The 1074606-nt window shown below is 39.4% G+C and overlaps 4 protein-coding genes, 5 long non-coding RNA genes and 1 pseudogene across 59 annotated transcripts; 6 read left to right on the top strand and 4 right to left on the bottom strand.

The window, feature by feature from the left end:
- Positions 1 to 51561: 51561 nt before the first annotated feature.
- LOC138743264 (follistatin-related protein 5-like) lies at positions 51562 to 846817 on the bottom strand. 45 transcript variants are annotated; one of them, XM_069898284.1, is made up of 36 exons: positions 830021 to 830133; positions 820399 to 820559; positions 810949 to 811093; positions 786699 to 786763; positions 756442 to 756552; positions 753190 to 753590; positions 635922 to 636009; positions 634032 to 634112; positions 599940 to 600097; positions 596056 to 596261; positions 592565 to 592669; positions 592375 to 592454; positions 592171 to 592266; positions 587990 to 588077; positions 583447 to 583587; positions 565061 to 565229; positions 547572 to 547632; positions 537721 to 538123; positions 527359 to 527502; positions 526933 to 527039; positions 523964 to 524078; positions 506465 to 506595; positions 454192 to 454216; positions 366694 to 366942; positions 222196 to 222386; positions 204514 to 204634; positions 107727 to 107893; positions 106198 to 106318; positions 101597 to 101758; positions 92040 to 92174; positions 85640 to 85666; positions 82604 to 82722; positions 80018 to 80167; positions 75302 to 75409; positions 59112 to 59236; positions 51562 to 55450 (listed from the first exon to the last, which is right to left on the bottom strand). In XM_069898284.1, the coding sequence occupies exons 22-36, from the start codon at positions 506588 to 506590 to the stop codon at positions 54748 to 54750; spliced, it is 2529 nt and encodes an 842-aa protein (XP_069754385.1). In that variant the 5' UTR covers positions 506591 to 506595; positions 523964 to 524078; positions 526933 to 527039; positions 527359 to 527502; positions 537721 to 538123; positions 547572 to 547632; positions 565061 to 565229; positions 583447 to 583587; positions 587990 to 588077; positions 592171 to 592266; positions 592375 to 592454; positions 592565 to 592669; positions 596056 to 596261; positions 599940 to 600097; positions 634032 to 634112; positions 635922 to 636009; positions 753190 to 753590; positions 756442 to 756552; positions 786699 to 786763; positions 810949 to 811093; positions 820399 to 820559; positions 830021 to 830133; the 3' UTR covers positions 51562 to 54747. The 45 variants fall into 45 exon arrangements, 44 of the variants coding, with proteins under 44 accessions (XP_069754385.1, XP_069754423.1, XP_069754384.1 ...); XM_069898322.1 differs by lacking the exons at positions 810949 to 811093; positions 820399 to 820559; positions 830021 to 830133 and adding exons at positions 429914 to 429979; positions 846551 to 846801; XM_069898283.1 differs by lacking the exons at positions 810949 to 811093; positions 820399 to 820559; positions 830021 to 830133 and adding exons at positions 522570 to 522714; positions 846551 to 846801.
- On the bottom strand, positions 530044 to 530674 carry LOC138742844 (large ribosomal subunit protein uL24-like; annotated as a pseudogene).
- LOC138743268 (uncharacterized) lies at positions 533034 to 541803 on the top strand. 2 transcript variants are annotated; one of them, XR_011344768.1, is made up of 4 exons: positions 533034 to 533259; positions 533384 to 533460; positions 537445 to 537570; positions 541732 to 541798. It is a non-coding gene; the product is annotated as an uncharacterized lncRNA (long non-coding RNA). The 2 variants fall into 2 exon arrangements; XR_011344769.1 differs by lacking the exon at positions 537445 to 537570 and having other exon boundaries at positions 541732 to 541803.
- On the top strand, positions 588304 to 629032 carry LOC138743267 (uncharacterized). Of its 3 annotated transcripts, none has more exons than XR_011344767.1 (6): positions 588304 to 589057; positions 589567 to 589674; positions 623291 to 623456; positions 623565 to 623654; positions 625610 to 625681; positions 628933 to 629032. It is a non-coding gene; the product is annotated as an uncharacterized lncRNA (long non-coding RNA). The 3 variants fall into 3 exon arrangements; XR_011344766.1 differs by lacking the exon at positions 589567 to 589674 and adding an exon at positions 595290 to 595388 and having other exon boundaries at positions 588317 to 589057; XR_011344765.1 differs by lacking the exon at positions 589567 to 589674 and having other exon boundaries at positions 588334 to 589057.
- Positions 846818 to 854045: 7228 nt separating the features above from the next.
- On the top strand, positions 854046 to 856721 carry LOC138743269 (uncharacterized). Its single transcript, XR_011344770.1, has 2 exons — positions 854046 to 854363; positions 856537 to 856721. It is a non-coding gene; the product is annotated as an uncharacterized lncRNA (long non-coding RNA).
- A 29653-nt stretch (positions 856722 to 886374) lies between these two features.
- LOC138743270 (keratinocyte-associated transmembrane protein 2-like) lies at positions 886375 to 903729 on the bottom strand. The gene is made up of 3 exons (XM_069898325.1): positions 903534 to 903729; positions 890892 to 891556; positions 886375 to 889679 (listed from the first exon to the last, which is right to left on the bottom strand). Exons 1-3 carry the CDS (start codon positions 903634 to 903636, stop codon positions 889545 to 889547), a joined length of 903 nt encoding a protein of 300 aa, XP_069754426.1. The 5' UTR covers positions 903637 to 903729; the 3' UTR covers positions 886375 to 889544.
- Positions 903730 to 905864: 2135 nt separating this feature from the next.
- On the bottom strand, positions 905865 to 927609 carry LOC138743271 (non-selective voltage-gated ion channel VDAC1). Its single transcript, XM_069898326.1, has 9 exons — positions 927505 to 927609; positions 921835 to 921906; positions 921354 to 921403; positions 917766 to 917918; positions 917629 to 917681; positions 916707 to 916934; positions 910607 to 910757; positions 910362 to 910419; positions 905865 to 909555 (listed from the first exon to the last, which is right to left on the bottom strand). The coding sequence occupies exons 2-9, from the start codon at positions 921899 to 921901 to the stop codon at positions 909464 to 909466; spliced, it is 852 nt and encodes a 283-aa protein (XP_069754427.1). The 5' UTR covers positions 921902 to 921906; positions 927505 to 927609; the 3' UTR covers positions 905865 to 909463.
- Positions 927558 to 936339, top strand: LOC138743272 (uncharacterized). Of its 2 annotated transcripts, XR_011344772.1 has the most exons (4): positions 927604 to 927744; positions 928712 to 930190; positions 932031 to 932151; positions 935907 to 936339. It is a non-coding gene; the product is annotated as an uncharacterized lncRNA (long non-coding RNA). The 2 variants fall into 2 exon arrangements; XR_011344771.1 differs by lacking the exons at positions 932031 to 932151; positions 935907 to 936339 and having other exon boundaries at positions 927558 to 927744; positions 928712 to 931081.
- Positions 936340 to 942552: 6213 nt separating this feature from the next.
- Positions 942553 to 971944, top strand: cyp2u1 (cytochrome P450, family 2, subfamily U, polypeptide 1). 3 transcript variants are annotated; one of them, XM_069898330.1, is made up of 5 exons: positions 942553 to 942937; positions 953346 to 953981; positions 955757 to 955918; positions 958321 to 958488; positions 971851 to 971944. In XM_069898330.1, exons 1-5 carry the CDS (start codon positions 942577 to 942579, stop codon positions 971874 to 971876), a joined length of 1353 nt encoding a protein of 450 aa, XP_069754431.1. In that variant the 5' UTR covers positions 942553 to 942576; the 3' UTR covers positions 971877 to 971944. The 3 variants fall into 3 exon arrangements, with proteins under 3 accessions (XP_069754431.1, XP_069754429.1, XP_069754430.1); XM_069898328.1 differs by lacking the exon at positions 971851 to 971944 and adding an exon at positions 962242 to 962942; XM_069898329.1 differs by lacking the exon at positions 971851 to 971944 and adding an exon at positions 962242 to 962942 and having other exon boundaries at positions 958378 to 958488.
- A 50158-nt stretch (positions 971945 to 1022102) lies between these two features.
- Positions 1022103 to 1051080, top strand: LOC138742845 (uncharacterized). Its single transcript, XR_011344447.1, has 3 exons — positions 1022103 to 1022209; positions 1036582 to 1036807; positions 1050845 to 1051080. It is a non-coding gene; the product is annotated as an uncharacterized lncRNA (long non-coding RNA).
- The last annotated feature ends 23526 nt before the right edge of the window (positions 1051081 to 1074606 follow it).

Genomic DNA, 1074606 nt, shown 5'->3' on the forward strand with positions numbered 1-1074606 from the left:
TTGTGATTGATATGCAGGCCTTGCAGGATTAAGACAAATGCTCTGTCGTGCACTACCTTCACTGTTCAAAACATTTCATGGAGTTTGTCAGTTCTGCATGAATGCTTAACTACTTCTGCTGAATTGTGTCTGTCAGCATGGCTAAATTAGGAAAATATGCAAAATTTTGTGGAAGAATTCTAAAATGTTACAGAAAATCTTGAAATTTAAATAAAGTCACAGTGGTTTGTTCTTTATTGCTGTAGTAGAAAAAAACCAAAGGGAACTTCTGCTCAGAGGCTCAGGCAGGAATCATAAAATATTGCAGTGTGGGCACAGTGAATCCAGGAAAATGCTCATTTCTTGCATGTTCAACACTAACATATCTATTTATATTTAGATATATCCCTTTCATTTCAAAATAATTCAGTTAATTATTTTGTCAAAGACTAATTTTGCACTAAAACATTTATACATTTTGGAAAGTCGGTCAGGAAATCCAAACTAAGGGAAGCTTCCACCAAGAAAGAAATGCTACACTTACAATTCTCAATAGGAGCTTATTTATTTAGTGCAGCTCATGATGTGTTGCTATATTGCAATCAAATGAATGCATCAACTATCTTACACATGTTCTTCATGGCAGCCACATAGCAATGGATCTTGTGGAGGAAACAAACGATTTAGGGACGAGGGAGACAGCTCCTATCTAAAAGGACATACATGATCTGGCAAATGAGACACAAGACAGGTCAGGTCAGAGATCTACCAGAACAACCATAAGAAGATTATGGCAAGAGATGGCTACATTCACTCCCAATAGGAATTATAACTCCTTGTACAAGGAAGAAATAGAGAAAGAAATAGGGTGCTGTCATAACAAAAGTAGCAGGTGAGTAATGTACATGTGTCATCTGGGTAACACCACCTGATTATTGGTCTATGTTAGTGGTAATGACAGGAGTGTGGAGAGGATCACTAATCTTGCACTGGGGACTGGCTTCAAAGGAGTAATATTTGATTAAGTAGTTATTTTTTAGTACCCATTCAGCTAATCTCTGCACCCTCCAACCAGCTGGGAGATGAAGCTCATACAACTAATGCAATTTAATCCAGGATGGATCACTGACATGATCTACAGAGCAAAATTGAAGTTTGCATTAATAATCCCTGGTAAATTGGATGTGATATTCTAGATGTCAATTTCTAGATATGTTTCAAGCATTTTACTTATCCATTGTATGACTGATATCTCCTTTACATTCCCAATGAGTCGGCATTTGAATTACTGCCATTTCTGCAGAAGTCCTTATTAAGGACTTTGGGTTAATAACAATAAAAACAGAATTCCTTTTTCCCTGGAGAAATTTCTTTAATTCAAGTTGAAAAATTGCAATAACATTGATGAAACAGCTGACTCTATGGTACCCTTCCCTAATGTTGTGAGTACTACAAAATAAAACATAACTATACACATAACTATCCTGGGGATTAATTCAGGCACAATTTCTGGCCATTCTTTCCTGACTGCACTAACCAAAATGCTTACTTTTAAGGGTAAATCTTCAATTACATTTTTTTTTAAATTACAGCTTCTGCTTTGATCTAACATTAATTTTCAGAGTGTCCTCCAACCCCCAAAGCTAACCTGGCCTAGGAAATAAGGCTTTGGTTCTTTTGCCTTCACCTGTCTCATGGCCATGACAGTTGGTTGGTACCTTTCAAAAAAAAATTACAAAAATCACAATTCTGCATTACTTGCTTGGTGGTTAAACATATTGTCAATAGTTACAGTGAGGTTATTTCACTTCCAACAGATTAATTTAATTTAATTTAGAGTTACAACACGGTAACAGATTCTTCTGGCCCATGAGACTGGATCGCCCAAATACATCAATTAACCTACAAATTCTGTACATTTTTGGAACCTGGGAAGAAACCGGAGCACTTGGAGAAAACCTATGCAGGTTCTGAGGAGAAAGTACAAACCCATTACTGACAGCGACGGATTCGAACCCAGGTCTCTAGCGCTGTTATAGTGTTCTACTAACTGTGATCCTTGCTGCCCTATTCTAGTGAGAAAATAGATTCAACTTCATTGCATACATGTCGTGGGATTATAGGTGAGAAGGCTTAACAAGATTTTAAAAACATCATAATGATCTTTCTTAATTTGAAATTAATCTAAAATGTTGACACGAATAGGCAAATGTAAACAGACCAGCTGTTCAGGATTCTATGTAAAGGTTTTTAACTGACTCAATAATTTTTGGCGATAGGATTTTTCAAGGATTTGAGGAAATAACTGAGCCTATTTTACAAAACAATTGTAAATAAAACAGCTCTATCGATAGTCAGAAAAAAACAAAAGGACAGATACACGGCTCTTTTTCTCTTGTGTGCAATTGCATTGTTCTCATTTAGCCTGGGTGGAGAAGAAGGTGCATGGCATACTGTCCTTCATTGATCAGGGCATTGAGTACATGAGTTGGAATATCATGTTACAGCTATCCAAGATGTTGGTGAAATTTGCTTTTGGAGAATTCATGTAGGTTAGGAAGGATGCCATGAAGCTGGAAAGCAAAGATTCACAAGGATGTTGTGAGAATTGGGGTGGGGGGGGTGGGTGGGGTGTGAGTTAGAAGGAGAAAAATGATAAGCTTGGGCTTGTTTTCCTCTGATGTGTAGGAGGCTGAAGGATTGATCTTATTGGATAGTCACATTGGGTAGGGGAGTCATAGGTTTAAGAAAGATTTAAAGGGGACTGAAAGGGAAAATTTTAACACTGTATAGTGGAACATGGAACAAGCTGCCAGAGGAATTAATAGGATCCTGCATTAACTCAACAAAACATTTGGACAAGTGCATAGCTAGGAATTATTTAGAAGCCAAACATAGACAAATTGGATGAGCATATGTCGGCACCTTGGTCAATGTGGATGAGTTGGACCAAAGGGCCTGTTTCTATGCTGTAAAAATCTTTAAGTTTGGTGATATTCAATTAACTTGTTAGAATCATTATCCAGGAACCCCTATCCTCTTGCATAAGCGATAAAACCAAAGAAATTAACTGATTTGACATTGCAACAGCTCTTGATAGTTCCTTCAAAATGTGTATGCTGAACTGATTTTTCAATACAACCCTTGCCAAGAGATCTGGAGATATTTTCAGTTCTCACAGAGACATCCACATTCTCACCAATAACAAAAAAACAGCATTCAAAATTCAAATCCTTCCAGTACACAAAAAAATCATAGAATTGTCATATACAGAATCTTAATTCTCTCAAATTATGAGGGGGGAAAAAAACTTTAACCAACTTTTCAAACTGTAGAACACAAATAGTCTTCACTTGACTGCTAATGTGGCTATAATTGGTCATTATTACATTAGGTATTGCTACAAGTTCACTACAATTGCTTTTGCCCTTCTAATTGTCTGAAAGCTGCCAATTAAGTTTGTTTATTCATTCAATTGATTTCCCAATTTAGCAAAGTGTTAAGGTCACATCAAAAATGCTGGATTGTGAAGAGCTTTATTCTGTTAGCTTAGTTTATTATCAACGTGAACTCTGTTTAATAGATCTAATTAAGTTTTGGAATAGGCTATTGCAGCCATCAGCATGAGGGGAGGGTTTATTCCCCCTTTTCCATAGTTTACTATGTTTTCCATATCTTTTAGAAGTGACCCAAATGTTACAAGACTGATTCAACAGGTGCTGCAGAGCAAGAAATAAAAATAATAATATCCCCCAAAATATTGGAGAGGCTCAAAGATTTCAGGTGAGTCAATCTGTAGCCATGTTGAAGATACACTGAATGGGGCCTTTAAAAAAAAACACACACACACACACACACACAATGGAATCTCTTTTACTCAAGCTAAAATTTGTGGGGAGTGTTACATTTGTTTTTGCTTTTAGATTTATTTTCCAGCTATCAGAACAAAATGTGAGAATCTTAAAAACGAGGAATTTTGACACTTTCCAGCGAAACAGGTGGAATGGATGTTGAGATTGATTTTACTCTTCCATTCCTTTTCCATTGAAAGTTTAACTTTTCCCTTGAGTTAGCACATGGAACACCCTCACTAATCTTTTCCAGAATCTTTTGAATAGTTACTATTGGCCCTGTAAAATGGTGTTACTAAAAGTAAATCTGATTTTACTGCATTTTTTAAATCAATGGTTGGCTCTGCGATTTGTATGTGCAAAATATATCAGTCACTGATTTCACCCATGGGTATTTCCTTGTTCATCACTGTGATATTACAGATCTATCACCAATGTACATAGTGTATATAGTTTCTGTATCTAGACTGTGCTTACAGCGATTGGCTGAGAGCTAAGCCACACCTATTGTCTGGGCCTTAAAGGGTTGTGTCCCTAGCCAGGTCGGATCATTCCGGACTGGTCGGCCACCTGTGAAGAGCTCCGGTCTTTTGCTAATAAAAGCCTTGGTTTGGATCAACAAGTCTTTGGTTCTTTCGACGAGCTCGACAATCACCATTTACTGTTTCCTAATGGTCTGTTGTATATATTATATACTAATATATGGTATTCACCCATTTCTTGAAAAGTCAGAGATTGCATCAAAAATTTCCATTGAAAGAAAAAAAAACCTGCAGATGGATACATAAGGTACTTGATGTCACAGTATTTTAAAAAAAAGTTTTTCACACTGTGAACCATATCAATCAAAATACATGCAAACATTTCCCTCTTAAATATAGACAGTGGCATTTTCTCCCCTTTACCCCCTACCTTCCCTCCCCCTTCCCACCCCCCTCCAAACCCATTAAACATTCAACATATACAATAAAATAAAACCATTAAACAATGTCATCACACAATGAAAATAAACAAGAAAATTGTGTCATCTACTTTTAAACACTGGATCGTCATTTTGTCTTCTTATCATTTTAGGGGGTGGAGGTCCGAGGCAAGCCCTCTCTGTTATGTTCCATGTATGGTTCCCAAATTTGTTCAACTAATGTGACTTTATTTTTTAAATTATATGTTATTTTTTCCAATGGAATACATTTATTCATTTCCATGTACCATTGCTGTACTCTCAGGCTCCCTTCTGATTTCCAAGTTGACATTGTACATTTTTTTGCTACAGCTAAGGCTACCATCATAAATCTTTTTTGCGCTTCATCCAGTTTGAGGCCTAATTCTTTACTTATATTACTTAGAAGAAAGATCTCCGGATTTTTTGGTATCTGGGATATTTATAAGATCAGTAGTATGACTGTGAAGTGCTCTTAAGTGTTACACCTCTACTGATTAAACAAAATCCCTTCCAATTGTCCACTCACTGGTTCATTGCTTATCCTCTATGTTGACACTTTTTAAAAATAACTTGAAAAGTATCAATTTGAGTCAGAAGATCTCAATTTTCAAGGGAAAGGTCTTCAGAGACATTTAAATGAATATCTATGCTCCCATCTAATCAGTAACTAAATTGGTTGACAGAAACTGTTTCCAATAGTGACCAGCCACTGGGGATGATAGCTAGTGGTGGAGTGAATCAGTTTAAAGTGGAAGTCATCCTTGATAGGACCAGGATTGTAGGTGAGGAGAGACATTGAAAAATTTGAAGGCATGAGATTCATGCAATTCTTTCCCTTTCAATAGAGGATTTAAAAAAAATCTCTTGACTCCATCAATGGTTTCATAAAGCATTAAAAAAAACCCATTGCAGATTCTTATTTTGATTAATATATGGAGTATTTGGTTTTAAATATTTTTGATTTTTACAGACTCAAAAAATCATAAACAAATCAAATTGATATAGACTCTCTCTGTTAATCCTATCCCTTGTCTTCCTACCTCTCTCCCTTATACAATTGATGCAGCAATCAATAAACTTATATTAATACAGAATCAATTAACTACCCTTCTCCCCCCAAAAAAATGACACACACACGATGCCTGCAACATTTTTGCAAATGAGGGAATTAATCAAACTGGGTTTCAATATAACTCAAATAAGGTTTCCATATTTTAACGTATGTGTCAAAATTCTTGTATTGTAAGTGATCTTCTCTAGGAGAATTGAACTCTGCATTTCCATATTCCACCATGAGATAATTAACTGGGAGTCGGATTTCCATGAAGCAGTTTTACACTTCCTGTCTACAACTAAGACGACTTTCACAAAATAAATTTGGTGCTTTGATAATTTAAAATCTGTTGCCAATGTCTCCAAAAAGATACACTTCTGGATCTTGTGGAAAATCCACATTTGTAATTTTCTTAAGACTGCACCACAAATTCACCCAAAAATCCTTACCTTTGTACATAGCCAGGTGGAGTGGACAAGAGTTCCAACCTCTATGCCACATCTAAAAACACTTGTGGAAAAATCAGATTTTGATTTATGCAATTTTTGTGGTGAGGTATAACTGATGTAAGAAATTGTATTGCAGCAATTTATATCTAGTATTAATAATTCCTGTCCTACTGTTCACCACTCTGTTAATTTTTGTATCTAAGTCTGACTCCCATCTCCTCCTAGATCTATGATTTTGTACTCTCACTTTGCAATATGTAATAGATTCTAGATATAAATTTATATACATTTCCCTGTCAAATTAGAATCTCCACATTGTTAAATTGAGGTAAAATCATATCTGGTCCTGATTTTCCCCGTAAGGGAGATTTTAATTGCAGATAGCAGAGAATGTTCTAGTAGACAAATTGTATTTATTTCTTGATGCACCCTCACAACAATAGACTGAGGTTGCGAAACTGATAGGCTTTTATTGACTATAGATTGGAGCAGCAACCAACCTCATTGACTGATCATGGCAGGAAGACTGAGGAGCATGCAAAGGGGTAATGAGTAGGATTAATCTCAGGAGGCAAGTCCAGCCAGCAGTAACCAATCACAGTATAACAATAGTTTACCACATTTCTTAATTGTTCAAATCTCATAAACTGCCTTTGTATATAACAATCCTCGATGTACCTGATTCCTTTCTGACACCAGATGTCCAGGATCTCATTACCCATAGTCAAAGGTATTAAATTATTTTGGGTCAAAGGTGTTTTTGGACATATCCCAATTTTTAATCCAATACATTGATTTATTTTTTTTCAAATTTGCAGTATGATTTAGAATAAGGTTATTTGATTTAGAATAAGGTTATTTGATTTTTTAAAAAATAATTTAGTATTCCATTTATAAATAAATTATCCTGCTATCTTTTCATCTATTAATATATATGGAGCATTTCTTGGGATCATTTTAATTAAGTGCATAAACCAGCATAACCCTTGCCATAACCTCAAATTTCCCTTGGAAATAATACAAATTCAAATGCACCTAAATACATTTTTTCCAAGCGTTGTGCAGAAAAGCATAGATAGAACATTCCAGCACAGTACGGGCCCTTTGGCCCACAATGTTGTTCTCTCCTGTGGAAACCTACTCAATACTCTAACCTTTCCCCATCTCACACCTATAACCCTCTAATTTTTTTCTTGCATCCATGTGCCTGTCTTAAGAGTCTTTTAAATGTCCCTTTTGTACCAGCCCCACCACCACCCCAGTAAAATCTTATCTCTGTCACTCTGCCAAACTTTCCTCCACACCTCTTGTTAAGATGTCCTCTGTTATTCGCTCTTGTTGCCCTGGGAAAAAGATGCTGTTTGTCCACCCTATCAATGCCCTTCATAATGTTGAATACCTCTATTAATTCACCTCTCATCCTTCATCATTCCAAAGGGAAAACCCCTTCAGTTTTGTTAACCTTGCTTCATATCACCTTTGCTGACTAGACCTGTGTATATGGAATCCATGATGTTCAAGAATCAATTTATTTTCATAATAATAAAACAGTGTCATATTACAAGAAATTTCTTTTTGCCTTCTGCAAGAAAGACAGATTTGCCACTGGAAGGAATTGCCAAAGTGCCTCTTACAGGCTTGCAGTCAGACAAGCAAAAGAGGACCCCCCCCCCCACAAACTAGGTCACTGAGTGTCTGTAGAGTCATCTCCAGCATATCTGCAGCCACACAGAGTCCAGTCCAAACCATTTGCAATCCAAACCTCCGACACGGTCAGGAACCCTTCAGCGCCCTTGGTACCTCCTCGCTTCCAGGTTCGGATACCTGGTACCAGACCAACCAGTTTGACCCAGTCTTCAGCAATCTGCAGCCCAGCGTGAGTCTCCAGCAGCCCACAGCTTCCATGGATTCCTCGACTTGCCAGCAGCCTACTGCGTGCACTGGTCCCTCAGCCGCAGAGCACCCTCATTGGTCCTCTGCGATGGTCACCGTCCCCACGGGTTGTCTCTTCAGCTTCTCCTCCTCAGACAGGGCGTGATCTTCCCATCCTCTGGTTCCTTGCTCCTGTCCTCCACTACCCTGGAGTCTGCAGCCCCTCGTGGTTGCTGCCGATTAACAGGCACGGCCATCTTGGGCACAGATCAGCGGTTGCGGGATTTCAACTAAAACCACCGTCAGCTCCCTCAACAAGCCATTCAAAGCCCACACGGAACCGACGGCAGTTGACTAGGTGGCTGGACCCCATGGGAGTGCTGCATCTCTGCTCCCTCAGTCCACGGAAGCACTGCCGCTACAGTGGCTTCGACAATGCTTCCGTCTTTCATTCAATTGTCTTGTTAACTCTCTTGTCAATGAAAAAACAGTTAATGTAAATGCTGGTTTATGCACTTAATTAAAAAAAATGTTTACTGACCATATGTGAAATCCTGGAAAATGGTTCTCAAGACACTAAGAATAACTTGGTTTCATTATTTTCTTTGCCTAAAATTTCACCTTCTTGTGTATTCCAGCAGAGCTATTAAGTAATGATCAACACTTGCTTGTTAATTTTGCCTTGTATTGTGAGTTAGTGAGCCAAATTGTAACATTACGGGTCTAAATAAAATGGTTAATATATAGATTAGGTTATGACTGAGCTAGAAGCCACAAGTAGCATTGTTGACCTTCATACCATTAGGGAAACCAAATATTCCATGGCCTGGAATTCTTGCACGTCAGTTTCACATTATAGTCATGGCATCATTAGAGAGTATTTCTAGCACAATTCCATAGAAAAAGGAACAAATAATGACTTTATTCTATAATTTTCTTTTTAGTTTGTACAATGGCAGGGTGATTTTTAAAAAAAAAATCATCCTCAGACACATGAACTCTAAAGTGTGGAAGCCCAAGGATAGCTAAATATTAATGTAAATGTACATCTTTAAGGTGATCACTGAACTGAATGATTAATACTTGTATGGATCCTGTAGTGAAATATCTTGATACTCCATCAAGTCTGTCACATCATGCTGGATTTTTGAAAGATCCAGTTATGCACCTTTATTTTCCCTAAAGAAAGAAAATGCACATCAAATGTTTGTTTTTGTTGTTGAAGGGGAAAAAAATTCAAAGAAATATAGAGCATTGGGTGATTGATCTGCCCTCTGTGATTACAGCTATTTTCCTTTTCCTTTTCAATGCTTTTATTCTATTCAGTTATCCAATTAAATTTCAAGTGGCAGCATTTCTGTCATGACAGAAATGTTTACATCTTTGCAAACTTCTTAATTTCATCCATGTTGGTATTTTCTTGCTCTGATCAACTCTGCCATGGAATCCAACAAAACTAAAGTTCTATAATCTTTTTAAAAGCAATGTTATTTATAACTTAGCTTTCAATGTCTCATCTCTCTGGATAAAAGGAATTGTGGTAAAATCTTACAGTTAAAAACTGCACATGCTGGTCATGCCTAACTTTCAACAAGACACTGAAAGTTCAATTTCATTTTCAATTTATTGTCATGTGAGAGAGATTGTATTGAAAGTCCAGTGAGCCAACCCATATATAGTACAACTGTAAAGATAGCATAGAAAGACAAATTAATTAGAACATAGCTAATGCAACATTATTTGAGAAAAAGAAACAGTATTGAAGTTTAGGTTGTGTGCTTGTTCTCAACCCAAAAGATCTTTCTCAACCCAAGCCAATTGTTTAAAACTTCAATAACTCAAATCACAAGTACCACCATTTAATTTTGAGATTTTTTTTGCCTTCTAAGCAATTCAAAGTGTATTGCAATTAGCTTTTATTTGCCACTTTTAGTCCAATCTACTTGAGATGCCTTTGTAACTTTGTCTGCTGTGTGAAAGTATGTCTATTTTAATACCATTTGAAAAAGTTTCTCCCATTTGGCTTGGAACCAAGTCGTTGATTGCACAATAAATAAAAGCTGACCCCTGAAGAGTAGTTCATGGGATAGTGTTATCTACCTAAAAATGTCCAAAGAAGCTATGCTCAATTCTTCCAACCTTTATTCATCTAAGCATTTTAAAATCTATTTCTATACTTTTGACTATTTTTCTCAGTTGCTGTCAAACCAAGTGATTGGGATTTCCCATCACAACACTGGCAGAATCATCTTAACAGCAACAAAGCAATTTCATGTCTAGAAATTTCAGTTTGGCACAACATAAATGAAAACCTCAAAAGCATTTCACCATGGAAGTGCCAGGCTGAAAAGATTATATTTCAATAATCCCTTCAAGAGCATTAAAGCAGTTGCAGTCACTGCCAAGTTGCATCCATGAAAGTACACCTTCCTTTTGATGTAAAAGTATCACTAAGATTTACTTTTATCAGTGTAATTACTTAGACAACAATGGGACCACCTGTCTTCACAGGCTTTTTATGAAGTGGCTGATAAGAATAATTGAAAGTAATTACTTCAGTTAATGCCAGGTGATCTTATTAAAGGACATTCTCATTGATGTTCAAGTGCTTTCACCAATCAAATGGATGCAAAGATCATGGAAAGTAATTTATTTTATCTCTGTTGTTTTGATTACTTGCCTCACTCCAGAATACCACTTGATTGAGTTCCATCTGGTTAATATTAAGAAAGCAAAAGAATAATGTTCATCTAGTCTTAGTCACTAAATGTTGCCTCCCTGATTAAGATATTATGAATACATAGATCCACTTTGAGGACTGTATCATTTTTACAGGAGTCTGTTCACTCAGAGTGAAATGGAAGCATAGGAAATGGATCATGGAAGATTGGATCTCAGGTATTTAAATATTGGTATAGTACTATTGGTTCATGGGTGTTATTTTGTGATTGATAATGTCAAGACTTCTTTTGATTTGCTCTAAGTTGGTCAAACTGCTGATTAACTGGCAAATGTTGTTGGAACCAAGGGGTTAAGTAATCATTGAAAATATGCCTATGTACTATTCATTATGTATTCATTAATCCATTACTACGTAACAATTTACTATTTACTTCGATTATACTGTTTAAGGGAAATATTAATGCAATTAAGTAACAGCCACAGTATGTAGAAAAGTTGGCTGATTAAGGTCGGGTCAGATACAGCAATGAGCTCTCTGAACCCTTCTCCATTAACAATGGCATGAAGCAAGGCTGTGTTCTGGCACGAACCCTCTTTTCAATCTTCTTCAGCATGATGCTGAACCAAGCCATGAAAGACCCCAACAATGAAGACGCTGTTTACATCCGGTACCGCACGGATGGCAGTCTCTTCAATCTGAGGCGCCTGCAAGCTCACACCAAGACACAAGAGAAACTTGTCTGTGAACTACTCTTTGCAGACGATGCCGCTTTAGTTGCCCATTCAGAGCCAGCTCTTCAGCGCTTGACGTCCTGCTTTGCGGAAACTGCCAAAATGTTTGGCCTGGAAGTCAGCCTGAAGAAAACTGAGGTCCTCCATCAGCCAGCTCCCCACCATGATTACCAGCCCCCCCACATCTCCATCGGGCACACAAAACTCAAAACGGTCAACCAGTTTACCTATCTCGGCTGCACCATTTCATCAGATGCAAGGATCGACAATGAGATAGACAAGAGACTCGCCAAGGCAAATAGCGCCTTTGGAAGACTACACAAAAGAGTCTGGAAAAACAACCAACTGAAAAACCTCACAAAGATAAGCGTATACAGAGCCGTTGTCATACCCACACTCCTGTTCGGCTCCGAATCATGGGTCCTCTACCGGCACCACCTACGGCTCCTAGAACGCTTCCACCAGTGTTGTCTCCGCTCCATCCTCAACATCCATTGGAGCGCTTACATCCCTAACGTCGAAGTACTCGAGATGGCAGAGGTCGACAGCATCGAGTCCACGCTGCTGAAGATCCAGCTGCGCTGGATGGGTCACGTCTCCAGAATGGAGGACCATCGCCTTCCCAAGATCGTGTTATATGGCGAGCTCTCCACTGGCCACCGTGACAGAGGTGCACGAAAGAAAAGGTACAAGAAATCTCTTGGTGCCTGCCACATTGACCACCGCCAGTGGGCTGATATCGCCTCAAACCGTGCATCTTGGCGCCTCACAGTTTGGCGGGCAGCAACCTCCTTTGAAGAAGACCGCAGAGCCTACCTCACTGACAAAAGGCAGAGGAGGAAAAACCCAACACCCAACCCCAACCCACCAATTTTCCCCTGCAACCGCTGCAATCGTGTCTGCCTGTCCCGCATCGGACTTGTCAGCCACAAACGAGCCTGCAGCTGACGTGGACTTTTTACCCCCTCCATAAATCTTCGTCCGCGAAGCCAAGCCAAAGAAGAAGAAAGAGTATGTGTAGAATTTACTGCCTCCAAATACAAAGAGAGAAAATACTTTCTTCCCCAAGGTTACACTAAAACAACAGAATGTTATGGCCTTGGAGATTAAGATGGGGGGAGGGGCTACACCATAGATATTTGCAGAGCAGAAAATTACTTGAGATAAATCTGATGCAAGGAGTCTATCAAAGAAAGCCAACTCTTGTTCAGTGTAATAATGTTGATCTATATAAACAGAAGAGACTGGACAGTAGGGATCAGTCTTGGGGAATAGCTCACTGAGCAGGTGACCTATGAACTAACGACTGGACCAGAGCTCTGTTAAGCTTTATTCTTATGCTATGTAATAAACTGATTGTGAAACCAAATACCTTCTCCTATCACTTCATTCAATGAGCACACTGGACTCAGACAACACATAGACCAAACTGAGAGGAGGGTAAAGCCAGAGTCTGACAATGTCCACCTACATAATTTTCTCATTGTATGTGAACAATTAATGTAATTTTTTTTTACTCCAAAAACTACAGACTGTACAAGTGGTAATAGCCATCACTTAGTTTCCTTGGGGATTGAAAGGAGTTGCTGACTGAATGCATTTATTCTCAGCCCACTGTGGGAATGTCTGTCACAGATGATGTTCATTGCAGTGCAACATTGGTCTATTTATCTCTTTGATATGGAGGCAGGGAGCTCAGAAGATCCTATGACTTGGTTATTTGGGACGGTTTCGTATTTATCTTTGTACTTTGAAAGGAAGCATCTGAATAACTGGAGACTGACTTTCATAGGCAATTGTACAATGTGGCTAATTCCCTTTTTGCTATTCTGATTACTTGTTTCAGTTTCTCTGCGGTGGAATAAAGTCATTACATGGTTTCAGCTAATTTAATTAAGTGAACATTGAAATCAACATTTGTAACTGTTTACAAAGGAAGAATTAACACATGCAAACATTAGTAGCAGCCTTTTGGAATATTCCAGCTCGGTTTGAAATGATTAATATTCTGTCGTGTTGATGGCAGCCTGGGAGTTGAATATCTCTCTTCATCTGCTAGATTTGTAAATATCTGAGATGGACTTTTTTAATGGTATTAACACAGACTTCTCTGGTTTTTGCTAACTTACTCTCCTTTCTCCCTCTCTGATCTTCCTTGGATCTTCTTTCCCTCAGCTCCACTTCTCATTTCACCTAGCCACCCCTCCTCCCCTTGCTTGTTGCTGAGCCCTCCCTCCCTTCTCCACCTCCTGACTTTAGGACCATGCACCTCCCCGACTTCTCTTGCCCTTACCTTTTTGTTTGGACATCTGCTAACTTTTTTCCCAGCTTTGATGAAGGGCTTGAGCCTGAAACATCTGATATGTATCCTTATCTTTGCTACATAAAGTACACTGTTTGATATGCTGAGTTTCTCCAGCATTGTTTTTACTTCAACCACAGCATCTGCAGACTTTTACATTTTACCTTTATAATGAACTCCTATTCTTGAAGACCTTGCTTTAGGCTGTTGTATAATGTTAAACGGTGTGGTTGTGTGAGGAGTGATAAACATGTTCATGCTGGCTGAGAATGAATATTGGGAGAAATGGAGTCTTCAAGGGAGGGGTGGTGGGAAAGTTTCCTTCCATTTGAGCATGTGACATGACACTTGGACAGTGGCATCTTGAGGTTTTTCCATCCTTGTGGTACTTCCCTCCCACCCACACCTAATAATCTGCCATCACTGGGTCTGTCCTTTCAGAGAGCTGGAGTGCTGAAGATTTCCAGGAGTAATAAAGGACTAGAAAAAAAAGTATTTGAGCATGACTCTTCAGTTTTCTCATGATTTTCCACATGAGTTCATGCCTAGAAGTTTGTGAGGAAGACTTTGCAGAGTGGTACATTTGTTGAATGTGTCCTGGTGTCTTGATCAATGCTGCCTTGGTTTACTCCAAGTATTTTTTTTTCCCCTCCAGTTGACAAGTTTAATTGATACAGCAATGGACCAGATTATGGTGTAGTCTGCAAATCAGAGAGTGTGGGCTGGGTGTCCTGCCATGTGGTATGGGAAAGGACAGAACAATGGAAATTGGATGGAGGTGCATGTGAGTCTGCTTGTCCCAGACTTGTCAGTGGTTGACTTCAGTTTTATTCCACCACAGCTAGTGTATTCAGCCTAGTGCTACTTCAAGGGATTGGTGATCTTCATTAAAAATGTAAGTTGATTTTTTTATTTTAAAAACATGTAGAGATTTTAAAAAAATTAATTTTATACCTTTTTTCTGTTGTTAAATTTCTCTTAGCAGATATATTGGAAACCAAGAAAGCTATAAAGAGACCATTTGTACAGTCTAGGGAGGTGACTCTTCCTTTCAGAACCACCTCTGGGACAAATGAGGCAGCAACACTGACAGGTTCTAAGCTGTCAGTTGCTGCAGACATGGGTCTTGCTTGGTGTGTGATGCATGATCAATTGCACAAAGACTGAAGTTATGGAAACTGAAGCCTTTTATTTACGACAGATGTGTGTTGGTCACTCACACTTGACCTGGACTCAAACTGGGGTCAGGCTTGTGACATGACAGCCTTTATGGGTAAGGAAGGGGAGGAGTCACAAGCCGCCCAGAGAAAGCAGGGTCAACCAGGAAAGGTCATGTAATTTACATATAACAAATGTACAATAGTGGTTTCACCACAGTGTGGTTGGGAGAATTGGGTAAGACAAGCACACTCAATTTTTGTTTATTTGTTTGCTACAGGAGTATTATTCTTTGTTTCTCCTCTAATCATTCAAGCAATTAGGTTAAATTCCCTTCCCAAGATGAGGACAAAAGGTCCTTTCAACTAATGTATTCAGGCCTTGCATAGATTCCTCATTTAACCCTCCTCTTTGGCTTGTCTGTTTCATGGAAAGCATGTTGAGCTTATTCAGAATTTCCCTATGACTACAATTTTCTGTTCCTGGCAACATCTTCAAAAATCTGTTCTGCATTCTCTTGGTGTGATCACATCTTTCCTGTGTTGGTGACTCAACATGGTCTAACTAGTTTTATACAGTTCCTGCAGAGCCTATCTGCAAGATTCTATCAAAGGTCATTGCCAATCGTAACAAATGTATTCTGGGACAGGTGGCCAACCATGACCAAACCTGCAGTGTACCCAGCAGGGAAATCTCTTGACAGCTTGCGCTATTGAGGCATGCCTTATGTGCATGCAGGGTGTGGGGTGGGGGGGAAATATTTGCTTGATTGGTTTTGAACAGAAGACTAAAGACTGGACATTGCACATGATGGAAGTGGTCTCTATAATTGACTTGGGAGGGGGGTGGGATGGTAGCACGGTCTACATTAATGAGCAGGAAGGATAGTTTCACGATAGTCTGGAGTCCTGCAAAGTTGCCCACTCTTCCCTGGCTTGTTTGTTGCATCAATCCCCTTACTCAATCCATTGGGAGGGATCTGAGCATAATAGGTGAGGATGCCAGGCAGTGAGAGCACTTGGATTAAAGCCTCAATTTATTGGATGATTTTATAGTTCTCTGTTTGGGTCCACATTCCCAGGTTGATGAGCAGCTGCAGCTAGTTTGAGGCTGCCTTGGGGGTGAATAAGTGAGGAAAAGTCAACAATAGGAAGAGTAAGGCTAGGGGCTGTTTGGCAACCAGTTTAATGAACCCTTCATTCCCTTCACCTGCCAGTCTGATTACCTGAAAGTATTTGAGATCTGGAGCAAAAAATATCCCCTGGACAAACTCAGCATTAGTGGAAGGAAAGGAATGGCTTGTATTTTGTGTCCAAACCTTTCAAGATCGTGTCGAGGGGAAATATCTTGGTGTTCTCAAGGCAAATATCAATTGCTGCTGGAAGATCATCAACTTGGTGAGGGATGCTTTCATCTGCCTGGCACGTTCTGGGATGCAGTAATATGTGCTAATATTTGCGCATATCAGTTTGTTGCAGCTGATGCAAAAGCTTTGTGGGGAATGACTGCAATTAGTGTTTCTATTGCCTCTGGGCACTGAGGAGCTGGATGCTGTGTGACAGTCCCAAGGACATTTGAGGGAATGTTGTTCATGGAGACTGCTTAAAGGGCATTGTACTTTGTAAATAGAGTGTATTAATTTGATGGGGCCTCTGCAATTTCCTCCCTTGCTGGTTTTGACACCCTGGGATATATTACATAAGTAAAATCACAATGATGGAGAAACTCGGTAGGTCAAACAGCATACTTTATCTAGCAAAGATGAAGATACATAACCAATGTTTCAGGCTTGAGCCCTTCATCGAGGATTGATAAAATATAGTCATTGTGTTTTTACTTCAATCGTGGTGCCTGCAGATTTTCATGTTTTACTCGTATATTTCGTGAAAATCTGGTAACTTTTTTTTCCAAAGATAATTGACTGCTCCACTGTTTATCCTATCTAATCCACATGCTCACCTTAACAGGCATCATCCCCTCATTGGGGAAAAAAAGCTATTTATTAGGAACCCAGCCCACATCCTCTGCCACCATGCACAGATTACCTTTTTGGTTTCTCATGGGACCTATTCTTCACTTTGTACTCTTGCTGCTTGTATACATAAATTCCAAATCTATTTTAAGATTTTTTTTTCTTTTTACTTGATATTCCATGAATTTTATTTCTGCACCTTCCATATTTTTCCAGACTTTCTGCTGTATCAAGGTTTGCGGACATAAATTTCCTTTTTTACATTGTTTCTCTCTCCTTTGCCTCTTTGAGTGTTTTTTTTTGTGGTGGGGGGGCAGGGGGTTGATAGATCATTTCTTTAGCTTTGTTTTAAATCCCTTTGTATCACCTCCTTAAACCCTTTTTCTGTTCTCCAAGACAGATTTACTTATTAATAGTCTTATTCCCAGTGCACTTTTGCAAAGTTTTTTGAGTCTAGTGAAATTGGCCTTGCCTGGATTTATAACCTCTTGCATTTTATGTCCTTTTCCATAATTGTGCTAAATCTGACAGAATTGTGATTAAATACTGCAAGAAAGTACTTCCATTGAAATTGGTCCTCTTTGATATGCAATGCAGAAATTCTGTGTCCTGTATAATAATACTGGCTGGATCCCATTGAAGATTAGTACCATTGGAATTTCCCACTATAACTGGCCAGGTACTTTTGCATACATCAGAAATTTGTTTACAAAATCTTCCTTGGATGACGTTGAAGTGTGTAGAACACATTCAATAGTTTTGCTCTTGAGTTCAGCCCTTGTAGTCCCATTTGATGATTCTTTTAATCATTTTCATCTTTTATAATGGCTTCTTTCACCAATATTGTCACCACAACTTTTTAACCACCTCAATCTTCTCTAAAAAGACATGTCACAAAAAAACTTTTTTACTCCAACTCTTGGACAAATACATGGATAGGCTTAAAGGAACAGTGGCCAAATAGCTGGGACAAGTGTAGATGAGACATTTTGGATGGGCTAGGGAAGTTAGGCCAAAAGGCCTGTTTCTCTGCTGTAACTGACTCTTCAAGCTGCATTTCTATTGTATTTATGATTCTTTAGCAGTATTCATTCTGATTTGAGCTTCCACCTAGAGTCTGGTAAATAGACACACTGTATCTTTAAAATCCACTGATTAATATCTGGAAACTTCATAGTGTGGCTTATTGAGAACTGTAATATTTAAATCCAAGCAGAATCAACCTTTTGTGTTTCATTACCAGGTGCCATGTGGAGAATTGCATAGCAGAATGATTTAATAATCATTTTTATTTTCCTCTAATATGATAGAAAAATTGAAGTACTGTATTTAAAGCCTGGATGTCACACCGTGAAACAATGATAAACCATGTCCAATGCTTCAAAGCTCCAAACCTGTGGAATTTTATTGGTAATATAAAGTGGCATTCATAGCATGTGAATAAGATAGAGTGGTCTAAAGATTATGTTCATGCATAATAGGGCATAGCTTGCAGTCCTAGGGCTGATATACTGGGACAGATGTTCTTTGGATGTTTTATCAAGTGCTATTCTTTCTGCTGTTCTTGCACTATATTGTGAACTCAGCCTCCTGTAATACCTGACTTTCTTGATGTAAAGCACATAACTCACTGAGAATGCTGCACAGTTGGGGCAGATTATCTGGCACCAAAAGTAATTTAAAGACTGTTATATCTGAAAATGTTTGGGAGTTAGCAAAACATCTCTGTTCTGTAACAATGAAAATCTTGATACACATAATCAGCGCGGGCAATTTCTTTGGGGGTGGAGGGAGATTGTGGTCTGGTGGAATCCTGGAGAGAGTCGATGGCAAAGAGAGAAAATAAGAAACTGTACTATTCAGCCTCCTGACCATGCTCAATTAGGATCATGATTGATCTTTTATCGCTGGACAACTTTGGATAATAATGCAATAATCCAGATGAGGATAGATCTTGTATTGTTAGGTGAATGTTACTGCAGCAAAATGTGCCAATGAAGCTTTTAGAAAATGATCTCAGCAGTAATTCGTATTGGTGAGAAATTTTCCTGGGGGATTTGAGAGTTAATAAATAGAATTTATTTGGCAATTATATAGTGAAAGTATGGTCGAGCTATGAACAGATATAACACCTTGAATTAGACAGACAGCTGATACCTTGTTAACTTTTTATTCTTTTGGCTTTTATTGAGTGCTCTGCTAAGATGTGCATGGATCCACTGCAGGGATCCTACTCCCACAGTCTGTGGTTGTAGATTTTGAATAAATATTCAAAATTTTGATTTAAATATTTTGATTTAAATTGTACAGCAGAATCCCTATTATCTGGGACCTACGGGGAATCGCGAATGAAGTATATGCAAACTTTCTAGTTGACTGAGATGCACTACTACAGTACCTAACTAACATACCTTCATTAAGAAGATGGTACAAAATGTAAAGTATTTTGGGGTAAAAAAATCAGTATTGTAGTATTTAATTATGAAAATATCACTTTAATCAAGTAATTCCCATAACTTTTAAAAGTTTAAATTTGAACCCCGATTGCTGGCACTGTAACAACATTGCGCTAGGAACTATGCTAAACATGCTGCCAATGTAATTAATCCACCCTCTACCAAGTTTATAGAAAAAGCCTTACAAAAATGTACCTAATATGACTAAAGATAATGATTCTTACTTGGTAGAAATAGGGAGACATTTCAGCAGGCATCGGCCGGCTCTTCATCCTGGGTGCTGCCATTTTATTTAAAACAGCTGCTGTGAGCGGGGCGCTCTGCTGGCTGAATATTTGTTCCCATCTTCACCAAGGTTTGTGTGTTGCTTTGGAGAATATTTACTTTTACAATTTTAAGCTGTTATTTAAAATATTATTTATTTTAAGTTTAATGTATTTTTATTTTGCTGGTTATTTGGGTTTCCGGTCGATTGAATTATGGATAATGGAGATTCTACTGCTATTAGAATAGTCATTTAATGACACACCCCTGCAATAGGATACTTTACTTCCTAACAGTCTGAAATCACTAAAGATGGGTAATGACATCTCTTCCACAATTATACTTGACACCAGTGCCCCTCAGATATTCTCAATCCCAAGCTATATACCTCTATACCCACAATCGTGCAGTCAAATACCATTCCAAATCCATCTTTAAATTTACTGATGATGCCTGAGTAGTAGGTCAAGTTACAGTGAGACGGAATACAGAAATTGAAAGTCTAGTGGCATGGTGCCAAGATGAGGTCCCTCTCAACATCAGTCAGATGAAAAAGGTGATCATTGACTTCAGGAGAGGGGGCAGGAGCAATATTGTTGCCTACATCAATACCACTGAAGTCAAAAGGGTAAATAGTTTCAAGGAGCTAAATATATCCTGTGACCTGACCTGGGACAAACAAGATGTGGTTATCAAGAAAAGATACAAATACTACTACTTGGAAAACTAAGGAAGTTCAGCAAGTCCCTCCTATACCTCAACAACTTCGACAAGTGTATCACAGCATGGTATGGGAATTACTCTGCTCAGGATTGGAAGAAACTACAGTTGGTAGTGAATGCAGCTCAGTACACAATGCAAACTTCCCTCTCCTATTCTCCATTGACATCTCCTCAGAAAGGCAGTCAATCAACCGAATCATCCATCCAAAAAATAAATGGTTCTACTGCTGTAATGTCAATGCTGGTGTGGACCTGAGAGAGTGGGGAGAGGAGATAGCACTGGTCTGCAGGGTCCTATGCCCGGTCCTCATGCTGATGGCACCGTGCAGGCTTTAAACTACCTGTTAAAGGAGTCGATGGGCTTTTTTTTTAAAAAAAAAAGCCTGCAACCACAGAACCAAGATTGTTCCTCTGTTGGGCACTGAACCATATTGGGGGGCAGACTCTAGGGAACAGTGGTTTGAACATCGCCCATTGAGAAGAAACAGCATGGGGGATGACCCTATAGGATGGTGACTATGGCAGTGGACCAGCAAGGGGCTCAGTGGCTTGTTTATCCTTGCTCCTTATTGGATCAGATTATCCAAACCCTGTGCAAATTTATTGCTGTCACTACTTGATCATTTATTTCTGATTGTAAAGTGGGCAGTTTGGCATAATTTGCAACCACAGCATGCTTTCTTTATGAATATTTAATTCATATTTTTTTCAAACTCAGTGTCAACTGTCCACAATAAAAACACACTACATTCTCCAATTATATACAAGCTTCACTGTTGAGTCCAATTTCCCCCATCCCCCATTTCACAACTAATATATCCAAAGACAAAATTAGATAATCACCCTTTTAAAAAAAGGCAGCAATAAATTAGTCCTCGTCCCTTTTTCCTGTAACATTTATGAGTATCCATTTATCTTCCTGACAAGTTAAGGACATAAGGACCAAAAAGTAAAACAAAACAAATATACTTTAAAAAAAAAATCTTACAAAAGAGTAAAAGCAAATTTAAATTTAAAAAAAACAACCCGTAATTACAGGATTGGTCAAGACCCCAGGTCTTTGAATTTTCATGTCTCAACCTGATTAAGATGGATCACCCCCCCACCCCCCAAGGAGAGTGCAGACTGGAGTGGACAGAGCGAAGCACAAGGAACCACGATCCAGCTGCGCTGGGTGGGTCACGTCTCCAGAATGGAGGACCATCGCCTTCCCAAGATCGTGTTATATGGCGAGCTCTCCACTGGCCACCGTGACAGAGGTGCACCAAAGAAGAGGTACAAGGACTGCCTAAAGAATTCTCTTGGTGCCTGCCACATTGACCACCGCCAGTGGGCTGATATCACCTCAAACCGTGCATCTTGGCGCCTCACAGTTCGGCGGGCAGCAACCTCCTTTGAAAAAGACCGCAGAGCCCACCTCACTGACAAAAGACAAAGGAGGAAAACCCAACCCCAACCAACCAATTTTCCCCTGCAACCGCTGCAACTGTGTCTGCCTGTCCCGCATCGGACTTGTCAGCCACAATCGAGCCTGCAGCTGACGTGGACATTTACCCCCTCCATAAATCTTCGTCCGCGAAGCCAAGCCAAAGAAGTTATAACACGAGTACTGTGGCCAAATTTTAAAGAAGGTGTAGTTTTGATGTGACTGAATGCTTGCTGGACCCTCATGAGACTGATAGGAAAGCTGTTTTCATTGGTGAATGACCTGGTCCTTTGGAGATCCAAGTGTTGCTGCGGATTTTCAGTGCTCTTCAACAGCTGAATGAGGAGCTAAATATATCAGCTTGGGCAGAGAACACTGGGAGGAATGAAGATTCTGGATTGGTCTGGGATAGAGTGGGATTTGGTGCTATGGTGGGAAACCGTTTCTTTTGCTGAAAACAACAGAAAATAAGTACAGAATATACAAAGCATGTTAGCAGTTGTTCAAAATGTTAACCCACAACAACCATCTGCTGTTTCAACACATTGAAGTTTGTCGGACTACTATCCCAAAGTTAAAAAGAAAATAACTCTTGTTTCCCTTCTTGTTCTGATATTCAAAATGAAAAATCAAATAGAATTGAGAATAGATCAATGAAAACTGGTTTGGCTTTGCTACAAATTGTTCATGAATGCAAGATGCATTTACTCACCATTCTAGTTGAGGAACCGCTCATGTATGCAGTGAAACTCCATTTTGGAATGTCACGAGTATTATTAAACTGCTAACTAAGAATAAACCATGCATGGTAAATGATTTTCAGATCAAGTAGAGTCCTGTATTCGGAGATATTGATAAAATGCCAGTTGTGAAATGCTGATTTTTTTTCCATATTTAATTCAGAATGGTGTTGCAAGCAACTCCTTCCTTTCAACATGACAATGGATTAATTAGAGTTGTACTTGATTGGCTTTGCCAAATTACCTCTGGGTTGGCAAAACTTGTCAGTAAAGTCATGGTGACCAAAGCGAAGTAGAAGATTTGATGGTGGGAATGTCAATGAATAGTGAAACTCCAGCTACTTTCTTGCTTGAAGTGCGGAATTGAAGTTCCTCCCCGCTTTCAAGTCTGTGTGCTGAAGTGCTAATCAGGAATATTTTTTAATAAATTGCAAGATTGATAAAATTTATTCTGCAGTGGTAGAATCACCCTTTGGCCCACCCAAGTTCACCGTGACCATTTCAACAAATCCTACATTAATCCCACTTTTATCCCAACTCTTCTTGAATTCTACCACTCATTTACAAATTGGGGACAATTTGCAGTGGCTATCGTATTTGATGGTTTATTAAACCCCACCCCGACTTTTACTGTATTTATGGGTAAGCTTTTAATGTTATTGAAATACATAACTACAGTATAGCAGAAAAAACTTGGACAAAACATGCAACTAGAACAACAGGAAAAATCTTTAATAAAAATCCTGCTGTAATTTACAAGAGAAAACAAAAGCCGCTCAGCTATAGCAGAAAACATTTTATAAAAACAAACTGCCGTTGTCGGACCCTGGGCTGGTCCCACTGTCCTGTTCTCTCCTGGTTGGTGGGGGAAGGGGGAAGGAAAGAACAGGGCGGTGGGATCAGTGTGGGAACTGGTGACGGGCTGTTGGGGAGGAGCGGGGTGGTGGGATTAGTGTGGGGACTGACGGTGGGGTGCCAGGTGAGTCTCTTGACAGCCCCCACACTGATCTCACACCACAGAGGGGGCAACTTCTGTGATGCAGTGTTCTATTGTTCTGTTATTCAAATATGATGGGTTACTTCAGATGTGAAATAATGGTTTCCTAGATTTTTACATTTACAAAGGGAGCACATTTAAAGTTATAACTCTTTTAAGCATTCAAGCAGCTTTAAAATTTTAAGGATGTGATGTTGAGGCTATACAAGGCACTGGTGAGACCTCACGAAGTATTGTGAGCAGTTTTGGATTCCTCATTTAAGAAAGGATGTGCTGACATTGGAGAGGGTTCAAAGGAGGTTCATTAGGATGATTCCAGGAATGAAAGGTTTATTATACGAGGAGTATTTTATATCTTAGCTTGTATTCATTGGAATTTAGGAGAATGAGGGGGGATCTCATTGAAACATTTTGAAAGTTGAAAGGCATTGACAGAGTAGGTGTAGAAATGTTGTTTCCCAAGGTTGGAAAGTCAAGGACAAGAGGGCACAATTTGAGAATTAAAGGGTGTCCACTTAGGACAGAGATGTGTAGGAATTTCTTCAGCCAGAGGATAGTAAATCTATGGAATTTGTTGCCACAAGCTGTTGTGGAGGCTATGTCACTGGGTGTATTTAGGAAGAGTTTGCTGTTTAGCCGGAGGATCGAACATTATTGAGTGAAACTGGGCAGTGCCTGAGTGGGAAAATGGACCAGCTCATTGAATGGCAGGGCAGACTTGATGGGCTGAATAGCATATTTAATCTCCTTTGTTTTATTGTTTTATGCAAATATGAGTTCATAATCAATATTTTAAAAGTATCTGTGACCTGAGGAACATTCATTTCTCAGTGTTGTCAAGGATTGCTTTGTACATGCTTGCTTTCAATGGCTAAACATGTCAAGTTTAATGGCACAAGTTCAACAGATGGATGAGGACAGTTTTAATAGTAACTACAGTATTAATATGCATGACATTGTGTTGATTTAAGTGTGACTTTGAGCTTGCAGTGCAGGTGGGATTACAAAGGAATGTAATGTCAGAGGATGAATCCATCTATGTGAATTGATATGCCTGAGTAATTTTGAGAAGCCTGACTGAGGAGCTCATATGGATACATAGGCATGTGGGTATTCCCCTTTCCTGTCCTGTTTGGGTCAGAGTTGTTGCTTGTTTGTTCACTTAGCTCCATTCTTTGATTTAAAGTCAATGTAAAACATGAACAAATCTCCTCAGGTTCGAGTCATCAGCTCCAATGTTGTAGCCAACAGCAGATAACTTTTTTTGAGTAGTCTTGCTGATTATCCCACCGTGTTCTTTTGTAAGGTTCAGCAAGAAAGAAAGATACCTTGGCATGATGGTGAAGGATACACTGAGCCACAAGATTATGGACTGGAGTGAAACAGATTCTATTGCTCTGGATGAATGAATGTCAAGGAGGCTCTTGTGCCCCTACAACTTGGCACCCCATCACAAGCATACACTGCTGCTGCTCTGAAGGCTTCAAGTGTTGTTCAATAAGGAGAAACACTGATTTATCAGATGAGATTAGGTGGTTAATGGTGATCACCAGAATATTTTCTTGCCCATCTTTCATCCAATGTGAGACTTCATGGGATCCAGAGTCAATGTTAAAAAATCCCTGTGCAGCTTACACCTCAGTCCATCTCAGTGTTGCCATTCCTGATGGGTTTCTCCTGCCAGTGGAAAAGGTACATCCAAAAATTGTGATAAGGTCTAGAATGATGGTAAAGTTTTGACTACATCAGGCTGTTGCTGTTCTAATCTGTCAGTTGGCTCTCTCCCAATTCTTTCACCTAAGTTTCTTGATTCAAAGAATCTGTTGTTTAGGCTGTGTATTTGGATGGTCCAGTGTTTAGTTAACTCCTATAAACACAATGCTGGAGAAACTCAGCAGCTCAAACAGTGAACTTTGTATAGCAAAGGTAAAGATGTATAACCAAAACTTCGGGCTTGAGCCCTTCATCAAGGTCTGAGCAAAATGTAGGCTTGAGCCCCTGCCTAGATTGTGCTCACACCTTGACAAGGGTTCTGATTATTGGGGGATCAGAGGTGGAGAAGGTGACTGTGATAGTACAGAGTCTATCACCAATGTGTATATGTACAGATGGTAGTGCAGGATGACTGTGATTGGCTGAGATTGTAGCCACACCTACTGGCAGGTCTTAAAGGATTGCTCCTAGCCAGACCAGGTCATTCTGGACTGGTCGACCTACATATGATATGCTCCAGTCTTTTAGTTAATAAAAGCCTTGGTTTGGATCAACGTCTTTGGTTCTTTCGACGCGCTCTACAGTGAGCAATTTAAGTTCTTGGGTGTCAGTATTTAGGAGGTTATATCCTGGACCCAACTAATGGTATTGTGAAGAGCATGTATCAGCACCTCTACACCTTCAGGAGTTTGTGGAGGTTTGATATGATATCAGAAACCTTGGCAAATTTCTACCGATGTGTGATGGAAAGTATGCAGCCTGTCAGCATCGTGGTCTGGTATGGGTACACCAATATCCCTGAGCATAAAGCCCTGCAAAAAGGTTGTGGACAGAGCCAAGGACATCACAGGCAAAATCCTCCCCACCATCGAGAACATCTACAAGGAATGCTGCCGTCGGAGAGCAGCAGCAATCCTCGAGGATCCAAACCTCCCAGAACATGCTCTGTTCTCACTGCTGCCATCAGGGAAGAGGTCTAGGTGCCATAAGACTTGCACCTCCATTTCAGGAACAGCTGCTACCCCTTCATTAGACTCCTCATCAACCAATTCAATCAGGGACTCAATTAAGGACTTACTTTTGCACTTTATTAATTTTTTTTCTCTCTGCACAGGTAGTCCTCAACTTATGACTTGTGTTCACCTGCACAAATGAATGAAATTTAAAAAAAAAATACTGTACATATGCTGAGATTCTTCACAAATTCATTTGTTGAAATTTCTTCTGAAAAATTGCTTTAATATCTCAAGACACATGAATCTGACTTACAACATGAGTTATGACCAATCCTTTGGTCCCAAATACATTTGTAAGTTGAGGACAACCTGTATTGCACTGTCAGTTTGTTAACATTTTGCACGACCAGTAAGTGATAATTCTGCCTCGCCTGCAGGAAAAAGAATCTCAGGGTTTTACGTGACTCTGACAACAAATCTGAAATGTTGGTTAAGTATCTTTAAATTTGCTATATAAAGAACATAATTTGACCAGTGAGTTTCTCCAGCATAGTCTTTTTACTTCAATCACAGTGTCTGCCGGCTTGTGTATTTTGCTCTATATTTCAGTCCTTTGATGTCCCTTTCCTTCTACAGATACTGCTCCACTTGCTTAGTTCCTCCAGCAGTTTGTTTTCTGCTCCATATTAAGGTATCTGCTGTCTCTTCGGTCTCTTTCTTTATGTTCCTGGCAGTGCGATCCAATTGAGAGAAGCATTGGAGACTGAAAAAGCTGTAATCTGGAGCACATGACAAACTGCTAGAGGAACTCAACAGGTCAGACAGCTTCTGTCAGGACTGATGCAGGCTCACAACCGAAAATTTCAATCATCTGTCTGGCTCCACTGATGCAATTTGACCCATGGAGTTCCTCCAAACATTTGTTTTTGAAACAATTGAATGGTTTATACAAACATTTTAGCTTGGTGTCAATCACGTTGTAGACTAGACTTGGAAAGAACAACAGATTTTCATCTCTAATGTCGGTCCAAATCTTTTTGACTCCATGGGCATCTCTATTGATGCTAACTTTTTATTCCAGGTACAATCATTTTAGAGCCAGTGAGCTTTACTGCATTACCCTTATCCTGATTCCATCAAAAAACTTCAGCTATGCCTTCTGTTTTTAACTGGTAACTCTCTTCCTTCCCACAGTAATTGTTAACAGTATTTGATTCATTGCAGTGGTGCCCTAGGGCTGCCACTGATATCAGCCGCCCCTGTTTTTTTTTTTAAAAGCCCACACCAACCACACCACTGCTGCCTGAAACAGATTCCATTTTAAGTGCCCCCTCATCACCACAACACAGGCTGAAGAACGAGGTTGCAAGCCACCAATCTGTCTTTACCCCTTCCCTCCTATTAATCGCTGGGAGCCCACCTTTCGGAGATGGAAGTCCGTCAGAAGTTTGTTGGGGGGTGGGGGGGGGCAGGAGACTGACCTTTACAACACTCTGCATGCCTGGAACAAATTCCCTTTGGTGGACCTATTTATTCTCTCTCCCTTCCTTCCCTTCCACCCCCCCAAACCAATCAACAACCCACCACCTTGACCCCCCCCCCCCCCTTCCTTGTCCACTGACTTGTACAGACAGCAGCCACCCCCATCACGCCCCAAAAACATTTCCAAAGCTGGCTGGCTTTCATCTCTTGGCAGCTCTGCAGATACAGCCACTTTGCTCTTTGGCTCTAAGTCAACCACATGACCTGTTTCATTGGAATGACTCCTAAGACAGGCATTTCAACCAACATAGGACAGAGCTGGCTATACAAACCTACTTTTGAAGCTCTGAAGTAACATCAGTGCCCTGAGAATCAATTGGTTTAAAAACTGTTCTGAAGTGCAGAATTTCTGATAGGATGTAGGTTTATAAAGGGCTGTTGTTACGGTCCTCACTTTTGCTGTGTGTAGCAAATGCCTCCTTATTGCCCACATCTCGAGGAGACCTATACGTTTCCATAGACAACATCCAGCAAAAAATTGCTGTGGAAAAGAGACTTCTGCAAAATTTGAAGACTTGTTGAAAATGAGATATATAGAATGGATAACCTGAAGTGGTAAATTTGTAATGCCCTCTGAATTAAACTTTGCTGTTTCTTTTTAAAACCCCAATGTTAGTGGTAAAGTTCTGACAGTCTGATTGAGGAATGGCAAACATTGTCACAAAATGTGAGCAAACTGGGTTTTATTAATATTACCTCCCCCACACCCCCCCCCCCCACCCCCAGCTCTACAACTTTCACTTTCTCATTTTTATTTTAACTTAACAGCTTGGAGGGTTTTGCGATGGTTCTTTTCGGAAATCAGATGAGAGAGCTTAGATAAAATTAATGCCGGTCGAACTTTCTTTGGAAAAGAAATGGAACTCCGTTGGAGTCTAAAACCCCTTCAAAGATTTTTTTGTGCAGAGTCTGAAACATGTTGTTGTGTCTGAGTGTTCTGTGATTTCTGCTGGCCAGCTATTATTTAAACATCACACTTTTACATGGAGTGCATTAATATCATGAGAACATAGTTGCCCAATTTCTTTAAAGAAATAACACATGCTGAAAAGGAAACTTTTCTCAAAAGCCATGAGTGGAGGGTCATTGTGTAAACAGATTGGTGTTGTAGACGGCTCCCTGGTCATAAACTACGGTCGGAGCCAAGACTGCAGAGTAAAAGGTTCCTCTGTGAAAGGACCGTAAGCTGACTGTGATCTTGGATAGTGATGGGATCTGGGCCCATTCCAACACACGGGTCTACAGTTAACATAATGTATCCACAATTAAACAGTAAACACACCAATTTTTTGCCACCATTAATTGCTCGTAATTATCCTAATGTATGATGGAGTGGAACAAACATGAGAATATAAAGTTTCTGTGGCCATTCCAGGGGTCATAATTCAACAACAACATCAGGAATATGTGGGCAGTGGAATGGCAAACTTTGATCAAATATAAACTGCATAAAAATAAATGAGCATGACAGCCCTGCTGGCCGCCCAGCCTCCAGCTTCCTCTGGGTGGCTATTGAGCCTGACTGAGCTCAAGGTGCTGCAACTGGATGACTGCACCAGCGAGCCTTAGCTCACCAAGCTGTGCACAGCATGGTTGATCTGTGAGTTGTGTTGCTCCAGGTTGTAGCCTCTGGCCATGAGGATCTTCTTCATGGCAGCCACTGACACCCCGCGCTGTTCCTTACCTTGGTCATGCCCACTACCTTCATGATCTGCTTCTTGTGCCACCCAGTCTCCACTTCTTCACTGCTGCATCCAGTGCCTCTGACTTCACTACTGGTACCTCTGGCTGCAGAGAGCTCTGAGCCTGTCTCTGCCATTCAGTGCCCACACACCGATGTTGCTATCACTCACCGCAGCTCTGCTCAATACAGGATGAATGGGCAAAATGATTGCTTCATCTTCCTTACCCATAATCCCCCACACAGCTCGAACTGTTTTTCCAGTGCCAGGGAAACAGAGCGGTTCCAGCTGTGTGGGGGATTATGGGTAAGGAAGATGAAGATGGCCATTTTGCCCATTCAATCCACATTGAGCAAGGTGCCAGAGCAGCCCCAAAGTGGTCCGATGAGATGCGTGCCTGGACCGGTGCTCAAGTGAGCCCTGGTTGTACAGCACTGCACCCCTGGGATGGATATTCATTATTGGGTGAGGACAGTGGGACCCGCTGATATTTGCGCCCCTGTTCTCTGTCCCACCTGCCATACCCTAGATATGCCTATGATACATTGGCTTTGTAGCCAAAAGCAGGTAGATAGCCAGTGAAATGAATTATAGCCTTTAAACATTTAGACAAGATAGATATTCTAATGTTTATTGAGAGAGCCAAATTGCTTACGCTATGTACAATGGATATGAAACATTATATCACGTGTTTAGCTCCTCTGGTAAATAATTCTGTTGCCTTCAACTGCAGAGTCCATCTGATTCTTCATTCATGATTTTTAGATGGTGGAGTTGAAATTGATTCATGATTTGCCATGAAGCCTCCTCAAACTAATTGGTTGTGAAATTCGACAATGATGTGGGAAAGCAGTGACAGAATTAGGAAGACTCTGGCAGATGATCTAAGTTTTTAGTTGCTTCAAAATTTTTGGGCATTTCATGAAGCAAAAAAAAATCTATGGCTTCATAGATTGTGTTAGTTGAATCTGCTACAACATTCAATGTCTTGATTGGAAAATAAAGTATATTTAGAAAAGTTGAAGACATTTTAGGCTATATTATTTGTCATTATGTGATTTTAAAAACTCATGGATTTTTTCATCCAGGCTGCATTCTTCTAATCTCTTGTTATTGATCAAAGGAGCTCATTTAAGTTGCACTGTGAGCACCTATTGAAATAGCTCAATAAGACGATAGGATACTATGCAGACCAGGCAAATTGACATAAGTAAAATAATTTCTTATTTGAGATATGGGTTGCAGATCAGTAGTTTTGAAGTATTCTGAACTATAATATCCTATTTCATTCTTCCCAGTCAAATAGAGCAAGCTTGTGGCATTTTAATTGACAGTACAATTTTTAATACAATCCTCGAATATACAGGTGAAGTGGGATTTTTTGTTATGAAGACATTAGTACCATTGCAACTTTGGTAACTGTGGGTTTTGGGAAGTTCTCTTATGTTTGGATATAAATGCCAGAAGCATATAAGATAATGAAAGGACAGCTTCTTTTACACAATCCCCTCACAGTATAAAATTAACATTCAAAGGCTAGAAAACAAGAGGCCCATTCGATGCGCCTTCAGAATCCTGTAGGAAAGGCCATCTCAAAGAAAGAATTCTGTCTGATTCTTGACATGATCAGCTTGGAAAACAACCAAATGATCTTGAAGGTGATATTGCTTAATTCATTATGAAATATAATTACTTGTACAGATGGAAATTTGGAATTAAAACAGAAATATTCATTGGGTCAGCATTTTTTGGCGTTTCCTTTTTCATATTTTACTCATAATTTGTTTTGAATGTAAATATCATCTGGTTTATTAGGTGAAACATTTATCTCCCAATGTTTGACTGAAATAACATTTTACAAAATTTATTAGCATCATGGAATGTACATATTACATTTTAAGCATTGTGTATGCTATGCAATTGATAAGTTGTTGAACCAAAAACTGCCATTAAATGCAAAGACCTTCAGTATCTCCATGCTTTAATGAACCATAACACTGAACTGCCTATTGGCACTACATGAGTGAATTTTAGATGTTGGCGGCAGAGGAGGAACAGAACAATGAGTGTGACATACATAAAAAAAAATAGGTTTTCAATTGTAAAAATGATTGCTCAATGATGTCAGCAGGTGGCGGATGTAGTTGGCATATCAATGATATATACAAGCAGACTCAGCCATTGCCTCTGTTCCTACAAAGAGTGGAAATGTTTATAGGGACAACTGAGATAATTACAATCACAGTATCTGCAGACTTGATGAGGATACTGATTAGTATCAGTACTGATTAGTGAACAGAGAAATGTTGAAGTTGAACAGCATCACTAACCACAGACAAGATCTCTCTCACTGTAAAAAAAAAAATAAATTATCAAGGATGATTTTAATCCAGCATTGTAAGAGATGGTTGAGAATTGAAGTTTGGAGTCTATTCTTAGCCCATAATTGTGATGGGCATGTTGAGATGATAAACATACTATTGTGGCAGCGCACACCCTCCTGGCGAACTGGCTCCACTTGTATCGCCACGTTGCAGGGCGGCCATGGGGAAATGGCGTTATCGGAGGTTTCTCTCTGACTCCAGCATCCCCTCCAGCGCGTATCCTGGGCAGCAATTATGACGTCACAATGCACTAGGTGACCGAGCTTATGCTGCCCTTAAAGGGACATGGTGAATTTGAATAAAAATAGTCGTCAACAACCCTCAACATGGTGGCTGTGTTTCTTCCACTGCTCACACCATCACACTATCCCTTTATCCAGTGAAGGACATTTAAAGGTGGCTTGATTCTGGTTGCTCTGGTTTTACCCAAACAAACTATTTGAGAGGTATCAGTAAGTGTCAGGTTTACAGACACCAGCAGAACAGATTTACATGTTGCAGATCCAGTGAAGTGGTTATGGAAAATGAAGAGCTGGGCTTTGGGGCAACAGAGAAAGTATAGCCTGGGTAAGAGTGGATAGGTTTAAAAAAAAAAATGTGCTGGAACAAATGGTTGCAAATGCAGGAAGAGAAACAGCTAAAGTTTTAGGACGAAGATCCTTCATCTGAAATGGGAAGGAGAGAAAAGAAGCTGGTTAAGCTTTAGGGAGGGTGGGGGTGATGTCTCCAATCGAGTGCAATTGGGTGTCCCTGGGGATGAGCTGTGAATAAGATTATCTGGTCAATGAATGGATGGAGTTAAAAAACATAAAATGCTGGAGAAGCTCAGCAGGTCGAACAAGGTCCTTTATGTAGCAAAGGTAAAGATACAGAACTCAAGGTATGAGCGAATGTTGGCAGGCAACCAAACAAAAAGATGGGGGGGGGGTGGTTGTGGCAAAGGAAGGAGATGATGGGTGGAGAAGAGAAGGAGGGGACAGCAGCGATCGGGGGAGGAGGGATGGGTAGAGGGAAAGGGAGGGGAGAACTGGAAAGATGGAATGGGGAGGTGAAAGAAAAGGCGAGCAAGTTTAGCAGAAAGCAGAGTCAATGTTAATGCCATCTGGCTGGAAAGTGCCCAGACAGAAAATGAGGTGTTTTTCCTCCAATCTGCAGATGGTCAGGGTGGGATAGCCGACAAGGCCATGGACAAACATGAGTCTGGGAGCGTGACTCAGAATTGAAATTGTTGGCTAATGGGAGGTCTCTGTTGTAGCGGATGGGAACATGGATAGTAGGACATAGATGAAGGAATGTAGAGGTTTAAAAATACAGAGCAGGAGGACAAATAAAACCTGAGCCAATATTGTGTCTTTTGACTATGTTTTTACTCTAATTGCTTCCATTCACTCGTTAAATAGATGATTTTACACATCTCTAGGGTTAACTGGTTTAATCCTATCAAATACATCTTCTTCCCCACTCTGTCTGCAAATTAAACAGCTTTTTTTGTCTCTTTTCCAGATCTGAAAAAGGTCTTTGACCTGAACATTAATTCTGTTTCTCTTCCCATAGATGATGTATTTACAACATTTTCTCTTTTTATTTTAGATTTCCAACATCTGTAGTATTTTACATTTTTTTTTAAACTCCGTGTGGAAAGAGCACCCTGAATTTCTGGCACAGGTGTGATGGTGATGACCATGGAATTTGTCATTAATTGAGCTAGTTCTCAAAGGAGAGCTAAGAAACTGGAAGTAATGACTTTTGGGGGCAGCAGTTTAGCATAAAGATTAGATGGTGAAAAGATCAAGCAATAGAGTTAAGCAGTTGTGGCAAGACTGCATGGCAGAGAATGAGAACATGATAACCTCGAGTAGTATGATGAGATCTGAGAATCGTTAGGAAAAATATGCTAGTGGGACACGTAAAAATGAAAAGAATTCTTTGAAGGTGGTGCGTTTGGAAGGCTGGCTGTTTAGATATCTTGAAAGTTTGGGCATGTAACTATTTCACTGCAAGTCAAAAAGAAATGCAGATATGGCATTATGATGGCAGCAAAGTATTGGGGCAGAGCTTTGAAAGAGTACTGCAAAGATAATTAATGTCCTCTTTGAGTGCAGCTGTGATACTCTCACTAATTAGTAGAGCAACCTCTCTACTTTTCTTACCTCCCTCTCTATCCTGTCTAAAACATCGAAATCCTGTCAGTCCCTTGGAGGATCTTCAAAAGCAGCCAAAGCAGGAAAGTGCTTATTAGAGATTTCAGTTCATGGTTTCCAGTAATGTGCTAAATAAAATGTACAAGTGAAATTTAAATGGCACGGAGGTAAAAGATCAACCATGTCCTCAGTAAATCGCTGCTTTTATTTTTTGATATATAAACTACCACAACAGCTACATAAATACAGAACTGTTACCTTCATGAAGATTAATATTAATAGATGATTGTTTTACTTTTTCTGACATTGCATGAATATAGTTGTCTTTATATTTAATAATACACGGATTGCAGAACAGAATGTGAGCTGAGATGTGGAAGAGGATCATTTGGAATTAACAGTGCTCGGAGTGGATATTTCGTAGATGTCAAGATCACCTCACAGTGATGTGTTTAATGAACAGAAAAATCAGCCTATTAAGTGAATTTGTATGTACAGTACTTGAATGTACATTGTAAATATTTAACTAGCATAATTTTTACGTATGGAAGAAGTAGTGAATGAGGAAGCAATGTAGCATCTATAAAATGAAAACGTGCTTTCTCAAAACCTGAGCATAGCATGATGGGGCATTTTTGAAACCTGACTTGTCACTGCTGTCAAATTGAAGGCTGCTGGTTCTATTAGTAAGAGACAATAACCAAAAGCCTATGTGTGCTGCAGGTCATGTAGCAAAAGTAGTACACTCGATCACTCTCCAATAAGTTTCACTAAAATTCACTTCTTAAATATAGCCATCGCAAAATAATGTAAAAGGATTAATATGTTTGAACTACCTATTTTATGTGCACGTAAATATTTTCTTTAACTTTATTGTTTCATTTAATTCTTCTCTCCTGAGCTCAGGGTAAACTATATGGCAAATCTTCACCAAGGGCAGCTTGAAATTGAACAGAACATAGAGTTTCTATCTTTTTTTCCCCCTCCCTTTAATGGGAATCAACTCGTGTCCTTGTTGTCTTGCCAGAATCATGGCAATTTTATTATAGTCTGCTTTTTGGAAAATGGATGGGATGGGGTGAATCATTGGATTTAAATAAACCCTGCTCAGTTTTCTATGGGGCCATTGGAGAGTAGTATGTGTAATGAATAACAAGAGCTCCAACTCCTCCTGTAGCTTTCACACCTGGAATGAAACAGTAGCAGAATTTTAATTTGGGTAACATCTCAAGGTGGTGCTCATAAACATTCTTAATCAAAATATCCTGAAGAAGTTGATCAAAAGCTGTGTCAATGAATTAAAGAATATTTTAAAGTAGGAAAGGGGTGGAAGGATTTGGGGAATCTGAACATATTCTACCAGTGAACAAACAATTAAATTTATGGATGATTTGATGCCAGAACTGACAAAGAGCAAAAGTAAACACATTGCTGGAGAAACTCAGCAGGTTTGAGCCCTTCATCAAGGTATGGACAAAATGTGGTAATTCCCTGAACAAAATGGTGGTGGTGGGGGGTGGGAGGGCAGAGGGAGGAGCATGTTGCCAAAGGCAGTAAGTAATAGGTGGATAAGGGCGGGGGGGGAAGGACACCCAGCAAGCAGCAGAAGAAGGATGGCTAGTAAATGGAGAAGGAAGGGGGTGGAGAGCTGGAAGAAACCAGTCAAAGGGGGAAGGGAGGGAGAATGGGGAGTGGGCTAGCAGTCCACGGGGAAGTCAAATATTAATGCCATCTGGTTGGCGGGTGCCCTCATAGAAAATCCAGTGTTGTTCCTCCAATTTAAGGGTGGCCATGGACAGACATGTGAGTATGCAAGTGGAGTGAGGAATTAGTGGTGCATTGATGCAGACAGAGTAAAAATGCTCAGTGATGTGATCTCCCAGTCTGCACCCAGTTTCTCGGATATAGAGAAGGCTACAAGGGAGCGCCGGATGTAGTAGATAACTTCTGCGGATACACAAGTGAAATGTTTCTTCACTTGGAATGACTCTTTGGGGCCCTGAAAAGTGTTGAGGGAGGAGGTGTGGGTGCAAATGTAACACTTTTTGCGGTCATAGGGGAAGGTGCCGGGGAGTGATTGGTGAGGAGGGATGAGGGAGTCATGGAGTTAAGTGGTCCCTATGGAAGGCAGAGAGGAGAGGATCACTCTAGTAGTGGGGTCCTGTTGTAGTTGGCAGAAATTGTGGAGGATATTGTTTTGGATAGGATAATGTGTTTTTACTTCAACCGTGGTGTCTGCATACTTTCATGTTTTCCTACTGACAGAGAACAGATACCTTGGAGGATTTCAAGGGCTGCAGAAGATTATAGAAATAATAAGGGGAGTAACCATGAAGGAGCTATTTAACCAGCAGATAATCAAGCTGAATAATCTCAGGGATGATGGGTGAAAGAGATTTCATGGAGTTTAGACAATAAATATGGATAAGTTTGGTTATCTGAGGGTTCATTGGGATAGCCAAGTCATAAGTAATAAAGGCCTGGATGATAGCTTCAATGACTGCATGTTTCCATGCACTGAAGCTAATCTTTAGATTGGTTCTGTTTCAGATCATTACCAGGAGAAGAATGAATGTCTTATTGAATGGATTTTGAGATTGTAGTCCCATGCTTGCCAATGTTATTCCTTTTTAATTTTGTCATTGAGATTTAGAAAATGCCACCATGTAACTCTTCTGAATTGTGGCTCTATGCAGCAATGTTGCCCTTGAAAGGTGATTCTCTATAGTCCCATAAAACTAGTGCAGAATACATTGGATAAAATCTGTTTCTTTCCTTTATCAGGAATTTACAGCTCTGCTGCATTTGATCAATATATTAATTCAGACACCATAGATTGTCTAATCCCCTTGTAAAGTCACGAGCACTGTGTGCTGTTGATCCATCAGAGGTGATTGGGTTCGATCACTCTCTAGTACCTGAAAAGATCTTCTAGTATCCAGAAATATTCTATTTGTAAAAGATTTTGTAATTTTGGTTGCTTATTGATTGCTTGTCACTGTTGACTCTAACATGCAATCTATTCACTACAATGCATCCGTATTTGACGATTTAACAATAATCTTAACTCTTGAAAATCTTATCACCATTGTAAATGCATTAGTCTCTGTGACATAAATTTTGCACAAAAGTTTCTTGTTCAGACCAAACCAAGGATATGTTGCATGGTTATCTATATACTAAGTAAGATGATTCAATTGTTTCCTTGATGTGATGTACGTTGTGGTTCTATCTTTCAATGAAAATATTATGGACTGAGGATGGAATAAATAAAGTATAAATAAATTCACATTCTCATGGAGACAATAAAATGTTTGAGGATAGGATAAGTGTAAAAGTGGATGGTTGATGATTGGATTGGTGTGAACTTGGGCCGGAGGTCCCCTTGCTATGCTGTATATCTCTATGACACTGGTAACTGAGACCTGCCTCTTAGCTGCTGCTTCAAAGATGAGAATGCTCGGAGACTTTTTCTAAATTCCTGGAATGTTTCTCTCCCCCATGCCAGTGTTTGAACCTGGTGTGTGGCCATGGATAGCGTCTGTAATTAAGCAGAGGATGAAGTTCAAATCCTTATTCCATCTAATATATCAAGTGTTTCATGCACATTTAAATCACTTCACTATTCTGAAAGAGTGCAATAGGTCATGCATCTACATTACTGCCTCTGCTGTCGCTCTGTATCTGAAGTCATTAAAGCAGCAAAAGTAAAAATTGTTAGAAATTTGACCATTATTTGAACGTGTTGTACAAACGATGCATTCATTAGCCAAGCTATGTAATGATGAACTCGGCAAGTTGCACATGAATCTTTCATTAAAGCACTTTGCAAGTTGATAGACTGTGTAAGAAATACACATTGACCTGAACATGAAGTTAAATTCATAAAATTACTGGTACAAATAAACATTTGCTTCTCAACCCTCTCTGAATGCTTGTACATGTTTTTTTAAAAATATTTTTTTTTAAAGACATGCTTTTAATTAACTTATTAAGATGTTGTTTTAGCCTCTAAAATATTCCCGTGATTATTTTGGTCATTAGATTTAAAAAAAAAAGCTATTTTAATTTGAGGAAGGCCATTAGACATAGAACCCCCAAACTTGGGCTAGGGTACACACGTGCTTCTCACCTGCAGCATCTTCCTGTATTTTGTTAGACCTTATGGGAAAGGCTTCTTTGCTGCAGTGGTTCCTCAAGGTGGACAGGTCATCAACAACAATCGGGTGTCTGGCAGCTGATTGTGCCAACTTTAGGCTACTCACATCTCTAATAACCCTCTATTGCCAAATGTTTTTGATCTTTATCTCAAGTGCTCTTGAAACTCCATTTCTTTGAAGCCTATTGAAATATATCAGTCTGATATTGTCTTTTATTTACTTATTATTAATATGGCAAAAAAGTCAATAATTGCAGGTATTTTAAATATTCTCAATCTAATAAAATTCAATTATGGAAGACAGGAGTGATGGATTTTGGAGAGAGGAAAATATGGGAGAAAAGCAGATGTCAGAGGAACTAAACAATTATTTTGTCTGTTTTCCCAATTCAGAAGACTTTCAAAACATGCCAGGTATATTAAAGAATGAAGGCCCAGTGAGAATGTGGAACAGGTGGAATTAATATTATTCAAAAACAGCACTAGAGAAGTTGATAAATCCCCAAGAGCTGATGATCTACTTCCCAGAATTTTGAAACAGTCGGCCTTGGAGATGGTCAATGCTCCAGTGTCATCTTCCAAAGTTCTATGTTTTCTGAAATTAAATTTATGGATTGAACGATTGCAAATGCAACTCTTTTTTACTAAAGCAGTGAGAGAAAAAATGGGAAACTGTCAGGTACTAATTTGTTACACTAATGTCAATGGCAAGGAAAATGATGCAATCTCTGATGAAAGATTGAAAGTCTAATTGCAATTATATTATGATTTTGTGGGACATCGTGTGTTGTAGAATTTTGGTCTTCATATCAAAGAATGGATTTACTTCCTTAGAGGAAGCTTCATTAAGAATTGAATATGAAGAGAGTGAATAGGACAATATTCTTGAGACATCTCATGGAATGTTGCATAATTATTGACTGCTCAAATTTAAGTCTGTTTTCATGTATATCAAGATGTAGTGATAGAGGCAGTTTTGAGAGCAGACCAATTGACATCTTGCAAATTCTACTTTTGTACTGTCTTTCTTGTTTTAAATATAGAGTTTAGGAAACATAATTTTACTATTTTGAAGTTCATTCAGAAGTCTGAAAATGGCAGAAAAGACACTGTCCTTGAATCTGGTGATACAGAACAGTACAGACCCTTTGGTCCTCGATGTTGTGCTCACCCATATGTTCCATTTAAAACAATATTACACCCTCCCTACCCTGTAACTCTCTATTTTTCTTTCATCTGTGTGCTGTCTAAGAGTCTCTTAAATGCCCCCAATGTTTCAACCTCCACCACCACCTATGGCAAGGCATTCCAGGGACCCACAGCTTCCTGTTTTTTTTTTAAACAAACATACCCTTCCTGTCTCCCCTAAACTACTACTCCCCCCCCCCCCCCATCCCCTCCACCACTTTCACTTTGCACATATATCCTCTGATGTTTGATCTTCCTTTCCTGGGAAGAAGGTGCTGACTGTCCACCCTATCCATGCTTCTCTAAACCTTGTAGACCTCTATTAAGCCTCCTCTTATCCTTTTATGCTCCAAAGAGAAAAAAAAATGTCCCAACTCTGCCTCATAAGATTTATTTTCCAATCCAGGCAACATCCTGGTAAATCTTCTTGGCACCATCTCCATAGCTTCCACATCCTTCCTATAATGAGGTGACCAGAACTGAACACATTAATCCAAAGTGGTCTGACCAGAGATTTGTAGAGTTGCAACATGATATCATCCCATACTTGTGAATCTTCTTCCTGCCAGGAGAGTGATGAAGAGACAGTGCCTTCGATGTTTTTCCAAGGCAGCAGGTGTTGTAGGTGGAGATGGAATTAAGATGGAGGTAGGGCTTTCGGTTTCATATGGAGTCTTAGGTGGAGCATTCCCCATAATACACAGTGATGCATCCTGATCAGTTGCTTTCGATGGTGCACCTATAGCAGTTGTTAAACAATGCTAGTGATATGTCATATTTTACTTCTAAGGAAGTAAAAGCACTTGTAAACTTTCTAGGCTATTGCATTGATGTAGGTGGACCAGGACATGTCACTGGAAATGATTACCCTAGGTATTAAAAGCTGTCTACTATCTCCACCTCAGCATAATTGATGCCAACCAGAGAGTGAGCTCCACGTCCCTTCCAGAGGTCTATAAACCAGCTCTTCTTCCTGACATTGAGGGAGAGATCATGTCCTGGCACCAGCTACAAATCTTTCTCTCTTCTGCATTCTGCTCCATTGTTATCTAGATGTAGGGAGTGGGACTGAGTGGCATAGCTTCTAAATAAATGACAGGCTATTTAGGACTGAGATGAGGAAATAATTCTTCACACAGATGTGGTGAGCCCTGAACTTCTCAACTTAGGAGAAATGTTCATTGCATTCATTCAAAACCGATCAATAGATTTCTGCTTAGCTGAATCAAAGATATGGCCATACTGCAGGAAAATAACACTGATGTACCAATTTATCTTGATAAATTGTAGAGCAGGCTGCCTGATCCTGCTCCTATTGCACTTTAATTTTGGATTTCCAACATTTGCAGTTTTTTTTTTTGCTGCTCAGTCAGTGGCTGTATAACCTGTTTCTGGATAGCTGTTCTTTGAAAGGATTTCAAGGAGATATGCTTGGCATGCCAAGCATTTTTTATTCTTCTGTGAGTAAGTGCACAGGTTCTATTCAGTACACCCATCTGTCATGTAAGATACAGGAATGCATATCAATGATTGCCATGAGACTTAGGAATTAATTGAACCAGTCATGACTTAGCATGGCCAATTTGCGCGAAACTGTTCTCTGCATGGATTGATTGAATCATTTGACTTGAGGAATGGTTGATTTAGTTTATAGCATCTATCTTTATTGTTTTTGTGTTGTCATGTTTGACTCACACTTCAACAAACAATTAATAAATAAATGTTATTACTAAAACTAGAGAAAATGTCCATCAGAATCCGTAATGAACAGAGGGTCCAGCATTAATGAACCATGCTGACAGGTCTTTTCTGGTGTCACTTCACAAAGTAGGCAAATCTGGTTGCAGTATAGCATTACACAGGTTGTTTCAATGCTCCCCAAGTTTTTAATTGGGAGTTTTGGCTGTTGATTGTGAAACAAAGGATGAACATTTTCTACTCAATTTTAAAATGTTCACTTCATTTCAAATGAAAGTGAATAATTTTCCAAGGAAGGCAAATATCAAAAATACCATTCAGATTTTACTTGTAGCCTTTGTCTTTATCCCACTTCCTATAAAAGAGAATTTATAACTGACATGGTAAACACCAATAAGAAAATGACCAGCCATTTGAGTTGACTGTTGATTTACAGCACACATGTCAAACTCTGGCCTGCGGGCCAAATTTGGCCTGTGATATAATTATATTTGGCCCGCAAGATCATTTCAAAATTGTATTAGAGGTGGCCCGCCCTGCAGCGAGAGCCGATGCTGTTTTTTGGTAATGTCACCCCCACCATCCTCCCCCTTCATTGCACATCCTTCCCCATTGTAACACGAGAAATTGTAACACGAGAAGTCTGTCGATGTCATCAGCCGGCAAGCTGGTTGGAAGGCTCCCCGCACAACCAGTCACTTCTCCCACCTGTCGAGCGGTGCGGCGGATTGGCGAGCGCCTGTGATTTCCTGTCGGCGTGACGGACATGGCAGGCTGCGCACAGCCCCCGGGCAGCACGAGCCCCGCGCGACTGGCACTGGATGGCCCTTCCACAGCGCGAGCGCACTTCTCCCAGTCGCCACGGCCTTCAGCGCTTGCACCTGCACGGACCCCAGGGACGGCTGGTTCGGCCCTGCACGTGAAGAGAGAGATGGTGGCTGTCCGCAAAGGCTGATCGGCAGTGCGCTGGGCCTGAGTGGGTGGGTAAGCAGAGGTGGGCAGAGGGTGTAGGTGAGGAGTAATGGGCAGGGAAAGTTATGGTAGTGCGAGGGGCAGTTAGAGGGAGGGATGAGTAGAAGGAGGGGTGGATAGGGAAGAGGTAAAAGGGGAGGGGCAGGGCGAGTAGGGCTGAGGGTGAGAGACGGATAGATGGAGGAACAGGTTGAGGGGAGAGGCAGTAGAGGGGCGTGTATAGGATGAGGTGGGTAGAGGCAGAGCGAGTGGAGTGAGGGGTGAGTAGAGGTTGGGTAAAGGACTGGTCAGGTAGAGGGATGGTGGGTCGAGGGTGAATAGAGGCCTAGAGCCTGAGGAGTGAGCAGGAAATGCTGAGTCCTGATGCAGGCCAAAATGGACACAGCTTGTGAATGCTGACTATATCTCCACAGGGACCAAATAGGTTTCCCTCAGGTCAAGCAAAGGGTGAACTTGAGCTACCTACTCCTGACCTGTAACATTATCCTCCTAAAGTTATATCCTAAAGTTTAACATTACATATGTTGAAAGAAGGGAAAACATGCAGATGTTGTTGAAAATTTTCAATAAATATTTAGTTTGGCCTTCGACTTAGTTCAAGTTTTTAATTTTGGCCCACCGTGAATTTGAGTTTGACATCCCTGATTTACAGGAATGTAATCCATGATGCACCTCAATTCTATTTTCTTCCCATTTTGCATTATTAAGTTTAACTATTTCACATTATTGAAATTTTAAAGGTGGGTTTATTAATTACATCACATTTTATTTGAATTTATGAAAATGTAGTTTACTGGTAATCAGTACAAAATATGAATACATTTTTGTTAGCGAGGCATGGTATTCAGCTTGGGAGCAATAGCGTATCTAGGTAAAGTGGTGCCCTAGGGCTGCCACCGACATCAGCACAGCCCCCACCCTCCCAGTTTTTTTTTTAAAAAGCACAAAAAACTGCACAAAAATGCCCTCTGAATTAGTCATTGCTATTTTCTTTTTTAAACCCTAGTGTTAGTGGTAAAGTTGTGACAGTCTGAAGAATGATGACTTTGTCTTAGAATGTGAGCGAACAAGATTCTATCAATATTTCCCCCGCCCCCCAGCCCTTCAACTTTCACACTGCTTTATTTGAATTGTTCAGCTTGGAGGGTTTCCATCCGCAACTTTTGCAATGGTTCTTTTCAGAAATCAGATGATAGAGCACTGATAAAATTAATGAGGGGTAAACTTTCTTTGGAAAAGAAAATGTTGTACTCCATTGGAAGGTTAAAGCTGGCAACAGGGTCGATGCTAAGGGGGGCACTTCCCACCCCCCCACAAAAAAAAACCCAAGGTATTATTAAACCCCCCCCACCCTCCCAGACCTGGTGTATTTGTAGGTTGTTATCTTGGTTATTCTGGGGACAGTGCTGATATCCCCAATTATCTCTGGCTGGCGATTATGTTTTGGTGCTTCTACAGCACCCATCTCAGTGCATTTCTGCATCTATGGTCACTTTGAGGTGGTTGTAGCAAATGTTGCACTTGATCCAAATTGCTGGTCCCTCAGCCTTGAGCTGTTCGCTCCAGCTCGCCACCTCTCTGGCTCAGATCCTGCACTAGTCTCATATGCAGGTGGGCATTCTCAGTGTTGTACCCAACAGCATCTGTGGATACTTCCCTGGAATTCCCCCTGCTGGGATCTGCCTCCTCATCTACCTCTGGGTGCTTGCCAATGCTCCCTAATAATTTGCTGATCAGGTAACTTCAGAACAAAGCCTGGATCTTCGCTGCAGTCTGTGCATGGCTAGCAATTTCTCACTGATCTTGGTGACCTCTCCAAGCTGCTTGGATGATGTTGGCAGCTCTGGTTCTTTCCTGATGTTGCCATCTGGTAGGCAGTGTCAAGCCCAGCTTTCAATGTGCTTTGAATGTCTGTTCCTGGAGCCTGGCGGCCCATGCACCAGGACTCTATTGGCTGCAGAGTGGCGAAAGGACAGGTTCCTCCTTCGGGCATGGTTGGGGGGAGACCTGGTCGATGTTACCCATCTTCTTCCATTGCCTTGGTTCTGTGACAGCCTCGGGACTGGGTGGAGAGGTGGACAGCTTGACTGGCATAGAGGTATTGTAAAACCCCATCTTGTTCACTGATGCTGGAGGTGGCAGGGAACCAGCCCTGTGCCCATCTCTGCCATCTGGTGCCCATGTGCCAGCATCACGACTGCTTGCTGCAGCTCCACTCAATGCAGAATGAATGGGAAAAATGGTTGTCTTTATCTTCCTTACCCATAATCCCCCTCGTAGCTGGAACTTCAAGTCCATTTGAAGTTCAGTCTTAGAAATCTTGTGTTGAAACTCAGAGCCATTAAACTGAAATTCAGAAGTAATTATGAAAAAGATGAGTAACTGGTTCATCAGACTTTTCAAAACTCTCAAATTCTTGTTGGGTTGCTTTCAGAGAAATGTTCCTTCATACAAATGATTTTTCACAACTCCTCTCTTCCTTGTGTAGAGTTTACAAAACTTGTGACTTCCACGATGCTTCCACGAACCCAGACAAAAGTTAAATGAAATGACTATTAGAATGGTGATGATTCAAATACAGGACTGATCATGTTTCATTTATCCAGACATGGGTCAATCAAAAATGACCATTACAATGGCCTTAGTAATTTACTGCTCTCCTTTCACAAGGAGATACAGCAGAAGTGACCATCTCCCCTGAAGTCACTTCAGTTCTGTCTCTCCAGTTGACATTCTAATAAACTAAAATGCTGTTTTTTCAAGTGTCTTAATTACATGACTTGCCTGATAAATACTGGTTTTGTTTGTTTTTCCAAATATCTGATTCATATTGCAGATAGTCTTCTCTTTGAATAGATGTCTTCTTTGTGCAAACAATCCATTGTTGTAGTTTTTCAATTGAAAACAAGAACTCTTTTATGGCATTGAATGTTGTTATCTGCGAGTAAAGTAACTTTACTTAAAAACACTCAGTTCAATATTTCCTTTTTTTTTTAATTTTTTATTTTTCACACCATAAATCACATTAGCCATGATATACACTTTTTCTTTTTCACACATTTACAGTGACTTTTTCTCCCCCCCCCCCTCTCATCCATTTTAGGTATACAAATCTAGGTTGCATTAATTCAGTCAGACAATGTTGTCATTCAACAAAAATACACCAGAAATTCTACAGAGTCCATTCTTTTCTTTCCTTCTCCTTCCATCAACTTAGGTAATGTTTGTCCCCGGTAGGTTTTCGCTATTGTATTTAATGTAAGGCTCCCATACTTGTTCGAATGTTTCAATATTATTTCTTAAACTATAAGTTATTTTTTCTAATGGAATACATTTATTCATTTCTATATACCACTGTTGTATTTTCAAATTATCTTCCAATTTCCAGGTTGAGATAATACATTTTTTTGCTACGGCTAGGGCTATCTTAACAAATCTTTTTTGTGCATCCTCCAAATCAATTCCAAATTCTTTGCTTTTTATGTTACTTAGGAGAAAGATCTCTGGATTCTTTGGTATATTGTTTTCTGTTATTTTATTTAATATCTGATTGAGATCATCCCAAAATTTTTCTACTCTCTCACATGTCCAGATTGCATGAATTGTTATTCCCCTTTCTTTTTTACATCGAAAACATCTATCAGATACTGTTGGGTCCCATTTATTTAACTTTTGCGGTGTAATGTATAGTCTGTGTAACCAATTATATTGTATCATATGTAGCCTCGTATTTATTGTATTTCTCATCATTCCAGAACATAATTTCTCCCATGTTTCCTTTTTTATCTTTATATTTAAATCTTGTTCCCATTTTTGTTTAGTTTTACCATTTGTTTCCTCATTCTCCTTTTCTTGCAGTTTAATATACATATTTGTTATAAATCTTTTGATTAACATTGTATCTGTAATCACATATTCAAGGTTACTTCCCTCTGGTAAACTCAAATTGCTTCCTAATTTATCCTTCAAGTAGGATCTCAGTTGGTAATATGCCAGTGCTGTATCTCCAGTTATATTGTACTTATCTCTCATTTGTTCAAAGGATAAGAATCTACTTCCTGAAAAACAATTTTCTATTCTTTTAATCCCTTTTTTCCCCATTCTCTAAAGGAAAGGTTGTCTATTGTAAAAGGGAGTAGCTTATTTTGCGTCAATATTAGTTTTGGTAATTGATAATTTGTTTTATTTCTTTCTACATGGATCTTCTTCCAAATATTGAGGAGATGATGTAATACTGGAGAAGTTCTATGTTGTACCAATTTTTTGTCCCATTTATATAATATGTGTTCAGGTATCTTTTCCCCTATTTTATCTAATTCTAATCTCGTCCAGTCTGGTTTTTCCCTTGTTTGATAAAAATCTGATAGGTATCTTAATTGTGCGGCTCTATAATAATTTTTAAAGTTTGGCAATTGTAAGCCTCCTTGTTTATACCATTCTGTTAATTTATCTAGTGCTATCCTCGGTTTCCCCCCCTCCATAAAAATTTCCTTATTATTTTCTTTAACTCTTTGATGAATTTTTCTGTCAGTTGTACTGGCAATGCCTGAAATAAGTATAATATCCTTGGAAAAATGTTCATTTTAATACAGTTTATCCTTCCTATCAGTGTTAGTGGTAGATCTTTCCAATGCTCTAAATCGTCCTGTAATTTTTTCATTAGTGGATTATAATTGAGTTTATATAATTGGCCTAGATTTTTGTTTATTTGTACACCTAGGTATCTTATTGCCTGCATTTGCCATCTGAATGGAGATTCCTTCTTAAATTTTGAGAAATCCGCATTATTCATAGGCATTGCTTCACTTTTATTTACGTTTATCTTGTAACCCGACACTTCTCCATATTCCTTCAATTTCTTATATAATTCTTTTATTGATAGTTCTGGTTCTGTTAAGTACACTATAACATCATCCGCAAATAGACTGATTTTATATTCCCTGTCTTTTATTTTTATTCCTTTTATATTATTATCTATTCTTATCAATTCTGCTAGTGGTTCTATAGCTAGCGCAAACAATAAAGGTGATAGTGGGCATCCCTGCTGCGTTGACCTGCTTAAGTTAAATTGCTTTGATACATGTCCATTTACTGTTACTTTCGCTAACGGTCCCTTATATAATGCTTTAATCCAATTAATATACTTCTCCGGTAAACTGAATTTTTGCAATACTTTGAACAAATAATTCCATTCTACTCTGTCGAAGGCCTTCTCTGCGTCTAAAGCAACTGCTACTGCAGGTGCTTTATTTCCTTCTACTGCATGAATTAAGTTAATAAATTTACAAATATTGTCTGTTGTGCGTCTTTTTTTGAGAAATACAGTTTGGTCTAAATTTACCATTTTCGGTACCTGTTCTGCTAATCTGTTTGCTAATAGTTTAGCTATTATCTTATAGTCTGTGTTTAGCAAAGATATTGGTCTATATGACGCTGGTAAGAGTGGATCTTTCCCTTGTTTTAGTATTACTGTAATTATTGCTGTTTTACATGAATCTGGTAAGCTTTGTGTTTCATCAATCTGGTTGATTACATCTAGGAGGAGCGGTATTAATAAGTCTTTAAATGTTTTGTAGAATTCTATTGGAAATCCATCCTCTCCTGGTGTCTTATTATTTGGTAATTTTTTTATTATCTCTTGTATTTCTACTATTCCAAATGGTTCTGTTAATTTATTTTGTTCCTCTATTTGTAGTTTTGGTAGTTCAATTTTAGTCAAAAATTCCTCTATTTTCCCTTCTTTCCCTTCGTTTTCAGTTCGGTATAATTGTTCATAGAATTCCCTAAAGTTTTCCTTAATTTCTTTTGGATTATATGTAATTTGTTTGTCTTTTTTCCTTGATGTCAATACCATTTTCTTAGCTTGTTCTGTCTTAAGCTGCCATGCTAGGATTTTGTGCGTTTTTTTCCCCTAGTTCATAATATTTCTGTTTTGTCTTCATTATATTCTTCTCTACCTTATATGTTTGTAGTGTTTCATATTTTATTTTTTTATCCGCCAATTCTCTTCTTTTAGTTGTATCTTCCTTTATTGCTAATTTTTTTTCTATGTTTACTATTTCCCTTTCCAACTGCTCTGTTTCCTGATTATAGTCCTTCTTCATCTTGGTTACATAGCTTATTATTTGCCCTCTAATGAATGCTTTCATTGCGTCCCATAGTATAAACTTATCTTCCACTGATTCCGTATTTACTTAAAAATACATTTTTAATTGTTTTTCAATAAATTCTTTAAAATCCTGTCTTTTAAGTAGCATGGGGTTTAATCTCCATCTATACATTCTTGGAGGGATGTCCTCTAGCTTTACTGTCAATATTAAGGGTGAATGGTCCGATAGTATTCTCGCTTTATATTCTGTTTTTCTTACTCTATCCTGCATACTAGCTGATAACAAAAATAGGTCTATTCTTGAGTATGTTTTATGTCTAGCCGAGTAGTATGAGTATTCCTTTTCTTTTGGGTTTTGTTTCCTCCATATATCCAAAAGTTTCATTTCTTGCATTGATTTAATTATAAATTTGGTTACTTTGTTCTTCCTGTTAATTTTTTTCCCCCATTTTATCCATATTTGGATCCAAATTCAGGTTGAAATCCCCTCCTATTAGTATGTTCCCTTGCATATTAGCTACCTTCAAAAAGATATCTTGCATAAACTTTTGATCTTCTTCGTTAGGTGAATATACATTAAGTAGATTCCAAAACTCCGAATATATCTGACATTTTATCATTACATATCTCCCTGCTGGATCTATTATTTCCTCTTCTATTTTAAATGGCACATTTTTGCTAATTAATATAGCCACTCCTCTTGCTTTTGAATTATACGATGCTGCTGTTACATGTCCTACCCAATCTCTCTTTAATTTCTTGTGCTCCAATTCAGTTAAGTGTGTTTCTTGGACAAATGCTATATCAATTTTTTTTTTTTTCAGTAAATTTAGTAGTTTCTTCCTTTTAATTTGGTTATGTATTCCATTAATATTTAAAGTCATATAGTTCAGCGTAGCCATTTTATACTTTGTTTATCTTCTCCTTCCGTTTTTCCATCATTACCTTTCCTCCTTTTCCATTTCTGTTTTCTTATTTTCAACTCTTTATAAGACAACATTCCTACAACATCCAACATTTTCCTTATTCTTCTATTTATATCTTCTTTATCCCCAATCTCCCCTTCCCCTCCTGAGTTGTCCTTTATCCCTTGTCGGACAACCACATCTCCCCTCTCCATTTGGGTTTGCGAATGCACTCGCAAGCGTCAACTGATTTTGCAGTGACCGCTATTTCTCCCCACCCAGCCCTCCCCAGAAAAGATTTCACTTTTCGTATGTAACAAAGGTCACTCTTTTAATTCCCTCCTTATTCTCTCTATTCCATTTCCTTCTCTTATTCATTCTTGTCTATACTATCTATATTTTCCTCTAAGTACAGATACCTTCACATATGCACATTTTATCTATTCACTCTTATACCTCTTTACCCACATACATATCAATCGTGATCATTTTTACTCTCATTACCCGTCTTCATCCCTCAGTCTATTTTTGTAATTGTTCTGCAAATTTTCGTGCTTCTTCTGGGTCCGAGAATAGTCTGTTTTGTTGTCCTGGAATAAATATTTTCAATACCGCTGGATGCTTTAGTATAAATTTATACCCTTTCTTCCATAAAATTGCCTTTGCTGTATTGAACTCTTTTCTCTTCTTTAGGAGTTCAAAATTTATATCTGGATAAATGAAGATTTTTTGCCCTTTATACTCCAGTGGTTTGTTGCCCACTTTTACTTTTTCCATTGTCTTCTCCAGTACCTTTTCTCTTGTAGTATATCTTAGGAATTTTACTACAATAGATCTTGGTTTTTGTTGTGGTTGTGGTTTAGAGGCCAATACTCTATGTGCCCTTTCTATTTCCATTTCTTGCTGTAGTTCTGGACATCCTAGGGTCTTAGGGATCCAATCTTTTATAAACTCCCTCATTTCTTGCCTTCTTCATCTTCCTTAAGGCCCACTATCTTTATGTTATTTCTTCTGTTATAATTTTCCATTATATCGATTTTTTGAGCTAACAGTTCTTGTGTCTCTATCGCTTTTTTATTAGATTCCTCTAATTTCTTTTTCAAGTCTTCTACCTCCATTTCTGCTGCTACTGCCCGCTCTTCCATCTTGTCCATTTTCTTTCCCATTTCTGTTAAGGTCATATCTATTTTATTCATTTTCTCTTCTGTGTTGTTTATTCTTTTTCTTAAATCATTAAATTCCTGTGTTTGCCATTCTTTAAATGACTCCATGTATCCTTTAATAAGAGAAAGTACCTCCTTTATCTTGCCCTTCTCTTCTTCTTCTATTTCATTGTACTCTTCCTCTTCCTCCTCTTCTTCCTCTGGGTTGGCCATCTGTTGTTTCTTTGTTGCTCTTTTCTTCTCTTCTTTCTTGTTTCCATTGTCTTCTGTGTTCTCTTCTTGCTGCAGGTGTTCTGCAGCTGTCGTTGCTGGCTGTGGAGATCGACTCCCCGTCGGTGTGTTTTTTTTTCATGCGCGGTTGCGCACTTTTTCTCGGCTCAGCGAGCCATTTTAGTAGTCCATTATCTACCGACCTGAGGGAGCGGGTTTCTCTCTCCACTGCGGGCCTCTTCGAACAGGTAAGGCCTTCACCTTCTTCCTCCGTTGTCTTCTCTTCCTCTCTTCTTACCGTTGCTTTCGATTTTTCTTTTTTTGTCGCCATCTTCTTTCCACCTTTATACTCACTTTTTTTTCACTTTTATTTCTGTGCCTTTGTGTTTTCCTTTGTTTTTCCCGACTTTTCTGGAGAGGGCTGGAGTTCACTGTCCGGCCACTACTCCATCACGTGACTCCTCATCAGTTCAATATTTCCTCATGCGCCTTTTGATCGTTAGTAAACGATCACTGTGTCCTTGGCAATGTTTATTTCTGATTTTGTAATAACTCAAATCCCCAAATTCCAGCTCTATGACTAACTGGACAATCTAGTTCTTTCTCTCTGGTTTTCTACTTTAAAAGCTCCCACTGTTGTAGATATTTAGCTCATTATGCTTGTTCATTGCACTTAATCAATATATAAAATTGACTCCAGGAAGCTGGCACCCACCTTTAGTGTGTTTCAGTTTAGTTTGCACTTTAATCTGTAGCACTATATGATACCATTCAATATACTCCATTAGCACTGATGTCCTGGAAAAGATGTAGCAATAATAGTTTTAATTGGGGAGTGTGGTATCCTTTAGATTGCAATTTTTTAAATGTCTGTGCCAAGATGTATCATTCATGGGGGAAAATAATCACACTGTAATGCTGGAGGAACCCAACTGGTCTTTTCAGCATACATAGGAGACAAAGATGTATTGCTGATGTTTATTGAAATATAATTAAGTACCTACATTACAGGCTGTGTGTAATTTATCTATATCTGACCAAAAATGTAAAAGAAAATCCTATTTATCAAAGAAAGAGAAGCAAAATATAGGCAACACTTTGCAATGTTTCAAATTATGAAATTTATTATAACAGTTGGAAAATCTCACAGCATGGGTTTTCTGCATAAATTTTGCCTCCAGGTTGTACATTTATTTCACAAGAGGTATTGCAACAGTTTACTCTGTGAATGGTATAACAAGTAAAAAGGGAAAATTCACTGTTCCTTGATGCAGCAACACATCAAAGTTGTAAAACAATTTTAAGACTGGAAAGACAAGAAGATGCTTAAGGTTAGAAGAACCAACCAGAAGATTTGATAGGGAAGTAGTGCCATGGAACTACTGAAGGAGAGGTGAGCAGTCACCTTGCTTTGGCTGAAATATTTATTATTCACTGTACTCTCTACACTGCCTTGCCTTTAGCATCAAATGATTGTTCATGACAGGGAATGATGTATGTAACCATGCACCTCGTGTAGCACTGAAACGCAGCTGAATTCCTTAAAATTGGCCATAAGTATGGTTTAAAAAAAAAAGATCTTTTTTACCAGAATCATGAACCTTTTTGCCTAATCTGAGAAGGGTTTCAGCCCTGAAAGGCAAAAGAATAAATATAGATAAGCTTTTTCCATTGAGGGTGGGTAAGATTCAAACAAAAGGACAAGGGTGAAGGGAAAAAGTTTAGGTCGAACATGAAGGGGAACTTCTCCACTCAGAGTGGTGGGAATATGGAATGAACTTCTAGCTGAAGTGTAGATGTGGGCCCAATTTTAACATTTAAGGAAAATTTGGACAGGTATACGGATGGGAGAGGTTTGGAGTGCAGGTCAGTGGGACTAGGCAATAAAAAGTAGTTTGGCACAGACTAGAGGGGCAGAAGTAACCTATTTCTGTGCTGAATTTGTTCTATGGTTCTGGATAAAAAGCAAAATACATAAAAAAAGGCTGCAGGATAGAAACAAATTGAGTGAAAGAGACCTGGGATTCTCAACTGTGAATGAAATGCCTGGAGGGAAGTTCTGTCTGTGAGGGTGATGGTAGGTTGGTGTTGTTGGGTGGAAAGTTGGAAGGTGGTGCAGGATAGCTTCTTGGTTGACCAGAGTAAATGTTTGGTATGTGAGTGGGAAGGGAAGGTTGAGAATCACTGCTCTAGACCCAAATGTTACTGAAATATTTTGCTTGAGAAAAATTGCCATTGGCCCATTTCCTTTGGAGTTATGAAACCATGCACATAACGAGTCAATTAGACATGATAAAAAGAGCAGTTTTCAAACTTCTTTCCACACACATACCACCTTAAGCAACCCCTTACTAATCACAGAGCACCGATGGCATAGGGATTACTTAGTGGTATGTGAGTGGGAAGAAAAATGTTGAGAACCACTGGTCTAAGGTGAGTTTGTTCTTGTATTCAGGCACGAGAATCTCCACTCATTTTGAATGGTACATAAATTTCCAGACAGGCTGAGCAGTTGTTGCAAATGGATCGAGAGTGTGTTTCGATCAGCAAAGTAGGAGTTAAAAATCGCTGTTTTGCTGATCGTTACTGAACTTTATTCATGTAAAGAATCGAGTGGGAAGAGAATAATACTGGGGACAAAGACTTGGACAGCTCTTTATTATAAAGTGTCTCTGATGGAATCACTCTTTCTCCTTTCTGCTGGAACAATGTTCGGTTGGTGTCGTGTTGGGACCTCTAAGTAGCCACCTTCACCCCCTACTCCCTTTAATCACCTGGATGACATCTCATCCTACAGGAAGTGCAAAATGTGAGATGTGGCTGTAGGGGAACCTGGAACAATCCTGTGGTTAGGTGACTTTGACTACCCATGATGAGAACATGTAATGTCTCTTTAGACTCTGTGGAAATATTTTCCTCGCGTATGTGTTTGGCCATACCCTAAGGAAACATCTTTGATAGCCAACATTCTCCTCCCGAGGCATTCATTGAATGAGTATATTGAGCAGGAGATGGCACTCCCAGTTTATTGTAACTCACTTGGACTTATTTCTTACGCTGCCTAGCAAAGTCTCTTAATGTATGTGTCCCATTGAGTAGACATAAATACACAGATGGTATGGCAAACTCTTTATTGTATGAAGGTCATAAGTAGCATCCAAATCTCTGATGTATGGAGGGGAGAAAACATCATACATAAACAGTGACATAATTCAATGTGTAATTAATATTGGGAAAATGCCAGATACCCTAACGTGAATTGCATAGACCTGTTTCAGTTTCCCAAAGTGCCCAATTTCACTTGGAAAAAACCACAAAAGGAATGATCACTTCACTGTGCGATGAGATCATGTAAAATGGGAGCTAATGGGACTAATCTGTATTGGGGAAAGAAACACAAGAGGTCACTTGGGATTTGATTTATAGTTGTTCAGTTTTTCTTGGTCAGGCCAGGGCAATAGCGAAGGAACTTTTCAGTATTGTTGGTCCTGAAATTGCCACGAGTCGGTACTTGTTAGGGGGCTGCTTTGAAACAGTGTACGTTAGCTACAACATGCAGCAAATTGCAATCGTGTTTTGGCCTATCGCAACCTTCCTCTTAATGTTGTCTTTTAAAAAGTGGAAATTCTTCTCCACTCAGCATCATTTACCATCAGTTAACTAATGCATGAATGGCACAGTGAATGTATCTTCCTCATTGGACTCCTCTTCTGTGCACTGCGGGAAGGGCTTGGCCATACATCTTGGCATAGCAGAAGCAATCTGTGAATTTTTAGAATTTGCTTCCTGTACATCAATAAATTTAAAACTAGAGGGGAAGAGCAAAATACTTGAACAACAATTAGCTGAATAGTTTTAATCCACGTGTATCTTTAATGTTTTTGCTTTGTGACCCTTTGAAGACTGTAGTTTATCATCGCACCCACATAAAAAAGATGGAAACATGAGAATGATTGCAAAGTAAAAATTATCGTAGCCACAGATGGAAAAGGAGAGGAAAAGAAACATTGTGTAGCTCTTGTGTTTTAGAATACATTTATGGTAGTCCACAGTGAAAAGTTATAGAAAATATATTTATCTTTTTCTGCAGAAATGGAATAGACAATGAGTGATTTTTTTTAAAAATGAAAATGTTGACAAAGGTTTATTATTCAACTAAGAGATGCAATCAAATGTTCACAATGATCAAAACACCAAGTTCAGCAAAGTTGTGTACAGTAAGATTGTTTTCAGTGTAAAAAAAAATGCAGATGTGAACTGTACAGTTCTCTTAAAAGCAGTGTAAAAGATCATTGGATGAAGTTAGCTGCTCCACTCTGTGACTTTTCATGCTTCCCCAACCCACACGATTGTGTTGCCTCGTGTTATCTTGGATATCTCACAGTTCAAATCGTTTTGTCTTGCTCCTATGATGAACAGGGAATCTTGAGATGGAGTAGCCAAGTGCTGTCCAAATAGACCACTGTTAACTATTGCCCGGTTGTTGCCATTCCACAACCAGTCCTTTTGTTTAATGGGAACTTTCAAGCCCTTAATGAATTTAACACTCCCCGATGAGAGCTCCAGGAAAAACACATCTGTTTGAACACGGGAGCTGGCGTAGATGTAATACTCGTTGGCTTCTGTGAAAGATGGCTGAAAGGTGACATCGACAATGTGTAGATTTGTAGCAATTTCAAATGCAGACATGATCTCACCCCGAAATGTAATAGACTGGACTGTAATTAACCCCTTGTAATCATCTGTGCTGACTAGGTAATGCCCATCAGGGGAGATGTATGGAGTACCTGACACCTTGTCATTGTATCCAATTACAGTATCAGTGACACTGTTAATGATGATCTGTGACTGGGGCAAGCTTGAGCCATTTGTCTGACAATGGATAATGTGATAGCCACCCAGATGAGTGTAGGCCATTGCCTCTGGGATGCAACTGTAGTTCTTGAGGCTAATTGTTTTGATATAGGATACGGTCTCCAGATCAATCTTGTGAAGTGCTGCTTCTGAGCTGTGAAGAATAAATCCATATCTAAACAAAGGAAAAAATAAATGATCAATCCTTCATAACAAGACCACCTTACATTTTGAAAAGTCTGCCGATCACTTTAAGCTAGTTGATGTGGCCTGCAGAATAATAGTGCAAAACCTGCTTCAATAATTAAAAAAAAATTACAATGCCGTAGAAGTTGATTCAAGCCATTGAAACCTGCGCCATCCAATTAATAGACAACCCCATACAGTTTGGAGGGTGGGAGGAAAATTGAACAGCTGGGGAAAACCAAAGCAGGTCACGGGGAGAATGTACAAACTCCTTGCAGTGCTGTATTTGAACTTGGGCGACTGGCACTTTAATAGTTTCATTGTAAGTGCTTCATTAAGGAGTTGACGGACACTCCCTTCACGAGAAACGAAGATTATTTACTAAAGAAAACAGCAATCTTCTAAGGACTATTATCATCCATGTATTCATGTGGTATGATTCTGTGCGTAAGGAAGGAGAGTTTTCAATGAAAGAGAAAGCTTGGAAGCTGAACACTGGGTAATTCTGTGGTATATTTGTAAATACAGTGCAGCCTGGTTAGCGCCACACTGTTACAGTGCCAGCGATCGGGACAGGATTCTAATCACCTGCTCTCTGTAACTTTATGGGTTTTCCCCGAGGGCCTCAATTTCCTCCCACTGTTCAAAAAGTGTGTGTGGGGGGGGGGGGGGGAAGGCGTAGTTTAGAGGTCAATTGGGTGTAATTGGATGGCACAGGCTCGTAGGCCAAAATGGCCTTGTTACTGTGCTGTATGTCTAACTTGAACTTAAGCCGCGTGCATGTAATGATATATACATCTGTTACGCTGCCATAAAGTGTATCTACATATTCTGAACCCTCCGGTGGCTCCTTGGAATAGAACTTTCCAGTTAAACAAAACTGACATGTTGTCCATCTTTCTGTACTCTGTCATGCTGCAATGTCTATAACAGTCAAGAAAACTTGGCAACCTTCTGCCTGTAGACAACCCCCATGGAATCACTTGCTCTGACTGCATCCTTTGTCACTAAAGATGCATGCACTACATCATGTGAGATAGGCAGTAAGGTGGAGATCACCATGTGGAACTCTTGATCAGTGAGCTTCAAGCCTCTGCACAAGTAGTTCACCTTTTTGCAATCATTTTGATAGCTGCAGGATAAATCAGCTGGCATAAAATGATCTGCTTCAGTGGTTAATTTTGGAACAGGATAGTTGTATTGGTAGGTCAGGCAAAGGGCAAGTTGGAAGGAAGCTCTAGGTGGCTGTATATAATTAGATCATTAACATTCCAATTCAATTGCCTACAATGAGAACAGGTCAGAAAGATCAGTGCAACTTTTTTTTCACGATGGATGCCATCGGCTATGGGTTATATTTTGCCATGTGCAGCTTTTGCCTCCATGTTAACCTCCCTAGTACATGCTGTGACAGTATCTGTGTTTACACATTAAAGATTATCTTGCAGGTTTTGCATCTTGGTCAAGTCTTGGCTATCTGAAAGGAATAAGGTCCAGGGTTTTGGTGAGGGAGAGCAAGAGGTGCTTACTTGCATCAATTAAATTGGTACATTTACTGAGAATTAATCTGCCAAGCTGTTTGTGTAACTCAAATCAAGTTCCAACAGTCACTGATCAGGTTATTTCATACTGATACAAAATGCCCCTTTTATTGCTTTACTCATTATTTTCATTTGTATTTATTCCAGTAAGTGAACAAGTAGCTCAACTGAGGTGGTAGTCTTCTGTTTACTTCCCTTAAATATGAGATGATCACAAGGGTAAGGTCACTTAATATTGTCTGGTGTTACATCCAGATGTGCAATGGTGGATATCTGATGCCACTGCACCAATTGCTTCCATAGCCTTTGCAGAGTTCCAGACTTTGACCAGAGGACTACTTGTAACATTTCCCTTTCCTTCTACCTCCTCATGTAATAATATCACAATATATGATTTTGTGTAATAATATTGGTTAAGATGGTATTTTCATCTATCTCAGGAATTTGCAGAGGCTTGTTATGACATCAGAAACCCTAGTGAATTTCCACAAACATGTGGTGGAAAGAATGCATTGTGGTCTGATAAAGAGAAACTAATAGCGCTAAAAAAGAAAACCCTGTTAAAGGTAGTGGATGCAGGCCAGGATATCATGGGTAAAATCCTCCCCACCATCTAAGAACATCTACAGGGAGATGTAGCAAGAGCAGCAGCAATCATCAAATATCCACACCACCCAGCATGCACTCTGTTCTCACTGCTACCATCAAGAGATATGTGACGTGAGTCTTGCACCCCCTCCACCATCAGACTCCTCAACAACAAACTCAATCAGGGACTCATTTAAAGGGCTCTTACTTTTCACTTTATTTTTTTTCTCTATTATACAGTCAGTTTGTTTACATTTCTTTATTTGTTTACATGTATGTGAGTCTTTTTTTTTGTACTGTCAATAAGTGGTAATCCTGCCTCACCTGCAGGATAAAGAATCCCAGGGTTGTATGTGATGTCATGTATGTACTGACAATAAATCTGGAATATGAAATAATGATGTGAAAACTCAAATAGTGAGATATATAATGCAAAAATAGGACTGGTTATTAAAGAAAATGAGAGAGAGTTCAATGAACAGCATCAATTTCACATGATTTTGCATCATAAGAATGATTTTGCATCATAAGATAATGTTAATCAAACATTGGAAATTCAAGGTCTTTTTGAGGTGTCAGCAAATTTGTCTGCAAAGGTACCATTTTGATGACCCTGGGCCATGACACTGATAGTTTTCTTTAGGCACTTTTACACAGTGATTGAGTAGCTGAAAATTATATGAAATTTGGCAGTGTAAAAATTTCATGGAATTTATTTGCTAAATTCCATCCTGTAATCCAAGGCCACTGCACATTTTGATGGAGTGGCTGTAGGCTCAAGGTAAGAAACTACGCTAATGAATACAATGTTTCCCCTCCGACAAACTGTGCAACACAGGAAGGCGGGGTAAAAGGGCTTCCTGTGTAAACATCCATACTGGAGGTAAGAATGCAAATTTTTCCTTAATTTCTGTGTATTAAAAAAAACCATCATTGAAACCCAAATGGACAGACTTGGGGGAAAACATTAATGAAATGAACTCCTATGATACTGGCATGTGAAAGTGAGATGTTTGGCTGAGGTTAAACTAAAGAATTGTATTGCTCGAGGCACAATTGCATGCAAGTGAACCAAAGGTTTCCACCTCCTAAGGAGTTGGATGCTCAGAACTGTTGAGGTAAACACTTACAAATTGGAATAGTGATGAAAATGGTCTTTTGTGTCAGTCGAAAACAAGCAGGGTGGTTGATTTTCAATTGAGATACAGAAAAAGCAGCAGTAACGTAGCACCTGAAAGCAACATCAGAATTTTCTACCTTTAAAGAAAATTTTCATGGAAATGTTGCTCATCTTAACAGGTTTTGTGCTATGGGGACCTAGGTCTCTTGGTTCTATTTCTGCATGAGCTTGCTCCATCTTTTTCTCATAGTCCACTCCCTTTTGAGTAAAACTCTTGAGACTTTGAGGTTTCCCTAGTCCCAATTGGTTTACCATGGATGTGGAATGGCTCAACACTTCTGATGTGGAAAAGAACAAAGACTAAAATCTTGTGTTTGAAAAGAAAAGTAAAACCTCTGTACCTGATGTGATTGATGATGAGATTGGTTGGAGGAATAAAAAAGTCATCAACTCGATCAAAGTCTTTGAAAAATAGTTGTGTGTGGAAAGTTTGATGGTCTGTAATTGCACTAACTTTGCTGAGAACCTGGGAAAGTGAAAGAACGTTAAGAAGTTAGGAAGAAGAGAGGGTGAAAAAAAACATGTAGGATATGGGGGAGATGAGGAAAGATGCATGCAAGCAAGCAAGCAAGCAAGCAAGCAAGCAAGCAAGCAAGCAAGCAAGCAAGCAAGCAAGCAAGCAAGCAAGCAAGCAAGCAAGCAAGCAAGCAAGCAAGCAAGCAAGCAAGCAAGCAAGCAAGCAAGCAAGCAAGCAAGCAAGCAAGCAAGCAAGCAAGCAAGCAAGCAAGCAAGCAAGCAAGCAAGCAAGCAAGCAAGCAAGCAAGCAAGCAAGCAAGCAAGCAAGCAAGCAAGCAAGCAAGCAAGCAAGCAAGCAAGCAAGCAAGCAAGCAAGCAAGCAAGCAAGCAAGCAAGCAAGCAAGCAAGCAAGCAAGCAAGCAAGCAAGCAAGCAAGCAAGCAAGCAAGCAAGCAAGCAAGCAAGCAAGCAAGCAAGCAAGCAAGCAAGCAAGCAAGCAAGCAAGCAAGCAAGCAAGCAAGCAAGCAAGCAAGCAAGCAAGCAAGCAAGCAAGCAAGCAAGCAAGCAAGCAAGCAAGCAAGCAAGCAAGCAAGCAAGCAAGCAAGCAAGCAAGCAAGCAAGCAAGCAAGCAAGCAAGCAAGCAAGCAAGCAAGCAAGCAAGCAAGCAAGCAAGCAAGCAAGCAAGCAAGCAAGCAAGCAAGCAAGCAAGCAAGCAAGCAAGCAAGCAAGCAAGCAAGCAAGCAAGCAAGCAAGCAAGCAAGCAAGCAAGCAAGCAAGCAAGCAAGCAAGCAAGCAAGCAAGCAAGCAAGCAAGCAAGCAAGCAAGCAAGCAAGCAAGCAAGCAAGCAAGCAAGCAAGCAAGCAAGCAAGCAAGCAAGCAAGCAAGCAAGCAAGCAAGCAAGCAAGCAAGCAAGCAAGCAAGCAAGCAAGCAAGCAAGCAAGCAAGCAAGCAAGCAAGCAAGCAAGCAAGCAAGCAAGCAAGCAAGCAAGCAAGCAAGCAAGCAAGCAAGCAAGCAAGCAAGCAAGCAAGCAAGCAAGCAAGCAAGCAAGCAAGCAAGCAAGCAAGCAAGCAAGCAAGCAAGCAAGCAAGCAAGCAAGCAAGCAAGCAAGCAAGCAAGCAAGCAAGCAAGCAAGCAAGCAAGCAAGCAAGCAAGCAAGCAAGCAAGCAAGCAAGCAAGCAAGCAAGCAAGCAAGCAAGCAAGCAAGCAAGCAAGCAAGCAAGCAAGCAAGCAAGCAAGCAAGCAAGCAAGCAAGCAAGCAAGCAAGCAAGCAAGCAAGCAAGCAAGCAAGCAAGCAAGCAAGCAAGCAAGCAAGCAAGCAAGCAAGCAAGCAAGCAAGCAAGCAAGCAAGCAAGCAAGCAAGCAAGCAAGCAAGCAAGCAAGCAAGCAAGCAAGCAAGCAAGCAAGCAAGCAAGCAAGCAAGCAAGCAAGCAAGCAAGCAAGCAAGCAAGCAAGCAAGCAAGCAAGCAAGCAAGCAAGCAAGCAAGCAAGCAAGCAAGCAAGCAAGCAAGCAAGCAAGCAAGCAAGCAAGCAAGCAAGCAAGCAAGCAAGCAAGCAAGCAAGCAAGCAAGCAAGCAAGCAAGCAAGCAAGCAAGCAAGCAAGCAAGCAAGCAAGCAAGCAAGCAAGCAAGCAAGCAAGCAAGCAAGCAAGCAAGCAAGCAAGCAAGCAAGCAAGCAAGCAAGCAAGCAAGCAAGCAAGCAAGCAAGCAAGCAAGCAAGCAAGCAAGCAAGCAAGCAAGCAAGCAAGCAAGCAAGCAAGCAAGCAAGCAAGCAAGCAAGCAAGCAAGCAAGCAAGCAAGCAAGCAAGCAAGCAAGCAAGCAAGCAAGCAAGCAAGCAAGCAAGCAAGCAAGCAAGCAAGCAAGCAAGCAAGCAAGCAAGCAAGCAAGCAAGCAAGCAAGCAAGCAAGCAAGCAAGCAAGCAAGCAAGCAAGCAAGCAAGCAAGCAAGCAAGCAAGCAAGCAAGCAAGCAAGCAAGCAAGCAAGCAAGCAAGCAAGCAAGCAAGCAAGCAAGCAAGCAAGCAAGCAAGCAAGCAAGCAAGCAAGCAAGCAAGCAAGCAAGCAAGCAAGCAAGCAAGCAAGCAAGCAAGCAAGCAAGCAAGCAAGCAAGCAAGCAAGCAAGCAAGCAAGCAAGCAAGCAAGCAAGCAAGCAAGCAAGCAAGCAAGCAAGCAAGCAAGCAAGCAAGCAAGCAAGCAAGCAAGCAAGCAAGCAAGCAAGCAAGCAAGCAAGCAAGCAAGCAAGCAAGCAAGCAAGCAAGCAAGCAAGCAAGCAAGCAAGCAAGCAAGCAAGCAAGCAAGCAAGCAAGCAAGCAAGCAAGCAAGCAAGCAAGCAAGCAAGCAAGCAAGCAAGCAAGCAAGCAAGCAAGCAAGCAAGCAAGCAAGCAAGCAAGCAAGCAAGCAAGCAAGCAAGCAAGCAAGCAAGCAAGCAAGCAAGCAAGCAAGCAAGCAAGCAAGCAAGCAAGCAAGCAAGCAAGCAAGCAAGCAAGCAAGCAAGCAAGCAAGCAAGCAAGCAAGCAAGCAAGCAAGCAAGCAAGCAAGCAAGCAAGCAAGCAAGCAAGCAAGCAAGCAAGCAAGCAAGCAAGCAAGCAAGCAAGCAAGCAAGCAAGCAAGCAAGCAAGCAAGCAAGCAAGCAAGCAAGCAAGCAAGCAAGCAAGCAAGCAAGCAAGCAAGCAAGCAAGCAAGCAAGCAAGCAAGCAAGCAAGCAAGCAAGCAAGCAAGCAAGCAAGCAAGCAAGCAAGCAAGCAAGCAAGCAAGCAAGCAAGCAAGCAAGCAAGCAAGCAAGCAAGCAAGCAAGCAAGCAAGCAAGCAAGCAAGCAAGCAAGCAAGCAAGCAAGCAAGCAAGCAAGCAAGCAAGCAAGCAAGCAAGCAAGCAAGCAAGCAAGCAAGCAAGCAAGCAAGCAAGCAAGCAAGCAAGCAAGCAAGCAAGCAAGCAAGCAAGCAAGCAAGCAAGCAAGCAAGCAAGCAAGCAAGCAAGCAAGCAAGCAAGCAAGCAAGCAAGCAAGCAAGCAAGCAAGCAAGCAAGCAAGCAAGCAAGCAAGCAAGCAAGCAAGCAAGCAAGCAAGCAAGCAAGCAAGCAAGCAAGCAAGCAAGCAAGCAAGCAAGCAAGCAAGCAAGCAAGCAAGCAAGCAAGCAAGCAAGCAAGCAAGCAAGCAAGCAAGCAAGCAAGCAAGCAAGCAAGCAAGCAAGCAAGCAAGCAAGCAAGCAAGCAAGCAAGCAAGCAAGCAAGCAAGCAAGCAAGCAAGCAAGCAAGCAAGCAAGCAAGCAAGCAAGCAAGCAAGCAAGCAAGCAAGCAAGCAAGCAAGCAAGCAAGCAAGCAAGCAAGCAAGCAAGCAAGCAAGCAAGCAAGCAAGCAAGCAAGCAAGCAAGCAAGCAAGCAAGCAAGCAAGCAAGCAAGCAAGCAAGCAAGCAAGCAAGCAAGCAAGCAAGCAAGCAAGCAAGCAAGCAAGCAAGCAAGCAAGCAAGCAAGCAAGCAAGCAAGCAAGCAAGCAAGCAAGCAAGCAAGCAAGCAAGCAAGCAAGCAAGCAAGCAAGCAAGCAAGCAAGCAAGCAAGCAAGCAAGCAAGCAAGCAAGCAAGCAAGCAAGCAAGCAAGCAAGCAAGCAAGCAAGCAAGCAAGCAAGCAAGCAAGCAAGCAAGCAAGCAAGCAAGCAAGCAAGCAAGCAAGCAAGCAAGCAAGCAAGCAAGCAAGCAAGCAAGCAAGCAAGCAAGCAAGCAAGCAAGCAAGCAAGCAAGCAAGCAAGCAAGCAAGCAAGCAAGCAAGCAAGCAAGCAAGCAAGCAAGCAAGCAAGCAAGCAAGCAAGCAAGCAAGCAAGCAAGCAAGCAAGCAAGCAAGCAAGCAAGCAAGCAAGCAAGCAAGCAAGCAAGCAAGCAAGCAAGCAAGCAAGCAAGCAAGCAAGCAAGCAAGCAAGCAAGCAAGCAAGCAAGCAAGCAAGCAAGCAAGCAAGCAAGCAAGCAAGCAAGCAAGCAAGCAAGCAAGCAAGCAAGCAAGCAAGCAAGCAAGCAAGCAAGCAAGCAAGCAAGCAAGCAAGCAAGCAAGCAAGCAAGCAAGCAAGCAAGCAAGCAAGCAAGCAAGCAAGCAAGCAAGCAAGCAAGCAAGCAAGCAAGCAAGCAAGCAAGCAAGCAAGCAAGCAAGCAAGCAAGCAAGCAAGCAAGCAAGCAAGCAAGCAAGCAAGCAAGCAAGCAAGCAAGCAAGCAAGCAAGCAAGCAAGCAAGCAAGCAAGCAAGCAAGCAAGCAAGCAAGCAAGCAAGCAAGCAAGCAAGCAAGCAAGCAAGCAAGCAAGCAAGCAAGCAAGCAAGCAAGCAAGCAAGCAAGCAAGCAAGCAAGCAAGCAAGCAAGCAAGCAAGCAAGCAAGCAAGCAAGCAAGCAAGCAAGCAAGCAAGCAAGCAAGCAAGCAAGCAAGCAAGCAAGCAAGCAAGCAAGCAAGCAAGCAAGCAAGCAAGCAAGCAAGCAAGCAAGCAAGCAAGCAAGCAAGCAAGCAAGCAAGCAAGCAAGCAAGCAAGCAAGCAAGCAAGCAAGCAAGCAAGCAAGCAAGCAAGCAAGCAAGCAAGCAAGCAAGCAAGCAAGCAAGCAAGCAAGCAAGCAAGCAAGCAAGCAAGCAAGCAAGCAAGCAAGCAAGCAAGCAAGCAAGCAAGCAAGCAAGCAAGCAAGCAAGCAAGCAAGCAAGCAAGCAAGCAAGCAAGCAAGCAAGCAAGCAAGCAAGCAAGCAAGCAAGCAAGCAAGCAAGCAAGCAAGCAAGCAAGCAAGCAAGCAAGCAAGCAAGCAAGCAAGCAAGCAAGCAAGCAAGCAAGCAAGCAAGCAAGCAAGCAAGCAAGCAAGCAAGCAAGCAAGCAAGCAAGCAAGCAAGCAAGCAAGCAAGCAAGCAAGCAAGCAAGCAAGCAAGCAAGCAAGCAAGCAAGCAAGCAAGCAAGCAAGCAAGCAAGCAAGCAAGCAAGCAAGCAAGCAAGCAAGCAAGCAAGCAAGCAAGCAAGCAAGCAAGCAAGCAAGCAAGCAAGCAAGCAAGCAACCTAACTAACTAACTAACTAACTAACTAACTAACTAACTAACTAACTAACTAACTAACTAACTAACTAACTAACTAACTAACTAACTAACTAACTAACTAACTAACTAACTAACTAACTAACTAACTAACTAACTAACTAACTAACTAACTAACTAACTAACTAACTAGGAAGGAAGCTAGCTAGCTAGCTAACTACCTAACTAACTAACTAACTAACTAACTAACTAACTAACTAACTAACTAACTAACAAGGAAGGAAGCTAGCTAGCTAGCTAGCTAGCTAACAAGGAAGGAAGGAAGGAAGGAAGCTAGCTAGCTAGCTAGCTAGCTAACAAGGAAGGAAGGAAGGAAGGAAGCTAGCTAGCTAGCTAGCTAGCTAACAAGGAAGGAAGGAAGCTAGCTAGCTAGCTAGCTAGCTAACAAGGAAGGAAGGAAGGAAGGAAGCTAGCTAGCTAGCTAGCTAGCTAACAAGGAAGGAAGGAAGGAAGGAAGCTAGCTAGCTAGCTAGCTAACAAGGAAGGAAGGAAGGAAGGAAGCTAGCTAGCTAGCTAGCTAGCTAACAAGGAAGGAAGGAAGGAAGGAAGCTAGCTAGCTAGCTAGCTAACAAGGAAGGAAGGAAGGAAGGAAGCTAGCTAGCTAGCTAGCTAGCTAACAAGGAAGGAAGGAAGGAAGGAAGCTAGCTAGCTAGCTAGCTAGCTAACAAGGAAGGAAGGAAGGAAGGAAGCTAGCTAGCTAGCTAGCTAGCTAACAAGGAAGGAAGGAAGGAAGGAAGCTAGCTAGCTAGCTAGCTAGCTAACAAGGAAGGAAGGAAGGAAGGAAGCTAGCTAGCTAGCTAGCTAGCTAACAAGGAAGGAAGGAAGGAAGGAAGCTAGCTAGCTAGCTAGCTAGCTAACAAGGAAGGAAGGAAGGAAGGAAGCTAGCTAGCTAGCTAGCTAGCTAACAAGGAAGGAAGGAAGGAAGGAAGCTAGCTAGCTAGCTAGCTAGCTAACAAGGAAGGAAGGAAGGAAGGAAGCTAGCTAGCTAGCTAGCTAGCTAACAAGGAAGGAAGGAAGGAAGGAAGCTAGCTAGCTAGCTAGCTAGCTAACAAGGAAGGAAGGAAGGAAGGAAGCTAGCTAGCTAGCTAGCTAGCTAACAAGGAAGGAAGGAAGGAAGGAAGCTAGCTAGCTAGCTAGCTAGCTAACAAGGAAGGAAGGAAGGAAGGAAGCTAGCTAGCTAGCTAGCTAGCTAACAAGGAAGGAAGGAAGGAAGGAAGCTAGCTAGCTAGCTAGCTAGCTAACAAGGAAGGAAGGAAGGAAGGAAGCTAGCTAGCTAGCTAGCTAGCTAACAAGGAAGGAAGGAAGGAAGGAAGCTAGCTAGCTAGCTAGCTAGCTAACAAGGAAGGAAGGAAGGAAGGAAGCTAGCTAGCTAGCTAGCTAGCTAACAAGGAAGGAAGGAAGGAAGGAAGCTAGCTAGCTAGCTAGCTAGCTAACAAGGAAGGAAGGAAGGAAGGAAGCTAGCTAGCTAGCTAGCTAGCTAACAAGGAAGGAAGGAAGGAAGGAAGCTAGCTAGCTAGCTAGCTAGCTAACAAGGAAGGAAGGAAGGAAGGAAGCTAGCTAGCTAGCTAGCTAGCTAACAAGGAAGGAAGGAAGGAAGGAAGCTAGCTAGCTAGCTAGCTAGCTAACAAGGAAGGAAGGAAGGAAGGAAGCTAGCTAGCTAGCTAGCTAGCTAACAAGGAAGGAAGGAAGGAAGGAAGCTAGCTAGCTAGCTAGCTAGCTAACAAGGAAGGAAGGAAGGAAGGAAGCTAGCTAGCTAGCTAGCTAGCTAACAAGGAAGGAAGGAAGGAAGGAAGCTAGCTAGCTAGCTAGCTAGCTAACAAGGAAGGAAGGAAGGAAGGAAGCTAGCTAGCTAGCTAGCTAGCTAACAAGGAAGGAAGGAAGGAAGGAAGCTAGCTAGCTAGCTAGCTAGCTAACAAGGAAGGAAGGAAGGAAGGAAGCTAGCTAGCTAGCTAGCTAGCTAGCTAACAAGGAAGGAAGGAAGGAAGGAAGCTAGCTAGCTAGCTAGCTAGCTAGCTAACAAGGAAGGAAGGAAGGAAGGAAGCTAGCTAGCTAGCTAGCTAGCTAACAAGGAAGGAAGGAAGGAAGGAAGCTAGCTAGCTAGCTAGCTAGCTAGCTAACAAGGAAGGAAGGAAGGAAGGAAGCTAGCTAGCTAGCTAGCTAGCTAGCTAACAAGGAAGGAAGGAAGGAAGGAAGCTAGCTAGCTAGCTAGCTAGCTAGCTAACAAGGAAGGAAGGAAGGAAGGAAGCTAGCTAGCTAGCTAGCTAGCTAGCTAACAAGGAAGGAAGGAAGGAAGGAAGCTAGCTAGCTAGCTAGCTAGCTAGCTAACAAGGAAGGAAGGAAGGAAGGAAGCTAGCTAGCTAGCTAGCTAGCTAGCTAACAAGGAAGGAAGGAAGGAAGGAAGCTAGCTAGCTAGCTAGCTAGCTAGCTAACAAGGAAGGAAGGAAGGAAGGAAGCTAGCTAGCTAGCTAGCTAGCTAGCTAACAAGGAAGGAAGGAAGGAAGGAAGCTAGCTAGCTAGCTAGCTAGCTAGCTAACAAGGAAGGAAGGAAGGAAGGAAGCTAGCTAGCTAGCTAGCTAGCTAGCTAACAAGGAAGGAAGGAAGGAAGGAAGCTAGCTAGCTAGCTAGCTAGCTAGCTAACAAGGAAGGAAGGAAGGAAGGAAGCTAGCTAGCTAGCTAGCTAGCTAGCTAACAAGGAAGGAAGGAAGGAAGGAAGCTAGCTAGCTAGCTAGCTAGCTAGCTAACAAGGAAGGAAGGAAGGAAGGAAGCTAGCTAGCTAGCTAGCTAGCTAGCTAACAAGGAAGGAAGGAAGGAAGGAAGCTAGCTAGCTAGCTAGCTAGCTAGCTAACAAGGAAGGAAGGAAGGAAGGAAGCTAGCTAGCTAGCTAGCTAGCTAGCTAACAAGGAAGGAAGGAAGGAAGGAAGCTAGCTAGCTAGCTAGCTAGCTAGCTAACAAGGAAGGAAGGAAGGAAGGAAGCTAGCTAGCTAGCTAGCTAGCTAGCTAACAAGGAAGGAAGGAAGGAAGGAAGCTAGCTAGCTAGCTAGCTAGCTAGCTAACAAGGAAGGAAGGAAGGAAGGAAGCTAGCTAGCTAGCTAGCTAGCTAGCTAACAAGGAAGGAAGGAAGGAAGGAAGCTAGCTAGCTAGCTAGCTAGCTAGCTAACAAGGAAGGAAGGAAGGAAGGAAGCTAGCTAGCTAGCTAGCTAGCTAGCTAACAAGGAAGGAAGGAAGGAAGGAAGCTAGCTAGCTAGCTAGCTAGCTAGCTAACAAGGAAGGAAGGAAGGAAGGAAGCTAGCTAGCTAGCTAGCTAGCTAGCTAACAAGGAAGGAAGGAAGGAAGGAAGCTAGCTAGCTAGCTAGCTAGCTAGCTAACAAGGAAGGAAGGAAGGAAGGAAGCTAGCTAGCTAGCTAGCTAGCTAGCTAACAAGGAAGGAAGGAAGGAAGGAAGCTAGCTAGCTAGCTAGCTAGCTAGCTAACAAGGAAGGAAGGAAGGAAGGAAGCTAGCTAGCTAGCTAGCTAGCTAGCTAACAAGGAAGGAAGGAAGGAAGGAAGCTAGCTAGCTAGCTAGCTAGCTAGCTAACAAGGAAGGAAGGAAGGAAGGAAGCTAGCTAGCTAGCTAGCTAGCTAGCTAACAAGGAAGGAAGGAAGGAAGGAAGCTAGCTAGCTAGCTAGCTAGCTAGCTAACAAGGAAGGAAGGAAGGAAGGAAGCTAGCTAGCTAGCTAGCTAGCTAGCTAACAAGGAAGGAAGGAAGGAAGGAAGCTAGCTAGCTAGCTAGCTAGCTAGCTAACAAGGAAGGAAGGAAGGAAGGAAGCTAGCTAGCTAGCTAGCTAGCTAGCTAACAAGGAAGGAAGGAAGGAAGCTAGCTAGCTAGCTAGCTAGCTAGCTAACAAGGAAGGAAGGAAGGAAGCTAGCTAGCTAGCTAGCTAGCTAGCTAACAAGGAAGGAAGGAAGGAAGCTAGCTAGCTAGCTAGCTAGCTAACAAGGAAGGAAGGAAGGAAGCTAGCTAGCTAGCTAGCTAGCTAACAAGGAAGGAAGGAAGGAAGCTAGCTAGCTAGCTAGCTAACAAGGAAGGAAGGAAGGAAGCTAGCTAGCTAGCTAGCTAGCTAACAAGGAAGGAAGGAAGGAAGCTAGCTAGCTAGCTAGCTAGCTAACAAGGAAGGAAGGAAGGAAGCTAGCTAGCTAGCTAGCTAGCTAACAAGGAAGGAAGGAAGGAAGCTAGCTAGCTAGCTAGCTAGCTAACAAGGAAGGAAGGAAGGAAGCTAGCTAGCTAGCTAGCTAGCTAACAAGGAAGGAAGGAAGGAAGCTAGCTAGCTAGCTAGCTAGCTAACAAGGAAGGAAGGAAGGAAGCTAGCTAGCTAGCTAGCTAGCTAACAAGGAAGGAAGGAAGGAAGCTAGCTAGCTAGCTAGCTAGCTAACAAGGAAGGAAGGAAGGAAGCTAGCTAGCTAGCTAGCTAGCTAACAAGGAAGGAAGGAAGGAAGCTAGCTAGCTAGCTAGCTAGCTAACAAGGAAGGAAGGAAGGAAGCTAGCTAGCTAGCTAGCTAGCTAGCTAACAAACTAACTAACTAACTAACTAACTAACTAACTAACAAGGAAGGAAGGAAGGAAGCTAGCTAGCTAGCTAGCTAGCTAGCTAACAAACTAACTAACTAACTAACTAACTAACTAACTAACAAGGAAGGAAGGAAGCTAGCTAGCTAACTAACTAACTAACTAACTAACAAGGAAGGAAGGAAGCTAGCTAGCTAACTAACTAACTAACTAACTAACAAGGAAGGAAGGAAGCTAGCTAGCTAACTAACTAACTAACTAACTAACTAACTAACTAACTAACTAACTAACTAACTAACAAGGAAGGAAGGAAGCAAGCTAACTAACTAACTAACTAACTAACTAACTAACTAACAAGGAAGCAAGCAAGCAAGCAAGCAAGCAAGCAAGCAAGCAAGCAAGCAAGCAAGCAAGCTAGCTAGCTAGCTAGCTAACTAACAAGGAAGGAAGGAAGGAAGCTAGCTAGCTAGCTAGCTAACTAACAAGGAAGGAAGGAAGGAAGCTAGCTAGCTAGCTAGCTAACTAACAAGGAAGGAAGGAAGGAAGCTAGCTAGCTAGCTAGCTAACTAACAAGGAAGGAAGGAAGGAAGCTAGCTAGCTAGCTAGCTAACTAACAAGGAAGGAAGGAAGGAAGCTAGCTAGCTAGCTAGCTAACTAACAAGGAAGGAAGGAAGGAAGCTAGCTAGCTAGCTAGCTAACTAACAAGGAAGGAAGGAAGGAAGCTAGCTAGCTAGCTAGCTAACTAACAAGGAAGGAAGGAAGGAAGCTAGCTAGCTAGCTAGCTAACTAACAAGGAAGGAAGGAAGGAAGCTAGCTAGCTAGCTAGCTAACTAACAAGGAAGGAAGGAAGGAAGCTAGCTAGCTAGCTAGCTAACTAACAAGGAAGGAAGGAAGGAAGCTAGCTAGCTAGCTAGCTAACTAACAAACTAACTAACTAACTAACTAACTAACTAACTAACAAGGAAGGAAGGAAGCTAGCTAGCTAACTAACTAACTAACTAACTAACAAGGAAGGAAGGAAGCTAGCTAGCTAACTAACTAACTAACTAACTAACTAACTAACTAACTAACTAACTAACTAACTAACTAACAAGGAAGGAAGGAAGCAAGCTAACTAACTAACTAACTAACTAACTAACTAACTAACTAACAAGGAAGCAAGCAAGCAAGCAAGCAAGCAAGCAAGCAAGCAAGCAAGCAAGCAAGCAAGCTAGCTAGCTAGCTAGCTAGCTAGCTAGCTAACTAACAAGGAAGGAAGGAAGGAAGCTAGCTAGCTAGCTAGCTAACTAACAAGGAAGGAAGGAAGGAAGCTAGCTAGCTAGCTAGCTAACTAACAAGGAAGGAAGGAAGGAAGCTAGCTAGCTAGCTAGCTAACTAACAAGGAAGGAAGGAAGGAAGCTAGCTAGCTAGCTAGCTAACTAACAAGGAAGGAAGGAAGGAAGCTAGCTAGCTAGCTAGCTAACTAACAAGGAAGGAAGGAAGGAAGCTAGCTAGCTAGCTAGCTAACTAACAAGGAAGGAAGGAAGGAAGCTAGCTAGCTAGCTAGCTAACTAACAAGGAAGGAAGGAAGGAAGCTAGCTAGCTAGCTAGCTAACTAACAAGGAAGGAAGGAAGGAAGCTAGCTAGCTAGCTAGCTAACTAACAAGGAAGGAAGGAAGGAAGCTAGCTAGCTAGCTAGCTAACTAACAAGGAAGGAAGGAAGGAAGCTAGCTAGCTAGCTAGCTAACTAACAAGGAAGGAAGGAAGGAAGCTAGCTAGCTAGCTAGCTAACTAACAAGGAAGGAAGGAAGGAAGCTAGCTAGCTAGCTAGCTAACTAACAAGGAAGGAAGGAAGGAAGCTAGCTAGCTAGCTAGCTAACTAACAAGGAAGGAAGGAAGGAAGCTAGCTAGCTAGCTAGCTAACTAACAAGGAAGGAAGGAAGGAAGCTAGCTAGCTAGCTAGCTAACTAACAAGGAAGGAAGGAAGGAAGCTAGCTAGCTAGCTAGCTAACTAACAAGGAAGGAAGGAAGGAAGCTAGCTAGCTAGCTAGCTAACTAACAAGGAAGGAAGGAAGGAAGCTAGCTAGCTAGCTAGCTAACTAACAAGGAAGGAAGGAAGGAAGCTAGCTAGCTAGCTAGCTAACTAACAAGGAAGGAAGGAAGGAAGCTAGCTAGCTAGCTAGCTAACTAACAAGGAAGGAAGGAAGGAAGCTAGCTAGCTAGCTAGCTAACTAACAAGGAAGGAAGGAAGGAAGCTAGCTAGCTAGCTAGCTAACTAACAAGGAAGGAAGGAAGGAAGCTAGCTAGCTAGCTAGCTAACTAACAAGGAAGGAAGGAAGGAAGCTAGCTAGCTAGCTAGCTAACTAACAAGGAAGGAAGGAAGGAAGCTAGCTAGCTAGCTAGCTAGCTAACTAACAAGGAAGGAAGGAAGGAAGCTAGCTAGCTAGCTAGCTAACTAACAAGGAAGGAAGGAAGGAAGCTAGCTAGCTAGCTAGCTAACTAACAAGGAAGGAAGGAAGGAAGCTAGCTAGCTAGCTAGCTAACTAACAAGGAAGGAAGGAAGGAAGCTAGCTAGCTAGCTAGCTAACTAACAAGGAAGGAAGGAAGGAAGCTAGCTAGCTAGCTAGCTAACTAACAAGGAAGGAAGGAAGGAAGCTAGCTAGCTAGCTAGCTAACTAACAAGGAAGGAAGGAAGGAAGCTAGCTAGCTAGCTAGCTAACTAACAAGGAAGGAAGGAAGGAAGGAAGCTAGCTAGCTAGCTAGCTAACTAACAAGGAAGGAAGGAAGGAAGCTAGCTAGCTAGCTAGCTAACTAACAAGGAAGGAAGGAAGGAAGCTAGCTAGCTAGCTAGCTAACTAACAAGGAAGGAAGGAAGGAAGCTAGCTAGCTAGCTAGCTAACTAACAAACTAACTAACTAACTAACTAACTAACTAACTAACAAGGAAGGAAGGAAGCTAGCTAGCTAACTAACTAACTAACTAACTAACTAACTAACTAACTAACTAACTAACTAACTAACTAACTAACAAGGAAGGAAGGAAGCAAGCTAACTAACTAACTAACTAACTAACTAACTAACTAACTAACTAACAAGGAAGGAAGGAAGCAAGCTAGCTAGCTAGCTAACTAACTAACTAACTAACTAAGAAGGAAGGAAGCTAGCTAGCTAGCTAACTAACTAACTAACTAACTAACTAAGAAGGAAGGAAGCTAGCTAGCTAGCTAACTAACTAACTAACTAACTAACTAAGAAGGAAGGAAGCTAGCTAGCTAGCTAACTAACTAACTAACTAACTAACTAAGAAGGAAGGAAGCTAGCTAGCTAGCTAACTAACTAACTAACTAACTAACTAAGAAGGAAGGAAGCTAGCTAGCTAGCTAACTAACTAACTAACTAACTAACTAAGAAGGAAGGAAGCTAGCTAGCTAGCTAACTAACTAACTAACTAACTAACTAAGAAGGAAGGAAGCTAGCTAGCTAGCTAACTAACTAACTAACTAACTAACTAAGAAGGAAGGAAGCTAGCTAGCTAGCTAACTAACTAACTAACTAACTAAGAAGGAAGGAAGCTAGCTAGCTAGCTAACTAACTAACTAACTAACTAAGAAGGAAGGAAGCTAGCTAGCTAACTAACTAACTAACTAACTAACTAACTAAGAAGGAAGGAAGCTAGCTAGCTAACTAACTAACTAACTAACTAACTAACTAAGAAGGAAGGAAGCTAGCTAGCTAACTAACTAACTAACTAACTAACTAAGAAGGAAGGAAGCTAGCTAGCTAACTAACTAACTAACTAACTAACTAAGAAGGAAGGAAGCTAGCTAGCTAACTAACTAACTAACTAACTAACTAACTAACTAAGAAGGAAGGAAGCTAGCTAGCTAACTAACTAACTAACTAACTAACTAACTAACTAAGAAGGAAGGAAGCTAGCTAGCTAACTAACTAACTAACTAACTAACTAACTAACTAAGAAGGAAGGAAGCTAGCTAGCTAACTAACTAACTAACTAACTAACTAACTAACTAACTAACTAACTAACTAACTAAGAAGGAAGGAAGCTAGCTAGCTAGCTAACTAACTAACTAACTAACTAACTAACTAACTAACTAACTAACTAACTAACTAACTAACAAGGAAGGAAGCTAGCTAGCTAACTAACTAACTAACTAACAAGGAAGGAAGCTAGCTAGCTAACTAACTAACTAACTAACAAACAAGGAAGGAAGCTAGCTAGCTAACTAACTAACTAACTAACTAACAAACAAGGAAGGAAGGAAGCTAGCTAGCTAACTAACTAACTAACTAACTAACAAACAAGGAAGGAAGGAAGCTAGCTAGCTAACTAACTAACTAACTAACTAACAAACAAGGAAGGAAGCTAGCTAGCTAGCTAACTAACTAACTAACTAACAAGGAAGGAAGGAAGGAAGGAAGCTAGCTAACTAACTAACTAACAAGGAAGGAAGGAAGGAAGGAAGCTAGCTAACTAACTAACTAACAAGGAAGGAAGGAAGGAAGGAAGCTAGCTAACTAACTAACTAACAAGGAAGGAAGGAAGGAAGGAAGCTAGCTAACTAACTAACTAACAAGGAAGGAAGGAAGGAAGGAAGCTAGCTAACTAACTAACTAACAAGGAAGGAAGGAAGGAAGGAAGCTAGCTAACTAACTAACTAACAAGGAAGGAAGGAAGGAAGGAAGCTAGCTAACTAACTAACTAACAAGGAAGGAAGGAAGGAAGGAAGGAAGCTAGCTAACTAACTAACTAACAAGGAAGGAAGGAAGGAAGGAAGCTAGCTAACTAACTAACTAACTAACTAAGAAGGAAGGAAGCTAGCTAGCTAACTAACTAACTAACTAAGAAGGAAGGAAGCTAGCTAGCTAACTAACTAACTAACTAAGAAGGAAGGAAGCTAGCTAGCTAACTAACTAACTAACTAAGAAGGAAGGAAGCTAGCTAGCTAACTAACTAACTAACTAACTAAGAAGGAAGGAAGCTAGCTAGCTAACTAACTAACTAACTAACTAAGAAGGAAGGAAGCTAGCTAACTAGCTAACTAGCTAACTAGCTAACTAACTAACTAACTAACTAACTAACTAACTAACTAACTAACTAACTAACTAACAAGGAAGGAAGCTAGCTAGCTAACTAACTAACTAACAAGGAAGGAAGCTAGCGAGCTAACTAACTAACTAACTAACTAACTAACTAACAAACAAGGAAGGAAGCTAGCTAGCTAACTAACTAACTAACTAACTAACTAACTAACTAACAAGGAAGGAAGGAAGCTAGCTAGCTAACTAACTAACTAACTAACTAACAAACAAGGAAGGAAGGAAGCTAGCTAGCTAACTAACTAACTAACAAACAGGGAAGGAAGGAAGCTAGCTAGCTAACTAACTAACAAGGAAGGAAGGAAGGAAGGAAGCTAGCTAACTAACTAACTAACAAGGAAGGAAGGAAGGAAGGAAGCTAGCTAACTAACTAACTAACAAGGAAGGAAGGAAGGAAGGAAGCTAGCTAACTAACTAACTAACAAGGAAGGAAGGAAGGAAGGAAGCTAGCTAACTAACTAACTAACAAGGAAGGAAGGAAGGAAGGAAGCTAGCTAACTAACTAACTAACAAGGAAGGAAGGAAGGAAGGAAGCTAGCTAACTAACTAACTAACAAGGAAGGAAGGAAGGAAGGAAGCTAGCTAACTAACTAACTAACAAGGAAGGAAGGAAGGAAGCTAGCTAGCTAACTAACTAACTAACAAGGAAGGAAGGAAGGAAGCTAGCTAGCTAACTAACTAACTAACTAGGAAGGAAGGAAGGAAGCTAGCTAGCTAACTAACTAACTAACTAGGAAGGAAGGAAGGAAGCTAGCTAGCTAACTAACTAACTAACTAGGAAGGAAGGAAGGAAGCTAGCTAGCTAACTAACTAACTAACTAGGAAGGAAGGAAGGAAGCTAGCTAGCTAACTAACTAACTAACTAGGAAGGAAGGAAGGAAGCTAGCTAGCTAACTAACTAACTAACTAGGAAGGAAGGAAGGAAGCTAGCTAACTAACTAACTAACTAACTAGGAAGGAAGGAAGGAAGCTAGCTAACTAACTAACTAACTAACTAGGAAGGAAGGAAGCTAGCTAACTAACTAACTAACTAACTAACTAACTAACTAACTAACTAACTAACTAACTAACAAGGAAGGAAGGAAGGAAGCTAACTAACTAACTAACTAACTAACTAACAAGGAAGGAAGGAAGGAAGCAAGCTAACTAACTAACTAACTAACTAACTAACTAACTAACTAACTAACTAACAAGGAAGGAAGGAAGCAAGCTAGCTAACTAACTAACTAACTAACTAACTAACTAACAAGGAAGGAAGGAAGCAAGCTAGCTAACTAACTAACTAACTAACTAACTAACTAACTAACAAGGAAGGAAGGAAGCAAGCTAACTAACTAACTAACTAACTAACTAACTAACAAGGAAGGAAGGAAGCAAGGAAGGAAACAAACAAACATTTACGTACCTGCAGAGTAGGTTTGCTTTTGTTTACATCTCCCCAACTGAGAACCCACACCTGGTCATGTGACTTGTCATATTGTAACTTCACTGGAACAGGATCTGTTGACACTGACTGTGAAGAAATTGAAGTGTTTAAGACCACCATGTTAAGATGGACAACTTCTCTAATGCTTTCATGTAAATTTCACAGTCCAAAATGCAACAAGACAAGCTGAAGTTCTACTCCATATCATAGTTGGACCAAACTTTTCTAAATCAGGTATTACATTTTCTGCTTTGAAGTTATTTATTGAAATGGAATATGATTGATAGGCAACAGAAGTATACTGGTTAAATTAGGTATTCTCAAAAATGATATGGAAACGTGTTTAAAAGCTACCAAGGTAGCTGGAGATTTAAATTCAATAAATTAAATGTATATTTTTTACAGCGATGGATAATCTCAGCAGGAGTATTGTTCTTTTAAGGCAACTCATTTTAAGAAAGATGATTGACTGTTGTCTCAATTGTAGGAGCTGTTGTCTGGATCCAGGAGCTGCTGCCAAAGAAGTGAGCTGCCCACCAGCCTCACCTTACAAAGCCGTCCTGTCCAGAGAAGAAACAAGCCTTCCGTCGCGCATGCAGCCATCTTCAGCGCAAATCCAGGAGATCCAAAATGAATGGTGCACTAGACTCTCCCAGCGAACCCAGCTCAGCGCGGACATTGGCGACTTCAGGGGTTTCTACGAGGCTCTAAAGGCTGTGTATGGCCCCTCACCCCAAGTCCAAAGCCCGCTGCGCTGTGCAGCTCAGACGGCAAAGTCCTCCTCAGCGAGAAGATCTCCATCCTCAACCGATGGTCAGAACACTTCCAATCTCTTTTCAGTGCCAACCGCTCAGTCCAAGAATCTGCCCTGCTCCAGCTCCCTCAACAGACCCTAAGGCTAGAACTGGATGAGGTCCTCACCCAGGATGAGACATACAAGGCAAAGGAACAACTGAAAAGTGGCAAAGCCGCAGGTATGGATGCAATCCCCCCAGAGGTCTGGAAGGCTGGCGGCAAAACTCTGCTTGTCAAACTGCATGAGCTTTTCAAGCTTTGTTGGGGCCAAGGAAAACTGCCTCAGGACCTTCGTAATGCCACCATCATCACCCTGTACAAAAACAAAGGCGAGATATCAGACTGCTCAAACTACAGGGGAATCACGCTGCTCTCCATTGCAGGCAAAATCTTCGCTAGGATTCTCCTAAATAGAATAATACCTAGTGTCACCGAAAATATTCTCCCAGAATCACAGTGCCGCCTTTGTGCAAACAGAGGAACTACTGACATGGTCTTTGCCCTCAGACAGCTCCAAGAAAAGTGCAGAGAACAAAACAAAGGACTCTACATCACCTTTGTTGGCCTCACCAGAGCCTTTCACACCATGAGCAGGAAAGGGCTTTGGCAAATACTAGAGCGCATCGCATGCCCCCCAAAGTTCTTCAACATGATTATCCAACTGCACGAAAACCAACAAGGTCAGGTCAGATACAGCAATGAGCTCTCTGAACCCTTCTCCATTAACAATGGCGTGAAGCAAGGCTGTGTTCTCGCACCAACCCTCTTTTCAATCTTCTTCAGCATGATGCTGAACCAAGCCATGAAAGACCTCAACAATGAAGACGCTGTTTACATCCGGTACCGCACGGATGGCAGTCTCTTCAATCTGAGGCACCTGCAAGCTCACACCAAGACACAAGAGAAACTTGTCCGTGAACTACTCTTTGCAGACGATGCCGCTTTACTTGCCCATTCAGAGCCAGCTCTTCAGCGCTTGACGTCCTGCTTTGCAGAAACTGCCAAAATGTTTGGCCTGGAAGTCAGCCTGAAGAAAACTGAGGTCCTCCATCAGCCAGCACTCCCACATCTCCATCGGGCACACAAAACTCAAAACGGTCAACCAGTTTACCTATCTCGGCTGCACCATTTCATCAGATGCAAGGATCGACAACGAGATAGACAACAGACTCGCCAAGGCAAATGGCGCCTTTGGAAGACTACACAAAAGAGTCTGGAAAAACAACCAACTGAAAACCTCACAAAGATAAGCGTCTACAGAGCCGTTGTCATATCCACACTCCTGTTCGGCTCCTAATCATGGGTCCTCTACTGGCATCACCTACGGCTCCTAGAACGCTTCCACCAGCGTTGTCTCCGCTCCACCCTCAACATTCATTGGAGCGCTTTCATCCCTAACGTCGAAGTACTCGAGATAGCAGAGGTCGACAGCATCGAGTCCACGCTGCTGAAGATCCAGCTGCGCTGGGTGGGTCACGTCTCCAGAATGGAGGACCATCGCCTTCCCAAGATCATGTTATATGGCGAGCTCTCCACTGGCCACCGTGACAGAGGTACACCAAAGAATAGGTACAAGGACTGCCTAAAGAAATCTCTTGGTGCCTGCCACATTGACCACCGCCAGTGGGCTGATATTGCCTCAAACCGTGCATCTTCGCGCCTCACAGTTTGGCGGGCAGCAACCTCCTTTGAAGAAGACCGCAGAGCCCACCTCACTGACGAAAGGCAAAGGAAGAAAAACCCAACACCCAACCCCAACCAACCAATTTTCCCCTGCAGCCGCTGCAACCGTGTCTGCCTGTCCCGCATCGGACTTGTTAGCCACCAACGAGCCTGCAGCTGACGTGGACATTTTACCCACTCCATAAATCTTCGTCCGCGAAGCCAAGCCAAACAAGAAGCTTATTTGCAGAATCATCCATAATTGGTCAGGATAAGCTACTGGAATGAACAGTCCTGTTTGTTGGAGTTTCTGAGTTGAGGATAGTTTGTCCAAGACTTCACATGATCTCTGAATAGAACACAGACATTACATTGGTGATGAGGATGAATGGCTGTGATGGTTCAGACCATAGGATGAGTGACTGTGTGACAAAAGATACTAGAGAATTGTGAGTCAAACTCAGCTTGCAGAAAATAGTTTTACTCAGGCTGGATATATTGTAAAATTAGGAAGAAGTGACAAGGCACGTGAGGTACTTAGAACATACTTTCTTTTCCCCCCCATAGTAATATTACTGAGGTAGCAAGCAAATGCATGTGTAGCTGAACAACACAAAGCCACTTGCCAGTGTCAGAAAAATGTTCTTATAGTGGAAATGGAATTTGAGATCTACACTGGTCAATGTAAAGTTATCAAAATGTTGTGGAACTTTAACCCCACATACAAAGCAATTTCTGAAATTAATAAATTGAGTATTATGTCATTGACCTCAAAAAATATCATTTTTATTGTTATGTTGTGGCACTGTAAATTATGCAATTTTTCTAGACTCTGTATTGAAGGATCAGATTAACTATAGGCTTACAGAAGAATTGAATATAATTTTTTGTCAATACAAAGGAACTGTATAGGATATACAAGATTGTTCTTGCAGGGCAGAAGTATGAACATGCATACTGAGCATAAACTGACAGTTGCACTAATGATGACCTCTTCTTTGCCCATAATTCTCAAAAGGTGGGAGTGTATCTTCATCCATTGCCAAAGGGCAGCAGGAGGAGAAGAGACAATGACGCAAGGGTGAAAAGCAATTTAAATGGAGTTGCAGCCTACAGCACCCAGGTCCTGAGAAAATGTTTGCTTGAGAAGAAACCAATAAATCACAGGGCCTTCGAACCTGTGGAAAATAAGATGAGCCTCATGAGAAGATGATGGGATGAAATTGGTGTTTAGAGAGGAACGTAGCTTTGCAGCATAACTGACATCTGCCTGTAAAGAGTAAGAAAGAAGTGTAGCGTTTTAACAACGTGAGTGATAAGCCAGCTCATTGGGCTTCTCCTTAGACCAGATTGTAATTGGTGCATAGGATCCTCGTGCTGTCAAAAGTCTGCAGACGTCGTGATTGAAGTGATATATGTCTAAGTTTTTTTTAAATTGAATTTAAATTTAAATAAATACATTTAAATGTATTTAAATGTAAGCCATGATCTTTTTAAGTAGTACTGGTGGTGATGAAGTTATTGTGGTAGATTGGAGGAGGGTTCAGACCTTCAGCTGCCAAAGATGTGTTCAGCAGTGCACATATAGTCGAGGATTTGGCTAAAGAAGTGTTTTAAATTTTAAATTTACATTTTGACATGCACAGTAACCGGCCCTTTTCGCTCATAAGCTGGTGCTGCCCAATTACACCCTATAGATCTACAACCCCAATACACTTTTGAACAGTGGGAGGAAACTGGAGCACTTAGAGAATACCATCACGGACATGGGAAAATGTAAAAACTCCTTCCAGACAGCACCAGATTTGGAGTCGCTGGCGCTGTTCTAACCTCTATGCTAACTGTGTTGCCCCTCATTTTTGCTGTTCCTTTCTGCATGGATCCTCACTCACTCCATCTTCTCTACCTCACTTTACCCTCTTCCTCAGAGACTTAAAAGGCATCAAATCATCTATCTGACCGGTAAACCTCCAAATAGCAAATTTGAAAGACTCAGAAACATTAATGTCAAGATTAGTTTCATCTCTTGTTTTGTTTTTCTCAGACAAATGTGATATTTCTACTTCCTGTAGCATCTTTCCTTGTGATTGTAATATTTTTAATTGGCAATGTGGTAGGTCCTCTACATTCCGGCAATGAGAGGAACCTGCACAAATTTAATTGTTGTTAGATGATACAGCCATTGGAAGGTTTCATTATAATAAAAGCAATAATTGTCTAATATATTAATTAGGTTACCTGCAAGACTTTCTGAGATGGAATGTCAATGACCAGTATTCGGCTCTGTGTAGGTTGGGAAACATAAATGTACTTGTCTCTGATGTTGACAGCAGAGGCCCAAACACAACGTGAAAGAGTTTTCCCTTCTTCAGGGGGACATATCTCTTCCTGAAAAGAAGGATAATGAATTAGGTTTAGTCACTTGGTTATAAAGTACATTTGTACTGCAAAGTTTAATATTCAATATGGGCCTGCACTGTTTAAATTCTGAATAGAACTGCACTGATTTATTCTTTTGCAAGGGAAGCAACAGTTTCTGGATGTGAATGGTGGCAGAGATAAGAAATTAATTGTATATAAAAGGACCCTTCTATTGAAACCAAAGAGGAAACTGTACAATAGTTGAATGCTTCCCCATCATGGTCTATGAAATAATAGACTTTTTGAAGCTTACAGCTCCTGGTTGGAGCAAATTTTGAAGTGGAATCTCTTTTTTTTAAAAATTTTTTTATTTAAACTATTAAACCATAATACACATGATCAGAAAACAAATAATACATATAGTCAATGAAAAATACATGGTGTATATATAAACACACTACCCCCTTCTACACACCCTCCTCCCCCCACCCTATCCCCCATTCGTAACCCTTCTAACCAACTAACCTAATCCCCAAAGAAAGAAAAAGAAAGGACATATAAACCATAATAACATAATTAGAGTAACGCCACCACAGTATGGCCGGAGAATTCAAAATTTTAAACACACAATATCCAAATAGGGGCTCCAAATTTTCCAATTAAAAAAAACATAATTTTCATGTAGATTGTTATTTTTTCCAACAGAATTCAAGGTCTCACTTTTATATGTACACACATTCAAATCAATCTAATTTTTCCAAGTAATATTTTCTGGCTAATAATCTCACAAATGTAATCTGTGATCTAGTTAGTCTTGATTGGATCCAATGAAAGCTCAACTTTAAAAAGAACTTCTAAAAATTCTTTAAGTTGCTTCCAAAAAGACTTTAACCATTTCACTTGACCAAGTAGAATGTAAAAAAAAGAACCTACTTCCTTCTGACATCTAAAACAAATCTGAAGAAATTAAATTATATCTCTTTAATTTTTCTGGAGTTAAATATTATTGATGTATAAAATTATAATGATTAACAATTTTAATCATACTATCTTTACATAAATTTTTTAAATCATCCTGATTAATTACTATCACTAAATCTTTTTCCCATTTTAACTTAGATTTATGTAAATCATTTTATTTTGTAACAATAAATACATTTCAGATATAAATCCTTTCTTCCATCCATCTGTCAGTAAAATTTCAAATTGAGATTGTCTTGGTAACCATAAAGTGTGTCCAAAATTATCCAATAATAAAGCTCTAACTTGATGATAACAAAAAAGAGTATTTGATAATATTTCATATTTTCTTTCAAAAGAAATAAAATAACCTACTTCATAACAATATTCTACAAATTCAAATTGTTTTTGATCCCATAATTTCAAAAACTGATTATTAAATGTAAAATGAAAAAGTTTATTCTGATATAAAGGTGTCTTACTTGAAAATTTCCCTTGTATATTGCTTCATTTATCATATGCCATAATTCTTAATTCCAATAAATGTATCAAAATAGCGAATTATAATTGCACAATAACTTTGGATCAATTTATTTATAAATTGAATTCTTCTCACCAATTGGAGATATTTCAATATTTGCCCATACCAAAGATTTTTCCAAATCAAAAATTCTATTAATATATTTTTATTGTGCTGCTTTATAATAATTTTGAAAATTTAGAAGCTGTGAACCTCCTAATTGATATTTCCAAGTTAGGTTTTGTAAAGATACCCTTACCATTTTACCTTTCCATAAAAAACTTCCTTACAATAGAATTCAAATCTTTTAAAAAAAGCTGTTGAGGAAACTTGCAGGGAATAGATGAAACTATTCTTATTTATTTGTTTATATGAATACATTTTCTGCATATGTATTGGCTGTAAGTTGTGTGCCTGAGTGTTCTGCACTGAGGACCAGAAAACGCTATTTTGATGGGTTGTCCTTGTGCAATCAGATGACAATATACTTCAATGCTCTAACTTTACTTTTGTCATCTATATCCCATACAAGTCTAATGCAGCTAACCACTATGCTGTGTATGCAGTTAACAGGTACAATATTTCAGTGTGAGAAGGATTCCTGACTGATTGATTTTCAGATATTTTGTACATTAGGAAAATGGTAACCAGATCACGACGGCTCCATTTGTCTGATAATTTTGAACAGACGATGGGAATGGGGGCAAAACCCAATCAATACATGATGAGTTATGATTTAAATAAACCAGGCAAAATGCAGTGCTACTTGGAAAGGCTTTTCTTTGTCTGTATTTCTGTGTGCATAACAATAAATGGAATCTTGGATGGATTAGAAATCTAGTTAAAGATCACTTAGTACTTTACCAATCTTGGAAGATTTTTTTTTGTAAAGGAGCTGGAAATTTAAGAAAGGAAAAAACACAAATAACAGGTCTTTAATATCGATATTTAAGAAAAGTAACGTAGAAATAAGTTAAGCTTACATAGCTTTCAATGATCCTGTCAGTAGCTTTGATCCGTCTTTGAATCTCACATCCTGTCGGCTGAATTACTGTGATTCCATCATCCGAGAAAACGTAGAACATATTTCCAACACTTAGCCCTTGAAGACAAAATGCCAATGTCTTTCCTCAGCACTGGTTCAAAAAATTAGAATGTTTCTGTATTATTTATTTTTAAAGCTCTGAAACAATTTTGAAAATAACAGGGGAAATAAAAGGAAAGCGATGTTGAAGGCACTGATAAGGCAGCCTCCAAGGAAATTGCGCAGATGCGTTTGTCAATTTAACAACTTTTTATGACAATTCTTGGCATCAAGAAAGGCATTAAAACAATTGTATGGTGAATTTATGGGGAAAAAAAATGCAATAAGGTCATTGTCCATCAGTGCATTCTCAAGGTTTAAGATGAACCTGTCCTCAGTACCTCAGTGACAGGCTTGAGGAATATTTAAGTTAAATCATATACTTTTTAAAACATTTGGGTTTTTCAGTCTTATGCATGTTTTATTTTCATAGTCGCTGCAAAGAAAATATTTACGGGCTACTATTTTGAATAATATATCCAGGGCTCAGTGGTACAATGAGATGCTGGATTCTAATTTGGTGCAGAGATCAGTCCTAACTATTCTTGCTCCTCTGTGATGAGTGGAAATTCTACATACAGCAAACTAGGCTCTCTCTATAACTACTGTCACAGGTAGCTCTGTACTGGGAGTCTTAAACTGTAAAAGATAGCCTTTCATTTGACAGACTGTTTACAATTAGAAAAAAGGTCTTTAATTTTCAGCTTAATTTTTTCCTGAAATTTTGGTCAGAAAAAATGGATGATGTGAGTTGGAAGCAAAATTCTTCAATCTTGTGCCAAATATGTAATACCCCTCCTCTCAAGTGAGGTGGTGCCCAGATTCCTAGATGTATGTCACCTGACCAAGATGAAGTTTTCTCTGTGTCAATTAGAACAAGTGACTGACTGCATGTTCAATGGCCACCTTGCATTATTCTGATATTTAATATTTTCCAGGTTGATCATCATTTTGGGATTTATAATTTCTCTGGGACAGAAACAAAAAGTAATTATTTATGATAATCTTTCTCAAAAAATTAATTATTTTGTTAGCATAATATTTATGAACTCTTATTAACATAAATACCAATACAAAACTTATCTATTAATATGGAACATTATATGCTAGATATACTATAATATCCAATATTTAACTTGTTCATTTATGTAAGATTTTAAAATTATAACTGCAACAGAGACTGATAATGGATGGTGCCATTTATTAATGTATAGGATGTATTTGGTTGCAATAATATATATTCAAACTGAATCTATGTATTTTCAATGTAAACTATACACTGACGAGTGCTAAATTATGATAGAACATTTATGTAGCTCATTTGTCAACATTGAAAATAAATCTGGTTATTAGTAATTCCTGAAGATTACATGAAGCAAGAAAACCATCATTCACACTGATTATGTAAAAGGCTAGTCTGTGCAATGATTTGATCCAATGGGACAGACACACTTGTTTTTAATTAGCAATGTCTACCTAGAATTGGTTAACTGATTTGTGGAATTAAACTTCAAGCAGGATTCATTTATGTAGACTTTTAGCCAGGATCATTGAGCCAGTCAATAGAAGATTTAACACACTAATAAAAACAGCTCCTTCAACAGTTTAGTGCAATGGTTCCCAACCTTTTACATTCTACTCACATACCCCTTTAAGTATTCCCTATGCCATAAGTGTTCTGTGATTAATTAAGGGATTGCTTAAGGTGGTATCTGGGTGGAAAGAAAAAGTTTGAAAACCACTGTTTTAATCATTCCAAATTGACTTACGTGCACAGTTTCATAACTCCAAAGGAAATGGGCCAATGACAATTTTTCTCAAGCAAAATATTTCAGTAATAATTGGATTTAGAGCAGTGATTCTCAACCTTCCCTTCCTACTCACATACCCCCACCTTAAGCAATTCCTTGCTAATCAAAGACCACCGATGGCATAGAGATTACTTAAAGTGGGATGTGAGTGGAAAGTAAAAGGTTGCGAACCACTGGTTTAGTGAAAAATGGTTGCTCCCAGATTCAGTCAGCAAATAGTTGATTGATTTATCCATTATATACCAGCTGGAGTCTAATAACTGACCCTTCTCTTAAGCTGCTAAGTAAAAATGGCTAGAGTTTCATATCCTGTTTATTTAGTTTGTGTAGATATTACCAGTAATATAGGATCAACACTGAACTTTAAGAAGCTTGTTCTAATACTTGCATACACCTTCAAATATGAGATGGGATCAATAAATTCAATTAGAAATCTTGATTTTATTTATTTGATTAGTTTTGGTCTTTGAAGTCCCATTTGCTGATATCACCACTGGTGGGAGATTACATTTTGATTGTGAATAATCTTATCTATTTATTCTAATTTTGTGTGTGGGAGACAAAAGCCACTCAGCATTGATTTCAGATGTATCTGGATTGAAAACCTGGAACATGCACATTTAAAGGACAGAAGGAATTCAATTATCTGCAATTGGTTTTCATTCAAGAATTTGGCAAATAGTTTTTTTTTAAGTGCTTGCCCTATCCAGTGACATTAATAGGGTTGAAACTGGGTTTTATATCAGTTGCACATTGGTCCATGAAAATCACGCCCTACCTCCCCAAACTAATGTTCATAGACCATTACCAGTTACAATGAACAGCCCAGTGGGTTGTGGATTGAGAGTGATTCAACCATTTTAGGACATTGTCAATTTTATAGAAATATCCTCAGGCAGATATTTAATTTGTATAGCCCCAAGAATAATCTGGATTTTTTTTTGGATCTAGAAAAGAGCAAATAATATTTGGGAAGATGCAAAATATTGCCTGTCTCAGAGGTAGCGAGAATACTAGACACAGAGGCACAGTACGGAGAAGGACCTGTTATTATAAGTAATAAATTGTGCTACAAACAGTGGACAAGCACATGATCACTACAACACAACAATGCACTGAAGTACCTTCCTCTCGCCACAGTATGTTTGCAACTGAAGCATCAGAGATTGGAGAAAGCCAGAAAATGATAGAAACAAAAAGTCAAAAATTTAATTCATTCACACATGCAAAATGCTGTTCACATTTACAAATATAAAATAGAAACATTAAAAATAAGAGACATATCAACCTTAAATGCATTTCAGATGGTTTTACAACCTTAAATTAAGAATTCGGAAGGTGGGAAGGGACAGCACTTGGCTAACACTCCCATATTGACTCACTCAAGGAGAAGCTGGCTTTGACTGTGTACTGCAGCATCACTCAAAGAAGGGCAGAAACCATTCCATTTGTGTCCTCCTTTGCAGTGATGCTCCAGTCTATACACACTTTAAAGTATCAATGAACAAGAGTGGTAAGGCATGTGGCCAAGTGTGTTGAGAAAGGGACAAATGGGTATTTAGCTTTTTAACAATCATGAAGGACATTGTGTTTTTGAATTTCTTTTCATTATTGTAGCTGTAATTTAAAAACTTGATTGGAGGTATTCAAACTGTGTACTGAAAGGTGGATATCAGCTTTCAAGATTACAGCAATTCAAGAACTTTGAAAAAGAAGGGAAGTTCACCAGTTTTCAAGGATAGAAAGAGCTATGTGTTTTCGGACGATAAATGTTATATTTGATGGAGAGGGTGTCATAACTGAGATCCAGCTATTAACAACACCGGTTTAGAATTTAAATGCTAAGTAGGTGTGGAAAGTACGAAGAGGAAGGGTGTAATTTGGTGATAACCTGTGTATCCCTATGAATCTCTTTGAACTTGCATTTTCAACATTTTAACATAGCCTCAGGAAAAACAGAAAAATATTGCGATTGCAAATATTGCAATGATCCCTCCACTAAAATCCTAAGCCATGTAGATGTCTTCAGGCAGTGAAGTCAAGTGGTTCTGGATCACAGCTGCCCAATGCAAATGGATTTATTAACCTCAATAAGAAAATTTGATTTTAAAGTGCATAATGTTGAATGATTTAGCCACCACTGACACTTCCAAATAACAGACCATAATAAAAAATTGCTATTCTGAGATTGCTTAACTATTCCATTCCATGTCAATTAAAGCAATATATTTAACTTTGTTAAACAATTGTTTCATGAGAATGGTGCATTTTGAGATGTATTTTAATTATCAATATTGAATGACTGGATACTTCTAGTTGTACTATTTTGCCACAGATGTTTTGAGTAATGAATTTCCTGGCACCAAATAAACTCTCATTTTACAATAGAAATGTGAATGGAATTGTTCTGGGAAATCCAAGGTCCTGTTTGAGAAATAGAGGCAGCAAGCAAAGCAGCAGAAACAATCAAATGGTTTAATTTCTCTGAAGCAATAGGTTTAACATGTCTGCCAAATGTATTATTTTAAAAATTCGTTATTTTGCCTCATTATTATCTCCTGCATTTACTGCCAATAAAATCATCATAAATATTACTTCAGGATCACAAATTAACAATGTTGGAGACCAGAAGCCATTTTGGAGCATTGTAAATATCTTTTAAAAATTAGAAGAGGCAAAAAGGTAACTTAAAGGTTGGAATCTAATTTCAGGGTTCCAAAAGCTTCTAAATTATTCAAAGCCTCAGTGCTACTAAAGCCTATTAAATCATACTTAGTTGTTCATAGTATAAATGGGAGGTTGTCATAATGCTTCAGTTAATTGACTTTTGTAGGCCATTTTACTTTGATTTTTTATTAGGAATGAAATGTTCAACCAGTTATTGATGAATGTGTTATCTTCGAGGTTAGGTCTGGTCTCAGACTGCTGGAGCCACTGTCAATTTGTATCGGGGCAATATCATGAAAAGGAAGAACAAATGGGACAAAGGGCAGTATTCCATTTGGCTGGATGCCTTGTAAGGACGTGTGCTGAGTGCACAACTGTTTTGTGTTGATAAATGATTGAACGGAGAATCACTTAACCAAATTCATCAATGTCAAGAAAAGTAAAGAGGTGAAAGAACTGATAGGCAGAGGAGGTTGCATGCCATGACTGGATTTAAACAAGTCAAAAAGAATTTTAAACTGGTTATGTCGAGGTCAGAAAGGACACAATTATTTCTGAACGTGATCTGGTATAATACAGGTTGCAGAATTTTGTAAGTGGAAACATTATAGTACCAAGAGGTATTAAATAATTGATTGGGAAAAATAGGGTGAATGAATTTTAGTGGAGGCATATCATCCCACTTTGAACACAGTAAAAGTAAAAAGAAACACAAAGTTCCATGTATGGAATACATTCAAATGCATTGAAATGTTACTGAATATTGTCAAACATCCTAATGGAATTTTGTCTTCCACAACTGCAAGGTAGACACCTTTAGAAAACAGATTAATTTGGAACTGGATTAAGGTAAGCTGTTTGGTTATAATATGTCAGAAGACAACTTGTTTTTGAAGGAGACATAGCACAGATTTTCTGAAAGGAACCTATACTTGGTTTATATTTGAAGGGAATATTACATTCTTTGGGTCATGAAGAAAAGCTAAAATGTTGACTTCTTCTCTGATCATGGATTCTGCCTGAGCTGCTGAGTATTTCTTGCTTTTATTATATCATTTGTGATTAACTGTAGTTTAGAAAGTTAACTGGTGATTTGAGGTTTTCAAGATATTAAAGGAAACTGTCAGGGTGCATAAGTGAGAAAAATAATGCTTGTGGCCAAAAAATCTAAGCATAGGGAGGATGGCAAATAATTAGACTCAAACCTTTGAAGATTGATGCCAAGAAATACCTCTGTATGAACTTCCATTTAGAGAAAATGATGATCAATTGTACAATTTAAATCGGGGACAATGATGGGTATGTAAAATTGTCACACATTGGTCTTGTTCCCATTGATAACTAGAACAGTTTTGAAGGATGAATGATTCATTCCACTTCCTCTTTATAATCTCCAATCAGAGTAAATACTATTGATTAAGTATTACAATGCTAGGGGAGCTGTCTGAGGGCAAAGACCATGTCAGTGGTTCCTCTGTTTGCGCGAAAGCCGCACTGTGATTCTGGGAGAATATTCTCAGCGACACTAGGTATTATTCTATTTAGTAGAATCCTAGCGAAGATTTTGCCTGCAATGGAGAGCAACGTGATTCCCCTGTAGTTTGAGCAGTCTGATTTCTCGCCTTTGTTTTTGTACAGGGTGATGATGGTGGCATCACGAAGATCCTGAGGCAGTTTACCTTGGTCCCAACAAAGCTTGAAAAACTCATGCAGTTTGGCATGCAGAGTTTTGCCGCCAGCCTTCCAGACTTCTGGGGGGATTCCATCCATACCTGCTGCTTTGCCACTTTTCAGTTGTTCGATTGCCTTATATGTCTCATCCAGGGTGGGAACCTCATCCAGCTCTAGCCTTAGGGGCTGTTGAGGGAGCTGGAGCAGGGCGGAATCTTGGACTGAGCGGTTGGTACTGAAAAGAGATTGGAAGTGTTCTGACCATCGGTTGAGGATGGAGATCTTGTCGCTGAGGAGGACTTTGCCGTCTGAGCTGCGCAGCGGGCTTTGGACTTGGGGTGAGGGGCCGTACACAGCCTTTAGAGCCTCGTAGAAACCCCTGAAGTCGCCAATGTCCGCGCTGAGATGCATGGTCTTTGCCCTCAGACAGCTCCAAGAAAAGTGCAGAGAACAAAACAAAGGACTCTACATCACCTTTGTTGACCTCACCAAAGCCTTCGACACCGTGAGCAGGAAAGGGCTTTGGCAAATACTAGAGCGCATCGGATGTCCCCCAAAGTTCCTCAACATGATTATCCAACTGCACGAAAACCAACAAGGTCGGGTCAGATACAGCAATGAGCTCTCTGAACCCTTCTCCATTAACAATGGCGTGAAGCAAGGCTGTGTTCTCGCACCAACCCTCTTTTCAATCTTCTTCAGCATGATGCTGAACCAAGCCATGAAAGACCCCAACAATGAAGACGCTGTTTACATCCGGTACCGCACGGATGGCAGTCTCTTCAATCTGAGGCGCCTGCAAGCTCACACCAAGACACAAGAGAAACTTGTCCGTGAACTACTCTTTGCAGATGATGCCGCTTTAGTTGCCCATTCAGAGCCAGCTCTTCAGCGCTTGACGTCCTGCTTTGCGGAAACTGCCAAAATGTTTGGCCTGGAAGTCAGCCTGAAGAAAACTGAGGTCCTCCATCAGCCAGCTCCCCACCATGACTACCAGCCCCCCCACATCTCCATCGGGCACACAAAACTCAAAACGGTCAACCAGTTTACCTATCTCGGCTGCACCATTTCATCAGATGCAAGGATCGACAATGAGATAGACAACAGACTCGCCAAGGCAAATAGCGCCTTTGGAAGACTACACAAAAGAGTCTGGAAAAACAACCAACTGAAAAACCTCACAAAGATAAGCGTATACAGAGCCGTTGTCATACCCACACTCCTGTTCGGCTCCGAATCATGGGTCCTCTACCGGCACCACCTACGGCTCCTAGAACGCTTCCACCAGCGTTGTCTCCGCTCCATCCTCAACATCCATTGGAGCGCTCACACCCCTAACGTCGAGGTACTCGAGATGGCAGAGGTCGACAGCATCGAGTCCACGCTGCTGAAGATCCAGCTGCGCTGGATGGGTCACGTCTCCAGAATGGAGGACCATCGCCTTCCCAAGATCGTATTATATGGCGAGCTCTCCACTGGCCACCGTGACAGAGGTGCACCAAAGAAAAGGTACAAGGACTGCCTAAAGAAATCTCTTGGTGCCTGCCACATTGACCACCGCCAGTGGGCTGATAACGCCTCAAACCGTGCATCTTGGCGCCTCACAGTTTGGCGGGCAGCAGCCTCCTTTGAAGAAGACCGCAGAGCCCACCTCACTGACAAAAGGCAAAGGAGGAAAAACCCAACACCCAACCCCAACCAACCAATTTTCCCTTGCAACCGCTGCAATCGTGTCTGCCTGTCCCGCATCGGACTGGTCAGCCACAAACGAGCCTGCAGCTGACGTGGACTTTTTACCCCCTCCATAAATCTTCGTCCGCGAAGCCAAGCCAAAGAAGACAATGCTAGGGACTTGAGTTCGAATTCAACACTGTCAGGAGTTTGTACTTCTCCCCACATCTGCATGGGTTTCCTATGGGTGCTCCAGTTTCTTCCCACCATTCAAAAACAACACGGGGGTTGTAGGTTATTTGAGGTACTTGGGTGGCATGGGTTTGTTGGCCAGAAGGGCCTGTTTCCATGCTCTATGTATGACTAAAATTTTAAATGGAAAAACCTTCATGTTTAACAAGTTGTAATAACACAAAACAATCAATTGAATCATGGCATAAAATTACAAATGGCACTTAAGAGGAGGGGATTATTGGGTACAACATGTTTTGTGCAGTCACTGGCTTTCATGCCTGGTTGGCAATTTTGGATGGTTTAAAAAAAAACTCATTTGGTCTGAGACCAAATGGTGAATTAGGGGAGGTGCAACTCTCTTGCACCTCCTGAGCCAACAAAAATTGCTCTAAATGTCATAACATATTATGAAGTTGCCACCAGCAGTCCCTTTTTAGAATTACAATTAAGCTGCCGACCACCGTGTACATGTGGCATGGTACGCTGGCACAGGGAGCAGCAATTTGATCTATAAAATGGAGCTGGAGCCTTGCTACCACAGAAAGCAAAACTGTGATCCCTGTCCAAAACAAAGAGGCATATTGCTCCTACTTTCAAAGTCTGGCTAAAAGGTATATATGGTAACAAAGGTTCATCCTACTGGTTTTTAGCAGATAGGAAGGTCAATATTCAAAATTCTTCTATTGTCATGTAATAAAACAGAAAATGTGATATTACATGAAATTTCCTTTAGTCTTCCGTAAGACAAATTGACTATCAGCAAACATTGCCCTTACAGCCAGAGAAAGAGTGACCCCCAGGGTCACTGAATGTCCATGGCTTCTCCTCTAGTGCTCCCGTGGACCCCGCAGCTGCGGTGAGAGCTGGACCACGAGAGAGTACCAGGAATCATAGAAGTAAAGGGCTTGGTTGCCAGGTTTTGGCAAGCTCGTACCCACACAAATCTGTAAACGCATTCCACCATCCTCATAATAAACATTTTAAATTCTCAATGATTAAGTCAGACAGGTATTTATTTTTTAGGAATTAGTTATGCAAATTGGTAATTAGAGGAACTTCCTTAAATTAATTTCAAGTAGAAGCAAAAAATCTATCAAATTCCAAATGGACTTTGTCTGGTCATTCAGGGATTGCAATATTCCACCTCATTGTGACACTCATTTCTTTCATCTAACTTCTGACATGATTAAAAACATATGTTATTTTGATCATTTTCTTACACCAAATAAGCTTTGGAGAAAGTTCAATCATAACAAGTGGTTTAATGCATTTTAGACATACGAGTCTTTCGAGCTGAGTCCTCAACAAAAAGTGAAGAGATATCTTCGTCAACTCCTGCATCATTCTTCGCAATGCAAGTATATGCCCCTGTGTCTTCATAACGGACACTGTTAATGTGAATTTCAGCTCCATTTGCTAGAGTAGTAAAACAGAATATAACAAACAAAAATGCACAAAAAAATTATTCTGCATTAATGATAATTTAGACGTCATACACTATTTATATAGCTTGTTTTATGTAATAGAATATCACAAGATGTTTCACAGGAATAATTAACATACTAAATTTGAGTCTAAACCACAAAGAGCTGTTCAGACAGGAAGGATCAGGGTAAATGTATTAAATATTTCTTTTAAATATGGATATATGTACAGTGTTGAAATGTTGCAAGAGGATTGATATTATGATAACTGAGAGTTTATTTGCAGTTAACCATCTCAAAATTATTCTTAATAGTCTACACTCAGTGGTGGAGTACCTGGGAGAGACCTGCAGGAAGCAGAGTTGGACATTGTTCTATGTTGACTGCAGCAGACCTTGAAGCAATGTCACTTTCCAAAAAAAATGATGCCTGGCAGCAGAGGTGGCTGATTGGTGGGTGGTATTTTCTACATTAACTCTTTCAGGAACTTTATAATTTAGTAGCTAGTATTTAAAATAGAAGTTTGCCTGGTTTGGAAACTGTCTTGTGAGGCAAGGTTAGCAGAGCTAGGGCTTTTCTCATTGGTGTGAAGAAGGATGAGAGGTGACTTAATGTAGGTCTACAAGATTAGGAGAGGCATAGTAAACAGTCAGCACCTTTTTCCCAGGACGGGAGTAGCAAAACCAGTCAAAATGAAGGGAGGTAAGTTTAGGAGAGACATCAGAAGTATGGAGAATTGTAGGTTCCTGGAGTGGAGGCTGGGACAATAGGAGGATTTAATGACTCTTAGATGGGAACCTGGATGAAGGAAAAATAGAGGGTTGAGTTAGGGAGGGTTTAGTCTTGTTTTTGGTAGGTATGTATGGGTCAAAAATATTGTGGGGTGAAAATTGAAGAAAGGTACTTAAGTGGTGAATTCAAGGATCCAGCAGGAGTATTCAGGCCTATGCAAATTCTCCTCCTGCAATATGTGGGAAAGTGGGAAGAATTCCAGTGTCCCTGCTGACCATGTATGCTGGGAAACCATCAATCTGCAATTCCTGACTGAGCACTGAAGCTGTCTGGCATCTATGGTGCAGAACATTTTGTGGATAGCTTAGTTAGTGACCTGGTCACACTTCAAGTAATGGAAACACAGACGTAAAAGCCACATAGAAGAGTAGTGGGCACAAGAGAGTGGGACAGCAGTCCCCTGTTGCAATCTTGGATATAGTTGAATAGACCTTCAGGGGAAAGGAGCAGTAGTCGTGTTTGTAGCAGTCAAGCTTTCTAACCAGTATGGCATGAAAGCCACAGTGATAAAGGACTCGATTGTAAGTGGCATATATGGGTTTCTGTGGTCGTGAACAAGACACTTGAATGGTTTGTTCGCTCAGTTGTGCCAAGGTCAGGAATATCTTAAAGTGGCTGCAGGAGGAAGATGAACAACTGAGGATTATGGTACATGTTAGTATCATTGATAGAGGTAGAAAAGGGGATGGATGTACTGAACTTCAACTGAGGAATTAAAGAGTAGCACCTGTAAAGTTGTAATCTCTGGTTTGTTTCTAATGCTAACTATTGAGGTAGGAAAATGGGTCAGGTGAATGTGTGGCTGAAGGTATGATGTGGAAGGAAGGGCTTTACATTCTTCAGACATTGACAACATTTCCCAGGTAAATTGGACCTGTACAAGCAAGGCATGTTGCATCTGAACTGGGAGGCTGCTGGGCAGGTTTTGAACAAATTTAGAAGGGGGCTGGATTAAGAGTAGAAGGTACACAAGTTAAGGTTATGGTTTAATCAATGACAGAAGAAAAAGTAGATCATTCCCGTGTGCATAAGGCACATGGATGATTGGAAGGCTACATTGCATGTATTTTAAAAGAATAAGCCATCTGTCAGTGAAAACTGGAGAAAGTTATGTATCCACAAATTAGAGAGCTGTAGGAGGAAAAGTGTATAGTAGTAGTAGAGGACTTCAACTGTCCCAACGTGAAAGGATTAGATAGGATGGAATTTTTTTAAAAGTACATCCAAAAGAGCCTTTTGTACCAGTAGCTAGAGTTTTCATTCACTGTCTAGGATAAAGTGTCAATGAGAAACACTTTGGGGTTTGGGATTGTAACGATTAGTTTCAAAGAAGTTGGGGAACGAGATGAGAATAGTTTGGAAGTTACGTATTTGAATTGAGGAAAGGCCCATTTTAATATTATTGGAAATGATTGGCAAAATGGGAGCAGCTACCTGCAGATAAATCTACATTCAGTGAGAGTCCTTTAAAAGTGTAATACTGAAAGCTCAGGGCACCTGTAGGATTGAAGGGGAAAGGACAACAAGTTCAGGGAAGCCTGGATGTTACAGGTTTATTGGTAAAGAAGGAAGCACATGGGTAACGAGGATGAACTTCCGAGGGTAAAGAGAGCACAAATTACCATTAGATATGATTATAGAAAATTGTAAAGCATCTTTTAAATGCATTAAGAGCAAGGAAGGGGTGATGCCTAAAGATGCAACCTGTGTACAAAGCCAGGTTAAATTAAAAGGTCTTAAATTAATGATTTTCATCTATATCCACTTGGGAGGAAGATGTTATAATTGAAGATTTTAATTGGGAGGGTTTATTTCTAAAGCATAAAAAGACCAAAAAGGAAGGGATGCTGGTTGTCTTAGCAGGTATAAGGATGATTGAATCCCCAGAACCTGATTAGGTGTTTTCTAGGCTGCTTTTGGGAGTCAAGATTCCTGGGGTTCTTCAATGGTCACAGATAGAGATGGCAGATGATTGGAATAGAGCAACTGTGGTAAGTTTTGTCAAAGAAAGCAGATAAGCTACCTCAGTAACATCAGTGAAAGGTAAATGGTTGGAAAACATTCTGAAAGATTAATGGTCACTTGGAAGGAAAGGATTGAACAGGGATAATTGTTATGAATTGGAAAATATCCTATGAAACAAAGTTAGCATAGCTTTTCTCTTTGGAGTGAAGAAGGATGAGGTGACATAATAGAGGTCTGCAAGGTTATGAGAGGGATAGACAAGGTATACAGTCAGCACCTTTTTCCAAGGGCTGGAATAGGAAACACCAGAGAACATCTGTACAAAGTGAAGGGAGGAAAATTTAGGGGAGACATCAGGGGTAAGATTTTTAAACAAGAGTTGTGGGTAGCTGGAACAATAGAGTATTTAAGAGACTCTTAGACAAGCACATGGATGAAAAAAAAATTAAGGGTTGTATGGTAGGGAGGGTTTTTTTTCAAGGTATATATGTGGGTTCTCTAATGTTCTAAGTTTAACCATTGATCAAAATTAAAGAAAGTAGTTAAGTGCTGAGTTCAAGGATGTGGCAGGAAAATTTAGTCCTCTGGAATGCTCTGCCTGCAATAGGAAAGATGGAAGACTTCCAGTGTTCCTGCTGACCATGTGCAGGGAAATTGTTCATTTGCAACTCCTGACTGAGCACTGAAAATGTGGGGCATCCAGCTAATCTGTGGATAGCATAGTTAGTGAGTTGATCACACTGCAAGTAATGGCTACACAGACGGAGAAGCCACATGGAAGAGTAGTGGGCACAAGAGATTTGTACAGCAGTCTCTTGCTGCAGTCTCCCAAATTGATATGCTATTCTGGATAAACTCGAATGTCTCTTCGGGGGGGGGGGGGAAGATAAGAGCAGTAGTCACATTTGTGACAGCCAGGTTTTCCTTCTTTAACTTAATTGATATACAGTACTGATTAGGACAAGGTAGTTAATCTGGTTTACATAGACTTCATTTGACAATGTCCCAAATGAAATGCTGGACCAAAATTTTTGATCTCGTGTGGTTCAAGGTAAATTGACAACTTGGATCTAAAATTGGTTTGGTAGTAGGAGGATATAGAGGGTGATGGCTTTTGTAAGTGGAACTTGTGGTCAGTGGTGTACCACAGGGACCGGTGCTGAGACTCTTACTGTTATGTACACTAATGGCTTGTATATGAATGTAGGAGATATAGTTGGTAAATTTTCACACGACACTAAAGTTGTTGGTAGTGAAGAAGGTTGTCTTCAGCTAGAAAATCGCTCACTTGACAGAGCAAAGTCAAAGAGAAATTAATTTTGATAAGTGAGAGCATGCACATTTGGGAGGTCTAATAAAGTTTGCACATATTCCATCAATGGCAGGAGCCAAGGGCTCATTGAGGAACAAAGGGAACTTGTGCAAAACTCAAATGATTCTTGAAGGTAGCAGCACTGCTTGATAGGGTGGTGATGAAGGTAGATGAGATGCCTGCCTTTTTTAAGTTGGGACACAGAAATATGTAGAGTATGGAGGTCTTGCTACAACCTTCTAAAACATTGGTTTAGTCACAAATGGAATATTGTGTGCAGTTCTGGTCACTACAATAGATGAAAGGTGTGAGTGCAGAGGAGATTCACCAGGACTGAGCATTTCTTTTGTGAGGAGACTGGATTTGTCCTCCTTGAAATGTAGGGTGGGGAGACACTTAAACACAATTATGTGAGGCAAAACTGGACAGAATAGATAATGAACTGTTCCTCTAAGGAGAAGAAGACAGAATAACGAATGAGAGGATTTCAGGAAGATTTTAACCTCAGAGATGTGTTCTGGAATGCACTGCCTGGGAGGATGAGGGGGTGGGGGGGTGTGGAGAAAGGTGCTCTCATGACACTTTAAAAGTATCTGGATGAGCACTTAAAATGCCTGGGCATAATTGGCTACAGCTGAAGAGCTGGTGAATGGGATTAGTATCAGTACATTCTTGATCATTGGAATGGACATGGTTCTCTGTTATTTATGAAACATCTGATGAGAATGTAGAGCATTGGAGCACACAAACAGATCCTTTGGCCCACCATGATGCCAAATTAAATTAATCTCATTCACCTGCACATGAGCTATATTCCTTCACTCCCTCTCTGTTCATGTGCCTCTCTGAATTCCTTTTAAATATTGCAATCAAATCTGTTTCCATCACCTTCTCTGGCATTGCATTTCAACCATCTGTCACCCTCTTTTTAAACTTTTTTCCCAAACTTTCCCCATCTTAATATGATTCCCTCATGTATTTGACATTTCCCCAATTTCTCCTCTTAGTTAATATTCTCTAAACCAGGCAACATCTTGGTCATCCCTATTCTGTACCCAATGTTCCAAATGTGGCCCAAGCAAAGTTTGATAATGTTTCAATATGACTTCTCTACTTCTATAATCAATGCCCCAAATAAAACGAGCTGTATCCTTTCTTTATCACATAATCCACTTGTGATGTCATTGTCATGGAGCGGCACACTAAGATCCCACCAGTTAATGCATATTTCCTTCCTGCATTTGACCTCCCAAAGTATAGCACCTTGCGCTTGTCTGGGTTTCTTTGCTCATGTTTTCAACTAATCTATCTATAATCCTCCTGAATCCTTTGACAACCTTCCCTCTATCCTCAACCCTGCAAATGTTTGTGACATCTGGTAAATTACCAATCAGACCACCTATATTTTCATCCTAATCATTTGTATATTTCACAAACAACTGAGATGCAAGCTCTGGTCCCTGAGGGAAATCATTGGTCTCAGATGTCCATTCTGAGAAACACCCTTCCACTATTACCCTATATCATTTATAGTCCAGCAAATTTTAAATCCACTCTGCCTAGTTACCATGCATCCCACATGCCTTAATATTCTGGGTCCGCCTAGCAGAGGGACCTTGTTGAATGCTTTACTGAAATCCATGTGGACAACATCCACAATCCTATCCTCATCAATCAACTTCCTCACCTTCTCAAAAACTTCAATAGGATTTGTAAGACCTGATACCTCCTGCACAAAATCATACTATATTTTTTAATATGTCTTTACTTTGCCAAATTTAAGTAAAATAATTTGCAGGATTATTCCTATGCCCTTTAAACAAAGGAACATCGTTGGTTATTCTCCATTTCTCTGGGACCTTGCTTATGGCTCAACAGGATATAAAGATATCTGTCAAGGCATCAGCAATCTGTTCCCTCAATAGCTGAGATAGATTTCCTCAAGCTCTGGCAACATATCCACCATAATGTTTTATTAGGATACCCAAAATCTCTTCCTTGCCACAGAATGCAATCCAGTGATCATTGGTAGATTAGAGGTGGAGAGGGTGAGCATATTTAAATTCTTGGAAGTCACTATCTCGTTCCTGGACACAACACACTAATGGCATTGTGTAGAAATCATGTTGGCACCTCTACTTCCTCAGGAATTTGCATAAGTTTGGTTTGACACCAGAAACCCTGTCAAATTTCTACAGATGTATGGTGGAAAGTATGCTGACCGGCTGCATCATTATCTGGTATGTAACAGTAATACCCCTCAGCATAAAGCCCTCCAAAAGGTAGAGGACACAGCCCAGGATATCACAAGCAAAAACCCTCCCCACTATCGAGAACAGGAAAGCTGCCATCGGAGAGCAGCAGCAACTATCAAGGATCCACACCTCCCAGCACATGCTCTGTTCTCACTGCTGCCATCAGGAAAGAGGTATAGGTGCAACAAACTCGCACCACCAGGTTCAGGAACACCCGTTACCCCTCCACCATCAGACACCTTAACAACACACTCAATCAGGGACTCATTTAAGGACTCTGACTTGTGCAGTTTATTAATTATTTTTATTCTTTGTTTTTTTATTATCTCAGTTTGTTTACAATTGTTATCTGTTTACAGTCTTTTTGCACTACCAATAAGTGGTCATTCTGACTTGCTTGCAGGAAAAAGAATCTGAGTTGTATGTGGTGTCATGCACGTACTCTGACAATAAATCTGAAATATAAACTCACCACTCCCTGGTCTCACTTTCATCTAAGTTCTTCTTCTTGGTGAATACCAATGCAAAGTACTCATTTAGTTCCTCTCAATACCTCTGGCTCCGGGCACAAATTCTCTCCTTTGTCCTTGAGTGGCCATATGCTTTCTCTGAACTCATTCCTTCCAGTCATCTCCCTTCCAACCCTGCCCTGCTTGGTTCTACCACCTAGCCAAGGTCCACAAGCCCAGTTGTCCAAGTAGACACATTTTTCACACATGCTCCTGCCCCACTGAATTGGTATCTGCTTACCTCCTCTCCATTTTGACCCCCTTGGTCCAATCCCTTCCCACCTACATCCACAATTCTTCATATGCTCTCTATCACTTCAACAACTTCCAATTCCCTGAATGCAATGGCAGCATCTTCATGGACATTGGATCACAATACACCTCCATCACTCATACTAAAGGCCTCAAAGCCCTTCTTCTTTTACAGCAGACCCAATCAGTCTCCCTCCACCACCACCCTCCTCCTATTGCCAGAACTTGTCCTCGCCCTCAATAACTTTTCCTTTAACATCCCAATTCCTCCAAGTCAAAGAGATAGCTACAGGTACCTGCATGGACCCCAACTGTGCCTGTTCTTTCTTGGATGTGTGGAGCAATCCGTTCTACGCCTATAGAGGCAAGGCTCCTCAACTCTTCCTCTGCTTTACTGATGGCTGCATTGATGCTGCCTCATGATGATGAGCTCGTTGACTTTATCCACTTTGCTGACAACTTTATCCCAACCTCAAATTCACTTGCTTCAACACTGTCCCTTTTCTCTGTCTCCATCTTGGGGGATAAACTCTCATTAAATTCTTTTCCCAACCTGTTCCCTGTAAGGATTACATTCCTTTCTCTCAATTCCTCTCTCTTCCAGGACAAGGTCTTCTGTGCCAGATCAGCAGAGATGTCCTCCTTCTTCAAACACCATGACTTCCCCTCTACTACCATCAACCTGGCCCTCATCCACATATCCTCATACTTGCATATCTGTCCTGGCCCCCTCTGCCCCCACACACAAGGATAGGATTTCCCTTGCTCTCACCTACCACCCCACCAGCCTTCACATCCAGCATATCATTCTCTGCCATTTTCACTACCTATTCCATAATTGCATCATCAGACACATCTTCCTCTCTCCACCTTCTACAGGGTCCGCTCCCTCTGTGACTCCTTTGTCCACTTCTTCCATGCCACTAATTGGCCTCTTTGCACTTGCCCTTGAGTGCAGGAAATTATACAAGTGTGCCCACACCACCTCCCTCACCACCATTTGGGGCCTCAAACAATCCTTCCAAGTGAAGCAACATTTGTGAATCTGCAGGAGTTAACTACCACATCTGCTCTTCCATTGTGGACCTTGTCAGAGAGACTGGACATAGATGGGGAGATCAACTTCACTGAGCATCTTCGCTCTGTCCACCACAGTAGCAGGGATCTCCCAGTGGCAACCCATTTCAATTCCCTGTTCCATTCCCATGTTCATGGTCTCATACATGACAGACTGAGATCAGACACAAATTAGAGGAACAACACCTCATATTCTATCTGGGCACCTTCCAAACAGATGGCATTAACATTAGCTCCTGCCTCTCATTCCTTTCCTCCAGCTCTGTATTCACTAAGCCATACCACTCCCCCGATCCTCTCCTGGCTCATATCTATGCTTAATTATTGCTGTTTGCCTGTGCTCCTCCTCCTTCATTCAGCTGGCTGCCTTCTTGCTCATTCCTTGATGAATGGCTCAGAGCAAAATGTTGGTTCTGTACCTTTACTTCCTATCGACCCTGAGAAACCCAGTGAGTTCTTCCAGCATTTTTATGTTTTTATTACAATTACAGCATCTGCAGACTGATGCATTTCACTACACTTTCTTTAGCTAGTTTTTAATGCAACAGAATTTTCCTTCATGGTCTCATATAGCCCTCCTGCATCCCTGTTGAAGTTAAGTCCTGCTTCCTTTATTTTTATTAAGGGCCCAGTCTGATTTCAGATGTCTAAACCTCACATATCTTTTTCTTTTTGACTAATTTACATTTCTTGCCATCTATGGTTCTTGAACCTTGCAACTTTCTCTTTTCTCATATAACAACATGCTGGCCCTGAATTCTGAACAGGCGGCCTTTAAGTAGTTCTCATATATCGGGTGTGGACTGTTGCCACAACAGCCATTCCCAATCTACTCTCCCAGCTCCTGCCTAATACTGGTGCAATTAACCTTTCCCCAGTTTAGCACTTGCTCCCGAAACACATTTTTCTGAAGCAGATTTACTTTTATGTCAGACAAATTATGTCAGAGTAAAATTCATATAGAAGCCAACTTCAAGGCTTTAGTTAATAAGTCTATAACAAAAGTTTTTGGTCCAAACGATCTGAATATTCATTCATGGCTCAATAATCAAGCTGCTGTTGTTGGGAGTTTCTAGTGCCAAAATATAGATTAGCTGTTTCATATGCCTATATAAAAAAATTGTTGAGCTTCATGAGAAATTATGTTTCTGAAAGGCTTTACTAAGATTTAATGTAGCAAAGTACTATATAAAAGCAAACATTACTGTATTTGGGGAAAAAAACCCAAAATGCAGGTGGAATTGTATACTACCTAGCAGCATAAGTTGCTTGGGCAACGTTGAAGTAATGTCTAAGCCATTCTTCAGCCAGCTAATTTTGGGGTTGGGGATTCCATCAGCGTGGCATCGCAAACTTGTCGCCACACCAGGCTCTTGTGCCTGGCTCTCTGGGTAAACTCTGATCACTGGAGGGACTATAAACACAAGGGGGGGAAAAAAGAAAGTTCTTCAATGAGTATCAATTAGAAAATTTATCCATAAAAGCAAGCAAGTTAAAATTAATGCATGAAATGCAGCCAGGGAATGCGACTGAACTGAGTGTGTTATTAAAATTAACAAAATTAATTCTTCTTTAATCTACTTGCAGAGTTCATTGTTTAATTTTTCATATACACATGTATGAGTCGGCTAAAATGGGTTATGTTTAAATTCTTTGATTTGTATGATATTCCCCATTGGCTGATAAAGCTAATTGCTAGAATTTCCTTTTAATTTTGAATCTGCTGAAAATAATCAGAAGAGATCAAATAACATTACCTTGTTTTTAACCAATGCTTATCCAGCAAAATAAAATGCTATTGGGATTTGATAAATGCCATTTTTAATCCCTTTTCTGAATTTTCTCTGAAAGCTTTAGTGGAAGGAAATGTTGAGTGGAATTTTAAGTACATGATTGATCCAAATTTGTCAGTATTGCTACCATAGAAGTATTCTGTAACTATCAACTACGGGCTTATTTGAGAGATAACTGGGTCCAACAATGTCATTGCCAAAATGTGCTGATGTAGAAATATTGATATATAATGGATATATTAAGAAATTTATTTTGGCTATGTATACTTTATTGCAGAAGGGAATTATTTAACAGGGGATACATAAGTCTATACCATGTTGGGAGATGCAATTAAATGTTAATATTGATGAAAAAAATTGGTCAGGATAGTACGACAAATATTATAAATGTTAGATATTGGTTAGTTCAATATATTTTTTTACATATCAATTATATCTTACTAGGCAAAAGTTTTTAAAAAAAAATTCAAATCAGATTTATCTGGTCAGTGTTTTAGATGTGGTCAGGAGCTAGGTACTTTTTTAACATTCCACTTGGTCTTGCTTCAAAGTGAGACCTTTTTGGTCAAATTTGGTGTTTTATTTAGAAAAGGTTATGGGAATTAAATTTCCACAAACTCCATGTTATTTTTATGAGGTAATTGAGGGGATAAGACTGACAGTGAAACTATCGACATATCAAAAACAATTTTAAAGATTGCCTTAGCAGTAGCAAGAAAATATATAGCATTGACATGGTATATATAGCATTGACATATTCACTTGGGTATGGAAAAATGGAATGCAGAAATGTATAGCAGTGTCCTTTTGGAGAAAATTACTTACAATTTGAGAAGTAAGTATCATGTATTTTTGAAAATATGGCGCCCATACTTAAGAATTTATAGACCTTTTCCTTAAACCTCGAACTTCATTAACCTCCTTGAAAGTATTAAAAGTTATAAATGATTAATTCCATGTGGTAAATGGGAACTTACAGCAACCAGGTTTCTATTCAAGTTTCTTGCCTTCTTTTCTAATGTTTTTCTTCTTTCTCTTGGGGTTTGTTTAGTGGGGGAGGGGGTTTATATAATCAAGTAATAGATTTGATATTAATATTTGATCATTATATTTTGAACCTTGATATTATTACATGTAGAGAAAACATTTTAAAAAAAAAAAGGTATGCTGCTATGGAATAAGTTCAAATGTTATACTTGTCAAATTGGAGTATTTTATTTGATAAAATGTCTCAAAATGGGGTCAATCTCTTTGTAGGAGATAACAAAATTATCACATAATACTGAGCTTAAAAATAGACTACATTGTTGGCCCAGTGCATGTAGGTGTGTTTTGATATTTCTCAAAGCAATGGTGTGTGGACACGAGCATCAGTAAAAGGTCATTCATTAATTTGATTTAAGTAAAATTATTTAAGTTTATTATGCCTAGTTTTTAAATGTGATTTTAAATAAATATCTTTCATAATTGAAATTAAATGTATTTTTATTTTTAATAGTTTTAAATACTTCAGAATATTAGAGTTTTTACAAGTGCAATCTTTGACAGCTGGTAAACCTGAGCAGGTCTAAACCAGGACTAACAGCAGAACTTAAATATTTTATTCAAGAGCTTTAAAGCAGCTTACTTACACAAAATTAAACCTGGAGACTCACTCTAGAACAGTGGTTTTCATATTGCCCCCTAAATCCACATTCCACAAAGCAATCCCTATGCAATAGATGCTCAAGGGATTGCTTAAAGTGGTATGCGAGTGGAAAGAAAAAGTTTGAAAACCACTGTTTTAAGTGTACCTAATTGAGTCTTTTTTTGTGCACAGTTTCATTAACTCCATAGGAAATGGGCCAATGACAAATTTTCTCAACCATAATATTTCAGCAACAATTGGGTCCAGAGCAGTGATTCTCAACCTTCCCCTCCCACTCACCACCTGAAGCAATCCCTTACCAAACATAGAGCAATGTGAGTTTGGGTGGGGGCAATTTGAAAACCATTGCTCTAGAATAAGAACAGCCTGAAAGGGAAGATAGGATACGATTCAGGTACAAGATTTAATGATTATAAAAGGACAGCTGGGGTGGGTGAATACAAGTCAAATTAGTATCAATAAATTGCAACTGAGATAGAAAAGATGCAGAGAAGAAAGGATGTTTTGTGTTTAATCAACGTTTTAAAATCTCTGATCATAATGTATTGATTGAAGGAGGTAAGTATCTTGATCAACAAGCTCATTTGGTAGTTCATTAAATATGATCATGAGGTTAAAGTGAATTAAAAAGCATCACAATATTGGTAAATTTTAAAGGGCAATTAATGCAGAAATGCAACAAATTTATTTTTTTTTAATTTGTAGAGCTATAAATGATAACACACTTATGAAAATCTTAGGGCAGAAGTCTTATAAATTGAGGGAGAAAGATTAACAGCAGAGAACAACAGGGCAGTTAACATAATGCAGAGAAAATGTTAGGCACCTATTATTAATTATGTTACATCAAAGCACTTTTTAAAAAAAAACATGGTGTAGTGATAGGGAAATCATGTTTAACGAATAACTTGGAGTTCCCTGAAGAAATAACGTGCTGGGATAAAGGGTAATAGTGAAAGTACTATATTTAGATTTATAGAAGGCTTTTGAAAAGGTGCTACATCAAAGGTTTTTGTGGAAAATAAAAGACGAGGGAACACATTGGTGGGGAGAAAATAAGATGCATAACAGAATGTAGACAATTGCAGCGATGATTGTTCATTTTCTGGTTGGCGTGATGCAACAGCTAATCAAACTGAAATATTATTACATGTCAGAATTTATGTACGTGACTTGGTTGAAGGCATTGAAAATGACACAAGTATATGAAGGAAAGAAAGTTGTGAAGAGGACACAAAGGAATATAGATAGGTTACACGAGTGTGCAAAAATCTAACAAATAAGAGTATAAGGTGTAATTGCTGGTTTTGGCAGGAAAAAAAAGTATATTATCAAAATGGTGAGAGACTATCAGGCTCTCAAATGCAGATTTAAAAAAAAACCTGTATGCAGATACTGAAAATAATTTGCTAATTGCAAGTCAAATTGAACATAAAAGTTGAAATGTTGAGCTTCAATTCTACATACATTGAGCAGAATTATTTTAATTTAAGGAAGGATGATTATTAGACTACACGTGGAATGGTGGGTCACCTTACGAGATAATGTTGGATAGCTAAGGTGTGTATCTGTTGGTGTTTAGAAGAATAATGGGTAATTTGAACAATATATGCAAGATGCTGAGGGGTTTGTGAGAGGAATTAGAATTGAGTGTTGCTTTTTTTTTAAAAAAAAGAGGTTGCCAGTTTAAGACAAAGATGAGCTGAATATTTATTCTCAGATTGTTTTTGGAACTGTGTTCCTTAAAGGGCAGCAGATTTTTTGAATATTAAAAACTGTAGATAATGGCTTCTTGATAAACAAGAAGTTAAAATGTTAACCTTGAAGTTGCAGTCACATCGGTTGTGATCTTATTAAATAGGAGATTAAGCCTGACGGAATAAATTGCCTGCTCCTAAGTTAATTTTTTAACTGATTAAATTTAGACATATAGCATGGTAAAAGGCCCTTCCGGCCATGATTCCATGCTGCCCAAATACCCCAATTAGCCTACAACCCTTGTACGTTTTGAAGGGTGAGAGGAAACCCACATAGACATGGGGTGAATGTACAAACTCCTTACAAATAGCGTTGGATTTGAGCCCAGGCCACCAAAGCTATAGTAATGCTGCCCAAATCTCAATGTTGCTAGTCAAAATAAACTCGTTTATTCTCAAGAAATGTCTTTTTTGTTTGACTTCAATTTTAATAATAGAATGTGCTATTAACATGTCATTATTCCACCAGCAAAATTTGGCCCATTTTTATAATTTCCAATGTATTATATTTGTTCAATGAAAGTGATAAGCATATAATTGTAATGTCAATAATCCACTGATCAGTAAATTGTGATGTGTGTATGGAAATAATCAGATGACATGTTATGTAGCATTTGGAGACTAACTGTGACTGTCAGGTATGATATTTACTAACCATTCACCTGCAGGATGTGGATCTGGAGGAGGTCATCAAAGCCATGAGCATGGCAGGTGTAATTCCCCATGTGGATTGTTGTAACTTTTGTAATATAAAGGGATCCATCATCACCAAAATCCTGTAAAAGGAATGAAGACAGTCTTTGATTAAGGAAGTGGCACTACGTACAAAAGCAGTATATACTTTTCAAAGATTTACTGGATTCTCTTAACAGTTGAAATTATCAGGATAATTTTGTAGTGAGAAAAGTCAGCAAATAAAAACCCAGCTGGAATGAGTTTATGAAGTGTAAAAAGGCTGAAGAGAATGGAAAAGTGCAATAGTTTAATCATAATGAGTTGTTCTGAAAGTCCACGTGACAGCCCACCAGCAGTTTGCAGTGGATTGTTTGAAGTTGATGGATATGAGTTGTATGTGCTTTTTGGCCATGATTTTCATGTTTTATGCATTAATTAAAATTCTGAATGCATTTGAGCATAATCTCGCATCCAAAAATTATTTGCTTTGATATCCACTTATATCACTTATTTATTCCTTTTATCCAGGTGATAATAATAATTATGATGTCAAGTTTGTTTAATCTTTAGTGTTTTGAGGTAGTTGTGAAAAAAAACTTCACTGATCCAGATTGAGGTAAATATGTTCTGCAAGTTTGTAATGGCTACAAAAATAGCATTCTGGCATTGGTCCACGTTACCTGCTTCGGGGAAGGAAGAATAAAACAACAACAACTTAATTACATGCCCCTGATCCCATTACTGTATAAGGACCTTGATATATCCATGTAGAAACAGAAATAAATAAATGAGATCATGTCCTAAAATCCTTGTATAGCTTCAGGCTGAATAGATTAATATTCCTGAAAGTGCTGCAGTTATTTAAAAATAATTGGTTGGCTTGATACAATGCGACTGAAGAAAGTGCATTCAAGACAAAAATGTCCTAATAACTGTGAAGAGTGAACCCATTAGAGAATCTTGGGCAGCATTTCAGCAGGGGCAACGCAGTTGGCATAGAGGTTAGTGTAAAGCCTTTACAGCGCCAGCGATCAGGAATGGGGTTCGAATCCTGTGCCGTCTGTAAGAAGCTTGGACGTTCTCCTTGTGTCTGCGTGGGTTTCCTTGCGGGGGGAGGGGGGTTCAGTTTCCTCTGACCATTTGAAATGTACTGGGGTGTAGGTTAATTGAGTGTAAATTGGGCAGCACGGGCTCATGGGCCGAAATGGTATGTTACCGTGCTGTTGTCTAAATTTTTTAAAAATTGAGACATAAAATGGCCAGCAGCGAATGTGGCTGTCTGTAATTTTCTCCATTTGATTAAAGTGAAATACAAATTCTACTGGATTGGGCTTGGCTGCATATCGGATATGTTTTTATTTATTAATTTTTTCTTTATTGGAAATTAATATCTGAGGAATAGTGAATATGTGGTTCACCCTGTATTTAAACTCTTGGCAAAGTTTTAAAAATATGCCTTTATGTTAAATAATGCAAATAGCTTGGTTGATTTTAAATGATGTCACTTACATTGATATCTTCTAGATCCAAGAAATTTAACGTGATTCCATTGTGCTTCCAGATGATGGGTGGTCTCAGGATGCCATGAACAGCACACGACAAGACAGCACTCAATCCAACAGTTACTGTCGTTATACTGACCTTCTTATCTTCTGGAAGACTTAGCTGAATAACCTCTGGAAAGAATAATGTTGAAATCTCAACCAATCAAACACTTCAAAGAGCCTCAAAAAGATATAATGAGCAAATTTGACATGTTAAACCATTTTAAACAAGTGAAACTTCAGTGCTTAAATTTCCTTTAAGGAGGACTTCAAGACCAAATATCTCCGCCTTTCACTTTGTGAGACATTTGAGGGCAGCTTCAAGTTAAATGAATGCTCTAATTCTTCTCTGGTGGCAGCATGACCCTTTGCCTTCCATTGCTTAAGCAGCATAATTCTCACAGATAATCGATGCTATAATTAAGAAAAGCCAAGGTTGCCAAAGGAATGGAACTGAGGTCTACTTGAGATGATTAAAGGCACATCAAAGGTTGGCGCTGGGAACTATTTGGATCATCAATTGCAGTAAATACAGTCAAGTTTGAAAAACAGAAATGCACTGGGATTCCATGGACAAGCTTGATTGCCCACAAAATCAGAGATTTAGTGAAAAAAAAACTTTTAACTCAAGAATTTAAATGGTAGGAACAGAGCAGAGGATAGTTTGGTGGATATGAAGGATCAAAGAGTTCTATCAATTTTTTTTCTGGAACTAGCTTTCTCAAATGTACATTTGACCTGACTTTCCCAGATGTAGCATTTTAGCTCTATTTCTAATGCTTTTGTACTTTCTCCATGCTTAATTCCTGCTGCAATCAAAAATAACACAAATTGACTTTATTGAATTAGTACAAGAGCACAATCCTGACACACAACTGTTCAAAATAGTGAAAAAACATATAGTATGAAGTTTGGGATCAAGTCTATTCCTTAAAAGGCCTCCACAAAGAGTGGAAAGAGTGCACTAGATTGTAATTTACCCACCTGACTTACCTGCAGTCAAATCTATTGGCCCAACATTGGCTTCATCAGCTACCTCAGAAACCACAAAACCTAACTTGAAAAGAGGTTCGTTATATTTTTATCATTGCTGGATCCAAATCCAGAAACATCCTTCTCAAATTCACTATGCGAATATCTTCTCAGGAAGACCTGCAGCAGTTCAAGAAGATAGGTCACTTTCATCTTCTCAAAGATTTGATGGAAGGGCATGAGGACTGATCCTATAGTGCAGCCTAGATCCAGACAACAAATTGAACAAAACAGATACCTCTCTTCTCTTTAATGTTTAGAGCAACTTTCTCTATGACCATTCCTGGTCATCAACAAAGCTGCCTTGACTTGGAAATATTGTGTGTCTATAATGACACTGGATAAGAAAGGTTTTTCTTCCTAAACATCTTTGAGTGAGTGAATCAATTTTGGGTTGCTGATCATGAAAATAACATACTTTTTTTTTTAGCTATAATCTATTTTGTGATTTACTGTTATATTTTAACTCTTCTTCAACCAGACAAAACCATGAAGTGCAACATGTCGTGGAAAATTCATGTTCTGCATTTGCACTTGGACAACTTCTCTGCTGATCTCTGTGCAGTCAGTGACGAACGAGGTGAAAGACTTCACCAGGATATTGCAACCATGGAAAAATGGTAATAGGGTAACTGGAATCCATTCAATGCTGACTGATTATTTTTGGACACTGACTCGCGAGGCGTCAGGTGCTCAGTACAAATGAAAATCAGCGGCAAAACATTTTTAGGTCAGTTGAACTAACGCAACATGGCAGCATCATTATGTGGTTAAACATGCTAAATTCAATAAAAGTTAATTTAATGTTTCTCCAACTTCTCACATAATACAGCAAATTCGAAATTATCTTTGTGTTCAGCTTGAAGTTGTCTATCATAATCCCCAATTTTTCTTCTTGGGAAGAAAACCTTTTTTAAAAAAGAACCAAAAAAAATGTTGTCCAGTGTGTATAGTGACAAGGCAACATTGCTTAGAAGACCTTTCAAGGGCAGCAAGGTTCAATACTCAGATTCAAAGCATTAAATACCATTGTTATCAAGATTAATGGTAAATTATGTACAAATTGGAACTTCTCAATTTTTTCCTAAAGTAAAAAAAAGTGTTGATAATATACAAGGATAGCAATTACAATGGAGTAGGAGTAATTATAACACACTGAAATATACTTGGAAGGTATTGTATTTAGTATACTGTGAATCAGCTGGTACATGTCAAGCAATCAACCAGCATTCATTGGCTGAGAACTGAATTAAGCAAAATAGCTCCTCTGTGCCATATATTTCTTTATTATTATTCTTGCCACAATATTTTATTGGCACTGTTACCAATTATAGACTTGAAGGTTAAGATTTATCAGATATTTCCAAACTGCCTCAAGCACCTTCTTAAGTCATGTTTTTCAAACTCCCACCAAGCTGGAAGTGATTTTAACCCCTCACACATACCATAAATCCACGCACAGCTCTCATAATCTGGAGTACATAAAACAAGGATCACAGGAGAAAGAAGATGAAAGGAAGAAATGGATCAAAAAGTGGTTTAGGGTAAGGAATAAAGAAAATATTATGAAAATAAAGCCATGTGCTAGGGCTGGCAAGTAGAAACCTGAAAATGGCAAGTTTGGGCTGGCACAGTTGGTGCAGCCACCTTTATAGCACCAGCAAATGGAACCAGGGTTCAAATCCCACACTGTCTACAAGAAGTTTGTACATTCTCCCTGAGTCTGCATGGGCTTTCCCTGGAGGCGACAGTTTTCTCCCACCGTTTGAAATGTACCGGGGATGTAAATTGAATGGCATGGACTTGTGGGCTGAAATGACCTGTTACCTTGTATAACAGTGGTTTTCAAACTTTTTCTTTTCACTCACATGCCACCTTAAGTAATCCCTATGCCATAAATGCTCTTTGATTAGTAAAGAAAAAGTTTGAGAACCACTGTTTTAATTGTACCTTAAATGACTCATAATGTGCACGATTTCCTAACTCCAAAGCAAATGGGACAAGGACAATTTTTCACATCAAAAAAAACAGCAACAACTTGGTCGAGTGCAGTTGGTTCTCAACCTTCTCTATTGCTCTAGACCCAATTATTACTGAAATATTTTGTCATTGGCACATAACAAGTCAATTGGGTATGATTAAAAGGTGAGAAAGATTCAGGCAAGGAGATTCCCTAGTTGCAGTAATATCTACAGGAAAAACGACTAACTACATTCTAAGGCGTCTGAGGAAATTTGGCATCTTGACGGATACTTTATAAAACTTCTACAGGTACACTGGCATCATAGGCTTTTTTTTGGAAATTTAAATGCTGAGGAACACGGAGATAGAAAACATAACCAAGTCCATCATAGCCTCTGATCTCCCATCCAATAAAGACTTGATTGAGGCCTCAAGAATACAGGCAGCATGATAAAGGGCCCCCATCATCCTAATCACAACCTCATCTCACTTCAGGCAGAAGTTATAGAAGCCTTGAGTCCAGCACCTTTTGGTTCAAAACCAGTTTATTCCTAATTATTCCTAACAGCTCTAATCATAGACATGGTCTAACAACACAAAAGAACTGTATGTACAATTCCAAGACACTTTTTTTTTTGCAGTGAGATTATTGTAAATATTTATCATCTATCTTATTGCCACTTAAATTTACCAGTATAATTTTTTCACAAGAACAGCAAAACACCTGCTATCTGGAATTCAAGCAACAGCAAATATAATCATGGAAAACAAATAGGAAAGTTTAAAATTGGCACACCTCACCATTAATTTGGCAATCACACAATGCATAATCTCAAGGAACTGGAAAATTCACTTATCCAGCATCTACCAATCCCATAGGTGCCAGATACCAGGGGGTTTACTCTACCTGTTTGGCTGCAAGAAGTAAAAATTTTGGAGCTTTACTACAATGTATATGACAATAAATTGATGTCCTGTACAAGAGTTTGTGCACCTCCATTCCAGAAATTGATCAGAAGTTTTGCATTTCATCATGGCCTTGGAGAACTTTGGACGTTCAGGAAATATGCCTGACCTCCTGAGGTTCTTGATTTACAATATTTACAATGTTACTAAAATGTGAAGACTATATCTTGTATTTTTATCCTAAATAGTTTTCAGTCAAATTGACTTGTAAGAGTTGTCTGTTTACACGTTATCAGGATAGCTGAGCTTGACAATCGAAAGCATGCACTGGAAACCATTATGGTTTTATTTTCCTCATTTAATCTGTAATTCTATTTAAGTAGTTTCACACTTGAAATATCATTGAAAGACCTGTTTATATAATTATGCTTAATTACCTTGAATATAATTCAAAATTATGACTTTGCAACGTTAAACACTGAATAAAATTGCTGGTGCAGACACCTGACAAGACAAGGGAGGATAGCCAAAGGACTGTTTACTCACAATAGAAATGAGGGAAAGGCTAAACTTGGTGAAAGGGCAAAAGGAAGGTTGCAATTTGATGGTAAGTTCATCTGAAAGGTACAACTTTATATTTTCGGAAAACTGTAATTGATTGTGCAGAAAAAGGCACAGGAGGCCTTTTGAGTAGAGAGGAACATGGTGCGTACTTTGAGGGATTAATAGTAGTAGAGACCAAGGACGATCATGATAGCATTTAAATGCTCTTTAACATACTGAAGTCACTCAATAACAGACTTTCATTGCTTCCTTCCTTAGCCCCTACAATGAGTTCTCACCTTTGATTTCAACCCAAACCAACACATTCTGTTCTCATTCATCTTAAATCATTGCATTCGTCCTTTTCCTTTATCTGTCACTTCACACAAACCTGTCTACCTAGATTCACACTTTCTCAGCTTTGCCATCTCATGAGGTCTTGTTACTTCCAACGTATCACTGCAGATATGACAATCTGTATGTTGTATCCTTCTCTACTCTGATCTGCTTTGCTTTTTCTTCTATATCTATCGTTTGGGAAAAAAAAATGTCTCAAGTCATTTACATTCCATTTTCCAATGCATTAACTGTTGGTCCTCAATTCACCACTTCAAGTCTGTTTAATTGTACTTTCAACAATGCCTCTCATTATCCCCCTGAAAACTACATTGACTTGTAAGGGATTCTACCCTCCTTCCTCAATTCAATGCATTTAAGATTTATGGTGAAAGACTAGTTTCCTATTGGGCACATTTGGTGCTGGTTTTGGTATCTTCACTACTTGAGGAATATACTAGAACTCAAAGATTCTCAACATTTATGAAAGGTTTCTCTCCCCCATATTTTCTAACAAGTTCATGAACTTATTGTCACTAAGAATCAAATAGTCTAATAAGATGTCTTTGTCACTTCTCTCTTTTGCCTGGTATAGGATCAAATATCCTTTCTTGCATTTTTTCCGGGTTCTCTCCTTCCCTTCTTCTCTGGGTTTATTCTGCTCCTCCCTTAATCCTGTTCCCAATATACTAATGTACTGGTCCTGCCCGATTGTCTCCTTTCTGGCCAACCTGGAGAACAATGCCTCATAAGCCAGAATGGTCTTCATTGACTTCAGCTCAGTGTTTCGTATGATCATTCCCCAGATGCTGGTGGAGAATCTATCCTCGCTGTAACTGGATCCTGGATTTCCTAGCGGAAAGATCAGTCTGTCCCTGTTGGTAGGAGAATGTCAAGCACTGTCATGCTGAACAATGGTGCACCTTAGGGCTATGTGCTCAGTCTGCTCCTGCTATTGACTCATGACTGCATCACCAGATCCAGCTGCAACAGTATCATCAAGCTTGCAGATGACACAACAGTAGATGGCCTCATCAGCAAAAATTCTGAATCACACTACAGAGGTGGAAAATCTTGCAAAATGGTTCAAGAATACCAACCTTAGTCTCAATGTGGATTAGATGAAGGAGATGATTGTGGACTTCATGAGGACCAGGAATGACCACCCTCCACTACACATCAACACAATGTAGTAGATAGAGTGGAGAGTACCAAGTTCCTTGGCGTTCACTTAACTAGTGACCTATTGTGGTCACTCAATATCTCCTCATTTGTCAGGAAATTGCAACAGTGACTTCACTTCCTGAGAAGACTGAAGCGGGCAAGATTTCAGGCTACCATCATGTTAACCTTTGATTGAAGCTCTATCAAGAGTGTCCTGGCCGGCTGCATCTCTGTAGTATCTGTACCACACTGTGAAATGGATCACAGGTGAATCTACAAAACTATAACTGGTGTCTCCCTTCTCTTTCCCCCCCCCCCCCTTCGATGTGATCTACTGGCATAGTTGTCTAAAGAGAACACGCAAAATCATTGAGGAACCCTTCTACCCTGCACACAGCATCTTTTAGCTGCTTCGATAAGGGAAGAGATACAGGAGTATCAACACCACCAGGCTGAGGAACAGCTTCTTACGTGGGCAGAGAGAATGCTGAACAACCAAAGCAACTGCTCACACTGACCATCCATCCGAGACTCGCATATACACGAAACTATTTATTTATTTATTTGTATAGATTAAATACTTGTCTTGCTTTTGTATTGTCTGTATATGTGTTATGTCTAGTTGTGTGCCTCCATATTTTGCACTCAGGACTAGGTGTACTTCTACAATCAGATGACAATAAACTTGTCCAATAAGCACTGGACCCTGGCCATATTCTTAACAATTTCCTCCCCTTTTGTACTGTCCTCCTTTTCAAATCTGCCCCCACTTCTATTTATTTATTTATTGTCTTCCTCCCCCAACAAACCCTTGACCATTCACTAGAAAATCATGGTACCACCTCAAATCCCTCTTCCTCTCCAAAGTCAGAAAATCCCATTATACCCTTCTTTCCCATCATCTACTTTGAGGTTTTTTTTTGTCCTGAAATTTGACAGAATAAACCATCAGTTTAAAATATCAATTCAAATAAAGTTTTTCCACTTCATTGTTTAATCCATTGACAAGTTGGATGTCCTCTCACCAACTCTGCACTTCATCCATTAAAATATATCAATCAGGCACATTTAAAAATGTACAGACTTTGCCCCCAGCCTCCTGTTAAGTGTTCTAGGATCAGGGCATCAGCAATATGCTGGGGGAGGACTACTTACACGCACGGCCTAGCTTTGCCTCACTGCCTAAGACTACTGGATCACTCATGACCATCTCTGATAGAGTGAAAATACAAAGGATTGTAAAAAATTGTGTAATAGGGCAAGTGCAACAGGTCAAGAAGTACAGCGGAGTGTGGATTGTGAGACTAATTGACCATGATCAAGCTTATTGTCCTCTCATGAGTAAGAAGGGTGATCCTTTCCATCTTCTCTGCTTGTAAAATAATGTAGCCGAGGAAACGTTTGTGCGACCCATTTATTAGGATCCCCTTAAAATTAAAATATAGTATGAGAGAAGTAACATTAAATACCCAACAGAAGTGTAAAAAGAAGCAGAGTTAATAGCCCTTTTCTATTTAATTGGCCGTGCAGTGTCCCGTGATAGGAAGCCGTCTGTGCTGTTTCCACTGGGTCACCTTTAACCGGGACACTGACTTCATTTCCATTGAACACAACTCATCCCCAGGGATCGGTGAGTCTACGTTCAAATGGAATGGAAGTTGTCATTTTTCCGCTGGTTTCATCTGCACGGTGGTGTCAGCTGATGCCGGGGATGTGAGTAGGCCGTCAATCTCTGGTGTCATTTGATGCTGGCATGCTGATTGTTTTTCTTTTCCACTGGACCCTTAACCAGTTAATTCCCTGTTAATTCCTGGGACAAGGTGCCTGTTGAAAAGGGGCTAATGTTTTAGGACAAAGACCTTTTGTCAGAAATGGGAAAGAAACAAAAGATAGATTTAAGTAGTAGAAAATGTGCAGGAGGAATGGATAGAACAATGGGAATTAACTGATGAGGTGAGAATACAAACAAAGGATTGTTTAAGAGTTAAAAATCAGGACGTGTCTGGCTGATGGAGTGGGAAAATCAGCCAATGTCACAGAAATTGCCAATTCTGCCTTTGTTCTTTTGGTTCATTTTCTCACTTTCTAACTGCACCCATTGACTGGGTAGCCCATTGTAACCCTGGCTCACCCTATCATTGATGTTCCCTTTGTCCTAGCCATGAGTCCCCCACCTACTCTGTGACTTAAACCTTGATCTCTGATAGAAATGATCAGCCACGACCTTACTGAATGGCTGATAGGACACAAGCAGCTCAATGCCCTACCACTGCTTCCATTTCTCATGTTCTTAGATCAACATTAAGATCCCACAACAACATTTACCATAGAATGGAAGGAAAGTGTTCACCCAATTGACTCGAGTCTGACTTTTATATAACAGTAATCCAGCTGGTCATGTTACACCAAGGTTCTCCAAGCTCTGGCAGCATATTGTAGATGCTAACCATTCGCCGTGTAAAAACATTTATAACCCATCTTGGTTATAGTTACTTTACTTAGAATGTTTTCTGCATCTCAATCCTCAATGTTCTGCCATTTCATTTCAAACAGTGACTCCTTGTTAGAAGAGGAAACACTTTCACTGCATTTAGCCTGTCAAGCCCTTCAGGTATGTTGTCAGTTTCATGAAGTCACCGCTCACTGTTCTACACTCCTAGTCTATTCAGTATCTTGTATATGGCAAACTCAACATGCCTGGAACCAGTCCAGTGAATCTTTTCTGCACCTCTTTATGACGTTCATTGAATATACCTCAAATATGACTATGCACAATACCCTTGATGAAGTCTTATTCAAGCTCTATGCAACTGCAATTCAATTCCATACTCTATAATCAAAAGCAATCATTACACCATATAACCATATATATATAACCATTTACGGAGCGGAAACAGGCCATGTTGACCTTTCGAGTCCGCACCGGTTCACTAGAACAACTCCACTAACTCAAACCACCCGCTCACCGCCAATAACCCTCCAACCCCCTCACCTCCATATACACATCCAACCTTCTCTTAAATGACAGAAGGAACCCTAACGCAACTATCTCATTCAAAAGTTCATTCCATTCTGCCACCACTCGCTGAGTGAAAAAGCTACATCTAATATTTCTCCTAAAGTGTTGCCCCCTTACCCTTAACTCATGGCCTCTTGTTCCAATCTCCCCTGCCCTCAGGCGAAAGAGTCTGTTACTTCAGTAAATGTACCAATTGTTCTCCGACACACAAACTGTACTTGTACCTCTTGCGTACATGCACACCTAGATCCCTTTGAACATCAACAGCATCCAATCACTCTGTATTTTACAAAAACTCTGCTTTTCTGTTACATTCACCAAAATGCACGACATCACATTTTTCCCATTTTATTCTATGTTCTTGCCTGCTCATTCAGCTTGTCCATAACCCTCAAAGCCTCTTTGCATCAGTGCTCATAATCCTGCCTCCTTTAATATCGTCAGCAAGCTTGGAAAGATAGCATTTGAACTCAGTCATATTATTGATACAAATATGAACAGCTGGAGTGCAAACATCAATCCACATAGTATTATGCCAGACAGTCTGTCAACCTAAGAATCATCAGACACACAGGGGGACAGTGGATGCTGGAATCTGAAACTAAACACAGTCTCCTGGAGAAATTCAGAGGGTTGAGTGACATCGGTGGGAGAAAAAGGATGATTGACCAAGAGTGAAACGCACAAGTCTTGCTGATGCTGTGATTGTAATAAAAATGCTGGAGGAACTCAGCAGGTCTCGTGGCATCTATAGGAGGTGAAGATATATGACCAACATTTTGGGGCTGAGCCCTTCTTCAAGATAAGAGTAAAAAGCAGACAGGTGCCAGAATTAAAAAGCTGGTGAGGGAACAATGGGCAGGGGAATGAGTACAGACCAACAGACAAAAGGTGTTAATTGGATTATGGATGGGACACAGGAGAGAGGAAAGGTAAGAATTGACTGAGCTTGGGGGGGGGGGGTGTTTGGGGTTCTGTGGAAGCAGAGCTAAGGGAAAAGAGAGAGAGACCTAAAGGAAAGGAGACATAGGGAAAGCTGGAGCAGGGGCTAACAGCAACCGGAGAAGCCTATGTTAATGCCATCCAGTTGGAGGGTGTCCAGATGGAATATGAGGTGCATGTGGTCTCAGTCTAGCAATGCATGAGACCATGGATAGACAGGGAATGGGTGGAATTGAAATGGATAGCTACTGGGAGATCCATGCAATTGCGATGGACAGAGCTGATGTGCTCAGCGAAGTGATCTCCCAGTCTGTGTACAGTCTCTCCGATGTAGAGGAGACCCCAACCAGAGCACCGGATGCAGTAGATGACCCCTGCAGATTCACAAGTAAAGTTTTGCTTCACTTGGAAGGACTGTTTTGGGTCCTGAGTAGTGGTAAATAAAGTGTGGTGCAAGTGGAGCATGCTCACAGGGGTCGGTGCCAAGGTGGCAAGTGGTGGGAAGGGAGAAGTAGATGAGGGAGTCATGGAGGGAGTGGTCCCTGTGGGAGGCAGAGAGGGGAGGAGCAGGAAAGATGTCTGGTGGTGTGATCATGCAGTAGGAGGCAGCAATGTCCATGATGCGTGTGGGGGCAGAGGGAGCCAGTGCGCATGGAGGATATGCTGGTGAGGGTTGGATTGATGGTGGAAGCCACGCTTTTTAAAAAAAGGAGGACATCTCTGATGATCTGGCATGGAAGACCTCATCCTGGGAGCAGATTCGACGGAGATGGAGTAATTGAGAGAAAGGAATGGAATGTTTACAGTTGTCATGTACAAAGAGGTATAGGCAAGGTAGCTTTGGGAGTTGGTGGGTTTGTCAAAGATGTGTGTTGAGAGTTTGTCTTCCAAGATGTTGACAGAGAGATTGAGAAAGGGGTTAGTGTTGCCATTGATGAAGAGCTCCAGCCTGAAACTTCAACCATTATTTTTCTCCTACTGATGCTGCTCAACCCAGTGAATTCCTCCAGAAGTTTGTGTTTATTTGAAAGAACCATATATTCATAAGCAGAAGCAATGGCACATCTTAGAGTGGCGCCCTAGGGCATGCACTGACATTGTGCCCCTCATTAAAAAAAATGCACAAAAAACCGCTGCACACCAACCTGACATATGATATGAGCAGCCAATCAGGTACTGTCACAAGGTGGCCTGTGGGAGCTGGGAATATCAACACATGGCCAGGGTGGGCGGTGACAGCCCCATCAGCCACCACCACCACCTCACCAGGCCACTCCAGCCTCCAGCACCTCACCGGGACACTTCGGCATTTGGGGACGTTCATTGGTGCCAGCGGGATCAATGGAGAAAATGGCCATTTTGCTACCCATAATCCTTCATGCAGCTGAAACCGCTCTGCATTTCCCTGGTTGGCACTGGCGGAGTGGTTCCAGCTGCTTGGGGGATTATGGGTAGGGATGACAACCATTTTGCCCATTGATCCTGAATGAAGCCACTGCCAGGTATCACTTGTGTGCTGGAATGGCCCCGAAGTGGCCCGATGAGATACCACCCCAGAGTGGAGATCCAGGGCACTCAAGTAAATGGGATGGAACCTGTTTTGGGCTAAGGACTCAGATATTGGGTGGGCGAGCTCGGATATTGGGCAGGCAAGGCAAGAACAGTGGTGCCCCCCTGCAAGTGGCACCCAGGGTATGTGCCCTAGTTGCCATACCCTAGATACACCTATGTGCAGAAGGCAGTGGATAAGGAGAATGCAAGCAATGACTTTCCCTGAGGCAACCTACAGAGATATCTTGTTAATTTCCTCCAATGGATACCTCTCCTTTTTTGAAAATCTCTCTGATTAAGTATTGTTGAGATCACTTGGAAAACACGCCCTTTTCTAGTCATAGAAGATGGTGCTGTGTATTTGGTAACACAAGTTCCCCACCACCATATTTTAGAATTTCAGCAGTAAGACTACCTTCCCCTGAGGCCTTGTTGTTTTTCTGTTGGTATGCGCCCATATTTGTCAGGTTAACAGTGAGTTTCCTGTAATAGTTGCACTTTTGATTCTTTCAGAAATCTGAAGACTTTGCTTTATCATTTTCATAGCAGGTTAAGGAATGTAACTGCTATCCATGCATTCACAATCACTCAGTCCTGCAATTTGTTCCTCTAAAGCAAACTGCAAAAACCCTTGCAGGCCCCATTTTTCAAATGTTCCTCAAAATGCATTTGAAGGAATGAGAGTAACAAATTAATTGGTTTGTTAAATAGGAATTATATAGCCATAGAATCATTTAAAAAGGCAAATTTGTATTAAAATCATGTCAGGTTACATCAATGAGTAACTAGTTATCTATCAAGAATCATTCAAATTCCTCCTTCATTCAGTTTTCATCATATGAGCCAAAGAGGAATTTGAATGATTCTTGATGAATCACAGGTGATTGAAGGGAGCTTAACTTTGGGCATAGCTTGATGCTGAAAACTCACAACTGGTGATTTATATTATTGCTGACATAGGTACCAGGTGGTAGAACAAATTTTCTAAATCACGGTTTTTGCCATTGTAGTAATTCTATTCAATTTGATGATATGGCATTGACAGTGTAATTTGGTTAAACTTAGTCCAAATTTCCCATAATTGATGCAGTAGCGATACAATTATTTGGATGAAAATAATTAGGATTAAGTAAGAATATAGTAGACCTCTTGTGTCATTCATCAGGCAAATCTTGATCAAACAACTATGAATTCTGGAAGTCCAAAATAAAACCAGAACATTCTGAAAATGCTTAGCAGGTCAGGCAGAAACAGATAACTTTTCAGATAAGGACCTCCGTGGTGTGACACTAATTTATTTTTTTCTTCTGAATCAGTTATATCTGTAAATTGAAAATCAAATCTATATGGTGTGCAAAGTACTAATATTTTTATGAAGGTGTAGAATATGTGTAAAAATGTGGTCTTATACAAAGAGCACTCAATACATTCAAAACCTCAAAGAGGGAATGATTCTAAATGTATGTTTGGTGAATATGTCTGCATACATTAAGAGATAACAAATGCCCTGACATGAAACACTCTCCATTGTTATTTCTGCTGGTGTCAGAATCTAATATAAAATTGGTTAAATGCATCTGCTGTAAAGGGACAGTATTTTGCCCTGTGGTGTGCTTTGAACAGTACCCTTATTACAACAGCTATGCTTCTGACCTTTCTGATTGAAGTTAACTAGTTTAATAATGCATGGCAATATCAAATGCTGGATAAATTTGTGCTGTGGGCCTATAGTTAAATCTTTACAAAGCTCAGCTCATGCAGCTCAGGCAGAAAGCCAAGATCTGCATCCCATCAATTTGCGTGAATAGGATCACAGGATTTAGAGGTGAAAGGACAATTTGCTGCCTTATTAAATCATCTAGCCCTGGAATGCTTCATTTGTTAGACCAGTGGTGAATATGAGAAAGGTTACTTCAAGGCTGCCCTGCATACTGTCACTCACCACAATCATTTCAAAGCTAAACATTGCTACTCATTAAATTGAAGGATTGACTTAATATTGTTTAATTGGATGGAAGTTGGAAGCATTTATTCAGATCTATTGCTCACCTTTGGATTACAACAGCCAGATGAAGATGGTATGCTTTTCCATTGACGTGAACATGTAGTAACCTGTATAAAATGAATGTAATCAGCCTGAGGCTAAGCTGGGCTCATTTATTATCATTTCAAATGTTCTTTATTCAAATAACTTTTATCTCCATGATACTAATAAGAAATGATGCTTATTATTAAAATGAAAAAAAAAGGGATACTTAAATAGCAGGATTGGTATTCAGATCAGTATCTCCAGAGATTTCCACCCAATGCAATGATAAAGGTAGAAATTGGGAATGTTTAATGAAGCTGAATTATATAACATCCTGACCAAATTAAGAGAATAATAATTGTTAATGTGACAAGGCATTTCAATATATGAAACACAAATGAAAATAAATCAAACTAAGCAAAGCTGGTCATTCTAAATTCATAAAGTGTTCTAGTCTGAAATTCAGTAACACAGAATAATTAAATGTACCCTTTTGATCATTTAAAACAGAAAACTAGATATTGGTTTTGTTCAGTTTTACAGATCTGGTTTTATGAAGTCCTGTAGATTTGTTTTTGGCTGATCATATAGCCACAACTTTAAGAACCGAGAAACAATAACTTATTCCAAGGTCAATGCAGCCACAGGTGATAAAGCAAAAATCAAAACTCGTCAGATAGGAACTCGTATGGGGAAACAGCATCCTACTGATCCACAGTCAACTAGCCATTTTCACAGGATCAACTGATATTAATCTTTTCAATGGCAATAAGGTTGGATTAAGTTATCCTTTACAAAGATACTCAAGTCTAATTTTAAATATACATTATCCTTTCAAAATGTAAATAATGAAGGTTTCAATGTCAATGGGGGAAATGTTTAACTTTTCCCCATTGATAGGCAGCCTACAGCTCAAAGATGAATGAAGTACAGACTAGAGTTTAGAATGCTTTTCAGCAAAGTGGAAGTCTGCTGTGCACAAGTTTTTTGCTGTGATAAATTAATGGGCAGAAAATCATGCAGTGTGTGGACCAGACATGTACACTGTGGGGAGTGCAAAGACAGAAATAACACATGATGGGATTCAGCGAAGTACAAATGGGACACAGAAATGTTTACACTGCAATACAAACAGAACAACAGATCCAAAGATGACCTAATATGAATTTAATTCCCATTTGCTCATGAGATATAGTCATCACCAGTAATGCCAGCAATTTTCTCCATCTCACTTGTCCCGTGAACTGAATGCTCTGTTAGAAGCGGTTGAGAGTTATCTAAATTGGTGGTTCTGCCATCAAATAGAGACTAGAGTAAATAAGGATATCAGTTTTTATTCTCTGGAGGGCATCTGTAAACTAGATAATAAAGAGATTTCAAAGAATACTAACTTTTATGTTATGTTACAGATTTATTTAATTGCTTCAGTTTTGGCTCAAAATATTCCTACTAAGAAGGCAGTGAATAAGGTGAATGCAAGCAATGAACACAAGTTCCTCCAGCAGATTGTGCTCAACTTCCTCCACACTTGTTTTGCAACTTGAACAGATCAATAACACATGCCTCTGGCTATGAGTCAAAGAACATGACAAATATGCTTCAGTGCATGAACCTGTCAGCTCCATGCTGATGTCTGTATTTTAGTTCCTCTCACGGTAAAGATGTTGCAAATTCATTCAAAACTAAAAGGGGTAGCACAGTTTGCATAGCAGAGAGCGCTATATTATTACAAGACCAGTTAACAGAGTTCGAACATGGCTCTGTCTGTAAGGAGTTTGTATGTACTCCTTGTGTCTTCATGGGTTTCCTCTGGGTGTTCCAGTTTCCTCTCATCCTCCAAAAAAATGTTTTGTAGGTAAATTGGTGTAGTTTGGCAGCACAGATTCATGAGCCCAGAGGGCCTGTTACCTTGCTATTTTCTCCAAAAATTGAAAAAAAAACAAAAAAAAAATAACATTAAGAGACATTGGACAGAAATGTGCCTCAATTTCCATGCACCAAATGCTTGTTTTATATCGCTTTTGAAATTCGGTTCCAGTGAATTCATCTAACATGTTATGTCCTTGCAACAAAACACCAATTATTGCACAATTCTTCTGTGGACATAAAGCCTTGTAATTTATAGTCTGGAGATTCTGCTTTTAAAAGAGAGCAAGCTTCAAGAATATTCTGAATACTTTTGTACCCATCAATTGTTTATTCTCTGTCCATCTATTTTGGATGAGCAAATTTTGGATGAAATTTAGAGGAAAGCTTAAGGGATGACTTATAAAAGTAATATTGCTCGCCAGCATCATTAAGAAAAGATATACATTGAAAACTAGGGGAGGGTACCTTTAGGCTGCATCTCATAGGTCAAAGGTAGCTTTTCTTTACTGTATCCAGATAAACAATCCCATTCCGAGCCGCACAAAGCATAGCAAAACAAGGAAGCTAATCATTAACTTCAAGAGGCGGGTTGAAAACATGCCCCCCCCTCCATGGCAAGGTGATTGATGGTATATGTGAGCTGCTTTATAGCTTGTCTGCATCTATCCTGACTAAGCATAAACAGGCCTAAGATAATATTTGCATAGCACTTCCACTGAGTACATGTCCAGGTAAGTTTAGACTGACCAAAAACAACTTGCTTTGTGGGCAATATACTAGTAGACTTGAAATATGACAGAGAATCACAAAAATAGGGTTGTAGCTAAAAAAAAATGGTATTACTGGATGTAGTGCGTTGAATGACTCAAAGACTTGTTGACTCAAACCAAGGCTTTTATTACAGCAAGGTTGACCAGTCTAGACTGACCTGGGTCTGCTGTGGAGCAGCCCTTTATGACCTGCCAGTAGGTGTGGCTACGGCTCTCAGCCAATCTCTGCTACAAAATGTAAATGTATACATTGGTGATAGTATCCTGCACTACCACACCGGAAAAATAATAGATTGGGTAAAGCATTGGTTGATAGGCAGGAAGCAAAGGCAGGCGGTGACCAGTGGGGTGCCACAGGGATCTGTACTGGGACCCCAGCTGTTCACAATTTACATTAATGATCTGGATGAGGGGATTGGATGTAATATCTCCAAATTTGCAGATGACACTAAGCTAGGAGGGGTTGTGTGCATGGAAGAGGGGGTCAGGAAGCTCCAGTGTGATTTGGATAAATTGAGGGACTGGGCAGATACATGGCAAATGCACTACAATGTGGATAAATGTGAGGTTATCCACTTTGGTAATACAAACCAGAGGGCAGATTACTATTTGAATGGCAATAGATTAAGTGATGGGGAAGTGCAGAGGGGTACTTGTACACCAGTCTCTGAAGGCGAGCATGCAGGTACAGCAGGCGGTTAAAAAGGCAAATGGTATGTTGGCCTTCATATCAAGAGGGTTTGAGTATAGGAACAAGGATACCTTACTGCAGCTGTACAGGGCCTTGGTGAGACCCCACCTGGAGTATTGTGTGCAGTTTTGGTCACCTGATCTAAGGAAGGAGGTTCTTGCAATGGAGGGAGTGCAGAGGCGATTCACCAGGCTGATACCTGGAATGGCAGGAATGACTTAGGAGGAAAGATTGCGCAAATTGGGATTGTACTCCCTGGAGTTTAGAAGATTGAGAGGGGATCTCATAGAGACATATAAAATTCTGGCAGGACTGGACAGAATGGATGCAGATGGGATGTTTCCAATGATGGGAAAATCCAGAACCCAGGGCCATGGTTTGAGGATAATAGGCAAACCACTTAGGACCAAGATGAGGAGGAATTTCTTTGCACAGAGGGTGGTGAATCTGTGGAATTCATTGCCACAGAGGGCAGTAGAGGCAGGTTCATTAAATATATCTTCAGTATAAGGGTATTAAAGGTTACGGAGAGAAGGCCGGGACGGGGTACTGAACTTTAAGATCAGCCATGATCTCATTGAATGGCAGAGCAGGCTCGAAGGGTCAAATGACCTACTCCTGCTCCTATCTTCTATGTTTCTATGAATAAATGGATTCTATTCTGGTTGGTTGTCTGTTGCTAGTGGTGTTCCACAAGGGTCATTGGGTCTGCTTTTTTTTTTACAATGTATATTGATGATTTAGATTATAGATTAAATGGTTTTGAGGCAAAGTTTGCAGTTGACACCAAGATAAGTGGTAGAGTACAAAGTGTAGAAGAAATTGAAAGCTTGCACAGAGACTTGGACAACTTAGGAGAATGGGCGAAGAAATGGCAGATGAGATATAATGTTGAGAAATGTACGGATGTGCATTTTGGTAGAGGAAGTAAACGGTCAGATTATTATTTGGATGGGGAGAAAATCCAAACCTCAGAAGTACAAAAGGACTTGGGGGTCCTCGTGCAGGATTACCTGAAAGTTGGATCGGTGGTAAAGAAGGCAAATGCTATGTTGGCATTCTTTTCAAAGGGATTGTGTATAAGAATAAAGAGGTGGCGGGGAGACTGGCATCGTGAGTCAGCTGGGTGAGAGAACAGCAGCGTGAGTTGGGCGGGCGAGAGACATAAAATACACCCAGAAGTGTTCAGGAAGCAAAATCTTCATTGTCCAGTGTTATCAGGTTCTTGAACAATGTGCAAAAGTGGACCTTACACAGTTTTAATTGGATCTTTTTCAGTAACACTCTGTTGCACTATATTTTAAAATTTTGTTTTATTTTACACAATCATTTGCACTTTGGTATGAGTTGACTTATTTGGAAAGCATGCAACACTCTACCTCAGTGCATGTGATATTAACAAACCAAAATGTCAATATTACACTTCCTTTTGGACAATTTGGAGACCTTCTTCAGTAAAGAGAGTAATCTTTGGCAGTCACCAAACTGAGGCTTCAGTTAAAATGAAATTGACAACAATGGGTCGAATTTCTGTGAGCTGTTATGGTCAGATTACTTGTAATGGAAAAAAAGAGACAATTAACTGCTGAGTCTTTCAGTGGCCAGCTTGAGGAAAGTGACAAGGGAGTGTTGGAATAACTGACTCCAACCCTTCTAGATATATGCACACATGCAGTTTGTTTAATAATTGCTTGAATTATAGGTCTTAATTATCAAGTTGGGTGTGCAGGAATTTTCCAAATTTTTTTTGTTTATACGGAATAGCCAGTCATTGAAATTCCAGGAATAGTCTTTCACTGATTTCCAGTTTAACACAATGTATTTATTTTATCTCTCTGCACCAGGTCCTGATACTTGGTTATAGTTATTGTTTGTCATTGCTGTTCCAAATACCTGCAATAGATAATGAAGAAAAATAGTTTATGGTGTCTGAAGATTCTCATAATATATTGAAGTAGTGAAAATGTAAAGAGATGTTGATTGACTAGTGGTTCTTGTAAAGCAGGATTGGTTTATTTTCTCTACCATGTTCACTGCACCCAGCTTTCCACTTTCAAGGGATTGTTGGCTATTTATTTTTGCACATCTCACACAGCAACCATTTCTGAATTCAAAGTTAACCTGAGCAGTTATTGCTTGCCATGCTGCTTTAACATGGAAATCATTTGGTTGCCCAGATTTGCAGGCTGCTAGAGGCAATGTTTAATATTGAGATGAGGACTTTGCATAATTGAGGCCAGTACATGGATCATCCAGCAACAGGCCTGTGGTGAAGAAAAGCGCATTAATTTGCCATGCTCAGAAATAAAATCGCAAAGTGAGTGTAATGTAAGTTAACATACATCATGAGTAGGGGATTATTTTCTTGATAAAATAACTTTAACCATTTCATAGCCCAATGAAATCCTTGCAACATTTGATACACAAACTATGTGGTCCTTGGAAAAAAAAGTCAATTTCTGTTTAAATGAATTATGCATTATATTGATTCGCCCTACAACATCATAAAAAAATAATGTGAGAAATTTAACTCTATAAAGTCTATACCATGACAGCTACAAACTATTTTTGCCGTGCTTTCAATCCCCTCTATTTAATTTTATGAAAGAGGATTCTTCATTATGAAGAAAAACAGAACACAATTATCAAACTCTAGGGAATATATGATCATCTCAACTGCCGAGAATAGTTAACTTTTCATTGTCAAAACTATCTGAGGAAGAAACAAAGAAAAGAGAATTGTGACCTTACCCATCCCCACCTGACTTTGTAGGTTCTCCTTCAATGCCTAGCTTAAGTTGGTAATATGTTGCTTTCACTTCACACATGATGGGTCAAAACACTGGAATTACTTACCCAACAGCACTTCACTACAAGGACATCAATGTTTCAATGAATAAGCTCACCATTCCAGAGGGCATTTATGGATGACTAAAATAAATTAGGATTCCCAATAATACCTATATCCCTAGAATTAAAAAAATCTGCAATTTCCCTGTAATTAAACCAGAAATATTTTAGAAGCTGTAAATTACTTTTAGTCATTTTTCTGCCATATTAAGTGCCACATAAATGCAAATTCTTTCACTAGTTATCATCAAAAGAACATTTCCAAGATAAAATTATTTACAAATTTAACAGAGAAGTGTTTAAATGTTTTATGGTAGTTCAAGGGAAAGTCAAAGGAAAAGCATGAAATCCAAATGGTCGTTTAATTTGCCCATCATGCTTTCAGAATCAGAATTGATTGTCATGAACAAGTCATGAAAATCAGTGCTTTGCAGCAGCGTTATAGAGAAAACATACAAGTTATAACCATCTTATGACATCACTATTAAAAAAAATAAAATAATAATAACAATAGAAGTGCATGAAAAGTCAGGCAGTGTCTTCGGTTCACTGATTATTCAGGAATCTGATGGCAGCGGGGAAGAAGCTGTCCTTGTGTCACTGAGTGCTCATCTTTAGGCTCCTGTACCTTTTTCCTGATGGTAGTAGAGTGAAGAGGGCCTGGCCTGGGTAGTGGGGGTCTTTGAGGATAGAAGTTGCTTTTTTAAGACACTGCCTCATGTGGATGGAGTAAAGTCTGGTGCCTGTGATATCACAGGCCAAGTTAACAACCCTCTGGAGTTTATTCTTGTCCTGAGAGTTGGCACCACAATACCAGGCAGTGATGCAACCAGCCCGAATGCTCTCCACGGTACACCTGTAGAAGTTTATGAGAGTCTTCAGTGACATACTGAACCTCCTCAGACACTTCACAAAGTATAGCCACTGGTGAGCCTTCTTTGTTATTGCATCAATGTGGAGACTCCAGGACAGATCCTTGGAGATGGTGACGCCCAGGATTTTGAAGTTCTTGGCCCTCTCCACTACTGATCCCTCTATGAGGACTGGGTCGTGTTCCCCTGACTTTCTCCTGAAGTTCACAGTCATCTTCTTAGTTTTGCTGACGTTAAGCACAAGGTTGTCACTACACTATTCAACGAGCTGATCTATTTCTCTCCTGTACACTTCCTCATTGCTGTTTGTGATTCTGGTGACAACTATGGTGTCATCAGCAAACTTGTAGATGGCCTTGGAATTGAGCCTGGACACATAGTCATGGGTATACAATGAGCAGGCCAGTGGGCTAAGCACGCATTCTTGGAGTGCACCTGTGTTGATAATCAGTGAGGAGGAGATGTTGTTTCCAATTGGTACCGACTATGGTTTTCCAATGAGAAAGTCAAGAATCCAGTTGCAGAGTGGGGTACAGAGGACTAGAGTTTGTAGCTTCTTGACCAGCGCTGAGAGAATAATGATATTGAAGGCTGAGCTGTAATCCATGAAGAGCAGCTGTGTGTATGAGTTGCTGTTTTTAAGGTGATCCAGAGCTGAATAGAGAGCTAGTGATATTGCATCTGCTAGTGAAGCCATGACCAGCCTCTCGAAGCATTTTATCACAGAAGAAGTTACTGCTACTGGGCGGTAGTTGTTGAGGAAACCCATGCTACTTTACTTGGATACTTGGATGATTGATGCCCTTTTGAAGTTGGTGGGAATCTTTGCCACAGCGATAGGTTGAAAATGTCCATGAACAGTCCCACTAGTTGATTGGCGCAGGTTGGCTTTGACTCTTCGCGGACTTTTAAAATTAATCTCATCATGGATTCTATCTCACATTTTGTATTCAATAAAATTTTGGCAAATGCAATTTCAGATCTGACACAAAATTCAAAAATATCATTCCATCGCATTTACATTACCTTCCAAGTTATTTTCCTACAATTTTTTTTTGAATGGTGTGGAAAATACATCAGTGTTTCTCACTGTCTCCAAAAAAATGACATGTTGGGAAAAGACTTTAGAGTTTAGCCTTGGCCACAGTTCTGTTGATGAGAACTTGCAAATTCCTCAATTAAATACTAGAAAGAAAATAATAACTTTTCCACAAAGATACATGCAGAATTCCTTGGAAAGATTATTTGGAGTTCAAGCTGACGGAACAGTCTCGTGTTCCAGGTACATTGCATTGCTCAGGTCTCTCTACTGAACTTAGCAATGGCAGATATCCAATCTTATTTTTGTGTTAAAACTGGCCAGTTCTGATGCAAGGTCTGATGTCATAGTATTTTCAGCATTTATTTTTTGTTTCTGATTCCAAAATTTACCATGTTCTGAATTTCACATTTCCAAGATTATTCTTCATCACAGCCCTAATTTATCCCCAGGTGGTTAAAATTAGATGAACAAAAACTCCTTCTCAAATGGCAACAACGAAACTTGTGTCACTGGGATAATCCTAGACTACACCTCATCACAGGCATTCTCTTTGGTCTCTCCATCCTTCCCTATCTTTGCAACTTTTATCATTTTACCATTTTAGATGAATGACAATCTCCAGAAATGTTAACCCTGTTTCTTTTTCTACAGATTTTGTCGGACTTTGAGCATTTTTTTGTTGTTAATTTCAGATTTGCATCATTTGCATTTTTTTGGTTTGCCAAAAATAGTCTGGAAGAGCAAATCCAAACTTTCAAAACAGTTCTGAGCAGCATAAAAGGATGTTTGAGTTGTGTTGCTTGCATTTTCAGATTTTAAATTGATTGCCTTTTCTACAGGCCTATTAAACATTAACAACAATCAGTGTGTAGCTCAGATGATCCAAGTTCAAAATGTATATAGATGCCACCAAAAGGCTGATGTGCAAACAGATACTCGCATGAGGATACTCACATCATGCACACTGCAAATATTCATGAGGATTTTATTGTGAGGGAGGGAAATAAAAAATTCTGCATTTTTACATTGTGCAATGACAGAAGTATAAAAAAAATGTGAGAAGAAAATCTAGAGAATATCACACAATTTATTTTCTTGTGACATGTGAGTAGCAATCAAGAGGTGCAAAGGCAGACCCTTGGACATCAGAGGTTGATGTTGAACTAACTATTGAAACTTGTACTCAAAGTCTTGGCTTCTGAAAGCTTTGAACAGCCTGGTTAAGGAGATGAGAGTATTTTGTTTTTTTAAATCCTGCAACCATGGAGGTCTATGCCCAAATGGTAGCACCACGGGGAATTTCAGTCTCCGGGGCAGCAGTGGACTGGTGCAGTGCACCAGAAATGGGCAGAACACACTCCCATTGAGGAGAAGCATAGGAGAAGGTGACCACGACAGTGGACCAGCGAGGTGCTCAGCAGCTAAAAAGACTCACAAAGGCTGCGGAGTCTTAGCAACTGGCAATTGAGGGACTTACACAGGCTGCTGGCATTTTGTGGTCAAAGGACCCGGCCAGGCTGCAAGAGGTTGGTGTATCAGAACCGGGATGTGAGAGGGTGCTGAAGGCAAGAAGGGCTCCTGCCAGCCTCGCGCATTGAAGGATTCTTGATCATATCGAAGGTTTTGATCTGGAGCATGGGTTGCCGATGGTTTGAAGCAGAGGATGTGTGGCTGCAGAGACTGCAGGAGTGCTGAAGGTGAAGGTGAATCCATGGACATTCAGTGCTTCTGAATGGACTCCCTTTTCCTATTTATTGTTAAGGGCATCGGGCAATGCTCATTGTGGCTCTTTCTTTGCCTCATGGCATAAAAAGACCAATATTGATTTCCTGAATTATCATATCAAGCACAACCAATAATGATGGGAAACATTTAGTTGATTAGTAAAAAGCATTACTTAGAAAAATGTGCAATGAAATAATATAGGACTTGGACTTATCTGCTGTTGAAACTAATATTCAAGCCCTTGTTAGGTTGACAGTTCAATAATTTTCCTCAATGACTTCCCATTTTCTACCCTCACTCACTCATATCAATCTGAATATTCCACATTGTGAGAAGATAAATCCCCTTTCAGCACACATATTTTACAGACAACAATATAGAAAGGAAAGCATTTTTACTTAGACTTTATCAGCAATCTTTGATAGAACAATCTGCCCCTTGGATTACTGAAGTGGTTTAATAAGTTGTATCTAGCTTTGTGTGAGTTGAAAAAGGGGCTTATTTCTGATTTATTGATTGCATTTCCACATGTGGCTACTCTATGAAATGGAGCCATTTCAGAAATCACATTTCTAATGAGAAGACTACCAGAATAAAACTTCTGCTTTCCAAAACTTCAGTTTTAGTTGTGACCATTGCAAATGGTCCATTTATACTGTACATAAATTATCTGAAAATATGAAAGGCAAATGTACTTTTGGAAAGTCATTAGATATATTTACATATCATTATTATAAGAGAAGGATTACATAAAATTCAAAGACATTCCAAATGATGTATATCTGGAGGTTAATGATTATCTTTGACCCTCAGTATGAAAGGAAATGGGTTGACAGTATTATGTCTGACACTCAAGATTTCATCACATTCTTATCCCATTCACTATAATAATTTTAACAAGACCTTTGAAGATATATAAAAAATAATCTTCAACCTTGAAGTTGTTTGTGTTTTCTCTTCATTACACTTATCACAAAGTTATAATAATTTAAGTATTTAAATATTTAGAAAGTCTTTGCTTCTCACTTTGATTCGAGCTCAGATGACCAATTTGCATCTGCATCCTCTGCTTTGGTACTAACTAGGAGAAATACATTCAATAAATAATACCTTATCTTGTAATAGAAATTATAGATGCAGTGCAGCATGGTTTGGTCATTTGAATCCCCTTGAATGTAGAAGTTAGCGCAGTAGTTATTGCAACGCTGTTAAAAGTTTGTACATTCTCCCTGTTTTTTCATGGGTTTCCTTTGGGTGCCTTAGTTTCCTCCCACCCTTCAAAAACAAAGCAGGAGTGTAGGTCATTTGGGTGTAATCAGGTGGCATAGGCTTGTGGGCCAAAAGCATCTGTTACTGTGATGTATGTCTAATTTTAAATCTAATTTGATGTAGCAAAAGTAGCAAGTCCCATCACAGGCTCTGTCCTCCCATCCACTAAATACATTTATATACGGCACTACCTCAAGAAGGCAGCCAACTTCATAAAGGATGCCCATCCATCCTGGTCACAAACGTTTCTCACTGCTGCCTTCAGGCTGAAGGAACAAAGGCCTGAAGACCAGCACCTCTAGGTTCAAAAATAGTTATCAGGATGTTCAACCTCAACTTGGTATGCAAATTATAGAATGATCTGACACCACAGTAGGACTGTCTGCACTAATACAACTTTTGTTCGAATGCCTGCCAACATTTTTGATGAAGGGCTCAAGCCCGAACCGTCAGTTCTGTATTTTTATCTTTGCTACATAAAGGACACCGTTTGACCTGCTGAGTTTCTCTAGCATTTTGTGTTTTTACATTGTCCTAAATCAATGTAGCTGCATCTGCACTAGTGCCTCATTTAATCTCACAAAGCCAGCAATTACTCAGGCTATTAGATAGAAAATGGATTTAAACCTACTCCACTGACCCACTTTTATCCCATTAATAATTTCAAAAGATTCAGTCATGCATTCGAAGTTCATTGCAGTTAGTACATCAGCAAGTTCCTGGGTGTCTATAAACAATTTCAATTAACAATCAAATAAAACGTGCTAAATGCGCTTTAGTGGCTGCTATATAATTGATTATTTTCATATTGTGTCTTAGATCTTAATTTATCATATTAAAATATATTTTACCTCACAAACTATTTCATGTCAATACCATACTGTGGGAACTATGACTTCCTGTATTACTGAGATGAACATTGTGGTAGTACAGGTTGTGGGAGATTGAGATTCCTCAAATCCATATACAATTTTTGAATAAATGGCAAAGAAATAATCAAATGAAGGTTAAAGGAAAAAAAAGTGAAAAGTCACCCAAATTTTGTATTATAAGTAAAATATGAAAGTCATCAGGCACCATGGTTTAAGTAAAAACACAAAGCTGGAGAAACTCAGTAGGTCACAGTGTACGTTATATAGTAAAGATACATAACCAACGGTTCAGGCTTGAGCCCTTCAAGTTATAGGAAAATATTGGCAGGGGCCCGAGCAAAATGGTCAGGGGGGGTGGAAGGGTAAGTAAGAGAGGAGGTAATAGGTGGATAAGGGAGGGAGGGCACACCATCAAGCAGGGGAAGGAGGGATGGCTCTGTGAATAGAAAGGGAAGGGGGTGTTCATCTGGTTGCTGTCTAGTTTCTGCTAGCCTACTCTCCATTCTCTCTCCCTCCCTTCCCTTTGTCTTCTTTCCTCCAGCTCTCCAAAATGGACCAAAATTCTTGCTGCAGTTGGACAACTGTACATTAAATAAAGATAGATAATAAATACAAAAGATGGGTATATGCCTTTTGAAACAAAGATAGGAGAAACTTAACATAAAATGAACAGCTCAATTAATTGTGGATTCCAAAGGACAGTAAGGTCTCAACTTTGATTTGATTTAGTCACAAGATATTGGGTTTAAATCATCTGCAACATTACTTTGTTGTTTCTAACCCTCAAATCTTAAACAATAGCTTAAAGGCAAGAAATGCTTGAGGATTATTTTAATGCTTCAATTATTACAAGATGAAAATTATATTCCAGAGATAAAGAGTGTAACATGAAAATTAAATGGAGAACTTGCTGTACTTGCTGATGTGAGCTGAATTTAAAATAAAATTAAGGACAAACAGATCACTGCTCATGCTGAAATTAATTATTATGCCCAGGCCTTCTGATTTTTTAAATATCAAAAACAGAAGATTACAGAGAAATTATTCTAGTGGATTTACTGCTAAATGACTGCTTTGAGACTACAGAAAGAAGGTGGCCTTCTTCAACAGTCATGTTAACATTGAGAAGAACACTAGCTCAGTAACCGAGAACAAATGCTTCCCAATCAGGGCTAACCAGAGGTCCAGACCCTTCTCAGATATCTTGATGCTGCCTTTAGGACAGGAGACAAGATGGCATTAAGATCAGCCAGGGCTGAACACTCCCGTGCAATCTGGAAGGCAAAGCATGGGTATGTATAGAAGATCCATATTCAGCTGTGCAATACTAGAGACATAAGGCTCATGTGGCAAAGCATTAAAACATCCAGAAGATAACCTTGTGATTCAAAGACAATAAAGCCTCCCTTTTGGACAGCCTGAACATCTTCTATGCATGATTGGTCGAGAAGGCTGACCTCTGAAGAAAGCTTTTTGTCCTCCTGAGGAACACCACTACCCCCACTCCCATATAGCTGTGGCTGGGGAGAGAAGAAACCTAGTCTAGGTGAACTCATACAATGCAGTGAGAGCAGACAACATACCAGGTTCAGGTACTGAAGGACTACGCAGATTATCTGATAGAAATCCTTATGGATATTCTCAACAAGTCACTGCAACAGTCTATCATTTCCGTGGGTTTCAAGGCAGCCACCATCATCGCAATATCAAGCTTATTACTATCCAATTGTTCAAGTACAACCCAATGAAACAGTGCCAGTAACAGCCCTCAATGACTACCGCTGCGTAGCACTGACCTCCACCATTATGAAATGATTTGAGCATCTGGTGATGGAACACATCAAATCACATCTCCGAGAGACCCTAGTCCCATTTCAATTCACCTCCAGATGGAACCATTGCACTACACCCTTTTCTCACAACTGTCCTGTCCCTCCTGGAGAATGACGTCAAGCTGCTGTTCATAGACGTCAGCTTGGCATTTAATGCAGTCATTCCCCAGAGGTTGGTGGAGAAGATGCCCTCGCTGGGACTCCACACCCTTTTCTGTAACTGAATTCTGGGCTTCCTAACAGAAAGACCACAGTCTGTCCGAGTCAGCAGTAGAATGCCACGCATCATCACGGTGAGCACTGGTGCATCACAGGGCTGTGTGCTCAGCCCACTCATGTTCACACTGCTGACCGACAACTGCAAAGCTAGATAAAGCTCCAACAGAGTCATCAAGTTTGCAACAATAGTTGGCCTCATCAGCAGAAACAATGAGTCCTACTACAGAGAAGATGTGGAAAATCTCATAAAATGATGTGAGAATAAAAACTTGAGACTCAATGTGGGCAAGGAGATGATTGTGGACTTGAGGAGAACCAGGGTTGACCACCCTCCCACTGCACATTAATAGCTCAGAAGTGGAGAGAGTATAGAGCACCAAGTTCCTTCGAGTTCACTTAACTAGTGACCCATCCTGGATAGGTTGAGTATCTTCACTTGTCAGAAAGGGTCAACAGCACTGGACTTCTGGAGAAGGCTGAAATGGGCAAGGCTACCAACCAACATCCTATGAACTTTATACAGGAGCTCTATTGAGAGCATCCTGTCGGGCTGCATCACGAGTCTGGTATGGTTGCTGCATAGCATTGGATTGGATTTTACAGGGCCATAACAGTGGCAGAGAGGACTACTGGAATCTTTCTCCTCTCCGTTGATGTGATCTACCAGGAACATTGTCTGAAGAAGGCTTGCAAAATTGTTGAGGACCCTATCATCCTGCATGCAGCATTTTCCAGCTACTGCTGCCGGGAAAGAGATAAGAGTATCAGCACCAGAATTACATGTATCATTTGTCTGTATGTATGTTTGCATGATTTTGCACCAAGAAACAGGGAACACTGTGTTATTGGGTTGTACTTGAACCTGATTTGGAATTCATCAAAATCTCTGTGGTTCGTAAAATCTGCCTTCAAAGCTGAACAATGTACAGATTAATATTGGGGCCATTAATTTGAAGGTACTATTTCTGGAAAATTTCATGAAATAGAACTTCAGGCAACAATATCTGGAACCCTTCAAATATGTTGAATAGAAGCAAATTTAGAATTATTCTAGCTGACCTAAATGATATAATTCTGTAAAGCTGCCCAAACTGAATTAGCATAGTTTGGGAGAAGTCTATCATTTCAACAGTCTGAGCAAAGAATGTAACACCTTGTGTATACACATTACCATGCCAATCCACTGTGTCATTCTGTCTTCTAATTTAATAAGCTAACATGTACAATATGATCACACAGCCATAAAGTTACAATTTGCTCTATAAGTATGATGTAACAATGAGTTAAGCGTTTCACTTTCTAAACTAAAAGGGCTGAAATGAAGAGTTTCTTTTGAATTGAACAAGCCCATGAAAAGTTGGGATATACAGTACACTACGGTCATTCATTTGAATTCCATTTGTACACGGCACACCAGTACTTAACATTAACTTGCAATGACCAAGATTAATTCAGCCTGTGTCGTCATGTTGTCGATTCATACTGATAATTCTTTTTCCCAATTTATTCTCACTTCTTCACCTGTACAATGATTCAAAATCTATCCAGCTACCTTTCCAATGCACCAATCCCACCCTTATTGCTGCAAAACTCAACTAATTCAATCTGACTAACTGGATACCCTGATGGTTCAATACCTGGGACACTTGGCCTGTTACCCATGCTCCCTTTAAATTCACCATGATCACATTTACCACACCTCCCTTAACTGAGTTCACTGGAACATTTATTGTGTGACTAAGATCTAAAATGTTAATTAAAATTATGTTGGAGTATTAATAGAAAATGCATTCAATAGCATGAAAAGTGCTCTAGCTCAGCACCATCAAAGCCAGAGGGTGCTCAATTATCAACATTTTATTGTACTGAATAATTTGCAAATTATCTAAAATTATCCCTTAAATTTAAGAAAGTTAAATCTAAATTAATCTCACATTTCCTTCAGTTCCACAAGGTTTTCCACACAAGATGCATTTATTTTATTGGAATAATAAATTTTGCTTCATAATTTAGATACAAAAAGTCTTCCTATAGAAAGTAATCCATTCCCCCTAAACTGCATCGCACCTGAGTGAGTGATACCGTTTGAAACCAAAGCAAAGTGATAAGAACCCTTCTCGCTGTACTAAATATTTTGTGACAAATCAACTTAAACCTTAATGTTTACTGAGAAAGAGTGACACAGCATTTGACAGATTCACCCTGCAGAATGGAGCAAAATATAAAGCAGATGAGAAGGAAATGTAATGTACAAAATTGATGCATCAATGGCAACTAGGGTTTATGTGGAATACCGTCTTTCCTGACAGATTGCGTCCCTGAAAGATCAAACATAAAACAAAAAGGCTATATTTTCAGATGTGCACATATTGCTTAGAATGAATCAAAGCCAGGTGATTTGACAGGCTAATATAATAGATATAGGAAAAAATGCACAAGATCTGTTGGCCCATTTGGACTTCTTAAAATCCAAAAGATGAACATTACATGGTATGAATGGGCTGCTTTCTACATTCCTCAGTAAGGAGATTGCAGGAAGAACAGGTTTTACTAGTTGCTTACTAGTGACAAGTTTTCAAATCAATTTAGATTTTGTAATTTGATTTAGATTTAGATTCTCTTTCCACATTCATGGTTGTAATTTCCTTTGACAAATGCAACAACTTGGAAAATGCAGTACCATTAGCAGGGAGTGTTCGGATCATTGGATTGAACAGCCATTATTGCTGGGGCAAAGGGCATATGATCATTAGCTGGAGATACTTAAAGGCTTTACATGATATTAACAGAACTGAGACCATGAGGAATTTAAAGACTAGAACCAGCACTGACCAAGTGGTAACATAGATCCAGGATAAATTTGTAAGGAGTGGGTATAATGTAATCTGGTTAAGGGGCAGTTTACAAATATCAAAAATCATGAGCGGGGGTTTTCCAAAAGTTGTTGGACCAGTGGTTCCTAACCTTTTTCTTTCAACTCACATACCACTTTAAGTATTCCCTAAGCCATAGATGCTCTGTGATCAGTAAGAGATTGCTTAAGGTGGTATGTGGGTGGAAAGAAGAAGTTTGAAAACCACTGTTTTAATCATACCTAATTGACTCATTATGTGCATGGTTTCATAACCCCAAAGGAAATGGGCCAATGACAATTTTTTTCAAGCAAAATATTTCAGTAACAATTGGGTCTAGAGCAGTGGTTCTCAACCTTCCCTTCCCACTCACATACCACCTTAAGCAATCCCTTACTAATCACAGAGCACCAATGGCATAGGGAATACTTAAAGGGGTATGTGAGTGGAAAGAAAAAGGTTGAGAACCACTGGGAGAGACCATAGGGATGAATGAAAGATACCCTTGATTAATTTGAAAATTATCTTCAGTGGTGTCAATAAAAGGGAAAGTTGGGTTGGGTGCAAAGTAACAGGCCATCATTAATTATCACTGAAAATTATTTCCATCTTATTATTCTCCAGTACACACACAATTTTTATGCACTTATGTGAAAGGATTGTGTAAAGTACTTGAAGGAATCAATCTATGTCAGTTTTCACTGGAGGCTCCAGTTTCCTCCCACCGTTCAAAACGTTCCGGGTATGTAGATCTTCTACATCTTAACAGGGGATACAAACTATTGTTCCTGTAATGAAACAGATATTAAATGGCTAATATAGTGACCAATACTAGAATTTTCTTGAAGCATGTCCCTTCATCATATGAAGTGTTATAGTGATTTGAGAAAATGCTATGATTAGCAAAGCAGTTACATTTGGGGTATTTCTATTTAATTTTTTTTTTAATTTCAAAAAACAGCAGAGCAAATAGCCACATGGCTCATGAGTCTGAGCTGCCCAATTTACACCCAGCTAACCTACATACCCGGAACGTTTTGAACGGTGGGAGGAAGCTGGAGCCTCCAGTGAAAACTTACATAGATTGATTCCTTCAAGTACTTTATATAATGCTTTCACATAAGTGCATAAAAATTGTGTGTGTACTGGAGAATAATAAGATGGAAATAATTTTCAGTAATAATTAATGATGGCCTGTTACTTTGCACCCAACCCAACTTTCCCCTTTATTGACACCAGTGAAGGTAATTTACAAATTAATCAAGGGTATCTTTCATTCATCACTACCCCATTTTTTCTTTCAAGAAAATCTGTTCATCTCAATTTATTCACCAAAGTGCACCAGAATATTGGAAAAGAAATTGGCATGCATGTCCTTGTGTATGATAATCTAAGAACAAACTAGTTATCTCAGGGTGTAAGAAACTAAACTAGCAGGGATGATGCTTTCAAGGAGACCGAACTGAAGAGGAGGAAATATTGACTAAAAAAGACTCTTGCCTCAAAAATAGATAGTTCAAAGATGTTATAAAGATCTTAGATTAACCATTGAATCCAATACTTTGCACCAACCATGTGTTGATGCTGGTGCAAATGAGGAGAGTTGAAATACAGAAATGACCACATTCACACCACAACTCCCAACTCATTTCATCGTGTCCCCATGCAACTAAGAAGCTTCATTAATCATGAGGTCCACTTGAATCAAAAGATGAATGAGCGCTCTGTATCTCAAGCAAGGTCTCAAATTCATTATCAGCAATCACTCAGAACACAGCTCCAGGTGAACAGCAGGACTTCAATTCACAAGAAAATGTAATGAGTGTTGATTCTGCCAGTGAAAGATTCTGCCTTTGATGTTATTGTCCAACTGTTCATGGCATCCTTGTCTAGGTTACTAATATTTCTAGGGTAAATGATATTTGTAAATTTAATGAACAATATCCAAACCAGTACAGCATGAATAAAGTAGAAATCAAAAAATCCAGATGCCAGAAATCCGGACCGCCTGAGAATCCAGACTTTTCAAAGACTCTCAAACTTTTTGAATTTTGCCATATTTTGAGTGCCTGCGAGTACAAGCATCACAGACGTACAGCGGCAACAAGCGACCACGCAGTTGCCATTTTGAAATGAGCAATCAAACAGTGTCAATGCTATAATTTTGTGTCCTACTCTTTCCATTTGCCATATATACCATATATATTTACAAACCCATAAAAATGGACACTAAAGTAGATAAACTATCTGGTGTGAAGAGAACTTGAGGGACAAACTTGAAATAATTAAGAAACTAGAATGTGGTGTGAGCAGTATAGTTCTAATTATTTGAAGCATTACATGCACTTTTTTTGTAGTCAAAAAAATTGTTTACATTTTTTCCATTGAATTTATTTTTCTTTAAAACTGTTCACTTTGATAAATGAATCATGCTGTATTTGCGAATGAATAAATAATCAAAATTTACCTGTTCATCTTCTCTTTATTCCTCCTTGAAGGTACTGCCGAGAATCCGAAAATCCAGACTGATCCAATCCCCAAGCAGTCTGGATTTTAGGACTTCTACGGTAGTTCAGTATACAAAAGAGCTGGAGAATCTCAGCTCGTCACACAGCATCCATAGGAAGTAAAAAGCAATGGAAGGAGGTACAGGAGGCTAAAGACGAACACTCAGCGGCACAGGAACAGCTCCTTCCCCGCTGCCATCAGATTCCTGAATGATCAATGAACCAAAGACCCTGCCTTACTTTTTGTGCACTATTATTTATTTTTAAAAATATATTATTGTTGTAAGATGATTCATAAATGAATGTTTGCACTAAGATGCTGCTGCAAAACCCTGAATTTTGTGACTCGTTCATTTAAATAAATTCTGATTCTGACTTCTCAGGCCTGAGTCCTTCACGAGCAGTGTCAAAATCAGGTAGGCACCGAATAAAAAGATAGGCAGAGAGGGGAGGAAGAGGAGCACAGGCTAACAGATAAGAGGTGAAAACAGGTGGGAGGGCAGGAGAAAGAAGCTGAGAAGTGATGGGGGCGAGGACAGATAGCTCTCTGATTGGAGAAGGAAGGGAAGGGGATGCGGAACTGCATTAAGGGAGAGAGAGAGAGATGAGGGAAAGAGAACAACATGGGGATGGAGTTAACAGAAAGTGAAGGGAGGACTAATGCTATTGGTTGAAAACTGCCCAGACCGAATATAATGGTCATTCCTCAAATTTGTGGCCTCAATTTGGAAGTACATGAAGCCATGGTGTGTGGAATTAAAATGATTGGTTGCTGGGAGGTATTAGCTCTCCCTTCCTGTATCCATCTGTCTCCCTTCCTCCAGCTCCTCACTGCAGATTTTCTTGTTTACCCAATATGAAGTTATGCATTCATTTTATACAAAGAAAGCTGGGTGATATCCTAATCAAATTGCACCCTGTGAGTTTGCGCTTTTTGTCCTCCATCAATATGACATAAATTCTGTTCTGTAAATCAGAATTGGAGCTGTTTTGCCTCAATAAAATTTTTCAAAAACAAATGATAGCAGATTGTGCCTCAATAATGCCTTTGCATGTAAAGAAATGAAGTTATAGCAGGGAAAAGTACTACTTTATGTTCCAGTTCAATTTCTCAGCTGGTATGTGAGAGAATGCTATAAGGTCAAAGTTCACCTGAGTTTGTTTTCGAAGGCTCAGGATAAAATAAATAGAAATGAAATTTTCATCAAGATTAACTTGAAGCTCTTTAAGTGCCAATTTTATAGACTCAGATATAAAACTCTGCAAATGGACATCTGAATACCTGATATGCACAGAAAGCAAACTTATAGAATTATGCAATGTTTCTCCACACTAAGTGGTCAATTCCTTATATTGCTTTAAATAGTTGCTTAGTAGCAACTGCAATGTGTTGCAATGCTTTGCAATGGAAGAATTTTGATTTTTATAGAATACGAATGAATAATCACACCATTAAAAGTTGCATTTGAAACAAATCAGCAATTAATTGTGTACATCAATTATATGCTACATGTTTATATGATTGAAATCATCTATAACAATGAATTACTGAGATAACTCTGCAGTAAATATTTAAACTCATAAGTAGATGCTTTCTCACATATGAATTTCCATTTCCAACAAATATATGTAGACTGGCAGCTCTTTGGAGTACAAAACCAAATTTGCATTCGATTAGTCATAAATGTATTTGCAGAGCACAGTCTTAAAGCATGCCAGCAGATTTTAAAAGCCCATTGCTTAGCCAGAGGTACTGAGATGATGGCAATATAAATATTGCATTCATCAGTACAGGCTTGTGTACTGGGAAAAAATAACTGCAGTGTTGCAGTCAGGGGCTCAGATGGTAAGAGCATATGAGTTATATTGTACAAATATAAGAATACTATCTGTGGGTAAAGTCACTGATTCACACCTTCGGGAAGAATTGGTGGAGAATGAATGCTGCAGGAAGGTCTTCAACAAGAGTAAATGATTCCTGGACACTTGGTCCCAGAGAGGGGTCAAGTGTATTGAGGATTGTTACGAGCAGAGACAATTTATGACATTTGAGCAAATTAGGAATAAATATGGAGTTTTAAATACATCTTTTCTTCTGCTATCTTCAGTTAAGATCTTATTTAAGGGACAATTTATGTCCAGCACTAACCTTAGCAAAATAGAGACTTGGTTCAAAAGGGGATCACAAAAATATTATTTCAAAAATGTATTCCTTACTTGTGGGAACCCCTAAACAAGGGCTTGATAAATCAAGACAAAGGTGGGAATCAAATTTGGGTATAGAAATTGATTCATTTTACTGGTCCAACATTCAGGATCACATGATCAACACGATTAATGTAAGATATTGGCTGGTGCAATGCAATACAACTTTTTGCATCAGCTATATATTACTCCACAAAAATTACAGAAATTGAAATTGGAAATATCAGACTAATGTTTTAGATGTAGTCAAGAAATAGGTATTTTCTTGCATTCAACCAGGTCATGCCCTAAAATGAGGCCTTTCTGGGAAGATTTGGGTAATCTCCTGGGGAAAAAAAACCCACAATACTCTCAGTCATCTGAATTATTCTTATTGGGGATTTTCAGGACATAAGACATAAAATGAGGCTGTTGAAATATCAATTAAAATTCATTAAGCTCACTTTAGCCGTGGCCAGGAAATGCATAGCAGTTACTTGGAAATCTTATTCTCAACTAGGTTTAGCCCATTGGAAGATAGAAATGCATAATGGTGTTCCCTTGGAGAAGATCACCTGTAGCCTCAGAAACAGGTAAGATGAATTTTTAAGAATATGGAATTCATACCCAAGGTACATTGGGGTAAATCTTTAACAATTCCCCCCCTCCTTGTCTCTTCCCCCTGGTGCTTGTAGTGCCAAGGACCCTAGATAAGTCCTTTGATGGGAGTGGGGTTCTTGTTCTCTCTATTATTTTTCTCTCTTTGGTTCAACATGGACATTGAATTTGCATTTTTGTAGTATTATTGTAATTTTTAATTCTTTATAATAATTGAATCACATGTTGACTCTTCTCTTCTCACTTCCTTTAATATCAACATTCAGATCAATTTTGTTAATATTATTGATAATCATATTTTTCTTTTTGATTATTCTTCATTTTGACTGCACGTTGATTGAAAATTCTCAAAATAAAATATATATATTAAAAAAAAGAGCAAATGACTTGAAGACTTGCAGTTCTGGAATACGGAACATAGGATGACTGAATTTATCCTATGAAATCCATACCTTGAAGGCCCCAATGGCACAAGAAAGCTTGAAATGTCATTGTAATCTGCTGAGGGACTAGAGTTGTCCTGGGTCTGGTCCACTGCCACACTCATGTTAGCAAACCCTGCCCACTCATACCCACTTTTCAATTTCAGCGAAACAAAGATACTGCTTCAAATGAAAAACAAAAATTTGCTGCTACTCGAAGTCTGAAACAAGAACAGAAACTGCTGAAAACACCCATTAGATCAGGCAGCATCTGTGGAAAGGGGTTTAAAAAAAAGCCAAGGCTTCATTTGAAGACCTTTCACCAGAGAAAATAAGTTGCATAGGGAATTTAGGAGGGGCAAGGTGGAGAAGATTAGATTTCAGATTTATTCCATGGAGTAAGATTGTCCCCTTTAGCCTTTGCATCTGAACAAGGATGGAATCCATGCTGTAATGAGCAAATGTCAAATTTTCAGTGACTGGGATCTTCTTCAGGTATGTATTTATCTACTGTGCACTTCTTTTCTTATCATGTAATTGTTGAGTATATTGCATCTACCTGCTGCTGAAAGAAAACTTCACAACATAATACAATGAACTAAACTAACAGAGTTGGCTTCATCCATGTCAAAAACCACACGCCGACTTGCAATAAACAATTCACAAAAGTCCTGACAAAATTGCATCATTATTCTTAATTCAGGAATGGGAAAGCAGTGGCTTTTGCCAAAGACAATGTTGAGGAGATTATGTTGTTAGTCTTTGTGGGCCCGTGTCAGACATATTACACAGTCTTGGCTCGGTGATAATTCTTTCACCTCACAATGATTTGGTCCTATGTTTTGAGCTACATACAATTAAGGCTGGATCATATTTGTTTAAAACGATGAAGGCACACTCTAGTAACATGTTGTAATGCACCAGGAGAGAACAAAACAGAATTTTATACTGGAAAATTTACTAAAGATTGGAACAACTTTCTTGTAGAGTTATGGTTGTGCTACAAGTGGTTTTGTGACATTTACTCTTGAGAGAGTGAGTGAGTAAAAGTGTTTGTGTGTGTACATGCGTCCACGTGCATTCCTCTCCATTGGCAAAAACAGTGACCTCCCAGTGGCAAACCATTTCAGTTCCGAGTCACACTCCCGTGCTCACATGTCTGTCCATGGCCTTGTGTACTATCCCACCTAGACCACTTGCAAATTGGAGAACAACACCTTATTTTCCAAATGGGCACTCTCCAGCCAGATGGCATTAATATTGACTTTGCTGTTTTCCACTAAACCTGATCACCCTTTCTTTACCCTCCCCCTTTCCTGTTTTTCAAGTTCTTCCACCCACCCAGCCATCTTTCCTCCCCCTGATTGCTGCTGTTCCCTTCCTCCTTTCTCCACCTATCCTCTCCTGCCTTTGCTCCCCCCTCCTCCCCCGCCTACCTCATTCTTTTGTTTGGATGCCTGTTGGCATTTTCTCATACCTTGATGAAGTGCTCAAGTCCAAAATGTTGGTTCTGTATTTCTACCTTTGCTACATAAAGGTCACTGTTTGACCTGCTGAGCTTCTCCAGCATTTTGTGTTTCAAATTCCTGGGTGTCAACATCCTCGAAGATCTGTCCAGGAGCCTCCACATCGAGGCAATCACAAAGAAGGCTCGCCATCAGCTATAGTTTCTGAGGTGACCAAGGAGATTCGGTACGTCACCGAAGACTCTATAGGTATACCATAGAGCATTCTGACTGGTTGCATCACGGCCTGGTATGGAGCCTTCACCTCTCAGGACAAGAATAAACTCCAGAGTGTTGTTAACTCAGCCTGTGACATCACAGGCTCCAGACTTCACTCCATCGAGGACATTTACATGAGGCGCTTTCTTAAAAAAGCAGCCTCTACCCTCAAAGACACCACCACCCAGGCCATGCCCTCTCGACTCTGCTACCATCGGAACAGGAGCCTAAAGATGAGCACTCAGCGACACAAGGACAGTTTCTTCCGCACTTCCCCAGATTCCTGAATAATCAATGAACCAATGACATTGCCTTACTTTTTGTGCTCTATAACTTTTTTTTATAGTAATATCGTAAGATGGTTATAATATGAATATTTACACTAAGATGCTGCTGCCAACATCGAATTTCATGACTTGTTCATGACAATAAATCCTGATTCAGATTCTTCCCTTTCTTGCGCAGCTACATTGGTGCTTCTACTTAGAAGATAGTCATACTTTATCAGCACGTGAATCTCACTGCAGCTTAATAGTCAAATATAAAACCTTAACGATAATGCGTTTTCCAATTATGTGCAAGTTATTAATTTCACACACTGTTACCACTTGTGTAGGCTTATTCAAAGCAGATCAGTAAAAAGATAATAAAAAGATGACATAAATATATTTTACTGTTTTCACAACAATAAAAGGTAATTAGCATTTTAGGAATATAATAACTTGCACAATCTGAGGAGCATGTCACATGTAAACTTTTTCAGTTTACCACTGAAATATAACAATCATGGTTTAACATAGGTACGAGTTGCACAGTGTGAAGTGACTTAAGATACTTGAAGCAGTTGTTCAAAATTAGGAATTAGATTATTTAGAATTGCTTGAAAATCTCTTGCATTAGGAGGAACAAGATACTGATTAATCACTGGATTCCTTAAATTCACTTAAATGGTAATTAAGATCTATCTTAAGTGAAGTTCCTTAATCATACAGCTTGCGATCTGAACTATGATCTATATAAAATGACATAAGACTACCTTAAATTCATTACATCCAGAACTTTTTCAAGAAAATATATTATAATCCCTCACAATTAACTTGATGCTGAATGGATGAGTGATTAGATAAGTCACATAGAAGGGATGCCATTTAATATTTAGAAATATTAATACACCTATGTCTATGCAAGATGGTACCCTTAGATGTAGATTCATCTTCCAAATGAAGAAACAGTACCAAGAGCAACTATTTCAAAACTCTATGGTATTGCTGGGAAAGTGAACATATAAACAGGCAATATCAATAGGACTGATTTAATTGGGGTACTGATTTGCATTCTGTCTAACAGAACTAACTAGTAAGCTAGCATTGAACAACATGTCCACTTGCAAATATCCACACTGATGTGAAAACAATCTAATATTAATTCAAAAATTAGAATGTACATAAAAAGAGGGATTTACTTTTGAAAAATCTTATTTTGAAAATCAAAATCCAAAACAGAAAAATGTACTTTTCATTGCAAAATTCAAGGGGGATTATTTCTTGGGGTAGAATAGATGATGGTTTTACCTGACTCCTTCCTCTATCCATTGCCATCTCCAGTGGCTTTCTCCAAAAACATTCCTATATTATGCTGTGAATTTTATCCAGCATACCTTTGTTATTCCCAATTACGTGTAACTAGAATAATAGTCATGACTCACTTTTAAAACTAGGCAGTTCTTATTTATAATGTGTGACATAGTGTAACGTGTTGTGTATTGGTCTATGTGTTGTGTGGTTTTATGTTAAAAAGTGACAGTTTGCCTTAGAAAGCCAAGGTGAAGGTGGTCTGCTGAGAGAGTGGGAGATGGACTGAGCATGTGCAGAAAAAGTTTTTTTTTATGTAGAAGATTGTTGTCTCAGGTCAGTTTTGCTTATCCATTGCCAACTAGTTTCAGTGGAATATAGAAATAGGCCCTTCAGCCCATAATATGATGCCAAATTAAATGAAATGTTCTTCTCTAAATTATTCTCTGGTTGTTTATAAGAAAGAAAAAAGAGAAACTAATAAAAACATTGCAAATTTAAAAGCAATCCAGGATTCCACATCACCTCCAGGAATCAACATCACCTTAACATACTGCAATCCGAGGTGGAATAACACACTTATCTTTGGCTTTGAAGAAAATTGTCTGCAAAGATGACATGATCTTTTATGTATCGATATTCCATTTTCCAATAATGGTGCCATTCATTACTGCCTCCCCCCACCCCGTAACAGTGATGGTGTCAAGCTGCTAGAGCAGCCAATTACGTGAGGTTTCACATTCAATTCCAGAAACCTTATCGGTTTCACTCTGTAACTGTTAGAGCCATCACCATAGTGACCAAATTGGGGCCAATATTTAATGGAAAAGAGGAAATAATTACATTCCTTATTTAGAAATAACAAAGAACAAAATAGATCTGTATCAAATCCACATTGTGCGATACTCAGACATCCCCAAATTGTGTTTAGTTGAGTAAATTATTCACTTCAGTGAATAATTTGATGATTTAGCAATTTTACACAAGGTCATGCCTGTGACCATTTTTATGGTTAGGCCATTAATCTTATGCAGACAAAACATGAATTAATTAGGAATTTAGTGTCAATTCTGTTTCTTAATCTGTTAGGAGACCTTCATGGGAGATAAATTTTACTGTTCCTCGTAAGTCTAGGATTTTGCTTATTGATAAGTTCATTCCATATTCCGGGCACATCCAAAATGTTTGAAACTCTAACTTATCCAAAAACCTGAAACATGAGCAAGCACATACTTAGACTTTACAAAATTATGAGTTTAATAATAATTATGCCACTGATAAGGCTGTTTGCTGACTTGGTGCACGTTGGTTCTTTGTGGCCTCAGATCTGATGCCTCTAAAATACATTCTTGATCTCAGTTTGGTGTCATACAAATTATATGGGTGAAACTGTGTAACAACCTCTGTGCAATCATTCGATTTACAAAAGTGCTGGAGAAACTCAGCAGGTTACGCAACATCTATAGAAAGCAAAGTTTTGGGCCTGAGCCCTTGTCAAGGTATGAGAAAAAGGCAGGTGGGAGCCTAAATTAATATGTGAGGAGAGGAGCGGAAGAAAGAAAGGACAGTAGAGGAGCACAGGCCAATGGCCAGGAGGACATAGGTGGATATGGGTGGGAAGGCAGAAGAAAAAAAAGCTGAGAAGTGATAGGGAGAGGATGTAGCTCAACAGAAAGGGAAGAGGTGGGGAACTGGAAGAAGCCTCTGTGTATTCATTCATGGATTTGCTTTGCTCTTGGTTATTGATTACTGCAAAGTACTTCCCAATAAACCGGATATTTCACTTTATAGGGTCTTCTCCTTTATATCAATATTTGATTACATATAAGATCACAGATGATTTTGTATAATCAATTGAAAATGTATAGGATAAAAATCCCTGAGAAAAATGAATATAAGAACCATAACAAAGTTCATTGGAATGGCACAGGATATGAAATAAGATTGAAATTTCTACAATTGAGAAACAATCCTAGGGTTATCATAAGTACTGAGCTCATGTATAAAGATGTACGAGTCATAAGATTTTATCTTTTCTACTACAAACTGCAAATATGTGGTGATAGCTAGATTACAGTCCATCAAATTTAAATGCTGACATGTAAAATCAATCCTATTATTAACTATGTTTAATGTTCTTGTATGCAGTCAAAAATATTGTTTTCAGGGTGTTGAGACTAATACAGAACAATTTTCTTCATTAGGATTTTGATTTTTTTTGTTACCCTTTAATCATTTTTTGTGATTGCATAAATAGCTAAGAAATAACTCAACACCAATGGGAGAAATAGAATTTCTCTAGTTGGTATCACATGAAAAGACTTTCCTCATTAAAAATTGTCAGTTATAGTTCACTTAGTAAGCTTCTTTTTGAATAATGGTGTTTTTGAATTTGAATTCTAATCCACAAATTTAAGCATTGTGGTTCTCTACTGCACAAGACTGAAGGATGTGAGGGTACGACATTGTTGGAAGTTATGTCTTTCAGAAGAGACATTAAACCTTGACTCTCCTGAACACATATAAGTTCCATCAAACTATCTGAAAAAGTGCAAGAGAAGTGTTCCTGGGATCCTGGTGGATTTTTATCTATCAATTCACATCATCAAAATAGATTATCTGCTAATTATCACATTACTGCTTGAGGACGCTTGCTATACACAAACTAGCTGCTCTATATTGTAACAGTAACCATAGTTCAGATTATTTTGAAGTACCACTGGAGGTTGTAAGGCTGTGAAACACTGTGGAAATGCAAGATCTTGTGATATTGCAAGATTCAAGCCAAATATTTCATTGTTTGGGAAAATTAAAGATGTAGCATGCAACTGACGTAAAGTTGCATTTAGATCGAATTGATTTTTATTGTGTCTAACACCTGAAAGGAAGGTAAAATATTAAAATGGTTATTAACAGTGTCCAAAGTTATTTGTATTTGAATTTGAAAGGTGATTAGCAAAATAATATACAGTACCCTCCATAACGTTTGGGTCAAAGACAAAAAAGTGCTGTAATTTTTACACGATCAAACCAAATTTTTACAAATAACCTTGAATAAAATTGGAATGTGCTCTGTAATCACATGTGAATTGCTTGATTCCAAATTTAAAACTGTGGAGGACAGGGGCATATAAAGGAAAAAAAATGTCTTTACTCCAAACATTAGGTAGGGCACTGTATATATTTAGTATCTGTAAAAATAATAATCCATTCTCTAGCATCCGATGGTTCTGATTTATGTTGAATATGGTGAACAGCAGTTGTTTGAGAATGAACAAGCTGCCTTTTATCACCTGTATATTTTTGAAAGAGGTATTTGGGATTGCCATGTCCTATTTGAAAACAATTAAGCTGCAGACATGCTGAAGCCAAATAAATGCTGCATGAGTCATCTACTGCCAATCACCAACATCCTCCAAGGCATTGGAACCAACTTTGCATAATTCCAAGAAGGTTTGTGGGATTTCAGCCAGTGTAATGGCACACAATGGTCACCTTGTTGTAAACAGATCACGTAGCAATTTTAGTTCATAATGACATCTTGCCTTATTGTAACTGACAGACTGGATAGAACTGATAGTCATGGTGTAGGTTTGGAGTTAGAAGTGCCATTGATTATTCTCACTGCAGCAATGATTAGTCTGACCCCAGAGGATAGTTTACAATGAAGTGAAATAGACGATCATTCCCAATTCTCCATTTAGAGGATCTGAAAGTCAGCGATGTCAACAACTGTCCGATTCCTAAACCAAAATGTCATCACACAGCAAAAGATATTAACTGCATGTCATATTTGCCAATTTATCAATCACACTGTGATGCCCAATACCATACCCTCACTTCTACATTCTACAGATGGATTTGTGGGGATAAACGGGAAGGGATGTTCTGCTCAGTTTTCAGTTCAGGAGAACTCCATAAAAATACAAATTCAAATTTACACTAAATAGGTGAGTTTATGGGCTCAAACATGGATGATGTTGCTTGAGAGTAAAATGCTCTAGAGTTGGAATTGTGCTACTTCTTCAGTCATAGGGCACAGTTTTCAGGTCCTGATGTATATAACAGGTGGCTACAAACATAGTATTACATAGATCATGGTAAACTACTCATTAAACTGACAAGTTCCATTTTTTAACTCTCTAGGTGTGATCTGACAGACAATGACAGATCCTCATCTACAAAACATCGAGTCCACTTCCAGAAGTATTGCCATGAACCTGATTCAACTCACTGTGTGGAATTTCAGTGTGAGGTGAATATTTTAATATTCTTCAAAATTAATTGCAGGAATATTTGCAAATCATTGAAAGGACAATTCTTAATTTAAAGCATGAAAACTTAAATCTTATTTGACATTTAAAGATTTTTTTAAAATGAAATGACTCGGCAGGTCAGATAACATCTGTTAACATTTCATCATCATTTGAAATTATATGTATTTCAATTGAATAATCAAATTATGTTTATTTGTGGAAGTTGAAGACAATAACCATTGATGATATATGGCTTTTCTGAAGACTTCAAAAGTGGGTCATAAGTGACCTTGTGAATTATAATAAATGGTAAGAATATTAATGAAATCCTTCAAAATAATAGAAAAAATGATTGAAGGTCAACATATTATGTATAGTGCCCTTTATTTCAACTTATGAAATGTCACTTAGTCCTGGATATTCAATCTAAAAGCTGTTTACTTCTGCATGGAGAGAAATATTATCATAGCCATTTCCAGGTTAACCTGCATCACTCCAAAATGTACAGAAACTTCACAGTGTGAGTGTGCTTGCCCCACAAATGCATACCATAATGTTTAGGCCTTGATCACTGTTCTGTTCCTTTCAAAGGGAGATAACACTTTAGAGGCCTTATCTCTGTGACCATTCTCTGCCAACTCTGATCTCTGATGAGGCCTCCAATTCTACACACCCTGACATTATTCTATTTCTTTAAATATGGGTTCCCAGAAATGTAGCTGTAAATACCATTGAACATTTTATCATTGTTAACTTCATTCTCTCTCTCTCAGATGGTTGCTGTTTTTAATTTGATACAAGAACCCTCAGCCTGTCTGTGACAGAAGTAAGGAAGTGGTGTTAAAATTCTGTGGTCAAGTAAAATACACAAATATGCTGGGGTATTCAGCAGGTCACACAGTATCTATTGGAAGTAAAGAGTAACCTGTGTTCTGGGTCTGGGCATTTTGTCAGGAAAGGAAGAGGCATCATTTTTAAGTATTTATTTGGCTATCAAAACAAGCCCATACTTTTAGCTGGCTATTCAGCCTTGACAATCTCACTACTGAAGGGCTGATTTAAGAATGGTCTTGTTCATTCACCAGGTTTAAACCTCTTGCCCCTTTTGATCTCCAGCCCAAAACAATAATTTATTCCAAATTAATTGCTTCCTGCTAAACCTTAGGGATGGGAAAGAGGTCAATCAAAAAGCAGGTCGCATAGCAGAGCAAATTAAGGAAACAATATTTTATACAGGTTTTGAATTGATTTAACGCAAGACTAGACTTCTTTAATTTATCAGCATAATGAATTTTTGCTGTAATCCAATTAAAGAAAGTTCCTCAAAATTTACCATCAGATACCATTTGTATGGAGAATGTATGTATACATTCATGTCAGCAAATTTCCACATAGATATACCCTTTCATAAAGTCTTGTTTGATCTTTTGCTCATTCTATCCAGGGCTTATCTAATTCTAATGTCTTTTCTGTATGTCTGGGTTATAGATCATGAACCATATATCATGCACTTGTCATGGTTAAGCTTTTGGTCATAAGGTTATGATTGATTCTTTCCCTAGCTCCATTTGTCCTTAGCTCAATGTCTGATCAATTACTTCTCCCTCTTGGGGCAGAATTATTCAATTGTCTAAACAGATGTTATGTTTAAAACTAACTCAAACAGGATGTAAATATTTGTCAAGTTTGTTCCTGTAGTTATTGATTAGTATGATTCAGGCTCAAGAGGTTTAATATATATTGACTCAATAGTGCTCTCAAACCCAAAGACAAGTGATCAAACTATAAACAAGTAGTTCCTGCATACCTTGTCAGGCCATTCTCCTCAATGGATAAAGCTGCTTGTAGAATGGTTTTTTTTATATCAAAGATTAATGGAGTCAGTCCGATGTCTAAGATTGGCACCATAGACCTTGAAGGTGGTGGGCTTTGGAAGCATTGGACCAGTGCAAGGCACCTGAATGATAGATTACTCCCCCACCACCCTCCCCCCCCCCCCCCCCCCACCTCTCCCATGAAGGAGAAACCTCCACAGCAGCAGATCAGCATGGAGCTTGGCAACCAAATGCCTCACACCAGGCCATGGGCTTTGTTTCTGGCTTCTTGGTACCATTTATTAGAACTAGGATTTATGAGAGTACTGATGGCAAGCTGTGCTTTCTCATTGTTTTGAGGGTCCATAACCAAGAAGGGTGATTTGGGTGACTCATGCTCATGTTCATTGCTGAACCAGACAGGAGGCCATGCAGCTATGGAGGTTATGGGGGCAAAGGACACAGTGGTATTGGAGAAGGAGGCAGGATTCATGGACACTCAATGTCTATGAAGGGACACCTTTTGTTTTCTCTTTCTCATCTTGATAGTGGCACTGACCAGTGGCACCATCTTTGCGTGATTTTGCAGGGCAAAGGAAAACTGATCTGGTGTATTTTGTGTATTTACACCATATTTTCCACCTATATTCTTTGGCTATATCCTTTGGTCACTAATTATATTGGTAATATGATTCTACAGCATTGAATCCACATGACAAAGCAGTAATTTATCTACTTGATGCCATCCCTACAGAGGAGGAGACCAATTTTAAACTTCCAATTGTCTGACCAGTATGACCTCAAAGGGGAATAAGCCATTATACATAATGACCATATCTCTACGGCTGTTTATTGCACTCAAAGTACACTTTGTCTGGCGGTTGCCATAACAGCCTGTAAGCTAAGGAGAATTTGTCCAGGTGATGAGAGGGTTAACATCTGAGGAGCATTGGATGGCTCTGGGCTTCTACTCACTGAAGTTTAGAAGGATGGGGGGGGGGGAAATCTCATCAAAATATATTGAATATTAAAAGGGCTAGATAGATGGGGCATAGAGAAGATGTTTTCAGTAGTGGGAGAATCTAAGAGCAAGGACGTCCCTTCAGAACAGAAAAATGAGGTGGGTGGTGAATCAGATGGCTTTGGAAGCCATAATTTGGTATATTTAAAGTGGAAGTTCATAGGTTTCTTGATTAGTAAGAAAGTCAAAGGTTACTGGGAGAAAACAGGAGAATGGGTGAAAGAAAAAAATACATCAGCCATAACTTGATTGGCAGTGCTGACTCAATGGGCCTAATGGCCTAATTCAGCCCCAGAAGTTTTTCAATACCATTGGCTTCTGAGTGATATTTATGCCTTAGGAATCATCATTATCTAGCTGCAGACCATTTCCTGATTTAATGGCTTCATAATTCTCACCGCCTGCAATTCCCTCACTTCTGCTGACAAATTATTTTTGTTTGCTCCTAGGTAATAAATTTTGGACGACAATTTTGATTACTGGGTGATAAATTCCTTGCTGAGTTTATTAACCTACCAATTCTTATTGGTTATACAAGCTTCCAACTCTAGCCTTAAAAGTCTACTCTGGATTCCATATTGTGAGAGATGAGAAAAACTGACATTGTAATATGAACATGAAGAAATGAAGAAAATAAAATTGATACATAAGTAAATGAATGAAGCCAGTGCAAACAACATGAGACATGGATATTAGAAGGCAGGAAGCTGACACTGTCTGAGTAAGATAAGAATCTCCTACACCAGCAAGTTCACTGAATGAAGGAGAGAAGGACAGACAATTGAGAATAGAAGTAGAGTTAGTCTGAACGAGATAAGGGTCGCCAAGCCTCAGATAGAATTAGCAAGGCTTGCATAAATAATTAGAAGACCTTAGATAGTATTAGGAAGTTATACATATATAATTAGTAAGCCATACAACGGATTTTTCAAGTATGTATATTTAACTAGTAAACCCTAGACAAGATTAACGAACCCTGCAGATGAAGGGACTGTAGCCCTGAGAGTCGGGAAGGTGTGAATGGGGACAAGGGCTAGGATGTGAATAAGGACAATGGGAATAGTGGCATAAGAAGACACCGACAGGATACCCCCTGGTCCTCCAAGTATACTGAAACTGCACGTAGGCAGGAAAGATTGCCTCTGCCAAACCCATCCAGGGGGCAGAAGAATGTAAGGGGGAGGGTATTCTGATACTGAAATTTACTGTATAAAAGTTGGGTGAGGCCCAGTGTATGTGTGTATTCCCATGGTAAGGGGAAGCACCCAACTTTGCATTGTTATTTAATAAATGTTCTTTGTTCTCAATTTTTGTCTCGAGCAATTTCTTTAAAGGTACTTCTATTTCTAACAAATGGGGGCTCGTCCGGGATCACACTCCCTCCACTGATAGAGTACCCCGACGACGAGAGTAGGTGCACCCCAGCTGATTCAGCTGGACTCACGGACGACGGGTGACTGGTCAGTGGATGAAGCGAGTGATATCCGAGAAGAGGCATTGAGAACAAACGACGGAAGAAACGTTAAGGAAGCGCGCTAGAACCTTGCTACTGGAACCTGGTAAGAGGAATTTTACTTGCCTTTCAGTATGGGAAATACAGGTAGCAAGGAAGAGAGTCCTGGTTCAGGATGTGAGGATCAGATAACTACACACAGCCCGCTTGGGTTGATGTTATCTGAGTGGGGCACGGGAAGGACCCGTGGAAAGGACAAACTGACCATGGTCAGGTATTGTTGTAGGGACTGGGTTAAATACCCGATAAAAGGGAGCTCCGTGTACTGGCCAAAACTCGGATCCGAGGATGACTGGATGTGTCAAGCATTGAACATCTGGCTCTATCAAAACCAGAGAGATAACCTAGAGAGCAGAGAATATGCAGCCTGCTGGCTTAGGGGATCGTTTGATCAATTGGTTTTGAAAGAAAAAGAGTACAGGGATAAGAGAGAGGAGGAACCTTTTGTCCCTGAACCACAAGGGTGGGATGTGTTACATTCCCTCCCTCCACCTTATGTTCCTCCTATGCCGGCTCCTATCTTTCCTCCCCCTCCTATAACCTACCCTTCTGCACCTTCCCCACCTCCCCCACCACTAGAGAAGAGAGAAGAGAGCAGGAGTGGTATGATGACTCGCTCACAAAGCACTCGATTACCACCCCCGTTGACAGGAGAGAGAGGAGACTTTAATTCAGAACATTGTGAGACTCTTCAGGAAGAAAGGGCAGAGCCCCCCAATCCATCTCCCAGGGAGCAGGAACCCAGACCAAATCAGCCAGAAACCAACTGGATGCGACCCCTGCGGGAGGTTCCCGTAGGAGAGGGTCTCGGTTTCGTTAATGTGCCCCTGACCAGTACTGAAGTGCGTAACTTTAAGAAAGAACTTACCTCCCTGATAGAAGATCCCCAGGGATGTGCTGAACAGTTAGACCAATTTCTGGGACCAAATCTATATACTTGGGAGGAGTTAACATCTATCTTTAGGACCCTGTTTACTTTGGATGAGCGTGGGATGATCCGCCAGGCAGGGATTAAAGTCTGGGATAGGGATCACCAAGGGGGACTAGATGTGGTACCAGGAGAAACTAAATTCCCCTTGGCAAGACCTAATTGGGATAAAAATACCAATGATGGTCGGGTACTGATGGAAGAATACAGGGTTAATTTGATAAGAGGAATCAAGGAATCTGTCCCAAAGGGGCAGAATTTCAAGAAAGCCTTTGAGGTTCCCCAAGGTCCCGACGAGACCCCTTCCGCATTTCTGAACAGATTACGTACTGCAATACAGCAATATGGGGGTCTCGACATAGAATCCCCGGCAGGGCAACAATTGGTACTAACTGGTTTTGTTACCAACTCAGCCCCAGACATTAGAAGAAAGTTACAAAAGACAGAAAATTGGCATGAGCAGGGAATAACCCAGCTTCTACAGATCGCACAAAAAGCATTCGTCCAGAGGTCTGAAGATAAGCAAATAGGGAAGGCAAAGACATTAATCCAAGCAGTCAGAGAGGTAGTAGATGAGCGACCTAAAAAGGATAGGGACTGTGTGCCAGCTCCTGTATGCCGTGAGGGAAGCCACGGGTGGGGAAGTGCGGACCCCAGTGGATGGAGGAGTAGAGGAGGATTCCGGGGACGACGACCCTTCCCAGGGCACCTTAGAAACCCAGGTAGAGATTGGGAAACGGGAACATTTGTATGTTTCCATTGTAAAAAGGAAGGACACTTTAAAAAGGATTGCCCACTGCAAGCCAGGGACACACGATCCTATGCCCTGATGGAAGCAGACTATGAATAGGGGGGTCACGGTTCTCAGTCAATACACACTGTGGGGCTGCACGGAGAACCATTAGTTAATTTATGCATAGGACCCCACAGTGACAACATGATATTTTTAGTTGATTCTGGAGCAGCCCGATCTAGTATCTTACACCAACCAAAGGGGGTTACGATAGAAGGGACAATGATAGTTTCAGGGGTGGGAGGAAGAGAATTCACAGTCCCTGTATTAAGAGAGGTCAGAATCCAAATGGGAAATAAGGTAATAGTAGAGGATCTTCTACTACTTCCCCAGGCTGGGGTATGCTTATTAGGACGAGACTTACAGGACCAATTGGCTATCGGTACCAGACCACTAGAATCAGGCATCGGGGTTCAATTTTATATTTTAAGCGAGGAAGATCGAGAACTTATCAATCCAAGAGTATGGGCAGAAAAAGGCAATAGAGGAGTTTTAGACATTCCTCCCCTCCAAGTTACTTTAAAAGACTCGCGACAAACTATTAGAAGAAAACAGTACCCAATTCCTATGGCTGGCCGCAAAGGTCTGCAGCCCGTAATTGACCAGCTGCTTAAGGATGGTATACTCAAACCTTGTATGTCACCCTTTAATACCCCAATTTTACCTGTCCAGAAACCTGACGGTACCTATCGATTAGTACAGGACTTAAGGGAGTTGAACAAAATCATTCTCACCCGCCACCCTGTTGTACCTAATCCCTATACGATCATGAGTAAAATCGATCCCCAGAGTAAATGGTTTAGTGTAATTGACCTCAAAGATGCTTTCTGGACCTGTCCCTTAGCAACAGAAAGCAGAGACATGTTTGCCTTTGAATGGGAAAACCCTTTTACTGGACGTAAAAATCAATACCGATGGACTGTCCTTCCTCAGGGCTTTACAGAATCTCCAAATTTATTCGGTCAAGTCCTGGAACAGATATTAGATGAGGCTCCACGGAGAGACAATTGTCAGCTAATACAATACGTAGACGACTTGTTAATTACAGGAAGAACATACGATTTGGCTAAAGAATTTACTGTTGCCCTTTTAAATTTTTTAGAAAAGAAAGGTCTTAGAGTGAGCGAATCCAAATTACAATTTGTTCAATCAGAAGTTAAATACTTAGGTCATCTAGTTAGTCAGGGAACTAGGAAAATAAGTCCAGAGAGGATACGTGGTATTCTGCAAATTCCCCCTCCCAAAAATGCCAAGGAACTTAGGAAATTCCTTGGCTTAGTGGGATTCTGTAGAATCTGGATGGAAAATTATTCTAGCCTTGTCAAATTTCTTTACGATAAACTCACGACTATAGAGACCGTACCTCTAGTCTGGACAGACGATGAGATCAAAGATTTTGACTTCGTTAAACATTGCTTTACGCGTGCCCCAGTCTTGGCACTACCCGACTTAAATAAGACTTTTGATTTATATACTAATGCCAAGGGAGGTGTAGCCACCGGAGTACTAACCCAGGACAGGGCAGGCTATAGACAACCAGTTGCTTTTCTATCAAAGATTTTAGACCCCGTTTGTCGTGGCTGGCCAGAATGTGTACAAGCCATCGCAGCCACTGCTGTTTTAGTTGAGGAAGGACGGAAGATTACTTTCGGCGCCCCTATGATGGTTCACACCCCTCACACAGTCCGCACTATTCTGTTACAACGTGCTGGGAGATGGCTCACAGACCCTAGAATTTTAAAATATGAAACGATCCTAATGGATAGGGATGATTTGACCCTCCTCACGACTAAAACCCTTAACCCAGCAGCCTTCCTCGTTACACCTAATTTGGACAATTCCACAAATGAATTGGAACATGAGTGCTTAGAAGTCATAGACCTACAAACTAAGATTAGGGAAGATCTAACTGATGTCCCTTTAAAAGAAGGTGAAAGGTGGTTTATTGATGGCTCTTCACGCTGCATTGCAGGAACTCGCTATAGTGGGTACAGTGTAGTGGATGGGAAGCAAGGACTAGTGATTGAAGCTGGTCGCCTCCCTGGTCATTGGTCAGCGCAATCCTGTGAATTATACGCCCTATGTAGAGCACTCCACGGCTTAGAGAACAAAATAGGCACTATCTACACTGACTCTAAATACGCTTTTGGTGTAGTCCACACCTTTGGGAAGATCTGGAGAGAACGGGGAATGATAACTGGTAAAGGACAAAAGTTAGCCCATGAACACTTAATTGTCCAATCCCTCGATGCTCTGACGCTCCCGACTGAAATAGCAGTAGTACATATCCGAGGACATCAAAGTGGTGACAGTCCTGAAGCTAATGGCAACAGACAGGCTGATGCAGCTGCCAAACAGGCTGCACTTACGAAAATTATTCACATCCACCTATTGCTGCCCATACCACTAGAGATTAAAAAAACCCCCATCTTTTCACGGGAAGAGGAGATCTCATTGAAAGATCAGGGATTTCGCCAAACTGCCGACGAGTTGTGGTGGACAGTAGACGGACGTCAAGTCCTTAACAAAGCATTAACCCGCCAAGTGATAGATCAGCTACACCAACAGACACATTGGGGAACTCAGGCGCTTGTGGATGCCTTTCAACGATCTTTTTACTGCTCCGGTATTTACACAATTGCTAAACTTTCCACTCGCAGCTGCCCAATTTGTCAGAGAATTAATAAGAAATCTATGCGCCCTGCACTGCCTGGCGGTCGTGACATCGCAGTTCGCCCGTTTCAGCGCATACAAGTTGATTTTACAGAACTACCTAAAATTGGTATTTACAAATTTCTTCTAGTCATAGTAGATCATTTTACACGATGGGTTGAAGCTTTCCCCACCCCCAATGATCGAGCTCTCACTGTAATCAGAATACTTATTGAATCTGTGATTCCAAGATATGGTCTGATTCAAACCATTGATTCAGACAGAGGAACACATTTTACCTCCCAGGTTCTCCAGGGTGTCTGCAAGAGACTGGGAATAGACTGGCAACTTCATACCCCATGGCACCCCCAAAGTTCAGGTCGAGTTGAAAGAATGAATCAAACCTTGAAAAATCAACTCACTCGGCTTCATGAGGAGACTGGCCTCACTTGGATTAAATCTTTACCATTAGCCCTGCTTAGAATTCGCACAGCCCCTCGTAAAGACCTTGCAGTCTCACCATATGAAATGATGTTTGGACTTCCATTTATGGGATTCCACACTGATACCCCTATCCCTGAGGCTAATGATCAATACATTTCCAAATTTCTACAGGGTCTTTCTACTTCTCTACACGACCTGAAACAGAAGGGATTATTAGCCCAAACGCCACCCCTAGAATTTCCTATCCATTCTATTAAACCTGGTGATTGGGTTTATGTCAAAGCATGGCAAGATAACCAACTGAAACCTGCCTGGGATGGTCCCTACTGTGTACTTTTGATTTCAGACGCTGCCGTGCGAACAAGAGAAAAAGGCTGGACCCACATCCAACGGATTAAACCAGCTACCGAACCACAGAACCACGACAGTCAAACTCAACCCTCCACCTGGCGTGCAGTGCCTCATCCTTCTGACCTGAAACTTACACTACGCCGTGAAAAAGTGCCGTAATGTTGTTTTTATTCTTTATTGTATTGTTTAATTGTTGCTTCTCCATTTCTGGGACATCACTTAATTACTCACAATGTATTAAGTCCTCCTGGAATAGGGGCAGCAGAGGTCACAATTTTTTTCCGTTAGAGTTTAGACAAGGTGTAGATTTAGTTTTTAGCCATAGTAAGATATGTTTTAATAAGGGATTCCAATACGGACCAGGGGATCAGAACAACTCTACAGACCATCACTTAACTTCCCACATAGATTTTAAAGGTTTCAGTTCTAAATCTGTAGCACGAAGAGAGCGATATGACACACTCACACTGAATGCTAGTAACCAATGCACTGGCCACAGAGAGAAAGAAAAGACGTTTGCTAATGTTAACAGACAGGCTTCGACTTCTCATACTGTCACACACATCTCTGCCCGTAATACACAATCCTTCCCAGACTGGTCTTTTCTCAAACATCCTTTGGGTTCCGCCGGCTTTCACAATCCTTTCTACTGCATCGTTAAGGGAAGTTCCACTTTTAAACGGCAACAGCAGCTACAGATCGCTAACGCTCCTTGCCATCTGAAACATCTAATCAGACTCCATGCAGCCTTGGGCATTATCATCCAGCACAACACAATGGCCCTGAGGTTACGGGCTGAAGATAAACAACGTTTAACAGACACACTTCAACAAAACCGCCTGCCTCTCGATTACAGCTTCGCTGCTGAACGCAGCACTTGTGAAGGACTCTTTAAAGACACTACTCACAACAAGCAGGCGGTTATGAGCACTTCTTCAGGACGTCGAAAAACTTCCCATGCCCAGGGACAGACTTTGCAACCTCGGTCCTCTGCGGGATGGACTGGACTTTTCACGGGTTACTGGAGTCTGATCATCGCAACCCTTTTAACAGCTGGACTTATTGCTCTCACCATCTTACTGCTTCCCTACATACAGACTGTTACACATCGTTTAACTCATCTACCCTTTCGCCAGAACGCTTTCACCCAAAGGATGTACGATTCCCAACATCTTTCTGAGGACATGGAAACTGCTATCCGTTTATTGACCAGCTGGGAAAACCAACATGTTCCACTCTACTGCATCAGTGATACTGATCTAAAAGAAAACGGAGGATTGTGAGAGACCAGTAACACTGAGATCAGTAACACTGATCATTGCGTGAGATCAGTATTACTGATCTAAAAGAAAAGTGAGGATTGTGAGAGATGAGAAAAACTGACATTGTAATATGAACATGAAGAAATGAAGAAAATAAAATTGATACATAAGTAAATGAATGAAGCCAGTGCAAACAACATGAGACATGGATATTAGAAGGCAGGAAGCTGACACTGTCTGAGTAAGATAAGAATCTCCTACACCAGCAAGTTCACTGAATGAAGGAGAGAAGGACAGACAATTGAGAATAGAAGTAGAGTTAGTCTGAACGAGATAAGGGTCGCCAAGCCTCAGATAGAATTAGCAAGGCTTGCATAAATAATTAGAAGACCTTAATAGTATTAGGAAGTTATACATATATAATTAGTAAGCCATACAACGGATTTTTCAAGTATGTATATTTAACTAGTAAACCCTAGACAAGATTAACGAACCCTGCAGATGAAGGGACTGTAGCCCTGAGAGTCGGGAAGGTGTGAATGGGGACAAGGGCTAGGATGTGAATAAGGACAATGGGAATAGTGGCATAAGAAGACACCGACAGGATACCCCCTGGTCCTCCAAGTATACTGAAACTGCACGTAGGCAGGAAAGATTGCCTCTGCCAAACCCATCCAGGGGGCAGAAGAATGTAAGGGGGAGGGTATTCTGATGCTAAAATTTACTGTATAAAAGTTGGGTGAGCCCCAGTGTATGTGTGTATTCCCAGGGTAAGGGGAAGCACCCAACTTTGCATTGTTGCTGTAATAAATGTTCTTTGTTCTCAATTTTTGTCTCGAGCAATTTCTTTAAAGGTACTTCTATTTCTAACAAAATCAAGAAAAGTATACATTTAAAAAAAATTATTAAATCAAAAATCCAATCATTCCAAGAACCTGCCAATAACTTTTATGCTATTTTTAAAATAAATCCAAACCTGTTCTTAGCCAGTGTCATATAGTGTATGCTTTTCCCTGGATGACCAGGTATGGTCCGACCTAGGAGGGGAGGCAGGCCCCTCCAGCCCGGGTAAGAAACCTGCATAGGAGAAGGCCACTCCGATATAAAACCTACGACCCAAGGATCTCGCTGCCACGTCCCAGCTTGCTTGGCCACGGCACACGAACCATGGGTGTAAAGGGTGGGGCCAGTACTGCGCACACTGCACTCCACCTAAAAGCTCCTTTGCGCAGGCCCGAGGACAGGTCCACGTCCTCCCCCTCCACTTTTCCGATAGTAATCATGAGAGCTCCAGGTGATTTTCTTCCTCCCCAGGTCATTAACATTTAGGATGAATGAATTTCTGCTGACACTGGCTAGCTCTCCATAATTCTGGAAGCTATCACATGTTGGGTGTGAAAAAGTGTGAGTATTTCTTTGCACTCACTACCTCAATCGAGAGTGATTCATCCATTTTATTCCTTTCTACCTCAGTCACTCTAGGTTTAAATTGGTAAATGTTCAATGTTGAAAATTTTTAACAGATTTTAAATCACAGCTGAATATTGAAAGACATATTTTAATTAGAACTTCCCTTGCATTTGGACATTTTCTCATCCTCTACAAAGAACCGTTACTGCGAGTAATCTACTATTTTCTTTCAAGTGAAACAAAATGTTGTGCACAAACAATGGAAAAAATTAATTCCCTGGGTGAACAATAAGCTCTATTTATTATTTCTGTACCTCATTCAATGTTGGTCATGTTTTGTAGATTAAGCTGCCAGTTTTACAGGGTAAACAATAAAAAAAACACAGCTAGCAATTTACAGAAGAAATCAGTAACAATGAGTTGTTATATAGTGCAGATAACCTAACAATTCAGAAACAGATAATGAAGGCCTAAAATGTACAAGAAATGTGCCCTTTGAGCCCTGCATATTTCTTTCCAATCAAAGATATGCATGTACCTCTTGAGAAGAAAATAGGCGTACCTAGTTGTAACATTATCACTTGATTTACATTCTTAACTTATGATCGGATCTCCCTCAACTGCACCAAATGCGGTCAGATCAAATTGAGAACTAACTAGTATATCAAAAGTGTTAAATAATTTTATTCATAGACGATTGGAGAAGCCAAATTTAGGATGGAAACATGTTGCCAAGATGACAGCAAAGAAAGGCCACCTTTGTTGTTGAACAAGAACTCTTAATGCAGGGGCATTCTAATGACATCATGCTATTTTTAATAATCCAGTGATTCGCATTAAGAGCTGTGCTTTTTTCTAGTTTTATGAAATATAAGAGCATAAAACATACAAGGAGTAGTTGATGATACAGCTCACCGAGCTTATTTCTTCATCAAGGTTTGGTTTATGTGCCACATTAAATCCCCTTTGTTCTCCATCCCTACAACCTTTGTTTACAGTAGGTAACCAAAAATCTTTATGTGAACAAATTTGCACATAGGCACCCACAAACTAAGATTTCATAGGTTTTCAACCTTCCAACTAAAGATACTTAATGCAGTACAGAAGAAGGCCCTTCTGCCCAAGTGTCTGTGCTGAAAAAAGTGCCCAAATTAAACTAAAATTCTGCTGCATATGATCCGTATCCCTATATTCCTTGAATCTTCATGCATTTATCTAGAAGACTCTTAAATGTGACAGTAATATCTCTTCCACCACTACTCTTGGAAGCCCATTCCAGATACCTACCACTCTGAGTATCAAAAAAAAAATCCAACACATCTCCTATAAACTTCCCCAATCCACCCCCACCCCACCTTAACTACGTGTCCTCGAGAGTATGATATTTTTACTCTGGGTAAAGATTCTGACTGTCTACTCTATCAAAGACTCTCATAATATTTTGAACTTCTATACAGTCTCTAGCACACCAGAGAAATCAACCCAAGTTCATCCAATATCTCCCAATAATTCACACCTTCTAATACAGGCATCCTGGTAAATCTCTCCTGTATCATTTTCAAAACCTCCACCTCCTTCTTGTAAAGGGGCAACTAGAATTGCACCAAGTAACCCAATTGTGAACTAACCAAAGGTTTGGATAGTTGCAACGTGACTTCCTGATTCTTATGCTCAATATCCCACCCAATGAAGCAAGCATACCACCCTATTGACTTGAGATGCCATTTTCAAGAAACTTTGAATCTGAATCCCCGATCCCATTGCTCATAAATGTTTTTTTTTTTAAGAGTCCTGCCATTAACTGTATACTTTCCCCTTACACTTGACTGCCAAAATTGCACACCTCACACTTGTCCAGATTAAATTCGATCTGCCATTTTTCTGATCGTCTATAACTGATCTATACTTAATTGAGATGCCCTCTACACTGTCTATAACTCCCTCAATCTTTGTGTCATCTGAAGATTTACTAACTTAGCCATTTACCTTTTCATCTGTCATATATATTTTCTATTTATCATAAATAACAGGGGTCCCAACACCAATCCCTGCAGAAAACCACAAGAATCTAGCCTGAAGAACAGCCTTCCATCAGCCAATCTTGAATCCAAATGATCAATTCATCAAAGATCCGATGCATCTATACCTTCTCACTCAGCCTATTTTGCTGAGGGATCTTGCCACGTTTCTCACTAAAGTTCATACAGACAACATCCACTGCCCGATCCTCATTAGCAACCTTTGATCACTCTTCAAAAAAATCTCCATCCATTTTCAAGATATGTAAATCTTATCATTTAGTATCCTCTCCAAGAACACGATCTTCAAATGTGCTGTGGGCGATGAGTAAGCATACGGGAGGAAGGGCTGAATGATGCACTAAGAACTTGCACTCAATGTCACCAAAACTAAGGAACTGATTGTAGACTTTAGGATGGGAAAGCCAGAGGTGCAGGATCTGATGATCTTTAGAGGATCGTTGGTGGTGAAGGTGAGCAAATTTAAATGCCTGGGAGTCACTTCCATAGAGGAAGTGAACACCAAACATAATTTCCTCCTATGTCCTTGAGTTATCCTACCCTTGCCTCATTCATCTCAGGCACTTTATACAATCATACTCCAGAGACTGGTGGAGAACCTGTCCTCGCTGGGACTTAACACCCCTCTAAGGATTAAAATGACTTGCAAACATATTTTTGCAAGAAACCAGCTGGTGAATATTGTTTCTGAATTCCATAGGTATGTCTCTTAGTAAACCTAATTCCAAGGTTAGCTAGCTTGCATGCTTAAAATAAACAATCTAGTTTCAAGCTTTGCTTTATAATGTTTAGAATCAGGGGACATGAAGATGATCCAGATCATTCCTTTGTCTGTTCTTTTGAATGTATTCATGTTTTATCATCCATTTTCTTAGCTCTTTCAAGTATACTTTGATTTTTTTAATCAAAGTTCATAATGCAAAAAGTTCTAATAAACAGTGAAAAACTCATTGCTACTTTAGAACAGACTTTTCATCTAATGAGTCATAACAATGATATCTCCATGTTGTCTGAGCAATGATAAATGAAGGTAGCCACAATATTTAGTCAAAGGAATTTGACTTATTGACTCATTAGTCAATGAAATATACTATTGTCTCGTTAGTTAATAGAAGACTACTTTGTCAAAATAATTTGGCCCATTGACTCATCAGAGAATAGAAGACAGATTTGAAGACATAGAAAGTAATAAAATGAAGGAAAGACTGGAAAGTGGAGTCAGGGTCAGATATTAAGGCAACATCTGACATACAAGACCTAATAGGACCTAAGGATAGTGCATCAAATATTTCAAGCAGGAGGAGTTCGAGTACAGGCTTCAGAGTTTCAAGTACTGAATCTATATGTCTAAAGATTCAAGCAGACGCAGCTGCTCTTAAAGTGGAAAAAGCAATGCTTCAGTTTAAATTGGACTTAAAAGATAAGGAGGAGCGGATCAGAATGACACAGTTGCAGCGACGACAGGAAGAGGAGCTACAGGAGGTACAGTGATGAAGAGAAGATGAACTGCAGGAGGAGCAGCTAGGAAGTGCAGATAAAAAGGTGAAAGAAGCAACTGGAACTGGATGAAAAAAAATTCATGCTAATGAGGCCAGTTCCCAGACATTGCAAGGCTCCGTGGTATGTGATGCTCAAAGTAAATTATTAAAAGCATCAAATTTTGAGGAAAAAAAATATTGAATACCAAGGCTAAACCAGTGATAGAACCACAAGACATACTTGGTCGTGGACTAGGCAGATTAAGACTCGGTGCTGAGGCAGTGTTACAATCACAATACGTGCATGGTCCTCAAATAGACAGGTCTAGGCATACAGCTGAGCCAGTGATCGAACCACAGGATGTCCTTGGTCATGAACCAGGCAAGTTAAGAGACGGGGCTGAGCCAGTGCTGCAGATATGAGATGTGCGAGATCCCAAATTATTCAAGTTGATACAAGGAGCCAGATCTCCAACCCCAATGATGGCTGCATTGGACAGAGATGGGACCCAAATGCATCTATGGAGGGTCATAACAGGCACTCCCAGCGAGTATTAGAAATCTAGGTGAACAAAGTAATGTGCACCCAGGCACAAGACAAGATGAGATAACTGCATCTTTAATGCAGTTACAGTCTCTCTCTGCTATGCCCAAGAGAGAGATTCCATTTTTTGATGGTGACCCCGTGAGTTCCAATCATTTATAAAAAGCTTTGAACATAGTAATGAAATTAGGTGACAAAACCAGCAGGATTGTTTATATTATTTGCAGCAGTTCACGAGAAGACGATCACAAGAGCTTGTAAAGAGTTGCCAATATATGAAGCCTAATGTAGGATTCAAACAAGTCAAATGGTTACCAGCGAAGCATTTTGGCAACAAGTATAAAATTTCTACAGCTTATTTACAGAGGGCTATTTCATGGTCATTAATAAGACCAGAGGACACAAAAGATTTACAAGATTACTCTCGCTTTCTAAGAGGATGTGGCAACTTCATGATAGAGATTGGCCATCTTTGAGAGCTTGAGATACCTAATAATATGGTAATCATTGTAAATAAATTAACCAATTGGATGATAGAATTATGGAGAAGCAAAGTTGTTGAATTCCAAAAAAGGAACTATGTGACAGGAACTTTTAAGGATTTGGTGGAGTTCATTGAAAGGCAAGTGGATGTTGTCACAGATCCAGTGTATGCAATTAAAGTTACTCAAACAGTGAAGTTGAGAAGTCCAAATTGTATCCTCAACCAGAATTGAAGGAAAGTACATTTGCCACCTCTCTGACCATGGTGGATAAAGAAATTAAGGAAAATGAAAGTTCGCCTATTGAAAAGAAATGTTTGTTCATGATTTGGAAAAGTGCAGAGATGAAAAAGTGAGAAAATCACTTTTTTGAAAGAAAATGGAGTATGTATTTCCCATCTGTGTAAAGGGCACATCAGCAAAAACTGCAAAAAGCGGCTAAGCTGCAACATATGTGTTCAAAAACATCCTCAAATATTACATATCTTTAAGGAAAAGAAGAATATGGAAAAGAAACAAATAACAAGGAAAAAGGCAGGTGAAAACAGTGATGAAGCCTTGGTATTGACAAGTGGTCTTTCTGGGGCCAGTGGATATAACTGCAAACTCTCAATAATACTTGTACAAGTTAAGACCATGAACGGGAATACAATATAGTATGTACACATGCATTTCTTGACCCAGGTAGCACTGTGTCATGTTGCACAGTGAAACTTATGAAAAAGTTTAATTTGAAAAGAAAAAAACAATAAAGGATTCTATTGAAAACCAAGGGACAAGAAAGGTCACTGAAACTAACCTGGTTTCAGGATACAGAGCAACAAGTTTTGTGATCTTCCAGGCACATACACACAGGTATCTATGCCTGTACACAAAGGAAACATCCTTGATCAATATGATGCAGATCAGTGGTCATATCTGAAGAAGGTGTATGTACTGGTAGATACGTCGACTATCTCTACTGGAAGATAGAGATTCTAATTGGTGTAGATGTACCAAAGGCTCTAGAACCAATAAAAGTGTGAAAGATGGACCTTATGCTATCAAAACTATGCCTGGATGGATAATCAATAGACCTTTAGAAATAAAGAAGCAGTCAACAACAAGTGTCAATGAACTGTGAAACTCATTGAAACACCCATTCAAGACAGACTTTCCTGAGTGCTTCAATAATGATAAAATCCCTCAAAAGAATACAACAGTTCTTAGAAAATCTTGTTTACGAAAATAAATCAAGAGCATCTAAACAAGAAGAAACTGTTTTCATCAAAAATGGATGAAAATGAAGTACAGTATTAGAAGATGCTACAAATACTGTTGGTGATCACTCTTACAAAGCTAAATCCAGGGCAGGAATGAAACAAATATCTGGGAACAAATCTGAAAGTGGCTTTTATAGCCCAGATGTACCAGCAAACAAAATCAATGAAGAAATCTTTCAGTATGTTTTAAAATGGACGAACACAGAAAATTTGTGCTGATGGTATAAAGGAGCATTTCATTGACAATATGGCATACAATGTTGAAAAGGACTTGGAAATATTGGATATTCCAGAAATCAGTGAGCAAAAGGGTTTTAACTTTGTACTTGGAAACAAAACTGGTTTTCAGAAAATTGGGAATGAATGTGATGACTCATCAGTTTCAAAAGAGACCAAGAGAGAAGATCAGAGAGCAGTTGACAAGAATGGAGAATTAGTTGTCAATAGAACTGGTAAAACAAAGCAGAAGAAAAATTAACTGTTAAAGAAATGAATGCAGTTATTGAAGAAATGGATGTAGCCTTATCAAGATACATAGAGTTGAAAGAAGAGATACATTTTTTTGAAAGAGAACAAGTAATTGTTTAAGACACCTGAGTACGTAAAACTATCAAGACTGTTGCTTGAAGACCCAGTTAATAATGATGCAGAAAGAAATATTACATTTCAGTAATGTAAAAAAAAAGACAAGGTGAAAAATTCAAACATATTGGGTATACTACAGAAGGGCTGAAAGCAGAGGTACCAATCCATCAAATGGCCTTTTTACTCCGTCAAATTCCTAACTTCTCAGAAGATAATGGGAAAATTTCTTTCCTTTTGAAATAATTAAATGCAGAGAGATGATATAATTAAATTTTTCAAAATAAATTACCAGAAAATGAAACTGAATTGGAGGCTGCAAAATTGGATCTGGAATTACAGGAAAAGACAATAGAAGCCAGAGTGGCTGTTGATAAATTTGAGGAACCAATGTGGTTTAAGTCCTACCTTTTCTATGACCAACTGCAGAAGAAAAAGTAAAAGAGAAAAGGCCCATCTTGTGCCCTCAAGAAAGTGAATACACTGGAAATTAAGAATCATGTTGAAGCACTGAAAAGGGCTGGGGAAAACTTGTAAGTAGATGAAGACTAAAAATAGTTTTATGAACAGACCAATGACCAAAAGTTGCCTATTACAAGAAGCAGAAATCTTTAATGATTGACTTTCACTTTCTTTTGAATATTTACCCAATGTATTACTATGTTTGATTTTTTTTCTTTGAAATTGTAATTTTTTTAGATACAATAATTAGGAGCCAGTATTATAAAGGTTAAAATTACTTAAAATGACTTGCAAACATATTTTTGCAAGAAACCAGCTGGCGAATATTGTTTATGAATTCCATGAGTATGTCTCCTAGTAACAGTTAATTCCAAGGTTAGCTAGCGTGTTTAATATAAACAATTTCATTTCAAACTTTGCTTTATACTGTTGATAACCAAGGGACATGAAAACAGTCCAGATAATTCCTTTGACTGTCCTAATTATGTTATCATGTATTATTTATGTATTTATTCATTAATTATGTATTAATGTTTTATTGTCTGTGGGTCCTCTACCGGCATCACCCACGACTCCTAGAACGCTTCCACCAGTGTTGTCTCCGCTCCATCCTCAACATTCATTGGAGCGACCTCATCTCCATCATCGAAGTACTCGAGATGGCAGAGGGCAACAGCATCGAATCCACGCTGCTGAAGATCAAACTGCGCTGGGTAGGTCACGTCTCCAGAATGGAGGACCATCGCCTTCCCAAGATCGTGTTATATGGCCACCGAGACAGAAGTGCACCAAAGAAGAGGTACAAGGACTGCCTAAAGAAATCTCTTGGTGCCTGTCACATTGACCACCGCCAGTGGGCTGATATCGCCTCAAACCGTGAATCTTGGCACCTCACAGATCGGTGGGCAGCAACCTCCTTTGAAGAAGACCACAGAGCCCACCTCACTGACAAAAGACAAAGGAGGAAAAACCCAACACCCAACCCCAACCAACCAATTTTCCCTTGCAACCGTTGCAACCGTGTCTGCCTGTCCTGCATCGGACTTGTCAGCCACAAACGAGCCTGCAGCTGACGTGGACATTACTCCTCCATAAATCTTCATCCGCAAAGCCAAGCCAAAGAAGAAAAGAAGTATACTTCCATCTAAAGAATGCCACCCTGCTCTTCGTTCTTCATTCTTCATGAGAAGGAACAATTCTCAGCATTTACTTAATCAAGCAGTCATCAAATTGTATACTTTTTGAAGAGATCAGCTTTCATGTCTCCAAACCAGAGAACAAAGATCCATTCTGTTTTATTTCCTCACACTACTCCCCTCTCATCTGATGCACCCTTTCTCTAACAAATAAATGCTTCTTTGGCCTGGAAGTGATTCATCTCACTTCAGTCCTACAAATTCCTTTTTGGTCTATTCCAAAACTCATGCAATAAATATAAAAACTCATGCAATAAATATAAATATGTGATGTCAAAGTATGGTTTGGCATTAATGGATCTTGCAGCGGTACTGATACCATGGCAGCAGCTACAGAAGAATAATGAGCTATGATGCTGGGTTAAGAAGATATAAAAGCTTAAAATCTCTGTGAGGGAAATCTTAGCAGTGAGACCACCCACCCCCTGATGTATATCATCAAGAATCCAGTGTCAATGTCAGTAAAGGAGCATGCTTTTTATGGCTGAAATGATTTAGATACATTAATCTGAGAATAATGGAGCTATAGAGTGGTTGAATTAAAATAACAAAACTGGACAACAAATGTTTTCAAATAGTTTGCATCTTGAATAAAAATGGGGATTATGATGGACAACTTCAAGCTGAACTCAAAGACAATTTCAGATTGCTGCATCATGTCGGAAGTTGGCAGAACATTAAATGAACTTTTATTGAATTTAGCATGTTTAATTGTATAATAATGTGGACACATTGTAAATGACCTAAAAATGATTTGCTGCTGTTTTTCATTTGTACTCAGCATCTAATTCCTCTCGTGTCAGTGTTCAAGAATATTCGGCCATCATGATGGATATGAATTTCCCTGATACCGCTTTTCCAGGGATGCAATGTCCTGGTGATTCATTTATCACTGACTGCACTAAGATCAGCAGGGGTAGAAGTCCAAGTGCGATGCAGAAAATTGAATTTTCAATTATATTTTGCTCTTCAGGGTTTTGTTTGCTTGAAGTTGACTTAAAATATGACAGGGAATCATAAAAAAAATTATATCTGAAAAATTGTATGCAATAGGAATTTCTTTCAGTTGGTTATTATGATTAGCAGCCCAAAACCAATAAAATACACCCAAAAGTTTTCAGGAATAAAAATCTTTGTTTTTCACTGAAATGGAGGAACATCATTCAGTACATTTGGGCATTGTTAACATGAAGCTTCTAGCTTTACCTTTTGGCCTAGTACAGACAAGAAAGAAAACAGCCACAACATTGCAGTGCAGAAATTGTTGATCACTCAAAATATAAAATATGCTCCAAATATAAAAGAGACTCACAAGGAAATTATAGTCATGAAGTGAGGAAGATGGAAGTCACATTCATTTTTGCAATCCTCATGGTCTGAGGAGGAGCTGATGGATATTGGTCTGCAATTTTGGTGAAATGAAATGGGGTCAAATATTAACATCACCTTACCATCCAGCCTGGAATGGAGAAGCTAAAGAATGAATACATTTGGTTAAGAAACGCTAGAGACACAGGTCATGAAAAGCACGTGAGATTTTGTTCAGTTCATCTGGAAGAGTAGATTGGAGAAAGGCAAATGAAACAAAGCAAAGATCACAGCCCATTATATGAATGAAAGAATTTACGATTACATCATAAAGTTCTGCTGACACAAGTAGAAGTCAGAAAAGATAACATGGAATGTAGAGAAAGACTAATTAAAAAAATATATATTATGAAGTTGATATTTTTATTTATCATTCCTAAAATTGACCTTTCTAAGATGATGGTATAACTTCCTTCTGATTGTAAATGTCCCCAAGTGTGATATTAAGTTGATAAGTCCAGGATTTTAATAACAATGAAGGATTAGTGATTTTATTCAAAAGTCAGAATTATAGGTGTCTTAGCAGGAAATTGGAAGGTGTTGACCCATATGCTTGCTATCATTTTTATGTTAGCTACTAGAGACTGGATGGTTGGGGATGGAGCTACTAACCAAGCTATAAGAATAAAATGTCATCCAACACAAGACAATATAGTATCTTTTTTTTTAAATCTATGATGACAGGAGTTGAATTACAATGTCTGAATTCTTGTCCAAACTGTTCACTATTTGTTGGGCACTAAGACACAAACCACAACAAACATGAAGAATAAATGATGATATTAGGTATTACTTCATCCTATACTGGCAGGTTTGATCAATTTGGCACAAATTCAGTCAGCTTGAATGATTTAACTGCACGTTTTGAAGAATCAATGACATAACAGGAGGCAAGATGGAAATGAAGACATGCAAGCCAGTCACCTGTTTGAATGCAAAATTCTGAAAGAATTCTTATTCCCTATTTTTTTTAAAGGAGGTTAACAAATCTAAACAAATGTGGTAATATTGTGAAGCAAATGGGTGTTGCTGATTGACGATATGTGGAATTAGTTGGTCTCCTGCTGAGGGTCCATGATTAAAACATGCATTAGACAGGAATCACAAAGTTAATAAGAGGGCTTAGTTCAAAGAATAAATATCAATGAAGCTATGGAAGCTGGCCATCTTGATCATTTTATGAAGACAGGGAAGGCGGCAAAGATTTAGGTTAGAAATGGTTGGGGGTTTAGTTAGATAAAAAGCGATGAGGTAATAAAAAAAGCACAAGATCGTTGTTTTGATAATCTCCTAGAGCAGGAGTTAACCATTGATACAAGTTACCAGGCAACGAATGCCTGAAATTTGCTAATAAATTCAAATAAAATAGCATTAATGGCAATAAAGCACAACACATTAAAAACTGAACATGCAAAGATAATTTGTTAACTTTATGACTTTTGGTTTCTAAAAAAGGCAGTTTGAAAGAAAATGATCGAGCATACTGGAAAGCAGATAAGACATTAGCAATCTTATATTTGATCGATTTAAATCCACTATGTTTTGCCCAAAACAGGAAAGATGTTGTTTTCAACTCTTCAAATCAGGTGACACATTTTACAGTTTGCTGCCTGCTGTAAGTCTGTTCAAGCTGGCTGGCTGAGGACTCAAAATATGACACCTGCTGACCACAAGTTCAGGGCATTCATCTAATAACAGAATACAATTGGCATCTGATTGTGGAAAAATTTTGCAGTTCATCTCTCGAAATGACTGTGAGGGAACATTCCATTCCCTATCTCCTTTCTCTCACAATGCCACTTGTATCCAATATTCCAATCAACTTGCACCCTCTGGCTAACTGTTCATCATATCTGACTCATATTGAAAACCCAATAGTGCATTCAAAAGACAGTACAGATGATGTGGTTTATGTGCATACTGCTGTATTATAATATGTTTGTGTTACTAGGTTCAGAGACATTGGACTGGATGATTGTTTCAATTTGCTTCAATCTAGCATGAATTAACAGTTCATTTTCATGACTTAGTAGAAAGAAGCCAACCGATCTGGTTTGCTAAATAAAAAGAAAGATAGATTTGCACTCATAACATCAAAAAGGCTCAAAGAATTTTATTTTCAATTAAGTATTTTTGAAATGTAACCACAGATGACTCAACATCCAATAAATATGTATGCTTAGAAAAGCTCCCACAAAGAGTGATGGGATTTCAACCTGAATTTGGATTCAAATATGGATAAAACTGGGAAAAAAATTAACAGAAAGAGTGATGTGATCGTGAACAGGATTTTTGTTGTGGCTAAAAACATCACATATAACTGAAAAATAAAATCTACATAATGCTGGAATTGCAAAATAAAGCAGAAAAGGTGAGTGGAAGGTTCTGAATCAGATCAAAGGTCTTGATATTCTAACCCAAGGCCACTTTAAGTTCAAAATTTGTTAGTTCCAACTTGAAGTATTTCTTTACAATATATTGACTGCCGCAAGGACAAAAAAAAACCTCTTATCGTGCAGCTGTTTTCACAAGATTCATTCAATTCTTTGAGGCTATTCGGTATCAGGCAAAAACGTAAATCTACCAAAGGACTTCATGACAAAAATTAATTTTGACTGTGGGATATTAACCTTGAGCTGAAAGTTACCACTGAAGCAGCAGCAGAGACAATCAGTTTTATTGTACTTTCCACATCAACCATGAAACAGGCCCCTTTGCGGTTTGCAAAGGTCAGAGACACTGTTTGGTGTGCGCTCATGCTTTTCAGTTGGCACTGATGAAGAAAGCAATAAACACACAAAACAAGAAGATCTGACAATAGGTATCAGCATCAATGACAAACATTGACTCTAAAGGATTCAAATAAATAGTTCAGAGTTGAGTGAACTGTTGCAAGGAGCATATGATGCTGTGCACATAAAATAATAAAACAACATGATGTTGTAGTCGATAAAAAGCTTCAAATGATTAAATACAAACTTCAAGACATACCAAAATAAAGTTGCAATATCACCTTCCAATCCAGTCACCTCGTTCTGACCTCTTCACTGCTAGTCACTCCTTCTTTCATCTATTCTCTATTTTTTAGGGGAAGGGGTCAGGTGGCTAACTCCTTGTGAAACCATTATTGTGGACCATGAGGCAGTGCCACTGTTCACTGCCTTGACCAGATGCAGACTCCAGGATGCATAAGGACAGATCAATATTTCTGTGGAATTAAGTTAAATGTGAGAAATGTTCTTAATTACAGAGGTCATTGACCTTTGGATCAGTTTTCCACCTAGCAGTAACTGAAATTAAATTGGATATTAGGCATAGACCTTACAATCATTGTGACCTTATGGCATTTGGAATTCCACTTATTTTTGCCAAGCATTTATTTTTCATTAACTTGTATGACTGCAAATAATTGAATTTTATGACAATCACAGAAGCAATGGGTCTCTTATTTTTTTAAACTGTCTCTGTGGACCCTCAGTGAAGCTGATTTGGGCCTGGTCACTACTTGAAGAGGAAATTACCTGGGAACACTGAGCCCAGTGGGTTTATTGTCGAATACAACAAATTATCCACTCAGCAGATTGAATTTAATACCATGTCAGTCACAATGCATTACATATGCTCAATGTGATATCTTGCAATCAGACAAACTCCTTGGGATGGCTGGATCTTTCCTGTGTGTTATTATTGCCTCCATTATTTACACCTCATCTACACTTGTTTAATTTGGTTGCTTCTCTTTAAATGGATACATCAGCTGTAATCTGAGTACTACTCTCTGTCACTTTGCTTCCTGCAGCAAATTCCGCTGATATTATGAGCTCAGTTCATGATTTTTCAATTTTAAAAGTGAATAAATAGAAGCTTGATTTAAAGCTACTGCTTCTTGAACTTTTCTGAATTTGTATAAAGTCAACAAAGTTGAAAACACAGGTCTTAATTATAATAGTCAATAGATGCTTGAAATTCAAAACAGCAGATGTTAGAAACCTGAAACAAAAATTGAGTGCTGGAAACACTCATCAGATCAATCTGCATCAATGTTCAAGAGAAACTGTTTTTCTTCTACCGATTCTGCCTGATCTGCTGAGTGTTTCCAGCATTTTCTATGAAAGCCACTGGATTTTCCACCTTTTAAAGTTCACATTTTATAACATAAAATGCCAAATACGTGCATTTGGTTTAACAGTAAAATAAGATTTCTGTATTTTAGACTATTTATATCAATTTTTTTGTAATGCACCCTAAAGGATAGGAAGAAAGAAAGAGGTATGAAAGTTCTTTTAATGAAAGATGAAATCAGGGCAAAATCCTCCTTGTTGACCATCAACACAAGGGCATCTCAAAGTTGCATGCTTAGTCCCCTGCTCTATTCCCTAACACACTACAACGCAGCCACTTTCGGCTCCAACACATTCTATAAATTTACTGAAGCTACCACTGGTATTGACTGAATAACAGGAGATAAACTATGGTCTTTAGGAAGGGGAGGTCGTGGAACCATACACTTGGTTCATTGAACAAGCAGCGTGGATAGAGTTAATACCTTCAAATTCTCAGAAGTCCATATTTTGGAATACCTCTCCTGGAGTTAGCACGCTAAGGCAACTGTGAAGAACATAACCGGGGTCTATTTTTCTATAAAGTCTGAGGAGATTTGACATATCATCGAATATTCTATCAAACCTTTACAGGTGTACTGTGGAAAGAATAATTGTTAAGATAAGAGCAGCACAGTTAGCGCAGCGGTTGGCGCAACACTGTTACAGCACCAGCGAATGGGATTGAGGTTCGAATCCTGCACTGTCTGTAAGGTGCTTGTGTATTCTCCCCATGTTTGCTTGTGTTTTTCCCGGAGGCTCCGGTTTCCTCTGTTCAAAGAATACAGGGGGTTGTAGGTCAGTTGGGTGTAATTGGGTGGCATGGGCTCGTGGGACAAAATTATAAATTTAAATTTATAATGCAGAAACTACTACTAAGGAAATAGAGGCAGAATATTTTTTAAAAAATTATAAGACATTATCATGTTAATAGAATTTTATGAAAGTACATCACATTTTAAAAAAAAAGTATTTCTTTGAGAATGAAACTAGCAAGTGGATGAGAGGAAATCCATAGATTTGTGTTTTTGGATTTCCAAAAAGCACTCAATAAGCAACACATGAAAGATTTCTGAATGAGTGTAAATGAGGCTGGGTGTTATACATTAGTGTGGATAGAGAATTGAACAATTGACAGATAGCTGGCAAATTATTCATTTTCAGGTTATCAACATAAACTAATTGAGGGCCACGGGGATCAGTGCTGGGCCCTCAACTTCCTTAAATCTAGATTAATAACTTAGATAAAGCAACCTAGTACCTGGTATACATCAGATAACAAGCCTAGAGGACTCCAAAACCCAGCAGCAATAGAAATTCACCAAGACAAGTTACTTGAACAAAAGTTGCTTTTCATTTTCTTTAAACATAATAACAGGATCAAACTTTAAACTATTACTATTAACTTAACCCCCCCCCCCCCCACCTTCTAATTCTAAGTGTCTGTGTATGTAATGTGTATATGTTCAGGAAAGTTCTTGGTTTTACAGTCCAACCATTCACTTACCACTTCTCCAAGTTCACCAGTATCAGGCAATTCTTATACTGTGCATAGAATTTAACATTTATGAATTTTCACTGGGCTCTGGCACTTAAAGGTAAATCATTACCACTCAGGAAGGTCCTTGTTGCTCATTGGATACAAATAAACTGATTTCCTCCATTCAGTCACTTCAGTGTTTTGCCAAAGAAACTTGCCCCATCACCTCAGAGTTCCTCTTGTTTCCCTTATTTCAGGTGAAACACTCTAGCCAGCCGTTTCCTTTTGTAAGGACTACAGGGTTTTGAACAGGCTGAACTCAGAACTCAAAACCCATCTTAAAAATAGGGTCTTTCAACAAGCCTGCCAGCTTTGCCATTTTGCAGCCTCAACTGCGACTGTAGAACTGACCCCTCCCCTCTCTCTCTCTCTCTCTCTCTCTCTCTCTCTGAGAGAAGAATCCTGTTTGATTTTTCCTCTTTCTGCTTGTAAAAGCAAAAACCTCTCCCAAGGCTCCAAACCCAATCTTTGAAAGATCTTATCAGTACTCCTGAGCCTGGACTTTATTGCCTATACACAATAGATCAGCATTCTTCATTGCTTCTGCAAAGCCAACAAGAGCCTCAATGTCTAGCTTCAGCAAAGCTCTTGGATTTTAAATGAGATGGCTTTTGTGAAGTGTTACACTGTTTTTGAAGTGACCTACGCTAAATCCCCACAATCTATCTCTTTTAAAGACATATTTATCCATAACCATTCTAATATTCCCCATAACACAATCTGCAATTAAATATATAGACAAAAATCTGAAGGACAAGCTAGAATGCAGGTACAACAAGTAGTAAGGCAAATGGAATTACGGCCTTCATTACAAAGGGAATTGAGTACAAGAATAGAAAATTCATATTCATGTGTATCTGTGAATTAAAAACTGGAGTATGTGGTGGTTTTGGTTTTGAGGAAGCAATGCAGTCAATTCAGAGATTATTTGTCAGGTTTATTCCTTGGGTATAGAGGTTGTCATGCGAGGAACAATTGGACAAGTTTTGCTGTACTGTGGCCTGGTTTCAGAAATAATAAGGTCACCCATTTAAAGCAGATCATAGTATTTTTTCTCCCAGGGCTTTTCAAATCTCTAGTCTCCAGATCTAGAGAGACATATCTGAATATATTTAAGGATAAAACAGAGAGACTTTTGGATCTAAAATTACGGGAATCGGGCAGAAAAGTATTGTTGATGCAATGTTCAGATCATCTATGATTTTATTGAACAGCTTAGGTTGTGCCACAGGCTGAGTGGACTACGCTTTTTGTTTCTATTTGGAACATGGTGCAATTCCTCTAACTTTCCATTGGAATGTGTCAAATAAGAAAGTCTGCAGACCCTGTGATTGTAAATACACAAAATTGCTAGAGAATCTCAGCAGGTCGTGCAGCATTCATACGAATTCTAATTGTTAGGTGCAATGATTGGCATCCCCTAATTCCAATCATTAGGTGTAAGTTCCAGAGTTTTATTACCGTAAGATATAAAGCTTTTATGAGGCTTAGATATTCAATTTTGTAACCTGCACCCTCACAATTTCGCTTGGAGGATCCTTTAAAACTGTCTTTAAAGAGCCGTCTTGAATAATAAAATGATACAGCAAGCTCGATGTGCAGAATGGTATGCCACTGTTTCAAAGTAATAATAGAAGTTGTTGGAGTAAATTGGAGCATTTGATACCCAATTCTCACTTATTGCCTCCAACCATAGAGATTTTCACATTTCTAATAATATTAAATTTAGAAAGCAATTTCCTTCCCATTACACTTATTCCAGTCATTTTAGGCTGACTGTCAGAGCTAAGAGCTTTCATTTTCATCATTTTGTATTTAGCTTGTAATTTTTTTTTAAAAAGCTATATTTATCTGCTGAAACTGTCGAGCATATTTGTTGTGTCATTTCTGATGTTCCTGTGACTTGAAGTAGAGTCACATAACTTAAAAGCTTCAACCATACTTAAAATGGTACTACCCTGGAGATCCATTCTGGCTACAATGTGGACTGTGAGAAAGTGATTCTCACATCCACATAAAGTGCAATAGTATAAGCAGTATTGTTTGGGTACATTCCATGAAGTTTATGGATTAAATACATCAATTTTGGAGAAGTTAGGGAATCCCAAAGATACTTAGTTGCACCTAATAGATTTGAAGAAATTCATTAAAAAGTATCTCACAGCTCAATCTGTTGCTACTCTGGAGAGCTCTAAAGGAAGAAAAGGAGTCCTTCTTCCACCATTTGCTTTATGGTAATGGACTTAGGTCTTCAAAGCTTGACATACAAACTTTGAATATTTTCTGGTCATAATAGGCTGCATTTGATATCAAGTAACCACAACAATTGTAAAATTGTGAGGAATGATTCCACCACACTTTGTTCCTTTGCAACAGAGAATGAATGTGAGGATTTATCTCTTCTTTATTACAACAGCTGATGAAGTTAACTAACATTGCTTGGATTCTTTGCTTTCTCAAATAATGTGGAACACTAGAGAATTTAAGGATTATGTCTGAACTGCCAGAGAACCTAACATTGAGCTCTGTTATTTGATATTGGTTAAAAACTATTTGCAGATTGATTGATTAGCAAAATATAATTCACTGGTTGGGAGTTCTATCAATTTGTACTGGCATCAACTACACACTGCACACTGAACAAATAGCAAGATGATTAAATTCAAGGCACATTGATATCCAATATTGTCTTTGATCTGCTGGTGTGCATCCAACTGCAAATAGGTTTTACAATTTTAATGTTGAAGTGATAAAACAGGTACTAGAATGAAACTTTAGGTATTCTAATTTGGTTAACATTGTGATACAATGGTAAATTATATTATAGAACAAGCTTATAATTACTGCAATGCCAACAGTGTATTTACTATCCAAGTTATAGATATCTAGAATTCAAGACTCATTTATTATCATGTAATAAATATTTCAATATTATACAGAACTTGCTTTTGTCTACTATACGGCATACAGATTCACCGCCGACAGAAATTGACTGAAACACCTCTTACAGTCAGAGAAAGAGAAGCAAAAGAGTTTCCTCAGAATCCCTGAGTGTTTGTGGATTCACTTCCAGTGTTGCCACAGTGCCCACAGCCACACAGACTCTAGTCCAAACCATTAGCAGCCAAGGCTCCAGATCCAAACTTCTGACATGATCAGGAAACCTTCAGCGCCCTTGGACCCCTCTTGCATTGTGGTTCCAACACCTATTATGTCTTCAGACAGTCTTGATCCAGTATCTAGCTGTCTACTACCTGGTGTGAATCCCTCATCTGCAGATGCCATTAGCCTGAGCAGATTCCTCACCTTGGATCACCATCAACAAACCATGCCTATGCTCTTCAGCCACAAGACCCCTCACTGGTCCACCACCATGGTCACCATCCTAAGGGTCATCTCCACTGTTTCTTCTCAAAAGGTGGGGGTGGGGGGAAAGGATGCTTACCTTGTTTTCCTGGTTCTCTGCACCAGTCCTCTGCTCTCCCAGAGTTTGCAACCCCTTGTGGCCATTGCCAAGATTGTCACCTTGGGCATAGACCCCGCGGTCATGGGATTGGTAATAAAACCGCCGACGGCTCCAAGAAAAGGCTGTTTAAAGCCTCTACGGAGCTGAAGGCAGTTAGACTGGGTGGTTGATCCTGTGGGAACATTGTATCTCTGCTCCCTGCTCTTGGGGGGGGGTGGTCTGCACCAATGGCAGCACTGCCGTTACAGCAGTGCCGCCATTTTTTCCCATCAAAGTGATCATGAAAGTAATAGCTCACTGAATGAATCAAATAAATTGGGGAAAGTAGAAGGTATTTTCAGGCTAGGCCTTCATGAACAACTGTACATTTTTGTAGATGGTATTTTGTAGAACCAATGGTGGAGAGAGCAAATGTTCAGACAAAGATTTAAGAGGCAATCAAGCAAAGAAACCTTTATCCCAGATAGTGACAGTCTTTTTGACTGTTGTCAGAGATGTATTCATCCAAGGAGAGAATTCTATGACGCTCCTGCCTTATTTCCCACAGATAATAAAAAAATAGATTTAGGCAAGTCAGGAGATGATAATTACCACAGGATATCATGTGTCTGACTTGCTCTTTTACCTAATGCACCGTGAGGCTGATTCCATTAAGTTTCTGATTAATAGTAAAATCAGAAAGTTTATGGTGGGGGTAATAAATTTGGTGAATATCAAATGTAAGGTTGTTAAGACACTCTATTGCTGAAGATGGTCATTGCTTGAACTGGTCCAGCATGCATGTTACTTGGTCCTCATTAACTGTTGTCTGAATATGGTGGGAGTAAGTCCCGATGCTTTCAGCCATGCACCGCTTCAAAGTCTGAGGAGATATGTTGACACTATTGCCTGGCATTTATAAAATACGTTAATGTTATCCAATCAGTCACTATTTTAAATAACAGACTACGATGTAAATATTTTAAGATCCCCCCACTAAAATTAATAAAAGCAAATTCTGGAACATTTAATGTTTTCCATGAAAGACAAATGAATATCCAAAAGACTGAGAAGTAGAATTCAATTTGAGCTTCACTAGGATGATTCCAGGAATGAAAGAGTTATTATATGAAGAGTGTTGGACAGCTCTTGGCCTGTATTCACTGGAATTTAGGAGAATGAGGTGGAATCTCATTGAAACATTTCAAATGTTGAAAGGCATGGACGAAGCAAATGTTGAAAGGCATGGACAAAGCAGATGTTGTGGTGGGTGAGTCTAGGACAAGGGGGCACAATTTCAGGATTAAAGGGTGTAATCTTAGAATAGAGATGCATATAAATTTCTTGAGCCAGAGGGTGGTAAATGTATGGATATTCTTGCCATATGTGGTTGTGGAGGCCAAGTCATTGGGTGTATTTAATGCAGAAATTGATAGCCAGAGCATCAAAGGCTATGGGGAGAAGACCAGGCAGTGGGGCTGAGTATGAAAATTGATCAGTTCACGATTAAATAGTGGAGCAAACTCGATGGGCTGAATAGCATATTTCAGCTCCTATGTCTTATCACCTTGTGGTCCAAATGGGATTTTTTTGAATGATTAGTATAAAGGTACATTCATCTCTTTTGTTTACATTGTCCAGAAACTGGATGTGACATCAATTTAAAGAGGTTTTTTTCTGAAAATGATACTCATAAAAAATATTTCAGGACATTTTATAATGTTGCACAATTTTTTTTAAATTGTGTGAATGCTTAACATGTTATTTTAAGACAACTTAGTTTTTTTAAATTTGAATTTGATCAATACATTTAATAGATAAGCTGTGATCATTTGTGTTCTTTGACAGCTAGAGATAATATTTGAATTTGCATTATTACTGAAGGACTCAATAAATATCATCCCAAGGATATGAGTCTGCCATGAAATACCAATCAATATATATTTATGATGTATTAAAAATTGTGTGCTCTCAAGATTTTGAGAGACCTCTGAATATAAAGTCACGCAAGCAATTAAATATAATAGGTTCGCACCTAAAGTTACATTGGGGTAAATGGGGAAAAATAAAGCATTTGTCGCAGTTGAAATGAGCTTCCTGTTTAATTCAGTCCACTTTGTTCTACTGGCACAAATCAATTTCACCCTCTTGTCTTTGAGACTTATCTTCATAATTCGACAGCAGTCTCATGATCACATATTACATAAATATTGCGAGATGCTGCTTTGTGCAAATCATTATCTTATACTGACTATCATATTCTTATTCTAAAATAATGAAGAACATGAAGATCCCACAGATCATAAATACAGAACTTATAAAACCTTTGGTTATGAGCTTGACTCTTGGTCAAACATTAAACACTCAATTCTGGAGATACTTAGCAGGTCAATTAGTGTCCTTTATATAACAAAGGTAAAAATACATAACTGACGTTTCGCATTTGAGCCCTTCATTAAGGTACCTTTGTGAATGGTATAAGTTCACTTTTATCCCAATTTACCTTATAACCCAAAACTTGTCCATACTCTTCTAACCAAAAATGTAATTGCCTTAAAGGGGATCAGGTTCAGTCGAATAAATCAATGCAGCATCTGCAAATAGACTAATGAACCTACCTGCTAGATCGAGCACTTTTTATTTCTGACAGAAGACAAAAAATTCTCTTTTCTGACTGACCACTTGGAAAGAAGTATGATTCTTGCAGTTATGCCTTTATAAAGACCCCATCAGCATCTTTCAGGATGGCCCATTGGTTTGAACTCCCTCATGAAGCTTCTCTAAGTATTGTTCTTAAAACCTCATGAAACTCATTTCCTCAACTGTTTTAAGCTCTTCTCCCACCTTCCCATCACCATCTGTTATGACCTCCAACATGTCCACAGTGGCACAGAAGGACAGCAATCTGTGATGCCATCACATGGATTTAATGACCTGGGTTAAATCCTGATCTAATTTGCTATCCGTGCAGACTTTGCATATTTGCCCTGTCACCACATGGGATTTTTACCCCCTCCATAAATCTTCGTCCGCGAAGCCAAGCCAAAGAAAAGAAAACATGGGATTCCAATGTCCCAAAGGTGTACTGGCTAGTAAGATCGTGAGTTAATTGTCTACTATAAATTAAGGCTGCAGTCGGAGAGTGGCAGCAGAAATGGAGGAAGTTGATATACTTGAAGGAGAATAGCTGAAAGTGAATAGGCCTGATGGGAATAATCTGGCTGGAAGATGATAAAACTTGATGGGCTGGATTGTTTCTTCTATGTTGTAAGAAAATACGAGATGTTCTAAACTTCACATCAAATTTGTTATTTTTAGATGTTATTTTTACGTGTTTTTATATATGCCCAATTATTATTGAAGCAGAAAGCAATTTGCAACAAATATAATGATAGTAAACTTTGTTACTTTGCTGTTATCATTTTCCGGGCTATTGTACAAACTCCATATATTTTTGCTTTTAACTAAATATTATCCAAATATTTTTTACATCTATCTTTGTGCAGCTAACATTAACCACTTCAATTTGCATGTTTTTGGGCCCTGGTAATCTACTTTGATCTTAAATCCTAAATGTTGTGAACAGTCAGTATTCAGGCAAAATCTGTGCAAAGGGGACCTCTTGATCTCATGAAAGGCACTGTATAAATGCAATTCATTTGCTATTTCCTCCCCCCCCCCACCAAGGTGTATAATGGATACTTAATATAGTAGTGAAATGCATTTTTTCCCCACATTGCAACTATATTCAATGACCATACTGACAAGTGAACTCATTGGGCAAGCAAGCCTTGAAATATGTTTTGACCAATGACATTTTGAAAGATACGTTTTAATGCTTATTTCGGCTACTTTGCCCAAGAGGACTGCAAATTACCACAAGGTCTAAGCAAGTTGGAGTTTCTTCAAGCTTTCAACAGTTAAACTAGCAGCATAAAAAGAAAAGACTACCATGTACATCGGCAAATAAAACAATCTCAGAATTTCAACTTAAAATATAAAATTTGAGCTATACTCACTGTATAAGAATACTCCACCACTGAGAGCTTGCTGTCTAGGTCTGCATCATGGCTCTCTAGAATCAACCAGTGTGCAGTTCCTCCTCTCAGTGCCCATTTATTCCTGTGTGTAGGGTAACTGGTCAACTACTGCGAGATTTATTGTGATTGACCTGACAAGGCCGTGTAAACAGAATGCAGCCTGGGACCCTGGCTGATTGTTTATTGTCCATCAGCTGTTGCAAATGGCGACTGGTATATATGCTGTTAGCTTTGTTTGTTATGCTGTTATTTTAAGGTATGTTAATCTGGTTTATAATACATTATTATTGTTTTAATATAACATTACTATTAATTCAGCTTCCCAAACACAAGTTTTAGTAGAAAAATATTTAATGGTAGGACCAGAGTAGTTATATAAGTGTTTTATGCTGCTCTTCATTGCCACAGGGACACTCTAAACCAGGGCGAGCAATCTTTTTTTTAAACTCACATTCCATCTTAAGTATTCCCTGTGCCATCAGTTCTCTGTGATTAGTAAGGGATTGCTTAAGGTGGTATGTGCATGGAAAGAAAAAGTTTGAAAACCACTGGTTTAATCAATACTAATTGACACGTTATGTGCAGTTTCATAACTCAAAGGAAATGGGTCAATGACAATTTTTCTCAAGCAAAATATTTCAGTATCAATTGGGTCTAGAGCAGTGGTTCTCAACCTTCCCTTCCCACTCACATACCACCTTAAGCAATCCCTCACTAATCGCAGAACACATGGCATAGGGATTAATTAAGGTGGAATGTGAGTTTTAAATAAAAGATTGCTCACCCTTGCTCTAAACCATAGGATATTAAGGTTCAGATTTTATACTTGGCTTATAAGATGACCCCTGATTTTGGGGTGACATTTTAAAGGTTCAAATACCATCTTATACACCAACATATATGGTTTTGAGAAAATAGGAAGCATGGCTGGATTCACTATAAAAGTGAATATTCTTTTGAAAGAACTAATCTCTTTGCCATCAATGTTTTGAGGAACCACCATGTAAGCTCGAGGACCAATGTCATATCTTCTGATCAGGCACATTAAAATCCTCAGGACTCAACAATTGGACCTTGTTTCAGGCCAGCTCAGCTCCTCTTCCTCACCCTAGACCTCACCTCTGATGCTTCCTTCTCTTGTCAAGAACTCAAACATTTGCCTTGCAGCCAATTTTCACTATGGTCTAATGTTCAGAAGGTCGATTTCTGACTCAACCTTACCCATTCTGAACTTTCAATCCATTACAAGTGCACAGATTTCCACAGCTACTGCACCTTGACTTCACCTGCTCCAGCTGCTTAATGCTGAGACTCTATTCCATTTCCCAGTTTCTTTAGTAGTAAAACGCAGAAGTCCACAGACACTGTCGTTCAGATAAAAACTGGAGAAACTCAGTGGGTCAAACTGTGTACTTTATGTAGCAAATATAAAGATACATAATTAACATTTTGGGCTTAAGCCCTTCATCAAGAAATGAGGAAAATGTAGGAAGTTTCTTCATTTCTGTCAAATCCATTTTGAAGATGAGACTTTCCATCCAAATATCCTTAAGTCATCTTACTTTTCACTTAACGATGCTCTCCCCTCTACCCAACCTAACAGGGCTCTCAACTACACCTGATCTAGTTCCTGCCCCTTCACTCATTGCCTCTCCTTCACTCAGAGCAAAGGTTTTGTTTTGATCTTGTCCACTTTTGGTCTCCTTACTTGGGAAAGGATATACTGCCTTTGGAAGCCATGCAAGAAAGCTCACTTCGTTGATTTCAGAGATGAGGGTCAGCCTCTGAGGGAAGATTGAGTTGACTGGGTCTACACTCACTCAGTTTCAGAAGAATGAAAGGGGACATTATAGAGCAATGTAAACTTATGGAAGAGATATAACAAAGCAGGAAAGTTGTTTCCACTGATAAGTGAAACTAGAAATAGTAGACAAAGCCTCAAGATACAGGGGATGGTGATGAGGAGGAACTACTTTTCTCAGAGATTAGTGAAACTGGAATTCTCTGCCCAAAGAAGCAGCAGACATTGACGTTTTAAATATATTTTTAAGGCACAGTCAGATAGCATAGTGGGAGAATTACGAAAAATGGGGAAATGTCAGGTAGGTGGAGCTGACTCCACGGTTAGATCAGCCTTGATCTTATTGAATAATGGAGCAGACTCAATGGGCCACATGTCTACTGCTCTTATTTCCTATGTCAGAACATAGGATTCCCTTTCACCCCATGTTCCACTTCACAAGCCTACTGATTCAATTGATCATCATTTTGTAATTTCCACCTTCAATGTGATTCCTGCATCTACAATATCTTCTCATACCCTCCTTACTCAGCATTTGATAGGAAACAGTGCCTCTGAGACATCCTGGTTCATGTTTCGGCAACATCTGTCCTTTTTCCACTTCCTTTCCAGGAAAAGTAGTAATTTAGATGTACTTCTTCCAACATTAGTGTATTATATTTAGTGTCATGATGTGGTCTAATCTACATAAGGAAATTAAATATGGATTGGGTGACCTCTTTGCCAAGCACTTTCATTCATTCCACATAGATAATTCTGATCATGTAATTTCTGTCATTTTAATTCTCTATCATACTCTGACCTCACTATCTTTGGCTTTAAGACTAATCCATCCTCTGGCAAGAAGGTTCATTTCCAATTGTGCCTTTTATTGCTTCTCCGACTCCAACCTCTCATGTTTCGCAGACATTGCTGTTCTTCCCATTCTTCTCCATTCTCCGCAAGTCACATTAATTTCTCACTTTTCCTCTTTTTGACACAAGGCCATCAACCTAACACTATTTCTCTTTCTCTCCTGTCATGTTAAATATTTCTAGGTATTTCTATTCTTATTCACTCTGGATTTAAAATAATATATTAGGCTTTCCATTAAATGGAAAAAATAAAATAATCAATTGTAAGCCTGTATGAATATTATCAGATATATTTTAACTAAATGGAGCATTACCTTTTTAATAGGCTCTTTTTACAAGTACCAGCCTTTTAATTTCCAATCATTTAAATAATATAATCATATAATTAAGTAAATCACCATCTGATTCAATTAGCATTTTTTTCTTGTTCCTTTAAGATTAAATGCAGTTTAACAAAGGCATCAAATAAAAGACTTCTGAGCTATTGTGAATTAACACGTTGTACAATGTAATTTATCATTCCTGATTGTGTTGATACTAGAATCATTCATGTGTGCAGAAAATAATGAACTTGACACAAGATTAAATTTTAACCCTTCAGTTTTCCACGCAAGTAAACCATTTGTAATATAAGCACTGGATTCTGCAACTTTATTTTAATAAAAACTACTCGGATTTTAAAAATGATAACTTTCAGTACTAAACCCACAGAACCTCTGACCACATTCCCTAGTTGTAATATGTAGTGAATGACCCAAATCAAACGCCATAAAGTAAGTACATAAGAATATTAAGAATTCCACGATAGATTAAAATTGTGGCTAGTACTTTTTTCTAATATTAACCCCATTTGTGACAGATGCAAATCTCAAATTGCTACATTGACACATACGTTTTGGTTTTGTTAATCCTTAGAAAACAAGTGGAAAGAAATTTTTAATATCTTTTCAACTATTCTCAAAGTGGAGCTATGACCCAATCCAATAACTGCTCTTTTCGGGGTTACTGACCCAGACATAGGGAGTTTTTCTGTACCTCTTCAATGGGTTGTGGCCTTTTCTACATTGTTGGTTAGAAGAGCCACCTTATTCAAATGGAAAGAGTCTAGACCTCCAACAGTGTTTCAATGGTTCTCTCATATTATGTCTTGTTTAAGTTTAGAAAAAAATTAGATATCATCTAATTTCATCTGTGAAATTTGAAGATACATGGTGACCTTTTATGTCCTGTTTTCATATGATGTAAATGTTTCTAATGTGATTAGATGTATTTACTCTTACAGAGGAGATATAGTCTTAGTTTTGTTTTTTGATTTACGGTAGGAAACAAAAAAAGCTACAAATTATATGTAACCCTCAGGATAAGCTGCTCAGCTGTTTTTGTTAGCTTTTTTTTAAAATTAGAGTAGGCAAGGTGGGGTTTTATATACAATATTTTTGATTTTTCTTTTCATTTTCACCCATTGCAGTGGAGGGAGATCGTTTATAACGTGTGAATATACACACATATATGTGAAACTACATTTTCAGTTGCATTCCCTTTTCCTTGCATTGTATTTCCTATTAAAAAAATAAAAAAAGATTGAAAAAAAAGATTAAGATGGTGCATTGATGTGGTTGTAGAATAATATAGCCCAATTACAATGGAAAGCAAAGGCATGGACTTAATTTTCAACAGAACCATAGATTATTACAGCACAGAAAGAGGCCCCTTTGGGGCTTCTAGTCTGTCCTTAACTAGTTTTCTGCCTCGTCCCATTGATCTGCATCTAGTCCATAGCCCTCCATACCTCTCCCATCTATATACCGGTCCAAATTCTTCTTATATGTTAAAACTGAGCCCACATTTACCACTTCAGCTGGCAAATTGTTTCACTTTCCCACCACCCACTGTGTGAAGAAGTTCCCCCTCATGTTCATCCTTAACCCATGTCCTCTGGTTTGTATTTCACCTACCCTCAGTGGAAAAAGCCTACCAATATTTATTCTGTCTATCCTCTTCATAATTTTAAATACCTCTAACAAATCTCCCCTCATTCTTCGACCCTCCAGGGAATGAAGTTGTAACCTGTTTAATCTTTCCGTGTAACTCAGTTCCTGACGTTCAAGCAACATCCTAGTAAATCTTCTCTGAACTCCTTCTACCTTATTGCTATCTTTCCTGTAATTAAGTGACCAAAACTGCACACAATACTCCAAATTCGGCCTCAACAATGTCTTATACAACTTTACCATTACATCCCAACTCCTATACTCCTATACTCAACATTTTGATTTATAAAGACTAATATGCCAAAAGCTCTTTTTACAACCCTGTCTTACGGTGATGCCACTTTCAGGGAATTATGTATCTCTATTCCCAGACCCTTCTGGTCTACTGCACTCCTCAGTACCCTATCATTTACTGTGTATGTCCTTTCTTAGTTTGTCCTTCCAAAATGCAACACCTCACTCTTGTCTGCATTAAATTCCATCTGCCGTTTTTTCACCCCATTTTTCCAGCTGGTCCAGATACTTCTGTAAGTTTTGAAAACCTTCTTCACTGTCCACAACACGTCCAATCTTAGTGTCATCTGCAAACATGCTGATCCAATTTACCATATTATCATCCAGATCATTGACAAACTAAAATGGTCCCAGACCGATCCCTGAGGCACATCATTAGTCACAGGCTAGTGTGATTAGTGATGTGCCTTAGGGATCTTGTTATCTTAGATGTGACATCTTAACTCCTTGGGAATTATTACATTTATTCAATGATTCCTCTATAGTTATCATGAACATATTATCTGTAGACAAAACAGTAAGTATAATGTATAGATTTAAGGAGCCTTTACTAAAGGCTTGTCTTTATCCTTGTTTACAAATGAAAATAGTATTACATGGAAGTTGGATGACTGATAGAAATAGAAATAGTACAATATTTTACTGGCCTTTTCAACCTTCTTATACCATAAAACTGTTAGCCAAATACTTGTAAAATTTAAATAGTGGCTCTAAATATGATTCTATATTAGGCAGCATGTTCAGAAATAACATGGAAAAAGCACACTTAAAAATACATTCCAATTGAATTTATGTAAGTGCATTCATTATTGGAGAAACAGATTAACACAAAAGTAAACTGGATACTTGAAAGACGGGAAAGAATATAAAATTCACAAAAGGATCTTATTGGCTTTATTTCCTTTCAGATAAAACCGAGTGGAGGGATAAGTAAATTGGATGAGATGTTTCATACCTTTGGCATCTTATATTTGATCCAATGTACAAAGAAGGAAACACTCTACTTACAAACAACTTAATAGATGGATTCTTTTCCAGAATGATTTGTCACCATAACTGTGTTGAAGTTAGGTACTTCCATACAAATGTGGAGAATTATAAATTTAGACCACACATGTCAAACTCTGGCCCGTGGGCCAAATTTGGCCCGCGATATAATTATATAGCAAGATCATTTCAAAAATGTATTAGAGGTGGCCCGCCCTGCAGCGAGAGCCGATGCTGTTTTTTTGGTAATGTCACCCCCACCATCCTCCCCCTTCATTGCACATCCTTCCCCACCCCCTAACTATCCCCTCCCCCCTAAAACCACCCCCCTTAAAAGATGGCCAGAATAGTCTCAAAAAGGAATCCAGAATGGTAAAGGTCCACAAACCTTCTGCTGGGAATCCTAACAACACCCGGGCATCAGATCCATGGGATGCGGAGGGAGCAAGAGTGTTGCAGGTTGACCGTGCAAACTTTGAGAATGGGGAAAACAAAATTGTAACACGAGAAGTCTGTCGATGTCATCAGCCGGCAAGCTAGTTGGAAGGCTCCCCGCACAACCAGTCACTTCTCCCACCTGTCAAGCGGTGCGGCGGATTGGCGAGCGCCTGTGATTTCCTGTCGGCGCGACAGACATGGCAGGCTGCGCACGGCCCCCGCTGTTCCACAAAGGCTGATCGGCAGCGTGCTGGCCCTGAGTGGGTGGGTAAGCAGGGGTGGGCAGAGGGTGTAGGTGAGGAGTAATGGGCAGGGGAAGTTATGGTGGTGCGAGGGGCAGTTAGAGGGAGGGATGAGTAGAAGGAGGGGTGGATAGGGAAGAGGTAAAAGGGGAGGGGCAGGGCGAGTAGGGGAGGGGTGATTAGAGGGTGAGAGACGGGTAGAGGGAGGAACAGGTTGAGGGGAGAAGCAGTAGAGGGGCGTAATTGTGTTGAAGTTAGGGACATTCATGCAAATATGGAGAACCTTAACTGATCATCAGGGATGATCTGATTATGCTCCAGTTTGCCACCTTTTTAAAATCTGATCATATTAAATTAAGGTTTTATTGATTATGTAAAAACTAGATTCCTGGGTGTACCATTAAAATTCTAAAGCAAGTTGACTGATGGCATCAGGTTGGTTGTTAATTGATGGAAGGTTCAGGCTGACACATCACAATGAACATAATATTAAAAAAAATGTTGAGTTACACATTTAGTCTGGAAGAAATTGCATTCACAGGAGAAGAAAATGACTGGTCTAGGGTGCTGTATTGAGGGGACAGTTATGTATTCTCTGCATCACCAGAAAGGGCAGTGGCAACAGGTTTGCAAGAAGATAAACACCTAATAATGTTTATATTGAATGAATAGCAGGGTAGAAAGAGTCTGATGTGTTAGGCTGATTGGAAGCTGGACTTGAGCTAAAATTATCACTTATTTTCTCAGATTTAATTGGCCATCTCTTGCCAGACAAATTATTTGCCTCTGCAGGAAGCTGAGAAAACTCTTTGTGATTATAGACACCAACAGATAGTGTTTTAATCTTCATTTCATGCTCACTAGGACATGTAGAAACATTGAAAGATCCTGCTTTGTTAAAGTCAGGTGACCTTCAGAAAAATGTAAAACTATACACACACACACGTATATAAATATGGTATATCTCTATCTATCTAAATATGGAAATATAGATATCTATCCATCTATATTATTATTCCCAACCAGTCACTACAAATCATAATGGGACTCTCAAGATTGCTGATTTGTGCCCTTTTTCATTTCTGATTAATTGGGTTGTTCCTCTGAACAGTGCTTGTATACTGACCATCTCTCATTCAGATAGCCCATCTTTGAAGTGAAATAAAATAATTAAAGGTTATGTTTTACTGAGGATATAAATGACCAGGATGTCCATGGCAACAAAATCATCAAAAATACATTTATATGAGCTCATTTTTCACCAAAATAAAATATATTATGCTCACAATGTTTTTCCATGTCACTAATCAACTACTCCTGAATCACGAATGTACAATAAATTCCCCAACCAACCAATTTTCCCTTGCAACCGCTGCAACCGTGTCTGCCTGTCCTGCATCGGACTTGTCAGCCACAAACGAGCCTGCAGCTGACGTGGACATTACCCCTCCATAAATCTTCATCCGCGAAGCCAAGCCAAAGATATGTGTACTGGATGGTTCTATAGTTCTATATGCTCAATCTTGGAAACAAATGTGTAACTCTACCTTTCAATGTCCTCTCCAAATTAAGTTCACAAATTGGAGACAAATAGGCTAATTTTAAGTTGTTTGGCCTCAAGGTCACATTGATCTCATTCAAGAAAGGCCTAGGTATACCAAAATAAAGAGAAAGAGAAACATTCACTTTTACTTATTTTAATTCTGATTTGATTTGCACAGTGGTGCATTATTCAATTTAATCAATTAAACTTATTTTGCACACATAATTCATATAAATACTTTATAATTTGTTCCTCTTCCCCACCCCCATCCCCACCCTACCCCAATTATGATGCAGAACCAGAAAAATTCCAAGCTATGTTTTGAATCGAGGCCAAGGTGGTAATTGGAGAAATTTTAAACTACCAAGTGGAGGGAAAATTGGCAGAATTTCCACTCCTAATTTCAACAAACTGGAAAAATGATTGAAAGTAATCTATTCATTTTTAAAATGAGTTATGCTGAAGTGTTTTGCTTTAATAAGTAGCTGACATTCAGGGAATTTCACCATGTGGGGAAATCTGCAAAATATGCAATCAGGCAGAGGGTGGGGTGTGGAGAAAATCAGGATGTTTGTAAGGTGCTAAATGTGGCAAAGCATGGAAAATCCAAAGTCAACATATCAGCTTCTATATTGAACCCAAACATGTCAGGGTGCATAAGGGGCATCACTTAGGGGTAAGTTGTGGCAATTTCAGTGCAGTAACTGCTTTTTCAGTAATGTTTAAATCTTCTACTCAGTGCACAGAGATCTCCTGATCATCCAGGAACATAGAGTTAAACTGAACACTTTATCACTGGACAAAGACTGTCAATAAATAATCCATCTTGCAGCTGTTTTTTTTGAGTGAAGCACATACAAATGCAAGGTTAGCTTTAAAAACTGAATGCACCATATTGTATGTCTTTGACACATTGTTGTTTCAGAAATCAACCTCAAGTTGAGTGTTTCTGGCTTCAGTAAAGATGTTCTATTGATAGTATAGCTCTCTATTCACTTCAAGAAGCTACACAACGGAGTCAATGTTGAATGACTTTGTGGGGAGCTATTTTTACAGAAGTCAAGTTGGGAAATAGTTCATCAGTATTTGTGCTTTTCATTACCTGAGCTAAATTTGGGAAATTTGCAGTTCAGTTTAACAACTTTTAGAGAGAGGGCCCTTTTGAGTTTCTAGTGCTACACTGCCAATGGTATTTCTCGTGCTGACAATTTGTGGTAACCAGAAAAGGATCAAAATGAAATGGAAACCAAAAGCAGGGGCAAAAGTTTGGCCCTTTGAGTCTGATCAATAATCCAATGCAATTAGAGATTTCAGATTTATTGTTATACATGACATCACATACAATCTTGAGATTCTTTTTTCCTGCAGGTGAGGCAGAATTATCCCCTATTGGTAGTGCAAAAAAAAATGATTATCCCACCCTTAATTAACAAATTTGTCCTCATTGCAGGCTTAAATCTCTTGCCCTGTGATCTGAGATTGTGAACCATTGTTCTAGAAACCCATCCACAGGGAAAATGCAATCTTTCTGGGTATTCCAGAGTTTTGTAAACTTTAATTCAGTTTCCTCTCATTTTTATAAATTTTAACAAAACTAGAAGATTCTTCAAGAGTGTATAATGAGGACAGGGCTCCTGGTGACACTTATCGCGTTCTTTACTGTGCTCCAGAATTATCGCTTACGTTAATTATTCTCAAGTGCAGCATCTACATCTAGATGGAGTTGTGGAAATAAAGAACCCTCCTATATAGACACTCCATTGCTGTTTTTATCCTTGTTAGCTGCTTTTGCAGACTCATGACTAACAAAAAAAAAATCAAAATCAAACTAATTATTAATACCTGACCTCTATACTGACCCACTGATATCGATGTATGTAACAAATGGAGTCACAGCTAAATTGCTCTTGACAAATTTTATGGACTAAAACCTTCTTGCAAAAAGCAGAAAACTGCTATCCATGCCAGAAAAAACTGCCCTACATAGGTAGACAATAGCCTGATGTAGTTGTACTCACAGAATCAACCCGCTGTACTTCATCAGAGTCCTTCATTATATCCACTTTCCACTGTCATGTTGGAAATACTACTGAAACTACAATGGTGGGAAGGATTAGCACCTGGAGCCCTTCACATTGACCCCATCTCTCTTTGAAGCCTCATGCTTTCAGGGCAAACATGGTCAAGGAGACCTTCTTCTGATTATCATTTATTTTCCTCAGACAACTGATGAATCAGTGCTTCTCAATGGACAACATCTCGTAGGAAGTGCACAGAACATACCCCAGGTTGGGGGCTGCAACGTTCACTCTGGGAGTGGTTTGGTGAGACCATCAGCAGGAGGACCATAAACCACCAGAACAGTAATCAGATGCCCTGCCTAACTCTTACCCTACCATTACGAGCAGGGCCATCAATCTCAATTGCCTGAAGAAGGCATGCAAAATCATTGATGATCCTTTACACCCTACAAATAGCATCTTACAGCTGCTCCTGTTGGGAAAGAGATACAGGAGTATCAAAGCCAGCACCATCAGGCTGAGAAACAGTTTCTTCCATGTGCAGTGAGAATGCTGAATGACCAAGGAAATTGCTCACATTATCCATCCAAGACTTTTATTTTCATTAATATTTATCTATTTATTTGTATATATGAATACTTGTTCTTCATATGTATTGTTTGTCTCTAGGTGTGTTAGGTCTGGTTGTGCGTCTGTGTGTTTTGCACCAAGGACTGGAGAACGTTGTTTCGTCAGGTTGTACTTATGCAATCGGATGATAATAACCTTGACTTAAATGTCTGCATGGGTATGCTGAGTGCAGCACCTTGCCTACCAAAAAGTGAGATGTCAACTTGGTAAAGGTGCAACAAATACATGTTGAACACAAAATACAATGCAATAGGCAGAGTTCTAAGGTATCATGACCAATGGATTACACTGGAGCTCTGCAGTCCACCCATATTTCATCTTGAAAGGTGGATTATAATTAAATACCAATCTGGAAGAGGAGCCTCACATAACATTGCAATCCTCACATGCATGTGTGTGCTAATAACAAAGCACAAGTATTGGTTAGTCATAAAGGTCAAGCAAGGGCTTCATTTCAACATGCCCTTGGTATCCTCACCACCTCAGAAGCCACTTCAAGTCAATCCATGAAATGTAAAAAAATTGAAAAGGACAATGTTAATATCAAAGGCTCTAGGACCAACCAACATCCTCAAATTAGTGCTAAACTGTTCTAGTACAGATACTAAATTGGAATTTATTCTGTCAATGAAAGGCACGACAAATCTATTCTGGTTAATTAACACGTGAAAAATTATTCTCAATAATCAGCTAGGTGAAAGAAGATATCATTTATTGGCTGTGGTGCCAAGGAGTACTGACTCTCCAATAATTAACTTGTCAATGGCCAGTTTGTCCTGTGCATGACCACCAAGTTCCAAATCTCACCATAACCCTGATGCAAACATAGATCAAAGAGCTTAATTCCAGAAGATGATGCAAAAATTAATATGCTCGTCATGAAGGCAACAGCCTTGGTAACTCATTGCACATCAAGAGGAATTTGATGTGACAATGTGGAAAATTGCCCAGGGATATTCTGTTATGAAAGAGATGGGTAGACTCTCACAATAAGCTGGTGAGAGAAATTAATTGCCAGAGAAGAGTTAGAAGAGTAGGTTGGGGGTGTAACATGTAAAGATGGAAATGAATATTCCTTTGTCCTCAACTTTCCTGATCTGAAAAAGTCACAAAACCATGAGTGGCCCTGACTCCAGGAGCAGGGGACCATACTCCTGATGCCATTCTCTAGCTGTACCTCGTTTGAGCTGACTGCAAAATTTTTCCTTCTAACATTATGGAGAATGGTATTCCTACAGCCCTCTGCAAGACAGACGAGCAAGGAAACATTTTCAAGCAAACTAATGTGTTGATCCTGAAATAAAAACAGAAAATGACAAACTCATTGACCTACAATGGTAACTCTGTTTTTCTCTCTCCAACAAATTTGCCAGACTTGGAGATTATTTCCAGCATTTTTTTGTCAGATATAGTTGGAGGCATTGCAGACCATTTCTGACTAAATAACTTTCAGCATTTTGGGTTGAAAACTAAGAATGGAGAGGGAATGCAAGCTGTATAAAGAAGAAAGTGGGTGGGGGGGGGCAATGTTGAGATGGGCCAGAAGGGGTCAGGTGGGCTGAGGAGGGCTGAGGGATGAGGCAGAAGGAGGCAGTCAGGGGGAGATAGAAGAGTCAGATGGATGATAAGTGGGAACAAATAAAGGCAAACAAAAAGCGAGATGGGATCAGGTGAGTGGAGGAGAAGATGAGATGATGGAGCTGGAGACAGCGGATGAAGTGTGATAATTGGGAACTGATAAGAAAGTGATAGTTTGTTCCTTGCTGGGGCCTCATTTCTCTGAGAGTAGACAAAAGTTAAGGAATGTCATGTATGTTACATTCATTCTAAATGTAGTATTACATGACAATAATAGAACCTTTACCAGAGATAAAGAGCAGATGGAACCAGATGGGCAAGGAAATCTGGTGGGTGAAGAGTATAGATTGTAGGTGGATGTATCTAAATGGGACGGAGGGTCATATGCTAAAGGGAATAAATTAAAGGGTTGGAGTTAGAAGATTGGAAAGGGGAGGGGAGAGAGAGAGAGAGAGAGAGAGAGAGAGAGAGAGAGAGCACGCAGAAAGGTGACCTGAAATTGGGAAATATTATCTTCATACTGTTGGGTAGTACACTAAAGAGGTGCTCTGCAAACCGGTCTTGTAGTCTATTGCTGATCTCATTGATGTTGAGAAGACCACATCAGGACCATTGAATCCGGTACTGTGTAGTAGCTGTTAAAGTAGCTCTAAGAAAGCTGCTATGGGAAACCTACTGCCTTATAGAGTCCATTCCCAACCCCAATCCTCCACAATGGAAATTGAAACATAGAATGGCCAGTTGGACCAAAGGATTGGCAATGACCACAGAATTCTACCAAGCATGGAAAGAAGGAAAAGGAGCAGACAGAATAAAAATAACAATCATTTTTTTCTGACCTTCAAGATAGGAAATAAATCAATAAGATATGACTAACATCAGATTTGACCTCCCCTTACAGAGAGCTTAAAATACTTCACAAATAAAAAGCTGTAATAATATTTTGGTGCAAGTACATCCAGCATTGACCTCAGCCTAGCTCGAATCTCACTTTCAGAACTCCAGGTGATTCCTGGGATGGGGAGATTATTTTACAACAGGAGATGAAGCAGAAAAATCCTTTATTTTCTTTAGATTAGAGAAGAAACATGATTTCTTTAAAATAGATAAATTGATGGGATTTAACAAGTACATGCAGGCTTGATGCTTCACTTGGTTGGGGTTGCTAAAGTTTGAGCATAGTCTCCAAATAAAGGAGGTCAGCTATTCAAGGCAGAGATCTTGAAAAAAAAATTATTGACAATGGAAACAAAACTGAAATTTTCTTCCCAAGTCTGGCATATGAGTCATTGTGTATATAAAGAAAGAAATCGATTGAGTCTTGGATATTAATGGAATCCTGTAGAGAGATAAGTAAAAATGTAATTTAGCTCCAATCTATAATTTTGTGCTTGGATCTCATAGTGATTAAAAATTGATTTGAAATCTGGATTCACACCAATGACAGTCCCAATAGTTTGAGCTTGGTCCTGTCTCAAGTCAGAGGGAAGGATAGAACAAATCCATTGTTACTTTTACCAAAGCTATCATGTGTTAAATGTCTATGATACAGAAAAATCTTTCAAATCTTCACCTGTTGTACCACAAATTATTATGGAATTCAATATTTCAATATTAAAAACAAAATATCATGCCACAAGGACAAGACATTCTATTAACATCTTATTTTATCAAGAACTAATCTGTGTGAAAGCTCCATTCAGTCTCTCTTAATAAGTGTTATATGTCAAGTAACTTGGAATTTGAAACATTTTTCAATTTATTTTTGTACACTTTTCACAGGTGACATTTTAATTTTAAGCTAAATTGTCCAACTAACAAATAACTGAACAAACATTTAAATTCATTTACCAAGAGAATAATTAAAGATTGATCCATAAAAGTGCCAAAAAATAAATCACTTCTCTTTTTTACCTTCTGGTCCTTTTGCACAATCTAGAGTGAGAGGACAGGTGAGGAAATGCAATCAATCTAATTGTCACTGTTGGTGCTCCAAATATAGTCACTCCTACCTGTTAGATGCATGTTCCCTTTTCTGGCTGGAATGATGGGTGCATACACAACTTCAGCAAACTGGGAATTCGGATCCAAACTCCATATACCACTATTCTCAGTCACAATGATGAACCATAGAGTCATACAGTAATAAAACAATGAAACAGGCCTTTTGGCCTATATCTCTCCACCCTTTTCCCATCTAGGTACCTGTCCAAATGCCTTTAAATGTCATAATTGTTCCTGCATCTACCACTTCCTCTGGTAGTTCATCCATATATGTACGAAAAGGAGGAGCTGGTAAAAAAGCTGTGACGATTCATCTTCCCTATTCCCCCTCATGATTTTATATACCTTTATAAAGTCACCTCCCCCCACCTCCCAGAGAAAAGAAACTCCAGCCAATCTAGCCTCTATAATTGGAGAGCTCCAGGCCCTGAAACGCTTGTATGAATCTATTTTGAACACTTTTAATGGCATTCTTCCTATGGTAACTTAATATTGTTAGTGTATCTTTTGAATCTCTTTGGTGGCAGAAAGTAAAAATTTTATTGCATACTTACATTACATTTTTATATTTGTCAAATTCTTATATCTCATCAACCATACCACTGACATTTTCATCCAGATTGTTTATCTAAATGACAGATAAACAATAGTGGACACAACGCTGATCCCTGTGGCACACCACTTGTCATAGGTCTCCAGTATTCAGGCCTGCTTTTTTCATACCTTGAAGAAAAGCTCAGGCCAGAAATGTCGGTAATATATCTTCACCTCCTAAGAACACTGCAAGACCTGCCTCCAGCATGCCTGCATTTTTACTCTGTCTGAAAAATCTCACTTCCTATTACTTACCATCACACTAATTCTGTATTCAATCAGCTAGTTAGCCCTGGATCACATGGGATCTAACTACCATACAGAACCTTGTCATTGCTTTCTAAAGTCCATGTAAACTGCAGTGTTTTCATCAATTTTATTGGTCACCTCTTCAAGAAGTAGCAGGTACACCTGAAGTCAAATCTGATTCTGATTTGGTGACAGTATCTGGAAATCATATTTCAGATTTTATGCTATAAAATAATTCATGTTCTTTATTGCACTATCTTCCTCTTGAATTCACAAAGAAATGTAAATGATTGGTTTGCTAAAGGTAAAATTAAGAGGATAGATTAAGAGATTGCAGATGCTGGAACCTGGAGCAAAACAAACTGCTGGAAGAATTCAGTGGTGGGCGATAAATTCAGGTTGAGATTAATACAAGGCCTCAATCCTATGTGTCAACAATTATTATCTACCAGTAAAGATATATATTTTTACTAAAATTAAATCATAAAGCATTCTATCATTGAATTAATAAAACTCAGGGTTAGCTGAAAACCATAATAGACAATAATTGAAATTTGTGCTTGTGATTTATGATGCCATATGAAGTCTCTGATAAATTCTTGTTGTTTTGTCATTTTTTGAATTGCAGGTAGTTACTATTCTTCCAATTCAACACCAGCATCTCAACTTCACATAGTTGTTAAAATGATCTGGAGAAGAAAGATAAGGCAGAAGAAGAAGCAGAGAGAGAGAGAGAGAGAGAGAGAGAGAGAGAGAGAGAATGCAAGGAAAATAGAGTTGATAGAATGAAAAAAAAAGACAGATAAAGACATAAACAGACAGAATAGCAATGGTTGTTCCAGATGAGTTTGTTCATTAGCTATTGGATTCAAACAGTCCTCATATTGGATATCAGCAAGGCAACTTATCTTTCCAATTTCCTGCCTCCATAACACTGAGTATCTGTTTAAAAGAACCAGCAGAATTTGGGGATTGATCATTTAAATTCATTTTAAAGGATAAGTTTGCTAAGAAATGGAAAGATGAGTGTAGCAAATAATAGGAGCTAAGTACAAAGAGGGTACAAGTAGGATCTAATATTAAAGTGAAGGAAAGAGTCTATGGAAAATCTCTGTTCAATTCCTGGAGCACTCTTCCTAGTTCTAAAATCTATTGACAAGCTTTAAAGGCATCAAATACTTGTAAACATGTTGGTGTTATCAGGATAATGAACATTCATACTCTTAAGGTTTATACACGAATATCGTGCCCATCTAAAACCAACAAAAGGACTTCATAAATGTAGAGTTCAAGAGTCTGATATCGACAGGCAGAAATTTAGATGTAATTGGTCAAACATAATGCAAGAACAGATGTGTAATTAATGTTGACAACAAGTGAACTGTGTCTCAACTATCTTATGCATCAGGTGGTTAATAAAAGCATGGAGCCTAAAGGGGGATGCATCACTTGCCATCATCTCACAGAACATTTTAAATCTTGACTCCCCACTGTCAGGAAAAAATTGCTAAAAAGATTAATATTATATTGTATAACATAATCGTATCACACTTTGCGTGTTTAAAATCAATCAGCTAATACTTCATTAAAATTAAAGATAGTGTAATTGAATTTGTTGTAACATATGGGACAATATTACCTCATAAGTATGTATGTACAATGTTATTTGTCAGTTCTTGTGAACCACACTTGGGGTTACTCCAACCACCCTGCTAACCACCCTGCTAGATTACTTTTTGACATACCTTTCCTTTCTATGTAGTAAATGTGAATTTTCAACAATATGTTCAATGAAAGAAGCTGCATTTTCTCAAAGCTAACTGCAGTTTTCAATGGCTGGCCATAAAATTCTCGCGCATAAGATGGTTGCTGTGCTTTGAACTTTGACCATAACTAAACTCAAAAAGTTGGCTGGAATAAACTTTTCAATTTGCTGACTTGCCCAGTGGAAAATCACTCAGGGAAGAGGAGGTAAATGTCCAGAGTGTCATCTTTTAGTTGGATATATGAAATATATTCAAACCTCCTCTGCAGCTGTAGTGGCTTTGCAATTTTTGTGATCGGGGGCATTCAAGTGAATCTCTAAAGGCAGAGTGTTTCCATACTTCCACACTCCCAGGCCATCAGGTGGAAATGACTAACTTTCTCACTGGTGCAGCAAGTATTTTTTTTAAATAGCTGTCTAATTTAGGAACTGCCAGTAAGACTCATGTCTACTCTCCAGGGAAAAACATGGATTTAAGAGCCAGAAATAATGTATACAGGAATAGTATATTGTCTCCATGAGGTCATATACACAAACTCATCTTATAATTTACTGTATTTCCTTTTGAGATTTCAAAATCCCCACTCACAGCATATTATCATCTATCTATATATACTGTATATTTATATATAAGTGTATATGTGTGAGTATGAGATATATATAAACAAATACACACACACACACACACACACACACACACACACACACACACACACACACACACACACACACACACACACACACACACACACACATATAGGGCAACTCAGGGCAAAGATACTTTCCCCTTTATTGGTCCCTGTGCTCCACATTTTTAAATTTGTAATCAAACTATTTCCATGTAATTAAAATGCACATTCAAGATTTTATTCAAGGCTATTTATACAGTATACAAGTTGGTCTGACCATATCGAAATTACTGTATTTCTTATACATAGTTCCCCCTTTAATGGTGTCCTGACATGGGGAACAATGTATAAAAAGTGCAATCATTTTGAATGGTCAGCCCAACTTGTATACTGCATAAAAAGCCTTGAACAAAATCAGGAATGTGCATTTTAATTACATGTGAATTGTTTGATTATAAATTGAAAACTGTGGAGGGCCGGGGCAAATAAGGAAACCAGTGTCCTTGTCCCAAACATTATAACAATTCAACTTATGATTACATTACAAAAAACAAATCAAAACATTGACAAGTGACCATTAAATTGTCTTAAATTCATCAAATTGAAGCCAACCAAATAAATATTAGTCCAACAAGATGTACTGCCAACTTGAAATCTTGACTGTTAAATGGAGGATTTAAAGGGCTTGTGCAGTACCAGCTGAAAAATATCTGCTTTGTGTTTAAATACATTGAACAGAGAATCACAAATATAGATTTTTTTTATTCATGGACTTACGGAATGCTGTGTAGAGTTCTTCTAGTGACAACATCCTGTCATTATTGTAGTCATCATACTGAAGAAGATCAAATAAGTTGCAGTCAAAAGGGTCATTATCAAGGCCATCTTGTGTTGTTGCCTGGAAAAATTAATCATGACTTAAGTAAGCTTAAAAACATATCTATCTTTTGCCAGATTAAAGAATATATGGTTTGCTGAGAAATCAGTAATATTTTATTTGATTAAGACCATAAACTTCTCATCCTACTTTTTAAAACACCATTTTTAGTTTCTCAGAATAAGAACTTATTGTCATGAATAAATTACGAGATTTGCTGTTTTGCAACAGCATTGTAGTGCAAACATTTATATAAACTATCTTACGAAATAAATAAAAATATTGCAAGAAAAAGAAGTCAAAGTAAAGCAGTGTCTATAGTTCATGATTCATTCAGGAGTCAGATTGCAGAGGAGAAGAAGCTGTCCTTGTGCTGCTGAGTGATTGTCATCAGGTTCCTATACCCTTTTCTTGGGTGGTGGGGGTCCTTGAGGATAGAGGCTGCTTTCTTAAGACACTGCCTCTTGAATGGAGTGAAGACTGGTGCCCATGATGTCACAGGCCAAGTTAACAACCTTAGAGAGTTTTTTTCTTGTCCTGAGTTTTGGCAACTCCATGCCAGTGATGCAGCTAGCCAGAATGTTTTCAAGGTCTTCACTCAAGCTTAATAGAAATAAATATATTGGTTTAAAGTCACTTGCTGTTGCTATCCTGGAGTTATCTGTTCACAGGATTCTGAGGTTGTTTGTTGGTCTGGACTCCAACCTCTCCCTGCCTGCTTTTTGCTTATACCTTGAAAAATGGCTCAGGGCTGAAATGTTGGTAATATGTCTTTACCTCCTACGGCTGCTGCGAGACCGGCTGAGTTCCTCCAGCATTTACTGTGTGTGTTTTACTGGCTCCAAAGAGCAAATATCTTTAGCTTTGAAGCAAAATATTTTGCTTCCTCCTCAGCTCATAAGATGTTGCAATGAATCCTGGTATAAAAAGCAAGCAATGCTCATGGTGAAGGACATCATATATCGTGCATTGGAGAACCTTCGACACAAAGCTTTATATAAATTTCAAAGCATTTTATAATTAGAAGCACATCATATATCGTGCATTGGAGAACCTTCGACACAAAGCTTTAGATAAATTTCAAAGCATTTTATAATTAGAAGCATGTTTTTAATTACATGATAATAAATGAATCTTGAATAATATGGATTTCAATGAGCTGATTTTTTAAAGTAATTTTGGGATAAAAGAATAATTGGCATGAATAGCTCCAGATTGCAGTATCTACTATCACCTCACTCTTTTCCTCCCACAAACCATATTTCTCACTTTTACGAAAATATTTTTGCACATTTCCTCACACATTCATATATACAGAGTTGAGAAAAAAATAAAGTTGTCTAGGACAATACAGCACAAACTAATTTTATTCTTTGCACACTGACATTTGTCTTTGATCTCTCTGTGCTTGATAATCACATCTTGATGTCAATGAGTAAACAACTTGGATGTTCCTAAGTCATATGGGACAGGAGACAGCTCCTTAATTCACCACATTAATTTGGTGTCTCTGAGAGGTATATCTCATAATCCCCTTCACTAGCTTTCACCACATTGCTTTTGATTTTTTTCATGGATATATCCAATTTAATTTTTGCAAATTGCTGTTAAATCTGCCTTCACCATCCTTTCAAGGTGGGATTCCCAGATCACAACAACTCTAGCTGGCATAATTCACTAAGGGCAAATATGGAAGAACCTGAGCAGCCTTATATGAATGAATCACAAGTAATAATTTTTTAAAAGTCTATGTTAATAAATAATGTAATTTAATGGGCAGCATTTTGAGTTTTTAATTATTGAATTAAAAAGCACAGTGTAGAAAGGCCTGTGATGTGTGATATTTTCAAAGAATTAATTGAGGATGATAAGAAAGGCCAAAGATTATAGCATTTAAAAATTGTAAATTACAGGTGCGTATTGACATGTACCCACTGAGGTCAGTGAAGCAATAACTTTATCACTGAGTTGCCTAATCATTTTTTTTTCAATGTTAAGACAACATTAACTATTGTTGACTTGGCTGAACATGTCAGCAGGGAGCTGATATCACGAATGGCAAGGTCCACTCAAACTAATCAGCACCTTTAGAAGGTAGCTGGCCAGGATGCTGGTCACCAGTTCAAAAAACAGGCTTAAGAGGGGATACATAAATGATGGCACTTCATGGGAAAGATCTGTCTGCAATATTTTTGAATACTGCCTGAGAATCTTGAAGGAAGTGGTGCAAAGTAGGAAAATTGATCTCTGTAGAGGCAGCTGTCCAGGACTCTGGATATATGTTCAGAAAAGAGAGGGAGCAGACAGTCATTGGTGCAATACTTGAAGGTCCAGGATATAGTTCAACAAGGTGTTTAACAGTCTCGTGGTCGATTAGTAAATGCACCATAAATTTCAATATCTCATCATATGTACTGCTGGTTTCACTTCACTCATCTTATGATCAACTACCTTTTAAACAGGAGTCATAAGTGATGATTACATAAAACTACACACACAAGAAAGGTATAAATATTGGTGTACTGTATATCATTATGTCTTTGGAGCAGATAGACAACCACTGGGATAGACATTTCTGTGGTTATGGTCTGAAGCAGGTATGAATTTTTTAAAAATAGCGGCGCTGCTGGAGCTGCTGCAGTGACAGTACCTGCTTCTGGTGTGGACCCATGGCGGGGGCTGGGGGGGGGGGGGGGGAGAAGCAGAGACATAACACTCCATCGCAGGGTTCTACCACCCAGTCAAACCATCAATGGCTCTGTACAGGGTTTAAATAACCTGTTAAAGGAGCCAACAGTGGTTTACTTTAAAATTCTGCAACCGTGGGGCCTGGGCCCAAGATGACAGTGCCTGTTTTTGGCAGCAGCCTCGAGGGGTTGCACACTTTGGGGAAGCAAAGGACCACAGCATGGTGACCATGGAGGCTAATTAGTGTGGGACTCTGAGACTGAAGGGCACACAGGGGGTGGACAGTTGATGACTTGAGGTGAGGAACCGCCACAGGCTGAGAGCTTACCAGTGATAAGATTGATAGCACAACTCCTTGAGATGATGACTTGCTAGAGGCATCAACAACTATGTTACCCAATATCAAAATGCTTTCAAGCAACAAACAAAATCAATTTTCTCGCTGTTTGAGCTGCTGTTTGTTTTGGGGTTAGTTGTTTTGTTTTCATTGTGCCTAATTTTTCTCATTTTTGACTCTGGTTTTTTTTTTAAATTGTGCCTTTTTAATGACTAACCCGTGATTTTTGCTGCATTTCCACATTTGAAGATGCCTTCCCTAACATGAAATGCATCATTGGAGTTTGGATGATCTCGTTGTTTGAACATTTTCTGTGGATTGTTTTTTGATAAATTATCGTCCATTACGTTCATACATTGTATATTACCTATTTCAAGCAGAGACAATTGAAAACTTAAATTACATAATGTCTGTGTTTCAGTATTTATTTCATTTATGGTAGTATCAGCACGGCCTGCTGTTAAACCACTGACACATCATCTGCCCCATGCATGGTAGAAGGTTGCCCTGTAGTGGCCGATGAAATCGGCAACCACACGGACTTGGGGGTGATATTGACTGTCATCCTAGGTGACCTCTGCACTGAGGGAAGATGGGGAACTCTAGCAGGAACACTGGCCAATCTGAGGCTGGTGCTCCAATGACACGAGGCCCTGATATCAGCGCCAGGGGCCCATATAAGTGCAACGACCAGAGCAAGAAATTAGTGTTGTTTTCCAAGACTTTAGTGTGCGTGTCATTCTTCTCCATGCTCACGTAGTGCATACGCTACAGCCTGCCCATTGTCTAGTGTTTTCTTGAGCAACTGTTTAACTATGTGAACTCCTTTCCCTGCTTTACTGTTTGACTGTGGATACAGAGGTCTTGGTCATACTCTTCTACAAAGTTCTGGAATTCTCTACAATTGTTGCATGGTCCATTGTCACTATAGACAATTTAAGGAATTCCATGTCTTGAAAAGATCGATTTCATATATTTGTTCACACAAGCAGCCGACTGCTGTGAACTGAGATTCACTGGTGATGGGTTGTGCTGATGGCTGGCTCCTCCCCCCGGGTCTGCCCCATCTACCCATATATAACCCAGGTTTCCTGCCTAAACCCTGAGCCCTGTTGAAGACCATTGTAAGACCCTACCCTTTGTTATAAGCTAATAAAAGCACGTGTTCTCTCTCCAGTTGTGAGAGCTTTTATTCGTGCCAAACAGACATAGTAGAAAGCAGCACCATCTCTGGATTGTTCGATAGATAATCAATAACCAGCAGGTAATTCTTTCCAGGCATGTGGAACAGATCAGTCCCAACCTTCTGCCATGGTTCTGCTGGTACATCAAATATGATCATGGGTTCCTTTTCCTGCTTTGCATAATGTTTCAAACAGGTTTCACAGTTTGAAACCATCCTGTCAATGTCATCATGTTATCCCTGGCCAATAAACAGCAGTTCTGGCCCTCCTCTTGCATTTTTCCATTCCAAGGTGTCCCTAGAGCATTCTTTTCAACATATCTTGTTGAAATGATTGAGGAATGACAATTCTGATTTGTCTGAGTAGAAGGCATTGACAACACTCAGCTCAATTCTGATGTTGTAGTATGCGTGACAGTCACCTTTAGGCCATCCTTCATTCAGGTTCATGATGACCTTCTGTAAAACTGTGTATTTTTCTGTTTCAGCTGTGATCTGCTTGAATTTCATGTCTGATATGGGAAGAGATTCAGTGATTAGGTTCACATAGGAGATACACATCTGTCTCTGTGAAACTTTCATTGTGTGCTTCACTCTGTGTTGTCCTGGATAACATATCAGCCAACACAAGAAATTTCCCTGGTGAGTACACCAATTCAAAGTCATTAGGTTACAGCTTCAGTCTTTGAATTCTCGGTGACATTTCACTGAGATTTTTCTTAATTATTGCTATTAATGACTTGTGGTCTGTCTCTGCTACGAATGTTAGTAGACCATATACTTAACTATGGAATTTCTTGAATCCATAGACCAGACTAGACACTCTTTCTTGATCTCTGCATATCGACATTCAGACGTTGTCATCATTTTTTTATGTGTATGCTACTGATCTCTAATCTTCTCCCACAGCCTGAAGTAGTAAGGCATCATTTTTCATCCTTTTGGATGCATCAAAAAATGTCAAAAGTACAAGTTCTGTAGTTAGAATGTTCTTCAGTCATCCCCATTATTCCTCATGGTTGGCCGTCCACTTGAATTTACATATGTCCTGTAAACGACTTCCTCAGGTACATTGTTTTGGAAGACAGGTTTGGCATGAATTTACCAAAGAAATTGGTCATTTCCAGCACTCTCAATACCCCTTTTTTTTGTCAGTGGTTCTAAAATTGCTGCTCCATTGTCCTGTGGAACACTCCCGGACCTGAGGATATTCCAAAAGGCATCCTCAGACAGGAGTATCGGCCAAACAGGGCATGAAATGTACAGTAGTTTGTGTTATCTCATGCAGTTTTATTTGCTAGAAGGCCTGGGATGCATCCAATTTTGTGAAAAACTTTACAATGGCCATCTCACTTGTAATTTCATCCCTGTTTGGAATCTGATAATGTTCCCTCTTTACATTGCCACTCAAGTCTTTTGATTTCATGCACACGCGCAAGTCGCAGTTCTTCTTTTTGACACACATCATTGAATTCCTCCACTCTGTGGGCTCTTTCACTTTCTTTCTATTATTTTTAAGTGAAAGAGATGTCAAATATAAAGAAAACAACAAAGTTAACTAATTTGTAAAAAATATCCATAAGACAACAGAACATATTACAATTTTATCCTGAATATTATATTTTCATTTTCTTTCCCATCGTTTGAGCCTGTTACCAAGCCAAAGTTCTATAATTAAAGTATACCTTGCATCTGGAGTAATATAATAAAGTGTTTGAAGACAGGTTTCATAATAAAACTAGAGGTCCTGAAAGTAGTTCAGGAAAGATTCCCATAAGTTTTGAAACCTTATGTCTAAGTTATTAACAAAATAGTGAATCTTTTCTAGATTTAAACAGGATATAATATCCCTCAGCCACCAAGCATGGGTGGGCAGGGCAGCATCCCTCTATCTTAGTAATATCACACACCTGGCCAAAAGAAAGGCAAAAGGTGAACCCGAGTTTTAAATGGAGTTAAACAAATGTCATCCTCTCTAGTGGTACCAAAGAGAACAGCCAAAGGGTTTGGTTCAAGATTTAAATAAAAGATTGAGGATAGGGTTTGGAAAACATCCCTCCAGTATCTTTCAAGGCTATGGCACATCCTAAACATATGAAAGAGGCCTCAACTCTCTTACATTTAACACAACCCAAATTTACATCTGGATAAATACGAGATAATTTAGCTTTGGACGTATGAACCCTATCCCCAACTTTAAATTGCAACAAATAATATCAAGATTGGAGTTAACCAATTTAAAGATTAAATCCCAAACCTCATCCAAAAATGAAAGGCTTAAATCCTGTTCCCATGCAGATTTAATTTTATCAAGAGGGACAGATCTTAAACCTGCCATCTTACCATAAATTACTGATTTTAAGCCATTAAGTGTGGTTGTAAATTAAAAAAAAATCAACAATGTTTGTATCACTAGGACAGTTAGGTATCTGAGAGTGGAGAAAATGTCTGATTTGCAAATATTTGAAAAAAATGGGCATTTTGTAGGTTAAAAGTTTCAAAATGTTGTTCAAATGATGCAAAGCAGTTATCAACAAAAAGATCCTTAAAACACTTAATACCCAGTCTATACCATCCTTGAAATGCAGAATTGTGTAAGGAAGGTTGGAAGAAATGATTGGATAGAATAGGACTTAAAAGAGAGAAACCATAAAATCCAAAACATTTTCTGAATCCTGTCTATCAACTGGATTATCAATAGATTTATCTAAAGAAAAAGAAGTGAGGATCCAAGAAAAGTTGGAATGGAGAGATTTTTAGCTGAGTGCAATTCCATTGCTACCCACGATGGACAGTCAAGTCATTTATGAAAATGTATCCAAAACGTAAGGTTGGGTATATTAGTCACCCTGCAATAAATTCAGAAATTGGGCAGCGCCATACCTCAATTTCTCTTAGATTTCTGAAGGTGAAATTTATTTAATTGAGGTCGCTTAGGACAATTTAATAGAGTCTAATGGGTCAAAGAAAATTATGAATAAAAGTTGGTATAGTCTGAAAAAGATATAAGAATTCAGGCAAAATATTCATTTTAATAGTTAATTCAGTCCACCAAAGATTAGACAAAGGTGACTACAGCGTTAACAGGGTAAGGAAATTTTCTTTGAAAAGACACATCTTCTTGGAACTGTAATACCTAAATAAGTAAATTGATTTTTCACAACCTTAAAAGGAAAGTTAGTATACACTGATGCAAGTATATTCACTTGAAAAGGTCATTTTTATGCAAATTTAGTTTGTACCCTGAAAACTGACTAAATTGAGTAAGTAATAACAACACAGGAGGTAGGGTTTGATATGAAAAGCAAAAGATCATCTGCATAAAGGGAAACTTTATGCACTCCCTTCTTCCAAATCTCTAAGATGTCCGAGCAGCTTCGAAATGCAAATAATAATGGCTCTATGCCCAAATCAAAAAGTAAGGGACTTGATGGGTTCCCCATTGGAGATTAAAAGGTTGTGATTACTGAAAGTTAGTGAGAATTGATGCAGTAGGACACAGTGTTAAGAGACCAAAGGATCCCAAAAACTAGCAACAATAGATATGCACCACAACACAGGGTTACTTAAATAAAAGTAGTTTTTAATTATTATAATTGAACAAGAAAACAGAATTAAACTTTAATTTACTACTTAACCTACCTAACCTACTTAATAATCCCCCCTCTACTACTAAGCGTAGGTGTGTGTAATGTATATTTAAGATTAAAAGAAAATTCTTTGGAACACAGTCCAATCTCACTGCTTGCAGGCAATTCTTGTACTGTGCACAGAAGTTAGCATTAACAAAGTTCACCAGTCTTTGGTGGTTAACAAGCAAATGGTTACCACTCAGGAGGTTCTTGCTGGTTTTCAAGAGAGATTCCTTTTGTTCCAGGATATCTGCACCTGATTCTTTTCCAATCAGTCTTGCTGACAAAACTTGCCCCCTTGAAGGTTCTCCAGATGGTCCACTTAATTTTGGGTCACATCAGACAGCTAGTCTTCTCCTTTGACCAGACAGCCTTTCAAAAGTTTGCCAGCTTTGTCCTTCTGGAACTGATTTGTGTCTCTCCTCTCTATTTCACTCTCTCCCTCTCTGAGAGCCAAATTGTTCTGAGTCTGCCTGCAAAGATCACATGCTCTCCTGGGCCAGCTGTACTCTGCACCTTGGTTGCTCTTTCTGCAAAAAGCACTCTGCAAAAGTCCTGCAAAAATTTTGTGTTTTGAAATGTGTGTATGTGCAAGCTGCTCTAGCAATTCCTTCCAAGCCACCTCAAGATACTCTATCACAACAAGTACAGTAATAAAACCTAGACCAAAATTATTTTTTTCTAAAATTGCAAATAAACACCTCCGCTCCACATGGTCAAATACTTTCTCTGCATCTTAAGAAAGGACACATTCAGGAACCACACTTGAGGGTGAGTATAAAATTATGTATATTGAAAAAAGAGTAATGATTTTTAATAAAGCTGGTTTGGTCCTCAGATATAATTGATTATAAAATATTCTCCAATCTATGGGCCAAAACTTTAACCAAAATTTTAACATCAATATTTAATAAAGAAATTGGCCTGTAGGAGGAGCACACTATAGGATCCTTACCTTTCTTTGTAATAAGAGTAATATCATCTTCATTGAATGAAGCTGAAAGTTTATCTTCATTAAATGAATCAGACAACACAGAACTTAAATAAGGTGAGAGCAAAAAAGAAAATAATTTTAAAAATTCCACAGGAAACCTGCCAGGACTCTGTAATTTTCCAGATTGCAAAGAAATGATAGCTGCAGTTATCTTTAATTGTGATATAGGTTCATCAAAACTCATTTTGTTATCTGGAGAAAGCATGGGAATGTTTAAACAATTTTTAAAATTCTACATCGGACTATGATCATTTTGAAATTCAGAAGTGTAAAGTCAGGCATAAAAATTCCTGAATGTGTCATTAATCTTCAAGTGACCTGAAGTACCATCCTCCATTTTATATTTTGTGATTTGATGTCTTGCTTCAAATCCTCTCATCTGATTAGCTAACAACTTAGCCGATATCTCACCGTGGAGAAAGTTGGCATTCAATTGTATAGGTTGAAAATGTTATAAACTCACATTTTATTTAGTAACCACACTTTAGGGGTTAACATAGGCAGAAAACCTTTTCACAGCAAAACCATCCATAGCTTATGGTCAGACAGAAGGCACCATCAAATAGGAACCATAAACAAAGTTAATGGTTTGGAAGAACAAAAAGAAAACAATGGTTATTATTTCAGTAAGAAAGACCAGATGGGAGATTGACAAGTTATATGATTATGAGTCATGTTTTTGAGAAATTGAAACAGAAAAGATTTCAGTATTGATCAAACAAATCATGTGATTGAGACACTTGAAGAAGCAAGATTGATTAATAAGTAACCAGAGATATGCAAGAGACAGAAATGAAGGACTTAGTGTGAAATGGACACTTCTACTGTTTTCTCCTGTTCAGGGGGAACAGTGATCTACTATGGATTGACCCATATCCGGGTAAAGGAAGCAGAAGAATCGCTTCATTTGGATTGTGATGATTCTAGTGGAAATTTTGTTTAAACCTTGCTTGTGTTTTTTTTAAAGCATCGTGAAAGTCACAGGATTTGTTTCCACTATGCGTTTCTCTGGAAGGAACTTGACATGGATTCATGAGTTAAAGACAATCTGATGACTCAATGTTTCACCTACTTCATAATTACTTCTGAACATAGGTTTAAAAGTCTGAGTTTCAACACAGAATTTTTAAGATTGAACTTTGGGAATCGACTTTCCAGAATTATGTCTAAGCTGTTTGGGTAATCCACACACACACATACATACAGGTAAATTTGCACATAATGGGGGTTAAGTTTAGACTTAAGTTGTTATATTATTAATAGTTACTAATAAATATATTGTTTTAAAATAACTGTCTTGGTGACTTTATATTTGTTGCTGGTCTATGTCATAACAAAAGGAGGTCAAATTTAGTTTGAAGTTCTACTCGCTTTTTATATAGTTCTGGATTTCTAACTTGAGCGTATTGATGATCTATTTCTTTAATTTGATTAACTAATTCCAAATGTTCTTTATTAGCCTTTTTTTTCCATATTCATGGTAAAGGAGAAAATTTTTCCCCTAGACAGGCTTTCAATGCATCCCAAACAGGCTGAAGGTTTCTGAAAATATATTGGTGTTATAGAAAAATGTTATCTGCTCCTGCATAAATTTCACAAAATCAATATCAGGCAGTGAAGTTGAATTGAAAAGCTAGTGTCTATTTATTTGAGGAAAGTCAGGATAGGACAATAGGGGCATGATCAGATATCCATATACTCTTGTAATCACAAGAGCAAGTCACTAGAATTAATTGATTATCAATAAGAAAACAATCAAACCTACAAAAAAGTATGACAAACATATGAAAAGAAAGAATATTCTCTACTATTTGAATAAAGAAAATTCTATAAGTTAGAAACTCCATAATCTGATAGGAAGGATTGAATAAATAAGGTGGACTTGCTCATTATTGTAGGCTTGGGAGAAGATCAATCCAACATAGGATCAAAGCAACAAGTAAAATCCCCACCAAACAAGAAAATACAAGTCCAGATCAGGTAAGGAAGATAAAAATATTCCAAAAAAACCCACATCATCCACAAAGACAAGCAATTTATTACACAATTTCTCTGAAACAATAATGTAATGACCATTAGTGTCTGATACTACATTGTGAGGAACAAAAGGAATATTTTGGTTAATAAGAATCGAGCCCCCTCCCCCCAGCCTTTGTCTAAAAATTGAAGTGAAAATGCTGCTCCCTCCACCATGCCATGAGGCTTGAACTATCAGAGCTACGAATATATGTTTCTTGTAAAAAAGCAATTGCTAATTTAAGTTGTTTAAGATGAGAAAGGACTTTCCTTCTTTTAACAGGATGGTTCAAACCTTTGACATTTTAACTAACAAAATTTAAAAAGCTATCCATTACCCATGGTTAGAGTAGTAAGTTGAAAAACATAGTCAAAACTCCAGTTTTTGTCCTTGAAACAAAAACATACAACAGATATTAAAATTTAAAAAATGTACAAGATCAAAGCTTGTGTAGTCTCCTAACACAATAACAAGATTGAAAAGATCCACTCCCTCCTCCCACCACCCTTCCTCCCACCAAACAACAAGACAGCTACCAAAAATCTCAGCAGCAATCTCATCAAAATAAATATTTCTCACCCAAAAGAAAATCTTCCCATCCCACGTATAACATCTTGTCTCTATTATATTATTTAAAACTAAACTCTACACTTCCAAAACAACATGTAACTTGGATAGGAATACAACCTTATTTAAAAAAAGTACAACTGATTCTAAAATTTCTTATACAAATCTAAAAAGTGTATTATGAAATATAAATATAAATTGTGACTAAAAATACTAAGTATAAACTTTTCTGATGTTCTACCCACAAAGACTGAATAAATCCCAAAATTTAAAGCAAAAGAAAATACTCACAAAATAACAGCCTAAAAGGTTATATTGCCCCATAAAGTGTTACTAAAACAGACAGGACCTGATGGTCCTCGCCACCTAAATACTGTATTGCAAAAGCTATAAAGCTTCAAAATAATAATAGTCAAATAGCCTCAGTCACCAAGCAGATATTCACGATGGGCATGATGTGGAAGGGAGACCATCTATATAACTCTGTGCCTCAACGATTGAACTCAGCCACTTCTTTTGTCTGCTAGAAAATGTGATATGGAGTCGTGCAGGATATAGGTGAGAGGGCTTAAATCCACAGTTGTATAATTCCAACATTACCTCCCTGTACTCAGCTCGCTGTTTCATAACTTCGGGAGTATAATCTTCTACCACTTGGATCTGCTGACCATGATATTCCAGTTTTCCTCTCTGCTGGGCCTCTTGGATCACAGTGTCCTTTATCGGATAATGTTGAAACAAAAGATAACTGAGCGCTGACTCTGTCCCGGAGCTGGTTTAGGTACTAAAGATCAGTGAGCTCTATCGATCTCTGGTCAGGATGGGAGTGTCTCCTTCCCGAAAACATCACATAACAAATTAGAGAAGAATTTTTAAGGTTTCCCTCCTTCAACAGATTCTGTCAAGCCCAAGATATGCAGGTTTTGCTGTCAGCTCTGGCTCTCCAAATCAAAAACTTTAGCCATCAACTTCAAGTTACATTCACCTAGGCTGGAGCAGACATCTTCTAATTCAGTAACATGCTGGCTTAGGTCGTCCAAAGTGTGCTACAGAGATCACAAACACTGGCCATGGTCCTTCACTAATGACCGGATTTGATTGATGTTAACATATAACAAGCTAAAAGAAGCTCTGAAGTCAGCAGCCAGTGAAGTCAGAAATAGCCTAAGCTAGCAGTTGCTTCTTTTTCCCTTGATTTTTCACTTCTTGTAGTAATTTTGAGGAAAATAAGAGTAAAAGATGGGAAAGACACAAAATATATAACACTTTGGATATAAAATAAGAAGGTACGCAGTTAAAAAAAAATAGAGAGTAGACAGGAGCACCTGATAGTCGCACCTACACCATATCGCAACTAGCTGGAAGTCCTCCTCAATTTTCTTTATGACCTTTAGTGACGTCAGTCGGTCGGGTTCCTGCTTGAGCTTTTCTTTTAGAGGCACCGGAAGCCACCTCTGTCAACTGTATCTTGTAGGTGAATTGTAGAACTTCAAACCTCTAGAAGATGTCAGGAAATTGATCCAGTATTTCTTCTACCCTGTTCTGTGCATTGGCACTGTTAATGCAGTACATGGTCTTGACGAGGCTTAAGTTTTCACATGCTTAGTCACCGTCTGGGACTACTGCAAACCTGAGGTGGTGCTCTTCATCTTTAACTATCACTTTGAGTTTACATGTACCTTTTTTGTCAATGCTCTGTTCAATGTTGGCTTTAAACTGCACAGGATTTGGATGAATGGATGGCTTTATCTTCATTGCCCTAATGTCACACTCACTGATCAAATTGACCTTTGCCCCTGTGTCCAACTTGAAAGGAATATTTTCTCCATTTGTATGCAATGACACAATCTACTTGACCTGCTCAACTCTGTTTATGCTTGGCCGTTCTTTCTACACTACCATGCCAATGAAAAGTGTATTACTGAGGCCAGTTTCTTCTATAGAGTGTGCACACTCTCACTTCTGTTTTGTTTCCCTTTGGAGAAACATTTCTTTGCATAATGATTCTGCCCTTTCCACTTGTTACAGACTTTTCCGTAGGCTGGGCATTGTTTTGGTACATGCTGAGTGCTACATCTTTTGTAATTGAATGTCTCGCCAACATTTTGTTGGCTTCTATATCTGATTTTTTGTTTCTGCGTGTACTGACACTGTGGCTATGACCGCGCCTTCATTTTTCACTGGCTTTTGCACTATCTCTGAACTTTTTCTCATGCTTCAAAGCTAATTCATTGGAACGACACATCTTCACAGCTCCAGTTAAGGTAAATGCTGTCTCTCGAAGCAACCTCTCTCTCGCTTTCTTATCAATAATTCTGGACACAATTTAATCACAGATCATTGAATCTTGCAACAGTCAAAAATTGCACATTCTTGCATTTAATTTGAAGTTGGTTTCAAAAATATCAAAGCTCTCTCCCTGCAGCTGTGTGCGTGAACAAAAGACCTACCTCTCGAACTTTCATTTTCATTTGGTGAACAGTTTACATCAAATATCTCGATAACCCTGTCGAACTTGCCCTGGTCTTTTTTCAGAGCAAAAACAAATGTGTTGGAAATCTCTAGTGCTTGAAGTCCCTTCACAATAAGTAGCATTGTCATCTTCTGTGCATCAGATTTGCTATCGAGTACAGCATGAATTTCGTTTAAACAAGCTCCACCCGTGGTCCAATTTACGCCGCCAGAATATTTACAATCTCTACATCTCTGCTAATAACAACTGATTCACACTGTGCACACTCCTGGTGTTTCTTCCAGTCCTGCTTCCATACACACTCTGGTACTATGCACATTCCTGATACCGTGTTGTTTCTTTTATTGTAATAAAGAATCTTCAATTCTTTTAAAACCACCATAATTTATTAGTTATAGAACTATCTCATGGCCATGTGGAGGCTTCCATCTTGAATACAACTGAGCTGCAACAAACTAGTCTTCAGCTCCCTCTAGTGGTCAGGAGGATCTATCACTACAAACTCAAAGTCAGTGATGATGAAGGCACACTGCTTTTCGATTTCACACATACAACCGTTGCTCAGACAGTGACAGGGCATTATTTTGAAGGAAGCACACAAGCATGCTCTGTCTAAAGTGAGACTCTAGCCATGAGATAACTGAAGCCAAGCCAGTGAGTAATGATAATGCATGCGCAAACTCACTGTGGTGTGAAATTGTACACAAATTTCACAGCAGACAACTTTGGTGAAAAAGCATGCATGATTGAAATTCTTGGTACAATAGGAAGTGGGCTAGAAAATTAATATTTAATCCTACCCAATGGAGAATTCCACTGTACTGCACATTGTTAGGGCCCGGTTAATAGCAGTGCATTGGACAGCAGGAAAATACTGGAAATACTTCTGAAACTGACCTCTCCTTCAACATTTAGTCCAGGAGGATTTTGTAATGTCCTCAGCTGAGGGCTCAGAAACATTTCATATCTGGCCCTTCATCTTTATCCCAGAAAGAGCATTGCTCCAATCATTTGAATAAGATCCTGGAACTCCACTAAATTGGTAAATAGCATTAAAGAAGGTTTCGATTACTTTTTTTTTCTCTCTAAACTACATTTATCTAAAAAGCTTTTAGGTAAATTTAAATTAAATTAACCCTTCTACTGCAACCTTTGTGTTCAGAATAGGTTCAATGGGGTCAAAGAGAATCAAGATTGGAGATGTGTAATCAACAAACAGTGGTCTTTATTTACGCACAGAGCAACTTAAAAATAGGCACATGTTCACGAACTAACAATATACAAATAACTACACATAGGGTGCAATCATTCTCATCTTCTAACTGGGAATGGAAAGGGTTAAATACACAATGCCCCTCCCCCACACACAACACTAATGAACAGGAAATTAATTGCAACAAATATCTCAGATGAACCTGGTTTACAGCATAGACCACAGCTCGTGATCTGGGACGGGCCCATTGCAGATGGCCATCAAGTGTCCGCCCATGTACTTCAGCAATGATCACAAGACAGAAGCAAAATTGAGAGAGCAAAACTCCATGTGCTAGGTTGTTTCAATGCAGGGCCCATCCACATGAACTGCGAGGACCAATTGCATGTCAGCCTCGCCGGTGGGCATATTTAACCATTGATTGACAACTGGGGGACCAATCATGCATTAGCTACAAGGGCCAATCACATATCATTCTCATCGGTGGGAAAAGCTAACCCTTAATTGGCAGGTGAGATGACTTCTGATAGGTTCCAGCAGGAGAAGCCACATGACCCTCCGCAATCCACACTATAGCAACTTTTAAAAAAAATTCTCAACTATTTTCAAATATTTTGGATCACCAGAGATATATTTGGAAGTTGATCAAAGATTCTTGCAAATTTCTACAGGTATACTGTGGAGAGCATTCTGACTGGTTTAATCGATCTCAAGACATAGGAAGGGAAAAAAGGTCTCTTTCCTCAAGGACCCCCACCATCCAGTTCATGCCCTCTTCACACTGCTACCATCAGTATGATACAGGAGCCTGAGGACAAACACCTAGAGGCACAAGAAAGCTTCTTCCCATCTGCCATCAGATTTCTGAAGAAATAATGAACCACAGACATTACCTCACTTTCTCTTACTTTTGCACTAATTAATTTATTTTTAAATGTAATTTTACAGCAATATTTCCACTGTCGCAAAATGACAAATTTCACAACATGTTCATAATAAATTTTGATTCTCTGATACCAGTGAGCATCAGGGCAATCCAGGGGCCAGGTCTTTCTATCTGCCACCAGTGACCTGCTCACCATTCTACTTTGTGGAAAGGCAGTGATGCAAGAGGACGTGAGAACAATCAGTAAAAGTGCTCCAGGGCTAGTTCAGTGGGAAGAGGTAGACATTCTGTCTTATATCATCTGTCAAGCACCATGAGAAATTCTACCATTACAGGGCTTTACATCAAGCTTGAAATCCTTTTATTCCAGCAGGGAAGCAGTGACCAATTCCAGTCATCCACCTTTTGGTCCTCCCTCAATTAAGTGTGTGCCGGTTAGTGCAATTTACCATTGTGATACAAATAGCAGTTGTCCAAATCCTGATACTACAGACTGCTATCATGGAGGTCATATCAAGCCCACAGCTATCAACAATTTTTACTCTACTGCAACCATTTAAACAAAGACAAATATTTATATCAGCAACACCATGGGAGGGGTTCAGAGTAAGATGCAATTAAAATTAATAATGAAGTGAGAATACTGCAAATTATTTGAAGATGCCATTCAAACTGTTGCTAACTTTAAACAAAATACATCTTTATTTATATTTTATTAAACAACATTTTTCATAATGGCATGGGTGGCACAGTTAGATTGGATGTTAGTGCAATGCTGTTACAGTGCCAGCTATCGGGATGGGGGTCCGATTCCCACGCTGTCTGTAAGGAGTTTGGACATTCTCCCTGTGGGTTTCTTCCAGGTGCTCCAGTTTCTTTCCACTGTTCAAAATGTACTGGGGTTGTAGGTCAATTGGGTGGAAAGGGCTTGTTACCGTGCTGTATGGATGTCTACATGATTAAATAAATTTAACATCGCAATCATCCTCAGGATTGGTCTGATAATCCATTGTTTACAATGAACCCCATCCCAGGATTGGGGTTCAAATCCTGCATGCTAAAGTCCAAAACAGCAATATTTTTGCAGGCACCAAACAGATTCACTAATATCGATGAGGGATGACTCTTGATTCTCATTGAAACAGACTTTGGTGTTCATATGCTTGTAGAACCACTGAATGGCTTTCTACTAGAGCTGCTGCCTCTCAGCCCTAGTGACCCAGCATAATTATTTTCTTCTGGTGTTGAGGGTTCTGTCTAGGTCCACTAGTTTCCACCCACATCTCAAAGATGTGCAGGTTGGAAGATTAATTGGCAACTGTATTTATCCTGATGTGTGGTAGAATATGGGATTGTTGATGGAAATGTTGTGGGAATAAAATGATTTTGTGTTGGATTTATATAAATAGGATGCTTCGGTGCTTCAATCACTCATATTGCAAGGCACATATATATTAAAAAATCCAATGCCAAATTGTCAAATTTTCAATAAGGTGGCAAAGATACATTGTCAAATTCCAACTCACTATTATGAGGAAGAAAAGATGAGGAAAATAGGACCTTGGATAATAGATTCACATCTTGATATTTACCTGTGCCAATTCACTGCTGTCCACAAAGTCATCACTATTGATGTCAAAGTCCTTGAACATGCTTTCCACCAAATGCCTTTTGAAAGTTGCTGCACCCATTGTTACATTTTCTTCCAAGAAATACCTCTGACTCTGTAGATCCAATAATATGCTCTTCAGTCTGTTATATTCTGCCACTCTACAATGTTCACCTAGACAAAAAAAATAAGATAATCAAAATTGTTTATTTTTGTTTAGGATTGAGTCACGATTAAAATTAGAACTTCAATTTTGATCTGGAATCGTAAATCCAGTTTTCTCAAGATAAATTGAAATAATATTTCTGTTATATTACATTATTTTAATAAGACAAAAAAGGGTGAGGTGTGATGTTTGGTATTCTGGAGTCAGAGAGATTTACAGTAGGGAATTAGGTCCATTCTGACCAAGTTGTCTGCCCAAGCTAGTTCCACGTCCCCATGTTCAGCCCTTATCCCTCTAAAACATTTATATATTGATGTAAAATAAAGAGATTGGGAGCATTTAATAGAGTTCTTAAAGGAAGCAAGATTGAAGGGCGTATGGATGCCAGTGGATTTGTAATGGATATTGGTTAATAACTTACTCCACGAAATAGATATTAAGAAAGGAAAGAGAAGAATCATTTAAGAGCCAGGTGACAATGAGAGAAAGGTAGTAATTGGTAGCAAAAGTATTGAGGTTATCAAGTTCTCCACACATGTGGCAAGCAGGACCAATCAATATAATGGAAACTGTGCTGAAAGAGGAGACCAAGCCTTTTCCATGTATCCAATAGAAAGACAGGCATAGCTTGGGTCCATACCAATACCTTTGCCTTGGAGAAATAAAGTGAAATTGATGGAAAATTTATTTGATGAAGGAATGCCCAAGGAACTAAAGAATGCCCAAGTAGATGCTGCCTTACTGAATCTATTTAAGACACAGATAGATAGATGTTTGAAGAAATAGGGGACTAAAAGTTATGGGGTACAGGTGGGTAAGTGTAGTTGAGTCCACGACCACGTCAGTCATTATTTTATTGAATGATAGAGCAAGCTCAATGAGCCAGGTGGTTTACTCCTGTTCCCATTTCTTATGTTTTTTATGGTTTTATGAAGAACAAATGAACCAGTTCAGCCAGGTAATGAGTGGTGGAAAGGAAATAATTAAGTTCTGTGTAAGGAAGAAGTGAAGAGCCTTTAGTTGTCTTGCTGTGCGATGGAGGTGGACAAAATAAATGGGATCAGAAATTCATGTAGATAAGTGGGAAGAGATTGGATAAATCTGGAGGGACTGGATCAAAAAAGGATGAAATAAGTTATCTGGGGCATGAACAGGATGGAACATTGAGTACTAAGACAGAACAGAAAGGACTTGGTTTAATAATAGTAAATAAAAAGTACACAATAACATGAAGAATAATTCAAAACATTAATATACATATATTAGCATAATAGAATACAAATTTGTTATAGCATGAATATTCAATGCTAGCAGGCTATGTTGTTAAACACAAAGAAATGGATTTTCAATTTATGAGTTTAATCTCAGTTCATGGAGGGTTTTCTATTATTACACAGTGCAGGTTTTAGGATCACTGTAATTATTTATTTGCTGTCATAATACAACATTGCTGTATTTAGCAGTATCGTCCAAGAATATTTTTTTCGACAATCTCATGGCACTGGCACTGAGATGGTAACAAGTGACCATTGCTATAGGAAACCAAAGAACATGGCTTCTCCAACACTTCACATATAATACAGTCAATGCCACAACATTATAATTTTTGCAGTTTTCATTAGATAGAATAACTGTTCCTGAAATGCCAACATGGCCTTTGTTTGACTGCTCTACCAAAAGCCTTTGGAAAGCTAAATTACACCTGCACTGTAACTCGACTTACATGAAGTGGCTCAGAATTGACCAAAGTTCAGCACTTTTTGGGCAGGGGGGTTGGGGGTGGGGGTTGGGATTGGTAGGCAGTTCCAAATTTCAATTCTCCATTGCATAAAGCATATTTCTTGACAACACCATGAACATTCCTTATTCTAAGTTTAAGGTGCACACCCAGAGCATAGTTTATCTATGTCCCCTACCAAATCCTTCACTCCCCGTAAATATTCTACCCTCAAGCAGAACCTATGTACTCTGATTCATAATGTTACTCTTTCAGCTCAAATGTCATCCTGAAGGCAATACAAAATAGATTATATAGATTAAGATTCAATTTATAAAACAATGTCATATTACATGAAATTTATTTTTGCCTGCTGCAAGGCAGACAGATTCACCACCAACAGGAATTGCCTAAGCACCTCTTTCAGTCAGAGAGGGAGAGAAGCAAAAGAGAGTCCCCCCCCCCAGAGTCACCGAGCATCCGTAGATTCACCTCCAGCACTTCCACAGCCACACAAGTCCAGTCCACATCATTGACAACCCGAGCTCCAGGTCTTAACCTCCGACACAGTCAGGAACCCTTCAGTGCCCTTGGCACCTCCTTGCATCCCAGTTCCAACACCTAGTACCCCTCCAGCCAGTTTGGGCCAGTCTCCAGCAGTCCGCAGCCTGGCGCACATCTCCGGACAGCAGTGTCCAGCAGACCACAGCTTTCTCAAGTTCCTCGCCTCGAGTCACCAACAACCTGCGCCATGCAATGCTCTCTCAGCTGCAGAACACCTCACTGGTCCGCAGCTGTAGTCACCATCCCTGCAGGTTGTCTCCTCCACTTCTTCTCAGACGGTTTTATTGTTTTCCTGAAGTGGTCATTGTATCCTTTAATTAAGTACATAGCCAAATAGGTTTGGTCGAGGTTAGAAAAGCTAAATGTTTCATATGTTTAAAAAATGCAACCCACATTCACTTCTGAAAATTAGTTCCATTGAAGTATGGTGGAAATTGATACTACATTGATATGGATGACTGACAGAGAATTAGATACAATTATAATTACTTCTAGAGCAAATAGATTTAGACTGTACTGCAATGCATTATGAAAGTTGTGGATAACAGCAGGCTGTTCATCATAGATTTTGCATCCATGTGCATTGGAACTTAAGACTTTGAGTAAACAAGATGAACCTAAAATAGAGCAGAATAAGTTTTAATATGAAATTTAGCTCACTGATTCAATCTTGATATCTATTATCAGTAATAGGTTAATTCTGGGGAGACTTTGGGGAGAATTTTAGAAGCATAGAAGAAGGAGATAGATTAGCTGGTGGAGTGGTGTCACAACAACAACCTTGCACTCAACATTAACAAAACTAAGGCCCAGGCCATGTGGACTTCAGGAGGGGGAAATCAGGAGAATATGAAAGAGATCTCATCATGGGGTCAGCAGTGAAAACGGTTAGAATTTCAAAAACCTGGGTGTCAACATCTCAGAAGATCTGTCCTGTGTTAGGTCTGCTTTGTTCATGAATGAGTGAGACAAACACCAGGCTGAGTCGAAATCAGGGTTCTTTGTTCTTTATTACCGGATTGTAACACTTGCGACTAACCATGTTAGTCGGAGAATGCATTCTGCCGTTATCAGCAAAATGGTGATTTTTTATACCCTTGGATATGTGCTTAGAACATCATCATATCATTACTTGTCCAATGACTAAAACTGTTGCTATCCTTTCCCTGCTAGCTTCCTGCCTCTCAATCCATCAATGTCTCTCTTATCTTGTAAGTACAAGGATGCATTCACATCTTGTTACTGCCCCGTACATTCCCATCTCATGATGTTTTACCTAACACCTGGGGCCTCATGTCGATGCAATCACAAAGAAGAATTGTCAGCAGCTATACTTCCTGAGGAGTTTGAGGAGATTTGGTATGCCACCAAAGACTATAGAACATTTCTACAGGTGTACCGTGGAGAGCAATCTGACCAATTACATCACTGTCAGGTAAGAAGGTGCCAATGCCATGGAGGAAAAGATGACAGAGTTGTGAACTTGATCTATGCTATGATCTACAAGATGTGGTATTTAAAGAAAGCAGCCTCTATTCTCAAGGATCCTCACTACCCAGGCCATGTCCTCTTCTCACTGCTACCATCAGGAAGGGGGTACAGGAGCCTGAAGACGAACACCTAGAGCAATGGTTTTCAACCTTTATCTTTCCACTCACATGTCACTTTAAGTAATCCCTATGCCATTGGTGCTCTGTGATTAGCAAGGGATTGCTTAAGGTGGTATGTGAGTGGGAAGGGAGGGTTGAGAATCACTGCTCTAGACCCAATTGTTACTGAAATATTTTGCTTGAGAAAAATTGTCATTGGCCTATTTTGTTTGGAGTTATTAAACCATGCACATAACGAGTCAATTAGAGATGATTAAAACAGTGGTTTTCAGACTTTTTCTTTCCACCCACATACCACCTTAAGCAATCCCTTACTAATCACAGAGCACCCACAGCATAGGGAAATACTTAAAGTAGTATATGAGTGGAAAGAAAAAGGTTGAGAACCACTGATCTAGAGGCACAAAATCAGCTTCATCCCTCAGCCATCAGCTTTATGAATGGGCAATGAACCACAGACACCACCTCACTTTCTCTTCTAATGCACTAATTTATTTTTTATATATGTAATTTAATATTTGCACCTATAATGCTGCAGCAAAACAAAAAAACATGAACGTTAATGACAATAAATTCTGATTTTGATTCTGACGTATCCAATAACACCAGATTGTAATTTTCAAAAGATTATGTTGGTAATCAAATCAATTGGTACCAATACCACCCCCAAATCAAATCATTGTGTAATTCAAGTGCCTCTCTGAGATTGGATCATATAATCCATATTGACTCTCATATACAGTACTGAAGTTATGCCACACTCCGAGCTTCTTGCTTACAAATGAAATTTTGAATCAAGACGCTATTTGCTCTGTATCACATAATAAACGGAAGAGTTTGCTCCTCAAAGAATGCAACTTCTTATTTATCTGGACACCACTGGCAAGGTTTGCATTTAATTACCATTACCACACTGCTTTTTTTGTGGCAGCTTGTGATGCACAAATGATCTGATCTGCTTCATTATAACAGTGGACACATTATCACAGATACTTCAATGTCTATATAGCACTTTGGGATGCCCTGAGGTCATGAAAATGCTTTAGAAATCCAGGTTCAATTTTGAGTCTTTATTGACCCATTCTGTCCTTGATCCTAATGGTTTAGGAAATCTAGCCAGCCTTTCACAAAAATCATGACTTTTGTTGAAAAATATACAATATAAATTTTGCCTGTCTCTTTTTCTGTCATAACTTTTAGAAAAATTAATTACCATCAATGCAGGTGGTAATTACAGCTTTCAACATTTAACTCATTAGCTTTTTATTTTAAAAGCAAATTACGTGAGGGAACATACTAAGTATGTATCTATGGGTGTCTGGCAGCCAAAAGTTTTTTATATGCAAACATTATGGATAATAATCAAGTGAAATAATTGGAGACTTTTTGCATCAAAATTCAACCTTCGTTACAAGTATTCCCTTTCAATGAGGAACAATTTTCTATGTTGCTATTGAGTAATAACCCAGCAGAGAGAAGTGGATCACCCATACGCACCTTCCACCCATTGAATGACCAAAGAAGAACTCAGAACCCCAGCAGCAAAAATTGGGGCATCCAGTGAAAATGTTTGCAATCTTCACACTTCAGTGAGTTTTGGGATAACAGCTTGTGGCAGTTATGCCTACTTTACATTTTACTTGTGCACCTAATTATCAAAGCTGAATTCATTAACATTTTAAACACCACCAAAGTATCCTCATCCAAACTGATTCCTGATGAAAAGGTATCATTCCCATTGAAAAGAGTTATTTAAAAAACTAAGTTATCTTTAAATTCATTGGAAATGGGAGCCAGATTAGGCCATTTGGCCCCCCTGCAGTAATTTGCAAAGACACACACCAGCCAGCACACACTCTGTTCTTGCTGCTGCCATCAGAAAGGGGTTTGGGTGCCACAAGACTCGCACCACGAAGTTCAGGAACAGCTGCTATCCTTCACTATCAGACTCCTCAACGACTAACTCAATCACTTAAGGACTCTTACTTGAGCACTTTACTGATTTTCTTTTGTTCTCTCTGTATTGCAGTCAGTTTGTGTACATTCATTATCTGTTTACAGTTCTTTTATTTGTTTAAATATTTACGCTGTGACAGTTGATCTTTCACATGAATTCTGCTGAGCCTGCAGGAAAAAGGAATCATGTGATGTCAAGTATGTACCCTGATACAAAATCTGAATCTGTACCTCCATCAAGAGGTTCCGGGAAGCATCAGCTTACTGGCTGAGCTGTACAGAGAGCTCTGTGGAACTAGGTGGGTCCCGACCTGTTGGAATTATATAATGCTATGCACATGGCAGGCAGCATGTCAGATTCCATGAGGAAAGGCATCATCACCATCATCTTCAAACAGAAGTGGGAAAAGGAGGATATCAGGAATTGGTGACACATAGCATCATTAAACATTGAATATAAGATCTTGTCCAAAGCTATTGCCAAGAGTCTGTTCTGGGACAGATGATACCTACACGGTACCGGGCAGAAAAATCTCTGACAGCCTTGTGCTGCTAAGAGATACCATTGCTTACATTCAGAATAAGAGAGTGGACACCTGCCTGATCAGCTTAGACCAGGAGAAGGCTTTTGACTGGATAACGATGGATATATGATGGATGTGCTCTCCAAAATAAACTTTGGGGAGGAAATGTGAAATTGGATTAAATCATCTGTAGTGCAGTCCAAATCATTGAGTGGGTATTGCAAGCTTCTGTTATTCTTTATCTTTATTTTATGTGGTATATTTTAGTAAAGATACTTTGGGGTTTGGATCAGGGAAAGACGTTTACAGATAAGAAAATTCTGCAGACAGCCTGGCATTTAATTCAGTCATAAACCAGTGTTATTGTTCTCAATTGAAAGACTGAATTAAGGAATATTTGCATAAGGAAGACATCTGTTCAAATAGGAGGCCATCTGCCATATGACTTGGGCATTTGGAAAATTGAAATTGAACCAGTATTACTGAAGCCAATCATGTGATTGAGACACTTGAAGAAAGCACTTCAATTCATCAAAAAGTCACCTGGAGAGTCATAATTAAAGTGACTTCGGGGAAGATGGTCACTTCTGCTCTTTCTCCTTGTCAGAGGAAAACAGCAATTTACTGTGGTCATTGTAATGGTCACTTTTGACTGACCTATGTCTGGGTAAAGAAAGCAAGATTATTCTTGCATCTGGATTGTGACCATTTTCATTTAACCTTTGTCTGGGTTCACGGAAGCATCGTGGAAGTCATAAGCTCCATAACCTCTATGCAAAGGAGGGAATTGTGAAAATAATTTGTATAAAATAACATTTCTTCGAAAGCAGCTCAACAGGAATTCATGAGTTTTGAGAAGTCTGATAAAGTCGGTGTCTCACTTACTCCATAATTAATTCTGAACATCAGTTTAAAGATTCTGAGTTTCAATTCAAACTTCTAAGACTGAATTTTGAATGGACTTTTCAGAATTGTGCCTAAGCTCTAATGGTTTGGGTGATCCATACGCACATATGCACATACATTCGCACATAGATACGGTTAAGTTTAGCGTTAAGTAAGATGTTATTTTATTAATAGTTATTAATAAAAATTATTATTGCTCTGGTGAATTTCTATTACTGCTGGTCTATGATGTAACAGCGGGAAACAGATAGCTTCGCCATCATGTCTGGAGTCAGGCAGGGTTGCCCCGCTCTCTTGGGCTTTACTATATGCTGCATAAAACCCTTTGATGAATCTATAAGGAAAGTTGAGGGCATGAGAAGTGATGTTGTCAGGCAGTGGAGACACTCAGATCAAGGCCTTCCTATACCTGGACGACTTTGTCATCTTCTATTCAGCCACTCAATCAGAATGATCAACATCTGCAGCCAGTTTGAGACTGCATCAAGTGCCAGAGTAAACTGAAAGAAACCAAGTCAATGCTTTTCAGTAATGGGTCTGAATGTTCTGCCATCCCCTTCATATTCAGATCTCACTAACTGATGGCTTTTGGAATCTGCTTTGGAGGGGCTGAGCATGCATCAAAAATTGCTTAGAGCAGATCACAAAGATCCACTACATATTGGGTCTGTGGGTGCAATGTTGCCTTTCAATAACTGGGAAGAACCTGGTCATCAGGAGTGAGGTGCTCTCAGTACTGCTGTACATGGCGCAGGTGGGACCCATCCCCTGCACCTCCACTCTAGCAGTCACCAGAGCAGTCTTCCTGTTCATATGGGGATCCAAACTGAAAAGCATTCAAAAGATCACCATGTACAAGTTTCCAAGAAAGACCAAGGGCGTACCCAATATGGACCTCATCCTAATTACCATCTTTTATGTGTGTTTGCATTAGGCTGTGCATGGAACCAAAGTATGAGGTGTTACGAGCCCAAAGGACCCCAAAACCCAGCAGCAATAGACTTTCACCAAGACAAGTAGTTACTTAAACAAATGTTGATTTTAATTATCCTTAAACATGAAAATAGAATCAAACTTTAACTTATCTCTATTAACTTAACTAACCCAAATTAATCCCCTTCTAATTCTAAGTGCACCTGTATGATGTGTGTGTAAATTTAAGAAAAGTTTTTTTGGTTCACAGTTCAATCTCACTTCTCATTCTTCCAAGTTCACTGGTTGCAGGAAATTCTTATACTGTGCACAGAATTTAACATGTATAAAGTTCACCAGACTTTGATGCTTGAAAGGTAAATGTTTACCGCTCAGGAAGGTTCTTTGGAGGTTTGCAGAGAGAGATTTGTTATTCCAGGATTTCCACAACCGAGGTACCACCATTAGTCATCTCAATGTCTTGCTGATGAAACTTGCCCCAGCAGGATTCTCCAGATGATAACATCTTTCTTTCAGGCTAACACAGAGTTCCTTTCTGTTCAACTTATTCCAAGGGAAATATCAGACAGTTAGCAATTCCAGCCATCCACCGCTCTGGAGCTTTCTGTTTCAGTTCCAACAAACTTTTCCTGCTTGCTTCAGCTGTGACTGTTCAATCTCTCTCTTCATCTTCCAACTGCTAGAAAGCCCATGCGACTCTCTCACATGCCACAAAACCCCAACCTTCTCCAGCAAACAAGAGGAGTTAGTCTTTTGCTCCCATCTGTTGTTTTAGGTACACAAACTTCTCAGGAATGACCTTTCTGTGCACTTTGCAGAAAGGTCAGAAACCTTATAAAAATGTTCAACACAGATGACCTGTCTCCAGTCAATTCATTTTATGACATAATTTCAATTTGCAACTACTTGTGGAATGTGCATAGCATTCACCATAGTTTTTGTAATGTTACTGAATATGAATTCTTCAGTATTTCAAATAACATCTGTTTTAAAATGTGTGTATGTACATAACCTACTCTAATTTTACCAATTTTTCTCCCAAATATACATACATTACAGAGGGCACTTAGTGCCTCTGCACTAAGGTTCTACATACCCAGGTGTTGCAAAGGATGGGTTTAGCTTCATTGGTGCCCAATGTCCCAGTCAGATGGACTTTACCACATTGCCTATCCTTTGTAGAAAACTTTTTCCTGACAAATACCTTTGACCATAAGTTCATCAGGCAGTGGTCAGCACAGAACATCCTAAAGACACTGAGAGACAAAGACTCAATGGATGCTGTGGAGTGGTTCCCTGAGTATATTGTCCAGGTTGTCTGGCAGAATGCCTCATCGGCAATGCTCACTAGCAAGTGTTAGAACTTGGTCTTCCTGTCAGATCCTTCCTGTTCAATGCAAATATCACCCACAATGCACCATCTCCAAGACAACTACAGTGGAGTGGAGATGCCCACTTCTTTGCAGAATGTTTGGAGAAGATGCAAGGATCCTTGTCATGGTTCATCCCCAACAATATGGCAGAGGTCTTTCTGATTTATGGCTATTCCCAGGGACGCATGCAGAGGCACAAATCCAGAACTGCTGGAAGACCATCAACTTGGTGAAAGATGCCCTTTGGTTTGCCTGAAACTTGCTGGTCTTTCAGGACATGGAGATGTCAGTGAGGAAATGCTGCTTACTAGCACATTCCTAGCTACAGGAGTATATATTGAGAATCACACCAATACGAGGGTGCTGTGGGAAAGGACCACAGTTTGGAGCCCTTCAGTTACTGGGTATTATGGGGCAGAGAACAAACATCTGAAGGGGAATATTGACAAGGTGCCACAATGGTGGCAATGGTGTAATTAGGGAATTAATGTAATAATGCATGGATATGTATGGATATGACATGAAGGATGTGAAACAATCTTGAATGGTTTTCATTTTGAAAATAATTTATTGAGAATAAAGTCTATATTTGGAAAAAATACAATAAGATCATAGTTGACTTTTTAATCTCTGCTTCACTTTGCTGCAGTAATCAATATCAATTGATGCCATTAATATCTAAAAATTCAGCTATCTGAATCTCGAATATATTTGATAACTAAACCTCCACAACTGTTTTGAGTCTAGTATTCCAAAGATTCACCACACTCTGGGTGAAAAAATAATTCTTACCCCAGTCCTGAGTGGAACTCATTTAAGGACTCTTACTTGTGCAATTTATTGATTGATTTTCTTTGTCCTCTCTGTGAGATTGCTTACATTCATTAACTGTTTATAGTTTTATTTTGTTTGTTTACATGTTTACACAGTGTGCAGTTTATTTTTTGCATTACCAATTAGGGCAATTCTGCAGCGCCTGCTGGAAAAAGGAATCTCAGGGTTGTATGTGATATCATGTATGTACCCTGACAATAAATCTGAAATCTTACTTTATGACTGATTCTGGACACCTTAATCAGGGGAAAATCCATCACTACATTTCACCTATTGTATATTTCACTGAAATCACCGCTTTTAAGAACATAAGAAATCGGAGCAAGGGAAGGCTATCTTTCAAGCCTGCTCTGCCATTCAGTGAAATCATGGCTGATCTGATGATAGGCTCATCTCCTCCTACCTGTCTGTTTCCCATATCCCTTTAATTCCCTTAATATGTAAAAATCTATCCAATCTTGTCTTTAATATATTCACTGAGATAGCCTTCAGTGCTTCAATGGGCAGCAAATTCCATAGATTCACCATCCTCTAGGAAAAGCAGTTCCTCCTCATCTCGGCCCTAAATCTACCACCCTGTCCCCTAGTTCTCATCTCCTTCACCAATGGGAACAATTTTCCTTCTTCTATCTTATCTATAATTTTAAATATTTCTATATGATCCCCTCTCATCCTAAATTCCAGTGAGTACAGTTGAAGATGGCTCAATCTCTCTTTGTAATTTTGGGTATAAATAGGAGGACTGAAGATAGGCAACATCAGGGATGGGGAAAATGAGAACAGGGCAATGGTCTTGTAGTGTTTGGAGAGAGGAGTGGACCAGAATTAGACCAGGTGACTGGAGGCGGTGGGGGGGGGGGGGGGGTGGTGGTGGCTGAAAGGAATTAGATGCGTAATTGAGCCAGTACTCAGGGAGAGATGGATGAAAATAATTGGGAAAGAGATTGGACTGTGTCATGAGCTGAGATAGGGAATCTGGACATTTTAACCAGGACTGGAAAGTAAGTTTATAATTAAGAGTAAAGAAAGGGTAGTGAAGACCATTGCTTAATGCATGTCTTAAAGTACAAATGTACCATCTGCTGCGTAGTAGCCACATGAACATGAAATGCTGTTATGCCCTCCTAGTCTTTTCTCTCCAAAACTTGATGCTGTCTGACAAAAGACTGCAGAGAAAAGAAATGCCCTTTATATTTTTAATTAGTATAATATACAGCCTGTTGTGTACCATTTCCTGGCAACTTGAGCATATTGAAACTTTGCTGCAGAATAATCTTTGCTCAATATATTGTATAGATCCTTTGTGAATCCTTCAGGTTAATTATGCACAAAGCTCAAACATGGAGGGAAAGACAGATGAAAGCAGGGGTGCAGAGTTAATTTTTTTTAGTGTCAGATCTCACCAAAAACAGTGACGAGGTCTCATGAGACTTCGCCTTGATGGCTGCCATGTTGTATTTGGTGTATAAATCAGAGCGAACGGTAGGATAACGAAAAAGGATGACTGGCTGTGGAAGAAACAGGTTCCTTGTAAGTTCAGAATAGCACTCGGAGTTGGGGGGGGGTGTGATGGTGGGGGTACCCAGAGCTATGAGTTGCTGGAGTGACCCCGGGAGCAGCCCCATGATGTGCTGGAATGGCGCTCTGATGAGCTCTGGCAGTGCTGCTCACCTGGATGAACATAGTTTACTGATATAATTTTGTTTCTAATTCTGATCATTTCTAGGAAGATCACCAAATGCAGCATTAAAAATTACTGTAGTTAGAACCATTGCAGAGCCCATTGCTTATGCTGTGCCTGTTAACGTTGGTTGGGTGTTCATTTACAATTTCATTGAAGAATCCTTGTAAATTTGGTAGAGTCGATGCACTGAAGAACCATGATCTTGTGCAGAAAATAAACAAACCTTTCAAATGACATTTTCTGAATGTTCATTTTTTACAGCCAGATCCAATCATCCTGGAATTCAACTCTGAATATTTAGCAAAGCACAACCAATACACAGACAGCAAAGGTTACTTGACCCTAGTCAGGAAAATGCAATTTGTTTGGGGAACAAGTCCACAATAGGAGAAGCAGCCGTGTGAATCTGATATATGTTGTTGAAGTTAAGTAAGGGGAAAGCAACATACACCCGCTTGCCTAGCAATGTCCACATCCTGACAAATAAAGAAAAATATACAGGATAATTTAGACAATGTTTTCACCGAGTGATGAAAAACACAGTTGGAGAGTCTGACCTTTACATTACTGAAGAGACATCATTCCAGAAAATAATTATCAAGATGCCATAATGCAACTATATTGCTTGAATTGTGATGGAAAAGTATGCATTTTTACAGGAAGATGATTTAAAAAGATTTTTTAGCATTTAAAAATATTAAAAGATATGGGTATAATGCAAAGTTATATTTTTGTCTAATTGTACAGATCAACAACATTGCAAATTGGTAATGAGCTGTGGAAATTCAAATTGTCCTTTAAATGCAACATATAAAAAGGAGTTAGCAATATCTTAATGTAATGGATTGCAGCCCTTGTAGGGTAATTTGATAAAATCATTAAATAAACATGTTACAATTTGCATAAAAATATATTGAAATGACAACATTACTTTTTCATTTTTACTCCAGATTTCACACCAATTGTGCTGACACCATTGCTATGTTGCAGAATGTTTTCTGTTGACAGAAAGCAAACAATTAATTTCACCAAGACAAAGACTCCTGACACATTATTGTATTTGAATAGATTTCAGGAAGAGGGTCATTGCTTATGGTTATCTCGACCACCACAATATATTCTACTCTGTATTTTTTGCTCCTTAGGTGGATAAATTATTGATAATTTTAAAGGAATATAAAGTATGATTGTTTTTTGACATAGTATGTAAGGCTATCTTATTTTCAAGTCAAAATTCTATAATGAACCACATCTATCAAACCTGAATTCTACCACAAAGGTCAGTAATGATTTAAACTAAGTTGTTATGACAGATCATTAATCTGAACTCTTCAATTATCTTCTGAGAGGTCTGAAATTCATGTAGAGAAATCCATTTTCTTCTATAAATTGTAGCTGACAATTACCACAAGGTCCTTCCTATATAACTATTCATGCAATGATTGCGAGCAATGACCTTTGCAAGCTTTAGAAGTGCCGGTGAAAGAAATGGGATTTTATTTCAAAAGTCAGCTTTAATGCTCAGTGGAGAAATAAAATAGAGAAAATTTGAATGTCATTGCAATCTTGATAATTACTTTTTTTTTTATTCATAAACTGCAGAAGGCATTATACCATGCATGTACGGATGATAGACAAGGTGGAAATACTATATGACATGAAATCTTATTTCATGGGAGGACTGACTGACAAAAGGGATCAAAGCCAACTTCCATTCCAGGCCCATGCAATGGGAAGTTTCTTTGGTTGTAAGCATCTCATGTGATTGACATTTATTCTGTCCCAACATACAAGAGACATAAATCCAGTTACAACTGATGGTATCTTTGACAGTTAAGTTTGACTCGAGTGAAAAATGGAAATATTTCTCAAATAGTGGTCTAGTAAAAATGCTTCATTGTTATACACTATGGGGCTTCTGGCTTGCATTTGTATTTTCTGATGTTGAGTATTTAAAATTAGGGAGTATTCAATTTCCATTAGCAATGATTAACAAAAAGCAAATTTAGCCAGGTCAGAAATTTGTCTAAACAATGCCAAATAAAGATACTATGTGTTTGAAAATAGCAGTATTGCTGAGAGGTAGAATTGTGTGCACATTTCCACATGTCTTACTAACTAACATGCTCATTTTTGGGTGATAATTTCATGCCCAATGGCATTTCTTTTTTTTCTGATGCCAAATCTACCCAAATAATGTGAACAGTAGGGCAATACCTTCAAGCTCATTTTTCTTGTCACCACATGATGTTCCTCTGGGAGCTTTATTTTCCTCTACGTTACAAATATGTGCTGGGAGGTGTATTCGCTACCCTACATTACTTCTTGTTGTAGGCTAATGGCAAAAAGAGTCAAAGGGGTGTTGATAGAAAAAGGTACAAGACCATATGACGTTGAAGGCCATTCAGCCCATTGAGTCTTCACTGCCATTTGATCACAACTGATTTATTTTTCTCTCTCAACCCCATTTTCCAGCCTTCTCCCCACAAATGGTTTGTCTGTGCTATTGCTTGGTTGCTTTTATTCCATAGAATAGCTGTGAACATTTATTACTGATTTCTTATATTTATTGTCTCATAGAATTCAATTAACTGTATGTTGTAGTCGTTTTTTCTTACCAAATACCTGTTCAGCTGCAGTCGTAAGAATGTCAGTGCACCTTTACATTGTTCAATATATGAGACAATAAATTTATTTTGATGAAAGCACTGAGTCAGATAATGATAAAGAATTAATCCCAGAATGATTTCAGGAAGGGAGTGATGGGAATGAAAGATGTCTTGTGAATGGATGCGGGTGCCTGATAGGATGGCTGACTCAAGTTGGTTCCCTTTAAGGTATTATCTGCCTCTTATTTGGGTCCTCTGATCTTTACCACTTTCCAACGTTCATGACTCCTTTATGATCTTTCAGGCTCCTGCTAGTAAATGATCAGGCAACGCTACTAATCTGATGGACTGGCCTGACATTTCCTCCATCATCAAAGTCTTTCTTCTTTTCTCCCTGCCAACCAGCATTCATCTTCCGGCATGACAAATGATCACAGTTGTCAACCTACTTAATTCCCCAATTGTCAATCTTCCTCCCAAATACTAACTTTACACCTACAGCAGTGTCAACATGACCTCTGGACATTCCTTTCTAATCCCTCACCCATTCCGGTCTTGGTGCCTTGAACCCTGGAGCTGTTGCTGCCTCCTGATTCTACAACTGTGGAGTTCGTGAAGGGAATCTCTTAAATCTGTAAGGCCAGTTCAGCATCACATGGTGTCATGGCTTCATATAATGCTGAACTTCCCTGCCTTGTGCACTTGAACAATGTTTGTGGTTCCATGGGAAGCGACTGGTTAACATTCCTCTGCAAACACCAATCTATTCCTGAGTAAAAGAACTTGGAATGTTCGGTCCAGTGGACAGAGAAGTACAACTTACCATGATTAGTAACCTGCTGAGATCAACAGATCACTGAACACTGGCATGAGTATTTTTTAAAAATGTGAATTAAATACAACCTAAAAAGCCATGTCACCACAAAATACTTAACTGTGACAATAAAGGAAGTATTATTGAGCTGACTTACCCAGCCACCTAAACAAATTCTAGACTGGGAATTTTTGAAGCAGTCTGCTTCAGGTCATTAGCCCTATGAAATAACTCCTGAACATTGTCACAAGGAGAACATGACTTCTGACAAATTATTTCTAAACATTGTTCACAGTGACATAATCCGGATAGAACAGTCTCCATGCACCCTGCGCATACAGAAGAACTGTTATTAGTGAACCATCCACCGGTTACCCTTCTTCAAACCTATCATTTCATTTAATTTGTAAAGTTTTCAATGGTGACGTATGCTGCTCTTGATGTAAGTTATTTACTGAAACAACATTTAATCTGCCTTATGTCAAAATCTACAATTGTCCCTGAAATATAAAACATGCTTTCAACTGAGGAAAAGAGGAACATGTGTAGCTTTTGGAAAGATTCAAATTTAGTTTCCTATACTCAGGTTAGCTGGTTTGGTCTATGACTGGGAAATAGAAAACTTAAATGCATTTTTTAAAACTTTAGCTTTTCATTCTGTGAAAATAGTTTTAATTAGAGCCATCATGAGCAAACTCTTTACCAAAATGCCCAAGCATCAAGAATGGAGAATGTTGTAAATCTTCACTATAACAAATAGATTTTACCCCCTGCTGTTAAAACACTTTTTGTCAGGGGCCTAATTAAACTGAATGTACTTTGACCAATGTTTGTAAGCCAGAGTTCCTCAGCTATTGTTCCCATGGATTGGGGGATTGTCAATATCAAAATGATATCAAAATCAATCCATCATCCACCAACATTACACACAGGGATACATTCAACTCTACTCTTTGTAAACCCACAGTTTATATTAAGGAGGTATTTTGCTATATTCTGGGACTTTGAAGAATTCACTACAAAATACATCACAGATTAGGTTTAAAACAGAATAAAAGGCATAATTGACCAAAATAATTCTATCAAAGTGATTGGAATTTTTGTTTCAAAGAGACTATGATAATTTTTGAATAATTCCAAAATAACAGTAAATATTGCAACCACAATGGTGTGAAGATACGTGCCCAAAATGCCCGTTTTTTGTGAAAATATCTTTCTGCTTCTGAGGGTAAGTCATCTATCAAAATTTAATTGTAAAACATAGTTTTATAATTGAGACCAAAAGGCACCATCACATTGTGAAAATGTTTCAATATTTCTTTGTGGTGTTGCTTAATCCTTGGAAATAAGGCAAGATGTGTTTTGCTGTGCTGCTTGAAATTCTTCAAATATGATATAGAGCAGAAAAGACCTGAATATTCCACACATCCTGATCTATATATCTTGGGCTTATAACAAGCAATTCCTGCATTTTTACATTTTCCAGCTTATAATGCTAATTGCTGAAGGACAAACTATCCCACCAAGTTTCAAATGTAAAAAGAAAAAAAAAGTTGCCCAGCATTTGTAAATTCTCAAAATTAAAGGACAATGTTGAAATCAATTAATTCTGTCTGATATTTTGTCATTTAAATTGTGCATGAAAGTTCAAACATATCTTGCCTCAGTTCAAAACTTACATCTTGTAATAAATTATATCCCATAGGCACAACTATTGTATATTTTGTTTTTATTGTGTTTGCAGACCAAGATCTATCTGATGCTCAGTGAGACTTGCAAATGTCTCTTCGTGACTTCTCTGCTCATTTCACAGCTTTGTACTGGCTAAATATGACTCCTAACTGCATGTTATTTTAGCATGGAGATGCATAATAGGTCTATCAACTGAACATATAATAGAAATGATCAATAACATAAAGTGCTATTTTATCCCTTTTTAATGGACTAAACATCCCACTCTACTCTTACGGGAGTTAATTTTTTCATGATTGCAAGTTACCTTCTGGAATTACCATTAAATGTGGCCTACTTTGGTAAACACCATTTTAATGAAGCTCTGTCTGTATTTGGATAAGAGGGAATGGTAAAGTTTATGACAATTTATGTGGCCTTAAAAACTCAGGCAAACCTTGTGAAATGATTTTCAATATATTATTGCATCTGCTATTGCTACGAGTCAAGTATTCGCTAACTTCAACAATGAATGTTTTGCTGGTAGCTCCAACAAATTCTCAGGTGTTACACTGATGAATGGAATGTTCCCATTTGAACAAATATCTGAGGAGCAATTGTATGGTTAAATATGGCAGTGATAATGGTAGGCGGAGAAAATGACAAATATGCTTGCAAGCTTGAGAAATATTTAAGTTAGGTCTCACAACTATTTACGTCTATTCATGAAACACATGGAAATGTTCTTTTGAGGACCAACAATACTGCCAAGGTTTCTTTTAAGGTCAGAGAACAGAGCAATGTACCTATACATGAATGGATAAAGCTGATATAGCTGTTGACAACCAAGGCAAATGCATTTAAGATATTAATATGTCTATTAGCACAATGAATCACGGCAAGGTCCCTCATAAGCATTGCTAAAAACCTTCAGATGAGTTGTGATCAATAAGTTTGGCACATGCAATCATGCAATGAGGAACCTGAGAAAATGGCAACAAAGGAGAATGGTCTAAAGCAGGGGTGTCAAACTGAAATTCACAGAGGGCCAAAATTTAAAACTTGGACTAAGTCGTGGGCGAAACTAAATATTTATTGAAATTTTTCAACAACATCTGCATGTTTTCTCTTCTTTCAACATATGTAATGTTAAACTTTTTCTTATTAAAATAAATGTTTCATAATAGTTTTGGTTAAACTATTTCCAGAAGAAGCATTAACAAATGAGAAATAAAATATTCAATAAATAATATTTCTCTATAGTCTTTAAACTCCTTTTAAATGTATTTTTTTTCACAAGCCAACAAGTCAAAAAAAAACAACTTGTTTCAATGACAAACAGGTTTGTCTTTTAAAATGATGAACATATAGTCTGCCTCCCACCTGTCTTGAAAGGCCCTGTTTTCTGTCTTTCGTTTGGCCATTTTTCGTCAGGGGTTTATTACATGTGAGTTGGGCGACAGGTCGCAGATGCTAATGAAAGTAAAGAGAGGAGGTGGGGGCGATTAGCGGGCTGACGGGCCAGCGCCAAGGCATTTGCAAAGCATTCTGGGATTTGTAGCATTAGCTGTGCATGCGCTATACTGGCACGGCGGCCAGCGGGCCAGCTCTAATACATATTTGATATGATCTTGCGGGCCAAATATAATTATATCACGGGCCAAATTTGGCCCGCGGGCCTGAGTTTGACATGTGTGGTCTAAAGGGCTACTTCCCATTTATGTTTAGATTGTCTTCTTTCTTTGGCTTGGCTTCGCGGACAAAGATTTATGGAGGGGTATGTTCTCGTCTGCTGCAGTCTCGTTGGTGACTGACAAGCCTGATGCGGGACAGGCAGGTATGGTTGCAGCGGTTGCAAGGGAAAATTGGTTGGTTGGGGTTGGGTGTTGGGTTTTTCCTCCTTTGTCTTTTGTCAGTGAGGTGGGCTCTGTGGTCTTCTTCAAAGGAGGTTGCTGCCCGTCGAACTGAGGCACCAATATGCACGGTTGGAGGCGATATCAGCCCACTGGCGGTGGTGAATGTGGCAGGCACCAAGAGATTTCTTTAAGCAGTCCTTGTACCTCTTCTTTGGTACACCTCTGTCTCGGTGGCCAGTGGAGAGCTCGCCATAGAACACAATCTTGGGAAGGCAATGGTCCTCCATTCTGGAGACGTGACCCACCCAGCGCAGTTGGGTCTTCAGCAGCATGGATTCGATGCTTGTGGACTCTGCCAGCTCGAGTACTTCGATGTTGGTGATGAAATCATTCCAATGAATGTTGAGGATGGAGCAGAGACAGCGCTGATGGAAGCGTTCTCGGAGCCGTAGGTGATGCTGGTAGAGGACCCATGATTCGGAGCCGAACAGGAGCATGGGTATGACAATGGCTCTGTACACGCTGATCTTTGTGTGTTTCTTCAGGTGGTTGTTTTTCCAGGCTCTTTTGTGTAGTCTTCCAAAGGCATTATTTGCCTTGGTGAGTCTATTGTCTATCTCTTTGTCAATCCTTACATCAGATGAAATGGTGCAGCCGAGGTAGGTAAACTGGTTGAACTTTTTGAGTTCTGTGTGCCCGATGGAGATATGGGTGGGGGGGGCTGGTGGTCATGGTGGGGAGCTAGCTGATGGAGGACCTCAGTTTTCTTCAGGCTGACTTCCAGGCCAAACATTTTGGCAGTTTCCGCAAAACAGGACGTCATGCGCTGGAGAGCTGGCTCTGAATGGGCAACTAAAGCGGCAACTTCTGCAGAGTAGTTCACAGACAAGTTGCTCTTGTGTCTTGGTGTGAGCTTGCAGGCGCCTCAGATTGAAGAGACAGCCATCCATGCGGTATCGGATGTAAAACTTCATTGTTGAGGTCTTTCATGGCTTGTTTCAGCATCATGCTGAAGAAGATAGTAAAGAGGGTTGGTGCGAGGACGCAGCCTAGCTTCACGCCATTGTCAATGGAGCAGGGTTTGGAGAGCTCATTGCTGTATCTGATTCGACCTTGTTGGTTTTCGTGCAGTTGGATAACCATGTTGAGGAACTTGGGGGGGGCATCCGAGGCGTTCTAGTATTTGCCAGAGCCCTTTCAAAGGCTTTGGTGAGGTCAACAAAGGTGATGTAGAGTCCTTTGTTTTGTTCTCTGCAGTTTTCTTGGAGCTGTCTGAGGGCAAAGACCTCATTTAGAAACTGGATGTGCAGATAAGGTAGAATGGAGATGCGGTGAAAATCATTTAGTTGTTTTCCTCAGGGCATGTTTTTGAGATGAAGCAGGAAATAAGTCAATACAAGGGTGCTGGATGAAATATATTGGACACCTGAAGAAGTTAAAAGGGATTGCACAGTTTAGGCCAACTTTTGATTAAGAAAGGAATGATAAGCACCATATTGATACAGTGTCATACATCTGAGCCAGGATATATATTCATGGTAACTCAATTGCATTTGTTAAGGAAGAGATAAAGACTATAGCATTTGTTAAGGAAGAGCTAAAGACTGTAGATACATATTGAGGATTGCATTTGTTAAGGAAGAGCTAAAGACTATAGCATTTGTTAAGGAAGAGCTAAAGACTGTAGATACATATTGAGGATTGCATTTGTTAAGGAAGAGCTAAAGACTATAGCATTTGTTAAGGAAGAGCTAAAGACTGTAGATACATATTGAGGATTGCATTTGTTAAGGAAGAGCTAAAGACTATAGCATTTGTTAAGGAAGAGCTAAAGACTGTAGATACATATTGAGGAAGATCTGTCCAAATAATATGAGAAGTGGGCTGATAGGCTGATTCATGTGCTGTACTGTTCTATATTCTAAGCAAGTGAACTGTTAAATTGCTACTGCAGATAGATGTGTATCGTTATCTCTTATAGACATGGATCAGAAGCACACACCAGTGATCATGAGTGTTCACCGGATTGAGTCACATAGATTGAGGGACTGATAATCTTGAAAAATGATGAAATCCAGATGTCACTCATCCTTCAGGATACACTGACCCAATTGTTCCTCTGCTCAGGTGAGTTTGAGGTCTCATTTGAAAGGAACTGATGCCTTGCGTCGCAAACTGCAAGACAATCCTATTAATCACAAAAAATGTGAATTCCATGGCTACACTTGACAAACAAATTTCTTCAAAAGGTTTTCTTCCTGAAGGAAAATTGGGGATTATGATAGACAACTTCAAGCTGTACAGAAAGTTAATTTCAGATTTAGTGTCCATGTAGGAAGTTAAACGAACATTAAATTAAATTATGTTGAATTTAGCATTTTTAATTGCATAATGATGCTCTCAGGTTGACTGGACTTGTTGCACAATAAATGTGAGGAGCCCAGTTTTTGTCTTGGTCACCAATTTTACAACCGAAGTAGAGCTCATGGGTTTTCTTAATAAGTGCAGTCATGTTGCATCCTTGAGCCTTGAGAGTATACACGCCACAAATGTAACAGAATGTATTGGAGTTGTTGTAACATTGATGAGACAGTTCTGCTGTATTGAATCTTCTTGAAGATATTAAATGCTTTTGCTAAGTACATTCACTATGCTATTGCCTGAAGAACATGTGTTTCCACATATGTTCAATCTATATCAATGTAATGCACAACATTTGTAAATGTGAGTGGCTTTTATAGTCTGTCTGCATCTATCCTGACTAAGCAGGTCCAGTTTTAAGACAACATTTGCATAGCACCTGCACTGAGTATATGCCTAGGCATGCTTGGACTGTCAAAAACAGCTTGCTTTGTGGGCAATATAGTTGTAGGCTTAAAATGTAACAGGAAATAATGAAAGAAAGTCATATCTAAGAATAGCGGCACATGGTAGGAAAGTTTTTAGGTGATTTTCGTGATCAGCAGCCAAAATCCATAAAAAACACCCAAAAGTGTTCAGGAAGCAAAATCTTCAATGTCCAGTGTTTCCTGTGACTGCAACAGGCTGTATAGTTCAGAATGAGAATACATGGGTTTATGGGAATGATCAAAATAGGGATTATGATGGGTCAGACCCTGAAGGCATAGGTTAAAATTCCATCCAAGGTGGAATGTGAAACCTGGGTAAATGACAAGCTAGCCAGATAAATGTGAAACCTCCTTAGGAGGAGGAATGTTAGATATTGGGTCATTTCATCCAAAGCTTTTCTGCTTATAAGACTGAGTCATAAAAATATGAAAGGCTATGGTGAAAAATTAGAATGTGATTTCCCAGAAGTGGGTTGGTAATGCAAATAAGCAAGATCAACAAGGGATATGGCATGAAATCCAGGTATTGTAGTGTTGCCCAATTGGGTAAGTGCTAGCTAGTGTTAGTCATAGAATCATACAGAAATACAACACAGGACTAGATCCTTCAGTCCAATAACTTAGGGCTGACCATAAATAACCCATTTACACAAATTCTACATTAATCCAATTATCCCTATATTCCATATATCAGCTTCCCCCAGATTATTTTTAGATATACATACAGCACAGTAACAGAGCCTTCCAGTCCAATAGACAATGCCACCTAATTACCCCAAATTAACTTACAACCCCTGAACATTTTGAAACTCATGCAGACATGAGGAGAACATACAAATTTCTTATAGACAGCACCAAATTTGAACTCAGGCCACTGGCACTGTAGCAGTTTTGCACTAACTACTACATTAACCCTGCCACCCTTTTTATCATTCACTTACACATCTGGGGCAATAGGCAGTGGCCTGTTAACCTACTTGCTCTCACAATTTTGAGATGTGGGAGGAATCCAGAGCAACCAGATGGAATCAATGTGCTTGCACAAACTCCAAACAGACAAGGCTCAAGAATAAGATGGAATCCGGATCTCTGGCACAATTAGGCAGAGGTTCTACTAGCTGTGCCACAATGTCATTCGCACTACAGGGGAGCAAGAAAATCAAATATTTTATTGTAATGGTAGAGAATCACGAGAAGGATTCATAGAGTTATACAGCACGGAAACAGGCCTTTCAGCCCAACTTGCCCACATTGACCCAGATGCATTTGGCCCATATATCTCAAGATTTTCTGATCCATAATCATCCAACTTTTTTTTTAAATGCTTTACCTCTGACGTTGAGGGATCAAGGATCAGGAAAAGATTTTGCAAGTGAGAGTATCAGGGAAAGGATTGGGATTCGAGAAACAGGTGATAGCCATTTTAAACGAGTTCAGGGGATAACAACAAAGTGATGTACAAAGATAGAGTAAAGGACAAGGGTTACTTTAAGAAACTGGCTAATGGTTACTGCACCTTCCCACAATGCAGTGCAGCAGTAGAATATTGCAATGGTGGAAGACATTGAACCAGAATCTGTTTGGAAATGCTAGCTGATTTCCTTTATTTTATTCCACTAATCCCTGGCTTACAATTTTCAAAAGAACCAAGCTTAATATTCCCTATCTCCTCAGGCATTGGTTTCTAAGGCTCTTTTTTTTAAATCTCCTGATCTCCTGTATAACATTTATTTCAATGCCCCAAACAAGGTATTTTTGCATTCGAGTTTTAGGGATATTATTTGAAGGCATAATGTTTAATTTGCACATCTTCTGAACTACAATTCAGCAGAAACATTAAAGAAATCATGCCCTGCTGTTATTGGCATGTGAGGAGAGTGAGATAGACTGGCATAATGCAGCTGAGGTGCCATGAAGCCTTAAAGTGTAGACATTTAATTTGTATTACCATATTTTGTCCTATGTCAGACTTTCCTACTCTTTCTAATATTATGTTTCAAGCAAATCAATAATGTTCATTTATGAAGATTTAGGAACATCAATATGTTTATTTCCAATGGTACAACAGCCCTCCAAAGATTAGCTACCAGAAAATGTCTATCAGGTTCTCTATTGTTAGAAGTTATTGCCATATTGTGTGTGCCAGTATATCCAATCATCCAGTTATATTTTGATTACTTAAAGTATGCTGCCTCATTACATATAATCTTGCAACAGCAAGAAAAAAAGAATCTTGGTACATACGTATACTGTACAAAGCTTGCGACAATAAACTCATTATCACTAACTGCTCACAATATTTAATAATTTTGACCCCATAACTAAATCTGCAATTAAATGAACCAGAGAATATTACAGCACAGAAACAGGCCTCCTTGGCCTTTCTAGTCTGTGCCAAACCATTTTTTCTTTTGCCTAGCTTAAGAACTTCTTTGACCCCAGCATCTAGAAGTTAATTACACTCAATATGCTTTATTAGGCAAGGCATATCTTTAACATTCCTAACACATCAGATTCACCCTCAATCAGGATGGAATGTGGACAAGGATAAGCTCTCTCTATGCTGATCACCAACTTTGCTCCCATTGAATTTGGGTCTTGTTCTTTCTTCCTCCCACTATGGCCTCTAATAAATCCCCACACTACAAGCCCTTGCTTCTCCCCTTCCAACTACCGAGACCTTTTCTAATAATCAAGTTCAGCAAAAATTTAACATCCTTGGTCTCAATGGGCCTCAAACCAATTACAGCTCCCTGCATTTAAATATTGAAAACCAAAGTCTTAGAGACAACAAAGTCTTAGAGATTATAACAATCTTAAAATTAAATGCAAGAAAAAATAAATTAATAGCTGGAATAGGGAAACTACTAAAGGCACACTTAATAAATGCTGATGAATGTCTGCAGAATTGTTTAATATGTGGTTCATAGTTCATAGACTTTATATTCACAATAAACTATTTTTACAAAAAAGAAAACCATTCAAAACATTTTCATGCCATAATGCCAGTCGTTTCTAAACATCACCGTCAATGTACATTGTTACATTTGTTCTCTAAATACACCATTATCACCATTTCTCCCCCTCTGTTGTTTAAGGGACTTTTCCTCGGTCTCAGCCCCTCAATGCCCAGTAATGGGAGGACTTTAGACTGTGGCCCTTCCCCACGGTGCCTTTGTGCTGACTGCACCAAGCCTCAGTGCATCTCTCAGCACCTACTCCTGCAGCCTGGAATGTGCCAGTTGGCACCATTCCCGCACTGACATCTCTATGTGCTGAAAGACCAACAGGTTCTGGGAAGACCAGAGTGCATTTTTCCCTGATTTGATGCTGCAATGTTGAGCAAAACAATGAGAAGCAATATTCAAAGTTCAATCAGAGACTCGTTTAAGCAAGGGGGGCTCACCTAACTCCATGAGTTCCTCCAGCTTCCCATAGTAAAAGGTAATTGGTTTGAGGAGGTGATAACTCCAGAAAGTAAATTAAAAAAGCAAACGCAGAATTGCTAGTTATTTTTTCACTCGAGACAATAATTAATTGAAATATTCAAAATATTGTGTATTGACATGCACTTTTTTTTCTACTGTGCCATCGGCACATCCTGCTTTATCACACTAACCATTGTTGAAACCAATTGTGGCTCCACAACGAAGGTGAAGAGCTGATGTTTACTCAGCCACAACCGAGAAAGGTCAGCAACTGAAATCTAATAGATTGAATGACCCAATTATCCAGACCCTCCGGATATTGATCTTTTTGAAAGGGCAATGTGGCTGCAGAATGTATAATTGACAAGACACCTCTTTTGCTTTCATTATTCCAAAGATTTGACCTGTGAACAAGAAGCATAGTTTGACACTGTTGACACAAGCTAGCCTGATAGGAACATAAATACCTCTTTAAATACTGGTGGAAATGAAAAATAAACTGTTACTGAATCCCTTAATTTAAATGATTAAATGAAAGAGAAATTTTAGTTCATCTTAGTGAATAACTAATCTCACTACTTTCACCTCAACTTAACTGGGATGTGCAGGACTTGACATTTGCCAGACACTTGACAGATGCCCATCATCACAAGGGGCATGAAAGGGTCCATAAATTCAGATAAAACACTTTTTGGAGGATTTCTGAAGAGGCTATCACTCTTGCTTATCCCCCTTTTGCTGGATATAATAGTCCTATAAATACACACATAGTATGTTTTCGATTACCTGAAAAGCTTGGTACTGACGTGTATCAGTTAACTGCATTTTTTGGATAACTGAGAAAAGGGTTTAAGCAGCTCAGCAGAATACTTATATTGGTCTCACTGGTCCCCAATACCTCCCCACTGCCATCATCCAAGCTACCCGGGAGCCCGAGGTTCCTGCTTGGATCCCCGACACCTCCTCACTGCTGTTGCCAAACCTGCCCAGGAGCCCAGGTCGGCCTTCAGATCCCAGACAACTCCCCACCTCCGTTACCGAACCTGCCCGGGAACATGATGTTCCTGCTCCTGTCTGACACTGACACTAACACTCCCAATCGGTCCAATATTGCTGCCGGCACTGCTCTTCATCTGATGCCCCACAGCAAAATCAGTGTCCCATCATGATTAGATTTGTTCTGATGTCAATTCTGGGGACAGCAAAGAACCAAGTACAGTGAAGGGCAAAGAAGAAATGGAAAGAGAGAGGGGAGGGAATTAACCTGAAATGAGCTGCCTGACCTGCCAATTTTCTCCATTCACTCACTGATGTTACCAAACTGTCACTAACAGCAGGTCGTGCCCCACATGAGCATGTCAGTGAAAATCTTTTCGCAACTTATGATGTCTTGTTGTTGCCAAAAAAAAGATTCGGATAACTGAGAATTTCGGTTAAGTGGTTTCAGAGTGTGTGTTGCGTGTGTGGCTGTTGCGCGCGCGTGTGTGTGTTTGTGTGCGTGTGTCGAGCATCTATGGGGATTGGTAGGTGCCAAATAAGAGAATTTTCTGGTTTCTTGAGATTGTATGTTGCATATTTGGCGAGCTAACCTCTAAAAGGTGCCGATTTTAAACTTTTGGGTTTTTTTATCTATTTATTTTCTGTGATTTGTTAGCTGGTTGCTTGAGGCTGCCAGTTGCTTGAATTCCCAATAATCGGGATTTTACTGTATCTTAATCTTCCCCATTTTGCAATTACACAGATTGAAATGCCAGTGAAAGATTGTATTAAGAACTTTATAAGGATGACATAAAACATTATCCACTGGAGTTGACCAGAATTGTTTAATGCACAGTAAATTATGCAGTTTTATGATTTCTTATCTGTGATTCTGTAATTGTGACTTACAGATGTACAGCTCATTCAGATTTAGTTCTTGGTATAAAAAGCCAATTAATTTTACATCTCATACCTGCAATGAACAATACACATTGTTGAAGATCTTTGCTTATTTGTTAATTCACTTATCAGTAACACAAGGCAAAGGAACAAGGCAGCTTTAAATTTCTGGGAGCAAATACCTCTAATGACCTGTTCTGGACCTACATGACAGCCAAGAAGACACATCAATGCCTCTACTTCCTGAGGAAATTTGGTATGTCTCCAGCGTCTCTCAGCAACTTCTATCAAGTGCATCTTGTCAAGATACCATACAAAGACCACAAAAAATTGTAAAGAATTGTGAATGCAACTCAGAGCATCACACAACATTCCCTTCTCTCTATTGACTCCATTTATATCTCCCAATGCCTTAGAAAAGTAGCCAACTGGTGTGCTATCAATAACTCAAAAGACTAGAAGTTACCTGATTGATAGGTATTTAGTAATATAAACTGATGGCACATCTCATGTTGTTTACCCGAGCTTGTTCTGGGGGAGGGGGTATTGTGTTGCTGCTTTAATCAAAGGGGGAGTGGCCACAGGTACAATCAGCAAGGGGTGGGTCAAGCATCCACCACACCAAGATATCATAGGGCTCATTTCACCTAAGCCAGATGCTCTTCTCCTTCCTCATGTCATGAAGAAGATCCAAGAGTGTGAAGGATTGATTCAAGGATCATTTTTTTCCCATTACTATCAAATAACTGAATGAAACTCTCACAAGTAAAATAATGCTTCCCCTTACTCCATTTGAACTCATCTTTCACTGTAACTTTGTTCTGTGTACTGTGTTTTATTCTGCTGTATTTATGTATGGAAAGACTTGCTGGATAACATGCCAAGCAAACTTTTTCATTGTACCTGGATACACTTGACAATAAACATAAACTTAAAGCTTATAAATGTGTAAACAAAGAGCATCAACAACCATGACAGCCTCCTTAAATATGATATTCAATTAATAGCCTGAATTTGATTCTATGAAATATGGAATTAGATAAATGGTATAAACCACAAAAATGACTATAGGCTTTGTACTGAACGAAAGAGTGGCCATTTACAGTAGGTGAACAGTTTCATCACAATGTTCTCATCCGTTGCACCTATGAGGAGCTTAAATGTTCTATTGTACAGGAAGCTGCCTCATAATCTATTTATACAACTTGAAAACTGGTCACAGTCCATCAATGAATTTAATTTTCTGTGCACAGAATGATGACAAAGTTAGGATGGAACTTCCTGAAGACCATAAAAGAAAGCAATCTGAGGCAATTAATAAAATAACCTGAAAAATGAGATTTGCTCGATTGGTACAAGCAAATATTCACTCGATTCAACATCAGAACTTGGTCGCTGGAAGATTTATGTTCTGTAGAATGTGTTGAAATATCTTGCTAGAGTGCATCCCTGCATGGTTCAGGAACTACTTCATCCAAGATTGCAAGAAACTGCAGAATTTTGAACACACCACAGACCATCACACAAGCCTTCTTCCCCTCCATCTATACTTCCTATTGGCTTTGAAAAGCAGCAGCTGGAAAAAATATTCTGCATTTAAAGTCTGTTGATTAGCTCATCTGTAGGTCATTTCTCATATTTTGTGGCGAAACTCCGAGTTTTCAGGAGAATAAATTTTCAGGATTAATTGAACTTGGATAAACTTTTGTCACAACTTAAATTCAGAGCCTAGATCTATGCCAAATCTAGTTTGATTCTTATTGTGGTTGAGCAGGGTAAGAGTGAGTCATCTGTGCTTACAACGCACAGGTATACAATCCAGAGGCTTCATTTTGTGGATTTTGTCAACTTGTTGGCAAGCAGTGATTCAATCTTCAAAAACAAAGCCCTGCATGGAGGTGGTGTCACATGGATGGACCTGAACAAGCTCCACCACAAAATGGCTGGAAAAACATTTAGTGTTGGCAAACCATGCTCTCAGACCTTGCAAATTGTCAAAGCTCTTGTGGCGACGCACAAATCTGCCGCGATGAACCAGCCCCGCTTGTTACGCGCGGTCACAGGGCAGCTGCAGCAGAGATGGCGATGGCAAAGCTGCACGATGGCGTGTGTGCTTGTGTCAGCAAGAAGCAAGCGGCAGAGCGTACGCGCAGTCTGGCTACACAACTGAAAAGCAAGCACGTAAAGTTTAAATAAACATTCCTGCTGCGACCTTGGAGCTCGCAGTCTGTGTCTCCAGTCTGTTCACTTGCTCGCATCCAGCATTGTTACACTCTCAAGGTTCATTTTTATGTCCATGATAATCTGAAGCATTTAAAATTTTAAAATATTAGGTAGACTGAAAAGAAGTCACAACTGCCAAGTCAGTTAAAGGCACTTAAAACAGTTCAAAATAATTGAAAAAATCAAATAATGCAATCTGAATAAATTAAATGAGGAGGGAACTGCAGCAGGAGTTCTGCACCATCACAGGTCCAGCAAACCACAACTGCTTTACCAGCAACATAACCTCTCCATAGTGCGGCTAGAATTAGGAGGCATTCACATATTATTGTACAATATTGTGATCAATTCCCTACTCTTCTGTCTTGATGATGGGTTCTGGCTCAAAACATTGCCTGTTCTTTTTCTCCTACTGATGTTACTTGACCCATTGGGTTCCTCCAATAAATTATTTTTTGCTCCTGAATATAGAGTCTGCAGTCTCTTATACGTCTCCAGTAATTATGTAGCTCAGTCAGCGGGACCTGGCCAACATTTTGACATAAGCTGATAAGTAACAAGTAGCACTCAGATCATACACATTCCAGTCAATTATCTCCAAAAAGAATCTGAAATGCTTCACATTCTAGGGGTGTTCTATGACCATCAAGTGCTGACCTAGCTAGCATCACCAAAAGCCACAGACAAGATTTTTTTTTTAAAAAAGTACAAAGATGAGGCTGAGCAAGTAGAGCAGATTTCCTTCCCTAATGGACAAAAGTGTATTAGATGTTATTTCATGAAAATCAGGTGGCTTTGTTGTTGCTATTACTGGAAACTTCATTCAGATTATTTAACTAGTTGAATATGATTTCACCAATTGTCATTGCGGAATTTATACACATGTTCCTGGGAACTAACATATCCAGGTTCTGGATAAATCGTCCAGTAACTTAATCATTATGTGGCCTGGTCGCTCTGCTACAGAGCAGCAAACCTAGGATGAAACACAGAACTCTGCTAATATTTGTAGTGAACAAAGAGAAGATGGAGGGTCTCAATGGTTTGCTCCAGCTTCTCTTTGTTAACTCAAGCTCCCAGAAACTGCAGGTTTTATGTTTCTCTATCGAAATTTATACCCTGTCAACCATCTTTGGATATTTAGAATTCTGGATCTTAACATAAAAAGGCTATGGCATCCATTCAGTTTCAAGATTCAAGATTTTTTGTTGTCATTAAATAAAATAGAAAATATGATATTACACAAAATTTCCTTTAGTCTACCAGAAGGCACACAAAAGTTCACTATCAGCAAAAACTGCTAAACTCCCCTTCCAGCCAAAAATAGAGAAGCAAAAGAGAGCCACCCCAGAGTCACTGAACGTTCAAGGCCTTCACCTCCAGCAATCCGCAGCCTCCAGTCCAAACCATCAGCCACTCAAGCTCTAGATGCACAACTCTAACAGGATCAGGAAGTCTCCGGCATCCTCTTTCCCCTTGGTTCCGATACCTGGTACCCCTCCATCCAGTCGCGAGCCAGTCTCCAGTTTCCACAGCCTAGTGTGAGTCCTTTGACTGCAGTGGCTAGCTGCCTGAATCCTACATGGGCTCCTCGCTGCAATTCACCAACAACCCGCTGCCTGTGTGTTCTTCAGCCTCAGGGCCCCTCACTGGTCTGCTGCCAAGGTCACCATCCCATAGGGTCATCTCCTCTGCTTCTCCTTCTTAAAAGGTGCTGGGCTCCTCTTTTTCTGGTGCCCTACGCCAGTCCTCTGCTTCCCTGAGTTTGCATCCCCTTGTGTCTACTGCCCAATCATCTTGGTCCCACAGTCAAGAGATTTTAAAATAAACTGTTGTGTCCTTTAATGGACCATTTAAAGCCTTCACAGGGATGATGGCAGTCAGACTGGGTGGATGGATCCCATGGGGGAGCACTAAGACTTTGCTCCAATTCTCCGTGGTCCACACTAGCAGAAGCAGTGGTGTTACGTCAGCTCTGGCAGTGCTACCATTTTGTTTTCTTGGCCAGATAATACTTGTGGTGGTTACTGAACAGTTTCTTGTATTCCATTGGTGTCCTGGCATTTGTTCACACTCAATAATTTTGTTGGTTTGCTATCAAAATCTGATCTGCAAAATCATTGTCAATATTTAGCAGGCATATTGAGTTAGCCTCAGACACATTTTCCCCAGCAAACTGACAGAAACAGCTATGAGTAGCAACCTGCATGCTTGTTTTATTCTCAGCGAGCCTTGAACACTTGCAATAAAAGTCTCATCTGTAATTGAAGCATATCCACGTTAAATGCATCATCTGCTCAGGCCTGCTCTGATTCTTGTGTGCCATGTCTACCAATATTTGGAAGCATAGAATATTTGGACTATTTTGCAAATCCTTACTGTTTTCTGAACTTTAACCAAATTAGAAATGCAAAATAAAATGAAGTTTGTGTAGCATTGGATCTTGATTAGTTTTGAAAATTTCCAGCAAGAAGCAGACAGACAAGGGATTGAAAGATCTTGCTGAAATACAGCAATATTTAAATTTGTTTTTATCAGCGGAGGAGCTAGTGGAGTTGTTCAAGTGAACCGGTACGGACTTGAAGGGCCGACATGGCCTGTTTCCGTGCTGTAAACGGTTATATGGTTAAGGTTTTTTTTTGCATAGCTTGATAGGTAGAGCAAAACTCACGAGAAGCTTCATATAATGAATAAGAATTGTCTAGGTCAAGGGTGGACAAACCTTTTTGGTTGTGGCCCACATACATAAAAATAAAAGTCACAGGCCAAACAATATTAAGTCTGGCAGTTTTCATCCACCATTGGCTCCTTTAACAGGCAGTTTAAAGTCTGTTCTGAGTCGATGGGAGTCAGTTGGAAGCTGCAGGGGAGCACTGAGACTTCACTCCCCGCTCCCAATGAATCTGCACCAATAGCAGTGCTGCCTTTACATCAGCTCTGGCAGTGTTGCCATTTTTTATTCTCTAATGGGCCACTTAAAAATAATCATGGATCGCAATTGACCTGGGGCTGTAGTTTGGCCACTCCTTGACCAGGTCATCTTTTGGTAAATTGGCTACAAAATTAAGCCACAAAATAGTGAAAATTATGGTGTACCAGGATTCTAAGAGGATTTTTTTCTTAAATTGTTAGCTATTTCTGTTTGCTATACTGTGGAATTTTCAACATCTTAAATTATTTTCTCTGAAAATTTTTGCAGTAGATTGAGAGCCTACACTTAACTTCAATGGGCATTCTAGTTCAATTCACCTACTCAAGATTTCTTAATCACAAACCTCTGTATTTGTTAGCAGAGCAGCAGATTTCTCTCTGTTTGAAATGTGGCAGATGACAAAGTTAAAAAATGTGGACATGCATTGCTCCAAGAGATTGTTATGGTTTTTAAAATACTGACTGGATTCAGAAAAGAGCTTTACTAATTAATATTTTGGTTTGATGTCAAGCTTCCATTCAAACTTCGACAATATCAGCATTCAAAAGATGAACTAAGAATGATTAACTGTTATGCCACTCCTAGGTGTTTGCTATTCTAGATCTCAAGGGAAGATGCAAGGCAAATTAGCAGAAGTATATCTGAACACCAATGCAAGCTGCTTGATAATTTGATGCAGGTACCTCATCTCGCCATCAGGTTCTAGATTCGGCTGCTTGTGGGTGGACCTCACTCACCTCTGAAAAAACTACTCCTTCCTCCAGGACCATCTGAGGATCAAAGGTAATCTTCTTTGCATCATACTTATCATTTCTCAAACTCCCTCCATCTTCAATCTGAGCAGGGGCTCTATCCAGTTATTTGAAATGGTTCCAGTTAATCACTAATGCTCAGTTGAATAAGCCTACTAAATGTGTTACCTCGATCCAAACGATTATAACCAACCCAGAACCCCCTCCACCCACAACTGCTTACACTACAACTTCTCCCACTCCACTTCTTGCAATGTTGCCACCTCTCCTATTTATTTCTCCATCTCCACGGCATCTGCTCTCAAGATGAGGACTTTTCATTCTAGAACATTATAGGAGATAACCATTTTTTTTTAGGAAATATGGTCCCTTTCAGTGATTAATGAAACACTCTTTCAGATGCCCTGTGTTTCTCAGACTTCTGCTCTCACCAGCCTCTCCCTTCCCTTCCAAATGAATAGAGATGAAGCTCCCCTAGTCCTTGCCTTTCACTCAACTAGGGTCTGCAGTAACATCTTTCACTAGCTGCCCTGGGATACCACCATCAGCCACATCATCCCCTCTCCAACTCATTCTGATTTCCACTGGGACTTCTGCCTCCATGACTCCCTTGTCTGTTCATACCTCCTCATCCACCCCTATGTGGCTCCTGGCACTTCCCCTTTAACTGTAGTTTGGCAACATTTATTCCTATCTATTCCTTTACATCTATCCATCCTTACAGGTGTAAAACAGCGATACTCGAGCAGATAAATCGTACATTGTAAGTTGTGTTTCATGCAAAATAAAAATACAACAGGTTGTGGTACTTAAATGATTTAGGGATGTTTTTCCTGCAGAGGATAAAAAAAAATCACAGTTCTACAATGGGGATATACTAAATAAATTGCCTAGTTAAACAGAACTGACAAGCTGTCAAAATGCAGCACCTAGGAAATCATTTGATGATTCTCATACTGTTTAAATCAGATCGCCCTGTCGAAAGAAATCAACTTCACAAACTGCAAAATACTACTGCTGTTTAATGGTTCTACAGGTGATTAAAGTTACTAATTTTTATTTCAGCTGATTTTTTAAAAATACTGAACCAAAAACTTATTAGATCAGTGATTATGAACTGCCTGTATTTATTAGAAGTGGACAATGACATTTCACATGAAGGTAATCTTTGGCCTTTTGTTGGCTCGGTTGAGTTCAGTTCAAGTAAGTTGTACTGATCTCACCTTACCTATCCATCCACAAATATTCTATCGTCATCCATCATATTATCCAACTGCTTCTCATAAAGATCCAATCTAGAATAAGAAGCAATGATGATCATGAAATTCCACCATCATTGTTTAAAAATTGCATTTCTGACATAGTTTCTTATATGGAAATCTGCAACATGGACAGTTTTCTGAAAGTACAAATCCCCAGGCTCACCAGACTCTCATCATTGTTTGGATCACAATGAATGTGCCATCTTCAAGCTGCAGATGAAGTTTGGGCAGTATTTGTCCATATGGTATAGAATGCATCAGGAGTATATTAGGGAGCTGAGTACACAGCCTTATGGGGCTTTGGTGTTCAGGATTATTGTGAAAGAGATGTTGCCAACCTCACTGGTTGCATTACAGGTCAAGAAGTCGAGGACTCTGGTGGTGAGACCTAATTCCAGGAGTATGGAGACCAGTTTATTACCCAACCTGGTCAGTTTCAAGGAGACTAGAAAACAGAACCTGGAAAGTTGGAAGGGAGCAGGGGCTTTATGGCCATGGAGAGTTGGGAAAGTGGCAACCATCACCTGGTGAGCTAGAGCCCGACCCATTGGGATCTCTGATCAGCCAGAGAGTGGATTATCAAAGTTATTATCATTCTATAACTTCTGAGCAATCCAAATATCTTATTTGATTTCTTTTTTAAGAAAGGAAAATACAAAGAAATTCAGTAGGACAAAATGAAACTGCTGATCAAATTGGTGAAGAGGGCAATAGAATTGTTGGAATTAAATATCTAGAATTCACTACAGCCTAGCATCTAACTTCCAGCTTGTCTTAAAAGATTAATTTTAATTCCCCTACAGTGTTTGTCTGGATGAAGGTTAAGGCAAACCAACTACATAAGACCAGTGATTTAAATGGGCCACGTTGGCCTTTTACTTGCACCTGATTGGAAGACGTAATAAATAGAAGTGAGGTTTTAGATCACTATCAAGTATTTAAAATTATACTTTTCTGAATTAAGTTGGCTGAAAGGGAAACGGGCGAGAAGTGGCATGATAAGATCTGGGAAGGAAAGACTATTCTGATGAAAAGTCACTGATCTGCAGATCAAATTTGACCATCTGAGCATTTCTAACAGTTTTAAAAATTTATATTCCATAACTTCCTTCTTTGTCTTGGATGAAATTATCAGACCAATATAGAAATTTCTCATAAAATTCAAATAATTGCTGTGTGGCATCTTGGTCTTTCCAATATTGATAGCTATCAAACATCAATTCAATAGTACTCTGGAAACAGCAGAATGCCATGAAACTAGCTCAGCAGCTCATTTTCAGTGAACAACCATGGATTAGATGCAAGATTATGCTACTCTGATCTTTGAATCTGCCTTGACATTCTATAACATCATGACTAATCTGTCTGTAACCCTATCTCCACATTAACCTTATTAACCTTTCATCTCAATGCTTATCAAAGATCTATCCAAATCTGCCTTAAAGTATTCAAAGACTATTTCCATCTCCTTTTGAGGGAAAGAGGTCCAAAGACCCAAGATTCTTTGGGAGGATAAAATCACCCCACTTCTTCTTAAATGAGTGAGTCCACATTTTTAAACAGCGACCATGCTCTAGATTCTCCCTCAGGAGAAAACATTGTCTGCACATTTTTTTCAATCAAGTCAGCTGTTGCTTTTCTAAACTAGAAATTATACACGCTTAGCCCAGTTAACCATTTTATTTGGAAAGAAGAAGCAAAGTGTTTAATTAATATTTCAAACATTTTATAAAGATTGAAACAGAGATAAATGATTAAGATTTTAATATGAAACCTACAAAGATTTAAATATGAAAATCTCTAGCACTTAAAACATGTCAAGTAGCTTTGAATTTAAATGCATAAAATTAAATTTATTCCAAGCAGAAAGTTTGTTCAGATATAATTAAGATTTAGTACACCATTATAAGCTTTCATAGATTTCATGCAACAAAGCATAAAACTTTTATGAATTAAATCAGTTAGTGCAAGAAATGAATTCTCAGCAGGTTAGGAACATCTGTGGAGAAAGAAACAAGGCTATTATTTCAGTGTAATGAGACTTCATCAGAACTACAAAAGTGAGAAAGCAGGTGTGCTTTAATTGCAAAGAGGGGGATGGATGGAGAGAACTGTCTTTTATCTTCCGTTTACAAGGTGAAATCTCGCGTGGAGGTTCACCGTCTCGTCCCTCTTGACTGCCATCGTGGGTGCAGACTTCCTCCTCCTCGCACATGGACTTCTGGTGGACATTCGAGGTAGGCGTCTGGTGGACACCCATACCTTCCAGGCCATTTGCCTCCCGCTCGGAGCAACCGCAGAGGACCACGATCAGCACGCCCAGAGATGAGTTCTAGCGAATCCTGGATGAGTTCCCGACACTCCTCAAGCCACAGTTCTCCACTGCCTCGCTGCACCATGGGGTGTTCCACCACATCCCCACCCAGGGCCCACCTGACAAGCTCCAGGTGGTGAAGGAGGAGTTTTCGCACCTGTTGGAATTGGGGATCATTGGGTGGTCTGACAGTCTGTGGACCTTGCTGCTCCATCTGGACCCAAAAGCCTCCGGTGCCTGGCATCCCTGTGGAGACTATCGATGGCTCCACGAGGCAACAGTTCCTGACCGTTACCCCATGATCAGTCTTCTGTCCATCAGGTCCGTGGTCCAGATGGTGGCAGAATGGTTCATATGGCATGGGCTGTGGAAGCAAATCGTGGGCTGGGCCAGAACATGCACCCATTGCCAGATGTCCAAGGTGCACAGGCACACCAGGGTGCCCATACAGGAGTTCGAGTACGTCCGGGAATGGTTCAGCCACATTCATGTGGACGTTGTCGGGCCCTTACCCATTTCCCAGGGCAACCGTTACCTGTTTACGATGGTGGACCGCACCACTCGCTGGCCTGAGGCGATCCCGATGCCAGACGCCTTCACTGACTCCTGCTCCCGAGCACGGTTTCATGGTTGGGTTGCCCTGTTCGTCGTCCTGGGTCACCTCACCAGTGATTGGGGTACCCAGTTCACATCTGTATTCTGGGCACAGCTCACCAACAGGTTGGGGATCCAGCTGCCCCTGCACCATGGCCTACCACCCGCAGTCAAACGCCTGCACTACCACCTTAAGTCAGCACTCATGGCCCACCTCACTGATCCCGACCGGGCAGACAAACTCCCTTGGGTGCTCCTGGGGATCTGCTCCACTCCCAAGGAAGATCTGCAGGTGTCATCTGCTGAGCTGGTCTACGGCATGCCGCTGGCACTATCTGGTGACTTCGTCGATGCACCACACAATCCCCAGTGGTCACCGCACTAACTAATTCCTCACCTCAGGGCACACTTGGGCTCGTTCGAACCCCCACCGCCACCCAAGCATGGCACCCATCCGTCTCATGTTCCCAGCGAACTGCTTTCCGTGGAGTACGTTTATGTTTGGCAGGGCCTGACCATGGCACCTCTGCAGCGACTGTATGAGAGGCCGTATAGGGTTGTACAGCATTCCAGCTCCACGTTAGCGCTGGACATTGGTGGCAGGTGGGAGCTGTTTACAGTGAACAGGCTGAAGCCAGTGCACCTCATTCCCACTGAGCCCGTGGTCGTAGCCCAGCCAAAGAAGCAAGGCCACCCAGCGAAAAAGGACATTGGTGCTGGTTCTGGGGGGGGGGGGCTGTGTAGCGGCTCACCACTAGGCAGGTGAAAGGCCCCGCTTGTAAGCCACGCGGCAGGCCAGCCGGCCAAAATAGTGCCATCGAGGGTGTTCCTTTCCTCCCAGCATGGGGCTCAGAAGCCCGCGCTAGGGGACCACGTGACGTCTGGGTGATGTCTGCGCCCTCCAGCGTGATTCTCAGCCAGGTCCGGGTTGGGAGTATAAGTACAGCCCAGCAGCCTGCAATAAACCAGTCTGCTCACTGAGCTCAACCTGTCTGGTCGTGTGTGTTCTTTCAGGAACAGTGTAGCTGCCGCTACAGCACAGTATTTTGTGGTATCATCATGTGGTTTTATTTGACAGAAGCCCTGGGATGCATCCAATTTTGTGAAAAGCTTTGCACTGACCACCTCACTTGTAATTTCATCTGTGGTTGGAATCTGATAATGTTCCTTCTTTATATTGGCGTTCAACTTTTTTGGATCCATGCGCACACTCAGGTCACTGTTCTTCTTTTTGACACAGACCATTGAATTCACCCATTCTGTGGGCTCCTCCACTTTCTTTATGGCCCCTAGTGGTGTCATTCAGTCGAGTTCCTTCTTGAGCTTTTCTTTTAGCGGTGCTGGAACCCGCCTCGGGGCATGCACTACTGGCTGTGTGTCCTCTTTTAACTGCATCTTATAGGTGAATGGTAGAACATTAAGCTCCTTGAAGATGTTGGGAAATTTATTCAGTATTTCCTCTATGCCAGTGATTCTCAACCTTCTTCTTTCCACTCACATAACACATTAAGTATTCCCTATGCCATCAGTGCTCTGTGATTAGTAAGGAATTGCTTAAGGTGGTATGTGGGTGGAAAGAAAAAGTTTGAAAACCACTGTTTTAAATGAATCTAATTGACTCGTTATATGCACGAGTTTCATAACTCCAAAGGAAATGGGCCAATGACAATTTTTCTCAAGAAAAATATTCCAGTAACAATTGGATCTAGAGCAGTGATTCTCAACCTTCCCTTCCCATTTACATACCACTTTAAGCAATACCTTACTAATCACATAGGGATAAGGATATGTGGGTGGAAAGAAAAAGGTCAAGAACCATTGCTCTATGCTACTCTGTGCATGGTCAAGGTTAATGTGATATACTCATTTAACTAGGTTTAAGTTTCCACAAGCAGTGAATAATATCCATCTATGAGTACTGCGAACCTGAGGTGGTGCTCTTTATCTTTAACTTTCATCTTGAGTTTACATGTATCTTTTGTGTTGATGCTTTGTCCATTATAGCCTTTAAGCAATTCAGGATTTGCATGGATGTATGGCTTTATCTTCATTGCCCTGATGAAGCACTCACAGATCAAATTGATCTCTTACCTCTGTGTACAACATGAAAGCGATATTTGTTCCATTTGTATGCACTGACACAGTCCATTTATCCTGCTCGAAACTGTACACTTCCTGCACTATCATGTCCATGAAAAGGGTATAACTCAGAGCAGTTTCTTCAATAGTGTCTTCTAGAGTATGTACATTTTTACTACTGTTTAATTTCCCTTTTGAAAAACATATATGATTTTTAGACTGCAGGCATGTAATGGCACAATCAAGGACTTTTTGCCACTACATGGGCAGTTTGAAAAAGAACCTGCAGGAATTTTGAGTCAATTCTGCATCATGATTTATCCTGCAGGACCCCTACACCTTTTTGGAGGAAGCCTACAGTGTAAATTGTACCAGAAATATTCATTGGTGGTCATCCACTCTACTGCACATCCAACCACTGGGACTGTTGCAGTCAAATACCTGCAGTCTAAAAAGGCACCCAGTGTGAATGAATACATGGGTAGTAATTATGTTAATTTTTTTTTCCACGATTTTCCCAACATTGCAGTCTAAAAACCATAATTGTTTTGCATAGTGATTCTGCCTTTGCACTGGTTACAAACTTTCCCATCAGCTGGGCATTGCTTTGGCACATGTTTTGTGCCGCATGGTTTACAATTCAATGTCTCTCCATCTTTTTGTTGGTTCCTGTATCTCATTTTTTGTCTGTGGATGTGTCCAGAGACTGCAGCTACAATGATGTCTTCATTTTCACCAGCTTTTACACTATCACCAAACTCTTTCACATGCTGCAGAGCTAATTAATTGACATGGCATATCTTCACAGATCCCGTCAAGGTAAGCTCTGTTTCTCACAACAACCTCTCTCACTTTCTTATCAACAATCCCAAACACAATTTGATCACAGATCTTTGAAACTTGCAGCAATTCAAAATTGCATGTTCTTGCTTTTAGCTTTAAATCTGTTAAAAAAAAGTATCAAAGCTCTCTTCCTGCAGTTGCATGTATGAGCAAAACACTTACCTCTCAAAGGTTTCATTTTTGATGGATAAACAGTGTTCATCAAACATCTCAATAACCTTGTCAAATTTACTCTGGTCTTCTGCCTTGGCAAAAACAAATGTGTTGTAAACCTCTAGAGCTTGGGTTTCACCATTGTAAGTAGCAGTGTAATCTTCTGCATATCCAGTTGGCTATCGATTCTACTCACTTACAGGTGAAGCATAAATCTGTGCTTAAACAGCATCCACTTGTGATCGATATTTCTAGTCCAATTTACAGCATTGGGAACTTTTAAAACCACAACATTTTCTCTGCTGATAATGACTGTTACTCACTATGCACACTTAATTTTTTTATTTCTGTGCATAGCAGAACTTGGTTGTTTCTCCACTCCTGGTACCATGTGATGTTTCTTTTATTACAATAAAGAAATGGGTTCTTTTTAAAACAACTAGATGCATTAACTAAGCAAACAGCACTGAGAACAGAGCATACACATACAGAGTGGAATGGGAAGGCATCCATTTTGAATCTACCCAAGATGCAACAGCTTCACAAGATGCAACATTCCCCGGATGATACACACTCCATTTTTGACTCCTCCTGGTGGTAGCACTCCATCACTGCACTTACCATCCAAACCTCTTTTACACTTTTCCTGTTTCACCTATGCCACATAGTATTTTGGTATTTCCACCCTGGGAGAAGGACTATCTACCCCATTAATATCTCCTTTGTAAATTTCTATCATGTCGCCCCTCAACCTCCCAACACTGCAGAGAAAACAATCCAAATTTGACACAAATATATGCTAATCCAGGCAACATTATGGTGAACCTCTCGCTCCAAATTCTTTATATCCTTCCTGTAATAAGGTGACCATTACTTCAAATGTTGCCCATGTCAAATTTTATACTGCTGCAACCTGAATTGCTCAATGCCATGCGCACCATATCTACTTGGGTTGCGCCTTTCACCTACTGGGTTTCCTACCCCCTTCACCAACTAGTTCCTTCTGCTCATTATCCTTTCCCCATCCGGTTCCACTTATCACCTGACTAATCAGAGTCCAGCATCTGCAGCCTCTTCTGTCTCCATTTATCACTTTCCAGCCTCTGGCACTCTTTCAACCTTCCCATTCTAGAGTTTCCTTCCAGTCATTATTTTCTCTCTCTCCCTCTGTGCCCCAATCCCCCAACTTCATCCCACCTTACCCGGCTCATCACCTTGTACCTCACCTGGTTCCATCTATCACCCACCAGCCTCTGCCTCATCACATCCTTATGCTGGCTGTTTCTCCTCTACATCCTCAATCCTGATTCAGGGTCTTGATCTGAAATGATGATTATCCCTTTGCTGCCTGGCCTAACCGAGTTCCTCCACCAGTGGATTTTTATTTTACTTCAGATGAGCATCTGTTCTCTCCTGTGTCTCAGTTTCTAACATAGTGAGTTCCCGCCAAGTAATCAAATAGGTAGAGTAATATTCAGGACAATTGCTGGTTGGTTCCAAGTATGTTAGATGTGAGTGCTGCATAACATGAGGTGCAACAGCCAAAGAAATAATGCAATAAAGCAAAGGCAAATAATCCAAAATAAATACTGCACTAAATGTTTTACAGACATACTGCACGCTAAAGCTGAAAGACTCAATCATTTAAAATAACCCACATTCAGAAAACAGTGATAAGATGCAGATCAAGTTATGTATTTGTGGAATGTCTATTTACTCAGATTTATTGAACAGAAAGACAAGTTTTGCAACTAATTAATTATTTGTTTGCAGCAGATCTGTGGAGCACGAACATGAATGTTTTCACTTGAATTCTGAAGTCCTGGAATGATAGTGGTTAAAATGTAGCCAGGATCTCTGTTGAGGAGAGGAAATCTCTCCTGGGTAAGTGACTAATGAAGGGAAAAATGAACATTCAGTGAGACAAAATTAGCAAGGAATTAAAGAGGTAGGTTAAAGATCAATGTTTTAGCAATTACAAATTAAATCTAGACAATAAATCCAGCCAATTCAGATCCAATGATGGAAAACAGGCATAGAAATTCACTTAGGTCAGTTTTCAGGCATGGAATCAACATCTGACCTAGAGGGTGGCTCAATTTCCCAACCGGTGGAGGCTCTAAACGCAGATTGGACTCCTCATTACCATGTACTAGAATCTTTAACTGAGTTTAATTTTCAAATTATTTGATTGTAAATGTCAGACACATTCACAAACATTTAAGCTTTGCAGCTGGTTCAGCTGTGGTTGAAGCATTTCTGTGAGATTTATGAGCGCGAGGCCCTGCATCCCACTCATTAGGTGGGGCCTCATTTCAGGGGCCATTGCCTTAGGAAGGTGGGATGGGGGAGGCGGGGGCTTACAAGGTAACTGTGGACTTTGCAGACGAAGAAGAGATGAGTACTGGCAGCTCCTCCCTCGCAGGCAGCTCTGGGTCAGAGTTTCATAATGAGCAGTTGGTGTGATTGGCAGAGACTGGAAATGGCAGCACAGTGGTTAGACTACTAGGCTAGGAGTTTAAATCCCACTGTGACAGTTGGGAAACTTAAATTCAAGGAATTATAGTCTTAAATTATAGTCAAGTTAATGTAAAAAAAAATACTGGATTGTCACGAGAACTTTCTGATTCATTCATGTCTGTCAGGAAGGAACCCTTCATCCTCAACACTGTGGCCTAGATGTGACTTCACTCTCTATGAGGGGTGTTAATTGCTGCCTCAGGTTTCAGTGATTGGGGATAGAGCAAGAATGCCACCATTCCCAGTGAATAGAAGAGGGGGCAAGCTTAACTAAAGATTTTCATAAATCATACCCACAAAACAACTCTTCAGAGAGTTCAAAATGCTAACAAATTCGAAGTACATCTAAATTTCTCTTCCTCACCAGGACAAAGACCAGCAACATTCCCACCACAATGACTAAGATGTGGCAGTTTAGCACTGTTCAGAGACTAGATTTGGAATAATTTTCCACCAAAAGAGATGACACATCTATCTACTGAATCTGCAAGGGAGGGCACAAACAACTTTTATTCCTTGAAGGGCTCAGGCCCAAAACGTCAGTAATACATCTTTTACTTCTATGGACAGTGCGAGACTGGCTGAGTTCCTCCAGTATTTCTGTGTTTTTACTACAGTCACAGCATCTGCAGTCTTTCGTGTTTCACTTTGGTCTTTTTGGGATTGGGAAGAAGACAGGAATTTGTTTTGTACTCTTTCAGATGTCCTATAAATTTACAATGAGATAAATGAACAATCATGCCTTAATGATGGCAGGAAATGCTGGTATGTATCCTTACCCACAACACTTCATTAGTTTGGAAGGTGCAGCACCACTTACACCCTCGACTCCCAGCCATAGCAGGTCTGATGTCTGACCCACACGGTGGCTCAATTTTACAGTTGGTGGGAGCTTTAAAAATCTTTAAATTAGTTTAATTTTTAAATTATTTGATTGTAAATGTTAGAAACAATCACAAACATTTAAACTTCTTGACAGCTGGTTCAGCTGAAGTTGAAGCACCCATAAAAACATATCTAGTGAGATTTATAAGCTAAGGAGGTTGAGGAGGGCAAGGCTACCAGGCCCCAATTTAACCCTCTTTTACAGGAGCACAACTGAGAGTGTACTGTCTGGCCGCATCATATTTGTGTGCGATGGTAGCTGCAAAGCATCGGACTGGAAGTCAATATACAGTATCAATAAAACGGTCGAGAAGATCACTGGGGGTCTCCATTTCTTCTAATGATGACATTCACCAGCCGCTTTGCTTAAATAGGGCTTGAAAAATTATGGAGAATCCCTACCATCCATCACACAAGATCTTTGACCCAGTACCATCAGGAAGGAGGAGTAGGAGCATGAAAATCAGAACTACCAGGCTGGAAAAAAGGTTCTTCAAGCAGGCTGTGAGATTAATGAACAGTATTCTGTAACCTTGGTCTCTTATAAATGACACTATGTAAATTATTCAGAATATTTATTCATACTCTATTTCTTTCATATTACATTTATATGCATGTGATCATTATGTGCTGTGAGAAAATTATTTTGTTTTACATGTGTGTATTGCCTGTGTGTATGTGTGCATGTTTTTCATGTATGTTCATTTTTTTGCACGTGTACTTTACATGTTTGCATTTGTTTTTTTTGCATGTGTATTTTGCATGTGTGTGTGTGTGTGTGTGCGCGTGCATGCACGGTCCAGAGAAATGCTGTTTTGTCTAGTTGCAGATGTAGTCAGTTAATAATAAACAAACTTGAAGAGAAATTAAGTTTACATTTCAGGTTGAAGACTCATCATCAGACAGAAGTTTGACAGAAGTTATTTGACCTGAAAGGATAACCCTGTTTCTCTTCCCAATGACCTACTGAGTATTTCCAGCATTTATTGCAGATTTCCTGCATATGTACTTCTTTCATTTTCAAACAATAAAGCTTTGCCAGATGTGCTTTGGTCAAGTCACCTTTATTGTGCATACCATGCTTGCATGGTAAAGACAATCCTTTATCAATCTAAAGCCTAAAGATGATCAATTGCTGGATCCATAGGGTTTGGATTTCCATAGAAACAGCTCCCTACAAAGAGTAATTTCTAGTGTGCCATCTAATCTGCATTACATCACTTAGATCATCCAGCCATCGTTGGAGGAAAAATGGATATGAAAGCAATATCAGTAAATTCTGTGCACTGGTGAGTTGGAACATCCTTGCTTAATGCAGAACTTGTTTATAATTCTATGTTGTCTGTACTGAATAAACTGTTTGCTTAAGGCTGCTGAGAAATATAAAAGATTAACAATTTGCCCTCAAGGACCTTGTCTAATCCTGCAAGAACAATTAGATTACAATAGAAAATGAGCTGTGCATTTCTGCATATAATCAAATAAAGCCTCTTGAACATCTATCTCACCTTTCCAATGCTTAACAGGCTAACCGGAGAATGATTAAAAGGTTCTCTCTTGACAATACTATTACTTGAAATCAAACCTCGAGGCAAAAGAGCAGAAGATCTGAATGAGGTCCCAAAATACCTGGAATCACAATCTTGCAGTCTGAGAGGTTGTGCATACTCAAAAACCTGCCATCTCACAAAAATAACATTTTATCACAATTTCCAGAAAAAGGAATGAACTCTGGAATGCTAAAAATGTAAATATAATTTGAAAAGGTCCAAAACAAGAGCAGTTAATCCCTCTCCATGAGGGAAAATTACTGACTCTGCTCAAATCCATTGTTGACATTTTGTTAAACTATTAGTCAGATGATCTTTATCAGTACAAAGATCTAAACTTTGCTCTTTTCCCTCTCTCTTGGATGTGCTGTTATAATTCAGTATTTTACGCTTTTTACAGGTGCAAAACCTTTTCTTGTTGGAAATAAAAACAGGAGCTGGACCATTCAGTCCCTCGTAATAGTTTCACCATGAGAATTTGCCTGAATTTTTATTTCCACACAACTTTTCTGCATTAACCACATACCTCTCAATTTCTTTAGTAGGCCAAAATCAGTCTGTGCCTTTCTTGAATATTCTCAGTGAGTGAAGTCCTTGGACCTCTGAGGATACCACAGGGACTCTGTGGTTAGTAAGGAATTACTTAAGATGATGTGTGAGTGGTAAAAATGAGGTTGAGAATCACTGGCGTAGAAAATAGGAAATAGGAGTAGGCTATTTAGCCTTTCAAGTCTGCACCGAGACAGCCAACATACTGAAGGGCCCAGTGCACACACTTTCTTCTCCCTCCTGCCATTGGGGGAAATCACATATCAACAGGCTTAAGGACACTTTTCCTCAAGCAGCCAAAAGGCTCCTGAATGAACTCAACAGTGTCGACATGCTGCTATTACTTTGTATTAATTGATTTTTTTTTCATTGTAACTCTATATTTTGTTATTTTATGCTTGCTCTTTAACTTTATACAGTTGTGTGAATGCCAACCTTTTAGAGTGCTCTCAGAAGAATCCTTTTTACCAAATCATGTGACAAATAAACTGAACCTTAAAGCACAGAGAAAATTTGAAAGTCTGCAGATGTAGTGATTAAAGTAAAAAACACAATGCTGGAGAAAATCAGAAAGTCAAACAGCATATTTTATATAGCAAAGATAAAGGCACCTGCCTACATTTTGCTCATACCTTGATAAATGGATCAAACCCGAAACATTGGTTATATATCTTTAACTTTGCTATATAAAGTATACTGTTTAACTTGCTGAGTTTCTCCAGCATTATGTTTTTAATTAAAGCACAGAAAATGCCCTTTAGCCTGCCATGTCCACATCAACCATCAAATATCCAACTATTCTATACTCATTTTACCAGCACTTGGTCTATTGCCTTCTATGCCTTGGTAACTCAAGTGCCTCTCCATTATGAATGTACCTAGCTCCTCCTTCTCAGACAATGCTCCAGACGGCATCCACTCTCTGGGTGAATTTTATTTTCCTCCACATCTTCAAACTCATAATCTTATAACCTATAAATCCTGGATTAAGGGGTGGGTGGGTGGGTGGGTGGGTGGTTGGTCTGTGTGTGTGTGTGTGTGTGTGTGTGTGTGTGTGTATGCGCGTGTATTTATATAGATATATATATATATATATATATATATCTATCTACTTTAAGGGAAACCAACTCAACTTATCCAATTTCCAGTCACTTCATTCCACTTTGTCATTCATCGTACTCTTCAGAGGTCACAAATTGAGTACCATGCTCTACCTTTTCTTTGATCCCACTATCTCTAGGGATAGTATCTGTCCCCTTCTTGATATTTTAAGTGAAATAAAAATTGGGACAGATGCATAATATGGTGTAAAAAATGAGATTCCAAGAATAAGTTGAAAATAATAATGATTTTAGAATATTTCTAACAATATATAACAGGCACTGGAAAGGACAGATGATCATCTGTAAATTGGGAATTTCTCTTTTTATTAAGCACATTATTTAATTTTCAGATTGACAATTCCCATAAAAAGTTCCAACTGTTTGGCTGTGTGGCATACTCATTTAACAAGCTGGTTTGTTTTCTTACCCCTACACTTCAAAAAAGGTAATCATTAGTGAAAATTGTAATAAATTGAAGATTTTAGTCAATGTGTCCAAGATCGCAATTCTCACTAATTCCACAATGGCCTCAGCTCCTCATTTTGAGAGGAATAAGGGTTCATCACAGAGCAAAGTCATGTTATTTTGAAGAAACATCTTTCATTTCGATTAACTAATCTATTATCTCTGAGGAGAAGAACTGAAAAATGAAAAGTATGTCACTTTAACAAGACTGCTATCAGGCCATTTAACCAAACCAAAATAAGCAGTGTTATTTTCACAGTCAAAACCATTTGGGAAATGGAATTTGTTTTCCTATAATTGTGTTCCTGAGGCTATTTACATTTTAAAATATCTCTTTTATATATAGTTTCTATATAGATAGATAAATAAATAGATGAAAATTCTCTGATGTACTATCAAAATTCCATCTGTTCAAAATGTCTGACTTGCTCTAAAGATTTGTTTGAAGTGAATGATAGAATTAAGGAGAAATAAAAATGAGGAGGAAATATTTTTGGAAATTCTTAAGCTCAGTCTTTCTAAGATTTTGCACTGAAGTAGAAGGAGAGGACCATTCAGCTCCTTGCATTTTTTCCATAGTTCAATAAGATCATGGCTGATGTTTAACCTCAGCACCTTTTTTTGTTTGCATTAGTCTTGTACTTTGTGATTCCTTTACTATCCCAATGTACATCAATCCCTTTCATGAGTAATCTTTCACATCCTTGGGATATCGAATTCAAAGGTTTGTTGGCTTTATCTCAGTTTTGGTGGTAAACTCCTTCCTTTGCATCTATGATCCCTGGCTCTACATATCCCTCTCTGTAAACATTCTGTCTTTATCCTGTCAAAAATTCCCATAAGATTTTATATATTTTATTAGATCAACCCTTCTTCTTCTTCACATTAGTGAATACATGCCCAGTTTTGTAAATAAGGAAAAAAAATCATCCTCAGAACCTAAACTTGTAGATAATATACATTAAATCACATTCAAATGGAGCAAAGCAGGGAGCCTCAGAGAGACAAATTCCTGCACAATGTAGATAGGAGCGGAAGGCGAAGATGTAGCACATGCTGGGATCGTGCTGAAGTCGATGAAGTGACAGTAGATAAAATGTTGGATGCAAGGCACCACACTGTGAACACAGAGTATACTTCCCACTGTAAACAGTTAGAAACTCTTGTTGCACGTGATGGTGGCGGTTGATTGTACCTCTTGCTTAACCCTCCTGGATGAGAGAGAACTCAGATTAAAGAGATGTTGGCAAGTATCTGCAGCCTATTTTATAAATTTTATACCTGGAGTTACAATGCACCAGTGGTGGCAGAATGCATGCTTAGTTTGATGGATTTGGTATCAAGCAGACAGACTGCTTTGATATTTAAAAAATTGCCAATGGCAGAAATTGGAAGTTAAAACAGATAATGCAGGAAATACTCAACAGGTTTGGCAGCATCTGTGAAAAGAGAAGTCATTTCAAGTCCAGGACCTTTCATTCAAACTGAATAGACTGCTTTGAGCAGAAAGGTATTAACCAATAGTGCCGCATTGCTAAGGCAGCTCTGACCTCTTAGATATGTTCTTTGTCCATCATCAAACAAGCCAACATTACAAACAATGGCGAAAGCAAGAATTTACAAGCAGTTACATTGCAAAGGGGAACAATGGAATTAGCTAAGGCAAACAGAAAAATATCCTGAAAGGATCAGGAAAAATTAAATTTAGCAAGAACTTTGTATTTTTTTTTAAAAAGTCAATAGGTTTTAAATAATTATAGAAAAAGATGGGAGTCGTCCACATTGGAGCAAAGCTCATTTCAATGCCATTAGATAGGAACTTGCAATGGTTAATTGTAAGGAGCTATTTGAAGGGAAAGGGATATCTGGCAAGGGGGAGGCTTTTTAAAGGGAGACAGAAAGAGTACAGGGATAGCATTCATATTTACAATCTGAATGAGAATAGAGGTGGGAAGATTTGTAATTTTGTGGATGACTTGGAAGAGGTAGCATAACAGACAATGAGGAATGATGGTAATGATAATCAGCTTATTGTTATTTACCTGGGTCAAAATTCCTACATTCTGCATTTAAACAGGCACTTCACTGTGAAAAAAAACTTCACTAGTATAGATTAAATTGAAAAGGAGATTATACAAAGATAGATAATAAATATTCACAGATACCCCTTTGTGGTGTTGGAGTGGTTCATGATTAGTGTAACAAAGGAATGTTCAAGAGCCTGATTGCCGTTTGAAAGAAACTGTTCTTGAACATAGAAGCTTTGGTCTTTAGGCTTCTGTACCTTCTAGCATTGAGAAGATGTTCTGACAAGGGTGCTGTGAGTCCTTTATGATGTTGCCTGCCTTCTTAAGGCAGCCCCTCACATCGATGTCTTCTGTCGATGGGAGGGTGGAGTATGTAATTAACCTAGCTATGTTTGTTACATTCTGCAACCTTTGGTGTTACTGAGTCAGTGGGTCAAGGAATGGCAGGTGGAAATTATCTTGGACACATTTGAATTGCTGCATTTGGTAAATTAAACAAGACTTAGAGGATCCTGTGAAGTGTTGTGGACCAAAGGGACTGAAGGTATAGGTTTATAGTTCTCTGAAACTGGTGACCCTTGTAGACAGGTGGTGAAGATTATGTTTGGAATGCTTGTTTTATTCAGTCAGAACATTGAGCGCAGGAGTTGACACAGTTGCTCAAGACTTTGACAAGGCAATATTGGGAATACTGTGTGCAGTTCTTGTCACCTTGTTTAAGGGAAGGATGTCATTAAACTGGTATAGGTGCAATAAAGAAAGTGTACAAAGGAACCTGGATATGCTTGTACACCAGTCATTGAAAGCAAACACGCAAGGGGTGTAAGTGGTAAAAACAGATGAGCTATATGGAGGCAAGAAGGTTTGAGCACTGGAGAAAGGATGTATTGCTATAAGAATATAGACATTGGTGAGATAACACCTAAAGAACTGTGAGCAATTTTTATTCTCATTACCTAATAAAGGATAAATCTGACATACAGGGAGGGCAGAGAAGATACACCAGCCTGAATCATGGGATTAGGGTTTGTATTTGCTCAAGTTTTGTCCAAAATTCCTCCAGAACAAGTCAGACTGAATGTGGAAAGGATATTTGCCTTGGCTGGTTGGGAGAAGAATGGGATTTAGACTGAGGGTCACAGACAAGATGCATTTAGGACAGTGATGATGAGAATTTTTTCATTTTGAAGGTAGTAAACACAAGCATTTCTTTTAGGACAGAAAGTAATGGAGGCACAGTTTCTGAGTATATTTAAGAAGAAGATAAATAGATTTCCAGACACCAACACCATCAATACATGTTGGGAGAGGATGGGAATTTGACATTGAAGCAGAGAATCAGTCATGATCATATTGAATGGGCGGAGGGCACAAAATGCCAAATGGCCTACTCCTGGTATTATATTCCATATTTATAAATTGTTGCATGCTTTTGGTGTAAAGAGTGAGCAAATGTGAACACCCACTGCTCTTGTGAGCTCTGTCTGAGGTGGTGATGAAAATGTCAGAAATGTTTGACAACTTATTTTAGTATTGAGTTTCTCTGAAGGACTTCCTAAGGTTATGTCAAAAATCTCAGTTAAATCCTTTCAGCTCAAGAGACTTGATATATTTACTGATAGTGACTACAAACCCAGTTCTGAAAGTGACGGACAATTAATGAAGCATGTTGAGAAAGGCCTTGATCTCTTTAATTATCAGAGTACTGTACAGATCAAAAATCTTTTTGATGGAAATGTTTCATATGGAAGGTTACTTGACTGTCTAGCTTGTAAGATTCCACCTGAAAGAATTTATTTTTAGACTCTGGTTTATTAGATGTCAAGACCTCCCAGTGATTTTTGGACAATTCACAACTATGTGGGATAATCGGAAGGAGTAACTTGCGTTCAGCTTGTCTGTTCAATTTTCCTCCATTCTAAAAGTGCCCACATTTCTGTCATTCCTTACATTCTGAAATGGCCAAATTTTAGATTCAAAGATGTACTTATGAATGGATTAGTTGCTTAATATCATGAACAACCTGATTTTTCCCTGCTATTGATAATAATATTGGAAGGAGGGAGGAGAGAGGGAAGAGGGGGGGGGGGGGGAGAGACACGAGAGGGAGCATAGAGAGAATTACACATTATGATTTAGTACAAAACAAGTCAATACTTTCATTAGGTTTAACAGAAGAAAGATTGACATGAATTTTCAATTTCTGCACAGTCAGAAAGAGAGAGAAAGAGTTACATAGTACCTTCCATGATGTCTCAAAGCATTTTGCAACTCAATCAACTGAGGGAAGGCTATACTTGTGCATTGAAGATGATGATGAATCTCTGGCCCATGACCAGTGGTGAAAGTGGTTTTGGGATGCCATTGACAACTATAAGGCCATGCGTTAGAAGCCCACTGAGCCTGTAGTGGAAGGAGTACATCACCTCATAAACTTTACCCGCATCTGCTCCATTTGACTGTGGAAGATCTGCTGTTCGTACACTGGCCTTTTCCAAAATCTGGAATGGAAGATCCTGAGGTATTGTAGCAAGCTAACGGAGAGCTTTTTGAGTTGAGCCACCAATTAATGTGAAAACTCAGCAGCGAGGTTTCATATACAATGACCTCTCACAAAAAGCAATCTGATAATGGGCAGCTAACGTGTGTCAGCAGTGGCAATTACTGGTAATTATGAACCAATATGCTGGGAACATTGCTTGCTTCTTTAAATATCAGCAGGAGAAATTTTATGGCCATCCATGTAGCAAAGGTTGTCTCAGGTTAAGATTTATTTTTAAAAATGTCAGCACCATTGAATATGAAGCATTCTTTCCTATCCATGCGGTAGGGCCAGTCTAGAATTTTGCACTAATGCCCAACATGGAACTTGAACACAAGTTCATTTACTGATATGTGTGATATCCACTGAGCCACTGCCAGAAGCTCCTGTGCAGAGGGTCTTAATAATTCAAATACAGTGATGGTTCATCAAACAGTGACCATTCTCTGGAATAAACAAAGGAGATCAAAAATATTGCAGGTAAAGTGATGCTGGTAAAAAGAAAAACGAGGTGAGAATAGAATTTGGGATGAGGAAAAAATGGATTTTATGGTCTGGCCACAGATCGACCAGAAATAGTTCTCTTTGGATTTTGTGTACACCTTTGATCTAGGACCACATGGGTAACTTGCAAACACCAGTGGTCATTTTTGGGCAGTTCAAAAGAAAATGCCTCCAAACTGTAGGATAATAGATACAGTGGTAGAACATCATTCAAAACTGTTGTTGTAAAGGCACTGCAATGGAGATTTTGTAGAGAAGTATGGATCTTTTTGAATACGGAGACACTTTACAGACTAGGGATGCTGAGATGAATATAGCTGAAAGGACACGGTTTATTCTTTGGCACACCAAACATATAGTTCAATTTTTTTTAAATCAATTTTTTGGCCTCATGTTAGTAGGTCTCAAAAAGCATACAACACAAGTATTGACTTATTAATTTTATAGGGCTGACTTATGTCTGATGCACAGTGAACTGCCAACTGTTCAACTTCTTTCCAATTGTACAGGCACAGAATGTTCAGCTGTGCTGCTAGTATAGTGTGTTTGTCCATTAAATAGACTTGTCCGTGAACTACTCTTTGCAGACGATGCCGCTTTAGTTGCCCATTCAGAGCCAGCTCTTCAGCGCTTGACGTCCTGCTTTGCGGAAACTGCCAAAGTGTTTGGCCTGGAAGTCAGCCTGAAGAAAACTGAGGTCCTCCATCAGCCAGCTCCCCACCATGACTACCAGCCCCCCCACATCTCCATCGGGCACACAAAACTCAAAACGGTCAACCAGTTTACCTATCTCGGCTGCACCATTTCATCAGATGCAAGGATCGACAATGAGATAGACAACAGGCTCGCCAAGGCAAATAGCGCCTTTGGAAGACTACACAAAAGAGTCTGGAAAAACAACCAACTGAAAAACCTCACAAAGATAAGCGTATACAGAGCCGTTGTCATACCCACACTCCTGTTCGGCTCCGAATCATGGGTCCTCTACCGGCATCACCTACGGCTCCTAGAACGCTTCCACCAGCGTTGTCTCCGCTCCATCCTCAACATCCATTGGAGCGCTTTCATCCCTAACGTCGAAGTACTCGAGATGGCAGAGGTCGACAGCATCGAGTCCACGCTGCTGAAGATCCAGCTGCGCTGGGTGGGTCACGTCTCCAGAATGGAGGACCATCGCCTTCCCAAGATCGTGTTATATGGCGAGCTCTCCACTGGCCACCGTGACAGAGGTGCACCAAAGAAAAGGTACAAGGACTGCCTAAAGAAATCTCTTGGTGCCTGCCACATTGACCACCGCCAGTGGGCTGATATCGCCTCAAACCGTGCATCTTGGCGCCTCACAGTTTGGCGGGCAGCAACCTCCTTTGAAGAAGACCGCAGAACCCACCTCACTGACAAAAGACAAAGGAGGAAAAACCCAACACCCAACCAACCAATTTTCCCCTGCAGCCGCTGCAACCGTGTCTGCCTGTCCCGCATCGGACTTGTCAGCCACAAACGAGCCTGCAGCTGACGTGGACTTTTACCCCCTCCATAAATCTTCGTCCGCGAAGCCAAGCCAAAGAAGAACAAAGAAGAAGACTTGAAACCAACTGTAACCATACTGTCCACATAAGCTTAAAAACTCACACTCACAGAAGGTGCTATTCTGCACCTGTGTGGCACACTCGTATTCTGCTGGCTGACAGAAGGTGATACCTAACATGTTATCCTTGACTCATGTTATCCTTGAACCAACATCAAAGCATCTCAGGCTAAAAATTCAGTAACTAAAGTATCACTATTTATTTCTGAGTATCCATTTGCTGTTAATATTTGCAGTTCATATTTTCATCATGTTCTGAAAGATGCTCATTATACAATTTGATGGAATAAAATTGTGGTGGAACACTGTAATACATGCATTGTACAGGCCGGCCCACCCCTGACACTAACTCCTCCCCCTCAGGATTCCTAATAAAGTTGGTATCGTCCAATCCCCTCCCTCAGCACTGCCTTGGAAACAGGCCAACAGCATGTAAGATGTGACCGAAAGTTTATAGCCATTAAAGCCTGTTAATCTTGACTTCTGGTCTGTCGGATCTAGTTGATAGTGCTACACAAGTGGTAAATCTTAGCTTCTCTTTTTCACTTTGATTCCTTTGGTCATTGTAATTTACCTAGATGTGAGGCATCTAACTCCACAGGACCAAGGATTGTCTGCATCAATGGGCTGAAATGCCGAGCCTGTGAAAAACATTTCAAAACTTAGCAGCAATGTCATTGGATGTTCCTCCCCATAATACCTTCCCCCACCCCTCCCCACCACTGACTACCCTCCACAACCTTACACTACAGAAAATGTCCCACAGGGTCACAATGGGGAAAACAGACAGAAATTCTGGAATCTTTAAGAACAACAGAGTATGTGTTTCCATCTGAAAACCTAGGGGCCTGAGAGATGTTGATGTGTATATAGGGAAAAATGTTCAGAGTGCTGGAGGTAAATGAGAGCTATTCACAGTAACTGGGAACAGTTTTAAACTGGAGACTCAAAAGAATGGAGAGACTTCAAATCCAGAAACTATTGTTTGTACATTATTTAAGAGCTGATCCACAACCTGCAATTGGCTGTATAACTTGCCATGGACCAAAATTGACAATTAATTTACAGATAATTTAGATAATAGATAGACAGCTACATAATACAGTATCAATAACATACAGGTAGGCTACATTGTAAGCAATGTGGATGGGGGGTGGTGGTGGTGTGCATTAAAATGTGAAGAGAATGAACACTGAGTAAATGAAAGTGCAGAACTGTGGCAAATTGATTTCAATTCAGGAAGTGTGGGAAATTTATTTTGGACACTAAAAGGATGGAAAAGAGTTTTAAGATTAGAACATGACAATTAATTGAATTTTGATCTTGGCATGTTTGGCAGAATGTTCTAAGTGAACAGTGACCCAGTTTCAAATCGGTCACCATGTAAGGAGTTTGAGTGTTTTTTTTTCCTACCCTTGTTAAATCGAGCTCCTGTCAGGCAACAAAAAAGGTACAGTAGCAAACAACAGTCTTTATTGAGTTACGCCAGCGGGAATGAAGAATACATAGGAAGTAGGAACAGGAGTAGGCCAAAAATGGCCCAACGAGCCTGCTCCGCCATTCAATACAATTATGGCTGATCTAATTTATGAATACCAGTGGTGGGTAGACAGAGTCACCTCACTAATTCTGTTTGAACCTCAGTTAAAGAACACAGTCACGGGATTATAACATTTAAGGCATTTTCCTGCAAACAAATTGATAAAATTTCTTTGAAGGTATTGCTACATCTTATGTTTTACATTTTACATGGAAAGGATTTGTTGTTGGTCATTTAATGTGAAGTACCCATTTATAATTAAGAACATCATTCTGGTCTACATAAAATCAACGGAAGTCTGGAAGGGTTGCTCACAGTACACATTAGTAATCATTCTCTGCCTGCCTGATTTCTGGTTTCCTATTTACACATGTAAGTGTAAAAAGATCTCTTTTTACATCTGGTAGTTCTCGAGCGAATGCCCCTATCACGTCTGCTTAATGATAAATAGTTCATGGTTAGGGTATGCTACATCTTTAATGATATTCCTCACCCTGTCCAAACATTGTCCCCTATAGACAGTTTCAATGGTAAACAATCATATTCCAACAATCCGCTGGGCAGTTTTCACTACCCGCTGGAATGCCTTCCTATCTTGTGCATAGTAATTTCTGTACCATGCTGAAATACTGTATGTCAGCATACTCTCAATAGTACATCTATAGAAATCCAAAAGTATCTAGGCTGGAGGTGCAACTTCCTCATACATCTCAAGAAATAAAGACATTGTTGTGCCTTTTTGATCAACATTGCGGAATTCAAAGACCAAATGAGATCATCAAAGATGTGGACCTCCCAGGAACGTGAAGTTCTGTAACCGCTCCACCACCACTCCATCAGGACATGTGTGTGGCTTCCCGCCCATCTAAAATCCACAATGATCTCTTTTGTCTTCTGGGTATTGAGTAACAAGTAGTTCTAAGCATACCACAAAGCTAGGTGCTGTATCACACCCCTGTGATCAGGCCTACCACCATGGGGTCATCTGTGAACTTTATAATTAAATTTGAGTTGTACATAAGAACGCAGTCGAAGGTAAAGATGGAATACAAAAGGGGGCTCGGCATGTAATCCTAGGCCATTCTGGTATTCAAAGTGATACGGGAGGGAAAATATTGCCTGACCTAACAGAATGGGGCCTGTTCATAAGGAAATCCAGAATCCAATTACAAAAGGATGAGCTGATACCATACGAACTAAATTTTGTTATCAGCTTTGATAGTGTAACAGTGTTGAAAGATGAACTATAATCAATAAATACTAAAGTGATGCTGTCACAATATTTTAAAAGCAAATTACCCAGTAAAAGTTTAAATTTTATTTAGTATATTTTAAAATAAACCATAATTTGCTCCTTTAACAGGCCATTTTAAAGCCTGTACAAACCCATACAATAGTTAGACTTCACTGTCAAGGTTCACACTATATACTTGCCACGGAAGAGCACTGAGACTTCATTGTCAAGGTTCACACTGTATACTTGCCACGGGAGAGCGCTGAGACTTCACTGTCAAGGTTCACACTGTATACTTGCCACGGGAGAGCGCTGAGACTTCACTGTCAAGGTTCACACTGTATACTTGCCACGGGAGAGCGCTGAGACTTCACTGTCAAGGTTCACACTGTATACTTGCCACGGGAGAACGCTGAGACGTCACTATCAAGGTTCACACTGTGAACTTGTTATGGGAGAGTGCTGAGATTTAATTATCAAGGTTCACACTGTATACTTGCCATGGGAGAGTGCTGAGATTTCATTGTCAAGGTTCACATTGTACTTGCCGTGTAGGAGTGCTGAGACTTCATTGTCAAGGTTTACATATATACTTGCTGTGGGGGAGTGCTGAGATTTTGCTGTCAAGGTTCACCCACAGCGGTGTAAGGTACCCCCTGGCAAGTATACAATGCGATTCTTAGTTAATTTTGTCTCCGTCTCTTTAAGAGAAATATCATTTGCAGTGTTACCATAGTGACTATGATGTAACATGTGGTAATATCTGCCCAAGCTAAGTGCTTTCCTCTTTTTCTACAAGATGTGAAGGAAGTATCTCTAATTTTTTGTATCTCTAATTTTTTGTATCTCTAATTTTTTGTATCTCTATATATCTTTGTATGTTTATACAGTAAATGCCTTGTTATTCATCACTATGTAGGTCTTGTGGCGAAGCTATACAAGTTGTTTAACTGTTCTATCAATGAATTAAAACGACGTAAAGTAACAGCCACAGAGTTTGATTTATTGGATTTAAAAAATCTAAATTTCGGATATCATAGCTCACGCTTTGGAAGAAAATACTTTGAAATTAGGATATATGAGAATAAGGAAAGTGTCATCTATAGGGGAAGCGTTGAGAGTTTGCTGTCGAGGTTTGCATTGTATACTTGCCGTGGGGGAGCGTTGAGACTTCGCTGTCACGGTTGAATTTTATACTTGACATATGAGACAACCCCTAGTTTTGGGGTCACATTCTTAAGTTTCATCTCATCTTACACGCCAACGTATATGGTATTTAGCATACAAGATCATCAAGAATGGTTGAAGTCATCTATCTGATACTGTTGGGTCCCATTTATTAAACTTTTGGGGCGTGGTGTATAGCCTGTATAACCAATTATATTGTATCATGTGTAACCTCATGTTTATTGTATTTCTCATAGTTTCGGAGCATAGCTTTTCCCATGTTTCATTCTTTATCTTTATGTTTATATCTTGTTCCCACTTTTGTTTGCCCAACAGTATCAGACAGATGTTTTTGCTGTAAGAAGGAAATGGGAACAACAGCACATGCAATTTGGGCATGTGAGAAAGTGGAAAAGTTTTGGGAAGATCCAAATCAGGTATTAAATAAAATCACAAAAAGCAACATACCAAATAATCCAGAGATCTTTCTTCTAAGTAATATAAGAAGTAAAGAACTTGGCCTTGATTTGGATGGAGCACAAAAATGATTTATTATGATAGCCTTAGCTGTAGCAAAAAAATGCATTATGTCAACCTGGAAATCAGAAGATAGCCTGAGAATACAGCAATGGTACATAAAAATGAATAAATGTATTCCATTGGAAAAAAATAACATATAATTTAAGAAATAACATCACAGTATTCGAACAAATTTGGGAACCGTACATGGAACACAACAGAGAAGTCCTATCGTGGACCTCCACCACCTAAAATGACAGAATGAGAAGAAGACGAAATGAACTGACCCAGTGTGTAAACGTAGATGACACAATTTTCTTGTTTATTTTAATTGTGTGATGACATTGTTTAATGGGTTTAATGTATCATATATGTTGAACGTTGAGTGGGTGCGGAGGGGGGTGGGAAGGAGGGAGGGAAGGGAGGGGGGAAAAGGGGAGAAAATGACACTGTGTATATTCAAGAGGGAAAGGTTTATGTGTTATTTTGGTCAATATGGTTCATAGTGTGAAAAATAAAAAAATTTTTTAAAAAAGAATGGTTGAAGTCATTATTTTATATACTTGTAACATACTTAATTCTGTGACTATATAAACGATCATAAGGATGGCAGGTGATGGATAGCAGACCTCTAGGTGATTCTGTTCAAGGCAGATTTAATCTGTGAATAATAATTAGGAACTTTGAAAAGCAAAGTCATGTTAGAAAGAGACTGCTGCTTGAAAACCTATGTTCATTTTGTCATCTTCTTACTCTCCCTTGTGCTGCTTTTCTAAAGACTGTGGTGACAACATACCATCACTCAAGAACCATTGGGTCACATGCATTGATTGGACTGTACTCAGCTGAACATTAACGTTACCACCTTTTTTGGAAGGAGGGCAGCTCTCAGAAACGGAATGGAAGTTAATCTAAACATTGACATGCCAACTACTTTAAGGCAGTTATGATTGCAAACTAACAAAACTTTGTTTTGCATGTATATAGAACTGACAACTATCATAAACTACATCTTAAAATATTATTTTTTGAATAGTGCAGAGTACATAATCATCAAAAGGTTGGCACATTAATGTGCAAATTCTTCTTGTCACATTGAAAAAGGAAGATCATTTTCCAAGCTACTTTTATATAGGTGCATTTAATGATTGTAGAAACAGGCTTATTATTAAGATATAATACTGGGACTAGTAAAATGGATCCAAGGGGATTTGAAATTTCATTACATATGGCACCATTAAAGATTTTATTAATCTAGGTATTGACTTTGAATTGTACTAAGCATGGCAAAAAAAAACCTTTTCACACAGGTTTACAGAAGTAAAATTAGTAAATGTGCAAGTTTGTTACAAGTGGTACATCTGCCTTCTGGACATCAAATTTATAAGTGCTGAATCAATGCAATATTTATTATTGGGCCATGAGCCATTTACTAACAATTGCAAAACTATAACTGATTTACGAAGTGCTAATTGTTCTTCATGCCCATCATAGACTATTCCACAATAAACACCTAAAATGAAATCATGTGGCGGCACACCATTAGGCAGGTGAACCGGCCCTGCTTGACACACACACGGCGGGGCAGCCGGCCAAAATGGAGCAGTCAGGGCTTTCCTCCCGACCTTGGCACCGGGCTCAGAAACGCCCCGGTGACGTCAGGGCCCCCCAGCACGGTTCTCAGCCAGGTCTGGGCTGGGACTACAAGATCAGCCAGGTAGCCTGCAATAAATCAGTTTTGCTCACTGAACTCAACCCATCTGGTTGTGCGATCCTTCAGTTAGCTGTGTAGCCACCGCTACAATCAAGACATTAAGATGACATTTCCATAGTATTAGACAGGTCATATCAAAAATAGCTACTTGATATTACTATTTTTAAATAGATGAGAAGATTGGCCTTCTGACTTTTTATTACAGAATACTGCTTACACCCAAAAAATATAATGTGATGATGCATTCTAATATGATTGCATAAATGTTTTGAATGTAAATTAAAAAGTATTTGCAAATTTTAATTTGGACATGTAAACAATTAGAGGGAAAAAATGGGTTCAAAATCAAGGGTGTTTGGAATTATTCAGCTAACAAAAACTTGTGAAAGCAAAATATTCAAACTGCAAGAATTCAAATATTGTAGTCTGTATTGCTTTTAGTGCTACGAGGTACTGTGTAGGAATAGAAAAGGTCAGGTGAATGAGCTTTAGATTCCGGGATCATTGTGCCTGTTTCTGGGGAAGGTGGGACTTGGACAAAATTAATGGGTTGCTTCCAAATCAAAAGGGACCAACACTCTTGCAGGGTGGATTCCAAATGCTGTAGGACAAAGTTTAAACTGAGTTGGCAGGGTCAAGGAGGCTCTAAGTAGATATTCAGCTGGGGAGGTAAAGTCACCTGGAGGAGAAAAAGTTAGTAAGTCCAGTAGGAAGAGCAGAAGAGTAATTGTGTATGAAGGGAATTTAAAGCTAAATCTATTTAATGCACGGAGCTTAATTACTTAAGTAGATAAACTCAATTTTTTATTAACACATGGGGCTATGATATTGTTCCCATCACTGAGATAGAGTGACTGGTAACTCAGTTTCATGGGGTACAGAATATTCAGGCAGGACAGAGGGGAGCATAAAAGAGAATGTTGCATTTATTTTTAGTCAAGGAATAAGTTACTTCAGTATTGAGGGATAAACATAGAGTCACATAGCAAGGAACATACACTTTGGTCCAACTTGTCCATGCCAACCAAGTTGGCATTGATTTAGTTGTATTTGCCTGTATGTGGTCCATATTCTCCTAAACCTGCACCATCCAGGTGGCTCCCAAAATATCTTTTGGAAGTCAAAACTCTACCTGGTTCTAAAACTTTTTCTGGCTGTTCGTCCCAGAAATGGGGAGACACAACATCTCACTTGTCAGGAAGGTGTAACAGTAACTGCACTTCCTGAGGAGACTGAAGCAGGCAAGGCTACTCAACACCATCATGTCAACCTTCTACAGGAGCTCTATTGAGAGTGTCCTGGCTGGCTGGATCACAGCATGGTACAGTTGCTGCAGAGATCAGAGATCAATCTACAAGATCATAAGAAAGAATCACTGGAATTTCCCTCCCTACATCGACGTGATCATTGTCTGAAGAGGAGGCGCAAAATCAATGAGAACCCCTTCCATCCTGCATGTAGCATCTTTCAGCTGTTCCCAATGGGAACGTGGTACAGAAGAATCATGGCCAGAACCACCAGGTTGAGAAACAGCTTCTTCCCACAGGCAGTGAGAATGTTGAATGACCCAAGGAACTCTTCACTAACTATCTGAGACTCTCACATTTACTAAACCATATTTATTTTTATATATGTATATTTGTCCTGCATATGTATTGTTTATCTGTATGTGTGTCATATCTGTTTGTGTCTATGTGTTTTGCACCGAGGACCGGAGAACACTGTTTCATCGGGTTGTACTTGTGCAATCAGTTGACAATAAACCTGACTTGATCTGGTATGGACTACCCCCTACGCAAAAAAGATAGCTCTTAGGTCCCATCTTGAACGTACCTTCAATGGGGCCTTATTGGTGGAAATTGAAATAAATAGTGCTTCATTACTTTGCTGGGGATTGATTACAAACCTATTATCAGTCATCAAGAATATAAAGCAACAGATATGTGAGTGAAGGGTTGCCTTATACTTTCGGATGATAATGATATGTTAAAGAAATGCATTTAGATATGGCAAATTGAATTTTATCAAGGTAATTGTGAAGTGATGCACTTTGGTTTGAAGTGAGAACATGAATTGTAAGGTCCTATGGAGTACTGAGGAACAGAGGGACCTCTGGGTGCTCATCCAAATATCTTTGAAGGAGGCAGTACATAATGTGGCTAGGATACTCACATTCATTAGTCAGGGCAGAGAGGAATTGGTCAGTTCTCTACTGGAGTATTGTAATGTAGACTGGTCAACACACTGGGAAGGATGTGATAACATTGTAGAGGGTGCAGAGGAGATTTACCTTGATGTTGCCAAGGAAGGAGACTGGAGAAGTTAAATTTATTTTCCCTGGGATGGAGGAGGTTAAGAGAAGACACAATTCAGCTATTTAAATAGATGAGTCATATACATGTAGATTGCAGGAAACATATCCACTTCTCGTCTTACCAAGTATGTTTATTTGTCATCTGATTGTACCAGTACAAGTGGTTGAAACAGGGGGGTGAGTGGGTGGGGGAGAGGGGAGATGGGTTGTGGGCTTACGGTGTCATTGCAAAGTCATCAGCCCACTCCTAGCCAGCTGATGCGAGACAGCGGAGCGTAGCACTCCACCTAGAGGGATTGCAATCGGTGCCTTGGAGCCAGCCACGGCCCTTCCATGGAAGTAAATCTCCTGATGTAAGGGCAGAGAATCTCCACCTTTACAGTCAGGCTTTTTCACTGCATGAAGGGGCCTTCTGTTTGCCTTGAAGGAGATAAGGCCTCTGGCTGGATTGCTGAATCTAGAATGGAGTCCTGGAGAGTCCGAGAGCCACTTATCAAGTGATGAGTACTTGGGATGCACTGCTGGAGAGAGTGTGGGAGCAGTGTCACAAATGACATTCACATGGTGTCGAGATGGAACTGAATCACCAAGGCACTGAAGACTCTGGCCAAGTATTGGAAGGTGAGATTAGTACAGATGGGTGTCCATTGGTCAACATGAACTGATAGGCCAAATGGCCTCTTTTCATACTACATGATCTTTATGACTCTGATAGACATTTAAATAGAATAGACATAAATTAAAATTTGAAAAACATATTTGCTTAAAAGTTATGCCTATGTGAGTGGTGATTTGGAAATATTTTTACTCCTTGATACATTATAAAATATCTTCCATCTTTCTCTCCTCTTCAGTTTGTAATATTTGTAATATTTCTTGTCTCTCTTCTGAAAGCAGTAAATCACTCTGAGACGGTGCACAAAGGGTGCTGGAGAAACTCAGCAGGTCATACAACATCCATAGGATGAAAATGGAATTTGATGTTTTGGGCCCGAGTCCTTCAGGATGCTGGAGGGTGTTTACACAGGTAACAGCAAGATTCCAAAGACTCATTCAACTATATTCTTTCATGAGTTATACAAATGTTATATCTTACCATTGGTTGAGAGTTTTAAAAAGTAGTTAAGAGCAGGGATAGATCTTGAAAAGCAACCTTATCTAACCTTGCAATATTTGGACAGGGTTTACAGAAATATACAAATTCATTGATAAAACAACATTATTCTTCCCGTGTAAAATTACAATAATAGATGCAAATCCTTTAAAAAAAATACAAACTAGCACCTCTTAGAACAGCACAGCACAGGATCTCTCTAATTGCTCATTTCTGCTCAGACATTCAGATCATCTAAAGGCACATCAAAATACATTTAATATTTAAAAAATAATATCTTCACCAGGCTCTTGAAAAGATTTAGTAATCAGCTCTTCAATTGAGAAACAAGTGTGCAGCATTTTTCACTATAAATTAATCAATATGACGATTTGACAATGAATACTACATATTTGGGCGTATAAGTTGACCACCCACCCCCCCTTTTCCAGCCTCATTTTAATGGCGTGTAAGTTGACCCCAATTTTTAGGATGCCTGAGATGGCCCGTTATCTTCTTTGCTTGGCTTCGCGGACGAAGATTTATGGAGGGGGTAAAAAGTCCACGTCAGCTGCAGGCTCGTTTGTGGCTGACAAGTCCGATGCGGGACAGGCAGACACGATTGCAGTGGTTGCAAGGGAAAATTGGTTGGTTGGGGTTGGGTGTTGGGTTTTTCCTCCTTTGCCTTTTGTCAGTGAGGTAGGCTCTGCGGTCTTCTTCAAAGGAGGTTGCTGCCCGCCAAACTGTGAGGCGCCAAGATGCACGGTTTGAGGCGTTATCAGCCCACTGGCGGTGGTCAATGTGGCAGGCACCAAGAGATTTCTTTAGGCAGTCCTTGTACCTTTTCTTTGGTGCACCTCTGTCACGGTGGCCAGTGGAGAGCTCGCCATATAACACGATCTTGGGAAGGCGATGGTCCTCCATTCTGGAGACGTGACCCATCCAGCGTAGCTGGATCTTCAGCAGCGTGGACTCGATGCTGTAGACCTCTGCCATCTCGAGTACTTCGACGTTAGGGGTGTAAGCGCTCCAATGGATGTTGAGGATGGAGCGGAGACAACGCTGGTGGAAGCGTTCTAGGAGCCGTAGGTGGTGCCGGTAGAGGACCCATGATTCGGAGCCGAACAGGAGTGTGGGTATGACAACGGCTCTGTATACGCTTATCTTTGTGAGGTTTTTCAGTTGGTTGTTTTTCCAGACTCTTTTGTGTAGTCTTCCAAAGGCGCTATTTGCCTTGGCGAGTCTGTTGTCTATCTCATTGTCGATCCTTGCATCTGATGAAATGGTGCAGCCGAGATAGGTAAACTGGTTGACCGTTTTGAGTTTTGTGTGCCCGATGGAGATGTGGGGGGGCTGGTAGTCATGGTGGGGAGCTGGCTGATGGAGGACCTCAGTTTTCTTCAGGCTGACTTCCAGGCCAAACATTTTGGCAGTTTCCGCAAAGCAGGACGTCTAGCGCTGAAGAGCTGGCTCTGAATGGGCAACTAAAGCGGCATCGTCTGCAAAGAGTAGTTCACGGACAAGTTTCTCTTGTGTCTTGGTGTGAGCTTGCAGGCGCCTCAGATTGAAGAGACGTGCGGTACCGGATGTAAACAGCGTCTTCATTGTTGTGGTCTTTCATGGCTTGGTTCAGCATCATGCTGAAGAAGATTGAAAAGAGGGTTGGTGCCAGAACACAGCCTTGCTTCACGCCATTGTTAATGGAGAAGGGTTCAGAGAGCTCATTGCTGTATCTGACCCGACCTTGTTGGTTTTGAGATGGCCCGTTGACCAGCATACAAATCAACCCCCAAAGATCATGTTGATTGATTTGATGGGCATGGGCTGGAGGTGATTGCTATCATGGAGGGTCCATCAAAATAATACAACTAATGACGAAAATATAAAGCAGTGGTTCTCAACCTTTTTCTTTCCACTCACATACCACTTGAAGTCATCCCTACACTGTGATTATTAAGTGATATATGAGTGGGAAGGCAAGGTTGAGAATCACTGCTCTAGACCTAATTGTTACTGAAATATTTTGCTTGATAAAAATTGTCATTGGTCCATTTCCTTTGAAGTTATCAAACCATGCACTTAACATGTCAATTAGGTACGATTAAAACAGTGGTTTTCAAAAGATCTTGAAACGACCAAAAGATCTTGATCATAAAGTTATAAGTTTTCACCAGTTTATTATACGTAATCAGCAGAAACACCAGTTTGTTTGGCAAATATTGGAAACATGGACGAAACCCCCATGAATTTTGACATGATGGGCAATAGTACAGTGGAATGGAAAGGTGTTAAAACTGTGCAAACCAGAAGTACAGGCCATGAAAGGACCAGATTTATCGTGCCTAGCTGACAGGATGAAGTTAAGACCCATGGTAATCTTCAAATGCAAAATTAAACCTAAAATAAAATTCCCTGCAGGTAATTTTGTACATTTTCATGAAAAAGGATGGATGGATGAAAATGGTGTAAAACCATGGATAGACAATGTGTGGAACATTGCAAGGAATAGAATACACGGATGTTGAGTGCAGAATTTATTTACAAAATGCAGGACAATGCGTGGTTGATGTGCTGTGTAATTTTGTGCTCAAGGCATGAGACAAAGTTAGAGACTGATAAAATTGTTCAAAAAGTGTGGTATGTCTTGAGCAATTGATGGCATAGAAAACGATTTGTTATGCACACTGACCACGAAGCTGGAACCGCCTCATCAGATGAAGACTGGGACCTATATGATGACTGTTTAAAGAGTGAGAGTATGGAGGTGCTTGTTGCCATCTTTGTCTCAGAAGATGATAGCGAGAGTGATTTTGAAATGTTCTGAATGTATTGTTTTCAGACACTGATAGCAATTTTCAAGGGTGCTAACTGTGTTGTTTTCAATAAAAATCAATGAAAATCTGTCTCAGTCAGGGTTTTTTTTTCCAAGGGTCGACTTCTACACCGAATCGGCATGGATTGGGTTTTCAGCTGAACTTAAGGTCTGAAAAGTATATTCAGTGTATAAGTCGAAACTCTCTTTTTTGAGAGATCTTTCTTGTGGTTTCATGAATCGACTTGTACGCTAAAATATACGCAAATATTCATTTTGTGAAATGATGATAAAACTAGGATCAAATTTTTGTTACATCTCCGAGTGCTACTTCTGTATTTTTCATGCTGTATAAATGGTTTGCTGTTCAGTAAATCATGACCCTGGAACGAGAAAATCTTGACAATGCAATGGGGTTTTCATTGTTTCCAACTTATGAACACATTGGAATTTCTTTCAAGTGAAGGGTTGAAACTGTATGATGCGTATTTTTAATGACAGTACCCACAGGAGAAGCTGAGTACTATGCTCAAACTCAGTAACCTTGTTCTTAGAAAGTGGGGAGGGAAACAAGAGTCTAGGGAGGCCTCTTACAGCAGACTTTATGTACTAATTTGCCTTTGAAATAGCAATGTGAATGAAAGTAAAGCCAGCAACATTTACAAATTGGCCTGGGACAAATGATGTGGAGATTGGAGGTACAAAGCTATTAATGTAGAGAACAGGTTTTCAGGGTCATGCATCTATGTAATTGCTGTCAGGGGAGCTGTGTGCTCACAGTGCAGAGGCTGAATTGAAACATCCCTAGAACAGAAAGTATTGTGAATCATTATTTAGAGAAGTTGCTTAAGAAGCTGACAATTTGATGTTAGGTAACATGAAAAAGAAAGCAGAAGATGACTCACACATAACCCTGCTTGTTCCATTAAGGATGTAAAACTAATTGCACTAATGTTCGACATTCTAATGATGAGGAAGTAACTGAAGTTATTAGAGAATTAAACTCCAGTGTGTCTTTTGACTTGACCAAGTTATAATTCCTTAGTTTACTATTTATTTAGAGATATTTAAACCATGATAAATACTGGAGATTTATTTCAACTACATTTCAACCAAAAAGACAATCAAATTTTGTATAGTCAGGAGAAATTCTACTTTATCCACACAACTGCTGCTTTGTCAAAAATAAATTGGTTCCCCTGAAAGCTGCAGCATAAATAATGAAAGTTCAATTCTTGTAAAATGATTCAATTTCTATTTATTTGTAAGCATTTGTACCAGTAATAACTGCATGCATCACCACTTAGCATTTTGTGACCTAGAATCACACTATTACTGCAAGGAAACAGGCCCTTCGGCACAACTCATCCATGCTAACAAACCTCATCAAATTTGCTAGTGTTTGGTTCATATTGTTAGAAACCTTTACTATTGATGCAGATCTCTAAATGTCTTGAGAATGTTTCACTTGACAGTACTTCTCCCACTACCTGAGTTATGAGAGTCCATTGCCATTTATGCAAGTTCAATGTACAGATACACCAAAATCTTACCTGTTGCAGCAACACAGACATATAAAATACACAAACAGTATAAATTAAATCACCATGAAGCAGATCAAGAGATAATAAATGTAAAATGATAGATTAGTGAATATTCAAACCTATAGTTAGTGAAATAATGTAAACATTTTTGTTGACAGATTTTTTTGCTGATCTGAAATGGTTTATGGTTATTCAAGTTCAAGAGCCTGACAACCCTAGCGGCAGGGGGGGGGGGGGGCGGAAAGCTTCTTGAATCTAGAGAAGCAAGACTTCGGACTTCTGTACCCTCTACTCAAAGGTAACAGCGAGAAGAGATCATGATATCATGATCTGGGGATGACTATCCTTTATGATGGCTGCCCTCTTCAGGCAATGTCTCATATAGATGCCTTCAAGGAATGGGAGGTCAGAGCCCATGATGGACTTTGCTATGCTTGCAACTTTCTGCATTCCTTTGCACTTGAGTTTCCAAACCAGGCCATGAAGCCACATGTCAGTATATTTGTGGCATTGTTGTGCCTTCACAGATGCCTTGACATGTTAGCTACAGGAGAGGTCCTCCAAGATGTGGATGCCCAAGAACTTGAAGGTCCTAACCCTCTCCAGTACTATCTCACCTATGAAGACAAGTGCATGGTGACTCAGCATCTCAGCAAAAATCCACAATGAATTCCTTAGTCTTGCTGATGTTGAGAGGAAGATTGTTGCTCTGGCACCACACAACCAGATTCTTAATCTCCATCCTACATTCTAACTCAACATTACCCAATATTCAGCCAATAATGATAGTGTCATCAATTTATACACTGTGCTGGGGTTGAAGATGGCTATACAGTCATGTGCATAAAGGAAATAGAGCAAGGGACTAAGCATGTAGCCTGAGGTGCCCTGGTGCTGATGGTCAGCGAGATGTTGCCAATATGCAACAAATGGAAGAGTGAGAAGTGAGATTGGACTGTGAATCATAGAACTTTTCTGAACTTATACACACATTACATACATGTGCGCTTAGCATTAGAAGGGGGCTAAGTTCATAATAATAATAAGTTAAGTTTGATCCTGTTTTTATGGTTAAAGAAAATTAAAATTAACTTTTGTTTAAGTAATCATTTGTCTTGGTGAATTTCTATTGCTACTGGGTTTTGAGGTCCTCTGGGATCGTAACAATGTAAGAACCTGTAACAATCCTGATCATGAGTAACTTGATAGTGTGCAAGGATTTTAAAGAAAATCGCTGTGGGGTAGTGGAGCCATTGGTTGAATTTTTTCAAAAGTCACTGGGTTTCAGAAATGTACTGGCAGAATGGACAACCACAAATATGACAAAATCTAAACACAATCTGCTGGATGAACTCAGTGGATTGGGCAGTCTCTGCAGGAGAACAGTAATGGTGGACATTTTGGGCCAGAAACCTTCATCAAGACTGGGAATGTAGAGAGGAGGAGCTAGTGGGAAGGATAGGATAGGGGTCCATGTGGAATCTGAGTTCAAGTAAGGTGGGAGACAAAAAGCAGGAAAAGATAGACTGTTAGTTAACATCTGTTGTTGGCAAAATGCAGAGTTGAAAATTAAGCAAAATATATTCATTCAGAAAAGTGTCATATAATCAAACTAAGTTGACATGTTTTTATTAAAGTAAATAATGCTGGAGTTCTTGAAGGATAGAACAAACAAAGCCAATAGAGGAAAACCTGGTAGGTGTAATTGCATTTTGAGAAGGTATTTGCAAGGAATCGCATACAAGTCAGGTGCAAAAAGGAAGATTTCATGGCATTAAAGGAAGTGAATGGATTGGAAACCTTTTTTTTTCAGGCTGGAAGGGTGTCATAAATGGAACCCCAAAGGATCAGTTCATGGGCTTAATAATTGATTGCATTTATTACTGAGGAGTTATTAGAGTTTGTTGATTACATTCAATAGGTGAAAAGGCACATTGTAATGAGGCTATGGGTAAAGTGTAAAGTCATGCAATTTGGTAACAGGAATCAAAAGGTAGATTAATATCTAAATGGAGTAAGTTTTCAGATAAATTATGTATGGAAAGATCAGTCTTGGTGCAGGGTCTCAACCTGAAAATTCATCACATTCCTTATTTCACTGAATTTCATAACTTGTACATGACAATAAATTCTGATTCTGATGCCTCCACAGATATTGCATGACCTGCTGACTTCGTTCAGCAGTTTATTTTTTAATTCCAAATTCTAGCATCTGCTGTTTTGTTTCTACAGAAATATCTTGATTTTCTTATACACAATTCACAAAAAGGTAATTGTAGGTACAGCAAGTAGTTGGAAAGAAAATTGTTCTTGCTATCTATTGTGAACAGGATTGAAGTTTTATTATATTGAATGAATGAATGAATGAGAATTTATTGTCAATGCCGAAGCACAATGTACAGATGACATGATGAATGTTGGTAAGGCCATACATGGAGTTTTGTGCATAATTTTGGTCCTATTATTTGGTCCTATTATTAAATGATCTATGTACTAGCACTGGCAACAGTCCAACAGAGATTCACTTCCAATTCTGAGATTCAAAGACACATTACGAGCAGTTAAATAAGTTGGATCTGCATTTTGAAAAAAATTTAGACATACAGAAGAGTAACAGGCCATTTCGGCCCACAAGTCCATGCCACCCAATTCACACCCAATTAACACACACCCCCTGTACGTTTTAAATGGTGGGAGGAAACCGGAGCCCCTGGGCAAAATCCACACAAACACGGGGAGAATGTACAAACTCCTTAGAGACAGTACGGGATTCAAACCCCAGTCTCGATCGCAAGTGCTGTAAAGGGGTTATACTACCTGCTATGCCAACCGTACCGCCCTTTTGTTTAAAGCTTTTTAAAAAATAAGTGTGATTTAATGAAACGTACAAGAATTTAAGAGGACATTTTGAGATATTTCCATTAGTAAGAAAATCTCAAACAAGTAAATGGACAAAAGTAAGGGGGAAGTCACTGAAAATGGTTGTGTCTGTGAATTGCTTTTCAGAGATGTTGGTGAATCTCTATAAATCTCTTTGTCTGGAGAATTATGGAGGCTTGCTCACTGAAGGATTTTAAAGAAGGGCCTGTACTCCAAATGACCATATATGTCAGTGTAGAAGACAATTAGTGTATAAGACGACACCCAAGATTTCTACTAAAAATCTAGGTTATGAGCTATACTTGCTGCATAAGACTACCCCATTTGGCACTTACCACTGAGAGTTTTCTGCCCTAATAATCTTTTACTAACCGTCCCACTGACCAATGAATGATGCTGTCACAATATTTTAAAAGCAAATTACCCAGCAACGGTTTAAATGTTATTAGCATATTTTAAAATAAACCCCAATCAGTTCCTTTAACAGGCTGTTTAAAGCTTGTACAGAGATGATGGCAGTTGGATTGGGTGGAAGCACTGAGGATTCAACATTTATCAGCTGTTGCAAATGGTGACTGGCTTTGTTTGTTGCGCTATTATTTTAAGGTATTAGACAGATTTATAACACATTTTTATTGCTTTAATATGACATTACCATAAATTCAGCTTATCAAACACAAATTTCAATATAAAAATATTTAATGGTAGGGCTGTAGGCATCATATGAGCATTTTATGCTGTTCTCCATTGCCATGAGGGACACACTAAGGTTCAGATTTTATACTTGGCATATAAGAATATCCCTGGTTTTGGGATGACATTTTTAAGGTTCAAATACCGTCTTATACATCAACATATATGGTAATTTCAAGGACAAGAACATTTTCATTACTCTTTGTCTAGGTTGATGCCGGGTTGAATATAAGTAAAGATTTGCTGCTTCACAGCTGGAAACCCTGCAAAGTATTGAATTGTGGAAGTTATGTTCATTAAACCATACATAACAATTTGTCCTTTTAAGTATTTAGGAAATTAATAATATCCTATTCCTGCTACTTGGTACCCGCTGAAAGGTAGCCCAATACAACTGTATACAGGTATACCCCATTTTACGAACTCGCTTTTACAAAAAATCCTTTTACGAAACAATTCGAATGGGTTTTCACTTCACGAAAACAGCCTTCAATAATAATGAATGGGTCTTCGGTCTACTCCATTTCGGCTTACGAAAGGCTTCATAGAAGTGGATGCAAGAGTCATAGCTTTGTGAAGCAAGACTCATCCTCCAGCCAGATAGATCACTTAGATCCAGAACAAAACAAGTATATCAAACCATTGAGGTTTGCTTCACTTTATCAGCTGAAATTCCAAACATCATCTATTGAAAAGGGTCTGGAAGGATACATTTTACATTAATTGGATGAATACTAAGATAAATTATCACATTATATTTAATTAGGGAAAACTTTGTACCAGACCATTGAGCTGTGTTTTCTTGCAGATTCTATGCTGTTTGATTACCTTACCTAAAATTAACTCATGTTTTTGCATTGTACTTTATCTTGTCCTTGTGTAAGTATGCTCTCTATGACAGCATTATGCAAATTCACAGTTCTTTACTGCTGAGGATCAGAAATCTAACTCCTTTAAATATGTCACATAGTATTAATTATAGCTCTGAATAGTAATAACACATCAAGTCAAGTCACCTTTATTTATCGTTCATACCATGCTTATACAGTAAAGACGAGATAGCGTTTCTCCAGGACCACAGAGCATATTTACATAAATATAAGTTAGAATGGAACTTAAACACAATTGAAATATTAAAATGTCAAGATATATACAGTAAAAGTCCACAGTACACTATCCACATATATTTTAAGAATCCAGGAGACTTATGGTTTCGGGGAAAAAAAACTGTTGTCCATTCTGGGCGAAATGACCTGAGTGCTACAGTACCTCTTATCAGATGGCAGAAGGGAGATCAGTTTATGTGAGGGGTGTGTGGAGTCCTGCACAATGTTTATTCCCTTTGTCCTGCATCTAGTGTTGTAGACGTCCTTCACGGTAGGAAGAGAACCCCCAATGATCTTTTACACTGACTTCACTATCCTCTCCAGAGTCTCGCGGTTCGAGGAAGTACAGCTTCCAAACCAGGCGGTGATGCAGTTCACAGGATACTCTCAATACATCCTCTGTAGAATTGGGGATGCAGGGTGGGAGTTAAAGTTTTCTCAGCCTTCGCAAGAAGTAGAGGCGCTGCTGGGCTTTCTTGGCTATGGAGTTGGTGTTAAGGGACCAGGTGAGATTCTCCACCAAGTGCACTCCAAGGAACTTGATACTCTTGATGACCTCAATGGTGGAGCTGTCAATGGTCAGTGGAGAGTGATCCCCAGATCCTCCTGCAGTTGACAAACATTTCTTTTGGTTTATTAATGTTCAGATACAGGTTGTTGGCTCTGCACCAGTCCATTAGCGACTGCGCCTCATCTCTGTATGCTGATTCATCGTTCTTACTGATCAGGCCCACCACAGTCATGCTCCAGCAATCTTAATGATGTGGATCAAGTGGTCTTTAGCTGCACTGTCATGGGTCAGCAAAGTCACAGTAGTGGACTAAGCATGCAGCTCTGGTGGGCCCCCATTCTCAGAATGATGGTATTGGAGATGCCTGAGGTCTCCATGACAAGAAGTCAAGAATTCAATTGCAGAGGGAGGTGTTTAGTCACAGGCTCAACTTCCCCATTAGGTGCTGTGGTACGATTGTGTTGAATCTCGATCTGAAGTCAATAAATAGCATTCAAACATACAAGTCCTTGTTTTCCAGGTGGGTGAGGGATAGATGAGGGTGGTGGATGTGGCATCATCTGTATGCAAAGTGCAGGGGGTCAGTGATAGCGGCAGCAGGAGCTTGATGTGCCCCATGACGAGCCTCTCGAAGCACTTCATGACAATGGATGTGGAGTGCAACAGGGCGGTAGTCATTGAGGCAGGACACAGATGATTTCTTCAGCACGGGGACAATGGTGGTGGCTTTGAAGCATGCTGGGTCCATGGCGCTTCTCAGGGAGAAGTTAAAGATGTCAGTGAGAGCATCTGCTAGCTGAGCCACACGTCCGCTGAGCACTCTCTCGGGAATGTTATCCAGTCCAGCAGCTTTCCATGGGTTGACGTCACCTAGCTCTTTCTTCACATCAGCTACTGCAAGACACAGCACTTGGTCATTTGGAGGAGAGGCGGTCTTCTTCACTGCAATGTTGTTTTTCACCTCAAAGCGCGCGTAGAAGTTGGTCAGTGCATCTGGGAGGGAGGGATCCCTAGCACAGGCATTGCCTGCATTGTAAACATTTTAATCATTCCTGAATTTTCTTCCTATTTTGACAATTTCATCGCTGTCCAGTATTTTTTATTAGAAATGAGGTATGCTATTTTAACATTCTTTCTTTTTTTTTCTTTGGCTTGGCTTCGCGGACGAAGATTTATGGAGGGGGTAAAAAGTCCACGTCAGCTGCAGGCTCGTTTGTGGCTGACCAGTCCGATGCGGGACAGGCAGACACAATTGCAGCGGTTGCAAGGGAAAATTGGTTGGTTGGGGTTGGGTGTTGGGTTTTTCCTCCTTTGCCTTTTGTCAGTGAGGTGGGCTCTGCGGTCTTCTTCAAAGGAGGCTGCTGCCCGCCAAACTGTGAGGCGCCAAGATGCACGGTTTGAGGCGTTATCAGCCCACTGGCGGTGGTCAATGTGGCAGGCACCAAGAGATTTCTTTAGGCAGTCCTTGTACCTTTTCTTTGGTGCACCTCTGTCACGGTGGCCAGTGGAGAGCTCGCCATATAATACGATCTTGGGAAGGCGATGGTCCTCCATTCTGGAGACGTGACCCATCCAGCGCAGCTGGATCTTCAGCAGCGTGGACTCGATGCTGTCGACCTCTGCCATCTCGAGTACCTCGACGTTAGGGGTGTGAGCGCTCCAATGGATGTTGAGGATGGAGCGGAGACAACGCTGGTGGAAGCGTTCTAGGAGCCGTAGGTGGTGCCGGTAGAGGACCCATGATTCGGAGCCGAACAGGAGTGTGGGTATGACAACGGCTCTGTATACGCTTATCTTTGTGAGGTTTTTCAGTTGGTTGTTTTTCCAGACTCTTTTGTGTAGTCTTCCAAAGGCGCTATTTGCCTTGGCGAGTCTGTTGTCTATCTCATTGTCGATCCTTGCATCTGATGAAATGGTGCAGCCGAGATAGGTAAACTGGTTGACCGTTTTGAGTTTTGTGTGCCCGATGGAGATGTGGGGGGGCTGGTAGTCATGGTGGGGAGCTGGCTGATGGAGGACCTCAGTTTTCTTCAGGCTGACTTCCAGGCCAAACATTTTGGCAGTTTCCGCAAAGCAGGACGTCAAGCGCTGAAGAGCTGGCTCTGAATGGGCAACTAAAGCGGCATCATCTGCAAAGAGTAGTTCACGGACAAGTTTCTCTTGTGTCTTGGTGTGAGCTTGCAGGCGCCTCAGATTGAAGAGACGTGCGGTACCGGATGTAAACAGCGTCTTCATTGTTGGGGTCTTTCATGGCTTGGTTCAGCATCATGCTGAAGAAGATTGAAAAGAGGGTTGGTGCCAGAACACAGCCTTGCTTCACGCCATTGTTAATGGAGAAGGGTTCAGAGAGCTCATTGCTGTATCTGACCCGACCTTGTTGGTTTTCGTGCAGTTGGATAATCATGTTGAGGAACTTTGGGGGACATCCGATGCGCTCTAGTATTTGCCAAAGCCCTTTCCTGCTCACGGTATTTTAACGTTAATGTGGAATGATTTCACAAAACTATGGATTTCTTTTTGTCATACATGAATCCAAGAGGTAAAATAATTGTGGTAAAGATATAAGAAGGACAAGAGTAAGTGAGGAAAGAACAGTGTGAATGAAAGTATTAAGATACCATGGTTGAAAATGAGAGGACAAAGACAAGCCAGGAAATATCTTGAGAACAGGCTTAAGATTACAAAGGCAGCATTATGAGTGATTGCTTAGTATAACAAACAAATTTTGCCACAACCTCTGCCCTCTGATCCCACAGGCTATGGTCAGAAGCCAAACCAGATAGTCTGCAACTCTGGTACAGTATCTCATTTGACCCTGAGTTAAGTATCTAATGACATCCGTCCCCTCACTAAGACAAAATAAATATTCTCTCTTCGTGGAATTACTGATTCCTTTATCTTCCTCAACTCATCTCACGCTGAAACCTTTTTCTGTGCATTTGTTATTTTAAGACACCGATTTGCCATAAACTTAAGATCATCCAAGTTTCCGCTGCTAAATTTCTCACTTCCACCAAGTCCCATTGAACTGTAAAAACTAGAGGTAAATGACTGTTAATTAAGCAATAATTTGATTTTAAATGTTAATTCTTACTTTCAAATTCTTGCATTGTTCCTTTCTCTCTCTACACCAACAATCCTCCTTGTGTCTGCTTCCTCCCATCTGGATTTACTTCACTGTTCACCATCACGTTGTCAGCCAATTCGATCAGAAACTTTAATTCCATTCCTCATTCATGCCCCTCAAGTATAAAATCTGCTATTGTGTATAAATTTATTTGTTTAGTACCTTAAATGCAAGTTATTACTATAACCCCTTCAAGTCTTTTCAAATATTACAACCAATTTATTTTACACAATGTCATTTTCAAATATTACAACCAGTTTATTTTACACAATGTCATTTTGGTGACACAAAATATGGTATGAAATATCATCACACAAAACCATCTTAAACAAACCAACACATTAAAGTGATAAAATATCCCAAGCTATTTAGCAGGATCATTAGACCATAGAGCCATAGGTCATTACAATACAGAAACAAGCCCTTCAGCCCTTCTGCCTAATCCCACTGACCTATGCCCAGTCTATAGCCATCCATACCCCTCCTATCTATGTACTTGCCCAAATTCTTAATGTTAAAATTGTGCCCACATTTACCACTTCAATTGGCAGCTCAGACAGAAAAGTCGACACATAAGATAATAAGATGGATAACCAAAAGTTGTCAAAAAAAACTAGGTTTTCAAGAAAAATCTTTTAAAAAGAGAGCAAAGGAGGGAGATTCAGAGCTTTTTCTCAATCATTTTTCTTCCCCTCTCACATACCACCTTAAGTAATCCCTTACATAGGATACCATAGCTGCTCAGTGGTTAGCAAGGAATTACTTAAGGTGCTATGAGTGGGGGGAATAAAAAGGTTGAGAATCACCGCCCTAGACTGCTGAAGGAGCAGTAGGGGACCAAATTAGGGTAAATGGAAATCATCACCAAACCAGAACCAACAGAAATTACAATCATGAGATTCAGCAAGCTACACGGCAAAGGTGTTTGTGAAATTTATTTAAATTTAGAAAACAGAAAAAAGAAATGCACTAAAAAATTAAATTCATTCCTTTTTTTATATAATTAAATTACACAAATGATAGCTCAGTGGCATCAGCCAAATCTACGATACCATTAAATCTGCTAAAGATTAGATCCGCAAACCAAAAAGATTTTCTTTGGCCAAATGGAGAAGGTTTACTTTCTTTTATTTTGCATTCCTCATTAATTTTCCACATCCATCTTATTACATACCCGCAGAACAAAGCAGCTAAAACGTATGAGAAGGGAGTGGAAAGGTAACAAGTTCTGCACAGAAGATAAGGCTCAGAAATCTCACAGCATTCATCTCATAACTCGGTTACATTTTTTCCATTGAATGACAGTTTTGAGAAAACCTATGGATTTTACAAAGATTAACTCATGGATGTTGTAAAAAATATTTATTATTCTATGAATGAGGTAGTTGCATACCCTGTTAATTACAGTCAATATCAGAGTCACACACTTCTGGGAACTCCAGTTGATTTCGATAAAGATCAAAGGGGAGTTTGTGCACAGAGAGAAAAAAAATGACATTTTAATTTTCTTATCAATCTAATTCCTACAGAGACTTGCAAATTTGAATCTCTTCTTGCCCACAGGGCTGCTCGAAGGACAGGGCTTGCAGGGATTTTGGGAGTAATAAAAAAAATGCATAAAATGGGAAGCTGATGACTGTTCAAGGGAGAATCAGTGAAGGCGATTCTTTTGCATTAAAAATGCTTAAGGAACTCAGCTGGTTTATTCAGCATCTACGATCTTTTTGACAACATATATATTGCCGCCATTTCAGGCCTGAGCCCTTCTTCAAGGAAATATCAGGAAAGGCAGAAGCAGGATATGACAGAAAGTCTCAGAACTCAAACAATGGGGCAGGAATCCAGACTAACAGAAGGTGTTAATTGGATGTCATAAGAGGCAGATCTAATTTATCATGTCTGTGCGAAATGAAACAGGCAATGGAGAGATGACAGGGAAGTAAGGGGGTGGAGGAGGGAATTTTAATGAAAACCAGAGAAGTCGATATTAATGCCATCCGGTTGAAGGGTGCCCAGTCAGAAGATGAGGTGTTGTACCTCCAATTTATAGCACACCATGGTCAGACATATCAGCAAGGGAGTGGGATGGAGAATTGAAATGGGTGGCCACTGGGAGATACACGTTATTGTGATGGATAGTTTGGAGATACTCAACAAAGTAATCTGTCAGTCTGCGTCTAGGTCCTCTGATGTAGAGGAGACCACAGTGGGAGAACCAGATGCAGTAGATGACCCCTGCAGATTCACAAGTGGAATGTTGCTTCACTTGGAAAGACTGTTTGGGGCCCTGAATGGTGGTAAGGGAGGAGGTGTGGGTGCAAGTGGAGCATCTCCTGTGGTCACTGAGGTAGGTTCCAAGGGGATGATTGATGGGAAGGGAGGAATGAACAAGGGAGTCATGGAGGGAGTGGTGCCTACAGAAGATGGAGAGGGGAGGAGAGGGTAATGTGTGTCTAGTGATGGGATCACCTAATAAGTGGTAGAAATGACAGAGGAGGATGTGTTGATGTGGTGGCTGGTGGGTTGGTAGGTGAGGATAAAGGGGATAATATGTTTGTTGTGTCGGGGGGTGGGGTCCAGGCCCAATGTGCAGGTAATGGAGGATTTGAGGGTGAGTGTTGAGTTGATGGTAGAGGGACATCTCTGATGATCTGACATGGAAGTCCTCATCCTGGGTACAGTTGTGATGGAGAATGGAACAGAATCTTTACAGGAGACACAGTGGGAAGAGGTATAGTTGAGGGCTGTGGGTGTTGGTGGGTTTAATAGAAGATGTCTGTTGAGAGTTTGCCTCCTGAGATGGAGACAGAGAGATAGAGGAAAGGGAGAGTGTTGCTAGAGATGAACCAAGTGAGTTTGAGGTCAGATTGAAGTTGGCAGCCAAATGGATGAAGTCATTAAGTTCATGAGACAGCACCAATGTAGCGGAGGAAGAGTTGCGGGGCCTTGCCTGTGTAGGCTTGTAGTGTGGATTGTTCCACATGGCCAACAAAAAGACAGACATAGCTGGGGCCTATGTGGGTACCGATGGCTACCCCTTTAACCTAGAGAAAGTGCAAGGAGTCAAAAAATAAATTATTAAGGGTGAGGACAACTTCTGCCAGCTGGAGGAGGGTGGTGGTGGAGGGGGAAGTGGTTAGTTCTATTGTCCAGAAAGAAATGAAGGGCTTTGAGGCCTTCAGTAAGGGGAATGGATATCCATGGCAAATATGAGGCGATCGCGTTCAGGGAACTGGAAGTTGTTGAAATGAAGGAGGGTGTGCTCTTTTGCATACTAAATCTGTCATTAACAGTATTTCTGGACAGGATCCAAACTGATACAAGGTTAATTTCCAGTTCACATTGTGAAACCAGGCTCAAATATACTGAAAACCTCTGTTATACCTACATCTATGCATGACAGTGCATTATAAGAAGACACCTAGGGGAATGCCTCCAAAGGAGAAAATGTGCCAAGGTATGAAAAATTATTGATAAAAGCAATATCTCTTATGGAATAAGAAGGGACAATTGCCTTATTGCTTGCTCCCAGTACTTGCAAGCTGGGTTAGTTGCATAGTAACAGACATGCCGTGCTGGGGTTTCTATCTATTTGAATTGAGAGACAGATATTCAGGAAGACTCCACTTATGATTACTGAGGCCACAATTCTTCCAGGTTTTGTGCTGAAGTGGGTTCATCCTCAGCCCCTGAATGCAGCCCTGGAAATCTTAATTCCATTAATGAACTTTCACCAATAAGTAGAATTCTTGAACTAAAACTAACATGAATGTTACATTTACCACTATGAAAGATGCAGGTCATTTACAATACATTGCAAACTATGACACATTTGAAGCTACAGCAGAGTAGACTTTCTGGCTGTTTTGGCTCATTAGACTTGAACAATGTGTAAGAATAGTGCTATCACAGCAGGATTAGATGGACAATGTGAATCATTAGTTTGTCCAAAACTGACATTTGTGTTTTAAGCAGGTTGAAGATCTTAACTGAGAGTAACAGTGCTATATGACATGGAAATAGGACTCTTTGGCCCTATTCATCCAGACCAACCAGGTTGTTCGACGAAGCTAATCCCATTTGCTTGCATTTGGCCCTTATGCCTCCAAATCTTTTCTAACTATGCACTTGTCTTAATGTCATTTGACTGTTAACAATGTACCCACCTTTACCACTTCCTGTGGCAGCTCCTGCCATGCATGAAAACATTGCCCCCCAGGTCCCAATTAAGACTTTAACTCTATCCTCTCAAATGCTGGACTCCCTTATAACAATTACAGTATGGAAACAGGCCATATCAGCCCTTACACTGAGAAAAGCACTGCAATCAATTACCTGATCTATGCCCCTTACGATTTTAGACATATATGGTTCTGTTAATATGGCCTAGTTCAGGAAGGCACTTCTCACTGCCTTGTATTAAAAGTTTGTTCATCTCAAAAGCTACTGGGGTTGTGTAGATGACACTGAATTTTCATTTTAACTCTACATTAAAATTGTCAGCATAAAGTTGGCAGAAGGAGTTCCTGCAAAAGAAAGATATTTAGCACGTTTAGTTCAGGTTCAAGTCTAGTTATCATCTGGTTGCACAAGTACAACCCAACAAAACAGCATTCTCTGGTCCTCGGTGCAAAAAACATGCAAACACACACTAGACATACAAACAAGTGATACGCAAAAAAAACCTCAATATTTTTTAAAAATTTAATTTAGGCATACAGCACAGTAACAGGCGTCTGTGGAGATCAGTGGCATGGGGCAGTTGTCATTGAGGCCTGTAACTGTCACCTTCTTTGGTACCAGTGTCTGTCTTGAAACCCATTGGGACAATGTACATCAATGGAGGATGGATTGCACATACTTATACCTTATGCTGTGAGTAAAATGTTGTGAAACTGTTTTTCTTTGATAAAAGTGTAAAATTGAATAATGAAGCTGAGAAAAAATTAAAATTTAGCAAACTTTCTGACTTTACATAAAGTTTCCAATATATGAATTCTTAAATCATTAAATAAAAATACAACTCCACAAATGGTGAAAGACCGATTCAACAGGATTGGGACAAATTTGTGCCAATTTCTGAACACATTAATTAATCGTTTAATTTTATGGCAATCATTAAATTCCTCAAATGATGATAAAAGCCGCCAGCAAAATTTACCAGCAATTAAATTTTCAACTTCACTTCTTATTTGCTTGTAGCTGACTTTTATTCACCGCATTTCGATCAAAACTGTGGAGCCAGCAGTCCAACCACATTCCTAGTTTCAGTGATCATCTTGTATGTGCCATGACTGCTTGGCCCATCAAGGTCATTAAATTCCACGTTTCACCATTGTTCCAACCACTGCTGCTGAACTCAGCCACTTTTCTCCATATGCTGCACACAGCTGCATACACTCAAGAAGATTTCATCCATTGTTTGTTCAGCAGGCTGGGCAAGCTCAGGACAAACAATTCCCTGCACTGAATAGAAGACAGCACTCATTTCCTTACCAAGACTGCCCTAGCAGCTTCCTTTCAGAACACCTGACTAACTTGGAGGCTCACTGTGGCTTCTCCAGCCTATCTACGTTCTGGTAACCAACCCCCCCCCCCACAACTATCACATTCGTTCCAGAAGCACCCTCTTAACCTCCTTTCATCATATGTTCAGTGGCAATATTTCTTCGAAGAATGGTACTTGTATCGTGATATGGAGTAAAGCACCAAAGTCTGCAGTTGCAGTGATTGAAGTAAAAGTAGCACGCTGGAGAAATCCAGCAGCTCAAACAGTATACTTTATAGAGCAAAAATAAAGATACATAACCAACATTTCACACTTGTGCCCTTCATCACTGTATGGAAAAATGTCGCCAGGTACCAGAACAAAATATTTTGTCCTTCTATTTTGTTCTGGCACATGCCAGGTATGAAGATATGCCCTTTTAAGAGTTGCATGCAAGGATAGTACCTGCTGTATTACATTATGAAAATGTCAAGGGAATGTCACATGGAAATTGAATGCCAATATCAGTGAATCGTTGCATCAAGAAACTGTTCGAGATTCTTGGAATTACATCTTTTGCTCCTTATACTACTTTCACAAACAACACTATTTCCAGGCCAATCAATTTTAAATTAGAATCTGTTTAAGTTTGTTTGAGCTTTTACATTCATTTCTCATTCACAATTAAAACTTAATTTCCACTTGGTAACTATGCCCAAAATGTTCGTTAAAATTCTGAGGTATTCTTCCATTTTGCTTTCTCAGAGAATTCTTCAATGTTGCTCACTGTTTCTGAATGTCAGTGATTCCCGATAACAGAAGCCTGATAGCAACTCGTGACAAGAAGTCCATGCTGCATTGATCCCGAGCTCCGTGTGAGCAGCTTTCTCAGGGCTGAATGTTGTCACCTGCAAAATCCAAGTCTCTTAATTTATAAGAGACTGACCAGTGCAAACTATTGCAAGTTCTAAATGGAGTGGTTCATTGCTTTTACATTACTTTCAGTGATCGGAAGATTGAAGCGCATTATTAAGAATACTTATTTGAGGGGATAAGCCCTTTTTCAGGTTTATTAGTGAAATGACACCACATTTCCACTCATGAATTAATATTTTTAAAAGTGAGCCTCATGGAATTTCTACCCATATTAAGGTAGACTCTTGGAGCTGTCTGAGGGCAAAGACCATGTCAGTAGTTCCTCTGTTTGCGCGAAAGCCGCACTGTGATTCTGGGAGAATATTCTCGGCGACACTAGGTATTATTCTATTTAGTAGAATCCTAGCGAAGATTTTGCCTGCAATGGAGAGCAACGTGATTCCCCTGTAGTTTGAGCAGTCTGATTTCTCGCCTTTGTTTTTGTACAGGGTGATGATGGTGGCATCACGAAGATCCTGAGGCAGTTTACCTTGGTCCCAACAAAGCTTGAAAAACTCATGCAGTTTGGCATGCAGAGTTTTGCCGCCAGCCTTCCAGACTTCTGGGGGGATTCCATCCATACCTGCTGCTTTGCCACTTTTCAGTTGTTCGATTGCCTTATATGTCTCATCCAGGGTGGGAACCTCATCCAGCTCTAGCCTTAGGGGCTGTTGAGGGAGCTGGAGCAGGGCGGAATCTTGGACTGAGCGGTTGGCACTGAAAAGAGATTGGAAGTGTTCTGACCATCGGTTGAGGATGGAGATCTTGTCGCTGAGGAGGACTTTGCCGTCTGAGCTGCGCAGCGGGCTTTGGGCTTGGGGTGAGGGGCCGTACACAGCCTTTAGAGCCTCGTAGAAACCCCTGAAGTCGCCAATGTCCGCGCTGAGCTGGGTTCGTTTGGCGAGGCTAGTCCACCACTCATTTTGGATCTCCCGGAGTTTGCGCTGAAGATGGCTGCATGCGCGACGGAAGGCTTGTTTCTTCTCTGGACAGGACGGCTTTGTAAGGTGAGCCTGGTGGGCAGCTCGCTTCTTTGCCAGCAGCTCCTGGATTTCCTGGCTGTTTTCGTCAAACCAGTCCTTGTTTTTCCTGGAGCTCCAAGAAAAATGCAGAGAACAAAACAAAGGACTCTACATCACCTTTGTTGACCTCACCAAAGCCTTCGACACCGTGAGCAGGAAAGGGCTTTGGCAAATACTAGAGCGCATCGGATGTCCCCCAAAGTTCCTCAACATGATTATCCAACTGCACGAAAACCAACAAGGTCGGGTCAGATACAGCAATGAGCTCTCTGAACCCTTCTCCATTAACAATGGCGTGAAGCAAGGCTGTGTTCTGGCACCAACCCTCTTTTCAATCTTCTTCAGCATGATGCTGAACCAAGCCATGAAAGACCCCAACAATGAAGACGCTGTTTACATCCGGTACCGCACGGATGGCAGTCTCTTCAATCTGAGGTGCCTGCAAGCTCACACCAAGACACAAGAGAAACTTGTGCGTGAACTACTCTTTGCAGACGATGCCGCTTTAGTTGCCCATTCAGAGCCAGCTCTTCAGCGCTTGACGTCCTGCTTTGCGGAAACTGCCAAAATGTTTGGCCTGGAAGTCAGCCTGAAGAAAACTGAGGTCCTCCATCAGCCAGCTCCCCACCATGATTACCAGCCCCCCCACATCTCCATCGGGCACACAAAACTCAAAACGGTCAACCAGTTTACCTATCTCGGCTGCACCATTTCATCAGATGCAAGGATCGACAATGAGATAGACAACAGACTCGCCAAGGCAAATAGCGCCTTTGGAAGACTACACAAAAGAGTCTGGAATAACAACCAACTGAAAAACCTCACAAAGATAAGCGTATACAGAGCCGTTGTCATACCCACACTCCTGTTCGACTCCGAATCATGTGTCCTCTACCGGCACCACCTACGGATCCTAGAACGCTTCCACCAGCGTTGTCTCCGCTCCATCCTCAACATCCATTGGAGCGCTTACATCGCTAACGTCGAAGTACTCGAGATGGCAGAGGTCGACAGCATCGAGTCCACGCTGCTGAAGATCCAGCTGCGCTGGATGGGTCACGTCTCCAGAATGGAGGACCATCGCCTTCCCAAGATCGTGTTATATGGCGAGCTCTCCACTGGCCACCGTGACAGAGGTGCACCAAAGAAAAGGTACAAGGACTGCCTAAAGAAATCTATTGGTGCCTGCCACATTGACCACCGCCAGTGGGCTGATATCGCCTCAAACCGTGCATCTTGGCGCCTCACAGTTTGGCGGGCAGCAACCTCCTTTGAAGAAGACCGCAGAGCCTACCTCACTGACAAAAGGCAAAGGAGGAAAAACCCAACACCCAACCCCAACCCACCAATTTTCCCCTGCAACCGCTGCAATCGTGTCTGCCTGTCCCGCATCGGACTTGTCAGCCACAAACGAGCCTGCAGCTGACGTGGACTTTTTACCCCCTCCATAAATCTTCGTCCGCGAAGCCAAGCCAAAGAAGGTAGACTCTTATTAATATAATGATTTATTTGAAATTAATGATCCAAACCCCACTCAGTCTTTGTCTTTTGAAATTTATGAGGATAGATGGCTTCATTGGCTTTGCTTTTTATTGGAGGATTTCACAAATAAAGTTGCTTTCCATAGGAATGATTTATGTGACTGAAGAAAAAGGTTGTTTTTATTTCACCCTTTGAGTCTAAGGGGTCTTACTCCAGAGATTCAAGACAAGCAAAACTAACATTCCAATGCAAAACTGAAGGTGTATTGCAACAAAAAGTTTCCTTGGTTATTGGCACTAAATGTGAAACTTGTCCTCAACTTTGTAAATTCAGTTTCACTGAGCTCAGTGGAGCTATACTTCAGAAGCAGGACACAAAACTTAGACACGATTAGATCTTATCTTTAGCTCAAGCAACTAAGCATGACTTTCCATTACAATAATATTAAGAAACCAATGCTTCCAAGAAAAGGCTGGAAATTGGAACTAGGTGTGAGCATAGTTCAGCTTAATGTAGAGTCATAGAACAGACTCAATGGGCCTAGTGGTCTGCTTCTGCTTCTTTATCTTGTGATCTTGTGAATCCATCATACAGGTGGAATAGAACTTAAAGCCAATTCTTATTCCTCAACCAATATTGCTAAATCATTTATCACGTGGATGCTTCTAGGATTTTGCTGTGTGCAAATTGGATGCGTCTCTTCCCCACAATACAATGGGGGTACTTCAAAATATATGATTTTCTCTGAGAGGCTTTGGGACACTGTACAAAGTGCTGTTATAATCTCCTTATGTCACTGTTAACTGGGGTGGTCAATTTATGTTTAAAACTCACATTCCACTTTAAGTATTCCCTATGCTATAAGTGCTCTGTGATTAGTAAGGGATTACTAAAGGTGGTATGTGAGTGGAAAGGAAAAGGTTTGAAAACCACTGTTTTAATTGAACCTAATTGACTCATTATGTACATGGTTTCATAGCTCCAAAGGAAATCGGCTAATGACGATTTTGTCATGCAAAATATTTCAATAACAATTGGGGTTAGACCAGTGATTCTCAACCTTCCCTTCCCACTCATATACCACCTTAAGCAATTCCTTAACAAATTACAGAGCACATGGCTCAGGGAATATTTAAGTGGAATGTCAGTTTTTTTAAAAAAGGTTGCCCACCGTGTTTTAAAGAGACATTATGGGTCTGAAGCCTCCTCCCAGTCTGAATCATTTCTATGCTTCTGCATAAGGAAATACTTTCCAACTTCTTCCACATTCCAAATGTACTCTGTGGAATAGTTTCCTCTTTCAAAAAGAACAATATTTTGCTGCTTTTGTGTAGGAGGGAGATAGGGAACCACGTAATAAAGTAATAAAACTATCAGAGATTATGAAATATTTGCATTTTTTCCAATGTAAAAGCTTCTCCATGATAGTTTTAACGAAGTTTAATTGGTGTAGAATGCAACTGACATTTCACTACTAGCGAGATGGATGTATGGGAGGTCCAGAAACGTGTGCAGCTCTTTTGTAGAATTACTGATGGACTGATTGAAAATTACTATACAAATCAGTTACTTATTGATGGGTTTCAACCGAGGAAATATTATTTCATGCAGTTTGACTGATAACAAAGAGACACAAAAAATGATCCCAAGACAGCACTATGTCATCCAGGTGCCACTTGGAAAATGATGTTCTGGATGAGAGAGCTATTATGGAGTCTTGCATGACAGATCCTGTTGACAGATTATGGAACAGCTTACAGGCACTGAATAGACCAGAGCGGGGAAAAGTCTTTGGTGACTCAATGATCAATTCAATTCCGTGAAATTTGAACACCAGTCCAAGAAGAATTCTTTGACTCAGCATCCTGAACAGAAATTAAATTCTGCAGATTTCAAAATAGCAGTTCGCAAAATCAAAACATCTTACAAGAAGATCAAATAAAGATCTTCTCATAAAAAAAGTAGCTTTTTTTTTTGGTGGGAGGTATGATGGCCAATGTGCCAAAGCTCTCTTCATAATGCTATCGACCTGTAACAAACAGCACTTTCTTCTTTTACAATCTGTTGATTAAGTTATATCAAACATATATTCAAGAGGAGAATTATATTACATTAATGTATTTACAAGTGTATAAGAAAAAGAATCTATTAGTATTTAACAAATATATATAAACCATAATTTTCTTCTCCTCTTGTAAATCCAAAAGAAAAAAGAGAAAAAAAATTATATTTATTACAAAATCCCCTCTAACTAATCGAAAAATTTAAAAAAACGAAGAGACTGGACAATCCATTCTGAGAGTAGTGTAGGAAAACAAAGGGTTTCCTGGTTAAGACTAAATTTACCATAAGGTATGAGGAGAGAATCGAGTATAAAATTATGATTCTAAAACTATATGGAAATATTGAATAAACGACCACCAAACATCTTCAAATTTAAAAGACGTATCAAATGTCCGACTGCTAATTTTCTCCAAACTTAAACATAACCTAACAACAGAAAGCTATTGAAGTAATGTGGGTTTGGATCCTTCCATTTAAGTAATATGGCTTTTCGAGCCAATAATGTTGAAAAGGCAATTATTCTGTGCAGAAACAGGCAGCCCAGACTGTGCAGCCCAGTCTCCGCTGATGTGATTTCAAAATTAGCTGTTAATAGATATGGTTGTAATTCTAATCCTAGAACTTTTGTCAAGGTTTTAAAGACACCTTTCCAGAAATTATCTAGTTTTGAACATGACCAGAACATACGAATTAAAGTGGCTACCTCAACTTTGCACCTATCACAAGTAGGGTTTACATTGGGAAAAATACAGGCCAACTTATCTTTAGACATATGTGCCTGATGTCCCACCTTCAAATGATTCAAGGAATGATGGGCACAAATTGATGAAGTATTTTCTAGTCAAAAAATATGATCCCATTGATCATCCGGAAGCAATTCTTGGAATTCCAATTCCCAGGCATCTTTAATTTTATTGTTGGCTATCAATTGCAAGTAACCATTTATATATTGTAGCTATTAACCCTTTTTGAAGTGGATATACCTGAAAAAGAGTGTCTATCATATTAGATGGATAAGCAGAAGAATAGTGTGGAAGTAAAGTACACAGAAAGTCCCTAATTTGCAAATACCTAAAAAAATTGTGCCTTGCTCAAATCCTATTTGTCTGCTAACTGATGGAAAGATATTAAGCAGCTTCTCCAAATAGGTCTGAGAGGATTATTACTCTTTTAATTTTCCATATTAAAAATGCCTGATCAATCAATGATGCTTACAGAAAAAATTAAGATGTATTTTACTAGATAAAACAAAATTATTAAACCCAAAAAACTGGAACCAAATCCTTATTATATGCTTAAGAACTGGATTAAGATCTCATCTATTAACTTTGAATAATGCAAAGGTTAGAGGAGCTCCCAGCAATGAGGCCAACGAGTACCCCCCAACTGAATTACTCTCCAAATCAATCCATAAAGGACATTCATATATGTCTGAATAATACATCTAAAAGGTAAATATATTGGATATTAATAGCCCATTAATAAAATCTAAAATTAGGGAGAGCCATTTCTCCATCTTTCTTTTGTTTCTGCAAAAAAATGTTTGCTCATCTAGGATTTTTATTAACCCAATGTAATATCTTAGAGTTTACCTTGTCAAAAAATTTTTTTTAGGAATGAAGGAAGGTACTGCGTGAAAAGTACATAAAAACTATGGTAAAATTATCATTTTAATTGTGTTAATATGACCAACTAATGATAGCACCATTGGAGACCATCTGGAAAGCATTTGTTTTGTATATTCTATCGGGGGAGATAATTATATTTACACAGATCTTTAAAATGTCTTAATCAGTCCCTGGCTATCAAGTATTTATATATCCTGTATCTTAGAATACTTTCAATAATTTATCACCATTGATGTCAGGCTCACATGACTATAATTACCTGGATTATTCTTAGAGCCTTTATTAAACAGACACTTCCATAATTTGGGCATTTTTTTGTTAATAAGCTCTTTTAAAAATTAGCCGGTAGTCTGCACCTGTATTGTACTGCTCTATGTTCTAGTCTTTGGAGAAATTGGAATGGTATGCCAATTAATGCCTGTGGCTACCAAAACAGAATAATATACGTAATTTTTCAACATGATTGTGGACAGTAGTCATCAGAAATCTATTGTTCACTAACATTGTAAGATTTTTTGCAGGACTTGCATTTCATTTGAACAATTTTGCTGAGAATGAAATAGCTTAGCGGTAGCAGTTCCTGAATAATCACCTTTATATTGCACGTTCAATGTAATTAAATGTGAAGAGACTGCAGGTTGGTGGTTTTTCTGATGAGGCCAGTGTGCAGAGTCAAATCTAACATTGCCTGTCCTCTTCACCGATCATCTCATTAGATTTACAAGTTGCCTCTGGCTCTTCCATTTCTAACCATAGGCCTTCAACTAATCTCTGGCAAGAATCCTGTTATAAGTTTAACAACATTAGCTATCTGCTCTCTTTGTAGTTTAACTAAATAATGGAAAATTAGAAGACACATTGAAAATGAAGCAGTAATTTTAATCCTCATAAATAAATCTTCATTAAACATAATGTGCAAGATGTTAATCTGCATGGTGCTTAGTGAACAATTGTTTTACAGGTGAAAATCACATCAACCAGTTCTGAGCAGGCGATCATCCAGAACAATATGTGACATGAGCTTGGATTTAGTGGGGATGTATACATGCATATATTGAACAAAACAGGCAGCCGTACAAAGCAGAAAACACTGCCAAGGTATAATGCATGATTCAACTTAAGTGATGAAGAAAAGGGAATCATTAACCTATAGAGTTTAGGGTAAAGGGAGAAAGACTAATGAAAAGAAAGGTGATGGCGAGATGGCTTAGGTCAAAGTCATTGATCAATTACTGAGGACAGAAGAGGAAGGACTGATCAATCTCAGATAAATCCAAGCAAGCTGTTCGCTCAGGCCAGCTGAATACACATATGCTGTTTGTAGAGCCTGGTACAAGAACTCTGATTAAAGTTCCTTGGTGCAAGCAAACTTAGTTCTTTTGAATTATTGAAACCATGACCAGGGGTATGAAGAGCCTACATGAACTTAAAATATTTGCTAATCAGGATGAACATTTGGACTCCAGAAATTCATGTACTCTCGTGCTATTTCACAGGGGTCCAGTTTGTTTAAATGGTATTAAAAATGCTCCAGTGTCCAAAGTATGTTTTTGCTGAGACCATGGCATCATCAGTCATGATCTTATTGAATGATAGAGCAGGCACACTGAGCCAGATGGCTTACCCCTGCACCTATTTCTCCTGTTCGGCTCAAGATAGAAGAAGTTACAGAAGGTAATGAATACAGCTCAGAACATAGCACAAACCTCTCTCCCCTCCTCCATGGACTCCATCTACGTATCCTGCTGCTTAGGAAAGGCAGCAACCATATCGATGACCCATCACACCCTGAGCACCCTCTCTTCTCCCTCCTCCCATCGAGGAGAAGACAAAAGAATGTGACAGAAGATATCAACCGACTTAAAGAAAGTTCTAGGACTGAAATGAAAAAACTTTGCTATTACTGCACTTGCTTGATGCTAATTTATCTTCCTTTTCATTGCAATCTTATACCCTGTACTTTTGCTCTTTGCACAGTTGTATGAATGGCAGAAATAATTTGTTAGTATGCTTTCAGAATAACTTTTCATTTTACCTGATATTTTGCGACGAATTTAAACTTAAACTTTTTGATCGGAATTACTATTGACACTGTTGCCTTACAGGGATAAGAGCATCTTTTTAAACGTTAAGTGCTCAAATTGTTTGTTGTTAAAGGATCATGCTCATCTTCTTGCAGTCATGGGCAGAATGCCACAGAAACTTCAAGCAGAAAACACATAAAAGTGCCTGCACTGCTCTCACAGGGGAAGGCAGGATTACCCTCAGGATACTCTTAAAATGTCTCTGCTAATATATGCCACGCACAATGCTGCTGGATTGCAAAGCTCCAGAATAGATCTGCAGGCAATTTTAAGTTCAAAAATGGAATATTTGCATTCAAAACTTGAAGGAACAATTGGCTGCTTTATAAGGTTCTCCAAAGTAATAGAGGCCATGAGTAACATTATTGCCACAACTCTGATAACTTCATTCCATGAATGTCCATTGCAATGGGAGGTTGCCTCCTGAAAGTAATTTTCTTCAGTCATTTCTTTTGTTCCTTCTAAGGCCCCTGCTGACGTCTTTGTACAATGTCCTTGTGTTATGACCTTTACGGACTACTTCCTGTGGTCAGAGTTTTGATGAAAGATACTGTTGCTGTGGGATTTTTTTTAACCACCACTTCCTTCTGTTCAGGAATCAGAATAGTGCTACTTGAGGAAACATAATAGTTAAGCAGAAGCAGCAAGTCTTCTGGATATTTGAGATTATTCTGCTATTCATTAATATCACAGGTGATCTTCTACTTCATTTACATTTTCCTCCACAGTCTCCATGCTCCTCACTCCCTGAATAGCCAGAAATCAATTCACCTCTGCTTTGAATGAACTCCTATCTAAACATCTTTGTGAAGAAACTTATCTATCCTTGAGTCCTATATAGTTTATTACATGGCCTGTAAATCTCATCCAGCAAAAATAATCTTTTTGCATCCACTTTATCAAGCTCTTCAAGAATTTGTTTTAATGAGATCACCTCACATTTTTCTGAGAAATTCTAGATCAGCCATTCCTAACTCATACACCACCCACCTCCCTCACCCCTTAAAGGGGGAGGGGCCATCTTACATTTAATGATGGGCATGGACTGAAATTGCATAATGGTTTTATGTTTTTTTTTTATGTAGCCAGAGGGAGGGAAGTATGAAAGAAACCAACAAAACGACTTCTTTACAGGAAAGGGGGTCCATAAACTTTGAGCAGAGTCCTCAGGGGGCCAAAGCCAAAAGAAAAGGTTGAGAACGGCTGGTCTAGAGAATAGGTGGCTAGTTCGGTCATAACAGGACAACACTGTCGAATCTCCTCCAATTGAATACATATTATTTTTATTGAGGTTAGGAGACCAAAATGGTGTGTAATGCTCCAGGTTTGGTCTGATCAAGGGAGTCATCTGCCACTATTTTTGTTTGAGAGAGGTTTTTGAAACAGCTTAGAGGATGGAAACTGTTATAACAGAAAAATGGTGCCGGCGATTTTCTACACAAACTTTCTTTCCCTTGGATAAACCTCACAATATGTAGCGCATTGCAAATATGGAGTAATCTGTTTTTCTGCAGCTGTGTGATACCAAGCTCACATGAATTATTTATTGATTCCAACTCACTTCAGTTTATGTCAAAACGAGAGATCTGTGAAATGTTGAACGAAATGTTAAACTTAAGTCCCAATTCACCTGCTCAACGAGATAGTCAAAGATTTAGTGGTACAACTTGAAGAGTTTTGCAGAGAAACAATTGTCTGATGAAATGCCTGAGTTCATGTGGAAGTTGTTCTCATACCACTGAGGAAATGTGAATGGCATTGTCAAAAAACAAAATCACTGATCAATTATTTAAAGTAATTTTGCCATCTGTGATGTTGAGAATGTACTATCAGTCATCACCTCCTGGTTTCATTACACCATTATGAAAAATGAGCAAAGTAGATGTCTTTAGTTGGCACAGGTACTGTTTCAGAATCAATTCAGTCATTAGAAAACATTTAAAAACTATTCATAATTCCACTATTTTAGAAAAAGTAAAATACATAAAAATAAGAAACTAAAACACTTCAAATTATTTAAATCAACTCTTCATGCAAAAAAAATCTAATAATCACATATAATTTGGTTCCTTTTGTCTTATCTATTTTAAAATCAAAGTTAGTAGGCATTATGTGCTAAGTCTAAATGTGTTCTTGTTGCTTGAGTGATTCTCTACCTTAACTGACACGAAATCTTGGCAACAATTCATTTAACAGCTGGAAGAAATCCCCACTATGGCTACCAAGGTAGAACAGCAGGTCAGTTAGTTGAATTCATCTGGCTGTTCTTACAAATATTTTGACTTTCTCCGCAAATATTTCTAGATTCGGAGAAAATAAGCGGCACGGTTAACGTAGCGGTTAGCACAATGCTGTTACAGCGCCAGCGATCGGGGCTGTGTTCAAAACTGGCACTGTTTGTATGCTCTCCCCGTGTCTTTGTGGATTTCCCCCGAGTGCTTCAATTTTCCCCTACCCTTCAAAACGTATCGAAGGTGTAAAGTAATTGGGTGGCATGGGCTCATGGGCCAAAAAGGGCCTGCTACCATGCTGTATGTCTAAATTTAAAAACTGAATTTTTAAATTTAGAGGTCTACGGGGAAAAGTATAGCTTCTGCAGAAGAACTGATTTCAGGCATCTGAACATGGGAAAGTAATCACCCACCAATGCAAAGAATCTAGACCATAGGATAAGGTTCTGCAGGAAGGAGAGAAGGAGGGGGAATGGCTTTCAATTACATACCATGTCATACATGTTCAACAAGCATTTCAACTATCAAAACAATGGCTCCTGGAAAGCAAGGACCCTCTCCAGTAAATGTGTAATTCATACCCCAAACATTCATTTCAATGAATATGGGATCAAAGTACATATAGTTTGGGCTATCTTTCTTTGGCTTGGCTTCGCGGACGAAGATTTATGGAGGGGGTAAAAGTCCACGTCAGCTGCAGGCTCGTTTGTGGCTGACAAGTCCGATGCGGGACAGGCAGACACGGTTGCAGCGGCTGCAGGGGAAAATTGGTTGGTTGGGGTTGGGTGTTGGGTTTTTCCTCCTTTGCCTTTTGTCAGTGAGGTGGGCTATAAAGCTACAAGAAATATCATACAGCATACCACCTGTGTCTTACAACAATATTCCTGCTGCCTCAACCACTTGATATTCACTGATATCTACTGCAGGCCACACAAAAGGCCATCATTATAGCACAACCCTGCCATCTGTAGCGTGGTGAGTATTGTGGACAGGACTAGATGAAAGAGACCATAGACACCTGCTCTCTGTCCAGGACATCCATGAAAAATTCATCCAAATATGCTTCCAGCAATTCCAACCCCAAATTTCTTATTCACCACATCATAACTATTCCTTTGAATGCTTGCCATTACAAATTAAAAATTCCAATCCAAGCATAAAAATTGCACCATTCCATTTCTAATTAGACAATCTACCTTGCATACTCCCCTCTTTACTTTCTCCACTGCTCACCATGCAATGTTTTCCCAAAGGCTTGCTGCATTCCTGGTGGAAGGCTATTGTTTATTTGAAGGAGGTAGCTGATAGCCTGAGAGGTGAAACTCAGAGATGGATGTGGAATGACTAGCTAATAACAGTAAGGTTACTAGCTGAACAACAGAGTCATGCTCACTCTTCAGGGTAACTCAAGAACTCTAATAACCTGTTGGAGGACATCTGACAACCCATTGTGTAAACTTCAATTCCCTGCATGATGTAGAGGTTAAAAATAAAAGTCTGCAGATGCTGTGATTGTAGTAAAAACACACAGAAATGCTGGAGGAACTCAGCTGGTCTCACAGCATCCATAGAAGGTAAATATATATTACCAGTCTGAACCCTTTCTCATGTCTAAGCAAAAAGCAGGCAGGTATCAGAATTAAAGAATAGGAGGAGGAGGAGTCCAGGTCAACAGTCTAAAGGTGTTAATTGAATACAAGGTGAGAATTGATTTTGGCTCTGTGATAAGAGACAGAAGGAAAGGGGAGAGGGGGTTAAAGAGAAAGAACTAGAGGAAATGACATGGGTGAAGAAGATGGGGAGGGGTGGCTTAACAGAAACTGGAGAAGTTGATATCAATGCCATCTAAATGGAGGGTGCCCAGATAGAAGATGAGGTGTCCAAGCTTCCATCACAACACCCATTGTCAACCAGTTACTCTCAGTTTCATTGGCCATCAAATGTCATCATGGTTGAGCCAACAGGTGTGCAAATGGAATGATGTGCTGGATTCAAGCTCATGACATGGAACCATGGCTTACATACTCAATGAACTTTTGGGACAGACAAAGCATTTCTGGAGGAACTCAACAGGTCAGACAGTATTTAAGTTCATCCAGCAATCTTTTTCCTGCTCAAGTATCCAGCATCTGCAGCTTTCCTGTTTCTCTTGACTTTTATTGCATCCTCCCGAATGATCTCTTCATCTGAAATTTACTACAGCAAAAGTAAAGTGCAACCATATCCTCTGGTGGCCTGGGCATTGAATTATACCCTCTCCTGCCATTCTGGTGACATGTTAATTATATCTCAGTGGGTTCACATTCTACATCAGTGATACGTGCAGTACAAATTTTTCAGGAGATGGCTGATGGTGCAATTGAATGACTTTATGCTTTCATCATTCCTTTATTCTTGGTGTTTCTGGGTATCTGAACTGAGCATAAGGGAAAGGTAAAAGGGATAGTGGGTAAAAACTAAGTTACATGCTCAGGCCACGTTCACTGTCCCCCCCCCCCTCCCCCCCCACCGAGGTCTTCTGAACAGACCTCCTCCCGGACATTGTGATTTGAGCATTTCTCTCCTTCAATCCAACCTTTTTAAAGAAACCACAAATATAGCATCCAGAAAACCTGTGTTGTCTGTCTTCTGTTCTCATAATACTTGTAGAATTCCTGTCTACATCTATTCTAGCAATAATACATGCCTTGATTCAGTAGTTAAGGTTACCAGCACACACAGTGCTTTTGGTGCTCAGTGACAAGATAACACAATCAGTAAGCAACAGGATAACATTTTCCTGCATTGCACACAATGTCTGCTTGTTAATCACACAAAAGAATCATCTTGTCAATTGGAAATTATCAAACAGTGCCATAAATGGCTTTTTTCCCTGTTTTGAGTAACTAAGAACCATAGAAAATGACAGCATAGAAACAAGCACCTTCTAGTCCTTCTAGACTGTGCCAAACTATTTTTTTCTTGCCTAATCCCACTGACCTGCGCCAAATCCATAGCCCTCCATACACTTCCCATCCATGTACCTGTTCTTCTTAAATGTTAAAATTGAGCCCGCAGTCACTACCTCATCTGCCAGCTCGTTCCACACTCTCACCACTCTCTGTTTGAAGAGGTTCCTCCCTCACGTTCCCCCTAAACTTTTCTCCTTTCACACTTAACCCATGTCCTCTGGCTTGTATCTCACCTACCCTCAGTGTAAAAAGCTTATCTAAATTTACTCTGTCTAAACCCCCTCATAATTTTAAATACATCTATCAAATCTCCCCTCATTCTTCTACGCTCCAGCAAATAAAGTCCTAACCTGTTTAACCTTTCCCTGTAACTCAGTTCCTGAAGTTCAGGCAACATCCTAGTAAATCTTCTCTGTACTCTTTCTATCTTATTGATATATTTCCTGTAGTTAAATGACAAAAACTGAACACAATACTCCAAATTTGACCTCAATAAGGTCTTATACAGCTTCGACATAACATCCCAGCTCCTATACTCAATATTTTGATTTATGAAAGCCAATATGCCAAAAGCTCTCTTTCCAACCCTAGCCACCTGTGATGCCACTTTCATGGAATTATGTACCTGTATTCCCAGATCCCTCTATTTTACCACACACTTCAGTGCCCTACCATTTACCATGCATGTCCTTTATTGGTTTGTCCTTTCACAATTTATGCTTGACTGTCTTAAATTCCATCTATCATTTTTCAGCTGGTCCAGATCCCTCTGCAACCTTTGAAAACATTTTTTGCTGTCCACAACACCTCCAATCTTGGTGTCAACTGCAAACTTGCTATTCCAATTTATCACATTATTATCCAGATCAATGATATAGATGACAAACAACAAAGGTCCAAACACCAATCACTGAGGCACACCACTAGTCACAGGCCTCCAGTCTGAGAAACTATCATCTACCACTACTCTCTAGCTTCTCCCGTCCAGCCATTGTTGAATTCAGTTTACTACTTAACCATGAATGACTACTGTTTGAACCTTCCTGACAAACCTTCCAAATAAAATCTTGTCACCTTACTAAAATCCGTGTAAACATCATTCATAGCCATTCCTTCATCAATTTTCTTGGTAACTTCCTTGAAAAACATTACAAGATTGGTTAAACATGATCTACCATGCACAAAGCCATGCTGACTATCTAAAATCATAATCGTTTATCTGATCTCTCAGAACTCCTTCCAATAATTTACCTACTACTGACATCAAGCTCACCGGTCTATAATTTCCAGTGTTACTTTTGGAGCCTTTTTTAAAGAACGGAATAATGGAGCTATCCTCTATCCTCCAATACCATATCCGTGGCTAAGGGCATTTTAAATATTTTAGCCAGAGCTTCTGCAATTTTTACACTAGCCTCCCTCAAGGTCCAAGGGACTATCTTGCCAGGCCCTAGGGATTTATCCAACCTGATTTGCTTTAAGTGAGCAAGCACTTCCTCCTCTTAAATCTGTATTAGCTTCCATGACCTCACTGCTTGTTTTCCTTCCTATGACTCAGTGCCCATTACCTGATTGAATACTGAAGAAAAAAAAACATTTAAGATTATCTTCATCTCTTTTGGCTCTTTACAAAGCCGACCACTCTGATCTTCAAAGGGACCTGTAATGTTTTTCAAGGAAGTTACCAAGAAAGTTGATGAAGGACCAATTTGTCCCTTACTTCCTTTTTGCTCCAATATACCTGTAGAAACCCTTAAGATTTTCCTTCCCATTGTCTCTCCAAGCAACCTCATGTCTTCTTTTAACCTTCCTGATTTCTTTCTTGATGTTTTCCTTCCATTTTTTATATGCCTTAAATACCCCATTTTCTCCATGTTGCCTATACTTGTTATACACTTCTCTCTTCTTCCAAATCAGATCCCCACTATCCCTCGAAAACCAAGGTTTCCTATGCCCGCAAACCTTGTCTTTAATCCTGACAGGAACATACAAACTCTGTACTCACAATATTTCACCTTTGAAGGTTTGAAGGTCCTCCACTTACCTTACACATCCTTGCCGGAAAGCAACTTATCCCAATCCACGCACTCTAGATTTTTTCTCATTTCCTAAAAATTAGCATTTCTCCAATTTAGAATCTCAACCTGAGGCCCAAATCTATCCTTCTCCATTATTAACTTGAAACTAATGGCATTATGATCACTGAACACAAAATGTTCCCCTACACATATTTCTGTGACCTCTCCTCTCTCGTTCCCTAAAAGGAGATCCAGTATTTCATTCTCTCAAGTTGGTGCCTCTATATGTTGATTTAGAAAACATTCCTGAACACATTTGACAAACTCCAAGCAATCCAGGCCTTTTGCTGTTTGGGAGCCCCAGTCTGTATGTGGAAACTTAAAATCCCCTACTATCACAACCTTGTGTTTTCTGCAGCTGTCTGCTATCGCTCTACAGATTTGATCCTCCAATTCTCCCCCATGAGTGTGGTCATACCTTTCTCATTCCTCAGTTCCACCCACTCATTAGACGAGCCCTCTCATTTGTCCTGAGCACTGTTGTAATATTTTCCCTGACGAGCAATGAAACTCCTTCCCCTTTCCTCCACTGCCTCCCTTCAATTGTGTCTAAAGTAACAAAGTCCGGAACATTGAGTTGCCAATCCTGCAACTAAATTTCATTAATGGCCACAATGTCATCATTCCAAGTACCAATCCAAGTAAGCTCATCTGCCTTTCCTTCAATACTCCTTGCATTGAAAGAGATTCACTTTAGAAAATTTACACCACATACAACTCGTTGACTTCTATTACTGCATGCAATTCTCACATTATCATTCCTTCCTCCACTCCTCTATCTGCTCTGGCACTCGTTTCCACCCCCCTGCAAATCTACTTTAAACCCATCAGAGCAGCTCTGCAAACCTTCCCGCAAAGATATTAGATCCCCTCCAATTCAAATGCGAACTGTTCCATCGGAACAGGACTCACCTTCCCTGGAAGAGAGACCAATGATCCAGAAACATGAAGCCCTCCCTCCTGCAACTTGTCTTTAACCACGTGTTAAGCTGCATTATCCTCCTATTTCTAACCTCACTAGCACTTTTCATGGGTAGCAATCCTGACATCACAATCCTGGAGGTACTGTCCTTCAACCTAGCACCTAACTCCCTGAACTCTCTTTGCAGGACCTCCTCACCTTTCCTAACCACCTCATTGGTCCTTTTATGGACCACTACATCTGGTTGCTCACCATCCCTCCTGAGAATGCCGATATCTTGGACCCTGGCACCAGGGAGCCAACATACCATCTGGGATACTCAATCTCTACCACAGAATCTTTTATTTGTCCCTCTAACTATGCAATCCACTATCATTACAGCTTGCCTCTTCTCCTCCTTATCCACAGGACTAGACTCCATGCCAGATATCAGATTGCCGTTGCTTGTCCCTGGAAGATCGCTCCCTCCAACGGTATCCAAAATGGTATACTTATTATTGAGGGGAACGGCCACAGGGATGCCCTGCATTGCCTGACTGTTCCCTTTCTCTCCTGACTGTCACCCATATACCCTCCTCCTGCCTCCTTGGTGTGATAGTGTCTCTCTAACTTCAGTCTATCACTCCTTCTGCCCCCTGAATGATCCGGAATTCATCCAACTCCAGTTCTAATTACTTAACTCAGCTTGTCAGGAGCTGCAGCTGAATGCACTTCTCGCAGATGAAGTTGTCAGGGATAATTCTGGCTTCCCTGACAACCCACTTTCTGCAAGTGGAACATTCCTCTGCATGCCTGGAATCCCCCTACTTTGCCTGCCATTCCCACTGTTTATGACTAGAGGAACAAAATATATGATATATAAAACTTGCCCTTGCCTGTCCCTAACTACTAAATCCTTTTTTATTCTTTGAAAAGGGTGGCCCTTTCTTACTTCAACTCCTAATATCCCTCACCTCTTATCTGTTCTCACCAAAGCCTGTTGATCCAAAGGTTTACCCCTCTGACCCAGCCGCCTCTGACTTCCTAACTATTAGAACATCAAAGTTTCTCTTTAAAAAATAAACGGTTGCTTCCATTATAAATGTAATTCAATAAATATGAAGAACTTTGTGAAACCTAAAAAAACCTGTTGTCATCTAGTTTTACCCTCTTCAGATTAACACGTTTCTTTTGTCTCCTTCCTAGTTCTGACAAAAGGAAAGATTTCTGACCAGAAATATTAACTCTACTTCTCTTTGCACAGATGTGCTCGGACCTCTCCAGTATTTCAAGCATTTTCTGTTTTTATTTTAGATTTCCAGCAACTGCAGTTTTTTTGATTTTCAATATCAGCTTTGCCATTTGCCTGGCATGGTGAAAGTCATAAAAGTTTACACAAATCTGATGTTGCTAATTATACACAGTGTGCTTTCTACCAAAGACTCACTACACCCCAGTTTGGTTTTCACCAGAACCTTTCAGCTTCAAACCTCATTGGAGCCTTGCTCCAAACACAGAACAAAGAGATGGATTCCAGATTTCAGGTGACAATGACTCTCCTCAACATCACGGAGTCCTGATATAGCTAAAGTTAATCTGCATCCATAGGAGTTGTACTTTGTACTAAGGAAGATGGTTGTGTTGGTGGTCAATCAGGTTAGCTCCAGGATATCACTACAACAGCTCCTCAGGCCTAACTATCTTTAGCTGCTTGATCACTAACTTTCCTTCTGTCACAAAGCCAGAGGTGGAGATGATGACAAGGCTTGCACAATGTTAAATGCCATTTGTAACTCCTCAGCAAATGAAGCAGTCCATCTCTGCATGAAGCAAAATTAAGATAATGTTCAAATGGCTGGACTGGTAAGTAGCAAGTAACATTTGTGGACTTCTGCAATGAGCCAGACTCTTATCATCTTGAGAAACAGGATTATGGCCAACTACTTATTATTAAATGGCATTACCATCACAAAATCTCAATATTGTGGAAGTTACCATCGTCTAGAGACTCAATTGGACCAATCAAAAATGCTAGCACAAGGTAGATGTTGAGTACCCTCCAGCCAGCAACTCACTTCTGATACTTCAAAGTAATTCCAACAAGGTACAAGTCAAAAATATGATAGAACAGTTTCCACCTGCCAAACTCAAACAATTAAAACAATGGTGCTCCTCAAGCACTACCTTCAAACATTCACTCCTTCCATCTCAATTCAAGGACTTCAATGTGCACTCTCTATAAAAGTTATACAAGATGCCAACTCTTCCCAAGCTATAATCTCTTCTAACACGATGGCCAAGGATTTCAGGCCTATGGGACTACATGTTCCTCTTCTAGTTTTGCTTCAAGCGGCCTGACAATCATCTCAAGGACATTTGAGAATTTTAGATTCATGTCAGTCTGGTCAAATCGTGCAAAATCAATAAAAATAATTTGATTAAAAAATGCTATATTATATACAAAGTAAGAAAGGTGATACAATAACAATATAATTGCAGTAATACATTAATGGATATCAAATGTGGTTTTCCATAAAAGTTTGGAAATCAGATACTGGAATTAAAGTTTCAGCCTTCAGATATACTCGTGTTTCTCTTTCCACAGACGTTGTCTGACCTGTTAAGTATTTCTAATATTCTTTTTTTTAAGTCTTCAAGCATTAACCATATCCTCTGTGATTGGTTGAATCCTACATTTTTCCAAATTTAATCATGTGCCTTAGATGCTGGACAAACGATATCTGAAGTCTGAACTGAAAGACCAGGAAAGTGATTCTTCATCCATGATAAATAAACATAGAAAGAAAATAGGTACAAGAGTAGATCATTCAGCCAGCCCTTCAAATCTGCATCACCTTTTAATGCATCAGTAGCCTATTCCTTTTTCTCTCCATACCCCTTGATTCCTTTAGCCAATAGGGCCTCATCCAACTCCCCTTTGAGCACAATATATCTAATGTACTGCCCTCAACAATGTTTGGTTGGGAGTTCCACAAGTTCACAAGACTCTGAGTGAAAATGTCTCTCCTCATCTCAGTCCCAAATGGCTCACCCCTCATCCTCACACTGTGGACACCGTGTACTGGACTTGTCCAACATAGGGAGTATTCATTTTGCATCTATAAAGGTCAAAAAGCCTTTTTTTTTAAACTGGCTGCTGTACCTCCAAAACGATCATCAAAGACTTAATGCACTAATAACATCCAGGTCTTGCTCAGCCCCCCTTTTCATCATTTGCCCCCATTAAGATACTAATCTGCCTTCCTGTTCTTGCCAACCAAATGGATTACCTCACATTTATTTAAATTATACTGCATTTGCCATGCACATTTGCTCGCTCTTCCACTCCGTCCAAGTCACCCTGCAGCCTTTTGGAATCTTCCTGGCAGCTCATGCTGCACCCATCTTAGTGTCATTGCAAACTTAGATATTCAATTCCTTTGACTCAGACATCCATATAGTATATAATGGAAATAGTTAAGGTCACAGGATTGAGCTTGTATTATCCCACTCGGAACTACTGCATAATACCTGTCAATCTGGAAAGGTCCTGTTTTGAAAATAAACTCCAGAAGATTTGCCAAGCATGATTCCCTTTTGTAAATCCATGTTGACTTGGACTAATCCTGTCATTCTGCAATAATCTTCAATAATTGACTCCAGCAATTTCCCCACCACTGAAGTAAGGCTAACTGGACTACAATTCGCTGATTTCTCTCTTCCTTCTTTCTTAAAAAGCATCATCACATTAATTTCCCTCCAAAACAAAGAAACTAGAATTTAATTATTAATGAATCCACTGTCTCTGGAACCACCACTTTTAGCACTCAAGGATGCAGATTATTGGGCCCTGTGGATTTATCGATTTATAATGTCAACAATTTGCCTAGCACAATTTCACATCTCTGTCAATTTCTCCTCTATGCTAGTTCCTTGGATCCACAGTATTCCCAGAATGTTACTTGCATCTTCCACAGTGAAGACAGAACCAAAAAAAAAAACATCCTTATTTCTGCCATTAATTTCTGATGTCCTGGACAGCTTTACAGTAAAATGTTACCATACTACATGAGATTCAATATTTTCAATTTAGCAAAAAACAACCTGAAATTTATCAAGCCTTTGACAAAGTCTGCTGATAATCTTTGGATAAAACAAAATCCACTTTAAATTTGTTCCAAATAATCCCTGTAATTTACTGCCATGCAGCCAGTGCTAATTCATCAGAAAAAAATATTTTTCTACCATTCTAAACTGTAATTTATAAATATTTCTTAGAGCAGAAACTGCAAAAACTTTTAAAATTGATTGGAATATATAAATATCGATAATCCAAATTAGAACCCAATTTCTGCATCATGTGAAAATTAATATAATGGCTAGATCACAGTTCAGTGGGAAAGAAAGGGTTCATTTATTAGACAGTGACATTATTGGGATAATCTCCACTGAGATGAAACCTTGGTGCAAAGAGAAAGGATAAATATGAAGTTCATAAAATCTGTGAGAGTACACCACATTGGCGTGATCAATTATTATCTCAAATAAGTAAACCAACACCTGAACCAACCAGGTAGGAGTGTCTCTGCAATTTGTTCTGAAGATTGACACTTTAATGCCACGTTCTGCAGCACTATTTTTTTTAAGAGCCCAAGATGTGAATATGACAATGAAGCAGAGTCTACACACCAAGAATGGAGACCTGGCAAGCATCAACAAGGAAATAACATCCAGATAGAAATGATCGGTCAACATTTCAGGCCAGGATCTTTTATCGTGACAGATCAGGATGCTCCCTGACCCATTGAGTTCCTCCAGCTTCTCACCAAATGCTGGAATTTTGAGCAAACAATTTTAAACCAAGGGTAAATTGGATTTATTCTGCATTCTGTCTCAAGTACTAAAGGTAAAGGGAAAACCTAAAAGTGCAAAATAGATAAGGAGAAAACAAAGAAGAAAATGTTTGAGTAAGATAGAAGAATGAAAGATTTGCTTGTGTAATGAGGTTAACTAAGCATCTCTTACATAAAGAAATTAAATGGATCACAGTCGTAAATGTAACTTGTCCAATACGATACAGCAGCCTTCATGACAAAACAATTGTAAATAGACCCAAATATATCATCAAGGTCCGGAGAAAATAAATTTATACTAATACTACTAATATTACTAAACTAATATTATACTAATAAGAAGAGGATGTAGCCAGAGATAAGCAGACAGCAGAGATTTTGTAGGGAAGAAATTTATCCAATCCTGTGTGCATGCATGAATGGTGTCCATAGAGCAAAGCAACATCCCCAAAGCAGTGAATGAGCCAAGCTATACCAATACAATGAAACATGAATTTTACCCAGTAAATGTCATCCACAACTAGCCGGACACTTTCAACCTGCCCAGTTACTGACCCATTCATTTGCTTTTAATAATCATTAAAAGTGATATTGATGACAGCAACTGAGCAACTCCCATCACAAATAGACTGCTCATTACTGCTCACTTTGAGTTCTCCCATAATCATTTGCCATCAGATATGACAACCTTGTTAAAAGGATTGGAATAAAGATTTGAACTCCAGAAGAGTATCCTTAAAATCAAAATATTGAACTGAGTGTGGCATCAAGTTGCTCCAGTAAAAGTGAAATCGATGAGAATTTCGAGAAAAGTTGATTCCAGTGCGAACTCATGCAATGGAAAATCATTGTAGGTTTTGGAATGTCAGCCGTCTAAATCCTACAACATCACTGCAGAAGTTACTCAGAATAATATTTTATGTGCAACCATTTTCAGCTGCTTCAGCAATGATTTTTCTTTCCATTGTAAAAATACATTGTTCCGGTAAGTGGCCATTTCTGCTCCCTCATACTGCTTTTGAAATTCAACTTCCATGCTCTTCTGGTTCAAAGATTCCTGCCCTAAATCCAAACTGCTTCAATACACGTTTCACAGGAACTTACAGACATGCGAGCCCATACAATGCCAATCCCTGCTCTTTGTATTTGGGTTGCTTGTATTTAAGAGGTTGCTCGTTATAGAAATGATGACCGATTCATTTCATTTCAGATACACTCGATGCTCACTGGTCCTTTCAGTTCCATGACTGGCTTTGCTCTCGTTAGTGCAGATCAAAAACAACATTTGTGTTTTGCTGTAAAAATAAGCCACAATCCACATGAATCCATTTGCATTGTTGCTGCAGCACCTTGACGTGATGGAGAAGTTCAGACAGTATATGGCGTGACGTCACAATAACATGACATCTTTCAGCCACTATTGTAAAATAGTGCAGTAATGACAAATGCAAAAAAGGTGGATTGTTATAAAAATGCCAAAGCAGTAGCCCAGAAAGTCAATCATGAATTACGTGTGTTTTTTAGGCTTTAAGTGAAAAATCAATTGCAATTGAGATCACAACCTCATATGGAAGTCCTGAAATATAATGTTTCCTTTAATCATCCACATGAGCAGAGTGGGCCTGGGAAACATTAATTCATAGGGAGCCCCACTTGTCTGCTCTTATGTGAAACTGAAGGAATAAAATAATTAGCACCCAGAATGTCAGATCTTTGTACTATTTAATGAAAGCATCAATGCCAAGAAATGGGAACAACTAGCTCCATTTTTTATGCAGTTACTTTAATGGTAGTGAAGACAGAGTTGCTTACTTGTAGTAACTGTAGGTAGCCACTGTCTGCATTCACACATCCATTCAATAGGAAAGGATTTATGGTCCTCAATGTGAAGGTCATTGCAGATCATTGTTAGGTTTTCCAAATGGTGAGTGAAAGCTATAATGTTTCCCAGGCCCACTCTGCTCATGTGGATGATTAAAGTTATATTTCAGGACTTCCAGAAAATATACATGGTTTGTTTGTCATCTGGGAGGCCAAGATACCTGTTATTTTCTATGGCCAGCAGTGCCTGAAGGTATAGATCCATGGGATGAGAGGTATCCTCTATCACCCTGACATCTCTCATAGAAGCACCAGAATAAAGATGGAAGATATCATTAAAAAATCAGATCCTGGAGCTTGCCTCATTTGAGCGGACCCTGCAGTCAATGTCTAACAGAGACAGGGGCCTCAGTGGTAGACTGCTTGCTGCATGGCCTTCTAATCTAGGCCTGCAGTTGGTGCTGAATAAAGAGCCATCCACAGATTTAGTCAGAGGGACAAAAGTCAGAGGGTAAAGAACAACAGGATGAGGAAAGCTTCTGCAGGAAGTGCCAACAGAACACTGAAATATTTATCTTCCAGCAAAAGAGAGAAAGGACATTGAATGAATGGGCAAAGAAAAAGTCCCTGAAAGAAAAATGTTTCCTATAAGGAACAAACCAAATCAGTCTCTAATCAAGACAAAGTGGCCCTCTCCAAACTCAAATCCTTAAAATCAATATAGTTCACCAATCATCAATGGAGAGAATCTCCAATGACAACTTCTCTGGTTTCCGTTAGCCCCAATCTCTTCCTGGTCGCCTTTCCCCTAGCACGCATTTTCTCTCTCTCTCTCTCCTTTTTACCTCGGCATTTTTACAAAGAAACTTCTGAATTATTCCCCAAAAAAAGCATACTTACTTCCCTGGTGGTTGTTTGCACAGAGGCTCTGTTGGGGCACTTTTTCAAAGCCTTCCTGTGTTGTAGAGTTGTTTGGAGGGGGAATGTCGTATTCATTATGTCTGTTTCTTATGGAGTGGCTGTGGTCATTTTACACTGCAGCCGCTCCGTAAAAATGTGTAGGGATCCCAGTGGAAAAATTATGGGATGGAATTTACATTAAAAATTCTGTCTCAACATTTTTACACTACCACCGGAGCAGAAATTTTCCTGAAAGTCTCCCTTCACAGAGCCAAAAACTTCCTCCATTCCCTCATTAATTCTCACCTTTCCTCTCATGAGATCCAATTAACACCTTTTGTTTGTTGGTCTGGACTCCCTTACTCCCTTCCATTCTTCCTTTCTTTACAGCATTGGTTCTCAACGTTTTTCTTTCCACCCACATACCACTTAAAGTATTCTCTATGCCATTGGTGCTCCGTGATTAGTAAGGGATTGCTTAAGGTGGTACGTGGGTGGAAAGAAAAAGGTTGAAAACCACTGTTTTAATCGTACCTCATTGACTTGTTATATGCATGCTTTCATAACTCCAAAGGAAATGGCCCATTGACAATTTTTCTCAAGCAAAATATTTCAGTAACAATTGGGTCTAGTGCAGTGATTCTCAACCTTTCCTTCCCACTCATATACAACCTTAAGCAATCCCTTACTATTCACCAATGACATAGGGATTACTTAAGGTGAAATGGGAATGGAAAGTAGAAATTTGAAAACCACTGCTCTACACTACAGCATTTTAATTCAAACGCTTGCCTGATTTTTACACACATCTTGAAAGGCTCAAGTTCCAAATGTCAGTTATATATCTTTACCTCCCATGGGCACTACAAGACCTGATGAATTCCTTCAGTATCTCTGTGTTTTTAGAGCAATCTCTTTGTTCTTTCTTTACAGCACCACCTGCACTGATCGCAATGTAAAGCATATGCATCCCTGGTATATTTGGCATGTGCCCATTGTTTTCAATGTTGTTTAGTTCACCCCGTTATCTTGAGGTTATGAAATTTATTTCTGTATTAGATGATTGAGGAGATTTTTATTCGTGGAAGAGGTACCATTTTCTGCCAGGTGGTCTTAGAGGTTACCTCGTTCCCCCAATTGTCCTGCACCCAAATCCTTTCCTCCTTCCTGCCCCCACCCACAGCTTCCCCCTCAGTATCGCTCTCCTCGTGTTGCTAGTTTACCTATAATTCAGCATGATTTTGAAGACTAATGCCTTTCTCTGACAGATGCACAGAAAGTTATCAGAAGCTGTGATTATTTAAGCCAGATGCTATTTGAATCTCACATGCTCTGTTTTATCATAAGATGCAAGATGTGTTACACACCATGATTTTTTTTAATATGTTTGGCCAATATTACATTTATTGGCAAAGTATCCAACTGGGCTGTAACAAATTTAGCAAACAAAAAAAAAAGGCACATGTAGATTGGTTGGGGAACATGGGGGACATGAGTTCACTTCATACTTGGGTCAGAGAACAAATGGAAATCACGTGGCAGGTGAATGCTGAGCTCATGCCATCATGAACCTTAAAGAGTGTCAAAGAGTCATGTAATGCAGAAATTGGCCCTTGGCCCACTGTCCACCCTGATCATCAATCACACATTTATACTAATGTTACACTCAGTGGAATATAGCAGGCTGGTGAGGGGAAGTTTTTCACTTGGCGGGGGGGGGGGGGGGGGGTGTGCAATAATGAATGCACTCCAGAAAAAGTGGTGGAGACAGATATGATAGCTTTGTTTTAAAAAAAAATGCACATGCATTAGATATTTACCTAATGCAGGCAAGTGTGACTAGAACAAGAGGGCATGTCGTTCGGCGTGGATGAGCTGGGCCTACAGGCCTGTTTCCATGCTGTCAGAGTCTAAAACTCCACAAATTGAGGGCATATGTGGTGAGAAATTCCGTACTCTTTTGCTGCACAGTTACATTTTGACATGGCAGATTTCCATTGTGACAATGTCAGCTTATGATAGCCTCAACTGTGGTCTTGACATGTCCCCTTGATGCACCTTGTGATTACCATGGCTTATTATAGAGATTTCCTGGGAATTAACACTGAAGTTGCAGCGACATGCAGAAAATTGTTAATATGGAAGTGGGATGTGAGGACATAAAAAAAAATCTCATATTATCAATAATGAATCCCCCAAATGAGACAAGGTTAGCTCATTTTTGTGGCCTGACAAATTTCTAACCTAGTCTGTAGCAGGCTGTGAGATACCTGTGTAAACTGCAAAAACTTTGCTCCATCATTTTTAATTCAGTCTGATACTTGTACCTTGTCACAACATAGAAAAAACTCTTTGACATCCTTTATTCTCCATTGTGTACACAGCAGCTTGTTCAGGCCATCTGAAGGATTGCCATCTTATGAAAGCATTTGCAAGTAAAGGGGTTCTCAGGTGGCCAAGATAACTTGGGCTTTAAACACAAGATTTAAAGTACCATGCAGAATTTCAACAGAGAACCATGAAATTCAAAGTAAGTGCCAAGTCTTTCTTTTCAATTTCATTACATCAATAGAGACTCAGTCAAGAAAAGAAGTGGCCCAGAAGACAAACAGGACTTCCCTCTGAATGTTACATATATTGTCTTCTAATATTCAGTTTTTGCACACTAACACAAAAATAAATGGGGAGAAACTATTTCCACTGATAAATCAATGACAGAGAATATAGATTTAAGACAAAAGAACCAGATAGGAGATGAGGTCTTTTTATTCTTTCTTTCAATGAGTATTTACATGTTTATTTACTTCCATTTTTTCCCTCTGATTATACATCTGAATTGCCAAGAGAATGTTTTGCTTGCCTAATCGCTATTGTGCATGCATGGCATGTTTATGACTTGTTCCCATTTATGATGAGTTGCCTTAGTTGAGTGAATAAGATTCAGAGTCAGACAAAGAAGCCCTTTCAGACTTATTGTCAGAGTAGAGTACATATAATGACATCACATACAACCCTGAGATTCTTTTTCCTGTGGGTGAGGCAGAATTACCACTTATTGGTCGTGCAGAAAAAAAACTGTACCAAACTCACCCATGTAAACAAATAAAGAAATGTAAACAAACAAAAAAAATCAATAAAAGTAAGATTCCTTAAATGAGTCCCGGATTGCACTTGTTGTTGAGGAGTCTGGTGGTGATGGGGCAGCAGCTATTCCTGTACCTGGTGGTGCGAGTCTTGTAGCATCTTTTCCTTATGGTTGCAGTGAGAATGGAGTGTGTGCTGGGTGATGCTGATCCTTGATGATTGTTGCTGCTCTCTGAAGGCAGCGTACCCTGTAGATCACACATGTCAAACTCTGGCCCGCGGGCCAATATTTGGCCCGCAAGATCATTTCAAAAATGTATTAGAGGTGGCCCGCCCTGCAGCGAGAGCCGATGCTGTTTTTTGGTAATGTCACCCCCACCATCCTCCCCCTTCATTGCACATCCTTCCCCACCCCCTAACTATCCCCTCCCCCCTAAAACCACCCCCCTTAAAAGATGGCCAGAATATTCTCAAAAAGGAATCCAGAATGGTAAAGTTCCACAAACCTTCTGCTGGGAATCCTAACAACACCCGGGCATCAGATCCACGGGAAGCGGAGGGAGCAAGAGTGTTGCAGGTTGACCGTGCAAACTTTGAGAACGGGGAAAACAAAATTGTAAAACGAGAAGTCTGTCAATGTCATCAGCCGGCAAGCCAGTTGGAAGGCTCCCCACCCAACCAGTCACTTCTCCCACCTGTCGAGCGGTGCGGCGGATTGGCGAGCGCCTGTGACTTCCTGTCGGCGCGACGGACATGGCAGGCTGCGCACGGCCCCCGCTGTTCCACAAAGGCTGATCGGCAGTGCGCTGGGCCTGAGTGGGTGGGTAAGCAGGGGTGGGCAGAGGGTGTAGGTGAGGAGTAATGGACAGGGGAAGTTATGGTGGTGCGAGGGGCAGTTAGAGGGAGGGATGATTAGAAGGAGGGGTGGATAGGGAAGAGGTAAAAGGGGAGGGGCAGGGTGAGTAGGGGAGGGGTGATTAGAGGGTGAGAGACGGGTAGAGGTAGGAACAGGTTGAGGGAAGAGGCAGTAGAGGGGCGTGTATAGGATGGGGTGGGTAGAGACAGAGCGAGTGGAGTGAGGGGTGAGTAGAGGTTGGGTAAAGGACTGGTCAGGTAGAGGGATGGTGGGTCGAGGGTGAATAGAGGCCTAGAGCCTGAGGACTGAGCAGGAAATGCTGAGTCCTGATGCAGGCCAAAATGGACACACCCTGTGAATGCTGACTACATCTCCACAGGGACCAAATATGTTTCCCTCAGGTCAAGCAAAGGGTGAACTTGAGCTACCTACTCCTGACTTGTAACATTATCCTCCTAAAGTTATATCCTAAAGTTTAACATTACATATGTTGAAAGAAGAGAAAACATGCAGATGTTGTTGAAAATTTTCAATAAATATTTAGTTCGGCCCTCGACTTAGTCCAAGTTTTTAATGTTGGCCCTCCGTGAATTTGAGTTTGACACCCCTGCTGTAGATGTTCTTGATTGTTAAGAGGGTTTTGCCTGTGATGCCCTAGGCTGTCTCTGCTACTTTTTGTAGGGCAGCCCAATCCAGATCTGGTTTGGATTTGGCCAGCCCAATCCAGACCAACCATCAAGCACTAATTTTTACACTAATCATACCATAACCCATTCTATTCTCCTATAGTACCATAAACTTCACCCACTCACGTGCAGACCAGGAGAGATTAACAGTGGTCAATTAACTTACCAACCCACTGGTTAAGCAACTGGAGGAAACTGCAGTTATACCGGGAGAACATGCAAGCTCTGCAGCAGCACTGGAGCTCTGAATAGAACTGGAAATGTGAGGCAGTTGTTCTACTAGCTATGCCACTCATCATGTAGTAGCAGATCTATGATTCTCAATATCACTTGCACTACCTGTAATTAGAGCAATTAACATGTAGATACAGAGTGAAGAAGCCCTCACAAAAGCAAACTATTGAATTTAATTTGGAGATACAGCATGGTAACAGACACATCTGGCCCATCAGCCCGGGCCACTCAGGTAACCAATTAATCTACTAACCTCGTACATCTTTGGATTGTGGGAGGAAACCGGAGCACCAACAGGAAATCCATGCAGACAAGGTGAGAATGTAGGAACTCCTTACAGAAAGCACTGGATTTGAACAATGCTGGTACTGTAATAGCATTGTGCTAACCAGTACACTAACCACACTTTTATTATTAGATTCAAATTTGCAGATGGTACAATAGTACCATCAACATCAACAAAAATAATGAATTGCATTACAAAGAGGAGATTGAAAGGCTTGTAAAATGGTGTGAGAACAACCTGAGTCTCAACGTGGACAAGACAAAGGAGATATTTGTGTAGTTCAAGTGGTTGAAGGTCAACTATTTTCCACGACGCATCAATGGTTCTGATGTGTAAAGTGGAGAACACAAAGTTCCTTGACCTGTATAAAAAGGATAACCTATCCTACAACACCTCCTCAATCAGCAGGAGGGTGCAGCAGTGCCGATACTCTGAAGGAAGCTGAAGAGGCCAAGGTTACTGATGCCCAACTTGACAATCTTTTATAGGAACACAATTGAGAGTGAGATTGTCCTGTCTGGCTGCATTATTGTATGGCATGGTAGCTGCTAAGCATCAGTCGGCCCCCCACCATTAAGAAACACTTCAAGCATCTAGTGATGGAATGCATCATAGCACACCTCCCATAGGTGATGGACCTATTTCAATTTGCCTATAAAAGAAGCCATTCCACAGATGATCCTATAACCTTGTCCCTTCACTCCGACCTGACCCATCTGAAGAACAACGCCTCAAGCCAGGCTGTTGTTCATCGACTTCCGCTTGATGTTTAATATAATTCCACAGAGGCCGATGGAGAAGCTGTCCTCGCTGGGTCTCAACACACCTCTCTGTAACTGGATTCTGGACTTCCTAATGGAAAGATCACACTCTGTCTGGGTTGGCGGCAGAACGTCGATCACCATCATGCTGGACATTGGTGCGCCTCAGGGCTATGTGCTCAGCCCACAGCTGTTCACACTCTGACCTACAACTGAATCACCAGATCCAGTTCCAACAGTGTCATCAAGTTTGCAGATAACAAAACAGTTGTTGGCCTCATCAGCAACAACGATGAGTCACACTACAGAGAAGAGGTGGAAAATCTTGTGATATCGTGCATGAGTAACAACCCAAAGTCTCAACGTGGACAAAACGATGGAGATGATCATAGACTTCAAGAGGCCCATGAACAACCACCCTCTACTACACTACACATACAGAATAAATCTCTCATTTCTTCTGGCAATGAAGGAAGTATGCATTGCAAACCTATAATATAATTTGGTGCATGGCAGCCACGCTATGGTGAACACAAAATGTCAGGGTCATTTTCTCAATGTACTCAGTTTGACCTGCAAATAATCGCCAGCTCTTTGTAACCCAGAGAAAATCACTTACCTGTTCATTTGCCTACGAGTGGTCCATTTCCAGACCACAGCTTTATATAGCTTTTGGCAAAGACATTTGTAGACAGTGCAGTGAAGTATTTCCAGAGGATTGGCTAGAACTGTTATTTAAAGAAATTATATTATCACACATTTAACAAGGTACATCTTATATTCATTTGTACGTTTTACTCCATAATAATTGCCATTTTTTTTAAAATCAACCCATCATAGACCTAGTAAAAACACAAAAATGCTGGAAGAACTCAGTAGGTCTCACAACATGCATAGGAAGATATATTTCCAAAGTTTTAGGCCTGAGCCCTTCTTCAAGGCTTACCGAGTTCCTCTAGCATTTCTGTGTTTTTATTACAATCATAGTGTCTGTTGGCATTTGTTTTTCACTCCTTCATAAACCTTGTCAGTCTAGGAACCTCCCAATGATGTAAAACAATGGTGAATTGGGCAGACGCACAACAGGTGAATTTTAATGCAGGGAACTGTCAGGTGTTGAAATTTGGTCAGAAGATTGAAGAGAATTGAATGTCATTGACACCTGACCTATTGAGTGTTTCAAGCATTTTAACTTCTTTTATCAACCAAATAGTTTGATTTTAAATAAAATGGAAAAGGAGAGGCACCTGGGTGAGTTGAGCACAAATATTTGAAGGTTGCAGATAAATGTGTTTTAAAAGCACCTTTACATTCTACACGCTCCAAGACAATATTATCAAAGAAAATCTGACACTGAGACACAAGGAAATATTCAGGAAAATGGCTTGTCATGAGGTTAGTTTAAAGAGCATCTAAAAGATGATGATGTTCGGGGAGAAATTTCCAGAGATTTAAACCTAAGGTTTAAATAAAGTCAATAAAACTGGGTATTCCATAAAGACTTGAAGTAGAGAGTTGTAGGTTTAGTGTAGCATACAAGCCAAGGGGAAAAATAAAACCCGACAAGATTTGAAGCAAGATTGAAAATTTTAAATTTGTGTTGGGCTCAATGGTGCCCCAATACGTCAGCAAGTGCAGGGGTTGAAAAATAGTACATGCAATTGTTTATAAATAGAGACAGTAAAATTGCAAGACTGTAACACTTAACCTTTAGTAAATAGTTACAAGACTGATAGTTTAGAAAGGCCTCAGAGATACAATGAGAAAATTTATTAGAATCCAGTAAACCTTTCACGGGGAATATATTCAAGAAACGTTCATGAATCCCAAACACCACAAATACCATTTTTATATAAATTCATAAATCAAAAAGTACAGCATGTTAAACGCACCAAATAATGATGTAACTCAATAAATATATTAGTATGTTCTAATAATGTAACCATTATTGTTGTGTTGGTAGCTTCACCTGCAACCACCACCTCCAGGCAGCAAATCAAAAGGCAAGCATGCTTGTTTTGACAAGCTGAAACATACAAGTCGTTCATCGAACCATTATTGATGGAAATGCCTCATTGAAGAGCATAATTTAGCTGATTAGTCGAAGTTTGTGCACAGCTTTCATTTACAAAAGCAAATATGAATGCTGGGAAAGGCCACTGTTAGTTACTCGTTTTACATCGACCTGTCACATTTCTTGAAGTTGCCATAACCATAACTGAGAATTCCTGAAACTGTAAAAATTTATGGCTCGTTATCATTCCAACAAAATGAAACATGAATAACTGAGCCACTTACAGAAACAGAGGTAGTTCTGGTTAGATCACTGAAGATTAAAAGAGGATTAGCTGAAGCCATCCAAAGACACAAAGAAATTGTTTCCAGGCAGAACGACTAGTAACCAACAGACTTTATATAAGATGGTAGACAAAAGAATTGAAATTTGGAGATGGTGCTTGATCTGTTGAGTTCATTTAGTGGGTTATGGACTACCCTGTGGCCAACCATTTTAATTCCACATGCCATTGCCACAATGATATGTCTGTGTACTGCAAAGTTGAGGCCATCTGCAAATTGGAGAAACAACATTTTATATTTCACCTCCAACCAGGCAGCATCATTATTGATTTCTCCAATTTCTGCTATCCCCCTTCCTTATATCTCTCTTTCCCTATCCCACTGTCTCCCTTCCTTCAGCTCCTCATTCTCTTCCATTCCTTCTCCAATCAGAGCACTCTTTCTTAGCCCTCTGCCATTTCCCCATCTACCCTCCCACTTGAAATAAATTTCAATGAACTCAACTTGAATATACATACATATACTCAACTTGACAAGTACTCTACTTATCCTATGCTACATATTGTTCAAAGAATGAGTGAATCAGCTCTCAAAAGACAAGCCACACACGAAAGGATACATTACCACCAACATTCACTTTATACCTCAAATAAAAATAATATTATTGCCAACAAATCACACGTGATCACGAGAAAGATTGCAGGCTACAAATTCTACAATGATTAAAATGCAAGTGGAGCAGCATTGCATAGCCTCAATTGGTGCCAAATTTGAGAGGACTCCTGTCAGCAAAACATGACCAGATTAAATCCAAGGCACAGAAGAGACTTCTGCACAAAGTCTGGCAGACTGAAGTTCGTGGGAGATAGAGACAACTGGGAAAAGATAGGATCACCAGCCAGGAGTTGGAAGAACTCATAATATTTACAGTAGAGGTTATAGCATTTGCGGGTTAATCACAGATAGGATTGGAAGGAAATGAAAGAAGTGTGCTTGAATACCAAATGGATGGCAAGCCGGGGTTGGTGGGGGGGGGGGCGGTGGGGGCAGTGGTAGAAGCAAGAACAGTTGGAAATGCAATCAAGGTATCCAAGGCCATCAACAGCTAGAGAGATGTGGAGAGAGAGCAAATAATAAGGAAAAAAATTAGGATTTACCCAGGCAACATGGTAAACCCATATCCATGCACCTCCATAAACTAATGTTAGTGTCCATTCTCTAGTTAAGGTCTGCTTTGGTATGAATGGTCCTGCCTCAAAAGCAGTCTGTGTAAATGATGGTAATTGTGGGTACAGTATTTAATGCACACAGAACCTTGGAGGCAGACACCAGATCTCCAGGTGGATCAATGCGAGAAAGCATTGGAAAGTGATCAGATTTTAGATGAAATTCAATTATATATCACACAAAATAGTAATGTTTCATGAGGAAATTTTCATATCTTTTTTGTGAAATATGTCTGAAATGTTTATAAATCAAAACTAGAGAATAACTGGACAATGATATGCAGGTACATATTATGTATTCTGCTATAATATTTATATAGTTTTCCATTTATATACTACCTATTGGCTCTATTTTTTCCTTAGGCAGATGCCTCAAACCACAAAATTTATAGTGATTTGGAAGACTGTTTGCTGTGATCATAGATGTTTCTCTGCAATATAAAGTCCAAATTGACTTACATTTGGCATTTTTGATATTAATGTCCTTAAATTAATAAATGCACTGCTCATTAATTTAAATGGTTACTGGAATCTAGTTAGAAATATCTTGAAAGATTATATGTTTCTACAGTTACACATTTAGAGCTCAATATAGTCCAATACTCCATTATTTCAATCAATTTTCCTAAATTTTCCAGATAATAATGAAAGGTTTCCCCATTTCACTGAGTACACTTCATTGAAATCTTAAATTTTACAGAATGTATCCATTCCTGTACATATTTCACTATCTCATCTGACTTTTTTTTGTAACAGGATTTCTGAGAAATATATCACAAAGCTAAGCACCAAGGCACATTTTCTTTGAGTTGGTAGGCTATGACCAAATGAGAAAGCAGATGAATGATATAGAAAAGGAGATTTCAAGTTTGATCCGAGTCATTTGATTTTATCCAGCATTACTTCATTCTTACTGAACTGAGTGGAAATACATTGCTGATTGATGTCCAACAATTTGCTGTCAGCATATGTTTGACATGAATTACTTCAGAATCAAATAGAAATACCCAATTTTTTTCCCTGTATCTTGGAGTACAATTTTGGCAAATGTGAGATTATCCATTTTGGAAGGGAAAATGTAAAATCAGATTATTATTTAAATGGCAAGTGATTGCAGCATGCTGCTGTGCAGAAGGACTTGAGAGTGCTTGTGCATGAAGTGCAACAGGCGACCAAGAAGGCAAATGGAATGTTGGCCTTCATTGCGAGAGGGATTGAATTTAAGAGCAGGGAGGTTATGCTGCAACCGTACAAGGTACTGGTGAGTCTGCATCTGGCAGATTGCGTGCAGTTCTGGTCTCCTTGCTTGAGGAAGGACATACCGGCTCTTGAGGCAGTGCAGAGGAGGTTCACCAGGATGATTCCAGGAATGAAGAGGCTAACCTATGAGGAGAGTTGTCTGGGATAGTACTCGCTTTAATTTAGAAAGATAAGAGGGGATCTTATAGAAACATACAAAATTATGAAAAGCATAGGTAAGATAGAGGTAGATAAGTTGTTTCCATTGCTAAGGGAGACCAAAACTAGGGGATATTACCTCAAGATTTAGGGTAGTAGATTTAGGATGATGAGGAGGAATTGCTTTTCCCAGAGGTTGGCGAATATGTGGAATTTGCTGTCCATTGAAGCAGTAGAGGCTACCTCCATAAATATATTTCAGAAAAGGTTGGAAAGACTTTTACATAATAAGGGAATTAAGGGATATGGGGAAAAGGCAGGTAGGTGGATATTGGCCTGTCAGATCAGCATTGAATTGCAGAACAGCTTTGATGGGCCAGATGGCCCACTCTGCTCCTATTTCTTACGTACCATCCTTGTTTCTTTGCATCATGAACCACTGTCTCCTGTCACCATTCTTCACATTCATTCTCTTTCTCTCTGCTAACCAAGGAGAGTATAGGAGGGCAGAGAACATAAGTCACCATTCAGAATGGTGATGGATGAACAGGGCTTCATGTGATTTTTGGCTCAGACATTACTTTGTACTTGTTTTTCAGCTTGACTGGTACTCACACTTAGCAAAGTTAATACATTTAACACTGGTATACCTAGTTAAACAAGAAACCCTAAAGATGCTGGAGTCTAGTGCCGTACACAAAGGAGCTGGAAAAATCCAGCATGTCATGTAGTATCAATGAGAAGTAAAAGGCAATCAACATTTTGGAAATGAGCCCATATCAGATGCATGCCTGATGCCTGAATAATAAGGTGTGGGGGGAGGTGGAGAGGAGGGATGGAGAGACCACAGGTAGCTGTAGATGGGAGGGTCGAAGAGAAATAAACTGAAAAGTGAAAAGAGGAGGAGGAAAGAGGTATAGTAAGAATGGGAGAAGGAAGGGAAGGGGTGATAAGCTGTAGGAAAGGAGGCAGAAGGAAAGGGAAAGAGAGAGACTGGGGTGGGGGGGAAAGAGGTTAACAGATATTGGATGCCATCTGATTGGAGATTGCCAAGATGGTTACAAGATCAAATGTGACACTTCTATTCCGAATTAAATCAATGGGAATTTAATTGATTTTGCAATTTTGGAAAACTCTAATGTCCTCCAATCCATTGCTGTTTACGGATTTCCATCAGGAAATTAATGCTATATGTTTTAGCAAAAGAGGTCTAAACCATCTATTTTCCAAAATAATGTTAAACAGATTTGATGTTGTAAGGTGTCCTTGAATGAGCCAGATGAATACAAGTTAAAATCTGAAATAACCTTGATATTGAATTCTGCCTTGCTGGTGAACTGTTGCAACATAAAGACAGCATCAACAAATCTACCTGGTCACTCATGTCTCGAGATGCAAGCAAGGGGACAATAATCATTACTGCAAAGGAGTCATCAATCCCTTAACTCTTTGTACAGATCCTGCCTGACCTCCTGAGTGTTTACAGCATTTCTGTTTTTGTTTCAGCTTTTCAGCATCTGCACATCTTGTTGTTCAATGGAGTAACAATGAACAGGCAAGGAATTTTGCTGATGCAGTCCCAGCTTCATTTTCCTCCCTTTTAGAGAAAATAAAATGGATCAAATATTCCACTGATAAACCCACCAGCCTAATTTTGTCAATGCATCAAATATGCAATTAAAATCCAAGATTTTAAAACATTAATAATTTAGTTGTAGACTTTTAAATTCTCATGGGGCCATCCACCCAAGAGCTCGACTTGCTTTACGTGGATGATTTTGCTGACGCATTTCTATTGGCAGAAGAGTGCAAAGAAATTGTATGAATGTCTAAACAGCACCATCAGGTTCTCGATGCATACATTTTCATAATCTTCAAAAAGAGCTTATGCCACCAGCAATATTTTCCACTTAATAATCATCTAAGGCAAAACATTTTCCGAGGTCTTGGTTGTGTAATTTGCAGCCGTAATTCCAGCTGCTTCTACCTGGGCTGCGTGTGTGCTTACAGAGCACAAGTGATTGAAATAAATCTACTTCATTACATCCAATTTAGTGGAACTAGGCATTCTGTTTTTCTCTTTTGCAGGTCTTGAGCTTCTGGAAGTCTATGTTGTTCTTTTATTAATAGGTAGCTTTGGATACATAATGATTCAAAGTTATGTTGTTTTGAAATTACTTTGATTCTTAATACCATAACAGGTTGAATTTCATCTATTCACAAAGTCATTCACTTTAAATACATCTCACTATCCACTAATGGATTTTCATTTTAAGATTCTGAATGGTGGAATAAGTCATCTGCAACAATTACTGAAGGATAGATGAATGCTACATTCACATGGTAAACGGGCTTTTTAAAATTTTTTTTTGAAGTATACAATGTTTAAGGAGAATGGTCTTTAACTACAAATTTTGGAATTAGATGCTTGACAGTTTGTACCCTTGCAAAAAGGTGTAAATATTGCACATTGTTGTTGTTAACATTTGACATCTAAACAAATTCAAAATATACAATTCTTTTATTTCCTTGTGCAAATCTTTGCACTCAGGACACTAAAATACTGTAAATCCCCTAATATCCGGCATCTATGGGCATTGGAAAAGGCCAGATAGGTGAATTTTCTGGTTGCTTGAGACTTACTCTTACAATCCCTAACTCATACACCAGCATTGAGAATAAACAGTTAAAGGACAAAAGACAGTTCAATATGTAAAGTAATTTGAAAAACAAAATCAGCATTGTAGTGTTTAATCATGTAAAATTCACTTTAATCAGGTAATTCTAATAATTTACAAAATTTAAATTCCAACCCTGGTTGCTCGTTACTGTATCAATGTTGTGTTAATCACTACACTAACTAATTAACCCCCTCCCCAAAATTTACAGATAAAGCCTTACTAATATACTTAATATACTAATAATGATGAAGACTCTTACTAAGCAGTAATAAGGAGACATTTTAAGGGAGTCACTCCAACAGCAAACAGCATCAACCAGCTCTTCATCCTTGGTGAAGCCATTTTATTCAAACACAGCTTTATTCAAATAGTTGCAATGAGCAAAGTACGACCAAGTCTGAATATTGTTACTTCAGAGAACATTTAATTTTACAATTTCAAATTTTTATTTAATTTTTTATTTATTCCTATTTTCTTTCTTATTTATTTTCCTCAATTTTTTTAGATGGTTATTTTAATTTTGAATAACATTGTAATTTCTTTTGTGTGGACATTGCAATCAACGATGCAACATAGTGAGACTTCTATTAAGCTAAACAAAATGTTCACAGTTTTATCCTAATCTTAAAGAGGATGCTGGATAATTTCATCAGAAATTATATTACACCCGCTCATTGGTATCACAATGCTATATAAACACCAAATGAACTGGAAACCAATTCCCACACCTGAATTTCTGAGACACCTCTCATTATCGGAAACCATGAGGTTGTGGCACTTTCTTGCATACCTATAGTTAACAGTATACCAATTTCTATTTCCACTGACAACAAGCTTTATCATTCTATACACTTCTGTCCTATGGAATAGGATGCAATAGATTAGCAAACAAATAAGCCCTTATATATCTATGCGACAAATCCCTCACATAGCTTGCTGCTCTTATCAATTTTATACATCATTATTTCCTTTTACATTCAATGGACAAAAATTTTTACAAAGACAAATTTTAATCACCACATATGATCATTACTTATGGTTAGTAGAAATATCCTTTCATATCTACTTAAAAATCCTCAGAATTTACTTGAGAGAGCTCCAAGGGGTATACCCAGTAATAACCTGTACTTTACACATGCAACAAAATTGATCTTACCCAGTCAAATACCATCAACAAACTTGTTGACCATACCACGGTAGTGAGTTGTATAAATGGGTGATGAGTCAGCACACAGAAGGGAGTTTAAAAACTTGGCCAAATGATGCACCAACATCAACCTCTCACTCAAATTGACCAAAGTCAAGGAACTGATTGTTTACTTCAGGATGGGAAAACCAGAGGTGTACGATCCAGTGATCATTGGGGAAATTAGAGGTGGAGAGGGTGAGAAAATTTAAGTTCTTGAGAGTCATGATTGGTGTAGCAGTTACTGCAACGCCTTTACAGTGCCAGTCGTTGAGCCTAGACATGGGTTCGAATCCTGTGATGTCTGTAAGGAGTTTTTACATTCTCCTCATGTCTGTGTGGGTTTTCTCCAGAGGCTCTGGTTTCCTCCCATCATTCAAACTGTACTGGGGTGTAAGTTAATGAGGTGTAAATTGGGCAGCAGGGTCTCATGGGCCAAAATGGCCTTTTAACATGCTGTATGTCTACATATAGAAAAAAAATGAAATCTCAGAGGATCTTTCCTGGACACAACAAACTAATGGCAACATGAAATAACCACATCAACATCTCTACTTCCTCAGGAGTTTGTGTAAGATTGGTATGACATAGGAAATTCAGCCAAATTTCTACAGATGTGTGGTGGAAAGAGTGGTGCATCATGGTCTGGTATGGGGACACCAATACCCCTGACCATAAAGCCCTGCAGAATGACACAGCCCAGGACATCACAGGCAAAATTCTCCCCAACATCGAGAAAATCTACAGGAAATGCTGCTGTCAGAGAGCAGCAACAAACATCAAGGATCCACATCACCCAGCACACGCTCTGTTCTTGCTGCTACCATCAGGAAAGAGATAGAGTTGCAATAAGACTCACACCACCAGGTTCAGGATCAGCTGCTACCCCAACACCACTGGACTCCTCAACAACAACAAACTCAATTAGGGACTCATTTAAGGACACACTTGTGCATTTTATTGATTTTTTTTCTCTATGTATTGCACATTCAGTTTGATTACATTTTTTACTTTTCCAAAAAAAATGATCATTTGTATCAATACAAACAAAAAGAAAAATCAATCTGAACCCAAGCTACTTTTTCACCCCTTTGATAACAGGAGGACAAAAATCTCAATTGAACTGCTTTAAAATATATCTTAAAATTTGGTAATCTTCGTCCACTCTGATCAAATTTCCACATTGAATTTTCCAAACCAATTCTTGACATCTTGCCTTTCCAAATAAATTCTCGTATTATTTTATTCTAACTTTGAAAAAATTATTCTGGTACATGAATGGGCAATGATTAATATTCTGGGAAAAATATTCATTTAATACAATTCACTCATCCTGTTAGCATTATTGGTAAATCTTTCCATTTATTCCTAAATATTTAATTGCATTATTTCGCCATTTAAATTTTGTAAATCTTTTACATTGAGAGTTATCCAATATCCACCAGATGCATCACCTCACTTTTATCAACATTGACTTTATAACCCGATACTAGTCCATATTCTTTTAATCTCTCATTCAACTTATTTAACAATATTTCTGGTCTCATTATATATAATATTACATCATCTGCAAATAAACTAATTTTATGTTTCTTTACATGTGTATGTTGAGTATAGTTTTTTCATGTACTACCAATAAGTGGTAATTCTGCCTTGCCCACAGGAAAAAGAATGTGATGTTATCTATGTACTTTGACAATAAATCTGAAATCTAAATCTAAAATCGAAACATTATCTGATGTTTTCTCTTTGGGAACTTTTTTTTATCTTGAGAATGGGAATTTGAAACAAATTTGAATCCAGTGGAGACCTCTAAACTTGTAACTGATATCAGAAAGTAATCACCTGATCCCCTGAAACATTATACTTATATCAATAATCATATTTCAGCTGAGACAATAAAACATAGGCTCCATCTGTGTTTTTTTAAAAGATCTGTTTTATGGGTCTATTTCAAAGAATATTAAAATAATTATTTCCATTGTGCTGATTAATATTTTTACCTCAAGCAAATTAGTTTTTCAGATGGATATCATCCTTTTTTGGAGCACTTAATGTACTTTGTTTATAGGTCTAACTTCAATTTAGAGTTCAGAACCTCAGAATTATGGCTGCACAAAAGATGTAATTTCAGAGCAAAATGTTTATCTACTATACCAGCTCAACCCCCACCCTTCTCCTCATTGCTGTGCAATTTATTTTTCTCACCATATTTAGCTAACTCCTTCATGAAGGCTACAATAGGACACGTCTCTACCACAGCTGCACACAATGCATTCCAACACCAGAAACACACTGCAAAAAAGTTGTCATTTTTCTTTTTCCTTTCAGTTTGTTTTACTGTGACTGATCTTTGGTCTCACAATAAAAGTAAATACCACCCCCCCCCCCCCCCACCATTTATTTTCCAAACAAAATAATCCTACCACTCTAATCTATATTTAGAACTGCTTTGCATTCATTTAAATCAGTGGTTTTCAAACTTTTCTTTCCACTCACACATCACCTTAGGAAATCCTATGCCATAGGTGCTCTGTAATTAGTAAGGGATTGCTTAAGGTAGTATGTGAGTGGAAAGGAAAAGCTTTGAAAACCACTGATTTAATCATAGCTAAATGACTCGTTATGTGCACAGTTTCAGAACTCCAAAGGAAATGGGCCAATGGCAATTTTTCTCCAGCAAAATATCTCAGTAACAATTGGGTCTAGAGCAGTGATTCTCAACCTTCCCACTCATATACCTCCTTAAATCTTCTTCCGACTATCCATTCCGTAGGATGATGATGGTTCCTTTCAGTCAGTTTGTGGGGAGTGATAGGTGCATCCTAGAGCAGCTGTATGGGCTGATCCTTGACAGGGAATGCTTGCCACATACTTGGCAGGCGAGGCCTGGAAGGGAAGCAGGGACAGAAGCTCTGTTTTGGTGCTTCCTATACCTTTCACCTGTTGCCTCTAAGCTTTTTCTCAGCAGCGCCCACACCTTTTCTGATGGCACCCTCCACTGCAAGTGATCTTGAGCCAGATCTTCCCATATTGATGGGGCAATGTCAGCTTTTTTGAGGCTCCTGTGCAGAAGATCTTTGTAGCCTAGTTGGTGTCCTCCTCGTTTTCAGGTACCACTTTAAGTAATCTCTTACTTATCAGAGAACACTTATGGCATGGCATAGGGATTACTTAAGGTGGTATCTGAGTGGAAATTTGAAAGCCACTGAATTTAATCATGGCTCATCTTTTATCTCATTGTTATTTTATTTTACTGTCCCCATTTCTCTCAATAGAAATCTGCTGATCTCTATTTAAATTCAAGACAATCTGCTTGAGAATTCCAAAATTTCACTTCATCTCAGTCCTAAATGGTCTATCCCTTATTCTGATACAGCGTCTTCAGTTCCAGACCTCAGCTGTGAGAAATATCGTTCTTCCTTCTTGCCTATCGAGTCCTGTAAGAACTTTGTAAATTTCATTGAGATCTATCATGTTTCTAAGTTTCAGAGAATTCAGGCCTAGTCTACTCAATTTCTTCTCGTATGCCAAACCTTGGAAAGAGTTTAATGAATCTTTCCTGCACTCCCCTTCTGGCAAATAATGTTCCTTTTTAAGGTCAGGAGACCAAATTGATATGCAATATCTCAGGTGCTGCATTATGAAGTTCCTGAATAATTGCAGTGAAACATTTGCATTCAAATTCCATGGTAATAAATGCCACATATCGTTTCTCTTCTTAATTGCTTGCTGCAATTGCATGTTGGCATTCAGTGACAAGCACACTTACCTTGCTCCAAATGTCAATATTACCCAATCAACCTCCATTTAAAAAAATGTTTTATGGCCTCAAACACCACAATGGTGATAGGAATATTAATATGAATGAGGTTTTTTAAAGCTTGTCTCTTCTGAATCCAGAATTATTCAAATCAATTTACAAGAACCAAAATCAGGCTGTTATAATAAACACTTTCGTAATCAGAAGCACTGCTTCTTGCACCAACAATAATGAAATAAAGGAAAAGATAAAAATCTTGCAGATCAAATATCAGAAAGTTTAAAATTGGGGGAAAATATCAGGGAATTGATGCCATGTTTGGGTTAATCTCAACAGAAAGTACCAGGCCAATTTCTTGATGACCAGGACATTCACTGGAAATAAAAGCAAACACTACAGATCATGCAAAAAATATTTTATGCATGACATGCTTCTAAAAGAAAGGGTCAAATGGTAATGTCTTAGGTTTAATCAGATAATTAGTACATTCCTCCTAATAGGACCTTCCTCTGAAACATATTCTCCATTTCACCAAAGGTCATTATTAAACACATATTTAATTTTCTGTCGTGCATTTTGGGTCATCTCTATTCAAAAATGTGATACAAGTATGAGTCAGTCATTTTTTTTTTAATTTAAAAGCTATAGCCTTTCCTGTACTCGAATTCCTGTCAAACTGGAACAATTTTTGCCATTGAAATTAACCCAAATTATCTAGGTCTGCACATCTACATTATGAGGTACAAGAGACTGCAGATTCTGGAACGTTGGAGCAAAAAACAAAATGAACTCAGCAGGTCAGGAAGCAGGAAATGGAGCCAATGGTTCAGGTTCAAACATTATTTTACTATTGTTACCACATGCTGCTTGCAATTAAACTTTATGACCTCTGACATCATAATGAAAATATGCAGGCATGATTTTTTTTTAAAGTTTCTTCCTTCTGAGTATAAAGTTAGGTCTTTCCTTGAACCATTCAACCCACCTTCTAATACAGCCTGCACTTGCCTCAAATAGATTCTCCTAGCATCTCAAACTTACTATCAATAGAAACACCAAGAAAACTTGAAATTACTGTGAACAACATTCAAAAGTGATTGTTACATAATTATCTCTTCATTTTATGTATCCATTAAAAGAACAGAAAGTGAAACTCAATATGAATTGCTAAAATAATTTCTAAACTTATCCACATGGATGAAAACAAAAACTTTATGAAATACCATGTTTGTTTAAGTACATACAAGTACTTTTGTTCAGCATGTTAATCTTTAAATCCAAGTCACCATGTACTATATAATTAAGCTCATGGACTCTAACATCCCAGTGGAGATATGCACAAATGATATTTTTAAAGCTCATTTCTTCTAAATGTTAAATCATTCTACAAGTCAGATCAATTGTTAATAATCAACATTATGTTATTATAACAAACACATCGTGATCAGAAGTCATACTTTTTACATCAGTAATGAAAATGACAATATTGAACAAAAAGAATAGACAAAGATCCTAAGAGGCTCATATATCAAATATCAAAAAGGTTTCTAAAAAATATTTTCACTTCTATTCAGAGCACTGTCAAACACTGATTTGGTCGAGATTAAGTCAGTAATGCAGTCTATAGAATGAAATTCAGATCTTCCTGACTTGTTCATTTGATGCATCCATTTACCAACTAAACCTAACTGAAATTATTTTTACAATATTTAAAGTATGAATGCCTGAAAATTGAATACCTCAGCATCCATTTTCTCTGAGCAAATTGAACAATAAAGTGACTTAACTCCGTTGAATCATACTTCAGGTCATCTTTAGATGAAATAGCAGCCTCTGGAAAACTGGCCTCGCCATTTCTGTGTCCAATTCACCTGAGCCCATCCAATGTTTCCCACGTCAATTGTGTGCCACATGCCACATGATGTCATGGCTATGCCTGTGACATTCTGCAGCCTTCTGCACTTCTAGGCACTCGAATTATCGAACTTGGCTGTGATGAACCATTTTTGGATTTGCCCAGAGAATTTGAAGAATGCTGTATGGTGAATAGGTTGAAGTTATAGTCAATGTTGACAGCAGCCCACACAAGGTACAACCTTCTACAGCACAGAGCTGGATCTTTCATGATCTGCATTTGATTGAGACATTATGATAATGGAGGCATTACCTCAGCAGAGTCAGACATCGTTTAGACCAGCTGAGTTTCTTCAGCATTGTGCTTTTACTTCAATCTCAGCATCTGCAGACTTTCATGCTTTGTCATTCCACATGTGAACATTTCTATAATCTCCATACAGATAAGACAGAATTACTATTTCCCTTATTTCACACTGCAGCTTAATTTCCAACTTCCATTTGCAAACCTTAAATGTTCAAACAATGATACAACCCTCAAAGATGTACCATAGATATTTGATTCTTCAGCTCTTACAATGTAATCTGCCTTGTTCTCGGAACCAATGTACCATAACAAGGCAGGTACTTTTGATCACATTTTAATCTACAACTTACTCAGAAATTCAAAACATCCAACAGAACTAGAGCATCCAGGACAAACTAGATCAATTGATTGCCACTTCATCCAAAATTCTATACATTGAGGCTACAACAAAGAGAATTAATCAACTACAATCTACCAATGGTCCTTCAATGGCAGCTCTCCAATCTGTGACCGCCACTGTCTCGCAATGTCAGGATTGCTCTGCATAGGAGTTTTTGGCAAGCTTCCCCCACCCCCTAATCACCCAACAAAGCAATCACTATTTCTTCAGTTTTTAGAGTATCAAATTTAGAACTTCTCAACCAAACCGTGGAAGCATTTTTACCCTAGGTATTGAAATGGTTCAAGAAGGCAACTTGCTCTGGACTTGTAGTAATATGTACACAATGCTGAGGGAATTTCTCAGGGTGGATGTTGAATTGATGATTCCCCTAGTTGTGGCATTTAGATCCATGGTCTCTAAAGAAGATATTGGCTATTTAGGTCAGAGATTAGGAGAAAAAAAACCTGCAAATGCTGTAAATCTGTAAGAAATCAGAAAATAATGGAAATAGCAGATCAGATCTCATCTGTAGGAAGAGAAAACAGTTAATATTTCAGGCTGGGGGCCCGTTGTCAGAGATCAGAAGAAATTACTTCAGCCATAAAAATCGAGAACTCCAAAGTGCATTTTTTGGTATTCCCAACAAAGCAAGTTGTGGAAAGTCATCTATTGTGTATATTCAAACATAAATTGATAAGTTTCTGGATATTATATAAAAAGTGGCATGGAGGTAGAAGACCTAATTAAATGATGGAGCAGGCACAAGAAACAGAATACCCTCTTCCTTTTGCCATTTCCAATTTTTAAACAAACAAATTAACAAAAGAGAGTGAATCAGTCAAACAATTGTGTACAAATGAATAAAGCAGACTACAGATAACCTCCTTTGCCTTGGAAACCATAGGCACCGTGACCAGACAGCTGCTCACAGTTGCTCTGTACACCTGCAGTTTTATTCTCTAATTCCCCCAACCACCCCCCACCCCCCCCCCCCCCCACACACACACACACACACACACACACACACACTTTTTAAGTGCCTCTGTCTTGGTGCTTGTAACTGAATGAGTGATGGCACACATGATAAACTGCTTGCAAGCCAGCACGCAGGAGGCCTGTGTTTTTCATTGAAAGGTACATAACTGAGAGAAAAAGAGAGAGCAAGTGAGGTAGTTTGCTAAGCATGCTGTATTTTTATCATGGAATAGCTGCAGCACAGAAAGAGGTAATTTGGCCCATCGTATCTGCATTCTCTCTTCCATTCTCCAGAGCCCTGCAAATTTTTCTCATCATACACTTCTCGAATTCCCAGAACAAAATCTTCCTCCACCAGCCACATAGGAGATGAATTCCCAATTCCAACCATACAATGTACAAACAAGATTTTCCTCATGCCACAATTAATTATTTTTTTCCTGTGACCTCTAGTCCTTGACCACTCTATAGTTGCATCAGATCCCACCTTCAGCCTTTTCTTGTCTAAATAAAAATAGTTCAGGTCTCGCCAATCTATACTTGTAATTGTAGTCTCATCCCAGGATCCATTCCCGTAATCATCCCTGCCTACTGCCTCCATAGCATTTGGATAATAAGGCACCCTGAATTGAGTAGAAAACTGCAGTTGAAGCAGGGCAGTGGTTTATAAAACTCAGAATGTCTTTGTGCTTTTGCATTCAAAGCCCCTATTGATAAAGCCCAGCATTGTGCATGCCTTATTAACTGCTTTTCAACTCTGCTCTGCCACATTCATTGAATTTTGCCCATATATCCCCTGATCTATCTGCTCACACATTTCTTTTAGAACAGTAAGCTTTGTTCTATTTTGCCTCTTCTCAATATCTCACTCGGATTTCTATGTGCTTAGCTTCATTTGCCAAGCAGCTGCCAATTATATCAGCCTGTTTATATCCTGCTCTGATTTATCACCATACTTTTCACACTTCACAACAGCGCCAAGCATTATGTCATCCACAAATTTAGAAATGGTGGCTTACACCACCAAATCCAGGTCAATAAAAAAAAAATAACAGCATTACCAACAAAATACGATTATTCATGACCTGCAGTTCAAAAGCAAACATTCACCTTGACACTGTTGCCTGTCCATGCTAACATGTCTTTCAAATTCAAGCAAAGGTTTAATTTTACAGAACATTGACAAAATGCATTAGGCACAATGGATAGATTAGTGGAAGCTGAATGCCATGATGAATCTAAAGCTAAGGCCTGCTTTCTCATTCTCACATGTTGATCTTCCAGTAAGAGACAACCTAAACCAGGAAGACCTCAGAGACACATAAATTGGTGTAATGTTGGATGAGTTTCAATGCATCTAACTTAGGCAAGCTATGACAGATCTTCACTCACAGTTTCTTATAATTATTGCACCTCAGATATAGTTTGTAGTAGAAGACCAGATTCCTTCTAGTTAATTTCCTGTGCAAGAACAAATTATAAGGAACCTTGCTCACCAGAGCAGCCCTCAGAATCTCAGATCTGGGGTGAGGGGGGAAAGGTGGAAGAGGATATCAATGAATGTTTGCTTTGGAGGAGTACTGTTGAAAATGGATCAACAGACAAAATAAAGCAAAAACTATCAGAATGCATCCATGGTAGACCTTAAAACCACAAGATATAGTAGAAGTAGGCCATTCAGCCCTTTGTGTCTGCTTCACCATTCCATTATGAGCTGATCCATTTTTCCACTCAGCCCCACTCCCCATAACCCTTGATAACCTGACTGTTCAGATACCTATCAATCTCTGCCTTAAATGCACTCAATGTCTTGACAACCACAGCTATTCGGTCTAGGCCTTTCAACATTTGAAATGTTTCTATGAGGTCCCCCTCTCATTTCTCTGAACTCCAAGGGATTCAGTCTAAGAGCCGTCAAATGTTCCTCATGTGATAATCCTATCATTCCAGGAATCATTCTTGTGAACCTTCTCTGAACTCACTCAAATGCCAGCACAAAACTGAACCATGTAGTCCCAGTGAAGCCTCACCAGCGCCTTATAAAGCGTTAATGTCACATCACTGCTCTTTCATCCTTTTCCTCGAGATACGAATGCTAAAATTGCATTCACCTTTTACACCATCTACTCAACATGAAGGTTCAACTTTAGGATATCCTTCAATAGGATTCTCAAGTCCCTTTGCACCTCCAAACTCCACATTTTTCCCATCCCAATAATAGACGGCCCTTTTATTCCTTCTACCAAAGTGCATGACCATACACTTTCAACATTGTATTTAATTTGCCACCTCTTTGCCCATTCTCCTAATCTATCTGTCTCTCTGCAGCCTCTCCATTTCCCTGTCTCTATCTGCCCCCTCAACCTATCTTTGTATTATCTGCAAATTTAGCCACAAAGGCATTGGTTCTGTAATCCAAATCATTAACATACAACATGAAAATGTGGCCCCAATACCGACTCCTGTGGAATACCCCGGTAATAAATAAGCCAACAAGAATAGGATCCCCTTTATTCCCACTCTCTGTTTATGGCCGATCAGTCAATGCTCCATCACTGCTCATATCTTTACTGTAATTCCCTAGGCTTTCATCTTGTTAAACAGCCTCATGTGCAGCACCTTGTCAAAGGCCTTCTGAAAATCCAAATATACAACATCCTTTGTCTAAAATGTTTGTGATTCCTTAAAAAAAATTGCAGTTTGTTTGTCAGGCAAGATTTTTGCTTAGGGAAACCATGCTGACTTTAACCTATCTTGTCATCTTGTCATGCACCTCCACGTATTCTGTAACCTCATCCTTGACAATTGACTCCTACAACTTCCCAACCACCAATGTTAGGCTAACCAGTCTATAATGTTCTGCTGTTTCCCTCCCTTTTTGAATATCAGGGTGACCTTTGCAATATTCCAGTCCTCCAGAATCTATTTATTCTTGGAATATCATTACTAATGCCTCCACAATCTCTCCTTTCAGAACATGAGGGTGCATTCCATCTGGTCTGGGAGACTAATCTACCTCTAGACCATTTAGCTGCTCAAGCACCTTCTCTCTGGTGATCATGACTGAACTCACTTCCCTCACAGCCTTAAAAGTAAGGTATACTGTTCATGTCTTCCATAGTGAAGACTGATGCAAAATACTCATTCAGTTCCTCTGCCATCTCCTAGTCTCTAATTACAATTTCTCTAGTGTCATTTTCTGTCGGTCCAAGATCAACTCGTCTTTTTCCCACTCTTAATACTCTTTTAAAAAAAAGCTTTTGGTAACCTTTTTGATATTAATATGACTCTTTCCTTTCAAAGTTTACCTATTCCTTCCTAACAACTTTCTTAGCTGCCTCTCTTCCCACTAATTTTTGCTTCCATGCCCTTGATTTCTCTCATCAGCCCCAGTTGCATCATTTTTCCACGGAAACATTTATTTTTTAGAATATGCCTGTCCTTCAACTTCCTTAGTTCTTGCAGAATTCCAGCCATTGCTGCTCTACCATTTTCCTTGCTAGTGTGCCTTTTCAATCAACTTTCGCCAGTTTCTTTCTCATATCTCTGTAGTCCCCTTTATTCTACTGGTAAACTGACACATTTGATTTTAGTTTCTTCATTTCAAACTGCAGGGCGAATTCTATCAGATTACCTTTGGTTCGCTTATCAACTCTGTTTCATTAAACAATACCCAATACAGAACTGCCATTTCCCTGCTCAGATGAGCCACAAGTTGTTCTAGAATCCATCCTGAAGGCATTCTGTAAATTCTTCTGCTTGGGATCCAGCATCAAACTGGTTTTCCCAATCAACCTGCATATTGAAATCCCCAATGACTATTGTAACATTGCCCTTTTTGCATGCCTTCTCTATCTCCCTCTGCAGTTTGCACGCCACATCCTGGAGCATACCACTGCCCTAGCTGCCATCTCAACTACCTACTCTGGGTTACTGTGCAACGGCACCACTTCTGTTGGCGTGGACCACAGGAGAGTGGGGAGCAGAGACACAGCGCTCTCCCACCAGGTCCACCACCTTGTCTGACTGCTGATGCAGGCTTTAAATGGACAGTGACCACAATGGCAGACCAGCAAGAGGCTCTGCAGATGAAGTACACACACAGGCAGTGTGCTATTGGTGAATTGCTGGCAAGGAACCCACACAGGCTGTGGGATGCTAGTGACTCATGGTCAAAGAACTCACGCCAGGTTGCGGGCTGCATGAGAACCAGGTATTGGAATCGGGATTTGAAAGAAAGCTGAGGCCAAGGAGGGCTCCTGAAGGACCTTTGGCGCTGCAGGTTTCCTCATCGCGTTGGAGGTTTTATCTTGGCTTGAGTTGCAGATGGTTTGAATTGAACTGGAATCTTATGCAGCTGCAGGAGCAATGGAGGTGAATCCACGGTCCTGAGCTTCTCCAGCACGTCTCTGTATTGCACTTGAGCCCAGAATCTGCAGAGTTCTTGTTCAATCTTTCAATAATCACTTCCTTTGTGAAACCTGTTACACTGGAATTACTTAACCTTTTTGATGATTTGTAGGATCTAAAGGTGTTGCAGAGTATTATTGTTCTTATTGGGCCTTAGAGAATTCATGTAGGGCTCAAGCAGATCTTTCAAGGCTCTTGAAATGTTACTTTAGTATTCTGACCATCAATTGAATTAGAATTCAAATTATGTAAAGGGCCTTCTTATGTGCATACATACCCCCCCTTCCCCTCTCCTTTAAAGATAGGTTTAGTTAATTTTATAAATATTTGGTTTATCGTGATCAACAAAATGTAAACTCCAGCAGCTTCCTAATGTGTAAAAATCGACCAATTTCCTGTACATCAAATGATTGGAACCTTATTCAGTTATTAACATTGTAAGGATACACCTACATTGTTAATATTCCATAGCTCATGGTGCAAAAATATTTATACCCTTTGTTCTTTGAAATATGATATTGAAGAAAGTCCCTTTTTCTTCAACCTGCAGTGCATCAGTTATAACCCAGATCATTCCGAAGCATCTTGGAAGAACTTCAAGAAAAAATTCACTGAAAATATTGCATTTCTTGACAACATAGACTCCAAGTTTCTAGCAGCCATTTGGGACACTTGCATAACTTGAACAGAAATAATAGATCAAGGTATGAATTGCATTTATTGGGTAGGTTGTTATTATTATAATTCCTTACCAGCCTAGCATTAATCTTGAGCTCTTCTTCATAATTGGACGAAAACAAGTGTTTCAAATAAAGATTGTGGTTTATAGCATATCCATTATAAGCTAAAATGTAGCTTTAAGGTAATCCCATTTATGTCTAGAGTTAAACATTTTTTTAAAATGTTCAAGTGGTCTTTTCATAACATTTCAAGTGGAATGAGGATTTCTGTCTTCACCACATTTCTGATGGTAAGTTCCAAATCCACAATATTCTGAATGAAAAAAATATATCGTCAGCTCTAATCTTTTAATGATCATTAATCATTATTGCATAGTTATTGCCTTATTTTTCAGAAAAATTATTCTACCACGTACCAAAGCTAAGTTATTGCTTCAGGTCTCCTTGAAATAGACTTCAAAAAAAATCTCTGGATGGGTGAATTTACAGCATGTAATATTAAGAATGCACCACATATTATGTTGTATCTGAATATGCTAATGTCACAGCACAAGGTGAAACGTTGCAAAATTTCCTTTCAGAAATTGTCCTTGAACTCTCAATTGGTCCAAAATAACTGATAGGCATGATATTTCTCTGGTTAAACTGTGATGGCTACATCACAGTGTGGTACAGTTGCTACAGAGAAATGTAACAGAGGTCAATCCACAGGACTATAAGAGTGGCAGAGAGGATCATTGGAGCCTCCCTCCCCCATCAATGTGATCTACCGACATCATTGAGGACCCCTTCCAGCTCACACATGACATCTTTCAGCTGCTCCCATTGGGAAAGAGATACAGAAGTATCAGAACTGTATTTCTATTCATGAAGTCTTCTGCTGACAGTCGTCATTAACATATCCACACCTGCCTCCTGAAGAATGCTTCCAATCTGACAGGCTTTTGGGGATTTTTCTTGATTATGATGAAAATTCTTCTGTCATCAACAGTGGAAGTTTTCCTTGGAATACCAGTTCCTTTGTGATATATTGAGCTCATCAGAACACTCTTTCTTCTTCATGGCATTCTAACCTGCTTATTTTGGTAATCCTAATGTTTAGATGATGTCTTCAACAGTTTTATTCTCGTTTTTTAGCCTCATAATGGCTTCTTTGACTTTAATTGACACAGCTCTGGTTTTCATGTTGAGAAATGGCAACTACAGACTCCAAAGGGGATCAGAAGCTAAGAAGCAAGCCTAGTTCTCTTATACCTGCACCGATGAAGCAATTAAACATACCTGAGTAACCACAAACATGCGTGAAGCCAAATGTCCCAAACATTATGGTGCCCAGAAATGAGAATACGATGTATAAAAAGTGTTGTAATTTCTACATGGTCAAATCAAAAGTTATCCAAATAACCTTGAATAAAAGCTGGAATGTGCACTTCAATTACCTGTGAATTGTTTGATTACAAATTTAAAACTGTAGAGCACAGGGGAAAATAAAAGAAAAGAGTGTCTTTGTCCCAAACATTACGGAGAGCACTGTATCTAAGCACTTAACACCCACAAAGCTGTAGTACACAGCATCTTTCAGCTTCTCCCGTTGCGAAAGAGGTATCAGAGCTAGCACTGCCAGGCTGAGAAACAGTTTCTTCCCACGGGTAGTGAGAATACTGAACAACGAAAGAAACTGCTCACACTTACATCCAAGACCCTCATATTTACGAAACGATTTTTATTTATTTATTTGTATAGGAACGTAGGAAGTAGGAACAGGAGTAGGCCAAAAATGGCCCATCGAGCCTGCTCCGCCATTCAATAAGATCATGGTTGATCTAATTTATGACCTAACTCCACCTACCTGCCTTCTCCCCATATCCCCTAATTCCTCTATCATTTAAAAATTTATCTAACCAAATTTTAAATATGTTTAATGAAGCAGCCTCAACCACTTCCCTAGTTAGAGAATTCCAAACATTCACTACTCTCTGGGAAAAAATTATTTTTCCTCATCTCTGTCCTAAATCTACTCCCCCGAATCTTGAGACTGTGTCCTCTCATTTTAGTTTCCCCGGCCAGCTCAAAAAATCTTCCTACATCTATCCTATCCATACCCTTCATAATCCTATATGTTTCTATAAGATCTCCTCTCATTCTACTGAACTCGAGCAAATACAATCCTAGACGATTTAATCTTTCATCATAAGTCAACCCCTTCATCCCAGGGATCAACCTAGTAAACCTCCTCTGGACCGTCTTCAAAGCCAGTATATCCTTCCTCAAATATGGAGACCAGAACTGGACACAGTACTCCAGGTGCGGTCTCACCAGTACCTTATACAGATGTATATCTGCATTCTAGTCCGCATTATGTATTATCTTCCTGCATGTGTGTTATGTCTGGTTATAAGTCTGCGTGTTTTACACCGTGGACCGTAGAACACTGTTTTGTAAGGTAATGCTTGTGCAATGAGATGACAATATATTTGACTTGTCTTGAAACTGCTCAACACAATCTCAGCATCGGAGTGTAATTTACATCTTGATCAAGATATTTGAGGGCCTTTGAAAGAAACAGACTCCCTTGCAACATTTTCCCCACATAACTGAAAAATAGAAATAAAATACACCACAAATTCTTAAGTAGTTTACATTTTCTTAACGGTGTGTGAACATTTAGAATTTGGTCAAAACCAGGTTTCAAGTCAAATGTTTTTTCAGCCATTGAGCTCCTCTAGCTGTGACTACCTAAATGACATACAACAATGGAGCCTTTCAATATTTTGTTACAACCCATGAGACTTCTTCTGAGGTATTCTAATCTGATTCACCACTACCTTTTTCACCATTCCATTGCATGAAAATGATAAATCCTATCTCTTAATAGTTGAGGTATTTACATGAATCAGTTGGACATCTGCTTAACATTTTGTTTCCTAATTCAGTCAGCAAAAATAACTACAGTGCCAATAGAACTACAGTTTATTATTCAAATCCCTATTTACAAAATGCATATAATACTGAGGCAAGATTTTACATTCATGTAATGGTTATTAAAATACATTATGGTTTGAGTTAGAAAAATTCTCACCTCAAAAGAAAAATTCAAGACTACCGTTTTTATGGTTTAGGATTCTGTGCAAGTTAAATACATTTTCACACAGAACTCATCCAGAACTGTACTTGCACTTGAAAAGGCGTGGGAAAATGGAATATACTAACTTATTTTGGCATCAAAAGAGAAAGATGTTCATTGGCAACCATCATGCACGTACATGGAAGGATATTTCAACTTTATGAGTTGAGTAAATTAATCAGGGGTTATATTTACACTGTGCTGTGTGGTTTAATAGCCGGAACATAAAGCCGCAGTGCTCAACTGAAATTACTGCTGCAAGTCATTGAACAGCCTGAGGAGAACTGGTTTGAAGAATGATATCACAGATATAGAAGCAAGAATCCCATTAGCCTGTGACAACTGGGAGGCTGTTATGGTTGAGATGAACATCCAGAGAGGGCATCAAAATACACAGGAACTCCTACAAAAATATTGAAGGCTTCACATAACATATTCTATTGTTGCAATTGAATTGATGACTGCTGTAATAAATATAAAGATGCAAGTAATATTTTGTACCTTTCAGCATTGAACAAGTAGGGTCATCACTTTCCATTAGGGTCTGCTTTTCTATACATGGTCCCACTATTTGTTTGTTCAGTGTCGTAGTAAGTACATCTAACACATGTAATTGAAAAGTCCAACTTATTATTTCAATTTAGCACCCATTGATACCACGATTAAGGCCTAGACATTCAAATTCCTTTACTGTTATGCACAAATACAAAAAAAGATAATAATATACAAAATTCATCAACATTTGCCTGGCTTATAGACACACAAAGAGGCACTAAAGGCATTTCCCGCCACCCTCAACAATAAGAGAGAAACAACGGATAGTCCCTTCAGAGACCTGAGTGTCTGTGGATCAAAATCAATAGCATTGTCAGGGTGCAGTGCTATTTTTTTTAGGTGCCAGAGCTGACAAAATGCCTGCCATTTCCTATATCCTCACTCTATATATGTCGCACCCAATTTGTGTGCCTGGTCATTATATGAATGAGGCAATGAAGTTGCCCAGTACATGAAATTAGCAGGTATACAAATTGGGTGTAAATATATATATATATATGTGCATCAGCACTTGCGTTTGTAAAATTACATGGACCTCCTCTAGTTCAGTGGAATCCTGAGCTATTTGCAGATGGCACCAGGACGAGGGTTGCTTCTAATTCCTGGAAACATATTGTGCCTGACCCTTTGTTCACACACAAGTATTTTTTAAATAAATAAATATATATATATATATGTTTTTATATGTGTGTGTGTGTGTGTGTGTGTGTGTGTGTTTATATATATATATTTATATACACACACACACACACATATATATATATATAAATAAAACAAGATTATAGTCTATCACTACATTTAGTGCATAACTGGTACAATAAAACATATATCTTATTTAATTTAAATGACAAAATATTGCATGGTTGCACTCACTAATTCACATAAAATATAATTATCAACAAGTAAAGAAAAAGATGGCAATCATGTAATTTACCAATTTAAAACTAATTACCTATTTACCAAATGCCACCAATGAGAAGTTTCACAATAATTTCCACAAAGGGTCAGGCATAATATGTTTTCAGGGATTAGAAGCAATCCTTATCTTGGTGGCATCTGCATACAGCTCAGGATTCCACTGAACTAGAGGAGGTCCATGTAGGTTAACAAACACAAGAGCTGATACATGATTTATGAGAATTCTTGAGCATGTTGTTTCTACGATTATGTTCATGTGACTGAATCCCCTCTCACACTCAGCAGTACTAATAGGAATAACTTGTGAACAGCTCAGTAATGGGTGTAAATCTTGGGGATTGCGGCATCCATGATCCTCCACATAATCTCTGAAGGCATTTATGACAGAGGAAGAAGAAAGCTTAAATCTTTTACAGAGAGATGATATTGCAGCTTCTCCATAATTAGCTGGTATTTCAGCAGGTCAGAGCCTTTACAAAGACACACATTTCATTTAGCAGGGATTTGAGGTTCAGAAGTTTGAAAATCTTTCAAGGATGTTGTCATGAAAATTGTTTAAGACTAGTAAGAAATTGTAAATAATTAATGGACACAATCTTGTTATTGCTTGTTAAGGTCATTTCTCCAAACTGACTCTTGAGCTTCAAGAGTTTTTGTACCTGGTTGCTCTTTCAGTCCATGCAATGATTTTATGCGCCGTTGGATCACTTTGTTTATTAACAATCGTACTAGTGCATCTCTGTAAACACTGTCAGTAAATCAAGTTCATCCAACGTGTCCAATAGAAACTATTCAGGAGAGAATCTTTTCAAGAGACCTTCATAGGTTTTCCTGTCAACTTCCAGATCTTGTTTCACCCTTCACTGCTTTTTCAAAATGAAACCACAGTGCTTCATAATTTTGCCTCACTTCTGAAACTGTTTGAAACGAGCTAGCTATCCAGCTGATGATCAGAACACACCCTATTTTGCAAATTTGTTGAGAGACACCTTCAGACAGTTCCTTTTGATTTAGAGGTGATCTACTGTAAACAGAGTACAAATTGTCCATAAACGAGTGAAAATGATTAATTCCATGAACATCTCTCACTGAATCACTACTGCAAGTTCTAATCTGTGATTAAGACAGTTGCCAATTTATCACTTCAGGATAATGTTCCTTGAGAATTGTAGCAACACCAGATTTGACACCAAGCATTACACTCACCCCATCAATAGTAAATGCTACAAGGTTCTGTTTCAAGCAAGAGTCATCAAACCCATGGTTATTGAGACAGTTCAATCGATGCTTAGCAATAGTTGCAGCTTTCTGATCAGGCAGTTCAATTAGATCTAAAAACATAAAATGGGGAGCTCTGTCCTTATCAGTTCCACATATCAAATATACTATTAGAGTGGGCTTAATGCTCAGGCTTGTTGATTAATCAATGAGAACAGAAATTTTGCCATTTCTCTGCTTGATATGCTAGCAAAATTTTCTTTTTTATATTAAGGGCTAAGTGATTAATTATCTAAGCACCAGTGTGAGCTTTTGATAGTTTGTGATCAACTTTTTTTTCTGAGACACTTCAAACCTGTTCTTCGACCGCCTCCATAATAGGAGACTTGGTACATCTGCCATTCATTTGACAGCCTCAACCCCTTAGAAGTGAAAAGTGTCTAATTGCTTATGTTTGCACATAATTTACACCCAAGTTTATCATTCTTGAAGTATAACCAGAAGTATGTTTCCATCTTTTTCTTCCACAATTCTTCAGTCCAAACAGCTGAACAAGGATACAAGCCTGACTTCAAAGCACCATTACTTTCAGAACTGCATTTGGACCCCACTAGAAAATTTGAACTGGAGGCAAGTGAAGTACAGGGTTAAATGCAGAGTGGTGCCTTTGCAGAGGGACTTCACCAGTCCGAATCAAAATCAAGGGGAAAGCTAGTGAAACATGTAAAAACACAGAAATGGTGGAGGAACTCAGCCAGTCTCACAGTGTTAGGAAGAGGTAAAAAATATATCACTGATGTTTCAGTCCAGAGCCCTTACTTAAGGTATAAGCAAAGAACAGGAAGGTGTCAGAATAATGACTAAAGAATGGAGGAGTCCAGACCAACAAAGGGTGTTATTTGGATATAGTAAGAGAGGTGAGAATTTATTTTGACTCTGTGAAAGGAGACAGAGGGAAGAGCAGGAGACAGAACTAGAGGAAAGGAGACAGGGGTAAGAAGTGGGGGTGGGAGTGGGGAAGAGGTTTAACAGAAACCGTAGAAGTCAATGTTAATGCTTTCTGGTGGATGCCCAGATAGAAGATGAGGTGTTGTTCCTCCAATTTGCGGGTGGTCTCAATCTGGCAGTGCACAAGGCCATGGACAGGTCTGACAGCAAGGGAATGGGACGGAAATTGAAATGAATCAGAATTTACTGTCATGTTTTGAGGCAGCGTCACAGTGCAAACATTTTCATAAACCACGCTTCAAAAGAAAAAAGAGAAGTGTCTGTGGTTCATTGTTCTTTCAGATATGGGTGGCCGCTGGGAGATCAGTGATACTGCTGAGGTGCTCAGCGAAGAGATCTCCCAGTGAACCATGACCGAGGCTCAGCTAGGGACTGTAGGACACTTTCAGTCATCGCTGAACCTCATACCCACAACTCCAGGGGGCATCCATTGCAGAGACCATCCCCACGACGTCCCTCTCACCCATCTCAAGCAGCAGCAGAAAGCACCCACCTCTCCCCATCTTCAAGCCCAGGCACCGTGCTACGTGAATCTAAATTCGACCCCATACCTAAAAACAACTCACCTCAGCACTCCTACCGATATCACTGTTGCCCTACATCCTGCCTTCAGGCAGAGCTGATGAGCATCGAGGGTTGAGCAGATGGGGAATAATGTGGTTTCTATGGCTGACGGTGCTGCCCATTAAAAATGGCATGGGACCCCTGAGCACACGACAAACTCCATCTTAGGAATGTCACACCAAGTTGGTAAGGTCATGCCACTGACATAATGGAGATAGATGTTGGTGTGAAACAAAACAAGGAGATTTGAAGAATACTGTGATCATGACAAACTCAAAAAAAGCCAACACCCGCTTCCATAAAATCCCCTGTATTTAATATGCGGCCGCTGTTAAATTCCCCACTGTGCCAGAGCAGTGTTTTGGTGAGCTTCAGCACTACTGCACCCCTGAGAACTGGGCATGCTTTAATGCAGAATAACATTGAGTTGCTATGTTAAAGTGACGACAAATCACCATTAAGCGTATATGGCGCACAAAGTTGGCTGAATTTTTAATTGCACACATCTGGATAAAGAAAGGCGGACACGCAGGCTTTCATAGCTTTGTGGTACTCAACCACAGAGCATAGGTAAATCTATACTATATTGCCAAAGATGACCTTCTAACAAATCACTTAGACTAGACTCAAATGTACTTGTGGTAAAAATCCAAAGATTTACTAAAACGCATTTCACTGAATTGCAGCTGAGCACACTTCTCTGTTTGTTTCAGATGGGATTTGGTTTAATTTTTTCTTTGGCCAGAGAAGGCAACATTTTTATTTATTTTCTAGTTTTGTGACACTTCACTATAACAGTAGTTATTGCTTTTTCCTGATGGTCTTTTTATAAAAAAGGTATTTTCATTTCTTTTCAACAATGGATCATACTTATTCTTAACCTAAAATCAATATCATTTGTTGATTTCTCAAAAGTCATTGATGGGCTTGCTACAAGACCAGTTAGGAAATCACATCAGGTGGATCTTGGGTAGGAGGAACACCATGCTATTCCTACTGCAGACATAGTTAAGACATCATTCAGAATCTACCTACATGTATTACAATGGCTTGTACACTTGTCCCTTTGCACAGGTCAAGTACCCCATATCCAAAATGCTTGGGACCAGAAATTATTTGGTTTTTGGGGTTTTTTTTAGATTATGGAACTAAGCTGCACAGTAGCATCAGCAGTCAAACAGCCAACAAACAACAGAAGGCTTTTTGAGCACCGATATAATACCGCAAGTAGAAAAAACTTCACCTGAAATAAGGTTTAGCACTTAGCCAAAAAAAATCTTAATCTCTGCTTACAAAAGAAGGCCACATCCCTGACCACCTCCCCACCTCTGCCACCGGTCCCCAACACCTCCCCACTGCTACGAGCAGTGCCAACACCTCCCCGACTATGGTCCCCACTCCTGCCCGGGAGCCCAAGGTCCCTGCTTCTACCCGGGAGCCTGAGGTGACTTCATTGATGCAGACAGCACCGCACCCGATGATGAGAATGGAGTCGTCGTCACTGACTCCGACTGCAGCCAATGCTGTAGAATTGGACCCGGCTTCGTTTGGCATCTTCCTGACCAGAAGCAAAGATTTTTTTTTACTGTTATTGCAATCACCTGCTTTGTACCACAGAGTTCTGTTGTTATCAAACTGGCACCAATAGAGTGTCAGAGCCCAACTTGGGCAAGTAAAGGTGTTGAATTTTTTTCCACTTGGATTTTGGATTTTTTTCAGTTTTCTCATCTTCAGATAAGGGGTATTCAACCTGTACCAGGAATGAGTTGCACCTTTTTTGAGCATCTTAATAAACAACTGCAAGGTTGCTTCACGCTGGTGAAGTATGGAGCAAATATAAAGTCAACATTTTGTAATGTTACAAAAACAGTAAATAACTCAGTTGGACCTGATTTGTCAATGTAGGCTCCTTTGATTTTCATTACTTTCGGTATATTGATGCAGTGCTCACTACACAAACATACCAGCCCCTGTCAGACATCATCAGTTGCTATTTGGAGCAGGAATCCAGGATTACCACACAGAGGAATTCTCTTTGCATTGAAGGTGGACAGCAGCACCTCCATTCTGGGAGCTATTGAGCCAGCGTTGTATGGGATTTGCAGCCCTCTTATAGTCACACAAGTACTTCTCCTGCCTAGATATTTATCAATTTTGCTTTGCTTAGATTTTGCTTTGCAGCAACTTCATAAATCCCTGTTGCTACTGATTCTTTTTCTTTGACAGCGATAAATGTAGCTTGTTGACAATATTGAATTTTCAACTCATCCACAGCAGCCACCAAATCCTGAGGCTTAATTTTGGACTGAGCTTGTAACTATCGCATTTGCTTCGGACTGGGAAATATGCCGTGTAGCGGCTTGCAATAGTGGATCCCGATGATATCTGAATGCTACATAGTGGACTAATAGGAGCAACATCAACAGAACTTACACAAATCCATCACTGTTGATTCTGATGATCACCATTGATGAACAGAAGCAGGAACTTCATGAGAAGAGAGCACAGAACCAAATATTACCTAGGGTAGCCTGCTCCAAGTTTCCCACAACTGTTTAATTCGAATTTCTGCTGCCATTTAATACCTTCATTTGTTTTTTTTTAAATATACATATATACTCTTACAGATTTAATGATTTGAGTCAAAGGCTAAACTGGATTATCAGAGTAAAAAGACTAAAAGGTCACTCCAATGTGTTAAAACACTTCATCGGGATCTTAAGCCGTATGTGCACAATTTTTCTCATACGTGTTCTTTCATATTTCAATCAAAACAGTAAAATTATCCTGCAGGTGCAGTGTTAACTGCAATATTAACTAATTGATTATTTCAAGCATTATAATGTAATTGCTTAGCATTGTAATTGAATTGTTTTATAAGTAAATCAATTATATAATTAAGAAAATGTTGTTGCATATAGAACACAGAGCTACTTAAAATCATACGTGACTTGAGGTTCTAAATCAGATTCCAGAGTCAAATTCCAACTGAAGCTGGAAGCAAGAAAACATTGAAAAATAAAATCTAAACAGCTGCCAACTGCCTAAAATCTCAAAGATCCTGAATGAAGCCCCATACCTACTGCTTCACGGTTCCTTACCTTGAAAAAAACACTTGTTATTGTCTACTATGTGGATTTTCTTTCGCTGTTGACAGGCAGCTCGATGCAGCTCACAGTGATTCTCATAACGCTCCCCATCAGAGCCACAAACAGGTAAATAACTTGGCTTGCACTCTTGTACACATACACATTCAGGCAGGTTAGTCTCTTTGCTGATGACACACTGCTGCCCACGGGCACAATAGTTCTTTTGACAAGCTCCATACAGATCATCGTGGCCATAATGCACTGCAGAAAGATAAAACAAAATAAAGTTAAATCTTGTGTTGTAAATATTTCAATGCTGCCATCCAATACATGACCTTTGCCAGAGACTTGATATTTGATCACAGTAATTAAATTTATTCTTCTTGGAGTGGAGAAGGTCAAGAGGGGTCACAATTAAGATATATAAAATTATGAAGGATAGAGATAGAGTAGACAGCAGAAAACTTTTCCACAGTTAGATAAAACTCGAGGCCATTGATTTAAAGCAAGAGATTCAGAGACTGACCCCTTTCATCCAGAGAGGAGATGAACTACAGCAGCTGAGTGTTGAAAACATTTGGGAAGGACACAGAGATGCAAGGGAGGATAAATAGAATATAACAAAATTTGATCAATATTATTTGAAGAATATGAAATAAATGCTGGAATTTTTACAATTCAAATAAATCAAATAACATCCAAAAATGGGAAAGCAGAATTGGACATGAAGATTAAAAGACATTTCGTGTTCTGTGCTTTTATTCTTGTGAAGATTATCACCTCTGTTTTACACAGAGAAGTGTCCCAACACTTGGAATCACTACCTTTTCCAAGAAAGTTTCAGCGTGGGGGTGTGTTAATAAAAGGATGATCTAAACTTCTTAAATAATTTAGAAGAGGAAGACTGAAAGACTAACACTAAAAAAATCTAGCAAGGTGGTAAATAAGAAAATATACATTGTAGGGAAGGATTTATATCTCACTCAGCTGCCTTGTTCCTGCTCCTTTCAGTTTTGCCAACTGATGAGGAAAGTTCATTTTAAAATGTAAAGGGTTGAAATGAAATCAATTTAGATAATAATAATGGGGAAAAGAATCCAATAAATTAAATGTAAGCTTATAGACTGGTTATAATACATCTGCATAAAACATTAGTTTCAACACAGTAGGAGTATCTTCCATTTCCAGTATCTTATTTTTATTTTATTTATTTATTATGAAAATCATTAACCTAAAATGCTATTTTACTTTTCTCTCTTAAGATGCTCCCTGATCTGTCAAGCATTTAAAATATTCTTTAATTTTTATTGGATTTAGCTCTGATGGTTCATACTTATTACCCTGACAGTTTGCACTATCCAGCCTTTTCACAGCTCTCACCTTAGAGCAGAATCAAATCCATGATGATGTACCATCAATAATCACAAAATATTGGACTTGTGAAACTATCAGGCTTTTATTAACTAGAGACTGGAACAGCCATCAACCTCATTGACTGATCGAAGCAAAGAAAAAGGGGGAGCTTGCAAGGGGCAATAGGTAGGATGAGTCTCGGGTGGTGTATCCTGCCACCAGCAGCCAATCATAACAAATGCCACACATGACAAAATTAAATTTGCAGCATCTCTGAAAGGGGAACAGAGGGACAGATACCTTCCAAATGAAAATCCAGTAAAAAAAAATCAAGCCCACTAATCTTGAGATTTGTGGGAATAAATCAATACCCACATTATAATAATAAATTTCAAGATCAATGCTCCAGCATTAAGTCTAAATGGTACATGTTCTGAAAGAAATAAAGCTTGAAATATCCATCAAGGAGTTGTGGTAGCTACAATCCCAGAAGTCATATTTTTATTGTGTTCACATTCTCAAAGTTATGAACAATATCTGCATCTACCAAATTATCAACCAGAAATGGCAGCCAGATCTTGAGGTAAGGCAAGACACATCCTCAGGGTAAAAGAGGTTTTTTTTGTGGAGCACTGACTAGAATGCATGATCATTAAGTGATGGTGCATTCTTTAATGAACATTGAACTGATTGCTTAAACAGGCCCCACATCTTTTTTTTTTAAATTATTAAAACTGAATGAATTCCTAAATCCATAAGGATTGTGAAATACAATAATGGAAAGTTTAATCAACAAAGATTGTGTATTAATGGTTTTTATAAGTTTCTATTTTCTGAGAAAACTAGGGGTTCATTTAGAATATAGATTTAAAATGTATTTTAATTAAAGTAATTGAAGTAATACAAAATAAATTGAGATGCAAACTTGAATTAGATTTTTGCATTGTACCAGAAAATGGATATGTAATGCCTAAACAGATTTTTTTTTTACACTTTAATTTTTAAAATAATCAAAATATAGAATTGCAACCTTCACTTCCATGGTAAAGTGTATAGAATGACAGAAGTAAAAACTCAGTAGGTCAAACAGTGCATCTTATATTGCAAAGATAAAGATACATAACCAAGGTTTTGGGCTTGATCAAAATGATGGGTGCCTGCCTACAATTTGTTCATACACTGAGGAAGGACTCAAGCCTGAAATATTGGCTATGTTTCTTTATCTTTGCCTTACGTAATAAAGTACACTGTTTGATCTGCTGAGTCTCCCCAGTTTTGTGCTTTTACTTCAATCAGACTTTCATGTTTTACACAGAGTGACAGAAGTCAGGATGTACATTGACCAGCCTTCTGTTGGAAAGACAATGTGCAAATTTACATCAGAAATAAGCATTATTGATAGCTGCATAGGAAAGGATGCAAAAATGGAAAAGTGTATCACTTGATTTGGCAAGGAAATTGTTAATAATGAAGTATCCAGTCCTTTAATTTAATACTGGAATACATTTGCTCTTCTAATAATGGATATTCATTAAACAGTATGTCAATAAAAGGTTTGAATGGAGCATTAATATAAAGCTAAGCCTAAAATTGGAAACTGGTATCTTCTTTACAGATTATTCTACAAAAAGCCAGCATGGACTTGAAAGGAGAGGGGTAAGGAATAATTGGGGGACACTGGAATTTACATACAATAGCAAGGAGAGAGGTCAGAACAGATGATTCTCTTTTGTGAAGAGAATTGTACATGATGGAAATGATACACTTAGATGGCCAATGGCAGGAGGTGGAGTGTTCAACTTTCTTAGAGCAATAAAGTGACTGTTTGTTTTTATTACATTATGTCCGAGATATTAGTTATTTGACGACTGCAGCAAGAGTAAATAGATTTTGTACATGAAATCTTGGACAAACATCTTGAGAGGCAAACATTAACTGACTTTGAAAGAAGGGAGATCATAATGGAAATGACAATTTTTGAGGCCAAAGGGACAAAGTTTTTTTTAAGGTAGGGTGGTGTAATGACAATGGGAGAATTCATAGAGATGGGTTTGTGCCTGAGTGGAGCAAACCATTAAGTATATCTGTTTACATGAAAACTGGAGCAGTTAGGGAACTGCTAATAGGGAACAGGGAATAGCTGGTCTCATAGAAATTGTGAGAGAAAATAAGAGTAAATTTAGGGAAAGTTGCAAGACAGTATTGGAGGTACTATAGGGATCTGCAATTGGGAAAAGTTACAGAAATTACCATTTAGATAATCAAAGCGTTAGTAACAAAGTTGTCCTTTTATTATTGTTATAATCAAGTCTGAGCAGTCAATGGGAAAGAGAAGCTGGACTTGGCTTTGTATTTCTTCAAATAATGTTTTAGAAGATGGGCTCAGAGCTTGATATTATCCAATGGGAAATGAGATATTTGCTATATCATTCAATTCTGTGCCCATTAATTCTGCAGGGAAGATGTGGAGCACTGAAGGGTTGGGAGTGGTGAGAGTAAGGAAGCAATTTTTTTTTAATGGCTTCTATGGCACTGAGGTGGAGGTGAGAGTAAGCAGATCCTGAAACACTGACTGAATACATCTACCCATGAATGATGCCTGACCTGCTGAGATCCTCCAGTAGCTCATTGTTTGCTGAAAGATGCATATGCTGAAGAGATTGCAAGGTTAAGGGTTTGACCATTGGACCATTCTAAATCAGTGGAACACTTTCTCTCTGGAGTTGATGCAAATTAAATTGGGATTATGAGGCTTTACACCAGTCAATTGGCAGCTGGAGTAATTTGACAGCAGAGGACAATACTTTTTGTGATCGCAGATGCTTGAACATGATTGGCAAAATATGAAAATGGCGAAGTCAAGGGCTATCTGTACTTTGTATGAAGGGTGAAAGAAAGTGAAGGGTAGCCGAGAACTCAAAATAGGTTTGGAAAGTGCAAGTAAGGAGAATGTGAAGTCACTCAGAACAAAACAATTTTTTTTTAATGAGGGGTAATTGGGTAGGAGTAGAAGCCAGATATGTAATGGAACATAGGAAAATGTACTTTAACAATGAAACACACTCTGATTATGTGAAGCTTTGACTGACAAGTGGCGCAAGCTACAACCAAGTGCACAAGCTTTCTTCAGGTCACTACAAATGAAAATGTAGGCTGAAGTTTCAAATCTCAAATATTAGTTGTTTGCTGCAATGAGACCTGGCTAAGAGAGAACACACCAGATACTGCAATCCAACAAGAGCATTTGATCATTCACAGACTGGATTGGAACTCAAATTCTGGCAAAGAGTTGAGAGGGGGAGGTGTGGTGAGTGGGTTGGTGTATATTTTTTAATTAATCCTGGATGGTATATGGACATCAGGGTCATGTTGACCTCCTCCTCCACTGCCTTAGAGCAAATCTTGATTAAATATAGACTCTTCTCTCTACCCTGAGCATTCTCATCAGTGATTCTCACTAGAGTTTATATCCCTCCCGATGCTAATTACAAAGGGGTACTCATGGAGATTTATTATGTGATTAGTAACAAGAGGAGGCCCATGTCAATGGACTACAAATCAAAGTCAGTGACTTTAACCAGGCCTGCTCAACAAAATCCTGCTCAATTACTACCAGCACATAACCTGCTCTACCAGAGGTCCCAGCACACTTGATCATGGCTGCACCAAGATAAGGAAGGCCCACGGTTCTTTCCAGAGATTGGATTAAGGCTAGTCAGATCACCTGACCATGGTCCTTCTGCCTGCATACAGACAGCCTAAAAAGAGAGGCTCCAGCAATCAGAACAGCCAAAACGTGGACACAGGAGGTGGAAGAAGAGTTACAGGACTGCCTCCAGTTAGTGGATTGGGTGGCATTCAAGAACTCAGCTGAGATTCTGAATGATTAGATCATGGTCATTACAGACATCAAAACAGCTGTGGGAAAGTGTGTCCCCACCAAATCTTTCAGCGTTTCCTTTAACTAGAAGCTCTTGATGAACAATGAATTCCTGAACTCACTGAGAGCCAGATCAGAGGCATTCAAGTCCATAGATCCAGAACTCCACACAAGGAGCATGAACGACCTACAGAAAGACATCCCAAGGGTGAAGTGGAGATTATGGACAAGAATGGAAACAATGCTGGATTCCTGACAGCTATGACGTCTTAAATTACGTAATCTGCAACAAAAACAAATCCGGTACAGAACGAGACAGCAAATCTTCACACTCAGATGAGCTGAATGCCTTTTATAACCAATTTGGTCAGTACCATGTTCATAACAATCCTCAATATACTTGATCCCTTTATGGTGCCAAGTGTCTAGGATTTTATTTCTTGATGTTATTGATATAAGCTCATTTTGAAACAAGGGTGATTTTGATGTTAACCCCACTTTTAGACCTATACATTTATTAATTTGTTGCCACATCCAAATATGTGTTTTAGAATGGGGTTATCTGTCCTTCCATACAATAGTTTAATATTCCATTTGTAAATTAAATCTTCTGCTATCTTCTCACCTGCCAATCAGGAATATCCCCTCCCTCAAAAAAATGCTATAATTATAAATTTCAATTGGGTGGGTGGGTGGGTGGGTAGGTAGGTAGATAGATAGGTAGATTTTTAAAAATTGGTTAATCATAGTCCACCCATTGAATAATCCCAAGTAAGTTTTTCCATGGTGAATTTTGGCATCTTAGAATTCCATATAAATTTTCTGACATGCTTGTGGTATAAAAATGGACAAGGATTAAATGAAATATTGCAGACTCGACATCAGTTTCATCTTCATACAACTGATCCTGCCAATCAACGCAATGGCAGGCTCCTCCACAATCTTTGCAAGCAAGAGGAGGTAATTCAATTTATATAAATTCTATCCTTACCCCTAAATATTTAATACCCCCTTGTGACCCTTAAGTGAAGTAAAAATGCAGAAAATTCCACAATTTCATTTGGACACTGAAATAAACAATGAAGATCCCAGATATACATATTGGCTTCATGTTCCTCCACATGTAGCCCTTTGTGGTGCAATATTATTATTTTGGCATTTTTATCTGTGAATGATGTCACAGGGACTGGCTTCAGTAATGTATTGTGTTTTTCCGGGCCAGATGGGGCGATGGAGCTGAAGGAAGGGCCCCACGTGAAAAGTGGACTGCGGGCTTGTTTTCAGTAAAGGTTCTGAACACTAAGCTTAAAGTGGTCTTTATTTTATGTGAACTCAGCATAACACCCTCAACCCCAGAATCATGGTTGTGAAAATTAGTAACTACATCTTTTCCAGACAACATATACCATCAAAGTGATCATTCAGAAACATTCACAGATGGCAAAGGCCCTATTTAAAATGAGAGCAACCTCGAGAAAGAGGCAAAAATGGATGATCAGCTGCCAATCCACAGGGTCATCAAGGGGTTAATGATAATGAGAGTTTATTGTCATCAATACAAGTATGATGAACAGATCCACCAAAATTCTGCATGGCTATTTAAAATACACTAACCAACTATATGTACAATGTCAAATGCCACAAAAGAGAAAATAAGTGACGTTGTAGTAGCGTGAACAGTTCTTTTGTAGTCCTGGAATAATGTTATGGTTCATGTAAAAAAGGGAAGTTCAAAAGCCTGATAACTGCTGGGGTTAAAAAAATCAGTTCTTGGACCAAGAAATGCCAGACTTCTGGCAGAAAAGGCTGGAGGGAGGGAGGGAGAAAGCACACACGCAGGATGAAAGGAATCCTTTATGATGTTGGCTGCCTTCTTAAAGAGGTATGAGTGAAAGACTGAGAAAATGAATCTGCACCAGGTGGATTGGATGGCTAACAAGAGATTTGAATGGGACCACTGGATTAGCAGGTACTGTTCTGGAACAGTATTGACAGAGGTGGTTGAGGTTGGCAAAGAGCACCAATGAGTCAAGTTTGGAAACTGATGAGGTTGAAGATGGAAAGCTCAAAGTTGTTTGAAAGGTAAAATACTGGAAGACTGAATGATGGCTATGAAGAACCAGGCATTTTTTAGGATTATCTACAAAGTCAAAAGCAAAAGGTGACAAAGTTAAAGACCCAGAATCAGTATTTCAGCACAGGAACCCAGAACTCCTGCTAGAAAGGAGAATGTAATGAAAGATAAAGAATCACAGGATCTGTGGTGGGGAAAGACTGAAAATTGATTGGAAAGAGAAATCAAAGTTTGAAGTCTCTAACCCTTCCTCAGAGCTGGGGCTGGGGAAGTGGAATAAAACATGAAAGTCTTTTGACAATGCGAACGAAGTAAAAACATAATGCTGGAAAAACTCAACAGGTTAAATAAAGATACATAACCAACATTTCAGGCTTGAGTCCTTCATCAAGCTATGAACAAAATGTAAGCATGCGCCTGAACAAAATGGTGGGGGGGGGGGGGGGAGCAGAGGAAAGAGCACAGTCCCATGTAGGCAGGAAGTAAGTATAGATGGATACAGGAGGGAGAGAATCCCAGCAAACAGGGAGTGGGGGATGGCTCTGTTAATGAAGATGGAAGGGGGATGAGAAATGGAGGAAAGTGATGGAAAAGAGGGAGAACAGGGAGTAGGCTAGAAGAAACTGGAGAGATCATGTTAATGCCATCCAGTTGGAGAGTACTCAGAGTGAAAATTAGGTGTTGCTCCTGTTATGTACCAGACAGCAACAACAGAAATTAGCCCAGACAGTGCTATATTTAAAATAATATTTTTAAATTATTAATTAACTGTAATATAGCACTTTATCTAATCTAGCTAAACTTATCTACTTAACCCCCCAACTGTGCGAGAATATAATTGTGTATGTGAGTGGAATGCCTTTGCCACTACAGCTCAGACCTAATTCTGGAAAGGCAGTCTCAATAAATCCAATGTTGACATGCAGGTTTAAAATTGATGAGATGCTCAGGCTTTAGATGGATGCAAAGAAGCTCATGAAGTAGGTGGGAGCGACCATAGTGACAGTTTGTTTATTAACTCACAAAATCCTTGTTGAGGTGCTTCCAGCAATTCAGGCAAGTGGCAAGCAAAACTCTCCTCTTCTTTGGAGAGAGCTGCTCACAACTTCTAGAATCCTTTCTGTGGGTCAGCTGTTCACAGTGACCTTCACTTTTTTTTGGTTACAGAGTGATATTCTCATTTCCTTACAACATGGAGAAATTAGACAAATTGTCTATCACCACACAAGCCATATTCAGCACAGTAAAGGATGCTTCTCCAAATACTGCCTCTTTAAAATGGCCACTATTCATTCACCTGTAACATGGGGAAATCAGACAGATTGCCTCTCACCACACATGAGACCACTTCAGTACTGTATTACTTCCAAGAGCTCTACTCCACAGCCCTGCTTTTTTAAAATGGCTCCTGAGCAAGCTGTATTGTCTTAAATCTGTTGGTCACATGGTCTCTGTTATGTCTGAGTTACTTAGGAGGCTTCTTAAATAACTTAGAGATGCAACATTGAAATAATAATTTACTTACTGATGCTTTCCACCATCTCAGGAAATTGTTCACACACCTCATACATATACATACACCTCACAGTGGTGCCCTAGTTACTACAGTGAGAAGGGTGTATTCTTACATGGTTACAAAATCGTTCATATTATCCTGACTATATAACACTCTCAGCACCTGGGTTTTCTAGGGCTACTTCGTTTCTCTTCAGATGTATCCAATTTAGGAACATGCAGTCCTCAGCCTGTCTCTCAGCTAACAATCAAATGGCTGCAAGGTTTTGTTAAATTTCTTTTCTTAAAGTGACAGTCCCATACAAATGGAAAATGAACTGAAAATGGGAGCCCATAATAGTCCTCCAATTTAAGGTGGTCTTTGTTTGACAGTATATGAAGCCATGGACAGACATGTAAGCATGGGAGTGAGGCAGAATTGAAACAGTTGGGCGACTGGGAGATCCCTGTCATTGATACAAATAGAGTGAAGGTGCTCAGTGAAGCGATCTCCCAGTCTGCATCCAGTCTTTCCGATGTAGAGAAGGCCATAACGGGAGCACTGGATGCAGTAGATTATTCCCACACATTCACAAGTGTTGCTTCACTTGGCAGGACTGTTTGGGGCCCCAAATTGTGGTGAGGGAGAAGGTGTAGCTCAGGCCTAGAGTCCTGGTAATATCCTCATAAATCTTCTCTGTACAGTCTTCAGCATGACATCTTTCTTGTCATATGGTGGCCAATCCTGAATGCAATGCCCCAAATTTGGCTTCACCAACATCTTATACAACTACAACATGACCTCCCAACTTCTATTCGCAATATTTTGAATGATGAAGGCAAATGTGCCAAAAGTGTTTATGACCGCCCTATCTTCCTGTGATGCCACTATCAGGTAATAGATGCCTCTGCTCTGCAACACTTCCCAGATCCCTACCATTCACTGTGCAGGTCTATGTCCTTGTCTATTAATAAACATGATTTCTTTTAAAAAAAAATAAATTTAGACATACATCATGGTAACAGTCCATTCCGTTAAATTTACACCCATTAACCTATGTACTAACCTGGTACATTTTGAATGGTGGGAAGTAACTGGAGCCCACAGAGAAAACCCATGTCGCGCGGGATTTGAACCCCGGGACAGTCCCAATCGCTGGAGCTGTAAAGGCTTTATGCTAACAGCTACGCCAACCATGCTGCATTTTTAAAGCATTTCATTAGTTTGATGTTACAACTATCCTCTAGTCTCTTAAAGTGACTGCAGCAGCATCTTGTCTCATTTCTCAGACTGCATTCTGAATAAGAGAGAAAATCTGTACAAAAACTGTCAGAAAAGATTGAACATCCGAGATCACTGGGGTCTCCTGTTCCTCTATTGACAACATTTACCGGGAGCTTAAAAAGAGCTCAAAGCATTATAGAAGACCCTTTCCATCCAGCACACAGCATCTTTGATCCACTACCATGAAGGAAGAAGTACAGGAGCATCAAAAGCAGAACTGCCAGGATGGGAAATAGCTTCTTTCTGTAGTCTATGAGATTGAGGAACAGATCCTATAGCTGAATAAATCATCCAAAATAGTTATATTTATTTTAAATTCCATCTGCATGTATATATGTGATTATTATGCACTGTATTATGTGTATATGTTGTGCACTGTGGTCTGAAAAAACAGATTCATCAGGATATCTACAGTCAGATGATAATAAACTTGAACTTGAACAAGGAAAGATGTCATCAACCAATTACACAATAACACCGACTCTCTCCACAAATGTGGGCTGACCTGCTGAACCTTTTGAGCAATTTCTATTCCAGTCAAGTTTATTGTCATCTGATTGCACAAGTACCCTGTCTTCTTTGGCTTGGCTTCGCGGACGAAGATTTATGGAGGGGGTAAAAAGTCCACGTCAGCTGCAGGCTCGTTTGTGGCTGACAAGTCCGATGCGGGACAGGCAGACACGGTTGCAGCGGTTGCAACAAAATAGCATTCTCTGGTCCTCAGTGCAAAACACACAGACACACAAACAGACATAACACACATACAGACTAATAATATATATGCAGGACAAGTATTCACATATACAAATAAATAAATATTGTCTCAGATGGTTAGTGTGAGCAGTCCGTTTAGTCATTCAGCGTTCTCACTGCCCGTGGGAAGAAACTGTTCCTCAGCCTGCTGGTCCTGGCTTTGATACACCAGTATCTCTTTCCAGTGATCAATAAAGTCAGGTACCATGTCTTGACACTCTAGTATTCAGAGAGTAATCTGTCAAGCATACACAATGTGTGTATCTGCAACAGACAGTTGGTTGCAAGATCAATAAGGAAAGCATATTGTGGTTCAATCTGGGACGTGGAAATAAGTACCATTTTGCCAGAAGGAAAAGTGAATAGATTGCTAGATGAGCAATAATTAACAATGCAGGTAGGGAAGATAAAAATTAAATATCATTTCTAAAGGTTTCTTTTCAATGACAACTCTATGATAGAGTAGGTATTACACATCTTGAATTGATGTCACCATCTTTTACTGGAAAATAATGAACAGGATAAACCATAACAGATTATTGAAGTCAATCTGTTCAACTGATATATCATCAGTTTTACAAGTCAGCGAAGTATCAGAATGATATCATTAAAGAAATTGTTGCAGGAGGCCACTCGTCCATGTGGGGAGATTATAGTGAGGTGACAGCTTTGGGGAAATCCAGGCAGGAACTCAAGATTGGACGGAGCAGTTGAAGTACATTTTTCTTACTCTTCTTTTCTACAAAAAGTGACACATGCTAAACACAAATTCCACATCACTCATGTTTTTCCAATCATCATAAGTCCTGAGTAAAGATTATCTGATTAGATCCAGTTTAGTTCTGTTGATTAGGGCTCACATCACAATAAAGCCCTACATTAATTTTATTCACCAGTATGTGTCTGAAAAGCAAATTAATTACCATCCTTTGTCTTTGCTAATTCCCCAAGGATGTGCATTGCTTACAGCTGACAGCATGGGCATCTGATCAGCTCAGTTGTGAATTAGCATCATGGGTACAGGAGCATACTAGCTGCATAAGTGAACCAGTTATCTAGAGGCCTGAACTAATGTTCCAGTGTTGAGAATTCTAATTTCACCATGGCGGCCAAGGGAGTTTAAGTGGAGTTAATTAAATAAATCTGGAATTTTAAAAGCTGGTCTGGGTAATGGTGACTATAAAACCACTGGATGATAGTCAAAAATTCAACTGGTTCACTAATTACTTCAAGAAATTTGCTTCCCTTCCTCAGAATACTAAACACAAGAGTAAAACATCATGGAGAAACAGGCATTGCTGAGTTGGAGAAAGAGGCAAATAGTCCAATATATCTTTCAAACGCCACCTTAGAATTGCGATGAAATTTGAAGCTACTGTCCACAAACTAGACAGTGCATTTCAGTCTATGTAATGGAGACCACATGGAGAGTTTACAGCAAACACATAGAGGGGACAGATTATTCCAGCAACCATTCAAATCGTTCAAGTCATATCTGCCAGATATGACTATAGCCCATCATGTTTATAAATTTATTGTCATATATCTTAAAGTAAGGATGCACTGAATTGCTTGCTTGTTGCAACCTTGCAGGTACATAAAATACGTATAAATTAAATTACTACACAAGAGTAACATAACAAAAGACAAAGCAGTCTCTTCTCTACATCAAGACTGGGGAAGCATTGAGCCAAAAACATCAAGCATTCTTTTCCTTCCACTGATGCTGAATCTCTCCAGTAGATCGTGTTTAGCTCCAGATTCCAGCATCTGTATTTTCCTGTCTGTCATTTCCAGGAAACTCAGCACTTGTTTGGAAATTGGATCAGGAACTAACTCATGGGATTCCCTTCTGTGTGTTTGATGTTTGCTGATAACATCATCATGTGGATGGTGGTCAATTCCTCCATTACTGAATTAAACTGATGCATGCAAATGCAACACACATCCTTAACTAATTAGCAACCAAAAAAAAAGGAACAAACTTTTGCAGCTGATTGGAAAAAGGCATGAATTATAAGGTTCCCACTTGACATTAATATTTTAACATGAAAATTGTATGTGACTAATTTTTCAATGTCACTTCTTTTGCACAAGCATCACTGAAGCTATTCAGAAGACTGTGGCACTTACAGTATGTGCTATGACCCTCAGTGTTAACTGCTGGGATATCTGTTGGAATGACCAGCCTGCAAAATCATGGATTCAATCAAATTCACTGGATCACATACGGTTAGGCACGCACGCACGCACGCACGCACGCGCCTCTTCCACTTCCCTGAATTTTATTTCTGCTGCAACCTTTTCTGCAACTGCTCTCCCATGAAGAGAGATTCTTTGACATTTGACCACCTTCCCAGTATTCTGTAGCATGATTGATGTGGCTGGTGTAAACACTTTTACTATTTCTACTTTATCTTTTTACGTTTTCACACATTTATTCAAATCTGAGTGGGTGTTAGAGCTTTATGTAGCACTTTTGGTACACCAAGAGCAACCTTTTTCTTTCCACTCACACACCACTTTTAGTTATCCCGATGCCATAAATCCTCTTTTGATTAGAAAGGGATTGCTCAAGGTGGTATGCGAGTGGGAAGGGAAAGTTGAGAATCACTGCTCTTGAACCAATTGTTACTGAAATACTTTGAGAAAAATTGTCATTGGCCCATTTCCTTTGGAGTTTTGAAACTGCACATAACAAGTCAATAGGTATGATTAAAACAGTGGTTTTCAAACTTTTTATTTCCGTACACATATCACCTTAAGAAATCCCTTACTAATCACAGAGCTCCTATGGCAAAGGGATTACTTAAAGTCATATATGAGTGAAAAGAAAAAGGTTGAGAACCACTGACCTAGAGAGTGATATCCAATTTCGTGGTAATCACACCTCATGGGCAATGTGCCATTTAATTATTCTTTTTAAAAAATATATTTTTAAAGAGGGAGAGAATTGTGTCAAAGACCTCTTCACTAATGGTCCCTCATTTCCTCTAGGTAGCTGACATGTGTCAGCATTACACGAAGAATCAAGCACTCAGCTTGAGATTGTGTATTAAGTGGATCAAATGGATCAAGTGGATCAAACCTTTCCCAAAGGCCAAATGATGAACCTGGGGAAATGTTAAAGAAGTTATTCACATTGTAAAGGGTGGCCAACAGTTTTATTCTGGAGAAGCTGCTTCCTTGAGCAAGTCCAAGAATACCTTCTCATATTGAAGGCAGAGCTATTGAATGATGGACGTTTTATGGCCATTTCTTTTGGTATATACCCACAAATTGCAATATTTATTGAACCATCAGATTTGCTTCTGATCTCAGTCTGAAGAGCTATACCAATATTTCACCCAAAATGTATCAATTAAACATAACGTTTTTACTTTGGTTTCAAGCTGGTATTCTTCTTACTGTGATCAGTGTTTAAGTGAAAGGACACACAGCACGATGGTGCAATAAGGAGAAATTAACAACAGATCTTATTATTATTTGGAACTAATTGGAGGTTAACACAAAGATCTCTCCACCCAATCTTACAACAGAGGTAGTGGATGCATGGGACTGGGATTCAAGATTCCTTTATTGTCATGTGCACAAAATACTCAAACCTTGACCTCCAAAGGCACACAAAAAAGTGCCACTTTCAAGCTAAAGAAGGAAACCAGAAGTGAGTCCCTTCAGAGATAGGGTGTCCATTGATCCCACCACCTCCACTGATGCACAACCAACTGGTCCAGTGATGAATCAGAGCTTGAGACATCCAAGTCATCCTCTTTAGCTCCTCTTTCTAAATCCTCGATATGATCAGGAGGCTGTCAGTGCCTGAGGCCCTTCAGGAGCTCTGAAGGCCATTGGCACTTTCAAGAATGCATATTCCCTTACCTGGTTCCCAGTAGCTAGCACCCTGTGATGTGAGGCCTTCAGCAGCTAAGCTCCATGCTGATCTGCTGCTATAGTCTCCCACCCTGTACTATCCTCTTTCACAAGTTTCTAGATCTTGGCAGGAGGATGCTCTCCTACTCTGGTATCATGTACCAGTGCACTACTTTCCCAAAGCCCACAACCTTCGAGATCTGGGCTGCCAAGCATGGGTACCACCATATTGAGCACTGGGCACTATAGATCTTTGATGCAAAATAAATGCTGGTCATGTTCTTTGGCTTGGCTTCGTGGACAAAGATTTAAGGAGGGGGTAAATGTCCATGTCAGCTGCAGGCTCGTTTGTGGCTGACAAGTCCGATGCGGGACAGGCAGACACGGTTGCAGGGGAAAATTGGTTGGTTGGGGTTGGGTGTTGGGTTTTTCCTCCTTTGCCTTTTGTCAGTGAGGTGGGCTCTGCGGTCTTCTTCAAAGGAGGTTGCTGCCCGCCAAACTGTGAGGCGCCAAGATGCACGGTTTGAGGCATTTTCAGCCCACTGGCGGTGGTCAATGTGGCAGGCACCAAGAGATTTCTTTAGGCAGTCCTTGTACCTTTTCTTTGGTGCACCTCTGTCACGGTGGCCAGTGGAGAGCTCGCCATATAACACGATCTTGGGAAGGCGATGGTCCTCCATTCTGGAGACGTGACCCACCCAGCGCAGCTGGATCTTCAGCAGCGTGGACTCGATGCTGTCGACCTCTGCCATCTCGAGTACTTCGACGTTAGGGATGAAAGCACTCCATCCTCAACATTCATTGGTCATGTTCTACAGACCACTTAAACCTGCATGGCACCATCGGGCAGTAAAACCCCATGCAGAGGTGCCAAAATGCACGTTTTTGCTCCTCTCATGTTGGCACATGCAACAGCACAGCCACTGTAGAGATGCCAGCAGTGCCGCTATCTTGACTCGTCAGCACCTTCTACATCAATAGCCTCAATGACTACCACCCTGTGGCACTGACCTCCACCATTATGAAATGCTTCAAGTATCTGGTGATGGAAGGCATGAAAGTACACCTCTCAGGGATGACAGGCCCACTTCAATTCACTTATAGAAGAACCCATTCCATTGACAATGCTATCACCTTGTTCCTTCACTTTGTGTTATTCCACCAGGAAATTAACAAAATATGCTAGGCTGCTGTTCATCAAGTTAAGCTCGGCATTTAATACAATCATTGCCCAATGGCTGGTGGAGAAGATGTCTTTGCTGCCCTCTCTGAAACTGGATTTTGGACTTCCTAATGGAAAGACTAGTCTGTCTGGGTTGGTAGCAGAACATTTAGCACCATCACACTGAGAACTGGCACACTTCAGGGCTAAGTGCTCAGCTGATCCTGTTCATGCCACCGACTAATGACTGCATCACCAGATCCAGTTCCAACAGAGTTATCAAGTTTGCAGATGATGTAACAGTAGTTGGCCTCATCAGCAACAATGAGCTTGCACGACAGGGAAGAGGTGGAAAATTTTGTGATATGGGGGTGTGAAAACTACTACCCTCCACTACACATCAACAACTCTGTAGTGGAGGGAGTGGAGAGCACCAAGTTCCTCGGAGTTCACTTAACTAATGACCTATTGTGGGCACACATCTCCTCACTTGGTAGGAAGGCACAACAGCGACTGCACTTCCTGAGAAGACTGAAGCAGGCAAGGCTACTGACCAACATAATGTCAACCTTTTACAGGAGGTCTATCGAGAGAGTCCTGGCCAGCTGCATCACAGTGTGGTACAATTGCTGGAGGGAATGGATCGGAGGACAATCAACAGGACCATAAGAGTGGCAGAGAGGATCACTGGAGTCTCCATCCACACTCCCCCCCCCCATCAACTTGATATGCCAGGATCGTTGTCTTAAAAATAATTGAGGACCCCTTCCACCCTGAATACAGCATCTTTCAGCTGCTCCCGTCAGGAAATAGATACAGAAATACCAGAGCCAACACTGATAGCCTGAGAAATAGATTCTTCCCACGGGCGTTAAGAATGCTGAACGACCAAAGAAACTGTTGACTCGAATCATCCTAGGCTCTCATACTCATGAAACAAGATTTATTTATTTATATGGTTATTTTTAATGAATACTTGACCTGCATATGTGTTGTTTGTCTGTATGTGTATTTATGTCTGGTTGTGTGTTTGCACCGAGGACCAGAGAATGCTGTTTCGGTAGGTTGTACTTGAGTAATCAGGTGCCATTAAACTTGACTTGACTTTATTGAGAAGCAGCAGCTCAGTTTCTGTGATATGTCATGTGATACTACGATCTAGGCCAGTGGTTTTCAAACTGTCCCCCTAGACTCATATTCCACTTTAAGTAATCTCTATGCAACACAAACGAGCCTGCAGGTGACGTGGACTTTTACCCCCTCCATAAATCTTCGTCCGCGAAGCCAAGCCAAAGATGCAACAACTGCTCTGATTAGTAATGGATAGCTTAAGGTGGTATGTGAGTGGGAAGGGAAGGTTGAGAACCATTGCTTTGGACCCAATTGTTACTGAAATATTTTACTTGAGAAAAATTGTCATTGGAGTTATGAAACTGTGCACATAACAATTAGGTACAATTAAAACAGTGGATTTCAAACTTTTTCCTTCCTCTCACATACCACCTTAAGCAATCCCTTACTAATCACAGAGCACCTATGGCATAGGGAAATCACAAAATTCTGTAGATACCATGGTTGAAGTAAAACAGAAAATGCTGGAGAAGCTCATCAGGTCAAATAATGTCCCTTATGTAGCAAAGACACATCACCAACTTTACGGGCTTGAACCCTTCATCAAACTATGAGGGAATGTCAGTAAGCAACCAAACAAAAGAGTGTGGGGGGAGGGTGGGTGGCATGGCAGGAGATGATAGGTGGAGAAAAGAGGGAGGGAACAGCAGCAATGAGGGGGAAGAGGGGAACAGTAGGGCTGTGTGGGTGAACTGGGAAGGACAGGAAAAGGGGGGAGGGGGAAAGAAAAGGCAAGCAGGTTTAATGGAAGGGATTATGGCATAAGGATTCCTTAAGGTGGAATGTGACTTTAGGGGGGCACTTTGCAAACCACTGTTCTAGACTCAGAAACTTGCTTTAAGGGAGGTTCAAATTTTCATATCCCTTCTGTTTATCACACTGGAATTACAAACCTATCCTTGAACTGCTTTACAACCTTTATGTAAATTAATCTTTCAGAAAAGTTAATAATTCTGTATTAGCATGATGCACTTTCCTAGCACTCATAAGCAAGCAAGACACCAGACTGCATAATACTTACGAATCGCTCTGGGACTTTCACTAAATGCACTCAGAGTTCAAAGAATCACACAGCATTATTGGCATTTCAAGGAAACTGCTTAAGTAGGACTCAAAATCCTACCTTTATCTCTCAGACAAATAACAAATTGAGTCTCTTCTCTCATGGGAACTGTGTCTGCAATGATTTTTTTCAAATTATTGTCAAAATTCTGAATAAAATATTATTCTCCTTCTTGTCTCGATTAGCTGATTATTCAGGTGTTGTACAATTATTAAGGTTCAGCTGATCATTAACCATTTACCCGCACAGTTATCTTTCTATGAATGTGACAAAGATATTGCACCTGCAAAATTGATGGATGGTTGAATCAATACAATTTTCCTGCTTTTGGATTCTCAACAGCCTCAATGCCATATCTCTGCTTGCAGTTCCCCATCCTTTTTAACTTTCTCTTCCATTCTAACCCTGCTGTCTCCACCTTTTGCTTTTCACATTGAACAGTACTCCTAAAACAGCCTCCCATCTTCTAACTTCACTGCCTTCAAGAATCAGCACTGAATACAACAAATACCGGCCATTTTCTCCTTCTACCTCACATTTACGCCAGTCACCTTTCTCTCTCCTGATATGGTCATTTCAGAGTTTGGTCTCCTATCTACAAATCCATCTGCCCCAGACATACCTTTTCTTAGAACATAGAACATCACAGCACAGTGCATACCCTTCGGCCCTTGATGTTGTGCCAACCAAATGTATATATTCCTACCAAAAAAGTATTAAATCCTTTTTCTTTCATCTATGTGCCTGTCTGAGAGTCCCTTAAATACCCCTAATGTTTCAGCCTCCACCACCATCCTAGGCACCCACAAATCTGTGCAAAATAAAACTTACTCCTGATGCATCCCCGAAGCTTCCCTCCCTTCAGACCTTACCACATCCTTTAGTCAATACCACTTTCCCTTGGGTCAATCAATTTCTCTTGTTCCATCCCAGTACAATGCCTCCTTTTTGTTCTCTCTGCCCAATTCCCTTTTCTCTGCAACTCTAGATTTATTTATCTACCTCCAACTTTTCACAGTTCTACGGAACGATCATTGAGCTGATATGGTATGTCATTCTCTCACTTTACAGAGGCTGCTTGATCTACTGAGCATTTCCAGCAATTTGCTTTTACTTCATTACAGGCAGCATGAATGTTTCATCCATAATTCAATGGGATGAGGGGTTACAATGAGTGCATGACCGGACAATACCCAATACTCCAGATGGAAATGAATTGAGACACATATCTAAAAGCATGAACTTTAAATAAAACAGAGCAACACCAAATAGACACGAGTCCACTGAGTCCTGTACCATTAGCTCTATTGCTGCTCTGCAGCAGCTGGGCTTCAATCCATGCAGAAGTAAATGGTCCATAGTCACTTCAATGAACAGGAAGGCTGTCATCTGTGATTCACAAACAGCTAACTTGCCTTTGTAAATAATAGAAGATTGAATGTGCACATGCATGAGTGCACATTTTCCCCTTTTGTAAGCAAATCTTTAAAATATGTAATATTCATCTTTTTAATAACATTGCATAATGCCCAATTCCATTTTTGTATATATATTTTTTACTTCCAAAACAAAGAACTGAATTCCAATGGGATTGCACCACCCGGTCTACACCATTTTGATGGAAAAGTCATGTATACCCCAAGGAATTGGATGTGCCTTCGATGCTTAAGTCACTGTGGACAAGGAATAAAAGCCCAGAGTAAAAAAAAAACATCCTGTTTTTCACGTCTGAAAAATCTGTGGACACCATGATTGAAGTAAAAACACAAGGCTGGCGAAATTCAGCAGGTAAAACAGAGCAAAGATTTTAAAAAATCACCTTTTAACATTTTGGGTTGGAGTCCTTTATCAGGGTATCAGCAAAATGTCGGCAGATGTCCAAACAAATTTTAACATTTCAGGCTTGAGCAATCAAATTAGAACAACCAAATGGCATTTTAAAACTGATTGCTATGAAGACAGACATTGCCATTTTAGAAAACTTACAGAATCTTACAGATTCCAATGAGGTAAATGTAACCCCACTATTTAAGAAAGGAGGGAGAGTGAAAGCAGAACTTCAGACCAGTTACCCTGACATTGAAGAATGTGCTTGTAAAACATTGTTAGGACAGGGTAAAGTCATCAAGGATTTATGGAAAATAAACCTACAACCTATGCGATTTACATCCATCCTTACATACGACCAAAAAAATAAATAAGTGTATGGGCATCCACACAATAGTGCCTATCTCTCAGAAAGAAGATGGTGAGCAAAAGGAAAAACCCATCCCTTGCTGATAGATCTGGAAAGAAGCCGAGGAAGATGCTCGATATGGAATTGAAAATGAAAGTAATCACCATTATGAAGAAGGAAAAATGTTAATGCAATTGTCTACAGTTGCCCCATTTGACGGTATCCACAATTGAAAAGCACGATGGTAACCAAGAAATGGCAAGGGCCTATCCACGAAATGGAAAAGTTGTTGATGCTGTGACTTGAAGATCAAATTCAAAAACGCATGCCACTGAACTTACGGACAGTTCAGTCAAAGGCTGGAACCGCGCAAGAGAGGATTACATGTGGGATTTCACAGTAAGTAATGGCTGGTTCAATAGATTTAAAAGAAGGTACAGCTTACACAACGCTCAAGTCACAGGTGAAGCAGCAAGTACTGACGAAGGAACTGCCACAAAATTAATTGAGAGTTTGGATAGTTAATCCGTGATGGAGGATATCTACCTGAGCAAATTTTCAATGTCGACGAAACAGGACTTTTTTTGGAAGAGGATGCCAGAATGAACATACATTCATTAAAGAAGCTAGCACCATGCTGGGATTTAAGGATCATGTAACCTACTGGGAGGAAATGTAAACTATTTTATTCAAAATGTTTGGGATATTTGTTTAGAAAATATAGTTTTACATTGAAAATTTTATTAATCTTGGACAATGCCCCGAGATATCCCCGTCATCTGGCTGACCTTCATCCTTATGTTAACGTGATATTTCTGCCACCGAACATAACTTTTATCATTCAGCCAATGGATCAAGGAGCAATTGTAACTTTTAAAGCTCATTACCTTCAATCAACATTTGTGCAGGCCAAAGCTGCAATGGATAACGAGGAAGAATCATTGCACGATTTTTGGAAATGTTACAACATTCTTGAGTGCATTTAGAACATCGCAGAAGCATGGGAGGATGTGACTGGAAAATGCATGAATGGAATTTGGAAAAAATGTCTCAAATACCCACATGTTTGGATGAAGAGGATGAGCTTGCCAAGATTAGAGAGAAAATGGTGAGACTTGCAAAAAATCTTGAATTACAAGTCGAAGTGGAAGATGTGGAAGAGTTATTAGATCTTGAATTGAAGGTATTGACCAATGAGGACAATTAAATGAGAAGAAGGAAGAGTTGCAGAGGAGGAAAGAGGAAGGGACAGAAGAGGAGCCACAGAGGAGGTTCACTGTAAAGGGGTTGGCAAAAGTGTTTTCACAAGTGAATAAAACCCTTGCTGATTTGGAAAGCATGGGCCAGAATGTCGAAAGAAAGATTCATCAAGGTTGATCGTCAAGGTTTAAGTTGCTATCATCAAATCTATGAAGAAAAAAATGAAAAAAAATCCAAGCAAATTTAGGCATGTTCTTCAAACATCCACCCACAACCCTCTGCCCTTAACCCATGAAGATGAAGACTGTGATGACCCACAGCCGTGTACCAGTACAAGTGAACCTATGGGATCAAGTTCAGATGATGAAAATTTTGATTAAAGAGCTTGATTTAAGACTTCTACATTCCACGCTGACAAAATTCCAACATGCGTCCATTTCTGATCAATTGGTCAGAAGGGAACTCGGTCGTAAGTTGAGGAGTACCTAAAGTGAAAGAGTTTTAGTCAAAGAAGGATCAGGAATGATCTCACTGAAGACAAATCAGGCTCAATGGGCATATTAGACATCTGTCTTTTAATACAAGAGAGGATAATCTTGCAATGATAGCAGTACAATAAAGGTACCCGATTTACCTTCTGAAGAGAGATTAAGCATATTCCAGACTTTAAAAGAAATACATATTTTTACAGGATTTGAAAGAGTAAATTGGAAATATTTCCTGCTTGATGCACTCAGAATGAGAGGTCAGTTTCAAAATAAGAGGATGGCCATTCAGGTTGGAAGAAAGAAAAAATACATTCTTCACTGAGAGTGCAGCAAATTTTTGAAATCAACTACCTAGAATATGTGAAGAGGTCAGTCACTAAGAATTTTCAAGAAAGTGTTAGATCTTTGGATTTCAAGGGAATAAAAGACCATCTGTGAACTTATTGAGTGACAAAGGAAAAAGAAGGAATTGATTTGAACAAGAAAATCTGCAGACACTATGATTGTAGTTTACACAAAAATGCTGGAAACTCTCAGCAAGTCACTTAGCGATCTTGATGTTGCAAAGAAAAAGACATATAACCAACGTTTCGGGCCTGAGCCCTTCATCAAGGTATGAGCAAAAATCAGACAGGCGCCAGAATAAAATGGTGGGGGAAGGGGCAGAAGGAGGAGTACAGGATCACAGGCAAGAGGTCATAGGTCAATATGAATGGGTGGGCAAAAGAGAAAAGAAGAGCTCAGAAGAGTTATGAGGAAGGAAATGGTGGAGAACTAGAAGAAAGGAGACAGGAATGGTGAAGAGAAGGAAATAGGGGAGTGGCCCAATGCAAAACAGAGAACTTGGTGTTAATTCCATCAGTTGGAGAGTGCCCACACAGAATATTTTGTATTGCTCCTACAATTTACAAGTGGCCTTGGTTTGGATGTGTATTAAGTCATTGATATACATGTTGGTGCAGGAGTGGGGCATGGAATTGAAATGGTTGACAACTGGGAGATCTCTGCCATTGCTGCAGACAGAGCGAAGATGCTCAACAAAACAATCTCTCAGTCTGCGACCAGAATCAGAATTTATTGTCATTAACATAATATCACAACATCCGTTGTTTTGAAGCAGCAATGCAAGTGCAAATATTAGTATAAATTATATTTTAAAAATAAATAAATTAGTGCAAAAGATGAGAAAATGAGGTCATGTCTGTGGTTCATTTTCCATTCAGAAATCTGATGGCAGAGAGGAAGAAGTTTTTTGCGCCACTGGGTGTTTGTCTTCAGGCTCCTGTACCTTCTGACTGATGGTAGCAGTGTGAAGAGGGCATGGCCTAGGTGGTGGGGGTCCTTGAGGATAGAAGCTGCTTTCTTAAGACACTGCCACTGTAGTTGCCCTTGATGGAGTGAAGACTGATACCCATAATGGTGCTGGCCAAGTTCACAATTTTTTCATCCTGCGCATTGGTGTCTCCATACCAGACAATGATGCAACTAGTCAGAATGCGCTCCACAGTACACCTATAGAAATTTCCAAGTCTTTGGTTAGATACCAAATCTCAACCAAATTTGGGTGGGACAGTTAACATAGCGGTTGGCACAGTGCTGTTACAGCGCCAGTGATCAGGATGGGGGTTTGAATCCTGTGTTGTCTGAAATGACTTTGTAGGTTTTCTCTGGGTCTGAGTAGGTTTTCCCGGGGGGGGGGGGGGGGGGCGGGGGGTGGGCTCCAATTTCCTCCCATCGTTCAAAACATTCCAGGGTTGTAGGTTAATTGGATGGCATGGGCTTCCTGGCCAAAATAGCCTGTTACTGTGCTGTATGTCTAAATTTAAATCTCCTCAAGCTTCTCTGGAAGTACAGACATTGGCAAATCTTCTTCATGATTGCCCCAGGGCAGATCTTTAGAGATTTCAACAGCCAGGAATTTGAAGTTCTTAACCCTTTCCACTGCTGACTCCTCGATGAGGACTGATTTGTTTTCTCCTGCTACCCCCCTCCTGAAGACCACAATCAGTTCCTTAGTTTTGCTAATGTTGAGTGCAAGGTGGTTGTTGTGACACCACTCAACTAGCTGATTTCACTCTTGTACACTTCCTTATTGCTGTCTTCAATTCTGCTGACCATCGTTGTGTCGGAGGAAATTTTTGTAGATGTATTTTAATTGTGCCTTGCCACACATTCATGGGTGTACAGCAGTGGGCTGAGCACACATCCTTGATTCACACCAGAGTTGACCATCATTGAGAAGGAGATGTTGTTTCTGATCTCTCCATTGTTTCATTCTCTCATTTGCAGAAATGGCCACAATGGAAGCACTGGATGCAATTCATGACCCACGCAGATACAAAAGTGAAGCGTTGCTTCACTTCAAAGAACTGTTTGATGCCCAGAATCATAGTGAGGGAGGAAGTGTGAGTGCAAGTGCAGCACTTCTTGCTGTCACAGAGTAAATACCGACATGATAATTAGTGGGAAGGGATGAGTCATCAAAGGTGTCACTGAGGGAATGGTCCCTGCGGAAGGCAGAGAGGGAAAGAGAAGGAAATATGTACCTGATGGTGGGATCATGTTATAAATGACATAAATGCAGAGCATAAAATATTAGATGCAAAGGCTGGTGGAGTGATAGGTGAGGACCAGGTGAACCCTGTCTTGTTGTATCTAGGGATAGAAGGACCAGGGCAGATGTTCTGGAATTGAAAGAGATGAGGGCACGGTCTAACATGATAGTAGTAGAGAGGAAGCCATGTTTTTTGAAGGAGAACATCTTGGATGATCTGCAATGGAAGACTTCATTCTGGGAGTAGATGCAACTGAGCGAGACTGAGAGGAAAGAAAAGAGAAAATAATGGTAGGGATGTGAAGAGGAATTATTGATATCTAAATGCCTCCATCTCCTGAGAGAGTGAGACATTCAAAGTGCAAATACCACAGAGAGAACAGTTGTGTCCATGGAAACTACTTTTGCCAGGAAATTACTGACAACATGAAGTGACTCTTTGTGTTTGATTTCCATCCACCTGCCTATGACTGGGCGGCTCCTGTGGGAGTTGGTAGGTTTGTAGAAAATATCTGTAGAAAGCTTGTCTCGTGAGATTAAAATAGAGATTGAAAGAGAGCAGCATGTCACCGGAGATGGACCAAGTAAATTGAAGGATAGGTTGAAAGTTAGCAGCAAAATGGATGAAGCTGACAAGCTCACCAATGCAGTCATCAATACAGCTGAGTAAGATTTGAACAGTCTTACCTGTGTAACCCTATTGCATGGATTGATCCACATAGCCAACAAAAAGGCAGGCATAGCTGGGAAACATGGCTACCTCTTTGATTTGGAGAAAGTGGGATGAATCAAAGGAGAAGTTATTAAGACCGAGAACAAGTTCTGCTAGGTGGAAGAGGGTGGTGGTGAAGGGGAGCTTGTTGGGTCTTTTGTTGAAGAAGAAATGAAGGGCTCTGAGACCTTCTACATGAAGTTGTTGATATGATGGAGGACATGGGAGGCATCGCAGATGGAGTTGGGAAGGAACTGTAGACAAAAATTTGAGTTGAGGCTAGATGATACCAGTTTAGTAGGACAGAAGCACGCAAATACAATGGATCTACTGTGAAATCTGAGTTTGTGGTTCTTGGATAGGAGGTAGAATTGGGTTTTGTGGGGTTGGGAAACAATGAGGTTTCTTGCCTGTGACCTTGTGTCCTTCCTTCCCCTTATTCCTCCCCACCCCCACCCCCAACCCCAGCACCATCTAGTTGACGAACACATTTATTCACATGCCTGCCTGCTTTTTACTCCTACAATGAAGGGTTCACACCCAAAACATTGTTTATGCATCTTTGCTACATAAAGAACAATATGTGACTTGCTAAGTTCCTGCAGTATTTTTATGTAAACTACAATCACAAGGTTTCCAGATTTTCTTGTTTGACTCCATTTGCCTGTTCCACTGCAATGCATCCTCAAAGGATGCCTACCCCAAAGAAGATTTTCCTGTTCATGCTTCTATTCCATTTGCTTATTCTACTTTTCCTTTCCAATTTCACAGTGAATGTGTTAAATAACTCTACACAGAAATCTGTTTCCTACTGTTTTACTCCATGTATTAACATTGGTTGAAATGTAATGCTTCACCTAGATTACACTCCTTAAACATGTCAAGGGATCTGGATGATAATGTGGCAAAGTATAAATTTGCTTTATTTTTTAATGCATTATCTAACCCACTTAGCCATTGAAATGTATCAAGTATGGAGTCAGTATTTTAGAATTTTTTTTGAGCAAGGAATTATTTATTTTTGACTGGCCCAAGGAAAATTCTACAAGCACCCCAGGGACTGCAGCAAAAGACATCAAATGGAGAGCCAGCAGCACAACTTGAGGAGATGCGACTGGACAAACATTCTCCACTTAGAGGATTTACTTCCAGGTCTCAGGATTAATTTTTGCTGAACTTTCTCCCAGCAGCTAACTGGTAAATAGAGTCTTTAATGTCGCAGGTATTACATAGTCTGTGGAATACATGGAATTGAAAGATGACCTGACTTTTCAAATTCCTTGTTCAAATTAAAATTGCATATTTTCAGACTTTTTTTTATTTGCACCTACTCATTTAAGGATGTCTTAAACATTTATAACTGGCTTTTATCACAGTGAACAAGAAACTTTGTGTTATGCTGAATTATAAAGTCGAGAAAGCTCTCACATTCGTTTTCCTGATAATCTATGGCAAATTAAGTGGATTTGGGGAGTGTAAATGATTTTGCAAGAGCCCACAAGTACAAATAAAGATACTTGTTTTATCTCAGAACTTCTGCAGATTTGGGGCTGATGTGCCCAGACATCTGGATTTAGGCCAAAGAGTCTGGTTTTTGAAGACTCTGTCCTTCGTCTGGTACCACCTCAAGCCGGACGTCAATTTGTCCTCTATTTGCGGGTGTAGGCCATAGACACCAAAAAGGACGTTAAAGGGCAGAATCTGCAAAAAGGGAAGGGAGTCAAGGGACACAGTGCTTACCTGTCAATTTATGGCATCCCGGGGTCAGAAGGTCTGGCACGGCCATGTTTCTTCTTTCATGTATGTGCAATGTATTTGAGTGCTTGTGTTGTCCGATGTATATGCGGTAGGCCTGCATGCAGGCAGGGTGGGGTGGGGTGGGGTGAGGTGAGGATCCAGGTCGGAGTTTTAGTGCAGGGGCCAGGGCGCAGGTGCGTACTTGAGGTGCAAAGATCTTCAGCTGCGCGTGATCACTTCAGTTGACGACAACGGACGACGTTGAGTCGAGGGGAGAGTGTTTGTAGACTGCGACCTTTGAAGGAGAGTGAGTAACTCAATTTTGATTCATTTTTTTAAACATTTTCTAGTAACTGTTTCTCCTTAAGCAAGTTTTGAAATTTTTAAAGAGAAACACTTGTTAGAAAAACAAGACTTTTATCCGTATTTGCAGACCATGCAAATTTTATTAATAGGAGAGTTAAAAATGTAACCAAGACAAGTACATTTGATAGAACTATTTTTTGAAGCATATAATTCAGTTAATGGTAGCAAAATCATTTCAAGGGTATGTGCTGTGTATACAAAGCTCTGTCAAATCTTAAAACATACTTGATTTTATACATTAAAACAAAATGGGAAAAGGAAAGAGGGATGTTCTAAGGAAGAATGGAAAATAATATGGAGCAATGGAGGTATCAATGGAAGACTGTAATAAATCATTGAATAGGAAAAGGGGCTCTAACAGATAATCACTGATTTATGTTGAAACAGCTAGGTTTTTGCTGGATTCATATAGTCAAAAAACATTTCATGTTAGAATTTTTATTTAATAAAATAATTAAGGTGATCATCTGTTTGCATTTGTTTTTGCAATATAGTTTAAATTTTCTAATTTTTTTTTAAAACACTGCATGTCAGTCAGGGCTGGTGCCAAGTGGGGCGCATCCATGGGCTGCATGTCCTTTTTGGTAATTTGGAAAAGGCCACCCTAGTGTGTCCTTTGATGGGATGTGACCATCGTAGTAAACAGTTAAGTGCTGTAGTGCGCGTCGAAAGAACCAAAGACCTGTTGATCCAAACCAAGGCTTTTATTAATTAAAAGACTGGAGCATATCACAAGTAGATCGACCAGTCCAGAATGACGTGGTCTGGCGAGGAGCAATCCTTTAAGACCTGCCAGTAGGTGTGGCTACACTCTCAGCTAATCACAGTCATCCTACATTACAATCTGTACATTGACACATTGGTGGTAGAATCTGTACGATGACAAGTGCCAGCAAGTCTCTTATCACGGGAATCACCTTAGATTCAAAGCCTATTTTCTGGAGTTTACAGAAATGAGAGATCATCTAATTAAACACAGGACACTGAGAGGGCTTGACAGGGTAGATATAATAATGGCATTTCCCCAGAGAGGAGGACAAGAGCTAAGGAGTAAAGTCTGAGGTAAGAGTGAGAGAAAGAGGAGTTTCTTTTCTCAAAGTGGCTGTAAATCCAAGGAAATACAGTAGAATCAAACCTTCTGTTGGCAAATGGAGTTGCAGGGAAGGATTATATCATACATGATCCTACTTTCCAGCAGCCTGCAGCCTATATGGGTGCTTCAGCCACAAGTCACCCGCAGCCTGTCTCCTCATTTAATGATCACTGCACCTCAGTACGTGACCAGTGTTGCATGGTGCTGATGCCATTATAGAGCTTCAAGTAAATCACATGAGAAAAAGCAGCATTTTATGGAAATGAGATGAAAATGCTCGTAAAAGTCCACTCTCATTGAAACAAAGATTGATACAAAACAAAATGAAGCTATTTTAGTATCAGTCTAAGTCAATCATTTGAAGTATTCATCCAATTTATCCTACAATCTGTACTTTTCCATGACCTAAGCTTTTTTCAGCTGAAGTATTTATTCAATTTTCTGTGAATAATTATCGTTGTCTGCTTCCACCATCCATGTCTAAAATCTATTCCAGATCATAAAAACTTACTGTGTAACATGATGCTAGTTCTTGCTCTTTTGTCAATTACCTGAAATCCATTGTTACAAGCATTTGGAACTGAAAACTGTTTCTCTTTTACTTCCTTCATAATTTAAATGTCTCTATCAAATGGCTCTCGTCTTTCTCTGCTTTTCTTTGTAGAATACTTGTTTGCATATTGCCAAGTTCAAGGGGCCATGGGTTCCATCAGCTACTTTATTGCCAAAACTATTCTATGGTTCCATGTATCCTTGGTTTATCCTCATTTCTGGTAAATTCTTGTGCTCAGAACTGATGAAAATACCCTAGTTGGAGCCTTGCCTCTTTGTTATATACCTCCATCTTCACTACTGACTTAAAAACAATTTCTTGCACATTAGGGTTCAGGTTAGTCAATTTTTATCTACTTCACCTATCATTTCAAGGACTGAAATTTTGACAACAAATGTTATGTGACACGTTTCCTGAATGTAATTGCACTATCCTTATGAACCTACTCTCTCGTCATCAAGTAGCAAAAATGCATTTCCTCTGCATTTCTCAAGAAGATCATAATTTGAACCTCAATGTTTCCTATTACCGACCTTTTTCATCAACAGTAAGAGATTTCCACTTGGTCAACGTGTTGCTTGCTATCGATCATGAAAAGGATTTAATCGTGATTCATGACATGGCCCTCACTGGTTCATTCTGAGGAAGACTGCAGTGCTGCACATTTTCATTCCCAAAGGGATCAATCTGAGGGGAAAATGTCTACCTTTCATTTCTCTGGTTCCTGACCAAGCACAACAGCTGAGCACAAATACAATGAGATTTAGTTACCCTGATTGGTCTGGGGCAGCCTGCAGTGTGCACTAACCAGATGAAGGGATTCCACTGTCACATACTGGATGATGCACAACTTTGCAACCCAAAGTCACAGCCTATGTCTCAGTAGAGGAAAAAGCATTGTTAGTGAAAGTGTATAAAGTTCTTATTTTTCCTGGTAAACAGTACTCCACTGCTGACATCTTGTTGAATGTGGGAATTCTTGCCCTCTCTCCTACAGCCTCAGTCTCAACCTAAGGAGCCATTTGGCTCCTACAGCAAGTCTGTTTTTCAGTCTCTTTCAGACTGTTACTTCATAAAGCATTGAGGGCTGCTCTGAATTGAATGGAGTTGCACACATCCAATGTTAGTGCACCGTCCTAAAGTCCTTAAAGTCCTAAAGGATCATCCTAAAGTTAATTCTGTCAATTTCAGTCCATTTTATTTACTTTTGCAGACCTTCAGCATTTGTGCAACTAAACAGACTAAAAACAGGTAAAATCCAATTCCTACAGCAATGATAAGAGCTGTTGACCACTGGAAACTCAAACAGAAATGTTATAGCCAGCCCTGTGATCCCAAAGCCTCACTGCCTCCGGCACTCCAAAGGAAACAACCCATTTGCCCAACATCTTTTAGTTAATACTCTCTAATCCAGGCAACATCATGGTGAACCTTTAGTGCACCATCACCAAAGTCTCTACATCCTTCCTGTAATGCGGTGGCCAGAATTGTGCCCAGTATACCAAAGGTGGTCAAACCAACATTTTATACAACTGCATCTTGACTTCTCACCTTTATACTCCATGCTCCTCTAGATGAAGACAAGCCTGCTGCACAGCTTCTTTACCATCTAATATGTGCCTTTACCTTCAGCAAGCTATGGACTTGCACTGCAAGATGCCTCTGTACAAAGATTAAATTATTAACAATTGTGGCCTCAATTGCAGCTTTCATATCACTTTTAGGAATGTGATGGGATAATCAAATTATTTTTTATTCTTTTAAAAATAATGACTGAGGGAAACTACTGTCTGGAGCAGCAGGACAAATCATAAGGCTTTGAGATGTGTCATGGGAGTTTTTTTTTTAAATTGACCTAAGAGTGCAGATGGCATCCTAAAGACAGTGGCACCAAAGTGCCAGCCTGCATTATTCATGCTCAAGTCTTTGATACAGGATTTAACTCATGGCCTACTGGTTCAGACACAACACTGCTGTGAAATGAGTTGCAGCTGACACTTGTACAGCAGATTTCTGAAGAGATTATTTAGAATGAAGCTGCTAGGCAGTAGGACACACCAATTAGACTGTGGACTAGATGTTTGCCTTGCCTGAATATTCACATTGTCTGAGTGGTGTGCAGAAGGGAAATTCTAGCAAGGTTGACTTAACCAGATGGGTCTGAATTTGGTCTCACTCTTATTCACTAATGATTTCAATGCATCTAAAATGGTGTGACTGAGAAGCTTACTGGGTCATACATTAGAAATGTAGTAAGAAATTGTGCACAGCAATCTCACAAGAACAGCCAATTCCAGATTATTAATTATTTTAATTCACTAGCTACATTAGATTTCAATTCTGATCCCTGAACTGTTAATCCAGGACTAGTGAATTATCAGCCTAATCATTTAAACTCTTCTGCCACCATCATACTTTAATTTTTCCTTCGACTGAAATTAATGGGAAAAAAAATTCCAGTTGACCCTATGAGGAGAAAGAGATCCTGACTGACAGGATATCCTTCCTGTGCACATCACAATCAACATTCAATACCCAAATAGTAAAGGAAAATAATCTTTCCTCACAATTCATATTATATATTGATTTTCTGCCCACATGACTATAAATTCTTAGAAAGGTGTGTAGAAAGTCAGAAGTAAATGGAGGCTATTATCAATACCATTGTTTTAGATGAGTACAAATTCTGAGCTACCAATACAATAAAACATTAAAAAGATCACAAAATCGATCACAAGGACCCAAAGGCGGAAAAAAAAAACTTTCCATACAGCTCGTAGACAGGCAATGCTAATTGTAGGAGCAAATAGAAAATACCACATGGAGGTATGCTCAAAACAATGAGTGATTAATTAAAACTGATACATATCAGGTGACCAGTTAAAGTTGATCTCCTGAGAATGATTTTGGTACAGATTTTATACTCTCAATGGACACAATTACAAAACTTGATCAACTTAGTTTTACTTGTAATGATCACAGAATGGGAGCTATAAAGATCAGGTTTCTGGCAAGATAAAGGTTGATTAGAGAATAGGAATGCTTATTTGTTTATAAGTTTAGTTAACAATGGGTCAACATTTCTCTTAACAACAAAAGGTGGTTATGATTGTAATTTACTTAATTTCTTAATACAGCAAAATCTGCATGCTATAACATAATTGTGTTCTTGAAACTTGTCTGCTGTATTCCACAGCTCTACTATTGGGCCTGCCTTTGGTTCCCTGTTACCATATTAGCACAATCCACCTCCACCTTTACTAGTTAAAATCCTCATTATGTTTTCCCCTACAACAGAAATTTATAAAGATGCATGGATGGGTGCAACAATAATTTAGGAAATCTGGATGTTTGTAGAAATATAATAGCACTGAATATTTGCAACCAGGCTATTTAAAGGAGATGCAGTGGATGTTGTGTATTTCGATTTTCAGAAAGCCTTTGACAAGGTGCCACACATAAGGCTACTTAATAAGATGAGAGCCCATGCTACAACAGGAAACATTGGTAAAGCATTGGCTGATTGGCGATAACCAGACAGTTGGAATACATGGATCATATTCTGTCAATTGCTAGTTGTGTTCCACAGGGGTCGGTGTCGGGGCCACTTCTTTTTTATGTTTATTAATGATTTAGATTCTGCAACAAATAACTTGGCGGCCAAGTTTGCAGATGATACAAAGCTAGGGTAAGAGCAGATAGTGTTGAGGAAACAGCGAGGCTGCAGAAGGACTTAGATTAGGGGAATGGAAAGAGAAGGGGCAAATGAAATATTAATGTCAGAAAGTGCACGCTCATGAGCTTTAATATAAAAAAATGAGCAGGCTATTTTTTAAAATGGGGGAGAATTGAAAATACTCAGATGCAAAGGGATCTGGGAGTCCTCTGTAGGAAAGCCTGAAGGTAAATTTGCAGGTTGAGTTGGAGGTGAAGACAACAAATGAAATACTGACATTCATTTCAAGATGAATAGAATATAAGAGCAGGGATGTGATGCTGTAGCTTTATAAGGCACTTATGCCACCTCACTTGGAAATTTAGGAAATTTGTGGGGGGTGGGGGGGTAGAATCTCATTGAAACATTTTGAATGTTGAATGGTATGGACAGAGTCGATGCAGAAAGGTTGTTTTCCATGGTGGCAATGTCTCGGACAAGAAGGCACAAGTTCAGGATTGAAGGGCGTCCGCCTAGAACAGAGATATGGAGGCATTTCTCCAGCCAGAGGGTGGTAAATCTGTAGAATTTGTTGTCACAGGCCATTGGGAGGCCAGGTCATTGGGTGCATTTAAGGCAGAGATTGATAGATTCTCAATTAGCCAGGGCATCAAAGGTTATGGGGAGAAAGCCAGGCAGTGGGGCTGAGTGAGGAAATGGATCAGCTCGTGATTAAGAGGCAGGATAGACTCGATAGGCTAAATAGCCTATTTCTGCCGCTAAGTCTTATGGTCTTGTGCTTTTAACAGAGTATAGATTTCTTTCATCTCTTTTGCTTTTCTTTAAATTTTATTTGACTGTAACCAAGGAAGCTGAAAAATTTAACCAAGTTGGCTGAAAATGGAGAATCAAAACAGATTCCCTAATTTAGGGTTGTACGTTCAGTGTCAATGTCCTTTTATTAATTGAAGAAAATAAATAGGTGATGAATAGGACACTAATAAATATTATGGGACATGGCAGCAACCTAGCTATGATGCTGAAGGTCTATGAACTGGTGACTGATCACTTCTGGCCAATCTATTCCTGTGCAGCATACCTAAAGACAACAGAGATTTTCCCATTAACCTCCCACAACCATGTGATAACAAGTATCCACCTCAGCAATTTCTAAACCTGCCGTGGCTTGAAAGGAGTTCATGCACCATAATTGTGTGCAGTTTTGGTCATGGAAAGTTATGAATAAGACTGAAAGAGTGCAGAGAAGATTCACTAGGATGGTGTTGGGACTTCAGGAACCGAGTTGTATGGAAAGGTTAAACAACTTCCCTGGAGCATAGAAGAATTTCAGGAAATAGATGTATACAAAAATATGATAGAGTAAATGGAAGTTGTCTTTTTCCACTGCAGTTAGGTGAGATACAAACCAGAGAACATGGATTAAGGATGAAAGAGGAAAAGTTTAGGGAGAAGCTTCTTCACACAGTGTGGAATGAGCTGCCAGCTGAAGTGTTGAAGGCAGGCTCAATTTTCACATTTAAGACAAATTTGTACAGGAATAGAATGGGAGGGGTAGGGAAGGCTATGGACTGGGTGCAGGTCAGTGGGGCTCGGCCGAGTAATATTTTGGCAGCGACTAGAAAAGCCAAAGGACCTGTTTTCTGTGTTTTAATGTTCTATGGTTCTAAAGTTGATGTATATGGTTGCTCAGCTACAGTTTGGACAGCTGTGGTGCCCTGCACTCTCAAAGCAACTATCTGTTTCCACTTAACACACAAAGAATTTTGACTTCAGTTGTTGCAGATAAATAATAAACCCATTTCCCTGAATTTTGAAAAATGTCATCTGACAATGGAGAGCCCAGTTTCGCTGATTCTGTGGCAATGGAAGTGACTTTGGTCATGAACTGATGTTCAGAGCTATTTGTAAAAACGATGGAGTTTATCTTTAGACATATGAGCTCTATGAACAACTTTAAACTGTATCAGTGAATGTTTTGCACATAGAGAAGAGGAGTTTACCAGTCGCAGAATTTTATTCCAATTTTCATTGGAAATATGAAGGTTGAGTTCTCTTTCCCAATCATTTTTAAACTTTCCAAAAGTCCCAGAATTTATTTTTGTAATTATATTATATAATTTAGATATCACACCTTTTGGAGGGAATTTTGAATATAGTATATCCTCTAAAACAGTCGTAGTCTCCCGATTGGGAAAAGAGGGTAAAGTCGAAACTAAGAAACTCCTAATCTGCAAATATCGAAAGAAATAAGATCTAGGTAAATCATATTTCATGGATAATTGTTCAAATGACATGAAAGAGTTATCCAAGAATAAATCCGAAAAGCATGTTATACCTTTAACTTTCCAGAGTAAATAAGCTTGATCAATTAGAGAGGGATGAAAAAAGAAATTTAGTACAATAGGGGTTTGCAAGATAAAATGATCCTATATGTGATAAATGTCAATTGGAAATAGCTTCCCTTACACATATGTTTTGGTCCTGTCCCTCTTTACAGAATTATTGGAAGGAAATTTTTTCCATTATATCTACCGTTTTGAATATTGATTTACAACCACATCCCATTACTGCAATTTTTGGATTACCTATGATAGATTTGACTTATTTATCTCTTCCTGCAGATCGTATGATTGCTTTTCTTACACTAATGGCTAGAAGATCTATACTATTGAATTGGAAAGAGGTTAATCCTCCCACTGTTTTCCAATGGTTTACCCAAACTATACTATGTTTAAATTTAGAGAAAATTAGAAACTCTGTCTATGAATCCCCTTCTAAGTTTGAGTTAACCTGGCGACAATTTATTCAATATTTTCATTTGTGGTGAGTTGATCTGGCTCTGTTTTCTTTTTATGATTATGTATGATAATTGGGCTGTTAGATGAGATCGGAGTGATCGGCGTGATTTAGCTATATCGGTAGGTTTTTTTTTTAAAGTTTTTAATTCAGATTTGTTTTTCCTTCCTTTTTGGGTTTTTTTCTCTCTTTTTTTTATATATTTTTATTAATTATATCTTTTTTTTAGAGATAGTTCATACTCTAAACTGATGTAAAATTTTTTTTTATGATATATTTTTATTCTGCAATATTATTGTTTAATATCTCTGTATTAATTCGTTATTTACTATGTATTTTTCATATCTCTTTGAACTGTATGTGTTTATAAATTATAATAATAATAAAAAGATTGGAAAAGAAAAGAGCTATTTGTGACATGTTGGCTGCAATTTGTGAGCAGGATGTTGCAACTTTTGTGAAGATATCTATCATCTATTGCCCAGCTTCTGGATTGATATGTGCCACACTTCATAGCATCTGGGGTTGCAAACCACAAATTATATCATACAGATTCAATTCAGCAATTTCAGGTTAATTTTAACAGCGATTTTCACCAATAACAGATAATGCTTTAATTTTGAAAAAAAAATGCTCGCTTTCAGTTTGATTAACAAATCTTCATTTGAATTCATCAAAAAGAAAACGTCAAGCTGAGTCTCTGGGCTGTTTCTATCATCTTAAATCAAAAAAAAATAAACTGCTTTAGAAGGTGTTCAGCTCTATAACAAACTACTTCACCAATGAACTGATCTAATGTTGCAAATAATGTCAACATTTACAGCTAGGAGTTCAAGTGCAAGGTTGCTCATTTGCATTTACAGTGTAGCTGTTCAAAAAAAACCTCTGTGGAATTGAAAAACTTATCAGTCATTAACTCAGCACCACATCACAAGGTCTGATCTGAATAGGTAAATCATGCTTTTTCTCCAGAAATATGGTGATCTGAATTTTTATTGTCCCATTCTTTGGGATAATTTGACCTTGTACACAAGGTCAGCTTTACACAACTGTCAGGCCACCAAAATTTGTTTTGCTGAATCATATATACTGAAGATCGCCCCCTTTGAAATGGATTTAGTGTAGCGGCAGCTTCACTGCTCCAGACGGGTTAAGATCAGTGAGCAGACTAGTTTATTGCAGGCTGCTGGGCTGAACTTATACTCCCAGCCTGGACCTGGCTGAGAAACGCGCCGGAGGGTGCTTATGTCACCCAGGCGTCACGTGGTCCCCCACACTGGGAGGAAGGGAACACCCCTGACAGTGCCATTTTGGCTGGCTGCCCCGCCCCATGGCTTACAAGTGGGGCTGGTTCGTCTGCCTAGTGGTGAGCCACCACACAGCAACCCCCGCCCCCAGAACTGGCGCCAATCTCTTTTTTCGCTGGGCGGCCTCGCTTCTTGGGCTGGGCTATGACCACGGGCTCAGTGGTATCGAGGTGCGCTGGCTTCAGCCTGTCTATGGTAAACAGCTCCCGCCTGCCGCCAATGTCCAGAGTGAACGTGGAGCTGGAATGCTGTACAACCCTGTACGGCCCCTCATATGGTCACTGCAGAGGTGCCGCAGTCGGGCCCCGCCGAACGAAAATGTATTCCGTGGAAAGCAGTTCACCGGGAACGTGGCCACGATGGAATGATAAAACTGCCTCGATGGCCCAAATAATCTCATTCCGCTCCGATGTTTTATAGTCTAGCTATCCTTTTGCCTGTCATGCCATTATGAAGTAGATAAATGTTACTTGGAGATAGATGGAGAGGTGAAGAAATTATACAGTGATATCAAAGATTAATGATTTCAGATTGGTTGAAAACTGAGCCTTGACAGTAATTTTTTAAGCAAAATTCATAAATTTTTAGTTATGTCAGTGTTATTAACAGGTATCCTTCCATAATTTGCGTTATTGAATCCATCTACAAGAGATGGTGTCTTAGGAAAGCAGCCTCTATCTTCAAGGATACTCATCACCCAGGTCATGCCCTCTTTTCACTGTTACCATAAGGACCCTCAAGTACCAAACAGTACAAAAGTAACACCTTCCCTTCTGCCATCAGGTTTCTGAATGGACAATGAACCACAGACACTTTCTCTTCATTTGCGTTAGTTTATGTTTTAATGTAAATTATAGCAATATTTGCACCTGTGATGCTGTTACAAAACAACAAATTTCGTGACATATTTATGACAATTAATTTTGATTCTGACTTCTCTCCACCTCTCCCTCCTTCATTTGTTCAGGATCCTATCATCTCAGCCCCTTCCAGCTTCTGCCCATCTTTGTTTTATGTTTGCTATCTCTCTTTGCTATTTCAGTCTCAACAAAGGGTCCCAACATAAAGCACTGACTGTCCATTATTTCTCCAGGTCTGACCCTTTGTCTCCCTCTAACTCTCATTGCTTGCTGAAGATTCCAATACTGCATCAGAACACTGCTACAACTCCCAAATAACATACTCGCTCAATATAAAAGTGTCTGGCTTGGGACAGAATATCCAAAATATGTGAACACATGACAGCGTCTGTGTTACCAGCTACTATTTATTTATCCTGCTCAATCAAGACCCATAAAGCTGAACTAAGATTCCATTATGGTAGTAAATTATCATTTTTTTTAAATTTAGACATAGAGCACTGAAACAGGCCAATTTGCCCCGACAAGTTCATGCCACCCAATTTACATCCCTTTAACATACATCCCTGGTACATTTTTTGAAAGGTGGGAGGAAACCAGAGTCCCTGGAGAAAACCCACAAAGAAGCGGGGAGAACATACAAACTAATGCCACATGATTCTAACCCAGGTTCAGTCTGGCACTGTAATGGCTGCCCTAGTGTATCATACTGGTGTAAAATAATCTGGTGCTTATTTGACTAAAAAGACAATATAAATGCATTTTCATCTACTGTGTAGCATTTCTAGTGAAGGTCTTTAATAATGAAAACCTGAACTAGAATGCTTTCATGAGCTGTTTATGAATGTATTTGCAAAGAAGACAGTAATCCTATTAGGCTACTGCATTCATTTCCAAACTGAAAATAGTCTAAAACACATATCATTATCATTTAATTAATTATAATGAATACACTGACAAGGATGCAAAATGGACAATAGACATGAATTATATTATTTTCCTTTTGCTAATTTTAATTAGATCATTTAACTGTTGGAGCATTAATCAGGGTTTAAAAGCTACTCAGAACAGAAGGTGATACTTGTGGAGCTGCACTGTGGGAATCAATCAATAAGCTTTCCTTTAGATCTGTGACAACTGGAACGACTGGGTTTGCAATTTCACAATGGCTGCAGGGGGAGGGGAAAAGTCTGGGTAAGAGTTCTGTAGTGCTGGGGTGGGAGAGTGAAAGGGAGGACAAGAGCTTGGTTGTCGAAGACAGTTAACTTCATTTGTGCTGATAACATTCTCTCACTGTTTATTCCACCTCATGCAAAGAAATACATATTTGTTTAAAAATTCAATAGCTCTCAATTTCTGGAAGTTACACTAGTTGGGTAGGAATGACTGAAATGAAAATTATCCATTGAAGACATTTTTATGAGGTCTATTCTCTGTGGTGTTAAGATTTTGATGCAGAGGCCGGAGAATTCCTATGGGTCTTCATTGGCTCACAGCTTGAGTCTCCATCCACCACAGTCAAAGACTCTGACCTCCTCCAAAATTGCAAGGTTGTTATGAGTTCCTAGCTTCCACAAACTGTTTTAATGGAACCATCGCAATCTAGCCTTGTAAATAACAATAATCCCCAAGGTGTTCTGTCACATGTAATCAAGTTGTTCAGTATAATGCATATGTACTTCAAGAGGACTCATTCTGGGAACTCTTGTCACATCTAGCTGAAGGTGGGCTAGTAGGAACCATGAAAATACTACATGTCCATTAATCTCATCCTACGTTTCTTGATGTCAGGCTCTAGCACTGCAAATGGGCAGCAGCACCAGCGACCTGGTTTCAAATCTTGTTCTTCCCGTATCTGCGTGGGTTTCCTCCCGGTGCTCAGGTTTCCTCCCACCCTGAAAAAACGAACAGGGGTTGTCAGTGAATTGGGTGCAGTTGGGCAGCAAAGGCTCATGGGTCAGAAGGGCCTGTTACCATGTTGCATGGCTCATTTTCTTTAATTGATTCTGACCTAAACCATGCCACTGTTGCAAATTATTCCTGCAGGCTTTGACATAATGATTATGAAGGAGCTTCAACTGCACAGGGAGTAGGCCTGCAGACAAAAATCTGTTAATCTCTTTGAATGAGTGGAGAGCACAATTTTTATTTTATATTTATATATTTTTATTCAGACATGCAGGCCACTTTGGCTCAAGAGCTCGTGCCATCCAATTATCCTGTATGTTTTGAAAGGTAGGTGGAAATTGGAGCACCCGGGGAAAACTCATCCATACACAGAGGGAACATAAAAACTCCTTACCGACAGCACAGGATTCAAACCATGGTCCTAATCACTGGTGCTGTAGCAGATTTGTGCTAACCACTATGCTTACCGTGTCACCCAGCATTTGTGGTATTGCAATGAAGAACCAATAGGAGAGTGACCACAGAAATAACTCATCCTCACTGACCGAGGGTCAAACCATCCATGATTTCACTCATGTGGGCAAAGACCCATAAACGCCAACATCCTAAGCATTGCTGCAAGATACACAAATAGACTTAAACAGATTTGCACAGACACACTTACACGCACATACACAAAAAGGGCATTATTGCAGCCATTTTGCATAATGCATTGCTATTCATTCTTCTTTTTGGCTTGCAGGATGATGTGAAATATAAGACAGTTTCAGCAGATGGAAAAAGACTCTTCCAGTCCCAAAAGTTAATCATACCAGAGAAGTAGGTTTGGAAATCAAGGGGAGAGCAGCAGCATAGCTCACAACTCCAGGAATCAAGGATATCACAGGAGCATATTTAGATAACTACCCTTACTGTGTCTCACAACACTAAATACTTGGCCTGTGCACTTGTATACATCCTTGTGTCAGATTTGAACTGATTTTTAAAAAAATATTTATCATTTGTATCAATACAAATAAGAATAATTCAATAATACATAAATTATTGTAAGTCATACAAAATGATACAAACAAACTTTAATTTTTCTCCCCAACACTCCTCCCTCCCAAAAGAAAGGGAAAAAAAAACAACTTCTACCTATATAATATTAGCATATAATATTCATTTATTATTTTTGTAGCTTCCAATTGAGAGGGGTGGGTAAAGTGGAGAAGGTGGATGGAAAGTTATTCAGAAAATCCATATATAGTTTCCAAATTTTATAAAAGTTTTCAACTCAATTTCTTAAACTATATGTAATTTTTTCTAAAAATGTCCAATTTTGCATTTCAATATGCCATCTGTCTAATTGTACCACGCTCTGTTTTCCACGTTACTGCTGTACATTTCTTTGCAGTTGCTACTGCTATATTTAAATTTTTTTCTTGATTTGTCCAATTTCAGTTTTATATCTTTTTCATATATATTCCCAAGTAAAAATATTCTTGGATTTTTTGTATCTTTATCTTCATAATTTGTCTGAGTAATACACTCAAATTGTTCCAAAATCTTTCCACTTTTCACACCACCATACCGAATGTAAAAAAAAGTTCCTGTTTTTGTTTTGTTCCCAAAACCTTTTTTGATTCACTCAATTCTATTATTTCTTCCTTTGTCTAGAGAAATAAACACCCTTGTTTTAATAAAACTTTCCTTCAAAATCCTAAAGGGGAATTGGCATTGCCTAATTTTAGATTATATTATTCAGCTAATATAAAATATATTAATTTTTGGATTCATCATAAAGACTGGCAGGATGTTGCTAGTTGGATTAATTTGGAAAATGATTCTACCAAGAAATATTCCTTCATTCTTATAGTTGGAGCTTTGTTACCCTTTTCTGCTTCTAAATTAACTGATAATTTTGTTGTTAAACATACATTGAGGATTTGGTTTCAATTTAGAAAACATTTTGGATGCCATAGATTTTTTTATTAATCAGTCCTTTTTTAGTTTTTTTAAAATCTTTGGTACAAGATTTTGTTTTTTATAAAGGAAGAAATAATAGAATTGAGTGAATCAAAAAAGGTTTTGGGAACAAAGACAGGTACAGCTTGAAAAATATATAAGAACATGCAGGATATTCATCTTAATAACATTAATATGTCCAAATGTCCAATGAGGGGCATTGAAAGAGGAGACCATTGAACTAAGGATTTAACATGGTTCATTAAAGTAAGAAAGTTCTCCTTAAACAAATTGATGAAATTGTTATTAATAGTAACAATTTAAAAAGGAACAGCAGAATCTAGAGAGCTAGAAGCATTTAAGCCAAACAACTCACTTTCTTGGGGATTTAATTTATATCCAGAAAATTGACTAAATCAATGAAGGAGTGATAAAATAGCTGCAATCGAAAGATCAGGGTCAGATATATACAATAAAAAGTCTTCTGCATAAAGCGAGACCTTATGAACAGTCTCACCCATTGTAATATCAGAAATGTCATCAATGCCAAAAGGCCACTGCTAATGGTTCTAGTGCTAAATTAAACAAGAATGGGCTTAAAGGACAACCTTGTATAGTTCCATGGTGGAGCTTAAATGGTTTAGATGTCATTGAGTTGGTTAAAAATTGAAGCAATAGGAGACAAATATATCAATTTAATCCAAGTAATAAATTTGGGGCCAAAATTAAATAATACATTAAATAAATAGTTCCATTCTACTCTATCAAAAGCTTTCTCAGCATCCAAGGAAAAAATACACTCAAAATTTGAAATGGTGGGAGAGCAAAGGATATTTAATAAATACTGAATATTAAATTGTGAATAATGGTTTTGTATAAACCCAGTTTAATCTTCAGAGATAATATGAGGCATAATATATTCTGGTCTATCGGCTTAAGCCTGAGTCAATATCTTAGTATGAACATTAAAAAGACAAATTGGCCTGTTGGAATAAAAATCAGAAGGGTCTTTAATCTTTTTTTAGGAATAAGAGAGATTGAGGCTTCATAAAATGTATCCAGTATATTATAAATACCGAATCTAAATAAGGCATCAATAAATAAGAAAAAGTCATAAAATTCTGCTCGGAAACCACCAGGTCTGGAAACTTTACCGAGCTGGAAAGAGTTAATTGGCACAACAATCTCTTTAGAAGAAATGGGTCTCACCAGAGAGAAAAGAAGTCAAAAATTTTGGATCTTCAATATTGGGGCCATAAACATAAACATTAACAAAAACAAAATTTTAAAATGTCCATTAGTGTCAGCAATAGCATTGTTTAATTAAAATCAAAATTGAAACACTCTAGACTTAACCATAAATAATGAGTGAAAGTGCTGTTCCTTCTAAGAGTTACAAAAAATAAGAGGTATCAGATAAACATAGATGATTTTCTTATAAGAAAATTATCCTAGGTTTAAACTTTTTAATATGTGAAAACTCTTTACAAGATTTAACTGGATGATTCAAACCCAAGATATTCCAAGAGATTAATTAATAAGATGAAAGACACTCTCAATCTATCATGGCATGCCTACTCAAAAAGAATCAACATAACTTCATCTACCAAACCCAAATTAACCTTGTGAACCCCTCCAATTCCCAATTAACCCAAAGTGTCCTTGACAATGTGCTTACACACAAAATAACTACCCCTAAATTTCGCTGTTGGCAGCACTCCCAGAAAATTTTTAAAAATAAGACAGATTCCCATTATTGATAGGGATATTATGACTAGAAAAGAAACACGAAGAACTGAAATTAAGGACAATAAAGGAACAGATGTTATATTATATTTAGAAATAAATACAGAAACCCAACCTAAGATGATTCATTGATTCAAAAAATAGAGAATATTACTTTAATAATCCTACAAAGGAAATAAAGAATTAAACAAAGGAACAAAAACAAAACAGACTCTATTCCATTTATAGGAAGAGACACAACAAAGGAAAATGCTAAGCAGAGCCCACATTCAGCTGAAAAGAAGGTAATTAACACCAAGGCACAATTAAAAGACCAATAAATGTTAAAGAGAACTGAACTGAAATACATACAGCAGTGAATAGACTGCCCAGATTTTTAAAAAAAATCCACAACTTTCATTAGAAAAGAAGAAAACAAAATATTTAGAACCAAAATGTCAGTAAAGTTTCCTCCAAGAACTGACAAGCAGCCTTGGGAGAATTGAACCATTTCAAAGAAATGTCCAGCAGAGGGATTCACAATCAGGCTGGAAAATACAATGAAGGTTTAAAGCCAGCTTTGTAGAGCTGAAACATTGCATCTTTGCATGAAGATTGTTCTTTCATAACTTCAGTACGATAGTCAATCCACAATCACAATGGTCTGTCCACAAAAGTGTAGGATCCCTTTGCAATGGGATTCCCTCAGATGTTGATCTTTAATTTGAAAGCGATGTATACCGAGAATAGCAAAATGGGATTTTCCACCAGAAGCAGGCTTAGAAGTCAAAGATCGATGCACTCTGTCAATTCCAGGTACTGTAGGCAGAAAATCTTCATCCAACACCTCATGAAAGAATTCAACAAAAAATTTGGAAGCTGGTCTGTCTCAATTCCCCCTTTTAGACTGAAAATTCTCAAATTGTTTCTTCTGCTTGTCACCTCAAGATCAAACATTTTCTTCAGTAAAATGTCATTAGATCTACTTAGCAATGAATTAACTCGTTGTGCATCTGCACGCTTGGCTTCTTGAACCTCAGCTGCCCATTCCATTTCCTTGATTTCAGTATCATGAGTTTCAATAGTTGACCATAATTCTTCAAGAGTCTTGGCAAACGGAGTAAGAGAAGATTTAATCTCCTTCCCATTTAAAAAAAAAATTCTTTAACATCCTTTCTCAGGTCTTTAATAAGCTCCATCAGAGCATGGATCGAATCTTCAGAGGTAGAGGATTATTCAGCTTTAGATCCACGAGTGCTCATAATAAACATATGTGGGAAAAAAATTATGAAGAGGAGAAAACAGAAAACCAAAAACAGGAAAGTTTTTTTTTTAAAACAGGGCATTAGAGCTGGACATTTAAAAGGGGTCAGGAGGAATGAAAAAAGCTGGTCACTCCATGAAATGCCAGCAGGGAACTCCAGTACAGACTCTTTACAGACAATGCTGGACTCAATCACCGGTCCCGATTGCTGGTGTTGTAAAGGTCGAAGCTGCCTCAATCGGGTTCACGGTTCGAGTACCATGCTGTCTGTAAGGAGCTTGTATTAACAGTGGCAGATTCAACCTTTACAGTGATCGGGACTAGGGTTCGAGTCCCGTGCTGTCTGTAAGGGGTTTGTACTAATGGTGGCAGATTCAAGCTTTACAGCACTACAGATCAGGACTGGGGTTTAAGTACTGCATTGTCTGTAAGGAATTTGTACTAACATTCCGATCGCTGCCACTGTAAAAACATTGGACTAACTTTTATGCTAATTGTGCCGTGCCACGGTATTATTTCCTGTTTTAAACTTTGTTCTACCTTTGACATGTTTGCATAGTACATTCCCTTTGGAATCAATTTGTTCTCCGTCATTTTCAATGGTCCAGCATTGGCCAGGTCCCAACGTCACAGGATTAGAGGTTTAACCTATACTGCAATACTGCTAACACAACACACTTTTCCACTACCTATCAAATATGAATATTTATGATGTTATTTTCCTCTTCGTCATGTCTTACATGCTAATCTTAAATTGTTGTTGTAACGAGTTTTAATATAAAATGCATATGTGTGCAGGTGTGATTCTGATTTCTATACACAGCATTTTCACTGAATAATTTATGTGTATCACATCGGTTGTTGAATGTTCAACAACTCCATGAATCTTTTACTTTTTTAAAAATCGATTAAAGTGTAGCCTTGTGAGTCTTGTGTTCATAAGGGGAGATGTCAAGAAGTGATGAGTAACAGAGTGAACCAGTGAGTATCTCCTTGGATATCACTTCCTTTCACTGTCTAACCTGTAACAATGAGATCAATTTTCTCTTTTGTATCCAACACTGCCTTTTTATTCATTAGATCTTAGCTCCTAACAAAATCCAATGGTATTAATACTGCTCAAAAATTAGAGAACTGGAGGCAGTAATCAAGAATAATAGATTTAAAAACCATGCTTAGCTTCTGAATTCTCAATTTCTATAAATGTATCTGAATGTAACATGATAATGTCATCATTTTACATCTTAGCATTTTCCCCTTTTGTCCTAAAACAACTAAAAATATATTTATAACAATTATTAATGTTGTCACTGCATTCAAAATAGAATTTGTCATCTGAGAGACTTGGAATCATAGAAACCTCTCTGATGGCAGTAATGGCAAAGGAGCATTATGTCGGATTCTTGCATGTAAAACTGCTGTGAAAAGCAGTAAATATGCAAAAATATGGCCCTTTTCTTCCTCTTTCTGGGCCCTGGAGCACTAAATGCAAATACATTTTCCCAGTAATCAATCAGGCTGAGTTAGGCTATTGCAACACAACATCAAAACCAGAATATCCTTGGTCTTGGTCTTCATGACTCAATTCCATTCTGGGACATGACATGTACAATGTCTCCACTAACAATGAAAGATATTTTGAGTTGCTGATCAGAACAGTGCAAGATGAGTCAAGCCAAGAGTATAATAGGAAGCAAGTTTAAACACAGAAAGAAAACAAACATTGTAATATTTTTATTCTTTTATTTTCCATTTCTCTTGACCTTCTGTGCAATTATATTCCACCAAGTAGGCAAACAAACTGGAACAAATAGGCTAAATTATGCAAAACTTTGCTGCATATACATGCCCTCCATAATATTTGGGGCAGACATTTTTTTTTCCTTTATTTGCCCCTGTGCTCTGCAGTTTTAAATTTATAATCAAATAATTCACATTTAATTAAAGGGCACATTCCAGATTTTATTCAAGGTTATCTGTGAACATTTTGGTTCCACCATGTAAAAATTACAGCACTTTTTATACATAGTTCCCTCAGTACTGACCTCCATAATGTTTGGGACATTTGGCTTCAAAGTTGTTTGTGAGTATTCAGGCATGTTCAATTGCTTCAATAATGCAAGTGTAAGAGACCTAGACTTGCTTCTGAGATTTTGATCACCTTTGGAATATAGTTGCCATTTTTCAACATGTGGACCAAGGTTGTGTCAATGAAAGTCAAAGAAGCCATTATGAGGCTGAAAAACAAGAATAAAGTGTGAGACATCGTCCAAACTTTAGGATGATCAACAGTTTTGAACATCATTAAGAAGAGGGTACTGGTGAGCTCACTAATTGCAAACCATGGAAAAGGTGGTATGCTTTGGATCTTTGGCAGTTCTTTATGCCTCCACACTTTGTTCTTGCTAAGACTTTATCCAGAATTCAATGCTAGGCTCTTTTAAACACTTCTTGGAAAACTGCAACCTGACCATTATTTCTATTGCTAATTAATGCCTTGCATCTTTCAATGTAGCCTGTGTATTCTGCAGACAGTAGCCATTATCTTTCTTCTTGATAATGTTCCAAACTGTTGATTTTGATCATCCTAAGGTTTGGATGATGTCTCACACTTTTTAAAAAATTCTTGTTTTTCAGCCACTTTGACTTCATTAACTTTCATTGACACTACCTTGGTCCAGAAGTGGAAAAATGGCATCAACAGACTCCAAAGGTGATCAAAAGCTTAGAAGCAAGCTTAGCTCTGTCATACGTGCACCAATGAAGCAATTAAACAGACCTGAATAACCACAAACAACTTTAAAGCTAAACATGTCAAACATTATGGTGCCCTGAAATGAGGGGACTATGTATAAAATTGTAATTTCTACATGGTGAAACCAAAATGTAATCTTGAATAAAATCTGGAATGTTTATATTAATCACATGTAAATTATTTGATTACAAATTTAAAACTGTGGAGCACAGGGGCAAAATTTTTTTTAAAAACAGTCTTTGTCTGAAACATTACGTGAACAGGTATTGAAGATTATGACAGATCTGCAGAAGCATGCCTCCAGAGCCCCTTTTCAATGCAGGACTGTTTGATCTCCTCGGATCACAAGAACAATGAGCATGGGAGAATTCTTGTAAGTAGAAGTGACTTCAGTGAAACAAGTGCAGCTTGACAGGACCTTAGATTTTTTTTCTCTTTGTCCTTGTCCAAAGAAAAAATGGCGGCGCCATCAGAGCTGCTGTAACAGCAGCACTGTCGCTGGTGCGGCCTCACGGAAAGCAGAGATCCCCTGTGGGATCTAACCATCCAGTCCATCTGCCGTCAAATCCGTACAGGCTTTCAACAGCCATTAATGGAGTCAACTGTAGTTTTGTTTACAATTCTGACTTCAGGGTCTAGTCCAAGATGGCAGCACCTATGATCGGCAGCAGAGACAAGGGGTTGCAGATACCAGGAAAGTGGAGGACTGGTGCAGGGCACCATTAATGGTGAGACCACCACCACCTCCACCACACCCCCCCCCCCCACCCAGTCTGAGAAGGAGAAGCAGAGGAAATGAACCATGTCACAGAGACCATGGCTGCAGACCACTAAGGGATTCTGTGGCTGTTGGTGATTCAAAGCAAGGAGCACACCCAGGCTGTGGGCTACTGGAGACTGTATTCAAAGAACTCGCACCAGGTTGCGAATTGCTGGAAACTGGCTCGAAAGTGGCTGAAGGTGTGCCTATTATCGGAACCAGGATGCGAGAGGGTGCTGAAGAGTTCCTAATCACATCAAGAGTTCCGAGCTGGAGCTCAGTTGCCGATGGTTCGGACTGGACATTATGTGGCTGCGGGAGCAGTGGAGTAGAATCCATGGACACTTGGTGCTTCCAGGTGGAACTCTCTTTTGCTTCTCTTTCTCTGACTATAAGAAGCATCTCTGGCGATGTCTGCCGATAGCAAGTCTGTCTGCCTTACAAAAAAAGCAGTTTTGTGCAATATGATACAGTTTTTATTACATGGCAATAAATTGAATCTTTAATCTATTCTCTTGCCATCTGAGTTAAACAACTTCTTACATAAATCTCAAAAATAGCTACAGGTATAAAGGTAGCAACCATTTTGAGCTCCAAAGATTCATTTTGTTGGTTATCCCACTAATTTGGAGCACAATGACTAGATCATCTAACCACAGTTCATGCCTTACTAACTTATAATTGCAAAATTCTGCAATGCAACCAATCAATGAATTTATAGCACTGACTTCCATCATCATGGATGGAAGACCTTGTGGGAAGAAAATTAAAGTGACCCAATGAATGTTATTAACAATCTGGTTTATATTCAGGTAGATGATGTGCCTTTGGTTGTTAATTTAATTCCTGAATATTTCCAGTATCTTGATAAATAAAGAAAATACTCATTTACAATTTCGATGCATTAGGTTAATGAACACAATGGTGAACCAATAAACAAAAAAAGGAATTCGTATCAAAACAGAAAACTAAAACTCAGAAATCGTCCATTCTGTCATACTTACTGTCATATACATTGTATAATGTACATATCCACTGGAATTTCTACTATAGAATGACATCAAGGAAAATAAATTACTGCCAGATAACCATGAAAAATAATTACCAGCAATGACATTCCTTTCACTACCTCACCTCATCCCCACATTTTTTGTCAAGATTACATGCAACTCAAGTCCAATACAGGTCAAGTACCCCTCATCCGAAATGCATGGGACCAGAAGTGTTTCAGATTTTGCATTTTTTCAGATTTTGAAATCATGTGTTTAATCTCTCTTCTCTCTCTTTGGCTTGGCTTTGCGGACGAAGATTAAAAAAAAAACTTGATTTCTGCTTGCAAAAGAAAATAAATGCAGCACCAAAAAGTTTGTGGTCACCCCTACTTATACTGTCCTGTTGTATTCATTCACATACCCATGGTGATTTGGGAAAAACTGATAATGACTCAACCCATTTGTTTTTGCTTAATTGTCAAAATGTCAGCCGTGGTTTAGCAGTAGCAGTGATTGCTAGTCCCAATCAGGAGAATGAAGCAAAAAAAAATCTACATAGATATTCTAGAGCTGTGCTGTTGTAAATTCTGTCCAATGAATGAGTGAATCTGTCCTCCAGTTGAGAGATAAATACTGGCCAAAGCACATGGGGTAACTACTCTTCTTGTGATTGCCATGGAATTGTTAACATCTACCTGAAAAAGCAAAATAACACTGCAATCCCTCAGTGCTACACTCAAAAAAGGCTAGACTTTTGTGTTGATGTATGTGGAGTCAGACTCGAAACTGGAACATTTCTTATTTAGAGGCGAAATTCTGCTGGATGGCAAAAAAGTTCAGTGAGTAATGCACTAGGTCTGGTGGTAACGATGGTTGGTAACAAACTGGCACCCACTAGTGGCATCATGTTGGCGTTCAATATGTTTTGGACGATTGAACATTTCAGAATTTCGGATAAAGGGTACTTGAACTGTATTGAAAGTCAATCATTCAATGTCTGGCAATACCAGCCTCAAGGCTGTTCACATGCCAGACAAAACAAAGTGCAAATGATGGAAGATTTGATAAATGATGAGGTTATTGTACAATGTACATAAACACCCAACCTTTTGCTTGCTGCAACTGAACAGTTACTTGGTTTTAAAAAGGGAAAAACAAAAAAAAATTGAATGAAAAAGACAACAAATACAAAATAATACACAATGAAAATACATAAAAAAGGTGACTTAGCAATGGGGCAGACAATTCTTTTGTAATGTAGGGAGACTCCCTCATATGTGCAACAAGGAAGAGCCCGATAGCTGTTGGAAACAAGCTATTCTTGAACCCAGAGGAGCTGGTTTTCAAGCTTCTGTACCTTCTGCCCAAAGGTAGCAGTGAGAAGAGGTTGTGACCAGGGTGATGGGCATCATTTATGATGTCACTTGCTTTCTAGAGGTGATTATTGTTCAGGCATCCATCCAGCCAGATTCTTGCTCTCATTTCTGTATGTTGACTCTTCAGTTCCAGTAATTCAGCCAATAATGGTGGTGTCATCAGCAAATTTCTGGATGGAGTTGGATCTGAACTTGGCTATGCAGTTATAAGTATATCACAGACCAAGTAGGGGAATAAGCTAGCAGTGTGCAACAAATGAAAAATTAGACTTTTTGTTTTCTGATGAGCAATATAACAATATGAAGAAATTTTCTCAAAAGGCAATACATGTAACAACTTGAGACAAATTTCCCCATGCATTATTTAATTTGAAGATTCATATTTGATGAAGCGTAAGAAAATTTTTTGCAACATTCAAGGTAACAAGACACTAAATACAGCAAAAAACGCAGGTTTAAGTTCAAGTTTATTGCCATCAGACTGTACACATACAACCCAACGAATCAGCACATCTCTCACACACACACACACACACACACACCTTGCACACAAATGATATATATACATGGTGATACAAAATAAGTATTGTATTTTCAAGTTTCACCACCTGCGGGAATAAGCTGTTTCCTAGCCTGGCGGTCCTGGTTTTTATGCAACTTTCTTGATGGTAGTGTCTCAAATAAATTGCTGACTGGAAGGAAAGGGTCTTCAATCATTCTCTGAGCCCTCTTTAAGCACCGCTCCCTGTAGATATCATTGATAGTGGAAAGGGAGACCTCAGTAATCTTCTCAGGAGTTTTGATCACCCTCCATACTGACCTTTGCGGCTACCATGCCACACTATGATGCAGCCAGCCAGGACATCTATTGTGCTCATTTAGAATGTTGTTAGGATGATGGCAGGTAGCCTTGCCCTCCTCAGCTTCTTTAGGAAGTATAGATACTGACGTGCCTTCCTGACTAATGAAGTGTTGTGGGTCCAGGATCTGTTGTCCTTTCAATGCATACCAAGGAATTTTGTGTTCCCCACTCTCTCTAAGACGGATCCATTGATAAGATCTCCTATTGTTCCTACACCACTGTTCAAGCCTTTCAACCTCTGCATTTGTATTTGATGTAATAAACTCAAGTGTCAGTGAGAATATTTATTCCAATGTAATTTTTCATGTAAAATTTTATTTATTTATTCTTGCCATCCTATTTCTCTAATTTTGCTTATCAGAAATTGAGTAACATTATTATCACCAATACTGGGATCATGTAGGCAACCCTCTGCATTCTGTAAGGTAAAACATCATGAGATGGGAATGTGTAGGGAGTTACCCTGTACAGGGCAGTAACAAGAAGGGGAGGTGTCCTTGTACTCCTGTTAGGTAAAACATCATGAGATGGGAATGTACAGGGCTGTAACAAGATGTAAATGCATCCTTGTACTTACAAGATAAGAGAGACATTGATGGATTGAGAGGCAGGAAGCTAGCAGGGAAAGGATAGCAACAGTTTTAGTCATTGGACAAGTAATGATATGATGATGTTCTAAGCATGTATCCAAGGGTATAAAAAATCACCATTTTGCTGATAACGGCAGAATGCATTCTCCGACTAACTTTGTTAGTCGCAAGTGTTACAATCCGGTAATAAAGAAAAAAGAACCCTGATTTCGACTCAGCCTGGTGTTTGTCTCACTCATTCATGAACAAAGCAGACCTAACAATTCCAACCAATGATTTCAGCATCAGTAGGCCAAGTGAATTTCCATTCCCCACAGTCCTTGATAGATTTTTACATTTTTTTTATATTTAATTTTTTTAAAAAGATTTTAATTTAGACATACAGCATGGTAACAGGCCATTTCGGCCCACGAGTCCATGCCAGCCAATTTATACCCAATTAACCTACACTCCCTATACATTTTGAATGGTGGGAGGAAATCCAAGCTCCCCGGGGAGAATACAAACTCTTTACAAAAGCATAGGATTCGAACCCCAATCACTGTAAAGGTGTTGTGTTAACCGCTACGCCAATGGTTTGTAAAAGCAACAGAAAAAATATGGACACATTCACAACATGATTAATAAAACCTAGACTCAATAAAATAGCGATTAATTTATTATTTTGTAACATGGTATGTTCATCATGTGACACATACCATTACGGAGAATATCACACATCCTTAACTTGCGTGATATTTAGGTGAAGTTTTTGGACTCAAACAGAATTAAAGTTCTCTTGATTATGAATCAACAGTACAGTACAGCCTCTGTATTAATCTCTTCCTTCTGTGATTTATTCACTTTTCAAAGACTCTGGACAGGGATTGCTAATTTAGTACCAAAACTAAGAACAATGTGCAGTATGGTATTAATCCAACCAGATTGCAACATGTTCTGTCGTTCCTTGCCATTCACTGCAAGAGGATTTTTTACCAAGATGGACCGGATTGTGAACAATTTATACAAAACACAGAAGGTAAATGCTCATATTATTATATACCACTATCATGGTAATTGTTCACTTGTCATGACTAATCTTAAGGACAAAAGCAGGACTGAGGTGGCATTATCTCCATAATAGATCCCATCATTCATGAGCAGAAGGAGCTTTTAGCAGAAACTTCCCAGCAATTTGTGCAGCCCAGGTTGCATTCAATAACACAGCCTTGGCTGCAAGTAGTTTACAAGTTCAAACATAAATACAAGGCAAACTTTAAGAGAAGTTTTTTTTGAAAACCTAAAAACCCAGAACCCCATTTCTATCTTTAAAATTTTGAATGTAATTCACACAACATCCTTAGAACAGTTTTTTAATACAAAGAAATAAAAATGTATCCGGTACTTCAACAAAATATGGGTTTTAGACATTTATATTTAGTTGGTCGGCAAGGTATCTATTGTGGGGTTCACTGATGGGATGCTTGATTGAACTAGATGGTTGCAGTCCCATGGCAGAGACTTGCATGAAATCTAAGCTGATATTTCAGTTCTGTACCAAGAGCGTAATTAAGTCAAAGGAGATACATTCTGGAAGAGATATTAAATCAAACCACTGCTTCCTCCAATAAACATAAACTATTCAATGTCAATATTTTGCAAAAGAGCAGGGGAGATCTCCCCAATCAATTAACAGGATGAAAACAGATTGTCTCATCACATCGGACTGCTGTTTCATTTTGTCTGTGGAAAGTGATTGGCATTTTTTTTACATTAAAATAGTGGCCACAGTTTAAAAGTGCTTAAGATGTCATGAAGTCCTTGAAAGGTCTAGATAAATCCAAGTACTTGCTTTGTAATAATTCCTTACAATCAAGGCACATAATTCTCTGAGGCAAGTTTTAGGTTTTTGGTGAGGCCAAATATTAGTGAAAAAGTGAAATAATTTGAGTGCTTATGTGCAAAGATTACTAAAACCTCCAACACAGGTACACCAAAAATTAATGGAGCATTACTCTTCATCTGAAGGGGTCACAATACAAACACTGTATGTGTGTGTATAATACACACACACACACACACACACACACACACACACACACACACATATATATAGAAACATATATAAAAAATGATAATTAAAATATAAACAATTGAATGATACAATTATACAATGTGCAACACAATTAAAATGAAAGAAAAAAATTCAAATATGAACATAACTCACAAATTCAGACCACATTGATTAAAGTATTTCAAAGCATAACATCAAAAAACTCATCCCAAAAGAGATAGAGAGAGAAAAAAAACAGGAAATACAGTTGAAATTGTAATTTTTTTAATTAAAAAGTTTACAATTTTTCTTCCTTTTCTTCTCCTGTTGTAATTTTATCAATGTTTGCATGATTTGCAGTTGAACAAAACAGTTATCAATATTATCAAAAAAAAATCCTAAAGAAAAAAAAATCTTATAAATCAAAACCTCAACCACGGAGCAAGGTTAAAAAATGATAGATGAGAATCAAGTGACACCAACCTAGAACCAGACACCACAGCATCAAAGCATCTAAACAACCCTAATTATTTAAATTATGATAAAAATCCAAAAATTAGATATGCTATTAAAGATTCAAATATTAACTTCCAAAAGATGTAGGGCCTATTTAAGTTTTGTGTTTAATGATTCATTTAAAGAAGAGATTCTTTCATTATCTTTTAATGAAGCTTATATCCCTCTCTTATTTTGAAATAAGGGAAGGACCATATTAATGAATGAATGAATCATTAAACACAAAACTTGAATGAATTGAATTGAATATTTTATTTATACAGCACATTTTAAGCACAACAAAATGTTGCTCCAAAGTGCTTTACATCAATTAATCAAAATATACACAAAAGCACAAAATCAACCAACACAAAAGATTAGACACTGGACAAGAGAGTCATCTCGCAGTATAGTAAGGGGTTGGAGAACCACGTGGGTGGCAACAGACTGCCTAAACACCCAGGTACGGCCGATTCTACCCCGTCCCCTACAAACCCTAACTATCTGGGCAGACATTGCAGCTCCCTAGACAACCATGACAAAAACAAGGCCAAGACTTTTATGAGGTCAGGGGAATCAATACAAAGCTTTTCATCATTTCTTAAAGCTGCGGGCATTATATTGAGCAGCAGTTAAAAAAGAGATAACACTCTTAGAGACTGATGCATCATTAGGGTAAAAGACAAGACACAAATACAGTTTAGACCTTAGACTCAAAACATTACACAAAATTAATTAAATGGCAAGCTAAACTAAATTTATTTTACATAAAACATTCAATTGCAATTATATAAAAAACCCAAAAAAATCTGTGCCACCAATACTTCGACTAGAAACCAGCACTAGCCATTTTCCATGGTGATCCTCAGATGAGCTGGGCACAGCAGAGCCAGCTTAAGTTCTTTATTGTATAGTACAGTCATAACTTCTCCGTATTTTTGTTGCATCTCCATGACTTCAGGGCAGAAATCTTCAACAAATTTAATTGGTTGACCCAGATAATTCAGATTTCTGCTGCAATGGGCTTCACGAATAACATGCTCCTTTTCTTGGAAGAAATGAAAATGACGAATTACTGAACGTGAACGATGTTCCGAGGTATGCTTGGAAATCAATGACCGACTTGTGCGCTCTGTCAAGCATGGGCTCAGTTGCAAAAACCTCTTTTCCAAACACCCCCAGTTAACTGGCCTTTCTCAGAATCTTCCTTTAAGCCCAAGATCCAAATGTTTTGGCGTCTGCTCCCGCTCTCCAAAGTTGACCACCGTCAAGGTTAACTAGAAGTTGCTCAACACCATTTCTTCACAGCAAGTTTCTAACTTCTCTATTCAGTCATGAACAGATACCAAACCAAGCTCCCTAGCATCCAACTTTTTCAAGCTTGGAATCAATCTCTTGGCATTCTTTCATGGCTGCTGTTATTTCTTTTATCATCTCCCGTGATTGTTTTTTTATTGTCTGAGATGGCGTCTGAAGTCAAAGGGGCTGTTTCTTTTTTACCATTTTACGCTGCCTTAGCACCTCAAGTCGTTATCATTTTCCGAAACAGTGGCATTATATGCTGAAGGGACAAATTTCAAGCCACTTTGGTTAAAAAGTTAAAGTTGAATTATTGAGAAATGTTTAAAAGTTGGCAGGCACTCTCGACTTCCAGCCGGAAGTCCAAAGACAATATATTGATTCTTCACTTTCAAAGAACGCAATTTGATCTTCAATGTTGGTCTTTAACAGAATAGAAATCCAGCCAACGTTATTAATTCTCCATGTGCTAAAATTCATTTATCATCCAACTGTACCAATACAACCTGACGAAACAGCATTCTTTGATCTACAGTGCAAACACACAGACATCGCACATGCAGAGAAATGCAAATACATAGTATATATATTATTTTTAAATTAAATATTATTAATTGTCGAGTCTCAGAGAGTTGCTATAGCAGTTCATCAGTCATTCAGCCATTTCATTGCCATGTGAAGAAGCTGTTTGTCAGCTAGGGCAGTGGGATCCTTCCATTCTAGCATGTGGGAAATCTGGAACAGCACAATTGCCCCTGATAATTACACCTGAAAGAGTTGCATCTGACTGTATCTCCGAGTTACGAAACTGGAGCCAGTGCTAGATAAACTCCAGATCATCCAAGAGGCAGAGGCAGTGATAGAGAAGAGCTTCAGGGAGACAGTCACCACCAAAGGTCAGGCAGCAGGTAGCTGAGTGACCATTAGGAAAGAGAGGGGAATAGGCAGACAAAGCTGTTTCCCTCAACAAGTATACTGTTTTGGATACTTTGGGGAGGGGAGGTAGATCTACCATGGACAAGTTGTGGTGGTCACAGAGATTGGCCCCAAGGCTCAGAGGGAAGGGGAAAGAAGAGGAGAGCAATGGTGATTAGGGACTCATTTAGATAGGAGGTTCTGTGATCAAGATTGAGACTCCTGGATGATATGTTATCTCCCAGGTGCCTGTGTCAGGGACATCACTGATCGTGTTCACAGTATTCTGGAGGGAGAGGATGAGCAGCCAGATGTCCTGCTCCACGTGGGGACCAATGACATAGGTGTAGTGAAGGAGTCTTAAAGAGGGTATATAGGGAGTTAGGAAAGAAGATAAAAAAGGACATCCAGGATGGTAATCTTGGGATTACTGCCAGTGCCATATGTCAGAGAGGGTAGGAATAGCAAGTGGTGACAATGAATGTGTGGTTGAAGAGTTGGTGCAGGGGGGAGAGGTTCAGGTTTCTTCTGGGGAAGGTCTGACCTGTACAAAAAGGGCAGCTGCACCTGAATTAGAGAAGGGCTAACATCCTGCAAGAGCTGTTTGGGGGAGGGGGTGGTTAAACTAGTTTGGCAGGGACCGGGAGCGAGAATGAGAGTGTAATATAGCAATATTTGCACCTGTAATACTGCCGCAAAACAACAAATTTTATGACATGTTCATGACAATAAATTCTGATTCTGATCCTCTCTGCTGCTTTATTTTCCTGTGGGTTGACCTCCAATCTCATGCTCTACACCAACCAGCCAGGCTGTTCTCAATGGAGCTCCTGAAGAAAGTTGATAGAATGGTGGCTGTTAGCCTTGCCCGCCTCACCCTTCTGATGAAGTGCAATCACTGTTGCACCTTCCTGACAAGTGAAGAGAAGATGTGTGTCCAGGATAGGTCACATCTTAAGTGGATGCTGAGGAAATTGCTGCTCTCTACTCTCTCCACTACTGAGCTATTAATGTGTAATGGTCATCCTCAAGTCCATAACCATCACCTTTGTTTTGTCCATGTTGAGTCTCAGGTTGTTAATTCTTGCACCATTTCAAAAGATTTTCACCTCTTCTCTGTAGAATAACACAATTGTTGCTAATGAGGTCAACTATTGTCCTGTCATCTGTAAAGTTTATGACTATTAAAGCTGGATCTGGTGTTGCAGCTGTGGGTCAGCAGCATGAACAGGAGTGGGCTGAGCACACAGTCCTGAGGTATGCCAGTGCTCAGGGCAATTGTGCTCGACATTCTGCTGCCAACCCAGATGGTCTGTGGCCTTACCATTCAGAAGTCCAGAATCCAGTTACAGAGAGGGGTATTGAGTCCCAGCAAGGACAGCTTCTCCACCAACCTCTGAAGAATGAGTGTATTAAATGCCAAACTAAATTCAATGAACAGCAGTCTGGCATATGAGGCATCATTTGTCCAAGTGGGTCAGGACGGAGTGGAGGGACAAGGCTAGAGCATCGTCAGAGGAATTGTTCCATTTGTAGGCAAACTGAAATAGTTCAGTGTTTCTGTGAGGTGTGCTTTGATGTGTTCCATCACCAGACTATCGAAGAATTTCAGAGTGGTGGTGGTCAGTGCCGTTGGGCAGTGGTCATTGAGGCCTGTTACTGTTGCTTTCTTTGGTACTGGCAATGATGGCAGTTGCCTTGAAAGCTGCGGGGACGTGGACTGCTGCAAATGACATGGTGAAGATGTCCATCAGGATTTCCATTAGTTGGTCTGCACAATATTTCATGTGATACGTTGAGTGGTCCTGCTGCCTTGTGTGGGTTCATGGACACAAGTGCAAGGACAAGCTGGTTTATGATCTCTGGCATTTATGAGATTGGCATGGAAATGAGGATGAAATCTAAATTAGATCTCTAAAATGGTTAAAAGAGAATAATAGAATGGACACAGGCAAACAATTCCAAACAATGGAATGAAATCTTAGAGATGAAATCAGGATTGACCTTTTCCACAAAAAAATATAATGGAATCTGGAATTTTCATTATTAGCCCATCCCCAACTCCCATGAATATGGATCAATTAAAATTTACAGAGCAGATAGTGACATAAAAGTATCAATGCTTATAGGTCAAACATAAATGATGTGCAGATAAATTAAGATTCAACTGAACAGTGGGGAAGACTTGGGAGACTGACTGGTCTGTTTCTGTTCCCACATTGGAATGATCCAGATCATTTCACAACATAGAAAGCACCACTATAACTACAACATAAGCAAAGATTTTAAGTCTACGTAAAATCAAATAAATATCTAATTGATTTATATGATGAATTTATAGGAACCTGAAAATTTCAAGCCTAAGTGCAACAAGCTCTGCCTCGATTATTCTGCCTGAAATGCATTGGACAACTTTGGACTGATGAATGAATTGCCCAGAAAATTTTTCAATTGCCATCCAGACTGACATAACCCTTCCACCAAAACTGCAATCAGAACCCACAGTCATTTTAGCTTCCCTTTCAAAATGTCTTGAAGGCATCTGGTTTATCATCTTTTCAAATAGTACTTTTTCTGAACTTCTGTAACAAGGTACTGGAGTTTCAATCACAAAGAAAATTATATATCATTCCTGCCATTCGTAGTTCAGACCATCACTGAATTTCCTGAATCACATTGTCAAGAGACTTGGGTTAGGTTTTCATAACCCCAAACAATTTATTATGAAACTGCCAGTTCCTTCATTGGGATTGAGGAAAAGAATCAGTAATTTTCCCCCCAATTAATTTAATTTTAATCAAGCTAGGAAAATTGTAAATCACCGCTAATCTTGAAATCAAAAGTGAAACAGAGAAACATAAATTTTGCGATGAAATGAGTATATTTTTGTGAGGTTTAGACACTTTCCTTTTATTATCCTGCTCCGCACCCTCCGATGCTACTATGTTACATGGTTTCCTTCATTTAAAAGTGCTTTGAAGCTTTGACACAGACCCAAACCAAGCGATTATTCCCAATAGCACAAAATAGATGTTAACTGTTATTTGAAGAGCATGAAGTATGATTTATTTATTGATTGTGGATTTTTCCTTTGCGGTGATTGTGGCGGTTGAGCGAATTTATCAAGGTTATAAACAAAAATCAAAGATTTTTTAAAATCACATGATCACTTTCTGAGATGCATTGGGAGACAAATTCTTCCTGCCAATGGTAGAATGATGCCAGAAAAGTTCAGTATAATATTATTAGATAGGCCACAAACAAGAGCATTCAGTAATTAGTGAGAGAAGATAACTCTGAATTTAACAGCTGCAGCGTTTGAAGCTTGAATGCTCTTAAAGCATAAAGACACGGCATTAACAGGAATCAGTGGTAGGTTTCCCAAAATGTTGCAAATAATTTCTAAGTGAAATTAAGCACAAGAGAATCTGTGTCGTGGGAGGAAACTTGCCATTACAATAACTAGCAGAATGTAAAAGCCACAGCATCAGTTAGTGAAAAGTGAGAGAATGACAACTTTTACATTCCAAGATGAAAGACAAGATTTCATATGCAAATAGGTCAGAGTCATGTGTTGTGAGGCTGGAACTTGCCATTACATCTGATATTTTGGATATCTTTCTGGTTCATAACTAAGTGTTCCCAATATTACATGGAGGTCTTCAATTTAACAAATTTAGCAATCTGGAGTTCATATTTCTCTGTTCAAAGCTTACCATTTCTACCTTAATCAAAGAGCAGAATTGATGAGAATTGTCAATTAGATGACATACTTCAGTCAAACAAAAATGATAATGTCTGGAAAGAATATCTACAAAATTAGCTGAGTGAGAAATCCCAGAAAAACTTACTAATCAAGCTGTTGACACCCATTTACATCAACAGATGGCCTGTATGGCCAAATACCAATTATCAAAAGAAAAACATGCATACTCTAAAAATACCTTTACATGACCCAAACATGAAAATAAAACCTTGGGTGACAAAAAATAAATGTTCAGTTTGCTTTCTTAGTTCCTCAGAATCTGAAGAAAATGTAAAAGGTGTAAGAGCTGAAGTAGCCACTCGCTTCAGCACTGTGTATATTCAAGAGGGAAATGCTTATGTGTATTTTGGTCAATATGGTTCATAGTGTGAAAAATTTAAAAGGGCCCATTATCCCAGTATGTAGTGACAGGCCTAAATCACCATTTGCCAGTGACTCTGAAATCCACCAACAGGAAGTACTTTGAGAGGTTGTTCATGGCTCATATCAACTCCAGTGAACCAGCCACCATTAACCTATTCCAGTTCACATTCTGCCACAACAGCTCCATAGCAGATGCCATCTACCTTGCCTTTCCCTCAGCCCTGGAATACCTAAATCAGACTACTATTTATCGAGTACAGATCCATTTTCAACATAACAGCATCATGCAAATTAATCCTCAAGCTACATGGCCCTGTCCTCAACACCCCTCTCTGCAATTAGATCCACGACTTTCTATCTTGCAGGCTGCAACCAGAGAGGGTTGGTGACAGCACCTGCTCAATGATCATCCTTAACACTGGGATACTCTTCCACTACCCTCCCTGTACACCCACAACTGCATGGCCAAACACCACTCAATCCTCATTTATGAATTTGTGGATGAAACTACCATCATAGGCAGATCTCAAACAATGACAATGCAGGGTACAGAAGAGACAAGGAGGGATTTGTAGCTTAGTGTCAGGACAACCACCTCTTTCTCTATGTCAGCAAAACCGCAGAGTTGGTTACAGACTTCGGGCAAAGGGGCAGAGTTCACTACATGGTCTACAGCAATGGTGATGAGGGAGACAGTGTTAGGTTCCTTGCGATAACATCTTCCAGAGACTTGTCCTGGTCCACCCATAATGAAGTAATGGTCAAGAAATTTCACCAATGCTTGTCCTTCCTCAGAAGTCTAAAGAAATTAAACATGTCACCAGCATCGCCTAACAACTTCTCCAAGTGCACCACTGAAAGCATCCCATCAAGGTGCATTCACTAAAAGGTACAGGAGAGACTGCTAGAAACTGCAGAGGGCTGTGAGCATGACTCAGACCATTACATATTCCCCCCATCCCTCTATTAATGCCATCTATTACTCCAACCACCTTGGAAAAGCAGCCAACATATTAAAACACTCATGCCACCCTATTCACGCTCTCTTCACCCCCCTATTCATGCTCTCTTCACCCCCTTCCATCATCAGGAAGAGCACTTATGAGTTTGAAATCATATGCAACAGATTCAAGAACAGCTTCTTGAGAATTTGAGTTGTGTTCGACACTGATTAAGATTGATGAAATTGGAGTGGAGAGATCATTTTAAACCATCCAATTGAAGGGATGATTCTGAAGATAGATTTTTTTTAAATGCACTGGTCGTGTGCATATAGATTATTATTAAGGCCATTGAATTCCCAAAAGAAAGACAGAGAGTATTGAGATGAAACATAGAAATCTCTTTGAATTACAACTTTTAACAGATGCCAAAGCAGAAAGGCGAGAGGTTTGGTGAAGTTTGAAGGACAGTGGAATTTAAATCCAATGGAAAGAAGGCCATCACAATCCGAGAGAAGTGGGATGTAAATTCACCCATCACCTTACTCAGAATGCCACTGGAAATGTGAAATAAAGCAGAAAATACAGGAAAAACTCAGGAAGTCAGGTAGCATCGGCAAAGAAATAGACAAAATTCTGATAGGGATTCAACAGGCCAGATGCAAAGAGCATGGCCTAGTGTCAAAACCCTCCAGAATACAGAACGAGGCAATTATATCTGGGCTGAGGAAACAGTTCTTCATTCACAGAAGTGGTGAACCTATGGAATTCTCTATCAGGAAAGACCAAGTTGCTGAATGTACTTAAGAAAAAAATTCTAGCTACAGAAGGGACCTGAGGGTCAAGGGAGACACACTGAATTGAGATAGATGATCAACCATGATCATTTTAAAAGGTGCAGACTCAGAGAGCTGAATGGCCTGTTCCTGCTCTTATTTTTCTTTGCTTCCATTAAAATAAACTCTTCTGCACAATGATCTTGCTAAAATTTATGATAGGTCATCAACCCATTTCCCTCTTCACAGGTGTTGCCTGACCTTTTGACATTTTCCAATATTATCTGCTTTACACAAGCAACCCATTTCAAACTGATTGTCACAGATAAGCTACAAGTTGATGACAGGCATTCTGGTCTGTGTAAAACAAGAGGGCAAGTAGCTTTAAAAAAAACCTCCTTTTCTGCTGACTGCTATGGTCCAGCCAAAGACATAATGGGAGAGTGGTAAATAACTCTCCAAGTTTACAGCACCTGTTAACAAGAGCACACTGATAATACATTATGAAGATCATTGCAGTTAAATCACAATCTGAGAGCAGAAAAAACCTCTCCAATTCAAAGGGCATAAACATATAACTATCGGACACCTCAATTTCCCAAATATTTTGAGAGCATGGATGTTTGTACCCAAGTTTTTAAAATAAGATAATTTTCTGACTTTGCACTCCATGATGAATGTTTTCTCTTGAGAGCACATCTCGTCAATTTGCACAAGTTTCCAATACCAGCAGTTGGCAGACAAGGGTCTTGATGCAATTCATTAGGACATAGAATCAGCAGGTTAACATATTATACTGCAGACAGGAAATAATTGATGACAAAGCCAAATCAAAATCACAAACCATAAGAAATAAATCTAATCCCATTGATAAAATACTTACTTTACAATTGGTGTTTGAATGAAACTTCACACTTAGTGGTCTGTGTTATTTCTATTGCTGGAATAGCTGATGGAGTCGGGAAGAAAATTCAGTATTTTAGGGGGCAATATTATAATATAAACTATATTATTGCACATTTTTGTCCAAATGCTGCTGACTGTACAAAAGAGCTGGCTAATTTAAGGTTCAATAGATAGAAGGTGCTACATCCCTTAATGAAAAATTTTTAAAAAGACCTTTGGTATGACTGCATTAACAGAAGCTCCAGGTTCTTCAATTGGAACCTCATAATGGCTAGAGGACAATACTGTAAAACAGCTGTCTATTTTACAGCTGATTTTTATTTCCTGTATCTTTATTTACTCTTTAACAGAAACAAAAGTGTAGAGCAGGGGTGTCAAACTCAAATTCACGGAGGGCCAAAATTAAAAACTTGGACTAAGTCGAGGGCCGAACTAAATATTTATTGAAAATTTTCAACAACATCTGCATGTTTTCTCTTCTTTCAACATATGTAATGTTAAACTTTTTCTTATTAAAATAAATGTTTCATAATAGTTTGGGATAAACTCTTTCCAGAAGCATTAACAAATGAGAAATAAAATAATCAATAAATAATATTTCTCTATAGAGGATTTGTCAAATGTTGCTAGTGTGCGGTCGAATAGTAAAATCTGAGGGCTATTGAGAATGTGGGAGAATAACATGATTCCTGAAACAATCCAATGGGTGACTGATTGTGGGCATGAACTCTAGCAGGGTTATTTGCCATGCCCTTTTTCCATTGGTACAGATATCCTTTGATTTATACACTTTTCAAGTTTTATGCCTAATGAGCTTGTATCCAGGTGCAGGACCATTTTTAACCAGGAATATATTGATCACTGTGACATGAAACTATTGGAAGATCGTTTTATCCTGAGATTCAAGTTCATAATACTTACTCAGGCCTGTGTGCGGGAGGGCGGGGTTTGCAAGTGATCGGGTTGGACAACGACAGTGCGGGGGCATCGGCTCTCGCTGCAGGGCGGCATCTCGGCGGATCAGCGGCCCCGTCACTGTGAGTCGCGGATCGGCCTGCGGCAGGGAGGGGGACTGGGCAACGGTCCTGGTGAGGTCAGGCCCGCGGCCTCCGGTTCCGGGCGCTGGGAAGTGGCCTTGGCTTCCCCTGACACTGGCCAGGCCCCAAAACCAGAGTCCACGGTGAGACCCTGCAATGTAAACAGAGGAGGTGGGGGCAATTAGCAGGCTGACGCCAATGCATTCTGGGATTTGTTGTATTACTGTGCATGCGCTATACTGGCGCGGCGGCCAGCGGGCCACCTCTAGTACATTTTTGAAATTATCTTGCGGGCCAAATATAATTATATCGCGGGCCAGAGTTTGACATGTGTGGTGTAGAGTGTAAAACAAATATGGGTCATCAGTTTGCCATCTTTGTTTTATGGTTGTGTCCTTAGTCCATGCTGGACTAAATGTGGAATAAATGTCACCTGAGAAAAATATTTCAATAGCATTTTCTGTGGCCGGCTTGAAAAAAAATTAAAGTGCACTGCAAACAGTACATTTAAGTGTACTAGTTTTGAGAGAACTGTGTGCTGAGAATTACTTGTAAAGGCATTTCTTATAGCAGTAATTGCAAGTCTGAGGAAGGAGTTCATCAGAGCCCATGGCTTTGTAGAACTGACTTATTTACATGGCTGCCATTGCAGTTCTGATTTATAAAAGACATGAGTGAAAGCAATAATAAAAAGAATAAACCATGCATTATCTTTATGGGGAATGACTAGCATTACCATAGCAACATCATCTGAGAGACCAGGACCAGTTCAACACAACTTGGATATGTAGACTAAAAGGATGTGAACACAGACCATTAATTAGAGATGAAGAGACCGCCCGTGGAATTACCCCAGCATCTTCCAAATTTATTGTACTGCCTTGAACTCTCTTATGGTTCACTCAATCACTTTTGATTGAGGAAAATAAATTTCAGAGGCTGCTTTCTGGGCAAATAATATAACTTCAAAGAAAATAAATTGGATAATGTCAGGAATCTGGAAAGCACGTTTAGTTAATTTGAAATTATGGTATAACTCATTACAAACTTTGAGAAATTATTACAGAGAACTAAACAGCGATATTATGAGTTAGATGAGAGAGCTCATAAAGTTTTAGCATGGCAGTTAAAAACAAAGCAAGCTTCTAGAACAATAAATGCCATCAGACATGATTCAATGATTACATATAAACATCAGGAAATTAATGATGAGTTTCGTACATTTTATGAAAAATTGTATCCTTCTGAAGAATTGGAAGATGAAGCGAAAACTGACAATTTTTTTGTCCAATTTGGTCTTACCTTCTCTGAGGGATATGAACATTAAGGATTTAGATGCTTCATTTACTGTTAAAGAAGTGATGGAAGCACTCCGATCTATGCCTAGCAGGAAGTTTCCAGGGGATGATGGTTTTACTGCTGAATTTTATAAAGAATTTCAGCATTTATTAATCCCTTTATTGATGGATGAATTGAAACAGGCATTGGAGACTGGTTCTTTCCTTGATTCTTTTTCTAAATCAATTATTACAGTTATTCTTAAGATTATTCTTTTCTTTGGCTTGGCTTCGCGGACGAAGATTTATGGAGGGGGTAAAAGTCCACGTCAGCTGCAGGCTCGTTTGTGGCTGACAAGTCCGATGCGGGACAGGCAGACACGGTTGCAGTGGCTGCAGGGGAAAATTGGTTGGTTGGGGTTGGGTGTTGGGTTTTTTCTCCTTTGCCTTTTGTCAGTGAGGTGGGCTCTGCGGTCTTCTTCAAAGGAGGTTATTAGAGACCCACTAAAAGCAGGATCTTATAGACCTATTTCTTTATTGAATGTAGATTATAAAATTGTTGCCAAGGTTCTGGCTAATAGATTAGCTAAATATTTATCGATTTGATTCATGTCGATCAAGCAGGTTTTATTAAAAATCAATATTCATCATGATTTTTTAAATTAATATTTCTCGGGAACATTTTGACCAACCAATGGTAATTTCTCTTGTTGCAGAAAAGGCCTTTGATAGAGCAGAATGGAGTTTTTTGTTTAAAGTATTGGAGAAGTTTAATTTTCGGCCTCTTTTTATTGGTTGGATTAAAGCTTTATATAAAAATCCTTTGGCTAGAGTTGTGACAAATAGACAAGTATCTTCACCTTTTATGTTATCTAGATCAATTAGGCAGGGCTGTCCTTTGTCATCAGTTCTATTTGCATTGGTTATTGAACCTTTGGCTCAGACAATTAGACAAGATAGTAATATTAAGGGTATTAAGGTGAAAGCTGACGAGTATAAAATAAATTTGTTTTCAGATGATGTTTTGATATATTTAACGCAACCTTTGAATCTGCATGATTGACTGAAGCAGTACGGTGAAGTTTCGGGTTATAAAATTAACTTGGAAAAGAGTGAAATTATGCCTTTAGCTGAAATGGATTATTCACTTTGTAGGCATATTGTGAAATTTAAGTGGTCTAACCAGAATAAATATTTAGGTATTTTAATAGATGGTAATTATAATCATTTATATGAACTGAACTATTTACCTTTATTGTCTAAAATTAAATATGATTTAAATTGGTGGAATGATTTACCTATAACATTAATAGGCCATGTTAATTGTATTAAAATGGATATCTTTCCCCAAATTCAATATCTTTTTCAATCTATTCCTTGCAAGATTCCTCAAAAAATGTTTTAAAGATTTGAATGCTTTGGTGAGGAGGTTTTTGTGGACAGATAAAATGGTCAGGGTGTCACTACAGAAATTAACTTGGAAGGATGCACTAGGAGGGTTGAAACTTCCTAATTTTCAGAATTATTATGAATCAGCATAGTTGAAATTTATTACTAGGATGTTTGAAGTGGATCAACCTTTGATATGAGCTAATACTGAATTATTTCAGATTGGTGAGAAGATGGATCAATTTATTTATAGATGGAATCCTCAGTTATTAAATAATTATAATTTGCCTGTGTTAAACATTTAATGGAATTATGGAATAAAAAAATGAAATTATAGGAATTCAAGGTAAAATTTTAGCCAAAATAAGCTTTTTCCTTTTACACTTAATAATCAATTTTTAAAGTTGTGGGATAGAAAGGTATTAAATTAGTAGAAGATTGTTATGAGGCAGGATATTTTATTTCATTCCAAAGAATGAAAGGCATCAGAAGAGAGTGAAACATGAAAGACTGTAGTTGCTGTGATTGTAGTCAAAGCACAGTAATGTTGGAGCAACTCCGCCGGTCTCACAGTTTCCATTGGACTTAAAAATATATGACCAATATTTCAGGCCTGCACCCTTCCTCAAGGTATGAGCAAAACTCCGAGGAAGGGCTCAGGTCAGAAATGTCAGTAATATATCTTTACCTCGTATGGAGGTTACGATTGTGCCTGAGTTCCTCCAGCATCTCGGTGTTTTGTCTAAAGGCAGTAGATATTGGTGGGGTTTATCTGTTTTAGGCAGGGATTTACTCAGGCAGCTACAATATTAAAGAATGGTTGTCCTGATGGTGGCCTGTAACCTGCAGACCTTAGAGCAATTGACATAACATCTAGAGTAATGCTCCAAAGGACACTTCAAAGGGATTAGAATAATTCCATACATGATAATCATGGAAATAACATTGAAGGAGCATGTGTGATTTGTGATCATAAGCTACTTGAAAAACATTTCTGGAATAGTCTAATTCAACACAGAGATGAACAGAAGCAATGCAAGGATAGGAACTTCTTGGGCATAATTTTTCAGATGCATGTTCTTTCAATTGTTGAAGACCACACTTCTCAAAACACAAGAACATAAAAGAAGGAAATTCAACTGGTTATTTGTTACATTGTGCAGTTGCTGTATTGATATTCGTTCCCAAATTTTCCAATATATAACAGCTTTATATAATGTTATATTATATTGAATATTTGAGTCCTATATTTTCTTGTGCCCAAATATAATGTAAACTGTAGATTGAATATAAAGGTAACAGTAAAGATTCTATTACTGTCACATAATACTACATTTAGAATGTAATATACATGAAATTCTTTAACTTTGTCCACTTTAGGGAAGACAGAAAGTTACCACTTTGTCCAGTGTTCCTCACTGAAAAGAGGCCACAGCAAGGAATGAACTTTACAAGACCACTGAGCTATCGGAGCCACAGTGTGTGTGTGTGTGTGTGTGTGTGTGTGTGTGTGTGTGTGTGTGTGTGTGTGTGTGTGTGTGTGTGTGTGTGTGTGTGTGTGTGTGTGTGTGTGGTGTGTGTGTGTGTGTTTAGTAGCATATTAGAACTTTCTCCAAGAATAGTCTCACATCCCATCATTATTTTTAAAACTTCCTTTTCATGATGCTGCCTTTATGGAAGATAACAGTAAAACAAAAAGAACAATAAAAGTCTGGCACTGAGGTGATAATAATGATTTGCCGACTTTATCAGTTGGCATTTATAAAGCAGTGGCCAGTCCAGCATATTGGCTTGTTACTAATGATATGTCGAGAATTAGCACTTGAAACTGTCTAACATCAGAGAGCAAATAAAACAGCAAAGAAGGACTATGTTCTAATGCACCAAGTGATCAAATGAAACCGGAGAACAAGTGGCAGAACATCAAGAAAAAGGAAAATGTGCACTTTCAGAAAGAGTCAAAAATGAAGCAACATCATCATTTACACCTGCTGCCATGAGTGTTTCCTTGCATGAAGAAAGCTCCCAGTGGGTCAAACAGCATCAGTGTTCGAACACAAGAAATTGGAGTAGGAGTGCATCATCGGCCCATCGAGCCGGCTCCACCATTCAATACGATCTTGGGTGATCTAGCCATGGATTCAGTTTCAACAAGCTGCCTATTCCCAATAACCTTTAATTTCCTGACTATTCAAAAATCTATCTGTGCCTTAAATATATTTAATGAGGCAGCCTCTACTGCTTTCATGGGCAGACAAATCCACCTATTCACTATGCTGCAGGAAAAGCAGTTGGTTTTCATCTCCATTCTAAATCCATTCCCCAAATCTTGAGGTAATGTCCCTTCATTCCAGTCTCACCTCCCAGTGGAAGCAACTCTCCTGCCTCTAATATTATCTATCCCTCTCATAATTCTTCTGAATTCCAGCGAGTATAGTCCCAGGCGATTCCAGCTCTTCTCATCTCTGGAATCAACCTGGTGAACATCTTCTGCACCATCTTAAAGCCAGAATATCACTTCTCAAGTAAGGAGACCAGAACTGATGAAGGTTTCTGGCCCAAAACATGGGCAATTATATTTTTCACCCATTAATGCAGCTTGACCCTTTGAGTTCTTCCAGCAGATTGTGTTTTATTTGTTTCAGCACTGAAATGATACAAATGCATTTCTATTCCAACTAAACTGTTACATTGAAATTATTCAAATGTAAAATGACTCAAAACATTGCAAAATGGAGACACAAGAGACTGCAAATGCTGAAATATGAAGCAAAAATAAACTTACTGCTGTTGGAACTCAGCAAGTCAGCCAACCATCGATGGAGGCAGATGGACTGTTAACATTTTGGGTTGAGGCTCTGTATTAGGTTTCAGAGAATTTCACAAACCCCCAGATGAAATAATTCAGCATCCAATGTGACAATATCACAACTCATCTTATGCTGCTCATGCTTTTTCCTTTGCAAGGTTCAGAAAGGAATTTGGCTGAACGTGGTGTCCAAAAATGTGTTCAAATCAGCATCAAGTGCTAATTTCTGCAGAGAGCTACACACCACGGAAACAGGTTCTTCGCCTTTTCATCCACGCCGACCCAAATGTCTCTCTGAGCTAGTCACATTTACTCATGTTTGGCCCTTCCTCTCCATAATTTAATCTACTTCCATCGAGTCATCCCTCAGCTTCTTACAAGGAAACAAGTCCTTACCTAACCAGCCTCTCCTTATAGCTCAAGTCTTCCACTTCCAATAACATCCTTGTGAATCCTTTTGGCACCTTTTCCAAATGCAAACATCCTTCCTATAGCAAGACAACCAGAACTGCACACAATACTCCAAGCATGGCATTACCAATGTCTTCATCATCCCTGTACCATGCGTGTTACCAGTGTTTGTTAGGTAATGCATTAAAGCTATCTGGTAATATGGTAAATCTCATCTTAAGGGTTGCATGTTTTTGCTAATTATCAAACACTATTTCTGATCACCTGGTCATCTAATACCTTAAAAAAAGGATAATACCTGGCCCAATTTACATGTAATTGTAGGTAATTAAGAAGGCAAATTAGATGTTATCCTTCATTGGAAGAGAGATTGAATTTAAGAGCAGGGAGGATCTGCTGCAACTGTACAGGATACTGGTCTCCTTACTCGAGAATTGGCTTTGGGGTTGGTGCAGAGAAGGTCCATCAGGTTAAACATGAAATTATGAAAGGAATACTTGAGATAGAATCAGGAGGCTGTTTCCACTGGCAGGTGAGAGTAGATTTAGAAGACAGCTTCAAGATTTGGAGGATTCAGTTACGACAGAGATAAAGAGGAATTACTTTTCCCAAAGAGTTGTTAAGTAAATGTGGTAATTCTCTGCCCAGCAAGGAATTATTGGGCACAGACAGGAAGGTGGAACCAAGTTCACAGTCAGATCAGCCACGATCTTATTGAAATCCACGATAGGCTCAGCAGATCAGAAGGCCTCCTCCAGCTCCTATTACCTATGCTCTTATGTCAATGAAAAAAAAGGTCAAGATTTTCTGCCGTTATATAATGAAACTGACAGCAAGTCTGTGCACACACATTGTTTCATGTGATAATCCAGAAGGACTGTCAGAGATAACCAGCTCCTCCATCGTGTGTAATGTCAAAATCCTCTCAGATCAAAATCAACTGTAAAAAATAACATGTTGACAAGACCTTCTACTTTCAGGAAAAATCCTCCTGCTACATTTCTTTAAAAATGGGAACTTAAATGAATGAAGCATGACTGAGCTTTAAAGTAATGTACCAAATCATAAATATTACCATTGAAGCTCTCTGACCCTGAAAATTAATACTGTGTGAATTTTTACAGAATAGTAATTTCACAATGATATGGGTTTTAAAAGATATCTTTATTCTATATGCGAGTTAATGTTACAATCCCATATTTATGGTCCATGCTCAAATTGATCAAGTATTAAAAAGTTAATTGAAAATTAAAGAAACATCAGAGGTGTGACCAAAACCAAGGAGCTGATTGTTGACTTCGGGAAGGGAAAACCAAAGGTATAAAACCCAATGATCATTGGGGGAGTCGAAGGTGAGGGGGAGCAAATTTAAGTTCTTGGGAGTCACCATCTCAGAGAAACTTTCCTGAACCCAACACACTAATGGACATCGTGGATAAAGCACGTGAGCAACTCGACTGCCTCAGGAGTTTGCGGAGGTTTGTCATGACATCGGAAACCCTGGCAAATTTCTACATATGTGTGGTAGAAAAAATGCTGACTGGCTGCATCATGGTCTGGTGTGGGAACATCAGTAGCCCTGAGCTTAAAGCCCTGCAAAAGGTAATGGACAGAGCGCAGGACATAATAAGCAAATCCCTCCCCACTATCAAGAGCATGTACAAGGGATGCTGACATTAGAGAGCAGCAGCAATCATCAAGGATCTATATCACCCAGCATACACTGTGCTCTCACCGCTACCATCAAGAAATGAATAAATGTATTCCATTAGAAAAAATAACATATAATTTAAGAAATAACATCACAATATTCGAACAAATATGGGAGCCGTACATGAAATACAATAGAGAAATCCTACCATGGACTTCCACCACCTAAAATGACAGAAGGAGAAGACAACGAAAAAAACTGACTCAGTAAAATTTCTTGTTTATTTTTATTAAGTGACAACATTGTTTAATGAGTTTAATGTATCTTATAGATTGAACTTCAAATAAATGGGAAAGGGGGTGAGGGAGGGAGGGAAGGGAGGGGGAGAAAGGTGGAGAAAATGACACTGTATATATTCAAGAGAAAAAATGTCTGTATGTATCTTGGTCAATATGGTTTATAGTGTGAAAATAAAAAAAATTTAAAAAAAGAGGTATAGTTGCCACAAGACTCGCACCACCAGGCTCAGGAACAGCTGCCACTGCTCCACTACCAGACTCATTTAAGGAGTCTTACTTGCGCACTTTATTGATTCTTTTTCCTCTCTGTATTGCGGTTGTTGACATTCCTTTATTTGTCTACATATATACTTTGAGCACAGTTTTTTGTTTACACTACCAATAAGTAGTAATTCTGCCTCGCCCACAGGAAAACTAATCTCAGTGCTGTATGTGTTGTCATGTATGTACTCTGACAAATCTGAAGGTACAAGGATCGTGTGAGAACCAGCATAAAAATGCTCATCACATCAGAACAAATACACCAACAGGAACCACATGGTCTGGACTAGATTTCTCTGAGGAAGAATGTTCATCAAGTCAAGTTTCACCAAGATAGTCCCTACTGAGATCCGTGACCTTCTGCAATTTCAAATACAGAATCACACACCTGCTTCGACTTATTGTCCATGGAGGTCAATTCCATGTTCATTCTCAGCCGTGGGATCATTTGAGCCTGACGTCACTGATCACTGCCACATCTCAGTTTGCCACTCAAAGCTGCATTTTTTAAAACTTTTACTGTTACACAAAAGAGGCCACCCAAGCTCCATATTTAAGTGAGTTTCAACTCCTATTCCCTCAGCCCACAAAAGCAGGAACATGATCTTTCTACCACAACAGTCTTCTCCAAATAACAAGTACATATGTGGTATCACATCTCAGAGACATGAGCGGGCAGAAGGGCCTATGAGTAGTTCAGGAGGAATTACATGACAACTTTGCACAAATAATATTCCTCCTACAGGCAGAATCCTCTGCCAACTTGTCCAAGTCCTTCCCAGCCTTGGGGAGGAGCCTGCCCTTTCCCCATCTTCCCCTCCCATATCCATTTTGAGGTAGCAGCACACTCAATAAATGGAAATCTGCTGCTTTTATCTCACCCGTGTTTCTTTAAGGGCTGGCCCCTGACATCACATTGGCAGGGTTGAGTAATGCCAGTTGCAAGGTCTTGCCATAGATCAATGGAACTGTTAAAATTGATATTATCGTGTTACACAATGAAACCCAAGAACATTGTTCAGCTAACCTCACATTGTAAACAGTTACTTGTTGGAACTTTTCAAAATAATGTTGGTGTGATATACAAAACAGTTTGAGCACTAATAAAATGCAGAAAAGAAATGTCTAGGCTTATATCCTTTGACAACTCTATTTCACAGAATGAATTGATGGCTGGGGAGGAATTGAATATTTATGCAGAAGACAGTCAAGTTCAAGAGGGGTGGAAACTGAACATGACTGAAACACAGCAACTTCTTCCAAAAGAGTTCAGCAAATGTTTCTGAAAAATCCGATGACTGGATGGAAATCATGAGCAATGAATGACGATCTGATCACATGCTGATAAAGGAGTAAAACACACAACTGCAATCTTCGGAAAAGATTGACAGACATCATCAAATATTGCCACTGTGGGTGAGAATAATGCTTCCACTACATCCAGATTTCATAACCTTTTTACAAAAGCAAGTCGTTTTGAAATTGCAAGTGAACCGATATCTCCTCCTATATTCAAGCAGAAAACCAATGCAAATGGTGAACAGGACAAAGAAAATAAGAAAAAACGCTGTAAGTTTACAGACTGCTTTAAGAAAACAAAAGTGCTAGTTATATTGTTGGTCTATGAGGATATGCATCAATTGCACCTTTTCTTTCATTATTCCTTTAGCACAAAGTTATTCCCCAAATTTAGAGGATGGCCTATGATTCTGATCCAAAGACATTTTTAAGCAGCTTTGGAAGATGTTCTTGGTTTCTGAGTAGTAAATTATCCATCATATAGTTGGTGTCAGTTATCACAAAAATCGGAATGAGCAACTTGCGAAGAATCAGGAGAAGATCAAGTCTTCCAGTATTCTCGATGGACACACGTCGGTGAAGTGAGTCGAACAGAGTTTTACTTCCAAGGGCAGATCTAGAGAAGACCTCTGCTCACAATACTCCACTTCTTTACCTGTTTCACTGAATGCGTAATGACTTGCTGACAGAGACAGAATTTAATTTGTAGAACTGACAGTTCAAAGGGATAAAAAGAGTGTATTGGCAAAGCAAAGGGGTAATTACAGAGATTCGCACAATGTGCACATTTTACAACTCAAATATTTTGATCAGTGGAAAGTACATGTGAAATAAAAGACACAGATAGTATACTTTATATCTCAGAATGATATTTAAATAACTAGTTGACCAATGATGGTCTTGCAGAAAATATGAACTTTCAATTGTTCCTTACTTTTTGAGACCTCAGTCTATATCGTAGCTAGCCCCAAAAGTGATTCATCCACCCGAACCATGTGTATCTTGAAAATGACAGTCGAAAATGAAAATTCATCTCATTTAATGTGATGAATTTATGCAAATCACACCAAATTATTAAATCATGGACTCATGACACCAGATTCAACAAACTTGCCTTTTGTCTCGGTCACATTCTTACCTTCGTCGGGAGTGGTGCCGGTCAGCGCTGATGATTTGACGGGCAGGATTAATAGCATATATGCACAGGTGTGTTAAGTGTCAGTAGACAGGTGATGGATCTCAGATGCAGGAGGGGGAGAAGGAGTGTGTCAGGATCATCAGTGTGGCAGTGAGAAGGTCAGAGGAGTTGGGCTGGGTGGTTTTGGGGGATTTGAAGGTGGCAATGTTGTGTCTAGTGAATTAAAAGAAAGTTGACTTCATGGTGTGCTTATAGAAATGAGTGAGTGTATTCTTTACGTGTTTGGAAGCTGTGGTGATCCCTAGAGTTCACTGTACCTTCTAATTTAAAATGGATAAAAGAGCAGTTGGGGAGGTAAAACTGAAGATGACCCCCCCTCTTTTTATTGATAATGCACTAGCATGGTTCATGATACTTGAAGTGTGCTCCTCAGCCCTCAGTTTGATGAGTCAGAGGGCAAAATACGATTTACCTATGGAGCGTCTTCCAGAGCAGATTGCCTGTGAAGTGAAGGATGGTAATCTCCCATACAACATGCTTAAGGCAGATATTCTGTGGTATATTCAGCCATCTAGGGAGACTCGTATGGCCCAATTACTAGCTGGTGACAGCCTAGGTGATAGGCAACTGTCATTGATGTTGAGGAGGTGGCACAGGCTAGCTGGAACAGACTCTATCAAAGGTGATTTTTGGAAACAGAGGTCCCTTCGATGTTTACCTTGTCATGTTCAAGAGTATTTGGTGAGTGTGTTTCCAAAGTCTACCCTCGATCAGTTGGCAGATCATGCTGAGTTCTTTATGTACACCATCTCCACATTGAAGATAGAAGGATCGGTTTCTTTCCCTAGTCAACAGGAGCAACTGCTTACTGCACCTTGTGAAGGGCCAGCACCTTTTCAATCAAAGATAATAGATGGAGTAGAAAATAGCAGCACTGACTATGCACGCAACGGAATTCCTTCCATGAACTTGGTTGGAATTGTGGTCGAGGACATGGTAGAGGCAACAGATGACATATTTGTTGGAAGCATCAGAGATTTGATGCTGCTGCCTGGTCTTATCAACCACCTTGCAAACGCCAGCCAGAAACAACCAGACCTGGTAGTAGAGGTAACTTTTGGCCGCCATCTTTTCCTCAAAGCCAGTCTCTTGGGTGTTCAATTTCTTGTCGATTCCTGTGCAGAGATTTTAGTGGTCCCTTGAACCATAGAGGAATGCAGGCAAACCAATCTGTTCCTTCAGTAAAGCTCTTCATCCCATTTTCAGGCCATCATCTTTTACCTTGAAGGATAGCCATGAAGAATGAATAATAATACTCCTAGATTCTAGCCTCTAACTGTATCAACTATCTCTAAATACACTCACTTGCATCTAGCAAAACTGTTATAGCTGGCAACCACAATACCTTTAGTGGATCGAGTCATGATTTGTTCTGTGTTCTTCAATTCTCTTGCCATCTCACCACCCACATCTCTTTCAAGATGCACCAGTATTTACATCTTTCTCTAGTCATTTGTTCACTCACGTGGCTCGAGCCAAACTTTATTTTATGCTCAAAGACATGTTCCTGTCTAAAAGATGCCACATGAAAGCATGGGCTCGTTGTGTCACAGGTCCATAAAATTATCCTTTCAAAATGAAGCCAATACCAGCATGTGCACAAATAGATATGGGCAACTGGTGGTGTGTGATAGGCTAGGTGCATGACAAATTTATTGTAGTTTCATCTTTTATTTATAACTCCTTTTAAATCAAACCAAATGGAAGAGATTTTAAAAATTCACATGAAGTTGAAAACCTATTTTGCTGCAAATGTTGAAAAGCTGATTGTTGTTGTCTCTCAAGTTAGAAGTTCAAAACGTGGTTTTCAATTCCATACATATTTGTGATTGGCTTAGTTATAGACATGATTATATTTTCTTTTCAATCCAGCCTGCAGTTCTGAATTTCTATAGAGTCTTGGCAACATTTCACGTTGCATAAAGAGTGAAATAGAGGCACGACTGAAGGTGCCGATAAATCAGAGATGCTCAATTTTAACCAACTTACAGAGTGGTAAGCTTTGCACAGAATATTTGTTTATAAGGCAAAAGCTTGATTTTTATATGAGCAGTCTTTAAGATTGTCTGAGATCATATGTGAGCTTTTCTACCATTAAATGCGTTATTTGATGTTTTATATTTTATTGTTCTTTTTTAAATTTATACATTTGTTTAATAATTTAAAACATAATGATAACAGGTGATGAAAATTCCATTCATGGAGGATTGGGAAGATTTAGAGGCAACGGAGGAGAATTGCCAGTACTATGGAATTCATGGCCTATAACGGTTGCCTTATATTATCCATAATAGACAAAACAGTCACAAAGGGATAGAGACTCATCCAGGGCAAATATAAAATACAAGTTCGAAAGATCTAAACCAGTTGCTTTCAAACTGCCCCAAACTCATATTCCATCTTACATATTCCTTATGCCATAAGTGCTCTGAGATTGGTAAGGAATTACTTAAGGTGGTTTGTGAGTTTAGGGGAGCTGTTTGAAAGCCTCTGATCTAAACCATACAAATATTAGACATTTAAACAAGTGTAAAATGAGCTTCTGGAGGAATCCAATGAGTCAGGCAACATCTGTGGAGACAAAGGAATGGTCTTAATGCAGAGTCTCGACCTGAAACACAAACCATCCCTTTGCCTCCACAGATGCTCCTTAACCACTGAGTTCTTCCAGCAGCCCATTATTTTCCCCCGATTTCAACAACTCCAGCCACTTGTCTATCCCACGGAAGTAGGTCACCACCATTCATAAGACCATGTCTAACCTTTGATTTCTTGCCACCTTCCTGCCTTAATCCCATTTACCTTGATATCAAAAATCAATCAATTCCCATCTGGTAATACAATCAGAGGTTGAGATTACACAGGCCTCTTGAGTACACAACACAAAAGTTTCACAAAATTAAAAGTGAGAGATTTCTTCTAATCACAATCCTTTATGGTATTTGACAAAGTCCTTCATGGTAGGCTAACCCAGAAGATGAACACACATGGGACTCGCAATTATTTGGTAGAATAGATTCAATATTGGCCTGACCATAGAAGTCAGAGAGTGGTGTGCAGCTCTCACTGCTGTCCTGTTTTGTAGGGATCAGTGCTGAGACATCTGGTATTTGTGAGATATACAAATTATTTGGACAAATCATATAGGTGGTCTGATTAGCAAGTTCGTAGATAAGAAAACTGGTAGATTGTGGATAGTGAAGAGTTTGTCAAAAGATAGAGCAAGATCTAGATCAGTTGGAGATGGGGGCAGAGAAGTATATTAGATTGAATTTAATCCAGACAAGTGCAAGGTTTTGCATTTTGGAAAGGTCAAATGAACTGTAAGTGTACAGTAAATGGTAGGACACTTTGCAGATTGCTCTCCAGGATCTAAGTGACCCAATATCATTAGATAATAGGATACAGATGACGCTTATGTATGCACATTTGCAGAAACCAAGCTTCAGCCATTATCAACACTTTCATTGACCCATACAAGTAGATGTGCTTTCCTTCCATGCTGCATTTCAACAATAAAGGTTCATGGCAAGCCCTGGAAAATGTGAGCTACACCCTATATCTTGGGAGCAAGCTTTCTGTGATGAAATTTACAACAAACTTCATTTCCCCAGGCACATTTTTTGGTCAAGTGAGAAAAAGGCAATTTCGAAATGAGGATCACATAATTCACCAAGGCAACAGTGATGGCTGCTATCCTACATTTTTCTGAAATCTGGACTAGTTGCAGCAGGCATTTCAAGACTGAAATGCAAGGCCTTGATCAGGAACTACAGAAAGGCCATGTGTAAGCAGTGGAAGGAGCACATCATCTTACAATGCACCCCCTAGCCATCACCTGCTCCACTTATGGAAGAGTACATTTTTCCCCATATTGGCACCATTAACCACATCAGTACCTATGACACCAGAGTGGAAGTACTTTATCCTCAACTTTCTTTACTCTTGTGTTCAAACATTCTTACAATCAAGGCCAATTCATCATTTATTCTCCTAGTTGCTTACAGTACCTGGAAGTTAACCTGCAGTGATTTACTCAGGTACTTCTGAACATCAATAACTTTCAAACTTTCACCAATTAAAAATAAACTGTGCCTCTACTTTATCTACTAAAGTGGATGAACTTTCACATTTCCACATCATATTCCATCTGTCACATCCTCACCCATGGACTAAGCTTCAAAGGGATATTAGACATGCTCTCTCCATCCGCTTCATATTACAAACAGACATGCAGCTTGGTTTCATCATCTCAATCAGTAATATGAATTATAATCAGCTGGGGCCCCAGCATTTTATTTTGTGTCACTCCACTCATTATAGTCTCCCAATCCAAAAAAAATTCCTACTCTTTTCTTCCTCTCCAATAACTAATCCTTGTTCTACTCCAGAATGGTACTCCCAGTCCCTTGTGCTGCAATTTTATTTTCTGACCTTGTGTGGCATTTTATGAGGCAAATATACTAATTCCACTAACTCCCTTTATCTATTCTGTTATTTACAATCTCAATTTTAAAAAAAAACATTTGTTGAACATAATTTCTCCTTCATAAATCCATGACAACTCCATTTGCTCTGTTACCATTTCCTTCACAATATTCTCTTGACTATTGATGTTCCCTATTTTTCTCTCCCTCCTGTATTAAAGTGTGTAACTGCCTTCTAATCTATGGGAACTGTGCTAGAATGGAAGGAAGTTTAAACAAGGATTTTCAGATCATCCAGGGCCTCCATTACAATTCCTTTAGAGATGCAAGTCATCAGATCCTGGGGATTCAACAGTTTCCAATCTCATAAATGTTTCAGTTTTTTTTTAATACATGTTAATTTTTCAGTTTTTCCAATCACTCTGGATCAGTTGTTCTCCACTTTTTCATCCACCTTCTTCTATTAATTAATAAAGCATACATCTCTCTTGCTTTATTCTTCCCAGTACAATTTCTTCCATCTCAGTCAGCAAAGGATCCATTTTAACTTTTGTTCATCTTCTCCTTTCACACAACCGTAGAAACTTTTGTAAAACATGAAAGGCTGCAGATGCTGTGGTTGAAGTAAAAACACAATACTGGAGAAACCCAGCTGGTCAAATTATGTACTTTATATAGCAAAGATAACCAACGTTTCGGGCTTGTACCCTCCATCAAGGTGTAAAGAAATGTGACAAGGCATTCAAACTGTGGTGAAAGGCATAGACTGGCCAGTCTGAACCTATGTGACCTTCCCCAAACCCTCCTTTGGCTCCTCCCCAGATTTCCCAATAAAGGCTGGCTTGGCCAGATTTGCCCCCTCTTGCTCCTGTAGCTGGAACCTGGCCAAAGAGTATATCAGTAATGCTCAGGTTTTCAGTGAGCAGGAGAAGTTGTTTCCAATTTGTACTGACTTGTGGTTTTCCAATGAGATAGTCAAGGATCCAGTTCCAGAGGGAGATACTGGGGCCTAGAGTTTGTTGCTTCTTGCTTGTCCAGAACTGAGGGAATAATGGTGTTGAAGGCCAAGTTTTAGTCCAGGAAGAGCAGCCGTATGTCTGAATTGTTGTTTTCGAGATGCAAGGATATATAAAATGTAAACCTTGCATTAATTATTTAAAATTTAACTCTTGCTTGTTTACTGTCACATCTTTTAATGGAGTTTATAATCTACTAAAGCCAACTGCTACTTCATACCTTCATAGTTTCTTTTGCTTCAATTTAAGAACCCCAGATTCAAATTGAACTGAAGCACTTTCACTTTTAAATACATTCTAACTCATTCTGATCACTCTTTCATAAAGGCATACTTACCAATTATTAATCCTTTATTTCACTGCAGTACATAAATAATAACACATTGCCTCATTCTTTTTTTTTCCCCGTGTACTCCTTCAGCCAACTATTAATATAGTTTGCTCAATCTTTTTGTAGATTGAAATGCCTCATTATAGAATTTCCTGACTTAAGCTATTCTCTACATCACTGGTATTATTTGAAGGCCTGTAGTCAACTCCCACCACATTGTTCTGCCTCCTGCTATTTTCTAATTTATTCTACTTCTTGATTGTCTGAGCTATTATCATTCTGGAGTACTGTCTTTATCCTATTCATAGCAAGCAATGTTCCCATTCCATTCTGCCTATCTCCTCTTAAGGTTAAGTATTTTGTTCACAATGTTGGACATTCGCCACAACAGTTCTTGAATGGCTATTAGAACTAATTTAGAGTCAGAGTTATTTCATTATCATTGTCTCATTAACTCACATTATGAACCCAGCATGCATAAAGATCAAGTCTGGTCTCTTTATCATCTTCCCTTACACTGATTAAATTTGGAGATACATACCTATCTGCCTGTGGTTCCTAGTTCTGATGAAGGGTCCCTGACCTGTAGGTTAGCTTTTGCTTACCCACAGATGCTGCCTGTCTGCTTAGATGTTTCCAGAATTTTCTGAACATAAATACTATTTTCCCTGAATGCTGGCACTAAATGGACAAAATGAGACTTGCAAAGGATTGTTGGAAATTGGAGCACAAGAGGAGAAAACTACTGTGATCGTACAGATTCTATCACCAATGTGTATATGTACAGATTGTAGTGTAGGATGACTGTGATTGGCTGAGAGTGTAGCCACATCTACTGGTAGGTCCTAAAGGGTTGCTCCTAGCCAGACCAGGTCATTCTGCACTGGTCGAACTACATGTGATACACTCCAGTCTTCCAATTAATAAAAGCCTTGGTTTGGATCAACAAGCCTTTGATTCTTTCGACGCGTTCCACAATTACAAAATCATGTTTGACTATAGGGGTCTCCAAAGTGGTCGCTGGGACAGTACAAGGGGTCATAAATACCAGAGGCAAAAAAGGGGGGTCAATAAATAGCGGTGGAAGGTGTTGGGGCAGGGGAGGGGGTTTGTTTGAACTTTTGTGGTCGAAAGCAGGGGTGCGTCTACAGAAAATAGTACAGAAAAGAGCTGGCCTTGGTAGCTGCCATGCTGTATTTGCCAGGTCCTGTATTGCCACCACATCCCCCCGCCACCCCCGGCCAGGTCTAGCATTGTCCCACACCCCACTTCAGTCCGAGATCACCACCATCACTCCCTCATCCCGATCTAGTGCTGCCACAACAACACCCCCGGTAAGGGTCTATTGTCGTTGCCACCATCACCACCACCCCCCCTCCTCCCCTGGACTAGTGCTGTCCCCACCCCAAGGATTCTATGGAAGGGTTGATGCCCTGCTTTAGTATGAAACCACCCAGATGTTAGATATGTGTGCTTGCTGGGATTGACAATTGCAAAATGGATAAAATAATAAATGCATGCCTTAAGTTTTTCCTGTCTATTCACTATTTTGTACCATATACACTCGTGCAAAAGTCAATCTCATGTAAAAGTCAGCCCCGTATTTTTGGCCAACAAACTGGTTTTTGTCTATACCTCTCTTGTAAAAGTCAACCCTAGTCTCTCACCTCTGCCCCGACTGCCTCCCAGCTTCTTAGTCGCAAACTCAGGCCTCAACCCAGCCACCTACCCAACCGGCTGACACTTGGAACTCCCGATGCGATACCCTGGTCATGACCTTCTCTGTGGTAGGGTGTGTGTTTGATGCACAGACTATATTATTACTTTAATCCATTGTAATTTTTGTTCTTTATTTGTTGAAAGATCATTTGAACTGGCTACTGATATGATAGTTTGGATTCTAGTCTGAATTTCAGCCTGTCTAACGTAGTATCCATGTAATAGTTGACCCCACAAATTTAACATTAAAAAAATGATCCACAAATTTCAGCTTTTTTGTGCATTATACGATGCCGCTTTAGTTGCCCATTTAGAGCCAGCTCTTTAGCGCTTGACGTCCTGTTTTGCGGAAACTGCCAAAATGTTTGGCCTGGAAGTCAGCCTGAAGAAAACTGAGGTCCTCCATCAGCCAGCTCCCCACCATGCCTACCAGCCCCCCCACATCTCCATCGGGCACACAAAACTCAAAACGGTCAACCAGTTTACCTATCTCGGCTGCACCATTTCATCGGATGCAAGGATCGACAACGAGATAGACAACAGACTCGCCAAGGCAAATAGTGCCTTTGGAAGACTACACAAAAGAGTTTGGAAAAACAACCAACTGAAAAACCTCACAAAGATTAGCGTATACAGAGCCGTTGTCATACCCACACTCCTGTTCGTATCCGAATCACGGGTCCTTTACCAGCATCACCTACGGCTCCTAGAACGCTTCCACCAGTGTTGTCTCCGCTCCATCCTCAACATTCATTGGAGCAACTTCATCTCCAACATCGAAGTACTCGAGATGGCAGAGGCCGACAGCATCGAATCCACGCTGCTGACGATCAAACTGCGCTGGGTAGGTCACGTCTCCAGAATGGAGGACCATCGCCTTCCCAAGATCGTGTTCTATGGCAAGCTCTCCACTGGCCACCGAGACAGAGGTGCACCAAAGAAGAGGTACAAGGACTGCCTAAAGAAAGCTCTTGGTGCCTCCCACATTGACCACCGCCAGTGGGCTGATAACGCCTCAAACCGTGCATCTTGGCGCCTCACAGTTCGGCGGGCAGCAACCTCCTTTGAAGAAGACCGCAGAGCCCACCTCACTGTCAAAAGACAAAGGAGGAAAAACCCAACACCCAACCCCAACCCACCAATTTTCCCTTGCAACCGCTGCAACCGTGTCTGCCTGTCCCGCATCGGACTTGTCAGCCACAAACGAGCCTGCAGTTGACGTGGACTTTACCCCTCCATAAATCTTCGTCCGCGAAGCCAAGCCAAAGAAGAAAAGGAAGAAGAAGACAGTAAGATCCAAACCAAAGTCTGCATCTAAACACTAAAGTTTAAAATTTCATTTGTTTGAAGCTTATCTGATTCATGTTAACTAATCGCATTCGTAAGCACGCTCTAGCACTTGTTGATAAAAATAAGTTAATTCAATGAATAAAGGAATGATACAGAGCAGATATGCCCATGATCATGTTGCACTAATAGGTCTCATCTGAGATACCAGCAGGGGTCATGAACCAGAGACCATTTTGCTGGTGATTTCTATCTGGCAATTCTGATGAAAATGTACAAATATCATCTGTTATCTCTTTATTTCCACTAAAATAAGCCTGCCTGCATTATTATTGATCACAATTATGTTTGGAGTCAAGCAATGAAGGCAGGCATATTTGCAGTGATTAACCAAATCAGACTTAGAATGCATTTTATAATAGATATATTTTTCACCATTATAATGCACTTTCATTATATCCTGATGCTTGCACATGCAGAATGCAAACACATTAGGACACTGAGAACCCAGACAAGTATCACAAAAGTCTGATTAGATATATTAAATATAATCTGTCACAGTTGAATTCCCTTACCAACATATTAATATGGTTTGTAAATAAAAGCACAAATGTCATGCTTTATATTCTTATTAAAGTTTTCATGGATATTCATCCTGCAATTCTGCCAGTGTTAGTAGCCATCGGATTCAAATAGTCCACCTCTAGGATGGCCGCAGAAGAGATTGGCAGATGTTTGATGCCAGATTGGAGCTGCTTTAATGGCAATGCTGTCTCTGCTACAGACCCAGGAGAGCAGGGAACAGAGACTCAGTGCTGTTCCACCATCCCGCCCTAATGACTCTAGGGAAGCAGCAACCCTTGTGGTATAATTTATAAAATATGATCTATTTGACAAAGGTTAACTTCAGGGATGGCCAAACGATGGCCCCCGGACCAACTGTTGCCCATAGCCCATTTTTAAGTGGCCCAGGGTAAATTTTTAAAATGAAATAGATTATGGCCTTTTAGAACATAGTCTCTAACAATAAATTGCAATTCCTCATTTCAACACTAGATGTTGCTGCCATTTTGAATGACTACTAGACTAACCAATGCATTGTATTTCGTCGATGAAAACATTGACCTTAGTTTATAAAAAAAAAACATTTACCTTAATTAAAAAATGCTTACTTCAGTCGATTAAACACGTTGGAACTGAAAAGATGTAAAATAGCAAGGGAGTGTCGAAAATTTCAGAAATTTTGAAAAATGGTGGGAAAATGAATAGTTTTTCCACAGATGTCAAGGGGAAGTGATTTGCAAGGAATCTTGCTAGTGATTTACTAGCCTATCTATAGATTTACACATTGTATCATAATCAATAAGGTGGACATGAAGTTTTTACTTGAGAGTTGTGAAGGAATGTTGGAGACTGCATTGTCCCTTTCTTGCTCCTTTCTCTTGTTTTTATTTTGCACTGCTTTTTGAATGAGAATTTTATTGTATTGATAAAATTACATTTAAGAGCAGCAGATATAGAAATGTCTACTGTAATATGTCAGCACATCATTAAAATTCTGTAACGTCAACAGTTAAACTATTCTGGAGTGTCATATAGTTAGCTTGATAGAAAATGCATTTTCAATGACACAGGATTTTCTGAACTACAAGTATTTTTCTTGCAGTATAACTGGTTGAAAACTGCTGGGCTTAATATTATTTGGCCTGTGACTCCTTATATTTTTCTGTATGTAGCCCACAGCCAAAAAGGTTTGGCCACCTCTTGGTTTACTTTATCTTAAGATTTAAACAAGTTTAGATGTAATGTTCTTTGAAAATCTGGGGCTGTACAAATAACATGAAAAAGAAAGATAAACAACACAATATATATTGGAAGGTAAATATTCTGGACATTCATCTGTTAGCAACAGGAATATATACCAATCAACATATTTAATCAAGAGAAGATTAAATAGATTGGGAAGAGCAATAAATAGTTTGTATTATTCACAGCCTTTAAAAAGTGAAGCTTGTTGGGGTCAGAATCTTCCACCTTTTCAATATTATGCAAGTGTCAATAATTATTGATGCATAACATATTTTGTCATATTGAGAAATGGGGTAAATTTGAAGTTCTGAATACAAAATCCAATCTATTTCTATACCCCAACATTTGACTTGCTTCATTTTAAATATTTTTCATTGGTTTTATCAATGAATGTTACATAGGTAGATGACAATAAAGTATTAACAAATCTTATGCAATACAAATATTTAAAAAAACTATACTAATTATCTAAATATCAATCCCCTCCCTTCGGAGGCGACTGGCTTAACACAAACAGTCCACTACTAATAATAAGAAAAAAGAAAAAAGAAAAACTAGTTAAACTTACAAATTTTTAAAGTAATTAAGAAAGGAACCCCATAAAGAAACAAAGTTAAGATTCATTTGACTTGCTTAAATAATTGACAACTTTTGTTGAACTTTGAGAAAAACGATAACTCTTTCTGCCAAATGCCCTTCATTTAATGATATTTTGCTCACTGTTTACTGGTAATTTTATTTGTTGTTTCAGCCCTGAAATCAATGATCTTCTCTTCCTTTATCTGGCATTTGATATTCTGTTGTAGGTGGCTGTGAAGCTCTGAAAAATATATCTGGCCTCACTGAAGTACTTTTATGGTTTTATTTCAAGAGTAAGCGTATTTAAAATATCTTAAATAGATGTTAGAAAATGCATAGACTGGGAATCTCTTAGAGGCAACACCCAAAATGTTTATATGCCCCAAAAATGGCCCCAAATGTTTATATCTATCTCCAATTAAATTGATGGTGGATAGCCACAGGAATTATTAACTATGGTCAAAACATCCCTTGATGAAGCTGTGTAACTGGTTTGAAATATAATAAGTTAACTTTTTTTTCCTCCATAAATTATGTTCTATTTTTCTCAAGACACTAGCATTTTATATTAATGTTCAGCAACTTTGTTGTTTTGTTTGGAAATCTGAGAATGGGAGCAAAAATCAAGAATGGGGCTGACATATACACACAGCATAGCTATTCACATTGTTCGCTTGGGGTTGATTTATGGCCTTCAGACCCCATGAACAGACAATATAAGAGAGTGAAATGCTGCAACAGTTTCTAAGAAGCTGAATCTAACAAATATGCAGCCATGACTAAATTGCATAGTTTAGGCTGCAAATCACATCAGGAGTTGACATTGGTGAAATCATTACAAATGACATCACTAACAGAAAATCCGATATTTAGTGCATAAACAAGAATGACATTACTGGAATGCTTAATCCTTGACATAATGGTCACTGGATCCTAAAAGTATTGGTTGCCAAACTATGACCTCAGGTTGTCAACTGTGATGACTGATGGGATTAACATATGAAGGTCATGATTATAATCCATAATCTAAGATCAGCGGGGAAAGAGTCCAAGTGCGAATACAAAAAATGAATTTTCAATGACACGCTGCGCTTCATGGTTTTGTCTGGTTGAAGTAGAGTTAAAACATGACAATACATCACAAAAATAGGTTGTATCTTTAAAAAGTGGTATGCAATAAGAACATTTTAAAGTGATTTTCGAGATCAGCAGTCAAAAATCCATAATATACACCAAATATTGTTCAGGAAGAAAAATCTATGTTGTCCAAGTGATATTGAAATGGTCATTATGTTGAAAGTAGATCACCCTTCACATTATTAAAAGTGAATTTTCTCCTAACTTCAAAATTACATCTCACACAACAATATTATTTGCCCCACACTCCTGCCCTAGTTCTCTGGCTGAAGTTCGTATGCTGTATATTCACATTATAATCAAAACAATATTCACTCACCTCTTTTCTTCATTAAAGGATCGCTCTGCAGCAAGAAAAGAAAAAAACATGTTTAAGTGATTATACTAGCAATGATATAACTGCATCACATACTATATCCAATGTATTACAAAATAATTTAATCAAAAACTGTAACTTGGTCACCACTAGCATTAGAACTCAAGGGGGGAATTTTTTTTTCTCTGATTAAGTGTTGCAGTTTCTGGAAATCTGAATTAAAAACAGAAAATGCTTGAAATATACATGTTTATAGAACTGTAGAGATTAACTATTTAATATGTCATCTTTATCTTCCAATCCACAGGCAATGCCTGACCTGTTTAACATTTCTAGCATTTTGAATTTTCATTGTTATTGCACTTGCATCACTTACCATCCTCTAATTTTTCAAATACAGTAAAAGTATAATATCTTCAAATTTGTTTGAATTAACATTATAAGATTCAGTTACAAGATCTTCAACGCCAATCTGATTTGATCCAACTATAGTTAATTCATCTTCTTCAAAACTTGTTTTAGCCAAGGGTCAAGCCTCAGGTGTCATCAGTTTCAATCAATTGTTCTTTAAGATAAAGGTAGAACCTCAAAATACCATTTATACTTCTTTTTAAGCTTCGCTTAGCTTTGAAAAAATTGATGAGCAATCAAATTAGTAACAAAGTAAAATGGGATAACCAATCATTAGGTCATACAAAGACAGCTAATTGCATATTAATGTAGTTTCAGATAAAATGCTCATTTACATTTACAGTTCCTTACAGAAACTGTCTGACTTGCTGAGCATTTTAGACTTGTACAGCATAGAAACAGGTTTCTTTGCCCACCATGATCATGTCAACATTCAACAATCTATCTATATTAATACCATTCACCATCAATGCTTTGTAGTGATTCAAATGTTCATCAAGATACTTCATAAATGTTCTTAGAGTACCTGGCTCCACCATATTTCTCCTCACTAATGACACCACCATTATTTGTACCATCTGCATATTTTCAAACAATTTGGACCAAAATGCAACCACCTTTCAAGTGAAAATAAGTCTTCCTCATATCACCTTAAACCTACACCCTCTGGCATTAGACTCCTCTGCCTCTCAGAATTGTCTACACTTCTATCAGCATGACTCTCCCCCACCTACCACCCCCCCCACAACTGTGGGGAAAACAAACAAAACAAAAACATCTATCAAGTCTCTTCATAAATGCAACATTCCATTCCTGGAAATATTCTGGTGAATCTCTTCTTCATCTTCTGCAGTGAAATCAAATCCTTCCCTTAGTGTAGTGACCAGAATTGCACATGATATTCCAGCTGTGGTCCAACCAAATGTTTTACAGAATAACACTACACATTATATCCAATGTATTACAAGAATAATTTAGTCCAAACCTGAAGCTTGATTATCACTAACATCAGAACTCAAGGAGGGATTGTTATTCTTTGATTCAAAAGCTAAGTACCACCGCTGCTGTAAATCCAAATTAAAAACAGAAAATTCTTGAAACACTCAGGTCAGGCAACATCTATGCCAAGATTAACCATTTGATATGTTATCTTTGTCTTACTCTCCCCAGGCACAGCCTGACCTGTTTAATATTCCTAGCATTTTCAATTTTTATTGCTCTTTGCATCACTTCCCATCAAGATCTTTCTGCTCTTATATTCCATCACCCAACCAATCACAGCAAACATCAAGTATGCCATTTTATCATGATACCACCTTCAATTTTATTTGAATGCCCATCAAAGGTCCTTTATTCCTCAATACTCCCAGGATCCAACCTTTCATTGCATACGTATTTGCCAAACCTCCTCACCAAATACCACCATCCCACACTTACCAGGATTAAATTCCATTTGCCATTGCCTCATCCAATTATCTTTCCGTTCCATAGGATTACCCTCCTCATGACTGACACCACCAATTTTTTGTGCCATCTGCATTTTACTGAACATTTTTAGCTTTTCTGTTTAATCATGTTACCTTATTGATATTGTCATTATATATCAATATAATCTTAGAACCAAAGGAATATGAAGGACCTGTACTTGTATAGCATCACTACAACACCATCTTAAAGTACTATCTGTGATAGTATGGGATCCTATCACCTCTGTATATATTTGTATATAGTGCTCTTGATTGGCTGAGAGCCGTAGCCACATCTATTGGCCAGGTCATAAGGTGCTGCACCTAACCAGATCCAGGTCAATCTGGACTGGTCGACCTTGATGTACTACACTTCAGTCTTTTGGTAATAAAAGCCTTGGTTTGAATCTACAAGTCTTTGAGTCATTCGACGCGCTACACTATCAGTGTTTTTATAGTTCTAATTGTAAGGAATTGCAGTAGCCAAATTGTGCATGGTAAAACTTCAAACTGATTAATTGATTAAGTAATGGCATATACCTAATATTGGCAAAACATCAAGCACGTTTTGTTTTGTTTAATGGATGTGGCTAATTTCTCCTCTCTGATTAGATGCACACTTTTTCACCATATTTCTCTATAGTAATAAACTCAATGGCCAGCAATCACTGTTGAGCAATGTTACTATAATTGAAGGGCAGGTCAGCAATTTGCAGTGATTTCCAAGCATAACAATACTTCAATTATTACTTTTCACACTGATTCCATAAATGCTTTAATTCTAGGGGACATCCCAAGTACTAAGAACCCATGTACAGTCAAACCCCTGGTATCCGGCACCTATAGAGATTGGTAGATGACAGGTAAGTGAATTTGCTGGATGCTGGAGGTTGTGTGTGGCATGATTGGCTAATTCCATGCAGTAAGTTTGGAATTTCTTTTTTTTTTAAACTTTATTTAAAGATTTTATCACAGGAATAAAAAGAAAAATTACATTTAAAGAAAAGATATAAAATAAAATAATATAATTACAATACAACATTAATAACCTAACTTAATTCAACCACCCCCCTACATATACAAGAACTAAAAAAAATCTATATAAAAAAAACCCACCCTTCCCCTCCCCCAAAATAAAGAGTGAAGAATTAGTAAAATTAATAATATTATGTATTAAAAAAGCACTCACAAAGAAAAAGAAAAATATGACAAATAAAAATTATTAAAAAAAAGATTTATCAGATCTAAAATATCACATCTAGGAACATACATAAATCAAACTTAATTGCATATACTTAACAAATGGAGTCCACTTCAACTTATAAAAAGACATCTTATCTTGAATTGAAAAAGATATCCTTTCCATAATTAAACAAGACTTCATCTCTAAATACCACCTATCCAAAGTTAGTATATTTCTATCTTTCCAAGTAGACGCTATACATTTCTTGGCCACTGCTAAAGCTAAATAAATAAAAGAAATCTGATAATCATTTAATCCTAAATCAATTAATGATTGCATATTCCCTAATAAAAATATATCAGGATCTAAAACAACACAAATATTATATAATCTATTAAATATAGATTGAATACCTTTCCAAAACTGTTGCAAACGGTCACAGGACCAGACAGGATGTAAAAAAGTACTAGCTGTCTGGTCACAACAAAAACAACAGTCTGACTTACTAAGACCAATTTTTTTAAATTTTTCTGGTGTTAAATATAATTGATGTATAAAATTATAATTAATCATTGCTAATCTAGCATTAATCAATTTCCGAATACTGTTTTGACAAATTTCCATCCAAGCTTCTTCAGCTATTGTAGAACCTAAATCTTTTTCCCATTTCAACTTATCTTTATCCCAATCTTTCTTACTTTCATTTTCTTGTAAAATACAATACAAATCAGATATATAACCCTTTTCTGGTATTGAAAGTACATATTTCTCAAAACTAGTTTCGGGCAATAAAGTCATTTGGCGACCACATATTTGTTTTACAAATGATCTTAACCTGATAGTGCAGAATTTCCACTAACACCAAATTTCTTTTGTAATTCCTCAAAAGAACAAAAATGTCAAGTTTGGAATTTCTGTGTTTCACTTGGCACGTGTAAAAACATCCCAGACTTGCTAACAGGGAACTGCCGTCAGTTCCACTTGAAACCACTAGCACTTATCAAAACAAAGATAAATCTAATTTTCTTAATGCTGCTTGATGGATAAATTTTGGCCAGCACGTCAAATGAAATCATCTGCCTTTTCCCAAATAGAGACTGTACAGCATTTCAAATATCCTTTATGATGGTCTCAAAATTAATAATTTGATAACCATCTAATTATTTAATTATAAATTAATTATTTGAGAATGACCTTCCCTTAGCCTTTCATCTAGTTGACGACATTATCCTTATATTTTTCTCCATTAACTAATGAGACTGGAGCTCATTTGCCCTATTCCTTTTTTTCATCTGTCCTGTCATATCCAGAGAATCACGTATCATGCCTTCTCTTTTTGCTCCTGTACCTTTACCACTGGAGTCCTCATTTTCTTTCTACATTCTGTCCCTTGCAAATGTTTTCTAAAAATGCAGCACTGAGTTTCATATCAATTGGACATATCTAGTTCGCCTCATCAGCACATCTCCACTGCCTTACCTCGTATACGAGTTCTTGCCTGGCATCCAGTATTCAATGAGCGAAAGTTTCTTCCAGTTAAATAATAGGAAGACTAAACATTAAGCTTCTAGTTCCTTACACAAAATCCTCATTGACAGAGACTGATCCAGACAGCTCTCACTTTGACAGCTTATTTGACTCAGAGGTGGACAACTACATCAACAGCACCCTCTGATATCACCTTCATAACATTATCCATCTCCATCTCACCCTGCCTACTGTTGAAATACTCACCCATGCACTCTCTGTACTTGGGATTATTGAGGTCCTCGCCACACTAGCTGCCATCCTCCACCAACTTGAACGTCCAAATATCAGAAGCCTTATACCTAGTCCCGTTCACCTTTGTGCTCAATTCCCATTACAGCAACACTTCAAGTTTAAAATTCTTGTTGTACCTCTAAGTCAATTCTTACGATCAGCTGTCCAAATAATTAATTATGTAGTTTGGTTTGAAATCTTGTTAAATAAAGTACCGGCCATCCCTGGGTAATAAATGGGTTCCATTTTTACAGATGTCCATGAGTCAATTTTGTCAGTTAACCAGAAAAAAAAACACAAAAACAACACGATATGCTGACCAAACAAACCCCTCAGTATTGGGATGAATGGCATCAAATCCATACTAAAGACTAACAAAGTAAAATTGTTACAAGTGAAAGAGAAAAGTTGAGATGGGGCACCACAATTAATGTCGGGTACGGCATGTTAGTTCAGTGATTAATGCAATACTGTTATAGCACCAGCGATCGGAATCTCGAGCTTTCTGTAAGGAGTTTGTATGTTCTCCCCATTACTGCGTGGGTTTACTCTGGACACTCCAGTGTCCTCCAACCCTTCAGTTGGAGGTTAATTGGGTGTAATTGGGCAGCATGAGCTCGTGGGCTGGAGAGTCCTGTTATCGAGCTGTATGTCTAATTTTTTTTAAATGTAAAACATTTAACATTTAGATTTTAAAATTTGAAACTAGTTCTACCAATCAGAGGAAGTGTACATACACTTGTTTTTTCAATTTAATAATATAATGGGAGGCCATTTATAATGCAGAGATGGCTTATACCTCTACAGTGATTTGCCTCTTTCTACAATGTTAAAAGTACTGTATGAATTAAAGTAATTAAATTATGTCTGATCCGAAAGGACAGACAAGTTATCTAAAAACTGCCATCTATGATAATGTGGAGCTTCCTCAGTACTGAATGAGTGCTTTCTCAACCACTATGTCAATTCAGGGCAAAGGGGCGTGAATCCTTGATCCTTTGACTCCTGGTGACTGTGCCACCAAGTGGCATTTGTGCGATGAGTTCAGCAAAGCCAACACCTCCAATACATGTCTGACGTACTATCCAGACTCACAGATTATATCAGTTAGACCAGATTACTTTAGCTGAGATTTATGCCTCCAGCATCTATGAAACAATTTCTGAAAGCTTATTATTCAAGATGCCATGACCTTCTCAAGCAAGACACTGATTACATGCTGAATCACAGACCTACTCAAGCAAAGCACCTGAATTTGGAAATAAAACCAACTGTTTTCACACAGCAGTTAAGTGATACCAGCCGCGTTCCAGATGAGAAAATCCTCACATAATCTCAAGTTCCATCATGTTGAGCATTGATGCACCTCAGGGCTATGTTCTCAGGCTGCTCCTGTTCACGCTGATGACCCACATTTGGACTTCCAGGTTCAGTTCAAACAGAATCATCAAGTTTGCCGAAGAAGTTGGAAGGCTCATAAAATGGTGCAACAACCAGGTCTCAATGTGGACAAGACAAAGGAGATAATTGTGGACTTCAGGAGGATGAAGGTCAGTCCTTCTCGATTACACATCAATGGGACCTTCCTGGAGAGAACAAAGATTGTCTGAAGATGGTCATGCTGCCAGAACTGCTGTGGCTGGTGTGGTCCCGTGGAGGGTGAGGGAGTGGAGATGCCGCTCCTTTGGCTTTGAACAGCCCGTTGAGGGAGCCAACAGTGGTTTTAATTGAAATCCCACGACTGTGGGTCTGTGCCCAAGATGGCGGCGCCTATTTATCAGCATCAGCCACAAGGGGTTGTAGACTTCGAGGAAGTGGAGGATTGGAGCAGGGCACCAGAGGACGGGAAGATCACAACCCGTCTGAGGGGGAGAAGCGGAGGAGACGACCCACGGGGATGTCAACCACAGCAGTGAACCAGCCCATGCAACGGGCTGCTGGCGACTCGAGGTGAGGAACCCGTGAAAGCTGGAGATCCATGCTGGGCTGCGGACTGCGGGAGACTGGCTCAAACTGGCTGGAGAATCTGGTATCGGGATGCAAGGACATGCCAAGAGCACTGGAGGGTCCTGACCGTGTTGGATGTTCAGATCTGGAGCTCAGGTCACCAATGATTTGGACTGGACTCTGTGGCTGCAGAAGCACTGGGGGTGAAACTATAGACACTTGGGTACTCTGGGGGGACTCTCTTTGCTTCTCTCTGACTGCAAGCCTGTAAGAGGCACTTAGGCAGTTCCTTCCGGTGGCGAATCTGTCTGCCTTGCAGCAGGCAAAGAGAAATTTGATGTAATATGACGCTGTTTTATTACTATGACAATAAATTGAATCTTGAGGTTCCTTGGAATGCACAAAGGGCACCATATCCTGGAGCCACAATACCACCTTATTAGTCCAGAAAGCAAAGCAAGGCCTGCTGGCTCCACCTTGACAACATTTTACAGGAGCACATTTGAGTGTGCCCTATCTGGTTACATCATTGAGTTTTGGGAACTGCAAAGCATTGGACCAGGATTCAATACAGAGAATCATCAAAAGGGCAGAGAAGATCACTTGGGTCACCCTTTCCTCAAAGGGTGGCATTTCCTGGAGGCATTGCTTATATAGGGCGCTAAGAATTCTAGAAGAACTTTCCATCCAGTACACAGTGTCTTAACAACTATGATCAGATCATCAAAACCAGAAATGCCAGGCTAGGAAATAAATCATCCCAAAGTATTTAAATCTATTTATTTTAAATTATGTCTTTATGTATATATATAAATTATTATGAACTGTGTATTGTGTGGGTATGTATGTCCATCGTGGTCCAGGGAAATGCTGTTTTGTTGCATTATATATGTGCAGTCAGATGATAAAACACTTGAATTACATAATTCCTTATATAAAGTAATGAAATGAAGTGCCAAACAAAAACAGAATGGGAATTAGCTTAAATCTGGAATATTAACGGGAGAAGTGTATGAAGTTAAACACTTGCTAATGCTAGCTGCAAAGTGACCTCCCCATAGGCAACCATTTCAATTCCGAGTCAGTCTCAAGCTCATGTCTGTCAATGGCCTTTCACACTACCCCACCCTGACCACCCCGCACATTGGAGGAACAACACCTCATTTTTCGTCTGGGCACTCTCCAACTCCAGGGCATGAACATTGAGTTCACTGCATTCCACTAATCAGCTTGCCTTTTTTCCCCCCCTCCCCCCACCTTTAACTAATTATTCCAGTTCCTACTTCCTTTTTCTCTCCCCCCCATTTCCTGCGGTTCCCACCCTCCTCCATCTATCATATCCCACCCTCATCACCCCCCCCATTTCCTGCGGTTCTCACCACCCCCCCATTTCCTGCGGTTCCCGCCCCCCTCCATCTATCATCTCCCACCCTCATCAACCCCCCCCATTTTGTTCGGACATTTCTCATGTTCCCCCACACCTTGATGAAGGGCTCATCCCAAAACATTGGTGATGTATCTTTACCTTTGCTACATAAAGGCACTGTTTGACCTGCTGAGTTTCTCCAGCATTTGTGTGTTTTTTGATTTAACCATAGGGTCAACAGAATCCTGTGTTTTACCCCCGCATCCCTTGTCAGAGTTTGCAAATAAATATCAGTGCAGAATCTCAATATTATACTGAGTTGAACTCACCCCATCATGTAGCTGAAGAAAACTTTTCTAAACATATGCAAATTTTTGTTTCATTTGGACATCATGTTTGATATAGACACATGGACTGAAAGACCTGTTCCTATATGGTAGGACCCCTGGATGCCTTTGTAATAACAACCTTGAGTAGGTTTGGGTGCATTATCTATTTTAGACAAGCCTAGTAGTAATAGTTCTAGACCCTTGCATAATATTAAGAGTAGTTAACATTGGGACATCTCTGTTGTCATGGTCTCAGTTCCGATGTACATTTTTAATTTCTGCTGACATAACAGAGACATTGCAGTACATTACTGCTACCCTTATAGATGGCAGCTTTCCCCTTTCATTTTGGTGAATTGAAGTCAAAAGTTCAAGTATTTTAATATTTATATTTCTAACCGACCTCATGATACCATTTGCAGTAAGTCATAAACAGTTCTGCAGTGTGTCTGTTGCATTAGCAATGAGGAACATATTCAGTCAAAGAATCAGGACAAAATGCCCTTCAGCCCCTACACTTGCTTCCAACATTTAATCAGATAATGGTAATCTGTAGTTCAATTTCACATCCCTGCTTTTAATATTTCTGGAGTCACAATGCCAAAAAAAATCTATCAGTTTTAGATTTGAAACCTATAGTGGTCTAGGATTGACAGTCTTTTATTGCAAGCCTTGTGAAAATAAAAATTGTTCTGTGAAGTGTTCTGGGACAAACAACAGATGAGAGAGAGATTAGAGTGAAGCTAGGAGTGAACTGTTGGAATGGTCTCCAATGGTTCATTTATGAAATACTTGTACAGTCACAGTCCTGGGACGTTTGCCTCTGGAGTCCATGAGGAGTTTGCTGGCAGGGTGCAATCAGAAAAAAAACCCAGCATTGAGGAATTCCAAACTTCCTGACACCTCCTAGATGGAACTGCCAGCTTCCTCCAAGTGCTCCAGTTTCTTTCCATGATCAAAACTTTAGTAGCTTAACAAAGGAATCATTGGGCACAGGCTCATGGGCTGTAATAGCCTTTAACTGTGCTGTATCTCTAAATTAAATTAAGTGCATACATCATATTCCAGAGAAGAAAATAAATTACAAAATGATCACTCAATCTGCATTTGGTTTCTCCAATGTAAAGGCCTCATTGTAAAAACCACATGTGGTACACCTGATTTAACAAAGTAGTCGCTGCTTCACTTGGCATGGTGGGCACTGGATGATGGCAAGGAAAGAGGTGAATGAACAGATGTTTCATCTCCTTTGCTTGTATGGGAAGCTGCCTTTGGGCAGGGAGTGGAGAATGGGGACTGAAGAGCAGACAAGCAGGATACAAAATGGATGATCCCTGTGAAATAAACAAGGGGAGAGGGGAGCATATGAGTGGTGTGATCATGTTGGAGTGAGCAGAAAATGCAAAGCTTAATACAGTGGTTCGTTGGGTGGAAGGCAAGTACCAGGGAAACTAACCCCATTTTATTTATTTTTCTTTAAGTGCAATGTTGATACTCATCTCCTGATCTGCCTTAATTCATCTCCAAATGGCTGCATTTCCTATGCCTGCATCCTCGCAAAGTGGTAGATGAAAACTGTAACCCCTCAATTGTTTCCCCAGTTCTGAGGGACAATCATTGACTCAAAACACCAACTAGCTTCTGTTTCCACAGATGTTGCTCGACTGGCTGATTCTTCCAGCATTTCAGTTTGTATTTCAAATTCCAACACCCAAAGTTTTATTTTCTTCTTTCCCTAGGAAAGGAGAAAATCTGCTTTTGATGTGTCCGGAAAAGCCTGTTGTCTCCATCCTTCAATTAAGTTCATGGAAACCTTGAAAACAACTGGATAATTTTCAACAACATGAGCCCAGATAGGACCAAGCACATAATACTCATTCTCTTTGGATAACAATTGGGCTATTTTTCCAGACGGTTCTACACCCGAGCTCCTGACACCGAACCCTCCCCTGGGTGTTCCCTCTGCCTACCACACACACCCACCCACCCACCCACCACCAGAGTCAGGTGTGCAGTTGTAGAATGAGGATGTTTGTTATCTTGGTACCATGTCATTAGACTTCAGGCTCAAAGAATCATCCCAGACACTTCTGCAAAAAGATTGCTTTGCTCTGTATGATAGATCATTCAAATGTAAGATGATGCCAGTGCTTCCCATGACCAATGTAATAAACACACAAGTGTGTGGTCATTTTCTTTTGTGGGAACTTGTTCTCCACAGATTGTCTATCATGTTTCCTCTATCAGTTCAGCTCCCGCACACCACAGGAACATCAATGGTTGTTCACCAGCTCAAGGAGTTGGAAGAGGTGTAAAAGAAAAATCATACATTGTTTCTTTCAGGCGGGAGGGGGGAGGGAGTAAGGGGGAGGGAGAGGGAAGGAGGAGGGTGAGGGGAACAGCAGAATAATATGTATGTTAAAAATAAAAAATGTCGGGTCTGTTTCTTGGTCTAGTACCCCTAATGTTGTGTCTGTTTCTTGGTCTAGTACCTCTACTGGATAAAAAAATGTGTCTGTTTCTTGGTCTAGTACCCCTGCTAACTGTTGGAACCTGCTGCAATTGACACTTATGTGGAAATCACATTGTCAGAAGGATGATTTGCAAAGCAGAAGGTTCAAAGTGAATTTCAGGAATTGAACAATTTTCAATTGAGCAGAACTTTTCATAAGTACAGTGCGAAGAAATCAAAACCTATAAAAAAGGGTTTTTTTTTTAAAAGTTTGGGTTGGATTTCAACTCAGCCTTAAGTGACCTTGTTAGTCACCTGCCTGCTTTTTGCTCATACCTCGATGAAGGGCTCAGACTCAAAAATTGGTTATGTATCTTTATCTTTGCTACATAAATAAAGCTGTGTGACTTGCTGAGTTTCTCCAGCATTTTGTGAAAAAGGCAGTTTCCAGACATTGTTTTAAGAATAAGGAGCAGGAAAGAAGCTCTACTTTCACTGCGGGTTAAAGAACGGTCAACAGTTTAATCAATTGTGCTCCACAGTCACTCTTTCTTTATTACTTTCATTTTCACTTGGATAAAGAATTGCATACCAAATTAGTGAAAATATCCTAATTTACAATTTTGCTGACCTCATATATATATCATCAATTTCTGACAGGAAAAGCTCAATGATTTAAACACAACCTGATAGATTATTTCATGTGTAAAATCAACTGTTTACCAAGCTTTCTGGTAGATTGATTCGACAACACAGAGCATTTAAAATCCACAGCTCTATAGAATCACTAAATGTGAAAGGAATTCTTCCTTTTCCTTATGTTAAGTGAAACTTGATTGGATGTGTTTTTTGCCATTAGAATGTTATTCACACTTTAGATGTTAATGTCTGAATAGCTCGATAAATTATGCGCTGTGATAAACTCGCAGTATATGTAGAGATCGAATTAAGTATGAAAAATTGTGGAAAGGATCAGTTAGCAGTCAAAAGATAGAGAATTACTAAAAAAAGAGATGCACCGAGGATTGATCGAAAATGAGTTGAATTTCAAGTTCTACCAAATGACAAATCAGTAAGTTTTTAAATAAACACATGAAGATGAGGAATCCATCATACTACAAGAATTCACAGTTAGTGTAGCAGTTAGAGTACCACACTGTTAACAGCGCCAGCGATCGGGACCAGGGTTCAAATCCTGAGCTGTCTGTAAGGAGTTTATATTTTCTCCCCATGTCTGCATGGGTTTCCTCTGGTGCTCCGGTTTCCTCCCACCCCTCGAAACGTACCAGGGGTTGTAGGTCAATTGGATGTAATTAGTGGCACGGGCTCGTGGGCCAAAAGGGCTTGTTGCCGTGCTGCATGTCTAAATTGACAAAAACTATTTTAGCTCAAGCAAATCAAACTTTACAAATGGAGCTGGAAGGATAAAAAGAGATAAGAGAACCAGAATTTGGCAACTCTCAATGTTGCAGAGGAATAAAGCAATTTCTTAATTTTCTGGCAATTAATACCCTGTACTCTTTCATCCAGAAATTAAACAATGAGAGCACATGACTTTTCATAAAATGGGAGAAGTTGAGATTTTAGAGATTTATAACCTTCGTTAAATCGTCTGGTTGGAAGTGATTTTAGGGCAAACAAATGAAGATCAGATTTGATGCACAAGTAATGACAGGTAACCTGCTGCATTTTCAAGACAATATATTGCACAATGTATGGATTTTTTAAATTCCTGATGAGCCCACAGATAATCAACATTAGAAGAGAATAATTTATTTAACTGAATTAAGTAGAAATAATAACTTAATCATGACGCTGTGTTGACATTTTGTGACAAACAAAGCTTTGAAATTAATATTCAATCATTCCTATTTAATCTGCATGTGATCAGTTTGGGAATGACAGGCAAAATAACTCCTTTTCTGCATGTGTGCATGCTTCTGAAAGAACGCCATGAAAAGTGTTAAGCTGAATGTGTGAAAAGATGGTGAGGTCTGCATTAAATGTAATGAACTCAATTTTATCAACAACTCAGAAAAACAGGTGTCAGAATCTACAGGTAAAGAAGTGTGGTGAAGTGTAGTGAAGTAGTATGGTATTAAAGCTGATTTATTATTTTCTTATATGTTATGATTTTTTAAATAAAATCTATATCCTAAGATAATTATACTAGTCTATTACTGGTGTGGGCAGGTCTCCGTCAAGTTACTTCAGTAGAATCCAAAAATCCGGACTGACTGGGGATTGGGTTGGTCCAGATTTTCAGATTTGATGGATTCTCAGGCAGTACTTTTAAAATTCAAACTTAAGGAAGAATAACACTGCACTGATTGTGGATGGAACGCTTGCAGCTTCTACTACATCAGCTGCTCTGCCTGATAATTCTTTTGTTTTCTTTAAATATTTTTGGACATTACCTTGATTATGACTTTGTAATTTCTTTGTGATAAGATTATTCTGCACCAGGTGTGCATGCACGACATCTTGAAGACTGAAGCTATGGTTCTGTTCCACAAATTTAATAACAGTTTCTGTCGACTTCAGTAGTCTTTTTTATATCATAAACTGTGGACTTTCTGATATCATATGTTTCCAATAGCACAGAACTGCATCGCTCAAACCACATTCTAGTTTCTTTATTTCAAATTTGCCACTCAGTTTCAATGTGTTCTTCTTTCTCTTCACACTACAAAGTTTATCTACTTTAGAGTCCATTATTATGCTGTATATGGTTGTCACTGCGCATCTGTGGTGCTTACACATGCATGCAAGCACACACACAAAGGCCCACTAAATTTAAAAAGTTTGAGAGGTTTTTTTTTAACGTCCAGATTGTTGGGTATCTAGATTTTTGGAATTCTACAGTATTGTAACTGAAAGGAAAGAACCACAGGAAGACACTGCAAAAGACCCAGATACAAGGAAAACTAAAATATCAATTTAATCAAGCAAATGTCCATCACACATCCCATCCTGATTATTCAGCAATATTCTCTCTCTTTTTCTGGAATCAGTTATCTTACAACCCCAATGCAATGCTTATATGGGATGACATTATTCCAACAAGCAAAGCACAGGAAGATATTTAAAATGTCTACCGAAATGTTATTGAAGCTCAGCAGGACATACCCACTGAACCTCATCTACCCTCCCCCCCACCCCCCCCCCCCCCCACCGCCATCGACTATAGAAATGGCCCCAATCAGATCTGCAGCTCCATTCTTCTGCCACCATTCTCCTCCTTGACACTGGACCCTCTCGACTAGAGATTCAGTTTAAATTAAAATTTAAATGCTTAAATTTAATCATACAGCATGGTAACAGGCCCTTTCAGTCCCTGAACCTAATCACACCCAATTGACCTACAATCCCAGTAGTCTTAAAGGGTGTAAGGAAATTAGAGCCTCCAGAGAAAACTCATGCAAACACGGAGATAAAGTACAAATTCCTTACAGATGGCACATATGTATGAATATGTATACTTGTGTGTGTATACATACATACACATACACCCACATGCACACTATAGGAGTCAGGGCAATGATATTCATTGTTTGTTTCTGAATTCCCTAACGAGGTGAGACTGATAAGCTTTAGATCAAATTGTAAACTGCAGTTTTTTTCAGCAACTAATTTCAGTGATTTCAAGTTATACAGAAGCCCATGAGGCCTCTGGAACCTCATTCCATGATATTATGATAACACCCCTACACAATTTCACAGACTTCATTTCCTTTGGTGTCCAAAAATCTAGTGATCTTATTTGTGAATATTCACGAGTCTTTAGGATAGTTAAATTCCAAGGATTCACAACTGTCAGGGCAAAACAATTTTCATCCAAATTCTAAACAGCCTGAAATGCTGATCTCTTGTTTGGAACATACAGTTACTGAAAATTTTGCTTATCTAAGTATTTTATCAAGCTCAAAAAGACAGCTGTATATTTTTAAAAAAGACACCTCACCTTCTTCAAACCCTTGGAGCCCTATTCTATTCAATCTTTCCTCACTCAATTTCCATCTTAACCTAGAACATGCAAAACAAGTGAATCAGGAGTAGGAATAGACTATTGAGCCACCCCATTTTATAAGATGATAGTTGATCTGATTGTACCTTCAATTCTGCATTCCCATCTACCTACATTGAACCTTCACCTCTCTGCTTATGAAGAATATTGAATAATTTCAAAGACTTTGCTTCTGGTTCTTTGCGAAGGTGTGTTCCAAAGACTCATGACCATGCAGGGAAAAAAAAAGAAAAATCATCTCATCTCGCTCTTAAATGAGCCCCATTGTTTAATCATGACGCTTACTTTTAGATTCTCCCAAGGGAATAGTCATTCTACATTTGCCACGTCAAGACCCCTTAGCATCATGTATTCTTCAATAAATTTTTTAAAGACCTTCCATTTGTGGCACATTTTAATGGAAGTTATTCACTATTTTTATTAATTTTTTTTTAAACTTAGCATTGAACATTCCAATCCATGTTAATGTGATATGCAAGGAGTATTGTCGGAAAAGTACTGAATTAAGATCTAGTAGGGGTACTAGATCAACATGTGGAATTATGACATTGTGGCCATTCGTGAGACTTAGTTGTAGGAGGGGCAGGACTGGCAGCTCAGTATTCTGGGGTACTGTTGTTTTAGAGAGGGAGGGATAAAAGGATAAGGGGTGGCATTCATAATCAGGGAAAAGTCATGGCAGTGCTCAGACAGGAGAGCATGTCTACTGAAGACACATGGATGGAACTGAGGAATGAGCAAGGATTGACCACAATAATGGGATTACAGTATATGGGATACCCAATAGTCAGCAGGAACTGGAGGAGAAATTTTGTACAAAGATACAGGTGCAAGAAACACAAGGTTATGATAGTAGGTGATTTTAACTTTTCACATATTGACTGGGACTCCTAGACAGTAAAAATGGTGGGTGGGTTAGAGTTTGCCAAATGTGTTGTATTAACTTATTAATGTATTAATGTATTAATACATTTGCCAAATGTATTAACTTCCTTAATCAATATATAGAGATCCCATTGTGGGAGAATGCATTACCAGATCTCCTATTGGAATGAGACAGAGTAGATGACAGAAGTGGATGCAAGGGAACACTTTGAATCTGGTGATCATAATGCCATTAGTTTCAAGATAATTCTGGAAAGGGGTAGGTCTTGTCCTCGGGTTGAGATTTTAAATTGGAGAACGTCCATTTTGTATGGAATCAGAAAAGGATCATGTAAGTATTTTCTGGCAAAAGTGTGCTTTGTAAGTGGGAGGACTTCAAAGGTGAAATTTTGAGAGTACAGAATTTGAATGTTCCTGTCAGAATTAAAAGCAAGACTAGCAGGTATAGGGAACTTTGATTTTTTTTGAGTGATGTTGAGGCCCTGGTTAAGGAAAAGGAGGCGATAGCATATATAAGCAACAAGGAGCAAACAAGGTACTTGTGGGGTATAAGAAAGGCATGAAAACACTTTTATAACAAAATAATCTGATAATTAACAGCCAGTGACATTGTAGTCAGAGGCATGCAACAACTTCACTGTGCCCACTATCAAAGTACAATTTAAATCATACTTTATTCTACCCACATTTCTATAACTCATTTGGCATTGTAGCATTCAATGACACATGAGGGGTATTTTACAGAGGAAGTCCATTCAGTCACAGGGAGAGCATGCAAATCTACAAATGTAGCACCAAAGGAATGAATCCAAGCTGCTGGAGCTGTTTGGCAACAGATCGACAAACCAATTTAGAAGAAATGGACATTACCAGGGATGCAAACTATACGTAGTGAAGTTCATTTTTTAATTATTAAATGCATCTCAGTTGATGATATGCAATGTTTTCGACATGGAACAGCATTAATAACTTGGCATATTTATCCAGGAGAATCCACAAAACATCTACATATTAACTAATGATAGTATAACATAGAAACAATTCCAGTCAGTCTTAAACTTTTTAAATTTCTTGATTTAACAAATTTGGACTCATGATCAAGTCTTCAAGAGTTGCAAGTATCTGAAATAAATCCAGCCCTTCTAAGAGGTTGTTGATTATTTAAAAAGTGCACAAGCGTATACCCTCTCCAGGATGACATTATTAACCAGTGACATTATCAAGGTTTCTCTATTCAGGTAGCTTGACGATCTTTGACATCACCCTCTTCACATTACAGTTAATAACATTCCACTCGCAAGACAGCATGAAATACAGCGAGTTCATTTACCCTGCACAAGAATTGAATGCTATGATTAATAAAATTCACTGCAGAAAGGAGGAGAGGGGGTGACTATAAAAGTGGAATATAACTGGAATGTAAAATAGAATGCTGGAAGCAAATCAGTGGATCAAGCTGTATCTGTGAAGACAAGAAAATTGACATTTCTGAACAGGTTTCTGCATCAAAACCAAGAGGGAAGAGAAAAGGTTGCCCATGTATAGCAGGACAAGGGCTTGCAAGGCATTGACAGAGAGGCAGGAGGACTTGTTTACTGAGTCTATGTGGATGGAACTGAGGAATGAGCAAGGGATGACCATGATAATGGAATTACATTATATAGGCCACCCATGCTGGCAGAACCAGATAGGGAGGCAATATGATGGAATCAGGTGTGGGATTGGGATAGGGGAGAAAGCTGAACAGAAGAAGAAAACTAGATAAACAGACAGGTTTGTGGATGGAAGGAGAACACCGGGTTGTGGGTCAATTGAAATTGGAAAATTCAATGTTCGTACCATCGGATTGTAAGCAAGGCATCATTCTTCCAATTTGTGTTTGGTCTCTCCATAGCAATGGAGAAGGCCAAAGACAGACAGATTAGTGTTGGAGTAGGAAGATGAGTAAAAATGTCATGCAATCAGAAGCTTGAGATGGTCGTTGTTAAGTGCTCCACAAAATGTTCGCCTTGCCTACACTTGGTTTCTCCAATGTAAAGGTGGCCACATGGCAACTAGATTGAAAGAGGTATGTGTGAACATCTGGTTGGTAGGGCTGTTTAAGTCCATGAATGGTGGTGAGGGAATAGATGGCAGGGCACATGTGTCATACCTTCTGTAGTTGCAGTAAAAGTGCCAGAAAACTGAGGGGTGGAGTAAGTTGGAAGGTTTGTGCAGAACAGGGAATCACAAGGACTGTGGTCCCTGTAGTAAGGGGTAGAGAGGAGAAGATTTGACTGGTGCAGGGATCATGTGGGAGCAGGAGAAATGGCAGATGTTGAATGCAGAGGCTGGTGGGATGAAAGGCAAGGACCAAGAGAACTTTAATGTTCTGTCAGGGGAGATATTCTCCATCAATTATAGCAAAGGGGAAGCCAAGTTTCCTGGAGGAGAACATTTCAGAATCCAAAAAGACGACCTCATCTTGGAAACAGGTTTGGCAGAGACAGAGATTGAGAAAATGGAATTGTACCCTTCCATGAGACAGGATAAGAGGATATACATTCGATGTGGCTGTGGGAGTTAGTTGGTTTATAGTAGACATTAGTGACAAGTCTGTCTCCTGAGATGGAGAAAGAAAAATCCAGAAAAGAAAGGGAAGTATTAGAGATAGTCCTGGTGAATTTGAGGGCAGGGTGGAACCTAAAGGTATAGATAATGAAAATGAGGAGCTCAGCATGCATGCAGGAAGCAACATTGAGGCTACCATTAATGAATCAGAAAGAGAGTTAGTAGGGGGTGCAGAAATAGGCTTGTGACAAGGACTATTCCAATTAGCCAATGAAAGAATATACATAGCTAAGGCCCAGGCAAGTCCCCATGACTACCACTTGGATCTGCAAAAAAATGGGAGGTATCAAAAGAGAAGTTGCTGAGGGGAAGGACATGGTCCGCAAATCAGATTGGAGGGGGACTGATTGGGTCTTTGTTCCAGAAAGAATCAGAGGGCCCTAATACATTCCTGATGTTGGAAGGTCAGAGGGCCTTTTTCCCCCAAACATATTTCTCCATGACTCAATGGCTACATTGATTTAATGGTAATAAAATTGCTTTATTATATTTTAATGGTGTTAAACTAGTTTATATGGAGATATGTCAGATGCAATTGTATTTTTTTTTAAAAAAAGAGTAATGAATGCCTGTAATACATTGCCACAGTGTGGTGGCGGAAGCGACTGGTTTAAGCAGGACATTTTTTTAAATCCGAGATAGCAACATGGATGTACAAAATATGGAGGGTAGTAGATGTGAGGTAGTGAAGGATTAGATTGCTGTGGAATAGTTTTATAGAGGACTGCACAACATCATCGGCCAAAGGGTCAGTACTGTGCTGTTTTGATTTAAAAAGCCCCTATAAATATTGCAGTTTTCAAATGCAAAGTTCCCAGAACAGCATTGTTGGGTTTCCATTAAAAACACTGCATTGACAGTTTCAGCCCACATCATTTTATTGATCAATTGCAAGATCTCCCTATTGTTTGCACTCAGCCTCGAAACCTTAGAAGCCAACCCTTTGTGTGAACATGAACATAATTCAATTGCACGTTTCCAGTTCCTGGTGATTGAAGCTCCTAACGTAATGGATCTGCATGATGGAAGAGATTGAAGAGTACTCCCATCTGGAAAGGCTAGCAATGAACAGAAAGCATTGTGTTTGAGCTTGGAAACCAAGAAAACCATCCAGAACTACAGCCAGGGAAATGCTTATGTTCACTCTGCTCACTCCTGTGGGCCTATATGGATAAAATCCTATATCCTTGTGTTTAGAGTGGGGATGACCAACTCTGAGCTGCAAAATGCACTGTTGTGGCAGAGATCAGTAACCTACAGTGAACCTGTGGCAAGGAAGATGAGGGAAACAATGAACTTTAACTTCCACAAACAGTTAATGTGCATAAGTGAGCCTTCCTCAAGATTGCAGGGGATCACAGATGTAAGCAAGGATAATAGTGGGATGGCATAGTTTCAAGGAAATAGGATTGGTAGAATGGTATTTTTCAGGCCAATGGGACTGAATTATGCTGGAGATTAAATGTGGATTTTATAGTTTTGTGGATGCTTAACATTAGGGACAACAATTTAGTGCTAACAAAAAAAACTATCGGAAACAGAGGAGTTAAAATTTCTGGCAGTTGCTAAGGACACAATAATCCTCTATACTTTTTTTCAATTTTGTCTGAGTTTGTGAGGACATTTTTGGGCTACCTCTTCCTATGTCTGTCAGAAGCAGAATGTTCAAACCCATCTCTCAAGACAGGGTTATTAGGGAGAAGCGTTAGTGTTAAGTGTTCATTTAATTTCAGCTATGCTGAAATAGCTTCTAGTCAAAACCAGCTGGTGCAATGATCGGTTCATTGCTTCTCCAGAATCTATCAACAGGGCTACAGAGACTGCATCCTATTTGATGTATAGGAAACACTGCCAGGCAAGATTATCTACTTTTGCTACAAGGTTCACTTTTGAAGTATCTATACTGTGGATATATTAAAGTATTTAACTAATACACCAATTAGCAACAGAATAATTTGAAGCCATTTCTATATTTGCTGGATGCCACCATTAGGCATTACTACATACAAATACTTTCTAATTGAGTGTAACATTGCATCCATGACCATCAGTAGGCAATTCCTTCATTAGCTACAATACCTGCTCTCATCATTTCACTTGTCAAACTGTGCTCTGTCAGGGAGAGAAGCCCTTTATCAAATTATTGAATTGCAGTATTCAGCTCAACGGGGCTCCCAGGTCTGCTCACAATCAGGTATAAACATCTGTTTTAAGACAATGATTTAACTGTGTACAATTACATCTGTCTACAGATGGGTTTGTAGAGCTACATTTAAATAAAGATAATTACCCACAATTAATTTAAAATATATTTAAATCATCTTAATGTTTGCCATAATTTGGAAGAGAACAAGATTCATTGCTCTGCAGCAGAAGGAAAACAGAGCAACAGCTACACAATACAATTCATTTTATACCTTTTCCCAAGGCAGATGGACATTCAATTTAACCAATTTAAACAGCATTTAAATAATCTATCAAATTATGAAGGATACATTTCAGGTTAAGATAAAGATACACAAAATATATATTTTATAAAGTAGATTTCATGAGCAAGTATTATTATAGGAGATTTGATTATTTCTTAATGGCAACAATTGAGTACGAGCAAAAATTGATGGCAGGGGAAAGTTCATGTCAAGAATTCAATCCTTTCTAGACTTTCATCTGCTGGTCACAAGTGCTGAACTCCAGACACAATCACAGAAAATTAGAATGCTAGAGGTTCATTAGCAAGTTAGTGAGGTACTGGTGTACTCCCCACCACAGCAGAGAGAATGGAAAAATCCAATTGAAATGATAGTTGACTGAAAAGATCCTAGAGGCAATGATCATGGCCATGCAGAGTTAGAATGGCAACATGAGTGTTATCTAGATAAATGTAGTAAATTGCTTACCAGCAAACCAAGAAGTAACTCTGTTATGGCACTGAGCAAAAATAAAAAGGATGCATCATTTTGGTCTAAGAGCAGCAAGTGTGGTGGGCACAGCAAAAGAATGGTAGAAGTGTCTATACCTGACACTCTTCAGCTGCTACTTCTTCCAACATATTGCATCATCCCCTAATATTAATGTCTAATTGGTGGAGCACGTGAACATTCCAAATAGCCAAAGCTTGAGCAACCTGTCACTATTTTTGAGGCAATCCACTGTTGTGCTGCTATGGTCGGACACCCAGGTTTAATCGTGACTTTGTGGAGTTGGTACATTTTTATCTGTGAATGCGTGGATTTCCCTCAAGTTCTGCGGTTTCCTCCCACATCCAAAGGCATACAGGGTTGGTAATGTAACTGACCACTGTAAAATGAGTGGCTGAGTGGTAGAATCTGGAGGAAAGCTGATGAGAATCACTCATTAAAATTGTAAGATTAGCATAAATGTGTAATTTATAGTCAAAACCAACTAGGTGAAGTGGCACACAGCTGTTTTGGTAGAGTGGATGAGCATTTGAAAGTGAATCCAAAGATTTTGTGAATTATATTTAATCCTGGGTGAATCTTGAACACAAACCAGTCCTCAAAATGGTCAGCAGAGGAAAGGGTAAAGAACTCCAATTTCCTGGATGTCAACATCTCTGATGATCTATCAGAGCCTTCATGTCAATGCAATCATGAAGAAGGCTCACAGACATCTATATTTAATTAGAGGAGTTTAAAAGTATTTGATATGTCACCAAAGATTCTTGCAAATTTTGACAGGTGTACCAAAGGGAGCATTCTGACTTGTTGCATTACTATCTGGTTTGGAGGTGCTAATGCACGGGACAGCAAAAGGCTGCAGGGGTGTGAACTCGGCCAGCACCATCATGGGCATCAGTCTTCACTCCATTGAAGACAATCAACAAGAGGTGATGTCTCAAGAAAGCAGCTTCTATTATCAAGGATCCTCACCACTCAGGTCATGCCCTCTTCTCAATATTGCCATCAGGAAGGAGGTGCTGGAGCCTGATATTGAATGCCCAATGGCACAAAAACAGCTTCTTCCCCTCTGCCATCAGATTTCTGAATGAACAATGAACCACAGACATTGCCTCACTTTTAAAAAAATCTTCTCTTAACCATATAACCACTTACAGCACAGAACAGGCCAGTTCGGCCCTACTAGTCCATGCCGTAACAAATCCCCAACCTCCTAGTCTCACTGACCAGCACCCGGTCCATACCCCTCCAGTCCTCTCCTCTCCATGTAATGATCCAGTCTTTCCTTAAATGTAACCAATGATCCCGCCTCAACCACGTCTGCCGGAAGCTCATTCCACAACCCTACCACCCTTTGCGTAAAGAAATTTCCCCTCACGTTCCCCTTATAATTTTCCCCCTTCAATCTTAAACCATGCCCTCTAGTTTGAATCTCCCCCATTCTTGATTGAAAAAGCCTATCCACATTTACTCTGTCTGCCCCTTTTAAAATCTTAAACACCTCTATCAAGTCCCCCGTCAATCTTCTACGCTCCAGAGAAAAAAGCCCTAGTCTGCACAACCTTTCCATGTAACTCAAACCTTGAAATCCTGTCAACATTCTCGTGAACCTTCTCTGTGCTCTCTCTATTTTGTTTATATCTTTCCTATAATTTGGTGACCAAAATTGTACACAGTACTCCAAATATGGCCTCACCAATGCCTTGTACAATTTCATCATAACCTCCCTACTCTTGAATTCAATACTCCGATTTATGAAGGCCAACATTCCAAATGCCTTCTTCACCACACCATCTACCTGAGTATCAGCCTTGAGGGTACTATTTACCATCACTCCTAAATCCCTTTGTTGCTCTGCACATCTCAATAACCTACCATTTAATGCATATGACCTTGAACTCATCTTTTTTTTTAAACATTTACGGAAATGTAATTTATAGCAATTTTTGCCCTTGCAATGCACAATGACAACAAACTTCATGACACATGTTCAGGACAATAAATTCTGAACACAGAAAATGGCAGCGCATTAAAGGCCTTCAGCCCATGATGCTGTGCCGATTGAGAGAGGCATCAAATAGCCTAGTGAAAAATAAGTCAATATACATCAAGGGGAAAACAGCCAAAAGGTTGAAATCAAATGCTAGCATAAAGGAAGGTGGTTATGGTCATTGGTTATCTATTATTTTAGTCCCAAAACATCACTACAGTGGTTTCTCTTAAGCTGGATGATCTTTAGCTGATAGATCCAGGGATGGAAACATTTCCTGATGATTCCATGATGTACAATTCCATTCAAAACTTGTCAGTGAATAGACCAATGCATGCCTGAATGTACCAGTCTCTCAATGACATTCAGGTGTGGCCTGATAAATGGCAAATAGCATTCATCTTTGACTATTCAACATTCAACAACACAATCATTGCCAAGTCCCCACAATCAACTTCCTGGAAGGACATCATTAAACAAAAACTCACTACATGAGCGATATAATTACTGTGGGTGCAAGAGCAGATCAATAGTTGGGTCACCTGCAACATGACTCAACTTATCACAACCAACTCCATGATTTTTGACAATCTAAAAGGTGCAAGTCAGGACCATAATGAATTACTCTGCAGTTACCTGGATGTATGCAACTCTAACATCACCCAAGATGCTCAAAGCCATTGAGGACAAAGCAGGCTGCAGCACTGGTACCCCATCACCCACCCAAAAAAAAATTCATTCCCTGTATCTACTCAACTGAGTACTGAAAACCTGTGCTGATTCTGATATTTATTTTATTATAATAAAGAAACCTGGGTTCTTTTTAAACATCTATATTTATTAACTAAAGCAAAATTCACTCAGAGAAGATGTCTTGAATCTACCCAAAATGCTACAAACTCATCTCTGACTCTTCCAGGTGGTAGCACTAACATTACATCCCCTTTCCTTGAGATGTTTAATCTAAAATGACACACTAATAGAATATTCTTTTAACACAAATGCAAACATCAGCATCACAAACTTTTAAGGGTGTAGTACTTTTTCTTTTAGAGATTCAGTCTGTCAGCTCATGTGGATGTTCTTACACAGGTGCTTGTGTCAACTCTGCTGCTCCAACATTGGTGGTGTTTCCTCTGTTGCTGTGCAGGCTGAATTTATCTGTTCCTGCAGTATCTCGCATTTTCAGCAGGCTCTTTTGATTCCTCCTCAGTGTTTTACCCTCCTCTGTCCTGACAATGAGGATCGTTGATTTACATCCTCCAGAACAGTCACCCTTTTTGTCTCAAGTGTTGGAATCTCTGAGTCTCACTGTGACATGTTGAGCCAGTAGCCCTAACCTTCTTCCTGTCTTGTCATAGTTTGCTTTTTTTCTCCCTTTCAGACTGTTTTGTTGCCATTCAACATCTCTGTTGTCATTTGGATCTGCAGAGTAGGGAAGTGTGGCTCAGTGGGTGACATGACATGTTCAAGTGGTGAAGCTCTGTAACTTAATAGAGTGAGATACGGATATGAGCCATTGTTTAGTGCTTTCTTGAACAACTATTTAAACATGTGAACTCCTTTCTCTGCTGTGCTGTTTAACTGTGGATGCAGAGGACCTGAAGCCACAAGTCAGAAATCATTCTCTTCCGTAAAGTTCTGGGATTCTCTACAGCTATAGCATGGTCCATTGTCACTGTAGACTATTTGAGGAATTCCATGTCTTGCAAAGATTGATTTCATATATTTGATTACACAAGCAGCAGACATATTAGGAAGCAGCTCAATCACTGGATAATTTGATAATCAATAACCAGCAAGTAATTCTTTCCATCCATGTGGAACAGATCAGTCCCAACTTTCTGAATGGTTCTGCTGGTATGTCAGCCATGATGATGGGTTCCTTGTCCTGCTTTGTGTGATGTTTCAAACTGGTCTCTCAGCTTGAAACCATCCTGTCCACATTGGCATTTATCCCTGGCCAATAAACAGCAGTTATGGCCCTCCTCCTGCATTTTTCCATTTAAATGTACCCCTCCCTCATGCACCCTTTTCAGCATCTCTTGTTGCAGTGATTGAGGAATGACAATGCTGTTCTGTCAGTGTAGAACAATACCACTGACAACACTTAGCTCAGCTCTGATAATGTAGTATGCCTGACATTCACCTCTAGACCAACCTTCATTCAGATTCTTGATGACCTTCTGTAGAATTGTGTCCTTTTCTGTTTCAGCTGTGATCTGCTTGGATTTCATGTCAGATACGGGAAGAGATTCAGTGATCAGATTCACATGGAGATTAACACATCTCACTGAGATTTTTCTTGATTATTGCTATGTCTCCTAGTGCCATCATTCGGTCAAGTTCCTGCTTGAGCTTTTCTTTAAGTAGCACTGGAACACACCTTGGGGCTAACACTACTGGCTGTGCCACACTTCCCTACTCCTTTAACCGTATCATATAGATGAATGGCAGAACACCAAACCCCTTGTAGACGTCTGGAAATTGATCCAGTATTTCCTCTATGCTGTTCTATACATGGTCACTGTTAATGTGATACTCCCTCTTGACTAGGTTTATGTTTTCACATGCTTTGTCATCCAGCAGCGATTCATGTTTATCTGGGACTACTATGAACCTGAGGAGGTGTTCTTTGAGTTTAAATGTGCCTTTGTGTCGATGTTCTGTTCATTGTAGGCCTTAAGCTGTACAGGATTTGCATGGATGCATGGCTTTATCTTTAGTGCTCTAATGTCACGCCCACAAACCAAATTGACCTTTGCCCATGTCCAGCTTCAAAGGAATATTTGTTCCATTTATATACAATGACACAGTCCAATTACCCTGCTCAACTCCATTCACACTTGGCTGTTCAGTGTCTGTTGGTTTATTATCTTTCTGCACTACCATGCCAATGAAAAGTGCATCACTGAGGGCAATTTCTTGTAGAGTGTGTAAAGTTTCACTTCTGCTTAGTTTCCCTTTGGAAAAACAATGCTTTGCATAGTAATTCTGCCCTTTGCACTTGCTACTGACTTTTCCATAGGCTGGGCATTGTTTTGGTGCATGCTGAGTTCCAAGTCATTTACAAATGAACGTCTGCCATCATTTTGCTGTTTCCTATATCTCATATTTTATGTGTTTGTGTGTTTGTCCAGACACTAGTGAGAGTGCAAAAGACAGTGAAAGTGTCGGTATAATTGTACACACAAATTTTTTCACATTTCTTTCTTCTTTTCTTGGCTTCGTGGACAAAGATTTATGGAGGGGTATGTCCACGTCTGCTGCAGGCTTGTTGGTGACTGACAAGTCCGATGCGGGACAGGCAGGTACGGAAAATTGGTGGGTTGGGGTTGGGTGTTGGGTTTTTCCCTCCTTTGTCTTTTGTCAGTGAGGTGGGCTCTGCTGTCTTCTTCAAAGGAGGTTGCTGCCCGCCGAACTGTGATGCACAGTTGGAAGCAATATCAGCCCACTGACGATGGTCAATGTGGGAGGCACCAAGAGATTTCTTTAAGCAGTCCTTGTACCTCTTCTTTGGTGGCCAGTGGAGAGCTCGCCATAGAACACGATCTTGGGAAGGCGATGGTCCTCCATTCTGGAGACGTGACCCACCCAGTGCAGTTTTTTCACATACTGCAGAGCTAATTCACTGGCATGGCATATCTGCACAGCTCTAGCTAAACTCGGTCTCTCACAGCAATATCTCTCTCAATGTTTTAATCAATAATCCCAAAATCAATTTGATCACGGATCATTTAATCTTGTAATCTGAAATTGGATGTTCTTGCTTTTAGTTTTAAGTCTATAGCATTAAGAACGTGGCCAATTAAAAGCAAGGCTCCTTTGGTTCACAACTTATCACACTTTTATGTAATTTCCATTTGACAACCAACTACATGATTACAATTTTTGTGTACAGCTTATCAAATTTGACCTTAGTGTGCAGTCATTCAGCTCTGTCAGATAGAGAAAAAGTAATCAGCGTTATTCAATCTTCACTGATAATGACTGATTAAATAAAAACCAGTAATAGTTCTGATTAAATAACAATTTGCAATGTAGTGTTGCAAATTGAATATTATTTTACAGATGAATATAGCAGCAAAAAGGAAAAGAAATGGCAATATGCAAATTATGCAGTGATCATATTGTAAACTCAAACTAAATATCCAAATGTTTATAAGTTCAAAATAGTTTTAGCCACTAATTTTTGATTTGCAAAATTAACCATAAGTTTCCAGTAAGGATTACAAAATTATTCCAAAATTTTGCAGAATCATTTCACCACACTGAAGATGTCCCAGAATTCAATTTTAATCACATTAAGATGACTGGAAAATTGTTGGGAAGTGTAAGCAGTTCTGTGATGAAAGCATAGAAGAGGTTTGAGGGTATATGCACATATAGTCCCATGAAAATGCAGGTAGACAGGGTGACAGAGGTAAAGTTTGGCATGCTGGTATTCATCAGTCAGAGCACTGAATACAAGGAGCAAGGACATCATGTTACAACTGTACAAGGTATTGGTGAGAACATCCTTGGAGATTCGTGTGCTGTTTTGGACACTCAAGTACAGGAATTATGTTACTCTGGAAAGGATGTAGAAATTAGGAGTCACATGATGGAGTAGTGGCCGGTAGGAGAATACCAGTCCTCTCCAGAAAAGAATAAATAAAGTGAAGAAAACACAAAGTTTAAGAAGCACAAAACACAACAAATAAAAGATAAAGGTGTGGAGAAAAGAAAGAAAATGTCACCCAAGAAGAAAAAAGCAAAAACGGGGAAAAAAAGAAGGCACCAGAAGAGAAAGGAGAAGGCCTAACCTGCATGAAGAGGCAGGGAGCCGCTGTGGAAAGAGGACCCCGCTCCCCGAGGTTAGTGGCAATCCCGCAGAGTCGCGACCTCCTGACCGTGGGACTGCAAAAATGGCTCTCTGAGCCAAACAGAAATGCGCAACGTGCACAAGGAAAAGGAAAACACCGACGGGAGGGGGGCCCAGCTGTGGAGTGAACTTACGCAGCACAACGACCAGCTGAGAGATGCCCGACAGCAGAGCTCTCAGCTGGAAGAAGAGGAAAGCGACAGGAAAGGGAATGATAGGAAAGAAAAATAGCAACAGGAAGCCCAACAGATAACTAGCCCAGAAGAAGGGGACCAACAACAAGAAGCTATGCAAAAAAAACCCAACAAACTGAGGCAAGCAGCTTAACAAGAAAATCAGAAGACACAGATACAAGGAAGAGAAGTAGAAGACACAAAAACAGGTGCAGACACAGAAGAAGAAGAAGAAGAAGACCAAGCTCTGCACAGAGGAATAGAAGGTAAAATAGATAGACAGTATATAGATTTTTTAAAATTTCAAAAACAAATGAAAGCATTAAAAGAATGGTTGACATTAGAATTTAGTGAAATGAAAAGTACAGAAGAAAAATTGAGTAGAATAGAGCTGGTGATGACAGAAATAGGGAAAAGATTAGAAAGGATGCAGAAATGATCCATGATACTGGAACTAGCATTGAATTTATAAAGGGAAGCTTTATAGAGGTTAACAAAATCATGGGAATCATTGATAAGGGAAAAATGTCACAGTCGTTTTCAAAAGTTCAAAGGTAAAATCTGCCAGATGACATACATGGCATCACATAACTCTGAGATTCATTTTTTTCTGTGGACCAGGCAGAATTTCTTATCTATTTCTTGAGTACAGTTTGTACTAGTGATATGTATACAAACTAACTGACTACAGTACAGGAAAAACTAAATATTCAGTAATAAATAATGTGTAAAGTAAGTCCTAAATGAGTCACTAACTGAGTCTATAGTTAATGGTGGAAAGGTAACAACTATTCCTAAACCTGGAAGCATAATGATTCTTATGGCACCTATACCTTTCTCATAATGACAGCATTGAGAACAGAGCATTTCCTGGGTGATGTGGATCCTTGATGATTGCTGCTGGTCTCCAACAACAATGTTCTATGTAAATTTTCTCTATGATGAGGAGAGTTTTGCCTGTGATACACTGGGCTGCATCCACAACCTTCAGTTAGGCTTTCCGCTCAGAGACATTGGTGTCCCATTCCAGGCCATGATGCAGCCAGTCAGCGCCCTTTCCATTGCACTGCTTCCCCAGAGTATGGGGGGGGGGGGGGAAATTGAAAATTAAGGGGGCATAGATAAGAGGGGAAAAAAATTAAAAGGGATATGAGGGGTACCTTATGCACATAGAACAAACTGCCTGAGATCATTGTGGGAGCAATAACTTTTATGACATTCAAAAGATGTTTAGGCAGGTAACTTGATAAAAACATTTTTGGAGAATATGGACTGAACACAGGCAGAATTAAAATTTATTGTCATGATAATGTGTCACGAAATTTGTTGTTTTGTGGCTGCATTACAGGTACAAATGTTTCTGTTAATTATATTGTTAAAATAAATACATTACTGCAATAAGAAGAAAAGGTGAGGTTGTGCCTGTGGCAAATGAGACTAAATTGGTCAGTGTGGGCCAATGTCGGTGTCAGAGAAGTTTAAGATTAGTGTATTCATATGCTACAATTTCCTGAAAGATTCCAGCCAATATAAACCTGCTGAGATTCTCCATCATTTAAGCTCTAAAATCTGATCACTAATCCTGCGGAGAAATAAATTATACTTTTAAAATTGTTGCATTTATTACAATGGGTTTCTCTTTTTGGGAGTGCCCAAGTGATTTTACCTTTAGTAAAATAACAATACTTTCTCAATGGTCTAATTTGATCGTTTCACTTTTCACAGCTAAAAGTAAAGCAGGGGGTGTGACTGTGCCTGTGAGATGCAAAAAAATGCTCACTCCAAGGTGCCGCAGTGAGATGATAATAATAGACTGGCAAAGATGATGTGAACAGAGATCATTGAAGTGCACAGGTTTTGGGGAAGAACCTAACATCTTCAGGATAAAGTTAGCATAATCACTGAAAAGTCTGAATCAATTGAGTTAGACGCTCTGAGAGGACTTTGTTGCACTGAACAAACAGTTCAAAGATCATTGGAAGAGTGACACAGAATGTCAGGCCAATACAGCATATTCACATTGGAGCAACTCAGATTGAAAACCTTGTCGATGATTCGGAATGGGAAAAGTAGAAGAGATGACTTTATGCATTCAAAAAAGCCACTGGGAAAGACGAAAGGCTTATTTGTCTACAGATGGGGTCAAGATGCAAGATGGAAGTGGTAGCAAATTGTTGAATTATTCATTGTTATTTGTACTGAGATTACCATGATGAATTTTGTTTTATGTGCTATCCAGGCAGTTTGATATAGCTTTGTACCACGGGTAGGGCAAAGGTAAAGGTACTGAAATAAAAGTTCAGTTTAATCATAGAGTCTGGGCAAATTTACACATTTTAAGGTCAATGATGAAGTGGAGTTTGTAAGATCAAGAGATTATCTTTTACTATTGAGAGGTCAGTTAGGAGTCTGATAACAGCAAGAAAGAATCTGTCTTTTGATTTAGTGGTGCATTTAATTTGATAGTGCATTTCCAAGTCAGCACCAAGTGTTGATAGAGGGGAGATTGGTTTGTGTGATGACCTGAGCTGCAATCCCAATATCTTGTGGTTTCGGACTGAATGTTACCAATCTGATGTATTTTTATTTAAGAATTATCAAGTGCAATTTGCAGTGAAATGTTCAGTAAACAGATGGAAAGTCATCAACTGAATTTATAGCTGATGGAGTACACATGAGATTGATGTAGATAGTAAAATGAATGAATAATTTATATTCCAAATTTGTTGGTGTTTTTATAGTTTTTAAAAGAGATGAAATGTAGCTTGCATAAATGTACCAAATTATACAATAAACACACAAAAGTGCTGGAGAAACTCAGCAGATCCTGTAGCAAAGGAGGCAAAGATGTATAACCATAAAGGCCTAAGCTTTTCATTAAGGAATGTGCAAAAAAAAAATCAAGCAGGCACCTGAATTTAGAGTAAGGAGAGAAGAAGGGACGGGGAGGCCAAGAGCCATGAAGCTATAGGTGGATATGGATAGGAGGGAAAGAGAGAAAAGAGAATGGAGAAGTGGGTATCAGAACTGGAAGAAAGGTGCCAGACAAATGGGGAAAGAAAGAGAGAGATAAGGAGAGAAGAGCTAGAGCAAAGGACACTTAGGGATGGGGAAATCAGGCAAAAGAGACTGGGGAGGAGGCAGCTGTCCGAATCTGGAGAAGTTGATGTTAATGCCCTCTGTTTCGAAGGTGCCCAGACAGAATAAGAGATGATGTTCCTCCAATTTGTGGGTGGTCTCAATTGGGCAGTGCATGAGACTATGGACAGATATGGGAATGGGCCATGGAATTGAATGGATGGCCACTGGGAAATTCTCTCAATTTCCACAGACAAAATGTAAGTGCTCAACAAAACAGTTTCCCACAATGCATCCAGTATCTCCAATGTCAAGGAGGTCACAACAGGAGCACTGAATGCAGTAGGTGAGCCTTGTGGATTCTCCTGTGAAGTGTTGCTTCACTTGGAAGGACCTTTTGGGGCCTTGAATACGGGTGAGGGAAGAACTGCCATTACTTTAGAGTTTATTGCCTTCAATAACAAATGTCCTGCAGGCAGTTCTAGGTCTGTATTACATCTTTGCAAACAGCAACATGTTACACCATGTGTCTCACAAGACAGTCTCCATTTACAAGTTTGCCACTGCATGATCAGTTAAGAGAAGCAGCAAGTGGAAGTGACAGACATGCCCTCACCAAAATCCAAGCTGAGTTTGACAAAATGTCATTATATGAAAGCATCTTGAGAACTTCCATTAATTTTCTTTCAAGTGAATTCTCCTCAAGATTCCTTTATTGTCATGTACAATTAGTACAGAACATGTAATTTAGACATACAACACGGTAATAAGACTTTCCGGCCCACAACTCCTGTAAACTTTGAGGGGTGGAAGGAAGCTGGTGCACCCAGAGGAAACCTACACAGACAAAAGGAGAATGTACAAATGTACAAACTCCTTACAGGCCTAAGTGAATGCCAGTCACTGGTGCTGCAATAGCATTGTACTAACTACTACGCAAACAGTGCTGCCCACGAATATTAATATGAAGTGAAATTGCCTTCTGCCTGCTGCAAGGAGGACAAAGTGTTGCCGTAAGTGTCATCTGGTTCCCCTTACAGCATATTACAAGCTCACATTTCATTTATTAACCACATTTTGAGGGCTAAAACAGGTGCAAACTTTTATCAGCAAAACCTTTTACAGCTTGTGGTCAGACAGAAGGCATGGTCAAGTAGGAACATTACTCAAAGATGATCAATTAGGAGAAGAACAATGGTGTTAATACAAGAAAAACAGATGGGGACACAAAGAGAGAGGTGAGTGAGACATGTAATTGGAAGTTATGTGTTTGTGACACTTAAAAGAATTTACTATTGATCAGTTAGCCATCTGAAAACAGAAAAGTGGAGGACTTTGCACGAGATAGACAGTTTTGCTGGTTCTCCTTGTAAGGAGAAGTATTAACTCATCATGACCATCGTAAGGGTCATTTTGAATGACCCATGTCTGGGTAAAGGAAGCAGTACGATTCCTACATTTAGGTTGTGACCATTCTGATGGTTATTTCAGCTGACCTGTGCCTGGGTTTTGGAAGCATCGTGGAAGTCACACATTTCATTTCCCCTATGCAAGGAAGAGGGGAGTGTGGCAATCATTCGTATGGTTCTCTGGAAGCAACTCGACAAGAATTTGAGAGATTTGACTGTCCGATCACATGATATCACTTCCTTCATGATTACTTCTGTACATCAATTTAAAAGTCTGAGTTCCAACATAAGATTTCCAAGACTGAACTTTGAATCGATTTTCCAGAATTGTGCCTAAGCTGTAATGATTTGTGGTAACACACACACACACTCATGCATAATTGGAGTTAAGTTGTTATTATTGATGGTAGTTATTAATATGTTGTTTTAAAAAGAACTCTGTATTGGTGAATTTCTATTGCTGTTGGCCTGCAGCGTAACAAGTTCAAGAGAAGAGAGTCCCATCAGAGTCACTGTGTCCACTGGTTTGCTCCAGCACTACTACAGCCTCTGCAACCACACAGACTCCTGTTCGATCCATCAGCAACTCAAACACCAGATCCGAACTTCTGACATGATCACAAAACCTCAAGTGCCCAAAGACCTTTAGGAGTCTGTTACAAGCCCAAAGGACCCCAAAACCCAGCAGCAATAGACACTCGCCAAGACAAGTAGTTACTTAAACAAAAGTTATTTTTAATTATCTTTAAACATGAAAACAGAATCAAACTTTAACTTATCTCTATACTTAACTAACCCAAATTAACCCCCTTCTAATTCTAAGTGCATGTGTATGATGTGTGTGTAAATTTAAGAAAAGTTCTTTGGTTCACAGTTCAATCTCACTTCTTCTTCCAAGTTCTCTGGTTGCAGGCAATTCTTATATTATGCACAAAATTTAACATGTATAAAGTTCACCAGGCTTTGGTACTCGAAAGGTAAATGTTTTCCACTCAGGAAGGTTCTTGTAGTGTTTGCAGAGAGAGATTTGTTGTTCCAGGATTTCCACAACTGAGGTACCACCATTAGTCACCTCAATGTCTCGCTGATGAAACTTGCCCAATCAGGGTTCTCCAGATGATAACCTCTTTCTTTCAGGCTAACACAGAGTTCCTTTCTGTTCCACTTATTCCAAGAGAAACATCAGACAGATAGCACTTCCAGCCATCCACTGCTCTGGAGCTTTCTGTTTCAACAAACTTCCTGGCTTGCACTGTTCAGCTGCTTTCAGTGTCACACAAAGTAGCTGAGCTTTGTTTCCTCTCCCTTTCTTTCTCTCTCTCCCTCTCCAACTGCCAACTACCAGAAAGCCCATGTGACTCTCTCACTTGCAAAAACCCCCATCTTCTTCAGCAAACAACACGAGTTATCCTTCTGCTTCCATCTGTTGTCTTAGTTAAGCAAAACCCAGGAGTGACCCTTCTGTGAGCACACTCTAGGTACTTTTAAACAGCCAGTTTGTCTCCTCCAAACAATCGTCTATTCACTTCATGACATCATTTCAATTAACACCTACTTGTGAAATGTGCATCGTATTCTCCATAGTTTTTGCAATGTTCCTGAATATGAATTCTTCAGTCTTTCAAATAAGATCTGTTTTAAAATATGTGTATGTATGTAACCCACTAATATCTTACCAAATTCCTCCCAATATTTATCCATTACAAGTCCTTCTTGCTTTTAGCACCCTCTCTAATCCTGGTTCCAATACCTGGTTCCCACGTGCCAGTCCCCAGCAGCCTGCTTGAGTCCTTCAGCCACCGGTCTGTCGCTGTGTTCACTGTCCTGTAGGGTCATCTTGTCTGATTCTCCTACTCATTGCAGAGGTGGGTGAAGGGGGGGGCGGGGGGGGGGGGGTCATCCTATTTCTAGTCCCCTGTGCTGGTCCACTGCTCCCTGGAGCCTGAAACCTCTGTGGCTGCTCTAACACAGATGTTGCAATCTTGGGCCCATCCCCATGGATGCAGGATTTTAGTTTAATAACACCTTCAGCTCCTCGATCAGGCCTTTTAGCACCTGTGCACAGCCACTGGCATTAGGACAGGGCTGTTGAACCCTTCAGAACAGTGCTTTGACTCTAAAATAAAATTATTATTTTAGTTTGGGTTATTCATAGGTTATGGGTGAATTAATCATTACCAAGTGCAGTGTAATGCAAATAACTTGAAGCGTTCATTTATTAGCAGCTTTACCCAAACCAGCTGCATCAGGACATCAAGTTAGAGGCCATATTATCTGCTCTATTCCAACTGAAACTCAAAGCTTCAAATCACAGCTGCTTATTTCCCCTGGGTATGGGTAACTGATGGCTTCTCCATTCACAAGAATGTGATTGGGAGCTGAATGTCCAAGGGTACACAGTGTACAGAAAAGATAGGCAGGTAGGTAGAGGGGTGGTGTGGCAATGAGATTAAATTACTAGAAAGAAGGGACAGAGGGTCAGATGGGGTAGAATCCATATGGGTTGAGTTAAGAAATGACAAGGATAAAAGGACCATATTGACAGTTGTATCAAGGACCCCCCCCCACCCCGCCCCCCAACAACAGCAGCCGGGAAGTGGACTAGGAGCTACAGCTGGAAATATTAAAAGTATGTCAGAAGGAAAATATCAAAATAATTATGGGGGATTTTAACATGAAAGGGGATTTGGAAAGTCAGGAAGGTACTGGATCTCTGGAGAGATGGGGAGGTATCTAATTAGTCAAGGTATCAATGGGTATGGGAAAAAGGCAGGAAATTGGAACTAGAAGGGAGAACAGTTTAGCTCAGGGTGGATTTGCAGAGAAGAGTCAATGGGCCAAATGGCCCACTTTGTTCCTTTATCTTGTGAAATATTAATGTGGACCAATTATAATTTATTGGTATGAACAAGTCGCACAATTTGTTGTTTTGCAGAAGTATTACCATGCAAATGTTGCTGTAAATTACATTTTAAAATAAATAAATAGTCCAAATAAAAGGCAAAAGTGAGGTTCAATGACTATTCAGAAATCTAATGCAGATGGGAAGAAGCTGTCCTGGTGCTACTGGGAGATCATCTTCAGGTTCCTGTGCCTCCTTTCTGATGGTAGAAGTGTAAAGAAGGCATGGGCTAGGTGATGGGGGTCTCTGAAGATAGAGGTTGCTTTCTTAAAGACACCGCCTTTTGTAGATGTCCTTGATAGAATAAAGGCTGATGCTCTTGATGTCGCAGGCCAAGTTAACAACTCTCTGGAGTTTTTTTGTCCTGTGCATTGGCACTTCCATACCAGTGATGCAATCAATCAGAATGCACTGCATTGTACACCTGTATAAGTTTCCAAGAGACTTTGGTGATGTCCCAAATTTCCTCAGGCTCTGCACGAAGTATAGCCACTAGTGAGCATTCTTCATGATTGTATTGAGATGGAGGCCCCAGGACAGATCCTCAGAGATGTTGACACCCAGGAATTTGAGGTCCTTAATCCTCCCCACTGCTCACCCCTTGATGAGGACTGGTTCATTTTCTCCTGAAGTCCACAATCAACTCCTTGGTCATGATCACATTGAGTGCAAAATCATCCCACAAATGATCTTGAAAATTTTCATATTTTAAGTGTGACAAGTCAGCATGGAGTTGACTCAATACAGAGTTAACACAAAATATTTACATGTGAATGAATATTTGCATAAAATATATAAAGCCTCACAGAATTAAACTGGTGTGAAATCACTTGTGTTTTCTCAAACACAATCACCACATTTACCGAGGAAACCCAGTTTACAAGTGTAAACAGTGCAAAATTCTAGTCACGGAGCAGAACTACTTCCAAGTAAATTCCAACCCCTTACTGCTGTTTCAGTTGCTCAGATAATGGTTTAATTCATCTAATCAATTCTTGGATTGCAAAGCCATTAAAGAGCCATCTGAGTGGGCTTCCGTTTCAATCCCAAAAATTATTTTTGTTCCAGGTCATACAAGTTACATTAAATGGAGAATAATTTAAATGGTTTAACTCAATAGTTTTCACCTTTTTTTTCTTTCCACTCACATACCACTTTAAGTATTCCCTATGCCATCAATGCTCTGTGATCAGTAAGGGATTGCTTAAGGTGGTATGTGGGTGGGAAGGGAAGGTTGAGAACCACTGCTCTCGACCCAATTGTAATGGAAATATTTTGCTTGAGAAAAACTGTCATTGGCCCATTTCCTTTGGAGTTATGAAACAGTGCACATAACAAGTCAATTAGGTACAATTAAAACAGTGGTTTTCAAACTTTTTCTTTCCACCCATATACCACCTTAAGTAATCCCTTACTAATCACAGAGCAGCTATGGCATAGGGAAATACTTAAGGAAATACACGAGTGGAAATAAGTGTGTAACACCAAGTTTATACACAACTGATCATGAACAGTCAACTCTAATTTAATATTTACATTAATCATAATTGTTCTCGACAAATATCAAGCTTTCTTTTCTTCCATCTGGTTCCTGAAGGGATAAAGCACAAACTGCCAACATAATCAAATTACAATCTTATGCAATTTTCCCCAGCAGTTTATTAAATTAATTCTATGCATATACCAACTGTAATGTGTACATTCACATAAATTCCTCCCTACACTATTGTAACATTGTAATGTTCAATTTAACTATCTTTTTTTGACCTACATCTCAAATGGATGCCTTACTGTTAAAATGTCTTTTTTTTTTCTTTGGCTTGGCTTCGCGGACGAAGATTTATGGAGGGGGTAAAAAGTCCACGTCAGCTGCAGGCTCGTTTGTGGCTGACAAGTCCGATGCGGGACAGGCAGACACGATTGCAGGGGAAAATTGGTTGGTTGGGGTTGGGTGTTGGGTTTTTCCTCCTTTGCCTTTTGTCAGTGAGGTGGGCTCTGCGGTCTTCTTCAAAGGAGGTTGCTGCCCGCCAAACTGTGAGGCGCCAAGATGCACGGTTTGAGGCGTTATCAGCCCACTGGCGGTGGTCAATGTGGCAGGCACCAAGAGATTTCTTTAGGCAGTCCTTGTACCTTTTCTTTGGTGCACCTCTGTCACGGTGGCCAGTGGAGAGCTCGCCATATAACACGATCTTGGGAAGGCGATGGTCCTCCATTCTGGAGACGTGACCCATCCAGCTCAGCTGGATCTTCAGCAGCGTGGACTCGATGCTGTCGACCTCTGCCATCTCGAGTACTTCGACGTTAGGGGTGTAAGCGCTCCAATGGATGTTGAGGATGGAGCGGAGACAACGCTGGTGGAAGCGTTCTAGGAGCCGTAGGTGTTGCCGGTAGAGGACCCATGATTCGGAGCCGAACAGGAGTGTGGGTATGACAACGGCTCTGTATACGCTTATCTTTGTGAGGTTTTTCAGTTGGTTGTTTTTCCAGACTCTTTTGTGTAGTCTTCCAAAGGCGCTATTTGCCTTGGCGAGTCTGTTGTCTATCTCATTGTCGATCCTTGCATCTGATGAAATGGTGCAGCCGAGATAGGTAAACTGGTTGACCGTTTTGAGTTTTGTGTGCCCGATGGAGATGTGGGGGGGCTGGTAGTCATGGTGGGGAGCTGGCTGATGGAGGACCTCAGTTTTCTTCAGGCTGACTTCCAGGCCAAACATTTGCGATATTGTATTTTTCTGATAAATATATAATGAATTATAACAATACATTTTATTTAATGCCTTTCATCTCAGAGAAAAAATGTTCTCATAATTGCCAGCACAGATAATGAAGGTAAAATATGCATGTGCTAATGTTTTTTTTCCCTACTTCAAGTATTTGGAAGCAATTGTCACATTTCTTTTTATTGTGCCAGTTGCAATATCATCTGACATTGACTAATATTTGGTCTCACTGTGAGTTTCAACCCAGTGCTATAATTGCAACCGATAATATCCAATCTATATGTTATTGACTAACCTGTAACATAAAAATGAATAGATAAATATGATTTAATAGAAACACATTTCTCACTGTCAAGTAAATTGTTAATTATAATATCTTTATGAAAAATAACCCTCCCCTGGCCAAGGCCACAATGAAAAAGAAAATCATTGCTTTTTCAAAGGATATTAATAATTCGCTATCTTCAAGACTCCATAAGATTCTCTAAAAAAATTATTTACCATTCTTTTGTGTTTTATTTCCATTGTGGATTATTTTATTCCTTTCAATAGAGTGGTTAAAACTTGTGTTAAGTTTTTCACTATCCTGGGCCTCTCCAGCTCCTTCAACAAATTCAAGCAGGTTAGAAGTGGGGAAATGTGATAACAGAATTATTTTTAATTCCATTCAGTCCTGAACAAAACAGCAAAACGACTATATTTTGAGTTGAATTATTAAGATACAAGGGACATTTCATGCAACACACGTGCTTGTCAATGACAACGAGAGAGAGAGAGAGAGATTAACTATTTTGAGATTCAACAGCACTGTTTTTAATGAGGTCCAACACCAAGCAGAAACTTAACTGGAAGATCTATGTAACAACTATGGTGTCTAAAGAAAAAAAAAAATCAAAAGCTAGACCGGATATCCAGAAGACATTCTCAGCAGGTAAGTCACCATCCCCAAGAAACATCTCACCTCCTTTTTGTTTTGAGGCATCGCAAAATTCTCAATGGCTGATGTCTTTCTTGGATCAGGCTTCACTTCCTGTTCAGATAGGACATCTCCTATGAAGGTCAGTGTCTTTACCCCAAACTCACATATCTCTTTATTTAATTTCAAATTGACATTCTGGGTTATGTAAAGTACTTGCCTTAGTCATGCATCATGTTCATCCTTGATGGACTCCCATACAATGATGTCATCCATCATGGTCTCAACTCCAGGTATAATTTCAAAGATCACATGGATGGTTTTATGGTAGACAACTGGTGCAGACAAGATCCCATTTGGTAGCTGAAGATAGCAGTATCTTCCTTGTGGAGTATTGAAAATGCATAGACTCAAACTTGCCTCATCGAGCTTCATCTGCTAAACCCCAATGATGTGTCGAGGTTGCTATACCACTTGGCACCTGCAAACTGGGACAGGATTTCCTCCCATGTTGGCAATTTAAAATGTTCTCTCTTGATGGCTTTATTTAGATCTCTTGAGTCCAGCCATTTATGCAATGCTCCATTTTTCTTTTGCATGATGACCAGTGAGCTTACCCAATCTGTAGGCTCTTCAATTTTCTGGATGGCTTTCATCTGTTCCATGCGTGCTAGTTCTTGCTTGTCTGTAAATGGAAATGGAACTTTCCTGCATGGATGAACAGGAACCACTGTCCCATCTACATGGATCTTGTGTAGACCAGGTAAACATACAAGCCATTCAAAGACATCTTTGTACTCTTCCATGAGTGTGGTGTGCTCAGCTTTGCTCTGTGAAGCTGCTATTAAAACTCTTTCCACCAGGTTGAGCTCTTCACAGGAACTCAGACCAAATATTGGCCATACTCTCTACAATCACTAGCTGTGACTTTAGATGCCACCCTTTGTATTTGAAGGTCACCATAAAAAAACCCTTTTACTGGAAAGTTCTTTGTGGTGTAGCCTGTTATTTTTAATTTCACAGGGTAAATCTTGCTCTGAATGGTGAGGGCCTTGTAGTTGTCCAGAGATAACAGATTCACCTGGGCTCCAGTGTTGAACTTAAATGGAACTACTGTCTCATTCACAGTCACTGGAACGATCCCTTTCATTTAGCCAGCAGCGTGCAGTGAATCCTTAAAGAATTCCTCCATTTCTTCATCCACTGCATATGCCTCCCCGGCTTTGCAGCACTTTGCAAAATGATTCTTCTTCCCACAATTATTGCAGGACCTTCCATTGGCAGGACACATCTACCTCAGCACCTGCTTAATTTGCTGTTTTGAGTTTACCTCTTTGCTTTGGGAAACTCTAGGTGCTTTGCTCATCTGTTTCATCATATGCACTGTTGTCTGTATCCTGTGTAGCTCCTTAGATTATGCTCGAGTTGTCACTACTGCCCTACACATTCATAACCTTTAACAAAGTCAAATCTTTTTCACAGTCTTTTCTCCAATCTAGGATTCTGCAAACTAATCGGTCTTTAATGAATGAATTTTTTTTCAAATCTCCAAATTCATAGGAGTTGCTCTGAACATAAAGCTCGGCTAAGTATTGGTCAAAGCTCATACCTTGCTTCTGGTCACAGGAGAAAAACTTGAATCTCTCAAATGTGACATTGTACTTGGAACAAAATACTCCTAAAAAATGTCATCAGAATGTCAAAGGTGAAAGCTGTCTTATCAATTTGAAAACTGTGATAGATGTCCCAGGCAGCTTCACCCATCACGTGCAGAAACAGACACTTTCCATCAGTCTCTCCCTTCCACCAGCTTCTAAATAAATGTTGAATCGCCATTTAAAGTGTTTCCAATTATCAGCTAGATTGCTGGTAAATTGCAATGGTGTGGGAGGACTCAGCTTATACAGGTGTATGAACTATCACCTTCTCTGACTCACTCAGACACTTCTGACACCATATTAGGCTAGTTCTTTCAAGAAGAAAGATTTTACATGGGTTTAACACTTAACCAGCTTATTTTCCTTGAACTGCTTCAATCGACTTCCAGCCACAATGCCTGCTACCCATCATTTACCATTTCCGGGTTCCGCCCAAATCCATGCATTGCATGCTGGGAAAGGAGGTTCTTGTTTACACGCATAACAACACACACTGAACACTTCCACTGCAGCAACATGTCTGAATAGGGGCATGAAATTAGAACAAATGAATGGCTTCTTTGTCCAGCTGTTCTTATGATTGACACATTTGGGGTGGGGAGTGGGTGTGGAGAGGGGAGGGGGAACAACTTTCCAAGTTCAAAATGAGATGCCTCTATCAATCTATAACTGCCCCTCCCCCATCAGCAAAAAACACCAGCAGTCCAAAGATCTGTAATGACTTGAGGACAACCGAAGTGAGAAGCAGCTTCTTCAGACATCAAAGGTAGTATGCAACCTCTCTCACTGTTCAGTTTATCCTACATGTTCTCCATGTTCTGGCCCAACTTCTCAATCTTTTAGTAGATTGTCTATTGAAAGATGTGGTTTTTATCCCTTGGAAGTACATCAATATTTTGACACAAATTTTCCTGCATTAATTGATTTTCTTTCAAAGAGCACCTGAAGATAAAGCCTCCCTTTGATTTTACAGCTCAAGATGGATTTAAAAGTGATTTGCTGTTCTCTTATTAGACATGCCCCAGCAGCTTTCAGCATGATGACTGCTTAATGGCAACACACCTTCACTTACTATCAAGATAGTCTGGATTAAAATGCATGTGCATTTAAAAGATGCCCAAACTAAATGCAAATGCCGTATCTTAGCCCTTAATTTATTTGCAAGTTTTACATATCCAATGAACTACAGTAATTTCTGATCCCTCACTTTCTAAATGAAGCAGCCAATTTCAAGCTATAGGTGCTGTGACAGTCAGATTAATCGCTTGAACAACATGCCGCACAACTTAGAATTACAAGATCAAAACCCAGATGATTTAAAAGTCAGAGGCTGATTCCCATTAGAAATTGGACAACAGTTTACAAAGTGCAAATGCTCCCTTTGGAAATCACTACAGTTCATGGGTGGATGCAGGTGAGAGGGTGAAGAAGAAAGAGCTAAGAAGAGATGGGATAGGCAGAAGAGGGCCAAGAAAGATAGCTCTGATAGGAGAGCAATTAAAGAGCCATCTCTCTTAGCCCTCTGCCCTATCCTTATCTTGGCTTCTTCTTTCCCCTTCCACCTGTATCCACCTATTACCTTTCATATATTAAAAAGAGACTTTTGCCTGATTTTTAGCACTCCTGATGAAGGGCTCAGACACAAACAGAATTTTGCCTTTTGCTCTCTATGGAATGCTGCAGAACCTGCAGAGTCTCTCCAGCACGATTGTGTACTGAATATTACAAACTATTACATTTTATTTATATGCAATTTGTCGCAGGATAAAAAATGTTTGGAATTTTCTGATCGAGAAAATCTCATTCAGGAGGTAATGGTTCAAATTTGATAAAAATCCAAGAATCTTCCGCCAATTTGAACCGGACCTGCCAACCCGCATGGCCATACGATTAGCTTTGTCTTTGCTTGATGTTATTTTACTGAAGGATACCATTGGTTGCATATATAACTGAAGACAAGCTTTATGAATGCCTGCATAAATTGCACACACATTCAAGGAGTTGCATTTTAATACTTCCATATTATCTGACCTCTCAGTATTCCAGAATGCAAGTTAGACAAAAGACACAACCAGCAGGTTAGAGGGAAAGAAACAGAAGACAAAAATATTTATGTTTCACTGGGAATTTCCCCTGAATATCACAGACAAATACAATAGTACAACATGACAAATCACTTTGGTTTAATAATTCATAAACCATGTTTATGAATAAACCATGTAAACTGGTGAAGAGGGCAAAAAGAATCTTCCAATAATGTGAATTTGATTTCTGGACTTGTTTTTCAATAAAAGTTGCTCAATCCAAATATAACAGTAATAGCAAAATGATAAATATCTCCACTCTAGGGGCAGATAATTACTGACATGCCTGTTTTCAACTTGTGAGCCAACCATTAAGTTGCGCTCAAAAAATATAAATCATAACTCACTGCAAGCTATGAGATTGCCTTGATTGAACACAAATTCTGGCTGTAATTAATCTTCTCCTCACACCTTTAAATTATCAGCTTCAAAGATAGCTGATACAACAATGAAAGACAACAAATGAGTGAATTCATTTATACAATTCTTGCATTAATTTCAATTTTTAAAAGTGTAATCGGTTTTGCTACGTCTTTTGTCTCATTTTAAAAAGGCATTTGTTGATTTCATGTGATCAAGAGTAATACTTTTTTTTTTAATTTTAACTTTTAACTTTACTCTTGAAGGTGGTTGCAGACTCTGTCCAAGCTCAATGGTGAAGAAATGGTAACCAATTAAATATTAACATGATATTTTTTTTAATCTCTCTCTTAAATGTTGTGATTTGGGTTTCACACAGAGATTTCTGTTTATGTAGAGAACATGGACAAGGTCATGGCTGTTCCACTGAGGCCAATGTCCAAACTTCACATTTTAGGGATCAAGTGAAACATGTCCATTGGTTGTTATGAAGGAAAATGATCCAATACATCTTCAGAGGAAAATGCTTTTTTGCCTTCGTCACTGTAAATACATACACTGATATCATGATGTACTCTTTTAACTTCAAGGACACGATTCTTATTCTAGACATTTCTTCTTAAATTAGAGCAATTAATCATAATGTACTAAAGTTTTAGACATGAAACCTATTATTAATAATCATGAAGGAAACCAGATTGCTTTGATTTTATGTTTCCACTTTCATTGGAGAGGTCAATATTGTATCATCTGATTTTTTTTTTATTGACATTAGTTACAAATTCATAAATCTGTTTTAATGGAGTATGCCACACCAAAAAAAATCCTAAGTTTAGACATGCGTTGATCTGTTTAATAATAGTTGGGAATTTACACCACTAACATCCTCATCAAAATTAGGCTAGAAATTTGTGCAAGTAGTAAAATATTTACTATTGCAAGCAGGAAGTCAATCTTTTAAATTGGCAACTACAAAAGGCATTAAGGTTAATCTTGAGGTTCAACTGCCCTTTAGAAACAGTACTAAACTTTATTTAATATAACTGGAAATCTTCATTATATAACTGCAAGCAAATCTGTCATACCCATTAATCAACTGTAAGTACAGACCACTGAATCTCTGGCACGTACCTGTAGAAGGATAGTTGCATACGGAAGAATGAAGTCACATTTTTATAGCACAATTATTTGATGAAGACAGAACTATAGGAGAAAAGGACATTATGGTAATTTTCTTCAAGCGTGTCCTGAAGCTTTCTTTTAGGTATTAAATTCAGATTCTAATTTAATTAGGGAAATAATCTTGTAATCCAAATATGGAAGCAATTTGGTATTTTCCCCTTGCACTCCTATGCGAAGGCTGACAATTTGAACATTCTGACAAAGATTCTTGTACTAACTTCCAGCAACTTACTCAAGGGTCTTTTTATTTCATATTAGAAAATAAATATCAATAGCAAATCAGAATCATAAAATCAAACTTATCAAATCTCATTGAAACCAATAGCTACAATAGAAGGTATAGGTCAAACAATGAGGCTTATTTAAATTGAACCAATCCAGATACTTAAAAGTGTCCCAATGTGTGGCTTGAAGAAGCAGTCACTGTTGCCTTCACAGAATGCAGGAATTAAGTTTACATGTAATAAGCTTCCATAAAAAGGAATGCCGATGGATTCTCCTTTTGCATTGTGGTCAGAGGTAAATGTTGGCCATGACAAGCCTACTTCTCTTCAAAGTAAATGCACAAGATCATTTACTTCCTGCATGGACAGATAGAGCCTTGGTTCATCTTAGCACAACTCCCTCTTACAATTGGACAGCTCCTAGATCAAGTCGCTCAGCATACTCAATGGGAAATAAATACAAGATCTTCTTGGGCTATAATTCTTTGCATATTACCAAGCACTGCATGCTACTATCAATCTACTTAGACAGTTCTGACATTCATTTATTGCAGTGTTCACAGCATTTGATTTGATATCCCTTTAGTCAGGATTAAACAGACTGATGCAAAATAACATATGGTTTACAAATCACGGAAATTGATTTCTGAGATAAAGACAGACAATTTATTGTAATGGGGTGCATGTTTTATGAAGCTTGCATTTCGTCTGAGTGAGCCATACACAGTTGGTATTAAAATCAAACATTTTGACAAAGCTATTGTACATTATGCTATCAGATAAATCTGGGCAACAGGGCAAGAACGCTGCATCCTTCATTTAAAAAAATTCAAGGTGTAGAACTTCTAACATTTCTGTTTTATTTACCGTTACTCCGATGTAACAGCCTTACATAATATAGATGAAGTTTGGACAGTCATCCCTGCAAGTACAAACACAAATGACCTGAAGATATTAGTCCAACGTCTTGGAGGCACTAGTCTGTAGCAGAAATCCCAGAGATAGAATCATTACTTATTTTTAAACCAGTGAAATTTAGGTAAAAAGCCTTCAAGTACAAGCTACATCAAGTTTAAAAATAGTTTCTATAATCTTTAATGAATAAAAAAATCCAATGTGCACAGAACATGCCTTATACTCAAATCAAATTAAAAGCAATGACTGATTCCATTGATTCTATTGTTGCTTATTCAAAGAAAATATGCAGTGAATTTTTCCCCCCCAGACATGAAAAAAAGTGAACATATTAAAGAATTCTGTTTAACGTTTTAATAGTTTAACATGGTTGCCTTTCGCTGCCATGTTCAAGTCATTTTCAACACTGCAAACTCAGGCTACTCACTGATGAAGAACTAAATAATAATTAGAAATTTTATCATTGATATCATTTTTTGGTACAAATAAAACTGCATCAGGTTAGCACTCCTAAATAGATGTATATTTTAAATGCAAAGATAGCAAACTATTACTTAAGCAAATGGTGATGTTCACTATTCATTTTACAAACAAATGCTTTAATAGTAAACTGAAATTAAATGCAGTTACATTGCAACATAAATTCACATTCCAAAGGAAGAAAATATTACCGTGTCCATTGGTACCTGCATAACAGACAATATAACAGCCCAGGAATGAGTGGATAAAATGGCAAGGCACCTCTTTACATGCTACAGTAAAAATTATTTCAGAGTCTGGAGATAAAAAGATTTTAAACACACACACACACACACACACACACACACACACACACACACACACACACACACACACACACACACACACACACACACACACACACACACACACACACACACACACACACACACACACACACACACACACACGTCAATCAGTCGGCTTGAATGGATCAAGCCACACCCAGTCAGGTATCAATCACCCTCTGGGATACAAGCCTTCACAGGCCTCCAGAGACCTCACTCAGAGTTGCTGCAGCCACAGCCAGTCTGGCTCTGTGGAAGTCTTTGTGGATTAACGTCTGTTGGACTGTCTTTATCATTGTGTGTGTCTGATTCTGGCTAACAGTGCACCACAATGATGCTCCATTAAGAAAAGAAAATATTCTCCACTAAGGAATTAGGAGGCAGGAAGATTGGAAAGTTGGTGATATTTGCAAAGCTCCATAAGTTTAGGTTCATAGTCAAGGGCCCTTCCCATCCCAAGTGAATTATTAAAGATTTTTTAAATTTCAACTTACTCACACCCTGTGGCCAGAACTCTGGTTTTATGCAACTTCTGGCAATAAAATTTAAGTAGTCACATATTTGCCAGACCTTCTAATGATGTCATCAGGATGTGACATGTTTAAATTAAGTCCCATCTACTTGGCAGCAGACTGCCTTACTGGTCCAATTTCTGGATAATTACAATCAAATGTGACTGCATTAGCAACAATGTAATAATATATTATTTCCAATAATCTGAGATAGAAAATGAAGGCCAATTGAATAGGAGAATTAATCCATGGCAAGATATCATCCAGCTGCCACATGGATCTACTGATTTGCCTGTAATTCAATTATCTTTAATTAATTAGGTGGATAAAATTCACCTGTGTGCATTTGGCAAGAATCCAAAGTAACATTATTCTTGGATTCGAAAATCATAGCCATTCATGCTAGATTTGGCAAGGTGTATTTTTTTTGTCATTTAAAAATAACATTTTTCAGTTAAAGCTCATGTTTAGTGTAGGACGATCAATGACCACCCACAGATATGAAGCAAGACTCAAAGGCTTTATTAATCAGAAAATCTCGGCATGCCACTACATGCGGCTGGCTCACGTCCAACGCAGGTGTGGAGGGAGGAGACTAGGGCTCTCAGCCTTTATTAGGGATCTTACGGGGAGGAGCTACAGGGACAGAAGGCAGGCCAGCCTGCACAGTCCAGTGAGGTCATACTTGCAATACAGTGTTTTACCACATATAGCAAAGGAAATAATGTGTTCCCCAACTAGTGTTATGCTCCATGAAGGTTTTGCAGTCTGTCATTTTATTTTGCGCCACTGAAAATTGGTCAGACAAACTGTTTCTTTCTGTTACCTTCCATTATTTCTACAAGTCTCATTTCATAAAACCATGAGCATATTTCTATTTTTGGCATCAACTACAGCAGTGGTTCTCAACCTTTATCTTTCCACTCACATACTACTTTGAGAGAGCTGCTGTGTGAATAATTCTGACGCAAAGTCCACAGACTGTACAACAGGTGCTAATTAGCTTAAACTTGTACACACCAGTTTTAGTATCTTTACTGGCTCCATGTGTCTTACTGGTCCTGAAGGAGCCAGCTCAAGCCTTTATAAGGGCTGGTGACTGACAGTTGAGCCCAGCCTCCTAGGTTGCCTACCTGCAGGTACAGTGGTTGCCCCCTGCAGTAGGCTAGTAGGAGTGCGGCCACTGTACTGGATGTATCACCATACACCAAGTAATCCCTATGCCATGTGCTCTGTGATTAGTAAGGGATTACTTAAGGTAGTATGTGAGGTGGAAGGGAAGGTTGAGAACCTCTGCTCTAGACCCAATTGTTACTGAAATTTTGCTTGAGAAAAATTGTCATTGGCCCATTTCAATTGGAGTTATGAAACCGTGCACGTAGCAAGTCAATTAGGTACGATTAAAACAGTGATTTTCAACCTTTTTCTTTTCACTCACATACCACCTTAAGCAATCCCTTACTAATCACAGAGCACCCATGGCATAGGAAATACATTAAGTGTTTTGTGAGTGGAAAGAAAAAGGTTGAGAACTATTGAACTACAATCAGTTTTTCTTAATCAATCCTTGCAAATTTCTACAGATGCATAGCAGAAAGTGTGCTGACTGGCTACATCACTGTCGAGTAATGGGGTCACCGATACCTGAGCGTAAAGCCCTCCAAAAGGTTGTGGGCACACCCCAGGACATCACAGGCAAAATCCTCCCAACCATCAAGAACATCTACAGCAGTGGAGAGGTATGAAGTGGGTGCAGGTAAGTGCGACTAGACAAAAAAATTGGTTTGTCACGGATTAGAAGGTCCGAAGGGACCAGTTTCTGAGCTGTAGTATTCTATGTTTCTAAGTCCTGTGGAGAAGGAAAAGGGCCTCAGAATTTTTCACTGTGTGCTTTTTTTGTTATTTATATATTGATTCGTAGTGATAAATTTCATGAAAATCCTAATATTTTGAGAGGCTTCAACATGAACAGAGATCACAGATGATTTTACAAATGATTAAACCAAGTTTTTGTTTCAAATGGTTAATGTCCAGAAAGTTATTTGCATTTAAAATGTCTCAAGATAATACACCAATGGCCATTTTAGATTTGAGCCTGCTATTATAGGAGTTCAGAGGTTAAAAGTGTTGGGTGCTAATATTGACCCTTCATCTTTTTTTCCCTTTGTTTCATGAAAATAACAATCCTGTCATAGAACTAACTCCTTATCTTTTTTTAAAGCACCACATCTTCACTTTAACTGTAGTACCCATTGTTACATTTATTATAACCTCCTATTTCACTGGGGGGGGGCGGGGGGAGAGGGGTGTTGGTTCAGGCTGCAAACATTCACAGACTGAGTGGGACCATTAAGTATTGACTATAAACAAAAGTTGATTCTTTGGAAGAAAACAACAATGGTCATTTATCTCGGAAAACAGAAGGGACACTTACAGGGCGTCATGTGGTTGGGACAGGGAAAGAAATATGTTTGATTATTGACCATTTGGTCATCTAATAAACACAGGTGGAATTACTGTGTGATTCTGCAGTTCAATTAGATTTCTGCTAATTCCCTTGTCAGGGGAATTATTGACCCACCGTGACCATTGTAACAGTCATTTTGATTGACCCATATCTTGGAAAAGGAAGCAGGAGTAGTCCTGCATTGGATCGTGACCGTTGTAACGGTCATTTTGACTGCCCCATGCCTGGGTTTTGGAAACATCATAGAAATCGCACATTTTGTTCCCCCTGTGCAAGGGGAAGGGGAGTTGTGACAATCATTGTTTTAAAAAGACATTTCTCTAAAAATAACTTGACAAGGATTTGTGAGTTTTTGGCAGTCTGATCACTCAGTGTCTCAATTGCAATTACTTCTGAGCATCTGTTTAAAAGTCTGAGTTTCAACACAGGATTTCTAAGACTGAACTTTAGGAATGACTTTACAGAAATGTGCCCAAGCTGCAATGGTTTTCCACACACGCACTTGCATATGTTCATGCATAGTTGGGGTAGATTTAAGTAAGATGTTATATTAGGAGTAATTATTAATAAATATGTTGTTTTAAAAAGAGCAGAGTCTTGGTCAATTTGTATTGTTCCTGGTCTGGATGTGTCAAATTTTCATTCCAAGCCAACAAATTGGATTTAGCTTGAATCTCAAAATTGCTTTCTGCAGGGAAATCCAACGACACTTTGGGATAATCTGAAAGAACATTTTCAGATCACCATTTTGGAATTCTTTAGTTACAACAAACCACCCTGGTATTGCACTTTCAACATCCTTCTTTAAATTTACAGTTGCTCATCTGCCTTTTCTCAAATTACTGACTGGTTTCTTGGCAAACTTTGTAAAGGTAAAAACAGAATACAAATGTAAAATGTGGAATCAAAAATTACAATAGCTTTCACATAAATGGAAACTTTTATATCAGTTCTGAATAGCATACATTTTGTTGATTATGGAAGCTGAAGAAATTAAAGTTCCTTTAAATATGTGGAATCCAAACAGCTCAAACTTTTAATTAAAATGCCTGAACTAAATAAAACACTTTTTACACAAACTTTTTGGCCCTTCAGTAGCTCACATATCTTTCTTTTAATAATTTATCTGACTGCAACACTGAAAATAATACCAATCTGAGAAAGGTTTGGCAAATCAGACAAAGCAAGTTATTGAAATAGTGAATGAAATTATCAAATTAGATGCTGGCCTCTGTACCAAATACTAAGACACAACTTTACCCTTAAAAAAAGTCTTGAAAGTACATTAGCGATGCATGGCCTTTATGTAATCTGGATTTTATTTTAAATTTAGAAAGAATGAATACTCGATCAATGAACATTTGGGCAATTTATTCAAGAACACAATCTAATCCATTATCATGTTCTTGTTTTTTGGCCTAAAAAAAAATGACCCACCAACTGGCAGTGGAAAAGTAAATGAGACTCATACTTTTGAAATCTACAACCATTATTGATTTTGTCACAAAGTTCTGTTATCGATTTACTTGTTTGAATAATGGGGGAATTAAGGGTAGTAGGTTCTCAAGTGAAGCTGAGTTTACAGCCAGATCAGCCATGATCTTATTGAATGGCAGAGCAGTCACAATGGGTCAGAAGGTGTTCTTCTGCTCCTTTCTCTAATATTCTAATGCAAGCATAACCCAGTTAATTGAATACAAGTTAAACATTTTGCAGCTTTAATTCAAAAGCTGATTAGTCACTTTTTTTGGGAAGATTCAATTTCTAACCATTTATTTATTTATTTTTAGGTAGAACTTTCTGTGCTCTGAGTTTCCCATTCATCTTAATGGAGGTCAGCAGCTCGTATCTTACGTGGTGCATTTGGATCTTGATCTTAATGAATGGTGTAGCATTCTTGAAGGTCCTACTCATGTGACCACTTCTTGTGTTCTAATAATGAATGAGACCATCCATCTGTTGATTTGTAACTTTGTGTTAATTTTAACCCAATTCTGAGTGGTATAGCCATTTTTAAGACTCGCAAATATAGTATGGAAGCTCTTAGGAAAAAAAATAAGGTGACATATATTACAAGTTTAAAGTTTTGAAGAGCCAGAAACCTGATAGTTCATGACCTTCCATAAATCCCTTCACCAATGACTATTTAACAGTGAACAGCTACTTGAAGGCTCAAGCAAAACTATGACCAATTGAACAGTTTGTAGTATTTAACGAGGCACTGATGGGTCAGCTATTAACTCACTCTAGAACTGATGGGCAGAAACAGATTTTCTGCATTATTGAATGCAAATTAAAGCACATTGAAAATTTAAAGCAAATAAAAATCATCCTAAAGGCATAAAAACAAGAACATCTGCAGATGCTGAAGTTCAGTGCAGTACACCAATTTTACAGCCCAAAACTGGTTACTTCTTACTTCCTATGGATGCTACAGAGCCTGCTAAGTTTATGCATCACATTTGGGTATTGCATTCATCCCAAAGGTAGCAAATATACAAATTCATTTTAGACCCACAAATCCATCTCATCCACATGCAGGGTGTTGTTCAGTGGTCGAGTCACAGATATTGCTCTAATACTGTTCTAGTTATTTTGATATTGCTCCATATGACAATGTCTTTCTGTATATAACCATTAACTGTGTATGAACAGAATTACCTCTTCTTGAAGTGCAGATCCATGTAGGAAAAGCTTCCTGGGTCTTTTCTTTTCCAACCATCCTTCTGCCATCACCAAGCATATTCCAATCAAGGAAAGAAATGGCCACCACACTTTGGACTTCATTGGATCTAATATGTCAGAAAGTCAAGTCATATTTTGCCATTTCATTGTTTTACATTTTTTTTTAATGAATTTTGTTTTCATTTTATTTAACTGTTGATTATTCCAAAGATTGTTTATTAATATACAAAAGGCTAAAGCTTCATCAGTATCTCCAGAGACCTTCAACATGATATGGGTATCTATTATTTTGGGATAGACATGCCAATTAAAATTTCAGTACTACCCAATGGCTTCAAGCATTACTGCTATTGACCTTGAAATGGGCAAGGCCAGGCCATTGTGTGGGCAATCTTGGGTTTGAAGGGGATGGGGAAAGTGTTGGGCAAAGTAGCAGATGCCAATGAATGAAGGGGCAGGTGAGATGTAGTATGTGATTGGGAAGGATTGTCGAGAGATTAGCCGAAGGCGTTTGCTGAACTGAACAAAAAGGTTGATGCAACGGGTTCCCGTTGCTGCACTGACACTGCCAAGGGAGGTCCCTTTGACATCATATTGCTGTAGAACCAGCAGAATAATGAAAACATGGCTAGGCTGAGAAAACTCAAGGGCATGCTTACTTGAGGCCTAGTTTTCCCCATCGTTGCGCATTGAATGGGGAATGATACTATGCACACAGAAGTTGATCCGAGCAAATACACAAATCAAATTTCCATCAAAGAAGAATGTATTCCATTATAGGAAAATGGAGTTTCATACAATTACTATGTCTAGACAAAAGGTTCTAAAAACCATCATAAGAGGCATAAAGCGATTTTGGGAAGCCATTTTAGAGTTTGGAGGCCATAAAGCTCAACTGGGAGAGACACAAAATATAACAATATTTTAAAAAATCATCAAAAATTATGGTTAGCATAAAGGGTGGCAATGGTTAGCACAATGCTGTTACAGCACGAGTAACCAGGACAAGGGTTTGAATCCAGAGCTGCCTATAAGGAGTTTGTACATTCTCCCCACATCTGCATGGCGCTCAGATTTCCTCGCTTCCTTCAAAACATACTGGGAGTGTAGGTCAATTGGATGTAATTTTACGGCACAGGTTCATGGCCGAAAAGGCCTGTTACCGTGTTGAATGTCTAAATTTAAAATTTAGACATTTAAATTTAAAAAAGGAAAACAAAGACGTATGTGAAATAAAGGTATTTTTGAAGTAATAAAAAACAAAACAGGATATGACTAAATGGCAAAGTTAATAAAATGACAAAATACCAACAATAAATGGCACTTGAAACTGGGGAAATATGTCAACAACTGAGTCTGAATGAGTGGGAGAAATGATAGGTCCGATAAAACATCAGTTGTCAAAATAAAATCCATAGGAGAAGAATAACATAATCAATTCAAGCTGCAGACTGCAGTACCAGCATAATGTTTGAGAGGGAGTTACCACATTCAGTGTCAGTACTGAGAATTTATAATATTTAGGGTCCCTCTGCAAGATTTCCATCTCCACCATTAAAGGAGAAATAGGCTAAGTTAGTGACTCCACTAGCCACATTGTGTGGCTTTGTAGTTAGCTCAGTCTTGCATTCGAATAGGCATTTCAACAATTATTGTGTGAAATAATGATTCAATAATTACAATCAATTAGATGCAGTTTGAACTGGAATTAGTGTCAAACAGGTAAAACCCCGATAGCTTATTTTGTGAATTCATAAACTTGTTGATTATGTACGTGTCAGATCTCGGGGTAATCAAATAAAAATAGGTGATTTACAGGTGAAAAAAACATGATTGGTAGTAATAAGATCGGGAGAATGCTGGGTTTGTGGTCTTTTGAGTAAGCATGGAGCAAGATTAAAGCAAATCAGTTTCGTAGAGAATTCCAAGATCCACAACAGATGGACTACAAAATAAACACTAGGCTTGGAGCAGAGAAATACAGGATGTTGACAAAGATGATTGACGAGTAAATACCAGATGGAATTGAGCAAGAATAGGGAGAATTTTAAATTGCTTTGCTAGGCAAAGGAACTAGTGGAATTTAATGGAATGGGTTGGATGAACTTGAACAATGCAATGTTCAGCCAGCCACTACACATTATAATAAAAACAGCAATTTAATGTATGCATATGTTAAAATGCAGGTCCAAAGCTCTGACTGAAATCAATTTCTTGATCTATTGGGGAAATTATGGAAATCGCCATAGCAATGATGTAAACACATCTTCCAGCAGAGTTCTGGTGAGCAACTTTATACATTGGTTTGGGTACAATTTTTTTTTTAGAAATTCCTTTTCCTTGCTCACTCCCATTTGGGAAGGAAGGATGGTGCTTGGAGGCAAAATATTTAGGACACAGGCTGAAATAAAACATGAATGGATATTTTTAAAAAACAAAAGGCAAACTGTTGTAAATTATAACAGATTTCCAAACGCCAAATTGATACACATTTTAAAGTTTAAAGTAATCTTTCACTCTATTTGTTCAATGACCTATTATGTGAAAGGAAGCTCTCTTCAACCAAAGAAACATCTCGCTTAAATTTGATCTCAAATTTGCATCCTAAAATCCCACAAGAGAGAAAATTGGCAAACATTGCGATTCCCCAGATTCCAAATATTCACCTGCACCACCTATATAATTATGCATAGACAATACGATGTATTCTTTCCAGATTCTATCTTATTTGGATACCACCCTTTCTAGATACAACGCAGGTCGTTGCCCCTGCGAAGCATTCTGGAGTTAGAATGAAGAGCCAACGTGGAAACAAACGCAACTACAATTCTCAAAGGTTGAAATCTCACCAATAAATGATTCCATCGGAAATAGACAATTATTCCAACTCAACCAAAAATAAAATCGCCATAAGTTAAATTTTGGAATTGTTCAATTAATTAAACATTAATAACCCGTTTGTATAGGTTTCTGGTTGCAAGAAAGCTCCCGCGTCCTTTTCTGGTCAACAGCGCCACTCAACCCTGCAGAGTCGCAAGCTCAGCTCCAGTAGCTGTCGGGAACCAAGTTTGACGAAGAACAGGAAGTTAGCGGAAGATTATGCAGGAGGTGAGCCAGTGCCGAGGGAATATAGTGGTTCCCAAAAGAAGAGAGGGCTGAACTGCTACAGGAAAATGGTTCCAAAGGGCAACGTCAACTCCACCGCATTTGAAGGATGATGGTATCAGAGAAGGTGGCTAAAAAAGAGTTGATCAAAGGCCGGGCCACATCAGGAACGTCTAATGAATTGTCCACAACCTCAACTTCCTCGGCACATCCAACATAGATTCCCATTCAAATATGTTCTCGCATTCATAAACACACGCAGGTTTAGGACTCGCCTTGGAAGTTCAAAACCTTGGAAGCACCACTGCAATTTCACGTCTGGCTTTATTAATTGAAGTCTGATTGACGTTGCTGAAGCGGGGCAACTCGTTAGGAAATTGCATCCAGCCCCACCACGGTGACCCCCTCCTCCATTCCACCCGTCTCCCCCCCCCCCCCCACCCTCCGCTCCACCCGTCCCCCACCCCCTCCCTCCGCTCCACCCGTCCCCCACCCCCTCCCTCCGCTCCACCCGTCCCCCACCCTCCGCTCCACCATTTCCCCCCTCCCTCCGCTCCACCATTTCCCCCCTCCCTCCGCTCCACCATTTCCCCCCTCCCTCCGCTCCACCATTTCCCCCCTCCCTCCGCTCCACCATTTCCCCCCTCCCTCCGCTCCACCATTTCCCCCCTCCCTCCGCTCCACCATTTCCCCCCTCCCTCCGCTCCACCATTTCCCCCCTCCCTCCGCTCCACCATTTCCCCCCTCCACCATTCTCCCCCCCCTCCACCATTCTCCCCCCCTCCACCATTCTCCCCCCCTCCACCATTCTCCCCCCCTCCACCATTCTCCCCCCCTCCACCATCTCCCCCCCCCCACCATTCCCCCCCTCCACCATTCTCCCCCCCTCCACCATTCTCCCCCCCTCCACCATTCTCCCCCCCACCACCATCTCTCCCCCCACCACCATTCTCCCCCCCTCCACCATCTCACCCCCCTCCACCATTCTCCCCCCCTCCACCATTCTCCCCCCCTCCACCATTCTCCCCCCCTCCACCATTCTCCCCCCCTCCACCATTCTCCCCCCCTCCACCATTCTCCCCCCCTCCACCATTCTCCCCCCCTCCACCATTCTCCCCCCCTCCACCATTCTCCCCCCCTCCACCATTCTCCCCCCCTCCACCATTCTCCCCCCCTCCACCATTCTCCCCCCCTCCACCATTCTCCCCCCCTCCACCATTCTCCCCCCCTCCACCATTCTCCCCCCCTCCACCATTCTCCCCCCCTCCACCATTCTCCCCCCCTCCACCATTCTCCCCCCCTCCACCATTCTCCCCCCCTCCACCATTCTCCCCCCCTCCACCATTCTCCCCCCCTCCACCATTCTCCCCCCCTCCACCATTCTCCCCCCCTCCACCATTCTCCCCCCCTCCACCATTCTCCCCCCCTCCACCATTCTCCCCCCCTCCACCATTCTCCCCCCCTCCACCATTCTCCCCCCCTCCACCATTCTCCCCCCCTCCACCATTCTCCCCCCCTCCACCATTCTCCCCCCCTCCACCATTCTCCCCCCCTCCACCATTCTCCCCCCCTCCACCATTCTCCCCCCCTCCACCATTCTCCCCCCCTCCACCATTCTCCCCCCCTCCACCATTCTCCCCCCCTCCACCATTCTCCCCCCCTCCACCATTCTCCCCCCCTCCACCATTCTCCCCCCCTCCACCATTCTCCCCCCCTCCACCATTCTCCCCCCCTCCACCATTCTCCCCCCCTCCACCATTCTCCCCCCCTCCACCATTCTCCCCCCCTCCACCATTCTCCCCCCCTCCACCATTCTCCCCCCCTCCACCATTCTCCCCCCCTCCACCATTCTCCCCCCCTCCACCATTCTCCCCCCCTCCACCATTCTCCCCCCCTCCACCATTCTCCCCCCCTCCACCATTCTCCCCCCCTCCACCATTCTCCCCCCCTCCACCATTCTCCCCCCCTCCACCATTCTCCCCCCCTCCACCATTCTCCCCCCCTCCACCATTCTCCCCCCCTCCACCATTCTCCCCCCCTCCACCATTCTCCCCCCCTCCACCATTCTCCCCCCCTCCACCATTCTCCCCCCCTCCACCATTCTCCCCCCCTCCACCATTCTCCCCCCCTCCACCATTCTCCCCCCCTCCACCATTCTCCCCCCCTCCACCATTCTCCCCCCCTCCACCATTCTCCCCCCCTCCACCATTCTCCCCCCCTCCACCATTCTCCCCCCCTCCACCATTCTCCCCCCCTCCACCATTCTCCCCCCCTCCACCATTCTCCCCCCCTCCACCATTCTCCCCCCCTCCACCATTCTCCCCCCCTCCACCATTCTCCCCCCCTCCACCATTCTCCCCCCCTCCACCATTCTCCCCCCCTCCACCATTCTCCCCCCCTCCACCATTCTCCCCCCCTCCACCATTCTCCCCCCCTCCACCATTCTCCCCCCCTCCACCATTCTCCCCCCCTCCACCATTCTCCCCCCCTCCACCATTCTCCCCCCCTCCACCATTCTCCCCCCCTCCACCATTCTCCCCCCCTCCACCATTCTCCCCCCCTCCACCATTCTCCCCCCCTCCACCATTCTCCCCCCTCCACCATTCTCCCCCCCTCCACCATTCTCCCCCCCTCCACCATTCTCCCCCCCTCCACCATTCTCCCCCCCTCCACCATTCTCCCCCCCTCCACCATTCTCCCCCCCTCCACCATTCTCCCCCCCTCCACCATTCTCCCCCCCTCCACCATTCTCCCCCCCTCCACCATTCTCCCCCCCTCCACCATTCTCCCCCCCTCCACCATTCTCCCCCCCCCCCTCCATCCTCCCCCCCCCCCCCCCCCCTCCATCAACTCCGGTTCATCCAGACACCACGTTGACTTGAACTTGTCCCTTAAATGGCAGGTGTAAATGATCTCGCACCACTCGGTGCACAGTGAAGACAGCAGCTCCACCGAAGGACAAAACAATAGTTGGCACAAATGGCATTTTAATTCCTAGCTCACCGGCTCAAACACTTAGATTTGTTATGGCACATACATTTTTGCTCGGTGTTGCTTCTGGGCATAGATTTCCAAGAAGCCCAGTCACCGGTGATTACATGAAACACCTAATTATTCTCACCGACAAACTACAGCCTGAAATAACATCCGAGATTTCCATGTTCAAACGCACCAGCCGGTGGCTACTTTTACCGGTGGGGAGCAATGCGGGACAGTACTTTTTTTGGGTGACCGAAAGTGTGTTTTCAAAGGGGGTTTCCACTCAAGTCCTGCGGGTCGGAAACCTGGGCTGGCGAAGTTGCCCGACCGGCGCGGATCTGTCCGCACAGCCCAGCCTGCAGGTCCCCGTGGGGAGTGCGCCACACTCTGCGCACAACTGCAAGGCAGCGTCGCTCCAGGACAAGCGCCCCCCCGAAACTCCGGCCAGTCACCGGAGCTCATCCAGCAAAGCACCGAGGGGCAAATTATACATTTGCGAATGGCCTCGCCTCAAAGGATACTTGAAAGAATCGACTATTTTTATTTTTTTTATATATAAAAGTTGTTCAAAAACCAAAGCAACTCCACGGTAGACAAGTCCAGAGACATTTGAAACACCACTGGCTTCCACTGCTACATTCAATATTGGACAGAAGATTTAATAGTTCCAAAAGTTGCTGCAGTTTCGGTGGATAATGATGCTCAACTGTTTTCTGACAGTTTGATGGCGATAAATTCTGCCCCCAAACAACACACACAAACTATTCCAGAATTGGAGAGCCAGGGTTCCCCAGGTTTCTCGCTTAAAGGGGGCTATTCTAGTTCAGGGAATTTCCTGCACCAGCTTTATAATGTGACCATAGGTGTTAACTTCGTTGAGCCTGCGTTGTATTGAAGTACGTCGCATGGCAAACCTTCCCAAAACCGGTTTGGGTGGACACGACGGGCGGAACAGCTTTAAATGGGCAATAGCGCCCGTGGTTCAACAGCGCTCGCTTCCGAAGAGAAACGAAAGCTATGCCATCTCTGAACAGGTGCCGAAATATCGAGGGCAAACTAGTTCCCGGCAGGGAAATCTGTTCCCGCGGCGTCTTATCGTTTAAAATTACGGCCACCTATAATAAATGGAAGCCATTGGCATGCATTTTTTTTATTAAAGAATCTGCTTCAAATAGAGCAGAGAAAGGGGAGGGGACATTTTTAATAAAAGAACCTGGCAAAATGGAGATTAGATTGGATTGTTTTTGGATTCAACCAACCTCAATGGACCGAAGATCTCCTGTGCTGTATCTTTCAGTAATTCCAGCGGGAATACTGTCCTCTATAGTTTGGATGCTCAGAAGAACGTTTCCGTGGGTCTGTTTAGAGTTAGACTTTGGGATTATTAGCCATTCCAAGAGCTCTACGAGATTCGTGCCCCGCAAGTCAAACAAGATTGTCTAAAAAAAAAACCATGTCTATCGTAGCCGTCCCTCTTTTTATGGGAATATAAATACGTCTAAACAATGCAGAGAAGCCGATTCATTGATCGTGATCATTGCATTTCTGAGTTTTACCTGCAACAGTCCGCAGTCACAGGACGAATCCAAGACCGGCAGCCCCAAATGAGGAAAGGAAAACGTGAAGAAGTCCTCGCTTGCTGCCCAAGAAGTATTCCGGGACGAGCAGAGACCCGTGCGCAGCGAACGACCTGCTTTGGGCTCAGGGTCGGGATCGGCATCAGCACCACGCTTTGCAGCAGCGGGTCCCACCTCCACTCCTCGTCTTTATGCTAACACGCGACACAGCTCCGACACACCCACGAGTGCTTGCCAACCAATGGCCGCAGTACCTTGTGTATCTGCGTGTACCTTGTTTCGCTACTATCCACGGACTCGAATGGAGGTCGAAGCTCGGTGTTGAGAACAATTAGAAAAGCAGTTAATACCAATCTCCCACCAGTAATTTTCATGATTTGCTCAATAAATTCATAATCTAAAGGTGTGTACGTGAAGTTTTACTGATTTACTTATTTGATGGTAGAAACTTGCAGTCACACATGGCAAATATTCTTTAATAGCATCTGCCACCCTTTCACCCCTCATGACACTTAGGTTGGAGGAGCTGTGGGTGGAGCTGTAGATTGTTGAAGGTGACAAGAGGACGTTCTCAGGATGCAGATTTGGCAGAAAAGTAGCAGATGGAGTTCAATCTGGCAAAGTGTGAAATAATGGATTTGGCCAGACGAACTAGAAGGATGAGTTCGGTTACTTAAGAAGGTGGATGAACAGAGGGACTTTGGGGTTCAAATCCATACAACCCTCAGGATGTTGTGCACGTGGATAGGATAGTTAAGAAGGCTGGGCTTCATTAATAAGGGGATTGAGATCAGGAGACGTCATGTTGCAACTCCACAAATCTCTGAGAAGACCACACTTAAGAGTGTGGTCACCTCATTCCAGGAAGCTGTGAAGAAGGTTCAGAGGAGGTTTACCAGGATGTTGCTTGGATTGGGAAAAAAATGGTTAGCAGAGCTGGGACTTTTCTCTTTGAAGTCTAGAAGGATGAGAGGAGACTTGATAGAGATGTACAAGATTACAAGAGGCATAGATAGGGTGGACAGCCAGAACCTGTTTCCTAGGGCAGGAATAGGAAAGTTTAGGGGAGATATCAAGGGTAAGGGCTTTTTTTTTTGGTTTATCTATTTATTTTACTCAGAGTCGTGGGTGCCTGGAATGCCTTGCCAGTGATGGTGGTGGAGGCTGAAATATTGGGGGAATTTAAGAGACTCTTAGACAAGCACATGGATGAAAAAAAAATAGACAGTTACAGGGTAGGATGGCTATAGTCCTTTTTTTTTAAAAAAAGGACTATATGGGTCAGCACAGCATCAAGGGCCAAAAGGCATTTGTTCTATGACAAATGCTGGGATAGAAGGTAATGTTCTAAAGACTGCTAAAATTTGATGGGGAAAAAAGATATTATTGCTTAAACGTCATTACATTATCCATATGGTAACAAGAATCGGGGAATGTTAGTGTTGTGCTGAGTTGTTGGATTTAGACAATGGATGTAATAATTCTTTTAATTTGTATAAAATAATGATAGGATAGGATATATAAAGGGGATTTTAAAGTCAAATGGAATGGTGCCAGGATAACAATGTCTCTCAAGAGGGAGAAGAGTCAACACATCAATGGGACTTAAGTGGAAAGAGCTTCAGTTCTTGGGAGTAAACATTTCTAATAACCTGGGCCTGCACCAGCAACTTTGGCAATGACAATCAAGAAAGCATTCTAATGCCTCTAATTTCTTTGAACACAAAAAAAGTTTGGCAACATTTACAACTTCATACTTGCTCATTGCGTCACAGCATATTATGGGTACTGCTAGGCTCTGCTCAAGATTGGAGGAAAGAACAAAGTCTAGCATATGCAAGAATAAATGGAAAACAAATTGTGGAGAAGACAGAGTCTGCAGACAGGTGTGGATAGGTTGAGTGAGTGAGCAAAATCTAGCAGATGGAGCACAGAACCTCCCTGCTGGAGGTCATCCACATTTGAAAGTGAAATAATAGAACGGTTTATTATTTAAATGGTAAATTTGAGTCAATTGCAAAAAAGTTAGTTTGTGGGTGCAGGAGAGAACCCAAAAAAAATTCATTCCCTATGGTAATCAAGGCTCACATGCCATTTAAGAATATGGAGATTCTGCTGCAATTGTACTGAGCACTAATGAGGCTGCGCCTGGAGCACTGAATGCAGCCTGGTCTCGTTACTTGAGAAAGGATAGAACTAGAACAATACAGCACAGAAAACATGCCCTTCAGCTTTTCTAGTTTGTGCAGAATTATTATTCAGCCTAGCCCCATTGATCTGCATACATTACGTATCCCTCCATTCCCTTCCTGTCCAATATTTTAATGTTAAAATTAAGCCACATTCTCCACTTCAGATTCAGATTTCGGATTTATTGTCGGAGAACATACATGACATCACATACAACCCTGAGATTCTGCCAGCAGGCATCCTATTTTTAGTGCAAATGAAAAATTGTACACAATATACACATGTAAGCAAATAAAGAAATGTAAACAAACTGACTATGTAATATAGAGGAAAAAAAGTGCAAAAGTAAGAGCCATTAAATGAGTCCCTGATTGAGTTTGTTGTTGAGGAGTCTGATGGTGGAGGGATAGCAGCTGTTCCTGAACCTGGTGTGCAAGTCTTGTGGTGGCAGCTGGAAGCTTGTTCCATACTCCCAATACTCTCTGTGTCAAGAAATTTCCCCTAGTATTCCCCCTAAATTTCTTCTCCTTCACCATTTACCTATGTCCTCTGGTTTGTACCTCACCTAACATCAGTGGAAAAAAAAGCCTATTTGCATTTACCCTGTCCATACTCAAATTTCCCTCATTCTTCTACTCTCCAGGGAAAAAAGTTATAACCTTTCCCTATAACTCAGTTCCTAAAGTCCAGGCAACATCCTAGTAAATCTTCTCTGCACTCTTTCAATCTTATTGATATCTTTCCTGTAGTTAGGTGACCAAAGCTGCACACAACTCTTCAATGTCTTATACAACTTCACCATAACATTCCAACTCCTATACTCAATACTTTGTTTTATGAAGGCCAATGTGCCAAAGCTCTCTACACTGTGAAGCCATTTTCGGTGAATTATGCATCTGTATTCCCAGATCCCTTTGTTCTACTGGACTGCTTGGTGCCCTACCATTTACCATGCATGTCCTGCCTTAGTTAGTCCTTCTAAAATCCAATGCCTCACATTTGTCTGCATTAAATTTCATCTGCCATTTTGTAGCCTGTTTTTCCAGTTGGTCTTGGCCCCTCTGCAATCTTTGAATCTAGATCATTGATATAGCTGACAAACAACAATGGACCCAGCACCAATCCTTGAGACACACCACTAGCCACTGTTCTTTAACTTCTCCCATAAAGCCAATGTCTAATCCAGTTTACCACCTCACCATAAATACCAAGCAACTGAACTTTCCTCACTAACTTTTCATGTGGACCCTTGTCAAAGGCCTCACTAAAGTCCATCTAACCAACATCCACACCCTTCCCTTCATCACTTTTCCTGATAATAAATTTCAAAAACTCTATAAGATTTGTTAAACATGACCTACCATGCATAAAGGCATGGTGATTACCTCTAATCAGTCCCTGATTATCCAAATAGTTGTAGATCCAATCTCTTAGAATACCCACTAACTTGCCAACTACTGATGTCAGGTTCACAGGCTTATAATTTTCTGGCTTATTTTTAGATTTTTTTTTAAAAACCAGAACAATATGAGCTACCCTACAATCCTCTCGCACCTCACCTGTAGCTAAGTAAATTATAAGTACATCTGCAATTTCTACACTCGCCTCCCATGAGGTCTGAGGCAATACCTTGTCATGCCCTGGGGATTTATCTATCTTTATTCACTTTAATACAGTACTGCAAACACCTCCTCCTTCTCTTTAACCTATATAGGTTCCATTACCTTACTGCTTCTTTGCCTCACTTCCCTAGACTCTGTGCCAAAGCAAAAACCCATTTAAGATCTCTTCCATCTCTTCTGCTCCATACAAAGCCAACCACTCTGATCTTCAAGATGACCAATTTTGTCACTTACTGTCCTTTTGCTCTTAATTTACCAGTAGAAACCCTTAGGACTTTCCTTCACCTTGTTTACCAAAGCAACCTCAAGTCTTCATCGATCCCTTCAGATTTCCCTCTCAGATTTGATCCTGCATTTTCATACTCTTCCAAGTTCCTCATTTGCTTCTTGTTGCCTGTATATGCTACAAGCCTCTCTTCTTCATAATCAAATCTCAATGTCCTTTGAAAACCTGGTAACTTTGCCTTTAATCCTTAAAGGAACATACAAACTCTGTACTCTCAAATGTTCACTTTTGAGGGCCTTCCACCTATCAAGCACATCCTTGCAAGAGAACAACCGAACCCCAGCCTAGCTTTCAAAATTTCTCCTGAACACATTTGACAAACTCCAAGCCATCCAGCACTTTTAACAATATGGGTACACTAGTCTATAAATGGAAAGTTAAAATCACCTCCTCTCACCACTTTAAGTTTCCTGCAGCTGATTGCTATCTCCCTGCAGATTTTCTCCTCCAATTCTCATTGACTATTAAGTGGTCCATGAAACAACCCCATTAATATGGTCATACCTTTCCCATTGCTCAGATCGATCCATGTGGCCTCATTAATGAACCTTCTAATCTGTCTGGTCTTAGCACAACTAGTAATGCCCCTCCTCCCCTTCACTTCTACCCACTCTATCACATTAGAAACAATGGAAATATGGAACATTAAACTGCCAGTCCTGACCCTCCCGCAGCCATCTAACTAATGGCCACAATGTCATAATTTCATGTGCCCATCCACATTTTAAGATAATCTTCCTTTTCTACAATACTTGCATTGAAACAGATGCTCCTGAGAGCATTATTTCCACCACATAAAACCCTTTGATTTCCATATCTATATGTAATCTTAACATCATCTTTTTCCTCCTCACTCCATCTTCCGCCTGGCACTCAGATTCCCTTGCCCTTCAACGCTACCAAACATTCCCACAAGGATATTAGTCACTCTCCAGTTCAGATGCAAACTGTCCCATAGGTACAGGTCCCAGTTTCCATGGAAAAGAGACCTGTGATCCAGAAATCTGAAGGCTTCCCTCATGCACTCTCTCTTTAGCCATGCTCCTATTTTTTCCTCCTATTTTTAACCTCACTAGCATGAGACACAGGTAGCAATCCTGAGATCATACCTCGAATGTCCTGTCCTTCAACTTCACACCTAACTCCCTGAGCTCTCTTTGCAGGACCTCATCACCCTTCCTACCCACATCATTGGTCTCTTCATGGACCACAACATCTGGCTGATCATCCTCTCTCCTGTGAATGTCGTGAACTCGATACGAGATATCCCAGACCCTGACACGTGGGAGGCAACAAACCAGTCAGGATTCTCAATCTCTCCACAGAACCTCTTATCTGTTCCCCTCACTATTGAATCCCCCATCTCTACAGCTCACCTCTTCTCCTCCCTCCCTTTCTTCACCAAAGGACCAGACACTATGCCAGAGACCTGACTGCTGTGGCTTGTCCCTGGTAGGGTGGCCCCCTCGACATTGTACAAAATGTATACGTTATTGGGGGGAAATTAGCCACAGGAGTGCTGTGCACTGATTGCCTGTTCCCTTTCCCTCTCCTGACTGTCACCCAGCTATCTTACTCCTGCCTCCTAGACATGAGTCTATCCATGTAACTCCTGTTTATCACCCCCTCACTCTCCCATATGACTCAGTGTTCATCCAACTGCAGATCCAAATCCCTAACAGTGTAAGCAACTGCAGTTACATATACTTCTCACACAGATGAAGTCATTCAGGATACTGTTAGCTTCTCTGACTATCCACATTCTGCAAGAGAAAAATGTACCTGTGATGGCTGACATTCCACTGTCTACAAAACAGGAATATATGAGAAAAGCCTGTCCTTAGCTATGCCTCCTTGCTGAATCTGTTTATTTTTCAACAGGCTTGTCCTGACCTCAACTCCTCTACCACCTCTGCTCACTGAAAACTCTCAAACCAAATCACTGGCCATTCCCACAGTGTCATTCCACTTAAGCTCCCCTTCCTTTCATTTGATAGCTAATTAGCCAATGGAGAAATTTAAACAACCAGCTACCTTCTGAGTGCTAATTAAACAGTCCTATTCTCATTCCAAGACCTGCTCTTGCAGTTCCTGATGAGAAACAAGCAAGCACCTACTGTTTCCGGTGCTTTTTAAACTAAGTGCAGGGGAAGTTCACCTGGTTGATTCTGGAAAGGAAGATGTTATCTTATGAGAAAAGATTGTATAGCTTGGGGCTATACTCAATGCAGTTTGGAAGGATAAGGGGAATCAGAAAAATATTGTAAAAATCATGAATGGAATAGATATAGAAGCAGGGAGGTTATTTCCACTGGCATTTGAGACCAGAACTGGGGGACATAGCATCAAGATTCAAGTGAGTAGATTTCAGACAGAGAGAAGGAGGAATGGTTTCTCCCAGAGAGTAGTGCATGTAGAATTCTCTGCCCAAGGAAGCAGTAGAAACTACCCCAATGAATTTAATTAAGACACAAATAGATTTTGAAGAATTGAGGAATAGTGTTATGGGAAACAGGTTGATTTGTCCATGGCCAAATCAGTCATGGCTTGTCTGCCTGGCATCTACTCTAATTTCTTCTATTCTTCCTTTCAAAGATTTGGAGAAGCTGTGGAACATGGTGAATGTAGCTCAGAACATCGCAGAATGTTCTCTACTCTCCACAGACTTCATCTGCACCTTCCACTGCCCAGTAAAGGCAGCCAACATACTGAAGGTCACACCCTGGACACACTCTTCCTTTCATCAGGGAGAAGCTTAAATCTGTGAAATAACTCACCAGCTGGTTTACATCTTTTCTTCCCACAGCCACCTGGCTCCTGAATGCACTCACAACAGTGTTCTCATTTATGTTACCTGTTCTTATTTTTTTACAGTTCTCTGTAAATTTCAGATTTATTGTCAGAGTGCATACATAACTTCACATACAACCCTAAGATTCCTTTCCCTATAGATGAGGCAGAATTACCATTTATTGGTAGTACAAAGAAATCTATGCATAACATGCACATGCAAACAAATAAAGAACTGTAAACAGATGAAGTGTAAACAAACTGACTGTATAATAGAGAGAATTTAAAAATCAATAAATTGCAAAAGTATGAGTCCTTAAATGAGTTCCTGATTGAGTTTGATGTTGATGAGTCTGATAGTGGAGCTGTTCCTGAACCTGGTGGTGAGAATCTTGTGGCAACAATACCTCTTTCCTGATGGTAGCAGCAAGAACAGAGCATGTGCTTGGTGGTGTGGGTCCTTGATGATTGCTGCTGCTCTCTGACAGCAGAATTCCCTGTAGATGTTCTTGATGGTGGGGAGGGTTTTCCCTGTGATGTCCTGGGCTGTGCCCACTACTGTTTGGAGGGCTTTACGTAGAGAGGTATTGGTGTCCCCTTACTAGACTGAGATGTAACCAGTCAGCGCACTTTCCAGCATAAATCTGTCAAAATTTACCAAGGTTTCTGATGTCATACCAAGCCTCTGCAAACTCCTGAGGAAGTAGAGGTGCTGACGTGCTTTCTTCTTAATGCCATTACAGTGTTGGATCCAGGAATGATCCTCCGAGATAGTGACTCCCAAGAATTTAAATTTTCTCACCCCCTCCACCTCTGATCCCCCAGTGATCATTGGATTATGTACCTCCAGTTTTCCCTTCCTGAAGTCAACAATCAGTTCCTTGGTTTTGGTGACATCGAGTCCAAGGTTGTTGTTGCACCACTCAGCCACGTTTTCAGTCTCCCTCCTGTGTGCAGACTCATCCCCTTCATTTATATAACCCACTACTGTGGTATTGTCAGCAAATTTGTGTATGGTGTTCTTGTCTTATTGAGCCACACAGTTGTATGTGTAAAGTGAGTAGGGAAGGGGGCTAAAAACTCAGCCCTGTGGTGCCCGGGTACTGATGGAGATTGTGGAGGAGATGTTCTTACCAATCCTCACTGATAGTGGTCTGGAGGAGAGGAAATTCAGGATCCAGTTACCTGGGATGTTGAGTCCCAGGTCTTGGTCTTGTAATTGGCCTTCTACTTAACACGGCTGTATGAACATTAGAGATAACTTTAGAAACCCTCTTTCTGTATCAGATATAATGTAATGAATAAACTTAAATTTGTCCATTCTTAGGAGTTTTTTTTTAAAAAAACAGGGTTTACTGACTTAATGTGGGAAATGAATGTATAAATACTGGAAGCAAGTAAAACGCACATTTATACTGTAAATTTCACAATATCAGGGTGCCTTAAAGTGCTTTTCATTACTAGTGTAATGCAGGAAAACGGACAGACATCACACAGACATTAGCTGATTACAAACAATATGAGGTACTGACCAGATAATCAGTTTGTTGGCATTGATTAAACATTCCATGGACATTGAAGAATTCACCAATATTTTTTAATTGTTTTTTGGGATCTTCCTTGTTCACTTGGAGATGCATGGCCTTGATTAAATACCCTCTCCACAAGGTAACATTCCTTCAGAAAGGAAATGAAGGGGCAAACTCTGAATATATTTGAAGCCCATATTGATAGATTTTTTATGCACTAATGGAATTAAAGGATATATGGATCAGATGGAAATTTAGACAATAGGTCAGTCACGATAATGAATGATGGCGCAGGCTTGTGTTAAGCCTCCAGAATGATACTTAAATTAATAACTTTCTGACACGGAGGTTAGAATATAATCTGTACTACTGAGAATTTAGCTCCATTTGATTCTCCAGTTATTAGAAAGCCTTCTTAAACTTTGATTACAAGGCATCATTGTGGATCCAGAATTTCATCATAAGAACATATGAAATTAAAAATAGAAGGAGTAGGGTATTTGGCCCATCGAGTCTGCACTGCTATTTAGTAAGTTCCTCTAGTTCTGGTCTCACCTACCAGTGGAACAATCTCCTGGCTCTTTCTTATCTATTCCTTTCATAATTTTACGTTTCTATAAAATCCCCTCTCATTTTTATGCTTTCTAGTGAGTATAGCCCCAGGCAACTCAATTGTTCCTCATAGACTAATCCCCTCATCTCTGCAATCAACCTGGAGAACTTCATCTACACTACCTTAAAAGCTGTCTATCTTTTTTTCAAGTAAGGACACCAGAAATGCACACCGTACTGCAAGTTCTCCTTCACCAGCCTCCTGTTGCAACAGATTTCAGCTCTCAGGTTTACTGTCAGAGTACATACTATACATGATATCACATACAAACCTGAGATTCGTTTTATCTGTGGGGGAGGCAGAATTACCACTTATTGGCATTGCAAAAAAACTGTAAACAGCGTATAAATGTAAACAAAAAAAGAACTGTAAACAGATATTTTAAAAATTGATAATACAGGGAGAATTTTTAAATCATTAAAGTGCACAAGATTCCTTAAATAAGTCCCTGATTGAGATTGTTGTTCAGGAGTCTGATGGTGGAGGGGTAGTAGCTGTTCCTGAACCCGCTGGAGTGAGTCATGTGACACCTATACTTCTTTCCTGATGGCAGCAGTGAGAACAGAGCATGTGCTGGGTAGTGTGGATCTTTGATGATTACTGCTGTTCTCTGACAGCAGCTTTCCCTGACATTCTCGATAGTGGAGAGGGTTTTGCCTGTGATGTCTTTGGTTTTGTCCATTACCTTTTGCAGGGCTTTATGCTCAGGGGTATTGGTGTCCCCATACTAGACTGTGATGCAGCCAGTCAGCACACTTTCCAGCACACATCTGTAGAAACTTACCAGGGTTTCTGGTGTCATTCCAAATCTGAGAAAGTAGAGGCACCGACGTGCTTTCTTCATGATGCCATTAGTGTGCTGGGGTAACAGAATGGCCCTCCTCTCAAATTCAATCCCTCTAGCAATGAAGAACATTTCATTTGCCTTCTTACTTAAGCATCATTGCATAATATTAAAATCAGAGAGGATGAATAGAGTCCCCTCAGTGCCTATCCCTTCATTGTGTGATACAATTATCCCTATGTTTCACTTTTGAAATTAATCCACTTCCACCCTCAACTATTTTCAGTCAGGAAATTCCAAATAACACAGGTATGAAGTAATGGTTCATTTTGCTGCATTCAAGAAATCTTTAGCCAATCATCTTACACTTGTGTTATCAGGTTATAGAATCATTTGCCATTGCAACCAATTTATCTTTATTTTTTCAGGCATGATTTGCAACACCTCACATAGATTTCTTCTTTAGCTTACCAAAAGTAACTCAGTGTTTCCAGTTTTCTCTAAGAACATAGATTACAGCACAGAAAAGGCCCTTCAGCCCTCAATATTGTGCCAACCTATATATTCCTACCAAACTATACTAAAACCTTCTTACCTCCTAACCCTCTATTTTTCTTTCATCCATTTGCCTGTCCAAGAATCTCTTAAATGCCCTAATATTTCAGCCTCCTGACATGGCACTGCAGGCACCCACAACTTTCTGTGTAAAAATGTACCCCTGATGTCTCCCCTAAACCTTCCTCCCTAGGAATACTCTAATTCTTTCTTTTCAAAATATCTTTATTGAATTTATTTTTTTTTTAAAATAGATACATATTAATCCAATACATAGTTTGAAATATAAAAGACAGATAATTTGTACTTCTCAAATAATACTTAAATCTTACATGGTGCAAATTGTGTGTACTCCTCTCGATCAATGAGTGCTTTAATCTCTGATATCATTCTAGTAATTGTTCACTGACCCCTCTTGAAGGCTTAACATGTTTCCTCCAGTATGGAGTTGAATGTAATATTTCAGCCAAGCCAAGTCAATATTTTATAAACTATCTTTTAAAAACTCACATTCTACCTTAAGCATTCCCTATGCCATAAGTTCTCTACGATTAGTCAGGGATTGCTTAAGATGGTATGTGAATGGGAAGGGAAGGTTGAGAACCCCTGCTCTAGACTTAATTGTTACTGAAATATTTTGCTTGTGAAAAATTCTCATTGGCCTGTTTGCTTTGGAGTTATGAAATTGAGCAAATAATGAGTCAATTAGATACGATTAAAACAGTGGTCTTCCGACTTTTTCTTTCCACTCACATACCACCTTAAGCAGTTTATTACTAATCACAGAGCACTTATGGCACAGGGAATACTTAAGGTGGAATATAATTTTTGCCCACCCCTGTTTTAGCATAACTCCCTTACTTTTTTGTAGTGCCAGGGGTTCCTAAGCCTTCTTTTCTTGTCCAAAGATGTGGACATAGATTGTCAGGATTGCATCCATACCAGCCATTTTTCTTCATAAAAGTTCATCTGGCATGGAATTACCCATTTCATCCTCAGGTCTCCTGTTATCTACATTCTATACAGCATCTGTGGGTTGTTTGTCATGTGCAGATTGTGGACAATGAATGGAGCCATATCATGCTAATTAATTTGTATCAAAAAGAGCAGTGGTCTGAAAGCCTAAGGGTAACACATACTCCTCTAACAGCTTTAATACACTAATATGTACACTAGGAGGTCTTGTCTCTCTGCAAGACGAACCTGGAAGGTTAGACTGTAGCTCTGGACTGCTTTATAGACAAGGTCACCGGGATGACCCCTGGTGGCCTAGTGGTGTAATTATATATCACCACACCCACCCACCCCCCCACCCCCAAACAGAAAACAAACATTGGCTCTGCGCTCTTTAGATTATTTCAAATCAGCACAGACACTCTCTCCAAAGGCTTTAATTTTCATAATAAGAATGTTGAAAGGTGTTTTGTTAAATGCTTTTTGGAAGTTCACAATCACAAATATCAATTGCCCAGCCCTTATCAACATTTCCCATGTTTCAAATAAAAATCAATCAAGTTACTTTGACAAAAGTCTCACTGAATTTCATACATAAATCATTTATTATTAGCCGCCACATTTCAAAGGGCATATTTATTTTTCCGAGCTTAATTGATCTAGATTTTGAGCAGTTTGACAATCTAGTGATTTTCAAGTTTATCCCTCTCCCTTTTATTGAAACAGATGTGTATCATTTTAGTCATCCAATGTTCGAGCATTGCATCATATTCAATAGCATTATAGTCACTCCCTTTGCCATTTTCATGGTTTACTTTAACTTCATTGACCTGAGTGTCATTCTATCATCAATAGAAACTTTTCTACTCCTTTGAGAACTGTCAATAAAATCCTCTACAGCATTGTCTTCTCAACTGAAGGCAGGATACTCATCCTACATCCTTCTCATGACCCTATCTACATCAGAAAATATTTCTGATACCTGAGCAATCAAACCCTTCCCCTCATTATTCACTTACCATTTAAATTTTAGAATTAAAAAATACATTTGATTCCACTTCTCTTAGTGACTAAACTACCTCTACAGTATATGCTCTCTTTTTTGCCAGAATCTCTTTTTAAAATATCCTCCATATTCCTTTTGGTTCTCAATGCATTATGGACTATCATTGAATTGCAGGGAGCATAAAGCTAAATGGAGTATTATGCAGGCATCTAGCCCAGCCCTATCAGCGGGTTAGATTTATATTGATATTTGTGTTATTGAATTGCATGAAAAAAATCCCAAAAAAACTTAAGAAGGTATCAATTAGACAGAGTCATCAAAGGGTCACAGAAACAGGTTTTTTTGATTCGCTTAGTCAAACATCCATTTATCTAAATTCAATATTATCTTGTTTTAATGTTCACACATCCTTTAATTTGAGGCACAAATGTTATTACAAAGACGAATACTGCACCTGTTTTATAAGTGGCAAAACCCTTGAATAACAGGCGTGCCAAGTAATTCCGTTTTGGTGATGGTGATAGTTGGAAAGAAATGTTGTCCAGTGCACAGGAGGAATCTCTGCAGTTCGAAGAAAAAAACATGGGATTATTTACCAAAATACCAGAACAAGTAAATAGAATCTCTGTTATTTCAGTTTATCATCCTATTTGAGTTGCATTATCAACAGTGTCATGCCTTCTATCCCAAAGCAGCCCTGAGATATATGTATTGGGCTATGTTCAGGATGAACGGGATATATTTGCAGTATCTCTCTATTTGCTGATCATTATTTAATGGAAATCACAGTACTCTCATTATATTTTGTTATCACTTGCGAGAGCTGTAGGCAAGATTGGTGCAAGCGCTGATATTATGGATAGGAAATATGAGCTCTTACTTGCACCAGAACCAAAGGGATTCCATTACATCGGTGACCAGCTGGTTTATGACTAAATGATTCAAACTATATGCACTTCACAATAGATCATCCTGCTGCAGACCCAGTGGGGAGCCAGCACTTTTAAGCCTCCAGCTGTAATTCCTGAAATTACATGGATAATGTGGTTAACAGTGGTAAAAATGCACAAATCATTCCATTTTTGCACATAACGTCAGTGTATTGACAATCTCCCATATGGCTGACATATTTCTGCCACGAGTCATAATTTAACTAACTGTTACTCCAATGGCGATGAGCAGCATGCCCTCAATTGGATCAAGATTGCAGAAGCATGTGTAATCTTCTTAACCTGCAGCATGTGTCCTCCGTGTAATTTGGATGACAAGGAACCTCCACAATTTGACCTGTTTGCTGAATTTTGAACACCTGCTAAAGGTATTACAGTGCATTTGCAAAGCTGCATTACATGGATAACTCTGCAATCCAAGGAAACAGTCAGAAGGGGAAGGGAGGCAGGAAAGTCATCAGGGAAACCTTCGACTGCTTCTCACCGCAGAACCATTTCTCTATTGTGGAAAATAGTGGAGGTGAATGTTCTTCTGAAGAAGGCAGCTAAAGCCAAGATTACAGTACTTAGGGTAGCTCAGCTGCACAGTAACTTAGGAGCAAATGTCAAAGGACAACAATGACAGGAGACTCTGTTACAAGAGGGAAAGATAAGTGTTTCAATTACGTCAATGTGAATCCAGAATTGTGTTACCTCCCTGGAGCCTGGGTCAGGGGTGGCGCCGAACATTAGCAGGAGATGCTAAAGATAGAAGGTAAACAGCCAGAGATCATGATATACATTGGTGTAAGAGAGTTAAAAAGAGGGATGAGCTCCAAAGTTTTGAATTTAGGAATTAAAAAGCAAGATCAAGATTTAAAAAGCAGGATATGATCTTTTGTTTGCTTCTTGTACCATGTGCCAACGAGCATAGGAATGGATGGATGGATCACATAAATGCATCACTGAAAAGATGGTGCTGTACAAGATGGATGGGTCCTAATTATCCCAGATCTAGAATGGCCCATGCTATCTTTCTAATGCTGATGAGGAGGGTTTAAACTAATTTAATTGTGGAATAGGACATAAAGTATTATAGCACAGGATGAGGAAGAGACAATTCAGGAAAACTCAGTCATCCCAGTAGGCAGGGAACACACAAACATGAAAAGGCGCGTGGAAGGAATTCAAGGTGGTCTTGACCCTATTTTAATGAAAGGAGTCAAACAAGTAAGGCAAAGGACCTGAGGATGATAATAAACACCCGGATGTTTGACATTTACGTTGCTCTCAAAGATAAATGATTGAAAAATGGGCAGAACTAGCAAGTCAATAGTTCAAGGCATAAACTTTTCAAGCATGTGGGGATGTGAAAGAGGAGATGCCATTACACTATTAATCAAAGAGGGAGAGAGATTATTCTTGAAGATTTTTCAAATGTAACTTAGTTTAGAAACCAAAAAAAAGGGAACATCACTTGGTTGTGAGTGTTCTCTAGACCTCTAAATAGTCAACAGGAGATAAAGAAGTACAGTAGCTATGAGGCCAACTCACAGAGATGTATACAAATTACATGGTAATTGAGATAGGAGGGTGTCCAGGAGAGCTCTTTGACTACAGATTAATGATTAGCTCAGATGGACAGAACAGTGGGATGTGGAATTTAATCCTAAAAATGCATTTCAATAGTCTCAAAAGATTGGGATACATCTGTAAAAAGACTGTAAAAAGAACTGTGTAAAAGAGAGACCCTTATACAGTAAAACCCCCAGTGTCCAGCACCTAGCAGAATTGGTAAATGCCAGATAAGTGAAGTTTGTGGTTGCTTGAGATTGCGTGTTGCATGATTGATGAACCAACCTCAAGGGGCACCAATTTTAAACATTTGTATTTTTTACCTATTTATTTTCCGTGTTTTTTCTTTTGCTAGTTGTTTGAGGCTACTGGTTGCTTGAATTCCATGTAACAGGGCTTTTACTGTGTATCTGTTTGAAGATTTCAAAATGTAGCTGCAGAGGTAGGTAAGATGATTAAGAAGGTATACGTAATACTTGCCTTCCTGAGATGGGGCATAGAATAGAAGAACAAGATTGTAGTACACATCTTTATATAACAACTTGAGGATCACAGGTACAGAAAAAAATGAGAAACATTTCTCCACAACAGAGGTAATGGTGTCATAGAATATTACAGCACAGAAAAGGACCCTTTGGCTCACCTTGGCCATATGGGTCCCATTTGTCTTTATTTGGCCCATATCCTTCTAAACTTTCCCTATCCACACACCTGTCTAAATATCTTTTGAATGTTACAATTGTCTCCAGTTCTACCAGTTCCCCGACAGCTCAGTACACTTTCTGTATGAAGTAAGCACCATTCAGGTCCCTTTAAATGTTTTCCCCTCTCACCTTAAACGTGCTAATTTTAAGTTCTCCTACCCTGGGAAAGGGCAATGATTATTTATATTATCTATGTAGATTGTGTTATAAATCTCTAAAAGGTTCTCTCTTAACCTTGTATATTCCTATTGTTGAGGAGTCTGATCCTGGAGGGGTGGTGTGAGTCTTTCCTGATGGTGGCGTGAGAACAGAGTGTGTGCTGGGTAATGTGGATCCTTGATGATAGCTGCTTCTCTCTGATGGCAGTGTTCCCTATAGATGTTTTCCCTGTTGGAGGGGAGGGGGTTTTGTCATGGGTTGCATCCACTCCCTTTTGTTTGTTTTTACCCCGGAGTTTTTATTTAAAGTAATTGAGACAGAACATAAAAATTTCTCCTGCATTTTTTCAATGGATTCTTGCTTGTATTTCCCCTTATTCTTACCAACTTGGTGAGATTTAGCTTTGCGTTCCAGGATCTTCTTTCGATCCTTATCCAGCTTGAGCCTAGTAATCATGACCTTGCTGGGATGAATGCCAACATGAACTGTGGTACCATTGGCTTTTTCACGCTGCACACACTCAATGGAGATGACATACTTCTTCCTGTATACTTGGACAACTTTGCCAATCTGCTGACCCTTGTAATGACCTCTGATGACCTGAACCTCATCATCCTTGTGTATGGGCATTGAACAAACATTGTATTTTTTACCTCAACTCTTTAGACAGCGGCGAGGACATGATTTTCTTGCGGACGTGAGATGGTGCATTGAAGTGTCTCTTGCGGTTCTTCCTCCGGGAAGACGTTACAAATGGGTTGAACTTCATGGCGGCAGGTTCCACCGACTCCTTTGGTTATCAAAGGAAGAGGCCATCCACTCCCCTTTTGGAGAGCTTTATTTTCAGGGGTATTGGTGATTGCAGCCGGTCAGCACTCTTTCCACCACACCTCTGTAGAAATTTGCCAGGGTTTCTGATGTCATACCAAACCTCTGCAAACTCCTGAAGAAGTAGAGGTGCTGATGTATTTTCTTAACAATGCCATGAGTGTGGTGGGTTCTGGAAAGATCCTTCGAGATTGGGTCTCCCAAGAATTGCTCCCATATTCTTCATTCTTTTTGTTTTAATAGTATTTCATGGTGACCAAACTACACATAATAATCTAAATGCAGTCTCATCAGTCTCATGTTGTCCCTGCTCCTCTATTTTATTGCCCTGACTGATGAAGGCAAACATGCCAAATGCCTTCTTACCACCATATCTACCAGCGACACTACCATCATGGAATTCACAACCGTCTACCTGTGTTATCACTTTCATGCATTTAGCAACGAAGACTACGTGCATATCCCTGTCAATGTAAGCTGTCAATAACAAATCAGTATAGGTTTAAGGTAAGGCAGTGGTTTTCAAACTTTTTCTTTCCATTCACATGCCACCTTAAGTAATCCCTTACTAATTACAGAGCACCTGTGGCATAGGGATTACTTAAGGTGGTATGTGAGTGGAAAGAAAAAGTTTGAAAACCACTGAGGTAAGGCATAGGAGATTTTCAGAGGAGTCAAGGAAGAAATATTTCACCCAGAGAGTATACGCAATCTGGAGCAAACTGCCTAAGGAGATGATCGAGGGAGATACTCTCACAGTTAAGAAGTTTTTAGATGAACTCCTGACAAAAAAATGACATTGAAGACTCCAGACCCAGTGCTGGAAAATGGATCAATATAGACAGGTACTTGATGGATGGCATGGACGTGATGGACCAAAGGGTTTATTTCTGTGCTGCAAGACTCCATGACGCTAAGCACAGGAAAAGATGCAGATCCAGCTAAGAGCTTTGCCAACTCTGCTGGAGGGAAAGCCATTTATCAATTGAGTGTATTGATTTTGTTAGCTGATAAAGGTTTTAGAGTCACATTTCTCAGTTCATAATTCAAGAACACAGAATGAATACTATTTGAGACATTGGTCATGCTAGTGTTGCTGTTCAGATTGTATTTCTTTAGTGGATTGTAGTCTTACCTTGTTGGTTGTGAATATTAACTTGACCAGCTTTAATTGATGAGCAGAATTGTGCAAAACCTCCACTAATTCAGTGATATAACTACAAATAATGGTGAAAATTCCATGGAATGCCAATTATGAACATTGAAAATATGAGATTGAAACAACAGGATTTGCTTTTTTTGGGAATAAAGTCCATTGTTGGGGAAGTTTGAGTTATGTTGAACATATTTAACAGTGGCATAGAAAGAAGCTTCTTTCCAGGATGATCTACAGATGCATTTACAGAGTAGAGATCCTCACAGGAATGTATACTTTATGGAGAGATCTGACTTCTTTACATGGGATATCAGTCATCAGGAAAAAAGAACTGTAGCAAACTATTTAATAAAATGGAATTTACGCATTCATGTGTAATCAGCAGTGCAGGGAGTGATTCTTATTTATCCAAGTTCCTTGTCTAATTACTAGTGTATTATGTTGGTGGTCACTTGTCTTCCATGAGGTGATATGATTTAAGAGGTTCCTTAAGTATGGCATAGTTAGTGTCGAAGTTAGTGTAACACCCTTACAGCACCAGCGATCGGGACAGGGGTTTGAATCCTGTGCTGTCTGTAAGGAGTTTGTATGATCTCCCCATGTCTGCATGGATTTTCTCAAGGGGCTCCGGTTTCCTCCCACTGTTCAAATACTTATCGGGGGTTGTAGGTCAACTGGGTGTAATTGGGCGGCAGGACTCATGGGCCAAAGGAGCCTGTTACCTTGCTGTATGTTTAAATTTAGGTGAGGTGTCTCTCCATCAGAAAATGCTGTCCATATTTCTCTTGTCTACTCAGTGAGGTGGTGAAACAGTTGATGTGGAGCAGGGACATTTACATCGAGGCTTCTTTTCCCACTAGCTTCAATGCTCTTTAGCCTCTGCATCATGGAACTCAGGCTCTCGACCTCCTTTCTGCTCCTCCTGGGCTAATGTCTGGAATGGGTATGTTATCTTGCTGGAATTGTAAAAGATTGGGCTGCTGCATCCAAAGTTGTTTTGGACACAATTGAAACTCATTAGATCTTGAGGGTTTTTGATGCTGAGACTATATTTCCTCTTTGAAGAGAATTTAGAGTTTTAGGATCTCAAATTTGTGGATCTGTGCACCCTGGGCAGCGATTATGACATCACAATGCACCAGGTGACTGAGCTCATGCTGCCTTTAAAGGGATGCTGAAGTCAGAGAGAAACCTCTGACGACACCATTTCCCCATGGCTGCCCCGCCACGTGGCGATACAAGCAGGGCCGGTTCGCCATGCGGATGTGCTCCGCCACAGATCATCCTTTTAAGAGTGAAATGAGGCAGTATTTCTTTTTCTCTGAATGCTAGGTTAAAACTTTCTTTTTCGATGGTGGAAGCAGAGTCTTAAATATTGTAAGGCAAAGATAAATAGATTCTTGATAAGAAAGGGTGAAAAGTTCTTACAGGTAGACAGAAATAGAGAGTTGAAGATACAATCATGATTTGTTTTTAATCAGCAGAGCAGGCTTGGGGCTTATTGACCTACTGACCACTGTTAATTTTTGTATTCATATGTCCCTTACATACCAGCTGTAGCACACATCTGCTTGTATGTGGTGGAAGACACTCTCAGATTGATACATGCAATGGCATCTCAACTTCAGGAGGTGAGAAAATAAGAAATTAGAAGAAATGGAGACCACATGGCCCCTTGAGTTTGCTCCACCATTCAACAAGAATCATCTCTTACGTCAGCACCTTATCCCTTAATTTGTCTAATAATGAAAAATCTATCCATCTCTGTCATTTCAATGCAATCAATGACTAAACCTTTACCATTCTCTAAGGTGAAGAATTCTAAGCATGTATTGCCTAGTGAGTGAAGGAATTTCTCATCCAGGTCCTAAATGGCCTATCTCTTTATTTTGAAACTATAACCTTAAGTTCCAGACATTCACCAAGGAAAATCCCTGTCCCTATCTATCTTTGCAGGTTTTGCAAAGACGAGGAGAAGGTAACTCTGATTTCAAATCCCCGGGCTCGGCTAGCCCAGCCATCGGTACCTGGAAAGGGCCCCAGCTATCGGCAAATAGCATATGTCAGTCTGGCAGCAGGGGCTGGCAGCTGTGACAGAGCCTGGGAGACAGTTTCCCTAGCGGTCTGCAGCAGCAAACTCGATGGACGAAAGATCCGTAAGGACAAAGGCTAGTGAGCACAGTCTTGGAACGGACCACTGCGGGGCAATCCCACATCACTCGTGCCTCGCACTCCGCCAGGCCCAGTTGCGTGGGACCCAGAGGGAGGCGTCTGTCCTAGGCAAGCACTCGCCTCCAAGTCCTTGCCCCAGCACATAGTGCCTAAAGCTCCATGGAAAACAGAACAAAAGTTCTGTGAGGACAGAAGAGCTACAAGGCACCATGTTCATCTTCACTTGTGAAGGGATGGGCCATAATGATGATCTATCCTGTTGAGCTTTCCAAGAATTTAGTCTATTTTAACAAGGTATCCCCTTTTTTTCGACACTCCAGAGGGAAGCCACCTCATGTGGCAGACTCATTATTCCAGGGACTAATTTGATGAATCTTCTCTTGCACAACTTTACAACAAGTATATTCTTTTTTAAAATAGAGAACAAAATCTCGTACATCACTCCTGGTGTGGTCTCTCAGGTCTCTACATATTTGTGGTAATATGTCTTGGTTCATGAACTCAAATGCCCAAGCAATGAATGGCAACTTACCATTTTCTTTTTTATTTGTCTGCTGCACCTGAACATTAACTTCCAGAGACTAATGAACGCGGATACATATCCATTTAAACTTGGATAGCTCTCAATTTCTCATAATTTAACATCAATATTCTATAGAAACATCTGTATCATTACTACTACACGATTTCCTATTTATTTTTGAGACATCAGTAACTTGAAAATGTTGCATTTGTTCCTTTCAGCCAAATCATTGCCATAGACTGTGAATAACTGAAACCTAACGGCAAATCCCTGTAGTTGCCCATTAATTGCAACCTACCATTGATTCTATTTGCTACCCAGCTCTCATTCCATGCATATATATATTACTTCCAAAATCACATGTGCTAACCTTGGTTCACCAACCTCCTGTATGGAACATCATCAAAAAAGCCTTCTGAATATTAAATACACACATTCACTATTTTCCCTCATTTAGCCAACTAGATCTATCAAAAAGACAAAATATGATTTTCCTTTCATAAATCCAGGCTTTTCAGGACATTTTATAAGCCTTTTCCTTAGATTTCATTCTAACTTTAATTTGTACTATAATCCATAGACTACTTTGCCTATAATGTCTTGGCGACTTAAAAGAACCACGTGCTGCATTAAATTCTTAAATTTTAACTATTGCCTCTCCATACTCCTTTGTGTAATTTCTCAATATGCCACAACCAACCTATATCTCAAATTGTCATTTTTTTTATATAAGATTCAAAACACTGACCTCAGGTTGAGAACCTGAAGTCATTTTCAAACTGAATGTAAAATGTTATAATGTTATGGCCACACTTTCCTAGATGCCCTCCATGATGTTTGGGACAAGGACACTTTATTCTTTTATTTGCCAATGTGCTCAACAGTTTTAAATTTGTCATCAAATAATCCACATGTGATTAAAGTACACATTCCAGATTTTATTCAAGGTTATTTGTATACATTTTGGTTTGACTATGTAGAAATTACAGCACTTCTTAAACATAGTCCCCTCATTTCAGGGGACCATAATATTTGGGGCATAGCAATATTAAAGAAGGCTTGTTTAATATTTTGTTGCATATCCTTGCATGCAATGACTGCTTGAAGTCTGTAATTCATAGACATCATGAGGTGTTGAATATCTTTTTTGGTGATGCTCTGCCAGGCCTCTACTGCCGCCATCTTAAGCTCCTGGTTGTTTCAGGGGCTTGTCCCCTTAAGTTTTCTCTTCAGCATATGCAAGGCATGCTCAATTGAATTTAGATCAGGCGACTGACTTGGCCATTCAAGAATTTTCCAGTATTTAGTTTTGATAAACTCTGATGTTGCTTTAGATCATTGTCTTGCTGTAGGATGAAACACCGTCCAATAAGTTTGGAGGCATTTGGTTGAACTTAAGCAGTCAGAATGTTTTTGTGCACCTCAGAATTCATTTTGCTACTCCATCAGCAGTTACATCATATGTACCTATGGCAGTCATACATACCTAGGCCATAACACCCCCCCACCACGTTTCACAGAAGTGGTGGTATGGTTTGGATCTTGAACAGTTCTTTTACGCCTCCACACTTTGCTCTTGCTATCACTTTGATACAGACTAATCTTGGCCTCATCTATGTACAAGACCTTTTTCCAGTCTGCAGGATCTTTTAAATACTTCTTGACAAACAGTAATCTGGTCATCCTGTTTCTGTGGTTAACTAGTGGTTTGAATCTTGCAGTGTCGTCTCTCTGTTTCTCTGTTCTTCTGCACATCCACACCTGCCTCCTGAAGGGTATTTCTGATCTGTCGGACAAGTGCCTGGTAATCTTTCTTCATTATGATGGGAACTGTTATCTGCAGAGGAGATCTTCCTTGGGATACCAGTTCCTTTGCAACTACTGAATTCACCAGTATGCTCTTTCTTCTTATTGATGTCCTAAACAGTTGGTTTTGGTCATCTAAATGGTTTGTGTGATGTCTCTTAATATTTTATTTTGTTTTTCAGCCTCATAATGGCTTCTTTGACTTTCATTGGCACAACTCCAGTCTTCATGTTGAAAAATAGGAACTACAGACTCAAAGGTGGTACCTGAGTAATCACAAACACTTGAGAAACCAAATGTCCCTAATATTATGGTGCCCTGAAATGGGGGAACTATGTATAAAAGGTGTTGTAATTTCTACATGGTCAAACCAAAATGTATACAAATATCCTTTAATAAAATCTGGAATGAGCAGTTTAATCACATGTTGATTGTTTGATGATGAATTTAAAACTGTGGAGCACAGAGGTAAATAAAGGAAAAAAGTGTCTTTGTCCCAAACATTACTGAGGGCATTGTGTCGCTAAGTGGATTATCTTGAAACCTTTCTCATTGCATGAATTAGTTTTAAAAGAATCCGTTCTTTCATTAGTTCTTCAACATACCATTCTAGAAATCCATATTGTAGATGTTCTCAGAACTCATCCTTTGTATTACTAAAATGATTTGTCCAGTCTGCATGTAAAGTTCCTTGCGTTTACATTAATTCCCATGTTACACACTGCTAATTTTCACATTTGCATAATTTGCTACAAAACTACTACTGGTAGAAGTATTAACAACTCTTAAGAAAGATTTTTGTCACCGGCTTTCCCTGAGCTTCCACACAAAATTAATCCAATACTTTATCATGTCCTGCTGAGCCAAAGCCCTTTTGAATCATTATTCTGATGTCATTGATTTTTAATAGTGCTCTGCCATTTCCTTTGTCTTCTATGCCTGACCTTCCAAAATATCAAATGGCCTGGAATATTTATTTCCTTGTTTTGGATGCCTTGTAGCCTCAGGTCCAGGAGGGAAATTAGATTATACTCATTTATGACTACATGTTCTGAAAATAGGGATATTTTGGACAGATTAGATGTCCCTAGCTAAGGAATGATATTTTCATCAGGAGGGTTCAACACATGTTCTTCAGATTGGTTCCAAGGGTGCAGGAAGAGAGTGGAATGAGGAGACATTCAGCAAACTGAACCCCTACTCTTTGGATTTTAGAAGAATTAAGAACAGGTTTGACAAGGTAAATGCAAGATATTAATTTCCCATGTTGGTGTGCCCAGAGTCATGGATCACAAAATAAACAGTCAACCATTCAGGGCTGAGATAAGAAAGATTTTTTTTTAACCATGTGGTTGGTGATCTTTAGCATTCCAAGGCTATCAAAACTAACCTCGCACTTGATGTCACTAAAACCGAGGAGCTGATTGTTGAATTTAGGAAGGGAAAACCAGAGGTGTGTCAGTCCATTGATCATTGGGAGACCAGATGTGGAGAAAGTGAGCACATTTTAGTTCTTGGGAGTCAATATCACAGAGGATATATCATGGACCCAACATAGTATTGGCATCATGAAGAAAACATGGCAGCACCTGTTCTTCCTCAGGAGAATGCATATCAGAACCTGTTCTTCCTCAGGAGAATGCATCTCAGCACCTGTTCTTGCTCAGCAGTTTGTAGAGGTTTGATGTGACATCAGAAATGTTTCCTTCATGTTTTATCAGAAGACATACCACACTTTAAAACTGAGGTCCATCGACATTTCCTCTCATAGAGGTGGTTATGGAAGTAGATTTCTAGAAGTATTTAAAGAGGAGTTCGATTAATTAATGAAAAACCATGAAATTAAGGTTTTTGTGGAACAGGCACAGATTAGGAGTTGTGCCTTGGGCAGATCTGTGAGACATTTATTGAATGGTGCGGCAGGAATATGGTGACAGGTGATGTGAAGAAAGCACATCAGCACCTCTACCTCTTTAGGAGCTTGCGGAGATTTGGTATGACATCGGAAATCCTGGAAAAATTCTAAAGACGTGTGGTGGAAAATGAGCTGACTGGTGGCATCGCAATCTGGTATGGGGATACCAATACCCCTGAGCATAGAGTCCCTCAAAAGGAAGTAGACACAGCCCAGGACATCACAGGCAAACCCTTTCCCATCATTGAGAACATATACGGGGAACACTGCCATCGGAGAGCGGCAACAATCTTCAAGGATCCACACCACCCGGCACATGCTTGGTTCTCTCAGCTGCCATCAGGAAAGAGGTACAGGTGCCACAAGACTCACACCTCAGGTTGTGGAACAGCTGCTATTGACAACTGCATTCAGGGACTCATTTAAGGGCTTTTACTTGTGCACTTTGTTGATTGTTTTCCTCTTTGCATAGCACAGTCAGTTTATTTACATTTTAAAATTTGTTTATATGTGTACATTTGTGAACAGTTCTTTTTTGCATTGCCAATAAGTGATAATTCTGCATCATGCACAGAAAAAAAAGAATCTCAGGGTTGTATGTGATGTACTCTGACAATTAATCTGAAATCTGAATCAAGGGATATGTAACCAGTGCGGGATAGTGTGTCTGGCACAAAAGAATAACCTTAAATTGTTGAATAATTGAGTAGCCAATAGGGGCTTTATGCCCTATTCCTAGTTCTATTTCTGATTTTTTTCATTCTCCTAAAGTCAGCAGACTGTCACTTTAAATATAGATAAATGCCACAAAGTAGCATGATAGACTCCTTATTGTTAGTGACAAAGGTCAAAGGTTCCACACAGAAATTCCAATTTTTACTGACATGTGTTGAGATAGACAGTGCACAACTTTAGTGTGAATCTAACATTGGAGGGGGTGGGGGAAAAAAATCAGGTGCACTACCGTGCACCACAGCCAGACATGCCAACGCCATTCGGGATATTTTGCCTGGAAATGTTTGTGAGCAAGATCTTCATCAGGTAACATCAAATTGTATGCATGTAGCATCTTGAAAAAAAAACAGGGATTTAATGTTTCAAACTCCAGATATTTTTTTAAAAATAGTGGTATTCTACATGGTGATTAACGCAAGTTTCATCAGGGAATATAAATATTTAAATTAGCCTAAACAAGTTATGTGATAATATTTTAATATAATTACTACAAAGCATTTTTACAGAATAAATCAGGTCCTTTTGGAAAAATAAATGTAATGGATAATTTGAACAGATTAATGAATGAGCTTCCAAAAGCACTTAATGTTCAAGATATGTCTCAATATTCTTCATTGTATTAAAGTTCCTGGATGCAAATTTTTCATCCTTTCCTTAATGCCAAAACTGTTATCAGTTATAATATTGGATACCTTAGTAATAACAACTTTATGAATCACTTTTATTCCAAAGAAAATGAATTTAATAAAATCTCTTATGAAGTAGCTTTTCTATTTTGACAATTATCTACAAACTTTCTGTACTGTTTTCTCAGAAGACATACCATACTTTAACAACCTCCTTTTAGCTAATCCAGTGTTATTACATTTTACAATTCCATTTGACAGCTTTTCCTCATTATCTGGGCTTCCTTATGACTCTAACCTTCCTCTTTTAAATAACGTTACTATTTCCCCATTAGGTTTTTTAGGCCCTGTTTAATGTTATTTGATTTTTAAATTATTTATCCATGGATTCTAAAAATATTAACAATAAATGTACTTAATCCATATTTCAGCAAAATATGTTGATAAAAAGCACCCAATTGTTGACTTTAAGGGCATATTGCCATTTTTTCTGCTACTTCACCTTCGCTCACTCATCCTTTTTCATTCCAAAATCTACTTAATTCCAGTCCACTGTTCTACTTTTCTTCCTGACATTTTCATTGACTAGTCAGGTGCAGTGTAGTTCAAGAGTGCAATTAGCTAGAAACACAAGGAATGTGTTTTTTTTTCCCTAACAATACAGCCAAAATATCAAGGTGTAGTTATACTAAAGCATATCCCAGAAAGGTTGTCTGCTACCACCTGTAAAACTGGCAAAAGGAGGATTTTGTTTTTACCTGAGGACATTATTTAGTGAAGGCAATTGATTTTTGGACTGATCTCAGAGTGATCACTGGTCTGTCATTTAACATCTATCTAAATCTCACATTCTCAAGGCTATTTCTGTATCCATGGTAGCAAATAGATGGATGCTAACTTAAACCAGCAACCTACAATAAATTAAAATCACACAAAGTTGGAGGACCTCAGCAGGTCAAGAAGTGTCCTTTATATAGCAAAGATAAAAATACAAATGGATGTTTCAGGCTCAAGTTCTTCATCAAGGCAGGGGAGTAGGGATGGCTAGGTGAAGGGTTGGGAGAACTGGAAAGGGGAAAGGAAGGGGAGGGGGAGAATAGGGAAGAGGAAGCAGGTTAGCTGAAACCAAAAAAGTCAGTGTTAATGCCATCTGGTTGGACAGTGCCCAGATGGAAAATAAGGTGTTGTTCCTCCAATTTGTGGGTGGTCCTACAATAAATGATCTTGTGGAATACATGATGGAGACCAAATCATTCCTTTTCAATATACCATAAAACAAAATAAACATTGCAAAAATTCTGACTGAGCAAGATTTTGTTTAACATATGGTAAAGATGCTGTTTGAGGAATATATCAGTACTCTCCAAAGCCAGAAAAAGAAACCCATTTGTTTTCATTAGTATATCTGGCAAATCACCACTGTAACACAACAAAAATATGAATAAAATGTCCTTATCTGGTTGCCAAGTGTGACAGTGCAAACCACAGGGTCCCAAGAATTTACAATCTGTACTGATCATTTGCCAAATGTTATCTTTCCATGTTTACTAATGTCAGCAAATTAAATGGGTCATGACATGGATGCAGAAAGGCTTCAAGAGAATACAGATAATCCAATGAGTTTCCTAATGGAAGACAGTGAGGTTATGCATTTCAGTAGAAATACAGTAAAAACCCTAGTATCTGGAATTCAAGCCACTGGCAGCCTCAAGCAACCAGCAAAAAAAAAAACTGAGGAACTAAATTAAAAAAAATGAAAATAAATAAGAATAAAGTAATAGGCAATATATGCAAGTTTAAAATTGTAAAAGTAAATGTTCTCTGAAGTAACGCATAAACCTTGGGTGAAGATGGGAGTGAATATTCAGCCAGCGGAGGGCCTAGGTCGTGCTTTGTTCATAGCAGCTATTTGAATAAACTTTGAAAAAAGTTGTGTTTGAATAAAATGACATCGCCCAGGATGAAGAGCTGGTTGATGCCACTCACCATTGGGGTGACTCTCTTAAAGTCTCTCCTTATTCCTGATTAGTAAGAGTTGCCTTAGTCAGAGACTTTATCTGTAAACTAGGGGGAGGAGGGGGGGAGGGGTGGTTGATTATCTATAATGCTATTGTGTTTCTTTCAGGCAGCTCCGTGGAAGGGGAAGAATCTGCAGATGCTGCAACGGTTAAATTCTTTCAAAGAATATGACGGAAAATAAAATTAAATGCTTTAAGGTTTATATAGTCATGCAAGTTAAGTTTGTTCAGTAGAAGTACAGTGTCGTATATTTATCTTTTAAACTGTTTATTCTTAATGCACGTGTATTAGTTAGACATTGTAAGATTAAGTCTCAAGCAACCAGAAAATACATTTATCCAGCTTCTACCAATCCCCATCGATGCCGGATACCAGGAGTTTTACTGTTATAGTTTTAAAATTATTCGCTGTTCCAGCATGGAAGCATGTCCTTCAGATCAACTCTCCATGCCAAACAAGTTGCCAATCAAAATGAGTCCCTTTTGGATGCATGTGGATCCTATACCTCAAATAATTTTTTGCCTGTGCAGCTGTTTCCAATGTCTTAAATTTCACAATTGTACCTTTCTCTAGCAGCTCGTTTCATAGACACACCATCCCTGCATCAAAAAGTAGTTATTCAGATCCCTTCTACCCAAAACCTACACCCTCTTCTTTCAGACTATCTTGGGAATCTACTGGGACTGTTCATCTTATCTATGCACACAATTATGTTGCTTCCCTCACTTATGTGAACTCCTGGGGGAAAAAAAATGTTCTGGCCTATCAATTCTGTCCTTGCACCTTAAGCCCTCCAGTCCCAGTAATATCCGCATGAATCCTTTTTCCACTCTTTCCAATTTAATGACAACTTACTGCCTTTAGTAAAGGTGTTTGCTTGATAGTCTGTCCCTTCATTATTTCTTTATACAAGAAGCAACAACAACAAAAATATGATTGTAGTTTAATTGGGGTATTGGCCAGTAGGGCCTGTTACCATGCTTATATATCTGATTTTTTTTTAAAACAGAAAATAGCAAAGATCTTGCAGACACTGAATTTTTTCCAGATATAACGAGATTATTCTCAGATCACTAGTCAATGCTTATTGCTTAGAACACATTCCGAGGGATGCCACAGTTTACATCTCTGTAAATGGAGGATCCTCCTGCAAAATTGCCCTCATCACTTTATCCTGTCCCACGGGAAATATTGGAGGTAAATTCAGACACTTATCCTGACCTATGACAGATTGACTTTATGTATGCAATAACTTTGTACATACTTTTGAACATCAAGTCGTCACCTTTGTTTATCATTCATACCATGCTCGCATGGTAAAGACAATAATTAACAGTTACAGGAAACAAAGTTATGATAGTAGGTGATTTTTAAACTTTCCCATACTGTTAAAGGGCTGGATGGCTTACATTTGGTGAATTGTGTTCAGGCAAGTTTTCTAAATCAATATATCGATCTACCAAAAATCTTTTGCTATTATTGTTATACTGAGGTACACAGAAGTCCTTCAAACAAAATTTTGAGAGCATAGAATTTGAATGATATTTTTGTCAGGATTAAAGGCAAAGTTAACAGAAAGAAGAAACCTTGGGATCAAGTTGAGAAAAAGAGAAGCGTATAGTAAATAAAGGCAACAAAGAGCAAATGAGGCCCTTGAGGAGTGTAAAAAATGCAGGAATAAATTGAGAAGGAATTCAGAAGGTCTAATAGAAGACACGAGGTTGTTTTGGCAGACAAGGTGAAGGACAATCCAAAGGGTTTCTACGGGTATATTAGGAGAAAAAAGATAGTAAGGGACAAAAATGGTCCTCTTGAAGATCAGAATGGTTGGCTATGTAAGGAGCAAGAAGAGACAGGGAAATCTTAAATAGATTTTTGGATCTGTATTTACTCAGGAAACTGGCACAGAGTCTAGGGATGTAAAGCAAACAACCAGTGAGTTCATGGAACTTGTACAGATTAAAGATAAAGAGGTGCTTGATGTCTTAAAAGCAAATAAGGTTGGATAAATCATCAGGGTCTGACAAAGAATTCCTTTAGACCTTGAGGGATTCTAGTGCAGAAATTCTAGGAGGTCTGACACACATATTTAAAATGTTCCTAGTCATGGGTGAGGTGTCTGAGGTTTGGAGAGTAGCTCACGTTAATCTATTGTTTTAAAAAGGCTCCAAAAATAACCCAGGAAATTACAGGCCAGTAGCCTTGACATCAGCAGTAGATAAATTATTGGAAGGTGTTTTGAGAGGTCGAATATACAAGTATTTCGGTTGTCAGGGACTGATTAGGGATAGTCAACATGGCTTTGTGTGTGATAAGTTGTGTTTAACAAATAATATTTTTTGAGGAGGTTACTAGGAAAGTTGATGATGGAAATGTTGTGGATATTATCTACATGGACATTGACAAGGTCCCTCATGGGAGTTAGTCAGGAAGATTCAGATTCATGGCAAGGTATAAACTGGATTTGACTTTGGCTTTATGGGAGAAACCAGAGAGTGGTAGTGTTGACTGTCGCCAGTGGTATGCCTCAGGAATCAGTGCTGGGTCAATTGATGTTTGTACTGCACCCCTGGGACCAATTAGAGGTAAAGGTGGGAAAATGTGCCTGGAGACTGTGGAAAGTAGGTGAAATCCTCAATGAATACTTCTCTTTAGTACAGGTAGTCCTCAAATTACAACCATAATTGGGACTGAAGAATAGGTCATAACTCGAATTAGTCGTAAGTCAGATTTGCATGTCTTAATGAGGTATTAAAGCAATTTTTCAAAAAAAATTTCAACAAATGAACCTTTAATAAAGAATCTCAGCATATGATGTTCCCTCCTCACCCCACCTTGGAACCAGTTCACACTGCCACAGCTCAATCCCCGGACACTCAGCCCGCCAGACAGGTCATCGAGGAGCCGATGTTGACACCGCCAGTGCTGCGGCGATCGCAGCGGCAGATAAAGTCACCGGACTGTCTGAATCTGTGAACTGGTATAGACTGCATGATCAGACACAGAAACAATGACAATGGATATTGCACCACCACCCCGCAGGACTAAATCCAAAAAGGAAGGGGTGAATGTGGTGGAACACGGTAATGCAGGTGGGGGACCTCACTGGACCTTCTGGTTGGCCCGGCTCTGACCTGGTAACTCCTCCCCATAGTTTCCCAATAAAGTCAGGAGTTTGCAGAGGAGCTAGTGGAGTTGTTCAAGTGAACCGGTACTGACTTGAAGGGCCGACATGGCCTGTTTCAGTGCTGTAAACGGTTATATGGTTATATGTACAGCATTTTAAAAAAAACATTTCAGATGCATGTGCGGTGGACATAACTCGCGTAGATCGTAAAGTTGAGGACTACCTGTATTCACCAAGGAGAGGGACCTTGATGATGGTGAGGACAATATGGGTGGGATAAATGTTCAGGAGCATTGGTTTTCAAACTTTTTCTTTATACTCACATACCACCTTAGGTATTCCCTATTCCATAGGTGCCCTGTGATTAGTAAGGAATTACTTAAAATGGTATATGAGAGGAAAGAAAAAGTTTGAAAACCACTGTTTTAAGCACACCTGATTGACTTGTTTAGTGCACAGTTTCATAACTCCAAAGAAAATGGACCAATGACAATTCTTTTCAAGCAAAATATTTCAGTAACAATTGGGTCTAGAGTAGTGATTCTCAAGTGTTTTTTCCCCCACTCATATACCCCATACTAATCACGGAGCACCAGTGGCATAGGGATTACTTAAGGTGATAAGGAAGTGGAAAGAAAAAAAAAGATTGCAAACCAATGTTCTAGAACATGCTGATATTAAGATAGAGAATGTATCATTGCAGTTACAATCCATTAGGATGAATAAGTCCCTGGTGGCTGATAGAATATTCCCCAGGCTGCTGCATGAGACAAAAGAGGAGATTGCTGAGCCTCTGGCAAGGATTGTTGTGTTCTCGTTATCCACGGGAATGGAACGGAGGATTGGAGGGTGGAAAATGTTGTCCCCTTGTTCAAAAAAGATAGTCGGGAAAGTCAAGATAATTATAGACCAGTGAGCCTTACATCTGTGGTGGGCAAGCATTCTTAGAGGTAGGATCTATGGGCATTTAGAGATTCATGGTCTGATCACAGACAGTCAGCATTGCTTTGTGAAGGGCGGATCATGTCCCACATGCCTGATAGAATTTGTTGAGGAGGTGACCGGACATATTGATGAGAGTCGTGTGGTGGATATGGTCTACGTAGATTTTAGTAAGGTACTTGACAAGGTTCCACATGGTAGGCTTAGTCGGTATCTCAGAAGGCATGGGATCCAGGAAAGCTTGGCATCAGAATTAGCTTGCCTGTAGAAAGCAGAGGGATGTGGAGGAAGGAATACATTCAGATTGGAGGGTTGTGTCTAGTGGAGCCCTTCAAGGATCAGTTCTGGGACATCTGCTTTTCGAGATTTTTATTAACGACTTGGATGAGCGGGTAGAAGGTAGGGTAAAGGATTGCAGAAGATTGCAGAGTGACATTGATAGGATGCAGAACTGGGTTGAGAAGTGGCAGATGGAGCTCAATCTGGAGAAGAGCGAGGATGTACACTTTGGAAGGACAAACTCCAAGGCAGAGTACAAAGTTAATGCCAAGATATTTGGTAGTGTGGAAGCGCAGAGGGATCTGGGGGTCCATGTCCACAGATCCCTGAAAGTTGCCTCACAGGTAGACAGGGTAGTTAAGAAAGATTATGGGGTGTTAACTTTCATAAGTTGAGGGATTGAGTTTAAGAGCTCGCAAGGAAATGTTGCAGCTCTACAAAACTCAGGTTAGACCACAGTTGGAGTACTGTATCCAGTTCTAGTTCTCTCATTATAGGAATGACATGGAAGCATTGGAAAGGGTGCAGAGGAGACTTGCCAGGATAATACCTGGTTTAGGGAGTATGCCTTATGAGCAGAGATTAAGGGAGATAGGGCTTTACTCTTTGGAGAGAAAGAGGATGAGAGGTGATACAATAGATGTATACAAGATATTAAGAGGAATAGATAAGAATGGACAACCAGCAGCACTTCCCCAGGGCATCACTGCTCTATACAAGAGGGCATGGCTCTAAGGTAATGGGTGAGAAGTTCAGGGGAGATATTAGAGACTGGTTGGTGTGTGGAATGCACTATCTGGGTCAGTGGTGAAAGCAGGGACATTGGTGAATTTCAAGAGACTATTAGTCAAGAATTTGGAGGAATTTAAAGTGGAGGGTTATGTGGGAGGCAGGGTCTAAAGGTCAGCACAACATTGTGAACTGAATGGCCTGTACTGTTCCATGAAAGATTAAACAGGTTAGGATTTTATTCAGGGAGCATAGAAGAATAAGAAGAGATTTGATAGAGGTGTAAAAAAATTGAGATATATAGATAGAGTGAATGCAAGTAGGCTTTTGCCATTGAGGATATGAATTGGGTTTAGGGTGAAAGGGGAGAGTTTAAGAGGAACATTAGGTAGAACTTCTTTTCATTGAGAGGTGGGACTGTGGAACAAGCTGAAGTGATGAATGTGGGCTCAATTTTAACATGTAAGTTAAATTTGGATAGATATATGAATGGATGGGGTATGGAGTGATATGGACTTGGTGCATCTTAGTGAGACTAGGCAAAATAATAGTTTAGCAGATCTTAGAAGGGCTAAAGGGGCTGTTTGTGCTGTCATATTCTATGGATCTATGGTCCTAATTCCTTTTGTATTCAACAATCTGGGTTTAAACGTACTCTCCTTTATCACTCCCGTCAAATTTACAATAAATGCCACAGAGCATTCTTGTTTCCAGGTCTTTAATATCAGTTCTATGTCTGGTATCCCAGTGGGATTAGTCCAAAACGAAAAAAATAACCACTGAACCAAATGGAGTCCCTGCAGACCATCTGATAATTGTATTCACAGACATCCTCAACCTTTCTCTTCCCAACAGGCCGAAGTACCCACCTGCTTCAAGAAGCCAATGTCATCCCAGTGCCAAAGAATGCTATGGCAGTCTCATCTGTGGCTGATTGAACAAGCAAATAATCAGAGATAAAACAATCCAATATCCTTTAATAAATGCATTAAATAACGTCTCCAGAATGGAGGACCATCGCCTTCCCAAGATCGTATTATATGGCGAGCTCTCCACTGGCCACCGTGACAGAGGTGCACCAAAGAAAAGGTACAAGGACTGCCTAAAGAAATCTCTTAGTGCCTGCCACATTGACCACCGCCAGTGGGCTGATAACGCCTCAAACCGTGCATCTTGGCGCCTCACAGTTTGGCGGGCAGCAGCCTCCTTTGAAGAAGACCGCAGAGCCCACCTCACTGACAAAAGGCAAAGGAGGAAAAACCCAACACCCAACCCCAACCAACCAATTTTCCCTTGCAACCGCTGCAATCGTGTCTGCCTGTCCCGCATCGGACTGGTCAGCCACAAACGAGCCTGCAGCTGACGTGGACTTTTTACCCCCTCCATAAATCTTCATCCGCGAAGCCAAGCCAAAGAAAGAAGAAATAACGAACAGTAATGTCAGGTACAACAAATTACCATTCATACTATATGTCATACACATGGTATTCTTTGGCTTGGCTTCGCGGACGAAGATTTATGGAGGGGGTAAAAGTCCACGTCAGCTGCAGGCTCGTTTGTGGCTGACAAGTCCGATGCGGGACAGGCAGACACGGTTGCAGCGGTTGCAGGGGAAAATTGGTGGGTTGGGGTTGGGTGTTGGGTTTTTCCTCCTTTGCCTTTTGTCAGTGAGGTGGGCTCTGCGGTCTTCTTCAAAGGAGGTTGCTGCCCGCCAAACTGTGAGGCGCCAAGATGCACGGTTTGAGGCGATATCAGCCCACTGGCGGTGGTCAATGTGGCAGGCACCAAGAGATTTCTTTAGGCATGGTATTAGGATGGCACAATTAGCAGAGTGCAACACTATTACAGGACCAGATTGGGACTCGGGTTCAAATCCAGCAGTGTCTGTAAGGAGTTTGTACGCCCTCCCCATGACTGCGTGGGTTTCCTTGGGATGCTCCGGTTTCCTCCTACTATTCAAAACATATCGGGGCTGTAGGTCAATTGGGCTACACCAGCTCGTAGACCGAAATGGCCTGTCACTGTGCTGCATGTTTAAATTTTAAAAAATTTAAATTTAAAGTAAAAGATCATTTCAATTCCACTGAATAGTGAAATTGTAAAGATAGAGAACAAGTTTAGGATTAACAGTTAGCTCCAGCTTTGAATTACAAGGAGTCCTATATCAAGAATGAATTATCAGGCAATTCAGAACAAAATTCATATCCATAGAGTGCAAAGAAATATTGGAATATGGGACTGGAGTACATAATGACAACCTAAGCCACCAGTAGCATGCATATTTGACTGAAATAATTTCATTTTTTTTTCTTGATATGCCCAACCAAATAGAAAACAAATCAAAAAGCCAACTCCAGAAAACAGCTGCATTTTACATGAAAGAGCAACAGGCATCCATCTTCTGCTTCCCTTACAAAATGAGATTGATTAAAACAAATCACGACCCTTCTGCATTATAGAATGAAGCTCATTTGATGTTTTAGGCACAAAGCAGAACAGAGTGTCTGTAAATGTGCAGACTGTGATACCTGTCTGAAAGAAAACTGATTCCCCAGCTCCTTGGAATTAAATAAAAACAAAGTTCTCCAATGACCTCATAAAATGATCAATATCTTGATTAGGTTGAATTTAAAGCCAGTTACGAGTTCAGTCCAAGAAACTTGGCGATGCTTCTCTGATTAGAGTTCATGTAGATTTCTTGTTCTCCTTCTGTGCAATTCCTTGGCTTTGACAATTACTTTCCTCCACACCAGTTTTGCAGGTTATGACGTGGAAATTCAAGCTTTTCCACAGATGCAGCTGGTGGTGTCCGAGGTGGTGCTTCTTCTACTTACAATAATAACCTGTTTGCTCCTGATGCACGAATTCAAGGATGTCAATGCCATTTTGATTGAAGCACTGCTTGCTGAAGTCAGTTTTCAATTTGAGATTTTAAAGGAAAAAACCTAACTTGGTACTTTTTAAAAAAAAATTTATTTTTCACACTGACCAAAATACACAAACATTTCCCTCTTGAATATACATAGTGTCATTTTCTCCCCTTTTCCCCCCTCCCTTCCCTCCCTCCTTCACACCCCCTCCCCACCCACTCAAAGTTCAACATATATGATACATTAAACTTTTTGATGTTAAGAAGGATGAGACGTCAAGCTCAGGATCACAAGACCAAAGTAAATGCAGTAATCCACAATAAAGTTCCATCCTCAATGGCATCGTTTGTTGGTTTAAATTGTGGAATTTACAGGTTTACAGTAAAATGGGTAAATCAGAACCACTAAGAGGGTAGAAGCAGAATCTGAACTAAAATAACCAACCAATATCTTAATGCACAACTTTACTAAAATCCAGAAATCAAAACCATTCCTCTCTAGAATTTAATGACATTGCAGAAATTTCCAGGTTTAATTGTATCAGTCTGGAAATTCCATCTAATATTTTTAGCCATAAATTACCCTTCTCTAGTTCATTAATATCTGATGTGGGAATGCATGACAGGATTTCCACACAAGATATTCATGAACTAGAGAAAATTAAAATCAGGTCGGGCCCGGTTCATGATTCAGATTAAGCATTGAGGCGGGAAGTTTCAGCTTGGTTTAGTGTAATACTATTATCTCTTGGTGAAAAAAAGATTGAAGCTTCTCCCCAGAATTTGAATACACTTTTGAAACTGTGGATTTAACTTGGTACTGAGGGTGTTGCATTTTTGAAGGTACAGTGTGCCCTCAAGAACTGATCAGAACTAAAGTAATCTACAAAAAAATATATAAAAATGGAAAATGATGGAAATATTCAGCATCTGTGATGAGAGATACAGAGCAAGTATTCTGATAAAAGACGATAGTAGGTATGAATTGTGACCTTAAGGTACACTTTACTGCAACCCTTTCTCAAACATTTTGATTGTAGATCTAACCCCAGCCCCTACTCTGACACCCAACATTGAAATCCTAATTGGATCTCAGTTAATTTTGCATCCCTGATCACATTTCCAATATCTACCCAAGATCAAATTTATTGTCAGAGTATATTCATGACATCAAATACAACTCCAAGATACTTTTACCTGCAGGCCAAGCAAAATTTCTACTCATAAGTAATTGTAAACTGTACTCAAGAAAAAAGAGGATACATATACAAAAGAGTGAAATGCAAACAAGGAAAGAAATGTAAACAAATTGATTAATCAATGCAGAAAAAAGTAAATATTCAGCGATCAATAATATGCAAAGTGTTCCTTAAATGAATGTCTGATTGAGTATGTGTTTCAGAGTGTTTAAGAGGTTGGTCATGGCTGGAATTAACTCGTATCTAAGTAAAGATGTGAACCCACTGCAATTCATATACCGCCACAATCGCTCCACAGCAGATACAATTTCACGGGCTCTCTATTCAGCCTTGGATCACCTAGACCACAGCAACATGTAGACCAGGCTACTTTTCCTCTATGAAAGCTAAGCTTACTGGTCAACAAACATGGACCACTGCACCTTCCTCTGCAAGTGGATCCTTGACTTCCTCATGAAACAGTGTCTCCTCCTCACTGACAATGAACGTAGATGCACCTCATGGATGCTTACTTCACCCTCTTCTCTACACTCTTGACTATTTGGCTAGGCAGAATTCAAATACCATCTACAAATAAGCCAAGGACACCATGGTCATTGGCTGGATCACAGACGGCAATGAGGAAGTGCTCAGGAGAGAGATAGATCAGCTGGTTGAATAGTGTCACAACAACAACCTTGCACTTGATGTTAGCATCAAAGAAGTGCTTGTGGAGTTCAGGAGGGAGAAATCAGAAGAACACAAATCAGTCATCATCATGAAGGGGTCAGGAGTGGAAAGGGTTTCCTGGTCATCACCATCTCTGAAGATCTATCCTGGGGCCTTCATCTCAAATACAACCATGAAGAAGGCTGCCAGCTGCTGTTCTTCAATGAGGAGTGGAGGAGATTTGATACATCACCAAAGGCTTACAAATTTCCAGAGGTGTACCATGGAGAGCATTCTGACTCACTGTTTGGTATGTTGGTGCCAGTGCGCAGGAGAGGAAAAGTCTACAGAGAGCCGTGAACTCAGCCAGCATCATCATGGACATCAGTCTTCATTCCATTAATACATTTACAGGAGGTGGTGCCTCAAGAAGGCATCATCGATCCTCAAAGACCTTCCTCACCCAGGCCATGGCCTCTTATCTCTGCTACCATCAGAAAGGAGGTACAGGAGCCTGAAGACAAACATCCAAAGTTATAAAAACAGTTTCTTCTCCTCTGCCATCAGATTTCTGAATGGACAATGAATGAATGACACTGCCTCGTTTTCTCTTCTTTTGCACTAAATTATTTTTAAAACACAATTTACAGCAATTTTGCACCTGTAATGCTGCCAAAAAATGAACAAATTTAATGACATGTTCTTGACAATACATTCTGATTCTGAACCTAGTGGTACCAGACTTATGGTGCCTATACATATTTACTGATGGCAGCAGTGAGAACAGAGCATGTTCTGAGTGGTGTGGATCCTTGATGATTGCTGCTGCTCTCTGACAGCTGTGTTGCACATAGAAGTTCTTGATTGTGGGAAGAGTTATGCCTATGATGTACGGGGCTGTGTGCATTAAGTTTTGCAGGGTTTTTCACTTAGCGGTATTGCTGCCTCTATACCAGGTTGTGATGTAGTCGGTCTTTGATTACAGAAGTATGCCAAAGTCAGATCAAACCTTCACAAAGTCCTGAGGAAGTAAAGGCGCTGACATGCTTTCTTTTGTATGATGGATTCAAGAAATATCCTCCAAGATAGTGGCTCCCAGGAATTTAAATTTGCTCACCCTTTCCACCTCTGATCCCCCAATAATCACTGGTTTTCAATAGACAATAGACAATAGGAGCTGGAGTAGGCCATTTGGCCCGTCAGGCCAGCACCGCCATTTTAGATCATGGCTGATCATTACCATCAGTACCCCTTTCCAGCTTTATCCCCATAACCCTTAACTCCGTTACCCACAAGAGTCTTATCTAACTCTCTTTTGAACATAGTCAGCGAATCTGCCTCTACCACCCTCTGTGGCAGAGCATTCCACAGATTCACACTTCTCTGGGTAAAAAAATGCTTTCTCATCTCCGTCCTAAAGGGCCTACCCTGTATTCTTAAACTATGCCCTCTAGTCCTCGTCTCCCCCATCATTGGGAACAAGTAATCAGACTTCACCTTGTCTATCCCCCTGATGATTTTGTATACCTCAATCATGTCCCCCCTCATCCTTCTAAACTCCAATGGATACAAGTCCAGTTTTTCTAGCCTTGCTGCATATGACAACCCTCTGGTTTTCCTCTCCCAACACTCTACCATCAGCTCCTTGGTGAAAGGTTGTTGTTAGTACACCATTCAGTCAGGTTTTTAATCTCCCTTCTGAATGCTGACTCATCGCCCATTTTAAACAGCTCAATACTGTGGCAGCATCAGCCAATTTCTAAATAGCATCGTTGTCCCCTACAACCCAATCTCCATCCCTGTATAGGCACTGCCCAAATCTAATCTCCTCTCCTCATGTTTCCACTGACATCCAACTTCACCACCTTCCAAACCCAGTCTCCAATCAGATTTCTGAGCTCTCACCACTATCCTTCTCTCTCCCATGAGGTTCTTGAGGCAGTTCAAATTCCAAATTTACCCGAGTGCCCTCATGTATTTTCTCAAGGATGCGACATCCAAAGTGCCTGAGGTCCTTTAGTGTTGCAAGTAATAGACGCACTGAATTTTTCTGAGGCAGGCCTGCCATCTAAATGGTTTGTTGCTCTGTAATGTCCACTCTCTGTACCTCACCTGCACAGATTATTTTTTGATGTTTTTTCATTACACTTTAGCTATTAATGCTTTCTCTCTCCTTTTATTGATATCAATGCTGATTAAAAGAATAAAACATCTCAGCTAAAAGCTGTTGTCATGACTAATGGTACCAAAAGGCTTATTTATTTGGGTTAGATTGGTCATTAGAAGGATCCTTCCTGATAATCTCACATTGTCAGTACATAAACAACGTTTGCTTTTAAATTACAATCACACAGTATATTTTGTATTCACGAGAGATTAGATCGTGAAATTGTATTTTTTTAAAGTTTGGGTACAATCATTCCTAATCATCAAATTGAGAAACCCAGAGAATGTCATGAGATGCAGAAGTTCAAATAAAATGTCATTGAATAAATGACATTTTAGTTTGTTTCTACCAGCCATTTGTCCTCCAGACCAGTTGATTCAATTGCATAGTATAGTTAGAAGAGTTAATTTAACTCTTACATGAAATCAAAAATGATTTCTTCAGAGAATAAACACTCATGTTAACATGGTAGCTAATTATGCCCTTGGATGACCTGATGAGATTTGCACATAATGCATTTTATGAATTTGATACATGTAAATATTGAATCTAAATAAAATGCTAATTGTTTCATCTTATTAATGCTGAGAGTGGAATCTCGTCCAGGGACTAAAAAACAAACCCCACTGCTTCCTTTAATAGTGCATGGAATCTTTTAATAAGTCTTGATTTAACAGCTTTTCTTAAATGGGTTCACCTCAGCAATGCAGCACTCCCTTAGAGCCGGACTGGTCTGGCAGGTTCAATCATATTTTCAGAATCTAGAGAGACTTTTAAATCCTCTATAAAAAGACAAAAGAAGTATCAACTAACACAAGCTGAAACTCTCCTCCAATTCCTTGGCTTGGCTTCGCGGACGAAGATTTATGGAGGGGGTAAAAAGTCCACGTCAGCTGCAGGCTCGTTTGTGGCTGACAAGTCCGATGCGGGACAGGCAGACACGATTGCAGCGGTTGCAAGGGAAAATTGGTTGGTTGGGGTTAACTTTTCTATTTCAGATTAACCTGAAAAAAAGACAAATTTTGCCCCATACAGTCTTGTATCAACCAATTTGTTTCTCAAGTCAGCTCCAGTGATCGACTAATGGTTCCATATATTTTCAGCACAAAGACAATGTTTATTCTTAAATTACAATTGCCTTTTTTTTTTAATCAGAGGACTCTGGGAAACCCAGAAAATAGATTGTAAAGTGATATTGTATCAACAATTCATTTTTGTTGGTTCATAGTGTGAAAATAAAAAAAAATAATTCATTTTGTTTATTTATGGAGCCTGAGGAAAGGTACATAACCATGTATTAAATGAAATAAGACATAGGAGCAAAGACATAGGAGCAGAATTAGTTCATTTGGCCCATCAAGATCACCCCAAGTAAATCGAGTAAACATCAAGAACTTAGGGGCATGGTAACAATTTAAAATTAACAGGGAGAGGAGGACATTTTTTCTGACATATTTATTCAACTCCTGAAAGAACCTCTGAAATAATAATATGGGCAATGATTGAAAGAGATATTGTATTCTTGGAAATATATTCATTTTAATACAATTGACTTCCCACTAGTGTTATGGGTAAGGCTGTCCACCCGTTTAAATCTTCTTTAATATTTTTAAAGGGAAGTAAATCAATTTGTATAATTTTTAAAGTTATTATCCATTCACATTCATAAGTAATTTATACCACTTGTCAGCTATTTAAAAAGGGTATCTCTTTGACACTGAGTATAGTCTTCTCCTGCAAGAGGAATAATTTCACTCTTATCCCAATTTATTTTATAATCCGAAACTTTCCCATAAGCTTCCAGTTTTTAGTATAACTTCTGTAATGAGTTTGCTGATTCTGCCAAATACATTAATATATCATCAGCATATAAATTATTTCCCCTGGTTAACCCTAAATCTTTAATGACTGGATCTTGACAAATTACTTTTGCAAGAGGTTCTACAGCTAAAATGATAGTGGACATCCTTGTCTACTAGATTTTGATAACTGAAAAGATGAAATAATTTGTCCATTAGTCACCACTTTAGCTGTCAGTTAAATGTATAATGCCTTTATCCAATTGGTTAAAAACTTGACCTAGTCCGAGTTTTACAGCACTTTACATTAAAAAAATCCTACTCCAGTCTATCAAATGCTTTCTCTGCATCTAATGCTACAGCAACACTCAGATCACCACTCTTTTGTGGCAAATGAATTATACTAATCAGCCTACTTACATTATCAGCAGATTGTCTCTTTTTCACAAAGCCTGTTTGGTCCATATTTATCAATTTTGGCAATAGTTCTGCCAATCTATTTGCCAAGACTTTGACAATGATCTTATAATATGAATTTAATAATGACAGTTTTACTGGGTCCCTATCTTTTTTTGGTATAAAGAAAATATGGCATGTAGAAGGCATTTTAACTTCTCATCGTTGATGCAGAGCTGTGAGGAGAGAACGGTCACAGTCGGATCAGTTTCGGACCGCGGTTGACCACAGGTAACTGAAACTGTGGAAAGTGAAACTGCAGATAAGGGGTAGGGGGTGGGGGGGCATTGTAATTTCCAAAGTTCCCTGCTCCTTAGTTCAAACAACTCTGCTGCGTTAAATATTGGATTATTGTCTTAAAGTTAAATTTTAATGCACTCAGTGCAAAATTATTTTATCCTTAATAATAGTTATTACAATTTCACAATCATATTAATGGTTCAAACATCAATATTTGAAAAAAGTGATTCATAGACAAATGTTATTTTGTTCAAATATAAATTTCTGAATATAGCAGTGTGAAAAGAGTTCAGTTCTTTCATTATTATTAGCTTCTTCACTACAAACTGATTTGAATCGAGTCAATGAAATTGACTGCAGTGTGTTTCAAATTCACATTTTTTTTATTACGCAAGGAACCCACAATGCTATTTTCCAACCTTTGCTAGAATGGCTCTCTCCTCACAGCTCTGCATCAGTCTCAATCCCACTCCCCACAGTCCTGTTTCAATCCCCACACTGATCCCACTGCCCCACTTTCTCCCCACAGCCCCATATCAGTCCCCACACTGATCCCACTGGCCCACTCTCTCCCAACACTGATCTATTGCCCCACTTACTCCCCACAACCCAGTGTCGGTCCCCACACTGATTTCAGTCTTGCAAAGTTGAATCTAATATCGTATTTCATAGAAATAGAGTCATAGAAACAGGCATAGGTTACTTGACTCTTCAAGCTTGCTCTACTGCATTGGTTCCCAACCTTTTTCTTTCCACTCACATACCACTTCAAGTAATCCCTATGCTATCGGTGCTCTGTGATGAGTAAGGGATTGCTTAAGGTGGTTTGTGAGTGGGAAGGGAAGGTTGAGAACCACTGCTCTAGACCCAAATGTTACTGAAATATTTTGCTCATTGGCCCATTTCCTTTGGAGTTGTAAAACTGTGCACATAATGAGTCAATTAGGTACAATTAAAACAGTGGTTTTTCAAACTTTTTCTTTCCACCTTAAGCAATCCCTTACTAATCACAGAGCACCTATGGCATAGGGAATACTTAAAGTGGTATGTGAGTGGAAAGAAAAAAGTTGGGAACCACTGATCTACTGTAAAGTAAGAGCATGGCTGATCCTATACCTCATGTTCACTTTCCGCCTAATTTTCATATTCATTGCTTTCCCCAGGTGTCTGGAAATCTAGACCATTGAATATACTCAATGACTGAAGATCCCCAACTCTCTGGAGCAGAGAATTATGAAGATTTATAATGCCCTGGAGCAAAGATGCTTCTCTTTGTCTCGGAAACAAACGTGCAACTCCTTATCCTGAGATTAACCTCTGATTTTGGTATCTCCAACTCAGCAGAACAACCTCTCTGCATCTGTTTTACCCTCTTGAAATTTTGTGTGGCTCTATGAAGCCACCTCATATTTAACTGACCTCCAAGGAAGTGACCAAATCAGACACTTTCTCATCATGAGCTAAGACCCACCGACCAACCAACCTTGTGAATTTATGATACCTTGACCCCCAAGGGAAGAATATTCTTCCTTGGTGATGCAAAGCAAGCTGCAATACTTGCCAATGGATCTGTATAGTTCTAAGAAGCAATACTTCAATTTGCATTCCATTCCTCTGACAAAACATATGAAAGGTCAACCTATCATTGACCCTCTTAAATAATTTATGTGCCTGCAATTCATGAACCACTTCTTGATATCTCTGCACTCATATTGATCATTTCTTCATTATTTACCATTGGTGTTCTTTATTTTTCCTTCCAAAGTGAATTATTTCACATCATCACTACACCATCCATTTAGAGTCATAGGCAAATTTACAGATTATGTTAATTACATTATCATCTAAACCATTAAAATAAATCAACCAGAGTGGATCCAGCACTGACCCATGGGTCACAGGCATCCAATTAGAAACAACTCTCCACTACTATCCTCTGCCTTCTTCCACTGAGGCATTTTTGAATCCAATTTATTTTTAAACTTTTTAAATTTAGACATACAGCGTGAGATCAGGCCACTTCAGCCCACGTGCCTGTGCCACCCAATTGACCTACGCTTGGTACGCTTCAAACAGTGGGAGGAAAGTGGAGTCCCCATGGAAACCCACATAGACAGGGGGAGAATGTATAAACTCCTTACAGATAGTGCAAGATTCAAACCCATTGGTAATGCTATATCAGCATTGCACTGACTGCTACAATTGCTGTGCCACCTGACAGCTCTCTTTGGATCCCATGCTTATTCCCAGGCTTATTTCTTCCTTAGCTTCCCACATGGTACAAGGATCCTTGGGGATTTGTCCTTCTTAATGCCTTCCAAATCTTCTCATTTTACTTCATTCTTCATTTGGCAGGAAAAAAATTAAAAGTGTTTTGTTCTTTACTTTGTTTCTGATACTAAAGTAGTAATATGATTCACACCACACAGTTGACTTGAAGTTATGATGAAGGATGACATTCCATACAAGAAGAGGCCAATGCAATAATTAACCTGACAGGAGAAGATATGGCGATGCTAATGGATTCACCACTATCCCTCTAATGTGAGATTACCAGATCTTGACACAAGACCCTGGGGCAGTGTAACCAGCTATGACCAGATCTGGTTGGACTTCCCATCCACAAGTATCTGGACATTTGTGTTAAGAAAGCACTTAGACACTGAGAAGTTCAAAGTTCAAATTTATTATCAGATCACATACATGATATCACATACAACCCCAAGATTTGTTTTCCTACTTTTGATTTTCTTATTTTCATTTCGTCAAGGATATATCATATTGGCATGAGGAATATTGGTTGTATTACATTAACAATTGTTCTGTGCATTTTTGGAAAATTGTTTACCTTGAAACTTGATTAAAGTTTGTCTATGAAGAGAACCACAGTAAGATAAATGGTGTCCTAATACTGAACTTTTCTTTTTTAAACAATAGAGTACCCTTGTATTACCTTGAAATACTATTGTCCAATTACTTGGAGAGAGAAAACAGTGACAATCAAATTGCAAAGAAATTCTGTTATTTCTTATAATATCTTAGTCCTTCAGACAATTCTAACAATGCTTGCTTTAGCAGTGGAAGATGTTACTTTGTGCCTTCAGCCAAATCTTTTCTTTAATTACATTTCATCCTTCTTTTCTTTTATACTTTGTTCAAAGGATTCTAGTTTCCATTTAAGATGCTGATTATCTATTATATAGATCAAAATTAACACAACTCCCTTCAGATTTTCAAAATGCTTCACAAAGCATTCACTGAAATTTCATTTGGAGAATGTCCAAGGGAACTTCAAACCATCTGTACCTCCCAATGCAGTCCTGAAGAGTGCTATTGCTTTATCTAGTACAAGATGATAATAAAACCTCCATTCCTATCATTGATGTTGATACAGGGCAAGCATTATTATTTTCCATTTGTTTTTAAATTAAGGAGCATTAAAAAAAATGAATTACTGAGAGGCTCCTGGTTTGTATTCAAGAATGAGCAATTCTATCATTATATATTCTACTGTTTGTTCTGGGTGACTAAAATTACACACAGTAGGGTTTTTATGTTTCCATTTGTTCATTAGACAGTTGGATGTAAATCTGCCACAGTTGTTCAGGGCTTTCCATGTCCCCAGAAATTATTTTGCATTGGCTCTTATGGGAGTGAGTTTGTGACATTTTGTCAACTCCATCTGCAAATTTCATTTGGCCACAAGTCAGACTAAGTGTGAAGCGTGTAGTAACTGGTTTAGAATTCAAGTACTGTCAGATAGTTTCTTGTTGCTGTTGATTCTCATTTCTTTATAAAGAACCTTTCAATTAGGACACTGACCACTTCAAGAGTTAAAACGTAACTTTATCACTGTATCCCTTGCTTTTAAACAGTCTTGGGGCACATTTTGTTGAATAATTATCTAATTTGGACTTTTGAAATGACCTTAATTAAGAGGAGTATCTTTGAGTTTTCACTTTGACATAGCGCTTGTGTATTTATATATAGATATATATATCTATATATATCTATATATATAGATATATATAGATATATATATCTATATATAGATATATATAATTGTTCTTGTCAGCATTAAAACAATGCTGGAGAAACTCAGCAGGTCAAATAGGGTACTTTTTATAGCAAAGATAAAGAAACATTACCAATGTTTTGGGCTTGAGCCCTTCATGAAGCAATAAGCAAAATATAGGTAGGTGGCTTAACACAAAACATTGTTTATGTATCTTTATATTTCCAATATAAATTACACTGTTTGACTGGCTGAGTTTTACCAGTTTTACTTCAATTACGGTGTCTACAGACTTCATATTTTACCTCTGCAATTTTATGTTGTTTTGTTTTTCCCAGGAGTGATCATTTCACCGATTCCCACTCTGACCCCTGCTTGGTCTTTACTATCCCCTCTGATCTTCCCCTCTCTGAGACGGAGCACTCAGACCTCAGTCCTCAGCAGAGGCCTGACCTTCATCCCCCTCCAACCACACCTCAATGAGTTCCGCACACTCCACAATGCTGAGCTCTTCTTCCGTTGCCTCTGTTTCCAGACTCACTTCCATGACTGTGACTCTCGACATTCCCCCCCCCCATCCATCCATCCAAGACCCCTTCTCCTGTTCTCCCGTTTAAGCCTTCTTCCTCCTCCTGGACACCTCGTCCTGGCCAGTTGCCTGCTCTGGACCTTTTTATTTCCAAATGCTGCTGAGACATCAACCGTCTCAACATCACCACTCCCCTTTCATATTCTAATCTAATTCCTCTGAATGCTCTGCCTTCCACTCTCTCCTCACAACAATTCTAACCCACAGATAAGGGTAGTGCTGTGGTGGTCTGGTGCACTAACCTTTACCTTGCTGAGACCAGACAACACTTCCTCCTATCTACCCCCCCCCCCCACAGGACTCCACCATGGCACATCAAGCCACTGTCTCCAACACCATCTCCCACCTTATCACCTCTGGTCACCTCTCCCCCACAGCAACCAACCTCATTATCTCTCATCTCTCCACTGCTCATTTCTACCTTCTACCCAAGATACATAAACCCAACCACCTGGGTAGGCCCATTGTTTCTGGTTACTCTCGTCCCACCAAACTGGTTTCATCTTACCTTGACTCTCTCTTTTCTGTCCTCAACCAATTCCTCCCCACCTATATCTGTGATACCTCACATGCCCTCTACAATGACTTCATATTCCCAGAACCGGACTGCCTCATCTTCACAATCCCTTTATACCTCCATCCCCCATACAGAAGGTCTTAAAGCACTTTGCTTCTTTCTGGACCAGAGACCCAACCAGTCACCCTCTAACACCACCCACCTTCACCTGACATAACTTGTCCTCACTTTAAACAACTTTTGTTCATCCAAATCAAAGGAGTAGCCATGGGTATCATTATGATTTTCACAGTTTGATCACACTTCTTTTGGAAATTGGACAGCCATTCTGGCTATGCCCATCATTTGAGACTTCTGCAACAATATGATCACTGGAAGATCTACACTCTGAAAAAAGAACTCTCCAGAACCTCTTCAACCCTACTCTGAAGTTCTCCTGGCCCTGCAATCCAAACTCTTGTTATGTTCTTAATTCCTCACTAACAATATGCTGGATTTCCCACCCCTAATCCATTCTCTCACTGCCAATTCCCTGCTTCCAAAACTCTCAAACACCTGACCAATTACTCCTCAATCACAGAACAGTGGACTCCCCTAACCCTTCACAAATGAAGCACCAACTGCCACTTCCTCTTATTCTCACCACTCTTTAAATCACAGCAACTAGTCCTGCTCAATTTCTCCCTCCCTATCGGTGCAGCATTAACTACCAGTCCATCCCAATTCACTCTTTGCCAAGTATTGAACGCTAATGACTAACATAGGCATAATCCACCCTACCACTTATTGTTATTCACAAATTAGGCCTATGGCCACTGATCTCTTGAGACCAACAAAGGGAAACCAGGATATCTGAAAGTTTACAGGGCACTCATTGCGTGTTGTTCACAAACCTTTGGAGTGAGTGACAGGAGGGTCATTGACAAAAATGTGATTGACTCTGTTTATTCTAGGGCAGATAGTGAAGGAATTACAAGGCATACATTTTGTTTTTGTTCTAATCCACTAGATAAATATTTAATTCCTTGCTCATGGAATATTCTAATAGCTTACAATTTTACATCAAACATTTCCAATAACACGAGCAAATGTGCAAATGAAATTCATTTTGAGTTGCAAAGTCCACAAATGAAATAAATAGGTAAAATGATTGAAGAAAAATGATGTAGCGCGTCGAATGACTCAGAGAATCTAACTTTAAAACCACATATGCTAACAGCAGAAAAAATATAAAAATTCTGCCTGTTAGAATTGTATTACTTACAGCAGATAAAGGAACAATATCACATCATAATCGATGTCAAGTGCACAATCCTGAGTCATATCAAGTCTTTTTTTTTTAAATTTAGACACTTGCCATTTTGGCCCATGAGTCCATTCCACCCAATTTACTTACACCCCTGGTACATTTCAAATGGTGGGAGGAATCCGGAACCCCAGGGGCAAACCTTCACAGGCACAGGGAGAACAAACTCCTTACAGACTGCAGGGGATTTGAACCCCAGTCCCGACCACTGGCGCTGTAAAGGTGTTCCACTAACTGCTATGCCAACTCTGCCATCCCATCATCTAAAAATACGTCTCATCTATAGAATTAAACCTAAACCATAGTAATGATTGGAGATGTTCTCTACCTCTGAAATTAATTCCATTAAATTTGATTGAATAAATTTGAAGCCAAGTGTAATCCACTGACAGCATTTTAGCACTTTTGATTCCAACAAAAAAACTATTCGACTATGAAACTAAGAGATAAATATCAACCAGTTTTAAATACTGTCCTGTGTGTTTCTGGTGAAGACATGCATTATAGCATAAGTACTCTTTCTGCTTCAGTACAAAACTGTAGAGCTTTTTTAGTTTCTAAAAGGAATTTTGTTGGGGTTTAAAATATGATTTAGTTTCCATTTGACATTTAACAATGTCTAAAGAATCCTGCTAGGACAGAGGGGGCTAGATGAATATAGGGTTTTTACTAAGTAGATTAGGTAATAGTGACCAACATACAACAGTTTAATTTACAAGCCCATTGAATGACAAAGTTAGAGGCTCACTGATAGGCAGATGGAGTTAGATTTGACCCCATGTTCTCCAATATTATACCCCATGAATCATAGCTGATTCTATATCAGGTCCGAAATTCAGGGGAGAATCTATGATCTCATTGATTTTAATCACAATTCCAGGCTTGCTAATTAAAGGATTTTTAAAAATTACTTGGTTTAACATTTCAATGTTTTGATTGTTTATTGCAAGAAAAATGAATTTTTTTTTTTTAAATTTGGTAGGTCACTGAAGACTCGAAAACTTCTGCAGGCGTATCATGGAGAGTATTTTGGCTGGTTGCATCACCAGGCCCTTTCAAACTGCCATGTAAAATAAGGTTAACCGGGCAATTTGCAAAGTTAGTACCCCAGTTAGGCGGCAGTTTGAAAGGGTCCAATCGGGTCAACCACATCAGAACCCAACTGGGTCCCTGACCTACCTCAGAGGTGGTCAGGGAACCCAGATAAACTTACCTAGGTCTCATCCTCGGCCAATTTGAAAACAAAAATGGCCAACCTGCTTATTCCGGTGATGTCAGTCCTTGAGTGTGTGTCACCGGGCAGCCAGGATCTGAACATTTGGCGGTACTTCTGGTGAGTGCATGGCATGTCATGCTGGGGCGGAACCCCCCTGAAATCACTGGGTTGGCAATTTAATGGGTAGATCCCTCTGCGATTTGAAAGGTGCTCCAGCACCTTTGCCCCAGTAACCACACCCAGGTCGCAGGAGGGCAACCCAGGGGGTGCAATTTGAAAGTGGCTATTAACTGGTACAGAGGTGCCAATCCTCAGGATAAGAAAAAACTCCACAGGGTTGTTAACTCAGCCTATGGTCTCACGGGCACCAGACTTCACTCCATCGAGGACATGAGGTGGTGTCTTAAGAAATCAGTCTCTATCCTCAAAGATCCCCACCACCCAGGCCATGCCCCCTTCTCTCTGCTACCATTGGGGAAATGGTACAGGAGCCCAAAGACAAGCACCCAGTGGAACAAGGACAGCTTCTTCCTCTCTGTCATCAGATTCCTGAATGAACAGTGAATGATAGACATTGCCTTACTTTGTCTTTTTTCTTTTTCTTGCACTATTTTTATCTATTTTGTAAGTGTTTTATATAAATGTGACGCTGCCATAAGAATAAATTTTTGACATGTTCATGACAAATTCTGCTTCTGAAAAGTGGATCTGAATTTCAATTAGTTATTTAAAAGTATAAAATTAATCAGTTTTAACAGGAGGAAAAGCTCCACTTCCAGCTTTATCTTCGATAAAGACAACAATCCATTGCCTGATGCTTAGTCACTGCTAAGATCTTGTCACCATACAACTTGCATCTATCCCAGGTAAAGGTGTGTAGCGACAACTGGTCCAGTTGGAGGGGTACTCCAGCATGATTCTCGAGAAAGATACAGAAAATCCTGCAAGAGCTGCTCTCACATGATTCTCGACAAAGATAGAGAAAATCCTGCAAGAGCTGCTCTCACATGATTCTCGACAAAGATACAGAAAATCCCGCAAGAGCTGCTCTTCAGTGACAGAACTTGCACAAGCCAGGTTATCACTCCATCTAGTGGATAAGTTGTTTTGCTAACATGGTGTTTCATAATTCTCAGAAGACAACTTGGAGCACATCATACTCAGGCTGATTTTATTTTTGTTTTATGCCCCATTTTCCCGTTCCCCAGTTACCTCTCTATGTGTCAGACCAGGACAAGTTTTGGATTGCAAATCATTCACTATTAAAAACATCAAAAAAAATTGAATATGTTCATTCAAATAAATCAAAACTAAAACATTAGATGTCTGTAACACACCTTAAAGTCCAATGGCTACTCCTTTCTTTGGAAAGGAATGGAGTTGGTGACAATTCTTCTCATAGTTGATCATTTCCCATTCCATCACTGATGTCCAGGGGGACAATGGAAGAAGTTGAATATGTGGAGGACTGACTCTTGGACATTCTTTCACAGGAGCTCCAAACATCTACATCATTACAAAAATAAAATCCAATTATCCCACATGAAACTACTGATTATTTAATAACTTGCTTGGCTTTTATTTTGCGTGAGTATCACAAATAGAAGTAGATGTAGGCCAAAAGACATTCAACCCTGCTGTGCAATTCAATACCATCACTATTCTCTACTTTTTCTCTCTCCTCTTCCCACCTAGATTCTTATTTCCTCTGATCCAAACCTTGTATATTCACAGTGACTGACCATCCAAAACTTTGATGAAGAGTGTTAAAGAGAAAATTTAACTCACCTCAACCTTCTTATCCTGTTAATGTCTCTCAGTACTTGAGTCTCCAACTGAAATCAACTATCTCTCAGCATCAACACTTTTAATCACTCTTGGTATCTTATTGTTATTGCATTCTTTTCTTGAAGTATCACTGTCAGTTTCTGCAAATATTTACCACCTCAAGGATCACTCACCTTCATATGAATTAATACCCTTCATTTTTTTTTAGCATTGCCTTCAGCACCAGGCAAGCCAATAATCAGTCTTGGCAAATTAATGCTTTGTCAAACTTAAGTGCAGGAACAAGTTTTCTCCAATACCCAGGCAACATTTCACTGAGATATCCAGAATTTCTAAACAAAATTTCATTAAATATATGCTCTGATTATTTTTTTGTGTGCTAGGACACAGCTGGAATCAAAATTATAATTCAGGAATGGTATAGAGAAGTTTTGTCTTTTAGAAAATTTAGTTTTCATGACTCCCCAAACATCAGGAGTTTTGTGTCCAACCGGCACCTGAATGTATGAGTATAGGATCATCTCTTTATAACTACATTGGAATTTTGATACCTTGACAATGGTCTGACTAAAATTTCAATCTTTTGGTTCATTACTGCACAATAACTTTTAACCCACTTTTTAAACTTGTTTCAGCAAGTTAAGAGGATTCTGTTAATATATGCAAACATATTAAATTGATCAATTTTTCCTTCATTGTGAATTGATGACATCTTGTTTCAAATACACTCCACCTTGAAAACATAATATTTCTTCAATTATTCCTGTGGCAACGTCCAGCACCTCACTTGAGTTTCAGTTGATGAGTTGTAGCAAAGAGGTGAGGCTTCCATTTCTGCTTACTGAGAAGACTTAGATCTTCTTTCATGTGCCCTGTTGCACAACACCCTCCTCCAATAATAAAGGTTCACAGTGAGACCCTAGAAACCATGAGCCAGATCTCGGGAGCACCTTCATGGCAATGCTGGGCATCAGTAATGAAGTATAGTTATTATCTATAATGTGCCATAAGGGTTTTGGTTGATTGTGGAAAAGGGCATTTGAAATTCAATGCCTCAGGCATAAACAAGAAACTCAGTGTGAGCCTTAATGATAGGTTTCTAGCACCCTAATTACATAAAGTAATTCAAGGTAATAAAAATACCACTATTGCACAAAATCCTCTACATTTACAGGACGGGTTTGTGAAAGAGGCCCTTTTATATAGAAAAAAATAGCAACTGTAAAGGCAGATATTCTCCCCCCTCACATCGCTATACCTACCTCTATAAATCCTTCATGTACAGCTCCAAGATGCCGAATCTGACCCTTCCTCAGGCTGGTCGCACAGGTGGAATGGAGAGCTCTGCCTTGCTCCAAAAAAATGCACTGACGATGGAAGCAGCTGGCTAGGGGTGAGCTGATGACGTCTCGATGTCATTAGCCCGTGACCCAGGACCCAGTCTTTGTAGTATTTCTTCTAAATTTCCCAGAGCAGTTCCAGCTGCATGGTGGATTATGGGTAATGAAGGTGGTCATTGCTCACTGCATATGTATGCCGTCATGTTGATGGGCGGCATTACAGCTCCTGAGGTCGCAACAAGGCACCACTCTTCATAAATGCGATGCTGCAGCAGCCTTTTAGGCCTTCCCTATAACAAGGTAAGCGCACATTTTTCTCTGCTGATGGAGCCGCCTCAAAGCAGCGCCCCTCTATAAAATGTGTCAACATTAGTGTCCTTTCACAGGCTAGAGGGATCAGAATTGAGGCTCTGATTGCAATCAATTGGCTACATTGGTCTGGCCACATTGTCACCAGTCTCCAAAAAAACAGGTAGTCAATCTGAACTTTTCCACGGGAAGAGATTAACCCAGTGGACAGAAGAATAGCTTAAGGATGTATCCAAAACCTCCTTGAAGAGATGTAACATCCCCATTGATGCCTGGGATTTTGGCCCATGGCCATTCAAAATGGAAAAGATACATTCTAGGAGAAGCTCAATTCTATACATCAGGTTTACACAGAGGCAGAAAGAGCGTACAACTTAACAAACTACCCACTATCCCATTGTTTACTATCTGTCCCTTCCGTGATCGATTCTAGTTCCCAAATTGGACTCATCAGTCACATCAAAACCCCCAAAGCAGGAGTGAAAACAAGTCATCCTCAATCATAAAGAACTGTCTCGTTAGAAAAAAATTCAAAACAAGCACTTACAAGATGCTAGTGCAGGAACTGAAAGAGAGATGTCCATGTTTCTGTACCAAATCATCCAGTACGTTAAAAAAAAAGCAATGAGGAAACTGACAAAATGGCATCAGGGAGTCAGAAGGATTGGATTTCTTGATCTGCTGACTGAGGCCCCATCACTCTGAGCCTCAATGAGTATATGTGGCTGCAAAAAAAAAATGTGGATGGAGGAAGAAAGTCAGGAATGGTGAGCATTATTAACAGGTCAGGATGTTAGTCTTCCCTTGGTCACCTATTTATCTCAACATAGGTTTGTTTAATTTCATCTTCATTTAATTGAACGTCCATGAAATTTCCATGCAAAGATGTTATACTGACATACTTCAACACATCAGATTTTAAGATTCTTTTTTTTTAAAATTCTCTATTACATCTCATTTTTGATATGCCTGTTCAATCAACATTTGTTGGAAATTACCTCAGGATATCCCAGTCATCTTAAATATTAGCTTCTGAAAATTGAAGAAATGGCTGAACACATTCAAATAAGGACCAGTCACGAAATCTGATAGTATCTCAAAAGGAGTTTTCAAAAAGTGCTTCACAATTACAGAAATTGACTAGTGTGGTAAGAATTATTCCATTCCAGTTTTTATTGTAACCGTATTGTATAAATAAGAGATGATAAAGACAAAAAAATTACAATTATTTTAAAAAAATATAAAATCCAGATGGTAAATGACCAAGGTGCCAGGAGCTCAGATGGGCGGGCAGCCGGGCCCGAGGAGGAATTCTGTGGCTGGGGCGCCCGGGGGTCTGGTGTTCAGACAGGTGGAGTGAGAGAATGCTGTCGGGATGTCATTAGCTCTGGTGGGTGGACGGCTGAGGAGAGGATCTGCAGTCAGGGCGTCAGGAGCTCAGATGGCAATGCAGGCAGGGAGAGGGTCCACGGTTGGGGCATTGGGAGCTCTGGTGGGCAGGCAGCAAAAAAACTTTTACATGGGTTATATGGAAAATGTGATTTTTGGGCCAATAATGGGGGGGGGGGGGCGTTGGGATGTCAACTATTATATGGTGGTTACATGAAATTCTCATGTTGGTGATCTAGTATATATCTCTACTCAAAGTCTGCTGGATAGTGATTACAACCTTTACAGAGAGAACCCTGATTCAGGTTGTTCTGCAGCAAGAAACATATGTGCTGCATAAGTAATGATTATTTGCACAAGAGAAAGTCTTGTTATCTATCTCCCAGCATCATTCATTCACTTTACTATTGTTAAATACTTAAACAAACATCTGGGTGTCACAATTGACTAGAAGCTTGATTGTCTACCCATTTTATGAAGTATTTGGCTCTACAAACTAATTAGTGGTTAAGTATTTTATGCCAAGTGATCAAATACATTCTTAGTACCGACAAGGGATAAGTTAAGAGACATAGGAACTGTTCTCCATCTGCCTCAAAAATATCAACACCATCCCAAGCTCAGTAATCTGCTTGATCAACAAACCATTCATTATCACAAATATTCACACATCACAGATGTGAACTTCAAGGATATGTGGGAGGCTTGAAGTTCCAATAGGAAACATGAAAACTAAAGTCAGCACTAAGTGAGCCAGAAGGGACATGATCAGCTCACTTGTGGGTGGCAAGAGAAGCAGTATAAACCCATTTGATTATTGTGAGTATGGATTGGAACAACTATTGCACAGTCCCTTGGGAGGTAAAATCCTAAATTTCCACTGAAACCATAGGCCAGCAAGTTACATGACTACTGAACTGAATAAATGTAAAACAGACCGTGAAAGCTGAAAATGACTCCCAACATGATTAAGATTGCAAGTCTTCGTTCACGGAAAGAAGCAGAATGCTTTTGACAAAGTCAGAGCTGGATTAACTCACAATTAAGAGGTTAAATTAAAACTCTGTAGAATGACCAATTAAACAAACAAGAGAGGGAGGTTTACTGATCTGCATCCTGAAAACATTAGGTACAAAGTGAAGCATTTAGCTCTGTTGAGCTTTTTCCATTTTTCAATGACCTTTACATCTGCTATTCTCCAATATCCATTGTACCAATTGCCATTGTCAAACTTCTATCACACTTTGTGGAAATGTTTCCCAACTTCACTATTTTTTTAGAAGAAAAAGCTCTAATTCAGGACAGCTTATATTTTATCAATTTAGTTTCCCTTCATGTATTGAAAACTTGAAGAAATCACTTTTATTTCAGAAGCAGAACATTGGTTTATGTGATATCTGTTTTCCTCATACTTGAATTAAATTTATAATTTTAGTAAATTCAACATGTTCCCTTTCAGGGTTTGGTATTTCAAAATATTTGGTTTCTTGGACCATTCACTTTTGTATCCTCATTCTCTAGAGAGGAATGCAAGCAATTCTTCTAGTTTATTTGATATTGATAGTAATATTTGACCAAAACACAAACTGCTGGAGGAACTCAGCACCGGCAGGGGGAAAAGGAATCATTGAGGTTTTGTATTAATCCTGCATCAGGATTTTGAAACTTCCATTGCTTAAGATTTACACCCTTTATTCTGTCCTTTTGTATGTCATAAGCAGATCACCCACTTTTGATTTGCATAAAAATTAATTTGTCATACATTTTCTGACTCACTAAGTAATTAAGTGGTTTCCTCAAAATGGAATACATTGCAGCTTTTCCCGCAGTGTGTAATATTTAGTTCAATCCTTGAGTCAGAAATGTGGAGGGAGAAAAAAACAGTTAATGTTTCAGGTCATTTCCCGCTCCTCCAACCCCCAACAAACACAGGTATTTGCTGAATTTTTGATTTTTAATCTATTGACCATTAATTTCTTCAAGTTCTAGTTTATTAACATTCGATTGTGCAAGTACTAGTCACTGAAACAGCATTCTTTGGTCCTCGGTACAAAAGCATGCAGACACACAACCAGACATAATACACATAAAGGCAAATGATATACATGTGGAAGACGTATACAAAACTAAAAAAATATTATTTAATAAATAGTAGAGTCTCATAGGGTTAGTGTGAGTAATTCATTCAGTCGTTCAGCAGTCTCATTGCCCGTGGGAAGAAGCTATTTCTCAGCCTGGGTTTCCAGCTCAGATACTCCTATATCTCTTTCCCAACAAGAGTAGCTGAAAGATGCTGTGTGTGGGGCAGTAGGAACCCTCAGCAATTATGTACCCCCTTTTCAAACAATGATTCCAGTAAATCACATTGAATAGGGGAAGGAAACCCTACTAATCTTCTCTTCTGCTCTTATGGTCCTGTAGATTGGCCTCTGATCCAATGCTTTACAGCAACTGTACCACACTGTGATGCAGCCAGCCAGGATGCTCTCAATAGAGTTGTAGGAAGTTTAGAGGATGGTGGCTGGTAGGCTTGCCTGCCTCATTCTTCTCAGGAGGTGCAGTTGCTGTTGTGCTTTTCTGACAAGTGAGATGTTATGTGTCCACAATAGGTTAAATGGTCTCCAAAGAACTTGGCGCACTCCACTACTGAGTTAATAAGGTGCAGTGGCTGATTATTGTTCCTGATTATTAATAAAAAAGCTTTATGTTACCTGCTCACCCTTTCCCTGGCCTAATTTGTAGTCCATTGAATACCGGTTTATTCTGTCTGCAATGATCCTTTTTCAATGTCAATCTGGTGGAACTTGTTTCAGCAGTATCCTTTCTCCTTCCCAACTACAAGTTCAGTTAGATCGTGATTCCAGATCATACTCTTCCATTTGCCAAACTGAATATAACCCTTGGTTATCCTGTTTTTATTTATTTCAGTCCTTCCCGTTGGTAAATAAGAATACTAGAACATTAAAAATAGGGGAAAAAGTAAGCTGTCATTCTTCAATAAAAGCATGGAAGGCCTTGGAGCCACTTATTTTATTGCCTGTTTTTCCTTAACATTTATGCAGTCTGTACAGCTCCCTGGGACAGAAAGTTCAGAAGATTCCTACAGAAGGAATGCTTCTTAATTTTCATCTAATTAACTCAAACATTGTAACTGCACCTATTTCCACTGCCAACTTGTCCCATACACCCATAATTGTTTCCCTCATTTTGCATTTCAGTCTTCTTTTTCCATCTATCCTTTATTTCAAATTATTGGGTTTTTTTTTATTTTTAGTGAGCTCAGCTTATTTTTGCCTCTCTTCATTCGCTGAGCATTATTCCTATCTTTTGTGTCTCCATGACATGGTTATTTCTTCCAGAATGCTAAAGGCTCTTGTTTATTCTCATTTGTTCCATTTATTGTTGAATTCCTCGACCAGAAGAGACTTCTTACCGTCCGCAACATAAAGAGATGACATCGAGCAATGGAGCAATTGTCAGGGGAATCAGGTGGTGTAATATACTTAGCATTAAATGTAATGGTGAATATGTGCAGGAGTGTGGGTATACCCACACTCCTGTTCGGCTCCGAATCATGGGTCCTCTACCGGCACCACCTACGGCTCCTAGAACGCTTCCATCCTCAACATCCATTGGAGCGCTTACACCCCTAACGTCGAAGTACTCGAGACGGCAGAGGTCGACAGCATCGAGTCCACGCTGCTGAAGATCCAGCTGCGCTGGATGGGTCACGTCTCCAGAATGGAGGACCATCGCCTTCCCAAGATCGTGTTATATGGCGAGCTCTCCACTGGCCACCGTGACAGAGGTGCACCAAAGAAAAGGTACAAGGACTGCCTAAAGAAATCTCTTGGTGCCTGCCACATTGACCACCGCCAGTGGGCTGATAACGCCTCAAACCGTGCATCTTGGCGCCTCACAGTTTGGCGGGCAGCAACCTCCTTTGAAGAAGACCGCAGAGCCCACCTCACTGACAAAAGGCAAAGGAGGAAAAACCCAACACCCAACCCCAACCAACCAATTTTCCCTTGCAACCGCTGCAATCGTGTCTGCCTGTCCCGCATCGGACTTGTCAGCCACAAACGAGCCTGCAGCTGACGTGGACTTTTTACCCCCTCCATAAATCTTCGTCCGCGAAGCCAAGCCAAAGAATATGTGCAATAATGAAATGAAGCTCCATCAACATGTTGAAAGAACTCAGCTAATCTCTCAGTGTTCATAAGAGGTAAAGATTTTTTATTACAAGCATTTCAGACCTGAGATATATCCATATCTCCTATGGATGCTTCAAGATGGGCTGAGTTCCTTCAGTATTTCTGCATGTTTTTACTACAATTACAGCATCTGCAGATTTCCACATTTCACTCCATCAACATGTCCTCCAGTAGGAAAGCAATCTGGAAAAGTTACAATGCTTTCTCTATCATTTATTCATACTAAATCACACCCTGGACATTTTTTGATACAATTCAATGAGGTACATCTGCTAGGGTCCAGGATAATTTTGTCAAACAAAAAATAAATCTACATGAAAGGTATAAACTTCCACATATATTGAACTAATATCAACAAATGACTTATGGTAGTTAATCCTAGTACAATTACATAGTTATATTTAGTCTTCAGAGCTGAGAGTTTCTGGTCCAGCTACAACAGGGGTGTCAAACTCAAATTCACAGAGGGCCAAAATTAAAAATTTGGACTAAGTCGTGGGCCAAACTAAATATTTATTGAAAATTTTCAACAACATCTGCATGTTTTCTCTTCTTTCAACATATGTAATGTTAAACTTTTTCTTATTAAAATAAATGTTTAATAATAGTTTTGGTTAAACTCTTTCCAGAAGAAGCATTAACAAATGAGAAATAAAATATTCAATAAATAATATTTCTCTATAGCCTTTAAGCTCCTTTTAAATGTATTTTTTTTCACAAGCCAACAAGTCAAAAACATAACAACTTGCTTCAATGACAAACAGGTTTGTCTTTTAAAATGATGAACATATAGTCTGCCTCCCACCTGTCTTGAAAGATCCTGTTTTCTGTCTTTCGTTTGGCCATTTTTCGTAAGGGGTTTATTACATGTGAGTTAGGCCACAGGTCGCAGACGCTAATGAAAGTAAAGAGAGGAGGTGGGGGCGATTAGCAGGCTGACGGGCCGGCACCAACGCATTTGCAAAACATTCTGGGATTTGTAGTATTAGCTGTGCATGCGCTATACTGGCGCGGTGGCCAGCTCTAATACATATTTGATATGATCTTGCGGGCCAAATATAATTATATCACGGGCCAAATTTGGCCCGCGGGCCTGAGTTTGACATGTGTGAGCTACAAGTACTCTGTGAATTGAACAATGAGTCTCAAGCATTCTGCTGATGACTTATTCTCCACCTTTCATCAACTCAATTCACCTTGACAGTTTTCCAAAACAAAATTAAAATTACCACCTATAAACTATGCAACCACTTTGATGACTGAGAAGATTTTTTGTTGAATACATTTAATGTTAGCAATATTTGGATAACCTATCACATTCCATTTATATGAACATGTTCTCACCTACTGCTCTGCAACTTAACTGAACAAAGGTCACCAGGGGCTTAAAATCCTCTCAGGATGACATCACAAAGGGACCATCAACCAATCAGACAGCTAGCAGGGTTTACATCACAAAACAGCATGAGGCCTCTCCCACTTGTAATTGAACTGCTCAGAGGTGGTGAGTGGGGAGGCTCTTCTCACTATGCATAATCATTCTGTACAAAAAAAAATTGAGATTTTAAAGATATCCTAACCTCACAAGACTGCAAGGCATGCTGTGTCACTGATACCAAATTTCCATAGGGACGTACGAGAGACTGCAGATGCTGGAATCTAAACCAAAAAAAAAATGCAATCTGCTGGAGGAACATGGGGTTGAGCAGCATCAGTGGAAGAGAGAAGAGACTGGATCCTTTCATTAGGAACTGAAATGCTCATCATTCTTTTTCTCTCACTAATGCAGCTCAGGCCACTGATTTCCCCCAGCAGATTTGTTTTGTTTTTGCTTCACCATTCCAAAGTTATAATTTTTTTAAATTTAGACATACAGCAGGTAACAGGCGATTTCGGCCCATGTCACCCAATTTACACCCCATTAATTTACATCCCCAGTACATTTTGAATGGTGAGAGGAGACCGGAGCCCCCTGAGAAAACTGATGCAGACACAGGGAGAATGTACAAACTCCTTACAGACAGTGCAGGATTCGAATCCTTGGTCTCAATCGCTGGCGCTGTAAAAGCATTGTGCAGAGATTCAGGAAGTGCTTCAGTCTTCACTATTATTGTTTGAGGACAACACGAAGCATTTTCTAAATAGGTTAATTAAAAACAGCCTACTTGGACACAAGTATTAAATGCACCATGAAATTCCTCAGCCAGCAGTAAATGAGGTGTATCAGCTTAGGACTTTTAAGCAGATGTGCTCTGTGAATCGGGTGACTTCTTTCCAATGCCATTTGACAAGACATTAAATCATGTTTGTCTCCCTCTTCCTTAGATCCTGCTGACTTCAAGATCATTTTCATCTGAAAATAATTATAATTTATTCTAGAGCCTGTGAATGGAATACTGAGGAACTATTTTAATGATTTTGAATAGATTCAATTTGAATATATTTGTTACAAATAATTTTGTTTAATTACTCTTATTCAGTTCTTTTCATTCCATTTTCCTCATTGAAGTCCTTAAATCAGGGGTAGCCAAACTATGGCCCCGAGGTCAACTGTGGCTGGCTGAACATTTTTAAGTGACCCAAGGTAAATTTTTAAAATATGAAATATGACCCATTAGTTTCTTTTTTTTCTACTCTCCCTCCCCTAATGTTATAAAAAAAAGTTAATATAAAAAGGAATACAATTAATTCCCCCAGGAAAAAAAAACACCCAAAGGTTGTAATTCCCTAAAAAACTGGGTGTGGAACACCCCACCAGTGGCAGATGACTATCAAAGATATCATTGCCATCCACCTCCCCCCCCCAGCCAGAAATACAATATATATAATAATGAAATTCAACATCATTAATATATTCAGCCCTGGGACTCCAGTCCCAGAGATTGATTCGAATCTTCAACATCACTAGGACTTTGTGTCAAAGCCTCCTTCTTCCCATCTTTCCCATTCTTCCCATTTTCTCCATTCTGTCCATTTGCCCTTCTTTTAGGTGATGACAGTGAAATTCTTCCCTGACCACATAAATCCAGTAACAAATTAGTGAAAACCAATGCATCGTGATCATTCTCAAAAAATTGAGACTGATAATTGCCATAAAAAACCTTCAACACTGCAGGGTATCAAAAAGCAAACTTATATCCTTTCCGCCACAGCACATCTTTGGCTGAATTAAACTCACGTTGACGTCTGATAATTTCTTGACTCAAATCAGTATTAAAAAACTCTATTATTCTGAATTATCATTGGAGATTGACTTTGTCTTGCCTTCTGTACCGCCAACCGTAAAATCATTTCTCTATCCTGATTATTCAAGCACTGAATTAACACTGCACGTGATGGTTGATGTTTCCTCCTCAACGCTCTATGTGCCCTTTCCAGTACCAAACCACCCGGAAAGAACTCTTTACCTAACATCTCAAGAATCCAATCCTTAAAAATTTTTATTGGATCTGCACCTTCCAAATCTTCTGGAAGGCCCACAATTTTTACATTATTTCTCTGGCTTTGATTTCCAATGAATCAATCTTTTCTAATAATTCTTTCGTCTGAATTCCCCAATCCACAAACGAATCTTCCACTGTTTCTATTTTTTCTTTATCCCTTTGAACTTGCTCTGTTCATTCAGAAAAAGCTGTCACAATTTTTTTTACATTTTCCTGTATCACATCTACTGAAATAAGGCATTTATTAACATTTCTCAAGCATAGATAAATCTTCGGATATTGTAGATTGCATTTGAGTCATTTGATGAGACATAGTATCCATATAATAAGCAATCCCTTCCAGCACAGTAAAAATAGAGTTCAGTCCAGGTTCCACTGCCCCATCTTGAGACCCACCTTCTTCAAGCTCCTCCTCCAGTTGTTCCTGTAAACTAGCTGTATAAGGTAAGTTCTCTTCTTGCTCCCTCATTGTTAAGATTCTCCACGTGCGGCTGCGGGTTTGGACACCCGACGACGGCAACCTGACCACATCAAGGCGTTGCTGCTCAGTCCCCCCCACCCCCCACAGCCCACACACGTTCTAACAGATCCCGGAACCTGGAAGCACCACGCATGCCCGGCAGAGCAAGAGGCTGTGCAGGGGTGGTTTCCAGTGCCTTCTTACGCATCCCCAACGCCCCCAATGGCAGCACAGGCCCAAGGATTCCTTGTTCCGTCGGATAGGCCACATGCCCGACTTCACGAACTTGCGGGTTGTCGGTTGATTTCTTCAACAAGCCGGCGCCACCTTGCAGGGAGAAGACCGGCGCCGGCGTAATATTCAACCTGGCTGGTGTTCTCTGTGGCTTGGAGGCTCCCGACGGCAGCTCCGTGGTTCCAGTTGGACAGGTAGGCCTCAGTTCTTCAGCGCTTTTAAAAAGTAGATTTTTCTGTAGTTGAATCTTAGGTTTTTTAATATTAGCTGCCATTATAGACAACTAATGTATTTAAAAGCAGAAATAAAACATTTATATTTGTCGATTAAAGTTTAAAAATGGGTGTTTAAATAAAACTGGCTGGGGAGGATTAGGACCTTTACATGCCCTCTACGCCATCTTGCCACGTCCCCCGACCCATTAGTTTCTAACAATAAATTCAACGAAATGTACTTCTTAGTTTCAACACTAGATGTCACTTCCATTTTGAACAACTACTAGATCTAGTGTGACAGTATTAAAGATATGTTTTTGGGAGACAGATTGGGAAAGGTTTGTTAGAGAAGGTCACATACAAACACTTTAAAACAGATCTTATTTGAAATACTCGAGCTCTACTAATACTGGACATATTGGCTCCACAGCATTTGCAAGAGCTTTGGAGAGTGCCCAAGAGACTTCACTAATGGATTGTTGTTTACAAAAAGGCAACAGATGAAAGATCTTGTCGGAGCCACAGATTGTCTGGAGCTGTTCTAAGAGGGTCATGTGGTTTGGCAAGCAGAGTGAGTCAAACATGTTTTTTTTCTCTCTGAGATAGAGAGAAAGAGACAGAGATCACTTCTACAATATTAATACCAGCAACAGTAGCTGGGACTGGAACAGGACAAGCTGGCAAGCTTGTGGAAAACTCCATTTGGAAGAAGGCTTTGCTCAGCCTGGTCAAACCCCTTGTGGTTCATGCAAGAGGAGAGGACTGGCTGTCTGATGTTTCACTTGGAATAAGTGAAACAAAAAGGAACTCTGTGGTGACCTGAAAGAAAGAGGTTATCATCTGGAGAACCCTGAAGGGGCAAGTTTCATCAGCAAGACACTGAAGTAGCTGATGATAGTAAATCAGTTGTGGATGTCCCAGAACAACTAATCTCTCTCTGAAAACTGACAAGAACTTTCCTGAGAGGTAACCATTTACTTTTCAAGCACCAAAGCCTGGTGAGCTTTATCAATGTTAAATTCTATGCAAAGTATAAGAATTTCCTGCAACCAGTGAACTTGGCCTGTGAACCAAAGAACTTTTCTGAACTTACACGCACATTACGTACACATGTGCTTAGAATTAGAAGGGGGTTAAGTTAGGTTAGTTAAGTCAATAGTGATAAGTTAAAGTGTTATTCTGTTTTTATGTTTAAAGATAATTAAAAGCAACTTTTGTTTAAGTGACCATTTGTCTTGGTGAATATCTATTGCTGCTGGGTTATGGGGTCCTCGGAGCTCATAACACTAGACCAACTGTTCCAATATTACTCATCGATGAAAACTTTTACCTCGGTTAAAAAATGTTTCCCTTAGATGATTAAACATGGTGGAACCTAAAAGACAGAAAATAGCAAGGGAGTGCCAAAATTTTCAGACACAGTGGGAAAATGAAGTCAAGTTTCAGAAATCAAAGGAAGTGTGTTTTTTTGATTTGTAAGGAATCTGCTAACTTTAATAGCCTCTCTTTAATATCCTATCCACAAGGTACACATTGTATCATAATCATTAAGATGGACACTTGGGACATAAATAATGTTCCCTCTAATTTTTAGTAGTCAGTGTGTGCAAAAATCTTATGTTGAGCACATTTTTTTCCTGTGACCAAAGTATGTGTGCACCAAATGCTTGGGCAAATGTAAATTTGAAATTGTTTCAAGATCATTTTGGCACAGCCTATCTCTCATGGCTAATAAAGGTGCATTGGCATGTTTTAATATAATACAAGTATGATTGGATTCAAGAAGTATAATTATTAATTTCTGCATGTAGCACATTGAATGACTCAAAGACTTGTAGATTCAAACTAAGGCTTTTATTACCAAAAGACTGGAGCGTAGTACATCGAGGTCGACCAGTCCAGACTGACCTGCGTCTGGTTAGGTGTCGCACCTTATGACCTGGCCAGTAGGTGTGGCTACGGTACTCAGCCAATCACTAGCACTGTATACAAATATAAATGGAGGTGATAGCATCCCATACTATCACACGGCATTATTTTAGGTAACTAACCTTTTGTGCACACATTAATTTCCTTTGTGCGTGGTTACAAAATGTGTGCACATGCACATCCACACAGCTGAGAGGGAACAGTGGCCATGAACTGTATTCACTGAGGGTTGTAGAGTATTGTCGGAGACTCCTGTGACCCTTTCTTGATCTTTTCTCCTGTTGCACCCAGCTTTTAAATTTTGCAGTTTTTTGAATAAGAGTATTTAAGTTTCATTATATTAATTTAAATTAAATTTAAAAGCAATTGATACAGAAATGCCAACTGTAATATGCAAGCACATCAATAATCTACTGTAATGGCAACAGTTAACTGTTCAGTAATGTCATATAGTTATTTTGATAGAAAATTAATTTTTCTTGCAGTGTAACTGGTTGAAAAATGCCTGGCATAATATCGTTTTGCCCGTGAGTCCTTATATTTTTTCTGTATGTGCTCCACAAACAAAACTGTTCGGACATCCATTTTTGTGTCCCAAATTTAGCTCCTCCCACCCACTGAGAGTGTAACCAGGGACTGAAATTTAAATTTAAGTGATATATCACAAAAGAACTAGGAGCCATTCACATATCAGCCAAATCTATATCACAAAGAAACTTAGTTTCCTTTCATTTGAGACTTTAGATGGTCACTTAGCCTGGATATGTATTGATTCACTGGGTTCATTTGAATGTTGTTCAATTCCTGATCCCATTTCCATATCGGCAGTGTAGCACTGATTTCCATAATTATCACCTGTAATTCTTTTTCCAATTTTCAAACTGTGATATTCTATTTTTAACATTTTCCATCTTTAGCCTTTGTAATCTACATCAAAAGGTATTTCCTCCCTTTGTATTAGGCGTATTTTCTCCTCTTGCTGTTTGAAAGAATGAGATGAAAATGCGACCTTACACCCTCCTTTGTGCTCTGAAATGAATTCTATTCCCTTAAACACAAAAGATTATCATTGGTAGTAGGTGCATTGGACCAAAGGGGTATGAAGTCTTAGGAGCATGAGTATTAATTGGAGGTTACTAATGAATAATGCATATAACTAATTCTACATCATTCCTTCCAACTGTAATAGAACATAACCTGCATGAGTCAGGGCAGAGATGGCAAAAGCTAATTAGAGCAAAAAGTTATTTTCATTCTTTCTTTTTATAATATTTTTATTGAATTCAATAGAACAATCTCATGTACATGTTGCATTGGCATAACAGAATGAGATATCACATAATATATAACTGGTAAATGCTCTAATAATAGTTTCCAATTTTCATTATTAATTGCTAATTAACATTATTAAGATTAAAAATGAAAATCACATAGATTACTTTATAAGCAATCTGCTCATAACTTGGTAAAATATCAATTAATATTAATAATGTAGTCTAAGACTATCATATATCAATTCCTACCATATATTTCAGTGTATAAGTCGAGTTGTAAAATGCTCAAAAATCTCTCAAAAAAATGGGGTCAACTTATACACCAGATATATTTTTTGAGACTTTAAATTCACCAAAAGATTGATGTAGATTTAGCGCACGTCAATATTGGAAACATGGCACCACCATTCTCCAACACCTCCCTACCACTGAACACCACCATACTGCTCCAACCTTGGACCCTGATGCTGCCGTCACTGCTCCTGCCTGGTACCACAATGTCACTGCTCCAGCTTTGTGGGCTGGTGCTCCTGCTGCCTGATAGACAAGTTACTTTTTACTTACTGAATTTTCAGCTTTGTTAATTGCAATTGGGGTGTTTTTTAAAAAAAATTTGAGTTGCTCCTGGGAGGGCCATATAGCCCCAAAAATGGGGATTAACATATGGCGGATATACCATAAAACCATTAAAATGAGGCTGAAAAACAGGGGTCAACCTATCTGCTGATCGACGTACATGCCAAAATATACGGTATATTACAAAAAAAAGAAAAAAGCTAAAAAACTTCTCTAATGCTAATCTAACCCCTCCCTCTAATCAAGGTTACTAATATATATTTTTAAAAAAACAAAGAGAAAAAAGAGACAACAAAACTGGATCTGATTGCTACCTCCAGAAGTCAGATGGAGCATTGCTGGAGCAGCCAAACCATGATAATCTTCTACGAATGGACCCCATACCTTTTCAAAATGAAACGTTTTGTCTTTGATGTTATATCTAATTTTTTCCAAACTTAAATATGCCCATGAGTCAGTGGAAGTTCAGTGGAAGTTCATCTTTCCACTTCATTAAAACACTTCATCTGGCTATCAGCTTACTGAAAGCTACAACCTTCTCTTGAGATACAAAGATATAGTCAGTTCGCAAATAAAGCCAAACAAGGCAATTAAAGGGCATGGCTCTATTTTAGTCTTAAAAATCATTGATAAAGATTGAAAAGTGTTTCCCCGAAATCCTTCTAATTTGGGACATTCCCAAAACATTTGGATTAGTGAGGCCTCTAAAATTTTACACCTTTCACACAATGGATCTACATGTGCACAAAAACAAGATAATTTGTTTACACCTATGTATTCTGTGTACCATTTTAAATTGTAATAAACAATGTATAGCAGCAAATGACCAAGCATTTTATCTGAACCCGGATCCGTGCTGCTAAAAAGACATGCATGGCCACGCAAAATGGACCCTCTAGTCAAGCCAGTTCAACTGCTGCACACTAATCCCAATTATGCCTACGTTAGATTTCCAGATGGGAGCATGGACACAGTACCCCTAAGAGACCTAGCCCCACCTGCTTCACCCCCTCAGCACGCCCCCACTCAGAGTGATCTTGAGAGATTGGATGCACCACCCAACATATCTCCTCAAAGGGATGCAGTTTATTGGGTTTACCTGACCTGTGCCTTTGACCTGTGACCCCTACTAAGCATTCAAATGGCCATGCTGACACCCCCCAGTCTCATGCTGGTGATTCTGGAGCGAGTCCAGAAGTCCTACAGTCTCACAATATAGATCAGGAAATGGTACCAACACCACCAGCTTCCAAGGTCATCACTCCTGCACAGCCTCCACCTGCTCCGATAAGAAGGTCTTCTCGTGTTCGTAAAAAATCTGAGAGGCTACACTATTTGTAAACATCTCTTTATATTCTGATTATATTGATAAATGCTATCCTTCTTTTGGGTATGTCAATAAATTCTCAATGCCATTTATTTAACTGTTTTGTGTTATGCTTGCAGTAGAATTAATTTCTTGCTTGTTATTCTCAAAGTTGTTCTTTTAAACTTAACTCAACTTCTGCCCTGAGTGACTGTGGTGCATCTGTGTCATGCTGTCAATCTCTCACTATGCTTAGTCTGCACTATTGGCATTGGACGTGGATTATCTCTACCACCAAGTGCACTCCCCTTGACTATAATTGTGTACGCACCCATTATCATTCATTATTGTACTACTGAGTTTCTACTAATAAAAGCCATGATATATGTTTAACTACACTGCATTTGTTCCCTTCATTATCTGGCACATCACAAACTAAAACTGGAATGCCAGTCCTCATCTGAAAAAGTTATATTAAGATGTCATTCCCAATTATTTTTAATCTTAACCATTGAGGTTAGTCTTAAATCCAATAAATTAATGTAAATTATGCTCAGGTCACTTGTCTGACTGCTGCTGGTACCATATAACCCAGTACTACCTGTTGCATGGTTGTGTGGTTGGCGAATAAACTGGCTCCCTCACCTGGCTTGCCTGGTGTGGAGGGTGAAGGATGAAAAACAATTCCTGTCAAAGGGTGGAAGAACCTTCTCGTAGCGTCAACAGCCATGAATTAACACATGCTGTGAAATGCAGAAAGGGCATCCCTTGCATTGAAGCTTGGTCTGGCCATCCCCCAGCCTTTTTGGACCTCACCATGTGTCGAAATGGTGGGTCTGGACCTGTGCAACCCCTACACACCTAAATTCATTCATGCACACGCTGTTCCTTTGAGGAGTGGGGTATCCTCATATCAAACCACAAAAACTGACTGAAAGGAATCATTATCATCCAATGGGACAGAGAGCCAGAATTGTAAATGCATGATATTAACCCACTGTGAACAAACTGCAAATCAAAAAATATATATCAAGAATATTTGAATCTGTGATTCGAGGAAAATCTTGCAAATATCTGAAAAATGTCTATTGGAATGCTTAAATTTAACTGACACTTGTTCAAAATAAGCAAAATTCTTATGGATAAATAAATCTTTGTAACTTTTAATACCTGATCTATACTATTCCTTAAAACCTGCATCCATAATAGAAGGTGAAAAAAAGTGATTATCTGCAATAGGACTTACCAGAAAATTTCCCAAATTGATTCCATATTCTTAGTCTATTCCTCATGATCTGATTGAGAATCAGTTTAGAAAAAGATAATGGTAAAGTGGATCCCAAAAGTGCCAACGATGATGTTTTCCAAGAAAAATCCAATTCCATTTCTATCCAAGAAAAGCAACTAATTAGTTGATCAAATTTTAATAGTAAACTACGTATATTAATAGCCCAATAATGAAAGTTTATAATCACATAACAATTACAGCACAGAAACAGGCCAGTTTGGCCCTTCTAGTCCATGCTGAACACCTACTCCTACCTAGTCCCATTGACCCACACCCAGCCAATAACCTTCCACACCTCTCTCATCCAGATACCTATCCAACTTTTCCTTAAATATTAAAATTGAACACGTATCTACCACTTTGGCTGGAAGCTCATTCCACACTCCCACCACCCTCTGAGTTTTACCAGAGAAGAGTCACAGCTGTTTATTTTAAACAATCGCACGCCTCATAAAGGGGAGTGATGTCAGCGCGCCTCACAAAAGGGAGTGATGTCAGTGCACCTCACAAAAGGGAGTGATGTCAGCGCACCTCACAAAGGGGAGTGATGTCAGTGCACCTCACAAAGGGGAGTGATGTCAGCACACTTCACAAAGGGGAGTGAAGTTGGTGCACTGCAGAGTCACTGTCTCTCTGGCAACATGGGTCTGCAAACGTGGGTTTCTCCTGGGCAAAGAAGGGGAGCCCTCACCATTCTGTGCCGGCCGCTTGGAGCGGCGTTTCTGCCTGTCCAGCTGTGCGGCCGCTCAGACTGCCACGCTACACCCCCCCCCCCCAAGAATTGTTGCACGGCTGCAATGTCACAACATTGGGTATTTTAGGAGTGCGTCCCCGGTGCTTGGGAGGTGGGACAATGTCCATGTGTGCCGGCTTCAGTCTGTCTCGTGTAAAAAGTTCTGGTCAACCACCAATGTCCAATAGCATCGTAGATGTATTGTGCTGCAGCATTTTATAAGGCCCCTCATAAGGTTGCTGCAGGTGTGTAGTGTGGAATAGACATTGAACAAAGACGTAAGAAGTAGAGTCGAGAACAGCAGGAATGTGTGTAGGCAGTGATCCATGATGAGTTGCTGGAACTGAAGCCAGGGAACCCATCTTTTTTCTTAGTTCTTGTAATTCCTCTGTAACCGAGGATCTATCTTTGGCTGGAGAAGAAGTAATGTCTTCCGGTACTAGGAATGGAGCACCATAAACTGATTCTGCTGAAGAGATCTCCAGGCCATCCTTAAGTGCTGTTCTAATACCCAACAGCACCCATGATAATTCATCTGCCCACTGAGACCCATTAAGCCTTGCCCACAAGTCTTGTTTCAGATGCCAGTGGAACCATTCCATGAGCCCATTAGCCTGCCAGTGGTACGCCACAGTATGGTGTAATTGCGTACCGCAATGTCTCACCAGGTTAGCCCACAAGTTTGAAGTAGACTGAGTTCCCCTGTTAGACGTTAGATGGATTGGTACTCCTAATTGAGCAATCGAGAGAAAAGTCCGAGCACACTTTTCAGCCACGATGTTTATCATTGGTTTAGCTTCCGACCAGCAAGTAAAATGGTCACCCATTGTTAGTATATACTGTTGACCTCTGGACATGGGCAGCGAGCCCACAATGTTTATGTGTAGACAATGAAAACTTTGAGTCATTGGTGGAAATTGTTGTACTCGGGTGTGCCGTTGGACCTTAACTGCCTGGCAGGATAGGCATGTTCGGGCCCAGTGAGTGACCTGCTTCCTTAAGCTATGCCAGATATATTTTGAGGACATAAGCTTGACAGTTGTGTGGACAGATGAATGGGACAGGTGAATGTGGTCGAAACGTTTCCTCTGTTAAGACAGTTGGATGATTGGTCATAGGTGGCCAGTTAAAGTATCACCAAGTATGTTCAGCTGGTCAGGGCCCAATGGAATGTCGGCTGAGAGCAGGTCTGTAATAGCTTTACAGAAAGCTTGTACCTCTTGGTCCTCTTGTTGAGCTATTGCAAGAGCCTGGAAATCCAGCCCTCTTGAAATTGCATTGACCTCTGTCCTGGACAATGCATGAGCTACAGCATTGTCTTTAATGGACAAATGCCGCACATCAGAGGTAAATTTAAAAATATGGGCTAGATGCCTCTGTTGACACACCGATGAGTGATCCATAATCTTAGCAAGGGCAAACAATAGAGGCTTATGGTCAGTAAACTCAGTAAAATGCCTGCCCTCAAGAAAATATCTGAAATGTTTGATGGCCAGATAAAGCGCTAACAACTCCCAGTCAAAAAATGCTGTCCTTTAATTTGGGCGGGTGTAGGTGGTGGCTGAAAAATGCTAGGGTTTGCCAGTGACCACTGATTTTCTGTTCTAGGACCATCTCCACGGCGATGTCCGATGAGTCTGACGTGAGTGCAAGTGGGGCATGCATATGGGGGTAGGCCAACGTGGTTACCTTTGAAAGTGCCTCTTTAGCCTTGTCAAAAGCTTCTGTGGCCATTGTAGTCCAGAGCAGCTTTTTAGGTTTGCCAATGAGGTTGTGGAACAAGGGCTTCATGATCCTGGCAGTTGCTGGGTTGAACCTGTCAGGAATTTTTGTAGCGCTTTAACTGTAGTGGGCTTTGGGAAGGCCCAAATGACTGATACTTTGTGTGGAAGTGGGATTGCGCCTGCTTTTGAAATCCTGTGTCCCAAAAAGTCAATTGTGTGTTTGCCAAATGCACACTTTGCAAAGTTGATAGAAAGGCCAAAATCCCAAAGTTTCTGGAACAATTGTCGCAGACGTTGTCTGTACTCTTGTGGTGACTTGGTGGCCACTAAGTTGTGATTGAGGTAGATGAAAAGGAACGGCAAATCTCTTGTGATGTGTGTCCATTAGACTTTGGATCATCTGAGTTGCGTTCTTAAGGCTAAAAGGCATCCTCAGAAACTCAAATAAGCCAAATGGAATACTAATAATAGCTGTTTTAGGGATGTCCTCTGGGTGGACAGGGATTTATTGATAACCTTTAACTAAGTCTACCTTCAAGAAGATACGTTCGCTCTGTAGGTTGGCAGCAAAATCTTGAATGTGTGGTATTGGAAATACAGTTGCAGTTGCGCTGTTGAGGCATCGGTAATCTCCACATGGTTTTAGGCCATGAGATGCTTTGGGCACCATATGGAGTGGTGATACCCAAGGACTATTGGACCTTCGGATGATTCCTAGTTCTTCCATAGTTTTGAACTCTGTTTTGGACAGGGGGAAGTCTGCATGCCTTGAAATGTAGGGGAGGGTCAGTAGTGGTTATGTAGTGCTGAACTCCATGACTTGGAGAGACTAAATTGAAATCACGTGTAAGCTCGCAAAATCATATGTGGCGAGTGTTTGCACACGTACCAGTATTGCCAACGGATGACTGAAGAAAGTGGGCATGTACCATATCATAGTACCATTAGCTTGAGACACTCGAGATTCCCGCTCGTAAGATGGCGGGAAGATACTGAGCTGAGCTCTGGTGTCGACTAGCAGTTTGCATCTCATGCACTGATGCAACAGGATGGTCTGGTCACCAACCGCCGAGGCATCAGTGGTGGTTGGGGTTGTCATTTCCCTGGGAGTCAACCACATAACTGCACGGTGGCACATAGCAGCACGCATTCCTGCCCCACTTTCTGTCATAGAAACACCACTCACTGTTCTTTTTCTTCCCTGTAGAACAGGCGTCTGCATTGACGACTGTCCAAGGTGACCTGTTGAAACTTTGCCACGGGAGGCTGCAGTACCCTGTGAAGTCTGTCTGCCTCCCTCGCCACTTTCTTTGGTTTGGAGAAGTCAGCAGAAGAGAGCAGCACGGCGATGTCACGAGGGAGCCGTTCCAAGAAGGCTGCCTTGAACATTAAGCAGTTTAAATGGCTGTTTGCTTACACAAGCATTTTATTCATCAGTTCTGATGGCCTTCTGACCCCAGATCATCAAGGTGGAGTAAGTGTGTGCTTCTTTCCAGGTCAGTTATGCCACAAGTCACAATGAGGTATGCCTTAAAAGCTCCGTATTGATCCTCCTCGGGAAGGTTGTTGATAAAATCATCTACCTTGGCAGCAGATGCTTCATCTAATGAGGCGACTACATGCCAGAATTTGGTGGCTTCATTTATGTTCCTAATGTAGAACTGAGCCTCTGTCTGCTGGAACCATGGACGTGGTCTGTGAGGCCAGAAGGTGGGGAGTTTCACAGTCACCGCATGCAGTGCAGAAGTGGCATCCATTCTGCAGGCTTTCACATGATGCTTCACTGTTGGGGCTCAAAAGACGTTGATCACCCATCGGGGATCACCAGTTTAGTGGGACTAACTGCAGAGCTCAAGAAACAAAGCTTATCAGAGAAGAGTCAACTACCAACTGTTTTTTTATTTTAAAACAATCGCGCGCCTCACAAACAGGAGTAATGTCAGTGTGCTTCATAAAGTGGACTGATGTCAGCATGCCTTACAATGAGGAGTGATGTCAGCACACTTCATAAAGGGGAGTAATACCTCACTATTTGTACACTAACCTCCCTCAATGTCCTAGGGAATATCTTGTCAGTGTACATTCTCCATTCCTTACTATTTTCTGGTTTTATTTATTTGTGGTTGTTTTCCCTGCAATATACAAGAAGAAATAATCAAATCTAATAAGTCAAAAAATGATTGGGAATAAAAATTGGTAAAGCTTGAAAAATATATCAAAATTTAGGTGAAATATTCATTTTAATCAAATGAATGCATCCAATTATTGTAATTGAAAGTGGAAACCATCCAGATAGGGACACTGTAATCTGATTAAATAATGCTACAAAACGTTCTTTCAAAAGCTATTTTTTAATTGTTTTGTCAATGCCACAAATACAAAGCTGGTGTTAAATGCAGTCTACCTCACAATATCAAGTGAAGTACACTAGCTTGAATGCAAAACAAAATATCTGCTCCAAACATATTTATACTTAACATAGATATATGCTAACACCTTGACAATCATTGCGTTAAAGAGGGTTATTTCATCATATTTTTGCTATTGAGGACTTAAACCAAAACCAATAAGCTTTCTGAATTCATTGACTTACCTCCATCTTTCTGACTCAATATCATTTCTGGAGTCTCTAAAAAAAAATCCATATATCTATTTGAGCTTGATTATGTAGTTTGAATGCCATTCATGATTTTTTTGGTTTAATTACTTATTTGTAGGCTAAATTGACTAAACCGTCTTTCCTTTGCATTATTTATTCTTACCATTATGAAGCCAGCCTATTTCTTTGATACTAGTGATCAAGTGGGTAACCAAGAAATTTGTCTCCAGGTGACATCACAAAGGAACCAGGACACAATCACAGAGCAGACAAGATAGTTGTCAAATGTGTGCCAAGGCCCTACCCACTTGAGTAGTTATATCATCACTTGGCCATGTTCACTGATGTAATCAAATACTATACCATCAGTGCTGTCCCTGATCCAATTTGAGAGCATAGCTAATGGAATTAGAGATTTTACAATCTCCTTTGAGTAAGGAAATGAATTCTATTCCCTGAAACACAACGGAGATTCATAAGCATTAATTGAAGAATGAAGAAGAATATCAAATGGTGAGATCATTGGGGCATTACTTAAAGGTTGTTTCTGAGGGAATGATCCATTATTTGAAATCATGGTCCTTTCAACCATTCCCAAATTAACAGTACAGGTTAGGTACTCAACAAAGATTACATTATTCTGTTTCATCAGTCCCTTGCAGGCAGATATAACAGAGATTAGATGAACTGTAAAGCTCTCTATAAATTGCTTTATGAAACAAATCCACTTCAAATACAGAGCATGTGTAAATTCAGTGACAGCCACCTCTCCCACTCGATCAAAAGATATGCAACAGCTTAGCTTGAACATGGTGCGAACATACAAATATGAGGTGCAAACTATATTTGATGTTGACAAAATATTGGTGATGATTTCGCAATTCCAGCTCTGACATTTTAGATTCATTTTGTCTTAAGTTGATTTACTTTGGTTAAGTGTTTTGAATAAGCATCTTTAAACATAATTTGTTTTTGTTTATTTGGAAACTATTTTTACCTGTACTCCTACTAAATTGTTCCAGCAAAGGATGAGGCTCTTGGTAGCTGTTAGGGAACTTGGGTGTCGCTAACTGCACCTTACCCCATAAAAATTGGTGCCAATCACAGTAGATTTCTTCAGCTTTACATAGGTAAGAGGAATGGTTTCATCTTTGCTTTGATAATGAAGTTTCTGGTTCAGCCATATATACCCTCAAAATGCAGTGGCTTCCCCTTAAACCTAATTGGTATGGTGATGACTCTTGTATTTCTTGACATCTTAATACAACATGTTTTTTAAAGTAATTAAAAACAGGTCATGAAGCCATAAAGTTAATCTCTAATCATCCTGGGATGATTTCTGATGTCTTCAAATAATGCAGTGTTATGAAGTTGAAATTGCACTTTGGATTGAATGAAAAACAATCATGAATATTGCAAGAGAAAGAGGGTTGTATTAGAAGTGTGTGCAATACTGTACTAGTTGGACTTCAGCCTGTAATTTTGATCATCAGAGAAAAGTGACTGCACTGAATAGGATATGGTGGAGATTTATGAGTCTATTGCCAGGACTGTAAATTTGTAGTCATGAGGAAACTCTGGATAAATTAGGGTTGCTTTCTCCAGATCAGAGGGTGGCGGGAGAAACTCACCTGAGGTACATGAACTGATATTGAGGCTTGACATGATAATTCAGAAGAAACTATTTCTTTGAGCAGATGAGTTAAAAAAAAAAACTGAGGACATGGAGTGAAAATAATTTGGAGCAGTCTGATGAATATTTCATTCTGAGGAAACGAAGGGTATTGAATTTACTCTCTGAAGGATAGAGGCTCATCTTATTTAGAGTACTTGGAGGTGTCCCCAAAGAGATATGAATGGCAGGCCATAGCCCTAGCACTGAAAATGGGTCTAGACTGAGTAACTATTTTTGAACTAGCATGGACAAGGTGGGCTGAGTAGCTTCCTTCCAGGTATAAACTTTTATGATGCTGTAGTTTTCAGAGGTTTGACATGACATCAGAAACCCTGGCAAATTTCTACAAATGTGTAGTAGAACGTTTGCTGACTGGCTGCATCACAGTCTAGCACGGGGACACCAATACCTTTGAGCGTAAAGCCCTGCAAAAGGTAGTGGACACAGCCATGGCATCAGAGGCAAAATCCTTCCCCACGATTGCTTAAAGTGGGATGTGAGTGGGAAGGGAAGGTTGAGAATCACTGCTCTAGACTCAATTGTTACTGAATTATTTTGCTTGAGAAAAATTGCCATTGGCCCATTTCCTTTGGAGTTATGAAACTGCACATAAGTCGATTAGGTACAATTAAAACAGAAGATTTCAAACTTTTTATTTCCACCCATATCCCACCCTAAGTCTCTTCTCTTTGGCTTGGCTTCGCGGACGAAGATTTATGGAGGGGTAATGTCCACGTCAGCTGAAGGCTCGTTTGTGGCTGACAAATCCGATGCGGGACAGGCAGACACGGTTGCAGCGGTTGCAAGGGAAAATTGGTGGGTTGGGGTTGGGTGTTGGGTTTTTCCTCCTTTGTCTTTTGTCAGTGAGGTGGGCTCTGCGGTCTTCTTCAAAGGAGGTTGCTGCCCGCCGAACTGTGAGGCACCAAGATGCACGGTTTGAGGCGATATCAGCCCACTGGCGGTGGTCAATGGGGCAGGCACCAAGAGATTTCTTTAGGCAGTCCTTGTACCTCTTCTTTGGTGCACCTCTGTCTCGGTGGCCAGTGGAGAGCTCACCATATAACACGATCTTGGGAAGGCGATGGTCCTCCATTCTGGAGACGTGACCTACCCAGCGCAGTTGGATCTTCAGCAGCGTGGATTCGATGCTGTCGGCCTCTGCCATCTCGAGTACTTCGATGTACCACCCTAAGTAATGCCTTACTAATCACAGAGCACCGATGGCATAGGGAATACTTAAAGTGATATGTGAGTGGAAAGAAAAAGGAAATGCGCCATCAGAGAGCAGCAGCAATCATCAAGGATCCACAACATCCAGCCACACTCTGTTCTCCCGCTGCTACCATCATAAAAGAGGTATAGGTGCCAGAATACTTGCCCCGTCAGGTTCAGGAACAGCTCTTACCCCTCCACCATTAGAGTCCTCAATCAGGGACTCATTTAAGGACTCTTACATTTGCACTTTATTGTTTTCTTCTATATTGCACAGTTTGTTTACATGTGTACATTGTGTACAGTTTGCTTAGTAATTCTGCCTCACCTGCAGGAAAAAAAAATCTCAGGGTTGTATATGATGTCATGTATGTACTCTGACAATAAATCTGAAATCAAAATTGCCTGTTTCACATTACCTTACTATCAAAAGTTTCATCCTTATGTAAGTTGTAAATTATGGTAAGAATGAGGAATGCTAATAATATCAAGAAAATGAATCATGAAAAAAGCCTTTTCTGATAACAGCTGGGAAATAGTGGGTGCCAAGACAACATCCCACAAGGGGATTTGAACATACGTAGCATCTGAAATCCAGGTCATTAACAGTTCAAACTGTTTACAATTATTTGTCAGTAACATAACTATTGAAACTCAAAAGTTGGGTTTGAAATTAGTAAATTATGCTGATTCATTCTACGAGTAATTGGCATTAGTTTCATAAAGACGAAGAGTTTACCGTTTGTTAGTTGATGTAGAAATGGAGGATGAAGCCTTTCTTCAAGTAGACTTCCTTCAGGGTTGATGCAAATATATGAGGCACTTTGCTTAGATACTGAAATACAGTAAAATCCCAGTTATGCAGAATTCAAGCAACTGGCAAAAACAAATTGCAAAAAATAAATGGATAAAAAAATGCAAGTTTAAAATTGATTTGCCTCACCGTTAGTTCTCCATTCATACACATGCCATCTCAAACAACCAGGAAATTAACTTATCCAGCATCTACCAGTTCCTGTGGAACTTTTACCAAAGTAAAATGAAACAAGTAAAATGGGTTATACACAAGCTAAATAACTTTAAACAAATAATTTTCATATTTTAACTTATAAACAGTGAGCAAATTTTGCAACCTTCATTTATTCTGCAAACATGGCCTTGATTGTGAGGGAAATATTCCACAGGTACCCATGTATTTCCTGATGTTTCTCCATGTACTGGTAGCTTCTTAATGATTTCTGCTGGAACACATTAAATTGAGGTCAGCTTTTGTGATTTCCTTAATCCCTTACAGTATATACTTAGAATGGAGAATCCACATGGACAATCTCCATCAAATAAGGCCTGAAGCAGAGAGACAAGATGCACAGCATTAGTGCTGTTATGTAAGACTAAGTTGCAAGACAACAGGGAAATAAGGACATACAGATTGGGACAAATGGGATTGAACCTCATAGGTCAGCATGGATGTGATGGGCTGAAAGACTCCTGTGTCGTGATAGGTAACTTATTCATTGATATCAATGGAGGGGAGTAGTTGTGATCGATTAAGGTAGGTTACAGTATGTTTTTTTAAATTTTTTAAACATTGTGGGTTACAAGTGAGTGAGTACAATTATGTTCTTTTACTTATTTTTGAATTAAAATTATTTATAAATATATATTGGTTTTTAATGTTTTAAAAGTGTGGTGGTACACTACTGGCCTACTGCAGGGGGCAACCTCTGTACCTGCAGGAGTGTAAGGGGACAGGAGAATACCTGGCCGGCTGTCAATCAGTCGACCTGAATGGATCAAGCCCCACCTGGTCGGGTGTCAATCACCCTCCGGGATATAAGCCTGTGCCGGCTTCCTGAGGCCTCACTCAGAGTTGCTGCAGCCATAGCCAGGCTGGCTCTGTGGAAGTCTTTGTGCATTAAAGCCTGTTGTACAGTTTTTACCTTGTGTGTGTCTGATTCTGTCTAACAGCGCATCACAGAAAGTTTCTGACAAAAAAAAATTGACATCATTAGAGAAAAGAACAGGAGTATTTCTACATGTTTTGAGCATAGTTGTTTGATTCTGTTCTCCACATTCTACCATCTCTGTATGGTGCTCCTATAGTTGGGAAAACTTGATCACATACAAGACTTGCAATGGTGCATAGAGTGGACCTCTCACTGTGTTCCCAGTGGGGGAGCTGCACTAAGTAGGTCTGAACTTTCTTCAGAGGTCAATGTTTGTGGTTCGCTGCTAATTGCTAATCCTATCGCAGAAGTCTGTATGGATGCATTCAGGGAACCATTTCAACAAAGGTGTAATTAATTTGTCCAAAAAAAATCCATTGATCAAGTATAGAACTGGATGTCCGAACTGCTTCATTGGAGGGTTAACAAACAAAATGTGGCATTCAGCCAGAAACCGAGATTCAGCATGGAGTCCAATCCCCAACATTCAGACTGGAGAACCTGTTCACAAATTTTACACAATTCACAAGGTGCAAGATGCAAGTGTGTATTCATTTGAATGAAGGTGATGGGACTGTCAGGAATACATAAAGAGTACGAGTTATTTCAGTGTTTACCAAAAAAAATTAAGTTTTCCTAAATATTTTAGATGATTTAATTTTTAATTGATTGTCTTTTATTTACTTGCTCAGAGCTTGGAAAAGCCTGAGATCTATAATAGAAGACAAAAGTGAGATTGTGTCATTCAAAGCAGTTCATGACTGGGGCATGTTCTGGCTCACTCATGTGAGTTGATCATGTCAGAGGAAGCTTGCGGTGGTAGGGCCAGTTCAAAATGAAGGCCTCATCGGTGGAGGGAGAGGGCAGTGGGCCCCACTCAACAAAATCTGGGCTGCAGTGACCAGCTGCTAATCATTGGTCAACAATGCACGCTTTAAGAAGCAAGGTAAATCAATAAATAGAGCTCAGAGACTTGGTCTAATTTTGATAACTTCATGCTCATAGTTACAGGTGCCTTTAATTCTTCTTCTTGAGCTAATGATACAATATTAGTCAAAAAAAGAATGTTAAAAATAAAAAAATTTAAAAAAAAAAAAAAAAAAAAAAAAAAAAAAAAAAAAAAAAAAAAAAAGAAATTAGAAGATAGCCTGAGAATACAGCAATGGTACACAAAAATGAATAATTGTATTCCATTGGAAAAAAATTAACATATAATTTAAGAAATAACATCACAGTATTTGAACAAATTTGGGAACCGTACATGGAACACAACAGAGAAGTCCTACCACAGACCTCCACCACCTAAAATGACAGAAGGAGAAGAAGACAAAATGAACTGACCAGTATGTAAAAGTAGATGACACAATTTTCTTGATTATTTTCATTATGTGATGTCATTGTTTAATGGGTTTAATGTATCGTATATGTTGAACGTTGAGTGGGTGGGGAGGGGGGGTGAAGGAGGGAGGGAAGGAAAAGGGGAGAAAATGACACTGTGTATATTCAAGAGGGAAATGTTTGTGTGTATTTTGGTCAGTGTGGTTCATAGTGTAAAAAACTTAAAAAAATTAAAGAAAAAAAATTATTAAAAAAAAAAAAAAAAAAAAAAAAAAAAAAAAAAAAAAAAAAAAAAAAGAATGTTGATCCTCTCTTGTGACTTCAACGAGCTGAAAGTGAAAGAATTTAAATAGCACCCCTTCTGTTACCTGTGTCATTCCCACAGATCTTCCTATAAAGTAGCATTAATTCAGTGACTTGATTTGTGTTTGACTGACCAATGTGGAGGGTGTTGACCACTTTAATCTTTCAATAAAAGAGAAAATATTGATCTTTGGATTAGTATTGAGGGTGATGCCTAAGGAGTTAAAAAGTCTGGTAAGATTTTTTTTCCTTTTTATTTTCTATTTGTCAGACCTGAGGGGATTTCTAAATCTTGTTCCTTGGAGATGATGAGTTGTTCTTTGCAGAAAATCTTGCTTATGGCCTGCCCTTGTTTCTACAGTATTTTGTGGTAGGTAAATTTTGAAGTGGGTCCATTTGAACTTCTGGTTGATGGTGGCCTTCAACATTTTGTTGGTGAAGGGGAACAGTGATGGAATTGCCATTGTATCTAATAGGTATGACAGATAGATTAGAGAAGGCCACTGCCTGGCCCTTTCTGAGCATATATGCACCTCCACATTTTCCAATGAGTTATAAAAGGAATTGAAATCTGTGCAATAATCAATGGAAATCCCTAGATTTTACTATATGGTGGAAGAAAATTTGTTGCTGAAGAAGATACAGTCTTTTGGACCAATACCCTAACAAACTCCATTTTTGTTTGCAGTTTTATTTAGATTTTAGTATCAATGCCTCAGAGTAAATATGAGAAAGAAAAATACCATATTGTTTTAGAATCAGAGTATATTAACCCATTTTATTTCTTCCAATGTTCAAATTTCATTCCCTGCCAATCCCTTCTGTTTCTTTTCTCATAACAAAGCTTGGTTGTCTCTTTGCAATCCCCTTTGTGAGAGGAGTAACTGCCTGCTATTTCTGCTCACCTTCATGATCAAGGAAACAATAGCCACTTTCCAGTGGCCAGAACACCCGATTGTAAAGCTGCCTATTCTACCCCAATGTGGTTGTCGGGTGGCCACCTGAAAGTGGAGAACCCAGCCAGGAGGAGCACTTACCTAGCCCTCCGGCTCGGAGAATCCCCCGTTGCACCTGAAAGCAGCTGTGGGACTATGGCCACAGTCCACAGGAGCCGGCGTTCGCTCAGACGCAGCCCTCCATCAGCCGGCACGTTCAGATGACGGAAAGGCGGCTCTCCGCAGCCACCTGAATGTCCCAGCCGCGTCTGCCGGCGCATAATTTGCGTCCAAGCACCTGAAAGCAGCTAAAGCAAAGAAAACTTGTGAGCTGGCTTCAAGAACAGTGCAATCATACATTTTGTCTTGTATTAGGGGGACAGAATCCCTTAATTAGATTGTTCAGGACAGCTTGATCTCACTTAGACATGCAAAATATTCGCTTGGATTCCAGAAATTATATGGGCCATGAGAAGGATTGTTAATCATCCTTTTGAGCAAAGTACAAGATATTTAAGCTGTTGTGAAGGCAATCACTGTCACCTCACTTCTGGATTTCAGCTCTTTCAGTCCATGTTTGAATCAAGGTTGGAGAGAGATTTGGAGCTGAGTAAATGTAACAAAACTTAAACTAGACATTTGTGAGCATGCTATTGGTGAGTTTGTCTTTCTTGAGAGCACAGCCAACAATGTGGCCAATTCTGTATTTAATGATTTAATGCCTCTGCCTTCTGCATAATTCTCTTGTTCATTTCTGTATTTATTTCACTGTTCATGGCATAGCTTTAACAAGACAGCAAACAATCTATCCCTCCCAATGTTAAAAAGAAAGTTTTGTATTTGTGTAATACACAGAAGTGCTGGCGGAACTTAACAGGTCATGCTGCATCCATGGAAAGCAATAGGCAATCAATGATTTGAGCCTCAAACCTTCACCGGGAATGCCAAGATTGGAGTATTTTCCCAAATCAATTCTGAAATTATAGATCGACGTGTTTTATCAGTTTGTTCTGAAGCTTTTTCAATGCCATGGAAGCTTCTCTTGATATGATGCAAAACACATTGAGATTTGCTCATGTGAGGGTGTTGTCTGTTGTCTCAACTGGGAGTGATCCGTTTAATTTGTGATCTTTCGGTTATCCAGTTCTGCTTCAGTAATAATGAACACTTTTGGGTTTCATGTGAAACTTAGTGAAGCATATGATGCTATAATGATGGATCTTTTTATTGTAGTCACTTAAAATTACTGCAGGCAAAATGGAATTTCTTGCTTGCCTAAATAGTAATTGTATTTCACAAGAACTTTATCCCTGGGTTGCAATGACATCGACTTGAATTTTGTGCTTTTTTTCATCTGAATTTGCATTCATGTTATTTTCTTTACTCCCTGTAGGCATTGGGGTATAGCTGGAAGATGCTAAAAAAAATTAGTGCCATAATAAATGTTCTTAATGCTGAATCTGTTGTCCTTCTGTAATTTTGTAAAAAGCAATCGTTTTTTGCTTCCATGATTCCATCATATAAATCTGATCACTTTACGCCAGAATGTAGGTAGTGAAGTGGGACTTTGCAATGTATGAAAGATAAGTTGGTAGCAAGGATCCTGAAGTTTTCAACCCTGACTGAACTGATGTATGTTAATGTACAACCTCACTGTTTGTTCAACACCAAACGACATTAAAAAGGTGATCAAGTATTAGAATAATGACCTTCATTAATCATTAATGTACAATTAACAATTTCCATAATTGAACATTGACTGTCATCAAATATGCGATCACCTGAATGAATAAATGATATTCACACTAACAATAACTTATGGTCCATTGTATAACCCTGACATTTGCATTGATTCCTGTAGGTTTGGGCATGTTAGCTCATAAGTATGCAGTATATGCATCAATGAATTCATGTTCTACCAAATAATCTATCCCTGTAAAACTTATCAGTTGTTTGGCATTTGCAATATCTTGATAACATTAAATATATATAACCATATAACCATTTACGGAGCAGAAACAGGCCACATTGGCCTTTCGAGTCCGCACCGATTCACTGAGTTTGTGCGCCCTCTTCAGGCAATGGTCCCAATGGGTTTGGCCCTCGAATTCCAACTTCAGTAGCTGAATTCTTCCATTATTCCACCTTGGCAAACTCCAAGAGTCTCGTTTGCAAAACCTCTTCATCATTTGGAAAACCCCGATGGGGCAAGTTTCCTCGGCAGGACACCGAAGTGGCCAATCGGAGTGAATCAGTTTGTGTCCAATGAGCAACAAATATCTATAGATCTAGATATCTATAGATATAGATAATAGATATAATGCATTTTTTGGACCACAAGATCTGAAGTAGGTGTAATTTGTGAGTCCATTGTGAACTTTGTGCATATCTTGTAGTTTATCTGCAATAGCACAAGAGGGTGCAGTTTCTTTGACATAAGTTGTATGTCTGTGACTGAATTGTTGTCATTTGCCAACATTCTGTTCTGTTACAGTTTTTGATTTCACTCATTGTCATTACTTTGAACCTGGCATTCATGCTTACATAATCAAACTTTCCTCTGGAGAAGATGGGGTAGCTGCAGATACTGCCTCTGTGACCTCTATAATGTAATGAACACATGCTTGTGAAATCCCAGAGGTTACTAGAGGCGACATTGAATGTTATCCTTCTCAGAGTTGAATATTATTTATGATGATCTTGCCAAAAAAGACCCAAAAAAAGTTTTATCATAATAAAATATCAAAGCCTTTCCTTGCTGAGTTTGCTCAAAACATTGAAAATTGCACCATTATCAGCCAGTGCCTAGATTTTCAAATTTCAGATGTTCACTTCCATCTGTGGCTAAGTGTCTTGCAAAGTGCAGCAAATGGCAAATGCAGACCCAGATATTGGAATTTGTTTTTAATTTCTGCATTGTCTTGAACACTCATGACATGCTTTGTTTGATGAGTTCTGATCAACCGGATTTGTTGAATGACATGCTTTTGCAAAATCTTTGAGGAGAGCTGGTATCATAATGGGCTGCATTCGCACTTCATACCCAGCCAGTTGTTTAAGCACATGGAATACTGAACCGTGGCTTCTTTGAATTTGATCTTGCGCAGTGGTACGTAACCTTTTTTTTCCACTCACATACTACCTTAAGTAATCTCTTTCTAACCACAGAGCACCTTTGGCATCCTACGTTAGTAAGGGATTACCTGAGGTGGTATGTGAGTAGAAATAAAAAGGTGAGTCCCACTGCATTAAGATATACAATCAGTAAATCTTTCTACTCCATTATACAAATCAGATATGGGCAACAACATTTTATAAACTTCCTGTATGCAGAAGTACAACCAAAATTTATTTTTCTTTATGTCATCTGTGATTGCTCCTATAAAAGCCAGGGAACCTTTTTCCTTCCAAGGAAGAACAGAAGTGAGAATAGTCGTAAAGGGGCGAGGTTAGGTACTGAGTTTATCTGTTTAAACGTATCTTTTCAATATTGAGCAAAAAACCAACCCGCTGGAGGAACTCAGGACGTCAAAAAGCATCGGTGGGAGAAAAACAATTATCAAAGTTTCAGGCCAGAGCCTTTCATCAAAACTGAACATTGGTGTACTTGCATGGACTTGACTTCATTAGATTAAGTATGAGAGTTTACTGTCTCCTTTAAACTTTCTGGATTGAGTCAGTGTCTGGATCAGTTTTGAAATACATCTGCAATAATGGTGATGTCACCAACCTGAAAAATCACCAGCGAACTGGTGCCCAAAATACTTGAACTGAAAGCAACGACTACTTCTGTTTGCTCACCTTCATCTTTCATTTAAACATCAACTAGTTAAACTTGCATTTTAGAATTGTTATGTGAACAATGGCTGCTCTTATTTATTGCCACGTGTGAAATACCAAGTTTTCTAAGAATAATAGAGTATCTATAAAGGAAACTGTAAAAGCAGAACTTAAAGACATTATAGAACAATTTAACAACATCATACCTGAGTTTATCTCTGTATAGCCAGGTTGCAAACAATGCTGATTAAAACAGTACATTTCTGTGACATAAGTAAACTTTTAGTTTTGGCCTTAAAATTATTCTGGCTGGAAGCAAAATGCATGATTAGAAGATCCAATATTTTTCACTCTAATGTTTGATCTAAAAACAAAACAAATTTGAGAGCATATAAATAATTACATGCCATTATTGTTTTATAAAATTAAAAATAGTAGAGCTTTAAATCCCAAATAAATTTCAATCTTGACTATTTGCAATGGAATTTGGTTTTTATGTGTGCTTAGCATAAAAGCCAAATGATGTGTTTGACATCTTCCACCAAATCATACTATCAATCTCTTCTAAACTGCTTATCAACAGATTTGTGGTTTTAATCTATTACTGAATGACCAAAACCCAAATCAATAATGCACCATGTTACAAATCCATCCCACCACCAGCATTCCCCCCAAATAGCCATGTCCTGTCATGAATCCTTTCTGTCTCAAATCTATTTTTATTCTTCAGGGGGAAAAAAAAGATAGATAAAATACTGAAAGAAAATCACTCTCTTTTAGCCAACTATCTTTTGAAGCTGATCCATTACAAAGCCAGGCACAAAAAAAGCCTTTCCTTAAAATTGTTTAGGAGAAAAATACTGATGTTCAATTTCCATTAGGATGTGGTGCCTGAGGAACAGATGAAAAGCAATGTGAATAGATATGATTAAAAAGAAAAATAACCAACAGCAGCACATTACAGAAGCAATACTAAGAATAAAGCAAAAGTGAAGTGATCAACATTTTGTGATAATTTTGACAAGAGACATTTAATAATACCTTAACATACCAGCTTCTGAATGTGAATAATAAAATATACTTCAGATATTTTCAATCACATCGCCCCCCAAAAAAATGGCATGAAACAATATTGCACCTTTTAGATGCAAGATCAATTTGAAATAAATGAGACTCCACTGCCTGCATCCCTCCATAAATAATACTATTATATATAATAAATACAAGCATTAAAAAGGCTGGTAAAAGAATATTGATGGTCCTGATTTAGACAAGAAACAGAAACAGCAATATAATTGAGCATGAATTATGCAAATACATGAAAGAAAATCAAAAAGGGTTCTTTTTTTGTGTGTGTTCCTCAAATATTTGCAAAATACCTTGCGACAAATTGAAGCAAGCAAAATAACCTGAGTCCCAGCTCGAGGCATTTGCATTCCGATATTTAACTAAAAGTTAAATAAGTGATGGCTATGGGGAGAAAGTGTGGCATTGGGACTAGCTGGATGTGGAGCTAGTAATGGAATCAACAACCCAAATGGCTTCATTCTGTGCCATGACTATTCTGTGAATTCTGTAATTTAAATTCAGTATTTTTCAACATAATGCAATGGTGTAATCCAGAGTGGAACAGTAACTTTTCTGACTCAAATACCTCTGTACATCATTACTTCAATTTCGGGGATGTTGCCAACTTTATATGTTAATTATAACTTCAAGAGAGCTTGAAAAGGCATGTGTCATTATTAGGAATCCAGTTCAGGTCCTCACATGATCATAAACATTCTGCTTGCTGTCTCCATTCTTTCCCCATCTCTACAACTTAAAACATGTTTGCTTTCTAATGTTTTCTTTTTCTTATGAAAGGTCACCCACCTGAAACAGTGACTTAATTATTCTCCAGTGTTGTTGCTGACTAGCAGTTGGGAAGAAGTTCAGGAAGACTGACAGAAATATCCCCTTGCAGTTGGTCTTCATTCTCTGCCAGTCCTCATACTCTTTAGATTTTTCCCCTTACTCTACAAACCACTGACAACTTCGCCACACCCAAGATCTTTTCCACAAATAATGTTCCTCAGGGATGCACAGTATTCTATCCTTCTTCCTGAACTCCTGGCCCCATATGCTTCCAATTGATACATATCCATCTAATCCTCCCTATCCATAAATATCCATCATGAAGAACATTTATTGACAGCATGTATTTAAATTGTGTACCAACACAACAAATTCTTATTTCATTTTTGGAATGAATATGTATTGCAGATATTGCAACAGAACTGAAGTAATAACAGACCTCATTGTTTAAATTAGTTTAGTTTTATCGTGATAAATATATTCTAAAAATAAATGGTGTGATTTTATTATCTGGATGCTGGGCCAACAGGAGGATTTCCAATGTCCAAAATCATTCAATGATTGTAGTTGGATTGTGTATTCATGTTTGTGGTAATAGGATCAATATCAAGTACAGTACTCATAGTGTATGATCTGATATTTTGCAGAGAGAACAACTCCTAGATCAGGTTCATGATTAAAATGATCAAAAAGAGGAAGGTGTGTAATTGCTTTTCCCACAGACTGGTGGAACTGTGGAATTTGCTGCCTGTTGAGGCAGTGGAGGCCACCTCAGTTAATATATTTAAGATAAGTATGAAAATTAGTGGAGATGAGCCTATCATCAGATCAGCCATGATCTCATTGAATGGTGGAGCAGGTTCGATAGTCTTGCTCCTATCTCTTATGGTCTTCTGTTCTTAACATACAAACCAAAAAAAAAACATTCTGTACAAACAGTTGCCAGATGTCTGGGAAAACTGGCTCATCTTGAAACTTACTAAAATCTTTCCACCATCTAGGCAGGTGACTTAGCCCAATGTCTATTGATAGTTGGCTTGCAATAAACAAAACCATCTTCCTTTTGTTGCATTTCCTCAGTTCAATTTTGTAATTGATCAAATGGGACCATTTGAAGGGTGGACACTTTCACCTTACCTTTGAAACTCAGACATTCTTTTCTTGATACCTCATTAATGCCAGGAAGAACCTGTCAACAGCAGCATTGAGCAATTATTGATAAGTGATTGGCACTGGATAGTACTGCCTATGTTGCAGTTTGAGAGTACGTGCAGAGAAGTTTTTTTTTCTGGAGGATAAATTTTGGCATTTTCACCTTGTTGCATAAAGGCCAATGTAGCAGCACTACAAGTTGGTTAGCTCAAGGAGATACAGTCAGGAAATTGTCAAAGCCAGTGGTCTCTTCGGTTTGGTGTCCAGGGAATGCCTCCATCAATTCTCTGTTCGCTCATGATTTAGGGACCTTGGAGGATGGATTATTCCCTGAATCCAGTTGCAATTTCTTCACCCTTGCCTTTGGCATCTGTGCTCGGTTCTGCTGTCACTGGAGCTGGCTTCGTGAGCACAAATTGAATTGGTTGATGACTGACTCTGTGATGATCTGTTGCTCAGGAGGAGGCAATCAATGAGGAATTATGTGTGCTTATTTTTTTTTTAAACTTTTAAAAATATTTATTCAAGGCCATAATGCATCCTAAGTTCATTCTCCAAGGATTTCTACTTTTAATACTGTACACATTTCACGTGTCACCGTCCCAACCATTTACAGACCTATTTTCCACTGTACACATTTCACGTGCCACTGTTCCAACCATTTACAGACCTATTTTCCACAGGTTAAGTCAAACTATTTTATACATGCGTCGGAGTTTTGAAAAAAAGTGTGTTAGTATGTAACTCACAGCTTCTGAAATACATCTTTTGTTTGGTGAAACAAATGTGCAGATAATCAACAATCTTTACTGCAGCATGACAATAAATTTCTTTCAACAGATAAATCCTATCGAGGAATAATTTACAGCATTGCTGGCACTACCTCAATTGATCATAAATCACTAGAATTATATTGGTCAAATTTGAGAATAATTTTTGTTGCTTCATCAATAACTTTGTTGCATCATCAGTCAGAAGGAAGAATAAACACTGAGGCATATTCAATGTCAATAGCATTATAACTCCAGACTCTAAATTCTTCTGTACCCCCAGACAGAAATGCAGATACAAAAAGCAGATGCTGGGAATCTGTTGCAAAGCAAGAGAGTGCTGGTAACATTCAGCATCGGTGAGAAATGAAACAGAGTTAATGTTTCAGGTTAATGAACTTTCATCAAAAATGGAGAAAAAAAAATTGTTTTAAGTTGGACCTTGAGCATGAATCAGAAGCAGGCAGTGCAGGATTGGGGCACCGCAAAGCTAGAATCTATAGTGGGAAATGCTCCCACTGAACTGAGGCCAGTAACTCACTGAGAGACAATGACCTGATGTTTAGTGATGGGGACCTGGTCTAATTGGAGGCATGGAAATATGCCTGAGAACTCACATTTGACTTCTGTAAGAAGCCAAACGTAAAAGTTAAGTTGTTTCTTTCCCTGTCCTGACAAAAGAGTTTGACCTGGGATTTTTTTTTTAAAAACACAGATGTTTCATAACCTGCTGAGCTTGCCCAGCATTTTCTGATTTTAACCCACACAGGGTCAGCAGCGCCAAGGGGGGGGGGGAGGTGGAATTCATGGGCATTTCCCCCCCAAAAATAAGGTATTGTGACCCACCCAAAACCCCCCCCCTCCAACCTGGTGTATTTGTAGGCTGTTATCTTTTTTATTCTAGGGACAGTGCCGATCTCCCCATTCATCTCTAACTGGCGATGTGCTTTGACAATGCTTATAAGGTACTTATCTCAGCAGATCTGCCACCAACACCTTCACATGTATAGTCACTTTGCGAGGGTTGTAGTAAATATTGCGCTTGATCCAAATTGCTGGTCCCTCAGCCTTGAGGTGCGCTCTCCGGCTCTGAGATCCCACACTGCTCTCATATGCAGGTGGACATTCTCAGGGTTGTTCTCTGACAGCATCTGTGGATACTTCCCTAGATTGTCCCCGGATCTGCCTCCCTCCTCAACCTCCGGGTACTTGCCAATGCTCCTTAATAATTTCCTGATCTGGTAACCTTGGAACAAAGCGTGGATCTTCGCCACAGCCCGTGCCTACTCTGAGATTTCTCACCAAATTTGGTGACCTCTCCAAGCCGCTCCTGAGGTAGCCTCAAGCCCAGTGGTCAATGTGATTTGAAGGACCGTCCCTGCAGCCAAGGGTCCTGGAGACTGCCAGCCCATGCACTGAGACCCCAGGGTTGCAGCATGGCGCAAGGACAGGTACTTCCTTTTCGTATGCTCCTGCAGCAGTGGAAACCTGGTCGATGTTACCCATCCTCTCCCGCTGCCTCAACACTGTGACATCCACGGGACTGGGTGGAGAGGTATAGAGCTTGTCCGGCGCAGAGGTATTATAACCCCCTGTCCCGCCTCCCCGACCCCTCTGAACGATTTTCCAAGCATCCACACCGCCCCAATTACCCCAATACCCCCCACTAAATTTTTTTTCTGGCACCCTGATCCCAAATGCAGAAACACTGGATTAAGAAATCAGTTTGGATGCGTGACTGGAGGTTTTTGTTTATGCCAGATAAATGCCAGCTAATGACTACTTCCAACAAAGGGCTAACAAACCACTTCATGCCCCAACATTTTATGGTATTACCACCACAGAATCTATCACATCAAAAGACTGGAATTTGCCATTTAAATTTAAATTTAGGCAAACAACATGGTCACAGGCCCTTTTAGCCCATGAACCTGCGCTGCCCAATTAATCGACAACTCTGGTCTGTTTTTTGAATGGTGGGAGAAAAGCAGAGCACCTGGAGGGCAACTCGAGCAGACAAGGGGAGAAGGCACAAACTTCTTAGAGTCTCAAGAAAACAGCTTCTATCATCAATAACACAACACCTCAGCCATGCCTTTTTTTCACTGCTACTCTCAGGAAGGTGGAGCAGGAGTCTGAAGATGCACACGCAACATTACAAATACAGCTTTTTCTCCTCTGCCATCGTATTTCTGAATGGACAATGAACCTATAGACACTACCTCATTTTTTCTCTTTTTTCACTATTTATTTTTAAATATTATATTTTTGGAACTGTAATTTACTGCAATTTTGCTGCCATAAAGCAACGAAGTCATTGTAATTTCACTGTAATTGTGGCAAACTCCTTCAGCTCCATGCCAAACAGAACTGTACATCTCCACCACATCGAGTACCAGAATTGAAAGCTATCTTCACTATTTTAACAGAAGTTAAGGATAGACTCTCCTCCCTGGCCTTGCCAATGATGTTCACATCTGGTCCATGAAAAAGAAAAATATTCTTTTCATCTCAGAAACAATAGGAATAGAATGCAGTGAAGTACTTTTGAATGACAATCGTCTTGCTGGATTTTCTGATGAAATTACTTGATCCTTGAATTAAGAATGTGTATTGAATTTTTTGTATTTTTCTGACTGACATTGCAGAACATTGCTGCAAAGTACACTGAACAGCCATTTTACTATCAACGCATTGAAGTAGAATGAAAAATTGGAAAAGATAGAAGTATTTATTCATGAAACAAAGAAAGAAACAGAAATTTTAAATAGGCAAATAGAAGTACAAACAAGAATCCATTAAGACAGCAATGAGAAGAGAAAATGTGTAAAGAGAGCTTTGGGCATATTGGCCCTAGATCAAAGTATTGAGTACAGGAGTTGGGATGTTATGGTGAAGTTGTATATGACACTGGTGAGGCCAAATTTGGAGTATTGGGTGCAGTTTTGGTCACCTAACTACAGGAAAGAGTGCAGAGAAGATTTACTTGGAAGTTGCCTGGAGTTCAGGAATGGAATTAAAGGAAAAGATTAAACAGGTTAGGACTTTATTCCCTGAAGCATAGAAGAATGAGTGGAGATCTGATAAAGGTATTTAAAATTACAAGAGGGATAGACAGGGTAAATGTAGGTAGGCTTTTCCCACTGATGGTAGGTGAGATAGAAACCAGAGGACATGGGTCAAGGGTGAAAGGGGAAATGTTTAGAAGGAACATAAGGGGAAACTTCTTCATACAGAGAGTGTTGGGAGTGCGAAATGAGCTGCCAGCTGAAGTGGTGAATGAGGGGTCAATTTTAACATTTAAGGATAATTTGGAAAGGTACAGAGATGGGAGATTTATGGAGAACTATGGACTGGGTGCAAGTCAGTGGGACGAGGCAGAAAAATGATCAGCACAGGCTAGAAGGGCCAAAGGGGCTTTTTTCTGTGGTGTAATATTCTATGGGAGTTGTGTTTCTCTGGTCTTAAAATACTTGTAAAAAGAATCTGCCTGATAATGAACTGGAAAGCATGCATGAGAAATGGACTGTTGGATTAATCCATAATTAGAATGAGATACAAGATGAAGATTCAAATGAGTTTCACTGCCTTGGATAATATTGTTTGATCGTGCCAAGGAAAAAAAGAAATCCAATCAACTGAACATAAAGTGTTCTTTTGATGTGACATCATGTTTCTGATTAACAGATGGATTTGATCTGGGTAAAATCCCCTTAACCATCTCATTTGAATCCTGACAAATATGTCCTTTAGTAGATAATAAATCTCATTATTTATCAGATACTGATGCTGTCACGTTTCTGCTAGATTTTCCGCATTGTCTAGTTTCAGACCTCCAAACCACAACACATAACATTCATGCTAGTTTTAATTGATCAAGATATTTTTTTCTCTTAAATGTTAGACAGTTCAAACGTGACTGAGGACATTAGAATGTCAGGAGACTACAGTCCATCTACAGCAGACATACTGCATACAACATGTAAACAGGCCCTTTCCAGCCCATGCAGCCCAATTCCACCTCTGGTATATGTTGAAGGGTGGAAGGAAACTGGAGCACCTGGAAGAAATCCACACAATCACAGGGGAACATGCAAACACTTCACAGACAGGGCCATAATCGAAGCCAGGTGGCTTGTGCTGAAATAGCGCTACCCTACCATGCCATCCTGATCTCAGCTGCTAAAAATAATTGAGAACGATTGAGGGCCTGAATTTCTGAATAACTGCAATTTATTCATTCACATAATTTCAACATTTACCTCTTTGATTTAATGATGTAATTTGTATTAAATGAAAATAGTTGATGGATTTATGGTACCGCAAAAACTATTTATTGTACTTCAATTTTCCAAAGATTTGCTTAATATTTAGAATCAGAATCTATTGTCATGAACATGTCACGATACACAGTTTGTGGCAGCATCCCAGTGCAAACATTTATATAAACCACCTTACAAAATAAATAAAATTAACACAAGAAAAAGGAAAAGTCAAAGAAACGTGGTGTCTGTGGTTCATTATTCATTCAAGTATCTGATGGCAGAGAGAAAAAGAAGCTGTTCCTGTGCCACTACATGCTTATCCACAGCCTCCTGTGCCTTTTTCCTGCAATGGTAGCAGAGTGATGGCCTGGATGGTGGGAGTCTTTGAGGATAGAGGCTGCTTCCTTAAGACACCGCCTCTTGTAGATATCCTCGATGGAGTGAAGACTGGTGCCCACGATGTTGCAGCCTGAGTTAACAAACCTCTGGACATTTGTTTGTCCTCATTGGTACCTCCATAGAAGTTTTCGCATCTCCTCAAACTCCTCACAAAGTATAGCTACTGGCAAAGCTTCTTTCTGATTGCATCAACATGGAAACTTCAGTACAGATCCTCAGAGATGATGAAATCCAGGAATTTGATGTTATTGACCTTCTCCACAGCTGAGCCCTCGATGAGGACTGGGTCATATTGTCCTGACATCCTCCTGAAGTCCACAATCCCCTCCTGTACACTTCCTCAATGGTGTCTGCAATTCTGCCGACAACCATGGTGTCACTGCCAAATTTGTAGATAGCATTTAAACTTCTTTCATTTTAAAAAGCATTAAAAAGGATTGAACACTGCTCATTTTCATGAAGAAAGAAGTCTGACATTCTCTTTGTCTACAGATACAATTACTGTATACAAGAAAGGAGAATGTTCAACTGAGTTCCATAGTTTTGCAACTTCAATGCATTGACCAATTTGTTCCAATTTTACTGCCTGTTATGCAACACCTGAATGGATTAAAGTCATTGTAAGAAAAGATGTGAGTAACCGTGCGAGACCAATAAAATGAAGTTTACATGAGCGATTACTTGCAGTATTGAGCTGATTTTATTATTCTAGCTGTACAAACTGAAGCCAGGGGTGGAGAGTATCAATAATTTTCCTTCAATTCAATTTTATGGTCAGAAAATTATGAGCTGCAGACACATAATTTTTAAATAAGTGTTTTTATTAATTTCTTCATTTTTCATGATATGATTTCTCTGACAAGTCCATCATCGATTGCACATCCCACATAGATCCTGAAAAATTGGTACAAGTGCACCCTAAATCTTTCTTGCGGTAAGAGCACCAAAATTTTGACAGTGATGGTGAAGGAACTAAAAATTTATTTCCAGGTCAAGATATTGTGTGGCTTGGAGGGAAAAGTGTGAGTGGCAGTGTTCCCATGTGCCATCACTCTTCTGATTCTTAGGGTGAGATATGTTGCTGGTTTGGGAGCTACTGTCAGATTGGAATAGTGATCAAGTTTGGAGCATTGATGGAGTCATGGTGTAACAATTGTGGAGGGAATAGAAATCTGTAGTGGTAGATGAGAAGCTGAGTAAGTGGGCTAGAGGATCATGAAAGGTGATTGGGTGTTGTTGGAGGAGCAATCATTTGGGAAAGTGGAACTATTTCATTACAGTTACCACTTCTACCTTGGTTAAAAAAAGCTTTGAGATGTCAATATACGAATCACCACAGGAAAACTAGGCCTTGAAGGACATCATGCTTAGTTTCTGGTCAATTGTGAATCACAGATGCTGATAACTCAATGATGCTACAGTCTTCTAAGATGAAAAACGATGATTAGACACCAAGTGGCACTTTATGGTGTAGTTGTTATGTAACACTTTTCATCTTGTGCCTGAATAATTGCTTGGTTTTGTTGCGATCAAGTGTGGACTATTTCACTTGCAGAGGAGTTTGTGAAATCACCAGCGAACAGCCCAAGCAGTGATCCCCATGATGAAAGAAAGGTCATTAATGATGCAGCTAGAAGTAGTTAGGTCATAGATAATGCCTTGAGAATCCCAACAACAATAACCTTCTTGCTTTGTGGGAGGGAGCTGACTCCAACCAGTAGAATGTTTTCCCCTCAATGCCTGTTGATTTCAGTTTGAACCTAGACTCCTACTTGTAATGCTAGAGAGAGTCCTGACAACTAGATGAGTTATTGCAGCTAGGAGTAGATTCAAAATGGATGCCGCCATAAGGTCACGAGTGCTGTAGCGAATAGTTGTTATAAAAGAACCCAAGTTTCTTCAATACAATAACAGAAACATCACATGCTACCAGGAGTGGAAGAAACACCAGGAGTGCACAGATTGAGAATCAGTCGATAGCAGCAGAAAACATGCAGAATGTAAAGGCTCCTGACACTATAAATTGGGCTGGAAGTAGCCACCATGAATGGAGGCTGTTCAAACAACAATTTATGCTGTACCTGCAAGCCACTGGACTCGATAGCAAACCTGATGCACGAAAGATTGCACTGCTACTTACCATGGTGGGACTTCAAGCACTAGAAGTTTTCAACACATTTGTTTTTGCCGAGGAAACTGACGAGAGCATATTTGACAAAGTTATTGAAATGTTTAGTGAACACTGTTCACCAAAAAATTAAACATTCGAGAGGTACGTGTTTCGCTCGTGCACACAATTCCAGGGAGATACTTTTGATACTTTTTTTTTAATGGATGAAATTAAAAGCAAGAACATGCAATTTCAGACTGCTGCAAGATTCAATGATCAGTGATCAAATTGTGTTCAGGATTATTGATAAGAAAGTGAGAGAGAGGTTGCTGCAAGGGACAAACATTATCAGATTCCAATCAGTGATGAAATTACAAGTGAGGTGGCCAGTGAAAAGTTTTTCACTAAATTGGATGCTTTTGGCAAATAAGACCGCATGACGATAGCACAAAATACTGTACGTTTAATACACCGTTTGGCCGATATTGCTGTCTGAGGGTGCCTTCTGGAATTTCCTCAGCCCTGGAAGTGTTCCACAGGACAATGGAACACATCATAGAAGGCATAAATTGGTACGTGTGTACATGGATGACATGATCCTATGGGGATCCACACAGAAACAACACAATGAAAGGCTCATCAAAGTGCTACCACGCATCCAGAAGTATGAATTAAAGTTAAACAGAAAAAAATGTCAGTTTGGTGTGAGGGAAATCACCTTCCTGGGAGATGAACTGTCAGAGGCAGACAAGAGTAAGGAGAAAGTAATTTTAGAGATGGCCAGACACTCTGACAAAAAAAAGGCGTATTGAGAGTTCTGGGAATGATCGATTTCATTGGTAAATTCATACCAATCCTGTCTTCCAAAACAATGTACCTGACAAAATTGGTACACGACAAATGTGAATTGAAGTGAACAGCCAGCCATGATGAAGAATGAGGATGACTGAAGACCATTCTAACTACAGAACCAGTGCTTTTGATGTTCTTTGATGCATCCAGAAGGATGAAAATATCTTGATATCCTATACAGTAAATTCAATTGGCTGGTAGTCAAGAAGACACAAAATGATCCTAGGAATATTGAAAATAAAATAAATACTTATTTTTATGTTGTGGCTTTCATACTGTATACAAGTGGTTTTAAAACTTTTTCTTTCCACTCACATACCACCTTAAGTAATCCCTATGCCATAGATGTTCTGTGGTTAGTAAGGGATTACTTAAGGTAGTACTGGTGCTTATCTTTTTATTTGAGATCCTTTGGACCAGACAGTTCTCGGTATTCAGATTATTCTGGATTATGGAATTAAAATGGTGGTGATGCAGATGCGGGTAAAACAAACCCTTTTTAAGGAGGGATGCCTCATTGAAGCTGGCTCAATGAGCAATGGACATCTTTACACATAATCCCCCATGCAGCTAGAACCGCTCTGGGAAATGCAGGTTGGTTCCAGCTGCATAGGCGATTATGGGTAATGAATATGGCCATTGATTGCGCATGAAAACAAAAAAGAGGCCCACCCCGCCAGCCTCTACCATGCCTTCTTCTAGCCCAGCTCAGCTGCTGGGGGCTTCCCATCACCTGCTCCTCCCTTGGGCCCAGCTCGGCCACTCCCTGGCATCGCTTCAGCTTCTCTCCCTTCGGCACCACCTTCTCCTCACTGCCATCTCGCTTCTTTCCTCCTTCCTACCGGGCCACAGAGTTCAGCCCCAGGTCCCTTCGCCCTCTAGCCTTGACAGGCCCCAACTCTCCTTGCCCCCACTGGATCTCGACACTCTTTGGGCCACATCTTCTCCCCACTTGAGCAGTGTTCTCTCCTCGTTCTCTTCCCCTCTCACCACTTGAGCCACATTCTCTCCTCACTCGTCCAAGTTGTGCTGCTGCTCTCCGAGAGCAGTGATTCTAACCTTTATTTCCCACTCACATACTATAAGTAATCCCTAAATCTAAACCCCATCGCATTACTACACGTAGCCATGAGTGTGATGCCTTCATTTGACTTTCAATGACCTTACATTAGTAGTTAATGAAATTCTGAAATGTATTACAATGGGTTATAGACATAGGACTACTGAATTAAATAAGTTTAACATGTTTGAACTTTTTGTGAAATATTCTCTGTTTGACAACTTAAACTCAATATAAAACAGATGTGGAAATTAGGCAGCCGTGAATTTACTGGATTCTTGAGCCTTACTCAGAGATTTTGTGCTGTACTCCACCAATATGTTCAACCCTGGATCACAAAGCATCACACTGGAGTGACATTTTAAGCCCTTTATTGAAAGATAATTCTGAAATGAATTGATATCACTGAGCTTATTAACTTTACAATATCACTCTAAGGATGAAGGAATATACCCGCCTGATGATGTTAATAAGTTATTGTAGAAATAAACTCAGTAGAAGGAGATCCCACACAACATGAAAACAAGTTCCCTCAATATTGCTGGTCCTTGAACTTTCCAACTTCTAAAAATCAAGAAAATTAAGAAATACTAGATTTTATTTGATAGCTTTAGTAAGTTTTTATAAATGCTATCCATATGTTTTCTTTCTTTTCTTTCCCTTATTTTCTATTGGGTTGTTGGGGGAGGGGGAATTAAAAAAAAAAATCACTAGGTATTAAGTTTTCATTATTTTCAACTAAGAAATTTAGGTACAAGTTTTTTTAATATATAGGAGAAATGAAATCAAAATTTTAAAAAACTGCTGGTCCAATGAACATTCTAAATACGTCACCAAGCTTCTGAGACATTGGAATATTAAAGAGCTGTGGGAAAATACAACTTCAAAACTTCGTGGCTGAATCAAACCATTCCATGAACATTTTTGCTTTAACTTGAATGTTAGCCAACACAATTATGTTACTTGAAAACCTTAGATGTCCAAAATAAGTCAGATAGATTACTTAAATCTGATCAGTATGTTCAAATAGTTACATGGCAGAACTTGAGAATAAAATAAGAACACACAGTTCTGGGAATCATGATGAAATTTTACTTTGTGAGAACTGCTTCAGGCTTGAGCCATCAGGATAGACCATCGAAAAATCCCTTTATCCAGAATGCCAAAAGAGCACTCTAACACAGAGTTGTAATATTCTCATTAAACGGGGAGTCCAGACAGTCTCTTAGTGGTGGATATATTTACTTGATAAAGTATCAAAGAAGCAGAAGCTCCAGGAATTGATGTCACCATCCATCAGAGTTTCAGAAGACTCACTTTCTGGAGATATTAGTGTGGATATATTTGTTGACACAGTGGTTTACTTATATTGCAATTTTTAAATCATAAAAATGTAGTCTGTATACATTTTCAATCTATCAGAGGAAATAGGGAAGATTTTAGATTATAACCAAGAAATACATTTACTAACCTCACCTTGCCTTTATACATTGAATTTCCTGCAACTATAGTTCAAGGCAAAAATCTATTTTTTTCTGCATTCTTTACATTTTATTAAATCAAATCCATGCAGGCCCTTCCCTTCTATCTCTTCTTCCTGCCACCATTTCATGTCACCTCAACTCTGCTACCCACTCTTCAATATTTCTCTGTCACGGTCCCATGCGTGAACCCCATTTGGCCAACTGTGGTCAATTACATTATAATCCTTTGATTGAACACTGTGTTACAGATGGGAATTACTTTAAACAGTGATTGTCAATTATATTTTACTTTGAGGCCATATCATTGATATCTTGGGCTCCTGTGAAAGGTTGAATTTGCAGGAGTTATTTAAAGTTATGTTTTATGGGTAGAGAGTGGCTGAATCTTTACTATATGCACACAAGCAGCTCTGAGATTGCCGACTTGAGTGTGATAAAGGGGTGCAGGGGTGTTTTGTATTGATGGCCAATTTCCTGCGGGAAGCTACTTAGGTTTGCCAAATATATTTTATGCTGAACACCAAGTAATGAAGACAGAGACTGTCAACAAATCAAGGCCATGCAATAAATGAACAATGTGCCTTCCTCATTCAGTTTTATGAATTATTGCTATTAAAAAGTTATTTCCTGATGATAGCTGTTAAAATACGGTACCCACAGAAATAAAATTACCTCAGGAATCATGAGAAACTGTAAATGCTAGAATCTGTAAACATATAAACTCAGCAGGCCAACTAACATCAGTGGAAGAAAAAGAATCATCAACATATTTCTCTGATGCTGTCTAGAAAAACATACAGTTTGATATTTTCTTATGTTCACAAACCTATCTTTTTCAGACACGATGTGATGAAATGACACTAAAGCTAAAATGTACACATGATACATAATTACAATGTGGCTTTGATGATGTGGCATGCATGTGACTGATAAAATTAATCCAATTATTTATCCCAATGTTTAAGTAGTCTTTCTGATACAGTAGAACAGTAGTAATGCCACAAAACAAGCTTCTTACCTCCAAGATGTTAAATTAAAAGTGCAGTACAGCAAATCACTGAGAATATGCGTATACCTGAATAGAAATACATATTCATCTTTCTCGGTACAAGATGCTGAACATGCGTCACAATCAAAATCCTTCAAATGAGGAAGAAGGATGAGTACAAAATGCTTAACACAAGAGATTATTTGTAATGGATTCAATGAAAAGTTTTGGCTGCCTCGATTTATAAGCTGGTTAAGGTGAGTGGCTGTACAATGCAAATCATGAAGGATCCAGGCCATTGCGACACATCCAGCTGCATGACATCCAATTAGTCCTCAATAGCTCTGTCAGACAAAGCATAGATGGATGGACCAGGCTTCTGACATACTGCTGGAAACGCAAAAGCTTGGATTAAAGAACTGGTCTGGGGAAGCACGATTGGCGTAGCAATTAGCACAACACCTTACGACGCCAGCAATCAGGAATTGGGTTCAAATCCGGCGCTGTCTGTAAGGAGTTTTTACATTCTTCCCGTGTCTGCGTGGGTTTTTCCCAAGACCGCAATTTCCTCCTACTCTTCAAAATGCGCTGAGGGTTGCAGCATGGGCTCATGGGCTGAAATGACCTGTTACTGTGCTGTATGTCTAAATTAAAATGAAAAATATGAAACCTGGTCACCAACTTGCTTGCATTTGTGATACAGTAAAACCACAGTGTCTGGCCCCTATGTAGATGTTGGTTAAGTGAATTTTCTGGTTGATTGAAATTGTGTGTTATGTGAATGTGAATGGATGCGCCAGATTTAAACTTGTACGTTTTACCTATTTATTTTCAGCAATTTTTTTTGCCGGTTGCTTGAATTCTGGATAACAAGAATTTTACTGTATATGCATTACCAATAATGTTGTAAAACTTCCAAAGGTTCATTACAAAAATGCTACCAAATAAAATTTGATGCCAGAGAGATATTAGGGTGGCACAGTTGGTGTAGTGGTTAGCACAATGCCTCTACAGCGTCAGCGATCAGGACTGAGGTTAGAATCCTGTGCTGTTTGTAAGGAGTTTGTACGTTCTTCCCATAACTGCGTGGTTTTTCCCGAGGGCTCCAGTTTCCTCCCACCATTTGAAGTGTACCAGGCATGTAGGTTAAATTGGGTGTAAATTGGGTGGCATGGACTCATGGCCAAAATAGCATGTTACTATGTCTAAATTTTTAAAAACACAAATGAAATTTTTTAAATTTCTGTTTAAATATTAGACAAGAATGTGCTGCCAGTAATAACATACTCACCCAATGACATGGTAAGTACCAATCTGCAGGAATTCGCCACTTTCTCGAGGACAAGGAGGAGTGGGAAATTAAATACTGACTCAGGCTATGAAGCCTAAATCACTTGAATAAATAAAGAAAACTTAGAATTTGCCACCCAATTTGTGTTGGCTTGCTGGTAAGTACTGTTTTTAGTTGTAAATGGCAAAACTCTGCATCTCAGGGTGGCAGATTTCACATTTATTGTCAGAGTACATACCTGACATCACGTACAATCCTGAGAAACTTTATTCCGTGGGTGAGGCAGAATTACCACTTATTGGGAGTGTTTAAAAAAACTGACTCAATGTACACATGTAAACAAGTAAAGAAATATAAACAAACTGCAACACAAAGAGAGAGAAAATTAAATCAATAAGGTGCAAAAGTAAGAGCCCTTCCCTGACTGAGTTTGTCATTGAGGACTCTGATGGTGAAGGGGTAGCAGCTGTTCCCGAACCTGGTGGTGCTAATCTTGTTGCACCCAGACATCTTTCCTGATGGTGAGAACAGGGTATGTGCTGGGTGGTGTGCATCCTGGATGATTGGTGATTGGTGCTGCAATTACCAATACCAAAGGACATCAGTTTAAGGTGAGTGGAAGAGAGTTTAGGGGAGAAGCCAGAGGTTATTTCCCCCCCCCCCACCCACAGAGAGAGTGGTGAATGCTGGAACACACTGCTGGGGGTGGTGGTAGGAGCTGATATAATAGTGGCATTGAAAAGACCCTTAGATAGATATAAGAAAAATAGAGGGCTACAGGCTAACTGTTTTGTCTTGTACTGCTGAATAATCTGTCATGGCAAATGTCATGCCACAACAAGCCTTGTCCATTCCAAAATACCTTGGCTGCCTGCTAACTAACGGTCATGGACTTAACCAACTGTCAAACCTGTCAATATGTTGTGCTTCACCTTCCCTAAACCTCCTCACTTTAGTTCTCTTACAAAAATCAATAAAGAGGCAAGTTGAAACAAAATTCAAAATTAAAACAATAATAATTAAATGCTTAAAAACAATGAAAGGTTATTAAGTAAGATCAGTTTATCCAGAAACAAACCATTAATTAATAAATTTTAAAAATATGTTAATTGTAAGGGTTAAAATGGATTTCATGCTTGCAAGCAAATACTGTTTGAGGCTTTCAAGATGTTGTTTACATATTTTTTGCTCTCTCCTAGTAATGTCTTTGCTTCAAGGTTAAAGCTTTTCTTTGTTTGCTAGAGAGATCAAGATGTGTAGTTTTCATTTCTTTGTTCTACAAAATGGAAGGAATTAGAATGTTCTGATAATTTTTATTGACCATCTAAAAGTTTTAGCACCATCTAATAATGTTAAATGGCTTGTAAGAATGTACAGCAACTGATAACGTTAACAAAATGTTACGAGCCCAAAGGACCCCAAAACCCAGCAGCAATAGACATTTACCAAGAAAAGTGGCTTTCAAAACAAAACTTATTTTTAATCAACTTCAAACATGAAAATAGAATCAAACTTTAACTTAACTCTTTACTTATACTATATATACTAACCCAAATTACCCCCTTCTCATTCTAAGTGCACGTGTGTGTGTGTGTGTGTGTGTGTGTGTGTGTGTGTGTGTGTGTGTGTGTGTGTGTGTGTGTGTGTGTGTGTGTGTGTGGATTTAAGGAAAGTTCTTTGGTTCACAGTTCAATCTCACTTCTCCTTCTTCCAAGTTCTCTGGTTGCAGGCAATCACCATACTGTGCACAGAATTTAACATATATAAAGTTCACCAGGCTTAGTACTTGAAAGGTAAATGTTTACTGCTCAGGAAGGTTCTTGTAGGGTTTGCAGAGAGAGATATTTGTTGTTCCAGGATTTCCATAACTGAGGTACCACCACTAGTCTCCTCAGGGTCTCGCTGATGAAACTTGCCCCATCAGGGTCTTCTAGATGGTAACCTCTTTCTTCAAACTACCACAGAGTTCCAATCCTTCCTCTATTTCAAGAGGAACATCAGACAGATAGCACTTTCAGCCATCTACTGCTCTGGAATTTGCTTTCATCAGTTTCAAACAGTTTTTCCTGGCTTGCACTTTTCAGTTACTTGTCAGTGTCCCACACACTGACTGACTGAGCTGTTAACTCGACTCTCTCTCTTTTCCAACTGCCACTCCAGTGAAAAGTTGTTCATGTGACTTACAAAATCCCCACCTTCTCCAGCAAACAACAGGAGTTCTTCCTTCTGCTCAAGTTGTTATCTTAGGTAAACAAAACCCAGAATTGACCATTCTGTGAGCACTTTGCAGAAAGGGTACTGATAGACAGCATGACTCTGGAAAGACAATGGTCAAGTATTTTATGATGTAAGTTCAATTAACACCTACTTGTGAAAGGTGCTTACATTCTCCAAGAGATTCTGTCATGTTTCTTCAGTCTTTCAAACAAGATATGTTTTAAAATGTGTGTATGTATGTGACCTACTCTAAATCTTATAAATTCTCCCCAAATATTAATATTGTTACAAAATGTGTAATATCATTAATAAACTTTAGAAAACTCAATTCAACTTTAGTGCAGATTTGTTTGAATGACAACAACAACATTCTGATATTCTCCAAGCAACGATAAAGGAAAGTACAAATACTTAACATTTCATTTGCATCTTTCTTCTCCGTTGAAATGAATGAGCCCATTGTTTCCAATATGACAGCAATTCTTTAGTCTAAATGAAGGGGATTGGCAGAAAATTCATTATTTGCTGCCGAACCAGCACAAACACAAAGCCTAATGATGATTGGCTAGATGTATAGGACTTGTACCTATGATCAGAATCCCAATCTTGAGAGCACTTAATATGGAGAAGTCTTTAGCAATATTTCCCACTTCTCAGGTGAAAATTGGCAGCTGGAATTTAATCCCTACAAATGTGAGCGGATGCATTTTGGGAAGTTAAATAGAAATTGGACAAATACAGTGAATGCTAGGTTGAGTGATAAGAAACATTGATGAACAAAGGAATCTGGTGCTTCAACCTATATCCCTTTCAAAGTGACAACATCGTGAGATATCGCTCCTTATTGTGGAATGCTGGGGCTGGGGATGGCAGCGAGGACACGTAAGGGTAAGAAAATTAGGTCAGAAAGCATATTTGGGAAGGTGGAGAAAGGGAGCTGGTTTTTCATGTTTCTTTCTCTGCAGGTGCTTCCTGGCTGGTTTGTTTCTTCCCACATTTGCTGTTTGATTCAAACATTGTGCTATAGTGTCAAGTCGATCAGCAGCTCCATTATACACATCTACTAAATTTTATTCCAAGAATTTGCAAGTGAAATGCACAACTGGAGAGATGTCAATTCACGATGTTTCATTTTACCATGTGTCAAGTCAAGATCAGCAGATACTGCAACACTCAAACAAAGTTTTACAAATGAAGTTGTAAGATATAGGTCTGACCCAAAGACTGAAAATTGACATCCAGGAGACACACTTTACTTTTCAAAATAGCCAACAATAAAAACAAGTTAGTCAGCAAATGAAGTGAGAGAGAATGTAGCTTATTTTTTTTCTCTAATTTTTTGAACAATGAAGTAAAAATTGAGTAAAGTAACTGACATTTGTTTATAATTGTTACACCTTATGTTCACTTTCTGGATAGAAAGCAAAGCGGCTTATCAATTCACATAAGCCTTGTCTAAGTAAAGAGTTTTCCAGTCTGTCAATAGCTAATAAAAACGGATGTCTGATAGCGTGGAATGCATATTCCTGCTCATCGAGCAGATGCTCTTGGAATAATGCATTGAAATTTGATTAAAACAATGGTATTTAAATGTACATGAATGTTAATTCATTAAAATAATGCACAATTCAGAAAATGCTGCAATTGTATTTAATTCATTCTTAAGTAGGGACAGATGCAGATACACAAACAGAGGATGTGTTATTTGATAAATCAGTTACATTGTGATTATCTATGATTTTCATGAAGAGTGAACAAAAGAACAATGGTTCTTATTTTCTGGAAGATGAAATAGGTGTTAGAGCAGCAGAATTTACACAGCAGATCTGAATAAAACAATGGCTGTGAATGACATGAAAAAAATTCCATTGGGATAGGAGGAAGGCAAATATTTTTGGTTTAGATTTCTACCTGGATAATTAAACAAAAGAACCAAGCATCCTACAACTCGCGAGAAAATGCAAAGAAAAAGAATAGAAAAACAAGTTCAGGACCTGAGGAACTTAACCTCTTGTCCTAACCCTGAGAAAGCATGTGAGAGTGAATAGGTATTTAATAAAGGGGAAGAAGGAAGTGTACAGAAAATGAGTGGTTGGTCTGAAAGAAAACTCGCAGTAGTAATACTTCAAGTAATAACTTCAGGCAAATGTAATAAAACAGAATGGAAACAGTAAATCAGAACTGCAGTTATGTGTGCAGCATAAACAATAGATACGATGTTAATCTATTCCTAGCAGTGATTTGTTTCTGTATTACAAGGTTACTGATTCGTATCCTCTTCTTCCTCAACTGTAGTTTCATCTTTCATAGTGTGTATATATAAAACTTTGTTTTCTTCCACTGCATGTTACATTACACCAATCTTCATTTAAATTTCTTTTGTCATAAACTTCACGAACTTTCAGATACCTGGCATCTCCCTGTCAGTATTTCATATGTGTTGTATGCTAAAAAGATGCAAATGGGGCACATATAGCATCTACCATACTTCACTTGGGCTATTCTTGGGAGTCTTGATGTTAAAGGAGAGTGTAATCGATCTAGTGCCGCAAAGGGATCTACTGAATGTAGTGAGGAAATCCCTGCACAGGACCCTGAGATTGACTTCATAGTAAGACATCCTAACAAAAGCTAATTGACTGTTAATCTTCACAATACCAGAAAGCTATTAGATTAGGTTTCTTGTTCCAGGATGGGCAAACCAAAACCTCCTCCAAAAACAGACTAGTCCAGTAAAAAAAAATTCAAATCCTTTCTAACTGTTTCATTATTGCCCCTGAATTTAGTGTAAACATTCCATTGCAGAATGTTGATCAGACACATCAGAGAGTAAAGGGCCTCCAACCAAGTGCCTCTTCCATCCTGACATTGCCATTTTATTTTCTCTTAGCCACCTGCTAATCTGCAATCTTAGCCTAGAATAGCATTGCCTAAATATGCTTCAGCAGACTATCAAATTTTTAATGGATTACTGACAATCAAGCTATACAGCAACCTTGTCCAAAAAAATGGGGTGTGTAACAGAATTTTTATTCGGCACAATGTGTACCGGCCTACCACCAAATGTGAATCAGGAAGGTTCATTTTTAAGCAGAATGCTACATTGACTAGTCCAAAGGCTCTGCAGGGCCAATCAATGGATTTGACACCTACTCTGTTAAATTGGGCTCAGTTAATATGCCAGTTGTTAACCATGTAATTTTTTCATTAGTTTAGCAACAGTAAGAATAATGCCTCCCACAATCTGACACTACTCCTCAGCCTGAAGTGGTTTTCAACAAGTTGAAGGTTATTAAAATGGTTAAGTGGGGTGGGTTATAGTTTTCAACAACCAAAACCTTTATCATTGATGACTAGAAATGACATGATTCTTCCTTTATTCCATCTTTCCCATGTGTTCCTTCATTCCACTTTTGAGGAAACTCCTCAAATGTTAGTGTTGAAAGTTTAAAATCTATTATTCCCTGCCTTATTAGAAACATTATTCATTGCTGAGCGTGTAGGATGCCTCTCTTTCAATATTTTACAACATTTACTCAAATTCTTTTCCAATAAGACGTCCACCAGTCTTGAACAGAGGGACATAGCTATAAAATAAGAGACCCATCATTCAAAATTGAAGTGTTTACAAATTTCTTAGTTCAGAAAGTAGCAGAACTCTGGAATTCTCTGCCCTGTCAGATCATTAGATAGACAAGTATTTAAAAGACCAAGGAATTGAGGGTAAGAGGAAACTAGCGCAGAAGAGTGGCTGTTCATATTGAATGGCAGTGCACGGCCGAGAGTCCAAGTAGTCTACTCTTGGTCTTTTATTATGCTCTTGAATTCTTGCATTGAGCTGAATTTCCTTCTTCCCACTCACTTTCAAAAAAGCCTGACCTCTGAAATGGCAGTCTGAGCTTACTAGCTGAGCATCAAATGAGTCAGCTCTACCATTCAATAGCACCTCATGCCTGCCCTAGATAGAAAGGACCAAACTGTGGTGAATGTCTGCCAAGCTGCCTGTCTCCCCTCTGGCGAGCCTTGCTGTACTAACATTGGCTATGCATTATCTCTACTGTTAAGGACACTCACCTTGGATATAACTGTATATATACCTATTGTACCATGAGTTTCTGCTAGTAAAAGCCATGATTATTGTTTGACGACATCGTCTTTGTCTACTTCATCAACTGGCACTTCACAGACATTTTTTTAAATCAAGGAAAGTTATTGCCATTTGAAAACAAACTTTTTATTTTATCTGCCTAATTTAAAAGAAAACCTGGGAATTTATTATGCTTCCTTCAAAATATAATTTTACAAAAACTTAAAAGACATATCACAGTGTTTGTACTCAATTGTTAAAATATCTAAACAAATGAGTTAAAATAAGTTATTTAATAGCTATATAATTATATTGGGAAGGCGATGGTCCTCCATTCTGGAGACGTGACCCATCCAGCGCAGCTGGATCTTCAGCAGCGTGGACTCGATGCTGTCGACCTCTGCCATCTCGAGTACCTCGACGTTAGGGGTGTGAGCGCTCCAATGGATGTTGAGGATGGAGCGGAGACAACGCTGGTGGAAGCGTTCTAGGAGCCGTAGGTGGTGCCGGTAGAAATCTCTTGGTGCCTGCCACATTGACCACCGCCAGTGGGCTGATAACGCCTCAAACCGTGCATCTTGGCGCCTCACAGTTTGGCGGGCAGCAGCCTCCTTTGAAGAAGACCGCAGAGCCCACCTCACTGACAAAAGGCAAAGGAGGAAAAACCCAACACCCAACCCCAACCAACCAATTTTCCCTTGCAACCGCTGCAATCGTGTCTGCCTGTCCCGCATCGGACTGGTCAGCCACAAACGAGCCTGCAGCTGACGTGGACTTTTTACCCCCTCCATAAATCTTCGTCCGCGAAGCCAAGCCAAAGAAAAGAAAGAATTATATTATTCTATCTACAGATTAATATTGAAATTATTTTAAATTAAAATCTTAATACGAGTTGTTCAAGTGAACCGGCGTGGACTCGAAGGGCCAATATGGCCTGTTTCCACGCTGTTAACAGTTATATGATCATAGGAAAGTAATGCAGTGATTTGATATAATGGAACCTAACTTGAGGTTATTTATTACAGTGGGATGTGCCAGTCTGGACTCTGCTGCCAGAGTAGAGGCTCCAGGTATTTCAGGAAAGATGAAACAGCTTCTCATTGGAACAGATGGCTGAAATATTTATTCAGGGCATGGCATTTCCACGGCAGCTCTCAATCGTTTACCAGCTTAATACAGCATCTTCCCAAGGTGAATGTATTTAGCAATGAGCCTGTGACTTTAAATCAACAAAACAGCCAGAAAATGTCTATTTAAGGCTGGCTGCAAACTTTTCTCTCCTTTCTCTTCACTTCACAGGAGATATCATTAAATTCCACTCAAAATTATCTCTGGACTGGAAGAGTGCAGTTCACAGAACAGACCCATGCCACGTAATCCTGCAGAGTGGTAGGTTAAGATCACAACAGGATGCCTAGTAACTGCTGTATTCCTAAATATGGTTTGTGGTAATGCAAGTTATGGGAGTTCTTCCTGATTTTTTGAGAAGCAAGCAAAATGTTTGCTCAGATCAGTAGCATCAACTCAGCACTTTCTAGTAAAGAAGAAGACACTGTTAAGGAGATTTGGTCCACAAATGAAGATTGGGGGAAAGGGCTTATTTTGACATTTATTTTCTGCTGACCTTTGCAGAGAATTGAATCACATTAAACATTGTGTTGAGTAGGGCTAAAGTGAAGTGTAATATGAAGTGCAGAATGTGGGCAAAGTGTTAATGTATGTTTAGGACACAGTGAAACTTTGACGGGTGAGCTTATGGGTGCATGTGTGTATAAATATAGGGCAGAGAGCATTAATGTCAGTCATGCAAAATACGTTGATGGTCTCAACTCAGCTACAATCAATGATTTCTGATCATTGTTCAGATGAGGCTTTTTATATCTGATAAAAGGTGCTGAAGGGAGAGGGAGAGCTGGGGAGAAATGGCATGCCTTCTGGTCCTCATTCTGAATGTATCTCCACTACTGCCAATTTCCATATTTGCCCAGGCAGTTTGGCATTTCCTTTGGTGCTGATCTTTCGAGAATCATTCGAGATGGGAATGGCTCAAGAGGACTGAAAAATTGCAAATGCCACTCCATTATTTAAGAGAGGTAAAAAGGCAGGAAAATATGGGCTGGTTAGCCTAACATCAGTGGTGGGCAAGATTTTAGGATCTATTATTAAGGATAAAATTCTGAGCACATGATAAAATCATCTAAAGTCAGTATGATTTCCTTCAGGGAAGATGGACTCATCCTTGTGAACCTCCTCTGGACCCTCTCTCATGTCAGCACATCCTTTCTTCAATAAGGAGCTCAAAACTGCTCACAATACTCCAAGTGAGGTCTCACCAGTGTCTTAAAGATTCAGCATTACCTCCCTGCTCTTATATTCTATTCCTCTTGAAATGAATGCCAGCATTCCAATTGCCGTCTTCACCACTGACTCAACGTTCAAGTTTAGCATCAGGCGATACTGCGCAAGGATTCCCAGGTTCCTTCACATCTGGGTATTTTCAATTTTCTTCCCATTTAAACAAAAGTCTGCCCATTTATTTTTTTTCAACCAAAGTGCGTGGCCAGTCAATTTCCAACATTGTATTTCATTTGCCATTTCTCTACCAATTCTCTTAATCTGTCCTAGTCCTTCTGAAGCCTTCTTGTTTCCTCAACAGCACCTGATCCTCCACCTACTTTCGACTCATCTGTAAACTTGGCCACATATCCATTCACTCCATAATCTTTATCATTGATATTAACATAAAAAGAAGTAGTCCGTTGGACACCACTAGCAGCCAATCAGAATCTGATCCTTGTATCCCAACTCTCTGCTTCCTGCCCATCAGGCAATGCCTTACCCACACTAATATGTTTCCTGCAATACAATGGGCTCTTATTTTGTTAAGTAGCTTCATGTGTGGCATCCTGTCAAATGCCTTCTGAAAATCCTAATGCACAACATCCACTGCATCTCCTTTAACCATACCATTTGTCACTTCTTCAAAGAATTCCAATGGATATATCAAGCAAGATTTTTCCCTTAAGGAAATCATGTTGGCTTTGGCCTTTCTTGTCATGTGCCTCCAAGTACGACGTAACTACATCCTTGATGATCGACTCCAACGTCTTTCCAACCACTGATGTCAGGGCAACCGGTCTGTAATTTCCTTTCTGCTGCCTCCCTTCTTGAATAGTGGGGTGACATTTATACTTGATTGTAGAAAAAGGAGGATAACTACCAAGATAAGCCTTCTCGTACTTGTGACTGTGGCACCTTGTTTTCAGGCAAATGTAACAGAATTTTTGGTATTTTTTTTCCAGAGAAATGTAAAGGAAATGAACAATTCTTCTTGTGTCTTAAAGCAGGTTTTGCTGGTCATTCATCTCTTGTTTGTAGAACGATTCGGCAAAGCTGTGTTTTCCTACATTTTCACAGTGAGTACACTTCAACAATATTTTATTAGGTGTAAAGTACTCTGAAGTCAAGACGTCAGAAGAATGAAAAGCCCAAAATGAATCACAGGTCAATTCACATTTTATACTTTTGCTTAAAGTCAAACTGATAGCTACTGCAATTTTACTTGTTCATTCTCACTCTGTTATCTTCTTTCTCTACTGATACCCAACCCATGTTTGAAAGTTAACACTTTTCAAAGGAGGAACAATAATAATTGCAACACATTCTGTGGGTCTATTGGCTGGCAAATGGAAGCACTTACCACAATGAGATGGTTAAATTGCTGACATGTGAGGTGCTAGACCTAACAGTTTTCAAAGTTACCTTTTCTGGGAACTTTCCCATTTCTCTGGGATGCTGACAACTCCATATCCACAATTGTTTGGAAAAACAATCCAGAAAAATAAAGTACAATGCATCACACAAACTAGTTTTTAAACCAACTGGTCACAACTGTCTATCACAAATAAATATTAACACATTTAGATGTAACATTTTGCAGCATTCATGATAATTTCCAAAATGATCTTAGTCATTGCATTACTCTTGATTGATGAAGTTCGGTGAGGTTCACTTGCTGAACAGATGCTCTGAGCTTATCCCAGATCTTTGACATAATTTTGAAAAAAAACATTCCAATTCAATAATCCTCTGGTGTTGGGCAGCATTGCTCCATAACCTAACAGCAAATTTATAGCTTGAAGGAATAATTAAAGATAATTATAGATTCATTCTAAAGAGCATTTTTCCACAAATCAAAAACATCATTTATATAATTATAGCGACGGAGCATCAGGAACAATTGTTAGAGCTTTGGCCTTGATTTAAATGTAGATGCACTCATTGAAAGATATCTTGCATTGCAATTTGCTCAGATTGATTCAAGGAGACCAATTGGATGCAAAATTCTGCCACAGGAATAAAATGTAAAAATGTGAAGCCAATTCACAAAAACCAGTGTCCTGGATACTGACCTAACTATTTATGAACATAAGGTTACAATACAGGACACAGAGTCAGAAACAAGGTTACTCCTAAATGAGGCAGTAAAGTTAGAAGTCAAAGGCACTTGGTCAAACTGCCAAAAGATGAGACAAAGTGTTCTACAAAGATTGGCACTGGGTTAATCTGTTCCTCGATGTTGTTATTAATGAGGTGTACTCTTATATCAGAAAAAAACAATTTCTAAATTTGACAATGATGCCAATTAGTGATATTGGAGAACAAATATTTAGGCTAAGAGAAAAGAGTTTGACAGGAGATACGAGGGGGACATTCTTCTCCCAGAGAGCAGTAAGTAACTAGACTGTGTTGCCTCAGAGAATGGTTGAAGCTGGGTTACTGAGCTTTAAACAATTGGGAGCTGAACATTTGAGTCCATATAATTCCACCTCAGTGCAGATTGTGAACGCTAGGAAGAGCCCCTGCTTTTTCTTGAATTGTGAAATGAAACATTTTTACATCCAGACCCAACTAAGCCAAAGCAAGATTGCTGGTTCTAGTGTTGCAGACTCAAGGAGCCTTGTAACTTATTTGGAAAGACTTCATGGAAATCAAAAGCCCACAGATGCTGTAAATCTGGAATAAAAGTAGACAATGCTGAAACGCTCAGCAGTCAGGCAGTACCTGTGAAAAGAGAAAGAGTCTTTAACCAGAACCTTTTTCCATAGATGCTACCTGATGCAATTCCAGCATGACATCACATACAACCCTGAGATACTTTTTTTCCTGGAGGTGAGGCAGAATTACCACTTATTGGTAGTCCAAAAAAAATTGTACACAACATATAGATATAAACAAATAAAGAAATGTAAACAAACTGCAATACACAGGGGAAAAAAACAAAGTGCAGAAGTAAGAGTCCTTAAATGAGTCCCTGATTGAGTTTGGTGTTGAGGAGTCTGATGGTGGAGGGATAGCAGGTGTTCCTGAACCTGGTGGTGCAAGTCTTGTGGCACCTGTACCTCTTTCCTGATGGTAGCAGCAAGAACAGAATGTGTGCTGGGTGGTGTGCATCCTTGATGATTGCTGCTGCTCTCTGAAGCCAGCATTTCCTGTCGATGTTCTCAATGGTGGAGAGCATTTTGCCTGTGATGTCCTGTGCTGTATCCACTACCTATCACAGCACCTTATGCTCATGAGTATTGGTGTCCCCATACCAGACTGTGATGCAGCCAGTCAGCACACATCTGTAAAAATTTGCCAGGCCAGGGTTTCCAATATCATAACAAACCTCCACAAACTCCTGAAGAAGTAGAGATGCTGATGTGTTTTCTTCACGATACCATTAGTGTGTTCAGTACAGGAAAGGTCCTCTGAGATAGTGACTCCCAAGAACTTAAATTTACTCACCCTCTCCACCTCTGATCCCCCAATAATCACTGGATTGAATACCTCTGGATTTTCCTTCCTGAAGTCAACAATCATCTCCTTAGTTTTGGTGACATTGAGTATGAAGTTGTTGTTGGTGTACCATGCAGCCAAGTTTTCAATCTCCATCCTTTATGCTGACTCATCACCTTCATTTATACAACCCACTAGTGTGTTATTGTCAGCAAATTTGTAGATGGCACTGTTGTCATAGAGAGCTACACAGTCATGAGTTTAAAGTGGTGCTCCAGTACTGCTGGAGATTTTGGAAGAGATGTTGTTACCAATCCTCACTGATTTTGGATCTTCACTCATCATTTTGGATCCATTGCCACAAAAGTAAAAAATCTGTAATCAGCTCCCCTTCCTTATCAGAAAATGTAACTTTCAAATGATTCATTGATTTTTTTCAATGGACTTTTTAAAATGTATGTTGCAATTTGAATATTCATGGAACCAGATGAAAACATAAGATCTTTCTGAAGAACTGTCCACTGAGCTCCTTGCTCACTGCACATGCTAACCATCCAAGACTCTCAGATATTTATTTATATAGATATAAAATACTTGTCCTGTATATGTATTATTTGCCTGGATGTGTGCAATGTCTGGTTGTATGTCTGCATGTTTTTGCATTGAGGATCAGTGAACGCTGTTTTTTCAGGTTGTACTTGTAGAATCAGTTGACAATAAACTTGACTTGATTTGCTCAGAGAAAATTTTCCCATTCCTAATACATTCTCCAATTGCATAGTGAACATGTACCACACACCTGCCTCTTAGAGATTGGAACAAACAAACCACTGTTTTGTTAACTTACAATTTGTTCCATCCTAATATGATGTTTCCTTAATGGCAGATTCAAGCATGAAGACACATGCAAGGCCAGTGGGAGGAAAGGCCTTTTGGATTTATGAGATGAATATTTATCGATTAAACTTCTGCCAACCTCAAGAAAATCCTCCTTGTTTGGTATTCTGGAGACATTTTTAATTTGTTATATTCAAGAAAAATCTTTCACATATTCTATTCCTTCTTTTGTATGGTAGGCCTGCTTATCCCAATTTTAAGGAACTGTTGGCCCTCAACATTTTTTTTGTAAACTAGCAATCACAGCAGAATTCCAAATCTGACATAGACAGTCGATTCCTCTATTAATGATCAACTCAAATAGCCTGGCTCTCCCCAAAACACACTCTAAATTTGTCATTAGTCAAGATTCTAGACATGCATTTAATCTTTTCTCGAGTATTTTCTTGTGTATCTCAGATCAATTCTACATGGCACAGGCTCCTGGACAAAGCAGATATGTAACACCAACCAATTCCTTCAAAGTAATAATAATGCTGAAAGCTACTGCACAATAACCATGTTAGTCCCAATGCCTCTAGAAAACGATGGTCATTATGAAGTTGTCACCATGAAATTGCTGGTATGGATCAATATGCTCTTTCTACCGCAAAAAAATATTTTTTTGTTTGTTTTCAGAAAATGCTCTTTATTGAATCAAAACAGTGTTTGTTATTTTCCTTGTCAGCTGTTCCACAAATCAGTTTTAAAATGATGGAGAATCCTGTGCCAAATGCACCAAATTGGCATTCATCTTATATTGTGAGCTTGTTTACAAGAGGAAAAAGTAGAGATCCTTCCAAAGCATATTTCACATGGAGATCTCACACCCACTATCCTGGATCAAATGGTTCAGAAACAAAAGTTATCATATATACCATGCAAGCGCTCTAATGGTCAGCATCTGGCCAGATAAACACACCTACTTTCTTTGTCAAAAGATGATGCATTGTTTCATGTGAGTTTGATTTCAAGAACATGTTGGGATAAAATAAAAAATGGTCTTTAGCATTTGATAATGATTCCTGTTTTTGCTTTTTACACTTTTCAAGGTTTCAGATTTGGCCCAATTGTACCGGATTTATTTTGACCAGGAGATCACTCAGCCCATTGGATTTATACAAGATCCCAGCAAAGCAACCCCTCATTTAATTTCTTTGTAACCTCTCAAATGAACGCAGTGTTGCTTTCTCAGAGTCAGAAATTTGTGGGCTGTGTAAGAAATGGAAATTCAGGATGATGTTACATTGTGAGATTCAGATTCCAGAAGTGAAACAATCATCTCCAGGCAAAGATTCAGGATAACTCTCCTTGGGTACAGTGAGCTCAATGCTGCTTCACTTCCACGTAGTCAATAACAAGTGATGAATAGATATAAATAAGTGGTCAATTTGCAAGTATACTGGTCCAGTTTCACATACCTTCACTTTTCCACCCTTATTAAAATGAATGGTTAATTCACCTCTTTCAAGTTGGACAGCCAGTTAAACTTTACATAAGTGACAGTTTGCCTGACGAGCCCCTCAACAGATCATATCTGAGGGTATCCATGTCATTAGCCCATCAGAGATTGAGTTTGTCTATGTGCAGCTTTTAATTGTTCTTTAAATTACAGTCAAGGTTTGGTCATAATGAGATTTGAACAGACTTGTGGGTCATTGGTTAATTCTGTCTTCACTTAATGAGATGAATGCTTAATGGTTTTGAGCTTATTAGCATTCTAAATGACTGGCAAATGGTTTTACTCAAATGCAGAACTTGTTATTCCCAGGTGTTATGGAATGGGCTAAGACCTTGTCATGGGATGGCCATCACTAACTTAACTTGGAAAATTAAATTAGCAGCCTGACCCTATAGTTCAAGAGACAGGGCAATCAATGAGTTTGAATAAACATTATTGAAAGGTCTTATTCAACAAACCATGATTTTGACAATAACCATACAATTATAATTGAGAAGATTACAAAGTTGCTTCACAGATACAATCACAGGCCAATGTGTGAGACCAAATTGTCCTTAAAGAACACTCCAGTTTATATGGGAATAGGTTAATTACTCTTCACGCACCCAGCACATTTTACAGAGTAATTTATCCCATTCAATCGCCCATTCCTGGATCTTGTACGGTGCTCCATAGTTTTTCATTACTTTAAATATTTCAATTTTAGTTGGTGGCCATTTCTGCAGTTAATTAAAATGAATGAGAAACGCAAAAAATGCAAATGCTGGAATCTTGTTAGCTGTTTCTCTTTTCAAAGATGCATCCTGACCTGCTGAGTGTTTCTGATTTTTCTGTTTTTGTTAGTGAAAAGAAACAGCTTTCAATCAATAGTATTGCACAAAAGTTACAAAGTAATACTTTCTATCTGGCACATGAATAATCACCATTGTGTACAAGCAAAAGCAAAGGAACCTAGTAAGTAACCAAATGCCCTGTGATGCAATAATTTATTCATTTCACTTGCTTGCATGACAGAAGTTTGAAGCAATTTTAATCAAGAAATAACTGGATGTAAATCTGCCACAAACTGTTGCTGTCAGTTAAATAAAAAGTTTAACTATTGGACAAAGAAATATCTTAAAATGAAATTGGCATGTGTACATGCATGGCTAAGAAAGCAATCTGCTCTTAGGTTTGAAGGAATAAATTGTAACACTGAAGAATCAGCAAAATTAGGGCTATGCAAGGTACCCAAGTCTGCCATCCTACTCTGGCTCAACTGGCAAACTGAATCAGGATTGGAAACCAGCAGATGATAGTTTCAAGATAAAAATGTCCAAGGATCAATTTCAAGCAATCTTATCGACAATTTCTTTCTCATTAAGTATCACTGACCATCAAATCATCCTCTGTATATTTGGTTCATATGGCTGGAGGAACCTTCTACTCATTATTATCAAGTTTTTTTTTAAATGAAGGTAATTCTAGAAGTATAGAGCAAATCAATACTTTAAGAATTCACTTCCAAAATCCTAACATCAATCCAGAATTAATGTGTGATAATCATTATTTTTGACAACTTTTAGCATGTATGCAAACAGAAGTTAGATACACCTTTATCAGATTTTCAGAGGATTAAAAGTTATCAAAGGTTAAGTTACCTGTTTTACTTTCATTCTAACCATTGGTTCCAAATGTATTATCAAAATGGCATAATTAGTTATAGTTAATGGACAAGATATAATTTTCTTTCCACATAATAGAAGCAAAAAGATAAATTCTTATGTCATCAACAAAACTCCAATAGCCACACACTAATACTTTGGTGCTGTGAGTGAGGAAACAGGTTTGGTAGATCTCAAAGGCAAGAACTCTGGACACAGTTTTGGTAGGGAAAGATTTTGTTTACAGAAGGCAAGTGTTGGAAATGGTAACACACACACACACACACACAGAGTTTACAGTAGCCATGGGAAAGTAATAGCAGAGAATTAATAACATGGGAAAAATAGTGTGGGAACAAAATACAAACACACAACAAACTGGTACTGTGATGGAATATCTGGAGATGGTTTTGGGAGGTAAATTGGTAAAATTAGAGTAGGTTACATACATACACACATTTTAAAACCAATCTTATTGAAATACTGAAGAATTCATATTCAGTGACTTTACAGAAACTATGGAGAATGCTATGCACATTCTACAAGTAGGTGCTAATTGAAATGATGCCATCAAATGAATGGACTGGAGTCAGGACATCTGTGTTGGATATTTTTGCAAAGTTTCTGACCTCTCTGCAAAGTGTTCACTTAAAGGTCAATGAGAGGTTTGTTTACCTAAAACAACAGATAGGAGCAGAAGACTAACTCCTATTGTTTGCTAGAGAAGGTAGGTGGGAGGGGGGGGGGGGGTTGCAAGTGAGAGAAAGAGAAAGACATGTGGCTGGTAGTTGGAATCTCAGATGGAGAGAGAGAGAGACACTCAGCTGAAACAGTGTCAGCCAGGAGAAGCTTGTTGGAACTGAAACAGAAACTCCAGAGCGGCGGATGTCTGGAAGTGCTGTCTGATGTTTCTCTTGCAATAAGTGGAACAGAAATTAACTCTGTGGTAGCCAGGGGAAAAAAGGTTATCATCTGGAGAACCCTGTTGGGGCAAGTTACATCAGCGAGACATTGAGGTGACTAATGGTGGTACCTCAGTTGTGGAAATCCTGGAACAACAAATCTCTCTCTGCAAACCTCCAAACAACTTTCCTGAGCAGTAAACATTTACCTTTCGAGCACCAAAGCCTGGTGAACTTTATACATGTTAAATTCTGTGCACAGGATAAGAATTGCCTGCAACCAGTGAACTTGGAAGAAGGAGTGAGATTGAACTGTGAACCAAAGAACTTTTCTTAAATTTACACACTCATCATACACGTCCACTTAGAATTAGAAGGGGGTTAAGTTGGGTAGTTAATAGTAATAAGTTAAAGTTTTATTCTGTTTTTATGTTTAAAGATAAATAAAAACAACTTTTGTTTAAGTAACGACTTGTCATGGTGACTATCTGTTGCTGCTGGGGTTTGGGGTTATTTGGGCTCATATCAGTACATACAATGATCAAGGAAAAATCATGATGATGCCCCACTACCCTTTGACTCAGTACAGGCACAGCTCTATGCTACAGGGACATTAAACACTCCCAACCTTTTTAACAGTGCACAACTTACCAACAGTTTCTCCAGCACCCTTCCATGTTCTAGGCCTGGAGTGAAGCAGAGTGGCCCCAAACTGGCAAAGAAAGGGAACAAAGAACACATGGAACCTTCCTAGTGCTGGAGGGTCAGCCCAGGTTATTAACAGGAACCAATGGCTCAGTGCCAGGAGGGTTAATCCAATTTCACCAGCCAATGGCCCAAGTACAGGCAGCTGGAGAGTCCAGGTCATTTACATGGAGCCAATGGCAACATGTGAATTAATGTGTGGGGTGAAACCAAATCTTGATTGGCAGCTCCGATTTGATAGAGGGCAGTATTGTCATGTGACAGCCACAACCCTTCCCAATACACATGATAATGTACCAATATTATGTTACTGATGCCTTCTGTTGGATCAGTAACACAACTCACTGAAATGTATCATGCCTTCTCAACATTGTCTCAGCATCTATAAGCATCCTACCTGTCACCATGGTTACTGTTCTACGAGCTGCTGGTACACCACAACATGAAAAATAAAATATTACTTTTCTGTTCTTGAGTTCTGAAACAAAAAAAATCAATTTTAATTTCTAACAAAATAATACTGAACTTTAATGCACAAAAACACCAAAAATAATTTAGCACGAGAATGTGTCTTTTAATTATAAGTTATCTGTGTCACAAGTTTTTGCTGCTCATGCCTTACACTCATGTCTGCAAGTCAGTCATCTTCCAGCCTCTGACACTACCTCTACCCATCTGGCTGCATCTGCAAATCATCCCCCTCCTCACCTATCACCTTCCAGTTCTGGCCTCATTGCTCCATTTCACTTCCTCTATCTCCCCTTACACTCTCAGTCCTGATGCAGATCTTTGACCCAAAATGTTGATTATCCCTCTGCAGATCCTGTCTGAAGTGTTTAGTTCTTCCAGCAATTTATTTTTATGCTTCAGATTCCATAAACTGCAGTCTATTGTGTCTGCAAGTAGGCATGTATATTTCCTATTTGAATTAAATAATCTTGGACCAGGGAAAATATCCCTAATTGTAGACATATTCAGGACAATCGCATACAGCAAATGTGTGGGCTATCAACGTACACAATGTGACCATAATGTAACCTGACTGAACCTGACAAGTAAAATAAAATGAAAAAGCTATGAGAAATGTATAGTCAGGCATTTTAAAGTAAATGGTAGTTCTTTTAATATGTATGAATTACATTCATAAAATAACTGATCATCTCTGAATAGAGTACACTGGCTGATTATATTTCTAATCTGGAATTTCATTTGAGGATCTTTAAGAAATGAAGAGAAATTGTACAGATGTTATCCTTACAGATCTTTAAAAGTAAGTATAAGCTTGCAGGAATGGAAGATTTTAGAATGATTCCAGGATGGGGAAAATTCTGTACGGTCTATGGAAGCAACATATCTGGATTTAATGGATTTTTAAATTCCATATTTTATGTTTCTGAGTAATCGACCACATTGGAAGTCCATGATGAGATTCTCTCTGGAAAAATAAAGAAAAATTTCTGATGGTCAGTTGATATCAAAATGCTCACATTTCTCTTTTCAATTTTAAAGATCCCTCAGCAGTAAAAAGATGGGGTAATTGCTTACATGGTGAAGACCAGAACTATAGAAGTAGTAGGAGATAAATGTTAAACTAGCCAAATCTTCAGCGGTCAGTTCCAGCCAAGGGTGCCCGTAGGGGATGTGCCTGGTGCTATAGGAATATTAAGGATCCAACACGCTCAAGCTGCAAACTCATTATTATACTAATATTTGAGTCTTGTCCCTGGCAATCTTCTGTGCTTCCAGCATATGCACTAGGTTGACATAATTTTGTAAATGCACTGTTGGGTATTTTTAACAGGCAGCATTTGGAATACAAAATAAAAATTCTTGCAAGTACTGCTGAAATAGTGCTTCAGTAACTCATATCTTCACAAACAAATTTAATGGCTCCTAAATATTTGATAGATTAAAGTGCTCAATTTTCCAGAACATTTTAAAATATTTTTGCCCATTTACGAATGGGAAAAGTACAATCGTTTTTATTGTATTGGAAGCAATAACAGACCTTCAGACAAATTATTTTTGTGACAAATTATACTGGTGAAATCCTTCATAAGTAATCAGAACATTGTGTTTGAGTGTACTCTAAGCTTACCATATTTTTTTTCAAGAAGTAGTGCTATGACATTGCAGCAAATTGTGCTCTGAAAATATAATTGCAGAATGCATCCATATGTATGGGATGTCCTGGCTTGGGGGAATCACGGGAACGTTTCTGAACAGAAATCTCAAATATAAATAAGGCACATCTTACAAAGGAGAAAATAGCAAAGGCAGTGCAAACCTTGGGTTGTTTATCCATATCGATGAACTGCTTCAAGAGTGAAATCAAAAGAGCTTGTCCAACATATTGGATATAAACAATATATGACCTACAAAAATGCAAGAGAGAGGAAAATTAACTGAACATTCAACAGTTGGAGCATACAATGAAACATGTAGAACTTCGATTATTTAAGTTTCCTACCAATTAAAGTCAAAATTAATTGCAATTGTTTTTCTTTACATAATCAAACTCTTAGGAAATACAAGTTCAGAATAGTGAAAATTACTTGTGAAGTAAGGAAAATGATCTCTGACAAATTTATCCAAAAAGAATTCAGTCCACCAATTAATAGAATCAATGATGGCAAAACGAATACATTAGTCTGAAGGAAGCCTTGTGAGTCTACATAAGAAACCTAAAACACATGGATTCTACATAGTTTAAGTTCAAAGTTCAGATTTATTGTCAGAATACATCGATGACATCACAAACAATCCTGAGATTCTTTTCCCTGTGGGCCAGACAGAATTACTACATATCAGTACTACAAAAAAAAACTGTACTCACTTAAAGAGAAAAATGTGAAAAAAAAAGAAATGTAAATCAATTGAAAGGGCAATACGGTCAATAAATATTCAATAATAATTAATGTGAAAAGTAAGAGTCCTTGAATAAGTCTCTGATTGAGTTTGTTGTTGAAGAGTCTATTGGTGGTTGAAGTCTTGTGGCACTTAGACCTCTTTCCTGATGGCAGCAGCGAGAACAAGGCATATGGTGTGGATCCTTGATGATTGCTGCTGCTTTCCAACAACAGCATTCATGTAGATTTTCTCAATGGTGGGGATAGTTTTGCCTGTGATATACTGGGCTGTGTTCACTGCCATTTACAGGGGTTTTCCCTCAGAGGCATTGATGCAGCTGTGATGCAGCCGGACAGCACACTTTCACTGTACATCTGTAGAAGTTTGCCAAGATTTTCGATGTCATATCTGTCCTCTGCAAACTCTTAAGGAAGTAGAGGGGCTGAGATTCATGTGTTGGGTCCAGGAAAGATGCTCTGAGATAGTAAATTCCAGAAATTTAAATTTGCTCACCCACTCAACCATTGATCCCCAAGGATCACTAGATTGTATACCTCTAGTTTTCCCTTCCAAAAGTCCACAATTAGCTCCTTGGTGTTGGTGACATTGAGTGTGGTTGTTGTGAATACACCATTCAGCAAGGTTTACAATCCCCCTCCTGTATACTGACTCATCACCCTCTTTTTTATAACTCACTACCGTGGTATCACCTGCAAATGTGTATAGGGTGTTATTGTCATACTGAGTCACACAGTCACAGGTGTAAAGTGAGTAGAGTAGGGGGTTAAGTACACAGCCCTGTGGGGCTCAGTACTGATAAAGATTGTGAAATTCTTCTTACCAATCCTCACTGATTGTGGTCTGAAGGTGAGGAAATCCAGGATTTAATTACACGGTGGGGTACTGAGGCCCAGGTCTTGGAGTTTGCTGATCAATTTTGAGGGGTCAATGCTGTTGAGTGCCAAACTGAAGTCGATAAAGAGCATCCTAATGTATGCATCTTTGCTGTCCAAGTGTACAAGGTCTTTGTATAGAGCCAGTGAGATGACATCTGCTTTAGATCTGCTGCTGTGTTAGGGAAATTCGATGTCCCTGCTCAGACAGGAGCTGATATGCTTCAACACCATCTTTACCTGATCAAGTTCAAGTTTATTGTCTGATGTACAACCCAATGAAACAGCACATCTCCAGACCATGTGCGTACATATAGACACACAGTACACCCTACAACAAATGACATATTTAGTTGTTGTTATTTTATATACATAACAACAGCAATAATAATAATTTATGGGTTCCTAGGATTGTTCAACAGTCTCATCTCCTGCAGGAAGAAGCTGTTTCCCAGCCTGGCAGTCCTATTTTTTTATGCTCCTGTACCTCTTCCTTGAAAGCAGTGTCTCAAAGATACTGCAGGCTGGATGGCCAGGGTCCTCTGAGCCTTCTTTAAGCACCACTCCCTGAAGATATTGTTGATAGAGGAAAGGGAGACACCTGTGATCTTCTCTATTGTGCTCCTGTAGTATGGTGGCTTGTAGTATAGTAAGGAAATTAGAAGGATATACTTTAAAGGGTTAAGTCAGCAACTGATCCAGTGAAGAGAAGCTTACGTCATGAAAAATGGAAGGGTTACACCTACCACAAAATTTCAGCTGACAGGTAATGTGGCTAAAAATTAGGACAGATTTAAACAGCATTTTGGATTGTATTTAGTGGCAGTCGGAGCTGACAAGAAAAGTGATAACTTCATATTTGCTGCTGAAGGAGACAAAATGAAACTGGAAAAAATAATGGAACAGTTTGAGGCATACTGCATGCCTAAACATAACGTGACATTTGCGAGGCACAAATTTTTAACGTGTACAGAAAATGGAAGAAAGTATTGATCAGTATGTGACTGAATTGAGAAACAGAAGCAAAATATGTGAATTTGGTGGACCAACCCACTCGCTGATAAAAGCAGACCTTTGCGTGGTATTCCAGATAATAGTCTAAGGGAAAGACTGCTAATATAGCAGAATCTAGACCTGGAAAAAGCCATAGCACTCTGTAAGACTACAGAAACTGTCAAAACACAGGCAAAAGAGCTGTTCAGTGAAAATATCTGCAATGTGGATGCAGTGAACAAGAACAGATATAACTGTTTAACAAAAAGTGCTGCAAAGTGGAAAGAGAGGTGTGGCCAGCAAACAAAAATGAAATGGACAATCTAATGCCATGTCATCAATGTGGTACACAACACCTATCAAAAAAGTGTCCAGCATATGGTAAAACATGCTATATAGGCAACAAAAGCAACCATTATGCCCATTGCTATAGGAACCAAGTGCAACAAAGCAAGGTTCTTGCAGTAGATGAAAGGGAGATATTATTGGTAGTGAGGGGATCAGACCAGTTCCCAGAAAGGTGTCCACCATTAGGAACGTGCCAAGGTCACAATGCAAAAAGGATATACAGAGGTTTAATGGAATGGTCAACTATATGGGTAAATTCATATCCAACCTCTCAGAAAAGGTGCCTCCATTGAGAAGACAAACAGAAAAGAACATTGAATGGGAGTGGAATCATAGGTATGAACAGTCTTGGAGCGAACTAAAAAAAACTGCTCACAGAGGAAACAGTTCTGAGGTTTTGTAAACCAGCGAGACCCATCAAGATATCATCAGACGCATCACATAGTGGGCTCGGTGCAGTTCTTCTGCAAAAATATGATGACTGGCAACACAATGCGTATTCATCACGCTCAATGACAGACGCAGAGACATGATATGCTCAAATTGAAAAGGAGCTGCTCAGCATCACATACGCCTGTGAAAGATTTCATCAGTTTGTGTCAGGACAAGCAATCAGTGTAGAAACTGACCATAAGCCCTTGATTGCATTGTTCCAAAAGCCATTAAATGAATGTCTACTTAGAATAAAAAGAATGATGCAACGCTATACACTGAATGTGGCTTACACTCAGGGTAAGTTAATGCACACAGCACACATGTTGTCGAGATCTGTTGACACGAGAAAGCCCGCAAACACCAAAATGGATGAAGACCTGAAAACATTTGTGGACATGATCACAAGTGCACTGTCCTTATCAGATGCAAAAATGGGACTCACAAAGTCAGAGACAAATGAAGATGAAACACTGAGACAAATGAGAAAAAAACATCTTGGATAGATGGCCCAACATGAAGTGGGACTGCTCGCCTGATGTTTCAGAGTACAGGAACTGCAGGGCAGAACTATCAGTAGTTGAAGACATCATCTACAAATGAAGCAAAATCCTTATCCCATTTCTGACACCATGTTTCATCTTGTATTCATATGTGTGAGTTCTGAGACAACACATGGATGAAGAAAAAGGTTATTTACTTTAAAGTTCTTGCAAACAGCACCATGAGACATGCCATGAGGCTGAAAGTCTCCATTACAGATATTGAATACTGTTTGTCAGCCCCCTGCTGGCAACCAAGTCTAATCACACAGTAAGGCATTGCTGGTTGCATTGCAACCATGATCTCTATCATTACAGTAGCCTTACACTCTTCAAACTCCTTTGGAAGTGTAGGCACTACTATGCCTTCCTGACTAATAAGAATATGTTTTGGGTCCTGGATAGGTCATCCTTTAAATGGATGCCAAAGTATGTGGGCTCCCCAATCTCTTTACAACAGTCATTGATATATATTGTGGGGAGTGATCCATCATCTTCCTGGTCAACAATCATTTCCTTTGTCTTGTCCATGTGGAGACTCAGGTTACCACTCTGACACCATGGTACAAGCCTTTCAACCTTCTTTCTGTAAGCTGACTCATCATTATTGCCAATGATGCCAACACTGTTGTATCCAACCACCGTTGTGTCATCCACAAACATTATCTGCAAACTCAGTAAAGAGATAGATTTGCTGGAAAAATAATGACGATTGCAACATTTACAGAGAAACCATTTCAGATCTCTGATCTATTTTATGATGTATTTGCTTGAAATATTAACGAAGAGATTGTTGTCTCCCTTCAGTGGCCCTAAATGCACCATGTAAGTGAATTTTAGATGCAGGGTCTAACATGTTTACCCTTCTATCTTGTTCAACACAACCAACCAAGGTTAGTTTCTAGACAGCAATGTCCGAATGATTTTCAAAATGGAATTCATGTGTTTAATGAGGGAAAGAAGAGATAAGCATTTAGTCACTTGTTCAATGATTACATAAAATTCAAGGAAAGGCAATGATCATCCTGATAATAGTGTACATAAATAACAGATTTGCAAAATATTTATTTATTTATGTGGACACTGCCCTTTACAATCAAGAGTGATATAAAAGCCCAAGAGAGGTAATTCTCCATTATTTTTTTGTTGTCTGTTATTCTGAGCCATGCTTTTGAAATGTTGAAGCTTCTCTACTCTAACAGCTGGAACAACCTTTCAACCTCATACAAATCTATTTTATTAATGTTGATTTTCCTACTAATTAAATATTACTCAGACCGTGGCTGTTATTTATCTGCTTCTGATTGCCTGGCAGAGGAATAGAATTAACCAAACGTTAAAACCATTTAAATTCTGTAATGCCTGTTGTAAATTCTCTTTTTAGAATCCAATGCTTTCAATATACTGATTAATATTTTTCAGGCAAGTAATTTGCATTTAAAGTAGTGACAAGATACAGACCGTTTTAAAAACATAAAGGCATACAGTTCAAGTCCAAGGCATACAGGAAAATATTTGACTGATTTAGTAACTTGCCTAAGTTACTAAACATAGTTGGAAAAAAAAAAGTTGGTTTAAAACAAAAGCAAAGTAAACATTAAAAAAAAACAAAGAAGCAATATTACCTTGAGGTTGAAGGAAATATGAAATTTATACTGTGGAAGAATAAGAAACTGTTGAAAATTGGTTCTTGGGTATCATAATGATGTCTGAATACTGCTGCAAAATTTGCAACAAACTTTAAGAATTGTGATTCCTAGATTACAGTGTTCCTCAGAATTGTTTATCTTTAGTCTCTCGTCAGAAAAATTGAAAGGATCAAGCTTCATTTAATTAGGTACTCACGCCTGTGCCACCCTCTGCGCTATGGAGGGTTTTATTGGCAATTGTTAAGCTGGACCCAGGAAACTGCTGACCTTTCCACATTTAATTGGCAACAGGTTAGGAAGTCTGAATGGGGATGACAGCTTGCTTTATATTCAAATTTATTGTCAGAGTGCATATATAACGTAACATACAGCCCGAGATTCTTTTTCCTGTAGGTGAGGCAGAATGGCCACTTATTGGCAGTGCAAAAAAAAGGTACTTAATGTGCAAATAAAGAAATGTAAACAAACTGCAATTCAGAGAGAAAAAATTCTCTAAAATGGAAAAGATAGACTCCTTAAATGAGTTCATGATTGAGTTTGTTGAGGAGTCTGATGATGGAGGGGCAACAGCTGTTCATGAACCTGGTGGTGCTAGTTTTATGGTACTGATGATGGCAGCAAGAACAGAGCATGTCCTGGGTGATGTGGATCCTTGATGATTCCTGCTGCTCTCTGACGGCAGGTTTGTGTAACAAATCCAAAGGACCCCAAACCCCAGCAGCAATAGATATTCACTACGTCAAATGGTTACTTAAACAAAAGTTGTTTTTAATTATCTTTAAATATGAAAACAAAATCAAACTTTAACTTATCTCTAGTAACTTAACTAACCCAAATTAACCCACTTCTAATTCTAAGCGCACGTATATGTAATTAGTGTGTAAATTTAAGAAAAGTTCTTTGGTTCACAGTTCAATCTCATGTCTCATTCTTCCAAGTTCACTGATTGTAGGCAATTCTTATACTGTGCACAGAATTTAACATGTATAAAGTTCACCAGGCTTTGGTGTTCGGAAGGTAGATTTGTTGTTCTAGGATTTCCACAACTAAGGTACCACCATTAGTCACATCAATGTCTTGCTGATGAAATTTGCCCCATCAGGGTTGTCCAGATGATAACCTCTTTCTTTCAGGCTATCACAGAGTTCCTTTCTGTTCTTCTTATTCTAAGAGAAACATCAGACAGATAGCACTTCCAGCCATCCGCCACTCTGAAGCTTTCTGTTTCAGTTCCAACAAGCTTTTTCTGCTTGCTTCAGCTGTGTCTGTTCAGGTGTCTTTCAGGGTCACACACACACTGGCTGAGAGAACTTGTTGAGTGTGTCTTCCTCTCTCTCTCCCTCTCTCTCTCCAACTGCAAGAAAGCCCATGTGACTCTCTCACTTGCAAACTCCCCCACCTTCTCCAGCAAACAATAGGAGTTAGTCTTTTGCTCCCATCTGTTGTCTTAGGTAAACAAACTTCTCAAGAGTGATCTTTCTGTGCACTTTTTAGAAAGGTCAGAAGCCTTGTAAAAATGTTCAACACAGATGACCTGTCTCCGGTCGATTCATTTGATGACATCATTTCAATTAGCAGCTACTTGTGAAATGTGCATAGCATTCTCTACAGTTTCTGTAAAGTTCACTGAATATGAATTCTTCAGTATTTCAAATTGTTTTAAAATGTGTGTTTGTATGTAACCTACTCTAATTTTACCATTTATCTCCCAAATATATATTCCATTACACGTGTAGATGTTCTCAATGTGGGGAGCGTTTTGTCTGTAATATCCTGGGCTATATCCACACCTTTTGCAGGGCTCTATACTTAGGAGTATTGGCGTCCCCATACAAAACTGTGATCCAGCTGGTCAGCACACTTTCCACCACACATCTGTAGAAATTTCCTAGGGTTTCTAATGTCATAACAAACCTCCACAAACTCCTGAGGAAGTAGAGGTGCTGAAGTCTTTTCTTCATTACACCATTAGTGCATTGCATTCAGGAAAATTCCTTCAAGGTAATGACTCCCAAGAACTTAAATTTGCTCACCCTCTCCACCTCTGATCTTCCATGTTGATCATCTAAAAAGGGGAGCAAGAAGTTAGTGGCTTTTCCCATAACTTGCAGTATGGAATTCACTAAAACCAATCCAATGCCAAGTTGGGGATAGTACTGAGAATTTAAGTGTTTTGCTTTTAATTAAGGAGATTGGCTCTGTGGCATTTTGCTCTTTGGAATCTTTGAGTTGAGATGTTTAGGTATTTTTATATTCTTTTAACTTCTAGTTTTTAAATCATTTTAAAGATACGCTGTTAGCTTTGCCTCTATCGTTCAATATGAGAAAAATTGAGTTCAGTCTCAGAATAAAAGGATATCCCTTTAGAAGAGAGATGCATAGAAATTTCTTCAGCCAGGGTGGAGAATCGGTGGAATACGTTGCCGCAGATGGCTGTGTCACTGGGTAGATTGAAATAAAATTTGATAGGTTTTTGTTTAGTAAGATTATGGAGAGAAGGTAGGAGAATGGAAAATTCATCAGTCACGATTTGAATGGCAGAGCAAACTCGATGGGCTGAATGGAATAATTCTGCTCCCAAGTCATATGGTCTTATGGTTGTAATCTCAATTCCAAACACCAGTCTACTCATGGTACACTCTCACTAACTTGCATTTAAAATATTTATCTATATTTGCCTTAAAAATAATTATTCGGTCCTTCCATTAGCCTTTGATGAAGAGAATCCCAACTCACATCCCTTTGAAGGAAATAAAAACTCCCTCATCTCTGATACTGATGCAAATCTCTTGGTAAATAGAAGGGAGGTTAGGATTATATGTCAATATTTACAGATGATCAATCATAATGATTGCAAACTCATTACCAGACTCCTGTAACTCACTCTCTATTCCATGCTCTGTTCTGGGAAGAGATTACCAGGTGGATCGAGGAAATAATTCTGGAATATTCTCAAAACCTCAATGAAGAAATGCAACATCTGCTCTAACTTCTGGGAAATGCTGATTTGTTACCATTTTAAGTGAAGAGGGAACATTTGGAATTAAGAATCTCAAACCTATGCTTTGGGAGCACACAAAGTCTCAGAACAGAAGACAGACTGTGGCCACTGGAATCATAGTGGCATGAAGAAATAACCACGCAAGGCATTTTTTGAGTGAATCAAACGGATTTACTCTTCAGAACCCATGCAACCTTTTAAAAGCCCTAATCGTGCCCGACACATGCTGACGTCATCATGCACTGATATCACGTAACTGGTTTGTTGCCTTCTGGGAGTTGTAGTGCCACCATAGCACCTCTGCAGCCCTCCCCTCCCCCCACCCCAGAACCAGCAGACAGGTTTGTTTATCTTTTAGATGGTCGACCTCTGCAACAGACTGTTGGTTACTGCAATAATAAATGGAAGATGATTCTCGAACTTGACATTCATCTTCTTGGTGCCAAAGGTCAGAATGTTGGAAACGATAACTGTTCATAGTTGCAGGTCCGGGATAGGACGGCGTGTGTCGAAACTGGTGGGTGGAAATACACTAACTTCTGAACCTGTGTCCACCAGAAATTTTTGCTGGGACAAATACTCCCATACTTGCAGGTTGCAGGCTTTTTGCCAAATGCTGCAGCTCTTACTGGCAATTGGCCTGGGCATTTACCACAAACGAGCAGGGTGGAAGGCACTTGCAGGAATTTATTCTCCAATGCCTGTGATAGTAACATCAAGATGAGGTGTCCACAGGCTGCTTGCCCGTTTTGGGACATTGTCTATTTTTGGGGAATGATGTGCTAAGAGCACAAGAGTGCGACATGGGGTCAAAAGTGGAGGGGTTAGTTGAGCAGACGTCTTTCCTTGCTGTCTTTTTTAGTCAGCCATAGAATGTCTGCCTCTGCCACTACTGCCCTTGGGACTTGGATAACAAGAGCCTATTATCCTGTCATTCACTCTAAAAAGAGCTGCTCAATATCATACTGGGACTTCTGCCAGATGCCAGGAACAGCATTTCATCCATTAGTTCTGAAGGGCCATAGTCTCTCAACCCATCGAAATGTAGTAGTTTGGCTGCCCTTTCCTTAGGGGACATGCCATATACCCGTAATAAAAGTGCTTTTAAAGTGTTATACTTGCATCTACGTGGTGGATACCATAGGAAGTTGCTGACCCTCTTAGCGATGGCCTGGTCCAAGGCACTGACGAGATGGTAATAATGAGTTGTATTCAACTTGACTTTGTGAAGATGAAATTTTGCTTCAGCCTGTTGGAACCACAGTTCAGGTTCAGCTGTCCAGAAAGGTGGTAGCTTCACAACAATGGCTGCAGAGTTCATGTTTGTCCTAAAATGTTTTTGGACTTGTCGGGGTCACCAATTGTGGCCATTGGAATCACAGCGGGCATGATGAAATAACCATGCAAGATGCTTTTTGAGTGAATCAAATGAATTTACTCTTCAGAACCCGCTCAACCATTTAAAACCCCGAAAAGCACTGATGTCATCACACACTGCTGTCACATAGCCGGTTCGATGCCTTCTTGGAGTTGTAGTGCTGCCATAGCGAGGACCACCTCAGTTAGTCTAACCTGTCTGCCACCTCTGGCCCACCTGTGCAGAGTCCTTTCTTTCGATACTGACCTCGTCAGTTGTCTCAGAGTCTACAAATCTAGAGTGGAAGGAAGTCGTCCTCAATCCCAAAGGATTGCCGATGATGTGAAGATGAAGAGATTTCTCGGAAAAAGCAATGTGATGAAACACAATATACCTACTTTATACCTTAATGGTTGAAAGCCCAGATATTACTCTTCTTTAAAAGATTGATATTGGATTTGTTTTACGATCAGTTGAGAAAACACTTTAAGCTTTGACTTAATATCTCATTGAAAGACATCACCTTCAACAATGCAGCACTGAGATAGAGTATCAGCCACGATTTTATGTTCATATCTGGATTTGGATTTTAACCTTCTGACTCAGACTTATTGATGATGTTGACTGACTTAGATGTTCAGAAACTGAGGTCATTAGAACATGAACTGCCACCTCCAATGCATCTCTTCATTATTGTCTCTACCTAAGATCTCTGACAAAGAGATTTCTGCTGGATAAGAAGCTGGAATTTACCAGAAAATCCAGTGATGAGGAGGCCAAGCCATGTCAAAATGCACAAGTACTGTGTGATCTTAGATCATTGGAATTAACTTTTAGCTGTAAAAAGCATGGGGGTAAGATTCATGAGGGTGCCAATGGCAAGTAGTGCTCCCGAGGGTCTCAGATATTAACAGCTCCCTGATTGTATCAGAGGTTTGTAACTAGGAGCTTGGGTTCACCACTGGAATGAACAGGATGCCGCACACCTGCAGAGGTTACGGGAACACAGCAGGCAAATCCGCGGAGACTCAGTGTCTCCTGAGGGACTTTCTTTGGCTTCTCTTTCTCTCATTGGCGGGTTTACCAGCTAGCTGTGCCACCTTGTGTGCCTTTAGGGCATATAACAGTTCACAAATTTTGTGTATTATGTGCTCGACAATAAAGGAATCTTGAACATCATTTAACCAGTTGAAGGTTTAGAAATATTCACAGTGCAGCCCTAAATAACCTGGCAGTGAAAGAGTCAATGGTTTAAGAAATCAAGTCCACATAAAAATAATTAAAGAAATCTTTTAAGTGCAGATGCCCTTGACAATCCCATACTCAGTTTCTTGGACCATTAAGAAATCAATACTGTAACATTAAGTGATAAATATTTAATGGAAAGCAAGGTAAAGCATATACAAGTGCAGTAATGCAATTTCAAAGTTTGATTTGCCCACTCCAATTTCAATAATGCCCAATAAGTATTAATCTGAGAAGCACACCTTCCCAATTTATTGATGTGTCTATCGGTTCCAAGGCTTAAAGCTGCTATGTGATAAATATACTGATCTCAAATGTGCAGCAATCAGCAAGCAGTGCCACAATTGACTGGGTCATATGAATTCCAAACAGAGGTCAACCAATTCCTTATTGGAGTTTCAATGTACAATTTCTCAGGGAAATGGGCCGCAGATTTGTGCTCTGCAATCTTTTATTCTGACTCCTCGATTCCAACATGGCGTCCTGCTAACAGCTGAGAGCAACACTGAAAAAAATTGCCACCGATTGTTACATCTTCAATTTGTTGCTGATTTATTAGTATTGACTTAAGATGTTTTAATATATTATTCCAGTTGGCAATTTGGCCTGGTTGAGTTGCAAGCTAGATCATGTTAGCAAATGAGTCTTGTGTTTGAGCTCCACTGGATAAGTAACACTTAAACAGAATTAACTACACAAGGTTTGATTCCTGTTCTATGTTTATCTGGGGTCTCAGCGTGTTTGAATGTTTACAGGACAAAAGGTGACCACTTGTATGATAGATTAAACAGATTGACCTACTTCAGTGGTTCTCAACCTTTTTAATTTCCACTCACGTACCACTTTAAGTATTCTCTATGCCATAGGTGCTCTGTGATTAGTAAGGGATTGTTTAAGGTGGTATGAGTGTGGAAAGAAAAAGTTTGAAAACCACTGTTTTAATTGTACCTAATTGACTCGTTATGTGCACAGTTTCATTACACCAAAGGAAATGGGCCATTGACAATTGTTCTCAAGCAAAATATTTCAAATACAATTGGGTCTAAAGCAGCAATTCTCAACCTTCCCTTCCCACTCACATACTACCTTAAGCAATCCCTTACTAATCACAGAGCACCTCCGGCATAGGGAATACTTAAAGTGGTATTTGAGTGGAAAGAAAAAGGTCGAGACCCACTGACCTACATGATCATAAATTCTTTGGGTAAGGCCAGTTTCATTTAAGCAGCATATTGGCCAATCTCATCTGACTGACTATGCAAGTGGCCTGCACCATGTGCAAATTAATTTTCTGCCTATCTTCTGATTTTTTTTCCCCCTCCCTCCTCATGTCCCTTTGTTATCCATTATCCTTGGGATATTTTTTGGAGTGGAATCTCTACCATCTATTTCCTATTAATTCCCCAGTCTCATCCTTCTGGGGCGTGTGTTAACTTGTGCTTTTTCTTCCTTTTATATACCAGTTGAAGTATTTACAGATTGCTTTATTTTATCTGCTGGTTTGTTCTCATTCCCTTTCTTCTCTATCATAATTATTTTATTTAACCTTTGCTGATCTTCAACAATTTACCATCCATATTGATGACTTCACTGTCAGAACTGAGTATACCATGGCCAAAGATAAGATTAACAACATTTGAGGCTTGCAAAGGAAAGTGTATGAGCACAACATTAGCAGATGGAATAAGGTGTGGGAAAATAATTGGAAGAATGCCAAGGGATCCAGGTCAAACAAGAAGTTACCATGCAAGAATAGCAATTTATTTGCAAAGCTAATGGAATATTTGTCTTTTTTTTTCCAGGTGTATCCATATAAAAGCAGGGGCAGAGGGCTTAATGAAACACCACATGTACTGCATACACTTTTGGTCTCCATATTGTAGGAGGAATGTGCTTTTATTGAAGGAAATGCAGAAAAGGTTCTCTGCGTTGATTCCTGGGATGATGTAGTTGATGTATTGAGCACCTTAGTAAGAATTAGAGGTACCATTGAAACATCTGAGAACATTGGCAGGATGGATGCTAAAAGGACCTTTCCCTCTGGAAGGCATACTTGGAAGCAGTCTTGTAAATCTTTAGCATTCTCTATCCCAGAGAATTTGGAGGCAGTCATTGAATATATTCAAGGTGGAGATTGACAGATATTAAAGGGATATGGGGAAAGAGTGGGAAAATGATGTTGAGGCTAAAATTGGATTTACTATGATCTTATTGAGTGCCAGAACAGGCACAAGGACCAATTGGCTTGCTTCTGTTCCTGTTTCTTATGCTCATATGTCTATTGACTATTTTGAACACCATGCAATGAATTATTGCTATTGCTGGAGAAAGCACAGAGGGGAAATATTTAATCTGCTAGACCATTTCAGTGAGTAACTAGATTACAGAGCTGGCAACCAGATAGGTATTTGATCCACAATGAATTAACTGTGTCAGCAATGATAATGTCATTAGGGCCTCAAGTGGAAGAAAGTGAAGGAGAGAAACAAAACATAAATTTTTAAGTGTGGCTGCTGTTACGAATTATATCAGCAGTAATGGTAATAACCAAGACAATGTTTTTTTTTTCCAAAACAATTTTTTTAAATTATTAATAACATAACATTTCTAACTTAACTCTAATTTTACCCAATTATGCGCAAGTGTGTGTGTGTGTGTGTGTGTGTGTGTGTGTGTGTTAAAACTCAAACCATTCCAGTTTAAGTTTGATTCGAAAGATGATTTTCAAGTTTAGTCTCAGAAAGCTTTTGTCTTGAAACTCAAAGGCAATTATGGAGTAGGTGTGAGGCATCAGATTTCTTTAAATTGTTGCTCAAAAGCAATAATGAAGTATGTTGAAACATCAAGTTATCAGACCTCATTAAAACTCACACATTTCTTTTGTAGAGTTCTTTTCAGAGCAACGTTTCTTCATATAAATGATTTTCTCTTTCTTGCATGGAGATTTTGGAATCTGTGTTCCACATGATAAGTCTGCCCTCTTTTCAAAGAGACAGCAAAGTGGCTATTTTTTTCCATGATGATTTCACAAACCCAAGCAAGGGTTAAATGAGGTGCCCTCTTTACCTTAAAGAGACTGTCAGAAATTGTCTTCCTTATTCAAAAGCCATTTATTCTCCTTTGACCAGGAGTAACATGTGACAGCACCTTTTCTGGTTACTGTATCTTCAATCCTGTCTTCCGCAGGATGGTCAACTTCTTTCTACCCAAAATCCCTCTAGTTCCAGAAATATCTTTTTCTGAGAATTCTCAGCACATAACCTGTGACATGATTTCAGTTTCATTTCACCAAAAGCATGAATCATGCCAGATGGCCTTTTGAAGTACTTCCAAATTTAATTCACATCTATATGTTAAAAGCAGCTGTGTCCACTTATGTGAATATGACACTGGGTGGTCAGTTAATGATTGAATTCAAAGTCCTGCTTGTTTGAACAACTGCCAGAAGAATGTTGTGTACACACAAATGCTTTTGAAACATCTGAGAAGATTGGCAGAATGGATGCTAAAAGGACCTTTCCCCCTGGAAGGCATACTTAGAAGCAGTCTTGTAAATCTTTAGCATTCTAAATCCCAGAGAACTCGGAGGTAGTCATTGAATATATTCAAGGTGAAGATTGACAGATATGAAAGGGATATGGGGAGAGAGTGGGAAAGTGATGATGATTATTCTTGAGTTTCACTTATAGCTTTGTTTTCCTCAGGCACTTCGATTCCAAAAATGGCCTCGCTCCTGAGTGCAACTCTATGTCACTGTGTGACCCTGAATTCAGCCCACAAACTAACTTTACTAAGAAATATATATTTTGCAACTAAACTTTAAAGATTAATATTAACACAAATCTGTTTCACTGCTTTTGATTATTATCCAGTGAGTTCTCCTGAGAAGTACGTTCATGTATTTTCATCCACATCATGACTGGAAACTGGAACTCATTTCTTTGAAAGAAGAAAGATGCTGAAACCCTTAACATGTTTGAAAAGTTTTATTGCTAGAGGATTTGAATACAAAAGTAATGAAAAGTATGTTTCAGTAATATAAAACAATAGTCAAAACAACTTCTGGAAGTTGTATTAATTGGTCTATGTTTTAAGGAGAGAAGTAAACACGTTGGAAACAATTCAAAAGTTTACTACACTTAGAAATTATTAATTGAAATATTTGAGAGCCAAAACTTGTATCCAATGGAGTTTAGAAGAGTAAAGAGGACATTATGGAGATGCTGAAGTCTTGATAAGCTGTTTCCTTGATTGGGAAAATCTACAACCAGGGATCACTTTCAAAGGAAACAGAAAGTGGGTATCTTTATATTAAAGGGTTATTAAAGCTTGGAGTTATCTTTCTCTCAGTGCTGTGAAATCCTTTGAATATTTTTAAGGCAGAAGTAAATAGATTCTTGATAAGCAAGGTGGTGAAAAGTTATTACTGGTACTATGGAATGCAAATCTTATTAAATGGTGGTGCATGCCATTCAATACCACATTGGTCTGAGGGAATTGGGGGCAATAGTCAAGAATGTCAAAATGTAATGTCACCATTTCCAGAACTGCAATAAAGCCAACAGACAGCAGGATCTCACTTTCATTCCAACATATTTGCATAAAAGAACATAAAGGGACTTCATGCAATGGCTCAAAAATTGCTTGTAAATATATTTTTAAAAAGTTGAGAGAAACAAACTGCCAATACAACTTCCATTTAAATTTCTTGGGCAGCAAATGCCCAGATCTATTCCTTCACAGAAAGTATTAGAAATATTCATTTGATTCCTTCAAAGTTGCAACTCCACTGCACATTGCATCACTGTGAAACAGTTGCTGCAGAGAAATGAATTGGAGGTCAATCCACATGACCCTAAGAGCGCCAAAGATGATCACTAGAGTTTCCAACCACCCCCCACCCCCATTCCCCCCCCCCTCCACAATCAGTGGAATTGTGGTCTAAAGAGGATATGGAATTCTGCATCTGACATATCAACTTTTGGGGCAATCATAGAACTTTGTCCAAATTACAGTATAGCAAGCAGGTTACAGAAAATTATTATAGTATATGTCCTTCTTTGTACCCACCAAACATAACCATGAAAAATTGCTTGTTATTGTCCTATTATTCTTTGGTCAAGGCAAAGCTATTTTCAATTCTTGAAGAAGCTTTGAAAGTGCTATTTTGCGAAATAACACTGCCTATCATTTTTGGTTTCTATCACCTTTGAACAGCTGCCCCTTCAAAACAGGGAGGATTTCAATAACTTGATTTCTCAATCTTCAAAGGCAGCACAGTCAAGAATCAAAATTGTCTTCGATGAATAATGACATCCCAGGTGACGCTGCTTTCAGGCAAGAGAGACATGCTTTGATTTACAAATACAGGCACTTACTCATCAATAAAACTATGAGAAGAAGGGATGGTGGAATTGGGGAATGAATGAAAAGAACACAACCAGAGGTTGAATTCAGCATCAATTCTTAAGCTCTACTCTGAATATTTGCCTTCAGTGCAATATAATCAGAGGGTCCAATAAAAAGAGATCAAAGAAACACATTCATTTCTATTATTTGGGCAGAGATTTGTTGGTTAACCATGAAGAATGGTTTTTTTACATTTCTGATACCACTGAAAATAGTGATTAAGGAAGTCTTCTTATTGTTAACTTCAGATATTTATATCAATCTCTACAATATTTAGAATTATATGGTTATTGAAATAATATTTGCTTTCCTTTGGTTAAAGTTTGCAAATCAATAATAAAATTAAGCAACTCATGAGTTGATTCCTAATTTCTTTACAAAATATTGTGTCTGTGATCATTTTTTCATTCATTATTATTTTTGTTAACATTAAGAAGATACTGTGAGCATCTGAAATGGTGACAGGATAGCATGAGTTCCAGATATTGCAACAAAATACAAAAACTGTCTATCCTATCCCACTGCTGAAGCCAATTATCCTTCAACCACATACTCCTGGCCTCCTGGGTAAAATGCACTTCTTTCCCTTCAATTGTGCAACTGTATAAAACCACATAAATCCCACAATTAAATTCAGTTTGCTTGGACAAGCAATAACAAATCACTCATGTTATTAATGTTCATTAATCCTTGGTTGGAAAAAGGACAATGGTGTGATTAAAATTTAAGTCCATATGACACCAAAATCCAATTGCTCAGAGGCAACAAAAGCCTGCCCTAAAATAATGCCAGTTTTTTCTTGCACCTTTATAGAATATTAGCTATAGAATATCTAGTTTCGGGAATTATGATGAAGAAACCATCACACAGACTTTGCCAGTAAGCTCGGAGAGAGAAAGAGAGACACCAAGGACATTCCAGACAGCAATTAAATCTCACCTCTTCTCCTGAGCCATATCCTAATGCACCTGCCTGATCTCTTCAACACATTATTGCTAACTAACTACTACCCGTTAGACAGATCTAAAGGCTGCAATAAGCGTCCAACAACACTCAGTCCCTGAATGGCATTGTTCCAGTACTGAAGTTTTGGTCACCATTGTCAACCTCAAGAATCTAAGATTACTATGAAATAGCCATTTACATGTGTAAATTGGAAACCAGATATCAGGGCAGGCAGAGAATAGATATTGATGTGTACTGTGAGCAGCCCTTCAAGACCTGTTGATTTTTTGTATACCAGAAGAATGTTCTTAATTATAACTGGTACATGAGATTAAATGACCAACAACAAATCATTTCCCTGTCTTTAGGAAGTGGAAGAGGATATGCAAAATGTAAAAACAGGCTGTTTTTACCTTCAATAATACCTTCAAAGAAATGTTATCCAATTTGTATGCAGGAAAATGCCTTAAATATTGTACCCTGTGTCTGTGTTCTTTGAATGAGGTTCAAACAGTACTAGTGAGGTGACTCTATCTACCCACCAGTGGTACCCCTCATTCCCACTGGCATGACTCAATAAAGTCAGTGCTTTGGACTTTGAGGTTTGTTACGGTATCTTTTTGTACCCTGTCAGACACACAACTTTAACACCTTGGTAACTGAATATTCATCATTTATCGAGTTTTTGTATTTAGTATCTCTTTTTAATTCATTTTAATGTATACATTTTGTGCATATGTACAATGTATATGACAATAATTTCTGCATCCAATTTTTGCTGAAATTAGCAATGCCTGGGAAATACCATGTAGTTGTTTAAATATCAATCTCTACAATATTTAGAATCATATGGTAATTGAAATAATATACACTTTCCTTTGGTTAAAGTTTACAAATCAGTAATAAAATTAAGCAGAAGAGAAGACTCCACCCAGGAGTTGATTCCTAATTTCTTTACAAAATATTGTGTCTGTGATCTTTTTTGCATTCATTATTTTTTTTGACATAGTACGAGTTATAATTTAATTGTTTAATTATTATAATTATAGAATTTGATGTCCTGAATGAAATAAGTTATGTAATAATTATGGTTACACATCTAATTTACAATTAATATGTGATATGTCTATCGACATAGAAAACATAGAAACTAGGTGTAGGAGTAGGCCATTTGGCCCTTCAAGCCCACACCACCATTCGTTTTGATCATGGCTGATCATCTACTCAGTCCCTAGTACCTGCCTTCTCCCCATTCTCCCAATCCCCTTAGCCACAAGGGCCAAATCTAACCCTCTCTTAAATATAGATAAGGAAGCAGTTTCAACTACTTCCTGTGTCAAAGAATTCCACAGATTCACCATTCACAGAGATTTTTTTTCTCATTTCAGTCCTAAAAGACGTTCCCCTTATCCTTAAGCTCTGACCCCTGGTTCTGGTTTTCCCCAACAAAGGGAACAACCTTCCTCCATCTACCCTGTCCAATCCTTTAAGAATTTTATATGTTTCTATAAGATTCCCCCTCAAAATTCCAGCGAGTAATAAGCCTAGTCGATCCAGCCTTTCTTCATGTGTAAGTCCTGCCATCCCTGTTATCAATCTAGCGAACCTTATTTGTACTCCCTCTATGGCAAGGATGTCTTTCCTCAGATAAGGAGACCAAAATTGTACAGAATACTCCAGGTGTGGTCTCACCAGGGCCCTGTACAACTGCAGTAGAATCTCTCTGCTCCTGTACTCGAATCCTCTTGCTATGAATACCAACATATCATTCGCTTTCCTCACTGCCTGCTGTACCTGCATGCCCACTCTCAATGATTGGTGCACAGCGACACCCAGGTCTCATTGCATCTCTCCTTTTTCTAATCAGACACCATTTAGGTATAATCTTCTCTTCTGTTCTTGCCTCCAAAGTAGATAACCTCACATTTATCCACATTATATTGCATCTGCCATGCATTAGTCCACTCATCTAACTTGTCCAAGTCACCCTTTATCCTCTTAGCATCCTCTACACAGCTAACCCTGCCACCCAGCTTCATGTCATCTGCAAACTTGGAGATGTTGCTTTCTATTTCCTCATTTAAGTCATTGATATATATTATAAGTAACTGGGATCCCAGCACTGAGCCTTGCGGTACCCCACTAGTCACTGCCTGCCATTCAGAAAAGAACCTGCTTATTGTAATGGATAAATATTGGGAGGAATTTGGTAAGATTAGAGTGGCACTCATTTTAAAACAGATCTTATTTGAAATATTGAAGAATTCATATTCAGTGAACATTGAAGAAACTTTGGAGAATGATATGCACATTTCACAAGTAGGTGCTAATTGAAATGATGTCATGAAATGAAGACCATTGTCTTGGAGGAGACAAACTGGTTGTTTGCAAGTACCTACAGAGTGCTCACAAAACTGGGTTTTGCTTACCTAAGACAACAGCTTGATCAAAAGGAGAACTCCTGTGGTTTGCTGAAGAAGGTGGGGTTTTTTTGCAAATGAGAGCGTCACATGGGCTTTCTAGCAGTCTCAGTTGGAGAGATAGAGAGAGAGAAGACACGCTCTCTCAGCCAGTGTGTGTATGACACTGAAAGAGACGGAACTGTCACCGCTGAAACAAGCCAGGAAAAGCTAGTTGGAAACAGAAAGCTCAAGAGTGGTGGATGGCTGAAAGTGCTATCTGTCTGATGTTTCTCTTAGAATAAGTGGAACAGAATTGAACTCTGTGGTCGCCTGAAAGAAAGAGGTTACTATCTGGAGAACCCTAATGGGGTAAGTTTCATCAGCGAGACATTGAGGTGACTAATGGTGGTACCTCAGTTATGGAAATCCTGGAACAACAAATCTCTCTGAAAACCCCACAAGAACTTTCCTGAGCAGTAAACATTCACCTTTCGAGCACCAAAGCCTGGTGAACTTTATATCTGTTAAATTCTGTGCACAGTATAAGAATTGCCTGCAACCAGAGAACTTGGAAGAAGGAGAAGGGAGATTGAACTGTGAACCAAATAACTTTTCTTAAATTTACACATACATCATACACATGCACTTAGAATTAGAAGGGGGTTAATTTGAGTTAGTTAAATATAGAGACAAGTTAAAGTTTGATTCTGTTTTCATGTTTAAAGTTAATTTTTAAAAACTTGTATTTAAATAACTACTTATATTGGTGAATGTCTATTGTTACTGGGTTTTGGGCTCATAGCATTATTCCTACTCTTTGCTTCCTGTATGGTAACCAGTTCTCTATCCACCTCAATACCATCCCTCCTATACCGTGAGCTTTAAGTTTGTGCACTAATCTCCTGTGCAGGACCTTATCAAAAGCTTTCTGAAAGTCCAGATATACAACATCCACTGATTCTCCCTTAACCATTCTACTGGTTACATCCTCAGAAAATTCTATAAAATTTGTCAGACATGATTTTCCTTTCATAAAACCATGCTGACTCTATGATTTATGTTATTATTAGTATACCTTGTGTAAAGGGTTTTTATTAAGCTCAATTAAAATATATTTTTTAAAAAAACATTGCATCTGTGGCAATGTAGGAGCAAAAGGCCACTTTGATGTATTTCCAAATAATTAATTGATCAATCCGCAGGCCTGCATCCAAGCTCTATTAAACTGTCATATTTTGAACTGGCATTTCTTTAACTGAGCGAGGAGTAGATTACCTCACGCCAAATTCACTTGCCGGTAAATTCCTTACTTAACATTCATGTTAGTGTCACCAAAAAAAAGATCGTTCATTGGAATGAATTGTATGATATATCTATTTGCACCACTTTTAACAGCTTCAGGAGAGCTATTTTAAATGAGTCATTTAATTCCAGGATTTCCCTAGACTCAAAAAACAAGCCAAATCATCTTTAAAAATGTGAGGACGTGCTCAAACATTTTTTTTTGTACAAGGGAAATACAGGAGCTGCAGACACTGAAAGAAGCTGGAGAAACTCAGCAGGTCAGACAGAATCCATAGCGATAAATGGACAGTCAATGTTTCAGATGGAAAGTGGAGATAATAAATATAAAAAGGGAGGAGAGAGTTGAAGGTTGGGGAAGGACCAAGATGTAATAGGATACTGGACAAATGAAGTGGGGAGAGGTGGGGACACAGGTTGGGAGTAAGATGGGTTTTTTTTTTGTCATTCTTGTCGCTCCTCACTTTACTCAGCAACTTTGAGTGCAATTGTGGGAGATCCAACACTTTCTCATGCACCAACGTACATCTGATCAACCAGTTTTTTAATACACCATCAGCAATTTCCCTTGTTTCCAACAAGTGGCCAATTCTGCATCTGCTGCTCATGGTCTGATCACCTCTATCGGCAATGCTGGACGTAGTGCAGATGGTTCATAGCTTGGATTCCGACATCACATGCTGTCTACGTATTCTTCCTATGACAGGGTGGGTTTCTACTCGGTGCTCCCTCACATCTTGAAGCCACAGTATTGTGAATGAATTGGCTAATGTAAATTACCCTGGGTGAAGGTACTTGGTTGGGGAACCAATGGGAAGTGAAATGGGCAGGTGTGCGAGAACAAGTTACTGAGAAAAAGGTGATAACATAGGATTGGTGGATTCACACTAATGATAGGCTCAATGGACTGACTGCCATAACAGTAAATGAAATGTAAAATATGAAGCCAAATGCTATTTGATTATTGCATTGATGAACATCTCTTTGCATTCCCAGCTTCCATCGTCAGCTCTAACCCTAACCCTGCTCCATCACTGAACTTTCTGTCTTTGATCTTCTGCAACAATAAAATGGAACATTAGCCTAATACCCCCACCATTTTTTTTAAAGCCAGAGACATTTTCTGGTTTTCCTGCTTCAACAATGATTCCAGATCTTAATAATAGCTGCAATGGTTGTAGATCTCAACAAAGATCGATGTGCCTTGGCTCTGATAGAGGAAGAAATGTTTGTTCAGCATGGAACAAAAAAATAGAACCAATTGCTCCTGAAGTGACGTCAACCCCTTTGTGGTCACCTGTTAACTTCTTTCCACCAGATTCTATTACTAAAACCTGAAGAGTGATGCCATTCTACTTACCTCTTCCACTTTAACCTGCAGCATGTATGTCTTTTTAGTTAGGTATGATTTTTAACCAGACACACCCACTTGAATTTCTGCTTTACTTTTTTTTCCCAGTTTGCATTTCTTTTATGTGGTTCCTTTACATCTTTTCCTTGTTCTGTTATTCATTTCAAATGCATTCATTGAATCTGTCTGGAATCCAATGGGACAGTACAACCTCACTCAGGCTTCTTAGTCTTGACCATTCTGGGTTCAATCTCGAGCAAGTTTGAATGAATGATAGAAATCAACTGCTGCAAGAAAGGATAACAGCTTTTTTTTTTTAATTATGCATTTAAGTTACATCAATGTCCTTAATTGGCTTTTGGGATGTGTAGGATTGATAGAGCTTTAAATGCACTGACCACCAGAAAAGGATTCAGCTCTGAAAGTATAGACTCCATGGCAACTACAGTGTAGCATCAAAAAAGGGTGCCACGGGGTTGAAAGAAAGTGGGGTCCATGTCATCTTCAAAACTGTATGGTGAAATAATCTTCAAATATTAAAATTTGTAATAAAACTGGTATTGTTTTTCCATTCAATGCTTGATATTCAATTTGTTTAAAAGGCTTATGGAGAATTAACATCTTTTTTTAAAAGAACGTTGTCATCTTCAAACATACATTGTTTAATTAATGATCACAGAAGAAAGAAATGGCTTAGAGGTGTTACTGTGCTCAGTGGGGTAAGAAAATTCAATGCGAATCATTCTTTATGCGAATGACTATTATCTATCCTCATGCTAATCCTGTTCCATCATGCTGGCAGGTTCAATAATTTTCTCACTGCCAGCATCCTGGCTATGTGGCTGCATCTCTCGGGATGTTTGTCCAATTCCCTTGTATCACTAACGTCAGTAGATCCTCTTGGCCAAAGTTCCTAAAGCTACTAAGCTGTCACTCTATTCATGATCATTTTGAGAAATAAATATTTTGAAGTTGGATGAGGAATTCACGGTATGTTTGTAATACTGTCAGAATAGTTTTTATGAAGGTAGTAATGGTCATAAATTCATCCTGTTTGCAGTCTTAATGTACGATAAAGAATTGTCAATTATTTGGGTCTTGATTCTGAAATTCATTCCATTGACACTAATAAAATGGTAGGGAGAGAAGCACAAGAACACAGACAAGAGGTCATAGGTGGATATGAGATGAAAGGCATAGATATGAGACGAAAGGCAGAAGAGAAAAAAACTGGGGAGTGATAGGGGAGGGGATAGCTCTGAATGGAGAGTGAAGGAGGTCAGGGGCTGAAGGAAAGAAGGAGAGAGAGATAACAAGAAGTCATGTTAATGTTTGGAGAGTGCTCAGATGGAAAATTAGGTGTTGTTCCTCCAACTTATGGGCATCATCAATTTGGCATTGCACAACACCGTGAACAGACATGTCGGCATTCGAGTGGGGTGCAGAATTTAAATGGTTGGCCACTGGGAGGCCCTCACTATTGAACCAGACAGAGCAAAGGTGCTCAAAAATTGATCTCCTACTCTATATCTAGTCTCTTCAATGTAGAGAAAACCACAGCAGGAGCACTGGATGCAGCAGATGGCCCATGCAGATTCACGTGAAGTGTTGCTTTACTTGGAAAGACTATTTGGGGACCTGAATGGAGGGGAGGAAGGATGTGTAACACTTCCTGTTGTCACAGAGCTAGGTGTCAAGGAGGCAATGAGAGGGAAACAGATGATTGGACAATGGAGTCATGGAGGGAGCAGTCCCTGTGGAAGGCAGAGCAGTGAAGAGAGAGGAAGATGTGTCTGATGGTGGGATCATGTTATAGGTGGCAAATATTGCTGAGGATAATATGTTGAATACAGTGGCTAGTAGATATAGACAAGGGAAATGCCATCTTTGTTGCATTTAGTGGCGGAGGGGGCCAGGACATATGTGTGGGAAATAGAGGAGATGCGGTTAAGGGTTGACTTCATGGCAATGGACAGGAAGCCACATTTTTTGAAGGAGAATATCTTTGATGATCTGGAATGGAAGACCTCATCCTGGGGAAAAGATGGAGGAACTAAAATGAAGGAATAGAATTCTTAAAGGGGACTGGGTGTGAAGAGGTGTAGTCAAGGTAACTGTGGGAGTTGGGTTTGTAGAAAATGTCTGAAGGGAGTGTCTCCCAAGATGAAGATTGAGAAAGGGGAGAGCATTGCCAGAAATGGACCAAGTGAATTTAAGTTCGGGATGAAAGTTAGCACCAAAGTAGATCAAGTTGATGAGCTCATCATGCATGAGTCAGCATCAATGTATAACAAAAAGGGTCGACTTCGATCTTTGGGCAGAGTATCCAGCAGGCCACGTAGTGCATTTAGTTATACCAATGTGGAATGAATTTCCAGGCAAACATCTTCTAAACATGCAGGCATTCTGATTAAAAGCAGGTATAGCATCTACTCCAGTAAAGCTACTAAATCAATTCACCAGGCACAGAGGTTAGTCAGCAAAGACTGCTTATTAAAACTTGCCTCCTGTTTTATATTCTTTCGGCCAGCTGTGTGAGTGCCAATTAGGCCCATAGTGCTGCAAGGCCATTTGGCCGACTACATAGGACGCAGTTTGGCCCATTGTGTTACGCGGCTGCTCGGCCCGCTACACAGGTTTTTTTACCTGTCTGCTGGTTTTTTAAAAGATATCAGGGAAGAAAGTAGGCACACCAAAGCATAGGATGTGCAGTCTGCAATTCCAATAGTATGTTGGCCTTGGGACTTAGAATGCATCAGGTAAAATGGCTGTCACCAGAATTCCCATCTTTGATTCTGAGGCTGTGCCACTCACTTGATGGAAGTTATGGAGGCCTCATTGAAAATGTTGTAAAGAAACGGCAGCAAGGAGAAAGGTAGTAGATCTTCTTTGTCGTTCAGTTGTTTAAATGTATTTTGCTGATTGTAAATTAATAATTTTATTTTCTAAACCTTCCCAAGTGCTTTTAAATTTTTATGTACCTCAAAGCAGCCCATCTTGTCACTTGCACTGTTATGTTGAACACACTCTGGAATTGTCATTTGCAAATGGTGTCAATTTTTAATGTAGATCTTCAGACTGTTCTGTTTAGCTGGATTTTTCTGAAGAAATATTAGAGGTGGCTTTTTCACTCAACGAGTGGTGGCATAATGGAATGAGCTTCCGAATGAGATAGTTGGAGCAAGGTCCCTTCTATCATTTAAGAAAAGGTTGGATGTGTACATGGAGGTGAAGGGGTTGGAGGGTTATTGGCAGAGAGTGGGAGGTTTGAGCTAGTGGAGCTGTTCTAGTGAACCGGTGCGGAAATGGTCATATGGTTATAGTTATAAGAACAGTAACAGGCCCTTCTGGTCCTCAAGCCCACCTTGCCCAAATACACCTGGTCACTAGTGCTGACCTCGTGCAGTGCTAACCACTACACTAACTGAGCCATCTTCCTGGAGGAATATTGTGTCCTGGACCACTGTGGGTGAAGTAAGATAATCAAACGTCAATGGCCAATGAGCCTGGGCAGCTTCCCAGAAGATAAGGACCAATATCTAATTTTGGCTGGGAATTGTTTTCTGTAATCTGTGTGCCAGTAGAGTTCCTCATGAGTGTTATTTTGAGGCTTTAGACTACTGCACTGGTTGCCTTCCTGAGGATATTAGTTTTTGTATGCCATTTCTGTTAGAGATCGAAGAGGAAGTCATGATAAAAGTTGCATCAATTTACATAGAAGGGGGAAGAACAGAAAATTAGCTCCTGAGGCAGAGAAAAAGGGATCAGATATCAACTTTATTTGGTAAACTAGAGATGTTCAATGAAACTCTAGATACAAGGATTGGTGCCATTAGATCATTTTGACCTTCAGCAACAGTGCAACGTGGAAGATATTGATTCAGTCCTGCATTATACATCTCTCAACTTTCATTTCATTTTACTTTTGATGTGATATACATACATCCCTGAGTTAATGATGCTTAATGTTATCTGCCACGGTCAAAACCAACCTTTGATCTCTTACTTCATGAAAGGAATTTTCTTTTCTTACAACATAGAGGCTTTTATAAGAACTATTGGTTTTGGAAGTAGAATGCTACAAGAGACATGGACAGCAAAACACAGTGCAAAAGTATAATAGTTCCGACTTATGCTTTTGAAAAGGATGCAATGGGATGCTACTGCTTAAGTATAACAGCAGCAAACTAACACTCAAGCACTATTTCTTTTCAGCTCATTGATAGATATAATGAATTAATTTAAATTTTCAAATTTTTACACTTTTGAAAATGTTTGAATTTAGACATACTGCATGATAACAGGCCATTTCGGCCCACAAGTCCGTGCTGCCCAATTTGTACCCAATTAACCTACACCCCTAGTACATTTAAAATAGTGGGAGGAAACTGGAGCCCCCAGGGAAACCCATGCAGACACAGGGAAGATGTACAAACTCCTTACAGGAAGCGTGGGATTCGAACCCAAGGCCCGATCGCTGGCGCTGTAAAAGCATTGTGCTCTCCACTACACTCACCATGCCGCCCTACTCAGACCTACTCACTGAGATTCATCAAAAAGCATGTTTCACCTTTTTGGGGAATAAGGCACCCCATGAATCAAATGTGAGATTATATCAAATGATAAAGTTTATTGTCTTCTGATTGCACAGGTACGACCTGACGAAAGAGGGTTCTCCAGTCCTTGGTGCAAAACACACAGGTACACAATAACACACAATAGACAAATGAATACTTGCTCTACATATGTATTATATCTCAGATGGTTAGTGTAAGCAGTTCCTTCAGTCGTTCAGCATTCTCTCTGCCTTTTGGGAAGTGCTAATTTAGTCACTATTCAGAGAAACTGAAGAAATTCTCAGAAAAAAGGCAAGGACTTCCAGTTAAGATCTCAGAGAGTGTTGTTACACCATTAGATTTGCCTCTAAAATAGTACCTATCAGATAAATATTATGTTATGTTTAAAGAAACACCTGATATTATTAAACCACAAAGTCTGTGATCAAATCAGTTTTAAATGAAAGATCATATACTTTTAGTGTTAAATTTCAGCAATGCAATTAATTATTCTCATCCAAACTTGTGAATCGTGAATCTCCCTGCCCTATCCTTTAACAAATTATAGCGTCATTGACTTATATACATTTCCTAGGATTAAATGCCAGCAAAGTATAAATGAGTAAAGAACACCTTATAAATTATTTCTCTCACATATATTGGTTAGAGATGGGCTAATTATAGACATCTTTGAACATCCACTGAGTTGAACATAGAACAATACAGCATTCATTTTGGCCCTCAATATTATGCCAACTCATCTATTCATTCCTAAAAAAAGTACTAAACTCTCCCTATCCCATAACCCTCTTTTCTTTCATCCATCTGTCTTAGAGTCTCTTAAATGCCCCCAATGTTTCAGCCTCCACCACCATCCCTGGCAAGGCATTCCAGGCTCCCATAACTTAACTTTGATGTCTCCCCTAAACGTCCCTCCTTTAACTTTGTACTTGTGTTCTCTGGTGTTTGCTGATCCTGCCCTGGGAAACAGGTGCTGGCTGTCCACCTTATCGATGTCTCAAATTTTGTAGATATCAAGTCTCCTCTCATTCTTCTTCACTCCAAAGAGAAAAGTTTCTGCTCTCCTAAACTTGCCTCATAAGGTAACATCCTGGTAAATCTCTTCTCCACCCTTTCCATAGCTTCCACATCCTTCCTATAATGAGGTGACCAAAACTGAACAATACTCCAAGTGTGGTCTTACCATAAATTTGTAGAATTGCAACATGACATTTCTACACCTAAATTAAATCCCCTATTAATGAATCCCAGTATCCCAAAGGCCTTCTTAAACTATCCTATCAACCTGAGAAACTACCTTGAGGGATGTATAGATTTGCACCCTAAGGTCCCTCTGTTCATCCACACTCTTAAGTAACCAACCAATAACCCTGTACTCAGCCTTCTAGTTTGCCCTTCCAAAATGCATCACCTCACACTTATCCAGATTGAAATCCATCTGCCACTTTTCTGCCCAACTCTGCATCCTATCTATATCCTTTTGTAACTTTCAACAACATTGAGTTCTATCCATAACTCCTCCAACCTTCATGTCATCTGCAAACTTACTGACCCATCCTTCCGCTTCTTCATTCAGATCCTTGAAACACTAGTCATTGACCTCCCAGCTGAATACTTTCCTTCCATTATGACTCTCTGCATTCTTCCTACAAGCCCATTTTCTTATCCACACAGCCAAGGTTCCACTGATCCTAAGCCTCATGATTTTCTAGATGAATCTCTCATTGGGGACCTTGTCAAATGCCTTACTAAAATCCATGTAGACCACATCTACCACCCTCCTCAAAAAACTCAATTGGACTCATGAGGCATGACCTTTCTTAGCCATTCTGACCATCTTTAAGTAGACTGTGCTTCTCTAAATGCCTCTCCATAAGTTTTCACACCACTGAAGCAAGACTCACCAATCTACAACTCCCAGGATTCTCCCCATTACTTTTCTTTTTAAAAACAAGAGGACTATACTTGCCATTCTCCAATCCTCCATCACCTCCCCTGTGGCCAAAGATCATAGTTATTACCCAGCTATCTCTTCTCTCAACTCCCACAGCAACCTGGGGTATATCACATCTAGCCCCAGGGACTTAGCAATCTTGATGATTTTCAGAAGATTCTACACTTTTACTTCATTAATCTCCACATTGGATAACATCCAGGCCTGTTCAATTTTGACCTCACCATGATCAAGGTCCTTTTCTCTTGTAAATATTGACACAAAGTATTCATTTAGGACCTCCCCAACCTCCTCTGCCTCCTTTATCCTTTAGCACCCCCAGCTTCATACTAGTCATCTTTCTTTTCTTCACATACAATGCCTTAGGGTTCTCCTTAAATCTGCATGCCAAGGTCATCTTAAGCCCCTTTCTTAAGCACCTTCCTGGTCACCATATACTTCTCATGAGCCCTTCCTGTTTCCTATATCTAATGTATGTTTCCTTCTTCCTCTTAACTAGTTGCCTAAGCCTTACCAGTTTCATCAGTTACAGTTCCCTTTTCCTACCATCTTTTCCCTTTGGGACAAAACTATCTTGAATCCTGCACAATTAATCCCTAAATTTCCTCCACATTAGTTCCAATTTATTCTCGCTAGTTCTGACCTCATTCCTTCATAGTTAGTCCATTCCCAGGTTCATAACTAAAGGAGCTGTGGTCACTCTCATCAAAATGCTCCCCCACCTAACCAGGTTCATTCCCCAGAACCAGATTGAGTGTGGCTTCTCTTCTAAATGGCTAGTCCACATACTGAGTTAGGAATCCTTCTTGTACATCCCTGACAAATTCAGCCCCATCTATCCCTCTTGCAGTCCATAAGTGCTAGTCAATATTAAGGAAGTTGAAATTACCCATAATTACAATCATGTATTTCACACACCATTCCAAAATCTGCTCATTTATATGTTCCTCGATGGCCTGAGGGCTTTTGGGGAGTATATAGATTACTCCCAGCACTGTGATAACTCCTTGCCTCCACACTGACACAGTGGACACTCCCTCTGCAGTGACCTCCCTTTCTTTTGCCATGATACTATCCCTGATCAGTAATGCTACTCTTCCCCATTTTTACCTCCCATCCTATTCTTTTTAAAACATCTAAATCCCGGTTCCTGCATCAGTCAATCTTGCCCTTCCTCCAGGCAAGTTTCAGTAATGTTCACAACTTCATAGTTCCAAGTACTCATCCCTTTATTCCTAATACTCCTAGCTTTGAAATAGACACATTTCAAACCTCCAAGTGGCTACCTTTATGTTCTGTCCCCAGCCTGTCCTTCCTCACCATCTCAGAGCACACAGCACCATGCTTTTGTCCTTCTACCCTAATCTCTGCCCTTACATTCTGATTCCCACCCCCTGCCAAATTAGTTTAAACCCTCCCCAACAGCTCTAGCAAGCCTGCCCACCAGGATATTAGTTCCCCCTCCAGTTCAGGTGCAGCTCATCCTTTTTGTACAGATCAGACCTTTTCCAGAAGATCCCAATGATCCAGAAATCTAAATACCTGCCCCCTGCACCAATTCTTCAGCCACATGTTCATCTGCCACAACTTCTTGTCCCTACCCTCTCTGGCGTGTGGCACGGACAGAAATCCTGAGAGAACCACCCTTGAGGTCCTGATTTTTAAAACTTATTTCCTAACTCCCTATATTCCCTCCTCAGGACTTCATCCCTACTCCTATCTATGTCATTGGTCCCCACATGGACCATGACATCTGGCTGCTCCCCCTCCTCCTCCAGAATGCTATGAGCTCAATCAGAGACATCCATGACTCTGGCAAATAGGAGTCAACATACCATCAGTGAGCCTCAATCATGTTCACAGAACCTCCTATCCACTTCTCTAACCATTGAGTCCCAAATCACCATCACTCTCCTCTTTGCCCCACTTCCCTTCTGAGTTGGAGGGCCAGCCTTTATGGCAGAGACATGACCACCACAACTTTTCCCTGGTAGCTCATCCCAGTATCCAAAACAGTTTACCTATTGTGGATGTGAATGGCCACACGGGTGCTCTTCACTGGCTGTCTCTTCCCATTCCCTCTCCTGACAGTCACCTAGTTAGCTGCCTCCTGAGTTTTAGGGGTGACTGCTTCCCTGAAACTCTTGTCTATTACTACCTCTACCTCCCTTAAGATCAAAAATTCATTCAGTTCCAGGTCCTTAACTTGGTTTGTCAGGAGCTGTAGCTGGATGCACGTTTTGCAGGTGTAGTCATCAGGAACAAATTTTCTGTCCCTGACTGCTTACATTCCTCAACTGGAGCACTGGAATGTCCAAACCACTGCTTCCATTATCTATTCCAAATTTAATTAACTATATTAAAGAAACTTACTGGCCTTACCTCTCTGGGAGCAAGATCTTCCTCAGTTCTCTGAAGGCTCTCGAGCCAAAGCCTCTAAGCTCCATTCCTACCATGAGCCACTAACATACTGGATGCTCCTCTTTAGCTATTCCTCCGTTTATTTGTTCCTGCCAATTTTCTCAATTACTCACTCCTACAATCAACCCTCTGTTTAACCCTTCAGTTGGCCTTCTAACCCTTTTTAAAACTCTTCCTCTCACTCAACTCTCTCTCTCTCTCCTCCATCTGTCATTCCACTTCTCTCCTTGACATTCCCATGATTCAAATGGCACTAGGCCCTGTTGCTAACCCTTTTTAAAACTCACTCTCTCCCATCTGTCAGTCCTCCTTTCTCCTTGATGCTCCCGTGATTCAAATGGCTCTAGGCCCTGCTTCTAAGGCTTCAGAAACTTCAGGATTAAATATTTTGAAACTCATGAAGAACAGTACTTGGTGACTCGGGGTGGGGGGTGGGGACTCTCTTTTGCTTTTCTCTGACAGTAAGGTGCTTCAGGCAATTTCTGCCTCTGGCAAATCTATCTGCTTTACAGCAGGCAAAAGGAATTTCATGTAATACGAACTGTTTTATTACATGAAAATAAATTGAATCTTGAATTGAAGACTGACAAAAGTATTAGATTCTAAGAGAGATGAGGAGAAAATGAAAATTATGTAAATCTGAAATTATTCCTCAAGCAGTATGCAATTGAACTGCCTTATCAGATCAATCGTCTAATAATCCAGAATATGAAAAAGAAATATTGTAGCCTGAAATTTCTTGGATTACATTCAAAGGCTGGCCCTTGCTTTGATTATGCTTCTTGCTTCCCCTAGAACATAAAACGTGATGGAAAAATAGACAGGAATTCTGAAATGATTTTGATTCTATATTCCATGAGCTTCAAAGTTGTTTTAGTCCATATAAAACTGATTAAAAATAAAGACTTGCCAGTCAATGTTATTATTTCATTGTGTCTTTTTTTAATAATCAATTTGGATGATAAACATTATTCATTAATTATTTGATGTTTAGAAGGCTGAATAATTCAGGAAGGCTAATGTAATTTTTTTAAGAACCAAGTTTAAAACACAGTTACAACAGTTTCAAATGTCATCAAACAACCACAATTATAATGAGATGAGGAAATCAAACAGATGAACAAAATATTATCTGTAAACAAACTGGAAATACTGTATCTTCAGAAATGGAGACAATGTGCAACCTCTAAAATCAGCTTTACAAGTTCAATATTCAGTCACAAAAGGTTTCATACGTAATTCATTTTTATTTTCTGTAAACTATTGAGGATAACCTTTCCAGTACTTATTAAAGTTTGCAGCTGCTGGGACCAATAAGGAGATTCAACATCAGTTAGAGAAGCGATGCAGCCAATCCAATAAAAAAAATGATGGAAATAATTTGTTGAATGAACTATCAATTTGTTATATTTCTTGGCTCATTCAGTAGCAGTAGTGATCTCTCTTTGTGGTGAAATATATGATTCATACCTTTTCAGATTATGTATTTCTTTCTGGAAGGAATTTAATGGAAACAGGCTCAATAATTCGTAAGACAATTGATTTTAATGCAACTCGTGATTAATTCTTCACAACTGTTCTTTTGTGATCAAGAATTATAATTTATTATTCCATTTAAAGGTTTCATTTTCTCCCATATATTTATCGCGTGAATAAGGATCTAAGCACTTAGCACGTTCAAGTTGGACAACAATTTAGGAATCAATAAACCTTGTTTAAACACAAAACAAGGTTATTAATTTCACATGCAATATCACCCCAAAAATTGTGATCAAAGGAAGCAGAAGTGGATCATTAGTGACTTTCAATAGAATCATTTCAGGCTCTTGTTTATATTTGGGGAAATAAAAGCAGGAGTAAATATGAAGGACAACTGAATCAATATTATATTATTGGCCGAAGTAAAGGTTCCCTGCAAGGTGCTTTATTTCTCTCCAGCCACGTAATGCTCAATACATTTGTGAGAATTTCACTTATGTTCCATTTTAATAATATCACAGTGGTGGACACACCACTTTTTCTAAAACATCACTACATTAGTCCCCTTTTCCACGAGAAACTTCTGTTCTACCCATTTATTTAATGTCAGGAGGCTCTGTGTAATACCTATCTTTTCCACCTTAACAAGCAAATTGTCTCATCTGAGATCATTGTGAAAATACATTAGCAGCACTTTCAGTTGCAGTATGATACTCAGTTAAGGAAAATAGGCTTTTGTGCAGACATTCCTTTAATTTAATCATTAACAGAAAATTATCTCTGAAAGGGTATGTATGAATCATTTCTTTTTTCCTTTCCTGACCCAAAGTCCATGAGAAAAATATTTATGCAAAGATCTTGAAATTATTGCAATCATTAGATATATCACGAACCAAAGCGTATATGCACAACAGGGCGGCAAGGTTGGCGTGGCGGTAAGCGCAATGCCTTTACAACGCCATTGATCGAGACTGAGGATCAAATCTCATGCTGTCTGTAAAGAGTTTGTATGTTCTTCCTGTGTCTGCATGGGGTTTCCCTGGTGGCTCCAGGTTCCTCCCACCATTCGAAACGTACGATTATAGGATAATTGAGTGTAAATTGGGTGTTACAGACTCGTGGACCGAAATGTCTACATTTCAATTTAAAATTTTTAATTTTAAAATGTAACATATCTGTTATAAAAACTAACTTTTGGAATTTAACATTTTATTTTAATTTCTTCATATTTTTACCATCAAAAATCATGCAATGAAAAATTGGTAACAGCTGAGAGGAAATTGCAACATTCTTGCTGATTCAATATGAAAATTAGTAGTATGACAGTGGTGTGAAGTGATAACATCTGGCTAGTCACATTGCAAGTAGTCAAAATGCAGTCTTGAAAGAAGAACGGATGAATAGGTGCATTTAATCCCAAACCATAAAGTAGCACTCAACTGATCTATTATTTCATTGTTGCCTGTGAATGTACATTAAATAGCAATCTTGTTCTGTGCCAACAAGCACTTTGGTTGAGATTTCACTACTTTGAAATTCAAAAGTGTCCTGGGATCAGCCATTGTATTACTTTTAGATCTGCAGTGTATGAACGACATTGTCCTCTACAATGATTGACTCAACAATCCATAGTGGTGGCCAGGAGGTGATATGGAAAAGGGAGGCCTCCCAATTATCGCTGATGGGGTCACCAAGGGGTCAAATGACTAATATGGCAGGACAAGTTGTCCAGTTCCTACAAGCTAGGAAGGATGAGAGTTTGGTTCTGAAGGAGAGTGAAAAAGTAAATAATTTAAAGAGAATATTATAAATCCTTCCTACCTGATCCAGATCCCACAGTTGGCCATGGGTCTGCTCAGGAAGATCGCCTTGAAGTCATGTGGAATCCATGTGCTGAGGAAATCATCTGCTGTAATAATGAGCTGTAGACAGTGTGGACCACTGCGTTGAGAAGAATCTTCTCCACATGTCTGGGGTCAACCAGGTATGGTATGCTTAGGAGTGCAGTGCTGCAGTGCTCACCGGAGAACGACTATTGCGCCTCACCGGGCCACTTCGGGACCACTGCGGAAATGCTCCGGCACATCACAGTGGCAGAGACAGAGGCAGCACTCCACACCTCCCCCCCCCCCCGCACCCCACCCCCACCCCCACCACAGTCTCAGCAGCACCCCATAAGCTGGATAACTGGAGAACCGAGAATGAAAATTGTGGACTTCACAAATAAGAGTTAAAAACTGGATCATTTGGTATGGTAATATGAGATCTAATATCTAGACTTGCATGCAAGCGTGGAAATCTATTTCACAATTATTACTGTTCATATAAATTCCTGAAATAAGTCCTAATTTTAACTTTTACTAATTTGAACCTGGATCTATTGATCTTCCTGTCACAATTTAATTTGAAGGCCTTCTTCACTTTTCCCAAGTTACCTTTTCCATTAGCTTTTGCTGTCTACTACACCAATTAAACCCATTGCTACGATGATTCCTTTCAAGTCTAAGGGGAACACGTTTTTCCAGTCTTTTCTAATAACTCAGTCCATTTCCAGGGTATTAGTGACTTCAGTGCCTTGGTGAAATGGAACTGAAAGAATATTAGAGTTCCATATTATACTTCAAAACTTTTCACGTTTTATTTTCTCCAGGATACATTACCCAGCTGAGAATTCTACATATTTTGTTGACTGCTGCATGGTGTAGCCCAGAGCAATGTTAATACTTGTAGTTATTGGGACACAATTTGTGTTGTCTCAATCATCAGACAAGGTCATAAAATCAAGTAGAATGTTGGTCTTGTATTGGGTTCCATTTTAAGATTTATATTTAGTCTGCATCCGAACTGCACATCTCCAGGTTTTTACAAAGGAGAAAATTCAAAAAAGAGACATACATATGATCCTAGAGTTCAGTGCAATGATAGTGTTTATTTTTCCTTTCTTGAAAAGATTGAGGAAATATGACAAAAATGTCTAGAATGGTGAAGAGTTGAAAATATTGTGTACGGACTTAGGCACATGGTGTCACATCTACAAATCAAGGGATTTATAAGGAAACTATTCAATGAAAGAGGACATTTTAAAAATTATTGTTGCTTTGGCAACCATGCTGAAATGGTTACTAATATTATTTTTTTTAAAACTTATTAAGGTCACTGGTCATATAAGTTGTTGCCACAGAAAAAGCTCTGAGACGGGGGAAGAGCTGTGCTGCCAGATAGGGAGGTGGGAATGCAGTATATTCTACTCTCTTGGCGGGAGTATCTATGACTCATTTAGGAAAGTTGTCCCTCCGGAAGAGGGAGGTTGCTGTGAGTTTCCCCACCACGAAATCCATGGTACTCTTACGGGTTCTGTGCCATGATGGGACGTACCTCTACAAGGTCCCGCGGAAAACCCCCGCATGAAGAGATGACTGGCGGCAAAACCAATCCCTCGAAATGACTCCAATGGCTGTACGTGACGTAAGTCAAGCAAGAGGGTGAGAACAAGCCCGAAATTAGCTTCAACAGATCATGCCTAGCTTTAAATGCAGGCTCGGTGACTTAGGTTGCCGGGGTCTGCAAGATATTGCTAGAGAAGCGTTGCGGCCCTCCAGCCCCAGAGGAGCAGTGGGACAAATTACTCCAGTCTCTCGGTGGCAGAGATTCGGAGTAACTAAGGGCCACAACCCAATTGGAGATCTGGAACCAAAAACTCCCACTGTTGTTGAGTCTCCGCTATATAAATGGTACTCCAACAGTGTAGGTATGGTATTTTTGTTGATCTAATCCGAGTCTTACTGATCCACCCAGTCATGAAAGTCTTTCAGGCAGTTTAGATCAAAACTTGCCCATTACTGGATGTGGTTCCTAGTAGTACGGGTCCATTTGACAACGTGGACATAAACCATTAAACCACGACAAGTGCACTACTTGTAGTGTTTCCAACTGCCTTGTCATCTACAGTTCATTTTGGCAAATAAGTCAAGTCTTAAAACCCAAAAGCACTCAAAAATCAGGGGTCAACTTATACTCAAAAAAACCACTCGATGTAGATTTGGTGTATAAGACAACCCTTGAAGCATCTCCCCAGCACTGCAACTCCCCACAACCACCATAACCTATCTGAGGTCGCCGCTCCTGCCCAGAAGGCCGAGGTCCCCACTCCTGCTCGTGAGGCAAAAGCTGACACATACCTGTGGTTCCTGCACCGAGCACATTTGGGCAGTGAGGCGACTTCTTCGATGCGGACGGCACCACACCCAACTCTGGCTGCAACTGATGCTGAAGATTTGGACACGGCACCATTTGCATCTTCCCGACCAGGAGCAAAGGTTTTTTTTAAAACTGTTATTCTAATCGCTTGCTTAATTTTTGGGGATGGTCAACTTAAACACTCTACATATGATAAAACCATAAAAATGAGGCTGAAAGTGGGTACCCAACGGTAATTAGTGAATGAAATTCCAATGCCCCTACCTAGTGAAATCATAGTCAAGGGAATGAGCTTGGCAGGATCAATGGGAACTGGTTTATTGGCACATGGAGCAGCCACCTTCTTTCCCCAGAAATGCCTTGAATTTGCCGTGGCAGCAGAGCAAAGAGGCCACACAACACGCCTCAGCTGGAGCAACACAAGGCAGCCTCACTCCATAGCAATGAAATCATTTCAGCTGCAGGAGCAGCAGCTAAAGAATGAGCCCTCATCAGGTTCCAAGCATAGTGTCATGCTTTACTGATTCAGCAAGGGAAGGGAAGGGTCCAAATGAGAAACTTAACAGAACAGCGCTGTTACTGATGCATCACAAATGCTATAATGTTGCTTTAACAATGTTTGACCTTTGTAACTCATGATCCTATGCATATTTCTGTCCTCTGCTTAAGCAGCCCAATCCCTTGTGGGCCACTTTTTCACAGTCATGCAGTAAAAAGTTATTGCACTCACTGCAGTGAACTGAGATTCACTGGTGGTGTGCTATACTGATGGCTGGCTCCGCCTCCTGGCTCTGCCCCCATCTACCCAAATATAACCCTGGTTTCCTGCCTAAACCCTGAGCTCCTCTGAAAACTACTGTAACACCCTACCCTCCGTTAAAACCTAATAAAAGCGTATGTTCTCCCTCCAGTCGTGAAGGCTTTTATTTTTACACTTCACACACTCAAACTTACAGAACCAATCAGCTTCACATTTGGTTCACCTTAAACTTGTGAGGTGCATGCATTGCACAGTTTTGCACCGATTTCTATCTTTGCTGAAGAAATTAGACCATTTTCATCACTGACTTCATTACAAGTGTGAAAATGCCAAGGAAGTGATATCTGGCACAAGAATGAGTCACAATTTCTGAAGGCAATCAAACAGAAATGGGAGCAACTTCATCAAAGCATGTGCAAAACTATTTTTATACGCATGTTACAAGCAAAATAAGGATGAAAAAAAGACACATTTCAGAACAATATATAACTCCAATAACCCGAAATGGTCAGAACCAGACACATGTCGGATAAATGATTTTTTAGGAGAACTGGTCATTTTTTTAAATACAGTAGCAAGAGCAAATCACTTGCATCAATGTTTAAACAACAGCAAAAAGGGAAGGCTTTTTAAGTATTAAAATAATGTTTAATTCTCAACAAAAAAATGTTGGCCGCCACCAATCCTTGACACATCCCCAATGCCGCCGCTGATCACTGAGACCACCCAACCACCAATGCCAATCTTCGACAAGTCCACACCGCTGCCACCCACCTCCAGTAAGGCCTCCCGGAGTGATGGAACACTCACTGGCGAGTAGGTGGGCTCCTGTCTGTCCATGGGCTCATTCCTGCAGGGGCTGTTCCGGATTCGCGTCCTGGATCTCGATGATGGAGCCTTACACAGACCCACTCTTCTCCTGTGCACATGTCCCCTCCCTAACACTGCTGACACATCCCCACCGAGGTTCCACTCCTGCCCGGGAGCCCGAGGTCCCAGTTTCCTTGATGACACCGGGACAAGGGATTCTTCTGACCGCTTGTAGCTGGGAGAGAGTGGCATGCAGTTTGAGAGGGAGAGATGGAGAGAAAAATCAATAGGGGGAGGTAAAGAAGAAATGGAAGTAGAGAGGGGAGGGAGTTACCTGAAATAAGGACAATCGTCGTCTTATTTCATGTCAGGTGAAAAAACTTTCAACCTGTGAGATCAGTTTAACTCTGAAAATAATTTGGATAACTGAGGATTTCTGATTGTTTTGGATATCCTCATTGATCCAAAATTTTTTGGGACCCCGAAGTGTTGGTCTCCAAAAAATTTTCGATCGATGAGGATTTTGGATAATCCGATTTCAGATAATTGATGTTGTTGTACTGTACATGTTTGAGCACTTGCTGTGGTCATTGTTATATTGCCAATGTTTATGAATGCGAAGTGATGGTGTGAGACTATGTCAGATTTGATGGAACTGTGCTTATTTTTAACTAAAGGTTAAGATGAGCAATTTGACATTTGGAGGAGAATGAGTCGTGGCGGAAAAAAAACATTCCTGTAAAAAGCGAAACAGTTAATGTTTTAAAATGGCAAAAATATGATTCGGAACACTCCCTGAACTGCAGAAATCTTGTAATTTGATTTTATTCCTGACTGGACTAAACAATCATTGGAACAAAATAGAAATAATTCTGAATGAAGTAATACCAAAACTCTTAATGAATCATCTTCCAACAGAACTTTTTGCTGTCAAATTGAAATCTACAATATTGTTTTTTTTTTTCCCCCACCGCCTGTGTCACTGGAAATGTTGGCATTTCTTGTTTATTCTGAAATGCCCTGAACTGAACAGTCAATCACGTTGGAGTGACATGTAGGTCAAATGTGATGAGAATGGTGGATTTGCTTCCCTGATGGACATCTGTGAACCTGATGGATTTTTAAAAACGGTCCATTGGTTTTGTGTCTACTGAGACCAGCTTGTTTTAATTTCAGATGGCATGATCAGATTTGAGCTCGTATGTCTGGATTAATGGTCCTTAATACTATTACTTACTAATCCAGCAATTTAATGTGGTAATAGCTATTATAATGCCAGATCCATTATTTATATTTACATTACTTGATTACTTGTGTTGTGGAAAGTGTGTTGACCGGTTGTATCACAGCCTGGTATAGGGGTACCAATACCTCTGAGCAGAAAGCCCTGATAAAGGTTGTGGACACAGCCCAGGACATCAGAGGTAGGGCACTCCCAACCATCTAGAAAATGCATGTGGAATGCTGCCATCGGAGTGCAGCAACTATCATTGAGGATCCACATCACCCAGGACATGCTCTCTTTTCACCACTGCCATCAGGAAACAAGTATAGGTACCACAAGACTCATACCACCAGGTTCAGGAACAGTCGCTATCCCTCAACCATCAGACACCTAAACAACAGGCTCAATCACTCATTTAAGGACTCTCACTTTGCACATTATTTATTAACTTTTTTCAGCTTTTTACACTCAGTTTGTTTACATTTCTTTCTTTGTTTACATTTCTCTCTTTTGAATACATATTTTCTTTCTTGAGAACAGTTTACACTACCAAAAGGTAAAAATTCTGCCTGGGCTGCAGGAAAAAGAATCTCAGGGTTGTATGTGATGTCATGTATGTACTCTACCAATAAATATGAACTTTGACTAATTAAATATTTAGAAGAACACAAGATGAAATACATTTTATAAAATGCACTCATTTTATTTGAATTAAGGTTTATTAAATTGTCTCACTGATCACAAATCATTGCCCTCTTCTGTCTTAGTAAAAAACACATTAATTAATTTTCCAACTGACATGGTCAATCGTTATACTTCAAGTTACAGTACATGCTTCTGTTATTCTTGTTCATAGTCCCTTGACTGTTACCTAGCAAATAGAAAACAGAACAGTAGAGCACCGGAGCAAGCCCTTTGGCCCATGATGTCTGTGCCAAACACAATGTCAAATTCATCTAAATTTCTTTTCCCTTCACACAATCCACATCTCTCTATATTCAGATATCAAAAGGTCTGCTTCCACCACTGCCCTTGGCATCCCATTCCAGGCACCTCTGACTCTCAATGAAAAACTTGCTCTGCATACCTACTTTAAAACGTTCCCACTCTCACCTTAAATTCACGTACTCTAGTATTTGTCAATTTTACCCTGCGATAAAGATTCTGACTATCATAATTTTATAAACTCGTCTCCAGCCTCTGACTCCAAACAGACTAAACAACCCATTACCCATCCTCTCCTTATAACTCATATCCTCTAATCAAAATTTTTGCTGAACCCATCATCTCCTTCTTTTCATGGGCCAACCAGGACTGCCCACAATACTCCAAGTCCTCTCTAACCCATGTTTTATCAGCTACAACATGATGCCTTTATTCTTTTACTCAGTGTCATGATCAATTAAAGTAAGCATTGTATATGTCTTCTTTATCTCCACATCTACTTGGCCACTTGGAAGGAGCAATGGACTTTGACCTACAGATCCATCTGAACATCAATGCTATTAAGAGTTTCTTTTCAAGTATTCTTTTCAAGTTAAGACAAGTCAAGCCAAGTTTATTGTCATCTGATTGCACAAGTTACAATCCAATGATTCAGCATTCTCTGGTCCTTGGTGCAAAACACACAGATACACAACCAGACATATCATACATACAGACAAACAATACATATGCAGGACAAGTATCCACATGTACAAATAAATTAATTAATAAATTTGTTTCATGAATATGAAAGTCTCAGACAGTTACTGTGAGCAGTTCCTTTGGTCATTCAGCATTCTTAGTGCCGATTGGGAAGAAGCTGTTCCTCAGCCTGGCAGTGCTGGCTCTGATAATCCTATATCTCTTTTGCAATGAGAGCAGCTGAAAGATGGTGTGTATGGGGTGGAAGGGGTCTTCAATGATTTTGTGCACCCTCTTCAGGCAACGATCCTGATCAATCTCTTACAGTTGCAATCCCAAAGTGCAACACCTCACACTTGCTCTGATTTAATTCCATCTGCCATTTCTCTGCCCACTTCAACAACTGATCTGTACCCTGTTGTATCATTTGATTGTCTCTATACAGTTCAAGACATACCAATCTTTATGTCATCTGCTAACCAGTCTACATTTTCATCCAAGTCATTTCTATATGTCACAAATAAAATCGGTCCTAGTAGCAATCCCTTCAGAACATCAAAGGTGATGGACTTCCAACCAGAATAAAATCCTTCCGCCCTGACTCCCTGCTTTCTATCAGCAAACCAATTCTGAATCCAAACTCTCAATTCACCATGGATCCCATGTCTTTTCATCTTTTGAATCAACCTACCGTGTGTAACTCTGGCAAATCCATTGCCCAAGATTCATCATCCACCTTTGTCACCTGATGAAAAGGTTGAAATTACAATAATTCAGATAGTTATGACCAGGATGCTCCTCAGGTATCTGTTTTGATTATATACCTCAATTATTTTACAGTCCTCAAAAGCAATATAAAAATCAAATTAGACCATCTTTAGATTACAATTGTTGATTTCACCATCTCCATGCTTGATTTGGGATGTGGATGGACTCTAGGCTGAAGGGGAACCTGGGATTATTCTCTCAGAGATCCATCTTTCTTTCTGATAAGAGCTCTGACTGAATAAGATTAGTTCCAGCAGCTTCAGTTCAATTCTTAATGGATGCAAATACAAAGCATGAAACCAGCTATAATTTGCAACTGATTAAGCAATCAAACTCAAGCACTGATAAGATAACTAACATGGATAATAAATTAACTGGCACATGTGCAGCAGCAGAAAGCTGCTTTGAATTTCAGGTTAATTAGTTGAGAATTGTAGGTAGAGCTGTATCTGTCAGGTGATCAGTGTAGTGTCAGAATGGAGAGTGCTTCATACTAACAATGGAGGACAAGCCTTGGAGAGCAAGGCTCCAACATGATTCATTTGATTTGAAGCCAGGAAACAGCTTTATTATTTAATTTTATTCAGTCTATACTTTGATAAGCATAAGATTAAAACAGGTTTTTCTTTTGTATGTCAATGGAGTAATTCATGCTGATTTGCACCCACCCAATACTGGATCTTGTATGGAAGTAACAAGGGATGGATGGAACCATGGATCATTACAGCAAAGAAATTGGACCTTCCACCCTTGTACTCCATGCCAAATTATTTTCCTGTCTCATCCAACTGAACTGCATTCAGACCATATCCCTCCATATCTCTCCCACCCATGACAATAACCACACCAGCAGTGCGAGTATAAGACAGCTTTAATAAACTAATACGTACACTAAGAGGTCTTGTCTCTCTGCAAGACAAACCTGGAAGGCTGGACTGTAGCTCTGGACTGCTTTACATACAAGGACACCGGGATGTCCCCTGGTGACCTAGTGGTGTAATTACATATCACCACAGTACCTTCCCAAATTTTTCTTGTTTCAAAATTGAGCCTTCATTTACCAATTCATCTGGAAGCTCATTCCACACCCTCACCACTCATTGATTGAAGAAGATCCCCCTAATATTCCCTTTAGACTTTTCCCCTTTACCCTTAACCCATGTCCTCTGGTTTTTATCTCACCTAACTTCAGTGGGAAAAGCCTTCTTACATTTTCTCTGTCTTACCAATCATTATTTTTTATATCTCTGTCAAATCTCCGCTCATTCTTCTGCGCTCTGGGGAATAAAGTCCTAATCTGTTTAACATTTTCCTGTAACTCAGTTGTTCAAGTCTTCGCAACATCCTTGTAAATCTCATCTGCACCCTACTGATATCCTTCTTGTAGTTAGGTGACCATAACTGCACACAATACACCAAATATGACCTCACCAATGTCTTATACAACTTCACCATATCATCCCAATTCCATTCATCTGAGTAAGGAGAAATGCCAAGATTGTAAGAGGGAGCACAGATACAGTTATAGACCTCTGCTATTTCTCAGTTCTATCCATTGATCTTTTTGTTCTGCCTTAGTAAGCTTATTTTATTAACTTCAACCAATAAGATATTCGTTCAATTCTTCAAAAAAAGTATTTTAATTTTACTCTTAACCCAACTGTAGGCCTATGTCAGTAATGGTCCCCATTTCATTCACTGCAAGATGTACCTCAACCAGCCAAATAACTAGGTTTTTCTCTTACACTAAATTAACTTGGGTACGTTATCCAAATTTTTTTTTTCCTCCAAGAATCAAACATACAACAATGTTTTATCTCATACTGTTTAATTTGACTTTATTTGTATTTTGCAAGTAACTATCTACATTGTCACAAGATATAGGAGAAGAAGTCAGCCCATTTGCCCATCAAGTCTGCCCCACCATTCTAATCATGAGCTGATCCATCCACCATTCAGCCCCACTCACCAGCTTTCTCCCTGTAACCTTTAATGCCCTGACTAATTAAATGCATGTCAATCTCTGCCTTAAATACCCCTAATGACCTTTCTTCCATAGCTGCCTGTGACAACAAGTTCCATAGACTCACAATCCGCTGGCTGAAGAAATTTTTCCGCACCTCTGTTTTAAATTGATGCCATTTTATGTTGAAATTATGCTCTCTTGACTGAGAATCCCCCACCATGGGAAACATCCTTGCCATATCAACTCTGTTCAGGCCTTTCAGCATTCAAAATGCCTCGATGAGGTCCCCCCTTATCCTTCTGTACTCCATTGAGTACAGTCCAGGAGCTGACAGTCGTTCCTCGTATATTAACCCTATCATTCCTGGCATCATTCTAGTAAATCTTCTCTGAACCCTCTCTAAAGACAGCATGTTACTTCTCAAATATAGTGCCTAAACTGTACACAGCTCTCCAAGTGAGGTCTCAACAGTGCTTTATAGACTCTCAACATTATATCCCTGCTCTTGTATGGTATCCCTCTAGGAATAAATGCCAACATTGGATTTCCCTTTTCATCATCGACTCAATCTGGAGGTCTACCCTTAGGGTATCCTGCATGAGGACTCCCAAGTCCCTTTGCACATTGGAATTTTGATATTGTTGCTCCATCTAAATAATAGTCTGCCTGTCTACTTCTTCTCCCAAAGTGCATGACTGTACACTTTCCAACACTTTTCATCTGCCGTCTGCTTGTTCATTTTCCTAAACAATCCAAGTCTCTCTGCAGCTTTCGGTATTCTCAGCACCACCTCCCTTTCCACCTATTTTGGTGTCATCTCCAAAGTTAGACACAAAGCCACTTATTCCAGAATCCAAATAATTTATATACAACATAAAAAAGCAGCCCAAATACTGTCCCCTTCACATCAACTGTCCATAATATTATTTCCTTGTGTGTCTTTCAGAAAAATAATTAAACTCTCAGTAATTGTTGTTTTCACAGATCAGTCACTCGTTTGTTTAGTAGTCGTGGTCATTAAAATCCACCTGCTTATCCTTCGGAGTGGAACTTTAATTCCACATCTGCTCAACACCGATGGTCAGCAACTCACAGATACTCCTTGATGACGGTCAGGTGCAGAGAGGGGGATGTGGTTTCCACATGTGCACCAATGGTCATAAACCATTCAGTAACAAAAAGGTTGAACATCAACTGTGATTCTTCACAGATGGGGAAATGTATTATGAAACACAGCCATTTCCCCCTCACAATTTAAAGTTGAAAATTGATATGAATTATCGAGTAAATAGTTAATTCAAATGAAGCAGTTGCATTAAAGTCACAAATGAGGTGTAAATGATATAACAATTCATATATGGAAGCATGAGAAGTGGATTGTATGCTGGGCTTTTATTTCAAGAAGGTCTGACAATTTCTATTCGGTTTTTCATTGCAGCCAAGAGGCAGAATACAATTTTTTTTCTCTGTAATTACACAGTTGCACACTGTGATAGCACTTCTTTAAAGGTCAATATACTTCATTTCCTAAACATCTTGGTCTCTCCTGCCACCTCTAATATGAATTGATAATTATAAGTCAACTTGTAAAATAGAAACAGGGTGCTCCTAATCATACAACTGCCCATGTAATAATATATACATTTTACACTATGTTATTTTATCTTGGCTGATAGTAGGGTAAATTGAAAGAAATGTGGTTTAAATGGCAACATCATGCATGGAAGGAATGAAGGTTGGAAGTTGGATTACAACTTCATAACTTCAGTTCTCTGAGGGCACTCCCTGCTGCAAGTGACCCCTCTCACTAGAAATATGGGATAATGGAATGGATCTCAAGGCACAAATATGCTGCAAGTTCAATGTGAATGGGATGTATTCATGTTATTTCCAAGACTAAACCTTCCCAGACATTTCATGATGACCCTTTGAAGGAACATTGGGATCAAAACATCAGGAAAATATTTTAATTCCCCATTGAAGGACTCAAATAAGTATAGCTCCAATATAATTTCACGATTACTATGTAATGAAATGCAATATGCCTCTGAGAACATCTTAAAAAAAAGGTTTAACAAGTATCTTTTACTTGAAAGTTAGCAATTGTTTAAATTACAATCTGTATCTGAAAAATTAAATTTTGCTCATGTAACATTTGTTTACCCATTCCAGCAGTGGCTGAGATATTGTCAATGTGATTGACAGGGACCCTGGAGAGAAAAGACATGGACAGATGGCTTGCTGGTCTTGCTCAAAATTGGATATTTTTCAAACAATTTATCCGTTTTACCAAATTACATACTCTGTGTTTATCTTTTTTTAAAGTAAAATGGGCCATTTTATTCTAAGTAAGATAAAAAAAACACCAATGTGAGTGAAGGCTTATGAATAATCACATTATTGAAGTGTCAGTTTTAACCTGCAAGAGAAACTTGAAGGCCTCTTAGCATTGTTTTCTGCTAACTTCAGTTGCATCCTTAACACTTATCTGAATAACTCTGATGTACTATCAATAACTCCAAAAGATTGGAAATTATGTAAAACTGATAGGTTTTTATTAGCAATAGAAAATGGAGCCACATCCACGCTAGTCAACTGCCTTGAACTGTGAAGGGGGTTGTGGAACAGTCATCTGGGGGATGTGGGAGGAGCCAGAGGGACAGTCAGCCAATGGGCGTGCCCAGACAGTTAAATATATGAACAGTGGTTTACCACAAACTCATCTGGAGAAAATGATGCATTTTCAAAAAGAGAAAAAAAAATTGCAATAGATTTTTTAAAAAAACAAGGTTGTTCTATTGTTCATTATTAAAACCTTAGCATTTGAAAAATATATCCAATTCATTTCATTCGAAGAATAAGTATTTAAAGCTAATAAAATTGGAAGCTGTACAATCTCTATTGAAAAGGTTATCACCCTATGCCTTAATTCTGAGCACTTAAATCTTGGTTTAGCACTCCAGTTTCTTACTCCATGAGTTGCTTGGTTAATTTCCAACATTTTTGTTTTATTACAGCTGTTTGTCGTATCTGAACACATCAGTAATCAGAGGTGAAGTTTCAGGTCTGATTTTGCCAAAGACATTGCTCAAATGTTTAAGAGTGAGGCTGTGAGCCAGGGTGATTTCAAGTCAATGTGGACAGCTACAATGAAGAATCCTTTTTGTTGAAAATGTTAACTTGAATATTTCTATCACTTCTGTGTTACGTCTATAAAGCTGAGGAGATTATCCTTGCTGCGTTAATATTTAAGTGCCGGCATCAACAGTTCTCCTTGATCTCAAAGTTTATCTCACATTGGAATAAATTACTCTATTATTCCAGAGCAAATGAATCAGAGGAAGAAATTTTTGGCTAATGGGTGATGGAATGTGAATTAAATAAAACAAGATACACTATATGGAAGAAGTGTTTAGAAGTGTAAACTGAAATTACTCCCTTCACAATGAGAGGAGTTTGGCCCTCTCCAGAAGTATGGGAAAGGACATGGCTGACCTTGAATACTCACTGAATGAAGTTTAAACATATATTTTTAAAATATGCAGTGCTGGAAATCTTAAATAATGACTAAAACGCTATAAACCTCAGCAGCTGAGCCAACATGAGTTCATGCACTAGGAACTGGGGATAAAATACCAGCGTGGAGCACAAGATCAAAAGATATAGGAACAGAAGTAGGCTAATTGGCCCATTAAGACTGCTCTGCCATTCTTTCACGAGCTGGTCAATCCCCCCACTCAGCCCCACTCCCCCAAGCAGTAGCCAACTCAAAGAGAGAAAACACAAATTTTAGTGCTGCACTTTGTTACATGTGACAATAAATTTGAAGTTTGACAGAGGAATCAATCGCTCTTTCTTAAGTTGGCAGCTGTTACTAGTGCATACAATATAAAAATTGGACTGCATTAAAATATATTTGTGGAGTACAATTTTATTGAAGAACTGCATATCCAGTGAAATACAGTCAATGATCCACATTGCACACTCCTGCCCTGGGTCTACAGATTATGGAAGACTGAAATATGATTTCACCTCTCCAGATGTCACAACCATCAATGTACAATATGAGAAAAGGACCAAAGGGGAGCCTCCTAGGGTCTTCACATGCCAGCGGGAGCTCTCTCTTGCTAGTCATTTTAATTTCTCTTTGCCTTCCTCTGTCTTCAGCCTCATCCATTGCCAGGGTGAGGCCAAATGTAAATGTGAAGAACGGTACATTATCTTCCACTTTGGAAATCTACAGCCCAACCCCACAAACATGGAATGCTCCAGCTTTAAGGAACTCTCTCCTCCTCGGTCTCCATCTCCTTCCTTCTCATTCACTTAGGTCCTTTCAAATATACTCTTCCTGCCAACCTTCCCACCCCATTCCCTGTGGCTTAGTACCTTTCCCTCCCCAACTTTTCCCAACTATCCATCGCCTACATATCCCTTCCACTATACTGCCTCCTTCTCTGTAACTATCTCCCTTACATGGTTCCATCAATCTCCTTCCTTCAGCCTTGGCTTCACTTTCATCTTCCCCTCACCCTCTTGGCTCCACCTGCCTTCCCTGCCTTATTTTCCTTAGTTTGCTTTCACCTATCTCCAAGCTCCACGCCACCTGGCTCTTTCTGATCATCATCCTTCCCGCTCCTTGGTCCACCTATCATCTATCTCTCCCTCTCACTCTTTAAGACAGCTTGTTTTCTCTCTCCTTTCTCAATTCTGAAGCAGGGGTTTGACCTAAACCCTTGACAGTCTATATCCCTCCATGGTTTCTGCCTGACTTGCTAAATTCCTCCAGCAATGTGTTATTTTTAATGATTACACTGAGAACCTATTTGTTCTTGTGCAGTGATAATCTAAGTTTATAGCATCAAAAGAAAAGGCAGCACTGCCAGAGCTGCTGGAACTGGAATAGTGGGGAGAGGAGACACAGCGCTGCTCTGGATGGTTCCACAACCCCGTCCTAATAGCAGCGGATCCACACAGGCTTTAAACAGCCTGCTAAAGAGATGATGGTGTTTTATTTTAAATCTTGCAATTCCTGAGATCTGCAGGAAAATGGAAGAGGTGGGGATTTTGCGACACTCCGACAGTCCCTGGGGCTCTCAACTCCACCTGGTTCCCAGATCAGCAGGGGGGGTTGAGACCATGCAGTGACTACCACTGCCTCAACAAGGCCACCACACCCAACAGATATCCCTTGCCCCACATCCAAGACTTTTTTGCCAAACTGCACGAGGCACGGGTATTCTCCAAGGTGGACCTCAACTAGGGATACCGCCAAATCATAGTTCACCCCCAAGACGCCCCCAAAACTACAATCATAACCCCCCCTTGGTTTGTTTGAATTTCTCTGCATGCCCTTCGATCTAAAGAATGCAGCACACACTTTTCAGTGGCTGATGTACACAGTGAGCTGGGACCTCCCATTTGCGTTCATCTATTTGGATGATATCCTCATCGCCAGCCGCAGCCACAAGGACCATGCTGCCCACCTGAGACAACTGTGCACCCAATTGAGTAAGTGCAGACTGATGATCAACCCCGCAAAGTGCCAGTTCAGTCTGGACACCATCGACTTCCTGAGACACAGGATTAACACCCCTCCCCAAGAAGGTTGAGGCAATCCAGTATTTCACAAAGCCACATATTGTAAAAGGGCTACAGGAATTCGCTAGTATGATAAACTTTTACCACAGGTTCATACCAGCAGTGACACGCATCATGCATCTCCTCTTTGCACTGATGACAGGCAAGGCAAAAGACATTGCTTGGGACAAGGAGTCTTCCAAGGCATTCCAGAATGCCAAAGACATGCTGGCCAATGCCACCCCCCTGGTCCATCCCAGACCGGAGGCACCTACCACCCTTACTGTCAACACCTCCAGCACAGCGGTAGGTAGTGCACTAATACAACTAAACGAGGGCCAATGACCTTTTTCAGCAGGCACCTCTGCCCACCCACCCCCAACCCACCCCCAACCCACCCCCCCCCCCCCACCAGAGCTAAATATAGCACTTTTGATCAAGAGCTGTTAGTGCTGTACCTAGCGGTAAGAAATTTCCGTTAGTTTTGGAAGGCCAAAGATCAGGGTGTTTATGATCACAAGCTGTTGACTTTCACCTTCCATAAGGTATTGGACCCGTGGTTGGCCCAACAACAAAGACACTTGTCCTATGTGTCCAAGTTTACCACAGACATTCAGCAACATGGTAGCTGACGCTCTCTCACACCTCATGATTGAATTGATACACGTCCTGTGCCAAGGGGTTGATTATGTGACCCTCGCCAAAACACAGCAGCAGGACCCTGAAATCCCCAGTTCTAGGATACCCATTTCCAATCTCAGGGTGGAGGACGTCTCTGTCACCCAAGGTAACCTGACACTCCTGTGTGACGTTTCTACTCCATTGTTCCGGCTGCATGGAGGGGCCAGGTTTTCAAGCCCATCCACAACCTGGTGCACCCCACCATCTGTGCCAAAATGGTGACTAATGGGTTTGTCTGCCATGGCCTCCATAAACAGGTTAATGCATGAACTGTCAGTCCTCCAAAGTGCAGGTTCAAATGAGAGTGAACACACAGACTTTTGAGCCAGTGCCAGTTTCCTGTGGGGCGAGATACCTCTTAAACATGGTTGACTGCTCCACGACGTGGCCGGAGGCGGTCCCACTGGCTGATATCACCACAGATACCTGCACCAGGGCACACATTGATACATGGGTGTTCCGATTTTGGATCCCGGAGTATCTCACCTTGGGCAGGGGGCACAACTCACCTCTGGGCTCTGGGCAGTGCAGGCTAATTTTCTGGGGATTTAGATCCACTATACCTCGGCATATCACTCTCAGGCCAATGGGTTGGTGGAGCACTTCCACAGGCACCTCAAAGTAGCCTTGATGTCTAGTTCAAAGGTCTCAACTGGGTTCTGTTGGGAATTCACATCATGCCAAAGGAGGACTTCAATGTCTTGGTGGTGGAGATGATCTTTGGCATGCCTTTGATCATCCTTGGGGATATCTGGAATGCCCGGATGACCCTGCAGCAACCCTCGAGAACCTGTGGCAAAAACTGGGGTCCCGGTCCCATGGCAACCCCCTCCACATACCAGTCCAAGCATAGTGTCCCAAAGGACCTTAAGACTTGTCAGTATGTGTTCGTGAGAAGGGGCACACAGACCATCATTACAATGACCCTACAATGGTTCCACCTTTGTCAACATTGGAGGTAAGGAGGAGACTTTTACCATCAACTACCTGAAACCGGTATATCTCAACTGTAATGAGTGTTCTCCACTCCTCCCCCCCCCCATGATGCAGGGGCAGGCCACCTAAGGCTATGGACAATGACCCGGTTGCTGGTTCTGGGGGGAGGGGGTTGTGTAGCAGCCCGTGCATGGCCAAAATGGCCGATGAACGTGGCAACCACACTGATCTGAGGGTGACACCAGCCGCTGTCCCCAGTGACCTTCGCACATCAAAAAGGTGAGGAATGCTGGACAATGCCAAGCCGGCGCTCCGATGACGTGGGGTCCTGATGTCAGTGCCAGAGGCCCATATAAGCATGACGGCCAGAGCAATAAATCAGTCTCATTTTCCAAGTCTTGGGTGTGCATGTTGATCTTCTCCACGCTCGTGTAGCACAAACGCTACATAACAATAAAAAGAGCCTTGAATCAACCTTTCAAGGAGTACTCTTTGCATTTGACTGAAGTACAGCAAGGAAAGGATATGAAAAAAAATACTTTGTACAGAATGCCCAGCCTTGAGAAAGTCAAAGGCCTTTATATAATCGAGCCTTCAGAATTTTTCCTTGTAAAATTATATTTGCAATAAAGGAAATCAGTCAGTCTTATCTCATGCATTAAATTGCAAAAGAGTTCAAGAATGATTAACACAGTGTTGGCAGTTTCTGGAATTGGACTTTAGTAATGTCTTGTCAAGTCTCTGCTGCAGAGGGAGCAGGGAGTAGTGTTCCTATGGACTAACTTTCATTGATGCTTCCCAGATTTCTTTACTTGCTACTTTCTTTTTCTGTCTACAGGAACTTTGGGGTTTCAGAGCAATTGTGTGCAATGTTACTTCAAGTCTGACGAACTCATAAAGCAAGAAAACAGGCCCTTTAGCAAAATGAGTCGCCACTGGCCATCAACCATCCACTTACACTTATCTCACACAAAGTCCATGTTTTAATCCTCATATTCCATCAGATTCACCCTCATTTTACTGATTATCATATCTTTGGAAACCACACTGAACATGAAAACTCCTCACACTACTTATTGAGACTTTTGGTGCTAATTTTTTAAGAAGAAGGAGGAGTTTCTCCAAGTAAGAATGATAAGTAAAGCTGAAACCCAAATATCTCTTTCCATCCCTTTCTCAAACAATCTCAGAAGAACTGTTGCCTTTTCTGCGTCTAACTGTATGCTCATATTCTGAAATGAGGACTCATCTTGAATACTCTACTGAAGGCAAGTCATTCTTTATCCAAGCAGGATGGAGTTTTGAGCCATCATAAGCCATGAAAAGCAGATGAAATATTCTGGACTAGCAAGAACGTTGCTCTTTGTTTTAGCAATTTCTATGATAGAGAGAGTGAGAACTCTCTCACCCATGTGAATGATGGGCATGAATGTTGTTGAAAGCAGGGAGATTACACTGACATGGGCCAGAGTAGGGGTGAGCTGGCTGTGTGAAAATCTGGACAGTGTTTGGGTTGAACTCCTCGACACAAAGAACACATATCCAGAATCTATTCCTTTGTCTCGTGGGTGAACATGTGACTGTCAGGATGTTTCACATGAACAGAAGGGATAGCCTTTCACTCATGATGTTTCCTGACAGCATCTCACTGGCACTTCTTTGGAAGAATGAATCGACATATGCAGCGGCTGTTAAATCCTCAAAGGACATCAAACCGATCCTGCCATTTAACCTTACTTGATGAAATGATAGCAGTGTACCAGGACGGTGCAAAGTTGTGGAGAAGTCTTCAATAAGTAAAGCAACATTCTGTAGCAGCAGCAGAATAAAATGGCTCCGTAATACTGTTGTTCACTCAGAGATGATGAGATGCAAATATAGGCTGAACTTTATGGCTGAATTTTTTTGAGATATGATTATAGGAAACCAAATATTTTCTGTTGCAATCATGTCAAAGGAGGTATAATAAAGATAAGCTCATTCAGAATTTCAAGACTGAAATACAGCCATAAGATGCCCTTCAAGGGTGACTGCAATATATTAAACACGTCATTGCACAACATCACAGTTGTCGATTGAGAGATCAGCTGGATGCCAAGCTAATACTAAAATTTTTATGCCTTGATGAGGTTGCTTCCCTGACTAGCTAAAAGGTCAGTCCCCTCTAAGATGCAAGAGTTCCTTCATGAGTTTGAAAAACAATTTTCCAAATTATTCTTCTGCCCCTTTCACTGTTCACTGGTGTGTAGGACTGGAACTATTTTCTTGGCTGCTTTAATGCTACACTCAACATTGAAGTTCACTTGATCACAGTTCACCAAGAGTCACATCCTTGAAATTTCAAATGCTACTTCTCTGGAAAAATCAAATCATGTTTTAACTGATTCCTAGCCACATAAATTCTTGACAAAACACCATCATTTCAAGAAAACAATTGGAGCCCATTTGATAGTGGAAATTTGGATATAAATTGTTTTTTTGGAATAGAGAGCAGAGAATAGCAGTGAGAGTTAAACAGGAATGTCTGCAGACACTATGATGGCAGTATATTACACAAAAGTACTTGAAAAATCTCAGCAGGTTACGTAGCGTCTATAGGAAGTAAAGGTATATACCTAACGTTTTGCACCTGACCACTCATAAAGACATGAGCAGAAAGCAGACAGGTGGAGGGAAAAGGGAAGAAGGGGCAGGGGGAGGAGCACAGGCCAACAGGTCATGTGGACAGGAGGGCAGGAGAAAAAAATTAAAATGAAAAGGGGAGGGGGTAGCTCTTTAAATGGAGAGGGAAGGGGAGGGAGAGCTGGAGGAAAGAAGACAGGGTTAGGTAAAAAGAGGAAGACAGGGGAGGGGCTTATCAGAAACTGGAGGTTGATGTTGATGCCAACTGGCTAGAGATTATTCCAGACAGAATATTAGGTGTTGTTCCTCCAATTTTCTGGTGGCCTCAGTTTTGGAATGCATAAAACTAAGGACAGACGTATTGGCATGGGAATAGGGTGTAGAATTAAAATGGTTCACCACTGGCAGCGGACAGAGCAAAGGTGCTCAATAAAACAGTCTCCTACCAGTCTTTCCGATGTAGAGGAGGTCACAATGGAAGTACCAGATGCAAATTCACAAGTGGAAGTGTTGATTAACTTGGAAGGGCTTTTTGGGGACACGTGTAATGATGAGGGAGGAGGTGTGAGCTTAAGTGTAGCATTTCTTGCAGTCACAAGGTTAAGTTCCAAGAGGGCAATTAGAAGGAAGGGATGAGTGAATGAGTGAATCTTGGAGGGAGCTGCAGAACATGGAGAGTGGATGAGAGAAGATGTGTCTTGGTGTCTGGTGTTGAGATCATTTGTAGGTGGCAGAAATTGTAGAGGATAATATGTTAGATGCAGAGGCTGGTGGGGTGGTAGGTGAGCACAAGGGGAATCCCACACTAGGGATGGAGGGGGGGTCTAGGGGAGATGTGCAGGAAGTAGAGGAAATGTAGGTGAGGGCTGAGTTCATGGCAGTAGAGGAAAAACCACATTCATTGAAGGAAGGCATCTCGGACATTCTGCAATGGAAGCGCTCATCCAGGGAGCAGATTTTGCAATGGAAATGGAGGAATTGTGGGAAAAGAAAAGGATCCTTAAAGGAGACAGGTTATGAAGAACTGTAGTCAAGGTAACTGTGGGAGTTCATGGGTTTGAAGAAAATGTCTGTAGCGAGTTTATCTCCCAAGATGGAGACAGAAATATCAAAAATGGGGAGAATGTTGCTCGAGATGGGCCAAGTAAATTTGAGGTTGGGTTGAAAGTTAGCAGCAAGGTAGATAAAGTTGATAAGCTCATCATGGGTATATGAGGCAGAACCAATGTGGTTGTCAATGTAGTGGAGGAAGAGTTGAGGAACCTTGCCTGTGTAGGTTTGTAGCATGGATTGTTCAACATCGCCAACAAAAAGGCAGACACAGCTGGGGCCCATGCTCCTGTCAACCTTATAATTTCCACTTTTAACTCAATTTTTTTAATACCAAAATAACTGTTTGTTGTTACTGCTACTGCCAAGAAATGTCTAGGAAAGCAGTCAAGAGAGCAAAAGTGACCAAGGAAGATGAAGCTGAAGAGAAGATGACTATTATTGAAACGTTTTCTATAATGATAAATATTCAATCGCAAGAACTTACGAAAAAATTAATGGAAGCCATGAAACGGTTCTATAATGAAATCGATAAGCTTGACAACGTTTTAACAGCAATTCCAAAAATTGAAGAGTGACTGATTGCTATGGAAATCGCTATTAAGATTGAGAGGAACTCTGTGAATAACAGACTGGAACAGTTTGAAGCTATATTGAAGGAAATGGCTTCCAGTAAAAAAAAGTTAATGTTGCATCTGGTCGATCTAGAGAGCCAAAGCAGATGTAATAATATCCATATAGGAGTAAAAGAGGACATGGAGAAAGGGCAGTCACCTGTACAATTTTTCACCAAACTACTTCCCAAGGTGTTGGGAAAAGAGCTGCTGGGAGTGGACCCTTTACTCAGCAGTGCACATCATGCACCATTTCCAGGGCCATCTCCTGGAGACCGTTCAAGGCCAGTGATTGTTCGCTTCCATTATTTCCAGCAAAAAGAACAGATCATCCGAAAAGCTCGTTGAAAGGAAGACTTGAGTTATCCGGGACACATATCAGCCTGGTTGAAGATTTTTGCCAGGAGGTCGAGGAGATGCGGAAAAAATACCACGAGGACATGTCAGAATTTCACAATAAAGATTTTAGACCAGCGTTGATGTTTCTGGCATGATTGAGAATCATCTTGAAGAATGGTAAAATGTTTTTTTAAACTCCCAAATGGAAGCCCATGGAGTTTTGGCTGACTATGATACTGCCTCTATTTGGGGAGTGACTTTTTGATTGTTCTTCTTCCAAACCAGTTCTTTACAATTCTGGAGTTGAAATCACTCTTTTTTTTTAAATCAAATCTTGGTGTTTCAGATATGTATGGCATTTTTAAAAATTCTAACAATAGAGAATATTCCTTTTTTCCAAAAGTCCAATGTTCTTATTCTAGAATTGATTCTTTTTTTAATTGACAAGTGATTTCTTTGATAAAATCATGTGAATACTAAGAAATGTCTGATCATGCTCCTGTCATTTTGACTTTGAATTTTTTTTGACATTCCTCTTACAAAAAGGCAATGGAGATTAATACCACTTTATTGCAGAGATGTAATTTTTAAATTTTATGGAGAAGCAAATACAGGTTTTTTTTTTGCAACTAACTCCTCTCCAATGATGTCTAATTTGATTGATTGGAATGCTAACGAAAGCTTATTTGAGAGGTCAAATTATTTCTTAAACAGCTAATATTAAGACGACCAATAAGGAAAGGCTGGAATTAATTAATCAGATTAAACAAATTGATAAAGAATTTGCTCAAGGTGAAATTCTGAATTTATATAAAAGGAGAGTAGAACTAAAAAACTAAATTTGACCTCTCTATCTACCATATTGAACAGCAATTGTTGAAGAGTAATTGTTATTTTTACATTCTTGGGGAAAAATCAGGTAAGTTGTTGGCCAGACAATTAAAGGGAATATCTGCCAAGAAAAATCAAATTATTAAGATTTGAATGGAAGATGCCACTATTGACTTTTTTTTTAAATAAATTATACTTTCAGAGAATTTTACTCGGAACTTTACATGTATGAATTTAATAAAGATTATTCTTTAATCTTGAACTTTTAAGATTGCCTTAATTTACCTTTGCTCTCTCAGAACAGTCATAAATGGAGGCTCCTATTTCTCAGGAGGACATTTTATCAGTTATTTCCTCCTTACAATCTGGTAAATCTCCAAGACTAGATTGTTATCCAGTGGAATTTTATAAATCTTTTTTACAAATGGCTTACACCTCACTTAAATTCGGAGTTTGAAGATTCTTTTAAAAAATGGGAAGCTACGATCATCTTTGAATGAAGCTTATAATTCTTATTTTGGAAAAAAAAGGAAAGATCCTGTGAAATGTGCTTCACGCGGACCTGTTTCATTATTTATGAAGATATTATCTAAAATTTTGGCGTGTAGATTAGAGAATATTTTACAATTAATTATTGGTCCAGATGAAATGGTTGTTATTGAAAATCATTATCCTTATAATATACATAGATTATTGAGTATATTATATTTACCCTCCACTTCTGCTTTTGAATGTGTTCTTTCATTAGACACCAAGAAGGCTTTTTATTGGGTGAAATAGGACTATCAGTTTGCTATTTTAAAAAAGTTTAATTTTGGCCCAAACATTATCAAATGGATTAAATTACTTAACCATATAACCATTTACAGCACAGAACAGGCCAGTTCGGCCCTACTAGTCCATGCCGTAGCAAATCCCCACCCTCCTAGTCCCACTGACCAGCACCCGGTCCATACCCCTCTAGTCCCCTCCTATCCATGTAACGATCCAGTCTTTCCTTAAATGTAACCAATGATCCCGCCTCGACCACGTCTGCCGGAAGCTCATTCCACATCCCCACCACCGTCTGCATAAAGAAATTTCCCCTCATGTTCCCCTTATAATTTTCCCCCTTCAATCTTAAACCACGTCCTCTAGTTTGAATTTCCCCCTTTCTTAATTGAAAAAGCCTATCCACATTTACTCTGTCTGTCCCTTTTAAAATATTAAACACCTCTATCAAGTCCCCTCTCAATCTTCTACGCTCCAGAGAAAAAAGCCCCAGTCTGCACAACCTTTCCCTGTAACTCAGACCCTGAAATCCTGTCAACATTCTCGTGAACCTTCTCTGCACTCTCTATTTTGTTTATATCTTTCCTATAATTTGGTGACCAAAACTGTACACAGTACTCCAAATTTGGCCTCACCAATGCCTTGTACAATTTCATCATAACCTCCCTACTCTTGAATTCAATACTCCGATTTATGAAGACCAACATTCCAAACGCCTTCTTCACCACACCATCTACCTGAGTATCAGCCTTGAGGGTACTATTTACCATAACTCCTAAATCCCTTTGTTGCTCTGCACTCCTCAATTGTCTACCATTCAATGTATATGACCTATTTAAATTTGCCTTTCCAAAATGTAGCACCTCACATTTATCTGTATTAAATTCCATCAGCCATTTCTCAGCCCACACCTCCAGCCTTCCTAAATCACCTTTTAATCTACGGTAATCTACCTCACTGTCCACAACACCACCAATCTTTGTGTCATCCACAAACTTGCTTATCCAATTCTCTACCCCTACATCCAGATCGTTAATATATATAACAAATAATAATGGACCCAGGACCGAACCCTGAGGAACTCCACTAGTCACCGGCCTCCAATTGAACAAACAATTTTCTACCACTACTCTCTGACACCTTCCATTCAACCACTGCTGAATCCATTTCACTACCTCCTTATTTATACCTAATGCCTCCACCTTTTTTCCTAACCTCCTGTGGGGAACTTTGTCAAAAGCTTTACTAAAGTCCAAATAGACAACATCCACAGCTTTCCCTTCATCAACCTTTTTTGTAACCCCCTCGAAGAACTCAATCAGGTTTGTCAAGCATGATCTACCCCTGACAAAACCATGCTGATTACTCCCTATCAATCCCTGTACCTCCAAAAATTTGTAAATAGCATCCCTCAGAACACTTTCCATCAACTTGCCCACCACAGACGTCAGACTTACAGGCCTATAATTCCCAGGTTTGCATTTGGACCCTTTCTTAAACAGAGGAACCACATGCACCACCCTCCAATCCTTTGGTACCACCCCCGTGGCCAGTGACATCCTAAATATCTCTGTTAATGGCCCCACTAACTGTCCACTAGCCTCCCTGAGTGTCCTAGGGAATATTTTGTCCGGTCTGGGAGATTTATCCACCTTTATCTTTTTTTAACACAGCCATCACTACCTCCTCGGTTATCCTTATATGCTTCATGACCTCCCCACTATTTTTCTTTACTTCAACTGGTTCAACATTTTTTTCCCTAGTGAATACCGAGGCAAAGAAATCATTCAAAATTTCCCCCATTTCCTCAGACTTCTCACTCAGCCTACCCTCGCTATCTACAAGGGGTCCAATTTTATCTCTCACTAATCTTTTACTTTTAATGTACTTATAGAAGCCCTTTGGATTTATTTTTACTCTGTCAGCCAAAGCCTCTTCATGCCTTTTTTTGGCCTTTCTAATTTCCTTCTTAAGATTCCTTCTGCACTCCTTGTTGTAGTCCTCCTTCAACTTCTCAGCTCCCTGCTCTTTATACCTCTTGTACACCTCCCTTTTTCTCCTAACCAAATTTCCAATATTCCTCGAAAACCAAGCCTCCCTATGACTTCCAGCCTTTCCTTTGATCCAGACTGGGACATAACTACTCTGTACCCTCAAAATTTCTTTTTTGAATATCCTCCATTTTTCATTAACATCCTTACCTGAAAATATCCTGTCCCACTCAATACTCCCCAAATTCCTTCTTATTCCTTCGAAATTTGCTCTTTTCCAATCCAGAACCTCAACTTTAGGCCTCTCCTTGCTCTTCCTTAAAACTACCCTAAAAACTAACAGAATTATGATCACTAGACCCAATTGGTTCTCCAACATTAATGTCCGCTACCTGACCTAGCTCGTTCCCTAACAGGAGATCCAGTATTACACCATCCCGAGTCGGTTCTTCTACTAACTGATTTAGAAAACAATCCTGAACACATTTAACGAACTCCAGCCCATCCAGCCCTCTAACCGTATGGGTATCCCAATCAATGTGTGGGAAGTTAAAATCTCCCATGATCACTACCCTATGATTTTCACACATATACATTATCTCCCTACAAATTTGTTTCTCTAATTCCCTTGGCCCATTTGGTGGTCTGTAATACACCCCTATTAGCACCCTCTTGCCTCCTCCACCCCTCAATTCCACCCAAACAGCCTCACTGGTCGATCCCTCCATACCATCGTGCCACCTCACGGCAGTAATGTCCTCCCTAACAAGCAGAGCAACTCCTCCTCCTTTTTTACCCCCTGATCTATCACATCTAAAACAAATGTATCCCGGAACATTAAGTTGCCAGTCCTGCCCCTCCTGTAGCCAGGTCTCACTAATTGCCACAATATCGTGACCCCAAGTATCTATCCATGCTCTCAGCTCATCTACCTTGTTCACTATGCTTCTTGCATTAAAATATATGCATCTCAGAGAATGACCCTCACATATATTCTCTTTTTTACCTTCTACCCTAATCTCCATCCTACCTTTCTTACCTTTTTTATTCCATGAACACAATTTGTACCAACTCGCAACAGTCAACATTTTTTAGGCTCTATCGGGGAACTTGCCAAGGTTGCCCCTCAAACCTGTTGCTTTTTGACTTTGTAGCAGAACTCCTTGCTACAGCTTTACGGGAGTGTAGAGATTTTTCAGGGATAATTAGGAATGGTTGTTGAATACAAAGTTTCTTTATATACAGGTGATCTTTTGTTTTTTATTGCAAATCCAGAGGTTTCTATACCAAATATATTAACTTTATTTGCCCATATAGGCCAACTTTCAGGCTATAAAATAAATTTGCATTAGAGTGAATTATTACTCCTAAAGAGGTTGTCTTTAAGATATTCCAATTTCCCAATCAAGTTAATAAATTATCTATTGAGATACCTTGGAATTACAAATTACTAAGAATTATAAAAATGTATTGAAGGAAGATTTTTCCGCAACATTCAATCAGATTAAAGCACTATTATCGGGATGGTCACACCTTGTTTATCACTATGGTTGGACATATTAATTAGATTAGAATGAATATATTGCTAAATTTTTTATATCTTTTCCAGACTATACTAATTTATATCCCTAAATTTTTTTTATTCACTTGATTTGTTTATTTCTTCATATATTTAGCAAGGAAAACAACCTCATTTAAACAAAGCACATCTTCAAAAATCTAAAGGTGGAGGACTGTCACTTCAAACTTTAGATTCTACTTTTTGGTAGTCAATGTACATAATTTGCTTCTTTTGTTAAAATTTGATAATTTAGTTGACTGCCCTTCTTGAGTGGAAATGGAATTGAATTTTTCTTGAAAAAAAAATCTATGTTGGCAACCATAGGTTCATTTTTAGCCTTTTCTTTTTCTGAATAAACAAGCAATCCAAAAATGAGGCATAGATTGAGAATATGGGCACAATGTTAAAAATTCTTAGGAATCTATGGTTTTTTTTCTCTATTATAGTTAATCATTTTTTTTAAAACCTTCTTTGTTAGATGCTGATTTTAGGGAGTGGTGTAGACTTTAAATTAATTATCTTTTTATTTCAAATAATTTTGCTTCTTTTGAACAACTGAGGGTAAATTTTAAAATACCCAATAGTCATTTTTCAGATATCTACAAGTTAGACATTTTGTTCAGAACAAGCTCTTTGATTTTCCATGGATTTCTGAAACATTCTTGATTTACTTTTTGACTTAATTTTATCATAGAGGCTCAATATCAATTAATTATAGTAATTTGATGGATTTGAGAATAGTTTTGCTAGTTAAGATCAAATGTTATTGGGAGCATGATTTGAATTTGTCACTTCCAGACAAGGACTGGGATATTGTTCTAAATTTGATTAACGAATCCTCCTTTTGTACACAACTTTGCCTGTTATAATTTAAAGTGGTGCATCGATCAAATATTTCAAAAGTTAAACTATCTCACTTTTATTCTGATATTGATTCATTATGTGATTAGTGTAAAATTTTTGAGACTTCATTAATCCACATGTTTTGGGCCTGCAGACGTTTAGAAAATTTTTAGAAAAAAATTACTTTCAAACTTTATCAATTATTTTTAAGGTCAAATTAGACCCATGCCCCTTAATTGCTTTATTTGTTTCTTTTTCTCAAGAAGAAATATTACTGACCATCTCAGAAGCAAATTTTAGCTTTTTACCTCATTGATAGCTCAACGGGCAATTTTGAAGAAATGGAAAGATAGTATTCCACTTACCCATGCTCATTGGTTACAGGAGTTCATGTCCATCCTAAGTTTAGAAAAAATCAGATGTAAAGGTGAATTTTTTACAAGATGTGGGACCAATTCATGAGGTATTACCATAATTTAAAGATTTAGGGTGTTTGGATGCTCCTGGTTTCCGAATGTCATCTTTTGTTTCCTATGTACATTAATCATGCAAGTTAACATTGTTTAGAGTGAAGGGTTTGATTAATGGAGGGGGGTCCCTTTTTTTCTTCTGTTTTTTTTTGTAATATTTTTAAAATAGGTTTTATTGAGAAGGGTACACACAATTTATGCTATGTATGTTCAACGTATTATTTGAGAAGTACAAATTATGTCTTTTTTTACATTGCACCCCATGTATTGGATTAATATGTGTGTATGCATTTTTTAATTAAAATCAATAAAGAGGTTTTGAAAAGAAAAATAAAGCAAGTGGTGGCACAGTGCCCTGCATTAAAATGAACACAGGGTGGAAGCTCCAAGCAATCTGTTGCACGATGGTGCTTTGTTGATTGCAAATTAGCTTCGAACTGTGGAGAGTGATACTGTAGTCAGTAAGCATTAATCAAGCAAATACCCCATAGATGATTCCAAATGAATATAATCTCTGATAGCCTGGAGTTCTAGCTGTCTTGCTATTCTATTGCATTATGACTATTTATCTAATGGGAAGGAATTTCCCTATATTTTTTGAAACAAATGAAAAACAATTCTCCAACTTGCTTAATACAGCTAGACAGAGCTGCATGACGAATACCCTGAGAGGCATCCAAGAATAATCCTGTGATAGCAAAACTGAGAGCTGATTAATGACAGGCCCAATGATTAAGGACATTTGTTAAATGTAGTGAAACGTGAACGTTTGCAGTCACTATTATTTCAATAAAAACACACAGAAATGCTGGAGGAACTCAGCCGGTCTCGCAGCATCCGTAGGAGGTAAAGATATATTAGCGATGTTTCGGCCCTGATCCCTTCTTCAAGGTAGAAGCAAAGGACAGGAAGACATCAGAATAAAGACTAAAAATTGGGACAGTGAGGATTCCACACCAACAAAAGGTGTTAATTGAATATGGTGAGAATTGATTTTGGCACTATGAACGAAGACAGATGGGAAAGGGAAGAGAGAGAGAATTGGGGGAAAGGCGACAGTGGGAAGAAGAGGGGAAGGGTGGATCTCCCAGTCACTCATTTCCATTCCCTCTCCCATTTCCTTGCTGATATTTCTGTCCACGGTCTCATGCAGTGCCAGACTGAGACCACCTGCAATATTGAGGAACAACACTTCATTTTCCATCTGGGCACCCTCCAACTGGATGGCATAAACATCAAATTCTCTGGTTTCTTTTAAACCTCCCTTTCCCTTCTTCTACTCCTTGATTTTCCCCCAGTTCTCTCTCTCTTGTTTCCCTTTTCCCTCTGATTCCTTTGACAGAGCCAAAAGCAATTCTCGCCTTTCCCATTATCCTATCCAATTAACACATTTTGTTGGTCTGGACTCCTCCCATCTCACAATCTTTAGTCAGATACCTTCCTGTTCTTTTCTTCTACCTTGAAGAAAGGCTCAAACCTGAAATGTCAGAAATATATCTTTTCCCTCTTATAGCTGCTGCGAGGCTGGCTGAGTTCATCCAGCATTTCTGTGTGTTATTGTTAAATGTAACCTTACTGAGCAATAGGTTCCTTTGCGAGAGTGAAGTCCCCTCAGGTATGTTATCACATCAGGTGATGATAAGTATCAGCAGATACTTATAACGCCAAGTTAGTGTCACTGGCCCACATCACCACTCTTTTCCTTTTGCTGAAAATTATCAAAAGGGAAAGATATTGAAATAGAGGAAACATGAGCCCCTGACAAAAAAAAAAGGCACAAGGCAGATGATGGAATCTTTGGATCCGGAACAAAAGAGCAAAAATTATAATTTCAGAGTTAAGCAATTTTTCAAAGGTTCAAATTTAAGATCGGCAGAGCTGAAGGCTTTTAAAGCCTTCTTTCATCTTCTCATCATTGCTTTACAACCCTGTAGCAAGCTTTATATCAGCACGAATCTCATGGAAAGTAACATGAGACGAGAAATAAATACAGTGCTTATTGCAATTTCATTATCACCCACACGCTTCACCATGAATTGGCAGGGGCAATATTGGATTCAGGGAGGCACAGGACACATTCTGGATCATCATCTTATTCATGTTACAGAATATGATTGGTCACTGAAAATTCTGGGTGATAAATTAGATCTGAACTAAACACATCAAGGAAAACAAAAGTTACTCATATTCTTAAAATAACATTTTGTGGTGTATTTGATGCAACCTTGGGCATTGTTCTTAAAGTAACTGGATAAATACAAAAGCAGCCACAGAGCCTTATCAGCTGTAATAAGTACAAATAGGTTTCATTGCTTATCACTTCCAACTTGGAGCAGTTTGAAGTTTATTTCTATGAAAAAATATGCTTTCCAAACAATATTTCAAGAGGAAATCCATGCTGAAAATGATTAAAATGCACATTTCATTTATAACCTGAGAATTGACTAAATTGCGATAGTAATGACATCATATGGGGAAGGGAAGTGATTGGATTTGAAATGTAAAGTAGATAATCTGCATAGAGACCTTATGTTCAATCCCTTCCCGCCATATCACCAAGATATCTTTGCACTCACAAAATGCAATTGCCAATGGTTTAATTGTCAGATTAAAAGGTTGAGATTCTTGTAAATTAGTGAGAATTGTGGCAGAGGGTCACAAATAAAATAGTTTAACCCATGTAATAAAATCAGAACCAAAACTAAAATTTAAGGGTCATATTCTATCCGATCAAAAGCTTTTTCAGCATCTAATTAAAGGATACACTGAAGAGTTTTCCCGGAAGGCAAATACATAATATTCATCAAATGATGTATATTAAAATAGGTATATGTTTTCAATAAACCCCATTTGATCTTCAGAAATAACATGGTAAAATGTTTTCAATCTTGTTAGCTAAAATTTTAGCCAATATTTTAGAATTTTGGCCAAAAGTTCTTCCATTGAATTTTTCTACAGCAGTGTGTGGTGATTCTCCTTTTAAGGTTATTCAAAATCAGCTTACTTATCCTAGTATTACAATTACAAAGAATTATAAGCATCTTTTTAAGGAGAAATATCTAGCTATGCTTATGCAAGTGAAACATTCCCTGACCCAACTGTTACCTTTGTCTACAACTCTAGTTGGTCGTATAAATTCTATTAAAATGAATATTTTCCCTAAATTTTTATATTTTTTTAATCTGTTCCAATATTTGTTCCTAAATAATTTTTTTTACTTACTTGACTCAGCCATATCATCTTACATATGGAAGGGTAAGTATCCTAAGCTTAATAAAGTTCTTCTTCAGAAATCTAAGAATGATGGTAGAATGGCTCTACCTCACTTTAGATTCTACTACTAGGCAGTCAATATACAAAGTCTTACATGTTCATCCTGCTTTTATAATCATCTAACTACCCATTATGGATATTAATGGACCTGAATTCCCAAACCCCCCCCAAAAAAAATTCTAATTTAGCGCTTCTGGTCTCTTCACTTCCATTCTCCACTAAATTAATAGATAACCCAATTGTTAAATGTTCTATGAGAATTTGGGGACAATTTAGAAAACATTTTACATTCCATATTTTTTCTCTTTTAAGTCCTACCATATCCAATCACTTCTTTCAACCGTCTTTACATGATGTTATTTTTCAGAGATGGTATAGAGGATGGTATAGATGCTTTAAGGATCTGTTCATTGATGGATATTTTGCATCATTTCAACAGATTACTGCTAAATTTAACTTGCCCAAATCTCTAGATATTTGCAAGTCCGGCATTTTCTTGAATCTCAAGTTTCTAATTTCCCACGAGCACCTGAATCAAATTTTGTGGATGAGTTTTTAGCTTAATGCCTTCTCATAAAGGTTTAATATCTATTATTTACAATAATTTGTTATGTTTAAATCAGACTTTGTTATTTAAAATCAAAAAATGCTCGGTAAAAGGATTTAAATTCGACTATATTGGATGTGGATTGGGAAATAATTCTTAAGTTGGTTAATAGCTCTTCATTATATGCTCGACATTGTCTATTATAATTTAAAGTGGTACATAGAGCATATTTGTCTAAGGATAAATTGTCTCATTTTTATTCTGTTTGACTCCCTGGTGTGAGAGATGTAGAGTGGAGAAGCATCATTAATTCATATGTTCCGAACTTGTCCTAGTCTAGAGAGAGGTTTTCCATACTTTATCAAAAGATTTAACACAAAATCCTTCAGTGGCCCTCTTCGGTACAACAGAAGGGAATGATTCTATGTTGTCTTTGGTTCAGAGTCTCACCATCTCTTTTGCCTCTCGTTTGGTGAGATGTGCGATTTTACTTAAATGGAAGGATGCTGCCCCGCCTACTCATGATCAGTGGTTGCGTGACATCATGTCCTGTTTGCACAAGCAAATGGTTTGTTATTCATCAGATATAAGATTCCAGAAGTTATGGGGGTCATTTATAAATTACTTTATAATTTTACTCCAATGTAATTAAATTGTTTGACTTTTAATCTTTTCCATGTTCCTTAAATTATTTTTTTTTTACCTTTGTTATCCTTTTAATACTAGTCATCTGGCAACATGAGATTTGAGTTTTTCACCTCTACAATTTTCTTCTTTTATTTTTATTAATATTTTTTTCAAAAAAGTACATACTATAAAGTGTATGAATTATGGATATGATTTACAATTTATATTAGTGATATACATAATATCTTATTTAGTTTATGTAATTGTCCATACTATATTTTTGTTTGTATGAGTTATTTATTAAAATTAATAAAATATTTCAAAAAGAAAAAAAAATGATTAAAATGAATCCGAAGTGAACTCCAGATTTTGTTCCATTCCTCTCGTTATCGTACACCGAGAAGGTAGTATGGAAAACATAACCTGTGCATTGTACATACCGAAAATGTATATTGTACAAGCTTTGTAGGGGATAGTTTAAGATGAATTATCTTATACATCATGTGCACTATTCTGCAAAATCTTTTGTCGATCTGAATTGGCATTGCGAAGTTAAATGTGTTTCCAACCAGAGAGAAAAACTCACTCCATTCTTGATAGCCAGGTATTTCTGCTTTATTGACATACTTGATGGGCATTGGACAATTTTGTCACTTATGATGGAGGCTCATCACCTGATTTTAATTGTCTTCTAATCCCCTTAGAAATCAAACATTTTGTTTCTTGCCTGGAACCTCACTGAGGTTCAGAATGTATTTTTTTCCAAACAAGTAGGATATTCAGAGTGTCTTAAGTCACTTCTTCCAGGAAATACAGTTGCCTACTAAATGGAAAATTCAACTCATGTTGCAAATCTCCCATACAACTCCATGTGATTATGTTGTTCCATGAGTTGCATTTTTGGTGCATTGCAGGGCAACCTGGACCATTTTGGATTACAAGGAGTCTGCCTTTAGTTTCTCCCAACAGTCTTTAAATTTGCCTGACAACCGAGATAGATTAGTTGGATTTGGAAAGGAATTCCAGAAATCTGGGTCCATGTATCTGCCTGTGATTTAACACAGGGATGCCAAAGAGACCCAAATTAGAGAAGCGAAAATCCCTGGATGGGTTGCATGACTGCATGAGATAAGAACCAATGACATCAGAGAGGGGATTGAAAGCATGGTCCACAATTAAAAAATTTAAAGCTTGTTTTACTGGGTGTCAATTTGGGTGACCAAATGCAAAGATAATTAAGTGAACAGGAATTGGCGCAAGTTAAATTTTATAGAAGGTTAGATAAAAGGTCTTAGCAAGATATTAGATAGACTAGTCAAGTTTCACAGTAATAAAGGCATAAGTGGAGGTTTCACCTGCAGAAGAGCCAAGTCAGGCATGTGACTGGCTAGTGTGATGAAGGCAGTTAGCAGTTAGCAGTAATCTGAAGAATTATCTATGACTTAAGGCTGAGAACGGTCTTGTGGGCTTTCAGAATCTTGTCAGGGTGAAGAATGGAGCTGGTAGGTTGCAACAGTGAATTAGAGCAATGACTCAATCTTCACTGTATTTGAGTGAAAGAGGTTTCTACCTATCCAGTGCCAAATGTTAAATAGGAATTCTGAGCATTTACAAGGGGGTCAAGATGCTTGGTCTTAGGAATCAGCTTTCGCATTGCAGTTGTACCCAACCAGGTGAATGATCAAATGTGATAAATCATCTATGGATTTAATCTTTACCTAGCAGTTAAGAAGTTAACAGAGATTAATTTCAGCTACTATCTGGCAGCAAATGTCTGGCTCTAAACTGCACAAGATATGCTTTATTATTGGAAAGGTTGTGATGGGCAATGCAACTAACTTCATTGTAAAGAGATCCCAGAGCAACACTAGAAGCAATATTGTTTTGGATGTGTCTATTTTGTTTTCATTTAGGCAAATATAATGGTTTTCTCAGTCAACTCCTACCTTGGTGCAGAGGATAGTTACCCACATCTCCTCTGGGATATTGGTCTGGTACCCCTGTTCAAGTCCCCTAATATTCAATTGTGATAATCATATAAGAAGCAAGACTCTGATGTGGTGTAGAGCAAAATCAGTCCTATGAGAAATTGATCTGAGCACTTACCTAATGACACAATTAATATTTATTCCATCACACTGATGGTTGAAAGAAACTCAGGGAGGCAGAGGTTAATTGAATTAAACATACAGATTTTTTTATGGATAATATGTCCTAGTGCATTCTTCCATGGTGTTGACTAAAACCCTTGGCATATTGTAGGGCATAGGTATTTAGAATTACTGTAGGGCCCATAATCTCCTGTGTATTGGGTGTACACAGAAAAGTCTTTGTATCACAAGGAGTGATCAGAAGAGCTGAATCTGGCACCTTTAAAGGTATCCGCCTTGAAAGTAAGATTACCAACAGATATATCAAGGGAGAAACATTCATTTGGTACATAAACTATTTTTTTCTGTAGGGTTTGGAGGTAGGAATTGCAATGGAAAATAATGAGCAGAAGAACCCAATGTTTGAAGAGAGGCAAAACCCACTGCATGTGGTTCATCAGCAGAAATCTACCCCTTTGGCACTCTCCATCTCTCCTCTGAACAAAATCACTCATGAGAATAGAAATGTTGTTTTTCTTTCCTTTTTCCAAGTCTTTTCAGAAAAAAGGTAATGCTTTCATTTTTACATCGCCAAACTTTATTGAATAAAGCTCAACAAGTATGACGTGATGCCTTCCGTAAACAACCTAATGTTGGAAATGAATTTCATTTTGGCAATGCAATGATTCCCAATTTTTGGGAATAAAATTCCTATTTGTTCATATTTGGGAAAATACATCCCTGGCCACATCAATGCATAGCCATGTCTTCCATTTCAGCTTTAAGAAATGTGTGTGACCCAAATCTTTCAAGGATGATCAATATATTCTTATTTATTTTTTTCTTTTTTGTGATTATTCTGACTGAGTCTTAATTGAAATCCATACTTAGAACCACAGCAATAAAGAAATATAGTACAGAAATGTGTCCTTTGGCTCATCGTATCCATGTTGATCAGGAAGTACTGTTCAATTCTCAAACCATATGTGATGTTTCTTTTATTATAATAAAGAAACTTGGATTCTTTATTAAACAACTACATGTAGATTTATTAACTAAATAAAACAGCACCAAGACAGAACACACACAAACCAGACCTCATGTGATGGCATCCATCTTGAACCTGCCCTAGATGCAACAGCATTCCCAAGATCCAACATTCCAAAGATGCCACACACTCTGTCTCCAATTCCAGAACCCCTAACTGGCCCGCCGCTAGGTCACAGTCTTGTAGGACGTCTCAGACGGGGGAATGGTCTCCCCACTTTCTGATGCCCTGGGCCTGTCCGTCGCTTCCCTGGAGTCTGCAACCCCTTGTGGTACTGCCATTTGGGTGCAGACCCCGCAGTCACGGAATTTTAAGTAAAGTTCAAAGCCTGTACGGAACTGACAGCAGTCGAGCCTGGCAGTTGGACCCTGCAAGAGCCCTTTGCCTCCGCTCCTCACTCTCCAGGGGTCTGCACCTGGGCCACCATTACTATTCCTGCAGCTGTGATCTCTGCAGGTAGATACTACTGAGAACTTTACCATATAAATCAGCATTGTCTGATTCAGAGGCTATGAGGAGAAGTTATACAAACGTGAGCTGTTTTCTCTGGCGCTTTGGAGGCTGAGGGAAGATCTAATAGATTTATAAAGTTATGAAAGGCATTGATGGTGTAGACAGACAGAATATTTCACCCAGGTAAAAACAAAATGCTACATGGCATGCATTTAAGGTGATGGAGAAAAGTTTAAAAGAGATGTATGTGGTATTTTTTAAAAAAAAACACATTTATAGGTGCCTGAAATAGGTCATTAGGAAGCAGATCCATCGTGGCATTTAACAGGCTTCTAGACAAACATATAAATGTGCAGGAGATGGATGGCTATGTATCATTGCACATAGCAGAGTCTTAATTTAATTTGGCCATAATTTTCAGTATGGACACAAGATTTCAAGAGCTTTTTACAGTGCTGCTCTAGTCTATGTTCTAAAACCACTTGAATACATTCTTTCACTGGGTTTCTCTACAATTTTTCGGTGGGTTGACTATTTATAGATTAAAACAAGCGGTAAACTCCAATTGTAGATAAATAATCCTGGGCTAGAAATTCAATCTCACAACCTTACACGTATTCATTCTGCATTAACCCTTTGGACTCCCTGTCTCAATTTTCAGGGATGACTAACAAATGCATATAATCTGCACCCTGGTTTTCAGGGACGACCAACAAAGCGCCGATACTCCATGTCCCGGTTTTCAGGGACTACCAATGAGCGGATATACTCCATGTTCCCATTTTCCAGGACTGGTTTTATACCAAACCACCAGCTGGTGTTCGCCTTGTAGTTTATGCATGGACCCAGTCCTCTTTATAAAAGGTTAAAAATGGCCAGAGTTCAAAGGGTTAAGGTCACAACCTCAATACTCATGGAGAGAACATTTTATGAGAAGAGAGTAGGAGAGAACATTTTATGAGAAGGAAACAAGAATTGTTGCCTACATTTAAATTCCTACCTTACATAGTTCAACAATAGTTATTTAATGCAATTTAAGGTCACAAGAATTTTCTTGTATTTCTGGACACTCAGAATAATTCAGCAGCGACATTCCCCTGTGACTGGAAGAGTTTTAGTTGTATTGGGCTCTGCCATTTGAGGAGCAGAATAGAGAGATTACACCTGCTAAGCCACATAGTGACAACTTGTGAGAACTTGAAAACACACCATCATTCAACACAGTGTCAAAACCACAATTGAAGAGCTCGACCTGGGGGACCACGGACCATGAGCCACATACGGTCTTTGACGTATAATGAGCGGCTCATGGAAATATGTTGGCTGAGACAGGAATCGTATAGGTCAGTGCTCATGATAGTAGTTCTTGTGAGCATGGCTTGTGATAATTTCACTGGGTGAAAACCCTGGAACCAGCAATCTAACACATAAGGACTGCAATAGCCAGTGGCGGATTAACCATTAGGCTGAGTAGGCTTGAGCCTAGTGACCCGGAAGGGGGCCGAGAGCAATTTTTTTAAAATGATGGAGTTTAAAATGATGGAGTTTCAGTACTTTTGTATTTTTTTCATATCTAGAATATTACAAATATTATTGTTTTTCTAAATTGGGCTCCAAACATATAAACTTTTTAGGACTTAGTACCGCAGCAGCAAGATTTTCTTTACCATGACAACATTATTGCATCACGAGTTGGTGTTAACATGCTTGTATACTGGTTAAAGAAAGGGAGCGAATGTTACTTTAGTAAGTCCATGTTTTACCGCTCCCTTTAAAATGGTGAGAAAATTAGGAGAAGTTGGCTATGCTATTCTCAAGCACAGGTAAAGGATTCTGTTTTAACTGCAAACTGTTTTCAAGTGAAGACTACTGTTACAAGTCCGTAGGACCCCAAAACCCAGCAGCAATAGAAATTCACCAAGATAAATGGGTTACTTAAACAAAAGTTGCTTCTAATTTTCTTTAAACATAAAGGAGGATCAAACTTTAACTTTTTACTATCAAATTATCCCCCTTCTAATTCTAAGTACACCTGTATGCAGTGTGTACATGTTAAGGAAAGTTCTTTGATTCACAGTCCAATCTCACTTCTCACTCCTCCAAGTTAACTGGTATCAGGCAATTCTTATACTGTGTGTAGAATTTAACATTTATGAATTTTCACCAGGCTCTAGGTAAATGAAAGGTAAATGGTTGCTGCTCAGGAAGGTTCTCGTTGGTTTCAGAGAGAGATTTGTTGTGCGTAGGACACACACAAACTGATTTCCTCCAATCACTACTTCAGTGTCTTGCCGAAGAAACTTGCCCCATCATGGGTTTTCCAAATAATAACCTCTTCTTCCAGGTCACCACAGAGTTCCTCTTGTTTCCCTTATTTCAGGAGAAACACTCTAGCCAGCCATTTCCTCTTGTAAGGACTACAAGGGGTTTTGAACAGGCTGAACTCAGAACTCACAACCCATCTTCAAAATGGCATTTAAACCAGCCCCAGCCAGCTTACCATGATGCGGCCTCCAAAAGCCACTGCTGAACTCTCCAACTGAATTCTCTCTCCCTCCAATAAGAAAATCCTAATTTTTACTTTCCTCTCTCTCTGCTTGTGAAAACCAGAACCTCTTGCAGGACTAACCTTACCTTGAAAGATTTTTATCAGCACTTTGAGCCTGGACTGTTTATCTGAACCTTCTTTTTGAAATTCCTTCCAAAACAGTCCCATTGTCTTTTTGCAAAACCACTGGTGCCTTCATGTCTCACTTTCAGCAAAGCTCTTGCACTTTAAATGAGATGTGAAGTGTTACTGTTTGTGGTGATCTACACTAAACCCCCACTATTTCCTCTCTTTTAAAAAATTAGAATATAACCCGCCACACTAAGCTTGATTACTTGACAATACCAGTCAGATTACATGAAAGCATTTCTGAAAAAAGTTGTTGCCTACATTTAAATTCCTACCTTACATAGTTCAACAATAGTTATTTAATGCAATTTAAGGTCACTTTATTCTATTGAGTAAAGGGTGGGGCAGGGGCAAGCTCAGCCTAGGTCCCAGGTGTAGTTAATTCTCCACCGATTCAATAAGCTTGTTCACCACAACATTCTCAACAGGCACTTTCAGATAGCCACAATACCAGATTTTAAAGCTGCTATTGTACTCCTGTGCAGATGTCGGGCGGCCATCTGATTACTGGAGAACCCAGCCAGGAGGGCGACTAACCTTATCCTGCTCAGAGTATCCCCCGTGGCAGCTGAAAGCAGCCGGGGTGCCAGGGAGCAGGCTGATGACGTCATCAGCCATCGACTGGGGTTTTTTTTTTCCACATAGCACAAGCAGCGCGAGGCAAGCAAGCGAGGGGGGAGAGACCGGCAGCGCGAGTCAGGTGGGCAAGGAGGAAGAGACCGGCAGCACGAGTCGGGCGGGCAAAAGACCAGCAGCGGGAGACATGCCTAAGTTGTCAGTCATGCCTTAACGCATTGTAAATGACGTCAAGGCAGTGTGGGCAGGACTAGGCACAGTCCCAAGGAGCCGGCTATCGCTGGTAGACGGCTATCCATCAGCTGGCACATACAAGTGACAGAAAGGTATCCTCTCTGCGGACACCTGAATGTGCCTAACCAAATTAAGGATGCTTTAAGTGCAGTTTTGTCACTGATATTTGTCTTGTGCATATAACAAGTGACTTCCTTAGCAATGTTAAATTCAGTTTTGATAACCAGCCTATTTGAAATTAACTGCCAAGGTACAATAACAACTCTGTTTTTATACAGTGACTTTCTTTTTCTTTGGCTTGGCTTCGCGGACGAAGATTTATGGAGGGGTATGTCCACGTCTGATGCAGGCTCGTTAGTGACTGACAAGTCTGATGCGGGACAGGCAGGCACGGTTGCAGCGGTTACAAGGGAAAATTGGTTGGTTGGTTGGGGTTGGGGTTGGGTGTTGGGTTTTTCCTCCTTTGTCTTTTGTCAGTGAGATGCGGTCTTCTTCAAAGGAGGTTGCTGCCTGCCGAACTGTGACTAGATTACTTCTAAAGGTGTCATTACTCTTAACTCATGAGTTAGTATTAAAAATGCACGAGACAAAATTACATTTTTCCACTGGAATGATACAGAGAAGGTGTTGATGCAAACCAAACTCAGTTTGGTACACACTATTACAGCCCTCCAAAAAATATATATACACTGCTATGGCAATGATGCACATGCTCAGGACATGGATGAAATAAAACACAAAAAAAATTATTCATACAGTTTAATAAATGCAGCATTAATTGCATAAATATATATATATAAATGACCCAGGATTCTTTAGCTGAAAACCAAACCAATTCAGAGGGAAAAATACTGAAACAGACCAACCGGCAAACCTGAAAACAAATAGAAACCAATTGGGGGCCGTTGCTCACTCGTGATCTGAATGTAAGGTTCAATGAAAGACATAGGGACTGTCCTCCAATGGTTTGCAGTGCAAGACCAGTAAAACAAAGCATTGATGGGGCTTCACTTCCAAACCTTACCCACAGTGCAGCCATGGCTGGTCTGTGGCTTAATGGACTTCAGTGTACTAGAGCCTAAGAGGAGAGGGGTTCACTTCACAGTCAAGATGGGAGACTGCCTTGAAATTAAATATGGAGAACTGACTGTGCACATTTGTTGAGATACTTATCAAATTGTCCACATTATATTCCAGGTAAAATAGTCGAGCTTTCCAGCCAACCCTTCACTGGTCTTCCCTGGTTTGGATAGGAAGGCTCAGAAAATTAGAGATTAGACATTTCAATGAACAATTTTAAGGTTCTTTGGCTGTAAATAAATCAGCATTGCTAGTTGATATCAGCGAGGCAATGCACAGAATTGAATAATGCAAAACATTTTCAATTCCATATAACTGAGCTGACATTACAAAAGGCTGCTTCCTGAAATATTGCTTATTTAAACCAATTTACCTTTTGCAAAAGGCTGTTGTTATGAACTAACAACTCTTATTTGTACTAACAAAGGAACAGCAATGGAAAATAACATAACTTTACTTACTCGTCTCTAAACTTAACTATCTTAAATCCCACTATGTAAATATGTGTGTGCATTAAAGTCCAAACCATGATAATTTAAGCTCGATTCTGAAAAGTCCATTTCAAAGTCCAGTTTCAAAAATCTTGTTGAACCCAAGGATTTTTTTTAAATTGCAGTTCAGAAGTAAATATGAGGCACTTTTAAACATTATGCCTTCAGATTGCTTAAACTTACAAGTCTTTTGATGAGCTGTCTTTCAGAGGGATATTTCTTCTTATGAATATTTTCACAAGTTTTCCCCTATCTTGTTAGAACTGTGATCTTCCCAGTGATTTCTTTTTCAAACAGCAGTGACTATCTTTTGGACATAAGTGAGGCTGCCTCTCTTTTCTTAAAAGAGCCATCGGAAGTGATCTAACTTAAAAGCCACTTATGTTGTGTATCTCCTATAAGGATGATACAATACAGAACAGCATCTCCCTCTCTTTTCAAAGACTACTGTTTCAATCCTGTCTTTTCACAGAAAGCTTGGTTTCCTCCAGATGGTTTCAAAATGTCTCTCTGCCTTTATTTTATAGTTTCCTGACATCATGTGACATGACATCACCATGGTTTTAGTTTCATTTTTGCAAAACCTCCTGCCTTTCTTCAAAACCACTTTATATCCATAACAATCTCTGACCTCATCGCTGTTCCAAGAGGCTTAAGTAGTTGATGATGCTGGAATGTCTGATGACCACAAACAAAAACCTGTTTTTTAGGTGAAAGACACCCCCACCCCAATTTGACCATTAATTTTATTCCATATCATAATTATATGCTTTAATAGGGAGCTTCGTTAGGCCCAGATAATAATTTAGAATTCCATTTATATACAAGGTTTTCTGCTATCTTCTCACCAACCTTCTGCAACTCCAATTTTACCAATAAAACTTGTCTTCATGATCCATTTTGCTGATCCAAGATGTCAGGACTGCATGATTTACATGATTAATGTAAGGTATCGACTTGTACAATACAACTTTTTGCATCAGCTATATCTTACTCCACAAAAGTTACATAAATTGAAATTGGAAATATCAGACCAATGTTTTAGATGTGGTCAAGAAATAGGTATTTTCTTGCGTTCAATCTGGTCACGCCCTAAAATGAGGCCTTTCTGGGAAGATTTGGGTAAGATCCTAGTGAATTTAAAAGACACAAGTCCCAAAATGAAGCTGTCAAAATATCAATTGAAATTTGTTAAATTTGATTAAACAATGACCAGGAAATGCATAGCAGTTTCTTGGAAATCTGATTCCCAACTAGGTTTAGCCCATTGGTAGATAGAAATGCATCACTGTGTTCCCCTGAAGATCACCTATAACCTCAGAAACAGGTACAATGCATTTTCAAGAATATGGAATTCATACCCAAGATACAAGGGTTAAATCTTTAACAATTGGCCCCTCCTGTCTCTTCTCTCTCTCCCCCCCCCCAAATGTCCCCCCCTCAACGCCCCCCCACCCCCCGTCCTCGCAGCACTGAGAACCTTAGATAAGTCAGGTTATTTGTTCCTTGATGGGAGTGGGGTTTATCCCAGGTGAAGCCAATCTTTTTCTTATTCTCTCTCTTTTTACTTTTCTCTTTCTTCTTCTATCTTGGGGGGTGGGTGGGAGGCGTTCCTCTTATTTTGTTCTTCTTTCTCGATTAACTTTTTCTTCTTTTAGTTCAACATGGACATTGAAATTGCATTTTTGTAGTATTATTGTAATTTTTCTTTCTTTATAAGAATTAATCACATGTTGACTTTTTCACTTCCATCACATGCAGATCGATATTTGTATTTTTTAAAAATATTATGGATATTGATGTTTTACTTTTTGATTATTCTTCATTTTGACTGCATCTTGATAGAATATTCTCAAAATAAAATATTTAAAAAAAACAGATGCCTCCTTCAGCTGTTTTTCTTGAATACTTCTTCAACTTTATGGCTTTGTTTTTCCAGATGCATCAACTCCAAAATGAACTCTCTCTCTCTCTCTCTCTCTCATGCAATGGTGTGTGTGGAAACCCTGTCTCCAGCCCACAACTAACCTATTAAGAATACATATACAATATTTTAATTCTATAACTTACTTTATTAAGAAATATATATTTTATAACCAAATATTTTAAACTTTAAAGATTAACACAAATCTATTACACTCTTTAGTAATATGCATCTATATCAAAATAAACCAATTTGACAGTGTTGGGACTAATCCAAAAATGCAACATTCTATTTCAAATTGACATGCAAGTAGGATTTGAAATGAGAAGTAGCAACCAAACAAAATGAATCATTTTGCATTCTAGATTTGCCATTGATACAAAATATTACTCATGTTTGCTCAAAGGAATGATTTAAATGGAGCAACACATATTTCTTAATACTAATATAATTTTTTTGTAACAAAATGTGCAAGAGTGAAAATGTGCATGGAATATTTTTTCATGTCTTCCGGCTCTCCAACATCTGATGTTTATTGTATGTGGCTATTGCGTTAGGCAAATTTGGCAGTCCTGATCTAGGCCTGTACGGGACTTGGACAAATAGTATTGGGGTGACTCATGCTGTGGTTCCTCTGCCAATAAAGGAGTCATTTCTGGGCCCCACTGCTTCTCCATAAAACCACTCACTGCACTTAAGCATCTTGGGGGTGAACAAATTTTAACCATCATACGACTAAAAATAAATATAATTGTTTAATCATGAGATTGTGAGAGATGATAAAACTGATCTAAAATTATGAACATGAAGGAAACTAAAATTCATACATCAGTTAATGGCTGTAACCAGTACAAACAGGATGAGCTTGGGAATTAGGATGCAGGAAAGCAGAGTCAGCACGATTAACATAAGAATCTTCTAGTCTTTGTGACAAGATCAATGAGCCACCATAAGAATAAGATAAGGAGCGGTAAGGAACAATAGAATGTAGGAAGTTGAGGTAGTCTGGATAGACAGAAGTGCCAAGTTCTACATATCTAATTAGTTAACCTTACACAGATTTACAAAGTTATACATATTAAATTAGCCAACCCTAGACAGGATGAGCCAACTCTACATACCAAGAGACTGTAGCTCCGAGAATCAGGAAGGTGTGAATAAGGACAATAACATGAAGGGACACCGACAGGATACCCCCTGGTCCTCCAAGTATACTGAAACTGCACGTAGGCAGGAAGGATTGCCTCTGCCAAACCCATCCAGGGGGCAGAAGAATGTAAGGGGGAGGGTATTCTGATACTGAAATTTACTGTATAAAAGTTGGGTGAGCCCCAGTGTATGTGTGTATTCCCATGGTAAGGGGAAGCACCCAACTTTGCATTGTTGTTTAATAAATGTTCTTTGTTCTCAATTTTTGTCTCGAGCAATTTCTTTAAAGGTAATTCTGTTTCTAACAAGATCAAACTAAATTATAGTTTATATTTACACAGGATTGTTTTACAAATTTTCCAAATGCCCTTTCTCATTGAGATATTTCAGTTCCTCTACGCCAACACCTGGGAAGGTTATAGCTTGGACAACTAAATTGGCTGATAACGCAGGTTATTTCTATTTTCTTTTGACCTTTGGAAGAGCATGGGAGAGTTTAATGACTTTTCCAACAAATAGGTTTTAAATCGCAACTTAACTACTCAATCAATAAAATTCACATTGATTATGAAGTAAATTTTTAGTTGCCTCAAGTTTTATCATTCAATAGACATGTCACACAAATTAAACAAATGTGTCATATATTTTGGAAATGTCACTAAATCTACTGTGATTAAAAACAAGCATTTTTATTTCCAAACAATAGTTAATAGCTTTTCTCTCCAATTCTTGTTGTTTGTTTCTTTGTCGCAAGGACTTTCCATTAAATGCCCACGCTGCCTTTATTTATTTCATGGCCTGTATTCCCAGAACTGAGAATGATTTTATATTTCCAGCTAATGTTTGGTACTATAAATTAGATTGACAATTCTGCATTCTTCCTAAATAAGCCATAGCTGTTGTTTCATAACTTACTATGCACTACCTAACAGAGTCACCTCAGCAGTTGAGCTTTCATGATCTTTGGAGGAAGGCTGAAGCAGCATTTTACTGGCGTACAAACCTTCCCACAATACAGGCTCAGGAATTCCATCAAATTAATTGCTGTTAGAGTGCCGTCAAGGAAACTTTTATTAAAAAGTAATAAGACTAAAGAGCAAGTTTTAAAAATAGACAACTGAATGCCAATGTAATTTGTAAATGGCTGTATATTGCTGTGTGAAGTCATGGATTTTTTTTAAATAAGTTTACTCTGGATTGTAGTGTTGCCTCTCCAAAAATGCATTTTTCTGTCATATACCTGTTGATGGCATCATCAATATTAAAACAGCTCTCATTAGTCGAGGGCAGTTGTCATGCAACAAACAAATATCTGTAACTTTCTTAACTGCATCGATTCCTGGGAGATTAATTTACTGAAGAGCAAAAAAAAGTAAAAACTTGGACACAGATCAGGATTATGCTCAAGATAAAATTCTTGGTCACCAATTCAACCAAAACTAATTAACATAAACAAAAAAGTTATTATTTCTCAATAGTTTTTGGACTGTTACTAAACATTCAGTTCCCCGATCATGTTTTGAAAATTAAATTTTAATTCATGTCAAGAAATCCTGAACGTAGTTGTAATTATAACATTCTATTCAATTGATTAGATGCCAACTTGGCCAATAACACATATTACTCTCTGGTTTTAATTCAGAAAGCAATGCTTTGTTTAGCTTAATCTAAATTTAAGTATTTCAATAACTTTTTGCGATAACTTTGACACTGTTTTTCTGCCTTTGATACCTTACGTATCAGAGATGTCTGAAAAAAGTCAGAAAGATAACAGACACCACAATGTGATGGGAGCTACATGAGAAATTTATTTTCATAAAACTTTTAAAATGTCATTTATGATAATGTCTAATTGCCATGATATGGCATTAAATTACTAGTTTCATTTCAACAACCTTCAGTGTTAGATAGTGATTATTAATGGCCCTTCTCAAACATAGTCAAGATAACTTGGCCAAGAATTTTTTCTTCACTTTGCAGGCTGCCACTGGGAATTTCAACAGACCAATGGCCACAGGCAATATGCCAGTTATACAATGTGTAAACAGTCTCTTCAGCCCAATTTATCTTGTTGCCCATCTGAGCTAGTCCCATTGTCCTGTACTGAGCTTATATTCCTTCCCTATCCAAATAATTGATTTGCCCTTAAAACAAAAGGTGTTGGCTCTTCATGCAATTACATTGCAAAGTGTGCAAGGAAAAACGATTCAGACCAGTGCCCATTTCTGTTGGAGCACAATAGAAATGGGTCCAGGTCTGATGCAAGGGTCAGCTTCCAGCGATAGTGGTGCAGCCTGTGATGGAACTGGTTGGTGAGTCACAGGAGTGGGAGAGTAAGAAGGGACATTGAATTAGGCACAGTTACGGATATTGGGAGTTTGGGTGATGGTCAGTTCCATTGGACATGGGGAAGATCCCAACATTAATTAACATAATGGTCATATCATAGACACATGGAAGTGTAGATACTGGAATCTGGGGTAACAAAGTAAACTGCTAAAAGAACTGCTGCGGTGGCGTGGTTGGCGTAGCAGTTAGCACACCATTACAGCGCCAGAGATAGGGTTTAAATCCCTATCTCTATAAGAAATTTGTTTGTTCTCCCCTTGTCTGCATGAGTTTCCTCAGTGCTCCAGTTTCCTCCCACCGTTCAAAACGTACCAGGGTTGTAGGATGATTGGGTGTAACAGGGCAGCATGGGCTCTTTGGCCGAAAGGGCCTGTTACCGTGCTGTATTGTCGAAAATTTATCTTAGTAGGTCAAGCAGCAGCTGTGGAAGCAAAGAGATGGTCAATATTTCAGGATTGAGAGGATCTGGTACAGCAATGTAGCTGATGGGGCCCCAACTTCACAGCTTCAGGTATCTGGGTTCACTTCTCACTTCCGTGCTATCTTTTTGGAATTGGCTTGTTCTCCCTGTCATTACAGGGGTTTCCCCCAGATACTTATTTCTTCTACATCCTAGAGATGTGTATGTTGGTAGAATGATTGGCCAATGTAAATTGCCCTAAGGTTGAGTAGTAGAATCTGGGTGGGTGAGAAATATTGGAAATGTGGGAAGACTAAAATATGATCTAGTAGATGAATGCTTGATGATCATCATGGACTCAGTTGGAGAAAGACCCCGTTTCTGTGTTGTTAGAGACATGTTTTATAACTATGTTCACCTTGCTGGAAATGTGGTAATAATTCTTCATTTCATCTCTAAACAATTAGAATTAATTGATTAGTGTTTCTATAGTAATTGCAACTCATAACAATCAAACTAATTGGTCATTAGAAAATGTAGTCACATGTTAAATATGCGATGTGATGTAATGTATGTTCATTGCGCTTCTGAAGTTCAATTCCACCTTTTTCAACTGTGTTTGATTCTGGAAGCTGAGCTCAACAGATGCAAGATTAGCAAAGACAAATTACGATGCCCATAGATCCAGAACACATTCTAACAAGTTCCCATTCTTCAGCTGGTTGGTTCTCTTGCATAAATACAACATAATTTTATTATCCTTCACCACTTTATTTAGCTTCAAATTTAATCCTGATTCAGAGCAATAGCTCCTGTATTTCTTCTACGATTGTCCTCTGTGGGCCTCCAGGTGAAGTGTATTATAATGAGCTTTCCTGTTAAATACTGAGGTCACAGAAAAATTTTTCAACTACAAGAATTTATGGTGACCTTTTCAATTTCAAAAATACATTAAGTTGTAAAAGAAAATCAAAACTAACTGTTGCAACATGGGAGCTATAAGATAGCAAAAGGGGATCTAACAAGTGCAAATATAGTGCTTTCATCAAATAGTTACATTCAACAGCATAACATCCTATCTAAAGCTTTATAACTGCAGTCATAAATTAGCCCCGTGAAATGAGAGAGTTTACCCTTTCTGATATACCTGCTCATTACAAAGGCCTTTTGAGTATTTGCATAACGGTTGAAGTGGCTCACAGTGGTAAAATTATGTGATTCAATGCTTTTCAATCTGAGAATCACATAAGATTAAAAACCTATTTTTCCCTACTGCCAATTAATTAGACTGCATGAGGCAGCCAGAAAACCACGTTAAAAAATTAAAGCTCACAGACATTACATCCGGAAGGAGGATCAGACACAGGATCCTTTTAATTTCCTATTAGTGAACATCAAAAGTACCATGAATATGCTCTGGGGAAGGGAGGAGGAAATTAATGTACTTTCACAATCATAAAAATTATGATTACCATTTGTGGTTACCATTTTGGAAAAAGCTCACGCAACATTAACTGTTATAGTCAAAGCATTATACGCAGTGCACAAGCATGAAGAACTAGGACCAAAAAGTAAAATGAAATCCTATTTAGAGTTCTAAATAGGTGTTGTGTGTCACACTAATGGCCAATGAGGCCACACCTGGAGTACTGCACGTAGTTTTGGTCTCCAGAGTTAACCCTTTGGACTCTGTGTCCCCTTTTTCGAGACTATCAACATGCATATACTTCGTGACCCAGGTTATGCTGGACTAAAAAGAAAACACACATACTCTGCGTCCCAGTGTTCCAGAACGTCCAGCAAGCACATCTATTTCACGTCCCAGTTTTCATACTGTAAACGTTTACACATGGACCCATTCCGGCGTATATATTATGAAAGGTTAAAAATGGCCGTAGTCCAAAGGTTTAACGAAGGATATATGTAATGTTAGCACTGCAGAAAAAATTCACCAGTTGGATTCCAGGTATTAAGGGGTTGATGTGTAAAGAAAGGTTAAGCAGGTTAGATCTATACTCACGAGTCTAAAAGAACAAAAAGTGATTTATTTGAATCATGTAAGATTCTTTTGTGGCTTATGGGGTTTAACAGAATGGACACAGTGTGATAGCATGGATACTATCACCAATGTATACATTTACCTATAGTAATAATGATTGGCTGAGAGCCGTAGCCACACCCACTGCCAGGTCATAAAGAGCTCCTCCTAACCAGACCCAGGTCAGTCTGGACTGGTCGACCTCCATGTACTATGCTCCAATCTTTTGCTAATAAAAGCCTTGGTTTAAGTCAACAAATCTTTTGAGTCGTTCGACGCGCTGCACACTGAAAGGGTGCACTAAACAGTACAGCAGGATTACCTTGAAATAGGGGATGTTGTTTCATAATAAGGGATCGTTCATTTAAGATTGATAAAAGGAGGAATTTCTGCTCACAAAGAATCGTGCTTTGTTTTAAAAAAATAATTCTCAACCCCAGAAAGCAATGGAAATAGTCGTGGAATAATATTTAAAACAGAAAATGTCAGACATATAAACTAAAAAGAGACAAGTGAATGGGGAGTGAGTGAAAGATAGTCACAATAATTACTGAGCAGAATCAAAGGTGCCATTTAAGCTACTCCTGCTACTCACAGCAACTTCCAGTCTTACATTACATGTTAGTTTTCATTGAAGATGAATTGCACAGTCCACAAGAGGGTGCGTGAAGGGTTCCAAGTTGTGTTTCCAGAAGCTGTATTCATACTCATCTTGCTCTACAGTAAGATCAGAGGAATGTCCTGGTGTGTGATCATGTTCAATGGAGGTGCGCTTTAAGAATTGGAGCGACTCTACCACCTGCTCAACATTTGGAAGAAGATTCACGTAGAAAAGAAAAAAACAAATTACCAACTACCAAAATTAATATCGACACAAAAATAAACTAATCCCTTTCACAATAGATAACCTTTCCTTTAGAGAATGGGAGAGAAAAGGGATCAAAAGAATGGAAAATTGCTTTTTGGGAAATAATTTATTATCTTTTGAACAAATGAAGTACATAATATGGTATAACTCACGGTACAATGTTTGCATACCACCAACTGAAAACCTACTTGAAGGACAAATTGGGAAGCAGGCTGAGGCTACCAGAAGGAAGCAGCTTCGAATATGTGATTACAGACACAATGATAATTAAAAGATTTATAACAAACATGTACATCAAACTGCAAAAGAAAGAGAACGAGGAAATAAGCTGTAAACCCAAACAAAAGTGGGAAAAAGATCTAAACATAAAGATAAAAAATGGAAAAAGCTATGCTCCGGAACTATGAGAAATACAATAAACACGAGGTTACGCATGATACAATATAATTGGTTACACAGGTTATACACCATGCCCCAAAAGTTAAATAAATGGGACCCAACGGTATCAGATAGATGTTTTCACTGTAAGAAGGAAATGGGAACAACAGTACATGTAATTTGGGCATGTGAGAAAGTAGAAATGTTTTGGGAAGATCTAAATCAGGTATTAAATAAAATCACGAAAAGCAACATACCAAAAAATCCAGAGATCTTTCTTCTAAGTAATATAAGAAGTAAAGAACTAGGCCTCGATTTGGATGAAGCACAAAAAAGATTTATTATGATAGCCTTAGCTGTAGCAAAAAAATGTATAATGTCAACCTGGAAATCAGAAGAGAGTCTGAGAGTACAGCAATGGTACATGGAAATGAATAAATGTATTCCATTGGAAAAAATAACATATAATTTAAGAAATAATGTCACAGTATTCGAACAAATTTGGGAACCGTACAAGAACACAACAGAGAGGACCTACCGTGGACCTCCACCCCCTAAAATAACAGAATGAGAAGACGATGAAATGAACTGACCCAGTGTAAAAGTAGATGACACAATTTTCTTGTTTATTTTCATTGTGTGATGACAGTGTTTAATGGGTTCAGCGTATCGTATATGTTGAACGTTGAGTGGGTGGGGAGGGGGGTGGGAAGGAGGGAGGGAAGGGGGAAAGGGGAGAAAATGACACTGTTTATATTCAAGAGGGAAGGATTTATGTGTATTTTGGTCAATATGGTTCATAGTGTGAAAAATTTAAAAAGAAATGGAGCGATTCCTTTTTTATTCATGTGGAAGGAGTGGCAGTGCAATTTGTTTTGCCATCACCTGTGTTACTAGAGAAATTGCTGATTACCAATCACAAGTGTATTATTATCAAGGGCACTAAATTGCTGTTGTCCACTTGAAATGCTAACTGCAATCAGACATTTCAGAACAAATAATTTAAGATGTGATCAAAGCAAATCCTAGCATGGTAAGTAAATGGTGAGCATTTCCTCTTGTAGATGTTGTGATCCTTGTTGTGAGAGGCTCATTGAAAATCTTTGTTCTGTTGTTATCAATCCCTCTTGTGGTTGGATAATGACACAATTGGATCATAACTGCTTCACATATGGAGAAAGGCATAGTGAAATCTGCTGATCTTTCAATGTTACTCAATCTCTTAGAACACTGCAGAATGCTGTTACATCTTGTTTCAGCCAGCTAGCCAACTAACTGGATAACACAAATTGATTGTTTTAAGACTAAAGCCTCATTAACATGGGGCTTGTAGGCTGCCAGTGATTTTGCAGCCTCAGCTGTCTGCAGAGCCAGTGAAAGACATGTTGGGACAGTGTGTTTTGAGTATGAAACATTGTGGTAGGTATGAAGGAAACTGGCAGACTGTGCAAATAAAACAGTTAAATGACATTCTGCTCTACACAGCCTCACAACTAACCATTTTCTGAGCTTTTGTCTGGACTACTAACTAATAAACAGTGTATTTGTTTCAGATGCCAGAGGTGCGCAGAAATGAAACAATAATGGCAACAGCTACAACAGGAAAAAAATTAGCTAGGTCTTCCCTGCAATTTTCAGAACGCTATGTCCCCAATCCCACCAAATCTCCAAAGACCAAACGTCTGTCAAAGTTTCCTAAGTTTTAAATTGAGAAACAGATGTTTTAATGAACAGTCTTAGCCATTTCTATCAAACGTCTGGGGGTAGTGGTAGTTAATAGAAGGGAACAGGAAGAAATCACCCTTTCCTATTTTTGAGAATCAACTAGTTTAAAAAATTGGTTATAAAGGGACTGGGTGTCTTGCTGGAGACTTGCCTATATAATTCTCTGCTGATTCAATGAATTTTCCAGTAAATCTCATTTTGGAAAGTAAGGCTAATGATATGACGATAAGACACAGCGTTAAGCAGTGCTAGATCCCCTTTCTCACGCACAAGATATATTGGGGCATTCATACTGGCAATTAGCAGAAAGAATGACAAATTTTCTCTGGCAATGACACCTTCAGTTGTGCATTAATCCTTGTTCCCTTCGCCAGTAGATTCAATATCCACTAATTTGATATGATGGAAAATCTCTATCCTTAACCTCATTTAAAATGTACTATTAAATGTCACGTAGCTCACTGATGACTGAATCTGAAGTAAAGACTTCTACGACAGATGGACACCAATAAGCATAATGTACAATGAAATGCCATGTACCCCTGAAGTAGTGGGATGTTGGAGAGATTAATGGATAGTTTTAATGATTAACACAGTGAAACATGAAAGTCTGCAGTTGCTGTAATTGTAGCAAAAACACACAGAAATGCTGGAGAAACTCAGCTGGTCTCACAGCATCCATAAGAATAAAAATATATTACTGATGTTTCAAGCCTAAGCCCTTCTTCAAGGTATCTTTACTTCACATAGACACTGCAAGACCAGCTGAGCTCCCCCAGCATTTCTGTGTGTTTTTAATGATTAACACATCCAGAACAGGCAGGATATCAAAGTCTCGTCCTGTCCTTAACAGTGTGGATTAAATCCAAAATGTGATGATATAAAATATGGCAGTTCTTATGGGGTCAACTAGTTTCCATAGCAGAAATAAATAGTTTCTGCAATTACAAATGTTTATTTATTTCTTTTATATTAAAGAAGTGGAATTAATTAAGGATTGGGAGATGATATTTATTGCAGAAGCAAGAGTGGATTTTAAACCAAATAGTAATCATAATGATGGCTGAAATGTTAAATGCAAAAAATGGAATACAATACACAAAATACATGTCCCTTTTGTACAGCCACAGAAGTCAGGGTATCTGTGCATTCTGCTGTTGAGAGTTGTGATGAGCAACTAACCTAATTAACATATGAAATTGACTTTTACTGCATGGTTTGCAGAGGAATGTGATATCCTAGCAATAAAGGAGGTGGAAACTCAGCTCCACCAGGCCTACTGAGACTTTAATGCTCTTAATGAAGGAAAATGTGTTGATAGTTAGGTCTGTTATTTTCCTGAGAGAACAGCAACATTAAATAACTCACAGATGCTTTATTGCCAATTTCTCGGATATGGCTGCTTGAGACAGTGGCAGCCAGCAATTGAGTACAAAGTTAAGAGTGAGCAGTCTCTCTCAGTAAACTAGTGGAGATGGTGCACGTTAATGAGCCCATAACGCAAGAGTAGTTTCAGGTACTGCCCTTGTATCTGGAACATGGAGATATTCCTGAAAATGGATGGCATTGTTAAAATGCTGGGGAAGGTTACAGAGCAGAGCAACATCACCAAACACAAGCAGAGGAAGGTGACGATAATCCTCATGGCATGGCGAGTGTCCACAGCAGATCTTGTGTGAGGATATGGTGAACTCCTTGAATGAACATTTTAATCCAACAGCAACAGGCATCAGATTACATGCAAGCTAAGAGCAGAGGAAACCATTCAGATTGTATACCTGGGCAATTTCTAAAGGTTTTTAGATGTGGAGTTGCAAAATCGCATAGTGTCTGGACTGACCGATGCAAAAATTCATGGAAATTATTTATCTCATGGAAATTATTTATCCCAGAGAAATTAATGTTCCAGGGTAAAAGGAGCAAGGCTATCAGCTTGGAAATAACCTTTCAGAATGCAAAAAGGTAAAAATATAAAGCTGGTGAAACTTAACAGATCAAGTAATGTACTTTATGTAGCAAAGATAAAGATACACAAACAATATTTTGGGCTTAAACCCCTCAAGGTTTGAGCAAAATGTCAGCAGGCCCCTCCCAAAATAGTGGCAGGTGGGGGGTGGGGAGGGAAGGGGCAGGGGAGGAGCACAGTCCCATAGGTAGGAAGTGATAGGTAGATAAGGGAGTGAAGGCATACCAGAAACTAAGAGGAGGGGAGATGGCTCTGTGAATGGGGAGGGAAGGGGGTAGAGAACTGGAGGAAAACAAAGAGGGATTAATGCTATCCCCATTTGGAGAGTGCCCATATGAAATATTAAGTTGCTCCTCCAATTTATGAGTGGCCTTGGTTTGGCAGTGCATGAGGCCACAGACAGAGATGTCAGCACGGAGTGGGACGCAGGATTGAAATAATTAGCCATTGGGGAGATCCCGGTCTTTGAAGCAGGCGAATACTAGGCAGGTTTGCTTGGGTTATGATACACACAAATCAAATATAAAAAGGACAATGTCAGTATCCCCCTTCTTTGTCTACTTAAATCGTGTTATGTCATCACAAAGTGACAGCAGGAAATTCTTGGGATAACGCAAACCTGAAAGTTAGGAAAAAACCCTGGGAGGAAGTAGATATGAAGAGATGGTCCACACAGAAGGCTACTGCAAGTACAGCAGGCAGTTTCAGGATTTACCAGTAGGTGTGCTGGGCATCAGCCTGCAGCACTGGGGTGACAACTTACGGTCAAAGTTCTGACAAATATATGTTCCATGAAGATGGCAATTAACACAGGTGCTCCATGATTTGTAATGAGTAGTGGAATGCCACTGCTGTCCTGCAGTACTTTTGGGATATCATGAAGATCCTCAAGAATATAGTCATGCACTGAAAATTAAAAAAAGATGCTGGAAACCCAAAATAAAATGCTGAGAATACTCAGCAGCTCAGCCCACATCTATGGAAAGAGAAGCAGTGGTAATATTTCTGGTCAGACACCACTTTTCAGATTCATGGATATACTGTGACATGAAATGGCTGTCAGTGAACATGGCCAATTACATAAGATGGTCAATATGGATGTGGAAATACTAACTAACAATAGCTGGGAACCTGTGGAAGGTCTTGGCATAGTACAATAAACTATTCATTGAATTACACAATGGAATTGATGGGTAAAAGTCTCCATTTATTGTCCACTAAGACTAGGTTTCCATGCCCTTCAGCACTGGTGGAAATATAGCTTTTTAAGTTAGAACAGGTACATTGCTAAGGGTCCAACACCCTTAGCAATGGGGAGCTCTATTTGCACAAGTCTCCAAGGCAGGTAAAGATTATGTGGAACAAGAAAGTAACCCTGAGTTGAACCATTGATGACCATCAGTATCCAGTGGCAAAAAAAATCACGATTTATATGCAAAATTGGTGATCTCTCGATATTTTAACAAACTTGACTTGTCTCAATAAGCAGGTGAGTGTGGACACAAGTAAGTCTGAATTATCCGATACGGGATGCGTGCCTACACCAAGATACTAGATGGAGTTAAGTCATCCACGAGACTTGCAGGCTGTATTGGATCAAATGCTGCAAGGAACCTCAAAGGTGTTAATGATATTTAGATGATATTCTCATCAAACAAACACTTAATAGGGGCATTTAAATGTGCTGAGGGAATATTCAGCAGGTTATTGGAGCAAAATGTGTGGCTCAAACAAAACAAGTAAATTTTTATCACCCAAGATTTGAAAACAGAATTAAGAAGTATGGGCAGAGACATGTGTGGGATAAAGTGAAGGAGCTGACTGGTGTTTGTTCCTTTCTTTTTTTGGGGATGCAATGGGATGACCCAAAGGTTTTACAGACTTTGGTTGCCATTACGTATCCAGTCACAAGTAATTACAAAAATGCCAGCCCTGGCTCTGGGGTGATATGGAGCAAAACTTTATAATAATTAATCTTGCCTTGCCAGTAATGGCTCTTGGAAATGTTCCTTCAATGTCCAGCTGTGGGGCTGGGGCAGTTATTACCCAAATAATGAAGTCTAGCCATCAATCACTGATGTATGCTATTCCCATCCTCTCAACTCCACAGAGATAAAATATGGGTGCATTGAAATCAAAACTATCATTTTAAAGGTTCCATGTTGCATATACTTTTGATATTTTGAATAAACTATATTTATTATTGCAATTAATTGCACCTTTCATTATACCCTGCAATCTGACTTAGTGTAACACCACACCCTGTACTTTACTATTGCCTAACATGCTGTACAATAAGTATATGGTTGACCTGCCTGGAGAGCACACAAAACAAAGTTTTACACTGTGTTTTGGTAAATGCGACAATAAAAAATTCAATTATTGAATTTTGTGTAAAAATTTGTGTGACCCTTTGGTGCATAAAAAGGCACCAAGAGGATGATAATCCAGGTAACAAAAAAAACCCAATATATTTAAGAAGAGAATGTTCCTGCAATGACTTCTGTGAAGGATGCTAGGCCAAATACAATTGAGAGCAAGACCTATTGCCTGAAGGAGACACTTCCAAGATGTTAAATGCAGCTTGCAGTGAAGTGTCCATCAAATGAGAAGACCTGGATATTGTTTGTCTGGTTGAAATAACTGTAAACATATAACCATTAACAATTACAGCACAGAAGCAGGCCAGTTTGGCCCTTCTAGTCCATGCTGAACACATTCTCCCTCCTCGTCCCATTGACCCCCACCCAGCCCATAACCTTCCATACCTCTTTCGTCCATATACCTATCCAACTTTTCCTTAAATATTAAAATTAAGCCTGTATCTACCACTTTGGCTGGGAGCTCATTCTAGCCTCCCACCTCCCTCTGAGTGAAGAAATTTCCCCTACACATTTCCCCCTTCAATCTTAAACCATGTCCTCTTGTTTGAATCTCCCCCACTCTCAATAGAAAAAGCCTATTCACATTTACTCTATGTCCCCCTCAACTTTAAATACCTCTATCAAATCATCCCTCAATCTTCTACACTTCAGAGAATAAAGTCCGAGCCAGTTTAATCTTCCCCTGCAACTCAAACCCTGAAACGCAGGCAACATTCTTGTAAATCTCTGCACTCTCTATTTGTTGATGGCCTTCCTATAACTTGGCCACCAAAACTGCACACAATATTCCAAATTTGGCCTTACCAACGCCCCATTCAACTTCAACAGGACATCTTAACTCCTGTACTCCATACTGCAATTTATGAAGGCCAACAAGCCAAAAGCTTTCTTCACCACCTACATGTGACTCCACTTTCAGAGAATTATGTACCAGAATTTCTAAATCTTTGTTCCACTGCACTCCTTGATTGTCTACCATTTATGTGTACAACCTTTGTTGATTATTCCTACCAAAATGTAGCACCTCACACTTCATTATTAAACTTCATCTGTCCTTTTTCAGCCCACTCCTCTAACTGGCCTATAATCCCACCACAAGCAAATTTTTTTGAAAATTTTATTTTTCATTTGCATCAATACATACATAAATTCTTCATCATGTTGGTGGGAATGGTCACAGGGGTACTCTGCACTGTCTACATCTTCCCTCTCCTGACAGTCACCCAGCAACCTGCGTCCTGAATTTTTGAGTGATCCCTGACACTCCCATCTGCAATTACTTCTGCCTCCTTCAAGTTCTGTAATTCATCCAACTCCTGCTCCTGCTCCAGTTCCTTAACTCGGGTTGTAGTCATCTGGGACAACTATACGGTCCCAAATTTCCCACAGCCAAAGCAAACCACTGTTCTAGCTGACTCCATTATCTAAATTTGATTAAAGGCTTTTAAACTATCTCACCTGGTCTTACCTCTCTGGTAGCAAGCAAGCTCTTTCTCAGCCTCTTGAGCCAAAGCCATTCCTTCACTGGGCCGCTCACTCACTGGGCCGCTCTGTTAGCTACCCCTCCTTTTATTGAACTCTGCCAATTAACTCAATTACCAAATTAATCAACACTCAACACAAATCAAAACTCAGCTTAATCATTTGACCTCCGTGCCCTTTTTTTAAATTGTCCTCCAACCAATATAAAATTCTATAATTTAAAAGTGTAAACAGTCTTATTGCTTAGATGAATTTATTTTCTTTTATTAAAATTATGCAAACACACAAATGCAGGCACATGGATGTTTATATATCGATTGGGATAGATTTAAGAATTAGTTGTATTTTATCTATGGTATAACTGTATAGGCATTGCTGTTCAGCTGAGTGATACTTTCTTCACATAAGGATGTTTAGTTTATAGCACCAGCTCTATTCATTTGTTTCTACAAGCAACAAATCCCCAGACACTACACACACTTGTCTTTTACTGCAGGGCTCCAAGACAGAAACCATTCCATTTAAATCATGTTCTCAATCACATTGATTGAAAATGGTATCAGAGCCACGTATAGCTGTCTGGGGATGTGGTCTGTAATTTTTAATTACTTTCACCCATCTCACTCCCTCCCATTGATTTATAATGAGCTCAAACAGTTGTTTGTATATTCCAATGAGTTAAGTGTCTGGTTTCAAGACACTCATGTGGGATTTCCCAAATTCACGCGACTGGGAGCCCAGAAGGATTTTCTCTTAGTTTCCTCTTTGTCTACATAAGTGACTTTATTGGTCAATCACTTGAGTTTACTGAGATTTGAGATGGCTTCAAGGCCCTTTGTGGATTGAAGGATTTGCATCAGTCCCAGGGCAATCCCAGAGAACAGATAAAGGATTTTAGGGCTTTCGGCCAAAATGCCACATAGACCTCAGGGTTTTTAACACCACCAAAGAAGGCTCCTGTCAGAAAAGAGTGTACTTAAACATCGCATACAACTAGAAGATGTTCAGACAACTTTTAAGCCAACTGGTCATAGAAATATTTGGTAATATTCTTAACAAATCTTCACATTAACTTTAGAAGGAATAGTTAAATTTAACCCAAAATGGCAATTTAATTTAAGCACTTCTAATTACAATTTAAGTGGAATGAGGCAAGGATTTCAGCATTTTTACAATTATCTTTCAAGGATCAAATCTTAATTAAATTCCTCAATGGAAATCCAGACACCAGTGACACATTATACTTAATAACACAGTGAGAAAGTGGCTGTAAAGGCTGCTGAGACTGACTAACCGACCAATCTAAATAAACTTGTCACCAATGATGGATTATTTCCTTATTAATCCCTTTTTGTTGCTGTGAGCACAAGGACGTTCATTACAATGTTAACTATATGCATCTGTCATTCTCACCAAAAAAAATGACAGAAAAATTACAATAACACTGAAATTACATTAACAATCAAGATATGAATATTCTGAGGAAATTTCTATCTGTGTTTGACTGCTATAACTGTTCTCTCCAACAGATAAGAAAGATGCTTGATTATATATTACTGTAGCAGCTCTGAATTTATGCTTCTTAATACAGCAGAAGAGTACAATTTATGGTTTTATTCAAATGTAATTGGAAATTTGATTGGGAAAATAAATATTTGTACACAGAGTAGCTGACAGGGGTTCAACTGCCAGAAAAAATATTGTTTTGTTCGTGTAAATATTTTTGTCCCAGAATTTACCAACATTAGAAGCTTAAAGATCTCAACTCCTTGAGCCTGCTCTGCCACTTTAAAAATTATAGCCCAACTTTTAACTCTGCACTCCAATCTCCCCTCGATAAATCTTTTTCTTCCTTCCTCGTCATCTGCCTTAAATATGTTCAAAGAGTATCCCATCTCTGAGAGAGAAAAGAAATACCTCCTCTGTCTTAAATGTGCGACTCTTCAGTTTCAAACCTTGACCCTATATTGTGGAGGGTCATGGCTGTCATGTGACAGCACTGCCCATGACCTCGTCAGAACACACCATCTGCCAGTCAAGGTTTGGCTTCACCCCACCCATCAGTGCATACCTGACTATTGGCCCCTTTAAGTTCCTTTCTACTTGGTTTTGGGCCATTGGCCTTTGTAATCAATTAGACCTTGCTGATGCTGAGCCATTGGTCTCCTATAAATTTCCTGGGATGGACTCCCCAGCCCTCTAGTACTATAAAGGTTGCCATGTGTGTTTGCCTCTTCCTCTTTGCCATCTCCAAGGGCCCACCCTGCTTTGTTCCAGGCTGAGTTCCATGGAATGGTGCTGGAAAAATCATTTGGTAAGGTGTGCACTGGTAAAGGGTTGGGAGTGTCTTGGTGTCCTGAGTGGCATAGAGTTGTGTCTGCACTGAGTCAAGGGATGGCAGGTATTGTATTGTTTCTTTTCCTTGATTGCATGTAACAGCACTGTACTCTGTGTGGGTGTATGCGTCTGCACCTTTTACCTTTTGCTATCTTCCATGTGTGTCTTCTGTAAATAAAGTCAGTACTGTCACACTGCTCAGAAACTTTGTTTTTGAGACACATCAAAGCTGTTCCCTCACTCACAACAGTCCCTTACTCCATATTATCCCAGAGAAGAAAACCTCTCTGTATCCACTCTGTCAAGATTTTATAAGATATAATGTTTTTCATCATTGCTTCTCACTTGTCTAAACTCCAGTCGATCTAAACCTAGTCTGCACAACCTTTTCTCATAAGACACACAACTACTGTATTATGCTTAATGATTCACTGAACTACTTTCAATGGAGAGTAAAACCCCTGTATCTGGCAGCTATGGGGATGGGTAGATGCTGGATAAGTGAGTTTTCTGGTTGCTTGAGACTGTGTGGCGTGAATGACGAGAAGCTCCAATTTTAAACTTCTATATTTTTTAACCATTTAATTTCCACACGTTCCTCTTCTAGTTGCTTTGAGGTTGCTATTTGCTTGAATTCTTCCTTTACTTGTCAAACATAGGAATTTAACATAACTTGGAGCCCTTGCATCTCAGAAATATTTTGAACATTTACTTTTGGTTGGGCAAGTACTCTAAAATTAGCAAATATAAAATGGAGACTCCAACTGTTTGACAAGAGTGATAACATTTCTAACAAAATACACAGATGTAGCAAGAGAGTACTGTTTGCAGGTACTTTCAAAATATTGAAGTATTTGGACCAGTGTTTGGATTTCCAAGGTTCAGAGAACAAATGGCTGTTTGACTGTGTACAGTGCATGCATATATACATAAATATAAATGTTAATTCTTCACCAAGGTATCAAAGGCTTTATTTATCTTCATTAATTTCCTCTCCTAAACCTAACGTCAGCCACTTATGTATCCAATATCTTCTTTTACTCCCATCTTTTCTATATATAACTATAGATAAAGACGTATATTCTGCCCTTTGTGGAGCCACACAAAGATTTCAACGTCAATGTCTGCAAAAGGCAGCAGGATAAAAATCATGTCACAATGTCAAATTAATTGTTAAATGAATGCTCTTTTTATTTGTTTTTTTTTCATGAATACATTAAATAAAATTAGTCAGCCAGCCTCATTAGACCACCTAATCAAATTAGCCATAGATGTCATAGGGTCTCACCAATGTGGTCAACCTACTCATCACAACTTTCACCTCCAAATTTTCTCATACACATTTCCATTGTCTCAGCAGTTCTCCTGTGTGGACTTTTCTCAGCTCATCCACTCAATCATAATCGGAGGGCTGCTGATCTTCAGATATGTGGCTGTTCAAGCCTATTCGCCAAGGTAGTCTTGCCATTGCATAGAAAAGAGAAAAGCTAAACTCCGAACATCCAGCTGGATGTATTAATTTTAAACAATGACATTTACCTTGTAAAGCCCAGTGAACTACTGCAGAATGGAGATATGGTTTACATTAACATTCCAATAAGATGTCACAAGAACAAATTATTACATTTTAAGATGGCAATTTATTTTTGACCCCAATAAAATTCTGTTTGTTATTTTATTATAAAATAAATTAAATCTCATGCCCACATTATTCTTTCTTTTAAGGACCTTTATAGCTGAACAGCAATGCCTGTACAGTTATACCATAGATAAGATACAACTAATTCTTAAATCTATCCCAATCGATATATAAACATCCATGTACATATATAAACATTCCTTTATATGACCACTATATATTACTTCGGAGAGAAAAAAAATCATAGTTGCATCTCTACTCTACCTTAGTCTGGAACTTTCTTCAACCTTACAATCACTCTCCTCTGAAATTAATCAGAAGTTTTCCACTGAAATAAATGGATCAGTGAATTATTCTTCCCTAAAAATCTAAATGAGACATTTCAAGAACAACTTTCTTGATTTTAAAACTAAATCATTTAGATTCACAATCATGGCCTGTTAAGACTCAGCTTTAACATATACATACTGGCAACTATTATTTTTAAACTGATAATTAACTTCATACAGTGAGTCTTATTGGAAGATAAACTCAAATACTTCACAATAAATAACCTGTAGGATGATCTTTGCCCCTGAACTGAATTTCGCTTTCTCAAATGAATATCTCTGATGTCAACTAAACTGTTAAAACTTTGCCAAACAGGAAAATTATGTAATTGCTGCAACAGTTCAAAAATTAAATAAAGGAAGACACTGGCGTAACTCTATTCAAAATCTCTACACTGTATCTCCTCTCTCCCATTCCTCAAATATTGAACTCCTAGTATCTCCAAACTACATCACATTGCAACTCAAGAACTTCCACTCCCCCACAATTCAAACCATTTCTTCCCTTACTCCATCCAACAACTTTTCCGTGCCTCAAAAGCTTTGTCCTGCTTCAATTCGTTCTTTACTCCTGAATCTCCATTCCTTTCCCAAATTCCCCACTCTTCCCTTCATAACAGCATCGTGTAGCAAATCTTCATCTCTTTCTGTTTTCTGAATAGCCTTTGATTCCCTTTCTCTGTATTTTATGGATTTTGAGCTGCTGATCATGAAAATCATCTTAAAAATGTCCTATCATATCATTTTGTTTTTAATATAACCCATTTTTGTGATTTCCTGTCATATTTTAAGTATGTCAAGCATACAAAACTAAGAAATGTAACATAAATGAAAATTCATTTTCTGCATTTACACTTGGACTTCTTTGCTATTAATATTAGTGCAATCAGTGATGAACATGGTGAAAGGTTGCACCAGGACATTGCAACCATGGATAAGTGGTATCAGGGCAATTGGAAGCCAGCAATACTGGCTGATTATTGTTGGGCACTGACATTCGAGGCATCAGATGCTGAGTGCAAATGAAAATCAGCAACAAAACACTTTTACATCAGCTGAACTAATGCAATGCGTCAGCATCATTATGCAATTAAACATGTTAAATTCAATAAAAGTTAATGTAATATTTCTCCAAATTCCTTCGTGATACAGCTTGAAGTTCTTTATCGTAATCCCCAATTTTTTTAGGAAATAAATATTTTTTAATATTTTATTTTAAAATTTCCATACATGTAGTGTGTATACATGTTTATACATTTGTCATATTTAAACAGATTAGTTCTGACTACAATAAGTCATTATACCCCCCTTAATTTATTTTTTCTTTGGCTTGGCTTCGCAGACAAAGATGTATGGAGGGGTAATGTCCACGTCAGCTGCAGGCTCGTTTGTGGCTGACAAGTCCCCTTAATAGTCCCTCTCTAACCCCAATCCCTTAAAACAATAATAATAATAAAATTTTACATATTTTCAGATTATATAGCAACACAAGAAAGGAAGAAAGAGAAAAAAAACTAAGAAAGAGCTAATGGATTGAACTAGGATAGGGTACAGGGCACCAAGGATTTTGTCAATCTAGAATTTCTTTACTCATCAGGTTCCAGAGATTATACCTACAATAAACAATAATACCTACCTTTGCATATACGGCCAAAAATTTTCAGAAATGTATTATATTTTTTCTCAAATTATATGTATGTTTTTCTAATGGAATACACTTTTGAAATTTTGTGTTCAATCTATCTAATTTTAGATGAGAGTCTAGTTTCCAAGTAACTGCAATACACTTTCTTGCCACTGCCAGTACTATTTCAACAAATTTCTTTTGGGTTAATGACAGCTTCAATTTCAGTCTTGTTCCTTTGGCGTTCCCTAATACAAGTCAGGATTTTGTGGGTATGTAATTCCAGTAATTTGTTCTAATAGTCCCCAACTTTTTCCCAAAAAAGTCTCCCATTTGGACACGACCATGTAGAATGCAAAAAAAAGTACCTTCATCTTCACCACATCTAATACACGTAGTTGGTAAAATAGATTTTATTTTATGTAGTTTACACGGCATAATATATAGTTGCTACATGAAGTTGTATTATATATTACTCTGTATTGTACATTAATTGTATTGGTCATACAATCTCTACACAAATCTTTGTTTGCTCATCTATTGTAATGTTTAAATCCTGTTCCCAGTTTTGTTTAGATTTATGAAGTCCAGCTTTAGAAGTTCCCTTTGCAATAAATGATGCATGGCAGAAGTAAATTTTCATACAATCTGTCATTTAATAAAAGTTTCCACTTCACTACAAGTGGGTAATAGTCTCTCCACAACTCCAATTGATCTCAAGTATCTTTTTATTTGAAAGTAGCAAAAAAATTCTTTCTAGTTATTCTGTATTTATTTCTCAATTGCTGAAAAGACATTAATTGCCTTGTTCATAGCAATCCTCAATAGTTTTAATTCTTTTATCTGATCATAATATCAGACATGGATTATTTTTTGAAAAGGGTATCAAACTATTCTGGAACAGTGGCGTTTTAGACAATATACCTCATTTTGTTCCAATTTATCCATCTATCTTACCCCAAATATCTACTAAATGTTTTAATAGAGGTGTGTCTTTGATTCCTAACATTAATTTTGAATTCCATTTATAAATAAAAGCAGCAGCTATTTTTTTCTCCAATTTTTCAGTCTATTTTGATCCACAGTGGTATGTTCTCTCCTTCAAAGAAAGATGCAACAAATATCATTTGGGCTCCCTATAATAATTATCAAAGTTGGGGAGTTGTATTCCCTCATTTCATATTTCCACATGACCTTTTATATCAATACTAGTGACATTTTATATTTCCATGAAAAAATTCTCATTTATTGAGTTCCTTAAAAAAAAATTGAGGCAATGAGATAGGTAATGTTTAAAATAGATATTGAATTCTTTGAAAAATATTCATCTTTATATTACTTTAATAGGGAGGGTCATTCATTTTTTTTCTATCTTCCTTCAACTTTATGAAGTAATGGTAAATAATTCAATTTATATAGATTCTTTAAATTATCATCCGTCCTGATCCCCAAGTACTTAATCCCATTTTTTGACCATTTAAATTGGGTATTTCTCTGACATTGCATATAGTCCCCTTTTGTAAAAGGCACAACTTCATTCTTATCCCAATTTTTTTTATAGTCTGAAACTTGTCCATATTCTTCCAATCGAAGACCTGCTTCATATTGATCAATATTTTTATTCAATATGAATTATAAAATGTTGCAAAAATCTTGGCCAACAGAATAAATAAATTACTTCCTAAGTTAATGAATGCTGATAAAACAGGTTTTGTTAAAAAGAGACAAGCTGCTGACAATGTAGTGAGATTACTGAGTATTATCCACTTAGCACAAAAAAAGAGGAGATTTAATTGTGGTACTGGCATTAGATGTAGAAAAAGCATTTCACAGACTGGAATGGGACTTTTATTTAAGGTTATGAAAAAATTTAGATTTGAACAAACCTTTATTAACTGGATTAAAGCATTGTATGCTAGTCCGAAGGCTAAAGTAGTAACAAATGGGCAGATAGCTGCTCCGTTTCATTTACAACAATCTAGTAGACAAGGATGTTCTTTGTCACCAGCATTATTTGTTTAGCGATTGAGCCATTTGCAGAGATAATTAGACAGGATGTGGAAATTAAAGGGTTTGGAGTTCGTCAAGAAGAGCATAAAATAAGTCTATTTGCAGATGACACATTGATATATTTAACATCCTGAAGACAACTACATCTTGGATAGGAAGTATAGCTTGGGGGAAAAAAAATTGGTGTCCAGTGTAATCAATTAAATCTCCGCTCAATTTTTGATAGTACTTGTACTCTGCATTAGACATTTTCCTTACGATTCACATCCATCTTAGTGTTATTTACCAAGGATCAAAGTCCATCAAATATACAGGAAGAATTTGATATTTAAAACATACAATCTGTTAATCATCCAAGATAATGTTGGATCAAATCACTGACCTATCAGAACTCAATTTTATTTTACTACAAATATTGCTAAAAAATATACATTGCAACAATAATAAATCCAAATGCAACAAAGTATATGGGTGGCTGAAAAGATTGTGATGACCTATTTTTACATAGGCCATTCTCTCTCTCCAGTGCAATAGGCAGTTAAGCTTATTGATTAAGTCTATAATGGAATATAACTCAAAGGAAATAAAATTACTCTTCCCTGACATTAAAACTCGATTTAACAAGTTTTGTTATGCATGATAAATAATTCAATTGAATTTCAAATATCATAATAAAGTGCAATTCTCCATAAATGTAAATGCATTTAGTTAATCACTGATAATATCTCATTTATTTAAATTATTTTACACAAGATTTGTGTAAGAAATTGTAAAAGAAATTCTCAACCATTGGAACTATCATAGTCCATCCAATTATTATTTACATCTTCATACTTAATTGTTTTTTTAATTCAATATTTTTGTTGGTGTCTTTATTCTCTCCAATTGGAGAAGCAGTTCAACATTGATGGGATAATTCCTACTACTTCATAAAAATACATCTCACCCATTACCATGTTCCAGATACCTATCACTCAGAGACAGTTGCTAAAAATAATTCAGGAAGCTTTCACCATTCATTGCAAACATGGAATAATGTCGATGTAAAATATTTTAAAACTTTTCAAACTGCAATATTGGAAAAAATGTTATTCAATGTTAAAGACATTACCTTGTGAAAATAAGCACTTATTTATTGTAGAGGGAATGTCCAAAAAGATTTTTTTAATTATTATTAAAATGCATTGAACTTGAGGGTATTTCAAACTGCAACTTTAGTTTTTAGTCCTCTCCTCTAATGCTATAAAATGGATACTTGAAATTACCAAATGTTTTCATTAGTTGGATAGAAGAGACATTAGTTCCTTTTTATATTATTATCTGCAAATTATAAAACTATTATATAATTGGTTTCAAAATTTATCATAAAATGAATATATAATTCTACAAATAGAATGTAAACAAAACATTGAAATATATTGATAAGTTCAGGGTTAATTTTGGTTTGTAAGAGGCAGTTGAACTCAGGACAAGAAAACTAAATGCCGTAGAAGTCAGGCCATGGGAATGAAGTGAGGATTCAATGCCAAGGGCAGACACAGAAAAGTTGAGGAATAAATTTGTTTCATAATTATATTGTGACGCCATGATGCCTTAAACCATCATTCCTCGTTGTTTAATCTCACCTGCAGTCTAGACTAACTTCTTTACTATTTATTCTTTCTTTGCCTCCCTTCATCTGAAAACTTGTTTAATCTCATACTTATTTTTTCATTCTGATGAGATGTTAATTCTGGACCACTTTCCAAAATATATTCCCGGGCATCCTGGTGTTTACAATAATAACTGGTTTTATTTCAGATTTTCCCCATCTGCCTGTGTATTGCTTTTGGCTGATTGTGTGGGAGGTTACTTTGTAACTGAATAACTCAAGACTATTTAAGTTCAAGGTTAGTTTCGCATTGAAGATCTTGCAGTTGCATCTGCCTGTTTAGCCATTCCTGAGTGGAAACCATTTCACCCTATTTTCTTTGACTGAAGGTAAAAGCATCATACGCACCTTTTGGTTGCCTAGTAACAATAAAACTGTGGAGATATTGGATGCATCCCTCATGATTGTAGAGTAAATTTTAAACTGATTGTCCAACAAGTGTAAACTAATTATTATAATATTGCAAACCTATCAAATTTGGATGGTGTCAAATGTCTAGATATAAATTTCTTTTAAATTGATGCTTTGATTTTTAACTATTGGATATTAAGTACAATTACACTTTTCAAATCCCATGTATATGAGGCTCTTATTTCTACAATCAAACCACCTAAAAAACCACATTTCATCAGAAAGTCAAATGGAATGTTTTGATGCATAATTTAGTCAACCTGCATTTCCAAGGTGAATTCGAGCAGAAATTAACTGTGCATGCAGAATCTTGTTCACTTAATAACACAATGTTCCATTGTGTCTTGAATCTGGTTTGTTTACCATTTGTGTTGGAGGCACATTATTCATCAGAATGTTTCTCACTGCACCATAAGAAAAAATATGGGCTTGACAGCAGGATATTTGTATTTCACTGGACATTGAGCATTGTGACTTGAATGAAATCGTTTTAGCTACCTTATTTCCTAAGTTTTGTGAGGACTGTTACTTCTGTATGCTTGATGAACAATTAATTTTTTGGTAACCTTATTTTCTAGCTTAACCTTGCCACACTGACAGATAGTCTGATGAGTGATGCTTTCAGAAGAGATTAGAAACATGTTTTATGGAACCACTCCATAAAGTTAATCTTGTGGCATATAGCTTCTTCGACTCCATATAGGTTCAGATGAATGGACTTCTATTTCTTCTCCACTTTCCAGTGTGGAAACGTCAGCTCTCCCTTGTAAATGCAGCAGAGCTAGCGTAGGAGTTAGCGCAATGCTGTTACAGTGTCAGTCACCAGGACCACTATTTGAATCCCATGCCGTCTGTAAGGAGTTTGTATTTTCTTCCTGTGTCTGCATGGATTTAGTACGAGTGCTCTGGTTTCCTCCCACTGTTCAAAACATATTGGGGGTGCAGGTCAAATGGGCAGCCGAAAAGGCCTTTTCCTTTAGTTTTGTCTCTTAGATTGTGGGAAATGTGACTGAGGTAAAGATCAAGATCCAATTGTGCTTTGCAACATAGATGACTAGAATTCACAGTATTAATCCGAAGTTGGTGTTGGTAAATAGTAAAGGGAGAGTCAAAAATGGACATCAAACCACTTTAAATGATGCTGGAGATGTGATAAATAAATGGCAGATGAAGGGAATAGATATTTTGCTTCAGACTTTACAGTGAAGGACACCAGCGACATCCCCTCGTTTGAGAGCGTTGGGGAAGAAGTAAATGGAGTCATTATTACTAAGGGGAAGTGCTTGGGAATTTGAGGGTGCTGAAGTCACCTGGACCAAATGTCTGAAAGAGGTGGCTGAAGAGCAGATTTTTTTTTTCAGTTTTATCTGGGATTTCCAGCATTTTTAGGTTCTAAACAAAGCTTGGTGAAATTGCAACAATGTTTTCTCATTCTCATATTCCATTTCCATGGAATAATGGCCAATTGAATTGAGCCCTAATATTTACCAGGTTCTCCCCTGTTATAAAAATTTTAGAAATGGATTGTTCTGGAAATCCAAGAAATTTTTTAAAAATCTTCACTCTTTTAAGCTCACGCACAATTGCAGGAGCCCAATATTCAATGGAGTTCTGTATTAGAGATTCAATTATTTAAAGTGGCTGCTGTGAATATTTGTTGAGAAAATCTTGACATGTTTTAATATTAAAATATATCACCTGAAATTATTGGAATTCATCATTTGCTTGGCCTGAGTCCACATTTATTTAGTATGTGATGTGCAAACACTGTATATGAGTTGCATTTGGGGTTTGGGTTCAGTATTTCTTCAACATCGTTTTTTGGACATCTGACAAGACTCATAACCAAAACACATAGCAATCATAGGGGACAATCGAAGACCAAAGGGATTTAAACTACAGAAGAATGCCAATTGATTCATAATCTGAGTCAGCTATTTGCTAGTAATCCAAAACTTGTACTGCCATCTTGTTCTCTCCCCACAGCCCTATATATGCCTCTGCTACAAATACTTATCTATTCTCTTCTGAAGACACAGAATAATGTCTGCCTCAATTATTCCCTGTGGCAAAGCATTCCATGCTGCAAAAATTCTTGGCAAAATAAATTTCTTGAAAGGCTTTTTTTTCTCCATTTCAGTGACAGATTTAAATTGCAGTTCCTTCATCACTAATTTCCCCAAACGGTGGAAATAATCTTTTGCTATTCACGCCATTGAAACCCCTATTAAATCTTCTTATGGCTTTCTGTTGCAGTGTAAATTGTTGCACATTTCTCCTTACAAACACGATTTAATTTTACGTGTGACCTTGTCACTCACTGCTACATACTGACTAAATGTTCAGTATCCCATCCTTAATAAGGGACCAAAAGTTCACAAAACAGTTTCATAACTACTCAACCATTGCCAATTTTTAATTTTCTATTTATATTCTTTCATACTCGGTCCATCTGTTTACAAAGCTTGCAATATAATGTCTGATTTAAGCAGTATAACTACCCATATTATTAACAGGGAAAGTGAATGGAACTGACAAAGGCATATTATTGGGGAGGTACACAGCAATCCATTTTGAATCGGTTCTGTTTCTGTAATGAGCAAGGCCCAAAGTCTTTGTGTGCTACTGAAATGCCCAAACACGCTGACTAGCAATTTTTCATGGAAGTTCAGTAAAAATGGTGGTTGAATAAGGTTCGGGTGGGGGGGCGGGGAGAGAAAGAGTATCACTAGGGAGGCCTGGAGGTTTGGGCACCAGTCTGGGAAGATTAGGTCCTAGAGGAGTCATTGGAGTTGAATGTCAGAAACCACAATAATTATGCATCAACAGATTCAAGATAGAAGAAGAGATTGATGGAGGATAGTCAGGGTGATCAGTTGTGGGGATTGAGTGATAGAGAGAGAAAGAAAGAGAGAACCAACTGCTAGGTATCAGCAGATGACTGTCACAGAGAAGTCGATAGGAAAATGGTGTTATTGGAGGAAAATGGTGGTTGTTGAGGGGGGTTAGCTGGGCAGCAGGTAGATAAATGAGGTATGGTGAGTGTTAAGGAGGTACGACCACCATTTGGGTGCAAAAAACAAAGCTCTTGTTGTGAATGCATTATTACTTGGCAAATCCTTTTGTACAACCATGAAGCAGATTCACAAGTGCTACAAATGCCATCCGTGTCTGATTCAAGACCCTGGAAGAGGGCCTCAGCTATATTATACACCATTGGACGCTAACAATGAGCCTGGGCTTGTATCAGTGCATCAGACAGGCAGAAAAGTCCTGGAACAGAAACATGGTGTGTGTGGCAAGTCCACAATGGGTTGTTAAAATTGGATCAAATAGAGCAGGAAATTCATTATGATGTCATTAGTGTGTTGGGTCAAGGAAAGTTCCTCTGGGATACTAACTCCCAAAAACTTAAATTTGTTCCCCCTCTGATCCCCCAAGGATTACTGGATCATACACCAATAATCAAATAATTATAAGGAAATTTTATTTCTCTTCATCCTGGATCACCCTTTCATTTTGGTTTCTTCCCCCAACTTTAATATTTTTCTCTTATATTGTCTAAAATATCTGTATAAATTCAAATTTCAATGTTCAGATTTATTATCAGAGTCCATGCATGACATCACATACAACCCTGACCTTTTTCCTGCAGGTACAACAGAATTACTACTTACTGTAATGCAAAAAAATTGTACTTAAAAAGATATGTATACTTGTAAACGAATAAAGAAATGTAAATAAACTGAGCAATACAGAGAGAAAAAAAATCAAAAAGCGCAAAAGTAAGTCTTTAAATTCACGATTTGATTTATTATCAAGTGTCATATTACATGAAATTTACTTTTCCCTGTTGCAAGACAGATTTCGTCATTGGCAGTAATTGCCTGAGCGCCTCTTACAGACAGATGTACAGTCAGAGAGAAAGAGAAGCAAAAAAAGACCCCGAGTCACCGAGCATCCATAGATTCACCTCCAGTGCTTCTGCAGCCCCCACAGTCCCTAATGAGTCCCTGACAGAGTTTGTTGTTGAGGAGTCTGATGGTGGAGGCAGAGTAGCTGTTCCTGATCAAGTCTTGTGGCACCGATACCTCTTTTCTGATGGTAGCAGTGAGGACAGAGCATAATGTTGATGGATTGCTGCTGCTTTCTATCTGCAGTTCTCGATGGTGGCGAGGATTTTACCGGTGATGTCCTGGAATGTGATCACTACTTTTGCAGGGCTTTATAATCAGGGGTATTGCTGTCCCATACCTTACTGTGATGTAGCCAGTCAGCACACTTTCTACCAGACATCTGTAGAAATTTGCCAGTGTTTTGATGTCATACCAAACCTTCGCAAACTCCTGAAGAAGTCGAGGCGCTGAAGGGCTTTCTTCACGATGTCATTAGTGTGTTGGGTCAAGGAAAGATCTTCTGGGATAGTAACTCCCAAGAACTTAAATTTGTTCACCCTCTCCACCTCTGATCCCCCAATGATCATTGGATCGTAGACCAATAATCAGCTCATTGGTTTCGGTGACATTAAGTGCAAGGTTATTGATGGTGCACCATTTAGCCAAGTTTTAAATATCCTTCCTGTATGCTGATTTATTGCCCCTTTTTATACAACCCCTTGCCATGGTATCTTCAGCAAATATGTAAATGGTGTTCGTGTCGCCTGTAGTTGGCCTCATCAGCAACGATGATGAGTCGCACTACAGAGGTGGATAATCTCTTGAAATGGTGCAAGAATGACCACCCTCCACTACACTTCAACAACTCTGTGGCAGACAGAGTGGAGTTCACTTAACTTGTAACCTAATGTGGGCACTCACCATGACCTCACTTGTCATGAAGGTGTAACAGTGTCTGCACTTCCAGAGAAGACTGAAGCAGGCAAGGCTACTGGGCACTATTATGTCACCTTTCCATAGGAGCTCCATTAAGAGCACCCTGGTCGGCAACATCACAGTGTGCCACGGTTGCTGTAGAAAAATAGATCAGAAGTCAATCCACAGGACCATAAGAGTGGCAGAGAGGATCACTGGAGTCTCCCTCCTCCCCATCAAGGTGATCAACTGGGATCAACTGCTCCCTTCAGAAAAAGATGAACGAGTATCAGATCCAGCACCACCAGGCTAAGGAATGCCTTGTTCCCACAGGCAGTGAGAACCAAAGGGTCTGCTTACACTAACCATCTGAGACTCTAATTTGTACAAAACAATATTTATTTGATAGATAAAATACTTGTCCTAAATATGTGCTATTTGTCTATATGTGTGTAATGCCTGGTTGTGTGTCTGTGTGTTTTGCACCGAGGAGCAGAAAACACTGTTTCATCAGGTTGTACTTGTACAATCAGATGATAATAAACTTGACTTGACTTTTCATACTGAGCCATGAAGTCATAAGTGTGTAGTCAGTAGAGCAGGGGACTAAGAACACAGGCAGCCTTGTGGTGCTCCAGTACTGATGGAGATTGTGAAGGAGATGTTCTTATCAATTCAAATTGGAACGGATCCACAGCCACAAGTTGATCTGCTTCAGCACCAGAATTTCAAAACCCTTCACCACTGTGCAGATAAGTGCCACGGGTCGATAGTCATTTAGGCAGATTATCACACTCTTCCTGGGCACCAGTACAATTGTCCCCTCTTTGAAACAGGAGGGTACCATGCCCTGTCAAAGTGAGATGTTGAAGGTATCTGTGAATACATTGGCAAGTTGGTCAAAAGAGGTTTTCTGTACTTGACCAGGTCCTCCGTCCGCTTTCCTCAGATTTACTCACCTGAAGGCAGCCCTCATGGATACAGACAGGAGAGGATCATCAGGGAACAAATTGAGGTGCCCAGTGGTGGTTCTTCCTTACTCTTGTGGTCAAATCAGGCATAGAAGGCACAGAGCAGCTGTGATCTGATTGAATGGAAAAATTTATTGGAGGGTCTTTCTCCTGATCCTATGATCTCCATAAAGCTTCCTCCTCACTGGTTATTTAATCATGAGTTCTATAAATAAATGAAATAATTCTGAAGAAATCAGGCCAGACAGCATTTGATAAGAGAAGAAAGTAAACCAATCTTCAAAAGAGAGAAATAATCTACCAATAGGTTCAGCAGAGGGAGAGTGAATGGACAAATTAGAGTGAGCAGAGTGATTGTGGAGAATAATACAACATCTCATTTCAATCAAACAGTGGAATAGAGCATTAAAGTAATTAAAAGCTCTGCAAACACAAATAGATGAAGGTAGCTGGAGATCAGAGGAAAAAAATGGATGACACTAGAAAAGATGGAGATCACCTTTACAATGAAATCATATATTAATGGTAATGTATTATGTACATCACTCCAGAAATTGTATTTTGATTAGAAAATTTCATTAAAATGTTGCTGCACCAGGGGAGTGTTGGTCGTATGAGCCTTGGTCTAATAAATATAATTCCCTGCACTACATCTCACTGTGGCTCAGCTGGCCAATTTTCAACAGGAATTCCTGCTGGAAGCAATTAAGCAGGTGTGGCCCATGAATCAGTGTCAGTGAAAGGATACATATCTTCTTTGGCTTGGCTTCGTGGACGAAGATTTATGGAGGGGGTAAATGTCCACGTCTGCTGCAGGCTCGTTTATGGCTGACAAGTCCGATGTGGGACAGGCAGACATGGTTGCAGTGGTTGCAGGGGAAAATTGGTTGGTTGGGGTTGGGTGTTGGGTTTTTCCTCCTTTGTCTTTTGTCAGTGAGGTGGGCTCTGCGGTTTTCTTCAAAGGAGGTTGCTGCCCGCCGAACTGTGAGGCGCCAAGATGCACGATTTGAGGCGATATCAGCCCACTGGCGGTGGTCAATGTGGCAGGCACCAAGAGATTTCTTTAGGCAGTCCTTGTACCTCTTCTTTGGTGCACCTCTGTCACGGTGGCCAGTGGAGAGCTCGCCATATAACACGATCTTGGGAAGGCGATGGTCCTCCATTCTGGAGACGTGACCCACCCAGCGCAGCTGGATCTTCAGCAGCGTGGACTCGATGCTGTCGGCCTCTGCCATCTCGAGTACTTCGACGTTAGGGATGAAGGCGCTCCAATGAATGTTGAGGATGGAGCGGAGACAACGCTGGTGGAAGCGTTCTAGGAGCCGTAGGTGATGCCAGTAGAGGACCCATGATTCGGAGCCGAACAGGAGTGTGGGTATGACAATGGCTCTGTATACGCTTATCTTTGTGAGGTTTTTCAGTTGGTTGTTTTTCTAGACTCTTTTGTGTAGTCTTCCAAAGGCGCTATTTGCCTTGACGAGTCTGTTGTCTATCTCGTTGTCGATCCTTGCATCTGATGAAATGGTGCAGCCGAGATAGGTAAACTGGTTGACCGTTTTGAGTTTTTTGTGCCCGATGGAGATGTGGGGGGGCTGGTAGTCATGGTGGGGAGCTGGCTGATGGAGGACCTCAGTTTTCTTCAGGCTGACTTCCAGGCCAAACATTTTGGCAGTTTCCGCAAAACAGGTCGTCAAGCGCAGAAGAGCTGGCTCTGAATGGACAACTAAAGCGGCATCGTCTGCAAAGAGAAAGGATACATGCCACTTAGGCATATGACTGGTCTCCTAGAGTTAGGATCAGAGCAGTCTTTCCAGCTTTTCCTCCCATTGTTATGGACCCAGAGGACCTCAAAACCCACCAGCAATAGAAATTTAACAAGACAAATAGTTACTTAAACAAAAGTAGTTTTGAATTTTCTTTAAACATAAAAACAGGATCAAATTTTAACTTACTACTATTAACTTAGCTCCCTTCTAATTTTAAGTGCATGAGTATGTAATGTGTACAAGTTTAGAAAGGTTATTTGATTCACAGTCCAATCTCACTTTTCACTCTGTCAAGTTCACTGGTATCAGGCAATTCTTATACTGTGCACAGAATTTAACACTTATGAATTTTCACCAAGCTCTGTTGCTTAAAGGTAATTGGATACTGCTCAGGAAGGTTCTTGTTGATTTCAGAGAGAGATTTGTTCCTCATTGGACACAAACTGATTTACTTCCATCAGTCATTTCAGTGTCTTGCTGAAGAAACTTGCCCCATCTGGGTTTCCCAAGTGATAACCTCTTACCACCGAGTTCCTCTTGTTTTCCTTCTCTCAGGTAAAACACTCAAGCTAGCCATTTCCTCTTGTATGGACCACAAGGGTTTTCAACATCTGAACTCAGAACTCACAACCAATCTTCAAAATGGTGGTTTTAAACAAGCTACCAGATTGTCATGCTGCAGACACCAATTCTCTCCATTAGGAAAGACCATTTGGTCTTCTGTCTCTCTGCTGGCAAAACCACACGACCTTCTTAAAACAGCAAAATACAACCAGAAAGATTACGGCATCAAACCCAAACTTCTGAGCCGGTTCATCTGTTGCTTTCAAAACAATAATCCATTTACCCTTCCTTTGAAATTCTTTAGCAAAGCAGTCTCCTTGTTTTATTGTCTTTGCAAAGACTCTCGGTGCCTGCATGACTGGCTTCAGCCAAACTCTTGCATTTTAAATGAGATCTGTTTTGTGAAGTGCTTGTGTGGTGACCTACACTCTAAATCCCCCACAATCTATCTCCTTTAAAAATATATCCATCACACCATCAGCAAAAGCAAGAAGATTTTAATTGTAAAATGATGAGAAATCTGGTCAATCAGAAAGGGGTTATTTATTGTCTTCAGGTAGTCTCTAAAAAATAAAGTTCAGATGAGGGTTAGGGATAGGTTAACCCTAACCCTGTCCATTTAAGGGGTACTCCGTGGGCTTTCCTCGGACTGGGGCCTGTTGACTGTTCAAGCTTTAGGTTTTTCATCATTAAGCATTCATGTTCCATTGTTACAGCACCACCAAATGTAGTTAATGATTTGCAGCATGCTCTTCAATTATACATTTATTAGGGAAATAAAATAATCAAATTCCTCTCAAATGCTGTGATGTTCTGATCATGCTTAGCCATTGATTTTAAAAATCAATTCAATCATGTTGGCTGCTAAAATGACCAACGACTCAAATCAATATTTAAACCCAGGTATCAGAAAGAAGATTACTTCAGCAAACAAATCGAAGAAGAGCAGAGGCAACTACATGGGATTGTGGCCCATACTAATCAGCTGACTCGCTTATTCCAAATAGGGCAAGAAAAAGTTAAGGAGCCAAATTAATTTTAAGAAAACTAAAGATAAGGTACAGAAGATACTTTCCCAATAATTGGAAAGTAAGGAACATGACCAAAACATATGAAATAATTTACCTTCTTCAGTCTTACATCTATCACATTTTGATGTGAAAGAAGAGCTATACTTATGAGATGGAAGGATGCTGTCCCTCCCATACATACTCAGTGGTTATCTGATGTGATAGCAGTTTGACTCTGGAAAAAAAATTAGATGCTCTATGTGGTGGAACATGGTACTGCGGGCATGTTCTCACTGGGCTGGACAGGCTGGCCTGTCTTCTGCATCTGTAGCTCCTCCCCATAAGATCCCCTAATAAAGGCCAAGAGCCCTAGTCTCCTCCCTCATACCTGCCTTTAACGTGAGCCAGCAGCATGTAGAGGCATGTCTGGGTCTTCTGATTAATAAAGCCTTTGACTGCTTGCTTCATGTCTGCGAGTGGTCATTGGTTGCCCTGCACTCTACTAATGTAATGAACCTTAATTTTCTAACTTCATGGGGTCCTTTTCTTAATTATTTTTAGTGCTTATAAGATTATTGGATCCCATTTTATGGATTCATTGTCCTTTTTTTCCATGCATTAATAGAGCATATATGTATAATCATAACTTCACAAGGGCAGGGTTAGTTATTAGAATAGTTTTTGTTTTACATACATATTGGGTTTTTTTTCTCTTCCATTGGTTGTTTACAGGTATTTGTTAATATGCATTTACTTTTTGGATATATATTCTTGTTATTACCGATGTATGAGTATAATATGTAAAACTCAATGAAAATATTGGAAAGAGTAAACAAATCAAAGGAACGTTTAATGAGCTAGTGAGATGGAATATGTTGCAGAACTGGAAGGAATAAAGAGAGAATAGAACTGATAGATTGTTCTGCTGTGAGCCAGTGTAAACAAGTTGGGCCAAATGGCCTTTTCACTGTCAAAATAAATAGGTAACACTTTGTCAATCAATAACTTCAGGCCTCTGAACAATATTATGACCTAGTAGGGAATTATAGGTTGTTACATTAGCATGTAGGCTCCATTATTTAATTTATTTCATATAACTGTTTCCTTTGGGAACTGTAACTAATTAGGGTGTAAATTGCACAAGTTTACAAAATTCTAAAACACGCTGCATAATTACAAAAATAAAATCTTCCCTAAATCAAAGATAATATTATACAACATAATTGCCTATCATTTTTTCCTCAAAAAACTTTTCATGTTGTACCTAGAAGTGACAGTTTGATTAATGCAGCTGAAAAGGGCTTCATCAGTAAAGGATGAATTTTTAATTAGTGTTTAGTTCACCACAACTGCAGTTAAGGCAATTGAATAAATTGCAGATGCTGAATTGTTGGGTGGTGGATGTAATGAGATCTTTGATATTTATGTTGCCTTGGCCAATTCCAGGTGTATTGAATTAGGAAAACATTGTTTCTCCAGGAACTCAATCCAGCATGTTTAGAGCCTGCAAATCAGAAACAGGTATCCGGTAAAGAATGAAAATTGCCTGCTGAATACCATGCGTGGAAATTATTCCATAGCACCCTCTCTGTGGGGTCCCATATTGTAACGGTAATGAATAAATTCATTCAGCAGCCATATCAGTGAAGGCACTTGTATGTGTATAGCCAATGTGTACCAGGAGAAGCAGATTGGTTATGCCTACAGAAGAAACTGTTCCACAGACGATGCTATAGCCATATCCCTTCACCAAAGATAAAAATACATACCATGTTTTGAGCTCAAGCTCTTCATCAAGAAATACAAAGGCAAAAAGTAATAGGTGGAGAAGGGAGGGAGGGAGGGGACATCAGCAAGCAAGGGGAGGAGGGTTGGCCTTGTCTGTATCAGGTGCTTCCTTTGTGGCCTTCTCTGCATCGGAGAGACTGCATCAGGTGCTTCCTTTGTGGCTTTCTCTACATCGAACTGAAAGCAACATTTAACTTGTGTATCCACAGGATAGATTTTCTGCATCTGGTCCTCCTTTTGTGGCTTTCTCTATATCAGAGAGACTGGGCGCCAACCAGAAGATCGCTTCACTGAGCACTTTGCACTGTCCGCACTAGTGACAGGGACCTCCCAGTGGCCAACCATTTCAGTTCTGTGACTCACTCCCATACTCACATGTCTGTCCATGGCCTCATGTACTACCCCACCAAGACCACCCATAAATTGGAGGAACAATACCTGATTTCTCTGTCTGGGGACTCACCAGCCAGATGGCATTAACATCAACTTTTCCAGTTTCTGTTAACCAGCTCTCCCTTCCATTCCATTCCCCCATCTTCTTTCCCTTACCTCTTTGCCCTCTTCCCTCTCTATTCACAGAACCATCCCTTCTCCCCTTGCTTGGTGCTGAGCCCTCCCTCCCTTCTCCCCATGCTACAATGCTTCTCTCCCCTTTTATCTTTTAATTCAGATGCTTGCTGAAATATTTCCATGCCTTGATGTAGGGCTTGGGCCTGAAATGTCAGTTATGTATGTTTATCTGCTATATAAGGTACACTGTTTGACCTGCTGAGTTTCTTCAGCATTGTGTTTTTACTTCAATCACCGTGTCTGCAGACTTTCGTGTTTTATGCCTTATCCCTTCATTCCATCCTGACCCACCTGGAGAACGATGCCTCTTATGCCAGGCTGCTGTTCATCAACTTCAGCTTGGCATTTAATATGATCATTCCCCAAGGCTGGGAGAGAAGATGTCCTTGCTAGGACTCAACACCCAGCTCTGTAACTGAAAGATCACAGTCTGTCCAGGTCAGTAGCAGAACATCAAGTACCATCATACTGAGCACTGGTGCACCTCAGGGCTATGTTCTCAGCCCTCTCCTGTTCATGATATTGTCCCACAACTCCATTGCCAGATCCAACACCAATAGAGTCATCAAGACTGGAGATGACACAACAGGAGTTGGTCTCATCAACAACAATAATGAGTCACACTACAGAGAAGAGGGGGAAAATCTCGTGCAAGAGTAACAACTCGAGTCTTAACATGAACAAGACAAAGTAGATGATTGTGGGCATCAGGAGGACTGGAAATTACATCCTTAACTACACATCAATAACTCTGTAGTGGAGAAAACAGAGAGCACCAAATTCATTGGAGTTCACTTAATTAGTGACATATTGTGGACACTCAGCATCTCCTCACTTGTCAGGAAGGTGCAACAGGGACTGTAGTTTCTGAGAAGACTGAAGCAAACAAGGATACTGGCCATCATTATGTCAACCTTCTATATGAGCTTTATCGAGAGCGTCCTCGATGGCTGCATCACAGTGAGGTACATTTGCTCAGAGAAATAGATCAGAGATCAATCCTCAGGATCATAAGAGTGGAAGAGAGGACCACTGGGGTCTTCCTTTCCCCCTCCCTCTATCAACGTGATCTTCCAGGAATGTTATCTAAAGAGGGTGCGCAAAATCATTAAGGACTCCTTCCATCCCAAACACAGCATCTTTTAGCTGCTCCTATTGGGGAAGAGATTCAGGAGTATCAGATCCAACACCACCAGGCTGAGGAACAGCTTCTTCCCAGGGCTGAATGTTGAACGACCAAATGAACTGTTTACACTAACCATTGAGATTATCATATTCATGAAAAAAAATCTACATATTTATTTATTTCTATATATGAATACTTTTTCTGCATTATATTGTTTGTCTGTATATGTGTTATGTCTGATTATGTGTCTCCATGTTATGCGCCAAGGACCAGAGAATGCTGTTTCATCGGGTTGTACTTGTGCAATCTGATGTCAGTAAACTTGACTAGTATGCAGAATTGCTAATCAATATGCTTTACTTTGCACCAATTACTTGATTTTTGCAACTTAACACTCCAACTCTTTCCTAATTGTGTACAGTTGAAGCTATGTTCAGCAACAGAAAGGACAAGCAATCATGGATTTCTGCTGGATATTGCTATAATTCTTCAACATTTTGTTTATAAGGTGGCAAGTGTAAAGGACTTACTCAAGTAAGGCACTTATTATCATGGTGAAATGCCTTTGGAGTATTGAGAAGGAGCAAAGGGCACACAGAACAGAAGGAGCGGAGTTCTTGACCAGCATTTCTCCGACCCAAATGTCATTGAGGAGGAGGGTGCGTGAACATAGGACATAAAAGGTCACCTTGTATCTTCACTAAAACCAGCCATTAGCTACAGCAACAACTGAAACTTCTAAGCAGAACAATGATTGCATTAACAGTAGATATCAAAGTTGCTATTGGATTCGCATTTTAATATTCTTTGTCTCTCTTAGTCCGAAGCTGGTCTTATTTGCAACATCTCACTTTATGAAGCACTGCTGAGATCACTGACAAACTATTCAGAGAAGCAGGTGGAATGTTCATTTCCTATGCAATAGGATGTCACTAACTGCTCACTTACATTTCACTTTAGCACCAAGGAGTAACATAACAGAAAGACTATTTCATAAGTGAACAGAAGCAGAGGATCTAGCTCGGTATCCTACAACAGTCATGTTGGCTTCATTCACTGTTCCATCTGCATTTGTGCCACAATCCAAGAGGTCACAATCTGTAATCAAAATGGCTCTTAAATCCAGTATGCAACACAAGCTTTTAACAAAAGCTGTGTACTACACAGAAATTGTTGCAGTTCCAACACTACCTATGCTGTGTAGACCACTCTGGAGAGTCTCTGTAGTACTCACCTAAGTGAGTATCAAGATTCACAGTCTTCTTTCCTTTCAATCTTTTTTATACTGGTTTTTATAATGTACAATGAAAAATTGAACAAAACTGAAAAAATGATATCACATGTATATCTATCACAAGATAAAACTTACAACAGTATAAACTCAATGCCCCCCTCAACTGCACTGGGTGAAGACAGAAAAGACATAAAAAATATATATACATTTATATACATATACACATACACCTAAACTATTCTATTTAAAAACTAATCAAAAAAACCATTTGAGCAGCTTATCCTGAGGGTTACATACATTTTGTAGTTTTTGATTCATACCGTGAATCATAACACAAAGTTAAGACCATCTCATCAGTAAGAGTGAGTACATCTAATCACATTGAAAACATCAAATGAAGATAGGACATAAAAGGTCACCTTGTATCTTCAAATTTCACTGATGAGTCAAATACATGATATCTTTTTTTTCTGAACTTAAACAAGACATAGTTTGAGAGAACCATTGAAACACTGTTTGAGGTCTAGAATCTTTCCATTTGAATAAGATGGCTCTTCTCTCCAACTGTGTAGAGAAGGCCTCAACCTGTTGCACAGGTACAGAAAAACTCCCTATTTCTAGTTCAATAACTTCAAAAAGAGCAGTTATTTGGATTGGGTCATATCTCCACCTGAAATACAGTTAAAAAGGTATTTAAAAACTTTTTCCAATAGATTTCTAAGAATGGAAAAGTCCAATATATATATGTCAACGTAGCAATATCTGATTTGCATCTGTCATAAGTAGGGTTAATATTAGAAAAGATACAAGGCAGTTTATCTTTGGACATGTGAACAAGACGCACCACTTTGAATTGGATTAACGAATGTTGGGCACATATTGAAGTTGTATTCCATTTTAAGAAACTTGCCCTTAGATCCTTTGATAAGGGTCTTGCAAATTCCAATTCCCAAGCCTTTTTAATCTTATTGTGAAATACTGAACATAATTTCAATAACCTATCATATAATTCCAATTAATCCTTTTTGAGATGGATTCAATTGAAAAATATTATCAACGAGATCTGATGGATATACAAATGGGAAGTCCAGTAATATGGTATTTAAGAAATTTTTAATCTGTAAATATCCAAAAAAAATGAATATTTGGTAAGTCATATTTACTTACCAGCTGTTCAAAACTGCTGTTCTTTCTGTTCACATCCACACATCATAGCCCTTGCCATCACTATTCAGCAATCAACTGAGGGCAACAAGGACAAGAAACTCAACAGCAACCGCCACATAAATACTGTGGCTGAGAGTTGGTCTTGGGCCCTGAAACAAACCTTTCAAGCGAAGCAACACTTCACTTGTGTATCCATAGGACTGAGTTACTGCATCCAGTGCTTGCTTTGTGACCTTCTCTACATTGGAGAGATTGGGTTCAAATTGGGAAGTCGCATTGCTGAGTATCTTTGCTCCATCTGCCACAGTAATAGAAACCTCCCAGTAGCCAATCATTTCAGTTCGGTGCCACACTCCCCCATTCGCATATCTGTCCATTGGTGCACTGTCCATCAAGACCTCCTGCAAATTGGAGGAACAACATCTTATTTTCTGTCTGGGCACTCTCCAGCCAGATGGCATGAATATCGACTTTTTCAGTTTCTGCTAACCTGCTTCCCTTCCCCTTTCCAGTTCTCCTCCCTCCCTTTACCCCTCCCTTCACCCAGCCATCCCTCCTCCCCTTGATCTCTGCTGTCCCCTCCATCCCTTCTCCATTTATCACATCACCTCCTGCCTTGTGACCACCCATTCACCCCCCACCAACTCTTTAGTTTGGATGCCTACTGACATTTTCCAATATCTTGATGAAGGACTCAAGACTGAAACATTGATTATGTATTTTTTTTACCTTTGCTACACAAAGGACACTGCTTGACTTGCTGAGTTTCTCCAGCTCTGTGTGTTTTTACTTCATTCCCTCCTCTACCACTAATGCCCAATGGCATCTGTATGTACTGCCTGCTAAATATACAGCAAACCTACGACCTCTACCACAAAAGACAATGAAGGCTACAGGCACATGATGATGACCCACAGGTTTCCCCTTCAACTCACACCTGTTGGACTCTGGCTTTAACTTACTCTTAATTTAGTCTATGTGTAGTCTGAGTCCAGCGCGTTCTTTGAATGAAGTGATAGGAGAAGGTATTCGGTTCAACAGTCAATTTATTACACAGCACAAGAATAAAACTTAACAGAGCTCTGGGTCAGTCTGTTAGTTCATAGGTCACCTGCCAGTGAGCTACTCCCCGAGACTGACCCCTATTGTCCAGCTGGCACAGTTTATATAGGTCAATCTTATCACACAGAACAAAAGTTGTTTTCCCTGCTAGATCTTTTTGCATAAGGGTTATCACAAGTCATCTCCTGTTTTGCAGATTTCTGGGGTGTAGCATTCCCATGTTAATCCTCCAGGCCAGACTATCCTGTTGTTTAGATCTGAAATTAATTCATCCCCAGATATTTCTAATCACCATTCGGTCCCTGTCTGGCCAATTTCTGCTGTTCTCTTTAACACCTCCTCGTGCCTTAATCTTCCTCCTAGACTGGTTTTCCATTCCCTTTGATTCTTGCGGGCCATTCTTTGTTCTGATCTGGCCTGTGTCTCCTGTGCTACTTCCCACCTCCTTCAGTTGAGCATTCCTCCTAAATCGTTTTATGCATATCCTCTCCCTGTATCTTGGGAGCAGCCAATTTTGTTCAGCCAACTTTGCTCCATGCTGTGACAGCCACTTAGCCACATTCCTCTTTCCCTGACTCATGCAGTACAAATAAACTTATTGATTAATCATTTATTTCATACTGTTTTAACCCCTAGATTCCAACACACCCCATCCTAATATTGCAATATATTTTTAGTCCTGCTGCATTGTGTAGAGGTTCAAGGCAAAGTCCACTGCCATTTTGTCAAGGCCAATAAATGCTGACCTTTCCAGCGATGTCCAGATTGTGAAAAATGAAATAAAAGCATTACCTTCACCTTACACAGCTGTCATTGCTATCAGAAACATTTGAAAACATCAAAAATCAATCACAAAATGCAAAGAAAATTGAAAGCATTAGAAAAATAAGGATAAACTAAAACACTTAAACCACTTAAGACCCTTTGAAATAACCAAAAATATTAAGCCCAATTATTTCAATATATGTGAAGTACCCAATACATAAACCAATCCCTTGCAGTTTTTCCTTTCCACTGTGCTTCTGCTCTGTGCCACAATCAGTCTGATGAAAATTCAGCAGGTGGATTCACCAGTGTTTACATTGAGGAATTGCTAGGCATTCCCATCCTACCACCAAATTTCAAAGAGCCGAGTCCAATTGGAAATTCACCTGCAAAAAGTTGCTGGCAGATTTAGGACTTCCATATTCTTACAGAACTACTACAGGACCCAACACTCAGATTTTCCTTTGCAAATATAGCTTTATTAAATCAAATATGTAAAAATTAAAAACCAAGACGATCCACCCTGAGGGTGCCATGTTTCTAGCTGGGGACTTCAACTACACCAACAGCATGCCAACTTCACCACCAGAAAAGAGAACACGCTGGATCGGGTGTACACCAACACTTCTGATGTGTACAAGGCTGTCCCTTGCCCCTCCTTGGTTACTCAGACCACATGTCCATCCTGCCAACTCCGGCATACAGACAACTGGAAAAATGAATGAAGCCAGTTCGCAGGATCAGGACTTGGCTATGGGACCACAACAGCACTACAAGACTGCTTTGAGATCATGGAGTTGAGCTGTTTCAGCGAGGTGGCCACCTACGTCGGTTGTGTAATTATCGGGGAGTGCACAAGCTCAGTGACTGGCTACATCAGCAAGTCCATTGAAGATATTACTGAGATCAAAAGCTTCACTACCAGGGCTAACCAGAAACCATGACTGAATATAGAGGTGCATGCACGTTTCAGAGCTCGTGATGCTGTCTTCACGATAGGAGATGAGATGGCACTAAGATCAGAAGTAAAACACTGCGGAAACTGTGATTGAAGTAAAAATGCTGAGTTTCTTCAGCAGGAAAAACAGTGTATTTTATATTGCAAAGTTAAAGATAATCAATGTTTCAGGCTTGATTACTTTATCAAGGTATGAGCAAAATGTAGATAGGCACCCAAACAAAATGCATTGGGGGGGCAAGGAGAGGAGGATAATCAAAGATAAGGGAAGGAAGACATTGGCACTGGCATCTCCCTTCTGGACAGACTGAACATCTTCTACATATGTTTCAATGAGAATAACAGGCTGACGCCAAAGAAAGCTCTGTGGCCCTCAACTGAATGGGTTCCCTGCATAGCTGTTGCCGAGGTGAGGAGATTCCTATCCAAGGTGAACCCACACAAGGTAGCCAAACCAGGCAACATACCTGGTCAGGTACTGAAGGACTGTGCAGACCAACTGATGGACATCTTCAACATGTTTCTGCAGCAGTTTGTCATTCCTGTGACTTGCCACTCAGCCACCATCATCCCAGTATCTAAGAGGGAGACAGTAAAAAGCCTCAATGACAACCATCCATTATGCATCAAGGTGTACCTCCAAGAAACATTGGACCCATTTAAATTCACCTACAGGTGGAACTATTCCTCTGATGGTACGGTAGCTTTATCCCTCCACTCTGTACTCACCTATCTCGAGAACAACACCTCATATGAAAGTTAATCGACTTCAGCCTGGCATTAAATAGAATCAGAACCAGAATTTATTGTCACAAACAAGTCATGAAATTCATTGTTTTGTGCCAACATTTAGATAAATCACTTTACAAAAATAAATAAAAATATTGCACAGAAAGTCAAAGTAAGGTACCGTCTTTGGTTCAGTGATCATTCAGGAAGAACCTGTCCTTGTGCTGCTGAGTGCTCATCTTCAGGCTCCTGTACTTTTTCTTGCCTCACAGTTCGGCGGGCAGCAACCTCCTTTGAAGAAGACCGCAGAGCCCACCTCACTGACAAAAGGCAAAGGAGGAAAAACCCAACACCCAACCCCAACCCACCAATTTTCCCGCTGCAACCGTGTCTGCCTGTCCCGCATCGGACTTGTCAGCCACAAACGAGCCTGCAGCTGACGTGGACATTTACCCCCTCCATAAATCTTCGTCCGCGAAGCCAAGCCAAAGAAGAAGAACAGAGTGCAGAGGGCATGGGCTGGGTGGTGGAGTCCTTGAGAGAGAGGATGCTTCCTTAAGACACCACCTCTTGTTGCTGCCCTCAATGGAGTGGTCCAGTCCCTGTGATGTAGCAGGCCGAGTTAACAACCACTAGGAGTTTTTTCTTGTCCTGAGCATTGGCACCTCCATACCAGACAGTGATGCAACCAGCCAGATTGCTCACCACAGTACACTTGTAGTAGTTTTCCAGAGTCTTAGGTGACATACCGAATTTCTTCAAACACCTCACAAAATATAGCTAATAGAGAGTCTTTTTCATGATTGCATCAATCACTCCTGAAGTTATCCTCACTGGGACTCAACACCCTTCTCTGTAACTGGATTCTGGACTTCCTAACGGAAAGACCACAGTGTGTCGGGGTTGGTAGCAGAACGTCGTGCCATCATGTTAAATACTAGCACACTTCATAGCTGTGTGCTCAGCCCATTCAAATTCATGCTACTGACCCTCAACTGCAATGTCTGATCTGCTCAGAGTCATCATTTGCAGATGATAGGAGAGACATTGGCTTCATTAGCAACAACTATGTGTTGCATTACAGAGAAGAGGTGGAAAATCTTGTTATGGTGCAAGAATAACAAGCTGAGTCTCAAGGTGAACAAGACAAAATAAATGATTTTGGACTTAAGGAGGATCAGAGATAACCATTCTCCACTAAACATTAATAGCTCAATGGCAGAGAGAAGAGATCACAAAGTACCTCATCCTGGTCACATACCATCTGCTTTTCCTGAGAAGACCAAGACAGCCAAAGCTACTAGCGCCATCCTATCAACTTTCTCCAGGAACTCATTCTGCATCACAGTGCAGTATGGTTGTGTAGAGCATTGGATCAGAGGACAATCCATGGAACCAATAAGAGCGGCAGAGGATCACTGAAGTCAAAACCCACCATTCAATGTGATCTACCAGAATCACTGTTTAAGAGAGCTCACAAAATTGTTTAGGACACATTACCACCCTGCACTCAGCAACTTTTAACTTCTCCTGTAAGGAAAGAGAAAGGAGTATCAGATCCAGAGCCACCAGACTGAGAAGCAGCTTCTTCCCACAGGCAGTGATACGCCTGAATGAATTGCTCATACAAACCCTCCAAGACTCTACTATTAATTCAACAATATTTATTTATTTTTATATCTGTATACGTACTGCATATGTACCATTTGTTAGTATGTGAATTACATCTGCATGTGTGTTTGCATGTTTATGCACCAAGGACACGTGTGTGTGTGTGTGGTGTGGGTGTGGTGTGGGTGTGGTGTGGGTGTGGTGTGGGTGTGGTGTGGGTGTGGTGTGGGTGTGGTGTGGGTGTGGTGTGGGTGTGGTGTGGGTGTGGTGTGGTGTGTGTGGTGTGTGTGGTGTGGTGTGTGTGTGGTGTGTGTGGTGTGTGTGTGGTGTGTGTGTGGTGTGTGTGTGGTGTGTGTGTGGTGTGTGTGTGGTGTGTGTGTGGTGTGTGTGTGGTGTGTGTGTGGTGTGTGTGTGGTGTGTGTGTGGTGTGTGTACACACGCTAATTCTGGAAAGTCATTTCAAAAGTTCAGTCTTAGAAATCCAGTGTTGAAACACAGACTTTAAACAGATGTTCAGAAGTAATTATGAAAGTGAAACATTGAGTCATCAGACTGCCGTAACTCATGAATCCTTGTTGAGTTGCTTCCAGGGGAATGTCTTTTCATGTGAATGCTCGTCAAAACTTCCCACTTCCTTGCATAGGGGAAATGAAATGTGTGATTTCCACAATGGTTCCAAAACCCAGGCATGGGTCAGATGAAATGACCATCAAAATGGTCATGATTCAAATGCAGGAATGGTCCTCCTTCCTTTACCCAGATATGGGTCAATCAAATTGACTATTACAATGGTCACAGTGGTTCAATAATTTTTCTGACAAGGAGAATTATCAAAATTGTCTATTTTCCACAAAGCCACTCCATCTTTGTGTTTACCAGATGACTGGGTGAGCAATGCTGTTTCTTTAAGTGTCCCAAATACATGTTCATGATCACATGTCTCTCTGTAAGTGTCCTGTCTGTTTTCCCTATGTACTTAATGGTCCCACTCCATCTGTGAATGTTACAAAAACTGAACGTTTGCAGCCTGCACCAACCGCCAAAGTGAACTCTCTAAATAAAGCTGGAGCTTCTAATATCAAGTTGTACTTGATTTTTAAAAACTTGAACTTAAACTTGAAAATATGTAACCAAAAGACACAGTTCATCTCAAGATTAAATGCTGCACAAATTTTGTCTAATTTATGCCATGCGTTGAAGTTGTCCACCTAATCTTAACCAGGTGGGCAATTAACTTAGACAAATATTCACAAACTTAATCAAGCCATGAATTATTTGGCTTTATTATAATAATTATTATATTATTATTGTTTACATGATATATTATGTGTGCCCTGGTTGTTAAGAGATTCCCATTACTGGTGGGAGTAAGGTGGGTGTTGCATTCCAAGAAAGCATGCATTAAGTAAAGCAAGTTGAAAAAAATTGTGTTGAATTATTTACTTTTATTTTTACATGAATGTTGAGATTGCAAATTTTATTCCTCATCTCAAAATTGTCACATATGTTGATACTGGACAAAATTGTGCCGAAAGAACACTGCGACCAACGTTATGATAAGTGTCAAAAATTGAATCTCCGTTCCCAAAGTGATATGTCAATTTGGTTAAGGTAACAATTTTTCCAGAATTTACATAATAGCATTAATTTTTTTTATGTTTCTTTCAAAGGAGAGCAGGAAACACTGTCCTTGTATAGTTAAAGAGAGCCGAGGTAAGAGAATCATGGATTATATTTAATACGACCTCAACACAAAGCTTATAATAGCCACTTCAGTGGTCTGTGAGGAATCATGAATTACATTAAACAACTTTTCAACTTCGTACATTAAAACCTATTCAATTTCTTTTTACTTAATAAGCTCGTATTATTTACCAGTCTACAAATGTACAGAGCGTGTCATGAGAAAAATATGAAACTCTTCCTAACTTTTTTAGCTATAAGGAAAAAGATTACTGTATGTGAAAACAAGAGATGGCTCGTGATTGCAAAGAAAAGCTTTATGGAACAAAATGGAATCAAACAAAAAAGTGTTTTTGACATTAGTGCCTTAAGACATCTAGGAATTGACTTGTAGATTATAAATATTTCAATTATATATTTATGATTTATTACAAGTAATTATTCACATCAACAAGTACCCACCAATGCATATAATTACAAAAAATAAATTCAAGGGCTAAATAATATTAATTATATTTTATGATAAACCCATTTTTAGTTATATTAATCTAATGGCATCAAGTTTAAATCATGGATTTTTAAATGACTGGTCTATTAAAAGACACCAGATTATATTGTTAATTACATCCGAGCAGAGTGGTTGGTTCTTCTGGATGTTTTTTTTAACTCTTTCATAATGTACATGCTACTGTCCTTGTGCTCATCCATTCCAGTTAAATGACTGAGGCCTGAAGGGAAGGAAATGAAAATTCTATTAAGAATGTTTTCTGGGTGAATGATGTTCCACTATAGGTTGGCAAAATAAATACAAAGGATCATAATAACTCAAATTGGGCTGCTGGCTTAGAGTAGGATCATCTTTTTCGCACACATTGATATTGGACAAAATTTTGGCCTAAAGAACAGTGCAACCAATGTTATGACAAGTGCCAAAAATGGAATCCCCATTCCCGAAATGTTCATAATAACAAAATTCTCAGGCAAGCACAGGGGAGATTGTACAATTGTGCACACTTCTCAAAAGTAGAGCTTTTCTGTTTTTAAGAAAAGTGTTTGAGCACTTCAATCAACTTGGTCTCCATGTGATCAAGAGACAAATTAGATAGGTAACTTCCTCCCAAGAATTTATTAGTTAAGTTCTGAAGCCTAGCTTCAGAATTCAAATGAGGGCTGTCCTCACCACCTCATCCATTTTCTCTATCACTCAAGTTTCTTATAATCGGATGTAATGTTCAGTAAACTAAGAAATGTTGGAAAGCTAAATACAGCATGTAATTGGTTTATTAACAGCAGGCTGCTTAGAAAAGGCACCCAACACACTGAAAGATCTATCATACCCTGCCTGGCCACTTCCTCTTCTCCCTCCTCCCATCAGGGAGAAGGATCAAGAGAGTGAAACCACACACTATTAGGCTTATCTTCCCTGCAGCCACCAGGCTCCTGAAAGAACACAACAGTGCTGTCGTGCTGAGATTGCTGAGATCTAATTGATCTCTTTTTCATTGTTACTCAATACTCTGTAAATTGTGCTCTTCTACTTTACACATCCATATGAATGTTAGAGCTATCCTGTTAGACTGCTCATGGAAGAGCCATTCTCAGTGGTAGGTATAATGTGACTTGTTAAAGTTAGATTGTGAAGGAAGGACTCAGCTGATAATGGAAAAGAGGAAGATCCTCTGGAGACCTCTCCAGCCAATGAAACCATGCAGACCTGTTTCCATAATGTTGGTGGCCCAGAGGCTAAGGTTGTAATTACATTCTTGTATTTTCAGGAGGACATATGGGCTACAATCTCAAGAATTTTTTGTTGGTCTGATGTTGTCACTGAAATATGTTGGCCACAGTGGATTGCCTTACAAGTTTCCCAAATGCATAGATTTGAAATGGAAGATCTTTTGCCAGTAAGAAACAATGGGCTTTTCTACAGAGCTCATACACTTGCCATTGCAGATTAGTATTCCTTGAATTTTAGGAAAGTGAGCTACCAGGAAAGTTGCAACCCTTTACTCAAAGAGGGAGGCAAACTTCCCCTTTCCAGGATTTTAAAAACCTCAATTACATTGGGAATACTGTGGTGCATTGCATTCAATGAGATGTAGCTTGAAATACATGGCTCAACGTGACAGGGCAGGCATCAATGAGTATGTACAAGGATTGACTTCACCATTGTGTACTCTATGTACTTGGAATATGTGTGTGCTACATTCTGTTTGAAATAGCGAGATACAGTACAATTCATTAATTCTTGATCATCAAAATCGATAATAAATGAAGACATCAAGCACAAAAAAAAGAGACAAAGTGAACAAATTTAAAGCCTGAAGTCATTGCTTAAACATTTTGAATAAATCTCAGGGCAGAAACTGGCAGTAAAATGGAAAGAAGGCACCCATTTTGAAAATACTGTATGTGCCGCCAAGAATGTGTCTTCCAGTGATAATAACAACTACTTGACTAGTTCTTCAAATATTTTTAAATTAGTATGTTGGAAACCTTGCACTCTCAAACCATGCAATTGAATTGAAAATATTAAGCAGTTATTCTGAACTAATACATTTACAGAAGGTTAGCAGTTTTTTGATACACTTATACATATCTAAATAAGAAGAAATCACAGAAACAGAAATTGCTAGAAGCACTCAGCAGGTCAGTCTCTGTGAAAAGAGAAACCTAGTTAAGGCTTCAGATCTTCAACCTGAAATGTTCAGACTGTTACACTTTCCACGAATGCTACCTGCCCTGCTGAGTGATTCACCAGTTTTGATTTTTCTTCAAGACTGCCAGCATCTTCATTTGTGATTTTCACTGGGAATTTATCACTTTTTTCAATAATACAGCAAAACCTTGTGAGAACGCGATAGTTGGGGTCCAAGATTTCATGCTGAGTTGAGAAACAGATGCATATATGTTAGAGTGCCCACGGATAATCAAACCCAAATATTACCAGTTTTTGAAGGATCCGCTATCTAGAACTAACAATTTCAATGAAAGAAAGCAAGCACATTCTTTTAATATTGGGCTTCTGAATTTTAATCAACTTAGTTGCAAAGTTTGGGGTCCACAGACACCTGCGCTAAAAGAGATTCCACGGATTAACAAATCACGTTCTAATGAGGTTTCAGTGTATTTAATACTAAACTCATGATGGAAAGCTTTAAGTATACTTCAATAAATCCTCATTAACTTTCCAATCCATTGCTGGCATAGTAAATATATACACTGATCACCAGATCAGTACTATTTTCCCTCTTAATATCTGAGTTGGTACAAATGGAAATAAAATGTTACGAATCAAAACTGCCCACCATAGAGAGATGTTTCTCACGGTGTTGGTCTGACAATCCAAAGCAGCATCATATGCACCTGTATATCATGTGAAGTAATTTTAGTAGAAAGCCACATCTCACCTAGTACTCTTCTACCTAACTAATATTCATAAGACCATAAAACTATAGGACAAAGGAGCAGAAATAGGCCATCCAATCCATTGAATCTGCCCTGCCATTTAATTATGAGCTGATCCACTTTCCCACTCAGCACCCCTGTCCAGCCTTCACCCCATAACTTTTGATCCCATCTAATCATTAACCTATCAATCTCGAGCTTAAATATACCCAATAACTTGATCTCCACAACAGCCTGTGGCAACAAATTCCACAGATTTACCACCCTCTGGCTGAAGATATTCCTACACATTTCTGTTCTAAGCAGTTGCCCTTCAATTCTGAAACCGTGCCCTTTTGTCCCAGACTCTCACACCATTGGAAACAACCTTTCTACACCTCCTCTATGTGATTCGAAATGTTTCAATGAGATCCCCACACATTCTCCTTAATTCCAAGGAATACAGCCTGAGCTGTCAAATACTCTCATATGTCTTTGTAAAACATAACAGATTAGCATATGAGATTGCCAGTTGTCGTGTTGAACAAAGCATCTGAGCCTCTTAGTAGTTGATACAATAACCAAGCATCATCTTGCTGATAAGAAAATGACAATGTATCCATCTAAAACCATTCTAATTCATTCATATTACTTCATTTTTGATTCCAATGATTTATAAAGAAAATACGAGCCTGCCAAATTTAATTCTTAAACCATTTGATCCTTTCAAAGTGACTAGTTCTTGTAGCCTAGGCAAAATGATTAGAGTCTGTTTATTGGATCAGTTTGCTTGGTTTCCACACTGCCATCTTTAATTCCTGAATTTGGTGTCACATCGTTGTTATATATGTCCTGTATGCTGATGCGGACATCCCTAATCTCAGTAGTGTCTGCTCCTGTAGCTGTTGACCCTTCAGGTTTTGGTTCTTCCCTTTCTCTTTCCTCCTTTATTCCATTGATCCAATCAGAATTTGAAAAGAGGATCCTGTCACTTGGGTCATGTATTCCCCCTTTGGAAATAACATCACTGGAGAGAAGCTGCAAGCACATCTTTCTTTATTCGAACATGACGCCACTCTGAAACTCTCCCCTCAATGCACCGCATACCTGGTGTGATCCACAAGACCAGAACAACCTCTAGCCTCCTGAGCTAATGCAGTCAAAGTCCATTATGTCTCCTCCAATTCCTCGAATTAACATTCAGTCTCAGACAGCAGAAGTCCCCATTTGTTGTTCTTGTCACAAAAATCCAGAAAAACTTTGGATGTACAACTAAATCCCATCTTCTCTCTACTTCCTCCTGCTAGCTGATACTGGCATCGAACTTTTGTACTTTGCATCCTCTACTTCTAATTAACAATCCATAACGGCACATCAGTCACAAAGAACTTTCCCAAGAGATCTAATTTAATGTAACAGGCACTGCTCGGAAATTCATGCAGGCTAATGTGGACTAGTAAATGAATCTCAGTTTTAAAAGAAAACCATAGAGATTACTTTTTGCTTTATTTCAAGCTTTACACTTTAGGTTTAGATGTGAAGAACTAACAATGTAGCCTTGGGCATTTAATGAATAAAAATAAATAAGTGTAAAATAATATAAATATGATCTCTGCATCACTGTGAATCATTGGAGAGCATGATTAGGTAAAAGTAACTTCATGTCTATAAAGTCCCGAACTGATACAACTCAAATTTAAAGATTACTATGAGTAGATTGATAAATTTATGAGGCGCTTGTCATCGTACAAGTGAGCCAGTGAAAGGTATTAGCAGATTGGAAATAGTATAACTGAGAAGATATTGGGAATTGTAGAATCAATCACGTGTAAAGTGATATCATTTATTGGGAATACATCTGCATGGCATGTTCTTGAATTGTTTTAATCAATTTTCTACAAAGAGAAAATAGTTACCTTTAAAGATGGTCAAAGCTTCTACCAAAATGTAAAGATATTTTGGGCCATTTCTAGAAACAAAGTAGTAACAATCCTAAATGTCTAACCCCGAGAAGATTTTGAATTTTTTTTTTTTTTTTTTTTAAATCATTTTTTTTTTTATAGACAATTATTAAGGATGCTTTAAAATCTTTATGGACAGGCCCGCAATTTTTTTATGAAAGGGAAATTGAATCTCCCATTTCTAATTTCTGAGGTTTTAATTAGCAAAATCAAACACGATCTTAATTTGTTTATTAGCCAAAGGGAAGAGAGAAATCTAATATTTGGATTCAGTGAAAGGAGCTTATAAAATTGAGGTGTCATTGATGCATGAAAGCCTGATGGCACAGACAGGAGAAAATGTAGAAGCAAGTATATAGAGACTGAGGAAGGTGTTCTGTCTCGGAGTAAAGGTCATAATGCAGAGAGATTCACCCATTCAATAAGATGACCTGTAGAATTGGGTTAATTATCACATCATTTTTATATTTTACTTGAGGAGGAGTGTGTACAAATTGAAGAAACATTCCTATTATTTTTCCTGTGACATTTTACTGTGGGATAATATACAATTCAAATCAAGTTTGGTTGGCATAGCGGTTAGCACGACACCTTTACAGCACCAGCCACCGTGACCGGACCTTGTTTTGAATCCCACAGTGTCTGAAAGGAGTTTGTACATTCTCCCTGTGTCTGTGTGGCTCTTCTCCATGGGCTCCGCTTCCTCCCACCTTTCAAAAATATACCGGGGTGTAGGCTAATGGGGTGTATAGGTGGCATGGACCCGTATCCCTGTTACAGTGCTGTATGTCTAAATAATTTTTTTTTTAATTAAAAAAAATCATTTAGAATTAGCTCGATCAGTTGTTGTGAATATTCAATATTCACCAGCTTGAAGTTTACTCTGCACGTCAATATTATTATTTTAATATAGGGCAGTGGAACTCAGCTTCGATTAGTGCATAATTTGGATAGTGTTTGTAAGAATTATTGATGCAAACAAAACCTCAACAGTATCTTTCTTAATTTTTGTAGCAATTTTAATAACCATTAGCCAATATCAGAAACCTGACTATTCAAGCAGCAACTTTTGGTAAAATCAGAAACAATCTAACAGATGGATAGACTTTAGTAACTTCCTAGAGTTTATCTTTAGCAAGGTTCAGTTTTTTTTAGCTTTTACTTTTGACAGTTTGAGGATATTTCTTTGGATATTATTAAGGCTCAGTAATATCAGATACTTCTGGTTGTTAGTGCATCAGCTTTCAGTTTCTGAGAAGTGCAACTAAATCAGAATTTAAGAAAATATTTTCTGGATTTGGGTGTTGGGTTAGGGTTAGGTAAAAGCTTGCATTTATTACCCCCACCTTGAAAAGCTGATCAACTTTCTTGAACTGTTGCAATCTTTTGGATGTAGGGATTCCTTCATTGATGGAGTGAAACACTAAGTCTGTACATGCTGTGATGGTAGTAAAAACACAGACATGCTGAAGGAACTCAGCCAGTCTAGCAGCGTCCATAGGAGGGAAAGATATTGAAAAAGGGCTCAGGCCTGAAATGTCAGTAATATATCTTTCCCTCCTAAGGGTGCTGCGAGGCTGGCTGAGTTCCTCCAGCATCTGTGTGCTATTCCTTTATTGATATTTCTCCAAGTTCAAGGATTTAGACCGACCAGTGATGAAGAACTATTGATCTATTTCAATGTGAGGATGGCACATGACTTGGAGGGAACCTATAGTGGAGGTGTTCCCCTGCATCTGCTATCCTTATCCTTCCTCTTGACGGTAGAGGTTCAAGGATTGAGAGGTGTTTTCGGAATAGTATGGGTAACAACTGTGTGCACAGATGGTAGATACTGCAGCAATTGATAATGGTAGAATTTGTACATCAGCTCCAGTATTTCTTCATGAAATTGTTGTTCATGCAATGGTAAACTCACTTTTGCTTCACTTAACCTCTGCTTTTAGTCGTCTGGCCTTCAGCAGCTCATTCCACAGTCTATTATATTCCTTTAAATAGATGGGCTTAGATTTAACATTTTGAAACCCACATGAAATATTGTTAAAACAAAATCAATGAAAATACAAGTCCTGCATAATCGACATTGATTTTCAGCAAGGAATTTTATTATTTTTTTATAGACATAATTATTAAGGATGCTTTAAAATCTTTATGGACAGGCCCACAATTTTTTTTATGAAAGGGAAATTCTAATTTCTAATTTCTGAGGTTTTAATTAGTGAACTTTTTTTAGAGGCAACTGGTAAATATTATGTATTTGAAATTGCAAATGACCAAAGGTCAGATTCACTGATGGACTCATGCAGTACAGAAACAGGCCCTTCAGCCTAACTCTACTCATCCATCCTGACAAAATTGCTTACCTGAGCAAATTCCATTTGCCTGCATTTGGCCCATACCCCTCTTAATCTTTCAAATTAATATTCTCATCTAAAAAGCCTTTTAAATGTTATAAGCTTACCACGTGAGAACTTCTGGAGAACTGCAGGTAGTAGTATCAGCCACTACAAAGCAGAGGGCAGTTGTGATGTGAGATATATTAATTGAATCCCACAGGCTGGAAACCAATTTAATAGGAACCTACAATAATGAGAAGAAAATCTCCAGGATTGAGGGAAAAGCGCAGGGGAAGGAAAATAAATTGCAGAACTTTCAAAGAACCATCTAAGCAGTGGTGAGCAAAATAGCATCATTGCTAAAATAATGTCTGCAGGATCTAATCAGTTTCTGTTCCAACTAGAAAGGCATTTTAAATTTAATAAAATTTCCTGCCTGCTTGGACTTTGTTTATTTGCCAAGTAAAGGGAACAATTACAGATTTCTTCCATGCGAATTCTACTGGTCCAAAAATAACAAGCTGCAGTGCCAACTCATACATTCCACACAAGAATTTGTTGCACAAAGTTAGGGTTCAGTATATTGAGGGGAATATACAAGTACAGATGGATATTTTAATGGATAGAAAATGGACCATGAATAAACTGGAGTGCTTGGGCAATAACAATGACAAGGATCAGTATTTGGTTTATTACAATCTATTTCAATGAATCAGGTCATTCATCTGATGCTACTGGTACCATGTAACCTGTCACATGGTCAAGTAGTCGGCGACTCCCCCATCAGGCTTGCCTGGTGAGGAGGGTGGCTCGACACCCAGCAGGATGAGAAACAAGACCTGTCAAAGGGCAGAGGGATGCTCTGATCGGGTCAACCGTCATCTAGCGTGGAAAGGGCATCCCTTGTATCATAGCTTAGTCTGGCCATTCACTGCAACAGAACTTCCCCCACCACCTCACCATGCCACTGGATCTGGAAGAGGATGTTGAGAGGGTGGGTCTGGACCTGTGCAATATCCTACCCACCTAAATCCACTCACACAGACGCTGTTCCTTTCTGAGAAGTGGGTTATCCTATCAACCCCCACAAACTGACTGAAAGGAACCATCAGCAACCTTTGGGATAGATAGCCAGAAAAAAAGATTTCAATGAGTTGGATGAGAGAATGAAGCTCAGTTACTGACAATGCAAATTGAAATGGAAGGAAGAAAAGGCTTAAACAGATTAAGTGTGAGGTCATTAATGAGGCAATCTAGCATGGAGAAATATCAAGTTTGTACTGACAATAACCACACCAGCAGTGTGAGTATAAGACAGCTTTAATAAACTAATATGTACACTAAGAGGTCTTGTCTCTCTGCAAGACGAACCTGGAAGGCTAGAATATTGCTCTGGACTGCTTTATATACAAGGATGACCCCTGGTGTAATTACATATCACCACAAAGTTATCCATTTTTATTGAAATGTGGAAAAACAGGTTTTTTGTTGTTATTGAGATGAAGCAAATATTGTTCCTCAAGGAAACTAAAATGCTCTCTTGGATGAATCATAGAAAATTAACTTTTGATATAGTGAATGATTATGGTAGCCAAGGGAGCCTTAAGCTTTTACTACTCAGCAATTAGAATGATGGAGTTTAGAAATTGATTGTAGAGTTCTTCCTTCCTTTTTCGGATGAAATTTGACAGTCCTATCGCATGATTTCTGGGGTGAATCAAAGCACTCAGGAAGTTCCTTTGAGTACCCGAGGCATGAATTGAACATGTGGATCTGCCATTTTCCACATAGAGAACAAGAATAAAATGAAGTTGTCATTGACTTATCACTGACTAACTCACCATCTGCTCCTGTCTGATCGAGCTTACACCTCCTCCTCACCTATGATCCTCTCTTTATTTTCAATCACCTTCTCCTGCAATCATCACCCCTTGCAGCTGCCAATCTCAGCCCCATCTGGAGTTGTTACTTTGTGCTTTCTTCACTGTACAGCAAGTCAAAGAAAAGCATTTTCCTGTGTAAGGCACTTCAGTATTGCCTGAAGAGCTATTGAATTTGTAAGCAATAGGCTCATAGTTGAAACAATTGTTAGCATGCAGTGCAATAACTTAATAATTCTTCCTTTCTAGATACAGTAAGACCCCTGGTATCCAGCACCTGTGGTAGATGCCAGATAAGTAAATTTTCTGGTTGTGTGATTGGCAAACTAACAGTGAGGTGCACCAATTTTAAACTTCTGGAATTTTTGCCTATTTATTTTTTAACAGCTTGAGGCTGTCAGTTGCTTGAATTCCGGATAACAGGTATTTTACTGTATTCAAAAATGTATTTGACAATATTCTGCTGGAAGGTTTATGCACTTGAATTGGATTTGCAAGCAGGTCTCTGAGATTATATAAAGGAAAATCATAATGAAATAAACATTACGATTTTTAAAAAAATTTACTTAAAATTGTTTCCATACATGTAGTTAATTAAAAAAATCTATTATATATCAATTGTTTAAGTTGCAATCATTACATGATAGTTATAAACCCTCCCACCCCCACCCTCCCCTCTAAACCCCCCCCCCAAATATATAAGAAAAATAATATAGTAATATAAAGAAAGAGCAGAAAAAAGAAAAAACTTCAAGAATTGCTCAGAGAATCATCATCCAACACACAGGATTCCAACAGAACTTCTATATAATTAATTTAGAGATTAACACAGGTCTCAAAGAACAGGAAGAACATTATTACATATTTATACCTAAATTTGCAAAAATATGCCATATTTATTTCTAAAATTATATGTAATTTTCTCCAATGGGAATACAGCTTTGAACTTCCGCATTCCATCTTCCCAAATATGAATCTGACTTCCAGGTCACTGCAATAATTTCCTAGGCACCGCTAATGCAATTTTAACAAATTCCAATTGGTATGTTGATAATTTTAATTTGGATCTTGTTCCTTCTATATTTCCCAATAAAAGCAAATCTGGGTTTTATGGAAATACAACACCTATAACCTGTTCTAAAAAATGTCCCAAGTCTTTAAACAAAAAAAATTACAATGGAGAATAAAGAACCTCCAAAGCTTCACAGTTAAGAGAATAAATTTTATACCAGAAGTCATGAGAAAATAATAAATGTCCATTGACTCAAGGTACTTAAAGTAACTTGCATCAATATGGAAAATCTGCTGGAAACACCTATGAAACCAAAAAATCTGTCAAGTTATTTGGACCAGAAAGGCAAAAAACAGATGTATAGAAAATAAGGATTTTAAATTTATTTGTTTATAGGTGATAAGAAAAATCTTTCAGATGCTTAAAATGGAAGTAGAAGTTGATGTATAATGATCTTTTTTATTTCAATGCTTTTATATGCAGAAATATTCACATGAGAATATTACAATACTGCGACACAAATCTCATTCTTTCGGGTCATACAATTCATTAACAAAGGTCCTCATTTTATCATGGTTCTTAATTCTCATCGGACTATATCCAGAGTCTCCACAGGAGTCATTAAACAAACGTTCTTAAGGTCATTAAACTAGTCTTTGAACATATGCTGTTTTGCTTATAAATTGGAAAGCAGATTGAACACAAAGGTCAGATTATTTCTCCTTAAATTAATTATTAATCATTTTGCTTTAAATAAAAAGTATGAAGTGTAATCTTGCATCTTGTTTTGTGAAGAAGGTTTGACACATTGACCATAACAATTTAGGACTTTAATTTGGATTGAAGATTACAGAAGTCCTTATCACGCACCACATTCTTACTTGTTTTCTTAAATATGAACATGCTTGCAAATTCTCTGAATGGAATTTCATCTCCTTGATCAGAAAGTGCACATGAAGGAATCATCTTGCTCAGAAACGGTAACAAGTAATCGAGTCGATTGAAACACCCAGACCTCATCAGCAGTGTGATCATTAACATCCCAACCCAATGATTGGGAAGAAGGCAGCATGAGATGGAAAGTCAAGCAGCCCTGGCGCTAACCATTTTTTTTCCCCCTGAGTTCTGTACAAGGAAGGAATTTATTTATAAGTGTGTGGTTTAGAAGGATCAAGGGATCTGACCTGAAGAGATCTGCAGTTTGGATGGGAGATTCACTGAGATCCTTCTCTCCCACCCTAGAAGCATTATATTTATTTACTGGGCATCTGTTGTTTTACAAAAACTGCATCTGTATGGGCAGCCACTGCAGCCCTTTGGCCTGGTTAACATCCCAGCGTGTGTCCAGGTATGTTCACACTGAAGCCATTCAGCACCCTGGCTGCAGGCTCCATTTCATGTAATCACTATTGCTCTCATGGCATACTGCAATATTTAATTTTGATACATGTCTTGACGTGGGACCAGCCAGCTGTCCACCAAGCTCTGCTAATGCAGATGGTTTGTAATCTGTTTTGATATAGGTATAGCCACAAATGTTCTGGAGCAAGAGGTTGAAATTACTTGCATTAAGCAAGTAGTACATGTTACTGATGTATAGAAGATGATAGGATTTTAATCCCAAAGACGTGTTCATGAGATTTCTAATAAAGCAGACCAGGGCTGAACTAGGAATAGATTTGGAATCTTACAGAATCTAAAAGATAAACAGTAACCAGAATTAGAAAAATATCTTTGGCAATCAGATAACTTTTAATTATTTGTGGCAAATGAAAGTGCTACCTGACCAAAAATAATGGCAAAGTATCAGAGAATCTCACATAATGCAATGAAGCTCATATAGATTCTGTGAAACAAAGTGAGAGTTGTGGCCAAAAGAAAATGTGTAGTGTCACCTTGCAATGATAAAAGATATATAAAGGAGGAATCTGAAGTTAGCCAAAGATCTCTACTGAAAGATAAACATTTGCTCGAAGGCAACGGTTCTCAACCTTTTTCTTTCCACTCACATACCACTTTAAGTAATCCCTGTGCCATTGGTGCTCTGTGTTTAGTAAAGGATTGCTTAAGGTGGTGTGTGAGTGGGAAGGGGAGGTTGAGAATCACTGCTCTAGACCCAATTGTTACTGAAATATTTTGCTTGAGAAAAATTGTCATTGGCCTATTTCCATAATCGTGTACATAACAATTAGCTATGATTAAAACAGTGGTTTTCAAACTTTTTCTTTCCACCCACATACCACCTTAAGCAATCGTTTACTAATCACAGAGCACCTATGGTATAGGGAATACTTAAAGTGGTATGTGAGTGGAAAGAAAAAGGTTGTGAACCACTGCTCGAAGGGCTCCAAGAATTAATGAATTTTTGAATCCTGTAAAAGCAGAAACTGTAATCATATGACAAATTACCCTAATAGTATGGCTGAAACCGTATCATTAAATGCATAGATAATTTCTGAGGCCTGCAATTATGCAGATCAGTGGTTCTCAACCTTTTTCTTTCCAGTCACATACCACCTTAAGCAATCCCTTACATGCCATAGGTGCTCAGTGACTGGAAAGAAAAAGGTCGAGAACCACTGATCTAAAACACTGCTGAATATAATGTATTCTTTAATAAATCCTGAGATTTTCCTTTGAGGTTTTAGAAATATTTTTATATTTTTTCTGGAAACTCTCGACATTAATGGAGTAATTACAGATTTCTCATGTTGACCTTTATCCATATGTCATATTTCCACTCTGTATTTTAAATTATTATTGAAGAGCATCTCTTTTTGTATTGACTAATATGATTTGATCCTCATAAGTCTTGTCTCATGCAAGGCCTGCTCAGTAGTATACAATCCCTTGGCCTATAAAATTTCTGAGCAATGGACAGGCAGACAAATATTTAGGGAGATAATCCCCAGGAAAGAGAAAGGAAAAATTCACGACAGTAAAAATGATCATCAGTGAAAGAAAACGGGTTAGAGAGAAAGAAGGTGGGGAGTATTTTTTTTAAACTGGGAATAGGTGGCAATCAGTGTTGAGCAGTGGTTCTCAAACTGCCCCCCACAAACTCATAGTCCACCTTAAGTATTCCCTGTGCCGTAAGTGTTACTGAACATTTTGCTTAACAGAAATAGTCCTTGACCCATTTCCTTTGGAGTTATGAAACCGTGCAAATAATGAGTCAATTCGGTATGATTAAAACAGTGGTTTTCAAACTATTTCTTCGTACTCACATACTACCTTAATAATAATACTCACATACTACCTTAATAATAATACTCACATACTACCTTAATAATAATACTCACATACTACCTTAATAATAATACTCACATACTACCTTAATAATAATACTCACATACTACCTTAATAATAATACTCACATACTACCTTAATAATCACAGAGCACCTATGGCATAGGGATTCCTTCAGATGGAGTGCGAGTTTAGTGGAACAGTTTGAAAATCACTGGTGTAAAGCAATGAGGGTGATATATTTCTGCATGACTATGTCTATTAGCCACAGCACAGTGACTAGAGAAGTTAAAATCAATTATATGGAAAAGAAGGCTTGTTAAGGGACAATCTGTATTGCCCGAGTAATGGCATCAGCGGGCCCTTTTAAAGTAGCGGGGTGAAGCATTCTTTTCACCGATGAGCAACAGCTGTTTTGGTTGAGATACTGCAACAGTTTGTTCACATTGGTTCAGCTTCAACTCTTGTGCAGCTTCCAGGCTCTTTGGAATGAAAAATGTGAGATCAGATTATTTAAATGGCAAGTGATTGCAGTGTGTTGCCATACAGAAGGACTTGGGAGTGCTTGGGCATGAATTGCAATGGGTTGGTTCACAGGTGATCAAGAAGGCAAATGGAATGTTGGCCTTCATGGCGAGAGGGATTTAATTTAGGAGCAGGGAGGAAATGCTGGAAACGTACAGTGTACCGGAGAGACCGCATCTGGAGTGCTGCAGTTCTGGTCTCCTTACTTGAGAAAATATATATTGGCTTTGGAGGTGGTCCAGATGAGTTTGATTCCAGAGATGAGAGGGTTAGCCTATGAGGAGAGATTGAATCAACTAGGGCTGTATGCGCTTGAATTTAGAAGATTGAGAGGGGATTTTATATAAAAATATAAAATTGTGAAAAGCATAGATAAGATAGAGACAAGAACTAGAGGACATAGCCCCAAGATCCAGGGTAGTAGATTTAGGATGGTGATGCGGAACTGCTTTTCCCAGAGAATGAATCTATGGAATTTGCTACCCATTAAAGTACCACAATGAATAAATTTAAGACCAGGTTGGATAGATTGGGGAAAGGCAGATCAGATCAGCCATGATTTCATTGAATGGCCGAGCAGACTCAATGGGTCAGGTGGCCGACTCTTGCTGCTATTTCTTGTGTTCTTACTTCTATTCCAGTAGTATCTGAATCATAAAAATTACTGTTGCTTCAGTAATTCAGCTGTAAGTGGAGACAGTTAATTGGAAAAAAAATGACATCGAATACCAAGATCTTTTATGCAAAGTTCAATGTTTTAAATGGGACTGAGGAGGAACATTACTATTAAGCTACAACTCATAGAACCACTAATCAAGCATTAATTAAGAGTCGTGTATGAACATCCATTTGGCTTTACCTTGTTTGTTCAGTCATTTTCTTTTGAAAATAGGATCATAACCACTTAAAAATAAGCAACACATATTTTAGCCTTTGTAAAGACCTGTCAGTGACAAAAATAACTTTCCTAAAAAGTCTAAAATGAAATGCAAAATGCTGAAAACTCTCAGTTGGTCGAGCAGCATCCATGGAGGAAGAACCAGAATGGGAAATAGATAATTGCAAAGAAAGGAGGACAGATAAAGAACAGATTTATTGTCAGACTACATACATGGCATCACATATAACAAGATTTTTTTTGCGGGTGAGGTAGAATTGCCACTTATTGGTAGTGCAAACAAAAACTATACATAGAATATACATGTAAACAAATAAATAAGAACAGATAACAAGTGTAAACAAACTGACTATGCAATAGAGAGAATTAAAAAATCAATAAAGTGCACAGTAAGAGTTCTTAAATCCCTGATTGAGTTTGTCATTGAGGAGTCTGATGGTAGAGTGGTAGCAGCTATTCCTGAATCTAGTGGTGCGAGTCTTGTGGCACCTATACCTCTTTCCTGGTGGCAGCCATAAGAACAGAGCAGGTGCTGGGTGGTGTGGATCCTTGATGATTTTTGCTGCTCTCTAACACCAGTGTCCCCTGTCGATGTTCTCGATAGTGGGGAGGGTTTTTTTATCTGTGATGTCCTCGGCTGTGTCCACTGCATTTTACACTCAAGGGTATTAGTGTCCCCATACCAGACTGTGATGCAGCCAGTCAGCACTTTCCACCACACATCTGTAAAAATTTACCAGGGTTTCTGGTGTCATACCAAACATGCACAAACTCCTGAGGAAGTAAAGGCGCTGATTTGCTTTCTTCACGATGCCATTATTGTGTTGACTCCAGGAAAGATCCTCTGAGATAATGACACCCAAGAACTTAAATTTGCTCACTCTCTCCACCTCTGATCCCCCCAATGATCGCTGGATTGAATACCTCTGGATTTCCCTTCCTAAAGTCAACAATCAGCTCCTTAGTTTTGGTGATTTTCTGTGAACGGTTGTGTTGGTGCACCATTCAGCCAAGTTTTCAAACTTCCTTGTGTTTGCTGACTTATCACCTTCCTTTATACAACCCACTACCATGCTATCGTCAGCAAATTTGTAGATGGTGTTATTGTCATACCAAGTCACACATTCGTAGATGTAAAGTGAATAGAGCAGGGGGCTAAGAACACAGCCCTCTGGTGCTTCAGTACTGATGGAGATTGTGGAGGAGATGTTCTTATCAATCCTCACTGATTGTCGTCTGATCATATTGCACAGTGGGATGTTGCGTCCCAGGTCTTGGAGCTTGCTGCTCAGTTTTCAGGGGGACGATGGAGTTAAATGCCGAACTGTAATCGATAAAGAGCATCCTGATAAATGTCCAGGTGTTCCAGGGCAGAACCAGTGAGGTGGCATCTGCCATAGACCAGTTGCTATGAAAGGCGAACTGGAATGAATCCATGTCACCACTCAGATAGGAGCTGATATGCAAATAGGAAGGTCAATGGGTAGAAGGATTAGCAAAAAAAAAAAACAAAAGCTACATCTGGATGAGGTGGGCAAGCAAGTGGATTGGTGAACATTGATGACTGATGTTCATTGAGTAATTATTTAAGGATGCGCTGGTGAGAATCCAAAAGAGAATCATCAGAATGTTGCCTACATTCTTTAATTACAAGGAGATTGGATAGGCTGGGATTGATTTTTTTTGGAGTAATGAGGGTTAACCTGATATAGATATATAAAAATTATAGACATAGATAGGATAAATAGTGAGAATATTTTTTCCCATGGTAAGGACTTTTTAAAAAATGAAGCATAGGTTTAAGGTGGGAGGAGAAAGTTCTATAGGAGATTCAAGAGGAAAGGTTTTTTTTTTAAAAAATATATAGAAAGTAATACTCACTGCCTGAGGAAGTTATGTCATCAGATATAATCACTGTGAGACAGACAGACATTTGAACAAGAAAGTCATAAAAGGATTTAGACCTGATGTGGTTAAATGGGAATACTGTAAATGGGAAAAAGATCGGCTTGGACATGCTGGGCCAAACAGCCCATTTCTGTACTGCACAAATCTATGATTCTAGTTCACTTATCGGTATTTTTACCTCACTACTCACTCACCCCAAAATTTTCCATTAAGAAGACATGCTAAAAGCCGTAAAGAAATTGCCCAATCCCCTCTGATCTAGCTATTGGAGTCTGGCTCAAGGTAGCCAGATATAGGTATCAAAACCATGAGCGTGTTGAGGACAAGAAGAGCTCCCAAATGCCTTGGGCACTGAAGGCTTCCTGATTATGTCAGAGGTTAGAACTGAAGCTCGGTTTGCCATTAGATCAAATGTAATTGCCGAGGCTGCACTGGAGGTGAATCCATGAACACGTGACAGGCAGAAATTTCTTGAATCTTGAATTTTTCATACATTTGCTCAGAAATCTTAGAATAAATTTCATGAACTACTTTTAATCCCAACAAGTATGGCAATCATTTCTAAGATGATAAATTAGATTTTAAAAATTTGACATCTGACTGAAGCTCATTTAACTGAAACTATCCACAGTCAATCTTTAATTTATTGTCATTCCAGGAATAATGGTTTTGTTTGTTAAAAAACATACAAAATAAATCATCCTGATTTTATATCATATTTTGTTTAAGAAAACTGCAAGCATTAATCCTAATTATAGATGCATAACCACCAGAGTCTGAAAACACATTAAATTCTACAACGGCATTGTAAGAGTAATGAAATGCATCGTTTTGAAGGGAATTTGTATTTGCTTTAATTCTTAGAACTGTTGGTATTTTTTGTAGATAATTGCTTTCCACCATCTTTTTGGGTTACACTTTCAGAGCCTGAAGTCACATGGGAAGTTGATTGCAAATGTTTGCAAATATGTATTAAATTCATCAAGTGTACTTCAGTGCATATGGTTTTTCATATATAATGTTATTGTAGGTAATTGATGAATTTTCTGTGAAGAAATCAATAGAAAGTATAAACAAGAGAATTTTTATTTAATCAGTGGCTCATAATGAAGCAAACAGTGGTTATTTTTACATTTAAATCAATTATTTGATGTCACAACACTACCACTTCTCATCAGAATAAGAAGATTGTCAGTGCTTTTTTATGCAAGTTGATCATCTGTATTCACTGCCAATCTCATGCAGATCCAATGTAATTTCTTGGTCTAGTGTCAATACTTTTACTGGAAAAATAAAGCAATTAGCATCTGTAATAATTTTATTGGTTGCACGAACTGATTTTTGTCTCTTACTAATTAATTGATTTCCAATTGGAGAGAAATGAAATCGCTAGTTGTATATGTCTCATAAGACTTGAGATTGATATATTTATAAAAAGATCAGAAGGACAGCACGGTTAGCGTAGCCATTAGTGCAACCCTATTACAGCACAAGCGATTGAGACCAGGATTAGAATTCTGTGTTGTCTGTAAGGAGTTTATACATTTTCCCCAAGTTTATGTGGGTTTTCCCCAGGGGCTCCAGTTTCCTACCATGTTCAAAATGTGCTGGGGGCTGGTAGGTCAACTGGGTGTAATTGGGCGGGCACGAGGTCGGGAGCCATGCTGTATGTCAAAATTTAATACATACATTTTAACTTTTATAAGTGGATGGGCTAACTTTCAACTGCTAAGATCAAAAGTGTATCAAAACTGAACAGCCTTAGAAAGAACTATCAGGTAATTTATACTACAGGCAGGTACTTTGCAGCTTGTTTTAAGCTCTTCCCAAGTCAAACATTATCTGTGTAATATTTATCTCTTATATGTTTTTCTTCACCTGTAAATACACCATTAAGCAGAAGTGGTGCTCAGTTTGCTTACAGGATGGTTCCACATAAAGTAATGAGGTAATGGCAATTAGTGTTTTTGATATTGGGGAAAAAAATGAGAGTAGAAGTAGACCATTTGGCCATTCAAGTTTATTCTGCCAGTCAATAAAATCATGATCTACTAACTCAATATCATGTTCCCTTTTTCTCCTCATACACCATGACACATTTTGTGACTACAAATTTTATGTCTGGTGAATGTCTGGGCAGCACAGTTGGTATAGCAGTTAGTGCAATGCCTTTACAGTGCCAGTGATTAGAACCAGGGTTCAAATCCCATGTTGTCTGTAAGGAGTTTATACGTTCTCATCATGTCTGCACAGATTTTCACTGGGGGCTCCAGTTTCCTCCCACCATTCAAAACGTACTGGGAGTATTGGTTAATTGGCTGTAAATTGGCCAGCATGGGCTCATGGATCGAAATGGCCTGTTACCGTGCTGTATGCCTAAATTTAAAAATTAAATTAAAAACTAAATTTGTCTCCTTAAACAAATTCACTGAATTGACCTCCACAGCCCTCTGAGGTAGAGTATTCCACAGGTTCACCACCACCTGTTTAAAAACCAGCCTCTTAGTAAATTGAAATATTATCTGAAAATTTTCAGGAACTTAAGAAGTGGATTTTCAAAAATGGAATCAAGAGCATCCACAGGTCATTGAACTCCAGGTCACTCAGACTGTTGTGGATGAGATTGAACTCTCAGTTTAGGTTATGACAAAGCACACACTATCCTGACCACCATCCCTCCTCACCTCATTTAAGCAATGAGCCTTCATTTCCAAATTCAGCAGCTTGAAGCCTTCTAGAACTAACAAGTTCAAGTTTCGTTACTGGCTTTTCCGATATCTTAATTCAAATTTCAAATATTTATGGAAATGTTCTTTGGTGGCTTAAGACAAGGATTCTGCTTCCCTATTGATTTTCTTTTTATTCACACGTTTCAAGATCTGAATCTCACTGATGAGGCCAGCATTATTGTTCCTTGAAAAGGTGATGGTGCCAATCATTTCAGAGAGCAGTAAAGGTCAACCCATGGGGTGGGTCTGAAATCACACAAGCCCAACCAGCTGTGGCTGAAGTAGTCCTCTAATGGGCAACCACTGATTCAGATGTTCATTTTTTTTAAAACCCTGAAGAGTCTACATCATCATTAGGGAAACTATTTATTGTTATTCCAAATTCCAAATTATGAACTGAATTGATGTTCTATAGCTGCTTTGGTGGAGTTTAAGCATGTCTCTGTTCTATCTTATCACAGACTTTGCATTCTGTTTTCTCTTCCTTCCATCATTTTCTCTGCATCTCAAATCAGTTTAGCTTTAACAAAAGCCCAGCCATTTGAACGTAAAGTCAGTTTCTTTCAAAGCTTGACCTGCTGAGCGTTTTTAGCATTGACCATTTTCTTTGCGATTGATGAACAGTGGAACTAATCATGCAATCTCTGGTGAGGTTTCTGGAACATTCCCATTCCATTCCAAAATCCTGGGGGTGAAGAACCAGTAGAAAACTGGAACCTCTCTCCAAGCCTGGTGGATGTTTGGTAGTGATGACGAGTGCAGAGAGTATGCCTCCTCATGCTCAGAGTTTAAGTGGGAAATTTATTCAAGGGCACAACAGTTGACAAATTTTGTGGCACTTTAGGACTGAGGCGTCTTCCATTATTGAAGAGATCGGCTTCGATCATGCTCAATATTTGCTTGTGTAGGGACTTTATTTTGGATGGGGGGGCTATTCTTCCTAATTAGTTTTGTGGACCATTTTGAGGTCATTGTCTGAGAGAGGGTGGCAAATCACCAATTATGATGGGTCACCGAGCCACAAGGTGTGTTTGGTTCTCCTGACATTTAAGGTCTTTGCCATTGTAAAATGCACGAATGAAATGATGCAAATCCAATTAGTTTGCAGTGTGTTATGAACCTGAGAGAGGGCCAAGTTGTGAGAAGATTTGGTGATGATCAAAGTCAGCAGCTGAGGTGGGGGGGGGGGGGTGGGGGGAGGGGAGTAGTATTACCGAATATGTGGGATAAAGAACGACTTCTTTAAACCATCAGAGTCTTCTACATAATTGTTCAGTACTAAGGAGGCTTTAAACATAACTGCGCATTACAAGAAAGGAAATGAAAACATTGACTGCATAACCATGGGGAGGAAGATGACCATACCAGTTGATGCCTAAACATCTAGTAACATCTTTAAAGATGAAACATCATAAGAACCTCTGATGAGTTTGAATTTTCAGATGGTTCTTTGAAATTTTCAAAGACGCAAAACACATCATTTTGGATAAATGGTTTTGCCAACAAGTAAAAACAACTATTTCAGTATACATACTACCAAACTGTGGTTTTCTGCACTCTTAGTCATTATTCTGAATTCCTTTGGAAATGATGAGGCAGCTACAGGAAGACCCTCTCACATTATTAACTCTGTTAATGTTTACTTCAAATTGATTTGCCTTGGTAGTAGAATTTCTGTAGGCTTTTTTTTTTAATTGCTCATGTAATCATCATTTGTAAAGTTGAACGTATCTAAAACACAGGACTGGAAGGCTCGAGTTATAAGGAGAGACTGGAAAAGTTACGGTATTTTTCTCTGCAGCATAGAAAGCTGAGGGGTGACCTTGCAGAGATGAGGGGCATAGATAAGTTGAATGGTCACAGCCACTTTCCCAGCATAGTGGAACCAAAATCTAAAGGTCATGGACTAGACAGGAGAGGGGAAGGATTTGAAGGAGTCCTGAAAGGCAAATATTTTACATAGGTGGGTATGTGGAACCAGCTGACAGAAGGAACAATTAGAAAGTGTAAAATGCATTTAGATAGGTACATAGGCAGGAAAGGTTCAGAGGAATATGGGTCAAGTGCAGGCAAATGGGGCTAGCTCAGATAGGCCACTTACCAGCATAACTGAGAGGCCAAAGGGCCCCTTTCCCTGCTGTATGACCCTAAAAGATGGCAAGGTTTTATTATAGGTGATACTATGTTTTGTCAGTCATTCAAAGCTTTTATCAATAAATGGGAAGAAGGTACTTCATTTTCCCTGAAAGTTAAGCCTTTAAACAAGCCACCTACCTAGCAAATTATTTCTATATGCAAATAAATCTTATTGTATTAAATTCAGTAGAAATCATACCAAAAGGCTGCATTTATTCAATCTTTTCTGTGAGATTTAATCATACATCAGAAGGCAGTGAGAATAATATCCTTTGTACACTGAAGTGTTCTAATTTGTTAAAGAATGTTAAGAGTTTAAGTAGATATATGAAAGTAAGATTAAACCTTTATTTTCTTAAATGTGCAAGAGCTGACTTGGTTTGTATTAATTTCTTTCCTTCAAAAGATTTCAGCTACTTTCAGAATAGGCTCTAATTCCAATCCATGGCTAGTATCATGCACACTGTAAGGATTTATTCAAAAGAGGATTGTTCAAAATTGTGACATTGATGTGCAGTCAAAATTCCATTAATTTCAAGCTGAGATATATACTATGAATTGGAATAGTTAAAAACATACACTGCAGTTAGAAAAGTCAGTTCTAAATTATTCCTCAAAGTCTTCATTGAGTAACCTGTTGAAAGACTTTTGTGTGTTCGTTACCTTTGTTGTTCATACTCTGTATTTCACAGTAAAGGGGAGAACTTCTCCAGGACCAGAGCAGATGAACATAAATACAAGTTTAAAATATTAAGATATACACTAAAAGTCCACAGTACATTATCCACACATGTTCTTAGAATTCAGGAGCCTGATGGCTTGGGGGGGAAAAAGTACTTGCCCAATCTGGACGCAAGGGTTTGAGTGCTACGGTACCTCCTACCAGATGGCAGAAGGAAGAACAGTTTATGTGAGGGGTGTGTGAAGTCCTTTCCACGTGCATTGCATGTCATAGGTGTCCATTGTGGTAGGAAGAGGACCCCCCCCCACCCCCTCACATGATCTTTTCTGGTGAATTCTCCATCCTCTGCAGAGTCTTATGGTCTGAGGTGGTACAGCTTCCAAACCAGACAACTTCTCGATACATCCTCTGTAGAATGTAGCAAGGAGAGAGGGTGTGAGATGAACTTTCCTCAACAGGAATTGGAGGCGCTTCTGGGCTTTCTTCGCCATGGAGCTGGTGTTAAGGGACCAGGTGAGATTCTCCAGCAAGTGCACTCCAAGGAACTTTATACTTTTGACAACCTCAATGGTGGAGCCATCAATGGTCAGTGGAGAGTGATCCCCTCGGGCCCTCTTGAAGTCAACAACCATCTCTTTTGTTTTATTAACGTTCAGATACAGGTTGTTGGATCTGCACCAGTCCGTTAGCGACTGCACCTTATCTGTACGCTGACTCCTTGTTCTGACTAACATGGCCCAACCCAAGTGAACTTGAAGTTGTTCGAGCTATGTTTTGCTGCAGTCATGAGTCAGGGTGAACAGTAGTGGACTAAGCCCATGTCTCTGTGTGGGGGTGGGGGGGGATTGATCTGAGCCCCTCGTGATGTCATGTCAAAGAGTCCAAGCCCCTCGTGATGTCATCTCAGCGCTAAAAATGTTCTGTTTAGATCTTTTCTGTTTTTGTAAAATCAGATACAGGATACATGACCTGTAATAAAGCACGAAAGTCTGCAGACACCAAGATTCAAGTAAAAACACAATGCTGGAGAAACTCAGTAGGTCAAACAGTGTACTTAATATAGCAAAGTTACATAACCAGCATTTTGACCCAGTACCCTTCAAGTTTTGAGCAAAATGAAGGCAGGCATCCAAATGAAATGGTTGTGGGGGGGGGGGTTCACAGGAGTAGGACCACACACTTATAGGAAAGAGTTAAAAGGTGGATAAAGGAAGGAAGCCATAACAGAAAACTAGGAGAGGAAGAGAAAGAGTGCGAGCACAAGAACATGGAGGGAGTGGTCCAGCAGAAACTGAAGTCAATATTAATGCCATCCAGTTGGAGAGTGCCCAGAATCTTAGATGCTTGACTTCCAATTTATGGGTGGTCTTCATTTGGCAGTACATGGGGCCAAGGACATCAGCACAAGAATGGGGTGCAGAATTTCAACACCAAGGAATTCACAACCTTTCTGCCATGAAACAGTTTATTCGAACCTCTTTCAAAGAGGAAGCTCCCCCATGAAACCCATCCCATCTTTGCTTTGTTCACATTTTATGTCTGTAGTTATGTATGCTATCGCTTCACACCTGCTACCAGAGGGCTGATTCACAATCCCCATTACAGATTTAAATTTTCTTCATACATCTTCCTATAAGGACTCCACTGTGTGGTTACCTTTCGTAATATCATCTCTCATATTTAAATAAAATTTAAATCATTTTATCTTTAATCTTATACAACTCCTACCCCTCCCCTTAATTATTTTCCCAATTTTTCTAGCAGATGTATCAGAATAATAAATAGTAACTTGACAATGTACATTTTTAAACAAAGCATATCATAATAAATGTAGGTTGTAAAACAGTGAAGTGGAAATGCATTTTCTTTGTGTATGGATCTCATAAAAAGGCAATAATTAAACTGATGTGCATTTCACGACATGTTCCTCTACAGTTATTCTGTAGAGAAAGCTTTAATGATCAATTCCAGGGCAATAATATCAGCACAAAATTTAACACAAATCTTTCTGCGCAGCACATGCTGGTGAGCACTGATACATATCTAGTCAAAAATGGATTTTTCACCAAGTAATTTACCATGAGGTAGTCATTTGCCAGTCAACAGGAACAACTGAATATCATCTACGTTCTTCCTCTTCGATTTCACAAAACAAAATTCTCACTCAACCAAACAGTAAATTATGATTCCAGTTTGTGCAATGCTCTCCTGTAAATGGGACATTGAAAAATGATTTGATTCAAAGCTTGCTTATAGGTAACCATAAATCTTTCTGGCAGCATTATGATTTCCTGCAAGGTAATGCGTTTGGGAACATCACACAACCAACAAGCAACTCTGCCGAAAGCCCAACGCCTGCGTCTGGGACTCCATGGCAAGTGAAGTACTGACTGGATAGTAATCTTTTAACTGGCTGTTAATAGCTTGGTCTTGGTTGGGGAGTGGGGAGGGGAAATGTAGGCACAGACCATGATATCAGCAGTCCATTCATGAGCAATGTTATTAAAAAATGGATAGCTTCCTGCTATCCAGTTAGATGTCCACATCAATTTATTTACCCTAATTTTTTTCCTCACACCTCAACATCTTTTCCTAATAATTATTCACCAATCTCAACCTTGCAAGTGTCTATTGCCTTAAAATCTATAGGTTTTTAGGGTGTAAACAAAAGGTCTGCAGATGCTGGAGTCTAGTGCAGTACACCAAAGTGCTCTAGGAACACAGCAGGTCAAGCAGCATCCAGAAAGCAAATATTAAGTTGACATTTTGGCCTGAGCACATCTTCAAAAGTGCCAAAAATCAGGTAGATGCAGAAATAAGGTGGATTTGTAGGGTAAGGGTGGGGGTCGGGGGGGGGGGGGGAAGAAGAAGTAGCAGAGGCTTGCAGCTGCAAGATAGTGACAGGTGGGAGGTGGAAGAGGAGAAAGGAGCTGAGAGGTAAAAGGGAGAGGGGCAGAGAGCTGGGAAAGACAGCTCTCTGATAGAAGAAAGGGGCTAGGGAACTGGAAAAAATAATTTGGAGGGATAAGGATAGTGACAGAACGACAGAAATCAGAGGTCAACATTGATGCCATCTAGTTGGATCCTACTGATATAGAATACAAGGTGTTCTTCATTTTACATGGCCTCTGTGAAAGCTTCTTATTTCAACAGATCATTTTATGCAAAACTTGTATTTTCACATCTAAATGCTCTACTTCTAATTTTCTTTTGGCAATCCCTTCAATTCTTTTTGACCACCCCATCAAATCAAAACTTGATAAAATTCAAAATTCTAAACTCAAGGCAATGCAAGTTTGCCTGGATCATCCTTCTAATTGAGCAATTACCCTCAATACAAGTTGAGTGAAGCTTTGCCAATTCAATTCAAGACCTGGAATGTTATTTCCAAAAGTATCAATTACTTTTAAATTGTTTTTCCAAAAGCTTCACTTCAAAATGAAGCTTGAATGAAGCAGTTGCTTTGCTGAAAAATACAACTTTAAAAAAAAAAAAATTTCCAGGCTCAACAAACCAGCTTGAGGTTATACACACACATTAATTCCTCCGCCCCCTTTACTTTCCTCCCTATCTCTCCTATACAATTGATGAAGCAATCAATAAACTTGTATTAATAGAGTCAATTAACTACCCTTCCCTGTATATAAAAAACTACACACAATGTCGGCATTATCTTTGCAAGTAGGAGGAATTAAACTATACAATTCAATTAAGTTTTACATATTTTAAACAAATGCATCATAATTCTTTCTGATATTCTAAGTGATCTGCTCTAGGGAATGCAACTCTGCATTTCCATATTCCATCATGAGATGGTTAACTGGGAGTCGAACTTCCATGAAATGGCTTTACACTTCCTGGCTCCAGACCTTCACAAAAGAAATTTGGTGCTTTGATAATTTAAAACATGTTACCAATGTCTCCAAAAAGATACACTTCTCGATCTTGTGGAAAATCCACATTTGTAATGTCCCCCAAATTCACCCAAAAAGCCCTTACCTTTGTACACAGCCAGGTGGAGTAGACGAGAGTTCCAGCCTCTACATCACATCTAAAGCACATTTCTGAAAAAAAAATCAGATATTGATTTGTGTAATTTTTGTGATAGGAGGTATAACTGATGTAAAAAATTATATTGCAACAATTTATATCTGGTATTAATAATTCCTGTCATACTGTTCATACATAGGTCTTGTCACCACTGTTAATTTTTGTATCCAAGCCTGACTCCCATCTCTACCTAGATCTATGGAATTTCTGTTTCGGATTCTCACTTTGGAATACGTAATACATTCTAGTTATAAATTTATATACATTCCCTGTCAAATTAGAATCTTGATGTTGTTGCACCTAGGTAAAAATCATATCTGGTCTTAATTTTCCCCTTGAGAGATTTTAGTTACAGATAGCAGAAGAATGTTCTGCTAAACAAATCATATTTATTTCTTAAATGTTCAAATATCATAAGCTTCCTTTGTATATAAAATTCTAAATATTTCTGACACCAGATGTCCAGGACCTCATTAACCATATTTTGTGTCAAAGGTATTTTTGAACTTATCCCAATTTTTAATCCAATATATTGATTAAATTTGCAGTACATGTTTTAGTATTAGGTTATTTGATTTTGTTATCGTGTTATATGGCGAGCTCTCCACTGGCCATCGTGTCAGAGGTGCAACAAAGAAGAGGTACAAGGACTGCCTAAAGAAATCTCTTGGTGCCTGCCCCATTGACCCCCGCCAGTGGGCTGATCTCGCCTCCAACCGTGCATCTTGGCACCTCACAGTTCGGCGGGCAGCAACCTCCTTTGAAGAAGACCGCAGAGCCCACCTCATTGACAAAAGACAAAGGAGGAAAAACCCAACACCCAACCCACCAATTTTCCCCTGCAACCGTGTCTGCCTGTCCCGCATCGGACTTGTCAGCCACAAACGAGCCTGCAGCTGACGTGAACATTTTCCCCCTCCATAAATCTTCGTTCGCGAAGCCAAGCCAAAGATTTGATTTTGTAAATAAATTCTCCTGCTCTCATCAAATACATCCCAATTGTGCCCAGGATAGTCTCCTCAAAAAAAAAATGCAATAAGCTATATTTAATAAATATTAAAATAAATATTTAATTAAATCAGTTAATTTTAGACCTCAAAAGTTATAATCCCATGCCAATTTCTCCATGGAGATTCTAGCCACCTGACCATGCCACAGGAACCTTAAGTTCCTTAAAAAGCACTAGGGTAATGAAGTGGCCCAATGATTGAAAATACTGAAGTTTTGGCATCACCATCTAGTTAAGGTCCTCCCCAATCTTCCAGAGTAAGGGAAAATAATTAAGTTTGTACAAATTTCAGTTTTTTTTAATCTACTTCTATTCCTAAATATTTTAGGCCTTCATCTGGCCACCTGAACTGACTTCCTTGTTAATATTGTCTATAATCCCCATTTGTTAAAGGCATATTTTCACTCTTATTCAAATTCACTTTATAACCTAAAACTTTCCCCATAATCTTCCAATATGACCCTTAGTCAACTGCTTCCCCGGATCTGTCAAATACATTAAAAATCAATCTCTTTGCTGATGATACATGATCCACCAGGCCCCTTTGAACTCCTTTATGTCTGGAACCTGTCAAATGGTTTCCACCAGTGTTTCTATTGCCAGTATGAGTAGTGCTGGGGATAATGGGCAGCTTGTCTACTGGACCTATTCAATGGAAAAATTGGAGACATCTGTGTTTGTAATAATTTTAGCTTGGGATTTATGGTAAAGTGTCTTCACCTAATTAAAATCTCTCTAGTATCTTGAAAAGAAATTTCCATTCTAATCTGTTGAAGACCTTCTCTGCATCTAGAGGCACAGCGACTCCCACATCCAGTCCTAACTGTGCTAAATATAATTGACTTATGTTGTTTGCTGATCATCTTTAAACAAATCCAGTTTGATTTTGATTCATTAATTTTGGTAGATATTTTGCCAAAATATTAGTTAATGTTTTAGCAATAAATTTACAATCTCTATTTAGTAAAGAGATTGGAAGCAGGGTTTAAGGGATCCTGTCTTTTGGGATTACCGTGATGATAGCTGCCGAGAGGTACTGGGAGAGTATGTGTCTCCACCACTTGATCTATTACCTTCACAAGAAGGGGTATTAGAAAACAATACAAATCTTGTTTGACCATTCATGGGCAATTATCTTAAAACTGTCCAAAAATAGACCAGTTAGAGATTAATTCACTATATTGATCTTGGTTGGATGCAGAAGTTCCAGGTCTGACTGAATTAGTTCATTGATAACCACAAAGCCAGTTACCAAAGTAAATAATCTTGTAGCTGAGGAATGGAATGGTCTGGTCTGCTACATGAAGGGCTCCAAGGACATGGCACAGAAGGTGATTCTGCAGGGCCCCCTCTGGTGGAACAAAGCCAGAAAATGCACCTGCAGAAAGAAACTATCAATATTTCAGGTCAGGAAACCTTTCTCAGAAAGAAGGGAAGAATGGGGAGTTCAGTTCTCAAAGCAGAACTTGGGGAATGAGGTAGAAAATTATATTAGATAGATTAAGACAGGTTAGATGGCTCCAAAACCTTAAATTCCCTAATGACCCCAGGTTCATTGCACCTCACCCAATCCAGAACTGTGGATCCCCTGGTGGCTATCAACAATGATCCTAATGATCTAGGAATCTGGTCCTGCCCCAACTCCAGCCATAACTTCCTATTTGTACCCTCTCTAGCATATGGCACAGGCAGCAGTCCTGAAATTACCACCCTTGACACCCTACCTTTTAACTTCTTAACTCCCCAAGTTCTCTCGAGGACCTCAACTCTACTCCCATCTATGTCATCCATCCCCACATGAACCATAACATCCAACTGCTTCCCCTCCTCTTCCCCTTCCAGAATGCTGTGGAGTCAGAGACATCCTGGTCCCTGGCACCTGGGAAGCAACATGCCAACCTGGAGTCTCAGGACATTCTAATAAACTTTGTATGCCTTCCCCATTACTAAGGCTTTCCTCTTCTCAGCCCTTCCCTTCTGAGCCAAGGTGGCAGCCTCTGTGCTATAGGGATGTCTTGTCCTTGGTAGATCACCCCCACAAACAGTATACCTACTGTCAGTGGGAACATCTACAGGAGTTCTCTACACTACCTGTATCTTCCTTTTTCATCCGGAGATAGATACCCAGTTATTTGTGTCCTGTCTACTTGGAGTGACTACTTCCCATTCTCTATTACTGCCCAAGCCTCCTGAATAATCCACAGTTTATCCAGCTCCAGTTGCCAAACTCAGTCTGTAATTAACCAGAGCTGAATGCACTTTCTGCAGGTCTGGGACAAGATACCATTCTTGATCTCCCACAGCTGGAGCAATCTACAGTCATAGCTAACTCCATTAACTTGTATGATAAACTTCCTTACCTAGTCTTACCACCCCAGTTTCAAGCAAGCAGCTCACCTCAGTCACACTTCAACAAAGGCACTGAGAGACAAAGATTCAATATCCCTGAACCTTGATGGCCACTACTAGGACTGTTCCTCCTTTTACGTAGCCTTGAGTCTATCAACACAACTACTGTGCAGCCCTGGACAATTGTCACAATTTCTCACACCTGTATTCAACTATCCAATCATAGCCTTAATACTTAACAGCAATAAATCACTTAAGTGATTAATCCTTAATGGTTCCAAAACCAGCTAAAAAAAGGTAAGTTGCTCTAACTTTTTTAATCAGTTGCCTGTCTGACTGATGTCATGCACCTGTGCAGTAGTCCCCTACCTGACCTTAGACTTTACAATTTAAAAAAATTCAAAAACACTTCACTACTTAGTTTTCCCAGCAACTAGTCTCTCACTCTCCTGGCTTCACAATAAATGGCACAAATAAGGTGAGTATTCACAGTATTTTTCCCAGGGTAGATGATTGTTCAACTGGAAGGCATAGGTCTAAGGTGAGGGGAAGAGAATTAAGATGAACCTAAGGGAAAACATTTTCATATCTGAATGAGCTGTCAAAAGGAGTTATAGAATCAGGCATAATTATGATGTTAAAAAGACATTTGGACCGATAGGTGAACAGGAAGTGATTAGAAAGACATGGACCAAATGCAGGCAACTGGAACCTGGGGCTAGTCCTGAAGATCAATTTGGTCGGCATATTTCCTGCCATATGACTCCTTACACTTTATGACACCAGTAATAGAATATCTGCTTTTCGCTTCAAGTCACTGACCAGTTACATAGATATCTTTTTTGAGGAAAGTGCTTTCCAGTTTCATCATTTTTATTTAATGGTCTGAACTTTGCACATAGCAGTGGCCCTCTACTCTGACCGCTGCTCTACAGACAAAGTTCCTGCTTTCCTTTTCATCATCCCTTCATTTGAGCTGTCAAACTTCAGCAATAAGCTTCTCCACCCCATACTAACATAATCCCATCACAAGAGGCTGATGGGGGCAGATGCAGGAAACCCATGCCAGTGAGATAACTGACAGTTGTCTATCCCTGTCCTCTAACTCAAATGGTTGCCAAAGATATTCAGAAACTTGCATAATATTCCAGAACTGTTAAAAAATAATTAAGTTATAAACATTTTGAAAACAAACATTTTAAAAAATAAGAAAACTAAATTAAACTATAATTATCCGCATTTACCTAATCCCCTTGTCCTTTAAAATTACTGGAGGAGAACTCTCTGTTGCAGGTCCAAGCTGGCACAGTTTGTGCAGATTCCCCAGTGCATTTGCTGGGTAATTGCCAGAATATTCCACTTCACCTTTGGACGGCAAGAGGAACACAGCTGTGCAGCCTGGTCATAAAAATACCCAACTGAAATATTCGAGGAAGTTCAAGACTTGGGGGAGTAAATCCCAGCTGTGCAAGGCCTGTGTTGGGCATACATGGTTCAAGAAATTATGGAAAACTAGACAAATATTTCCCTTTATAAAAGTGTTATTTTTTGACGTTGAAAACCTTGAGTGCCATGGTAAGAGCCAATGTCACCTCTCTGCATCAGTGCAGATATTTGGCTATTCTCCAGTACTGTAAACACTATGGCACTGCATCTTCAATGAAAAGATTTTATTGATGGGGTTTTGAGTTGAAATTGTCATATTTTAATTTATTTTAGTTCAAGATCGATACTGTGTACATACTAACAATATGAGTTGGTACATTAATGCTGCAAAACACTTCTCTCATTCTCTCTCTCTCCAAAATCCCTTTCAAACCATGCTTGTACAGTGCCAATAGGAAAGGCATAAAGGGACATGGGCTTAATGTAGGCAAATTAGCTGAGTGAATATATATGCACTACAGTTGATGGAGATGAGGTAGGCCGGAAGGGCCCTCTTTTGTGCTGTACAATTTTACAATTCTATGATTTGATTATTTATAAACTTTCTAACAACCCTGTACATTCCACAAGGAAACCTTGCATGCAGTACAGGTGTAAATGAGAGCTTGTGATGGTCATATATTAGTTGCCATCTCAATTCAAAGAACAGGGTTTAGAAATTCAGTTATCAGAGGCAGTGGGCTGAGGAAACACAGAGTTTCATCATAGGATTCCCATCGTAAGGATCTTTTGGCAGTGATCAAGGCTGATGGCACAGTGATCATGTCGCCATGCTGGACACCCATAAGCTTGGATACCCTGAGATATGAATCAAGTCCCATGGCGACAGCTGTGCCATTCAAATTCAGATGAACAATTTCTCTGAAAAATGATCTTATCCCATCTTGTCCAATAGTCCAGACAAGAAATAGCCTGACATGTCATACTTATTGTGGCAAACTCTTCAATCATAGTCCCTGGGTAAGTCCTCTCACCTGTGGGGTGTACTCACCAGATTGGGAAGAACAGTTGTTTACAGGCAGGGCTTGAGAGCTTATAAAAAGGTTTGAAAACCACTGCTTTAATCGTACCTAATTGACTTGTTATGTGCACGGTTTCATAACCCCAAAGGAAATGGGCCCAATGGCAATTTTCTCAAACAAAATATTTCAGTAACAATTAGGTCTCAACCTTCCCTTTCCACTCACATACCACCTTAAGCAACCCCTTATCAATCACAGAGCATTTATGGCATAGGGATTGCTTAAGATGGAATGTGAGTTTAGGGGGGCAGTTTGCAAACCACTGATATAGATTGAATGCTTGTTTATGCACATGTTCTTCAGGCAATAATATAGTGAGTGTACTTAACAATAGCATTTATTCTCTTCAGGAAGATTCCATGCAGCAGAAATGTATTGTCAATGATGCAACAGCTGTGATACATTCTGTTACACTTTTGGCGAGTATACACCTAAGGCTCAAAGATGTAGCATGACTGCACTTATTCAGAAAGCCTATGAGCTCTACTTCAGTTGTAAACCTGATGGCCAAGACAAACCCTGAGCACCTCACATTTGTTGTGCAACATGTGCAGTCAACCTGAGAGCAAGGCTCAGCATCATTATGCGATCAAATATGCTAAATTTAATGAAAGTTAACTTAATGGTTTTTTTTCCAGCTTCCTACATGATGCAGAAAATCTAAGAGTATCTTTGTGTTCAGCTTGAAGTTGTCTATCATAATCCATAAATATTTTTCAAGAAGCAAACTTTTCAAAATATTTGTTGTCCAGTGTTATGGCAAATGTGAAACAGCCCTGGAGACACATAATCCTTGAAGATGCTGGAATTGGCTCCTAAACTCATTCTGCTGAAGGAACTCAGTGGGTCAAGTAGCATTAGTGGGAGAAAAGGAATAGCCAACAATACCCTGAAGAGCTCTGGCAATATATCTCTTATGGATGCTGCAAGACTAGCTGAGTTCCTCCAGCATTTCTGTGTGTTTTTATTACAATCACAGAGTCTGCAGACACACACTTCAACCAACTCTTTGAAACAAAGTACTTTATCAAGACTGGGGAAATGGGTTACTGGTCAAAATGTTGTCCAATCTTTTTTCTGCCACTGACGCTACTTGGGCTTGCAGGGAGTGAGAAAGAGGCCTGAACTTACCAGGGTGGGATGCCGGGAGCTAGCCAAGCAGACACCCTTGGAAAGAGTCAGAAGAGAAAATCAGGAGCGCCATCTGTGGTGGTAGGCAATGGATACCAAGACACATAACTATCACAAGTAATAACCATGAATACGTTGCACACAAAAGATTCACTTCAACACACACAAAAAAAGGAAGATATAGCTATATAAAACATTTGGTTTTCTTTTCAGGACAACACAAAACATTTTACAGCCAATGAAGGACTTTTTAAATGTAATCCCTGTTGTAATGCAGGAACCACAGCAGTCACTTTTCACTTGCCAAGCTAGTGCAAAAGGCATTGTAATAATGATCCTATAGTCCTCTTAGAGTAATATTGATTGAGGGCTAAATATAAGGAGGGATTAATTCACCTGCTCTTCTTCAAAATGGCCTCATAGTCTCTCACATCCTTAGAACTAGTTCCAAACTCTATGGCTGTGCACATTCAAAACTGGTTCCCTATTAGCTCACAGAACAGCATGCTCCTATTTTTAAACAAAGCAAAATGTTACTCTATTCATTTACTTGTATGTTGTTTGTGTGGGAGGGAATAGAGAAGTATTCTTTCCTGCAATTTAAAATGCATGTGTGCTCTTAAATGTACTGTTTAAAACCATCCCATATTGCTGAAAAGCATCATTTCCCAAGGCCACTCTGTTAAGAGGTCTTCAGATGGAAACATTATTTTAATCCTTACTGTGCAATACGTTCAAGTTCATACTTCTAAATACAAGGTCAGTGTTGATGGTAAATGATAGGAAAAGTAATTGTGTCAAGTTTTGCCCTGACATGTGCACAGATCGTCATGGGTTTTATTTTGGAAGGTGTAGGGTTATATTAAGACCACAACTTATGCCAGGATTCTGCAGAGTGAAGTGGAGCAGAAAATATCAAACTGAAAATGACAAATGGCTGCTTGAAAGCTAATTAATTACAACTTTTTTTTTTAAATGGCATGATTTTTATGAAAAACTTTAGTCTGCAACTTGTAGAATTGATGTTTGCAAACGTTAATCAATATAAATCATATCAAATACGTCGTTGTCATTTATTATCATTGCATCAAAGAAGTGAAAGGAATTTTGCTACCATTCTCTTTTTAACTTTGGTGACTTTCTATCTGTTCTAAAGATAGCTGTAAACCTGACGTCATTGATACAAAACACAGAAACCAACAGGAGCAATTTCTGTTATGTCTCCCACAATGAAATTATACCTTACCTCTGCATTAAAAACTGGTTTGACATTATGCTGCAGAAAGATAATTAGCCACATAATTTTAACAATATGCTTATTTCCAGGAATTAGTGGCAACACCCTGTCTTCATAATTTTTCAGCTCTAAAATAAACATCAGTATGCAAAGCCGAAGAGTAATTCATATTCAGTAGTAATGCATATATGAGTACTAACTGTTTTCTATATTTATTTCTAATACTGTTGGATGTGAATACAAGCATGCATTTTCAATGAGCCATATGCACTGATTGATATTCCTGAAGTTTAATAAATCATTCGTCAGCCCTTGAGTAATCCACCTGTTTGTGAAATATAAAATTCTTGATAATATTTGAAAGCTTCAAACATACCATTAGAGTTGTGTTTTGGAATTTAAGCTCTATCTTTCCAATAGTAGAAGAAATGACATGTAGTTGGCTCGTGACGCAAATACACACAGTTCATTTCTCAATTCTGGGACAAATTTCTCTGTTGAAGAGATACTGAAGGGAGCATTAAGACGGCCTGATGATTAGTTAAGAGATTAAATAATTGGAATATATACAAAAATATGATGAGGTGATGATTATACACTGGCAAATCTGATGTTCTGTGATTGTAAAGTGATAAGGTGGGTATGACTCCCTGCACAAGGGAGTCAGAAGACAGCCTCAGTTAAAACAGGGTAAATTCATATGTGATTTCTAGAAACAGGATTACAGTGAGCAATATTTCAGCCAATCAATAAAGCACGTGCTTTTGGGGAAAGTGAAAGCATGAGCCAGTGTTTCGTTCAAATTCAAATTAATTAGTTCTTTCCAGTAAAAAAAAATCAGGGATTATTCGAATTAAGTAAGTTAAGCTGTTGCAGTTTCTAAATTTAGGAGATTTAGGAGGAAGTTTGCAAGTATCAAGAGTGAGTGAAATTTGCTTATATTTCTTTCTGTAGCTAATCAGCTGTGGCAGAAGTTTGTGTATAACCATAACAATTTGAAGCATTGTGAATGATCACTACTCCTTTATTATACCAATGCAATACCATATTTTTTGACACATTTGCACACCGAATTTGTTGGCACATGCTTCCTGAGATATTTGAAAGGGTGTAATAGCATGAGAGGTTAATTCTGTGATGACTTTTGTTCCTATATGAACAGATGCCTCATTCCAAATGTCATCTCTATGTTTTCTTGACATACCTGCCAATGCACCATGATAGGCATGGAAGCAGAAATGGCTGGCAGCAACATTTAATAGGAAATGTCAAAAACTCTCATCCAAATTCTGTAAATCATTAACCCTTTTATGAAGAACTACTTGAAACATAAACAGGATAAAGTTGTTCTAGGAACTAACATGCCAAAAGATTTTTTTTTAAACCCTTTTATTAAATTGCCTGTTGCATTAGAGTCACTGTGGCCATCACCTTGACAATGCCTTCTGAGAAGATGGTTTGAACATTTATCGTGCCTGGTTTAATGAACTAACGAGAAGAATTTTAGCTAGAATGTTTCCACACTTTCCCAATGGACAACCCTGTAGTGAACTGGGATTCAGTAGAAGCGTCCTGTACTGACGACTGGTCCCACCTCCCGGCCCTTCCCCCGGGGGCCTGTATATAACCCTGGTTTCCTGCCTAAACCCTGTGTACTGACAATAACCACACCAGCAGTGCGAGTATAAGACCGCTTTAATACACTAATATGTACACTAAGAAGTCTTGTCTCTCTGCAAGACGAACCTGGAAGGCTAGACTGTAGCTCTGGACTGATTTATATACAAGGTCACTGGGATGACCCCTGGTGACCTAGTGGTGTAATTACATATCACCACATCCTGAACCCCTTTGAAGCCTGTTCATGAACCCTACCTGTGTTCTAAGCTAATAAAAGCATTAGTTCTCCCTCCAGTTGAATGTGAGCTTTTATTTACACTACAAACCCAAAGGATTAGAATTGGCCTGCAAGGATTAGGCCACCTGCAGAGCTCTTCTGAATCTAGGATATTGAACACTGCACCCTTGTTACACTATGTTCTTCTTCATAGTCACCTTCTTCAATCACATCTAGTCCAGAATAGATTAAAATTTCATGAAGCAGAATATCTTTAAGCAAGGAAGGAGCACATTTGCTATATCTCCCAGTATTTTATCCCACCATGCTTTTCAACTTTTGCATGACAAATTCCTTCTCTTGCATCTTACTCCTTTTGTGTGGTTCAATGCCCTGGTCATTTTGACGCAGCCACAGTCATTCTCACTTTATATCCTCCACTCAATCTGTTTTTCAGTCACCATGTTTCCCTTGTAGCACAATCCAGTTTTTTTTTCCCATTTGTTTTTACTGCGAGCAGAGAAAAAGCCCTTGTAGATCAGGCACATCTGACAAATGTCATTATAAAAAGTTATTTTTTTTTATGAGTGCTATCTTTTATTTCACGAAAGATAGATGATAATATTTCTTCAGAATTACACTTTGAGTTACCAATCTCATTTTGAGGTCCTTGTAATTACTAACATTATTTCTTTAAGCTCTGAATTTTGCACTGACGCTGGTTCCCTGGAATGAGATGTCAGCAGTAATGTTTTTTTTTCTTAAATGAGTCCCTGATTGAGTTTATTGTTCTTTTTCAATATTTTTATTAACAATGAAATTTCATATCCAAAAATAGAGTACATATATTAAAATTCAAAATGATACATTACACTTAAGTCACATAATTTGATCCAAGGTACCCCACATTTTAATCAAACATGTTATATTGTATTGATATATTATTTTATTATAAAAAGGGAAAATCTAAACCCACAACCAAGAAGGAGGCTGTTTGGCAAAAAAAAAGAAAAGAAAGACAGAATGCTCATCAAAGTGATAAATTACCTCATTAGTCAACATTTCTACCTTCATAACAAATCAAAGATTATAAAAGTAAATCAAAAAGGGTCCGCACAGTGTATGAGAATTTACATTCAAATCAGAAATTGAGCATCTAATCTTCTCTAAGTTTAAACATGACATGACGTCACGTCGCCATTGAGCATGATGAGGTGGGGTAACATCCCTCCATTTGAGCAACACCCCCTGCCTAGCTATAAGAGAAATAAAAGCTAATACATATATAGCTCAGATGTCATTAACATTATGTCACTCTCTCCAACAATACCAAATAGAGAAGTTAAGGGATTTGGCTTAAAATTAACTTTAAAAAGTGCAGAAGAAGTTTGAAATACTTTGATCTCCTATTTTTCATGTCTCTGCCATGTCTAGAACATTTGATTTAATGAAGCTTCTCCATTGTTGCATTTATCACAATGAGGAGATACATCCACATAAAAATGAGAAAGCATGAGTTTGGACATATGAGCCCTATGGACTACTTTAAGTTGTAGGAGAGAGTGGCAGACACATAAAGAAGAGGTATTAACCAATTTGAAAATTATATTCCCAGGTTCTTCAGGAATTAAAAGCTATAGGTCCTGTTCGCAGGCTTTTTAAATTTTATCTGGGGGAACCTCTCTTATTCCCAAAAACATATCTTAAATGTTAGATATTGAACCATTATAGAAAGGTTGTAAATTAAAAATTACATCAATTAAATTCTTATCAGTGCTCATAGGAAATATATGTAATTGAGATCATAAAAATGTAAGTTCCTGATGTTAAAGTTAAAATTGCAGTTATACAAAGAAAACTAGCAAGGCCTTGACTATAGTTTCCATTTGATTATACTTGGCTGGCACCAGGGGGTTGACACAGAGCAGGAGACAGAGTATGCAGATCTGTAATGGAGGCTAACACCCTCATGGCGTACCTCATGGTGCTGTTTACAACTTTAAACTAAAGAACCTTTTCCTTCATCCATGTGTTGTCTTAAGAGGTCACACATACAAGATGAAACAGAGTCTACATGTGTCTTTCATGTCAATGCACTGCCCATTGAGCCAAACAGAATTTGGATGGATGTGTTGCTTTATCTTCATTGTCCTGATGTTGCACTCACAGATTAAATTGGCCTTTATCCCTGTGTCCAGCTTGAAAGGAATATCTACTCCATTTGTATGCAATGACACAGACCAGTTGTCCTGCTCAACTCTGTTCACTCTTGGCTATTCAGTATCTGTTGGTTTGAAAGCTTCCTGCACTACCATGCCCATGAAGAATTTATCAATTTCTTCTATAGTGTGCACACTTTCATTTCTGTTTTGTTTCCATTTGGAAAAAACATTGCTTTGCATAGTGATTCTGCCCTTTCCACTTATTACAGACTTTTCCATAGGCAGGGCAATGTTTTGGTGCATGTTGAGTGCCACATCGTTTACAATTGAATGTCTCACCATCTTTTTGTTGTTTCCTTTGTCTTGTTCTCTGTTTATGTCTGTGTTCAGACACTGTTGCTATGGCTGTGCCTTCATTTTTACTGGCTCTTGCTCTCTCACTGATCCTTTTTCACATGCTGCAGAGCTAATTCACTGGCGTGGCATATCTTCCATAGCTCTAGCTAAAGTAAGTTCCGTCTCTCATAGCAACCTCCCTCTCATTTTCTTGTCAATAATTCTGAACACAACTTCATCACAGATCTTCGAATCTAACAGCAATCCAAAATTGTATGTTTTTGCTTTCAATTTCAAGCCTGTTAAAAAAAACATCTAAGCTCTCTGCCTGCAGCTGCATACGCTAGCGAAACATATACCTCTCAAATGTTTCACTTTCCTTTGGTGAACATGTTCATCAAACATCTCGATAACCTTGCCAAACTTGCCCTGGTCATCTGCCTCAGCAAAAACAAACAAGTTGAAAACTTCTTGTCCTTGAGGTCCCACCACGGTAATTAGCAGTGCAATTTTCCATGCATTCAGGTTCCTATCGAATCCAATGGCTTGCAGATACAGCACCAATCATTGTTTGAACAACTGCCACTTGTGGTTGATATTCCCAGTCCAATTTACAATGTCAGGAAGCTTCACACTTTCTATGATTCCGCTGATACCGAGTCATGCTTCCATATGATGTTTCTTTTATTATCATAAAGAAACTTGGGTTCATTTGTATTAATTATATTTTATTAACAACTCACAACCTAATGGGAAATCCATTTTGCATCTAACCTGAGGTGGAACATTCGTCTCTGATGCCCTCTAATGATCAAGAGGATCACCAACTCCCAATCACCACACAAAGGAAGTGAAGACTTGGAAAGAAAAGGATAAGGACCATCTCAGCAGCCCTGTAAACTGCAGGGATTTCCCATCTTGTGATAGTACAGATCTATCACCAATGTACATAGTGTATATAGTTACTGTATCTAGACTGTGCTTACAGCGATTGGCTGAGAGCTAAGCCACACCTATTGTCTGGGCCTTAAAGGTTTGTGTCCCTAGCCAGGTCGGATCATTCCGGACTGGTCGGCCACCTGTGAAGAGCTCCGGTCTTTTGCTAATAAAAGCCTTGGTTTGGATCAACAAGTCTTTGGTTCTTTCAACGAGCTCTACACATCTATCCTATATTCTCTGCATGGGCTGTCAAAGTGAAAGTGGGAGGTTTGATTATGGCATGAACCTGTTGGAAAGCAGGTTATTTAATGGTCATGAGAAAGAGAAGTGCTTCTCAAGTTTGAATGGAGGTTTACTAGAATGAGTCAAGGGAGAGGGGTCAGTTTAAAATTGAATTGACCAATATATCAAAAGTCCTACAAAATTTTAGACTCTGTTCTTAAAAGTACTGGAATCCCTGTATACATGAACTATCGACTATTAACCCAGAGAGCTTTGATAACATTACCACTTACAATGGAGTGTGTCTCATTTTCTTCTAATCCCCACCCATATAAGTCAAACCAATATACTGCAAAAACATAAAGTATTTAATAAATAAACACAAATTTCAAGAAAGAAATACTATAAATATAAAATAAATGGATGTTATTCCCATCACTATCTATAAAAAGATTACAAATCACCCAAATGCATTTAAGATACTTTTATATAGTGTAACCCAAGAAATTCCTTTTCACCAAGGGCCTGCTTTAGCAACACACACACACACACACACACACACACACGCACACACAGAAAATAAAATGAGATAAGGTAAGTTAAAATATATACTTGACCTAAATTTAAGCTGCAGTGAGTGAGTCATATATTAAAAGTTTCCACTCTTTTTATTTTTTCATTCTCTCTCTAAAATTTCTATGAGATTATTTCAGCTCCAGTCTTTTAAGCATTTGCAAGAGTCCTTTAGGCCATCAACTGTACTGCCTCTGGAATCCACTCCAAAATCCCTCTCCATGTTAACACCTTCACTTTAATAAATTCTCTCTCATTCTCATTTCATTGGTTTTGTGTCTGTTTATTGGTTTCTTGGTACCTTGGGATGTTTCTCCAGATCAAAGGTGCACGAAGTGACCTGCTTGTTGGAAAGTTGCCTCATTTGGTATAAAGTTTAAATTGTAGATAGAGAAAGCATGGAGAGAACAAAGGGAATGTTGGTGATAAAGTGTAAAACATGATTGTCCAGGTGACACAATAAATTTGGTGATATTAAGTCAGAAGATGATTAAGAGCAGTTAATGGGGGAAAAGATTATAAAATTTTATGCAGAAACTGTGAGAGGGAGAAGCAGAAGTCGGTAGCATCAATGTTTTCATAGACCTCTTTGGAACAATGCAGGAGGCCAGAGATCAAGAGGTCAGTAAGGGAATAGGTCAGAGAATTATGGTGACAGGCAGCGAGATGTGTAAATCACTCTTGCAGTCTGCAATGCATCCAATCTCTGGATTTTCCAAGAAGGAAGTCATATCATGAACATGGAATACAATACATTCAGTTAGAAGAAGCGCAAGGGAATTGCCACTTCAGCTTAAAGCTAACGAAGGGCTCAGGCCCAAAATGTTGGTCACCTTTTACTTTCTATGGTAGCTGCATGGCCCACTGAGTTTCTCTAGCACGTAGGTTTATTGCACTTGACTCCATCTTCTACAGACTTTCTTGTTCAGCAGGATGTACTGCTTGGAACACTGGATGGTGGAAAGCAATGAGGTAAAAATGCAAGTTTGGCGTTTCCTGTGGATGTATGGAAAGCACCATGAAGCAGGGAGTGGTTAGTCAAGATGGAAGAGTGCACCAGGGATTCTCAAATGACTGGGTCCCTTCAGAACATCGAGAGGTAGATATATCTGGCAGTGAAATCTTGTTGGTGGTGGAAATTATAGAGGATGATGCAGCCTATGTGAGGAATAGCCAGGTTGATGGTGAAGCAAAGAGGAAATGGAGAATGGAAACCACATTTTCAGAGGCACTGGTGTGAAAAGAGGCAATGATGATGGGAAAATGGGGAGGATTGAAGTCTTTATATGAATTAGATTGAGAGAAGTATTGCCAAGTTAGCTGTGGATGTCTGTAGATTGGTAATGAACACTCTTTGTTAGCCTATCCCCTGAGAGGAGAGAAGGGAGGGAAGATATGGACCATAAGAAAGTGAGAGCAGACTGGGAATTGGCATCAAGAGAACTGAAGCTTTTAAGTTCATGAGCGGTGAAGCTGCTCCAACACAGCTATCAAGGGGCAGTTAATAATTAAGGGAAGAGACTGAGTAGGACTGTAACATAGAATATTCCACATGCCCCACATAGAGACGGGCATATGTTGAGACCATGGGAATTCCTATTGCCATTCCTCAGAGAAAGTCCTCATTTATCTATTAAGTCGATAGCATTAAAAACATTTTCTTCAGCCTTGTACTGTACCCATTATGATGCACACTTTATTCTGTTTTCCCCTCCCTCGTTCTGCACCATAAAACCCACTTGTTTTCTCACATTTTTAGCTCTAATGAAAAGTTATTGATCTGAAATATTAATTCTGTTTCTCTCTCCAGAGATTTGGCCTGATCTCCAGTATTTCCTGCTTTATTGTAGATTTACATCATCTGTAGGTTTTCCTTCTGATTTTTCAACAGTTGCAAATGATACTGGACTGTGATTTACTTTCTTGTGTTATCTATAAATGCAAGATACTGTATCTATAATGTAAGGATGACAAAATTCACAGAACATTGACAATCTTAATCCAAAGGAATCTCAAAACTTTGGACTATAAAGCAGTAAAATATCAGAATATAAGAAATAGAAGAAACAGTTGATTCCTCAAGCCTGCACCTCTGTTCAAAAAGCAACGGCCAATCTTTCACCTCGGCCTCAGTTCCAGAGTGCTGGAGATTTGTCTCTGCTGCTTATCCCTAGTTTAAGTTTGCAATGTAGGTCTCAGGGCACTCAAATAGGAATAACACGGAAGAAAGATATTGAGGTTAAAAATGCTGGTGAGTAACACCAGGAAATTGACTGGTTATGAGGACAAAAGTCAGCAGAGGGGCCAATCAAATTCTATGGTCAAAGTTGGACAAAATGGATCGTTCCCAGAAACAGGGCACAGGGATATTGTTGCAATGCAGGCTGGATACCAACTTTATGTTTTAGGTACATTTCAGGATTGTTGTGCATCATATTTTGGCTACATACAACTAGGTGAACAAATATTGCAACTGTCTCAGATGACTTGAAATTACTTTTTAGAAATTGTAAGGTAATTCTCAATCTTATGCTGTTTGCCCATGTGAGAGGACAAGCATTAAAGTCTTTCTAACTGGAGAAGAAGTTAAAAGAAGGAGAGACACCTCAACACTGCCCTGGTTCCTCAGGGAAACAGAAACCCTCTGGCCACGTGATTAAAAGAAGTGATACAGTACCAATTTGGTTGCTCTCTCAGTTGCATTCCCTCAAACCAGCAAAATGTCAAATCCTTTTGTTTAGTTCCCACATTCACTGTTCTGTTTAGCCATTCTGTTGTGTCAGTTCCTGTCTCCCCTCTCTGCTGTAATCTGTCTCTTTAAAGAGAGAATGCTTTATTTTTTTTTTATCCACATTTATTCGGTTTCCATATCTTGCTATGATCTTGCAAATCCATGATTTTTTTTTTTTTCCTGGTGTATCTTGGATGAAATCCTGAGGTGTTGGAACCACCAGAATTTAAAAAAGGCCTTTATTAGAGAGAGTCAGTGTGGTTTTGGGTGTGTTACATCATGTCTCTCAAATCTAATAGAATTCTTGAAGAATTGACCAAGAGGATTGATGACTGCAGGGTAGCGAACATTGTAAGTATAGGCTTCAGCAATACCTTTGGCAAGATCCTACATGGCAGGTTATTCTGAAAGGTTACATGGGATCCAAGGCAAGCTGGCCAATTGGATTCAAAACAGGGGAAGAGCAGAGAGTTGCTTTTCTGACTGGATGCTTGTGACAAATGATGTGCTGAATGGGTTGGTGCTCAGTCCAATATTCTTTGTCATCTTTCTTAACCTTTTAGATGATAATGTAGTTAACTTGAATTGTAAACTTGCAGATGAAGTGGACAGTGAGAAAGGATATCGATGGGCCAAGAAATGACAAATGGAATTTAACTCTGACTGGTGTTGTGTGCTGCACCAAAACAAGTTAAACCAGGGTATGATTTTCACAGTAATTGGCTTGGAGAGTGTTGTGGAACAGAGAGATCTAGGGCTAGAGGAGCATACAGTAGTTCCTTAATAGCAATGACATAGGTGGACAACATGATGAAGAAGGCATTGGCACAGTCGGGAAGGGTATTACGTACAACATTTGGGACATTATCTGCTGATGTGGGATCTAGTGCAGTATATTGTGCTGGAGGAACCCATCAGATCACACAGCATCCATAGAAAGCATAAGCCAATTGAAATTTCAGGCCAGAGCCCCTCTTTTTTGAGTTATTGGTGAGTCCACAATCAGAGAACTGTGTGTAATTCTGTTTGCCCAGCTGTAGAAAGGATATCAACAGTTGGAAGGAATGCAAAAGAGATTCTCCCAGGATACTGCCAGGACTGGGAGAAGAGGTTAGATATGTTGCATCTTTTTTCCATGGAGTGTAGAAGGCTGAGAGTTGACCTTCTGGAGGTTTGTAAAATAATGAGGAGAATGGATAAAGTAAATGTTGACAGTCTTTTTTCCCCGAAAGCAGATGGAACGAGAGGGTGGAGGCTTAAAGTGAAATGGGAGCGATTAAAGAGGGACCTGGGGCAATTTTTTTTCATTGATAGGGTGGTCTGTATCTGGAACTAGATGCCTCAGGAAGCTATAAAAGTGGGTGCAATTATAATGTTAAAAAGACAGTTATGAATAGGAAAGGGTTAAAAGGATATGAACCAAATGTAGGCAAATGGGACGAGCCCAGTATGCCACCTTCGTCGGCATTAACAAGGTGGGCCAAAGGGCATGTCCCACACTTTATGATTCTATGATTCTCCACGCCGCCATCCAATCAGATTTATCTCCCTCTTACAACACCATATAAATTCATTGCAAACCCACCAAAGAAATTCTCTATAACTGCACAAAAGGTCAGTTTTCATTATCCTTCTATCAAAACCTTGACTATCTACATCCTAACTCGTGCCAAGCCTTGTCAATTCATGTACTTGCTAACCCTCACTGACCTTTGGACAATATTAGCTTACTCATATGTATGTTCCCTACCATTCAGGGCAATTAGAGTTCATAGAGCAATGGAGTCATGGGGGTCATACAGCACAGAAATGGAACATTTAGCCAATCATCCACATGCCAACCTTTTTGCCCATCTACATTAATCCCTTTTGCCCACACTAGAAACCCATCTTTCTAAGCCAAGCCTGTTTGTCTAAATACCTCAAACACAATAATTGTATCTGATTCTGCCACCACTTTTGGCAAGGCCATTCCAGATATCATCCAGTCTCTGTGTAACAATCATACTCCTCAGATCCCCCGAAAACTCCTTTCTCTTCCCTTAAATCTAAGCTTACTTATTTTTGATACTCCGACTTCAAGAAAAAGATATATAAAATCTCCCTATTTATGCTGTTCATCATCTTACATCCTTCTATCAGCCTATTTCACTCCAAACAGGGCAACACCCTGGTCAATGAAAAACTCCTGAAGGAATTTAGCTGATTGGCTAGCATTTGTGGAGGTCAGTGTTTCAGGTTGACACCCTGCATCAGGGTTGCATCAGTAAGAAATTCCCTCTGCATTGTCTCCAGAATAATCCCACAAAAGTGTTCAATTAATGGCTGCTACCCTGTCCTGAAGCATAGAACGCAATTACATTTAATGTTCCTGCTGGGATGGATTGCTTGTGAACTGTACACAGGTGACAGTTGGCAGGCAAGCAAAGTGCAACTGGTGAAAAGAAATCATTCATCACCAATGACTGAGGAGTTGCAAGATATCAAATCCAATTACAGTAAAACGCCAGAATCCGGAACCTATGGGGATTGGTAAATGTTGGATAAGTGAGTTTTCCAGTTGTTTGAGACTATGTGTTGCATGAATGGAGAATAAATGGAAAGGTGAAATAATTTTAAACTTCGGTATTTTTTTACCTCATTATTTTCCACAATTTGTTTTGTTGCCAGTTGCTTGAGATGGTCGGTTGCTCAAATTCCGGATAATGGGGATTTTATTGTATTAGGAAGTAGCAAAAAATATGCAAGGGCACAATATTACATTTAATTCAATCTTATTTTAGCAAAGCTACCTATAAAAATTGTATCAGAAAAAAACCACTGGTATACAAAGGCCTTCAGTCCTACGGGCAAAAATACATTCAAGTCTTGAGCAGCTGGGTTCTGATTCAAATGACATGAGTGGATAAATTGCTTTTCTTTCCTTCATCATTCTTCGTGGAATTACAGTCCCTTAATACAGGGCATTCTGCATGGGAACTTCGTGTGAATTCTCCTTTAACCTCTTAAAGAAAAATAAAAGTTGAAAGACTGAAAGTCAATTGGGGTTTGACACACAGGATTTCACAATAGTCTGTTTCAAAGGGTAGCTGATGTGGCTTTAAATCAACAGCTGCTTTTTTTCAATGCTCCTTTGACGTTTCTGACATATTTTAAGCTGAAACTACTCCAGCCCTTTCCCCTGCTGCTATGTTGCTGAAGAACAGTAGTGCTTAGCATAGCATGAGGTTGTGATGTAGATTGAGGAAGAGACAGTGTAAAGAGGTTCTATAGCTATACTCACATTGTATTATCTCTTTGCTGTGATATGACCTCAGAATTTATTCTGATTCTTCAAGATTATTTTTTATTGTGTGGTGGTACACCATTGGCCTACTGCAGGGGGAAACCTCTGTACCTACAGAAGAGCATGGGGACAAGACAACACCTGGCTGGCTGTCAATCAGCTGACCTGAATCGACCAAGCCCCACCCGGTCGGGTGTCAATCACCCTCTGGGCTATAAGCCTGAGCCAGCCCTTCGAAGCCATACCCAGAGTTTACAGAGGGACATCTCACAGCCGGCTCTGTGGAAGTTTGCGGCGAATAAAACCTGTTGTACAGTCTTTTGGTTTTGTGTGTTTGCTTCTGACCGACAGCGCACCACATATTGTCATGCAACAAAACAAAAAATGTGATTTTACATGAAATTTCTTTTAATGCACCGCAAGGCAGAAATTGCCCAGTGTCCCTTGCAGTCAGAGTTAGAGAAGCAAAAAGCTCCCCCCCCACCACCTCCAAGAGCCACTGAGTGTCCATGGATTCGCCTCCAGTGTTCCCATGGTCTCCGCAGTCATACAGCCTTCAATCCAAACCATCAGCAACCCAAGTTCCAGATGCACACCTCTAACATGATCAGGAAGCTTCCAGCATCCTCGGCACCCTCTGGAATCAATAACTGGTACCCCTTCAGCCAGTCACCAACAGCCTGGTGCAAGACTCCTGACCACAGTCACCAGCAGCTCGCAGCCTGCATCAGTTCCTCATTTTAAGTCACCAACAGCCTATCACCTGTGTGTTATTTCAGCATCAGAGCCCCCTACAGGTCTGCCGCTGTGGTGACTGTCCCATGACTCATCTCCTCTGCTACTCCTTCTCAAGTGGTGGGGTGGGGGGGGTGCAGTCTTCCTCCTTTTCTGGTGCCCCGTGCCAGTCCTCTGCTTCCCTAAGCCTACAACCGTTCATGGATGCTGCCAATCATAGGTACCGCCATCTTGGTCTCAGACTCGGCAGTCACAGGATTTTATAAATAGAACCACTGTCAGTTCCTTTGACAGACTGTACAGAGGCGGCAGCAGACGGACTGGGCAGTTGGACCCACAGGGAGTGCTCCTTCTCCGCTCCCCGCAGGTCTGCACAAGCACCAGCACCTCGGATTCTGCCAGGATATCACTACAGCTTCTTCATCTATCACAGGATGATATCTCTTGTATGGGCTCCGCAACTTAAAAATGCAGCATAGAAGATAACGAATTGTGTAACTGAAAAATTCTGAAAATTTATTCACCTGTTCACTTGTTTTGTTTTATTAAGAATCACAGTTGTGTGTTGGAGACTCTATTAATTCTAAGAATTAGTGGATACTAACCTGGAAAATGATAGAACATACCTTCCTTTTAATTTGCCTGCTGAAAGATGGCACTTCTGACAATGGTCTCATGCTATCCACTTGGGTTTATGAGTTGATTTAAATATTAGCACAGCATGACACCCATGAACTGCATTTGGTCATAATAAATAGCTGTGAAATTTGTTCTTATTTAAATACGACTTTGTTTTAATTTTAAAGGCTAAATGTTTTTGGCAGGTCCTCATATTTTGTATATGTGCATTTCCTACTCTAAAATACCAGGGTACAAGATCTGTCTTCATTGGAATTTTAAGGAAAGGGCGGTTGGGGAAATCAACGTTTTGAATTGTCAAAATTGGAAAAGGAACATAAAATGAGACACAGCCAAACAATTCTCTGCTGGCTCGGTTTTGGATTTTAGTCTGCATGTTTAATTAAATTATGGTGGTGACATGCTGCTCCACTGTGCCTTCAGTGCATTCAAGCAGGGTCACCAGAAGTGTGACGTCTGAATGGTATCATACGAGCCTTGCATACTACATGCTCAGAACAGTCTAGGTATTGCCAACCAAATCCTTTGTGTCAAATGTGTTTTATCCATTTAGGTACATGAATTAATTGAAAGGGAAGAATCGTAAAAAGAGCAAACAATTTGAACTAAAAGCACAACCTGAATAAAACATTTTAAAGAAATGGTGTCCTACTTATGTAATGAAGAACAATTTAGTGATACAGGTTTAAATGTGACTAATGAAGGGATTGTTGATGATTTATTGATGTTAGCTTTAAAAGCTTTTGAAAATATTTTCATATTTCACTGTATTCAAAATGGCGGTGCTGCCAGAGTTGCTGTAATGACAACACTGCCACTGGTGCAGACCCGGGAGAGCGGAGAGCAATGACACAATGCTGCTCCACACCAAGCAGCTTGCATGTTGAGAAGATATTGTTTTTTATTTTGCCTAGCATTAGGACACAAAAAAAAGCACGTGAACTCTTCTCTTTAACTTCTTAATTGCTTCTATCCCTCGTTTTATGCCACATTCTGCATCAAAAGAAGCAGAAGTGCACTAACAAGTGATATACTGGGGAAGGTCGTGGCCATTATGTTTATAGGATGGCGGTGTCGTCGAGTAAGAGTTAATGGGGGTAATGATGCAATTGATAGGATACAGCATGCCAGCCTTGATATGTGTACAGATGTATGGGCCAAGTGCATAGAAGACATGGCCAGGCATACACATGGCATGGATCATAGTTACAGATGATATGGTCCATTCATGCAGCTGCAAGCAATGCCTGTGAGGTACACTGTATTGTTTTTTTATTTTTTATTTAATAAGTCACTAATTCAAAACTATATGCTTTACATACATAAATTCTTTCCATTTTCTCCCCATCCCTCCTCCCTCTCCTCTCCCCAAAATTAAACCCAAAAAATTGTCTCTTAAATTATAGGTATTTTTTCTAATGGAATACAGCAATCTATTTCTATATACCAGCACTGGATTTTCAAAGATGTTTCCATTTTCCAAGTTGTTGCTGTGCATTTTTTTTTGCTGCTGCTAAAGCAATTATAATAAATTGCTTTTGAGATCTATCCAATTTTAACTCTGCCTTTATCATTTATATTACTTCATAGAAAAATTTTTTTGGATCTTCATGTATTTTATTTTTTGTTATTTGATTTAATATTAGATTCAATTTATCCCAAAAGTTTTTTACTTCCTCACATGTCCAAGTTGAATGTAGTAACGTACCAATTTCTTGATTACAACGGAAGCATTTATCTGATAATGTGGGATTCCATTCTTTTAATTTTTGATGTGTAATATATAATCTATGTAACAAATTATATTGTATCATATACCAAATACTTATTGTATTTATCATAATATCATTACATAGTTCAGACCAAGTTTTGTTTTTTATCTGTATATTTAAATCCTCTTCCCAACATTGTTTTGATTTGTACATTTCTTTTTCATTTTTATTATTTTGTAATATAATATAGATATTTGTAAAAAATTTTTAAACTATAAATGTGTCTGTAATTATATATTCAAAACAGCAAACACAATGGTCAAGAAAAGGAATTGAAAGAATAAAAGGTTGTTTTTTGGGTAATATTTTAATGACATTTGATCAATTAAAAGATAAATATGAAATATTGAATGACACAATATTTTCTTATTATCAATTAAAAACATATTTAAAGGAGAAGATAGGAACAAGTTTAAGGCTACTTGAGTCGAGCTGTTTTGAAGGTACTTTATTGTTGAAGAGGAACTGCAGGAGCAGGTCCCAGCCTATGAAATCTGACCCTGAGAACCCAAATCACTTAGGTTTTTCCTGACTCAAAAATTTCACCATCCAGCAGCTCTGGTTGTGACCATCAACCAGACCTTGAGGCTAACACCCACCCCTATTGGTGCTCCAAAAACAATTTTCAAAATCATGTTACTCCTTGAATGATACCCAGTAACCATCCCTGCCCAGATTGCCAGCCCACTCATTAGGTGCCCTTGCAAATCACAAGGCAAGCCCACAGTAAACCATTGCAGAATGTGCAGAGAAAAGACTTTACAAAATTTTACCAGTGTTTGACAGGGTAGATGTAGCCATGATGTTTCCTCTCTCTGGGCTGTCTTCAACCCACTATCAAGGCCAGTAGATTGACATGAGGAGAAATTTCTTCACCAAAAGGGAAGCAAATCTTTGGAATTTTCCATCCCAGAGACTCTGGAGGGATATTAGATTTTTAGTTGTTTAGATCAAGTGATACTAAGCCGGTGCAGGAAAGTAGCATAGATCATATTGACAGGTAAAACAGGCTGAATAACTTGTTCCAGTTTTTATGTCTTATGTTCACATCATGAGGACCAATATATAGCAGACAGTTCTTTAGGCTTTGTATAATTTTACAGCAAGTGGCCTATGAAATAAAAATGCTGCACATCACCCATTTAATGTCCTTTACCCATGTGCTAATGAATTTCTAGGCCACCTTATTCTGAATCTTCAATCATTATTGAATTATACACTTTGTTGCACACAAGTTGTAAATGTAAGAAATATCACAAAATAGGAAAACATTCATAAATTGTTCAAAAATAATTTTTTAGCTCATCATACTGTGAACAGGAACACTTTCTAATTTCAGCAAGTGTCAACATTAAATCTTTCTTGACGTATTGTGTATCAGATCTGGATAACATTCCTACATTCTGATACCAAATAATATGTCTCAAAAGCTCATTGAGAAATGTATCTCCATTGCAGTCAAGTGATATTTACATTATCTTACTTTTGGCATATCAGAGCATGATTACCAATTCAACACCAATTTGTATTGGGTGTTTCAGTACTTATTAAGAACAAAACTAAAATTGCCCCAAGATTCATCATAGTAAGAAAGGAGAGAAATGTCTAGTTCTGCAATTGCAGAGTTTGACAAATCACTTCATCATTCACTTTCCAACTTAATGCAAGTTGTTTATGAATTTAAAAATAATATACCTGAAAGATCAGCATTCTATTTGTTATAAGTTCTTAAAAGGAAGCCAACATTGCAAGGAGCTGGGAGTATAACCCTTCTATAAAAGTTGGACATTCCCTATTTTCTCTGTTGGAGAATAACTGGAGAGTTTATTGGTGCAATCACGAATGGTTTGAATATAGCTTGGATCCTCATTCATCAGATGGCAATGGCAATTGGGGAAGATATGTCACCATCTCAGTTTCTCCTCTGCATTTTTTTTACAGTAACAGCATTGCACATGGCAGCAAAACACGAGCTGATGTAGCATCCTACTGAATTTGTTTCCTTCCCCGAGCACTTCTTCCACTAAATGAAACAATGAAAATGCCAATGTGGGCCAAATACAGCACAACTATGATTATCCAAAATTCTTTTATGGATAATTGAAAATTACAGAAAAATCAAAAATCCACATTTGTCCAAAAAATTGAAGCCGAAATGGCATCATTTCACCTCTAAAAAATTTCAGATAACTGAGTATACCTGAAACAATCAGAAATCCTCAGTTACCTGAAATTTTTGGGGGCTGAACTAAGGTCATAGTTTGAAAAATTTTGGAATTTTGGAAAAAATCTCTGAATAGAATTTTAAGTTTTTGGTGTTGGATTTATCTTATTTTGTTCAGGTTTAGATTGTTTTTTGGTGAGAATTAAACATTATTTCATGCTTAAAAGGCCTTCTGTTGTTGCTTGTTGTCTTTTAAACACTTACAAGTGATTTGCTGTTACTACTGGGTTGTTTTTTTTTAAAAAATGACCAGTTATCCAAAAGTATCATTTATCCACAAGTATCATTTATCTGCAGTAGGCCCAGTCCCGACCATTTTGGATCATTGGAGTTGTACTGTAGTTTTAATATTATGGAACATTAACAATTACACAACTATGAGCATACTGACAGGTGAAAATATGCAGACATTTACTTGAGGGATCAAGTCAAGTTTATTGTCATCTGATTGCACAAGTACAACCTGATGAAAAAGCATTCTCTGGTCCTCAGTGCAAAACAATGCAGACATAGAGCCAGACATAACACACCTATAGACAAACAATACATATGAGGACAAATATTCATATATACAAATAAATAAACAAACTCTGCTCCTGCAATAACACACACAACCAGACGGGTTGAGCTCAGTGAGCAGACTAGTTTATTGCAGGCTACTGGGCTGCACTTATACTCCCAGCCCGGACCTGGCTGAGAACCGTGCTGGAGGGCACTGACGTCACTCGGGCATCACGTGGTCCCCCAGCATGGGCTTCTGAGCTCCATGCTGGGAGGAAGGGAAAACCCCAGAAGGCGCCATTTTGGCCGGCAGCTCCGCCACGTGACTTACAAGCGGGGCCGGTTTGCCTGCCTAGTGATGAGCCACCATACAGCACAACCCCCCCCCCACCCCCCACCCCCGAGAACCAGCGCCAATGTCCTTTTTTGCCGGGCAGCCTCGCTTCTTGGGCTGGGCTATGACTACGGGCTCAGTGGGATCGAGGTGCACTGGCTTCAACCTGTCTACGGTAAACAGCTCCCACCTGCCGCCAATGTTCAGCGTGAACATAGAGCCGGAATGCTGTACAACCCTGTACGGCCCCTCATACAGTCGCTGCAGAGGTGCTGCGGTCAGGCCCCACTGAACGAAAAAGTACTCCGCAGAAAGCAGTTCGCCGGGAACATGAGACAGGTGGGTGCCATGCCTAGGCAGTGGTGGGGGTTCAAATGAGTCCAAGTGTGCCCTGAGGTGAGGAAGTAGTTAGTGCAGCTAGGGATAGTGAGGTGCATTGACAAACTCACCAGGTAGTGCCAGCGGCGCAACATAGACCAGCTCAGCTGATGACACCTGCAGATCTTCCTTGGGAGTGGAGTGGATGCCCAGGAACACCCAAGGCAGTTCGTCCGCCCAGTCAGGACTGGTGAGGTGGGCCATGAGTGCCGACTTAAGGTAGCGGTGCAGACATTCGACCAGTCCATTGGCCAGAGCGCAGATGTGAACTGGGTGCCCTGATGGCTGGTGAGGTGGCCTGGGACGCCAAACCGGGTGACCCAACCATGCAACAGTGTTTGGGAGCAGGAGTCGGTGGAGGCGTCTGGCATTGGGATCGCCTCAGGCCAGCGAGTGGTGTGGTCCACCATCGTAAACAGGTAAAAGTTGTCCCGGAAAACGGGTAAGGGGCCGACAATGTCTAAGTGAACATGGCTGAACCATTCCCGGACGTGTTTGAACTCCTGTACGGGTGCCCTGGTGTGCCTGTGCACCTTGGATGTCTGGCAATGGGTGCATGTTCTGGCCCAGCCCGCGATATGCTTCCACAGCCCATGCCATACGATCTGTTCTGCCACCATCCGGACCGTGGACCTGATGGATGGATGTGAAAGGTCGTGGATGTGACGGAAGATCTGCCTGCGCCTCTGCTGGCAGACCACTGGTCGCGGGATGCCCATGGAGATATCGCACAGAATGGTGCCTTCGCCGCTCAGAGTCGGGAGGTCTCAGAACCGTAGGCCCGTGATGGCGGTCTTGAAGACCCTCATCTCCTCATCAGACGTCTGGTCCCGGGCGAGCTGGTCAAAGTCGAGGCTGGCCGTCAGCACACAGATGGCCAGTCACGAGAGTGCATCAGCAACCATATTGTTCTTCCCCACCTTGTGCCGAATGTCGGTGGTAAACTCCAACATGAAGGAGAGGTGATGCCGCTGGCGGGCCGACCAGGATCCTTTGCCATTGCGAGCACCTGGGTGAGGGGTTTGTGGTCGGTGAAGATGGTAAAAGTTCTCCCCTCAAAAAATATCAGAAATGCCGCACCGCCAGGTACATGCCCAGTAACTCAAGGTCAGAGTCACTATACTTGCGTTCTGGCAGGTGGAGCACACGACTGAAGAATGCCAGCGGCTTCCAATGTCCATTCACCTGCTGCTCCAGGACGGCACCAACGGCTGTGGCAGAGGCATCGACAGAGAGTACCACATGCAGGTTGGTGTACGGGTGGGCGAGCATGGTGGCCTTCTTCGCGAGGGCATCTTTGGTGGCCTTGAATGTGGTGCAGGCTTCTGGGTACCAAGCGAATGTTTTGTGCTTGGCTGCGATGAGGGTAAATGGCAGCTGCATGATGCATGCAGCTCCCGGGATGAAGCGGTTGTAAAGGTTGACCATACCCTTGAACTCCTGCAGCCCCTTGAGGCTGTCCAGGCGTGGGAACTCCCTGATAGCGGCGACCTTCGCAGCGGCAGGCGTGGCTCCTTCGGCTGTGATCATATGCCCCAGGAACTGCATGGACTCTTTCCCGAACTGGCACTTGGCCAGGTTGATGGTAAGGCCGAAGTCGGCCAGCCGGGAGAAAAGGGCGCGTAGGTGGGCCTTGTGTTGCGCCCGGTCCTTGCTGGTGACAAGGATGTCATCCAAATAAATAAAGATGAAATCCAAGTCCCTGCCCACAGAGTCCATGAGGCATTGGAAGGTCAGAGCGGCATTCTTGAGCCCGAACGGCATGCGCAGGAATTCGAACAAGCCAAAGGAGGTGATGATTGCCGTCTTGAGTATGTCCTCAGGGTGCACCGGGATCTGGTGATATCCACGCACCAGGTCAACTTTGGAGAAAACCGTCGCACGTTGCAGGTTGGCCGTAAAGTCTTGGATGTGAGGGATGGGGTAACAGTCAGGAACTGTTGCCTCGTTGAGCCATCGATAGTCTCCGCAGAGATGCCAGCCACCAGAGGCTTTTGGGACCAGGTGGAGTGGCGAGGCCCACAGGCTGTCGGACCGCCGAATGATGCCCAGTTCCAACAGGTGCGAAAACGCCTCCTTCGCCACCTGGACCTTGTCAGGCGGGAGCCGGCGTGCCTTGGCATGAACCGGTGGGCCCTGGGTGGGGATGTGGTGGAACACCCCATGGCGCAGCGAGGCAGCGGAGAACTGTGGCTTGAGGAGTATTGGGAACTCATCCAGGATTCTCTGGAACTCGTCTCTGGTGTGTTGACCATGGCCATTTGCGGTTGCTCCGAGTGGGAGGCATCAAGGCGAATGGCCTGGAAGGTACGGGAGTCCACCAGGCGCCTACCTCAAATGTCCACCAGAAGCTCGTGTGCGAGGAAGAAGTCTGCACCCAGGATGGTGGTCGGGAGGGTCGAGATGGTGAACCTCCATGCAAAACTTTGTTGGCCAATCTGGAAATGGACTGTCTTGTCTCCTTATGTCTGGATTTCTGTTGCATTGGCCATACAGAGAGGAGGTCCATGAGGTCAGTTCCTGGACTCAACGGCCGTGGCCGGGATGATGCTGATCTGGGCTCCAGTGTCAATGAGGAACCGCTGGCCGCTGACTGAGTCACGCAGGTAGAAGAGGCTGTGTCCTTGGCCAGCCGCCGCAGCCATTAACAGCAGCTAGTCTGGTCATTTCCCTGCAACGAGCAGGGCTGACGACACTTCCAAGCCTTGGCTCTCAAGTGCTGGTGGTAGAAGCAGAGGCCTGGAGCGGATGCTGTGGCCTTGGTTATGCTCTTGGGGGCCCCTGCAGAGGCCAGCTGCTCTACCGCAGAGCTTGGGGTAGGCTTGGCGTGGTCGTACCCATGCCTCGTGACCTGCTGGACAGCTGAAGACTACGGAAATCATGCGAGCCATAGCTCTTGGGCCTTCTGGACGACCTTCCTCAGGTCCGTGAAGCTTTCCTGGACCAGCAGCGGCCGGATGTCCCCAGGCGTATGGATGAGGAAAATGCACTCGTAGAGTGGGCAGTTGGTGTGCTCACCCATGAGCACGAGCATCTCTTCCATCAGCTCCATTGGGGACCTGTCCCCCAGGGTGTCGAGGAGCAGCATCCGAGCGGCACGCTGGTGTTTGGATAGTCCGAGGGATTCGGTAAGCACTTGCTTGATGGTCTCGTATTTGTCTTCGGTGGGTGGGTGCTGAACGAAGTGCAGCACGCGTCCGGCAGTGGCCTGGTCCAGGGCAGTGACCACATGGTAGAATTTGGTTGTGTCGGACGAAATCTGGCAGAGGTGAAATTGAGCCTCCGTGTGGCCGAACCAGGTCTCCAGCTCCTAAACCCAGAATTCAGGCAGTTTCACAGCTATAGCACTGATCCCAGGCTCGCTCATGATGGGTTCAAAGACGTTTCAACTAGTCAGGGTCACCAATTGTAGCGGCAGCTACACTGTTCCTGAAAGAACACACACAATCAGATGGGTTGAGCTCAGTGAGCAGACTGGTTTATTGCGGCCTGGGCTGCACTTATACTCCCAGCCTGGACCTGGCTGAGAACCATGCTGGAGGGCGCTGATATCACCCGGGTGTCATGTTGTCCCCCAGCACAGGCTTCTGAGGCCCGTGCTGGGAGGAAGGGAAAACCCCCGATGGTGCCATTTTGGCTGGCTGCCCCGCCGTGTGGCTTACAAGCGGGGCCGGTTCACCTTCCTAGTGGTGAGCCTCCACAGTTTCATGAATATGAGAGTCTAAGATGGTTAGTATGAGCAGTTCCTTTGGTCATTCAGCATTCTCACTCCCTGTGGGAAGAAACTGTTCTTCAGCCTGGTGGTGCTGGCTCTGATCCTCCCGTATCTCTCTCCTGATTGGAGCAGCTGAAATATGCTATGTGCAAAGTGGAAGGGGTCCTCAGTGGTTTTGCGCTGCCTCTTCAGACATTGATCCCAGTAGATCACGTTGAGATGGGGGGGGGGAGGGGGAGGGAGACTCCAGAGATCCTCTCTGCCACTTTTATGGTCCTGTGGGTTTACCTCCAATTCATTTCCCTGCAGAAACCGTACCACACTATGATGCAGCGGGCCAGAATGCTCTCGATAGAGCTGCTGTAGAAGGTTGACATGATGGTGTCCGGTAATGTTGCCCACTTAAGTCTTCTCAGGAAGTGCAGCCTGCTGTTGCACCTTCCTGACAAGTGAGGAGATTAAACACATGTTTACCAAAGCTTATGATAAAAAGCCCATTGACAGAGGTTGTGGAAGGGATGGTTTCACAGATCATTCATAGTGATGCTTTCCAGCAAGCATTTGGTATTTCATGAATCATATCCTTGATAATATGCCTTCAAAGTATGTAACTAGACAGGAAGGACTTGAGAGGTACTAGTATTTCATCTGATCCAATTTGAATAAATCCACCATTTATATTTCTCAGTGTCCTCTACAATTGATACAACTCATGCAGCTGGGGCACAATATCCATATACTTCAAAATCAGAATTTATTGTCATGAACAAATTATGAAATTCGGTATTTTGAAGCAGCGTCATTGTGCAAACATTCTTAGTGATGACAGTACATTTCAGGATTGTAAAGTGCTGTCGTTTTGCTTCAGAATTCCATAAGCTGGAATTATGCTCCACGCATTTTAATATTTTCAGCAGAATTTTAGAAAGATCTCGAAAACTTCAACTACATACATATATATAAAATACACACACACACACACACACACACACACACACACACACACACACACACACACACACACACACACACACACACACACACACACACACACACACACACACACACACACACACACACACACACACACACACACACACACACATATATTTACATTGGGAAACTAGTCTCTAGGCTTTGGCTCCACTAACCCAAGCCCTGGTCTGGTCCCTCTACTCATCAGTTCCTGCTTTGTGCCTTAAACTATTCCCTCTGATCTTCAACATCTATAAGGCTCTGTATTTTAAAATCTTACCTTTTCCCTTTCTATGTTTATTCTGAATCTTCACTTGAATTTCATTTAGAGCTTTGACATTGATTTAGCTTTAGGCAACATTCCCAATATATTTTTGCTGAATCGCATCTCAAGTAGAATTAACCTGCCCCAATTTAAAACACTTTGCTTTCATCTATGTATGTTGTATGTTGTTTTGTATAACCACACTAAATCTTTCTGGCATGATCATTACCAACAAAACATTTTTCCTTTGATATTATTTCCAGCTGATCGATTCCCTTAAATGAGTCTGTAACACCTCCTGTCATAAGGAAAAGCCATTCTGACATTAACTATAAATATTCTCCTGAATGGATTTTAAGAATTCTGCACTAATCTTATCACAATTTACTATCAGGACAGTTCAAATTTGCTTTTTGTTTACACAAAAGTGCTGGAGAAACTCACCAAGTCACACAGCAAAGATACATAATCAATGTTTCAGTTATGTAGCGAACATAAAAGTATGTAAGTTATATTTTATGGCCAGAACGAAGTGGGGGGGGTGCTGAGGGTAGGTGGACCAATTTGCAAGGACCCTTGGCATTGGTAAAGAATATTGATATTGTAAAGAGAGTCAAGGGGATTCATTTAGCACAAAATATTAATGTTTTAAAGATTAATAAAAGATTAGTACAAATAAAATACAGATAAATAAATGCAGATAACTGAAACCATCTAATGTTCCAAATTTATTATATGTATCTTGTTGTGGGTGAAAAGAAAAGGTTTGAAAACCACTGTTTTAATTGTCCCTAATTGACTCGTTATGTGCATGGTTTCAAAACTCGAAACGAAATGGGCCAATGACAATTTTTCTCAAGCAAAATATTTCAGTAATAGTTGGGTCTAGAGCAGTGATTCTCAACCTTCCTTTCCCACTCACATACTACCTTAAGTATCCCATACAAATCACAGGGCACCAATGGCAAAGAGATTACTTAAAGTGGTATGTGAGTGGAAAGAAAAAAGTTGAGAACCACTGCTCAAACACCTTGATCCTTTTCCCCAGAAAGCCTGGGTCACAGCACAGGATGAGGTCCCAATCCATTGTGAATAAAAGCCTGCAAGTCAGTGACTTAGTCTTTGCCTCATGAGTTATGTACTGCGCATCAGTTGGCCACAGGGAGAATCTCGCCATTGCTCCAGTTAGGATGAATGTGTTTAGCGAAACCATCTCCCAATCTGTGTCCAGTCTCTTCAATGTAGGGAAGACCATAACAGGAGCACCAGATGCATTTTGTCAAAATTGGCGATTCTGTTATGCTTTTACACCTCAATAATTTACTTTTCCTTCTGACTCTTGGAATCTACAGGATCATCCCAAGTGTGAACATGTTACAAAAGCAGAAATCGTCCTTTTGGCCCCTGATAGCTGTTTGCCCATTCAAGTTTTTACTTTCCTGTAGCAACACCATGTTCCTTGATTCACTTAATATCCAAAATATAAGAACTTATTGACCAATCAATCCTTTTGTCAGAACTCTTCTTCAGTTCAACCCATTTGAACTGAAGAAAAAGAGAACAAGAACCCTTAGCCAAAGAGCTGAACTCCAGGAGGTGAGAGTGTCTGCAAATGACAAGGCAGTATTTGACAGAGTGTAGCATCAAAGGCCCCTGGTAAAACTGAAAACAATGTACATCAACAGGGAAAATACACACTCCTGATGAAAGGTCTTGACCTGAAATGTCAGAAATCTGCTTGACCTGCTGAGTTTCTCAAGCAGTTTGTTTATTAATCCAGATTCCAGCATCTACAGTTCTTTCTAACTTAAAAATACTCTAATGGTCATACCTCACACATAAGAAGAGGAGATTTATTGGATGCCATCTTCCATGTAGTAAGTGGCAACCACCATTTGGACATCACAAGAAATAAAGCAGTTCAAGGAGGTGACATCACCATCTTCTCCAGGAATGAGCAATAAATGTTGGCCTTTCCAATGATGCTCACATCTAAAATAAATAACCTAAAATCTCAGTTTTGCAATAAGAGTGAATAAAATCTATTTAAACAGAAACCAAGGTCAGCCTCTGTTTAACTTTATGCAGTAAAACCCTCGTTATCTGGCACCTATGGGGATTGATGGATGCCGGATAAGTGTATTTCCCAGTTGCTTGAGATTGTGTGTTGTGTGATTGGCGAACTAACTTTGTATTTTTTACGTTTTTTCTCCTGCAATTTTTTGCTAGTTGCTTGAGGCTGTCAGTTGTTTGAATTCCAGATAGTACCAATTTTACTGTACTATGATGGGTTACTTTTTTGTATTACCAATGCATGAATTAGTTTAAAATGTGGGAAAAAAAACTAACATCAAAATATAGTAAGTAGATTGTCACAATAAAAATTACCCATAAGATACACAAGTAATAATTTTGCTCTCCCAGGACCATAAACAAGTCGAAATGAATTAGGTTTAAGGTTTAATTTAGCCAGTCCTGTTTTCAATTAATTTAATTTTAACTTATAAGGATACCTCTGGGATTCTCAACTAATATCAAGGTTATTCTGCGACTGAAGAGTAAGCAAGCTGCTTTCTGCCATGTTACTGCAGATAGAGCCCTAATTTTCTCATCCTCTCACAGGGACATTGATGCCAACTTTATACTTCCCTGCATTTGGTTGGCTGAGTTTATAAATGCCAGTCTCACATGTTAGAATTGCAATGAGCAGTCATTTGACCTTAAAGAACATACAATTAGGCCAGAAATTAGCTCAAATGGTAGAGCACTTGCTTAGCATGCGAGAGGTAGCAGAATCAATGCCCACATTCTCCAAATCATTTGGGCAGCATGGTTAGCGCTACTATAGCACCAGCTCTGTTACAGAGCCAGCATTCAGGACTTTGGGTCAAATCCTATGCTATCTGTAAGGAGTTTGTATATTCCCACCACGTCTGCCTGGGTTTTCCCCTGGGGTTCCGGTTTCATCCCACCGTTCAAAACGTACCGGTGTTTGTAGGTTAATTGGGGATCATTGGAAAGGGCCTGTTGCCATGCTGTATATCTAAAAATAATTTAAATTTGAAAATGTAATTGTAATTGATCAAGACATAAAACTGTAAGACCAACTACTGTAAATTAGAATACATTGTTCATTTCCATGAGCAACTACATCAAAATCTGTTTTATCTTCTTACTTTTAATTAGCATATATATCAATTAGAACAGAAAATTAACTATCCTCAGAGCTCTGCAACTAACAGCTTCATCCTATTATATTATTTAAAGGCACAGCAAGGGCCACTATTGATCTGTTAATAAAAATAGTTAAGCATAGATTTTATGTTCATGCACTGAATACACAAAATGAAAGGTTTCAAGATGAAAGAAAACCCAATAATAAGCAGTACCTAAACCTGGAAGAAATGCATTCATTTCATTTTCTATTCTAACAGAAGCACTCCAGCAAAATAATCCACTGCCAGTCTGGAGATTTCAAATGCTTCCACTGAAATTGATCACCCAGGTTGGTGCAGGATAAGATGGCAGCCTCTAAAAACTTGAAACATCCCTATTACCATACCACAAAGAAGGAGGCCATTTTGAGTCATGAGTTTATATTTGCTCAAAGAGCAATCCCACTCCCTGCTACTTTTCCCTGTTAAGTTCTGCAGTGGTGATGCAAACCTACAAAAGCAACACCAGAGATTCATGCCAATAATTAAAAAGGGTACACATTTGATTTTTTTGCAGCACCTTTTGTAATCCAAGGGCAACACAAACAGGACAGGAAACTGGTGGAAAAATTGAAAGTATTCTGATAATAGTTCAATATCTGGTGAATCTATTTTAATGATGTTACTTGATAGCTTAAGTGGACAGACAAAGGCAGAAAGGAAGAAAAGCTTCTTGGGATTGAACCTCAAGCCCTATTTCAAAGCTGCCCCTCTGTCATCATTTACATTTAGCAGGTGAGGTGGGGGTCCCAAGGGTAGTCCTAGAGAAGGGGAGGGAGAGGTTTCCGCATTCACATAAGATATGGAAGCAGTTGTAGATGTCACTTAAAACAAATTATAGTTCTCTCCTGCAACCTCACCAAATAAGGGATAGGGCCATGGAGAAGAATTTCCTTTGATAAATCAAGTTTAGTTTTACCAGTTTATGCATTTTCCTTAGAAGTTCAACACTTCTGACCTGAAGCTTAAAAGTTACAATTTTTAGTCGTCCTTCACTAAATTACCAGGGATGTTCAATGAATCACCTGACCAATTCAGTTGTCTCGTTCAGTCAACAAGATTTCACTGGAATAGCAAGATACAATAATCGGAAATTCACTTTTCAAAGTACACACAGTGTTGAGCGCATGGACCTTTAACTGTGGATGTTGTCATCAGGAAGGAACCTGTAATTGAGTAAGGGGAGAAGAGGAGCAAGGCGGACTTGATCTCTGGAGGACTCTGGAAAAATAGACCAAAAGCACATTGTAAACCAATGCTAGAGATATCCCTGGTGAAGGACTCAGCATGAGCAACACTGTTGAGCCAGACTGGAGAGGAGGCACTGGAAGGCTATAGTGTGATCAATTTTGGGTAAGACTGCAAAAGGGTAAGGAAGACAAGTAAGAAAAAAAGATCACCAAGGACACTTTCATAATTCTGACTGATACCATTTTGATTCCACAGCCAGTATGAGAAACTAAACGAGAGATAGACACAGCATCCGGGAACCAAAAACATAGTTAATTAAGCATTTTGATGAGGAAAGGATAGAGAAGTGAATATTTTGAGAAGATGACAGTTTTGGGGATCGTTATCAGCTGGCGCAGGAGTTGGTCGAAGGAAAGTTGGGTGGATGGCAATTTGGCAAGAAGGGTACCAATATCAAGGGAAGGAGGATTTATAAAACATTTTAAAAAATGAATTCAGACTCAGTGTCATTGTTGGAGGCATGGCTAGAAAAACCAAAGGAGAAGACTTCACCTAATGATTCTGATTGTCACCTTCCTTACTTATTAGATTCAAGCTCCGGTAGCCTTTGTGTCCTCTCTTATCACCCTCCAGCCCTTTCTCCACCTACCTGTCTCACAACATCACTCTCCTTCCCTTGGGTGGGCAGCCTACAGCCCGCAGGCCAGACCCAGCCCATAGTCCAATGCAAGCCTGTAATCCCTAGGCCGCCACCCGTCAGTGTGCATGCATGCCACAGCCAAACAATGGGCTCCTTCTATTTGGCTTGGAGATAAACAGTAGAGAGAACAGGAAGGCAGTTGCTATGACTTTGGCAGGTGGAAACGTAGGCTATCCAAGCCCAGCTCCGGCAGCGCTGGAGAAAATCACCTCAAAAAACCACGGTGAGCCTAACGCATACATCGTGTCAGGAATTTTGCACCATTCAGCATGAGTGAGCACATTTCAAGATGGAGAAAGCACAAGGAGAAGCAGAAAAAGCCAAGCTGCAAGTAAGCAGAGGGAGGGGAGGGAAGGAAGGAGGGGAGGGAAGGAAGGAGGGGAGGGAGAAACATTGAAAAGAAACTGCCCTGGTATACCCTGGCTTAATCCTTACCTCACAAGGAATCGATTGCTGACGTAAACCAAATTTTAAAATGTATTTTATGCATAAGAAACGCAGCAGTAATTTTTTTAGCCTTCTTTTGTTGCAAAGGTCAGTGGTGCGCTGCCATCTTGAATTTAAAGATGCCGTCCCCAGGTTAAGTCATTAGCCAAGAGATCCCAGGCAAGAAATAATTGAAATTACAATTTTGTTAATTACTGGTCGCATCAGTGGGGCCTGCCGTTCAAGCACTGACACGCCATCCGACCCATGCATACTAAATTGTTGTCCGACCCTGACCTATCATTTACAGGACCCTGTCTCACCCCTCCCCTCTCCTCCTTACACTGGCTATCTTCCCTAGCCACTCTCGGTCATTTGTCAAGTTCTTTCCGATCACAGATGCTGAGTTCCTCCTGAAGTTTTATTCAGCATCTGCAATCTCAGGTGAGTCCACATTTCATATGATATTTGGTAGCACAAAAAAAAATCAAGATATGATCTTTGGTGTTCAAACCTTCTGGAATATTGGGTACTTTGGTTGCCAAACATCCAGAACCAAATAATGTATCAAAAAAAGTAGTAATAGGAAAGTTATGGCATTTTGTATCGAGTATCAGCTGCGACCATAAGTCTGGACAGCTGGGCTGTCACTGTAAATTACAGCCTTCATGCCACCAGATCATTTCAGGAGTCATGAGAGGTGTGTGGAATGTGTCCAGGCTGCAGTTTACACACACACACATACATATATATATATATATATATATATACACACATATATACATACATATATACACATACACACACATATATATAATATTATATATGTCTATGTGTGTGTATGTATAAAATCATGAGGTAATTGACACTTTTCAGGCAAGTGACAAGAATTTTGAAAAATAGAATGCTGGTGCCTTGTAGTTTCTGAATGACATTATTTTTTGACACTTTATTTGCTTCAAGATATTTGGCATGCAAGGTACCCCTTAGTCCAGATGTTTGAACAGCAAAGATAACTTGAGTTTTTTTCTGACTAATTTAGACTCAGCAGAGACTGTAGATGCTGAAATAAACCAGGGGGATCTCAGCAGGTGAAACAGCATCTGTGATGGGAAAGAGCATGACATCTAGAGTGGAGAGAGAAGGTAGCCAGTGTAAAAAGGAGAGGGGAGGGGTGAGACAGGGTCCTGCAGGTGACAGGTGGATGGAGGAAGGCAGATGGAACTGAAAGAGGGGGAGTAGTGTAAAGAGATAGAGGCAGGTGGGTGATTGGTGGAGAGTGGACTAGAAGATTCTTTTACAGTCAGAATGAAAGGTACCTTCATCAGCCTCCACTTCCTTCAAGTGAAGAGACTAGAAACTCAAATGGTTTTCCTTAGAGTAGAGAATGTCAAGTTTGAACATTATTGAGGTGCTCAAAGTCATGAAGGAATTTTGCAGATTCAATAAGGAACTGGCTCTTACTGCAGAAGGGTTGGTTAACCTGGGGCACAGATTTAAACTGTAATTTCACAAGAACCCATAAGTGACATGAATATCTCCATTTCACCTTTCCTGTGAAGATTTCAAAGCTACTTTTCTTAAAACTGGGTGAGTTCCTGCAATGTTGAACTTTCTGTTCATTGGAACCTCTGATAGCTCCTTAAATTCAGAGCACTTGTTTTTAAACTTGAAAATCACCCTGAGATCTTTCTAACAGATATCTAATTATTAACTTATCGTAGCAAACAACTTAAATGACTATTCTGCCATTTCCGAAATCTTGGGTTATAGGATCTCCAATTTTTTTTTTCATCTTTCTCCAGCACTGGATTTAGATGAGATTCATGTGACTGAACTTCGATTAAATACATAAGTGCACACAATAGGATCAGCAACACAGAGATTTGATTGCAGTATTCTGATTCTGAAGTACAAACTGGCTTCATTTCTGAACCTTTCACTTTTTGATTGTTTTCTTCAGTGATGGATTTATGTTAGCTATTATTCGGCCCTCAAAAGTTACTCAAAATTTAGCAAATCTTCTTTCAGACATTGTTTCTGTTTGAAATGAAATACTACTGATGGACTGCCACCTGCTGTGGAGAATTAAGTCTACCAATATCACACTAAACTGATTCAAAACAACTGCTGAAAAAAAATAAAAATTGCAATTAATACAGGAACGCAAAGCTAAAGAATTGCTTTGGTTAATATAAGACAACATTGTCGGTCATCCTGGTGTTGCTTGTGGAAGTTACAAAAAGATCAAGATTTTGCATGGTCGAATACACAAAACAGCATTGATGGAACACAGTGCTGCAAATGAGATTTGGCCTTGCAGCAAGGTATTCCCTACTAATCTAATGCAAGTTCTCCTAGTTGCTGACATCCAGTATAACAATCTCCTAAAGAGACATACAACAATGCATGCAAGTCGCTCCAGCTGTATGAAATTGTTCCTACTGAATGAGTAGCAATAATTTCAGTTGACTGTGTGGCTAAGCACAATTCAAATGACATCTACAAATTTGCCAATGACACCACGGTTGTCAGCAGAATCACATCTGCCAATGAAGGAGGGAGACAGATCAGCTAGTTGAGTGGCATCACCACAATATCCTTGCAGTCAACGTTAGCAAAACTAAGGATCTAATTGTGGACTTCAGGAGGAAATCAGAAGAACACAAACCTGTCCTTATTGAAATGTCAGTAGTGGAGAGGGTCAAGATTTTCAAATTCCTGGGTGTCAACATCTCTGAGGATTTGTCCTGGAGCCTCCATGTTAATGAATCACAAAGAAGGCTGGTCAGCAGCTATACTTTGTGAAGAGATGCAGTATGTCACCAAAATGCTTGCAACTTTCTACAGGTGTACTGTGGAGAGCATTCTGCCTGGTTGCATCAGTTTGGTATAGAGGCGCCAATGCACAGGACAAGAAAATACTACACAGAGTTGTTATCCTGGCCAACGACATCAAGGCATCCGTCTTCATTTCATTGAGGACATCTACAAGAGGCAGTGTCTTAAGAAATAAGCCCCTATCCTCAAGGATCCCCACCACTCAAGCCATACCATCCTCACACTGCTACCATCAGGGAAAAGGTATAGGAGAACCCAGCAGCACAAGGACAGCTTCTTTCCCTCTGATATCAGATTTTTGAATAAACAACGAACCAGACATTATATCTCTTTCTCCTATTTTGGTGCACTATTTATTTTTGAAATGTAGCAATATTTGCGCTGTGAAGCTGTAGCAAAACAACAAATTTTGTGACATGTTCATGACAATAAATCCTGATTCTGAAACAAAATTGATGTTGTATTGAAGGCAGGGATGCGGGAGAGTAATTATAATAGGCAGAAGAACCTGGCTAGGCTAGTGCCTGAAGGAGGCAAGCCATTAAGAGCACCTCTAGGGCTTGCTGGAGAAGTGTTGACAAGGACATGAGAACAGGCAGTAAACTCCTGCACTGTTGGAGAAGCCTGCAAGGAGGAAAATGTCCATGCCTGCCATACCTTATCCACAGAAATGAAGGAAATTAGGTGCACGCTTCACTCCTTGAATATGGAGTTTGCTTTTCTTTTTAAAATATATTTTATTAACATACAAATCTTACATACAAATTATTTTAATAAAACAAATAACAGGTCATATCATATACATATGGATAGAAAAAAAGTAAAACTTCATTAGACTATCCCTTAATCTAAACAAAGGGCAAGTTCTATCTAATTTAATATGATCTATGGCAATCATATTTAAACCCATATTAAACAAGTTAATCTTAAGAAAAAAAAAGAAAATAAAATAAAACCTAAATATAAATCTACTTTATCCCTTCCCTCTCTTCAAAGTTCATGGAATGTTAATTAACTCCCCATTGCAAAAGTGAGCAGCAAGCTGAGAAATGTTTTAGAGAGCAGCAGAAGATGCCTGGAATGATTCCGAAGTGAGGAAAGAGTCACCATGACCCTAATTCCTATAGACAGCAATCAAGGAAGGCCTGCAGTATTGTGATTGAGGTCGCAAAAGGTCATAGTCATCAGCGAGGTTAAAAAAAATTAACTATGAGTGTTGGCCCTTTCTGGGGAACTTGGATAGTAGAACCTGATGGTTCTGTGAGTTAAGAAGTGTTGTTCTTCAGACCAGAAAGAATGAAAATCATCATTACAGGTGATTTTGACATTTTGCGTCATTGTTGTTTTAATTCTGGAACATCTTTGCCCCAGGAAAAGCAGGCCAGAGAAAAGAAAATGCCACTAAAATTCAACAAGTCAAATTCTCCTATTGTCATCCAAACACTCAGCAAATTTCACTGACTTCTAACCCTTCAGTTTTGTCGTTTTAAGGTCTACTACAATGGGGATTCTCCTTCCAGATGTTTAATTGTGGAAGGAAATAAAGTAAATGGGAAGGTACTGTATGTCCAAGGCTGAAGACCAGAAAGATGGAACAATAAATTGATGATGATGCCAAAGGTTGTGGAAAGGGAACATGAAGACACCCAGAGGAGGTGCAAGTATTTTTTTTTAAGTGTATCAGGAGCTGTTTTCTGAACTTCCATTCATAGTTACTGAAGTGAGGCAAGCATCCTATGGCTGACAGGATAAGATGGAGTACAACAAGTGACAAGTGAATGAAGCCTGATGATCTGCAAAGTCAGCAGAGCTGTTCTGCAAGGGATTCACCTGGTCTGTGCATGTCTTCACGAGTGCAGATGAGAATAACATCAGGAACAGGTAACACAAAGAACTAAATTGAAAGAAGGTTTGGACTCCTGGTCAGTACTTGCAGAAGAAGGTGCAAGATTATTGGGAGGAGGTAATGTTGGCATTTAAATACTAAACCAGATGATCATGAAGGGAATATTCCTGGCAACATGCTGAAAGAGTAGGGGAAGGGATGAAATGTTTGAAATTGGCTTCCCACTAAAAATGGAGGAAGATGCAAGACAAGCAAGTGGAAAGTGTGGTGCACGGGAGCTCTAATGCAGTTCTGGGGGAGGGCAGCAGTGCAAAAGTCTGCAGGTTGGTCTTTTGATTAAATTGCTAAAGATTTAGGACAGCTGTGAAAATTAATACAAAATCATTATGATTTAATTTACATATTTAAAATATCATTTTGGCATTTTAAAACTCTTCCACTCCAAGACATTTATTTCCAGTTTGGAATAAAAAATGTTTCTAATAATATAGACATTCAGCAGAAACAAATGATTTCTGACCACAGTTTTTATTCTTTTTAATTTGGCATAAATTGGATTGAGTATAAAAAATTAATAATTGTCGTAGACAAGAGAGAGTACAGCCATTAAAAGTGCTGTGAGGGCATGACTGTATAAGGAGCTGAACTAAAGATGAGATTCTTTTGGAATGAAGCCAAGCCAAGTCTGATAAAACCCTGCCAGTTACACATTTTGTAAATTGTTATTATTGACATTAGATTATAAGGTTAATATCTCTAATATAGAAATATATTGTCAGTTATAATAATTGGACTTTACAGTATGGAAAAACTCTGAAAGTTTAACAACAGATGAAAAGAAAATGCAAGACACAGACAGAACAGTTCGAAATTTTATATTTTCGGGGCTTAAACATTGAGATATTCAATTGTAATGTCATTACTTTTTCACTGCTGATGTGATGTACAATCCAAGGATCAGAAAGAATTCTTCCATAATTAACACCAATTAACAGCTGCAGTTGCTCACCAAGCAAGAATGCAAGAGAGGAAAGGGAATTAGAAAATGTTTTGAGACTTTTATTACAATTTGCAAAAGACTAAATCATTTAGTTTAATGGACCAAGCTATGTAAATATGTGCAGTAGCTAGTAGTGAATATTCATTTCCAATTCTTGACGGAGTGAATGATTACAGATTGTCACATTATGTTTCACTATTTGTGAAACATTCAGAAAAGAAACTAAAGACTCACATTCCTTCTGTAGTCATATTCTGGGACCAATGTACAAATAGTGTCTGACAGTATTAGAATCATGGTATCAGGTCTTCCAGCACAGAAACAGGACATTCAGTTGTTTATCCATACCGAACAAGCTAGTCCCAGTTAGTCTGAATATTTGGAAACATTCTATTAGAATATTTTAGATCTCTAAAAAACACAATCTGCTGTAAGTGGAAAAACCTAAAAACTCCTAAAAAGAAAAAAATACTTTAAAATACTTTTTCTAAAACTGTAATTAAAATATTTAAATTATAAAGCTAATGGAGTAATTTTTAAAATTATTAGAACATTAAAATATTGTTTTAAACTAATGATATGCTTTAACAGACCAAGGCTCTACTCAAGACTCCTCCAGCTGCGTTCTTTCACACAGATCACAAAAAGCAGATTCCCATTCCTCCCGGTGCTGACAAAACCTTTAGAGTATGTGTGCAACATAGAGTTGAGGCATTAACTCAAGTTTCCTCTCCTCTGACTATCTTGTGGTAAAGATTAAGAGCAAATTTTTGATTTCCCCAATATTTGGCAAAAGAAACAGGAGGGAAAAGAAGAGAAAATTCATTGCACAAGAGGTTTTCTTTCCCCCAAGGTTGAGGTAAAGGACAAGGCTGGTAAGTTTAATGAGCCCTGGTTGACAAGGGAGATTGTAGCTCTGGTCAGAACAAAGGAGGCATATGTCATATTTAATCAGTCCAGATCAAGCAAATCCCTTGATGCGTTCAAGATGTGTAGGAATATGTTTAAATGGGAAATCAGAAGGTCACGGTTGGCATAGCAGTTAGCACAGCACTCTTATAGTGCCAGCGATCGAGACTAGGGTTTGAATCCCGCATTGTCTGTAAGGAGTTTGCACATTCTCCCCGTATCTGTGTGGGTTTTCCCCTGGGGTTCTGGTTTTCTCCCATCATACGAAACATAGGTTAATTGGGTGGCACAGACTCGTGGGTCAAAATGGCCTGTTACCATGCTGTATATCAAAAATGTAAAAAAATTAAGAGGACAGGAGATGAAACTGGCCAGAGGAATGAAGGAAAATTTGAAGACAGGTTAGCTTTCTTTGCTTACCAGCAGTGCAGTGAGAAATGTTACTTGCCCAACAATGAAATGTATATGATCACAGTGGATTAGTGTTAATTGTGCATAAAGTAAGGAGATGGAATGGCACCCTGCTAGTCTAAATCACACCCCTGAACTTCAACTTGAATTGTCTGAACTTGCTTAGTGAGAGTGGTGGCAGCGAGGACTACCAATGCCCCCAACAGCCCAAGTACAAGAAGCTTCTCTCCAGTTTTCTCCCAAGGGCACACAAGACACAGAATTATTGCTTAACCAATCCCATTCTTCCCAGGAGACCTTTTGTTGATCCTTTAAAAATGTTACAAAATTACACAACCATCAATCTAGAGTCTTCAAAATTAGACAGTTCCAAACACGTTGCCCACCAAGCCCATGCGCTCATGTTCATCTATACTCATCTTTATTTTTAAGGTGATTAAATTTCAAGCAATAATATCTTGATTGAGTCCAAGGAGCCTGTGGTACTGTATTAATGTGCTGGTTTATATGAAGGAAGGGCTGCAGCCAATGGCAGGTAGCAGCAAAGGCAAAATATTTTCACTTTTGCATCATTTATTTTTTTACTAAATTGCCTGAAAGTTTCCAAGAGATAAACTAAAACACGAGTGTTTTTTGATTTCTTTCCAAATAATAAAGTTTTTGAACTCTACTTGTTTTACACACGTGCTTTACGCTATTCAATATTACAATGAAATAAGTTTGATCCACTTCACAAATAGACTCCTTTCAGATTTTAATCAACTCAGATGTGTCAACTCACTTTGCATCCCCATTATTCAAAAAATGTTCCCTATTACTATTCACTAACATAATAAGACAAGGAATGCTTGCAAAAGAATATTCAGAAATTCGAAAGGGTCATTCTGATAAATGTTGGCTGTCATGGAGTTAAGAGCAGAAGCCTGGATATGATTCGGAGTACAGTGCAAAATAATACACCAAGATACCAAAAGGAAAGTTGGCTTAGTCTTACATGACCTGAGACGACAAGAATGACTTTGTGTTAGATGCTTTCAAAACATTTTTTGGGGCAATAATAAAAAATACCAGAGAGCATTTGTTTGATGTGACCAGAGGAAAGTTTAGGGGTAAGTTGTTTTCACTCAAAGAGTCGTGGGTGCCTGGAATGCATTACCAGGATGGTGGTGGAGGCTGGTACAATAGGGGCATTCCAAAGACCCTTTGATAGACATTTGAATGTAAGGAAAATACTGTTATGAGTGTGAGCAAGAGAAAAATTAAATTGTGGAGTGGGTTTACATAGGTCAGCTCAGCATCATGGGCATTAACATCAACTTCTCTGTTTTCTCCTAACCTGCTTGCCTTTTATTTCCCCTCCCCCTTTCCAGTTTTTCCAGTTCTCCCCCTCCACCCACCTAGCCATCCCTCTTCCCCCTGATTGTGCTGTCCCCTCCCTCCTTTCTCCACCTATCATTTCCTGCCTTTGCTACCCCACCTTTCCCCACCCCATCTTTTTGTTCGGACGCCTGCTGATGAAGGCCTCAAGCCTGAAATGTTGGATATGTATTTTTTTTACCTTTGCTACATAAAGGACACTGTTTGACCAGCTGAGTTTCTCCAACATTTTGTGTTTTTACTTCAACCACGGTGTCTACAGATTTTTGGAATTTACTCATGGGCTGGAGGGCCTGCACTGTACTGTAATGTTCTATGTTTTAAGTAGGGGAAAGAAGGCAATTAGCAGAAAACAGAGCAAGTATTTTGGCACAAGTTATGTAAACACCCCACAGTAAGATTCACAAATATGTCCCACCAAGTGTTAACCCAGTTGCAAATCCTGCTGACTGTCAAATCGGGGTTCCATTTCCTGCTTCTGATTACACACTTTCATTAAACTTGAACATGTGTAAATTAGCTTCTGTTGTCTGGCAACTTTTCACAGTTCATTCTGAGGTTGATTACATCGCAGTTTTTTTGTAGCTGAAATTGTGTTTTCAGTGTGCGTCAAAAGAGAAACAATGTTTTTTGATCATTTTGGAATCATTTCACCCAGGAAAATTAAACTTGGGTGATGTACAAAGAAAGACGATCACTCAATAGATGTTCATGGCGTAGATCTGTGAATCTGTTTTAGCATTTTCTCATGCATTTTTCAGAATCTAGGCATCACTAACAAGGTCCATCCCTAAATGCCTTTAAACAGAGAGGCCTATGAGACCAATTCAGACAATATTTAAGAATCAATCACATGAGAGTATGTCTCAAGTTACAAGTAGGAAAGACCAGGGAAGGAGGATGAGTTTCCACCCCTGAGGGATATCAATGAATTAGATGGGTTTCTCTTTGCAGATGATGCCGCTTTAGTTGCCCATTCAGAGCCAGCTCTTCAGCGCTTGACATCCTGCTTTGCGGAAACTGCCAAAATGTTTGGCCTGGAAGTCAGCCTGAAGAAAACTGAGGTCCTCCATCAGCCAGCTCCCCACCATGACTACCAGCCCCCCCACATCTCCATCGGGCACACAAAACTCAAAACGGTCAACCAGTTTACCTATCTCGGCTGCACCATTTCATCAGATGCAAGGATCGACAATGAGATAGACAACAGACTCGCCAAGGCAAATAGCGCCTTTGGAAGACTACACAAAAGAGTCTGGAAAAACAACCAACTGAAAAACCTCACAAAGATAAGCGTATACAGAGCCGTTGTCATACCCACACTCCTGTTCGGCTCCAAATCATGGGTCCTCTACCGGCACCACCTACGGCTCCTAGAACGCTTCCACCAGCGTTGTCTCCGCTCCATCCTCAACATCCATTGGAGCGCTTACACCCCTAACGTCGAAGTACTCGAGATGGCAGAGGTCGACAGCATCGAATCCACGCTGCTGAAGATCCAGCTGCGCTGGATGGGTCACGTCTCCAGAATGGAGGACCATCGCCTTCCCAAGATCGTGTTATATGGCGAGCTCTCCACTGGCCACCGTGACAGAGGTGCACCAAAGAAAAGGTACAAGGACTGCCTAAAGAAATCTCTTGGTGCCTGCCACATTGACCACCGCCAGTGGGCTGATAACGCCTCAAACCGTGCATCTTGGCGCCTCACAGTTTGGCGGGCAGCAACCTCCTTTGAAGAAGACCGCAGAGCCCACCTCACTGACAAAAGGCAAAGGAGGAAAAACCCAACACCCAACCCCAACCAACAAATTTTCCCTTGCAACCGCTGCAATCGTGTCTGCCTGTCCCGCATCGGACTTGTCAGCCACAAACGAGCCTGCAGCTGATGTGGACTTTTTACCCCCTCCATAAATCTTCGTTTGCGAAGCCAAGCCAAAGAAGAAGAAGATGGGTTTGACAGTTTGGTAGTTTTTGTGGTTGGGGGTTTTTGCTTATGGTTGGGGGGGGGGGGGGGGTTCACTTTCCAGAGTTCCTGTGATGAGATTTGAACTCCTGTCTCTGGATCAAGATTATTCATCAATAATTTATAAAGATGATGGCTCATACTCTCATAAGATGCAGAATAACCAGGAACGGTGAGATCACTAGTTCAACAAGTAATAACTTATTTGCACCAAAAAAACCTCCACTTCAAATAAGTCAAATTTTCCAAGATATCCCAGATGGCCAAAGGCCTCTTTCTCACCCATCATCCTGATCTCCCATTTCCCTTCTTCTATCCTTGTGCTCTGCTTCACTCCTGGAGAGCATTTCACAGCGCCCATTAGTCTACTAGTATCTTGACCACCAGTAATTACTTTCCATGAGAAATGGTTACCACATCCACCCCTCTTTAAAGCCTACATGAGCATTTTGGGCAGGACCAGCCATGGTTCTAATCATTGTAAATTTACAGACCTCCCTCATGGTATAATTGGTTACTTCTGATGAAGATTATTTTAAATGTATTTCAGATATGGTTTCCACACTTTAACAAAGTTATCTTTGATTAAGCCAACCAAAGTAAATAGCCATAAGTACCAGATGCTGGAATCTAGAGAAATAATCTGATGGAGGACCTCAGCGGATCGAGCAACATCAGTGGAGCGGCACGATTAGCATAGCAGTTAGCGCCATGCTATTATAGCGGCGGCGGCGGCAGCAGCCGGTGTTCGAATCTGGCACTGTTTGCAAGGAATTTGTATGTTCTCCCCGTGTCTAGGTTGGATTCCTCCGGGTGCTCTGGTTTTCTCCCACCCTTCAAAAATAAAAGTATGGGGTTTATAGGTCAATTGGGTCTATTTGGGCGTTATAGGATCTATGAATCCAGAAAGCATGGAATAGTTGATACAAAATTTCAAGCCCCTACTTCTTCATGTTACAATGTCTACCTTTTGTACACGACTCTCAATTACTTCCATGTTCCAGCAGCCTCCAGAATTCATGATGTAAAATGCAATTTAAAAAAAAAACATATTATGGACATGTAAACTACAGTTCAGTCTAATACCATATATGCCCAGGTTTAACATATTTTATGAAATAAGCTTACGTCCTAAAACATTTTTTTAAAATGTCACATAGTCTGTAAATCTCACCACCCAGGCCATACCCTCTTCACACTGCTACTATCAGGATAAGGTACAGGAGCCTGAAGGCAAACACCCAAAGATACAAAAAGAGCTTCTTCCCCTCTGCCATCAGATTTATGAATGGACTGCAAACCACAGATACTGCCTCACTTTCTCTTCTTTTTGCACTAATTTATTAATGTTTTTAACAATGCAATTTATAGCAACATTTGGACCTGTAATGCTGCCAGAAAACAATGAATTTTGTGACATTCCATGACAATAAATATGATTCTGAATGACAAAAATGGTGAGTTATCTTAAGTAAAATCACAAAGCTGGAGAAACTCAGCAGGTCAAGCAATGTCCTTTATATAGCTATATCAATATGCTATATCGGTTATGTATTTTTACCTTTACTATATAAAATACACTGCTTGACCTGCTGAGATACTCCATCTTTGTGTTTTTACTTCAATCATGGTATCTGCAGATTTTCATTTTACTAATGTTGAATTATCTGTAAGCTTTACATCAAAGTTTATTAAAAACATTCATCAGATATTAATGTAGATAGATCCATATAACAGGACATCTCTATTAATGGGTTGTGTCTCATCAGTTTGATCAGCATATGCCAGAAGAAAGTACATTTCAACAAAAAAATCTCCATTCCTTCACCACTTAATCGAGAAAAAGATCATCAACTGTAAATACACACTCAACTGAGTGCTAATTCTGGAGAAACAATACCGTGCTAATGAACGATATCTAAGCCATTTTGTGGGCAGATTTCATACTTATGTTTAAAGATGTAAAACAATAACATAGCTTTTTGACAGAACCAGTTCCATGGGTACCAACATCATTTTACACACTGCAAAAATCTTAAAATGTCATGTGTCTGCAAATGCCAACAATACATTTGACATTAGATCGTTAAATTTGATTGTATCCTTTGGTAAACGAGCCCAATGGTTCCCAATGGAGTCATTTGATTGAATTTTCCTTGTGTAAACAATGTGACCATTTATAATAGCATTTCAATCAAATGATTCAGTAAAAGGCCTGTTAGATCATATTCCTGCAGGAATATGATCTACACTGGAACTTGGGGCTCTTTTGCTTCAGCGGTTGCTCTACATGAATTACTTTTGTTCCTACATCTATAATTTATGGAGAAAAATGTTTCCCTAATTTCTGATTAACTAGGATTTTCTTCATTTTAAATCTCTGACCTCTAACTGAGGTCCGCAGGGATCTGTTCAGGGACAACCTGCTCATTGTGATCGTTTGTGGAGTATATGAAGGTTGGAGGAATTGTGAATGGTGCTGAACGTTGTCGTAGGTTACAAAAGGATATAAACAGGATGCAGAGTTGGGCGGAGAAGTGGCAGATGGAGTTCAATCCAGATAAGTGTGAGGTGTTGCAGTTTGGAAGGACAAACCAGAAGGCTGAGTACAGGGTTAATGGTGGGTTACTTAAGAGTGTGGATGAACAGCGGGACCTTGGTTAAGAGGCCTATGGGATGTTGGGTTTGATTAATATAGGATTGAGTTCAAGGTCAAGAGCTCATGTTGCAACTCCACAAATATCTGCTGACATCACATTTAGAGTATTGTGTTCAGTTTGGTCACCTCATTATAGGGAGGATGTGGAAACTATGGAGAGAGTGCAAAGAAGATTTACCAGGATATTGCCTGGATTGGAAAACAAGGTTAGTAGAGTTAGGACTTTTCTCTTTGGGGCATAGAAGGATGAGAGGAGATTTAATAGAGGGCAGAAATAGCAAACACCAGACAACATATGTACAAAGTGAAAGGAGAGAAGTTTAGGGGAGACATCGAGGGCAAGTTTTTTTTTAAAACACAGAGAGTTATGGGTGCTAGAATGCCTTGCTGGGGATGGTGGTGGAGACTGAAACATTTAAGAGACTCTTAGATAGGCACATGGATGGAATAAATAGAGTGGTTTATGAGGTAGGGAGGGCATAATAGTTTTTTAAAGGAATATATGGTTCAGCACACTATCAAGGGCCAAAGGGACTGTACTGTGCTTCAGCATTCTATGTTAACTTAAAATTCCTCATATGATATACTCATGCCATATATATGCTGTATATAACCTGAATCATTCTAGCTTTACAGCCAATGCTCATGACCAGTCGATATGAATATTCTTTTATCAAACAATTTTTTTTTTGATGGCCAGTAGAGCAAGTTAGGACATTCTTGAGCATGAGATCAAATTCAACTCAGGACAATATGTATCAAATTCCCTTAAATGTAGTGACTATAAGCCACCTTGGACTGTAATTCAGCAAATAAAGAATATAGGAAGCAACAGTTTCCCACAACAGATATTCAAAAGTTAGGAATGCTTTGATTATTTAAAAGAATAGCAAATTATAAATATCTTTCAATCATTCTGCATTCAACAGAACTTCTGGGGAAAGAGTAACCAAGCATCATTAGAAGTGCACTGTTATATAGACTTTCTCAGTAGTATTCGGCTCTACTGTAAATCCCTGTTGTCTCATTAGGAATCTGGGTAAACTACCCCATAGCAGTATTTGGTCTCGAAACAATTAATTGTTTTGCAGTTCAATGAAATAATAATTATTTTCAAAGGAATATTGATAATAAGCAGCTGAGGACAATCTCATTAACATGAAGAAAGAGTGCATATTTTAACATAATCGTTGCACTATAAATTATTCTTTTACTTTTCAACTTTTTTTGAAATTAAAATTGAAGTTCCACAATAAAAAAAAAAATAGAGTACATAGGAATACATATTAAAAGTTTAAAAAAAATAAATTGAACTTAAATCATACCAATTCATTCACAGTATCTTGCATTCTCAATTCAACAAATTATATTACAGTAATATTTTATTATTTTATTGTAAAAAGATCTAAACCCACTACCGAAAACAAAGCTGTTTGGCAAGGATAAGAATGATAATTTATCAAAATGATAAATTACCTAATTAGTCAACACTTCTGCATTCATATCAAATCAGGGATTCTGTAAATAATTCAAAAAGGGTCCTCACAGTGTTTGAAAATTTAAATTCAAATCAGATATTGACCATCTAATCTTCTCTAAATTTAAGCAATATGTGACATCTCGTAGCCATTGGGAATGAGTAGGCAGAGCAACATCCTTCCATCTGAGTAACACTGCCTGCCTAGCCATAGAAGTAAAAGCCAACACATGCAAATCAGATGCCATTAGAGTTATGCCACTCTCTCCAACAATTCCAAGGAAGTTAAAGGATTAGGCTTAAGATTTACTCTAAAAAGTACAGAAAAAAAGTTAGAAATACTTCATTCTAGTACTTCTCAAGGCTCTAGCATATCCAAAACATCTATTATTCCATCTATCACAATGAGGATATATCCTCATAAAAATGAGATCATTTGACGTTGGACATGTAAGCTCCATGAATGACTTTAAATTGTAGGAGGGAGTGATGGGCACATAAAGAATTTGAAAATTAACCAGTTTCAAAATTACATTCCAGGTTTCTTCAGACATTAAAAGCTGTTGGTCCTGCTCCCAGATTTTTTAAATTTTATCTAAAGGATCCCCTTATTTCCAACATGTTATAAATGTTAGACATTAAACCATTATAGAAAGGTTGCAAATTAAAAATTACTTCTATTAAATTCTTATCTGTACTCATAGGAAATGTATGCAATTGAGATTGCAATAAAATCCCTAATCTGTAAATAATGAGAAAAATGAGTATTTAGTAATCTATATTTGGCTGAGAGTTGTTCAAAAGAAGCAAGGCTTCCTTTGATGAATAAATCTTTAAAACATTTACTGCCTAATCTGTACCATTTTTAAAAATTACATCAATTATGGAAGCTTTAAAGAAATAATTAGACAAAATAGGACTAGAAAAAGAAAATATCAATAAGCCAAAAATGTTTTCTCAATTGTATCCAGATCCTCAAGGTATGTTTAACCACTGGGTAATGAATTAATTTATTTAAAGATATGGGAAGTGAATATCCAAGAAGGGAAATAACAGAAAATTTTGTAACAGAATTAAATTCCAAAGAAAGCCATAATGGACAGTCTTCACAGTTAATGTAATAAGACCAAGAAGTAAAATTTTGTATATTAACTGCCCAATAACAGAACCTAAAATTTGGTAAGGCTAAACCTCCATTCTTTTTAAACTTTTGTGAATGGTCTTTGTTTAGGCGAGGATGCTGGACTTTGTTTAGGCGAGGATGCTTATTTTTCCATATATAAGATAACATTGAGTCAAAGGAATCAAAAATAAGACATGAATAAAAATAAGCAAAGCCTGAAAAAGGTATATAATTTTAGATAATATATTAATTTTAATAGAGTGGATTTGGACAATTAATGATAAAGAAAGGGGCAACTAATTTGATAATGCCACTCTCACGTATTTGATTAAAGTGAGAATTTTTATAGCTTTTAGTGATTGTTACACCCAAATAGATAAATTGATTTCTTATTATTTTAAAGGGAAGGTTAGTATTTATCGGTGTCAAATTATTCAAAAGAAAAAGTTCACTCTTCATGCATTGGTGAGGCCAAGTTTGGAATACTGTGTGCAGTTTTGGTCACCAAATTATAGGAAGGATATAAACAAAATAGAGAGTGCAGAGAAGGTTCATAAGAATGTTGACAGGAAGTCAGGGTTTGAGATACAGAGAAAGGTTGAACAGCCTGGGGCTTTTTTCTCTGGAGCGTAGAAGATTGAGGGGGGATTTGATGGAGGTGTTCAAGATTTTAAAAGGGACAGAGAGAGTCAACGTGGATAGGCTTTTTCAATTAAGAGTAGGGGATATTCAAATCAGAGGCCATGGTTTGAGATTGCAGGGGGAAAATTATAAGGGGAACATGAGGGGAAATTTCTTCACACAAAGGGTGGTTGGGATGTGGAATAAGCTTCTGGCAGAGGTGGTTGAAGTGAGGACGTTATTTACATTTAAGGAAAGACTGGATAATTACATGGAGGGGAGAGGATTGGAGGGGTATGGACCAGGTGCTGGTCAGTGGGACTAGGAGGGTGGGAATTTGTTCTGGCATGGACTAGTAGGGCCAAACTGGCCTATTCTGTGCTGTATATGGTTATATGGTTATGCAGATTTAACTTATAGTATGAAAATTGACTAAAATGAGAAATCAAAGGCAATGGTGTCTCAAGTTTAGAAATAAATAGCAATAAATCATCAACATAAAGCAAACCTTTGGGCGCTGTCCCCTTCCTTAAAATACCAGCAATATCATTAGATTCTCGAAAAGCGATAGCTATGGGTTGTAAAGCCAGGTCAAAAAGCAATGTACTTAAATGGAATCTTTGTCTCGTTCCATGCTGAAGTTTAAATGGTTTAGAATTCTGGAAGTTAGTAAGAACACAGGCAGAAGGTGATAAATATAGTAACTTAATCCATTGAATAAATTCAATCCCAAAATTACATTTTTATAAATTAAATAAATAATTCAATTCTATCCAATCAAAATCTTTCTCCACATTCAGAGATATCACACATTCTGAAACCTCCTTAGAAGGAGAGCATATAATATTTAATAAATGGCATATATTGAAATGGGAATAGGTGATTTTTAATAAATACAGTCTGATCTTCAGATATGACAAAATATTTTCCTGTCTATGAGCCAAAACTTTGGATAGAATTTTAGTGTCAACATTGAGTAGACAAATTGGTCAGTACGAAAAATTGGTCTGTACAAAGAACAATTGGCAGGATTTTTATTAAGAATTAGCGAGATGGAGGCCTTTTTAAAAGATTGTGGCAATTTGCCCAATTTAAAAGAACCACAAAAAAAATCTGAACATAGATAAGGTGTAAATAGTAAGGAAAAAGTCTTATAAAATTCTCCAGGAAATCCATCAGGACATGGTGACTTCCCATAATGCAATGAACCTATAGCCAAGGCAATTTATTCATACAAAATAGGTTAATCCAATTTCTTTTGTTTATCAGCAGATAGCACAGGAATATTCAAATGATCTAAGAAATTATTCTTCACACTATTATCAGAGCTACACAGTTCAGAATAAAATTCCTTAAAGGTATCATTAATTTATAAATGATCAGTTATCACAACACCATTAGCTTTATGAATTTTTTTTTTTATTTGTTGTTTGGCTACTAAAGCTTTTAAATGATAGTTAACAGTTTGCCTGTTTTATCTCCATGAATATAGAATTGACTTTTAGCTTTTAAAAGTTGACTTTCAATTGGATACATTAGAAGAAGCTCATGTTTATTTTTAATTTCAACACACCATTTATATAAAGCAGATTCTGGAGTCAGAGCATACCTTTGATCTAATTCTTTAGGTTGGTTAGCTAAATCAGTTTTCTCTTGATTTGCTTTTTTCCCAATGCATGCAGTATAAGAGATCATTTGTCCCCTAATATAAGCCTTAAAAACATCCCAAACAAGAAGATTAGAAGTCTCTTCCACAGTATTTTTTTTTCCAAAATAAAGAGTAATTTGTTCCTCCAAGAACATTTAAAAAATCTTTATCAGGTAATAGGATTGAATTAAAATGCCAATGTCTATTTATTTGGGGAAGACCAGGTAAGTTTAAAGAGATCGTCAGAAATGACTGTATTTTTATATTTACAAGATCAAATTAGTGGGATTATTTGACTATCAGTAAAAAAAAAGTCAATCCGTGAGTATGTATGGTGAATGTAAGAAAAAAATGAATATTCCCTGTCTTCTGGATGAAAAAAAATGCCAGACATCAATGATACCACATTTTAATAAAAATAGATTGAATGAATAAAGCCAATTTATTCAAAGTGACTGATTTATAAGATGAGTGATCTAAAACCAGGTCTAACCAACAGTTTAAGTCTCTGCCCATCACTAATGAATAAAAACTCAAATCAGATAATACTGAAAAATAAAGTTCAAAAAATCCAGGGACATCCACATAAAGGGCATAAAAGTATTAGCAAACACCACTCATTTATTATACAATTTCCTTATCTACAATAACAAAGTGACCATTGGAGTCTGAGACAACATTATGTTGAACAAGATGAAAACATGATCTATAAAAATTGATGCCCCCCTGGATTTGGCCTGAAATGATGAGAGAAAAGGCTGCCCATTTCATCTTCTAATAAAAATGCATGTTATCACTGTTACATATATGCATTTCTTGCAAAAATAAAATTTGGACCTTAAACTTTTTAGCACAAGGAAGAATGCTTTTTCGTTTTACAGGGTGATTTAATCCTTTGACATTAAAACTAAGTTACTGAATTACTTGATCCACCTTAACTCTTTAATGAGTAAGAAGCTAACAAATAGGGAACTAATATCAAACATATGAAGCAAGCACCAAATGTAAAGTACCCATTACAGGCATGATTATACCAATCAAAAACAAGTACAAAGGAAATATTAACACCCCTCCCTCCCTCCACCCAAAGCTAGAAAGCTGACCAAAAGACAGACAGTGTGCAGCTAACTAATCTGCCCATCCCCAAAATATTTTCCTGCTGGCAACACTCCAAAATTATAATGAAAATTTGAAAGTTCCCAATTGAAACAAAGCAAAGCTAGTACAATTAATAGCAAGTTAATGTTATTATGTTTCCATAATATAACAGCACACATTGCCAATTAAGAGAAAAAACCTTGTAGTAAAACACAACTATTAATATATTCATTTAAATAGTTATTTCAAAATCAAAAGCTGAGCATTTTAAAAGCTAAAAGATTTATTAATTCAAATTGTTAATTCAGAATCAAAGAACAGCATTTTATAAGCTAAATGATTTGTATATCAAAAGCAAACTCTGCTCAAAATGTATAAGCACTAAGGCATTAAATCCTGTAAACCTCATTCTAAAAGTTAAATTGTGGCGACACACATACTTGTAGCAGCGAACTGACCCGACTTGTCATGTGTGGTCAGCAGAGCAGCCGTGGCAAGGATGTAGTCTTTTCTGGTCCAGGCCAGAAGGTCGTGTACACGCTTGTGTCATCGGAATGTTGGGGGAGGTATGGAATAAGGCTTAAAGGTTGCAGCAGTTGTGATACCAGAGCTCACATTCTCATTCTCTTCGCTGCCCTCACTCACAACACGCTACATTGGTGATCCCAACGAGTCTTCACGTCCTGAAGACTCAAAACAATGAAACAAGCAGCTGTAGATGCCGATTCATTAAATCTGCCAATGTTCTGGATGAAAAGGCCCCATACTTGGAGGCTCAGTTCCAGATCAAACAGATAACCTCTGATTCGACAAGATATTTCTACGTTGTCAGCTCGTTTAACCAGGAAGCTTCCTCATGAGTTGATTATCTCATTCAAGCACCTCCAGAAGAAGGTAAATACATGGCTCTAAAAAACCTCCTCATTAGCACATACGGCCTCTCATGGTGTGAGTGAGCAGCCAGACTCCTTCACTTGGGTGGTCTGGGTGATAGAATCCCCTCTGCCCTCGTGGATGAGATGCTAATGCTTGCAGAAGGACACAAGCCCTGCCTCATGTTCAAACAAGCGCTCCTCAAGCAGATGTCAAAGGACATCAGACTCCTCTTGGGTGACGCCGATTTCAGTGACACCCACAAATGTTCTCTACCATTCAAAATGCAAAGCCATAGACTCCATTAACTAGATTTCATGGCCACCACTGAGGACAATGCCCAAGTTCAGTCCACCATGTGAGCAAGTTCCACCCTGTCAGAGGACAGAGAGGCCTGATAAAATGGTGTTTCTAACACCAACGTTGGAGGGCATCCGCCCGCAGATGCCACCAGCCTTGTTCGTTCCCGGGAAATGGTGTAGCCAGCCATCGTTAGTGGCTGCAGAGGCTAGCCAACCAAATAGCTATCTCCACATCTGGGACAGCATCTCAGACTGCAAGTTCCTGGTGGACATGGTGGCAGAGATTAGCATCATACCCACTATAGCACTCAAGACACCTATGAGACCACACAATTCTTCCCTTCGGGCTGCCAATAACACCGCCATATGAACCTTTGGCAAAAGACAGATTCCTGTATGTTTAAGTAACAACAATTCCAGTGGTCCTTCATCCTTGCTTCAGTGGACAAACCCCTGCTCGGTGCAGATTTCCTCTGGGCCCACTCTCTACTCATCAATCTCCAGGGTAAGCAACTAGTCCATACTCAGACTTTCTACGCGGTGCCATCGGCTGATCAAACGTATCGTCCACCCAGCTCGCTTCAGTGCAGACCAAACACAGCCAATACGGCCAACTCCTCACAGATTTCCCTCCATTCTGCCCCCACAGTTTATGGCAGCCACGCCCAAACACAGCACCTAACACCATATTGCTACCACTGGTCCACCATTGCCTTCACATGCCTGCCGCCTGGCCTCAAACAAATTCAACCTAGTCAAGGAAGAGTTTAGGCACATGGTGGTGCTGGCATTGTCCGTTGTTCCGATAGTCCATGGGGCTCACCCCTCCACTTGGTGCTGAAGTCCAATGGTAGCTGGAGGCCCTGTAGCAATTGCAGATGCCTAAATGACACAATGATACCGGGCCGCTACCCAATTCCCCATATCCAGGATTTGGCAGTGAATTCTCACAGCGCAAAGCTTTACTCCAAAGTTGACTTAATCCAGAGATACCATCAGATCTCTGTACACTTGGATGACGTCTAAAGGACTGCTATCATCACCCCTTTCAGCCTCTTCAAGTTCCTACACATGCCATTTGGTTTGAAAAACACAGCACAGACCTTTCAGTGCCTCATGGACGCAGTCAGGAGAAACTCGCCTTTCCTTTTCATCTACCTCGACAACATCCTGGTAGCCAGCAGTTCACCTGCAAAACACATGTGGCACCTCTGCCAGCTGTTCACTCACCTCGCACATTTCGGCCTCACAGTTAATCCAAAGAAGTGCCAGTTCAGCCTCATGGAAATAGATTTTCTGGGCCCCAAGATCATCCAGCCGACGCCACCTTTTTACCAGACAAAGTCAATGCCAACCAGCGATTTGCTAGACCAACAACACTGAAGGGCTTTCAGGAATTCATGGGCATGGTGAATTTCTACAACAGGTTCATCCCTGCAGCAGCCAAAATTATGCGCCCTCTCTTCACTTAAAGTCAACCTCATCGAAGGAGGTCCAATGGAGACAGAAGAGGCATACAGTGCGTTTGAACAAATTAAAGAAGTCCTGGCCCACACTACAATACTGCTATACCCACAGATGGATGTACCAACAACCCTCACCATCGGTGTTCAACGTGGCCATGGGCGCTGTTCTGGAACAGTTCATTGATGACTCATGGCAACCCCTCAAATTTTTCAGTCAAGATCTGCGACCACCGGAATTGAAATACAGCACATTTGACAGAGAACTACTTGTCCTTTATCTGGCTGTCCGCCATTTCCATTATTTCCTGGAAGGGTGCCCGTTCACCATCTACACTAACCACAAGCCACTTACTTTTACCTTCGCAAACTCCTCCGACCCATGGTCTGTCCAACAACAGAGACACTTGTCCTACATCTCTGAATTCACCACTGCTATCTGTTACAAGATCAAACCAGCAACCATAAAGAAGGCCTATCACACAGGGGGAAAGATGAACAATTACTTTATTAACAAAAAATTTTCCTTTAAACTTTAATTCAAAATCCCCCCTTTTATAACAATGGTTACTATGCAAATTTCTATAACAGTGTAAAACTAATAAATTCCCCAGTCTAAATATAACATATGTAATTAAAATCTAAGTTATATTTCCAACCATCACACAGAAAAACTTAGACACAAAACAAACACAAATCACACACGATTCACAAAACTTTGATCTCAACTGAAGCAAAGATCATAAACAAAATTCATTGTTTGGTAAACTGAAGCCAAAAGATCTTTGAGAGAGAGAGAGAGAGAGAGCACAAAATTTGAAGTTGTCTTGTGTTGCTTACAGAGAGAGGTACCACTGGCCTGATCCTGATCCTTCTGGCTGCCTTCAGAATGTTCATCCTTTTTGAAATCGCAACATTCTAAACTGTCCTTCAGACCATGACTCATGCTCTGGGCCTTCTTCCACTCCACAGCATCAGCTTGTGGTGGTTTATTGTCCAAGTCCAGAAATTTTTAGATCATTTTCTGCACATGGTCAGTCCGTCTCCCACTCTCTCAGCAGTCCACCTTCACCTTGGCTCCTCTCTAATGCAAACTGTCACTTTTTAGCATAAAACCACACAACACATAGGCCAATACACAACACAGAACTCCGTAATGTTATATAGAGAATTTAGGTTAAAATGAAAATTTTAAACGTTAAAATTTAAAACGTTAAAACCTAACGTAATAGATCAGGTATAGATCTTTTGTTGTAGCGTGAGGACCCTGTCGCGGGACTCTAGGATAGACCCCAGGGAAACCTCGGCGGTAACCGAAGGAGGGACAGCACCTCCAACGAAGTGCCGAGAAGAGAGGGGTCAACCCCAGGAAAACCTCAGCGGTAACCGAAGGAGGGACAGTACCTCCGACGAGGCGTCTGAGAAGAAGGGAGTAGGGTCCAGAACGAGAGGGTCCTCAGCAACGATAAACAGATCTAGGTGGGAAAATGGGAGGATCAAAATCTAAGGGCTCGTCTGAAAATTCAGGACAATTCCTGGGAGTTCCCCTTGACAGCCCTTTGGGGAGAATGTTTGAAAATTGGGATAGTAAAAGATATCGGGACAAAAACAAGAAAAAGATGGTCCAATATTGTCTCCTTTGGTCAAAACAACCTATTAAAGGTTCCTCGGTCTGGTGGCCGAAATTTGGATCTGATGAGGATTGGGTTAGACAAGCATTAAACATATATGTAAATTCGAGACCAAAGGTGAATCAAGAAGAGTCAGCGTATGCATTTTGTTGGGTTCCCTGGCCAGGATCCTTAACAGAATGTTTTAAATTGAGGGTAGCGGGAGAAATGAAATGGGAACCTCTGGACAACCTTCCCCCTCCTTATATTCCCCCGGTGCCTACTGCGCCCGAGGAAAGCTCATTACCGGAGTGGAAAGGTGATGAATCTGATTGCCCCGAAGGGGGCCGGGAAAAAAAGGATGAATTAAGGGAGTCGGACCCTAAACTTCCACCGGTAAACCGACCCTGGACAAGATCCCAGACTGGTCCAGGACCATCAAAGTTTTCAATAAGCCTAAATCCCCTGAGGGAAGTTCCTATGGGAGGACCGGGAGGGGGAACGGGATATGTGAATGTTCCCCTAACTAGTACAGAGGTGCAGGGATTTAAGAAAGAAATGAAAAAGTTATTGGAAGATCCTATAGGACTGGCTGAACAGCTCGACCAATTCCTGGGACCAAACACATATACGTGGGAAGAGATGCAGGCAATAATGGGAACATTATTCTCACCCCAGGAGAGGCAGATGATTCGACGGGCTGCCCTCCTCATGTGGGAATATGAACAACCTGGGGACCCCAGACCCCATGAACAAAAATATCCCTTAAATGAACCCAGGTGGGACAAATGAACACCCGAGGGATTGGCAAGTATGAGACAATATAGAGAGTGGACAATTAAAGGGATACGGGAGGCTGTGCCAAAGGGTCACAATTTCACCAAGGCATTTGGGAACCACCAGGGGAAAGATGAGTCCCCAACTGATTTTTTGGAGAGGGTGAGAAAGAATGTCCAACAGTATGCGGGCGTGGACCCTAGTACACCAATGGGTGAACAGCTTATTCGAATTGAATTTGTTTCCAAATCATGGCAGGACATTAGAAAGAAACTAGAAAAGGAGGAGGACTGGAGCGAAAAACCCCTAAGTGACCTGTTAAAAAAGGCGCAAAAAGTATATGTGCAGAGAGAAGAAGAAGATCAAAAGAGGGCGACAAAGGTTATGGTACAGACTATCCGACAGATGAATGCCGAATCCAGAGGGGAAAGAAAAGAAAACCTTCCTCTAAACAATCCAAGATATCCAAGAGAGGGAAGACCCCGGAGGTTCGTTAAGTGCTATTACTGCAATGAGGAAGGACACTTTAAGAGGGAATGCCCCCGATACAAGAGGGAATTGCGTGCCCTCGAACTTATGGAAGAAGATTAGGGGGGTCAGGGGTTCCAAATGTTAGGGACCAAGTATAAGAGGGAACCCCTGGTAAAACTAAAAATTGGTCCCAAGGGAGAAGAGGTGGTGTTTATGGTGGACACAGGAGCGGAACGAAGTAGTGTAATAACTGTGCCAATCGGAACTGAGCCTGTAAAAAGTAATTTGACAATTTCTGGGATAGAAGGGGCTCCCAGAATGGTATCAATAATTCCCCAAGTAACAGTGAAACTGGAAGAAAGAGAAGGGGTACAAGACCTCTTGTTGTTACCGTCGGCTGGATTTAACCTCCTAGGAAGGGACTTACAGGCTCTCCTAGGTTTGGGTGCTCTCCCTGTGGACGGAGAAGTGCGAGTCCACCTCTGTGCTCTAAAGGAAGAGGATGAACGGCAGATTGACGAGAGAGTCTGGTATAAGGAGGGAAATCGAGGAGGTCTGGACATCCCACCTTTACATGTCACATTAATACCAGGTCATCAGCCGGTAAGGAAACGTCAGTATCCTATTTCTTTGGAAGGGAGAAAAGGGCTACAGCCGGTAATTGAGACTCTAATACGAGACGGACTATTAGAAGAATGCATGTCACCTTATAACACCCCTATACTCCCAGTGAAAAAGTCAGATGGATCCTATCGCCTAGTTCAGGATCTAAGAAGTTTGAATGCTATTGTTCAGACCCGCCACCCAGTGGTGCCTAATCCCTATACTATTATGAGTCGGATTCCCCCAGACCATGAGTGGTTTAGTGTTATCGACTTGAAGGATGCCTTCTGGACGTGTCCATTAGAAGAGGAAAGTAGAGATATGTTTGCGTTTGAATGGGAAAATCCATGGACAGGTAGACGGAGACAGTTTCGGTGGACTGTATTGCCCCAAGGGTTCACTGAATCTCCAAACCTGTTTGGACAAATGCTAGAACAAATCCTGGTGGACTATCCACAATCTGATGATTCCCAACTAATGCAGTATGTGGACGATTTACTATTATCAGGACCCAAGGAACAAGAAATGAGGGGAGATACCATTAGACTCTTGAATTATCTGGGGAAAAAGGGTCTACGGGTGTCCAGGAACAAGTTACAGTTTGTTGAGAGAACTGTGATATATCTGGGACACCAGATAAGTAAAGGACAGAAACGGATTACCCCTGAACGGATTGCGGGAATCACTAGAATGCCGTTACCCCGTAATAAGAAGGAAATAAGACAATTCCTGGGACTCTTAGGTTACTGTAGGTTATGGATAGAGGACTACTCAGCTTTGGTGAAGTTTATGTATGAAAAACTGACAAATGAAAATGAATATCCATTGAAATGGACCCAGGAGGAGGAAGGATGGTTCGAGGACTTGAAGCATCGCCTGACACGAGCCCCAGTACTCACTCTGCCCTCTTTAAAACAGCCCTTCCAGCTATTTGTCACTCATAACCAAGGAACAGCTGTGGGAGTTTTAACACAGGAAAAAGGCGGTCAGCGACACCCAGTGGCTTTCCTTTCCAAAATGATGGACCCAGTGTCTCGCGGATGGCCGACGTGTATCCAGGGAGTAGCGGCTGCTGCTCTATTGGTAGAGGAAGCACGTAAACTTACTTTTGGAGGAAAGATGACTGTGTACACCTCCCATTCTGTGAGTGTTTTATTAACACAAACTGCCCATCGATGGCTGACTGATTCTCACATATTAAAGTATGAAACCATTTTAATGGTCGGAGAAGATCTACAGTTTGCAAAGATTAATAGCTGCAACCCAGCTCAGTTTTTATACGGCAGTGAAACAGAGAGAGAGGTGGAGCATGACTGTGTCGAGTTGACAGATCTTCAGACCAAGACCCGAGAAGACCTTTGCGATACTCCTCTGGGAGAAGGATATGAATTCTACATTGACGGCTCCGCCAGATGTGTTGACGGAATGAGAAGAAGTGGGTATGCTATAATAGAAGGAAATACTTGGAAAGTAGTAGAATCCACGAGACTACCCGGAAGCTGGTCAGCACAATCCTTTGAACTATATGCCTTGCAGAGAGCCCTCAGAATACTGGCAAAGAAAATTGGAACGATTTACACTGATTCCAAATACGCATACGGGGTAGTGCATACCTTTGGTAAGATCTGGAAGGAGCGTGGTCTAATTACATCAAGAGGAAAGGAATTGGCACACGAACAGATGATTACTCTGACTTTAGAAGCCTTGACATTACCCCAGGAAATAGCAGTGGTCTACATACCAGGCCATCAGAGGGGAGATACCCCGACGGCAATTGGAAACAGACTGGCTGATGAAGAAGCCAAAAGGGCAGCCATGCAACAAGAAGTCCATTTGCTGACCTTAATCCCAATAAGGCAAGGCATAAAGAAGGCTCCTATTTTCACTGCTAAGGAAGGAAAGGACATGGCTCAGCTGGGCGCAAGCCAGTTGCCTGATGGAACATGGAAGACACCAGATGGAAGAATGGTTCTAAATAAAGAAATAACTCGCAATGTTTTAAAACATCTGCATCATCAGAGCCACTGGGGCACCCAAGCCTTATGTGACACAGTGCTTCGAGAATATGTGTGTAAGGGAATCTACACCTTGGCCCAACAGGAGGTGCAGAATTGTCACCTATGCACAAAAATTAATAAGAAGGTGATGAGGACAGGGACCATGGGAGGTCAACCATTAGCCATACGCCCTTTTCAACGTATCCAGATCGACTTCACAGAGTTACCTCAAGTCCAAAGATGGAAATATCTGTTGGTGATAATAGATCACTTTACCCGATGGGTGGAAGCCTTCCCAACAATAAATACTACAGCCTCTACAGTAGCTCGCCTCCTCCTAGAGCAGATAATCCCCAGATATGGTATAATGGATTCTATAGACTCAGACAGGGGTCCACATTTTTCTTCAAAAATCCAGCAATTGATTTGTAATGCATTACAGGTCTCTTGGAAATTACATACCCCTTGGCATCCACAAAGCTCAGGGAGGGTTGAACGTATGAATGGAACACTAAAAATGCAATTGACAAAGTTAATGGTGGAAACTAAAATGCCTTGGATAAAGTGTCTGCCCCTGGCTTTATTGAGAATTCGTACTGCCCCACGAAAAGATGTAGGGCTGTCCCCTTATGAAATGATGTTTGGACTTCCCTTCTGGAGTACAGTTGAGGGGTGTCCCACCTTGGGGGAAGGGGATATATTTGTTAGGAACTATTTACAGGCACTGTCACGCTCTCTTGCAGATTTACGAAAGAGAGGACTATTGGCACAAACACCGCCTTTAGACTTTTCTTTACACAAAGTGGAACCAGGAGACTGGATTCTCATCAAGACCTGGAAAACTGAAAAACTCCAGCCCCAGTGGGAAGGTCCATACCAAGTTCTCTTAACTACAGAGGCTGCAGCACGAACAAGAGAGAAAGGGTGGACGCACGCATCCAGATTTAAGGGACCTGTAGAGGCGCCTCAGGACCCTGATACGAACTCAGACTGGACTTGTGTTCCTGGAGAAAAACCTCTTACTTTACGATTTCGCCCTGCAATTACTTGCATCCCAGCAAGGTCAAATGCGCTCTGCTATATATCAGAACCGTCTGGCCCTAGACTATCTCCTAGCCACGGAAGGAGGTGTATGTGGAAAGCTTAATTTGACTAACTGCTGCTTACAGATTGATGATAATGGCAAAGCCATTCGAAAAATCGCTGATAATATTCGTACATTGTCCCATGTACCAGTTCAAACCTGGCATCCTTTCCCACAATTAAATTGGATGGACAAATGGTTTGGAGGAACCTGGTGGCGTACCTTCTTGTGGGTCATCGGAGGTATTTTATTCCTCCTACTTATTTTGCCCTGTATTATTCCCTGTCTACGCAGCCTGGTGATTTCCATGGTCCAACAAGCTATGCAACCAGGGGGAATGGGAGACCCTGTAAGACTTTTATTTCAGCGTGAGATTAATGTATCATAAAACGTTTCTCTTCCCTAGGTTACAATCCCCATTCATATCTATATATATATTCAACACATTTTAAAGAGAGAAAGGGGTGGATTGTTATATAGAGAATTTAGGTTAAAATGACTTAAGTTAAAATGTGATGATTAATCATAAACAGGGAAGCCAGAACGGACAGGGAGTTTACTAGCAGTCAAGGACAAAAGGATCTGCTGAATATGTTTTTTTAAACCTATCTTTTCATGGTCATAGTGAGAGACATGCAGGAGACAAAGGATTGATAAGAAGGGTGAGAAACAGAATTTAGTGTATGTAGAGTTCACAGCGTACGTAACGAACGTGATAATTAAAAATGCAGTTATACTTAGAATGCTTTTGTAATACTAACCAATTAAAACAGTATTAATAAGAAGGGGAAGGGCAAACAATAAGGGTATAAAAATCAATGCACTGTATGTATCGGGGCTTAACTGGTGAGAAACCAGTTGAGTCCAACTCTGCAGACTTGTAAATAAAGCTTGTCGTGTCATCAGTTTTAAAGAGACTCATGTGTGAGAAGTTTTATTTCTGACACGTAACGTATCTGACACCTCTCCAGAAAGCACAACATCATTGCCGATGCACTTTCCAGGCCTACAGTCAACACCCTGTCAGAGCATCGACTACCATGATCTGGCTCAGGCACAGCAGAATGACCCAAGACACTCAGCTTCAGAACAGCGATTACGGGGTTGCAGCTCCAAGACCTCCGCTGGACACGGACAACACCACGCTCCTCTGCGACATTTCCACTGGCCAGCCCTGCCCCCTCATCCTTGCCCAGTGGAGGAAGATGATGTTCGGCTTAATCCATGGCTTATCACACTTGTCCATCCACACAACAGTGCGGCTAGTATCCGCAAAATTTGTTTGGCACATCCTGCATAAGCAGGTTACTGAGTGAGCAAAAAACTGCACAGACTGCCAGACACCCAAGGTCCAGTGACATACCAAGCACAAACTCCAACACTTCGACAGCCCAACACGAAGGTTCAACACGTCTATCTAGACACAGTCAGACCCCTGCCTGTCTCCTCGGGATTCCGCTACCTACTTCACAGTGATGGACAGATTTACTCACTAGCCAGAGGCCATGCCCATCCCAGATGCCTCCACAGAAACATGCACTATGGCTTTCATCTCCACCTGGAGTCCCAGCAGAGGTTACAACCAACTGGGGAGCACAATTCACCTCCACCCTTTGGACACAACTCTCCAAACTCCTCGGCACCCAGCTGCACCTTACCACAGCTTACCACACTCAAGCCAAAGGACTAGTTGAGCATTTTCACTGCCACCTCAAATCAGCACTGAAGGCACGCCTTGATAAGCCAAACTGGGTGGACGAGCTGCCCTGCGCCCAAAGACGATCTCGGTACCTCCTTGGCTGAACTAGTCTATGGAGACACCATCACAGTGCCTGGACAGGTCCTTCCCCCAGCAACCAAACACAACACTGACACCACCATCTACCTTGAGCAGCTGCGTGACAAACTGAGCTCCATCACACCACCCCCGCCATTGTGACATAGCCAACCGCCCTGCAACTACCTCCCCAGACTTGTCTTCCTGTGAGTACATGTTCATGTGCAGGGGTGCACACAGAGCTCCCCTCAACGTCTCCCCTTAGGAGGGCCAATAGAGGGTGCTACGCCGCAATGCTTCAATGTTCACCCTTGACATTGGAGGCAAAAAGGAGGTATTCACACTGGACCATTTAAAGTCAGCGCATGTGAATTTGTCCCAGCCAGTAGTCTCCCCCACCAGCATGTAAAAGGTCGGCTGCCAAAACAGCACGCCACTCCCACAACCCATTCCCAGGTCATCAGCGCCAGTTCTTTGTGGGAGGGGTGGGGTGGTTGTGTGGCAGGACTATCTTTTCCAGTCCAGGCCAGAAGGTCGCATACACACTAGTGTCATCGGGATGCAAGTGTCGGGACATTGGGGGCGGAACGGAATAAGGCTTAAAGGCTACAGTGCGAGATTCAAATTAAAGCAGAGCTCACAGCCTGTTGTCTCAGTTTCTTCGCTGTGCTTTTTAACAACATTCTACAAAACATTTTTTAAAATGCAAGAAGTAAAACAGCTACAAGAATTAGAGAATCAGTTACTCTGAAGGAGAAATAGTAGATGAGAGATATTTTTCCAAGAATTTCTGGACTGTGTTTATGAAACCACTTCTTAGAAATGTCCTTCACTGTAATCCGAAGGCGCGCTGGGAAAAGCAAAGCAGACTTTAAACCTTGATTGTAGCACTTTGACATGATATTTATGTATCTGACACATTCACTCATAATCTCAGATGAGTAGTCTTCGACATCACCAATCTTCTGACCTTTGTAATCAATTCTTCCTCTGTGATGAGTTTCACAGAATAAAAGCTTGTTAGTTTGAAATTCTTGAAAGCACACTATAATCGAACGAGGTCTCTGATCGGGAGCTGGTGTGCACGATCTATCACAGGGAGGGTCAGCAGAACTGCAGATCGAAACAATTCAACCAGAAAACTTGCAAAAAGATTTAGTAGGCTCAGTTGACTCTTCCAAGCCCAGAATATGTAAGTTATTTCTTCTGCTCTGTTTTCAAATTTATAATCTTCTGGGTTAATTTTTCATTAGACTTTGATAAGTTTTTACAGAGCTTCTGCATATATCATCCATTCTTCCATCCAAAGCAGTCGCGAGTTCTTCATGAATTTGAATGCGCTTCTCATGTTCTTCTTAGTTTGGCATCCATCTGCTTAAATTAATTACTAAATTGTTGTATTTCTTCAGAGGATTATTTTCTACATTGTTGAAGCAAATCCATGATAGATTCCAAAGACACGGGGGGTCCTCTTTCTTTCTAGTAGCTTTACTCCTTATAGCCATGTTAAAGACAGTTACAGTCATTAATCCAGTTAAATTCAATACACAATGTTATTTTAAGAATAAGAATTTAAAAAGTTTGGAAACTAAGGTAAATTGGAACAACTTCAAAAAGCTGCTACACCAAGTCCCACACTATTAATTATTAAAATGTTGTACTTCCTGCTGGTCATTGATGGAGTAGCAGCTTTTTGAAGTTGTTCCAATTTACCTTATTATTTCCAACCCTTTTAAATCCTTATTCTTAAACTCCACATTGCTTACTGAATTTAACAGGATTAATGACTGCAACAATCTTTAACATGACTACAAGGAGTAAAGCTACTAGAAAAGAAAAAGACCCTCCTACATCTTTGGAATCTATTATGGATTTTCTTCAACAACATAGAAAATACTCCTCTGATGAAATACAACAATTCAGGAATATATTTATACAGAAATATATTTATGCAGACTGATGACAAGCTCAGTTCTTTTCAAAAATTTTTGGAAGAACATGATAAATGTATTCAAGAAAATAAATCATTTGTGATTACTTTGGATGGAAGAATTAATGATATGCAGAAGCTCTGTAAAAAAAAAAACTTATCAAAGACTAATGAAAAATTAACCCAGAAGCTTATTAATCCAGACAACAGAAGCAGAAGAAATAATTTATGAATTCTGGGCTTGGAAGAGTCAACTAGAGTGGCCAGTCTACTAAATGTTTCGCAAGTTTTCTGTCAGAATTGTTTGGATCTGGAGTTCTGCTAACTCCCCTTGCAATAAATCATACACATAGATTGCTGGCTCCAGATCACTTGGTTATAGTGTGTTTTCATGAATTTCAAACCAAAAGAGCATTTATTTTGTGAAGTTTGTTTCAGAGGAAGAATTGATTATGAAGATCAGAAGATTGGTGTATTCAACGATTATTAATCCGAGGTTATGAGTGAATGTGTTAAAACAAGAAGATTATGTTGGAATTCCACAATCAAGGCATTAAGCCTTCTCTGCTTTTCCCAGCCCGCCTTCAGATTACACAGAAGGACAATTCCAAGAAGTGGTTCCACACTGATGAAAAAGACCAGAAATTTTTGGAAGAACTGCCAACTATTATCTCTTCATTTGAGTAACTGTATCTTTAATTCTGTGTAAATGATTCATTTCTTGAGTTTTTAGTGTTTAATTAATAAATATGGTCTCAATTAGTTAATGCCTTTGTGTTTATACATTCTGATTAGAGGTTTATTTTTGGTATTTAAATCATTTAGCTCTTTGATTCTGAATTAACTATTAAAATTAATATTTTAATATTTGCATATCCCTTACATTAAGGTTTTCTTTCTTGTTAATAATAGAAATGTGTGTTACTGCATTAATATTATGTCATTTATCTCAGTTTCTATCCCTGGCACTAATTGCACTAGCTTTGTTTTGTCTCATTTGGAATACATTCAAGGTTTTATTGTAATATTGATGTTTTGCCAGCAGAAATTTTTTAGGGATGGGTAATTTAGTTAGCTGCAAGCCATCTGTCTATTGGTCAGCTTTTTGGCTTGGATGGAGGGAAGGGGGGGTGGTTAATATCTCTTTGGAAACTGTTTTGTATCTGCATAATTACACCTGTTTTTAGCTACTTTGTTTTCAGTGCTTGTTCAGTGTGATTGGAATAAGTTTCCTATTTGTTAGCTTTTTATTTATTTTTTGTTTAAATGGATCAAATTATTGAGTTTTAATATCAAAGGGTTAAATCACCCTGTAAAATGAAATAAGATTTTTGCATGTGTTAAAAAAATTATGGTCCAAATTATATTTTTGCAAGAAACACATATATGTAATAATGACAAAACATACCTTTTTAGAGGATGGAAAAATTACATTTTCATTCCATTTCAGGCCAAATCCAGAGGAGTATTGATTTTTATAGATAATATAATACCATTTGTTCAACACAATGTTGTTTCAGATACAAATAGTCACTTTGTTATTGTGACAGAAAAATTATATAATAAATTTGTGGTGTTTGCTAATGTTTATGTTCCAAATGTGGAATGACCCTGGATTCTTTGAACTTTTTTTTATTCTTGGCTGATGTGAGTCTTTATTCTTTAGTGATGGGAGAGACTTTAATTGCTGGTTAGATTTGGTTTTAGATTATTTGTCTTCTAAACCAGACACTTTGAATAAATCGGCTTTATTCATTCAATTTTTTAAAAATTAAAATGTAGTATTATTGATGTCATCCAGAAGACAAGGAATATTAATTTTTTTTCTTACGTTCACCATACATACTCATGGGTTCACTATTTTTTACTGATAATCAAATGATCCCTCTAATTCAATCTTGTGAATATATAAAAACATAGTCATTTCTGACCATGCTCCTTTGTTATTATCTTTAAACTTTCCTAGTCTTCCCCCAAATAAACAGACATTGGCATTTCAATTCAACCCTATTATCTGCTAAAGATTTTTTTTAATTCTTGGAGGAACAAGTTTCTCTTTTTTTTGAAAAAATAGAAAGAATTGCTTTAAGCTGATGATTTATTGCTATTTATTTTTAATCTTGAGACTTCATTGCCTTCTACATTTTATTTAATCTCAATTTGGTCACCCCTTTCTTTATCATTGGTTAGTCAAATCAAAAATTACATAGTATATGAAATATATAAAAAATGAATATATTTACCTAAATTTATATACCTTTTTCAGGCTTTGCCTGTTTTTATTCCTAATTTTTTTTATTACCTTGATTCACTCTTGTCTTAAAAGTGGAAGAACAAACAACCTTGCCTAGAAAGAAAAAAAAGAGAAAATATTGTAATTTCATTGCCACAAAATTCCCATAGTTTTTGGTCTCATTCACAGTGCCAAAGTCATAAAAAACTAGTAAATAATGCAAAGACTGAATTTGAAAATCAAAACAGATGCCCAGAAATTGCATTTACAATTTTTTTCCATTGCCCTACTAATAATCATTGTGACTTTTCTCCGCAAAATATTGTGTGAAATTGGTCATAAAGAAGTTTGGGTAGTGTGGGGTTCACACATGGAAACATGATAAAACAGGAATTTCATGACTCTCAACAAAACCCAGTGGCCAGTATTATGGTGCATTGGTCAACAGAGGATGATGGAATCAATGCATGGGCTTGCTCAAGGGGAATTCTTTGCATCCATACTGCCTCAGAGAACTCAGATGTAAGCTATGATTGGGTGATCTAATCACAAAACTGATGCAGGTAATCGATCCTCACAAAATACAGGAGATGACAAGGAGCATAGAAGACTTCCTCTCCAAGCTCTGATTGCATGGAATCAGAGATCATGACCTTCACTTAGATAACTGTTCTTTTTTTTTCCTGTGGATCAGTGATAATTCCATCACAAGGTTCCTAACGGTTCAGTTGGCAGCTGCTGTAGCCACACAGATAAGGTCAAGAAATATTTATTTCTCCCTCTATCTATTCTTACACCAATCCAGCCAGAAAACAGACCTCAGCCATAATGAAGTAGCTTGAAGCTCCTGAAGAACAATGACATGCCCCTGGAGATCAGGCTGTCAGTATTGAGCAGTGACATACCAATCTTAGGTAAACTGCTGTTCTCAAGGACAAAGGAATGTCACCTATGAGCCACATACTGTTCCCCACGAGGGAATATCACATGTCAGTAGATTTTTCTCCTGCATGGACAGCATATATGAGCAGGTCACACTCCTCCAGGGGAAGAAATGTCATACACGAGGAATCAACTCCCTTCAGTAAGAGGAAAGATGTGCATATTCGACACACAATTATTTTGTTGTGAGCAGAATCCTGGCTAGATTGCAGATGGAGTTGACTCTGAAGAAAGCAGGGAAGGGAACAGGGGCCTGACTCTCTAATTTGGGCTCTCTTGACTGGTTCAGGTCCCAATCAGCACACTGTAACAATTGTAGAGTGTTGTGAGTGCCAGCAGATCACTGTCTACCCAAGTTCTTAAGAAGTTGCCTTTTGTGTTGCAACAACAATTTGATATCAGCTTATGGAGTCCAAGTGGTCAAGTGGAGGCACGCCTGACTGTTTCTTCAGAAAATGGCCACAACCAGGATATTCAAAAATGTGCTGGGACAACAAGACCCAATACAAGGTGGTAAAACAGGAAAGAAATTTCTATTAAGATATGTAATGATTCCAGCACAGCAACAGACCCTTCAATCCACAAACCCATGTGACCAATTAACCTACTAACCAGTCCAGCTTTGGAAAATGGGAGGAAATCGGAGCACCCAAAGCCAACATAAGCGGACACAGGGAGAATATATGAGCCCCTTACAGACAGTGGTGGATTTGAACCCAGGTCACTGGTGCTGTATAACTCTATGACTGTATGATAAAGGAAAAATTCTTAAAGAACAAATTATACTAAATGAAAAGATTCCAAAATTCTTAATGTTTGCATTCCTCATCATCATAAAAGAATTAAAATGATTAAGATTCCTTCTTCCCATGCTCTCTTCTCCTTTGCTGAACATTTCCAAAATGTTTTTGTATGTCTATGGCATTCATAAATATTCCAAACCAATCAAAAATAAAACAGCTAAAAGTTAATTTTAAGTTTAAATACTGGAAAATGTTTTTTAAAAAAGTTTTTTCATCTATCTTATGTAAACAAAAACTAAGTTCCATGTATTTGTCTCCTAACAATTATTTTTCCCCCTCATTTCCTTCAATGGAATGACCATTCTTGCATCAGGCTAAACCTGACACAGGTTGGTCAGGCAGATTCCCAGTACTAAACTCTATGGAGAGACTACAGGGATAACTAGCAGTACAGGAGCCAAGTGGAAGACTCTTCTACTTGCTCGAGCTCAAATTAGCACAGAAAAACAGGGTGTTCATGGAGAATCAAGGGCAAATCTGGCAATGGTGGCGGCATCAGATCAGATGATCCAATCCATTATCTTAACTTTCTTATTACAGTATAATTAATATATAATCTATTTTTAATGCTTTATTGCCTAAGAAGTTAAGAAATAGAAGGAATATGCTATATTGTCCACTAAGCATATCTTATTTTTCATTATGTTTTAAGGTCAACTTCTATATCAATTCCATTTTAATTTAATACTCATTTTTCAAACTTGCCTTTTCCATTGCTTTAACCTTCTTGTCTACTTAGACAAGATCCACACTCATTTTATTTTTCTAATGAGCCATAGAAAACTACAGCACAGAAACAGAGCCCTTCTAGTCTGTGCGAATCCATTTTTTGCCTAGTTCTACTGACCAGCACCCAGCCCATCGCCCGCCATTCCTCTCCCATCCATGTACATCCAAATTAATTTTAAATGTTAAAATTGAGCCCACATTCACCATTTCAGCTGGCAGCTCACTCCACACTCCCACCAATCTCTGTGTGAAAAAGTTTCCCCTCATGTTCCCTCTAATTTTTTTCCCCTTTCATTCTTAACCCATGTCCTCTGGTTTGTATCTCACCTACGCTCAGTGGAAAAAAGCCGATCTACATTTACTCTGTCTATCCCCCTCATAATTTTAAATACCTCTATCAAATCTCGCCTCATTTGTCCATGCTCCACCTGTGATGTTAGCCCTTGCATTCCAGGAATCATTCTGGCAAATCTTCTCTGTACTCTCTCCAATATTATTACATCCTTTCTATGATAAGCGGCCCAAAACTGCATGGTACTCCAAATGAGGTCTCACCAGTGTCCCATAGAGCCTCATCAACACCTCTTTACTCTTATACACTATTCCTCTTGAAATGAATGCCAACATAGCATTTGCTTTCTTTTCTGCCGATCAACCTTTAGGTTATCCTGCACAAGGTTTCCCAAGTCCCTTTGCAATTCTGAATTTTTAATTTTCTCCCCATCCAAATAATAATCTGCCTGCTTATTTCTTCTTCCAAAATATACAACTGTACATTTCTCAACATTGTATCTCATCTGCCATTTCTTTGCCCACTCTCCGAAGCTGTCCAAGTCTCTCTGCAACCTTTTGGTTTCTTCAACACTACCTACTTCACTACCTACCTTGGTGTCATCTGCAAATTTAGCCCCAAAACCATTCAATTCATAATCAATATACATTGTAAAAAGAAGCAGCCCCAACACTGATCCCTGTCTACTTAGCCACATTTGTGCCATTTTTCCATTCATAATTTTCTTTCTTCTTGGAATATATCTATCCTGCTCTGACGTCCCTCTATTTAGTTTACTTTTCCAGTCAACTTGAGCCAGTTTCTCTCTCATACCACTGCAATTCTGTTTGATCCACTCAAATATTGACACACCTGATATAATCTTTTCCTTTACAAGTTTGAAACTTAATTCAACCATGATACGATCACTACTTCATAAGGGTTCCATTACCTTTAATTCCCTAATCATCTCAGGTTCATTGCACATCACCTAATCCAAAACCATCTGGTGAGAACATCATCAAGCTGCTCCAGAAAGCCATACCATTGGCATTGTACACCTTCTCTCCTGAGATCCAGTACCTTCCTGACTTTCCCAATCCTATTTCATGTTAAAATCCCCCATAATTATTTTGACATTTTCTTTCTGACACACTTTTTCTATTTCCAGCTGTAGCTTGTAGTCCACTTCCCGGCTGCTGTTTGGGAGCCTGTACATAATTGCCAATAGGGTCCATATAACCATATAACCACTTACAGCACAGAACAGACCAGTTCGACCCTACTAGTCCATGCCGTAACAAATCCCCACCCTCCTAGTCCCACTGACCAGCACCCGGTTCATACCCCTCCAGTCTTCTCCTATCCATCTAACTATCCAATCTTTCCTTAAATGTAACCAATGATCCCGCCTCGACCACGTCTTCCGGAAGCTCATTCCACATCCCTACCACCCTTTGCGTAAAGAAATTTCCCCTCATGTTCCCCTTATAATTTTCCCCCTTCACTCTTAAACCATGCCCTCTAGTTTGAATCTCCCCCACTATTAATTGAAAAAGCCTATCCACGTTTACTCTGTCTGTCCCTTTTAAAATCTTAAACACCTCTATCGTCCCCTCTCAATCTTCTACGCTCCAGAAAAAAAAGCCCCAGTCTGCACAACCTTTCCCTGTAACTCAAACCTTGTCAACATTCTCGTGAACCTTCTCTGCACTCTCTCTATTTTGTTTATATCTTTCCTATAATTTGGTGACCAAAACTGTACACAGTACTCCAAATTTGGCCTCACCAATGCCTTGTACAAGGGTCCTTTTACCCTTGCCATTTCTTAACTCAACCCATATGAATTCTACCACTTTTGACCCTATGTCCCTTCTTTCTAGTGATTTAATATCATTGCTTACCATCAGAGCCACACCATTCCCTCTACCTACCCGCCTATCTTTCCTATACATGGCGAAACCTCAATATTCAGCTCCCAATCACATCCATCATTAACCCCATGTCTTGGTGATGGCCACAATGTCATATCTTCCAATCTGCAGCTGTTCAACAAGGCCATCTATTTTATTCCTAATGTTCCATGCATTTTGGTGCAATATCCTTAGCCAGTATCATTTACCAATTTTGTAGCATTTCTTTTGTATAGCAAATTATCTTGTCTTTTCACCTGCCTGTCCTTATTGTCTTCTTTTCAGCACACTGTTTTTGACATTTTTTTCTAATTTCCTCTTTCTCATCCCTAACATTCTGGTTCCCTTCTACCCTAATCTCTGCATTCACATTCAGATTCCCACCCCCCTGCCAAACTAGTTTAAATCCTCCCCAACAGTTTTAGCAAACCTGCCTGCGAGGATATTGGTCCCCTTCCAGTTCAGCTGCAGCCCATTTTTTTTGTAGAAGTCAGGCCTTCCCCAGAAGAGATCTCAATGATCCAGAAATCTGAATCTGCCCCCTGCTCCAACACTTCAGCCAACATTCATCTGCCATAACTTCCTGTTCCTATTCTCTCTGGCGCATGGCACAGACAGCAATCCTGAGGTTACCACCCTTGAGATCCTGGTTTTTAATTTATTTCTCGTTGAATGGCGGAGCAGGCTCGAAGAGTCGAATGACCTACTCCTGCTCCTATCTTCTATGTTTCTATTATGTTTCTATCAAGACCTCATCCCTACTCCTATCTATGTCATTGGTCCCCACGTGGACCTCGACATCTGACTGCTCGCCCTCACCCTCCAGAATGCTATGAACTTGATCAGAAAGATCAAGAACCCTCATTCACAGAACCCTCTATCCCCAATCACCATCTCTCTCCTCTTCTTCTCCATCCTTCCCTTCTGAGCTGGGGGCCGGGCTCTGCTCTGGAGACATGACCACCTCGATTTGTCCCTGGTAGGTAATCCCCACCAACAGTATCCAAAACGGAGAAGGTACCAGAACATATACTTGAGAAGTGGGATGAAAAGCTGATACGATATAAAAGCTCACCGGTATTGCATTATTTACTCAATATATGGAAGAAGATTCACTTAGAAAGGAAAAAATAAATAAATTACCAATTACCAAAATTATTATTGACGCAAAATCAGCTAATCCCTTTTACAATAGATAACCTTTCCTTTAGAGAATGGGAGAGAAAAGGAATTAAAAGTATAGAAAATTGTTTTTTTGGGAAATAATTTATTAACATTTGAACAAATGAAGTGCAAATATGGAATAATTCATGGTGCAATGTTTGCATACCATCATCTGAAAGCCTACTTAAAAGATAAATTGGGAAACAGACTGAGATTACCAGAGGGAAGCAGCTTTGAATATGTGATTACAGAAACAATGATAATAAAAAGATTTATAACAAACATGTACATCAAGCTGCAAAAGAAGGAAAATGATGAAATAAGCTATAAACCCAAACAAAAGTGGGAAAAAGATTTAAACATAAAGATAAAAAATGAAACCTGGGAAAAGTTATGCTCTGGAACTATGTGGAATATAATAAACACAAGGTTACGTATGATACAGTATAATTGGTTACACAGGCTATATATCACATCCCAAAAGTTAAAAAAAATCTGAGAAAGTGAAAAAGTTTTGGGAAGATCTAAATCAGGTATTAAATAAAATCACAAAAAGCAACATACCAAATAATCCAGAGATCTTTCTTCTAAGTAATATAAGTAGTAAAGAATTAGGCCTCAAACTGGATGAAGCGCAAAAAAGATTTATTATGATAGCCTTAATCAGATTTTTTTTAGATATGAGTGATATTATAATACATCATTTGGATGAATTAAAGTTATCTGATAATATTTTTTTCAAATGAATCTTTCTCAGAAAGGATTAATTGGAATTATATATGATAGATTAATGAAATTCAAAGATAAACTGGCTTGTATCTTTATTAACCCTACTTGTGGCAGATGTAAATATGATATTGCTACATTGACCCATGCTTTGGACTTGTCCATATATCTTTTTTGTCTTCACCCAGTGTAGTTGAGGGGGGACCAAGTTAACATTGTTTGAAGTTTTTTCTTGAAATATATACATATGTGATATTGTATTTTCAATCCCATTCTATTTTCTTCATTATATTGTATTTATTATAAAAAACAATAAAAAGATTGAAAAATGATTAAAGTTATAATTTCTATTGGCTCATCTGATACTGATAATTTTATGACAAAATATAATCCTTGATACAGGAAAAATAGGATAGAGATTCAATATGTGTTCACTGTTGGGTAATTTCAGCACTTTTGGTTGAGGGGAAAAAAAAACACCCCAATGCCAGAAATGAGCATATGGGTTTAAAGTGTTCAGATAACTGTGTTCACTCCAGTTGCTCCCCACATTTGAGAAGCTGACATACTTATTACTTGGATGAGTTCACAAGGGAGCCATGTGTCTTTGGAGCAGAATGAATCCAGCACTTCAAAGAGCGGTAAAAAAATGAATCGAGTGAACTATTCTTCGGCAAGGGGATCCTCAGCTGAATGAACCCTCTCTGGCGCATGGCACAGACAGCAATCCTGAGGTTACCACCCTTGAGATCCTGGTTTTTAATTTATTTCTCGTTGAATGGCGGAGCAGGCTCGAAGGGTCGAATGACCTACTCCTGCTCCTATCATTAACATGGCAGTTTCACAATAGCAGATTTGCCATCATTGTTACCATTTAACAGAACTCAAGTTGTCCTATCCCAATGCCATAAGAGCTGGTAGCATTTATCTGAAAAATTATCTCTATAACTGCTTTTTTTTTCTCTGTATTAAAAATAGCTTTGATTCAAACCTTGACCTGGTGAAGTCACAGTGTGCTCTGCTTACATGATAGCAGGCCAGGCCATACAAATTTGATTTTCAATTGGCCATTTCCCTTTTTAAATGTGTAACTCCAATTCACACAGCACTGACTCGAATGTGATCAAGTTGTTCAATTACTATATCATGCATATTTAGGCTGCATCAGATGCAGACATGCACCAGTGAACATCAAGTCATCTGAGCCCAGCGCATTGCATGATATAAAAAACATCAGGCTTCCTTTAGACCTTTGGTTGACAGGCATGAGTAAAAAATAACAAAATTCATTAGACTCTATTCTTCAAAGCAATTATAAAGAAAATGAAATTCTTTGTTAATTATTTCAAAGTATTTTGTTTTCAGGCTTAATCAAATAAGATGCTGATTTGTTTGTTAAACAACACCAATCTTTTCAAGATTCCTTAATTCAAGATTTCTTTATTGTCATGTTCCAAGTCACAAATGTAATCATATATAAAATTAATCAGAATTTGCCTATCCAAAAGGCATTCAAAGAAGTGGCCACGAGCATCACTTGATGCACACAACAGTGAGAAAAAGAGAAGCAAATGAAAGTCCCTTCAGAGACACAGAGTGTCCATGAATTCACCTCCAGCATTCACCGCACTCCTCCTATTCAATCCATTGGCAATCCTTAGCTTCCAGATCCAAACCCAATCAGGAAGCTTTAAGTCCCTGAAGATCCTCGGGAGCCCTACTTGCCCTCAGCACCCTCTCAAATCCCAATCATATTATCTGGTCCCCATGAGCCTGTCTCCAGCAGCTGTACAGGTCCTTCAGCCACTTGCTCGTATGCTGTCGTGGTCACCTTCCCTGTGGGCTTGTCTCCCAAGCTTCTCCTTCTCAGCAAGGGGTGTTTTCCTACTCTGGTGTCCTGCGCTAGTCCACAGATACCCAAGAGTCTGCAATCCCTCATGGGTCCACTGTCAAGCATGGGTGCCACCATCTTTGGCATTCAAACTCCATTGTTTTCAAAGTGTCTAAATACCATTGGCTGTTTTAATGGGCTGTTTAAAGCCTTTACAGATTTATCAGCATTAAATCTGGGCATTAGGAGCCCACAGAGGAGCTCTGTAACCCCACTCCACCAGGACCTCATCAGCAGCAGTGATGCTGTGGAGGCACCACTTTAGCTACTGCAATCTTTTCTAGTTACAGCTTTGTTCCATTGTTCAGGTTCAGATAATTAATTGGCTGCAAGAAATCTACCATATTGTTCTTTCATTGGCTACTTCCTGAAAGTAGCCATCACTGGCCTAAACAACCACACCATTCATACCATAGGTGAAATTTGCACCATCTTCAAGACTCAAGTGGCACCCCAAAAGAAAATATAAACAAAGCAAGACCATCACCTCTAATTTACAAACCATTCTTACTTGGACATACAATGTTGTGGCTTCACTGTTCCAGAGTCTAAATTATGAATATTCACCACAATAGCACCAACATCTAAAGCCAAGAGATGCAAAAGTGCTCTCTTTAACGCACTTGGGTTACCATCTCCAACTGAACTAGAGGAGAACAGGACTAAAATATAATTAACTGATTTATCTTATTAACTGATTTATCCAATTCAGTTCTTGATTCGGTTAGACGTGCTATGGAATGTGACTCAATGTGAAAGAATTGGAGTCCCCTCTGAATCTGCAATTGACTAGAATTAAATTTCTCAGTCTTAAGATTCCGAACATTCTAATTCCCTCTGAACACAGCATCACTCTTTTTGTCATTGAAGTGAGCTACTTCTTATTGTTGTTTGTTTACAGTGTGGTCTCCTTACATTGGAGATCCAAAATAAAGATTGAGCAACCACTTTATAGAACAACTCCACTCAGACTATAAGGATCACTCTGAGCTTCCTGTTGAATGCACTTTAAAGTCTATATTGTTACAAGCCAAGAGGGCCCATAAACCCAGCAGCAATAGATATTCACCAAGACAAATGGTTACTTAAACAAAAGTTGCTTTTAATTTTCTTTAAACATGAAAACAGAATCACACTTTAACTTATCACTATTAACTTAACTAACCTATCTTAGCCCCCTTCTAATTCTAAGTGCACAGGTATGTAATGTGTGTATAAGTTCAGAAAAGTTCTTTGATTCACAGTGCAATCTCACTTCACATTCCTCCAAGTTTACTGGTTGCAGGCAATTTTTATACTATGCACAGAATTCAACATTTATGAAGTTCACCAGCCTTTGGTGCTTGAAAGATAAATGGTTACTGCCCAGGAAGGTTCTTGTCGGTTTTCAGAGAGAGATATTTTGTTCTTGGACACAAATTGATCCATTTTAATCATCCATGTCAGTGTCTTGCTGTAGAAACTTGCCCCATCAGGGTTTTCCAGATGATAACCTCTTTCTTTCAGATCACCACAGAATTCCTTTTTGTTTCTCTTATTTCAAGTGAAATATTTGGCAGCCAGTCCTTTCCTCTTGTATGAACCACAAGGGCTTTGACCAGGCTGAACTAAGTACTCACAACTAGTCTTCCAAATGGAGTTTTTCCACAAGCTTGTCCTGTTCCAGTCCCAGCTGCTGTTATACTGTAAAACTGCAGAACTGAATCCTCTCTCTCAGAGAAAAGCCTGGTTTACTTTCTCTGCTTGCAAACAAAAAACCACATGACCCCCTTAGAACAGCAAACAGCACTCCCAGATAGTCTGCGGCTCCGACGAGTTCCTTCATCTGTTGCCTTTTTGTAAACAATAATCCAAAGCTTTTGCAAAGACTCTTGGATCCGACCTATCTAGCATGAGCAGAGCTCCAGGATTTTAAATAGGATCTGTTTTAAAATGTTTGTATGTGACCTACACTAACAAACCTGCCCAAATTCATCTTCCAAAAACGTATCTATAATTTGCCACAATATCCCAGTCTGACTTCAGCCTTCCATTCTGTTCCAACTAAACATAACGCAGCTTTCATCCTCTGCATGTACAGATAAACTTTTTTTTTCTCTCTCTCTGCAGATGTTATCTGATCTGCTGGAATTTCCAGTATTTTTTTAATTTCAGATTTCCAGTCAATTGATGTGATGCATCTCAGCTGTTTCAACATTTTATTTTTCTGTAAAACTGCCCTCCATGCTCCATGACACTTCTCCAGACAGACCAAAATTATTAACTAACATTTTCTCCTCCCTCTTACATGGCACCAAAAAAGACACTTGATTTATGTGTTCTCCACCTACATGGACATTCATTTATTCCTTCACATATCCCCATCTGCAACTGAACTTGAGTTCTGGTCACTGACACAAATGTTAACTCTGTTTCTCATTTTACAAATGCTGCCTGGCCTGATAAATATTGCCAGCAATTTTTTTTTATTTCATATTTCCAGTCTCTAAATTTCATATTTTCCAACTTCATTTTTCCCCTATAAGATTTTCGTTTCACATTTTCTATCCAACTGTTAACTACTCCTCCACAGTTCCACTCTCATCTTCTACCATTCATCTATCCTTTAATTTTCCTAATATAGCCTTTGGCTATATATTGTATGAGTATCTATGGAGGTTAATATCTAAGGACTTGTCTTTCCCTCCTAACAAGTTTGGCCTCCTCACAATGCAATAGTCATAAAGTCAGGAACAACATTTTTTTTTCCTAACAGACCAATGTGCATTATCCTCCCTCATCTTTTTGTGTTCATTGCTATGTTTAACTTGGTGAGGTGACTTCATTTATCATTATTATATTTAGAGGAATCTACTTGCTTATTCTCACTACTAAAGTCAAAGAACCATTTAAAACCTTAATTTTACTCTTCTGGCCGAAGCACGGGCAAATTCAAAACAGTATTTCTAGGCAAGCGAGTTACTTCATACAGTGTGGGTGGTCAGACTCATTGAATTTCCTTTGCCCTCAAACAGAATTATTTAAACATCTTCCCTATTTCTAACCACACACCCCACCCCACCCTGGCAATGAAATCCATTGATCAATATGTGACTTATTTTCCTCAAATTATCAAAGGCTCTACTAGCATATTAAAGGTTATGGTGATTTTTGTCACTGACATCAGCCTTTGACGAGAAATAGCTCCTGAAGTATTAGGTGACAATAATGGAACCTTTATCTTTTTACACGTCCAAAAGATCATAAGACATAGGAGCAGAAATAGGCTATTCCACCTTTGAATCACGAACCAATCAATTCTGCCATTTAATCCCACTACCCTGCCTTCTCCTTATAACCTTTAATACCCTGCCCAATCAATCTCTGCCTTAGGTGCACCCAATGACCTGACCTCCACAACCGCCGGTGGCAACAAATTCCACACGATTTACCACCTCTAGCTCAGTGGGCTCATCAACAAACTTCTCTAAAAAGCCATTTCATAGACTTTCAATAAATTCTCTCTTGAGATCAGGTCCCAACCTGGTTTTCCCAAATTTTCTTGCATGTTAAAATCCTCCAGGACACACCTTTTCTGTTTGCTGTTGTAATGTGTTGTCTACATCCTGGCTATTGTTTGGAGGTCTGTATATAATGGCCAACAGTGCTTTTTTACCCCTGCCACTTCTTAACTCAACCCACAATGGTTCTATATCTTCTGATCCTAAGTTACCTCTTTCTAATGATTTAATGTTGTTCCTTACCAATAGAACCACAACACCCCTTCTGTTGACTTGCCTATCATTTTGATACACAGTGTATCCTTGGACATTAAGTTCCCAATAACATCCATCCTTTAGCCACAACTCCGTGATAGTCACAACATCATACCTGCCAATCTGCAGCTGTACAACAAGGTCATCCACTTTATTTTTTATGCTGCATGCATTTAAATATAAAGCCTTGAGCCCTTTATTTGTTGCTTTTGACTTTATCCGTTACATTGCAACTCATCCCACTGGCTGCAATTTTGACCTATCTGCCTGTCCTTCCACACAAAGTCCTATCAGTGGTCCCAACTTGTGCACCAACTGCCTCTTCCTCAGTCGCTTCACTTTGGTTCCTCCCCCCTCAGTGAATCTTGTTTTAAACCCACCAACAACATTAGCAAACCTCCCTGCTAGTAATAGTGGTTCCCTTTGAGGTAACTTTCAAACCATCCCACTTATACATTCCTGCTGATGTCATTGGTACCAACATGCACCATGACCTCTGGCTTCCCACCCTCCTGCCTAAGAATATTCTGCACCTGGGAGACAACACACTATTCTGGAATCTCCTTGGGCTGCAGAACGTCCTGCCAGTTTGCTGGACTATCGTCCCCTATGACTATTGCTGTACCTACCTGATTTTGCCCTCCCCTTCTGAGGCTCAGAGCCAACCATGATGTTATTGGTCTAGCTGCTGCCTAGCCCAGATAGGTACTCCTCCTCAGCAACTCCAAAGTGGCATGTACTTGTTTCTGAGGCAAATGTTCACAGGGGTACCCTGCACTGCCTACCTATTCCCTTTTCCTCACCTAACTACCATCCTCCTGCCTCCTAGGTGTGATTGCACCCCTCTAACTCCTGTCTATCATCCCTTTAGCCTCCCAAATGATCCAAAGTTCATCCAACTCCAGTTCCATTTCCCTAACATGGACTGTAAGGAGCTCCAGTTGGATACACTTCTCCCACATGAGGTCATCAGGGACACTGTTGGTTTCCCTGACTATCCAAATGCTGCAAAAGGAACATGTCCCTACCCTGGCTGTTATTTCCATAATCTATTCAGGAGGAAAGAGTTAGAAAATTTGTCCTTACCTTGCCTTAACTCTTACACCCGCCCCTCAGCCCCTTCCCATCAAAGCCTTTCCATCCAAAGCCTCAAATTCTCCCTCCTACATTGAGCCCCTCCACAATGGCCCTTACCTTCCTTTTATTGGCTATAGCTAATTAGCTAATGGAGTAATTTAAACAAGCATCTACCACTCCCTATGCCTTTTAAGTGCTTTTCCTCTCATTCAGTAAACTAAATAAAACAATTTTTTTAAGCAAGGTTTTGGACAGCTGGTTATATATATTTCTTTACATATCTCTAGGCAAGAGGAGAAAGAGTAGGCCATCTGGCCTGCCAATTCTGCTCTGGCCTTGGACTCAACCAATTATCCACATTTCCACATAACCCATAATTACCTATTCTTCAAAAATCCATGTGTCTGTGATGGATTTGTGCTAATATTAATATTTAGGTATATAATATTTTAGTGAAGTTATTTTGTGGGTATGGACACATTAGCACACACAATTCTTTGAAATGGCAGCTGGAAGATCTCGGAGACCATTTTTCTGCTTATTCATTGTTTTACTGAAAGCCTGTTTGCTTAAAGAGACAGTGTGACTGCTAATTCAAAGCTGTAAACAGTCATAAAAATCTTATGAATGTTCTCCATTGAAAACTCAAAACAATAGATAGTAACTCAGAAGCATCTATGTACACACACAGCCATTGCCTCAGCAGACAATTCGGAGTCATAGCTACTCATACTTTTGGATTAAAAGATATTTTCAGAGAAGGTATCACTGAAACAGAGACATTTTGAAACCAGAAGGTGCTTGACCATCCTTTAAGGGACACAGGATTGAAATGCAGTAACAAACTCTTGGCGAAAAAAAGGCCAAGAGTTCTCCCTTTGAAAAGGAGGAACTCTGAAAAAATAGTTTTGAAAAATTTAGCCATTTCAGCTGTCTCTTTGAAAAAAGGACAGATTCTTTGTGACCACTTCATGTAACATTTGCCTGGCTTGTGAAATCATTGTGGAAGAAAAACAAGTTCTGAAATTTCCAATCATTCATATGAATAAACAATTCTTTGAAAACAACTCTACAAGAAATTTGTGAGTTTTGAGAAGTTTGATGCCTCACACCTACTCCATAATTGCCTTTGAATAGTAGTAAAGACTGAGTTTCAACACAAAAGTTTTCTGACTGAACTTTAAAATCATCTCTTCAGAATCAAGCTTAAATTGTAATGGTTTGGGTTTTGCACACACACACACAAATTTGCGCATAGTGGGGTTAAGTTAAAGTTTAGAGTTAAGTAAGAAGTGTTATGTTATTAATAAAAATGATTGTTTTGAAGATACCATTGTTTTGGTGAATTTCTATTGCTGCTGGTCTAGTACATAACAGTGTCTTAAGTACATTCAATCAGGCAGACTCTTGTGTTTCCTTAGGCACAAATTCACAACTCTCCAGGAAAGCAGTTTGTCCTTATCACTGTCTTAAATCTTCTCCCCTGAATCTTGATGCTTTATCTCCTAGTTCTACTCTCATCTAGTAGCAGACACAACATCTCTGCCTCTATTTTATCTCCTCCTTCCACAATTTTAAATATCTTAATAAGATCCCTCCTCGTTCTTCTGAATTCTAATAGTCCCAGGTTCCTCAATCTCTCCTAATACCATCATCTCTAGAATCAACCTATGAACCTGATCTTCACCACCTCCAAAGCTAGTATATTCTTTCTAGAGCAAGGAGACCAGAACTGCATACAGAAGAATCTCTCTGATTGTAAATTCAATCCCTCCAGTTCCCTTCTTAATTCCTGTTGCAATTACAAAGTTTTGTGATTCATGTGCAAGCACTCCTGCCTCTGTACAACAGCATGCTGCAATCTTTCACTTTTTAAATAGTCTGATCTGCTAGTTTACTTTCTAAAGTGGATAACCTCACATTTACTGATGTTGTACTCGATAAGCCAGACCCTTGCCTTCTCACTTAACCTATCCATTTCTCTCAGACCCTGTGCCCTCAACACAATTTTCTTTTCCACTCAATTTAAAGATATTATCAAACTTGGATACACTTGGTCCTCTCCCCCAAGTCATTTATATATCTTGGAACAGTTGTGAGCCCAGCACTCATTCCTGTGGCACCCCACTAACCACTGGTTGCTAACCAAATAAACATCCATTTATCTCAACTATTGATTAACCATGCTCATACATTAACACCCAACTCCATGCATCCTTGGAGTATCTCAGTCCAATATTACTACATACTTCTTATGTAGTATCTCAGTCTTCTTTGAAAAGGTGGTCCTGTGGGTTATCTCAGGATACAATGCTGTATGAAATGATCTATATAAATGCAAGCCTTTTCTGAGTGTTGTTGATAAAGCTATTGGAGGATAGAATCAGTTTGATGACAGTACAAAAGATAATTGGATATATCATGATCAAACAAGCTCTGTGCAAAAACAATTCAGCTAGTTCTTGACCTCCCATCTCTCCCTTCAGCCTTGCAAACCCTAACCTTTCAAATATTTAGTCAGCTCTCTTTTAAATATTACAATTGAATGCTTTCCACACTATAACCACTTATTGTGCTATAAGCTCTTAACATAATTTTTGGTTCTTTTGCCATTTACTTTCATTTATAATTAGGGTTCTGCTGTGTGAGGAGTCAAGTTCAATGGGTCCGAGAAGTATCGAGTCTAGGCACAGTTCAAAAGTGATAACAGCCTTTATTTGCCTGCAAGGGAAATTCACCACAGGGAATCACAATCACTCACACACAGTACACAAACAATCACAATGGACGCAAACTAAACAAGTAATATCTGTAAACCATGCTAGATATAGACACAGTAGAGGAACTGAATTCAAGAAAAGGGAGGTAATGCTGCAACTACTTGAGGAAGGATATTCTATCCTTGGAGGCAGTCCAGAGAAGGTTCACCAGATTGATGCCGGAAATGAGGGGTTTACCTACAAGGAGAGACTAAATCGTCTGTATTTATACACATTTAAATTCAGAAGAATGAGAGATCTTATAAACATATAAAATTATGAAAGGGATAGATTAGAGGCAGGAAAATTGTAGGTGAGACCAGAACTAGTGGACACAGCTTCAAGATTCAGGGGAGTAGAATTAGAATGGAGATGAGGAAAAACTGTTTTTCCCGGAGAGTAGTGAATCTGTGGAATTATTTGCCCAGGGAAGCAGTTGAGGGTACTTCATTAAACATATTTAAGGTTCAGTTAGATTTTTACAGAAAGGGATTTGGGGATATGCGGAAAAGGCAGGTAGGTGGAGTTGAGTTAATGATCAGATCAACCATGACGGCGGTGCAGGCTCAATGGGCCAGATGGCCTACCCCTGCTCCTATTTCTTAGTTCTTATGTTCAATACCCACCACCACTCAACCTAGTGCAGATGCTGCACCCAAATTAAATAAGGATAAAAGAAGCACAGTACTATGACAATTAATTTGTGTATATCACAAATCCTGCATTTGTTACTGGCACACACCTTGATATCGATTTTCCAGCGTCAGCTCTGACTCATGAACTGAAGTGGATCTCAGGTTCGTTCCTTTGGGAAAAGAGAGCCTAAGCTCCACATGTCGGGTTTTATAGCCACCTGCTGGTTAGTTGGCCAGCCCAGATGATTAACAGAATCAGTGGCAACCTGTGTGATCTTTTGAAAAGGCAAATTGCAAGGTGAGTGCTCAACACAGGTGGTCTTGACCTTGATTGACAGATGTAGTGGCTTCCGACCAGGTTCCAGTTAGAGAGGTCACATGGTCTTCCACAATCCACATCCCGACTGTTTTCCAGCCAAAGAGGTCACGTGGCCCTCCACAATCCATTTGCAGGCTCTTGACCTTTGGCCAATTGACATTTTACCTTTCTGTCAATGCACTTCATAATTTTAAATGATTCATCTCAGAACTTAATTTGTTCCAAACAGAAGAACTTCAGCTTCTCCAGCCCACCCACACAAAGGCCTTCCCACTGGAATTAATTTAGTAAATTTCATTTACATCCTCTTTATAGCATTTACATCTTTACTTGTGTCGAAGAAACGATATCTTACAAAGCATTGTTTTTAATGCAAAACTGAGTCTGCTGTTTTATGGCATTACACAATGGAAGTGTTTTCTTTCTTTCAAACCATGTCCCACTGAAATCTGCCAAATTGAATATTAAGCTCTTTAATGTTATCAAATTGATCCTCCCTAATTCTATGAAAATAAAAAAAAATCTTGAAGCTTATTCTGTAATTTCTTCACCTAAAACAGATTGATTTTATTTGTTAAATTTTATAAATAAGTCAAATTTATTATTGAGACTGCTTAAAGTTTGCTGTTATTAGACTGTCATCTAGTGGACAATCACAGCATTCACAAACTTATTTCAGATTTATTGTGAGCACATACATGGCATCACATACAACCGTGAGATTCCTTTTCCCTGCAGGTGCATTAATTGGTGGTTCCCCAATTCATCCTTGCAACCTTTTTAAATGTTCTTAAATTAAGGTACATGTACCACCCTCCTGTCTACTGGTATCTCACCTGTGTTACAAAAATCTCTACTAGAGCCAAAATAATTTTTTCTCTTGCTTCTCACAATTTCATTGGATATACTGTAGTCATTCCCAGGGATTTATCAACCTTTACCTATCTCGAGACTGCTAATACCTCCTCTTTCATCATATTATTTCAGGATTTTTCACCATTTTTCCTGAACTCCCAAACTTCCAATACCCTTTGATTACATATAGTATAAGGTTAAAATGGCTTCCAAACATATTTTACAAGAAGCCAGAAAATATTGTTTACAAATTCCAGGTAACAACCAACTTCAAGGTTTGAGCTTTCCTTCACTCTGTGAAAAAGGAAAGATGGAGACAGTCCGAATAATTCATTTGACCATTTTATTGACCATTATAATCATCATTTTAATTGTTTTATCATCGTTTTAATCATATAAGGTTTTAATAAACCGTGAAAATCTTAACCCAACTTTAGTGCGGACTTTTCATTTAACAAGTCAAAATCAACGGTTCTCTAATCTTTACAAACAATTATAAAAGAAGATAATCGCAGTACTTAATCAAAAGAATTACAGATTATTGACTTTCTAGTCAATAAAAATGACTGTCAACTCATAAGTCAATAAAAGACATAGAAAGTTGAAATTGGATTTGAAAGAGTAGACTGGATCGATTGAGCTCTGTTAAGAGCAGATTAATAAAGGTGGCATAAATATCAACAGCACCAAGACCACTGAAGAAGAGATAAGCCTTATTAAAAGTTCCTTCTATGTGTTTACTGCAAATTAAAACACTGTTTGGAGAAGCTGCCACTTGTTCTATGAAGACTGTTTTGGTTTTGGAGAGACTGCTGTGCATATTTGATGTCTGAGTGTGATGACAATCAACTGAATGGATAAGATGGCAGCTGCCACCGCTGCAGCTGTACCTAAGAAGCTACCTGTCAAGAAGATAAAGGTCAAGGAACTTATAGAAGAGTTCCAAAGTCAGCAATTAGTGACAAATGGAAACAAAGCAACTCCAAGCAAAATTGAGTGAAGATATAGATAAGATGGTTACAGTTGCTGGAGATACAAATCCACAGAATTACTGCAAATACCATTGATAAAAGTCAAGGTCAGCCACAAAGAAATGTCTGAACCTGTGCCACAAGAAGGTGGTGAGGAGGATGATCAATCCAACATCTGACATTTAGGACCTAATAATAATGTGCCAAATGTAAGAGAAATAAGAGGAGTTCTCAATTGAACTTCAGTGTTACAAGTACCGTATCTACACATGTAAAGATTCAGGCTGATGTGACAGCTCTTGAAGAAAAAAAATCCTTCACGTTAAATTTGACTTAGAAAAGTGCCAGAGACAGTTATAAAACCAAAGGGAGCAGCAATTGCTTCCAGAGAGATATGCCTTAAAACAGAAGGACCAGCAATTGCTTCAAGAGAGATATGCCTTTGAACAGAAGAAAGAGCGAGAGAGATACAACTTTGACCAGAGGAAGGAAAGAGAGAGATATGCCTTTGGACAGCAAGAAGAGCAGTTACAGAGGGAACAGGAGCTGTTGGATCTGGAAACAAATTGCTGTTAAAACAGGTCAGGTCAAAGGCACAAGGAGGCTCAGGTGCTCAAAGTAAATTCTCAAGAGCATCACGCTTTGAGGAAGGACAACAGAAAAAGGAAATGTTGAATACAAAGGCTGAGCCAATGCTACAATTACAATAAGTGCTTGGTTCTGAAATAGAGAGGTCTAGGCATGGGGCTGAGCCAGTGCTACAATCACAAGTCATGCTTGGTTATAAACTAGGCAGGTTAAGACGGTGTTGAGCCAGTGCCACAGTTGCAAGATGTTCACGATCCCAAATTAATCAGGTTAAGGCAAGGAGCTAGATCTCAAACCCCAATGATGACCCCATTGAACAGAGATGGGAGCCAAATGCCATCTTATGGAGGCTCATACCAGGTATTTCCAGCAGTATTAAAAATCCAGGTGAACAAAGTAATGAACACTTAGGCACAAGATGAGATAGCTACATCATTAATGCAGTTACAGACTGCCTAATAGAGGGATACCAATTTTTGATCCTGATCCCCTTGAATTCCAATAGTTTATGAAAAGCTTTGAATGTAGTGTTGAAAGTAGGTGTCAAAACTCGGAGGATTGTTTTTTTGCAGCAGTTGATGAGAGGACCACCACAAGATCTTGTAAAGAGTCAAATGGAGAATTCAAACAAGATAAGTCGTTACTGGAGAAGCATTTTGGCAATGAGTATAGAATTTCTACAGTTTATGTACAGAAGGCTCTTTTATGGTTGTTAAGACCAGATGACATGAAGGGTTTACAAGTTTACGCCCTTTTTCTAAGAGGATGTGGCAATGTTATGATCAACATTGACCATCTTAAAGGGCTTGACATACCTAATAATATGGTCATCATTGTAAATAAATTACCCATCCTGATGAGAGAATTATGGAGAAGTGGTTGAATACCAAAAAAGAAACTATGTGGCAGCTACTTTTAAGGATTTAGTGGAGATCAAGGAAGGGCAAATGGACACTGTCACAGATCCAGTGTATGGAAATATTAAAGGTATTCTAAACAGTGAGTAAAGAAGTTGAGAAGTCCAAATCGTATCCTCAACCAAAATTAATTTACATTTACCACCTGTCTGACAGTGGTGGATAAAGAAATTAAGAAAAATGCAAGTTCGCCTGTTGTGAAGAAATGCTTGTTTTGTAATGATAAAGTATGATCTGGAAAAGTGTGCACAGATGGAAAAGATGCCAAGTGAGAAAATAGCTTTTTTGAAGGAAAGTGGAGTGTGTTTTGGCTGTCTGTGTAAAAGACATCAACAAAAACTGCAAAAAGCGACTCAGCTGCGACATATGTAGTCTAAAACATCCTAAGTTATTACACCTCTTCAAGCAAAAGAATACAGAAAAGGAATAAATGATAAGCAGTTGAAAACAGTGCTGAAGTCTCAGTATTGACAAATGGTCTTACTGGGGCTGGTGCTAACTTGTGCAGGTCAAGGCCAAGAAAGGAAGTGCAATAGTGCATACTTATGCATTTCTTGGCCCAGGTAGCAATGCATCATTTTGCTCTGTGGGGCTAGTGAATAAGCTTAATCTTCAAGAAAGCAGTACAAAGATTCTATTGAGAACTATGTCAAGTTAAAAACATTCGGGGGGAGTCACGTGATGGACTAGTGGCCGGTCAGGGAACTCCAGCCCTCTCCGGAAAAGTTTTTTAAAAATACACAAAACACAAAGGTACAAGAATAAAAATTAAAACAAAGTAAAAGTAAAGGTGGGAAGAAAATGGCAGCGAAGAGAGAAAAGTCGAAAGCAACGGGAAGAAGAGAAGAAGAAAGAACGTCGGAAGAAGAAGGTGAAGGCCTTACCTGTCCAAGGAGGCCCGCCGCAGAGAGAGAAGCCCGCTCCCTCAGGTCAGTGGAAGTCCCGAGCTCGGGACTACAAAAATGGCTCGCGGAGCCAAGTAAAAGTGCGCAACCGCGCATGCACGAGGAGTCGCGCATGTGCAATGTGCATGAAAAAAAAACACTGACGGGAGGGGGGAACAGCTGAGGAGTCGATCTCCACAGCTGAGGATGACAGCTGCAACACAACAACAGGAAGAGAACACAGAAAACAAAGAGAACAAGAAAGAAGAGAGTAAAAAGAAAACAAGGAAACAACAGATGACCAACCCAGAGGAAGAAGAACATAGAGAAATGGAAGAAGGGAAAGGCAAGACAATGGATATATTTTTTTTAAAGAATATATGGAATCAGTAAAAGAATGGCAATTACAAGAATTTAGTGAAATAAAAAGAAAAATTAAAAGTGCAGAAGAAAAAATGAATAGAATAGAGATGGTCATGTCAGATATAGGAAAAAAAGTGGACAAGGTAGAAGAATGAGAAACAGCCGTAGAAATGGAAGTAGAGGACTTAAAAGAGAAATTAGAAGAATCTAATAAAAAAGTTAAAGAGACACAAGAGCTGTTAGCTCAGAAGATAGATATAATGGAAAATTATAATAGAAGAAATAATATAAAGATAGTGGGCCTTAAGGAAGATGAAGAAGGCAAGAATATGAGAGAATTTATAAAAGATTGGATCCCCAGGGTCCTAGGAAGACCAGAATTACAGGAAGAAATGGAAATAGAAAGGGCACATAGAACATTAGCCCCGAAACCACAGCCACAGCAAAAACCAAGATCCATTTTAGTAAAATTCTTAAGATATACAACAAGAGAAAATATATTGGAGAAAGCAAAGAAAATAAGAGAAGACAAAAAGCCACTGGAATACAAAGGTCAAAATTTTTTTTTCTATCCAGACATAAGTTTTGAACTCCTGAAGAAGAGAAAGGAGTTTAATACAGCAAAAACGATACTATTGAAAAAACAATATAAATTTATGCTAAAGTACCCAGCGGTTCTTAAAATAGTTATTCCAGGGCAGCAAAACAGACTATTCTCGGATCCGGAGGAAACACGAAAATTTGCCGAACAACTACAAAACAGGCAGAGAGATGAAGACATGTAAAGAGAGTAAAAATGACCACGAACTATATGTATGTGTGTATATGGGTATATATATATATGTATGTGTGTATGTATATATGTGTGTACATGAGTGTATCTGTATTTAAAGGAAAATATATAGAGTATAGATAAGAATTAATAAGGGAATGAAAGGGAAGAGAGGAAGTAAGGAGGGAATTAAGAGAGTGACCTTTGTTATATATGAAAATTGAAATCTTTTCTGCGGGGGGCTGGGTGGGGAGGAGTTACGGTCACTGCGAAATCAGTTGAGTGAATTCGCAAATCCAAATGGAGAGGGGAGATGTGGTTGCCCGACAAGGGATAAAGGGCAACTCAGGAAGGGGAGGGGATAGTGGGGTTAAAGAAATTTTAGATAGGAGAATAAGGGAAATGTTTAATGTGTTAGAAATGTTGTCTTATAAAGTGTTCAAAACAAGAAAGCAGAAATGGATAAGAAGGAAAGGTGATGATGGGGAAATGGAAAGGAAAGATAAACAAAGTATAAAATGGCTACGTTGAATTATATGACTTTAAATATTAACAGAATACATAACCAAATCAAAAGGAAGAAACTGCTAAATTTACTGAAAAAAGAAAAAATTGATATAGCATTTGTGCAAGAAACACATTTAACTGAAATGGAGCACAAGAAATTAAAGAGAGATTGGGTAGGACATGTAACAGCAGCATCATATAATTCAAAAGCTAGAGGAGTAGCTATATTAATCAGTAAAAATGTACCAATTAAAATAGAAGAGGAAATAATAGATCCAGCAGGGAGATATGTAATGATAAAATGTCAGATATATTCGGAGTTTTGGAATTTACTCAATGTATATTCACCTAACGAAGAAGATCAAAAATTTATGCAAGATATTTTTTTGAAGATAGCAGACACGCAAGGGAACATACTAATAGGAGGGGATTTCAACCTTAATTTGGATTCAAACATGGATAAAACTGGGAAAAAAATTAACAGAAAGAACAAAGTAACCAAATTTATAATTAAATCGATCCAAGAAATGCAACTTTTGGATATATGGAGGAAACAACGCCCAAAGGAAAAGGAATATTCATATTATTCGGGTAGACATAAAACATACTCAAGAATAGACCTATTCCTGTTATCAGCTCATATGCAAGAAAGAGTAAGAAAAACAGAATATAAAGCTAGAATATTATCGGACCATTCACCCTTAATATTGACAATAGAGTTAGAGGACATCCCTCCAAGAATGTATAGATGGAGATTAAATTCCATGCTACTTAAAAGGCAGGATTGTAGAGAATTCATTGAAAGACAAAATAAATGTACTTCAAAATAAATACTGAATCAGTGAAAGATAAGTTTATACTATGGGATGCAATGAAAGCGTTCATCGGAGGGCAAATAATAAGTTATGTAACCAAGATGAAGAAGGACTACAATCAGGAAACAGAGCAGTTGGAAAGGGAAATAGTAAATATAGAAAAAGAATTAGCAATGAAGGAAGACACAACTAAAAGAGAATTGGCAGATAAAAAACTAAAATATGAAACACTACAAACATATAAGGTGGAGAAGAACATAATGAAGACAAAACAGAAATATTATGAACTAGGAGAAAAAAACGTACAAAATTCTAGCATGGCAGCTTAAGACAGAACAAACTAAGAGAATGGTATTGGCATCAAGGAAAAAGGACAAACAAATCACATATAATCCAACGGAGATTAATGAAAACATCAGAGAATTCTACGAACAATTATACCAAACTGAAAACGATGGGAAAGAAGACAAAATAGATGAATTTTTATCTAAAATTGAACTACCAAAATTACAAATAGAGGAACAAAATAAATTAACAGAACCATTTGAAATAGTAGAAATACAAGAGATAATAAAAAAACTACCAAATAGTAAAACACCAGGAGAGGATGGATTCCCAATAGAATTCTATAAAACATTTAAAGATTTATTAATTCCTCCCCTCCTGGAAGTAATCAACCAGATTGATAAAACACAAAGCTTACCAGATTCATGCAAAACAGCAATAATTACAGTAATACCAAAGACAGGGAAAGATCCACTCGCACCAGCGTCATATAGACCAATATCTTTACTTAACACAGATTATAAGATAATAGCTAAACTATTAGCAAACAGATTAGCTGACTATGTACCTAAAATAGTAAATCTAGACCAAACTGGATTTATTAAAAAAAGACGAACAACAGACAATATTTGTAAATTTATTAACTTAATTCATGCAGTAGAAGGGAATAAAGCTCCAACAGTAGTAGTTGCTTTAGACACAGAGAAGGCCTTTGACAGAGTAGAATGGAATTATTTATTCAAAGTATTACAAAAATTCAGTTTACCAGAGAAGTACATTAATTGGATTAAAGCATTATATAAGGGGCCATTGGCGAAAGTGACAGTAAATGGATATATATCAAAGCAATTTAACTTAAGCAGATCAACAAGGCAGGGATGCCCACTATCACCCTTATTGTTCGCGTTAGCTATAGAACCACTAGCAGAATTGATAATAACAGAAAATAAAATAAAAGGGATAAAAATAAAAGACAAGGAATATAAAATCAGTTTATTTGCAGATGACGTTATAGTATACTTAACAGAACCAGAAATATCAATAAAAGAATTACATAAGAAATTGAAGGAATATGGAGAAGTGTCGGGTTACAAGATTAACGCAAATAAAAGTGAAGCAATGCCAATGAATAATGCAGATTTCTCATAATTTAAGAAAGAATCACCATTCAGATGGCAAATGCAAGCAATACGATACCTAGGTATACAAATAAATAAAAACCTCAGCCATCTATATAAACTCAATTATTATCCACTAATGAAAAAATTACAGGACGACTTAGAGCATTGGAAAGACTTACCACTAACACTAATAGGAAGGATAAACTGTATTAAAATGAACATTTTCCCAAGGATACAATACCTATTTCAGGCATTGCCAATACACTTGACGGAGAAATTCTTCAAGGAGTTAAAGAAAATAATAAGGAAATTTTTATGGAAAGGGGGGAAACCGAGGATAGCACTAGATAAATTAACAGAATGGTATAAACAAGGAGGCTTACAACTGCCAAACTTTAAAAATTATTATAGAGCCGCACAATTAAGATACCTATCAGATTTTTATCAAACAAGGGAAAAGCCAGATTGGACTAGATTAGAACTAGATAAAATAGGGGAGAAGACCCCTGAACATATATTATATAAATGGGATGAAAAATTGGTACAACGTAGGAATTCTCCAGTATTACATCATCTGCTCAATATTTGGAAGAAGATTCATGTAGAAAGGAATAAAACAAATTACCAATTACCAAAACTATTACTGACGCAAAATCAGTTAATCCCTTTTACAATAGATAACCTTTCCTTTAGAGAATGAGAGAAAAAAGGGATCAAAAGAATAGAAAATTGTTTTTCAGGAAATAAATTATTATCCTTTGAACTAATGAAGGATAAATATAATATAACTCACGATACAGTGTTGGCATACTATCAACTGAAATCCTACTTGAAGGACAAATTGGGAAGCAGTCTGAGGTTACCAGAGAGAAGTAATTTTGAATATGTGATTACAGATACAATGATAATCAAAAAATTTATAACAAATATGTATATTAAACTGCAAGAAAAGGAGAATGAGGAAACAAATGGTAAAACTAAACAAAATTGGGAACAAGATTTAAACATGAAGATAAAGAAGGAAACATGTGAGAAGTTATGCTCTGGAACAATGAGAAATACAATAAACACGAGGTTACGTATGATACAATATAACTGGATACACAGGCTATACATTACACCTCAAAAGTTAAATAAATGGGACCCAACAGTATCTGACAGATGTTTTCATTGTAAAAAAGAAATGGGAACAACAATTCATGCAATCTGGACGTGTGAGAAAGTGAGAAAATTTTGGGAAGATCTAAACCAGATATTAAATAAAATTACAGAAAGCAATATACCAAAAAACCCAGAGATCTTCCTCCTAAGTAACATAAAAAAACAAAGAATTTGGACTTGATTTGGATGGTGCACAAAAAAGACGTTAGGATAGCCCTAGCCGTAGCAAAAAAATGTATTATGTCAGCCTGGAAATTAGAAGATAACTTGAGAATACAACAATGGTATATAGAAATGAATAAATGTATTCCATTAGAAAAAAATAACATATAATTTAAGAAATAATATTGCAATATTTGAACAAATATGGGAGCCATACATGAAACACAATAGAGAAAACCTACCTGGGACATCTATCACCTAAAATGACAGAAGAAGGAAATGAAAAGAATTGACTCAGTGGAATTTCTTGTTTTTTTTATTGAGTGACAACATTGTTTGACTAGTTTAATGTATCTTAGATTCTGTACTTTAAATGAATGGGAGGGGAGGTAGGGAGGGTGGGATGGGAAGGGGGGGGAAGAAAATGACACTGTATATATTTGAAAAGGAAAATGTATTTATCTTGATCAATGTGGTTTATGGTGTGAAAAATAAAAAAAAATTTTAAAAAAGTTAAACACATTGAAACCAACATGGCTTTGGGCCGAGAGATCACTGGACTGGATAGCAACGATTTTTGAGAACTTCCAGGCTTATACATAGAAGACTATGCCTGTGCATAAAGGAAACATCCCATATCAAAATGACATTGAACTGTGGACACATTTGAAAAATATTCATTTACACGTTATCAATTCTGAGATCGAGTTGCTGATTGGTTCAGATGTTCCAAAGCCTCTGGAACCATATGATATGATAGTGTGAGGGAGGTGGACCTTGCGCTGTCAAAACTATGCTTGGTTGGATGATTAATGGACCATTAGGAGTAAGAAAATAGGTTCAAATCAATCAGCTGTGAGTGTCAACAAAATACCATTTGTGAAGCTTAGTAAGCTGTGGAAGTAAAAGTTCAAGAATGATTTTTCTGACCAAGAACATTCAAAGGAAGACCAATAGTTCTGGGATGGTGTCAAAATTTTCCAAGCTGGTTAATGATCATTACTGCATTGGATTACCTTTGAAGAAAAAAGGAGATATGTCTAATAATAGTGTTATTGAGCAAAATACACTGAATTTGGAGAAGATTCAAGATTCTTCCTTTCATTCAGACTGCACCAAATGCATGTCTGATTTCCAAAAGATATTTAGAGAAAATACCAGATAATATTTTGGAATGTAGTGATGGCAAAAAAAATATACTTACCACACCATGGAGTTTTGTATCCATAGAAGGAAAATCTTTTGTGTGACGTTTGATTGAGGAGCTGCCTTTCAGTGAGTTTCACTAAATTCTCAACTCTTACTGACCTGATTTGACCAATACGTTGATAGGAGATTTAACTAGATTCAGTAAAGAACCTGTTGTCATCACTGCAGACATTGAAGCAACGTTCCACCAGGTGAAAGTACCAAATGAAGACAATGACATGTTACAATTTCTTCGGTGGCCCTGATGAGATTATAGTCAAAACATGGTGGAATACAGAATGACAGGGCATCTATTTGGAGCAACTTCATCACCAAGTTTGTGAATTTTACACTTAGAAAATGTGTTGAGGACAATATGGAAAAAATTAGCTCACAAGCTATAAGCAACATCAAGAATAACTTATGTGGATAACTGTCTAACTTCTGCAGCTACAGTAAAAAAAAAGCAATAAACCTTTATCATGAGTTAAAGACAAACTGTTTGAAAGGAAGCTTTCTACTTGCCAAATGGACAAGTAATAGTCACTAGGTATTGACTGCTGTTGTTCGGGTTCGTGTGGGTCCCCCAGGTTAAGAACCAGACCAAAGTTAATGCACAAAGCACATTTATTTCAGGGATGGAAACATGACAACAGGGTCGATATGTTAGGCAACCTCTACTACACACACAATAAACCGGTACATACAATGATCAAGGAAAAATCACTATGATGCCCCACCACCCCTTGACTCAGTGCAGGCACGGCTCTATGCTACAAGGGACACTAAACTTTCCCAACCCTTTTAACAGTGCACATCTTACCAACAATTTCTCCAGCACCCTTCCATGTTTCTTGGCCTGGAATGAAGCAGAGTGGTCCCAAGCTGGCAGAGAGAACAAAGAACACATGGCACCTTTATAGTGCTGGAGGTTCCAGTCCAGGTCATTAGCAGGAGTCAGTGCCGGGAGGATTAATCAAATTACAACTGCCAATGACCCAAGGCCATGGAGCACCTCGGGGAGAACCTCCTGCCAATGGAAGACAGGCAAGACTCTTGATTTCAAGAACAGGAGGTGATGTGGTTCCATTCCATCTGTGATATGCCATAGACATGGACCAGAGAAGTGTTATACTAATACTGGGGTTTTGGTAACAGACTATAACCACCACTAAACTGGCCAATTTTACGAGAGTCCAGTCCATTTACATGTGGCCAACTGTGAAATGTGCAATGTGTGGAGCATAAACAAACCTTGACTGGCAGCTGGTGAGTCCTCCGACTCGGTATGGAGGCAGTGCTGTCACATGAGAGTCACAACCCTTTGCAATATAGGGTTAAAATTACTTTCAAACATATTTTGCAAGAAGTTGGCGAATATTGTTTACAAACTCCATGAGTGTCTCCTGGTAACAGCCAACTTCAAGGTTGTGGCTAGCTTTTACATGTTTAAGATAAACATTCAGTTTTGAGCTTTCCTTTGTTCTGTGAGAAAGGAAAGATGGAGGCAGTCTGAATAATTCTTTTGACTGTTTTATTGACTATTATAATTACTGTTTTTAATCATAGTTTTAATTGTATAAGGATTAAATTAACTGAAAATCTCAATGCAACTTTACTACGGATTTTTCATTGAATGAGTCAAAAGGAACGGCGCTCTAATTTTTCCAAGTGATTATAAAGGAAGATCATACAGTACCATCCATAATGTTTGGGACAAGACATTTTTTCCCCACTTTATTAGCCCTTGTGCTCCACAGTTTTAAATTAGTAACCAAACAATTCACAATTAAAGGCATAATTCCAGATTCTTATTCAAGATTATTTGTAGATATTTTGGTTTGACCATGTAAAAACTACAGCACTTTTTTTTTTATACAAAGTCCCCTCATTTCAGGGCATCATAATGTTAGGACATTTGGCTTCACAGTGAGTACTCAGATATGTTTAATTGCTTCATTAATGCAGGTATAAGAGAGCTAGATTTGCTTCTAATTTTTTTTAAATCACTATTGTAGTCTATAGTTGCCATTTTTTAACATGAGGACCAGAGTTATGCCAACGAAAGTCAAATAAGCCATTATGAGACTGAAAATGAAGAACAAAACAGCAAGAGATACTGCCCAAACCTTAGGATTACAAAAATCAACAGTCAGGAACATCATTATGAAGAGTGTACTGGTGAGCTCAGCAAAGGGATGTATTCCATGGAAGACCTCCACTGCTAATGTCAAAAGAATTCACATCATAATGAAGAAAAATCCCCAAACGTATGTCTGACAGATCAGAACCACTCTTCAGAAGGCAGGTGTGGATGTGTAAATGACTAATTTTCACAGAAGACTTCATGAACAGAAATACAGAGGCTACATTGCAAGATGCAAAACACTAGTCACAGAGACAGGATGGCCATATTACAGTTTGCCACAAAGTATTTAAGAGCCTGCAGATTTCTGGAAAAGGTCTTCTGGACAGATGAGACCAAGATTAACCTGGATCAGGGTGATGGCAAGAGCAAAGTGTGGAGGCGTAAAGGAACTGCCCAAGATCCAAAGTATATCAACATTTGACCAGTTTCTTGATTTTAATTTTCCCATGTAGTCTATTCATTCACCCTGGACTTCTAATCCAAGATATTTTCTTGAAGGATACGGAATTGCTTCTTTCAAATACCTTAAAGCACTGAATTAATTTTAAAAACTTTATTAAAACATAGAGATTTGAGATGAAAAAAATTGTTTTTGATTAGTGTTCCTTTTGCAATGCTTCTAAAAAAATATCAAACATTTTTAAAACAGTAATCATAACAGTCTAAGAACTTCTAAGCAAACACTATAAATTATTTTAAACCAACAAATTTCAGTCTTGATCTTTTAAGACCAATTTCTTAAATACAAGTTAGATTATTAATTCAAATTTTTTTCATTGTTTGTAACCTACAAGATAAACTCAAAAGGATTTCTGAATCAAAGATAGTTTGGACAGGTTAGTTGTGTCAGATCTTGTAATGAAGTTTGTATTGATACAAATGAGATAAACTGATAAAAGTACACAATTTAAGAGTGCACACAGAAATTGCACAATAGTGCACTAATACATTAAAGAAAACAATATATTTCAACAGATCTGTACTCTACAATGATTGAGATAGGGAAGAAAAAAAAAACACAGATCGAAGCAATATGCGAGGATTACAGGTAACTAATATATTTTAACCTGGTTTGCGCAAAATACAGTTTAACATTATATGTTATACCTTAATAGCAAAAAGTATTCAGTCCAAATAATATGACATCCAAAACTAATTCTTCATTATTTTTCATAATGATGTACCAATTTTGCTGAAATTTTGAAAAAGGCAGGTCATTGCTAATGTAGGCATCTTCTGTACATCAATTTTTAATTAAGAAACTCAATTCAATGTCAACATGAAGCATTCATAAAATTAAATTAAATGAAGTTTTAGTGGTGGTTCAATTCAGACCATATCATTTTAGAAAAAATGAGTAACCTAAAAGTTTGGGTTATGGAGAGTAATTTGTTCTTCATGATCAAAGCAACCAGTATAATTGATAATTCAATCAAACAGTTGCAGTGTTGCAGTGGTTCAGATGACCATTAAAAATATGTTCTTGAAGATTAGCAATGATATTTTTGGGTCTGATTATTAAACAGAATTTATGCTAAACACAAGTTACAGTTTTTATTTGTTTAATGTGCATTGCTCCAACAACAGAAGTCAAAGCTGAAACAAATGCAATTAAATTTAAGTAATGCATTTAGAAAACATAGTCCTTTGTAATCTTAAGTGATGGCATAGCATCATGTATGTTTTGGTCCAACCGCTGATATTCAATTGTCCTGGAGCAGAGACTATCTTTCCACCGTCTGCTTTGAACCAAGAGAACATAAATCTAAAATAAAAGGAAAAAACAATAATTAAATGTTTCAAATTAGGTCTCATTTCTTATTAAAAGTAATACTGAAAGCACAACTGTCGATTTACAAGTACTTTTCAACTAGTATATATTAAAAAAGCACATTTTCTTTTTGAACAGGAAAAACTTTACCCAGATTCAATCCACAAAAATAGAAAATAAACCATTTAATGGGTTTATACAGTGCCATGTATGTATGTAGCTTGCTGAATTAGAACAATACTGTGTTTAGCCCTCCAGCTCTCATTGTTCACTTGAGCCCAAACAGCCATAAAGGTAGCCAAGACTAATCCATTTCTGAGAGACTACTCTTTGACAAAATCATTACCTTGAAGAAGAAATATCTGGGGAGAGTGGCCAAGGGATATAACAAAACTGACTTTAGAAATCTCATTTACAAATTCACAAGACAAAACTAGTTTTCCCCTGAGTTCAAATTACTTCATTGGCCTTGTGAATCTGTTGATGCTAAACTTTTCAGAAGGCACTCATCAATAAGTTATTCAAAACAAAATATAAGCATAAATGAAGTCATACAAATTCCAACATCAGCCCTAATCAATAATGAACAAAATGTAACTTTCTGCATCTCACTTCTTCTAAGGAATTAACATTGAAACACAATAATGCAGATGGCTAGATTACTACTAACAGCAGGCAGGAATGAATGGATGGATAAGCCATGTTAAGGATGTCCAAAACAAAAAAATTTCCACAGATTAAAAAAAAAGTACAACAGCACAATGACCCTTGAGTAGTTGATAGATAGAGATTTATCAGATGTCTAGATTAAAATCTAATCCAGGATAACAAATGCATCTGACTATCAATTTTCAGTGAAAATAAGATTTTTTCTTCTCTCACCCAACCAAAAGACAAAGGTTTACTCAAACAAACTCAACCTGATTCACTACCAATTGATAATCTCACTCAGAAAGTCTCTGGATGCCTGGCATGGCAAGCAACCAAAATAAATAGCACACCAATGCCAATTTTGAGCATTGCTGCAAGATGGAACTGAACAATGATGGTGAAGAGAACGTGGTGTTTTATTCATCTAAATTAGCTGGACAATGTGAAAAAAATTAGAATCATCCAGTAAATTAACTGCCCTTGTGAAGAAATTATTTTTCATGCATGGAACTTTACAATTAAATCAATTTGGCCAAAATAGTTTTACCAACTCACCTTTCTTTTGTTGTGATATGTAATGTAAACAATAGCAATCAGAAAAGCTGCAGCAACCAAGTAAAAAAAGAAGTGACTATCATCTTCTTCAGGTGCGGTGATATATACTGAGTTATCAGGAAGTTCAGGAGGTTCCTCCAAATCATCTATTTCCAGGTCATTCTCTCCCATTTGGTTTTCATCAAAATACTCCTCTGGCTCTCTGCCTTCACTTTGATCATAATAAGACGGTGAATTGTCCTGCTCAACAACTAACAGCTCATTATCTGTCATCTCATCCATCCTTTCTGGAACTATATTTGAGGTAATAGTTTCATCCTCATCAATATCTGTGCCGATCACCATTATTTCCGTATCTGGTTCAGTGACATTAGTTTTAGTTGTTGGTGCAACTAATGTTGGGGTTAATTGGTTAGGATTTTGGCCAATTTTTCTCTGTGTAGTTTCTTCAGGATGAATGGTGGCACTTCCGACTTTTGATGTGGTAGGATTTGGTGCGGTTGTAGATGTCGTTGTGATGACGCTCTTGGTTGCTGTAAAATTCATATTTGGTTTTATAATTCTAATTTCTAATCTCACACTTTCTGAATCAGCTCTCTGGGATGTCACACTGACAGAAGTATTTTCAATGGTCATTATTTGTTTTTCTGAAACCACATCAGTGTCTGAAAAAAAATATAAAATGCAAAAGTAGATCACATAAGGTCTCCATGACAATGACATAGCAAATTTCTACGCCCCCTTCAATATTTCAGCCATCGAACAACTTGGCTTACCAAAAGAGGGAAAGGGACAAGTTTAGCAGCAACAATAAATTCCATTAAATTTCAGTGGCAATTTTTTTTTTCAGCGTTATTCAACATGAAAGCAGAAAGTATTACAGACAGACAAAATAAACATCTCAGACTCCACTAAACATTTAGGTAAATATAAAAATAAAGAATATTAAATAATTTCTCCCGCTGCCCAGCAGTATTCTGATTGACATATTGCACACTTTCACTTTTAGGATATTGTGCCACGTCCACGCATTTCATTCCACAAAATCCAATCACCCTTTACAATAATCCAAATTCACGATTGCATCCTTCCATGCAATCCTACCACTTCAAGTTTCTGGCTGTGAATACAGGTTTTAAAAAAAAATTTAAAAAATTCCAAGATGTAAGAACTGCAGATGCTGTAATTTTGGTCTTAAAAATAAGTGCCCAACCTAAAACTTTGACTGTCATTTTCTCTTCATGATGCAGCATGACTTGTTAATTCCCTAAAAGCTTGGATTGTTGGCTAAGAATACCCTAAATTGCTTCAAAGGTGTTATCAAAAAGAATGGAGACTTGAAACAGGAAACATAGCATGATCAAAAATGCAATTAAACAGATCCTCATGTAAAAAATGAGGCTGCTCATCGATGGTCCAACCAGAGAGGGCGGGGTGGGGGGGGAGGGGGGATTATTAGACCTAATCTATGGTAATGTAGCCAGACAAGTGTTTGTGCAAGAGAACTTTTGAGATAGTGATCATTCTTCTAAGTTTCAAGGTAGCATCTGTAGAAAGAGAGTAGTTTATGTTTAAGGTTCGTAATCTTTCAGTAGAACTGGGAATAGGTACTAAAAAGCATAAAAAGTGGGAAGGGTTGAAAAACAAAATTTGAAATAGTGGAAGTAACGAGAGATTAAATGGGGGGGGGGAAAAACCCATATGCCTGCTCAGACTTCTGTCTTCGGTCTCTGACATTATTCCCATGAAGCTCAATGCATGTCAAAGATACTTTTGAATGGGTACATTACAGCCTTCCAGATAAGGATCATTTCCAGCATTACAAATTCCTTTGATTTTGGACGCTCATGCTATATTTTCATATTTTCTATGTTACCTTGCATGATCACCTTTTTGCGTTCTGTCTGCCTTGTCACAAACCTTTGTTTACTCTCACTTCCGTTCTTCCTCTACTTTTAAAATCCCTGTATATCTAATTACAATGATTATGAAAGGTAATAGACAAAAACGTCAACTCAAATTTATTATCAGACTACATACATGACCTCACACCCAACCCTGAGATCTTTCTTCCTGCAGGCAAGGCAGAATTAAGTGTTTCTTTCTCCAAAAATGCTGCCTGAATTGTTGAATATTTTAGCACTTTTTTTGTTGCCATCATCCACGTGATTTTGTTTTTACAATCATGATGTACTTACAGCTTTAATTAAAAAAACAATCAAAGCAAATATCATGAAAAGGCTCCTATAATCCAGTTTGTCCTCATACTTTAGAATCAGAATTTATTGTCGCTAACACGTCATGAAATTTGGTGTTTTGCTGCAGCATAATAGTGTAAATATACGTATTATAACCATCTTACAACATTACTATATAAAACAAAATAAAGTGCACAAAAAGTAAGGCAGTGTCTTTATTCAGGAATCTGATGGCACCGAGGAAGAAACCGTCCTTGTGCCGTTTTGTGCTCATCTTTAGGCTCATGTACCTTTTTCCCAATGACAGGAGAGTAAAGAGGTCGTGGCCTGATGGTGGGGGTCTTTGAGCATAGACTGTTTTTTAAAGATACCACCTCATGTAGATGCCCTCAATGGAGTAAAGTCTGGTGCCCGTGATGTCGCAGCTGAGTTAACAACCCTCTGGAGTTCATCCTTGTCCTGAGAGTTGGCGCCTCCATACCAGGCAGTGATGCAACCAGCCAGAATGCTCTCCACCTGTAGCTTATGAAAGCCTTCAAATATACCGAATTTCCTCAGACACCTCACAAAGTATAGCTGCTGGTGAGCCTTCTTTGTGATTGCATCAACATGGAGGCTCAAGTACAGATCCTTGGAGATGCTGACACCCAGAAAATTGAAGTTTTTGACTCTTCCACTATTGAGACCTCAATGAGGACTGGGTCGTGTTCCCCCAACTTCCTCCTGAAGTCCACAATCATCTCCTTCCTTTTGTTGATGTTGATTGCAAGGTTATTCTCATTACACTATTCAATGAGTTGATCTATCTCCCTTCTGTATGCTTCCTCATTGCCGTTTGTGGTGTCATCGGCAAACTTACATATAGCATTGGAGTTGTTCCTGGCCACACAGTGATTGGTGTATAATGAGAAGAGCAGTGGGCTAACCACTTATCCTTGGGGTGCACCTGTGTTGATGATCTATGAGGAGGAGAAATTTCCAATTTGTACTGACTGCGGTATTCTGATGAGAAAGTCACAGATCCAGTTGCAGAGGGGGGTATAGAGGCATAGAGTTTGTCATTTCTTGACCAGCACTGAGGGAATAATGGCCAAGATGTAGTTGATGAAGAGTAGCCATATGTATGAATTGCTGTTTGAGGGATCCAGAGCAGAGTGGAAAGCTAGTGATATTGCATCTGCTGTGGAGCGACTGTGACAACAGGCGAATTGCAGCAGGTCCAGATTTTTGCTTAGGTACATGTTAATTCTAGCCTTGACCAGCTTCTCAAACCATTTAATCATAGTAGAAGTTAGTGCTATTGGGTGATAGTTGCTGAGGCAGCTCACACAACTTTTCTTGGGTTCAACATAGTATCTTCAACATGACCATACAATAAACTATGTAACTCTAATCGTAGACTGGCAACTTTAGTTGGACACATTCCTGAAAGGTACATTAAATAATCATTTGTATCAAGATAGTAAAAATCAAATCACCTCTCCTTTTCATCTCTATTTTTATAATTAATAAAATATTCAAAGAAAGTCTTGAAAAGTTGATTTACTACTTTAATGCTGCTGGTCGTCTACAATAACAACTCCAAATTATTAATATTTCAATTCTGGAGATTTTAGCACAATTCAGGAAGATTAGGTACAATAAAAATCAAAGTGATTATATAGGTCAAACTACTTTAATTAGCTGAGACATTTAGCAGTCTTTATCCAGTTTTAATCATTAGTTGGTAAAGACCAAAAATAGTCTCATATTAAAAACTGCAAATTCTCATAAGAAATAGTTATTTCAAAAGTTATTGTGCTATCAGTCACATTCAGGAAAAGAGTTCAAATCCAGAATTATATAAAAGAGTTGAACTTAAAGCCAAATTTGATCATCTCTCAGTATATACTATTGATTAACAATTGTTAAGAAGCAAGAGTCATTTTGATATTCATGGTGATTAATCTGGTAAATTACTGGCATGTCTACTGAAGGGTATCTTAATTTAAATAAAAAACAAATTAATAAGATTCAGATGAGGGATGATAAAATGACAACAGTTCATTTTAAAATTAATGAGACTTTGAGAGAATTTTATTCTAATCTCTATAGTTCTGAATTTAATAATAATTTCATTTCAATGTCAGAGTTTTTAGACCAAATTAATTTACCCTATTTCAGGTATAAACGTACAGGTCCAAAGGTACCTATTTCTCAGGATGAAATCTCTTGCTATCTTCTCGTTGCAGTCTGGTAAATCTCCAGGATCTGATGGTTTTCCTGCAGAATTTTATAAATTATTCTCCAAAGGGCTTGTACCTCACTTAAGTTCTGTTCTTGAAGATTCATTTAAAGAATGAAAAAATTGAAAGAACCAACAGAATGTGTATCTTATAGACTAATTTTATTACTTAATATTATCTAAAGTTTTAGCACATAGATTAGAAAATATTCTATCAATAATTATCGATTCTGACCAAACTGGTTTTATTAAAAATCATTATTCTTATTATAACATAGATCAATTATTGAATATATATTCACCCTCCATCCCAATGATGGAATGTGTTCTTTCATTAGTTGCTGAAAAAGCATTTGACCAGGTAGAATGGGAATATTTATTTCCTATTTTCAGGAAATTTAATTTTGGTCCAGATTTCATTCATTGGATTAATTATATTTATGTCCCATGGCTTAAATTCATTCTAATTCACAACTATTGAAAATGTTTAGGCTATACATGGGAATGCGAGAAGGATGCTCTTTAAGTCCTTTTGCTTTTTGATATAGTATTAGAACCTCTACCTGTCGCCCTCCAAAACTGTACTTTTTTCAAGCCTTACCTATTGTCATTCCCAAATCTTTCTTTAACTCATTAGATTCTGTTATTTCCCCATTTATATGGCAGGGGAAACAACCACACATAAATAAAACCCATCTTCAAAAAACTAAAAGGAATGGGGGATTATCACTTCCAAATTTTATTACTGGGAAATTAATATACATAATTTACTTTTATTATTACATTTTGCTAAATTAGTGAATCACCCATCTTGGGTAGAAATGGAACTGAAGTTTTCTAAAAAATCATCTATGTTGACTTTTTTTTGAAAATTTTATTCATCATTTGTATCAGTACAAAGTATAAATTTAATAATACAGTAAACTTAATAAGTCATACAAAATGATCCAAAAAATGTTTTATTTTTCTCCCCAACCCCCCTCTCCCCAAAAGAAAGCAAAAAGAGAAGAAAAAGAAAACCTACTTCTACATATGTATTAACATTGACTATTTTTTATAATTTTTGAGAGGTGAAAGATGTGGATGGAGTTTTTAATCATAAAATCCATATATGGTTTGCAAATTTTATGCCTTAAGAATTCTATGGTTGACTTGCCAAATGGACACTTGTCAAGGTTAATTGTCAGACCAAAGTCTTGGTGCTGTTGGAAAAGGCGACACAAATGCAGGTGGTGATCTTGCTCATTTTGACTTGGTACAAGGATGTCGTCCAAGTAAATATACACAAAGTCTAAATCTCTGCTTAGAGCATCCATAAGCCACTGAAAAGTTTGCGCAGCATTCTTTAAACCAAATGGCATTCTGAGGAATTCCAAAAGACCAAACGGCGTAATAATTGCTGTCTTGATTCATTCTCATGAATCGGTATCTGATGATATCCCTTAACCAAATCAATCTTTGAAAATATGCGGCAATGATGCAGATCGATGGTGAAATCCTGTATGTGTGGAATTGGGTATCTGTCAGGTGTAGTGACATCATTAAGCCTACAGTAGTCACCGCAGGATCTCCATCTGCCTTTCTTCTTAGGTACCATATGCAAAGGTGAGGCTCAAGGGCTGTTTGAGCGTCGGATGACACCCAATTCTTCCATTGCTTTAAATTCTGCCTTTGCTTGCCACAATTTATCAGGCGGCAGACGATGGGCCCTGGTATGGACCAGTGGGCCTGATGTGCCTATGTAATGAGACACACCGTGGGCTGTTCTTGAGGCATTGAAGTTAAGGGTGAGACTATGGGGAAATTTGTTGAGTAGAACAGTATATGCGTCCTTGTGTAACGTATGTACTCCAAGCCGTGAAACTCTCCCCTTGATGCTCGCCAGTGGATATGTCTGAAAGGTGGTGGTGTGAACTTTATTTTTGCATTTTATGTCTACCAATAAGTTAAGGAAACGTAAAAATTCCGCACCCAAAATGGGTTGAGCGACAGAAGCAAGGACACAATTCCAATGGAACATGGTTCCATCTATTCCGATTGTAACTTGTCTAGTGCCGAAACTTGGAATGGCAGTTCCATTCGCCGCTCAAGTGGCATTTTTTATGTGTCCTTTCAAAATAGGTCGGCAGAAGCAAACTAAGTTCAGCACCTGAGTCTACAAGTAATTTGCACTTATCCACATCGTCCTGAAGATACAATAGGCCTGTATGTACATCAGCTGCAGAGGCCACTACTGGCAGCCGGCTCTCTCGTTTCTCGTAGTAGGTACATAGCTGGACGCACTTAAGGGCATTTTTTCCCCAGTGGCGATGGTAAAAACATCACTCTCGATGTACATTAGTACATTCCTCTTTCTTGGATTGGACAGCAGATACAGGAGGCTGGTAGGATGCGGGAGATGCTTCTGCTGCAAAAACTGGATGTATTCGGGGCAGACTCTTGTGTAGGAGTATGATAGAGCCTGTCAGCCTCTCGAGCCATGTGATGCAGAAATCCATGTTACAAATGGGTATGGCTACGTGAGCTGGAAGTTTTGACAGAAATAAGGTTTCTGAAAGCAGACAATGGGAATGACCATGTGACAATGCCAGCATCTTATTCAATAGATCTGATGGATTCTTCTCATCTAGGAAGATGAAAAGGTGGAAGCATTATGTATAAATAAGGAGGTAGTGAAATGGATTCAGCAATGGTTGGATGGGAGGTGTCAGAGAGTAGTAGTACAAAATTGTTTGTCCAATTGGAGGCCGGTGACTAGTGGAGTTCCTCAGGGATCGGTCCTGGGTCCACTATTGTTTGTTATATATATTAACGATCTGGAAGTAGGGGTGGAGAATTGGATAAGCAAGTTTGTGGATGATACAAAGATTGGTGGTGTTGTGGACAGTGAGGAAGATTACCGTAGATTAAAAGATGATTTAGGAAGGCTGGAGGTGTGGGTTGAGAAATGGCTGATGGAATTTAATACAGATAAGTGTGAGGTGTTAAATTTTGGAAAGGCAAATCTAAGGCTATTGAGATGTGCAGAGCAACAAAGGGATTTAGGAGTGATGGTAAATAGTACCCTCATGGCTGATACTCAGGTAGATGGTGTGGTGAAGAAGGCATTTGGAATGTTGGCCTTCATAAATCGGAGTATTGAATTCAAGAGTAGGGAGGTTATGATGAAATTGTACAAGGCATTGGTGAGGCCAAATTTGGAGTACTGTGTACAGTTTTGGTCACCAAATTATAGGAAAGATATAAACAAAATAGAGAGTGCAGAGAAGGTTCACGAGAATGTTGACAGGATTTCAAGGTTTGAGTTACAGGGAAAGGTAGTGCAGACTAGGGCTTTTTTCTCTGGAGAGTAGAAGATTGAGGGGGGGACTTGATAGAAGTGTTTAAGATTTTAAAAGGGACAGACAGAGTAAATGTGAATAGGCTTTTTCAATCAAGAATGGGGGAGATTCAAACTAGAGGGCATGGTTTAAGATTGAAGGGGGAAAATTATAAGGGGAACATGAGGGAAAATTTCTTTACCCAAAGGGTGGTAGGGATGTGGAATGAGCTTCCGGCAGACGTGGTTGAGGCGGAATCATTGGTTACATTTAAGGATAGACTGGATAGTTACATGGAGAGGAGAGGATTGGAGGGGTATGGACCGGGTGCTGGTCAGTGGGACTAGGAGGGTGGGGATTTGTTTCGGCATGGACTAATAGGGCCAAACTGGCCTGTTCTGTGCTGTAAGTGGTTATATGGTTAGGATCTCAATATAACATTTTCAGGTGAAGAATGGTATTCTAATCTTAGTTTGATTAATGATTCTTCACTTTGAGCAAGGCATTATTTATTATAATTTAAGGTGGTACAAAGAATACACATATTCCAATCCATTTTTATACCCTGATCATGAATATTTTTATGAAGCATCTATCAGAATACTGTGTGTTAATTACATTCAATCCATTTTCCCTACTGAAAAGACTGGATGCCAGACCACTTTTGGAAATACATTGTCTCAAGATGCTCTGTCCCATTAGCAATGAAATTAGTTTAAACAATTTTGTGTGATGAGAGCACTTGCCTTGTTCTGAAAATTATGTAATTTGATTTTAATAAAGTAATGCAGCCTAGGAGAACAGCTTAATTTCCTCAATGTTCCATTCAGCATTGTGTATCATCAAGATTTTTTTTCTTGCTTTCCCTCAATTTTCATAGTATATCCAGTGTTCAGACAAGTCAACAAGGTTCCCTTCAGCATCATACAGAATTATTTTAGGTACACAGAAAATCTGGCATTAAACATTTATTCACACATTGCAAAGTATATTGCACCAAGAAATGAATACCCTCATTCATGCATAGCCACCAGGTTTCAGGTCTTGGAAACAGACCACAAAACTTCCTTAATAAACACATCTCCAGTTATGTAGCACTGTAGCTTGTGCTACATGATATTCAAACCTCAGGCTTTTGAGAGGAATATTAATGCCACTGGTGTTTGACAACAACTTCAGAACATGGAGGGATCCAAGCTGACAAAAGCCAAAACTGCATTTGTAGAACTCTGTCCTGATAAACAATACTAGCATACAGTAAACATATTCTACCAACACTAGAATGTATACTATGATCTTTCATCTGTTTCATGTTGATAACTAAACATATAAAACAAATGAATAAACTAAATGAACAAATACAAAGTTCATCTTTATTTATGTCAAGTTGAACCAATGATCCACATGTGGTCATACCTTGCACCAATCTCCATGAAGCTGAGGTTGCCTCAAACTCAATTCTAAGGTCGCATTCTGCTCCATGTCTCAATTTTAAATCTTTTAACCTTGTTTTCACATGTCTGCATGGCCTGGATTCTCCTTTTCCTCACCTACTACCCCACATCCAATATATCATCCTCTGCCATTTCTGCCACCTACTCCAAGACTGATTGCAGAGAGGAGAAATGGCCAGTGTGAGGAGGAGAGGATGGGAGTAATGAGCAAGAGGCCAACAGAGGATTGTGTATCTGAGAATGGAAGGATCACAAACAGATGGAAGCACGTGGGAGAGGGTGTGTGGTTGAGTTGCAAATAGTGGCAGGTGATTGAGAGTTGCCAAACAGGAAAAGCCAGATGGAATAAGATGCGCCATGGAGGTTGAAACTGTCTCTACCTCCAGCAGGGTGGAGTTATTGAGATATCAGACAAACTTAATAGATCAAGATATCTTTATTATCATGAAATAACACAGAAAGTGTAATATTACATGAAATTTCCTTCTTCCTGCCATAAAGCAGACAAAGTGTCACCATTTGTACCACAGCACCTCTTGAATAAGAAAGAGTAGCAAGAGAGAGCCCCCTCAGAGACATGGAGGTCCGTGGATTTGCCACCAGAGCTCTTGCAGTGTCTGCAACTGCACAAACTCTGTTTAATTCATCGGCAACCCAAGCTCCAGTTGCATCGCTCTGACACAATCAGGAAGCCTTAAGCGGTCAAGACCCTTCAAGAGCCCTTCTTGCCCTCAGCACCCTCATGAGTTCCAGTAAAATAAGTCCCTTGACTGCAAGTCGCCATCCACCTGCAGCCTGTGTGGGTCCTTGAGCCACTGAGCCCCTTGCTGGTTCGCTGCACTGGTCACCGCCCTGTAGTCATCTCCTCTGTTCTTCCTTTTCAAAGAGGAGAGGATGGTGAGATGTTCTCGCTGTTCCTAGTCCATTGCGCTGATCTGCGTCTGCAAACCCTCGCAGCCGCTGCCAAACATACTGTATGGGCCAGCATCTTAGGGACAGACCCCAAAGTTGCAAGATTTTAATTAAAAATACTATCAGCTCCTTTAGCAGGACATTTTAATCCTGTTTAGAGCCGCCAGCATCAGGACCAGGTTATTGTACCCTCCAGAGCATCCTTGTCTCTCCCGGGTTCACACCAGTGGTAGTGCTATTGTTACGGCAGCTCCATCAATTTGAAGAGTACTCATAACCAATAGCAAAGCTAATTTCATAAAAATAATATTCATCTTGCTGTTTACTATTCCAGATAGTTTACTTGTTAAAATGGCGATGTCAAACTTGTTCTAATTCAATGCAACAATCTTGATGTCAAAGCATTCAAGTTTCCAAATAGAGGGACTTCAATGCTTGTGACTTTTAGGATTGTCCTTGGTGCTGTCTATGTGTAATTTTTTTTGAATGTGGGGATAATCATTGCACACCAATCAATGAGCAAGGCCTTGATCCATCAGCAAAGGGACCAAAGCAGTGGTTCTCAACCTTATTATTTCCACTCACATCCCTATGCCATAGGTGCTCTGTGATTAGGGATTGTTTAAAATGGTATGTGGGTGGAAATAAGAAATTTGAAAACCATTGTTTTAATCGTACCTAATTGACTCATTATGTGCATGGTTTCATAACTCCAAAGGAAATGGGCCAATGGCAATTGTTCTCAAGCAAAATATTTCAGTAACAATCATGTCTAGAGCAGTGGACCTCACCGTGTGAAGAAATTCCCTCATGTTTGCCTAACCTTTTCCCCTTTCACTCTTAATCCATGTCCTCTGGTTTGCATCTCACCTACCCTCAGTGGAAAAAGCTTATCTGCATTGATTCTGTCTATCCCCCTCATAATTTTAAATGTCTTTATCAAATCTCCCCTCATTCTTATCCGCTCCATGATAGAGTTGTACTTTTCTGTAAAACAACTTAACTACTGTGTTTTACCACACGGTGGTACAAGGACTGCCTAAAGATATCTCTTGGTGCCTGCCACATTGACCACCGCCAGTGGGCTGATAACGCCTCAAACCGTGCATCTTGGCGCCTCACAGTTTGGCGGGCAGCAGCCTCCTTTGAAGAAGACCGCAGAGCCCACCTCACTGACAAAAGGCAAAGGAGGAAAAACCCAACACCCAACCCCAACCAACCAATTTTCCCTTGCAACCGCTGCAATCGTGTCTGCCTGTCCCGCATCGGACTGGTCAGCCACAAACGAGCCTGCAGCTGACGTGGACTTTTTACCCCCTCCATAAATCTTCGTCCGCGAAGCCAAGCCAAAGAGTGCATATCCACAAAATGCAACTTTTTCAGCATGCTATCGGTCACCAGTTTCGAAAAACAACTCGCTGGAAGAACTTGGCAGGTCAAGCAGCATCAGTGGGAGAAAAAGAATGGTCAACATTCCAAATCAGAACCCTTCAGGGCAGCACTTCATCACATCGATGAAGCTTTCCACACAAAACTTCAAACATTCTTTTTCTCGCATGGATGCTACTCGACCCACTGAATTCTTCCAGCAGATGGTTTTATGCTCCAGGGTCCAACATCTGCAGTCCCTTGTGTCTTCTCATTCACGAGTTTTCTGCCCACCTTTCACCTGTGGTACCATTCCCTTCCCAACAGAGTAGTCACATCAATTTAAGAGTAAAAGATGAATACACAGCCTGTTGACTCAACTCCCCCATCCAAGTAGGGCAATGCACAAAATTAGCACCACATGCAAGAGTGGCAAGTCCAATCTTCCTCTGCCTGCCAGTGTAGGAACTGGGAACCGATTTGGATAAAGGCCATGGAGTGACTACAAACTTCAAACTCAATTTACTAAAGCTAGGATAGCGCCAGTTTTTGTCAAATACAATCGGTTTGAAAGTTTAACAAAAAAACAATTTTGCAATGTTGACCAGGTTTGAGAAGGAAGAAAACCTGGTTATTGCTTTTAAGGATAAATGTGGATTTCTGAACGTGTATTTCTCGTCACTAGACCATCTCCAGTTAGTCCTCGCCCCCGTCCCGCGGCCAGAGACTGACACCCCCCCCCCCCCTCTACGGACACGGACTGACTCCCCAACCCCACCGCCCCGCGGACACGGACTGACCACCCCCTCCCCCGCCCCGCGGACACGGAGTGACACCCCTCCTCCCCCGCCCCGCGGACACGGAGTGACACCTCCCCTCCCCCGCCCCGCGGACGCGGAGTGACACCCCCCTCCCCCGCCCCGCGGACACGGAGTGACACCCCCCCTCCCCCGCCCCCGCCCCGCGGACACGGAGTGACACCTCCCCCCTCCTCCGCCCCGCGGACACGGACTGACACCCCCTTCCTCCGCCCCGCGGAACGAACTGACTCACCGACCCCCCCCCCCCCCCCGCCGGCCCCGCGGACACGTACTGACTCCCCCTCCCCGCGGACACGGACTGACTCGCCCCGGGTTTGAATGGGCCGCCGCCCCCTCTTCACTCACCTTCGTCCGCCAGACAGCTGACGCCAGCAGCAGCTGCAGCGACGAGCACCAGCGTGACAAAGCGCGCCAGCGAGGGGCTCCCGGGCCCTCTTCGTGCTTCCATTTTACACAAAGCGCTCGCCGCCGCTGTCCAGCGAACGCAGCGCAGGGAGACGGTGGAGCCGCCCACTCCTGCCACTTCGCCTCGCCCACTCCTGCCACCTCATCTCTCACGTCATGGCATCGATTCACTTGACGTCACGAAGGAACCATCGCTCCATTGATGCAGAGGCGAGGAATCTGCCCCCCAGACGTGGCAATGAAACATAATACTCCAGCTGTATCAATGCCAAACCCCTGACTTGTTGCATTTAGACACAGTCTACAGTACACTTCTTGCAATGCAAACCTACATGCATACTCTTTAAACATTGCAGTACTTAAATTACTTATTCTTCACATCTCCCATCTGGCCATGCACAACATCTGAGAAGAGCCAGACTGAAGACACATGGGTTGTTCTGTTCAAGGCAGAAAGGTGGAGCAACTGCCCCACCAATGCGACTTCCCACATGAGCCAGTTTATTGGATCCACATGTTTGCTCACATCCATTGTGAATCATTTCCCTTCTACCGCCATGTGAATAATTTTTCTTCAAACAGAAGGGAATATCTTAATAATTTTCTACATTATCTTGTACCTGCCTTGCATTGGTCTACATCTTAAAGATGTGATAGAGAAAATATATGGTGAAGGTACAAGATCACAGCAGTTTAGGAAAGCGGTTTCCAGTAGCAGATGATGAACCATAGGTTCAAAGTAATGGTCAAAAGATGCAAACATGATAGAAGGGCAATTAAAAAAACAATGATAATGATCTCGAATGCACAGCAAAGAAGAGTGATCGAATCAGAGCCTCTTCAAAATGTAATTGGATAAACACAAGAGGAAAATTATTAGCACGTTTGCAGAGAAAACATGAGAATGGGTGACTACAATGTTTTCTAAACAGCTTAAATTCAATGATGATTCAAGCTTATTTCATAGTTATTGATCTACAGAACTAGGCTCAATGAAGAGCAAGAAATAATCATTGTTTAAATGATCCATGTAAAAGGATAGTTCACTCACAGCTTATGTAATATTTATTTCAAATTTAGACATCAATTACTACAGATTAATTTTAATTTTGTGCAGAAATATAATTTCCATCTTCATTATTTAATTGCTACACTAAATACAACCAAATGCTTTTCACTGATGGGAACAACTTCAGTGCGGTGCCTTTTTTGTTCAATTTTCTCTCTACCTAGTTGAATGAGATGATAATGCTTTTATCTAGATTACCATAAATCGATACATCTTGCAATCCAATGCCAATGTCAGACTTCCACTTTTCTAGCACTGCCAATGGTTCTAAGACAATGGCAATAACGTAGCTTGCCGCCAGTGCTGCATTGGAAGTATTACACTTCCAAAGCCTGATTAAAATGAGGGACCTCCAGACTGTAATCTTCTGCTTATTCACTCGAATATTCACTTTTCAGGACCTCATCTCTTTCCCTGCCAATGTGGGTCGTAGCAAGACAGAACACAACTTCTGACTGTTCATCCTTCCCTTCAAAGAATTCAACAATGCAAACAAAAGGGATCATTATCAAGGGCGATGGAAACATTCTAATATTGTGATGCTCCATCTGTGAAAATCTGTTCAACTGCAAGAGATGCAACACATGGTTTTATCTCGCCTCGACCCGATCCTCTCAGATGATGCAGTGGAGAAACCAAAAGTATACTAGGCAATCATTTTGTAGATCACCTTCACTCAGTCCACAAGAGCAAGTTAAACTATTTAACAGTTCCACTTAACTCACACTTTGACCCATTTGTGGCTTCCTGCACTTTTCTAATGAGGCCCAACTTGGGAGAAATAACAATCTTTTGTTTGGGTAGATTTTACAATCTATCAAATTTAACAATTTTACATAACTTCCCTACCTCTCCCATATTGTCTGAGAACTCACTGTAGATACTAGAGTCACAGTAAAAACTTGATCCTTTTAAACCTATATCCAACACCCCCACCCGTTTTTCTTCTCCATTGGAAACTCATTCTGGCCATCTTTCCTGCTCATAATTTTAGATCATCATTTTAATTCTCAGAATCTTTTACTTTTGGGAAAGCAGACTGAGCTGAAACAATCTCTCCTATAATTTATAATCCATATCATGAGAGCATATTTTTCACATTGTAATCAAGTAGCCTACTGAACTTCATTGTGCAGGCGTACATGCAAATCAATGGCTTAATGAGGGAGAAAAAACAATATTTTGTGGAAAAAAAGGAAACATTTGGCACACAAAAGATTTATTGTTTTCAATGTTAGTAGTGGTAAATTGTAACATAATATCTGTATTCCCAGAACAACCTGTAGGGACTTTTTTGTGCATTAAAATTGAAAACTTTCTCCATGTATGGCAATTGGCAAAATGACATTGGGGATAAAATACATGGTGTATGACAATTAACAATTCAGCTACAATTTGCGGAGTATGACGAGCACTGCATTAAAATTGGCTAAAATTACAGAAACAAGTGGGATCAATACTGGCCAAGAAGCCATTATCTGTGCCCCATATTTCCGAGGTACCTCAAACTAAAACCACAACGTTCATACAGAAAACACAGGTGTACCACACTGTACTCCAATATACATGTCACTACCCAAACTTTTCTAGAAAAATCAACGTGAAATAAAGCTAAGTCAGCATCAGAAAAATTTCAATCTAAAACTGCACCTACATATTGTTCAAATATGGTTTGAACCCATGGCGCTGACATGCAACTGTACTCCTACTCATTAATTAAACTGAACTAAAAATGTCCAGGTGAAGTACAGAAACACTGACAAAAATTGTGCCGGAGCACAAACCACCTGACTTGAAACCTACAAAAGCAGGAGTAAAATCAGTTAGGAGGCTCCCTAAGATTACATTAACCATGAAATTTATTTTCTCCTGAATTTCAGGTTTAAACACAAAAGATGCTGCAAACATTTTCTAAGGATAATAAAATTATCACAATTCGACATTCATCCTCTCATTAATTATGCAATGTATCAACTGCATGTTGGACACTACATCCAAAAGTTGTTTCTATTAATAGGAATAATATTTCAGAAATGGGAGTACAACTCCCTATCACACTCTGCAGTTTTAATTATGTAACAAAGTACACTTTTCTAACCCAAAAGGTTTGGTGAGAAAGTTTTGGATTTAATGAGTAGTTGCAAATACATAAAATTATGCACTTAATAAAATGATGGTCAATGAAATGAATACACATATTTTTCCATGGGAAGGGCCATTTATATCATCATGCTATGAAATACACCACTCATTTATGGCAAAAAGTTTAATTACCTTGGTTCAAAAAATTAACTATGGTGACTTGAGAATCAAGCTTCACAAATCACTTCTCACAGAAAATTAAGTTTGAAAAGGTCTAAACGTTGAAAGGAATAAACATGTATTTTAAAATCTCTTATGAGGGTATAAATATAAAATTCAAAGTAAATAGGTGCAACTTCAAAATTTTTGACCAGATTTTAACAACTTTATAACAAGATTTGAAATGAAAACAGAAAAACCCAACAGATCAGAGAGCATATTAATGGATTCTTACCCAGGCTGTTGCTCAAATGTTAGCTAAAATCTTGTTACTGTTAGGTCCTGTTGAGTATTTGCAGCATTTATTACCTCAAATTATATCTTCTGCAATTGCATTTATATATTATTTTAAATTCTTATTAGTATCAGAATGGGCAAGAAACAAGAGATTTTGCGCAATAGGTTGAGTCTAAATATTCGCATAAGGCAGGAACAAAGAAGGAACTTAAGAAGTGATTATCAACTGCTGAACTGGATTTGTCTCCACATCACAAAGATTGGTAAATGGCACATCATTAATAATGAAGTACTTCCAAGTGCCAATAATAGCTACAACAAAAATGAATTTTAAAATTCCTTTTGGCTGCACACCACAGATATACAGACCCTAAGGAAATCGCCACAATTTTCTCCAATAGAAAATGGAAGGGTTAACAAACCAATGTTTTTTCTAAATACAACAAAATGGAAACAGTGCAGTAATTCAGGTAGTTTCCATACAGAGCTGTCTATAATTTTAAATGGTTTTTTTAAAGAATTAACAGCCTTTTTATGATCAAAGCTTCCAAAATTAGCCATTTTATAAAAGGCTGAAACTCTAGTTGCCAATTCCAACGAATACTTTTGAAACCATACTTGATGGTTTTTAAATAGTTCAGAAAACTACAATATATAAACTACTTTTGCACGTAATATATCACTTCACTCGAGTGTGATAAAATCAGTGCTATTGTCAGCTAAAACACATGGTGAAGCCATAGATGAAACCTAAAGGCAAATTAAAAATTGTTCATCTTGGGAGAATAGGGCAGTAGTGAGTGGTGGCAAAAGCATTTCAAAATAATCAACATATGTATTGCATTAAAGGGCAAAAAAAAGTCTGAAAATACAGTTTAAACAACCTAATTTAATTAAAATGCTCTGCAGTTGCATGCTTGTGAATTAATTTGAATGAGTTATTGACCAGAACGGTTAAGTAATTCTCTCTCCAAGAAGATACCGGACTTGAAAAATTTCAATTCTTTCTATTAATTAATTCATTATTTCTTACTACATTTTGTAATTATTTTCACACATTACAAACTGTGCAAGTATTTCACCTCAAGTAATACTCAACATTTACAAGGAGAGCTTCTACTTACATTGACCTATTGTTTTAAAAACATTTCTCCAAGAGATATGCAGATGCAAAACTGGCAATTCCAACTTTGGTAAATTCAAATTGAATACAGCTGATTCTTCATGCACAATCTGTTTTGCAACAAATATACAAAAGCACTGGATACCCACCAATTATAGCCTCTTTAAAAGCCTCCAGCCCAGAAATTTCCACTAGAAATGTCCTTAGTGTCAGCAAATCAAGTGGAAATGCTTGCCACCACAGAAGACTAACAGGATAATCAATACTACTTCTAGAAATGAAACTGACTGGCACAGAAATAAAGGGGATCTATTGATTACACAAACCAGTGAGTTCTTTCCTATCCCACATTCCTCCAAGCGAGTGCCCAACATGCAATCAACATGGAATTACTTTTTGGATGTTTACAATAGCCCAAGGAGTAAAAACCAGTTTACTGCACTTTTGCAGGCCTCAATAATATTAGGCCCAGGTTATTTATATAATTCAAAAAACAGGTGCACTGTAAATTAGTGCACTGATATCTATATTTATGCCCACCATTTTCTTATTCTAAATTACAACTTTTGTAGTTTTTATTGGAGTCTTCAATAAGATTACACATACAAGGTAACATTAAATATGTTTCAATTCATGGCTGACAAACAGTAATTTCCAGAACATGGAAGACAACATTATTTTAAACTAGGAACACCATAAGAGATTTTTAAAAAGATGATCCACTAAATTTATTTTGTGTGTGTCTTTTTTTATTTTCTATTAAGCCCAACCATCACAAATACCAGCTGAAAACATCTCTCCACATTGCTATGCTGTATCAACTTTTCAGAAGGTGCAGGGATAAGGGACCACAATTTCAACCAACAATAAGGGTTTTATGCTACATACAGCCAGTCTGTGAAGGAAAAATAGACATGTATGGGCGAATTGCAGATTTCTAATGGATACAATAAATAGACATAATGACATATTTCAAAAATGCACTCTGTTCTTCAGAGGACCCTCCTGAAAGATGATTTGATTTTACAATATTGTTTGGACACATGGCTCACAAAAAAAAATAAACACCAGGATCCTCAGATTTCTACAGTGGAAAATATTTGTGAATTTACTGATTGTAGGCTCTTCCCATTTTTAGGTTTATGCTTCAAATTCAAATCCAAGGCCAAGTTTATGACCACCACCATTAATATTCTTTCCATCCAGCAGCGCTGACAGGCTTAATTTAATACCTAAGAGAAAGAATAATCAGTCACAAATACTAAGTCCATTTACCTCTCATTAAACTGTTATTACACGTTCATCCATACAAGTACATTCATAAAACTATTGATACAAGTTAGAACTTAGTTGAAGTTTACCCAAGTTAAATTCCTCCACTTAAACTTTAGTATTCCTGCATCCTTACAACATTTTAAAGTAATGACTCAAATCCTCAATTCACACATACAATGAATATAGAGTGTAAATCCAACCTCTAAGAATATACTGGATAAAGGGAATGTTATATATGGAGTCAAACTATTTGAAGTGTTGTGTTTGACTAATCCAGAATTTTAAGTTTTGAAGAGATTAAATGAGCAATGAAATAACCTCAGCTGGTGCCTCACTAAACAGGGCATACAAATAAGTTCCAGATCTCAGAAATGTTGTTTGTGATAATGCCTCAAACAGACCAGAGACCTCGGACTCATTCCTCTTTTTCATTCTATTAGCGGAGTAGCAGAGGAAACAAACTGTATCAGAATCACTGCCACAGATATTTCATGCAACAGTCATTAATACAAACTGATCAATGGCAAATTTGTACAAGTTTGGGAAAACCTGACAAAGTTGAATATTTAATTACAAAAACAATATCAATGAAGGATTGTCATAATTCTCTATTTATGCTATTCCCCCAAGAAGGGGAAAAATCATCACTTAGTGATAGCCGTAAAACATAGTCGATATAATAAGTAAAATTAATATTGTGCCACAATACCCATTTAGATATTTTTATACAAGACTAAATTAGTTTAAGTCAAACAGCACTCACCTGGTTTTAGGATTTGAGAGTATCCAAGTCCAATAAGACTCGAATTGTTCACTTTAATCTGACAATGAAAGAATAAATTCTTTATTAAGCAGTTCTCCCCCCACAAAAAAAAATCACATTAACTGTTAATGGTATATTATTGTTATGAGTGTGACATGCACTTTGGAATGCATGTATATCATGGTGCCCTTGCACAAAAAGACAATCCAAACAAAGAGAAAAAAAAAATATATATATATACTAACTGAGCATGTTGCATCATCATCAATCTTGTATTTTGCTGCAATTCCAAATCGAGTATTACTATTTCCAGCTGTCCAAGCGAGATTGATGCCAGTTTCAAGATTTTCATTGATTTTTTGATAAATGGAGCCACCAAATTCTGTACCATCATTTCTGTAGCAAGCAACAAGCATGTTATTTTGAAGCACTGATTTTAGTTTTCATAAAATCAACGTTATAACCTAGGAACCAATATTTCTCCAATTGTATACTTGTATCAAAATTATTAACTATTTTCAATTAATGTCATTTTTAAACCGTCTTATTGTCAGCTGCAAATTGATACAGCTTTGAATTCAAATCAAATGTTTTTGGGTTGAAGATCCACTCCAGAAACCCAAGCTACCAAGGCTAGCACAATGTGGCATTACTGAGGGAGGAGTGCAATTACACAGATGTTGTCTCTGAATGATGTTATAATTTGGTCTTTTTTTCCCATATATAATTCTTTTCTGTTTATTTGATTCTGTATCCCATTAATAGTAATACTAATAAAAATGCAATTTTCCAGCCATCGGATCACTTTACTAAATCTACTAACCATCCATTTTTCCACTCCCATCTCTCTCATTTTTAAAACACTAATATCATATTTTGTAATATTTTTGATATATTTAAGTATATCGAGAGTTACAAGCCCAGAGGACCCCAAAACTCAGCAGCAATAGATATTCACCAAGACAAATGGTTACTTAAACAAAAGTTGTTTTTAATTATCTTTAAACATGAAAACAGGATCAAACTTTATCTTATCACTATTAACTTAACTAATTTAACTTAACCCCCTTCCAATTCTAAGTGCATGTGTATGTAATGTGTGTGTAAGTTTAGAAAAGTTCTTTGATTCACAGTCCAATCTCACTTCTTATTCCTCCAAGTCCAATTCTTATACTATGCACAAAATTTAACATTTATGAAGTTAACCAGACTTTGGTGCTTGTAAGGTAAATGGCTCAGGAAGGTTCTTGTCGATTTTCAGAGAGAGATTTGCTGTTCCTGGACACAAACTGATCCCTTTTAATCAGCCATGTCAGTGTCTTGCCGAAGAAACTTGCCCCATCAGGGTTTTCCAGATGATAACCTCTTTCTTTCAGGTCACCAAAAAAATTCCTTTTCGTTTCTCTTATTTCAAGTGAAACATTAGGCTGCCAGCCTTCTCAACTTGCATGAACCACAAGGGCCTTGACGAGGCAGAACTAAATGGAGTTTTTCCACAAGCTTTCCATCTTGTCCTGTTCCAGTCCCAGCTGCTACTGACTTGTAGCACTGAAAAACAGATCTCTCTCTGAGAAAAAGCTGTTCAACTCTCTCTGCTTGCAAAAACCACACGCCCTCTTCGAACAGCAAGCTTCACTCCGAGACAGCCTGCGGCTCTAAATTACTCCTCCAATCTCTTTCATCTGTTGCTTTTCAAAACAACAATCCATTGATGAAGTCTCTTGGCCACTCCCCAAAGTTTTTTTTCAAAGGCCCTCAGGAGCTGCCCTGTCTGGCTTGAGCAGGGCTCCAGTATTTTAAGTGAGATCTGTTTTGGTGTTTGTATGTGACCTACACTAAAAAAACTGCCCCAATTTATCTCCCAAAAACATATCTATATGCAATACAAACACAACATAATCTGTCACATGAGAAAAAAAAGAAAAACAGAAAAAGATAGAACCCCACCCCCCACCAAAGGCTTTCATTATTAATGATATTTCCATAAAACCCTGATCTATACGAGTTGTGGTCAAAACCACACCAGTACTCATGCCTTCGTAGAAGTTAGTCTTCACTCCTAACTAACTCTCTTGAATTTCTGTACTGTCCTTGGTGTATTAGATCTATACAGTCTTTGCCAATTACAAATTTTTACTTATTTGTAGATCCTTTGGGTTAAAAACTTTCCTCCCTAATATTCTCTCTCTCAAATTATTTTTTTAATGTTTGCTCTTTCCCTCTCTATATTATCTGCTATAATCATTCTGTATTATCTCTCATTTCAAACATCACTCACTTCTTGTCTCGCTTTCTCAGGCAATGAATCTGCAAACACCTTTGCCTCAATTGGGCTCCTTAAAAAATTTATTTTTCTCTTCTAAACAAAGACTTTCAATACTGATTGATACCCTACGACAGGGGTTCTCAATCTTTTTGTTCCTCTGTACCCCTTGGGCATTTTTATAGGTTCCCGTATACCCCTAAAAATTAAAGATAAAAAAAACACGACACTGTGCAATCTAACTGCAGATTACAACACCATGTATTGTACAGTAGAGGTTCTTCTCTCAGAGCCAATGTACCCCAGGTTCGGAATCCCTGCCCTAGGACAAAAGCGTAACCTTTCTTCCATAACACATTTTTAACAGCATTGTATTCTTTTTTTCAACAAATCAAAACTTATATAAGGGTAAAAGAAGATCTTATTTCCATTATAAATTAATGGTGATTGTCTTTCTTTCACTTGTTTCACTACCATTTCCTACATCTTTTCCCTCACTTCATAGAGAAGCAATTTGACCAATATCGGATGTGAATTTTGATCTGGTTGTGGCTTCGGTCGTAACACTCTGAGCTCTTTCAATTTCAATGTCTCCTTGAAATTCAGTGAGCCCCCCAAAGATTGCGGAATCCAACATCGCAAAAACTTCTTCATTTCCTACCTTCATCACCTTCTTTGTCCAACAATTTTTATATTATTTGTGCTACTAAAATGTCAATTTTTTTAGTTAGTTGATCTTTTGTTGCAGCCGCTTCAGCTTGAATGTTTTCCATCTGTTCTTTAACATTTTGAATTACAAATTAATTTTCTTTAATTTTTTTGCTTCCACAACTTCAAATTTCTTATACACTTGCATCATTCTTTCCACTTTCTTTCTAAAATTCTTATTTTCAACTATACGCTCATTACATTTTTTTTAACTTCTACTGTTAATTGCACCAAAGATTGCTGAAAATTTTCCATGTATTTTTTCATATCAGCTGTAGATATAAAAGTCTCCTTCATTTTTTCTGACTTTTTAGCCATAGCTCCTTGCTCTTGATGTAATTCCTGTTCTTCTTGGTCTTCATCCTGATCACTGGAGCCTCTTTTTTTGTGCTCTGCTCATGTGTGACTCCTCACGCATGTACAAAGTCACTTCTTCTCCTGTGGCAGGTGGCCATTGTCGGGGGAAGATCTTATACACCAGCGTTCAAGGTCTCTCCAACTCCAGACTTTTCTCCATGGACTCTGACCTTCCAGATAGCTCCAGGATCCTTCTTCAAGGTAGGCCTCTCTTGTTTATCCGTCTCTTTTTCTTGTTCAATTTCTTGTGAAATTACAGCTGCTTTGTCTTTCTTTGGTGACATCTTGTACTGTTTACTAGATCTTCTAACAACTTTTCCTTTTTTTTTACTACTTCAACCTTTATTAACTTTTTTTCAAACTTTTTCAGAGAGAGAACGGATTCACACCCCCCACAAATAACCTGTTTTTTTTTAAAGGTGCCTTGATCAACATTCAATCCTCTAATCAGAGATTTTTAAATTCAAAAATAGACATACAGTATGGTAATAGTCACCCAATTAACCTAAAACCCCCAGTATGTTTTGAACAGTGGGAAGAAACTGGAGCTCCCGGGGAAAACCCATGCAGACACAGGGAGAGTGTACAAACTCCTTACTGACAGAGCAGGATTTGAACCCCCGCCTCAAACATTGGTGCTGCAAGTGTTGCACTCACCTCTACGGTAACTGTGCTGCCCCACATTATCAAGCGCACAAACTGTTTGCCATTGTTTTTCCTACAGTGACAACTTCAAAAGTACTCTTTTGCTTTAGATTAGGGGTCTCAAAAGTGGTCGATATCAAACCCTGAGGATCAATGGACAATCCAGGGGGGTCAATAAATGCCATGGGGGGGGGGGGGGGGGGGGGGGGTTGGGGAAATTTTTTTTAATGAAAAATAAAAATCGATAAACGGCAGAGGGTGGGTTAGACTTAACTTTTGAAAATAGAGCCTATGGCAGGCATGACCAATCGCTCATGAGAGCTAGTCTTGGTGGCCTTCATGTTGTATTTGACCTTTTAATAAGTAGAGAGCAAAGGACTGATGGAGTTGGAGAAGAAAGAGTTATGTGCCAATTGCCCAACCCAACCATCAGGCGCTGCCACCCCCCCCCACTCCCCCAGCCCCAGGGGTCAATGAGGATTCAACAATTCCATGACGGTCCAAAAGGTTCAGGGACCCCTGCTTCATACTCCAGAGAAAACAACCAATAACCAAAAAAAACAAACTTGAAAACATGTCTGTGTTCAGTGAAGTAAAACACCACCCAGGCAAATGTTTTCTTGACAAATTGTTTCAATGACAAAATTACAAAGTACTAAAGGTTTGTTCAAAATATACATTCTTAATGGAAACACTTGGCAAGAAAAATTTCCCAATTCATAATTGTGTAACAATTAAATTATGCCTCAAGTCTTATTTTACGGAGTCTAGAAGACCCCAAAAACCAGCCGGAATAAATTATCACCACAACACAGGGTTATTTAAAGAAAAGTAGTTTTAAATTATATTTGAACAAGAAAACAGAATTAAACTTTTACTTATTACTTAACCTACCTAACCCCCCCTCTAATACTAAGTGTAGGTGAATGTAATGTATATTTAAGATTAGAAAAATTCTTTGGATCACAGTCCAATCTCACTGGTTGCAGGCAATTCTTGTACTGTGCCCAGAAGTTAGCATTAACAAAGTTCACCAGTCTTTGGTGCTTGACAGGCAAATGGTTACCACTCAGGAGGGTTCTTGCTGGTTTTCAGAGAAAGATTCCTTTTCCAGGACATCCGCAACTGATTCCTTCTCAATCAGTCTTGCTTACGAAACTTGCCCCCTTCAGGGTTCTCCAGAGGATCCTCTTTCTTTCAGGTCACCTTTCAGACCACCAGTCTTCTCCTTTGTCCAGTCAGCCTTCCAAAGTTTGCCAGCTTGTCCCTCTGGAATGGATTTCTGTGACTCTTTCTCACTCCCTCCCTCTCTGAGAGCAAAACTGTTCTGTCCCTGCCTACAAAAATCACATGCTCTCCCAGGCAAGCTGTACATCGATACTTCGTTGCTCCTCTGCAAAAAGCACTCTGCAAATGTCCTGCAAATCCTGTGCTTTAAAATGTTTGTGTGCAAGCTGCTCTAACAATTCCTCCCAAACCACCTCCAAATACTCTGTTACAATACCTCTAGTCTATTATAAATTATATCATTATATGTGTGTAGGGGAAACACACACAGAGAACAGAATACTTAGCACTTTTAATTGCATTGATTCAACATTTTTAAAACTTCAAAACAAGTTGCTCAGAAAAAGGTCCAGTCAATTCAAATTATGTAATAAAATAATCAACACTTTAAACAACATCACACAATTGTACAGTTCTGTTGTATACTAGAGAAAGAATGTTGCAGCATTTAAAGGAAAGTAGAAAAAAATTCAACAGAATGTTGCTTAGAATAAGGGGCTTTACTTATAAAGCCCCTTATTCTAAGCAACATCTTGTTGAATCTCTCTTTTTAATGCTACATCTTTAAGAGAGTGCATAGGCTGGGTTTATTCTCGTTTCTTATTGAAGTTTATAAAATCATGAAGGGCATTAAGTAGATAGAGTCTTTCTCCATGTGCATGTCTATAACTAGAGGGCAGAGCATTAATATGAGACGTAGAAAGTTTATAGAATCTTTTAAGAGGGCAAAGTCTGGAATATGCTGTCTGAAGAAGTGGAGAATAGATATTTTCAGAATCTCTAAGCATCTAGTCAAGACTTGAATGGCCATGGTATTGGTCTATGGGCCAAATGCAGGGAAATGAGATTAATGTAGATTGACACAACAGGCAGTATATACATTGAAGATTTGTTTCTGCGTTGTATGATTTTCAGATTAAGGACAACAACTCATAACAGTTATCCATTTTAATATATCAAAAAGTGCATTTACAAGTATAATTGTTATTTCTAGAAATTATCCAAAATGTCCTTTCTTCGAAGACCATTCACAAACCAAAATTTTGATACTTATTTCTACAGAAACAAAAGATATGTGTACCTACACATTTGTATGGAGCTGAAAGTCATCTGTCCTGTATCCTACAGCAAAGTTGCTCTGAGATATTCTGGATTTTGCAGTTTCAAAGGTCATTTGATATCCTGCTAGCCATCCATCAAAACCAAACACAAAGGCACCACGTACAGCTGGACCAGCAATATCGAAGTCAACATCAATTCCCAAATTCATGTGTTCCCTCTTGTAACCAGTCTTAATTTTACCGCTTTTCTTCCTATTTTGAAATATAGCCAAAAAAACACAAATTTATTCCATATATTGCTTCATGAATTACTTTTAAGTACACAAAATTAGAATGTACCTTTTCCATTCAAATTGTTACATCTATGGGAAAAAATAATTTTATATATTTAAACTTCCAACAAGCTGTGGGACTCACGGACAAGTTCCCACCCACCCTGTTTTAGAAAAGTGATTTTTTTTCCACCAATAATCTCAGGTTGCTTGTGGGAGTTTGAACTGCATGCTCCACAGTATCACTGCCACAACCAGAGAAGATACTCAGTACCAATTTACTCAATAAGGTAGTGTAAATGTTATAAAATGCAAGGTATTTTTAAAATTTAAACATACAGCACAATAACAGGCCATTTCGAACCATGGTCCATGCTGCCCAATTTACACCCAATTAACCTACAACCTCTGGTACGTTTCGAACGGTGGGAGGAAACTACAGCTCCCAGGGAAAACCACGCAGACACAGGGAGAATGTACAAACTCCTTTTAGGCAGCGCAGGATTCAAACACCAATCCCGATCATGGCGCTGTGAAGGCATTGCACTAACCACTACGCCAACTGTGCTGCCCTATAAATATAGAATGCTTACAGATACATGAAATTTATTTTAAATTGAAAATAATATTTATAAATATTTTGTTCTTTATATTGACTTTTTTTTTAAACTCACCCTGTATTAGGTGCAAATGAAGAGTCAAATCCAATCTTCAGCCCCTTCAGAAGCTAAACAGAAAAAGTGTTTTGTACTTTAGTTTTAAAAAGCTTAATATTTGCCCTGATGCTTGTTTTTTAAAAAAGCATATTTACCTGATCTTCAATAGTGATTTCAGTTCCTAAAATATTATCTGTATTCCATTTTTCTGTGAACGTCAGTCCATAATCCACCCACTTGTATTTTGTTTCCAAACTTCCAGAAACTTTGGAGGTATCCATGTTTGTCGACCCAGCACTTGTGAATTCCTACAACAGAAAACAAGTTACTTGGTAGGATAATTCCATTTATTAAATAATTAATATCTCAAAGCAATTATTTCTGTAAGCTGTTAGCATAGTGCTGTAACAGCACTAGCAACTGGGGTTCAAACCTGGGGCTGTCTGTAACAAATATGTACATTCTCCCCTTGTCTGTGTGGGTTTCCTCCCACCCTTCAAAACGTTTTGGGTTGTAGGCCAATTGGGCGGCACGGACTTGAGGGCCAAAAGGGCCTGCTCCCGTGCTATATGTCTAAATTTAAAATTAGCATTTCTGATTAAATGTTAATCATTCACTTAGACAATAAACGATTGTAGTTTCTTCCTTACAGTTAAGCTTTCAACTATTAATGCCAAAGATTTTAGGACAACTATGAAATGGAGAAAAGCTATATTTTACCTTCCCCAATCTTGAGCACTAAAGCCATCTGCAATGACCTTTCTGCAGTTCCAGAAAGCATCCACACAATTTAGCTGTTTGTGGCTTTCTTGGAAAATCCCAAAATGTTGATGCACGACTCATTGGGCATCCTCAAAATTCTTTTGAATACTTCTCCATGCCTGCACACATACTGGTGTGTATTAAACCAAGTCTCAGCACAAACTCATTGATACCATTCAATTCTTCAATTTTACTAAATGAAGAATTACATTGAACGATGTGGGGCTTGATGAGTTTTTCCAGCACTTTTATGTCTTAATTACAATGATAGCATCTGCAGACCCTCTGGTTTCATTATTTTCATTTGCTGTTGGTCCATTTCCAAAAATATTTATTTGATACAGTTTAAAAAGCATGCACTAAAAAGTGTAACTTTAATTTTTTGCTCTTTGGATCATGAATTTTAAAATAAAATTGGAAAGTAACATAATTGAGCATAATCAGAATGGATTCATGAAATGGATAACATTCAATCTCTTTATCAAGTTCTTTGATGAAGTATCACAGAGTAGATGAGGAACAAGAAAATACAATATATTTGAATTTTTAGAAGTCTTTCAACAAAGACTTTCAGAAATATAACTGGTGTGGAACTGGGAATGGAATGGGAGTTGTTTAACTGAGATAAAGAAATAAATAGATCCTTCTCACATTAGCAGATTAACACCAGGCTCCCAACTGTTCAATGATTTGGTCGGGGAACCCCAACATCAAATTATTAGTTAGATTTTATCTTATTGGAGCTACTCATTGCCTGGAAATTACATAGCATGAACATTTGAACATACATAAACATTGTCTACAATTGCTGAATGCAGACATGAATTTTGTTATTCTCAAAATGGTGGCAAATGCAATTGAACATTGTGCATCAAGTGACAATCCCACTTCTAATGTTATAATGGAAGGCAGGTTATGATGATGAAGCTGATGCCACAGCACTCTGAGAAACCCTGCAGTGACTTCTGAGGTTAAAGAATTCAACCTTTGGAATATTACTCCTTTACTGCCCAATGGATCACTATTTGAACAAAACTCACCAATGTCATACTCTGTCAAATCCAGCCTTGGTCTCAATGGTCCACTTTGCAAATGAGGTCTGAACCCCAAATGGCCCAGAAAGATCTCAAGTGGGCATTGGTGAGCTTCCCATTTCATAACACTGTCATGACACCAAATTTTTTGACATCTTCTTTGTGAACAGTACCAACGTGGGAAAATGGTCATACAAGGAAACAAGTGCCATAGGTTCACTCAAACACCTGACCTAAAGGTGCAGCAAGTCTAGAGTATGGGTCTTTAGTAGAACTGCTAGATTCTTGCCCATTGCTTTACTGTACAATACACTCAACATTTTTTTCATGTCATGCAAACTGAATTTTGTAATGGTGGTGATCTTGGGAGGAACCCAAAATGAATAACTAGCTCAGCATTTTTAGATACACATAGTTGCAAATATTTCAGCCTTGTCTTTTGCCATCATACATTGAGCCCAGCATATTATAAGCTCCTCCTCCTTCAGCTATTTAAATTATTTATCATCATTCACAACCAAATGTGGTAGAATGCAGAGATGCACTGGATCAGATCCAGTGGTAATGGGATTGCTTAGCCATGACTATTGTTGAACCAAGATTTGGCCAATTCAGTTAGTGGCAGTATTACAAAGCCACTCTTAATGGTGGACATTAGAGACTCCACCCAGTGTGCATTCTGGGCTACATCCCATGGATTCTTCCATTTTTAGTTCAACATGGAAGAGTATGGATTCATCAGCTGAGAGTGAGCATTTTGAGGTAATACAAAGGGCTTTCCTTGCCCACAACTGACTCAATGCCAAGATATTTCAGATTAACTATCAGATATGTTCAAAGAACTAAAATCCCACCTCTGATGACTATCCTGATGGTTGGTAGGAAATATATACATATAATGTGATGGAGCCTGGCATTGTTGCCAATAAAATATGATTACAAGTAGTTCAGGCTATTGTTTGACTAGTTTGCATGACAGCTCTCCCAATTTGGATGCCAGTGCATTGATGCTTGTGACAAGGATTTCACAAGATCACCGAGCTGAGACCAACTTTGCAATGTCCAAATCTTGTGTCTAAACCAGCCATTCTCAACCATTTTTTTGGCTTTGGCTCCCTTAAAAGTCTGCTCAAAGTTTATGGGCCCTTCCCTGTGAAGCAGTCAAGTTTAGTTGGTTTCTCCGTTCTTCTCTCCTACCGGCTATATAAAAAATATTTTTTAAGATTCCAGTCCATAGACCACCTCCTGAAATGTGCTATGGCCCCCAGGGTGCCCACATGGCCCCGTTGAGAAATGGCTGGTCTTAATTGTTGAATTGAATGGATTTGTTTATTGTCATGTGTACAGAGATAGAGAAAAACTTTGTTTTGTGTACTATCCAGGTAAGTCAACCCATATATTAGTACAAGGTAATGCAAAATAAAACAATACATGAGTCGATCATCCAGTTTTATATTTTTCCTGTTAACTGAATCAACATAATGCCACAGAAAGGCTTACTATCATTGCTGTGGGTTTTGTTATTAAAGCTAGGAAATATAGAATATTAACCCTGGACCATAACCATCCTGTAGGTTTCATGTTCATAATATATTTTTTACATTTCAGATTATTAACTAAATTTAGCATGAAGGAAGACGTGAGGAAAATAGTTCAATTCCAGTGAAGAAAAAATACTGTAACGATCAGGCAGTGTGTTTTTTTTTCTCTCACAACTAATCCTACCAATCCTATTTTCTAAAAAAGTAATTGTATTAAAAGATGGATGATATTTTCACTCTCCTCAGCACCAATACATGCCTACAACTTGCAAGTGAAAGCTGCACTGTTTAAAAATAAAACAATTTTGTACTACTGACTACATATTCACCTCAAACATTAAAGGATATTGGCATAACATTAGTAAGAAACAAATTTCACAGTAAATTTTCTTACAACAGCACTTACCAGTCCATTTTCTGACTTTGTTTTTAAATCCAGCTTGACTAAACCAAATCCTTTCAAGAGATCAAAGATAGATTTAAGATACTTAGTTATTTTTCTGATGTAAAATTTCAATTGGTTGCCTACATAAATGCAGCATATTTAATAATTATAAATCAAAGTATATGTAATTAACACAATCACATACAGTTTAAGTAATGGCTCACAGGCAAGTTTGCAACATAGCCACAATTTAAAAAGTAACATCTAAAGAAACAATTTCAGTGCATGGATTCATTCATCACAATTCAAGTGACATCAGCTCATAGCCCTCCTTCTCCGCAAAAAAAATCTCACGAACACCAAATTAATACAAACTTGTCTCAGCATGGTACCAAAAATGTAATGAAATGCAATAATCTTCCACGTTATAATAGTCCACATGCCAATTCTTTGGACAGCAGCTGTTTCTAGTTCTGATAAATTGCATTTTTGAATTTCTTACCATAGCCTTTGGTGAAAACATCTCTGGCTGCTTTTCCAAGATCTGCATAAGTTGGTGGAACTGCCATTTTACCTGAAGAAGGAACACAGTGAAGGTCATCTGAATTACCATTGTCCAACAATGTTATTTATGATTTGCCATCACAATTGACACTTCCTTAAAACATTACATCACAGCCTGTCCAAAATAATCCAGATCTTAGAAAAAAGGCTGTGACGACAGCGCTGCCACTGATGCACACCTGGTAGTGTGGGGAGCAGAGACACACAGCTGCTCTGCAGGGTTCTACCATCTGGTCCTAATGCATGGCTCCGTACAGGCTTGTTAAAGAATCAAAGGTGTTTTTTTCCTTTAAATCCTACAACCACAGGAGTCTGTGTTCATGGTAGCATTGCCTGCATACCACAAGGAGTTGCAGACTGTGAGGGAGCAGTGGACCAGAGTAAAGCACCATAAACTGGGAACGCCCCCACCCCCTTTGATAATGAGAAGCAGAGGAGAAAAGCCTACAGGACAGTAACCACAACTGCAGATCAGTGAGGGGCTCACAGGCTGCGGGTTTTAGGCGGCTTGCATTCAAAGGACTCACACAGGGTGTGGACTGCTGGAGAGTGACTTGTGGGAACCAACGATCAGACTGGATTTGAGAGGGTGTTGAAGGTCAGAAGGACTTCCGAAGAGCCTCAAGCGCTGAAGGCTTCCTAATCGTATCAGATGTTTGAATCTGGAGATCAGGCTGCTAATGATTTGAACCAGAGTCTGTGCAGCTGCAGGAGCACTGAACACTCTGGCTCACTTTTGCTTCTCTTTCTAGCATTAGAAGCGCCGAGCAATGCTCATGGCGACTCTTTGTTTGACCTTTGAGATCAACAATATCCCAAAACCATAAAAAGATGGTTACCATAACATTTCAATTATATTTGTAACACTAATATACATTTGCCAGCAAATTGATAGTGTCCTATTACAGCTTTCCCTAGTGTATCATATGATAGTTCCCAGGTTAAAAACAAGTTCTGTTACCTAGGTCTGTCTTTAATTCGAATTTGTATTTAAGACAGAACAAGTACATATGGTCCTTATTTAGCATCAGTTAGTCAAATATTTATCACATATAGTATATATTTTACCTTTCTATGTATGCAAAACATTTAAGAAACACTTCCAAATACACTACATCTTAAACAAGTTGGGCTCCCAGCAGGAGCGGGGACATTGGACTCCCGGAAGGTGATGCTGACTCGACTATGCTTGAACCGGAAGTTGACCACATTCTACTTCCGGCAAGCTTGTCGGTTTGTAAGTACGAGTTGTTCGTAAATTAGACATTTTTAACCCAGGGACTGCCTGTACATCTTTTGCAAATGACTATTTTTTTAATGATTGTTACAAATTAATTGCATATTACCTCATTCAATGTGAACAATAAAGTATATTAATTCATGTTATCCATTTTCCCCATTATACTGCAAGAACAATCAAGAAATGTCAAAGCTATTTAAAAAAAAATTCATATCCATATCCAAAAACAACTTGCTGCATTGATGCAAAGACTAAATGCAGTCTTACAGATCAAATTCAAACTAGTTTTCCCCTGTGCATGGCTAATGCTGCGAGGTAGAACTGGATTTCAAGCTTCAAGAGCATTATCGATGGCTTTAATGGAGTTTTGTGAGCTTAATTACAATGTTTAATCATCTCCAGTCCCCACATGTTATCAACCAAAAGTAATTTCTTTAATTTCAACACAACTTCCATTTGCCCCAACCTCAATCATTGTCCATATTTTTCAGCTCAACTTCTCCAAAATCCTCTTTCATCCTTGACGAAGAATACCTCTCCACCCTCTAAGGTTTTGATAGCTTCTCCAGCATTTAGAAACCATTGAAATCAAGGTTTTTTTTAAACTTTGTCTTATCCAACTTTAGCAACATCTTGCTGTTGTGTATTCTTGCACACCCTCAAGAATGACATCAACTATCTATTTAGTCCACATGTTCCAATATCAATGGCCTTGACTTTTATAATTCATTCTATAAATTTATTTATTTATTTTACCCCCCCCCCCCCCCCCGACTTTTGTCATTGTGTCCGCATCATCTGGAATTCTCAAAATCCAGAATTAATGTTTTTCTTAACATTCTCCTCAAAGGTCTCACATTGAGCAAATTTGCTTATGACTAGTCTAATTCGAGCCACATTTTATAAAAAAATAGGATATTATAATAGGAAATTCAAAGTGGCAATAAGAGCCTGCTGAATGCAAGATTAGTAATAAACAGAACAGTATCAAGCTTTTCACAATGGACTAGTGAACCATCTAATGCATGTTTTTTTTTCCTCTGTTGAAATTTTTAACTAAAATAGTGCAAGCATTTTGCAAACAAACACACCTTAATCACCAGCATGTTGTAGATATAGCTCCAGGCAAAACCAATCCATTGCAAACTAGCAGAATCATTAGATTTATTCATCAACGATCATTGTAAATTTCACTGTCCACCATAGAGGGACCCTCCACACCAGATCATATAAAAATTGTTCTCATTTTGATTTGTAATGTAGAAACAAAATGTTAGTGTCATAATTGGATATTTTTTGCTTCAAAAATTTGATTTGTCAGTTAGGAAATCTACATAAGAAAAAACACAAATGCTGGAGAAACTCAGCAGGTTAAACATTGCCTTTATTTGTGTTTTTTTCACTTAACCATAGTGTCAACAGGAAATCTACATTAGTCATTACTACTTAAGAGAATTGTCATCTTTTACCTTTATAGTCTCAGAATGTAAAAAAGGCCATGAGATATATAAAGACAACAACTCAGTTTTCCCTTCATATCCTTGCACAATTTCAGGTTTAATTCCATCTCTCAGATGGAAAATTAAATCAAGATTTTGTTTGCCTTCTCTGGCAGTCATCCAATATTCCATGACACTTCGATATATCGGTTTGTAGCCAGTAATAATCCTGGCACTGACCAGAAAGCAAATTATCTGCCTGAATTTAACATTGGCTTAGAGTAGAATACCACTCTCTGAGATGAAAAGCATATTCTTTGGAAAAACACATGCATTTTATCTTAAATCTGAAATTAATAGCACAATAATATTGGTACAATAATGGTTATTTTACTAGAATAGAATTAGTCTGATCCAGTGGTTCTCAGTCTAATAATCCAGAGAGAATGAAAATTCAAGTAACACTCAGTAGTTTGAGAATATAATTTCATATTAAAATAAAGTATGACTGCTTTAGTCATGTCTTCAGTGAAGAAATGTTGCTGTTCTCCTCGGAATTCCAAACCCACACAAACATAATTGTCTTCTTCTTAAAGTGGCCTAGCAAGTTACCCATGTGAGTCAAAATGCAAGCAATAGTTCAAGGGCACACCATCAGGTCAACCAAGAATGGGAAACAATGCTAACCTAGTTTGTGACAACAATATTCAAGATTGTAAAAGCTAATTCAATATTACCATCCTCTAAAAGTACAGATGTGGCTCATAATACTATTCAACTGAGATAATGGTAACAAGAGCATATCTAATCAAAAGTATAAAAATTAAAATTGTACTGCAATATTTTACCATCCATTTTTCCTGCAAAACAAATATGTTGAAGGATACAAATACACAAAACTAATATTTTAATCTATTCATGAATAATGATTTTGTACTGGGCAATGAACCAACAAACCATTATCTCCTAATTTAATCAATCGCTTTTAAATCTCAGAATAAAGAGCATCTTGCCATTGTAAATATACAGAATGCAGGGTTCACTCTCTAATATTGTCTCATGTTAGGTAAGCCTAAAAAAAATTGTGAATATGTGAAGAGATATTTACCTCTGCTGAGATTCTCTACTTCTATTCAATTTGAAGAGACTTGGGACCTTTTCATAAATTATTTTCACATGACTTAGTATAATTATTTTCCCTTCGGGGCTATATTTAATTTTACTTCCTTTCTCTTGACCAAATGATTATTTTTTATTAATAAATTATCAGGATAGCCTGCCCAGTCTTTTTCTTTTCTTTTTTTCTTCGATTAGGTGGGTTTTATATCATAATTTTTTTTTGACGATTTCAGTTTGAGATGAGAACATATTTGTGGTGGAATGCAGTGTTATATATGATGTCATATAGTGATTTTTTTTCCCCTTTTTGATTATGTACTCCTATTCTCCTTGTGTATTATTTACATATATGATTAATAAAAAGATTGAAAAAGAAAGATTCTCTATGTCAAAGTTTCACATTGAAACTTTATCTAGAGGACTTTATCTAAAGTTATCTAGAGGACCCACTATCCCTGACAACACAATGAAGCTGCTATTCAGTAACCTTACAAATAAAGGCCTCATCATACTGACAATAAGTTCTAGTTAAATGCTTCTGTACCAGAAATTAGAGACTTCATCAGAAGTCACTAACAGAGAGAGAGACTGGGTGACACAACTAGTAGATCCACTGCATCTGAGCCCCAAAGACCCAGGTGACCAATCCTGAGCTTGTCACAGAACTGTTGTGGAAACTGCACATCTCCTCTGGATGTTCCAGTCCCCCCCCCCCCCCCCCATTCCAAAGGCACACTAAATTGACTACTCCAAATTGCCCTTAATGTGTGAGTGAGTGGCAGAGTCTGCAGGAGTTGGATGGAGCAGAGGGAGAAGGGGGTGAACTATGGGCTCAGTGTCAGGGGGTGAACTATGGGCTCAGTGTCAGGGGGTGAACTATGGGCTCAGTGTCAGGGGGTGAACTATGGGCTCAGTGTCAGGGGGTGAACTATGGGCTCAGTGTCAGGGGGTGAACTATGGGCTCAGTGTCAGGGGGTGAACTATGGGCTCAGTGTCAGGGGGTGAACTATGGGCTCAGTGTCAGGGGGTGAACTATGGGCTCAGTGTCAGGGGGTGAACTATGGGCTCAGTGTCAGGGGGTGAACTATGGGCTCAGTGTCAGGGGGTGAACTATGGGCTCAGTGTCAGGGGGTGACTCTGGCAAGCCAAAGGGCCTGCTTTGACTCTCTGACCAATGCAGATCTCTCACTGTAATACAATCGTCAAAAGATTATTCACCCTCGTGTAGAAAAGAGGAATATTAAATATGCATGGTAAATAGTCTTTATATTTAAAAAAAATTGAAGACTTCAACCTCTGATAAACATACAACTTGCTCATTCCAAGCTGAAATGGCCTGACATTCAAAGCCCCCCCTCTGTGGGGGGGGGGGGGGGGGGGAGAAAGACCAAAATAACACAAACACATTCTAAATTATTAATCTCATCAGGGTAAAGACGGGCGTGTTCTCGCAAATTCAATCACGCTCAAGGTGACGAAGCCGTTGCCAACGTCCCAACTTTCGTCCGGAAAGGTCATTCGCTCGCCGCCATCCTCCCGACCTCACCGGGCCGAACCCTGCTCCAAACGGTGCGATCAGAGCCGCCCACCGCCTTCCTCTTGAACAGATGGAGCAGGAGCAGGAGATCAGTCACCGGGGTAAATGGCCAGACACGTTTTCCCCTCCTGACTCACGGTCCTGGCCACAAAAAAAATCTAATCCCCTGGAAGAGATACGTTCTTTTACATTAAATGTTCCTTTTGACTGTCGTGTGGGGGGGGGGGGGGGATGAGGAGGGGAAGTGGGGGGGGGGGGGAAGGTGATACGTACCCACTCGAGTGATCCAGACAGACCGCGACTCTCCCTCCCGCCGACCTCCACTCAGCAGCACGCCCCGGCAGGGCCAGCAAGGGCGCAGGCGCGAGAAGGTGAGCGGTCGCGGCCGCAGTGACGTCACGGCCGCGCGAACACGTCGGTGGCGGGCCCGACGAGCCGCACGCGCCCCTCAGCTGGGTCCCAGCCGCCTGCCAATCGGGCGCCGCGAGGGGCGGTCGCCTTCCATCTTCCAAGGTGGGTCGTCTCCGCGGAGGACTCAGGGCGACGGCTGCCAGAGAGACGCATCCGGCAAGAACGCGGCTTGGCAGTGTGAAACGGGCGAAGTCGACATGAGGAAATGTTGCCTTTCAGATGCATGGTTCTGCTGGTTCCAATGGGGTGCCTTGAGGTTGTGGGGGAGCATTAGCCCTGGCCATGAAGTTCCCACTATCAGATTCAACAGTGATCCCTAATAAATATTAGACCCTGAGTCAAAATTGTGTTTAGGGTAAATGCAGTAACTTCAGACCAATGGGTTTGCAGGGTGGCAGGGAAGATTGGAGAATCAGTGACCATGGACAGAAGTTGAAGGTACTTGGGTCAGTAAAATTAATTAGAAAAAGCCAACATGGATCTACTAATGTCAGAGCACGTCTAACCCCCTTGGTTGTTTTACTTTGGGCAAGTCGTACAGAGGAGCAGAGAATGAAGTATGTTTGATGTGAAACACATAGATTGCCAAAGTTAATAAGCAGCCACATAATAGAGTTATCATCCAGTCCAGTTTATTGTCATCTGATTGTAACCCAACAAAACCGTGTTCTCCGGTGCAAAACATGCAGACACACAACCTGCCATAACACACGTACATACAGACAAACAATACATATGCAAGAAAAGTATTTCATCTATACGAATAAATAAATATTGCTTTGTGGATATGAGAGTCTCGGATTGATAGTGCAAGCAGTTCCTTTGGTTGTTCAGCATTCTCACTGCCTGTGGGAAGAAGCTGTACCTCAGCCTAGCGGTGCTGAATCTGATACTCCTTTATCTCCTCCCTAATGAGTGCAGGTCAAAGATGCTGTGTGCAGGTTGGAAGGGGTCCTCAGTGATTTTGTGTGCCTTCTTCATGTCAATGGGGAGGGGAAGGGAGACTCCAGTGATCCTCTTTACCACTCTTATGCTTCTGTGGATTAACCTCTGATCCATTTATCTGCAGAAACCATGCCACACTGTGATGCACCTGACGAGATCATCATGAATCAGGATGGAAAGATAATTGGCCAAGTAACAAGAAACAGAGAATAGCAGCGACAGTTTTTCTCAGACAGGGGGAAAGTATACAGAAGACATTCCCAGAAATCAGTCCACTTAATTTCTCAATGTACAGGAAGTCCTGGATTATGTCATAGTTCTGAGAACTGTCTATAAGGAAATTTAGTCAGAATTTTTTTGTAGTAACACGTACCATATTGCTGAACACACCCTTTTTGTAATTATTTTTATTTCATTGAATAATCTTGCTACATATTCAATATCAGTCATTAACAAATTCTATGAAACTTTATTATTGGCTTGAAAATATTTTCAATATATGGGGAGGTGTGTGTGCTCTGTGATTAGTAAGGGATTGCTTAAGTGGGAAGGGAAGGTTGAAAATCACTGCTGTAGCCCTAATTGTTATTGAAATATTTGCTTGAAAAAAATTGTCATTGGCCAATTTCCTTTGGCGTAATGAAACAGTGTACATAATGAGTCAATTCGAACGTTTAAAGTGGTGATTCTCAACCTTTTTTTCCACCCACATGCCACCTTAAGCAATCCTTTACTGATCACAGAGCACCTATGGTATAGGGAATACATGGTATGTGAGTGGAAAGAAAAAGGTTAAGAACCACTACTCTAGAGAGAGGAAGAGGTTGAGCAGGCTAGGGCTTTATTTATTAGAGTACAGGAACATGAGGGGAGTTCTCTTGGAGGTGTACAAAATCCTGAGAGGAATAGATTGGATGCATGCACAGGGCCTTTTCCCCAGAACACGGGAATCAAAACCAGAGGACAAATGATTAAGGTGAGGGAAGGGAGATTTAATAGGAGCCTAAGGGATAACTTTTTTACACAGGCAGGTACTATTGTAACATTTAAGAAACATTTAGAGAGAGACATGAATAAGATAGGTTTAGAGTGATATGGGCCAAAACAGGCAGGTGGGTTCTGCCTGATACCACAACTCATTGTCATTGCAAATGTAACCACCCTAAGATCACAATGGCGTGAAAAAACATAATCGTACCCATAATGTAACACATCATGTTACTGTTGTTGTCTTTATCCATTTTATTGGACTTTACCTGTACTGTATTTGGTAGCTGAAAGCTGCACCATAATAACTTGAGATCCTTTGTGCTTCCTGTGAGAATGTTTTGATTTTTGAGTTTCTAAACAAAAGTAATATTGTGGAACCTTTCTTGTTGGTTGTCCTCTTCTTGTTAAAATATTTTCCAACAGAACATAAAGCAACAAATATAATTTGTTTTGAAATGGCTGAAATAGATTTTTTTTTAATCTGCCTGTTGCTGATCCACTTTTTAGTATATCCTGCCTTCCGATTCAACAGGAAAAATAATAGAAAAGGGGATATTAAATTCAAACTGAATTCTTCTGTCAATCAAAACACTTCAAAATGCAATATTGATAAGTAAGTAAATCTTTTGCCTTATCGACTCCAAAAACATAAAAGAATAGCTTCTGCCAGAAATAAAACCAGAAAATACTCAGAATGCTCAGCAGGTCAGGCAGCATCTTTGGTGTGAGCAACACACTTAATGTTTCAAATGTCTATTCTCTCTTTCTCAGTTGATGTCCTAAATGCCAGCAAAATCCAAGGAGCTGGTTTATATGGCTCCAAAGAAGGGTGGAACTTAATTGTCTCTCTATGTCAATAGTCCTGAGGCGGAAACAGTATATTGTCTTAAAATTTTAGGGGTAAATATCTCCAACAACCTGTCCAAAAAAGCACAACAGTGTCTCTAATTCCTCAGAAGTTTGAGAAAATTCAGAATATCACCTCCATCCCTAAATATCTTCCACAGATGTGTGATCTAAAATATCAAGTCAAGATGCCTCACTGTTTGGTACAAGAACTGTTTTGCCCAAGATCACAAGAAACTGCAGAGAGTTGTGAACACAAATCAGACCATCACACAATTTTGCATCCGCTCTATTGACTCCATCTATATTTCCCACTGCCTTGGAATAGCATCCAATCTATTAAAAGACATATCCAAACCTGGTCATTCTCTCTTCTCCCTCCTGCCATTGAGAAGTAGATTCATGAATGTGAGATCACACACTACCAAATACAAGGACAGTTTTTTTTCCAGTCAATATCAGAGTTTTGAATGAACTTCACACCAGTAAAATAATTCTGCCTTTGCTCTTTATTCTAATTGGTCTCTCTCTGCAACTCTGAACTTGGTATTGTGATACTACTGTACTATGCATGGGTTGACAAGCTGGATGACTCAAAAGACAAGCCTTCTTATTGTAGCTTGGGTAAATGTAACAATAAACCTGAACTTGAATTGGAGCAATGAAGCTCTATGGTACCGTATGTTGTTCAAATTATCATTCTTCAAGTTCATCCCTGGAAAATGAAACTCAATCAGGTTGTTTGTAAATGCAAACATCCAAAAGTAATCAGTTATTTGCTGTCATCTGCACATGGTTACATTCCAATGAGAACTCTGCTGGGTGGGGAAGAAATAAAATGGCCGGATTCAGGAAAGCAGAATTTCATAGATTCTTCCTATTTAAATTGAGTCTACATATTTGAATCTCATCTTGATTCCAGTTAATTCTATGTAGATAAGTGTTGCAGATGTATGTACAAAGTAATTAAGAGAGAAAATCTGGCCTATAAATCTGATTTTGAGCTGAGTGAATGGCTTTGATAATATGCAATCAGCATTTTCACATGCAAATTTTGGAGAACACTGCACAAGGACAAAAAGCCTTATGTTAACTATTTATTTGAGAAGCATGGTTTATTTCATTCACACAGGGAAAGATTTTTAAGAGCCTACATTCTGTTCAACATTTTCAAATGTCCACCCCTTCTGAAGCATGATGGTAATTTTTGATTCATTAGACTGTTGGAAAATCAGCAACATATTTAATTTAACTGAAAAATGCATTTTTCATTTAATTCAATTTATTTTGATCCTGCTGCCACATTTATGTGAAGTTCAGTGGCAGAGCATCCAGGCAGCATCCAAAATTTGTTTCAATTCATTGCCTTGTTCACAAGGTCATCTTTTAAATTGTTTTCTCTGAATATGGTTTTCTATAAATTTCAGTCAATGTTAAATGAATAATTTGGAACATTCATGCTTGTTACTTTATTGTAAATATTGTAAATTTCATCATATAGAACCCATGTCTATCTGTCTATAACAAAATCCATGGATCTCGTGACTCTTAATCTTATTTTCACAATATTTTATTTTGTAATGCAGATATTTTCATCTGCTCTATAGGGTCTGAACAAACATACAAATGAAATACTTGCTTCAAGTACAATATGTTTTCACTACAAAAGAAGCATTCTTTATCAACTACTTGTGCCAGAGGCTGGGAAAAGATTTTCATGTGCCAGAGGTAAAAGTCTAATGATGACAAGTTAACTGATTTTCATAATGATAGATTATCACAGTAAAAATTGATATCATATTTATATTTTTCTCCTTCTATCAGGTAAGGGCAGGATGGGTTGTAATGAAAGTAACATTTTCACATCACAGATAACAACTAATTAATCATGCTTCACATGTATCCGCTCGTGAATTAGATAAAAGATTAATGTGGTTTAATATGATAATAAAGTGTGTTTGCAGGTTATTTCATGTCTCCTGACATGGAGTAATACCAGTAGTCTCCTGTGCTTTACTTATAATTATCTCTAGCAGATACCAGGAAAGTTACAACAATGATGATTTTTGATGATTTGATACTTTAATGATGTATCTTTACTTAATCCTGCTAATTATGTACATATGAAATTACCACTTTTTTTCTCTTTGAAAATATGCCTTAATTATACAATTTACGTTCATTTTTCGCATGCTCATTACTTCTTGTTTTGAAGAATACATGGTATTGGTTTGACTCAATGTCTTTATTCATTGATTTTATATTCATATCTGTAACTAATGTGCCATTATTTCTATCTTCTGGTTTGCCTTTCAGTATAATTAATTTGGTTATTATGGACTAGTGCAACTCATTCAAGTCAAACAAAATAACATTAGTTCAAGTACTGCAAACGTATGATTTCATCAATCTCTCTCTGCTCAATAAAGTCAAACACCAAAATGCTGAAAGAATTCAGCTGGTCTATTCAGCGTCTATAGGAGACAGATATATTGCCGACGTTTGGGTCTTTAAGGAATAAGCAGAATAACTCAGAAGCAGGAAGTCTCAGAATTCAAACAATGGGGGAAGAATCTAGACCAACAAAAGGTGTTAATTGGATAAGATAAGGGACAAGGTAAGAATTTATCATGTCTGTGCAAAAGGAGACAGAGAATGGAAAGACATGGAGGAAGAAAGGGGCAGAGTGTTCAATGAAAACCAGAGAAGTCAATATTAATGTCATCCAGTTGGATGGTGCCAGGTCGGAAGGTGAGGTGTTGTTCCTCCAATTTATGGGTGGTCTCATTCTGGCAGTGCATGAGAACATGAACAGATATGTCAGCAAGAGAATGGGATGGGGAATTGAAATGAGTGGCCACTGCGAGATCCACACTATTGTTGTAGACAGAGCCGAGGTGCTCAACAAAGCGACCTTCCAGTCTGTGTCCAGTTTGAGGACACCACAATGGGAACACTGGATGCAGTAGATGGCCCTTGCAGATTCACACATGAAATGTTGATTCACTTGGAAGAACAGTTTGTAGCCACAAATGGTGAGAGAGAAGGTGTGGGTGCAAGGTGAGCGTCTCCTGCGGTCACAAGGGTAGGTTCCAAGGGAACATTCAGTGGGAAGGGAGGAGTGTAAAGGGAAGTCACGGAAATAGTGGTCCCTGCGGAAGGCAGAGGAGGAGAGAGAAATATATGTCTAGTGGTGGGATCGTGTAGTAGGTAGTGGAAATGGCGGAGGAGGATGTTTTGGATGCAGAGGCACTTAGGTGGTAGGTAAGGACAAGAGGAATCCTGTTCTTGTTGCTCGTGAGGGCAGAGGGGGCCAGCACAGATGTGAGAGTAATGGAGAATGTGCGGGTGAGCACTGAGTTGATGGTGGTAGATGGAAAGTCACAGTATTTGAAGAAGAAAGATATCTCTGATGATCTGGCATGGAAGTTCTCATCCTGCATGTAGATGTGACAGAGATGGAGAAATTGAGAGAATTGAATGGAATCCTTACACAATTGGAAGAGGTGTACTGAGGTAGCTGTGGAAGTTAGTGGGTTTATAGAAGATGTCTGTCAAGAGTTTGTCTCCTGACATGGAGTCAGAGAGATAAGGAATGGGAGAATGTTGCTAGCGATGGACCAAGAGAATATGAGGATAGGGTGGAAGTTGGCAGCAAAGTGGATGAAGTCAATGAGCTCATCATGAGTACATGAGGCAGCATCAAAATAGTAATTGATGTAGCGGAGGAAAAGGTATTTATGGGGAATGACCTGTGTAGGCTTGTAGCATGGATTGTTCCACGTAGCCAACACAAAGGCAGGCATAGATGGGGCCCATGTGGATTCTCATCATTACCCCTTTAACCTGGAGAACGTGGGTTGAGTCAAAGGAGAAATTATTAAGGATGATGACAATTTTTGACAGCCAGAGGAGGGTGGTAGTGGAGGGGGACTGCTTCATCCAGAATGAAACAAAAGGCTTTGAGGCCTTCAGTATTGGGGCCTGGAGATTATAGGGATTGGATATCCATAGTGAACATGAGGCAATGAGTTCGGGGAATTGAAAGTTGCTGAAGTGATGGAGCGTGTGTGAGTGTCTCGGAAGTAGGTGGGGAAGGAGTGGACTAGGGGGAACAAAACAGTCGAGGTAAGAGGAGACCAATTCGGTGTGGCAGGAGTATGCTGACAAAATGGTCTGCCAAGAGAATTGGGTTTGTGGACCTTGGGTAGGAAGTAGAAACTGGTGGTATAGTGTTTGGAAACAATAAGATTGGAGGCCGTGCCAGGGATACATTGGTTTGATGAGTTTTGGTGGGGTCCTGTTGGAGGGGTAAGTAAGAGGAGCTGACTTCAGCCAGTTAGAGGAGAGTGCGCAAGACCACAACAGCGCCACCCTTGTCTGCAGGTTTGATGGTGAGGTTCGGATTGGTGCAGAGTGAGTGGAGGACCAGGCATTCTGAGGGGGTGAGATTGGAATGAGTGAGGGGAGTGGTGAAGTTGTTACGGTTGATGTCATGGTGACAGTTAGAAATATAAAGAAGGCAGAAAGCCGGAACAAAGTGTCCAGGAGAAGGAGTTCAGCATCATGGAGTGCGCTTAACCCATTGAAGTGTGAGCAAAAGGGGATGAAGCAGAGGCCTCTATTGAGGACAGAGCATTCAATCTCAGAGCGCGTAGGTCAGAGGGGATGGTGAACACCAGGTAGTGGTTAGGGGGAGGTTGATGAAGGTTGGCAACCAAAATCCCAACAACACCATTCGCCCACTGTTGCTGCTCAACCCATTGAATTCCTCCAGTAGATTGATTTTTGAGCCAGATTCCAGCATATGCCATCTCCCATCTCTCCAATCATAAAATAATTAAATAGCATCCTGAAGTGAGTGGACTTTTTTGGGGGTGGGTGCTAAATATCACAGGGGTCTGTAAGACTTCAGTACATTAAGATAAACCAGCTAGACCATTAATAAAAAAGCAAAAATAAATAAATGTTTGCATATTAGCTGGCTGCATGGCTGTCTGCTAGCACTGTGGATACCCAAGAAAACCAAATATGGAGTGGTCCACATCATCATCAGGTATTTAAGGGAAATGACCAAATGGTCTTTCACTCAAAAGATTATGAACCACAGCACTACATTGTGAACTGTTGCAGTTTGTAAGTTGGGATCTCTGGAGCCTTAACCAATGCTGTATAGATTGGATTTCCAGACAAACTTGGAAATCCATTTGACATAGTCAGAACCTACTCACAAAATCATAAGGATACATATCTTTCCCAATTTTATTTTTTGTAATATTTTATTGGTTCCTATTCCCAGATAAATACTTCCTGCTTTTAATGCTTAATACATTCAATGTGTGAAGAATCTACATTTTTACATGTACCCAAAAGATAAACTAAATGGAAAATCCAAATCTTATAGAAAAATCAAGCCATGCATTTATAGCAATAATTTGTATCATATTTTTCATGTGAGAAATTTTATCTTCTTATTTTAATAGCAACTATTCTGATGAACCCTGCTTCCTTGTGTATCCCTGATGAATAAGGTTTTATGATGTTTGTACATAACACCCAGCCAACAGAAGATAATCTTTTGGAAATGCATGATGTGACAAACCAATTGATTAACATTTGAGCATTCAGAGTAATTTAGATTTGCTCAGGAAAATGCACTGAATGAATTGTATTAACAAATCAATAGCACGGGAAAAGATTTTCTGGTTAAAATAATGATAGACCATACATTGAGAGTTTAAGGTGACATCATGAAGCATAAAAATTGAAGCTAAATGAGTTTTCCATTTGTTCCAAAAATAGATGATTCAGAGACTCTCATATTCACAAAGTAAAATCTATTTATTTATTTGCATATATGAATATTTGTTCTGCAAATGTATTGTTTGTATTATATCTGGTTGTGTGTCTGCATGTTTTGTATCGAGGAGCAGAGAATGCTCTTTCATCAGGTTATACTTGTGCAATCAGATAATAATAAACTCAACATGATTTGACTTGATCGGTTCCTATTTATGTATTGCATAATTAGACTCAGGGTAATATCAAAATGTATTTATCTGGTTATTACAATTAATATTAGTACTTCTGAAAGATATATATTGAAATCATTCTGAAGCACAGGCCCAACGGATCTGTGAAGAGAGAAACAAAATTAGTGCTTTAGGTTGATGATCTTTCATCAAAAAGTTCAGTTAAACATTTCCAGGGTCAGGTTGCTTTGGCAGACAAGTCATGTTCGTCCTCCCAACAAAACGACTACAACCCGAAACCACATCTGGAGTATAACATATGGTCTTGGGCTTCTTATTTGAGGAGGCATATATTTGTTTCGAGGATGTTCAGGGAAAGTTCTCTGGGATGATTCCTGGAATCCCAACCTTTGCCGATTACAAATCTTAGCACTCCAGGGCAATTCAAGAGACAAGCAAAGGCAGATATCTGAAGGTTGCCAGACATTTACCTTGATCCTATGCTGATGGAGGATTGAATTTTTAAATCCGTTGGTCCTTGCCCAACTGACACATCTTACAGTGTTGCAATAGCAGTCACCATTTCAAGGCACAATGCCAGGGTGATGTTCCCTCCATACATTAAGTTGCTTGAGCCTTAGATCAAGTTACCTTTCAGGACTGCAGTTATCAGCTTGTCCCTATTTAAAGACTGCACTTTTGAATTTGACACCATCAAGTCTGAGCAATTCCACCCTGACCTGAAAGAAATGGACATGTTCTATATTTGTCGATTAGCCCCTTGGTTAGATCTATTTTGACAGAATGGCTGAAATCGCAATTCACAGCATAAACATTTCATCCAATTAGCTCAAAGAATGGAGCATATGGACACTAAGTGCCCAGTCTATATATGAAATGATGGAAATACCCACTCTGATCAGGGATTGGAAGCACTGTTAATACAAGTAGAAGTGTTCTAAAGTAAATTAAGATGATCGTGTGAATAAAGGGACACTGAAGAAATGGATTGTGAATAATACACAAGACCATCTTCAGTGGACTTCAAGCCATACTGCAAACCCATCCTGCAGCGGATAGCCAAAATCTAAGCTTCCAGAAAAAGTAGGGTTTTGTTAAAGTTCAAAGTTAGATTTTCGTCAGAGTACATACATGACATAGCGTAAAACCCTGAGATTCTTTCTCCTGCAGGCAAGGCAGAATAACAACATATTGATAGTTAAAAAAAAGTGTACTCACGAAAATTCATAGACATGTAAACAAATAAAGAAATATTTTAAAAATTGAATGTGCAATGCAGAGAGAAAAATAAAAAAGTGCAAAGTAAGAGTCCCTAAATCAGTAGTCTGATGGTCAAGGTGTAGCATCTGTTCTTGAACCTGATGATGTGAGTCTTGTGGTGCCTATTACTTCTTTCCTATGGTAGCAATGAGAACAGAGCATGTGCTGCGTGATGTGTACCCTCGATGTTTGTTGCTGCTCTCTGATGGCAGCGTTCCCTGTAGATGGTGGGAGGGTTTAGCCTGTGATGTTCTGGGCTATGTCAACTACTTTTTCAGGGCTTTCCGCTCAAGAGTATAGGGGTCCCCATACCAGACCATGATGCAGCTGGTCAGCACACTTTTCACTACACATCTGTAGAAATCTGCAGACTTTTGTGTTTCACTTAACAATCACCTGCTTGGTTTTGGTGACATTGAGTGTGAGGTAATATCCAATAAAAGACTCCATAACATGTGTGAGAGGTCAAGCTATCGTCAATTAGGATGCACAAGACAAATAAAACATTGATAAGCTTGCCTTAGTATTGAAGATCTTGCTCACTACCTAATCTTTTGGCGGTCATTTAAACACACATAATTCAATTTCGGAAATTCCAAATGGATTTTGGATCATTTTTAGCCAGATAATTTTGCCCTTATTTCTGAAGGACAATAGGATAAATGAATGTGCCAACTACAATTATTTGACCACACTTCCATGCTGAAATGGAGGGAGCCCTGAAACCTTTCCCTACTTGATTCTGCAATGCATAAACAGTTTCCTGCTATCCACCTCAATCAGGGAAAAAGTCTATTATATCTACTTGATTAAGTCTTGCAATTAGTAATACAAGCAGTTGGGAGATTCACCTGAATGAGGCTCAGTTGACATATATTCAGAGGGTACATTCCTGCGATGTCAGATTCCAAGGACAGAATTGAATCTGGATGACCATATGGTGCCTGCCACTGCAGTTTCATGATGGCTCTGCTCTCCTTCCTGAGATTTTTTTTCTCTTCAGCCTTCCCAACCATATCCACCTATGGTTTTCAATGTGTTAGCCTGTACCGCTCTGCCTCCCCTACCCCTCCCCCTCCCCCTCCCTCCTCCTCCTCCTCCTCCCCCTCCCTCCTCCTCCACCCCTCTCCTACCCTTCCCCCTCCCCTACCCCTCCCCCTCCCTCCTTCCCCCTCCCCCTCCCTCCTCCCCCCTCCCCTACCCCCTTCCCCTATCCCCCCTCCCCTACCTCCCCTCCCCTATCCCCCCTCCCCTAACCCTCCTCCCCTCCCTTCCCCTCCTCTCCCTCCCATTCCTTCTCCTCCCCCTGCCCCACCCTCCTCCCCACCTTTTTACCTCATACTTTGACAAAGGGCTTACATTGATTACCCTTTTCCTTCCAAGAGATGCTCGCACTTTAGTGTATTGTACTACAACTCCAGTGTCTGCAGACTTTTCGGTTTTAACTGTAATTTTTACTGCTGGTTATAGATGCTGTATTAACTCATTACCCCCACTTGAGGGTGCTCTGATGCAGCAGGGACATTCAAAACCAAGCCAGATTTTGGATTTTGTTTCACAGTTGCACGAGTCCTGTATTGTTTAAGATACTGGATACAGATGTTATTTTATTATCTAACATTATTTTGCCTAGAAGTCTTAGTGTCTTTTGTTCAGTGTAACCCTGTTGCATCTTCATAGTTAACAACAATTCAAATGCAAAGCTGATATCAACTGGTAGGTAGAGATTCAATGATCAACTAAGAGTAGGAAATAAAGAATCTTCTCAGCAGTTCATACATTGTGTGTAGAAAGTGTTAATGGATCAGATTTTTGTGACAAAATTGTCAGTAAACTGTGGACACTCCAGAAATGTGCATTAAAATCATTCATGAACCTCATTACAGGTGGCTGCCCATGATTTCTAACTGGACCTTGATGTTAGACCTTTCATGGAGCCCAACAGCAGAACATTATCTTAATGGTTACAATGGGAAATTTGCTAATCTTGTCCAAGGGTGGACCTGCCACAGATTCAGTGGCTCCATTAATTGCAAGGGAGAGAAGTGTAAGATATTTTAATTAATTTAGTTAAAAAAAGTATTCAGCTGTTTAAATTCTCAATATTTTGAGTACATTTTATTATTTGTTATTAAGTTTTGGGTCTCTTTAAATATTTGTAAATTTCAGGAAGTGTAATCAAACATCTACTTTTCCATTCACTACCTTCTCACATCAACAACATGAGGCCATTAACTGAAGATGAAGAGTTTTGAATTTTACATATGACCTTTCTTTGCTGTGCCATTATGCCTTTCATTTAGTTTTCAAATGTAACTCTTGTTTAATGTTGTGCAGGATATAGGTCATGTTGACCAATCATTTCTGCCTTTTCTGTGATGCCCATGGTGAGAGTTCATTTAAAATCTGTGTAATCTATCCCATGATACTTTTGTGGAAATTTTAGATAAGAGCTTTTGAATTTTGACCATGAAAATTATAAGAATGATCATCTATTTCCAGGTCAGAATGGGATGTGACATGTCAAAGAACATGTGGTAGCATCCCCATATCCCTTCTCTCCTTGTCCTTTTCGGTGGTAGATTTTGCAATCTTTGAAGATTTTGTGGCAGAATTTGTTGCAGTATATTTTGCAGATGGTACATAAAAGAGGATGGTGTGAGAGAGAGAGGGTGAGTCCTTTGGTTGGTGATCATGCAGAAAATCAAACAAGGTTCAGGAACAGCTGATACCTCTCCTCCATCAGACTCTAACAATAAACTCAATCAGGGACTCAGTTAAGGGCTCTTACTTTTGCAATTTATTGATTTTTTTCTCTCTCTGTATTGCAGTCAGTTTATTTACATTTCTTTATTTGTTTATATGTGTACCTATCTTCTTGAGTACAGTTTTTTGCACCTCCAATAAGTGCTAATTCTGCCTCACCCACAGGAAAACAATACAATCTCAGGGTTGTATGTGATGCCATGTATGTACTCTGACAATAAATCTGAATAAACAAACTAAGCTCTTTACCAGATAGATGTCTAACTGCTTGCATATCGTTGAAGCTACAGAAAAAAATATTCCATATGAGCATACAAATTAAAGAGTTAGGAGTGAGATACTCAATACTTTCAACCAGATCTGTTTAACAAGATCATTTCTAATCATATTCTAATCTCCTCTATGCCATCATCCATTTGCTTATCAAGTATTTATCTACATCTGCCTTCAAATATTCAGCTACAACTAACCTCTGTGGAAAAATTCCAAAATGTCTGAGTGAAATTTAATACTTTTTGATCTTTCTCTTTCCCTTCCTTTTCTCTTTCTAACACAAGACTCGCACCAAAAGGTTAAGGAACAGCTGCTACCCCTCCACCATCAGATTACTTAATAACAAACTCAATTAGGGACTAATTTAAGGACTCTTACTTTTGTATTTTATTGATTTTTCCTCTCTGTATTGCTGTTGTGTGTGGAGGAGGCATGGCCTCCCTCCCTGTGTGTATTGTGGGTGGTCACGTGTCCTCCCCAACTGAAACTTATTCGGAAGATACATCACCTCTCAGTATATTGTGTACTTTTTGTTTAACTCAAAATTACAATTTATAGATTCAAAGTTACTGTGTGCAGGTGGAGTATCAGTTAAGGTTGGGCTCTGGCCATTAATCAGTGCACACCTTGCCATTGGCTCATTCAAATCACCTAACATCCTTATTGACCAGAGCCCTGTACTTGGCACCAGCACAGAGCACATTTGCCCTCTCTACCTCAAGGTCTGAACTCCAGACACCACTCCATGCCAGGTCGCTACTGTGGATGTTGCTTGGCAGGGTTGCAGGTAAGGTGTGCACTCCACTATAGATCAAATTGCTATAGATCAAATTGTTGTAGATCAATACTTGCAATAGAGCCACTGCTCCCAACCATCAGGTGTCTGGGATCATGTGTGGACCCCTAATACAGTGTGTATTAGAGCCACCTCCCATCAATCAGAGGTCTGGGAGGTGGTGTGGAACCCCTGCTTATAATGTGTGAATGTCTCCATTGCCTGTGTGAATTTGTAATTGTGTACTGTTTAATGTTTTCCCATGTTCTTTTATAAATGGTGTATTTTATTCTCATTACAATTTTCCCATGGTCTTCTATAAATTGTGTGTTAATAAAGTTGTGTGTGTGATTGCAAACCCTTGTGTCCAGATTTATGTCTCTGAAAACCCACTGAACCTGACACTCTTTCACAACAACTGCACTGTCAGTTTCTTTACATTTCTTTATTTAACATGTGTGCATTGAGTACAGCTTTTTTTGAACTCAGCTGGTCCAGCAGCCCCTGGGATCTTTCCCAGTGATGCTGCCTCACCTGCCTCCCATCAAGAAAGGGATAGAGGTGCCACAAGACTTCCACCACCAGGTTCAGGAACACCTGCTACCTCTCCACCATCAGACTCCTCAACAACAAACTCAATCAGGGACTCATTTAAGGACTCTTACTTTTACACTTTGATTTTTTTTGACATCTTTGTATTGCAATCAGTGTGTTTACGTTTCTTGATTTGTTTACGTCCACAGTTTTTTCTGCAATTCTAATAATTGATCAATTCTGCCTCACCCACAGGAAAAAGAATCACAGGGTTGTAGGTATGCACTCTGACAATAAATCTGAAATCTGCCCCCTAAAAAGACGTATACCATAGCAATCCTAACCTCAGCCTATCAGAGACTCCTGCCCATATCCTTTCTCAGCATTCCTGCAATGTAATATTCAACTTGTTTTTAAATCCCCAATCACTGAAGATGAACCCGAGCTGGAGAAACTCTTTGACTCTTCCAGCTGCTGTGACCCAGCCTCGTCTGACCTTTGACCTTGGCCGGATCGTGACGTCACCCTGCCGCGGCCCGTCGGCGAGGGACAATGGCGGAAGCTGCCGGCGTTTGCTGGCCGGCTGTCCTCTTTATCGCCGCTGTTTTCTTGTTGACCCGTTACGTGATGAAATGCTGGGCTCCGAGGCAGCCCAGGCTTCCCGCCGGCCCGCGGTGCTGGCCCCTGGTCGGGTCGCTGCCAGGCTTCGGCTGGAAGGCTGGTCTCCCTCCGCACCTGCTGCTCACCGCGATGGGACAGGCCTACGGCAGCGTTTCCAGCCTGTACCTGGGCAGCCGGCTTCTGGTGGTGCTGAACGGATTCCAGGGGGTCAGAGACGCCCTGCAGCGCAATGCCGACGTGTTCTCCGACCGGCCAACCATTCCCCTGATCACCAAAATAACCCAACGCAAAGGTTAGAGAGAGTGTCGAGAGGATGGCACCCGAGTCCGATGACTAACCGATTAGCTTTACATTAGTGATTATAGGTTTGTGGCCATGAAAGTCCGTGAGCTAACTGCGTAACGACGTGTGAATAGTGAGCAAATTTCTGGAACGGCTGACAGAAGTGAGTCCGTGTCCAAGGATGCCGCTCATCAAGATGTGCTTGTCCAAGGATGCTGCTCATCAAGATGTGCTTGTCCAAGGATGCCTCTCATCAAGATGTGCTTGTCCAAGGATGTGCTTGCTTGCTTATACAAGGATGCCACTCATCAAGATGTGCTTGTCCAAGAATGTGCTTGCTTGCTTGTCCAAAGGATGCCGCTCATCAAGATGTGCTTGTCCAAGAATGTGCTTGCTTGCTTGTCCGAGGATGCCACTCATCAAGATGTGCTTGTCCAAGGATGTACTTGCTTGCTTGTCCAAGGATGCCGCTCATCAAGATGTGCTTGTCCAAGGATGTACTTGCTTGCTTGTCCAAGGATGCCGCTCATCAAGATGTGCTTGTCCAAGGATGTGCTTGCTTGCTTGTCCAAGGATGCCGCTCATCAAGATGTGCTTGTCCAAGGATGTGCTTGCTTGCTTGTCCAAGGATGCCGCTCATCAAGATGTGCTTGTCCAAGGATGTGCTTGCTTGCTTGTCCAAGGATGCTGCTCATCAAGATGTGCTTGTCCAAGGATGCCTCTCATCAAGATGTGCTTGTCCAAGGATGTGCTTGCTTGCTTATACAAGGATGCCACTCATCAAGATGTGCTTGTCCAAGAATGTGCTTGCTTGCTTGTCCAAGGATGCCGCTCATCAAGATGTGCTTGTCCAAGGATGTGCTTGCTTGCTTGTCCAAGGATGCCGCTCATCAAGATGTGCTTGTCCAAGGATGTGCTTGCTTGCTTGTCCAAGGATGCCGCTCATCAAGATGTGCTTGTCCAAGGATGAGCTTGCTTGCTTGTCCAAGGATGCCGCTCATAAAGATGTGCTTGTCCAAGGATGCCGCTCATAAAGATGTGCTTGTCCAAGGATGCCGCTCATCAAGACGTGCTTGTCCAAGGATGCCGCTCATCAAGACGTGCTTGTCCAAGGATGCCGCTCATCAAGACGTGCTTGTCCAAGGATGCCACTCATCAAGATGTGCTTGTCCAAGGATGTACTTGCTTGCTTGTCCAAGGATGCTGCTCATCAAGATGTGCTTGTCCAAGGATGTACTTGCTTGCTTGTCCAAGGATGCCGCTCATCAAGATGTGCTTGTCCAAGGATGTGCTTGCTTGCTTGTCCAAGGATGCCGCTCATCAAGATGTGCTTGTCCAAGGATGTACTTGCTTGCTTGTCCAAGGATGCCGCTCATCAAGATGTGCTTGTCCAAGGATGTGCTTGCTTGCTTGTCCAAGGATGCCGCTCATCAAGATGTGCTTGTCCAAGGATGAGCTTGCTTGCTTGTCCAAGGATGCCGCTCATCAAGACGTGCTTGTCCAAGGATGCCGCTCATCAAGACGTGCTTGTCCAAGGATGCCGCTCATCAAGACGTGCTTGTCCAAGGATGCCGCTCATCAAGACGTGCTTGTCCAAGGATGCCGCTCATCAAGACGTGCTTGTCCAAGGATGCCGCTCATCAAGACGTGCTTGTCCAAGGATGCCGCTCATCAAGACGTGATTGTCCAAGGATGCCGCTCATCAAGACGTGCTTGTCCAAGGATGCCGCTCATCAAGACGTGCTTGTCCAAGGATGCCGCTCATCAAGACGTGCTTGTCCAAGGATGCCGCTCATCAAGACGTGCTTGTCCAAGGATGCCGCTCATCAAGACGTGCTTGTCCAAGGATGCCGCTCATCAAGACGTGCTTGTCCAAGGATGCCGCTCATCAAGACGTGCTTGTCCAAGGATGCCGCTCATCAAGACGTGCTTGTCCAAGGATGCCGCTCATCAAGACGTGCTTGTCCAAGGATGCCGCTCATCAAGACGTGCTTGTCCAAGGATGCCGCTCATCAAGACGTGCTTGTCCAAGGATGCCGCTCATCAAGACGTGCTTGTCCAAGGATGCCGCTCATCAAGACGTGCTTGTCCAAGGATGCCTCTCATCAAGATGTGCTTGTCCAAGGATGTGCTTGCTTGCTTATACAAGGATGCCACTCATCAAGATGTGCTTGTCCAAGAATGTGCTTGCTTGCTTGTCCAAGGATGCCGCTCATCAAGATGTGCTTGTCCAAGGATGTGCTTGCTTGCTTGTCCAAGGATGCCGCTCATCAAGATGTGCTTGTCCAAGGATGTGCTTGCTTGCTTGTCCAAGGATGCCGCTCATCAAGATGTGCTTGTCCAAGGATGAGCTTGCTTGCTTGTCCAAGGATGCCGCTCATAAAGATGTGCTTGTCCAAGGATGCCGCTCATCAAGACGTGCTTGTCCAAGGATGCCGCTCATCAAGACGTGCTTGTCCAAGGATGCCGCTCATCAAGACGTGCTTGTCCAAGGATGCCACTCATCAAGATGTGCTTGTCCAAGGATGTACTTGCTTGCTTGTCCAAGGATGCTGCTCATCAAGATGTGCTTGTCCAAGGATGTACTTGCTTGCTTGTCCAAGGATGCCGCTCATCAAGATGTGCTTGTCCAAGGATGTGCTTGCTTGCTTGTCCAAGGATGCCGCTCATCAAGATGTGCTTGTCCAAGGATGTACTTGCTTGCTTGTCCAAGGATGCCGCTCATCAAGATGTGCTTGTCCAAGGATGTGCTTGCTTGCTTGTCCAAGGATGCCGCTCATCAAGATGTGCTTGTCCAAGGATGAGCTTGCTTGCTTGTCCAAGGATGCCGCTCATCAAGATGTGCTTGTCCAAGGATGCCGCTCATCAAGACGTGCTTGTCCAAGGATGCCGCTCATCAAGACGTGCTTGTCCAAGGATGCCGCTCATCAAGACGTGCTTGTCCAAGGATGCCGCTCATCAAGACGTGCTTGTCCAAGGATGCCGCTCATCAAGACGTGCTTGTCCAAGGATGCCGCTCATCAAGACGTGATTGTCCAAGGATGCCGCTCATCAAGACGTGCTTGTCCAAGGATGCCGCTCATCAAGACGTGCTTGTCCAAGGATGCCGCTCATCAAGACGTGCTTGTCCAAGGATGCCGCTCATCAAGACGTGCTTGTCCAAGGATGCCGCTCATCAAGACGTGCTTGTCCAAGGATGCCGCTCATCAAGACGTGCTTGTCCAAGGATGCCGCTCATCAAGACGTGCTTGTCCAAGGATGCCGCTCATCAAGACGTGCTTGTCCAAGGATGCCGCTCATCAAGACGTGCTTGTCCAAGGATGCCGCTCATCAAGACGTGCTTGTCCAAGGATGCCGCTCATCAAGACGTGCTTGTCCAAGGATGCCGCTCATCAAGACGTGCTTGTCCAAGGATTCCGCTCATCAAGACGTGCTTGTCCAAGGATGCCGCTCATCAAGACGTGCTTGTCCAAGGATGCCGCTCATCAAGACGTGCTTGTCCAAGGATGCCGCTCATCAAGACGTGCTTGTCCAAGGATGCCGCTCATCAAGACGTGCTTGTCCAAGGATGCCGCTCATCAAGACGTGCTTGTCCAAGGATGCCGCTCATCAAGACGTGCTTGTCCAAGGATGCCGCTCATCAAGACGTGCTTGTCCAAGGATGCCGCTCATCAAGACGTGCTTGTCCAAGGATGCCGCTCATCAAGACGTGCTTGTCCAAGGATGCCGCTCATCAAGACGTGCTTGTCCAAGGATGCCGCTCATCAAGACGTGCTTGTCCAAGGATGCCGCTCATCAAGACGTGCTTGTCCAAGGATGCCGCTCATCAAGACGTGCTTGTCCAAGGATGCCGCTCATCAAGACGTGCTTGTCCAAGGATGCCGCTCATCAAGACGTGCTTGTCCAAGGATGCCGCTCATCAAGACGTGCTTGTCCAAGGATGTGCTTGCTTGCTTGTCCAAGGATACTGCTCATCAAGATGTGCTTGTCCCAGGATGCCTCTCATCAAGATGTGCTTGTCCAAGGATGTGCTTGCTTGCTTATACAAGGATGCCACTCATCAAGATGTGCTTGTCCAAGAATGTGCTTGCTTGCTTGTCCAATGATGCCGCTCATCAAGATGTGCTTGTCCAAGGATGTGCTTGCTTGCTTGTCCGAGGATGCCGCTCATCAAGATGTGCTTGTCCAAGGATGTACTTGCTTGCTTGTCCGAGGATGCCGCTCATCAAGACGTGCTTGTCCAAGGATGTACTTGCTTGCTTGTCCGAGGATGCCGCTCATCAAGACGTGCTTGTCCAAGGATGTGCTTGCTTGCTTGTCCAAGGATGCCGCTCATCAAGACGTGCTTGTCCAAGGATGCCGCTCATCAAGACGTGCTTGTCCAAGGATGCCGCTCATCAAGACGTGCTTGTCCAAGGATGCCGCTCATCAAGACGTGCTTGTCCAAGGATGCCGCTCATCAAGACGTGCTTGTCCAAGGATGCCGCTCATCAAGACGTGCTTGTCCAAGGATGCCGCTCATCAAGACGTGCTTGTCCAAGGATGCCGCTCATCAAGACGTGCTTGTCCAAGGATGCCGTTCATCAAGATGTGCTTGTCCAAGGATGCCGCTCATCAAGATGTGCTTGTCCAACCAAGGATGCCGCTCATCAAGATGTGCTTGTCCAAGGATGCCGCTCATCAAGATGTGCTTGTCCAAGGATGCCGCTCATCAAGATGTGCTTGTGCAAGGATGCCGCTCATCAAGATGTGCTTGTCCAAGGATGCCGCTCATCAAGATGTGCTTGTCCAAGGATGCCGCTCATCAAGATGTGCTTGTCCAAGGATGCCGCTCATCAAGATGTGCTTGTCCAAGGATGCCGCTCATCAAGATGTGCTTGTCCAAGGATGCCGCTCATCAAGATGTGCTTGTCCAAGGATGCCGCTCATCAAGATGTGCTTGTCCCAGGATGCCGCTCATCAAGATGTGCTTGTCCCAGGATGCCGCTCATCAAGATGTGCTTGTCCCAGGATGCCGCTCATCAAGATGTGCTTGTCCCAGGATGCCGCTCATCAAGATGTGCTTGTCCCAGGATGCCGCTCATCAAGATGTGCTTGTCCCAGGATGCCGCTCATCAAGATGTGCTTGTCCCAGGATGCCGCTCATCAAGATGTGCTTGTCCCAGGATGCCGCTCATCAAGATGTGCTTGTCCCAGGATGCCGCTCATCAAGATGTGCTTGTCCCAGGATGCCGCTCATCAAGATGTGCTTGTCCCAGGATGCCGCTCATCAAGATGTGCTTGTCCCAGGATGCCGCTCATCAAGATGTGCTTGTCCCAGGATGCCGCTCATCAAGATGTGCTTGTCCCAGGATGCCGCTCATCAAGATGTGCTTGTCCCAGGATGCCGCTCATCAAGATGTGCTTGTCCCAGGATGCCGCTCATCAAGATGTGCTTGTCCCAGGATGCCGCTCATCAAGATGTGCTTGTCCCAGGATGCCGCTCATCAAGATGTGCTAGTCCCAGGATGCCGCTCATCAAGATGTGCTTGTCCCAGGATGCCGCTCATCAAGATGTGCTTGTCCCAGGATGCCGCTCATCAAGATGTGCTTGTCCCAGGATGCCGCTCATCAAGATGTGCTTGTCCCAGGATGCCGCTCATCAAGATGTGCTTGTCCCAGGATGCCGCTCATCAAGATGTGCTTGTCCCAGGATGCCGCTCATCAAGATGTGCTTGTCCCAGGATGCCGCTCATCAAGATGTGCTTGTCCCAGGATGCCGCTCATCAAGATGTGCTTGTCCCAGGATGCCGCTCATCAAGATGTGCTTGTCCCAGGATGCCGCTCATCAAGATGTGCTTGTCCCAGGATGCCGCTCATCAAGATGTGCTTGTCCCAGGATGCCGCTCATCAAGATGTGCTTGTCCCAGGATGCCGCTCATCAAGATGTGCTTGTCCCAGGATGCCGCTCATCAAGATGTGCTAGTCCCAGGATGCCGCTCATCAAGATGTGCTTGTCCAAGGATGCCGCTCATCAAGATGTGCTTGTCCCAGGATGCCGCTCATCAAGATGTGCTTGTCCCAGGATGCCGCTCATCAAGATGTGCTTGTCCCAGGATGCCGCTCATCAAGATGTGCTTGTCCCAGGATGCCGCTCATCAAGATGTGCTTGTCCCAGGATGCCGCTCATCAAGATGTGCTTGTCCCAGGATGCCGCTCATCAAGATGTGCTTGTCCCAGGATGCCGCTCATCAAGATGTGCTTGTCCCAGGATGCCGCTCATCAAGATGTGCTTGTCCCAGGATGCCGCTCATCAAGATGTGCTTGTCCCAGGATGCCGCTCATCAAGATGTGCTTGTCCCAGGATGCCGCTCATCAAGATGTGTTAGTCCCAGGATGCCGCTCATCAAGATGTGCTTGTCCCAGGATGCCGCTCATCAAGATGTGCTTGTCCCAGGATGCCGCTCATCAAGATGTGCTTGTCCCAGGATGCCGCTCATCAAGATGTGCTTGTCCCAGGATGCCGCTCATCAAGATGTGCTTGTCCCAGCATGCCGCTCATCAAGATGTGCTTGTCCCAGCATGCCGCTCATCAAGATGTGCTTGTCCCAGCATGCCGCTCATCAAGATGTGCTTGTCCCAGCATGCCGCTCATCAAGATGTGCTTGTCCCAGCATGCCGCTCATCAAGATGTGCTTGTCCCAGGATGTGCTTGCTTTCTTGTCCAAGGATGCCGCTCGTCAGGGTGGGCTTGCCGCTCGTCAGGGTGGGCTTGCCGCTCGTCAGGGTGGGCTTGCCGCTCGTCAGGGTGGGCTTGCCGCTCGTCAGGGTGGGCTTGCCGCTCGTCAGGGTGGGCTTGCCGCTCGTCAGGGTGGGCTTGCCGCTCGTCAGGGTGGGCTTGCCGCTCGTCAGGGTGGGCTTGCCGCTCGTCAGGGTGGGCTTGCCGCTCGTCAGGGTGGGCTTGCCTCTCGTCAGGGTGGGCTTGCCGCTCGTCAGGGTGGGCTTGCCGCTCGTCAGGGTGGGCTTGCCGCTCGTCAGGGTGGGCTTGCCGCTCGTCAGGGTGGGCTTGCCGCTCGTCAGGGTGGGCTTGCCGCTCGTCAGGGTGGGCTTGCCGCTCGTCAGGGTGGGCTTGCCGCTCGTCAGGGTGGGCTTGCCGCTCGTCAGGGTGGGCTTGCCGCTCGTCAGGGTGGGCTTGCCGCTCGTCAGGGTGGGCTTGCCGCTCGTCAGGGTGGGCTTGCCGCTCGTCAGGGTGGGCTTGTCGAAGGATGCCACTCATCAAGGTGTGCTTGTATGTGGCTGCTCCTCCAATGAGTGAATGTTAAATCCTTGACTTGTGCACAAAGTATATTCGATTACATGACAAAGAAGTGAAATTTCTCAACAAATATCTATAACTTTTAAATCTCCACATATCCTTGATTTTGTTGGTAAGTTTGTAATAAAAGAACATCTCATTTCCTTATCTGATAAATCTTGTAATTTGATACTTTTTTTTAAATAAAATTGATTTCTATGTTGTCGGACATTCCAAATACAGGAGTGGTTTATTGTCAACAACAAAAGTATAGAGGCATTATTTAGGTAAAGAAGTCCCTGCAGATGCTGGGGTTTAATGGAGTACACAAAAGTGCAGCAGAAACTCAGCAGGTCATGTTCTGTAGATAGTTTGTCTAGCAAGATGGAGAAAAGGGAGAGTTACCAGAAACGGACCAAGTGAATTTGAAGCCAGCGTGGAAGATGGCAGCAAAGTTGTTAAGTTTCTGGAGAGTTTGTCTCTTGAAATGAGTTAGAGATCTTTCGGTAGATATTTTGTCTCCCAAAACGTTTCTGCAGATAATTTGACTCCAGAATTTTTTTAGTTTGTCTCCCGAAATATTTTTTTAAAAAGTCATTATTTACATTTTTTTGGAAAAACCTGTAACAATAAATTTGGTCTACTGGTTCAGCTGCTGGATGCTCTTTAAAAAGAATGAATTTTAAACAATCCCAGTTGGTTGTAGGTTTTTTTCTACGGATTATTGCTTTTCAGGGAGTACTTTGGAGATAAAAATGACAGGGTTAAAAAATCAACTAAAACAGGATTTGAGGGAAAAAAATTGTAAGTTGTACATGTTATGTTGCTAATTTTAAATTGGAAATTTTAGTTTTAATCAGATTTAGGAAGAAATTAATTGAAAGGCCAAAGTTATATTGACTGGGATAGATGTAACTAGAAAGAAGGGTCACACTCCTGTGGATATTTTCTTTTGCTCCTCTACTCCTACGTAGGGCCTCTGAAATAAAAACAAAAATTACCAGGAATACAGTGAACATGCCAATTCAGAAAGGGCAATGGGTATAGCAGAAGATATTCACTGTTTCAAATAAATGTCAAATCAATTAAATACATGAAGTGACAAAAATGAGGTCAGTTTGTTTAAAATGCTGAGAGGTAAAGAATCAATACGAAAAAGGATCTGAAAAGCATATAAAACAAAATCCCCTACCTCCCATCAAAAAAAATCCAAAATCTAAAAAAGAAAACTAAAACTCCAGTGGTCTCCCCAAAAATACCCAAAGGGGAAAAAATTGTTTCCGTCATATACTTCTCCCATGAGAGCATTGACTGGTTCTATTTTTAAAAAAAATGAAAATTGGTAAAGGCTAGAATTATATAAATTTTCAGGGTAATTTACAGAGGAGATTAGAATCAATTTCATTTTAAACTAATTCTGTAATGACTTGGTGTAATGATGGTTTAAAGAATTTTCACAGCATTGCGGGGGCAGACTCCAGTCATAGCCAGAATTCTTGCTCTAAGCAGTAGAGGTACAAGATCTGAGCATTCACTGTTTAAATGGTTGCTGAGTCTGGTTCCAATAGGGACTAGCTCTCCTTCATGACTAGGAAAATAGTGTGGAAAGAATGTATGTAGCTTTGATTGAGTAAGGAATTGGGAGAAATTGAAGTTGGGTACTTACATTGGAAATCAAGTTGCTCTATAGAATTTTTTTTGCGTTATGATGGCACCATTTAGTACATCTCAATACAATGGAATGCAGGTAACTTTCCTGAAGATTCTGATTTGTATTTCAAGCAGAAACATTAATTTCATATGTAGAATGACTTTCCAGCAAAGTGCATCTTGTTATTTATGGAGAGTGTGGCAGGTGTCTGATTCTATGCTTTTGGCGAAGATTTCTGTGTCGTCGGAGGTGACATCTTTTGTCGAAGATGTTAAGACTTCTAATCCAGGGATCTCTCTTGGTATCAAAGATAATATTTCCCAAGTCAAATTGCTGCGGTAGTACAGCCAAAAAATGCTGGGGCAATTCAGCAAGACAGATAACAACCCTTGGAAAGAAAAATTAACAATCTAAGACTGATCATGATATGAATCTGAAAAACCTGCACTAATGAAATGTGCAATAGCAGTATTGTTTCTTGTTCCACAGAAACAAAAGTACAAATACATTATTTGCATCTATAAAACCAACTATGGCAATAATTTTATAGTCTGCTTGAGACTCCAGATGATACCTTATTTTGAACAGTAATGTAAAATATTGGAATACCAGTCTGCATATTCCAAGCGGAATTGGCCACCTGATTTCAGGTAAGACACTAAGGGGATTGGAAGGCTTTATAGTTTGAGATGCTAGTTTGATTTGGTAAAAATTTTCACTCAAAAATCTGTTTTCTTGATATATTCTCGAAATGCCACATACAAATAATATATATATAGTATAACAAGATAGAAATATAAGAGTTGGAACTTAATATTGCAGTTATATTAAAAAAAAGTTAGTTTGATCACACTTGAGTTCTATGTGCAGTTCTGGCAGGCCACACTACAGGAAAATGATTGCAATAGAGAGAGTTCAGAAGGGGTTCACCAGGACATTGCATGAAAAGGGCGGCTACAGTTATAAGAAGTTGGATGGACTAATTCTCACTGGGATGTATGAGGCTGAGAGGTAACCTTATTGATATTTACAAAATTCTGAAGGGCATCAATAGTGTAAGTAGTTAAAGGCAGGACAGGAGAGTCTAAAATTAGAGGACACAATTTAAGGTGAGACAGGATCTGAGGACTAGGTTTTGCACACAGAGGGTGGCAAGTGTTTGGAATGAGAAACCAGAGAAGCTTGTAATGGCAGGTACATGAATAGGAAAGAAATTGGGGAATACTGGCCTAATGCAGAAATGTGATGTCCCAGACTAGCAATTGGGTTGTTGATTACTGAGAACAACTGAATTGAATCAAATGTAATATGAAAGAATTTAATTTCACAAATTTTCAATGAAACAGGAGTGTGAAAAGAAGGTATGAATGCAATTGAGTGAAACCTCTAATTGCAAAACATCTATAATTGTAAAATCGCTTTGATTGATAGCCATTTAGGAGAATGCAAGAGCTCTTTAAAGTGATACATAAATGCTCATCTGTTTATTTTTAGGAATAGTCTTTGCTCCATATGGTTTGATCTGGAAGGAGCAAAGAAGATTTTCCCTCTCCACTCTGAGACATTTTGGTTTTGGGAAGCTTGATCTTGAGCCTAAAATTCAAGAGGAACTACAACTTGTGAAGTCACAGCTTTCCAAAGCAGTCGGGACAGCCTTTTCTCCTTTTCATGTCATTAATAATGCTGTATCTAACATAATTTGCTCAATGTGTCTTGGAAAACGGTTTGACTATGATGATGAGGAATTTCGAACCATTTTGCATCTGATTGCCCGAGGAATGAAATTGGCATCAAACAGCCCTGCAATGCTTATCAATGTATTTCCTGTACTTCAGTATTTACCTTTTGGGGCTTTCAAGGAGGTTTCCCAGACAGTAAAGGACGTAACATCATTCCTGAAGAACATCATTGCTGAACATCGAAGAACTATGGACCCTGAAAATCCACGCGATTTTGTTGATTTTTATCTAAACGAAATTGACTGTGAAATAACAAAAAAACAAAGCACAAGCTTCAATGAAGATTATTTATTTTACATAATTGGTGACCTCTTTGTAGCAGGAACAGATACAACATCCAACACTTTGTTGTGGGCTATTCTCTTAATGGCCTCGTATCCAGAAATTCAAGGTACTGATTAACCATTTTTAATCAAGATAATAATGTTTGTAAATGTTAAGGTGGAAGGATGATTCCTACATTACAAAAACTATACCCCTACCATAATAACAATAGCTATAGATAAACATGGTGATTTCATTGAGGATGTCATTATAAGCCCGCAGCTTTTTTTAAAAAAAACATACAAAACCTTGCCTTTCAACTTTTGACAAGTGCTCTTTGAAATGGAGGGAGAAAGACATCATTAGCTATCTTTAATTATTCTGGAAATGACTATTCTACTGTTTCAGATTTCCTGTAATTTAACTACAGTCTCATCACCAACCTCAGATTTTGCTCTGATAACTTGTCTCTGCAGTCCATGTCAATTTGGCCAGGATTCCATGATTGATTCTGATTAATCAGGTTTCCCCTCATTCATAGTACTAAAATTATTTTTACTCAAGTCAAAAATTAACCTCTTTTGGGATTGTGATGAAGTTGTTACTGTCCCTCCTTGACCTTTACCTGTAATGCAGATTTTAATGCTGACTGTGCAGTTTTCTTCCAATATGTCTTCAAAATTCTCGAGCAGAATAGGATTGTTCTGCACATTCTCCAATCAGTGGAATCTAAATTTACAGTTAGAAATTTTCTTCCCACTTGTTCGGCATTATGGCGCAGATAGTGTAGCAATTAGCCTTTACAGCAGGGGTTCGAACACTGAATTCTCTCTAAAGAAATTGTATGTTCTCCCTATGTCCACTTTATCTCTTTTAATAAATTGACCTCCTATAATTAAATGTCAAATTGTTTGCTTACACTTCTTTAAGGTACAGTACCTAGGGCTGATTTATGACATTTAAGATAATTAGTAAGGTGGCACAGAGTATTGACAGTATGAGTATATATGAGCTGTGATCCACTTGCTATCTTCCACAAGAATGGTTTGCAGACTCTGGTTTGCACAGGTTTTGAAATGGATATTTGGTTGCCGTAGGAAGAAAGGAACAGTAGGAGGGAGAGTCTATCAAATGGTGAAATTGATAGAAACAGAGTTCAAATGTTGTCACCATACTTTGGTATATGCATAGGCAGTCTTGCAAAATAGATGGAAAATCAATCATTTTAAGAATTGAGGGGACAGAAGTTGCTGAGAATTAGGAGAAAAAATTTAAATATATTGAAACTATTAAAGGAAGTTTTGCTTTTGAAGGCTATCTAAAGTTTAAAACTGGCAAGGATGTTGCTAAGTTGATGACTTCTAAAATGTTAGGTCCAAAAGTTGCATAGATGTTTGTTGAGATTATTAAAAAGAGCTGGAGTTTTAAACTGATATATGAAGATAGGAAAGCCAACTGGCATTGGAATCTTTGATTGACAGAACAATGTTGACTGTCATGTCATGCCAATGAAACAAATGTAGCAAATTAATGCAGCTATGGTCTATTATACTGATGTACAATTATATTACATTCAGTTTTACTTCTTGAAAAGAGCAATTATAACTTAATTTCTATAGGTCAAATATGTGCAAAGATTTTTTTCTGTTTTTCAGTAAATGATAATTCATTTCAAACAATAACACCTCAATGTAAGCCCTAAAACTATTCTTTAGAACATTTCCCCATGTTAAGTGTTGACTTTTTCGAGTAGACCTTGACCATTAATTCATCGTAACATTGATGAATTTCAATGCTTTATTCAATTTCATCCCATTCTTAACTGGGACAAACCTTTGACAATCTCTAACTCTGTAGCTAAACTGAATGAATTGGTCTGTAAACAAAGTTATTCTTTTGTAGAACAGGTTCATAGAGAGATCAGGGATGTTATTGGTGAGTCCAGATCTCCTTCCTTCAAAGACAGACATCGTATGCCATTCACAGAGGCAACAATAATGGAAATTCAGCGGATGACTACAGTTGTTCCACTAGCCATTCCACATATGGCATCAGAAACTGTTGGTAAGTTTGCAATTAATAGTCATTACACAAGAAACTATGAATTAAAGATTCACCCAGTTTTATTCTGCATTTCCCATAGTTAATTGACGTAGCGGTTAGCATAATGCCTTTACAACACCAGCATCAGGACCAGGGTCTGTGAGGAATTTGTACATTCTTCCCATGTCTGCGGGGGTTTTTCCCAGGGGCTCCGGTTTCCTGCCACCATTCAAAAACATGATGGGGGTGTAGGTTAATTGGGTGTAAATTGGATGGCATAGACTCGTGGGCCGAAATGGCCTGTTACCATGCTGTATGTCTAAATTTTAAAAATTAAAATCATAATTTGTGATACACTTTTACATTATTAATCGTAGCAAACTTGACACAAATTTGGATAATAAAAGCAATAATGCTCAAAACATCTTGGAACATCTGTAGAAACAGAAGCAATTAATATTTCAAGTTGAAGACTGGGAAACCAAGAGAGGCTTTAAGTTGCAGATACTGTGAGGAAGGATTGGATAGATCAGAGTATTCTCTGTCCCAGGGTTGCCTTGGGAACAAAATGTTAATTAAGTCATATACATAATAAAATGTGCATGTGTAATGAAATTCTTCATTGGATAAGTCAATCGCCATTTGGAAAGAGAGTACATGAACGAAGAATATTAAATTTCCAACTTGTAGAGCTGAAAGAAATGGTCCGTAGATCAAGCTATACTAAAAGTGAGAGAATTTTATTTATCTGATCTCTCCAATATTTTTATTAACATCAAAAAATACATAAGGATATATGTTAAAAGTCAGGAAGATGCATTACTCTTAAATCATATCATTTCATCCAAGGTACCCCACATTTTCAATCAAGCAAATTGTTTTGTATTGACATTTTATTATAAAAACGAAAATCTGAACCCACTACCAAGAAAGAAATTGTTTGGCCAAAAAAAAGACAGAATTCTTATTAGAGTGATAAATTACCTCATTAGTCAACACATTCTACCTTCATATCAAATCAAAGATTATGAAAGTAATTCAAAAAGGGTCCCCATAATGTTTGAAAATTTGAATTCAAATCAGAAATTGAGCATCTAATCTTCCATAAATTTAAACATGACATCCGTAATCATTGAGCATGAGTAGGCGGAACAACGTGCCTCCATCTAGCCATAAGAGAAATAAAAGCTAATACATGCAGATCAGATGCTGTTAAAGTTGTGTTATTCTCTCCAGCAATACCAAATAAACCAGTTAAGGGATTAGGTTTAAATTTAACTTTAAAAGTGCAGAGAAAGTTTATCACAACGAGGAGATACATCTGCATAAAAACAAGATAGTTTGACTTTGGAAATGTGAGCCCTATGGACTACTTTAAATTATAAGAGAGTGGCAGGCAAATAAAGATGAGGTATAAACTAATTTGAAAATTACACTTCGTTTCTTCAGAAATCTAAAGCTGTAGGTTCTGTTCCCAGGCTTGTTTTTAATCTTATCTGAGGGAGTCTCTTATTCCCAACAACATATCATAAATGTTAGATATTGAACCATTATAGAAAGGTTGTAAGTTAAAAATTGCACCAATTAAATTCTTATCAGTTCTCTTAGGAAATGTATGATCTGATCCCTCAATTGGATTTTGTACAACAGAACTGATCAGTTCTGATGCAGACAAGTGAAGTCATTGAACAACAACGAGAAGCTGGAGGAAGTCTGCGAGTCAGATTGCATCCATAGATAGAAATGGTCAATCAATATTTTGGATTTAATTGAGATGATCAATCAAGACAATGCCAAACCTGCTGAGTTCCTCCAGCTTCTCATTGTTTGCTCATGCGCTCCTGTATCTGCAACTTTTGTGTTTCTCCTGTTGAGTTCATTGCTGAGTCTGGAGGACCATAGCATATCCAAATGGAAGATTAAGGTGCTGCTCCTCAAGCTTGCATAGAGCCTCATTATCGTAGCATTGGCCATGGGTAGGTAGGTTAGCTGAGAGGTGGAATGGAGAATTAAAGTGGCAGGCATTAGGGAAGGAATTAGAGCGGCAGCCTCTTGAGGAAAGGTTCTGGCCCAAAACATTGACAATTCTTTTTCTCCTATTGATGCTGCACGGCTTGCTGAGTTCCTTCAACAGATTTTTTTTGCAATTAATTTAAATAGTTTAAATTTAAATCAATTTAATTCATGCCTTTGCTCCTCACAAGTATAAATAAATTGGATGGAACTATTCCAGGTGCTTAGGGCCATCTCATGTAACCAATGAAGCAGAGGACATTCTGTAAAGTAAGAAAAATATGTGCTGAAATTAGAAATAACACATTTTTATTTCTAAGATTCTGAAATTTAGCAGGATTGAGCAAAATAATTTTGGATTTAAAAAAAAAAGTAAGATTTATCTCTCTCCCAAAAATATTTTTTTGCAGACTTTAAAGGTTATTCTATTCCAAAGGGAAGCATTGTGATTGCAAATCTTTGGTCAGTCCACAGAGATCCGAGCATGTGGGAGCAACCTGATGAATTTAATCCTTCTCGCTTCTTGGATGCAGATGGAAATATAATAAAAAATGAAGCTTTCATGCCTTTTGGAATCGGTAAGAGTTTGTATTTTGTGTCATATCACTAGTTAAACAGTTTTTCTTAAATTATTCTATTTAAACAGTACCATTTCTCAGCTAAGGGAAAAATGTGGGCATGTTCAAAGAAACTATGTGCTTATGCACAGGTTTTGAATATTGCTGCCACAACAAGCAACATGAAAGCTAAATGGTGGGCTGGACTTGATTGTAAAAAGCAATGAGAACATGAGTGGAGATGTTTTACAGAAATTATATAAGGGCCCCTGTGATACCACAGGTTCATGTAACAAAGGGGAAACTGAGATGTCAAATGAGGAGACATCAAGCAATAATGCCTATATTCTTTCAAGACCTGATTGTATTGAAATACAACATGTGTAAGAGCCCTCAGAGCAGAGGTGCAACTAGTTGAACGGCTACCTCACAACATCAGAGATCTGGCTTCATTCCTGAGCTTGGATGCTGTCTCTATAGTATTTGCACATTCGTCCAGACACCACCTGGGTTTCCTTTGGGTGCTCTGGTTCCCTACCACATCCCAAAATTTGCAGTTCAGTGGGTTAATTGCCCATTGTGAATTGCCCCTCCTAGAGAGTAAGTGAGCAGTAGAATCGGGTGGGGGTGGGGGGGGGGGGAGTTTATGACATGTGAGAATTGGGTTGCTGTGGTGTTTGTAGAAAGTATCAGGTTCGGTGGGTTCACAAAGAGTCGAGTTTGGACGTAAGTATTACAATCAAAGGTAGCTTAAATGAGCACATGGGAGACAAACAGAGGAAGACATCAAACGATACTTAATTACTCTGCTACCAAATAACTATATAGACATTCACATCAGACCCAGGTTGAACTCCAATACCGGTGGCCACCAATCTTCTACACGGCATGAGACAAAAAACTATAATGGTGCAAGCAGGCACAAGGGACTCTGATACTCGTGGCTGCTTACCCTACCACACTTCGTGCATGTGCACACACTTCACAGACACGGACTTTCAAACACAGTCCTGATTCCCTGTACCAATGGGGGTGCAGCTCTATTCAAGTACTGATCTATTGCAGTACTATGGCTCAATTCTGTGTAGTGCACGCCTTACCTGTGACTCCTCTAGTGATGTTCACAGTAACAACCTGGCATGGAGTGATGTCTGGGACTTGCACCAAGAGGCAGAGAGAAATAAATGTGGCAGGCATCGATCTTTGTACCATTCTGAGCTGGTCATCAATGATGACACTGAATCATTTAAGTGAGCCAGCGGTAAGTTGTGCACTAATGGATGGCTGGGGTCCACCTTGATGTGACTTTCGAATATGATTCAGACAGGGAGGTCTGGTGTGTTCCACCACAATCCACGTATGACAGATGCAGACGCAAGATAAGAGGTTAGCCATTCAAGTCAGAAGGCCATTTTATGTCAGGCCTCCTACAAGGGTGGATCGAAAACTCTCCACCATCGCATTCATATCGAGAGGTGCCTCATAATGCCCTCTGGAGCCGATGGAGGCAGGCAACTGGTGCTGTAGCATAAATTTATAGCAGAGCAATGGCCATCTTCCCTACCCAGTGATCTGGATGATAATGTGGTAAATTGGACCAGCAAGTTTGCTAATGACACAAAGATAGGGGGCGCTGTGGACAGCAAGGAAGATTTTCAAAGCTTGCATAGGGATCTGGACCAACTGGGAGAATAGACCAAAAAATAGTAGATGGAGTTTAATGCAGACAAGTGTGAGGTGATGCATTTTGGAAGGATAAACCAAGGTATGGTGATGGTTGGAAGGATAAACCAAGGTATGGTGTGGTGTACACAGTAAATGGTAGGGCACTGAGGAGTTTGGAAGAGCAGATACATTGTTCCCTGCAGGTGACTGCAGATGGACAGGGTTGTTATGAAAGCTTTTGGCATCTTGGCCTTTATAAATCAAAGTATTGAGTATAGGAGTTGGGATGTTATGTTGAAGTTGTTAAGACATTGGTGAGGCCAAATTTGGAATATTGTGTGCAGTTCTGGTCGCCCAACTACAGGAAGAATATTAATAAGATTGAAAGAGTGTAAAGATATTTACTGGGATGTTGCTGGGTCTTCAGGTGTTGAGTTACAGGGAAAGATTAAACAGGTTAAACTTTATTCCTTGGAGTGAAGAAAAATGAGGGGAGATTTGATAGACGTTTACAAGATTATGAGTGGTATAGACAAAGTGGATGTGAGTAGGCTTTTTCCATTTAGATTGGTGGAGATAAATACAAGAGGTCATAGCTTTAAGCTTAAAGGGGGAACACTAGGGGAAAGTTCTTCACTCAGAGTGTGGAATGAGCTGCCATCTGATGTGGTGAATGCAAGCTTGATCTTGAGCTTTAAGAATAAATTGGATAGATACATAGATGGGAGAGGTCTAGAGGGTTATGGAATGGGAGCAGGTCAATGGGACTAGTGAAATAATGGTTGGCACAAACTAGAAGGGCCGAAGGCCTGTTTTCTGTGGTGTAGCATTCTTTTGTCCTTCTGAGATTGGCTGTCAGCTGCAATTAAAGTTAAAGTAGGGTGCTCTTGACACACACACACACGCTATTGAAAATGTTACGAGCCCAGAGGACCCCAAAACCCAGCAGTAATAGGTAATCACCAAGACAAATGGTTAAACAAAAGTTGCTTTTAATTATTTTCAAACATGAAAACAGGATCACACTTTAACTTATCACTATTAACTTAGCTAATCTAACAACCCCCTTCTAATTCTAAGCGCACATGTATGTAATGTGTAAGTTTAGAAAAGTTCTTTGATTCACAAGTCCAATCTCACTTCTTATTCCTCCAAGTTTACTAGTTGCAGGCAATTCTTGTACTGTGCACAGAGGTTCACCAGGCTTTGGTGCTTGAAAGTTAAATGGTTACTGCTCAGGAACATTCTTGTCGGTTTTCAGAGAGAAATTTGTTGCTTGCTGGACATCCACAACTGGTTCCATTAATCAGTCACTTCAGTGTCTTGTTGAAGAAACTTGCCCCCTTCAGGGTTTTCCAGATGATAACCTCTTTCTTTCAGGTCACCTTTTTGTTTCTCTTAGTTCAAGTGAAACATTAGGCAGCCAGTCCTCTCCTCTTGTATGAACCACAAGGGCTTTGACCAAGCTGAACTAAGCAGTCAAAAACCCATCTTCAAAATGGGGTTTTTCCACAAGCTTGTCAGGTTCCAGCTCACCTGCTGCTGCTGAACTCTAGTACTGCAGAACTGATCTCTCTCTCTCTCTCTCTCTCACATGCACAGAGAAAAGCCTGTTTGACTCCCTCTCTGTTTGCAAAGACCACATGACTCTCTTAGAACAGGAAACAGCATTCCCAGACAGCCTACGGCTCCGAACCTACTCCTCTGAGTTCTTTCATCTGTTGCTTTTTTTTTGTAAACAACAATCCATCATTGAACTCTCTTGGGCACTCTCCAAAGCTTTTGTAAGGGCTCTTGGAGGCTGCCCTGTCTAGCTTGAGCAGAGCTCCAGTATTTTAAATAAGATAATAAGATCTGTTTGAAATGTTTTATGTGACCTACACTTAAAAAAAACTGCTCCAATTTATCTCCAAAAAAATCTATAATCTCTCACAAAAAAGAGAAGAGGGCTTTGAGTTTCAGCCATAAAATTAGATGGTTTTGTTTTCTTCATTAATTTGAAGAGAAGTAGGGCTATGCAATGGAAGAAATCTGTCACTAGATGGCACTGTGCAATAGTATGTTGTACTTCAGATTTCTCTTACATTGGTCCCTTGTTTTTTTAATCAGGAAAAAGAATCTGCATGGGAGAGCAAATGGCAAAGATGGAACTGTTCATCATCTTCAGCAGTCTCCTGCAGTCATTTTTCTTCAAACTACCTGAAGCTATTGATGCACCAAATATGACTGGTCAATTTGGTCTCACTCTGTCTCCACATCCTTTTAAAATCATTCCTGTTAGAAGATGAACTATTTTCTGGAACAGGTTATTGTCTTCCAAGTTGTGTTTACATTTGCAGCAATGAAGGAAGATGATATCTCTTCAGTACTTTGTATATATAACTTTGTATACATTATAACTTGTATAAGATGCCAATCTCTAATTTGTCTCCTTTATTAGTGTAGCAATAGATGTGTCACCAAGGGCAATAAATGAAAGTTACAATTAACCTGAGGAAGTATTCAGTTTCATTCATGTTCTTTTCTTCCTTTGCACAAAGACCAAGACATTTCCTATTTCTGGGATCTGACATCTGTATTTGAGATGCTTAAGATTGCAATGTACATTCCATTTTAAATCTTTTATTCTTGTAAACTGCCTACACTGCAAGAGAAAAAAACACTATTGTGCACAGTTTTTATACTTCTGTTTTTTTGTTTTAATTTCCAATACTGACTCAGAGACATCACAATGTTGAAGTGAGAAGCAGGGCTCCTATTATATTTACAGTTTAATCTTTCAGTGAAATAAATAACAATAAAGATCCAAATGCTGTAGATTTTTTTTAAACTTTCTCTTCCTGTTAAGTGGCTTTGGACTCATGGTTCTTATTATGTATTCTAAAACATTTGTACATTGTGGAGTTGCCATGTAAGGTTCTAAATTGGTAACCAGTGCACATGTACTTATTCCTAATAGAGTGTGCTAGGTGCCATAGACCATTCAACTGCACAGAAATGAGCCTTTCAGTTTGTGCCAGCTGAGCTGCCTACTTGTGTCAGTTCCATTTGCCTACATATGGCTATAATCCTCTAAATTCCTTGTCTGTGTACCTATCGAAATGTCTTTAAGACATTGTAATTTTACTCAACCTCTACTGGAGTGTCGGGAGTTTTGCTTTTTTTCAGGTGAGTTTAAATTGATGCAGAGCAAGAACCTTGGCAATTGGTTGGTCTCTGATACAGATAGAGCCAGCAGCAAATAAAAAGGGAAGCTCAAGCAGAGAGTCCATTGTTGGAGTTTCCAGTGTGTGAGTGGCCTGCTGGAGGATGGGTGAGTTGGAGGCTTTGGCTCAAAGGGCTTCTGCAAGCAGAGGCTGAGATGTTGGTGCAGGAATTGAGATAAAGTAAAGACAACCCTGTTGAAAAACAAAAGGATTCAGCAAGAGGGCACAGGCAAGGACAGGTTTTTCTAACTTTTTTTTCCTCTATTTCATAGGGAGTGGAATAGCAAGCCAGGGTAAACACATACTCCTCTTGCAGAATGTGGATAGTGAGGGAAGCCAACAGTGTCTCTGACTTCATCTATGAGAAGTGCATCCAACTGCAGCTCCTTTCAAACCATGTTAGAGAATTGGAACTGGAGTTGGATCATTCGGGAGGCTAAGGGGCTAATAGACAGAAGGTGCAGGGACCCAATAGGAGATGCAATAGGAGGAAGGTAGCTGGGTCACAGTCAAGAGTGACAAAGGGAGTAGACAGGCAGTGCAGGATACTCCTATGGCTATTCCCCTTAATAGAATGTTTACATACTGTTCAGAGGGATGAGCTACCAGGGACAGGTAACAGCGGTTAGGTCTCTGGAGGAGAAGAGGCAAGCTGTAGTGATAGGGGGATTCAATATAAGTTGAAAGATTTTGTGGAAGAGACAGAATCCCAGATGGTATGTTGCCTCCCAGCTGCCAGGGTCCAGGACATCTCAAATCAAGTTCATGGTATTCACAAGAGGAAGGTGAGCAGCCAGATGTCATGGACAGTGTAGGGACCAATGATATGGGAAGGAATGGCGATGAGGTCCTGCAAAGTGAGTTCAGGGAGTTAGGTGGGTGGGGGGGGGGGGGGGGGGTGGGGTGGGGAGATAATATCAAAGGATAGATCAATAAATATTCATCATTGCAACTAGTGCAAGAAAAACAAGTGGTGTTTCAGTAGTATAGAGAGTTCTGTTGGTGGTCCTGGATACTTTCAATGGATGGGAGGTTGTCCATGGAAGCATAGGTGTATCTAGGGTGTGGCAGCCAGTTACATGCCCTGGGCGCCATTGTCCTTGCTTGCCCAATATCAAACTCCTGAGCCCAACAAACAATCTCCATCTGACAAAAGAACTTCCAGTTATGGATGACAGTCTGAAGTTCTTTAATGACACAATCACTTTTTGCTTTCTGATGGAAATCAAGCCAGTGTCTGTCAGACAGGTTGAACGGATTTGTAAACAGACGATTTAGAGACCCACTAAGCTTATCAACTAGTCTCATAATGAAGCACTGGATAAAACAAAGCCATGTGGCAAGGATCCTCTGTGATTGTGCAGCTCTTCACGTGCTTTGTGAAGCACATTTATTTATACATGTAAATATAATTGTCAAGTTCATCTATTTTACAAAAATAAAATGTTTCTTTAGTTTGGTAGGAGCGTGGCTGAATATGTGACTATTAGATTAATGCTATTAGATTAATGGCAGACCGCAGGCTGTCGCTGATCCCTACGGTACCTAACTCCATCCGTTGACACTCCCCACCTCCCACTCCCCGCAAACTCCCAATGCCAATTGCTCTAGGATCGAGCTGTATCGCTATCTTTGGCACACTTTTCAATTTAAAAGGGTGGAAAATTTGCTAAAAGTATAACTTTTAAAATAATTGCATATAATGGAATAAACTAAAAGCAATATATAAAAAAGCAAATGAAAACCAATTTCAAAGAAAAAGTGAAGCCAAGGTCCAGGCTTCAAAGAATTTTTTGCATTTGGCTTTTTAAAAAATCTAAGCTACTTGATAATCAGTCTACCCATTGAAAGACAACAAGATCATTCTGATTTAAGGCTGGAGTCTTGATAATTTCAGATTGAAACATTGACAATTATTTTTCTCGCAATGATTCTTGACCTGCTGAGTTCATCCAGTAAATTGTATTTTGATATAGTTACAATAAAACTCTGCAAACTGTTGATTGTTTGGCATATGGTTGAAAACTGACTTTTACAGGACTCCCTCCAAACTCTTTGAGGACCCCGTTCACTTTTCCTTGACTAATTGGGTTGTTATCTTTGAAACTAAACCACGGCCCTATTACTAGCACTCACTTGAAATTCATAAGGGTCCTGTTTCCACCACACTCCCTTGAAATTCAATAGGCCACTGTTTCCAGTGCTTGCTGTAAACTCTTGTTTCACTGGAAAATGTATTATACCACTGTGTATCATCTTTAAAACGGGAATTAAAAGCGTGTTGGTGTGTGACTGAAAAGAGTAATGTACTATAATCTGAAGAATTACCATTTCAACAGATCTGTGAAAGATTAAACCTATGGATAATATTTTAAAAATTCTTTCTTTGGCTTGGCTTCGCGGACGAAGATTTATGGAGGGGGTAAAAAGTCCACGTCAGCTGCAGGCTCGTTTGTGGCTGACAAGTCCGATGCGGGACAGGCAGACACGATTGCAGCGGTTGCAGGGGAAAATTGGTTGGTTGGGGTTGGGTGTTGGGTTTTTCCTCCTTTGCCTTTTGTCAGTGAGGTGGGCTCTGCGGTCTTCTTCAAAGGAGGTTGCTGCCCGCCAAACTGTGAGGCGCCAAGATGCACGGTTTGAGGCGTTATCAGCCCACTGGCGGTGGTCAATGTGGCAGGCACCAAGAGATTTCTTTAGGCAGTCCTTGTACCTTTTCTTTGGTGCACCTCTGTCACGGTGGCCAGTGGAGAGCTCGCCATATAACACGATCTTGGGAAGGCGATGGTCCTCCATTCTGGAGACGTGACCCATCCAGCGCAGCTGGATCTTCAGCAGCATGGACTCGATGCTGTCGACCTCTGCCATCTCGAGTACTTCGACGTTAGGGATGTAAGCGCTCCAATGGATGTTGAGGATGGAGCGGAGACAACGCTGGTGGAAGCGTTCTAGGAGCCGTAGGTGGTGCCGGTAGAGGACCCATGATTCGGAGCCGAACAGGAGTGTGGGTATGACAACGGCTCTGTATACGCTTATCTTTGTGAGGTTTTTCAGTTGTTTTTTTTTCCAGACTCTTGTGTAGTCTTCCAAAGGCGCTATTTGCCTTGGCGAGTCTGTTGTCTATCTCATTGTCGATCCTTGCATCTGATGAAATGGTGCAGCCGAGATAGGTAAACTGGTTGACCGTTTTGAGTTTTGTGTGCCCGATGGAGATGGAGAAAATTAGAGTTCTAATAAATTACAACGTAATGTGTGAAATTTACAGCAATATGTCAGGTGGCACGGTTGGTGTAGCGGTCCCCCATCTAACTCCCAACGTGACAGTGATGGATGCGCAGAGTTGATTTGAATTGTTTATCAGGTTTCAATGCATTCCAGAAATACCAACTGTTTGCATTGTCAGTGAAGACTCGCCCTCGACTCCTGATAGGTGACAGGCAGTACAGGGCACAATGAAAATGTAGAGCTTTGTTGGCAGTGGGTGGGGTTAAACTTGGTGGCTCTCTTCTTCTCAACGACTGCTGTCATAAAAACACTGGTGCGAGGGGAGCCAAAAAATGCCAAACCAAACTGCAGCAAAGGCACAAAATTAAACTGTATCAACTTTTAATGGAAACGGAACAGCTATTTCCACAAAGGAATTTGATATTCTTTTGAAGAAAACATAATTAGTGTCGTTGACTGTCTTTTATCGTGATTCTTTGATGAGCAAGCATTGGCCTACACTGGAGCACCCGACGCTGGACTCCGTACCTCCCCTCAGCCTATATCGGAGCTCCCGACACCCAAATCTGAGCCAGGGCTGAGGAGGGTGTGTGCTGAAGGATGAGTTTGAGTGTGGGCTTCGGCATCTTCCTGCTTCTCTCCCACCAGGGGCTCAGTGCCGAGTGTCACCTCTCTACCAAAGGTAAGAGAAGACACCTGTAGGGATGGTGACAGCTACTCAACACCTTTAACTTTGGTGGCTCCACTCTGGCCCGGGGAACGCCACTTGTTGCTTTTATTCAGTGAATGCTGACCTTTGAAGTAGGCAGAGGGTTTTTTTAAATTGAAACGGACTGTCGTGCTTTTTAAGGTGTAGATAGCTTTCCAATATCTCAATATATCCCACACAATGTTGGTTATTACTATTTTAGGGTTCTACTGCGGTGAAGACAGGAAGGGAAGGGAGAGTTGATGGCATGGTGGCGGTGTGGGATGATTGTGGGATGAATGGTTGAAGTAAGTAGTTTTAACATGGGGGTGCAATTTCAGTGCTTGCCATAGGTGCTATTTTCCCTGGATACAGTTCTACATGGTAGACTTGTCTAGGTTTGCCACTCTGCACCTTCTGTGTTCCTGGGCACTTGAGTTTCCAAATGGACAAAGTTCATACCTAATCATTCCTTGCCCTTCCAAATTCCATGTTTAGCCTGCCTTCTGAAATGAATTTCAATATCAATTGCGTTGCAATAAATACCAGCTCGCCAGTAGTGTTCTCATTTGTAAAGGAACCAGTAGAAATAATATATTCTTTGGCTTGGCTTCGCGGACGAAGATTTATGGAGGGGGTAAAAAGTCCACGTCAGCTGCAGGCTCGTTTGTGGCTGACCAGTCCGATGCGGGACAGGCAGACACGATTGCAGCGGTTGCAAGGGAAAATTGGTTGGTTGGGGTTGGGTGTTGGGTTTTTCCTCCTTTGCCTTTTGTCAGTGAGGTGGGCTCTGCGGTCTTCTTCAAAGGAGGCTGCTGCCCGCCAAACTGTGAGGCGCCAAGATGCACGGTTTGAGGCGTTATCAGCCCACTGGCGGTGGTCAATGTGGCAGGCACCAAGAGATTTCTTTAGGCAGTCCTTGTACCTTTTCTTTGGTGCACCTCTGTCACGGTGGCCAGTGGAGAGCTCGCCATATAATACGATCTTGGGAAGGCGATGGTCCTCCATTCTGGAGACGTGACCCATCCAGCGCAGCTGGATCTTCAGCAGCGTGGACTCGATGCTGTCGACCTCTGCCATCTCGAGTACCTCGACGTTAGGGGTGTGAGCGCTCCAATGGATGTTGAGGATGGAGCGGAGACAACGCTGGTGGAAGCGTTCTAGGAGCCGTAGGTGGTGCCGGTAGAGGACCCATGATTCGGAGCCGAACAGGAGTGTGGGTATGACAACGGCTCTGTATACGCTTATCTTTGTGAGGTTTTTCAGTTGGTTGTTTTTCCAGACTCTTTTGTGTAGTCTTCCAAAGGCGCTATTTGCCTTGGCGAGTCTGTTGTCTATCTCATTGTCGATCCTTGCATCTGATGAAATGGTGCAGCCGAGATATGTAAACTGGTTGACCGTTTTGAGTTTTGTGTGCCCGATGGAGATGTGGGGGGGCTGGTAGTCATGGTGGGGAGCTGGCTGATGGAGGACCTCAGTTTTCTTCAGGCTGACTTCCAGGCCAAACATTTTGGCAGTTTCCGCAAAGCAGGACGTCAAGCGCTGAAGAGCTGGCTCTGAATGGGCAACTAAAGCGGCATCATCTGCAAAGAGTAGTTCACGGACAAGTTTCTCTTGTGTCTTGGTGTGAGCTTGCAGGCGCCTCAGATTGAAGAGACTGCCATCCGTGCGGTACCGGATGTAAACAGCGTCTTCATTGTTGGGGTCTTTCATGGCTTGGTTCAGCATCATGCTGAAGAAGATTGAAAAGAGGGTTGGTGCGAGAACACAGCCTTGCTTCACGCCATTGTTAATGGAGAAGGGTTCAGAGAGCTCATTGCTGTATCTGACCCGACCTTGTTGGTTTTCGTGCAGTTGGATAATCATGTTGAGGAACTTCTGTGTTCCTGGGCACTTGAGTTTCCAAATGGACAAAGTTCATACCTAATCATTCCTTGCCCTTCCAAATTCCATGTTTAGCCTGCCTTCTGAAATGAATTTCAATATCAATTGCGTTGCAATAAATACCAGCTCGCCAGTAGTGTTCTCATTTGTAAAGGAACCAGTAGAAATAATATATAGTAGAAATAAAAATATCCAGTAGAAAAAAAGGTTCAAAAAGGAAGTAATGTTTTTAATCTGGATGTCTTAATAAAGATGGAAGGTAAGACACTATTTAAAGTGTGAAATTGTGAAATAATTTCGGATGAAGACTGTGGATTCCCAAAAGCCAACAGATTGGTTTTTTTAAAAAACCATAGGACCATGCAAGGATGATTGGAAGAGGTAAGAGGTTGGCAGAGACTTTAGAGGAAATGCTCCCACTTTCTGCAACTATTTAGTGATTTTTGGATTCCAGGACTTCATGTGATCAATGTTTATGGGCATTCATACATTGACCTTGAGGTCCAATTTGAGGATAGCTTTTCCATGATAAATGTAAACAGGGAAATTTGTCATTCAAAAGTTTATTACAAAGGTTCGGCAACACTATATAAAGATTTTCATAATTTTTTTTTATGAGTGATTTTATAATTCACTGCATTAGAGCTCTCTCCCAGATCATTAATTTCAAAATGTCCCCTTTAAAGGTTTTTGTGGAATCTATTCAGCATAAGTGGCACTGAGCTCATCCAAATAATGAAGGGCTCAATTCTATTAAACTAAATCCAAGTTTTCTTGTTGACTACAAAGTCTTAATTATCTCAAGAGATTTATAATTCATTTTCTTCAATGAGATTCTTGTATAAAATTATAATTTTGTTTGTTAACACCATTAAGTCTGTACAGCCAGCCCAAAAGAGGAAAGAACGAACAAAACTCATTTCAAAAACAAGCTTAACAACTGAAAGTGCCTTGTTTCTATTCATTATATAAAATTAATTTTTTTAAACATTAACTAGAATCAATATAAAACCTGTGCATTACAATAAAATAAATTTTAATTTGTTATCGGTTTTGTACAGGGATTCAATTTTAAATAATCTTTAATTTCATAGAGATACAGCACAGTAACAGGCCCTTCCAGCACAATGTCCATACCACCAAATCACATCCATGTGATCAATTAACCAACTCACCCATAAGTCTTTGGAAATTGGGAAGAAACCAGAGCACCCAGAGGGGACCCATGTGGTCATGGGAAGAATGTGCAAACTCCTTGCAGACAGCAGCGGACTTGAACCTAGGCTGCTGGCACCTTGTAATGGATATGTTTAGAAGAAATCCACATTTTGCAATCCTGTTTCCTCCAAATACAATACACAAATACCCATCACCATGTAAACCAGGTTAGTGAATATGAACATACAAATCAATCATGGAATAAATAAGTTCTCCACTTAGTGTTTTTGACTTTCGTTACCTTATTTCCTTCTATAGACATGAGAGTGTGTTGCCATTTGGAGGGTTCTGTAACAACCCCAACTAAGATTTGGTGGTTAACAAGTGCTCGTTATTAATGGATCAAGACTATGACCAGTGGTACATCTGCCATCAGTAACAGAAACTTTTGTTGAGTTGATTTGTTGACATTTCTTAGGTTTCTGATTTATTAATTGTTGTTACCATATCTTTCTATGCTCAGAGCAGGATTGTACTGGGAAGAAATATAACGAGTTATTGGTGAAATAATTCAATTAATTATCACTAATCAATGCAATTTATATTTTTTTTGAGGAATTTGAAGAATCCGTGTCATTTTTGTCATTATGTGCCATTTCCAGTTCATGTGAGGATGATGGTTTATCATAGGTAGCACTGGTATATCAATAAAATGATTAATTAAGCTTTTTTTTCTTGATGGAAGGCCTTTTTTAAATATTCAATTAATACTTTTTTTCCATTTATTCCTCTCATTTAATTTTAGTTTTTCAAAATCCTTGTCTTAATGGATGTGCATACAGCAATGAGAGTTTATTGTCATATACATAAGTACAATGAACATATGCACTGAAATTCTCACTTGCTGCAACGACACAACACGTAAACGCACCAACTCCAATAGTATAATTAAATTACCACAGCATGACAAGGCAGAAAAAGAGATAATAAATATAAAAGAATAGACAGATAAATATTCACATTTGGAGTTAGTGCAAGAAAAAGTAGTGATGTTTCATTAGTGCAAACAGATAGTTTGGTAATCCTGGTTAGGGTTAGAATAGTATGGGGAGGTTCAAGAGCTTGATAGCTGTTGGAAATAAAAATGTTCTTGAATCTGGAGCTCCTGGACCTCAGGCTTCTGTAGCTTCTGATTGAAGAGAGTAGCAAGAAAAGATTGTGACCAGGGTGATGGGATCCTTCATGATGTTGGCAGCCCTCTTGAGGCAGCACCTCATGTAGATGCATTCAAAGGATGCAATTGGCTAGGTTTGTTATTTCCTGAAATGTTCTGCATTCCCAAGCACTCAGGTTTCCAAATCAGGCTGTGATGCAACCACTCTGTATACTTACTACAGCGCACGTGTAGAAATTTAATGGCGTATTCACCAATACGGCAGTTGTCCTTAGACTTCCTGGAAAGTCACGGCATTGGTTCCAGGAGGGTCCGCCGATTATATGGATTCCCAGGAACTTGAAGGTACTAACCCTCTCTGCATCTCCCTTTCCCAAAATCCACAGGATGGATGAACAAGGAGTGCATTTGAGCAGAAAAGATTTTGGATAATTTCAGACATCAAACACAAGAATCATAAAAGGAGCTGCATTTGATACCTAATTTTAACCTATAATCTTTCGCATAAGAATATCTGTTCCACATGACTCTTCAAAGACGAATGTAACCATTTAAATTAGTTGAATAGTAATTATATGCTTTGCAAGTTAAACATCTTTTATGTACAAGACTTTATGATCACTGTGCAGCAGCAAATAGATACTAAGGATGAAAGTTGGTTTACTTCATTTAATGGCTTCTGAAACCTATCCCCTCAGGAGACAGACTAAAACTCTACAGGTTTTTCATAATGATGTTCAATAAAGCATTGCACAAAGCAAAAAGAACAAGTCCCATCTGAGTTTGCATTATAACCAAAGGGGTATGGCAAAGTATCATCTGAAATCTTACTAAAATGATGCTTTCATATGTACCAAGAAAATGCTGTACTCGGCATAGAAAAGCAAGATTACTTTGACACTGTGGCTCATGTACCAAAAGGGGGTGCTCGTGACAGCTCTTTGGAATTCTCAGCATTTCTCTTAACCAGTTTGAAAGAATTTTGTGTAATTTGTGTTTGCATTATGTTCTCCACTTCAACACCAGCACCAGACCTTTCCCTAGTGTCTTACTTGACACTCTTTGGTATTGTTTGGTGAGATGTTAACTCCAATGAATAGCTTCATTCCTGTCAAATCAAGGTCCATAAAAACGCTGATCCACTCAGCGTTTTGGTCTGTTAAGCTATTTAATTACAATAGTTGAAGTCTCAGACAGAAGACAACCTGATTCAAGGGGTAGTGATTGCACAAGGTCAATTCTGAGTGATGAAAGTATGTGGGAAATACTAATGAATAAAGAGATTCTAATAGCAAGTTTCAGCTTTATAGCCTGGTTGTTGATGTGGTGGAATGGATCATCTACCTGTCTGAACACATTTTTTATCAATGGGTTACCAATTAGATAATTGTAACTGGCAGGTACTGGGGGTAATCATTTTGGAGATAGTAATCTCTGGTAAAAAATATTTTATTTCTCAATCACATATATGTTGCGAAGAAGAAATAATAGATTAAAGAACAAGACATCTGACAGCCCCGTTATGATTTTTGTAATATATGGATATATGGAATCATTTATTTTCATGCAAAATATTTCTAACATGGTGAAGGGTGCTATTGCATAAATAACAAACAAAAAAGTTTCAGACCAACTAGCAGCATGTACATATATATGTTCTGAACATTTTTTTTCCTTCTGTATTCCTCCTCTCAACCATAGAGGCAGAGAGTCAAACTGGCCTGTAATTCTCTTCCAACAGCCTGCCTTTTGAAATATCTCGGAGGGTGATGATTAAATGTCTTCATTTGTCAGCCGAGACAGTGACTTGCAAACTCTTTGATTGTCGTTGGATGGTGTACATAAACAGAATTTTTTTTCCCACTCTAGACTGAAGAATACTGAATTGAAATAATACCCTCCATGATACATTGATTGAAGTCAACTAAGTCCTTATAGACTGGGAATAAACCAAGGCTGTCATGTCTTTAACCAGAGAATCAATTGCCGTGTTTTTCCCGCAATATCTTTAAATGTAGGTTATATTCCTGCTGTGAATGTTTAAATTACACAGAAATGGAAGATAGAATGTACAACAAATGAAAAGTAAAACAAAGTAGAAGATATAACAAATGTAATTTATTTTGTTAGTAGATAGTACACCCAACCCCAACCCACCAATTTTCCCTTGCAACCGCTGCAACTGTGTCTGCCTGTCCCGCATCGGACATGTCAGCCACAAACGAGCCTGCAGCTGACGTGGACATTACCCCTCCATAAATCTTTGTCCGCGAAGCTAAGCCAAAGAGAAAGAAAAGAGATATATATCTTCAACAGCAGAGTACTATCGATTCTTGGAATAGGTAAGAGCCACTACAATGTAAATATATGCAGATTAATGCAGTTTTAAAATATTTAGAATGTGGTGCATCTGATACAGAAAAAATTATGAACTTTTTATCTGTCATTTTTTTTCACTTAACTGCTTTGTTCTGGGGGCGTGGCAAGATGGCATAAGGAATAGACGTGCCTTCCAGCCCTCTCCTGACTCTTTGGTATTGTTTTGTCTTTAAATGCCCGTTAAAATCTTTTAAAGGTTAGATATAGTTAGAGCTGTTAAACTAGTTTCCAATGGTACAATTGTTGAAAAAAATCAAGAAAAAACGGCAACAGATCGTTAAGAAATTACATTTTCCGAAGATATCAGAGCCTACCTGTTTACAAGAAGCCAGGACTCAGAGTGCAATGGATCCAGGAGGAGAAGCACAAGAACCAGCAGCGGAGCTCCATTCTTTGCCGGTAGGGCCCTTAGAACAAAGGGCTAACCGGGCGCGTGTATTTCAATCAAAGCCTGCTTTGAGCGCTGTTACAGAGCCTTTGACAGCTGAAACAGCTGGGAAGCCGCCAGCTGAAGGCTTGCAGTTAAAGGGCCGTCCATTGACTGATGTAGCGGTGGCGCTGCGAAGTGCATCACCTGTAATGAAGATTTCTACAGACTTCAATGTGTCAGAGATGCTTGACAGAATATATCTTGGGGATAACCCTCGCCATCAACCTCCAGATATTACTGGGGAGGTTATGGCAGGAGTTTCTACACGAAGTCACACTGCAAGAAAAGCAGTTAAATTAAGGGAGGGAATACAAGATCCTTTGGCTATTCAGAAACAACAGGACCCTATTGTGTCTGAATCTACTTCAGTGGATAAGTTTCTTAAGAGTCTTGAATCTAAGTTAGCTGTTACATTGAAAGAATTCGCTAAAACTTTAGATCAACTTGATACTAAACTTAATACCTTGGTGGATATTAATACTCAACAGATGGCTGATTATGGAGCTTTTAAGCTTAAAACGAGTGAAAGACTTAATTTTTGTGACCAAGGTTTAGTTGAGGTACAAGATCAATTACAAGATGTCAATAAAACAATTGAAACTTTACAAATTCAGAATAAAAATTTAGTGAAAAAGGTTGATTATTTGGAGAATCAATCCAGATGGAATAATATAAAAATTGTTGGTTTACCAGAAGATATGGAAGGATCAGATCCAAGAAAATTTTTTACTGAGTGGATTCCACAAGTATTAGGACAAGATAAGTTCCCAGAAGGCTTAATATTGGAACGTGCTCATAGCGCTTTGAGAAGAAAGCCTTCTTTTGGACAAAAGCCACAACCTGTTTTGGTTTGTTGTTTAAATTATTATGATAGAGAGACAATTTTGCGTGTGGCCATAAGAAGTGCACATCAAAGAAGGTCTCCTTTGATGGTTCAGAATAATCGTGTTTTTTTTAATCCGGATTTGAGTCAAGAAGTTATGTCTCAACGACGTGAATTTAATTTTGTGAAAGAAGTGTTGTGGAAAAAAGGTTATAAAGCAACATTTAGATATCCTGCGGTATTGAAGATTTTTCAGGATGGTTACCAACCAAAATTTTTTTGATGATCCTAAGGAAGCCATGGATTTTGCTCAATCGTTACCAATTACACAATTTCAGGAAAGACGTAGTCCTCCACGGTCCCCAAAGAGAGTGGAGACACAAGATGGGAATCGAATTCCAAGGAGAAATGGAAATAATGGTGGTCGAAGTGATAAAGTTGATTAAAAAAAAATAATAATAAAAATAAATTTTTTTTTTTCTTTGAGAAAATTTTAAATAATGATGATAGTTTAAGTGAAACGTGAGTTGGGAGAGGGAGCTGGGTGGGCACTATTTTCCAGAAGTCATCAGCAATGTGTGAGTTATCTCACACCCAATATTTTGTGGGACTTACCGCAATGAGCGGTTGACCCAGGAGGAGGTAGCAGTTGTCTCTGGCCTGGTTTTTTTTTCTTATTAATTTTTGGATTGAGGAGTGAAGGTTTTTTCTATTTTAAAATTTTTTTTTCTTTTTTGTAGTTCTAGGAGGGGATAAGGGGAGGGGGTGTTTTTTTCTCTCTTTTTCCTTTTTTTCTCCTTTTTTTGTGTTCTTTTAAGTAATGTTTAAATTTAAATTTGTTTTTTTTTAATATTTACGGTTTTAATAACTTTATTAAGCATAAGAAAGTATTTGATTGTTTAAAAAATTAAAATTTGATGTGTTTTTTTTGTAAAGTTTATTTAGTAGATAAGGAATATTTGAAATTTAAATGTGAATGGGATGGATAAGCTTTTTATTCTTTCTTTAACTTCAAGGTGAAAGGAGTGGTAATTCTGGTGTATATTATTTTAGTTATAGAACGAAGGGAATAATGGTGAAAATTATAAATTGAATTGTACAATTCTTAATGAGGCTTGAATTTTGTTTGTGCTTTATGCTCCATTTGCTGAAGATATAGTTTTTGTTGTGGATATGTTTTTATTATTTGGATATGTGAATTTTAATGTAATGATTGGGGATATTTAAATGTGGTAATGGAGCTTTTATTGGATAAGTATTCAAGAGTAAAAGGGAAAAATGGTGGAAGAGAACTAAAATTGAATTGTACAATGCTTAATGAAGTTTGAATTTTGTTTTAAGATGGTGGTTTATGTGACTAATATGATGATAGATGTGAAGTTAGTTGATATTTGGTGAAGGTTTATTTCTATAGAGAAAGTTTTTTTCATGCTACAATTCTTTTTTAAGAATTGATTATTGTTTAAGAATTTTTGATAGATAATATAATTAATTTTACTAATTTTTTATATTAAGTTTGAGTTAAATACGTTTCTTAAGTGTGATATTTTAGATTGGTTAATTTTTTTTATTAGTATTTTTATTTGTGTTTTTTTGATATCTTAGTATTGATAACTTCTTTTTGTTAGTATTTTTATTTGTTATGTTTTATCTTGATTCCGTTTGTTAAATATATGCATTTAAGTTTGATTTAAATATGTTTTTAAGTGTGATATCTTAGTATTAATTACTTTTCTTTTTGTTAGTATTTTAATCTGTTATGTTTTTGGTTTTTTTCTAAGTGGGTTTTTTTCTTACATATATTACTAACTTTATTAATTCTTCACTCTTTATTTTGGGGAGAAGGGGGGGTTGGACTAATTTGAGTTGGGTTATTAATGTTGTGTAATAATTATTGGGGGGGTATAGTTTATTTAGATTACTGATGCTGTATTGTAATTTCATTATCTTATTCTTAATTTTTTAATGTAATCTTATATTTTATTCATGTTATAAAATCTTAAATAAAGTTTAAAAAAAATGCTTTGTTCTGTACCAACATGATTCTGCATATCCACTCTTTAATTATGTCATTATTTATTTTGATAAAAGATCATTAACTTGAACTCCACTGATGCTGCCAGACTTTCTGAGTATTTCCTACATTCTCATAAGCTTTTACATCATTATAATTATTTTGCTTAAAATGATTTATTATAAAATCCAAAATTTAGCCTTTACTAATTTAATTTGTTATCTGTAAATGTAATCTTACATTCATAAATGTATATTTTTGGTGCTTATCACCAACAACAAATTGCAGTAATGAAACTAATTTGAGATGGAAATAATTTGTAAAGCACTACAAATCACTGAAGTTACCACAATAGAAAAGAAAGGATGAGATCAGTGGTTCTCAACCAGTGGGCTAAGGTGATTTTCCATATGGGCCATTGAGACTTCCCAACCCACTGAGGTCAGAGTGGGCTTGACGTCATGTCTAGGTCCACCCTGGGAACCCGAGCAATCTGCCACTGAGATCGGTGAGGTCATCTGGCTGTCAGCAATACAAGTGGCTCGGCGCTCAAAATTCAGTCACAGTTCCTATCAGACTTCCACATAAGACAGATTCAGATTAATTCAAAAGTTGGTGCTTTCTGCCTTTTTGTTGTTGTTCACTTCAGTCAAGTCTCAAGAGGCACATGTTTATAAGATAAGACACATTCTCATCTAAAACTGGATATAAAATATTTTTGCAAAAATTTTTATTGAAGATTTACCCTGGATGGGATTGCGTGACTGTCAGATATGTTACAAGTTTACTTGGCTAATGCGAGCAGATGAATAACTGTTAACATTCAAGGAAACATCTTGACACTATAGAAATAAACATAAGGTAACAGACTGTGTAGTTATGTATGGTAATTATTCAGAATGTGAACCCTTTTGTAAATTGCAAGAAAATTCTTATTTGATGAGCTTATCACAATTTGGATATTAATTTCCTTCAGAAATTATTTTTTAGATATAACCCTTTTTAGACTTTTGGAAATAGACTCATTTTTGAGATATAATAATAATAATAAAAGCCTGATAACTATTACCTGTAATGTCGACAAACGTCGATACTGTATATTTATAGTTAAAACACAAACTATGAAAAAACAAGTAAAAATGTGACAAATTAAATTAAAATGGACATGCCGAAGAATTGTGCAATGACACTTTGGGAACACTCTTTAAAAAACAAAACTTGTTATTCATAATAAACAGCAGATAATTGAGTGCAATTCATGTTTTTAGCTGTTTTTCTTTCATATTTTAATGTAGTAGTATTATTTATTGAGGTAATAGGAATGGTTATCAGGTTCTTCATTATTAATTTTATCTCAAAAATTAATTAATTTCCAAAAGTCCAAAAAGGGTTATTTCTCAAAATTTATTTTTCTTCATTTTGTGCAGTTCCTTCAAAAATGACAAAACAAGGGTAAGGTGAACACCACGTGAAGTTTAGATTCACATCCTTCTATGATTGTGGAGAATTAAAAGGACAATGCATTCTGTGTCATCAGGTTCTCAGAAATCAATCTGCGGCCATCACGGTTGGGGCTGCATCTGATGAAGATTCATCTGCACATATCAACGTGGACTTTTTCAAGCAAATGGAAGGGAGTGTGAAGTGTCAGCGCTTGGATGGAAGTGGAGCATTTCTACAAGTGTCTCATAGAATCTTCTTGTGCTGTCAGTCTTCTTGCACAACAGAAGAAGCCTCACACTGTTGGAGAGACACTGATCAAGCCACGTGTCTTGCAGATGGCTTGGATTGTGCTTAGAGAGTAAAGTGAAATGAAGCTGAAAAAATCCCCTTGTCAAGTTAGAACAGGTGATTGCAGAAATCAGGTATGCTACCCTTGGATTTTTATCAATTCAGTTGGATGAATCCACAGATGTTTCATCTTGTTTCAAGCTTCTTGCCTTTGTTCAGTATTTGAAGGAGGAATCCATCAAGGAAGAAATAATATTTTGCTGTTGACTGGAGAAATTTACCAGAGCCATGGATATGATGGAACAGGTATCAGATCTGTTTGACCATTAAGTTCTGAACTGGCACAATTAGTGCACCGACGATGCACCTACCATATTTAGAGCGAAAAGTGGTTTCCAAATTTTTGTACGAGATAGATCTCCAAAAGTGGTTGCTGTTCACTCTATGTGAAGCAAGCTCTTGCTTCAAAAACCCTTCCACCTTCTCTTCAGGATGTTCTAGATCGAGTCATCAAAATTGTGAACAATGTGAAAAGTGGGGCCTTGCACTCTCAGCTGTTAAATAATTGTGCAAGATATGGATTCAGAGCATAACAGCCTGCTCTACTATCCCAAAATGGATTGGCTATCAACAGGAAACTCTGTGGCACAAGTTTGAACTACGAGAAGAGCTGCAGTTGTTCTTGAAGATACAAAAAAAAAAGTATGAACTGCAAATCTGGTTCAATGAAAAGCTGTGAGTATTTTGCCTTGCCTACCTTGAGGATATTTTTGATCAATTGAACAAATTGAATCTCAGGCTACAAGGCAAGGACACAACTATCATCTCTCAATTCATTTACCCAAAAACTTAAAAACTGGAAACACAAGGCTGAGGGAGGGAATTTCACCATGTTAAGTATCAATTGAAGAAAAAGATATGTAATATCTTTTGATAAGAGAAAAGAATGACTATAGCAAAAATTGCTGGGAGATAAATGAAGAGCTGAAAACAAGGCCACCAATAGGGAAGGCAAGAAAACAGAGATAATGAGCAAATTAGTTTCAGATGTTCCCAATGAAAGTAATCAAGATCCTTAATGACATTTTGGATGGATGTGGAGGCTAGGGATGCCCATGAGTCGGTTGGGACCCATAGTTTTTTTTTTAAACAGGTAAGCTTTGAGAACATTATTTAAACTTTTCCTTAATTCACCTGGTAATGTCTTAGGACATCAGAGCTTGAAGTAAAGTATCTGTTTTAAGTAAGCAAGTGACATAACCTGCTCAATAGAGCTAAGTGTCATTAAGATTCCAATACTGGGGATATTGGCATGATGTTGACTTGTTTGTCCTGCAGTGAATTTGGAGATTCTGTGGAATGTGCATGGTATCTCTCTGCTATTTTGAGGTTTATGATGCTATTTCCATCTCTCACAGGAGCCACGCTTTTCATATTTGTCAGAAAGAGATTAGTAGTTTGTGCTGAGTTACAATTTCCTTTATTCTTAACCAATTTAAATGAGTCAAACTTATTCCATACCTTCCTTGTGATTGGTAAGAGCTGGATTTTACCTATGTCACAAGGATGAGTGTTAATCCTCTATTCCATCCAGTTCCTGTCATTTCAAAGAAGTTTAGAAAGTGAGATGTGCTGATCACTGATGCAATTGCTCATAGATTTTCACCAGTGTTCATGACATATGTCACATGTTCATTTGTTGACCTGTTTATTTGAAAGAATGTACTGGGGAAAAGGGAGAAGTACAGACTGTAATTGTGAACAGATGTTAAACATTAATTGCTTAATGCCAGATTTGTAAAGTCTAAATGAATCAATTAATCCTTGTGAAATATGCTGTCAAAAGTATTAAATGATGCTTTATTGCTATGTACTTGAATCACAGTTGACCCCATTCAATCCTGTCCCTTCAATGCTGTCTGGCATTTGCACATTCTCCTTGTGACCATTGTGGCATACTTCAAGTGTTCCAGTTTTCTCTCACTTCCCAAGTCTTGTGGATTGATGGGTTAATTGGCTCTTATAAATTGGCCTTAATATTGTGGGTGAATGATAGAATCTTGGGGGGGAGCTTGAGGAATAATATTGGATGAGAATAGTAAAAATATCAATGCTGGAGGAACTTTGCAGGTCTTGCAGCATCCATCAGAGGTGAAGATGTATAACCAATGTTTTGTGCCTGGCCCTCCTTCAAGATAAGATTAGAATAGGATTAGTGTGAAGGGGTGCTTGAAGGTCAGCCAAAGAGTTAGTTTCCATATTGTATGATACGATATTATATTATTAGTCAAAAAAAAAATCAAAACAAGGTACAAAAAATATCGCAACAGTGACTGCACTTCCTGATCAGACTGAAGCGTGCAAGGCTACAGGCCACCTTCATGTCATCCTTCTTCAGGAGCTCTATTGAGGCTATGCTGGCTGTATCACAGTGTGGTACAGTTTCTGCAGAGAAATGGATGAGAGGTTAATACACAGGTCCATAAGAGTGGCAGAGAGGATCATTGGAGTCTCCCTCCACTTTCACCCCCTGCCCCACCCTCTCATCAACATGATCTACCAGGATTGTTGTCTGAAGAGGGTGAGTAAAATCACTGATGACCCCTTCCATCCTGCACACAGCATCTTTCTGCTGTTGCTTGGAAAGAGAGACAGGAGTATCAGAGCCAGTACCACCAGGCTGAGGAACCGCTTCTTCCCACAGGCAGTGAGGATGCTGAACGACCAAAGGAACTGCTCGCACCGACCATCCGAGACTCATGTACAAAACGATATCTATCTACCAAAAACCAGAAAACATTGTTTCATCAGGTTGTACTTATGCAATATGATGAAAATAAACTCTGAACTTAGCAGTGGAATATTTCAATTACAATATTCTTTTGCTTATTCAACATTTTATTCACATGTATTTTACACTTTTTTTTCATTTTCTGTTTCTCCCCATCTCTGCTAAAGATAACTACAATTTTGCAGGCACTCAGTTTTAGTTGCACTTCAACTTGAAGCTGAAAACTAGCAACAGGAATCAGACCTTCACTAGTCAGAACTGTAATGGATTGATCTTTACAATCTCTACTGCAAATATACCCTTCATAATGGTTACTTGTACCATAACTTTAATGTGGTCAGAAGTATAGGACCATTTCCAAACATAGCTTGGCACTGAACATGTTGGGAGATATAAAGGCAGATGACCCAAATCCTGGACAAAAATGGAATGGATGAGAGCAAATTGAAAGAGTGATAGAGATTCTGAGCAAATTCCAGACCATAGAACTATATTTCAACTAACGGATGATAGGTATCTTACTGTGAAGTTTGGGAATAACAAAACAAAGGTGAGGATCTCAAAATGACAGTTTTACAACCAGGTCCAAAAGTGAATGTAGGATGCAAGGCTCAATGAGATTGAGATTAGATCAGCAGAGCATGAACAAGCCACATTGATTTAATCATTTATAATCTAATAGTTTTGTTGTTTCCTTCTTTGTGTTTATTTTGCAATGACCAAAAGTGCTAGTGCACTTTAATAAAATAAAAGCATCAAACTCCATCATTCTATTATTTCTCTGACCTTTTAGCTAATTCTCATGTTCTTGCTTTCTCTTTCATTCTGTTTCATTATTATCTCGTCTTCTATTTCTTTTCCCCTTTAGAATTTCTCATCTATTTCGGTCTCTCCCACCCCTCATCTTCATTCTGTTGACTTGATCATTTGAACTGTTGGTGCAGATGCTTTTCTCCTTGTGTTTTTTTTTTTTGTTGCTTCTGTTGTTCATTCTCTTTTTCACAGTCCATGTTTCAAGATGACCTCTTGTTGACTTACTCTTGGATTGTTTCTTACTCTTGACACCTGCCTACATGTCAGCTACACTTTGACTTTTGGTGTTCTACACTTCAGTTCTTTTATTTATTTGTAAACTTGTTTAGATCCTCAAAACTGGGATTGGTGCTCTGTCTTGCTGAGAGCCAATTTTCCATCCCTTGGGGTTTTCCTCTTGTTCTGAACATCTTTTTTCTATAATTATTACTATAGCTCTTCGTTAATCATCAGAGATAACAGCTGCCTACATTTAGTGTTGTTTTGCCACCATATCGAAAATCCCCCATGTTAAAGAATGCGAGCTTTTACAGCTACAGATAGTTTTTTTTAAACTTGATTACAGTATTAGTTGAAACATTTAGTTCCATGACTCATGTTGAACTTAATTATTTAAAAGATGGTAGTCTTGGAAAGATTTATATATCTCCTTTTTAAAAGGCAACCACAATAAAGTGCCAGCCTAAATTGTTCAGGGCAAGTTTTATTGGCCCACTTGTACCCATACCTTCTCCTCACCAAAATTTGGGGCCCCAAACAGTCCTTCCAAGTGAAACAACACTTTACCTGTCAATCAGCCAAGCTCATTCACAGTGTCCGGTGCTCCCAAAGTGGCCTCCTCCACATCGGTAAGACTGGTCACAAATCGGGAGATTGCTTCGTTGGGCACCTTCACTCTGTCTGCTGTTACAGCAAGAACCACCCAGTGGCCAACCATTTTAATGCCACGCACCATTCCCACACTGAACCGAGGCTACCTGTAAATTGGAGGATCAACAACTTTTATTCAGTCTGGAAACTCTCCAACCAGACAGCATTAACATTGACCTTCAATTCTGTTAAATCTCTCCCCTGAGTTCTTCCTCCTCCTGCTCTTCCTCTCCTATCTAAGAGTTACTCTCTCCCCTTATAACCTTCCAGCTTTTTTTTCCCCCTTCTACTCTCTAACTGAATCCACCTATGACTTCTTACCTGTTGGTCTCTGCTCCTTCCTCCCACCTACCATTTTATTCAGGTGCCTGCTCATACCTTAAAGTGCTCAAGCCCGATACTCTTTACTCCATATGGGTGCTGCATGGCCTGCAGAGTTTTTTCAGCACATTTATGTAATGCATTTGACTCCAGCATCTGCAGACTTTTTTTGTTTAACTCCATGTTCATGCTGTTAAAGTTTTAATCTGGCAATGAGGACAATGATGTGTTATTCGTCATTTACTTTGAGCCTCGCTCTGACAATGGATAAGATCAAGGGCAGTTGTCTTTTTTAGGAATGGATGAGAAAGTTAAAATGGTTGGCTACAGGAATGATTTGTTTTTCTTGATGAAGAGGAGGCTGAAGGGGGGGCTGAATCAAGGTACAAAAAAAGTCAGAAGGTTTCCCCCAAAGTAATGTCTAAAACCAGATAGCATAATTTTAGGGTAACAGATGAGAGACTTAAAACCCAGGTTGTTCAGGTTGAAACACATTGGCTAAATTTATGGTGGAGGCAGGTCTTCTTTCAACATTTTAAGAATTATCCAGATGAAAACTCGAATCACCAAGGTGTAGGATGCTACGGATCATAAGGAGGCTGATTAAATGGGTTTAGTAATAGTTTGATTATTAATGCAATAATATCGTGAGCCAATGGGGCTATTTTGTTGTTCTGACATTTTTTGAACATCAAAAGGTGATGTTTAATTTTAAATAAGATCTTGTACAGCAGGCAGCACTATATGAAGAACAAAGGAATTATTAAAGAACACAAGATCCAAGTTAATTTAGTTATCTGGTTAGTGTAGTGCACCTCACATGACCCAACAGTATTTTTGAATTAGCCTGCAATAGTTACCAACATGAAGCAAAGAAGCTTTTGGTGGAAATCTTTAGGAGCTAGTTCAAGGTCACAAATTCTTTAGCTATCATGTGTTCAGCAAATTGGTAAAAGATTCAATGTGCAAATTACCCAAGTATTGTTTCCTTTCATTTAGAAAGAAATCTAAAACTTGGAATTGAATTATCAACATTGTCTGTTTCGATTATCCATGGAGAAAACGGTTCTGTATTTTGTTGACACGCTTACCCCATTGGCCTGATTCTTGTTATGTATTCTTCCAGATATCATTTTCATTGTTTGGAGTAATTAACCCATGACCTTTTGCTGCTGTTGACATTCTCTCCCTTTGGATCTTCATGCACTGCCCTCCTTTTTTTTCCTTTATTTGCCCCTGTGCTTCACAGTTATAAATTTGTAATCAAAGTTCATATTTGATTAAAGTATACATTCCCGATTTGATTCAAGGTTATTCAGATACATTTTGGTTGGATCATGTAGAAATTACAGCACTTTTTATACAAAATCCCCTCATTTCAAGGACCATAATGTTCGAAACATTTGGCTTCACAGGTGTTGGTGAGTACTCAGGTATGATCAATTGCTTCATTGGTGCAGGTATGAGAGAGCAAGGCTTGTTTCTAAGCTTTTGATCACCTTTGGAGTCTAGTTGCCATTTTTCAACATGAGGGCCAGAGTTGTGTGAATGAATGTCAAAAAAGCCATAATGATGCTGAAAAACAAATAAAACTATCAGAGAAATTGGCCAAACTTTAGGATTACCAAAATCAACAGTTTGGAACATCATTAATAAGAGAGTGTACTGATAAGATCAGTAATTACAAGGAGACTGGTATTCCAAGGAAGACCTCCACTACTGAAAACAGAAGAATTCTTATCATCATGAAGAAAAATTCCCAAATGTCTGTCTGATAGATCAAAAACACTCTTCAGGAGCCAGGAGTGGATGTGCCTGCAGAAAGCCATGAACAGCAGTAGAGGCGACACTGCAAGATGCAAACCACTCGTTAGCCACAGAAAGGATGGTCAGATTACAGTTTGTCAAGAAATATTTAAAATAATCTATTTAGAATTCTGAAAAAATGTTATGGACAGATGAGACAAAGATTAACCTGTATCAGAGTGATCGTATGAACAAAGTATGAACAAAGAAACTTCCCAAGATCCAAAGAATACAACCTCATCTGTGAAACATGGTGGTGGGGGTGTTATGGCCTGAGCATGTATGGCTGCCACAGGTGCTGAGGCACATCTTCATCAATGACACAACTGCTGATAGCAGTAGCAAAATGAATTGAGGTGGTCAGAAACATCTTGTCTCAAATTCTAGCAAATGCCTCCAAACTCACTGGATGGCACTTCATTCGTACAGCAGGGCAATGATCCCAAAAGTACTGCTAAAGCAACCAAGGAGTTTTTCAAAGCTTAACAATTGGAGAATTCTTGAATGGCCAAGTCAGTCACCTGATTGAAATCCAATTGTACGTGCTTCCATATGCTGAAGAGAAAACTTAAGGGAACAAATCACAAAACAAGCAGGAGCTGAAGATTGCTGCAGTGGAGGCTGGCAGAGCATCACCAGAAAAGATGCTCAGCACCTGGTGATGTCGATGGATCAGACTTCAAGCAGTTGTTGCATGCAAGGGATAGGTAACAAAACATGGCTACTTTAATGTGCATGCCATTGCTATGTCCCAAATATCATGGTGCCCTGAAATGAGGGGACTATGTATAAAAAGTGCTCTAATTTCCACAGTCAAACCAGAAAGTATACAAACCTTGAATAAAATCTGGAATGTGCACTTTAATCCAATATAATCAACCAATTCACAAATTTAAAATTGTGGGGCACAGGGGAAAATAAAGGAAAAGTGTCTTTGTTCCAAATGTTATCCTGGCCGCTGTACATTGGACTCCTGAATGAAATGCTCTGCTGCACTAATCTTTTCCCTGTTACTCTCGACTTCTGCAGTGTTTTACCTGCTGTTTAGCCAAACCACTCACAAAACAAAATTTCTCAATACACCTCTTTGTACATATCAAGTTCAAGTTTAGTTTATTGTTATTTCTGGCACATATTCAATGGTCCAAATACTATGATCTCCCTGTTATTCCAGTAACAGCCCTGGCATCTTATCTACATTTTTTCCATTTATATTTTGCATCTACCATATCTATTTCTGTATTCAACTTTAGCAATTTTATTAAGGTAATTTTACCTCATTCTGATTAAGAATTATTTCAAGTGCTTTCATGAATGGTCCAAACATCAACGTGAGATCTTCAGATAGAGTAAAAGGTTTAGTTGCGCTTTTGTAAAATGAAGATGTTGGCAAATATCTATCTATTCCTCAAGCAACATCATTAGAACAGATTATCTGGGCCATATTATTGATGATTGTGGAACTTCGCTGTATGCACTTCAAACATCGAGACTGCTTCCTCCACTCGGTGCCAGGATCTCCTTTTCTAACCTAACCGCTAGCCTATTTCAATCTATCTCACACCAATGTCATTTTATCCAATTCATCAGTGGAGAAACTTTTCTACACCTGATGTTTTAATGCCTGCCTTCAGCGCAGATTAAACTCCGAAGAAACTGGGCCTGGGAGAGAAGCATCTTGGATATTCTGCGTGCCCAAAACCATTGCAAAAATACACAGGCACAATAGCCCAGATACTGTATCTATGTGCCATGCTAGTGCTTGTTCAAAAATACTTGAAAATAAATTGCTAAGTTGGTTTAAAGAATTATTTCAAAGCATTTTATTGTATTTCCTACCTTTGAATGAAATTAGATTCCAGTGCTGTCCCTTTCTTTCCAAGAGCACTCTCGTAATTGTCAGATTTTAATGGACTTTTTTCCTGAGCTAGCCAGAGCAGCTGAATGAAAGAATACCATGGGTCTGAGGGAAGATGGGGGAGGGGTGTTTGTAGAGAAAAGGGCAGAATCATAGCAACTGTTTCTGTGACCCACTCACCTTGATCATTTTCTTCTTAAAAAGTCCCATATTGTGAATGGCCCACACCATTGTGAGGTGTGTGATCAGAAAAGCGGAGATGGCAGCATGTGGCAATGAGATTCACATCAACAAAAAAAAAATCTATCATAGGAATATACAGAATTACCCAAGATGTAAAGAACAGAAATAGACCATTTGGCCCAACTAGTCTGGAATGGAGTTGATGGATTTCTCAAAACTTCAGACTTTTGTCAAGTAAGTCATCATCATCATTTTGTCTCTTCTCCCTCATGCTTCCTTAGAATAATAACCCTTTAATTCCTGCCACATTGGTAAGCTCACTAGATTGTGCTGCTTGCTCTTTGTTTGTGATAGTCATGCAATAGATTTGTACATGATGCAGAAGGCCTCATTTCAGTCAGTAGGGGGTATATGATGCACGGAAGTCTGATGTTGGGTAAAGGTCAATGCGCTGATAAGAGCTTTCAATTAGAAATGCCTATTCCAATTTTGTGAGCATTGCAATTTCACCGAGATGCTCGCTAATACAATTTGCTGTAAAATTAATCTTGCATGATGCATTGAAAAAGAACATTGTGCAACTAGTTTTCTAGAGATATTATTAAACACTGCAGTGAAAGATGAAACATTGTGAATATGGAATATTAGAAATTACCATTTTATCATTCATTCTGTTCAAATTACTACTCAATAACAGGTTATATTTAAAAGACTTTTTAGTCCATCTGTATTTCATTACTGATCTGCCTAATTTGATGGTCTGATTATATGGTACCTTTGTTAAATGTACAAGTCACTCTTTTAGCTATGTTTAGCAGGAATGTATAAACATTTACAGACAGCATAAACAAAGAACTGACATGCAGATGCATAGAGAAAATTTAAGTTGAAATCAATAATTAAGTAAATTATAACTTACTGAAGATTGAAAGAAATAAAGTTGAGTAAAACATAAATTTAAAACATCAGACCATAGCAAAATATTTTCTGTGGTAAATACTCAGAAGATCTGGCACACATGTGGAGGAAGAAACAATGATTTTTTTTCAGGACAATGCCCTTGAAAGCATTGACCTGAAAGATTATAATTCTTCAGGAAAGTTTGTCTCTCAGTAGATGCTGTCTGACCCGTGTGCTTCCAACACTGTTAGCATTGCGGTGAGCAATGACTTTACCTTTGATGAAGGCTCAAGTCAGAAATTTTGGTTATGTATCTTTGTCTTTACTACATAAAGTGCATATTTGACCTGCTAAGTTTCTCAAGCATTGTGTTTTTACTTGCGGTTAGCAATGCTGTTACAGCGCCAGTGACCGGAGTTCGAATCCGCCACTCTGAGTTTGTACATTCTCCCCATGTCTATATGGTTTTCCACCCATCCTTAAAAATGCAAGGGGGTTGTAGGTTAAATGGGTGATATTGGGCAGCAATCTATTCAGCTATTCCTCAATCAGAATCTGAAACATGTTTATTGTCATATGTCATGAAATTTGTTTTGCAGTGCAGAACAAGGTCCAAAAATTACTACAAAATTTCAATTATGTAAATACAAGATTAAAAAAAAATTAGTTCAAAAAAAAGAAAAAAAACTGAGGTAGTGACATTGTCGATTCAGAAATCTGATGGCAGAGGGGAAGTCGTCGTTTTTGTAAAGTTGAGTTTGTCACGCTCGCGTACCTCCTCCCTGATGGTAACAGTGAGAAAAGAACATGGCCTGGGCAGGGGTGGATGCGGCATTCTTGAGGCATCATCTCAAAGATATCATTGATGGAGGGCAATCTATGATGGTGCTGCCAAGTTTGCCACTCTCTGTAGCCTATTCCTGGCATCTCTCTACCAGGCAGTGATGCAATCAGTCCAAATGATTTTCATGGTACACCTGTAGAAATTTGCACAAGTCTTTGACATACCAAATCTCCCCAAACTCCTAAAATATAGCTGGTGGCATTCCTTCTTCATAACTTCATTGACAGGATGGTCACGGACACTTAGGATTCTGAAGTATCTTACCCTCTCCACTGCTGCCCCTTGATGAGGACTGGTTAGTGTTCTGCTGGCTTCCCCTTCCTGAAGTCCACAATCAATTCTTTTGTTTTGCTGACGTTGAGTGCAAGGTTGTTGTAACAGCTCTCAATTAGCTGAGCTATCTCACACCTGAATGCTTTGTCATTGCCATCTATGATTCAGCTATCAATAATGGTGTCATCATCAAATTTTATAGATGTCATTTGAATTGCGCCTAGTGACACAGTCGTGAGTGTAAAGAGAGTAGAACAGTGTGCTAAATATGTATTCTTGAGTTGCACCTGCGTTGATCATCACTGAGGAGGAGATGTTACCAATCTGCACAGACTATGGTCTTTTGATGAAGTCAAGGATCCATTTGCAGAGGGAGGTACAGAGGCCCAGGCTTTGAAGCTTGCAACCAGTAGTGAGGGGATGATGGTGTTGAAAGCTGATCTCTAATTGATGAAAAGCAGCCTGATGTAGCTATTACTTTTGTCCAGGTGATCTAGGTCTGAGTGACAGCCAGTGAGATTGCATCTGCTGTGCAAAGATTATGGTGTCAGGCAAATTGCAGAGGGTCCAGATCTTAAGTACGAGTTAATTCTGTCCACAACCAATCTTTGCTGGTCGAGCAAACATTTCCAATGAAAGTTTGGCATCCATCCTGTTTGTTTCTTTCTTTATAAAACAATAGCTAAAAACAAAATTAATTTACTACAGTTTTATTTAATTGCAATCCCCAGATTTCTCAACCTTTTATGAAAAAATATAAAGTGAACGATAATTAATTTTCTTACCTCTCGCACTTGGCAATGCTTCACATCAAGTGAAAATGGACACTTTTGTGATATCCTGCATCTGTTCAAATTGAACAGATTTGTCATATCAGAAAGTTTGAAGATCTTGGTAAGTTTTCAATCAAACCTTCAAAGAAAAAAAAATTAAAGTCCAGAACTTAGAGTTGGATACCTTGATCATCAATTTTGTCATAATAACTGCTACATTTATAAATAATCTGGGTAGCATTTCATTCAACCATTTGGTTATTCATTTCCAACCTGCAGATAATAAAATCTGACTGTGCCAGTTTCCTTATGTGTGTTTCCAAAATCCATCAGGCTTGTTTAGATGCATACTTCTGATGTTGAATGTTGTGGTGAGGACAGAGGAAAGATTTTCTTCTGATGACTCTTCCATGGAAGTCTTATTTTTGCAGATGTCACTGAACAGTAGAACAGTGCACCATCACTCCAGAGTCTGCTCAATCTTCCTGAAAGCCTTTTACAGTCAAATAGGGGTTTGATGTGCCTTTCTAGCAATTCTATGATTAGTTTTCTTGGACTTCTAGACTTTGACTTTATCTTCACAGTTCCTGTTAATTCCCAAACTGAGGAAAAAGCCACCTGAAAACACTTTGCTATCTTCTTATATCCTCCTCCTGGCTTTGTGGGCATCGTTTATTTTAATTTTCTGAGGGCCAGGCAGCTGCTTAGAGGATCCCATGGTTTCTAATTATTGGGACAAGGTTTGAGGAGTCAGAGTATTCATAAAACTTTGAAATTTGCATCACCTGGCCTTTCCTAACAATGATTGTTAACAAGCTAATTAAGGCCTTGGACCTCAGTAAAAGTTATCTGAGAGCTCAAATCTCTTAGGGTGCCCAAACTTTTGCATGATGCTCCTTTTTTTTTAATTCAAAAATTGTACAAAACAAAAATATACACTAATCTTGCTTAAAATATTGAAAGAAATGTGTCATATTTAACTGTGACTTTTGGAGATCAGTTCATCTTCTATTCACTTAACTATAAACAGCAACAGAAATTTTGACGAGAGGTATCCAAATATATAAACAAAGAACTTTAATGCTTACATTGTAATGAGGTAAAATTGAGGGTTCTGCAGACCAGTATTAACTAACCATTTTTATTCATGGATGGTGTCTAACCTGCTGAGTTCCTCCAGCAATTCTTTGACAGTTGGCTGTCATGTGTCAACATCTAAATTAAAGTTATGTTCTACAATGGACATCACAATAACATAAGAATCCCATGAGCTCACTGACTATCATTATTTAATCAATTGCATCGGTACTCCTCGCTGCAATTTTCGTCATGTTTTTGATCAGTTATATATCAAGATAATTTTAGAGGTATTAATTAATCAGTTTCCTTAATTGCTTTAGCTGATGTTCTGCTCCACAAATCCATGACTAAGGAGAAAATTCTTGCTCTCAGCCATCTAAATTTCTCTCCTTATTGAAATTTTGATAAAGGTTGTGCTAAATATTTATCATGTTAATCATTTTTTATTTTAGTTTTGATCTCCAAGGGTGTATCAGAAAGTTATGAAAGCCACTCATAATGTTAGGGATTTTGAAATTAGTTCCTGATTTGTAACCACTTGGAATTGTAGTACTTCTGCAAGTTCAAGACATTTCCCAATCCACTGGAATGGGAAAAAAATGGTGGAAGACATTGTGTCAATTGAGAGGAGGGGATCTCCTCGTAATTAGAAAAAATTAACAGGGTAGAGGAAATGCAGTTTAAGCATCTACTACAGCAACCCACTAAAGGAAATCGGACCTCTTGGTCAAGGATTTAGATAGAAACTGCACAGGAAAGTCCTGAAGCTCTGAACTTCCTGGCCAAGGTTTGTGTTGGATATTCATCCTGTGAGCAAGGAGAATGGAACAACAGAAGGAAAAATGTACCCAGTGGAAAGAAATGTAAATGCTAAGAGGCAGCAGATGGTGCACAAGGAATTCTAACATTATAAGATTAGTTATGTGTTTCTGCAGTTATAAGAAGAAATTTTATATGATTCTTTCACTCCAAAACTACAGAGAAAATGCACAAAGGATGCCCACAGCTGATACTGGAGGGTTAGGTTTCTGTGGTGGGGTAGAAAACAGCATTTCTGATTGAAGTAAACTTTGACGTATTTTGGACAAGAAAACTTCTTGAGACAAAATGGGAGCAACACTCTAAATGCCGGAGGAACTCAATGGATAAGGCACCATTGATGGAAGGAGGCAAGGGAGAGAAAATGTCCTGCTGAGATCCTCCAGCAAGTTGTGTGTTGCTCCAGTTTTCCAGCATCTGCAGTCTTGGTTTGCCTCCACGGAATGGGATTTCATTAAATTGAAACAAAGAGCGACCACATAGATCCAGGGAGGAATAAAATGTTACAATTTGTTTGTAGACCAATGAGTCTGTTGGGAATGTCTAGGTCTGGATAACTTGCCTGTGCATGTGAGAGCATGTGACTTCAAATTGATCAATGAACCGCGTTACATTGTTTGGAGCATCTGTAATAAAAGAAATATACTTGCACATTAGCATAGAATTCCAAGCTATCAATATACAGGTGCTCCTCTACTTACAATGGTTCAACTTAAGATTTTTCCAAGTTACGATGGTACACTAGCGATATGCATTCTAATGAAAATACCTACACATAGACACTTGGTAATGACGTTTCACAATTTGTGAGTGGTGTGTTGGTGTGACTGTTGTTAATGCTATATTTTATGATTAAAGATTTTTTTTTCAGTGTGGAATAAAAGGTATTGAACATTAACCAATCCCTTACAAATCACAGAGCATTTATGGCATAGGAATTGCTCAAGGTGGAATGTGAGTTTGGGGTGGGGGGGGGGAGCAGTTGAATGCCGAAACTAAGTCAATAAACAGCATTGGAACGTGCGTGTCTTTATTTTTCAAGTTGGTGAGGGCTAGATGGAGGGCACTGTCCGTAGAGTGGTTTCATCTATATGCAAACTACAGAGGATCAGTGACGGGCATCAGGAGCTTGATGTGTCCCATGATGAGCCTCTTGAAGAACTTCATGATGGTAGACGTGAGTGTGATAGGGTGGTAGTCATTGAGTCACAGACGACTTCTTCAGCATGGGGACAATGGTGGCGGCTTTGAAGCATGTTGGGACTACAGCGCTTTCTCAGGGTGTCAGTGAGAACATCTGCCACCTGAGCAGCACATCACCTGAGCACTCTGCCAGGAATGTTAATCCGGTCCAGCAGCTCACCCCCCCCCCACCCACCCACCCACCCACACACACAAAATTGATGGGATTTTCTGGGATCGTAGTCTAAAGAATGCTCGCAAAATCCATGGGGACCCCTTCTGCCCTTCATACAGTATCTTTCAGCTGCTCCTATCAGGAAAAAGATACAGGAGTAGCAGAGCCAGAACCACCAGAATAAGAAGCAGCTTTTTCCCCAGTAGCCTTCATATCTAATGTGACGAAATACTCTTTGGGAAGCAGAATGGCAAAGAGATTTTGGATCAATGTTCAACGGGATAGTTCTAAGGAAGATGAAGCTGTCCTGCCAAGAGACAGTGGGATGTGAAAGAAGCATAGACATCCAGAATCCTAGGACATGGCAGTCAATGCAAGGCAAGAAAGTATTTCATGGAGCAGATTGGCTGAGGGAGTGAAACAAAAGTTTGAGAAGATTAAGTGGATTCATGTGGGTGGCAGTATCCGGTATCAATGTAACAATATGTGACTTCAGAAAGGTTCATCCCAAATATGACCAAAACACCTATTTAAAGTTGCAATGGTACGTTAGAAATTGCAACCTTTTTTTGAAATAAAAAAAATTCAGACGTGCATGGATGGGAAAGTTTGAGAGGGATATGAGCCAAACACAGGCAAATGGAACAATTCAGTTGGTCGGCATGAACATATGGGCCTGAAGGGCCTGTTTCCATGCCCTAAAACTCTAAATAATATCCTTAAACACTTCATGAACAGAAACCTGAATTGAAACATATTCAGGTGCATTCAAGCAATTGTATTACTTAAAGGTCCAGATCTAATAACCATGAAGCTGAAGTGGTCCATCCTCTTCAGGTTTTTGCCCTCTGAGATTTGGAGGATTTTTCCAGCAAATGCTGAAACACTGGCTTTCCACAAAGACTCTCATCCAACCTGTGCTCTCTTACTTTAGACTCTGCTATCCTGGAAGATGAACTGTGACCATCTACCTTCTCTCTGACTCTGACCTACTTCTTAAACCACTGTAAGGTCACCTTCCCTCAAGAGAAAACAGTCCAAGCCCATCCAGTCTATAACTAGAACTCAGCAATCTCTGTAACAAACCTGTGGATGTCCACCATCTCCAGATTATTTACATCCTTACTATGGATGTGAACTGTACACAATTCTCTGTGCAATCTCACCAATGTTGATGAGGAGTGAAATGTTCCTTTTGAAACATGGGCATCAAGAATGTTTAAGAGCAGCATAATCATTTCCTTCTCGTCTGTTTCAATAATACACCTCAGTCTCAAACCCATGAAAAGTGAACTGACTTGTACCAATGTGTACTTTTCTATCAGTCACTTCCTGTGGCCTTGTTGAACGTGATTGCCAATCACTTCCAAATTAGGATCAGTTTCATGCTTAAACCAAGGATGTGGGCACCTTTGGAAGTAGCATCCATTTATAGGTGGGGTGTTTTCAGAAATGTCTTTTATTCTTGTAATAATTATACAAATGAGGTGTGTATTAAACTCTGAAATACACTAAACAGTTCTCATTGACCACTCCCGGCCCGGGGCTCGGCTGCCAACGGTTGGGCTGTGCGGGCTGCCGGGGTTTGCCTGGCGACGGCGGCCTGTGTTCAGTGCTCGTGCAGCGGTGCGGGCAGGCCTGGTCTCGGCTGGCTGTCTCTCCCCGCGATGCGGCCGTTACCTCAGGCGGACTCAGGCCACCCCCTGGTGGCAGCGGGTCCTCGGGCCTCCGGCGGCGGCAGCAACAGGATCTCGGACCCCCCGGGCGGCAGTTTAATACACACCTCAAAAACCAATAGTCTAAACACTAACAACTGTGAACTCCAGTGCAGAGTTCTCTCCAGTCTTTTAAAAAAAAATGTTTCTACTAGAACTTTTCTTTCAAATCCTCAACCAATGCTGCATCCCCTTTACTCGGCCGCAGCAAGAGTAAACGCACGCAGGCCGATTCCAGGGCGCACCACTCCATAACTGTGGACAGCGGACATAGATCTCCAGAAATGGTTCGACCTAAAAGGGGAGGCAGGCCTCTTCAGCCCGGTTAAGCAACCTGCATAGGAGAAGGTCACTCCAATTTAAAACCTACGACCCAAGGACCTCGCTGCCACGTCCCAGCTTGCTTGGCCACGGCACACGAACCATGGGTGTAAAGGGTGGGGCCAGTACTGCGTACACTGCACTCCACCTAAAAGCTTCTTTGCGCAGGCCCGAGGACAGGTCCATGTCCTCCCCCTCAAAAGATGCACCCAAACTCAAGCTAGCATGCTGGAACATCAGAACCATACTAGACAAGGCTGACAGCCACCGACCTGAACGTCGGTCTGCCCTCATCGCACATGAACTCCTCAGACAGAGGTGCACCAAAGAAGAGGTACAAGGACTGCTTAAAGAAATCTCTTGGTGCCTGCCACACTGACCACCGCCAGTGAGCTGATATCGCCTCCAATCGTGCATCTTGGTGCCTCACAGTTCAGCGGGCAGCAACCTCCTTTGAAGAAGACCGCAGAGCCCACCTCACTGACAAAAGACAAAGGAGGAAAAACCCAACCCCAACCAACCAATTTTCCCTTGCAACCGTGCCTGCCTGTCCCGCATCGGACTTGTCAGTTACCAACGAGCCTGCAGCAGACGTGGACGTACCCCTCCATAAATCTTCGTCCGCGAAGCCAAGCCAAAGAAATTATACAAATAATCAAAATGGAAAATAGGCAAAATTGAAATATTTAATATTATTGTAGTTGTCATTTTCCTAGTAGTTCATGTATTATCTTTGTGAAAGGGTTTTGATTTTCATTCTTTTAGAAGAGGAAGGATCTTAAACCCTGTTTCACAACCACTCCACCTTCCCTTGTTTGAAGCTCTATTAAGAATGATAATATTTCCCCTGCATAAACCTTACCAACACAAGATTAATAATTTTCTGCAGTTGGAATGAAAGAAAATTATGATCCTGAGCAAGAGGCTTCGGTATACGGAGCAGGACCGCACACTTTAAGGAGTGGCGGAGAAGAATATGACACACAGCACTAGCGTTGCAGAGCTAAATAAATGATTTTTTTTCTTGATTTCCCTCACCCCTCTGGCTCCCTTCCTCCAGTTCCTCAGCCTCTTCCTTTCTTCTATTAGAGAGCATATTTCTCAGCCATATGCCCCCTACCATTATCACCTCTCAGCTATTTCTCTTCCTCCTCCTCCTGCTAATCTGTGCTCGTCCCTCTTCCCATCTCTTATTTAGACATCTGCCTGATTTTGGACATGGCTCGGGCCTATAACATAGACTGCCTTTTGCTTTTGCATGGTTGCTTCAGCAATTTTGTGCACTATACAAATCTGCATTGTTTCCCCACCAGGAGATTTTTAAGTACAACCTGAGAGGGAGGAGAGAGATGTAGGGCTACAGCCCCACTCTCCCAGAAATCATCTAAACAACAGTTGACGTTATTTCCCCTAAAGCATTAGAGATGCACAAGTACTGTATGTCCCTTTCCAGAAGCTGGCAAATTTAAGTTCCTGTGTATATCCCCATCCTTCAAATAGTTTCTCTCCCTGGAGTAGTAGAGAGTTCAGTTTCATCTTTCACAGAGAACAATGATTAGAAAGATGCTAAATGTTCCACAAAGAAAAATGTGCATATGTACACTTGGAGCATGTTGTGCACACAAAAGGAGAAATAGAAACTTAAGTTTTCTATGCTCTTTGTGAAACCCAACTCTTACGGGACTTGTTGACATAGTAGGAAAAAACTTGGCTTCCTGTTTAAACTTTGAAAGGTACTGGAAGGTATGAGTAACTTCAAATCTTGGTCGACTTGAAAGGTAAATTGTGGTTGTAGGTTTCTCACCCTTTTTCTCTTCATGCAGATGAAGTTCAAAAAAATCTTTGTAATGCTGCCTCCTGTTAAAGAGAACAAGATATTGTTATCGAGATTCCCGGCTCCTATGAAATTTACATGTTGTGCTCAGGTCAGAAATATCAAATAAGATGAGCAGGTTGATTGATCTGACCTTGTTGGCATTGCAGATGTTATAGATTTTGGAAAGACCACTGAGGAATGCTTCGTAAACAGTATTGGGTTAGATCACTTTCAAAAACATCACATTTGAGTGTCTTCTAAAATTTGCTGAACTTGGCCACCGTCAATTTTGTGTTGCCAGTAGTCTGAATTGTATCAGCTTGGCAATCATTCTTTATTAATTATAGTTAGCAGGTTTTTCTAAATAAATATCAGACATTTTGTCTCGCAAAGACAACTTGTATTTAAGTAGCACAAGGGGAAAAAAAAGCACCTTTTACAAAATCCTTTCAATCATTTTCTGACCACTTCATGAGATGTTTGGGCAGATAACTTCATCAAAGAGGAAGAAACTTTTGAGACAATTACTTGGTAGCTGAAGGTACTGTCATCAATGACTGAGCAATCAAACTGAGGGTTATCAATTATTGGATGAGTTCAGGTGCAGATAAAATAAAACTGGAATCCTGTAGATATTGTAAAGTTTAATGAATTGTGGAATAGTTTTTGATCCAAAACCCATTTTAGAATCCCATGTTCTATCATTTAGAATGGATCATCTTCTCTATACTTCGTCAGATGGGCAGATACAACTTCACACATTTTTGCTGTGCCTTCCTTTTACCTCTATTGTTATTACACATGATATTTTGCTGTCTACTTAGAATCAGAAAAATAAACCACCGTCAATGAGCTTGACCACAGTGGTTCCTCAAAAATGAATTACCTATATGAGATAATTAACTCTCTCTGCTCGTTGTGCATCTTCTTATCTGAATCTTACTTAATTACAGTAGCTGGTGTCGCTTTTTGGGTAGTTAATTTGGAGACCTATAGTGGCTTGGTAATGTCCTTTTTTTTTTTGCCCTATTTTCTCTCTTATGAGACAAGTATTTACACCCATTTTTTGGTTGGTATGGCAAAAACTGAAAGCTGAACAAATTAGAGCTCTTAGCTTTCCATTTCCACTTTTAAAAGATTAAGTGGTCTGCTCAGTAGTCCATAGTCATGAAAATTCGACGAGCAATGTAGCAAAGCTTCCATGAAAATAGATTTGGTGAATTGTAATGTTTGTTGTTAAATTGGCAGCAGGAATTCTGCTCTCAGAAAATTCTGGAAATGCGCAGCAGGTCAAACAGCACCTTTTCCACAGATGGGGCCAAAGTTGCTGAGTCGTTGCAGCAATTTCTGGTCTCTTTTTAATTTCCAGCATTGGTTTTGACTTTTCACATGTGGGAGGACTGTTCCCCTTCAATGGTGAGAGTCTTGTTAACAGGTGCAAGATTTCATTGACATTATATGTGGCACAGGTGTGGCTCCTAATGTGCACCTGTACGGCTGTACTCACCTGATCCATTTTCTGATTCATCTGGAGATTCAAAATACATCCTTCAGGATGTAATGCTTAACTCTCCAGAGAAAGGGGAGAAAACGTACCTAGCATAACCCTCATCCTGATGAACACCTTGTCTGGCTGCATCAAGCTGTGAGTAGACATAGAAATTAGTTGCTAAAGTCCTACCTGTTCCTAGTATTACAGAGAACTTCATTGGTGCAGTACTTTACATTCAGTTGCATTGCAGTACAACAGTAGTCAGCCTTAGAGAAATTTCTGTGGGAAAACCAGCTTTGGCTTATGGTCAAATCAGGGACTGGCCTGCCTTGAATGCCCTGGAGCCCATGTGGGAAAAGGGGAATCTAATTGCAACTGATTCTGAGGATTCTGAGCTTTTATGGCAATTCCCAAGGATGCAACTCCCTAGTCTGCCTAAAATTGTTGGACTTCCACTGCAAGGAGATTTCATCACAAGGTGTGGGGGTATGTACTGAGGAAAGCATTGCAGCCTGCAGAGACTGTGGGGAAGATCTCTGTATAGGGTTCTGCTACCACCATGTGCCAAGGAGCTGGGCCCATGTAACAATCTCTCAAATGTTTCACTGATGGAATATTTGGGGATAAAACTTGATTGATGATGACATTGTAATTATTTAGTAGAGTGAAAGAAAGAAATGACATTGGAGTGTAGGAGGCTGAGGGGTGACCTCTTTGAGGTGCATAACATTATGAACAATGTCGATAAGGTGAATGGTCACACTCTTTTACACAGGGGTGAGAAGTCTAAACCAAGGGGGAGAAGGTTTAAAAATGACCTGTGAGTCACCTTAGTCCACAGAGGATAGTAGATATGTAGAACAAGGTGAGAGAGGTGCATACAATTGCAATATTTAAATGATATTTAGACAAGTAGGAGATAGGGGGGAGTGGGGGAAATAGAGAGATGGGCCTAATACAAGAAAATGGGATTAAACTTCATCAGCATTTGGCTGACATGGACAAACTGGGCTGAAGAGTCAAACAGGCCTCGACTCTGGGAGTTCCATCAGTGATGCTTTTATTTCATATTTACAGTATCTGCATTTTTTGAAATTGAAAATCAAAAAGCATGTAAACTTTGCAGACCTATGAAATTTGTGGCTAGATAGTAGTTCAGAATTGTAAGCTGTAACTGTCAGCCAAGTAATGGTGTGGTCAAGCGATAGTTTGATGTAAAATAAATGGTAAAAAAAAATAATGTTTTCAGGTTTGTCCAAATGTACTGTGACTTAAGCAGACCTGTAATTCTACAGTGGCATCTAGGAAAGAAATTACACCATTAAACATGAAATAGTTCAGTACATTTATTGGATTTTTCTTTTGTTGAAAGCAAAATAGTGCCAAGGTGCATTGGGATCTATGAAGTGGAGCATTCTGGAGTGTTGTGTGTGGGTTTGTGTGTTGCACGTCTGGGACAGGAAAGAAATTGGCGAATGGTATAAAATGCAAGAATGAAGTAAAAACTGGAGGGAGAGCCACCTTGACCTCTCCACAAACTTTCAAATTGCTGAATACAGAGTAATATTTACTCAGTGTCTGGGAATCAGTTCAGCTTTTCTGAACAGGAAGTGAAACATGCTAAAGAGACCATAATAAAATAAAACTTTATAAATGATCTTTCTATTATGCTCTTTGTCCCAATATGACATGTCTTTCCAACCAAGAAAAGACTAAACAAATTTTTCCAAATGGTTACAAAAGTATATTTGGAACCGAGTACCATGAAGCATTAGATTACTTTAAGGCCAATATAGGGTGTTAGTTTTCAATGATATGGGGGGAAAATGGATATGAATTATTTCCCCAGGATTAAAGCCAATGGCATCTTGGAGAAGATCTTAATTATAATCCAACTACAGTGTCTAAGGCACACAACCCGAAGCAGAAAAAAATGACTTGTTGTCAGCCTTATTAAAGTTAATTCAGATTTCAAGGTGATCAAAGTGTTTATAAATATTGAAAATGAACATGAGTAAACTGTGATTGCAAGATCCTGATCCACTATGAACAAACATGAATGTTTCTGTCCCTAATACACAGAGGTTAATACAGATAATTACTTTGAAATACTAGAGATGTGAGGAATCAGTTATCAAATCCGAGAAATTCATAGCACAGAAGGAGTCCATTCAGCTCATCATCATTCTTCCAGCCATTTAATAGACCTATTTCGGGTAACCACACCCTTCTGGTCTCAATCTTCATCTTATTATCTCATCCTTTGTGATCAGGGATGACTTTCTACTCTGACTTTGTAGTTTCTGAAGTAATTGATGGGAAAGAAGATGGCTGACAGAATAGGTGAACAACTTGTGAGGCTGTTCACTCTATATGTGATGTATGTGCTCCTGATGCATCGAGATAAGGTTATCAATACCATCCTTAATGCTGCTTCTCCATATTGATTGGTTAAGAGTCGATGGGAATGTTGCATTTTGTTCAAAGAAGCTTTAAGAACCTCTTTTCCTTTGTCATGATGACCTCTTCCTGAGACAGGCCTTAGAATAGGGTCCCCAGTTTGAGAATTAGTTGTATCAGGTTCAGTGGGTTCACAGAGAAATGAGTCTGGACTTGACGGTTATAATCACATCCCAACTTTTATTAACACTCGGGAAACAAACAGGGGAGAATGTTAGACTGTATACAATTAGTAATTCACACTGGTGAGACAGACATTTGCACACTATAAGCAGGGGTTCTACACATGCTCCCAGGCCCCTGATCATTGGGAGATGGCTCTATTACACCCTATATGTAGGGGTGTACACACTGTCTCAGACTCCTGATCAGTGAGAGGTGTGCCTCTACTGCATATTGATCTATAGCAATTTTATAGCTCAGCCTCCCAAATCATCTTCACAGTAGCGACCTGGCATGGAGTGGTGTCTGGGCCTTGGACCAAAAGGCACAGAGAGAGAATGTGCTCTGTGCTTGTACTAAATACAGGGCTCATCTGTGTGTCCAGCCAATAATGGCACTCGGTGATTTGAATTAGCCAGCAGCAAGGTGTGCACTTAATTACTGGCCTGAACCCAATCTTGACTGATAGGTGATGTGACTTCCCAAATAAGTTTGAGGTCACATGACCACCCACAAAACACATTCCAGACATACAGGGAGGCCATATTTCTTCCACACACAACAACATAAGAATAATGTAGCTTCAAGTTTATTGTCACATGTACTGAGGTTGTCCAATGCAGCAACAACAAAAGGACTTAGAAGAAGACTGATGTTGGTTTGCCTGTCCTTCGCATGAATTTGGAGGATTTGTGGAAATCTCACTGATATCCAATCTGGTCTGCTAGAGAGCAGGAATTCATTGCTTGATGGTCAACCATGAGTTTTGTGGCAGGTTTGATGTCTTAATCTTGAAACCAGTGGTTCTCAGCCTTTTTCCTTTCCACTCACATACCACTTTAAATATTTCCTATGCCATAGGTGCTCTGATTAGTAAGGAATTGCTTAAGGTGGTATGTGGGTGGAAAGAAGAAGTTTGAAAACCACTGTTTTAATCGTACCTAATTGACTCATTATGTGCACGGTTTCAGAACTCCAAAGGAAATGGGCCAATGACAATTTTTCTCAAGCAAAATATCTCGGTAACAATTGAGTCCAGAGCAGTGATTCTCAACCTTCCTTCCTTTCCCATTCATATACCATCTTAACCAATCCCTTACTATGGCATAGGGATTACTTAAAGTGATATGTGAGTGGAAAGAAAAAGGTTTGCAACCACTGCTTTTAACACACATTTTGCAAATGACCAAAGGTTTTGCAGATGCATTGAGGCAATTATGAATTTCATCATCAGTCTTTCTCCCAAGATGTAAGAAGTAGTTCATATCTTCCAGGATCTCATTGCAAACTTTGTCAGAAGGTCGCTTTGTACTATGGGGGCAGAGTGTAGAGGAACTTTGATTTGCAGAATGAAATATAAAACACATCCTTTTTAATGCTTTCACAGACAAGACAATGATTTCATTTAGCCATGCAGAGATGCAGGCACCCTTAACATAGCTAATGCCAACAATTTTTCAATGGCCAAGTCAGTCACCTGATCTAAATCCAATTGCACAAGGCTTCCCAATGAAGAGAAAACCTAAGGGGATAAGCCCCCGAAACAAGCAGTAGCTGAAGATGGCTGCAGTAGAGGCCTGGCAGAGCATCACCACAGAAGATACTCAGCACTTCATTAACAGTTTCTACCCATCTCAGCAGCAAAGTGAAAGAGTACAGACTTTTAGACAGAAACCTCAATGGTGAATGTTGCAATAACTTGAAATAATTTAACGGACTCTGTCGTAGATATTACGCAAGAGAAGCACTTACAAACTTTTGCACCTGACATCAGAGAGGAAGACTTGGAGGCATATATTCACCAACAATATCTGACATGATGCAATGAAACTTGATGCAATGGGCCAGCAATAAGTATAGTTGTGGCTCCCATGTTCCTGTGGTGTTCTTGCACATTATAATTTGTATCCATAAAGATTTCAGCAAGATAACCTGTCATCATTCAGTTAATGTCCAGAAATATTTCTGTGTTCGGAAATATTGTCTCTCAATACAATTAATCTAAATTGTACTCTTTCCAAAGTATTGAGTCAATTTGAATAAATTTCAGTTTTTGCCATAGCCCTCTACAATTGCTAATAAATTTCCTTCCTCCACTACAACATGCCCCTTGCAATTGTCCCCCAAATATCTCTTAATTGCATGGTGTAGTTAAGTGTTTCATAAACCAATTCAAACAAACTTTAAAAAAAAAAGACCTGGCATTTCAGAATTTCTCACTATTTAAAACATTCTGCTTTCCACTCACCCTACCACAAAGAATAACCTCACATTTTCTCATGGTATTTGATCTTCTTGCTTGCTCCCTTAATCTGTCCATTTGCAACCATTTAGCAACCTCTTCACAGCTCACTTTGAATTGTCAGCAAAGTTGGACTCTTTGTATTTATCCCTCTTTGATATAGACAGTAATTAGCTAATGTTGCAGGGGTCTACAGAGAAAGACTCAGAACTCGCTTAGATGGTACATAAAGATCCTTGTAGATTAAGAAAAGCACAGAATTAATCATACAACTTCCCCTCATGAGTTCTCAGAGTTATAATAAATCGGTGATCTTTCCTTCAAAATGAGGAACTTTTCTCGCAAGGATGCGATGCAGCCAAGAACCCTACCCTGATTTCAATCTTGGAACCCTGCATCTAAGAGGCACATTTTCATTGAACAAAGTAAACCTTTTGGGTTAGTGTTCACCCGCTTAATGTTCAAACCTTTTCATACCCTTGTGATTTTATTTTCCTCAGGGATTTATGTCACAATATAAGTAAAATTTTACTCTCTCCTCCTTGATTTTTAAATTATCAATACATTTCAGAAACTGATTGAATCAACTATATCAACAAGGGAAATGAAAATATAAATAGGCAGTAAAAAATATTAAATCTTAAGATTGGAAGCTTTTTCCCCAATTACCTAATTTTTTTTAATTGAATGTTTCCTTTCTATCTAGTTTTGTTTCAATTGAATTGGTATTATCTATGATATCTTTGTCCATTCCTTTTAACTTTGAATTTTACTTTCATATTTCTCTTGCTTCTTTCCTCCTTTTGTTCTGTCTAATATTCAACACTTCTAAGGAAATATTTTGGGTGTGGTTCACAGAAACATTTAGTGCCAGCATTGAGGAATGTTCAGTTGAATATGAATAAGAAATTTACCAGCCTGTGTGAAATGAGCCTTTTAAAGCAGGGTTAGTGCCAATAAATTAGAAAACCAGAATTACCCTCTGTGCCTGTTGGCTAAAGAGTGGAAGAATCAGCCAAAGTTCCTTCCATATATATTTCCATATAACCATTAACAGCACAGAAACAGGCCAGTTTGGCCCTACTAGTCCATGTTGAACATCTCCCACCTAGTCCCACTGACCCGTATTTGGCCCATAACCCTCCACACTTCCCCCGTCCCTATACCTATCCAATTTTTCTTTGAATATTAACATCGATCAGTGCCGGAAGTTCATTCCACACCCCCGCCCCCCTCTGCATGGAGAAATTCCCCCTCATGTTTCCCCTAAACATTTCCCCTTTTACTCTTGTTTCAAAGGGATACCACTTCCAACCTCCAAGAAAAATCTCTTTAAACTCTTCACGGACCGATGTGACGCGCTTTCCCCTTCCTCAGTCGTATTGTTATTCAGAGATCCTTGCTGGAAATGTGAACTCAGGCATTGGATGAGAACGTGGCTTGGCGTCTTTATGATCTGTGGACCTTTACTGGTAGGCAAGCTCACAAAGGAAAATACCAAAGGATAAAAATAATAGTTATCGTTTACCGCTGGAAGGCAAAATAAATTGAGTGGGGAAAAAATGGGAGGGTTGGAACTTGGAAGTTCTTGCAATTGCTGGTCATCTAAAGGTGTCTCAAAAATCAAGGCTTCTTTTAAAACAAAAGATTTACTGTACACTTATTTCCCTTGGACAACTATAGAAAACTTACCCTGACTCTCCTCTTTCATCACTTTCTAATTTTCCGTTTCTTCAGAATATATAACAGCACTGATTTACCACAGCTTACAAACAAATGAAGAATACACTCACTCGCTTCTTTCAGCAAACCATGAAGTCGACTTTCCTTTATTCACGAAACACACATTGCATTCTTCAACTACCCAAACACCACCCAACTAAGCTTTTCATTGGCTCACTGCTGCATGGGTGATCGTGCAAACCCACTCCCCGGCCTCTGAGCCATGCAAGGAGGTGTCTGATTGAAAGGAAGTGTCCCGCCCTGTAACGGTCCAGAGGGCTGACAGTCTGGCCCGACCTCATACAAAAGTGCAAGATAGGTGATGCACGGTCCGACTGACAAGGGTGCGACTGGTCGTCTGACTCCGATGCAGAACATGGACCATCGATATACACCAGCTTCAACCGGTCAATGCAGACACATAACTAGACATAACTGACAAGCAATGCATATGCAGGAAAAGTATTTCATCTATAAAAATAAATAAATAGTTGTTTCATGAATAGGAGAGTCTTAGATTGTTAGTGTGATCAGCTCATTTGGTTGTTCTGCATTCTCACTGCCCATAAGAAGCAGTTCCTCAGTCTGGTGGTGCTGGCTCTGGTACTCCTGTATCTTTTCCTTGACAGGAGCAGCTGAAAGATGCTGAGTGCAGGGTAGAAGGGGTCCTCAATGATTTTGCGCGATCTCTTCAATTATCCTAGTAGATCACGTTGATGGTGGGGGGGGGGGGGGGGAAGAAGGAAACAGACTCCAGTGATCCTCTCTGCCACTCTTATGGACCTGTGGATTGACCTCGGATCCATTTCTCTGCAGCAACCTTACCACACAGTGATGCAGCCAGCCATGACCCTCTCGATAGAGCCCCTATGGAAGGTTGACTATGGTGTCAGGTAGCCTTGCCCACTCAATTTCTCGGGAAGTGCAATCATTGGTGCTCCTGAAGTCCACGATCATCTCCTTAGTATTGTTCATGATGAGAGTCAGGTCAGGTTACTCACGCAATTTCATGAGATTTTCCACCTCCTCTGTAGTGGGACTCATTGTTGTTGCTGATGAGGCCAACGATTGTTGTGTCATCTGCACAACATTTTCCTCTCATGCAACAGGATCTAGTCCTCGAAAGTGCCAATGGTCATTTTCATCAAGGAAGAGTTTATCCGGCTACACTTGGCATTCAATGAAAGTACCATCATTAAATCCCCTCACCGTCAGCATTGGGGATGTGGAGTTCACTACTGACTGGAAACTCAAGTGGAGAGAAGAATTGAGTTTTTCCTAATATATGGTATAAAGACAATGTAACCCTCATGTGGTGTTTAATGGTGTAAACACAGCAGCTTTGTATGTTCAAAAAAGATTCTATTCAGTGATGTTTGAACATTCTGGAATATGCTGCCTGGAACCACTAATTAAATATAATTATAAACATTTTGATGTTGTTCCAAATGCAGATCATTTGCATTTTGTCAGACCCACTGAGTGTGTATGTTACGGCCTTCAGATAATATCAACTTGTGATAATCAGATAAAATGGTACCTGTTTGTTACTCGGGGGTGGAATGTACACGGTCCTTGGAAGGCTGCTTCTGAAATCACCAGGAACAAGGCCTCCAGTAACTTGTGCACGTGATCTATGCCAACAACTATAATTAATTTAATAAATGTCATACTGATCCATGGAGCATTCTGCTTTTGTAGGATGATATTCATTGTTCAAAACAGCTCCGAGAGGTAACTTTAGTAAGTCTCTTTTCAATTCATGTAGGTGCATTAGATTTTGATCCAAATTTAAAACACTATATAGATCATATATCATAAGTTAATGATTGGATTGACCGCAATCATTTTGATAGCAACCGCAGGCACCAACAAAACCAGAGCGATTGTGTCCTGTAAGAAGGGAGGTACTGGGCAGAACTATAACATCCATGTTTATTAGCAATACAAATACAGGATGTTAAAGTAACATTGATTATACATTGATGGGTTGGAAGTAAGTTTACATCCATGTTTCAAAGCAAGTTGATTAGTGGAGCGATGCCTTATTCTCACTTGGTGGAAGCTGCTTTAAGTGCCGCAGCAGGCCAGTAAATCCATCTCTATTAATCCCACCGTCTCCAAAGCTCTTGTTCATATGCATCCATAAGTTGGGCATTTGTAAACAAAAACTACATTAAACTTTTTTTAAAATATAAAAACCAACCAATTTCTGAATGTTATTTTCCATTTCATTAAGGTAACCTGCCTTGGTGACTATCGGACAGGAGCACTTACATTGACAGTGAAGTGTTTTGAAGGGTTGTGTTGAAGCTTATCAGATCCTGTCTGAGAGGAAACATGGATGCATTCCAGTTCACCTATCATAGCAACAGGTCTACGGTGGATACTATCTCACTGGATCTAGAAAAAGCCTTGGAACAGCTGGACAATAAAGATGCATTCATCAGGATGCTCTTTATTGACTACAGTTCAGCATTTAACAACATCATCCTTTCAAAACTGATCAGCAATCTCTAAGACCTGGGTCTCTAATTGGATCATGGATTTCCTCACCTCCAGACCACAATCAGTGAAGATTGGTAAGAATATCTCCTCCACAATCTCCATCAGTACCAGAGCACCACAGGGCTGTATTCTTAACCCTCGGCTCTACTCACTTTACATCTATGACAGTGTGGCTTGGTACAACAATAACACAATCTACAAAATTGCCAAAACTACCATGGTAGTGGGTTGTATAAAGAAAGGTGATGAGTCAGCACACAGGATAGAGATTGAAAAATGGCTGAATGGTGCTCCAACAACAACCCTGCATTCAATATCATGAAAACTAAGGAGCTGATTGCAGACTTCAGGAAAGGAAAGCTGGAGGTATAGAATCCAGTGATCAATGGAAGATCAGAGGCAAAATGGATGAGAAAATTTCAGTTCTTGGGAGTCACCATCTCGGAGGATCTTTCCTGGACCCAACACACTAAACACATTGTGAAGAAAAACATGTCAGCACTTCTACTTCCTCAAGAGTTTGTGGAAGTTTGGTATGAAATCTGAAACCCTGGCAAATTTTTACAGAGGTGTGATGGAAAGTGTGCAAGTTCATCAAAGGATGAATGAAACTTAAACCTGCAGTTCCAAGCCAAGGTTTCCTTCAATTGCCAGTTTAAAAAGATGAAAATGTGGATAATCCAAAATCGAATGATTCAGAGAGTTACTTTGATTTTGCCACATAATTTGCATAGATTCAATGGTGAAATCAATCTATGATTCTTAGCAATGGGTTTTGGTATTCCCTATTGGAGTGCTGCAATTTAAGGGTACACTTTTCTAACCCCACCCATCCCCACCACAACTTGATTGCCACCTTAACCCAAAACATTGATTAGCTATTTCTCATGGATGCTTTTTGGCCCTCAGAGTCCCCCGGCTTCTCTTTGTTTACTTAAAAATCCAGCCTCTGCATTTCATGGGTTTCTCTGTACTGCATCATCCTATTTCTACACAATCCAGAGAGTGCAAAATAAAACAAAGAAGAATAAAGTGTTGTAGAGAAAATAAATAGTTAAAAAAAAATGCAAAGGCATCATCATTTTAAGGTCCATTTAAGATTCTGATAAGAGAAAAATAAATTGTCCTTGAACTTAGTGTGTCTAAACACATGCAAACACTTCTGCCTAATGAGAGGAGGCAAAGTGTGTGAATGGGTGGAGGGGTTGCTTAACTGAGGCAGTGGGAAGTGTAGACAGACTCAATAGAGGGGGTGGGTTGTTCACATGATGGTCCAAACTGCACTTGTAGCAGTCTCGGGAAGAACAGTTTCCATATCGAGCTGTGATGCATCTGGATGGGATACCTTCTGTGGTGCATCTATAAAAATTGGCAAGAAACACCCGAGGACAACCAAAAGGGTCAAAATGGAGAGATCAAGATCATTGATGTAAAAATATAATTTGGGATAATATAGCAAACTTCAAAAATTGAGTAACAAATATGCTTCTGCATTTTGAAGCCAGTCCTCTTTAATGGAGTTAGTGAATTGTTTACAGATTGTGGCACTTTTATTTCTTGCATAATTGTTTATAATGTTATTTTTCTTTCTTTGAATTTTCACTACAAAGACGTTCAGGAGCCATTGAAGTGGTACTGTGTGATTAGTTTCCGCTTCAAAGATATTCTGAACTGAAGCAATTCTGAGTGGATTGCATCAAATGCCAAAGTGTGATTAGAAAGTGTGACTGAGAAGACTGGTGGTAGAACAACAAAAATGACACAAGTGATTGGAATGGAATTGAATGAACACAAATTTGCCTCTATATCAGCAGTGAGAAGGGAAGGGTGGGAGGAGGGAGATGTTGAAGATCTGTTTAGAAAATCAGGCATTTCCTAGAGTCCATGTTAAGTATTTTATAAATTTTAAACAGCAGCACTGAAAATGTGACCACAAGGAGAATGAGACTGGAAGAAGCGTCCATCTTTAATTTCAGATTGCTAGCATTTATGGGTTTTTTATTTACATGTATTCCTGATTAATAATATTCTTTATTTTTAAGCTTGCCTTTGAATTCAAAGTGTGCTCCTCACTCATTTTTTCAACTATTAGTGGTTTTCTATGCTAATACTGTAGGTTCCCTTCTCTTGGGCTGTCAGTGATGCCCATCTCTCTGCTTTAATAATCTATTTAGCCCTATCTGAACAGAGATGGGCAAGATAGACTATATAAGAGTTGGAGCACAACACAAGCTCATGGATAGTAGCTCATCTTCTCTCTGGGCATGGTACAGATCTTGCAAATCAATATTGAATTCAATAATTTCAGATAACTAGCTTTTCTTGTTCGTGTCAGAACTGCCTTGTGTATTTCCCTCATTTTTTTTATTCCCATTTCCACCCTATTAAGCTTTTAGTAAAGGGGTGCCTGCTCCTTAATCAGCAGGTTAAAATGTTACGCATGTTCTGAGAACTGAGAGATGCCTTAGTGAGTCAAAAGCATGCAAGTACATAAGAAATAGGAGCAGGAGTTGGCCATCCGGCCCATCGAACCATTCAATGAGATCCAGGTGATCTGATGATAGGATCAACTCCACCTACCAGCCTTTTCCCCATATCCCTTAATTCCCTCACTATATAAAAATCTATCCAACCTTGTCTTAAGTATAGTTACTGAGGTAGACTCCACTGCTTCAATGGGCAATGAATTCCACAGATCAACCACTCTCTGGGAAAAGCAGTTCCTCCTCATCTCCATCCTAAATCTACTACTCTGAATTTTGAGCCCATCTCTCTCCTCCACCCCCCCCCACCCCCCCCCCAACCAATGGAAACAACTTGCCTACCTTTATCTTATAAAGGCAGCCATAATTGTCATACATAAGGCCTCTACATGTAACAAGACATTTTGAAAGTGGACTAAAAGGAAATAATTACACATTCAATTGGCAGCAGTAAAGTTCAGTGGAAATGCTTCAGCAAAGTGGAGGGTTGGTTGTTCATAGCTGTTTTCAATGGTAAATGGCTCAGTATGTGTTCTTTTATCCATTCTCAATGTTAACCACAAATCCATGCTCCAATTATGTTATCCACCACAGATGTGAAAGAGCAATCCTATGAAGACTACCATACCACACTGTCAGTGAAGTCCTGAAGATGAATAATCTTTACCATTGAGATATGACCCACTTGTCTTGGACAATGCATCAGTGGAATTTTTTTTTTAAATGGACAGATTGCATGAGCAATATTGCTCCCATGCACTCGGAAACTAATACTTTATTTCAAAACTAACTATGCCATGGAGATATCTAAGGTCAGGACATCGACTAAATCTGGCCACAACTACATGTTACTCTTTTCACATTTTCAACCACAGAACTGTCTATGACACAGCTCACTCTGTGTCAACATCCAGATCTAATGCTTGCAACTTTTCCATTCAAGTCAAAAAGCAGCCATCGCGTGAACAATAGCTGTAAGACCGTTACCTTCATTTCAACATTATTCATAGACAGTCCAAAGATAGCTTATGAAGGTACTTTGCAAATGACATACTCTTGGCTTGTCCTATTTATGTCTAATGTGTACGAATCCATACACAGAAATAGCAGTATAAAATACACATGTTCAAACAAGAGAAGGGAGGGTGAAGATGGAAAACAATTAGCTGGGTCTATGCTGAAAGAAACAAAGGGCCTTCAACCCATCCCAGGTATAAAGGAATAGAGAACAGGAAGTGTAGTAAGAGATTTTTGCAAGACAGGGTCAGACAAAGAATGGATCAAAAAGGATAGTCATACCTGTGCCTTTTTGGGGGCAGTTTAAAGCAGCTAGGCAATGAGGTTGGAGGCTGTAGAGCAGTGGTTCTCGATCTTTTTCTTTCCACTCACATACCACTTCAAGTAATCCCTATACCATCAGTGCTCTGTGATTAGTAAGGGATTGCTTAAGGTGGGATGTGAGTGGGAAGAGAAGGTTGAGAATCACTGCTCTAGACCCAATTGTTACTGAAATATTTTGCTTGAGGAAAAATTGTCATTGGCCCATTTCCTTTGGAGTTATGAAACCGTGCACATAATGAGTCAATTGGGTACAATTAAAACAGTGGTTTTCAAACTTTTTCTTTCCACCCACATCCCATCTTAAGCAATCCCTTACTAATCACAGAGCACTGATGGCATAGGGATTACTTAAAGTGGGATGTAAAGATAAAGGTTAAGAACCACTGCTCTATCCTCAAGACCCCCTCCACAGGCTTTAAAAGGAACCAATGGTGGTTTATTTTAAAATCCCATGATTGCAGGGTCTAGCCCAAGATGGCAGTGCCTCTGATTGGCAGTAGCCATGAGGGGTTGCAGACTCAGGGGAAGTGAAGGACTGGTGTAGGGCACCAGAAAACAGGGAGCCCACCCCACCCCCCCCATCTCAGAAGGAGAAGCAATGGTGACTGGGTCAGTGGCCTAACAAGGGGTTCTGATGCTGAAGAACAAAGGCTGTCAGTGACTCGATGTGAGGTACTCATGTAGGATCCAGGCTGCAGGTGACACAGTAAAATGACTCACACCAAGCTGCAGACTGCTGGAGATTGGCTGAAGGGGTACCAGGTATCGGAGTTGGGATGCAAGAGTGCATTGGAGGCTTCCTAATTATGTCAGGTGAGCATCTGGAGCTCTGGTTGCTGATGGTTTGGACTGAATTCTGTGTGGCTGCCGAGGCTACAGGAGCAATGGAGTCAAAGCTATGGGAATTTATTGACCCCGGAGAGATTCTTTTTTTGCTTCTCTTTCTCTGGCAATAAGGTGCGCTGGGCATTTTTTTGCTGATAGCAAATCTTTGTTCGACTTACAGTAGACTACAGGAAATTTTGTGTAACATTTCTGTTTTATTACATGACAAAATAATCTTGAATTTGAATTTCTTGAATAATCAAGTTCACATTAAAGTTAATCACAATGGAGAATGTTTGTTTTGTAAGCATTCCATCTAGTTCTGTCCCCCCAACCCCACCCATACACTGTACTGCAAATAAAACACAGAATGAGAATGGAACAAAAGGAGAAACCCTTGGGAAGGGGGGGTGGAAATCTACATTTTCTTTGTCTCAAAGACCACTATTTTTTTCAAGTGTCCAAAGGAAGATAGGTTTTATGTTGCATTTTAGGGTAGGATGCACGAGTTCCTTCAGCACATTGGGTTTTTTTTTGGTGAGTCTGAGTCTTTCCATGTGTGATAGGTGGTCATTAAGGCCAATAGGCTATTGTGATAGTACAGATTCTATCACCAATGTGTATATGTATAGATTGTAGTGTAGGATGACTGTGATTGGCTGAGAGCTTGGCCACACCTACTGGCAGGTCTTATAGGATTGCTCCTAGCCAGACCAGGTCATTCTGGACTGGTCGACCTATTTGTGATATGCTCCAGTCTTTTAGTTAATAAAAGCCTTGGTTTGGATCAACAAGTCTTTGGTTCTCTTGACGTGCTCTACAGCTATTCAACTGGTTTTGGGTTCTATTTCCATTTTTTAACCCTGATCAGCATAAATTGCTGAGGTATCCCCCTGGATTAAGTGGATTCCTGAATGTCCCAACATTAAACAGCTCATCTGGATCAGAAGTGTTGATCTTTAATTTCTGCATCACTGAAGGAGTTATAATTCCCCACTCCATGTTGTAGAACCACAGAACATTACAGTATAGAAAACAGGCCATTTGACCCTTCTGGTCTATGCTGACCAATAAAACCAGCTAGTCCCATTGATCTCCTCTCATTCCACAACCCTCCAGACCACTCTGATCCATGTATTTTATTCAATTTAGTTTTAAAACTTTGAGTCTGCATTCACTACATCAGCTGGCAGCTCATTCTACACTCCCACCACTCTGAGTGGAGAACTTTCCTTAATATTCACCTTGTACCTCTCCCCTTTCAGCCTAAAGCTATGACGTCTCATATTTAACTCTCCCAATCTAAGTGGAAACATCCGACTCACATCTACTCTGTCTATACCCCTTAATCTTATAAACCTCTATCAAGTCTTCCCTTATTCTTCTTCGTTCCAAGGAGTATAGTCCTAACCTGTTTAATCTTTCGCAGTAACTCAACTCTTGAAGACCTGGCAACATCTTAGAAAATCTTCTCTGCAATCTTTCAATCTTATTGGTATCTTTCCTGCTACTGGGTGACCACACAATATTCTAAGTGTGGCCTCGCCAATTACTTGAATAACTTCAACATTACATTCCAACTTCTATACTCAATACTTTGATTTATAAAGACCAAGATGCCAAAAGCTTTCTCTGCAACCTGGTCCACATGCAACACCACCTTCAGGGAACAATGTATTTGTATTCCCAGATCTCTTTGCTCCTCCCCACTCCTCAATGGTCACGTCTGTGGTGGGTAAGTTGATGGAAAGTGTTCTGAGGGATGGCATTTACAAATATTTGGAAGAACAGGGATTGATAGGAAGTAGTCAGCATGGTTTTGTCAGGGGTAGATCATGCTTAACAAACCTTATAGAGTTTTTCGAGGGGGTTACAAAAATGATTGATGAAGGGAAGGCTGTGGATGTTGTCTTTTTAGACTTTAGTAAAGCTTTTGACAAAATTCCCCACAGGAGGTTAGGAAAAAAGGTGGAGGCATTAGGTATAAATAAGGAGGTAGTGAAATGGATTCAGCAATGGTTGGATGGGAGGTGACAGAGAGTACTGGTAGAAAACTGTTTGTCAAATTGGAGGCTGGTGACTAGTGGAGTTCCTCAGGAATCGGTCCTGGGTCCTCTATTGTTTGTTATATATATTAACAATCTGGAAGAAGGGGTGGTAAATTGGATAAGTAAGTTTGCAGATGATACAAAGATTGGTGGTATTGTGGATAGTGAGGAAGATTACCGGAGCTTAAAAAGAGATATAGAAAAGCTGGAGGAGTGGGCTGAGAAATGGCTGATGGAATTTAATACGGATAAGTGTGAAGTGTTGTATTTTGGAAAGGCAAATCTAAATAGGTCATATACATTGAATGGAAGACAATTGAGGAGTGCAGAGCAACAAAGGGATTTAGGAGTTATGGTAAATAGTACCCTCAAAGTTGATACTCAGGTAGATAGAGTGGTGAAGAAGGCATTTGGAATGTTGGCCTTCATAAATCGGAGTATTGAATTCAAGAGTTGGGATGTTATGATGAAATTGTACAAAGCACTGGTGAGGCCAAGTTTTGAATACTGTGTGCAGTGTTGGTCACCGAATTATAGGAAGGATATAAACAAAATAGAGAGTGCAGAGAAGGTTCACGAGAATGTTGACAGGATGTCAAGGTTTGAGTTATAGAGAAAGGTTGAGCAGCCTGGGGCTTTTTTCTCTGGAGCGTAGAAGATTGAGGGGGGATTTGATGGAAGTGTTCAAGATTTTAAAAGGGACAGAGAGAGTCAACGTGGATAGGCTTTTTCAATTAAGAGTGGGGGATATTCAAACCAGAGGCCATGGTTTGAGATTGCAGGGGGAAAATTATAAGGGGAACATGGGGGGAAATTTCTTCACGGAAAGGGTGGTTGGGACGTGGAATAAGCTTCCGGCAGAGGTTGTTGAAGCAAGGACATTATTTACATTTAAGGAAAGACTGGATAATTACATGGAGGAGAGAGGATTGGAGGGGTATGGACCAGGTGTTGGTCAGTGGGACTAGGAAGGTGGGGATTTGTTCCGGCATGGACTAGTAGGGCCGAACTGGCCTGTTCTGTGCTGTAAGTGGTTATTTACTGTGTACATCCCTCTCCTGATTCACTCTTTCAAAGTTGGGTTTTCTTTCCACATCCTGATCAAAGATGATAACTCATAACCTGGTTTAGAAAGTACAAGTGTGACATCCAACCAAATTTGTCAAATAAATGATCTGCTGATATTTTTATTAAATCCCAGAGACCAAATGGAAATATCAACAATGAATCTATTCAATTGAAAAAAACAGTTACATCGCTTTTACTTTGACGAGCAAAATTGGAAGTCTACCAAATCCGTAGAGTTTTAACTTGCACGAATATTCAGACCTAATAGTTTTAAGGAGAAAATTCTGTATTGTGAGTCACAGTGGATTGCAAAAAGTACCGTAGATTTTCACATAAGGCCTCTTGGCTGTCCATTTGAACTTGTATGCAGTTTCAAATATCAGTAAGGTTTGCTTTAAGTTTTAAAAAGCAGCATTCCACTTGCTTGTAAATTATAATCCACTTATTGGATATTTCTCAAAAAAAACTATGTTCCAAAGAGAATGAGACTTGAGTAGTGGGATATGATATGTTTCTAATTTGTGATGATTATGTTTTTTGGCTGACTGCAGCCCTGTGAGTTGTCAGATGAACCAGTTTGTGGGATGTGATTCATTTCCCGCAGTTCTTTGTGCACAAATACAAAGGACGCAAGAAACTGGGTTTAGTATTGTGATGGGAGGTGGCCTATATAATCGAGCAAGAAGTCTTGAGAGCTACCAGGCATGTAATGGGTCAGCTTTACCACCTCCATTGTCACAACTGATGTGGGCCCAATGCACAGAACCTGTCCAGAAACTGACAACAAAGCACATTAAGATCCTGAAAATTCTAGGAATGGAAGTCACTTTGCAGTGGAATTCTAGAGTTCCAAATAATAACTCATTTTTGTAAAGTGCTGTAACAGTGGCCAGCTTCAAAATTTATCATTTTGATAGATAACATCCTCCTTTCATTTATGCTATAGTTTCTAGACACAACACTTGGACCAATCAAGAGGAGGCTATTTTAAAATAAAAGATGGATTATTCAGACACAAAGCACTTTTTTCACAAAGGATAGGTATTAGATCTTATACCAATTGAGATCTTTGAGATGGAGATTTAGTAGTTTTTTTAATATATAAATGAACACAAGAATTTAAGCAGGAATAAGCTATTTAACTTTGAGCCTGCTCTGCCATGCAGTAAACTGTAATGTCCTTCCTAGTTTGCAGGTGGGTAAACATGCAGAGTGCACGGAGTAATAGTTGGGGAACCTGGAAGCTAAGAAATGTACATCTACTTGATTCATCCAAAAAAAATACGGCATGGAAACCATCAATTCTGTGCCAACCCTAATGCTAATCTAGAGCAATCCCATTTAATTATCTCCTCATTCACTCAGCTGCACAGAAGTTGCAGTAGCTAATTGCAACATATCGATTATCTGCACATCGAGTTGTACTCTCATTCTCCATGAGTATGCTATGATGCAGCCTCCTAACACTTATCGTCACCCCCCTCCTTGCAGATCAATAAAATCAGTTGTCATATTCTGACCTCCCATGTGTAAATTTATTTTTTTTCCCCCAAAAAGTTAACTTGTAAAAAAAAATTAAATTTGGGCAGCAAGGACTCATGGATCAGAAGGGCTATAACTGTACCACCAAAATATCCCAATTAAACTAAAACCCCTGTATGTTTTGAAGGATGGGTGGAAACTGAAGCTTCCAGAGGAAACCCACACAGACACAGGATAAATGTACAAGCTCCACACAGACCCAGGTCACTGGAACTGAAATAGCACGGCACTAACTGCTATGCAAAATGTGCCACCCAACCTTGTATGGTCAGTTTCTACTCATCTCAGAAAATGGTCAAGTAAATCTTGCTCCAAGACTCATATCTGTCCTTTCAAAGATTTAAACATGAAATCCAAAGAAACACACAGCATCACTCACTCTGCCATATTGTTTGACTGAGACATGTACTTGCCTTACTTCACAAAGAGAAGCTATCCAAAATCAAAAGATTTATAACAAGAAGGTAAAGTATTTTGAGGAGAATGGTCAAAGCATAGAAAATACATATTTGATGTTGGCTTAAAATCAAATTGTAAGTTCACTGATGAAATGTCAGAGGCACAGATGCAATTAACCCAAGGCCCACACAATGTAAACAAAGAACTAAACTTCCTGTCTTCCTCCATTTGGCTTATTTAGATGTATATATAAAAATAAGAGAAAACATGAAAGTAGATGCTTCACACATTTCAAATTGTCACAAACACAAACCCATGGCAACATGGACAACAATCACTTCAAGACTTAACCAATGGGCATCAAAAAAAAACTAGAGCAAACAAGAAAAAAAAAGCTTGCCAGTGTCGATGTAGAGCAGGTGATTGTCTTACCAAACACTTTGTGAGAAAACATTTCTTATAAAAACTCTTGCAGGTGGCAAGCATTGCAGTAAACCACATCATACAGCTGCTAGGACATAAAAACACAAGATTTCATCACACACAGTGAGCTTGACAAATGGTGAAAACACAAATGCCACAAGAGGCCTGAGTGCAGACCCTAAAACCTTCTACACAGCTCATCACGCAAGTATGTGCTAAAACTGAAATAATGAAAGATGCAAAAAGACATAACAAAAAGCTGATGCTCACTCTACCACAAACTTTCACTCACTTGCTGTGATGACCAATGCATTTGGTGATTACATCCATAAGTCACCAGTCAGAACACTTTTGTGGTAGAAATTGAAACTGGTTGTGCCTGATTTATCAGCACACTATTGGGTCCTTATGGCCACATTCTAGGAAACAGCATCCAGACAAACCTGAAAAAATAAATTCGGCATGAAACAAGAATCTTCAAAGATGCTGAAAACATTCAGTCCATTTTCCACCACAATGAAGTGGCCACAATGTGAACCATTCACAGCATGCACTGCAACAACCCATCGGAATGTGCTGGACCAAGCGTCTGAAACTTGGAAGCTCTGTCAGCAGGAGTAACAGTGACTGTCAATGGGGCATCACCATCTCCTAATCACGCACTGACATGATGTTACCTTGTTAGGTCCAAATCCCGAACTTCTTGTCTGATTAAATTCAGGAAGTAACTTCAGGACAAAGGGTGTATTGATTGAAGAAGACAATTAGGGGTGGGCATTAATTGGTGACCTTGCCTATGACACTCATCACAAAGACAATTATTTTTTAAATCAAAAGGTGGACAATGATGAGAAGCTATGATTCTTAAGCTCCTAAGCAAGTCTTCATTAGAATGAAGAAAAGTTCCCTGGTCTGTATCATTCTATTCTTTCTTCCCCATAGCCTATTTCAGCATCCATGTTAGGATTCATCTTTAGGCTGATCCAGTAAAGCAAATAGCTCAATATTTAGTATCTTCAATGTGCACAGACAAGTCCAGATGATTTTCTGCCTCAGTAATCTGTGACTGAGAGCCTGGTTTTGCGACTTTCTACAATCTGCAGGTATGGAAGGGCCGAGAAAGCAGAACATCATTATTTTTTAATATTGAGATGTAAAGAGATTTCTAATAGCATCTAGATGTCAAATGCTCTTTAAACGTGGCCTTGTTTACTCATCCCCTCATTGTGTGATGTCTGGGGTTAAGGCTTCCTTTTTCGCAAGTGTACACAGAGGGTGACAATTGGCTTGAAGATGCTTGTTTAATCTAACTGCGAAATGAAAATTCCACTCAACGGTCAAGAGGAAACATTTAGTGATAAATTCAACCAAATAAAAGCATTACACAGACTGAAACTAAGAGGGAGTCAATTAGTTTTCCTTTGCCACCATGACCATTGAACAACAATAAAAAGTGCAATGCTTTATACTTTCTTTTGTGATCAGTTTCAAGAATGAATTTTTTTTACATCAACCAGAATTTATTGGGCTTGTGGTTTTTTAAAAATTATTTCCAGTAGCCAGTGAAGTTATTTACTGTTGAGGTCAAGGGAGGGAATAAAGGGAGGGAATAAAGCGAGGCTCTGACTGGCTACTCTCCACATCCACATGGTTTGCTAAGCGCTGGTCTTTTCACCATTCCAGGTCAGTGTGCTGCTCTTAGGTCCAAACAAAAAACTGGAGCTGACACGCAGAAATAAATGTGGAAAAAGCACAATGTATTTCACTGGGCCAACGTCCAGCTCCGTCTCTGCCCACTGAATTATCGTACGTCCTAGTGTTATTTTCAACTTTTGTATCAAGCCAGTGGCAGAGAGGTAACAAGGGTGTAGAGAAGAAATTGATGAAGATTTCAAAAGAGAGCTTTGTTTTTTTCTATGCAGGCTAATGCCTGAATTTTACTGGACAACAAATATTTTCAAAAGGTTTGCTTCCTGAAAATAAATTGGGAATGATGATGGTATAAGAGCCAGCACCACCAGGCTGAAAAAACTGCTTTTTCCTACAGGCAGTGAGAATGCTGAACGACTAAAGGAACTGCTCACATTAACCATCTGAGACGCTCATATGTACATATATTTATCTAAATATTTATTTATATAGATCAATGGTTTTCAAACTTTTTCTTTCCACTCACATACCACCTTCAGTAATCTATATGCCATAGGTGATCTGTGATTAGTAAGGGAGATTACTGAAGGTATGTGAGTGGAAAGAAAATGTTTGAAAAGCACTGGTATAGACAAAATGCTTGTCCTGCATGTGTGTGTGTGCATGTGTGTGTGTGCATGCGTGTGCACGTGTGTGTGATGTCTGGTCATGTGTCTGCATGTTTTGCACCAATGACCAGAGAATGCTGTTTTGTTGGGTTGTACTTTTACAATCAGATGAAAATACACTTGACTTGACAAAGTCAATCTAAACACAAATATCATTTAAGATTTGCTGCATTACATAGGAAGTTGGAGAAACATTAACTTTTATTGAATTTAGCATATTTAATCACATAATAATACTGACATATTGCATTAGTTCAACTGACCTAAAAAACGTTTTGCCACCGATTTTCGTTTAGAATCAGCATCTGGAGGCTCTCATATCAATGTTCTACAATTGTCAGCCAGCATTGATAGATTCTAGTTGCCCTGATGCCACTTTTCCATGTTCGTCACTGACTGCACCAAAATCAGCAGGGATGAAGTCCAAGTGTGAATGCTGTAAATTAATGGATCAAACCACCCCCCCCTCCCGGTCGGGTATCAATCACCCTCCAGGATATAAGCCGGCGCCAGCCTCCCAAGACTTCACTCAGAGTTGCTGCCAGCCTGGCTCTGTGGAAGTCTTTGTGGATTAAAGCCTGTTGTACAGTCTTTATCTCGGTGTATGTCTGATTCTGGCTAACAGTGCATTCCATAGTTTTGTATTCTTGAAGCATATTGTCAATCAGCTGGATGTAATTTGGTGCTCTGTATTTGCCAAGAAAATACTCAGCAACATCTTTAAATGCCTTCCTCACATGTCCAGGCCTAAGGCAACATTTGCATAGCACCTGTACTGAGTGCAGAGACAGGCATATTTGGACTGACCAAAATAGTTTGCTTTGTGGGCAAAATATTAGTAGACTTAGAATATGACATGAAATCATAAAAATGTTATATCTAAAAACAATGGTATGTGATAAGTGTGGTGGTACACCACCGGCCTACTGCAGGGGGAAAACTCTGTACCTGCAGGAGTGTAAGGGGACAGGACAACACCTGGCCGTCTGTCAATCAGTTGGCCTGAATGGATCAAGCCCCCCCCCACCCCCCCCCCCACCCCGGTCGGGTGTCAATCACCCTCCGGGATATAAGCCTGCGCCAGCCTCCCAAGACCTCACTCAGAGTTGCTGCCAGCCTGGCTCTGTGGAAGTCTTTGTGGATTAAAGCCTGTTGTACAGTCTTTATCTCGGTGTATGTCTGATTCTGGCTAACAGTGCACCACACAATAGGATAATTTTAAGGCTATTTACATGACCAGTAGCTCAAAATCCATAAAACACACTCAAAAAATGTTCAGGAAGCAAATTCATTTTCCAGTGTTATTAACATCAGCACTGAGTGCTGATATCTGTAGTTGGAATCTGCAGCAAATTCAAGTGAACAAAATGGACATATTAAGCAAATTATTTTTTTTTTGGAGTGAAACATAAAAATCTGCAGACACTGATTGTAGTAAAAACACAAGAATGCTGGAGGAACTCGGCAGGTCTCACAAAGTCCATAGAAGGTAAAGATACATAACCAACATTTTGGGCCTGAGCAAAAAGGTTGTACCATGAAGAAGTGCTTCAGTCTGTGATGTTGGTTATGTATCTTTCTTCTATGAACACTGTGAGCCTGCTGAGTTCCTCCAGCATTCAAGTTTTTAAATTAATTTATTTCATACATTTCAGGTAATTGTTTTTTCTTTTTAAATTGAAGGTTTCAGCACTGACTAAACTGTGAACAGAAGTGGTAGTCCTGATTTTTTTTTAATCTACCTTCAAAGAACACCAGCGATTCCTGACAAGAACCCAACCAGTTCATACCAAAGGTATGTGGGAAAATTATCAGTATTTTTTTTTTTGTACAAAATCCAGTAGCAACTGGGAGAAAACCAATAATTATTTAACACATGTTTTATTTCTTTTTTAAAAATATTTTGAAAAATGACAAAATGAACCTTTTTGTTCTCCAAATAATGTTATTTGAACTTGAACGAATAGAAATAAATCTTATAAAAGGCATAAAATGCAACTGAAGTATAGGTTGAAAGTCTCTATTTTCCAGATCATTGAATCTGGCTTTATGTCTCAATCCCATTGAGTTATTCAGCATTATTTAGGACAAACATATTGAGCAACCATACTGAATGAATGGATCTCTCTGTATGATACCTTGAGACTATTACTTCCTGCTATGTATTAAGACTCAATGGATTTTGCCAAATAAGACTTTTTATATGCACAAGATTAATATTTCCTTTAGTTTAAAAAGGCTGAGAGAAGATTTACTTATCAAAGGCACAACGTGATGGAAATCATGATTCCATTTGATGTGCTGTGACACAAGTGAGAAAACTGATAGATCAGTTGAAGCTTTTGCTGTAAAATACATTCTTAATTTAATGTTGTGAATGTTCGGTTTCCAGAAAAGTAAATTCATTTTCCTGGGAGTTTTTTTTTTAATGGTGTTTGTGTCAAATTTTCCCTCCACTTCTACCCTTTGAATCCTTCCATCAAGCCAACTTGTATTCAATTGGCTAGCTCACCCTAGATTCCATGTGACTTGACTTTCCAGACAAGCCTACCATCACAGAAGGGACCATAATCAAACACATTGTTAAAATCAAAATAGACACTGCCAATTGCACATTCCTCATCAATTTTCTCATCAAAAAAAAACCATTAGTTTTGAGAAATGCAATTTCTTATGAATAAAGCCAAGCTGACTATCCCCAATTACTCCTTGCCTTTCCAAATTGAAGTAGATCCTGTCTCTCAGAATCTCCTCCCCACCCCCCCCCCCCCAAACATTTCTACCATCAGCTTGCAATTTCTAGGCTTCTCTTTCCAGCCCTTCTTAAGCAGTAGCACTACCTTAGCCACCTTCCGGCCTTCCTTACACGATAATGTGAATACGTCTGTTAGGGTCTTCTCATTATAGGAAAGATGTGGAAGCTAAGGGAAAGGGTGCAGAGGACATTTACCACAATGTGGCCTGGATTGGAAGAGTAAGTCTTATGAGGCAAGGTTAGCAAAGTTGAGAGATTTTTTTATTTTTAGATCCCAGAAGGGTAGGAGACTTAGAGGTCTACAAGATTCTGAGAGGCCTAGATAAGGTGGTCAGCTAGCACCTTTTTCCCAGAGCAGGAATAGCAAACACATCTCCTCAAATTGAAGTGAAGATACACATCAGGGGCAAGTTTTTTTTCCCCCAAAGAGTTGTGGGTGCCTGGAATACCTTGCCAGAGGTAGAGGCTGAAACATTTAAGATACTCTTAACAGCACATGGATAAAAGAAAAAGAGGGTTATGAGGTAGTCAGAGTTTAGTGCTTTTTTTTGTTAGGAATATATAGGTTGGCACAACATTGGCCCGTACTATGCTGTAATGTTCTATGTTCTAATTTTTTTCCTAACTTCCTACAATATCCAGGTCAAACGCTGGGGATTCAAGTCTACCAGCACCTCCTTTCAAATCTAGAACTTGAATCTATAGGAGCCTCAATTCTCATCAGGTTTTCTATCATTGCAGTTCATAGTTCCATTTTCTGGACCACAGATTTGCAGAGTTTTCTTCTAAAGCAACAAAATCTGTTTTATGCTTTTTAAATAAACAACTTGCTCTATTTTCTATTATGTTTCCATTTGTTCCAAGGTACTATTGTCATACAGTTATACTTGGTTGTACAATACCCATTTGTCTCTTAAACCTTGCTTGAAAACTTCTAAGGAATAATGTTATACATAGCACTGTCCTGATAGAGTTACACCTCCCTTCTACTGCTCTAGTGGACAAGCTTTGTGTTAAGGATGTTACAAACTGCAAGTAACAAGCAACAAAAGACAATGAACCAGACAATGTTTAATTTTAAAACACTAATTTTATTTCTAACACTTAAAACTATGGTCTTAACTCTTAAATTATCCTTAACACTTAATCTATCCCCAACTATGCACAGGTGTCTAGTGTGTGCAATATACCAAACCATTATAGTCCAGGCCAAAATCTAGAAATTTACTTCAAAGTTCAGTCTTTCAAATTCAGTCTTGAAACATAGGCCTTTGAAATTTGATGCCCAGAATTAACAATGAACTGATGCGAAGACAGGAGTGGTGGCTGCTACAGACTTACAAATTCTCCTTGTGTTGCCTTTGAAGAAATATCCATCCAAAATAGCTGTGGTCACAACACCCCTGGTCTTTTTGTAGTCATGACTCAAATTGGCTGGCCTCCACGAAGCTTCCAAGACCCTGGCACGTCTCTCCAAGTGACCTTCACTGTTAGTTACAATCAAAATGAAACAATTTGCTTCCCAAAAGATCCTCCTGGCACAGGTGTGATAGTACAGATCTATCACCAATGTACATAGTGTATATAGTTACTGTATCTAGACTGTGCTTACAGCGATTGGCTGAGAGCTAAGCCACACCTATTGTTTGGGCATTAAAGGGTTGTGTCCCTAGCCAGGTCGGATCATTCCGGACTGGTCGGCCACCTGTGAAGAGCTCCGGTCTTTTGCTAATAAAAGTCTTGGTTTGGATCAACAAGTCTTTGGTTCTTTCGACGAGCTCTACAACAGGTCAATCCACCGAAAAGGCCCAGTCATTCACAGAACATGCTTTGCTCTGAATTCCAAATAAATGGCTGGTCACAAAAGCTGCTTTCTCTTCAGCCATCAGAATGGTTCACCCTTGCAAAAAAAAAATCACTGTCTTTGGAAATCTGGAACAGACTGTGACAAGCCTTCCCTCAGTTCTTCCAATGTATCAAATTGTCACTGGGCTGTGACTAGTGTTGCGATGGTGCTTGAGTGAAATATTAACTGTGACTATTCAGTTCCTCCTGTCTATGGGATTATCGCTGTAAGGGATTTTACTAAAATGGTAGCTCGTAATACGTACTTGGCCTGCTTCCTTCTTATGGCAGCCCGCCACCACAGCGATAGAGCCAGCATTCCGGGTGGCACAACCAACGGTCAGCAGCCCGCACAGCGGCACTGGCCCTAACAAGTGAACCAGCGGGTGAACAGTTTAAAGGCCAGCAACCCCAAAATGGCACTGGCCTTGCTAAGCAGCCAACATATAGGGACAGCATGTGGGGAAGAAGGGCATTGTTATGCAGGAAAATACCTGCCTGCGGGAAACCTGCTTTTGTTATGCATGCTGTGACATCAACTCAGAGCTTAACCTGATTACACTACGTGTGTGTCTTCTTTCAAGTAGTGCGCGGCTACATTCTCTTGTTCCTTCTGGGTTCAATACACGACTTTGATCTTGTTATACTCTCCCTCAGACGTTAAGCAATAATTGCAGTCAGTTTCTGCCACATTGTGAACAGACTTTGTTCCTCTGTTGGTAGTCTCCTGTTTGCTACTAGCCCTCATCACTCTCCACTAGGATGAAAAGTGATACATCATTTTGCACTTGTTACATTTCTTGACATGTAGGGCATTTATCCTCTAATCATGCTGTTTGCATAATGTTGCAAAATTATAAGTTTGTTGATCTTTAATTCTATGCTTCGGATTCACTCCATGAAAATAATTGTTTTCCATTGTCCACCATTGTCGACAAACGTTTGAGGCAGTTTTGTTGCCCTACAGGATTCAATACATTCTATCAATTGACACTTTCTCATTCCTGCTGCTTGAATTCCACAGGCAATCCAGTCAGTGATAAGAATTCTCTCAGATCATAGAAGTTTCAGTATGCAGCCAGTCAATTCAATCAGTTAAATTATCTGTCCATTTACTTAATAGTTCCAGAAAAAAGTTGAATTTGTCAACCATCTCACAATTGGAGAACTGTAGTAATTCTCGTGGCTTTGAGAATATTCCCAGCATCTCATTTGTAGGCTAGATTGTTTGATATAGCTCTGGTTGTTTTCTCTTTGTAAGCCATTGCTAGCTTGATAAAGAGAGCATTTTTTCTCTTTTAAAAAAAAAATTATTTGCCTGGAAGTCTCGCTGGTGAGACAGTTTATCAGATTCATCCTCTTATACAGATTAATGTACATTATCTAAAGCAAGAAAACAAGAACAGTGTTTCTGGTCACTGGACAAGAGTTTTCTCCACTGGGTTACATCTAGTATCTGGTCACATGTTCACTGACACCTCATTCTTGTCTAAAACCTTTTTTTGTTTAAAGTTTTACCTGCTTTTGCTCCTGCAGCAATCTCATGGAGCAAGTCAGTATGTTAAGCAAAAGCACACTTAACGTTAATATAACCTACTAAAGCATGCCTTATATTATGGTATGTAATGTTTGAAGGAACGTAGCCAGGTCCATTACAGGCTCTGACCTCCCATCCATTGAATTCATCCTCACCATCCTGATCACAGCCTCTTCTCACTGCTACCTTTGGGCAGAATATACAGAAGACTGAATGCCTGCAACTCTAGGTTCAAGAAGTTTATTTCCAATGGCTATCAGGCTCTCTAAACTCCACTTGTTGAACTTATCACAGACTGCTCTGACACCACAAAAGATTCCCTGCACTGTTTGCACAGGAATAAATGAATACTTATTCTCTTTCAACCTTTTGAATTTATTGCCTTTTTAATTGAATTTATCATTGTTTTTCATGAAGTATCTGTTCAGCTACAGCAAATAAGAATCTATGAAGAATTATGTTGTATAATGTATACAACAATAAATTCATTAACATTATGCTATGTTATGCTGTCATTAATAGTTCATTTTTCGTTTTAGTAAAAAAGTTTTTGGAGAGTTGTGCTAATCAAGATACTTGAAAGCTTACAATCTGAGCTTTAGAAATGCTCAATGTTCATAATTGTACTATCATGAGATGGCACCAGATGGCACTGCACCTCTTATCAGTGAGCTACCATCAGGGAGTCTCACAAGGGGAAGTCTAATTTGGAAGGAAAATCCCAAAGTCATCCAGCTCCCGCAGAGTCCTTCTTCATTGCTAATGGGTTGCTTCATCTTCAGCACCATGCCATTTAATTAACCATTAGAAAAAAAAGCTACCCCCATAATTTATCCAGGACTCAAACCAGCCCCATGACCAGAAATGGCAGTTTCCAATGGTAATGTGCTTTAATAGTTACAACCATACAAAGATATCACAGAGCTAAGTTTTCATTCTTGGTGTCTGTGTGATCATATGGGAATTCATTGTGATTTTAATGTCTAATTCATTAGGAATCACATTAAAAATAACTGGTGAGGCTATCCCTCAGAGCACCATTTCAATACAAATACTTAGGTGTAGAAGGATTACCAAACCATAATCTCATTTAATTGGTTGTTTAATCAATGCATATATGCGAGGGGCAGCTGATAGATGTGTTGGAAAGAATGGCCAGAGCCATCACGAACAGTAGGAAAGGGTGATGCAGAAGAGCACCCCATGGGGGTATTTTAGACTGATCTTTGAAAGTAGTTGGACAAATTAACAAGTATGTTTTTAAAAAGAACTTGGAATACAACTATTTATAAATAGTTGCACAGTGTATAAAACCCAGGAAATTCTGCAATTTTAAACACTATAGGTTAGTTGAAGGCAAAAACTAGAGTCTCATCAAAGCTTAAGAAGGATGTAGAACAGGTTCACAAAAGATTCTAGGGTTAGGAGATTACAGTTAAATGAATCAATTGGAGTTGCCCTCAGTCCAAGGATTAAAGGAGATTTTGCAAGTTTTTTTTTAATACTTTCAATAAAGATAAATTGCTTCCAATAATTCTCTTTGGATATGAATTTGAAGTAATTGACCAAAGAACCAGAGATTAAATGGGGAAAGACATTTTTATTTATCACAATACTGAAGCCCACTGCATCCATGCCAGCTCTCTGCAGAGCAATTCCATCAGTCCCATCCTGCTGGCCCCGCTCATCAGTATCCCTGCAACTTATTTTCTCTCATATGGTTATCAAGGCCCCTTTAAATCTTTGAGACTTCCCTGTACTGAGGGATAATTTAAATAACAAGTTCATCCCTGTGCTGCAAACCCGAATATTCTGCAGAAATCTTCATGACCATAGAATCACAGAATGTACAATCTCCTCTTGGACAGCACTGAAATTATGGATCAAACCCAACCCCTTTGGAATGGGAGGCAGCTGTTCTAACCTGTGAAGGATGTGGGTGGGCAATGTGGGTCACTGACTTTATAGCTTTCATGGGATTTATAAGAGAGATGACATGATAGGAATCTAGCAAAAGCATATTGGGACTGGATGACTGTACGAAATAGAGTGGAGTTAATGAGCTAAATGGCATCCTCTGAGCTGATGATTCAATTCCTCTTTGTTAAACTAAGCCAAGTGCCTAAAATTTAGCTTTTCTATTCCTAGTAGTTTTGAAATGTTAAAGATCACCAATTTGAATGGCTCTTCCAGTTTTACCTAAAAAAAAATGATGATGGAATATTATTAATCTGGAAAGCCTCATCTTTTTTCTTTTAATCTCTTTTTCCTAAACTAGTATTCTTCAAATCCTGAAGTAAAACAAGAAAGACTGCTGATGTCCTGATTGAAGTAAAAACCCAATGACTGAGAAACTCAGCAGGTCAAACAGCATACCTTACACAGCAAAGGTGAAGATACATAACTGACATTTTGGGCCTGAGCCCTTCATCAGGGTATGAGAAAATGTAGGCAAGCACCTGAATAAAATGGTGGTGTGGGGAGGGACCAAGGGAGAAGCACAGTCCCACAGGCAGGAGGTAATAGATGGACAAGTAGGGAGAGCACACCAGCAAACAGGGAGAGGCTCTATGAATGGAAAGGAGAGGGGGTGGGGAGCAGGAGAAAGAGAAATAGGGAAGGGAGGATGAACAGGGATCATCCTCACAGAAACCAAAGAAATCCACGTTTATGCCATCTGGTTTGGGAGTGCACAGACAGAACATTAGGAGTTGATCCTTCAGTTTACAGGTGGCCTTGGTTTGCCAGCGCATGAGGCCTTGGACAGACATGTTGGCATGAGAGCGGGGCGAGCTTCGGAATAGTTAGCCACTGGGAGAACCCAGTCATTGATGCGGACGGAACAGAGGCACTCAGTAATGCAATCTCAGTCTCTTCAAATCCTGTTCTTCAGAAGAGTCTCTCATGGATTCCAGTGCCTCATCATTTAAATTGATTAATGCACAACCACATCTTCTGAGTAATTGGCATTATTTCCGGCAGAGATGGCCTTTCCTCCAACCAACAAGGTTTGATGGTAGACCAACATCCCAGGCGAGAGGATCACGTGCAGTATGCCATTCCCTTTCCTTTCCTGTGCAATGCAATATGTTTCATTATGCTCCTGCTCCAGCTATAATTCTACACAAATTAGACAAAATGTTATTTGCCCCCAAGGAACTTGGGCAAATTGCAGGTTTACGAGGACAGAGTACATTAACAAAAGGAAACATTCAAAATTAGACCAAGCACTGTGATTACACAGGAATGTTTGATTTTAGAATTTAGTGCCCTGGAGCTAATATTTCAAAAGTTGCTGATTTAAACAGCTTTGTTTCAAAGAAAAAAAAAATGACACTTTTTACAGACTTGTTTACTAATCCAGAAAAAGAATAAATTGGAGCTCGGTCTTATGTTGTCATAACTACATGAGATGCTTTCCCACATTCACTATCATTATTACATTTTTGTAAAAAGGCAATAGTTTGAGGGGGAAAAAAGTGCTGGGAAAAATCTTGAAAATATCAACAGGTGAATCTTTTGTCTTCTTAAGCTTGTCCTGCCATTTAGTTCGACCATAACAGAGCTTCCCCATTGACCAATCTTACTTTAAGTCCTTCAACAGACTTATCTCACAAGAGTCAAGTCCTGCGTGATTTTATATCGAAAAAATGGAAAATTCTGTTTAATGTCACTATGGTGACATGGTGGGATCAATCATCTTCCCAACCAGTCATTGCAAAATGATTAATTAGAAGCTGTCTGAGCAATGACAAGGAGAAATTCCAGTTCACCTATCATGGAACCAGGTCAACAGCAGATGCCATCTCACTGGCCCTACACAAAGCCCTGGAGCACCTGGCAGCAAAGATGCATACTTTAGGATGTTCTTTATCAACTACAGATTAGCATTTAACACCTTCATCCCCTTAAAACCGATCAGCAAACTCCAAGAACTGCGAGTCAACGCCCCACTGTGTAACTGAATCATGGATTTCATCACCTCCACACCACAATCAGTGAAAATTGGGAAGAACATTTCCTCTACAATCTTCATCGGTACCGGAGCATCACAGAGTTGTGTTCTTAGCACCCTGCTCTACTCACTTTACACCTATGACTATGCATCTCAGTTCAACAATAACACCATCTACAAATTTGCTGACAATACCACGGTAGTGGGTTATAAAGGAAGGGGATAATCAATCCCAATCTCCGACACTGTTCCTAAAGCATTTGCCCATTCTCCCTATGATTTTCCCTACATGCGTTTTCTCAGGTGGTCCCAGTTCCTTCCACTTCCCAAAGATGTGCAGTTTGTAACTTGCCATTCTAAATTGCCTGAAGTGTGCAGGTGAGTGGTAGAATTGGAGGGGAAATGATGTCAATGAAGGGAAAACAAAAGGGGATTGTTTAGGGATTAGTGCAAATGCATGTTTAATGGTTGATGCAGACTTGGTGAATCATTGGGCTAAAATCCATGCTGTATGACTTTATGGCACTAATACAATCTTTTTCAAGCAAAAACATGAAATCAGCTCCATTGGAAGACTCGACAACATCTTTAAATTGAAATGGAACCATAAGAAAAGAAATCAGCAATACTTGGCAGCATTGAGGATGAAAAATTCAACATGCAACGTAAACCTTCCCACAGTGCCTAGTGTTCAATTGCCAAGTGGAATTTGAAACACACACTGCTTCCTGGCTACTTTCCATCTGGAGAAACTCTGAACTGCCCCTTAGAAACAAGCGAAGTCTGGTACCTTTATGAGGGAAAAAAAAACCTCAGAGAATTGATAACAATTGATGATCCATATTGTGTGTCTATTGTCAATTTTGGTTTATTTTATTTTCAAAGCAACAATTTATTTTCAATATTTATTTGAAAACTGAATGGTAAAGTAGATGATATTCCAAAAATGGCTAAAACTAGGGGCACCAATATACAAAAAGTAATAAATGGCATGTTTTATAAAATGTCATCAAACTGGTCTTTGTCACATGACACAGATTTTTCTATCATAGCAAAACTTTAATGAACTGATCTGATAGTGATAGAATTTATCAGCTCTCATAGATTGGAGAATTATAATGTCGTCTTTGACCATCCATTTTCAGTTTGTAATTTAGAAAAAGACCAAACCACACTGTGCCCATTATAGTCAAAAACTTAAAATGTACCAGAAATTCCCCTCATTTCTTTATACTAAAGAAGTCATTTACTGAATCTTCCTATCTCTTATTCTGAGAATTAAAGATTAAAAAAGATCATGGACATTTTCAAACTTCATTATTTGCTGCTGACAAACGATGCTCCACCTCTCCTTTGTTTTGATTTGCAAGGTTTTGATATAAAGCTACAAATGAACAATGGTGCTCAAAGGCAATGCAGTAAAGCCCCCCCCCCCCCACCCCCGGTTATCTGGAATTCAAGCAACCGGCAATAAAAAAGTTTAAAATTAAAATTGGCATCTCTTAGCACTTAGTTCGCCAATCCATGCAAACAAAACACAATCTCTAGCAACTGGAGAATTCACTTATCTGACTCCAGATACCGGGAGTCTTACTGTAATTGTATCTTTTGATTATGCTCCATAGAGCTTTGCTTACAATAGGGATCTTTAGTTGAGCAATCATCTTCCAGAACAGAGGTATGATCAAGCAAATTTAATCACATCATAGTAACATTTGTAATGTTGAACTTTTGTTCATACTGGGTCAAAAAAATGTAAAGGAAGTCATCATCCCCATCAGTTTCTCACCTTGGTGACGTGGAGTAGGCATTTACGGTCAGCTTCTGACTGACCACTTGGAGTGCAATGTGACCCTGCTAACACCTCGAAATCTGGAACTATCAAACTGTTGAAAGGTGTCTTTGCACAGGAAGCTTTACTCCTGGAGACCTTCTATCACATTGTGAGGAAGAATCTGTGTGAATGCATTTCTGGGAGGAAATGGGTGAATAATATGCATCTTGCAAACAATTTATCATCAGTAATCAAGAGTAGGATAAAAGTGGCAGAGGAATATATTGCCTTCCATCACTTTCAACATGATCCTACCACCAGACATCTTCCCCTCTCCCGCGACCTCTGTGACTCCCTTGTCCATTCCTTCCTTCCCACTAATTACCCCCATGCCACCTTCCCCAATGACCATACCTCCTCCCTCATCACCATTCAGGGCCCCAAAAAGTCCTTCCCAGTGAATCAACACTTCACTTGTCATCTACTGCATCCAGAGCTCCTGTTGTAGCCTTTTCTACACCAGAGAGACTGGATGCAGACTGAGAGATCACTTGGCTGAGCACCTTTGCTCTGTCCACATCAATGACAGGGATCTCCCAGTGGCCAACCATTTCAATTCTGTGCCCCACTTCTGCGCCAACATGTCTGTCCATGGACTCGTGCACTGCCAAACCAGGGCCACCGTAAATTGGAGGAGCATCACCTAATATTCCATCTGGGCATTCTCCAGTTGGATGGTATTAACATCAACTTCTCCAGTTTGTGCTATACCACTCCCCATTCTCACTCTTCCTGATCGCTGTCTTCTTTCCTTCAGCTCTCCACCCCCTTACCTCTCCATCCACAGAGTTATACCCCATTTTCTATTGTGCCTTCCCTCTCTTATCCACATTACCTCCTGCCTGTGGGCCTGTGCTCCTCCCTCTGCCCCACCATTTTATTTAGTCGCCTGCCTATATTTTGCTCATACCTTGATGAAGTCCTCAAGCCCAAAATGTTGGTTGTGTACCTTTATCTCTGCTTTATAAAGTACACTGTTTGACCTGCTGAGTTTCTCCAGTGTTGTGTTTTTACTTGGATAAAAAGGGACAGTTTGTTCAATGTCTACAGAAGTAATGAAACAGAAAATGTTCAAGAAAATGATGACTATAATGCATACACAAAGTGCTGGAGAAACTCAGCAGGTCCCGCATCTTCCATAGGAAGGAAGGATACACTTTGAGTGAGCACATGTTCATCAGAACAAGAAAACATCATTTGACAAAATTTGATTTTGGTTTGTTGAAATGGCTGAGTCCGTCATTTCCACAGCAGAGTGGGAATCATTCTGTATCACAGTGAACATTGTCTCCACTTCAACAAATCCTTTCAATGGTTGGACAGTGAATAAGCCTCTGGACAGTGTTTCTCCCCCCCCCCCCCCCCCCCCATTGACAATGGCAGTACCTTCTGAATGTAGATCCTCTAAAAATCTTCTCGGAAAACATAAGATGACTACTCTTTTCAAACAGCTTTAGTTCTGTTGACAATTCAAAGCCCCTTCTGTGTAACAGCTGTAAGTCCTTAATTTAGCCACTCAAGTGGCCCAACCTCTCAGGGAGAGTTTAGAGATTCACTTTAGAAATCTATCTTGTCAAGTCATCTAAAAATTCTCCAGATTGTAACTGTGATTTTTTTTGTCTACAAGGTGTATAGTGAAAATATGCTTATTTATGTATCTTTATTATATAAATTACATTGCTTGACTTACTGAGTTTCTCCAGCATTGAGTTTTTACTTCAATCACAGTGTCTGCAGATTTTTGTGTTTTGCAACATGGTTTATCTCTTTTCATTAGGGGATAAATGTAATAACTGACAACCTCAGAAATTTTATTTAATATTGATTACTATTCCATTGTTTTAGAAAACCCTCCATTCTTGCACTCAAGAAGCTGTCAGTGGCAGAATTGCAACTTCAGGACATGGAATCACAACAATGGTTTTAATTTGAAAAAAGAATCTTCCAATAGAATTTTTCACCATCAAGAGATAATTTCTAGGATTTTTCTCTCAATTTGCACATTGTTACATGTACTATTTTTGAGATTATACAAGGCAAATGCTCTAGGTTGTTCCTTAACACGACTGATCATGTTGCCCACGTCACAACTTGAAGCAATGTACGCCAGCTTTAGTGTTCTCATTGTATCATATACAGTATTGAACCAGCAGAGTTTAGCTACTACAAAAACTATTTACATGGATCAATCAACTTTTACTGTGCTTCGTGGCAATTGAATTTCTCATTCTTCTCAAGAAATTGATGCAACAGTGTTGGTGCTATTTAGTTGGACTACAAATTACCTGTAAATTTTTTTTTAGTATTTAAGATTGTATTACCATGTCTTTAATAGATTGTATCCATTTGCATCTTCAGATGAAGATACACCACTTTCGCCTGCTCAAAAACACATCTCGACCTATCCACTTTCAAGTTGTGATGGTGAAATCACTTCAGTACTTACTCCAAAACATGTTGATCTTCCTTTGCACCAACTACAGTCATACCATGTACAGACAATCATCTCTGCCAATCCTAGATACTTTCAATGTAATCTGAAATGTCTTTGATAATAATTTGACTCTGTAAGGCATTGATTGTGAGGTATCCCTGAGAGCTGCATACTGATCAGTGATAAAACAGGTTCCATAAAATACTTGCATCCACTAACTCTGGATGGGGATTCTGAGAAGTAGGCATTGTAGTTGGTGAATAAACACTGTATTACCTAATTGTTTCATTTATCCCAACTACAACTACTATTAGAATCACTTGATTGTTATGAGCTACTTTGATCAAAACTCCATTTTACTAATTCTTATCTGTACTTGGCTCTTAAAGGAATAAGGAACTGCCTTTGGTTGGTGGTAGAATGGTACAGGATTTTTGGCAATGTTCACTGTCCATTTCCCCCCCCGACCCATTGGGTTTTAATGCTAGATTTGATCCACATGTATGCATGATTCCAGTTCTGTCATTTTGGAAGAAGTAATTGCATTTGGTATAACAATTTGAGCACTGAATATGCAGATTTTAACTGAATTTCAATAATTCCCTAATATTCAGTATAATTTGCCATAACTTTTAATAACTTCACCTGCTTTTCTCCCCCCATCCCCATGATAACCTTATGTTTTACAATTTCTACAATTCCACCTGCTTTTATTTCATAACCACAGCTTTTATTGAAAAACCTCAGAACTCAATTCTTAAACTTTTCTATTGCATTCTGGAGAGTGCAGTAGATTATGCTCAGTGCCAGTAATGTTTAACCACGTTCAATCTCAGGGCAGCAGGAATCAACAGCAGGGCTTCCAAGACTGGATACATTGAGGACTGCTGTGCTCTGAAAAACTGGTCAGATTTCAACAATGTGTAACAAACAATTCCAATATAAAATTTTCTCCCTTGTCTTTTTATCATTTAATATAATTTCTATAGTTCTACTCACTCTACACCCATAACTATGTAGCTAGGCACAATTCAAATGTCATCTACAAATTTGCCAAGGACACTACAGTCAACAGAATTACAGATGGCAATGAGGAATGAGATAGATCAGCTAGTTGAGTGGTGTTACAACAACCTTACCTGCAACAATAGCAAAATTAAGGAACTGATTGTGGACCTTAGGAGGGGGGGAAATGAGGAGAACACAAACTATCCCTCATCGAGAGGTCAGCAGTAGAATGGGTTAAGAACTTCAAATTCTTTGGTGTCTGAAGATCTGTCCTGGGGCCTCCGTGTCAATGCAATCATGAAAAAGACTCACCAGTGGCTACATTGTGTGGAGATTTGTTAGGTCCATAAAGACTTGTAAATTTCTACAGATGTACCGTGAAGAGCATTCTAATGGTACTGTCTGCTATGATGATGCCAATGCACAGGACAATATAGAGATGTAAGCTTGGTGCCATCCTGGGCATTAGTCTTCATTCCTTTGAGGACACCTACAAGAGGTGGTGTCTTTAAAAAAAGTAGCATTCATCCTCAAGGCCCCCCATCACCCAGACCATGCCCTCTTCACACTGCCACCATCAGGAAGTCGATGAAGGAGTCTGAAGATGAACACCCAATTAGCTTCTTCCCCTCTGCCATCAGATTTCTCAATGGACAATGAATCATGCACACTACCTCACTTTCTCTTCTTTTGCACCAATTTATTTTTTTAATGTAATTTATAGCAATATTTGCATCCGTGATGCTGCCGCAAAACAAAACAAAAAAAAAATTGACAATAAATTCTGATTCAATTGCAGGAAACAGTTTGGCCCACAGAATCTTCTGCCCACCACAAGCCTCACTCACAATCTGTTCCTAATTACTGGAATTGAATGTTGGCAATCTTAAACTTCCTAAGTTAATGCTGCCTGTGGGACAATGAGGTGGTCTTCCCACGAAGTGTAACGATGACATCCTCAGATTTCCCAGCTCTCAGACTTGTTCCTGCTCAAGCATCTGATCTACTGACTGAAGAAACTGCTGGTAGGAGAACAGCATGTAGACCTTGTTCTTTAATTCATTTTACATGTATTACATTTTAAAGTGAAATTTTAAATGTGAACATATGAATATTTGTGGGGAAAATAGTCAAAATTGGCATGTCTAAGTTCAGTTTCTAAAGTATCTCTCAATGAAATACAAAAAAGTTTTTGGAAATATTGGGCATAGTTACATGCAAGTTGAGTACAGTTTTTTTTTGCATTACCAATAAGTAGTAATTTTGCCCGAGGTAAAAAGAATCTCAGGGTTGTATGTGATGTCATGTATGTATTCTGACAATAAATCTGACATGAGATGTTAATCCTTTTTCTCTAACCACAACTGCTCCCTGACTTGCTGAATATCTTTAGGGTTTTCTGTTTTTCTATTTCAGGTATCTACAGTTTTGTTTTGTTGTTTTCCTTAACTCATTGTCATGCAAAAGTAAAAGGGAAGGAGTTAGACCACATTTGATAGTTGATCAATAGTTCTTATTACCTGGATCAATGATCAAGTGTTCTGAGAGGCTGATGTTGAATCACATCAGCTCCTATCTGATCAGTGACACGAATACATTCCAATTTGCCTACCGCAGTAACAGGTCTACAACAGATGCCATCTCACTGGCTCTACTGAAAGCTCTGGAACATCTGGTCAGCAAAGATGCATATATCAGGATGCTCTTTAATGCTCTGTTTGGTATTCAATACCATCATCCCCTCAGAACTGATCCAAAAACTTCAAGACTTGGGCCTCAATATACCCCTGTGTAATTGGATCCTGCATTTCCTCACCTCCAGACCCCAATCAATGAGGATTGGCAAGAACATCTCCTCCACAATCTCCATCACACGGCTGCATTCTAAACCCCCTGCTCTACAGCTATGACTGTTTGACTCAGTACAACAATAACTCCATCCACAAATTTGCTGATGACACCATGATAGTGGGTTGTATAATAAAGGACAATGAGCTAACATATACAAGGGAGAATTAAAACTTGGCTGAATGGTCTACTAATTATCATCGAAACAAGGAGCCGATTGTGGACTTGAAGAGGGGAAAACCAGAGGTGTACAATCCAGTGATAATGCAGGGGTGGGGGGGGGGGGGGGGGGGGGGTGGGGGGGAAAGAAAGAAAAAAAAATGGAGAGAGTGAGCAAATTTAAATTCCTGGGAGACACCATATCAGAGGACCTTTCCTAGACCCAACACACAAATGCCATTATGAAGAAAGCACGTCAGCATCTTTACTTTCTCAGGGGTTTGTGGGGATTTAGTAGGACATCAAAAATTTCGGCAAACTTCTACATATGTGCTTCTACAAGTGTGCTTACCAGCTGCATCACAGCCTGGTATTGGGGCATCAATATCTCTGAGCAGAAAGCCCTCCAAAAGGTAGTAGACACCAGTCAATCCATCACAGACAAAACGCCTCACCATTAAGAAAATCTACATGGAACACTGCCACCAGAGAGCAGTAGCAATCAGCAAGGATTCACACCACCCAGAAAATGCTTGGTTCTTTCTGCTGCCACCAGGAAAGAAGTATAGGTGCCACAAGATATGTACCACCAAGTTCAGGAACAGTGGCTACACCTCCACCATCAGACTCCGAAACAACACTCACACTCATTTAAAGACTTACTTTGTACATTATTTATTACTGAATACATATTTTCTGTTTGTCACACTTTGTTTACATTTCTCTCTTTTGTATACACATCTTTTGTTGTGTACTAGTATCTAGCCGGCAGAAAAAAGATTCTCAGGACTGCATATAATGTCATGTGTGTATATATATTCTGACAATGAATCTAAATCTGAAGTTTTGTGTCATCTTATAGTTATGATAAAGAAAGAAAACATTTAATTAACCTGCTGCACCCATTACACTGAATATTTCTGCTTTCAATGTATTACATTTTAAAGTGTGTGAAATTTTAAATATGGACATTCTCTCCCACTGGCCAAGTATATCAACTTGTTAGCACCCTTTAATGGATACTCTTGGCCACCAGCAACAATATTATCTTTTCGCAGTTTTGAGGGCAGCAAGAAACTCAGCACATCCGTCTGTAAAGATAGATCTCAACACAGCAGGATGCTTAACCTTTCTGCAAAGAAAGCCTCGTGTTCATAATTTAACAAAACGTTGTATTCTATGCAATTAGTGTACACTTATCAAGCCCACCCCTTCCCTCTCCATTCAGAGGGCCAGCACCTCCCCAAATCACTTCTTGACTTTCTCTTCTGGCCTCCCATTTATAACCCTTTACCTGTTAGCTTGTGCTCATCCCCCTGCCCCTTCTTCCCCCCACCCCCACACTTTTTGATTTAAGCACTTGCCTGCTGTTTGCTCTTACTTTGAAGGGCTCAGGCCTAAAATGTTGACTATCTGTTACTTCCTACAGATGCAGTAGGACCTGCTGAGTTTCTCCAACACTTCCATGCATTGCACAATATGGTTGGAAGTGGGCTTATAGTGATACCAGTGTTTAGAATCCATTGGATGCAGTGCAAAAGAGTGGATGTGGGCAAGGATTTCTTGGCGGTGGAAAACTGTATTCTCCTGTAACATTGTGAAGGTATCAAATTAGATTTAACTTTTGGGGTCAGAATCCTTCTCCAGCAGGAAAATAACTGGATTTTAAAAAAGTACATGATGAGGATCAGCAAACTATTGGAGGGAGATGTACTGCATGTCTGTGTAGTTCACAAATTTGCATGATGGTCCAGAGTTACTGGTTTGCTGCTGTGTCATATTGTACAGGCAGCATCCTTCATAGGGTCTCTAATCGAGCTCTGTCATGGGAGGGGATTATCAGATTGATAAAGAGATTGAAGATTTGCTCAAAGTTTCCTTGAAGAAGTGGTATCCCTACTAATTCCTGGGAATCTATTCGACATGGAGAAGGAGCCTCGAGGTTGGTATTGAGAACCTCAAGGCCATGCATTGGGAGCACACAGAGACTCTGTGTAGCCAAAAAAAAGAAGCAGACCATCTCAAGCTGCTCACTTGCTCTGTCACCGACCTTCTACCCCATCTGTCGTTTTTACAATGGCTTCAACAGTCACCTCAAAACAAGAATGGAAGAAAGTTACCTTCAATCCTGAGAGATTAAGAAGATTAGCGAAACATCTTTTTACTCTGTAACCTATCACAACACATTACATCCATGATGGCTTCCATCAAACTAATCCCATCAGTTCTATTCCTCTCCTCCCACCAAAAAAAAATTACCATGGGACAATTCCACATTCTTTCCCAATACATGTCAATTGTCCTTTTTGCCTTTTACCTACACAGTATTTAATTAATTTATTAGCTGTTGTGTTTGGAAGAGCATCAGGTCTGGTAGGTTCACAGAGAGACAAGTCTGGACACAAATGTTACAATTACAGATAACTTTAATGAACACACAGGGTACAAACAGGGGAGAACATCAAATGAAATTCAATTACTATATTACTAGACAACAATATTGACATTTGCCTCAAGCCCAAGTTGGATTCCAATACAAGTGGCCACCTATACACACTCACATGCCCACACTTTACACACTCACACGTGCCCACACTCCTGGTCCCTGTACCAACAGGGATGCAGCTCTCTGCATCTATCACAATACTACAGCTCAGCTTAAGTGCAGTGCACACCTTACCCACAACACTTCCAGCAATGTCTACAGCAGTGACCTTGCATGGAGCAATGTCTGAGGCTTGGACCATGAGGCAGAGAAAAATAATGTGCTATGCATTGATGTTATATATAGATCTGATCTGGGCACCTAGCCAATAATGACGAGGTAATTTAAATGAGCCAATGGCAAGGTATGCACTAATGGGTGGCCAGAGTTCAACCTTGATTGACAGGTGATGACTTCAGAATAAGTTTCTGACAGGGAGGACATGTGACCACCTGCAATCCACAATATTCCAGATAGACAGGCAGGTCACACATTTCTCCACAATCCACATGTAACACTAGCACATCTTTGGAATGTGGGAAAGAATGCAGCCCCAGGAGAAACTCACATGGTCATGAGGAGAATGTGCAAACTCTACACAGACAGCAACTGAAGTTAATTAGCTCCCAGGTTGGAGCTACGAGATAGTTGCAATAACTGCTGTAGAATGCTACGCAATCATTGCCAACTGTAGAGGAAAATTTTACTGCATCAATTTTGAAAGGATTTAAGAAATAGAAAAATATACATACCCAATTTCACCATTCTTTATGAAGTGATTAAAATACCGAAGTCACTGCATCTATGTCCAGGCAGTAATCCTTCCAAAGCTGGCTGCCTTCTTAACCCTTCTCCTCTTTGAATCAATTATCTTTCATGAACCTTTTTCCATTTGTTCTTAGCTACACCAACAAGCTCATGAGGGACATTTTGGACTAGCTGGGGGTTTGCCTGTGACTCAGTTCTGAGTAATTTCCTTTTCCAGCAATGAAATTACAAAATCACCCCAGAAGTAATACAGGCACCCTTTTCAAAGGGGAACTTTTATTTTATATTGGTCTCTCGGATGCATTGGAACATGCTCTCCAAAAACTTTCTGATCTGCAAGTCTAGCAAGTAGAAGACACATTCATATTAAAAAAAATGTATTTTGCTTCCCCTGTATCCCAATCTTCCACAATCCTGAGCAAGCCTCTTTAAAACCTCTTGACCTTTCTAGTCATTGAACTCACTATTTTTGGTGGTCACCAGCCTCCTTTTTGTCTAACCTTTGTTTTCAGACACCTGTCATTGTTGAAACCATTCATTCACATTTATCAATTCCTGCTAGACACCAGTAAACATGTAGCAGAACAAAACAACAGCTATCAGTAGAAGTGCAGACCAACAAATACAGGTACCTTTTCAGCTGTGTCTCCAGTGGCAGTGCAATTGCAACCTCAGTGGTGAACGAAGAACTATAATAGAACCATTCAAAGACGCAACACCAATAAGTGACTTAAATGATGGCTGTGGTTTATTATTTGTTGGCAGGATGTTGCAGACACCACCAACATTAATTTTCAAATTTCCCCTCAAGTGAAGACCCAATCGCAACAATGGGTCTTCAGTCACATTTAATCCAAATGATTAAGGGCACTTGATTTCCTTAACCATATAACCATAACTGAGGGATATTAGTCAACAGGATGCTTTTAACCATCTGAAAGTTCCATTGTTACAGTTATTAAGAGTCTTTCATCATCTAGATGAAAATATTAAAATAACAATTTTATTTTGGCTTGTGTTGGAATTTATCACGTGTATCACCAAATCTGTGTGCAGACCCATTAGGTCAATTCATCAGAATATATCAAAGTTCATGGTTGATGTCACAGGGAGGACAAAGACGTGACAGCCCACCAAAATAATACCTGGTCTGAGTGAGAAACCTGGCTCCTAATTTATCTTCACATGGCTTCTTTTCACCACTGCTGTTACTTGTCATTTCTATCATTCAGTTTGTTTTGTTGTGTTTAATACTTCAACGTGCCCTGGCACGGTATTTCTGAAATGATATTTCATGATCAAATTCAACTGGTTCCAAATAGAAATCCTGGCATTCAATTATTTAAACCAATCACTTCAACTGAGGTCAGAAATGTGGGCATAAAGCCATATATAACTGCACTATGACTCAAAGAAATATTACACCAACAATCTCTATCGCCTACCTGTGTAATTTCTACAGGTTAATTTAACCACTTACATTTCATAAATAAATCAATGATTATGATTAAAATCCATTCGGAACTCTACCTTTCTGCAAAAGTATTTACCGTGGAATTTTTCAGATGACAGGTAAACTGACAGAAATCAATTTAACAATGAAAATTCACCCCAATAAAATTAACCATCAAATTCACCAACAATGAAAAAAAGCTCATTATATATCATTTTAAATGTTTAATGAATTTTGGTGTCCTTTATTAAGCTTTTTATTAAGTGTTAATTGGTAATTCCTGCAGACATTTGTCTAATGAGCTCCCCTTTGCTCCTGCAGCTGCCTGTGTTAGTTCTCCCACCCCACTATGCGCATTTTCCCTCCCTCCCTCCCCATTCCCCACCTCATGGGGATGCGCGGCTTTCGCCAGTTTCAGGCTGAATTCGTGCCACATTCCTGGTCACTAACGACCTGGCCCCACATTCCACAGGTGGCTTCTTCTGCCTCACTCTCCGTGGGCATTTCCTGGTCTCTAAATATCCCCCTCCCCCTATTCCCTTCCTCCCTTGCCCTCCAGTCACCCAAAGAAAGAGCTCAGTAGTTGGGGGTTGGTGAGAGGGTGCCACAGACACGGGGCAGAGCTGACGTGCATTTCAAATCCGGAGTTGGTGACCAGACGACAGGTGACTATCTTAATGAATTTTTCATTTGTAAATTTTCCGTTGGTGAATTAAATAGTCGGTGATTTTTCTTGTTGGTGAATTTTCCATCAGTGAATTGATTTTGGTGACTTTATCCCACAGCCCTTTTTCAATATTTTGAAACCACTTCAATTCTGTACCCCACTCCCATGCTCACATGTCTGTCCATGGCCTCATGTACTATCCCACCAATACCACCTTTTAAATTGGAGGAACAACATAGAATAATATTGACTATGAGTAGAGCGAAAAGTTTGAAGGAAAGGAGACAGGATGAGAACAGAGCTCCAACTAATATTTAGGGAATCCAAAGGTCACCTATAGACCCATAAACAGAAAGAAATGTAAAGAGGGATGGAGCCAATTGGAGTGCCTCATCTGGGCACTCTCCAACTGGATGACATTAACATGGGCTTCTCCAGTTTCTGCTAGCCTACTCTCCATTTTCCCTCCCTCCCCTTTCCCTCTGTCTGCTTTCCTCCAGCTCTCCACCCCCTTCCCTCTCCATTCACAGAGCCATCCCTCCTCTCCCTCTTGCTGCTGTGCCGTCCCTCCCTTATCCACCTATTACTTCCTGCCATTTGGGATCGTGCTCCTCCCCCTGCCCCTTCCTCCATATCATTTTGTTCAGGTGCCTGCCAACATATTTTCATACCTTGAAGGACTCAATCCCAAAATGTTGGTTATGTATCTTTGCTACATAAAGTGCACTGTTTGACCAGCTGACTTTTTCCAGCTTTCTGTTTTTTACTTTAATCATGGTGTCTGCAGACATTCAGCTTCTACTATTGAAAAACGCTGTTGAGTTGTCAGTTAAATTTGGCTTCAGTTCCTCTTCTGGCCACCAACAAAAAGAGATTCATCAAACACTTTACATTTGTCTTGCATCTCCAGCACTTTGCTAAGTAGGCTGTATTACCTCAAAAATCACCATCACATTTATCAATATAATCTGAACTTTCAATTTTATTAATTAATTAATCTACAAAATAATCAGTCTGACATTTCATTTCCATCATTTTTTTTTAAATTTTGTTGAGAAGATGTCCTTTTCCTCACAAATATGGGATACTTGGTCTTATAAAGTGATTAAGGTATAACTCTAGAAAATGTGAGTTGAGCCTCACATGGAGTCCAGTGTAGACCATCACATTTTCTTAAGGAAATGACTAGACTGGATGGGATGCAAAGGAGTTTTGTTGCCTTGGACAGAGCATTTCTCAGGCCTGATCCCAAATTCCCAAAACCAAGTCTCTGTCCAAGTTCTGTCATGGGAAATGATTATCAAGTGGACAGAAGGTTTAAGAATGTATTTAAACTTGCCGCCATTTTTTCGGAAACTGCCAAAATGTTTGGCCTGGAAGTCAGCCTGAAGAAAACTGAGGTCCTCCATCAGCTAGCTCCCCACCATGACTACCAGCCCCCCCCACATCTCCATCGGGCACACAAAACTCAAAACGGACAACCAGTTTACCTATCTCGGCTGCACCATTTCATCAGATGCAAGGATCGACAACGAGATAGACAACAGACTCACCAAGGCAAATAGCGCCTTTGGAAGACTACACAAAAGAGTCTGGAAAAACAACCAACTGAAAAACCTCACAAAGATAAGCGCATACAGAGCTGTTGTCATACCCACACTCCTGTTCGGCTCCGAATCATGGGTCCTCTACCGGCATCACCTACGGCTCCTAGAACGCTTCCACCAGCGTTGTCTCCGCTCCATCCTCAACATTTATTGGAGCGCTTTCATCCCTAACTTCGAAGTACTCGAGATGGCAGAGGTCGACAGCATCGAGTCCACGCTGCTGAAGATCCAGCTGCGCTGGGTGGGTCACGTCTCCAGAATGGAGGACCATCGCCTTCCCAAGATCGTGTTATATGGCGAGCTCTCCACTGGCCACCGTGACAGAGGTGCACCAAAGAAGAGGTACAAAGACTGCCTAAAGAAATCTCTTGGTGCCTGCCACATTGACCACCGCCAGTGGGCTGATATCGCCTCAAAATGTGCATCTTGGCGCCTCACAGTTCGGCGGGCAGCAACTTCCTTTGAAGAAGTCCGCAGAGCCCACCTCACTGACAAAAGACAAAGGAGGAAAAACCCAACACCCAACCCCAACCAACCAATTTTCCCCTGCAACCGCTGCAACCGTGTCTGCCTGTCCCGCATTGGACTTGTCAGCCACAAACGAGCCTGCAGCTGACGTGGACATTTACCCCCTCCATAAATCTTCGTCCGCGAAGCCAAGCCAAAGAAGAATTATTGCAACATTTCCACTGACTGCAGAAAGTCTCTGATCTATGACTACTCAAAGAAGAGGTAGAGCATTTGAGGCGGTATTGACAACCTAGAGTCCTTGTGTCAAGACCACACAGAAACTCTTATAAACGGCAGAAGGAACCCATAACCTACCAAACACTCACTCAGTCAGGAACTCCTTTCTCATGTCAGTCACAAAACTGGAGTGGAACCAAATCATCCTTGATCCCAAGGCATTTCCTGAGAAAAAATGAATTTTGAAGCTCATTTGTCCTGTTATGGTTAGATTATATTTCTTGAGCTTGGTGCTCCAATGATAAAAATGTTGAAATTCAGCTAACAACTTAAGAGTGGAATCCAGTTACCCAGCCAAGAATCTAGGATGTTCCATTCATGTTTTAAAACAAAAGCATTACTGTTCTCTTTCCCTTGTTTCAGAATGAATGGAGATCTGCACCCAGCATCAATGCATAGATAACTTTCTGAAATCTGCCTCCATTTACAATTTTACCAGCCACATGAAGCAGCTCCACTTCACTATTGCCCAAGAAACAAATATCAGGGAAATGCAAGAAATGCTGATGCAGGAATTTTGAAAAGCTGGAGGGTCTCCCTGGGTCATGGAGAGAGACAGTCAGTCTATGTTTCAAGTCAAGATATGACCTGAAATGTTGACTGATCATTTCTCTTCATGGATGCCACCTGACCCTTTGATTCCCTCCAGCTTCTCTTTAAATAGTTTGGGATATGTGCTTCAGTGTTGATACTTTGACAGAGTAATTGCAAACCAGGGTTTTATAGTTTATTTTTAAAATTAAGGCCAAAATTCATTCCGTATATTTAATATGTTATAACTGACACTGTAAAGTTGGTTTTGGTCTTTAATCATCTTCACTGTCTTTGGGCCTTCTCTATTATTTTTCTTAAATTACTTCAATTGGGTTAAGTCTAAATAACAACCGTGGAAAGAAGATGTAAATTACAAAATAAGATTATTCACGTTTTGTTATGGGGATATGTCAACTTCATGAAAATTACACTGAGTGTCATTTATGAATAATATTGACTATGGGTAGAGCGAAAAGTTTGAAGGAAAGGAGACAGGATGAGAACAGAGCACCAACTAATATTTAGGGAATCCAAAGGTCACCTATAGACCCATAAACACAGAAAGAAATGTAAGGAGAGGGATGGAGCCAATTAAAAAACAAAACATATCTATGAGAAGCGGTATTACTCAGATAAATGGTAAATGGAAAAATGAGGAGAAAATGCTATCGCCAAAGGATTGGTGGATTGAAAATGTTACACACTAGTCAAAAAAGGAGAGAAGGATGAATCTGATAGCTTAATGTTAGTCATTTTCATGCTTTCAGGAACTAACAGTACTTAAAGAAGCATGGAACCTGCATAGATGTACGGACTGGCCAGTCTGAGCCTACCTGACCTTCCCTAACCCCTCTCTTGGCTCCTCCCCGGATTTCCCAATAAAAGCTGGTGTACATGGACTTGCCTCCTCTTGCTCCTGTACCTGGAACCTGGCCAAGTAGTGCATCAGTAATGCTCAGGTTTTTGGTATTAAAGCCGTTTAATCACTCCATCACGTCGATGTGATTATTGTGCGCACCACAGAATAATAAAGGGGAGTATGCACAGATAAAATCATGATTAAGTATTTGGCGATGTGTGAGGTGACAGAGGGAGAAGGTAAAGCCAATACAGCTGATCATGTGCATCTGGACTTTTAAAATGTGTTTGAATTTTAAAAAGTATTACATATTAGGGCTGATAAACAGAATTGAATATATGAGATACAGAGGCAATAGATCATCGATGCAAGGAACATGAGGAAAAGAGGAAAAAAACAAAACTTGTCCAGTTGTTCAAGTAGAGATATGCAGTGGAGTTCATCAAGATTCAAGACAAGGCCACAACTTCTTGAAATAGATAAATAAGTGGTACCTGGAGGAAAAAAAACCACACTAATATGAATTTTACAGTTCACATGAAACTTGGCAAAGAAGAAAATGCTGATGGAAATACTAATGGACTCCATAGGCAGATGAAAAAAATTTGATGCATGGAAGTATGAGATGATTCTATATTTGGAAGAGGAATGAGGAAAGATAACGCATGCTAAATAGAAATGATAATGTGGTTAAATGGTACATTTGTAAAAGGGTCGCAAGAAGGAAGAGACTGGTTGTGTATTTGCTGAAGTCACTGAAGGTGGTAAAATAGAAAATGAGGAAAATTGAATCCTATACACAGAGGCGGAGGTTGCAAATAACAAGAAGGTTATGCTTAAACTATATAAAATATAGTTGAGCCCCAATAAACCCAAAGCTGAGAATCACAGAAGGAATGGGGGACGGTACTTCTCAGAAAAAGGGATTATTCTCTTTAGAGACAAGAAACCTAAACAGGAAATTTGTTGACTATATTCTGTGAAGTTTAGAACATAGAACACTACAGCACAGTACAGGCCCTTTGGCCCATGATGTATACGTTCCTACCAAAAAAGTACTAAACCCTTCCTACCTCATAACCCTCTTTTTTTTCATCCATGTGCCTGTCTAAGACTCTCTAAAATGCCCCCATTGTTCCAGCCTCCACCACCACCCTTGGCAATGCATTCCAGGCACCCCCAAAAAAGCTTACTCCTTATGTCTCCGCTAAATTTCCCTCTCTTCACTTTGTACCGATGTCCTCTTGTGTTTGCTATTCCTACCCTGGTTAAAAAAAGCACCAGCTGTTCACCTTATTTTTGCCTTTTAGAATCTTGTAGACCCCCTTAAGTCAACTCTCATCCTTCTTTTCACCAAAGAGATAAGTCCTAGATCTGCTAACCATATCTCATAAGACTTATTTTCCAATCCAGCCAACATCCTGGTAAATCTCCTCTGCAAACTTTCCATAGATTCCACATCCTTCCTATAATGAGGTGACCAGAAATGAGGTGCAATAAATATGAAGAAAGCCTTTCTGTGTCAAAAAATGCAAATATAAGTTGGTTGTCAGACATAAGGTGTAACTGTATCGGTGCAAACAAACAAGACCAGAAGCTTTCACTCGAAAAGTTTATTTTTCTTTCGGGCGCTACGTTTTAAGGCCACCAGAAGGTCCTGTCCCCTACGCCTGAAACTGCATCCATGTGATGCCACCCTGCAGTCCATGTGCATGCAGACCTAGAGCCTCCGCTGGAGGACATGTTTGATGCGGCTGCTCCGCTGATGCATGTGTGACACACGGAGCTGCTTCACCTGACCTGGAATGTGTTGTCTGACAGGCTGTGGGGGAAGTATCAGTGGATGTAGGTGTAATTATATTTTTCAGAAAAGAACAGAACAAATATCTGAAGGAGAAAAAAAATCAGAAACACTGGGAATGAGCAGAGAAAATTAGATTACCCTTCAGAAGATGCGATACAGCTTAGATTTTCAGTTATGTATCATTTCCATACTTTTGAAAAGAATTAAGGAAAATAGTGGGGAAATTTGCATCAGCAATATACTCTCAGATCTATAAAAACTGAGATCTTTTTCACTTTTGAGTTATATTTATTTCCATTAGACAACTGAATTACCAGATATTAATGCAAATGCTAGTATTGGTAACATTTTCCTAACATTCTCTTCCTTATAAACAAATGAAGGTAATATGATTAATTTCTCCCTATTTCAAACTCTGGTTGAATAATTGTGCCACCAATATAGATTACCGAACATAACAAAGTATAGCTCAAAACTCCAAATGGATATGAAATGGAGAGTAAAGGGTAGCCAACATTTTGGCCCTTCGTCGTTATGAGCACAAAGTAGGCTTTTGCCCGAATCAAAAAATGGTGCGAGGTGGGGGGATGGAGGAGACTACCCAATCACTTGGTAACATGTAAGAGGTTAGAGGTGGATACATGTGAAAGGGTAGAAGCGAAAAAAAAAAGCTGAGAAATGATGGGGAGAGGGTAGCTCTCTCATAGGAGAGGAAAGGGAATGGGGCGGGGAGCTGACCTTGAAACCCTTTACTTCCTTTAGATGTTGCATGATCTGCTGAATTTCTCCAGCACTTTTGTGTATTGCACTTGACCTCAGCATCTTTAGCCATTTTCACTCAACTTAAAGGTTCATGAAGTTGGCTGATGAAATACTTATTTTCTTACAATGCCTTTGAAATGAAGTGACAGTAAATACAGTGCCCTCCATAATGTTTGGGTCAAGACACTTTTTTTCCCCATTTATTTTCCCTGTGCTCCACAGTTTTAAATCAAATCAAACAATTCACATGTGATTAAAGTTCACATTCCAGATTTTATTCAAGGTTATTTGCATAAATTTTGATTTTACTTCATTTGATTTAATTTTGTAGAAATTACAGCACTTTTTAGCCTTCATCCCCTCATTTCCAGGCACTATGATATTTGGGACATCGATATCATATGCACCTTCAAATAGTCATGGTTTGTTGCATATCCCTTGCATGCAATGACTGCTTGAATTCTGTGATTCATAGATATCACCAGGTGGTGAATATATTTTTTGGTGATTCTGTGCCAGGCCTACACTGCAGCCATCTTCAGTTCCTACTTGTTTCTAGTTCATCTCCTTAAGTTTTCTCTTCAACATATTGAAGACGTGTATAATTTGATTTAGATCGGGTGACTGATTTGGCCATTCAAGAATTCTCCAGTTTTTAGCTTTGTAAAACTCCTTTGTTGCTTTGAGCAGTATTTTTGGGATCATTGTCTAGCCGCATGATGAAACACCATCCAATGAGTTTGGAGACATTTGCTTGAACTTGATCAGATGTTTCTATACATATCAGAATCCATTTTGCTACTGCCATCAGCAATTATATCATCATTGAAGATAAGTGCGCCAGTGCCTGTGGCAGCTATGCATGCCCAGGCCATAACACCCCCACCACCATGATTCACAGAGGAGATGGTACGCTTTAGATCTTGGACAGTTCCTTTACACCTGCACACATTACTCTGATACCAATTAATCTTGGTCTCATCACAGAATTCTGCAGGCTCTTTTAAATAGTTTTTAGCAAACTGTAATCTGGCCATCCTGTTTCTGTGGCTAACTAGTGGTATGTATCATGAAGATTAGCCTCTGTACTTCCATTCCTGCAGTCTTCTGTGGACAGTAGTCATCGAGTCATCTACACCTGCCTCCTGAAGAGTGTTTCTGATCTGTCACACAGGTGTTTGGTGATTTTTCTTCACTTTGATGAGAATTCTTCTGTCATCAGTAGTGGAGTTCTTCCTTTGTCCTCCAGTCCCATTGTGATTACTGAGCCACCAGTATGCTCTTTCTTCTTAATGATGTTAAAAACTGTTGATTTTGGTAATCCTAAGGTTTGGATGATGCGTCTTGCTGATTTATTCTTGTTTTTCAGCCTCATAACAGCTTGTTTGACACAACTCTGGTCCTCATGTTGAAAAATGGCAACTGCAGACTCCAAAGGAGATCAAAAGCTTAAAAGCAAGCCTAGCTCTCCTATACCTGCACCAATGAAGCAATGAAACAAACCTGAATACTCACAAACACCTGTGAAGCCAAATATCCAAAACATTATTGTGCCCTGAAATGGGGGAACTATGTATTAAAAAGTGCTGTAATTTCTACATGGTCAAGCCATAAAATTTATACAAATAACCTTGAATAAAATCTGGAATATGCACTTTACTTATATATGAATTGTTTGATTACAAATTTTAATTTGTGTAGCACAGGGACAAATTATGGAACAAAGTGTCTTTTTCCAAAGAATTATGGAGGGCACTGAAAAATACAATCAATTGCTTGCATTAACGTTCACTCAAAAAGGTGGTTTAATGAAGAAAAAATGTACACACTCTCAGTTTTGTAACATCTCCTCAGGTAGTTATAAAACCCAGATCTTTATCACATTTCACAGAAACACCAGTCAGCTATTAGCTACATGATCCTTTAACCCTCAACTTACTTAACTAAGCCTCATCATCTCTTCCAATTTTACTATTCTCAAAATGAAAGACCAACACAGGTTTGATTGATACCACATGATATTTTGCATCTCTCTATTTCATAAATAAATTTTGTAGGCCACATGACCCATTCGCCTCAAGTCTTCTTATCAGTCAAATTCAATGCAGCTCTCAAAGATCTTGAAAGCTCAGAACCTTTTGAGTAATTCTTCACCCCCTATTTTTCTACTCCCTGATTTAACATTCCACAGCTCTTATTTTCAACAATGATTTCTCCTATCTCAGTTTCCTAGTTCAAGTTCAAATGAATTGATATACAATCCTTTAGTTTGAATGTTTTATTTTTCATTTTCCATAAATACATTCACACAAACTTTAAACTTTTATACACGCAAAATACATTAAATATCTACAAAATTCAAAATTCCCCCAACCCCCACAAATATAAAAATATAACTTCACGTACTGTCAGAGTTCTCATTTTTAATGATTCTTTTTCGGGGATATCACGTCATTATTTATATTTGTACCCTACATAATCTAAATACAGTTTCCATATCTTAATGAATATGTCATATTTATTCTTTAAGTTTTCATTTTCTTCATGGGTATACAACTACATAACTTCACGGCCCATCGAGCAATAAGAAGGGGAGAGTCGGATTTCCAAGTGATTGCTATACACTTCTTGGCCACAGCCAGAGTTAATTTAATGAAGCAAATTTAAAATTTAGTCTGTTATGAGCCCAGAGGACCCCAAAACCCAGCAGCAACAGAAATTCACCAAGACAAATGGTTATTTAAATAAAAGTTGCTTTTAATTATCTTTAAACATGAAAGCAGGATCAAACTTTACCTTTTTACTATTAACTTAACTCAACCTAACTTAACCCCCTTCTAACTCTAAGTGCACATGTAGGTAACATGCATGTAAGTTCAGAAAAATTATTTGATTCACAGTCCTTTCTCCCTTCTCACTCCTCCAAGTTCACTGGTTGCAGGCAGTTCTTATACTGTGCACAGAATTTAACATTTATGAATTTCACCAGGCTTTGGTGTTTGAAAGATAAATGGTTACTGCTCAGGAAGGTTCTTGCTGATTTTCAGAGAGAGATTTGTTGTTCGCTGGACACAAACTGATTCCTTCTAATGAGCCACGTCAGTGTCTTGCCGAAGAACCATGCCCCATCAGCGTTTTCCAGATGATAACTTCTTTCTTTCAGATCACCACAGAGTTTCTTTTTGTTTCCATTAATTCAAGTGAAACATTAGGCAGCCAGTCCTCTCCTCTTGTATGGACCACAGGGCTTTGACCAGGCTGAACTAAGCATTCACAACCCATCTTCCAAATGGGGTTTTTCTACAAGCATTCCAGCTTGACATATTCCAGTCCCAGCTACTGCTGCTGAACTGTAGAACTAAATTTTCTCTCTCTCCCTCTCTCTGTTTTTTTTTCTCTCTGCTTACAAAACCACATGATCCTCTTAGAACAGCCAACTGTACTCAGACAGACCGCGGCTCCGAACCTAATCCTCAGAGTTCTTTCATCTGTTGCTTTTCCAATCAACAATCCATCAGTGGAGTCCGAGGCACGCTTCAAAATTTTTGCAAAGGCACTTGGAGCCGGGCCTGTTTGGCTTGAGCAGAGCTCCAATATTTTAAATGAGATCGCTTTAAAGTGTTTGTAATGTGACCTACACTAAAAAACAACCTGCCACAATTTATCTCCTTTAAAACATATCTATATACAATATAAAATACAACATAATCTGTCTAAGTCAGTTTGTAGCTCACGTGCATATGATTGCCCAGAAGGTACAGCTCACATGGGAAAATCACTCCTGTTACTCTTGTTAGAGTTTCAGTGATTTCATACCAGAATGGTCTTACCTTTACACACGACCAGGTAGAACGCCACATCTGATGTACATTTCAGATATTATACATTTTGATTTGTGCAGTTTTTGTGGTGTGAGATATAATTGATGTAACAACTTGTATTGAAGCAGTCCATATCATGCATTGATTGTTGATGTAATTACTATCCAAACACCAATCAGACTAACATTCCTCTGGTATTATAACACCCAGGTCCAACTCCCGCCTTTGCACTTTCATTTTGGAGAACAAAATACATCCTAGTTATAAATTTCATTGCTTGAAGGCGGGACCATTGTGGGAGACCATCTTTCTCACAAAAAGAACCTTATTGAAGAAAGCTGTGTAAGGTTCTATTCGACAAGTCATATTTCTGTTTTAGTTGCTCAAAGGACGTAAGTAGCCCTTCCTCATAAGAATCTTCAATATGGCTAATTCCTTTCTCATATTTAGAATTCTATTACTCAAGTTCATGGGCAATAATTCATTCTTAGCTCAGTGGTGCTTTTGGCGATATCCCCACTTTTTTTCCTATACCTTCATTAATCTCATGCCAAATTTTAATCATAAGCATTAAAATGGGGTAATCCATTTTTAAAATTAATTTAACATTTCATTTGTAAATAAAACCCTTTGCTGCCCTCTCCTTCACTGTATATAATCCTATTTGGATTCATGAGGGATGAATGGTACCTTGCCTGGACAGCAGTCTTAATTTCCCCAATTTATATTCCCATGTCAGTTCTCCATGGAGATGCTAGGCATTTTATTATTCTAAAGAAATTGTCTCATAATGACCATTGAGTATTGTAAAAAAAATTCTGAGGGAAAGGAATAGGCAACGACTGGAAGAGGGATTGCAGTCTCGGAATCATTTTCACTTTCACAAAATTAACCCTCCCAACTAAAGTAATAGGCAAATTTTTCCATCTTTGTAGATCATCTTCCATCTTTCCAAGCATTGGGAGATAATTAAGTCTGTATAAATATTGTAAGTTATTATCTAAAATTATTCCTAACTATTTAATTCCTTCCAATTTCCATTTAAACCAACTTCCTTTTTGGTAATCAAATTTTGTTAATGACATAATTTCGCTTTTTTCCAAATTAAGTTTGTAACCAGAAACTCTTCCCTATTTCTCCAGTGTGGTCTGCAGTTTGGCTAAAGACTCGTCAGGGTCTGAAAATTACAACTGAATATCATCTGCAAACAAATTGATTTTATGCTCTTCCTGGTCAACTTTGAATCCCTTCATGACTGGATCCTTTCTTATGACCCTCTACTAATGGTTCAATTGCCAAAACAAAGAAACCTGGTGACAGTGGGCACCCATGCCTGCTGGATCTACTCAAAGGAAACATCAATGACATCTAACCATTAGTTATAAATTTGGCCCGTGCCTGATGATAAAGGGTCTTATCCAGTTAATAAGTATTCAGCCACTCCAAACTTTTCTAATACTTTGAATAGAAATACCTGCAGATGGGTACCACGTCCATTCAGAGTGCAATGTTGAAGCTATGCATGAAAACATCAGCCATTTAAAGCAGATAAGGATATAAGTAATTTATATAAACTCATTTATCTCCCTTTACTCCAGAAGATTGAGGAGGATTTGGATAGATGGACAACCCTGCCCATAACTTTGGTGGGCAAGATTAGTTGCATTAAAATGAAGGTGATGCCAAGACTACAATATCTATTTCAGTTCTTGCCCATTCTGTTGCCCCAGGGCTTCTTTAAGATACTTGGTGGATGTGTCATCAAGTTCATATAGAATGGTAAAGTGGCTAGAATCTCCATGGGAAGTTTGACTTGGGAATATAAATTGGAAGGCCTGAAATTGCCGGATTTTTAAAGATATTTTTGGATGGCCCAGTCGAGGTTTATAGCCTTACTCTTTGAAGGAGGTGGTATTCCCTCCTGGGCACAAATTGGACTACACACAGTAGGAGAAATGGTAGCAGGAGAGTTCATATATAAATAGGTCACAAAATCGATATTAAAAAAGATAACCCCATATTAAAACATGTAATTCAAATGTGGCAAAAAATAAATCAATGTATTGGAATAAAGATGGGGATATTTCCTAAAGCGCCCTTGATGCAGAATAAATTAATACCCATGACTCTGGATAATAAAATCCTGGACACCTGGTGCCGGAAGAGGATCAGGTGTATCGAGGATTGTAATAAGCAAGGGCAGCTTATGTCATTTTAACAACTATGAAATAAATATGATTTGTCCAATAAAACTTTCTTCTGCTATCTCCAGCTAAGATCTTTATTAAGGGATCATTTGGGACTTACTCTGGCCCTGCCCATATGTGGTGACATAGAGATTCTAATTCAAAATGGGAATACATGCAAGTTTATCTCTATCATGTATCGCCTATTCCTAAGTGAGGGCCCAAAGCCGGGCTTACACAAATCAAGGAAAAGGTGGGAGAAGGACTTTGGCACAACAATCCATGAATGGTGCTGGTCAGGCTGGTGTCTGGACAGCATGACAGCAGTTATTAATGCCAGGTACAGATTGGTGCAATACAATTTTCTGCATCAGTGTACCTCACACCTCAAAAACTACACAAATCTAAACCAGAAATTTTGGAAATGTGCTTCAGGTGTGTAGAGATTGGAATCTTTATCCACTCAACCTGGTGGTGTACAAATATGAGATTCTTTTGGGAGAACCTGGGGACATTATCAAAAAATTACAAATGTGGATTTTCCACAGGATCCGGAATTGTACCTTCTGGAAAACATTATGGTCATGAGTTTTAAACTGTCCAGATACCAAATTCAGTTTCTGAAGGTCACCTTGTCAGTAGCTAGGATGTACATAGCAGTCATGTGGAATTCCGACTTCCAACTAAATATTACATGGTAGAATACAGAGATACAGAATTCTATTCCCCTGGAGAAAATCACGTACAATTTAAAGAGAAACTGTGACATATTTCTGAGGGTATGGCAGTCTTACCTGCAACATATTGGTGTACAGATATAGTTACACCCCTTCTAAATAGAAGGAAGGTTAAAATCCATGCTAATAGTGGAACGATTGAGATAAATGAAGTGGGTTGTGGTGCAGACAACATGCTCTTGTTTCAATTTGAGTACGGGAGGGAAGGGAGAGGGGTGGGGGGAAAATAGACCGAATGTAATATTTCTGTTGAGAAAGATTGTATTATTGTTTTCAATTTGTGGGAGTCTTGAAAAATGTAAAATCAAAAAAAAAAAATTGGCCAGTTGGTCAGCACGTTTTGAGTGCCTGGGCAGATACTCTGCCCAGACCGAATTGTTTCCTAGAATTCGCTCACCTGCACGCATCCCGTACATATTCTCCAATAAATTCTATCCTTTATTGACTCAATGGGTGCAGCATCTTTTAACTACATTTATTGAATAAACATTCATTTTTTACATGTAGAGATACCACATGGTAACAGGCCCTTCCAGCTTTATGATCCCTCTGCTGCCCAAATATACCTGATTAACCTAGAAACCCTGTATGTCTTTGGAATGTGGGAGAAAACTGTAGTACCCGGGGAAAATCCATGCAGACATGTGGAAAACGTACAAACTCCTTACAGACATCGCTGGATTCAAACCCAGGTCGCTGGCACCAGAGGAGCGTCATGTGAACCATTATGCTAACCCTTAATATTTATTTATACAAAATCAACCACCAAATCTTTGGAATATCTTTGAATCCTATTTTTCTTCAAGCTCCAATCCTTCAGATTCTGCACCTCTTATCCCTTGACCCGAATTTCAGTTAAAGATTGCAGAGGGCCTTGCACGGTCCTTCACCAACCTCTCCATCAATCATGTGATCTTTCCCTTATTGCAACTCCATTCCTCATCACTTCCACATTTTTACCCTCTCTCTTTTACTCCATTCATCTGTTCACTGCTGTCCTTGTCCTCATCCACCAACCCAGTTTCTCCTGCTCCCCCAAACATTTCCTCCCTCACTCACCTACATATCCCATCTTTTTTCTTTCAGCCTTTATATTCCCAGCATCATTTTATGAAAAATTAATTTGCCTTTCCCAATTTCCCTCTTTCAGTACCCATTCCATAGCATTCAATTAGCCATTTAGTCATGGGTCAAAGGAATCACGTTGCTCTCCATTGCAGGCAAAATCTTCGCTAGGATTCTACTAAATAGAATAATACCTAGTGTCGCCGAGAATGTTCTCCCAGAATCACAGTGCGGCTTTCGCGCAAACAGAGGAACTACTGACATGGTCTTTGCCCTCAGACAGCTCCAAGAAAAGTGCAGAGAACAAAACAAAGGACTCTACATCACCTTTGTTGACCTCACCAAAGCCTTCGACACCGTGAGCAGGAAAGGGCTTTGGCAAATACTAGAGCGCATCGGATGTCCCCCAAAGTTCCTCAACATGATTATCCAACTGCACGAAAACCAACAAGGTCGGGTCAGATACAGCAATGAGCTCTCTGAACCCTTCTCCATTAACAATGGCGTGAAGCAAGGCTGTGTTCTGGCACCAACCCTCTTTTCAATCTTCTTCAGCATGATGCTGAACCAAGCCATGAAAGACCCCAACAATGAAGACGCTGTTTACATCCGGTACCGCACGGATGGCAGTCTCTTCAATCTGAGGCGCCTGCAAGCTCACACCAAGACACAAGAGAAACTTGTCCGTGAACTACTCTTTGCAGACGATGCCGCTTTAGTTGCCCATTCAGAGCCAGCTCTTCAGCGCTTGACGTCCTGCTTTGCGGAAACTGCCAAAATGTTTGGCCTGGAAGTCAGCCTGAAGAAAACTGAGGTCCTCCATCAGCCAGCTCCCCACCATGACTACCAGCCCCCCCACATCTCCATCGGGCACACAAAACTCAAAACGGTCAACCAGTTTACCTATCTCGGCTGCACCATTTCATCAGATGCAAGGATCGACAATGAGATAGACAACAGACTCGCCAAGGCAAATAGCGCCTTTGGAAGACTACACAAAAGAGTCTGGAAAAACAACCAACTGAAAAACCTCACAAAGATAAGCGTATACAGAGCCGTTGTTATACCCACACTCCGGTTCGGCTCCGAATCATGGGTCCTCTACCGGCACCACCTACGGCTCCTAGAACGCTTCCACCAGCGTTGTCTCCGCTCCATCCTCAACATCCATTGGAGCGCTTACATCCCTAACTTCGAAGTACTCGAGATGGCAGAGGTCGACAGCATCGAGTCCACGCTGCTGAAGATCCAGCTGCGCTGGATGGGTCACGTCTCCAGAATGGAGGACCATCGCCTTCCCAAGATCGTGTTATATGGCGAGCTCTCCACTGGCCACCGTGACAGAGGTGCACCAAAGAAAAGGTACAAGGACTGCCTAAAGAAATCTCTTGGTGCCTGCCACATTGACCACCGCCAGTGGGCTGATAACGCCTCAAACCGTGCATCTTGGCGCCTCACAGTTTGGCGGGCAGCAACCTCCTTTGAAGAAGACCGCAGAGCCCACCTCACTGACAAAAGGCAAAGGAGGAAAAACCCAACACCCAACCCCAACCAACCAATTTTCCCCTGCAACCGCTGCAATCGTGTCTGCCTGTCCCGCATCGGACTTGTCAGCCACAAACGAGCCTGCAGCTGACGTGGACTTTTTACCCCCTCCATAAATCTTCGTCCGCGAAGCCAAGCCAAAGAAAGAAAATACTTTAAAGACAATCTCTGCAAAATTCACTCAAATTTTAGTCAGTATTCTAGTATTCAGGTTCTAGTTACACCCAGTTGGCCTTGACATGCACGTCATGCTGTTCTCATGCCTGACATCAAATTCCCACTCTTGCGGGTTTCGAATTGACAAGAAATTGCCAGATGGACAGAGGAAAAGATTTAAGCATATTTGAAGAAATGGAACATCTCTATTGATGCCTGGGAACCTTTGGCCAATTGAAAGTGGAGAAGGTGAATTAAGCTAGTTATTGAGAGCCCCGAGGAAAGGCAGCTGGGACGCAGCAGTCCTGTATAAGTGGTGGAAGAAGATCACCACACAAACTCCTTACTTCCTTGCCCTGTTTGCCTGTGTTATGGAAGAGTCTGCAGTTCCTACAATGGCCTCTTTAGTCACCTTAGAACCCACAAAATTGGAGTAGAAGTAAGACATGATTGATCCTTACAGATTGCCGAAGAAGAAGATAAGATTGGCTATGTGATCCACTTTGCTTCTGGAGTAGTATAAACAGGCATGTCTGAACTGACTGAGGATGAATTTGAAGCCAATTAAACTGTGGTGGAACACACTGTAAAGGCTGGCCCACCTCTGACCCTGTAGCTCCTCCCTAACTCGACCTTGTAAGATTCCCAATAAAAGCAGATAGGCCTCCATACCAGCCTTGGATCCGGGCCAGCAGCATGTAAAGACTGCCTGATGTTTCAGGTTATTAAAGTCTTCAATCACTTGCTTCGAGTCTACTTGTGGTTATTAATCGTGCTAGTCACTAAATTTTGGAAGCAAAGTACAGTTTATAACTGCTGCCAAATTGCCCAAGAGGGGGCATTTCACTTAACTTCTTCCTGTTGAACACGCTGTGAAGAAATAAGTGGGATTCAAAACAGAGATCTGGGTTCATAATTAGAATTCTGCTGCCTCATCTTCACCATGGTCATCCAATCACTATACACCTCCATCCCACAAACTGAAGGCCTCAAAGTCCTTTACCTTTTCAACAAGACAACCAGTACCCATCCTCTACAAACCTTCTCCCTCAATAACTTCTCTTTTGACTCATCCCACTTTCTCCGTCAAAGGGGTAACCATGGGTACCTGCATAGGCCCTAGCTATGCCGGCTTTTTTGTTAGCTATGTGGAGCAGCCTACACAGGCAAGGCCCCTCAACTCTTTCTCTGCTACATTGACAACTACTTTGGTGCTGCCTCATGCACCCACAATGAGCTTGTTGACTTTATCCACTTTGCTGCCAACTTCCACCCTGACCTCAAATTCACTTGGTCTATCTCTAGCAACACTGTTCCTTTAAACTCTCAACAGTCATCATCTATAAACCCACCAACTCACACAGCTACCTCAACTACAATTCTTCACACCCTGTCCTGTGTAAGAATTCCATTCCTTTCTCTCAATTCCTCCTTTCCAGCAGATCTGCTCCTAGGATGAGGACTTCCATACCAAGGCACCATCAACTCAGCCCTCACCCGCACATCTGCCCTGGTCCCCTCCACCCCCATGCTCAACAAGAGCAGGATTCCCTTTGTTCACACCTACCACCCCACCAGCCGGCACATCCATCATTCTCCACAATTTCTGCCACCTACTGCACGACCCCACCACATCTTCCCTGCTCCTGCTCTCTACCTTCGGCAGAACACTCCCTCCATGGCTCCCTTTTCCACTCCTCCCATCCCACCACTCACTCCCTTGACATCTATTCCTGTGATTGCTGAAGGTGCTCCACTTACACTCACACCTCCTCCCTCACAATGTCATGGACAGCACAATCAAAAAGGAGCTCTGACCCTTCCTTCTCTTCATCCATCCTCCTATCCTTCAGTTGCTTCCAATAACTGGGGTTACATTATTGCCAGTTGAGCTTACAATGACTTGGATTTGAGGATGCATTCTGCTGTATACAGCTCACTACCCCTTATGACATAATTCCTTGTGACTTTGATTTCTGCTTCCCTCCATCCAATCTCAGCCTTTTTTTCTTTTATCCTTCACTATGTCATGGACAGCACAATCAAAAAGGAGCTTCAAGTTTCCCTGACTCTTCCTTCTGATCCCTCAATCATCACTGGATTGTGCACCTCTGGGTTTCCCTTCCTGAAGTCAACAATTAGCTCCTTAGTTTTGGGGACATTGAGTGCAAGTTTGTTGTTGGTGCACCATTCAGCTAAGTTTCCATCTCCCTCCTGTATGCTGACTCATCGCCTTTCTTGTCGGCTAATTTGCAGTTGGTGTTATTGTTGTACCAAGCCACACAGTCGTAAATGTAAAGTGAGTAGAGCAGGGGTTTAAGAACATAGCCCTCTGGTGTTCCAGTACTGATGAAGATTGCGGAGGAGATGTTTTTACCAATCATCGCTGATTGTGGTCTGGAAGTGATAAAATCCATGATCCAATTACATCTGGATTGTTGATGCTCCCAGTATTTCATCTTAGGATCCTTTACACTGAACCCAGGAACCAAAGGAAATCTATGATCACAGAGGGGGGACATGGGAAACCTTGATTCAGTTTTCTGTCTTTCGATGAGTTTTCAACCCAAAAGGTGATTTCTCTTTCCATGGTGCTGAGAGTTTTCAGTTTTTTATTTTGATGCTGTCCTCAGCTGACATTGACATGCCTGGTGTCCACCTTCCAAAATTGGGACACTGAAGCCAACTGCATGTTCCTTCTGTTGCCCATTTGGGAGCAGATAACCCAGATTCAGATTTCAGAATTATTGTCAGAGTAGATACATGACATCATATACAAGCCCGAGATTCTTTTTTCCTGTGGGCGAGGCAGAATCTATACTTATCGGTAATGCAAATGAAAACTGTACACATATAAGCAAATAAAGAAATGAAAACAAACTATGTGCAATACAGAGAGACCAAAAAAATCAATTGTGCAAAAGTACGAGTCCTTAAATGAGTCCCAGATTGAGTTTGCTGTTGAGCAGTCTGATGGTGCAGCTGTTCTTGAACCGGGTGGCGTGGGTCTTGTGGCACCTACACCTCTTCCCCGATGGCAGCAGCGAGAACAGAGCGCGTACTGGGTGGCGTGGATCCCTGAGCTGCTGCTCTCCGACGGAAACGATCCCCATAGACGTTCTCGATGGTGGGGAGGTTTTGCCTGTGATGCCCTGGGCTGCGTCCACTACCTTTTGCCGAGCTCTACCTTCTAGGGTATTGGAGAGATTGGATGTGGAACTATCTATTCATCGTCCTTGGGACATCCAGGAAACCATTTGAATGTCAGCCGCACACACTGTATTTCTAAGGCATTAAAACAATCCTGGCATACAATATGCATCTGCTGTTGAGAGAACATGGATGTATCACCGTCTGTAAAATAAAGACGTCCAGTATTTCAGTCATGGCTAGCCTTGGCGAGCAGGACATGCCCCTGAAGCTGTTTGTGTGCATGGATCACGTTGCTGCGCAGAAGCATCTCTACTTACTGGGGGGACATGTCCAGCACACATGTGTTGTACAATCGGAACCAAGTTTGTCTGCAATGTGAAGGCAGTGTGTGAAACCCCTGCCCTGGGGCCTCCAATTCCTTATCATCTGAACTGGTAATGCTACATTTTTACGAATGCACGCATTCTGCCACATCACAACACAAACATCCAAGGAAATGATCGTCCTGCGGCAGGGAAGAAGCGGGGGGAGGTGGGGGGGAGACCCCAACTTTTCCGGTCACGTGGCGACGTGGCATTTCCAAATTTGGTTACACAAAGACCGGAGCGCCGCCAGATCAAAGGGAGCCGCCGCCTGCAGCTTTCCAATCCCATCCTTCTGGTTGAAAACATGACAACAACGCGCCACACGCAATCTCCATCTCCCCCGCGGTCCAATACATTCCATGCTAAATGCAGCACAATCAGCTCCTTTATTCCGTTCAAGCCCTGCAATTAGATTCGTGCAAACCAACCCCACCGCCCCATGGTGAGGAAGGGGAGTGGGGAACCGATGGAGAAAAGGCGTGAAGGAGCGGCCACATGAAAGCCAGCTCAGCCTTCACATTCATGAGACCCTTTGTTTCCTGGCTGCGTTGCAACAGGTTCCTTCGCATTTGCCAATGGGGGATTTCTCTCTCTCTCTCTCTCTCTCTCTCTCTCTGTGTTCCATGTGGGAGGGCTAGAAATCTCAGTTTTTGTCTCTTCGTTTTTCTCCAAAAAGATTCACTGGAACATAAATGTTATACTGAAATATGCACAATGCAATATTAACTTTCTCCCTCCCTTGATACAGGTTCATCAGAAGACTTTTTTTTAAATGACATAACACAAGAGAATCCCAAGCACATGTATCAAGGGAGGGACCCTTCCCACGGGTCCAATAAAGGTGATCATTCAAATTTGCAATCAGCGAAGAATCCAGGCACTTTGCGGCCAAGGAATCTTTTGCTTTGCAAATTCTATGCGGCAAACTTTTTAAAAAGGAAAAGTTCACCTTTACGAACAATTCACACTTGCTTGGAACCAAAGTACTGAGGAGCGCCACATCTTAAAATGTTTGGACATAACAAAAAGGTTGGTGGCAGCAGGAGTTAGAATCTCACCTGGCATTGGACCAGGTTCAAGATAATTTGATATTTCCAGCATTTACAGCCCACTATCGAATGGAACTGCCAAACTCTGCATTTGTGATTTCTGGAAATAAAAGTATTTTGTTTTTAGAAGAAACTGGAGAGTTATCGCTGGGTCTAGCCAATGTTTAAACCCCAAAGTCATAAACAGACCCTTTCCCCTGAGAGCAGGGGAGGTGTAAGGGGGCAACACTTTAGGAGAAATATTAGAGGTGGCTTTTTCCACTCAGCGAGTGGTGGCAGAATGGAATGATCTTCCGAATGAGATAGTTGCGGCACAGTCCCTTCTGTCATTTCAGAGAAGGTTGGATGTGTACATGGAGGTGAAGGGGGGGGGGGGGGTTGGAGGGTTATTGGCAAAGAGCGGGAGGTTTGAGCTAGTGGAATTGTTCTATTGAACCGGTGCGGACTCGAAAGGCCGACATGGCCTGTTTCCGCTCCGTGAATGGTCATATGATTAGTCAATCACTAAAATAAATGATTGATTCATTATCACTAATAGTTGCTCGCGAATCTGCCACACTCACGTACAAAGTTCTAATTTGTTGTCTGAGTACATGCATGACATCACATATAATCCTGAGATTCTTTTACCTGTGGGTCAGACAGAATTTCTACTTATCAGTAAGTGTAAACTGCACTCAAAAGAAATTTATGTATACAAAAGGGAGCGATATAAACAAAGAAAGAAATGTAAACAAACTGACTGTGCAATACAGACAAAATAAATGTTTAGTTATAAATAATGTGCAAAGTAAGAGTCCTAAACGAGTCTCTCATTGAGCCTTTTGTTTAGGAGACTGATGGTGGAGGGGTAGCAACTGTTCGTAAACCAAGTGGTACGAGTCTTTGTGGCACCTATACCTCTTTCCTGATGGCAATTGTGAGAACAGAGCATGTCCTGGATGGTGTGGATCCTTGATGATTGCTGCTGCTCTCCAATGGCAGCGTTCCCTGTAGATTTTCTCAAGGGTGGGAAGAGTTTAATCTGTGATGAACTGGGCTGTGTCTACTACCTTTTGCAGGGCTTTTTGCTCAAGAGATATTGGTGCCCCCCATACCAGGCTGTGATGCAGTCGGTCAGCACACTTGACACTACACATCTGTAGAAGTTTGCCAAAGTTTCTGATGTCATATCACACCTGTGCAAACTGCTAAAGAAATGGAGGCACTGACGTGCTTTCTTCATGATAACATTAGTGTGTTGGGTGCAGGGAAGATCCTTCGAGATGATGACTCACAGGAATTTAAAGGTGTTTACCCTTCGACCACTGATCACTCAATTATTACTGGATCATACACCTCTGGTTTTCCCTTCCTAAAGTCTATAATCAGCTCCTTGGTTTTAGTGACATTGAATGAGGGGTTGTTGTTAGTACACTATTCAGCCAAGTTTTCAATCTCCCTCCCGACTCATTGCCCCTTTTAATGCAGCTCGCTACTGTGGTATTGTCAGCAAATTTGAAATTGGTGTTGTCCTACTGAGCCATACAGTTCATTGGCTATAGCACTATCTACATTACACTATTAACCACATATCACGTGTTTTATTGCCAGTTAAGCACTTAAGGATATTCTAAAGTTATGAATGGTACCACATAAATGCAAGTTTTTAAAAAAGAAAATAATAACCAATAATAATAGCCAACATTTTTATTTTTGTAAATGACAGGAAATTGGAATAGATTCAGGTATTGGGTATCCATTAATAGGTCCATGTCTACATGTGTGTCAGACTATACTTGTAAATACAGTATATGTGTGCACCTGAGTCCATCTGCATTTGAATGTGTCATTTATATTTAAATCTGTCTGTTCTTGTGCCTGTATGTGTGTGTGCTAGTATGTGAGAGTGTCTGTATTTGAGATTGCCTGTCAGTCCTTGCTTTGAATGTTCATATTTGTACAAATCCATGTATATTAACTAGTATACATTTAACACTCTAGCTGTGATTCCACTTCACTGCCTAGGTTGGTGTGTCAGCAAGAATGTCTTTGTATGAAAGTGAATTCCTGTGGATGTGTCCGTTTGTATGTGAATGTGGTCTTGTGTTAATTAAGACATGGTGGTATGGCGATTATGATGACTGGACAAGAAGTCTAGAGACCTAGACTAAAGATAGGAGTTCAAATTCCACCGAACAATGGAGGAGTGTAAATTAATTAATCTCGGGGTGGGGGGAAGCTACCACTGGTAATTATGAATATAGTCTGTCACACCAACTCGCATAGTTAATTAACGTTCTTCAGAAAATCTGGTCTGAGTCTTAATTCCAATTTAGTTGATGCTTCAGAGAATCACAAAAGCTGCAGTTGCTGGAAACTTGAACAAAAAAAAAACAATAGCAGGAGGAACTCATCAAATTAGGAAGCATTCTTGGGAAGAAACAGTCAGTCAATAGGCTATTTCATGTCTGGCCTCTGCCTGGAGGCCGGCTACAAGACAAGATCGAAAACATAAAACTTACCTTTCATACAGCAGCCCTAAAAAGCTGCTCCAGAGTTGCATTCATATTGAGAGGTGCCTCATAGTGCCCTCCAGATCCAATGGAGGCGGGGTGACTGGTGCCGTAGCACCATCCATCATAAGTACGCAACAGAGCAATGGTTGTCTTCCCTACCCATAATCCCCCATGCCGCTGGAACCACTGTGTTTCCCAGAACAATTACAGCGGCATAAGGGATTATGGGTAGAGAAGATGGTAATTGCTTTTCAGTGCATTGAGTGTCCCTGAAGGCCAAAGCTGCCCAGTGAGGCTGTCACAGCTCACACCAGCCGTCCCCTCACAGCTTCTGCCAGCCCCCACTGCCCCGATGGCTCCCGTCAGCCCCCACTGCCCTGACAGCTCCTGCCCACCACCCCTACCTTGAGGAGGTCATAGAGGGAGAGGGGTGAGTGGGATCATCAGCCTGCCCCTAACCAGCTGCTTGCAGCAGCTATACATTCAGGTCAGGTGCCGGAGCACAGCACTCCATTGATATTCCTACCCTGAGAAGGGTTAAAATCGGCGCCTCAGAGCTGGCCACGGTGCAGTCAGAGAGGCAAGTCTTTAGGCACAAGGGCGACGAACCTCTGTCTTTACAGACGGGTGTTTTCCCTGCTTGAAAGTGTCTACTATCTTAGGTGGTGGAGGTCCGCGATCTCTGTTGTGTTCCATGTACGGTTCCCAAATTTGTTTGAATACTGTGATGTTATTTCTTAAATTATATGTTATTTTTTCCCCAATGGAATACATTTATCCATTTCTATGTACCATTGCTTTATTCTCAGGCTATTTTCTAATTTACAGGTTGACATAATAGATTTTTTTGCTACAGCTAAGGCTATCATAATAAATCTTTTTTGTGCTCCATCCAAATCGAGTCCAAGTTCTTTTCTTCTTATATTACTTAGAAGAAAGATCTCTGGATTTTTTGGTATGTTGCTTTTTGTGATTTTATTTAATACCTGATTTAGATCTTCCCAAAACTTTTCCACTTTCTCACATGCCCAAATTGCATGTACTGTTGTTCCTGTTTCCTTCTTACAGCGAAAACATCTATCTGAGACTGTTGGGTCCCATTTATTTAACTTTTGGGGCGTGGTGTATAGCCTGAGTAACCAATTATATTGTATCATGCGTAACCTCATGTTTATTGTATTTCTCTTAGTTCCGGAGCTTAGCTTTTCCCATGTTTCATTCTTTATCTTTATGTTTAGATCTTGTTCCCATTTTTGTTTGGGTTTACAGCTTGTTTCCTTGTTCTCTTTCTCTTGAAGGAGAAGAAGACGAAATGAACTGACCCAGTATGTAAAAGCAGAAGATACAAATTTCTTGTTTATTTTCATTGTGTGATGACATTGTTTAATGGGTTTAATGCATCATATAGGTTGAACGTTGAGTAGGTGGGGAGGGGGGGGTGAAGGAGGGAGGGAAGGGAGGGGGAAAAAGGGGAGAAAATGACACTGTGTATATTCAAGGGGGAAATGTTTGTGTGTATTTTGGTCAATATGGTCTAAAAAAGTGTCTACTATCTCATGTGTGAATCCTTTATCACGATTCAATAAAGAGGTTGATCCAGAATGTTAAATGACCATTTCTAATCATTCTGAATTCCTCCATTTGATGCTTCCTCCAAAATAGCTCCTCAACAATATCAATCGTTGCAGCAAAATATAGCAAAAATACATTGAGCAATAATTAAGACATTATATTCAACAGATATAACTCATCCATTTAAGTTCAAGTTTATTTATCATCCGATTCTAGAAGTACAACCTGACAAACAACATTCTCCAGTCCTTGTTGAAACACCCTGCAAACACACATACAGATGTAACACACCTACAGACCAACAATACATATGCACAGTACTTATATAGAAATATAGTGGATGGCAAGTTTAAATAGCACTTTGTGTAATGTTGTCAGAGTGCCAGTGAATGCTGCCCCCCGCCGCACCCCGGCCCGGGTTTGAATCCTGTGCTGTCTGTAAGGACTTTGTACATTCTCCCCATACCTGCGTGGGTTTCCTCCAGATGCTCTGGTTTCTTCCCACCATTGAAAAAGTACAAGGAGTTGTAGGCCAATTGGATGTAATTGGGCACCATGGGCTCATGGGCCGAAAGGGCCTGTTTCTGTGCTGTATGTCTAAATTTTAAAATTGAAAATAAATAAGTAAATATTATTGTTAAATAAATAGTTCACAGTAACATAATTGTACAATGCAGACAATATTTTACACTCTTCCAATATCATCCTCTGGTAGGTCCTGTTACATTGACAGTGCAAGCCAGCCAGAGAAGGAGCCACAATGTTGTGCAGTTGAGAATATTCTAAAATTGTTTGGATAATAACACACTAACAACACACAAATATCTTATTAAAGAAACAGCAGCAAGCACAGAGCTAAACAATCACAAAATATATCAGTTAGTCGTTCTGTGATCCTACTTGATCATAACTGGTGATGAGCAGTCAAAGCAACTCGTAAGAAAATAAGGATCTTTAAATAATTTCCCCCCCCTCCCCCTTCACAAATAGAAGGGACTAGGTTGTGACATGAAAGAGTACCTTTGCCAAAAATATAGAGTGAAATCATTTAACTCGGTCCTGAGGTTTCCATTGCCGCAAAATGTAAACTTCAGCTAAATTGTTGCATTTGATGCAACGTCCATAACTGACTGAAAGCAGTGATCACAGAAAGGGCTGAAGATCTTGCCAAGAACACAAATATCATTTTCTAAAACTAGTAGTGCCTTTTCACAGGTTGCTCACATCGATAACGATTCCATTCTCTGAAGCAAAGTATTCGTTTAGGACCTCCTCTGCCTCTGGGCACATGTTGCCTTCTATATCCTTAAGTGGCCCTCAGGATTTACCCTAATTTATCTTGCCAAAGCCTTTTCATACCCCCTTCTAACTCTCCTCAGTCCTTTTCATAAGTTTCTTCCTGGCTACCATATAATTCCCATGAGTTCTTCCTGTCCCTTTGCTTCCTAAACCTTATGTCTGCTTCCTTTTTCCTCTTAGCTAGCAGTCTTACCTCTCTTATCGACCATGATTCCCTTATTTTACTCTCTTTTCCCTGTCTCAAGGGGATGAACCTGTCCAGAACCTCTCTCAAGTGGTCCCTAAATAGCCTCCACAATACTTAAGTGCTTTTCCCTGAAAACATCTGTTCCCAATTTATTCTTCCCCAGTTCCTGCCTAATTCTATCATAATTAACCCTTATCCAATTAAACACTTTACCATTTTGTTTACTCCTATCTTTGTCCATAGTTAGGCTAAAGGTCAGGGAGTTGTGGGTACTGTCACTGAAATGCTTCACCACTGAGAGGTTTGTCACCAGATGGACCTGCCTTGCTGAAAAGAGTAGAACATATCCAATTTGGCTAGTGTTTATTCTGTCAATTTATTATCGAAAGAGCTACAAGGTGATGTTGACTTTCTTGTGAAGCCACTCTCATTCGACCAAAAGCTTCTATATTCCACATGATCTCATTTCAGCCTTGGTCCAAATACTAAGCAAGTGAATTCTTGAGGTAAGGTATGAATGACTGTCTTTGACTTAAAGCCAGCATTTAAATAAATCCATTAAAGAACACTGGTAAAAACTGAAACCAATGGGAATCGATTGGGTGATTTTTTTTTTAAAACACCTGATAGAGGTATATAGCATGAAGAGAGACATTGACTGTGTGGATAGCTTTTCTCTTGGGCTGCAATGGCTATGATGAGTGGTATAGTTTTCAGGTGCTTGAAAGTAAGTACAGGGGGATGTAAGAAGTACATTTTTCATACAGAGAATGGTGGGGGGATGGAATGTGCTATTCGTAACAGTGGTGGAGGCAGGTACAATAAAAACTTTTGAGGAACTGAGAAAAATGTAGGATTGTGATGTTCTAGGTAGTTGTTAGAGTAGGTTATTAGGTTGGCACAACGCTGTGAGCTGAAGGGCCTGTGTGGTAGATTTCTATGTTCTGTGATATTCATTGTCAAATAAATCTATTTCAAGGAAGAGAAAATTTTGCTATCCTTCTGAGTTATTTCTTGGAATTATATCCACAACCATTAACATATTTGGAATTACCAAATACTGAACTATCTAAATATTGTGGTATAAATCAAGGTAACCTCCTGGATTTTACTGCATCTGCAAGTAAGTTGTACGTTTTCATGATTTGAAATTGTTATAACTATTCCTTCATTGTTTCTGGGGCAAAATCTTGGAACTCACTTGCCAACTGTATGATTTTTTGTTTTAACCCATCACCAAAACTACCAAGGATCAAGAAGATAGCTCACCACCACCTTCCCAGGTCCAACTAGGACCAGGCGATAATTGCTATCAATGATGAGCATGTGTCCATTGATGAATCAAGTCATGTATTATTGCATCTCATGACACCATATATGCACAAGTCTTTGACATGAGTGTATGAAAATAAATGGATATGTGAATGATGATGTTCAAATAGATGCTCTCCACTGGCCACTGAGATAGAGGTGCACCAAAGAAGAGGTACAAGGACTGCCTAAAGAAATCTCTTGGTGCCTGCCCCATTGACCACCGCCAGTGGGCTGATCTCGCCTCAAACCGTGGATTTTGGCGCCTCACAGTTCGGTGGGCAGCAACCTCCTTTGAAGAAGACCGCAGAGCCCAGCTCACTGACAAAAGACAAAGGAGGAAAAACCCAACACTCAACCCCATGCAACCGCTGCAACCGTGTCTGCCTGTCCCACATCAGACTTGTCAGCCACCAACGAGCCTGCAGCTGACGTGGACATTACCCCTCCATAAATCTTCGTCTGCGAAGCCAAGCCAAAGAAGAAAAATTTTGGAATAGATGTGCATTTGTGTGCACATTTATAATATATTTGTTGATAAATGTGTCATCAAGCATTTTGTTTATGAAATTCATTGTAAATTTAATGCAACTTGTTGGTATGATCGATTGAATATCATGTTCACAATCAATACATCTTAATACATCAGGCCAAAGGTTCGCCAAGGTCTCACTGAGGTTGCCCTTTTCCTGGAAGAAGGGTACCAACAAAAAAAAACACAGTGGGGCTCTGTCTTTTCACAATTTTTGACTGCAGGTCTAAGTCTTCCATGGAAGTGAGGAATTGCTAGAGCTAACTAGCAGTGAGACCATCGCAATGGAGGGAGAAAATGTTTGTGAATTGGGGCCATTTAGAGGGCCAAATACACTCTTTCTACTTTTGCTGTATTTTTTTTTGACCACCCATTTACTCTCCAGAAAAAAAACATTTAAAGTTGATCTGACAGCAGTTATTTTGACCTAAAAATTCAACTATTTCTTTAAAATACTCCCAAAACATCACAAGTAAGGTAGAGCAAGGTATGAAAGCAATTCAGAGTTCCACATTTTCTGCCTGTGCCACTAAAATGTGCATTGCAGTTCAAGACAATGTGTGTGAATGCTAGGTGCTGCTTGCCCATCTCAAATTCCCCTAAAAAAAGGGTGAGATGAGCTGAACCTTCCAGTGAAGGTACTCCCAAAGTGATGTTAAATACAGAACTCTAGGATTTAGATTCAGCAATTATGAAGGGGCAGCGGTTTATTTCTAAGTTACAGTGGTATGTGATTTGTACATGGAATGGCATATGTAATTGTGTGCACATATTCCTTGTGAGAATGTGGGTGTGTATACAAATCAGTGTTAATATATCAGTCAGCTTTTCTCCTGTTTAAACACAGATGCTGCCTTCAAAAACATCCTCCATTTTATTGTTTGTTCACTTCTCCATAGCTCAAACATAGATCTTTATATTTTAATAGTGCTATATTATTGAAAGTTATTGTTTTTTGTTACTGAATCTGTGATGCATTTGCCCTCTTTATCTGTTTTAATCCCTGCATGGTCTTCAATATAGGTGATCAATCCTGCCTTTTCTCCGCCGCTGTTCTCTCTGAGGAAGTTGCCTCTTTTATTTTGGTCTTGTTCCAAAGTAGTTTATCCAGTGATCTTCCCCCCACCCCCCCCCCCCCCGACATTTCTCTTTAGAATTCTCCCAAAACCACATATGATTAAAATGTCTAACATCGCATTATCGATGAGTGGAAGATTACTGAAACTAAATGGCAGGAAATGAAAATCATCATCTTCCATTTTTTTAACCAGGATAACTTAAAGCCAGGAGCTCTTTAGTCCAGCCCCCTCTGAATACAGTATATCCAGTGGATCTTAATCCTACTTTGTCTTTTTTTCTCTCTGAGGTTGGAACCCGCATTCAGCTATCAGTAAAAAATGCCTTGTTCCATTTTGGTAACATCACTTATTCCACATTTCATCTCAGGGAAACTTTAACCTGCGTTTTCATGCTCTTCAGGCTCATATTCATTTTTGCTCTTTTCTGCGTTGCCCCATCAAACTTCAATTTACACCAACTTAAACCAAAATTCCATCTGGACTTCTACAATAATAAGCTAGAATCATTAAGTAATTCAACACCTAAACATGCCAATCTACACTAAGTGTAAAACACAAAAGTCTGTAGGCATTATGATTGAAGAAAAAACACAATGCTAGTGGAACTCAGCATATTTTATATAGCCAAGATAAAGATACATAACAAAATAAAGATACATAAACAATGTTTTGGGCCACTGCTCTCGCTCACCATTATTTCATCTTTATTCTCATCTATTATACCCCATATTATGTGCACTGATTTCATGAAGCAAAACCTGAGATTCTATTTCTCTCCAAGATCCTATACATCTGTATGTTTTGCCTCTCAGGTCACTTGCACTGTCATCAAAAACTTGCCCTCTGGTCATTGCATCTTTCAGTCTCTTGCGCTTTCGATGCATCTCTTTTTATCTGATTAAATTTATCTTCCTAATTTATTTATTCTTAACTTTCTCTGCTTTAACTTGGGTCTTCTATTTTCTGTATGTGTCTTGGCATGCAAATCTATTAATGTATCTCTGTGAGTGTGTATATCTACTGAATTTGTGTATGTGCTTAATGTTTAATTGTATCTATGTTGTAATTGTAATTGGGTTTGTCTGTATTTCAGTGTGAATATCTATCACTGTAGCTGTGTTGACAAATATGCTCGTGCTTGACTCTATCAAGGTGGCTGAGTATCTCAATTTCAGATTTATTGTCAGAGTACCGAGATGACATCACATACAATCTAGAGATTCTTTTTTCCTGTGGGCGAGGCAGAATGACCCCATATTAGTAGTGCAAAAGAAGTACACAATGTACACATGTAAAGAAATAGAATGTATACACTAGAGAGGAAAAAAGACAATAAAGTGCAAAAGTCAAAATGAGTCCCTGATTGAGTTTGTCGTTGAGGAGTCGAATGGTGGAGGGGTATCAGCTGTTCCTGAACCTGGTGGTGCGAGTCTTGTGGCACCCAGACCTCTTTCCTGATGGTAGCAGTGAGAACAGAGCAGGTGCTGAGTGGTGTGCTTCGTTGATGATCGCCGCTGCTCTCCGACGGCAACGTTCCCTGTAGATGATTTCGATGGTGAGGAGGGTTTTACCCGTGATGTCCTGGGATGTGTCCACTACCTTTAGCAGAGCTTTAACTCGGGGGAGGACGTGGACATGTCCTCGGGCCTGCGCAAAGGAGCTTTTAGGTGGAGTGCAGTGTGCGCAGTACTGGCCCCACCCTTTACACCCATGGTTCGTGTGCCGTGACCAAGCAAGTTGGGACGCGGCAGCGAGGTCCTTGGGTCGTAGGTTTTATATCGGAGTGGCCTTCTCCTATGCAGGTTTCTTACCCGGGCTGCAACCTCCTTTGAAGAAGACCGCAGAGCCCAGCTCACTGACAAAAGACAAAGGAGGAAAATCCCAACACTCAACCCCATGCAACCGCTGCAACCGTGTCTGCCTGTCCCGCATCGGACTTGTCAGCCAGCAACGAGCCTGCAGCTGACGTGGACATTACCCCTCCATAAATCTTCGTCCGCGAAGCCAAGCCAAAGAAGAAAGAAACTCGGGGGTATTAGTGTCCCCATACCAGGCTGTGATGCAGCTGGTCAGTACACATTTGGGAATGACTGAAAACGTATCTTGGTATCCAGGCTTCCTCAAGCTTGAATTGGTCTTGCATTATTAGTCCACGTTTTCCATTCGAACCTTTTTCCATCAAAATGCCCCAAAGCTGCCAGGCTTTTAACAATTCAAACCTATTAAAGCATTTATGCAATTCTAGATGGAGAAAAAAAGAATTTTAGATAAAATTCCAGGTTATTGAGCTCTAAAGGGAGGACTTTCAGAGGCGCTGGGAAAATGCCCACTCGTTATTTGTCAGGGGACGTGTGGGTTCACTGCTTTCCTCCAAGGTTATTAATATTGGATTTAAAACAGCTGCATAGAAAAGATTTTCCTCCAAGGGAGGGGATCGGTTGCAAGGGTCGGGACTTATTAGGAAAATGATAATGATTTTAAAGTGTTTGGTTGATGAAACCATTGAATTTCCCCTCCCGTCAACGAAGCTGTCAATCAAAAGGCGGTGCCCTTTGATGTCGAGGACCCGTCGCCTT

Source organism: Narcine bancroftii, chromosome 9, assembly GCF_036971445.1.
Source record: "Narcine bancroftii isolate sNarBan1 chromosome 9, sNarBan1.hap1, whole genome shotgun sequence".
Classification (NCBI taxonomy): Eukaryota; Metazoa; Chordata; class Chondrichthyes; order Torpediniformes; family Narcinidae; genus Narcine; species Narcine bancroftii.

What these genes read in the sequence shown, in the direction of transcription:
- LOC138743270 (XM_069898325.1), bottom strand. Translation starts at nt 903,636, where the DNA reads ATGGAAGCACGAAGAGGGCCCGGGAGCCCCTCGCTGGCGCGCTTTGTC. An exon ending in CAGCTGTCTGGCGGACGAAG is followed by an intron (nt 891,557 to 903,533) that starts GTGAGTGAAGAG and finishes ATTTTTTTTCAG; the next exon opens with ACACTGATGTGGTTTCAGAA. An exon ending in CATATCACAACAAAAGAAAG is followed by an intron (nt 889,680 to 890,891) that starts GTGAGTTGGTAA and finishes CTTTTATTTTAG; the next exon opens with ATTTATGTTCTCTTGGTTCA.
- cyp2u1 (XM_069898328.1), top strand. Translation starts at nt 942,577, where the DNA reads ATGGCGGAAGCTGCCGGCGTTTGCTGGCCGGCTGTCCTCTTTATCGCC. An exon ending in TATGGCATCAGAAACTGTTG is followed by an intron (nt 955,919 to 958,320) that starts GTAAGTTTGCAA and finishes ATTTTTTTGCAG; the next exon opens with ACTTTAAAGGTTATTCTATT. An exon ending in TTTCATGCCTTTTGGAATCG is followed by an intron (nt 958,489 to 962,241) that starts GTAAGAGTTTGT and finishes TTTTTTAATCAG; the next exon opens with GAAAAAGAATCTGCATGGGA.
- LOC138743271 (XM_069898326.1), bottom strand. Translation starts at nt 921,901, where the DNA reads ATGGCAGTTCCACCAACTTATGCAGATCTTGGAAAAGCAGCCAGAGAT. An exon ending in AAATCACTATTGAAGATCAG is followed by an intron (nt 917,682 to 917,765) that starts GTAAATATGCTT and finishes TTTTCTGTTTAG; the next exon opens with CTTCTGAAGGGGCTGAAGAT. An exon ending in TCATTTGCACCTAATACAGG is followed by an intron (nt 916,935 to 917,628) that starts GTGAGTTTAAAA and finishes ATTTCAAAATAG; the next exon opens with GAAGAAAAGCGGTAAAATTA.
- LOC138743264 (XM_069898278.1), bottom strand. An exon ending in ACAGCAGTGAATTGGCACAG is followed by an intron (nt 204,635 to 222,195) that starts GTAAATATCAAG and finishes TAATTTTTCCAG; the next exon opens with GCAACAACACAAGATGGCCT. An exon ending in CATCTCAGAAAGTCTTGCAG is followed by an intron (nt 75,410 to 80,017) that starts GTAACCTAATTA and finishes ATTTCTTCACAG; the next exon opens with TCAGTGTCAACAGATCCTGT.